The sequence below is a fragment of the Dermochelys coriacea genome, chromosome 1 (assembly GCF_009764565.3).
Source record: "Dermochelys coriacea isolate rDerCor1 chromosome 1, rDerCor1.pri.v4, whole genome shotgun sequence".
Lineage (NCBI taxonomy): Eukaryota > Metazoa > Chordata > Testudines > Dermochelyidae > Dermochelys > Dermochelys coriacea.
The window spans coordinates 278,837,731-279,991,163 of record NC_050068.2 but is presented as its reverse complement, the minus strand read 5'-3'; the positions used below and the strand labels follow the sequence as shown (position 1 = coordinate 279,991,163).

At 40.8% G+C, this 1,153,433-nt stretch overlaps 4 protein-coding genes and 1 long non-coding RNA gene across 7 annotated transcripts; 2 read left to right on the top strand and 3 right to left on the bottom strand.

Annotated features, from left to right (window-relative positions):
- The first annotated feature begins 4,750 nt into the window (after positions 1 to 4,750).
- MYF5 (myogenic factor 5) lies at positions 4,751 to 6,728 on the top strand. Its single transcript, XM_038374532.2, has 3 exons — positions 4,751 to 5,273; positions 6,178 to 6,253; positions 6,541 to 6,728. The coding sequence occupies exons 1-3, from the start codon at positions 4,773 to 4,775 to the stop codon at positions 6,726 to 6,728; spliced, it is 765 nt and encodes a 254-aa protein (XP_038230460.1). The 5' UTR covers positions 4,751 to 4,772.
- A 33,954-nt stretch (positions 6,729 to 40,682) lies between these two features.
- LIN7A (lin-7 homolog A, crumbs cell polarity complex component) lies at positions 40,683 to 121,561 on the bottom strand. 3 transcript variants are annotated; one of them, XM_038417915.2, is made up of 6 exons: positions 121,340 to 121,561; positions 90,943 to 91,061; positions 62,853 to 62,924; positions 60,323 to 60,532; positions 44,264 to 44,464; positions 40,683 to 42,896 (listed from the first exon to the last, which is right to left on the bottom strand). In XM_038417915.2, the coding sequence occupies exons 1-5, from the start codon at positions 121,380 to 121,382 to the stop codon at positions 44,264 to 44,266; spliced, it is 645 nt and encodes a 214-aa protein (XP_038273843.1). In that variant the 5' UTR covers positions 121,383 to 121,561; the 3' UTR covers positions 40,683 to 42,896. The 3 variants fall into 3 exon arrangements, with proteins under 3 accessions (XP_038273843.1, XP_043348688.1, XP_043348690.1); XM_043492753.1 differs by lacking the exon at positions 121,340 to 121,561 and adding an exon at positions 92,384 to 92,521; XM_043492755.1 differs by lacking the exon at positions 90,943 to 91,061 and having other exon boundaries at positions 121,340 to 121,359.
- A 106,897-nt stretch (positions 121,562 to 228,458) lies between these two features.
- On the top strand, positions 228,459 to 351,468 carry ACSS3 (acyl-CoA synthetase short chain family member 3). The gene is made up of 16 exons (XM_038388133.2): positions 228,459 to 229,123; positions 243,379 to 243,523; positions 256,198 to 256,386; positions 264,008 to 264,142; positions 264,415 to 264,555; positions 267,496 to 267,576; positions 267,664 to 267,759; positions 283,534 to 283,685; positions 296,774 to 296,877; positions 324,173 to 324,268; positions 332,387 to 332,450; positions 340,916 to 340,997; positions 342,024 to 342,146; positions 350,256 to 350,355; positions 350,451 to 350,626; positions 350,915 to 351,468. Exons 1-16 carry the CDS (start codon positions 228,498 to 228,500, stop codon positions 350,981 to 350,983), a joined length of 2,379 nt encoding a protein of 792 aa, XP_038244061.2. The 5' UTR covers positions 228,459 to 228,497; the 3' UTR covers positions 350,984 to 351,468.
- A 12,522-nt stretch (positions 351,469 to 363,990) lies between these two features.
- PPFIA2 (PTPRF interacting protein alpha 2) lies at positions 363,991 to 981,889 on the bottom strand. The gene is given in 34 exon segments (XM_043492739.1): positions 363,991 to 364,729; positions 368,602 to 368,693; positions 369,977 to 370,136; positions 371,614 to 371,682; positions 371,769 to 371,944; positions 377,575 to 377,672; positions 378,443 to 378,618; positions 388,461 to 388,490; positions 390,354 to 390,416; positions 393,587 to 393,787; positions 398,863 to 398,944; positions 422,931 to 423,024; positions 433,797 to 433,951; positions 436,105 to 436,235; positions 438,744 to 438,773; positions 442,987 to 443,224; positions 456,011 to 456,231; positions 456,885 to 457,020; positions 465,424 to 465,515; positions 468,618 to 468,680; positions 470,209 to 470,340; positions 470,738 to 470,821; positions 480,068 to 480,202; positions 483,051 to 483,197; positions 493,863 to 494,084; positions 529,008 to 529,124; positions 587,611 to 587,685; positions 604,515 to 604,595; positions 604,597 to 604,640; positions 604,643 to 604,679; positions 631,466 to 631,567; positions 695,403 to 695,465; positions 973,609 to 973,859; positions 981,508 to 981,889. Coding segments are annotated over 32 exon segments (3,762 nt in total). The 5' UTR covers positions 973,858 to 973,859; positions 981,508 to 981,889; the 3' UTR covers positions 363,991 to 364,729; positions 368,602 to 368,634.
- Positions 981,890 to 1,059,435: 77,546 nt separating this feature from the next.
- LOC122455888 lies at positions 1,059,436 to 1,073,340 on the bottom strand. Its single transcript, XR_006274394.1, has 3 exons — positions 1,073,320 to 1,073,340; positions 1,067,519 to 1,067,576; positions 1,059,436 to 1,065,198 (listed from the first exon to the last, which is right to left on the bottom strand). It is a non-coding gene; the product is annotated as an uncharacterized LOC122455888 (long non-coding RNA).
- Between the last annotated feature and the right edge of the window lie 80,093 nt (positions 1,073,341 to 1,153,433).

Below are 1,153,433 nucleotides of genomic sequence, written 5' to 3'. Positions count from 1 at the left end.
GTCTAAAGCCAAAGCAAACAGGGCCCTGGAAGCACAAAATCAAGAGGTAATAACTCGGTAAAGATAAGCAGTTTGTGATTTAATCTAGCCTCTTTCCAGAGGGGGTTGGGCCCAAAGTTATCAGGTTGAAACTAATGAAAGTGATTTTCTGCCTACATTTTATTAAATGTGGAGCAAAGCTCTTGGAACATGACTCCCCAAATGTCCCTTTTAAGGCCTGGCTCCTGCAGCTTCACCTGTATTGCATAACTCGTAGCTTGTGTATTTATTTATATTGAGAGTAGTGTGGAGGGGGACTTGATGGGCCCATTCATTTCATGATCCAACAGCTATTGTAATATACTATGGAATGAAACAGTGAGATCAGTCACTTGGCGCCCTATAGACAGTCATTGCAGTGGAGGTTCCCCTGGGGCCTAGAATCCCCCGGTGGAACAGATGAAATGTGGGCAGAGTGGTGGTGGGGAAAAATAAAGGTAGATGAGCTTGGGTTTAAATCCCCACTAACTACTGAAGGACAAATATAATGTTCTCTTCCTAAGTGAAAGGACGAAATGAATTGCAATATATTCAGATTAACAGATAGTGGGCCCGCTTCTCGTTCGGGTAAAACTGTCACCAACTTCAGGGGCAGAGGCGCGGAGCCGGGGTTGGCTCCGGCGTTGCGGATGGAATCCGAGAAGAGCCCGGCTCCGCGGTGCGAGGCAGCGATATGCAAAGGGAAAAGTTCAGCACTTGAGAGGCTCGTTATGTGGCTGTGGGGACCCAGGCTAGCGTTTTGCCAGAGCTTGGCCCTTTTATGGCAAGTGTGGCTGTTTTCCCCGGGAGGAGAGAGAGAGCTGGAGGTGTGTGGGAGGGCTTGAATAACTCAGCCATGTGCTCGCTTGGGTTTCCCCTTCTGTAGCAGCAGGGACTAGCAACTTTTCCCATTCTCAAGGCTGCTAAAAACCCTCGTGTCCCTTTGATCTCTCTTGGGAGTCCCAGAATGCAAGCAGAGGCCAATGTCTTCTTCAGCTGGCTTCTATACAAATCCTTCCCGCAGCTCTGGCAGGTACTAATGTGTTTACTTAGGTGCGCGCAGTTCCCAGAGCTTGATGGAACCAAAAGTTTGGCACGTTGTTGGAATCCCCTTAATACAGGTCCAACTGGGAAAGAGTTTTTGTTCCTAGTTAGTTCTGGAGGCGGATTGCTGAAGGGGACCTCGACTGGCATGGTTATAACTGAATTGGCTATCTATCCAGGAGCTAAAACGTCCACCGGTTTAGCGTTCCTAAAAGCAATTTGAACTAAAGGAATAACACGTCGCAAAAATGAATCTTGCAAACCGTTATTGATATACACTGGAACAAATCCTTATCCTGCAGTCTACACTCAGGCAAAAGTTCCACCGACCCCAATTGGGATTTTGCCTGAATTTTCGAGAATAGCTAATTTCCTCTGTATTTTTTTGTATTTTTGTATTTTCCTCTGTATTTTCGAGAACAGCTAATTTCCTCTGTATTTTCTTGTGTATTTTTAATAAAGGATGCCCCAAAATAAAACCTCAATAAATGTAGACTCAGCTGTTAAATATTTGTAGTCCTGACCCCTGAGTTTTCTCAGGCAAACTCAATGAGAGTTTTGCTTAAAGTGAGGACTACAATAACTGCCTCTTGGCTTCAGCTGTCTTTACAATTAATTATATATAAGATCTGGTGCTTTTAACGTACAACGTTAATACAGCCCCAACAAGGGAAATTATGTTCTGCAATCAGTACCCCACACTCACTGGCACACAATCTCTTCACTTCACACTGGGACAGTGGTTAAACTTTGGGTCATATCTGTAATGATGGTAGCAGTATGTGATAATATTTTCATACATCGATATTTACATTTCATTCCTACACGTTTTACTCACATTGAACTATGTCAAATTGAACTATGTAACACTTTCCTTGTTTGGTTTGGTGTTTCATGGTTTTGTTCCGTTTTTCGAAGTAAAATTAAAGTTAAGCCATTTCAGAAGAGGGGAGAAAGGTCATGAAATAAAATCTGCTGTTCAGTAATTTTGCTCTTTAAAAAAACCTATTCCTTCTTTTATAGTGGGGAAAAAAATAATCGCAAACGAGTCAAAAATGTGTTTTACTGGCTGAGGGACGCCTTTGAAATGCGGTGTTCTTTTCTCTGTGAAGATTTCTTGCTATTTAAAAAAAAATCTCTCTATATTTTTTCTCTGTTTTAACAAGAGTTTGAAAATTGAAAATTGTGTTGTCCCATTATCGGCATTTCAATCCCCGGATCTCAAAACCCCACCACCCCTCCGACCCCCTCCCAGCAGCCTCATTAACCAACCTTGTCGTTTGTGTTTTTTCCTGCTTCTTTTAGTTTTACTCGCTGGTTTGCTGCACGTTTGCAAATTTGTTTTGAGATCACTTTCCAAAAGGAAGCTGCCACCTCTAAGTGATACTAATTACAGATTTGCCTGAGTGACAGCATCTTTTTTCCCAAAGATTCAGGAAGAAGGGAAACAACCTTCAGAATTCCCCTAAGACTCTTGGGAAGGGCCCATTTCTAAACAACCTCAAACAGTCTGAATAAGGAGCTACAGGTTCGAATGCAAGGAGAGACACAGACAATATTGTGTAAGGCATACCGGGGGGGGGGTTGGCATTGTTACTACAAGATATCTTGTACACACTTGGAGAGAAACCACCGAAAGGTGATCAGACCAGTGTAACTAGCACTTTAAAGACCAAGTTTATTTGTGCGCAAAGCATAAATCTGTAAGCAGGTCTATTTTAGCCAGCCTGAACATGCATTAAAATATCCGTGTGCTACACTCCAAGAAAGTCTTCAAGTTACTTATCTGGCTGATGATTTCTTTCAGAACCACTGAGAACTGCAACGTTTCAAACGTGGTCAGCTGAATGTCAACCCGGACTTCAATAGAGAGAGCTGAAATTCAGAGCTTTCCTTTTCTGTAACTCTAGTCCTTTATCAGCCCTATGGCTTTAATACAGTATTCATTTCAAAGGGGGCTCGCTGCCCGTTTATGGCCCTAAATAAACTGGAACAGGACAGATGTAGCCTTTCCAACCGCTTAGATAATTATGTACCAACTTTTTGAAGGGGCTTGGGCAAGGTTTTATTTATTCAACCTTCTATTTCTTCCTCTGATATATTTTAAAGTCGGTTTTCACCTTAAAGCAATAATAACATGCCCCCAAGGGAAGTGAACAGTTATAGATCAGTGGTCAGATGGATTCTCCTCTGGGTGGCATGGAGCTTGGGGTATACGGTATAAAGAGAGACGTGGCTTTTCAGGCTACCTGCTCTAAACTGACGCCTGATCTCTCCTTTTCAAAAGTGTTTGCGGTTCACAGCCTGCATCAAGGCAGTAGCTTAATTACCTTTCCGACACAGAATTCCCTGTCAGGCTCCTTTACTTAAAGGGGGTTTGAATAAAATGACTAGATCAAGTCTATGTCAATTGCTCCTTCAGCTCGGTTAGTCAAAAATACTTCTGCAGGATACTGAGCATAACTGGCATAGCATGGGAATTTCTGAGGGGTCGTTTGGAAACCGTTTTATTTAACCCAAATAACACATTTTCCTAACATATAAAAGCCAGCTGAATGTGGCCAAAGGGTTCCTGCGCTTTGGCAAATGCCTGTTAAATGGCTTCATTACCACTTTAATGGCCCTTTAACAGTTTCAGTGATCTGCTACTATGTCTCTGGAAGGCTTTTGTCACCGAGTTGTGTAAAGTTACTTGGGGATTGTGGGGTTAGAAATTTTACACTTCCAGGAGGGGTTTGTTGCACTGACAGCTGGGACGCATCTGTAACGGTACAAGTTTGTCTGAAAGCAGAAAATTAGCAAACCCAAAGCACTGCTCAGCTATTGCCTCTAGCACCAGCAGGCCACAGGGAAGAGAGCAAAGGGTGGAAGAGAGATTTTCTTAGGCAAACAAATACAATTGTCTTCTCTGAGTACCGTTTCTGACATGATCAGGGAGCACTAAAATCTGAAATTTACCTGAAATGCCCCCCCCCTTCGTTGTTAACTGACAATATTATTGTTAGGCAGGAATGATTTTCTAGCTTTATGTCTTTTTTTTAAATGATATAAATAATCGAACCAAAGGGCAAAACATCCCCCAGCAAAATGAAGAAAACGGATCACACCTATCAAAACAAAGTGAGCCAGTCTGGTTCGAACCGTAGCATTGATTGTGAGAAAATCAAATGATTAAAAACGTTCACCATTTAATTCCCGTGAATATGACGAATAAGGTGAGACGGTATCCTATTTACTCCATACTGGGTTGGAAGAGGCTTATATGCAGGAAATGTCACGTTTTAGGGTTTCTTTCTCTCCGTTCCTGCTCTTTATTTTTCACACCAAATTGCGAATCTCCTACTTTATTCTAACTTTTGAGTTGTTACAATCACTACTTCGATAAAGTCTATGCATGTTAAAATGTAATAAACTCATCAGACAGTCAAAAGGAGCGGTGCAGAGCAAGTTGTCTCCTGGGGATTGGAGGGGGTTTGCCCAGACAGCCCCAGTAGGGGTTGTGGAGGGATATGCTAATAAAGACTAGCCTCTCTGGCCCAGCCTCCCATAACAACATGTATATATAAAGAGCCCCGTGCCCCAGAGAAAGGACACTTTGTCTCGCATCCCTAATTACTTAGGAAATTGCCCAAGAAAACTGCAGTGTGACTTGCTGAGCCTGGCTCGCCGCAGTCCAGACCAAGCACCGCTCAGTATTAGCTGCTGTAAAGATGGAGGTGATGGACAGTTGCCAGTTTTCTCCATCCGAGCTCTTCTATGACAGCTCCTGCATCTCTTCCCCTGAAGGCGAGTTCGGGGAGGATTTTGAACGGGGACTGGCTGCGTTTGGAGCCCACAAAACAGACGGCCCGTGGTCCGACGAAGAGGAGCATGTCAGAGCCCCCACAGGGCATCATCAAGCCGGCCACTGCCTCATGTGGGCTTGCAAAGCCTGCAAGAGGAAGTCCACTAGCATGGACCGGAGGAAGGCAGCGACCATGCGCGAGAGGAGGCGACTGAAGAAAGTGAACCAGGCTTTTGACACGCTGAAAAGGTGCACCACCGCCAACCCCAACCAAAGGCTCCCCAAAGTGGAGATCCTCAGAAACGCCATCAGGTACATCGAAAGCCTGCAGGAGCTCTTGAGAGAGCAGGTCGAAAACTACTACAGCTTGCCAGGACAGCGCTGCTCTGAACCCACCAGCCCAGCTTCCAGCTACTCGGACGGGATGGTAAGAGACGGACGTTTCGCTCACTCTTGAGGCTGTGAACGTGCCGACCCAGGCAGGTGACTCCGTGACTTCAGGGGTCTGCCTTGTGGTCTAAAGGTAGAAGAGTGAAAAGGGTTATTAAGCTCCCACGGAAACATTAAGCGCGCTTAGGAAATGGTCCCTTTCCAGGATGTAATTCACATGGTGTTCTGCGCGCAGACAGCCTGGCGGTGCTGGGCGGGGAGGGGGGGACACTTCATATGTGCAAAGGGGGCAGCTTTGTTGCCCTGCAGGGGACGAAGAGAACTAGAAGACAAGCCCTGGTTAGGGATCCTAGCATTCACCAGTTAATGCTCGTCAATGCTCCTTCGGGTTTGTAGCCCAGCTGTCACGAAATACCGCAGGGAAGGCGGAGGACTGAGAACAGGGAGTGAAGCCTTTGCTTATTGCCCCCCCCCCCCGTAACGCTACAGTCTTCATGACAAGACTAGAGGGCAAGAGGGGAACCCACCCAGCTGAAGCCTGGCCCCGAGGAGCTGTGGATGCCTTTTTCCCCCGAGCGCGGTGGCTTCATCGGTGCCAGGTTTTAACGTGCTCTCGCTCTGGGGAAGCGCCCTCTTACTAGAAAGAGAAGCAGCACTTGTGGCCCCTTCGAGGCTAACCAATCCTCCTGCTGTCTCGCTGCGCCTTCCTCCATTCGCCATGGTTAACGCGGCGCACAGCGCTGATGGGGTCGCCTTTTGCCACGCTGCCCCTCCGGCCCAGAGCCGCTGGGAACTGAGCTAAAGTAAGCGAAGGTGCCGGGGAAGCGCGAAGGCGCGGTGGGGTTTTAGGGGGTCCCCCCCCCACCCCGGCTCAGGCCGTTGGAAGTCAGCGGGCAAAGTCGCAGCCCGGCTTCTGTGCGCTCGTTTCTTGTCTGTTGCAGGCTGAATGCAGCAGCCCGGCCCGGCGCCGGCCGCACCGCAGGTTTGACGCCGTCTATTGCGCGGACATTCACGCCGGTAAGACTGGACACGCTCCTCGGGCCAGCTCCGCCCTGGGTAAGGTGGCATCGATGTGGCCCGGGAGGCACCATCTGCCACGAGTTTTCTCACTCCCGAGCTCTGTGCCAGCCAGCGAGGTTTGCAGACGACGGCGTGTGTTGCGTGCCGGCGCCTGGACTCCCAAGGGCTGGGCGGGGATATGTACCCGAGTTGGAAATTAAATCGTAGCTAATTAGTGAGTTAATCCACCTTTCTTGATGCACGTAAGTATTGACCGATTACTTGCGCCTCACTCTGTTCCGCAGACAAAAGCACTCCACGGTCCAGCCTGGACTGTTTATCCAGCATCGTGGATCGTATCTCCTCCGCCTCCGATCAAGCGGCGCTGCCGCTCCGGGACCCCGCCTGCCTCCCTGCAAACGCCAGCCTCGAGTCCCAGCCAGGCACCCCTAGGACCCCTGCTCATTCCAGGCTCATCTACCACGTATTGTGAGCGCTGAGACTGGAAACCGACTCCATCCACCGCTCGTACGTGGGGAGAAAGACACTCACACAAGGAACAGCCGCTATGCACGTGGAATCCAGGCGGTTCAACCTCTGGGTATAAAGGAGAAGCTTTTTAACCTGTATATTTGTGAATAACGTTGCCACGAGACGTATTTAACTAAAGCATTCTTGACACATTTTAGTACTCGTCTGATTGTTATTATATTCTTTCCAGGTTAACTTTCTGGCTAGGCTAAACATTGTACTCAGTAAACAAGCGGATGCTTCCTGCAAAGTTTTTACAGCGATGCTGACATACTGGTATTTCTTACCGTTCTTGGGGAGAGGACGCGCGTTTATTCCACTTGAAACAGCGAAGCAAGTGAGAGCTCACTTGCAAACAATATTAAACATATTCCTCTCATCAGAATCAAATGTATGAAATACATAGACAACATTCAGAGTAGCAGCCGTGTTAGTCTGTATTCGCAAAAAGAAAAGGAGTACTTGTGCCCTCTGTTTTTTCCACCAAATGCATCCGATGAAGTGAGCTGTAGCTCACGAAAGCTTATGCTCTAATAAATTTGTTAGTCTCTAAGGTGCCACAAGTACTCCTTTTCTATAGACAACATTGTTGCCTATTGCTGTATATTTTGTTATTTCCATGCATGGGATGCTTTTTGTTGTAAGCACGTCCGTATTTCTGGGGGGGCGGGGAGAGGGTTCTCAAAATAAAAATAACTGAAATTGTCAAGGGGTGGGAATACATGGTATTCTGAAAAATCCTGTTATAAATCAAATGTGTTGTTACAGAAGTAGTTCCTTTTGTGGTTCTTTAAACCAGTTCCAAATATTCAGGACTCTAGCCACTTTTTTATAATTGGTAGCTCTTCCATATGTGTATGAAATCTTTGAATTCACCAGGCTAATAATGGTATCGCACATTGCACATTTAATCTAGAGGAATCCCAGACCCTTTTACAAACTAAAGCCTTGGGCCTGCAAAAAGTTAGGCACACGTTTAACTTTAAGCCTGTGAATAGTCCCTTTGAGTTCGGTGGTAGTACTCAAAGCACCTGCATACATGTTTGCAGGATTAGGGCATAACGCTACAATGCAGCATTCCCTATTCCTCATGCAAGTAGGGATGTCCATGGGATTACTCAGTAAACAGGGGTTTGCAGGACAGGCCTTTAGATTACACGTTAATAGCAGAGACCTGCTCCTATTGACATTGATTTCAATGGGAGCAGAACTGGGCCTCACCTCTGCAGTCCTTATTTTGACAGACCCCCCGCCCCCCCCCCATTTATTTCTGTGGGAGTAAGGGTGCAGTAAAAATGACAGGATTTGGCCTTAATACTACATTGTCAGTTTACCATGTGTCAACCGCATGATTTGGCTCTTATATTGTAGGCAGACTCATAGATGTTGGAACTAGGGGTACTGGGGGTGCTACTGTACCCCCTGTCTTGAAGTGGTTTTTCATTATATACAGTTTGGTTCAATGGCTCTCAGCAATCCCACTATATAAATTGTTCCAGCACCCTTGGGTAGAATTGTACTCTCCCTTATACTGTCAGTGGCAAAGGACTACCAATGTAACAGAGTAGAAGTGGGCAGCGTTGATAAAAACAAATCGCAAACTACCCCTTTTTTCCTGCAATGCCCAAACTACAGTTCACAAGGTTCACAAAACACATTATTTTGCCCACATTTTCTTTGTTCCACCTCATATGATGGAAATGCATGCATAATTCATAGATGGTAACAGAGTCACACGGCACTAGAAATCACCAGGCAGCGTTTGCAAAATTATGATCTTTTAAAAACATATTTCCTTTCATTTACTAGGTCACTTCAGCTAACATGTTCTATGATGAAAAGATTCCAGCCATTAGTAATGCTCTAGCTATAAGCTAAGAATGTCTTCACAGCAACGTCCAGAAAAGAAAGATGGATTCTTTCAATAGCGCTCAAGAGTATCTAGCATGAGAAATTATCCTCTCAGTGTCAGGCCTCATGGATGAAAGGTGTGTAAGCTTTACTAGCATGGGCTTATGGATATATTTTGCATATTCATGTTATTGTTAGCAATGGATGGCTCAGAGCACTAGTAATGGGATACAGAGCCTTTCATGTCTAAGGACTTGTCTACACTGCAGGAAAGCTGTGTGTTATCTCCTGCACCTTTGCTCAAACCCCCAAAGCCCTCAGACACTCATCCAGGGGAGTATGGAGCAGAACACATGTTGACCAGTGACCCATTCTTACCTACTTTCCCACTTTACAGTGTGGCGAAGCAAAGGGGGTACCACCTGGCCTTGAGCCAACATAATCCTACACAGCCATTGCCACTATTCCCTGAACTTGTATCTTCTTGCCCTTCTACCTACTCACTTCTTACTTGCCCTCTGTGCACTGACAGCTACATGGCATTTAACCTGTCTTTTCCCATGCAGTTTAATTCAGTTTCTGCAAAGCTCAGTCCAGCTCTGCCAAATAGCAAGAGACCCGCCACAGAGCATGCCGCTAGCTAGATGGAGGAGCACCCTAGGGTTCTAGTTAACTGTTGGTGTGAGTACTCCAAAGATCATGATTCCATCCACAGCTCCAGCAACATCCACGTCTATGAGACCATCTCAAAGAGGCAGGCAGAGCTGGGCATCCACCAGCCTGGTGTGTAGGGCTGGGAGTGTATCAAGCACCTGAAGCAGCTGGATTAAAAGCAAAGGAAGAGAGCAGCAGGTTGGACACTGCACTGACAAGTTACTCTTTCTGTAATGAGCTGGACCCACTTGCCACCACCCTGAGCACAGAGATCACCATCTTGTATGAGGGAGGTCTTGTTTACAAAGTGAAGGAAGGGGGAATAGCAGTGGAGGAGAGCCCAGTGGAGCTGGTATGAAACTGGAAACTGGAAGTTTAGGGTAAGCCCATGTGGGCAGACAGGCAAATGGCCATATTGAGGCAATTATCTGAGGGCCTGTTTGGGGAAAGACGTGTGGAACAGCCTGGAGAGGGAGTGGTACACAACCAGGGGTCAAATCTGTGTGTGGTAAGTGCTGTCCACTATCTTTGTTAGTGTTGTAGGAAATTATAGTCTTAAAAATGAGGGATTTCTTGGTTATGACCAATAAAATTATTGTTATGGAGGATATTGCATGCTAGTAGGTTGTGTTTAGCTTTGATTGAGGGGGGAAATAATGGCATTCCCATAATTCCTCTTTTCTCTGTCTGTCCCTGCCTCCAGTCACATGGATGCATGGTGGCAGGAAAATTACACACATCATTAGTAGCTATTTCAGAGTATCATTGTAGTAAATGTTAGCAAACTATTTAAAGGACTGCAGGTCTGGCAAACATGAACACATATTCATAAATATATTGCTCTTTAGTAACCCAGTCACACCAATCTGATTATATATGTTTATACCTAGCCTATCAAACCATTGTCCCACATCTTTGTCCTATAGGAAACAGCATAGATTATAAATCCCAGGGGCCACAAGATGTGACAAAAGTCCTTTTTTCCTCAGTGTCTGTCTCTTGCTCTGTCCATTTGCAGCAACCTGTCCATTACAGGCAGGGGGAGGATGCGAGGATTGGGGAGTGGGGGGAGAACTCTGCTGATGGCAATTCTCAGCAACCTAACACAGTATGCTGTTAATAATCACCTTAATTTTCTTCCACTCCTGGAAGGTGATGCTTGAAAATGTTTTATATATCAGATACTGCAGCTTGTCAAACAGATTCGTTGGCAGGGCAAACTTGCTCTGACTGCCCTGGTATCTCACTCAACTTCTTCACTCAGGATATACTGTTCAATCATCAGCCACCACAAAACCCCCTTGGCATAGACATTTAAGTTTCCTCCACTTGCCTGGAAAAGTGTCTCCTTTTCCCCAGTCTTGTACTCGGGACAGGGTGATGTCCTGTTTGGCTTCGGTGGAATTCAGCCCAGACTGGTAGAAAGTGTCACCAAAAGTTATCACTTGATTGCTGTTTTGCATCTTCTTTGAAGTGAGCTGGTGAACTCAGTCTATTTCCCTTTGGAGATACGTCCTCACCATAAAAACTACCATCACACATGGCACTAACTGGCTGTTTCAACTAAGAGGCTAATGAGTAAATGTGTGTGGACTGACTTTACTTAATTATCCTGTTCAAGTTTGGTAGGATAGAGCGGGGACAGCTGCACTACTGACATGTGGCATGATCTGGCAAGTACTCTGTGTACAGAGCTGCCACTGAACTCAAGTTAATTTTGTTTTACAGGACTGGGCCCTCACTGTGTGACTTTGGTGTACATCATTTCTCTTCTCTGGGCCTCAATTTGCCCCTCCTTAGGTGGGGATAATAATGCACAAGTACTACCCAGGGAAGTTGTGAGTTTAAGTAATTATGCGTAAAAGTGCTTTCAGAGCCTTGGACAAAAGGGGATACAGCAGTACAAAGTGTTAATACCCCGTAATATCATTATGAACATTCCAATCCTTAAACTCTTTCAGTACCAGGTAAATGTTTTCAATCACGTGCAAACTTTTCTTTATATAAATTTAAAATTTAGGGTTAATGTATGATCACTTCCTCTCTCTACATTCAGTGAAATACTTTCAGAAAAACAGGAAAGTCAATGTTTTTATTTATAAGAACACTTCTCTATGTGGGTATCCCCGTACATGCATGTTGTTACTTTGCTATGCAGATTATTGAGGCCAAATGAAAATATTTAGGTGAAAGGTAGTTCTAGTGTTCTGCTGATCATTTAACATGATGATTAAACAATTAGATAAGCTAGAGAATATACACTTTTACTTCTGCACTTTACTGACCTTGGCAAGCGACCTTCTTTCAAGTATGCCGTGCAACACTGACAAATCACATGTTCGTAATATACACCTCTCTTTGGCTAGCAGACATTTTAAGAGTGACAATAAAGGTCAACACCTTTGAGAACTAGCTCTTCACTTATTGAATGTGTGAAAGTATACAGCGTGCCGTACATTTGTTAATATCCTTAACAGCAGTAACATGCTAGACTACAATTGGAGGGGCATTTTATGAAGTTTAGGAGACCCAGATGCAGAGTTTAGCAGGCTTCTAAACAAAATGGTTATGAGTCCATAATGTATAATCCTTGGATATCTGACAGTGTTCTAATTTTTCCCACCCATGTGCAGAATGAATTTTGTTAAGCACACCAATGTGAAGGTGATGTGTGACACATCACCTCCATAATGGTTCACAAAACAAAATTCATATGGTGGGGGTGAGGCTGAGGGGTTTAGAGTGTGGGAGGGGGCTCAGGGCTGGGGCAGAGGGTTGGGGTATGTGGGGGCAGGTCTGTGGCTGGGCTGGGTTGGGTCCGGAGCTGGGGAAGAGGACTCTCTCTCGCCGCCGCTGCCCTGAGCGTTTGTACAGTGCTTAATTGGCTGCTGCGTAGCGCACAGGTTAGCAGGGACTTCGATATCTGATGTAAAAAGGAACATGTTGTGCCAGCAATGCCCCTCTGCCATGTACATTGGCCAAACCAGACAGTCTCTATGCAAAAGAATAAATGGACACAAATCTGACATCAGGAATTATAAAATTCAAAAACCAGTTGGGAAACACTTCAATCTCCCTAGTCTCTCAATAACAGACCTAAAAGTGGAAATTCTTCCACAGAAAAACTTCAGAAACAGACTCCAACATGAAACTGCAGAACTGGAATTAGTTTGCAAATTGGACACCATCAAATTAGGCCTGAATAAAGACTGGGAGCGGTTGGGTCATTACAAAACCTAATTTTCCGAATACTAATTCCCCCCTACTGTTATTCACACCTTCTTGTCAACTGTTTGAAATGGGCCACTCTCATTATCACTACAAAAGTGATTTTTCCTCCCTTGGTATCTTGCTGTTAATTGAATTGTCTCATTAGACTAACCTCCCACTTGGTAAGGCAACTCCCATCTTTTCATGTGCTGTGCATTTACACCTGCTACTGTATTTTCCACTCCATGAATCTGATGAAGTGGGTTCTAGCCCACAAAAGCTTATACCCAAATAAATTTGTTAGTCTCTAAGGTGCCACAAGTACTCCTCGTTGTTTTTTTTTATGTTGTTGTAGTCACGTTGGTCCCAGGATATTAGAGAGATAAGATGGGTGGGGTAATATACTTTATTGGACCAATTTCTGTTGGTGAAAGAAAAATGCTTTTGAGGTTAGAAAGAGCTCTGTGTAAGCTCAAAAGCTTGTCTCTCTCACCAGCAGAAGTTAGTCCAGTAAAAAGGAGTGCATGTCACTAGATCTGAAGCCATTCCTAGAGTCTGTGGGACGGGTGGGAACAAGATTTAGAATTATTGGTCCCTTGGGAGTTTTGTTGTGAAGACCAAATTATGAGCATTCAAAGAGGAAAGGGATTGAAAGCAAGGCATTAAACTCCCTGTACAATCATACTGACAGGGTCCCCATTATTTTACACAAGGATATCCCCACAGGTTTGGAGGGACATGTTACTGTGGAAAGTAACACTCCCTGAGCTCCAACCAACCCTCCCTACCCCATGACATTACCTCTTAAGGTGTGCAAAACTCCAAAGCTGCAAAGGTATACAATGTCTTCACCTCACCCATTTGCTCTGTGGATGCCATTTCATCTCAAATGAAGACAAAATGTGAGCATGTTTTGCTGTATTTCTGCAGTTTTCCTGACCTTCATCCAATATATTGAAGGGCACAATCCTGTCATATTTTTGTAAAAAATAAATAACATTGTATTTGGGTATTAGCTGGACCCTGCTGAAACAAACTTTCTGCTTCAAGTCTTTTTAAACAAAGTTTGTTTGTTTAGGACTAAAATTCATCTTTTGTTCTTGCTTTGTGTTAAGCAGTGTTCAGAAGAATTTAAGCAGCTGTGCATGTTGCTCTGTGAATAACTTCTTTTACCTCTGGACTACTGATTCAAAACGTATCAGATTTCTCCAGTGAAAATGAATTCACTGATCTAGTTCAGTTCCTAGTCCAGAGCAGATCCAAACACTCACTGCAGAAATGACAAAACTAATATATGGAACATGAAAGCCACACTCTGATTTGTGACATGACTGGTAAATACTACACAAGAGAGCACAAGTTCTACACTGTGATGTATCAACACCTGTAGTTACTGTTCATTTCAAATTAATGTTTAGGATTAGTGTGAGAAGCAGTTCTTTACAAGAAGGTCATGGTGTATAGATCATTTGCCTTCACTGATTTGATGAGAATATTGGAAGTACTGTTCTAAAAATGTATACTTCCTAGAACTAACTTGCCACTGTCAGAAAAGTTGCTAAGTGGGTCTTATATGTCTTAGTTCTAGGAAATACTGCCTCTTCTAGGGGCTGTATTTCTGGGAATCTCCATCTATGTGATGTACAAGTTTGGGTGTGTGTACTCTAGCGAGCACTTGTGGTGCTTGCTTTAGTTAAGGTTGAAAAATAATTTTCATCAGCATGTTTTCAATCACTCGTAACTTTCTTAAACTTTGATCATTTGAGTTGACATTTTCCATGCTTGGCGGAAAGTGAGAGAAAAAACTATTTAACTTTTTAGGAATTATGTGTATGAAAATACACATTTTTCACCTTGAAAAAAAATCACTCCCCCCCTTTGTACCCTGCCAACAAGGGTAAAGCTTAAAAGTGGCAAAACTTTGAAACATGAAACCCAATATGTTATTACTTCCTAGTGAGCAGTATGTGCTTTGCTATGTTGCAAAGAATTTGGCTATCGAACAGCAAAGTTATGTGTATTAGGAAATGTGCACGTGAGCCAAAGAAAGTTTTTGTGAGCAATGACAACTTTTGATGCAAACATGCTGGCTTTAAGCCATCATACCTTTAGACAGCTTGGACTGATTGTCCTCAAAGAAGGCTTAATATTTAGGTCTCAATCAGCTCTACAAAAGAAGACAAGTTTGTGAATGTTAGCGTCAGTGGTTTGAGTGTGTGGTAGTACAGTGTTCATTTGATACACAGAGTGGAACTATTCTCCTCAGTATACAAAGAAGATCACTATGGATCACTCCACAAAACTGGAATCTGGGACGCTAGGCACACCACAACATAGACCATAGCATATTGCTCTGTGAAGAACCTCTTTTCCTTCTGGGATACCACCCGGAGAGGCCAGGGCAGTGGTATGGCAGCCCTTCCCTCCTTACCCCACCCCAGGGGCAGCGGGGCTCCCTTTGGAGCTGTACTTACTCCAGCATCTGGGGTTTATCCGTTTGAGTTGGTGGTCTGGGTTCATTCCACTCTTCTTTTCCTGCCACACAGAGATATGTTGGAGTGCTGTTGGTGGGGCAACTCAGAGCAGTAACTCTTGGGCTTAACTCTGATGTTCTTATGTTGCACCTTTCAGAGTTGTAAAGTTTGTCTTCAGATTCAGGAAGATTCTTCTGCATCAGTTATACTCAGTTTCTGTTTTCTTCACAAACTGGAGGGCTGGGCATATTTCATTTAAATGAAAGCTGAAATTCTAATGCAAGGATATGACTTCAGGAGCTGGGGCTCTGACTCTCTGTGAAAGGAACACTACTATACTGATCTGGGTGATTCCCTTGTTCTAGCTTGGCATGTCACCAGGGTGCGTGATGACAACCTAGTGAGTCAAAGGCATCAGACTGTGTAGGCCTGCTAGACTGCCGCTCTTACTTTATGGGGTTGCTCTGTGTTTCTTCAATCTTTTTCCATGAACATGCATATGTTTTGCATTCATTTTGTTTTCTATAAAGAAAAATCCCTGCAAACAACTATGCTAAGAGACTGTTAAGGTTCTACTATGAAACACTTTAAAGTCAGGAAGTACAAAAGTTAAGCGGGAGCATGGTGTGCTTGTGTGTCTGCATTATGATAAAGACCCAAATCATGGATTACACCAGGGATGAATTTGGCCCACTGCCTTTAATGATGTGATTACACATTATTTCATAAATACTAAACTAAGAATAAGTTCTTAAATCATATTCAACAAATTATTTCTACATTAGATACAGCTGTGTCTACCTGAGTGTAAAGCATGCACCAGCAAATAAACAGATGCTCCACTAGGGGGCCAGATTCAAGTGTAATTACTGTATTAGAAACACTCCTACTCCACTTGATATCAATAATGATTCTCTATTACCCCATTTAACTTTTCTGTATCTGTTGTAGATGGTTGAAGTAAGTTTTTCTATGTAGTATATGTAGTTTTTATATGACTCATGTTCCCGAACTCCCTCTTTGTTCTCTGTAGATTTGAATGAATCTCTGTTGAAATAATGTTTCAGTTTGAGGAGTAGTTTTTTTGACCGAGTTGCAGTTTTGAAGTGTCTATATATTGATATAATACCATGATTTTGACTGGATTGTCTCAGGCCATGAAAATAGTGGGTAAAATTTTCAAAAGTTCCCAAGTAATTTAGAAGAATAAATCTCATTTTCAAAAGTGATTTAGACTTTTAAGAATCTAAGTCCCATTGACTTTCAGTGAGAGTTAGGCTTATAAGTCCCTTAGGTACTTTTGAAAATTTTACCCACTAAATCATTGTTGTCACCAGATGCCACTGGTGAGGTGCTCTGCTTTGTTCAATGTTGATAACAATTGGCTGCGTGCATGTGTTCCCTCTGTGTGCTGCCCTGGCTCTGTGCAGATCGCGGACGCAGCGCACCCTGAGAGAACCGCCAATGACCACAGACTCCGATAAGGTACGAAGGCACTTGGCCAGGTTTATTGTCAAACAAAGCACAGTAATAGTTTCCCGCAGACTCTTCAGAACATACTACCAATATGTGCCCCCGACAATGGACCGGCTCAGTCCACGGCTGGATTCTCCATGGCCCCCTAGGTCAGACAAAGACAACCCTTTAGGGGTACATTTTTATACACAGGTACAAACAAGTTACACATCACTCCCGATGTATTGAGGTGCAACCCCTCTACATGTTAGGGTGCCGCTTCTCACCTGGTACATTTTGGTTCGAACAAAACAGCTCTATCCATTATATTACCCTCCTCCCCCTGTCTTTAGGATGGGTCAGCATGTTCCTTGTTATCTATGTGGAATGTGCTAATAGAGGAATGTTCTGGTACCATCCTTGCACATGTTTATATTACTAGGGCTTAGTACCTTTTAGATATGTGTATATTTGCAACATCAGCATTCTTCTTGCCAGCTCCTGAGAGCAGGGCCTCCTTCTGGCTCATAGCTTAACTTTGCTTTATGTTAGCAAAGTCTTGACCATTACTTGAGTTCAGGCCTTAAGTTTCATACCAGGCCTTTGATACAAGGGTTTATGTTTCAGGGCCTCATCTTACCACAGATGTTTACAGGTGCCTTGTATGTTCAGAAAGGCTGCAGCACTCCGATTTCATTGCCTATGGAAACTGCAGTATTGCCAACCACAGGCGGTCGAAATCAGAGTCAAGCCCCCCAAAATCATGAGAGTGATTAAAAATCATGTGATTTTAATGATAATAATGTTTTTATTTGCCTATTGTTTTTTGAGTCTTTAGAGTTCACATTTTCAAGCTTTTCTCTGCAACCACGAAGACTGGAAACTTACTCTCCCTCCACTCCCCTGGAAAGCTGAGGTTCGGAAGTCACCCCTCGAGCTGGTTGAAACTCAGAATTTCTGTTCTTTGGGAAATTCTGATATTTCAAAGAAGTTTTCGTTCCAATCCAGAATGAGAACTTAAAATGCTGACATTTTTCATTGCAAGGAAATTCTGAAAGTTTTTGTTTAAGCAAAATTGAATTGTTTCAGTCTATTTTTTTCGAAATGAAACAGAGCAGCTGGCTGTCCTGCTTCCCAGGAACTCCTCTCTGTCCTGACAGCCAGAGACTTCCTGGTCTGCTCCCGATTCCAGGAGAGTCCCCCAGAGTTGAGATCAGCCCAGGGAGTCCCTCACCATGGAGAAAGGAGCCTGGAAACCTCATCTCCAGCCATGCAGTGGGATCCTGGAAGCCCTGAGAGCCACAGGCTCAAGCCTAGACTTCCAATGCTTCCAGCACTTTCACACTTCCTGCCTTCCAGGGGATCCTGGAAGCCCTGGGGTTCCTGACGCTTGCCATTTTGTGTTATGCGGCTGCCCCAGAGCTGTGGACCCTGGAAGCACAGGCTCCCTTGCAGCCCACCAGGTGAGCTGGCAGGAAACCATGAAGATTTTTGGTGGAAGTTTGGAAGTTTGTCAAACCCGTTATGTCTCTGCGAAACATTTCACACTTGGCAAATCAACATTTTCAGATGAAACCCTGTTTTGTCAGAATATTTCCAAATCTCTCTAGTCACCACATGACTTTGTGAACCTGGGCTTTAAGAAACACTGTGAGACTCATGAGAAAATTGTAAAAGTTATCTACATTGATTGTGGCACCAACAGAGTGCAAGAAACACCTCAGTTAGCCACATGTACCTGCAAGTTGCATACCAGAGAGTTAGATGCCCTGACATGCCTCTACATGACATCTGACGGGTAGCAGGAAAAGAGGAATATTGTGGATGGAGATTGGGTATGTCAAAACCCTTGCCATACACCTAGGTTGACTGTTATGCAAATGTCTGAGAGTCCAATATAGTATCCTGGGAAATATAAGTTAAAAGATGAATAATACTAACATATTTGATTAGTGGAAATGTAACCTGATTAATCCCATGCCTCTGGGAAAGTTACTGTCTCTTTAAATGGTGGTGCAGCTTGAAAGCTTAGGCTTGGAGACAGGAAAAAGAAGTGGGGGATAGAAATGCAAGTATTGCAAAATGGGAGGAGAGTAGCCACATGCCCTAGAAGGGGCAGCTCAAAAGAAGGCAAGAGGTGCAGGATTCATGGGTGAGAGAGCTGGGAAAGAGTTGATAACTGAAGACCCTCATGCTAAGCATGAAGAAGGAGAGAAACTGTGAGTAAACAAAGCCAGAGACAGGTGTACCCTCCCACAGCCTGAAATGCACATTTTTCACAAGTGGAAAAAAATGTCTCATTTGTTTATCACCAGGGTAAAATTCAAAAGTGGCTGACCATCAAAACATGAAACTTAATATGACTATGTTTCCTAAGGAGCAGTGTTTACTTTACAAACAACCTGGCTCTCAAATAAACTTACAAACATGTGAAAATGTGCTGTAATATGTGACCCAAAAAGAAAATGACCAAGGATTCTTTGGAGCTGTGGTCTTACCAGCTTATTCCAATTAGACATGGAAAAGAGACCTTTTCCCAAATATTAATAGTATTTGTTCTGTCTACTCATTACTTTTCTGTAGCGCCTGTCACCATAGCATGTGGGAGGCATTGGGGATGTGTATGCATTGTTTTTATGTTTGATTTAGTAGGTTTCCTTTCAAGCATTTAGTAACTACAGCTACTAACCAAATGAGAGAAAACGTCCCCCAATAAAAGTGTATACACCTAGCTCAAGGTATGGAGTAGGAAACCACACATCTAGTTCTACCAATTGGTGGAAAAAAGCCTCTTATAAAGGGGGAAGGTTTATCAAACCCACTTATCCAACTCTGCTGTAGCAGATACTCAAATGCCACATTTGGGACATGGACTGGGATTTATGGCAATGAGTAGGATTTATTTCAAGATTTAATGGTGCTATACCTTGTCTTCTAAGTAAGGGACTTTTTTAAACTTCTCAGGCCCAATCCTGAAATCCTTTATCTGGCAATACCCTAAGTTCTGTAAAAACATTTTTTGTGTTATTACAAACTATACAAGGAGCTTTTTTAAAGTGCTAGAAAAAAATCTGTGAAGTCTCTCATATGTAGAACTCATGCTCTACTTAAGTGAGCCATACTCTGGAGTTTAGCAGCTGAAAATTGCACATGTTCCATTTACTATGAAAGTTGAGGACACTGAAAAGGAGTTTATTTTTATGCTTCCCCTTGCTTTACTATGTTATGCAACTTAGTGATACCTTACTTCATCATATAACTTTTGTGAAAGAAAGAACTCTATTTTTACTACTGCTCTTTATTCTGTGAAATTAATCTGTGTGTAAACATGGATTTTCTATTTTTGCAATGGAAGACTGAAGACTTTTGCTATATGTGTATGTATGAAAATATCTGTAATACCTACGTTACGAGCTGCAAATGGAGTTTAATATATCTTTTCCTCTACATCAACACTTTTTTCTTTTTTTAAATAAAACATAGTGGTAGTTAGACCAAATTTATACCAGGGATAAATCTGGCCCTATATACCTAACCTTTTGAATTTAATGCAGTTGTACCAGGGAAAATTCAGCTGGCAATGTCTAGAGTACAGTTACAGTATATCGATTTTTCTCATGCTACACAAATTGACTATATATATATGCTAAGCAGTAAGATGATATTTATGATGATTGAAGGCAGACCTAAGATAAAATATTAATAGCCTCAATGCCTGTGGTATCTGGAACTGTTCCCTCCTTTTAGAAGTGGGGAGGCATTATCACTGCCACAAATATGAGTAGATGTCTGTCCCACAATTCCGCAGAGCCCCAGGATACTGATGGATACCAAGGGCCAAGCCCACGGATCTCAGAACTTCAACACAGAGGGCTTGCACCAGTGCACTTCTTTGTGTGTCTCCTTTTCCCAATCGAGGTACAGCACCTCAGGATACATTTGGCCTCTGAATCCTCCTACTGTAGCAGGAGCTGTGGATTGGATTTTTTCTGCTCAGAAAGCCACAGGGCTCTATTAGAGCACCCCTTGGGGACCAGCTGCTTCACCCCCCTCCCCCAAATCTGTGGAGCTCTGAATGTGCAGACTAGGCACAGAGGGGAGTGTGTAGGGTTGGGGAAAAAACTCCACCCTCCTGTGGACTTAGGGCACTTTGTGTCCTAATTCCTACTTCTCTGCTGCCTTTCTGGACATGTAATGGAGAGGAAGACAGTTCTCTGATTGCAAAGATTTAGGATTCTCTTCTCATCTTTCTAGTTCAGGGACCAGATCCTGAACTTGGCAAAATTCTTACTGACTAAAATGGCCCTAGCCAGTTAAAAAATGCTGCTAAACCTGCAGCCACAGGAAGACTCCAGGTCAAGAGGACCAAAAGGTGAAATGTTAGTGTGAGGTTCACATAATGACTGACAAGGCCTCAGCTCTGTGGTGTTCTACTGGCACATTCTCATTCTTCAGGGAGCTCAGATTTTCATCACAATCCAGATTGGGGCATATTGATGGTTCATCTCCTCCTTCTGTGTAACAGGCAATCTACAGTCACTCTTTCCTCCACAGAGCCACACACTATTTCTAGACATATGTAGTGTTTCTCCTGCCCTGGTGAGAATAAACCCCTCCCAGGCTGGTGTGTGAGGAGTGTAGAGCCAATGGGGCTGGGGAGGTATCAGGAGGAATAGAAGTTATACCCTGAGTCAGCGATTCTCATTCAGGGCTGCCCTTCTATGCCACTTTTGTGGGGTACAGAAGACAGAAAACTGCTGGACTCCAACAGGGTTCCTTGGGCCAGTCCAGTCCTATGCCACCTCCCCTCCACACCTCACAGCACCTGGGGTGGGGTTGGGTTTTGCTGGAGCATTCTGTGCTCTGGGCTGCAGAATAGCCCATGGTGGCTGGGAGAAGCCAACATAAGTTAGAGCCACCCCAGGTGGTGGGAGCTGGGAAGGGCTCCAGCCAAGCCCAAAATTCAGAAGAAGCAATGGTGCTTTGCAGTCATATTTACCACCACTATCTCCCACCCCGACCCTCCTAAGCTGTGCATCCTGACAGGCACAGCTCAGAATCAAAACGAAGGAGTACAACTTGAATGGCTAGGCAGACTTGCCCAAACTATCCTTGTCAATGGCTTGCGTAAAGACCATCAGACAGTGTGACAAACTGGGAAATATCTGTATTAATTTTTTTATGACTACGGTACACGCCCGTGTATGTTTATGATGGGTTCCTTGCTATGCGATTAGATCAAAAGGATTGTTAGGGGAACCAAGTAGGAAAGGGGTAAAACAATGACACACATAAGAGGCCCAGAGAAAACAGTGGAAAAACTGTTTATTGGGGAATACCACTAGCTGGCTCTGACCAGGCCAAAAACAGTTTACTGTTATCAAGGCTAGGATCAAAAGGAGGATAGAAAACATTAGAGGACCCCAGACCTAGGAAAGCATGGGGGTTGAGTGCATGGCCGGAAGTCGTCCAGCGACTGTAGGCTAGAGCTGACAGGGTGGCAAGAAGAAACACCGAAACAGCATGCTGCAAGCTGGACAGTCTGCTTCCCAAGTTAAAGATGTGGGTTAGCTGGGCTGAGGGAAACTTATGAAAGCTGCCAAGGGAAGATTAAGCTGTAACACAGAGCCAAGCATATAGGCCTTTTATTGTTTTTACCCTTTGCTTTATGTGCTTTGTACCTTCGCGGGAATGAATTCATAATGCTTTGTTTTGAAAATGCTGGTTTTGAGTTGGTTTAACCACCTTGTTGGTCATAGGTCCCCAGAGTGAGAAGGCTTACAGGTGCCAAATGCAATTGGCTGGCTGGTCAAGTCAATACCACTCGGAAAAGGGGGCTGCAGCCCAGAGACCCAGTCTGCGTGACTACAATGAGTGGTTCCACGCAGAATGTGGTGCAGGAAGCCAGGCCTGTCACCTGAGGGGAGCACCGGAAAGGGACTAAAGGGGATCCAAGGTGCTATTCTCACAGTAACCATGACACAGTCCACAGACCATAGTGTGAGGTCTCTATCTCTGCTTGACCAGTGACTAGCATAATGGGGCCCTAATCCTGACTGTGGCCTTTCAGAGAAGCTGGAATATAAATACTAATGAATAATAGTATAGAATAATAGAATAGAATAATAATGATACATCTCCAGATATATAGATGATGCTTTTTTGTCTATGATCCAACCATGACTTATTATCCTTGTGTTTCTAGAGTCAAGAGTCACTGAACAGAATTCTGCATTAACACCTACCTACTGCTCAGAATTCAGAGCACTGCATCACACCCCATCCTCCCCTTGTGAGGTGTAAATCCAAATAAACTTTCGCCCACAAACTTTTTGGAGAGTAAAAAAGGGTTGGAGATTGGACACAAGAGTGTTTTTAGTAAACATAAAAAAAATCTTTTTTATATTTTAATGAAATTCTTTAGTGTTTTGGTGGCTAAAGGAGTAACTTGTTCTATAATTCATTTATATTTGAAAATTTAAGGGTTGTTTTTGGTTGTTTTTTGTTTTTTAAATTTGCTCCAACTTCAGAGGAAGAATTTTTAGTCTAGAGAGACAGTTCTCATCAGCCTGTTCTCATTTGTGTTCTGGCTCAGCAGTCAATTGTGCATATCGTTTTTCATTAAAACAGTTCCCACCCCAAATGATACACTGTCCTAAATAATCCAATCACAGTCTCACTTTTTCTCTACAGATTGTTTAGTAAAATTCAGAGGCTCCTAAATAAGTGACCTGATTTTGCAAAACTGTTGAGCGCCTAATAACTTCTGTTGTTTTCCATGGTGGATATTAGGTGCAAGGCACTCTGGAAGATCATTTATTTAGAGTCTAACTTGAGGCTCCTATTTTTGAAAATCTTAGCCTTCATCTTTATAGTAAACATCAATATTCAACAAAACCAGGGTGAAGCATTTGATAATGACATTTGTTTTTCTTGCTTACTTTTCAAAACAAAATTTGGAGAAGTAGGTGGGCGAGGATCTTTAAGTACCTGTAGGGTTGTGACCTAAGACTTAAACACATGCTTAACTTTATGGACCTGAGTACTCCATTTGGAGCCAAAGGAAGTATTTGTGTGTGTAAAGTTAAGCATGTGCATATGGGCATGTAGGATCAGGGCCTTAATCAATAAAGAGGATGAGATCTCTCCTTACAACTGAAGTGATCTGTGAGGAGGATGGAAAACACTGTGTAAGTTGTAAGTATTATGTGTTTGTTTATTTAAGCTGATGGTCTGGAAATCTATCTTCGTATGTGTGACCTACTCTTCTGCCCTAGATTCATTTTTTCATTATAAATTAATCCTGGAATGTTGGAAGCCCTAGATTCATATTTTCATTATAAATTAATCCTGGAATGTTGGAAGCAAATGTCTCTCTCTTCCAAAACTTTCCACAGAAGCAGCATTGATCATGTTGCTGCAGGCGTTTGTTTCTGAAGGCTCCAAAGCCTCACTGCAAAAGTTAGAGGAGTTGTCTGTGATAGACTATATTAAAAATGGGTGAAATTCTGCTTGCCTTACTCACATGAGTAGTCCTGTCATTTGACCTTGAAGGTGACCCCAACAAAAGCCATTGGGGCACTCCTACTTACTGCTCTTACTGTACAGTAAAATCACATGGTTATTAAATATTTTGCTATAATTTTTTGTGCACTGAGTCTTCCTTGCTTCTGTTCTTGCTTTTCCAATGAAAAACAGCAATTTGGAACCCATTGGTAAATTTGGTCCTCAAGATTCCCTGCATTTGATAAATGTCAGAACTACGTAGATGAGCTGCTTTAACTGTAACAATCCTGACGGCTTGGCCAAGTCACTGAGAGGGCTGGCATTAGAGGGTAGCAAGCAGGGCAATTGCCTGGGGCCCTGCAAGCTAAGTTACATCATATCTACAGAGTCACTGTGGGTAAATGTAATGTAAGTATTACAGTCATTTAATCTGTAAAAGTGGAAATAAATCACTCTAAAGTAGAGGTTTTCAAACTATGGGGCATGCTCCTTAGGGTGGCACAGAGGAATGTTTTAGCAGGGGGGACATGGCGACACCCAGGCGGCTTGGGCTTTGGCCCCAAATGGCAACACCAGGTGGCTTGGGCTTCAGCCCCGGGTGGTGGGGTGGGGGCCCACTCCTTGTTTCTGCCCTGGGCCCCAGCAAGTCTAATGTCAACCCTTGTATCTGATAATATTGCAATTTGGAAGCTGTTGAGCTGCAAGATTAGAACTGCTTCATACAGCAAATTATTCTAAATAGCTATTACATATATCTGTAAATGTGTACTTTGCAATAACATAGCACTTTTGAACAACCGTGGACGCTATGGTAGTGCCTTTGAAAACACTAGGTCCTGATCATCCCTGTAATTTCCAATAAATTACCACTCTTTGGTCATTCAGTTTCAGAAAGGTTAATCCCACTCAAGGGATTTAAGTCCACTAGGATGCTCTGCTTGGGTAGCGTGATGGTTAGGGGTTTTATAAATAGCTGGGTGGATAGACTTCAAGTTTTATTTTCCAAATAGAAGAATTTTTTGGAGGCTGGTCCTGGATTGATTTCAGTGTAGTTCTGTGAGTTGGAGTACTGCAGGACCGGGCCCTAATTTAGGTCAGGGGGTGAGGGAAGCATCAGTGGATTTGTTTTGACATTGTCATTCTCATATTCTGTTAAACAAACGGAAGGACTTGTTGGTGAAGAAAAGAAAATCACATCTGGACTGAAAATGTAAACCACAGGCCCCAGCCAATGTGACTCACACTTTGTAGCCTAAAAACCGGTGTTTGTATGGGTATTATTGCTGGTCCAACTGAACGCATACAGTAGCTACGCATAAAAGAACAGGCCTAATTCAATGAACTCTGATCACGTGTGCTCTTTATTTCCTTTTAGCTTCAATAGAAGTTAGATGTCTGCCCTCAGAAGATCTACTTTTATAGGGTCTCTTTCTGAGCCTGCCCCCTGGTCTCCTGTGGAAGTCAATGTGTGTTGCAGAGGCTGTCCCTCTCTCAGGTTGATGATCTCAGTATGAAAAGCATGGAACTCTTATCAGTAGGATTTTTCATATTCTAAAGCTGTATGTGTCAGAAAAGCCATTATTTTAACATTACTTCCGGTAATGTGTCACTATCAGACTCCTCTGTCTTGCAGGGCTTTTCTGGGGGTGATTAATCTGCTTGTGGGCCTGGTCATGCATTCCCCACCACGGCAAGAATCCCACTGAGTTCAGTGGGAGATTAGCCAAAGGAGCGAGTGGAGGATCGGGCCCTTTTTTTTTTTTTAAGCTGCCTCAAGGATCAAGGGCCAGATTTTCAAAGATTGTTAGGTACCTAAAGATGAAGCTAGGTGCTTAGAGTGATTTTTTTTTCCCCAAAAGTGCTTAGATGCCTAAATCCTTTTGAAACCAATTGGATTATTTAAGATGTTGAAATCAATGGGTGTTATGGGTCTATATTCTTTTGAAAATCCCTATCTGCATTTTTAGGCACCTAAATACCTTTAAAAGTTTGCCCCAAGGTCCCAATTTAGCAAGGTATTTCAGCACATGCCTGGCTTTAAGCATGTCAGTAGTCCCAACTGAAGTCAAAGGCATGCACCATAAATCTAGCAACGTGGTTATACTTTGAGGCCTAGGGACCGCATTTTTGCTCTGTGTTGGTACAGCGCCTAGCACAATGGGTCCTTGGTCCACAGCCGGAGTTCCTAGGTGCTACCTCAACCCAACTAATTAATAATAGCATTTTAGAAAGTTACTTTTGTTGCTGTGAAGTGACATGCGATTAGTCAGATATACTTAACAAGGAAAAGAATGGCACATTTGTAAGGCACCTTAAAAGCTCTCATGGGGATCTTGGCAACCACTTGATACGGTACGTAGTTTTTTGATTGGTAATTATTCTGCAGAATTGCTTATGACACTACAGCCATTTCTTGCTGTCTATGAGGCATGCCCCTGAAATTATTTTTTTTTCTTTGCGGACATCATCAGACATTTTCTGTGTGCAGTTGTTTACTGGGAGTATGTTCCCCTAATTAAAGGGAAATTGGAAAAATCAAAAAAATAATTCATTTTATCTAGGGTTCAAAGTTGTCCTCTCAGTGGACTTTAGGATTTGGTTGTACAGTTGAGCATTGAGTTCCTGCTTTGTGTGCTATTGGGTCCTTAGACAGATGACTGTGCAATCATCTTGCTTTTACTTTGTTTCTGATGCTGCTGAACAATAGACCTTAAAAAAAAAAAGTGGCTGTACTTCAGTTTATACAGTCCTGTGGAGAACAGCTGGTGAGCCACAGCTTCTGGGTAACTTCTGGCTATGATTGTGTGCGAGAGACAGAGAGAGGCAGAGATCTTCAACTGGGCTGGCAGCAAGATTGTATGTGCAATGAGTAAGGAGTTGGGGGAGGTCTTTAAAAATAATAGTTTTAATATTTTATTGTTTAAACAGATTATCTTTTGATGTATGTAAGCCTCTGCAAGGTGACACCACATAAAGATTACTTTAAGACTACCATGTGCTAAATGCAATGAGAGGTGCTGACTGACATGTGACACTGATTTGTTACCAGTTTCAGCAACATAGATTGTTAATGATGTTATGGTCCAGATTTGTATTTTGGATGGTCTGGCTCTTTGTTTGTTTCCATTAGTTTGTCTCAAACAATTGCTAAAATTCACCTGACCCGTAGTTAAAATGAATATTTTATTCATATTGTCAATATTTGCTTCCTATTGAGGTTAATGGAATTATTTGTTAGACCTTTTTGGTCATATGCATCTTTTATTCTTTTGTAAATAGCAAGAATAAGTTCTGCTTATACTCACTTGTTTTGCAAATAGTAAACAAACAACTTGCCATGCATTTGCTTATTGAATGGGAACTGTAATTAACAAGGAATTTTTTTATTCCATGTTACATATTTTTGTCTTTGTTTTAAAAAGCTCTTATCCATTACTGTCTAGCCAGATGGAAGAGGAATTAAGGCACAATCAGAGGGACTCCCTGATGAGAACAGCATTGCAATGGTATGCTGAGAGGAAGAAGCAGGATCACTTTAAGGAAGTCACCTTTGGTATGAAGTAACTGTGAGGTTAATAGGAATGAGGAACAAATAAGGAGCAATTGTTCTTACCTTAAGGAAGAGCCATGATAGCACCTTGCTGGATAAAGATTTCAAGAGGAAAGCAGAAGGCAGCAAAATAAATTAGGATGTAGACATCTGGTCAGGAACTGGACAGAGACCAACCACTCCTTTCAAATAGGACAATAAGATGGTACCCACTTCTACTACTCCCAGCCTATTTTACATTTGAGCCACAGCCCTAGATATGTTTCAGAGTAGCAGTCGTGTTAGTCTGTATTCGCAAAAAGAAAAGCAGTACTTGTGGCACCTTAGAGACTAACAAATTTATTAGAGCATAAGCTTTCGTGATGAGCTGTAGCTCACGAAAGCTTATGCTCTAATAAATTTGTTAGCCCTCGATATGAAAGGCTTCGTCCAATCGAACCTCTAATGTGTTCAGTCATGTGTCTAAATTGGATGTTTTTGAATGGTGAAATGCTTTTCGAAAGCATTGCTCCATTATCGTTTGTCAGTCCCTAGTTTAAGTGATATCAAGGTCTGTGCTATGTTAAGTAAGAACTGGAAAATATTACAGGGGGTAGCTATTGGATTAGTGGTTAGAGCTGGAGATCTCGCAGCATCTTCTGGCCATATGTCATGGTCTGCATCCAGATGTACTTCTTTGCTTCATATATTGCACAATTTCTCTCCGGTTAGTCTGCTTCCCTCCTGTGCACTTACAATTTGTAGTTGTTGCTTCATTGATTAATGCTCTTCTGTCATATTATCAATTAGTGATTGGCTGATAGCACTGGTCTCAATGATAGGAAGTTCAAGGGTTCTGATTAATAATCTGTCCTCTGGCACTTCAACTCATGTTAAACAGTCATGAGAATCAGAGAAATATAGTAAAACTTAATACAATCTACTCAAGAGATGGAAGTATTGTTTTCCTAAATTTTTATTATTGTAATTACCTTTTTATTTGTCTGATGTTGCAGCTGTCATAGGGTAGCTGGTTCCCGTGAATAGACTGGGCCCAGCTTCTCTGAGTCATAGCAGGTGAGTCCAGTCCAGCCAAATAAAAGGGGCTTGACTATCCTGGGCATATAAAGGGCTTCTAGACGTCAGGCAAAGGAAGGAGAGATTAGAGTAGGCTGTGCCTGGGGAAGGGAAGCAACAGAGGAGTGGAGCTAACTTCTGTGGTGAGTCCATGGAACAAGAGAACAGGTGTTCCAGGGAGGTAGGAGAGCTGGCTTGAACTGAGAAGCTGCCAACATTAGGCGTGCAGAGACCCCTGGCGGGGGTGGGATGGGGTGTGTGGCCCTGAAGTCTGAGGGGAAAAAATGGGTTAAGATTTTTCCGTTTGTTTACTCACCTGTATTAAGAGAATAAACCTGCTTGAAAAACTGGGTGTGGCATCATATACCGGTACTTGGCCAATAGCTTGGAGAAGTTGCCATGGGGTGATACCAACAAATAGGTTTCAAAAGTCCCACTGCTCACCTCCTTATTAAGACCTAAACCAACATTACTGCTGAGTTGCACAATTTACTAATAAGATGAATGTATCTCCTTGTAGGTTAATGTGGCTGAGATGTGCTGGCTGTTATGTAGAGAGCAACTCAAGGTCCGTTAGTTCAACATGAGCCTACTGAAAACTACTCAGGCCTGGTGTACGCTGGGGGGGAGGAGGAGGAACGAAGTTGGTCTAAGTTACACAACTTCAGCAATGAAAATAGCGTAGCTGAAGTCGACGTACTTAGAGCTACTTACCACGGTGTCTTCACTGCGGTAGGTTGACTGCTGACTCTCCCCCATCAACTCCACCTATGCTTCCCGCTCCGGTGGAGTACCGGAGTCAATGGGACAGCGCTTGGTGGTCGATTTATTGTGTCTTCACTAGACACTAGTCTTCACTAGATAAATCAACCCCTGCTGGATCGATCGCTCCGGAGGTAAGTCTAGACATGCCCTCAGTAGCTCATGAAAAATATGTCTCACCATTAGAGTCAGCTGCTCAGCCATTTCACCCCAGTATGTATGCTCCTTTCAGACACAAGATAAACATTCTAGACTTGGCCTTTACTCAGGGGAAACTCCCATAGGATTGAATGGGAGATTTGATGAAGGACTTAAGGAGTGGGCATCTTACTAGTAACTGAAGCTTCTGACCACTTAAAGCATCTTGTTTGCTTCATTTACCCATTACTTGGTTAAATATTGGCAAGCCAACAATGGTGTAGCATACCTGGCTACATCCCCTAATGACAAAGATTGTAGTCCTTGTCAGAGGGAGAGGTGTTCTAATGGAATGAGGAAGCTTGTGGCTGTAGCACTCCTGTTAGGGAGTGAACACCTTTCCTAGAGAATGGGGGCCAGCATAGGAGGCATGACCTTTGCTTCCCTCATATCTCCATTTCTCCCCACTGCTCTTCAACCAAATCTGCTCCCCCTATGTTCCACAGGAGCATGGTGTAAGTCAAGGGGGCATCAGTGTTCTGACTCGACCCTTCTCCCTCTCTGATAATGGCTACCTTCTCTGTCTAAGTCCCACAGTCCGGGAGGCATGCTTCCTTTCTCAAACAGCAGTGCCTGTCTACCAAGCATGGTGCCCTCCCAACTGTGAACTTCAGGTTGCTCTCTGACAGAGGAAGCTGTTGGAGAAGAACTAATACACAGGAAGAATAAATATTAACTTATTGTTCCTCGGAAAGAAATCTTCTCTAACATCTTTTCTCAAAGACTGATTGCCAAATCTGTGACCCACATAGGGGACCCAGGGGAAAAGGGGTTTACATAGGAGAGTTGTGCACGGGTCATGCAGGATGATGTCCTCCCCTCCAGCGAGGAAAGAGAATGTGAGGTATCTGTATATCTTGTCCACAGGTACAGCTATTGCCTCTGAGCAGTGATAGTTTTATTGCCCCTTTATGTGGGGTTTTGGCTTATGGAGCCTTTGAGGGATAACATTAGGGATCAAAACAGTTCTACCCAGGAGTGGCAGCCATGAAGCGGCTACAACTGCAGGGAAACCTACCTTGTTTCAGAGCACTGTTTTGGGCCAAGTGCCTCCATTGCTGTGAAAACAGAGCAACTGCAGCACTTCACCAAATAGCTGCTGCTGCACCTGCTCTAGGTGGTCCCCATTTAGAAAAGCACTTAATGTCCCATTAGCTTCAGTGAGACTTAAGCAATGCTTAAATGCTTTGCTAAATTAGGTCCTATTTGCTTTCAGTTGTCTCATCATCATCACTGATCTGATATTAGATAGCAGTGGCCGGTTTAGACACGTTAAGTCTCATGACTGTGAGCAACGCACAGATTGATTTAAGTAATGCTTACATTAACAGTAGATTTCGTGTTTCTGTGGGGCAAGGTATTAACAGTACTACTGTTATTCCCCATTCAAATTATATTTAGGGAATACTTGCTTACAGTTCAAATACCTACTTAATGCTAAAAGGAAACTTTTCTGAGCTGTTCACTCTATATGAACTGTATATAAATATTATGACATAGCATTTGTACATATTTGTGCTTTTAGCCAGGTAAAATAAAGCTATAGTAATAAGTGTTGGACTTGTTAGTTTTAGGGTGCTATCCACATCTTTAAGCTCTAGATGTCTCTTTTAGTTTATATATAATAGAGATAGAACATGGAGAGCTCTTCATTATAAGTAACTGTTCAGTGAAAAGGACAACATGCATGAATATACGTACTCAAGCAAATACAGGCATAATTAGATAATTTTTTGAGACAGGAACTGTTAGAATGCAGACAAGTAAAACAAGTTTTATGTGGCCTAGAAAAAGTTAGCCAAAGACAACATGGTGATACCAGAACAAATGCTCCTACAAAAGAGGTGAAGACTAACAAGAGTGCATATATAACATTGTATTAACGCACATGTAGGCACTGATCCTGCAGATAGTTATGCGTGTATTCTGCACACGGTGAGTAGTCCCAGCTAAGTGTATGATGCATTGCATCCATGCAGTCCGTGACTAACAACACACAGTGAAGTTAAGCATGAGCATACATCTTTGAAGGACTGAGGCCTCAAAGACGTACTGGCACATTATTATTTACGTGATGCATAAAAGTAGTTATATAAACTTTTCTCTTGGTGGTGTATGGTTATCATTCACCTTCAGAATCAAACATACAGATATAACAACTTCAGATATGTAATTCGTCCCCCCCCCCCCCGTGCGTTAAATTTATACGGCTTTTCTTACATAGAAGTGATTTAATCTCTTTATAGCCAGTTAGGGCTTAAAAATTTGGCTATCAAATCCTCTCTCTTTTCCTTCAGGGCCTCTGATGGCATCATATAATCCAGAATTTATATGGTGCTTAAGGCCAGACTTGTTCAAGGTATTTTAGACACCTAAGGATCACTTAGTGCTTTTGAAATCTGACTTGAAGAAGTTCAATGCACTGGTGTAGCTGTGATGGTCCAAAGCTATTAGAGAGACAGGTGGGTGAGGTAATATCAGTTATTGGACCAGTGTCTGGTGGTGAGAAAGACAAGCTTTTGAGCTTACTCAGAGTTCTTCTTCAAGTCTGGGAAACTTAAACCAGGTCTACACTATAGACTTGTATATTAATTACTACTTATAATACTACTACTAATACTACTATAATAATACTATACTAGAATGCTGCTACTAATAACTCTTAATAACTACATTGCTCAGGGATGTGACAAATCCACAACGCTGAGATATGTAGTTAAAGTGACCTAACCCCCGTGTAGACAGCGCTATGTCAGTGGGAGAGCTTCTACTGTCAACATAGCTATTACCTCTCGCAGCAGTGGATTAACTGTGCTGAGGGGAGAAGTTCTCCCATCAGCATAGGAGTGTTTTTACCAGGGGTGAAAGTAAAATGCAGATCTTACCAGTACGGGGCCGCTCTGGCCCCCCCGAAAGGGGCGTGGCCTCAGGTGAAAGGGGTGGGGTTGGGAGTCAGCATCCCCAGTCAGTCCGTTTGTGCTCCCTGACCTGCGCCGCCCGTGGCTCCATCGGCGATTTAAATGGCCCAGGGCTCTGGTTAGGCGTAGCTGCGGTAGTGGCAGAGACAGCCGGAGCCCCGGGCCCTTTTAAATTATGGCCCTGGGGCAGCTGCTTCTTTTGCCCCCCCGTCAGCAGCCGGGGGGGCAAAAGGGACAGTGATATTAAAGCGCTGCCGCGGCAGCTTTTTAACATCGCTGCCCTTTTTGCGCCCCCCCCAGCTGGGTCATCGCTGCCCCTTTTGCGCCCCCCCCATTGGCAACCCTGCTGGTAGAGATCCGGTGGGGGCGCAAAAGGGGCAGCAAAGTTAAAGCACAGCTGCGGCAGTGCTCTAAGCACTGCTTTAAAGTCAGCGGTATGGGCCAGTCCTGGCAGCTACCTTTTACCGGTACGCCGTACCAGACCGTACCCCCTTACTTTCACCCCTGGCTTTTACTAAAGTGCTACAGTGGTGCAGCTGCATCAGTGCAGACGCACAGATGCAAAGTTTTAAGTGTAGATCTGCCCTTAGTGTCACAGCTAAATACAAGGTGGAACAGATTGCTTTGCGTAAGAAGTTAATATATATTTCAAGGGACTATTCAAGGTGAAATCCTCCAGTCCATTCAAGGTGAAGTCCTCCAGTCAGAGGGAGAAAAGGAAGGTGGGGGGAGAGAAAGCAGCTGAGGGTGGTTGTTAGTGGGTTATAAATTGTTGTAATAAGCCATAAATCCAGTGCCTCTCTTCAGTCCATGACTTTTAGTATATAGCAAAGTTATGAATTTCAGCTTTCAGGGCTCACTTTTTGAAAGTGTTGTGCAGGTTTTCTTTGAGGATGAAGTCAAACAGAGCGATCGTTTTGTGAAAAAAAATTGTTCACCTAGAGGTGATGTGGTGTTTTTTGTCTTCTATAATTTTCCTGTATGAGTTCATTCGAGAACGCAGCGATTTTTCTGGTTTCACCCAAATAGTTGATAATGGGACATTTAGTGCACTGGATGAGATAGGCATGTGTAGGACCTATGGATCTTGAAAAGTGTGTTATGGGGTGTTGCTCATTGTAGCAATGGAGATATGTCACTTTGAGTTTGTATATTCTGGTGGGGAATTGCTTCTGATGAGCTTGGAGGGGTTGCGGGGTTGTTTGAAGGCAAGAAGAGGGGATTCAGGAAAGATTTCTTCCAGGATGGGGTTCCCATAGAGTATGGGTTGTTGTTGTTTGTGTATGGGTTGTTGTTGCCGGCATGCGAGTGTTCCAGAGAGAGTTTAATGGATGGGTGGTGCTTGTTGAAACTGTGGTAGAAATCTGAGGGAGTTTGTCATCTGTACAGAGGATGAAAATATCATTGATGTATCTCAGGTATATCATTAGTTTCATGGTGCATTTGTCCAGAAATTCTTCTTCAAGGTGACACATGATGAGGTTGGCATATTGGAGTCATCCTATGAGGCCACAGCTGTTCCCAATGGTTTGAACAAAGTGTTTGTTGTTGAATGTAAAATTCTTATGGGTGAGGATGAAATGGATGAGTTTTGGCGATGTGTTTGGGGTGGCTATCTGAGGATTGTCCATCATCTTGTAAATATTTGAAGTAGGTAGCTATGCCATTATTATGAGGGATGGTGGTTCAAAGGAAACACTTTCAAAAGATGAGCCTGGGAGATTAAATTCTTAACTTTGCTAGACACTAAAAATCATGGACTGAACAGAGACACTGGATTTATGGCTTAATACAACAATCTATAACCCACTAACAATCCCTCAGAAAACCCAGATTTCCTTCCTCCCCACCTTCCTTTCCTCCCTATGACTGGAGGGTTGTTAACTGGACACTTACCTTGAATGGTGCCTTCAAATATATGTTAATGACATACGTTTAACAATCTGTTCCATCTTGTAATTAGCAGTGATACTATGAGGCCAGGTCTACACTATAGACCTATATCAGCGTAACTATGTTGCTCAGGGGTGTGAAACTTCCATATCTACTTAATCCCTATGTAGACAGCACTAGGTGAACAAGAGTGCTTGTGCAACCAACATAGCTACTGACTCTTGGGGAGGTGGATTGACTATGCTGATGGGAGAAGCTCTCCTGTTGGCGTAGCAGCATCTTCACTCAAGCACTACAGCAGGCTAGAGCACTATACGTGAAGACAAGCCCTGACTAAGGGTATGTCTACACTGGCAATTTACAGCGCTGCAACTTTCTTGCTCAAGGGTGTGAAAAAACACCCCTGAGCGCAGCAAGTTTCAGCGCTGTAGAGCACCAGTATAGACAGTGCACCAGTGCTGGGAGCTACACCCCTCATGGAGGGTTTTTTTGTTTGTTTGTTTGTTTGTTTGTTTGTTTTTAAAGTGCTGGGAGAGCTCTCTCCCAGTGCTGTGCCGCGACCACACAAGCCACGTTAAAGTGCTGCCAGTGTAGACTAGACTTAAGTTTCCCAGACCTGCCGAAGAACACTGTGCAAGTTCTCTCTCACCAATAGCCCAATAAAACCTATCACCTCATCACCTTGTCTCTTTGTAGAAGTTTAGGTTTCAGAGTAGCAGCCGTGTTAGTCTGTATTCGCAAAAAGAAAAGGAGTACTTGTGGCACCTTAGAGACTAACAAATTTATTAGAGCATAAGCTTTCGTGAGCTACAGCTCACTTCATCGGATGCATTGCAAAAGGTGAAGTTGGTTGCAAATATAGAACAGGCAATTTGTTGATCAGCTATGTGTTTGAGTTTGTTTTAACAGTAAGGATGTTAATGAGGCCATGATCTTGTCTTTTTTTAGCGTAGATCACCATGTTAAGTATGAAATGTCTTAGCATAAAATATCTCTATGTAAAATTCTAATAGTTAAGAAAGTAATTAAAGAAACTTCCCATTTAACAATTTAACACATTTAACAATACAAAATGAGAAAAAAATAAAGAACTAGCAACATGCAAATAAAATGAAGGTCAGCTCAAGGATTAAATTGCGTTGGGAATGTTGGATTTTCAATATAGATACAATCCTTCTGTCTTGGAGACCTTTGTTAACTCCTGAATAGTTGCAGACCTCTGAACTTCAGTAATACTCAGGTTTCACCACATTTGTTAGTATCAAATGTATATTACATTTTTTTAAGGTTTGAATAACTTTAATTTTCATGCATTTCTGTAATTGCTAACTCTGGGTAGAACCAGAAGTGCAGAAATAGTGAAAGAGGCTATTGTTGTGGCTTTCCTGGCACAACCAGAAGCAGGAGTATGGGTAAGTGTGTGAGAAATTCAGTCTATGTGAGATTTCCAGCCCAATTTTACAAAGTCAAGAAATTCATATTGGTCAGGTCAGACCCATAAAGTATGTGGTATTTCTGAATATTTATCCAAACATTTTGACTGTCACAAAATACATAAGTAGTAGGTGGTGGCAATAGTATTTATAGACTAAGATCAGAAAGGATCATTATGAACATATAGTCTGACCTCCTGCATAAGCGAGGCCACAGGTTTTCAAGCCCTACATCAAACCCATAACTTCTGTTTGAGCTATAGCATATTGTTATACTGGGGATTTAATGAAACCACATTGCAATTGGTGTGCAAAACAGCTGCCTTTCAGTCAGAATCAGTATATTCAAGGTGCTTAATAGAATAGATAGCTGAAAGAATAGGAGCCACCACCCAAAACAGCGGCATATGCAAGGTCAGTTAGGAATCTGAGCTATTTAGGCAGAAGAGTTTGACTGGAGCTGAGTGCAAATATAGAGGGTTGGGTATTGTTTGAGGGAGCTGTGTGAGAGAGAAGCAGCAGAGAACGTAGTAAGGAATGAGTGACCCTGAGAAAAAAGCAGAGAGAGATTTTGCGGAGAGTGCTGGCTGGAAAGAGACTTAGGTGTAGTTCATAGTCCCATCTCCTGCTGTTTGATCCTTCCTGTGTCCTGGGAAACAGGAGTTTATGTACATTCCTTGTAATGAAACAAGATTGCATCAAAGAAACAGCTGCTTCAATCATCAATTTCTCCTCTTAAAGGAAAGAACTTGCAAGACTCCAAGTATTGGGTAACTGCTCCAGTCAAAAGCAGTACTAATAGCTCTTAAAAAGACATCCAGTCTTCATTTATAAACCTTAAATGATGGGAGAATCCACCATATCACTCTGTAAGTTGATCCAATGATTCATTTCTCTCATTATTAAAAAAAATTGTGCTCCATTTTTACTATAAATTTGTCTAGCTTTGGCTTCCAATCTTTGAATCTGTTCCTTTTTGTGTCTGATTACAGGGCCCTCCTCTATCAGAAAAAACTCTTTCCCATGTAGGTACTAAGTTATAGACCAGGGATCGGCAACCTTCAGCACGCAGCCCATCAGGGTAATCTGCTGGCAGGCCACAAGACATTTTGTTTACGTTGACCGTCCACAGGCATGGCCTCCCCTGCAGCTCCCAGTGGCCATGGTTTGCCATTCCCGGCCAATGGGAGCTGCAGGAATTGTGCCTGCGGATGGTCAACGTAAACAAAATGTCTCGCGGCCTGCCAGCAGATTACCCTGATGGGCCGCGTGCTGAAGGTTGCCTATCCCTGTTATAGACCATGATCAGGTTACCTCTCTTAACCTCCTCTTGAGTAAATTTAATAGATTGAGCATCTTTCATTTCTCTGGAAGACCAGTGTCCAGACCTCAAATCATTCCTATAGCTCTTCTGAATCCTTTCCAATTTTCCAATGTCCTTTTTCAAGTGTGAACACCAGAACCAGTGGCAGCATTTAGGGGAAACTGGTGGTGAGTTAATGTCTCTCCACGAGGTTTTTGCACTTGCTCAAAGTTCCATAGGCTCTGAAGCTGGGGATGTGAGGAGGGGGTCACTGTCCGACCACTTTTAAGCAGTATTTCCATACTAAGTCAGTGTGGCTGCTGCCAGAGCAGACTGGAGCAGTGCTCTAGCTGCAAAGTTTCAATGCCATTGAAATTTGGCCAGGCCAGGACAAATCAATATTGCAGACTGGCACACAGGGGGTGGAGCTCAGGGGAGTCCAAGGACAGTGGAGCTCAGCAGAGTCTGCCAAACATTTGATCCTGGTGGCACTGTCTCATGCACTGTGTGGATAAGAGAAAGGGAAGATTCACCAGCCAAGGGAGACCTGGGATCCCTGGGTGGGGCCAGGGGAAGAATGGATGGAGACTGGAACAGGGTCCTTTATGTGGCCTAAGGTGGCCCAGAATTTGTCTTTCCTCCCCCCGTAAGAAATATTTGAATTGGCACCACTGATGAAAACCAGACCCAGGATAGTGATACTGTATACAGAGATAATACTACCTCCCTAATCTTTCTTGATCTTCCCTAGTTTATACGTCCAAAGATCATGTTAGAGCTTTAGCCCAGCATCTCACAGGGAGTGTATGTTTGGCTGGTTATCCACCACGACTCCTATGTCATTTCCAGTCACTGATTTTTGAAATACTGTCCCCATCTGTCAGTGTGACCTACATTTTTTTTGTTCCTATTGCGCTAGCTCTCAAAGGTCCCCGGTATAACTGGGGCCCCCACTATGCACTGTAGGAATAGCATAATTACTCCTGAGGGAATTCCGTGCATCTGCAGATGTGCAGAATTAATTTGTCTTGTCTTGCATAATTTTGTATTTTCCCACATAAAATACATTTTGCCTAAGTGCTGCAGTTCTGCCTTTTGCCCACCAGAGGCCGCTGTGGTGCCAGAACAGCCAGCTGCATTCATGCCAGCTGTTCCAGTACCACAGCAGCCTCTGGTGGGCAAAAGGCAGAACTGCAGCAATTTCTTGGGCAAAATGTACTTTATGCAGGAAAATACAAAATTCTATGTCCAGTGGAGCCAGGTTAGGACAGAGTGGGGCACACAGGGCTGCTGAGGGGTCACAGACTAGGGTTCAGAATGGCTAGTGAGGGGGACAGACTGGAGCATGGGCTCAGGAGCTAGTGGGGTGAGGGGACAGGGGCAGACGCTCCTGACTGAATGGGAGAAGCTTGAGGTCAGCCAGGGTCTGCATGGGGGAGGCTTCCAAACACCCTAAAAATCCCCCACCCACCCACACTCAACATCCTCCGGATTCACTCCGAGGCTGCTTCTTTTTCCCTCAGCTCTTCTGTTACCCCCAACTCCCCCAAGCCTTTGCACTGCTTCTGACAACTGCAGGAAATACAGTTCTGTATTGTAATTTAAATGAATTACACAAAGTTCTGTATTAATATGCCTCATAAGGAATCTATTTGTCAAAAAAAAATTACCAGCATCTTTTTTTTTTTGTCTGTGTTGTTGCAGAGGTACTTGCTGACAGATAATTTGAAATAAATTACCAAAATTGTAACTAGCATGATTATATTTTGTTATTTTGACAAATAAAATGTGTGGAATTTTCAAATATTGTGTGCAGAATTTTAAATCTTTGGTGCAGAATTCCCCCACGAGTATATAATATAGTGGACCAATATGCATTGCAACACTTCTTTTTGAATGGGAGACTGCAGCACTGTATGTCATTTCGTTCATTCAAGTGAAAAGCATGTGCACTCGCTGGCTTTTCATCTTTACACTTACCACTGTGTAAGCTGCAGCTGAGAAGCCAACATGACACATTCCTTTCACTGATTAAGAAGCATGCCATGAAATTCTCTCAACTGTTCCGCAAGCTTCCTTTCTGTAGAATTCTCTCAGTGTAGTATTCTGAAACACTTACAAAAAACTATCAATTTTTTATCTGTCACAGACAGAAAATCGACCCTGCTTGGATTAGCATAATACATTTGTGGGATTTATGCAGGGAGTGTAAAAAATCTAGTATTCATAGACAGATTTGGATCTTGTCTTTGGACCTTTGGCATGGTGGAAAGATAGCGAAACTCAAAGCGAGACAGCTCCCTCTCGATTTCATGTTGTAGAAGGATTAGGCCTATTTGATAGTCCCCTCCTCTTGTTGAACTAAACTGTGTCCTGCTTGGTCAGTTCACACTCTCTGAGGTTAATTTGACTGAGCTTTCTCAAGGAATCCAGGAAAGCTATTTCTCAGCTGAGGTAGGTTCTTTAATTGAGCCTTCTTAATAAAACATAATCAAACTCTTGCAGATTCTTACTTTCAACTCTGTGCATGCATAGCAGTCCTTTCCCCCCAAATTAGCCTCTCGCACTAATAATTCCACTAACCAGATTTCCTGGCTCTTACCTCAGAGCCTCAGTAATACAGATCTCCCACCAATCTCCCTTTTTGAACATTTGGCATTTCTGAAGCAGTTCCTCTTAGCAATAACTTCAGTAGTGAGTCATCAGGGAACCACTTCTGGCCTCTCAACTTCCTCCAAGATGTTGCAGTTCCTCTCTCCCCACTAAAACCCTTTTTGCTGGCCTCTTTATATGAGGGTCAGCTAATTAAATTCCAATTCTTTCTTAGGTGCAGTAGGCCAGGCTAATTGGACAGTCAGGCCAACTCTGGGCCACTGACCCAAAGAATGGTATCCTTTATACGTATCAAGTTAGAGACAGAAAAGATTTAGTTGATCTTATACTTCAGGGATTTTCAACCTTTTTTCATTTGTGGACACTTAAAAAATTTTGAATAGAGGTGCAGACCCCTTTTGAAATCTTAGACATAGTCTGCAGACCCCCAGAGGTCCATGGATCACAGGTTGAAAACCACTGTTTTAGTTCAACTCACTGTCAATACAAGGAAATGTATCTGAGGGGGCTCAAGTTATTCCTGCCAAAATCAATGAGACCTTAACCTTACTAAAGTGACTGCAAATAAACCAATTTCATATGGTAACAGCAATAAATAAAAAGGCAAACAATTAGCTATAGCAATGGGAATGCATAAATGAGAGAAAGAGAGAGCCATGTGCGCATTATTAGACCCTAGTTAAGTACATGAGCATGTGTTTAAATGCTATGCTGAATCAAAGCTGTAAATTTATGTGAAAAATGCAAGAACATCCATAATTGAAGGTTCAGTTTTTAGAGGATGACAGATTATTGGCAGTATGTAAAGGCTGCTGTCAGCTGTTCCAGTGATTAACTTGCTACATCTTTACAGATCCACAGTGCAGGTATGATCATTGAAGTTGACCCCATAAACATAGGGTTAGAAGGGACTGCAAGGATCATCTAGTCTAACCCCAATGATTTTTTGCCCCTTCTGTTCCCCCTTAGAATATCTGATTTATTGGTACTGTATTATACTCCTCTTATTTTTAAATGTTGGCAGAGACTGAGATGTTAATATTTGTATAAATAATTTATTGAACAATAACATACGCAAATGAATTAGATATGCTTCTCTATATAAAGACATTAATGACATTCTATTTTTTTTTCCAATTAACTATACTAACTGTCCATTCCATTAAAATCTAGCTATTGTGATGAGGGGTAGGCAGGATCAGGAGAGAGTTCAGAATGTAATACAGTGGTCCCACTAATCGTACTGTGTAATATTTGGTCTCTGAAAACTTACAGAGCAGTAGTCGTGATATAATACAGTCATATGCAGTAATAGTTCAATACTATCAATACTAATGTTTTTTAAAAATATAGCTTTAAAATAGATATTTCAAAAAGGTACATCACAATCTTATTAAGTTAAAAAATGAAACAAAAAAGCTGAAACAAAATCCTTGCACAACATAATAAAAGAATATTCCATCTTTAACTTCTGGTGGCACACTCAAGCTACATTGTTTAATTCATGTTGTCACCACCACCACTGGATGGAATTATTTCTAGGTATTATATTGTTCATCCGGTGTTTTAATATAATTTGGTTTTAAAAGCATGATTACTTTCAGCAGATAATTATAGTAAAGGAACACTGTCAAAGCTGGTGGCCGGTAGGTAGTCTTTTTTTAAACCTATGCTACTATGGTATATCAATTTCCCCCTGCTGTGGCTGTCTGTTCTGTATTTGATTAGATCTTATACTGAAGTGAAGGGAATCAGTGATGAGAGTATTTGCAAAGAAAAGATGTAACATGTTTTGGCTTTTTTGTTACAAGGCTGCAACCAGAGCATTGTTCAGAATAGTTCAGAGTTCCTTGTGTCTCCAAACTCCAAGTGAAATCAACTGGAGTTTTCAGTATGCAAGAATTGCAGAACTTCCCTCCGTTTGACACTGCTTTGCCTCCTTCTTCTCTATATAGAAGATATTTTTAATGACAATAAATTGGTCAGGATTTGAGGATTACGTTTTTTTTTCACTTCTAAGGTAGATGATATTTTTAGCCTTCCAGCTTTGGCTGTGACTGTTCATTAGTCTTTGGAAAAGTAAATGTAAACTTAAAAAGGTTCTTATATATTTTGCTTTTACATTCCAATTTGATTTGATAAAGTTCTAAACTTTAAGATCAAACTGAATTACAAGAAAATATGCCAGGAACAATTTACTCTTCTCCTCCTAAATATATTAGCAATGAAATACAAAATAAATTTAAAAATACAGAAAAGCTAAGATAGCTGGGTTCTATTTATCACATGAATACGTGCCAAACAAAGCTTGGTCTTTTGCTAACGTTGTCTGACTACATTTGTAATTCGTGGTAAGCAAAGATCCTATTTCTGTAACAAGCACATTCTGACAATATATATTTTATGGAATAAATAATACAGTATATTAAGTTATAGATTTCAGAATAATAGCTATAGTGGATATAAGCAATACCTATATTTAAAAATACGTTCTAGGATTCTCTAGCCTTACTACTAATAAAATTAAAGTAGATCTAAAAATGCCTCACTCTATTGATGCATAATAAAATATATGGAAACATCAAGAGTAAAAAGCCAATTGCTTTTACAACTGAATACTTATAAATATAGTAACTTGCTATTTTCAGGGAAAAAATTGAAAATTATTATAAACTGGAAGTCAGATTAAAACAACTCTACAATATATAGTAAAAAGAGGTTATGGAATGTGATGTGAGAGTTTGTTTTATATTTGTGGCAAAATTTTGAACAGATGCAGTTTGGTTGATGGACTACAAGTTGTTCATTTCTGGCAATAACTGCAGAGAAAGACTTCACCTTCACTAGCAGCTGATCTTGGCCTTCTTAGATAAAATCCTCACTGACCTCAGTGAACCAACAGGCCAGAGTTTTGTTAGAATGAGGAGTGTAAGATTGGACCTTACAAAGATTTATTCAGAATCCCCAAACTTCTCTACATTTCATAGTGTTTACTTACCATATTGCTCATTAGGAATAAAGTCATAGAAATCTTGTATCTGAGACTGCACTGTACCGAAAAGCCTGATAAAGAAGGTACCAGGTGTGTTGTGGTTCTTACTAAATTATTCTTACACCACTTATTCATAACTTCTTGATAAATTCAGTTATTGTGTTCTCTCTGTTTCCTTATAACTGTAGGTTGGAATACTGAAGCACAGCTCCAATTGCTTGGTTACTGAATTCTTGATCTAGATTTTATTCTTGAGAATGACCTAGAATTAAACAAACAAAAACATTTCTCAGAGCTAACAAAAAGAATTGGAGGATTGGATCACTCATATTTTCCTTCCTTCCTTTCTCCCCAACTAAGAATAACGTCAACGAGCACTATAGTACATTTAAAGATTGAGCTGAGATTGTCTAAACTTTATTTAAAACCTTTGTGAGATTTTGTGTTTTAATGTTTAGTGGTTCCTGAAACAGTCCAGTTTAAGGCAGAAAAACACAATTTATTACACAAAACGTAACCATTTATATCTGTAACATTTAAGAACGGAAAATAGGAATTTTCACTAAGACTCAAAGAATAAGGATCCATCAAGCAAAATTCTGATCTCACATGTAAAACCTCAGCAAAAGACTCTTGTTTAGGAGACCAAAGCAAGATACTAGCCTACAACTTGGAAGAGCTGGGTTCAAGTCCCTGCTTCACCAGAGACTTCCTGGATGACATTGGACAAATCACTTAGCTTCTCAGTTCTCCACCTGGAAAGTGGGAGTGATAGGGAAGTGCTATCTCACAGGGGTGTTGTAAGGATACATTAAAGATTGTAAGGCACTCAGCTACTACAGTAATTTTGGCCATATAGGTACCCAAGCGGTGAATGGAATATTCCCTACCACAGTGGAGGTAGGATGTGCAGCTAAGCACCTTTCCACCACATTATGCAATGGAACCACAGTGGCTCTTGTGCATTTTGGCTTTTTGTAGCTGTGAAAGGGCTGGGAAAACTCCCCCTCATATGTGTAGATACTATGCAGCGTAGTAGTAAGGGATTGTTATATTAAGCCTAAAACTGGTAGCAAAAAATTCTTAATTTTTACAAGAACTTTATTTTTTGGCTGATGGGAGTAAAACACAGTATGAGAGGGTGTCCAGAAAGAATACTAACTTACTGCTGGTTTCAGAGTAGCAGCCGTGTTAGTCTGTATTCGCAAAAAGAAAAGGAGTACTTGTGGCACCTTAGAGACTAACAAATTTATTAGAGCATAAGCTTTCGTGAGCTACAGAAGTGAGCTGTAGCTCACGAAAGCTTATGCTCTAATAAATTTGTTAGTCTCTAAGGTGCCACAAGTACTCCTTTTCTTTTAACTTACTGCTCAGACTCTTCCTTGTATTCCATGCCAGACTTATATGCCAGGCATTTATTTCTAGATTCAGACTTGGAAAAATAGCTCCACATTTTGATGTGGCAAATCCCCTACTTGCAAAGTGCATTTTTCTTGGGGTAGGGCACACGGAAGTCTACCAAGCAATAAGCACTCTCCGCTCCTGTTGCGGTCAATGCTCAGCGGCTGGTAAGAGATGGTCAACCCTTCACAGGTTCGAGCCAAAAGTATGAGCAATGAATAGTCTCACCTACGACATATGATTTTGCTGTGTATTCTGCTGCTGAATTAGTAGTTGCTGCTGTTGCCGGCGTCGTGCTGTCCTCAGTTTTTCAAAACGAGCCTCCATCTCTTCTAGCACTTTGGGAGTGTAGCGCACGACCAACTTGACGCTATCGTTAGCAGCCTTCAGGAGCTCCACTGCTTTTTCATGGTGCTCTCCTTCCACACTCTGCAAGCAAGGAGAACAGAGAGAGTTCTAAAGATGCTGGTTTTATCCAGAGTCCTGCCCTCTTCTTGTACTTGCTGCCACAGAAAGGATGCCGGTGGTTTAAGCTGTTTCCGTATTTTAGACTTTTCAAATGGTCATTGTGGGGTAAATGTTAAATGTAAATAGATTTATGCAGGGTTGATGGATTATCTCTTTTTGCATTTTTAAATATGACGCCTGAATCATTTTTAGGTTGCATCTGAAATATGAAACTGAGCATAATTTCTGATTCATACAAAAACTGGGGGTTGGGAGAGTTTTGCAAATATACAAGCCAAAATAATGCAAAAACAACTGAATTCAAGAAAAGCCTGTCAAACCTTTCCTGTGGCTACCAGATAAGAAAGTGGAATACAGTGAGTGTGAAAACTTAACATAGGTGAGAAGCGAGCAGGTTGGGCGTTTGGGAATGGCTCACTAGCCTTTCATTTCTAAGGCACTGATACTGCATGGAGCTCAATGCAATATGTAAGCCCCTACTTAACTTCAAATATGTGAGCAAGCCTATTAACTTCAGAGATTACTTGTGTTTAGAAGTTAATGGGACTGCTCACATGCATAATTGCATCCTTTGCTGAATGGGAGTTAGTATCCAAGTGCAGACCCCTTCCAGTAGTGACTGTTTGGTAGCTTATGCGAAATGAGCTGGTGCTCTCTGTCCAGTTAGTACAGACAGGCATATGTACTGCAATGGGCACTTAACTGCATCTTCAAGAGTACACCAGGAGGCCAAAGGGTGAGTGATGAACAAGGACCTTATTTTCCATAATCCTAACACATGAGCATGTACATAATCCTCCTCATGCAAGTAGTCACTTTGAACTCTGTAAGTCTTGCTCACGTGAGTACAGAGTGATGCACGTATTTAAATGTTTGCAAGATCATAAACTAGCCTACCCAAGAGGTCACATCCTCCCCCATCACAGGGTTTCAGAGTGCAGGCTCCAGTCCCACGCTGAACGTCTGCATTAAAATTTTATAGCCCTGAAGCTCTAGACCCACAAGCCGAAGTCAGCTGCCCTGAGCTCTGACACTGGGTACTTCAAGTTTTTTTTTTTTGTTTTTGTTTTTAATCAATGTAGATATATCCTTGTTGCTAAGCCATATTTATGTTGGATTTAACTGTGTCTGAAAACTGAATTTGAATTTAGTTTTAAAAATACTGCAGTTCTAGCTAACTAGCTTTGAGTGTGGTGGTTTGTGTGTGTTGATATTGGGGGAAAAAAATAAAAAGGTGCGTGGCCGCAGTGGGGAGGAGGTGCTACAAGTGTAGGCGAGTTCATGGTTTGTGAAATCCAAACATTTTAAATGTGGCATGCACGTGAAAGAGAGCTTCCTGACTTTTTATGATGTACGAAGGTGGCTTTTTTGTTACTATTCTGTTGGGAATTTTACCCTGGAAGACCATAAGGGTAAGTGGAGAACTCTGATATCTAATTGAAACCTAACTGAGAGAAGTGGGGGGTTTTTGTTTGTTTTTTGTAATTCAGACTATTTAAAACTATTGTTTTTGTTAACACCCATTTAACTCAAATAGACAACAAACAATTCAGAGAAAAGCTCTTTTGCTAAAGGTTGAAGACCTCCTTCAATTAAGAGCCAAGAAACCACATCTCTGGATTCTTCAAAAAAAAACAACAACAAAAAAAAACAGGAGATGAGACAACATTACTGACATTTCTAAGTTTAAAAAAAATAGCAATTTTGTTGAAGTTTTTTTCTATATACAATTACCCACAAAAGGAGACTAACCCAATTTCATCCCCTGACCCATCTACCACTGAAGTCAACTTTAAAAAGCAGCTTCCAGTGTCTCATTTCCCACTAGTTTCCTTGGAATGTAGGCTTGAGCAGAGTAAATCCTCTTTACTGACTGCTTCTCAACACGTAACTATCTATTCCTTTTCAATTTCCTTTAATTCCCTATCTCTCTTTTCCACAAACGCCCCCTTCCTTCTCTTTCTTTCAGTTCTGAATTCTAGATTTCCAATCCTCACAAGAAGTGATATTCAGTCCTTGGAAGAAGTGAGTGATAATGCCTATTTGTGAGAAAAAGCAGAGTCTTCTGTCAATGAGGTGTGATATAGTCCCTCAAAAGTGGTACTTTATCTAACTTTATTTGTGGTAGAGTACAGAGGAAAAGAAAGGAATGAGGGGAAAAAACATACTAACAACTGAAAGATCTCAGGGCCCTGATTAAGGGCAAAATTCTCTTGTCGGATCAGTACATACCCTTTCTCACACTTAATGCAAGTCATTTTTGAATCTGCTGTGAAATGAAACATACTCCCAAATGTGCTTAATTTCTGATTTGTATGCTTACATTGTTTTTAAATAGTAGGTCTTCAAAAGCAGAGGTGATTTCTCTGAAAGAGGTTTTTCATTTTTCCCCCCACTAAATTGCTTGACTGAAGTGCATTTCAGGAGTACAAATTGTTCCACACATTAGGTGGAATTGTGGAAATCTATAATGACAAATGATTATCATATACGTTCCAACAAACAAAAGTGTCTCAGTGCAAAAACCCTACAGCTAAGATCTTCATGTGGATTGTAGACCATTTTTAAATTAACGTTTTTTTCATAAAAGAAAAGAAATCAAAGCTTTGCCATACAGTATCTTAAAGCAATTGTGTATCATGCTATTTAAAAGGAAACTATGCCCATATGCCACAAATCTCCAAAGAGAAGAAGCACTAATAAGAGTCCAATATTGCAAGAATACATTGGCATCATTTTAGGAATGTCAGAAATTAGAAGAAAATTTCGCTTATTTTTGTCACTTCTAATAGATTGTGAATACTGTGTGAACACAGGGCAGAACAAATATAAATTACTTCTGCTGTGGCACACTATGAGAGAGAACTTTCAAGGCAGAAGATGCCAAAAGCAGGCACATGACATGACTTGACTTCAATGAAATGTGTAACACAATCAATACTGTTTGTCCTCTAACCTCTTGCTGGCAGCAAACACAAGAGATACATCAACAACATATTTGGAAAATACTATCCCAAGCAAGGAATAAACTTTTAGATTAACTGATGGGACATAAGTATTTCAGAAATGTGAACATGCTTCAGAAAGCATTATATTTATATTCAAAGTTGGGGGGATGATAATTATCATTTCAGGTGCTAAAATGATGAGGTAGGCCCGGGGTGAAAGTAACTTAAATGACTTATTGGTACGCAGGGCCCCGATATGGGCCCTGGGGCAGCTACCCCTTTTGCCCTCCCCCCAACCCATCAGCAGCCCTGCCGATACAGTCCGCACTTTCTTGCTGGTATGCTATACCATACCATACCATACCGGCTTACTTTCACCTCTGTAGGCCATTCTGTATTTGGCAGCCAGAGTGAGAAGGAACCTTCAACTAACTAACTAAACCCCTTCCGTGTAGCTTCAGATGCATGACCATATGGTTTCTGAAGTACAGATTTTCTAAATCTCTTCCATAACCCTCCCACTGCAAGATCTTAAAATAGTATTAAAGTTATGTGACAGAGTACACTTTTTTTTAGTTGTTGTGATTACGATGATACAAATCTGCTGAACATCCAGAGCTAAATGAAAGTAATTTGCAGAAAATAGAATTCCACTATAAATACTTGAAAAATTATTAGATGAGATTATGTCTAATGCACAAAATGATCAGAGCTCAAATGGAAAACAATATATGAATAGGGTATTTTAAAATTTATTTGAAAGATAATTTGCATGTACAAACTAAAAATTTGCTTAGGTGTTTTGTGGTTTGATTTTTTTTCAAATCAATCTATTTTAATAAACCCATAGGATGTACTGAATTCCATCAGAGGAGAATGTACTTAGTGCTTATTGTGCTAGCTATATAATAAATCATTAATATGTGACATGGTCACATTGATCACTTTAAAGTGACTTCTGTTCTTGAAACTAACCACCTGCAGCTCTGCATCCTTCTGCATAACATTTTCTTCCTAACAAATTATGGTTAATATGAATCGGCATCAGCGTTGGGCACCCATAGCAATTAACATTGTCTATATTTACTGAGCAGCATATATTTACTTCACTGCTGTTATTTATAATAGGCAGTAAAACACATGGCTAGTAGCATATCTGAATTTGCATGCAATTATTTAAGTATAAAACATTTTTGTTTTTAAAGGGGATGGATGGTTACAGACAGTGCTGTAAGCAATTGTGCTTGTGCCCATGTAATGGATTCAACAAGATTGTGTACATCCACTTCTCAAACCACTTAAAAAACTTGATCGCAATTCATAGCTGCTCATTTTTGGGACTTCACCCCTGTCCCCTCCCCATTTGTATAAAGTCCTCCAGCTTAACACCATTTTCTTCTAGTTAGTAATGAAGGGCTTGACCCTGCTCCCATTCAAGTCAATGGAAAAACTCCCATTGACTTGAATGGTGCAGGATAAAGACTTAAGCTCTAAAACAAAACAAGGAAGGTGAAACTACAAAAGGCAAAGTAAATGATTATGCTACTAAATATGTCACTTGATCCCATCACAGACCTGAGTTCAGGTGTTATCAACCAAAGCTAATTTAAAGGTGAGTTCGGCTACATCCAACACCATTATTGCACTTAGTTTTAATGCATCTGTGCCTGCTGTCGCTCTTAAATTCATAAGAGTTTGGCCAGAAGAGACCATTAGATCATCTAGTCTGACCTCCTGTATACCACAGGCAATTAAATATTACTCAGTGACCCCTGTGTCAAGCCTAATAACCTCTGTTTAACTAAAGCATAATGTGTTTGTATGCTGAGTGTTATCTGGGGGACTGCTCACTAACACCCCCTCTAATAAAGAATACCATATGCCAGTGCTGCTTGCTGAATAAAAGGTTGTGATACTATTTAACACCCAACTTGGCTTCCTCCCTCTTTAACAACCTAAGAACAGCAAAGAGAAGGATATTCAGAATACACATATATATTTTTTTTTATCTTGTAGCATTGGCAGGTGCTATCAAGCAGACTAAAAGTAAAATACCTACTGTAGAGATAACAATAGGTAAAGGAATTGCAGATATTATACAGGAAAGCACTGTTATTACTATACCCAGATGCATATAATTATAGTCAAAAATCCCCTACTCAATTGCAGACAAGGAAAAGGAATCTGATTACTGGGCAACAGGCGAAGTGAGAGTAGTATTCCTATTTGAGGTCTGTAAGTACAGATGTTGGATGAGAATTAATTCTTGAATATTTATGCTGTATCCCCTGCAATATTTGACTAACAGTAGCTATGCAATAAAAGCATAACCAGTGCCAAATATGGACAGCTACCTCTGTGTCCTGGCTGAGCCATCTGCAGGGCTTACTGCATACAATGTACTTTACTTTACTCCCCTGCACACTGATCGGGTATTTCTTTTAAACTTCTGGTGAGACAATTTAAGTGACACCAACCACTCATGCTAGGATAAGTAATACAGGTTCTGAATGCTCAGCCCTAGTTTTATGTTGATAATTGTAAAGTTGGATAACCACCAACATATGAGCATAAGCAAGCTGCTGATATATCATTTTCATCTCATGTACCACTGCTCATCCATCTGTTATACACCTGCTGTATATTATTTACTTTATCTCATATGCAGGTGACCTGTTCATAATGAACAATAGGTTAGCAAAACTTAGCTCTTTTTTTCTATTCTCAAGTTGTCTGTGAAAAGATCACTACTTCCATATTTTTTTTATTGTTTTGAAATTATTCTAGAAATGTTTTGTGTGGGTATAATTAGCCTCTGGATGGCTTGTGAATTGTTAGCAACCAGGTATTGTTTCAAGTTTTCAACATTTATAATTCAAAATAGAGGGTTCTTTTCATTAGACATGGATCACAGATACATTTGTCTCACCTCTCCAGATGAGCATAACTCTTAGATTCATGTTTCTCATGTGCATACTCAAAATCGTGAATTTGACATTTGTTTTCTGCAATATTAGCTTAATATTTGTTCCAGTGCACATTCCTGAAAATAAACTTCTGTAGGCTGCTCACAAAGAGGTGAGAATATAGTCAAAGCAAATGAATTTTAAAATTTGACAGTTCACTTATTTTTACTGCATTTGTCCAGCTGGAATTGAAATAAAAAAATCTTTCCAGTTAAGTCTGTTGGTCAATTAGAATACTTAATTTTCTTTTAATCTGTATTTTTCCCTTCATCGGTTGGCAGTGATGCTAAATATCCATGAGATTATTTGATTTACCTCCAACCTGTGAAGTTCAAGTAACTTATTTGGTTAAGTATTCAACCGGAACTTGTGAAGTTGATTGATCTCTGTAGTAACTCTTCTTTTTTTATGGGTTTCAGAGTAGCAGCCGTGTTAGTCTGTATTCGCAAAAAGAAAAGGAGTACTTGTGGCACCTTAGAGACTAACAAATTTATTAGAGCATAAGCTTTCGTGAGCTACAGCTCACTTCATCGGATGCATTTGGTGGAAAAAGCAGAGGAGAGATTTATATACACACACACAGAGAACATGAAACAATGGGTTTATCATACACACTGTAAGGAGAGTGATCACTTAAGATGAGCCATCACCAGCAGCAGGGGGGGGAAGGAGGAAAACCTTTCATGGTGACAAGCAGGTAGGCTAATTCCAGCAGTTAACAAGAATATCAGAGGAACAGTGGGGGGTGGGGTGGGAGGGAGAAATACCATGGGGAAATAGTTTTACTTTGTGTAATGACTCATCCATTCCCAGTCTCTATTCAAGCCTAAGTTAATTGTATCCAGTTTGCAAATTAATTCCAATTCAGCAGTCTCTCGTTGGAGTCTGTTTTTGAAGCTTTTTTGTTGAAGTATAGCCACTCTTAGGTCTGTGATCGAGTGACCAGAGAGATTGAAGTGTTCTCCAACTGGTTTTTGAATGTTATAATTCTTGACGTCTGATTTGTGTCCATTCATTCTTTTACGTAGAGACTGTCCAGTTTGGCCAATGTACATGGCAGAGGGGCATTGCTGGCACATGATGGCATATATCACATTGGTAGATGCACAGGTGAACGAGCCTCTGATGGTGTGGCTGATGTGATTAGGCCCTATGATGGTATCCCCTGAATAGATATGTGGACAGAGTTGGCAACGGGCTTTGTTGCAAGGATAGGTTCCTGGGTTAGTGGTTCTGTTGTGTGGTGTGTGGTTGCTGGTGAGTATTTGCTTCAGATTGGGGGGCTGTCTGTAAGCAAGGACTGGTCTGTCTCCCAAGATCTGAGAGAGCGATGGCTCGTCCTTCAGGATAGGTTGTAGATCCTTGATGATGCGTTGGAGGGGTTTTAGTTGGGGGCTGAAGGTGATGGCTAGTGGCGTTCTGTTGTTTTCTTTGTTGGGCCTGTCCTGTAGTAGGTGACTTCTGGGTACTCTTCTGGCTCTGTCAATCTGTTTCTTCACTTCAGCAGGTGGGTACTGTAGTTGTAGGAATGCATGATAGAGATCTTGTAGGTGTTTGTCTCTGTCTGAGGGGTTGGAGCAAATGCGGTTATATCGTAGCGCTTGGCTGTAGACAATGGATCGAGTGGTATGATCTGGATGAAAGCTAGAGGCATGTAGGTAGGAATAGCGGTCAGTAGGTTTCCGATATAGGGTGGTGTTTATGTGACCATCGCTTATTAGCACCGTAGTGTCCAGGAAGTGGATCTCTTGTGTGGACTGGTCCAGGCTGAGGTTGATGGTGGGATGGAAATTGTTGAAATCATGGTGGAATTCCTCAAGAGCTTCTTTTCCATGGGTCCAGATGATGAAGATGTCATCAATGTAGCGCAAGTAGAGTAGGGGCATTAGGGAACGAGAGCTGAGGAAGCGTTGTTCTAAGTCAGCCATAAAAATGTTGCCATACTGTGGGGCCATGCGGGTACCCATCGCAGTGCCGCTGATTTGAAGGTATACATTGTCACCAAATGTGAAATAGTTATGGGTCAGGACAAAGTCACAAAGTTCTGCCACCAGGTTAGCCGTGACAGTATCGGGGATACTGTTCCTGACGGCTTGTAGTCCATCTTTGTGTGGAATGTTGGTGTAGAGCGCTTCTACATCCATAGTGGCTAGGATGGTGTTTTTAGGAAGATCACCAATGGACTGTAGTTTCCTCAGGAAATCGGTGGTGTCTCGAAGATAGCTGGGAGTGCTGGTAACGAAGGGCCTGAGGAGGGAGTCTACATAGCCAGACAATCCTGCTGTCAGGGTGCCAATGCCTGAGATGATGGGGCGTCCAGGATTTCCAGGTTTATGGATCTTGGGTAGCAGATAGAATACCCCAGGTCCTGGCTCCAGGGGTGTGTCTGTGCGGATTTGTTCTTGTGCTTTTTCAGGGAGTTTCTTGAGCAAATGCTGTAGTTTCTTTTGGTAACTCTCAGTGGGATCAGAGGGTAATGGCTTGTAGAAAGTGGTGTTGGAGAGCTGCCTAGTAGCCTCTTGTTCATACTCTGACCTATTCATGATGACAACAGCACCTCCTTTGTCAGCCTTTTTGATTATGATGTCAGAGTTGTTTCTGAGGCTGTGGATGGCACTGTGTTCTGCATGGCTGAGGTTATGGGGTAAGCGATGCTGCTTTTCCACAATTTCAGCTCGTGCACGTCGGCGGAAGCAGTCTATGTAGAAATCCAGGCTGCTGTTTCGACCTTCAGGAGGAGTCCACCTAGAATCCTTCTTTTTGTAGTGTTGGCAGGAAGGTCTCTGTGGGTTAATATGTTGGTCAGAGGTGTGTTGGAAATATTCCTTGAGTCTGAGACGTCGAAAATAGGATTCTAGGTCACCACAGAACTGTATCATGTTCGTGGGGGTGGAGGGGCAAAAGGAGAGGCCCCGAGATACTGTCACGGCTAACCTGGTGGCAGAACTTTGTGACTTTGTCCTGACCCATAACTATTTCACATTTGGTGACAATGTATACCTTCAAATCAGCGGCACTGCGATGGGTACCCGCATGGCCCCACAGTATGCCAACATTTTTATGGCTGACTTAGAACAACGCTTCCTCAGCTCTCGTTCCCTAATGCCCCTACTCTACTTGCGCTACATTGATGACATCTTCATCATCTGGACCCATGGAAAAGAAGCTCTTGAGGAATTCCACCATGATTTCAACAATTTCCATCCCACCATCAACCTCAGCCTGGACCAGTCCACACAAGAGATCCACTTCCTGGACACTACGGTGCTAATAAGCGATGGTCACATAAACACCACCCTATATCGGAAACCTACTGACCGCTATTCCTACCTACATGCCTCTAGCTTTCATCCAGATCATACCACTCGATCCATTGTCTACAGCCAAGCGCTACGATATAACCGCATTTGCTCCAACCCCTCAGACAGAGACAAACACCTACAAGATCTCTATCATGCATTCCTACAACTACAGTACCCACCTGCTGAAGTGAAGAAACAGATTGACAGAGCCAGAAGAGTACCCAGAAGTCACCTACTACAGGACAGGCCCAACAAAGAAAACAACAGAACGCCACTAGCCATCACCTTCAGCCCCCAACTAAAACCCCTCCAACGCATCATCAAGGATCTACAACCTATCCTGAAGGACGAGCCATCGCTCTCTCAGATCTTGGGAGACAGACCAGTCCTTGCTTACAGACAGCCCCCCAATCTGAAGCAAATACTCACCAGCAACCACACACCACACAACAGAACCACTAACCCAGGAACCTATCCTTGCAACAAAGCCCGTTGCCAACTCTGTCCACATATCTATTCAGGGGATACCATCATAGGGCCTAATCACATCAGCCACACCATCAGAGGCTCGTTCACCTGTGCATCTACCAATGTGATATATGCCATCATGTGCCAGCAATGCCCCTCTGCCATGTACATTGGCCAAACTGGACAGTCTCTACGTAAAAGAATGAATGGACACAAATCAGACGTCAAGAATTATAACATTCAAAAACCAGTTGGAGAACACTTCAATCTCTCTGGTCACTCGATCACAGACCTAAGAGTGGCTATACTTCAACAAAAAAGCTTCAAAAACAGACTCCAACGAGAGACTGCTGAATTGGAATTAATTTGCAAACTGGATACAATTAACTTAGGCTTGAATAGAGACTGGGAATGGATGAGTCATTACACAAAGTAAAACTATTTCCCCATGGTATTTCTCCCTCCCACCCCACCCCCCACTGTTCCTCTGATATTCTTGTTAACTGCTGGAATTAGCCTACCTGCTTGTCACCATGAAAGGTTTTCCTCCTTCCCCCCCTGCTGCTGGTGATGGCTCATCTTAAGTGATCACTCTCCTTACAGTGTGTATGATAAACCCATTGTTTCATGTTCTCTGTGTGTGTGTATATAAATCTCTCCTCTGCTTTTTCCACCAAATGCATCCGATGAAGTGAGCTGTAGCTCACGAAAGCTTATGCTCTAATAAATTTGTTAGTCTCTAAGGTGCCACAAGTACTCCTTTTCTTCTTTTTTTATGGAATCATACTTTTTCCCCCTTAGTGCATAGGGATGGTCAGCAAAATTTTTACAATTTCCAAAAATTTCCCATTCTGCATGGGGACAAAACTGAGACCTTTAGACATTTTCACACACAAAAACATGGGGGGGGGGGGCGGGGCGGGGGAGAGAGAGAGAGAGACACACACACACACACACACACCCTAGCATAGCCTGGTGGTTAGAACACTCACCTGGGATGTCGGAAATCAGGGTTCAAGTTTCTGTTCCAAATCAGACAGAGCCAGGACTTGAATCTGGATTTCCCACATACTACATGGTGTCAGACCCCTAAGGCTATCGGCTATTCTCTTGTTTGCTGTTTTTTTTTAAACTAGAAATTCCCATCCTTGACTTGAGAAACCTTCCTGACAAAAGTTTCATCACAACTACTATGTTATCACAAAAAGGGTCAGTTTCAATGAATCATCATTTTCCAATTGAAAAACATTTAATCAAGAAAATTCCCAACCAGCTCTAGTTGCTGATACTTTACTATTCTTTACAGTCTTGCCAGGAACAGAAAATTAAGCTGAACATTCTTCTATTTCAAGCCTATTATGAATCATTTTGGGGTGTGATCCTATGTCCCTTTCAATGGGAGATTAGGATGGAAGTTTTGGGTGCATAAGGAATACAGGATTACAGTCTTTTGTACAGTGTTTTCAGGCAGAAGCATGCTATTGGAGTATGCCATACTATTTAAATATTTTACAAAATCTACTTACTGACATTTCACCTCTGCCTCATGGATTTTAATGGGGCTGTGCAAAGGGCAAGGAAGAAACAGAATACTTAGCTTTATGCCACAATGACTTCATGTTTTATGATGAGTTGACTATCACACTGAAAATGTGCCCTATTCTGAGGACAAAGATTATAACACAAAGAAAATACACTGTAATATTTGAGGCAATTGTAAGAAGAATAAGAAATAGTGTAATCCTAACTCATCATTAAGTCTTTAGACTGTTTAGAAAATTCTTTTAAAAGGGATAAATTCTGCCCAGGGACTCAATGTTGTCACTCTGAAAAACTGCAGTGCAATACTTTTATTCATCTCCTGGTATACCACACATAGGAGAGGTGCAACAAATATGTGATAAGAAGTTATGGGGAGATCTAAGGGCAGAACTTATCCTGAAGACACTTGGGCCTGATTTTTCTCCTCTCTATTCCAGTTCCCCTGTTTGGAGTGAAACTATTGCAAATCAGTCAGTCTGAAAGTGACTGAAAAGTACAGTAATTATGTAAAATGACACCTTTTTACTTTACGTATCCCTGTATGTATTTACCAGGGTGCATTTGATTTAAATCAAATTTATTTAAATCATGATTTAAATCACTATTCAGGAAAACTCGATTTAATCATGGATTTCTACATAAAAGTGCATTCCTGTTGGTTGTTATAACCTTAATACATATTCTTCATATGTATTAATAGATGTAGGTTTCATTTTCAGAAGGTACGCAATATATTTTTTTTTAAGTGATTTATTCTGAAAACTTTTCAGATTAGTTTTACAGATATATCAGAAAATGATTGATTGATTGTTTGGTTATTTCATTTACCAAAGGTAACTGAAGCAGATATTTATGAAGTCATTGGGAGGTGAACTATCTCCAATTCAACAGGTTAATCATTAATATTTGGAGGATTTTCTTGCCATGCTGTATTAGGAGGAGAACATCACCAGCCAGACATTTAAATTGTTTTATTTAACTAAAACAACAATGTTATGTATTCTGGATTTTTTTCTTCAACAGCAAACATATATTATTTTAACAAAACAAGCATATGAATTTTTGAATTTAGTTAAACATTCCAGTTTTTTAAAATCAGGTTTGTTTTTGTTTAAATTGTTTTTAATTGAAATAGTTAAATATTTTTTTTAAAAACAAAAATTAAAATCAACTGTGTCAGCCAGGTCAACATGAGAAACTTAAAATACTGGCTTCTGCAGCTAACCCAGTCGTCTTCACCTTCATTTTCCTGTTTGTTCATAATCTGGAAAAGAAAAACGAGCTTTCCTGCTTTTTCAGATCCCAAAGATTTCTCAATTTGGAATGAATTAGTCCAAAGAAAGAAAATATTCCTTCTACACTGGCAGAAGAAGCTACTGCTGTTTAAAAGTGAGATTATCACTTCAACAGTCTCTGAATCCAAGTGCTTAAGTAACTTCCACTTAGTTCACTGGTATGACTTTCTTTAAACATCATCAATAAACATATATTTCTTGAATGGTTCACCCTTAGCTCTGAAGTTTAATATAGTTGGGATTATGGAGGGATGATTGCTGGATGTCCATGTCATCGCCAACTCCTCTTCTTCAGCAGTTAAGGTTTGACCCTGGTACTGAGTATTGAGAATATTTGCAAGAAAATGAACTGGAGATAGTGCTTTGTCCCATTTGTTTTTTAAATGCTTATAATTTAACTCTGTCATTGCATATTTCTCTTTTTAAGATCTCACTCATTCCTTCCAAATTTCAACAGCGACAGCAATAAAACAGCTATTTCCCTGCATTTTGTTCAAGGCTACAGAAATAGGCTTCAGGATACTCAGCATGTGTTCACCATTTCTCTTAAGCCCAATATTGAGAACTTTGGCTGTGACAGTGCCATCTATTTTCTCACGATTTTGTTCACAAACTGTCATCAGATTAGGCCAGTTCTTGATATAGTGCTCAAAACAGTCCACTACTGAGTTCCATCACGCGTCTTGTGGGAGAGCTAGCTTGGTTCCTCCCACTTTTTTTCAGAGCAGCTGCTGCAAAGTGGTTGTTCTGGATGTATTTTGCAATTTCAACAACATTGGCCTTTATTTCTGGAACACTTAAGTCTTTGGCTAGGAGGTGCATCAAATGAGCACTGCAACCGTATGTTATTAGCTTGGGACTCTCTTCACTCTCTCTTCTAAATTTCTTCTCATCTCGGATAAATTTGCAGCATTGTCTGTGACCGAGCTACATAATAGACATTTGAATTTTTTTCACAGGTACTTCTTGTAAGTATTCTGCTGTGTGTGCATTTCCTGATATATCAATTGTTTCTGTAAGGAAGACTATTCCCTTAACAGGATCGTTGTGGATATTGCTCCACCCATCAAGATGCAGGTTAACAATTTTACCCTCTAGACCTTTTGCACACTGCTCAATTTCTCTTTCATACACTTTATCCAGCAATTTGCCTGCGACATCTGCTCTGTTGGACTGTATCTTGGTTTTAATGTCTGAACCATGTTAATGAAGTGTGGGTTCTCAATCATACGGAAAGGAGAGTTTGTTGCATAAACAAACTGGGCAATTTTTTCATCAATTACCTCTTTTTGTAGTTTGCCGGTTCTTGTCACAAACTTATCTATGGTTGTTTCTGGATGATGATTTTTTTTCTCTTTTTGCTACAGGTGATATACTGTGGCTACGTGACACACATGATGTGACTGAAACACTATCATTGGCAGATAACTCTGAAACTATAGAGAATGATGGTGATTTTTAAGGTGGATAGTCTTCAGAATCCTGTATGTTGAGGATGGATTCTCCTGAACAAAATAAGTCAATGCAGTTATTTCATTATTACCATACTGTTCATTTGTATTATTCCATTGCATTCACTGACACTCAGTACTACTTCAAAGGTGAAATTGTAAAAGGAAGATCTGCCTATTTATTTTTTTATCACAACTGTATCTAAAATGATCTTACCATAGAGTAACAACTATATTTTTTTTGCTCAAACATAAGAATTCAAGTATTGTCCAGAAGGAAGACACAGTCCTTAAAAAAGAAGTATGAAATAAAAAAGTTTACCAACCTGAAGATCCTGCATGTTCAGACATGTTCCTTTCATCATCTTCAACGCAGCTTCCTTCTGAGAAGGAACACTTCTCATGATGTTGTTTCATTTGGGCAACCAGGCCTTGCATTTCTTTGTTGCACTGTTTGCATTTTGCATGCATGCCGATCTTACCCACAGGTAGAGGAACTTCATTAAAATATTCCCAAACTGGGTCTCTTTTATGGCCTGCTGCCATTATAGATTTTCCATTCTAGTGAATGAATGGTATGATAGATCTCAAATCAATGAAGGCTACACTCAGAAAGACCTCAAGACCTCTGGAATATGCTGCTCAAACAGTTTCACTTTTGTTTCTACTGTCTGTCCCTCTCTTCTCACATTTATCTCCAGACTTCTTCTCCTTGTCCAGATCTATTCTGCTGCCAACAACCTTCTATTCATTGAACTTTTTGAAACTTTGCACTTTTAGAGAGAGGTAAGGGATTGACTCTATGTACACAAATTTGCAGAGGGACAATAGGGTTGAGGTCTGTTATTTCTCACCTCTATATATTTATGTATTTAAAAACATTTTTGCTGTTAACAAGCATGTTACCTATGGAGACACAAATCCAGAGTTTGAGAACTGCAAAACTAAACATCTATGATGGTATCTTCTAGACTGAGCACTGAGTCCCATTGGGTAGATAGAAAGACTAACCTAAATAATCGATACAGAAGCCCCTGGGACCTCATAAGATGGGGTCCCTAGTCCATGAACTATTGGAGCTCATTTACAAAACTTTTTTCTTAAACATTACATGAATATATTGTCTCCTACTATAGAATTAGAATTTATAATCCCTATTCCATGATGAGACATTATAGCCCAAAGATATCTTAATTAAAACTATCTCTAGATAGGTATTTTTCCTCAAAAAGCTTTTTATCAAAAAAAAATCTGATTTAAATAAAAAAAATTATAAAAAAACATTTATTTTTATCCACCCTGGTATTTACTGATATCAGCTTATTTTAGTGACAAAAATAACACTACAGAACAACACAAATAAAAGAGAATGAGCTGGATTTTATTCTTAGTTCCTTTTTAATTATAGTTGTACAAAGCCACTGAAGGCCCCAAGACTGCACAAATGTCACAGATGGCCTAATTTGGCCTGTAGGACTGTTACAGGCTATGAAATACAAGAAGAAAAAAGCTCAGTTTGACTCTCCAATTGACGCACTGGCAATGACTGAAGATATCTTTTTAACTTGTAAATTGCATGTATTTTATGCAGAAATCAAGACAATAAACAGTGGAAATCCATAAGGACATTTTTAGAATCATTTTTCAGAGCTGAGCCACACTGGAAGATGAAGCTCTAACAACCAATATTGTAACAAAGATGTAGTGGCACAAAGTTGTTTAGTTCTCCGCAAATGGTCTCTTACTGCAGAGCTAATTTTTTTTATGGTGTGCCAGCATTTTAAACCTTCATTTGGAAAAATAAAAACTCACATGAAAAAGGAAATCATTCTAAACTTTTCACATACCACTCCGTTAACAGAAAGCAACTGGTCTCCTCGCTTGAGTCCTCCATGTCTTTCTGCCACCCCTCCAGGAATGATACGAGAAATATATATAGGAGAGTTTTGTTCCTTTCCTCCCATCACGTTAAAGCCAAGACCTTCATCAGTCTTTGGCAGCTCCACCACTCGAGGGTGTGAATGGCCTTCACTTGCTGCAAAAGCAGCAACTGTTGCCTGGAAGAAAAGACAGTTATTTGGTCATGTAATGAGATCACTGTTCAGCCCTGTTGTTTGTTTTGCAGAAAGAATTCGTTTACATGAAAATATTTTGAAATGCTATCAAACATTTGAAAGCACTTTACAAACGTTAAGTCTCAAATCACTCCTTTGAAATAGTTGGGGAAACAGGCACTGAGAGAAGTTAAGTGACTTGCCCAATGTCACCCAGAAATGGATCCTAAAAGGCCAGATTGCTAGTCATCTGTTCTAACTCTGTAACACATTACTTCTCTTTTTAAAATTGCTTTGTCACTCACTTCTTTCCTTACTGCTGTGCAAGACACAGATATAACCTTTTGCTGTACTTCTAATTTATGTAATTTGGATAAAGTTAATTGTCCCCCCCACAATTTGTATGGGAGTGATTATTTGGTTTATTCTTTGCCCCCAAAAAATCCTGAAGAAGGATATTTTCATTTCAACTATTTTATTAAATAGCCTCAATAAAATCTTCCTCTTGAAAGAAGCGCTGATAGATTAATAACTTTTACGACAGAGGCATGAGCTTTTATATTATAACTGCACTTTATATAAATAGGTCTTGAAAAGTAATGCTACATAATCTTCAGATTATGAAAATATAAAATGAATTAAATTAAATGACTATTCTCACTTTAGAAAAATTACAAATATGTAAAGTATTGTAAATCTTGTATGAAGAAAAGAAAAACATTGTTTATTCAATCTTCTACTAGCAATTTGTCTCTCTTTTAATTGTAGACCCTGGTAAAGCATTAAGTAAACATTAAAAAATAATTATTTTTACTTTTCAACATATCCTCAGATTTAAAATTACTGCAGTAATTCTACATTATTAGAATGCTGAACAAGCATTAACATAATGTTTATGCTTTTAATTGAAGCTAGTAGATAATGTGAATATAATGGATCATTCTCAGTTATATGTACTTGCTCATGCAAACCTTGTCATCATGCATACATTTAAATGTCAGACATGAATGCACTAGGAAAATGCAATGCAGACAGCCCAGAAATAACCAGGAAGTATTGCGATATTCAAACATTGCTCTGTAACCCTGCTGTTCTATATGAATAAGAAATGAGAATGGCAAACACTATTCAGAATTTTTCACCCTTTATTATACCACATATCAATCATTTTTGTGTTTGCCTACGGTGTAAAAAAAATCATAATCTAACATAATTTTCTACATTCAGTAGTAGAACCTTTACAAATCTACATTGTTCATTTGAAGTTTCAAGAAAAAGGTTAACTTGTAAGAAAAAGCCTAACTCAATATAACAAAAATGAAATAAAAAGTCAAATGTAGGAAAATATGTTGTTTACTGTACGGTATAGGCTAATTATTTTAAACATACCGGTTACCATAGGGAACATTTCTCTGAAATACTGTAGGTGTCTTTTATACATATTTCTGTTTTGTCTGTTTTTACTATTGTCTGTGTGTGTGTGTGTTTGTTTGCTTCTTTTCCCCTAGTGTAGATTTACAAGGGTGTAATCACATTAAAGCTAGTGAGATTTTGCCATTGACTTCCCTGGGGGAAAGATTAGGTCTTAATGAATTTTTTTCCTGAAAAAATACCATGGCATTCCTAGAATACGCTTACTGCACAATATCTACATAACCTGTTTACCAAGTGGTAGGTAATCCTCTTTTACCATTTGGTGCACAAGGAGCTAATTCCATCATGAAGCCCTGTTGGAAGCAATTATTTTTGTTCATGCACTGAAAACACAAAGCATATTACATATTGGGTACAATAGGGATTCTTCCATCGATACAGGGGAATTCACACGTCGTTACCACTCACTTTTATCAGACTTACATACTTGGGCCCTGTTTTTCAGAAGTGATGGGCACCCACAGCTCCCATTGACTTCAATTGGAGTCTTCTGTGCTCAGCACCTCTGAAAATCCTACATGCATTGATTGGAGGCTAGACCACCTGCTACTTGGGATGAGCCCTATAGGAGAATTTGTCATGAAAATATTGATATTCCAGGTTTAATTCTACAGAATGAACCACTAGATTTGCTTTTGCAAACTGATTTTTCAATAAACCACCAAATGCCATGATATCATTCTCTTTTCTTAAGCTACAGAAGCAGCACAAAGGTTAAATTTGCCATTAGGGTTGTTACCTGGGAAGTAGCACTGGTTCTAGACTCTGGGCTGCCACTGATGTCTAAATTTTCTTACAGAGCACACACGAATACCTGAAACACACACGCACACAGTCAATTACTAGGTCACTTTGGTAACATGTACTTCAATAGTTGCACAGGTCTTACCTTTGCAGTGGCCCTGGCACGGAATTCTGGGCAGCCATTAACAGTTATGGTTTCATGCATATATTGATATACCTAAAATGTTCATGGAAACAAAGAGGAATTAATTATAGAAACAAAACCTTAATTTATTTTACCCTATCCAGGATACTCTTTCCATCATAAGATGGTTTCATTAATGTTCCATTAGTACAATTAGACAATCCTGTTTGTTGCCCTAGCTGTACATTTAGTTCCCTTGAAGACATTCTTTGCAATCCTCCCTCTAAGCCTCCCAAAACTGCTCTCTCCCCATCTATGGGTCCACAATTTTATAGAGCCAATCCCTATTCCATCAGTGGCCACCTTCTGGCCATGTCTGCCTTGGACTGTGTCCATTGTCTCTGATGGAAATTGAGTTTCAACTCAACTCTGATTGTTGAGTTTCTGTGACCTCTAAACCCCGTCAAGAATTGGGAAGTCAGGAGGCGGAAGTAAAAACAAACAAACAAACAAAAAAACCCCAAACCACTTTCCTGGTAGGGTCTGCGGAGGAAAGTCCAAATTAAATCTCAGGGAATTTAATTGTACAATGTGGGCATCGTCGCTCAGTGCTACAGACCTTCGCTGTCTGTTGGGGTGATGTTGAATTTAATCTTCACTGTAACCTATTGGCATTAATCTGTCATGACAAATGGTGGGGAATAAGGGATGGCAATCTGGGCGGTAGGTTAGGAATGGTTAATGTTGGGGACGGCCCTTTATGGACTGGGATCCTGTGTAGCCACAGAAGTTGTATAAGGTGAAGAATCCCAACAGCTGTAACTTTCTGCACAATGTTCTCTTCCTTGCTCCCCTTTCTCTTGCCCCAAGCCTCCCGTTTCATCCTTCCCCACTTAAATCTTCTCTTTTAAAGAATAGGGAGATGGCATCTTCTCTTACGGTGTTATCCTGGGTCCCTAGGAATGGGTGCAGAAAGGAGGTGATGGAGTTCTGATACGCTGCCCTGGTGATGAACAACCTTTTTAATTTATTTTTTTTAAAAACTAGATAGTTGGTGAGTGGCTGTTGGGAGCTGTAGATAAGCCGAGGCAGTAAAGGCTCAGGCAGCAACACAAGAAACAGAGCCTGGGTGCCAGTTGCACTACCCCCTTCCTTCATCCCCCCGGTAGCTCAAATCACATGCACAATTAATCAGTGTGGGTTAGAGAGGATAGTCTGTTCTAGCTAGGTAGCTGCCACCTTTAGGCAACGGATGTTGGGATTCACAGGCAGCCTGGTAGGATAGAACACTGCTAGGAAAAAAGTTGAATTGTGGAACATCCCACGTAATGTTTAACATCTGAAAGGTATGGCTAGAATCCTTGATAACCTTCTGTGTATGTCTATAAGAAAATATTTATTAACCACATGTAACTCCTCTGTTAGCTGTTCTCTTACACAGCCAGAGGTTTTGCCAGTTCTTGTAATTTGTCTTGAGCAAGAGTAATAAAATTCAAAAGGAGTGTCTTATTTTGTGGAAACTTGGACAGACAATTAGTATCTCTTGTGGCTTGCCTGTTCTGAAAAATCAGTTGGCCCCTAAGTTTTTCCAGCTGTACTTGGAAAGATCTACAGAATGCCCTTTCTGTATAGGATATACAATTCAGTATTTTTCTATAGCATTGTTTATACAGTTTCACATTGCACAGATTAATTTGTATGTACAAATGTGGAGTAAATTTTACATTTGCAGTTACACTGTACCACACAGCTAGCATGTGCAGATGTGGTGGGAGAGAGAGGAAGAAGGATGCAATGGCTAAGTTTTGGGATGGAGCAGGTTTTTTTTTTTTTTTTTTTTTTACATATGAGAGTTGAAGCTGCCCCAATGAAGAGGGGAGAATGCAATGTGCAGGTAGGTGGATATCAAGAAAATGGCAAAACAAGAGAAGGGGCTATCCAATAGATAACTGAAATTTTTTATAGCATCCAAATGTGGTAGGCACTTTCCTACAGAGTGCAGAACTCTTTGATTATCACCAGCATAGAAATCATACTAGGGCTGAATTCTGAACAGTGGCGTCTAATGACAGATTAAGGGAACAGGAGGAAACCTTTTGCCCATCTCTTGTTAGGGTGAAATCCTGACCCTATTGAAACAAATGGCAAAAGTACATTGACTTCAGTAGGACAAGATATCACCCTAAAACTTAAAAATAAATAAACAACAAATAATAACTGGGTACTGAGATCACTGACTCAGTAATCATTTTGAAACTTCCTTTTTTGTTTACATTGGGTGGAACAGAGGTTAAAACTACATAATTAGCATTGCTCTAGGTAGCTCAGTTTAGTGCTTCTAAATATTAAGCTGTAGGAATACAGTAGAACCTTAGAGTTACGAACATCTCAGGAATGGGGGTTGTTCGTAATTCTGAAATGTTCATAACTCTGAAAAAACATTATGGTGGTTCTTTCAAAAGTTTATAACTGAACATTGACTCAATATGGTGTTGAAACTTTATTATGCAAAAGAAAAATGCTGCTTCCTGCCTCCCCCCCCTTTTTTTAAGTAGTTTACATTTAACACAGTACTGTTCTGTATTTGCTTTTTTGTCTCTGCTGCTGCCTGTTCCAATTCCAAATGAGGCATATGGTTGACTGGTCAGTTCATAACTCTGAGGTTCTACTGTATAGAATTTACCATATCAGATCAAATTATTACCCTGCTTCATGCATCCAGCATCCAGTGTACTGTTGCTTCAAAACCAATAATGCACTGAGCCAATTACACAATGCTGTATGTTCTTCATACTCTCGTATCTGTTTTATCTAGAAGCATGAGATCCGATTACCCTTACTATCATTGCTTGCACAAATGTTGCAGACCACAAATTAACAATATTTGGCTGACTTAAAGATCTACGATGTGAATCGTGTTGAGAATTAACCACAGCATTCTATCAAGCTAAATCCTGAGAAGTTATTTGAGACATTGATTACGTAGCTTGGAGAAGCCAAGGGGTGGTGGGTATTCTTATCAACGTGTATATGGCAGGTTGAGGCAGAGGTACATAGGTAACTTAAGTGAATGCTAATGAGACAATGAAGCTTTTAGAATGCATTGAGCCAATGTAATGTTTGTCTGTCTGTCTGTCTTTCTTTCTGCAATCAGTCATGCAAAAGCAAGAACTTCAAATCTTTCCATTCAATGAGAATTTTTTTAAATTAGCAAATTTAAGATGGTGTTCTCTAAAGAATTGTCAGTATCACCATGGTGACCATAACATCTCTAATATAGTTCTATTCGGACAGGAATTTCTCTTGTAATTTAAAACCCTTTCACTACAAGCAATTGATGCTATTACCCTTGAATATCAGCTTGATGTAACAGCAAATCCAGTTACCCTACGTGATTGTCACATAATGCTTAATATAATTTGAGATTAAGAAAGATAAAATATACATCTAAATACTTTCACATTATTAATTTAAACAAAACAATAAAAGGATTAACTATACTTGTTCCAACAAGCCCTTGAGGCTTTTAGTATGTTACGGATTACTTGTTGTAACATCATATACAAAGCATATAGAACTCCATAAATAACTACCAAATGTCTGTAGCCACAATATCTCTTTTATCTAAATTATCTTAGTATCACTTCAGACATTTAGATTGTATTATGCACAAAGAAATGGACATAAGCAATCCATTCTGTTGCCTATCCTATGTATACAGATAACAAAGAACATTTTTAGTGTCTCATGGTAAAAAAGATCATTTTTATTCTCAGAAGGGAACGTGGCTTTTTTTTTTTCCCCAACACACAGTATATGTCAAGGACCAGAAATAGTTTTTAAAATCTTATTGCCAATTCCAACATGAGCAATACATCCAATGAAATATTTCTTAACAAAGTGAAATTCTCATAAATACAACAGAATTTTTTAGAAAACTCACCAAAGATTTACTCAGATAAAACATCACTCATGGCAAATCAAAGATGATGACAAAGGTACAGTACTATAATTACAAGTGTCTGAATTAATCTTTAGGGATATTTATTGAAGAGGTCTTTGAAAATGATGTCCTATGGTGCCCATGAAACACCAATCATCTCAAAAAACAATATGGGATCCAGTTTAATGTGCCATGTCTTTTTTGTCATTTCAGTGGAAAAGCAAACAGACTATAATTGCTTTCATTTTAATCTTTTTTCCCTCCAACAAAAATAATGTGAATATACAAATCAAGAAGAAGTCAAAGGTTTAATTTAATTTAAAGATGTTTGCCAATCTAACTATCCATATAAAAAGAAAAATCCCTAAATTTTCCAAATAATATTGCAGGGTTATAGCCAAGAGGTTTTCCTTGCCACCAAAGTGAACTTTAAAGTATAATAAAGTATCATCAATAAGATGAGGCACTGAGACATGAGGAAGTAGCATGAACATTACTAGATTGCAAAGTACTTAATATTTAAATTTTGTGTGTATGGTTGGTGTAATGGTGGCCTGTTCCTTAAAGGGCCTGGGCCTGGTCAGTTTTCAGACCTACTGGAAAGGGAGTGAGTGATTATAAAAGCCAGCAAGTGGCTCATTTGAGGGGGAAGGGCAGGGAGATGCTGCATGAAGGAGCAGGGTCCTGCAGCAGCCCCTGCTGAAGGAAGGCAGGCTCCATGTGGTAAGTCCTGGGACTTGTGGCTGGCTAGTAAGCCCCAGCTGACAGTCTCCGTTTTCCTTTTATGAGTTTGTGGACATTCAGACAACAAATGGAACCCAAAGCCAAGGCCTACAGACTAATTTGTATGGCTGATAATTCCCCAGGCTGGTGATGAAGCAAGTATCTTATAGCTAGTTTTTAAAAGTTTAAAGTGCCTAAAATTCTAGATGGATACCAGTAAATAAATAAATACTTAAGACCAGGATGTGTAAGAGCTTCACTGACTGGTACTGACCACTCTAGTATACGCACCACACGGAAACCTTCATTTTAACATTAAGGAAAGTAAAAATGGTTACTCTTTAGCATTCACTGTGCTGTCTGTTTCAAGAAAAGCTTCTAAAGCCAGGTATTTACTGTGCAATATTTAGTTCTTAATCTAAAATACTGAAAATGAATGTCACTGAAGCTGCAAAGGCTGTTTTGGAGGCACAGGGCTGGAAGGTTGGTAGGAACCGGGCACTAGAGAATACAATTGTAGTAGCAACTGAGAGGATGGGACAAGACCACAAAAAAAAAACTGGGGAAGCCATCCCCACAAGCAATTAATAAAGATAGAGCTGCAGGTGAACAACAAAGAGCTGCAATTGTAGGTTAAATGGTGACATTTCACTTTTCTTTGGGGGAAAAAAAAAGATTTCTAGGAAGAATGTCAACTTCCACATGTGAACGTTCATGAAGCAAAAATGTGATGTATGTAGGTATTTATTTTTTATTCATGCAGCTCTAATTTGAGGTATGGAGCCAGAAATACCTAGCTTTGTGTTCCACTTCCATATGCCACACACAGTACAACACTCTTATCGAGAAGCACTCCAGATAGCATGAATATAGTATTCAGCCACCATTTATGTAGCTCGTACAGTTAAGAGCCTTAGCTATAATAAACTATGTAGGCGCTTTAGCTATAATAAGCTAAAGCTGCTCCCTCACAGTACTTGGCAGAAACCCTGAGGGAGGGAAGTCCTAGCAATGCATGCTGTTCTTTGTGGTGAATCCACATTGTGGCGCAGGAGCTTTAGCTGTCGCAAAGAGGTGTACATTATTATTATAAGTACCTCGATCTTACATAGTGCTTTGGATCAGTAGATCTCAAAGCATTTTACAAAGGAGGCCAGGATCATTATCCCCTGTTTTCAGACAGGGAAACCAAGGCACAGTCAGTAGATATGACTTTCCCAAGGTCCTCAGCAGGCCAATGGCAGAGCCAGGAATAGAACATAGATGGCCCCAGTCTCAGTCCAGTGCTCTGTCCACGAAGCCTCACAGCCTCCTGTTACATCACATTCTTTCCTCCTCTGGCCTACAAGCACTAGAGGATAGCTTGGTGACAGAAGCTACTGCACAAAGGCCCAAAATGGTGTAATGTGGACTGAGAATGCAGACTGGCCTACTGAAGTCCTGGTGAAGCTGTGGGAAGACCCTTAGGAAGTGTAATGCAGTCAATGCTCTGTTGCATGAGGGACACTATCAGAACCATTCTGTAATAGCCTATGTGCGGCAGTGTGTTTACTGCTTGAGTTCTAGAAGTTACAGTTTAAATAGAGACTTCGCTCAGTAAACCCCTTTAAAAGGCTGGTGTTTCTTCCAGTGGCGATATGGGTTCCACCCTATTCATAGCAATAACAGCACATTCAGAGGACTTTAGATTGCTTCAGTCTGAAAAATGAAGGCCAAAAAAAAAAGGCAAGAAACAGAAGCAAAATTTTGGAGGGGAGAAAAAAAGATGTATTTATAGAATTAGAGGACAAACTAGGACAAATTATAAAGAAATTGAGAGTGGCAAGGTACAGGCCCAGATGAAGTTCTTAGGATTCTAAAGAAAGCAGCAAGCTATTTAAATTACATCTGTAAATATAAGAGTACTTGAGGACTACTAATGGATGGTCACTTGTTTCTATAGTATCCAAATCATGTTAGGTGCTTTATAAACAGAAACACAAGATCCTTGCTCCATGGAGATTACAAACTAAAGAGAAACATAGAAATGAAGGATGGAGAATAGAATGCAACAAAAACAAAGTGATTGAGAAGTGAGATTTAGCACCTGTTTCATTGCTGCCAGGATTTGGTTTAGGTTTTAGTAGACTTTGACTTTAATGCTTCAGTGAGGGGAAGTGCAGGGAGTTTTAGAATTTTTGAAAAAAGTGTGTTTTAATGAGAGCTAGACATGCTAGACAGTGCTGGGGAAGAGTTTCAGATGCAGAGAGCACCAGGAGTTGAATGGGAGGAGGACAGAAATGAGGCAGTTAGTTGTGGAGTTTTCACACATTCCTTTATGCCACAAAAACAGATGATGGCAGACCAGTAGGCAGGAGCTGAGCCGTACAGCACTATTTCTGTAGACTTTTCTCTCTAGCGTCCATAAGAACATAAGAAGGGTCAGACCAAAGGTCCATCCAGCCCAGCATCCTGTCTACCGACAGTGGCCAATGCCAGGTGCCCCAGAGGGAGTGAACTTAACAGGTGATGATCAAGTGAGCTCTCTCCTGCCATCCTGACAAACAGAGGCTAGGGACGCCATTCCTTACCCATCCTGGCTAATAGCCATTAATGGACTTAACCTCCATGAATTTATCCTGTTCTCTTTTAAACCCTGTTATAGTCCTAGCCTTCACAACCTCCTCAGGCAAGGAGTTCCACAAGTTGACTGTGTGCTGCATGAAGAAGAACTTCCTTTTATTTGTTTTAAACCTGTTACCCATTAATTTCATTTGGTGGCCCCTAGTTCTTATAGTATGGGAATAAGTAAATAACTTTTTCTTTTTTACTTTCTCCACACCACTCATGATTTTATATACCTATATCATATCCCCTCTTAGTCTCCTCTTTTCCAAGCTGAAAAGTCTTAAGCCTCTTTAATCTCTCCTCATATGGGACCCCTAATCATTTTAGTTGCTCCTTTCTGAACCTTTTCTAATGCCAGTATATCTTTCTTGAGATGAGGGGACCACATCTATACGCAGTATTCAGGATGAGGGCGTACCATGGATTTATATAAGGGCCGTAAGATAGTCTCTGTCTTATTTGCTATCCCTTTTTTAATGATTTCTAACATCCTGTTTGCTTTTTTGACTGCCACTGCACACTGTGTGGACATCTTCAGGGAACTATCCACGATGACTCCAAGGTCTTTCTCCTGATTAGTTGTAGCTAAATTAGCCCCAATCATATTGTATGTATTGTTGGGGTTACTTTTTCCAATGTGCATTACTTTGCATTTATCCACATTAAATTTCATTTGCCATTTTGTTGCTCAATCACTTAGTTTTGTGAGATCTTTTTGAAGTTCTTCACAGTCTGCTTGGTCCATATATGCTCTAGACACACTTTGAGTTGACTCCACAGCTTAAACTCTTTTATAGTGTTTTTTAATAGATTAGGTAGTTCTCAAGACCAACAATATTTGTGTAATACACAATTCAGTTTTTACCTCTCTGGATTGAGGTGAATGAAAAACGTATCTCCAAGAAATGGAACAGATAGGCCCTCAAGATTAATATGGTGTATACATGTCACTGCTCATATCCTGTGAAAATAATCTTTTCTACAGAGCTACACCAAAACAAACATAAAACACAACAGCAAAATAGAGTATATATTTAACAACACTAACAGGTGATCTAAGAAAGAAGGTGATATTATTTGCACTATTGAAATATTGGTCCCAATAAAATTAAATTCATTAGAACAGGATTCATAATATGACCTTCCTCCTTGTTTGCAATGAAATGACATTCCTGTGGCAACTACAGCAATTGCTTGGACGGAAGAAGAGTATTCATGTATTTTTACCTGACTAGTATAAGTGTTTTTTTTTTCTTTTTGGGAAAAAAGTGAATGGCAACATCTCCACCTCTTGCTCATCATTTTATCTCCTTGCGCTCTCTCTCTACCTGCCCCCCCTTCTACCCTAGTCTTTTTTTCTACCATCTGTTCTTTAACCTCTCCACTTTCATATGCTTCCCTGCTGCTTAGTTCCCTATTTCTTATGCTCCTATGTATGTGCTGTTCGGTTATATGATCCTCTAACTCCTGGACATAACTACCCTGCAGACTCCAGTCTCTGGGTTGACTCTTGCTTCTCTCATCCAGCTACTATGTGGCACCAGGCTCTTTTGAAGGTAGCTAAGCTGCACTCCCTCCCCTTCCCCCATTATTGTTTTTTAGGCCTCTGGTCACCTCTTCATAATGAAGAGCCTTGCATGTCTCTAGGGGCAATTAGAAACAAAGACAGTAGATGCCATGTAACCAGATAGCTCTCTGTGGAAAACCAACAAGTGCTCCAAGGACTGTCATTGGTGGACCATGGACCACAGTATGGGCACTGCTGAGTTAAGACTCTGTACATTTTTTTTCTTTTATCTATTCTTACAAGTCTCCTGCTTGGGGACATGTTTTATGTTACAGGTAGTCTGACTGTCCTTGTGCCAGGCTTCTCTTCCCCAGGAACGTTTAGCCAATGAACACTCTCTTTTAATTTCTACTTTCAAGTAAGAAAAACAGGAATAGTTTATTGATTACAATTATTTCTGCACTTACACAAGAGTGCCAGTAAATGAGAATATGCAAAAGTAACAGCATCAGTTAAAGAAATGATTCAAGACAAAAAAAAAAGTCCTTTACAGAAGTCACCAACTCAATGAACATAAAAAGTTATCTCTGCCAATTATAAATATTTATGTAGATATTTTAGATCATATGGAAAAATTAAGGACTCCATACCAAAACCAAATCAGAGACTAATCTATAAAGTCAGCAAGTCACAGATAAGTTATTTTTATTTAAAGAAAAAGGAAGGTAGGAAAAAGATAGTTACCTGTTCCGTAACTGGCATTCTTTGAGATGTGTTGCTCATGTCTATTCCACAGTAGGTGTGCATGCTCACCACATACACCAGTGCCAGAAGTTTTTCCCTTAGCAGTACCCGTAGGGGGAGCGCTGCTGCGACCCCTGGATTGGAGCCTCTATAGCACGCTATAAGGGGAGCCATGTGCTCCCCCCACCCTCGGTTCCTTCTTGCAGGACCAACTCTGACAGAGGGGAAGGAGGGCGGGATGTGGAATAGACAAGAGCAATACATCTCGAAGAATGCCAGTTACAGAACAGGTAACTGTCCTTTCTTCTTCAAGTGCTTGCTCATGTGTATTCCACAGTATGTGATTGCAAGCTATGTCTGATGGAGGTGGGTAGGAGTTCACAGATTCCCTTGCTGAAGCACAGCTCTGCCGAAACCAGTGTTATCCCTGGCGTTGGGAGACAATCGCATAGTGTGAGGTGAACATGTGAACTGAGGACCAGGTAGCGGCTCTACAGATGTCCGGGATAGGGACTTGGCTACAAAGGCAGCTGACGAGGCCTGAGCCCTTGTCGAGCGCGCCCTCATGATAGGCGGTGAGGGAACCCCTGCTAGGTCGTAGCATGTGTGTATGCACTATGTAATCCACCGGGAAAGCCTCTGGGTGGAGATCGGTTGACCCTTCATGTGCTTGGCTGAAGCAACAAATAGTTGCGAATACCTGTGGAACGGCTTAGTCCAATCCAGATAAAAAGCCAGTGCCCTGCGCAAATTGAGTGTATGGAGGCAGCGTTCCTCATTAGAGGCATGAGGTTTGGGACAGAAGACAGGTAGGAAGATGTCCTGGCTCATGTGGAAGGTGGAGACCACCTTGGGGAGGAATGCAGGGTGTGGGCAGAGCTGAACCTTGTCGTTGTGAAAGACCGTGGGGGGGGCGGTGTCGCAAGTCAGGGCCCTGAATTCCGAAACCCGCCAGGCTGACGTGATAGCCACAAGGAAGAATACCTTCCATGATAGGTGAGACCAGGAGCATGTGGCCAGGGGCTCGAATGGGGGCCCCGTGAGACGGGATAATACCAAGTTTAGAACCCACCGAGGAACGGGGGAATCTAGCATATGGAAAGGATGGGTCTAGCCCCTTAAGGAAACACCTGGTTATGGCATGGGAGAAAACCGAGCAGCCCTGGACCGGCGGATGGAACGCCGATATAGCCACCAGGTGCACCCTGATGGAGGAAGGTACCAGACCCTGAGTTCTAAGGTGAAGGAGGTACTCAAGGATAAGTTGGAGCGAGGCAGACCCTGGGGAAGTACTCCGCTCACTCGCCCACCTGGAGAACCTGGACCACTTCGCCAGGTAGGCTCAGCACGTGGATGGCTTCCTACTTTCTAGGAGGACATGCCTGACCACTTCTGAACGCCTTCTCTCCTCTGCATCTAGCCACTGAGCAGCCACGCTGTCAAATGGAGGGTGGCCAGGTTGGGGTGGAGGAGGCGTCCCTGGTCCTGGGAGAGTAGGTCCAGGCGGAATGGCAACGGCTGCAGAGGGGCCACCAGCAAGCCCGGGAGGGTCTCGTACCAATGCTGCTGGGACCAAGCTGGGGTGATCAGGAGGACGTGTGCCTTGTCCATTTTCACTTTTTCCAGGACCTTGCCGAAGAAGGGGAATGGGGGAAAGGCGTCGAGGAGTTGACCCGACCATGACAGGAGGAAGGCATCTGAGATGGCGTTCTTCCCCCTCCCCCCCGTGGAACAGAACTGTTGGCAATGCTGGTTCTGTCAGATTGCAAACAGGTCTACTTGGGAGTGCCCCACACTTGGAGGAGCTAGTGAGTGACCTCCAAGTGGAGAGACCACTCGTGTTGGGAGGAGAAAACCCTGCTCAAGTGATCGGCCATGTGTTGTTGACACCTGGAAGGTGGAAAGCCTTCAGGGAGATGTCGTGGGCTATGCAAAACTCCCAGAGCCTGAGGGCTTCCTGGCAGAGGGCCAAGGACCTCACCCCACCTTGCCTGTTGATGTAAAACATCGCAGGCGGTGTTGTCCGTGAGTACTCGGACCACCTTGCCACGCAGTTGTGACCTGAATGCCACACAGGCTAAGCGTATTGCCCTGAGCTACCTGACATTTATGTGAAGGGACAACTCCAAGGCCGACCACATCCGTTGGGTCTGTGAGTTCCTTATGTGGGCCACCCAGCCCAAGTCTGACACATCGGACACTAGGTCTAGCGACGGGGTTGGATCCCGGAAATGAATCCCCTGGAGCATATTGATCGGGCAGGACCACCATTGTAGCAAGGCGATCACCAGCGCCGGTACCATGAGGACTTTGTCCAGACTATACCGGGCCTGGGAGAACTCTGAGGCCAGCCAGAGTTGAAGGGGCCTCATCCAAAGTCTGGCGTGGTGGACCACATAAGTGCACGCCGCCATGTGGCCCAGAAGCTGCAGGTATGCCCTGGCCGTGACCGAGGCTATGAGCCCCTTAAGGGCTTGAACCTGCCCAGGGGAAGGGAGGCTGTGGCCTTGGAGGCATCTAGGAGAGCGCCTATGAATTCTATGCGCTGCACCGGAACCAATGTTGACTTGGCCTTGTTTACTAGGAGGCCTACGTTGGCACATGTAGCCAAGAGCAGCTCCACATGGTCCTGTACCTGAGACCGCGAGCTGCCCTTGAGAAGCCAGTCGTTGAGGTAGGGAAATATCCAGACCCCTCAGTGTCTGAGGTAGGCCGCCATGACCACCATACACTTTGTGAATACCCTGGGCACGGTGGACAGGCCAAATGGGAGGACCGTAAACCAGAAAGGGTATGATACATGCCAGAGAGACCATGCCGAACCGGCATTTGGCCATGAACTGATTGAGGTCTCACAAATCCAGGATGGGCCTGAGCCCTCGTTTTGCCTTCAGGCTAAGGAAGTAACAGGAGTAAAACCTTTTTCCCTGGAACTCCCTTGGAACTTTTGCCACAGCTCCCAAGCTGAGGAGCCGATGCACTTCCTGCTCTAGCAGGGGTACATGTGACGGGTCCCCCCCGCCATCCCAGGGAGGGGGGTGGAAGGGCGGGGGTGAGACAAACTTGCGTGTAGCCCTGGGAAATGGTGTTGAGGACCCAACCGTCCAATGTTATTCGGGACCACTCCGCAAGGAACGTGCACAAGCGGTTGCTGAAGGCAAACTTTATTGGTAGGAGGGTCCTCTTGGGAGGCACCCGGGTACCCTCCTGCAACCAGTCAAAAACGCCTCTTGCCCTGCTGCCTGCCCCTTGAGGGCTCAGGCTGCGGGGCAGAGCGAGACTGCTTCTGAGGTCGCCTCTTCCTGGTCTTGGACCTCTTATAGGCTGGCTCATATCTTGGCTGGGGAGCTGGGGTGGGAGCCTGCGGCTTAGGCTTGTCCTTGGCAGGCGGGACGTAAAGCCCCAGGGTTTGCATGGCAGTACGTGAGTCCTTCAAGCTATGAAGTTTCACGTCTGTTTGTTCCGCAAACAGGTCCTTGCCACTGAAGGGAAGATTCTGCATCATAGACTGCACCTCCGTGGAGAGCCCAGACAGCAGTAGCCATGACGCACTGCGCATGGACACCGCTGCATCCGATGCTGCCTGCAGAGCAGCCTTTGCAGCAGCGGCACCCTCCTCCACAAGTGGCTTAAATTCCTTCCCTTCATGCTCCAGAAGGAAGGGATCGAATTTGGGCATTGACCCCCACAGGTTAAACTCATAACGGCTGAGGAGGACTTGGTGGTTGGCTATCCGGAGCTGGAAACTGAACGACGAATAAAGCTTCCTACCAAACGAGTCCAGCCTTCTAGAGTCCTTATTCTTGGGTGAGGGTCCTGGTTAACCCTTTCTCTCCCTATGATTTACAGACTCCACCACTAGGGAGTTGTGGGCCGGGTGGGTATAGAGATACACATGCCCTTTCGTGGGCACAAAATATTTGCGCTCTGCCTTCTTTGATATTGGCACCAGGGAGGCTGACATTTGGCACAAAACCTTCTTGCACCGGTAGGGCCACTCTGCCTGGTACCGAAGAGGAGAGGATATTGAAGAGCGAGTCTGAAGGTCCCTCCATCTCCTCAGCTTGGAGTTTGAGGCTTGACACTACTCGCTTCAGTGGCTCCTGGTGAGTCCTGCGGTGTGGAGGGGGGTGGGGCTGCAACTTGTCATCTGGCATGGGGGAGGAGGCTGGTACAGAGCTCTGCACGTTGGCTGGCGCCATGGGACCACCCCTTGATCGGACTCCACGTGTGGTGCTGAGGGAGGGGGGTGGATAGCTCAGTGGTTTGAGTATTGGCCTGCTAAACCCAGGGTTGTGAGTTCAATCCTTGAGGGGGCCATTTAGGGATCTGGGGCAAATTTGGGGATTGGTCCTGCTTTGAGCAGGGGTTGGACTAGATGACCTCCTGAGGTCCCTTCCAACCCTGATATTCTATGATTTTATGATTCTATGACCAGCCGATCTATCCCTTGGAGGCCTAGATAGTGAGGTGGAGGGAGTCTCCGACGTCCCTGCTACCGAACAAGTCCCTGGCATGGGGGTGGGGGCAGGGGGGTCCACTGGCACCACTGGCCCTGCCATGGGGGCCCTTGCCACTGACTGTGCTGCAGCACCAACGGCACCAGCTGGTTGGGTTGGCTGGGCTGGGACATAGGGGTCCGTGTGTGGATCGAGGTTGGGGTTACCAACGACCTATCGGTACCATGGGAGCGGTACTATCGATGGTGCAGAGAACAACATCTGCCATGGGACCAGGACTCCAACGTCGAGGAACGGTGCTGCCTCAAACTACTACTTCTGGAGATGCTGCGATGCCTAGATCCGTGATGACACGGAGCTGGCAATCCCCACTGGGAGTTATGGGTACGGTGCCTCGAGGAGAGAGAGCTGGAGCGCAAACAGCAACGGCACCCGCATTGGGAGCGGCTATGGTAGCTCTGACAAGAAGGGTGGTGACCTATGGTGCCTGTGCCTGTCCCGTCGATACTCTGTTCAGTGTGGAGTGGTGCCTGGAACTCCGATCTGACGGCACCTGACCAGACAACCTAGTGGGGGATGAAAGCGGAGGCCGGAGACTGTGCCCTGACAGGATGCTGAGCGGCGAGCAGGTCCAAGAGCAGTCCCCTGACTGGGATCTGAGTTGGGTCGGGGTCGACTGCCTAGAGCCCAGTGGCGCCTTGCCTCTAGAGTGGGGCCCGGGTGCTGGTGGTGCCCTGGGGACCTGCAGAGTCATAATGTCTCGGGCCGCTTGCAGGGCTTCTGGCATCAAAGGCATCCGGACATCCTGAGAAGCCTGAGTCAATGCAATTGGGCTGCTCCGCTCGACAAGAGTCGGAGCTCTGGAGCTCGGGGGTGGGGGGCGGAACTGGGGCTGCCCGACACAGGTATAGCCTCTCCCCTTGCTTTCTCTCGACGCCGCTGAGAAGACCGGGCCTATCTCTGTTTCTTAGATAGGGAGCAGTGCTGGCCACTGGAAGATGCTGGGGATCACTGCACACTGAGACGAGGTGCTCGGTGCCGAATCCGCTCGATGCACCGGGGTTGGGGCCAGTGCTGACTTCATGAGAAGGGCCCGAAGTCTAATGTCTCTTTCCTTTTTGGTTCTAGGTTTGAAGGACCTGCAGACCTTACAGCAGTCACGAATGTGGGATTGACCCAAGCAGTGGAGACAGTCAGCGTGCGGGTCACTTCTGGGCATCGAACACCTGCAAGAGTCACACGATTTAAACCCTGGGGCACGGAGCATGCCCCGGCCCGAACACTAACTAACTGAACTGAAACTTGTTGAACTAACTGACACAGGTATCACTAACAACGAACGATGAGTTCTGGGACAAGCTGCAGCGAAGCGAGGCTGGAGCAAGTAGTTCTGATGCACCCTCACTGGCAGCAAGAAGGAACTGAGGGTGGGGGGAATGCGTGGCTCCCCTTATAGTGCACAACAGAGGTGCCACTCCAGGGGTCGCAGCAGCACTCCCCCTACGGGTACTGCTAAGGGAAAAACTTCCGCACCGGTGCATGTGGCAAGCATGCACACCTACTGTGGAATACCACATGAGCAAGCACTCGAAGAACTTATATGATGCCAAATGCAACGGTGGTTGTATAAATGTGGATTGAGGCAAGGGTGGATCCAGAGTTCTGTAGCTTTCTCCATACCCACTGATGTAATGTTTCCCTCCTCAGTGTTCCTTCATCCCTCCCTCGGATTAGTCTATCCTGGCACTTCCACCCTGCTAGTCAGGTAATGGTGTACTAGGTCAATGTGAGTAAACAGACTTGCCACAGATGGGCTACCTTTTGTGTCCCCCACTCCCACCACATGCAATTTCACATACTTCTGTTTTTCTTGTGTGCTAATTTTAGATGCTCTCATGAGATAAACAGGCTCTGAAGAGCTAAATACTGGATAATAAAAGAATGGTAATATATTTTCTACCTCAGTTACAAATTATAATTAAGATACTGTAACACATCAGTTGAACACCTATGGTCCATAAACCAGTAGTATGGAGAATTGTAGGTCATGGGTTCTGGCTCTTCCTCTTCTTCCTTTACAGCTGCCAAATAGAGTTAAAGTACAGCTATACAGATGTTATTTTCCAAATTGCTTTCCCATAGTGATTGTTACCACAGGGATGTTTTGCGGTCAAGAACTGGGATGGGGGATATTTTGCATGACTCCGAATAGGAGAGGGAGTATTGCATGGGGCAGTTTCTCTAAATGGTGGTTCCCACGGTGGAAGACTTTAAGAACCTATGCTGCTAACAAATCTGTGCCCATCTAAAAACATCATGGCTGTCGCTATGTTGCATATCCTATCCTCTTGGAACTTCATGGTATCAGTGGACTTAGATGCTCCTTTTCCACAAGCACAATTCCCTATCACATGAATAAATGGAGAACTGGTGTTAGGATTGCATGGCATGCAATGCGTGGTCAAATAATTCTGGATAGAACCAGAATTAGGCACTGAGATTTTGTGTGCGTCTGTATACATATAATACATGCACAGATGTACATACATTGTATGAGATCAAAAGTATTTTCAATTTTGCAGTCTGAAGCACCCTAACAAAAGACCTCTTTTTAAAATGGACAAAAACACAAACCTGTGAGCACAGTGAAATGAAAACTGCTGAAAAATGAAATCCCTGCGGGGAGACATTTGTGACATATTATGAGTTTACAAGAAATAAAAAAAAAATCTGTATTACAGACGTTGTTTCCTGTAGCTACTGAACTTTGACAATTTACAGAAAAGCTGTATTTTTTTTTATTAGCTGGCACTGTAAGAATTAGCTATTTGAGATCAAATAAATATAAGGTGGTCATTTAGGCTGCAAGCGTTTTGAACATTTTGATATGGTAATCTTTCATTAGTCTGTAAGTAGTTTTGTGTTTGCATCAGGAAATCTGTTAGCAGCTACCCTCAGAGACAAACATCTGCATCATTATCACAGCTGTCAGAACAATCCCCTACAGTGCAGCCACAGTGTCATTTTGCCTTATGCAGCACAGAGGATAGCTCATTAAAAAGCCCAAACCTGCAAATGAACTAAATCTCATTTAACTTCCTGAAGCGATATGACAGTTTTAATTACAGAGTGTATGAAAGAAATATAGGAAAATGTAAAAGCTAACATTTGGAATATGAGGATATTTTATTAAAACATTTCTTTCAGGGGGAAAAAAAGAAACTAGGTCACTTTTACCAAAGTGAAAAATGCTCTGACTCTGGACACCTTATTAAACTATCCTTAGGTAGTGAAAAAAATCTGCTATGGGGTTGAAATATCCTCCAAAATAATTGAAGTTTAACCAATGTAAGGGGAAAAGTTTTAATTTAAGATGCCACACTTTCTATAGGATCCAGTTAGAGCCTAAAAATTTGTTTTGTTCCAAAAGATCTTTTTATCTTGTTGTTTTCTGTTGCTTTTTAAAAAATACTTGATAGATACTTGGATACCACGCTGACGGGGCCATATAATACTTAGCTTAATCTTTGAGTTATCAGATGACCTCTCCCATTAATTTTTATCAATACTATTGGTTGCTACATTTCAGCTTTCATTTCAATCACCCATTAGCTGCTAGTGCCCTTTTCCATCTGCCTTCACATCTCTTACTGTAGTTCCATACGTTTTGTAAAACTGGCAGCTGTAATAAACAGATAGAATTGGTTGGATTAGCATCTTGCTCTAGTTTTGGGACTAGGTTTTCTGTACGCTGGTATGCGTGGGAAGGACGGGGACAAGGAGAGTCTTACCCCCTCTTTCTGGGCTTTTGCGCAAGGGCTGGACGCAGTCTTGGTCCTTGAATTTCTGCCATGTGAGGATTGTGACTGTCCTGTGCTGAAAGTCACAGTGAATGACCCCCAGGGCATAGGATGAAGTGGGGCCATGGTCTCGCTCCCTTCTGTGTTGGCCACGAGAACATAACAGATACACGTAGCATGCATGCTGTCATGTATTCCACAGTGTGTTCTCTGACATGTACTGGATGAGTCAGACAGAATGCTCCTGGTACTGCTGCTAGGGTAGGGTATCTCTGCATGCCTTCCCTTCCCTCCTGCAATGTGATTTCCTACTGAAAAAGCCAGATTAGTCAACTGAACTTAATTTACATTCTAATAAGATCAATAGAAATTAGACACTGAAAATCCCTATTAGGTCATTTGTCGTATTTCCCTGTTCCCGAGACAGACTTCCAGGAAGCACTGAGCACTCCCCATTCCATTTGAAATAAATGGGAGGAGTTGCTGTTCAGCACCTCGATAGAAAAGGCTCACAATGCCCCAAGTTTGGGCACCCAAAATCAGTGGCCTTTTTTGAAAATACTGGCCTCGGTGTATCTTTAGCGGCTTTCACGGCAATTTATAGCAAGTGGAAATGAGGAAGGGAGCAACCAGCTCCCAGAAGACCACTTATAATACACAGACCATAATTTAGTAACCCCATCTCTTAACTCCTTGCCTATTCTGGTTTGGAGAAGGATCTGAGCCTTCAATAACACACACTCCCTTCACTTTATCAGTGAGTCTGTATGGGCTGCAGACCACAGCAGCTCTACACCAAACATAAAAAGCTTTCTCAGTGTCTCGCCAAAAATCAGCAGCTGGCTAAAGCTGAGCACATCATCCTATTATCTGAGTGCATTCCAAGTGTTTCTTCTACCTGGCTGGAATGGAAGTGAGAGAGAGAGTGAGACTATTTAGACACTTAAGAGGCAAACAAATAACATGGGGTTCCTAGAGGTAGATTTAGAATTGGACAAGCTTTTTCCCCCTCCGACGGAGTAACCCAGAAGTATAGACTGATAGATACTTGTCAAGAATTTCCTAAAAGACTTTGATGGGTGGCAGTAGAGAACCGTTGGGGGCTGTAACAAGGCAGGAATGCAAGTCTGTAGTAAAACTGCACTGGTCCACTCCAGTGGACTGGCAGAATAAATATTCTTCTCATCAGTTCACCTGGCTGCAGATTTCTCCGATAATGAAGAAGCTGGCTTGAGATGAACTGCAGTAAAGGTTATTGTTATCCTCGAGAGTTTTATATAATCAAATACGATACTGTGACACTAAACAAAAATTATAATGTAGGGAAAGCAAATAGGTTGCTGATTTGCATATCCAATGTTGTATTAGAACAATCCTCCATGAAATAAGTAACTGCAGCAAGCTCTGTACAGAATTAGCTAAATCAAATTAGGACAGTTTATTAGAATTCTAACAATTATGCAGCAGTAACCTAGCCAAACATTGACATGAGAGAAATACAGCATTATTTTACTATTGGGTGTTTGCAGGCTTTTTAGGAATATTGATTTTTTTTTTCTGGGGTACAGCTAAGCAAGCCGAGCACAAATGCAAGTAGTTATATAGCCAGCAGCCATCCTCAATAATTGATCTTTAATCAGTACTTCTCACTGGTTTCAATCAGAACTCTCCACTGAAGTCAAAGGGGAGTACTCAGTAAAGATCAATGGTATGATATGGCCCCAGATTCTGGAGTATTACATCTGTGATATCAATATATTTAGCTCTAAGCTGCTTTTAAAAAAGTGACAACAGCAGCTGTTTTAATTCTCCTCTAGTGAAGTCATGGGGATCTTGTAATTGCACAGGGGCTTAATAATGTCTCCTCTCAGATACTGCTTGTTCTGCCTGGTATATTCATATATAATTGCCATTAATGAGGGCCATCTGCCTAGTGACAAGGTAATCATTCCAAAATGCATTCAGGCAATCCAGTGCTTTCAGGAAACAAAATAAGGATACTTCACCTATGTTTGTAAGATGGTGACATGAAAGTACTCTTTCCTTCACAGCAGTACATTATTTGTCATTTGGTGTAATTTCCGGTTAAAGTTCCTGTAAACTACAGGAAATGGAATACATCTAACAAGGTGAACTTGTATAAGAAACACGATTTCTGCTTATTTAAACCCCAAGTTATTTCAGTTTCTGAACTTTCTAAATACCTTATACACTATGGTGGGAATGGGGAAAGAGGCAGGTTGTTTAGTGAGATTTGACCAGTCATTCCCTGTCGTAATTTCTAAACACGCCCCTGACAAATACTCAAAATTCTTCATCACAGACAACTCTTTTAACCAAAGGTGGGAGGATAAAACTCACTGTAGAGCCTTATAACACTAATCCTTAATCATTCAGAAGTCACTGCTAAACAAAATTAAATAATGCCCTTTTCCCAGAGGAACAAATATGATGTCTTGGTAGAATTATTATTTTTTATCACTTATTTCTGTATAGTATTTCATTGAAAATCTTAACACCAAACATCTCATGTCTACAAAGTATCATGGCCCCCACAGAACTATATACATAAATAAGGTCAGACAACTCTGAGTTTCACCCTTTATAGCTCTTATCATTATGAGATACAACCATAAAAAGCTAGAGAGGTTAAAAGGGGCAAAATTCTGCTCTCGCTAGAGGCCTGATCCTGAACCCACAGAAGTCCAGGGGGTTGTTATCATGGACTCCAATGGAAACAGGATCATACCTTTTTAAATTGGTGCAACTTCACAGAAATCAAGAGAATTGTATGAGTTTAACTGAGAATATGGCCAGGATCTGACTCAATATTTCAAAACCAAATGTTGAAACTGCAGATTTAACATCCAATAAAGCAATTTTAACACAAAGGTGCAAACGTAGCTCTAATGTAAGCATGACAAAAAAATCTCACTGAACTTGGTCCAAAGTCAAGCTTTAAACTGTTTCCAAGATCCGTTTGGAATGAAAACTACATTACCAGTTTTAAACTATCACATTTGCCCTCCCTCTACCTGTTAAACATATGAATTGAAATTACAATATGAACTGCCAAGAACACAACTTCACAAAGAATTTTGCAAGCATAGAGATTTCTTTAAGAGATTTAAAACCTTGTTTATACAAGATTTAAAAGTCAATTATGTTCTGGGGGACAAGGTGGGTGAGTTAATATCTTTTATTGGACCAATTTATTCTGGTGAGAGAGACACAAGCTTCTGCACTTACAAGAGCTCTTCTTCAATAAGAGCTCTGTGTAAGCTCAAAAGCTTGTCTCTCACCAGCAAAAGTTGGTTCAATAATAGATATTACCTCACCTCATCTTGTCTCTCTGATATCCTGGGACCAACACGGCTACAACAACACTGCATACGATTATGTTCTGCACAGCTGCATACTATATCTGGGACAATTCCATATTCAGTGCTGTAAGACTGTTCCTGCTAAATTAACAAGAATGTGTTCTGAGACTATTTTTAATCTACAGTTTTACTTCCTATATTTTATATAACCTATAATTTAAATGATAAATTTTGTTTGCTTTATTCAGATGGGTAGCCTCCTTGGCCACCAGTTGACTTACTAAAGGGCCAATTCTTCCACTTTCACTCATGTTGAGTAGTGTAGTACCTTAATTTCAAAGGGTAAAAAGAGCAGAACTGGACCTTAAATTTGGGGTTTCATACTGAAAAGACAGTTCTATCCTGAAAATTCTATCATCTTCATCCATGGGTCTTCTTCCTGTGTGTATTCAAAGTAGTATTTTAGTGGCTTTATTTGAATACATTTGTACACACGCTGGCTCTATAGGTTTACATAGAGAGAACAGGATTCTATTTCTGCTCATCCACCAGCTACAAAAATAACTAAAATTTTGCCTTTAATGATTGGGGGACAAAAAAGCAGTTACACCGGTGCAATGGAGAGCAGAATTTGAACATAGGAGTTGGCCATCTGTTAGACTGTAGAATCTGGCCTGCAGAATCCTTTTTTTTTTTAAGGTGGGGTGAGCAATTAAGCAGGCAGAAAGCGTGCAACTGAACTTTCAGAATCTAGGGTTGGCAGTGAGAGAGAAATAATATTGTCCTTGTAAACTGAACAAAAGTTGATCTTGGAACCCTTGAAACACAGAAAAACCTGGGACAGTCTGATGATTTCTGGAACCACACTTTAAATTTCTAATTAAAGATCTTTCTTATAAGAAAGTTAAGGTGGAGGAAGTGTGAGCTGAGTCTAACAAACACCCCAAAAACATTGCACTGGGTATAGCTTTTTAAAAAGAAATCCCAAATATTAGAATGATAAACCCTGAATGCTAGAACTAAGATGAATAGTTGAAGGAATCTAGCCAGATCCTTGCTATCAGGCAATTCTTTGTTGCTCAGTATCACTGCACCCAACTTATACTACCCACCCAACCTTAGTGTTTCTCCCTCATGTTTGCGAAAACATGTGAAGTGTGAAAGTAACATTTTATTAAGGCACTGTAAGCCAGCTGGAGAAAATAATATATCTGCATGTAGCAGTGTGGGATTCAAGTGCTTAAAATCACCGAGGCATGGAAATTATCATCTATTATTAATGAAGCAAAATCACTCACATGTACCATCTCCAGGAATAGTGACAGAATATGGGATGTTAGGATATAGATATTCAGGCCTGTCTGTAAAGGCCTGTACTCTAAGAATGTAGGTATATGTTTATCATTTAGCTAGTAATAGAGGTATACAAGAAAGAATCTGTGTAAGGGCCTTCTCTCACTGTGACAGTCTGAGACCCTGTTCTTATGCCAATGCCTTTGGCTAAGCAGCAGAGGCAGGCATAAGCTGGGAAGCGACCGGTCACCTCCTCACATTCCAAACTAGTCAATATGGGGCTGTTAGGAAGGTGATCCGATCTATCACCTCCAGAGAAAGGGAAGAACCTAGAAGATGTAAAAGGAAATTTAGGTTGATAGTTTTCTGTCTAGTAAGAACTCACTTATCAATAGACACAGCTGGGAAACCCTTATGTCTTTAGATGTAGTTGAGAAATCCTCAATTCTGTATTGTTTAGTCATTATAGTTCCCACTTTGCTATTGTTTATTTGCATGGTCTCTGTCTGGTTCTGTGATTGTTTCTGTCTGCTGTATAATTAATTTTGCTGGGTGTAAACTAATTAAGGTGGTGGGATATAATTGATTAGCTAATCATGTTACAATATGTTAGGATTGGTTAGTTACATTTCAGTAGAATGGTTGGTTAAGGTATAGCTAAGAATATTACTATATAAATTAGGGGCAAGCAGGAAGTAAGTTGGGATTTGAAAATAAGGAAAAAGGAACTTGGATTTAAGCTTGCTGGAAGTTCACCCCAATAAACATCAAATTGTTTGCACCTTCGGACTTCGGGTATTGTTGCTCTCGGTTCATGCGAGAAGGACCAGGGAAGTGGGAGAGTTAAGGAATAAGTTCTCTAACAATGGGCTTGTAAGAAACCTTTTAAAGGTGGGGATAAACGTTTCTCACTGAATTCTAACCTAACATCCTGGTAATGAACCCCAGTTTCAATTATAATATAATATAACCAAAAATATTTCAAAAGCACCAGGGGCGAAATCCTGGCCCCATTAAGATCAATGGGAGTTTTGCCACCGACTTCAACTTAGCTAGGATCTCACTTTACTAGTTTTATTAAGTTTTCTCCAGAAAGTACTCTAATACACAGATAAAAAGCGTATTTTAAATCAGTTGAGTCTTTATATTGACCCTTCCTCAAAACAAATACTGTTCCACCAGATAATCCCATACAAAATACTCAGCTATAGAGTCACCTTTCTTAAACCATGTCTGCTTCTCTCTTTTAAAAACTGTTGACAATCTTGCAAAAATAGCACCAGATGACCAGATATTTGGGTAGAAATGTTAATATAATAAAGCAATAAGACAATACATATTTTAGCTTCTCTGGTTTATAACTAGACAGACTTTTATTTAGCCTTCTCAATCCTATTGTACACAAGATTAATTTATGTAATAAATTCATCCATATCACTGATATAGGACCTTACCAATCAAATTTTATTTTAAATAACATTCACAGAGAAAACTGGTCCCAGTGGTGCTGAATTTTATTATCATATATTTAATTATTTGGTATGGTGGTAGTGAGGCACTGATATCTTAATAAATATAGTTGTTTAACCTACAGGTGAACAAAAATCTTCATTTCCAGAACCTTTTAATATGCAACTTCTTAAAGGACAACCTCATACTCCAGGAAAAATAAGGGTCTGTTGATATGTATTACCTTCCTTACCTACCTACCTATGGTATACCTATGTATTACCTACCTACCTTTGGTATTACTGAATACCAAAAGGCAATAGCAATGTATGTGCATTTTATTTATTAAGTTGTGCCACATCTTTTGCTGATGATTTGTTATTCTTTTGGTTCAGCAATGTATTCTAACACTTTCTGTATATAGCTGTCTAAAATGTATTGATAATAAAGCTTTGCAAAGTGCTGATTTTTTTGGTTCACTAGCCATTCCAAAAAATCCCCCCACCAAATCCCCCCAATAAAATGAAAAACATTTTATTTTTTCATTAAATTGAAATAAATTTCAAAAGAAAACATTATTTTGAATCAAAATTGAAATGATATGTTTAAAAATGTGAAAACAAAACTGATTATTTTCAGGTTTTTTTTTTTTTACTGAAACAATTTGGCAAATTTGACACAATGTCACAAAATGTTTCAATTGACCCAAACCCGCATTTTCCAATCGGAAAGAAATGTCAACTGAAATATTTTGCCTTGCTCTAATAGCCAGACTAGGCATTAATTTCATTTACAATTCTACATAATTTCATTTATTTTTTTTGCCTTACTCCAATTATAATCAAACCATAAATGTACATTATCTTATAGTTTCATATCTGAGTTCATCTTTTCAGCAGATGAACGGTCTCATTCTGCCTTGCAGTCTAACACCTCACCTATACTTGTTCCTCAGCAACCAGGAGAGTAGAGCATAATGACAGTTTTGATCTAGAGTAATAATAGGAAAGGTGCATGCCTTAAGAATTGCGTTGTTGTATGATGGGCAGGACTGGAGAAGAACCTAGCTTTTTCCAGTGAAAAAGGTAGTAACCCTATACCTTTCCCTGTATCTAGAGAACTTGAACTGTGTTAACCAAATAAATCTTACACAGGAATTTTAATATGATTAGGCCAAAAAGAGTTTGTCTGGCCATTATAAAAAATTATGGACTAGACCTCATGGTAGGCCTAAGGGAGCTTAGCTGTGGAAACCATGTACCATGCCAATGGACTGAAAATTGGTGCTTCCATTTTCAAAAGGAACTAAAACATAATTATATATTTCAAATCGCCATTCATTATTTCCAGAGCCAATAAAAATGTCTTGCCAATTTGAGACAAATACCTCCAAGTGGTACTAATATTCAGATAAGTGAACACGCCAGTTAATTATTTTCTGTTAGCTCTTTTTACATTAATTACCGATTCTTGACATGGCATCTTATAACCTTACAACCATCTTATAAAACCCTGTAATTTAAATCAAATTCATAATTAACAACTACAATCAAGGTCACTTTTAAAAGAAAATGATCATCCCTAACACAGACTAATTTTTTTTGCCAGTTTGGGGGTTCCATTAATGCAATGTGTTACAGCCATTTTAATAGGTTGCTACGTATTGGATTTCATATTGTTATATCATCATCTAGCCTAACATTTAATGCCCTAAAGGGTAATTCTATTATACATTAACCTGCTGCATGTATAGTTAATTATAGATGGGATAAGCCATATTTAATCAATCATGCATTTATGCATTTTACAAATTGGATTTATCACACATCTTTGACCACCTAACCTATATTCTTCCCAATAATCTATTTCCTGGCACATGTTTTAATATCCCAACCCCTGAGCAGTTTCAATTGGCCACTGTTTTTCAAGATCTCCTTTCCAGAAAAATGTTTTCTTCTCCAACCTCAACCCCAAAGTGGAACTTTCTCCACTAAATAATGCTTGTCTAAGATACATGATGAATTTTTTCTGGCTGGGGCTGCACTGCGTCTCTGCAGGTATCCTGAGCTTCCCTTTGGGGGAGGGCAGACAGTGCCTGTGTATCTGTAGCCAGATCCACACCTTCTGCCTTCAGGCCCTGTCCTCCTTTATAGTGCAAGTAGCCCAGCATGCAGTGTGCTGGCACATGTCTTCCTCCACCACGATACAAACAACAGTTCTCTTATCTCCACCTGAGAGGTCTCTTGAAACCTCTTTGAGTTACAAGTCTTTTACGAGAACCTCCTCAGGATCTGGACTTTAGCTTCAGTGACCAGGTTTATAGCAGCCTCTGAGAGGAAGGATCTCCTCCTGCTATATAACCCCCATCTATGTGCACAATATGGTGGAGTCCCCCTTGGTGCACCAAAGGTTGAGCCTGGCTGGCACCATCAGAATCTGAGACCTCCTGGCCTATGGTCAGAGGGACTGGTAGACTCTGTGGTGTTCAGCCAGATCATAAGACTGCCCACCCTGCATGACCCCATTGTGTACCGTTTTTTCACAGTGATATTTAAAGAAGAGAGAGAAAAAATAAATGTCATTTATGACAGTTGGCACAATTGACCTGACCACTTATTTGGAGTAAATAAATAGTTGTGTAAATAAATAATTATAAATATCCTAAAGTGAATATTATTTACTTACTAGTGTAAAACTGTAAAAGAAAAATCAGTTTAGTACAGGATGGTTTTACCCAATAGCCCATAAAAGCACTTTCTATGCCTTATAGATGATCCTGTCAAGTTCTACTTAGATATTTTTAGTTCACTGAACTGATAGTGCATTACAATCTAGGCCATTTCTCAGCTTCCTATGCTCCATACCTCTTCAAAAAGCTATATGTTTATTGCTGTTGAGAATATTTTCTGCTGATGAATATAAATGTGCTAGGATTTCATTGGTGGTATTGTAGAGATAGCAAAGCTCCCCTTCATAACTTGAGTGCCAAACTGTGCTATATTTAATAAATAAATAAATAAATAAATAAATCTTCAATGCTTCCCGCTGTCAATTAAGGAAACATTTAGCGAGTTAAATGAAAAGACTAGCCATGATATCAGCATCTCAGAATAGAGAGGTTTCAGAGTAGTAGCTGTGTTAGCCTGTATTCGCAAAAAGAAAAGGAGAATAGAGAGTGCCATTATTTACAGTCTTGGAACAGTATTGCCCTAAAAAGTCTTTAAAACTGTGGGCTATTTAAGTGGCAACCTCTCTCTGTTTCTCGCAATGCAGAATATATTCAGTAAAATAAGGGTGTGTTGCATGTTGCCCATAAACTAATGTATCTTCCCTTTTCTCTTCCTTCCAGCCATTCATGAAAAAAAAATCACTATCAATGCACTTCTGCTGCCTCAATACCAAAGAGTGCAACCCTGCTATTATTGAAGTAAATGATAGAACTTGCACTGATGTCACTAAAGGAGGATTAGTGTTAGGCATTAAATAGATGAGAGGCTTGCCGGGTGCAAGTTGTAAACTGTTGTCTCCATAAGAATATTTCCAATCACTTCAGTCAGGCATACAAATAATGTTTAGTTTGATAGGAAAATAATCCTAAACATTTAGGAATCCTATTGAACTGATTAGCTTCATTTGTAACTTCTATCCAAGAAATTGTAAAGTGAAAGATAAAGCATTATCATTTACATATATGAAATTTGGTTCACACTCCCCACGGTATGCTTACGAAAGAGGGTTCCAAAAAGGAACCGACTCTGTAAAAGAAAAATTCTAAAGCAGTCTTAACTATGGTCTCACTACTGTGAGCCCAGAACATATTTCACTGCTTTAGAGACATCCTAACTGTGTCTGTGTGGATAAGTTGGAGGGCAAGGAGAGATGAGAGCGTAAGGAGCTCCTTCTCCCTCTGTGTACCTGTGTGGGAGGCAGCCATAATTTATCACCGATTGCTGGAGAGTGCAAGGAGGGCCTTTTTGCACAGATGGCAGGGTAATGATCCCAGTCCTCAGCACTTGCAAGTGGCTACAACATTCTAACACATACAGCATGACCTCACGTCTCTCTATAGGCCTGATTCAATGCCCACTGAGGTCCCCTGAAGAGGTCTCCTTAACATCAGTGGATTTTGGATTAGCCCCACATTGCCTATGGAGGCATCATGACTTTGATTCACATATCTTTTGCTGTGGTGGACAAGGCGCTCCTGCTCCCTCAACAGTTATAGGAATAAGGCTATGCTAAGAAATGACTCATTTCCGTACCTCTCTGATAGCTGTACAAAACTCACTCTGCAGTACTTTCTTTAGGGATTGTAGCTTGTGTACTGGTACTTCTCCAGACTCTTGTAGTTTCTCCAATAATTCAATTGCTCTTGCAACATCTGAATGGGTAGAAATAGGAATAAAGCTCAGAAAAGCAGAGATTTGACATGTAAGAATGATTAATGTTCCAAATAAGTGCTACAGTGATGATGAGCAATATTTTCATGCACAATCGGCTTTAACAATGCTTAATTTATTTGTTTTTCTGTTTATAAGTCTTTTCTGCAGGTAAACCACTTGAAATGTACACATTACCTTAAACTAATATACGTGTAGACACTGCTGTTCAGAAATCTGAGTCCTTCAGTACTGACATTACATGCATATTTATCAATTACAAGTACTCTTTTCTAAAAACACAGATACCAGTGTAAGCAGATAATACACAGTAGTATGCTTAAAACAGTTAGAAATACATAACTGCTTCCTTCTGCATTAAAGAGAACAGCACCAAAGAGGTGCTTTCAAAGAGTCTAATTTAAAATAAGTCCTTATATAAGTCCATCTGGTATGATAATGGATAAGGAAAGAATTTAATCTTTTCTTTGTACCAACCTGGAACTAACACTAATATTTTCTTCAAGAATTGTTTTTCCTGTTGCTAGAAGAAGGCTTCTCTAGTGATTAGAGCACTTGCCCAGGGCTCTGAAGAGCCAAGTTCAATTCCCTGCTTTGCCATGTACTTCCTGGATGACTATGGGAAAGTCACTCAGTCTCTCTGCCTTGGTTCCTCATGTGTAAAATGGGGATAAAAGCACTTCCCTACCTCACAAGGATGTTGGGAAGATAAATATATTAAAGATTGTGAGATGTTCAAATAATGTGGTGATGGGGGCCATATAAGCATGATAGGTAGTGATTTGTTCCATGTATTACCTGATGGAGGCTATCCACTGGTCAATGGAGGGAGCTGAGTCAGTTCACTTAGTTAAAATACATTTCTTTGCAAGAATTAACTGAAACTGAGCTGAGCTGTAAGGGGTGGATCTTAACCAGTGGTAGCAATTGTGCAAGGTGTAGCATAGGCAGGTCTCAGACATTTTTACTACCATGTCATGTAAGCCTACGTTACAACATCTGTTGCAGGAGCTGCAATGGAGGTGAATTACAGCTTCAGAACTTGCTGAAGTAGATGAAGCCTGGCAACACTGTAATGATGTCTTGATTGTGTGGTCATTCCCATTGCCTCTAATGTAGACTTATTTTCATTTCTACCTGTGACATCACTAGCCAATTATACCAGAACACTATAAATATCATAGTGTAGTCATATAGTGACTCAGGGAATATTCAATACTACATGCATGCAAAATATTTGAGGCATTTTAAATGTGATTTAGCTGCGTTTAAAAATAAAATCTTTATAATGAATGGAAATTACCTTAAATAACCCTCCTTCACCATGATAAAGATTGTAGTGTTTGTGACTGGGAGATTACACTAATTGAAACAATTCTTAGAATCCTCGTTTTGCAGTTTAGCTCTTCTGAGCAGCTGTCCTATCTGGCACAGACATGAGAAGCTATTTAGAAATGGGGAAAGGATGGCTTCAGATGAGTGGTTTAAAGTATATTTTTAAATATTCATAATAATAGTTAAAATGCAAAGAACAAATAGCAAAAGTATCTTTCTCACAATGAAATACCTCCAAAAATGGGTATTTACCAGATTCATAATTTTGACATTTCCCATTCAAACTGAGAGGTTCACAGTTAGTTCATTTTTAGACTTCCAGTCCTCAGTCCTTGTCCCCAGCTTCAGCTGCTCTGCGCAGACAGTACAAAGCAGATGAAGGGCTGCATCTGAGAATTGCCCAATACTCTGCTAGCAGAGCAGTTTTGATTGGACCTCTGCAGTTGCCATAGCTTAGAAAAGCCCTTCAGCTGCTTTAAATTAAAAGGGGTTTTGTTTTTTTGGTTTTTATTTTTACCCAGGTTAGCCCAGTTTAGAGCTTCCTTCCTAGCTCTCCTCCCAAACTATACTGAGCAGAAGCACAGTGCAGCTGCTGGCTGGTCCACCACTATTTTATTTCAGAGTAGCAGCCGTGTTAGTCTGTATTTGCAAAAAGAAAAGGAGTACTTGTGGCACCTTAGAGACTAACAAATTTATTAGAGCATAAGCTTTCGTGAGCTACAGCTGTAGCTCACGAAAGCTTATGCTCTAATAAATTTGTTAGTCTCTAAGGTGCCACAAGTACTCCTTTTCTTTTCACTATTTTATTCTCACCTAGCTGTTCTACCTCTATTTCTGTGGATTCTCTGCTTCTCCTCATGTTAACTATGGTCTTGATACAAAACCTATTAAATTCAGTGGAAAGACTCCCACTGATATCGGTGTTCTTTGGCACCCTGATTCGTGAAGTAACCCTATTCTTAAAACATATGCTTAATTAACTCTAGCCATGTCATTGTCCTATTAAATCAATGGGTTTTAAGTATATGCTTAAAGATAAGCATGTTTTTAAGTGCCTTCCCGAATTGGTGCCTGGATCATTCACAGTATGATTAATTGCATTTAGAAGTAGGACAAGCTTGCATTTAGTATTGAGATATATTGCAAAGAGAGGAACATAGTAGTACAAATGATAAATTCATGCTCTCTGATGTGAAATCAACAGGAGGTGAGTGCATAAATTCCTAGGCAAAACTGAGTGCCAAGTTGTCATTTGCTGAAGTGAGCATCTCCTATTTTCTGACAGAGTAGTTGCACATGAATAAACAAAAATTCTGGCAGCACCCATGAAAATGCTAATAAAGCTAAGCTTGTGATTGTTCTTAAACTAAACAACGAAAACTACCAGCAGTAGTAACTTTACCAGTTGATGATATGTTGCATATTATTTGTATTATCGTAGCACCTAGGAGTCCCAGTTATGGGCCACGACTCCATTATGTATATTGTGGGAGGCATGACTTTTCACTATCTTGCTTACCATAACAAAAGTTGTGAGTACTTTACTTTCTCCATGCTTTACGAGGTGTGTATAATACAGTATGTGTATGTAGATGGTGCTCCTGTGCGGGTTTTCAAACCATAGCCACTATACATGGTTTTTTTGAGTCAGACCTTCACCTTGCGGGTACTTACAGTTGTGTTTGTAGTAATAAAGAATCCAGATGCAAATAAGAAAGACAGTATAAGCTTTCTTAAGAAATGTAATTCAACTGCAGGAGCAGGAGAGCTAGGGCTTTATTCTCCCACTGTGAGATAGGCTAGGAATATTTCTTACAAGGTATTGACTTTGCTGGGAGTTGCACAGACTCTGCAGTGAGAGAATAGGGCCCCAGACTCTAATCTAAGCTGCAGAGAACAAGTTCAGAGTGATCTTCACAGACCCCCAGTAATATAACCATCTCTATCAAGGATATTAAGTTCTAAGCATTACTTTATCAGAACAAAATTGTCCATCGCTGATCAGTGATCCTAAAGGCAGGATACTTCCTGCCTAGCAATTTCTCAGAATTGTAAACCCTGCCACTGAAACCCAAAGTAAACCTTTCTGCTGATAACACATATACTTTTATTTCAATATTTTATTTCTCATACTTTAAAACTCAAGATGTTCACTAGTTGAGCAAATGCAATTTTTAAATATATAAGCAGTATTGCACACTATGTGTTTTTCTAAAATGAAAGTCTAAGAAATACATATACAGGTATATACTTATTTCAAAAAATGAAACTCAAAGTCTTAAATGCTGTCGTAAATTACAGTAAAAGTTGAAGCATGACTGTCTCGGGTTTTGGGATACTGAAAACAATATATTGTTTACCCTTTGGCCCCAGGAGTTGGAAGATTTCCCAAGACTAGCAGCAAGTAAATAAATGATACTATTTAATTTATTGTTTCTAACACCAGAAAGTAATATAGCACTGGGAGTTTCCATTTGCAGGTAACATAAGGAAATCCCAGTGCTCAGAAAATATAATGAGACTATCAAGGTCCCTATTATAAAGACTTTTTTTTAAAATTATATAACTTTCCATGTTCCCAAATTCATCCAATACTATAAAATAGATGTAGTGATCCAAGCTGTTCTTTGATGTATTATCTCTCTATCATATTTCTTAACAATGTGCTTCCCTTCCCTTATTACTGCTGGGCTCAGTGTTCGGACTCCATTTGGTAGTGACTTTAGGGATAATGTTCATGGCAGAAGAATACATGAAGCAATAAATAGCTTTGGAGGAGGATTAAATCCCAAAGTGAAAATGAAGAACGTGCTCATGGCCATATGTTTGTTCCAAGCAGACACCTTTGTCATAAGCGTTATTCTTGTTTCACAAGACAAAACAAGATTCAATACACACTAAGGAAACAGATTTTTTTTTAAACAAAAGCCTTCCAATAATAATCTCTTTGATCACAATTTTATTTGATTGAAATTTAGATTGCAATCAGATTAGCATGGATTTATCTTCTTTCACTCACTGATCTTCCATTGAGATCAATGGGAGTTTTGTTTGAAGACTGGGGGTGAATGATTACTTGATATTTTATGTTGAATAAGCCAGAAAAGGAACATCTGCTTATTCTTTTCCTTTTGGACCTAATGCTCATCTTACATTTCTATATTTACCAACACCTCTTTATACTTCTCTCTTCTATCTAAGCAATGATCTCTACTCTTCCCCCCATTCTATTTAACATTCTGTTCACTTCTCCGCTCTTCTCATCATTGAACTCACATGCAGCACTTGAGGAAATAATGTTTCAGCATGGTGGGTCACATTATCATTGAAACACAGATAATGGTGAGGTGGCTGCAGACGGACTACATTATATCAACAGCGTGCATCGAAAAAGAACATTGTTTTCAGAAAAATTCTCATCTTATGTAATATTTTTATATTTTTTCATTTGAATGCAGTTTCGTTTGCATTCCTGGGGACCATAAGCAGGCTATTATGTTACTGTACAGAGGTAAAGAAAGAGGGAGAAATCACTAGAACATGGAGCTAGTATGATTTCATACTGTGATTAAAAACTGAAACATTACCATGCAGTATTAAATGAAGTAGAATTGTGTAGATAGCCATGTAGAATAATACAGTTGTAAAGGCAGGTCATCTTGCTTGTTTATCACTGTCCTTCAGTCCTATGTTTAGTCTCACTTCTTTCAATGGTATTATTATATATCATTCTCCCTTGCTGTCTCTTTATTCAAAACTGATGTCATTAAACACAATTTAGATAGATATGACTGAAATTAATCTGTTTATTTTAAACATAAATATTATTTCCAATATTTTGCATTTCAGATAACTGTAGCCCCAAAACAACAACCAAACCCACATACTACGAGAAATAAGGATCTTAGATACTCCAACACTGATAGACATGTCACAGTTCTGTTACCAGTTTGTACAGTAAATTCTAGCTTTCATTGGAGTATGTATAATAGTTGTAACTGATGGCAGAATTTGGCATGGTTTGTCTGAATTCTAACTCCGGAAATCTAGGAAATTCAGCAATTCATAGAAATGCCAGGATATTTGATTTTAGCATTCTGAATCATTTTGTGTTCAAGAGTCACTGTAACTGTCAGTGTTTAGTGATACAAAATTTCAGTAACTTTTGGAATGCAAGATACTTAGATCCACTATCTACACTGGAGGTAAGAGCTGTACTACATTAATTAATGTATGGTCTTCCACTCCAGTGCTTATCTGGAGATCGTACTGTTATAATCTGCAGCTCTCTGAACAATTTTTAACCATTGGCATAACAGACTCTTTTTGACTAGTAATGACAGTGTTCTGTGAAGTTAGTTTTGGTTCAAGCAGTAGTTGCTTACATAGGCAATATATGACTGTTTTTTCACTAGGTGTTCTGGAATCATCTTGCTGGACTGCTCGCAATAAGGAAATATAAAAATTTCTTGTAGACTAAAAAGATTTTGGATAGTAGACTTCCTACCTTTCTGAGACACATTTTATCCTTCTACTGCTACACTCTAGCTATGAAAAAGTTAATTGAAGGTGAAACTGTATTATTTATCAGAAAGAGGAAATATACACAATAAACACAAAATGCCATCCATTTTAATTTAATATTAATTCATTACAATTCATAGTAAGAATACACAGTTTGCCTCTGACATTTCAAAAAAACAGTTATTTAAAAATCTCATCAGGGCAGAGTAGAAATATACCAAGGGCGGTGTAAATGGGGGAGTTTCAGCTAATATGTCGTTTGAAAATCTGAGGAGACTTGGGCATGTCATTCTTCCTCATTCAAGTGTGTCTAAAGATTTTATCTAGGCAGAAGGTGAAGAGTTTCAATGAAATAAATCTTTGTATAACTTCACAGTTCATCTGGATCTCCTACTCTTCTAATTAAGTGTAGTTATTTCTGTAATATTCAGTTTTGGATGAAATTCAGTGTATACTTCTGAAAATCCTCGGTATTAGTAGAATCCTGATGGCACTTGCTACTTTGTATTCCATTACACTTCCTTCTATGATGTCATACACTAGACAGCCCAATTTGCTTTCATTCTTGTGTGTAGTTCCTTACTTACTCACAGAACAGTGTTCTCTCCTGTTCCAGTAATTCTCTTTAATCTACTGATTAAAATGGAGAGTTTAGAAGAATGGAGAAAGGGGGGAGTCTTTTTGTGCCATTTTTGTTCGTTTTTTAAGTTGTACAAAATTTCATGCTAACTAGTCATCTGAGGCCTGGTCTACACTACAAGTTTATGTTGGATTTAGCAGCATTAAATCCGAATTAACCCTGCACCCGTCCACACAATGAAGCCATTTTTTCGACATAAAAGGCTCTTAAAACCAATGTCTGTGTTCCTCCCCAACCAGGGGATTAGCGCTGAAATCAACATTGCGGTTTTGAATTAGGTTTAGTGTGAATGCAATTAGAAGGTATTGGCCTCCGGGAGCTATCCCACAGTGCACCATTGTGACCACTCTGGACAGCACTCTGAACTCAGATGCACTGGCCAGGTATACAGGAAAAGCCCCGGGAACTTTTGAATCTCATTTCCTGTTTGGCCAGGCGAGCACAGGTGACCATGCAGTCCCAGAATCGAAAAAGAGCTCCAGCATGGACCTAACGGGAGGTACTGGATCTGATTGCTGTATGGAGAGAGGAATCCGTGCTATCAGAACTACGTTCCAAAAGACGAAATGCCAAAACATTTCAAAAAAATCTCAGAGGCCATGAGGGACAGATGCTACATTAGGGACGCAACACAGTGCCGCGTGAAACTTAAGGAGCTCAGACAAGCGTACCAGAAAACCAAAGAATCAACCGGATGCTCTGGGACAGAGCCCCGGACATGCTGCTTCTACGCTGAGCTGCATGCAATTCTAGGGGGGGCCCGCCACCACTACCCCACCCCTGTCCGTGGACTCCAAGGATAGGATACTCTCCGCCATGGCTGAGGATTTTGCAGATGGGGAAGATGAGGAGGAGGATGAGCTTGTGGAGAGCACACAGCACACCTTTCTCTCCGACAGCCAGGATCTTTTTATCACCCTGACTGAAATACCCTCCCAACGATGCCGGAGAAGGGACCTCTGGTGAGGTACCTTTTAAAATATAATACATGTTATAAAAGCAAGCGTTTTTTAATGATTAAGTATCCCTGAGGACTTGGGATGCATTCATGGCCAGTACTGCTACTGGAAAAGTCTATTAACGTGTCTGGGGATGGAGCGGAAATCTTCCAGGGACATCTCCATTAAGTTCTCCTGGAGGTACTCTAAAAGCCTTTGCAGAAGGTTTCTGGGGAGACCAGCCTTATTCTGTCCTTCATGGTAGGACACTTTACCATGCCATGCTAGTAGCAAGTAATCTGGTATCGTTGCATGACAAAGCCTGGCAGTGTATGGTCCCGGTGTTTGCTGGCATTCAAGCAACATCTGTTCTTTATCTCTCTGTGTTATCCTCAGGAGAGTGATATTGTTCATAGTAACCTGGTTGAAATAGGGGAATTTGATTAAGGGGACATTCAGAGGTGGCCGTTCCTACTGGGCTGTTTGCCTGTGGCTGAAAATAAATCCTCCCTACAGTTAGCCACGCAGTGGGAGGGGTGGGCCATTGGTGCTGAGCTGTTCGCGTTTGGCTAGCAGGGATCTTTCCTGATACCAGCCAGGCAGAGGGGTAAAGCGATCATCCCAGAGAATTGGATGGGGAGAGGGGGTTAGTTTGGTTTCTGCTGCTGCACGTTAACAGGAAAACTACAGCAGTAAATGGCCAACTCAATGGGCTTTGCTTGGTATGGGAAAGGAGGAGGCTGCTTTTATGAAGGTTGCAGAAGCCAAAAGACTATGGCTTACCATGGCCGCCTGCAAACTGAATTCTGTTGCCCAGCCCTGCGTGTGTGATCTCTAACACCAAAGCTGCAGGCACTCAATATAAGATGCAAAATGCGACATTGTACCAAAATCACATGTGCTATGTAATGTGAATAGTGTTGTTCACCGTGAAAGAGTATAACCATTGTTCTGTAAAATGTATCTTCTTAAATACTTCACTCCCTTTTTTTCCTCCAGCAGCTGCAAATGTTTCAAGCCTCCCTCCTCCATCCCAGAGGCTATCTCAGATAAGGCGGCAAAAAAACCCACAAACACGATGACATGTTCTCTGAGCTCATGCAATCGTCCGGCACTGACAGAGCTGTGTGGAGGGACACAATAGCAGAGTACAGGACGGTGGCTGATGAACGTGAGGAGAGGTGGCGGCAGGAAGATCAGAGGAGGCATGAGGAAACGCTGGGGATACTGCGGGATCAAACGGACATGCTCCGGTGTCTGGTGGAAGTTCATGAACGGCAGCAGGATCACAGACTGCTGCAGCAGCCCCTGCTTAACTGCCCTTCCTCCTCCCCAAGTTCCATAGCCTCCTCACCCAGACGCCCAAGAACACGGGGTGGGAGGCTCTGGGCACCCAACCACTCCACCCCAATGGACTGCCCAAGCAACAGAAGGCTGGCATTCAACAAGTTTTAAAGTGGCCTTTTCCTTCCCTCCTACCCTCCTCCAACACCCCAACCTTGTGAGTTATCTCCCTATTTTTATAATCAATTAATAAAGAATACATGTTTTTAAAACGATAGTGACTTTATTTCCTTTGCAAGCAAGCTGTGATCGAAGGCGAGAGGGAAGGTGGCTTACAGGGAATTAGAGTCAACCAAGGGGGTGGATTTTCATCAGGGAGAAACAAACAGAAGTGTAACACAGTACCCTGGCCAGTCATGAAGCTGGTTTTCAAAGCTTCTCTGATGCGCACTACTTCCTGGTGTGCTCTTCTAATTGCCCTGGTGTCTGGCTGCGCATATTCAGCAGCCAGGCGATTTGCATCAACCTCCCACTCTGCCATAAACGTCTCCCCCTTACTCTCACAGAGATTGTGGAGCACACAGCAAGCAGCAATAACAATGGGAATATTGGTTTCACTGAGGTCTGAGTGAGTCAGTAAACTGCGCCAGCGACCCTTTAAATGTCCAAATGCACACACTACCACCATTCTGCACTTGCTCAGCCTATAGTTGAACAGCTCCTGACTACTGTCCAGGGTGCCTGTGTACAGCTTCATGAGCCAGGGCATTAAGGGGTAGGCTGGGTCCCCAAGGATAACTAATGGCATTTCAACATCCCCAACAGTAATTTTCTGGTCTGGGAAGTAAATCCCTTCCTGCAGCCGTTTAAACAGACCAGAGTTCCTGAAGATGTGAGCGTCATGAACCTTTCTCGGCCATCCCACGTTGATGTTGGTGAAACGTCCCTTGTGATCCACCAGTGCTTGCAGCACTATTGAAAAGTACCCCTTGGGGTTTATGTACTGGCTGCCCTGGTGGTCCGGTCCCAAGACAGGGATATGCGTTCCGTCTATAGCCCAACCACAGTTAGGGAATCCCACTGCAGCAAAGCCATCTAGTATGACCTGCACATTTCCCAGAGTCACTACCTTTGATAGCAGCAGCTCAGTGATTGCGTTGGCTACTTGCATCACAGCAACCCCCACAGTAGATTTGCCCACTCCAAATTGATTCCTGACTGACCAGTAGCTGTCTGGCATTGCAAGCTTCCACAGGGCAATTGCCACTCGCTTGTGAACTGTGAGGGCTGCTCTCATCTTGGTATTCTTGCACTTCAGGGCAGGGGAAAGCAAGTCACAAAGTTCTATGAAAGTGCCCTTACGCATGCGAAAGTTTCGGAGCCACTGGGAATCATCCCAGACCTGCAACACTATGTGGTCCCACCACTCTGTGCTTGTTTCCCAGGCCCAGAATTGGTGTTCCACGGCATGAGCCTGCCCCATTAACACCATGATCTCCAAATTGTGGGGGAACGCAGTTTTAGAGAAAAGTGTGTTCATGTCCTCATCACTATGCTGCCGTCGCCTCCTCGCCTGGTTTTTCAGGTGCTGGTTCTGCATACACTGCACGATAATGCACAAGGTGTTTACAATGGTCATAACTGCTGTGGTGAGCTGAACAGGCTCCATGCTTGCTGTGCTATGGCATCTGCTCCTGCTGGGGCAAACCAAGGAAAAGGGCGCAAAACGATTGTTTGTTGTTGCTCTGGCGGAGGGAGGTGTGACTGACAACATGGCTTACAGGGTTGGCTTACAGGGAATTAAAATCAACAAAGTGGGTAGCTTTGCGAGAAACAGAATGGCCCCCTCAAGGATAGAACTCAAAACTGGGTTTAGCAGGCCGTTGATTTCATGGAGGGAGGAAGGAGAAAATGAATACAAAACAAATCTGGTCTATTTCTTGTTTTGATCCACTTCATCTATCTTTATACATCTTGCTGGCAGCAGACTGTGCAGTACGACCGCTAGCCATCGTCATCACCGGGGTGCTCGGCAGAAGACGGTGCAGTATAACTGCTGGCCATCGTCTTCTGCTGGCTGCAGATTAAAAGATAGTGCACTGCCGGTAGGACTGAATCGCCATGAGACGAAACTTAAAAGGGAAATGACCTGGATGAGTCACTCCCATATTTGCCCAGGCGCCCCTGACCTCATCAAGGTCGGTTAAAAGAGCACCCAGGACTACGTCGACGATGGCTACCAGTCCAACTGCACTGTCTGCTGCCAAAAGACAATAAACTGTTGTTGTGTAGCAATACAGTACTGCGTCTGCCAGCACCCAGGAGACATACGGTGACGGTTAGCTGAGCGGGCTCCATGGCGTCTGCACAGGTAACTCAAGAAAAAAAGGCGCAAAATGATTGTCTGCCCTTGCTTTCACGGAGGGATGGAGGGAAGAGGGGCCTGACAATATGTATCCAGAACTACCCGCAACAATGTTTTAACCCCATCAGACACTGGGATTTCTACCCAGAATTCAAATGAGCAGCGGAGACTGTGGGAACTGTGGGATAGCTACCCATAGTGCAACGCTCCAGAAGTTGACAGTTGCCTTGGTATTGTGGACACACTTCGCCGACTACATGCACTTAGAGCATTTGTGTAGGGACACACACAATCAACTGTATAAAAACGCTTTCTACAAAACCAACTTCTATAAATTCTACTTAATTTCGTGGTGTAGACAAGACCTGAGAGGTATACCTCAGTATCATAAATTGGGCATAATGGTGTGCAGGGAGCAACAATTTAATCAGTTAAAATCCAGTAATGTTATCGAGGCTTTTATGGTATATTTTTATACTGCATCTATAATATACAAGTATATCTTTGAAGTCTTCTCAAAATAACTATAATTAAAACAATGTTAATGTTCTATTACATTGGTTTAAATAAATGATCTGGTAATCATTACAGGTCTAATGCAAGAGCAATTTTACATTCCAACAACTGAATATTGCTACAGCTACTCAAACATAAGAAAGAATGAATCATATAAAACTTCTACTGTTCAGATAAAAACCAAATCACTCATGCATATCTTTTTCAAGTAGTCTAGGTAAACAGCCACTGGCCCCACCATATATGACAATACCCATATGTGACAAGAACTTCATTATTAGCAGATAGGACATCACTTTTAAAAATTAAAGGTATGTCTACACTGCATGTTCTACTAGTATGGGTATAAACAGCAGTGTAGACACTGAGACACTGCTTAGGTGAGTAGAGTAACCCTGAACCCTGTGGGTATGTGTGACATTTTGAGTATCATGCAGATCAATAAGGGGTTCTGTCGCTGCCTGTCTTGTAGCTTTGGGTGCCTTAATTTTATGCTGCTATGGCTCAGAGTCCTGACACCAGCGCAAAAGCACAAAAGTCTCATCCTCGCTTCCACCAGCCTAGTTACTCTTTCAGGGTGATCCCAACATAAAAACATAAGAATGCCCATACTGGATGAGACCAATAGTCCATCTAGCCCAGTATCCAGTTCTTCCAACAGTGGCCAAAGCCAGATGTTTCAAAGGGAATGAACAGAACATGGCATTATCAAGTGATCCATCCCATTATCCAGTCCCAGCATCTGGCAATCAGAGGCTTAGAGAGACAGAGTGTGGGGTTGCATCCCTGACCATCTTGGCTAATACCATTGATCGACCTATCCTCCATGAACTTATCTAATTCTTTTTTGAATCCCCCGATAATTTTGTCCTTTAAAACATCTCATAGCAACGAGTTTCACAGGTTGACTGTGCATTGTGTGAAGAAGTACTTCCTTTTGTTTGTTTTAAACCAGCTGCCTATTAATTTTCACTGATTCTTGTGTTAAGAGATGGGGTAAAAAACACTTCCTTATTCACTTTCTCCACACCATTCATGATTTTATAGACCTCTATCATATCCCCCCCTTGGCTGTCTCTTTTCCAAGCTGAACAGTCCTAGTGTTTTTAATCTCTCCTCATATGGAAGCTATTCCATATCCTTAATCATTTTTGTTGCCCTTTGTACTTTTTTCCATTTCAAATATATCTTTTTTGAAAGGGGCAGGGGGAACTGCATGCAGTATTCAAGGTGTGGGTGTACCATGGATTTATAAAGTGGCATTACGATATTTACTGTCTTATTATCTATCCCTTTCCTAATGGTTCCTAACATTGTTAGCTTTTTTTGACTGCTGCTTCAAGGGTTGCCAAGCCTCCAGGATTGTCTTGGAGTCTCCAGGAATTAAAGATTAATTTTTAATTAAAGATTGTCATGTGATGAAACCTCCAGGAATATGTTCACCCAAAACTGGCAACACTAGCTGCTGCACATTGAGCAGATATTTTCAGAGAACTATCCACAATGACTCCAAGATCTCTTTCTTGAATGGTAACAGCTAATTTAGACTCCATCATTTTATATATATAGTTTTCTATGTAAATATCCCCAAATTCTTAACTACAAGACACTCAGACCTTTCCCCTCTGGTTTGTCACCCCAAACATGTGAAAACTGCCCCCAGTTATCAGTTTCACTTTGGCGCACACACCATAAAGCTTGCACATTGGAGACCGGCGTTGGATAAAAATAAACAAGAAGTTTGTTTAAAAGAAAAATCACAAATTCAGAGAAGAAATAGTAAGAAAAAGCAAACACACACAAGTTACAGAAAATAAACATAAAGACGCAACTTCAGGCTTTACACTTATATATTGGGTAAATTCTCTTTCCTTATACAAGTTACCTATTGTGTTTGAACAGAGGCTGTCCATCAGTTTCTATAAAGCCCTTATAAAGCCCTTCTTTTTTAAGGATTTGCATGGTTTTTGTCCCCCTGCCCCCTTTTGTTAACTACGATGATTCATCGTTACTCATAATGGGGAAAATTCCCTCGATTTGGTAGCTGGGGTGTCTCAGGGTCTTCCCATTAACTGTAATTATTTGTCTTTTTCTGGGTTGAAACATGGATCATTATTTGCATCTGGTTTTGTGTAAACACCCAGCTTGGAATTCACTCCTCCCTGCTATGAGGTATATTTGAAATTGTAGCTTAAGTCATAGGAATAGTATTCTATATAGACCGGGGTGGGCAAACTTTTTGGCCCGAGGGCTACATCGGGGTGCGAAACTGTATGGAGGGCCAGATAGGGAACACTGTGCCCCCCAAAAGCCTGGCCCCTGCCCCCATTTGCCCCTTCCCATTTCCCGCCCCCTGACTGTCCCCCTCAGAACTCCCAACCCATCCAACCCCTCTGCTCCTTCTCCCCTAATTGCCCCGACCTATCCACCCCCCCACAGGCCTCCCGGGACTCCCTCGCCCTATTCAACCCCCCCCTGTTCCCCGACCCCTGACTGCCCCAGAACCTCCGCCCCATCCAACTGCCCCCTGCTCCCTGATTACCCCCTGGGACTCTCTACCCAATCCCTCACCGTCGTGTGCGCTTGCCGCCGCCCCCTTACCATTTCGCTCAGGGGCCCTCGAGCAGGTTTCAGGGGGGCCTCCAAGCAGAGCCAGCGTTAGACTCACTGATGCCCCACTTCATGGAGCTGAAGTCCAGATCCCTGAGCCCTGCTACCTGGAGCTGAAGCTGAAGCCTAAGCAATGTAACTTTGTTGGGGCACCTATGGCATGGGGCCCCAGGCAATTGCCCTGCTTGCTACCCCCTAATGCCGGCCCTGGCTTTTATATGCAGAAAACCAGTTACTGTAGCACAGGTGGGCCGTGGAATTTTTATATCATGAAGGGAGTCAGAAAGAAAAAGGTTGAGAACCTCTGCCCTACATGGCTCTCTACACACCCAAGCAGTGCCTCCTGCAGTGTCCCACTGCCTTCCTACTAGAGTCATTGCTAGAGTCTTTCCCTGCTGCAGGGGGAAGCTCTAGCAATGGGGAAAGACTCTGGCAGCAGGGGAACAGCAGGGAAAGGTTCCGGCAGCTCGCTGAAATGCAGAAAGGCTCCAGAGCCTTTCTGTGCTATAGGCAGCTCCCGAAGTCTTTCACTGACATGTGCAGCAACGCACTGTGGTGTGGGAGCAGCCTGTTTTTCACTGCAGCGTGTAGCTACACACCTTATACCCCATTGCAAGTGATTTGCATTGCAGACATACCCAGAAGCTGCTTAAAATAAATAATTTTAAGCAGTTTAGCAAATGTTTAAGCCTCTCTTTTCCTAATGTGTGAAAAAATCCAACCACGCAATAGAGTTGGATGTGCTGTATCTGTCTCACTTGGCCTATTATAGTGGTAAATGAACTTGTAAGTGTGTTGGTGGACTTCCTATGTGCTTTCTATCACAGCCGCGGTCAAGCTCCTTCTGCTGGATGCGTATCAGGCTGCTGTGTTTGGATCCATACACTGGATCCTACAGGTTTCTAAGCCAGTAATTTAAGCACACTCTCCCCACAACTCCAGCCTCATGGGTACTGCTGTTTTGCAGTTTAACCTTTTTGGGGTCATGTGATAGTTACAACACTGCCAATCTCAAGAGATCAGCACTCATGAGCTGAACCCCAAATATCATGAGATTTTTTTTAAAAGTCTATATTGCGGATTTTGGTCTGTCTTTTGATTCTGAATTCCCCCTGCCCAGGCCCAGCATGTGACATTAAGGTTGCTCACTCTCCCAGATGTGTTAGTAAGGTGATTGTGGGCTCCCATTGCAGAAGCTCTAACCCTAACATCTGCCCTTTCCCAGACTGGGTGCTGCAGTGTTTCATTTGCAAAGAGTAAAGCTGAATGCAGGTTAAGTTGAATAAGTGAAACTTTGTTAAACCATGTGTTCTGCTCTGTCTTTGTGGTTGAGTTGCTTCTAGTCTCTCTCCACATTCTCTGTTTTCCTGGTGTCCCATCAATAATCCCACCTTCTCCAGGGAAGAAACATGGGCCTCTGACTCCAGTTCAACTGCTCATGATATGTCTTCATTATTTTACAAACATTTTAATATACAATGTTGATATAAACAAATAATTGACATCCAAACTCCTGCTCCGTGTCCCTTCTGCCCTCCAACAGAGCCAAGTTGGAGTTTCATTTTAACCACAAATTCAGCTAGTTACATATTTCTTTGAGACAGTTTGGTCTCCTCAACAAGTGACCACACCCGGAGTAACTGATCTCCGTCTCCCTGTCACCATAATCTAGCAAACTCTCTCTGCGGAGTTGCCTCCCTCCCCGTGGGGTTGGCTTCTGGATGGTTCTCTGTGTCTCCATTCTGTGATGATCTCTATATTTTTTGGCTGGGTGTTGTCTGCTGGCTCGTGTCTCTTGTTCCTTCAGATCACTTGTCCCTCTTGTGTAATCACCTTCTATGATCTGGTTGCCACTGCACCCCTAACCTGCTAAGTAAAGGACATAACAAGCGATATGTCCCGCATCTAGATCACAAAAAAGTAGCACATACAGTATAACTGTGCATGTTGCCACACTGTATTCAATAGTGTGTTTTTTAGCTATTGTCAGACAGATTTTTCTTGAGGAATGGGGAAAAAGGAAGGAAATGAACCATCAACAGGTGTTTCACAAAGGGAGGTGAGATTAGTTCACAGATGATAATTCTCCTTCACAACAGGCTCTGTGTTTGAGCTAGAGCCACTACTCTTGGTTTCTTCTCTGCTGGTGTGTCATTATTAGAGTCTTCTGTTGTCTGATCCTTAGTTCTTATCTCTTCAACTAATCTTGATCTTACAGCTCCTTTATTGTTCATGCCAGAAAAGGGAGGAAGAGATGGCAGTGGGCCAACAGTGGACATAAACAGCTTCACATTATTTCTAGCATTATGATTTTAATTTCTTCACTGGCTGTTTCATAAGCCTCCTCCCCATAGAGGCAGCAGAGATCAGATGACTATTATGAATGACAAATGATGCAATAAGTCATTATGCATGAATATATAATGGCACTGTTTCTCTGTTGGAAGAAGTCATGAGAAGATTAATCTTCCGTCTTTCTGAAGTCACCTTCTTTCATTTTAGTTGACTCCAGCACTGAACTTTGTAGACCAATTCCCTGTGGCAACTGACTAGGGAGATACAACTTCAGAGAGAAACACAATTTTCAGAAAGTATATATGAGAAATATTGTAATGGCAAGATTAGTGCAATGGAAGCAACATTTCTTGTTAACATACCCCAGTTTAACTATACATTGCAGGCAGTTCTAGTATACTAGTGATTGCATAGCCAAATATACCACTTTTTTTCTTTTAATTTCCAAGCCTATGACTTTCCAAACAACAAAATGAATGGAACTAGGGTTCTTTGTGCATTAATATGATCATAGGATAGAACGATGACTTTCCGGAATTGCTGCTGCAAGCTGAAAACAAACTTTGAAATGGAAAGCTCCCTTCCTGTTGTACAGAGAATATAGGTAATGTCAGTATAAACTACAGCTGTGTGGTTTGCTTGATTCTGATAGATTTTGGAAGTGGAAGTGTGGGGGTAAAATTTATTTCAAATTGTAGCCTGATTTAACAGGACATCATTTATGAGATGTGGAAAAAACAAAACCTGAGATATTGTGGCATGGTTTCATTGTTAGGAAGCAAAAGGTGAGGTATACACTATGAACTCCATAGCCATTTCTATTATGATACAAAACTGGCAGCATGGCAGGAAATGGTGATGGGGCAGGGATGCACAACTGACTCTCTTCCCATTCTTTGTAGGATCATAGATTTTTAGAGCCAGATCACTTAGTCTGATCTCCTGCAAATCACAGGCCATAAAATTCCATCCAGTTACTCCTGTATTCCTCCAAGTAACTTGTTTGACTACAGCACATTTTCAATTTCTTTTGAAAGCATGAATAGATGATGGATTTCAGAAGGTTAAGACTGCCGCCAAAGGATTAATATACCAATCAGCTATCTGATTTGTGCATGTGGACGTCGGTGCCAGTGCTGGAGCTCATTGATTGCAGAGGACTCCATACAGGCCAATGTGCAGGACTGATACCTTAAAATATAAATAACGTTTCTTCTTTGTTTTTTTTTACATGATATGATTGAGGAAGATAATGAAAGAGTCAGGGTCCTGAAGGATAAATGCTTACCCTGAAGGATTTATCAAAAGGAACTTCCACAGTAAAGGTGAAGCAACTTTGATTCAGCAGAAATAAAGAGAATGCCCATTTGAGAAATGCTGGTCCATATACAATACTTTGTGTTTGTGTGTGACATTTAAAAAAATCTTATTCTCTGAGCTACTCCTTCCCAACCCACACCCACTCTGATGATGATACTGCATGCCATTTATATTGTTGTGAGTAATTTTTGTAACAGTTATTTAACTCTTTGGATTTGTTGCCTGATATGCTCATGAAAACTTAATTTTTCCATCTTTTAAATAATTAAGAACATTCCATTTGTTTTGGAGCATTCCTTCCCCAGCCTCTTCTGGCCATTCAGTTTCTGGATGACAATTTATCCCCTTTATTTAGTATTATCACATAAAGGGGCACAGGGTAATACTTTATGAGAAGCAACTTCCACTTCTTGGAAGCATTGGTAGCATTATTCCTGGGTAGTTGTTTTGTCTCACTATTTGTTAGGGACTCAATTCAGGAAAGCTTTTCGGCATGTATTTAAATCCATCCCTATTTAGGATAGCACTTAAGTATGTGATTAATTTAAAGCACGTTTGGGATTTCAGTACATGCTTAAAGTGCTTTTCTGAATAAGTATTCTTTCCTGAATTGGTTCTTATGATTTTCTTATCCACAGTCTGAATCTCTAGCAAATGTCTGATTACAACTCTAGGTAAAAGAAGATTAAATCAGCTCAGATTAACTTTCTTTGTAAATGTTTGTGTATTTTAAAGTATGTTAGTATTTTAAAAGTACCAAATATGTTTGAAGTCTCTCATGCAACACAAATTATCTGTACTTTAGAGAAGATAGATAAATTCAGGAATTGCCACTTAAGTGGGGTCAAAACACTATCTGCTTTCATTTGTTTTTTCTCTTGACTTTTCATCTTACAATTAATGATGGTTCTATGTAATGACTTAAATTGGTGGCTTCACATTTCAAATCATTGCCTTTTTATTTGCCAAGAGCATCTTTACATTTGACTAGCATAGCTCAACTAAAAGTGTGTATCTTTGTATACTTGCATAAGTATCATAACTGTTAAAGAGAGCTATGCATATATGTATTTTTGTGATGGTTAATTAAAAGAACATATCTGCACAAAGCCAAGGACTTTATTATTTGTCACATTTATTATTTCCACTGATTATTTCATTAGAGGAGAGCCCCGCCCAGTAGCACATATAAGCTGAAAAGAGAAGAAATATATTCAAACAAATAATTTACTTGACATTTCATTAAATACCTGATCCTGCCCTCCTTACTCAGGCAAAAGGCCCACTAACTTCAGAGTGAATGAGGCATGTAGGATACTAGGATTAGGCATAGGAATTTGTCTATAAAACACATTGTCAAAAGGGAAGGAATATATAATATAGCATGCCTTGTGTTTCCTAAGCATTAACACACCAATCCTGTAACTTGTTGTATGTGATGGACTCCTGTACCTGCTCAGAACCCCATTGGGGATTAGGGATGAAAGTAACATTTTAAAAAAGTAAGTGTTTAAACTACTAACATTTTACTGGTTAAACATTCAACTGTTAGGCTCTACTGCCACCCTGCACACCCAGGGTCCTGGCTGCCAGCAGGCCCCCTGCGCCTGGGGTCCCAGCCACCACCACATGCAGGGGGCTCTGCTGCTGCCCCGCGCAAAGTCCTGGGCATGGGGGCCACCAGCAAGCAGGACCCCAGCCAGCAGCTGGGATGGGGTGGAGGGAAGGGAATCAGCAGCCAGGATCTCGGGGGCATGGCAGCTGGGACCCGTGGTGCCGGGCTGGCAGCAGGGTCCCGCAGCAGAGTTTAAATGTTAACCAGAATACCTTACCGATAAGATTGATGCTTATTGGTTAATCGGTTAACATTTTACATCCCTATTGGGGATCAACAAGTTTCAGGATCCAGAACAATGTAACAAATGAGGAGTAGAATACATTATTGGTAGCCTAAATTCTGTTCATATTCAGGATCTTCCAGCATAAATTCAAATACAGATGCTCCCCAATTTATGCAATCATTCCATTCCGGAACGCCTTGCATAACTTGAGTTTTGCATAAGTCGGAAATGTATTCCTGACCATTATGCAAAAAAAAAACCCCAACAAAAAAAACCCCTCCTATTTCTAGCTTACGGAGCTTTTTCCGTAAATGCGGACTTGCGTAAGTCGGGTCTTGCGTAAACCAGGGAGTGTCTGTAAATTAAAATTATGTTTAGGTATTATTATTGAATTGCTACAGTACCAACAGTGTGCAAGATGTTTACAGACCAGGAGTAAGGCAAGATCCTTGCAGTAATAAGTGTTTGCTGTGAGCATTGTCCATCTTGTTTTGGCAATCGTATGCCTAACGTGCTCAACAAACATTTCCTTAACATGAACAAAGCCACTGAAGAACAACGTGGCATGACTAATCTTGTGTTCAAAAATTACACTTGACTGGGGATTTAAGATATCCCTTTCCAAGTCACAGAAGTGACTTACACCAAATTCCACCAAAACTCTGTGTGTGGAGTGTTACATATAGACACACAATTATGAAGGACTTCATTTTTAAGGCCACATTGTGCCTGGATGCAAATCTGTTGTACAAGGACAAAGTTGAGAGAAGGAGCTGTTGCTCCTTTCTGGTCATGGGCCTGGCCACTGTACAATTTACAACCCCTGAGGTATCAGGGATTGCTCTCTCCTAGAGGCCTCAGGGCAGAAGCCACCTCAACAAGGACAGGAAAGAGAGAGAAGGAAGCAGAACCATGATCCAGTGAAACTGGTGGACTGCAGATTGGAACACAGAATCCTCAGGCAGACCCAGTCCATCTCAGAGTTCCCCTGGGGGAAGTGGATCTCCATACCTACTCACAATTCAGGGTTGTGCCTAACAGATGCAGTTGAGATCCTCATGTGCATTAAACTTTTTAAAATAGTAACATTATTTTGACATTTCTTATAAAAATCCAAGCTCCCATATTAAAGGTATAAATATAGGAGTCATAAGACTTTAGGAAGCATTACTAAACTATGTGCATAATTAAAGAAATTTGTTATCAATGCTGCATGAACGCTTCAGTTACATAAATCTGTAAAAAGCATATTCATTCATAATCCAAATGCACTAAATCAAGCGGCTTACCCTAAATCCATCTCTTCAGAAAAACATCCAGTAAAAAAACCATCAAACACAGTGACATAAACAAAATTATTTCAGTCTGTGACTATGTCTTTCTGTTCCAGTACTACATAATCAAATACAGACCAAGCCTTCTGATTTTTTATCTTAATGGAATGGTGATTTTTATTTTTAATATATCATTATTTTGTATATCACCACTATAAAGGATATCCAGCTGCAAATATGTGGCACTTAAAGTATTTTCATTGCTCTCAGATGCTACAATGATGGGTGCTATAAAATCTCTGAGATGGACAGATATATTTGGTAGATATTAGGTGATACTCATGCCTGTGCAGAGGGACAGTACAATCACTCCAACCCTATTTTGAGGGCTTAAGTGGGATTTAAGTGATGCTGGGTCTTTGTAGTAGGGTTAAACTCCTACCTTATGAATTAGACTTTGTATTAATTATATTTTTTTCAGAATATACATTATAGTAAGACTTACAGTCCAGAATAATGGCATGTTTCCAATTTCCATGAAAATTATATCGATGATATGTACTTACCACACACAGATGTGTGCGTGGGGGGGGGAACCAAACCCACTTAAGTAGGCTATCAAAAGAGAAGGATGAACAGAAAAATAACAGAGAACGATGTACACAGACCTATAAAAGAATGGTGTTCTATCTGGCTGGAATGGAGGTTTATTTTATAACTATCAACAGAACATTGCCATAGTTGCTTATATTAGAAGCTCTAATACTAATTTCAGATCTTTTCTTATTCCTCTTTATCTCTTCTAAATAGAGTGCTGCATATGACAACTTTCCCAATGTGTTTTGGCACATTCATTTCATTTGCAAGTTATTTGTTTGAATTAATAGAGAATAAATGGAGTTTAGTTATGCAGTGTAGCTTAACAGCAAGAGGTCTTTCCAGTTTCCTAGCATAGATTTGAGAGCAGTAGAAATTAGGTTGTCAATACGTTTAGGTTATTTTAAGGTTATGTTCACATATATTAATGCCTGAATGATTTTAAATTAAATCCATCTCAGATTGTTCCCCATTGACCTACTGCACAGCCAGCAGTTATGACCCTGGGTGAAGCTTCATAAACAATTGTGGTATTAGTTCTTTCTGTGCAAAGAATTCAGCAGTCTTTCCTTCAATCTGCAAGCACTTAAGGAAGTGTTCACCTCAAGGATGTGAATACTAACTATATGCAAATAAAAAAGTAATGTGGGGTGGAAGGATAGATGTAGACATCGGCTAGTGGGACCCGCTCTCTGGAAATATATTTTCCATGACAATCTAGCTCTTAATTATGAGTCAGTTCAAAACAATTTAAATATCTAATTGACTAGAAATCAAGATGGTCTCTTGAAAAGTGATCTTTCCTAACTTGCTATTTGCTTGTCCTGTGCAAAACCCACAATGAAAAAGATCAGGGAACATGCTGGTGCAATGTTCTGAGTAAACAGTGGCGACAGCAGACTAAGTTCAGTTTCAGAGTGAAGAGTACAAATAACATTTCAAATAAATTAAGCTTTTCGAAAAACAGTATTTTAAAGTGTCCAGTGAAGTATAAAGGTTCAGATAAAGTGAAAGGTGAAAATCCATCTTCTATTATTGACAGATACAATGATGTCTGCCTATAAGTGAGGGACCCGATGTGCAGACTCGTGAGCTTGGTACATGAGAAACATAGGAATTGAAATCTCAGACAATACAATAGCCCTGACAAGAAATATTTGAGAGAGAGAGAGAGAGAGAGAGAGAGTAATAAAATGCCCACATATTTTAGCTTAAAATGAAGGTTGTTTAAATGAATTTTCTCTCAATGCAATCAATAAACATTAACTTTCAGACCAATGTCTTTTTACATCTCTTGAAAGTTTCCCTGGGATGGAAAAATAGTTTCTATCTCACTTCTATGACCAGTGAGGATGATTGATAGAGTGACATAAGTGATACTGAGTTGGTGATGTAAGGTTGGTGCAGTAGGAAGAGGGGAAGTGTTTAATCTGAGGGGCATATAGTTTGGGGGGGGGCATAGGCTTCTTGTGTAACTGGTAGGGGAAGTATGGTGGGGAGAATGACATGAGGATGCCGAGACATCTGGGTCTTGGAAAACCCATCCTCTGACAAGCAGGATTTCTCTATGTTGGGAAGTCCTTACATATGTTCTATGAGGATACTCTACCAGAGGGAAACTCTGGCCTGTCTGTCTGTAACAGACAGGCCCAAGACACTCAGGTTGGCCACAGTTTGATAGTGACAGAAAGGCAGTAGTCCTTCCTCTGTAGATTTTGGGGACCCTCCATTGACTTACGGAGTGCAAAAATCCTTCTTGATGTCCCCCCAAAGAAGGAAGATGGGGGTGGGAGAGTTCAGTCTGGTCCTCTCCCACCAGCAGACAACTGGAGAAACAGAGATGAATGTCACCCTAAAGACTCTAAGGGTACATGAGAAGTCCTAAGTAGAGGTTTATTTGGAAGGTGCGATTGCCTTATGGGGATCCAAAGGCATGGAGCTGGGAAGGCCATGCATTTTAGAGACAAGCCTTAGGGATCCCTAGCTAAGAGGGCTTTACTTGTGAGCTGAGCGGAAGTCTGGTGGAGGCATGGGGAGGGGGCATTGGGTGGATCTGCACTGTAGCAGGAGGCATGGTGGAGCAGGAAAAGAACCATGGAAGCAGCAGGTCTCTGGTAGAAGAGGTCATGGGAAAACAGGGTTCTTTTGGAAAGGCCTGGGTTTGAGGTGATCATGACAGGGAGTGGAGGCAAGTGGAGAGTAGGGCTCTGCAAGTAGGGGATGTTCGGTCATAGTGTTACAAGGCTGCAGCCGTGAGGCACTGGGGAGTAAGTCTGCTCCCCAACCCCACATCTCAGTAGCACATTCTTACAGTCCAGACTAAAGAAAGATTGCAGAATGATCAAACTTTAAAAGATTAAATTTTAACTGTTGCCCTTAGCCCCCTTCATGGTTATCTCCAAACAGTGCTTCTCCCATGTTCTCTGTGTCTCCCAACCCTCAACCTCTGACTCTCTGTAAGTCACTATAGAATCACAGGGCTAGAAGGGACCACCAGGGTTCTAGTTTAACCCCATGCCAAGATTCATGATTTGTTGTATCTAAACCATCCAAGACAGATCACTATCCAGTCTCTTTTTGAAAACCTCTAGTGAAGGAGCTCCTACAACTTCCCTAGGTGGTTTGTTTCATTGTCCTACTGTTCTTACAGTTAGGAAGTTATTCCTGAGATTTAATCTAAATCTGTGATGCTATAGTTTGAACCCATTGCTTCTTGTCCTGCCCTCTCTGGCAAAAGAGAACAATTTTTCTCCATCTTTTTTATGGCAGGCTTTCAGGTATCTGAAAATAGCTATCATGTCCCCCCATAATTTCCTCTTTTCCAAACTAAACATATCCAGTTCCTTCAGCCTTCACTCATATGGCTTTCATTCCATCCCTTTGCTCATCTTTGTTGCTCTCCTCTGGATTCTTTTCAGTTTCTTTACATCCTTTCTATACAGCGCTGACCAAAATTTGACACAGTACTATAGCTGAGGCCTAACCAGCATCAAATAGAGCGGTACTACCACCTCTTGTGACTTGCATGCTATGCCTCTGTTAATGCAATCCAAAACTGCATTGGCTATTTTTGCAAAAGCATCGCATTGTTGACTCATGTTGAGGTTGTGATCCACCACAACTCCCAGATCCTTCTCTGCAGTGATGCTGCCAAGCCAATTATCCCCCATTCTGTATTTGTGCATTTGGTTTTTCTTCCCTAAGTTTAGCACCTTACATTTGTCTTTGTTGAATTTCATTTTGTTGTCTATAGCCCAGTTCTCCACTTTATCAAGATACCTTTGCATTTTAGTTCTATCCTCCAAAGTGTTTACCACTTCCCATAGCTTTGTGTCATCCGCAGATTTAATCAATATGCTCTCTGTTCCTACATCCAGATAATTAATAAAGATGTTAAATAACACTGGACCCAGAACAGATCCCTATGGACCCCACTTGAGACCTCCTTCTAATCTGACATCATTCCATTAATATTACTCTTTGTTTGCAGCTGTTTAACCAACTATGTATCCACTTAACGGTAGTTCTACTAAGACCACATTTCTCCAGCTTACTTATGAGACTGTCATGTGGGACTGTGTCAAAAGCCTTGCAAATTCCAGGTATATTATGTCCACTGCATTCCATTATCCACTATGCATCACAGGCTTATGTTCTCATTTTCATATAATTATAAAATAAATCAACTGGAATATAAATATTTTACTTAGTGTATAGTATATAAAGCAGTACAGTAACTCCTCACTTAAAGTCATCCCAGTTAACATTGTTTCGTTGTTACATTGCTGATCAATTAGGGAACATGCTTGTTTAAAGTTGTGCAATGCTCCCTTCTAACGTCGTTTGGCAGCCGCCTGCTTTGTCCACTGCTTGCAGGAAGAACAGCCCGTTGGAGCTAGCTGGTGGGGGCTTGGAACCAGGTTGGACCAGCAGCCCCCCTATCAGCTCCCCTCTCTCCTAAGTTCCCTGTGCAGCAGCCACCCAGCAGGTTATCAATTGCCAGCAGTCCCTTTCCCCTCTGCCATGTGCTGCTCCTGCCCTCTGCCTTGGAGCTGCTCCCGGAAGCCTCCTGCTTGCTGTGTGGAGGGGGCTAATGTTAGGGTGTCCCACTCCCCCTTGCTCCTGCACCCTGCTTACCCCATCTCCATAGAGCTGGGGACACACACAACAGGGCTCAGGATGGAGGGAACTTCCTGGCAGCAGCTGTGGTCTCAGCTTGCTGATTAATTTAACAGGCAGTGTACTTAAGAGTGGATCAGCATATTTAAAGGGGAAATGTGCATTTCTCTCTCACACACACACACACACACACACACACACACACACAGTGTGTGTCTCTGTCTGCCATGCTGTCTCCCCTCCCTCCATTCCTGCTGCCTTATAGAGTGTGAGGCTACATTAACAACAAGTTAACCCTTGAGGGTTCAGCCAATTGGCAGTTCATCATTTAGCAGTAAGGCATTCCCTGGGAAATATCCCACCCTCTGACTTCACCACCTCAACCAAACTTCACAATCATCATTGCTGTGCACAGTATTAAATTATTTATTTAAAACTTATACCGTGTGTGTGTGTATATATCGTGACAAAGCTCTGTCCTTGCCTCCGTGGGTCCCACGTTTCCTGTCGGATTTCACTAGCCTCAGAGGCTCACTGTGACCCTCCACGTAACCCTTCTTTCTCTAGAGACAAGGGTCACAGTCTACTGAGCCATTTTCATCATAAGCCAGCAAGGGAGGTGAGGAGAAGTTATCCTTCCTTGCACAGTCTCTGTTGTCTCCCAGTCTCAGTGATTAACCAGGGGGCAAAGGTGCGGGGGGGAGCCTGGGCCCACTCTCTACTCCGGGCTCCAGCCCAGGGACCCTAATAGTATCAGCTATGGTAGCTGACCTTTTAGAAACATGACATATACAATTCCCTAGGCTGCTTCCCCCACAGCAGCCCTCACTTCCTCAAACTCCACTTCACCCTTACCTCAGGGCCTCCTTCCCTGTGCCTGATAGGTGTGTACTACTCAGCCTCTCCAACTGCGCAACTTCTTCCCACAGCTCCTGACATGCACACCCACCTGACTGACTGGGAGGCTTTTAACTAGTTTCAGCCAGCCCCTGATTGGCTTCAGGTGTCCCAATCAACATAGCTTTCTCCCTGCCTTCTGGAAAGTTCTTAATTGGCCCCAGCTGCCATTTCACTTATCCTGGTACCAGAGATTTGTTTAGCCTGGAGCTAATATATCTATCTCCCACTACTCTTCCATAGCCATCTGGCCTTGCCCCGTCACAAAATATATTGTCTTTTGTCTGGCAAAAAAAAAAAATTCCCTGGAACCTAAACCCCCCCATTTACATTAATTCTTATGCGGAAATTGGATTATCTTAACATTATTTCGCTTAAAGTCACATTTTTCAGGAACATAACTAATGAGGAGTTACTGTATAAACAAGTCATTATCTGTATGATATTTTAGTTTGTACTAATTCACTGGTGCTTGTTATGTAGCTTGTTGTAAAACTAGGCAAATATCTAGATGAGTTGATGTACCCCCTGGAAGACCTCTGAATACTCCCCAGAGATACACGTACCCCTGGTTGAGAACCACTGCTCTATAGAAACCCCCACAACTGCACCTGCTCTAGTAGCTGTGTCACATCACATTCTCACCCCACGACATATGCGGTCTCCCTCCCAGCCCTATACAGTCCTCAGACTAAAGGGAGATGTCTGTGAGATGAAACTGTGATTAAAATTTCCATTATATTGGAAAGTTGCTCTACATATTAGAGTCCTGCAGACACAGATGGTTGTGCAGGTAGAGAGAGACATGCTGACAGGAATTAAGGAAGTTAATTCTAATCAGGCTTCCAATCATGCACACAAAAATGACAGTCACCTTTAAATGTTGTTTTATTTTAACTTACGTATTTCTCATTTATCTGTGACAGGGTTTGAAAAACAAAACTGCATATAAAGTTTGTTATGATGACACATTCCAGGACAGTAATGAAGGTTTTACATCTGTATATTATTCACATAGGGCTAGATTTCACCATTTAGACACTGCCCAGAGGAGGGGGCAGTGCAGAGGCACACTGCCCCCATGGACCCCACCATGATAATTCCCTCATCATAATCACTTGAACTACTACATGCCTTCAAGGAATGCACTTTACTCTCCTTGCTGCACTGACTTCTCTATGGGAGAGCATGGAGTCAGTGCAGGTCTATAGTATTTTCCAGAGTGGACTGTGTCTTGACCTTAGCAGGGCTGAGGCAGACTCAGGAGGAGCCCAGCTCCTTCTATTTTGATAAAAGCAAAGGGAGAGCTTCTCTTCCTTGATTTGAGAAATCCTGCTGCCCCAGAGATTCCCCTCTTCCCTGGCTGGTAAGGGAAGGACTCAAGTGAAAACATCTGGAGGCACCAGGCCTAGGTGAGATGTCTCTGGGGCTCTCAGCCTTCTCAACAACTGGAGCAGCAGCACCCCCTGAAAGGCGACTGCGTCCCACAGAAGAAGTTGCCTTCTTTTGGACATGAACACGTTGGATATTTTTTTTTTCCTTGTTGCATGCAATCACCTTGTGCTGATGCAACTCTGCATCTCAACTACATTAACAGTGAGTCCTCTTAGGAGTCACTGGGATTGATGAATTCCTTCTCCTGTTTTCATCTACTTCAGCCACCAGGTAAGAGGAGAGCATTTTGGCCCTCAACTTGCACCTCTGTGAAAGTGCCAGGCACACCCTGGCCCATATCTAGCGGAATCTTACTTATGACTATTTAGAGAGAGAATGTTTAAAAAAAAACATAGTTTCAATAATGAACAGGAATGCTATGGGATCATAATATTGAAATACTAATAATTCTCTTTGAAAAGCCATGCATTTTAATGGATTGCCATCTGTTCAACCCTTTACCGAGAAATAGATTTGTCCTGCTTAATGCAAACAATATTGGGATGAAACTGTACATTACACAGTAGATTTCTAAGCACTCTGGAGAAACACGTATTCTCCTTCTTACTGCATGCCAGTACTTTATTTCAGTAATAACTTCATTTTGTTCTTTCTTTTGTCTGAATATCTTATTAAAACAACCCACCTAATGCACAGTAAAGTTGTGATGGGCACCACAACAGCTGCTATGCTCTCAATTAGGTTCCAGCAAAGTAACCCTAGTGTCCTCTAAATTAAAATCTCAAACTGAATTCATCAGGTTTCTTTTCCATTGAATTTACAGCAGGAAGCTCTGTGCCTCTTGTTTCGAGTCCATCTTAATCTTCTAGAAAGAGTATTTTTAAAACCAAGGCACTGGCCTAAATCATTCTCTACAAAGTAAAGGATTTACAAATTGCTCGGCGGCTCAAACACACAGGATGTAGATTAAAAAAAATTGTCCTAACACTTAAGAGTCCTATCTAGGGAGCTTGTTTGATCTCAAACAAGAACTCATAAAGAAGAAAAAGCCAAACAAATAATAAATCAAGTTATTTTCCCCTCTGTAATAACCAAATATTTCTGGTGTACCTTATTAGAATTACACATGTACTTTCAATGGTATCAGTTTAGAAATCGTTTCTTATTGTCACCTAATCAGGTTGGGTGGAGATCTAATTTTACAGCCTTGTAGCAGAAGTTTAAATTTAGCATAGTCTCAAGCTTTCTGCACCCCCTCTTTATCTCTTTTGTAATGGACTGTACAGAGAAGGATAAAAAGGTGCTGCTGTCACAGTCTCGAGGGTGGAAAAATTTTATCAGTGTTGTCGTCAATGCCAGGGGCAACTAGGTGTCTTCAGGAATATAGCTGTCTTCTATATGGAAGCAGTATTAATTATAGCAAATATGGCAAATTGCAGCTCCCTCCCATTCTCCTTCCCCCCACCCCCCCAATTCAGATTTTTCGCATGGATGACTTTCCTTTGCTTATGCCTGAGCCCTTTTCTTAGAGGAGTTAGCTATGGGGAAAGTGAAGCTACCACAAAGCTAATAACTAGAAATGCATCTATATGCCAAGCAGCGACTCTGCCACTATACTTGAGATGCCAGTATAGGGACATACTCAAAATCAATGCATTAGAGATGCTAGTAGGGCAAGATGCGGTAGCAGACAGCAAGTTAGCAGAGAAAAGCGAGTGCAGAAAAGAGGCAAAGCAAAATCGTAGAGACACATAGAGAGATTAATACACTACATCGAGAGTGCAATACACTAGCCAGCACGATCCTAGATTTGTAATATACAATCCCCTGGAACTGTGGGAATCCATGCCCCGGCTGTCTCCTCAGGATGCCAGCCCTACCCCAGGCTCCAAAACGCTTCTCCCCCTCGAAGAAAGTTTGGCCTCTTTGCTTTCCTCCCTCCCTCCCTCCCTCCCTCTCCTTTCACCTTACAGCCACCTGCTACGGGGGACAGCGTCCCCCCAAGCCCGCAGCCTGCCCACTGCCCTGTTCTCCGGCAGCAGGCTCCAAGCATGCAGGTGCAGCTTCAGCAGCCGGCACAGGTGTGGCCCGGGGGCTCCCGCGGCTTTGGGGGCCCCTCCCCAGGACCAGGGCGGGATACAGGCAGGGGCTACTCCGCGGCAGCCAGAAGCCGCAGGACGTGCCGGGGATGCGTCTCCAGGGGACACCAGCCTCTTCTCTGCAGCCTACCGGGGTGACTCCCCGCACCCGAAGCCCCTGCCTGAGCCGCTGCCCTGGAGCGGGCTCGGGGCGACAGCAGCGGCGCTTACCTCTGTCCAGCGTGAGCGGCTGGACCGCTGTCAGCGTCGCCATGTCTGCGGCGGCAGCCGGAGTGACGCTCCGCTCCCCGAGCGGCGTGCGGGGAGACGAGGCGGAGGAGGAGACGGGGAGGGCGCGGCGGCGCTGGGGAGGAGGCTCAGGCGGGCTAGCCGTCGGCCGGGGAGGCTGCTCCGTGGCGCGGAGGAGCGGGAGCCCCGGGCAGGCGGGCGGGCGGGCGGGGCTCCCTCCGCGCTGGCAGGGGGCCAGGGCTGTGCGTGTGCCGCCGCTGGCGCCCTGCCGCTGGATTCCAGATGCGCGCAGCGCCGCCTGGCGTGGGCCGCCTCCTCTGGCCGGCCTGGGGCTCTCCCGCGCGAGCCCGCCGGGACCTTCCGCCGCCTTCCCATAGGATATCAGGGTTGGAAGGGGCCTCAGGAGGTCATCTAGTCCAACCCCCTGCTCAACGCAGGACCAATCCCCAATTTTTGCCCCAAATGGCCCCCTCAGGGATTGAACTCACAACCCTGGGTTTAGCAAGCTAATGCTCAAACCACTGAGCTATCCCTCCCATAGAGCAGCACAGTTTAGTGCAATATTAAGACCCATAGAATATGCCCCTACAGGTCCTAGTGCCTCACCTGGGCTATTGCAGCACCAGTGTGGATGTGGCTACACAGATATCATTCAAGTATGATGTAACAGGGTGGATGATCACACCCAGGCTATGCTAACACAGGTGCCGAGACCTGGGTACCCAATCCTGGAACACTCTGGAGTGAAGACATACTCCATGAGACACAGAGAGCATCATTTACAGAGATGTGGCAATGGCCGGGGAGGGGGAGCCAGGTTCCAACCCCTGGGAGGGAAGAGACGCTACCTGCAGCCAGGGCGGGGGCCACAGCAGCCTCCACTGTAGCCTTCCTCTTCTGCCACCCTCTGACGTCAGCAACGAAGTGTGGGCAGGGGCTGTTGGGCAAGGACTCTGCAGCTGGTTGCCCTGCGTCTGTGAGGGGAGGCCAAGGGGTGGGGTGCTGATGGGGAGAGTGTGACTGGGTGTGAACTTCGTGTGTCTGCTTTGTTTAAAAAAGTGGATCATCCTACCCTCTGTCCCCCAGAGAGCGAGGAGATAGGTTGCTACAGAGGCAGGGGAGGGGTGTATTTTTTTTAACGGGTACTTGTGTGGCTCCAGCACCATCCTTATCTGTAAAATGGGGAACTAAGGCACAGAGAATAACATGCTGAAGGTCAGTGGAGGTTGTTCACAAAGCCAGGAAAAAAGCAAGGTGTCCTAGTCCAGTGCTCTACACACAAGCCTATCCTTAGTTTGGCTGCACAGGCATTTTCATTCTCAGTGGTCACTTTCAGCGGTAACGTTATCCTTTTCCAGTTTTTACTCACCGGACTGAAGTTTGCCAGGTTAGATGTCAGTCCCGGAGTACTCATTTTTGTAATCTTTGAATAAAAATGGTTCAGCCATTCTTTTCCAATATAAAAAATGTTAGGCAACTCTTTTTTTTTTAAAAAAAATCAGCTTTCATGCCTCAGTGGCTTGAGGTAGATGTTGGGCATTTGGCAGCGAGAGTGTCCCCAAGTCATAGATATGCCTTTTGGTCATCTGAGGATGTTTGGTTGTGATTTGTGAAAGTTGGAAAGATTTGGAAAGAGGACAGTGCAGGCTCATGGATATTTCTATTGTGATCTCTTAATGACTTCCTAACAGTTCTGTGCATGCATATACTAGGTAAACCAAAGGGAGTCCAGCCACCTTCCTTCTGAGGAGTAAAGTTGTACATGGGTGATAACAGAGAGCCAAAGTACTGCTGCAGCCTGACCTATGGAAGAGGAGGTAGAGAAAGGTTTGCATGAAATGAGGCAAGGCTCTTCTATGCAATATGTGCATTTTGCTGTTGCCCGGTACATACTTAAACATAGTGGAATTTCTGTACCTACATTTTCCCTTTAAAATATATAGGAAATGCTATACAAAAGAAATTGTATTACAACAAAGTTACCGTTGCAAAATAAAGTGTTGTGAGCTCAAGCATGAAAAACTGAATCCACAATTGGAGCAGTAAAGAAACTATTACTTGAATATTTTGACCACCATTTGGTGTGTTTTATAATTAGGTGAGTGTAAGAGAATAAATTTAAGACACATTTTCTCCTCAGAAAGATGAGTTAAAAACTAGAAGTCCTCTTCTGAGTAGTAAACACAGTAGTTAAATCAGTTTGGCTGTGTTGACAAGAAAATGTTTTAATTGGCTAAAATGCTGAAAATTAAAAATCAGTTACTGGCAGGCAGTCAATTATCTTAACCTAAATTAACATAAGGTTTTTTATTATGTAGATTGTATGTATTTGCATAGCAGCTGGATTGACATAAAGTGTAACATCTTTTAAGCAGTCACATTATTATATATGGGATTCATAGTCTTAAATTGAAAAGAATGTACACATTTGGAGCTATAACAGCCTAATGTGATAAGTCTCAAACTGTTATGACACTTTTAAAAAACCTATTATGGGAAGTATCTTTAAATAATATTAAAAGCACACTGCCAAGCTAATTAAGCAATCAAGTTGTTTTTGTTGTAGGTTTTCAGAATTCTTCAGACTCTTTTTTAAACTGACAAATTAAAAACAGACATTTTTTAAACAAAATACAAATATAACGTTACGTGGCCTGTTTATAAATGTGTAATAGACATGCCACATGGATAAGTTATTAAGATCCAGCTCTTCAAATAAATATTTAGTAGTCCTCAGGTTTAAGAGCAACCATATTAGGGGAGAGGTGCTTTCTATGGGAAAAATCAGTTGGCCAACTTTGCGCCTGGTTGAGTGCCCTTTATGTCTGTTGCTGGATGAACAGGTCAGATGTCCCATGTCATACAGTATTAAGCCTGATTAGTACTTGAATGGAGATTTCCACAGATCTTGGCTTTCCCTTAGGGAGTGTTGTTGCTGAGGCACTAGATGACATCCTCACCTTTGGATTTAGTGTCCTATTTCTGATCAAACTTTGCTTCTGCCTACCTAAATTCCCCATGTAGTTTCAGTTGGCTATTGTACTCTTCATTTCATGCCACGTTCTGTAATATTACCATGTGTTCCATCCCAGTAATTTCAACTATGGATAAATTGATTGTTTCACAATATAACGCAGGCTTTAATCTCCTCTTCTCCTTTTTATAAAACAAAGAAAATGTTCTACGTGCTTCCAGTGCTCTCAAATGGTAACAACTTGACAGCTCTGGAGACTGAAATTCACTGTTTATTCTCAGGAAAATTTACAGGAGGGTCAGCTGTAGTGGTGGCTTCTCTACGTTGGAGCCTCATCATGCTATCACTAGGCTCTGCATGGAACTCCTATTCGCTTCAGTGGAAGTTCTGTGCACACGGGTTTGCAAGATCATGTAAAATGGATCCTTTGGGATTAAAAGCGAATTATCGGCCTTTGCTTTACATTTTCATGCTGATATTGGTTTCAGTCACAACCCACCGTAGTATTTCAATGAAAATATAAGCAAAGATGCTAGCACAATTATAATGAAGGGCCTGTTAATTTCTTTCTTCTTTATAAACCTGGTCATTAAAATTTGCTTTGGAATGAACTCTGGTATACAGTGTGAGTAGGGGAATGGGCCCTCTTTATTTAATCAGTCAGAGCAATTCCTTGGTGTTTCTATAAAGGACTTGGAATTTGGATAGCCGATGGTTTACGGCGCAATTTGCTTATTAGGCAGAGAATTGTGTCCTTCTTCCAGCGGGATTTTTTTAGGATTCTAAAATAACAAGATGCAACTTGGTGCTTTTGGTAATAATTATACATGTTACCAGCATGTGCAGCGCATTCTACTGCAGGACAGCCATCCACTGTTAAGCAATATTTCAGATGGATTGGGAACATCCAGCTGGTGCTACAATTGTTACAACCTGGGGACACTTTTATGTTCTAATATTGCAAAACATATGACATAGTTTCAAAAAACTGTTCTTCTAAAAGCTCCAAACCAGCTTCAACTTAACAAATGGTGCTTTTTTAATGCTAAATTCCCATTACTACAGTGAGACTAGGACTGAGCTCTTGTGCTCTGGGAGCTTTACTGTTGACTTCAGTTCAGGTGTGGGAGCAAGCCCTTAATCCTTAACATATATTGTCAACTTTGGATATGTTGTATATCAGCTGAAATACTGACATTTTTGAAAGAATATATGTTGAATTAGTTATTTTTATGACTGTTTCGAGCACAGGGTGTACAATTTGTGCACACAGTCTATACCTCCTTACTTTTAAAAATATTAATACTACAGTTGACTCAAGCTTTAAACCTACATCTCCCACACATCAGCATAATGAGCTATCCACCCAGTTTATTTGGCCAGTCTGTTAATGTATATTTTGCCTATAAAATGCTTTTCTAACAATCACCACAACAATAAACAACTTTAGCCATTACTTTGACTATGTTTATTGATTATTCTTGGCTGTGTTTGTTGCTTGCATCAATACAGAGTTACACAAAGAAGTGACAGCAAACAAACTGTGGTTAATAAATTTAAAATCTTGTCATTAAAGGATGTTAAACTAGCAGAATATATTATATAAAATTATTGAAAAAAATCAGTGGTGAACTAATATTGGTGAATACAGAGAGGTCTATAGTCAGGCATTTAGACTTACAGAAACCAAAAGAAATACAAGTTTTTAAAGTAAGGGCTTGGGGGAAAGCCAACAGATGCAGAGAAGCACATGGCTTGGACAGAGACAGCCCTTAAGGGAGGTTTTATTAATGGGGATACTCTATAGCCTAGTAAAGGGGAGAGGATAGAAGTTGATAAAGAACAGGTAGGAACTGAAGAGAAACAGTCAAATGAAAAAGAGTCCCATTCAATTACAACACATGAAGGCAGACAACTAAATATTGACAGATTTTATAAGTGCTTGTATACCAATACAAGAAGTCTAAATTACTAAGATGGGTGAACTTGAGTGCCTGGTATTAAGTGAAGACATTGATATAATAGGCATCACAGAAACTTGGTGGAACAATGATAATCGATGGGACCTGCTAATATATAGGAATGACAAAGTAGGTTGTGCTAGTGAGGGAGTCCTACATGTGAAAGAAAGCACAGAGACAAATATAGTAAAAATCTTGAATGACTCAAACTGTACCATAGAATCTTTATGGATAGAAATTTCATGCTTGAATAATAAGAGGATAGCAGTAGACATATACACCAACCACCTGACTAGGAAGGTTGATGGTGATTGTGAAATGCTCAGGGAGATTAGAGAGGCTACAAAAACAGAAAACCCAATAATAATGGGGCGATCTCTCAACTATGCCCGTATTGACTGTGTGTATGTATAAGGACAGGATGTGGAGATAAAATCTCTAGAAACCATAAATGATTGCTTCTTGGATCAGTTAGACCTTGAACTCACAAGGGGAGAGGTAATTCTTGATTTAGTCCTAAATGGAACATAGGATCTGGTCCAATTGGTGAATATGTGGAACCCCTCAAAAATAGCAACCATAATGTAATTAAATTTAACATCCTTATGGGGGGAAATACCAAAGAAACCCACCATGGTAGCATTTAACTTAAAAAAGGGGAACTATACAAAATGAGTAAGATAGTTAAACAGAAATTAAAAGGAATGGTCACATGAGTGAAATACCTGCAAGCTGCATGGAAACTATTTAAAACACCATAATAGAGGCTCAAACTAAACATATATCCCAAATGAAATAAAAGCAGTAAGAAGAGCAAAAAAATGCCACCATGACTAAACAACAAAGCAAAAGAGGTTGTTTAGAGGCAAAAAAACAGGTTTCAGAGTAGCAGCCGTGTTAGTCTGTATTCGCAAAAAGAAAAGGAGTACTTATGGCACCTTAGAGACTAACAAATTTATTAGAGCATAAGCTTTCGTGAGCTACAGCTCACTGAGCTGTAGCTCACGAAAGCTTATGCTCTAATAAATTTGTTAGTCTCTAAGGTGCCACAAGTACTCCTTTTCTTTCTAGAGGCAAAAAGGCATCCTTTATAAATTAGAAGTCAAATCCTAGTGAGGAAAATAGAAAGGAGCATAAACTCTGGTAAGTCAAGTGTAAAAGTATAATTAGGCAGGCCAAAAAAGAATTTGAAGAGGAACTAGCAAAAGACACAAAAACTAACAGCAATTTTTTTTTAAATACATCAGAAGCCTGCCAAACAATCAGTGAGGCCCCTGGACAATCAAGGTGCTAAAGGAGCACTCAAGGAAGCCATTTATGTTGAATTCTTTGTATCAGTCTTCACTGCAGATGATGTGAGGACAATTCCCACACCTGGGCCATTCTTTTTATGTGACAAATCTGATGCCCTGGGCCAGATTGAGGTGTTAGTAGGGGAAGTTTTAGAACAAATTGATAAATTAAGGTACCAAGACCAGGATGGTGTTCACTCAAGAGTTCTGAAGTAACTCAGATATGAAATTGCAGAACTGCTAACTGAGAAATGTCACCTGTCACTTAAATCAGTCTCTGTACCAGATGACTGGAGGATACTTAATGTAACACTGATTTTTTAAAAAAGATCCAGAGGCGATCCTGGGAACTACAAGCTGGTAAGCCTAACTTCACTACTAGGCAAATTGGTTGAAACTATAATAAAGAACAGAATTATGAGACACATAGATGAATATGATACTTAGGAGAAGAATCAATATGACTTTTGTAAAGGGAAATCATGCTTCATCAATCTATTAGAATTCTTGAGGCTGTCAACAAGCGTGTGGGCGAGGGTGATCCAGTGGATATTGTGTACTTGGACTTTCAGAAAGCCTTTGACAAGGTCTCTCACCAAAGGTTCTTAAGCAAAATAAGCAGTCATGGGATAAGAGGGAAAGTCCTCTCATGGATCAGTAACTGGTTAACAGATAGGAAACAAAGGGTAGAAATAAATAATTTTCAGAATGGAAAGAGGTAAATAGTAGAGTCCCCAAGGATCTGAATTGGGACCAGCGATGTTCAACATATTTATAAATAATCTGGAAAAGGAAGTTAATAGGGAGGTAGCAAAGTTTGCAAATGATACAAAATTACGCAAGATAGTTAAATCCAAAGAAGATAGCGAATAGTGACAAAAGAATCTTACAAAACTGGGTGACTTGGCAACAAAAGGGCAATTGAAATTCAATGTTGATAAGGGCAAAATAATGCACATTGGAAAAAATAATCTCAACTATACATACAAATGATGCATCTAAATTATCTGTTACCACTCAAGAAAGAGATTTTTGGAATGATTGTGGATAGTTCTTTGAAAATATCTGATCAATGTGTTGTGCTAGTCAAAAAAAGTTAACAGAATGTTAGGAATCTTTAATAAAGGGATAGATAATAAGACAGCAAATATCATAATGCCACTACATAAATTCATGATACACCTATACCTTGAATACTGCAAGCAGCTCCGGTCACCCCATCTCAACAAAGATATATTAGAACTGGAAAAGGTACAGAGAAGGGCAACAAAAATGATTAGGGGTATGGAACAGCTTCCATATGAGGAGAGATTAAAAAAGACTGGTATAATTCAGTTTGGAAAAGAGACGACTATGGGGGGACAAGATAGAGGTCTATAAAATCGTGAATGGTGTGGAGAAAGTGAACAAGGTAGTGTTATTTATTCTTTCATATAACATAAGAACCAAGGTTACCCAATTAAATGAATAGCAAGTTTAAAACAAAAGTAAGGAAGTACTTCTTCAAACAATGCATTGTCAACCTGTAGAACTTATTGCCAGGGGATGTTGTGAAGGTCAAAATTGTAAGTTGGTTCAAAAAAGAATTAGATAAGTTCATGGAGGATAGGTTCGTTGGTGGCTATTTGCCAAGATGATCAGGGATTCAGCTGCATGCTATGGGTGACCCTTAACCTCTGACTGCTAGAAGTTGGGACTTGACACCAGGATGGATCACTCAATAAAATTCCCTGGTCTGTTCATTCCTTCTGAAGCATCTGGCTCTGGCCACTGTCAGAAGACCAAATACTGGACTAGATGGATCACTGGTCTGCCCAGTGTGGCCACTCTTATGCTACCATTAATTAAATTGTTGTATCATAATTTGTGAGCTACAAAAGACATTGCTCACTATTGGCCTTGTATTTACTGCATCTATATATAGATGGGGCGAAGGAGGAGGGAAAACAGGTTATGTGGCTATTAGTAACTTGCAGGGTGCCTGCTCAAATGGGTAGAAACCTGATTTCAAGAAGTTACTGTAGTTGATTCTAATTTTAGTGTATGCTATGAATTCTTTTTTTCCTGATCAGTAAAAATGAGAATATGATCAAATTGCTATTGTAATCTTGAATGCTTTTGATTGGGATGTGAGCAAAAACAAGCCATTTGCAGAGCCTGATTTGATTACAGACCCAGATGTAGAAGAAGGCTGCCAGTATTATCTGAAATCATCAATACATTATGAATTCACACAAATAACCTAGTTTCCTAATTTGAGTTTTAAAAAACAGCAACAAAGCAATGATGTGATTGAACTCAAATTTAGCAGTGTATTTGTCCTAGCCCTAATTTCTATAAATTAAGAAAAAAGTTTATTTTAGTTTTCAGAAGATGGCTTATGATGGTACTGAGACTGTTCTGTGTTTTCCAGCCATATGCTCACAAATATTTAAAGCACTGAAGGAGATCAGAATGTCAGATTTACTAATGAGGTTTGTTCTGAGTAATACGTTGTCTTCTCAGGGAAAGAGAACCAAGAAGGAATGTATTTGAGTTATCTTGCTCTGAGAAACAGTTTAATGGTCACCACTGTACTACAGGCCTACATCATTTCAGTGCTAACCTGTGTGCTAGTGTGAGCAATCAAATGACATCTGGCCACTACAGTGCAGATCAGGTTCCTTATTTGCCATGATATTCTATTTCCTCATGTGTCCTAATGGCAAGATCGTTCTTTAAAGTATTCCAGAAAAAGTGTGCGTATGAGTTCCAGATCTGTAAGGATACTCATGGGTGCAATCATTTGGGGAACTCATTTGTCTGGAGGCAGAGTTTGGAGTCTTACTTTCTATGGGCCTGAGAATCTTTTAGACTCCGATCCTACAAACACCTAGGCACATACTAACTTTTTTCACACGGTATTCCCTCTGACCTCCATGGAGGTACTCCTGTGAGCAAAGGGCACATGCGTATGTGTTTTCAATCATAGAATCATAGAATAGAATCATAGAATATCAGGGTTGGAAGGGACCCCAGAAGGTCATCTAGTCCAACCCCCTGCTCAAAGCAGGACCAAGTCCCAGTTAAATCATCCTAGCCAGGGCTTTGTCAAGCCTGACCTTAAAAACCTCTAAGGAAGGAGATTCTACCACCTCCCTAGGTAACGCATTCCAGTGTTTCACCACCCTCTTAGTGAAAAAGTTTTTCCTAATATCCAATCTAAACCTCCCCCATTGCAACTTGAGACCATTACTCCTCGTTCTGTCATCTGCTACCATTGAGAACAGTCTAGAGCCATCCTCTTTGAAACCCCCTTTCAGGTAGTTGAAAGCAGCTATCAAATCCCCCCTCATTCTTCTCTTCTGCAGACTAAACAATCCCAGCTCCCTCAGCCTCTCCTCATAAGTCATGTGCTCTAGACCCCTAATCATTTTTGTTGCCCTTCGCTGTACTCTTTCCAATTTATCCACATCCTTCTTGTAGTGTGGGGCCCAAAACTGGACACAGTACTCCAGATGAGGCCTCACCAATGTCGAATAGAGGGGAACGATCACGTCCCTCGATCTGCTCGCTATGCCCCTACTTATACATCCCAAAATGCCATTGGCCTTCTTGGCAACAAGGGCACACTGCTGACTCATATCCAGCTTCTCGTCCACTGTCACCCCTAGGTCCTTTTCCGCAGAACTGCTGCCGAGCCATTCGGTCCCTAGTCTGTAGCGGTGCATTGGATTCTTCCATCCTAAGTGCAGGACCCTGCACTTATCCTTATTGAACCTCATTAGATTTCTTTTGGCCCAATCTTCCAATTTGTCTAGGTCCTTCTGTATCCTATCCCTCCCCTCCAGCGTATCTACCACTCCTCCCAGTTTAGTATCATCCGCAAATTTGCTGAGAGTGCAATCCACACCATCCTCCAGATCATTTATGAAGATATTGAACAAAACGGGCCCCAGGACCGACCCCTGGGGCACTCCACTTGACACCGGCTGCCAACTAGACATGGAGCCATTGATCACTACCCGTTGAGCCCGACAATCTAGCCAGCTTTCTACCCACCTTATAGTGCATTCATCCAGCCCATACTTTCTTAACTTGCTGACAAGAATGCTGTGGGAGACCGTGTCAAAAGCTTTGCTAAAGTCAAGAAACAATACATCCACTGCTTTCCCTTCATCCACAGAACCAGTAATCTCATCATAAAAGGCGATTAGATTAGTCAGGCATGACCTTCCCTTGGTGAATCCATGCTGACTGTTCCTGATCACTTTCCTCTCCTCTAAGTGCTTCAGGATTGATTCTTTGAGGACCTGCTCCATGATTTTTCCAGGGACTGAGGTGAGGCTGACCGGCCTGTAGTTCCCAGGATCCTCCTTCTTCCCTTTTTTAAAGATGGGCACTACATTAGCCTTTTTCCAGTCATCCGGGACTTCCCCCGTTCGCCACGAGTTTTCAAAGATAATGGCCAAGGGCTCTGCAATCACAGCCGCCAATTCCCTCAGCACTCTCGGATGCAATTCGTCCGGCCCCATGGACTTGTGCACGTCCAGCTTTTCTAAATAGTCCCTAACCACCTCTATCTCTACAGAGGGCTGGCCATCTCTTCCCCATTTTGTGATGCCCAGCACAGCAGTCTGGGAGCTGACCTTGTTAGTGAAAACAGAGGCAAAAAAAGCATTGAGTACATTAGCTTTTTCCACATCCTCTGTCACTAGCTTGCCTCCCTCATTCAGTAAGGGGCCCACACTTTCCTTGGCTTTCTTCTTGTTGCCAACATACCTGAAGAAACCCTTCTTGTTACTCTTGACATCTCTTGCTAGCTGCAGCTCCAGGTGCGATTTGGCCCTCCTGATATCTTTCCTACATGCCCGAGCAATATTTTTATACTCTTCCCTGGTCATATGTCCAACCTTCCACTTCTTGTAAGCTTCTTTTTTATGTTTAAGATCCGCTAGGATTTCACCATTAAGCCAAGCTGGTCGCCTGCCATATTTACTATTCTTTCGACTCATCGGGATGGTTTGTCCCTGTAACCTCAACAGGGATTCCTTGAAATACAGCCAGCTCTCCTGGACTCCCTATATTAATATTAATATTAACATTAATATCAATATTAATGTCTGAATTAGTTCATTATCTAATTAAAATTATATGAAAAGACCAGGGCTGTCAAACAATTTAAAAAATAATCCTGATTAATCATGAGATAAAAAAAATCATGATTAATCATAGTTTTAATTGCGCTGTTAAACAATAATAGAAACCATTTATTTAAATATTTTTGGATGTTTTCTAAATTTTCAAATATATTGATTTCAATTACAATACAGAATACAAAGTATACAGTGCTCAATTTATATTATTATTTTTGATTACTAATATTTACACTGTAAAAAAGATAAAAGAAATAGTATTTTTCAATTCACCTCATACAAATACTGTAGTGCAATCTCTTTTTTGTGAAAGTGTAACTTATATTTACGGGAGACAATGCTGCCCGCTTCTTATTTACAATGTCATGTGAAAGTGAGAATCGCATGGAACTGTTGTAGCCAGCGTTGCAAGGTATTTACCTGCCAGATATCTAGACATATGCCCCTACATGCTTTGACCACCATTGCAGAGGACATGCTTCCATTCTGCTGCGGGATTCTGCTCAATAACGATCCAAAGCAGTGCAGACCGACGCGTGTTCATTTTCATCATCTTAGTCAGATGCCACCAACAGAAGGTTGATTTTTTTTTGGTGGTTCAAGTTCTGTAGTTTCTAAATCGGAGTGTTGCACTTTTAAGAAGTCTGACAGCATGTTCCACACCTCATCCCTCTCTGATGCTGGAAGGCACTTCAGATTCTTAAACATTGGGTTGAGTGCTGTAGCTATCTTTAGAAATCACATATTGGTATCTTCTTTGCGTTTTCTCAGATCTGCAATGAAAGTGTTCTTAAACTGAACAACATATGCTGGGTCAGCATGCAAGACTGCCATAATATGAAATATATGGCAGAATGTGGGTAAAACCATGGAGCAGGAGACATACAATTCTCCCCCAAGGAGTTCAAGCACAAATTCAATTAACACTTTTTTTTAAACGAGTGTCATCAGCTTCGCCTGTTCTCACTTTCAGGTGACATTGTAAATAAGAAGCGGGCAGCATTATCTCCCGTAAATGCAAACTGTAAAAATGTTTGTCTTAGCAATTGTCTGAACAAGAAGTAGGCCTGAATGGACTTGTAGGCTCTAAAGTTTTACATTATTTTGTTTTAGAGTGCAGTTATGTAACAACAACAAAAAATCTACATTTGTAAGTTGCACTTTCACGATAAAGAGATTGCATTACAGTACTTGTATGAGGTGAATTGAAAAACACTATTTCCTTTGTTTATCTTTTTTACAGTGCAAATATTTGTAATAAAAATAATAATATAAATTGAGCACTGTACACTTGTATTTTGTATTGTAATTGAAATCAATATATTTGAAAATGAAGAAAAACATCCAAAAATATTTATAACAAATTTAAATTGTGTTCTATTATTAACAATGCAATTAAAACTGCGATTAATCATGACTAATTTTTGTAACTGAGTTAATTTGTAAAAAGTTAATCGCATGAGTTAACTGCGATTAATTGACAGTCCAGGAAAAAAACATAATATTCTCATTGTCTAGGCCTTCTGAGAAGCCTACAATGACCAGCTTTACAAGTGATTTTTCTGATAACTTATTTTTACATCTTAAAAGAACATTTTCTCTTGGCATTAAATTAACAACACTCTACAGCACCTGCTGTCATCCATCTGCTCAGGGCCCTCAGATGACACCATTCTGGTAAATCTGCTCTGCACTCATATTCAAAGCCATCAAATTTGTCTTTAGGTTGACCCACATTCTGTTCCAGGGTAGAGAACAAATTCTCAATTTTCTTTCTGCTCTAATGATGTCAACAGTTTTTCTCTGTTGAAGGCTTTCCCTAAACAGATCTAAACATTGCTGGGAGTCAGATTCATTCATACAGCTCTTCTGAAGGTGTTTGATTTTCACCTGCCATTGCTGGGGTTAATGATGAGCTGGGCTCACTGACACAGCAGTGTGATCATATTAACAACTGTAATCAAACACTGAGCCTCCAAGTTTATCTCTGCTGCTGTTGTAGATGAAAATACCCCAATTTGTTAACTATTGAAATCGACCTTGAATATGCAGAGACTTCCCTCTCCAGTAGGTTAACACATTATATATTGAACTGTATTCTGCTTTGTTTGAGTGTACAAGGGGGAAAGGGCACAAGAAGTCTCCTTCCCTTGTACCCCTCTATGGGACAAAGCCCCCTAGGGAAGTGCAGCCTCTGCTTCCTGCTCACTGCCTCTGTGGGTACTCCTTTTCTGGCTGGTCACAAAGAGGAGTATAAGTCATTTGTTATCCCATGTTGGGTGGAGCTGCTAGTGCAGTGTTGTCTTCCCCAGAATTGGTAGGGGGAATAATGGTTGAGTGGTACCTCTTCCATCAGAAGGCACAGCTCTAAATTCACAAGCAGGCCCTCATTCTTACATTTTCCAAGTGATTTCTGTGATATTTTCATGCCGTTTCTATTGATGTTGAATCAGTTGCTTAAACTTTCTGCCACACTTGAAAACTCTTTCTAAGTTTCCTCCAAATACACAGGAGACTCCCAAAGACCTATTTGCATTTAAGTTTTGCTGATTCAATTACTGTCATTTGCTTCCCTTAGCTTCTTGCCATGCTGCTTTGCTGCATTCTCCAATTATCAAGTGAATTCACAGGCAGAAGAAAAATCTTTTGAATAGGAAACAGCCATCTGGCCAAATGCACGCAACCTTTTTAGTTTAACCTACCTTCATCTTCCTAATTTTCATACTATATTCTTCAGTCCCATTGGAGAGCTAAATGCCATTCCTGCTCACCTGAATTAAATGGAGTAATGTTCAGGCCCTTATTTACAATATATTTGTGTATCTTTGTCTATCAGGCTGAAGGATGTCTTTATATCATTCATTGTATGATATATACATATGTAATGAACAGGAGATGTCCTAAAACCAAAATGCGGAGTTCTCCTTATGTAATCCCTTTCCAACTTTCCATCAGCAGTTAGCCTTTTCCATCATTTCCATTGGCAGTTTCCATCAGCAGTTAACCTTTTTCTCCTAATATTAGCTGTTTGGGTATCACACATCATATCTGGTGGGCAAAACACAGTTGCCACAATGCACTTGCAGGATGCTTTCACATTCCCTGGCTTCATACCAGCCAATGTAACTGGAGTATGTACAGGGTCCATTCCAAGCTGCCCCAGGGGCAAGCTGCATATGCTCTGAATTGCTGACTTCCCAGTTATGTTAGTTACAGGCTACTTAGTTCTACTTTAGCACAAAAGGATTAAAATCAACTTTTTAACTAAAGAATAGCACTCGCTCTGTGCTGGAGGAATGAAATTCTAATGGAATTGCATTGTGACAAAAGCAGAAATGTTTCTGTTGCTTAAACAAGACAAATACTAAATAAGTATATTATGGTCTGTTTCAAATGGTGATTGCTTCCCCTCTACCACAGATAGCTAAACTGCATTACATTCTAACACTGCACTTTTCACATAAGATTGCCATCATAAAATACCTAGTTTTGAACCGATACTATTCAGCAGATATATTTTCCTGTCTTATGTAGTACTTTGTTTCACTTTTTAAGGATCTAAACTTGAATGTCTAAGATGTTTACCTTTGAAAGAGTCTGCTATCTTTTAGGGATTTGGAACAGACAGAAGCCTGGCTAAGTTAAAGGCACCGGTCTCTAGGGTGGGAGAAAAAAAGGTTAAGTGGCAGTGCTCAGAATAATCATCAGAGGCTCCTTAGCTTCTCAAGGTATGTCTACTGAGCAAAATAAAACCTGCAGCTGGCCTGTGCTAGCTTATTTGGGCTCATGGGGCTTGGGCTGCGGGGCTGTTTCATTGCTGTATAGAGTTCAGCGTTCTGGCTGGAGCCCGGGCTCTAGGTCCCTCCCACCCTGAAGGGTTCTAGAGCCAAGGCTCCGGCATGAACCTGAATGTCTACACAGCAATGAAACAGCCCTGCAGCAGTCCAAGCCCCGTGAGCCTGAGTCAGCTAGCACAGGCAAGCTGCGGGCGTTTAGTTGCTGTGTAGACTTACCATTAGAAATGCAGTCTGGAGGGTGAAGAGGCAGGATGTTCTAATTAAAATCTAGATTAGTCTAAATTAAAAATGAAGGCTTCTAATAAAACAACTCATTTTTGTAATTTATTTATTTGTGACAAAATTAATGTCATTTGCTTCACTGTATTAAGTCTGACTGTTTATCATTATAACACTTTATCTGCTACTACTAACTGTATAATTCTGTGATGTTTTTTCCAATTTCCTTGGTGGCCATTACATTATTTCTCAAGGAACATAAGTGAAGCAAGTACAAATAAAATTCTGCATTCCATGCACCTATTGGGCTAGACTGTAGCCCTTATTGGTTATATGCACAGTCCTATTGCTACTTATTGCTGTCTCTTTTACTGGTTTCAATGGTCTACTTGTGAGAGAGCCGCAAGTTTGGTCTATAAAGAGGATTTTTGTTGTTAATTACTAAGGGAAAAATGCTGTCTAGCAATGTATGTGTGGCATTTAGCATTCAAATCCCAAGAAAGTAGGTCTAGAAACACTTTTCAGTTATAATTATCAGGATTAAAATAGCAAAACTGCTGTGCAATTTGAACAGAAATGTTAACATTAAGTGAACTGCACATGCACTTTCCAAGTGAGTTATACTGAGAAGTGTTAGCAGGTGAAAAGTAAGAATCCAGTTCTGCAGGATGCTGAGCACTTCCGACTCCTTCTGAAGTTGAGTGGGCATTGAGAACGCTCAGCATTTTATAGGACTGGATCCCAGAGTTTCGAACCAACATCATGCAAAGTCACATTTTTTTTCTGGGGGAAAATACAGATTGGTGCAGTGTGGTTAAAGTAATCACTAAAGCAATTATTTTACAAGCTAGCTAGTTGAAATATTATTTATCAAGAAATTAACCCTATCTTTTACATCCTAACATTGCAGGTACTCTCTAGGAAGTGAGGGCACATTTTATTTATTTATTATTACCTTCAACAGATTATAGAGCTGATGTTGCCCCTGTTATTACTAATGCCTTAGGCTATTAAAGTCTCAGGAATGGGAAAAGAACTGAGGAAATACAAAAGAATTGGGGAAAAAAGGATGTGTTTGTAATACCAATGGTTTGGTAAATATTTGAATATAGAAACTATTGTGACTAGCTGTTCAAAACTGCATGGCTTTTTAGCAATCTCGGGGCTTGATCCTGGGAGGGGCTGAGCAGAGTTGCAGGTGTTCAGAATCTCCCTGGATGAGACCCTAATCACCAGCTGTGAAGCATTCTAAAGACACTGCTTCATTTTTCACCAGCACAAAAGCAAAATATCCCTGGTACTAACAGGCACTTTTAGTTTTGCCTCATTGAGAGTTAGAAACGTTATGAAAAGAATAATTATTTCTTTCATACCTAAGTCAATAAAAATACTATTATGGCAATAACTGGGGCCATTTGAGTCAAGCATCAATTGATCTTAAAATGGGAATCTAAATATTTCCCACCAATGGAGTGTGTGATTTCAGGATGCAGCTGTCACTAAACTGTATTCACTGGTGGCTTATTTTAAAGCATAAAGAACAGCATTACAAAGAGTGAACAAATTTTTAGAAGGTTAACACTTAGAAAAGGAAAGGCTTTTCTGTTTTGGTTTTATTTATTTTTACTATAAAGGCATTTCATAATATGCATTGCTACAGACTAGGGACCAAATGGCTAGGCAGCAGTTCTGCAGAAAAGGACCTAGGGGTTACGGTGGACGAGAAGCTGGATATGAGTCAACAGCGTGCCCTTGTTGCCAAGAAGGCGAATGGCATTTTGGGCTGTATAAATCGGGTCATTGCCAGCAGATTGAGGGATGTGATCATTCCCCTCTGTTCGACATTGGTGAGGCCTCATTTGGAGTACTGTGTCCAGTTTTGGGCCCCACACTACAAGAAGGATGTGGAAAAATTGGAAAGCATCCAGCGGAGGGCAACAAAAATGATTAGGGGCCTGGAATACATGATTTATGAGGAGAGGCTGAGGGAATTGGGATTGTTTAGTCTGCAGAAGAGAAGAATGAGGGGGGATTTGATAGCAGCCTTCAACTACTTGAAAGGGGGTTCCAAAGAGGATAGATCTAGACTGTTCTCAGTGGTAGCAGATGACAGAACAAAGAGTAATGGTCTCAAGTTGCAGTGTGGGAGGTTTAGGTTGGATACTAGGAAAAACTTTTTCATTAGGAGGGTTGTGAAGCACTGGAATGCATTACCTAGGGAGGTGGTGGAATCTCCTTCCTTTGAGGTTTTTAAGGTCAGACTTGACAAAGCCCTGGCTGGGATGATTTAGTTGGGGATTGGTCCTGCTTTGAGCAGGGGGTTGGACTAGATGACCTCCTGAGGTCCCTTATTCTATTCTATGATTCTATGATATTCTATGATTCTATGAATATGAATGAGGCCATTTCTGAGAGTGGGATTATCTGACATGCAAAGCTAGCCTTGCGATTTAGACCATGTACAGTATATAAATATCATACAGCCACAGAAAGCAGGTGGCCAGAGATTTGAGTAATGATGAACATCAGCCTGCTGCTTTGGACTGGTCAGTATCTAGGCCAGATGACATCTTTACACTTGTCTGTGCTTTTCTGCAATATTGGGTCTAATACAACTCTCTAGATTCATAAAAAAAATAAATAAAGGTATGGCTTCAAAAATGCATGGGAGGGTAAGGAAATAGCCTTCCTATATAACTGTGTAAACAGAGCAGCTTTTTAAAAAATTATACCAGCAGCAAATCCAGAAGGGGAGGAAAAATCCGAAATTATTTAGGACTCTGGGACTTAAACTGGCTCTCTTGGATGTCATCCTCATTTATGACAAGCCAGGCCTATCTGTCTTCTTATTCCAACACCATAGTACTGGAGTGTGTCCCAATGACATAGGCCCATTTGTGCCAAATGGCAAAGAATTCACTGTTCATTACAAACAACTCCTGTCTCAGACCTGACAAACTCACTACACCCAATAAACCAGTGTCATGGTATTTAGCCAGAAAGGATAGCATGTGAGGTCTCTACTGAAAGCTTGAAACTTATCAATACTTCTTGTGAGATGTTGTGACCCAAAGCATCCTGTAGACATACTCTACACTCTATTGCAGTAATATTTGTGCAAAATATGACTTGTGTGGTACCATATGAAAGCGAATAACATGAAGGTTATTAATATATATATATTAATAATAATAATATATATATATAATAAAATGCATGTGTTAACATTATATGTGAAGTTATGACTTCCCTCTGTATGATGTTACTAGGACATGTTTAAGAAAAGACAGCCTGCTCTAGGTAAAGATGAGAAACATCTTTGTCTGTCCTAGACAAAGAAATGAGGTTTTACCTCAGTTTACATATTAGCAGTAAACAAAGCTATTGAGCTAAACCAGCGGGGGTGTTATCCTGCTTCTGAACTTGAGAGGCAGAGAACCAACATGGCTCCTGCACTCCAGAGAGACACAGGAGACTATTATACTTATATGGCCCATTACTGTAGAATCTCAGTGCTTCATAATCTAATATGTTTTTGTTCAAAGCACCTCTGTGAGGTTGGGAACTGCAGTTATCCCTTTTCTGTATGGATGAGGAATTGAGGCACAGAGAGATTAAGTGACTGGCACAGGAAGTCTGTTGTGGGGCAGGGAATTGGGTCTCCTTAGTCTCTAAAGCGTGACTGGCAGGGGTGGAGGATAATGGCAGTTAACAGATGGAATGGGCTAAAATTGTTGGAGTGAGGCCAGTCTCCCACTATTAAAAACTCTCTGGTTCATGACTGAATTAAGAACTGGACTATTTGCCATGGGTGTCGTCAGTGAGGAAAAAGCACTTCTTTTTAACTATAATTTAGAGCCCATTAATTATGGTGTAGTGAATTTGCTACTTCTATTGCACAATAGTAGGATCTCATTACCTCCTTCATGACACTGCCATAGATTTTGTAGAAGTTCTTTGTGTCTGAGCCTGTCTGTTTCAGATTGTGTTTTCCACTGCTGAAGTGTTGGGGTTTTCTTCTTTTCTGCTTTTTCTGTTGCAAGTTGTTGGACAACCATGGGAATCCATATGTGCAATGAGTTAGAAGGGGACACATTTTGGTGATAAGTGTCTATAGCGTGAGTTGGGGAGCAATTGGAATGTTCCCTGATTTATAGTCTCCTTAATGTCGTGATTGGGGAGCTTTTTGTTTGTTTTGTTTTGTTTTGTTTTGTTGTTTTATTAGTGTCTTGGAATTTGGCAGGATCCAAGAATTTTCTGGGGAAACGGTGGTGGTCATGTACGGGGAGACTTTGGCAAATCAGTAAAGTGCCTGAAACCACTACGGCTTATTGCTAAAAGCAGCCAAGTCAGCAGGCTGTAAATTAGCCAAGTCAATAGGCTTAGCTTAACCAAGGCAGGAGGGGAGGGGAGTCTTTGGATGTCACAGAGAGGGCAGCTTGACCCCACGTCTTTCCTGATAAGAATTGTGTTGAAGTGATTGATACATGCATTTTAGAAGAGCAGGATGTGCCCCAGGAATGTCTACTGGGGGCCTCAAGGCTGCAAACTCTGGAAAAACCCACACCTGGTTAATCAATAATCAGAAGGAACCTTTTGCTGGACCACTGAAACCGCTTGTAACAAGTTTACTTTAAGGGACATGTCTAATGTATAAATAAGGGGGGGGAAAGTTTGAGGAAGTTGGACTCTTTTTGGACTCTCCCTCTGGATACATCTTGCAGTCCCCACCGGCAGACGGAAGATTTGGCCACCAGAAGCCTGCCGCTGTGCCACTTGAGAGCCACACTCAGATTTGGTAATTATCAAGGGTTGGGGGTGTTTTACTAACCTTTTGTGGATGTGTGTAAGTGTTTGAGACTAAGTAAAGTTTAGTTTTAAGTGAAAGCACTTTTGCATTGTCCTGTTTGTGGCAGCCATCTATCGGTCAGATGCCGTGTCTCCCCTGATTTATTTCCTGACACCACCTCACACAGAGTAAATGTTACCAAGAGCTTTGGGTTGAAAGAATCCCAGGTAACAGTAATTGTTTCTCATGTTACCTTATCTTTTGTCACTGTAGGAGAGCTGGCCTTTCTGCCTCTCGCCTCACAGCCTGCTCCAAAGAACAATACCTGCGGGAGAGGGAAGGAGAGCTGATTGCAGTGAGAGAGGACTACTTTGTCTCCTCTGGGGAAAAGCCAAATAAAAGATGAAGATTGTGCATAGAGTATCTCTTCTGAAATAACCTAAAATCTTCTAAAATGCAGGATGTTTCAAAATTTTCTAGGGAAAGGATGTCTGCCACTCCACCCAATTTTAATTTGCTCTTGTATCAACACAGCTTCTCCATCCTAATCAATTATAAGTGATAGCAAAGGGCTTTGTCACACTTGCACTGCTTATGACACTGCACCTCCTCCCTCATTATTTAAATATGTTATTTTCATTTTTCATAGCCATTCAAACTGAAGCCATATGTTTCTTCTTTTTAACTCCAGGATGCTACAATTCCTCCCCTTTTCCTCAACCATTTGCTCTTCTAAAGTCTCACTCTCCTTCTAATCCCCCAGTCCGAAACTGAGTCCCTGAACAATACAATTTTCACAGCTCCTGATCACAAGTTTTCCCATGTTGGTACCCTGCCATCTTATGTGTGGAGAGATTCCCCTTGAAGCATAAAGCCATCCATCCTCTCAGTCTGACCTCCTCAGCCCCGTGATCCTGCCCATCCATCCATCTACAGATGTAGTTTCCACCTTCCCTCTTATTACCTAACACACAGAATTGGACTCTCCCACTGCAACCTGCCCATCCATCCATGTACTTCTGTGAGATAGTCATTCGCTTCCCTGCCAACCACTCAAATGTCTCACTTTGGCCTAAGACAAGCTCCAAGTCTGTTTCTCACTCAGTGCCCAGCACTCCAGTCATTGATATGCTCCAGTAGATTTTGGCACTTGAAGTCACAGTAGAAGAGGAGTTGTTTTGCTAAGGAATCTGAGCTAGTCCCAGTCCCTTCTCCAGTCTGCTGTAATTAACAGGTCCAAAGTTCTTTGAGCTAACTAGTAATGGGGAGGCCAATCAGATATACCCATAGTGCAGTATGCAGCAAAAGAAATACTACTCTGAGCTACATTCCTATTCTTCAGATGAAATTAATCCTTGGTGCAAATCTGTTGGCTTCCGAAGAGTTGCACTGGGGATAAATTAAGCTATCTGTCTTTTGGTTATTGAGATGCAGTCTAGGAGTATGGCACTACATGTCCCAAATACTTTAGTAATTGCTCTGCATTGATGCAGTGACATGTGATTACCCTTCCATTGGCTGAGGATGACATAATGAGTAGAAGTGGCCAAATTATTAATTTCATGCAATTTATACATCAAATTTAGTCCTTTGTCTTGTTTGTAAATTGTTTCTCAGGAGATCAGTTTTTATGAATTTCATAGCAGTGTGGATACTTAAGAAATAAAGCAACATAATTCAAGTGAAGAAAGCCTTTGTTGTCACTGTGTCAAGGTGACGGAATCCATTAGGTAGATACCTTTTATTCATACCTGCCAAGTCTGGCTACTCAGGCTGTGGGGAGAAACAAAAGGGTTTGCTGCAGAAGGGAAATATGTCTATATGTGTGGTGTGTGTGTGTGTCTGTGCATGTGTCTATATGTGTGGTGTGTGTGTGCAGAAGGGAATTTAATACTAAATACAGTAAATTATGAGTTATGCTCAATGAGCCAGATCTTCAGGAGGTGTAAACTGGTGTAACTCCACCGATGGGAGTGATACTGACTTTCAGTCGGCCAGACCCTGTACTGATCTATCTAAAGACTCTGATTCTCATTTAGGCTTTACACTGCTCTGGCATTTTAAATGGGACTTACAGGTAATGAGTTACAAAATGAGTTACACCAAGCAAGGGACATAAAAAGAAATAAGAAGAGGTTCTATAAACACATTAGGCACAAGAGACAGACAAAGGAAAGTTTAGGTCCACTACTTAGCAGGGAAGGAGACCTAATAATGGATGATACTAAGAGGGCTGAATTGTTTAATATCTATTTTGCTTCAGTCTTCACTGAAAAGGTAAATTGTGACCAGAGGCTTAAAACAATTAATTTTAACAACAAGGGGAAGAAACAGAGGCCAGAATAGGGAAATAACAGGTAAAAGAATATTTAGATATATTCAAGTCAGAAAGCCTGATGAAATTTACTTTAGGGTACTTCAGGAACTAGCTGAAGCAATCTTGGAACCATTAGCAATTATCTTTGAGAACTTGTGGAGGATGGTTGAGAGCCCAGAAGGTTGCAGAAGGGCAAATATAGTACCAATTTATTTTTTTTAAAAGGGAACCTAGGGAATTATAGACCAGTCAGCCTAACTTTGATACATGGAAGGATATTAGAACTGGAAACAATCAGTTTGTAAGCACTTAGAATATAATAGGTTATAAGTAATAGCCAACATGGATTTAACAAGAACAAATCATGCCACACATACCAACCTAGTTTCCTTCTTTGACAGGGTTACTGGCATAGTGGGGGAAGCAGTAGGCATAATATATCTAGATTTTTCATAAGGCTTTTGAGATAGTCCCACATTACACTCTCATAAAGCAAACTAGGGAAATAGGGTCTTGATTAAATTACTATAAGGAGGGTGCACAACTGATGGAAAAAACATACTCAGAGTAGTTATCAATGGTTTACTGTCAAACTGGGAAGATGTATCTAATGGGGTCCCACAGAGGTCTGTCTTGGGTCTGGTATTTTTTAATATTTTCATGAATGACCTGAATAATGGAGTGGAGAATATGCTTATAAAAAGAGTGGATGACACTAAGCTGGGAGGGGTTGCAAGCACTTTGGAAAACAGAATTAGAATTCAAAATGACCTTGATAAATTGAAGAATTGGTCTGAAACCAACAAGTGTAATGTACTCCACTTATGAAAGAAGAATCAAATGCACAATTACAAAATGGGGAATAATTAGCTATGCAGTAGTACTGCTGAAAAAGATCTGGGAGTTTTAATGGATAACAAATTGAATATGAGTCAACAACGTGATGCTGTTGCAAAAAAGGCTAATATAATTCTAGAATGTTTTAACAGGAGTGTAATATGTAAGGCATGGGAGGAAATTGTCCTACTCTACTCGGTACTGGTGAGGTCTGAGCTGGAGTACCATGTCCAGTTTTGGGAGCCACACGTTAAGAAAGATGTGGACAAACTGGAGAGGCCAGAGGAGAGCAACAAAAATGATAAACAGTTTGGAAAATCTGACCTATGAGGAAAAGTTAAGAAAACTGGGCACGTTTAGTCTTGAGAAAAGAAGATTGAAGGGAGACCAGATAACGCCCTTAACATCTGTGAAGACTGTTACAAAGAGGGCCGTGCTCAATTGTTCTCCATGCCCACTGAAGATAAGGCAAGATGTAATGGGCTTAATCTACAGCAAGGAAAATTTAGGTCAGATATTAGGAAAAACTTTCTATCTATAATGATAGTTTAGCTCTGCAATAGGCTTCCAAGAAAGGTTGTGGAGTCCTATCACTAGCGGTTTTTAAAAACAGTTTAGACAAACACCCATCAGGAATTGTCCCTCAGTGCGGGTGCTAGGATATGGACTAGATGATCTCTTGCTGCAATGTAAGTCCATGCTTGAGCGCAGGCTCAAGGCTACCCCCGCTCCTTGCATCTACACTGCAATTGCACTAACCCATGGTTTGGAACCCCGGTCCCAGGACCCTGCAGGGCTGGAGGGTCTGAGCTCAAGTCAAGCCAGGAACCAGGGTCTGAGCCCTATAGCTTTGCAGTGTAACCGCACCCCACTTGACTCGGGTCCCAGGAGTCAACTGGAAGTATCCTAAAATTCCATGGGACAACTTCTTTAGTCCTCTCTATCCCAACAATCTGCAATCCATTCTACTGAAAACAGTAGCCACCCTCCCTTGGCAAACGGCAGAAGCTCAGGTCAGCATCAATCCATCATTCTGTTATGATCACCAATCTGCAAGCATGCTGTCAGAAAAACCTGCTGGGTTTCCAATGGAGAGCAAACCATCAAGTCTTTTGCAAAGCTACTTCCTGGTCATGTGCAGAGCAGGCAGTAAAGTTTTCCCACAGTGCACCACGTTCCTAGGGCTGGAGAGGCCACATTTCGGTGGGGGGTGCACTAAGGACTCTGGGATATACTTACTTTGACTTGGGTCTGCAAACTGCTGTGTGGATGCCAGAGCCCTAGGATTGAGTACTGGTCAGAAAATTTTTAACCTTGGGTTAAAATACAATGTAGATGCTCAAGCCCAGGATTCCCTAACATGGGTCAGCTGACTTGAGTGCCACTAACCCTGAACTTACATTGCAGTGTAGACATACTCTCAGTGTTCCTTCCAGCTCTACATTTCTATAAGTCTATGATTTACATCCACATTAAGACCATTTACACTGCCTGAATTAGTATAAAGATATAAATTGCCTTAGAATAAATCACAGGTTTCAGAGTAGCAGCCGTGTTAGTCTGTATTCGCAAAAAGAAAAGGAGTAAGGAGTACTTGTGGCACCTTAGAGACTAACAAATTTATTAGAGCATAAGCTTTCGTGAGCTACAGCTCACTTCATCGGATGCATTCGGATGAAGTGAGCTGTAGCTCACGAAAGCTTATGCTCTAATAAATTTGTTAGTCTCTAAGGTGCCACAAGTACTCCTTACTCCTTTTCTTCTTAGAATAAATGAAAACCATGCCCCCTTTCATGTTTTCTTAAAAATGTCCTCCCGCTCATCAGTTTCCAGATGAGATTCTTAACCTGGGTTTCTTTGATTCCCTGCCATACACACTCTCTCCCAGAAAGGTTCAAAGCTGATTCCATGTCCCACAGTTTCACAGGGTATAGCAAAATTGTTTCAACGTTCAATAGAAAGGATTGTTTTACAGTAAAAGCCTTATTTTACAAACTAATTGGGGATTAAGGATTGAACATCTCAGAATTACAATCGATATGGTGCCTGAGTTACAGTAGGGTGCACTGCATCCTTCAAACAACTGCAAAGCAGAGAATGCAGGCCAGTGCACGGAAGGCATCAGAATGTGAAAGAATGGGATGCTTGTTGGTAATAAGATTGGTGGTTGCAAAATCAAGGATCCACTGTATGTAATTCTTTTCTATTTAATTATATATTTGTACCACCATCAAAAAAGAATAATAGCTTAGAACCATTTTGTTTGATATTTTTAATGTGATCACGTGTAAAATCCTGTCTTGGTTACGGATATCTGCTAATTAGATTTAGAGTGCCGCCCTTTTCTGTGTATCTAAATCTCTTGCATAGTGGAATAACTGGGCCTCTTGGGTTCTGTCTACATTGCATTGTAAACCCAGATCTGTGGGACCCAGACTGGTAGACTCAGTGTTTCCAAGCCCACACTCCATTGTAAACCTGGGCTTACAATTGCTGGACATTGGTCTCACAGCCATTCTAACACATCCATACTACACTACGCAGAACTTCTGACTCAGGTCTGAGGCTTGAGCTGCATCCACACTGCAAAACAACAGGGCTTGCACACAAGTCACAGTGGGACTCAGGCTCTGACCCACCCCACTAGCAGGGTCCAAAGACCTGGGTCCTGAGTGCTTGCTGACCCATGTCAGACTGATTTGGACAAAAGGGGGCTGGGGCTCAAATCTGAGTCGGAGCCTGGGCAGTGTAGACATACCCTGATATGATAAATTTCATAATATAAGCTGGGGATAATCTTTGGGATCTAAATCAAAAGCATCAAACTGTAGTTTTCCTATGAATGTGATCTTGTCAGTGCTTTCTTTCCCAGGTGGTAAGCAAAATATACAAACTTTCAGGGACTGAGCTTGGCTTTCTAGTGGTTCCACTCTTCCTTCAGGGGCCATAACATTTTTGACTTCCTGTTAATAGTAAGAATTCATCCTTTCTTAGCCTTGTGATTTTATTTTTCCCTGCTTGGTGGTTTCAACCCAGCTTTCATTAAGACAAACTGTAGAGTTCAAATTATTGCTCTTCAGTTTGTTCTCAGTGGTGGAAATGGAGGATTTCAACTTATATAGCTTATCACTTGTCATGACAATTGAGTGGTTTATAGGTTCCTCCAAATTATGACAAACTGTGAAGTTCTCATCCTTTGTACATAAACAAAATGTCACCATTTTGTTCCAAGAAATGGTACTACATCATGCAATGAAGTTTTGTTTATCATTCCTATCCATGCCATCGCATTATTCTTATGTTCTTATGTTTTTTAATCCCAAGTGTATCAGGTTGTCAACTCTTGGTTTTTTTGTTTTGTTTCTCTAGGTGTTTTTTCCCCCTTGTCAAAAGATTATCTGCAATTAGTTGAATTTTAAAGATTAAGGAACCCATGGCAGAGAGCTTCTGGATGATGCATCTGCTTAAGCTTGAATCCAGCCCTATCCTACTTAACATATTTAATTTTCCTAACATATTTAATTTCTACTGCTGAAAAATTAGGGGTTTTATTAGAAATTTAATCAAAACAAAATAACAAACATATGGAGATACTTTTCTGATTGATTACAGGCAATTAAGAGGTCCAAAAAAAAGTAATCTTACACATTCTAAAAATCAATATAACTAAATTGACAAGTAAATTATCATAGTGAAACATCTTAATTCTTTATTTCTATAAACAAATCTCAGCAAAAGAAACAAAATAACAGCTAAAAAGCACAGACAGCAAGATACAAGATATAATTATACATGCAATATTTGCATAGTTCTAAGATGAAATACATGCAACTCTTTTATATTCAGTTCTAAAATATTTGCCTTAGGAAACTGGATAGTGGAGTGGGCTAATAATGGAATATAATTTCTCACCTCTGCGCCATCAGTTCCTGTCCAAACCAGGTTGGCAGTGTCCAAAAGTTGTTAGCAACTCATGATTGGTCAGAAGCTTGTAGCTCTTGAGCAAGGAAGATGATAGAACCAGCATCCTTTGCTAGCACTTCACAGAAAAGGCTACTGCTTTCTGTGTACCCAAGAGGAATACATGTTGTACTTGTTTGTTTACACCTTTATCCTCCAACTCCTGCCTTGGTGCACAGCAAGGAATGAAGCATTGTTTCATGGAATAGTGCGTGTGTGAGAAGAAGCTATATGTAGATTCAAATACAGTTATGTATTAGGCATGGTCCTCTGCACTGAATGGAAAAACGTCTCATGCCTCTTGCATGCCTGCTTCTCTACTTTCAAGAACGCCAGGCAAAAAATGAGAAATGTGTGGCTGGAGAAAGGACATGTTTGAGGAGACTTGGTCATCTGTGGAGGATGAATAAAATCCTATATGAAATTTCGAAATCCAGTATGAAAAATGTCATGAGAAAATAGAAATAAAGAAAAAAAGGAGAGTCAGGAAAAATGTTATGTGTGTGTGTGTGTGTGTGTCTTGCAAGATCAAAGGATAGAAACATAAAGTTACTTTTCAAGATAAGGAAGTTGTTGCAAGGACCATAGACACCTGTCAAGTGACTTCAGAGTGGCAGTGTAAAGGGGACTGACTACACTAAAAAAATATAATGATGAATTATTCAGCAAAGACTTTAAAAGAATTTTCCAAGGGTAACAAAGAACAAACAGAGAAAATAACGAATTAGGTGTTACCACTCAAGAAAGAGATCTTGGAGTCATTGTGGATAGTTCTCTGAAAACATTTGATCAATGTGGAGTGGCAGTAAAAAAAAGCTAAAAGAATGTTAGGAACCATTAGGAAAGGGATAAGAAGACAAAAATCATATTGCCGCTATATAAATCCATGGTACGTCCACACCTTGAATACTGCATGCAAATCTGGTACTCTGATCTCAACAAAGATATATTAGAATTGGAAAAGGTACAGAGAAGGACAACAAAAATGATTAAGGGAATGGAACAGCTTCCATATGAAGAGAGATTCAAAAGACTGGGACTTTTCAGCTTGGAAAAAAGATGTCTGGGGAGGGATATGATAGAGGTCTATAAAATCATGACTGGTGTGGAGAAAGTGAACAAGGTAGCGTTATTTAATCCTTCATATAACATAAGAACCAAGGTTACCCAATGAAATTAATAGTCAGTAGGTTTAAAACAAACACAAGGAGCAGTCAACCTGTGGAAATGGTTGCCAGGGAATGTTGTGAATCCCAAAACTGACAGAGTTCAAAAAATACCTAGATGGGTTCATGGAGGATAGGTCCATCAGTGGCTATTAGCAAAGATGGTCAGGGATACAATCCCATGCTCTGGCTGTCCCTAGCCTCTGACTGCTGCTGGGAACAGATGATGGGGGACGTATCACTTGGTGATTGCCAGTTCTGTTCATTCTTTCTGAAGCACATGGCATTGGCCCCTGTTGGAAGACAGGATACTGTGCTAGATGGACCATTGGCCTGACCCAGTATGGCCATTCTTATGTTCAATTCCTTTGTTGCTATTAATGAGTGATGGGAAGGAACCTGTGAACTGTATTGGTGGATCCCTGCACCTGTGCAGAACCCACAAAGAATTAACAAGACTCTGTGTGATTTCAGGAGAGCACTTGTGTGCTGATCTGGGTTTTAGGGCCTAATCAGTTCTCACTGAAATTGAAAGTTCTGGGAATTGGTTGGGTCCTTAGGTGAAGTTCATATCCAGGCAGAAATAAAACTTATTACCTGGGACTTAAGGGAGGCAGAGGGCTTTGCATAGATACTCTGTACCAGGTGAATATCATGTTTCAAGCATCCAATTGTTTCACAACTGTTTTTGTATCTAATTAAACAATATTTTCTTGTAGTTTTGCATTTTGCATGTTTGCTTCACAAATTTTAAATGAAGCATTTCCCAGTCATAGGAGCAGATGCAGGGGGCGGAGGGAGAGTTCAGCACCCCTTGGCTACTTTCATCTCCTTGAGTGAGTCCGGGAGTGCTGAGCATATTTGAAAATCTGGCCCATAATTCCTAGGCAGCAGGCAACCTGTAAGATGCAGATTCACTAGAAAATTACAATTAGTAGGGATCAATGGCCTGCAGTTTCTCTTTCTGCTTAAAGTATCTTCCAACCTAAGCAACCAAATGGAGTTCTCAGCAGTAGAGCTTGTGTTGGCCAAAATAAGATTAAAATGTTGCAATCCTATTTTAGAATATATGAGGCAACTGCTCTGACACTGACAGGGAGTCTTCAACAGGCCTTGTGGTATCGGGCACTGAGGGAAGAGTATTGATGTTTTTGCCATACACTGCAAAAAATAAAAAAAAGTGATGTACTGAAGACTTTTTAGAGGAAAAGGTCAATCTGAACAAGGTCTACAATCAATAACAGTAGCTAAAAATTAACTGCTTAAGTGCCTTTTGATTTAACATGTAGAGCAGCGGTTCTCAAACTGTGGGTTGAGACCCCAAAGTGGGTCGCAACCTTGTTTTAATGGGGTTTCCAGGGCTGGCTTAGACTTGCTGGGGGATGAGGTCAAAGCCTGAGCCCCACCACCTGAGGCCCAAGCCTGAGGGCTTCAGCCATGGGTAGCGGGGCTCAGGATTTGACTTCAGCTCTGGGCGGCAGGGCTCAGGTTACAGGCCCTCTGCCTAGGGATGAAGCCCTCATGTTTCGGCTTTGCGCCCCCTGCCTGGGGTGGTGGAGCTCGGGCTTGGGCTTTGGCCTCTCCACCCAGGGTGGTGGGCTCGGGAGGGTTCAGGCTTCAGTCCCCCCTCCTGAGGTCGCATAGTAATGTTTGTTGTCAGAACGGGGGTCACAGTGCAATGAAGTTTGAGAACCCCTGAATAACAGAGAGTTTCAAAGGGCATTTATATGTCATTTACATAGGAGAATAATGGTAGGGGGAAAATACATGATGTCTGATGCAGTATTACTTCCTTTTGAACCAAGTTAAAACCAGAAATAAAGTCAGGAGAGGACGATGAATTTGTCACATCATAATATTTATAAAAAAACCCATATTCTTCACACAGCCATCTAGTTAATTGATTTGTCATCTAACCTTTAGCTATAACTAGAAGATGGTGTATTTTGCTCAAGTCATCATGATGCGTACTAGTCAGTGACGCACCAAGCAGTCATTGTGAGATAATTTTGCTGCACTGTGCATACTGAATGAGACAACTATCAATCTTTGTTATTAAAGAGATTTACATATCTAGTCCATCATGCATGACGCTAAAATTCACTCCTTTGTGCAGAGGAAATGTAAATTTCATCAAACCTTTTCTGAACAATTTTGTCAAGGTTCTTGTTTACCTATGATCCTCTGGGCTGCTGTATAAGAAGCTCAGTTTGATCCCAGAGTCTGCCTTTCACTCCCTTGATTAGCAGAGCCTGAGAGCACTACCAAGCTGGCACATTTAGACCAAGTCCTGCCCTTTAACTGACAATCTCTGTTTTTAATACCATTTTTTAAATCTGCAAACTGTAAAGAGCAAGATATTTGACAGGTTATACAATGTTTATCCATGTAGATGATTTCAGTCCAAATGAAAAATTTGTCATGACATTGTAGATTTTTATAGCAGAGTTCACCAAAAAGATCCCTCTTCCATATTTCATTTCTCATTTCATAAAGTGAGGTAAACTGCAAAACTGCACAGTGGGAGAAGCCCAGAGCTTGGGATCCAGCCCGAGAACAGAAGTTTACACAGCAATGAAACAGCCCCGCAGCCCGAGTCAGCTGGCATGGGCCAGCCACAGGTTTTTCTTTGCCGTGTAGATATATTCTATGAGCACGGGGGGCTGTGTCACAAGCACCATAGTACATAGCCCATACTAAATTTAGAACCCTAATACTACGCAACATTAGAACTGCCTCCTTAAATATGAGGTGAATATTAACCATGGTCTTAGTGAGTGCTGCATGACTGACAGATTGGTTCAGAGAAATAGGGAGCCTTTAAAATGGCAATCTATTTGTATTAGTCTAGAAATACAAAATAATACTAAGCAATTTGTCAGACAGACCAGTCTGTCAGAAGTGATCTTCATGTCTAGTGTGGGCTTTGGTACTGCTTTATAGAATGAGCACAACACCCAGTGGTTAACAGCAGTGATGCTGATCAGCACCAGCCCCTGTAATACCCTGAGAGTGAAATTGGCATAGTAAGAAAAATAAAAAAAATTTAACCACGTTGCGCTCTTTCAAAGACGTTCATTGATGGGCCATAATTTAATAATCCAGATTCATGATCTGTGTCAATATGTACAATATATCTGTTAAACACTATGAATAAATGGACCCCTGCAGAAATATATTCCTCTTCGTTGCAGATCCAAGGATAATTGGTGAATCCTGGATAATGTAAAATTAAGCATTTCTGAGCCAAAGATCATAGTTAATATTTACTTAATAGAGCAACACTGAGCAGTAAAAGAAAAATATATAACCATGAAAGTAAAGCTGCTCTTTTGTTCTGGAGTGACAGACTCCATGACTTTCAAGTCATGATTTTGATTCATAATCCAGATTTATAATATTTTGGGATTTCCCTGTTTGGGTGGGTGAGTGGCTGGGAAGGTGAACAACTGAATCTAATTGAGAACACAGAGCCACCAATTTAAAATATAAGCAGTACAGGAGGCTAAAAGCCAGCAGGAGCTCATCAAAAACACTGCTTTGCCATCATTGCGCCCCCCTTCTCCCCAAACAAAACAAACCACCACATTAAATTTATCTGGGCTGATGAGGGATTTAAAAACAACAAAATCATGTGGAGAGTATGATTGGCTACACAACAACTGCCTATAACAATGTAATTAATCATGTGTGGCTCTTTTTGTTATTCTCTTGCTCAGGTTATTCTTACTGAATGCTAGATTCTGGCACCCTTACTCAGGTTGAATAGTACCTTCCTCCCCGATTTCAGGTTGAACTCCATGATAAAATCACAGCCCTAATCATGGACCATGTAAAAACAATAGAGAAAGAAAACACACAGGCAAAAAGAACAATGTGAGTTTCCACTTGGAGAGTTTCCTTATCCTTCCATCTGGGGAGCATGGTGTTTGCTCCCTGTGACACACTGTACCTCAGAATCATCATCATGTTCCCATTATGCCTCTGGTATTTAGGGCAGTGATGATGATGATCCTCCACTCCTGTCTGTTTCTGGCAAGTCTGTGCCCCAACTGTGCCCCAGGTTTTTCAGCTCGGCTTCCACAGCTCTTCGCCATGTCGTTTTCGGGCGGCCTTGTTTTCGCTTGCCTTCAGGTGTCCATCTTATTGCTACTCTGGTGATGGATTCAGTTTCCATCCAAAGCACATGGCTGATCCATCTCCAACGTCTCCTGGCAGTGATGGTGCTCATATCCTCTTGGCTGCACTGTGTCAAGAGATCTTGGTTTGAGATTGTTCTGGGCCAAAAGATACAGAGAATTTTTCTGAGGCAGGTTGTATGGACTGAAGATAGTTTGGACATGTCATACTTTCTCATTCCCCAGAATTCTGCACTAAAAGTAATGTTGAAAGTTCACAGCTCTGATAAATCTTGAGTTTGGTTTGGTTTTATATGTTGATGATGTCCAGAGTGCATTTAAGCTCCTGAAGGTGTTCCTGGCTTTATTGATTTTGTTCTGGATGTCCTGGCTTATTGTAACATCCTAGCTGATGGTGCTTCCAAGTATGTGAATGTTTCTACATTGATGAGAACATAATCCTCTATCTGTACTGGTGATGGTGAGGCAATATTAAAGGTCATGATATCTGACTTATTGCAGTTGATTTTCAGTCCAATTTGCTGGCTGAATGCATTGAGTCAAGTTGTTTTTTCTTGTATATGGTGTTGGGTATGTGATAGGAGAGCAAGATCATCTGCGAAGTCCAGGTTTTCAAGAGATGAGAAGGGTGTCCATTTAATACTTTTTGGCATGTCTTCTGTTGTATGCTGCATTACACAGTTGATGACAATGCTGATGAGGATTGCAGACATGACACACCCCTGACGTACTCCTATTTTTAATTTCAAAATTGAGCTCACTGTGATCAACACTGCATGTAATGTTGAAATAAAAGCTTTTGATGATGTTGATTATACAGAAAGGGATTCCATATGCCCACAGAATGTGCCATAGACTGGTCCTGTGAATGCTATGAAAAGCCTTCTCAAAGTCTTCAAAATTTATGTAGAGTTGCCATTGCCATTCTAAGCATTCTTCTATTATGTTTCATACAGTGAAGATCTGGTCTGTGCATCCACACCCTTTCTGAAAACAAGCTTGCTCTTTTCTGAGAACTCTATTGACTGCCTCTGATATATGCTGGACTATGATCTTACACAATACTTTGCTTGGCACAGATAAAAGTGTGATACCAGGCCAGTTATTACAATCACTGAGAGTATCTTTCTTTGGTATCTTCACTATAATCCCAATGGCCCACTCATCTGGCATTTTTTCCTTTCCCAGACTGATGTAAATAGAGGGGCCAGGATAGATGCTGCTAACTCAAGATTTACCTTGAACAATTCTGCATTCAAGTTACCCTTGCCAGGAGCTTTCCCATTTTTTAAGGGTTTGATGGCTTGAATGATCTCTTCCTTACTTGGGGTGTCTGTTTTGATATCAAGATCTTCTTCTGCCTCCTGGATGTTTGTTTCCTCTTTAGGTGGCTCCCTGTTCAGCAATTCTTTGAAATGTTCTGTCCAGTGCATTTCTTGTTCTTTTTTGGTTGTTGGTAGGTGGCCTTGTTTGTCCCTGATGAGAGTGTTTGTTGGTGTCTGCCATTTACCACTGATAAGTCACGTCGTTTTGTAGATGGTTCCTTATTCACCACGAGCTGCTGCATCCTCTGCTTGTTTTGCCAGATTATCAATATAATGTCATGTGTCCGTTCTCACAAGGCGTTTGACTCCCGCTGTGCCTTGTATATTGCTCACAGTATTTGTCCCTTAGCTTCTGGATTTTGTGTCTAAAACCTTTCTCTTTGGAGCTTGTCTGGTTTCTATGGCGTTCCATGTGCTGGGTGTAATCCACTCCTTCCTTCTTTTCTGCCTGTAGCCTAGACAGGCTTCACTGCTCTGTTTATAAATTACTGTTACTTTGTCCCACTTCTCGTTGATCTCCTCATTTGCATTCTCCTCCTCTTCATCAAGGTCTGCAAGTGCTTGAAATCTATTCTTTACCTGCAGAATGAAGGCTTTCTGTATTTCAGGGGACTTTAGCTTATCAATGTCATAATGTCTATGTCCCTTTTTTGGTAGATCCACACTTCTCAGTTTTGGCTTGATGGAGGCTGTCACAAGTTGGTGGTCGCTGCCAACATCTGCACCCCTCCTCACTTTCCCATCTGTCAGTGAGTGTCACCATTTGATATTGATCATGATATGGTCAACCTGGTTCTTATCTCTGCCATTTGGAAAACACCATGTCAACTTGTGAATTTCACGATGTTGAAATAGGGTTCTGCCGATTACTAGGTCATTCATATTACAGAAATCAACAAGCCTCTCTCCATTTTCATTCATGGTGCCACACCCATGTCTTCTGCAGAATGGCTCCCTGTAATCCCCATATTCATCATTCACATATGGTTGTGATATTTCATACAAAGCATGCCCTGTAAAGTAGTATATGACAGATCATGATCTGCTGAAACCCGTTGTTCTATCTAAATATGTATATCATTAGTGTGTATAAAGTTATGAGATTTTGCTGTATGATTGTTACTAAAATATACTGTAAGTTTGCTAGTGACATACAAAGGACCCACACTCAGGAGGGTGCTCCATGACCATTAATCAGCAGAGGAGTTGTGATCAAGGGATTTATAATTCAATGACAGTTGCCCAAGTCCACACCATAAGGGTTTAGTCGATCACTGTGACTCAGCAAAGCCCACCAAGATATGTCTGGGCAAGTGTCTTCTAGGCACATGGACTTAGGGTATAAAATAAGAAACAGTTGCAGCATGTCTTGGCTTTTCTCCTCCCCCACCTATGCTGGAAGCTGCAGGAATGCTGAGAAGATGACAACTTCACTTGAGGAGACTGGTCCAGGCTTAAGGGGAAGCCTGTGTATTAAGAACTGTAACATCCAATGGGGTGAGAAAATTGCTGATCTAAATACAGCCTAGTTTAAAAAGGTTTAAGATTTAGATTTTGTGTTTTTCTTTTATTTTTTTTGGTAACTTTTCTTTTTTGCTGATCCTTATAATGATGAAAAATCTATCTTTCTGTAGTTAATAAATCTGTTTTATACTTTACATAAAACAGTGCGTTTTGGTTGAAGTGCTTGGAAAATCTCAGCTCAGTTACAAAGGCTTGTGCATGTCCTCTCCATATTGAGGGAGGGGCATACTGGGTAATAAACTTACACTGGTGAGGCTTCTGGCCAGGGCAAGACGGTACAGCTCTGGGGTATAAGGCTGGGGATCTAGGAGGAATTGGCTGGAGCCTCCCTATTGTTAGTTCATGAGTGGCTGAGAGAAGCATTCATGTAACTCAGTTGGGTGTATTCCTACCTGTGGATGTCTGTGTAAGTGCAGTACCTGCCAGAGGTTGGTAGCTTATCATATCATCACAGTCTGAGAGGGAGCCCAGGTTGCTGGGACAGAGGGCTCAGCGGTACCCCAGTTCCAGGCTGTACACCAGGGACCCTGTCACACTCCCTCTCTCACTTATCTTCCATCCTGCGCAAATGAGAAGTCATTTACACACACACACACACACCCAGCTCAATCCCATTGATCTTGCTAGATAAGAGTTCAGTGCCCTTGATGTGTTTGGTGAAATGCTATGAGTTTCCTGCCCACCCAGTCCCCATGCAAACATGCACGCCATAGGAACCATGCAGCTGTGCTATCTTGCTACAGCTGGTCTCATATCCCCCTGGGTGTGGGGTAAGCCTCCTTGCCTAGCAGTCAGAGTCTGTGGCAGGAGCCCTTTCTAGTGGGTAGAATCTATGGCAGAAGCCCTGCTTGGAGGTACGGAGGTGGGAGAACCTGGGTTCTTCCACCACCGGGTTCTTGAACACCATATTGCATTCTCCTTCCTAAAGTGGATACAAATCCAAGTCATCCCATCTATCTTGAGCACCAGGACAATGGAAATCCACCACCTGCTGTGAGATTCCTCTACCACCCCCAGTCTGAACATAACCTGTAGCTACTGATGTATGCTGTATTGCCTGGGCAGGGGATGGTGGCTTTCATGGACCTTGCTCCAGGGCTCTCTTGTAGTGACAAATCAGCCATGGTTCTGACCCTGTTGGGCCAGATGCAGACTTTCCCCCAGGGGAATTGTGTCTGAGTCCTGGGATAATGGAGCCTGGAGGATTGGGGGAGTGGGGAAAGGTGCTATGAACATGCTGTCACAATCCCACCAGGCCTTAAGAAGGTTTATGTGATAAAGCTGGGTCTCCTTCCTCTTCCTGGGTTGTCAAATCTCATAATCCACTGCTCCTACCCAGCATATCTCAAAGGGCCCTTGGCATCTAGCCACTGACTTTGACTCCGAGCCAGGCAGTAGCAGCAGTACTCTGTCATTGGGGTGGAATTCACATAGATGGGCACCATTTTCATAGGCTTGCTTGTAACATTCTTGGGCCTTTAAGACATTTTCCTTTGCAAAAGCTCCTATTATCTTCAGGTCCTCTGATAGCTGGAGAACATACTGTACTATCTTGGTGCATCTGGGCTCTTGCTCTTCTAGGTTTCTCACACTAGGTCTAGCATGCTCTGGAGTTGCTTCCCATACAACAACTTGAAGGGTGAGAACCCTGTCGAGGCCTGGGAAACCTTGCACACTACAGATAGGAGGGTCAGTAACAAGCGATTCCAGTGGTGAGGGTCTTCAGCCATGAACTTTCTTAGCATCCCCTTAGGGTCCCATTGAAGGGTTTGACTAGCTCATCTAGTTAAGGTGGTAGCCAGAGGTTTTCAGAGATTTGATTTTCAGCAGCTCACACAAATTCTTCATCAGTTGTGACATGGAGTTCATCCTCTGTTCTGTTATTATTTCCTTGGGGATCCCCACCCTCATGAAGATCTTCATGGCTTCCATAGCTATGGTCGCTGCTTTGGTTGTAGGAAGAGGAATTGCCTTGAGGTAGTGCATTGCATAATTTACAATCACCAATGTGTGTTGGTACTCTTCTCTAGGAGCCCTATCAAATCCATACCTATTCTTTCAAAGGGGGTGTCTACTATCATATGGATATTGGGGAAAGGGGACCTTGGATTGTTCTTGGTCCTTTCAGCTGACCCACGAGGCAGGACATGCAGTAATCCCATTTTATGGATGCCTGGCTAATAGAACTGGCAGGTAATTCTCTCCAGGATTTTCTCCCTCCCCAGGTGGCCGGCACATGGTACTGAGTGTTCAAGCTGGAATAATTCCTTCCAAAAGGGCTGGGGTACCAGGAGTTGGGCCTGGATTTTGTTGATCTGGGGGTAACCCCATACCAGCTAGTAGAGGCACTTCTCTCCCAGCTCAAAGTGTGACCACTGTCTTACCCTCTGTGGGTTGACTACCCCCCCTTGACAGCAGCCAGCTGTTCGTATGCCCAGCTCAAGGTGGGATCTCTTTTCTCTTCCCCTATGAAATCCTTGTTCTGGGTCAACCATTCTGTACCCATGGGGCTTTGAGTTCGTTGGTTCTGCTGGTCTTTCAGGGGCCCTTCTGCAAGCTGTGAAGTCCCCTCCCCCAGATCTTCTTGCACACCTGTGTCAGCCAGTTCCATGGACCCGGCTTCTTCTCTGGTCTCAGAGGCCTAGTCATCCGCCCTGGCCAGGTCTTTCTTCCACACTTGCAAGAGTTTGCCAAAGTACTTCCAGTCATGGCCCAAGACCATGGGATAGGCAAGAGAAGCCACCACTCCCACAAGGACAATCTCTGTATAGTTCCCTACTATCAGCTGTATCTCCTTTGTGGGATACAGGCACATGTCCTCATGTATATACCGTAGGAAGATCCAGATGGATGGCATCCCATAACCCTATACTGCTTTGCAGTGGCTAGCCAGTCTCAGTTCTTATGCTTCTTGAGCATAGCAATTATAGAAATCTAACACTAGGTTACATTGTCATTTTCTCACCAGATGTGGATATTCCTGCTCTAACGTGCATGCTCACAGAGGAATTCTAGCTGAATCACCCAGAAAGCTTGCAGAGATTTCCATTGCTATGTGGCCTGCATGTATCCCTCATTGCTACCAATGTGTGCTGTGGGATATAAGACACAAAACAACACTCTAGCAATAAGCTGAAAGAGCAATGAACTACAGCTTAAATAATTTAAGTTTTTCAGAGACTGATAAATAGTTGATTTATTAGTAAATCTTGCAGTGTCTCAGAAGCACCTCTGATCTGGTATGGAATTTCTATGATAGTCCAAAGTTCTATCAAAAGTGTGAATTGAAAATAGATAGAGTTAGTGGATCATTGGCACATCACTAATTATGCTCTAAGAGTATGGAGTGCTGCAAACCTTTGCTTAGCTGCCTCTTTTGCAACTAGATGACAAGGACACATCCAAAAGACAAATTGGATGAGAAATACACAGATGGCTCTAGAAAATAGCATCAAAACAGAGTTTCAAATGAGGTCCACATGCTCACTCACAGCGATCAAATGAAAGCAGCTTTTATGCAGCATACGTGACTCAAAAGCCAGTGAAAAGTAAGAAAATATAGACCGACAGCACTTTCTGATGGCACCTCAGGCATTTTACAGTATTGCAAGAAACCAATAAAAATAATTGTAGGAAAAGCCAAAGTTGTAAATTCTATTCTTAAAAGCTGCCAAAGCGTCCTAGATATCTGATGCACAAGAGCAAAATATTCTGCATTCAACAGTAAAAGCATGCTAGCTAAATGATAAAGCACTAAAGATGATATGCTTGCCCAAGGATGTTAAAAAATGAAGCAAAAATTAAGTGTTGAATCATTTGAGGTAAATTTACATGTTACTAAGTAACAAGATATGAGAGCTCTTCTATATGCATTCAGTATGATATGATGAGACAGGTGTGACAAAGTCAGATTGCACAGCTGTAAGAGGGTGGACCTGTTGGGTTCTGGGAAGTGGGCTGGCATAAGCCCACCCACAGCTAAAGGACCCTCCCCCAGCCTATGGGATGGATCCACTGAGCCCAGGACACAAATAAGTATGGGGGACAACAGAAAAAATAACAAGGACGGTGTAAGGGTCAAAGGGTCAAAAATAGGGAACCCGAAGGGGACACCAAGCAGAGAACCCTGGACAGCACCCACTGCTCTTTGAAGGTGTCAAGGGAGCTAGCGATGCCGCTCAGAGGAACTCTGCCCGGATAGGTAAGAAAGTGGAGGAAGGCAGGTATGTCAGCCTAGAATGTTAAAGGCCCTTTTCCCTGTGATCTGAAAACAGGTTACCTCAGGTCAACTAGGGACACCTGAGTCCAATTAAGGGCTGCCTGTGACCTTCAAAAATCCCTCTTCTGACAAGAGAGAAGGAGAGACAAGCTGCAGCAGGGCTTGTGGTAGCAGGGAGAAAAGTCGTCTTTTTCTGAGTGAAAGGCTGCTCTCCTCCATATAGGGGAAGCAATTGAGCTAACTGCCTGTTTGGGGAAGAACTGGCACCCTGGAGCCAGCAGCATAACAAGGCAACAGCCCCAGAGAGGAGACAGGGAAAGGTGTTTTCTTCTGGTGTTATTAATTGGTTTCTTTGGTGTGACTGAAGAGTGCTGCTTGGGTCTATGCTGAGGACCACCTTTTAAACAGTGAAAAATAAAACCTGAGTGAGGAAAAAAATCTCTCTGGAGTGGAACTGATTTACTCCCAGTCAACCCTCCTCCACCCAGTGCCAGAGGGGGAAACACTGAGCCTGGTGAGGTGAAGGAGGTGCCTTGCCACATAGTTTAGTTCTCATTAATAAAATTCTGGCTACAAACTTCTGCAGAAGCTAGAGGCAATTTAGAGAGAACACGAAAGACCAGTCAACAATGAATTATAATAACTCAGTATAGCAGGGACCAAACATGGACAAGAGTGAGTCTGCATAGTAAGCACTGGTTGCAGTCTGAAAGTTTTCCAAAGATCACAACAGGAAGCTTTGCTGGTAGCAACACAATTCTGAAATTGCCCACCTTTTCAACCACCCCTCATTGAGGACATCCCTCATTTTAATGCATTCCACACACATTTGGTGCCCCAAAATGAAAAGTCATGAAACTGAAGTATATAGAATGTTATTCACCCTAAAGGAATGACTCCCATAGCATTTTAAGTTTCCTGTATAAATAATTCATGCTGAGCCATTGTCACATATTGGGTATGTCTACATAGCAAATAAAAGCCCATGGCTGGCCCATACCAGCAGACTCAGGCTGTGGGGCTGTTTCATTGCTATATGACATCTGAACCTTGAAGTCTAACCAGCAATGAAACATCCCTGTCGCCTGAGCCCTGTGAGCCTGAGTCAATTGGCACAGGCCAGCCGCACGTTTTTCTTTGCTGCATAGACATACCCAGGATTGCTCTGCCACTGTGCTCCAAACTGGACTTAAAGGGATCACCTCTGTTGACGAGGTTCAGTATCCACATTCCCATCTAATTCTTGGCCTCTTATCCACAGTGAAGCTTCTTTGTGGTGTGCTCCCTGAGGAATTAGTGTGAAACCAGAAACCAGATTATAACAGCCATCAAGATTATAAAAATTTTCAGACTCTGGGTTGGATTCAAACTAGTATCCTAATTCATGCAGCCCCTGGAAGTGACTGGGTTGTGGAAACTTGTCTCGCATTATCGAACACTTAATTCACAAGAAAATGTCAGTCGAAGTCAGTGAGATTATTTGCAGGAGTGAATGCTCAGCGACTTGAGTAAGGATTCCATAATGGAAGTCTTAGGAAGCTACAGGGAGTGTGCACTCTCCCCAGCTGTCTTCTGACTGCCTATATTTTCCTCCTTTTCTCTTTGCCTCAACCCCATCACCTATTTTCCTTTCTTGACAGAACAGAAGGGCCCTAATAGAGTTATAAAATCTTGTAGTTTTACATCATGAGAAGCAGACTTTGAGTATTTAAAAGAAGATTTTATGGTAATTGCACATGCTTCACATTGAAATACTGATCTTTGGGAAGAAAGGGTTTCATTATCTTTTAATTTCAAGATGAATAAATGTAATTTTTTAGTCAATATCTTTTTTCAGCACTCTTGATAATATTTCCACAGCATATTGCCTTCTGGGAAAGCACTGATATTCTCTTTCACAGATATTATTCCATTTTAAATTTCTGTTTTATGAGAATGAATATGAATTTAAGCGTGTTTTTAACATAAACTTGCTCTTCTTAGCAGTCTGCTAGGATAACCTCTTAGCAGTTTGATACTGTAAAAATCTGAGCCTTTAACATTGTCCTTATCATTGCATACAATATTTAAGAAATTCAAATATTTGAATTATTAGTAGGCTAATCTGACAGAATATTCAAATATCAGAATATTCATGTAACACTGCACTTACTGTGTTTTTGATGGAAAGAACTCTAATGTCTGGAGTACCAGAACATTATTATGGACTGAAGAGAAAGTCTGTACAAATCCCACTCACCCTGCATCTTATACAAATAGTCCCTCCACCTTGTGCTTGAATCACATGTAAATGAGGATAATAGCAGACTCTAGATTCTTAGAGTAATGAGTAGATTTGGAAGGTCAACACAGATGAGAATTCAAAGATTATGATCAAAGATTATTTTACATTTTGTGAAGTAGAGTTCCAATCCTTGTTTTTACAAACAATGTTATGCCAAATCTAATAATTGAAAAGTGAAAAACTACTAGTAGTAATCATTTATATTCTGGCATTGATTCTCAGAAGAATAATGCCATCTTTAAATAGTGTCTCTTTCCCTAGCAGAAACTATAGTCTGACATGACTATATTGTTTTATAAGACAAAACTGGGTCATTTTTTCCCACAATGTGAAAATACTATTCAAGATTTTTAGCTAAATCTAAACAGTATGAGGCCTTATCTGACCATTTCTGTACAAAGGGCTTTGAAAGCCCTCTGCAGTGACACTAATGAGGGGAAATTAGGATCTCAGGTCTATTCCAGGTTGTTCAGAAAAGTGATGTGTGCATGCTTTTTAAAATCACTTACATTAATAAAGGTGAGAATTAGATATATTCTTAATGATTGAGTCTGGTTGATAATAATCTTGCAATTATATGGTACTCAAAGTCATAAACAATAAGAAGAGGCACATAACCACTGTGTACATTGCAACATTTCCAAAAACTTACAATATAGCAGATATATAGATTTGAGTATTTTTGTTTGGAAAAAACAAAACTACTTGTAGTGTCACAGATGTAAATGGCATTTTGATAAACAGATGAAGATGGTGTCTCTGCCCTGAAGAACTCACAATGATAGATCACCTGGAATGATTCAGATATCCTGCCCCCAGTTCTGTTCCTGTGACATCAAACAGGCTCCTCAACTGTCAATTTGTAAAATTCACCCAAACCGTTTTCCTTTCCATGATGTTCCATCAGTCCCATGTGTCCCTTCACCCATTCTCATGACTTCTTCCCACAATTTCCTTTTCACTGAAAAAACTATGATAGCATTTCATTTGGGGATCATTGCTTTCTAATTGTCTACAATACATCTTCTTCCCTGGTCAGAGATACTTCAGTCCAGAGCATATTCCATACTAAATTGCATGACATCTCAAGGCAGTAGTTTCCCGGGCAAAGCTGCTGTACCTGCTGGACTCCTTAGAAACTTATCCAGGATGGGGTTGGAGGAGTGCTATGGGCTGGTCACAGAGAGGGAGTTGTGAGCTGTTGAGGGATGATATAGAAGACGGGCCTAAACTAGGGTCATGGGAAAAGAAGGAAGCTTGAATAATGGAAACAATGAAAGAAGTTTTCTTAACTCAGCAGAGCTAAACCTTCTGAGCCAAATTTTCAAAGGGGAGCCTCTAAATTTCTGCCTGTAACTTTTCACCTACAGTTTTCTGAGCACAAAGAGTTTAGCTGAACATACAAGTCAGATATTGTGACCAGGGACCTCTTGGAGCTAACTGGCAGAGGGCTTTGCAGGGGTTCACAGGGTCAGATATATGCATAATAGTTCCCCAAAAGGTGGCATGTAAGGACTCTACTGAGAGCTAGTAGCCAGCTGTTCATCATAATCATTGTGAAATATATGTACAGATAAATATTTAAGAAGTTATGTAGCTATACTGAAAATTCAAGACTTGGGATTAGGGTGGGTCTGCAGGAGGAATATTTTAGGAATGTTCCTTTCAGGCAGGTGATAACAGATGCGTATGTCCCTATCTGGCCATATGTATATTGTATATTGTCTGTTTCACAGTGGAGGTCTATTTGCATATTGAGCTTGATGCTAATCAAAAGGTTGCAAAATCAATAAGATAGGGAAGCTGCAGGGGAATAAAAAATACAATCGGCAAAGAGTTTATGGGGACAAAAACCCGAAAGGATTGTCCTGAAAGATCTAAGGGTACCAAGAAACACCCAGGATCTTTTGCTGAGGAAGCAAGCTGATATGACTTGTCTTATGAATGGACAATCATGGCTGAGACTGGCTGTAAAGTGCTCGAAGAATTTTGGGTGAACATTGCTCTAAAGACATGAAAGTATCTAGATAAGTAATCCTATGTTCTAGAATGTGTGTTACGATTTGATTTTATATGTAACCATTTCTTTCCAATACTTCTACTTCCTAGCTCTTAATTCTCTACACTTTGTTAAATAAACTTTTACTTGTTTTCATTGTACACACATGTAAGTGCTGTGTGTCAAGTGGAGCAGTGATCCAAGTTGTAACTGGTAAGCTGGTGTGTAGTGCTTCTATGGGAGCAACGAATCTGTGAATGGCTGCTGGACGCTTCAGGGAGACACTTGGGCATTGGACATGGGTGTGGCCAGAAGTGCCAACTTTCTAATGTGCCGGGGGGTGCTCTACCCCTACCTCTGCCCCAAGCCCTGCCTCCACTCCACCCCTTCCCCCAAGATCCCACCCCTGCCCTGGCTCCACCACACTCCACTCCATCCCCGCTCTGCCCCCACCCCACCTCTTCTAGCCCTGTTCTGCCCCCTCCCCCAAGTGCACCTCACCCTTGTTCTTCCCCCTCCTCCCAGCTGATCTGTGGCAGGCGGAAGGCACTGGGAGGGAGCGGGAGGAGCTGATTGGGGGGAGCTGGTTGGGGGGCAGCCCTGGAGCACCCATGGAGTCTGTGCCTATGAGTGTGGCTATCGTTAACCCGTAGAGAGCAAGTGAGACCTGCATAGATCTAGAAGGAAGTGCTTGTGTTGCCCTTGGTCACAGGAGTTGGGGAGCTGACCCACCCACAGCAGGCACAAACAAAGCTTCCTCACTGTAAGGGCAGGTGGTAACAACCCTGAGTAAACCCAGGCAGCATCACATCTTCAGTACTGTTCACATGCTGAAGTGAGTAGCTTTGCCTCTACACAATTGTGGACCCACTTTGTAAAGGTTGCTTTTGGAAGTTTGGCTGCAAAATTTTCACATTGTATAGCAAGCCTAGTTTTTCTCTCCTTACTACACATCTGCCCACGCTCATCAAGTGATGCTGTGTGCAACAAGCTGTGCCATGTCTTCCATTATGTACATATCAATGCCAACTTTGACAGCTGTAGTGTTTCTCGGAGACACAATCTTCTGTGCTTCACTGTTAGCTTCTCCCACAGGAAGAAGTGTGTGTCTTGTGAATCAGTTTCTAGTGCAGGTTCAATTCCCTAATGCTAAGCCTCAGATTTTGAACAAAATCATTATTTAAACTTAAGACAATCCAGTGAGTGGATTTTATCATATTCTTTGATTTACACCTACACTAGCACATTATAGTAGCTGTCAACTTCGGGGATGGAGAAGAAATCCACATGGTTCGTCAGGTGCAAAGGCTCAGGGTTAAGACTTTTGTCAGAGAGAGAGGGTGGGAGAAAATCAAGACTTTAGTCACTGCTGGCAATGCACTGGTAGCTGCAATTGACTCCTGAGATTGGTGGAGGCTGAGTGGAAATCAGGGTGCACACTCTACGGTTAGTGGTATGAGAGACTCTTGCACCGGGAAGCAGAGCAAGAGGCATTTACAGAGGAAATTTGAGACTTGCAAAATGTGAGAGACCCTGCTCAGAGATGAGTGAGTAGTTTTCATTCATGAATCCTCTGTGAGCTGGGCAGTTCAGATGAAAGGCAGTATGGTCTAGTGGGCAAAGCCCTGGATTGAGATTAGGTTTTATTCCCTGTTCTGCCACTGGCTCACTGTGTGATCTTGGGCAAGTTTCCCAATCTGTAAAACGGGGTAAATAATACAAAGAGCTCCTTGGTAAAGCACTTAGAGATCTGTTGATGAAAAGAGCTAGATGTTATTATTTAACAATCCACAATGATAGCTTCACCGAAAAGCATGTGTTCTCTGGACATAATAAACGTGTGTTATGATTTAATAATAGAGAACTGAAGGGCAGAAAAGCAGGGGTTGTGTTAATCATTGTGTCTATTTCTGTGATTCCTGCAAACCTCTCTTTTACTAATCTGAGCGCACATCACCATCCTTTTGCTGCCATCCAATACATATAGCTCTTTCTCAGCTATTCCTCTCTCATGTGTTAGACATGCACTTGTTTAAATATCTCCAAAGTGATTCATGGAAAAAACCCATAAATATGAACCATGAATAACTGTGTTTTAAGGATAGAAAATTTCTATTACAATCACATTTTCTTGTACTCCAACTCTGAACACGGGTGGTTTGTAAACAGAACTCTTGCTTATAGTGTTATAGCCACTCAGGTTTAAAGCTAGTCTTGCCCTATTTTTCCCTTGTGTGTTGTATTTTAATAACTCCAAGTAAGAAGTGCTTATTTGTGTTTTATTGAGGCAGCAGCTGTGATGCTACGGTTGCAAAACAGTTTCTGCTACAAACACTGATTATCATAGCTTGGTGAAACATTAGCCTTTTGGGATGAAATGTTCCAGGGCTTGTCTCTGTGCAAAGGTGAATCTTTCAGCAACTTTTACTACATTCAGCTCATGTATTTTTGAGTCAGAAAAGAGAGGTTGAACTATATTAACCACATTTATAAAAAAAATTCTTCCAATACTTTGGATTCAATGGGACTACTTGTAGAGTAGTACTATCCCCATGTGAACACAGCGGCTGACTCAGACCCCCGGCTCCCCCCCTACTTATTTTTTTAAGCAAAGATTATAAATAGTTCCCTAAGGAATGGCATATTGTGCATGAGTGTGAAGCTAATTTCAATGAATTGACTAGCCCCCTGAATAGCTGTGTACCAGAACAGGCAATTTTCAACTGTTTCAAGAAACACAGGAACTGATAAAAGGGATTCTTCTGCTGCGACAGCTTTCACTGCTGGTGCACTTTTACTATTCACTCCTTCCTTGCGATTGTATAGCTAGTGCTGGTTTATTGGTATATCAATGTGCACAGTGAGGATGAAGCTGTAAGAAACTAACTTCCGCAAAATCCTGCAGAACTGGATATATTCACCTTTAAAGAAATGGCGCAACAATAACAAAGTCATGGTTGTGAGGAAGGGAGCAAGAATGAAATGAGCCCAGAAGAGGACAGAAACAGGATAGAAAAAATTATCTGGAGACCTCCCACCCTCCATGTCCCCAAGTGTTTGCATATAACCCAAAAGTGTGAAGTACTCTGAAAAGTGACTCTGTAGGAGAAACATTGTGAAGCTGCATATTTATTGTCTCAATTTCCATGTCAAAAGTACACAATATACAAACAAAAATATGGCCTTTCTAAATACCTGTCCTGCAAACTCCACTTGGGTCCTGAGGACTTTCCTTCTCAAACATTATCACCAGTAATAAAGATTCTGCTGACCAATTAGGCCATCAGTTAGACTAATGAAACATCATTGTCCTCAGTTTATAGTTTAATGACTCCTGTGCAAAGCCATTGCAGTCAACATTGCACAGATGTAAGTGATTAGAATTAAGTAAACTTTTGAGCTGATAATGCACAAAATGGAATATAATCCGACTCACTGCCTTATGCCTACATTGGCTCTGCAGCACACATGGGAGTAAAAAAAAATATTTTTGTAACTGATGCAAGAAGATGTGAATCTGAATATTTGCCGAGAACAGAGTTCAGCATTTGCGTGTAGAAGCCTTTCTGGAGTCAACACAAATGTTGCCAGCCTCCTTTGTACTAAAATAGCTTAACAGTATAGCTAGTACTGAACGACAGCAGCCCGTTGCATGTATCCGTCCCTCACAGGCCTCTGCCCAGCCTCACACCCATAATGCAGCAGAAACACTGGGCTGACTATTCTTCTTATAAAGGCCCAGTACTGTAATTACTTCATAATGAGCACTCTTATTGTATTGTAATTAAATTATTTTTCTAATACTGTATTCCTGGCTCTATAGTCTACCTATCTGGTATATTTAAATGTGCTGAAGGGGCAACCTATATAACCATGAGCTGTAAATCATTCAGTACTCATGGAATTCTGAAAATCCAAGGATCCTGGAATTCTGTAGTTGAGTTGATGGTGCTGAGACTGACATACAGGTGCCATAAGAACATAGGAATAATTTTTCCATATCAGACTAATGATCCATTTAGTCTGGTATCCTTTTTCTGACAGTGGCCAATACCAGACGGTCAGAGGAAGATAGAAAAGTCCATAGTGTACAATTATTAAATGATATGTCTGTTGCAGGATGGGATGCTCTTTAATGGCATTGGGTTTGGCCCCACTTATGAAAATATAAGGTCTTCCATGCCCCAAAGAGCTTATAATTAATTACTTCATTTAAAAATTATAAAAGGTTCCTCCTTTTGATTTCATCACTGTCTCCTTGTTCTTGTGTTGTGAGAAGATAAATAGGAGTTCCTGGATTTACCTTCTCCATATCGGTCATTTTTATATCTTTAAAATGTTCTCTCTTATTTTTCTCCAGTCTAAACTACTCATTCTTTTCAGTCTTTCATAACTTGGAAATCTCTCTATACCTCTTATCATTTTTGTTGCCTGTTTCTTAATCCATCCCAGTATTCCAGATGAGGAAGTACTCATAGGTTTATATAATGGCATAATATGTTCTGTCTTTTCAAAAATATATCCTAACATTTTGTTTGCTTTGCTCAGATGTCTCTTCTAAGTGATTACAGATCAGTTAGAACCCAGCAGTTTATGAATGGTTCAGATTTTTTTCCATTCAGTCTACGTTACCTTGCATCCAACAACACTGAATTTCATCTGTCATTATACTACCAGGTTATCTAGTTAAGTGTTCCTCTGTTTTCTCTCATCTTGACTAACCAGAATAACTCAGTATCTATAATGTTTACCATTTCAGCAGTACCACATAAGTCACTAAAAAAAATAATCTTCCATTAACTTTTCCATTTGCTGACATAGCCCTTGTATTGTGCAAAATTGAAGGTATTCAGTGCCTCATTAATGTATTTGCTACAGTATCAGGCTAAATAAGGAAACTATAGGAAGAACTAAAACTAAACAAACAACTTTTGCACCTCAATTGCTCATTTAAAGACAAATTAACATAAGAACATAAGAATGGCATACTGGGTCAGACCAATGGTCCATCTAGCCAGGGGCGCTATTTCAGATTTTGGTGGGAGGTGGAGGGCAACTTTAACCGTGATTCCAAGGGCTACTTAGGCACCTGAAAACTCTAGGTTTTTTTTTGCAGATAACTTAGAAATTAGCTGATAGGAGTACTGTATCTAATTCCTATATAAAAAAGAGGATTTACTAAATATTAGACCCACTCAGTTCTAATACTAACATGTTCTCATATCTTGCGTCAAGTCACTTAAGTAACACTGGTTAGGTTTAAGATTTTAATGTATATTCTTTGTTACTAACTCTTGAATACAACAATTGAAACAAATGTAGAAAAATCTAGATTACTTTCTATCACTGTTTTGCAGTTCGCCAAGCCTGGAATAGATCTTTTACCTTTGGAAACATCCTTCTAAGGCAAGACCTCGTGAGTTTATACTGCACCTGCCTGGTGTCTAGAGGTGTTACCTCACTACAAATAATAGACTAGAAATTAACTTTAAACAGGAATGAAACTGACACTTTCAAGTCACTTTCACAGTAGTGCCAATCCCAAATGTTCAAAAATCATGAATCAGGCTCACGAAAAATCATGATATTTCTTTAAAATCACAAGATTATGTAAAAATAACAGATTTGGGGTTCTTTTTATTTGCCTTCTGCTTTTTGAGCCTTTAGGGTGCACTGGGGTCACGTTTTGAAGCTTTCTCCACAGCCACAAGGACTAGAAACTTCATTTTTCTTTAGGAATGAAGGCTGAAATCATCACATATCCACTTTACTCCAGGAACTGGGGCTTTAAGGAAAACAATTATCATGAGACTCATGACAAAATCGTAAGAGTTGGCAACACTGCTTTTACTTCTGTTTAAAGGCTAGTTACTTTCCAGAAGGCTCTTAAACACAACAGCACAACGGTTGAGTTGCAGTTCTCACAGGAAAATATTTAAAACCAAACACCAACAAAATTCTGTATTTTAAAGTTGAGAAAAAAATGGAGACTTCTGAGGTATATAAGGGCCACTGCAGGTAGGAAAGGAAAATAAACAGACACAGGAGCTCTGGACAGCTCTTCCTTTTGAAAGAAAGTTGGAGGGTCAAATCTTGTAGTCCTTAATCAACTAAAACTTCTATTGCCATCAGTGCCTCCACTCACAGATATAAACATCACAGTGACCATGCTCCCATCTATCAGAGTCCTCTTTTTTTGCAGTATCCACCAGAGAGAGAATGGCTGGTGTGCTGGATACGGAGCTAGCTCTGAAAGACCAGGGTTCTACTCCCTCCATGGACTTCCTGTCTGACCTTAGGTCAGTGTTTTAAGGACAGAATTTCAAAGGTTTTTAGGCACCCAAAGATGCAGCTAGATATCTAGTTGGATTTACAAAGCACCAAACATTCTAAGAGCATTTGAAAATCTCACCAGGTGCCTAAAAAACTTTGAAAATCTGGTCTTTAGACTGTGTGTGCCTCAGTGCCCTATCTGTACAATGGGGATAACAGCACTGCTCTACCTCACCGAGGGGCTGGGAGGAGAAATAGGTGCAGTCTCAGATACCATGGTGATGGGGCCACATAAGTACCACAGAAAATGGGAACTTCTCTATACACTGCTAGCCCTTCCCTGGGTTTGACCCCTTCTTTTCACCTATGCCTCCAAACCTCCCCCTTTTCTGAATGTAACCTAGGTTCAATGCATTGCTGTATTTTTTCTGAGTTCCCCGCCGCCTCTTCTCTCTAAAACAACCCCTCCTCCCTCACCCCCCTCTACAGAGGGATTCCTCTTTTACAGGCTAATAATACTGACTCCCTGCTCCAGGAGCGCATCTCCTCTGCAGAACTTACGTTTCTCACTAATGCTGGGATGTAGTTAAGAGCTCCACCTGGAAGCTTGCACACCTCCTGTATGAAACTCGGTGGGGTGACGACTTTGGCCCTCCTCTGCACCTCCTAACTGGCGCTCTTTAATCTAGCCCAGTATCCTCTCTTCCAGCAGTGGCTAGTCATAGATGCTTCCGAGGGAATGAATAGAACAGGGTAATTGATCAAGTGATCCATCCCGTCATCCAGTCCCAGCTTCTGGCAGTTTGAGGTTTAGAGACACCCAGAACATGGGGTTGCATCCCTGATCATCTTGGCTAATAGCCATTGATGGACTTATCCTCCAGGCACTTATCTAATTTTTTTGAACCCAGTTATACTTTTGGCCTACATAACATCTCTTGGCTATGAATTCCACAGGTTGACTCTGCGTTGGGTGAAAAAGCACTTCCTTATGTTTGTTTTAAATCCGCTGCCTATTAATTTCATTGAGTGACTCCTGGTTCTTGTGTAAATAACTTTCACTTTCTCCACACCATAAATGACTTTATACACCTCTATCATATCCCCCCCCCATTTAGTCATCTCCCCTCACTCTTATTTAATCTTTCCTCACATGAAAGCTGTTCCATACCCTTAATCATTTTTGTTGCCCTTCTCTGTACCTGTTCCAATTCTAATATATCCTTTTCGAGGTGGGGTGACCAGAACTGCACACAGCATTTAAGGTGTGGAGGTACGATGGATTTATTTAGTGGCAATATGGTATTTTCTGTCTTCTTATCTATCTCTTTCCTAATGGTTCCTAACATTTGGTTAGCATTTTTGACTGCTGCTGCTCATTGAGTCGATGTTTTCAGAGAACTATCCACAATGACTCCAAGATCTCTCTTGAGTGGTAATAGTTAATTTAGACCCCCATCATTTTGTAGTATAGTTGGAATTTTGTTTTCCAATGTGCATTACTCAAGCATTCATCAACACTGAATTTCATCTACCATTTTGTTGCCCGGTCACCTAGTTTTGTGAGATCTTTATGGGGTTGTTCAGCCTACAATTCTGAAAGGGTTAAAGAAGCTCAGAAAGAGTCAATTAGTCAATTAGACCCCCACATGAGGGGATTAGGTTGTAGGAGTAACTCCTGACAGGAGAATGAAATTCACCTGAGCAGGATGGGCTGGACTAGTATGAAGCTGGCAACAGAAAGGGCTGCAGTGAGGAAGTCTGCAGACATCCTCAGTGCATTAGAGGGGGAAGGAGGGAACCCAGGAAAAGAGCAGGACCCTAGGACTCTGTTGCTGAGGGAAGAGCGTAACCCAAAGAGAGAAGGCCAGTGGGAGGTAAGTAGGAAGCAGCCCAGGCAGTAAGCAGCAAGGTTGGTAACTGAATAGACCTTGGTTTCAGAGTAGCAGCTGTGTTAGTCTGTATTTGCAAAAAGAAAAGGAGTACTTGTGGCACCTTAGAGACTAACAAATTTATTAGAGCATAAGCTTTCGTGAGCTACAGCTCACTTCATCGGATGCTTGGCTGTGTGTTGTCCCTGAGCTGGAATCCAAAGTAATGGCTGGGCCTGGGTTCCCCTACCAGCCACTAATGGAGTGACATTGCCTCAACATGGGGTCCAGTGAGATTTGGTACCTGGAAGGGGAAACTACAAAGTGACCTGGCCAGAGGGCTGAGTCACAAACAGAAGCAGCAGAGAGGGGCTGCAGAGTGAGAGAGAGGACAACAGGTGGAGAGATGGCAGGACCTGGAAGAGTGTGGCAGGGTGTACCAGGCCCTTTGAGACCCCCTGCTGGAGGCCTCATAGTCCTACCACACCCTGCCCCAGGAAAGGAGCAATGAAGGTGGGTCCTCCAAGCCTGCCTAGAAAGGCTGCAAGGAAGCAGCCAATCAGAGCGCAGCAGGTTCAGTGAATCAATTCCTGGCTGGGACCAGAGGAGCAAGGATGGGTGCTCATTGCTGGTCGCAGGAGCTCAAGAAGAGAACGAGAAGGAAGATTCTGGAGGTACTTGTATTCAGGAAGGAGGAAGAAGATTTGAGAACTTCAGCCTGAGATCAGGGTGAAGAGAGGGAGCTACAGGGGAAATGACTCAGGGAATGCAGCAGGAAGTAGCATGTGGTGGCTATTTGTAGGGTCCCTGGGTTAGGAGTAGTGGCTGGACCACGATCCCCCCCACTGGAAAACTGGCCAAAGCCCCAAGATGGGGACAAGTTTAATTCAGAAGCCCAAGCACAGGGCTGGAATTTAAAGGACTCAGGGATAGGGCTGAAGACCCTGCAGAGGGTCGACCATTTGTTGGACTTTGTTCCAGAAGGGGACTGAACTTGAAGAAGTGACCTGACTGGAGAGCTGGGGCAATAAGAACTGATAAAAGCAAAGAATCTCCAGTGAGAAAGCCCTGGGGGCACTGTTCTGTATCAGGGTAGGCATAGCATTAAAGCTTGCCCAGAAGGATCTGAGAACTGAGCCAAGAGTCAGGACTAAAGACACTAACAAGGCACAGGGAGAGGCCCTGGTGGACACTTGACCTTTGAAGGGGTTCATCCATCCATTCACCTATTAACTGAGTGACTTAACTGGAAGATGGAGCCACTGAAAACCCACCTGATTAGGGCAAGAGTTGATGGGGGGGGGGGTGCTGGGAGCAGAAAAAGGAGAGTGTAGGATTGCACTCAGCTGACAGGAGGTGCTCATAAGAAATGTGTGCACCATCACAAAGAGCTATTCCCCAAAGCAGCCAGGAGGAGGCACCACCTGTGGTGAGTGAGAACCCCTTGACAGATCCCTTTATAACTCTTTGCAGTCAGATTTGCTCTTAACTATCTTGAGTAACTGTGTATTGTCTGCAAACTTGGTCACCTCACTGCTTACCCCTTTTTCCAGATAACTTATGAATATGTTGAACAGCTCTGGTCCCAGTACAGATCCGTAGTCAAGAAAGAAAGGAAAAGGTGGTAGAGAAGCATTGTATATTAATGATGAGGTAGACTGTAAAGAAATTAGAAGTGTTAGAATAGATAAAACAGAATCTGTTTGGGTCAAAATCACTTTGGGGAAGAAAGATAACAGGCTTCACTGGGATAGTGCTTGGAGTCTGCTACAGACACCCGAGATCCAGTTTTGATATGAATAGAGACCGCTTTGTTTATTTCATTGAAAATAATACTATTGGGAATTGTGGGATTATGGAAGACTTTGGAAGACAGCCAGCAGAAGGTACTGCTAGCAGTGACTGAACCCTGTGAAAATTGGTGGAGAGCAACAAGTGGTTGCCCTGATACAAGGGGAGTTTAAGAAAAAAGGACAGCATAAGGTGGTCACCCTTATACAAGGGAAGTGCAAAAGGCCACAGCAGGGCAGAAAAAAAGATAGAGACAATGGAGCCAGAGCAGAAGCTTTCTTTGCAGAGGGTACTTATATCCTCCCAGGCTGGTCTCCAGAGTTGGCACCCCTGCAGAAGGGGACTGACAAACAGCAGGAATAGATCCAGGCTCTGCTGAGGCAGGTGCTGGGAACCAGCAGAGACAAGGGGAGGCCCAGGTGTACCTGCAAAATTATTTGATACAGCTGGCTGAACAGCAACAGTATTTATTTAAGCTCCTGTGGGAGGAAACTGGCAGAGGCTGCAAAGAATAAGAGGGGAAGATAGGTACCAGGACCAGGAGGCTCGAGACCCCAACAAAGGGAAAGCTATGACTGCAGGTGACAGTCACTCCTAAAAAGAGAGTGCCCCTACCTGTACAGGGACAAGAAGCCTCACCCAGAAGGCAGAAAAAGAAGGAAGCCCAAAAGAGCCCATCCTGCAGGGAGAACAGGAGAGGCAGTGTTTTATCTACAGTGAGCCAACAAACCTAAGAAGAAGATGCCCATATGAGCTGCAGAGCGAAAGCTAACCCAGGAGGGGTGACCAAAGTAGAGAAGGCTGAAGTGCGGCCTACTGAAATGAGAAGACAATAGTTTGTTTCAGGTGCTGCGAAGGAAAGAGCAGTGTAGCAAAGGGGAAGGCACCGGCCCCAGAGAGGTAGGAAAAAAAGGAGGGGGTATCTGGGGACTGGAATATGCCAGAGACCACCAGGATAGATGTGGCAGTGATGATAATGGAACTGGCAGGGAATTAACACATGCACCCACTAGTGGCTAGCAGATAAAACAACTGCGACAGAGAATGCCCAGTGAGACTGAGGTACGAACACTGAAGGGAATTGGACAGTGGTGGGAACTCACCCTGTGGGAAAGGGAGCTGGGCGATCCTGTGGGGCAAGTGAAGGAGCACCAGGGGAAGCTAGTAGCAACAGAGCAAGCCCTGCAAATAGCTGAAGAAGACCTGGAGTTCCAAAAGGAAAAGCTTAGGGATGCCATAGAGGACCAGCATAATTTGCATCTCCTGGTAGAGGAAGCAGAACAGCAGAGAGGTGACCTGAGGGCCCAATTACGGCAAATATAGGGCAGGAGGAATCCACACCCCGAGGGTTGTAGACTATATAGGAGGAGTCTATGTGATTCCACCAGGTACACCTGGAGGAGGAACCGGGGAGAATGCCATTAATTAGAAGTAGGCTCAGCTGGGCAGGAACAGGAAGCCCAGGTGCAGTGAGCAGCAAGGCAGGGAAGTAGGCTGCAGTTATTACCTGAGTGAAGGGAGTTAGGAGGCTGGCAAGCCCAGAGAGTGGGGAAGCCAGATGAATAGGAAGAAGCCCAGGGAAACAGCAGCGAGGGGGTCAGACTGGCAGAGCTAAATTTCCAGGACAGCCAGCAGGAGGTGTTGTTAGCGGTGAGTGAATCCCATGACAAAGACTTTAATTTCCCAGACTTTAATTGGTGGACAAGTGCTACTAATAATGGTAGGTAGGTATTCCTGGATGTGATAGCTGACAGATTTCTTCACCAAATAGTCACCGAACCAACAAAAGGTGATGCCGTTTTTGATTTTGTATTGGTAAGTAGTGAGGACCTCATAGAATTACTGTTTGTAGAGGTTTCAAAGTAGCAGCCATGTTAGTCTGTATTCGCAAAAAGAAAAGGAGTACTTGTGGCACCTTAGAGACTAACAATGCATCCGATGAAGTGAACTGTAGCTCACGAAAGCTTATGCTCAAATAAATTTGTTAGTCTCTAAGGTGCCAAAAGTATTCTTCTGTTTGTAGAGGACAGCCTTGGTTCAAGTAATCATGAGCTAATTCAGTTTCAACTAAAGGAAAGGATAAACAAGAATGGGTTTACAACTAGGGTCCTTGATTTCAAAAGGGAAAATTTAAAAATTAAGGGAATTAGTTAGGGAAGTGGACTGGGCTGAAGAACTCAACGATCTGAACGTGGAAGAGGCTTGGAATTACTCTAAGTGAAAGATGCAGAAGCTATCCAAAGCCTGCAACCCAAGAAAGGGGAAAAAATTTGTAGGGAAGGGTTGCAAACCAAACTGGATGAGCAAGCATTTCAAACAGATTATTAAAAGAAAGCAGAAAGCCTACAAGGAATGGAAGAAGGGATGGATCAGCAAGGAAAGCTACCTCTTGGATGTCTGAAAGTATAGGGGGAAAGTGAGAACCGTCAAAAGCAAAGCAGAGTTGGACCTTGCAAAGGAAATTAAAACCAATAGTAAGAGGTTCTATAGACCTATAAATAAAAACAAAACAAGAAAAGAAGTGGGACTGCTAAGCACCGAGGATGGGATGGAGATGAAAGATAATGTATGCAGGGCCCAACACCTAAATAAATACTTTGCCTCAGTTATAAGAAATTATAAGACCAATAGCAAGAATTTTTAATGAATCCATAAACATGGGGGTCATACCCTATGACTGAAGAATTGCTAATATGGTACCTATTTTTAAGAAAGGAAACTACCTTTTAGGCCTGTTAGTTTAACTCAATTATATGCGAGATCTTGGAACACATTTTGAAAGAGAAAGAAGTTGAGAATGTAGAGATAAATGGAATAAAATACAAAATGGTTTTACAAAAATAGATAGACCAATCTGATCTCTTCTCTGAGGAGATAAACTCCTTTTTTAGACAAAGGAAAATCAGTTTTTCTTCTACCTGGATTTCAATAAAGCATTTGATATAATTCCATATGGGAAATTATTAGTTAAATTGGAGAAGATGGGGATTAATATGAGAATTGACAAGTGGACAAGGAACTGATTAAAGGGGAAACTACAGCAGATCATACTGAAGGGTGAACTTTCAGGCTGAAGGGAGGTTATGAATGGAGTTTCTCAGGGATCAGTCTTGGAACCAATCTTATTTAACATTTTCATTCATGACCTTAGCACAAAAAGTGGGAGAGTGCTAATAAAATTTGTGGATGACACAAAATTGAGAGGCATTGCCAATATGGAGGATGACTGGAATATCAGGACCGAAAATCTGGAGGACCTTGAATACTTGAGAAATAGAAATGGGGTGAAATATAATAGTGCAAGCTCAGTGACAGAGGAGGAGAAAGACCTGGGTGTATTAACTGATCACAGAATGACTGAGCTGCCAATGTGATGCAGCCATAAAACAGGCTTATGCAATCCTAGGATGCATTAGGTGAGGCAAGATAGGGAAGCGTTATTGCTATTATATAAGGTACAGGTGAGACCTCCTTTCAAATTGTGTGCCATTCTCGTGTCCCTTGTTTAAGAAAGATTAATTCAACAGGTGCAGAGACGGGCTATTAGGATGATCAGAGGAATGGAATACCTAATTTGCAAGAGGAGACTCAAGAAGTTTGGCTTGTTTACAAACACAAATTGAAGGGATATATGATTGCTCTCTATAAATATATCAGAGACAGAAATACCCAGGAGGGAGAAGAATTATTTAAGTTAAGCACCAATGTTGGTGCAAGAACAAATGGATATAAACTGGCCATCAAGTTTAAATTTGAAATTAGACAAAGGTTCCTAACAATCAGAGGAGTGAAGTTCTAGAATAGCCTGCTAAAGGGTTCAGTGGAGGCAAAAACCTAACGGATTTCAAGACTGAACTTGATGAGTTTATGGTGGGGGAGGGGATGGAATGATGAGATTGCCTACAATGGCATGTGGCCCATCTGCGACAGCTAATAGCAGATATTCCCAACAGCTTGAAATGGGGCACTTGATGGGGAGGACTCTGAGCTACTACAAAGAATCCTTTCCCAGGTATCTGACTGACTGGTCTTGCCAACATGCTCAGAGTCCAACACCAAATTTCGGGTTGGGAAGGAATTTTTCCACATATCAGATTGGCAGAGACCTGGGGTGTTTTTCATGTTCCCCTGAAGCATGGGGGTACGGGTCATTTGCTGGTTTAAACTAGAATAAATGATGGATTCTCTGTAACTTGAAGCCTTTAAACCATGATTGGAGGAGTTCAGTAACTCAGCCAGAGGTTATGGGTCTATTACAGGAGGTAGGTAGGTGAGGTTCAGTGACCTGCAGTGTGCAGGAAGTCGGACTAGATGAACATGATGGTCCCTTTTAGCCTTAAAGTCTAGGAGTCATTTATGAGAGTGCTACCATAGAGGTCCTGGACTTTAATCTCTTCCCTAGCAACCTAAATTTGGCCTCCAGAACTTCTGTCCTACTTTTCCCTATGTAATTGGTACCTACATGTACGATGACCACTGTATACTTACCACTAATGTACGTAAGTCTATTTAGTTGTCTCACGAGATCTGTAACTTTTGCACTTTTCAGTAGGCAATTCACATGTGCTTCTCCTGGTCAGCACAATCCCAAAATTAATCTTGTCTGAGCCTCTGGGCATAAATGAAATCGAAAAAAGGAAGAAACTTACTGTAGCTCAAGATTCAGAGAGAATGACAATTCTTTCCCTCTTCAGTTGAGTATTTTATTTTAGTTTTACTTCTGTGTCATTAAAGGAAAAGGAAAAAACAGACAGTACAAAGCTTTGCAGTTTTCAGTCTAATACAGTAGAAGCATTGGTCATAAGTATCATATAATACAATGGACTGAGATCATCACCTTCAGATCCACATGCTAAGAGGACCTCCTTTCCCTCCCCCCCCAAATGGATTTTTACCACATGGAAGAGAGACAGAGTCAGACACTATTGAGGCAATATTCTGTCCCCTTTTTGAAAGACCAGAGGAAGCCTTCTGTAATGCTAGGATCTATGCAGGTGGAGTGGATGGGCCCATGGGTTGGTAGTTGGCTATGGAACTGTAATATTTCCCAAGGAAAGATAATACAGCATCCTCCTGTGCTTAGAATACTGCCCACCCATCTGAGGAGATGTGACAGTGGCAAGCCAAGGCCCTGATTGATAGCCCAGTGCCATTGTACCCATCCTACCAGGGAGCAGAAGGGGGCACTAGGATCTCCAAATTGGCACAGCAGCACAGGTCTTCTGGAAGGATTGTCCTGACCTTCTGCAGAACTCATCAGATTAATGGATTCTGAGGCAGACCTGTGGGTCGTTCTGCAGAGTTGCAAATCCTTCCTGCCAGAATGTTGCTGGGGAAATTCTTGTGGCATCTTCCCTCTCCCAACTCTTCTCCGCTGGGGACAATTTATATGTTAAACAGATTCCTTGTAAAATCAGCAAATTAATAAACGGTACAAACTAGAATTACATATATATTTAGTACAGTGTAAGTGATAACAAGGTTTAGCGGCTTGTATGTTAAATCTGCATATTTAATGAAGAGAAGACAAATAGCAAAATATTGATTGTTTCCTATGTTTTATTTTAGTTTTTTTCATAATAAAAATATCACACATTTTGCCAAAACAGCTACTCAGACTCAGTGCAATAGTTACACAACCAGGAACTGAGTCTAGCAGCAATCACGCGAGTCAACTTTTGTTGTTGGATGCTTACATATCCCCCAAAAAGTAAAAGGCATATTAATTCATTCAGGAAATCACAAATCAACTTAACTTCTTTCATCCATGTTTTTCTAAAACTCTCAGATCTATGCAGTCTTGCCTACATATGTTTCAAACTACCAGCAAGGCAAAAATTATGTCTGTACTACAGCTGCATGCTCCATTCAGAGGTTGACACTGTCTCTTAGGCATGAGATAAGACCTGACAGTGAACAAGTGATTAGAATCTTACACTTGGAGGAGGCACCGCTTCAAATACTTACCAGGCTACCTGTTGGCAGTGTACCTGATTGTTCTAATATTGATCACTTATGTAACTTAGCTTTTCTGGGAATCATTCATCTCAGGGAAGGAATGTGGGCAGGGTGGGGCCTGGGAAAAATGTATATTAGGATGACCAGGTTAGCAGCAGCAAAATATAATGCACAGGAGCATGAAGTAAAAGTTGTTTAAGCAAAATTAACCCAGTTTCCATTGATGTCCCTCCCTCCCCCCCATAATGATTTGAAACACTAGAAAACATTTCTATGTCATACTATTTTTCTTGGTATAACCCCTTCCCAGATAATGCATCCGACAAAGTGGGTATTCACCCACGAAAGCTTATGCTCCAATACGTCTGTTAGTCTATAAGGTGCAACTGGACTCTTTGCCGCTTTTACAGATAATGCAGGACACTTGTCGAATTAAACAAGGTCTTTTTCCTCTTTATTTATTGTTTCACTTTTATACTAATTTAAGCTGAAAGATTTTTTTGTTACATCAAAGAAAATTTGAAATCTCTTTCAAAAATATAATTATACCGTTAATTTCAGAAAATACAAAACCATGAGTTTCAAGGAGTCGACTCTCTTGTCAAGGTAATTTTTTACTAAATAACAGCAATATCAAAGCAGCAGGCCACTCAATTCTTTAAAAAGCTGTATGTATTTAAAATTAGAAACATAGTATCTCCAAAGTTTCCATGCCTTTAAAATGCAAATAACAAACCATATAACTTTAGATTTTCATTTGACACTTCTCATTTGAAAGTTTGGGTTTGTGGGTTTTTTAATAGAAATCTTAATGTGTGGTATTTGTGATAACTCTTCATTTTATTGTAGGGAGCACTTTGATTATATTTGTTTTTATTTGCATATACTTCAGTAAGGTATTTCCATATAAAATAAACAAAAGAGAGTCCCTCTTTTTCCTCCTCTTCCACTATGAAGTTTCATATACTAATGTTTGAAAAAGTTTGTAAACCATAAATATTTAAAAGGTGAGCTACACATAAAACATTTTGTTTTAAAATGAGCTAGTATAAATTTATGCTTAAGAATTGGTTACCCCTGGAATGAGCTCAAATAAAAAGGGCATCAACCATCTTCCACTCCACTTTGACATCCAGTCGGGCATCTTCCTCTTGCTCAATGAGACATCCAGCACATTTAGCTCATTAAGAAGATATTTGCAAGTCACCTTTTTAGCCTGATCCTGCCAGACTTTATTCACTGAAAAGTCCCACTGGTTGCAGTGAGTAGAGATTGGCTTCTTAAATGCTCATATCATGATCATAGTGGGAACCAGCAAATACGTAAATTTAAAAAGCAATGCAAATAGTGGAGGGTCTACTGGCCCCAGGTGTTAAGTTTTGGAGACCTAACGTACAATTAGGTACAGGAATAAAGAGCCTGTGGATAAGTATGGAAAGAGTTACCTACAATGAGAATAAGACCCACTAAAATCTCATTTAATGCTGTGACTTTCATGCTCAAAGTACTTTACAAAGCAGTATTGTGACAGGTTGGACGCATTAGGAAGTCACCTGCTGTGCTGAGATACCACAGAGTCTACCTGTTCTGCCAGCAGGGGCCCCCTTTAACCTGTCTTGTTGGGCCAGGCTCTTAAAACCTCCTCACACACACACACACACACACACACACACACACAGAGGCAGGGCCACGCTCAGTTTCTCCTCACTGCTGACAGACCCAGGGACAGGCCTAGCCACATCAAAAAAGTCATTACCCAAACTAATTTGTGTAGGATTCTGTGGGACAGCTGCCACAGTCAGCTCAGCTTGCAAATCCTCAGTTTCTATGTGCACCTTAACAAAAGGAGCAAGGACTTTGTGACCCCCTACTAACAAAAGAAAAAGGACTAGGGGTTACAGTGGACAAGAAGCTGGATATGAGTCAGTGTGCCCTTGTTGCCAAGAAGGCCAATGGCATTTTGGGTTGTATAAGTAGGGGCATTGCCAGCAGATCGAGGGACGTGATCGTTCCCCTCTATTCGACATTGGTGAGGTCTCATCTGGAGTACAGTGTCCAATTTTGGGCCCCACACTATAAGAAGGATGTGGAAAAATTGGAAAGAGTCCAGCAGAGGGCAACAAAAATTATTAGGGGCTGGAGCACATGACTTATGAGGAGAGGCTGAGGGAACTAGGATTATTTAGTCTGCAGAAGAGAAGAATGAGAAGGGATTTGATAGCTGCTTTCAACTACCTGAAAGGGGGTTCCAAAGAGGATGGATCTAGACTGTTCTCAGTGGTGGCAGATGACAGAACGAGGAGTAATGGTCTCAAGTTGCAGTGGGGGAGGTTTAGGTTGGATATTAGGAAAAAACTTTTTCACTAGGAGGGTGGTGAAGCACTGGAATGGGTTACCTAGGGAGGTGGTGGAATCTCCTTCCTTACAGGTTTTTAAGGTCAGGCTTGACAAAGCCCTGGCTGGGATGATTTAGTTGGTGTTGGTCCTGCTTTGAGCAGGCGGTTGGACTAGATGACCTCCTGAGATCCCTTCCAACCCTGATATTCTCTGATTCTATTAAAAGCTCTGCCATCTGTCCTGGCAGGATGTCTCTCTCCTGAACCAGGTCTCTCCTGACCACAGAAATTTCTGAAACAGTATCCCTCCATGCAGGGAATTCTCTGCCAATTACTCTGACAGCCCATGTGCTTACTGCCTGGCTGTGCAGTGACAACCTTTACAAATCCTGTGTGATAAGTGGCAACTGCCTGAGGTGTCTCTGTGCTCTGGGTAGCAGCATTTCCATGAGTTGGTGGCTGCGTGTTCCCACTCGGCACAGGGCATTTATTCCTCAGGTCCTGAGTGGAATTACAATGGAAGCACCATATGGACTCTTCTGTTTTTACAGGAGATTTGGGACAAGGACTGGAGGAGTGAACTTGGGGAGGTGAGAGTCCTGCCTCCCATTCATCCTTCTTCTTTCCAGGGGTAAAATGGGGACCTTGCTTCCCACCAAACTTTAACCCCTCTGCCTGTGACTTATTTCTACTAGGTGTTTGGGATTGCTCAAATTTGTCATCATAAGAAGCAAGTTCATCGACTGCTTCTATCCTCTTATCCCATAAACACTGTTTCACATCACCACTAGACATATTCAGGAACCGTTCCTGAGCAACCATCACACATTCCTTCAAAGCTTGTATTACCTTTTCCCCTCACCCACTTACCCAGTAAATCTCCCATTTGGTTCACATAAGCCACATTACTTTACCCAGCTCCTCTCTTAAGGTTTCTAAATTTTACTCCATAAGTTTCAGGTGTAATCTGAAACTGTTTCAAAACCAAATCCTTAAATTTACCATAATTGGAAGCATCATCCATGGGCATCTTATTGAATATCCAGAGCTCTCCCAGTCAATTTGGCAACCAAAGTAGTCATCTTTTCATCTTCAGGAACTGCATGGAGCATACACAGTCTCTTAAAGGTGATGAAATATTTGGCAATGTGGTGGGCACAACCTCTCCCAGTTGTGGGTTTTTGGAGAGGGGGAGCCCCCTAGTGTGGGGTTCTGTCTCCTCCACTCCATTACAGCCAGTTCGTGTTGTCTCTTTTTCCTTCTCCTCAAAGGCTAGCCTCTGGATCTCCATGGCCCTCTCGTGGTCTGCTTTTTGTCTGGCTGCCTCCATTTCTTTGTCAGCCTCCAGCTTTCTCCATTCTTGGGTTTTCCCAGCCTCTAGCTGTCTCAGTTCCATCGCTCTCTCGTGAGTTAACTTCTGCCTGGCTGCTTATGTTTTAATTCCATCCGTCTCTTATGTATCCTCTCATTTTCTTCTACTTGCAGCCTGTGGAACTCCAACTTTTTGGTAGCTTCACTTTCACTCATTTTCCTACTTTTCTGTCCCTACTTCCCTTTCCCGAAATAAGCAACCAAAAATAACAAACTAGTAACCACTTTGTCTATTCTCTAGCCACCACAGTTAAAACTCACTTAAAATCACCACCAGTGTTTCAGGGCAATAAACTGTGCTCATTATCCTGCTTAACTATGCCACTATGATCGGCTGGACCTGGGATGTCACCTGGTGAGCTGGGATGCCACATAGTCAGACTATTCTGCCAGCCTGGGCCCCTTTTACCTGGTCTTGCTGGGCTAGGCTCCCCAGCCTTTTCCAGCCAAACACATAGGCAGGGCCATACCCAGCTGCAGATCACCTCTGAGAAGACTCAGCTTAAGGGACTTGCTCCAACACTCAGATGGCTCCCTCCCTTGGAGTACAGACCCAAAGATATATTATATTCATCTTTTCCCTCAGTGTGGAAGAGGGTATGCACAATTTCTTCCCCCCCCATTAGAAATCACATAAACTAGGTTGTATTATAAACCAGAAATAAATGTATTAACTATAACAGGTGTATTTTAAGTAGTTAAGGAGGTAGCAGACAGAACAAGGCAGATTACTAAGAAAATAAAACGGAGCATGCACACTAAGCTTAATACGCTAAAGAAACTGGTTACATGTGAGTTCTCACCCTAAATGTGCTTCTAATAATCTTCTTCCAACCAGGGCCCAATTCTTTCCCCCTGTTCAGTCTTAGTTTTTTCCAGCAGTCACCTTGGGTGGGGTAGCAGAAGAGCACTGATGACCTGGATTACCTCATTCCCTACCCTTAAATAGGATTTGCATAAAGTGGGAGTTCTTTGTTTCCCTAGTTTGATCCCCCATAACCTTACAGTGGAAAGTTACAAGAAGTCCCAGGTAATGTTTTAGTATTGGGTTTCAAGACCACCTGATTGTATAGGATTACACCATCCATGAGTCGGGGCAGTATGGAGCAGCCACAGGAAGGCCAAGCTTTTCACAGTCCATTGTACTTGCTGATGGGCCATCCATTCTGTCTGGCTTTTCCATTGTTGTACCTGTCCTGTTAGCAGTAGGCGTCACCCAACGTAGCATAATTGAAATACAGATACAGAGTCAATATTCCTAACTTCAAATACAGAAATGATTCATAGATACTAAGGTCAGAAGAGACTATTCTGATCATCTAGTCTGACCTCCTGCACAATGCAGGCCACAGAATCTCACCCACCCACTCCTACGAAAAACCTCACATATGTCTGAGCTATTGAAGTCCTCAAATCATGGTTTAAAGACTTCGAGCAGAGAATCCACCCTCAAGTGACCCGTGCCCCATGCTACAGAGGAAGGCAAAAAACCTCCAGGGCCTCTTCCAATCTGCCCTGGAGGAAAATTCCTTCCTGACCCAAAATATGGCGATCAGCTAAACCCTGAGCATATGGGCAAGATTCACCAGCCAGATACTACAGAAAATTCTTTTCTGGGTAACTCAGATCCCATCCATCTAATATCCAATCTCAGGGGATTAGGCCTATTTACCCTGAATATTTAAAAATCAATTATTTACCAAAATCACATTATCCCATCATATCATCTCCTCCATAAACTTATCGAGTAGAATCTTAAAGCCAGATAGATCTTTTGCCCCCACTGCTTCCCTTGGAAGACTATTCCAAAACTTCACTCCTCTGATGGTTAGAAACCTTCGTCTAATTTCAAGTCTAAACTTCCCGGTGGCCAGTTTATACCCATTTGTTCTTGTGTCCATATTGGTGCTGAGTTTAAATAATTCCTCTCCCTCTCCTGTATTTATCCCTCTGATATATTTATAGAGAGCAATCGTATCTCCCCTCAACCTTCTTTTAGTTAGGCTAAACAAGCCAAGCTCCTTAAGTCTCCTTTCATAAGACAAGTTTTCCATTCCTCGGATCATCCTAGTAGCCCTTCTCTGTACCAGTTTGAATTCATCCTTTTTAAACATGGGAGACCAGAACTGCACATAGTATTCTAGGTGAGGTCTCACCAGTGCCTTGTATAATGGCACTAAAACCTCCTTATCCCTTCTGGAAATGCCTCTCCTGATGCATCCCAAAACCACATTAGCTTTTTTCACAGCCATATCACATTGGCAGCTCATAGTCATCCTATGATCAACCAATACTCCAAGGTCCTTCTCCTCTTCCGTTACTTATAACTGATGTGTCCCCAATTTATAACTAAAATTCTTGTTATTAATCCCTAAATGCATAACCTTACACTTCTCACTATTAAATTTCATCCTATTACTATTACTCCAGTTTACAAGGTCATCCAGATCCTTCTCTGAATTAGCAATACCTCCCAGCTTTGTATCATCTGCAAACTTTATTAGCACACTCCCACTTTTTGTGCCAAGGTCAGTAATAAAAAGATTAAATAAGATTGGTCCCAAAACCGATCCCTGAGGAACTCCACTGGTAACCTCCCTCCAACTTGACAGGTCGTCTTTCAGTAGGACCCGTTGCAGTCTCTCCTGTAACCAATTCCTTATCCACCTTTTGATGTTCATATTGATCCCCATCTTCTCCAATTTAACTAATAATTCCCCATGTGGCATGGTATCAAACGCCTTACTGAAATCTAGGTAAATTAGGTCCACTGCGTTTCCTTTATCTAAAAAATCTGTTACTTTTTCAAAAAAGGAGATCAGGTTGGTCTGGCACGATCTACCTATTGTAAAACCATGTTGTATTTTGTCCCATTTACCATTGACTTCAATGTCCTTAACTAATTTCTCCTTCAAAAATTTTTCCAGCACCTTGCATACTACAGATGTCAAACTAACTGGCCTGTAGTTACCCAGATCACTTTTTTTCTTTTCTTAAAAATAGGAACTATATTAGCAATTCTCCAATCATTCGGTACTACTCCTGAGTTTACAGATTCATTAAAAATTCTTGCTAATGGGCTTGCAATTTCAGGGGCCAATTCCTTTAATATTCTTGGATGAAGATTATCTGGGCCCCCCGATTTAGTCCCATTAAGCTGTTTGAGTTTTGCTTCTACCTCAGATATGGTAATATCTACCTCCATATCCTCATTCCCATTTGTCATGCTACCATTATCCCTAAGATCCTCTTTAGCCTTATTAAAGACTGAGGCAAAGTATTTGTTTAGATATTGGGCCATGCCTAGATTATCTTTAACCTCCACTCCATCCTCAGTGTTTAGCGGCCCCACTTCTTCCTTCTTCAAGTTGCAATGGGGGAGGTTTAGATTGGATATTAGGAAAAACTTTTTCACTAAGAGGGTGGTGAAACACTGGAATGCGTTACCTAGGGAGGTGGTAGAATCTCCTTCCTTAGAGGTTTTTAAGGTCAGGCTTGACAAAGCCCTGGCTGGGATGATTTAACTGGGACTTGGTCCTGCTTTGAGCAGGGGGTTGGACTAGATGACCTTCTGGGGTCCCTTCCAACCCTGATATTCTATGATTCTATGATTCTTAGTTTTCTTCTTATTTATATGGCTATAGAACCTTTTACTATTGGTTTAAATTCCCTTTGCAAGGTCCAACTCTACTCAACTTTTAGCCTGTCTCACTTTATCCCTACATGTTCTGACCTCAATAAGGTAGCTTTCCTTGCTGATCCCTCCCATCTTCCACTCCCTGTATGCTTTCTGCTTCTTCTTAATCACCTCTCTAAGATGCTTGCTCATCCAGGTTGGTTTACAACTCTTGCCTATGAATTTTTTCCCCTTTCTTGGGATACAGGCTTCCGATAGCTTCTGCAGCTTTGATTTAAAGTAATCCCAGACCTCCTCTACCTTTAGATCCATAAATTCTTCAGTCCAATCCACTTCCCTAACTAATTTCCTTAATTTTTGAAAGTCAGCCCTTTTGAAATCAAAAACTCTAGTTGCAGATTTATTTTTGTTAATCCTTCCGTTCAGTTTCAACTGAATTAGCTCATCATCACTTGAGCCAAGTTATCCCCTACAACCATTTCTTCTATGAGGTCCTCGCTACTCACCAAAATTAAATCTAAAATGGCATCCCCTCTAGTCAGTTCAGCAACTACTTGATGAAGGAATCCATCAGCTATCACATCTAGAAAAATCTGAGCCCTATTTATTATTACTAGCGCTGGTCCTCCAGTCTATATCTGGGAAGTTAGTCTCCCATGATCATGCAGTTTCCATTAGTATTTACTTTATTAAAAACATTAAAAAGGGCTCTATCCATATCCAAATTAGATCCCGGAGGTCTATAGCACACCCCAAGCACTATCGTAGGAGAGGCTCTACTAGTCATCTTCCCCAGTGTAATTTTTGCCCAGACGGACTCTGTCTTATCCATTGCATCGCTTCTTATTTCTTTACATTCTACCTCATCATTGATGTACAATGCTACTCCACCACCTTTACCTTTATTTCTGTCTTTCCTAAACAGCACATACCCTTCAATACCTGTAGTCCAGTCATGACTACTATTCCACCATGTTTCTGTTATCCCTATAATATCTGGTTTCACTTCCTGCCCCAGTAGCTCTAGTTCCTCCATTTTGTTACCTAGACTCCTCGCATTGGTGTACAAACATCTTAATTTTTGCTGTTTGGCCTCGCTCACATTTTGTACCCTATTAGGCACAGTCATTCTACAGCTAGTATAACCTATTAGACTAGTATCCACACCACCCTCGCTCCTTATACATTCTCCTACCCATGGCTGTATCCTTTCTTACTTCGTCTTCCCTCTCAATGCTAAAATCTGGTGTGGAGTTTACTTGGACATCTCCCAACCATCTCCCCCAAATTCCTAGTTTAAAGCTCTCTTTATCAGTTGTGCCAGCCTTGATCCTAGAAGTCTATTTCCTTCCCTACTCAGATGAAGTCCATTCCGAGAGAACTGTCCTCTGTCCGTGAATGCCTCCCAGTGGCCATACATCCCAAAGCCCTCCTTATAGAACCACTGCCTAAGCCATCTGTTGACAGTCATAATCTTGTCACACCTTTGTTGCCGTTCTCTAGGAACAGGAAGGATCCCACTAAAGATCACCTGAGCCTCAATTTCCTTAAGCGTCTTCCCCAGCCTAGCATAGTCTCCCTTAATACTTTCCAGCGAGAATCTAGCCGTATCATTTGTTCCCACATGAAGGATAATTAGGGGATTCTTTCCCGCTCCCTTTAGGATCCTTTTCAACCTCAGGTCTACATCCCGTATCTTAGCACCCGGAAGACAGCACACCCTTCTATTCTCTGGATCTGCTCTGTTTACAGGCCTGTCTATTCTTCTCAATAAAGAGTCCCCGATCACATAGACCTGCCTTTTCCTGGTGACAGTGCTATTCTCCAGTCTCTCCCCTGTTCCCTCTAGCTGCAAGTTCTTTCTATTCCTATTTTCGCTTATAATCCTCTTCAACCCATTCTGTATCCCCCTGAGGCTCCTATTTAGTGTAGTCTCCCTTGACTCTTCCCTTTTTCCTATAGGACTAGCCTCTCTTCTCTTCTTCCTTGCCCTTCCACCTTCAGCAACTACCTGCTGAGCCCCTTCTTCATTTTCCAACTCTGCAAACCTGTTCCTAAGCTCTATTTCTCCTTCACTAGCCCATCTTTTCCTCTGCCTGGTTCTTTTAGTCACATGTTTCCACTGACCGCTTTTCCCTTCAGATACCTCATGTCTTTGCTCCATCATCTGCTCAAACCCCTTCCTAAACTCAACCAGACTTTCCACCTGCATCTCCAAACCTCTGATCTTTTCCTCCATCAGCTCTATCAGACGGCATTTCATGCAGAAAATCTCTTACCAGGTCCCCCCTCCAGGATCATGTACATTCCACAGCTTCCACATCCAGTCATCCTCATTGTGTCTTCCGCTACAGGAGTCACTCTCACAGCTGCCTCTGTATCCGTCATAGCCTTCCCACCTAAGTCCTGTTAATCTGGGAAACACAAGCCACACCAAAAAGACCACCCCCCACAGCAAAAACAAACGCCAAACAAGCACCACAACACAAACTCCCCTTACAAACTTCCACTCAAACTCCCCTGTTTACAGCTCTGTTTGCTAGCTCCTGTGCCGCTGCAGCTGTCTGAACAACTAAGTACTAAAGTATAAAAGTAAAGTTGTAGGCATCTATGTGATGAAAAATAAGGAATTGTTCCTTTTGTGCATGGTACAATGAAATGTATGGTTGGTGACTTCCTATGCTTTCCATTTCATCTCTTTGCTAAATTTGCATTTTTAAAATTGCTTTCATCAGATGGTTGAAATAATGGCTGTTGACTGACCCAGGACCTCAGATGTCTCAAAATACCTATGGACCTGCTGACTGATTGACTGGATATAATTTTGGATCCATGGATTTTTTTGTGCTTCAGATTGCTGGAATTGTGCATAAAGGTTGAACTGACTGACTGCCAGTGACTTTGGAAGGAATATTATGTATGATTTGCCAAAAGACCCCTAAAGTGCAGTTCCAAGGGGGAGGATCCAGCCAGGCCACCATCTTCTACAACTGAAGGAAAAGAAGCAAGTTTGTTTGCTTCTGGCCATTCGTTTAAAACCATTGTTTGCTGCTGTCATGGCTGCTACTGCAGCTGCTGGTTTCTGGCCTTTGGGCATGTGATACAACCATGCCTGACGAAAGAGGCCCTCACTTCGTCCGTTCTCCTGGCTGGTCACCAAGAGCTAGGAGTCCAGCAACAAACAGCATCTAAGATTCAATATCTTGCACAGATTTCAAGGCCAGGAGAGACCACTGTGATCATCTAGGCTGACTTCCTGTGTAACACAAGCCAGGGAACTTCACCCACAATAATTCCTATTTGAACTAAAGCATATCTTTAAAAAAAGTCTAGATTTTTAAAATTGTCAGTGATGGAGAATCCACCACAAACTTGGTGAACTTTTCAAATGGTTAATTACCCTCACTGTTAGAATTTTATGCCTTATTTCTAGTGTGAACTTGTCTAGTCTCAACTGCCAATGATTTGATCTTATTATACTTTTGTCTGCTAGATTGAAGAGCCCTTTATCAAATATTTGTTCCCCATGTAGATATTTATAGGCTGTAATCAAGTCACCCTTAACCTTCTTTTTGGTAAGCTAAATAGATTTGAGCTCCTTGAGTCTATCACTGTAAGGAATATTTTCTAATCTTTTAATTATTCTCATGGCTCTTCTATGAACCCTCCAACTTATGAACATCATTCTGAGGCCATGTCTACACTAAAAACTTTGATTGATGCAAACTGCACTGGCATACAGCTGCTAAAGTTGATATCACTCATGTGCGGGCATACTTGGCTGCTCGTGTTGGCACTGTGCATACACACTATGAAAGCTTGTGTCACTGCAAAATGTGGTGAACTACAGGTAGGTATCCCCATATGCCACACTTTGACATCCCAGGTGATGCCTTTTGGGAACTTTTTGCAATGTGTTGTGGGGTAGAAATGAGTCACGTAGGGATCTCTGGGAGATAGGGTTCAAGCTCCCAGCATGCAACTTACTCCATCCCATAATACTACCCATATCCCATAATTTTATTCCTTTTTAACAAAAATCCCACAAATCCACACAGTTTTCAGTGTCTGCCATTTCTGACAATAGCATAGAGCCCACAGAGCTCTGCACACTATTGTCATGAACATTGCAAATAATGGAGACACAATTCTTCCGTATTTGCAGACTTGCAGGAAGTAGTGCAACAAAGAGCGACATGACAATTTCTTGGACAGTTTACTGAAGGACATAGTGAAAAACTATTCAAGATGATTGGTGGCATTCACGGAGCAGCTGCAGATAGTGAAGTGCTGCTTCTGCGCCTGAGAAACAAACACTGACTAGTGGGATCAGATCATAATGCACATTTGGGAGGATGAGCAGTGGCCGCAAAACTTTCAGATGTGAAAGACCATGTTCCTGGATCTGTTTGCTGAGCTCACCCCAGCCCTCCAGCTCAAGGACACCAGAATGAGAGCTGCATTCACAGTGGAGAAGTGAGTGTTCATCACACTCTGGAAGCTTGCATTGCCGCATTACTTGTTGTTGTCTTTTATGACCAAAGATGACACTGGCAATGGTATTACATCTTGTAAGTGTGACAGGCTAAAAATGCTGATTTGCGAGTGGCAGTTCTTTCCGCATTGAGTCGATAAGTGACTCAATATCGAGAAATGGATTACACACTGTGCTCGCTGAATCTGCCACTACTTACAGCTCGCCTCTGTGCCTAAAGATCCATATGGTAATTAATCTCGAACTGAATAACCTCATCATTGACTGCTGCTTGCCAGCATGATCTAGCTGTTGCTGATGACTCCCAGCTGTCAATGTCAATGTTGCACTGTTTCAAGTTTGCTTCAGTATGTCTTTGAAGCACTTCTTCTGGAAGCTGTGTGTGCAATTACCCACTTTCACCTCACTATACAGCAACCGTTTGGGTGTTCTGAAATCAGCCATTCTCACCACATGACGAGTCCAGCATAACTGTTATGCAATGAACATGGCTTCAAATCCTGTGGTGTGGCTGCGTTCCAGAATTCCTAATTGGTAACTTTATCTTGTTCTGATGTGCAGTATGGCACGCAGATGTGATAAATGGAAGTTATCTAGAAGCTTGATGTGATGCTTGTAGCAGATTGAGGTCTTGCACCTATACAACGAACTGGACAGCACAACTGCTTTATAAACTTGTAGCTTGGTTTGAAGCTTAATATCATCTTGCTGCCAGATTCTGCCTGATAGTCTGCCAAATGATGAACTGGTTTTGTTAATGCAACTTGTCAGCTCCTTATCTATAGTAGTATCATTTGACAATGCGCTGGTAAGATAGCAGAAGTCTGTAATAGCATCCAGCTGTGTGTTGCTGATGGTGACTTGTGATTTTGTATAGGGTTTTCCTGGTGCAGGTTGAGACATGATTTCTGTCTTTTTCAGATTTATTATCAGCCTGAACCTTTTTGCATACTCTTTGAATCTCTCCATAATTAATTATACCCCTTCATGATGCCTGTATAGCACAGTCACCAGCATACAGCGCTCATGTACAATTGCCTCAAAGACCTTAGATCATAGTCTGTTCAGGTTGAATAATTTTCCAGAGGATCAGAAATGTATCCTGATAATGGCATTCAGGTCTCTTGTAGCATCATTGAGCACTGCTGCATAAAAGAAATTGAACAGGATTGGACCAATTACGCAGCATTGCTTAATACTATTAGTGATAGGAAATGAGTCAGACAGAACACCATCAACAATGACTTGTTTGAGCATTCCATCATGAAGAACCATCAGAATGTTGGTGAATTTTTCTGGACAACCAAACTTATGGAATAGTCACCAAAGTCCAGGTCTACTGATGGTGTTAACTGATTTAGTCAGGTCGATTGAAGACAGTGTAAAAGGACCCATTACTGTTCTGTGCATTTCTCCTGCATCTGACGAGCTGTGATATAATGTCTGCCATTCCTTGTGTTGGCCTGAAACCACATAATGACTCTAATTGAATGTGATTAGTGATATTGCATAGCAGACAATCTAAGAGTACTCTGGCTAGAACCTGTCCAGTGATGAAGAGCAGTGGTTTACAAACTTTTTTTCTGGCAACCCAATTGAAGAAAATTGATGCCCGCGACCTAACGGAGCTGGAGATGATGGGTTTGGGGTGTGGGAGGGGCTCAGGGTTGGGGCAGAGGGTTGGGGTGTGGGGCTGAGGGCTGCGCGGTGGGCCCAGGAATGAGGGGTTCAGTGTGGGAGGGGTTTCTGGGCTAGGGCAGAGGGTTGGGATGTGGGAGGAGGTCTGGGCTGGGGGTGCAGGCTCTGGGGTGGGAATGAGGGGTTTGGGGTGCAGGAGGGGGCACTGGGTTTGTGGGGGGCTCAGGGCTGGGGCAGGGGATTGGGGCATGGGCTTACTTCGGGCAGTTCCCAGTCAGCGGCACAGCGGGGGTTCAGAGGCAGGCTTCCTGCCTATCCTGGCACTGCGTACCGCTCTGCGCCCCAGAAGCAGCCAGCAGCATGTCTGGCTCCTAGGCGGAGGTGCACAAGCGGCTCCGCGTGGCTCTCACCCGCAGGCATCACCCCGCCCAGCTCCCATTGGCCAGGAACTGGCCAATAGGAGTGCAGAGCCAATGCTTGGGGTAGGAGCAGCACACGGAGCCCTGTGCCCCCCCCACCCCAGGAGCTGGAACTGCTGCTGGCCGCTTCCGGGGTGCAGCGTGGTGTCAGAACAAGTAGGGACTTGCCTGCCTTAGCCGGGCAGCACCGCTAATGGGACTTTTAATGGCCCAGTCGGCAGTGCTGACCAGAGCCGCCATGATCCAGTGCCCTACATTCCGTGACCCAGTACTGGGTCGTGACCCGCAGTTTGAAAACCACTGATGTAGGGTAATGAGATACCATGATAGTTGCCACAGTTGAACTCTTCACCCTTCCTCTTGTGTATGAAGACAGTGGTGGTATTTTTGAAGTCTTGCAGTACATCTCCAGTATGCCATATATTGAGAAGGAGTCCATGCAGTCACCTCAGCAAGGTCTCGCCTCCATACTTGAATATTTCTGCAGTTCTTCATGGCACTCATGCAGTGCTGACTTTGTTGAGGGATGGAGCTGTCTATGTAGTCATTACAAGGTAGCTGATCCACCACTCTCATTAGTGTTGCATCTCTGACATGGGACAGTGTGTTCAGGAGATCGCTGAAATGCTGTCACCATGGTTGAAGGATTTCTTCTTTATCAGTGTTAGGCCATCCACACTATTCAAAGGCACAGTAGGATCACATATGACTTTCAAAGTAGCATAGCATCTTTGGTTTCATGATGGTTGCCCCACCAGGAATGAAGTGTGTGGAGGGCAGAATTTAATTTGTATTAAACAATAAAATGTTGGTCCCTATTCTATGGGCATGAGTATGGGTTGATGGCACTGAAAATTTACACTATTTTCCACCTGTGGCAGTGGTTTTAGCTGATATCTCATTCCTGAGCATAAGAAAGGCACAGAAAGCACAGTTGCTATTGGCATCCCAAAACCACCCAGGTCCCTATGCTGCTAGTCTGTTTATTGCAATGGTGCCTGCTGAACTCGCTCTGTAGTGGAATGGAAAAGAGTCCTACTACAAAGAAAGGCTGCTGTCCCTAGAAACTGTCAGGAGAGCATTTTCATTAAAGTTTAATTGCGATATCTTAGAAGGATACAAGGGACATCCCTGTGTACATAAGCAAACTGCTAGGCATGCCCTCTGGCCCTTGCCTAACCCAACAAGGGAATGAAAAGCAGATGCTAACTCTTCCTCTCTTTGTTGTACTCCTACCTCTTGTACTGCTACCTCTTCTCTTATGAGTAAAAAAATGAAAAAAAGCTATCCCTGTGTTTTGTTTACTTGGGGATGGTGTGGGTGCCATCTTTAAATTTAAACAAGGCAAGGAAAAACGCATGCACATGCTTACCCAAGCTTTTTTCCCCTGAATTGGGCTCATCCATGCTCTGCTAGTAGGACTGACTAGACTGTGATGGAAACTTAAACAGGTCCTGGCTCGTGGCATGGCTGGGGCCTTCACACTGCATCTTTTCCTTCCTCTTTGCTATTCATGGCAGGGGTCTCTGTCTTGTGCTCCTCTGTGGTGTCCAAGTATGGCATGCAGCTCATTGTAAAAGTAGCAGGTCTGCAGCTCAGCACCAGATCAATTGTTGGCCTCCCTGGCCTTGTGGTATGCCTGCTTCACTCTCCCGCAGCATTGTTGCTGTTCTGTCACACTCTCTTGCTTGCATCTCCGTGCAATCTGTTTGTAGATGTCCAGGTTTCTGCCTGTAGTTGTGCTTGCACAACCCCTTCTCCCCACAGGACCAGGAGACTAGTACCTCCTGTCTACTCCAGGCAGGAACACATCTAGTGTGGGGAGATGGTAGAGTTGGCTGGGCAATTGCAGGCTGTGCATGCCAAGGTGGGGCTGTGCTAGGTGTGCAGGCTGTGCTAGGTGTGCACGCCAAGGTGGGGCAATCAGGAAAAGGTATCCCAAAAACACTTGGGAGAGGGGAGGAGAGGACGTTAAGTGGCAAGTGGCTTCCAGTCTCTGTGACCACTCGCAGTGGAGTTTACAGTTGTGACATGAGTGATCATTGTTGCGGAAATGGGGCATTTTGGGACGGCTGCAGGAGGACAGTTAGGGTTGATGCAGGTCATGCAGTGTCTACACTTGAACTGCATTGAACTGTGTAGGTCGACCATGACTCCACACTGTTCAAGGAGGTAGTTTTACTACTTCGCCATAATGGGGCACTTATATCAGCCAGACACACATTTGAGTGTAGCCACATGCACAAACAAGTTGATGCAAGACAACTTCCATTGATCTAACTTTGTAGTCTAGACTAGGCCTTAGCAAGTAACTGAGGGCAGGTCTACACTACAGCCTAAGTTGATATAATTTATGTACTTCAGGGTGTGAAAAAGCTCCCCTCCTGAGCAACGCAAGTTTTGCGCTGTCCACACCAACATAGCTTCCGCTTCTCGCCGAGGTGGAGTAATTATGCCAACGGGAGAGCTCTCTCCTGACGGCATAGCATGTCTTTGGCTGCGGCTGCGCCCATATGGCACTGTAGTATAGACTTGCCCTTACAACGTCCTACAAGTGAGTAACTTCTAGTCAGCCAGTAAGACCATCAATGTTAAAACATATGAGCCCATAATACGACTGGCTAATCTTTTCAGCTTCCTAAACCTGGATGAAATAGGAGTTGTGGCAAAATTCCTGCATAAGTATCAACCTTTTAGTTTTGTGTTCCTTTCCAATTTTTAGTAATAGAGACACTTGTCTACTCTAGCATTCTTGCACATTTTTTTAATTCCAGTAAATAATTGGTAGTGAGTGAGAGCAGGAGTGTGTGTGTGTAGAATCCACAGAGTTTATTTGAGAATGGCATCTATAAAATAACTCCCCAAATACCTAAAATAGCCCTAGGTTAAGCAACTTACTGTCTAAAAGATCATGCTTGCATATTGTTACAGGGTGACACTGACCCTTTGAAAGGGAATAGTGTCAGTGCACCTGTGCCTTATGAGTACACTCCAATATGGCCAAGTAATTGGGCTTAACAGAGGGCACCTGGGCCTCAGGGGAGGCAAGACCCAGTGAGTTAAAGCATGGATCAGTCAGAAAAAGGGCAGGATGTGAGAGGCGCCAAAGTCAGGAGTCATAGGTGGTTCCTGGAGTGAAGGCTGGAGAAAGGAGAGCAACAAGAGAGGTTTGCTGGTTGAAGTCCCCAACCAGAGAGCCAGGGCTGAAGGCCAGGGAGCAGAAGAGGGAATTGTCTGCTGGCTTTTAGCTGGACAGCTGGAGCCAAGGTGGGGTGACCAGATAGCAAATGTGAAAAATTGAGACACTTTTTTTTCGGGGAGGAGTATATTTGCGTATGTAAGAGAAAGCCCCTAATATTGGGACTTCTGTTCCCCCTAAGCTAAGGGCTGGAGAGAGCTGAAGGGAGGGGAGCAGTGGAGAGCTGGATCCAGAGGAACTGTGAGAGGGCCAGAGGGAGCAAGGAATGCCCAACTGGCAGGGATGCTCCCAGCTGTATGTTCCCGTGGGGTTTTATGCTAGTTGGAAGGGCTGGGGTTATCGAGGGACAGAAGAGGACTGGCAGAGAGTCCAGGCATAGTCAAAGGGTGCTGGGGTGTGGTATGTGTAGTATCAGGGGTGAGATATTGGGTGATCTTAATTACTATTTACATTTGTGGTAACAAATTGATTTTATGTTGGGACTCTTGTTGTGAACTATTTTGTATGAGGTTTTAATAATAAACCAGCCTCAAGGAGGAGGTGTAATATTGAGAGAGAAGAACCTGAATCAAACTTATTTGGTTATCTGAGAGGGGAAACTGAGGCAGGGTGCCTATGTTGTGCCTGTCATGCTGTGGCTTACTGCAGGGGGATGTCTCAGGTGAGGCTGCTCTATGACACACATTTTATGGGTTAGAAGTTTTTTGTGTAATCCTAGGAAATCATTATTATAACCCAAATTTTCTATTTGAATATTTAGTGTAACCAGCTATGTTCTCTTCAATCAAATTGGAATGTTTCATGTTACCCTATATTCAGGGATGAGGAGATAGGCTATTATATAACCACCAATTACTTGGGCAGGCTGGTTGCCTTAATTGGTATCAGAGCTGTAATCACAATTTTTAGCTTCAATCTGGAAGTAATTTGACCCTCACTTTATCAGCTGTTTGGAGGGAACATAAGTCCGTTGCTGTTCATTGAGATTGACAATGCCCTATCACTTTACAGGTTGATAATTAAACAAGACTGCTGTCTTTCTAAATTATTACATGGATCTTATGAGTAGGGTTGGTTTATTGATATTGTTTAATCCACCTGATTAAATTTGATTTTATAACAACCTTTTTGGGGGATGTTTTTATATGTAGTTTGTTCTATGCTTTTGCTTAATAGTTTACAGTTTTATATTTTTATTAACTAAACTTGTGTGGGTCTGCTATTCTTCCCCAGATGTCAGGGTCTGGACTCAGAGGAATAATGTGGTCACCAAAAGGGGCAACTCTGTGACCCACTTACTGATAGTCCACAGACTTCTCATAACTGCTTTTGAAGGAAAGTTGACTTATGTGTTGATCATTTCTTTCAATAAGCAATGTGGGTTCTTTAACTTTTAAGGGCAAAATATGAAAGGGGTGAAAGATACCAGCTGGCCAGCCTTTAGGTTGACCACTTTGCAATAATAACTCTATATGCTTCACAACCAGTCCTTTTCCCAAAGGAAGATAACACCAGCTCAGGTTGTGCATGGCCTGGTGGGGCCTTCATAGTTTAGTTATTCACACTGAGCCTTTTGAAATTTGACTATGGTGAAGCTGGTTTATAGTCTGGGGGTTGAGGGAAGGGAGGAGTAGTAGAATGTAGTAGTGGTTGTAGTGAGGCTGAGAGTTGCATTTTTTTTTAATTTTATTTCTGTTAGTTTATCTGCTTCTTAGGGTTGCCAACTTTTGAATCACACAAAAACTAACACCATAGCCCGCCCCTTCCCTGAGGCCCCACCCCTTTCCCCGCTCTTTCTCTGAGGCACGCGCCCCCCACAGCATTCCCCATCCCTCGGTTGCTTGCTGTCCCCAAACCTAACTCACTTTCACTGGGCTAGTGCAGGGGTGCGGGAGGGGGCGAGGGCTCTAACTGGGGATGTGGTCTCTGGGGTGGGGCCAGAAATTAGGGGTTTAGGGTGTGGAAAGGGTCTCCAGGCTGGGGCAAGAAGTTGGGGTGAGGGCTCTGGCTAGGGGTGTGGGTTCTGGGGGTGGGATTGGGGATGAGGGATTTAGGGTACAGGAAGGGGCTCCAGGCTGGGGCCGAGGGATTTGGAGTGTGGGAGGGGGCTGTGGGTTGAGGCAGGGGGTTGGGGCATGGGCTTACCTTGGGCAGCAGCACAGTGGGACTAAGGAAGGCTCCCCGCTTGTCCTGGCTCCGCTCTGTACCCCGGAAGCGGCCAGCAGGCCCAACTCCTAGGCCTGGGGGAGAGGGGCGGCGCAGCGCAGGTGGCTCCGCATGCTACTCTCGCCCACAGGCACTGCCCCCCCCAGCTCATATTGGCCCTGGTGCCTGGCCAATGGGAGTGCGGAGCTGGTGCTTGGGGTGGGGGCAGTGCACAGAGCCCCATGCCCTCACCCTGCCTAGGAGTGAGACCCGCTGGCCACTTCCAGGGCACAGCCTGGTACCAGGGCAGATAGGGGCTAGCCTGCCTTAGACCCACAGCACCGCTTACCAGACTTTTTTAATGGCCCAGTCAGCGGTCCTGCCTGGAGCCGTCAGGGTCCCTTTTCGACTGGGCGTCCCGGTTGAAAATCGGGGGCCTGGCAACCCTATCACTTCTACATTGCTATGAAAATGAGAGGAGATGGCATTTTATCTTTTACATTTCAGATTTATCTATACTTAAGTAAAATCCAAGATGAATAAAAGACTAAGAAGCCAAGACATTGTATAAAAAGTGAGCAAATATGGGTGCTGGGAAAATAGAGCCCATCAAGTTCATTTTTTTTCTTCTTCAAATGTTATCTGAGGAAGATATGTCATAGAAGATGCCATCTGGCATTTCTACTTTGTCACAAGAGAGACTATTCGGTACGTATTTTTGCTTTGACATATCGTAGAATGTTTCTTCATATGACTTTGCTGTGGTTGCCCTCAGAGAAAAAGCATTTTTTTTTGAATATCATTCAAGGAATTATGTGCATCTGAGAATTAATGCCAATTATTATGAGGGTCTGTAATTAACTTTTATCTACAGAAATAAACCAAGACCAAGAAATTCTCACACAGTCAAGACAAAATAGATATATCAACCAAACGCTACAAAAAAGGCATGAATACATTCAGCATAAAGACCAGAATAACAACGATATGGCTACTGAAGAATCCACTAAACAAGCTGAAATGGTCCAAACTTCTAAAAGTTCTGTTACTGCTACAGCCTTCTCAAGTATCTGAATGAGACAAACTATTAAACTAAACAGTAAAATTTAATTTGCACTTATCTTTCCAATTACATATGATGGACCTCTGAGCAAAAGTCAATTGAATGTCTGTTAAATTTATTATAATTGCTGCTATTTCAGGAGCACTTATGCCACTGGCAGCCAGCATGAATCCTGAAGGCCTAGTAAATTGCAAACATAATTTGAAACATGTACCTAGAAGACATCCACCATTTTAGACTAAAAATAGAATGTGAGTATAAAAAGGTGCACTAGATACATTCAAAAAGAAAAGGAGTACTTGTGGCACCTTAGAGACTAACAAATTTATTAGAGCATAAGCTTTCGTGAGTCATTGTTTGAACAAAGTGGGTGTAGTTACTTTGACCAAGGTCCAGAGTGCTCAGCGAAGGATAAAGTAGGATATCTGTGATAGGGCAAATGAGCAGGTGCTGGATCTGGATTTCTACCAAATTCAGGGCTACTGCTATAACACTGAGTTGACAGAGAAATTGCCTCTTGGCTTTTTCTCTCAGTTCCAGAGAATTAAGTTGAAGGGCACTACCTTGTACTTTGTGCAGTCTTTGCACATATGCAAAGTGAGTGTAAGATACTATCGTTCTGTTTTGGTAACACGTTGCATACATTTTTCTTTGGTATAAATGACTGAACATGGTGCAAACCAGCACAGAATACAGCCCTAAGCCTATGGGTGAAATCCTGACTCCATGGAAGTCCATGGCAAAACTCCCATTGACTTCAATGGGACCAGGATTTCACTCTATATATCAGGGTCCTGATCCATGAAATTTGGTTCTGGAACCATGCTTTCCTCAGATTAAAGTTTAGGGACCTGACATTCTAATTCAGATCCACAGGAGAAGTCTGAGTCATGGACATTTGTATTGATCTGCATTTATGTCAAGTTTGAGGGTATCTGGACATATGCTTTGGCTTCCAGTTCATCTCTATATAAAACATAGTAATTTTAACACTTTGAGAGTTAAATATTGCTCGGGCATGCAGGAGTGAAATCAGGAAGGCCAAATCACACCTGGAGTTGGAGCTAGCAAGAGATGTTAAGAGTAACAAGAAGGTTTCTTCAGGTACGTTAGCAACAAGAAGAAAGTCAAGGAAAGTGTGAGCCCCTTACTGAATGAGAGAGGCAATCTAGTGACTGAGGATGTGGAAAAAGTTAATGTACTCAATGCTTTTTTTGCCTCTGTCTTCACGAACAAGGTCAGCTCCCAGACTACTGCACTGGGCAGCACAGCACGGGGAGGAGGTGACCAGCCCTCTGTGAAGAAAGAAGTGGTTTGGGATTATTTAGAAAAGCTGGATGAGCACAAGTCCATGGGGCCGGATGCGCTGCATCCGAGAGTGCTAAAGGAGTTGGCGGATGTGATTGCAGAGCTATTGGCCACTATCTTTGAAAACTCTTGGTGACCGGGGGAGGTCCCGGACAACTGGAAAAAGGCTAATGTAGTGCCCATCTTTTAAAAAGGGAAGGAGGATGATCCTGGGAACTACAGGCCAGTCAGCCTTACCTCAGTCCCTGGAAAAATCATGGAACAGGTCCTCAAGGAATCAATTCTGAAGCACTTAGAGGAGAGCAAAGTGATCAGGAACAGTCAGCATGGATTCACCAAGGGCAAGTCTTGCCTGACTTATCTAATTGCCTTCTATGATGAGATAACTGGCTCTGTGGATGAGGGGAAACCAGTGGACGAGTTGTTCCTTGACTTTAGCAAAGCTTTTGACACAGTCTCCCGCAGTATTCTTGCCAGCAAGTTAAAGTAGTATGGGCTGGATGAATGGACTATAAGGTGGATAGAAAGCTGGCTAGATTGTTGGGCTCAACGGGTAATGATCAATGGCTCCATGGCTAGTTGGCAGTTGGTATCAAGTGGAGTGCCCCAAGGGTCAGTCAGTTTTGTTCAATTTCTTCATTAATGATCTGGAGGATGGTGTGGATTGCACCCTCAGCAAGTTTGCAGATGACACTAATCTGGAAGGAGAGGTAGATATGCTGGAGGGTAGGGATAGGATACAGAGGGACCTAGACAAATTAGAGGATTAGGCCAAAAGAAATCTGATGAGGTTCAACAAGCACAAGTGCAGAGTCCTGCACTTAGGACGGAAGAATCCCATGCAACGCTACAGACTAGGGATCGAGTGGCTAGGCAGCAGTTCTGCAGAAAAAGACCTAGGGGTTACAGTGGACGAGAAGCTGGATATGAGTCAACAGTGTGCCCTTGTTGCCAAGAAGGCCAGTGGCATTTTGGGCTGTATAAGTAGGGACATTGCCAGCAGATCAAGGGACGTGATCGTTCCCCTCTATTCGACATTGGTGAGGTCTCATCTGGAGTACTGTGTCCAGTTTTGGGCCCTACACTACAAGAAGGATGTGGAAAAATTGGAAAACATACAGTGAAGGGCAACAAAAATGATTAGGGGACTGGAACACCTGATTTATGAGGAGAGGCTGAGGGAACTGGAATTGTTTAGTCTGCGGAAGAGAAGAATGAGGGGGGATTTGATAGTTGCTTTCAACTACCTGAAAGGGGGTTCCAAAGAGGATGGATCTAGACTGTTCTCAGTGGTAGCAGATGACAGAACGAGGAGTAATGGTTTCAAGTTGCAGTGGGGAAGGTTTAGGTTGGATATTAGGAAAAACTTTTTCACTAGAAGGGTGTTGAAGCACTGGAATGTGTTGCCTAGGGTGGTGGTAGAATCTTCTTCCTTTGAAGTTTTTAAGGTCAGGCTTGACAAAGCCCTGGCTGGGATGATTTAGTTGGGGATTGGTCCTGTTTTGAACAGGGGGTTGGACTAGATGACCTCCTGAGGTCCCTTCCAACCCTGATATTCTATGATTGTATGAAAGACTGGTGCTAATTTTTCTTAACCATGTAAGGCTACATCTCCACTGTGAGCTCGGGCTATAATTCCCAGCTCATGAAGACTTACTTGTGCTAGCTCACATGTGAGCTAGCACACTAAAAATAATAGTGTAGCTGTGGTATCCCGTGCAAGAGCACTGTGCTAGCTACCCCTAGTGCAAAACCACAGGTTCATACTTGGGGTGCCTAGCATGTGCTGCCACTGCCTATGCTACTAATGGCTGCATGGCTATTTTTAGCTTGCTAGCTCAGATAAGAGATAACACAAGCATGTCTGTGCAATCATACTCCTAGCTCATAGTGTATACGTAGCCTTAAGGAATTGCACATTCTAAAATTATTTGAGTGTCTTCTGTAATCCACATCTATTTTTCCCCTTTACATCTGCAGAGGTCTATGTGACAAGCTCACCTTCAGGCTCATAGACTTTAAGTCAGAAGGGATCATCGTGATCATGTAGTCTGACTTCCTGCACATTACAGACTACTCACCCATTCCTGAAATGGACCCCTAACCTCTGGCTGAAATACTGAAATCCTCATATCATGGTTTAAGGATTTCAAGTTATTCACCATTTACACTAGTTTAAATCTGCAAGTGCAGACAGCTGCAGCGGCACAGGAGCTAGCAAACAGAGCTCTAAACAGGGGAGTTTGAGTGGGAGTTCTGTTGGAGGAGAAGGTAGTTGTACTTGGTTTTGTATTTTTAGTATTTGTGTGTGTGTGTGTGTGGGGGGGGGGGTTTGTGCTGAGAGAGCAGCTGAGCCCTGCCTAGGGGGTGGGGCTTCTGACTAGGGGCCCTATAAAGGTAGCCAGCCAGTCAGGCAGCGGCACAGACAGCTGCAGCAGCAGAAGAGCTAGCAAACAGAGCTCTAAACAGGGGAGTTTGAGGGGGAGTTTGGATTGTGGTGCTTGTTTGGGGTTTGCTTTTGCTGGGGGGGTGGTCTTTTTGATGTGGCTTGTGTTTCCCAGATTAACAGGATTTAGGTGGGAAGGAGATGACAGATACAGAGGCAGCTGTGGGAGTGACTCATGTAGTGGAAGACACATTGAGGATGACTGGATGTGGAAGCTGTGGTATGTACATGATCCTGGAGGGGGGAACCGGTCAGAGTTTTTTCTGCATGAAATGTCGTCTGATAGAGCTGATGGAGGAAAAGATCCGAGGTTTGGAGATGCAGGTGGAAAGTCTGGTTGAGTTTAGGAAGGGGTTTGAGCAGATGATGGAGCAAAGACATGAGGTTTCAGAAGGGAAAAGCTCAGACTTGCAGATGGAAGCAGGGCTGAGGAATTCTGAGTGGAGACTGGGTGAGGAAAGTGGTCAGTGGAAACATGTGACTCAAAGAACCAGGCAGAGAAAAAGACGGGCTAGTGAAGGAGAAATAGAGCTTAGGAACAGGTTTGCAGAGTTGGAAAATGAAGAAGGGGCTCAGCAGGTACTTGTTGAAGGTGGAAGGGTAAGGAAGAAGAGAAGAGAGGCTAGTCCTATAGAAAAAGGGGAAGAGTCAAGGGAGACTACACCAAATATGAGCCCCAGGAGGATACAGGATGGGTTGAAGAAGATTGTAAGGGAAAATAGGAATGGAAAGAACTTGCAGCCAGAGGGAACAAGGGAGACACTGGAGAATAGCACTGTCACCAGGAAAAGGCAGGTCTATGTGATCGGGGACTCTTTCTTGAGAAGAATAGACAGGCCTGTAACTAGAGCTGATCCTGAGAATAGAAGGGTGAGCTGTCTTCCGGGTGCTAAGATACGGGATGTAGACCTGAGGTTGAAAAGGATCCTAAAGGGAGCGGGAAAGAATCCCCTAATTATCCTTCATGTGGGAACAAATGATACGGCTAGATTCTCGCTGGAAAGTATTAAGGGAGACTATGCTAGGCTGGGGAAGACGCTTAAGGAAATTGAGGCTCAGGTGATCTTTAGCGGGATCCTTCCTGTTCCTAAAGAAGGTCAACAAAGGTGTGACAAGATTATGACTGTCAACAGATGGCTTAGGCAGTGGTGCTATAAGGAGGGCTTTGGGATGTATGGCCACTGGGAGGCATTCACGGACAGAGGTCAGTTCTCTCGGGATGGACTTCATCTGAGTAGGGAAGGAAATAGACTTCTAGGATCAAGGCTGGCACAACTGATAAAGAGAGCTTTAAACTAGGAATTTGGGGGAGATGGATGGGAGATGTCCAGAAAATCTCCACGCCAGATTTTAGCATTGAGAGAGAAGAAGATGAAGTAAGAAAGGATACAGCCGTGGGTAGGAGAATGTATATAAGGAGCGAGGGCGGTGTGGATACTAGTCTAATAGGTTATACTGGCTGTAGAATAACTGTGCCTAATAGGGTACAAAATGTGAGTGAGTCCAAACAGCAAAAATTAAGATGTTTGTACACCAATGCGAGGAGTCTAGGTAACAAAATGGAGGAACTAGAGTTACTGGTACAGGAAGTGAAACCAGATATTATAGGGATAACAGAAACATGGTGGAATAGTAGTCATGACTGGACTACAGGTATTGAAGGGTATGTGCTGTTTAGGAAAGACAGAAACAAAGGTAAAGGGGGTGGAGTAGCATTGTATATCAATGATGAGGTAGAATGTAAAGAAATAAGAAGCGATGCAATGGATAAGACAGTCCGTCTGGGCAAAAATTACATTGGGGAAGAAAACTAGTAAAGCCTCTCCTACGATAGTGCTTGGGGTGTGCTATAGACCTCCGGGATCTAATTTGGATATGGATAGAGCCCTTTTTAATGTCTTTAATAAAGTAAATACTAATGGAAACTGCATGATCATGGGAGACTAACTTCACAGATATAGACTGGAGGACCAGTGCTAGTAATAATAATAGGGCTCAGATTTTCCTAGATGCGATAGCTGATGGATTCTTTCATCAAGTAGCTGCTGAACCGACTAGAGGGGATGCCATTTTAGATTTAATTTTGGTGAGTAGCGAGGACCTCATAGAAGAAATGGTTGTAGGGGACAATCTTGGCTCAAGTGATCATGAGCTAATTCAGTTCAAACTAAATGGAAGGATTAACAAAAATAAATCTGCAACTAGGGTTTTTGATTTCAAAAGGGCTGACTTTCAAAAATTAAGGGAATTAGTTAGGGAAGTGGATTGGACTGATGAACTTATGGATCTAAAGGTAGAGGAGGCCTGGGATTACTTTAAATCAAAGCTGCAGAAGCTATCGGAAGCCTGTATCCCAAGAAAGGGGAAAAAATTCATAGGAAGGAGTTGTAGACCAAGCTGGATGAGCAAGCATCTTAGAGAGGTGATTAAGAAGAAGCAGAAAGCATACAGGGAGTGGAAGATGGGAGGGATCAGCAAGGAAAGCTACCTAATTGAGGTCAGAACATGTAGGGATCAAGTGAGACAGGCTAAAAGTCGAGTAGAGTTGGGCCCTGCAAAGGGAATTAAAACCAATAGTAAAAGGTTCTATAGCCATATAAATAAGAAGAAAACTAAGAAGGAAGAAGTGGGGCCGCTAAACACTGAGGATGGAGTGGAGGTTAAAGATAATCTAGGCATGGCCCAATATCTAAACAAATACTTTGCCTCAGTCTTTAATAAGGCTAAAGAGGATCTTAGGGATAATGGTAGCCTGACAAATGGGAAGGAGGATATAGAGGTAGATATTACCATATCAGAGGTAGAAGCGAAACTGAAACAGCTTAATGGGACTAAATCGGGGGGCCCAGATAATCTTCATCCAAGAATATTAAAGGAATTGGCACCTGAAATTGCAAGCCCATTAGCAAGAATTTTTAATGAATCTGTAAACTCAGGAATAGTACTGAACGATTGGAGAATTGCTAATATAGTTCCTATTTTTAAGAAAGGAAAAAAAAGTGATCCGGGTAACTACAGGCCAGTTAGTTTGACATCTGTAGTATGCAAGGTCCTGGAAAAAATTTTGAAGGAGAAATTAGTTAAGGACATTGAAGTCAATGGTAAATGGGACAAAATACAACATGGTTTTACAAAAGGTAGATCGTGCCAAACCAACCTAATCTCCTTTTTTTTGAAAAAGTAACAGATTTTTTAGATAAAGGAAATGCAGTGGATCTAATTTACCTAGATTTCAGTAAGGCATTTGATACCGTGCCACATGGGGAATTATTAGTTAAATTGGAGAAGATGGGGATCAATATGAACATCAGAAGGTGGATAAGGAATTGGTTAAAGGGGAGACTGCAATGGGTCCTACTGAAAGGCAAACTGGCAGGTTGGAGGGAGGTTACCAGTGGAGTTCCTCAGGGATTGGTTTTGGGACCAATCTTATTTAATCTTTTTATTACTGACCTTGGCACAAAAAGTGGGAGTGTGCTAATAAAGTTTGCAGATGATACAAAGCTGGGAGGTATTGCCAATTCGGAGAAGGATCGGGATATTATACAGGAGGATCTGGATGACCTTGTAAACTGGAGTAATAGTAATAGGATGAAATTTAATAGTGAGAAGTGTAAGGTTATGCATTTAGGGATTAATAACAAGAATTTTAGCTATAAGTTGGGGACGCATCAATTAGAAGTAACGGAAGAGGAGAAGGACCTTGGAGTATTGGTTGATCATAGGATGACTGAGCTGCCAATGTGATATCGCTGTGAAAAAAGCTAATGCGGTTTTGGGATGCATCAGGAGAGGCATTTCCAGTAGGGATAAGGAGGTTTTAGTACCGTTATACAAGGCACTGGTGAGACCTCACCTAGAATACTGTGTGCAGTTCTGGTCTCCCATGTTTAAAAAGGATGAATTCAAACTGGAGCAGGTACAGAGAAGGGCTACTAGGATGATCCGAGGAATGGAAAACTTGTCTTATGAAAGGAGACTTAAGGAGCTGGGCTTGTTTAGCCTAACTAAAAGAAGGTTGAGGGGAGATATGATTGCTCTCTATAAATATATCAGAAGGATAAATACAGGAGAGGGAGAGGAATTATTTCAGCTCAGCACCAATGTGGACACAAGAACAAATGGGTATAAACTGGCCACCAGGAAGTTTAGACTTGAAATCAGACGAAGGTTTTTAACCATCAGAGGAGTGAAGTTTTGGAATAACCTTCCAAGGGAAGCAGTGGGGGCAAAAGATCTATCTGGCTTTAAGATTCTACTCGATAAGTTTATGGAGGAGATGGTATGATGGGATAATGGGATTTTGGTAAGTAATTGATCTTTAAATATTCAGGGTAAATAGGCCAAATCCCCTGAGATGGGATATTAGATGGATGGGATCTGAGTTACTATAGAAAATTCTTTCCTGGGTATCTGGCTGGTGAATCTTGCCCATATGCTCATGGTTTAGCTGATTGCCATATTTGGGGTCGGGAAGGAATTTTCCTCCAGGGCAGATTGGAGAGGCCCTGGAGGTTTTTCACCTTCCTCTGTAGCATGGGGCATGGTTGACTTGAGGGAGGCTTCTCTGCTCCTTGAAGTCTTTGAACCATGATTTAAGGACTTCAATAGCTCAGACATGGGTGAGGTTTTTCATGGGAGTGGGTGGGTGAGATTCTGTGGCCTGCGCTGTGCAGGAGGTCGGACTAGATCAGAATGGTCCCTTCTGACCTTAGTATCTATGAATCTAAGTGACCCTCTGCTGCAGAGGAAGGTAAAAAATCCCCAGGGTCTCAGCCAATCTGAGCTGGGGGAAAATTCCTGAACAGGACTGGGCACAGCTGCTTTCAGGGCTTGTGAGTGATGCTATTGGGACTGTCAGAAAGGGTCAATTGAGTGATATGATGCTTTTGCCCCTCAGACTGAACATTGTGCTGTCATATTGCTCCCTTCTGGCCTGAGGAGCTAAGGACCAAACTTAGCCATATACGGAGATGTCTTCACTACATGGCTGAGCTTTCACTTACATTAAAAAAAATTATTCTGCAGTTGAAGAATTCATCTGAAAATCAGAAGAATTTTGAATTTAAAACTTGGTAGATAATTCTGCAAATGAAATAAAATTGTGCATGATGATGCCACCTGCCTCAAAGTCTGAATGTCAATTCTACATTGTATGTTGTGATAGAGTGGGGTGGAGGTGGTGAAGACATCTGCTACCAGTAGGAACTCCTTTCAGCAGTGTCTTGGAAAGGAGTAGGTAGCAAGGGTGTATATTTTGAAGGGTAATTTAAGAAGGAAAAAGGCTATTTAAGAAATGGAAGCTGATATCTAAACCAGCTCACTGCTGAATCACTCATATATTTCATCACCACAGTCACATTTGTAACCAGTAAGCCAGCAAAATAACACATTCATTTTAAGACAGACTTGCTCCTAAAACATTTTGGAGAACATGAAGCATAATGTTCTGAGGGCCAGGTGCTCAGCTGGCTTAATTTGGCATAGCTCCACTGACTTTGGCAGAGCTATGGCGACTTACACCAAACTAAGAATTACAAAAACAACAAGGAGTCTGGTGGCCCCTTAAAGACTAACAGTTTGTTTTACCCATGAAAGCTTATGCCCAAATAAATCTGTTAGTCTTTAAGGTGCCACCAGACTCCTTGTTGTTTTTGTGGATACAGACTAACATGGCTACCCTCTGATACTTGACACCATGTAAGAATTACAGGTACTCCTAAAATATTAGGTGCCTCATGCTGCAATTCTTGTGCACCCAAAACTCTCCTAAAAGACAAAAGGAGCTGTGTGTGTGAAAGCAGTACAGGATTAGTCTGTAGGTATTGGTATTGTTTCCAAAAATATGTAACAATTTTTTTACTTAGCATTATAAACTATTATAATTAACATAATGGATAGTCCTCACACAAACCCCTAAACACTCAGGGTAAAGCCTATTCTTTAAACCTAGAGTAAGCGTGGAAATGTTCAGGCAAAAGGGAGCTTTGCTCTTTTACTATTGAAGGAGAGGATTGAAAATAATTTAGAATGGTTGCAACTTTAACTATGGAACAGCTCGATAAGAGCTAATGTCCAGGTACTTCAAGTCTCAAGGTGAACTACCAGGAACAAGGGATAGTTAGAAGAAATCGCTCAGATTTTATTTTCAGTTTATCCTGTTCATAATCTCTTTGAGTTGTGCTGTTTTTGTTTATGGGGTAGGTCTGTTTTTACCAATTTCAGAAAAACAAACACCCCTCTAATGATGCCTGCTGGTCAGCAATATTCATAATGACCAGTTTAAATTTTCTGTGTTTTTATTCCTTTTGTTTCCAGTAATGATATTGCATTTATAAAATCTAGGGCTTAAGGTCTCTCAGTTATAAGAAACTAAGAAAAAAAAAAAAAAAGTAACAATGGCCAAGTTATTTTTTGAAAGTAACTTTTTAAGGAATGTCAATAGGAACTTCAGTGCCTAGATTTCTTTTGTTCCCCAATAAGAAAATATATATCAAGCACTACACATTTGGTAAAAGCAGTGCATGTGCATGTCATAGCTCGGATGCAGCAATCTGAAAAAATAGTTGCAAATCAGGGCTGGCTCTAGGTTTTTTGCTGCCCCAAGCAAAAAATTTGCTGCTCCAAGAGCGCAACTGCCCAAGGGAAAAAAAAAACCCAAAAACTAATGGCCGGAATGCCGCCCCTGGAATTGTGCCACCCCAAGCATGTGCTTGCTTTGCTGGTGCCTAGAGCCGGCCCTATTGCAAATGCACAGCAAACAAACAAGGATAGTTTTTGATCAAACAGATTTTACTCTTGTAGAGCCAAATAATCAATACTCTGTAATTGCATGAACCTTCACAGCCCTGGGACATGAACTACATAAAGATCAATGTTCACTGGCAATTTTTGTGACATTACTTCACAAAGAGCTATTTTATAGTCAGCGTAAGGTTATAGGTTAACTCCACAAAAGCAAAGAATTCAAAGCAAAGGTTACAATTTTATTTTTCCTCTATGAAAATTATGCTTGACTGATTTTTATATATTGCTCCTAAATACTGGGTATCATTTCATATACTTTGTTGTATCATTGAACTGCTTTGCTTTTACATGCTCTTAATTTTCAATTTAGAATATTTTTTAAAACATAATCCTCTGGGTTTGTTTCTTTCCTTTTTAAATATACAAGAAGAGTTGGCAGTAGGGAGGATAATCAAAATGCACTGAGGATTTTGGTTCAGATTCAGCAGAATGTTACATGAGCAGGGCTATTTGCATGTATAAAGCTAAATGTGTTTGAAACAGGACTTCAGTTTGGGAAATGTACTTGTGAAGAGATTTTCTTGCATTGCAAAGAAACCCTTCAGAGGAATCAAATAACAGCACTAATAATTTATACTAGTAGTGGAAAGTCTGTGCTGTTGCACAGGTGTAATTCATACAGCCAGGTATGATTTAAAAATCAAAAGGCTGACAACTTAAAAATTAGACAGCAACAGACAATGAATCCCAGTAATGGTTAAACCTGGTGAATTATAAACTAACAGAGCTCTCAACCATGTTTGTAGCTGTTTCCATTACTTTACTTTGACTCAACAAACATTATAGGCTTCAGAGTGACATTCCTGGAATCTTATTACATAGAACAATGTTGCTCTTCACCCCCAAAGGATCTGTATGCGCTGCACAAATGAAATACATATAACACGATTGACATGTAACCATCTTTGGGCAGGAGGACAGCAGACAGATAACTGTGGTGAGTAAAATTTTGTCTATGGCCAGCCCTTAATATTCCAGAACATACTACAAGATCTTTAATAGTCACATAGAATAGACAATTCCTCCTGAACGGTTCCATTTTAATGTAATTTTTTTCAAATTATCAAAAGTAGTGTTTTAAATTCTGTTTGTGAGATGCCTCCTGGATTTTGAATATAAATGTGATTTTGCTTTTTATTCTGGGTTTCGTTGACAGGAAACTGGAACGCTTGTACTCATTTTAAGACTCAAGCTATCCAGGGCTGAGCCCCGGCACCTCTAAGCTTGGCAGTTCATAGACCTGGCACCTCTGGGCTTGTCCCTCAGTTATGAAAGTAAAAAATTGCTGGAGCCCCGGCACCTCTTTCATTACAAATTAAGCACTCAGCCTACCAGTTCCGTTTCCATTACCTCTAAAGGAAATAAATAAAAAAACAGGTTCTGACAGAAAATTCACTGTATTACATGGACTACCACCCACTGAACTCAAATGTATTACTATTATTTGTCTATCACTGATAGTATGCCCAGCACTGTGTAAGACTGTACCTGCCCCAACGAGCTGTCAATCTACAAGTCAGACCAAGAAAAACAGGATGCACTGGTAGAATCAAAGCAAGGTTATTTTTGTTTCAATAGTGGGCTTTGTAGCAGAAGTGAGTCTTCAGAAGTGATTTGAATTAGGAGATATGGGTACCTGGCAAATTGGGATTAGAAAATTTCAAGAATAGGAGGCGGCAAAATAATCTTTACAATATTTTATTTAACGTTGTAAAAAGATTAACAAAAATTACAAAATAAGAATATTTTTTAAACTTTTTTCAAAGATGTGAATTTCTTTCTTTCCCTTTTTAATGATAAAGGAAAATGTTGGAAGAAAATGTTTTCTGTTTGAAAAAAACAAACAATATTATTTGAAGCCTAACTTTAGACAATTAACATAGTTTGTTCTTTGCCAAGTTATAAAGCCTTGAGTGTGCAAGTGTGTATTTTAATGGAATCTATAGCTAAGAAGAGAATTTCTGAACACACCAGTACACATTATTTGAAAATCCTCCATCATGTGAGAATTTCAGGAAATAAAATGGAAATGTTAAACTCATTAGTTTTGTCTTTCAAATCTTGCTGGAAAAAATCTTTAGAGATAAATTTCAGCAACCGAGGAATCATCTCTGATGGTGTTTTGTAAATTTAAGCTCAAGTTAATGGTTTTAACCCCTACCCCTTAAGATATCAGTATGGGCTGCAAGCAGTTTGTTTAATAAATATGATCTTCCACAGTTACTCATTACCAACATTCTTTTAGGAAATAGATTTTAGGACTATAGCTAAAGTAGGAATTTTAATTTGCTTCCACTCTATAGTATAAAGAAAAGGAGTACTTGTGGCACCTTAGAGACTAACAAATTTATTAGAGCATAAGCTTTCGTGAGCTACAGCTCACTTCATCGGATGCATTTGGTGGAAAAAACAGAGGAGATATATATATATATATATATACACACACAGAGAGAGAACATGAAACAATGGGTTTATCATACACACTCTGAACTCTATAGTATAGTGATCTTTCTCATTTTCCTGTGATATTCTGAGCTTCTCCTCCATCTCCACTGTACCATTTGTAAGAGGATGTCCATTCAGAACCTAGTACGGTGAGGTTCACTCCTGAAGTGCTGCTCATTCTGACAATTGATTATTTCACCGCTCTGCTGATACTATAGGCGAGGGGTATGATCACAAGAGAAGCAGGCCCAGAAGTGGTGGTCTGCACTGTAAGGAGCCTCAGGCAAATTAAACACCTACCAGGGGCTTTTCAAGCCCCATGATACTCCATGTCATAAGAATGGCCATACTGGGTCAGACCATACTGGGTCTTCCGACAGTGGCCAATGCCAGGTGCCCCAGAGGAATGAACAGAATGGGTAATCATCAAGTGATCCATCTCCTGTTACCCATTCACAGCTTCTAGCAAACGGAGGCTAGGGACACCATTGCTGGTCATTCTGCCTAATAGCCATTGAGAGACCTATCCTCCATGAACTTATCTAGTTCTTTTTTGAACCCTGTTATAGTTTTGGTCTTCACAACATTCTTTGGCAAGGAGTTCCACAGTTTGACTGTGCATAGTGTGAAGAAATACTTCCTTTTGTTTGTTTTAAACCTGCTACCTATTAATTTCATTTGATGACCCCTAGTTCTTGTGTTATGAGAAGGAGTAAAAAATACTTTACTTTCTCCACACCAGTCATGATTTTATAGACCTCTGTCATATACCCCCCTTAGTCATCTCTTTTTCAAGCTGAAAAGTCCCAGTCTTATTAATCTCTCTTCATATGGAAGCCATTCCATATCGCTAATATTTTTTGTTGCCCTTTTCTGAACCGTTTCCAATTCCAATATATCTTGTTTTGAGATGGGGTGACCACATCTGCATGGAGTATTCAAGATGTGGGTGTACTATGGATTTATATAGAGGCAATATGATATTTTCTGTCTTATTATCTATCCCTTTCTTAATGATTCCCAACATTCTGTTTGCTTTTTTGACTGCTGCTGCACATTGAGCAGATGATTTCAGAAAACTATCCACAATGACTCCAAGATCTCTTTCTTGAGTGGTAACAGCTAATTTAGACCCCATCATTTTATATGTATAGTTGGGATTATGTTTTCCAATGTGCCTTACTTTGCATTTATCAACACTGAATTTCATCTGCCATTTTGTTGCCCAGTCACCCAGTTTTCTGAGATCCTTATGTAGCTCTTTGCAATCTGATTGGGACTTCACTATCTTGACTGTCTTGTCAGTGCATAAGACTGCACAATTTGTTAATTACAGAATGTTGGTGTTTAAATGTTTTGGTATTTTTTGGCTACCGAACTGAAGCTTTGATTGTTTTAGGACCAGATTGTGTCATTAAGGCACAAACCTATGTTAGGGGGCAGTGCATAACTTCTCTGGCTCAGGATTGACTGTAAGAAGTGTTGCCTCCTAAAGTTCACGAATACAGAGGGGGAATAGTGAGTATCACCGAATTTTTTTTTCTCCACAGTCAGCTAGCTCTGTTTGCTGATGCATAGGGAAGGAAGAACAACTGCACCCGTGTTTTTTTTTTTTTTTTTAAAAAATTAAACAAATGACATGGGAAATCCCACCAGACTATTATTGGAGGGCAGTGTGCTCACACACTCTTTCCTACTGCTATTGATGTCATTGGCAAAATAGGTCATTGACATAAATGAGAACAGGCTGGGATTCATAATGCCCACTGAAATCAGTGGGAGGGGTAGCACAAATGGGCCTCCAGTTATCCCCAACAAGTTTTTAAAATAACCTCTCAATAGTAACCTATTTTTCATGCCAGTGTCACAGGGAGTTAAAAACATGGTTTTACAATGGAAGTTGATTGCATTCTTGATATAAGAAGAGGTCACAACCTCTCAGTAAATATATTGTTTTGCATTAACTCCACAGGTGCACCAACTAAGACTGTTTCCCCAAAACTTTGTCTGGGGACTAAAAATTTCCATTCAACATAATAAATATGAAATCAAAGGGAAAAGTCAGGAAGAAAAACACACACACAAAAGCCCAAACCTGTAAAATAGATTCAGTTACTTTGAAATTTCCACAATATCTTCTTAGAAAATCCTCCACTGGAGAAAGAGACCACCAAAAACAGAGTACAAGGGAAGAGCGAGGAAATAGAGAGAAGAGTCACATCTCCTTTTCAAAGTAATTTAAATCAAAGCACCATATAGTATGATGTAAGAAAAAGAATAGCCACATCATGTCAGTAATTGTCACATTATGCAACAAAGCATTACTGCCTTGAAAAAAAACACACAAAGGAGAAATACACTATGTACAGGATGAGTCTATGCCCCTGTGCAGGTATGGCAGCACCACTATAGTTATGCTTGTGTCACAACTTCTCTTTGAAGCTCAAACTTTCTAAGTAATCTGAAATAGTTATGCTTAGTTGGATTCCTTTGAAATTTGATGTACCTGTCCTCAGGAGGGTCAGGGTAGGCTGAGTGACCCAAGGTTGGGGTAATATGAGATGGGGGTTGCGGAGATGTATGTTCTGAAGAAAATAGCCATTTTTCAAAAAGTTTCTAGGTGAGGCTCTTTTCTTGTGCAGAGGTAGGAAATTAAACTATTGATGTGCTGTGGGTCAGAAGTCACAATCTGTTGGGATTTACCCATGATAGTGCATGGCACCCAGTAAACTTTGTGAGGACTCATACTTAGAATAGTATTTAAGAAAATGTACCTTTTTTTTTTTTTTTAGAGTGTGCATGAGCCAATACAGAAAAGTGGCTACAGGGTTTCTGTTCCTGTCATTTTAAGCTTGACTCTTCTAAGTGTGTTAAATCCAAATGTTTATTTGGATTGCTTTGAAATTTGGCATGCATCCTGGAGGCATGGGGTAGCATTAGTGATCCAAATGTGGTGTCATTTGACCAAGAAGTTTCCAAGTGACAGCCTCCCACCCAAAATGGCTTACTTCTACTGCCTTGGACTGTTACACTGAGGTCTGGTCTACCCTGTGAAGTTAGGTTGAGTTTAGCTGCATTAGGTAGATTTTTATAAGCAATTCAGCTACACAACCAACCCCATTCTGCTTACCTAAAGAGTTCTTAAAATCGACTGCTGTACTCCTCCTCAATGGGGGGAATAGCACTAAAATCGACCTTCCTGGGTCGAATTTGGGGTAGTGCAGACACAGCGTTGTCCAATTTGATGGTATTGGCCTCTGGGAGCTAGCCCAGAGTGCTCCAATGTGACCACTCTGCACAGCACTTTCAACTCTGATGCACTAGCCAGATACACAGGAAAAGCCCTGGGAACTTTTGAATTTCATTTCCTGTTTGGTCAGCATGGCGAGCTCAGCAGAACAGGTGACCATGCAGTCCCAGAATCTCAAACGAGCTCCAGCATGGAGCAAACGGGAGACACTGCATCTGATTGCTGTATGAGGAGAAGAATCTGTACAGGCAGAACTATGAACCAGCAGAAGAAATGCTGATATATATATATGCCAAAATCGCACAGAGCATGGTGGGGAGAGGCTACACCAGGGACACACACAAGTGCCGTGTGAAAGTTAAGAAGCTCAGGCAAGCCTACCAAAAAACAAAAGGAGGCAAACTATTGCTCCAGGTCAGAGCCCCACACATGCTGCTTCTAGGGATTTTGTGGATGAGGAGGAGGAGGAGAATGCGCAGCAGGGAAGCGGAGAATCCATTCTCCCTGGCAGCCAGGACCTTTTCATCACCCTGGAGCCAATACCCTCCCAAAGCAGATTCCTGGACCCTGAAGGTGTAGAAGACACCTCTGGTGAGTGCACATTTGTAACTACACTAGAGGGGTTAAAATCAATTGTGTTTAATATTTGATTTTCCGTGAAGAATTGGGATGCATTCGCGGCCAGTATAGCTATTGGAAAAGTCTGTTAACATGTCTGGGGATGGAGCAGGAATTCTCCAGGGACATCTCCATGAAGCTCTCCTGGAGGTACTCTGAAAGTGTTTGCAGAAGGTTTCATCCTCCACGGTAGGACACTTTATCATGTCAAGCCAGTTGCAAGTAGTCTGGAATCATTGCAGCACAAAGCATGGCAGCAAATGGTCCTGGGTTTTGGTCGCATTCATTCAACATTCGGTCTTTATCTTTCTGTGTCAGCCTCAGGAGAGTGATACCTTTGTCACCTGGTTGAAATAGGGGAATTTTTGTAAGAGAACAGTAAAAGGACCACGTTCATGCTGGGCTGTTTGTGCTTGGCTAAAAGGGACCATCCCAGAGAATAGCCATGCGGTCCGGGGAAGGATGTGCTGCACATCCACCCCAAAACCACAGCCCCTCCTTTTATATGGCAAACCCAACTTGCTATGGGAAAGAAGGGCACTTCAGTTTGAAACCATCCCCACATGTTATGAAGGCAGAAGAAGCCAGTCCCGCGTACCTTTTGGCTTACCATGGCTGCCTGGAAACCGAATCCTGTTGCCCAGCTGTGTGTGATGTGTCACCACACTGGCAGGTGCTCAATATAAAAGGCAAACCTTGTACCTAAAACACATGCTGTCTGCTGTGAATTGCTTGATTCACTGTGAAAGAATCTCCCTTTTGTTGTCAGAAATGTATCTTCTTACTCTCCCTTTTTATCCCGCCTGCAGGTGCAAATGTTTCTATTCTCCCCATATCAACTCCGTCTCAGGTTATCGCAGATTAGAAGGTGAAAAAAAACCACACTCACGATGACATGCTTTCCGAGCTCATGCAGTCCTCCCACACTAATAGGACACAGCTGAATGCGTGGAGGCATTTGGTGGCAGAGGCCAGGAAATCATTCAGTGAGCATGATCAGAACACGCAGGAGGAGATGCTGAGGCTAATGGGGGGGGGGGGCAAACGGACATCATCTGGTGGAGCTGCAGGAAAGGCAACTAGAGCACAGACACCCGCTGCATCCATTGTATAAACGCCTGCCCTCCTTGCCAAGTTCCATATCCTCCTCACCCAGACGCCCAAGGATGCAGGGGGAGAGGCTCCGGGCACCCAACCACTCAACTCCAGAGGATGGCCCAAGCAACAGAAGGCTGTCATTCAAACAGCTTTGATTTGTAGTGTGGCTACAATAAACAATGTGGCCTTGTCCTTTCCTCCTCCCCTATCCCATTCGGGCTACCTTGTCAGTGATCTCAATTTTTTTAAATAAATAAATAAAGAATGAATGGATTCAAAACAATAGGGACTTTATTTCCTTTGCCAGCTGTGGTCAAAGGGGGGAGGGGAACTGGCTTACAGGGAAGTACATTCAACAAAGGGGGCAGTTTTGCATCAAGGACAAATGCACTCAACTGTCACACTGTAACTTGATCATGAAACTGTTTTTCAAAGCCTCTCTGATGCGCAGCAGGCCTAGCTGTGCTTTTGTAATAGCCCTGATGTTTGGCTGTTCAAAATTGGCTGCCAGGCGATTTGCCTCAACCTCACAACCCACCATAAATGTCTCCCCCTGACTCTCACAGATATTATGGAGCATACAGCAAGCAGCAATAACAATGGGAATATTGGCTGCGCTGACGTCTAACCTACTCAGCAAACAGCGCCAATGCTTTTAAACATCCAAAGGCACATTCTACCACCATTCTGCACTTGCTCAGCCTATAGTTGAACTGCTCCTTACTACTATCCAGGCTGCCTGTGTACAGCTTTGCCATGGGAGCCAGGGGTAGGCTGAGTCCCCAAGGATAACTATTGGCATTTCAACATCCCCAACGGTAACTTTCTGGTCTGGGAAGAAAGTCCCTTCTTGCAGCTTTTCCAACAGCCTGGAGCTCCGAAAGATGAGAGCGTCATCCCAGCCATCCCACGTTGATGTCAGTGAAACATCCCTTGTGGTCCACCAGTGCTTGTAGCACCATTGAGAAGTACCCCTTGTGGCTTATGTACTGTTTGGCAAGGTGGTCCGCTGCTAAGATAGGGATATGTGTTCCATCTATAGCCCCACCATAGTTAGGGAACCCTATTGCAGCAAAACCATCCACTATGATCTGCACATTTCCCAGGGTCGCTATCCTTGTTAGCACAAGGTTATTGATTGCCTTGGCTACTTGGATCAGATCAGCTCCCCACAGTAAGTTTGCCCACTCTGAATTGATTCCCAGGTGACCGGTAGCAGTCAGGCATTGCAAGCTTCCATAGGGCTATCGCCACATCTCAGCTGTCAAGGCAGGTTTCATCTTGGTATTCCTCTGCTTCAGGGCGGGGGAAAGCAACTCACAAAGTTCCATGAAAGCAGCCTTACGCATGCAAAAGTTTCGCAGCCACTGGGAATCATCCCATACCTACAACACTATGCGGTCCCACCAGTCTGTGCTTGTTTTTTGGCCCAGAATCGGCATTCCACTGTATCAACCTGCCCCAATGCCACTATGATATCCCAATTGCCACATCACGTGCTTTCAGGAACGTCTGTGTCCATGTCCTCCTCACAATCGTCTTCGTGCGGGCAGCTCCTAGTCAGGTTCTGCACATACTGCAGGATAGTGCACAAGGTGTTTACAATGCTCACAACAGCAGTGCACAGCTGAGCAGCTCCATGCTTGCCATGCTATGGTGTCTGCATGGATAACCCAGGAAAAAAGGTGCGAAACAATTGTTTGCTGTTGCTTTCAAGGAGGGAGGGAGGGGAGACTGACAACATGTACCCAAAACCACCCGCGACAATATTTTTGCCCCATCAGCATTGGGAGCTTAACCCAGAATTCCAATGGGCAGCAACGACTGTGGGATAGCTACCCACTGTGCACGACTCCGTGAGTCGATGCTAGCCATGGTATTGAGGACGCATTCCGCTGACCTACTGCATACACAATTGACTGTATAAAATCGCTTTCCAAAGATCGACTTCTATAAAATCCTAATTTCATAGCGTAGACATGCCCTGAGAGGTACTAATGAGTGGATGAATCAAAGCCCTCATTGAGACTGACAGCTGTGAAGTCACCCTTCAATTAACATAACAAGGATAATGTTGCTCCTTTTTGACCCAAGTGACTAGCCAAAGATTGGGGCCCAGCTGAAGAAACTGATGGAGTCTGGTATTTTCTTTGATACAATCTTGTTTATTTACCAGTAATGTACTTAGTCCCCCTTGTCCAAATGGAAGATGAACAAGAACAAAAGGAGCAGTTTCTTAGTTTACAGCCCCAAATCTCTTTAGCAAACAATTTAAAAGCTCCTCTCTAGCTTTTCCCCAGGGTCACAATGTGATCATAGGCTACTGCTTGGCCTTCTTGCTTTTTGCCTCTGCCTCTCTCTTTGTTCTTGTTTTTTTCAGTCTTCTGTCTCTCTCCCGTGCAAAATAATACGAAGCCAAAAGCTCCTGGGCAAGTTCACACACTCTTTTTGTCTTAGCTGGGGTCTTATGCTTACAGATACGTTAACTGAATGGTAAGTTTTCACTTACCAGTCTCAATGGCATTTTAACTCATGCCATAATAAGATTTCAAGGAGCTTGAAACAAGTTAATCACAGGCCCTCCTAAAACAAAAGGAGTTTGGATGGAGTAAGTGGAGGTTGATAAAATTTGTGAGTCATGGGCATAGATGCCATCTTTCTTAGTTGCCAGAGGGTGCTCGACCCCTGCTCTGCCCCAAGCTCCACTCCATTCCTTCCTTCAAGACCCCACCTTGACACCGTCTCCGCCTCTTCTGGCTCCCTCCCCCCAATGCCTCCTGCATGCCACTGAATAGCTGATCACTGGTGGGCAGAAGTTGTTGTGGGAGAGGGGGAGGAGCTGATCAGTGAGGCCCGTGGGCGTTTGAGAGGCACTGGGGAGGAAGGGGGGGATCTGACTGGGAGGTCTGCTGGTGGGTGCTGAGCACCCACAATTTTTTTTCCATGGGTGCTCCAGGACTGGAGCGCTCATGGAGTCGGCACCTATGCATGGGGGGGCAGTTTTATTTTTGGAGAAATATAATCAAAGTATTTGGAGAAAAATTAGACATGTGAATACTTCTTGGGACGGGAGAGATATTAGGGGGCGGTGGAATGGGGGAATAGGATGAGAAAGGCATGGGGCTGTGGAAAGGGAAGGGAGTTATGGGGAAGTGGTTAAATGGGGATGCATGGTAGGGGAGGGAAGAGAGACTGAGGGCTCAGGTACGGGAGGCGTAGGGAGTGAGAGGTGGGACACTGGGTTTATGTCTATACTCTGAATCTAGGGGTGTGATTCCCCTGCTCATGTACTCATACTTGTGCTAGCTCTCATTAAGCTAATGTGAGTATAAATAGAAGTGTAGCCATGCAATAGCACTGGACAGAATCCTGTGAGTGAGAGGGCTGTAAAAGGAGGTGAAGAGCTTGTACATTTCAGCAACTGTGGGGTTGGCAGACTAAAGGTATATGTGTTAATGGGGTATGTTTGGGCATTGCTGAAAGCAGGCAGAGTTAAGGTTGCATGGGCAGCATTAACTGTGTGTTTCCTGGTTTTTAGAATTTTGAGTTTTCCTCAACATTCTGCAAGGGGATGACATACCACCAAACAACCTTAACACTGAGTTCACATAGTTCTTTGCCATTGAATTATATCTATTCCAATAGTCTAACCTTCCAATCTTATAGAACTTTAAAATAAATCTTCGTTTGAGTCTGATAAATCATCTGCTCTGGCAACATAGTCTTGATCTGGTCTGTTATACATTGTCAGGAGCTGTCAAACTTAATCAAAATAAACATATGAAAGTTTGTCCATTGCATTTAATAGCTATCTTGTCAGAGAGCAGGACAGGCAGATTTAAGACTGTATTGCTAAATTCAATTTAAAAGCCTCATTAACTGCTTTCTTTTAGCCTGAATGTGCATAATATCAAGGAAAAAACGAATAATGATGTCCCTGAAGCATATTACTGTGTTTTTCATTGTAAACATGGCATTAGTAAACACGGATTAAAATGAATTAATCTTTAAGTGCTTTGAAGATGAATAATTAGTGGATAGAGTGCAAAACTGTCACTGAATTATGTACAAGATCATTGTAGACTGAGGGGGGAGGACAATCTTAAACAGCACAGATATAAAGCCTATGGTTCTCATTCATGTTAGTATGGTAGCAATATGCAGTAAACTGGTGTGGACAGAAAGCATTGTCAAGAATTGCCCACAGGAAGGGCAACTGCTATAGTACTAGCAATGATTATGTAACACAAAGAGCAATTTTGTGTGTGAACATGAGGTAACAAGTGTTTCAGGCACCTCATCTGTCTGTAGCAATACTTAAATTCTCTGGGGCAGACAGGCCCTCAGAAAGACTTCTCTAAAAGTGGACTTGCAGAACTCAACTGTGCTGTCCACATATCACATGTTTGTGTTCAAGACAACCTGTGATTTATTATTAATTATTATTGTAGCATTGAGGAGCCCCAGTCATAGACCAAGACCCTATTATGCTAGGTGCTATACAAACACAGAAGACGGTTCCTGTTCATGCTTATCTGAGACTGTGTGTGTACAAATATATTATTATTTGTTATGATTATTTATTATTTGTATTACCATAGCACCTTAGAGCCCTAGTCATAGAATAGGACCCCACTACGTCAGGTACTGTACAAACACAGAACAAAAAGACCGTTCCTGTCCTAAAAGGCTTGCAATCTAAATATAAGACAAGAGACAACAGACGAATACAGAAAGATGAGAGAGTACAAGGGAATGAGACAACACTGGTCAGCTTGTTAGGCAGTGGTCCGAGCGCATGAGCAGCCTAACTGTTGTCAATTTGTTTGTGGACTTCACAGCAAAGGATATTTGAAGGAGGGTTTGAATGAGGATACTAAGTTAGTTTTGTGGGTGTTTATGGAGAGCTTTTCCCAAGCATGAGGGGCAGCTTGGGAGAAAGCACAAAGGTGCTTTGTTTGAAAATTTAATTTGGGGGCGATGGAGGCTGGTGTCATGGGCTGATCAGGGATGGGAGTTGACATTTTGATGAGAATGTAGAGACAACAGGTCAAGTGGGGATACATTGTGAAGGGTCTTGAAAGTGAAGACAAATAGATTCATATGATAGAGAAGAGGGAGCCATGAAGAGATGCAAAGGAGAGGGTGACATGATCAAAGTGACATGTTAGGAAAATGATCTTTGCAGCAGCATTCTGAATGGATGCCAGTGGTGCAAGAAAGCATTTGTCAAAGCCAGAGAAAAGGATGTTGCAGAAATTGAGACGTGAGATGAAGAGAGCATGGATGAGCGTTTAAGCTGTCTGTACACATATCTACGTACTAACAGTGTTATGCCCAGCCAATTCAAAAGCTTTCCTTGGTGCCTGAGGACCAAATTTGTTTACTGACCCAATTCTGTTCTCATTGAAATCAATAACAAAATTCCTGTTGTCTTAAAAGGGAGCAAGATCAGGCCCTAACTGAGTACACTGGCTGTGCGCAAGCATTCTCCGTGGACACTGGGAGGAAATGGAATTCTTCCTTCGATGTACCACCAGCAAATCCATAAATGCTATACCAATCTCAGGACTGCAGTCATATTCACAACCCCTGTGTTCCTCTTCCTTGAAGCATATTGGCCAGAGGATCTGTACAGACAATCCTTCCATCCCTGCCTATTTCTTCAACCCCCCTCTCTATAGCTGAGAAAGAGTATCTGCAACATAGTGCAGGTGGCTCAGCATTCCAAGGGGCAGCCTCTTGGTGTCTCAGAAATGCCATTCTGATTCCTTTGCTTTGGTGGCATTCTCCAGTCCTTTCATAGGCTACAGGGCGGGACCTTAAATGTGTGTAGTTCTTTTAGAATGTCTACCGAACAATCTTTACTTGCATCGTAAGCTCCTTTGTTATATATGGGGCCTAGAATATTGGGGCCTCTTGGCATTACTCATGATAATGTGGTTTTGTTTGTCTCAAAAATAGAATCCACCATGCTTGATGTCTGAAGAGTGGTAGTTGTTTTTGGGGGAAGAGGATGGGATAAAGTGAGAGGGGGTTGGGCCAAAATGAGACCATTTATTGGTCAAATCCTGCTCACCTTATTTAGTCCTGACTGAGAATTTGAGTTAATGTTTTTCCTCTTGTAGTAGGTAAACAGACTATTTCCTTTGATCAGTTTAGTCATTTACCGGTTATGTAACTTGTTGAATGACTAAACTTGGAACATATCAATAATAGTCACCTAGCATAACCCCCAAGTTAATAGTGAATGTTACAATATTTGTGGCTATTCTGATTTGTTGACACACAGATATACTTACTTTGAGTTGTAATTTTCTTCTTCTTCTTCTTCTATTTCCTTTATGCCACTGTTTCTAGTGAGGATCATGGTGACAGTATGGACAGTAGTGAGGAACAGACCTCCTTTTCCTCTGCAACAGGTTCCAGCTCCTCCTGAGGGATTCCCAAGCCTTCCCAGGCCAGCTGGGAGATATAATTTCTCCAGAGTGTCCTGGGTCGGCCTCGGGGCCTCCTCCCAGTGGGACATGCCCGGTAGAGTTCCAAAGGAAGCCTCCCAGAGGGCATCCTTATCAGGTGCCCAAACCACCTCAGCTGGCTCCTCTTGATCCAGAGGAGTAGCAGCTCTCCTTCAAGGTTCCCCTGAATAGCTGACCCCTCCCCCTATTTTGGAGAGTATGCCCAGCCACCCTGTGGAGAAACCTCATTTCCGCCGCTTGTACCCACAAATTTGTCCTTTTGGTCATTACCCAAAGTTCATGACCATAGGTGAGGAAGGGGACATAGATTGGCCTGAAAAACAAGAGCTTTGTCCAAGAACTCAGCTCCTGCTTCATCACCACAGATTGATACAGCACCCACATCACTGTTGCCGCCACACCAATCCACCAGTCAGTCTCCTGCTCCCGCTTGCCATCACTTGTGAACAAGACCCCTAGATACTTGAACTCTTTCACTAAGGGCAGCTGCTCCCCCTTCACTTAGAGAGAACAATCCACTTCCCTCTGAGAGAGGACCATGACCTCCAATTTGGAGGTGCTGATTCTCATCCCAGCCGCTTCACAGTCACAGAAAATTACATTTTGCTACTATCTCTTATATAATGTCTTTTTTATAATGTGACTCTATGAACAATCTCCCCCTTCCTTTTTTTTTAACATTACAAATAGAGCCATTAGAACAATAAAATAACTGATTCCATAAAGGATATATATCTCTGCAAAATTCAGGAGTCTAGCATATTCTTTTAGGTAGTTCACATTTTATAGTACTCTAAAAAGGACCCTCTGAAACTTAGAAAAGTCCTCTGGCATGGCCAGAGATGTAAAAAGAAATTCAAAACACTGTGAAGTAGCTGAGCTTAAGACATTTCTTCCATTCTCAAAGGCCTTGCTGATACTAGTGGTAGTCTTCATTTTAGGCACAGGGAATATCTCTCAAATCAGTAGAATCTTTCAAAACAAGGGGTGGGGGAGATGTTTTTAGTTTGTAATTACTGCAGCTGCTCAGTAATGGGGTACACCAAACCCATAATGTGCCAGTAGCATACCACGGCTCAAAGGCAAGTACTGTCTGTGCTTCAGAAGCAAGGTCTTGAGGGTGCTGGCCTTGGTAGGTGCCAGTAACCAGTCAGACATGTGGCTACAAGAAAAGGTATTTTACTAGGGCTGGTAGGAAAGGGAAAGGTTGCACATACCGTAGGTTCAGAGGCTTAAACTTTTACAGTCCAAAGTGAGCCATAGCTATAAATGTTTGGGTCCCTGGAGCAGTCCAGTTGAGAATTAGGGATCTTCAGGGATAGTTCCTGGGGTACCCTCTCCCGTGTAGCTCTATTCCAAGCAAATAGGAACGTATAGGTTTCCAAACCAGGCTCAGTGTCTCTGATTGGGGCCTCTTTGCACTGCCTCCCTGCCCAGCTGCTGTTGCTTCTCTGTAAGTGCCATATAGTCCTGCACCCAGCTGTGATGTCCAGCAGTTATGGCCTTTTCCATGAGGGGCTCTGTATATGATTTCTGGGAATCTTTTTTGGCTCTAGCTTCACTGTAGCTCCAGGCTGGCCATGCAGCTCTGGCTTTACTGAACAGAGCATGGCAGTGCCCACTTTCTGGTTCAAGACTTTCCCCACTGCACATCCCCTTCCTTCTAGCCAGATAAGGGGAAAGGACTGATTCAAACGGGAATTAATGAATTCACCTTTGGCCTGGCTGTCCACAACTCTCCCATCAGGGGCCCAGGTCAAACCTGAGTGATGCAGTAAGCCCATGCCCAAGGTGCCAAGTCACTAAGCCCAGAGTGGGGGGCCAAGCACAGCCTGCCATAAGTGACAGGAACTATTGCTGTGGGATGAGTACAGGGTCACTCTGCAACTCCCCCCCCTTGTGGGGGCAGCACCCATCTCCCAACCCCAGTGACAGCACACAACCTTGCCCCTCCAGGGACAGGACCTGCCCTGTGTTAGCCACTAGAAATGTTGGGAAGTATGGTATAAGTGCAACCAAACACCCAGTACTTATACAAACCACATAAGTGCTAAAAATAACCCCACAATAAGGTGCCCCTCTCTTCCTCCTTTTTTCAGTCTGCTCCCTGTGGACCCACTTAATTCATTCCTCTTAATCCTCATAAGCCTATACAGTTGAACAGTAGGGTTTGATGATTTTTTTTGCGGGGGGAGGGAGAGAGGGAGGGAGAGGGAATATTTGTGATTTATTGAAAGTAATGATGGGGTGGGAGGCGGGGAGAGGTACCTTGGTGCAGATGTAGATTGGTGCATTCCTCTGCCTTGTGTTCTCACAAGGTTGGCAGGTCTGGCTAACGCCAGGCTTTGGAAGCCCAGGCTGTCGGTTGTGCTGGTTGGAGCCTCCCCTGTGGGCCTTAGGTGATGGAGGTAAAAGGGGTTGCGCGCATCGGGTGCATGCTCCCTGCTTTGAGGGACGCGTTGGCTGCTCGAATCTATGTCAGATGCCTCCAGGTGCTATGGATAAGGGCGCCTTAGGAGGAGCTGTGCCAACAGCGCCCCGGCTGCGCGGATACAAATGCGTAGCCGGGTAGGGCTCTCTTACCCCCGCCGTATAAGCAGGAAGGTCTGTTTTGCCTGGCCCGCAGCCCGAGCTGCGCGGCGCAGAGATCGGGGCGGTCAGGCTTGTGCAATCGACCTCCCCGGCCCCCTGCCATCCGCGAGGGCGGCCAAGCGGCAGGAGCAAAGTCCGGGCTGGACTCGGCACTTCAGCGCCTGCAGACCTGTTGCCCGCGAAGCGCTCCGCAGCAGAGAGCGGCGCCTGCGGCAGGCAGGGGATCCAGCTCGGCTTTTTCGAGCGGCTTCCACGTGGCCCTTCAGAGGGGCTAGAGGGAGCTGCTCCCCAGCCGCAGGGCACGGCACCACCATGGACCTCCAGCGCAGGGCGATACGGCTCCTCGCCTGCCACCGGCTCTGGGGCAATGGCTGGCTGAGCGGGGCAGCCCCGCGCGGCGCCTGGAGCGCTCCGGCCGCCCGCCGCTTCCTCTGCTCCGGGCCGGCCGCCCCCCAGGGCGCGTACGAGCAAGCGTTCAGGGCTGCCGTGGCGGAGCCCGAGAAGTTGTGGGGAGAAGCCGCCGGGCGCATCCAGTGGCACAAGCCCTGGGTGAAAATCGTGGACAGGAGCAACCCGCTGGTCGCCTCCTGGTGAGCGACACCCGCCTCCGGGGGCGCCCTCGGAGCAGTGGGCGACAGGGCGGCGGTCGAGCAGAGAAGGGCTAGTGACAGCGGGGGGAAGCGCTGCGTCCCTCCCAGCCGGCAGCGCGGGGCTGGAGGGAAGAAGAGAGGGTCCGTAGTGGGGTCGGGTGTGTGGCGAGGAGGAGGAGGAGCAAGGAATGTCCCAAACCTTTCCAGGGGACTGGGTGTGGGAGCAGCAGTGTCTCTAGCCTATAATACGGGCCAGGGGTTGATTTGTGTGTGGTGGTGGGGAGGAGACGAGAATGCCTATAATGCGGGTCAGGTGCGTTGGAGGGAGAACATGCCCTCAGCCTTTCATGGGGTCACTGGTGCACATCTGTGTTCTTCTTTCTTTGATCTTCACCAGGAGCACGTCTGGTATACCCGCCGTAACAACTGTCTCTGTTTTGACTAGAAGATATGGACCCTTTCAAGTGGGAAAATGGGCATGTTTCACCAGGGAGATGGGGCAAAAATTGGGGATTGGCCCTCCTTTGAGCAGGGGGTTGGACTAGATGACCTCCTGAGGCCCCTTCCAACCCTGATATCCTATGATTCTATGACTTTGAGTGAATACTAAAATATGCATAAGGAAGCCGAATCGATGTGTGTTTTGTTGGCTGTTTCTGTAGCATCACAGCAAAAGTAGATCACAGTGTAAAGAATAAATGTTTGCTATACAATTTAAGGCAGAGGATGTATATAACATGAGATTACAGGTAAAACATTGCACCGTTCACTGAGAGAGTGCATGCTACTTACACTAAACTAAAATCCAATTACTGCAAGAGATTTTAGATACATTAAAATCCTGTTACATTTATTAATTATTCTTATTTATTATTATGTGTTCCAAAAGAGAATAAAGTAGTCTGCTAAATTGATATGAAGTTTGTGAAAAGTTTGTACTCTGGAAAGAAGACCTATTTTATTATGGTGAATCTTGACAAAATTAAACTCTTTCTTTTGACCAAAAAGTTTTATGTTTTGGCAGTAGAGTAATGCAGCAACATAATTGATATCAATCAGTTAAAGTAAACTGCAAGATAATTTGTTATATTCAATGCCTTTCCAAAGATGGCTTCACCATTGAACATCCTTTTTTGGTACTGTGGGGGCAGGATATTAGAACAAACATTTCCATTGCTTTCTCCTAGAAAAACTGAGTACAATATACATCAAAAAACCACTGAAGCAGTGTCCCAGCTGTGTGTTTAGTAAGTCTATGCCCGATGTCTTTTTGCTTTCATAAGGGAACTTCAATTAAACTCACTGTTTAGAGACTTTAGTTTAAAAATTAAAAGGAGTACTCGTGGCACCTTAGAGACTAACACATTTATTTGAGCATAAGCTTTCGTGAGCTACAGCTCACTTCATCGGATGCATTCATCGAAAGTTTATGCTCAAATAAATGTGTTGGTCTCTAAGGTGCCACAAGTACTCCTTTTCTTTTTGCGAATACAGACTAACACGGCTGCTACTCTGAAACCTAGTTTAAAAATTGTGATCAAGCACGTGATCTGTCAGAGTTCTAAATCATTTCCACTAATTTAGCTGTAATACAATAATTTGTCATGACAATAAAACATTATTTGTTCTGCATCTCTCCACTATAATAAAATAACTAAGGAGGATGTTAAACAATCTACTAGGGATAAATGCTTTTAAATAAGCAGGCCTGGATAACTTACACCTAAGAGTCCTAAAACAGATAGCTAAGGAGATCTGTCGTACACTGATGTTAATTTTTAATAAATCTTGGAATACTGGGGAAGTTTCAGAAGACTGAAAGAATACTAATGCCATGCCAGTATTAAAAAAGAGCAAGTAGAACAGGGGTGGGCAAACTTTTTGGCTCGAGGGCCACATCGGGGTGTGAAACTGTATGGAGGACTGGGTAGGGAAGGCTGTGCCCCCCAAACAGCCTGGCTCCCGCTCCCTATCTGACCCATCCCACTTCCTTCCCCCTGACTGCCCCCCTCAGAATATCCCACCCATCCAATCCCCCTGCTCCTTGTCCCCTGACCGCCCCCTCCCGGCACCCCACCCCCATCCACCACCCCCCTGTCCCGACTGCCCTGACCCCATCAACCTGCCCCTCCGAACCTCTGCCCGATCCAACTGTCCCCTGATTGCCCCCGGGACCCCTTGCCCCATATCGAACCCTCCGGCTCCAGCCCCCTTACCATGCTGCTCAGAGCAGCATGTCTGGAGCCATGCCACCCGGCCAGAGCCAGATGCGCTGCCCTGCATGAACGCGCAGCCCTGTCGCCCAGAGCACTGCCTGTGCAGCGGCGTGGCTGCGGGAGAGGGGGAACAGCGGGGGAGGGACCGGGGGATAGACTCCCCAGCCAGGAGCTCAGGCGCCGGGCTGGACTGTCCCGTGGGCCAGATGTGGCCGCAGGCCGTAGTTTGCCCACCTCTGAAGTAGAATGTCCTGACTAATTATAGGCCATTTAGCCTGACATCACCCATGGGCAAAATAATGGAAGCTGGTTCTGGATTCAGTCAATAAAGAACTAAAGGATAGGAATATAATTAATGTCAGCATGGTTCTATGGAAAATAGGTTTTGTCAAACAAACCTAATTTCATTCTTTGAGATAAGTTTGGCTGAGAAAGGTAACTGCCTTGGACTTTTGTAAGGCATTTTGACTTGCTGCCACAAGTCCAACACAAGTTACTGGATTCAGCGTGTGGGTAACTCAGTGAAATTCTATGGCCAGTGTTATACAGGAGGTCAGACTAAATGAGATAAAGTCCCTTCTGGCTTTATACCTCATTCTTCCCTGTACGAAGTGGATGTAAACTGCTACTAAATCAGAATGATAGTGTTTTGTACCACTTTGCATAGGAGTAAAGAACTACACAAAGGTGCAAGGCGGTGCAGGATCATAATCAGACCCTCTTTCTGACTGGAATTGTATTGATGTCTAGTGCTCCATTTTAGTTAATAAAACACATTTAATGAAATCAAGTACAAGTCTGTATACTTCTCATGTCTAAACTCTCTAACAAAGGAGTTTCTTTACCTTCTTGTGCTCCACAACTGTTATTTTTTTATCCAAGTTCATATGTTAATGCTTATCTGAAACAGAGAATGAGTGTGCCTATTTATTATTACTTGTTGATTATTTGTCTTACTGTAGCACATAAGAACCCCAGTTATGGCCCATGACACCATTGTGTTAGGTACTGTATAAACACAGAAGACTGTAAGCACTTTGGGGCAGGGACAATCTATGTTTAAGACAAGAGGTAGCAGATGAGGGGGTGGGAGTACAAGGAAACAATGAGACAGTATTGGTCCATGTGATAAGCTATTGTCTCATCCCACCAGCTGCTTTACCATTGTCATGGTTTTGTAGGCATCGTGGCAAAGGAGAGTTTTAAGGTGGGATTTGAAGGGGGATCATGAGGTAACTTTGAAGATGTTTATGGGGCACTCTTCCATGAGGGGCAGCATGGGAGAAAGCACAGAAGTGCTTGTTTGAAAATTTAACAAGTAAGCAACGGAGGCTGGTGCCATTGGTAGATCAAAGGCAGGAGTCAACATTTCAATAGTGAATGAGAGATGATGGGCAGTGAAAGGCCTTTGAAAGTGAAGACAAGTAGCTTGTATTTGATCTGATAAAGAAGTGGGGGGAGGGGGACAATGGAGGGCTACAAAGAGGAATAATGTGATCAAAGTGATGGATCTGTGCAGCAGCATTCTGAATGGATAAGAGTGTGGCAAGATTGTATTTGTCAAGGTAAACAAAAGATGTTGTAATAATCGAGATGCAAAATGGCAGAAGTTTTAGCCTTGTGGATGGATATTATGCAGAGAGAATTTGGCAAAATTTAGACATAGCCTGTGTCAGGGTTCCTTCCCCACTCTGAACTCTAGGGTACAGATGTGGGGACCCGCATGAAAGACCCCCTAAGCTTATTCTTACCAGCTTAGGTTAAAAACTTCCCCAAGGTACAAACTTTGCCTTGTCCTTGAACAGTATGCTGCTGCCTCCACCACCAAGTGTTTTAAACAAAGAACAGGGAAAGGGACCACTTGGAGACGTCTCTTCCCCTCCCTCCCCAATATTCCCCCAAGCCCTACACACCCCCTTTCCTGGGGAGCCTTGAGAATAATATCCTAACCAATTGGTTACAAAATCATCAAAGACCCAATCTCCTGGATCTTGGAACCATGGAAAAATCAGTCAGGTTCTTAAAAGAAGGATGTTATTAAAAGAAAGGGAGGTAAAAATCATCTCTGTAAAATCAGGATGGAAAATAATTTACAGGGTATTCAGATTCAAAACACAGAGGATCCCCCTCTGGGCAAAACCTTAAAGTTACAGAAAACAGGAATAAATCTCCCTCTTAACACAGGGAAAAGTCACATAAAACAAAAGATAGATAATCCAGGCAAGGCGGATTAGTTTATACTGGTTGCAATGTTGGAGACTTGGATTAGGGTTGGAGAATATGGATTTCTGTCTGGCCTCTCTCAGGCCCAAGAGAGAACAACCACATAAAAAAAAGAGCACAAAACAAAAGCCTTCCTTCCCCCAAGATTTGAAAGTATTTGTCCCCTTATTGGTCCTTTGGGTCAGGTGCCAGCTAGGTTAGCTGAGCTTCTTAACCCTTTACAGGTAACAGGATGTTGCCTCTGGCCAGGAGGGATTTTACAGTACGGTATACAGAAAGGTGGTTACTCTTCCCTTTATATTTATGACAGCTTGGATGCAAGGCTCTAAAGAAAGGGCCAAGTCAAAGGTGATGCTCAGGTTATGGGTCAGAGTGTCAGATCTGGTAAGATGGTGGGGTTGTCCACCATGATCAAGAGCGGAGGTAGAAGGGAACGCTTTGAGGGAGTGACTAATACAGATAGGACCACACTTCTCGAAGAACCTCCAGTTACATGTAAGTAACCTCCTCTTCCTAAAAGATACTAGAATTGCAGAATATTTCTGAGATAAGGCTACTGGTAAACAATTTTTTTTTAAACTTACTTACTTGCAGCAACCTTTAACTTTCTTGCTGATGCAATGAAAAGCAGTCATTAGTGCTGGTTCCTTGGGGGCAGCAGTTTTAGGAAGAAATCACTTGAGACTCAGAGAGCTGTGAGTCATGAAAGCAGCCATTTATTTTCACACACTGAACTAACCAAACCAGCCAAAACTGGCTGGGCCCCTAATAATCTAACTCCGTTGCCATAGCAACAACAAGATGCTATTACTCAACAACCAAATACACAACAACATATTCCTCCCCCCTTAATAAGAACATCCCCTAAATAAAACAAACATTAAACTAGAGTAGGAGGGTAGACAGCCTTCATTCCCGGCTAAACGCTGGAGATTATTTTGCCCCATAACCATGGGTTTGCCCTAGCTAAAGATCCAGCCATTGAGGAGGTCTTCTGTCTCTAGGTGGATTATGGCGAACTTCTGGTGGTGTTGCACTCGAAAGTACCTTGGGCGCAGGCCTGACAATGGGCTCAGGGTTCATAGCATGAACGGGTGAGGAGGTAGTATCAGCTTATTCCAGGCAAGGGGTTGTCTCAGCCGCTGGCAGTAATGGAGGAGAACAGTCAGAAACAGGTGATTCTTGATTCAGTGTCTCGCCAGAAGAGGTGAAGTCAGACAAATCAACTGAAGATGTGTCCTGAGGACTGGCATGACCTGGCAACAGCTGATCTACGTATCGCTGCCAGGTGAGATTCTCTGCAGTCTGAACTGTGTAGGAAACGGGTCCTGTTTGAGCGATGATCGTGGCAGTGACCCATTTAGTTCCAGAAGTATAAATTCTGAGCCAAAACTGGCTGTCCCGAGCTAAAGGTTCGGTCTTTTGCTCTGGGTGCACATCTGCTGACTTGATACTGCTGCTGATGTTGCACAATTTGTCTGGGTTCAGAAGATTTCAGCAGATCGAAGCAAGTGCGCAGCTGTCGTCCCATCATTGGAAAGGCTGGGGATGCCTTGGTCATAGCATGAGGTGTGCTTCTGTAGGAAAGTAAGAAGGTGTCCAGACGCTTTTGAATGGAGTGTTGTCCCCATGCTGATTTCAAAACTTGTTTCATTGTCTGCACAAATCTTTCAGCTAATCCATTGGTGGATGGATGATATGGTGCTGAAGTGATGTGTTGTATCCCATTTGTCTTCATAAAATTTTGAAACTCCTGAGAGATTAACTGCAGTCTGTTGTCGCTCGCAAGTTGTTCTGGCAGACCGAAACAACTAAAAGAGTCCCCATAGTTTTTTGGATAGTACTCTCTGCAGTAGTGGACTGCATTATAGAGACTTCTGGCTATTTAGAATGGGCATCTACCACCACCAAGAACATGCTTCCTTCAAGGGGGCCAGCAAAGTTAACGTGAATACATTGCCACGGGTTTTCAGGCCAGTACCAGGGGTGTAGGGGTGCCCACTGGGGTGCATTCCTGACGTGACATACAAGCTCTTTCCTTCTCTTCAATAGCACTGTCCAATCCAGGCCATGAAAAATAGCTTTGTGCAATTTCCTTCATGTGCACTATTCCACAGTGACCAGAATTTAGCTGTTCTAACATCTGTGATCTCAGTGGTGGTGGGATAATGACATGTCTCCCCCACAACAAACAACCAGATTTGATCGATAACTCCATTCTCCTGGACATGTAGGTAACCAGGTTGGGTAAGACTGGAGAGGTTCGTCAAGATTTTTTGCATCACCAGGTCCATAACTTGGGACAATACTGGGTCAACGTGAGTTGCCTTCTTTATCTGAGTAGCAGTGATTCTCTGTGTTCAAATTAGAAGATTTCCTTTTGGGAAGTATCTTGATGTTTGACTGACAAAGGCAACCTTGTGAGACCATCTGCATTGCCATGCAGAGTGGATATCTGATATTTGGTTTTATATGTGTGCGCTGAAAGTAAAAATGCCCAACGTTGCATATGACTAGCAACTAATGGGGGAATGCCTGTGTATGGTCCAAAAATTGATGTCAGAGGTCGATGGTCTGTAAGAAGAGTAAACTTCCGCCCAACAGGTACTGATGAAACTTCTGAATTCCAAAAACGATTCCCAATGCCTCACGTTCGTTTTGGGCATAGTTAGTTTCTGCTTCGCTTAGAATGCGTGAAGCAAAAGCAATAGGTCTCTCTTCTCCCGAAGGCATAATGTGTGACACGACTGCTCCCACTCCATAAGGGGAGGCATCGCAGGTCAATCGTAGGGGTAAGGATGGATCAAAGTGCGTTAGAACTTCAGAATTTAGCAATGCATCCTTAGCTTTGTTAGATGCAACATTACAGGCTTCAGTCCACTTCCAGGTCTTGTTCTGCCCAAGAAGTTTGTGAAGTGGTTTTAGCAGTGTGGCTAACTGTGAGATGAACTTTCCATAATAGTTCAATAGTCCTAGAAACGAGCGCAGCTGGCTAACATTTCGAGGTGGGGGAGCCTCCATAATAGCCTTAACTTTTTCAGGGGCTTTATGAAGACCCACAGCATAAATCCTGTGTCCCAAATATTTAAGAGAGAGCTGGAAGAATTCACACTTTTCTTTGTGGACTTGTAGGCCATACTCTTCAAGTCTTTGTAGGGTAGCCTCAAAATTCCTTAAGTTATCCTCTTCATTTCTTCCAGCAACCAGGATGTCTTCCAGATAGCACTGAATTCCTGGCAAGCCACACAAGATCTGGTCCATAGGCCTCTGGAACAGGGCCGCAGCAGACGTTATTCCAAAGGGTAGGCGACAGTATCGATAAAGCCCCTTATGAGTCACAATGGTCAACAACTCTTGGGACTTTTCATCAATGTGCATCTGTAAATAAACTTGACTTAAATCAATCTTACTGAACTTTTGTCCCCCAGCCAGGCCCACGAAGAGGTCATCGATGCGGGGAAGCAGGTATTGCTCTGCACACAACACCAGGTTGACAGTGACTTTAAAATCACCACAAATCCGGAGGGAGCCATCTTTCTTTCCTATTGGAACGATAGGAGGGGCCCAGGGGCTATGGGTAACTGGTATTAGGACTCCATTGGTGACCAGGCACTCCAGGTCCGCTTCAACTTTCGGCCTGATGGCATATGGCACAGTTCGGGCTTTCAGATATTTTGGTTGACTGACAGGTTTAATGTTCAATGTCACAGTGATTCCCTTCATGCTTCCCAGATCCTCTCCAAAAACAGCAGCATGTTTGCATAGTATAGCGGTCAGACCGGTTTCTTCTTTCGTCATTCGGTGCACTTCTGCGCAGTTCAGCTGAATCTTCCCAAGCCAAGACCTACCCATTAAGGCTGGGTAATTACCTCTCACCACAAACAGTGGCAATTTAGCAGCCTATCCATTGAGCTCCACTTTAACATCAATAGTGCCTAACATGGACACAGCTTCTCCCATGTACGTCTTCAGAACAGTTTTTGTTGTCTTAAGTGGAAGATGCTGTAGCTTTTCTTTATACACAGTCTCAGAGACCAGCGAGATGGCTGCACCAGTGTCCAGTTCCATGCATATCTGTTTGCCATCCAACAACGGGGTTACCCGGTATTCATGTGAGCCCATGGCCAAAGACGAAACGTGCAGTGGCGCTTCTTCTTGCGATGAGGTGTCACCTTGGTCATCCTGAGTCTGCTCTAGAGTATGCAGGTTTCCCTTTTTTAGTCGGCCAGACTACAGGTCTCTTTTTCTTTTGTTTACAGGCACACTCTATGTGTCCGTTTTTGCCACAGTGTCGACACACCAGGTCCTTACACCAGCATTTTGATGCCTGGTGACCCGGCTTACCACAGCGGTAACATTCCTGACCCTGCACAGTTCTGTGGGTAGGTTCTTGTGACACTTTATGCACCGTAGGGGATGCACTGATGTATTGCTCCTCCTTTGTAGCCAGTTCCATGGAGACTGCAATATCAACAGCCTTCTGTAAGGTAAGCTAAGCCTCTGTCAATAGGTGCTTCCATATAGCTTCACTGTACAGGCCACACAGTAACCTGTCACACAGGGCATCATTTAGTATCTCCTTAAATTCAGTGTTCTCTTAGCCTTTTTAAAATTGTTACAAACTGTACAACTGTTTCATCTTCTTTGGTCTCTTTTGTGGAACCTATTTATCTTGCAGCAATTACCAGTGGCTTTTGGGAAAAATGGGACCCCAGGTTTTCCACAATGTCACTGTAAGATTTGGTCTCAGGCTTAACAGAGTGTAGTAAGCTGCGTAGCAGGGAGTAGGTTTTAGCCCCCACAACACTTAAGAATATTGGCATCATCTTCTCTTCTGTAATGTCATTTGCAATAACAAAAAGCTCAAAACGCTCAGTATACACATGCCATTGTACTATATTCTCCTCAAAAGGTTCCAGTGGCCCTGTAAGTATAGCCATGGTTTTAGTTTCAGGTTTCACAGTCAGTGCAAACAAGCCAGTTCTTACCACCTTCCAACAGCTAAAAGATTTTGGTAGGTTTTTTTTTTTAACCTCGACTTCTACTTCCTTCTGTTGCTGGGGCACCAGAGGGATCCCATTCGCATCGCCACTTTGTTGTATCCTTGGGGGCAGCAGTTTTCGGAAGAAAATCACTTTAGACACAGCGCTGTGAGCCATGAAAGCGGCCATTTATTTTCACACACTGAACTAACCAAACCAGCCAAAACTGGCTGGGCTATCCCCTAATAATCTAACTCAGTTGCCATAGCAACAACAAGGTGCTATTACCACAACAACCAAATACACAACAATTAGCCATTTAAAAAGCTTAATATACCATCATGCGAAGGATGAAAGAATCATCATGAATGGTAACGAATCAGCATTCAATGAGGCTTTCATTCTGGAAGTTTTGAATGAAATAGCCTCTAGAGCTTGATAAGTGGGTCAGCTTCTTTAGTAGTCTGAAGATACTCTGATTTGATGTACTGAAAATTACTGAGAGCAAGCAAAGTCAGTCCTTATCTCTCTCAGAAGCTGACAGCAGTCTCTGTCTGACAAAGTGAAAAGTCTAATGGGACTTGCTCTTTTCTCACAGAAGAGCTGCTTAGTGTAATGGACTTATGGATGGGAAACCATTACCTTCTCTTCAATATTTTATTTAGAAAATGGAATTTAGATTTGCACGAAATAAGATTTTTTTTTTTCATCAAGCATAAAGGTTTTTTTGAAATGGTCACAGTGAACCTATTTGAGAAGAAGGGCATCATTAGTTTAAAATTTAAAGAAGTTTTCATAACCTGGCAAAAACAGAAGACCAGATTGGGAAGCATTTCTTTCAGAAAGCTTTCACAGAAGCTGTCAAGGTTCCTTCCCCACTCTGAACTCTAGAGTACAGAGTGGGGACCTGCATGAAAGACCCCCTAAGCTTATTCTTACCAGCTTAGGTTAAAAACTTCCTCAAGGTACAAACTTTGCCTTGTCCTTGAACCGTATGCTGCCACCACCAAATGTGTTAAACAAAGAACAGGGAAAGAGACCACTTGGAGACGTCTTTCCCCTCTGCCCCAAAATGTCCCCCCAAGCTCTACACCCTCTTTCATGGGGAAGGCTTGATAAAAGTCCTCACCAATTTGCATAAGTGAACACAGACCCAAACCCTTGGATCTTAAGAACAATGAAAAAGCAATCAGGATCTTAAAAGAAAAAAAATTAATTAAAGAAGAGGTTAAAGAATCACCTCTGTAAAATCAGGATGGAAAATACCTTACAGGGTAATCAGATTCAAAACATAGAGAATCCCTCTAGGCAAAACCTTAAGTTACAAAAAGACACAAACAGGAATATACATTCCATTCAGCGCAGCTTATTTACCAGCCATTTAAACAAAAGGAAATCTAACTCATTTCTAGCTAGATTACTTACTAACTTAACAGAAGTTCTGAAGAGCATTCCTGACCTGGTCCCAGTCAAAGCATCACACAGACAGACCCTTTGTTTCTCCCCCCCCCACTTCCAGCTTTGAAAGTAACTTGTCTCCTCATTGGTCATTTTGGTCAGGTGCCAGTGAGGTTATGCTAGCTTCTTAACGCTTTACAGGTGAAAGGGTTTTGCCTCTGGCCAGGAGGGATTTTATAGTTCTATATACAGAAGGGTGGTTACCCTTCCCTTTATATTTATGACAGAAGCCAAAAACATTAAATGAGTGAATAACATGTACTATACTTAGTTTAATGATGCCAAAAACCCTCTTACATAAAGCTTACAGACATTTCAGTGCAAGAGGAAATACAGCAGTTCAGACATAGCATTTAATTTGAGTCATTAGTTGTTCATATGCTCTAAAATACTTAGTTGCCCCAAGAGAAACTGCTCTTTATTGGAGCTTCTCTTTATTATTTTTAAAATTTTATATATACAAGTGGTCAACTCCTGAGCTGGTGATTAAATCATCTTGAATAATACTATTGTTACGTTAGTTTGAGAATTTTAGATCTTGATGGATGAATGATTCATAGGTTCATGAGTTTCTAAAATTAGTAATAAGTGTACACCATGACTAAGGCTACCATTTAGTCACTGCTGCTTGGGCGGTCCCCAGGGCCAGCCACACCAGCCACAGCTCGAATGGTCCCCAGGGCCAGCTGCTTGGGGCAGCTCCAGCAGCGGCTGGTGCAGCTGGCCCTGGGGTCAGCCACACTGTCCTCTGCAGAAGTCGTAGAGGTCATGGAATCCGTGACTTGTGCGACTTCCATGACCGACATGGAACCCTAATCATGAAGTATGGCTTCTCTTAAACAACTTTGAAGAAACTCAGAAGAACACTTCATTTTTTCACTATTGTGGGAAAAGATGGGGACAAAAAATATGGTGCAGTGGCAATTGCCAAAAAAGAATCTAGCAGTAACTACATGGGACATCAAAGGATATGTTGGAGGATGAGGAAGATGCTTGCTTGAAAACTTCAGAGCAATTGTTCCTAACTACACATGACCTGTTCTACTTAGCACTGGTGAGGCCACAGCTAGAATACTGTGGGATATGGGGAGCCACACTTTAAGAAAGTTGTGGACAAACTAGAGAGAGTCTAGAAGAGGGCAACAAAAATGATAAAAGGTTTAGAGAACCTGACCTATGAGGCAAGGTTTAAAAAACAAAACAAAACCAGTCATTTTTAATCTTCAGGGAAAAAAGGTTCTGGGGATATCTGATGAGAGTCTTTAAATATGTTAAGGGCTGTTATAAAGAGGACCGTGATAAATTTGTTCTCCATGTCTACTGAAGATAGTATAGGAAGTAATCCGCTTAATTTGCAGCAAGGGAGATATAGGTTAGCTATTAGGAAGAAACTTTCTAACTATAAGGATAGTTAAGCACTGGAATAGGCTTCCAGGGGAGGGAATGACAGGGATTCCATAGGAGAGGTGCAGTTGCAGTGATACAGGTATGCCGCTGTAAGGTCTGTAGTGTAGACATAGCTTAAGTTTGTGCTGAACTCGTCAAGAATCAGAACAGATGTATATAATATATACATTTTTTAAAAAAATAAATGTATTAAAGTAGATAAATTTGAATAGAAGCTGGCTAATTCTAAAACAAAGGGTTAAAATTTTTAAATAAAAGACTTTCCACAACTTTAATTAAATATTTTTGTGAAATTTTAAAAATGAACTAACATTATTTGTATGTAAACATTTCTTCAGGGTTTAAAATCCATACACTGTAGTATTGTGCTGATGCAAAAGGAACAGAAAGTGAAAGTATCTCGTTTGCTTTGCTCTCAGCTGTTTGGTGTAACTTAAACTCTTATCAAAAGCAACAAGAAAAGTTGTCAACAGTCAGGTTAAACATCAGTTGAGAGCTGGTGGTCTGATAAATCTGGAGACAGAAGTCCATTATTCACAGACTACCTGACATTACTCTGGTAACAACATTTATGCTAATTTGGAGGAACCCTTTACCCCTAGAAATGGTATTTCAGTCTCTATACCCACTCTGTCCTTTTTCCTTATTGAATCTGCCAGGAATAGAATAGGATGCCAATTCTGATGCTGTTTTTCTGTGGAATGCATAAGGAACAAAATTAAAATAAAACTTGTTTCAGGTAGGGAACTGAACAGCCCTTAGGTGGTAACTCCAGTTCATTACCAAGCTAGATTAAGTTTAATCGTTGTGAAACTGTGATGAAAGATGCTACATACATGCAAATATTTAAATCAGTCTCTTTATTGAGATGAAAAAAGGGACCCTATTCTTTTATTTACTTTATTTATTTATTTACTTACTTATTTTTCCCCCTTGCTCATAATGGACCTAATTGTTGAATTTGTGTTGTGTCCAGTGCAGTACCCAGCCAAGGGTGTTGTGGTAAAGGCAAAGGTATGCCACTTTAAGCCTCTCTCTTCCTATGGGGCAGTTTCACCCTGGTACAGTTTAGAGCATCCTCATGGGATCACAGGGTTCATAAATGGTTTCCTTCTGCTCGATTTAGTTGTTCGTCTTTCACTTTTGTATTGGGATATATGCACGGATTGGGAGAGGGATATACAAACCAAGTCACAACAAAGGGGACCGTGGCTGGGGAGATGGCAGGCAGGGGAATAGGTCTAAAATTCAAAGCTCCTCTTTGAAGTACACTTTTTTTTTGATATTTTCTATTTTTCAACTTAAGTGTCCTTTTTGAATACACCACTTTTGTATATTTTTGTATTTCAGCATTATACTATATTTGAATAATCTCTATGTAAAATAACAAAAACAAATCCCAAGTCTGTGAAACTGTTTTTAATCAACAGTTCTCTCTAAATATCTGGCTATTGAAGAGATCATAGCTCTCACTTTGCAGATTTCTGGTCTTTATGCAGTTAAAGTACAGCATTTTACTGCCCAGCTAATAGGCTTATTTACCCATTTTTGAGCAAATTCTTTTTGACTTGGGGCCTGCCTACACTTACAGAGCTGCTGCTGTAGCGCTTGGTGAAGATGCTACCTACGCCAACAGGAGGACTTCTCCCGTCAGCGTAGATACTCCTGCTCCCTGAGCGGCAGAAGCTATATCGATGGGAGAAGACCTCCCACCAACACATGCTGTCTACACTGGGGGTTAAGTTGGTATATCTATGTTGCTCATGGTGTGGATTTTCCACACCCCTGCGAAACATATTTATACCAACATAAGTTGGCAATAGAAGTAATCTAACTTCAGAAGCAGGGGCCTTCTGATTGAAGACAATGTTTCATCAGTTATCTGACTGAATGTTATCTCTTCTCCCCAGAAATTAGTCTAGTTAGTTTGGAAAGACTGTTATCTAACATTGTACTTTTTCTCTTTCAGGTTTGTGGATGGAGAGCTAAATATTTGTTATAATGCTGTAGATCGTCATGTTGAGAGTGGACATGCAGACAAGATTGCTATTATCTATGATAGTCCTGTGACAAACACTAAACAGACTATCACTTACAAAGAAGTTCTTGAACAGGTATAGTTCATGATAGAATCCTGTTTTGTAGAAACAGATAGGAAATAATGTCCCATTACGTGGCATGCAGATATTACAGAAATGCGTGAATTAGAAATAACCGAGCCATATGATTATCTTGCCTTTCCAACTACATTTTATTCTTTTAGTTGTGTTACGTTCTGTTTTATAAACCTCACTAATTGTACCTAATAGTGCATTGTTTCTCTCCTGCACTGGTTATTTAGGCAAAACAGCTGCTGTCCTGTTTTGTCAATGTCTTAGATTTCCTTTCCCTCCCCCCACTTCCATAGTCCATCTTGGAAAAGAAAAACAATATAGATAAATTTCTTTAAAGTAACTTACTGTCATCAACAAAACTACTCTTCCAGTAGGACTAGCAATAAGCTTGTGAAAAGAAAAGCATATATCTTGACCAATACACCAACAAAACATCATAATTAGAATTTAAATATTAGAAGGACAGAACTCCTAAAATATGTGCCTCATCCACCAAATTCTAGATCATCGTGGAAGTGTGAAGGTTTTCTCATGTGTTTACCTAGTAAATCAGTGAACATTGTATCTGTCTGCTGCATGCCAGCTACAGGACCTGTCAGCAATGGTGTGTGTGTGTGGTGTAATATATAGCACTCATCACTCAGATGTTTTTCAAAAAACAACTGACATTGGCAGACCAGGTGCTAGCTCATGCCAAGGGCCCTAGGCCTCACTGAACACTGACATATGCATAGCTGGAAACCAGTCTGGCTCACCAGTGTGCTGATATTGTTAAAATGGATATTAGATTTATAGAGTGTTTTTTAGTATTTGCATTTTATGAAATCCTTGTGAGTTGCTGCATGCATTAATCTCACTTATATGATCCGTATCACATTTATAAGGTAATATGTAAGTATTTGCTTTGTAACTCTAAAAGTGGTTGCTAGGAAACTGGAAACCCCCACAGTCAGGAGAGAAGCATTAACAAGTGTGAAATGCTAGTTTACCGCTGGAGATGTCATCTCCTGCCCAAAACAGAAGGCCCATAGACACCGGACAAATCATTATGGAACATCAGACTTTGTTGATTGCTCCCCACACACCCATGGAGAGGGAATGGACACAACCTCTTATCCCATCATAGTTTGAACACTGGGGGAAGGGAATAAAAATCCCTGATCTGAAGGATCTGTATCCATATGCTTCTTGAAATTTGGAGAGGGTAATATTTCTTAGCATAAGCAAGGGATCCCCAAGCTGTTTAGCTTGGATTAGCCCTAAAGAACAAATAGAGCTTGCATATTACAGCAGTTTCTATTACTGTTTGAAACCTAAGACTGATGCATATAAATGAGTTAATGTTTATCTGCTTCAACCTTGTAAATAACTCTAGTTTATTATAGGATTGGCTAGAAGTGTTGTCTTTAGTGTGAGGTCTAAGGTGAAATTGACATGGGGTAAGTGACTGCTCTTTCAGACTGGGAGTAACCTGAACTTTGTTTTTTTTTGTTTGTATAAGGGACCACCTATCACAAAAGCAAGCTTGCCATGGCAAGATAGACTGGAGCACCCAATGTTATGACTCCATGGTTAGGCTGCTATAGTGCTTGAGTTAATACTTGTTACTTGGTGAGATCTAAGTATAGAACTCACAACTGACTTGGGGTTTGTGCCCTGCTTCTTGACTATCTGCCCTGAGGTTGGCAATCACAGTCGTGAGCCACTCCAGACAGCTCGACAACACCTTCACAATATTATCCGAATTTATAAGTTTACAGACATACCTACTGTGATGAATTGGAGTTATGAGTAATATCTAGCTTTTACTGGGAAAGTAGGTTCTTTCTGTTTTTAAAAAAGGAGTGTATGTTTGTTTTTGAACCTGAGATGGATGGCCTGTGAGTGCTTGGAGTGCTGAAAGAATCCTGACCTGTCTAACAAGTGGCCTATATTTTTGCCTAGCTGGGAACAAATTTGAATTCTCTCTCTATTAAAAATACCGGCCACTTACCAGATAGTGAGAAAAGGCTGTGTCTACCCTAGAAAAGAGGCTGGTTGAGGATCTGAAGGTAGGCTCCATATCTGGGAGGATTCATGTCCACTGTGGCCTATATTTGTAGCATAGCATCCTGGCCTTGGCCAGTCAGCCTCTGATAAAACCTCTATTGTAAGGGTTTTAAATATTATGGTACATTTATTTAAGTGAGGAAAATACTTCAACAGTGTGGATGCTAGTGTCTAATAAATTCTGTAGCAGATTTTTATACGGTAGTTGGTAATCAAACTGGATTTCTTGTACGAGTACTAGTTTTAGCCATTTTGTTTTGTTCAATTATCTTTACTTGTACTGAACTCTAAAGTAAACTTCATTGAGATAGAATGAGACTCCACCATTATCTTAATGATTGCAGTGTCCAAGATGCAATTCAGGTCACTACTATAGTGAAATTGTTCCATGGGGAAAGAAGATATTTACAGCATAATTGTGTCTAGTGTTCTGAAATGTGTGAATATGTTTACAAATGTGTAATGTACTTACATTAAAATAATCCTGTGTGAGTTTTCTGTTACTGGCTTTAGGAAAGGAAAAACCGTGTAGTTGCAAACATTGATACACATCACAGCACTTCTCTAACGCTGTAATGAGATCTACAGAAACCCTTCATTTTTATTGATTGACTTTCAAGATCTTTCAACCAACAGAGGATTTAAAGGTTAACTATAGTGTTGTGACATAGCTATTCATGTACTTCAACATTTATTGATAAAGTATGTCTAGTTTGTTTTTAAATAGCTATCTTAATGATGTTATATCCCTGTGTAAATCCTGTCCAGTGCACCCCCTTTGCAGTAATTTACTTTTAAAAATCATTTGAAATGCAGCTCTTTACCTTTTTGAACCTGAAATAGATGTTCAGTTTCCTAGGTTTGTGGCTCTGTATTCTATGCAGGTCTAATTATAGCTTTGGGCAATAAAAATAGTATTTTAAAGAATTAGAGAGCTGCAAAATTAACTTAAACATCCTCTCCCCACATTGTCTCCTCTTTTTCTAACAAACCAAGTTAACAGGGAGCACTAGTTAACCAGTCAGCATATGTAACCAAACTCACTCTGAAGTCAGCAGGTTATGGAAAGCTACCTGTAGTAGAGTCCTGTCTAAATATTGTCTTTGGATTCCGTACAGCTCATGCATGTGTTCTAATTTACACATTTTCATGCTCTTCTATCATGTGAAGGAGAGAATGTCAGATTAAGTATATTTATAAACTGTAGTATATTAAAGTCTACTGCTGAGCCTTGTGAAGCTGTTGAGTTGGGTGTTATACAATACCTGATTTCCCTGAAATATTCTGTTTTATGCATGTATCTTTTTGGTTTTTTGTTTAATCTTACATTGTATTTTACTCCTGTTACATTTCTTACAAAAGGACAATATTTTAATAACAAGCTTATAATGGAAAACAAATCCTTTCCCCATTTTAACCCAATATGCAGTGTTACCAACTCCACCGTCTTAAAAATCAAGAGATTTGGTATATAAATTATAAATATACACCGGACCCTTGCTAGAATGCAGGATTTGGGATCCATACATGGTACCGGGTTAACGTGGGGACCGCGTTTAAAATGAATTCCAATTAAAGTAATTAAATTTGGGATTCATGGCCGTGACCGTGTTATGCACAAATTTGCGCTGTATAGACACGTGTTCTAGTGAGGCGCGCGTGCACACACATTTACACTTGTCTTATAAACCTCATTAGGTGCTTATTTAATGTCTAACAGGTAAGAGCTCTTTACAAAAACAATATTACTGCATCTGAAAATGCTTTACCAAAAACTTGAAAAAAATCCTACCGGTTATCATCACCATGTTGTTATGCATCTCAGTTTAAGGTTACGATGACAGCGATTGGGATGACGACATCTGCTGGAGTGCTGTGTGTTTAGCAATTTCCGGTAGTTGTTGAGAAGGTTTCAGTTCATAGCAGGCCAGAACATTTGTTTTTGTTACAGGTAAAATAGATAAAACTTTGCTACACATTCTAGATAAAAAATGGTGGTTTCTCTGCATTAGGGAGAAAACACACTCCATGCTAGCCTGATCGTAAGAATCAGAAGCGTAGCAATCAATTTTGAAAGAGTTGGATACCACTTTTCTTATGTCCCCATTTTGTTAAGATCCAGGACTTGCCCCCCGCCCCCTCTACTCATTCAGTTTTGTTACCTCTGGCTGGAAATCAGGCAGTTCAGAACCTACTTGGTACTGGTTCCACTCATACACAATTGTTTGTTTGTTTGTTTGTTTTGTTTTTGTTTTTTTCACCCTCAGATTTCATTGCAGATGGAAATCATGTCAGTAGATTAAGAATTGTATCTTCATCATAATCCAGTTATTTAGGCAGATGTACCAGTCCCAATGCCTGAAGAATATTATCTGTTAAGTTATATGAAAAAATTACCACTGCTGTTTTATCTGACTTAAAGCAGAGTTTTTTCCTATCATGACATTGGCATAGTCAGAAGAGAAACCAGTAACATTCTCCCATGGAATGTGGTGGTTTGCAAAAAAACCAGAATTTATTGCATTTACTAGGTTTTCTGCATTTACTATGTTAGATATTTCCATGGCCAAGAGGTCTGTTTTCACATCTTTAAGAGTCTGATGAAAGTACCTAGTTTAATGCAAACCTCCTTGTCACTGCAAACATCATTACTGTCATTTACCATTAAAGCATTTGGGCTTGTTTTCCCCAATTGATTCGGAATTGTGGCTGGAAAATGCTTTTATTATTATAGTGGCTTTTGTTCACCCACCGGGAAATTCTTCTGCAATGTTTGAATTGGGAAACACCAGCTTGATGAGTGGTGTTTGTGTGTTATGTTTTTTTTTTATTATTTAAATGATCTTCAAATGAAATTGGTAATTCATATTCTGCAATGGCTTGGCAAAAAAGTCAGCATTTGTAATCTTCTGACCTTTTCATGATAGGAAAAAATAACACTCTTTTAAAGTCGGATAAAACAGCAGTCAAGTTCTGTGTACAGGTGTGCTAGAACAATTCTTATAGTGGGGGTGATGACAGCCATTGAACCAAACAGTAAACATTGTATATAATGGAAACCACTTCAAGCCAGGGTGTGTGCTAGCACGTCTAGTTCCAACACTTGTCTGTGTACTCTCTGCCTTGTGTTTCCCATATTGCACATCTTGCAGTGAAGGACGCTGTTAAAGCAATCTCAAAACCAGCAGATCATCTGTTAGTGGACAATTTTTATTATTGTAATGGTATTGCAAAACAAAAAAAGAGCAGTACAAGTACTGGTGTGATGCACATGAGCTTCAACTAATAAAACAAGGTGGAACAGCGTGGCTCAGTCTCGGCCAAGCAGTAGCAAGATGTAGTAACCTGTGGGAGCCCCTTAAAGCCTATTTTGGAAGGTGACTTCTCATTAAAGTGAGAGATGCGTGCACCATAGACTAAAGATTTTAGAGTCTAATAAAAAAATTTGGTAAGAGTCTCGCTATGGAAAGATTAATGAATTAAACAGTTGAATATTTTTATACTGAGATTGAGAGTCTTGAATCAAAAAGAGTGAGGGATGGAAATGGAGGAGAGATTAGAAGGAAATGAAGACAAGAAGCTTTATCTCATGAGTGTTAGAAGCTAAGTCAAAAATATCTGCCCAGTATTAAGGTACTGATAGGAAGACTTAAGGAAAAAAAAATAAGGGAGAGATAAAAGTGCCACTAGAAACTGGCCTTATTCATAGTGTTGCTGTCTTGATGTAAAAATCGAGTGATGCCTTGAAGAAATGTAAAACTTGTCGTCTCTGTTCAGGTTTTATTTCCTAATCTTTAGGACATCATCTGAACTGCATTGTCTGGCTATGCCTGAAGGACAGGAGAGATTGGATGTGGTTTTAATTAGGTTCCAACTTTATTTTTAAATGTCTGAGAGTACCCAGCAAATAAGTTGCTGGTAATTCCATAATCATTTCAATATATACCCGGGGGCTTCCCTGAGCCCTGGCCCCTAGCCAACCTGCTGCTGTGGCCTCACAATCTCTCCCCTCCCAACTCAAATGAGGGTTCAGGGGGATTGGTCCCCTGAAATACCAGTCATAGTAACCCTCAACCTCCTCCTCCCTGTTTCTGCTCCTTTAAAGAATACTGCCTTTAAATCCTTTACCAGTCCATTTTATCTGATCACTGTGTGCCTTCCCTATGGTGTACCTGCTCTGAATATCCACCATGGGTTGCAACATCATAGCCTAATTTCAGTTTCATATTCACCCCACTAAGCCCCCCAGAATCCACTGGGGAAGGCATAAAACTCCAACGTTGCCTTGGCCAATCTGGCTGTGAGGGAAAAATTCCTTCCCAGCTCCCCCTCTGCCCCCCAAGAAAGGAGTGACTAGCCCACAGGGGATCCTGACAAAACCATTATTTCACCACTTCCAGGAGGGTGTGACCGGAGTCCCAGGGAGTCAACTGAGGTCACTCAATTAGCGTGACCTGCAAAGAATGGGGCAGGCAATTCCCAAAACTGGTGGATATTCCAATACTTAGATTTTCTAAACCAGCACAAAACCGCTTCTAGAATACCTCTTTGGTTACCCAGAAGCCAACAACATAGTTCCCTTAAAGTAACCCAGCCTTAGGCCTCCACCCAGACACCCAAGTCAAATATGACTAGGATTACTGAACATCTTATTCATTGTATAAGAAAGTTCTACCAATTCCAAAGAATTGGACACATTACCTCCCAGGTTAATGAATATTTCAGATCTTACCGAAATATATACTTATAGCCAATTCTTATTAAGTAAACTAAAATTTATTAAAAAACAAAAGTGAGTATTGGTTAAAAGATCAGTATACATACAGATATGAGTACAGTTCTAAGATTAGATTCATAATAGAGATGGTGAGCTTCGTAGTTGTGAAGAGTTTTCAGAATTGGTCCATACGTTATAGTCCAATGACTATAGTCAGGGTGAATCTGGATTAGGACTGGAGATCTCATTCTTACAACTTAAACTTCCCCTGCTTGAAGCATCAAACGCATCTGAGATAAAAAGGACGGGGAGCATCTTTATACAGTTCCAGGCCTCCTTTGACAGGTTGGAGTCCTTTGGCGAACAATAGGCAATTATGGAGATTTTGAAGTAGACCTATTTCCTAAGAATGACTGGTAATTAGCTACACAAATTAGCTTAAGGCAATTTATCCATTAGGCCTGGGGTGGGCAAACTAGGGCCCGCGGTCCGGATCAGGTTCACCCGTGAGCTCCTGGTTGGGAGTAGGGTCTGGGGCTTTCCCCGCTCTGGTGCTGGGTCAGGAGCTGTACCACACGGCTCCTGGAAGCCACGGCATGGCCCAGCTCCGGCTCCCATGTGTTCCAATGGCCCCCTCCGGTGCTCCAATGGGAGCTGCAGGGGCAGTGCCTGCGGATTGGGCAGTGTGCAGAGCTGCCTGGCCTCGCCTCTCTGTAGGAGCCAGAGAAGGGACATGCTGCTGCTTCTGGGAGCCGCTTGAGGTAAGTGCTGCTCGCAGCCTGCACACCTGAACCTCTCTCCACCCCTCAATCCCCTGTCCTAGTCCTGATTCCCTCCCCCTTCCCATTTTCCAAACCCTTTGATCCCAGCCCGGAGAACCCTCCTGTACCCCAAATGCCTCATCCCCAGCCCCACCCCAGAGCCCACACCCCAAACCAGAGCCCTCACCCCCTCCAATACCCGAACCCCAATTTTGTGAGCATTCATGGCCTGTCACACAATTTCTATTCCCAGATGTGGCCCTCAAGCCAAAAAATTTGCCCACCCCTGCATTAGGCAGTCTATCACAAACTTTAAAGAGACCTATAGACAATGACATTATTGCACACAAGATTCATCTAAATATTAATATTCCCTTTTGATCTCTGAATCAATAGTTATAGTGACAGACAGGAACTGTCTGTTTACATGGCTACTATCTAACAAGATATAAGTAAACACATACAATTAGTATCACCTCTAATTCTCTAACAATATAGGTTTGCATTTCAAAGTTCTTGCTTATCTACCATAGACTGTCCCTAATTACCATTAACATATTTTTCTAACATGTCTCTAAAGGTTGAATCTGGATCATTTAACCTGCAGGATGCTTAACCCTTTCTGGCCACCCATCACACTTTGTATAAGATTTGTTGCAATTATGTAACAGTGGTAGCAACGATGATTTTGCATGGTCACATTTTAATCAGATAATGTCACAGAGGGTGAGAGTGCCTATTTTTCCCAGGTTGTGAATTGCTATGAAGCTTAGTCAGGCAATAGGTGCCCAGATTCTTATCATGAGGCTGTAATGTGCATGCTCAGGCAAGTTTTAGATGGCTGGGTGACTAGAGTGAGGCTGCAGTGCAAATGGCTAGAGGAAAGAACTTAGGTACCCTGTGAGTTTAGGTGCCTACAGGGTCAGGTAGCAGCTGAGGCAGAAGATTTGTGGATCACAGTGGTGCCTAAAAATGGGGATTAGGTACTTATGCACCTATCTGGATTGCATCCTTAGTCCCTTTCAAGGTTCCTTCCCCACTCTGAACTCTAGGATACAGATGTGGGGACCTGCATGAAAACCCCTTAAGCTTATTTTTACCAGCTTAGGTTAAAACTTCCCCAAGGTACAAACTATTTTACCTTTTGCCCTTGTACTTTATTGCTGCCACCACCAAGCGTCTAACATATATAACTGGGAAAGAGCCCGCTTGGAAATGTCTTTTTCCCCCCAAAATCCTCCCCAAACCCTACACTCCCTTTCCTTGGGAAGGCTTGATAAAACTCCTCACCAATTTGCAAAGGTGAACACAGACCCAAACCCTGGGATCTTAAGAACAATGAAAAAGCAATCAGGTTCTTAAAAGAAGAATTTTAATTGAAGAAAAAAAGTAAAAAAATTACCTCTGTAAAATCAGGATGGTAAATACCTTACAGGGTAATCAGATTCAAAACATAGAGAATCCCTCTAGGCAAAACCTTAAGTTACAAAAAGACACAAAAACAGGAATATACATTCCATTCGGCACAGCTTATTTTATCAGCCATTTAAACCAAACAGAATTTAATGCATATCTAGCTAGATTACTTACTAAGTTCTAAGATTCCATTCCTTTTCTGTTCTCGGCCAAAAGCATCACACAAACAGAGAGAGCCTTTGTTTCTCCCCCCCTCCAGCTTTGAAAGTATCTTGTCTCCTCAGTGGTCATTTTGGTCAGGTGCCAGCGAGGTTATCCTAGCTTCTTAGCCCTTTGCAGGGGAAAAGGTTTTTCCTCTGGCCAGGAGGGATTTTAAAGGTGTTTACCCTTCCCTTTATATTTGACAGTCCCCAATTATTTTTATTAGTAAAATGAAAAATGCATTAAAGCAGTAGATCAATCTTAAAATCCTAAGAAAAGCAGATAAATAGGGTGGAGGGAGGAAAATAGTAGCTATAAAATTTGGAGTGATAAGTATACTGACTTAATATAAACCATAAATGACAACATACTGTACCATATGGGAAAACTTCTTCAGAACTTTTAACAAAGAAGTGAATATGTCATTTTACCCAGTTTTTTTTCTTTTTAAAAGAGTGATTGCTTGAATGTTTCAGGATTGCCATATCAATCTTCAGAGCCAAATAAGCCTACTCCATAGTATTCTGCATTTTTCTAGGCTTCTACAATCGAGTAAAGTGCTTCTGTGGATATTGTGACCTAAATTCTGGCTGTGTTTGTGGGGGGATGAAAGAGAGGGTGCAAAGAGTGGCCTCACAGTTGTGCTACTGTGCAACAGCTCAGGGACCAGCTATAGTATGGCTGAGGCATACAGGTACTGTACTAGTCTACTGCCTTCAGTGACAGTCTTCTCTCCAGAGGGTGCAGAACAGACATAACTGTGTACAGGTAGCAAATATGGTGGGATTCCTGCTACAACATGACCCCTTCTCTTCATGATAGGTTTGTGCTTTACAATGCTTCAATAAAGGTCCCAAACTGCCTAGATTGTAATTTTTTTACACATAAAAACCCATTTTGGAAGAGTTCTAAGCTTGAAAAGTCAAGCACTCAAAAGGTAGGAAATACTGGAATTAAGGTTGTGTGTGCATTACAATAGTATTTAATGACAAGATCACAGGCTTTATTGTGCACAGAACCCCTACTTCAGGATGCATTGTGCTTACTGAATGGATAATTAGCTGACTTTTTTCTTTATCCTCCTCATTCAGTGTGTAGCCCCATATTTATGTATGGCCACACCACCTAACCCCTGCCTTGAATACAGAATTATTAATTAAATGTAATTAAATTGCCTCTTGGGCTGCTTTGTAGTGCTCATTCCCAGAGAATGAATGCTTCTCTGGCGTTGATGACAAGGATTAATCTTCACAAAACTCCTGTGAGGTGAGTTGGTGGTATTGTCCCTGTTTGCCAGAGTTGTAAGCAACTGAAAACGCTAAATATAATGGAAAGTATTAGACAACTCCACCTATAATTACTTTTCCCATGAGTCCCACCTAAAATCTTCTGTGAATACTAGATTATTTTGCTAGCAAAATGGCAGGTGAAATTCAGAGTTGGTAAATGCAAAATACTGCACATTAGAAAGCATAATCACAACTAAATTAGCAGTTACCACTCAAGAAGGATCTTGGAGTCCTCATGGGTAGTTCTCTGAAAATGTGTGGTAGTAGTCAAAAAAGCTGCTAGTGTTAGGAATCATTAGGAGAGGGATCGATAATAAGACAGAAAATATTATAATGCCTCTATGTAAATCTATGGTACCTCTGCACCTTGAATACTACAGGCAGTTCTGGTCTCCCCATCTCAAAAAAACATTAGAATTGGAAAAGGTACAGAGAAGGGCAATAAAAATGATTAGGGATATGTGGGACTGTTCAGCTTTGGAAAGAGATGACTAAGGCGGGGGCAGAAGGGTGGGGAGAATATGATAGAGGTCTATACAGTCATGAATGCTGTAAAGAAAGTGAATAGGGTAGTGATATTTACCCCTTCGCAAGGCACAAGAACCAAGGATCAGTCAATGAAATTAATAGGCAGCAGGTTTAAAACAAAAAGGAAGTACTTCACACAGTACACAGTCAATCTGTAGTACTCATTACAGGGGATATTGTGAAGGCCGAAAGTATAACTGGTTTCAAAAAAGAATTAGATTGGTCCATAAATGGCTCTGTCCTCCATGGACTTATTAGCCACGATGATTAGGGGACTCAACCTCATGCTGTGGCTGTCCCTAAACCTCTGACTGCTGGGACTGGATGATGCGATAAATAATTAGATAATTGCTCTGTTCTGTTTGAAGCATCAGGCACTGGCTCTGATCGGAAAACAAGATACTGGGCTAGATGGACCATTGGTCTGACCCAATATGGCCACTCTTATGTTCTTACCAGTTGTCATACATTTATCAGTGCCAATGACTGTATTGCTCTTCAGTAGTGCATCTCAGATTTTCACAGTGTATTAATGGTGTGGAGTTAGTTATTTCTAGAATGTTGGAGACATTCCTTTCAAGATTAACCACTAAAGTTAACCAAAAAAATAAAATAAAAATCAATAAACCAAGATAAAGATATCTACCTGTTTCTGGTTAGCATGTTATATTAATTAGGAACTCTGGTAATGGTGCTGATAGGTGGTAATGAGCGTTTTCGGCACACATTTATCTTCAGTGATCCTTGTACCTTGAGGTATGAATACCTAGCACTTAGTGGGGGTTTTTATACAAAGAATTGTGTAAACATTAATAAATCCTTACTATAACCTCTCTGTACTAACTATGTGCCTCACGAGGGTAAATAATTTGCTCATGACCATACAAGTCATTGGCAGGGTCAGAATTAGATTTCAGGAGTGCATGACTTTCAGTCTCATGCTCACTCCTGTCTACATGCCTAAATAATCTGGAGGTGGGAGGAAAAAGTAATCTCTGAAACTAAATGGATCACAAGGATGTTTGGGCAGGCACAATGTGGAAGAACTCTTACCCAGAGGACTTAGAAATTAGAGAATACAGAAAATTGGGAAAATATGTAGTATAATCTTCTCTATTGACTTGTGCCCCACTTTGCTATGTTTTAATAAAACTTGGATTATGAACAATTTGGATACTTTCCTGGCTTTTTTCATATTCGTTTAGTAAAATAAACCTGGCCTGCAAATGTTCTTATTTTGTATGTCTTACATAGAATTTTTTTAGTTAATTGTAATGGCAATATGAGTAGCTAATTAAATGAAATGGCTTGAGTATTTGAAAAATCTTTTCTCTTGGTTTCTCTACTTTGTAAAGCCACTAATGCCAATATATTTTGATCATTTTTTTCATCTCTACAGAAGATGCTGCTGCAGTCTCTATTTTTCTTCTAATCTGGACTAAATTCATTGACCTTGTTTTGGATCTTTAATTTTATGTAGCATTCCTGTGGCATAAAGTGAAAAGCAGCATTAATTTTTAAGTTAACTATACCACTAATTTATGGCAAGATCAATGATAAAATGGTCAAGTATGTTTTCCAATTATTGTCTAGATATTGACTGTGTTCCTTTTTGTGAGATGCCACCTAAACTGAAAAAGCAATTAATCTGTTTATTGAGGTGCTTGCTTTATACATCTCTTTATCGTTAACTTGAAAATGTTGCCTATACAGGTCTCCAAGTTAGCTGATGTTATGGTGAAATACGGTGTGAAGAAAGGAGATTGTGTTGTCATCTACATGCCCATGATTCCACAGACAGTGTATACCATGCTGGCATGTGCAAGAATAGGAGCCATACATAGCCTCATTTTTGGTGGATTTGCATCTAAAGAGCTTTCTAGTCGCATTGATCATGCAAAGGTAAACCTTTAGAAAAACAAAGCCCATTTTAAATTATAGAAAATAATTGATAAATTGCTTTTTCCAGGTTTCAGAGTAGCAGCCATGTTAGTCTGTATTCGCAAAAAGAAAAGAAGTACTTGTGGCAACTTAGAGACTAACAAATTTATTTGAGCATAAGCTTTCGTGAGCTAAGTGAGCTGTAGCTCACTAAAGCTTATGCTCAAATAAATTTGTTACTCTCTAAGGTGCCACAAGTACTCCTTTTCTTTTTGCTTTTTCCAGTGATTGTTATATTTCCCCTTTTATGGTAAATAGCCCTGTTTTGTTGACCGTACATAGTATCAGAATGCAGAGAGATCCTTATGTAGTGTGTTATATTTTTATAGCAGATATTGAGTTTTAACTTTTTGACCTATAAATGTATGACTTTTTATCATGCTGCTCTCTATGCTTAGAACAAACCTCCTCCTGTGTGGCAACCATTCTCCACTCCAAAATCTTGGCTTGAAACCCACTTTTCATCCAGCCTTCCCTTAATTGTCTAAAATTCTGCAAACTAGCCTTGTACTCTCCCTTTTGTTTGTTTTCCATCTGTCCATATTATGCTGTGAGCTATTCAGCAGATTATGTTCAAGTACACTGTGTGTTTATAAAGTATTATGCATGTCTGACACTATATACTGTAAGTAATACCTAGCAATTTCTATTAGAAATGAATAGTGCTGCTGAAAATGTTTTTTAAATTCTGATGATTTATTTTGTGGGAATTACAGTTGGAAAAGAGAAAGGGAAATCACAACTATTTCTTTAAATTTTATTTCTGCTTTTTCAGCAAGCTAGAGGAATGAATTTTAAGCCTCAGATGCTACTGATTGGCAAAATCATGTGGTGAAAAGAACCAAGTAGGAGTGCAAAACCTTAAGGTCAATTTACATAATAGCACAGAACTAGCATTTTTCATTTTCATAGTAGTTTCCAAATATTAACTAATTAATCCTAATGGTCCTTCTCTCAGAGACAGAAAGAGAACACCGTATATAATTATTCCTATTTTGCAGAGGAGAAAACACAGAGAGGGAGGTTAAGTGATTTATCCAAGGCCACACAGCAAGTCTGTGGCAAACCAGGCATAGAACTAGGAGCTGCATGCCCTGGGTTCTGTGCTAGATTATGCTGTCATTTGTTTTAAATTTGAAAGGTGAATCTAATTGAACTGTTTTATTCTCTTGATGAATGCTTTAGCTAGCTTTCATATTGAACAAAGTGGTGTGTAATGAAATGAAAGGGTAAGACGAGGTGAGCCACATTTATACCGAAATTTCAAGATTTGTCCAGATTTCAGAGCTCTGTACAGCTTTTTAAAAATTTAATACAAATTATATTAGGACTATTTTAAAGCATGTGCATTTAAATAATTGTGTAATAGATGGCACTCTGCTGAACTCAAAGTTAGTAAGATATTCTTTAGCAATTGCCCTAGTTAGTACTATAATTTGTGTTTATTGAATACTGAGGTACCACACTTGATGTTGGTATGATATGCTAGAAAGAGTTGCATCTTTGGAACAGAGAGATCAAACTGTGAGACGTTCTTTTGGAAGAAAGGTGTCAATTTAGATCTTGTCAAAAGACCCCAAATATAAGGAATAAAAAGAACTTTCTATTGGATATAGAAAAGTATGGATATAGAAAAGTACCGCTATAGTACCAATTTGCCTTAATTTGTCTTGAATTTTAAGTAGCTCTGGGAATGCTGCATAGACCATGATGATTGTTAGTCTTCTCAGGTATTGACTGTGCTATATACATAAGTGAATTGAGATGAAGTAATATGGAATGGGAATATAGGCATTTTTTGGAACCTCATCTCACTTGAAGTGGAGCACATATATACTTCACTACACTGAAATAACAGATACTTTTTTCTAATGGCCATTAAATTACTGTTAGATTGAAATACAATTTGTTTAGGCATCTTATTTTAATACTTCGAAAAATTTAAACGGAATACTGCAAGGACACTTCAAATATGACGTGGTCGGATGTGCAGTAGATGCTGTTCTTGAAGTCACTGAAGCCTCTTGAGGTATGTCTACATTGCAATTAATGTGTCAGCTGTGTCAGCTGACTCAGGCTAAGAGACTGTTTAACTGCAGTGTAGACCTTCAGATGCAATTTTTCATTTTCAACCCATTTTAGCATGAAATGGGATCTTCACTGTGTCTCAGAGAAGCTTCCCCCGAAAATGGGTTGCTATCACCAGATGAACGCCGGAAAGAACAGACCAAAAATAGTACTTGAACAAAACCTCTATCCCAAAATCATCATCTTTCCTGTCACAGCTGGGGGCACAGGGGCTGGGTGCCAGCAGAGAGCAGATCCCAGTCACTGAATGTCAGCAATCAGGGTCTGCAGCAGAGATAGTCTCTAGGCAACCTCATCAGTACAGCTGGGCTGCAGCGGGCTGCCTGACTGGCCTCATTTCCTAATTGGCTGGAGAGGCCAGTAGGCTAGCTTTTAGGCCAGTAGCAGTTCGCTGGCTGCTCAGTGCTCATATCTGCCAATGTGACTGCTTCTGTATTATCTTCTTGCCTTGCATTCAGCCTTGCCTCGGTCCTGCCACTACCTTGAACCCCTCTTTGCCTGCTCTCCTGCTTCCTCCAGCTCCTGACCTCTGGTTTGACACGTGGCTCCAGCCTCTGCCTCTGACCCTAGTCCCAGGTTCTAACATTGTTCCTGATGCCTGACTACTAGGCCTGAGACTTTTTCCAACCACTAGGCTAGTACTGCCCTCTTGCTGGTTGCCTGACACCGATACACCCACCTACCAGCAGCAAGGGGGGGCTGCGACTACTCTCTTCCTTGCATCATGAGCTCCTCAGCTCTGCTCCACCAGGCCACAGGGGGATTGAAGTGACCTGTTCCTGGGCAGGAGCAGGCTCTGTCTGGCAAGTGAAGTGGAAGGGATTCTGTGGCCTGGGGCTCCCCTCCAAGTGGTGATGCATTCCTGGGCCTACCTACTCACAAGGGCTATTACAGGGAAAGGGAGTGCCTGGGCAATCGTGGGAAGGAGCAGGCATGTGGAGGGGGTTTCCAGGCCCAGCTATTCACAGGGGCACTTATGGTCTAAAATAAACAAAAGGAATTTAGTTCTTCACATAATGCACAATCAAACTGTGGAACTTGTTGCCAGCCACTATAACAAGGTTAAAAAAAGCATTAGATAAGTTTGTGGAGGATAGGTCCATCAATGGTTATTAGCCAAAATGGTCAAGGATGCAACGCCATGTTCTAGGTGTGTCTAGCCTCTGACTGCCAGAAGCTGGGAGTGAGACTCGGCATGGATCAGTAGATGATTGCAACCTCCATTCATTTCCTCTGAAGCATTTGGCATTGGCCCTTGTCAGAAGACAGGATACTGGGCTAGATGGACCTTTGGTCTGACCTAGTATGGCTGTTTTTATGTTGCTGGAGAGAGATGCCTTACATTCCTGGGGGAGCTGGTCAGGAGGGGGCCTGTACTCCTGAGTGCAGCCTCTTGTTCCCTGTAGCCTATCTGTGCAGTAGTTGGTTGTCTTGGCGGGCTCCCTGACTGTCTCACTCCCTCACTGTGCAGCGGCAGCAGCCACCAACAGAGCAATTTAACCTTCCCTGCGCAGGCACACTGAGGAGGTCTGTGGGGTCTCTGAGCAGGGAACTGCGTCCAGAGAATTCAAGGAGGGACAAAATCCGAGTAGAAACCTGGAAAAATACAAATACTGGGTTTTTCAAAACCCAGGAATTTTTCAGAGGTTGTTGGTGGGGGGAAAAAACAAAAATAAGGGGCCCGATTTATTCTGAATAAGATACTGTTCTTGCACACAGATACATCTATAAGTGGCTACTCCTGATTATTATCATGAAACGATCGGACCATTTGTATGATTAGACACTAAGATGATGAGCCTGGAACTTAAGAAACATGGTTGCCTCAGAATAATGGCAGTCCAATCTTATGTTTAAAGAACTATTTATTTATTTATTTTATTTTTATAATACATATTTTTTTAAAAAGTCCACTCTTCTTAGATTTAAAAAGCAACTGTATACAGCTTTATACCCACTCTTATAGTATGATTAAGGCTAAGATTTTGTCATGGATATTTTTAGTAAAAGTTCAGACAGGTCATGGGCAATAAAGAAAAAATAATTGAAGCCCATGGCCTGTCTGTGACTTTTACTAAAAACATCTGTGACAAAGTGGGGAGCTACAGAGTCCCTACACCGCATGCAGCTTCCGGGCAGCTGCAGGGGCTCTGGCTCGGAGCTCCAGGAGGTCCCCACCACTCTTGGTGGCCGGGAACTCTGGGATACCCCCACCACTCATAGTGGCTGGGAGCTGCGGGGTCCCCCTGCTGCCTGCGGCGGCCAGGAGCTGTGGGGTGGGTCCCTGTTGCCTGTGGTGGCTTGGAGCTGCAGGGGGTCCCCACCACCTCAGGCAGTGTGGGTACCCCACAACTCCCGGCCACCACCGGTGGTGGCAGGGGACCCTGCAGCTCCCAGCTGCCATGGGCTGAAGTCACGGAGATCTCTGGAAGTTGCAGATTCTGTGACTTCTGCAATCTCCGTGACAAAATCATAGCCTTAAGTATGATTTATCTGCTTTTATGTATAAAATATTACAGAATACCTGACAGGACTAAAGAGGAGTTGCAATCTCATATGGATTATATGCCCACACAGTGGCAGCTAGTCCGGCTAGTAAAACTATGTAAACATTAGTCATCCCTCTTTCCCCCTCCCCCAACCCTTAAAATTTCCCGCTATTGCACTACCACCAATGCCTCTCCACTAGTAGAAGCAACAGAGGGCATGTAGTATTGCCAGTCCCAAATTAGGAGTCAGATCCACAGAATCATGAGCTTCTTAATGTGAGGGTTCTGTTAATTGGTGTTGTGCTTTCTAATCCTTTAGATCGTGCTCCATTCATGTTTTCATGCTGTTCTCCACATCCATGAGGGCTAGAAACTTACTAAAAAAAATTAAAGCTGACATGCTCATGTGACAACTTTACTCCAGAGCAACAAATAATCACAAGTCTTGTGATAAAATCATAAGAGTTTGCAATGCTTAAAGTGCTCAGTGTAGCTCAGATAGTAGAAGCAGTAGTAAAGTCCATTTATTTATGTCTGAATACTGGTGACATCATAGAATTTTCAGAAGCCTTCTTAAGGCATTCCAACTGCACTCTCAGCAGCTGACTTCCCAATGATCTGCCACACTCCATCCATCCTTCCATCCATCCATCTCCTTGCTGGTCATCCCCTACTATGATGACCTACCACCTTTCCTTCCATAATAACTTCCTTGCATTCTTTCTATTTCTATGCCTGATGTGATCAAAGTTCATAAGTTTGTGCCTGTTGATTTCTGAGATCAGATTCGACTTCTCTTCAGTAATATTTCAAAAATAAGCATTTGTTCTCTTCCATCCAGGAGATACACAAGTGTCTTTGCTAGCACCACATCTTAAAGGCTTCAGTTTTCTTCTTGTCAGCAGCATTAGTTTCCCAGGAATCCCATCCATAAGTTGTTATGAAAAAAATAAGCTTTTTATTTTTTTCATAGCACTTTATGGATGTGAATTCTGGGAAACTAATGCTGCTGACAAGAAGAAAATTGAAGCCTTTGAAATATGGTAGAACAGATGCTGGACTTCAATCATTGTTTGTTTCATTTAATCTGGCTGAGAGCAGTTATGGATGACAGGATGGTTAAAGCACTGGTGTCTGCTGATGCCCTGTCTGTACGAACACTGCCGTTTGTGTAATATATATAAACACATACATAACACATTGCCAACATATTTAAAAAAATTAAAGTATCAGCATATAGGTAAGCTTGAAGGATATGAAACTTTCAAATTTTGACTTTTTGTAAGAAAATTGATCTTATTCAATTTTTAAAATCTTGATTATCTGTGAAAATTCAGAGTCAAATTGGACAGCAGGAAGGCAAGATGGGATGCATTGGGGACAAGCAGGAATGTGTGTAACCTATGCTGAAGGTATTGAACTGGGATTTCAGAGGGAAGAGAGTTCTTTGGGCATGTACGAGGGGGTTGTGGCAGTGTGGGTGTAGAGGAGGGAGAGCGGGAATGCATGGAGAGGCTAGAGGAGGAAGAGGTTTTGCATGTTGGGGACATTGAGTCTGGGGTGGGGAGATGAGTCTCTGTTTGAACAGCTCCCTATGGCACTGCTACTTTTGCTCCACTGCTCACTGAGGCAGGATTGCAAGGGGAGCTCTTAAAGGAGAATTTGATGCTGTGGAACTTTGCCCTGCCCTACCCTATCCTACCTCCCCCATTGTCATAGTACTGTTTTTCCTTATACAGCCCACTTTTCCATCCACACCCTTCCTTCTTCACCAGACCTGTGCATATCCCTCCCACCTCAACACCAGAAAGCAGGGCTGGAGAGCTAAAGGTAATGGGGAGATGGCTGTATGTGAGGAGCTTGTGAGCAGAGATGTGAAGGAAGCATGGCAGGGTTAGCGGGGATATCTTTGTTCCTATCTAACAAAGATAGGAAAGGGTAGGGGGCCAGGCATGGGGGAGCCATCTATGACGCTCCCAATCAATGCCCCTGTACTCTGGAAAAAGTATTCATCTTGCCTAGCATGAGTTTCACTCCAATTAACGTGATCTTGTCTGAGAATAGATTTGCAGCATACAGAGTGGCTGGAGAAGGGACCCCTTAAAAAGCAACTTCAGCAAAATTAGCCCTGACTAGTCTATAAACATAACAATGGGAGACCATAGTTGTTAGTATTTTAGATTAATTACAAACTAATTTATTCAAATGTAGCCTCCACATGACTTCAGTTAAGCTGAACTATATGGAAAGTTTGAAGATTCTATCTTATTCTGTTGATGAGGTTATTCTGGTCAAAAAGAGAGAGAGACAAAGGCTGAACTACTTATTATTTTTTTTAAAAGCTCATCAAAAATATTTTGAACTCAAACCAACTTTTTGAATTCAAACCAGTTAATGAATATCCTTTAGTAGCAAATTTGGAGATGGTACACTGTATTATTCATACATAAGAAAGCTATTCAATTCCCATTCCAAGTTCAAAGCTTAACTCATCTGTAACTGGAATTGGGGCCACTGCCTCCATCATGAGATTTCTGGTAATATACACAATTAACAAACTAGCTTGGTGAGATTGTACAATATAAACTAAGAGCACTCTTGTTGTGCTTGCAGTTTTGCAGAGGAGAGAAGATTGGTTCTGTTCTAAATAAGATGAGTCTGACTATCAATTGACTTTTACTTCTTGGAATAGGACTAATATAAATATGGTTTACTTAATTTTTGAAGGCAGGGTCTTGGAAGTTATGTCAAAACATTTTGTATATTGTTGTAAAGTCAGAGCTGCCTTGATTTTAAATTGTGCAGTCTAATGTTCTAACTCCCAGTGCAAATGAAGAGGATGTCATCCAACCAATCATTTAAAAAAATACAGAAACTTGTATGTGTGAAGAGTACAATGTTCTCTTAGAAATGAAGTAAATGTGTGTATTGTGTGTAAGGGCTTTATTTACTGAATAATTTTATGGCAAACATTTTTTAATATACTATGATCCTCTTTACTTTAGCCCAAACTTGTTGTAACTGCAACTTTTGGGATAGAACCAGGAAGGAGAGTGGAATACATGCCGCTTCTAGAAAGAGCACTGGAGATGGTACAGCACCAACCTCAGAAAGTTCTCATATACAGTCGACCTCACTTGGTAAATTTATAGTTGTTCTTGCTTATTAACTTTGTATGTGTCTTTTTTTAAATCAAATATGTTTTGCTGTGCATTTTAATTGAGATCTTTCGTATCATGAGATTTAAATAACTTTTAATTAGCTAGTACAGCTTCTGTGTCTGAGAGATTAGGTATACTAGCTTTGTTCACGGTATCCATATGGGATACTGGATGTTGCATATCTCTTGAGCCAGTGTCTTTTATTCCATCTGGTTAAATTTCATTGAATATTTCTGTTTCTTGGTGTATAGGGAACTGTTCCTCTAGTCTCAGGTCGTGACCTTGATTGGGCTGAAGAAATGGCAAAAGCCAAGTCTCATGATTGTGTTGCTGTTCGTTCAGATCATCCACTTTACATTCTTTATACGTCAGGAACAACTGGCTTGCCCAAGGTAGGGTACTATCTTTAATATAAATATCTGTGACCAAACTATTTTCCGTTCCATATTAGAGAGCATTTAATTAAAAGGCTGAAAATGTTTGCCAAAGCTCACTACAATGAATGATAAGCATTGTTAAAACTGCTTTGATCTCATTTGCTTGCATTTCATTACTTTAACTTTTTAAGATTTAAAGTTCATTGTCTTCCAATAAATCATAATGGTGGATCTGAATGTGAATGGCATAAAATAAATTGCATTCTAATCTAAACGTTTGTTTAATATAAATCCTTTAGAAGGGACATATTTCTTATCTATGTATGCACATTCTATATTAGCAGTGTGATATGTTATATAATAATTTAGTGATAGGTTGGTCAACACTGTTTACTTTTTTCAGAGTAGCAGCCGTGTTAGTCTGTATTCGCAAAAAGAAAAGCAGTACTTGTGGCACCTTAGAGACTAACAAATTTATTAGAGCATAAGCTTTCGTGAGCTACAGCTCACTTCATCGGATGCAGTGAGCTGTAGCTCACGAAAGCTTATACTGTTTACTTTGTGATCACTTGTTTGTTTTATACTGAATAAAGGAAGATCAGATAATACTCCATGAATTTTAACTGGAATCGGGGTGTAATGTTGAATAGTTCCTCCATTTTAAAAAAAAAGGCATATAAAGATGGAAGTTGAGATTGAATAAGGTTAGACAACTAAGGCAGCATATACTTTGAAGATTTTAGCTTTTCAAATTCAGTTATATATCTTTAGAAGAATTCTGATATGCTAAGTAGAACACAGAATGCCCCAAACTTCTTTCTTGGGCTAGTTTATTGCTATATTAACTTTTTTTTTCTTGTGTTGATTTGTATATTTTTCCAACTCTCCTCCCCTCCTCCCCCGCAAGCCCCAGGAACTTTAGTCAAAAACTTAAGATATCTAAGACATTAATGAAAATTTTACATTTTGTCTGCTGTCCCTCATTATTTTAAGATTAAATGTCAAACCTGTTTCACCTTTGCCCATTGGCTGACTGTTGCTCAAATCAGTTTAAAACTGTACACTACTAAAGCAGTAGCCCATAGGGTTTGTGTTAGAACTTCCTTACTGCAAAGGAAAGGAGTATTTCTTCAATAAAATGTCTGAAGCAATACTCCATTTAATTACATATGATGCAGATTTAAGTGTCTTCTCAAACACAGTGAAAAGGTCTCCCCTCACAGGGGTTCATGGGAGAGTCCACAGAGGTTCACGGGGAGGGTGGAGGAAGCATCTAAAAAGACTGTCTCAGTGGAAAGCCCATTATATCTTTGTGGAAAACAGATGCTTAATATCATGACACTTAACTCTAAACTGTTTTTGGTTTACTGACTCTAGGGAGTGGGAGATGGGTGGAAGTAGGGTAAGGGCATGTCAATGAGAAATCTGGGTCTAGAGGCACCAGCTGTATGCTTTTCCATCCCTTTCATTTGCCCCCTTCTGGCATTGGAAGGATCTTCTCTATATCTTAACAAGTTGGAAAGAGAGCTGTATAGTGCTGGTGGCTGAGTGAGGTCAGTGGAATACGAAATGGATGGCCTAGTAGGTGGAGGAAAATACTGAGTGAGCAGAACCCGAGATAAATAGCTAAAAACACAGTTGCACAACAAGAAGAAAACCAAATAAGAGGAGAAAGGGGGGCAGAGAACAGAAAGGAAAATCTTAAAATAGAGGCAATGACTGGCATGAAAGGACATAGGCTGAGAGAGGGGAAAGGGTTTCCCAGGTGCCTATTCATCTTGAGGTGAAATCCAATTAAAAGGGCTAGGAACCCTACCTATCCTCAATGACTAGGAGCTTTCACAAACCAATAGCAATCCAGTTAATCAAAGCACAGAGGAGTCAAATGCATGTTGCTTCTTTTGGAGAACTCTAATAAAGTACTTAGATGAAATAACAAAGTTATTGTGGGGTATTACAGCTAAGCTTACATAAGTAGGTGCACATAGGTCCTGTGATCCCAACTCTTCCAAAATTTCTAGCGACTGTTGTGCTAACTGCATCCCAGAAGCAACTTTTAGATGTCAATAGAGTTGGCCAAAACTTGTAATTTCCACTTTTTGAAATTTGATTTAGTTCTGATTCACACTGAATAAAACCCTTGTTTTTCAAAATTTCCTGCAACCCACACATTCTATTTAAAATTTGTGCTTTGGAAACTTCAATACATGATGATGTTTCCAAAATGAAATAGGCTCTCCAAGACTCTGCCACTAGTGTATGAAATTGATTGTGATTCTTTGGCCCTATGCTGTACAGCACTGGTGAAATAGCAGCCAGCTTGTCAGACTCAGTATGTTTTTGTGAAACATTCTGGGCTCAATGAATTGGCATTTTCCAGTGAAAGCCTGTTTGGTTGGAAAATTCTCAATCAGCTCTAGTTCTCAACATAACTGACTGTGCAAGATGCTGTTGACAGCAAAATAAATATATATTATTCCATAGCATGGTGCTTATGTTTCTGTTACTGAAGAGAAGGAGAGGATTAATTTCTGTACATACTTGAATTAAATGTTTTACAACTTTTTTGTTTGTAAATGTGTGGAAAACTGATTTGAATAGAGGATTTTAGCTGGGTGATGGTTGTGTTCTGTAAATAATTGATATCAGATCTAATATTTTGTTCTATCTTTTGAACTAATTCTCCAGGTAATAATGCAAAAGTTAATTTTAGTCCGTACTTGGCCTTTCTTCAATGAGACTACTTGTATGAGCAAATATTTGTAGGATTGGGCTGCTATATTATTCTGTTATGGCAGGGATGTCAAAGTACAAGTTAGACAACTTTAAATATTCTAGCTATAGTTATTCTAGCTATGGGATCACATTATAGTAATGAGATTTTTTTTAATAGAAGGAGATTTGATGTGTGTTTGCCTTTTAAGTGATCTTAATTTTAAATTACTTCTCACTTAGGGTGTTGTTAGACCAACAGGTGGCTATGCGGTTATGTTGAACTGGACAATGTCCGCTATATATGGACTCAGACCTGGAGAGGTAAGTGCTATTTAAATTTTAGTTGCATGTATTAAAACTTTTTGGAACTTTTTTTTTAACTGAATTTAATTTTTATTTTTATTTTAGGTGTGGTGGGCAGCTTCTGACTTAGGCTGGGTAGTTGGCCATTCCTACGTTTGTTATGCACCTCTCCTGCATGGGAATACAACTGTTTTGTATGAGGTAAATGATTGAAAGAGACACAGTAGGTGTTCCCCGGCATGAAGGAGGCGCTGGGAGGGGGGGAGGGGGAGGAGTTGTTCAGCGGGGCCAGCGGACCCCCTGGAGTACCATCGGGGACCTCCACGGACCCCAGTTTGAGAAACGCTGGTATACATAACTCCATTGAAGGCAACAGGACTACATACATGTATAAAGTTAAATACATATGTTTTTGCATTAAAGTTCCATGCTTGTGGGTCTTTGCATGATCATGGGCAATAGTGCGCTATCTTGAAATAAACGTACATTTGGGAAGAAATTTGGGATTTTTGTTATCCTGGGCCAGCAAAGAATGACTGCTTTGGAGGAAACACTTTTGTAACCATGGAGATAATGGAGGATTGCTCTAATTGTTTAGCACTGTGGTTCCCAAACTTTTTAGTGCTATGGCTCCCATACAGATGGTTTAAAGCTTGGTGGCTCCCTACAACCACATACATTGTGTTTTTTTCTTCTTTAATTGACTTAGGATACTAGATTCAAGAGTTCAGGACACTATAGTTCAGATGGTTTTGCAACTTTACTTCTCCTGCATATCCCACGCTTCTTTCGGATCATGGTCCTTCCCCGTCAGTGCACGACTCAGCACATGTACCCCAGTTAAGACCTTCAACCAGTATCAATTAATCAAGGATCTTGAAAATTTCCTCCATAGTTTTTCAGTTTAGGATTTCTTTGCAAAATAAGTCTTCAGCTGTTATACCCGCTTTGACAAATCTCATGGGTAATAGAAGCTGAGCCATGTTGGCTAGGTCTGTGAATTCATCAAGCTGCAGTGCACAATATTGCCTCTTAACTTGTTTTGTCAACTGCTTCTGGATGTGTTCTGCAAGATAACCATTGTGTCAATGGATGGTATTATTTGACATAAAAATGGTTATCAGTATGGCTATTTATTCCCCAGTCATAATTCTACACATCTATTGCTGCTGGAATTTGAATTGTCTGGTAAATGGTGTGTGCAGGTTTACCTTTTGCAATTCACCTGGCCACAACACAAGATCATTTAAAGCATTTTTGAGGAAGAGTTGCTTCTTTACACATGACTTCTCTCACCGCTGCTGCTCCCCCAAGCTTTAATTCTTGTTTCCAAAAGAAAAATTGCTGCTCTTGTTTTTCGAATTCTGGGTGTTCAGTTTCTAAATGTCTCTCTAGTTTCCCTGGCTTCATGCTTTCATTTTACAAACATCTGAAAACAAGTGACATGTTTTGGCTATGGACTTTCCTCAGTAATACGGAGACATGAAAATTCAAATATAATGTAACTATCATCACATTATCTACGTTTCTTCATGTTATATTTAACTCTGTTTAAACCATCATCTTCTTCAGCCAAACATTAGCTACATGTAGGCTTAGTATGTGGTAAAAGTTGTTCCCTTATAAAGATCAGATACTGATACCCACGCACTCCAGGGCACCCACTTTTACCCAGTTCCTAGGGCTCAAGGCATAACCTGGTTGATTTAGGCACCCCCACCCTTTCCCAGTTCCTAGGGCTCTGGCGGGAAAGGCACCTACCCATACCCAATTCCTAGGGCTCAGGGCGTACTCTTCTGCGGGTTTGCAGGATATTTTTACCACTGAAAGAGCCTTACACAGTAATATCCTTAACGTCTATTTATTAACAATCACCAAAACAGAATGCACACGCTAAGCATACAATGCTCACCATTCCCAATAAGGTGTATGAGCTTTTCCTGCTGGCCAGTCAGGATCGGGTCATCCGAGGACTCTGCATGGTGTGATTGGCAGCGTGTTGAAGTCTGGCAGCTCTGATCTTGGGGCTGTGTCCTGGAGTTGGTTCCAAAGAACTTCCTTTTGGATCCCAGTTTTATATAGTGAAACTTGAGTCCTGCTTAGCTGTATCTTAACTAAAGTACTATAAAAAGGTAATTTTCAACAATCCTAGCCCATTATGAAACAATTATTTAACTAATCATACCCCACCACCATAGTAGATTTACACCGAGCAAAATTAATTATGCAACTGATGGAAACAATCAAAGAACCAGACAGAGACCATACAGATAAACAATAGAAAAGTAGGGACCATAAAGGCAAAACAATGGAAGTATGGGTTTTATAATCAGAACTGTTGATAAGTGATTCCTTGTCAGACAGAATGCTATCAAGCAAAGTTTTCTTTAAACATCTTAAGAGATTCCTTGCTTATCTGGTGATGGTGGGCACTATTAGGAGGGGTGCCTTCTTACCAGCCCGATATTACCTTGTTTTGGTATAATTTAGAAGGAATGTGATGATGCGACTTTCTGCTTCTCAGCTCATGGCTATTAATATGGCTGCAGGGAAAGGCCCAAGGCTTTTGCTGTATCCAGTTTTCCTTTTGCCTTATGCTGCCAAAGCAGTTCTTTGCTGTCTAGTGTCCAGCAGGTGGTGAAAGCCTTTCTGTATCACCTGGGAATATTGGCTTTGGCAGCTGTTATTAGGCTGATGATAACTGGCAGAGGTCGGAGGGATACTGCTTTCCAAAAGTTCCACTGAGGCTTCAAAATAGCAGGATCTGGAGACTGACTTGAATCACCAGGGATCTGTGTTGGCTGTTGGGAAAGTTGTCAAATACTATCCTTGTTGATGGCAAAAGGTGGCTGTTGTTCTCTTACAAAACAAAGATCAGATGTATAGCATTTTTGTCAGTGTGCTAAAAGTGCCATGCTCCTTAGTGTTGTAGAGCAGGCAAAGGTCTTCTGCCACTGCCCGTGATGACAGTTTTTCTTCCGCGCAATCGTTGGTATCATAGCCCCACAAATTGTGGTGGCTGTTGAAGTCGCCTACATGATGGTGGGGTGGCTTGAAGGTGGCAGCACTGCAAGAGGGCAAGTTTGTTAATGGGGGTTGTCATAAATATAAAGGGAAGGGTAACCCCCTTTCTGTATACAGTGCGATAAAATCCCTCCTGTCCAGAGGCGAAACTCTTTCACCTGTAAAGGGCTAGGAAGCTAAGGTAACCTCGCTGGCACCTGACCCAAAATGACCAATGAGGGGACAAGATACTTTGGCCGGGAACAAAGGGTTCTGTCTGTGTGTTGCTTTTGCCGGGAACAGATCAGGAATGCATCCTTCCAACTCCTGTTAAGTTAATAAGTAATCTAGCTAGAAAATGCATTCGATTTCCTTTTGTTTAATGGCTGGTAAAATAAGCTGTGCTGGAGGGAATGTATATTCCTGGTTTTGTATCTTTTTGTAACTTAAGGCTTTTGCCTAGAGGGATTCTCTATGTTTTGAATCTGATTACCCTGTAAGGTATTTACCATCCTGATTTTACAGAGGTGATTCTTTAACCTTTTCTTTAATTAAAATTCTTCTTTTAAGAACCTGATGGCTTTTTCATTGTTCTTAAGATCCAAGGGTTTGGGTCTGTGTTCACCAGTACAAATTGGTGAGGATTATTATCAAGTCTTCCCCTGGAAAGGGGGTGTAGGGCTTGGGGGGATATTTTGGGGGAAGATGTCTCCAAAGATCTCTTTCCCTGTTCTTTATTTAAAGCGCTTGGTGGTGGCAGCATACTGTTCAAGGACAAGGCAAAGTTTGTACCTTGAGGAAGTTTTTAACCTAAGCTGGTAAGAATAAGCTTAAGGGGGTCTTTCATGCCCCACAGGTCCCCACATCTGTACCCTAGAGTTGAGAGTGGGGAAGGAACCTTGACAGGGGTTTATTGATATTCACTACCGTCAAGTTGATGACCTGGATGGCGATGGAATTAGGGTTTGTGTTAGGGAGTACCTGTATAGAGTTCTTCACATCACCTTTGGTATAGGTTACCAGGCCTTGTTTTGGATGGAAGACTGCTAAGATAGGGGTCTATCTGTTGATCTTGGAGGATGACTTTTTCACTCAACTTACATTTCCTCTAGTCAATTTTGTCAGTTCATAGGATCTTCCTGAGGTAGTTGCATTTTGTGCTGGATAAACCCTTGATATTTAAATGCATTATATGTAGTGAGGGGCCGTTGTCTGGTTTGACTTGGAAGGGGCCATTTTTGCCATTGCTTTGCTGACCTGTAGGCCTTTTCGGGACATTTGATCATCAATTTAATGACATTTGTTGTGCTTATGCACGCAGGAGGAGAGACCACATGCAGGTTGTCATTTCATCCCTAAACAAATTTATAAAGATGTTCCTAGCCTAGGACATCAACCAGCACCTGTGTGCAGCACAAAGTGTGGGGTGGTTAGCACAAATTGATGCCACAGTTGGGACTGTGGTGATTATCCTGCAAGTGAGGCAAGTGGAAGTCTGCGATCTGGGCCATTATTTAAAAGATAAACTGTTGTTAATTGTAGAGAGGTTTCTTTTTGTTAGCATTTGACGGGAAGAAAATGAGTGACTGAGAAGGAGGGGGTACTCCTGGTGGGAGGGTCAAATATGCGTTAGTAGGAGCATTGCCAGCAGATTGAGGGAAGTGATTATTCCTCTCTATTTGGCACTGGTGAGGCCACATCTGGATTATTGCATCCAGTTTTGAGCCCCCCACTACAGAAGGGATGTGGACAAATTGGAGAGAGTCCACCGAGGGTAATGAAAATGATTAGGGGGCTGGGGCACATGACTTCTGAGGAGAGGCTGAGGGAACTGGGCTTATTTAGTCTGCAGAAGAGAAGAGTGAGGGGGGATTTGATAAGTCTTCAAGTATCTGAAGGGGGGTTCCAAAGAGGATGGAGCTAGGCTGTTCTCAGTGGTGGAAGATGACAGAACAAGGAGAAATGGTCTCAAGTTGCACTTCGGGATGTCTAGGTTTGATATTAGGAAAAATTATTTCACTAGGAGGGTGGTGAAGCACTGGAATGGGTTACCTAGGGAGGTGGTGGGCTCTCCATCCTTAGAGGTTTTTAAGGCCTGGCTTGACAAAGCCCTGGCTGGGATGATTTTGTTGGTGTTGGTCCTGCTTTGAGCAGGGGGTTGGATTAGATGACCTCCTGAAGTCTCTTCCAACCCTAATCTTCTATGATTCTATGCCACCTCCAAGAAGGCAGCATGGCCTGTATTTAACCCAGCCCCTTACAGTAGAGAGCAACAAAAGTGGAGTGATTGGCATGCACAGTTCGAAATGGCAACCAGTCTTAATGACTGAGCTGAGTCCAATAAGCTGAAGTTCCTGAGCCTGTTGCTCGTAGGGAAAGACAGGGAGGATGAGGATTTAGCAGTAAGGTTTGACGGCCTATAAGTGTCTAACAGGTGCCCTTACACATTCTATGGAGCCTGCAGCATGCACTGACTGAGATTGGGCAGTTTTCCTCAACTGTAGGAAGAAGCCAGAGGAAAGTGGTTGTGAACAGTTTACCATAAACCGGCTCTGAGATGCAAGATGCTCTAGCTTGAGATCAGTTTGTCAGTTATACTTTTAGTGGGGAGATGCAACTACAGCTCCAGATGGGAAAGTCCCAAAGATTAGATGAAACTATCAAGCTATCTATAGAGATGGAACTAGTGAGGAGATTGGAAGTTTTAGTTTTCAAGGTACTGGTGCTAGGATGTATATCTATTCTCGGGAAGAAGAGAAGTGGGGACAAGACCCCATTGTATGAGTCACGGGTCATGTAGACAGTGTTGGGAGTTTTAGAATTATGGGATGAAGTGGATCACTTTAAGGAGGCTGTGAAGATTCAGGCCCAGTGCAAGTTCCCATGGAAATATCAGCCCAGATCATGATGGATGTAGGATCAAAGTGAGGAAGCGGATGGATGCTGACATTCTGATAGCCCTGACAATTTTTGGAGGGAATGCCCAAGGAGGAAGTGGCACTTGGGGAAGGAAACAGAAGAGAGCAGGGTCTTCATGCTCAGAGAGACAGAAGAGGTCAGCAGGAAGATACTGATACAGAGAAATTGATAAGATGGAAAAGAAGAGATAGTGGGGAGTTCCCAGAGGAATCAGTGGCATCCTTGCCTGAAAAGCTATCAGACTGTGTGGCCTGAGTGAGTGTTAGACCAGTATCCCCTGTCTAGCACTTTCCTCTCTTCCTTCTTCCTGTTCAACTGTTTTCCCATTGCACCTGGGTTCATATAGAGGATAAGACAGGTATGTGGGGTGGGAAGATTTGTGTTAGCTCGTTTTAAGACAGATTCTCTTTGTTTGATTTAAAACTATCTGCAGTCACCCACATCGGTTAGAGGTCTTCTTTTTAGAAACTTCCCCTTATCTCATTATTTAGTCTTTGAATCAGACATTCTCCCTACTTCATTCCTTTTGGCCTTATAACTCATTATTTTCATGGCCTTCCTTCTGCTTCCTAGTCAGGGCCTTTCTTTAAACACATATATAGTTCCTTAACCAATAAACTAACTTTCATTCTTTAATTTTATATGTATCCTACAACCTTGCTAATACCAGTGCCATTTGTTTTAATTACACAGGTGTCATCTGCTTGTCAGTACAGGACCAGGATTTGTCACCTAGAAGTTCTGAGTGCAGGGGTGCCAGAACCAGGGGGGAGTTAGGAGGGCCATGGCTCCCTCACTTTTAATAGTAGGAGGGCCATGGCTCCCTCACTTTTAAGGGGCTGTGCTTTACGGCAGCCCCAACATCTTCCGGTGTGTGTGTGTGTGTAAAGAGGGGGGTGCTGAGGTGGGCCTTAGCCCCCAGTTATTATGGGGCCCGCTTCTCCTCTTCCCCCTGAGGCCCTGGTCAGGCTGGGAGCCAGGCCCTGGTAAGAGCCACCCAGGGAACCCAAGCCACTGTGAGGAGCCTGGGCCCTCCATCTGCTCTGGGCTGGTGAGGATGTGGCGGTGGGGACATGGGCCAGGGTCTGCTCTTGGGCCCCCTGGCCCCCTACCAAGGGCAGGTGAAGGGTCTGGGGTTCCCCACAGCAGCCCGGACGCCCTGGGTAGGCAGCTCTTATTACAGCCTTGTTCCAATTTCTGGCCTGGCCAGAGCCTCAGGGGTAAGAGGAGGAGTGGGTCCTTGGGGGAGAGTTGGGGCCACTGGGCCAGTGCTGAGGCCCCCCCACCCTTTTACGAAGGTTCCAGTGCTCCTGTCTGATTGCAGATATGAAAGAGGTGACTCATTATTGTAAAAAGTGGAGACATAAACCTGATGTGAGGGGTCCCCCCCAGGGTGCAAACTAGAACTGGGGTACCGCTGATCTCCCTGCCTTACCAGTCTGGGTTCCCTCTCACACAGTGACATTGTGACAAGCTGCAAACCCTCCAAGCTTGCACTCTCACCAACATCCACAGGCAGGGACCATACCCAGCTGTGTTCATGAATGCTCTGGCCAGTCACTGCATGAACCAACAATAGAGAGGCTCCAGACAGAATACCCCCAGCCTATGACCCCAGAGCTGTACTGTCCTGTTATGGTCAAAAGCTCAACCAGTATGAATTTATTACTCAGTCCGCCCCTTCCTTGATGTGGAGAGGACATGCACAAAGCCTTTGTTAACTGAGCTGATATTTTTCATTTCACTCAAACCACACTATTTTAGGTAAAAAATATAATAGATTTATTAACTACAGAAAGATAGATTTTAAGTGATAGCAAACAGATCATAGAAGATTACTTAAGAAATAAACAAAACACAATCTAAGTCTTATACACTACACAGCATTTGAATCAAACAGGGTCTGACCCTGTTTGATAGTAAAATCAGTTCATAGATGTTTTATACACAGGCAGGAATGCTCTCTACCAACCTGGGGCCAGCACTTCCCTCAGTTCAATCTTTGTTTCTAAATGACAGGTTTCAGAGTAGCAGCTGTGTTAGTCTGTATTCACAAAAAGAAAAGGAATACTTGTGGCATTTTAGAGACTAACAAATTTATTTGAGCATAAGCTTTTGTGAGCTACAGCTCACTTCATCGGATGCATTTGGTGGAAAATACAGTGGGAGATTTATATACACACACAGAGAACATGAAACAATGGGTTTTATCATACACACTGTAAGGAGAGTGATCACTTAAGATAAGCCTCACCAGCAGCAGGGGGGGGAAAGGAGGAAAACCTTTCATGGTGACAAGAAAGGTAGGCCATTTCCAGCAGTTAACAAGAACATCTGAGGAACAGTGGGGGGAGGGGGGGAGAAATAACATGGGGAAATAGTTTTACTTTGTGTAATGACTCATCCATTCCCAGTCTCTATTCAAGCCTAAGTTAATTGTATCCAGTTTGCAAATTAATTCCAATTCAGCAGTCTCTCATTGGAGTCTGTTTTTGAAGTTTTTTTGTTGAAGGATAGCCACCCTCAGGTCTGTAATCGAGTGACCGGAGAGATTGAAGTGTTCTCCGTCTGGTTTTTGAATGTTATAATTCTTGACGTCTGATTTGTGTCCATTTATTCTTTTACGTAGAGACTGTCCAGTTTGACCAATGTACATGGCAGAGGGGCATTGCTGGCACATGATGGCATATATCACATTGGTAGATGCGCAGGTGAACGAGCCTCTGATAGTGTGGCTGATGTGATTATGCCCTATGATGGTGTCCCCTGAATAGATATGTGGACACAGTTGGCAACGGGCTTTGTTGCAAGGATAGGTTCCTGGGTTAGTGGTTCTGTTGTGTGGTGTGTGGTTACTGGTAAGTATTTGCTTCAGGTTGGGGGGCTGTCTGTAAGCAAGGACTGGCCTGTCTCCCAAGATCTGTGAGAGTGATGGGTCATCCTTCAGGATAGGTTGTAGATCCTTGATGATGCATTGGAGAGGTTTTAGTTGGGGGCTGAATGGCTAGTGGCATTCTGTTCTTTTCTTTGTTGGGCCTGTCCTGTAGTAGGTGACTTCTGGGTACTCTTCTGGCTCTGTCAATCTGTTTCTTCACTTCAGCAGGTGGGTATTGTAGTTGTAAGAATGCTTGATAGAGATCTTGTAGGTGTTTGTCTCTGTCTGAGGGGTTGGAGCAAATGCGGTTATATCGTAGAGCTTCGCGGTAGACAATGGATCGTGTGGTATGATCTGGATGAAAGCTGGAAGCATGTAGGTAGGAATAGCGGTCAGTAGGTTTCTGATATACGGTGGTGTTTATGTGACCATCGCGTATTAGCACCGTAGTGTCCAGGAAGTGAATCTCTTGTGTGGAATTCCTCAAGGGCTTCTTTTCCATGGGTCCAGATGATGAAGATGTCATCAATGTAGCGCAAGTAGAGTAGGGGCATTAGGGGACGAAAGCTGAGGAAGCATTGTTCTAAGTCAGCCATAAAAATGTTGGCATACTGTGGGGCCATGCGGGTACCCATTGCAGTGTCGCTGATTTGAAGGTATACATTGTCCCCAAATGTGAAATAGTTATGGGTGAGGACAGAGTCACAAAGTTCAGCCACCAGGTGTGCCGTGACATTATCGGGGATACTGTTCCTGACGGCTTGTAGTCCATCTTTGTGTGGAATGTTGGTGTAGAGGGCTTCTACATCCATAGTGGCTAGGATGTGGATAGGTGTTTTTAGGAAGATCACCAATGGATTGTAGTTTCCTCAGGAAGTCAGTGGAGTCTCGAAGATAGCTGGGAGTGCTGGTAACGTAGGGCCTGAGGAGGGAGTCTACATAGCCAGACAATCCAGACAATCCTGCTGTCAGGGTGCCAATGCCTGAGATGATGGGGTGTCCAGGATTTCCAGGTTTATGGATCTTGGGTAGCAGATAGAATACCCCAGGTCGGGGTTCTAGGGGTGTGTCTGTGCGGATTTGTTCTTGTGCTTTTTCAGGGAGTTTCTTGAGCAAATGCTGTAGTTTCTTTTGGTAGCTCTCAGTGGGATCAGAGGGTAATGGCTTGTAGAAAGTGGTGTTGGAGAGCTGTCTAGTAGCCTCTTGTTCATATTCCGACCTATTCATGATGACGACAGCACCTCCTTTGTCAGCTTTTTTGATTATGATGTCAGAGTTGTTTCTGAGGCTGTGGATGGCATTGTGTTCTGCATGGCTGAGGTTATGGGGCAAGTGATGCTGCTTTTCCATAATTTCAGCCCGTGCACGTCGGCGGAAGCACTCTATGTAGAAGTCCAGTCTCCTGACCTTCAGGAGGAGTCCACCCAGAATCCTTCTTTTTGTAGTGCTGGTAGGAAGGTCTCTGTGGGTTAATATGTTGGCCAGAGGTGTGTTGGAAATATTCCTTGAGTTGGAGACATCGAAAATAGGATTCTAGGTCACCACAGAACTGTATCATGTTCGTGGGGGTGGAGGGGCAAAAGGAGAGGCCCCGAGATAGGACAGATTCTTCTGCTGGGTTAAGAGTACAGTTGGATAGATTAACAATATTGCTGGGTGGGTTACGGGAACCACTTTTGTGGTCCATTGCGGCATGTAGTAGTTTAGATAGTTTAGTGTCCTTTTTCTTTTGTAGAGAAGCAAAGTGTGTGTTGTAAATGGCTTGTCTAGTTTTTGTAAAGTCCAGCCACGAGGAAGTTTGTGTGGAAGGTTGGTTCTTTATGAGAGTATCCAGTTTTGAGAGCTCATTTTTAATCTTTCCCTGTTTGCTGTAGAGGATGTTGATCAGGTGGTTCCGCAGTTTCTTTGAGAGTGTGTGGCGCAAGCTGTCAGCATAGTCTGTGTGGTATGTAGATTGTAATGGATTTTTTACCTTCAGTCCTTTTGGTATGATGTCCATCTGTTTACATTTGGAGAGGAAGATGATGTCTGTCTGTATCTGTACGAGTTTTTTCATGAAGTTGACAGATTTCCACTCTATACGGCTAAATTCAGTGCCTTGCATAATGACAGGGTTCAGAGTAGCAGCCGTGTTAGTCTGTATTCTCAAAAAGAAAAGGAGTACTTGTGGCACCTTAGAGACTAACAAATTTATTTGAGCATAAGCTTTCGTGAGCAACATTATGGCCCATTATCTTGAATAGACTCTTCACAATCGGCTGTCTAGACTGGAAGCATCTTGGTTTGTGGGTGTCAGCCAGGTGCAACCACATTTGAAATACAGATACATAGTCAATATTCATAACTCCAGATACAAAAATGGTATATGCATACAATTAGGATAATTATATTCAGCAAATCATATTTCCAATGACACCTCACATGACACATTTTGTCCAAGACGCATCATAATTATGTCATCATATCATTAATCATACCACTATGATGACTATGGGGTGCAGAGTGTCACACCTAGTATTAAAAGAAAAAGGACAGTTTCTAGCTGCTTGCATCTACACCACACAAAGGCCAACAAACAGCTTAACATCTTCATGAGTGGACACAGGCTAGACCATGACTCAGTCTGTGTATCTAGGTGTTACGCTGGACCGTAACTTGAGTTTTCAAGCAAAACCTTACTAAGATCACACTGTAAATGAAAGACAAGAAACAACCAGATCAGCAAACTAGCTGGTTCCTGGGGAGGCAATGTGCAGACATTAAGAAACTCTGGGATTGCCTTGTGCTATTCTGTAATAGAGTGTTGCTCCCTGGTGTGGCTTAGCTCTTCTCACGTGGGTCTGGTAGACACTCAGTTAAACGGAACAAAGTGTTTAATAACAGATACCACGAAACTGACTGACCTGTCCTGGCTTCCAGTCATGTTCAGCCTCAACCCTCCTGATATGGGCTTTGCAGAATATGCACTGTAAGGTGTGTCACATCTACCCTTGTTTAAAGATGTGTTTAGTCTACCAAGCTGAGTTCACAGTCACAGCTCAAGGCATCCTGTATCGACAGTTCCCCTAAGATTGACAGAGCCAGAAGACTACCCAGAAGTCACCTACTACAGGACAGGCCCAACAAAGAAAATAACAGAACGCCACTAGCCATCACCTTCAGCCCCCAAATAAAACCTCTCCAACGCATCATCAAGGATCTACAACCTATCCTGAAGGACGACCCATCACTCTCACAGATCTTGGGAGACAGGCCAGTCCTTGCTTACAGACAGCCCCCCAATCTGAAGCAAATACTCACCAGCAACCACACAACAGAACCACTAACCCAGGAACCTATCCTTGCAACAAAGCCCGTTGCCAACTGTTTCCACATATCTATTCAGGGGACACCATCATAGGGCCTAATCACATCAGCCACACTATCAGAGGCTTGTTCACCTGCGCTTCTACCAATGTGACATATGCCATCATGTGCCGTGAATGCCCCTCTGCCATGTACATTGGTCAAACTGGACAGTCTCTACATAAAAGAATAAATGGACACAAATCAGATGTCAAGAATTATAACATTCAAAAACCAGTCGGAGAACACTTCAATCTCTCCGGTCACTCGATTACAGACCTGAGGGTGGCTATCCTTCAACAAAAATACTTCAAAAACAGACTCCAATGAGAGACTGCTGAATTGGAATTAATTTGCAAACTGGATACAATTAACTTAGGCTTGAATAGAGACTGGGAATGGATGAGTCATTACACAAAGTAAAACTATTTCCCCATGTTATTTCTCCCCCCCCACCCCACCCCCCACTGTTCCTCAGATGTTCTTGTTAACTGCTGGAAATGGCCTACCTTTCTTGTCACCATGAAAGGTTTTCCTCCTTTCCCCTCCCTGCTGCTGGTGAGGCTCATCTTAAGTGATCACTCTCCTTACAGTGTGTATGATAAAACCCATTGCTTCATGTTCTCTGTGTGTGTATATAAATCTCCCCTTTATATTTTCCACCAAATGCATCCGATGAAGTGAGCTGTAGCTCACGAAATCTTGTGCTCAAATAAATTTGTTAGTCTCTGAGGTGGCACAAGTACTCCTTTTCTTTTTCCTAAGGACCTTGATATCCTCTTCGGGTGGCATACTAGGTGACAGGCATGTTTGAAACTTGTTCTTATCTCATGAATAATCCAACAGTCCAGCCCCCTGGTTTTGACCTTCCACATCATCTCTGGGTAAAACTCAATCACTTCAGACGTAGATTAATCAGATGTGCTGCTAATGACTGTAAGTGGGGTCCTTGTGACTTCCCCTTTGCTTCTGGGGCCAGTTAAAAGATCTAAGTCACACTTGTAGGCTGCATTCATTAACAAGGGCTGCTTGGACTTCCTCATAGACTTGCATAATGCCCTTCACTCAGCTATTGAATGGTTAAGACACTTAGACTAACACAGTTGACTTGATCGTCTACATAAATGCAATCACAATATGTACACATATATGCAACACGCTCTAAATTCTCATTTATGCCAGATGGTGGAGATTTGAGTTTGTAATGTGCATTTGTTTGACTGCTGTAGTGCAACAATATGGTGACATTCGCAACTATGAAACGCTTCCTCTGGGCTTGTGGCTTCTTGTCCAATGTTTATGCTAGTGGCATTTTCAGTATGAAAGCTGTATACACCTCTTGACTTGGCTATAAGCCCTGTGTGATACAGAAAGTTCATCGTCTAAATGTGATCTTTCTAGTGAAAAGGCCTTGGCAATATCTGTAGAGCTTTTCCTAAAAGTCCCTCTGTTTTTACTTATTCTCTTTATCATTTAAAAGAAACAGGGATGGTGACCTTCACTCACTGCAGCAATCAGGAGCAATAAATTTTTTATTAGAAGATCGCGTGCCACCTGGTTTCCTTATTTACAGCACTGTAGAAAATGATTGGTTCTTTTTATCCCTAGCCATGCAGGGCAATCTGTCACATCTGGTTACTGTTGTTTACTATTCCCCTGGCATGTTTTGAGCTATGGAAAGTCAGTGCTTAGTAAAAAGCTGCTATTGTAGCACACCAAAATACAAAGGGCCAGATTCTTGCCCCTTCTCCAGCCTTTTTGTGCTGCTGTAGGAGCATGAAGGGGCCAGAAAGCCAGTATGAGCAGCCAGCTGGGGATTTTTGTAAGGTGAGGGGAATCCTTGGTAGCAAAGAGCCAGCATAATGGAATTCTATATTACCACTGTGACAATCTGTGTCCAGACACCCCAGTGGGAAAACAGAAGGTTTGAACCTCCAAAATGAGCAGTTGGAACCAACTGGTTACATACTATATAGTTGTACTATAAAAGTGAATTGAGTGGGGTCTTTTATGAAAGCTTGTGATATTCTGGACTTGGTCACTATGAGCTATGTATACAGACTGTGGTTATGAATCTAGGTGTTTAAGCACAGAGAAAACTGTGTTTCTGATCGGTACGGCAGTTTTATCATCGCCTCACAATAGGGCGGAGTAACAGCCAAGATGGGAGAGAATCCAAGCCAGTTCTTTACCCAAAACCAGTTTCAAGTGACGATGAATTGTCCAGCTCAGGAAACGACAATAGTTGACCATTAATGTTAATGGAAAGACATTGAGACAATTGGGTATTTTCCCACTTTGTATAGCAGTAGTAACTGAAAAAAGGGGAAAAAACCTGCCAACCCTTTTAAAATGGAAGGGGTTTCAAGCAGGGGTAGTCAATAATTTTTTTGTTAAAATCCAAATTTCTTGGTCAAGGTATAGTCAAGGTCCAGACTCCAGAGAAAATAATACCAATAACGATAATACTAAGTAAATAAAAAGATTTTTTGGGTTCAAAATCATCTGACTGTCCAGATTTTGCCCGTGGTCTGTCTATTGACCACCCCTCATCTGAAGTGAAATCCATCTTGAATTTGAGGGATAGTCTCAAAGGCAGGAGTCTGTCTGTCAACACTGGATTCCCCACTATGGCTAGGGACATGCTAGGAAACTGTTCAAAGAGAAAAGGTAACTTATTCTAGAAAAGAGATTTTATCTAATATGGAAGTGCAAAGCCTGAAGGTTTCTTTGTATATTTTCTGTGGAACGTGTCTGTTTGCTTTTCCTTACTATTTTATCTTTAAATCTGTGGTTTTTCTGCTAAATATACCTTTTACCCCAGAGGGTCTCTGTTGTGCAAACTGTGTGACATGTGAATGCAACTGTGAACTGATAAATGGGGGGCTGGTTTCATGCCTTTGGGGTGACAAACCAGAGGGGAACAGTCCTAGTGTCCGCTACTTCAGAATTTGAGGAGGACAGTTTGGGGAGACTTGGGACTGGAAAGGCTGTTGGTATCATCCTGCAAGGAGTAACTAGGCTGATGGAGGTTAGGGTATGGCCTTGTGCTTGTGGGCAGGCTGCTGGTGTCAGATCTGAGCCATAGGATAGCATCAAGACACCCCAAAGTGACTGGGTAGACAGTTGCAGAACCCCTTACTGCTCTGGGTGAACCCCAAAATATCACAACCACCTTCTGTGCCTCTGCACTGACAATGTAACTGGGAGAAAGGGAATGTGGCTAGAGTGCTAGTCCCCTGCCTCACCCCTTCTGCCCAAGGCCCCGCCCCTTCCGTCCAAGGTCCTGCCCCCACTCCACCCCCTGTTCTCACCCTCTGAGGCCAGAGGAGCCCCAAGACCCCAACGTGGCTGGGGTTGTAGTGGGGAGCATTAGCAGAGGTTTGAGGTGGCTTAGGCTCCCCCAGCCTCCATTACGTGCCAGCCATGCAGCCCGTTGGGACTCTGAAGCTGTTCTACACTGTTCCAGGACCAGGGTTGGTGCAGAATTGACTCTCTCTGTCTCCAGTGTAGAAACAGCTCTTTTGTGGCTCTTCTTTTAACACACATCCCTCCCCCAACTTTTCCTAGCTGCAGCTAGCACTTACTGGGAACAGTTGGAGATTGAGCTCAGAACCTTTTAGGTTTACTTTGAAACAAGACTCCAGCTTGTGGTATTAATTGTGTAGCAAATGAATAATCTCATTGTATATCAACAAAGGTATTTCAAAAGTGTTTTTGAAATACAGCTGTTGTGTGTTGATTGCTATTGTTGTTATGTGTTCAAGTTGTGAGCTGTCAAGGAATTATGAAATATTTTTATCCTATGACATTTTATATTAATCTCTCCATAGGGGAAGCCTGTGGGAACGCCAGATGCTGGTGCTTACTTCCGTGTGCTAGCAGAGCATGGAGTGGCTGCCTTTTTTACTGCACCAACTGCAATTAGAGCAATCCGTCAGCAGGACCCTGAGGCAGATTTGGGAAAGCAGTACTGTTTGACAAGGTGAACTAAGGATAAATTGGAAATCGTTTGTTATAGAAATAAACTTGATAAACTGAGGAGAGTATAATGTCTAGAGCTTTGAACACTTAAGCAGTAGAATATAAATATATAAAATACCAACCGTATTTTATTTATAAATGTGTATAGAGCATGTGTGAAAGTGTGTGTGTGTGGGTTTATATAATAATCTACATATATTACACAAAATCTACATAAAATAATATTATTAAGGTTGCAAAGTTAGGCACTCAAAAAAATAAGGAATGTCTCAAAGTTGCCTATGCAATTTCCTGGTCTTTATTTATGTCATCACATACTGTTTTTTCCACAAGACCCTGTGATCATTCAGTGCACAGCATGGACAGTGCTCACTTAATGAGCAGCTATTCATTGTGTTGTTTTGTCCTTGTGTTCATTGTGTTGTCCTAGGCCTTATTTACTCCACACTATTCTAAGCCTGCTCTAAAGACAGAATTATTAATTTCCCCATGGGCTTTTCTGTGGTGCTCATTAGTATAGCGTTTGTGATTCATGCATATGCTAAGTATCTTCACATGATCTCTGTGCAGTGAGGAGGTGATACTTTTCCCATTTTATGGTTGGGGAGCTAAGATACAGAGAGATTAAAGTCAAAAGTTTACACTAATTTTGTGTGCACAATCTGAGCAACCTGAAACCTGATTTTTCAGCGTTCTTAGCATTATATGGTGCTCTACTGTTCATGAATTCGCACTGAATTCAGTTGCAGCTGTGAGTGAGCGGTACTTCTTCAAATTGAAGTCTCAAGTTGGCCACCCAGAAATTAAGGAAAACACAGTTATGACCACCTGTGAAAACTTTGTTTTATGTAACTTGCCTAACACCATATAGGAACTCTGTAGCAGAGGCAGGGATAGAATCTAGTTCTCCAGAACAACATTAACCATGCCTTAACCATGAGACTTTCCTTTCTCTTCCTGCAATCCCCTGACTCATTCACTTATAGGTAAGGCTAAGACTTTGTTATGGTTATTTTTAGCAAAAGTCATGGACTGGTCACGGGCAATTAAAAAAAAAATTCACGGAAGCCGTGACCTGCCTGTGACTTTTGCTGCTGCGGCTCCCTGGTTTCCCACACCACCGTGGTGTTTGGGAGCTGTGGGGCCTGTTCCCCCTCAGCAGCTGGAAGCTGCAGGGGGCCTTCCCTACACTCATAGCGATTGGGAGCTGCAGGGTGACCATATTTCCCAAAGAGAAAACAGGACACTCCCAGCCTCTCACCTGAGGCTTCCCCTTTCCCCTCCCATGTTCCCACCCCCCATATCCGCACAAGGCTGTCGCCCATCACTGGAACCCCGAGGAGGGCCCCCTCAGGAGTCTGTCACCTGTTGCTGTAACCTTGCGGGGGGCCCCTTGTTGCCTGTCGCTCCTGTCCCTGGAACCCTGCCAGGGCTCCACTGGCTGCCAGCTCCCGAGTCCTGCAGCCCCTGGGGCTAAAGCAGAAAATGTCACAGATTCCGTGACTTCCCAGACCTCTGTAACGTAAACGTAGCCTTACTTATAGGTAACCTTCCAACAACTGCAACCAATGAAGCAGGGGTCCTATTGACAAGTTTCCTTTACTACACGGCCTTGATTGATCCTTAGAGAGCACAGTCCATCTTGTGCACTTAATGAAGCAGGGGTCCTATGAAAAAATAGTATGTGGTCGTGTAATTAAAGATTGTATCATAATGCATATGCATAAGAGGGCAAATTTAAGGTTGTTTATGCAACCTTAATTCTGGTATTTCCTAACTGTCGCAGTCCTGTCTCTTCCTCACCCTTGGCTCCTTGTTCCAGTTCCATTCTCCTTGTTTTTCTACTCTCTATTCCTCACACTTCTGATCCCAGTCCTAATCTTCCACTCTGTGCTCATGTTTGAATACCAAACTACTCCAGTCCCAGAATTCCATTCCCTCATCCAATTTCAGGCTCCTCGCTCAGCCAGTCCTAGTGCCCCCCTTCCAGTTACTCATCCTAACTCTCTCTCTCCCTCAACTGACTCCCAGTCTCCCTCACAGGACTCCTCCCAGTTCTCTGTATGCATCCCAGTTCCTTGTCAGCTTTCTCTTCCACCCCCCACTGGTTCCTAGTCCAAGTCTCCTTGCCCACTACTTGCAATCTCCCTGTCATCCAGCTCCTAATGTGATCTGTTCCCCGGCCCCAGTGTCCTTGCTCAACAAGTTCCAGCCTCGCTGCTCAGCCAGTCCCAGCCTACCTGCCTCTGTCTCCATGCTACCCAGTCCCATTCCACCCCCTTCCAACTCTCTTGGTCTCTCTAGTCTTTGTCTTAATCTGCTCCATTCCTTGCCCCGGCCCAGTTTTTGTCCCTTCAGCATTTGAATTAGGGGGCTTCCTCCTCCAGCCTGCCTGGGTGCCAGCAGGTAGATCATTGAGAGCACATGAGAGACAGGCTCTCAGTTCCAGTGCTTGGCCCCCCGAGTCCTGGAGCAGCTGGAAGTGACAACTACAGGGAAAATCTGGTTTTGCCCCTATTGCCTTTGACTGAAGCATGTTCTGTTGCTCTGTAGAGATGGTGCATGCACAATGCATTCACACATGGGAGATGTGAGGGGATGGAGCATGCTCAGTTGCTCTGTAGGGATGGCATGCAGAATCTGGTGAGCATTAAGAGCTGTGAGAGGGATGAGCATGCTCAGTGAGGATGGATTCTGAAGATTTTAGCTGGTAAAATCGAAGTCTCTACTAAGTATGTGCAAATAGTGATTTTTTTCAAGGACTTAGAACTTGGCCAAATTTAACTGGATTTTCACTGGGATGGCAAAAGGCACATCCCTATTACAAAGGCTACACCCTGCCAAATTTCAAGTCCCTGCTACAAAGCATAGGGAACGAGAGTTTTTTCCAAAGAAAAAGTTGCCAGAATTTTGTAACATGCATAAACAATGTATTTTTCTCTAGCGTTGTTCTTGGAAATGGCTGAACAGTTTTGTCTGAAACTTAAAAATCAGTCTGAGGCAGACAGCTGGCATAAAAAATCTCAACCAAATTAGTTAGAGTTTGATAAATTATAAGCAACTGAAAACAATGTCTTTTAATGAGAAGTGTTGGGCAATCTTAATAGGCAGTGCAACCGGCCCTGCCTATAACATATGTATAATTTATTTTTAGCAAAGAGATATTTAAGTCTTTTTGTTTAAAGTGCAGTTAAACAGTAAAATATGACTGTAAAATTGGAATCTGGATGTTGCCTATCTGGATGTTGATTATCTGTGACTTCTGCATTAAATTTGGTCAGCTCACAAATAGAAACAAAGCCTTTAAGTTCCAGTCCTAAAAACTCCTTCTGGGATGTGATAGTCATCCTGTTCTTTCTGGCTCTGACATCAGCAATAATAAAGATTGTGCATCTGGAACCTAGCTAACAGTTTGGCTGATGATGTGTGATCAAGAGCAGAATCTCTGAACGTGTATGAGACACCTTTTGGAAGAGACTCCAATGCTGCCAACACCCAGCTATACATCTCCTTCTCCTCAGCAAATACGACTCATGCCATCTCACAAATGTCATGATGCCTTCAAGAGATGGTCACCTGGGAATTAAAAAAACAAAAAATCTGTCTTCATTGGAAGGGGAGGGGGGAAATCACTTGGAGCTAGTCAAGGCACTGTCTTTCAGTTGTCAAAATAATGTTTGATGATGATAAATCATATCGTCCGTTGCTTAACCACGCTTTGGTTTGTTATGAAATATACTCAAGAGACCACATAATCAATGTCAGTCAGGTTTATTGCTACAATCCAATAATAATATAATTCAGGAAAAGGGTTCTATAGGATACTAGTCTCTGGGAAGCCATCTTGCACAGCGATGTTACATTCACCTTGTGCAGAAGGTGTGCTCCCAAAGTTGCACATTTCAATTGGTAGTATTTTTAAGATGATTTTGCAAGTTATACATTTCTTTACATGTCACTAAAATTCAACCCATCAGTTTGTCCCAGTTCCTTAACTTGTTGTTTGTTCCTTTCCTTATCTTTGTTCTGAATACCAGCATTCCTGGTATTGGACTGTGAAGGTACGTTCTAGGTTTGTACCATGGTAGAACAATCATATATCTTGTCGTCTTACTTTGGGATATTCCAGTACTGGCCTGTGAGAATAACTCCCTACCTGTTGCTATGGTAAAATACTTGTAAATCCTGATCCTGACTCCTTTCCTATCTACTTAATCCAAAACTTACTTCAGCTAATGCAAGATGTTATGGGATATTTGGTATAGGATTATAGAAAAGGAGTAGGCCAATTTAGGATTATAGAAAAGGAGTAATATTTGTACTTAATGCATACTAATGTATATATTATAATTTATGGTGCAAATAATATATATTATTAATATATATGCTAGCCAGCATATATTGGTCAGCAATAAGGTTTAGAGGTAATATAAAGATTATTACTTCTCCCTGGTGGTACTCTGGCCTGTAAACTGTTGCTTCTGAACAGTATGGTAACTACAGAGCTATTGGACCATAGAATGATCTATTTTAAACATAACTTCAAGGAGTACACAGTGAAACTTAATTTTATCTGCATAAAGCTCAAGTTATTGTGGCTTTGTGCAGGGGAAATCTACCCTGACAACTTGAGGTATGAGACATAGAGCTGCAACACAGCCCCTGTGTCATACTGTGGGCATGGAATACTAGTAGGGTGATCAGATAGCAAGTGTGAAAAATCGGGATGGGAGCTGGGGGTAATAGGCACCTATATAAGACAAAGCTCTGAATATCGGGACTGTCCCTATGAAATTGGGACATCTGGTCACCCTAAATATACCCACGTGTAAAAGAGGTGTTAGGCATTATTTACCTTTGATGAGAGACAAAGATGAGGGGTATATAGAAGTATATAAAATGATGCTCTTGTGTTATGAGACAGGAAGAACAGAAGTTACTGATTTGGTGTTTAAAAAATGGCAAATTCAAACTAATAAGGGTAAATACTTTTCCAAATGCCACGGAATTAGACTGTGTAACTCACTGCTACAGGAAGTCATTGAGGCCACGAATTTACCAAGATTCAAATATAATGGACAACTGGTCTGATCCAGTATGGCAGTTCCTATGCCCTACTAGATCTGTGCAATTGTAGATCACATAGCTCTGTTCCCATTAGAATCCTTTGCCTCAATTTATGAGAGTTCTTGTGAAGTCTCCTGCAGTGAGGTGGGGATGTAATGGCTGACGTGTTCAGCTGTTTCCGTATGGCCCTTCCCAATACACCCCTGCTGTGCGTTTTAAGTGGTGTGGAGGATCATGCATGGGTCCTGTGCTCCAAGGGAAAATTCATCCAGAGAGAAGAAAACCACTACCAACAAAAGTAGTAAAATTAGAATACCCCCCCAAATATGCAAAATTATAATTTAATAATTTCTTTTACATGTTCAAATTATATCTGTCCATAGTCTCTAGGTATATTTAGAAAGAATTAATAAAAATTCCATAATACATCCACCAACCTATGTTAGTAAATGCAAACTAAATCCCCAGCCAGCCCCTTCAGACAACAGTTTGGAGACAAGGCGGAGATCTTGCTGGGGCACCACTCTCCTTGTCAGGTAAAACTGGAGTACGAATTCCGAAGTGGATGGCTCTCCGCTGAAAATACTCTGTCTTGTGTCACACCCTAAATGGAAACTTAAGGAACTGTCAGGTCAAGCACCTGGGCTTTCAGGAAATTGTATGAATAGAGAGGTATGTTTTCTTTTGTACTGGCACTGTACTTACTTGAGTAATTCAATGCCAAAAAAGTACATGCTGTATCTGTCTTCCAAGATTGGATCCTACATGCACTGATCCAAAGCTTTATGTAGCTTAATTCTTCTTCAGTGCATTTTGGATTGAAAACCTAAAGCTTAATTACATTGATTTATAATATCAGGAATCCACGTTTCAGAGACAACAGTTTAGGACATGTTCACTTAACACAGAGGTCAAAAGATTTCATGAACATCAAGTTCAAGGAGCAGGATTGCTATGATAAATGCATTGACAGATTGTAACCATTAAGTTTTCAGTGCGATTCAAAATATAAAATTGTTCATACCAGGACTTTTTTCATATCTATACATATATAGTGTTCTGCATCACTTACACACCTCTCTTTTGATTTACTTTTCAGGAGGAGAAAATAATTAATTCCATATTTCTTTTGCTTATTAGTCTATTTAGCTGTGACGCTCTTAGTACCTTTCCCAGACATGAAGAAGAGCTCTGTGTAGCTCTAAAACTTGTCTCTCTCACCAACAAAAGTTGGTCCAGTAAAAGATACCTCATTCACCTTGTCCCTCTAATTTAGGCAAGTCTTTTTAAAGTTTTCTCTGTGCATTTATGTCCTGATCTGTAAAATGGGGATAATTATGTGACGCTAAAGAGCTTGTCCTCACTGCATTGTTAGCTCTAGCTATAACTTGAGTTTTGCCCCTAACCTGACTCCCGTGCACACACACACACACAAGCCTCTAGCTCAAGCTATGTGGTGTTTTAAGTTCAAGCTATCTGGCCCATTCAGGGAAGGATGCAAGAGGTTGGGTGGGAATGCTTGAGGCTCCAGTTATGCAGCAGTTAGAGTTATAATGAATCATCAGCTGCTAACTGAATCACTCTGTGCTGCTAATCAAATCAATCTATTTTAGTTTGAGTGTGGTCGATCTAATTCAGGGATTTTAACCTTTTTTTTTTCATTTGTGGACCCCTAAAAAATTTCAAATGGAGATGTGGACCTCTTTGGAAATCTTAGATGTGGTCTGCAGACCCCCAAGGATCCACAGATCACAGGTTGAAAACCACTGTTCTGTGGTAATGACAGCCTTTCATGGACCACTTAGACATAACCTATGGCCCCTTAGGGGTCCATGGACCACATGTTGAAAACCACTACTCTAATTCAAGGTGGGCTAGCTCAGGTGAACAAGCCCTTAATTTTTTAAATTTTTTCAGTTTCACAGTTTAATATTTTTTTAATGTTTTCACTGTGAGATTTTTTTAAATTAATTATAAATCCCCCAAGTTGCATAGATGAAGTTAGACAGAATAAATGCAGGCTGGATTTAGGTGATAAATTTAGGTGCCCATGTTTAGGTTTCAGAGGTGATATGACTCTGCACCTCTCCTTAGCACTTGGGTACCAAAATATAGAGTTAGGTGCCTAACTATAGGTTTCCAAGTTTGAAACATTTGGTCTGTTTCTACTCTAAGCCGTTCATACTGTCTTGTATTGCCTGCCTCTTTTGAACAAACTTAGAAACTTCCTTATCTGTCCTCTGTTTGCCTGCTTCAGCTTGCCAAAGGTGGTTTTTTTCGTGGCAGCAAAATGATATACGATATATATATTGGACTTAACTCTTATCCTTGTGGCAGTTGTAGTCATCGTTCTCCATCTTGAACTGCTATGTAAAGTACTCTCTCAAGTCATTGTTAATTCAGAGGATGGACTCTGATCCTAATTTACTGATCCCAATTGATAATCAGTGGTCTCTTTAAAGCTGCACAAGCTGTTTTTGTTTTGTTTGTCTTCTCCCACTCTATTAACTTTTGGCTACTACTAGAAAATTGCCTAGCATGTAGAGCTGTGCTGTGAATGGAGCCAAAGACTCATGTCCATGGAGAGGAAATCACAGTTACAGTCAATAGTATTAATACAATTAAGATTAATTGTTTTAGTTAATACAGCTTTGGTTATTCTTTGGGATCTTGCCTCCTGAGATATTTCCTTTTGCAAACAATTAGAGTGCTCCACTGAACTGGAATAAAAAATATTGAAGAATAACATCTCATTTGGTGAGCTCAGTTTAATTTGTGAAGGAATTAAGTTTTTATTCTAAATCTATTCGGCTAGAACATTGCTATAAGCTTCCTCACAGCAGGATCCTGCTAATGCTGCAGAGAAAGGAATACTACTATGAATCATTTCAACCTCCTTTCTCTCTTGGGTTGTTATCATTGACAATAATGGAAGGGTTGCCATACACAAGACATTTTGTCCAGTGTATTACAGTGAAATACACTGAACGATGACTAATAAAGAATTATAATGCCAAACAAACTTAGTGCTCATTAATTTATATAATTATTTTTCAATTTTTTATAATGGAATGTCAATGAAAATAGTACATTGTTTGACACAAAACCGTGTTCTTCAAACATGAAGCATAATGTTCATGTGACTTCATTATTTGATTATAATACTCTACATCAGTGGATCATGCATGATGAACATCACACACTCTCTTGCTCACTCCCTCAAAAAAAACCAAACAGCCAAAAATTTTTCAGGAGAAATGGAGAACCCTGAATGCACGTTCACCAAATTAGTAAAAGATAAACAACTTTCAAATATTTTGTATGTATTTGTAATGTTTATGGACCCGGTCCTGCACACATGTATGTGTGTAATTTTATTCACACAAATATCCTATTGAGGTCAATGTGGCTACTCATGTAAGTACAGTTATGTATCTCTCATTGGACCCAAGTTCAAAGTTTTCTGTTGCTCCTCAAAAAGGGTTGCTTATTATTTATTATTTTCTCCTGGAGGTGGATGAAATGGATAGTGGTGGATTAGTCTTCTTTCAATTACCGTGCTTTTATATTGAGATCTTATTGACTCCATCCTCCTCCTAAGTGTCTATGGGCAGGTACAGGGTATAAAAACAGGCATATGAAAAGTGGTGTGTAAATTATTCGGAAATGAGAAATGTATGTGATATAACAGTGGGACTACTCATGTGAGTAAAGTTACTGTGTAAGAGTTTGCATAAGACCTGTAGTCTGCTAGTACGTTCTACGTTCTAGATCCTAAATAATATTTTTGTGTTGTAGGGACCTACTTAAAAAGCACTTCAGTTCACCTTCAAGACCTTACCATACCAAAGGGGGAGTGAAATGAATTTGTAGTGCTTCATGACAACTTGTGACAAAGCATATGATAAAACATGATGTTAAAAGATTTTGTGGGTTTAATACATGGTTATATAGCACTATTTAATTTAATAATAATTAATTAATAATACAAATGCAATTTGCACCTATTGTTGCTGCCAAAAGATGCCTCTGTTTCTGCTGCAGTTTGCTAGAGAACATCCCTCCAGATGAATAGAATTCTAGCACATACTATGATGTCAAGTACATACAGCATCAATTGAGTGTTTAATGTGCACGCAGCATATTATTCAGCAAAGAGGTGGCTATAATAAGTGTGCTACCTTTATTGTACTATTTGGAAATCTAAATGATTTGTAAACTCTTAGACTATATGGAATCTTCAACAGGGTTTCAGATGCTATATATATATATATCGTCTCTGTTGTTGTTTGCCTCTGAAATTTACAGGTTGCTTTTAGGCCAATCTCTCTCTCTCTCCCCATGTCTCTCAGAATTAACAAATTTTCAAAGTATTATTTTTATTTCATATATGACTTAGAATATTTGCTTTAAGATTATTCATGTACGTTGGTTGTACTTCTGGAAAAGGGGTTAGCTTCAGTAGTTGCTAGAAATCCCATTTTCAAATGACTGGTTCAGTTAAGGTTAGAAAACTATTGAATATCAACCTTAAAATGGAACACTGTTTACAGCTTTAACTATAGAGAGACTACTGGTCTTGTCATAAAAATCTTAATTTCTGTGTAATTTGTTTCTTATTTTCTGATACTTTTTTCTGCTCCTTTTCTGATACTTTTTTCTGCTCCTTCCCGTCATTTCTTGACTCCTTTTCCTGTTTACACAGGGTCAGAGGTGCCCATGTTTCTTTGCCATTCCATGGTACAGGTTTGTAAGCTTGACGGTCCAGGCCTTTTCTCTTCAGACTTCTCTTGAGAGGGTCTTTCCATCATATCCTGTCTTCCTTTCTTGCTACTCGCTTCCTCCCATGTTTTCTTTGCTTGTCGTCATTCTCCCATTCTTATCACATGTCAGGCTGGCTTGTTTGAGGTGAGCTGATCTGTCAATGAGAGTCCCAAGTTTCTTCCCTGCTTCTGCTTTCTTCCCTGTACAATCTGTTTACTCTCTGCATGCTAGCTGTTCACCTCAGTATATTATTGTCTACTACGTATATCTCCTTTTCTTCCATCTCTGTAAGACCCACCATTTCCAAACCATACAGCAGGTGGGACAAATACTCAACATACACTGTTGGTTTCAGTAGTTACTTAGTTGCCCATCCCACAGTACTTCTGTCACCTTTTTCACTGCCACCCATGCACATTAGTTTCTTGTTTTCACTTCTCCAGTTCTTTCTCCAAAGGCACTAAATGTACTTCCCAAGTACACAAATTCTTTCTTCTGATTGTTTTTCTCCTGGAACGTCAGTCAACCGCTCTGCTTCCACCTTCCCTACTTGCATAACTTCAGTGTTCTTTGTGTTTGCCTTCAAATACAGATGCCCACTCTGATACCATATTTACCAATTCCTCTTTAGCTCTTTCCAGCTATTCGCGTAGCTGAAGTCGATGCATCTCAGTTTGACTTACCTGGCCTCCTCACAGTGGTGAGTCGACCGTGGCGGCTCCCCCGTCGCCTCTGCTTACTCCTCCTGCTGAGGTGGAGTCAGGCGTTGATTCAGGGATCGATTTATCACATTTAGATGAGACGCGATAAATCAATCTCCGATAGAGTGAACACTACCTGCCGATGCAGCGGGTAGTGAATTCATGCCCTTAGCGATCAGCCAAAAGGGACAGCGTACATTAGTTTTCTCTGTGGCTCTGCAGTCTTGCTGCTTCTACTAATGAACTCCATAACTGGAAGAGAAGTGGACTCAGCACAATGCTTTGTCTCCCACATCACCTCAGAACTCTCTGAAATTCCATGTATAGTTACCATCTTAGCTCGGTTTCAGAGTAGCAGCCGTGTTAGTCTGTATTCTCAAAAAGAAAAGGAGTACTTGTGGCACCTTAGAGACTAACAAATTTATTAGAGCATAAGCTTTCGTGAGCTACAGCTCACTTCATCGGATGCATCTTAGCTCGTGATCCTTGGTACAGCTCCTTTGTCATCTCCGCTTCTTGAAGTCCCCTTCCTATCCATCTCAATATTCCAAACACTAGCTCCCAAGGAACCAAGACATATGCTTTTCTCAGGATTAGTCAGTACTGCATAGCAATTAAATCATCCATTTATCATTTTTTCAAATTTCAGTCTTATTGCAGATATTGTGTTTATAGTACTCCTTCCCTTCCTAAAGCCATGTTGCTCCGTTTCTATAGTTTCCTATACCTTGCATCTCAGTCTTTGCTTCCAAAATTCTCTCAAGGGCTTTGAGAAGCTGACTTAACAGGATGATGCCCCAGTAGGTGTTGGATAATTTGCATAATCCTTATCCTTTCAAAGAGGCACAATCAATCCCATTCTTCAGTCATCTGGTATCCTACCTTGGTCTAATAAATCACATACCTGTGAAGCCATGTTACTCCAGTATCTCCAGTGACCTTGATCATATCAACAGTTTTTATGTTCACCAATTGCTTTCTCTTATTCAGTGCTGCTTCTGCCTCCTCTGTAGAGATTAGTATCTTTTGAGACTTCCCCATAACTGTTGGTGCTTAAATGAGAAGCGAAAGCTGCAAATGGAACAGCCTACGAAAATATGTTTTCCATACCTCTATCATCTCCATAGAGTTGCTTACCACACAATTCCTATTCTTCTCACATAAAGAATTGTTCATATCTCATGCTTCATTGTTTCTCTATTTGGTCAGCCGCAAAACCAATGCCACCATCTTCCTTCAGCTTTCAGTATCATTCCTCTTCTGTCTCTATTCTTACCTCAAGTGCATTTTTAGCCACAATTTTTGCTTGCATTTTTTATTCTCATGATCACGAGCTGCTTCCTCAAACTCTGAATTATTCATTCTTTCTTTTTAACTTCTCTTTTATATCAGACTTCCACTACCAGCTTGTTCTCTCTGAAAGCACCCCACTCATTCTGCCACATGTTACCTCTGCTGCTTTGATGAAACATTCTTTAAAATTCTTCCATTCTCCCTCCACTGACTTCATTGTTCTTGGAAAAGTATGAAAGCCTTCCTTCACTTTTCCTCCACTTTTATGGGGGTGGGAGGGAAACTTTCTCTCCCCTCCCCCCATATCTCCATTTACATAACCACCAATGCAATTTCTTCCTCAGCATTATCTTTTTTTCCTGGTTTCTCAGGCTGCAATTTTTTTAGCTGTTAATACTTTGTTGTTCTGCCACATAATCTCTCAGTATAACCTTTTTGTCTTTAACCATTTTCATATGTTCTCTTCTTATCAAAATATAGTCTACCCGGGGCATGCTTTTTCCACTCTAGCATGTCATCAGGTGGGATTCTCTTTTTTGAGCCATGTATTCGCCACTGAGAACCCATTAAACAAACAGTGCTCAACCCATTTCTTTCCTTCTGCCTTTCTTTTACCAAAGCTAGATTTACTCACCACTCGTCTGCTGGGCACCCTTCACCAGCATGAAGTTTTAGTGAGCACTAACAAGGAGTTACTCTCAACCATGACCACTAATTCTGCTAGATCATTTCTAAAGCTCTCCATCTCTTGCATAGTTCTACCTTGTTTAGTAACATATGCTGACCTAACACACACAGGCCTACTCTCTATCTTCAACATTCAGCCATCCATCAGTCTTCTCTTCTTTCTACCCTTATGAAAACCTCAGCAATGTCTGGGCTCACAATGAGAGCTCCTTTCTGGTAGATTGTATTCGTTTTGTAGGTATTGACATTGTACACACTATATTGTTTCTGTTTTTAAATGTAATACATTTTTATATTTAAGTTTACTCTTCTTGAATTGTTGAGCTAGTAGTGGTGTCCCAAGGCCATCACATTTTAAAAAGGAGGCTATTTTTAAGTATTATATTAAGAAGCATACATTAATATCCATAGGTATGCAATTTCCATTCAGTAGGCTGGAACAGAAAAACACTTTCCATCCTTCAACATCTTGGACATAGAACACATGTTTCTAAAGTTTATAGAGAAATATATTCCTTTTCTGTTTTACCTTTCCTTATCAAGCATTAACATCTAAAATTTTTACCATTTTATTTAGGTTCCGAACATTATTTGTAGCTGGTGAACACTGTGATGTGGAGACATTAGAATGGTCCAAAAAAGTCTTCAAGGTCCCAGTGTTGGATCACTGGTGGCAAACTGGTGAGCACTTTGCAATATTGTTTGAAATTCTCCCTCTCACTAAGCTTTACAGACTTGATTCCTGTTTTCTGCAAAGCAATCACTACAGGTGGATTCTTCCATCCACATGACTTCCTATTTATGTTTGCCTGGGGGCGGAAAGCAGTATGCGTTTAGCAAACTGTGTGTTTAAAATAATGTGGAAAACACAATATAGTGTTTTCTGATACCTGCGTTTAAAAGATTTAACATCATTATTATCATCACTATATTGCCATCTGTAACTATATTATATGTGTACATGTGTTTATCCCCTCACAAACAAATCTTGATCTATTAGAGAAGCTTTTAGATTTGTTTTATACACTCTTCAGTGTATTTTATGTATGAAAAATATGGCACACAATAGGCTCCTCAGTTTTTGGTCATGTTCCATTTGGACCTGATCCAGCACCCATTAAATGACTACCATTGACTTGAATGGGAGCTGGATCGAGCCCTTAGATCACACTGGGAGAATCAAAAGCACCAGTGTATGTGTAACTATGTCACAAATTCTGGTGACAGACTGCTTGCTTCTAGCAGTTAGACTGAACAGCTCTTTGCCATAACTCTGAATGATGTGTGTGTCTCAATTTTTTTTCTCTCTCTCTTGTGTGTGTGTGTGTGTGTGTGTGTGTGTGTAAAATTGTGACAGGGTCAGGCCAGATGGCTACAGGAAAGTGATCCTATTGGGATCCGGGCTACAGGAAAGTAATAGAAGGCAGATATATTAGCCCCAGGTTGAGTAACAGGGAAGGTTCCAGAACAATCAGGAACTTTCTGGAAACAATTAAGGCAGACAGGCTGATTAGAACATCTGCAGCCAATCAAGAAGCTGCTAGAATCAATTATGAGAGGCAGGCTAATCAAGGCACCTGTGTTTAAAAAGGAGCTCACTTCAGTTTGTGGTGCTGGGAGCAAGAGGCACTAGGAGCTGAGAGTTAGAAGGTGTACTGCTGGAGAACTGAGGAGTACATGCATTATCAAACACCAGGAGGAAGGTCCTATGGTGAGGATAAAGAAGGTGTTGGGAGGAGGCCATGGGGAAGTAGCCCAGGGAGTTGCAGCTGTTGCACAGCTGTTCCAGGAGGCACTCTAGGCAGCTCCATTCCACAGGGCCTCGGGCTGGAACCCAGAGTAGAGGGTGGGCCCGGCCCGGGTTCTCCCCCAACCTCCCAACTCCTGATCAGACACAGGAGGAGTTGACCTGGACTGTGGATTCAAGAAAACAGCCAAACTGAGGGCTGCTGTGAATCTCTGAGGCGAGCAAATCTGCCAATAAGCGCAAAACCACCAAGGCAGAGGAGGAACTTATATCAGAATGGGCTTCATGTGTTACATAAATTAAGCACATTGGAGAAACCTTATGCTTTGGGTTTTTTTTGGATCTCTTTGTGCCAAGAATATTCCTTTCAGTTTCTATGCATCACTGTTTGATTATAGAATTTCACAGATCTTTGTATGAGACAGAATGTTTTCTGCTTGCTCCATGATGGGTGGCATATGGAATGGACATGAGGCAGAAAAATGTGGTTTAAGGATACAATTGCCTGGAATAGAGATGCTTCTATAGTTCTGATCTCATCTTATTTACCATATACACTTAAATCAGTCTAGTAGGCTTAAAGTGCAGCTTATCTGTATAAACATTTCAGCACTTGTGTGAGATATTCGAAAGACAGTGGTGTTGCCTGTTACTTAATCCTTGTGCCTATTATTTGATAAAAATAAAAGTGTTACAACATGGAGAGAGAACCTATTTTTTCCTCCTGTGCAACTTTAGTAATACTGAAGAATAGATTCATAAATAAAATAATCCATTTTCACTTCTGATAGGTTTGAATATAACTTGTGCTGTTCTGTGCAGCTAGTGCACCCAGGCTTAAAGAAAAGGCTCCCTGATGTCTGAGAACAAACATATGTCAATCCTAGCAAGAGACTGTGTTTCATATGTTTTTTTTAATGTAGAGAAATCTTATGATGATCCTATATTGTCTGTTTTCACTTTTGAAGAACATTTTATTAAGTGGATTTCCATTGTTGTGAAATATTACTGATTCATATACTAAATAAGTCTTCAGTGCATTAAAACATACCCTGTAGAGATCCACTCAATTACATTTGAAAATTTTGGGCTTTGGAGCAAGACAGTTCATGCTAGATAATGCTGGATGACTGCTGTAATTTAAGTGGGTGTTAAACAGTTCTTTTGGTCCTGTGAATTAAAGTGCATTTTATAAAAATATTACAGAGGTGCAGAATTTAATAGTTATGAATTACTGACAATCTGGCATAGAGCAAGAGGAAATCTCTCAGAGGCACGTCCCCAGCCATTTAGGGCTTCACAGGTCGATACTAAAGCCTTGCTCTCTGCCTGCAAACCATCATGCAGATCAGAGCAGAGTCACCAATTCAAAGGCCAGAAGGAACCATGGTGATCGTCTAGTCTGACTTTCTGTATGACACAGGCCAGGGAACTTCCCCAAAATAATTCTGAGTGCATATCTTTTAGAAAAATACATCCAATCTTGATTTTAAAATGCAGTGATGGAGAATCTACCATAACCCTTAGTAAATTCATCCAATGATTAATTACTAATTATTAAAAATGTACGGCTTTTATTTCCAGTCTGAATTTGTCTAGCTTTAGCTTGCAGCCATTGGATTGTAATTGTACCTTTCTAATGAAGAGCCCATTATCAAATATTTGTCCACCATGTAGGTACTTAGAGACTGTAATCAAGTTACCTCTCAACCTTCTCTTTGTTAAACTAAATAGATTGAGGTCTTTGAGTCTGTTACTATAAGCTATGTGTTTCAAATCCTTTAATCGTTGTTGTGACTCTTTTCTGAACCCTCTTCAATTTATCAACATCCTTCTTGAATTGTGGGCACCAAACTGGACACTGTATTCCAGCATCAGTCACACCAGTGCAAAATAGAGAGGTAAAATTACTTCTCTACTTCTACTCAATATTTCCCTATTTACATGTACCAGGGTCACGCTAGTTCTTTTGACCACATCATCGTTCTAGGAGCTCATATTCAACTAATTATCCACCAAGATTCTCACATTTTTTTCAGTGTCACTACTTCCCAGGATAGAATCCCCAATCCTGTAAATATGGGCTCACAGCTGTCACATTCTGCACTAACTTTAGTTTCCCGGATGATTTAAGTTGAAGTTCCATGTACAGCACATTGCTGTAGTGTAATATTAAAGTGACAATGTGATATCATAATAGCAAGGCCGCATCTGAAAGAACTAGTTATGCCTTCCGGGCCAGATGCAGATGAAAAAATGTCCTGATTACCACCGCTGTGAGATCATCTAACAGCACTTGGGGTTACATTAGTACCCATAGACTGCAAACTTGAGTAATAAGTAACAGAGAAACACACCCTCAATTGTATGGCCAGATATAATTCTTGCCAGTGATGACCATCTGAAAGCTCTTTAGAAGATAGGAATGAAGTCTGTGAACCCTAATGGAAGGAAATAGGGCAAGTCAACAGTGCTTCATGGCCAATGGTATTTACGAGAGCTGATAGATCTGACATATGTATCAGAGGGGTAGCCGTGTTAGTCTGTATCCACAAAAATGAGGAGTCTGGTGGCACCTTAAAGACTAACGGATTTATTTGAGCATAAGCTTTCGTGGGTCGAATTGTTTTTTGACCCACGAAAGCTTATGTCCCGATAAATCTGTTAGTCTTCAGTATCAGTATGGACACTTGTTCTTTATCAGCAGATTATCTAGCAAGGCACCCAGAATACTCCACAGTCTGTACCCAGATGGACAGGTCAGGAAGATTTTGTATGTCAAAATGCTTTGAGAATTGTTTTGCAAGGGTAACCTTAACCAAAAATGGAAGATTTCAATCTTGGGAAAAATCTGGCTATTACCATCAGCATCAAGTGATGGCCTCACAACAACTTCCTATACAGAAATCAGCAACCTGTCCTACCTAGGTCATTGGCAGTCTCCACCAGCTGGGGATGCTGTTCTTCCCAGCTTGCCTTGCTCAGAAAAGAATCACTTGGTTGCAAAGTATGGATTATAGCACAAAATATTCCTAACGTCTCTAGAGTTGCAGCTGTGTTAGTCTGTATCCGCAAAAAGACTCTAGTATCTCAGGGAGCATCATTGGCCTAAACTTAGCCAGAAGAGTCTTAATCGCTCTGCAACTGCTGAAGTGGATATTTCAGGCCAATCAATTTTCTCTTCAAAGTAACATGCAATTTCCTCGCAATGGAAAGTACTCGCTTCAGTTGGAATAACCAAAGCTGTCCACTACTTCAAACAACTCTGCTGATCAGGAGTAAGCCAATGCTAAAAATAAACTCCTGTTTGCCTCATGCACAACCACTGCAAAAAGGCTCTAAAATTGTTAGAGTGCTCTTGATCAGATCAAGCCTACTTCTGTCATTTGGTACTCTAGACATCTTTTCCTCTCACTTTTATTTGTGTCTGCTCACCTGTAAACCATGATGACCTATTAGAATGGAGCCAGAGAAGATATCATCTAGGGGTAGGATCATTTAATCAATAATACATTTTTTTGTTTTCTTTTAATTGCTTTTATAGAAAGTCTTATGACAAAATATATACATGTTTTATAAACACAAACATTAAATATATAATTTGCATATCTTAGAAGACATAATTGTATGTGTTTGGAGTAGGGGAGGTTTGAGAGATCTGCCTATGGATGGGAGTAGTGCATCTGAACATTGTGCTCATCTATGTATAGAGAAGGGATAATTTTGTTTTGGTTTTATGCATATATTAGTGCAGGTGCTTGGTTTTTGCATATTTATAGAAAAATAATACTTTGCATTTAAATAGCATGAAATTTTCATCTTCAAAGTGTTTGTTCAAACATGAGCTAATTAATTCTCATAACACCCCTGTGAGGTAGGTAAAGTGTTATCCCACTTTCACAGATGTGGAAATTGAGGAAGAGAGATGACTTGTCCCAAGCCACACAGCTACACAGATTCAGGGTTAGAACTCTTATGTTCCTGTGCTCAAAGAAAAAAGTTTCCTGTCATGCTTACATATGGTTTTGCTCTGTATGTGTGAGTGAGTGATGGGTAATAGAAAAATATGTTTGGGGCCCAGCATTGTGTGTGTGCATTGGTGTTTTAAGAGAATATAATTTGCCTCTGCCAGGTTTTTCTAGTTAAGCATTCCAAATAAATATCATGTAAGGTACTTTGACAAAAATATCTTTGAAATATCCTACATCTTTTGAAATTCAGGGATTATACTTGATATGTCCAGTTTTCCAAGGAGGTCCCCATTTTCTTTAGTATGGATACATGAGGAAATACTGAGAATGGATTACTCCCATTCGAATTGGAACTTGGATTTTAGTAGAGAAATACTATTGTCACCCCACCACCTCTTCATTGCTGTAATTGAAGAGGTGATGGTTGTGAAAGTTTGCATTAGAGAGCCTCCTCTGCATTTAGCTGTTAATTATTCAATGCTTGTAGAACAAAGATATAAAGTGAAATTGTCCAATAATTTTTTGTCTTCAAAAAAAGGTTCACAAATAAGATTTCCTTCACTTTCTATTAAGTGTAAGAAGTAAGGGTAATTTGTCTTGTAGATACAAGACAAGGAGATATCTGAGATATCTGACTGAGGAGATATCTGAGCCATTATCTTTGAAAAGTCATGGAAGAGGGGAGACATTCCAGAAGACCGGAAAAGGGCATATATAGTGCCCATCTATAAAAAGGGAAATAAGGACAATCTGGGGAATTACAGACCAGTCATCTTAACTTCTCTACCCAGAAAGACAATGGAGCAAATAATCAATCAGTTTGCAAACACCTCAAAGATAATAAGGTGTTAAGTTAGCATGGCTTTGTCAAGAACAAATCATGTCAAACCAACCTGATAGCTTTCTCTGACAGTGTAACAAGCCTTGTGGATGGGGGGAAGCGGTAGATGTGGTATATCTTGACTTTAGTAAGGCTTTTAATACTGTCTTGCATGACCGTCTCATAAACAAAATAGGGAAATACAACCTAGATGGAGCTACTATAACGTGGGTGCATAACTGGTTGGAAAATCGTTCCCAGAGAGTAGCTATCAGTGGTTCACCATCATGCTGGAAGGGCATAACGAGTGGGGTCTTGCAGGGATCGGTTCTGGATCCGGTTCTTTTCAATATCTTCATCAATAATTTAGATAATGGCATAGAGAGTACACTTGTAATGTTTGTGGATGATACCGAGCTAGGAGGGGTTGCAAGTGGTTTGGAAGAGAGGATTAAAATTCAAAATGATCTGGAGAAATGGTCTGAAGTAAATAGGATGAAATTCAATAAGGACAAATGTAAAGTACTCCACTTAGGAAGGAACAACCATTTGCACACCCATAAAATGGGAAATGACTGGCTAGGAAGGAGTACTGCAGAAAGGGATTTGGGGTTCATAGTGGATCACAAGCTAAATATGAGTCAACAATGTAACGCTGTTGCAAAAAAAGCAAACGTCATTCTGGGATGTATTAGCAGGAGTATTGTAAGCAAGACACGAGAAGTAATTCTTCCTCTCTACTACATGCTGATTAGGCCTCAACGGGAGTATTGTTTCCAGTTCTGGGCACCATATTTCAGGAAAGATGTGGACAAATTGGAGAAAGTCCAGAGAAGGGCAACAAAAATGATTAAAGGTATAGAAAACATGACCTATGAGGGAAGATTGAAAAAATTGAGTTTGTTTAGTCTGGCGAAGAGAAGACTGAGAGGGGGCATATTTTTTCAAGTACATAAATGGTGGTTGCAAGAAGGAGGGAGAAAAATTGTTGTTCCTAACCTCTGAGGATAGGACAAGAAGCCATGGGTTTAAATTGCAGCAAGGGTGGTTTAAGTTGGACATTAGGGAAAACTTCCTCACTGTCAGAATGGTTATGCACTAGAATAAATTGCCCAAGAAGGTTTTGGAATTTCCATCATTATGGATTTTTAAGAGCAGGTTGGACAAACACCTGTCAGGGATGGTCTAGATTATACTTAGTCCTGCCTTGAGTTCAGGGGACTGGACTAGATGACCTCTCGAGGTCCCTTCCGGTTCTGTGATACAGTCTCTTAAAGAAATCTCTCTGACTACAAATGTGATGTCTGCTCTGGGGTGTCTGCAACTTAGTCACACATACTGTGAAAGAGAATTGTACAAATCCTTTAACTGTGCTTTTGTGGAAATAAGCTGCCATAAATGGAGCATTTAAAAGCAGCTTGAGCATTAGGTATCAAGATAGATACCATGGTGTTTGGCACAGTATGGCTGCTCAAAAGGTGGCTGTTTGTATAACATAATCAGGGTCTTGAGTACTCTGTAACATGAGACCAAATTCACTGTCAGCAACCCGATAAATGCCATGGCAAAATTTAATTTACTCTGTCACTATGAAATATTCTTCATTCCCCTCCTTGTCTTCTCTCAAACATGGAGAACTATTATTATAATTACTACTGTTTATTATTTGCATTGTGGTAGTACCTAGGATCCCTAGTCATAGACCAGGACCCCATTATCCTAGGCACTGTATAAATATATAACAAAGAGACTGTCCCAAAGAGTTTAGCAATCTGAGCTATGGCTCAGAGCTGACAGTACTCATTGATACAAAAATTGTTACTGAGTGTTTTTGGCTATGATAGTTTGAGAGGATAGGTTTTTATTATGTTCTACATTATGGCTGTCAATTAATTGCAGTTAACTCACGCGATTAACTCAAAAAATTAATTGCGATTAATTGCAGTTTGCACTGTTAAACCATAGAATACCAATTGAATTTATTAAATATTTTTGGAGGTTTTTCTGCATTTTCAAATATATTGATTAGAACACAGAATAGAAGGTGTACAATGCTCACTTTATATTTTTATTACAAATATTTGCACTGAAAAATGATAAACAAAAATATAGTATTTTTCAATTCACCTCATACAAGTACTGTAGTGCAATCTCTTTATTGTGAAAGTGCAATTTACAAATGTAGATTTTTTGTAGTTGTTATAACTGCACTCAAAAACAAAACGGTGTAAAACTTTAGAGCCTACAAGTCCACTCAGTCCTACTTATTGTTCAGCCAATCACTAAGACAAAGAAGTTTGTTTATATTTATGGGAGATAAATGCTGCCAACTTCTTATTTACAATGTCACCAGAAAGTGAGAACAGGTGTTGGCATGGCACTTTTGTAGCTGACATTGCAAGGTATTTACATGCCGCGTATGCTAAATATTCGTATGCCCCTTCATGCTTCAGCCACCTTTCCAGAGGACATGCTTCCAGGCTGATTATGCTCGTTTAAAAAAAAATTGTTAATTAAATTTATGGCTGAACTCCTTGGGAGAGAATTGTATGTCTCTTATACTGGGTAAAACAGAGCAAGGGTCTGCGGAAGACTTTATTACGGCCTAGCTAGGGAATTTCTGATTTCTCGAGCCGAGAGGTTACTGTAGGACATAGATAGTTACTGAAGGACACAGCTGCTTTGCATGGCCCTTCGCCAGGTTGGGAAGTACATAGATAGTTACTGAAGGACACAGCTGCTTTGCATGGCCCTTTGCCAGGTAGCGGAAAGCCCCCCTTTGGGAAGTACCTAATTCTATATTAATGAGCTGTTTTTGTGTAGTGCTTATTAATGCTGACTGTCTGCCTCTCCGTTGGACTCCGTCCCAGGCAGAGCTCTGGTGTGCTGGGTTCCCCGCCTCCATGACTGCAACGCTTGAAATCCCCGTTGCGGGTGGGTCACTAACCTTCAGTAAAGCCAATAACTCACACCTTGGCCCAGAACACTCGCATTCTGCCATATATTTCATGTTACAGCGGTCTTGGATGATGATGATCCAGCACATATTGTTCATTTTAAGAACAAGAGTACTTACTCCTTTTCTTTTTGCGAATACAGACTAACACAGCTGCTACTCTGAAACCTGTCATTTTAAGAACACTTTAACTACAGATTTGACAAAATACAAAGAAGGTACTAATGTGAGATAAAGATACCTACAGCACTGGACCCAAGGTTTAAGAATCAGAAGTGCCTTCCAAAATCTGAGAGGAGCGAGATGTGGAGCATGCTTTCAGAAGTCTTTAAAAGAATAACACTCTGATGTGGTGGCATTTGACTCAGTTGATGAAAATGAACATCCGTCAGTTTGCACTGTTTTGGATAGTTATTGAGCAGAATCCATCATCAGAATGGATGCATATCCTCTGGAGTGGTGGTTGAAACATGAAGGGACATATGAATCTTTAGCGCATGTAAATATCTTGAGACACCGGCTACAACAGTGCCATGCAAACGCCTGTTCATACTTTCAGATGACATTGTAAACAAGAAGCGGGCAGTATTATCTCCTGAAAATGTAAACAAACTTGTTTGAGTGATTGGCTGAACAATAAGTAGGACTGAGTGGACTTGTAGGTGCTAAAGTTTTACATTGTTTTGTTTTTTAATGCAGTTTTTTTTGTACTGTGATGGAGCAGCTGCCCCACATTAGCAGAAAAGGGGTTAAAAGCAGCCATAGGGAGCCTGCGCTGGAGGCAGCCAATGAGAGGATCTGAGAGGAGCAGCCAATCATGGCCCAACAGGCTCATATAAGAAGGGCTCCAGGGCAGAGCAGAGGGTATCTCTTCCTGGAGCTTGAGGAGAGAGGTAGACTGGCTACCTTGCAGGCTGAGGGCAGCAAGCACCCTGGACATAGCAGTGCTATAGGTTGGTGCTGCAGACTGAGGCTCTGAGGCTAGGGTAAAGAAGGTGCTGGGGCCGTGGGGAAGTGGCCCAGGGAGATCCATGGAGGAGTTGGAGGGGATGCAGTAAGTGGCTGCTATCTATAAGGTCCCTGGGCCAGGACCCGGAATAGTGGGTGGGCCCAGGTCCCTCTCCCCTGCTCCTCGCCATTGGGGAAGTGGCTAAACAGTAGACTGCGCTTGCCACTGAAGGAAGTGGCTGGACCGTGGACTGCAGTTCCCCTGGAAGAGGGGAACACTGAGTGTGGCACAGCTGGAGGGCAATGTCATGAAAAGGACACCACGGTCCTGGGAGTGACATGGGCCCATGAACAGAGTCGCACCCTGTCACATGTACATAATTCTGCATTTGTAAGTTCAACTTTCATGATAAAGAGATTGCACTACAGTCCTTGTATTAGTTGAATTGAAAAATAGTATTTCTTTTGGTTTTTACAGTGCAAATATTTGTAATAAATATAAAGTGAGCACTGTACACTTTGTATTCTGTGTTGTAATAGAAATCAATATATTTGAAAATGTAGAAAACATCCAAAATATTTAAATAAATGGTATATTGTTTAACAGTGCAATTAATCATGATTGATTTTTTTTAATTACTTGACAGCCCTATTTTCCATACATACTCTATATATACTCCATAGGCTTCAACTCCCATAATGCCCATGTGAGCTGTCTCAGATCCTTCTCTCCACACGTGTCAGGGATGATGGGGTTGGATTCCAGTTCTCTCTTTCCAACCACTGCTACCTAGCTTCATTGAAAGTGCAGGGAGTATGCATTGTAATCCAATTAATTCACCTATGTGAAGAGAAGGAGGCAGCTGCCAACAGGTCCCATCAGGACTGGGAGACAAAATAATGTTGGGTTTCTGATTACAGTAAAATTGTGAATTTCATAGAATCTTCAGAAAATACCAAATTATGCATGCAGTGTCATGACTGGGGAGCTCTTCCTGATTCCATCTAGTGATCAGTTTTTTCCCCTGAAGTCTAAGGATTGATAGCTCTTGTAATTTTTATTGTTTGGTAACCATTGATTTATATAATGGTAATAGTATATCTATCAGTTTATTAATGAAGTCTAGCATATCCTTCACATTTTGGCTGGTGATGTGCTTTACTTAAACTGGCCACTAGGACTGATCTTTCTGCTACCTGTAGTCATTTGGAGTCACCATCGTCTACATTCCTACTCTAATCTTGTAACCTCATAGGATTTCTGAGGCTCTTCTCCGGATGCAGAAGATTCTAATCCAGACATTTAGCTGGCATCTGCTTCTTTAATGTACTCAGATTTGAGGATTATTTTCCTGAACAAAAATTTTAATTCATTTCCACATTCTGCACTGGGCACTCAAGAATGTTTGCTTTAATTATGTTTGTACTTTAAAATGATCATCTTAGTTATAATACAATTGTTACAGCTACCTAAATTTGCCCTGAGTAGCTGTTCAGTGCTACTCAATCTGATCCATCTCATCATCTTGCTGGATGTGGCTTCTATATTCTCCTCCAAAGATGATCCCATATGAATTACTTCAAATATGCATTTGACAGATGATCAGTCCTCCTCTGCATCTTGGGAAGTGCTCCAGATGGTGCAGGTTCTGTGACCGAGGGAAGGAAAGCTATGTCTTGAAAAAGCTTCTAATCCCTTGGTTTTTATTTTTAGAAATGATAAAGATTTGCCTATGGATTCAGAGAGCCAGTACTAGGGTCTGCTCCAGTAAATTAAAGTACAAACAGCTTGTGCTCTCTAAATTGCACAGGTTTACTGGGTTCCTTACAGTGGTCACCTCCGCGTCTCTATAATTCTGCATTCTAATTTATTGTATCCAATTTGTTACCTATCCTGACATTCTATATCAGTTTAGTATATTTTAAACTTTTTTTTCTGTCTGATTTTAGTTTCTCTGTGCTGTTTAATCTAAGTAATTTCCAGCTGTTATTCCATATGCAGTGAAGGGACCTGCAGTAGTAAGAATAAAGCATTATAAATGTCCACCCCTTTTAAAATTTCCTTTATGCAGTTTTGATGGTTGGAAACAAAGGAAGTGTAAAATGATCTTCAGTCATGGAGCTCATCTCTGAGCTATTTTTAGGATGCACTAGATAGGAGAATTTAGGGGTGGGAGGGGGGCGTTTGTGTAAGAAACAATGAGTTAAGTCTAATGCAGTCTCAGCTGTGTGAGTGAAAGTGGCTGTGACAGCGCCCCCAGTTTGTATATTTGTGTGAAAATGTTACAGGTTGCTGATGTCATTCTTGTTGCTTGGCAACTGTTCCCCCCCCCTTCATAGAACAGAGTCCTCATTAGTGTCAAGTAGACAATTTTACTGATGATTTGAGAACAGAAATTCCAGAGTTAAGCTCCATGAATCTAGTTTATGGGAAGAATAATCCTTTGCAAGTTTTAAGGCAGCCTTGATGAAGATTTTCCTGAAGAAAGAGAGGGAGAGAAACAATTTATAAAATGTTAATCCCTGCTGCAGATAGATTTACCTAAATTACACAGTAATAATCTAATCATCCTCTTCCATCGTTACAGTATAACTCTGCATAAAATATATAAAGCTTTCTCAAAATGATTAAACAGTAAATGGTTAGCACTGAGATGTGTAATTACTTTTTATCACATCCATTTCTGTCTATTAAGTATTTCATCATGTATCAGTTATAGTATTACAACAGGAAGAGAATAAAAAAATTGGGTTTCAATTAACGCATGAAAATACATTTTATTATCATATGCATTGCATTATTTTATGCATCTTTAAATCTTTAGTCCTAGTATCTGAAATCTTCAAAGTAAGACCGAAAGACCTACTCCTTATGTCTGAATATCTCAATAATCACTCTGCTCTTGTCTATTTAACAAATATACTATATCAACTAATACTCCGAGGCAGAGGAAAGTGGTACACTTGCAAATTCCCTCTATAAACTTCAGCTGCACTGTGACTAACTTGGAGCACTGCACAATCACTGGACTTCCATTTCAACCCTTGTCATAGGCAACCAAATTCCAGTTAAGCTAATGAGTGTTTCCCAGTAAGCTCAGTTAATTGCAGCCACACTTCCGAAGTTTGCCAGGTTTGGGTGTTCTTTGAAACCCCAGAGGTGGGCAGGTGTGTGTGTATGTTGTGCACAATACAGTATATAAATATACAGTAAAAGCTGTGTTATCCGGCACTTTATCAACCAGAAAGCCCTGTTAACTGGCATTTCTGATATCTCCTAATATAAATCTTCAGTCTAGTAACCAGGACTAGTATAATGCCCAGGAGGTTATGCAATTGCAGAATTCTGCCCTCGACTTTTATGCAAAAGAGGCAAAAGACAAGTAAGCAAGCTGGTATCAGGGATTTATTCAAAAAAGCAGCTTCCAGGGTGTCATTGGGCTGAATCTGTAATGACCCTATCTCCTACACCACCTTCTACATCTACAATGATAATTGATGTTGGTAATGATGACCCTGAGGCACTGCAAGATCCTGAAGTGCCTTCTGAATAATGTTCAGTATAGTTTTAGTGTTAAGTGTATTTTTAGTGATCTGGGTGTATGCCATGTACTGCCCATAATGATATGTAGTGTCATAAGATTACCTGTATACACAAGTGCTTCAAGAAACCAACCGCTCTGCAGTGCAGTACTACTACTGGATTGGTGAGTACCTGTTTATTATTTTATACTTTATTCATTTTATTGTATTCTAATTCTTTGAAAATTGGTATTCCATTGATATGTATAATTCTTAGTTAACCAGAATTTTTGATTAACTGGCACCCCCCCATTCCTCCCAACATGCTGATAACAAAGCTTTTACAGTATACTGTTTACACACTTTACTGAGAGAGTTGGGCAAAGATCTTGAGAATTATATATTTTTATGATTGAATTGAATAGAACAACTATATTACCATGAGAGACTGGTTTTTACAAATTAAACAGATGTTCATGAAAGCAGGTGTGCGGTGACTACTGATACGATAGGAAGAAAAAGGAGTTGTTGATTTCTCATGTGATTACATTTAAAAAAGAAACACAAATTCTCTGAATGGATTTGAATTTTTGCAATTTTATAAAGAAACCAGCACTGTTTCTCCAGACAAAATAATCTTTTAAATATTTTAACTGGTCTTGTGACTTCCTCTGGATTTTGTATACTTGCAAGAAGTGACGAAAGTAGTGTTATCAGGGTTACCAGTTGTTACAGAAATGCTGGTTGTGGCTCCAGAGTCCAAGATCAAGTTTATTTTTATTATGGTAGTACCGGGAAGCCATAGTCAAACTCAGGCCCCTTTGTACTACCTATTCTAAAAGCACATAATAAGGACTTGTTTGTCTACAGTGTTTGTACTGATTTTAAGTATATTGGTTTAAAAGCTAGTATAGGTAAATCGGTGCATCTCCCAGTGTGGGTGCAGATATACCAATTTATAAGTGCTTGCATTGGTGTAGCTTATTTACCAAACTAAGCAATGAATAATGTTATAAATACTCTCATATTCAAATAATTGCGTCCCCACTAGGGGGTTATACCGAGTTTAACTATTGGTTTAGAAACAGATATAGTTAAATCAGTACAAAAACTGTGTATAGATGAGTTCAGAAAGACAGCTTGTGTCTTAGGGAGTTTGCAATCTGAGGTTCTGATTCAGAAAAGCATCTCTGTTCAGGAAAGCACTTAAGCAAAGTGCTTAAGTTGATTTTAAATCAAATGAACAATCAGCTTGAGTATTGCCTTAAATGTAGTATTTATGGTGACTCTTCCTATAAGGTCAGAATCCTGCTGCTTACTCTTTCTGACTTTGTAGTGGATGTAATCCTATTTTTAGCAGACCATTGGCACTTAGCATCATGTTTGGCATTTTGCATATCTAATAAATAAGAGGACATAGGTGGAGAAAAAAGGTTATAACTAGCAGCTTTCAAAATCCTTTGATCTGTGTATACCAAATCTTATAAATAGTCTAGAATTAAATATAAAATGCCTCTGACACAATTATCACAGTTCAAAGAAACATAAATAGAAAAGAAATTCAGAGGTAAGAATGAAAGTATGTCCTTACCTCACCTAATAGTGTCTAATGAGTAAATTGTGTTTAATTCCAGATTGGCTTTCTGACAGGAAAAGGAACTTTCAAGGTGTTATGTTTCTCCAAATTCTTCTGTGTGTGTTTCTCTCTTGCTGCACTTAATCTTGTTGGTCTTCCTTGCGGCAACACCCTGTTCAGTATGCTAGGATAGAGTTTAGCCTTTCAGAAAATTGAATCTTTGCCAGTAAATTTTACTTCATTTGCTGACCCACTGAGCAGTGTGAAGAGGGGCAGAGAATGGGATGAAGAACTTCTCACAGTGGTAGGCACCAAACTGTAAATAACTTTTCCTAAGTGTAATTGTTCACTAGCTGTTTTCTTGGTAGTAAAGTGGCTAGTCACAGGTTAGTAGATGACCTATATGAATGTATGTCTTTGTTACTGTTTCCCTAATTTTCCCTCCCCTTTCACAACTGAAATGCCTGCAAGCTGCATGGAAACTATTTGAAAACTGCAAAAAACTCCACTATGACTAAATAGCAGAGTAAAAGAGGTGTTTAGAGGGGAGAAAGGCATCCTTTAAAAATTGGAAGCCAAATACTACAGAGGAAAATGAAAAGGAACATAAATTCTGGCAAGTGTAAAAGCATAATTAGGCAGGTCAAAAAAGAATTTGAAGAGCAACCAACAAAACATACAAACAGCAATTTTTTTTAAAGTGCATTAGATTCAGGAAGCCTGCCAAACAATCAGTGGAGCCACAGGGCAGTCAAGGTGCTAAAGGAGCACTGAAGGAAGACAAAACTGTTGTGGGAAAGCTAAAGCCATGTCTACACTAGCGAACTAACAGTGGCACAGCTGTACCAATGCAGCTGCGCTGCCGTAAGATTGCTCAGCTAGCCTCTCTATGCCGATGTGAGAGAGCTCTCCTGTTCACATAATAAAACTGCCTCCATGAGCAGCGGTAGCTATGTTGGCAGGAGAAGATCTCCCACTGACATAGTGCTGTCCACCCCGGTGCTTCTGTTAGTGTAACTTACATTGTACGGGGTGTGTTTTTTTTCACACTCCTGTGTGACATAAGTTGTACTGACAAAAGTGATAGTGTAGACAAGCTCTACATGAATACTTTGCATCGGTTGTCACTGCAGAGGATGTGAGGGAGATTCCCACACATGAACCATTCTTTTAGGTGACAGGTCTGAGGAACTGTGCAAGATTGAAGTGTCAATAGAGGAGGTTAACGTAAGAATGGCCATACTGGGTCAGACCAAAGGTCTGTCTAGTCCAGTATCCTGTCAGCCAGTATGCCAGGTGCCCCAAAGGGAATGAACAGACAGGTGATCCATCCCCTGTCACCCATTCCCAGTTTCTGGCAAACGGAAGCTAGAAAAACCATCCCTGCCCATCCTGGCTAATAGCCATTGATGGACCTGTCCTTCATGAACTTACCTAGTTATTTTTTCAACCCTGTTATAGTCTTGGCCTTCACAACATCCTCTGGCAAGGAGTTCCACAGGTTGACTTTACGTAGTATGAAAAAATTGGTTTTGGAACAAATTGATAAATTAAACTGTAATAAGTCCCTAGGACCAAATGGTTTTCACTCAAGAATTCTGAAGAAACTCAGATATGAAATTACAGAACTACAAACTGTGGTATGTAACCTGTCACTTAAATCAGCCTGTGTAGTAGACGACTAATAGCTAATGAGGATAGCTAATGTAACACTGATTTTTTTTTAAAAAAAAAAAATCTACAGAGGTTATCCTGGCAGTTATATAGACCAGTAACCCTAATTTTAGTACAAGGCAAATTGGTTGAAACTATAGTAAAGAACAGAATTATCACACACATGAACACAATATGTTGGGGAAGAGTCAGTACAGTTTTTGTGAAGGGAAATCATGTCTCCCCAATGTATTAGAATTCTTTGAGAATGTCAGCAAGCATGTGGACAAGAGTGATCCATTGGGTATAGTGTACTTGGACTTTCAGAAAGCCTTTGACAAGGTCCCTCACCAAAACATCATAAGGAAAGTAGGCAATCATGGGATAAGAGGGAAAGTCCTCTCATGGATCAATAACTGGTTAAAAGATAGGAAACAAAGAGTAGGAATAAAGGAACAGTGGAAAGTGGTAAATAGTGAGGTCGCTTAAGGATCTGTATTGGAAACTGTGCCATTCGCTTATTCATCAGTTCTCTTGAAAAAGGGGTAAACTGTGAAGTGGCAAAATTTGCAAATGATACAACAGTACTCAAGATAAATCCAAAGCTGACTGTGAGAAGTGACAAAGACATCTCACAAAATTGTGTTAGTGGGCAACAAAATGACAGGTGAAATTCACTGTTGATGAATACAAAAGTTTATGCATATTGGAAAAAATAATCTCAATTACACATACAAAATGATGGGGTCTAAATTAGCTGTTACCACTCAAGAAAGATCTTGGAGTCACTGTGGATAATTCTCTGAAAACATCTCCTCAATGTCAAAAAAGCTAATAATGTGAGGTACCATTAGGAAATGGATAGATAAAAGACTGTAAATATCACAATATCACTGTATAAATGCATGTTACGCCCACACCTTGAATACTGTGTCCCATCTCAAAAAAGAAGTGTTAGAATTGGAAAAGGTGCAGAGAAAGATAAAAATGATGAGGGGTATGAAACAGGTTCCTCATGAGGAGAGATTAAAAAGACTGGGATTATTCATTTTAGGAAAGATATAATTAAGGGGGGAGGTGATAGGGGTGTATAATCATGAATGATGTCGTGAATACAGACGTGTTGTTTATCCCTTAACATAACACAAGAACCACATGTCACCTAATTAATTTAATAGCCAGCAGGTTTAAAACAAACACAAAGAAAGTTCTTTACACAATACATAGGCAATTCATGAAACTAGTTGCGAGGGGATGTTGTGAAGGCCAAAAGTATAACTGGGTTCAAAAAAGAATTAGGTTTGTGGGGGTTAGGTCCATCAATGGCTATTTGCCAAGATAGTCAAGGAAAACAGCCTCAGGCTCTGTCTTTTTAAATCTCTGACTTCTAGAAGCTGGGACTGGATGATAGTTGCCCTAGAATCATAGAATATCAGGGTTGGAAGGAACCTCAGGAGGTCATCTAGTCCAATCCCCTTACAATGCAAGACCAATCACCAACTAAATCATCCCAAACAGGGCTTTGTGAAGCCTGATCTTAAAAACCTCAAGGAAGGAGATTCCACCACCTCCCTCGGTAACGCATTCCAGTGCTTCACCACCCTCCGGGTGAAAAAGTTTTTCCTAATATCCAATCTAAACCTCCCCCATTGCAACTTGAGACCATTATTCCTTGCTCTGTCATCTGGTACCACTGAACAGTCTAGATCCATCCTCTTTGGAACCCCCTTTCAGGTAGCTGAAAGCAGCTATCAAATCCCCCGTCATTCTTCTCTTCCGCAGACTAAACAATCCCAGTTCCCTCAGCCTCTCCTCATAAATCATGTATTCCAGTCCCCTAATAATTTTTGTTGTCCTCCGCTGGATGCTTTCCAATTTTTCCACATCCTTCTTGTAATGTGGGGCCCAAAACTGGACACAGTATTCCAGACGAGGCCTCATCAATGTCGAATAGAGGGGAATGATCACGTCTCTCAATCTGCTGGCAATGTCCCTACTTATACATCCCAAAATGCCATTGGCCTTCTTGGCAACAAGGGCACCCTGTTGACTCATATCCAGCTTCTCGTCCACTGTAACCTCCAGGTCCTTTTCTGCAGAACTGCTGCCTAGCCATTTGATCCCTAGTCTGCATGGGATTCTTCCATCCTAAGTGCAGGACTCTGCACTTGTCCTTGTTGAACCTCATCAGATTTCTTTTGGCCCAATCCTCTAATTTGTCTAGGTCCCTCTGTATCCTATCCCTACCCTCCATCTTATTTACCTCTCCTCCCAGTTTAGTGTCATCTGCAAACTTGCTGTTATCTTCATTCTCTTTGGCACTGGCCACCGTTGAAAGACAGGATACAGGGCTAATTGGGCCAAGATACAGGGCTGTTTGTTAGATTCCCACTGTCTCATGTGTGCACATCAGGGACCAGCATTTGACCCCTATGGTAGGGTAGATACTAAAAATGGTACATTCACAGTGGTAACTATCAAGACAGTATCACAAAGTAGCTGCTACTGAAATTGCATATCCGCTGTATTAGAAATATTTAGAAGAGATCATAGAATCATAGAATCATAGAATATCAGGGTTGGAAGGGACCCCAGAAGGTCATCTAGTCCAACCCCCTGCTCAAAGCAGGACCAAGTCCCAGTTAAATCATCCTAGCCAGGGCTTTGTCAAGCCTGACCTTAAAAACCTCTAAGGAAGGAGATTCTACCACCTCCCTAGGTAACGCATTCCAGTGTTTCACCACCCTCTTAGTGAAAAAGTTTTTCCTAATATCCAATCTAAACCTCCCCCATTGCAACTTGAGACCATTACTCCTCGTTCTGTCATCTGCTACCATTGAGAACAGTCTAGAGCCATCCTCTTTGAAACCCCCTTTCAGGTAGTTGAAAGCAGCTATCAAATCCCCCCTCATTCTTCTCTTCTGCAGACTAAACAATCCCAGCTCCCTCAGCCTCTCCTCATAAGTCATGTGCTCTAGACCCCTAATCATTTTTGTTGCCCTTCGCTGTACTCTTTCCAATTTATCCACATCCTTCTTGTAGTGTGGGGCCCAAAAACTGGACACAGTACTCCAGATGAGGCCTCACCAGTGTCGAATAGAGGGGAACGATCACGTCCCTCGATCTGCTCGCTATGCCCCTACTTATACATCCCAAAATGCCATTGGCCTTCTTGGCAACAAGGGCACACTGCTGACTCATATCCAGCTTCTCGTCCACTGTCACCCCTAGGTCCTTTTCCGCAGAACTGCTGCCGAGCCATTCGGTCCCTAGTCTGTAGCGGTGCATTGGATTCTTCCATCCTAAGTGCAGGACCCTGCACTTATCCTTATTGAACCTCATTAGATTTCTTTTGGCCCAATCTTCCAATTTGTCTAGGTCCTTCTGTATCCTATCCCTCCCCTCCAGCGTATCTACCACTCCTCCCAGTTTAGTATCATCCGCAAATTTGCTGAGAGTGCAATCCACACCATCCTCCAGATCATTTATGAAGATATTGAACAAAACGGGCCCCAGGACCGACCCCTGGGGCACTCCACTTGACACCGGCTGCCAACTAGACATGGAGCCATTGATCACTACCCGTTGAGCCCGACAATCTAGCCAGCTTTCTACCCACCTTATAGTGCATTCATCCAGCCCATACTTCCTTAACTTGCTGACAAGAATGCTGTGGGAGACCGTGTCAAAAGCTTTGCTAAAGTCAAGAAATAATACATCCACTGCTTTCCCTTCATCCACAGAACCAGTAATCTCATCATAAAAGGCGATTAGATTAGTCAGGCATGACCTTCCCTTGGTGAATCCATGCTGACTGTTCCTGATCACTTTCCTCTCCTCTAAGTGCTTCAGGATTGATTCTTTGAGGACCTGCTCCATGATTTTTCCAGGGACTGAGGTGAGGCTGACTGGCCTGTAGTTCCCAGGATCCTCCTTCTTCCCTTTTTTAAAGATGGGCACTACATTAGCCTTTTTCCAGTCATCCGGGACTTCCCCCGTTCGCCACGAGTTTTCAAAGATAATGGCCAAGGGCTCTGCAATCACAGCCGCCAATTCCCTCAGCACTCTCGGATGCAATTCGTCCGGCCCCATGGACTTGTGCACGTCCAGCTTTTCTAAATAGTCCCTAACCACCTCTATCTCTACAGAGGGCTGGCCATCTCTTCCCCATTTTGTGATGCCCAGCACAGCAGTCTGGGAGCTGACCTTGTTAGTGAAAACAGAGGCAAAAAAAAGCATTGAGTACATTAGCTTTTTCCACATCCTCTGTCCCTAGCTTGCCTCCCTCATTCAGTAAGGGGCCCACACTTTCCTTGGCTTTCTTCTTGTTGCCAACATACCTGAAGAAACCCTTCTTGTTACTCTTGACATCTCTTGCTAGCTGCAGCTCCAGGTGCGATTTGGCCCTCCTGATATCTTTCCTACATGCCCGAGCAATATTTTTATACTCTTCCCTGGTCATATGTCCAACCTTCCACTTCTTGTAAGCTTCTTTTTTATGTTTAAGATCCGCTAAGATTTCACCATTAAGCCAAGCTGGTCGCCTGCCATATTTACTATTCTTTCGACTCATCGGGATGGTTTGTCCCTGTAACCTCAACAGGGATTCCTTGAAATACAGCCAGCTCTCCTGGACTCCCTTCCCTTTCATGTTAGTCCCCCAGGGGATCCTGGCCATCTGTTCCCTGAGGGAGTCAAAGTCTGCTTTCCTGAAGTCCAGGGTCCGTATCCTGCTGCTTACCTTTCTTCCCTGCGTCAGGATCCTGAACTCAACCAACTCATGGTCACTGCCTCCCAGATTCCCATCCACTTTTGCTTCCCCCACTAATTCTACCCGGTTTGTGAGCAGCAGGTCAAGAAAAGCGCTCCCCCTAGTTGGCTCCCCTAGCACTTGCACCAGGAAATTGTCCCCTACGCTTTCCAAAAACTTCCTGGATTGTCTATGCACCGCTGTATTGCTCTCCCAGCAGATATCAGGAAAATTAAAGTCACCCATGAGAATCAGGGCATGCGATCTAGTAGCTTCCGTGAGTTGCCGGAAGAAAGCCTCATCCACCTCATCCCCCTGGTCCGGTGGTCTATAGCAGACTCCCACCATGACATCACTCTTGTGATGGAACACAGTTCAGTCTTTTTATATTTTTTATTGTGTAGCAAGTAAGTGCAGAAATATAAATCAATATAATAGCATGGTTCACTTTTAGTTCACATTGTTAGTTCTGTAGATTGTGCATAAAAAGCACCAAGTGGATCCTAACTTATCCTTGAAGACTTCACAGATCTCCCCTCTCTCCAAGACCTTTGAACAGGAGGACTGCAGTGACAAATTTATGTCAATTCCTAGTGCACACTAATCATATCTGTGGATTAGGTTACTGTAATGTTCTGTGTTCATTCCATTTTTTTGACAGAATCATTGCTTTGCAGCTGTAGTAATTTGCCTTGTCAAAGGCATTCCCCATTCCTGTCAACTTGTGTATAAACAGAAATTGGCTGGAGTTCACAAACTGCTGTCAACAATGATACTAATGGTAGAATTTATTAATATTTCTGTATTTGGCAATGTTGTGGAGTAAGAAATATAAATTTGTTTGCTGAGTTATAGACTGTCACATCCAGAACATTGCATTAAAACAGTGATAAAGTCATATATTGGATGGTTTCATGAAACTCCTAATGAGACATTCAGCCTTTTGGCGATGTCTGTCTGTTACAAGTTCAAATGTGGCTTAGGTTGATAGGTACCGTAACAATTTTCAGTGACAGAACTACTTTGCTGCCCATGTGAACTGAGTTTAGCAGTCTCAGGCCAACTCCTAGGAGTGGATTAAGACAAAATGAGTTCTAAAATCAAGAATTTTTCAGAATCTCCATGACCAGACTCTTCAATGCTTCCCAATCCCAGACCTAACACTGAGTATATTCTTCCTGCAACCTAGACCAGTCCTACTGGTCCTCCCTGATTTGGGAATCCAACATGGGCGTCGGGAGGTTTTCCACCATTATCATAGCAGGGGGACATTATATTTGTAGCTCTCTTGGCTGCAGTCACTCCATTGGGATGATGTCAGCAGAGCTACTCTGACTCCCACAAAGTCCTTTGCTCAGGTGGGTAAATGCTGAATCCTCTCTTCTGGAACAAACCACAGGTTTCCTGAAGATGCGGGGGAATGGAGGAGGCCCAGGTTGCCCTAAGAGGACATTTGTGATGGCTGTTGTGTTATAGGGGTGGGATACTGTCTGGGGCCCTGGATTTCCCAGTCCTAAGTTCCTAGCTGCCTATGGCTATCCTCCTACTTCCCTCCTGTGTCATCCCGTCCCCCCCATTTTTCATTCTTTCAGGATTGTATTGCAAGGCTTTCAAGTATGCATTCTGTCTCTTCTCTCCCTTCTCCTCCCCCCCCCACACACATTTGTTTGGTGTCTGAGCCTATATCCATCGCTGGTCTAAGCTGAAGTTAATGGAGTTGCACCTGACTCTTCACCAGTGAATGTGACCTCATCTATGGGAACAGGAGGCACTAGAGAAAGGAACTGTATACAGTATCAGTTGTTTGGGGTATACTGAAGCAGAGAGGATAAGCTGGAGGACCTCACAGAGAGAATGTTAACAGGCTGAAGAGTGGTGTTTGGAAGGGGAGCTTTTTCCTCAGTACCACCTACTGCAGCAGCAGGTAGTTGGGCATCAGCTTGTCAGAAGTTTAAATTTTAAATACACTGACAAATGATGTCCACAAACAAATGAGCAGTCCAGGTCATCTGAAAGGAGACTGACTGTGGCCTATGATTTCCTCTTCTCAGCTCTCATCTCAAAGCCAAACCCATATATCACCTTTTGGCCATGTCTGCACTACAAGAGTCTTTCAGTAAAGCTATGCTGGCATAGACTGCGAGTGTAGACATTGCATATGCTGATAAGAGTTCTGCTGCTGCAGTAGTAGCACATCAACCCTGAATGATTTTAGCTAAGCTAACAGAGAGAGTCTTCTGTCGGCTTAGTTGCATCTACACTACTCCATTCTGCTGGCATAGCTAGACTGCCTACAACAGTGGTGGGCAACCTGTGGCCCATCAGGGTAATCTGCTGGCGGGCTGCGAGACAGTGTTTACATTGACAGGTTTCAGAGTAGCAGCCGTGTTAGTCTGTATTCGCAAAAAGAAAAGGAGGACTTGTGGCACCTTGGAGACTAACAAATTTATTTGAACATAAGCTTTTGTGAGCTACAGTTCACTTCATCGGATGCATTCAGTGGAAAATACAGTTTTATACACGAAAGCTTATGCTCAAATTTGTTAGTCTCTAAGGTGCCACAAGTACTCCTTTTCTTTTTGCTTACATTGTCTGTCTGCAGGCTCACCACTGGCCTAGAAGGTGTGAATTTTTTCACATTCCTACATGACATAGTTATGCTGGCATAATTTAGTAGTGTAGACCAGGCCTTTCTCAACAGACCTGTTGCAGTAGGTTTGGCAGCCTCCTCCCTGCAACTCCTGCAATCAGCTGGAAGATTCTCCTGTCCCCCTTGTTTTCTGATTCCTTTCCTCCCCCCCCACCCCATGGAAATGCAGACTGTGTAAAAATTTGGTGTATTTAAATGTATCTGCCCTTCATTTTCAATATGACTTCATTCTGTTTAGAAAAAATGAATGAGGAAGAAAAGGTCAGGGTCCATAATAGCCCGATATCAGTGTTTTGGGGAAAATTCAGTTTCAAACCTGCTGAATAACATCTTTCAGGGTTTCTGTTTCTGCAGCTCCATTACCTTCTGCTACTGCCTCCTACTGCTTCTACTACAAGAGAACCCTGGCAAATAACCTCACACGTATTGTTAAATGGGACGTGGCTCCTTTCTTTTACATCATAGGGCAGCAGGAACCCATTACCCTTTTTCTGCCTGCAGAATAAGAGAGTTTCTCTCTCTCTTGGAAATAGGCCCATATTGTGATGTTATTAATCTTTGCCATAACCCTCACTTTTATCTAAACTATGGCTCAGAGGTACAGCAATGCTGTATCCTTATTGTTTTTTTCCTTCTAGTTTTCACACATCATTTATTCTACTCTTTCTTTCCTCCTTTTCTCATTAGAACTCTGAACCATTTTCTCCCTCCTTTGTTTTCTACTGTGAATCTGTGCCTGACCCCCCCCTCCCCCCCGATTTTCTCTCAGCCTGGGTGCAACCCTCAGTTTTACTTTCTCCCAATCTCCTCTGACCTGTTCTCCCTCAGTTAGTTGTCTCCATTTGTTTTTCTCTTTCCTACTTTCCCTTTGACCCTCAAAGCTCCTGGTCAGACCACTTTCAGCCTCCTCCCAGTGGAGATCCCTGAGGTTCCAGTTCAAGCTGCCAGCAGCTGCATCCACTGCCTTTCCCCTTTCTATCTGTGACCTCTGTGGCTCTTCTAAGTGTAGCTGTTATCTGCCTCTTGCATCTGAGACAGGCTGCCTTAAGGTGGGATTTTTTTCATAACTTGGCATGCTTCTCTTGCTGGGCAAGTTCAAGGGCCATGTCTGGTTCTGCACTGGCTTGCTTAGCTTGAAAAATGGATGAGTTGAAATTCCAGTAAGGCCATCAGTGTCACTGGCCAAAACTACTGCACACCAGCCCATTTTGGGCCCTGCGTACATGGTAAAGCCAGTAGACTAAATAAGGACCCTATTAAATTTTCTGTATTAATGTCACCACTGACTGGTTAACTCCTGTAAGAATCTGCCAACATGAAAAGCCTCTGTAGTGAGAATACAGACTTAGCTTCCTTCCAGAAGGAAGTAAGACTGCTGTAGAGCAATACTCCTATAAACACACACAACCCTCAGTTTTATTGTGAATATTGTAATGATTTTCATTAACCCTCCTCACAGACCCTGGAGTTATATGACCACATCAGAAACTCAGCTTTCATTTTAATTAAAGTAAATTCCTAGACATCCTGGGTGTGGAGATAAGCTTGAATATCTGAGCACTAAAGATTCACAAGCCAGAGAGCAAGTAAAAACAAAACACCTCAGTCAGTGTGTTGCTTGTCAAATCTCATGCTTTTGGGGGTTTGACTCATGATTTGTTGAATGCTTGGGGCTGGCAATACTGAAGGAATGACTCCCCTGCTCGCAGCACTCCCATGAAGTTTCTTTCTAGTAACTTCAGAAACTTAAGGTACATCTACATTGAAACATGGGCTTTGATTGCAACTTGTGTGACTGTACCTGAGCTAGCTTTAATCTAGCACCTCATGACTGCAGCACAGACATACTTACTTTGTATTACTACTACGGCATACTTTATATTACTTTATTTTTCCTTTCCTCTTCACTGTGTAGCTGCAAATAGTTCCCAAAGTGGTATCTCAATGAAAACCCCAGGACTTATAAACTAGATTTTCCTGAACTATTTGCAGTAGTTCCAGATAAAGTAGTGATCTATTGCTTCATAACAGAGACTACTCTCTGGTCTTCCTGCCCAGCAGCATGAAATTGGGAAATATTGCATTTGTCTGCTTTCTGAGCATCTCAAGGGAGAGAATTTCTCAGCCCCAAAATAGAATTCTGTCGACCTTGCAAAGGCTTTGCACAACTGCATTCCTCCCTCTGTATGTAACACCATAAATTTTAAATACCACATCTGACCAATTCCAGGGAATATTCTAGGCATCAGTGTGCTGATATACAGGGGAAATTGGAAAACTGAAAGGAGGAAAATGGGGAACATGGAGCCCCTGCCATCTGTTTAGAACAACAGCAGCTTCCACTTTCTTTCCAATTGTCTATAAATCAAACTGGTGGAAGGCACCCATTAATATATTCCAGTATAACAATATCCCATCCCATCTACATCTTCCAGTAGTTTAACATATTGACACCCTGAATGACTTATCTAAAAGATGGAAATAAAATGATGAGGAAAAGGAAAATGAGGAGGGGAGCATACACAGAGCCCTTGGAATGGAAGAACCCTGGTATAAGGAGGGAATGAAACAGATTCATGGTGGGAGGGATATTTGGGGACCCCGGTATAGGGGAAATGAAGGTGCATACGAGTCCCTGCATGAGGGGAAATGGGTGGGGGGATCACAGAGTTTCTGGCGATGGACGGGGGATGAGGGCACACAGAGCCCATTGCAATGGAGGGGAGGGAGGGATGGGACACACAGAGTCCCAGGCATAAGGGAGTGGGTGGGGTAAGTTACAGGGAATCCGTGAAATAAAGGGGGATGGGAGGATGGCACCCTGGGAGCTCATGGAGTGAAATGGAGGAATGCCGGTGTGTGCAGTCAGCTCGGCCTACAAAAGCTACGTGCAACCACCTTACACAGAAAGCACTAGGACAGTCTAAACAGAGAGGAAGAATAATAATAAGACAAGGCCAGTCTAGTGTGTTTTCTAGAGATTGTTCCTCTTGATTCTGGTTGATGGGGCAACTCTTAAAATACATATATAAAATAATCTTATGTAGCAGTCCTATCATCTATAGGTTTCTTGTGAATGTGTAATTTATTGTTCTCTTACTCCCCTAGGTCCACGGCAGAATAAGCTATTATTTTCTTAGTGCAATATAGATTTCTTTTTTTTAATTATCCGTTATTGAATGGAAACGTGGCCTTTTGGTGCACTCTGATTTCTGTGGTGAAAATTTGCATTCATTACATATTCTATATGAATCTTTTTTCATTGCTCATCTGGGAATGTATTTTTGATATGCTGAACTAGAAACAAAGCTTGGCACCAATAAGTACTTAATGACACTAAGTACAAGCCTTAACTGACATATTTTCCTTCTATTACATAACAGAAACTGGGTCTGCAATTACTGCTTCCTGCATCGGTTTGGGAAACTCAACAACTCCTCCACCAGGACAGGCAGGAAAATCAGTGCCAGGATATAATGGTAAGTGTGTGCAGTGTATATCAATAGGAGAGGAGGTTGCTTGCACTTCTGAGTGAGAGCTCAGCACATCACAAGATCGGGCCTTAAGATTGCAGTTATCTAGGGCCAAAACTGGCCTCTCCTCCATCAGTTTTGCACCTCTCTGGCTTAACTGGGTGAATGTCCATGTGACGTTGGGTCAACATAGTAGTTCCTCACCAACATTTCTTTATTTTTCCTTCCTCCCCAGTTTGGCTGGGGAAGAAAACATGATTTGGGAGCTGACACATCCAGGAGATCCAATTGTGTATGTTACCAATTGGCGCAGTTTAGAGCAGATCTGATGCTATTCCATGTTGCCCCCTGGAACCAGCCCAGTGGCCTCAAGATTGACTTAAAGCCATTTTTTCTCTTTCTCTCACATGCACACATGCAACTTTTTGACCTGTATCAGGTGCAGAAGCATCAGTTCTTACAATCAGGCTCCAGTATCCAGTACAGTTAAATTACAGCAACCACTTAATCATGTGGGTTTTATTTATCCTGTATCCCTTGAAGATGCTTGCATTTTTCAGGAAGTGCTCAAAAAACTCACAAGGTCAGATCCTTAGCAGTCTGCCCTGTTAGCACAACATTCCTTTCCATCTTTCAGTTGTTAGTCTGACGCATTCTTTGTGCACCCAAATTTCTCTGGCATACTGTGAAATTTGAAGTGCACAAGGAACTGGCTACTGCAGTTGTCATTGTACTGTTGAGACTGAGGTTTGGAATGCCTGCATACAATGAGCAATAGATATTATGAAATGCTCAGAGTTTCAAACCATAATCTGCAGTAATTAGTGTTAAATCATAACCAGCAGTGACATTGTTTTTTAACGATTAGGAAAAATAGTGTTAATAGTGATCATCTTTATAATTGGTGGAGAGGGAATAGTAGCTAGACTAGGTAGATAAATAGTGCTTTAAGAATGTATTGTCATGCCTGTAGTTTACATCTATGACTACATGTGTTATTCAGAGGCTAAATGGCTTTGCTTGTTGGACATATACATTGTACATGTATGTTTAAGAACACACACTGATCTGATCTTTTTCTCTACAACATTTAATATAAAAACTCACCTGATTTTAAGTGTATAAAGATGATTACATACATGTAATGATGAACTAAAAAGTAACACAGTAAGGGTATAAATCCTGGCTATTTGTACCTGCCTCGCATCCCCATCGTTTTATCAAAGAAGACAGTGTTATGTGTTCAGACTTGTACAGGGGCTCATATTTGAGAGAGTTGTTAAACACACTACATTTCAGTACTTGTCAGGGGGCTTTCCTTCACCCGCTTACTTCCCTGGTCCTTCTCGCATGAACAGAGAGCAACAATACCTGAAGTCCAAAGGTGCAAACAATTTGATGTTTATTGGGGTGAACTTCAAGCAAGCATGATTCCAGTTTCCTACCTCAGTGTCCTCCTTCCCAGCTCTGACACCACAGAGCCTTACCTGTGTCCCTGTTCCCATTCTCCCCCTTAGCAAAACATGATTCCAGTTTCCCCACCCCCATTCCCTGTTCCCATCGCCCCCCTTACTTCTTGACTGACTGCAGACTATATAGTAAAACTTGAGTTCTGCTTAGCTATACCTTAACCAATTGTTTTCCTGAAATTTGACTAACCAATCCTAACTTATTGTAACATGATTATTTAACCAATTATATCTCACCACCTTAATTAGTTTACACCCAGCAAAATTAATTATACTGCAGACAGAAACAATCACAGAACCAGACAGAGATTATACAGACAAACAATAGGGAAATGGGGACTACAATGATGGAACAACACAGAAATGAGGATTTCACATCCTAGCTATTGATAAGTGAGTTCTTGCCAGACAGGATGCTATCAAACTAAGTTTCCTTTTACATTTTCTAGGCACTTCCTTTCTCTGGAGGTGATAGGCATTATCAGGACAGGATTGTATTCCTAACAGCCCAATAGCACCTTATTTCAATGTGACTAGTTTGGAATGTAAGGATGTGACTGTTCGCTTCCCAGTTTCTGGCTGCTTCTGCTGCTTAGCCAAAGATCTTAGCCTAAGAACAGGGCCTCAGACGGTCACAGTAAGAGAAGGCTTTTACACTGGCAGACAGTGATTTTGATTCTTTCTTTTATACCTCTGTAGCTAAGTGATAAGAATACACCTAAATTCTTAGAGTATAGGCCTTTACAGGCAGGCCTGACTATCTATATCCTAATAAGAAAAGGAATACTTGTGGCACCTTAGAGACTAACAAATTTATTAGAGCATAAACTTTTGTCAGCTACAGCTCACTTCATGGGATAGCTCACGAAAGCTTATGCTCTAATAAATTTGTTAGTCTCTAAGGTGCCACAAGTACTCCTTTTCTTTTTACAGATACAGACTAACACGGCTGCTACTCTGAAACCTGTCATTATATCCTAACAGTACTTGTGTAGCATTTTTATTTCTAGCTGTACGAAACTGTAGGCTGTGAACCACCATAGGGCATAAAAAGTGAGAGCTTTTGTTATTTGGAAGATGTTTGCATGCACAGTGCGCAGCCATGAGATTAAGAATTCTAAAATATTTTTATACCTGGGATCTCTGTTTATGACCCAGAGTGTTCAGGAATTACTTCAAGAAGGACACATAATTAGATTTTTTTGAGGTCAAGCCATCTATAGGAGGAGTGCTCACATTCTTGGGAAGGAGCGGTTGGCTGACTTTTCTTCTAACAAGTAGAAGTGAACATGAACATTAAAAAAAAAAAATTTTCAGCTGCCCTGGACTTTGGCACTAGTAGTTATTGTATGAAGACAAACAATGAATCAAAGAGGAAGTTAGAGAAAAGAGAAAAGGCTTAAAGTTTGACCAGAGCTCTAATAAGCAGGGAAGAATTGCAGAATTTAATTGCATGAAACCTGTTCACAAATCTCTGATAGTCAGGCTTAGCAAGAATATGTGGGAAGCACATATACAGAGATTTTTAAATGAACTCTGCAAAACCTGATGTTAGAGTATCTAAAAACTTCCTTCTAAATGGATCAGAGGGAATTACAGTAGAACCTCAGACTTAGGAATATCAGAGTTACAAGCTGATCAGTGAACCAGACACCTCATTTGGAACTGGAAGTATGCAATCAGGCAGCAGCAGAGACCCAAACCAGAAAAACAAAAAACCCAAATACAGCACAGTACTACATTAAATATAAACTACTAAAAAAATAAAGGGAAAGCAGCATATTTCTTTTGCATAGGAAAGTTTCAAAGCTATATTAAGTCAATATTCAGTTGTAAACTTTTAAAAGAACAACCATAACATTTTGTTCAGAGTTATGAACAACCTCCATTTCTGAGATGTTCGTAACTCTGAGGTTCTACTGTACTTTAAAATGGACGATAAAATGGACAAATGTTCAGGTATATTCTGTAAGGGAACAATCACATTTCCTTTCTAACCAATGGTTCAGGACCACTTACTGGAAAAGTTTACAAATCCTGTAACCCTGCTGTTAATGAAATACAGGACTTTGAAATCACTTCTGATTACTATCTCACTTTTCCTCACTTCAGTTGTGTTATGACTCTAGCTGCTGCTACTTTAGCTACTAGTTTGAGATAAATGTTTTATGCCATTTAAAAGATGAGCTCTGTGCTTTTTGATGGTATAAAATTGCATTAGTAGTTCTCTGGACAATGGTTGCCGAAGTCATGATACATTTAAATTGGATTTGGGAAAAAAAATTGAAGAAATGCCCTTTCCCCCCAAATGGCCAAATTCTTTCCTGTTATACCATTGTAAATACAGAGTAAAGTAATTGTGTGAAGTGACTCCAGCTTTACATTGGGGTAAATGAGAGCCAGATTTGGCCACGATTCAAGATTCAATGTTGGGTGACGAGGACAGGCTATGAATGCTGCATACTACTGGAAAACTATTTTAATTTAAACCTGAATTAATTTTTTAATAATATACCTCATTCATTTCTAGCTCTGACATTTTCTGAGATCTGACCTGCTATTTGGTATTGGTCCCTTAGTCTATAAGTTTGTTTGTTATTGATCCAAGACAAAATACAGCAAGTCCTGGATTTGAGGGCAGTAAATACCCTGAATATAGGTTGGTAGCCATGTTGTTCAGGAATACCCCTAAACTACTGTTCTTTTAAAAAAAAAAAAAAAACAAATCTAAAAATCTTGGAAACCTAAGTACAAAGCTTTCAGGAAACAAAATCTAATATGAAAAACTGAAGTTAGTGCCTTGATAAACAAATTACATTAAACTAAAGACTCTAATGCGTCAAAAAAAAAGGAGTACTTGTGGCACCTCAGAGACTAACAAATTTATTAGAGCATAAGCTTTCGTGAGCTACAGCTCACTTCATCGGATGCATTTGGTGGAAAAAACAGAGGAGAGATTTATATACACTCACACACAGAGAACATGAAACAATGGGTTTATCATACCACTGTAAGGGAGTGATCACTTAAGATAAGCCATCACCAGCAGCAGGGGGGGGAAAGGAAGAAAACCTTTCATGGTGACAAGCAAGGTAGGCTAATTCCAGCAGTTAACAAGAATATCAGGAACAGTGGGGGGTGGGTGGGAGGGAGAAATACCATGGGGAAATAGTTTTACTTTGTGTAATGACTCATCCATTCCCAGTCTCTATTCAAGCCTAAGTTAATTGTATCCAGTTTGCAAATTAATTCCAATTCAGCAGTCTCTCGTTGGAGTCTGTTTTTGAAGCTTTTTTGTTGAAGGATAGCCACCCTCAGGTCTGTGATCGAGTGACCAGAGAGATTGAAGTGTGCTCCAACTGGTTTTTGAATGTTATAATTCTTGACGTCTGATTTGTGTCCATTCATTCTTTTACGTAGAGACTGTCCAGTTTGACCAATGTACATGGCAGAGGGGCATTGCTGGCACATGATGGCATATATCACATTGGTAGATGCGCAGGTGAACGAGCCTCTGATAGTGTGGCTGATGTGATTAGGCTCTATGATGGTATCCCCTGAATAGATATGTGGACAGAGTTGGCGACGGGCTTTGTTGCAAGGATAGGTTCCTGGGTTAGTGGTTCTGTTGTGTGGTGTGTGGTTGCTGGTGAGTATTTGCTTCAATTTGGGGGGCTGTCTGTAAGCAAGGACTGGTCTGTCTCCCAAGATCTGTGAGAGTGATGGGTCGTCCTTCAGGATAGGTTGTAGATCCTTGATGATGCGTTGGAGAGGTTTTAGTTGGGGGCTGAAGGTGATGGCTAGTGGCGTTATGTTGTTTTCTTTGTTGGGCCTGTCCTGTAGTAGGTGATTTCTGGGTACTCTTCTGGCTCTGTCAATCTGTCAATCTAGCTTATCTTAAGTGATCACTCTCCTTACAGTGTGTATGATAAACCCATTGTTTCATGTTCTCTGTGTGTGTGTATATAATCTCTCCTCTGTTTTTTTTCCACCAAATGCATCCGATGAAGTGAGCTGTAGCTCACGAACGCTTATGCTCTAATAATTTTGTTAGTCTCTAAGGTGCCACAAGTACTCCTTTTCTTTTTGCGAATACAGACTAACACGGCTGCTACTCTGAAAAAAAAAAAAAATAAGTTGTTGAAAACTGTGGTTATGGAGTAAGCCTCTCTCCTCCTACTATATGAGTCCAAGTCTAGCTTGATGGATTTTCTTATGTTACTTTAACAGGTACAAGCAACAAATAATGTTACAGAATTTGTAGTCATCTGCCCCGGAGAATGGAAGCTTCTGTTAGCATCCCAGACTCGCCCTCCCTCAAATAGAGGGACAGGATGACTTCTGAGTTCCTATTCATCCTTCCCCAGAACCTTTCTGAGCTTATCTTTCGTCTGTCTAATTAACCCCTTTTGAATTCTTGGGCCTGTATCTATTCTGATGCCAAGCCTCTGACCCATTGTCTGTGACAGGCTATGCAGGTGTTAAAATCACTGTCCTTTCTGAAGGAGTGGTTTCAGACAGCAAAATCAAATTTTCAGCAGTCGGAGTCTGTGTATTGGTAGGCCAATGCTACTTCAAAGGTCTGTTGGCAGATGTGGGTATCTCTGCTCTCACCTCAACTTTCTTCCGTATTGTCCAAGATTGTTGTAGCAGGATAGACCTAGCTGGATGTTACTGTTGCAGGTCAGGTCAACCCTGTATTCCCCTATGGGCTCCAGCAAGGGCACTCACTTTCAGGCTCCTGTTCCTCAGCTGTCACCTCTCTTGGTCAGAGACCCACATCTTGTTCCTCAGTCGTGGTCAGGGTTTTCCAGGCTGCATAGTTCCCTGCCTACACTGTGTATTCCTGACAAGTGAGACTGCCTAAATAGGCCAGCGTTTACTCTTTTTGCTTTCTTTTCAGAGGCCGTAAACAGCATAATTGCCCATACATATAAATTACTACACAGCTCTTCCTAATCAAGCACATTTATTCAAGTGAAAAACATTACAGAGAAAACATTAAAAACAATGAAAGAGCCTACACACGTGCTAATAAGCTTGACAGAGATCACCCCAACTCCAGCAAAGACTCAGGTAGGAGTCAGTCCTTCAAACCCCGCCAAGGGATTTTCCTGTGGTTAAAACATCTGTAGCTCAGAACAGGCATCCCCATAAAATGGTTAATCCTTTCTTTAGACATCTTGGATCTTTGATCTTCAGATTCTGGGAATGGGTAAGCAGTAAACAATGATTTCCTCCTCATGGCATTGCTTCGAAAGGCTGCATTCAACCTCCCCTTTGAGATTCCCCAGGCAAACCACTTGACACTGTCCAAAAGTCCATTCTTGTCTGGCCCATTGTCCTTTGACGTTCATAACATTTCCCAGGGCTCACAATAATATATTACCTTTGTGTTTAATATAATGGACTCCAAATAAACTTAATTCAATAAGGTTTTTTAAGGATATTGCAGGAAATTGCCGTATCTGTCAGAGTTGCCTCCTCTGCTTGGCCACACTCAAAAAGCTTATGATTTAAAGGCTTAATATGCCTCTCCGCCCCACCTCCACTTGCTGTTCATATGCATCAGCCATTCTTAATGAGGTATCTCTAGCTATTATAAGCCATGCCTTTGAGTGGTTAGTACAGATAAGGGTACCACAGCCCTGGACAACAAGTTATTTGTCATCCTTCCTTTGCTCCCAGGCAGCAAGGATTTGATTCTAATAGATTTCCGAGATAAAGACTGTATCCAAGAGGAGGTTCCAAGCTCTGCCCTTGGAAACCTAAATGTCCTCTATTGAAATATAACCAAATTACTGAAGATTGTAACAAAGGTTGTGTGGACCATTGAAAAGGGCACTGGAGTTGGTCTCTGGATTCTGTTCCCATCTATGCTACGGTGTGAGTTTGGGCAAATCAGAAGTCACTTCTCACCTCTCTGTAGTATGAAAAACATAATCCTTCCCTATTGGGATGGTGGTTTCACTATGCAGAGTCTGATAATCAGAGACAGATCTTGTGCATTTGAAAAACAGAGAGTTTTAGGTCAATCTCTAATAACCTTAGTTATCACTTACTAATAATTCTGGGGCTCTTTTTCGTGGGCTCACTGCTCTACTTCTGAAAGGCTTTTCTTAATTGGAGATTCGGATTTCACTGTCTGGAGATTTTTTTTTTTTTTTTAATTTTTAGGGGTAGTTTATTGTGGTGTTTTTCATTCAGACCAGGTGCTTCTCCCTCTCAGTTTGTGTGTTGTTAGTTTAAGGCATAGGGTATTTGTGGCGGGGATGCTAATAGGAATCTTTAACTCCTCTATTTTGGTACCCAGAAATTCTATAATTCCTCTTGTTGTCTGTTCCTGCTCGAAACTGAGTGTGACATAAGTGATCATTCATCAAATTAAGGTTTATAGACTGAGTGAATTAGTGTGCTGCAAGCCAGGGTGTGAATCTACTACATACTAGCTTCCTACGTAGACCCTGTTACTTCACACTAGATGTTCCATAGTGCTCTGTATCAGGGTCTACCTAGCCGGTTAGTGCATTGTAGCTTCTCACGCTGGCTTGGCTTGCACTAACTCCCCAGGTAGACAAGCTTTTTAGAAATTGTCCTTGTCCATCTGAAAAGTACCATTTGCAAGGGAAAAAAATGATCTTTCTTTACTTTGCAGTGATTGTTCTGGATGACAACAAGCAACCAGTGAAGGCCAAGACTTTAGGAAATATTGTGGTAAAGTAAGCAAGTCAAAACTTACAAGGTGTCTTATAATTAAGAGGAGCTGCCTTACATGAAAACTGTTGAGAAGGGCAAACTATTATTTTTTGGGAAAGGGCTAAATAGCAGTGGCACATAAAGTAAGGAGGATGAGGGTAAAAGAGTATGGCTGTCTCTGATGTTGATTTTTAGGAATCTCTCACTTTACCCTGCAACACTAATATGGGAGCACTCAACTCACCTAGTACAAAAGGCTTAAAAAAATCTATACTGATTTTTTTTCCTTAATGGCAGACTTCTTTGCCATGTTTCTTATTTGCCAGCATAAGAACAAGCCTAATTACTGTGATGCAAGAGAACACTGCCATTTCTCCAACTTCCTCCTGATTCCGTGGAGGTCTTCAGTGTCGCAGAATTACATGCTTGATTCCTAGGAGGATGAAGCAATGACTGCTTGCTGCTTCATTGTCTAGCTGGCTCAACCTAAAGCAACATTTTCAAATTCTTAGGTTTAGAATGGTTGTTTCCTCATCCTACTAAAGCAAGAGCCTTTCTGTTATCTGAAAGTGTGGTTTGTATGGAAAACGTTACTTCGATTCTGTCCCAGAATGGCCACAGCTCAGATGAGGATCATGTATTGAAAAACTCCATAGGCAAGAGAATCGTTGTTTTCCTTGCTGTGTCTTCTCTTTGATAACACTTGACAGCAAACTCCTTTGTCTCTCCAGTGTTTCATAAACACTAAAAGTCACTTTAAAATGCACACCCTTTTTTATACCTTCCTCTCCACTCCACTGCCCAAAGGAGATTTTAGATCCAGGGATCTCAGCTTAAAGCCACTCTAAATACTGATTGCTTTTCTCTTATCTCCTTTTCTGCTTTCTCATCATCTTCAGCTTCCATTGTGTCTGCTCCCATGGCACATAGCTGTTGCATTTCTTGGCTGTTTTACAGGAAATACTTGGGGTTACTGTCCTTTTAGTCAGCCAGGTACCCCTTTCTGACTTACAAGGTAGGAGAGCAGTGCTAGTGCTAGTGCTAGTGCAAAAACATCTTGTCGAGGGTTGGTAAGTAACATACTGGAAGTTTAACATTGGTCTGCATTAGAACTGGTTGGAACATTTTTGGCTAAATTAAATTTCCTTGAGATGTGCTCAAAGTCAAAATGTTTTGTGCAGACATATCTGTTTCAACTAAGTTTTTGGTGGGAAATCTGGAGAGAAGGGGAAGGAAAGCATGACTGACTGAGACCATAACTGGGTGGTTACGGCATTTGGCTGGAGATGTGGGAGACCCAGGTTCAAGTCCCTGTTCTCCCTGATTATGTGTGATCTGGGATGAAAAACTCCTTTGGTTCATGCAGAGCAAACGCTTGAACCTAGCTCTCCCACATCCCAATCCAGTGCCCTAACTTCCTACCTCTTTTCCTCCTATAATTTAAAAGCTCAATTTCAGTCGGAAAATGGACACTTTGACACATGGCCATCAGAAACTTTTTCCCTTAACGGTACCCGTTGGGTGGCTCGAGCATCTTCTGCTCTGAACACGGCTGCATGCAGGTATAAAGGGCAGAGCTGCTCCCACGCCCCTTTCAGTTCCTTCTTACCTCCCACAACAGTCATTGGAACCCCTGTTCATTACCAGAAGTTCTCTCTCTGCTCTGTGTATAAAGTATAATAGTAGTTGGTTAATAAGTTTAGTTGTTCAAATTTTTTTATTGTTTTCCATGTTTTGGGGTTCTACCCCCAGCACTGAGGAATGCCTCAGTTGCTGGGCTTTAAGCCATGTGCTTGTTGCTCAAAACCTATGCTAGTGAGTGACCTGCACAGTAGTTGTCTTAAGTGCCAGGGCAAAGCACATGTGAAAGACCAGTGCCAGATTTGCTGTAAATTCAATCCTAAAATAAACAAGGATAGGGAGGCTAGGCTGAAGTTGCTGCAGATGGAGGTAGCACTCAGACTATGCTTGAGCTGAGCTGCTCCAACTTGGTGCTGAGTGCTGCAGCTTCAGTGAAAGTACATCTCCAACGTTGTCAGAGTCCCGGCACTCATCTCCTTCACTTGTGCCTAGCAACAAGCATGCATCTCCAAAAGAGGCTCCAACCAGGGGAAGATATCCACCCTCAAAGCCTGAAAAGAGGGGTGAGAGGGATTTGAGTAGAGTACATCTGAAATTCAAGCATTTCTTCTCCAAATCAGTGCCTAAATCGGTACAGTAGACTCCAGGCGCTGGACTTGATGGTGCCCTCTCTGGTGCTGAAGTGGCACCATTGTGGCATAGCAGTAGACAGATATGATCTGAACTTGAGGTTTCAGATGATTGTCTATTGTTTTAGATTGCAAAGCTCACCCAGTCACAACAGCATGAAACTGTTTGAGGCTCCTGGGGCATGTGGCCTTGTGCACCTATGTGGTTCAATATGCCAGACTGCACCTCATAATTCTACAGGGTTGGCTACTCACTGTGCTGTCACCATCTGGACTTGGTAGTGAAGATGCCCTCTCATGCTCTCACGTCCCTAGCTTGATGGACCGTTCTAGTTAATGTATGTGTGGGAGTCCTTTTGCCTGCCTGCAAATGATGCTCATGTTCATGATCGACGTGTCTGCCCTTGGCTGGAGGATCCATCTGGGTTCTCTACAGACTCAGAGTTTAGGTCCGCAGAGGACTTGGCTTTCCACACCAATGTCAGAAAGTTGAAAACTGTTAGATTGGCCTGCCAAGTTTTTCTGCTACAGATCAAGGGAAACATCCTTTTAGTCCTCGCAGAGAACAGCAGCAATGTTCTACCTCAGCAATCGGGGAGGAGCCTGCTCTGTCAAGAGGCTACTCTGCTTTGTGAGCTTTGCACTGCCAACTCAATAGGTCTTGAAGCTTCTTATCTACCAGGGTCCAAAACAATCTGGCAAATCACCTGAGCAGATCACTTACAAGACACCACGAGTGGTCTCGTTGTCCACATCTGGTCAGATACATCTTCCATCGGTGGGGGTTTCTGAAAATAAACCTATTTGCGACAAGGATCAACAGAAAGTGTCAGCAGTTCTGTTCTCTACAAGATCACAGCCTGGGTTCCCTGAACAATGCATTCTTACTACTGTGATCAGGCAGGCAGCATCACCGTTCCTTTCTTCGGTTCAACAGCTACTAGATAGCTTATTGTATGTAAAACATTGAGGTTTGACTGCTAGTTCTGTGAGGGTGTATCAGGCAACTATTCCAGCATTTACTCCTGGGGGAATTCTGCGCCAAAAAATAAAAAATTCGGCACCAAAAAAATGGAAAAACTCTGCATACAATATTTTAAAATGCTGCAAAATTCTGAATATTTTTTGTCAAAATAACACAACACAATAAAATCATGCCAGTTACAATTATTTTGGTAATTTATTTCAAAATACCTGTTAGCAAGTATGTCTGTAACAATGCAGAGAACAAAAAGATTCCCCCAGGAGTAGAAAATTAAAGAAACCCTTATGACAACCCAGTTCCTGTTTCTCTGTTATGCTTTTGTTGGGCACCTCAGTCTAGGTGTGTCACACATGCCAGCTGGGCACATCTTGGGGGAAAACTCTGTCCCTGCAGTCTTTTAGTCAATTCTGGTGTTTTTTTCACTGTGCCCCCATAGATTACTATATTCCAAGTTCCCAAATAGAGAATGCTGCCGGGGTGAGAGGGAGGTGCAGGAGTACAGTTGAGGGGTGCTGAAGGGGATATTTGGGGGGTGCTGGAGTTGGCTGCACGGGGCCCCCCAGCCCAGACACCTGCATCCCCTTTTCCCCCCAGAGTTCAGCTGTGGGGCCAGACACCCTCACCCTCTCCCTCCAGAGCCCAGCTTCAGGTACTACTCCACACAGCTTTTGTTGTTGTCCTACTGGGCAGAAATGACCTGTATCTGCTGATGGGGGAGGCAAAATTTAAAGATTTGGTTGCCTCCTGGAACAGGTTGAGTCACGCCCCCTTCTGGGAAGGGGCGCCCCCTTAACCCTCCTGGAAAGCAGTGGCCCCTCCCTGCAGCTTTCAGCTGTTGCTTCTGCCTCTCCCTGAAGGGTGCAGCTTGCCAGCTCCAGCAGCTGTTGCTCAGGGAGGGGGCCTGAACACACCACGGGACTGAGCAGGGCCAGCAAACTCTGGCAGAAATCTGGGGGGGCACATGACCCTGTGTTCCGGGCTCTCTGTTTATGTGCAGCCCAGCTCCTTTGTTCAGGGCATGCTGGGAAGTGCAGCCCGTCCACGTGCATTGCGATTTGGGGAGCCGGGCTTTGTCAGGTCCAGCAGTCGCTAGCAGCAGCTCTGCAGTGCCAGTTCTGTGGGAAGAAATGAAATTCTGTGCAGAACATTACTTCTGTGCAAATTCTGCATTGCACAGTGGTGCAGAACTCCCCCAGGAGTAAGTGTTCCACCCCAAAGTAGATAATTGGTCTGTTTTCTCTAACAACATGTTCATAGGGTTTTTCAAAGGGCTAGTCAAATTGTATCCTCGGTTGCAAGACCACCTTCTCCCAAGCGATCTAAATTTAGTGCCTTTAAGACTTATGGGTCCCTCTGTTTGAGCCTTTGGCTACATCTATGAATGAATATGGCATTTTTGGTTGCCATCACCCTGGCCAGAAGAGTAGGAAAGCTGCATGACTTAATGGACGGGCCTCTCTATACAGTCTTCTTTAAGAACAAGGTTTACTTGCAGCCTCATCTGACGTTTTCCCAAAGGTGGTATCACCTTTCCATATCAGCCAGCCAATGTACTTACCTGCATTCTGCCCGAAGCCACTTTTTTGCTGTCAATTTATAGATTGACAACCTGGTCCTCGGTCAACACATTTGCTTCCCATTGAGGTGGTGCTCAGGACTCGAGAGACAATGCTAGAGTTGAGCAAGTTGTTCTCCAGTCGTGACCCATCCTCCTAACCCTCTATGTCGGAGATCTGGCAAGATGAAACTGAGAGGGAACAGGGGGCCACTCTATCCATTATACCTGCATGCAGTGGTGTGTGTCAGCAGGAGGAACTCAAGCTACCCAACGGGTACTAATGAGGGGAAAAGTTTCCAATGGCTATGCGCTGGGCAGACGGGCACCAAGGTTGGATTGGACATGTGCTACTTGTCCAGAACAACAGTTACTGAACAGGTTAGTAACTGTTTTTTTCCAAATACCAGCACTCAACAAAATATTTTGAAGCACTTGTCTGTTTGCCCCAAAAGTGGAAGAGGAAGAGTACTCCTTGGTGAATATGGTGATTTTTGTGGTAGTTAAGCTGAACTATATTTGTTATATATTCATGTAGAGCTATTTCTGTATCATCTTTTATTCTAGGTTCTTGTCATTAGTGTCCTGTACTGTAGGGGACCTTTTAAAGTGCCATTGCCTGGCTTGGTAAAGCCAACAGTGAGCTTTCCTAACAAGTTTCCCTTTTTAAAGAGCTTTAAAAATTGTAAGGGTGTTTGTATTGTGGGTTTTTGTTCTGTGCTCCCAACCCCCATCTTGACTTTTGCTGCAGTTGGATGAGTTGGTAGAGAAGGCCGGGGTGGGGAATCTGAATACTTTTTGTATCGTGTAATTCCTTGTAAAATAACAGTACGCTATCCTCTATTGTTGCAGTTTGACCTTCTGTTGGTGGGGGGTTGGGTCTGAGTCCAGCTGTATTGCTTAGTGACAGGAGTCTGCGGCTGTATCACCTGGTGGTGAGAGTCTTTAGGGTCAGTGGTAGGGGAATCCTGGGCCGTCCCTGCTCCACGTGGTTCCAACCATGGCCCTGTGACGAGCAGGTCGGATATGCACCTGAAGCTGTCCAATAAACCCATCAAGATGGGCGATGTGGGGAGTGGCTAGATACCCCATGGATGTTCATACACTTTACTGGGAAGTGTCCCATCAGCTGAAACCGTGACCACATCCTGTTGCCAGATACACCCTTCTGGTCCTCTTAAAGTGAATCACGTGGAGGATAGCTGAGTCTGACCCTGGGAGGCCACCATCATCTTAGGAAGAACAGTGATGATTTAGCTTGTTTTGCCATGGCTTATTCTGTTAATACTTCTATAGAAAAAAGAAAAATTGTCCTTTTGTATTGATAAAAGTAAAGCTTGTAGTGTAGATGTGGTTGACTTGCTAACAACATTTCCTGTGGGCTAAAGTCCCACATGCAGTTTATATTTTATCTGTATGGACACTGCTACACTACTGGGGAATGTTTCGGTGCTAGAGGTATTGTCCTTTGGATAGTGTTATGAATCATAGTGGCGTTTGTCAGTATTTGGTGACTGCCAGGGTGAAAGTGAAGATCCCATGTATGAGGTATTACTTGTGAGTAATACATTCATCTCAAACTCATACCAGGTGACCTTTTATGCCACATTATTGAATTGATCTAATATATGCATGCACACTGTCTCTCTCTTCGCTCTCGCGCTCTCCCCCACCCTGCTTTCAGAGTTAACCTTTATAGAAACCCAGTTCATCCCCCTTTGAATTTATATCTTTTAGGATTAAACCCAGTTTCCTTGAACTTTTTTTATTGACAGTCAACACTGTGGAAGTAAAAAAAATCACCGGTGTCAGCCCAGGAAGCTTTGCAGCTTCTTCCCATCAGACAGGTATTATGTATGTGGAATGCTCCTTCTCCCATCTTCATCACATTCAGATGCTGACTAAAGTGGCAGAAAGGAGCACATGTTGAAAACTCAGCTGATGGTGCATTTCAACTTTTGTCATTTCTGTTTCCTTCTATGAATTAAACCCAAATTATTTTATATTTGAAAATATAGGTTTTTACCTTTTTCCACCTTCCTCCCCCCAATAATTATTGCAGGTTAATCTGCATAATATGACTTCATTTTTGTACAATTAAAATAAGTATAACCACCTGAAAATACTGTGATCCAGATCCTCATGACTTTGAAGTCAATGGTGCTAGGACAATTTACACAAGCTGAGGGTCTGATCTTGTGTGTATTTATGTATTATAAAATGTCTGTGTCCATGCAGAATATAGAATCATAGAATATCAGGGTTGGAAGGGACCTCAGGAGGTCATCTAGTCCAACCCCCTGCTCAAAGCAGGACCAATCCCAACTAAATCATCCCAGCCAGGGCTTTGTCAAGCCTGACCTTAAAAACCTGTAAGGAAGGAGATTCCACCACCTCCCTAGGTAACCCATTCCAGTGCTTCACCACCCTCCTAGTGAAAAAGTTTTTTCCTAATATCCAACCTAAACCTCCCCCACTGCAACTTGAGACCATTACTCCTCGTTCTGTCATCTGCCACCACTGAGAACAGTCTAGATCCATCCTCTTTGGAACCCCCTTTCAGGTAGTTGAAAGCAGCTATCAAATCCCCCCTCATTCTTCTCTTCCGCAGACTAAATAATCCCAGTTCCCTCAACTTCTCCTCATAAATCATGTGCTCCAGCCCCCTAATCATTTTTGTTACCCTTTGTTGAACGTTTTCCAATTTTTCCATATCCTTCTTGTAGTGTGGGGCCCAAAACTGGACACAGTACTCCAGATGAGGCCACACCAATGCCGAATAGAGGGGAATGATCACGTCCCTCGGTCTGCTGGCAATGTGCTCCTACTTATACAGCCCCAAATGCCATTAGCCTTCTTAGCAACAAGGGCATACTGTTGACTCATTTCCAGCTTCTCGTCCACTGTAACCCACAGGTCTTTTTCTGCAGAACTGCTGCCTAGCCTCTCAGTACCTAGTCTATAGCAATGCATGGGATTCTTCCGTCCGAAGTGCAGGACGCTGCACTTGTCCTTGTTGAATCTCATCAGATTTCTTTTGGCCCAATCCTCTAATTTGTTTAGGTCCCTCTGTATCCTATCCCTACCTTCCAGAATATCTACCACTCCTCCCAGTTTAGTGTCATCTGCAAACTTGCTGAGGTGCAATCCACGCCATCATCCAGATCATTAATGAAGATATTGAACAAAACCAATCCCAGGACCGACCCTTGGGGCACTCCGCTTGATATGGCTGCCAACTAGACATGGAGCCATTGGTCACTACCTGTTGAGCCGGATGATCTAGCCAGCTTTCTATCCACCTTGTAGACCATATAGTCTAGATGTATTTGTGCCAGTTGCTTTATCTTGGGCAATCTTTTAAACTGAATGATGATGACAGATATTTATAGCACTTCTTTCACATTTACTAGGGTAAACTTTATTTTACTAAAAGTTGGAGGCCCTAGTGTTCTATAAAATGTATCCGCTAGGTGTATCTTCAAGTTTAGAACTATAGGAATGTGATTTAACATAGTTTATGAAATACATAATTTTCAGAATCATCTGTCACTAAGTAATATAGGTGTTAAGGGAACGGTCTTCCAGTTGCATAATCCTCGTATGCTTTCCTGACTGAGATATGAATTCAGTTCTATCACATTGTGATTATCTATTATACTATGCATCACTGAAGTTTTTGAGTTTGTATTTTATTATTCTAACTACTGCACTTTTTTTTTTCCTTTTTAATGTAAGGTTGCCTTTGCCTCCTGGAGCCTTCTCGAGTCTCTGGAAAAATCAGAAAATGTTCAAGGAGTTATATTTCCAAAAATTTCAAGTAAGAATTGCAAAAGGAACTATATAAACTACCAGTAATGCTGTGGCATTGAATGACCTTAGTTAGTAGTTAGGATTCTGTCATTTCTTCTTTTGATGAGAGAGCTTTGATATGTATCTCTGTGTAAGATTAAAAACTTTTGAAGTTAAACCTTTCATTGTGCATAATATTAGAAAGTAGTCACTCTCTTTTAAAGAAAATCTAAAAAATACAGCCTTGTCTTCTGTGTGGAATAACATATGCAGGAGGGGAGCATGACTTTAGGGAGGGGAATCTGTACAAAATAAATTATGCTTCCCCCATCAGATCCACACATGGAAGAGATTGTGTATATAAGCTGATCTGCTCCCTACACGGGGGTGTGTGTTGTGTGTGTGTTTCCTATGCATGACCAAGAAGGAAGATTTGGTGCGACGGTGGAAATAGCTGAGGGAACAGATTTATATGTGGACAAGCTGTCATTTTGTGGTCTGGCAAGGTGTTGCTATCATGCTTCTGGGTCAAGATATTCCCAATAGAAACAGGAATATCATGAGAATTTGAGTTCAGTTTTGCTGCCCCAACCTTTAGAGACAACCCTGCTCTTCCTCTGGGCTCAGGAGAGAGAGAGCCCATCTTCCAGGGGTTCTGAGTGAGCAGTGAACAGGCTGAAAAAGGTGTGAGTGGACTTGCAGGGCAAATGCTGTTCCTGCTGACCCCACCAAGCTCACTTGGGGAGGGGAACCCAATCTGTATTATGAAATCAGAACAGTGAATAAAGTGTTTCAGAATAAAATCTATAATAATGAAAAAATTGTAATTGGGAAAAGAAGGAACTGCAGTTTATAAAGATTTTTCAGCTGTAAAGTTGATGTGATCCTATTTTTACACCATACGCATAAACTTTAGGTGGGAGGTGACTCTATTAAACAGGCCAGTAACTTTTTTCATTTTGAGTGAGTCACTCATCCATTTTGCTGGTAGAACATTGCTGAGCTGATGACCCTAATATTAATACAAATTTATTTCTTGTGGTTTTATTTTCAGGGATACTATGATACCATGGATGCTGGGTACATGGACGAAGATGGCTACTTATATGTCATGTCTCGAGTTGATGATGTGATCAATGTTGCAGGTCACAGAATTTCTGCAAGTGCAATTGAGGAGGTGAGCACAAACTTAACAGTGAAAATGGGTACAAAGAAAGCTGGCATCACAGGGTATGTCTACACATTGAGTGGGAGCCTGTGGAAGTGAGTCTTGGAGCCCATGTTGACAGACTCAGGCTTGCTGGGCTCACACTAAGGTGCTTAAAATAACTATGTGACTTAGGCTCTGAAACCAAAGAGGAGGGTGGGCTTCAGAGCCCAAGGTCCAGCACGAGCCACAACATCTACACAGCTATTTTTAGTGATGGAGCACAAGCCCTGTTGAGTCTGTCTGTCAAGCCAGGCTCTAAGACTCACTGCCACAGGCTGCTGCTCACTGTGTAGATGTGTTCACAGAGACTGAAAACCTCAACAAAAATACATTTTATTTTTTTCTCAGTTGTGTACTTGTTGGTTTTGATTTCTTTGGGGGTGCGGTGTTTAAATACCAGACGTTTCTAAGATTAAAACTTTTGGAAAGTTTTTTAAAAGTAGTTTTAGGGTGGATTTCAAAAAGGGCTCAGTGTTGGCTTAAACTCCGCTCCCATTGAAATCATTAAGAGTTTTATTATTGGCTTCAGTCAGAGCAGAATTAAGCCAACTCTAAATGCTCCGAAAATTCCACCCTCACATCCTAGCTCATGAATGTAATATATAGGTAACTCCACAAATTAAAACTATGCATTTTAAAATAGCATTTTAGACTCATTTCCTGATTCACAGACCTGTCCAGATCTACTTCTAATTGCCAGAAGATCTTGGATTCCCTGAAATCTTCCAAGTACAGGAAGCCATGCAGGGAGTACAAGAAAATCCTGCTTATTTGGTATTAGGCATGTTGCACTTTTCTCTAGACTCTGAACTTAGCAGTTAAGTCAAAGGAGAACTAATTTTGCAATATTTTGCTTTACAAAATATCTGTTTGTAATCTGTAGGTTGACCTGCATATTTTATTTAACATTTTGGATTTTAAAGAGTAGAAAACTTGGGAAAAAAGCCAGAGGACAGATTTTTGGTCTCTCTGGCTGCACAAGCCATTTGGGATGCACAAAAGCAGCGCATAAACCCCATGGATCCACCTTCCTGAGCATTTGCATTATATAAGGGGAATCTCTGGGTGGAGTACAGTGGTATTAACAGCTCTGCACCATGTCATCTCATCCTCCAGGGACATTACTAGGGGATCCCTGCTCCCTGGTGCTCCCAAGATACTGGAATGTCCTTTTAGGCCTATGAATAATCTGTTTTAAATTAGAACTACCCTAACGTAAGAGTGCTAGACTAGTGTACATTGGCTCAGAATTGGGAGAAAGTAAATGTCATGTAAAGCCACCTACCCCTCCCACCCCACAATCCTGTAATGAGCACACCACCTGGGAAGGGATTCTTCCCTCCTTAGTGAAAGGGCTGTCACAACCCCAGATTTAGGTGGGGAGGATCTAATCAACAACCCCCCCCCCCCGATATGGACTTTGCACTAGGTAATTTATGCTGCCATATGAGACCCATGCCTCAAGCCCCTGGCATAGGGGGTATGTCTAAACCAGGAGGCAGTGTGGGGAGGTGCAGCAGCAAAGCACTTCAGGGATTGTGCTAATTTAGACTGCCCCTCCAATGTTAAGTTATTCAAGGGACCACACTGGCCCCTAGAGCAACCCAGGATTAGCAGGCACAAAGATGACTTGAAGATATACAGCACAGAATCTCGCCACTGGTCTTTTACTTCTGTACCGTTAAACAAATTTTTCATTGATTTTTTTTTTTTTTTTAAAGGGGGCATTGTTCCTTACTTTCATTTCAGACTGCTGAAGCTGATAAAATGGCTGGTGTTATGAATTACCCAATCTTTAGAATTGTACTACTTTATCTCTGGTTTCAGAGTAGCAGCCGTGTTAGTCTGTATTCGCAAAAAGAAAAGGAGTACTTGTGGCACCTTAGAGACTAACAAATTTATTAGAGCATAAGCTTTCGTGAGCTACAGCTCACTTCATCGGATGCAGTGAGCTGTAGCACACGAAAGCTTATGCTCTAATAAATTTTAGTCTCTAAAGTGCCACAAGTACACCTTTTCTTTTTACTCTCTCTGTGTACCATCTGAGCTTTCGTCTTTTCTTTAATTTCAATCACTTGTTTTTCTCAGTCTTCTCCCCTATTGTTTTGTAATTTTGTTCCCCTGAAAACAATATACACTTGATCACAAGAAAATGCTTGGTTTTTCAATTCACCTTTTAAACCAAGCTAAAAAAAGCTAGACTGTAGTTAGTTTACACAGCAAACTGCTATTTAAATTAGAAAACATTAACAACAACACAATTAACTGTTCAGTAAGATCAGTAAATACAGAATTAGAAGCTCAGTGAATCTTCCTTTAATTAAATGACAGTCACCTTGTCAAGTATGCATATTTATCTCCATTTCCATTATAGCTACATGTAGTTTAGCAAGTTTTTCCTCAGATTTTGACTATAAATCTCAACTTCATCATGTTCCAATAAGAATTGTTTATTTCACCAGGGTTTTTTATAAGTATCATCAGGGCCCTGTGAAGCTACAGAAGTTACCATTTATCCTGTCGCTCAATGAGTAGTTGTTACGTATTTGTGTTAATTTCATCTTCTATCTTGTGCTCTGTGTGTGTGTCTTTCAGCTGGAATTGCTTGCCTTTTCTCTGAAGCAAGGGATTAATACTACAGGGATTTAGCATGACTAGTCCCCTCCTGACTGTCTGGAGGCTGCTGCGGCTGTAGAAAACAGGAATGTGTCCTGTTTCAGTAACTACCATTCTAGAAACACTGCTTCTTTTTAAATATTTTTCTTGTTCTGTATTTTTACAGCTTTTCAATGACTTATGGCTGTTTCTATTTTCTATATTTCTATTTTGCATGCTTGTTAAACTTTTTTTTTTAAACTTTCTACTATTTTTTTAAAACTCTTATCTGGTTCTTATGAATATGAAACCCTTTACTCTTATTCAGAATTATCTATAAACTTTTGGAACTCCACAAAGGGTACCTGGTCCAACATCAGGTGAGGAGCCTGAAAGACTGCACTGGAAGCAGTGGCTTTAGAAGGGCTTAGTCCATAGGCAAAAAATGGGAAGCTGAGAACTTAAGGAAGGGTAACTGTTTACTCTGAACCTTCGGCAGGAGCTGGGACCACAATGTCAAGGGCAGGGTCACAACTGTGGTTTTTTTGTATGGTTTCCCTATGTTGTATCGGTGTGTTGTGTTATGTTTTTCTGAAGTGCACTGAATTTTTCATGATTTTTCCTCAGCTTTGACTTTATTTTTATGTCCCACTCCCAAGGGTTTAATTAAGATTTTACCTTTTCGTTTTGAGTGTTGTCTCAAATTATGTGTTATATTCTATTCTTTACCCACTTACTTGAATTTTCTTTGATATATACAAAAAGCAGCTATGTCAACTAACACTCCTGACTGAGCAGGCAAGGGAATCTTCAGGGGGTGCCATTAAATGATAGACAAAGACTTCCTTTAATGGAAATTTGACATTTTGGAACCCAGCAGTCAGGGTAGAATAGCCCTTCCTTTTAATGAGGGAATTCTTAAACCTGCAAAAGGAATTATAGACTACTCCAGCATCTCAGCAATCTGAAAGAGAACTGAACAAAAGAATCAAGGTCCCCTTAAAGGGTTAAGAGTATTTTTATTCGCATCTGCTGCCATCATCTCTCCTTCCTTCCCCGGACTTGAAGAGCTGTGTGTTGTTCGAAAGCTTGTACCTTTCACCAACAAAAGTTGATCCGACAAAAGATATTATGTCACCTACCTTGGCACCATCACCTCTAGTAGGTAATGCGGCTAATGAAGACCACCCCATCAGAAAAAGAGGCAAAGAAATTGGATCTGTTTGGTTGTAAGGATTATTCAGTGGTATCTCTTCAGGTCAGGATTGCAAACTACTTAGCTATGCTAGCCAAATACAGTTATATACAATGAGACAAAATTGATTTTTTTGAAAGAGTTACTTCCAGATCTGAAGGATGAAGTTGAATTGGTTTATTGCAGAAACCACTTTGCAAGTAGTTTTAGACTCTGCAGACACAGGAGCTAGATCAGTCTTCACTGGAATTTCCATGAGAAGGGACTCATCTTTATCTGCATCAGGACTGCCTAACGAAGTTAAAAAGGCAGTTCAAGACTTACCCATCAAGGGAAAGGATATATTCAACCTGAAACATTGCATTCTGTGAAGGATTCTAGGGCCACACTCAGATCACTGGGGCTTCACACCTCACGTTTTAAGAGAAAGCAATGTAAGTGACTGTTCTCTTCAAGGCAGAGATCTGAACCATGTATTTTTGTTCTATCCTAATTTTATTATCAGAAGCAGCAAGATCAGTTTAAAAAGAGACAGATTCTAAAAGAGAAGACTGTCTTTTCATTCTCTACTCAACCATCTCATTCTCAGAAGCAACAGTTTTGATACTTTAGTGGAGGTTACTGCAGTAGACTGTGTGGATTGGTACCCTTCCCTTCCCCCTTTTGGTAACTGCCTTTCTTTTTTCAAGAGTGCTTGGACTTCAATAACATGGCATTTTTGGGTCATCCAGACAGGATACACCTCCAGTTCCATCCATATTCCCCTCATGCACTTTCCCCATACTTTTTTGGGGACAAGTCTCATGCATCAAGAAAAACTGTCACTACTGGAGTTAGTGGAAATGTTGCTGGTTCCCTTAGGCTTTGGGGGAAACGGATTTTATTCCCCATACTTTCTTATACCAAAAAGGTATACTAGACCAGGTGCTCCATAGTAGACCTCAGGCTCCTCAACACTGTCATCACCAACACAGAATTCTGCATGGTGACTCTTGCATCCATCATACCTTCTTTATATCCCATGGATTGGTTCAGTGCACTTTATTTGCAAGATGCATGTTTTCATGTTGCAGTACATCACTTGCACAAGAAATGTTTTTGTTTCCAAGTACTAGGCGATCGTCATCAATTCCAGGTCCTTCCGTTCAGACTCTCAACTGCATTGCAAGTGTTTTACAAAATGTTTATTGTTAGTATCCACCCATTTTCATCATCGAGGGATTTATGTTTACCTGTCTCTTGATCTTACCTCCTCTAATCGGGGAGGATCAACTCAACAGATCTCAGACTCCGTAAGTTTGAATCTACATCTGTTCTTAAACTTGGTTCTAAAGTTCAATCTCAGTCCATACAATACCTGCCTCAGGAGAAGTTCCAGAAGTTCGCATATTTATTTTCAAGCCTGAGATTGGTCTCAAGTACTCCTATCACACCCTTTGCCAGACTGAGGGTGAGACCTCTTCAGTCCTGGATCAGGTCAGTTTACCATCCAAACATCCACCGAATGATCATCCCTTTACAGGTGGCTAGAACCAAGCAATGTCTGTTGCGGTTGCCTTTGACTCCAATATTTCCCATTCAGATGTTAGTCACCAATGCATCCACAAAGGGTTGGGGCATTCAACTGGCTCGATTCCAGATCTATGGACTCCTGTGGATTGTTCAGATCACATAAATGTTACAGAACAGAGCAATTTGCTTAGTCTGCAAATAATTTCTTCTCTCATAAAGAACCAAACAGTATACATTTTGAAGGTTTAACAGATAAAGTTACAATAACAAAATAGGTTTCAGAGTAGCAGCCGTGTCAGTCTGTATTCGCAAAAAGAAAAGGAGTACTTGTGGCACCTTAGAGACAAACAAATTTATTAGAGCATAAGCTTTCGTGAGCTCATGAAAGCTTATGCTCTAATAAATTTGTTAGTCTCTAAGGTGCCACAAGTACTTCTAATAACAAAATATTACATGGTACCTTGTGCTTGTGAAAATGGCTTGAGGTTATTTAAAAACTGAAACTTGCTGTATCTTCTCTGCACTCTGCTTTTCATATTATTGTAAATAACTTAATTCCATTAATAACAGGATAATTATCTTAATTCTGTGCCAGTTAGGGCAAAATATGCATATATAATCACAGCTACCTTAAAAGTACAGACTGCTTCAGCATGTTGATATCATGTACATGTGTGCTGCAAAAATAGTGTCAATTGAACATACAAACTAGGAAGCCAAGAAATGTTCAGTGGATTTGTATGAGGAGGTTTCACATGCTTTATGACAGTTGCCCTGCAACCTGAGGCATGTATATATCTAGTTATATATGAAGAGCAAAACAGAGTATCTAAGGGGCAATAGTCAGGATATCTATTTTGCACAGCTGAAGTGTTTCTTGCCCAGGTAAACTGAGGTCTCATTTTACCTGGGTTTTGACTACATTATGAGAGGAAAGGGAGAGGAGTCTCAGAGATATCTGAAAGATAATAGATGAAGGTCTGTCCACTCATTCATTTCAGCTTCCTTCAGCTGCAATGTTCATGTGCAGGTTCGTACTCGTGAGTGAATTCTTACAGCAGTCCATAGTGTTGCTCCATGCAGGCTTTTTGAGGCAGGAATTTTGCCTTCGTATTTGTTAGCACAGCACCTAGTACACCCGCAAACAGTCTTCATCCACCTAAAAGTCCCTAAAGATGGCAGATTCATTTTTCTCTGATTGTGATCCACCAATGAGGACTCTTCTCCTCAATTTCAATCTCCCTTTTTCCTCTTTAAGAGGTCACCAATGAATAATGGGAAAATTATACAGGCCATTGTGATGTTTTCTTTTGTATGGTTAAGAAAGTTCCCTAAGTAGGAGATGTGACTAGGAGGGAAGGAGACACTTTTTTGTATATATTAATTTGATACTTCAACCTGACAGACAAATGTGAAGCAGTAATAACTTGTGGGTTTATTGTTGCTGGTTTGGATTGGCAGAAAGTAAAATTTCAGATAAATTACTTTAGCCCCCTCGTGGCCAAGATGGTGTCTGCTCTGCAGGCCGCTCTGGCCAAGAGAAGCGCACATGAGTACAGCAGGGAAAGTCCCTTCCACCCCAGAGGCACCTGTTCCATACCCCCCAGAGTACATACGTACGTGCACGCGCACACACACACACACACACATGAAAAGTACAATGAATATAGGAAAGGGAAATGTTTGTTTACAGAGGGATGAAAGGAAAAAAAATGGGGAAATAAAGCGGGAGCGGTAAAACAGGGTTGCATCCAACTCAAGGCCTCACAGGCCCAGTGGTAGCACTGTCTGACAGGGCAGACACCGAGCAATGTGTCTGCACACAGAGTTCAGGAGTCCTGGGCAAAGTTCCAGTCCAGTGGTGAGTCTTGGGTGCTTCTGGTCATCTTCGGCACCAGTAAACTTCCCCCAACAAACCCCTCCAGTGCCGCCTTCTGCCTCTCTCTGCAAAGCCACACAGAGCGACCGCCTCCCCACTTAAATAGCTAACAGCCTCCCTCATTTTTCCCAGTGCAAAGTTACAAGGCCCACAGCCCCATGCAGCTTTGGGCAGCAGTGATACTGGATCCAGCTCTGGTCTGTCCTTCTCGGGCGATTCCTCCCTGGCACAGTGCTCCTCCTGGCTCCTGTCCTGGGGTGTCACAGACCAGCCACTCTGTCCCTCCCAGGATTCAGACAGGTTCTCGACTGTTTCACTCTGTGAGGGCCTGCTTGCGGCAGCCCTTCTGTCTGGAGCTACACACACACACCCATTCCACCGTTGCTCTCTTCCCTTCTCTCTGCTCCTCCACCCACCAATAGCACTTCCTCGTTCTGGAACAATCAGGGTTCATAGAGTTTCATTTATAGAGTTGTTTTCTTAACTCTCTAGTTATGGTTGAAGAGGCTCTTTAGTTCCAAGTCCCTGCTTTCCGTATGATTGAAAAGATTACAGGTAGATTACATATCTGAATTGCAATAGATCACACATTCAAGAATGTACCAGCACTTACTTGCTCTTTCCTTCCTGCATAACTGTGTGAAACATCGATCATAATATTGTATTAACATAACATTTTTCCAGCTAAGATCTTGTGGAATGTGTTAAAATGTGACACTGTCATTTTAACATTGCTGTAAAGAAGACATTTTATTACCTTTTTAATTGTATGTTGTGTTACCTAGGAATTGTTCTTATTTCCATCCAAACACTAGATTGTCAATGCTACCTGCATATTAATTACAGTAGAATATATACTCAGCTATTTGAGGTTTTGTTTTGTTTTCTCCCTCAGTCTGTTCTTTCCCATGGAGCTGTGGCTGATTGTGCTGTTGTTGGCCAAGAGGATGCCTTAAAAGGTCTTGTCCCATTAGCGCTATGCGTATTAAAAAATGGTGAGAGCTCATTACTGTTCATAGACTCATGTCTTGTGTCACTAAGATTTGTATAATGTTGTAAAGTAGTTACAGCATCTGAAATTCCTCACCAGGTATAAAGATAGAGGAGGAGAAAGTTTTGGAAGAAATTGTTAAGTATGTTCGAGAGAGCATTGGCCCAGTGGCAGCTTTCCGAAAGGCAGTATTTGTGAAACAGATACCAAAGACACGTTCTGGCAAAATACCACGGTCTGCTCTTTCTGCTCTTGTCAATGGCAAACCGTATCAGGTAAGCTATAGGTGCTCTTTATTCTAACAAGGAACGCTAGCACCTCAGCAGAAGTGACTTTATCTTTTGATTCTTTAATGTACTTTGTTGTTGGTTCACAATATCTGATATTGTAATGTCATTTTATTTTTGCCTGGTATATTTTATCTTCAGAATCTTTATAAATGCTTTCTTCTTGATTTCTTTAGAAAAATTAGCATTAGAGGAGTTATTGAACCAATTGCTCCCTACTGTATGTGGTATGTGGCAGTTCTCTATCTTATGTTTATGTATGTTCTTCCCTCTCAGATAACTCCAACCATTGAGGATCCTGATGTGTTTAAACATATAGAAGAAGAACTGAAGAAAAAAAAATAATGTGACTTTTATCCATCATACAGTGTCTTTTAACAGTAAACTTCCAAACGTCTGGAATACATGAAGAAATTTTGTATTTGGTAACTCACTATACGGCATTTTCTCCAGCTCTTGAATCAATTCCGTGTCTCTCTTCTGTATGTCTCCGCAGTTTTTCAGCTTCTTTTTAAAATGCGGACACCAGAACTTTATGCGTTCTCAATATCAGTTTCACCAATGCTGCATGAAGAGATAAAATCACCTCCCTACTCCTACTCCCTGTTTATATATACAAAGATCGCATTAGCACCTTTTGCCACAGCATCGCACTAGGAGCTTATGTTGATTTGCTCTACTCTGAACCCTAAATCCTTTCCAGGATACAGACTCCCATTCTGTAGGTATGGCCCTTGTTCTACTCCTGGTAGAATTCTGTGCCAAAAAAATTAAAATTCTACGCACAATATTTTAAAATTCTGCAAAATTCTGCATATTTTATTTGTCAAAATAACACAATATAATCACACCAGTTTCAATTATTTTTGGTCATTTATTTCAAAATACCTGTCAGCAAGTATGTCTGTAACAATACAGACAACAAAAAAGATTCAGGAAATGTTTTTTGACAAATAGATTTCTTACTAGGCATATTAATACAGAACTCTGAGTAATAATTCATTTAAACTACAATACAGAAATGTATTTCCTCCACCCATCAGAAGCAGAGCAAAGGCTTGGGGGAGTAAGGGGTAATGGAGGAGCTGAGGGAGAGGGAGGTAAATTGCTGGGAAGGAGGCTGGGTGTGAACTTGGAGGGCTGTTTGGTATGGGTGAGTAAAGTATGAAACAGGTATTTTTGGGAGAGGGCAGGGAGGGATTGTTAAGGAGCTCCCCCCATGCAGACCCTGGCTTACTCCTAGCCTCTCCCATTCAGTCAGGCACATCCACCCCGTCCCCATGAGTCTCTGTGCCCTCACCCAGCTACTCCCTGTCACTATGTAGCTCTGCCCCACCTCCCCTTGTCGCCATGTGGCTCTGCACCTCCCTCCCGCCTTGGCCCCGTACCTCCACTCCCGTTCAGCCCCTGCCCCAATCCTCCCCCCTAGCCCTTATGAGCCCCTGTCTGCCCCTCCCGCCCCCAGCCCCATCTCCTGGCCTGGCCTGGCAAGCGCTGCAAAGGCAGCTCTCTCTCTCTTCCCTCACTGGCAGGGAGCTGCAACTTTGGTGGGCAAACAGCACAATTGCAGCAATATTTTGGCAGAAGCTTTTTCTGCGTGAAAAATTAGAAATCTGTGGGGCTCATTAAATATGTGCACACGTAGCACAGAATTCCCCCAGGAGTACTTGTTCTTAGATGTATAACTTTGCATTTGGCTGTATTTGGATGCATTTTGTTTGCATCCCCGGTTACGAAATTATCCAGATTGCTCTGCATGACTGGTGAAATGGTAAATAATGATGAGGACTGGGCAATCTATGTCATCTGCAAATTGGATCCCTAGTGATTTTTATATTTACTTTCAGTTCACTGAAGAAAATGTTGAATTGCATCAGGCGTCATACCAATCCCAGTGGATTCCCACTAGAAATATCTCCATTTGATGATTATTCCCCATAGACAATTACTTTTTGACAGATGTCTTTTAGCCAGTTCTTAATTCATTTCACTGTGCTTTATTGATAATCGTATACTGCTAATTCTTTTAATCAGAATGTCACGTGATACTTTGTCAAAATCACTTACAAATATGTATATTACATCTATGCTGTTACTTTTGTCAACCAAACTTGTAAGCTTTTCAAAATGAAATCAGGTTTGTTTGACAAGACCTAATTTCATAAACCATGTTGCCTAACATTAATTACATTCCTGTCCTTCAATTCTTTATCTGTTAAATCCTATGTCAGCTTTTCCTTTAGTTCACCCAGCATTGATTTCTGGCTAACTGGCCTATATTTACGCAGGTCATCTCACTTGTCCTTTTTGAATATTGGCACATTTCTCCACTCTTCTGGAAGTTTTTTGAAAGTTATCCAGGCCTACTGAATTGAAAATGTTAATCACTAGTAGATGTTGCTTAACATCCTCTTGGTTACTAATGGACTGGACAATACAAGCGAATAATCTTGCTTCAATTCAAATATAAAATGCAGATATTTATTGAAAACTTCTGCCTTTTCATCATCAGTATTAACAATTTTACCATCTCTGCCTAGTAATGGGCCTATACTATTGCTAGGATTTCTTTTATTCCTTATATACTTTAAAAATTCCTTCTTATTGTCCTTAGCCCTAGCAACCATGGATTTTCCCTGATGTGTTTAGCTTCCCTTATCCATTTTCTACACTTCACACATTCTTATTTATGTCAATTGCTATTCCTCCCCTTTTTCCATTTGTTGTATGTTGGGTTTTTTTCATTCCTAATTGCTGCTGTAAGGGACTGCAGAAGACTTTTACGGCCTAGCGAGGGAATTTCCGCTTTCTCGAGCCGAGAGGTTACTGTGGGACATAGATAGCTGCTTCGTTATTGTGGGTTAGAGAGAGGTTTTTAAAGGACACAGCTGCTTTGTTATTTTAGGAGATAGTTCTTGAAGGACACAGCTGCTTTGCATGGCCCTTCGCCAGGTAGTAGAAAGCCCCCCTTTAAGAAGCACCTAACTTTATATTCATGAGCTGTTTTTGTGTAATGCTTTTTAATGCTGACTGTCGGCCCCTCAGTCGGACTCCGTCCCAGGCAAAGCTCCGGTGTGCTGGGTTCCCTGCCTCCGTGACTGCAATGCTTGGAGTCCTCGTTGCTGGTGGGTCACTAACCTTCAATAAAGCCAATAACTCACAGCTTTGTGTAAGCCTCGTTTTTCTCCGAGTACTCCTGCCAGGTCTATGGTGCTTCGAGCACCTTGGCCCAGAACATTTGGCGCAGTGAGCAGGGTACCCTGAGAAGCGATGCCGCTTTGGCTGAAGATAGGGGAAGTGGGGAAGCAGTCACTGTTCCTACAGCGCATACCAGGATGGCCCTCGATGGAGCGCTGGGGGCTGGTAGTGTGGATTATGGCCGGGTGCCTCAGGCATGGGCAGCAGCCGGTCACCACCGCTCAGGTACGCGCAGTGACCGCTGCCCCCTCCTGGGACCCCGAGACTTGGGATGGGAACATTTGGGACTCCTCATCCTTGGATGAGGTGGGGGAGGAGTCCCCTGCCATGGCTCTGGCACACCCAGTCCAGGAGTTGCAGGTGCAAGGAGGCGCCCTACAACCAGAAGTTGTCCACACGTTTAAAACGAGTGAGTTTCAGGAAATTGTGAAGACGTTCCAACAGGAGCCCGGGGAGAGCATCCTGCAGTGGCTCGTGAGGGTCTGGGACAATGAAGGTAACACGGTTTTGTTGCTTTCTTATGAATTTCAACAGTTGGGGGTCCTATCGCAAAACTCTCAGGTACGTGCACAATTGGCAAACCCGCTGTGGTCGCAGGCTGTGGGGCAAGACATCGAAAGCCCCTCGTTGTACCGCTGGCTGGCGGCTGCAGTGGATGCGGCCTTACCCCTCGGTGGGGGAGTTGGAGGCACAGGTGCACCCCTGGAAAACCGTTCCGGAAGGGATGCAAGCCCTCCGTCAATTGGGAATGGCCTGGGCTGTCTCCACAGGTGGGAAGATGGGGCCAGACGATGTACCAGTAACAATCGATTAAAGCCACAGTATTACGCTTGGCCCCGATGAATTAAAACCTTCCTTCCTCACTGTCATCATGACAGAGAATGGGCGCGTGGGAGACTTGGCAGCCACCCTTATGCAATTGGAAGCCGCCTTGGCGGGTGCTAGGCCAAGAGCCATATGGGCTGCAAAGGGGCAGCAAGGTGGGGGACAGGAGAAAGGGAAGTTGCAGGTGCCCCGGAAGACCTTGTGGCTAGATCTCTTGCAGGCTGGTGTCCCTCGCGAGGAAATCAATAGAAAGCCAACGGCAGACTTATACAAGCGGTGGATGCAGCTGCCCCCTACCAAACCTAGTGCTGAAGGAAAAGGGGAAAAGAGTGTGGAGCGAACCAAGCCCGCGGAGCCCTCTGCTCCGCCAGCCAAGTGTAAACTGCCGTGCCCATACTGAGGGCATGGCAGGTCCTCCGTTCTGTGTGTCGCGGCGGCCACACGAGAGGGAGGTGGGGGACCAACGCCCCTTTGTACCCCTAGCAATTTGCTGGCCGAGGGGAGGAGTCCAACTCGTGTTGGCGTTAATAGATATGGGTGCTGAGGTCACCATCTTGTACTCCGCGCAGACCCAGGGCCAAGCCACTGTTGTTAAAGGCTTCGAAGGAGTGAAGACCCCGGCGTATAAGGTTACTGTCACTCTGACCCTGGAGAAGGCTCCCCTGTTCCACGCCACTGTTTTGGTGGCCGCTATTGGAGAATACATATTGGGTATTGACGTCCTGCGGGGTCGCTCTGTGGATACCCAGTACGGCCTCTTCGCGTTTAGACATCCCCAGTATGTAAGTGCCCTCGGGTACGGGAGGTACGGGCACTGACAATCCTATGGGGCTCCCCTCATTGGGAACCCATGGTGTTGACTCTCCCAACTGCTGTAGTATCTAAATGACAGTATCGCCTCCCTGGAGGGGAGGAGGAGATCACCCAGACAATCAGCGCACTGTTAGAGGTCAAGATTATTCAGCCCACCTTAAGCCCTTACAATAGCCCCCTTTGGCCAGTGCGAAAATGGGACTTGGCGTATGACGGTAGACTATCGCGAGTTGAACAGGGTCACCCCTCTACTGACGGCGGTCGTGCCGGATATGGTGACCCTGTTCGAGCACATCGCGGCAGCTGCCTTGCCCTGGCACGCCATAATTGACCTCGCGAATGCCTTCTTTTCTATCGCCATTGCCCCTGAAAGTCAGGAGCAGTTTGCCTTTTCGTGGCAGGGCCACCAGTATACTTTCTGTGTTCTGTGACAGGGCTGGAAGCACTCCCCAACTATTTGCCACCAGTTGGTGAGTGCTGACCTTGCCCGAATACGGCTGCCGGACGTGGCCCGTTGTTACTATTACATTGACGACGTGATGGTATCCGGCCCCTCCTGTGAACTGGTGGCAGATGCGTTACACGCAGTCGTTACTGGCTTGGAGGCGCGTGGATGGACTCTGAACCCGCAGAAAATACAGGGCCCCGCTCAGACAGTAGTCTATCTAGGTATTATGTGGGTGGGACCAGATCGGTAAATTCCTTGGAAGGCGCAACAAATGGTGCAGGGTTATCCCCCACCCCAGATGAAAAAAGAGTTGCATGCTTTCCTCGGTCTACTTGGGTTCTGGCATGCCTTCGTTCCTCATCTAGCCTTCCTTATGTGGCCTTTGCAGGCCTTAATATGAAAGGTGGCATCCTGGCAATGGCAGCGGAGCCATCAAACTGCCTTTGACCTGTGTAAAGAGGCCCTGATAACTCATGCTCGGCTCCATGCTCCACAGCCTGGGGTCCCCTTCGAGCTCGAGGTCACCATGGTGGCGGATGTAGCCTCTTGGGGGCTATGGCAGCAGGTAGGGGCCCAGCAAAAGGAACTGATTGGGTTCTGGTCCCGTACGTTGAAGGGGGCTGAACCCGGATACACGCCCCGGGAAAAGCAGATCCTGGCGGTGGTCTGGGCGTTGCAGAATACTGAGCACATAACGGGCCCCATCCGGTCATCGTGCGCACGCTCATTCCCCTGGGGCACTGGGTACTGGCAAAATCGGCCCAAATGCAGACAGGGGTTGCACAAAGTGCAACCCACTTTAAATGAAAGCATTACCTGCAACAGTGCATGCTGCTGGGCCGGCTCTCCCTTTCTACCCCACATGCTCTGTTACTGGGGGCTGTCATGTTCGAGCATGTGCCCTCCCTCACGGAGGAGCTGTCCCCAGTGGAAAACCCCGTGCCTGCCTTTCCAATAGAGGAGGCCCCCCTCGGTGGACCAACTGTCCACCGAGGAGCGAAAACATGCATCATTCACGGACGAGTCAGCCTCCTATACAGCGCAGGGAGCCAGGCATTGGCAGGCCATAGCCTATGCCCCCTATGCAAATGTCATGGCAATGGCTTGGGGACCGGCCAGCTCCAGCCAGTGGGCTGAATTGCGGGCTGCTACTCTAGCAATTAAGGGCGCCCCACCACGGGTTTACCTTTATACGAAAAGCTGGGTATTATACGAGGGCCTCCGAACCTGGATAACTGCGTGGGAGGTGAAGGGTTGGAAACTTGCAGGCCGACCCCTGTGGGGAGTGGCGCTCTGGCAGCAGCTCCTGCGCTATGCCCGACAGGCCCCTCTGGCCGTGCGACATGTAGACGCCCACACAAAGGCTAAAACCTCCAAGGGCCACTGGTATGCGGTGACGAATGCCATGGCACGGGGGGAAGGTCTTGCAGCTGGCAAAACGGTACCATGTGGAAGAAGGCCACCGAGGAACCCGAGCAATGCAAATCATGGCCCTCCGCCAAGGCGCCTCCCTGTCCTTGGTGGCCTTGGTTCGTGACAGTTGTCCGGTTTGCTCCCGCTTGGTGCCAATTGCCCTCCCGGGACCAACTGGCAAAATTGCTCTGGCTGCAGGTCCCTGTCAGGATTGGCTATTGGACTATATTGGCCCCTTGCCTTAAGAGCGGCGCTGGCAGTATGCCTTTACGGCTGTGAATACATATACTGGCCTGATGTTTGTATATCCCAGCACCACCGCGGCTGCAGGTACTATGTTGGCTGCGCTACAGCAACTGAGCTCCCGCTATGAAACTCCACGCACTCTACAAAGCAACCAGGGAACCCACTTTACGGCCCAGGCCATATGGACCTGGGCCGCAGACGTGGCAGTGGACTGGCACTACCATCTTCTGTATATGCCTACAGCAAGCGGCCTTATTGAGCGCCTGAACGGGCTCTTGAAGGATCAGATTCGTCGCCTCACCTCCACCCATATGCTTTGAGGGTGGTCTGGGGTGCTGGAGCAGGCTGTCTGGCTACTCCACAATCGTTCATTGGGTGGCCAGATGCCCTTCCAGCATCTGGTCTTTCCCCCTGCCGTACATGCCCACCTATAGGTGAGTCTCATACAGGCGCCGGGTGTAATCGACTCCGCGCAAGGCATAATTACCTTTTACGCACCACACCGTTATGCCCTGCAGCCTGGACAGGAGGTGAACCCCTGGTCCGCCCAGTCGCAGCTCCAATGTAAGTGACCATGCTTATTTTTCATCACACGATTAATTTCAGGCTTACGATTTTATCCCCCGTATTGGTTAAGTTCGGACCGCTCATTGGGCGCCCTCTCTTGCACCAGCGCTGCAACAGAGCCACTGCAATGGGAACAAGGGGAGGCCCTGTGTAACCTGTTTCCTTTACCTCCCACAGGCCTAAAAACCAGTGCCCCGAGCGAAACCAAGTGGCATGTATTGGCTAACGTGTGGTAAACAGTACCGCAGCGGGAATCGCAAGCCGCCGTAGTCCTTACCACCGGGGAAGGATGGGCATACATACTCCCGGAGGGGGAAGAATATCCTCCCATGGTCTCACTCTCCTGCTTGTCACGGCGCTCCTTATAAGCCTCACCGCGAAAGGAGCTGCCACCTCCTCCGTGAATGCCTGGTTGGTGTTAGCCCAAAGTGCTGTTAATGCAACATCATTTTGCTTACCACGTACGTATGCTGTGGGTGCCGTAATGAAAACCTGTTTCATTGGTTTCTGCACCGACCTGACCCTCATCCAGCACTATTCCTTACTAAAGACAATTGATAAAACTATTACATATATGAATTTGTATGCTTTGGGTCCCGCCCAATATAATATAAACGCGTCTATGTATTCATTTCGTCTGGTCAATGTAACTGTTGCCTTCTTTTGTATGTTCTTTGTAAATGCTAGGCACATTGGGGCAAATCACACCAATGTGGAGTTAACCTGTAATGAAAGCACTGAGGCTTCATTTGCATACGGGCATATGAAATTGCCCACAGGATGGTTTCTCTTATGTGGCAGGACTGCTTATTCTTTCATTCCAGCCAATAGTTCAGGGGGCCCCTGCGCCCTTGGCTGTGTGGTCCCCCTCATCTTTCCACATCCTTCATAAGTCTCTGCCCGCCACCCGAGAGACACCATCCCTCTTGACTCCACCTGTAAAGCCGACGTAACGTTATTTTCCAAGGCCAAAGCTGCGGCCCTTGCTTTTTCGTTGATTGGCATTCCTGGGTTGGTGGTGCATAATTATCATGCAGTGGGACACCTTGCGTGTGCTGTTGCAAAAGCCATCAACCTGACCTCTACAGTTCTCACACTCCTTTCACATAAGTTGGGCAAGGTACGCCAGGAAATGCTGCAAAATAGGCTAGCTTTAATTTAAAGTAATATCACAAATAGAGGGAAAAGAAGGAAGGAAAGACAAAGACTAAATTAGAACTGGATATCTTTCTAAAATATATCTCTAGCTCATACAAAAGTTATGGGCTTGATGCAGAAATTACTGGGTGAGGTTCTATGGTCTGTGTTTATGCAGGAGGTGAATGTAGAAAATCATAATAGTCCCTTCCAGCCTTAAAATCTGTGAACATCTGATTATGGCTGACCATTACTGGCTAATTGATGACAAACAAAGAGCCACCAAGCACCTTTTTAACAGCTGTTTCTGATTTCCTTCCTCCCCTCCGCCCTCTCCCCCCCCCACCATAAAGCAAAGCTGTCTTTCCTGGGTAAGCCTCAACAAACTCTGCCCCATCTTAGTTGTGGTGCAGTCATTCTCGCAAGGTGCTGAATATCTCGGAGAGTTGTTTGAGTACCCCTATGCCTTTATGAGATCATTGCAGGCTGCAGCTGCTAAGCCAGTCATAGGAGAGAGCCTGTACATTTGAGTGTGTTCTACGTTTCAAGTGGTAGTTTTTAATGCATAATGAAATTAATAGTCTTTGTTATTTTTAAATAAGTATTCACAAAATTCATACAACAGATTTTAAAAAACAAACAAATTCAAAACAAAGTCAGCATTTCCTGCCATAGAAAATGACACTAAGTAATAAAAGTTGCTATTATGAACGAGAGACTCACTTAGTGAAGCTCTGCTAAGGGAGAGCCCCTTAGTGAAGATAGTTTAGGGATCTCCAGTTATTTTCCAGATCAGTCCATACCTGAGGGATATATTTTGTTTTAAAGAGTATCTATAGGGATTTATAAGACTACATCTTATTTTTTGTTATGGGCAGTATCTCCTCAAAAAAAGAAGACATCCAGGAGGATAGCCATCAACTAATGAGTAAAGTAGGAGGCTGTTAAGTGACACAGTACTGGAGCCAGATAAAACAGCAGACTGATCATAATGGTTGGGAGGGTGCTATATATATATATAAAAGGTGACTCCCATTTGAATGCTCTCTTGGGCCCGGCACCTGCAAACTGTTCTGGGTAAGTGAGGTGCTCTGCCTTTGCTGAACAGTTTGGAGGATTGGAGCCATAGCTGGTGACTGTAAAATATTCCAAAAAGTTCTTGCCTTACACTGAAAACCTTGGACCGAAGCAATGAAATAGTGAGACTGGGACCAAATATGATGGAAGAAACCACTACACTATCAGATAAAATGAGTAGAGTTACATAATAATTGAGTTCATAGTTAATTTTATGCTATACCATCCAGGATGAATAAATTAACGATCCTGCTCTCCTGTTCAATTCAGGTGCATGAATTGAATAGCATGGCCCAGCAGCAGGACTAGCCACTACTTAAGACCTCAAAATAAGGATTAAGGGAGAATTGCAGAGAGACTATCCCCTATGTACAGGTTTTAAATTTTCACTCATGAGACACTTAGGGATGTAAGTTTGCTCATGTGAGTAGTACTGTTGAATTCAGTAAAGTTACTCACCTGTCTGTTTGCAGGATCAGCTCCTTAATTTCCTTACTTTGGCTATAAAAACGACATTTTGCAACGTTCTTCTTCTACTGTGTTTGCTGTCTCTTTGTAGGCATCTAAGATGATCTCTATGCATGTATGTGTAGCTTTGGAGGGAAAGCTGTCCCTATGAATGCTGCAGTGCTGTCTGTCTACCTTGCTTCATTAGCTAACTAATGTTAACCTAAAGTGTACTGCCTAATATGGAGTGAATCAAAAGCTCCAACTTCAGAATTTGCCCCTTCTGAAGAGCAGTGTTAAGCTCGGAGGTATAAAATTGCAGAAAATCTAAATAACACCAGAGAACTGTACAACAGATATGGCAGCTGTAAATATAAACCAAGAGCCTTATTCACCACTGCCTTGCATTTTGTTTAGATCAGTGTGGAAAATGATACCAAATCAGATGCCAAATATTTTTTGTGAATATGAAAAATTCAGTATAGCAAGCTAGTTTTGTTTATACTTTACTCAAACCAGAACTACTTTGTGAGGCATTAATTTGGATGCAGGTGTCTTATCCTGTGGACTGTAGAGTGGTATGCTAGCTGCTTTCCTATGTAATAAAATTGATGAACATTTAAAAGTAAATTATAGTTTTTTGGGTTACTCTTTGTTCTTTTGTAAATAGAATGCCATAAAAATATCCATGAAGGGGAAAAAGTAATTATAGAGAGGAAGACGCCTTGGGGTTAAGGCACTAGCCTAGGCCTCTAGGGACTTGCTTCATGACCTTGGGCAAGTCACAAGCTCTCTCTGCGCCTGTTTCCACATCTCTAAAATAGGATAATATACCCCAGTCTTTGTCTGTTGTGACTATTTTATGCTTTTTCAAGCAGGACTGTCTCTTAACATGGGTGTGTACAGCACTTAGAACTGAATGAAACTATCTTTGTAGACTTCCTAGTACTTGAAGAGCTTTCTTTATTAAACAGGACTAGATGGCTCCAGAAAGTGCTAAAAGGATTTTTTGTCTTTGTTTTGTTTTTTAGTTCAACTATTGCTCAGGTTTCTACTGACCAAAAGTCATTATCTAAATTTGTAGTGTCCTATGTTAATAGAGCTGGGGTTATAATTCTGCATTGAAAAGAGTGTTTAATGACACAAACCACTATTACAGTTGGTATATCTGAGAATGGAATGGGCCCTTTAAATGAAATTCCTTCAATTTGGATGTTCCTTTTAGGCCAAGGTTGAGATGCGTTATACTTGCACCACTACCCTTGGTGGTGCATTAGTGTAGAGATAAATAGGAGATCAGAGATGCCAAACTGATAATTTTCACTAGTGCATTAAAAAATTAAATTGTGTATAAATCTGTTTCTGGGTTTTTACTGGTAATACAAAAGGCAAAAATAATTGTTTGGCCATGAAGTTATGACTTCAGACTGTATTTTATTTATGGTACTGTTTGGTGGTTTATGAAATGCACAACCATGCATGTCACTCAGGCCTTATGATGGCCCTTTTTATAGGGGTAATACCCTCCTCCAAGCACGTTGCTTCTTGCACAGCATGGCTGCTGGCTAATAACCAATTTATGAAGAGTTTAACTACCCTGACACTAGGAGAGCAGTGATTTTTAACTGGTGTGTTTTTTAAGAATGTGAATAGACTTGAACAAAACTTTGAAAGCTGGTATGTTTGAGCCCACTATAGCATTTTGTCTGTGTGCTAAAGGAGTGTAAAATGATGTTGTGACATCAACCATGGCCATCTTAGGTTGGCTGAGATAAATGTTCCAGAATCTAAATCATACATAAGGTAGACACATCTTTGTGAATTTTAACAGCATACCAGCCAAAGAACACCCTAAACCCCTGGACATTTGGTAAGGATAGCTGAGAATGGGTTTGAATGGCTACCACAATTGCATGTTTTTCTTTTGTTGAGAATGGCAATCTAACTCAGCAGCAGGGAGAAATAATTAGAGGCTCTGGGACAGAACTGTTCACATCCAGCTTTAAGCATTTATAGGTTTTTCCTCCTCTAATCTTCCAGAGTAGAAATAAGAGACTTAGGGGTTAGTCTGTCTTCTACAGGCATGTAACTTCTTGTTCAGTTCACAGGGATTTCTCCTTTGTGTTGCTCCTGGTTAGGGCTGAGACTAGTGAAAACTGCAAACAAAACAATAAATACTGGACTGGAATGTAATGAGGGGTTTGCTCAAAAGAGACAAGAACTACTGAAAATGTTGGAGTTTGTACTGTTTTTACTTATTTACATTTTTTCACTAAAACAATCAAAAGGGGGAAAACATTAACATGAAAGCTAGTTAAGCCTGAGGAATTTGAAGTAATGTCTTTAGCTTTATTGTCTTGACAGTTAGATCAAATTCACCACATCCTACAAATAAGCTAGTGTAGTGCTCCCTCTCGTGGCAGACCCAGCATTAAGCTCATGTTGATAACAGTCTCTGCCTGGGAAAAATTTCTTATGCTTTGAGATGCGCCAGTCATTCAAACTGCTTTTCCATGCTACCATATATCCAGCCTTATAGATATTAAACACAAATAGCACTGAATATTTTTATTGACAAGGGGGGGGAAATCTGTCACCATTTGTTTGACTGAAATCTGTCAAATGAAAATAGACAATAAAACAAATGTTTAGGTACGTGCAAACATTGCAGATCAAAATGCTAAAAGAAATAACTAAAAGACAGATCTTGAGATAGTATCAAGCAGCAGAAAATTAGCAAATAGATCAATGACATTATTAAATTGGTCTTACTTTGAAACTTTCCATATAAACAAAGAATAAACAACACTAACACCACCAAATAAAGCCACAGTAGGTAATAATTGCTCTTCTAAACTTTTATACACTATATATTACCATTCTGTCTTTCAGTTATTTCCTCTGATAAAACTGACTTCCAAGAAGTCTCAGCAAGGCCATCTTGGCTAAAAGCATAACGTTAGACGTAATGCCCTGTTACAATGAAGAAATGGTGGAGTTTGGCATTTTTTAATAGAAAACTTGAACATCAGATTCTTTGCAATGTTCAGATTTTTACATCCCACGCTGGCTGGCATCTGAAGATCTTGGAACAAAAAGATGGCTCTTGTTCCACTGGAGAATGTTTGTTTGTTTGTTTGTTTGTTTGTTTGTTTGTTTGTAATACATATTTTTTCAGTAATTGCTTTTGACTCTTGTAAACAGTTTTGTTTTTGTTTTTAAAAGGAGAGCCATCACAGTGCTTTTCTACAGGTATTACAAGTATCTGATGTTTCTGCTTGACTTTATAGGTCCATTTTGGCTCCAATTCGAGTTTAAATCATCTTCTATACATCATCAGAGGCAGGTGTTCAGCTTTAAATATTGACAGATCTTTAAGTAGGAACGGGTTGAAGCGTCTAACTCTCCTAAACATTAATTTGACTGTTACAATCAAAAAACTGTAAAAATGTGGAATGGAAAGATACAAACAGTATTGTTGACACTGTATTGTCAAGTGTTTGCACTGAGACCTCATGTACCATAGATTTTATTTTTAAAAAATCATATTTATATCCCTTTACATACACATTTTAAAAGAAATACACAGTAAATACGTAGATGGCTGGTATATTACAATAAAACAGATGAACAATGTAAAAATGAGTGGCTCCAATGGATAAAACCATTGGTTGTGCACTACTGCCAAATTTATGATAGAGATGCTTGTTTTTTTTGTTTTTAAAATGATTTAGGTATTTTATTACTCTTGTATTAAACTAACCGATAACTTAATACATGAAAAGAACATCACATTTTTTAGCTTGATAAAACTTTGTGTTCTCTTCCCTATTACCCTGTTCTTGAAGAGACGTTTACTGCTCCTTTTTCCTAAAATAGTGGTAGTGCACTTCAGGTAAAGTAGAAGAAAGAGATGATATCTAAAGACAAAAATAAAAAAAATTAATTAGCAAGATTCTTGATTATATCCTTTTTATCCAGACATGCTTTACAGTGAGACCACTGGAAATATCATAACACTTCATATTGTATTTCATGTTTTGCTAAAACTTGAATTTGAGAGAGAGAGAGAGAGAGAGAGAGAGAGAGAGTAAACTTTCATTTATTGTAAATCTTACATCTCTTTCTGTGTATTGAATGGAATGTATTTAAGAGAATGGAATTTAGCTGTAATTCTTCACATTGTTTAATCATTTACTAACATGTAGAAATTATTTTTCAAACACTGAAATTCAAGCAAATATTACAATAAGTTATAGCTTTAGCATATTATAATTTTGAAGGCTATAGGAGGCCTTCCAGTATAAAAAAGTTGTGTACATTTCAAATCTTTACTCTACGTCCACTACTTTTTATGCCCTACATCCTACAGATCATCAAGGACAGACCGCATTAGGGCTCCACCTACTTGTACCAGGAAGTAAAGAAGCAAAAACTGATATGTATGGAGTCTTAGTCCATCCACTGCAAAACCTATAGTTCTTTTGCCTCATTGTGCCTGGAAGCTTAAAGCCTGGACCTCAGTGCTCCTTCCCCTAATTCAAGTTCCTTCTCTTTTGGGACCAAAGAGCAAAAATCTTCCAAGAATCCAGAATTGCAGATTACTTGAGAAAAAAGATCCTGACCTAGTCAAGTTTATTCTTTGGAGCCTGTGAGAATCTAGTTTCCAGGTCTCCCCTTCATCTGCAGTTGCTGAAGTCTTTCCTTTTGTCCAAATGGCACTCATCCCCTTCCCTTGAGAAAACTCTTCAGTCCTTAGGAAGGTTAGTTCATCCGAGTATAGTGTTCCCATTTGTCCCTCATGTTGCTGGAACTCTCATTTCTACCCTCTTTAAACCATCTGTATATTACCTCAGATATGATTAGCTTGGATTCGGGTACTCTGCTGGGTCGGTACAACTGTGGATGTCACCCCTTTTATGTAGACTAATTAACCTTACAAAATAAATATACTACTAACTAGCAAACAGTATGGTGCAACCGAATCATCGCCTTTTGTTTTATGTAGCTTGTTTGTAATTATCACATTTGCTTTTGTATACATGTTTATTAAGATAATTTTCTAGCCTCCTTGAAATTTTTGCAGTTGCATATAAAAACAGTGAGGGAGACCATCTAAATAATTACTGTAGCATATTCCCTCTATAAAAAGTGGACTGGAAATTAATGAAATCAGTATTACATTAATAACACTGTAGTCACTCACATGTTAGGGATGGGCAACTGGAAATTAAAGGAAGAAATTATTGATCCTTCTCACTAGAAAGATGACTTATAATAAAGATGTAATTGCAAAAGACTGGTCAAAGGCTTGGACCCAATAGACATCACTCATACTCAAGTATTCCTATAGAGTATATTAAACTTATTTTTATACCATTCTGTAAATGTATTTTTTTTAAAATACAACACAGTACTGCTCCAGTAATTTTTTGCTTCTGCTTACTATTTTCGGGTTCCTGGGCAATAACAGCGCTCCAGCAGTAACAGACCAATTGGATAATTGTAAATTAACATATTTTTCAGTATTTGCAGTCCCTGCCATTCATGTATTCATTGTAACTTGAAACTCTTTGGGGAATGTCACTGTAAATTACATCCATAGGAGGCTCATAATATTTGGGTAATTTTAGTTGCATGCCTTTACAACATTTTTTAAATTATGATTTTTGCTTTCTACATTATGCCTTTCAAGCTTAAAGAAATCCATTATGAATGCCTGCTCCCATTGAACTGAATGAGAGTTTTGTCATGAGGTAGCACAGGGCCCTAAATGACTCAGACATTGTTCTCTGGGTAGAGATGGGCTGTATTGTCATCCTTCCAGGGTCGTGAGTCAGTATCAGCCAATTGTGCCAGAAACTATTCACCAGCTATGTCACAAGGTTTGAAAGCCAAACTCTGAATCACTTAGGGAAAATTCAGACTTGAGTCCAGAAGGGAAAAGGTAGGTTGATCTCCTCTATGTCTCTGGCCATTAAGTTTCATCCAGTTCCCCCTGTATTAAGCCCCAAGATGTGTTTGGCTAAAGCATATCCATCAGAAAGTCTTGATCTGAACACATTAAGTGATAGAGAATCTGCCCCTTCCTTTGGTAGTGGACTGCTCATTATTTCCCTGGACTTACAACATTCTAAGCCCTTCAATTGCCATTTAAAAAAAATCAACCTGACAGAAATGCTTCCTTCTCATCCTCCATACAAATATTTACCTGCCTGAGGTGCAGGATGTGCCAGATTCACTGCTGAACCTGTAACAGTTTTTCTTTATACAAAAATGATGTGAATTTTATTTTACTACCCTGCATGGCTAGAAAAGGAAGCTTTGTACCATTGGAAAGGGGAGATTTTCAGCTTCTCTAAGGGACCCCGAATTTGCCTAACTCCTATTGAAATCAGGAAAGTTAAGCCCAGCTCCTCAAAAATATTCAGGTACCTACATCACCTGGCTTTACAGGTGAAGGGCTACAAAAAAAATTCTTAATGTTTCAGTAACACACATGGCATATATAGAACAATGGTTGTGTGGTATAAAGTTTCTTTTGAACTCATTTGGGGAAAACCTATGCATCTCATTTGTGAGTAATACTGTAATCCAAACTCATGGTTTAATACATAATTGTGTATTTTTATTCTCTCTCTCTCTCTCTCTCTCTCTCTCTGCACATGAAAATAGAAAGATAGAGGCAGCTGAATACTGTGGTGACAGGTGCTTTATAAATGCCTATGATTATCTGCTAAAAATTAAAATGGAAAGGAAAACTGTTATTTAAATAAAATTAGCGTGAAATGGTGGCATATTAATGGCAGTGCTCATCATGTTCTTATTTTTGTAAGATGGATGATTTGGTAACAAACAATATATTTTCACACAGCTGTATTTTGTTCAAAAGTGTATTTGTACGACTAGTACATGTGTGTAGATGACAAATGATGAGATATTTAAGTAATAAGAATTACTACATCTGACCTGACCCCTGTGTATATCTAGTGCAGTATCCTGTCTTTTCCTGTGACGAATATCAGGTGCTTTGTGGAATGTGTAAGAACTTTCATAACTGATAATGTTGGAAGACCTTATCCACGGGAGATGATTTGTTCTAACTCATGCCAACCATCACCCAAATGATGTCCTAAAGCAGGTTTATAGCTCTGACTCCTTTTTCTTAAGTAAATCTAGTGCAACTGTTCTCTTTCATTAGGCTCCCCTCTAAAGTGAAGTTCCCCAGTGTCGGTATATGCATGTAAATTCCTCCTTTTTACACCATCATCTGATCCATACAGTGAGACCCTGAAGTTCCTCTGTCAAACTCTCTTCTTCAGGCACCAGAAGCATATTAGAGAAAGCTATCATAGAGGCCTGACTGTTCCTTTCTCCTAATTAGCTGAATGTAGGTTCCAAGACCCTGCCCTTCCCTATGTCACTGGTACTAATATGTACCATGACCACAGATTCCTCCTGAGCTCTCACTAGAAATTCACCTAGATGTCTCAACACATTTTCTTGGTCAGCATCATCACAAGCTATCCATCTTAAACAGCATCCTTACCTCTTGGCGGGTTTGACCAGTTTATTAGAAGGGTTGCCCATGAAAGAGAGGAAGAAGTTGCTGTTTGAGATGGGAGGTGGAGTAAGAGGCTGGCCTCCCCCAGACTGAGCCCCACTCACTTCAATAAACTAGACCTGCCGGGGGAATGGACCCCATCTTGGCTTTCATTTCAGTAATGACAGTGAATACGGGGTATAGTGTACATTTATACAGCCTCCATGATGGCTTTTTGTGAATACTCACAGCAATTCAGTGCTGGCTTCTTTGCTAGCCTTGTCAACATGAGTATGTGCGAACTGAAGAGCTGTCTAATCTCTGCAATCGTGATGAAGCAACTGCAAATTGGAAAAAAACCCTCTTTAGAATAACGAAGAAAATTAATTAATATATTTTCCGCTCCCTGAAAGTGTGACTGTTAAATTACTATGTAGCTCATTCTGTCCAACCTTCTGGGTTTGGTCTGGTCTATAAAACTCATTTAGAGTTGCTACATGTCTGAGACACTGTTGAAAATCTGACTACTTCAGGAAAAAGAAGAGGTTTTCCAACTTACTGATGCCATTATTATTGTTAATACAGCATCACAGGTGTACATTACACTTTAATGTTCATATCACAGGAAGTTGGGAACTATGGTCCCAGAGCCTGGCTTAATAGACACAGAATTGCAAGTCAGGTAGCACTGAGCTCAATTGTCATGTCAGCAACAGACACCCTGCCCTATGTGACTTGGCAAGTCACTTAATCTACTCCGTGCTTTAGTTCCCTAGCTGTAAAATGGGAATAATACTTTCCAACCTCACAGTGGTTCTAGGAGGATAAAATCCATTAACGACAGTGTGGTGTTCAGATCCAGTAGTGATTAGGGTTATGTAAGTACCTACTTAGATAGTACCTTTATTCATAGCTGGAAACCACCTTTGAAATTGATCCCTCCTACCCTATGACTTTGCCCTATTGCTAAAAAGTACAGAATAGAGAAAAGCATGAATATGAGCAGTGCAGTCAATGGAATTAGTGATGCAGTTATGCCATTTGTGCTACTATATAAGATGTTTTTAAAAAAGATAAGCTTCTCATACATGGAATGTAGAGGGATATATTTTTATATCAAATTCTTTAAACAACTGCAAAAAATAACTACCACCAATATACCAATTATTTTGAAGACTGAGACAATTAGTGTTTCATAATGCTTCTATCAAGAATGAAATACTATTCTGTGGTGAAATGAGTGCAGTGTTTCTTTTTCTGTGTAGAAGGGCTAGAGTGAAAATTAAGACTGGTACTCGATAACATTGTCAATAATTGCAATGTGGCCTTTGACTTCTGTTTACACTACCTACTCAGGGTCTTGATATTTAACTGCTAGGAGTCATGGTTAGTTCGTCGTTAAGCCGAGGGGGTCAGATTGGAAAATAAAAGAAATAGTACTGAAAACTGAGATTCTGGAACACAGCTTGAAAAAGATGGGGGGTAAACCATGTCACTGCATTTCCCTCCCCCATTTGAGCCCTGATTAAACCTCTATTTTACCTGTGCCTATACTAAACTTTGTTCAGTTCCAGGCTTAGTGCTAATTGCCCAAGTTCACGTTAAGTACCAAAGCACTTCATACCATCTGTTGTCATTTTTCGTGACTGCCCTGATGTTGTAGTTAATCTGAATCCAGCTGGAAGTGTTTCTGAAGAGCCAGGCATCATGCTGATTCCATGGACCTCACGTGGAGGAAACTGTCTTCGCCAGGAAGGGCCACGTCTGAAGTTCTTGTCATCGCTCTGCCAATACAAATGTTTGTGTTTGATAAAACTAAATTAAATTTATGATTAGTTCTCTGGATGGTTGCTGCTTCTCCAGCTGTTAAGTTTATTTTCTAGAAAATAGATTACTACATGTTTCATGTCATCCAATAAGAAGAAAGTGTATGTGAGACATTCTTATAAGAGCAACTGCTTTAGAAACTTGGAAATAATGGATCAGAGGGTTTTTTCTTGAATCTTTTGCATGATACACTATCAGTTCTTTTTGGTGTCTGCTGATGTAGAACATTCTGAAAAATCAAGGAGGGATAAAGTATCTCCACCTAGGCTCTCTATTGAATTCAAAGGCAGGAAATAAAGTAGGGGAGACCAGATTTCACAGAGCTCAGTAGTTAGAGAGCAGTGACAGCGGGCCCGGGACGCTCCAGCTTGGGGTTCCTATTGTGTGCCGGACTCCAGCTGCTAGTCCTGGACAGGCTGGGGAAGTACAGGCCTTCCTCTTTCCCTGCACGGGCCACTCTTGGGGCCAGATCAGACCCGCCTCCAGGAACCTCCCATGGCTGCAGGAAGCTCTGTGGCTGCTGGCTGGAATCCCAGCTCTGATGGCAATGCTGCCACCACTAGAAGCACAGAAGTGAAGGTGGCAATACCATGACTCCCGGACAATAGCCTTGTGACCATCCCTGGCACCCCCACAGTTACAACACCATGAAATTTCAGATTTAAATATCTAAAACCCTGAAATTTACGGTTTTAAAAATCTTATGACTGTGAAATTGATCAAAATGGACCGTGAATTTGGTAGGGCCCTATAATTCCTGGCCCACCCACTCCACTCAATTATTTGCCTCCTACATGGGGGCTCCAGCTCCCTTTGCCCTTCTAATTGTGTCATAGCCTTTCTCTGCTAGTACAAGAAAGAAAGGTGAAGGAAACGTTAAGACCTTAATCTCTCTGTTTCTTACAGTTCCATCTTTAAAATAACCTCCCTATCTTACAGGACCATGGTGAAGATAAATTCATTCGTGTGTGTGTGTGTGTGTGTGTGTGTGTGTGTGTGTGTGTGTGTGTGTGTCTGAGGTACACTCCTACTATGATGACAAGTGCCATAGGAAAAGCCTATAAGGAACTTAATAATTGCCTGTTTAATGCAGGATTTGGATGGCGTGCAGTATAAGTATGGGACAATGCCCTCACTGATGATGAAAAGAAATATTGAAGTGCTGCCTCATTCTCTGAGCATTGTACAGCCTGAGGCAGGAGTCCTATGGGGAAAAATAGTTAAGTGGTCATCTAATTAACTAACTATCATAATGCATATACACAATGGGCAGCAGGAAGGTTGCACAGGCAACCTTAATTCTGGCATTTCCTAATTTTTGACTGTTTGACTTCGTAGCCTTAATAACATTCTTTTAATTGTGTGTGTGTCCGTGTCCTCCTGAACTTAGTATGTGGGTTTCAATTTTTTAAAGACATAAATTGAATTACTTACTTCATCAAGTCGTCTCTCAGTTCCTAGCGCTAAAAGATTGTTGTATTCTCTCTCAAGGATTTGCCGTGCCTATATATAGCAAATTAAATAATTAAAAGAATTGAAAATGAGCAAAAATAAAATCCAGACAAAGTAAACGTCAGGGAAGGACTTGCCTGGGTGTTTTGTGTTGGAATCTGTAATAATAAAGCTAAACTGCTGTAATCAAAGTTTTCATCCAGGGCTATAAGTGACCCATGTACACCACTTTCTAAGACATTATTTGCATATTCTCGTAGTCCAATAGCCTGTATCCAGCGTATGACTCGATCATTGCTCCAGACCAATACATCTACAAACACATACAATATAGTATCATATTACTGTTAATTGAACTTTCATAAGCATACAGATACATGTATCTATATGGTAGTTAACCTACTACACCACTTTCCATGCAAGGAATACTAAAACATGATTAAAATAACCTCAGTGGTTTCATCGTTGATACAGAGTCCGGAAAGTTGATTCCCATTGTCTCCATTCCCACTTGTTATTTAAACATACCAAATGACAACCCTCAGCAAACACAGTAGTGTCAGCAAAGGGCTTTACAATTTTCAGAAAAGATTTTACAGGTTCCTGGGAGAAATAAAATTAGTCCCCTGAGGTTCAACCTCAAGGGAAGGTGGAGTGGGATTAGTTAAACATCAGCTGACGTGACATTTTTACAGCGAGCCCTGTACATAGAAGTCAAAATCTATAGTTTTCTAATGGGCCAGAGGCTTGTGTTGACATTTTTAGTAACCAGCTCTTCTCACTTCTGAAAGCTGTTCCATTAAGATCTGTGCTAATTAGAAAGCTATGGACAAGTAAAAGAGAGAGGAGGTCTTATTTGAGGACTGAGTCAAAAAAAAAATCTCCACATTAGAAAGAGAGCTATTTGTACCACATTCTTAATATTTATTATTTTACTTGCATGTGTGATGTTTTGCGTCTCTAATCAAACACAAATCAAAGACTTCTTTTAAATGATCTCCCTAACATATTAAGTCTCAGGTGTAAATAACCATGAGCCACTGAAGTCGTCAAACAGCAATAAAGTTAATTTAAATGGAAAGCAAAAGACCAGATTCCCTCCCTGGCTCCTGTCTCTGTTTGTTGTACCACCAGCACAAGGAGGCTGGAAAACTTAGTCTGGAATTCTTCTGTGAGGAGGAATCCTCAACTGGTTTAGGCCAGTGTAATTGTTCTTCGAGAGCTTGCACATGTCCATTCCAATGAAGGTGTGTGTGTGTGTGTGCCACAAGCACAATTTCTGGAATTTTTTCCCCAGTGCTATCTGTTGGGTTGGCTCCAGTGCCCTCTGGTGCCACATGCCCATAACATTGTTATAAAGAGCCCTGCCAACCCTGCTTCCCTTCAGTTCCTTCTTACCGCCTGTGAACTGGAACTCCTCATTGCTCAGGCAGTTTTCTACTAGTGGCTTTTCTACTTCTTTAGTTACTGTAATTTGGTAGTTGGAAGGTAGTTTTTAAATAAATAGGCTGAGATGCTCAATGTCGAATCCAGTTGTGGCTCTGGTAAGTCTTAAGACTGCCTCCATGAGGAAGACCCAGTCTTGCTTTGTGGTCCTTTTTGGTGCGGTGTTTGAAGTCCCTGCAGATTTGGCAATGGTCTTTCCTTGCAATTCCCCCAGTCATTTGAGACAACTCAAGTGCGGGTCACTCAAAGGCATAGACTTACCACAGGAAGTGCAGGGCGTGAAGCCCAGTGACCAAGGCATGCCCTGGCACTAGGAGGTGGATGACCCCACTAATTAAGCGCCGAGGCATCCAAAACTGTTGACATCTCTAGTACCCAATGCATCAGCCCTTGGCTGGGGAGTCCACCTAAGGGCCCTCAAGCCTCTGGTCCCAAGAAGAGCCTTCCCTCCAGAGCTCAGGACAGTCCACCTATCCTGCTAGGCATTTCTACCTGCTATTACAAACAAGATTATTTTGGTTCTCACAGACAATAAGACGGCCATATTCTACATGAACAGACTGGGCAGTGAGTGTTCTACCCCTGAGTCAGAAAGCAATCTGACTATGGGAGCTCTCCATTGCTCATTCCATCAGTCTAGAAGTGTACTACCTTCCAGGAATGCAGAATTAGCAGACAGATCACCTCAGCAGGTCTTTCTCTTCTCACCATGAGTGGTCCCTTCAACCAGACATTGCAAGAGGTATCTTCCAACAGTGGGGGACTCCCCTTATAGACCTGTTTGCTACCCACAACAACAGGAAATGCCATCAGTTCTGCTCCCTGTGAGGCTCCAGCCTGGGGTCTTCCACAGATGCATTTCTGTTGTCTTGGACAAATTACCTGTAGTATACATTTCCTCCTACATGACTGATTCACAAGGTTCTGGTGAAGATCAAGCGGGACTGAGGGTGGGTCATTCTCATAGCCTTGTTGTGGCCCAGGCACCATTGGTTCACCAACCTCTTAAGCCTTTTGGTGGAACCCCCACTATGGCTTCCGATACACCCAGACTCCTGAGACCATGGTTGGCTGCTCCACCTTAACCTCAGTTCTTTTAATCTGTCAGCCTGGAAGCTCCATGGCTGAATTCTGAGGAGCAACTTGCTTGGAGCAGGTCCATAGAGTCCTACTGGGCAGTAGAAAGTCCTCCACCAGGGCCACCTACGTTGCAAAACCATCTCCATCTGGTCCTCCCAATGGGGAATTCCACCTATGCAGTCCTCCCTGCGTACCTTCTTCTGCTGAAACAACAAGGTCTGGCCCTCTCTTCAGTCCAGATTCACCTAGCGGCCATCTCAGCTTTCCCTTCCAAGGTTGACAACCAATCTGTTTTTTCACACAAGATGGTGATCAGTTTTCTCAAAGGTCTGGAGAGGGTGATTCCCAGGTCAGAGAACCCATTCCTCCCTGGGATCTGAATCTTGTCTTGTCAAAGCTTATGGGTCCACCGTTTGAGCCGCAAGCAACATGCTTGTTGTTATACCTCTTCTGGAAAGTGACCTTCTTTGTGGCCATCACTTCAGCCAGAAGAGTTTCAGAGATCCAGGCCCTCACATTGGAGCCACCATATATGGTCTTCTTCAAGGATAATGTCCAGCTTGCCCACACCCACCGTTCCTCCCAAAGGTGGTCTCACAATTCCACTGCAGGCAAGCAATCTTCCTGCCAGTAATCTACCCTAAACCACATGTAGAGAGGAACAGTGCCTACACTGGATGTTAGACAGGCCCTGGCTTTCTATATATAAAGGACGATATCATTCTGCAGAGCTACTTAGCCGTTCATAGTGGTAGTGGAGAGAATGATGGACCTACCTACCTCCGCTTGGAGAATTTCATCCTGGTTGACTTCATGTGTCTGAGCCTGAACTCATGGACATCTCGCCCCCCAACTAATCTGATTGCTCATTGTACAACATCTCAGGCCTCATCAGCCACCTTCCTAACTCAAATTGCTATTCAGGATATCTGCAGAGCAGCAACCTGGTTGTTGGTGCACATGTTCTCAACACACTGTGTCATCACCCAACAGGCTAGAGACGATGCCAACTTTGGCTACACAGTCTTGCAGCCAGCCTGTCCTTGAACTCCGAACCCACTTCCTGTACAACTACTTGTTAGTCACCTACATTGGAATGGACACATGCAAGCACTCAGAGAAGAAAAAAGTTACTAAACTTTCTGTAACTGTTTTCCTTCAAGATGTGTTGCATATGTCCATTCCAAAACCCAGCCTCCATCTCCTCTTATCGGAGGCAGTTAGTAAGAAGAAATGGAAGGGGAACAGGGTCAGCAGGACCCTTTATACTGGTGCTATGAACACGTGACACCAGAGGGTATTGGAGCTGACACGATGGATACCACTCGGGGAAAAAATTCTGGTAACTGTGCTCGAGGTGCGTGCCCACCTACACTGGAATGGAAATATGCAACACACCTCAAAGAGCAAGTTACAGAAAGGTTAGTAACCATTTTTTCCCCTCACTACCCATCCTGCAGTCCCTGCCACAGGGAGTATTCCAGGGTTTGGATGGGGAGTGGCTGAAATACAGTGTTCCAGCCATCCCTGGCTGTAAAATATTCCATTGGGGAGCATGTCCAATCAGCACAGATTGGAACAGTCTGAGACTGCTATAACCTATGATGGGGTCAGGACTAGCACAGAACCAGCACCAGTAACCAGTTACTTCATGTGCTTCTCCAGGTACACCCAGCAAATACTGGCACAGCAGGGAATTTGACCTTAAGTCCTCATCACCAATGTAAGTCTTTTGCACTAGAGTATGCCACCATCTCTGCTGAGGCGAGCACAGATTCAGATATTACAATTAATTCTGTACCACTAGTTCTTGTATTGTCAATTCTTCCAAAGAAAGTTGCACTTGAAAAGAGATAACTGAAAATGTTCTGGTTTCCTTTAATAATAGGCAATGCTTAAAGGAATCAAAGGATTCACTTCTGATAACAGGAAAGAAAATCACACTCTTAAGTGTAAGACCTACACCTTGAGCTTGCATGCTCCCTAGGAAGCGTTATGTAGGAAAATACTGTTTAACTAGCTATTACGTCATACAATAAATCTTGTTATTTATTTAGTTATTTATTTAGTTATATAGTTATTGTTATTAACATTATGGGTCAAGGCCTGACACAAAGTGAAACGGCAAGTTATAAACTGAAACAGTTGCCTTTTCAGATCTTAAAGACCTGACTTGATGGGAATCCATCCATATAATTTTATTTAAATATGACCTGCTTTAAAATTAGGAAACAAAAGTAATGATTTTCTAAAGCCTCAAGTTAGGCCCCTAAATTCAAGCTTAGTTATTGGCCAGATTTTCAAATGTGCTGCACCCAACAGCTCCCATTGACCAGCACTGGTGACATTCTCAGGCAGTTGGACTTTCCAATTTTATGGCTAGTTTCCATTGGCAGACTGGTGTAAAGGGAGTGTAGTGGGATCTGGCCCACAGTCCCTGCCCTGTAGCGGGGTGGTCACCCGCTCCTGCCCTGAAGGGCTTAAAAACAGCCCAGGGGATGGCTGGGGCAAGCAGCCCAGGCTGATTGGGGAAAAAGGCACAGCTGGGGCCATGCTCCAATCAGGGCCCAGCTGGTCCTTATAAGAGGACAGTAGGCCGGGGCATAGAGACTCTCTCTCTAGCCTTTTAAGAGGGAGGGACCTGGCTGCTGTGAACTGAGTAGGGTACCTAGACTGGAACAGGGCTGGGGAAAGACCAGAGGAGCTGGGGGGCTCCGGCCTGGAAACCCCCCAGGCTGCAGGCCTAGTGTAAGGCCAAATACGTACTGGGATTGCAGGGGGCAGCCCAAGAATAGGCGGAGGCAGCAGGTCCAAACCCTCCTTGCTGCTAATGAGTGGTGATTATACTGCAGTCCACCCCAGGGAACAGGGGCTAGATGGTGACTGGCAGTAGTCGTATACTGAGGCAAGGTGAGGTTGGGGGTTGGAGGTTCCCCGGGGAGGGGAGACCCAGCGAGACTGCGGGGCACTGCAAAGGGGCAGAACCCTGAGGAAAGGGGCACCGGGGTCCAGGAGGGACATGAGCCAGCGGCAAGCGGGATATCGGCCTGCAGAGAACGCTTCGACAGCTGGTGAGCTAATTCCTGAGACGACCAGCAGGAGGCGCCGCAGGGTTGAGTCGCCGCCCTGCTGCATGCCCCAAAGAGCTTACAATCCAATTTGGCCAAACACAAACACACCAACATATACTTGCTACAACCATTCAGGAATGAGACTTCAGAGTATAGGCTTTAGTTCAACAAAGTACTTAAGCATGTGCTTAACTGTAAGCAAATGCTTAAGTGCTTTGCTGAATAGGCATGGACTCAAATTTCTGCTTAAAGTTAAGCAATGCTTAAATCATTTGTTGAATTGAAGCCTATAGTTTGAAGTCTCACAAAGAAAAAAAAATCACAATACCCATTCCCTGAATCTTACCTTTTATTTCATGCTGACTCACTTCTCTTCTTCTTTCCAGTTCTTTTCTGTCATAATTCAGCTTCTTTAAGCACATGATACCATACTGCAAACTTGTTCTGTTATTTGAGAGAGAAACATTTACAGACTAACATAAGACATTTAAAAGAAAATAACATTGTGGATGTGAATGTATTTGAAGTATTTACCACATTTTATAAACGGTAGTTCAGTATGCTCATGTATCAAATCATAGGGGCAAAGAGCCAAAAAACGTAATAGACTAAAAAATGAAATGGGCACAAACAAAAACGAATGGGGTTTAACTAAGTTATCTAGCAGAAATACATTTAATATTAAAAATGTATCCAAAACAGGCCAACAAACTATGTGAACTTAAGTGCTTTATTGAATCAGGATGTAGGCAGGAAGAGGTGTTTATTGTCAAATCAGACAGTAAAGAATGCATCCTTGCAGGAATGGCTGCCTCCTTTGGTAGATGAACCTACTGCCCACTTGTTTTTTCCACTGTAATCTGAAGTAGTTTAAACATTTTCTTTATCATCATGTTTCTTGTCTACCATCTTCTGATGCTGTGCCTTTTAATATATTTTTTTTTACAATTTATGTATTGTTGCAGTTACATTTATGTATTAAGGCTACTCTGTGCACCATGGAATTTCATTCCATAACTAATCACACTTACAGTTACTATGTCAAAAGGAACCTCTTTCATTTTCACATAGTTTATTGGTGCTGATTGTTTATATTTTCATGTGGTTGTCTAAAGTTGGAACAACATTAAAACTAAAGCTTTGTTATCTTATGCCGCACTAAGCATAATATTACATCCATGTGCTCATTTTGAGCAGCCTTTGTACAAACATACCGATGAAAGCTATCCACCATTTTTAAATGTACGCGGAGATCTTTCTTCGTCAGATGATCTAGCATCCTTGCGTCTACCAGGCACTCCATAAAGTAACTTCGGTACTGAGGTAAACCCAGACTGGGGAGCCATTCATTACCAATCCATTCATGGTTCATATCACCATAAGCAAGGGTCTATAGAAAAATAGAAGACTTCACATTTTAACCTATTTGTGTCAATGCCACAGAATGAAGGCAGTCTGCTGTGCCATTTCAAATAGGAGTTCACTGTCTAGGAAATTCACACTGCTTTCCATAGTAATTCTGACAATACTGCCATTTGGGTCTCAAATATGTATCTAAAACACTATTAGTTCTCTGAATACATAAAATATTTTTGTTAAATACAAATATGATCTCTCAATATCATGTCTACCACCTTTTCGAAATGGATATTCTAATAGTAATAAGAAATAATGCATCTGAAAGTTCACATCATAGCAAAATCAAGAAAATCAGACATTTAGATTGAGGGAAATTTTTTACAAGCACGTAAGTAAGTTAGGAGAACAATCCTATTGAATTTCAATGGGATTTGTTCTCCTAATGCACCTATGTGCTTTTAAAAATCCTTCCCTGCATTAACACGAGTGATAAAATAAACCTTTAGGGTGAAATCCAGGCAACATTAAAGTGAATGGAAGTTTTGTTGTTGCTTCAGTGGGGCCAGGATTTAATCCACAGCTTTCTACATCTTATTTCAACAAGCAATTAGCATTATACATTTGTAGTCCCTCTGAAAGAGTGGTTATTTTTAAATGGTTCTTGGCCAAGCCTGCATGCCTGCCTGCCTCTGCTTCCAGCACCAGTAACAGCAAGTAGCCAAATGCACTAACAATATGTTTTAAAGTGTGACCAGCACAAATGAAATGCACCTTGTGGGACTATCAATATGTGAATCCTTGAATAAAGAGAAAAAACAATCTTTGGAGAATTCCAAAAAACACTGCAATCCAATAATACTTTCTGTGTTGTGAGATTCTAGTAGAAAACAAATTGTGTGTGTAATGGGGTGCTTGCCCCATATTGGGCTCTAAGGGTTTAACAGAGCCCTTGGGATGCTGTGCAGGAGGCAGCCAAGCAGGCCTATATAAAAAGGGAGCTTCAGGACAGAGGAAGGCAGTTCTCTGCTGGGAGCTCAGGGAGGAAGGACTGTGTCCCTGGAGGGCTGAGAGATCTTCCAGGACCCTGGACAGAGCAGTGCTGCTAGAAGAGACCAGGGAAGCGAGACACAGCTCCTGGTTGGCTGCTGGGTTTTCAGGCTGAGGCCCTGAGGCAAGGAGGATGCTGGGGCCACAAGGACACTGTGGTCCTTGGAGAGGTGTGGGTCCTAGAGCAGGAGTGGTGGCGGGGAGGCACCACCAGAGGAGGGCGCACTGGCGAACTGAGCTAATCCCCAGGACAGCCAGCCAGAGGTGCCACAGTGGTGAGTGAATGCCATTACAGAGTGTGATGTAAATGCACATTGAACTACTTGTGTATGGTTTATCTGAAGTATACAATCTATATTTTAGAAAGAGAGAGATTCTGCCTGCACTAATGCTCTGTGCAATCCCATTGAAGTTAACCTAAAAATATCAGGACATTTTTATTTATTTATTTTTTAGAATCTCTCACTTCTCATAATAAAACACATTTTTGTGACCATTGCTTGTTGTTGCAATATTGTCTTATATTTAGATGGTAACAAACCTTTTGGGTCAGAAACTGTCTTTCAGTTATGTGTATATAGTAAAGAACAAAAGAGTGCTCTGATCCCTGACTGGGGTGACTAGTTACTATTTCAATATAAACAAATAATAAATCAATCATCTAGAGTTGTGAAGAGCAGAAATGGGCCTACAGAAGCCTACTTCAAGAAACTAGAATTTGGAAAAAATAATTCCCTGCACTTGTTCTTTATTAGCAATATTATTGTTATAGCTAACAGAAGGCTATTGATAAAACTGAATTAGAGGAATTAGGTGTTAAAAACTCTGTTCCTTCAAATACTGACATGATATTTTGGCTAATTTTTATTAGAGATAGAAATGATGCCTACATATGTATTAAAGGATAAAATTGCATGTCTTTTACAGCCAAATAAAGATTAGTCTGCAAAAGGCATGCAGGTATATTGTTTCTTTGTGTGTGTGTTCCAGTTGTTTTGTAAAAAGAAAAGGAGTACTTGTGGCACCTTAGAGACTAACAAATTTATTAGAGCATAAGCTTTCGTGAGCTACAGCTACTCTGTTTTTTCCACCAAATGCATCCGATGAAGTGAGCTGTAGCTCACGAAAGCTTATGCTCTAATAAATTTGTTAGTCTCTAAGGTGCCACAAGTACTCCTTTTCTTTTTGAGAATACAGACTAACACGGCTGCTACTCTGAAAGTTGTTTTGTAAAGTGTGTTGGTTTTCAGAACTGGAAGAAAATAAAGCAAGAAAATAAAAAAAAAAGTCTGCCTGGTACTGCTTATAAATGTAATGGATAATCACAATAAAGGTAATTAGTAATGAAAATAGAACTTAGAAGTTTAACACTCACGTACATGAAAATTATGTGGCACAAAATTGGATTCTGACAAATATAACTGGAGAAATGATTTACTTCATTGCTTACATTATCTATGTGCTTGGCATCTAGTTGTGAGCTACACATTCAAATGGCAATTTTTGCACAATAGTGCAACTGTTTAGTTTAAAATGCCAGGCTTTTTTATCCTTGAGAAAAACCAGAAGCAGTCAAGAGATTTAACTTTTGATGTTATCAAATTGGTATAACAACATCAACAGCCATATGATGTTACAGTTTCGCTCAGTGGGCAATGTAGTTGTAAACTTTCAAACCCAGTTTTAGCTTCACTCAAGTGAAGAATATTCAAACACCAATATTTGTTTCTAAAAAGAGTCTAATGTGCACAAAGTAAACACCTAAAAACAAACACGGATGTACAGTAGGAACACTGTGTTTCTTGCTATTGCACTAAAAACCTTTCTATATAAATAGTCTTCCCTTAGCTGCTGCCATCTACAGTAGTACTTTGCTGTCACCATCTTTATAGTTGGACAATTTTTTTCTCTGAAATCCACACATTTACATGAACCAAATTGAAACATTTCCTTTGCCTCTAGTTTCCTTTTAGTTACACCATTACCTTGGAAAAAGTTAATTGAATTTCCTCTAAATGTAAAGCGGTTGCTCTTTCAAGTGTTAAATATAATGAAGGGAGTATCCATGCTGAGCTTGCTCAGGGAAGCTGCACGTTCACCTCTGGTGTAGAGGTCTGGTGCAAAGCCTTCTGCCCCACTCTGGGGGAAGTGGGCAAGCAGGGGGCGCAGTCATGCTGTGCGTTGTCTTTGCATCTCTTGCATGACATGGGGAAAGGCTCTGTGCTGCCCCCAAATGGCTAGTATGTAAAGGAGTGAACCGGAGGTGGTGGCATGGGATCAAAATGTATGTGTATGCTATGAACCTTGGGATGGGGGAGAAGGGAATGTTGAATTAGCATCTGTCAGTTACCACCAAAGAAAAAAACCCTGTATTTAATTAATTAGTAAGTGGGAGTTATTGACTATCACATTCGGTTTAACACTTGAACTCAGGACAGTGAGAGCCTAATTAGAATTCAAAAGCATTTTAAAACAAGGAAGCTAATCCTTTGGCATAGGGAGAGAACACTAACCTAACCTTGGGTTAAGAAGACAGAGGGGGACTTGAACAGTTACACACGCAGAAAAAGACTTCCTAACCAAGTTGTATATGTGACATTATGCCCCATATTCTTCATAGAAATTATGATATGAATATGGCATAACTATATATATTTTATGCAAGATCGGTCATGTGAGGTATCATTGGAAAGGTTATGATTTACTGAATGAGATTATCCAATTTGTATGCATGTATCATTTCTGTATCTGAAGTTAGTTGTAATTGCTCCATAGTCAATATACCTGTGTGTATATTTGGGGGAATGCCAGCCAGACAGTAGGGAATCAGCCTGGATGGGACATTAAGAAGGACAAAAGACCTTTGAAGATACTGACCTTCCTGAGAAGCTTCTTGGGATGCTGCTTTGACACTACAAGGTCATGTGATCATGTCACCTGGTACAGGGGCCCATCTTGAGCTGGTATTTTTCCACTGGAAGGGCATAGATTAGGAAACAAAAGATTCCTGCCATATGTAAATCCTATTTATGGCTGGGGAAGGAGTTAATCTAGGCTCTTCTCCACTGCCTCTCTGCCCAAGAAGGAAGTCTGCTGAAAACACCTGAAGAAACAAAGGCTAAGCTGCGAGGGCAGGGGACTGAGTTTTTCAGTGAGACAGAGAATTCCTCCTGTAAGAGGAATTCCTGGAGATCTAAACTGAAAGCTGTGCAGTTACTTTCAAAAATCTCTGCAACCTGCTTGAAACATTTAAGGTCAGAAATTACAATTTGTAGCCAATTTCTTTAAAGTATGCAGCCTAGTTTGCGTGGTTTTTTAAATTTGCTTTTAATTTTTTAATCTGCTTTGTTCTGTTTGCTATCTCTTATAATCACTTAACATTTACCTTTTGTAGTTAATAAATTCGTTTTTGTTTTCTAAAACCCAGTTTGTGGAACTCATAACGGGGGTGGGGGGGAGCAAAAAGCTGTGCATATCTTCCTCCACTTCAAGGGAGGGGACGAATTTATGAGCTTGGCTATATAGATCTCGATACAGCACAAGACAATATAATTTTGGGTTTGTATCACAAAGGAAATGTGCACTTGAGAGATCCCCGAGCTGATTCTTCTGACACAGAGCTGATCTCAGTGTCTCTGTGACCATTTGCAGCTGGGTGTGTCCCTACCTGCGTGTGTGAATGTGCTGGAGAAGGCTTGAGGGCCTGGCACAGTGGAACAGGGTGAGGGAGCACAGGCTGGTGGAATGGGTGGGCTCAGTGGGACCCCAGCACATCAGGTGATACCCCGGAAGGGGGGGGTCCAACCCATCACAGTATATAGATAAAATTATGGGCACATCAAGGGCTTGTCCTCACTAGAGTTTTTTTCAAAAACTTGAGTCAATTGCTTGTCAGGCTAATTGTAAACCATAAATTTTGTAGCCTGGTATAAGTATTTAGGAAGTGTCCAGAGTATCCTTTATCAAAGTGTTAACTACCTGGAGTTAATTGGAAAACAATTAATGGATATTAAAAAATAGAGCAGAGACCATGATAATTTCAAAATACTGGACATGAACAATTCTCATTGACAAGCTGCTGATCGTGTTTGAAATTGGGAGGGGATATGTGGCAGTCCAATATACACACAGCACCCCGGAGCTGTGATCTTGTTCTCTCAGCTTCTTTTAAGAAAGTCTCTAGATAGTTCAATTATGAAGAAAACCTTCAAAATGTAACCCAAGTGTAAATGATGTCTGAAAGTGTGCAACCAGTCTGCAGCCAGCCTGGAACAATAGCTCTGAACTGTGGTGTTAATTTCAATGAGGGTGTAGCAGGGTAACTACTCTGCTCCTGTCCTGAAGGGGTTAAAGCAGCCTGGGAGAGGGCTGTAAATGGGAAAAGCAGGCTGATTGAGAGAGTTTAATCAGGGTCCAGCTGACCCTTATAAGAGGGCTGTGGGCCAGAAGTGAGGGTCTCTCTCTAGCTTCTTGAGAGAGAAGGACCTGGCTGCCAGGGAGCTGAGAAGGGCACCTAGGGTGGAGCAGTGCTGCAGAAGGGCAGTGGGAGCTGGGGAGCTCCAGCCTAGCAAAACCCCAGGCTGCAGGCCTAGTTAAAGTCCTATGAAAGAGTACGGGGGCTGCAGAGGGGCAGCCTAGAGATAGGCAGAGGCAGCTGGTCCAACCCCCCTTGCCAATGATGAGTAGTGCATAGGCTGCAGTCTGCCCCAGGGAGCGGGGGCTAGATGGTGACTGGCAGTGGCCACAAAGGCAAGGTCGGGGTAGAAGGTTGGGGGATCCCCTGGGTGCGGAGACCCAGATTGTGGGTTACTGCTGGGGCAGAACCCTGGCGAAGAGGACACTGAGGTCCAGGAGGGACGTGGGGTTGAGACTCTGGCCTGCAGATGGCGCTCTGGGCTGGAAAGAGCTAATTCCTGAGACGACCAGCAGGAGGCGCCGTGCTGGTGAGTCGACGCCCTGCCACAGAGGGTGATTATGCAGATGCAAAATGATAATAATTAAAAAGTTGCTATTGTGAACTATCTCACGGCTGATTCTGTGTATGAAAGGAGAAGGACTAGTATATTCTGAAGGCATATCAAGTGAGTAGAGCTTGGTTTGTAAGTACAGTTTGAAAGAGTACCACTAATTTTTTCAGTTTGCCCCCTAAAGTTACTAGGTATAATAGCTAAAATGATGATGCAGGGGCTGACACCTAATCATGAGAGTGAACTGGGTATATATAAAGGGATGTGTCAGATGCAAGGGAAAGAGGGATGCCAAAAGGGAGAGAGAGAGAGACCTGACAGCAACTGTACAGACACAGAAGTCTAAGAATATAAATATTTGATTCTCTGAAGCTTGTGCCCTAACTAGGCAAGGCTGCTTGTAGATTAAAATCTATGATTTATATCATTTTACCTTGGATTTTCTCTCCATTTTTTTAATAAACCTCCTAATAATAATAATCCTGTTATTGTGTGTGTGTGTGTGTCTGTGTGTGATGATTTCCCCTTTGGAGTCAGGTTAGCATACTGCAGCCAAGTCTTAAGAGTTAGCTAAAAGTGGATCCAGTTCTATTCAATCTCTTCATAAATGATTTGGATAATGGTAGAGAGAGTACATCTAGAAAGCTTGCAGACAATACCAAGCTAGAAGGGATTGAAAGCACACTGGGGGACAGGATTAGAATTCAAAATTATCTGGACAAACCGAAGAAATGATTTGAAGTAAATAGGATGAAATTCAATAAGAACAAACACAAAGTACCCCTCTTAGGAAGGAATAATCAATTGCACAAATACAAAATGGGAAACAACTGCCTAGGAAGAAGTACTGCAGAAAAGGAACTTGGGTTACAGTGGATCACAGACTGACTATGTCAACCATATAACACTGTTGAAAAACATGAACATCCTTTGGGGATGTATTAGCAAGTGTGTTGTAAGTACAGTGGTGAAAGTAAGCAGGTACGGTCAGGTATACCATACCATTATGATATTTATTGCTGGTATGTTGTACCAGAAAGACACATTTTTAGAACCGCAAGGCTCCTGGAAACCACAGTGGCAAAAGGAGCATGGGTGACCCCACACTGGCAGCTCCTGCAGTGCAACTGTACCGCCAGCAGCCCTTCCACGCAGCTGCATCACTTGTCTGGGGTCTGTACATCCCTGCTGGTGGTCAGGGCTGGGGCCGGGGGCGGTATATCCGCGCTGGAAGAGCTGCCAGTGTGGGGCCACGTGCTTCTTTTGCCCCTGCGGTTCCCGGGAGCCCTGCAGTTCAGAAATCTATATCCGGCATAGTGGGAGGACAGAGCCCCCCTCAGGTAACATGGGATGGGGAGGGGACAGAGAGAGCATGGGAGGTCACATGCCCACCATTAGCTATTGTTCCACTTTGTGTCCCTCCCATGAGTTACCTATGTCTACCGATAAGAATTAAAATCTACTTGCACCACTGTGTAAGTAAGACACGAGAAGTAATTCTTCCAATCTACTCAGTACTGATAAGGCCTCAACTGGAGTATTGTGTCCAGTTCTGGGCATCACACTTTGGGAAAGATATGGACAAATTGGAGAAAACTCAGATGGGAACAACAAAAAATATTAAAGGTCTAGAAAACATGACCTATGAAGGTCCTATGACTACATGACCTATGACTACATTTGTTTAGTCTGGAGAAGAGAAGACTGAGAAGGGACATAATAGTCTTCAAGTACGTAATATTATTATAAAAAGAGGAGGGTGATAAATTGTCCTCCTTATCCACTAAGGACAGGACAAGAAGTAATGGGCTTAAACTGAAGGAAGGGAGATTTAGTTCAGACATTAGGAAAAACTTCCTAAATATATGGGCAGTTATGTACTGGAACAAGTCACTTAGGGAGGTTGTGGAATCGCTGTACTTGGAGATTTTTAAGAACAGAGCAGACAAACAACTGTCAGGGATGACTTAGATAATACTTAGTCCTTCCTCAGTGCAGGAGACTGGACTAGATGACCTGCTGAGGTCCCTTCCAATCCCACAATATGGTGATCAATGATTTAAAAGGACTCGGTAGCATATGGTGTGGTTTTCAAAGAAAATAATAATAATAATAATAATAAAAATCTTTGAAACTGTGTCATATACTGAAAAGTTGCTAGATTAATGGTTCAGCTCCAAGAACTAGCACAATTTCCTTGATAGCTGTGTCATCCCTCGGCCCGCTCCGCTTCCTGCAGCCTGGAATGGTGAACTGCAGCCAGTGGGAGCTGTGATTGGCCGAACCTGTGGACGCTGCAGGTAAACAAACTGTCTTGGCCCACCAGCAGATTTCCCTGATGGCCCGTGTGCCAAAGGTTGCCGATCCCTGTTGTAGAGACTTTATATGCAGAGCATCTAGGTCCAGATTTTTAGAGATATTTAGGCACCAAACTCCCATTGAAATCATTGGGAGTTAAGTGCCTAAATACCTTTAAAAATCTGATCCCCTATTCTATAAACGACAACACACAAAGAGCCTCCAAAAATGTATATAAAAATTGTGCAGGGACTTGATTGTACCATCAATTATCCCTGCTGCACATACATATAAATGAGGATCCAAGTTTACTATGAACCAACCACGGATGGTGTCAGGATGTCTCCAGCTGATCTATCATCCTTTCTCCCACATAGTCCCCTGCTTGTTTCGTCATGAAGTGGGAGCATGCTGTTTCTGTGACTTGGATGACCTTCCACTATGGTGGACACTGGTGGCTAGAACAAGAGAGGTCTCTTTTTTGTGCTGGCAGGGTTTGAAAAACATTGCCAGTAGGAACAGCGACCGTGCCTGGACCTTTCACAGTAGCTTGACATTAATATCCCATTTGGATAAGCAGCACATAAACACAGTTTGTTATGACCTAATTGCCCCAAACTTGGGCATGTGTTTAGGAAAAGTTATGCTAAGGACAGTGTGGGAAGGACATGAGGCATACAGGGCCTTACTACTGAGAACATGTACACAGGCCCACCGACAGCAATTCCGGGCCCAAGGGCAGAACACATACCGGTCCTGAGCTGCTGCCGACTGCACTGCTGGTGCCCAGTGAGTTGCTGAGCATGTTCTTCTGACATGGCCAGGGCTTCCACATGCCTGCCTGTCTGCCTTTGCCACTGCCAGTACCATCCTGCACGTGCCTAGGAGCCCTGTGGCCTGCCCAGGCAACTTAACAAGGCCTGGGGCTCCTGGCTGCCACTACCCAAATTGCTGGGCAATTGCCCCCTTTGCCCTCCCCTGTCAGCAGGCCTGCATGTACATCCCCCATCCCCCATGAGCAAATATGTTCTAACCAATACCAGTAAAGTTGGGAGCTGCATCTTGCTGGTGTCGAAGTCATATAGCAGACACCCTTATTCTTTATGAGCATTAGGGACTGCAGGGTAACAAGGCATTTGCAGCCACTGCCATTAATCTACTTACTAGTGTGTTGTGTTTTACTTCCTCATCATCCCAAGGGGCAAAAGCAAATCATACTAGTGCATATAATGGATATGTGTGAAAAGTGTATATGCACAAAATAAAGGATTATGTTGAGTCTCCTTAAAATATCTGGTTACAAAAGATCGTAGCAATTTATATGGAGGAAAATATTTGCTGCAAATATGGTATTTATGTTTTATGTAACAAACCTGTCTAGAAAAGATTTTCTTTGAATTAAAAATGTAAAAGATATTCATTATACTTAAATTAGTAGGAAGAAATCACAGCATTAGACTCATACAATAGCTGATAAAATGTTACAAGGTTTTCTATTACTATGTTAGTTAAATTATTAGTAGTCTTCCACCCCAGAAGTATAAAGTCAAAAGATTCATACCTGGGCCCAGCTGCCTTCCTCAGATTCCTTCTGTATTATCAGCAAGGAGCCATTAGAAAAGCAGGTAAAAAATACAACAAACACAAGTCAAGAAGCAAAAGGTGATTATAATGCAAATGTTAATAATTCTAGTACAAAGAAAAATGTACAACTTAATATGCTGATAATGCATTTTACCTAGTGTCAATGGCAAACTGCTTAGCTATGCTACAAAAGTAACACCATTATAATTAAGGTTGAGTAAAAAAACTTCTTAGTGCTGACAAATCAAGAAAATATTAAAGATATAAAAAATCTTCATAGTTTTGTGAAATTTTACAATTTCATCTCAAACTCCCTTGGTGGTTTTCACAAAAGCAGCTTGTTGCCAAAATGTTGCCATTTTGCCTTAAAATATTGTAAATTAGGGGTAACCCACTGTTTTGTCCAGCAAAGTCTCAAAACATTCTTAATGTAAAGCTATGTTTACAGGCAGAATGGTTGAAATTTTGCCCTGATTCAGAACTGTGAATAATTGTAAAGCTCTTGTGCTTGACTTGCACATACTCAAAGGGCAAAGTAACAGCTTCATTCAATTCTGTTAACAGTAACATTTCGTATAATACATTGCACAAAGCTACCCACTTTCTTTACCAAAAGTATGTTGTTTTTTCCTGATCAATTTTCCAGGGCTAGCTCTGTTTGTTGGTGCTAAACGTGTTGTTATTGTGTTAGTGTTTTTTTTTTTTTACCAATAATGATAAAGCTCAGAGGCAGCTCGGTTGTAAAAAAATAATTGGCAAGGAAATTGCTCCCTGAAATTTATAGTGAATATGTAAAACATTATAGCAAATGAAAATGTATAGCAAATCTACCTTTGCTGCATTAAACTGTAGATTTAGCACTTCCCTTGCCATTTATGGGCTGGGCTAACCATAAATTATTCTGAACTGAGGATAAGGTTTCATACATCTTTTTTTTTTTAAGCTTAGTTAATGGCTTACAAGCAAGGTCTCATGCTGGCATAGAAAAACCTTACCTTTGAAAACAAAAATATAATTCTAACCCTGAGGTTTGGGGGAATGAAAAAAATCATAGTCATTGACTGGGGGATACATATTGCCATATATTTTAAGTCTCTTACGAAAATCAGTAGGATGTTTGCCAAAAACACAATGGCACAATAGTCTCCCTAAGTCCCAGAAATGTGAACAACATGGTCTGGTTTTCAAAGAGAGAATTCTAGCTAAAGCATTTTTGTCCCGATTACATACTCTTTAGGCTTCCTCTAGATTAACATCTCTCAGTGTCATCATTATTGCAAACTTCTATTTAAAGTGATACTTGCAAGGAGGCTTATGGGCAGGTGCAGTACTGAAACTGCTATAGACTCATTTTTCACAGACTAGATTTCAAATTGACAGTGTTCCTTTATATTAAACACTCTTCCTTCATATTCAACACAGTGTGACATTCAAATTAATGACGGGTTTCAGAGTAGCAGCCATGTTAGTCTGTATCCGCAAAAAGAAAAGGAGGACTTGTGGCACCTTAGAGACTCATTTTGCATTGTTGCATCCGATGAACTGGGCTGTAGCTCACTAAAGCTTATGCTCAAATAAATTTGTTAGTCTCTAAGCTGCCACAAGTCCTCCTATTCAAATTAATGTTTCAGAAAACAGAACTACAGCTGTACAGTGAAACTTCAGTACTGTATGCAAGTTAATATGGTCTCTGTGACTGTAATACATTTGGTATTTTATTTTTTAGGGAACTGTTATCACGTTTTTTCTAACTGCATATTTCAGAAACAGTCTACAGGTGATGCAACAATTGTAACAACTACATATACTTCAGTTGTGTTCTTGGCATTAAAACAAATATCACTGTTTAAATAAAATTGGACAGACTAACCATTTTGGCTGGAGCTGCAAGATTTTCCATTTCTTCATGGGTCACCCAAACATTGCCTGAGGGCTGTTAACAAGGCCCACAGGGAAGCAGGTAGAATCCACATTAGGTAAGCAGTGTTAAAGAAGAAAGGCAGCACCACTGTAAGTTAACAGCGTATAGCATCACAATCAGCACAACCATGTTCTTGCCTCAATCGAGCTGCAACTAGAGAGAACTTTAGACAACTTGCTTTACATCTTTCTTCACTAAGATCTTAACAGATGCCTATTTATTAACCAGAACTGGTAGATGAAATGTCTTACTCCTAATGTGGTGGAAATTCTCTGAATACCATTAAAAAGGAAAGAATAACAGTTAAAGTAAGTATATCACACAAAAAGTGGATGTAAGCTTTTATGTGGTAACTGAATCCTGAGGAGAGTTCTCATTTGGTGATGAATTTGCAGCCTAAACGTTCTGCACACATACTGTAGTTGCATTGTAGTATAACAAAAGATCCCTTTTCCCACAGTTCTGTATGTCAAACATTTTTGAAGAATTTCTTTTAAAAATGTTCTCTTTTCCCCCTCATTCCATTGTTTTTAATAAGGGTTAGATTCTGACTTGCCCCTGGGTGACCAAGCAGGGAAGTAAGGGGGTGCAAGAGCTGGCTGAGCACAAAAGGGCAAAGGCTGCAGTAAATTAACTTCCTTCTTGAGAAAGAGAGAGGACAGGGGACTTATGACTCACGGTGCAGCTGTGTGCCACCCATCCCTCAGGGCTAAGTGCAAAAGGCACAATCTATCCTAATATTTCTAGCCTGAATATGTGACAGCTCATCTGGTAAACATCAATGCTTTTCTTGAGCTGTGTAACTATAGCTTTTAAAGGTGCCTCAGCAATGGGAATAGAGAAACTGAGATGTTTACGGTAAAATTTGACTTTCAATGAAACTCAGACTTCTCAGTGCCTAAGCCACTTTTGAAAATGGTACTTAGGTGTGTTTGTTTGAATATTTACCCTAAGTTATTATGTTTTTTGGCTATTGTCTTCAATGAGAGCAAGATTCATCCTTGAATGAGGAAAGCCATCAGATTTTGAGTACATATGCCAGATTCTTAGGGCCAGGTTACTGATAGTAGTACCTTCGGTAGTACCACTTCCAGGAGGAGGAGCACTTTGAGTAGCAGAAATCAGCTCACTGGAGGAATAAGGTCCTCCTCACAGTAAGAGTAACAGAATTTGGCCCTTAGCAGCTACTGAAATAGCTAACTATTTTTGAATGCATACATAAAGCTCTAAAAGATGTTTAAATATTAGTTCATATGGATCAAAAACCACCAGGATAGGTACACTATAGAAAAAACTGATTGTACGGATCAAGTGATGCAGAATTGTATGACCTCATGACAGCACAAACTTGAACAGTGCTGTAAATAGTCTTATAGCCACCTGATCATGCAGCGACTTACTACTATTGTTTGTTCAAGATACATTTCACTATGACAGATAAAATTCATCTGTTCAGATCTGTCTGCCATTGTTTCCTTATATTACGTTACTCAGCAATAAATTTAAAATTTATGTGCAACACGGTTCATTATCACTGAGCATTTAAAATATGGAAATTAAGAAGTTAAGAATATGGAAGTTAAGCGAAGGTAGAGAAATATTCATATATCCTCACTGTTCAAACAATCTCTTCAATGAAAAAACAAGTGTAATATATTACACTGCACACTTGAAAATCACCTTAACTCTGTCCCCATATTTCAGCCCACTTCCACTTATAGACCTGAAACATTTTAGATAAAAAAAACAACTGGGCTTATATTTGCAGCTCACTAAAATTAACATGTACCAGAGGCTACAAAGTAGCTTAGTCTCTAGAAATGTCAAAACTTACTTTGCAGACTCAAGAGGTTTGTATACAGGGGTTTGAATAAGCATCCAGACTTTTGGATGCTGATCCAAACCAAGGCTCAGTATCCAAATGGAGAAGTGAAAGTGTTAGTATTCTAATGTCCCCCCTCTTCCCAGGCAGCATGCTGCCCTGGGGCTCCTTAATTTTCAATCAGCTTCTCCTTTTCTGACAGGAAAATACTATACAACATAGGGAGATAACCACTCTTAATATAATGTACTATCCTTAAATTTGAGCGTTGTCTTAGATTTTTCCATTTCTTTTCCACTTTTCTTTTCTCTCCTTTTCTTTCACTTTGATTCATTTGCTTCATCTTTTTTTTCCTGCTGCCTACTGTTTTCCTCTCTTGACTTTCTTTCTACCCTTTTTTCCTTCAGGGTCTCCACTTCTCAGACTTTTCCCTTCACCTCTTCTGCACAATTCCCATCTGTCCAAGCCCCTTTTCTCTTTCTCTGACCTCCAATATCTCTTTCTAGTCCAGCTTTCTCACCTTACTTCCAGTCATCTATTTCTTAGCCTTCACCATCTGTCTCATGATTCTCTCCCTTCCTAACTCCCACTCTTTATATCTTTCCTCACCAGCATAGCCCCTTTGTTCTGTCTCCCCACCTCCACACACACTCTTATCATAACACACACACAGGATTCTCACCCTCTCAAATACACTTCCACTTCTCACCTTTCTCTTTCATACATGCTTCTTCCCATCACTTTCATTCTCTCTCCTAGATGCACTCTTCTCCTGCCTTCTCTCTCTCCTCCCATCACCCACACCATTATACACAGAAAGTAAAACACTCTCTATTCTCTTCCCTCTTCTCACTACATAGCCACATGCTCTTGCTGCTTCTCTTAGGGAGGAAAGATAAGCAGGAGAATACAGCAGATCCAGGCTGGTGGCTAACTGAAAAAGGTAGAAAGAGAGAGTGTCAAGAGAGTTCTGTGGGAGGAAAGAGCCAGGGCAGGAAAAGTATCTGGTTCATTTGGGGCAAGGATGTGACTTGGAGAAAGGGGGGAAATAAAATACCTGCAAAAGTGCAAGTAAGTTTCCAAACATTAGGTATCTATGCATAGTACATGTGAGAATTTTGAGGTTTGCCCTTCTCTCATATCGATCACTGAGGTAATTTCAAGGTTAAATAGAAGCACAAAGTTAAAAAAAAATATTTATTACAGGAAATTATCAGTGATCAACAAGCAAGAAAAGGCATTTCCACTCTCTTCAGGACAATTCAGATTGATTTTGATTTGGTTTGGACTACACAACTTTTTCTCTGGATTCTGACATGGTGTTAAGTGTGAGAAAGAAAGTTAGCTGAATGTGACTCACTGTTCTAGAAGTAGGAGGAGCTGATGGACTTGTAAGTGATACCATCTCCTGGATTGCTAGTCGGAGCTTTAAGCGATGGAGAGGGTTGCTGATTCCAATTTCTCTCTGAATCTCAGTATCAGACAAAGCAGACATTATGGCTCCACTCTTCACATTTGCACGGCAAGCAGCAACATACCATGCAGGCATTCCCAACCACAGCTGTTGAAAAAAAAGTCACCAGTTTAAGACACGAGAACTCAATTTCTGAGATTTCATATATGATTTAGTTATTAAGACATCTGCTATGTGAATTACTATGGCAATGCTCAAGCATTCAAATCACCAGTTTGTGAAAGGCCCTTTTGTGCATGCAGATTCAGGCATTGCACAGGCAATAAGTGTGATCGAAAAGTGATTTTGACGCTGTGAAATGGCTTTGGAATTCTGGATCTGGGCATGACTGGAGATTTTATGTTAGCTCTCTAGTGTTCCATAACCATAGCAGGAATGTCGAATACAGGCATGTTTCTTAGGGTATGTCTACACTTCCAGCTTGAGAAGACATACTCGCACTAGCTCAATGAGAGCTACTGTGCTTTTACATTGAGTATACCCACAACAGCGTGAGCCATGGATAGGGCTAGCTGCCCTGAATACTTACCTAGCATCTTGGATGGGTTGTGCTCAGGGTGGTTAGCCCCTTGAGCCATGGCTGCTACACCCTATTTTGAGTGTGCTAGATCAATGAGTGCTAGCACAGGTATGTTTCCTTGAGCTGGAATTTACATCTCCAGCTCTGAGTGTAGACATATGCAAAGTGTTTTCAGAGCCACTCACAATCCCTGCCTGCAACATTCCTATTATTCTTTTCCTCACCCTTTTATGAGCAGAGACTGACCATACGACTGAACTGTGCTCAACTGTTTTGCATTCTTCTAGGTACGTAAAAACACACTGCCTACTGTGTCACCTTATTATGATTGCAAAAACACCCAGATCTTCTCATCCACAGGAAAGAATTCCATCTTCAATATATACATATGTGAACGCCACAAAACACTGTCTCTCCAACTCCCCCCAAACCAGGCAGCTCCTAGTCACAGTATGCAATACATTCAATTCTAATGCAGAAGCAGGACCAAAAGACATAAGTTGTCAACATTTTCAGAAGTGACTAGTGATTTTGGGTGCCCAACTTGAGAAAGTTTAAGGGGCCTGATTGCAGAGCACAGATGCTCAGCACTTTCTGAAAATCAGGCCTCATTAAGGTGTCACACGTTGGACATTAAAAATTGAGGCCCACTATAGCTTTTTATAATGGGGGCATGGTTTGTTTTCAATTGGTCAAATGTTTTCTTTTCTAATGTTTTACATCATTTCTATAAACACCCCGCCCCCCCCCAAAATACCATATGATTAATTATTGAAGGCTAATGACAGCCATTGTTCATTAAAGTCCCTGTTATTGCATGAAGAACAGGAGTACTTGTGGCACATTAGAGACTAATAAATTTATTAGAGCATAAGCTTTCGTGGGCTACAGCCCACTTCATCGGATGCATAGAATGGAACATATAGTAAGACATATAGATACATACAGATAAGTTGGATGTTACCATACAAACTGTGAGAAGCTAATTAGTTAAGATGAGCTATTATCAGCAGGAGAAAAAAACTTTTGTAGTGATAATCAAGATGGCCCATTTAGACAGTTGACAAGAAGGTGTGAGGATATTTAACTTAAGGAAATAGATTCAATATGTGGAATGACCCAACCACTCCCAGTCTCTATTCAAACCCAAGTTAATGATATCTAGTTTGCATATTGCACGTGTTTTCAGAAATGAACCGAAAGGCCAAATTTTGAAAAATACCTAAATTATGCCACAGAAATTATACACACACTAAAGCCCTGGTCCTGAAAATATGCATGAGCTTAACTTTCCATAGTACATAATTTGTAAGAGGCTACAAATACTCACCAATTCATGTGTGCAAAGGTCCTTTTGCATATGCAAATTCAGGTATTCCCTAGGCAACATATTTTGCATGCACATATTTACCAGTCTCATCATAGACTCCCATGTTTCCAAATTTGTTCCAAAGTTTAAAAAAAACAACAACTAAAACCTGACAACTATGCTTTGTTCATTCCCTTACAGGACATTCAAGGACTTTTTACTTCTACCAATGTGTGTGTACACACACTTATTTCATGATAGATATTTAGTACACTTTTCTATATTAAAATAAAATATGATGTACTTTTCAAATATAAGGTATCAGAAAGCACGTGTCAAATTGAAGGGTTAGCTACTGGTAGTGTACAAACATTAATTTTTATTCTGTTTCCTATATCACACCCATCAGCATGGAACTGAATGCCAGCTGAGCACCCATAATACCGTACCAATTAAGGCTTACATTTTCAAGAGTGTTCACTAATTTTGGGTGTCCAGTTCAGGATACCAGGTCTTGATTTTCATAGATTAATAGATTCCAAGGCCAGAAGTGTCCACTGTGAATTAGTCTGATCTCTTGCCTAAAACAGGCCATAGAAATTCCCTAAAATAATTCCTGCTTGCCCTAGAACAATTCCTGTTTGAACTAGAAATGTTTTCACAGGTGCTAAGCATGTGTAGCTCTATCTGATGTAAATGGGAGCTTCACAGGATCCACACCTTTGAAAAATCATGTTCTATGTGTCTCGAATTGAACATTCAAAATTAACATATAATTTTGAAAATATAGTTTAAATCCTCTCTAGTGTCTTTGGATGTTAGAAGCTGTTTTACCAAGAGAGAAACTGTAGGCATGGAAACTTTTTAAAACATGGCATCAGTTAATCCACACGCACCTGGGCAGGTAGAAGTGTGTCTGATTTAACAATCCCCTACAGTGCAATGAAATACTCAACATTAGACCTAAATCATCAAGTTGGAAATTTGTATCGTGTGATAAATTTCATACGATGGGGGGCGGGGGGAACCCCAGGATCTACAAATAGTTAAAAATGCTCAGTATGGAGAGAACTTATTTTTCCACAGGTGCAGACTTGGGTACAACATCTTATCCTTTTGGAATTTCCTCCAACTCCCCGAGGCTGATGGAGTGCCCTTTTGCATCCTTTTGGGCAGTGTTGTCCCGGGTACCAATCTGTAGTGCCCTGAACTACAATACCTATATGCCATTAAAACTGCCGATGCTTCAAAGGATGATCCAGGGAGGCAGCTATCTGTAAGGATTACTTGGCATGTTCCATTAGAATAGGCAATATGAAAAAGCAAAATGGCAAGATTCCTCCTCTCCCTCCAGGATTTGCTTCAGATGTAGACCTACTATGATATTCTGTCAAGAATCACAACATCCACTAATGCAGGATTTCTCAAAATGAATGAAAATATCACTGAACTGTTCTCAAATCTTATGAAAGTTCCTATTTTTACCATATTAAAAATCAACAAGTAAAAACTGGAAATTTTGCACAAAAATAGACAGACACAGACTTTACTCTTGGATGTCACTGAGTTTCATTCTATCCTTTTCCGTAGTAGGAGTGAAATTTTCTGATGGCTCGTCACTGGTACCACTGTAACTTGCTCATCATCATAGTCTGTCGGGGGACCAGTTACTTAGCACTAAACCTTGTTGAGGATTAATAAAAATTCTCAGCAATATGGAGGCCTAAACCACACTTCAAGAGTATTAACTCTTCTGGCTGCAGTTCAGTGATTTTAAAAAGCTATATCGCTCATTGTTTTTTAAAATGCCATATCGCTCATTGTTTTTTAAAATGAAGACATTCTGAAAAGCCAGACTGGGACAGGTTCACAAAGGGTGGGGGGACGGCAAATAGCTCATACCTCAGATGGCCCACATAATGGGCAGCTACCATCACAGTTCCAATGCCCCAGGGAGTTCAGTCAGATCCTCCATATGCTCCCTGAGGAGCAGAGTGCTAGAAAGAGGATGGGGAGAGTTTGGGAGGAAATGGATCCCTGTCTCTCCACCATACACTGGTCTATGAAAGAGCATTGTGGGGAGCAGGCTGTGCTGAAATATGGTATATCAGGAAGCTTAGGGAGAGATTGGGTCTCGCTTTGATGCACAGTCCCCACCTTGAAGTCCCCCACACCACACATACAGGACTGAGTCTTAAAGCACTATCTAAACCCAGATTAAATTGCTGTGTGAAGTTTAATAGGGACATGTACGCAGATTGAGTCCAGGCCCCAGATATAGAACTGCCAGCACAACTGATCTTAACCAAAGGACTATGAAAAAATTATGCATAGCTTCATAATGCATCTTCTCTTATGTTTTCTATACATGTACTCTTTAAATAAATTATATTTTTCTCCTTTTCAGACTCTCTCCAAGCCAAACATTCCACTTAGTTTGAACTTAAACAGTTCCTTAGAACAGAAGACAGCAATTTGGAAAGGAGAAAGTGGCCTAAGTTTGAGTTCTTTACTTCTGTGGAACTTGATTCAAATTTAAATTACATTAATGGGTAAAAAGGAGTGTGCAGGTCTTAATCAGCTCTGTAGCAGACATTTATCTACATCAGAAACAACCACTTGGTGTGACACAAATAGTGTCTCTGAGAAGCATATACCCATTTGTTCCAAGCAAGGAGCATGCAGATCAAGATTGAGACACTTGGTTAAGCATTGGTTAAGGAACCTCACAGTTCTTAAGATTTATCCAAGCTATACATACATATATTACACACCAATTAGCTATGTTTAAAGAACACTAAGATGACAGTCAAGCAATGAAAATTTAGGAATTGCCAATATTAAGGTTGCCTTAATTTACCCTCCTTGTACTTATGCATTATAAAAAGTCTTTAAATTATATGACCACATACTATTTGTGAGGGTATGATCATCTACAGTCTACACATATCTGCCACTGGGGGAAATAAGAGAGACAGATACACTCATCCAGTGGGTTTCCTAGACATTTGCTGACAGCAGAGGAATATTGAGACTCAGGAACCCAGTGTTCAACTGCAGTTTCTCTAGGGTAGCATTCTCCAGAAGTAATAAACCTTTTTTGCCCCCATTCTTTCCATCTTGCCTCTATCTCCCTCTCAGCAGTTTCTGTCTCAGCCCCTCACACTTTATCCACCTGCACCTGGCAATGATGCTACAGCTAATGGAAAGTAAGAAAAGGAAACATTCAAACCTTCTTTCCAAATACTGTCTCTCAGAGTTTGGGAGGGTAACATAAATACAGAAGTTCTGTGAATAAGATCCATGTTTCCAAGTCCTCCTCTTAACACTTACCTCCAGCCACGCAACCACTGTAGGCCCGTCCCACTGTGCAAAAGGCAATCCCTTTCTCCGAGCTTCTTCCAGAAGTTCATGCCTAAAAGTGCATCATAAAGTGTTAAGTAGGTGGCAGTACCCGGGACAGCAGAAATGCACTTATGCTTCCAAGGCTAAATGCAACAATAATGCAGCACAATAACTCTCCTCATTTATACCGATAACCTTGTTAAAGTATTTAAGCCTAAGTAAAAGCAGTTCCTTGCCTTTTTTAAACATATTCCTTTCTCTATCCCAAACTTTTTTCTCTTTCTGTTCTAGGACTCCTTTGATAATGCCTAACATGTAAAGGAAATACTTTTGTATTTTAATTTTCAACATTTCTGGATTGCATATAGAAATAAACCAGAGAGCAGACATCTATTACACAATATTGTTACATGTTTTGACACAATTCATTGGAGAAGCATTGTGATAATTTATAAACTATATGTGAATCATTACAAAGTTGGCCAGCTATAGATCCAAATTCTGCACCTGCCATCTCCCCTGGACTTCAAAGACTGTGGAACATGTCAATCCCCAGTAAGAATTTGGCTTTTGCAGCTTTTAAAACAAAGAGTGTAACATCACATTTAATATAAGGGTATTGAATATCGTACAGATTATATACATTTTAAATCAATTAAAATACCAGGAAAATGCTAGCTTTACATTTCACCCATATTAAATAATTTGATCAAGCACACAAAAAAATCCTTTTGCACAGGTGAAAGGAATAATAGGATATTTCAGAGGCACAGAATTTATCACGTAGCCCCTCTAAAACCCGTTTCTTATTAACCAAAGTATTTCTGTCTGCCTCCCACTGAGAGGAGCACAGAAGGCAGGTTCTCAGCAGTAACGGAAACATGAGGACTATGATAATGTAACATTAAAATTTGCTGACAACACCTCATAAGAAAGCAAATGTAGAGGTATAATATTGATTTTGCTCCCTTGTCCTTTATTCTTGCAGCCTATGTGATTCAGAGATCCCCCAACAACGCTTCTTTGCCTTAGTAGCCCTTCACATAGTGATCTTGAAAAACTGTGGCACAATGAAGCAGAGATAAAGGTGAGAGAATTACTCTGTTTTTTTTAAGAAATAAACTTTGGGGTTCCCAAACCATGAAGGGTCTGATTCTGTTACTTGTGCTCCTAGTGAGTATCCTCTTACTCTGTAAACTGCTCTGCTGTAATCAATGAGACCACTCTTGCAGTTAGATGCTAGTGAGTGAGAGTTTAAGGATTTGGTTCTAGTAGAAGAGGAGAAAGACTGATTAAGACCTGCACACCCCTTTGTCCTGATAATCTAATTTTGATTTGAATCAAGTTGTCCAGCAGTGAAGAACACAAACTACTTATGCCACAGTCCTTTCGAAATTTATGTCTTCAGTTCTATGGAACTGTTTAATTTCCTAAATGACAACTTTCAGGTGACAACTTTCAGGTGACAATGCAAGTTTTTTAGATACCCAAAGGTCAGAGTTTATAGATGAAATCAGCTGCTTAGATACCTAAGTTCCCTAAATTATTTTGCATCCATAAGAAGAGTCCATTTTTGAAAATCTGGCCCTACAACTGCCTCAAGTTTCTGTATTTCTCCTATATCTGTAGTTAACACAGTGACATCTGACAACACTTTTCAACCAAAATCATCTAAGCTTCCCTCTCAGCACACACTATCCCCTGCTGCAGGGAGTTTTGCAGCTACTCGTAGGAAACTGGTTATATAACTGCCACTTCCTATCTGTGTCCTCTTCCTGAATCCCAGCTAAGCCAAGGAGCCCAAAACTATCAGTAAAAAACATCAGTTAACTGCTTGGTGCGTAAGGATGGTGTTAGTAACGGTTTCCTGCTCCAATTTCCCAAAGAGGGTGGAGTGCTCCTCTCTACCACACTGCCGTTGCACAGGTTCTACCCAATAATTGGAGTATGAGATCACCCCTCTCCCCATCATCAGTGTGAGCTTCCTCAGTGCTCAGCGGTATGTGAGTTGGGGGGAACTTCGGTCCAGGCGGCAAATGTGGGCTTGTTAGATCTCTTTTCAAACCCCTGGCTGAACTCTGGAATTGAAGTGCCAGCAATGGAGACATAATCTTTAGGCTCCAGAGCCCCTTTACAATGTCTTTCCCCTGAACAACTGACTTCCTCCAGCCTGGAATATCAGAGAAAGTATTGAGCATGTTCAGTATATCTCTGGTGTGATTCCAATGAGCTCAGTTGCCATATGGTAATCAGACTGGAGTCAGGTTTGGGCTCTCAGCTGAGCATTATGCTGCTGCTTCTCAGGGAGATGTTCTCCCTTGGAACAGTGAAGAGCCTCTATCGTTGCATCAGACTTGTGGCAGTACTTATGGGAGAGCAGCTCTGGACGCTGCTTTTGACTGAACAGTACAGGCCAAAACCTGAATTTATTTTACTGCTGGCCATTGCTATCAGTGACATCACACATAATCCTGAGGCTCTTGGAAGGCACAGCAGGTGAGGGAGGAAAATGATTATAAATAATTTTAATTGTAATTTTAAAATCTATTATTCAGTCAAATATTGTACTAGAGTGAAATTAATCCTTGGGCAGAGAGTCAGCACAAGACCAAAACCTCACTTCATGATTTGGGATCTTAAAGAGATTTTTATTTATTTAATTTTTTCGAAGGATTTAAATTTATATTTAAAAGCTCACATAATTTCCTTTTCCTTTATAGTTTTGCCTACAAATCATGAAGTGCAAATTTTATTTAAGTTGAATTTCCCATTTAGAAAACCAAAACCCTGTAATTTAAAAATATATATGATTTTATATTATATAATATGAAATTATAAATTATGTCACAGAGTTTGAACCTTGGATCTGCAGAACTAAAAACAGAGCCTCTATTACTCTATCTAAAAGCAGTAATTTCTTAGGTAATAGCTGTAGCAGACTCTTATCCTCTTAAATGAATCAGCCACTAGAGGAGGACAAAGATCCACACTTTGTTAGAATGGATTACAAAAATGAATGTATGATGCAAGTTAATTAATAAACTATGTATAATTTTGATAAAAAGTAAATATAATTACTAAAGTTAATATGACTAAAATAGCAACTTCCAGTATTTATGAATAACATGACTCTTCTGCTGTGATTGTAAGGCCTGCAACAAATTTTCAAATGAAAATTCCTTGGCTATTTCAAAGTCAAGTTTTAAAAAAAATCAAAATCAAGAGGCTAGAACCAAAATTGTGTTTCACAGGAGGTCACACTAGCTGATGGCTTTATAATCTCTGAATCTCATTAAAGGGGTTTTCACTGGAGAATATGTTAGTTTATTTTACAGTATAAACTCCTTGCAAAAAGAATCAGATAATTTTCAAATGAATCCATAATTTGTCATTACAACAATGTGGAAATGGCTAAAATTGTGTGTAGTTTTCCTAACACCAGGGTAATAACAGCTATAAATTTAGAAGCCATTTTTGGAGAAAAAATTATCCTCTACACTTCATTAAAGTAGTTTATGAGGCCGTGAAGTTATCCTAAGTAAAACCCACAAATTAGTGACTGAGAGGAAGGGCTCTGTGGCTCCAGAGGGTAGCCTACTGCTTGCTATGCGGATGGACAGAGAGGACCCTGGTTACAGGAAGCTACAACTGCAGCTGCCTCCTCCCTGCCCAGCTAAGCAACTGATCATTAGGGGAGGAGCAGAGAGTGTGCTCAGCTACATTAATAACAGCCTCAGACTGTTTCCCTCTGCTGGGGCTTACACTTGGTGGGGAGAAATGTAGTGTTCCCCGCCCTAACTCGAAAGCTGGGGAGGAACTGGCAGATGTCAGAGAAAGCTATACACTGTGTCACTTCGTTTGTATCTTTAGGCAGATACAGGACTTTCCTTGCTTTCCTATCTAATTTTTGGCAACATATGCAACCAATATGGGAAGGAGAATTGACATTAAGTAGCCTTTACTGTAAGAGGTAGTTTGCAGATATTCTCTAAAAGGGTTTGCAAGCACTGGAATGATTACAAAATGAATCAGTATTTTTAGATATTATTTAAAAATAAAATTCCCTTTAGTGTGGGAGTAACTGTAATATGAATATAGAATTGGAAGGGACCTTGATAGGTCATCTAGTCCAGTCCCCTGCACTGACGAAGGATGAAGTATTATTTAGAGCATCGCTGACAAGAGTTTGTCTAACCTGCTCTTAAAAACCTCCAATGACAAAGATTTCCACAACCTCCTTAGGTAATTTGTTCCCGTTCCTAATGAGCCTTATGGTTAAGTAGTTTTCCCTAGATAAGGAGAACAATTTATCACCCTGCTCTTTATAACATCCTTTTATGTACTTGAAGACTGTTATTATGTCCCCTCTCAGTCTTCTCTTCTTCACACAAAACAAACCCAGTTTTTTCAATCTTTCCTTGTAGGTCATTTTTTCTAGGCCTTTAATTCAGTTTGTTGCTCTCCTCTGGACTTACACAAATTTGTCCACATCTTTACCAAAGGACACAGTATGCCAGTTGAGGCTTATCAATGCTGAGCAGAGCGGAAGAATTACTTCTCATGTCTTGCTTACAACACCCCTACGAATACATCACAGAAGGACATTTGTTGTTTTGCAATTGTATTACACTGCTGACTCATATTTAATTTGTGATCCACTGCAACCCCCAGATCCCCTTCTGCAGTACCCCTTCCTAGGTAGTCATTTCCCATTTTGTATTTGTGCAGCTGATTATTCCTTCCTAAGTGTAGTTGTTTGCATTTGTCCTTATTGAATTTTACCCTATGTATTTCAGACCATTTCGACAATTTGTCAAGATAATTTTGAATTCTAATCCTGTCCTCTAAAGCTCTTCCAACCCTTTCAAGTTGATATTGTCCACAAATGTTATAAGTGTAACCTCTATGCCATTAACCAAATATTTTATTATTATGTCATTAACTAACTATCTTCTACTGCCCTAGATAGGTGTTACAAGCTAAGGAAATTATATGAAAGTGGACTTTAGTTAGCCTCTGTCCAAAGCTAGGGTGACTCTTCTGTTAATCTAACATTTTAGAAAGAGGGTATGATACAACTGGGTATCCTCACCATTGGTGCAATTAGAGAGGGGCACAGTCAGGTGTGTCTGGGCTGGCTGGCACAGAATGGTGGTGACATGGAAGTGCTGGCTCCCCCCAGCATTGACCTCTCTTCCCTAATCCCAAGGAAACTACTTCACAGGGGCAATATTGTGCAGGGCTGTTCTCCTTATCCTGATCCTCCCCAGAGCCCCGTGGGACTGTTTAGCATATGATTATGCTAACCCACTCAATATTATTATACTAGGGTTGCTGTTCAGCACTTTGAAACTCCTCTAAAGGGAGCGGTGGCCAGTGTGGACAATATGGGAGTTGTGCTGTCAGGGGAGAGATAAAACCTCAGAGATCAGTGCTGACAATGAATGTTCTGGACAACCTGAGAGTTAGGGCAGTGGTTTTCAACCTGTGGTCCATAGAAGGGATCCACAAAAGGCTGTTGTTGCCAAAGAACAGTGCTTTTCACCCTGTGGCCTGCAGTCTCCTGGGGGTCAGCAGACTAAGTCTAAGATTTCCAAAGGGATCCACAACTCCATTTAAATTTTTTTAGGAACCAAAAATGCAAAACGGTTGAGAATCACTCATTGACCTCTCTGTAGGAAAATATTAAAATCTGGATTAAAAATGAAATCTCTAGCTTGATCTTATTTACAACTGTCACAAAAGTGAGGCTGACCTAATGAGGTGAACAATAAATAGCTGCTCAAAATGACTGACACCTAACATCACGTGCAGGAACTATAATACAAAGTCTAAACACTTCCATGATGAAACTTGAATTTCAACACACAACTCCGTACTTCTGTAAAATAATAGTGCAATTAGATAGTTCCAGTTGATTTCACATGTACAGTTCTCAGTAATACCAATTATAATGGCTCTTAATTAAAATTCAATAGCAAATGTGAGGCAAGTTCATAATGAGGCATGTTAAAATAAGAAGTAACAACATTTTAATAGCACTATACTAGTAGTTCTCACTTAGAAACGCTGGCTTGTAGACAGAGAAGCTAATTCCCATGAAATGTCATGCATAAAAGTTTTCTAATAAAGATATTCCCTGCAAGTCAAAATGTTACGTTGAAGACAAAATGCCACAGATTCCCTTTATTGTCATTGTTTCCTTTATTATTATTTAACACTAAGTAATGTAAATGGAATTAATTATTGTATTTTTTTAAGTAGAAATATTGCCCAAATTACTACCAGCCTTTATACATACTAGATTTCTGTAAATTAAGATAGATAGAAGATGCCATTCAATGTGAGCAACTTGAGGACTTCAAACCCAGGTGTAAACACAATTGATTCTCTATGGAAAAATAATATTCAAATAATTGAAACAGACAAATGTCCAGAAACTAGTGTCTTGGATTCAAGCCCTTTGGAATCAGGCAAGAGTCTTTCCACTGAACTCGTAAGGCTTTGGACAGATGCTATTAGCAGAATAAGCAGAAGGAATTTTTAATTTCTCTGTATTGGTATTTCTTAGCCACTATTCATTTAAAAGGAACTAGAAGCAAACTTGCCATTGCCCTATACATATATAATCTCTTTTAAAAGGGTCTATATGTGTTTTAAATACAATCCTTAATTAAAAATTAAGTTAGTTCTTCAAACTCTTGCCCTTAGGCTGACCCTGACTTTAAATAATGTAGTCATCTTTTCTATGTATATGCATATATATATGTGTGTATAATAGGTGGACTGGGAATGGTGGGCAAGGTTAATTCTTCATGTCTATGCAAAACTTTTTCCAGTTAACTTTAAAAGAGTTTTCAGGGGAGAATAATTGAAATATTAAAACAGGTAAATGTAAGTAATAATTGAAGCAATAAATAAAAAGGGTTTAAATACAAAAGGCAAGAGAAGTTTTATTATTCATTTAATATGAGCATAGGTAACATAGTTATGGACAGCATTTTTAAATATTACTATAATTGCTGTATATTAGTGCATGTTCTGGAAGCAGAAGGGCATTATTGCTTTTCTGAAAGCATACTTTATGCAAACAGAGGCATATTCTGGAATGCTGAATAGCCATAAAAAATACAGACCATAACTTTAAATTAAAGCAGCAGAGAATTACTATTGAAATATAATAAAAACAATAATGAACCAAACAGACTTGCCTAATAGATGACCTTGAAATCTAGTATAAAGTTTACTAGATATTATTAGAGACCCTTGGAGCTTCCAGGTTAATTAAATTTTATTAAATCAGGTTTTGTACCAGCATTTCATAGTAATACATTTTAAATTAAAATTGTAACTCCTGTCCTCTACAAGTTTATTTCTGGTCTTCTAATCTTAAAAAAGCCATAGTTCATACATATTTAAGAGTCTGTGTACTCTGCATAGAATTTTCTTTTATAAGCATCATAAATAGTTTGTTTCAGGAAAAACAAAAAACTTGTTCAATTGGTCTAAGAGGAGGAGATGAGGATTTTAAAGTTTAAATCAGGAGAGCCAATTAAAACAAATTTCCATACTTTTAAAACAAATGAATTGGTGAAAAAGAAAAAGAAGCATGAAATTCTATAAGCATAAAATGAAAATATTGTTGTTCTATATACAGAGCATGTAGACCCAAGAAGCTAATCTATTTTAAAAACGGACTGGCATTATCCCCAGTGTAGACTCATAAGAGTAAGGGCTTCAGGATCAAGTCCTGAATTTGTGAAGAAAAGAGAAATATTGTGCATTCAATTATTATAAAGTTTTAGAATACCCTGAACATTTGGCTTGGGGTTAGTGCTCTGCATAGGTCTGGTTATATAACTGAAAAAAGAAAAGAAAAGAAAAGAAAAGAAAACATGGTGCTGAAAATGAACATGTTCAGCAGCCAATGTGATTTAACTTACCCAGATATGCTTTTCATGAGATGAAGAGAAATGGATGGAAAAGAAAAGCACACAAACATTAATGAATATATGTCAATCCATTAAAAAATCATGACAGATAAAATAAGAGCACAATCACAAATATGGCAAATCTCACTATAAAACAGACCTTCCACTAATTTATTTAAAAAGATACATGCCCTGAATGGATTTTTAAACTGAGATAATAGCAGGTTATAATTAAATTGGCGTCTGTTACTTATTAGAAACCTCTTAGCACAACAGACCTACAATAAATGTTAGAGCCAGAAGGTCTGACAACACAGCACATGTTGGATACTATTCACAAACAAATGCAAGTTGTCCCAGTTTTTATTATTCATGTCCTTTTGTGCAATGGAATGTTATGTATATTTTGATTAGTGTTTTTCACACAAACACATTTATATACAAACAATGTGGATTTAGCCACTAAGCAAATTACCACGGAAGAATCTCCAACGACATACACAGAAAATACACAACAAAGGGTGAACCAGGATTTGCTTTCTTGCCTATTACATCAAAAAGCCCCCAAAATAAAATGGTCTAAGTTATGTTTTCTGAAACAGTACAGGAAACGTCAGCATCACTTAGGGCTAGATTATGCCATCCTTACTCATGCTGAGTAGTATGTAACTCTGTGACTAATCTGATTGGTGTGAGACGAGTTGTCATACTGATTTAAGCAGTTTTGCATTCTATGTAAGGTGTTACTCAGTGTAAGGATAGCAGCATCTGACCCCTACTAAGGTAATGGAATTTTACTTCCAGTTCATAACACTATATATAAGAGCTTGCTGAGTTGTGTATGGTTGTAAAACAGCTACGATTCTCCAAAAAACATGGACAGAGAAATATCACTAAAAGGACTGTGCACCAATCACACCAGAAATTTGAGTTTATTTTCCTGTTGACACAAGCGTGTAAAGTTATACAGAATTAAAGGCAGGCTAATAAAAATAGTTTCTGGATGAATGACATTGCCCACTAGCCAATAAGCCTGCTAACCATGCAGAAAACCCAAGAGCAAACCATGTGCCACCAACATAATTTCTAAAGGTGTCTATTACAGAGCCAGGCTGCCACCATTCGTAATATAATTTCCCCAGCGTACAATCTGTATCTTATGATTGTCATTCAGTAAAGAAAGGGAGACCCCGTGTCACATGCCTGAATAACACCTAAGCAATCTTACAATACTGTATTTCAAAAAAACCCTTACATGGGTCAAAAGAAAGGTGTGCTGTAAAACTGCTTGGAAAATATAACTGAAGAAAAGGCTGGCCTGATGAACTCGTGCTCTGATTGAGCATGGGCAGCTGGAGATGAGGTCCGGACAAAACACACAGTAATCAGGAAGGGCGAAGAGGCCAAGAAATAAAGTTTTTGTTTCCAGAGTGTGTGTGTGGGGGGCGGGGGGGGTGGAGAGAGGATGGGCAAGAGAAGAAGAAAAACGAGAAGGAAGTGGTAGTAAATGACAAAAGGGTGAGGTATGGAGAGTTTTGGGGCCAGAGGAAGACAGATGGGGAGAAGGAATAAAGTGGGTAATGGAAATAGAGAAATAAATACATATTTGTACAATTCCTAAATTAATGGACCCACCATTAGACTTGAAAGTAGAGTCATGAACTGTAACATATGGGAGAAGTTTCTCCTCATTGCTTTACTCTGTGTGGACTGACCTTAACACTGTAGCTGGAGATAACCCTACTGTGGTGAAGTTCCCAGCATCCAAAGGCAGCATAGCACATTCCCTATGCTAGGGGAGGCTAGACGAGGGTCAGGCTGCTCTAACCTGCCCCCTGAGCCAGACAGAGAATAAAGGAAGATAAACACAATTTGTTAGTCTCTAAGGTGCCACAAGTCCTCCTTTTCTTTTTGCGGATACAAACTAACGCAGCTGCTACTCTGAAACCTGTTAGTTGAGGTAAGCCTCCTTATACTGTATAGGGAGAAAGGATTCAAACATTGCGCAAGAGGAATCTTTGGGTCTCTGTGTTTATTTTTCACAAACCCTGTATTTAAAATCAAAGGGAAATAGTTTTCCATACATAGGAAGAACTAAATTATGTACTGCTTTCATTGGAATTTGAAAGAAATACAGAACTCGACTGCCCTCCCCTCCCACCACGCTCTGAGTGAACTCAGCTGTGGCGGGCAGATCCCATGTGCATAACTGCCGATGGGGGAGTGATTCTGGCAGACACTGGAGCACTGGGACCAGTACACAATTTTGTGTTGGGGGGGGCAATAATCCTGAATGCCCCTCTCCCTAGTCTCTGCATGGGGCTGGCCCCACCAACCCCCACTGCACCCCATTTTCCCACCACCCATGGCTTTGCACCCTGGGTGGCTGCTCTGCTCATCTTGCTCTGGTCACAGCCCTGCACTCTGCGGACCCTGGACAACCTGGGCCTAGGACAGAACTCCCGTCCACCCTTCCCCCTCTTCTGCTTATGTTACACCCAGGCTTGGCCAGCTTCAGGTAGAGCATGTGTGAGTATGAAAGTGGATTGGGTTTGAGGCACTAACTCTTTCTTTCTTCCTCTAATTAACATGGGGAGCACCCATCACTCTCTGCTGTTATTTTATTATTTTATCAATAAAGCCTTAAAACTCAGTTATGTGGTATGTTCTGTCATCTCCTCCCTAAAGATCCTGCAGTCTTAGCCTGATCACCTGGCGCCCCAGGCAAATTGGTAATATAAATCTGTCACAGGAGGACATGCTGCTGCTTCCGGGAGCCGCTTGAGGTAAGTGTGGCCCGGAGCCTGTACCCTGAGCCAAACCCCCGTGTCCCAACCCCCTGTCCCAGCTTTGATCCCCCTGCTGCCCTCCAACCCCCTCATCCCCTGCCCAGTGCACCCTTCTGCACCGTAAACCCCTCATCCCCGCCCCACCCCAGAGCCTGCACCCCCAGCTGGAGCCCTCACCCCCCATACCCAACCCTCTTGCCCGGATCCCCCTCCTGCCCTCTGAACCCCTTGGTCCGAGCCCAGAGCACCCTCCTACACCCCAAACACCTCATCCCCAGTCGTACCCAAAGCCCGCACCTCCCTAGCTCCCCACGCCAGCCTGGAGCCTCCTCCCACACCCTGAACTCCTAATTTCTGGTCCCTCCCCAGAGTCCACATCCCCAGCCAGAACGCTCTCCCTCTCCCTCTCCCCCCACCCCCCACCCCCAATTCATGAGCATTCATGGCCCATCATAGAATTTCCATACCTAGTGGCCCTCAGGCCAAAAAGTTTGTCAACCCCTGTCCTAGTCAGACTGGGGACACAGAATGCATTTCTTTATGGCAACAAGACATACTGAATGCATCTTTTGTTTGCTAAAAGTGAAAAAAAGCCTTGGGAGCTCTTACATCAAATGATTCGTCATGAGTGCAGATACAAACGAAAGAAATTAAATGAAGGACAATTAAAAATAATAAGGCATGAGATAAAAATTATTCTTAAGGACTAATGTACAACAAGAATGCACACTTAGAGGATAACAGGTTTTTATAAATGTTACAAATATGAGAACATTTAGATGGATGGCAATTATGAAGAGCTTAATTAACGCAATTTTGATTAATTTAAAAAAATGCATGTAATTAACAATATCATTAAGAAAAGGCACTTTTATACTGCAGCGGGCAAAGAGTTTTTCTACTTAAGAATGTACTAAATCAAATTCTCCTCTCAGTCACACATATAAAACCCCACTGAAGTTCCAGGAGTTGTATATGTGTATAGCTGAGAGCAACAGATCATCTAGTCTGACTCTTGTATATCACAGGCAATTTATTTTCACCCAGTTGCCTCTGTTTTGAGCCCAATGCCTTGTGGTTGATTAAAGCACAACTTCCAGAAAGGCAACTAGTCTTCATTTGAAGACCTCAGAAATGGAGAATCCACCACTTCTGTTGGTAATTTGTTCCTATGGTTAGTCACCATCTCTGTTAACATTTTTTGCCTTAATTCTAATTTGAATTAGTCTGGTTTCAGCACCTAGCTATTTGCTCTGGTTTGCCTTCCTCCACGAGATTACAGAGACCTTTAGTACCCAGTATTTTTTCCTCATCATGGTACTTATACACTGTAATCAACTCACTTCTCCATCTTCTTTTTGAGCTCCTTAAGTGTCTTACTGCAAGGCATTTTCTCCAGCCCTGAAATTATTTCTGTGGTTCTTTTCTACATCCTCTCCCAATTTTTCAAGAAATTAAACAAGAGTTAAATCAGCAAAAGGAAAGAAAAGGAACGTAGCACTATTAGGAATGTAACTAGGCAAAGAAAAATGAAGCTAAATAATAAAAGTCTCCCTTCTATTTAACATAGGAATTGTTCTTTCTTGACATGTGCATTCCTGTAATAAATTATGATTAGTTTGTGTCTAGACTCAACCAAGCAGTACTTCTAGATTAAAAGCTAAAAAATTGTGAGTGAAATAATGAAGATTTATGAACAGATATAGGTATCTGGTATAGCAAACACAGAGTTTCTCTGAATATAGGGAGTTTTGTAGAGTGGACCAGTCAGTCCTTGATGTTGCAAGCACTTATGCATACGTGTAAACATGTGCATAAGTCTCTGTGTGATCGAGGCTTTTTTCTCTTTTTTTTGCTACCTGTGTTAAAAGCAGAAACATGCATTTTGCAAATACAAAGCAAAATTGTGGTTTGTGTAATTAACTAGAATAAGGGTTCCAAAAACACATCCACAGTATGGAATATTTTCTATATCCGTTCTCCTTGGTAAATATGAACTTTAATGTTCATGCCTATTTTGGGGACACGGTGTATAGACTGAAGGTTTAGATTACTGTTTAAAAAGAATTTAAAAAAATCAGAATGAGAATATTGTCATTCAGATTCAAGCCAAACAAAAGCAGAGGAAAAGTTAAAGCTGTCAGCTCTGACCTTGACTCACCCTGGTGTTCTTGTTAGACTAAGGACTAGGACAGTACAACAAAATTTAGTTAGGGTGAACTAATTGTTGTGAGGACACCTCTGCCTGTAGGTAATATTATGGTTTCTATCCCAAGACTGATATTGACAGATGCAGCATAGAGCACAAGAAATTTGTGATCTTCAGAGTTGGAATCCTATCAGTGCGCTCTGCAGAAGAGGTCGTTGACAACTTTGGTAATGTGGGGAATAATTCAGCCATAGGATCTGCTGAAGGAGTAACAGATGAGACTGTTTGAGGCTATGATAGCAGTGCATATGAGGTGACATCTATCACAGTATGGAAGATCAGCCTACTTAAACCATGCCTTATGCTAGCCCTCTCCACAGGGGCAAATTAAATGGCTCTTTATGCACTAGAGAGTGCACAGATAAGTTGGAAGCATGGAGTTACAATCAGTGTAGGTGGAGGAACTTTTTTTACTATAACAACTTTTTTATTTTTATAGCTAATTATACATTTAAACAAGAATTGTAATACTATTTTATATTTGACAGGTTTTTCTATTTTGAAATATAAATTTCCAAAGTTAAGTCTCTAATTTATGTTTGTAAGAAATGTTGTGCACTAATGTGCCTGCCAGATACATGTAGATAATGGTTGACTGCTTACACGTTTACCAGTTGGTGCATAAAAATAGATAGTTATTTGTTTTTTGTAATGCCATATTGTGGAAATGCAGATAAAGTGGCAACATTTGAAATTTGACCCTAGATGACTGTAGTATTAATTCAATATAATTGTCACTACTGAAACCTGGTGTCGTCCCTTGAGTATGTGAATTGGGGTGACTGCCCCCGGGCTCTATGCTTTGGGGGGGGTTCCACAGGCAGACAGGTGGGTGGGCAAGCGGGCTGAGGAGGCTAATGGGGAGGCGAGCAGTAGGCGGGCAGGCAGAACCTCCTGCTCCCTCTCAGCGCCTACTGCCTGCCACAGATCAGATGTTTCACAGCGTCAGGAGGTGCTGGGGGAGGGGGAGGAGCAAGGGTGCAGAATGCTTGGGGGAGGGGGAGGAACTGGGCGGGGAAGAGGCGGGGTGGGAAGAGGCAGAGTGGGGGTGGGGCCTTGGGGGAAGCGGTGGAGTGGGGGCGGGGCCTGAGCAGAGGCAGGGTGGAGCACCACCAAGCAGATAGGCGCCGAGTTTCTAATGTTCTGGCCCCTGCACCCGCCTAGGGATGGACCTGCCTGGTGGGATAATTTGTGTGATTGCAATGCTAAAATCTGTTTATACTCTTTTATGGAAGATAGGTAAAAAAGGTATGTTGGGTGGGGGAGAAGGAAGGGGGTGCTCTCTACATTAAAGACACCACAACCTGTTTTAGAGTTGTTGATAACTCAGAAATGCAGGATCTTGAATGCATATGGATCAATGTACTAACAAACAAAGCCCAGGAAGTGATACCATGAGGGTGGGGGTGGTCGATCACCAAATCAAACCGGAAGAAAATGAGTTAATTCTTAAGCACCTGTCTGCAATGTGTAGAAAGAAAAAGTTGTGTTATCATAGTGGACTTCAGTTTGGGAGATATATGCCTGAAGTTTCATGCAGGCAGTAGTTAAACCAACAAAATGAAATAATATTTAGACAAATTATACACAACATGAGGTAACTCTATTTTGGACTCCATTATGATGGGTAAATATAAAATCACTGGACTGGAAGTTGGTAGCTGCCTAGGGACCAGTGATCATGACCTGATTACATTCAATATAGGCAGAGAGTAGTCCTAACCAGTAATATACACACATGGTGTTTCAAAAGGGCTAATTTTCTCAAGATGAGGAAATTATGAGTGAAAGTGACTGGGAGAAAAATATTAGGCTGAAATATGTGAATAAACATTGGGAAATCTTCAAGGAGAATTTATTAAATGACTAAAAAGCTGTGATACCACAGTCAAAAAGGAGAACAACTTTGGCTAAAAGCACATGCTGGTTCACTGGTGAAGTGAAGGAAGCAATTAGAAATAACAAAGCAATATATAACAAATGGGAAAAAGGAAAAATAAAAAGCAATCAATATAAAGTAAAAGTTATAAAGTGCAGAAAATTGATAAGGGAAGCTGAAGACATCAAGAAGAAACCCATGGGTGGCAGTTTAAGGCCTGTAAGGAGTTTTTAAAATATACAATGGAACAAAAGAAATTGGCCCATTACTAGATGATGATGGTAAAATTGTAATGCAGAAAAGGCAGAAGTGTTCAGTAAATATTTCTGTTCTGTATTTAGAAAGAAGCAGGTTGATGTACTTATATCACATAAGGATGAAGAACTTTCCACTATATTTGTAACAAAGGAGAATATTAAGTAATACCTACTAGCAATAAGCATTTTAAAATCAGCAGGCCTGGATATTTACATCCAAGAATTTTAAAAGAGTTAGCTGAGGAGGTAACTGAGCTGAGGAGGTAATTGGAGCACTGATGCACATTTTTAATAAATCTTGGAATATAGGCAAAATTCCAAAAGATTAGAAGAGTGCTGATGCTTTGCCAATATTCAAAAAGGACAAGTGGTATATCTCTAGGTCAGTTACCTTAACAGCAATACTAGGCAAAATAATGGAAAAGCTGTTAATTCAATTGATCGTGAATTAAACAATAGAAATATAATTAATGACAGTTAACATGTTTTCCTGGAAAACAGGTTTTGCCAAACAAACCTGATATCATTCTTTGATGAGATTACAAGTGCCTGCATAGATGTAATATACTTAAACTTTTGTAAGGTGGTTGACCTAGGACTGCAAAACATTGTTGTTAAAAAATTAACACTAGACAATATCAATAAAGCACATATTAAACAGATTAAGAACTGCATGACACATGGCCAGAGAGGGTTAAGCAGCTCAAATGACCTAGACTGCACTTTTAGAGACATGTTAGAAAAGTATGTAAATGGTAATTAGGGTCATTTCATGTTCAATAGGCTAGAACTTTGAAATGAAAACCTGTATTGTTAGAGGATTAGAGGTTATACTAATCATATGTGTTTACTTATATCTTGTTAGATGTTAGCCATGTGAACAGGCAGCTTTTATCTATTACTATAGCTATTGATTCATAGATCAAAAGATTTAGATGAAATATGAGTGAAATAATGTCATTGTCTGTATGTCTCTTTAAAGTTTGTGGTAAGCGGTATATGAACTACTTAATGGATAAATTACTTTATGTTAATCCATGTAGTTAATTACCGATGACGTTTGGGAAACACAAGGTTACATCAAAGGCCTATTGTTCAGTCAAAGACTGTGCTGCCCAGGAACTATATAAAAAACTCTTGGGACCTGATCCTTTTAATCTCAGATTTGCTTGATGCTTTATGCAGGGGAAGCTTGAGTCATAAGACTGAGATCTCCAGTCCCACCTGGATCTCCCTGGATATGAACACTGGACTATAACCAATGGATTATTTCTGAAAGAACTATTTGCAACTACAAAGCTCACCATCTCTACTATGAAACTAATCTCAGAACTGTACTCATATCTCTATGTATACTTATCTTTTAACCAATATTCTCTCTCTTTTCTTTTAAATAAATTTAGTTTAGTTCATAAGAATTGGCTGTAAGCATGTATTTGGGTAAGATCTGAAATATTCATTAACCTGGGAGGTAATATGTCCAATCCCTGGGGATTTGTAGAACTTTCTTATATGATGAATAACATTTTCATTAATTTTCACCATATTTGACTTGGGTGTCTGGGTGGAAGCCCACGGCTGGGTTGCTAAAGGGAACTGTGTTTTGTCTTCTGAGTAACCAGAGAGGTATTATAGAAACTGTTCTGGTAAATCTAAGTATTGGGGATTGTCTGCCCCATTCTTTGCAGTTTGCCCTACTTGGGTAACCCCAATGTGATTCCTCGGGATTCCAGTCACAAACTGACTGGCAGATCTCAAAAAGTAAGCATTAATGGAGAATCATCTAGTGTTTCTAGTAAGGTTCCACAGGCACCAGAACTGCTATTCATCATTTTCATTCATGATCTAGAAGTAAATGTAAAATCATTGCTAATAAAATTTGCGATGACACAAACATTGGTGGAATGTTAAATACTGATACAGATCAATTGAATCATTTTGTAAGCTGAACCCGTTCAAACAAAATGCATTTTAATACAGCTAAGTGCAAAGTTATACATTTAGGAACAATGATTGCAGGCCATACCTATAGAATGGGGGACTATATTCTGGAAAGCAGTGGCTTTGAAAAGGATTTAGAGGCCATAGTGGACAAGCAACTGAACATGAGCACCCAGCGCAATGCTGTGGCAAAAAGGGAAGATGTGATCTTGGGATGTATAACAGAAGTGGTCAATTGGAGTCGGGAGGTGATTTTACCTCTGTATATGACATTGGTGAGACCAATACTGGAATACTATGTATAGTTCTGGCATCCACAGTTTAGAAATGACATTGAAAAATTGGAGAGGGTGCAAAAAAGAGCCACAAAAATAATTCAATGGCTTGAGAAAATGCCTACCAGGAAAAGATTTTAAACTGATGTTTAGTTTATAACAAAAAACAAAACCAAACAAGTTGAGAGGTGACTGGATAACAGTGTACCTTCACAGAGAAAATATACCAGGTACTAAGGAGCTCTTTAATCTAGCAGAAAAAGGCATAATAAGATCCAATGGCTAAAACCTAAGCAAGATAAATTCAAATTAGAAATTAATCATACATTTTTACCAGTGAGGGTGACTAACCATTGCAACAAACTATCTAATGAAGTTGTGGATTCTCCCTTTCTTGATGCCTTCAAATCAAGACTGGATGCCTTTCTGGAAATATATGCTTTAGCCATAGGGTGACCAAATGTCCCGATTTTATAGGAACAGTCCTAATATTTGGGTTTTTTTCTTATATAGTTGCCAACAACCGCCCATGCCCTGTCCCGATTTTTCACACTGCTATCTGGTCACCTTATTTGCCAAACACAAGTTATTTGTCTCAGTACATGGTCACTGGGTGAATTGTAATGGCCGGTGACAAACAGGATGTCAGACTAGATGATTTAATGTACCCTTCTCGCATTAAATGCTATGAAAAGATGTGTCAGCTACTGGGACAATCATGTCTGCTGAATTATACTGCTAGATATGTTCTTTAAGGACTGCAACACTTTGGCTACACCCTCCTTCAACAGCTTAGGCGGAAAGTAAACAGGCTGGGAGGAAGAGGGAAGCCTGAGAAAAATAAGTGTTGGGAAGTTTTGTGTGTGAGAAGCTAAGGTGGGTTATTAGGGCTAGTTTATATTGTTAGCAAGTAATGCAATTCTCTAGGCCATTTTTCAGCATTGTTTATCTTCTCTCTACCATATATCACACAAAACGTAAGAATGCACAGTCTTAACAAAATGAGTGATATGCCTGAGATACATTGATGATGTTTGGACAGAAGATCTAAACTCCCCCGACAGATTTCCATCACAATTTCAATAACAACCACCCATTCATCAAAATCTCTACAGAATACCCAACACCAGCATCAACTTCATGGATATCACAATTAGCTTAAAAATGGAACCCTACAAACAACTATATACAAGAAACCCACCAAACAACAAACTTACCTCCACAGATCCAGCGACCACCCCAGACACACCAAAAGATCTGTTATTTACAACTCACGTACCACAGAATTTGCTCTGAACAGAAAGTCCTGGATACACACCTAAACACACTTAAAAATGCTTTCATTAAACAAGGACACTGCACTAGAGAAGTAGATCCCATTATGTAAAGGGCCATCCAAATACCTGGGAGAACCTGCTTCAGTACAGGAAAAAAAAATTCCTGACCACACACCCCTAGTTGTCACCTACCACCCCACAATGGAATCCATGTGCGGTATCATCAAACAATTACAACCCATATTTGATGGGGACTACATCCTGCAAGAAATCTTTCCTGAACCCCCTCTTCTGACCTTTAAATAATCCTCCAGCCTGAACAAGCTCATCATCAGAAACAAGCTTCCCACAGACCAGGACATGCCAACTCAAAGTAGCATCAGGCCCTGCCAGAACAGATGCAAAATCTGTAGACAAATCTCCACTGCTATGATGATCAATACCCCCACAACATACCTTTCAAGATTTATGGGTCCTACACATGCTTATCACAACATCTGGTGTATCTCATCCAGTGCAACAAATGCCCCAGTAACAAATATGCACGTGAAATCAGATAATCTTGAATAAATTAACAGAGAAAAATGATAAAAAACAAAACACCGTATTACCCGTGGAGAAACGTTTTTCATAAAGTGATATCTCTATAGTTGATTTTTCAATACTTGTCCTCAAAAGTAAACCCACACAACACCTTTAAAAGGCAAACCTGGAAACTTAAATTCATAACTCTGCTTGACACCAAAAACCATGGACTTAACAGGGACACTGCTTTTATGGCTCATTACAACAATCTGTAACACACCACACTGCCTGCTGACCTTAATTGCCAACTTCAAATCTTTTAAGCATAACAATCCGATGAAGTGAGCTGTAGCTCACGAAAGCTTATGCTCTAATAAATTTGTTAGTCTCTAAGGTGCCACAAATACTCCTTTTCTTTTTGCGAATCTAACCCCCAGTTGCCCACTTCACTTCAAGTACCAGCCTCCAACCTGTGTTACTCTTTCTGCTTAACAATTTTTCCCAACTTGTATTTAGTTCAAACACTCTGCTTCCTTCCCCAGACCTGATAAAGAGCTTTGTGTAGCTCGGAAGCTTGTATATTCAGCCAACAGAAGTTGGTCCTATAAAAGATATTACCTCACCTACCTTGTCTCTATCATATCCTGGGACCAACATGGCTACAATACCAATGCAAACAATTCTTAACAAATGTAAGAATAAACCTATTTCTCTATTCTTAACCAAGTTTCTTTTAGATACTAATAGTTTGCAGTTCTATTGTACCTTTGATCACAAGTTCTTAAAGCTCTCTATATAAATTTATTAATCCTTGTGACAGATCTTTAAGGTTATAATTAGGTGTAAGAGATAGATTTGCAAAAACTGCACGGTAAATCCCTGGTAGAATAAGAATAAACTCAGATGAGTCCTGAAATTCACTTTCATGCTCTGAACACTAGACCACATTTAAGTTACAAATAATACAACTCTAAAATACTTAAATTAATGTGTCTTATTACATCATGTGTCTTTTGTGGTCAGGCTTCACTGAAAACATACATAACTTTATGAATGTGTAGATGATTCAGCTAACTAACAGCTGTATTATTGGATCACTTTTAGCATCATGGTGGGATCAAATTAACAAATTCTGAAGAGCTAGTTTCCTGTGTCCTTGAATTTTTAGGATAAGGATTCATAGCTGATGACTAACTGTAATAACCAAATTCCTAGGATGAAAATTGGCTCTTTAGGGAGGTCTACAAAAGTCTTGCCTATCACTGAGTAAGGGTTTTCATTTCACTTTAATGGTGTGTAAGTAGTTAATTAAAATACATAGAAATATAGCATTAATAGCCAAATAGCATCCTCTAAGCAGGAAGTCGGCAAACTTTGAAGTGCAATAATATGTTGATTACACTATAATCACAAGAGTGGGATTTGAAATGCAGAAGTGTAGTACTCTTTCAGGAAACTTAGAGCAAAAGATATTGTTCAAAAATTTATTTTGCATATGCAAATAGTCAGGGCTAGAGACCTAAAATAGCGTAATGTAAATTTAATTAGAATTATAATCCAGAATGTAAAATGTTTAAGAGTTCTAAATTTAAGATATTTTTCCCCTGAGAGAGTGTTTCTCTGAAATATTGTGGCTTAAATTTAAATAATTTAAAAATAATTATTGTCATTATCTCAAAGCTAACTCATACTGTAACAAATCTGTGGTCACACTTTGGCTACTCATAACTTTGCTGCAACATCATGGAGAAAACATATTCTCCCACTCCTAAACCACAGTCTCCTGCCACCTGAGTTGAAGGAGCAGTGTCTGAGCTGCAAGCAATATAATTAATGGAAGGGCTTAAGAATGAGCAGATCTGATGTTATCCAGTAGAAGGCGGTGGTTCACATTCTTCTTCATTAAAGTCACCTGCTCATTAAAGCATTTTATTCCCATTTTATTGAAGGGGAAACTGGGGCACAGATAATTTAGGTGACTTGTCTAAGGTCACATAGCAAGTTTGTGACAAAGACAGCAAAGACAGCATCTCCTGCTCCCAGTCCTGTATGATAATTACTAGAAAATGCTGCTTTGCCTTTTTCTCATATCTGACCTTCCAGCTAAGTGGCAGGAATAACTACAAAGCTATGTAAGGTGCTTCTTCCCCTTCAGGGTCTGAGCTTGCTTTCTTTGCAGTGTTCACAGACCCTGATCAACAGAAGCAAGGAGTCAAGCAAAAGGCTTGATCTCAAAGTTAGTTGCTGTGCCACTAGAAAACAAGACAGTCTAATAAAGTTAAACTCTCTCAGTTACCTTTTACAAAGATACCACATTGTTTATGGACAAGGTCCTGTCAGTACAGTATATTTCTACTATCATTAATATGAGACACTAAATCTCTCTCTTACTTATATTACCCAAATTGGTATTCATCTCTCAGCTAAGAAGACCTCTCTCCATTTATGCAAGGAGGGAGATATGCATTATTAAATGGGGGCAAGAAAAGTGTCTGACATACTGAGAGGTTTCAGAGTAGCAGCCGTCTTTTTGACATACTGAGACAACCCTTTCTGCTTAAAGCTTTAAAAATGAAGTATTGCACCATTTTAAGTTCTAATACACTTCAAGGTCTCAGTTACATTAAATGCCTTAATCTTTCTAAAGCAGATCTGATAACGTGAATTTTGTACCATACATTTCACAGGTCCCTATCCCAGTAATGTTCATAATTCCATAAATACCTGTGACCTACATTCTTAATTTTTCTGTATTAGTCTTAGACATACAATTATATATTGAATGAATTAAGGACCTCAGTAAAAGAACTAACTCAAAGCACATCCAAACTTGTCTCTGCAAGTAACCGAGGGGTATTCTGAACAGTACTTTTAATAGTTCAGAAACCAAAAGCTACAAAGATTGACCACTCTTAAAGGTCTAAAGTGATGGAACAAAGGCCTTCAGGATACAGACAATGCTTTTGTCTGATTAAGGGCAAGTACATACAATTGCTACTTTTATATTCTAATAATAATAATATTATATTATTATATATATTAATATTATAATATCTAATAATATTCTTGGACTATCTGGAAAAATATGCACCTGAAATACTATCCCAAGATTATATTCTAAGTGGATGAGCCATAATCACAAAGAAAAGATTCCTAAATGAGATCACGTCAGGGCATGATTTGGTTATGTCTACTCCACAAGGAGCCAAGGACAGACACAGTAGAAGAGAAAACTTTGAAAAGCTAACAGCACGAGAAAGTATGGCTGTGAGAGATTAGACTAAGAGGTCTGGGAATAGATTATTTTGTATATTCTCCAATGTATCCGAATCCAAGACTTTTCCAGGCATTGTATTTGTGTGAGGCAATTAACATGTAAGCTGTATTTTCAGTGTTGTCCATTGTATATAGATTAAAACTTTTACATTCTGTTAATATATACTAACCTGACAGAATAAGAGAAGTGACATATTTTGAAATATTTTTGTGGGCACTGTGGTAGCCTTTAAAATATCAACATTTGCCACTTCAGCCAATACTGGTTGCAGTATTGTGGTATCTTCTATTAGCAGTATTGGAAAATACATGAGTAGCATGGTGAATGCTGAATTTCTAATGGCACTCAATATGGTCTGTTCCCAGTGGTGGATTCAACTCTTAAGATCTTAAGAAATTTTGTAGAATTAAGGATAAACTATTGATATTTTTACAATATAATTCCATAAAAAGTGTTTAATTTCCATGAAATATATAACAGACTGGCAATTAATAATTTATTTAGAGATAAAAAATTCCAGATGCAGAGGAAAGATTGATCTGTTGTAGTATTCTTAAGAACAGTATCCTTAGTTTGATGACCAAGGTCTCTTCTCTGTTGGGAGAGGATGCTGAAGGAATGCTTCTTTACCTTATTCACAGATTAGGACCCATTTAAATTGAACACTCATATTTGTACATTAACGATAATAATCGCATGTACCATAACTGCATGTGGTAAAAAGTATGTAGTTAAAATACATACTATACATAAAACCACTCAGCAAGGCTGGAAAACATCCCTGGAGTTTCCGCATTAGAAGGAAGGAATACTGCAAAGTATCCATCAAACTATGTAAAAGATCAGCAGAAGACTGAGATACGTGAGCATACTGTAAATATGAAAGATCAAAAAGAGTCTTAGGAAGTAAAATGTTGACACTCAAACAGTAATTAAAGAACAGGAATAAGCTTGTTTAAAAAAAAAGTTTTGAAAGCGTGATTGTCCTTTTTCTCCTCAGATGTCCTCTAATAACACTGGAATTATGAGACTAATAGACTGGGCGTAGGGTGCGGGGGTTCAAATGGCCTACCTACTTTCTTGCAGCTATTATGACTCAGAGTGTATCAGTTTTACAACTAAGTGCAGCAGGAGAAGGCATTTAATTAGTCTATAATTTATGTGCACAAAAAGCTAGGTTGTCATTTTCTGGCAGATGAAAGAGAAAGCAAAGTTACCAATTCTGTGGGGAATCATTCTATTTTATAATAGATTGCAATAATTATATGCTCAATGGATAATGCAAACAGTCTTACCTCTTCTTTTTCTTTTGGATAATCCATGCAAAAAGAGTTAGTAAGATGTTTCTTTCATTTCATGTGTAGTTTTAAAAAGCACAATTAGCACAGGATGTAGTAATTAAACTGTAATGTCAAACTAAAAAAATGTTCCTTTCTTTTAAACTCATAGGTTTTTTTTAAATGATAAATTATTTTACCTTTATAAAGTGTACTCTATTACCACATATTTCTATTATTTTATGTGGAGTTTTTAAAAACAATAATCCCGTGAAAACTCACATAATGGTCAACTGCTAGTGTCAGACAAATATAGTCATTTGTTTGGTCATGCTTTCAATTATGTGCATACCTAAGACAACACACAAAATCAAAATATGAACAAGGTATGATGAAAATAAAATGAACAAGCAACCTACTTTTTCTTTAGTCTTCGGTCTTTTTCTGCTTGAGTTCCCAGTTTGCCTAACCCCAGAGAGTCCTGTGCAGCAGCCTCTGTTTCCATAAAACCTCCTGTGTTGAAACAGTAAGCAAAAAGGAATATATTTCCTCATAGTTCTTTTCTGATTATTCCCCTTCTCAACCCAACCCAATTTTTACTTTACTTATTTATTTTTCTCTTTTTAAGTCTACTGCTTGCTGAGAAATAGGTACCTACTTCCCATTTATAATGAGAGAATTAAGGAACAAATCTGACCAAACGTTGACAAAGTCTTTATATATCCTTCTCACTACTTGGAAAGATCTGAGTAATGTTTTTAACCTCAAAACACCCCTATCCGTGAGGGAAATACTATTATTCCCATTTCACAGATGGGGGACCGAGACAAAGGGAGACTACGGGTGTGTCAGTACTTCGAGCTGGAGATGTAATTAAGAACATAAGAGCTGCCAGACTAGCTCAAACCATGGTCCATCTTGCCTGGTATCCTGTCTCTGACAGTGGCCTGAACCAGAGCTTCAGGAGGAATGTACATAACAGGGCAGTTATGGAATGATCCGGTCCTGTCTTCCTCTCCCAGCTTCTAGTAGTCAGAGATTGAGGATCACCCTGATCCTGGTGTTGCATCCCTCACCACCTTGGCTAACAGTCATTGAAGACCTATCCTACTTGAACGTATACACTTATATATATATATATATATATATATATATATATATATATATATAATATAATAATATATATAATATATTAATATATTTTGGGCCATCACAACATCCCATGACAATGAATTCAATAGGTTAGTTGTGTGAAGAAGTACTTCCTCCTGTTTGCATTAAACCTGAGGCCTATTAATTTCACTGGATAATAGCCAGTTTTATATTATATGAAAGAGTAAATAACTCTTCTCTATTCACTTCTTCTATGCCATCATGGTTTTATAGACCTCTATCATATCCCTGTTAAGTCATCTCTTTTCTAAGATGAACAGCCCTAATCTTTTTAGTCTCTCCTCATATGGAATCCATTCCACACCTGTGATCATCCTTGTTGCCCTTCTCTAAACCTTTTCCAGTTCTACTATGTCCTTTTTGAGATGGGCCAACCAGGACTGGGCACAATATTCAAGGCATTGGTCCATGTATTTATATAGTGATATTATGATATTTTCTGTCTTATTTTCTATCCTTTTCTTAATAGTTCAGAAGATACTGCTAGCTTTTTTGACAACTGGTGCACATTGAGCAGAAGTTTACAGAGAACTATCAAAGTAACTTCAAGATCTCTTAGAATGCAATTTAGAACCAATCATTAGATATGTATGGTTGGGATTATTTTTTCCAATGTCCATTACTTTGCACTTATCAATGTTGAATTTCATCTGCCATTTTGTTGCACAGCCACCCAGTTTTGAGAGATCCCTCTGTAACTCCTCATAGTCTGCTTTGGACTTCACTATCTTGAATGATTTTGTATTGTCTGCAATCTTTGTCAATTCACTATTCACCTCTTTTTTCCAGTTCACTAATGAATATGTTTTACAGGACAGGCCCTAGCTCAAGGAGACATACCCGTGCTAGCTTTCATTAAGCTACCACACTAAAAACAGTGTGGCCATGGAGGCCCTTTCCCCTCCCCAAGTATGTTCTTGTCCAAGATACAAGATACATATGCAAGATAGCACAGGTCTCCTTGAGCTGGAAATTACTCCTCCCGCTCAAAGTGTAGACATATCCTTAGTGACTAGCACCAGGTTGCAAAGGAAGCCTGTGGTGAAGCACGGAACTCAACCTGAGTCTTCTAAGTCCCAGTCCCATCTTAACCACTGGACCGACCATCCCTTCTTGAGGATAGATAGCTAGTAGGGCTGTCAAATTATTAAAAAAATAATTGTTAGATTAAAAATAGTTGTGATTAATCACAATTTTAATCATACTGTTAAACAATAACAGAATGCCGATTTAAAATGTATTATACATATTTTGGATGTTTTTCTCCATTTTCAAATGCATTGATTTCAATTACAACACAGAATACAAAGTGTATAGAGCTCACTTTATATTATTTTTATTAGAAATATGTGCACTGTAAAAAGGATAAAATAAGAGAAATAGCACCTTTCCAGTCACCTCATACAAGTAAGTACTGTAGTGCAGTCTCTTTACCATGAAAGCGCAACTTCCAAATGTAGATTGTTTTTTTTACATAACTTCATTTAAAAACAAAACAGTGTAAAACTTCAGAGCCTACAAGTCAAAGCAGGAAGGGGCATATACATGTTTAGCTTATCCAGCATGTAAAGTCCTTGCAACGCCAGCTACAACAGTGCCATGTGAATGCCTGTACTGTACTCACTTTCAGGTGACATTGTAAATAAAAAGCAGGCAGCATTATCTCCTGTAAATATAAACAAACTTGTTTGTCTGAGTGAACAACAAGTGGGATGCAGTGGAATTATATGAGGTGCATTGAAAAATACTATTACTTTTGTTTTATCTGTTTTACAGTGTGAATATTTGTAATCAAAATAGTATAAAGTGAGCTCTGTACACTTTGTATTCTATATTGTAATTGAAATCAATATTTTTGAAAATGTAGAAAAACATCCAAAAATATTTATAATAAATTTAAATTGCTATTCTATTATTGTTTAACAATGCAATGAAAACATCACAACTTCTAAAATTTAGTTAATTAGTTTTGCATTAATCACATGCGTTAACTGTGACTGACAGACAGACAGACCAGGGATCTGTACTGGGCCCAGTCCTATTTAACATATTCAGAAACGATAGGGAAAAAGGGGTAAACAGTGAGGTGGCAAAATTTGCAGATGATACAAAACTACTCAAGATAGTTAAGTCCCAGGTAGACTGCGAAGAGCTACAAAAGGATCTCACAAAACTGGGTGACTGGGCAACAAAATGGCAGATGAAATATAATGTTGACAAATGCAAAGTAATACACATTGGAAAACATAATCCCAACTATACATATATAATGATGGGGTCTAAATTAGCTGTTACCACTCAAGAAAGAGATCTTGGAGTCATTGTGGATAGTTGTCTGAAATCATCCACTCAATGTGCAGCGGCAGCCAAAAAAGCAAACAGAATGTTGGGAATCATCAAGAAAGGGACAGATAATAAGACAGAAAATATCACATTGCCTCTATATAAATCCATGGTACGCCCACATCTTGAATACTGTGTGCAGATGTGGTTGCCCCATCTCAAAAAAGATATATTGGAATTGGAAAAGGTTCAGAAAAGTGCAACAAAAATGATTAGGGGTATAGAACGGCTTCCATATGAGGAGAGATTAATAAGACTTTTCAGCTTGGAAAAGAGGTGACTAAGGGGGGATATGATAGAGGTCTATAAAATCATGAGCGGTGTGGAGAAAGTAAATAAGGAAGTGTTATTTACTCCTTCTCATAATACAAGAACAAGGGGCCACCAAATTGGTAGCAGGTTTAAAACAAACACAAGAAAATATTTTTTCATGCAATGAAGTGTCAGCCTCTGGAACTTCTTGCCAGAGGGTGTTGTGAAGACCAAAAGAGGTTCAAAAGAGATAGATTAATGGAAGATAGGTCCATGAATGGCTATTAGCCAGGATGGGCAGGAATGGTGTCCCTAGCCTCTTTTTGCCAGAAGCTGGGATTGGGTGACAGGGCATGGATCACTTGATGATAACCTGTCTGTTCATTCCCTTTGGATGCCTGCCATTGGGCACTGCCAGAGGATAGGATACTGGGCTTGATGAACCTTTGGTCTGACCAAGTATGGCTGTTCTTATGTCTATCTAGCTATCTCATGTCAAACCATGTTAAAAACTGAGGGCTAGATTGTGACTATATGATCTGCCCTGAAAAAGGGAAGTATGTTGTTGTGGTGTTCCAAGAGCATCTGAGGGGGGATACTGTGACTCTGCTTATTTTCCCTGCTGCTCGGGGAAGAGAGTGAACAGCAGTATGTAGTACCCAACCTGCTGTCTCTGCTCACTTCTCACCTGCACGTGGGGAGGTGGATGTATTAGCTCCATGGAGACTGCTTCCCCTCCCACGCTACTGCCCATGATGTAGGTAAATGAGGCAAAGGAGGAAGAGGACATTTTACATCCCCTACTCTATGGCAGTGGTTCTCAACCTTTCCAGATGACTGTACCCTTTTCAGGAGTCTGATTTGTCTTGCGTACCCCCAAGTTTCACCTCTCTTAAAAACTACTTGCTTACAAAATGAGACATAAAAATACAAAAGTGTCACAGCATGCTATTACTGAAAAATTACTCACTGTCTCATTTTTACCATATCATTATAAAATAAATCAATTGGAATATAAATATTGTACTTACATTTCAGTGTGTATTAAATAGAGCAGTATAAGTAAATCATTGTCTGTATGAAATTTTAGTTTGTACTGACTTCGCTAGTGCTTTTTATGTAGCCTGTCGTAAAACTAGGCAAATATCTAGATGAGTTGATGTACCCCCTGGAAGACCTCTGAGTACCCCCAGGGGTACACGAACCCCTGGTTGAAAACTACTGCTCCATGGCAACTTCTTAGTGCAAGTCTGTAGTCACAGTATGGCCCTGAATTAGTAGTACCTATTAGATACTGGCATTATCTCGGATAACATAATAGAATTTACAATGTTAGTTACTTTAAGCAACTAATTTTTCTAAAAAAAAAATCAGAAACAAATGGATATAGGGTATCACATAGAGGAAATATAACCCTGAAATCTGCAAGCCACTTTTACATGCAGCTCAGTCAAGCGAGTGCAAAAATCTATTGTGCATCAGTTTGCTGGTGCTGAAGAACAAGTGACTGTTTTAAAGTCTTCCTTTTAAAATATAAATCATTCTACTCTTATAACTGTCTAAGGAACAAGAGTACATTGTCAGTATTGTAAACAGGGCATAAGCCACATAACTTCCAAGATGGCAGCCATGCATCTGATCACACATACACACAAAAATCACCTTATACATTGCTTTATTGTTAGTGTCCTTTGATAGATGTTTTATAGAAACTTATCATATGTTTCTTTCTGACCCTATAAAGATATCACGTTACACTCTTTTGTGCAGATTAAGTTGCTTTAGATATAGGTAGTTTGAGTGCAGTAACTTTTACAGAATGAAAAACATTCTTAGTATAATATACTTTACAAAATACAGATTGTGCTGTTTGAATAACCAAGAAAGGATGGCAAACCTGGCCTTATGACAGCCATAGTCTTAAGTGTATATGTGAATGAGATAAGTGCTTTATAACACTCCTGTCCTGCAACTGATCCACACCTTGCACACACAGAAATCAGCTTATATAATCGGGATCTAAAAATCACTATAATGTATGGTTTGTATTAGGGACAGATATAGCTAAAAATATACATGAGAAGAAACACAAAAAGAAAGTTTAACATGATATTCCAAAAGGATGTGAGAAGATGCCAAGATGATAAAGTCAGACGAGTTACAAAAGATGTGAAGTCCCCCCAAAATCTTTAAAGAAGTATAAATATGTTAAGGAATGTGTTAGACTTTGGATAGTAAATGCAAATAATTTAGCAGACATTGAAAGAATAATAACTCAGAGTGCAACAGATTTACCACTGGAAAACCAGTTCTCTTCATACATACAAGAAATTTGGTACAAGGAAATTATCTAGGTGAAATCTTGGCCCTATTAAAGTCAGTGGTAAAACTCCTGATGTTCCAATATTGTTTTTTATCAACATAACTAAAACTGGAGATTGTGAGAATGTATATACATATAGCTGTTTTACTGGTTCCAGAAATATTAAGTATACTTAAAGTTGCTGGAACCAGAAACATCTTTGGCACTGAGATGATCTTTTTAAGTGTACTCTGCTAGTCTGCATATGTGTACGTGCACACACCTGCTTATGACTGCACACACAAATATATAAAAAAGAATTAACATTTTTGCTGAGGCTAGTCAATTAGATCTATTTAATGCTGTTTGTTGCTTTATTGAAGAAAAGGGAAAGTATCTTCCAAATAACAGGAAAAAATGAATATTTGTAATAGTAAATTTGTACTTGCACAGGTCACATCAACATTAGTGAAACCTGGAGAAAGAAGTATAGAATCCTATAGAAAATAAGGATTTAATTTTATTTCCTTTTGTCAAGTTAATTTGTGACAACACATTAAAAATCTGATTTTAGCCATCAGAGGTACAATGATGTGTAAGTCCCACAACATAGCATCCTAATGTTAATGTAACTTGTAATACAGTTTTAACGATATAATTATAGTTATTATGGAGCTAATTCAAGCAATACTGTAAAAATTTGTACTTTGTCTGTGTTTTTGCTACTATCTTGTATCACCTTTAAAATACTAGCTCTATATCAGTGTAACCATATCAAAGCTGCCTGCCACAAAAGACTTCATTTCCTCTCTTATCTGCCTTGGTTACAAATTAAAGAGGACACAAACTGCTCTGTATTTCAGTAGCACAGTGATCACCCTTATAGCGTCTAAAAATGCTTTTGCTTCTTGTTTTTGGTTATCATATGTAATAGTATGTTTATTGAATCCTGGCTATGTTTATTTAAAATGTATGTTTTTTCGCCTTCCCCACAGTGAGTTGGGGATCTATTAGGTTAGGAAACGGTGGTTAGGTTATAATGTCACAACTCATTTATGTAAACCCGTGATGGATGTCCAGGGGATACAGATCAGATAAAGTGGATTGGTATAGGATTAAAGGAGGCATACTTAAAGGAGTGAAAAAGGGGGTTCGGGCAAATACAATTGTACAGCAGAGAGTCAACCCTCTCTCCTTTAAACCTCATAGAACGTGTTGGGGTCCCAGCAGCAGGATGGCTAGACCAGGATGGAAAAGGAGAAGGAAGATGGCAGCCCCCAAACATAGGGAAATGAGACTGGAACTACATACACTGTACATTTTATTGTGGGTACAGCCACATATTTTAAGAATAAAGTTGCAGCCTAATTAAAACCACATCCAGTGTCTCCTGCTCTCCTTCTGGCATAGCCAGACAATCATATGTTGCAAATATTACTAATGTCTGTCTGAAAGTTCATGAGTTGTTGCTTGGGGATTATAAATGTGTTTGAACAATTATGCATATATAGCATTAACATTTTAGGTATTATTAAGACAGTAATTTACTGTCATCTTCTGTTGCTTCTGAGACAATCTTTACAGGAATTTTCCATTCTGCACTGTAAAGAGCAGCATGGAACATCAATACGTTTATTTTATCTTCTTCTCTGGCTCTGAGTTACTGTAAATTAATACAATATTATATATAATTTGCCAGTATCAATAAAATTTGTCTCATGGAATGTAAATGGGAATTAATAACCGAGTCTAAAGATATAACTTTCTCAATCAGTGCAGATGGGAACATGCAGATTGACTTGAGATACCCATTTAATTGATTCTGAAATGCACTAAACTACAGATGATTGAATAAATCAGATTTTCATTCTTCCCATTGATAAAGCAAGTGAAGCTTAATTATGATTAAAAATCATCCTTTTCAAGAACACAGGGTTTTAGTAGGCAAAGAGTGGAAGATAGGTGTCCATAACGAGAGAGATATAGAACAAAAATTCTGAATTCTTTGATTTTATACTGATGGATTGACCCTAATATCAACCTATTTTCTTATATGGAACCTTAGTTATGTGGTTCTTGATTGTGATATATCAGGAGCAGATTTCAATATGGATTTAGGCTTCCAACGTCAGGCACTCAAGTTAGCCAAATACATTTCAAATTGGTGAAATGTTTTACAATCTCTCTCATGGACTTGTCTGGTTCCCATTACTGTAGTTTCTGAATACTTCACAATCTTTAACGCATTTATGCTCACAACCCCCTGAGAGATAGGGAAGTGCTATTATCCCCATTTTACATATACAGAACTGAGGCACAAAAAGGCTGAGTAACTTGCCTAAGGTCACACAGGAAGCCTGTGATAGAGAAGGGAATTGAAACCTCAGTCTTCTATGTGCTAAGGTAGGGCCCTTACCTCTAGCACCATCCTTCCTCCCTAAACATAAGTGATACCATCTAAAGAAGAGTGATATTTTCTAAGTTTATAATTTGGACAAAAGATCTTATGAAGTCCTTACCAAGATAAAACTCAAATGGATGTCCATAAGATTTTAAATGACTAAAGATTTCATGAAAAGAAAAGGAGTACTTGTGGCACCTTAGAGACTAACAAATTTATTAGAGCATAAGCTTTCGTGAGCTACAGCTCACTTCATCGGATGCATTTGGTGGAAAAAAACAGAGGAGAGATTTATATACAACACACACAGAGAACATGAAACATGGGTTTATCATACACACTGTAAGGAGAGTGATCACTTAAGATAAGCCATCACCCACAGCAGGGGGGGGGGAAAGGAGGAAAACCTTCCATGGTGACAAGCAGGTAGGCTAATTCCAGCAGTTAACAAGAATATCAGAGGAACAGTGGGGGGTGGGGGGAGAAATACCATGGGGAAATAGTTTTACTTTGTGTAATGACTCATCCATTCCCAGTCTCTATTCAAGCCTAAGTTAATTGTATCCAGTTTGCAAATTAATTCCTAATTCAGCAGTCTCTCGTTGGAGTCTGTTTTTGAAGCTTTTTTGTTGAAGTATAGCCACTCTTAGGTCTGTGATCGAGTGACCAGAGAGATTGAAGTGTTCTCCAACTGGTTTTTGAATGTTATAATTCTTGACGTCTGATTTGTGTCCATTCATTCTTTTACGTAGAGACTGTCCAGTTTGGCCAATGTACATGGCAGAGGGCATTGCTGGCACATGATGGCATATATCACATTGGTAGATGTGCAGTGCGAACGAGCCTCTGATAGTGTGGCTGATGTGATTAGGCCCTATGATGGTATCCCCTGAATAGATATGTGGACAGAGTTGGCAACGGGCTTTTGTTGCAAGATAGGTTCCTGGGTTAGTGGTTCTGTTGTGTGGTGTGTGGTTGCTGGTGAGTATTTGCTTCAGATTGGGGGGCTGTCTATAAGCAAGGACTGGTCTATCTCCCAAGATCTGAGGGGATACCATCATAGGGCCTAATCACATCAGCCACACTATCAGAGGCTCGTTCACCTGCACATCTACCAATGTGATATATGCCATCATGTGCCAGCAATGCCCCTCTGCCATGTACATTGGCCAAACTGGACAGTCTCTACGTAAAAGAATGAATGGACACAAATCAGACTGTCAAGAATTATAACATTCAAAAACCAGTTGGAGAACACTTCAATCTCTCTGGTCACTCGATCACAGACCTAAGAGTGGCTATACTTCAACAAAAAAGCTTCAAAAACAGACTCCAACGAGAGACTGCTGAATTGGAATTAATTTGCAAACTGGATACAATTAACTTAGGCTTGAATAGAGACTGGGAATGGATGAGTCATTACACAAAGTAAAACTATTTCCCCATGGTATTTCTCCCCCCCACCCCACCCCCCACTGTTCCTCTGATATTCTTGTTAACTGCTGGAATTAGCCTACCTGCTTGTCACCATGGAAGGTTTTCCTCCTTTCCCCCCCCCCCGCTGCTGGTGATGGCTTATCTTAAGTGATCACTCTCCTTACAGTGTGTATGATAAACCCATTGTTTCATGTTCTCTGTGTGTGTGTGTATATAAATCTCTCCTCTGTTTTTTCCACCAAATGCATCCGATGAAGTGAGCTGTAGCTCACGAAAGCTTATGCTCTAATAAATTTGTTAGTCTCTAAGGTGCCACAAGTACTCCTTTTCTTTTGCGAATACAGACTAACACGGCTGCTACTCTGAAACCTAAAGATTTCATGATTATACCCTCAGCTATAGCAAAATGGTGAGTATGAAGTTACATCTGAAAATATATCCCAAACTAGTGTAACGTAAACTGACAATAGGAAGCTTTTTAATATGAATTATAATGGAAGTTATGACTCTACCACTGCTGTATGTTGCAACAGGAACCACGTCAAACTATCACATCTCTTTTAGGCTCTCATAGCTATCTGGATGCTATATAACATCACATTCTGACTGATATGTCTTCTGAGCAGTAGCCTAAAGGACATTATAATTAGATTTTTTCAAATTAGTATCAAGAATGACAATCTGGACTGAAGTACTTATTTCCTGAACACACTGTTTTTTTCTCTGTTTCTGCTCTGTAAAGTTTGTCCGCTAAGAAGCATAATGGAAGCCAGTCAGACTTAGAGGCAGATTTAGTGCCATTAAATAAATTAAATGAAAGTCACAGCTGCCAGGAAAAATGCATTGAATTGTGGAAAGAGAATGGGAGTTTCAGTGGTAAATGTGACCATAGCAAGAGGACAGCCAAGGTATGACCAAAACAGCAGGGAACTGCTACCCAGTGAGAGACTGGAAAACTGAAGGGTTGTTACATTGAGTTTTGAGAAACTCCCAGATTGCATTATTAAGACAAGCTCATTACTGTAGGAACAGAAACTATTACCCTTCTATTTTTATTAGTTCAGGGTATGTTAGCAATTTTGCCCTAATACAACAAAGTATTTAAGCATGTCCTTAATTTTAAACATGTGAGTAGTCCCATTGAAGATAACTCTCATGAAACAATGAAGCTCGTTAGCATAATAGATTTCCTATCATTTAGATCATGATTATAACAATTCCTGATAAATATGCTCATTACTATAATGAAATTTAATGGAAAGGTTCTTGCCAGTACAAAAGAGGAATATGCCATTTGGAAAACAAAAAAGAAGCAAAACATATACACAAAAATGACAGTGGACCAATGACCTAGGCCTGGTACAACTAATTCCTTACTGAGCTGTCCAAGTCGAGCCTTCTCTTTTTTACCGAACAAACGTCCTATTGAAGACTTGATTCCTTTCTTCTTGGGAGCTTTGTGTAGGGAGTCCTGGCTGCTACTGGCACTGCCAAGACCAATACTTTCTGGCTCTAGTGAAGTAGGCAAACTACTGTAAAATAGAAAAGAAGAGATAGGCAATATATTATTCTCTTGGCTAGGATTCATTTTCTCCTGAGCAGCTGTGCAAACAAGAATCTAATAAGAGCCTCTTCATAATTAGAACAATCAATCAAATTATTGATGTTTTCTTTCCTGTACAGCTTAGCAACATATAGAATAGTACAATGTCTAATGTTCTTGTCTCAATCAAGCTGAAGCAAACCCACGAAAATGGCAAAGAGGAAATAAAATGTAAAGAGTCTTTTAAATTTGTTTTGCCAAATATGATGCTGGGCAATATATGAACCACAGCAATATATGGCTTCCCAACTGAAATTTGAAGTGTTATTGTAAAGAAAAATATATCAATGACAAAGTTTTTATCTCATTTACATTGTGTAATTAGACAATTACAGAAAGTAAACTTCAATCAGATTATTTCTGTTTGTCTCACTCATTAACCAAATACAACATACATTATTGACTATATATTTAAATCAAAGCAATTAAGATTTGAGCATTTATAAAACTCTATGCAGACATATTGACTTTACAGGTTACCTTCATGGATTTAACTTTAAAAAGGAATGTTTTGCAAAACAGATTACTATATATTCTATATGGATATACTGAATTCAGCATTTGCTATTGGGAGTCCACATTTACCAGTATTTGCCATTCAGTATTATCTCAGATAATGCAGTTATTTCCTGTGCCCAGCTTTGGATTCCACAGTGTAATAATAGTTGACAACTATTTGCATTTTAATGGTGTGTACTCTATATTATATATTTATTACATCCTTCAATGACTAAGCACATTCCAATTGGCCAAGACACAGCCATGTGAGTAAAAGAGTTGGTTATCTGTCACCTTCGAATAATCAATATAATGAATTAGGGTTTGTATCAAATAACACTGATCAGCTTACAAGTAGAACACAACAGTTAGGAGGATACAACCATCTACATTTCAAGGATGTAAACACCAAGGGAAGAAGTAGTTAGTGACACAGGTGATTTTATAATTAAGTTTGATAGGGATAAAATTAAGAATAGAAAAATATATGCTGTGTAACCTGTTTTCTGTATTACCTAGTGGCTACTTTCCATTTTAAAATCATATTCTGTAATTCTTTTTGTGTTCCCTTATTTCTTTTCTTTTCACAGCTGTTTCCCTCTTTCAGTGATTTTATTTTACCTCTTTGAATATGTATTTTTTTCTTGTATAATTACTGTACAAGAAATGCAAGACATGCTGGTCACATATTTATATTACATCTTTCATGTTAGGGAGCAATGCTGCATAGCTATCACTAGAAATGATTGTTTCAAAATTCATTTTCACTATTTTTTTCAAACGGGTGAACCTAGGGAAAATTAATTTACAGCAAATATTTCCAGTCCTGAAATATTTTCTCTTTCTTAGGCCAGGTTTACACTAGAAAAAGTTTGCTGATATAGTTATATGGTTCCAAATCCTAGTATGGACACAATGTATACTGGCAAAAAAAGTGCTTTAACTGGTATGGCTTATATTGCTTCCCCAAGTTAAATAAGATAGTCTGGCAAAATGTTTATGATGGTATAATTGTATCTACATTAGGGCTTTTGCCAAGCACAGAAATGTTATTAAAAATCAGACCCAACTGATATTACAACACTGGTAAAAGTTTCTAATGAGTTGACCTGGTCTTAATGAATCTACTCGCCCCTCTTCTCTGGATTCTCAGTTTACCCATCCCCTATATCCACATCAGTGCTGTCTCTTGGCCTCCTGCAAAATACAAGATTCATTTATCAGAGGTACTTCTTGCCCTGAATTCCCCTTGTCCTTGTCTTCCTCATCCATCAGGATTATCATCATTAACAGCACTCTTTCAGGTGAATATTAAGGTTCCTGTTCTAAAGTAGTTATAACTTAAAGTTAGACCAAGACATGACATAAGACAGAACAGACCCGATATTTATTTATTTTTTTAGCACTGGTGTAGTGCTTGGATTTGTAGAAAAGACAAAGAAAAGGACATTTTCTGACTTGCAGGTCATACAATCTCAAAAAAAAAAGTCAGGATGTACTGGGAAATCAGAAGAATCATATAATTTCAGAAAGATATAACATGGTCAAGTTGTGAATTTCTGACTCATGTTATGAGCTTCTTACCTTCTGGCATCATTGTGGTATGAAGAAGGAAGGGTATGAGTCATCCTGATGGCTCTGGGTGTTGGAGGAGGAGAGGTTTCACATTTTATTGTAGCTTTATCTTCACGTCCATCTTCTTCTACCACTGCAATCTACGAGTCAAATATATAAGTGAGAGTATGCATCAGCTTTTCAAGACTTCTGGAAATTTCAGCAAGTATTTCAAGTATTTGTCAAATGATCAGGTTTGGAATCAACTGAAATTATCTGACCAAATGAACAAATGTTAGGATTATGTAAAAAATCCATGAAAGTCCTAGGTAACAGACCAAATGTTCTAACTGTGCCAACTTAAAATGTATATTATAAATGAAAGAAATCATACTTAGAGAAGCTGACTGTTCCTATTATACAGAATAGGCTTGATCCTGTAAAGACCTTAGCATACAAATAATTTTATGCACAAGTAGTCCAATTGAACTCAATGGAACTACTCATGTATTCAAATGTATTCAAATGTCTCTCATTCTAGTTCACAAGGGTGGTCTAGCCTAGTGGACAGAGCAGGTGTCAGGCCTAGTGGTTGGAGCAGGCATCAGGCCTAGTGGCTAGGGTCAGAGCCATAGTCAGGAGTCAAAGCCAAAGATCAAACTTGAAGGCAGGAACTGGATACCAGCGTCAAGGGTCGAGCCAAAGGACAGGAACTAGAGCAAGCTGGGTATCAGGTGAGGAGGGGTTCAAGGCAAGGGCAGGACCAGTGGTGAGCTGGAGCTGGTTCGCACTGGTTCGCACGAATCCAGTTGTTAAATTTTGAAGCAGTTTTAGAACCAGTTGTTAACCCGCTTCCCCGCAGGGGCGCTGAGGCTTTGATGGGCTCCGGCTGGGAAGTGATGTAATTCCTCCTCCGTCTGCTGGGGGCGCTGCTGCGGGAGCCACGTGTGCTGCCGCCTGGCCTTGGGCACGAGCCCTGTTGCTGCTGCTGCTCCCCTGGCCCTGGGGCTCCTGATGCTGCCTGGTGGGTCCCCGGCTACTCTGTTGGGCCTGGGCTGTGTCCTGCTCCTTGGGCTGCTCTGAGCTGCTCTCCCCGTGAGCAGCCAGCCCCTGCCTCCAGCCAGCCCTGCACCCCTTGCCTGCAGCCAGTCCCTACCTCCAGTCAGCCCCTGCCCTGTCTCCAGCCAGCCCCACACCTCCAGTCAGCGCCTGCCCTGTCTCCAGCCAGCCCCACACCTCCTTGCCTCCAGCCAACCCCGCACCCTCCTGTCTCCAGCCAGCTCCACACCTCCTGCCCTGCCCGCAGCCAGCCCTGCACCCCCTGCCTCCAGCTAGCCTTGCCCCATGCCCCTGTCTGCAGCTGGCACCACATCCACTGGTACCCTGCAGTTCCCAGGGAAGTAACCCTGCACACCTGCTTCAATGAGGAGGGCAGGAAGCAGCTGGGACCTACACATGTGAACACCCTAGGGTGACCAGACAGCAAGAAAAATCTGGACGGGGGTGGGGGGTAATAAGAGCCTATATAAGAAAAAGACCCCAATATCGGGACTGTCCCTATAAAATTGGGACATCTGGTCACCCTAGCACACCCCCAGTGAGTGGCGGGGACCCACACATGTGGAGCTCATTTCTAGTTTAGGCCCATCTTTTTAAAAAAGAAATTTAGGCAGGGTTAACATACATCCGTATTTTCCCGGACAGGTCAGGCTTTTTGGTTCTTAAATCGCTGTCCAGGAGGAATTTTTAAATTTTAAAAATTCCTCCCGGGAAAATACGGACGTATGGTAACCCTGTGGGTACAAAAAATACATACTGGGGCACATCCCTTAAATCAGAACTTTTTATAGGGAACCAGATGTTAAGATTTTGGCAGCTCATCACTGGGCAGGACCAAGGCTGAGTGCAAGGCAGGAGCAGCAAGAACATGGTAACACAAGACTAGTCACAGTGGTGGGCATGAGCATTGTGAAGCCAGTGAGCTGTTGCTGCTGTTGGTGTAAGAGCCAGCCTGCTGACCTCTGAAGCCAATCAGGCAGCGTGGATAATCAGACAGGCCAGCTATACTGGTGAGGCTGCCTGGAGACTAGCTCTGCTGCAAGCCCTGATTCCTGACACTCATGAGTTAAGACTGTGCAGGATCAAGCCAATTGTTTCCACAGCTTGTTTATGAAGGGGTCAAATTTCTAGATAATAAGTGTGAAGGAAATGGAATTTTGACACAGTTTTTGATGGCTTTGCTAATCTCTTTCATACCAACAGAATTATGACATTCTGTCCCAGTTATATGCACAACTGCATATTGTACCAGCACAGACAAAACTCAACCTTAAAGATTATGGCTGCTCCATCAATATGAAGAGTGAATAGAATATTCTGTGAAAGTACTCAGAATATAATTAAGCTTGGTTTATGATGGTGTGTTTCTTAATGGTAGCACTAAAGGATATATTACCAGATAAAGTCAACTGAGAAACGTAACTCCTAACACTGAATTAATTGTTGATTTTCACTCACAAGCTTTTTCAAGTTGGAATAAAAATGAAAATGCATTTTTCCAATTGTTTAGATAAAAACGACATACAAGTTTCATGAGTAAAAGGCATGAAGAAATGAAAAAAAATATGTTTAATACAGCTATTGTACCATTAACATATCGAGCATCATACCTTTCGTCGATGTTTCCTTAGATCACTTGGCTTCGGTTGATGAAAAAGCAACAACAAAAAGAATGATTAGTAAACTTTATTTGTAAACCAAAGAAAACTCAGACTTCACATATATATTTATTCTGACTTATAGAAATAATGACAAGGAAAGCCATTCATACTCTCCAGATGCCCTTGGCATAAATTAAAAATACCTTCTGATTGCAGTAATTTAGAGAACCCACCACAAAGCCCTGCTTTCCTGCAAATAATTTGCCAGTCCCCTTCATTTTCATATAAAGTTTTCAGACATGATATAAAATTTTCATTTTTAGATCCTTTCCCCCCATATCTCCCATAAATCCTCCCAAAGGAATCATCAATAATAAAAGGATAATGCTTTCTTGCAACTCTCTAGTGTTTCAAACTTTTTAAACATTTTACTGAAAAACAGATATGAGAGCAAAACATCACCCAAACTGCAGTACATGATAGAGGGAAATTTCTCTCCTGTTACGATAATCTGAATGAATATTTTTGTGTACCTGATATTTTCAATAATTCATGAAAAACACCAATCCTCTTTACCGCAGGCATTATCTCACCGTGGAAGTCTACTAGAACATACATTGTTCAACCACTTAACACTTCTACTTTAGGCAAATGTGTCACTCTGTGCTATACAGCTACAGCACAACAAATCCCACAGAGTTTGTTTTATGTAAGTTTACATGGACCTGTCCTGTGAAATCTGGCTGCAGTTATTGGCATCTAGCCAACCCCTATAGGTTTATTTGGAAGTTTGTGTACTATAGAATCTAAACTTCCAAGAGGATCTCCCAACTTAACCCTTCCACCCAAAGAGAGTTTGTCAGTCTGTCCTGTCCATCCCCAGGCAGCAGGAACAGGCAAACCATACCTGCTGAAATAATTACATATTGAGAGCAGGGGCAGTAGCATTGTAAAATGCTCAGTGTATTATTTGCTAGAGACTTCCAATGGATTCCATAATTACCTGGCTAAATCTTGTAGGGCAGAAATGCCTCTGCTCCGTTGTCTGCTGGACTTTTGTTTGCAGGTTTCATTAGAACCGAAATGTGAATCTTTTGGACAACCTCTTTCAGAGAACTTTCCCCACTCATTTAGTTTAGTTTCAGAATAAATGTTTTGAAATGTTCAATATCAATTTCATGCTCATTTGTGAATACAGGTGTTTAAGGAATATTCTAACACATGATATGCAGTTTAAAAATAATACAGGTTAAATGGAATGTGGGAAAACAAGTCATCCCATGCAACTGGCCTTGAAAAGCATATACAGAGAAACACACAATGTGCCACTTGTATAAAACAGAAAAAAAATCACCTAAACACCTTTAAAAATAAGTTTTAAAAGGTTTTATGTCAATAATGGCCTTGTAAGGCCTTTGCTCGAGATTTAAATCTGACCTAGGATTAACAGCCTTCAACTCTGCCTCAAGTTATGTTTTATTAAATGGATTATTTGAAACTTCATTGCTTATAATAAAAATCCTATGTAAATTGGTTCCAATACTTTTTACTAATTGTTATTAATTATTATTTCTATTACATTGGTACTCAATGGCCATAATCAGAGAAAAGGGCCCCACTCTGCTAGGCGCTGTACAGAGACAATAAAAACCAAACAACTTAGTCTTTCCTCCAAAAACCTTACAACTCATATATAGAATCATAGAAACAAAGGATTGGAAGGGAGATCAGTAGGTAGGTACCCTGCACTGAGGCAGGACAAAGTATTATTTAGATGATCCCTGAGAGATGTTTGTCTAACCTGTTCTTAAAAACCTCCAATGATGGAAATTCCACAACCTTCTTAGGTAATTTGTTCCAGTGCCTAACTACCCTGACAGTTAAGTAGTTTTTCCTAGCATCTAACCTAAATCTCTCTTGCTGCAATTTAAACCCATTACTTCTTGTCCTGTCCTCAGTGAACAATTTATCCAACCTTTGTTATACCAACCTTTCATTTACTTGAAGACTGTTATGTCCCCCATCAGTCTTCTCTTTTCCAAACTAAACAAACCCAATTTTTTCAATCTTTCCTCATAGGTCATGTTTTCTAGACCTTTAATCATTTTTGTTGCTCTTCTCTGGACTTTCTCCAATCTGTCCACAACTTTCCTGAAGTATGGGGCCCAGAACTGGACACAGTACTCCAGCTGAGTCCTAATCAGTGCTGACTAGAGTGGAAGAATTATTTTGTGTCTTGCTTACAACACTCTTGCTAATACATCCCAGAATGATGTTTGCTTTTTTGCAACAGTGTTACATTGTTGACTCATATTCAGTTTGTGATCCAATATAAGCACCCAGATTCTCTTCTGCAGTATTCCTTCCTAGGCAGCCATTTTCAATTTTGTATTTGATTATTTCTTCCTAAGTAGTTTGCATTTGTCCTTCCTGAATTTCATCCTATTTATTTCAGATCATTTCTCCAGTTTGTCAAGATTTTAAATTCCAATCCTGTCCTCCAAAACACTTGCAACCCCTCCCAGCTTAGTGTCATCTGCAAACTTTATAAGTGTTCTCTCTATGCCATTATTGAAATGTTTAATGAAGATACTGCACAGAACCAGACCCAGGACAGATGCCTGAGGACTCCACTCAATATGCTTTTCCAGCTTCACTGTGAACCATCGATGACTACCCTTTGAGTACAATTCTCCAACCAGTAGTGCACACACCTTATAGTAGGTTTGTCTTGGCTATGTTTTCCTAGTTTGTTTATGAGAAGGTCATGTGAGACAATATCAAAAGCCTTACTAACACTGATATACACCTCTACCCCAATATAACATGACCCGATATAACATGAATTCAGATATAACACAGTAAAGCAGCCCTCTGAGGGTCGGGGCTGTGCGCTCCGGTGGATCAGTGCATCAGCATGTCTGGCTCCAACATGCTGCTCTGAGTGGCATGTTAAGGTGCCGGGCCATGGCCAAGGGGTTGGATAAGGGGCAGAGGGTTTCAGGGGGCGGTCCGGGGACAGGAAGCAGGGGAGTTGGATGGTTCGGAGGTTCTGGGGGCGGGGTGGCCAGGGGACAGGGAATGGGGGCGTTGGATACAGCATGGGAGTCCCGGGGGGCCTGTTGACTATTAATAATGGAAATGCTCGAGGACAAAGCAAAGTCGATATAACGCAGTTTCACCTATAACGCAGTAAGATTTTTTGGCTCCCGATTACCATGTCATATCCGGGTAGAGGTGTATATATCATACTTCCCTCTTATCCACAAGGCTTGTTACCCTGTCAGAGGAGGATATTAGGTTGGTTTGACATGATTTGTTCTTGACAAATCCATGCGGACCGTTACTTATCCCCTTTTTATCTTCTGGGTGCTTGAAAATTGATTATTTGCTCCATTATCTTTTTGGGTACTGAAGTTAAGCTGACTGGTCTGTAATTACCTTGGTTGTCCTTATTTCCCCGTTTTAGATAGGTATTACATTTGCCCTTTTCCAGCGTTCTGGGATCTGTTCCATCCTCCACAAGTTCTCAAAGATAATTAGTAATGGCTTAGAGATCTCTTCAACCAATTCTTTAAGGATGTATTTCATCAAGCCCTGCTGATTTGAAGACATCTTCCTTGTCCAAGTAATTCTTAACTTGTTCTTTTCCTATTTTAGCCTCAGATCCTACCCCATTTACACTGATGTTCACTATGTTAGTTGTCTGATCACTGCTAACCTTTTTGGTGAAAACTGAAATAAAAAACACATTTAACACTTAGGCCAATATGATGTTTTCTGTTATTGTCTTTCCCGTCTCATTGAGTAATGGCCCTACCCTGTTCTTGGTCTTCCTCTTGCTGCCAATGTATTTGTAAAATGTTTTCTTGTTACCCTTTATGTTCCTAGGTTGTTTAATCTTGTTTTGTGCCTTGGCCTTTATAATATTGTCCTTGTGGGTTTTTTATATATATCCTTTGTAATTTGATCTAGTTTCCTCTTTTTTGTATGATCCTTTTTTGAGTTTCAGGTCATTGAAGATCCTGGTTAAGCCACCAGGTCTTTTTATTATACTCCCTATCTTTCCTATGGTTTGACATAATTTGCTCTTGTGCATATACAGAGACAACAAAACAAAATTCTATGGACAAAACAAATTCTACAGAGGAGTAGGCGAGGCTTGGTAAGGGCTAGGCAAACAGTGAAAACAATTTGATCAGTTTATTTTAATAAATATCATGCTCAGAACTGCCATCTCACATTTCCTTACCAGGGTCATGACCCCCATGCGATCCATTTCTCTGGCTGGACTGCGAGGTGTGAGTTTAGGGGTTGAGTGCCCACTGGGAGGAGAAGAGCTTGCAAGCGATGAAGCTGTCACTGATCCAGTGATAGATGTACCTGGGTGAACTCTAGCCAGATTCAAGCCCTCTAGACTGACGCTGGCCACTCTGTTCTCTATTTCTTCAGCACGCAGTTCTGTTGATTCTTTTTCTTCTTGGATTAACCTTATGGAGTGAAGAAAGCATATGATAATATTCTGATAATTGTCAGCTACATAAGGTGTGTTTCTGGCTCTAACAGCAACTTCACTTCTTTGAATAGTTGAGTATGAACTTGCCTTTGCAGAAGTTTTATGTGCATAGATGTGAGTAAACCCAAAACAGTTTGATAAATGTTATGAAGAAACAAAACTGTATTAAAAATACCACCTCTTAACTATTTATTCATAGTTGAGGCTGCTAATATATAAAACAATTTAACTATAAAAACAGTTTGGGTAAAATTTCAGAAGGTCCTCTACTACAGCACCATTAGTGAGCTTGCAAAATACAGGCACCCATACTTCTGCATACTCTTTGCAGGTACAAAAATGTGTGCAGACTTGATAAACTCCAACATTTGCAAGTATTAGAATCCACACCTGCAAAACCTAGTGGACCCATATTCTAGGTGCTGCTCCAACAGGAAATCAAACAAGAGGATGTGTGAATTTACCCCCACTGCATCTAACACTAACTTGTTTTATATACTTAAGCTTTATATTTTAGTATTTATGTTCTGTTATTTATACTGCTTCTACTGTCTATAGTTGGTAGCATTTTCCAATGGATATTCTAAAACAAATAAGACTAATTCATATCATTATAATTAATTTTTAGTGCTAATTCTGGATTCCACCCTGCTAAGGATACCCTATGGCCTTTCTTGTGGTGTGGGCTGCCGAAGGCAACATACATTGGCTGATCTTGTGTGTCAGTAGCACTATATGTCTAGTGCTTCTTTAACTATTGTGACAAAGTTCCTCCTCTGCCTTAGTGGGTCCTGCACTTATTGGTGGATTTTCTCACCTCAGAGGTTTATGGCAGCCCTCAGTTTGGCCACTTTCAGGCTCAAATCTGCCGTTCACTCAGTTAGCCTCATCACTGGCCAGCATGGGGAAAGGAAGAAAAACAATCCCCGCAGTCTCTGCTGATCCATCTAGTGGATCAGGGAACAGGCCAGAGACCTTCCCCTCTGGTGGAACCCACAATCCAGTTCAACTCCTCCAGTATCAAGTAGGGAGTTGGGGGGATGGAGAGATGGGGGGAACCCAGGCCCGGCCTCTACTCCAGGTTCCAGCCCAGGCCCCTGTGGATTGTAGCTGTCTACAGTGGCTCCTGTAATAGCTGCATGACAGCTACAACTCCCTGGGCTACTTCCCCATGGTCTCCTCCCAACACTTTCTTTATTCTCACCACAGGACCTCCCTCCTGATGTCTGTAATGCTTATACTTCTCAGTCTTCCTGTAGTATGCCTTCTCAGCTTCTTGCGCCTCTTGCTCCCAGCTCCTCGCACACACCACAAACTGAAGTGAGCTCCTTTTTAAACCCAGGTTCCCTGATTAGCCTGCCTTAATTGATTCTAGCAGCTTCTTGATTGGCTGCAGGTGTTCTAATCAGCCTGTCTGCCTTCATTGTTTCCAGAAAGTTCCTGATTGTTTTGGAACCTTCCCTGTTACCTTACCCAGGGAAAAGGGACCTACTTAACCTGCGGCTAATATATCTGCCTTCTATTACTCTCCTGTAGCCATCTGACCCAACCCTGTCACACTATGTTGAATAAAAAGAACAAGAGAGCTCGCAATTCCTATTACTGTGCTATTCCATGTTTCAGAGTAGCAGCCGTGTTAGTCTGTATTCAAAAAAGAAAAGGAGTACTTGTGGCACCTTAGAGACTAAAAATTTATTTGAGCATAAGCTTTTGTGAGCTACAGCTCGCTTCACCGGATCAATATAGACCTCAATCTGCAATGTGCAGGACCTCTGACAATTTCCACTGGTTTCCACTCAAAAGGATCCTAAAGAACTTCAGCATGGCTCTTGTCTGCTCTTTGCCTGCTGTCAGGGAGTAAGATCAAAAGAACTGTAAGGCAGGAAGGCAGATAGTCCTCACCAGCAGAGAAACATGACAAAGAATAAATGGGAGACACAACTTAGCATTCACCATTGTGTTTCACTTATCATTTTCAGAAAAGCTTCTTTACTTATTTCCTCAGAGTGGTTTGGTTACTTGCTAGTGTTTAATACCATCTCCTTCCCACCAAAATGATTTCCTCAATATTAGCAGGGCAGATACTCTAAACAAAACTCAAATTGCTGTACTGGAGGCCCTGATCTAATAAATAAATGTGCTAACATGTGGCCTGCACCCACATGAACTCCCAACAGATCCCTCAATCTTGTCCCCAGGGTAAGTTAGAGCAACTCTGAGTAGCTGATGGTCAACTAACTAGGACCCAAGGGGCTATTCTGTCAGACAAGAGATCCCCAGATAGGATCTTGCAGTGGGCATAGTGGCTGTATGCACCCAAGGTTTTCTCTAGGCAGGAGAATCCTCAGAGAACTAGATCTGTCAACTGTACAGCTTCTGTGTGACACCAGAAGTCACAAAGCAGCCAGAACAGGGGACAGTAACTGCCCCAGAGACTAAGTTTTCTCTGGACACTGTATAAAAAAGGAGATGACTCGCTACAGGGCCCATCTGTTTCTGAATGAATTTCACTATATAATGTACAAAAAGGCACTCATTTATGAGTAGTTTGTCCTTTCTTCATCCTCATCTGCCCTCTCAGTCACACATGGTCAAAACAATTACATATTTTCATAAATGAGGAAAGGAAGAGGTATTAGTATATCTAGAGGCAGAAAGAGCAGATGAAAGAATTGTGCAAGATACAAAGATGGGATCAAATAAGTCAGTAGCAGCTCCTTAAGTTTTGAAAGAGAAACGAACATGCTGCCTCAGATGTCTACCGTGTGTTCTTCCCTTCTCTTCTGCATGTTAGTAATAATGCTTTACTGGAGCATGTCTTATTTGGAAATGGGAAACAATCTTTTTTGATGATCTATATAGTAACTAGCTATCTCCAAAATACAAAAGCTATTGTCAGAATCTTCTGAAAGGAAGTCCTTTATTTGATATTTAAAAAACAAATTTACTAGGGCTGTCAAGTGATTAAATAAATTAATCGTGATTAATCGCATGAGTTACAACACAGAATACAAAGTGTACAGTGCTCACTTTATATTTATTTTTATTACAAATATCTGCACTGTAAAAAACAAAAGAAATAGTATTTGTCAGTTCACCTAATACAAGTACTGTAGTGCAATCTCTTTATAATGAAATTTAAACTTACAAATGCAGAATTATGTACAAAAAAACTGCATTCAAAAACAAAACAATGTAAAACTTTAGAACCTACAAGTCCACTCAGTCCTACTTCAGCCAATCGCTTCTACATTTGTAGGAGATAATGCTGCCCACTTCTTGTTGACAGTGTCACCTCAAAGTGACAACAGGCATTTGTATGGCACTGTTGTAGCCAGCGTCGCAAGATATTTATGTATCAGATGCACTAAAGATTCAAATGTCCCTTCATGCTTCAACCACCATTCCAGGGGACAGGTGTCCATGTTTATGATGAGTTCTGCTCAATAACGATCCAAAGCAGAGCATACCGACTCATTTATTTTCATCATCTGAGTCAGATGCCACCAGCAGAAGGTTGATTTTCTTTTTTGGTGGTTAAGGTTCTGTAGTTTCCTCACCCGAGTGTTATTCTTTTAATACGTCTGAAAGCATGCTCCGCACCTTGTCCCTCTCAGATTTTGGACAGAACTTCAGATTCTTAAATCTTGGGTCGAGTGCTGTAGCTATGTTTAGAAATCTCACATTGGTACCTTCTTTGCGTTTTGTCAAAACTGCTGTGAAAGTGTTCTTAAAACAAACATGTGCTGGGTCATCATCTGAGACTGCTATAACATGAAATACGTGGCAGAAAGTGGGTAAAACGGAACAGGAGACATAGTGTTCTTCCTCCAAGGAGTTCAGTCACAAATTTAATTAACACATTATTTTTTTAACGAGCATCATCAGCATGGAAGCATGTCCTCTGGAATAGTGGCCGAAGCACGAAGGGCCATATGAATGTTTAGCATATCTGGCACATAAATACCTTGCAACGCCAGCTATAAAATTGCCATGCGAATGCCTATTCTCATTTTCAGGTGACATTGTAAATAAGAAGCAGTCAGCAGTATCTCCCATAAATGTAAACAAACTTGTTTGTCCTAGCGACTGGCTGAACAAGAAGTAGGACTGAGTGGACTTGTAGGCTCTAAAGTTTTACATTGTTTTGTTTTTGAATGCAATTATGTAACAAAACAATCTATATTTGACAGTTACACTTTCACGATAAAGAGATTGCACTACAGTACTTGTATGAGATGAACTGAAAAATACTATTTATTTTTCAGAGTAGCAGCCGTGTTAGTCTGTATTCGCAAAAAGAAAAGGAGTACTTGTGGCACCTTAGAGACTAACAAATTTATTTGAGCATAAGCTTTCGTGAGCTACAGCTCACTTCATCGGATGCATTTGGTGGAATATACAGAGGGGAGATTGATATACACACACAGAGAACATGAAACAACATGAACATTTATCATACACACTGTAAGGAGAGTGATCACTTAAGATAAGCCATCACCAGCAGCAGGGGGGGAAAGGAGAAAAACCTTTCATGGTGACAAGCAAGGTAGGCTATTTCCAGCAGTTAACAAGAATATCTAAGGAACAGTGGGGGGTAGGGTGGGAGGGGAAAAATAACATGAGGAAATAGTTTTACTTTGTGTAATGACTCATCCATTCCCAGTCTCTATTCAAGCCTAAGTTAATTGTATCCAGTTTGCAAATTAATTCCAATTCAGCAGTCTCTCGTTGGAGTCTGTTTTTGAAGTTTTTTTGTTGAAGGATAGCCACCCTCAGGTCTGTAATCGAGTGACCAGAGAGATTGAAGTGTTCTCCGACTGGTTTTTGAATGTTATAATTCTTGACGTCTGATTTGTGTCCATTTATTCTTTTACGTAGAGACTGTCCAGTTTGACCAATGTACATGGCAGAGGGGCATTGCTGGCACATGATGGCATATATCACATTGGTAGATGCGCAGGTGAACGAGCCTCTGATAGTGTGGCTGATGTGATTAGGCCCTATGATGGTGTCCCCTGAATAGATATGTGGACAGAGTGGGCAATGGGCTTTGTTGCAAGGATAGGTTCCTGGGTTAGTGGTTCTGTTGTGTGGTATGTGGCAATGCCCCTCTGCCATGTACATTGGTCAAGCTTATACTATTTATTTTGTTTATCATTTTTACAGTGCAAATATTTGTAATCCAAAATAATAATATAAAGTGAGCACTGTACACTTTGTATTCTGTGTTGTAATAGAAATCTATATATTTGAAAATGCAGAATAAACATCCAACATTATTTAAATTGGTATTTTATTGTTTAACAGTACAATTAATCATGATTAATTTTTAAAATTGTGATTAATTTTTTGAGTTAATCGCATGAGTTAACTGCAACTAATTGACAACCCTAAATTTACCCTACTCGTTTTGTTTTATTGTATAAAACACATCTAATGCAGTTCCTCTTCATGTCTGCTAAGTGAATGGTCTCCAGATATAACTCAAAATAATCCATGGAATTTGGAGAGACATTGTATTTTTGGGTAAAATGTAAAATCATGTCAGACTTCAGGGATACTATATCAGTAGAGAACACGAAAAGGGGCTAATAGAAAAGGAAGCACACACTGTTGAATGTGTTGTATTATTTTACCTTTTACATGGGATATGAATTTGCCATTAAAAGAAAACCTGAGAAATTTCAAACAAAAATTCTCTCTCTCTCTCTCTCTCTCTCTTATCATCAAACTCGTTTCACCAGACACAGGGGGAATAAAAAGTGTAGACACTCAAAACTATGTTGTATGTCTTAAAAATATGTATGGGAAAAAAAGGAGAAATGCAAAAAATCTGCAAATAACCAGTTAAGGGATCCCTGCCATCACAATTCCCTGCTATCACACAATCTTTCATCTCTCATCAAAACTCTACCCCAACTTACACACCCACCCAAACTGAACTTTGCCCTCTCTGTGTTCACTTGTGAGGAAACTTTGCTGTTGCATCTACATAGTTGTTTTTCATGTCATTTACTATACCTGTTGAAGAGACTTCAAAAGTTTTATTAAAGTTCTATTAATTTGTCTCATCATGGTAAGTAGATGTAAGTAAATCCCCAGTGGTGTTATGAAATGTGTTGGTTACGTTGGGCTGGAGTCTCCTGTCTGCCAAATTCATTTAGTGTTGCTTAGAAAAGAGTAGGGGGAGGGGGAGTGCATGAGGGAGGTAGGGGAGGTAGGGCCTGAGTCAGGAGAAGGGAGGGGACCATGTCTGCAGAAGGGAGGAGAGGAAGCATGGCAGAGCATGATGCTCTGTTGTTGAAAGATCTTCTGCCAGCAGCTTACGTTAAAGCTCCGCCACCAATATTTTAAAATTTACAATGTGGCCAGAAAACTAAGATCAGCTCCTCTCATCCCTCTTCTGCATTGCATCTGAGCGCATGCTGGGCACAGTGGAGAACTGAGCCCACTGTATTTAGGCTTATGTAAGTTTGCAATTTGTCTTTTTGACTACATTAATTATTGTGTCTATCAGCAAACATGTTAAGTTCCCCATCATCCAACAGTAATATAACACAATGCAACCAAGAAACAAAATACTGTGTCCTGCCACTTTAAGGCATAAACTCCTCTGCCCAGTCTTCCTCACTCTGGCCCACCAGAGAGAGAGAGCTTACTGCAGCCTTGTCCATAAAAAGAGACAGACAAAGGAATGGCTGGGTTCAGATGGAGGGAAAGTCAAACATCCATTTTTGATGTCTCTTGAAAATGGAATAGTTACTCTATGTGAACAAGATTGTCAGTTTCTCTGTTCCAGTGTTCCTTGTCTGAGTCTGGGAGCTTCCTATGCCTATTTCCTCCCTGTGCTGGGAAAAGAGGAAAAGAGGGAGCTTCCTCCCCATTGCCTCTCCTTTACATCCTTACTCTGAGCCCCAATCTAATCCCTTTGCTGCCTACCTTAGTGGGGCATAAGTATGCCCATTCACTGGATCTGTATTTGATATGTCCTTGTAATTCCTTCATTTGCTCTCCCTCTCCAGAAAACCAAAACTAAGGGGTACTTCCCCTCAAATGAGGCCAATGAAACAAAACAAATGTGCAGTTTGTAAGTCAAGCCAAAAATAAATGTGAAAATTATTTCCCAAAAACATCTGACAAAGAACCTTTTTAATCACCAGAATTATAAAACTCATGTTTTATTCACCCCCTTTCCCCCAAAACTAGTAAGGGAAAAAACCACCTATCCTGGGATAAGATATGGTTTGTGAAATTTTAGGAGGGTTGGTTTCTTTATGGGAAAGATAGGCCAGGGATTCTTGAAAAATAGAATTTATAATGAGAAACTAGTGTCATCCTTAACTATGCAGCGCTTCTTCCACCACATAATAGGAAATGTATGGATCTATCTGATTTTCTGTGGCAAAGGTATGAATATGAATTTGAACCCAAATGAATCCATAGGACCTTTAGAAAGGTCTTTTAAAAATAATGCATACTAATGGAACAAGAGGAAACATGCAAACCTAATTGTCTGTTTTAGCCCCACAAACTAATGAGTAAGAAATATTTGTCTATGAAAGCGGTTGCATTTAGTTTCACTTGAAAATGGGATGTAGCATTTACTCATTCTCATGGTAAAATAACTCTCTTCCTGTCAACCACTCTGATGTTCATGAACAGGGCCCAAATACTGCCCTACGTTGCTTCCACTGAATTCTTTAATCATAGTTTTAAAACTATATATTGCTTCTATTTACTTTCCTATGACCCATAAATATATATTCACGGGGTGGAAAAATACCAAGTTCTGAATTGCAGTAATATGGGAATCTGAAAGATGGGGGGCTGAGGATTTCGAGTGAAATGTGAAAATATAGACATTATAATGAAAGGAGCCATAATGCCTAAAGCATAAAAGAAGCTAAAAGGTCCCTTGCTGAGATCAATCTTCTTGCCTGAAATCCATTTAAGAATTGCCATAAAAGGTCTACAGTATTTTCTGAAATGGGATCTGATGAAAGATTGAATATAGATCATATTCTGGGAATTAAAATAATCTTTTTCATGTTATTAATAAATCTAAATTTTAGATCAGTTTGGATAAAACAGATGATCACCCTCTTACATAAGACATATTGCATGAATAGAAAACATTTTATCTAAGAATATAGTGGTAGGGATATATTATTGACCACGTGACCAGGATAGTGATAGTGACTGTGAAATGCTCAGGGAGATTAGAGAGACTATTAAAATAAAAAACTCAAAAATAATAATGGGGGATTTAAATTATCCTCATATTGACTGTACATGTCACCTCAGGATGGGATGCAGAGATAAAGTTTCCTGACATCTTAAAAGACTGCTTCTTAGAGCAGCTGGTCCTAGAACCCACCAGAGGAGAGGCAATTCTTGATTTAGTCCTAAGTGGAGCACAGGATCTGGTCCACGAGGTGAATATAGCTGGACCGCTTGGTAATAGTAATCATAATATAATTAAATTTAATATCCTTGTGGCAGGAAAAACACCACAGCAGCCCAACACTGTAGCATTTAATTTCAGAAAGGGGAACTACACAAAAATGAGGTTAGTTAAACAGAAATTAAAGGGTACAGTGCCAAAAGTGAAATATCTGCAAGCTGCGTGGAAACTTTTTAAAGACACCATAATAGAGGCTCAACTTAAATGTATACCCCAAATTAAAAAACATAGTAAGAGAACCAAAAAAGAGCCACCGTGGCTAAACAACAAAGTAAAAGAAGCAATGAGAGGTAAAAAGGCATCCTTTAAAAAAGTAAAGGAGTACTTGTGGCACCTTAGAGACTAACAAATTTATTAGAGCATAAGCTTTCGTGAGCTACAGCTCACTTCATCGGATGCATCCGATGAAGTGAGCAGTAGCTCACGAAAGCTTATGCTCTAATAAATTTGTTAGTCTCTAAGGTGCCACAAGTACTCCTTTTCTTTTTGCGAATACAGACTAACACGGCTTCTACTCTGAAATCTTTAAAAAAGTGGAAGTTAAACCCTAGTGAGGAAAATAGAAAGGAGTATAAACACTGGCAAATGAAGTATATAAATACAATTAGGAAGGCCAAAAAAGAATTTGAGGAACAGTTAGCCAAAGACTCAAAAAGTAATAGCAATTTTTTTTTAAGTACATCAAAAGCAGGAAGCCTGCTAAACAACCAGTGGGGCCACAGGACAATCAAAATGCTAAAGGAGCAGTCAAGGACAATAAGGCCATTGCAGAGAAACTAAATGAATTTTTTGGTCGGTCTTCACGGCTGCGAAGTGATGTGAGGGAGATTCCCAGACCTGATTCATTCTTTTTAGGTGACAGATCTGAGGAACTGTCCCAGATTGAGGTCTCATTAGACGAGGTTTTGGAACAAATTGATAAATTAAAGAGCAGTAAGTCACCAGGACCAGATGGTATTCACCCAAGAGATCTGAAGGAACTCAAATGTGAAATTGCAGAACTACTAACTGTAGTCTGTAACCTAACATTTAAATCAGCTTCTGTACCAGATGACTGGAGGATAGCTAACATGATGCCAATTTTTAAAAAAGGGCTCCAGAGGTGATCCTGGTAATTACAGGCCTGTAAGCCTGACTTCAGTACCGAGTAAACTGGTTGAAACTATAATAAAGAACAATATTGTCAGACATATAGATGAACATAATTTGTTGAGGAACAGTCAACATGGTTTTAGTAAAGGGAAATCATGCCTCACCAATCTACTAGAATTCTTTGAGGGGTCAACAAGCATGTGGACCAAGGGGATCCAGTGGATGTAGTGTACTTAGGTTTTAAGAAAGCCTTTGATAAGGTCCCTCACCAAAAGCTCTTATGCAAAGTAAGCTGCCATGGGATAAGAAGGAAGGTGCTCTCATGGATTAGTAACTGGTTAAAAGATAGGAAACAAAGGGTAGGTATAAATGGTCAGTTTTCAGAGTGGAGAGAAGTAAATAATGGTGTCCCCCAGGGGTCTATTCTGGGACCAGTCCTATTCAACATATTCATAAATGATCTGGAAAAAAGGGTAAACAGTGAGGTGGCAAAATTTTCAGATGATACAAAATTACTAAAGATAGTTAAGACCCAGGCAGACTGCAAAGAGCTACAAAAGATCTCTCAAAACTGGGTGACTGGGCAACAAAATGGCAGATGAAATTTAATGTTGATAAATGCAAAGTCATGCACATTGGAAAGCATATTCCCAACCATACATATAAAATGATGGGGTCTAAATTAGCTGTTACCACTCAAGAAAGAGATCTTGGAGTCATTGTGGATAGTTCTCTCAATGTGCAGTGGCTGTCAAAAAAGCAAATAGACTGCTGGGAATAATTAAGAAAGGAATAGATAATAGGACAGAAAATATCATGTTGCTGCTATATAAATCCATGGTACTCCCACATCTTGAGTACTGTGTGCAGATGTGGTCGCCCCATCTCAAAAAAGATATATTGGAATTGGAAAAGGTTCAGAAAAGGGCAACAAAAATGATTAGGGGTATGGAACGGAGTAGGGGTATGGAACGAGGAGAGATTAATAAGACTGGGACTTTTGAGCTTGGAAAAGAGACAGCTAAGGGGAGATAGGATTGAGGTCTATAAAGTCAAGACTGGTATAGAGAAAATAGATAAGGAAGTGTTGTTTATTACTTCTCATAACACAAGAACTAGAGGTCATGAAATGAAATGAATAGGCAGCAGGTTTAAAACAAGTAAAAGGAAGTATTTCTTCAGACAACACACAGTCAAGCTGTGGAACTCCTGACCAGAGGATGTTGCGAAGGCTAAGACCATAAAAGGGTTCAAAAAAGAACTAAATAAATTCATGGAGAATAGGTCCACCAATGGCTATTAGCCAGGATGAGCAGGAATGGTGTCCCTAGCCTCTGTTTGCCAGAAGCTGGGAATGAGCGACAGGAGATGGATCACTTGATGATTACCTGTTCTGTTCATTTCTTCTGGGGCACCTGGCACTGGCCACTGTCAGAAGAAAGGATACTGGGCTACATGGACCCTTGGTCTGACCCAATAGGGCCATTCTTATGTTCTTAAGAGGGGGATCATTTCTTGGTGGACTCTCCTGACTGAATAACTTTCCCTGAAATTTACAAAAGGGAATATGAAAGTAACTAATGTGACCATTAGTTATGTGGGTATCTTTACAAACCAAATTTTTGATGAGAGTCATTTATGCTTCAGGTCATCGGCTGATAATCTATATGTGTGTGTTGGGGGGGGAGAGAATAAAGAATTTTTTTCTCTCAGTCAATCTACAATACTGTAAAAATAACTAAATGTGTTATGTTTTTTTCTCTCTTTTTCTTTCCTCTAAAGCATCAGGTACTAGTTATTGCCAGAGGCTACACTAGATGGATCAATGATCTGATTCAGCATGACATAAATCCTATCTATCTACATTACCTACAGATATGTTCTCTTCTCCAAACCCCCACTATCTCAGATAATTGCTTCTTAAAAGGTCAACATTTTAATTTTTTTTAAAATAAAGATATTTGTTTAACCTAAAACCTTCTGAATAGTCAGGGTCCTGATTCCTTGTAATAAAAGAAAACATGAATAAAATTCCTTGATTTCCCAGTGTTGGGAATATGCTATTTTAGCAAGATTAAACCTTCCAATCGCAAAATTTTTGCCTTTTATCTTGACAGAACTGCTGTGAAACAGATTTTAGAAAATTGTAGCAAAATTCCCTATGAATCAAATGGAGACATGTTGGGAGTCCCAAATACAATTATAAACCTACAGTGAAAAATAAGTGGCCTCAACCCACCCTAGAATGGAAAAGTTTGTAATGTCATTTTAAAACATGCTCAAGAGTATATATTACACTAGGCTACCTTACACAAAGAGAAAGACTTGAGGAAAAACTAGCACAAGGTAAAGGGGATATTTCAAACTATTCTCCATATGATTACTAAATAGCACAGTACCTATTGGTATGACCTGGACACTGATGCACTAATGACATCTCTTTCATCTATTTCCTTGGAACTGGGAGGTAATAAATGGATGTTCTGAAGAAAACATGATATATTTATCACACAATCTTTTTAAACCTACCTTTTTTGACAAAACAGGTAAACTGTGATTCTGCTACGAAAAGTGGCTATTAAAATAGCATCCTTGGGTTCAGTGGTTTATTGCCTCTTAATAATTCCAGATGAAATTAGTGCAGTTTAATACATTGAGGTTTCTTTTTCCTTGTCTTCGAACCTTATAACTCAGTTTGGGATATGAACCTCATACTGAATTCCTTCCTGCTTTCATACCATTCTTCGTAACCCAGAAACACATGAGGTGTATTATTGATGTAACTAACAGCAGGAACCATGCACATCACTGAATTCAAATCTTCAGGATAATAGTTAATTAATGGTAGAATGGAGTTATGTAGGATGGGCATGTAAAAATCTTGAAAAGAAGGCCTATGAATAAAGGTCCATCAGAGAGGTTCCCTGTCTTAGTGTTCCCTAACATAGCTTCTTCTAAAGAGCTAGCTATTTCTCTTCCCCTGGAATGTTCTTCACAAGCTCCATGTTTAAGAAAGGAAACTGCTATCATTACTTCCACTATAGTACATATTCTTATACATAAACACATACATTCCCTAATTACTGCCCTGGAATGCAGGAGTCGGGCTCCAACTGCAGTCTGTGGAAACTGATCCTGAGCACCACGGGGAAGATTGATCTATGACCAGAAAACACATTGCAGTTGGTTGATATTAGGTACCTTATTTCTTTGTTGATTGCATCTAGTTGCTCCTGAAGCATCATGGCCAGAGTCTGGGCATCTGAATGCCCACTTGGTGACAGAAGATCCATGGAGCTAAAAATAGTTTCTCTATCATCGTCATCAATATCAGACATTTCAGTGTCACTTTCAAATGGGTGGCTGCTCAAGACTCCAATCTGCTGAGTTCTGTTCCACTCATGATCCCCAAGAGATTTCACCTAAGCAAGAATTTACAAAATGCACATCATGCTGTCTGAGAAACTATTTCAAAATTAGCTTGCTGGAAACTGGAAAAGATGAAGCATTAACATTTTAAAATACTGGCTCTGTGATTATTAATCCCTTTCTTATTTGTAACAACATTAAGAATGATAGATTTATTTGATAGGAATAAAGATGTTGTAAAGTTCTTTCATATGGTTTCTACTGCAGTTCAGTATTAACTAAGGAAGATATTTTCAAAGGTGTCCAGTTAGGTTTCCAACTCCCACTGAACTTGAATATCTCCCTCTGTGCTATTAGTGTTGGCTGCTATATAGCAGTTGATGTACTTGTAGATTGGTATGGAAAAATCCTATTGTTTGCTGAGAAAACTACACAATTTGTAACCCCATCGAATATCTTCTATAAAATACTGAGGTACACTGTCATATCCCAGTATGGGGATTTAATTGTTAACATGAGCTATTAATACGACATGCAATGAAAAGAAGATATCCTATAAGCTGTCTGCAAACTAGTTAGTTAAAGCACTTTTGGGGTGCAGTATGTATGCCAGTGTTTAATACTGTCATTGTTTAGGAACACATTGTAATACTGCATGCAAAAAAGCTTGCAGTGTTCCACAAGTGAAAACAATTAAATGGTTAACCTTTGGTTCATCTCTCCGGACCTCCATACGACCTCTTCTGGGTCGCCTTATCACTTTAGTTGATCTGTAGTCGGATTGGCTATCAACCAAGGAACTCACAGAATACCTCAGTTCTGCTGATGTGTCAAGGTGAGATCTGAAAAAGGGTTGAGGCACAGACAATAGGTAAATTCAGATAACCTTTCATTCAAGGGTCTCAGAGCTTTACTGACATTAATTCATTAAGCCTTGCAAGAGAAATTACATTGGGGATACAATTCAGTGAACATTTTCTAAACATATTGTAGAATAATAAAGGAAATGAATCTTGACACTTTTTATATTAAAGAATTAAATAACAAACCACAACAGGCCAGATCCACAGCTCGTGTGAATTGGCAGAGCTCCAATGAAGTCAATCAGCAGAGTCGAATCGATATTCGAGTCAATATTAAGCATTTTTGCATATCCCACTCTAAACGCTTTTGTAGTATTACTTTTCTATGTAAGCAATTGTTGCCATAACAATGTTATGTGATCATGAATGAAAAGGAAGATGAATCAATCTGCTTATTAAGACATGCTCTACATTATGATAATGTTAGTCAACTTCCCAATGATGTAAAGGTTTATGGTTATGATTGCTACATATCTGGTACTATGTTAATAGATTAAACTAATACAACTGATACAGCCTAAGAACCTGGGCTTCCACTAGTGCGTTTGGGGCATGACTCTGGCTTTTAAACCATTGGATGCCTTGCAGGGCTGGGGATGAGGATGGGCTAAGCTCCAGGATGACAATGGAAGAATTGTGACTGACAGTCAGAATTCTTCCTAGTTTTCCTGGGGGTGCGTGCATGCTAAAGTGGGAACACTGCCACTCATTGAAGCAATGCAGCATTCCCTTCCTGACCCACATCAGTTTTGCTGGCTGGTGGGTGAGTGAGTGACTGGTTGGGGGAGGACAAAGACTATGTTCCCCCTCCTTGATTCCTTTCAGGAGGTTAGTGCCCATGACAGAACTAACCTAGGGCAGTGCTTTTATCTCCCAGACCCATCACAGTTGCTGCTCCTGGTGGGAAATAAGGGGAGTGAAGGCTCCATACACTCTCTGAGTATTCTTGAACAGTCATGAAGATTTGGCCACATTTTGACCTTAGCAAAAGGATGCACTTGCCATGATAACATTAGAGAAATGAAATGTAATGTTACAAATATTGTAGTGATGATACTTCATCAGTATCAAAGTACACCATATTATTATTACTTGTTTGTTTGTTTATGGTAGCTCCTAAACTTGTGCTAGTAGCCTTCCAGGCAGACAGAAAGAAATGGTCTGTGCTCTCTGGAACTGGCAGTTTCAAGACTGACACACAGACAGAAAGTAGTTAGGGGGAAATGGTAGATCATCTTTGTGTTTGTTTTAGCATGTGGTAAATATATTGTTGCATCTGTCATCTCTCATTGTACTAACTGGAATGGAAAAAAGAGAATGGTTAAGAAAAGTAAGTTGTTACTCCTACACAGAAGGATTTTTTTAAAATAATATATATGTTATAAATAACAACAGTGAAAAGAGAATGTTATCTGACTACTTGCATTTCTGTAGTAGTCAAGAAAGTTATTCTATCTAGAATGCACATGAAAAATATGCTTCCATATTTAAGTTTTAATTCCTTTCAAACTGGAAAAAAAAAAGCTTACAATCAGCTTCTGACTATCTTGCTTAAAAGGTTCACAGCAAGGTTAATAATCAGTTCTCAAGAAACAAAATAGGATTTTTATCCCTAAAAATATTCCCTTCAACTCAGTGGAAGAATGTTGCCCAAGAAAATAATGGCTTTAATCTTTAGAGGTGAAAGCTGTCTAAGTAAAGGTATAACTGATTTCCAAAATGAAGGCAATCGTTTAGAAAATCACATTTATGCTAAAATCTAAAGGAGTACTTGTGGCACCTTAGAGACTAACAAATTTATTAGAGCATAAGCTTTCGTGAGCTACAGCTCACTTCATCGGATGCATTTGGTGGAAAAAACAGAGGGGAGATTTATATACACACACAGAGAACATGAAACAATGGGTTTATCATACACACTGTAAGGAGAGTGATCACTTAAGATAAGCCATCACCAGCAGCGGGGGACGAGGGGGACGGGGAAGGAGGAAAACCTTTCATGGTGACAAGCAAGGTAGGCTAATTCCAGCAGTTAACAAGAATATCTGAGGAACAGTGGGGGGGTGGGGTGGGGGGGAGAAATAACAAAGGGAAATAGTTTTACTTTGTGTAATGACTCATCCATTCCCAGTCTCTATTCAAGACTAAGTTAATTGTATCCAGTTTGCAAATTAATTCCAATTCAGCAGTCTCTCATTGGAGTCTGTTTTTGAAGCTTTTTTGTTGAAGGATAGCCACGCTTAGGTCTGTAATCGAGTGACCAGAGAGATTGAAGTGTTCTCCAACTGGTTTTTGAATGTTATAATTCTTGACGTCTGATTTGTGTCCATTCATTCTTTTATGTAGAGACTGTCCAGTTTGGCCAATGTACATGGCAGAGGGGCATTGCTGGCACATGATGGCATATATCACATTGGTAGATGTGCAGATGAACGAGCCTCTGATGGTATGGCTGATGTGATTAGGCCCTATGATGGTATCCCCTGAATAGATATGTGGACAGAGTTGGCAACGGGCTTTGTTGCAAGGATAGGTTCCTGGGCTAGTGGTTCTGTTGTGTGGTGTGTGGTTGCTGCTGAAGTGAAGAAACGGATTGACAGAGTCAGAAGAGTACCCAGAAGTCACCTACTACAGGACAGGCCCAACAAAGAAAATAACAGAATGCCACTAGCCATCACCTTCAGCCCCCAACTAAGACCTCTCCAACGCATCATCAAGGATCTACAACCTATCCTGAAGGATGACCCATCACTCTCACAGATCTTGGGAGACAGGCCAGTCCTTGCTTACAGACAGCCCCCCAGTTTGAAGCAAATACTCACCAGCAATAGAATAGAGACTGGGAATGGATGAGTCATTACACAAAGTAAAACTATTTCCCCTTGTTATTTCTCCCCCCCCACCCCACCCCCCACTGTTCCTCAGATATTCTTGTTAACTGCTGGAATTAGGCTACCTTGCTTGTCACCATGAAAGGTTTTCCTCCTTTTCCCCCCCTGCTGCTGGTGATGGCTTATCTTAAGTGATCATTCTCCTTACAGTGTGTATGATAAACCCATTGTTTCATGTTCTCTGTGTGTGTATATAAATCTCCCCTCTGTTTTTTCCACCAAATGCATCCGATGAAGTGAGCTGTAGCTCACGAAAGCTTATGCTCTAATAAATTTGTTAGTCTCTAAGGTGCCACAAGTACTCCTTTTCTTTTTGCGAATACAGACTAACACGGCTGCTACTCTGAAACCATGCTAAAATCTGTAATACTATCAGAAGAATATTAATGCAATCCCCCTTCCCCATTCCATATATGTATTCTATAAATAGATTTCAACAGATGTTCATTTTCAAACAGGATCACTTATTTTGAACTAAAATAAATTGTTACCTAGAAGAATGAGGCATTAGCCTAAACTTTAGCAACATCATATTAGTAGGAAAGTGAGAGCAACTGGTATCATTAAAATGTAGCCACCTGATGGCTATTCAGTGACATAAGACCTTTAACTGCATCTCCAGTGTGCATGGAGTGCAGAATCAGAGTCTGGGTGATCTCAGTTGGAATTCCTAGTAGGTAGCTGCTCTCACCACAAAAAACACAACTGCCGTTATTAGCAGTTTATCCAGAGAGATAAGAGACAGGACTGACATGGAGACAAGACTGTCCTCTTACATCTAAAGACGGGTCCTTCTCTAACAGAAAAAAGGTATGTTGGCTGTGTGATGTGGGGAAGCTTGTTTGCTACAAGTCTAAGATTGCACGAGGTATTACTACTCTGTTGGAAGGAAGAAACTGTTCCTCAAGATTTTAAAGATGCTTGTTTCATCCAACTCTACAAAAACAAAGGAGACAGAAGTGACTGTAAAAGCCACAGAGCTATATCTCTTCTTAACATTGTGAGAAAAATCTTAAGCTGTATTCTTTTACCTAGACTTCAAACTTTAGCTGAGAAAAATCTATCCTGAGAGTCAATGTGGCCTCTGCTCAGGAAGGTCCAGCATAGACATGGTCTTCTATGGAAGACAACTGCAAGAAAAGTGCAGAGAGAAGCGTATTCCACTGTACACAACTTTTATAGATTTAACAAAAGCCTTTGACACAGTTAGTTGGTCTGAAAAAGCTTGGTTGTCCACATATATTGCTAAATTTTGTGAAATCCTTACACAATGGCATGAAAGCAACTGTAATATATGAAAACCAAGAGCTGGACTCATTTAACATCAACAATGAAGTGAAGCAGGGTTGCATACTGGCTCCTACATTGTTTAATATTTACTTCTCATGCCAGCTTCAACATGCATCCCATGATGTTCCACAGAGTGTCTGTCTTAGCACGAAACATGATGGAGGTTTATTTAACTTTGCAAGGTTCAGAGCCAAGACAAAGGTGAAGGAGACCATCATAAGGGACCTGTTGTTTGTAGATGATGCAGCCCTCGTGGCTCACTGTTGATGTCCTACAACATTTGATTACCAAGTTCTCTGATTCATGCAAAATCTTTGGGCTAGTAGTAAGCTTGAAGAAGACTGTTACCATGCACCAAGGCTCTTCAAAACCAGTTCCATATATCATCTTAGATGGTATTTGTTTGGATGGCATTGACCAATTTTGCTACCTTAGCTCTACTGTTACCAGCAATGTAGATCTTCTTGCTGAGCTCACTAGTAGAATAGGTAAATCAGCCAGGAACTTTGCAAGACAGAGCCTGGAACAATAACAAATTGTCAACTAAAGTGAAAACCCATATTTATGAGAGATGTGTTTTATCCACTCTTCTATATGGCTCAGAAACATGGATGACTTATGCCACGCATACCACCAAAAGATTAAACAGCTTTTATACCAGATGCTTGTGTAAAATTCTTCGAATAAGATGGCAAGACAGGATGACAAATGTGGAAGTGTTAAATTGTGTTGATATGTCATTCTTGGGAACATTAATTAGTAAGAAAAGACTAAGGTGGTTTGGACATGTCAAGTGAATGCCAGATTACAGGATCCCGAAGAGTGTGTTGTACTCAGAAGCTCACGAAGGATCTAGAAAGAGGCAGAGCACTGCGTAGATTTTGGGATGCTTGTAAAGATGACTTACGTATCCTTTGGAATCTCTCTGAATAATTGGGAAAGGAGTGCAGAATGCCGCTCTGGTTGGCGGAGACCGCTTGTAGAGGGAGTGAAGTGTTGCAAGGCAGACCGGATCAAGATTTGTGATGACTGGCATCTGAGGAGGAAAGAATCTGCTGCTTGGATTCAAAGCACTGCTAATGTGTAAGTGTGCCCTACCTGTGGACAGGATTGTTACTCGTGCATCGAACTCAGCAGCTATCAAAGAACTCATCAGCACATACACCATGTTCTGTAAAGAGTGATAGTGCCATTTATTACATGTACTGTGTCAATTCTGTGAACAACAAATCAAGGTTTTATTGTCCAAAGTTGCCAATATGGTACCTTTAACCAACAATAAATATTCTACAGCAAAACAAAAAAGAAGACAGATACCATATACTCTGAAGTATTAGATCAGAGCCATAAACAATTCCAGAGACATATGTTAGAAAATATGTCTTAGGGTTTAGTTCCTAGGTATAGCGTATGTCAGATCCCTATAGTCATAAATGCCAAGTCTCCTATTTTTTTCCTTCATAAATCATAATGGTGAAGGGTGGGCAAGTAGATTTTGTGCTTGAGCTGGTAAATATTAGTGACAACCTTGAAAAGCTATGTTATAACCTGTGTGGATGTTCTTATAATAAAAAATCCTTGTTATTTTGAGTACTTCAGAATAATTTGATTTTAGCTTTAAATGAGCTAACTTTAACTTCTTGGTGTGTTAAGCCAGAAATGGTTATTCTAAACATAATGCAAGGAAGATTTGAAAATTAAATCAATGATGTGATTTGCATTCCATTTCCCAAACATATTTATGTTTAAAATTAAATTTGAATTGAGCATACAACTTTGAAATAAAAGTACTGATTACAAACTATGAGAATGATTTATTAATTCTTCCAGAGTACAAACTACAAATAGTAATTGTTAATTTCAAAAGCTTCATATTCCTATTGTAAATTGAAAAATTCAAGATAATACACTGCAAACATACTGTGGGCTGTTTTGCACACACCCATCAGGGTATTCAGTGTGAATTTTTGTGTAGTCTCTTTTCAGAGGATCTTGAAAATCCTTATGGTTCAATGGGAAAAATTGCACCTGGAAGACACATGCACAATTAGGACCCTCTAAATTAAGCCTGAGTGCATGACTTACGGTAGTGGGATGTGAATGTACCCTTTCGGTGTATGTGTCTGAAAAATGTGAAACTCATTCTGAATTAGGTCAGGGAGGGTACACAATGCCTATCAGCTCTGCAATGGGATGGCAGACAGTGGGAGGCAGCCCAGATTCCAGTCTCCAGCCAGTAGACATTCATCTACTGCCCAGCCTCATAATGCCACATAAGCCCATGCTGTATCCTCCTTGTTGAAAGACCAGACTCTTTTAATGGAAAGGTAGTTTTGGGATGAGTTCTCCTCCCTTCCTTTCCTGACAGGTGGAGGAATTCAAGTACAAGTGGAGGGATCTCAGCATCAGGAATTCACTGTATTACTCACACTCAGTGAAGAATTCCAGCAGCAGCAGCTTTGTAAGTGTGGGAATAGGGTTTGGGATGTAAACAATTTTAGAGTGCACTGCTGAATTTCCAGGGCACAGCTGTAAGGCAGCGCATGGAGCTCATACAGCACCTAGGCACAGGTTATGAGGATGTGTTCAGAGAAGAAAGCGAGGCAGTGAATGACAAGAAAATAAGACTGCTATTCCCCCATGATGGTGAGAGGTTGCAGGTAAGCAGCTACACCCGGGGAAGTAACCATTGTGCCAGGTGTTGAGATTTGTCCAGCAGTTCTCTCCATTTAAGCAGGTATATGGTCTTCACTCTAGAAAAACCATCAGTGTCACAACAAAGTGCTTGATACAGCTTGACATAGAGCGTATGTTTCAATTAAACACTGTTGCTCTGTTCTACACTGCTTGTGTAGCAGTTTCCCCATCTCTGAAATGGGGATTAGACTTACCAGTTTCATAGTGGTGTTTCTAGGCTGAATTTTGGTTTAATATCTATAAAGCACTCCGAGAGCCTCATGAGAAAGGCACTATATAAAACGTGTGTGTCCCCATGTGTGTGTCCACATAACTCAAGTTTCAAAAGAACAAAGTGAGAAACCATTATAACAGTTAACAAGCTTGAGTCCAGTACGTTAATTTATATTTCTCAAATAAACACAGCATAAATAAAATAAAATAAAAGGTATAAGAAAATTTAAAAAAAGAGTTTTAAGCAAGCATTGAGCAATCTCCCTCAGAAACATGAGGGTGTATAGTAGCTTATTCAGGCAAGTATAACAGCATTCAAGGAAAAAGAACTTGATTCAGATTAGAGTTTTCTCAGTTTAGTTTTGTACCATGTGTTTTGGCTGACAAATCCTAAACTTTAACATATTAAGCTTGCTAGTCATGAAATGAAGGCAGGAAAAACAGGTGTGAATTTTATTTTAAAGGACATTGTTGGACAGAAAGAAAAAATGTTCTATTATTCTATAACCATTGCAACAGATTTCCCAAATAATTTATCTTCAGCTATCAGTAGCAGACAAGATTTGTAATCAAAAAGTTCATGTCTCATTATTAGTTAGTTCCTGATCCTTCAACAAACTTTGGCAGACAGATCATTGTGCCAGTGAGGAACCCTGCTGAACTTTGCCTGCACAATAAGCTGAAAGATCGGAACCTTACTCTATGCAAATTTATTAGAGCATAAGCTTTCGTGAGCTACAGCTCACTTCATCCGATGAAGTGAGCTGTAGCTCACGAAAGCTTATGCTCTAATAAATTTGTTAATCTCTAAGGTGCCACAAGTACTCCTTTTCTTTTTGCGAATACAGACTAACACGGCTGCTACTCTGAAACCTTACTCTATGCACTAAGCAAAACCTTGTTAACTCTCACTTAAGGGAAAAATAATAGTTAGATACAATTGTTGGAGTAGGACTCTAAATTTGTTAATCAATTCTAGTGTGAAACTTGGAAACTGGAATTCTATTTTTAGGCTTCCCTGGAAATTATTAAAGTATTTTCAGTACATTTTAGAAGTATAACATAGTTTAAAACAGAATACTTGACTCTGATCTTAGAAATATGGTACTCACTTATGTAAGGCCCCAGCTATACTATGAAAAACAATCAGAAGGGACAATAGTAACCATTGAATAGCTAACTTTAAAAAATGTTTTTAATGTCTATTGAAAACACATCCTTGTTATAAAGTCTTGAACAATCTTTACATGTTAGCCTGAAGTTCAATTACCTTATGATTTTTTTAAGTTACCTTGACAATGTAGGTTCAATTAGAGAGCCAGTCCTTATCTTCAACTGGTCAAGTTCAGATCTCAGTTTGTCAATTTCTTCTGACAATCTTTCCTGAAAAGAGGAGAAATGTTTTTGAGAGGAGATGTACTGAATATAAAGCTGTAAAAAAATTAGTTACTGACTTCTAAAATAGGAAATAAATTCAGGCATAGTCTCCTTTTGATGAATCCATGCAAATGCCATTACTGTTAATAATGTATGTGCATTGAGAGAAGGCTGCTTAGTACTCCTTACTATTTCCTCATAAGCTGGAAGGGACTTTGTGAAGGGCTCATGCCTGAAAATTAAATTTTTTCATGCAACTTGTGTTAGAAAAGAAGAAGAAACTAAAAAACAGTAGTTTTAGGGTTGAAAAGGCAAAGTAGACACCATTAACCATGAGTGATGACATGAAAGAAGCACTAATAGCAAAATTAGGCTGATAAGAAAAAATGCTGAGGAATGAACTTCCCCAAAAAATGTGGAACGGTGGCAGATGCTGCTGCCATTGCTAGAAATGACTATTACCAACTAAGTAAGTGATGAATAACTTGAAAACCAGGTCAGACCATGATTCAGGAAAGTACTCAAACCCAGCTTAAGTCCATCTCTCTTTAGCCCTTAAGTACTTAACTTTAAGCATGTAGTTAAGTCCCACTGACTTATAGCTCCAATTCAGTGAGTACATACCTAAGTACCTGCCTAGCTTTATGCTTGTGAGTAAGCGCCTTCTTTAAAGATAAGCAGATGTTTAAGTGCCTTGCTGAATTGGCGCCTTAAGACTCAAACTTGTGAGCTGATGAGACCTCCTAGGAGGTGCTCAGAAAGCTCAAATTCCAGCGATGCCAGCAGACATAAAGGATGCTAATCACCACTTTGCACCTCTCAAAACTGGGATATTAAGGGCCAAATTTTGAACACACCCAGTTACAACAGTTGCTAGATAAAAGAGGTAGGTTTCTATAGTTTTGGGTTTTTTTAACACAAAACAATTCAGCTTTCTTCTGTCGTAATAATGGATTTCTAAAAATAATCAAAACAAAGCAAGGAATTGGAAAATTAATAAAAATTGTAAATATAAAAAAACCAAAACCAAAACAAAAAAAGCAAGGAAATATAATTAACACCGTCATTTTCAATGTTTCAAAATGTTAGGCTCCTGAAAGGAGAAGGAAAGGGACTTCTGCTTCGAGACATCCAATAGCTCTTTTAATAGTATTTTTTAAATTGAAGAGAAATACAGAAGTGATTTGGTGATATAGATCACTTGCTAATTAATTCTTAATAACTGCATTTAATTAATGTCATGTCTATTAGACTAAATTTTCTTGACCACTGTAAATGTATTAGCATTTCTTTTGCCAAAATTAAATAAATCATTCAAGGAATTTTATTTTGTAGTTTAGAAAGTAAGAAATAAAAATGTGATTATTTGTGAAGGGAACACTTGTATGGTAAATGCACTGAGCTTTGCTGTGGGGCTTACCCACTGAACTAAGAATCTCTCTTTTTTCCTCTTTTCTTCCCTACTCCTCCCACATTCCCTCAGAATAAATACATAAATAAATACATAATTTTTTCAAATCTTCAAGCAGATTTGTAAAAAGTTGATTTCAGAATATATAACTGATTGTTCATATATATATCAATAAGTAATATGAATATTCAGGCCAGAACCCAAACTGAAAAAGAATTAGCCATATTCATCTCTTACACGACTTTATTAAGCCAATGCAGTTAAACTTGGGATAACATTGGCCCAATTACAACTTGCCTACACTGGCAAAAAATGGGATAAAATACACCATCAGTTCAGCAACAGTTCAGTAATAGCAACACTAAGAGCTTTCATGCGCCCCTGACAGGACCTCTGACATTTTACTGTAATTTAACCCAGACTAAATTATAGTCCCAATTTCACCAAAATAGGTGCAATTTTACATTTGGGATAATGGGAAGGAGAAGTTTGATTTATTTGAAAATCCAAGTAGTGATTCCTATACAGCTGCCACATTCCTAGCCCAAAATTAAGTGACAACAGCTATTTTAAATATTTTTGTAGTAGTGTATTACATATAAAGGTAATAATATCATTATTATTTACATTATGCTAGTACCTAGTGGCCCCATTTTGCAACATACATAATAGATAGTTCTTTCTCCAAAGAGCTCACAGCCTGAACAGACAGGACAAATAGTGGCTGAAAGGAAGGTTTATTATCTCATTTTACACATGGGGAACTGAGGCACAGAGACATTAAGTACTTGCCCAAGGTCACACAGCAAATTTGTAGCAGTCAGGAATTGAAACACAATCTCTTGAGCTCTAGTTCAGCCTTAACCACAACATCTCCCTGCCTCTCTACAAAATTACTTTATAGAGGAGTAAAATAACAATAGACTTAAACAGATATTTTCTCTTCCCATTTTCCTCACTTCATGTTTATTTTGTGTGTCATATGGTAATAGTTACTTTCCCCTTAGGAACAAGTGCAGCTGTATTTTTTTTCATTCTACACTATGTATTTTAATTTAATTGGACACACTGCAAAAATGCTTTATGTATAAATCTAAAGATGGATGTATTTTTGTGTTCTACTGCCTTTAAGGCAAGTATATCTTTAAAATAAAACCAAAAACTTGTGTTTGGAATAAACATTTATAATTAATTTGACTGATTCACTAAACCAGTGTTTTGTGGTTAAATTGCCCTGAACTCAAAAAGGCACCTTTCAGCTATGGTTAGTATAATTTCACTGCACCTGTTAGAGTAAATGCATCAAATCAAAAAATTATATTCTTAACTAAAGACATATAACCATTTACATGAAAATCTCTGTTAAACCTGTCTTTTTAAGAACTACAATTTGTATGGTGAAATCCTGGCCTCACTGAAGTCAATTCACTTCAGTGGGGCCAGATTTCAACCATAAACTATATTTATAGGAGCATTTTTATATAGCATCAATTTCTAGCTTAAGCAACTGGGTGGGTAAAGAACCATCTACTCCAGGATCCTCGGGAGTGTTTTACTGCTATTTGATCAATTTCCAGATGCCAGTTTGAGAAGTTAAGTACACTACAAACATATTTTCTCATATTCGAATAATATCAAATGATTTTTCTAAAGTAAAACAATGAGATTACAGATACAATAGGAGAATTATATAGTACCTTGTCATGTAAAGATTCTTCCAGGTTCTTCCTGAAACTTTCAGATTCCTGAATTAAAACATTCTAGGAGAGAAAAAGACATTTGAAATGTAAATAAAACAGGAGGAAATATCCAGTACCAGAAGCGGCCATCTGATCAAGTTAACTAAATTAAGTGAACTGATCTACCTTGTTCTCCACAGAATTTTCAATATGTATCTGTTAAGACTTTTGGAATGCGTAGAGGTCAGATCAAGAACCCTATACACAATCCAAATATTTTCTTTCAAGGACAGCAGACACTTTTCTAATATCTTATTCTGAGATTTTACACATTCTTTTCCCCACAGGTTCTCTCTGTGACAGGCATATTCTCTACTTTCTACAGTATTCTGCCTCAGGAGCAGCAAAAATCTGCAGGTGTACATGTTGCCTTGGAGAAATTTGGCTGGAGGTGTATTTGAATGAGGATTTCAGAGGAATAGATCATTTTCTTCAACTATTTAAAGAGACTGTAGTGAGTTTTCTACCACACAAAGGAATCTGATGTTTAGAGTGAAATTCCTCATGGTGTCGAGGGCCAGAGCAACTTTGCACAATGTAACCCCCATTGTCATGTTATGGGGTGGAAGGGATGGGGACCCAGAAACCAGCATATCAATGGTGCAGGGGGAACTTGGGACTTCAGAAAGAGCCCCTGAGCCAGTGGCTTTGTATGGGTGAAATACATTTCAGTCTTTGTCTATGTATGAAGAAGAGTGGAATTGGGATGGCTAAAGTGGAATTACTCAAATTCACAGGGCCAAACATGAATTTGCTCCCCAATAATCCCAGGAAACATCTCAAGGATGCATTTAGAGCCAAGCAATAGATAAGACAGGAGCAAATGGAGAATGTTTTTGAATGTTTGTGTCACAAATCCTCAAGATGAGTCTACAATATCATCACATTAATCATCTTCCAGCCTTCCCTCCTCAAGCAAGTGTTAAACACACCTATTTTTTTATTTCTCTTTAAGATAACGAAGGGATTAGTGGAATCCACTGAAGAACAACTGCCATAATTTATTCTTTCTCTGGTCACTGATTTACCTATACATCTCACTCCTACCCTGAACAAAACATTTATCTGGGAATAAATGAGCATATATCTGTTATGTAAACTTTTAACTGCACAGAAGAGGCAGGATGCAATTCAGGAATGAGAACAGATCTAGGACTTGGGAACTCCTGAATTTTAACCCAGGTTCTGCCACTGCCTCATGTTGTGGCTGTGGGCAAGCTTGGGTGAGCTCTCCACTTCTGGTTCCCCATCAGTAAAAATTGAGATAATATCCACGATGGCATTTGGAGGGTTCTTTCATGAAAGTATGTACCTTGATTTGAACATGTAAAAGCTGTATAAGTTATATATTATCGACAGTATTATAAAAACTCTACCAGGATACAAATATCTGATATTTTGCTTGATGCTAAAAATTTGATTAGATTTGTAGCTATTAGGTTCACATTTGCCTATGCATCATAGAGTCAGCATCACATTTATATCTAGATAAAATATATACAGTAGTAACCTTATTCAATTTAAGTTTATACTGCCCTTTACACTTTACCTTTTCCTCAAGTGCTGCCATTCTCTCTTTTAAGTGTAGCTGCAGGCGCTCATTGGATTCTGTCAAAAGTCTGTCTACAGTATCTGATAATCTTTTGTTGTGCTCCTCATTCATTTTCTCTCTTTGTCTTGCCTTCAGTACAGAACAAAGGAAACACAATGATAAGTTTCCAGGTTAATTAATGCCCTATTAAAATGCATAGATTTTATGGTGATTGAAAACATGTTCATTAAAATATCCAGCAACAGAAGAAATTATACTTTAAGTTCATCTATTGATCAATACACATTAACTCCTGATAAAGGTATATTAGAAACTTTTGTATCAGCAGACTGTTTATAGCCAACTAAAACGAAATTTAAATCAGTTGACTAAGTTGATGAAAAAAATACAGCACAGATTCTGCCCTCAGACTCACAAAAGCATTATTCTGCAATTAATGAAGTTGTAGGCATGTAACTGAGGGCATAATTTGGTCCTATATTTCAAATGCTAAGCACAGAAAATGAAGTGTCTGCAATACACATACTCTTTGAAGTTCCTGATTTTTTTCTTCAAGTTGAGCTTCCAAGTGTCTCATACGTTCTTCAATGTTACCATGTCTTTCTTCGGCCTGTAAAAAAAAAATAGGAAGACTCGGTCTGAAATTTAAATTGCTTTACAAATCTTTATGTCAGCAATGTTTAAACAAAATATAAAGCAAGCTACTACTAACTGCAAACTTAGTTTTCAAAAAATAAACTTTATTTAAACAGGCAGCTGAACAGCATTGCTTGAAATGTGTCAGCTACAAAGGCCTGTTACATCCAAGCGTCAGCAAAATATTGGAGTTATTTATGAGCAATGAAATCAGCCAAATGTAACATGCAGACTGTGCATGGTTTGAACACAAACCTGCCATCATAAAATTGTAAGCTCCTGAAGCACTGAACTGCACGATGGTTGATTATCAATAAAATAATAATAATAATAAAAAATGAAAACAAATCAGATAGATTCTATTTAGCAATAGAAAGTAAAGTCCAGTAGGACTACCTTCCTACGTATGGAGATCATTTCTTGTAGCTTAGCTTCCATAACATATTGATAATCATCAGATGAGGTAGAAGAGGTTGGATCAGACTAACAAGTTAAGGAAAAGGAGAGGGACAAAATTGAAAAATCAGAACTAAAGACACTGACACTGAAAAGAACACAGCACAGAATGCTTAAACAAAAAGTGTGACTGAAAATTTAATACTTTGATTGAATTTTATGTGGAAAAACTACACTGATAGTTGGTGGATGTGATGTGGATCAACTAAAAATAATGGAATGAATGGAATGTTAAAAAAGCTATCAACCTAGATATGGAAGTTCAAGGTTAGTGATGGCTGGCTGATGAAAGGTTACTACAGAGTGAAATCAAAGCAACTCTGGCTAATACGGACTAATGTAGTAGTTGGAATTATGGTGAACTAAACACCAGAATATGGTGTTGAGAGGCCAATGTGAGAAAATTCTTTAAAATTCTTGCTACCACTTTATAGGAATGAAAACAATGCACATATGTTGTAGAATATACTAAATTAATGGATTAGTCATTTACAGTAACTGTGCGATATTATGCCAGATTCCATCATTACTACAAAACACAAAGAATTAACCATATTAAATAAGGCTCAAGTTTTAGGATTCTATTTTAGAATAGATCAAGTAACCCCTTTTTATTCTAGTAAAACTATATAGTTCCCAAACTTTTCAAAGGTGATCCCTTTGCAAGATCAAGGTCATAGTTAAGAGAAGAACCTATAAATAAAAATGCATTAATTTGATAAAAAGTAATTTAAAACAGTATAGGTACTGAAGATGAAATATTGTAGTCCATCCAAAGTTTCAACATTTTTTTTGAAAGAACAGCTGAATAAGTCATTTGTTCTAAAATATGGGTCTCCATGTTCCCTATTACCAAGGAAGTCTACGGTATCATTGTAAAATTGAATGTTATGTTGAATTCGTTGCTATGGAAACATGAGACATGCATAAGAAGCACAGATAGCATGGTGCTACCAATGCCTGGTCTTTGTGAGCTCCTAATTGTCATGTGCTCTGAGTAGCCATTCTCTCAAGAGGTGAACTCTGGGTCACCAGATGAGCAAACTCTCAACACATCTAACATTATTAAGAAAGTAATACTTGGTTAGTGAGACTGTCATCTACAAATGATTTACCAAAATAACAGTTAAGTATACCTATCAAAGTAATTACCATTAGTACACCATAATTTAAAATCACTTCAATGGTATTATCAGAACTAAAGAGTCATTGACACAAAATTAGACTGATGTTCAGTTTTATAAGTATAAATTGGAACTGTCAGTATGGATTCATTCCTATTATGAACAGTATGAATATACACATACACTGATATATGAAGTTTTATACCTAACAACTGACTTTTTTGAATACAATGTTATTTAGTTAACATCATTTTCAACTGCAAAGTATTTATGAAGTTTATTCACTTGTAAAATGTAAAGGGTAAATGTAAATGTCCTGGATAAATCTTTGATTAATTTAGCCTCTTTTTCTGATTGTGGATTATCGGCAAGCAGATAGTGATTTCTTTGGATTAGTCATTATTTGAAACTAGTAATAAATATTTTTATTTATTACTATATGGACCAATCACAATCAGTTTGATATTGAGTATTCAGTACTCAATGTTATAAATTTGAGCTTTATAAGTTAGTTGTATTTCATCACGTAACTCATATGATATAGTTTCTCTTCCCTTATTGGATGAATATGACTCCTAAAATCAGTAATAGGACTTGAAAAAAGTTCTCAGAGCTCTGAATCACTGATTGAGGGGTAGCAGAAACACAGGATTACGGAATTACAGATTATTTAAACCTTTTACTTTCAGGGTCACAGAGAACTTCCTGGAAGCATCATTCCTAGAAAATTAAACTACTGTGAGGTTTAATGGCTGAGTGCAAAGTTAAATTTAATTTATTGTCAACACTTCCACATAAATAATTGTATGCACATGCAAGATCCTTATATGTTCAGGCACATTACTTCTAGCTTTGAAGAGCACCTTACTCAAGACTTCTAATAAGTGGTTCTGCCTTATATAGCACACTCTTGATAGAGAAATCTGGGCAGCTGTTTCATTCAAATTTGCTGCTCACATCTATATTTTAAATTTTAGGAAGGATATTCATCAAAATCATACAATGGATCATTCTTTAACTGCATAATTTGTCTGAGGCACTAATAAAACAAATAGGGTAGAATACCAAAGTATTTATCATTATAGGAAAAAACTATATTAATATTTCTGACCAAAATGCACACAGCCTCTTTATAAGTATCTGATTATCCAGTCCCTATGATGATTATCATGCATGTTAGAATCCACACCTCTGATTCAGCAAGGTACTTAATCATAGGTGTAAGCAGACATATTCATTTCAGTGAGATTACTCATATGCTTAAAGTTATACACTTGCTTAAATAACCTGAGCTTCAAGGCATTTGATATTATATTTTCTGTTATAAAAGGCATTGAGCCTGATTTTCATTTACACCAAAGCCTCTTTACACTGCTCTAGTAGTCTAAAGTGAACATAATTTAATGTAAATGAGAATAAAGACCAATGTCATAGTTCCAAAAATATATATATATATTTTAACATTCAAGCATATTGGTTCTCTTTCAACTTCTTTTTGGCTCTTTTTGTTCCTCAAATTTTGCTCCTTTAATTATATTCTATTTGGGACATTGGAAACTAACTTCTGTTGCTGGTCTGCTTAATGCAGAGGCAGAATTAATAAATTCTAGATGGGGATGTGTACTGTGTACATTGTTTATTTGCAGACCTATAATTCAACTAAGTACACTTAAAGTTCTAGTGATATTGCAATAAATGTCTCCAGTCCAACTGAGATTTAAACATGCTTTAAAAGTGCAACTTTTAAGATTTAAAAGTGCATCGGAAAGCATACTAGCAGCCAAAGGAATTACGCTAATTTTTTCGCTGCTATTTTGTATTGACTTTGCTCAAATATGACATCATAATCAAATGCCAAACTTTTAAAGCTTTCTCAGGGTAGCAAGTAAAAAATGTTGATCACAATAATGTGGTTGAATTTTGAACACCACATGCATGTTCCATAATTGATCATGGGTTAAGTCCTAACATAAATAGTGGCTACATTTAAAAAGAATGTACTATGAATAGTGTTGAACAGCTCATGAAATTTCAGCACTCTCCAGTGCAATCCTTTACACAGAAGTCTAGATTTTTTGCATGTAAGACATAATTAATTATTTTCTGTTATTCTCTTCAGGAGGCTCAGTAAAATACATGGTGCGGTATTCAGCAACAATTATTGAAAATATGTATCCAGAATATTGGGGTATAAATCGATTTGTTAAGCAACTCAGTACTGGGTTTACAATGGTGCCAATGGCGCCAGGCTCACACTGGGAAGGGGCCTATTACAGACTACCCCTAACCTATCCACACAGCTGGGTCTGGCTCCTTGCCCAGGGCAGTCCAACACCCAGGCCTTTCTGTCATCAGCTCCCAGCCAGCAGGTTCTTCTTGCTTGTTGGGGGCTCGCCGGTTCCACCCAGAAGCTGGGCTCTGCCATGTGGGCTGGGCAGGATTGCTGGCTGTGGGGCCAGTGAGTTCGGCCGGGCCTGGCAGGCTCTCAAGGGTTGCATCCCAGGGATCTGCCCTGCTCCCCAGCATGGCTCCGAGTGGTGTCTGCTGCCCACCACCTATGGGGTCCCGTCTATTCCCAGGGGCTGAGCTGCCTGGGACCGGTGCAGAGGTCAGGCCGGTTTCAGCCAGTTGGGGTGTGGGGAAGGGAGCAACACATGGGTCTTGGCCGGATCCTGCCAGGCTTGTGGGTCCTGAGAGAGCCCACCCTGAACAGACCCCACTCCTGCTCCAGCCTAACTGATTGCACTGCTCCTGAGGGGCCAGAGTGATCCCCACCCTGGGACCAGCCCCAGCTGTGATGCCGGCTCAGCCCAGCAGACACAATCACCTCCCAGTGGGGCCAGCTAGTGTGGCCGGGGGCAGGGCACGGGGGAGTAGGTCTCTACTGAGTCTGGGGGGGGGCACTCAGCCGTGAGGGGGCTGGAGGCGCTTGGCAGTGCGGGAGGCTTGTGTGTTTTAGGTTGCTAGGCAGTGGAGGGGCCTGTGGGGAGGTGCTGGGCAGTGGGGGAGGTCTGTGTGTGTTCGGGTGCAGTGCAGTTGTGGTGGAGGGGCTGTGGGAGGGGGGTGGCAGTGGGGGGACACGTTTATGTGGGGGTCTTTTCAACCATTCTCATTCTCCACATTCTTCTTCCATTCACTCAGACAGTGACTCTCTCCACTCTGCTTTCTCTCTCAGGTCTGCCTTTTTCATCTATTTCTCCCACCACAAGGTCTCTACCAACAACTCCCAATCCTAGCCTGATCTCCAACTTTTATATTCTCTGCTAAGTGCCTCTGCTGAAAGTCACATGACCACACAGACATCCAAATTCCTTCCTTTTTTCAGTTCTGCCATTTTCTTCATCAAACCGCACTACTACTCCACAAATATTGATCCCAACTGTCTTTTGCCATAAAACCACCTAATCTCCTGCACCTCTCTCTCTTCACAGAGGATCTTGTCAAGCTCTTCAAAAATAAAGTTGATTAACTCTAACCTGATCTCTCTTTCTCCCTCCACCTCCTCTCCTGTCCCAAACCGTGATATTTCTCTTGTACTCTAAACCATCCCCCTGCCTCAGTGACCTCTCTCCTCCTGCTTCCCTTGTCCTCTCCTTCACACTTCTCCTCCGCCTTTCACTCTCTTCAGGCTCTTTCTCCTCTTAATGCATGTTAATTTCTCACATCCATTAAAAACTTTGCTCTCACCTGTCCCTGTAACTTTCACTTTATTATTCTTCATCTCTCAAACTCATTGAGTATGCTGTTTACAACTGCTGCCTCAATATAATACATTACCGCCTGAGGTGGCTGGGTGGAGGAAGGGGGATGATGACTATCCCAGACTGGATTGACACTGGGACTCCCAGACCACTCCCTGAAAATACCAGAGGGGGAAACATATCTGACAAACTACTCCCTTGAAGATGTTGAATTCCAGTCGGCCTGCCTCACCTCCAAAAAATAAATATCGTATATGGGGAAGAAGGGGTCATGTTGGAGGGGAGGATCATGGAATCTTCTATAAAGGTTTGTGCAGATATTCACGGAGACTAAAGCTTTTTCTTCACAGCAGATTTAACTTGGGGTCTATCATAGATCTTCCCCATAGGGCAGATCCTGAGACAGTTGTTAACACATGTGACTACCCTGAGATAACTGCAGTGAAAAGAGGAAATCATAACAACTGAGATATGATGGTCCTCCAAACCATCCCAGAAGCCCCCTGGGCAGGAGCGGATTTACCAGGAAACAAATAATGCAGTGGCCCCCAAAATGCAGGACAAATCTCTTCTGACAACCTGCCCCGAGTCCCATGGCCGGTGGCCCCATGCCACTCCTGGAAGCAGCCGGCTGCTGGCACATCTCTGCACACCCTGGGCAGCACATGGAGACCTGCTACCCCTCTCCCCGCAAGAGGCTCATAGAGACGTCCGCTCTGCCTCCCTCCCTCTGAGCCGCTCCTGGAAGCAGCAGGCATGTCCCTGCGGTTCCTGGGTGTGTGTGTGTGTGTGTCTCTGCGTGCTGCCTCTGCCCCGAGCGCCGACTCTGAAGCTCCTATTGACCGGGAACTGTGGCCAATAGGAGCTGTGGGGGCGGCGCCTGCGGGCAGCAGAGTGCAGAGACCCCTTGGTCCCTCCCCCACCTAGGAGCCGCTGCCAGATGGGTATATGTGCTGATCGCTTTGGGAGCCGAGCCGCCCGAGGTAAGAGCCACCCTCCTGCCCCGCTTCCACACCCCAACCCCGTGCCCCAGCCCAGAGTCCACACCCAGCCCCAAACTCCCCCCCCCCGCCTCCCAGCCCCAATCAAGGTACCTCACTTTATTTTCATTTACTTCATAGAATCATAGACTGTAAGGTCAGAGGGACCATTATGATTGTCTAGTCTGACTTTCTGCACAACGCAGGCCACAAAATCTCACCCACCTGTAACAAATCCTCAACCTATGTCTGAGCTACTGAAGTCCTCAAATCGTGATTTAAAGACTTCAAGGTGCAGAGACTCCTCCAGAACGTGACCCATGCCCCACATTGCAGAGGAAGGTGAAAAACCCCCAGGGCCTCTGCCAATGTACCCTGGAGGAAAATTCCTTCCCGACCCCAAATATGGTGATAGCTAAACCCTGAGCATGTGGGCAAGACTCACCAACCAGACACCCAGGAAAGAATTCTCTGTAGTAACTCAGAACCCACCCCATCTAACATCCCATCACAGGCCATTGGGCATATTTACCGCTAATAGTCAAAGATCAATTAATTGCCAAAATTAGGCTATCCCACATACCATCCCCTCCATAAACTTATCAAGCTTAGTCTTGAAGCCAGATATATCTTTTGCCCCCACTGCTCCCCTTGGAAGGCTGATCCAGAATATTACTCCTCTGATGGTTAGAAATCTTCGCCTAATTTCAAGTCTAAACTTCCTGATGTCCAGTTTATATCCATTTGTTCTTGTGTCCACATTGGTACTGAGCTTAAATAATTCCTCTCCCTCTCTGGTATTTATCCTTCTGATATATTTATAGAGAGCAATGATATCTCTTCCCATTACTTATAATATACAAGGAGGATGAAGGAAAAAAAGAATGAAAAATGTTGGGGTGGGGGAGATAAGAGAGAAAGTTCTTTTTCTTGGCTGAGTCCTTATGGGGGAGGGAAGGGGGCAAAAATGAAGCTGCGCACAGGGACCCACTAACTCTAAATCCATCACTGCCCTGGGCACCTATTCCTGTGTTCTGTCTTGATATCTGCCTGCACTCTGATCCCTGGCCGGTAGTGGACTATCAATCTGACTTTGCTCAGCATCCTACTTGCAGCTTACCGGCCTGCAATTTCTCCAACTTCATGCATTGCCAGTGTTCGATACAATAGAATGATGGCCACTACCAAGCCCCTGGAACAGTGAAACTCTTATTTAGATTACTTAGTCCAAATATCTTTGAAGAGTTTCTCTTTGGACAAAAAACTTGGATGAAGGCCATTTTGGATGAAATGTCCATTCTATTCACGATCCTCTAATCAAATCAAATAAAAGATTGTGAAAAAGGCACATGAAAATGTATGTTTTAGTATGTTTATGATCAGAATAATGACTATATTGCACTGAAGTATACTGAGTATCCTGCATGACTGAGATGAGATATTGTTCTCACAATATTAAGTGTTAGTGTTTGTTCAGGAAAAAAAATGGTGGCAACAAAAGACATGCTTGAGGATGAAGGAAAAACTACTGGTGCCTAAAATATTGGAGAATTTATAAAAGAAAATTTCATCTTAAATATAAAGCAATATTCTGCTAAGGGCATTAAAATGTCAGGTCATCTGCTGAATAAATCACAGATGGACAACTTAAAGCTGAGAAGGATGCCTCATTCATGTGCACCATAATTTTTACAAAATGCTGTAACGTTTGTTCGTTATTTCACGCAGCTTCCTTTTTGTTGAATCTTCTTTTTTCCAGCATTTCCAGTTCCCTTTCAGATTCCCAACCCATATACCTAAAGTGGACAGCACAAAATCTTGATTATTAAATACTGATTTTGTCTTAATGAGGTAAAAGAAATTATATTCTATTTCCTTCTTGACTAAATTACACAATGGTCAGGGTAGCCCTATAAGCCACCCAGGCACTGAGGACCCAATAAAAAGGGACAAATACAAAGTTTTTTTTAGAATTCTGTTAAAATATGAAAATTAGTTCCCAAATAAAATTAGTACAATGTTCTGTAGTGACAGAGAAAGGAAAATTCAAATAAATCAAAATGATGTATAACATACTGTGCTGTATGGAGTTTTTCATTTTCATCCGACTATAAATATGAAGGATTAAAGATTTTATGAGAATTACAACATGTCCTAATGAAGTTGAAAATACCTTGAACTACACTATAGCATTAACTGTATGCACATCTGCAAAATGTGGTAGAGAACAATACGTTAATTTTGCATAATTTAAAACATACTTTTGTCTTATTGTTTTTCTTCACGAAAGCTGTTGTACAATAAATTGCTAACAGAGAAACCAGACTGTATTTAGTCCCTTTAAGGCTTAATATTTTTCCTTGTGATTTATCAATTGTAGTCCACAAAGAATCAATTAAAGAAAATCAATATTCAAGATGGCTTTGTTTATGTCACACACCACTCATCCCAAAAGCCAGTAAGAAAATTTTTGTAATTTTGTGTCATTTGTAATGGTGAAAATGATTATTCTGTCTCTCCTAATTAATGTGGTGTAAATAACGTTATGGAAAAATGATTTACTAGCTTGATTTTTTGGGTTAAAGGGGAAATGTTTATTTATCTGAAAGCTAAATGCGTTAACTAATTTGTTGGAAATCCATGACATCTTTTTAAATATAATGTAATCTAAAGTAAGAGTAATTACTGCACCTGCCAATAAAGACTGTGAGAAATACAGTCAACGCATGTGGTATATCAAGTTATATCAATGGTATTAATTAAGGCAGGGTAATATTACTTATGTTACATAATTAACATTTGCTTACCGTGCATCTACACAGCATATTTTCCCCGCATTTCTTATGAGGTTGAAATGAAGTCCTTTTTTGTTATGGTTGTTGTAGGGAGGAATACAGAATGTATTAAACCAAAGTTAAACCAAACATTTCTGAAATGAACCTATTTCTCAGTGCAGTACCTTCGTCAGTGCTGCAATTCTCTGAGCCAGTTCAGCCTCCACTTCAGGCAAGGTCTCAGCCTTCCGCATTGTCTGTTGCAGCTTCTGTTCAGCGAGCTCAAGACGTTCTTGCAGCTGTCTGTTTTTTTCTTCCATCTGAAACCCAGAGATGAAAACAGAAAATATAAAAAGGCAGAATTAAGAAATGACTGCAATTCTTGCGGGACTTTCTGAGGCGGGCACTCCAACTGGGTTCAGACACAGATGCTCTCCAGCTTGCAAGAGAGTTTGTGAAAAGGATTAATCCGAGTATGGAACTGTGCGGGCCTTTTACGCTATGACTGATATGAGGACTAAGGATTTCATATCAAGGCCAAGTAAAGAAGTTGTAATCTGTAAAGTATGAAGATGAACAAACATTCCTTTCCCTCTGATCTGTGTGCTATTAGTGCCAGCCAAGGAAAAAAAGATAGCACTTGTGCCAATAAAATCAGAGTTTTGAAAGCCACAGATACAAACATCATCTCTACTGCAAAAATAAGAGCGTAAGAGACTGGGAAGAAGTACATGTTTTAGAAGGATACATTTGCTAAAAAATTGTTGAAACAGATTGATGCCAATAACATACCATTAGTGTGATGATGAAATCAGCACTGGTTACGCATCTAAGGACATCCATTATCAGTTCCTGTCAGCTATTTGTTAATGCTGCACAGTTAATTTTTTGTTGTGAATTTGTTTTATGTAAATGGAATTACTGAACCTTTGATAATCAGTGAAAGAGAAGTACAGAGAGGAAAAAAAAGGGTGGGCCTTTCAGTTTTCTTTTCATAAGTAGGGCATTTCCTGCCCTATAAAACATACAAAATGAATATGATTTCACTTAGTATTAATTGTCCCCTTCCAATGAATTTAGGGTGGGACTAACAAGAGCATGCTGTAAATATTGTAATCTTTTGTAGTGATATTTTAATCCTCTGACTGGTAATAAGGTTTAAAATGTATTTTGTTGGTGTTGCAATGCTGCAAATGTATTCTAAGCCTGCTTTTATGTAGCACAATTATCAATACTTACTATTCTCTGTAGGCAATTTATGCATATTGTAAAACTACTTAAATTGCTAATAAAAAAACTAACAGCTGATATAGGTATCTTGCGCTTTCATCTATTGTTCTTACGGTTAAAGAGGAAAATTAATGACTGTATTCAAGCAACTTTCAAAATAGAATCCAAAAAGTTTTGGTTTTGATCCTTTCATTCTCATCAATGAACATTAATATTTTTATTTTAATGGGGTTTCACTCAATTAGAGGACAATTTAGTTATCAAGGTATTCTCAAAGTGCCTTATAATGGAGGGAGCTCTTTTTTTTCTTTTGCATTATATACTGTTTACGATAAGACATTTGAAAAATTAAAGAATAAACCTTTGTTGTCTATTAAGGGAGAAAAAGAAACTCACTTCTCCAAAATTTAAACAATATACATAGTTCTGCATTACAGTTTTCTATCCATATTGTAATCCTTACCTGAAACTATAAGCAATGTCCTCCATTCATCTGATCCACTGGTCAGACAAAGGACTTGATTCTCTATTGCCCTATGGCCCCTTTATAGCACTATGGTTGTGTAAATGGGCCTTAAAGGTAGCAGATCTCTCTTGTACCTCATTTCCCACCCGAGCATGGCTAGTTGAATAGTTCTAAGCCAGCCACCGTTACAGAATCTGATGTGCTGGGGAATTCCCAGGAGAACAAGGGTTGAGGCAGACCTTCACTGCATCAACTGACTTTCATCTGTTGAAGCATATGTAAGAGCAACTCTGAGGCTGCTCTAATTTATACCGGAAGGCAATACCATTTTTGCCCCCACCCCTTCCTCAACCACCCTATGCAGTGTGTATTTCAGCCACAAAGGAGAATCAGACCCAAAGTTTTTGTTGTTTCACAAACTTAATTGCAAATGACCTAGTTGGCACATAACTAGGATTATTCTGTCAAACTCAAATCACTTTGAGTTTGACAGACTACAACCAGAAGCAATTTGAGGGTTCTGGTACTCAAAAGTACTTGTGCCCTCTCTCCTGTATAGCACCTGATGACAATAAATATTGATATATAATAATTAATAATGCCTCACAGCACCCCTGTGAGGTATCTACACAAATTTTACAGAAATTTAAATCCTGTGCATGTGAGGTTATAACCAAATAACGCAAGGTTGTACTGAGCCAGCGAAAGAATCAGGAATAGAACCTGTAAGTTCTGACTTCAAGTCTCCTGACTGAATTACTAGAAAACTTCCCTTCCTATAGGATAAACAAACCCTAAGGATTCTAAGAGCTTTTTTTTAGCTCTAGAATCCATAAATTTGAATAAGTTCTAAATGATGGGCTTTGGAGTCCCCTTATTTCAACTGTGGATTTCAGGTTTTGCAACAATCGCAGAAAAAAATATGACATGAAAGAAAACTATCTCATCCTTGTAAACCTTTTTAAAATGAAGATGCATGGATGACACAATTATCTGTGTCATCCATGCATTATTAAAATATTTTCATTTATTAAAACCCATTTTCTGCAAATGACCAGTATTTGGTGGAATAATCTTTCTTTTAAAATATATCATTTTTATTCACATTTATGTGACCAACAATATCCAAGTAAACATGGGGAACAAACTGATCATTGTTTGCTTAGCTCATGTGATTTGATGTGCACAGGTGCAGGACACCACAGGGATACATAACTCAGCACAGATACCTCACAGAGCTGAGTGGACAAATTGGTTTTGCTATTTACGATTCTTGTAGCTAATGTGAACCTTACAGACTTTGACCTGCCTGATTTTCTTTAAGGCAATTTTGTCCATGCTCTGATATGGTTGATTTAGAATGAGAAACTTGGCCTACTTTAATAGAAACCTTCTACCACAACTTCAGGACTCTTTTTTCTTAGTGTTAACTTCAAATCTGCATGAAGAGAGCTGCTCCACAGATACTGAACCTGACGCAAGATGGCCTCCTTATTTGCCAGTTCATTTTCCAGTTTATCATTCATGTCATGTATGGAGGTGGATTCCCTCTGTGCACTGAGATACCGCTTCTCAAGGGTAGTAATTCTTTCTTCCATATCTTCTTTCTGTGCCATAGCCTAAAATGAAAAAAACACGTATTTCAAATATCATTTAGTTTAGATGTCTGCTTAATGTTTGTGTTAACTGTAGACAGAGCTGCAAAAAATATGCAGAGGAAGTGATTTTCCTATTTTCTGTAGGGAGCATTTTTTCCCCTTTGGATTAATATGTCTTCATATAAATAAACCACCTAAAAATGTCTATAGCAGAATTAAATGCCACCCAATAATATAGTTAAATATATAGTTCAGAAAAACATTCAGGAAAAACTGAAGATTTCTCAACTTGTCTGTTTTTTCCTAGGTATCTGCATTTTGGTATGTGTGATACCAAATAACAAAGAACCCAACATTAGCTTGCTTACTTTTTAAATAACTCAGACATGAAGACAAAGGAAAAGAATCCACTTCATATATCAAAACTGAACATCTATAGCAGTACTATAAAAGTTATATGCCGCTGATCAAGAAAGCTGATGTGCTTTAATATATTGTAAGTCTATTACAAGAGGAGGTGATAAAGGCCAATACTGAAATCCACTGCACCGGGGTCCAGAACTGGCTAACTTGACTCACTGTGAATCTAAACCCTACTGTGAGTATTTAGTGACATCAATCAAACCTAATTCTTTAATTTGCCAGGAGAAGAGTATGTGTGGGAGGTTATATATACTAAGACTGCATGAACCCTTCAGAATCAGTAGAGATATTGTTTGCAAATGGATTCCTGTAGATTAAGTTCATAAAGGTTGGCATTGAGCGAATACCTGCATATTTACATGATGGTTTGAGTTGAATGAACTCAAATCTCCAAATGGAACCTCATTTTTTCTACAGTCAAGCTCTTTCTACCACGAGACACATCTCCCACCCACAGGCTTGTCTCCTTGTCTCCTCTCTGATGTATACAGAGAAAGGGAAGGTAGGGAATATACCATCCCACTGAGCCTCCCACAATCAGAGTCCTGCAGAAGGGGCCTGGAGCCATGACTCCAACAATTTCCTTGGGGGGCACTCCTAAAAAGGTCTTCTGAGAGACAGGCTGCAGCCCACACATACCCAACTGCGATTATTCAAAAAAAAAAAAAAGAGGTGTGATTGAGCACAAGGAAGGAGAAACATGCCACAAACCCTAATATGCAGTTACAATAAAACCTCAGGAGCTGTGTAGCTATTGTTCTGTAACCACTGTGATTAAGGTAGATACATCTCCTGTACTCAGTAAAGCCAATGGCTGGTAGCTGAACCAGGATGTTTGCTGTTTCAGCTGCTCTCTGATGCATGTACTGTAAGATCTTTGGGACATGGACTATCATTTACTGTATTATACAGTGCCTAGCACAATGGAGCTCCAACCCTGGCTAAAGCATCTAGATGAAACTGCAATATAAGTGAAATAATAACTGAATAAACAAATAAATAAATAAATAATACAGTACACGCCCGTTTATCCAAAACCCTATTATCCAGACCTCTGCTTTATCTGAATTCCTTCCTTGTCCCCGGAGCACAGACTGCTGGCCAAAACTCTGCTCTGCCCCACCAGGCCTGCAGCCTCCCACCAGCACCTTGCGCCTGCTGAGATCAGATGTCACTGGCCCTGCAGCAGCCATGGGAGCCCTCTGCAGCCCCGCTGTCACAAGAGAGAGTGAGTGGGCAGAGCAGAGATTCCTGGCCAGGTCTGCGAGAAGGAGGACGGCAGCAGGGGTGGCCATCCTATCAACTGAACGGTTCCCACCCACTTGATTATAGGAACAAAATCAGCGCGCCCCCCCCCCCCGCACATGCTATTCAGAAAGTCGGGAGTACACTGTGCTCTTGTGAAGATCCTTTCAGGTTTGAATAGGCAGTAGTCTGTAGTAGGTGACTTCTTTAAAGAGCCATTTGGGTGGAGAAAAAATAGACTCTGATGCTCCTCCTTAAAGATGGGGAAGTGTGGAGGGGACACAGAAAGGAAAGGAGCAGAAGGGAGTCAGAACTAGAGCTGACTAGAAGATGACAATTCCATTTTGTGGCAAATTTTGTGGTTTTGAAATTTGTTTTTGTACTGCATTTGGGTGTGTATGTGGGTGGCCATTAGGGAACCGGCATGGGATGTGGGAGTGACAAGTTGAAGTACCTTCTCTGCCTGAGTGGAAATGGAAAACTCTGCTGTAAATTAGGTAGAAGAGAGTTTTAATCTCAGATTGCTCTGAATCAGGGAGCCTTGAAACTGGCTCACCCACATCATGGGCCAGTACCCTAGACATTGCTCTAGCTCATTTCATGCAAGGTTTTGACTTTGACAAAACATCGTATTTCACCAAAATTTAATTTAGTTGTAAATATAGTTGTTGTGCCATGAACTGTTTTTCTGATTAAAACATTTTGACCAACTCTAACAGGGCTATTGTGTTTGCCAGGAATATCCTGGAGAGACAAAGGGACCTGTTGTGGGCAACCCAGTTAGGGCAGAAGGCTCAGTTGTCAACAATTCTGATTTTATTGACATCTTTGTGATATTTGCTCTTTTCCTCAAGTCCCAGCTCTTGTAGTTGTGTAAATACTTGAGAATCTGAAGCTTTTTTAAAAAAATAAGTTTCTAGTCCTTATGTTTGCTGAGAAAAACATGAAAATATGAAACATAAAAGCAGGGAAAAACAAGACAACAAATAAAAAGAACCAAACTGTACAACATGGTTTTAAAATACCATGATTTCTAAGTCAATCTGATGATTTTGCGGAGGCTGACTCAAGAGTTTTAGGTTTCAGAGTAGCAGCCGTGTTAGTCTGTATTCGCAAAAAGAAAAGGAGTACTTGTGGCACCTTAGAGACTAACAAATTTATTAGAGCATAAGCTTTCGTGAGCTACAGCTCACTTCATCGGATGCATTTGGTGGAAAAAACAGAGGAGAGATTTATATACACACACACAGAGAACATGAAACAATGGGTTTATCATATACACTGTAAGGAGAGTGATCACTTAAAATAAGCCATCACCAACAGCAGGGGGGGAAGGAGGAAAACCTTTCATGGTGACAAGCAGGTAGGCTAATTCCAGCAGTTAACAAGAATATCAGAGGAACAGTGGGGGGTGGGGTGGGAGGGAGAAATACCATGGGGAAATAGTTTTACTTTGTGTAATGACTCATCCATTCCCAGTCTCTATTCAAGCCTAAGTTAATTGTATCCAGTTTGCAAATTAATTCCAATTCAGCAGTCTCTCGTTGGAGTCTGTTTTTGAAGCTTTTTTGTTGAAGTATAGCCACTCTTAGGTCTGTGATCGAGTGACCAGAGAGATTGAAGTGTTCTCCAACTGGTTTTTGAATGTTATAATTCTTGACGTCTGATTTGTGTCCATTCATTCTTTTACGTAGAGACTGTCCAGTTTGGCCAATGTACATGGCAGAGGGGCATTGCTGGCACATGATGGCATATATCACATTGGTAGATGCGCAGGTGAACGAGCCTCTGATAGTGTGGCTGATGTGATTAGGCCCTATGATGGTATCCCCTGAATAGATATGTGGACAGAGTTGGCAACGGGCTTTGTTGCAAGGATAGGTTCCTGGGTTAGTGGTTCTGTTGTGTGGTGTGTGGTTGCTGGTGAGTATTTGCTTCAGATTGGGGGGCTGTCTGTAAGCAAGGACTGGTCTGTCTCCCAAGATCTGAGAGAGCGATGGCTCGTCCTTCAGGATAGGTTGTAGATCCTTGATGATGCGTTGGAGGGGTTTTAGTTGGGGGCTGAAGGTGATGGCTAGTGGCGTTCTGTTGTTTTCTTTGTTGGGCCTGTCCTGTAGTAGGTGACTTCTGGGTACTCTTCTGGCTCTGTCAATCTGTTTCTTCACTTCAGCAGGTGGGTACTGTAGTTGTAGGAATGCATGATAGAGATCTTGTAGGTGTTTGTCTCTGTCTGAGGGGTTGGAGCAAATGCGGTTATATCGTAGCGCTTGGCTGTAGACAATGGATCGAGTGGTATGATCTGGATGAAAGCTAGAGGCATGTAGGTAGGAATAGCGGTCAGTAGGTTTCCGATATAGGGTGGTGTTTATGTGACCATCGCTTATTAGCACCGTAGTGTCCAGGAAGTGGATCTCTTATGTGGACTGGTCCAGGCTGAGGTTGATGGTGGGATGGAAATTGTTGAAATCATGGTGGAATTCCTCAAGAGCTTCTTTTCCATGGGTCCAGATGATGAAGATGTCATCAATGTAGCGCAAGTAGAGTAGGGGCATTAGGGAACGAGAGCTGAGGAAGCGTTGTTCTAAGTCAGCCATAAAAATGTTGGCATACTGTGGGGCCATGCGGGTACCCATCGCAGTGCCGCTGATTTGAAGGTATACATTGTCACCAAATGTGAAATAGTTATGGGTCAGGACAAAGTCACAAAGTTCTGCCACCAGGTTAGCCGTGACAGTATCGGGGATACTGTTCCTGACGGCTTGTAGTCCATCTTTGTGTGGAATGTTGGTGTAGAGGGCTTCTACATCCATAGTGGCTAGGATGGTGTTTTTAGGAAGATCACCAATGGACTGTAGTTTCCTCAGGAAATCGGTGGTGTCTTGAAGATAGCTGGGAGTGCTGGTAACGAAGGGCCTGAGGAGGGAGTCTACATAGCCAGACAATCCTGCTGTCAGGGTGCCAATGCCTGAGATGATGGGGCGTCCAGGATTTCCAGGTTTATGGATCTTGGGTAGCAGATAGAATACCCCAGGTCCTGGCTCCAGGGGTGTGTCTGTGCGGATTTGTTCTTGTGCTTTTTCAGGGAGTTTCTTGAGCAAATGCTGTAGTTTCTTTTGGTAACTCTCAGTGGGATCAGAGGGTAATGGCTTGTAGAAAGTGGTGTTGGAGAGCTGCCTAGTAGCCTCTTGTTCATACTCTGACCTATTCATGATGACGACAGCACCTCCTTTGTCAGCCTTTTTGATTATGATGTCAGAGTTGTTTCTGAGGCTGTGGATGGCACTGTGTTCTGCATGGCTGAGGTTATGGGGTAAGCGATGCTGCTTTTCCACAATTTCAGCTCGTGCACGTCGGCGGAAGCAGTCTTAGAACAACGCTTCCTCAGCTCTCGTTCCCTAATGCCCCTACTCTACTTGCGCTACATTGATGACATCTTCATCATCTGGACCCATGGAAAAGAAGCTCTTGAGGAATTCCACCATGATTTCAACAATTTCCATCCCACCATCAACCTCAGCCTGGACCAGTCCACACAAGAGATCCACTTCCTGGACACTACGGTGCTAATAAGCGATGGTCACATAAACACCACCCTATATCGGAAACCTACTGACCGCTATTCCTACCTACATGCCTCTAGCTTTCATCCAGATCATACCACTCGATCCATTGTCTACAGCCAAGCGCTACGATATAACCGCATTTGCTCCAACCCCTCAGACAGAGACAAACACCTACAAGATCTCTATCATGCATTCCTACAACTACAGTACCCACCTGCTGAAGTGAAGAAACAGATTGACAGAGCCAGAAGAGTACCCAGAAGTCACCTACTACAGGACAGGCCCAACAAAGAAAACAACAGAACGCCACTAGCCATCACCTTCAGCCCCCAACTAAAACCCCTCCAACGCATCATCAAGGATCTACAACCTATCCTGAAGGACGAGCCATCGCTCTCTCAGATCTTGGGAGACAGACCAGTCCTTGCTTACAGACAGCCCCCCAATCTGAAGCAAATACTCACCAGCAACCACACACCACACAACAGAACCACTAACCCAGGAACCTATCCTTGCAACAAAGCACGTTGCCAACTCTGTCCACATATCTATTCAGGGGATACCATCATAGGGCCTAATCACATCAGCCACACTATCAGAGGCTCGTTCACCTGCGCATCTACCAATGTGATATATGCCATCATGTGCCAGCAATGCCCCTCTGCCATGTACATTGGCCAAACTGGACAGTCTCTACGTAAAAGAATGAATGGACACAAATCAGACGTCAAGAATTATAACATTCAAAAACCAGTTGGAGAACACTTCAATCTCTCTGGTCACTCGATCACAGACCTAAGAGTGGCTATACTTCAACAAAAAAGCTTCAAAAACAGACTCCAACGAGAGACTGCTGAATTGGAATTAATTTGCAAACTGGATACAATTAACTTAGGCTTGAATAGAGACTGGGAATGGATGAGTCATTACACAAAGTAAAACTATTTCCCCATGGTATTTCTCCCTCCCACCCCACCCCCCACTGTTCCTCTGATATTCTTGTTAACTGCTGGAATTAGCCTACCTGCTTGTCACCATGAAAGGTTTTCCTCCTTCCCCCCCTGCTGTTGGTGATGGTTTATCTTATCTATCTATTATCTAAGTGATCACTCTCCTTACAGTGTATATGATAAACCCATTGTTTCATGTTCTCTGTGTGTGTGTATATAAATCTCTTCTCTGTTTTTCCACCAAATGCATCTGATGAAGTGAGCTGTAGCTCACGAAAGCTTATGCTCTAATAAATTTGTTAGTCTCTAAGGTGCCACAAGTACTCCTTTTCTTTTCAAGAGTTTTAAATGCTCATGGTTGGCAATACTGGAAGAGAAGCCCTGCAAGAAGGAAGAAGCTGCTACTGAAATCATTTTTCCCTGCAGGTTCACTGGGATGTTGCCTGCTCATGCCAACCCTCACACTGAGTACTTCTTTAAGGCACCTCCGACAGCTGCTTCCTTTCTCTTACTACCCACTGACAACTGATGGCATTTTCGAAGCAAAGCATAAAGGGGTCTGTGAAGAGATTGCTTTCTTGTCATCTAAAGAGAGGAGCAAACGGATAATACAGGGTGAGAAGGGCAATGCTGATACAGGAAATAGTGGGATAGAGTAATAATGTTCCACATTTTGTACTTCAAAACAGTTATTCCCTTTGAAGTAAAATATGTTGACCACTAAAGAGTGGAATCCCTTGATATTTGATTTTGCCTTTTATTCACTGGCTTCACTGATTCACATAACAGAACTGATTTTCAAGTTGTAGGTACAATGTCTACATTTATGCTAGATGTTCAAAAGTCAAAAGGAAACAGCTTCTCTCTATCAACTATGAATGCTAAAACAGTTATCTAGAAATGTTCACAGTAAACAACTATCAGAAAAGGAAGGAAACAATAGAAAGAAAGAACGAACAATTATATCACAGGTAGAAGGCCTGTGTATACCTTGGATACACTAAAATGAAATATATATATATATATATATATATATATATATATGTTCCAGTAGTTTTCTTACATATTGACGTGAAGTATAAAAAATCCTGTAATTTACAGTGAATGGGAAAATGTCTCTCAAACCACATGACTCTTATCTCTCTTGGTTATGCCAAGAGTGAATTGACCAGCATGAGATGCAAGATTTTCCAATAAGAAACTTCCAGATGTAACACTTTTTAATTTTTTCTTTGGATTGTGACTGCATTACCTGTATCTTATTATTAATTATTATTATTATTATTATTTATACTACAGTCACTCCTAGGAGCCCTAATCACAGACCAAGAACCCACAGAACAAAAGGACAGCCTTGAGACAGAAGACAACAGATCGATACAGACAGATAGATGGGGAGTACAAGGAAACAATGAAACAACACTTGTCAGAATGATAAGCTGTGGTCACAGAACAGCAGCAGCCTGATGGTTGACAAATATTTTGTAGGCATCATGACAAAGAAAAGTGTTAAGGAACGATTTCAAGGAGGATAATGAGATAGCTTTGTGGATGTTTACAGGGAGCTCCTCCTAAGCGTGGGGCATTATGGGAGGTGGGCTGAAAAATAATAAGAATTCTGTTTTAGCCATATTGAGTTTGAGCTGAGAGCTAGATGTCCAAGGATGGAGCCTATGGAACCCCACAGAAAGTTGAACAGGGGACATGAGAAGGATCCTCTGGAGGACATATTTAAGAAGCAATTAGAGAGGTATGAAGAGAACCAGAAGAGGACAGAATCATGGAAGCCACATGAGGACAAGAAGGAGAACATGATTGACTGTGTCAAAGTGGCTGATGCATCAAGGAGGATGAGGATGGAGTACTGGTTCTAAACTTTGACTAGGAAGTGGTCCATTAGAGACTCTGGTGAGAACAGTTTCTTACAATACATTGTTACTCACATTGACATTGCAATGGATAAATGTTTACAAGAATTATTTACACAAAATCCCCAAATTAAAACATTATCAAGGTTTCAAAGTCAGGCACTCAAAAGCTAGGAAATGACAGAATTCAGGTTGCATATACAACCTCCATTTGCTTCCCCCCGCTTTGTGTGTATGCATAATAATTAGGGTTCCATGTCTGATACAGAGGTCACGGAAGTCATGGATTCCATGACTTTCCACGACCTCTGTGACTTCTGCAGTGGCCAATGTGGCTGACCCCAGGGATGCATCTGAAGAAGTGGGTTTTTAACCACGAAAGCTTATGCCCAAATAAATCTGTTAGTCTTTAAGGAGCCACCGGACTCCTTGTTGTTTTTATGGATACAGACTAACATGGCTACCCCCGATATATGATAATTGCATCAGTAAACAGAGTATCGGGGATCAAAATGGTCAAATTCTGAAGCTCTTAGGAATGTTTTATTCAGGCCTTACTCAGGCAAAATTCCCTCTGAGGTTAATGAGAGTTTTGGCCTGACTAAGGACTGAGTCAAAATGAGTAAACACTTCAGGATTTGGCCCAATATGTAACTCAATCAGAGGAGCACAATGGTGAGATACAACAGATTCTGTTCTACTGTGAAACAACAGAAACATTTTAACATGTTACCTTGGAGTTTATCTCTCCCTATTTCAAAGTGAAATGGCGAGGCGATATACGATGAACTACCCAGAAAATTACTAACTGTACAGAATTTACATTTATGAATCAGGAATAAAAAATAAGTCCTAAATACTCTGATAAGTTGTGGTATAGTCTCCTCTCAATGCAATATATATAACTGGAAGATTATGCAATATATAATTAATATGCAATATGCATAATTATTGGAAGACTAAGGGTGAAATCTTGACCCTATTAAAGTCAATGGGGGTTTGCCATTGACTTCTGTGGGGTCAGGATTTCATTTTAAGGTTTCTATTAGACTCAGAAATCTATGTCAATGAATTTCACTGCCTGCAGAGAATTGTTTTAGCTTCAAAATCTTGTCTGGTTTTTAGAAGGATTTAAATGTTGATACATTATCTTGGAACATTGAGATTACTTATTAATAAATATATTCTGCTACTCTTCATATTGTGTATTCTTTACTTTCTAAGTTGTCTAACTGAAATAAGTGGGATTATATAAAGAGTAAGGTACTATGCAACCTAAGTAAAGGTGGCAGAATCTGGACCTAAGACAAAGGTTAAACCAAATATCTAGAATATCCTTTTCTTGATTCCTAAAAGAAAATAAAGTTATATTTTTTCCTTACATAAATAATGAATTTAGTCAAAACATCTTTTATTTGATATTTCTACTTCCCACATAGGTGGAGGAGAGGAAAAAACCCTTATCCTAAGTGTAACAAACCAGTCGACTCTATTTATCACTGCATACTTCAGTCACTGCATTGGAAAGTGTTTCTTCCGCTGTCCAATTAGATCACACAAGCAGGTACCTTTATATCTTTTGGAAAAAATATATATTAGCAAAGTTGGCTTTTGATAGTTTAGTCCAATTTGATTCTATCTCTGTAAATTAACGTTTGGAGTTTAGAGTAAAAAGGACAGGCTGTAGGTTGAAGCATGTCTGTTTGAACATTGGCACATTGTTTCAGCTAGAAAGGAAGCTGGCAGATGGGACTCAAGATGTCCAGAAGACCATGAATGTTTCACTAGAGAGGAGAGAAGGAAGTTGAGAAAGGGAATGTCAGAGAGCACAGATGGGGAAAGGAAGCAGTTGGGGACAAGGACATAGGGAGATATCAGAATGGCATAATGAGACAATATAATTTGTTAAACTGTATAAAACATGTTTTAATTTGAGATTTTAAAAGAGATTGAGAAACACAGAAAGGCTGTGTCATGGAGCTGGAGCTGCAAAGGAGCAGTCTCTTGCATGAAGAGTGGCAAGAACATGTGAAGAAACAGAGGAGCGAAAAGAAGTAGGGAAAGAGAGAGAAAAGGACTATGAGATAGGAAGAAAATTCCATGAAGGATTTTGAAAGCAGAGAAGGCAATTTTATCAGATTCTGAATTGAATGGCCAGACAGTTGTACGTGCCTGAGGGTGGGAAGTGAAGTGATTTTTCCTCTTTGCATGTTTTTGAGAAGATACTCAGCAGATTCAGTGCAAATCTGAGCCTGGAGACATGATATCATCTGGAAGGCTATAAAAGAGGGGGTCACAAATATATGAGGAGAGCAGATAAGGAGCAGGGACAAATATTTCAGTGGAGGGGATGTCCGACACGTATGGGAATTTGCAGAGGAGGAAACATAGATTTATTGAGAGGAGACACACACACACACACTTTTGTTTTTGTGAATGATATTTTGTAAAAAGATTTCAAATAATTTTGGGTGCTTTTCGTTTTTTTAAAGATTAAACTTTGTGTAACATACTTCCAAGATTTCTGTCAGTGCTAACCTTGATTGCCATGTTGAGTGACCCAGCTTGGCTCATGTCAAATACCCTATGCACAGCTTGTTGAAAAGTTTGAGGTGAAAGTGTGGTGAACCATCTTACCTCTCTAATGTCCCTTTGATATTTACTGTTCATTTCTTCTGTTTTAATTAGATCCTTCCTGGCAGTTTCTGCTTCCTGCTCTACCTCCCCCACTCGGGAAGATAGTGCAGCCAAACGTTCCTTCATTTGTGCCATTTCATAATTTTGCTTTTCGAGCAGTTCCTGTAGTTCCACCACTTGACTGGCTTCATCATTTGAGTCTATAGAGCCATTTGATAGGCGCTGCAGGGAGAGAAACAACAGTATTCATCCATTACTTATCATATAATGTAGAAACTGCCTGAAGCATTTTTCAAACAAATCTGTCAGCAATTAAAAGACAAAATATTACAGGCATTTTAACGTAAATAACATGAGATTCAGGGATACTAGTAAACAAAGGAAATAGAAGATATGTGCCCTGTTAAACTGTGCATTAGTTGTGTTTTAGAGTAACTAGGTGTGTAAATTGTGGTTATTTATGTACTGGGTCTTTTTTACAGGAAGTTGGCGCTATTCAATAGAATTCAACCTTCAGAGCAAGGAATCTCCATTAGGAGAGATGGAATTTTAAGTCTTTAGTATTGTATATACAAATGATAAGGGAAGAAATGTAAACATGAATGATCAACCTGTGTTTGGCACTGACACCTGAAGGACATGTGGAACTTCAGAACTCTGAAGTCCCTGCCTCCCAACCCTCTACTCAGCCAGCCAGAGCACGTTGCTAAAATTCACCAGAGAGCACACAAAATCTGCAGATGCACAGCAGCCCTCCGAGGCCCCATTTGTCTGGACAACTTAATGTTGAAAGTATGCATGGAACAAACAACAAGGCTCCACCCTGTATATAAAATTAATCAATGAAGTTTGGGATAGCTCTGAAGAATCATCTCCCTAATCCCCAATCCCTAACAGAATGGTATGCTTATGGTGGACAAATATCAGTTATGTTTGGGTGGAATTGAGAAATATCATTCTGCAGGCTGATTCTGCTACTTTTTGTCCTCTCTTGAAGTCTCACTCCCAATGTCTCTTCCTCCTTAGTGTTCATCTTCCTTGAAGTCTCTATTCAGCATCTCTTTTCACCCCTCTACCCAGCTAGGGTTGGCTGCTTCATATTTCTGCAACTCAGCTTCAGTGGGAAGGGAAAAAATGAAATAGCTGCTAAGTATCTCCACAAAGAGAAGTGGGGGAGAGAAACAGCTAATGGGTTGCTGCATGTTGCTGGAATTCAATAGAGCAGCGCTATAAAAGCCACTTTACATTGTCCCATGCTGTCCGAGTGGAGCACAGGGGTGTTGGTCTTCAAGGATGTTGTCTATTGTCCACTGGAGAGCCAAGTGTACACTACTGCATACATGGTGTATGTCTGGCTGTGCCCTGGATAGAATCCATATTTCCTCCCATTGCTGCTTCTGCATTACCAGCATCACTACATATTTATACAGTTGTGACTATTTACAAATTCAAAGAAAATCACTTTGTTTAATGATTTTAATTATATTCTTACTCAACTCAGCTACCAAATGAACCCAGACCACATAGTTACACTAAGACCATCTGCATTTTTGTGGATGACTGAATAAGATTATTTTACACTAAAGATTCATTAGATTAAAACAGCTCAGCTCCAAAATTACTTTCCTAGTTATTTGTGTAATGCTTAAACTGTATGTTAATTACTGAAATACAGTTGATCTACTTTGGGATACTACTGACTAATGACAATCGTAGAAGTTGAAAATCTTATTTCCATTTGATTTTGTTGGACAGAATGATTTTAATTACAGCATTTACATACGATTATCATTTATATGCTGCAACTGCATATGAAAATAAAAATACTACCTGGCCACAATATTAAACACATTACCACTGTCCTTTGTTCCAGTGTATGAACTTTATGTAATTTCTCCACTCGTAGTTATTTTAATGTTACTTTTCGGGCCTTATTTTTGTTCAGTAATTTCAGCAATTACGACAGATGGAGTAAGTCTTAGACAGATGGACAAACTTTATCATGTGTTTACCTTGCCATATTATTCCCTAAATGGATTCATATGAATTGAAGCTAAAATATAACTAAGCAACCATCCAATATGAAACATGAACACCATCCGGTCACTTGATTTACGTGACCAAAAATATAACAACTTCATCATCAGTAAGCTTTAATTATTAACAAGTGTACATTCACCAGCAGTTTCTGTGAAAAATAATTGTGAAAGTGAAAAAAATAATTGCACCCTTTTTCTTTGAGAGATTACAATAATTTTAAAAATAGAAATAAAGAAATTAATGATCTAAAAATGTTGAAGTAGATGACTAAGGGATAGATTTTTAAAGGTGGGTAAGTGCCTAACCCCCATTGACAACTCCCATATATTTCATGGTTAAGTAGAGTCATTATAGAAAAAGGTTTTATGTCTTATCAAAACTGGCTTGCAAGATACTTTTTCCTGTTGTTCAGCTCTGGTAAGAATTTGCTGAATGCAGTTAGTCAAAAACCAACATATTCATGTTCTCTTTTATTTCAATAATTTGACATTCAAAGAAATACATCTAGTGCAATTAATCATTGTTTTCTTTTAGAAATCACGTGCAACACTGAAATAAGAGTAATGGGTACTTACTTTCCCCTCTCACCATGCTACATGTTCTCCATTCCTCTGGTTCTCTCTCCACTGTCATCCAGACAACAACAACAACAACACACACACATGGGGAGGAGGGTCTCTCTTGGCTAAAAATCAATACCTTTCTTAATACCAATATGAATAAATCATGTCTAGTTTGAGTGGTGTGACATGTACCTAGATCAGTTTTATAGCAGTTTCAATAAGGTATTTTTCATTAATTTGATCGTACAACTGGAATGTGTTAAAGGAACATTTTGATTGCTATGTACCAGTACATTTCAAGCCATCTGTCACTTACAAGAGACTTAGAACACACTGTAGTTTCACTCTGTCCCTCACCCAAAGGAGAGCAACATTTTGTTGTCAGGTCAACCAAGAGGAGAGAAGAGAGCCAATGACCAGAGTGACCAGATATTTTAGGACCTTTGTAGGGTTTGATCCAGCAATCATTGAAGTCAAAGGAAGACTTCTGTCTTGGATCCCAGAACAGGCGAGTCAGACCTCTAAATATTTTTCCTCACTATTGGCTCAGATATGAAGATCCATAGGTCATTGTGGAAATGGGAGGAAACAGAATAGCAGAAGTGATGTTAGTAGAGATTAACAAAGGGAAGACTGAAAGCCAAGCACAGAAACCAGGTGAAGTCTGAGGACTCAGAGCAAAAGGAAACTGAGGTCAAGTCAAGAGAGGATAGGAGCTATGAGCTCAGAGGACATGATGAACCTAAGACAGACAAGCAAATAGGAGGTGCAAGGTAGGGAAAAATGGAAAGAGAGCCAAAAGAAATCTCCAAAGACCCTGTTTCCATCCTAAGAAGAGGTGCAGGTTGTACGAGAGAGATATCCAGGAAAGTTAATTTAAATAATATTTTAAAACAGCATTTCTCAAACTGAGGTAAGTAGACCCCTGGGGGTCCCCCAGTGTACTCCTGAGGGGGTGCAAGCCCCACTGATTAACTCCTCCCCCCTCCCTACCTCATCTCTATCCCCCCCTCCCTCCCAGTGCCTCCTTCACACCAGCTGTTTCCCAGCGTGAAGAAGGCGCTGGGAGAGAGGGGGAGGAATGGGGACCCTGGGTCCGCATCGGTCCCGGAAGCGGTCAGCATGTTCCTGAGGCCGCAGGCGGGACAGAGGGTCTCCATGCGCTGCCCCAGGCCCAAGCGCCAACTCCGCAGCTCCCATTGGCCGGGAACTGCAGCCATTGGCCAAGAGCAGTGCACGGAGACCCCATGGCCCACTGCCTAGGAGCCGCTGCCAGAGAGATGTGCCAGTCACTTTTGGGAGCCACCCAAGTTAAGCGCCACCCCCCTCACCCTCTCCCGCACCCCAAACCCCAGCCCAGAGCCTGCACCCAAACTCCCTCTCAGAGCCCACACTCCCTCCTGTACCCAAACTCTCTCCCACAGCTGCACCCCATCCTCCTGCCCCAGCCTTGAGCCCCCTCAAGCACCCAAAATCCCTCCCACACCCAAACTCCCAGCCCAGAGCCCATACCCCTTACCCCCTCCTGCATCCAAACTCCCTCCCAGAACCCGCACCCCCTCCTGCAACTCAACCCCCTGCCCCAGCCTGGTGAAAGTGAGTGAGGGTGGGGGAGAGCAAGAGATGGAAGGAGGGGTGATGGACTGAGTGAGGGCGTGGCATCAGGGAAGGGGTGGACTGGGGCATGGCCTCGGGAAGGGGAGGAGCAAGGGTTGAGCAGTAGAGCTTGGGGGTCCACAAAAAATTTAAATAAAACTGGGGGTTGCTAAAGTTTGAGAACCTCTGTTTCAAAATGTATTTTAGGTTCTGAAAACCTTTTGTACTTCAAATTATATGTATTGTGTGCAGCAGGGGCTCTCAAACTGGGAGTCGGGACCCCTCAGGGGGTTGCAAGGTTATTGCATAGGGGGTCATGAGCTATCAGCCTCCACCTCAAACTTGACTTTGCCTCCAGCATTTATAATGGTGTTAAATATATTAAAAAGTGTTTCTAATTTATAAGGGGGGTCGCACTCAGAGGATTGCTATGTGAAATGGGTCACCAGCATAAAAGTTTGAGAACCATTGGCTACAGATTACAGAGAAATGATCTGATGACTAGAATTCTTTGGAAAATGCTGCAGCTTCAGAAAACAGGTGGAAAATCTCCTTACCCCCAACCATTCTAATAGAAGGTTTTAGTCTCTACTTAGATCAGCTCCCTCACTGTAAATCACAGTGGAGATGGGGTTAAATGTCAAAGAAGGACTGTATCTTATTGTATCACATGATGTCTTTAATATTACCCTTGTGATCGCTCCCAGTTGTAAACTCACCGTTACAACTGGGAGACTTTGCCAGGGAAGAGAGGGTGCCGGCATCACAAAAACAAACAAACAAACTATTTTTAAAAGTCACCTAAATGTGTGGAAATTACTTCTTTATGCTGTTTAATCTTCAGTTACACCTACTTCAGTTACACCTCTAGGCACAGTATATTAGCTGTAAAAGTTTTCTTATTCTGGAAGAGGGGATTGTGGAAGCAGCACTGAGTAGAGCAAGAATTCCCAGATAAGGAGCAGGAAGAATGGAGTGAACTAGTAAAGAGCAAATATGACAGCAAGCATATCCCTTTCCCCGACTCACATGCAGAGGTGCAGAAATCAAACATGAAGAGCTCAAAGGATTACCACAGTTTGAAGTTATGATGGATTTAGACAACGAGCCTACATTAGAAGATTTGCAGAAAGCCATTAAATCCATTCCCAGGAACAAGGCAAATGGCAAAGACTGCTTACCTGCTGACATCTACAAACGTGCCAACAATGAACTACTCCAAAAGCTTCATGAAATTATAATACTTTGTTGGAAAGAAGGAGCAGTACTACAAGATTTCAAAGATGCTCAGGTTTGTACAATGATACTAACATAAAGGGGATAGAAGCGACTCTGACAACTACAGAGGTATTTCCCCGTTGAACATCTTTGGAAAAGTTGTCACTTGCATTATGCTCCATAGGGTGCAATCTCTAGGTGAAAGAATCTATCCTGAGAGTCAATGTGGTTTTCGCTCAGGATGGTCCACCATTGATATCATAGGCACCACAGGGAAAAACTAGCTGGTGCTCCGCACTCACTGGCAGCCAAGCTCCCCCCTCCTCACCTCCTTCTCCCCCCCGAGCATGACACGTCCCTGTTCCTCCCCCTCCCTCCCAGCGCTTCCCCCCTGCCACCACACAGCTGTTTGGCGACACTTAGGACTTTTCGGGGGGGAGGGGGAAGAGCGGGGATGCGGTGCACTCAAGGGAGGAGGCAGAGAAGAGGCATGGCAGGGGTGGGGACTTGGGGAAGGGGGTGGAATGGGAGAGGGGCTTTGGGGAAGGGGTGGAATGGGGGCGGGGCGAGGGTGGTGCAGGGACGGGAAGAGTCGATGCAGGGGCAAGGCCAGGGGTGGGGACTGAACACCCACCGGGCAGAGGGGAGCCTATGACTGATATAATATTTTCAGTCAAGCAACTGCAAGAGAAGTGTAGAGAAAAATGAATACCACTGTACATGGCCTTCATCAGTCTGATGAAGACCTTCGATACGGTCAACAAATTGCCTTTTTGCTGTTCTGAAGACTCTGGGTTGTCCTCCCAAATTGCTCAACATTATTCGCTCTTTACATCAAGGAATGAAGGCAACTGTAAGTATATGAAAACAAAGAATAAAATGCTTTTGATATCAACAATGGGGTGAAACAGGGGTGTATCATAGCCCCCTGTGCTCTTTAACATCTACTTTTCTTTCCTGATTCTTCATGCATTTAAAGACAGTAATGATGGCATTTATCTTCGAACCGGACTAATTCCCTGCTAGATGGTTTACATCACAAGGTTTAGCGTGAAAACCAAGGTGAAAGAGCTGGGTTTTGAGAGATTTCCTATTTGCACCTGATGCGGCCATGGTTGCTGTAGTGAGGTGGTGTGGGTCTCTGCTGCCCCAGGGAGAGACAAGCCCCTCTGAACACCAGAGTGGGCAGAGCCAGGAATCCCTGAGCCCGCCCCCCAGAGGGTCAGGCATGGCACAGGAAGTATAAAGACCCGACCCCAGAGTTCAGTGGGAGAACAGCCACCGGGGAGGCCAGACATTGGGAAACCCCAGCAACCTGTGGCGGACCCAAGGGCTGGCCGAGGCTGCCCCAGGCCAGCTACCTGGAGGAGTTGCCGAGCCTGTCCCAGGCCAGCTACCCAGAGGAGTTGCGAGCCTGCCCTGTGCCACCTATCCTGAGGAACCCATGGTGCTGGACCCCCCTGAGGACACCACTCTAACCCAGGTACCTCAAGAAGGGGAGTCCAGAAGTAGCCCGGGGGCAGCTGACCCTAGTCTGGCTGCAACACTGCCAGAACCCATGTCAGTGTGTTGCAGCCAAGATCCCCACTGACACAGCAGTGGGCCTTCTGCTGCTGCTAGGGCCCCGGGCTGGGACGCAGTGGAGTGGGAGTGCCTGCGTCCCCCCTGCCACCCAACTTGCAGGTGGCAATCTCCCCCTCTTCCAGGCCTTGGGACGTAGGGTCTGGGCTCACTGTTTATATACTGTTATTGCTCAGCCCCTGAGGGCCTGAGCACCTGACTCACCATTGCCCCACCCTGACCTAGGGCCTGGGCTTACGACTAACTGTGTTTATTTCTTCCCTCACAAAGGAAGACCCTGCGGCCAGACTAATTCACTGATAGGCCTCCTCCCGAACTTAGTGAGACGGTGGAGGGTCCCTGCCACTCCAGAGAGAGACTAGCCCTGGCTAACCTCTCTACAGTTGCCCACAGTAAATGTTCTCTGCAAAATCTCTTGGGCGGTTTTTCTGTATCATTTAACAGGTTTTGGTAGACAATTAGCTTCAAGAAGACTGTGATCATGTACCAAAGGGTGGAAGAACCAATGCCTCACATTACTCTGGAGGGTAAATCTCTTGGTGTCATTGACAGCTTGTGCTTCTTGGGTTCTATTATCAGCAGGAAGCTTGACCTTCAGATTGAACTGTCTAACAGAATCAGAATTTCAGGCCATTACAGAAATGTGCATGGAATAACAGCAAATTATTGACTAAGGTGAAAATGTGAATCTGCAAGACTTGTGTGCTGTCATCCCTGCTTTATGTTTCAGAAATGTGGACTACATATGCTAGGCACTTCAGCAGACTGAACAACTTCCATATGAGTTGACTGCACAAGGTCCTGAAAATAAAGTGCGAAGACAAAATACCAAGCACAGAGGTGCTGGAGTGCACAGGACTGACATATTTAGAAACCACTATTAAGAAGAGAAAATGGTGATAGCTTGGTCATGTCAGAAGAATGGGAGGAGACCGTATCCCCAAAAATATTTTGTATAGAGAGATTCGTGACAGCTCCAGAAAGCGAGGTCACCCTTAATGCAGTACCACAGTGTCGCTGTTAGCAGGCTGGCTTGCAGCACAACTGAGACAGTTGCTGGTAAAAGCCAGCCTGCTAACAGCGACAAATGGTGACCCCGACGTGATAGGAATTCCGTGAGTTCGGCACCACGTCCGGAGTAAGAAACAGCAGGGACCGCCGCTGCCGGTGTCCTCAATTTAACGGAGGAACCGGGACGCCCAATTGAGGCGAGGGAGCTCCCCACTATTAAAGGTGAGCGGCGGGGGACATCTCTCATAATGGGAGTCGCAGCATCTGCAGATGAGCAGGCCGTATTCAAGGTCTTAAGCAATCTGCTCAGTAACCAGGAAGAAAAATTTTCCCCAGAAGCTCTTCAAAAACTGCTTCGGTGGGGAAGGCGACGGGGTTTTTTGGTTACTGCAAAGAATGTATTTGATTTTTCGGTATGGAAGGCGTTGGGGGAGGACATGTGGGATTCAGTGGGTGTTGGGAATAAAGAGGCTATTGCGTTAAGCCCTACCTGGCGAATAGTTCATCGAGCCGTTACAAGTGCGGCGGCTCAGGCTGGAGCCCTTACCGCGCTACGTGAGGCGCTTGGGTCGCCCCCTAAAGGGGTGTTCCCGGCCGGGGCGCGAGACTTTTTTGGGAAAAGAACACCCACGATCCCCTTGGCACCCCTAGAGGCTGGTGAAGTGCCACTACCTGGAGATGCCGATTGCTCCGGTAATGAAGAACCAATGGCAGTGGATCAATCGGTTTCAGAGGGACAATCTCCCCAGGGCAAGGTTGTTTCTGTGCCTGAGAAATCCGGGCTATATCCTTCGGTGGAGCATCCTTCGGTTTTACCGTCGGCCCCTGTTGCACCGGTTCGGATTACTGATTGGCCTGAGGGGGGAGAATTTGATGATCTGATGCAGGAACAAATAATTCGCCGTTTGTACAAGGAGGGCAGTAAGGCTCAGCAGATAATGGATGAACTGGATCGAAAGGAGGGTAGACCAGCGGGATCATCACAGTCACAGTTATTGAAACAGCTGCGGGAGCAAGGCATACCAGATCCTTCGCAGTGGCCTCATGTTTGCAAATTATGCGGATATTATGACTGTACGGAACATCTCACATCGGAAGGAGCCTTGATGACAACAGCGACACCACAGTCTGTGTAAAAATTATCTGAAGTTGTTCAACATCAATGTAGAAACCTGCGAGGAGTGCACAGAATCCCATCCAATCTGGAGGAAACATCGGGCACTGGGTGCAGCTCAACATGAAGCAGCTTTGATTCAGACGATGGAAAAAAGTGAGAAAGAAGAAAGCAGCCCTCTAATCTTCATTTCCAACTCAGATAATACATGGATCTATGGAATTTGTAACAAGCTGAGCCTCTCTCGATTTGGGCTTGGCAGCCATAAGTTAATGATATTCACTTCATATTACATACTATTATAGGACCACAGGGACAAAGAGAATCAGCAAAAGCTAATTTAACATCACTATATTAAAAAAAAAAAAGCAAAGCAAAGTCATGGCAGTGACTGAGAAACCAAAATCACAGTCCATATAAAGTGGTGCAGAGATAGTGTCTCCTCACAAAAAAGCTTTTATAGCTGTCCAAATATAGCAATAGTAGCCAGGAGGAGAAACAGAACAGAGATGAAAGAATTATCAAGCAAATCTGATGGCAGAGATAGTATTAGTTACAACAGACGAGGCATACCACAGAGAAAATCAAAGTTCAAAAATACCCTGTGGGAGCAAGTGCCATGGAGGGCAACAGGGATTAAACAAGAAAAAAGATCCAGAGAAAATATCTTCAAATTGCTAGTGGTGTATGGGAGGAGGAGGAGGGGAATGTAATGCCCATATTCCCTAATGCTGAATAGCATGAAAAGAAAACCAACATCATTAGTGTGGGATTTTTTTCTCTCTCTAGATCAAAAGCACAGCAGCAATGCAATCTGCTGTTTGTATAAGCAACATGTCAGCAGTGGGAAGGAGGATAAACACATGGGACCACAGTAAAATTCCCTCAGACCGTCCCTTCCCCCATACAACAGCATGAGAAAAGTATCTGCCTACTGGACTATTAGAAGGGAGGAATGAAGATAAAAGCAATACCAGGAATAGGTACAAGACAAGACCCACACTGAGTATCTTAACCTCTTTCAATACGTTTCATAGCCACACGTCAGTCTAATCCAATAGTACTGCTGAAGGGAAAGCTGTGTTACAGAGATGGCACAATGTGGTATTTAAAACAACAGTAAGGACAGCAGACTACAGTAGTTACCAAATTAAATATAAAATTGTCCACGTTAGTGATGAATATATATAGTGAATATATTCCTTTTTAATTGTGTAACAGACAAGATATGAGGAAAACACAGAAATATGCAGTTTCACCCTGACAAATGCTGAGGAGCTTTATTTTGCTTCAGTCCTCACTAAAAAAGTTAATGATGACCAGATACTCAACACAATTAATACTAACAACAAGGGGGAATGAACACAAGCCAAAATAAGGAAAGAACAGGCTAAAAAATGTTTAGATAAATTAGATGTATTCAAGTCGGCAGGGCCTGATGAAATTCACCTTAGGGTACTTAAGGAACTAGCTGAAGCAATCTCAGAACCATTAGCAATTATCTTTGAGAACTCCTGAAGAACGGGTTAGGTTCCAGAGGACTGGAAAAGGGCAAACAAAGTACCTATCTTTAAAAAGGGGAACAAACAGGACCTGGGGAATTATATCACAGTCAGCCTAACTTTGATATCTGTAAAGACACTGGAACAAACTATTAAACAATCAATTTGTAAGCACCTAGAGGATAATAGGGTTGTAAGAAGAACAGAAGTACTTGTGGCACCTTAGAGACTAACAAATTTATTTGAGCATAAGCTTGTGTGGGCTACAGCCCACTTCATCGGATGACAAATACCCAGCATGGATTTGTCAAAAACAAATCATGCCAAACCAGCCTAATTTCCTTCCTTGATATGAAGAACAGGAATACTGTTCTTTTTGCGGATACAGACTAACAGGACTGCTACTCTGAAACCTTCCTTGACATGGTTACTGGCCTCCTGGATGCGGGGAAGCAGTAGATATAATATATCTTGATTTTAATAAGCCTTTTGACACAGTCCCACATGATATTCTCACACGCAAACTAGGGAAATGCAGTCTAGATGAAATTACTAAGGTGATTTATGATTCGCTGTGAAACTGGAAGAGCATATCTAGTGAGGTCTGTCAGGGATCAGTCCTGGGTCTGGTACTATTCAATATTTTTATTAATGACTTGGATAATGGAGAGAAGAATATGCTTATAAAATTTCCAGATGACACTAAGCTGGGAGGGGTTGCAAGCCCTTTGGAGGATTGGATTAGAATTCAAAAGGATCTTGACAAATTGGAGAATTGGTCTGCAATCAACAAGGTGAAATACAATGAAGACAAGTGCAAAGTACTTCACTTCATCATCATCATCATCATCATCATCATCATGTTCGCATTATGCCTCTGGTGTTTAGGGCAATGACGAAGCACCTTCGCTCCTGTCTGTTTCTGGCAAGTCTTTCAATGGTTCCACAGCTGTGCCCCAAGTTTTTCAGCTCAGCTTCCCCAGCTCTTCACCACGTTGTTTTCGGGCAGCCTTGTTTTTGCTAGGCTTCACAAGACTTCACTTCATAAGTCAAGACAAAGTGCTTCACTTAGGAAGGAAAAAATCAAATGCACAACTACAAAATGGGAAATAACTGGCTACATGGTAGTATTGTTGAAAAGAAGCTGGGGGTTATAGTGGATCATAAATTGAATATGAGTCAACAATGTGATGCAGTTGTGAAAAAGGCAAATATCATTTGGGGATGTATTGACAAGAGTGTTGTATGTAAGACAAGGGAGGTAACTGTCCCACTCTACTTGGCACTGGTGAGGCCTCAGCTGGAGTACTGAGTCCAATTCTGGGCACCACACTTTAGGAAAGATGTGGACAAACTGGAAAGAGTGTAGAGGAGAGCAACAAAAATGATAAAAGGTTTAGAAAACTTGACCTTTCAGGAAAGTTAAAAAAACTGGGCATGTTTCCTCTTGAGAAAATAAGACTGAAGGGGAACCTGTTAACAGTGCTAAAATATGTTAAGGGCTGTTCTAAAGAGCACTGTGATCAATTATTCTCCATGTCTGCTGAAGGTAGAACAAGAAAAAATGGGCTTCACCTGCAACAAGGGAGATTTTGTTCAGAAATTAGGAAAACCTTTCTAACTAAAGAATAGGCTTCCAAGGGAGGTTGTAGAAGCCCCATCATTGGAGGTTTTTAAGAACAGATTGGACAAACACCTGTCAGGGATTGTCTAGATTGATTTGGTCCTGCCTCAACACAGGGGGCTGAACCTGAGGACACTCTTCACCAATAAATCTAAAATAAAGTCATTGCTATTTTCTCTGGTCACATTATACCATCTTGGTTCTTGGGGACAAATTTTTCCCAAAGAGGAATCCTAATGGTTGAATCATTAGCTATGCTAATTATGCTGACTATATCCAACATATAGCTTACAACCAGAAAATAACCGATGCATTTTTATACTACAGTTATATCAGAGTCACACTAATATCAAGGATGCACATGGACATTTATTAATGTACCTGCTTCAAAGATTTGTAGTAAATATTTATACATCTGTGCTAATGAATTTACAGGTACTGATACAACAGCTTTTTCTTGACTTGCCACGTAAAATCCAATATGAAGGTGACCTTTCAGAAGTTTATGGAAAAAAACTTCCAATTGTTTGCTATGGGAATGTCAATTTTCCAAAAAATGCTTTATGTGGACACACATGAACAAGAAACACAAAGAAACGCATGCAATCCCCAGAAAAATAGGTGGATGAGGTCCTATAAAAGATATTACCTCACACAACCTGTCTCTCTAATATCCTGGGACTGACACAGTTACAAGAAGACCCCAGAGAAATGTCAGTTTTGGAGCTTTTTGCTAGCACAAAGGTGAGCACAAGTGCAGAAGAAGTGAAAACATGGTAAGAAACTTGGGTTCATCAGGAAATCAATTATGGAAACGGATTCATTCAGGAAAGGTTAAAACATTTATTTTTGTTCAAATAGGACAGCAGGCCAAAGAAAAGGAAATAATATGTGAAGAAGCCCTGGCAGCCCTTTTGCTGTTGACATATATGACAAACCCAGAAGCATCTCCAAAGCCGAAAAAACTACTGTCTAAGAGAGACTGCCAAAGAGCCAGAGGTTGCTGCTAGAATAGCATATTCCAAAGCTTGGCCTCTGGGTTTTGTGACTTCTCAACTGAAGAGAAAGCAGAGAAGTACTGGATAGCAAAGTAAATGGCACGGACTTTTGAAATTAATAAAATACTGTAAATAATTTTAATCAAATTGTTTCAAATTTAAAAGATTCACCAAAATCATGAAATAAAATATGAAAGAAATATGCATTGTTATATATCATGGATGAGAACGTACACTAAAATCATATACCACTATAAAATAATATTAGAAAAAAGGTCAAGGAAATTCAGTCATACATGAAATTAAACAGAAATAAATCTCTAATAGCAACACATTACCACCAGAACTGAGAGCTGGATCGTAGATGAGCAGTTTTGTAGAAACATTTTCTAATCCTAGGGTTTTATACTAACACCCATTAACATAGTCTCTGAAGTGCTTTAAAATTAAGTAGATTGGTAAAACAATGTCTCTAGTGAACTTCATGAATTCTTCAACTCTTCTACCTTCTGTGGTTACAGAATACCTACTTGTTGTTCCTGAGGATTTTTTGGTGGTAGAGGAACATGGCTGTAAATGACAATCTAGTAACAATGGAAATAAAGATACTGCGGACCAGGAGGGAGCTGTAACATTTGCCAGTTGTGCCAATTTTCAGGGATGTGTCACCAGCACCATTCCAAACAGCTGGGGAGTTTCAGTTAGGAAAACAGTCTGCTGTACTGTCATAACAGAAAAGGTTCTACCTAGGGCAGTGAATGTTTAGTGACTGTTCAACGTGCCAGTGAAGGTGATTAATCCACCTCTGGCAATATGTATCCTAGGGTTTAGTTTTCACTAAGGAAAAATAGAGGGATTCAGACTGGAACAAAGAAATAACAGGAGGAGAAAAGGCAGCGCAGCAATAAGGAGCTTGGGGCATGATCTCTAAACTACTGTTGCTGCAGTAGACCAGGGAGGCTAGAGATCTGTGACTCATACTAGAAACATCTCACTCTAGCTGACTGAGCCCAAGAATGTCCTGCCTCCATTCCCCATCCTTCAGAGGTAACATCTTGACCCAGGGCAACAGGGTTGCACTATTCAATTAAGCAAAACTCTTCCTCCATAGTTGATTATCCTCAAAAAAGGTGGTAGTTACTGCCATTTAAAATGAGAGTGAAAGTGCCATTTAGGTCAGCCTTTCAGAGAACTGCTGACTATGACAGCTGAAGTGTAACAATCGTCCTCTTCAGCGTGCATCTTACATTGTGCTTGCCTTCTGCAGAGGAGTTCCCAAACATTTATTGTGGAAGTAATGATGTGCTCAGAATCAGAACTCATTTAAAAACCTATCTCATATTTGAGACTCATACTTCTATCCAGTGTTCAAATGTAAAAAATCAAGCAGAGGGGTAGGGTGGGAAGGTAAAACATTCCAGAAGATTTGGGGAAAATGTCCCTAAAATAACTAATTTTAGGCACTAGAGTTTTAAAATGTTGAACTTAGTCTTAAAAAAAAACACATATTACCCTCAGCAATGGTAGTTACACAAATGATCCCTTCTACCTGAAGAGTGATCAAAAAGATCAGAACATCACCAACAGAACTTACAAGGAAAGCCAAAAGAGACATACTTCCCAGGTCACCATACAACAAAGGAACCAATCTGAATTATTTAGTACAGGAATCTGAAGGGAAATGAAATAAATACTATCAGATGAGGTCATATTTTGCCAATCACCTCTCTTTAGACTAAGGCCTTGGCTACACGGGGGGGGTGGGTGTTGAACTAAGTTATGCAACTTCCACTATGCTATTCGCGTAGCTGAAGTCGAAGTATCTTAGTTCAAGTTACCTGGCCGTCCTCACAGCAGTGAGTTGACCACGGCGACTCCCCCGTCAACTCCGCTTACTCCTTCTGCCGAGGTGGAGTACAGGCATCGATTTGGGAATCGATTTATTGCGTCTAGATGAGACGCGATAAATAGATCCCTGATAGATCGATCACTACCCGCCACTTCAGCGGGTAGTGAAGATGTACCCTAAGTGTAGGATGAAATCGGCAACGGTGAAATTTAATATTGCCTCACAAAATAACAAAGATGATCATTACTAGTGTAGTCAAAGTGTTGGACTAAATTAATGGCCACTGCCCTGTCTGTTTGAAGGAAAACATATATATTAGAGAGTCCTAATGAAAACATCCGTTTTGTGAAAAGAAGGCATAGGAGAATTAGAAAATGTGCCACCAAATGAGGTGTTAAACATCACTTCACTGCTCTCATCACAATAGAGCAAATTAACTCCTAAATCAGAAAAAAAAATCTGATAACATCGCTCAGTGCTTTGGGCCAAGCTCACAGTATGTTTTTTTTAAAAAAAGGAAAAATCCAGCCCTTGATCAATAAAGTAATCACAAACAGGATTGCATACATGACAGATATTTAGCTTTCAGCAATGAACCTTGTGAGATGGTTGCTACAGAAATAGTAAAGATCACACAATTATAGCTTTAAAACAGTGATCAATACACTCAGAGGAGTATACAATGACACTTTTCTTTAATAAAAACACAGCAGGAGCCGTTTACCAAATCAAGGGTAAAATAAATAATAATGATGAATTTTACTTATATAGCACAAGTTAAGAACCACAAAGCACATTACAAGCATTAATTAAACAAACCTCACAAGCTCCATGTGATATAGATATAGATATAGAATAAACCCCATTTTACAGGAAGAAACTATGGTGAATATGAAGCACAGAGAAGTTAACGCCCAAGTTTTCAAAGTGTCATGTATTCAGGGATTTGGAGTAATCAAATTTTTGAATTGCTTCGATCTAGCTCCACTCCGGCACCAATAGTGACTGCTCCAGCTCTGCTCCGACTCCGCTCTGCACTCTGACTCAAATTAATTTTATTACATAAAAAAGTGCATACTGTAATTTTGAAAAAACATTATTTTTTATTCAGACTTTTAAAACAATTTAAATATCATCAACAATGATACAAACTAGAATCATTCATAATTCATTCTGTAAAAAATTATTGCAGCAACCAAGTCGTCTTTCATAGCCTGCCGCAAATCATTTAAAATTAACTTCAAAACTGAAAACAGTCGCTCTACACTAGCTTGAGCTGTTGGCATGCTTGAAGCAATTCTATAGGCAGCCTGAATGCGGTGTGGGTAGCTGTGAACGGCCTCAAAAACAGACTTAACTTTTAGCCTACCAATAGACTCCATCGCCTCACAATCTTCCCGAAAGTTTCTCTCAGATAATGCTTCATTACAATTATGAATCGCAGAAAATCGCCGGCATCTTTGTTGTTTATCCAATTCCTTTCTGACGGCATCATGTTCTGAAGAATTGGTGCTTGAATTATCTCCATTTCCCTGTGATGGTTGAAGACATCTCAGGGATGGATGCTCAAACAAGTTCAGAGTGGAGATGGAAGTTTGAGAACAGCCTGCTATTTCTGAAGGATGTGAACTTTCCGAAACCGCAAATTTGATTGTTGATGACTCCTTTTGTTGTGTTTTGTTTTCTTCAGCCTCCTTCACCGAGTTCAAATGTAGCAACAGATTTTGTTTTTTGAGTCATCGAGCAATATCAAGGAGCCATTCCTTTGCCTTTGGTATTTCCCTTGAGGGAAGAAGAATCTGATATCGTGGGTCAACATAAACTCCAGCAAGGAAATGAATATTGTCAAAAAGCTTCTTGTTGTGTTTCTGCATGGAGGATAGAATTCCTTCTGCAATTTGTCCACCATCTTCTTGCAAGAATTTTGACAGTTTTCGCCATTCCTTCATTAAAACTCCTAGGGTTACATCGGCAGCTTGAAGATTCATTGTTGTTTGGTTTGGCTTTGCCAAGAGGTCTCGCAAGTTCTTCACTTCATCCCATTCAGCTTTTGTTAACTTGAGTTCTCTTGTTCCAGCAGCAGCTACTTGTTCACAGTAAGATTGAAAAATGAGAAGCCAATCAATCATCTCAAATATTGAACCCCAGCAAGACACAGTATCCAATGATTGAGTTATCCCATGTAGATCAAGCAGAACACTTTGAATACTTGGGGTTCGCAGTTTGACAATGACTTGTCAAATTTTTGCCAGAAATTTCTTCGCATGTTCTTTGTTCAGTCCATCCCAGATTGACAACTGAAGAGTGTGAATACCACACCTCATCAGCTGGACTTTTGAGTCGTCCTCATGAAGCCATGTTGGAAGTATGAGGCTAGGGTCATTAACCCATTGTGCAGCAGCATCCATGTTGAGTTTGCTTTCATCCATTCCTTTAGTTCCTTCATCAGGCAAAATAGCTTCAGTTCTGTCCACATCCCTGTTCTCAGAGGTAGAAATAGTTTCATTGTCCTCACTGAAATTTTTGACAGCACACATCATGTTTGCTGCATTGTCAATGCAGATGCTCAGCACTTGCATTTCACTGATCCCAAATTTTTCTAAAATAGCTTTTACTTGACTTTTCACATATGAAGAATTGTGATGGCCTTCAGTGTCAATTATGTCCAAGGTTTTTACCACAGCTTTATTTTTTCCTTCTTTGTAGTACTAAGCATTGATTGCTAGGAAATTTCTGTTTCCACAGGTTGCTGCATCCATTTTTAGGTAGCACAATTTTTGCTCCAAAGTTTTCTTGAGTTCTTCGCGACCAGACTCAGCTGTGTTGACAACTAAATGATGAACCGCATCGTGCCCCATCGAAACGCCAAGCTGCCAACCCATTTCACCTGCAATTTTTTGGAATCCTTTGTTCTTTAGCCTGAAGGTAGTGAGCGGTGTTGAACTCAAGCAAACAATTTCCATCAGCCCTTCACAGAAAGTATTGGTATCCATTGTGACTGTAATCTTTGAGGACTTCAAATATGAGTCAAGTTTTGTTTGCTCAATTTTGGGTTTCTTTTCAGATGAAGCTCCGCAAAAAGTCTTTTCTCCAGGAGTTTTCAAAGAGCCAGATGAACGTCGTTTAGCCGCGTCAGCTTTCTGTTTTGCCTCATCTTCCTGGTCCTTTTTTGCAACCAGAGCCACATAGTTTTCAGGATGGTTACATTTTACATGCCACCAAAGGTTGAAACTTTTCATGGCACTTGCTTCACTTGTCTTGAAGCTACATGGTTTGAGCTCACCATTCACTTCCTTTTCCACCTTGCACATTGCCAATTTCTTCTTTACTTTTCCCAAAAGCCCAAATTTGGGCTTTTCAAATTCAAAAGTAAAGATGTCGTTGAGATCCTTTCCCATAAATCGGCTATCAATCATGGGGGGGAAGATTTGAATTTTTTGTTGAAGCCATGGCCAAATCTTCTTGTGCTGCTACGGCATCCAAACGTTTCTTGTTATGATCTTCGAAAAGCAATGAACAAAAGCATTACATTTTTTTATAATGTACCTGCTTGTGATATCTTAACCACTTAAGGTACTTCGAATTTATTTTGGATTTTCTGGACAAAAATGATCACATTTTCTTTTTACACAAAATTAGTATTAAATTAGTATTAGTATTATAAAATTAGTATATTTTAATATTTTAACATGTTTCTTGCAGTTTTTATGAAGTAAGAAGTATTTTAATATACATAATTAATATACATTTTTGTTTATAAATTTCAAGTTAGTTTTTCTTATGAAATTTTGCGGTAAAAATATTTGAAATATTTCCCAAGTTTTTAATTAATATCTCAAAAATGCTGTAATATAGCTTTATCAATGACATTTGGTATGTGCTGTAGTGTTAGTGTGTGCTATTGCTGTTCTACCACATTAATTGTTGGGAAGTAATGAGGCTACATGTTACAAGGTTGAAAATAAACTTTAACGGGAAAGCAGATTCAAATTGCAAGCACAGTCCTTTTAGTAAAGAGAGCAAATTTTCGGAAATATGTTTTTGCTTCATCAGCCTGAATAGATTATACAAGATAGAACAAAAAACAGGTTCTATCTTGTATAATGTTTCCAGCCTGATGAAGGAAAAACATATTTCCGAAAATTTGCTCTCTTTACTAAAAGGACTGTGCTTGCAATTTGAATCCGCTTTCCCATTAAAGTTTATTTCCGATGTTCTATCATACAACATCATTCAAATAAAATTATTTAAACTACAGGCATTGTGAACTGGGGGGACTGGGCCAATTTTATTTAATATTTTTTAAATCTTCGACTATTTAACAGATATGACCCTGGAATATGATTTAATGCTAAAACATGCATTAAAATGGTACTCTTAATTTATTTTATATAATTAACTGTTTCCGAGAAAACTGTTTAAAAATTTTAATCTGCTTAGATACTTAGAATGATACAAAGAATTTTACTTATTACTTATTTTTCAACTTTGGAACCATAAATTTTAAACATAATAATAAACAATAACCAAAATTATTAACTTATTAGGGAACATAATATTACTGCTTGTAGCCAGGGGCAGCCGACAACAAGCCTTTCTTGAAATATGAAATAAAAATGACCAACCGCCAGTTCAGGGCACCTATGGTTTAAATAATTTTGGATAATGCAATATAGTAGCACATACTAACGCTAAGACACAGACATAATTTCATTACTTTATATTAAAACGGTTTTGAGATATTAATCAAAATTAACTTTTCATCACCTCCTTGAAGGGACTGTAGCTCCCTTAGGAAGAATTTTAGGACCATGTTCACAGAAACGTTTTTGCTTAAAATGACCTAAGGATTCATCCCCAAAGTTGTGTTGGACATTTTCCAATCACTCTGGATATATCACAAAAATCACTCCTAATTTATGCAAAAATGTTTACTGTATATTTATATACCTGCTGCACGCGACTTTTTCAGTACATTTAAAATTACAAACAATGCTACCAAAAGACCGTTGAACAGATGACATATAAAATAAGTCCGCCAGAGTGATACGAGAGCATGTACAAATGAACAAATGTACCGGTAATGGCAGCCCGTGTGAGAAATGAGCTTAATTGGTTAATATCTCTTGGGATATCTTAATATATCAATAAACAAAAACATTATTTTTTTTAAATATACCTGTTTGTAATATCTTAATGTTTATGATATCTTAAATGTTGCGTCTTGCATCACACTTTTCGATAATCACAGCACTCAGCACGTCTTGTTGATCAACCCTTACAAAAGAAGTATCAACATATACTAATCTAACTATCTAACTAATCTACGCGAGTACATACTTGCCTAACCTGGCACAAGGGTGGGAGCAGTCTGCAGTGTTGCCGGATGTCCGATAATTATCTGACTCTTTAATAAAACATATCTCCAAAAAAATGTGTAATTTTGTATCTATACATTAAATCTTGATTTTGGCAGAAGCAAGAATAAAAGTGGTAAAGTGGTAAATCTGAAACTTTTTAGCACCTTTAGGACTTTCTTGCTAAATATAATTCATTTTGGATTGAAAATGAAAAAAAAAACTGGAGCAGTGGAGCAGTCAAGGTTTTCTGTGCTCTGGTTCCACTCCAGCTCTGGGCAAAAACCTGCAGCTCCATTGCTCCGCGCTCTAGCTCCAGGCTCCGCGCCAAAGCCCTGCACGTATTTGTGGGTATTTCAATTTTTGGGTGCCCAAATGGAGATACCTACTTTGTTTTTATTTTTGTTTGTCCGGGTACTGAGAAGGAGCATCTGCAAGTCCCATTGAATTCAACTGGAGCTGTGGGCTCTCAGCACCTCTAAAGTCAGGCCCTAGGTGTCCAAATAAGGAAGCCCAAAATTAGAGCTCATTTTTAAAAAATTGAGCCTAGGAGACTTACACAAAATCATACTGGAAGTCTGTGGCAAAGATGGAATAGAACACAAGTCTCCTGACTCCCACCCTTGTGCTTTACCATCACACCATCTTTTCAAGACCATTGTATAACCGCCATTCTAATTGTAGTATGGAATGCTTGAGTCCTTAATCAGCCTGAGTATCTGAAGCACAAGAAAGACAGATCTAAAAAGAAGTATATGATGTTAATCCAGATGAACAGCTGCAAAGTATAGGCAATATAGTAGCCCAAATGCAAGTGATAACTGTACTGTGGACAAAAACAATAAGATCAGAACCAGTAAATCACAGTATAAAACAGAACATGGAAAAAGACTATACCCCAAAATAGTAGCACTATACCTGATGTATCTCAAACACTTCTTGGAGACTGTTTGTCTCATTATGAATGGAGGCCTTCTGTCTTCACTGTACTGGAACTGCATTCAGCAACAGTTCTCCTCCTCTCTCCAGTTTCTAAGAATTCTCTCACAACTTCAATAATCTATTCACATTCTGACAAATGAACCTTTTTCTATCTGAACCTTTTTCTTTTCTTTCAAGATCACAAATACTGTTGCTAATGCATTCGATGAAGTGAGCTGTAGCTCACGAAAGCTTATACTCTAATAAATTTGTTAGTCTCTAAGGTGCCACAAGTACTCCTTTTCTTTTTGCGAATACAGACTAACACGGCTGCTACTCTGAAAACTGTTGCTAAAATCATCTTCCTTTTCCAATACTCTGTTTCACTTCTCTCTTCAAACCACTCCTTTATTTTCCTCTCACCTTCTATATTAAGCTCAAGTTTTTTATCCTCACCTTCAAGGTTTCAGGGACGTCTGTCCACCTCTCAGCTCCAATCTGCTGTTTTTCCTTCTGATGCCTGTGAGCTTCCGCCATACTATGCTCCTGAATGCTCCTTTCAGAAATAAAATGGGTTGCTTGATAGATGGGCATTTTCCCTCATTGCTGGTCCCATCTTTGAGCTACTGGACCAGACTATTCCATCCCACTGCCAGACTGCTTACCTTCACCAGAGTACTTCTCCCCCCCGCCCGCCACTCTTACTACTGGCTGTGTGTTGAAGTCATTTCTGAAAGCTTATTCAGAAGAGATAGAACAGCACCTTCTGAATCCCCAAAGCAAGAGCTGCTCAACTCACAAAACAAAGTCCCACAGCAACAAAACCTATTTGCTCTGACCAACTGCTCCTCTCTAGTAGTCTCACTAGCTCAGCAAGAGTAATGATAAGCTTGAGGCCTCTCTCTTGCACCATATCATCCAGTCAAGCTCAGCTATCCAAGCTATTAGCCATCATTTAGTTTGAAATCTAAACTCCAGGCTCCCTAGCCAGATAGTAAGAAAAAGACATTATTTTACTGGGGTGTGGGGTATACAGTATATATAGATTTCTGTGGGATAGGGGAAGGGGAAAGAGATGGGGGAAAGAGTTGATTTCTTGGGAAACAAAAGGATTTGACTGAAAAGTTAATTTATATAGTGAATGTGCCACTTGCGAGTAATACATCCATCCCAATCTCTTGCCAATAAAAACCTCCATAACCACACCATCAAATATGCACCATACATACACACATAGTCCCTACCCCTCACCAAAACACACACACGATATCTTACGAAAGATTCTTTAAGGTAGGATTTTGAGGACTGGCCAAGAATTATTGGTTGGGATTCTGTAGCCTTCTTCCTTTACACTTGGAACTCCTTACCTCTACATGTGTGACAAACAATCAGTCACCATTTAAATCCTCCTCAGACACATACCTCTTCAATGAAGCTTACCAGTAGTAATCCACCAAAGGAAGTAGTTAATTTTAAAATCCAAAAGGACATCTGCACTGCTTTGAGACGAACACGCCATCTGATTATCAACTCTATTTTGTGTCTGAAGTGTATTATCTTTCTAATTTAGAATGTGAACTCTTTGAGGCAAGGTTCATGCCTCCCACTATGTTTTATACATCAAGCGTACTGATTGCACTCAATAAATAGCAAAATATGACAAAACACCTCGAAGCAAACTTTCTCCAAGTTACAATCAACCCTTGAAGGTCAGTGGTAGCTCCCTATATGTCCCCTTCATGAACTGCTCTTCTTGTCCTCCAGATAAGGCTTCCATATGCCCTACTTTCACTCCATTCTCTGCTATTCTGTTATGCTGCTAGCTGAAGTCAAAACACCATAACTGGCAACACACAGCAAAGGAGCAGATATGGAATAAGTTGGCTGACTAAAATTTGGACACAAACAATTCTTAGGCCATGTCTACACTTACAAGCTTACAGCTGTGCAGCTGTAATAGTGCTAGTGTAGCCACATTATGCCAATGTGCCAATGAGAGCTCTCCTGTTGATATAATAAAACGAGCTCAACGAGTGGCGGTAGTCATGTTGGTGGGAGAGTGAGTCTCCCACTGACATAGCATTGTGCACACAAGCACTTATGCCAGCAAAACTTATGTCATTGAGGGTGGTGTTTTATTCACAGTCCTGAACGACAAAACTTTTGTCGACATAAAGTGCTAGTGTAAACATGACCTTAATGTAGTTTTCCAAGCTGTAGAATCCCAATGTGGAATCAAAACCATGTGGTAGCCAGGAGCAACACAAGTGATGTTAGAAAAGTCCAAAAATAAGGCAGATGCTGCTGTCAACATGTTAAAGAAAGCTCTTGAATTTATTATATACATCCAAAAATTCCTTTTAATTTTATTTGATATACAAATGCTGAGAGCATTGTTAGTCCACTCCTTGAGTTTGTTTTGGCAAAACATATTTTATTCCCACTGCTATGAAAGAACATGTTTTTTTTACTAGGATTAATATATTTGGAATAAGGTATAAGAGTCCATAGCTGGACAGTTTTCTCACTGATTTTGAAATGCAGACGTTATTTGCAGCTGATTAAACTGCTGAAACGTGGGGATGTCTGGCTAAAGGGAAAAATTCTACTCCTCAACGTAAATTAAATGTGAACACCAGATATAGTTTGAGTAAGCATTTGTCCATAGCTGTTCAGTGAATATAAAAATTATATATAACACTGATTTGCTCTGAAAAAGTTGGCATACTGTTTATCTCAGGTAAATAGGGCTTGTCTACATAAAAAAGTTATAGCGCTTTAACTCTACCAGTGTAGTAATAGTTGTACAAGTCCCTAGTGTGCATTCAGCTATACTGGTATAAATGTGATTATACTAGAATAGCTTGTTTCCCTTCAGGAATCTTATGTTGGCACAATTTATGTCACTCAGTGGTGTGAATAAACCATCCCACTGAGCGACATAAGTTACGCCGACATAAGCGCTCGTGTGCACAATGGTATGTCAGCGGGAGAACTTTTTCCACTGATATCACTTCTGCCATTCGTGAAGGTGGTTTTATTATGCCAACGAGAGAGTTCTCTCCCATCGGCATAGAGTGTCTTCGCCAGACATGCTGCAGCGGCACTGCTGCATCGCTGTAAATGTAGACATGCCCTTATAGAACAGGCCTGCTGGTTAGAAGGCTGTGGATACATACTAATGTATGGAATGGTAATACTTAGCTCACTGGCACTGATATTCAAGTTTCATATTGCATTAGTGCTCAGAAGTGGACAAGATCTCAAGCAATAAAGTGTTAAAATAAAAGCAGTGCATCTTTTGGGAACAAAGGCCCTGATTCAGCATAGTACTTAGCACATGATTAAGTTTCCCCAAGTTTGACTCCCATTGAATTCAATGGCACTTAAATAAAAGCTTAAAGTTAAGCAAGGGCAGCTCCCAGACTGCTGCACTGGGCAGCACAGTATGGGGTATAGGTGAGCAGCCCTCAGTTGTGAAATAACAGGTTAAAGACTATTTAGAAAAGCTGGACATGCACAAGTCCATGGGTCCAGATCTAATGCATCCAAGGGTGCTGAAGGAATTGGCTGATGTGATTTCAGAGCAATTGGCCATTATCTTTTGAAAATTCATGGCAATCAGGTGAGGTCCCGGACGACTGGAAAAAAAGCAAATATAGTGCTCATATTTTAAAAAGGGAAAAAAGAGAACTTGGGGAACTACAGACCTGTTAGCCTCACTTCAGTCCCTGGCAAAATCATGGAGCAGGTCTTCAAGGAATCCATTTTGAAGCACTTGAAGGAGAGGAAGGTGATCAGGAACAGTCAATGTGGATTCACCAAGGGCAAGTCATGCCTGAACAACCGATTGCCTTCTATGATGAGATAATTGGCTCTACTGATACGAGGAAAGCGGTGGATGTGATATATCTTGACTTTAGCAAAGCTTCTGATATGGTCTCCCATGGTATTCTTGCAAGCAAATTAAAAGAGTGTGAATTGGATGAATGGACTATAAGGTGGATAGAAAGCTGGCTAGATTGTCGGGCTTAACAGGTAGTGAGCAATGGCTCGTTCTCTAGTTGGCAGCCAGTATCAAGCAGAGTGCCCCAGGGTCGGTCCTGGGGCTGGTTTTGTTCAACAACTTTATCAATGATCTGGATGATGGGATTAATTGCATCTCAGCAAGTTTGCAGATGAAATTAAGCTGGGGGAAGAGGTAGATATGATGGAGGGCAGGGATAGGATCCAGAGTGACCTAAACAAACTGGAGGATTGGGCCAAAACAAATCTGATGAGGTTCAACACGGACCATCTGATGAGGTTCAACAAGGAGTTCTGCACTTAGGAAGGAAGAATCCCATGCACCGCTAGAGGCTGGGGACTGACTTGTCTAAGCAGCAGTTCTGCACAAATGGACCTGGGGATTACAGTGGATGAGAAGCTGGATATGAGTCAACAGCGTGCCCTTGTTGCCAAGAAGGCCAAGGGCATAGTGGATTGGAATAATAGAGACTTGGTGGGATAACTCACATGACTGGAGTACTGTCATGGATGGAAAAAAACTGTTCAGGAAGGACAGGCAGGGCAGAAAAGGTGGGGGAGTTGCATTGTATGTAAGAGAGCAGTATGACTACTCAGAGCTCCAGTATGAAACTGCAGAAAAACCTGAGAGTCTCTTGATTAAGTTTAGAAGTGTGAGCAACAAGGGTAATGTTGTGGTGGGAGTCTGCTATAGACCACCAGACCAAGGGGATGAGGTGGATGAGGCTTTCTTCTAGCAACTAATGGAAGTTACTAGATCACAGGCCCTGGTTCTCATGGGAGACTTCAATCACCCTGATATCTGCTGGGAGAGCAACACAGTGGTGCACAGACAATCCAGGAAGTTTTTGGAAAGTGTAGGGGACAATTTCCTGGTGCAAGTGCTGGAAGAACCAACTAGGGGAAGAGCTCTTCTTGACCTGCTGCTCACAAACCGGGAAGAATTAGTAGGGGCAGCAAAACTGGATGGGAACCTGGGAGGCAGTGACCATGAGATGGTCGATTTCAGGATCGTGACACAAGGAAGAAAGGAGAGCAGCAGAATACGGACCTTGAACTTCAGAAAAGCAGACTTTGACAACCTCAGGGAACTGATGGGCAGGATCCATTGGGAGAATAACATGAGGGGGAAAGGAGTCCAGGAGAGCTGGCTGTATTTTAAAGAATCCTTATTGAGGTTACAGGGACAAACCATCCCGATGTGTAGAAAGAATAGTAAATATGGCAGGCGACCAACTTGGCTTAACAGTGAAATCCTTGCTGATCTTAAACAGAAAAAAGAAGCTTACAAGAAGTGGAAGATTGGACAAATGACCAGGGAAGAGTATAAAAATATTGCTCGGGCATGCAGGAGTGGAATCAGGAAGGCCAAAGCACACCTGGAGTTGCAGCTAGCAAGAGACGTTAAGAGTAACAAGAAGGGTTTCTTCAGATATGTTAGCAACAAGAAGAAAGTCAAGGAAAAGTGTGGGTGCCTTACTGAAAGAGGTAGGCAACCTAGTAACAGAGGATGTGGAAAAAGCTAATGTACTCAATGCTTTTTTTGCCTCTGTCTTCATGAACATGGTCAGCTCCTAGACTACTGCACTGGGCAGCACAGCATGGGGAGGAGGTGACCAGCCCTCTGTGGTTCGGGATTATTTAGAAAAGCTGGTCGAGCACAAGTCCATGGGGCTGGATGTGCTGCATCCGAGAGTGCTAAGGGAATTGGCGGATGTGATTGCAGAGCCATTGGCCATTATCTTTGAAAACTCATGGCGATTGGGGGAGGTCCCGGATGACTGAAAAAAGGCTAATGTAGTGCCCATCTTTAAAAAAGGGAAGAAGGAGGATCTGGGGAACTACAGGCCAGTCAGCCTCACCTCAGTCCCTGGAAAAATCATGGAGCAGGTCCTCAAGGAATCAATTCTGAAGCACTTAGAGGAGAGGAAAGTGATCAGGAACAGTCAGCATGGATTCACCAAGGGCAAGTCATGCCTGACTCATCTAATTGCCTTCTATGGCAAGATAACTGGCTCTGTGGATGACAGGAAAGCAGTAGATGTGTTGTTCCTTGACTTTAGCAAAGCTTTTGACACGGTCTCCCACAGTATTCTTGCCAGCAAGTTAAAGAAGTATGTCCTGGATGAATAGACTATAAGGTGAATAGAAAGCTGGGTGGATTGTCGGGCTCAATGGGTAGTGATCAATGGCTCCATGTCTAGTTGGCAGCCGGTATTAAATGGAGTGCCCCAAGGGTCGGTCCTGGGGATGGTTCTGTTCAATATCTTCATTAATGATCTGGAGGATGGTGTGGATTACACCCTCAGCAAGTTTGCAGATGACACTAAACTGGGAGGAGAGGTAGATACGCTGGAGGGTAGGGATAGGATACAGAGGGACCTAGACAAATTAGAGGATTGGGCCAAAAGAAATCTGATGAGGTTCAACAAGGACAAGTGCAGAGTCCTGCATTTAGGATGGAAGAATCCCACCCACCGCTAAAGACTAGGGACCGAATGGCTAGGCAGCAGTTCTGCAGAAAGAGACCTAGGGGTTACAGTGAACGAGAAGCTGGATATGAGTCAACAGTGTTCCCTTGTTGCCAAGAAGTCCAATGGCATTTTAAGATGTATAAGTAGGGGCATTGCCAGCAGATCAAGGGACGTGATCGTTCCCCTCTATTCGACATTGGTGAGGCCTCATCTGGAGTACTGTGTCCAGTTTTGGGCCCCACACTACAAGAAGAATGTGGAAAAATTGGAAAACATCCAGTGGAGGGCAACAAAAATGATTACGGGATTGGAACACATGACTTATGAAGAGAGGCTGAGGGAATTGGGATTGTTTAGTCTGCGGAAGAGAAGAATGATGGGGGGATTTGATAGCTGCTTTCAACTACCTGAAAGTGGGTTCCAAAGAGGAATAATCTAGACTGTTCTCAGTGGTAGCGGATGACAAAATGAGGAATAATGGTCTCAAGTGGCAGTGGGGGAGGTTTAGGTTGGATATTAGGAAAAACTTTTTCACTAGGAGGGTGGTGAAACACTGGAATGTGTTACCTAGAGAGGTGGTGGAATCTCCTTCCTTAGAAATTTTTAAGGTCAGGCTTGAAAAAGCCCTGGCTGGGATGATTTAGTTGGGGATTGGTCCTGCTTTGAGCAGGGGGATGGACTAGATGACCTCCTGCTGTCCCTTCCATCCCTGATATTCTATGATTCTATGATTCTATAGTGGACTGTATTAGTAAGAGCATTGCCAGCAGATTGAGGGAAGTGATTTATTCCCCTCTATTCAGCTCTGGTGAGGCCACATCTGGAGTACTGCATCCAGTTTTGGTCCCCCCACTACACAAGGCATGTGGACAAATTGGAGAGAGTCCAGCGGAGGGCAACAAAAATGATTAGGGGGCTGGGGCACATGACTTACGAGGAGAGGCTGAGGGAAATGGGGTTATTTAGTCTGCAAAAGAGAAGAGTGAGGGGGAATTTGATAGTAGCCTTCAATTACCTGAAGGGGGGTTCCAAAGAGGATGGAGTTAGGCTGTTCTCAATGTTGGCAGATGACAGAACAAGAAGCATTGGTCTCAAGTTGCATTGGGAGAGGTCTAGATTGGATATTAGGGAACACTATATCACTAGGAGGGTGGTGAAGCACTGGACTGAATTACCTAGGGAGGTGGTGGAATCTCCATCATTAGAGGTTTTTAAGGCTCAGCTTGATTAAGCCTTGGCTGGGATGATTTTGTTTGTGTTGGTCCTGCTTTGAACAGGGAGTTGGCCTAGAGGACCTCCTGAGGTCTTTTCCAACCCTAATATTCCATGATTCTATGATTCTACACCATGCTATATTGGCGGGAACCGCTCTCCCACCACCATAGCTTCCATCTCTCGTTGCGTGAACTAATTATGTCAACAAGCACACGCTCTTCCATCAATTAATCGCATCTTCACCATTTCAAAATGTTCTTCCTTTGTTAGTTCTGCAAGTTAGGCATTGATCTCTTGTTGCACTTTGAAGTTTTCCAGTATCAGTTTGGGCTTAATGCATATGAATTGTAGATCTAGTTGTCAGTAAATAGGACAGATAGTGTGTTTTATACTCTTGTAAAACTACTGTTACAGCCAGTTACTGTTACTCCACAGGTTGTTCTGCAGTCTAAAAACATGCTCTATACCAGGGATCAGCAACCTTTGGCACGCGGCCCGTCAACCGCTGGTGGGCCGGGATGGTTTATCTGCAGCATCCGCAGGTTCGGCCAAGTGCAGCTCCCACTGGCCGTGCTTCACTGTTCCAGGACAATGGGGGCTGCGAGAAGCAGTGGCCAGCATATCTCTCAGCCCGCGCCACTTTCCGCATCCCCCATTGTCCTGGAACGGTGAACCTCGGACAGTGGGAGCTGCGATCGGCCGAACCTGCGGATGCTGCAGGTAAACAAACCAGCCCGGCCCGCCAGCAGCTTTCCTGACAGGCCGCTTGCCAAAGGTTGCCTATTCCTGCACTATACTATACATGTTCTTACATTTGTAATCTGATTACACAAAATTCCAACTGTATCTCTAAGTGTTTTTCCTTTGTTTTTATGTCAAGCAATCCAGTATTTATGTTAAGCTTCAAAATATTTATTTAATTGTTATTCTTGCCAACTGCTGTGGTGGCTGGATCTATGGTAAAGGAAAACTAAAATACTTCTAAGTCCCGTCCTAAGGACCAACTGCTCTGAATAATAATAATTAGGGCTGTTGATAAATCGCAGTTAACTCATGCGATTAACTCAAAAAAATTAGTCATGATAAAAAAATTAATTGCGATTAATCGCTCTGTTAAACAATAGAATCTCAATTGAAATTTTAAAAATATTTTTAGATGTTTTTCTACATTTTCAAATATATTGACTTCAATTACAACACAGAATACCAAGTGTCCAGTGCTCACTTTATATTATTCTTTTTATTACAAATATTTACACTGTAAAAATTATAAACAAAAGAAAAATTATTTTTCAATTCACCTCATACAAGTACTGTAGTGAAATCTCTTTGTCGTGAAAGTGCAACTTACAAATGTAGATTTTTTTTTGTTACTGAACTGCATTCAATAATAAAACAACGTAAAACTTTAGCACCTACAAGTCCACTCAGTTCTACTTCTTGTTCGGCCAACTGCTAAGACAAACACATTTGTTTACATTTACTGGAGATAATGCTGCCTGCTTCTTATCGACAATGTCATCTGAAAGTGAGAACAGACGTTCACATGTCACTTTTGTAGCCTGCATTGCAAGGTATCTATGTGCCAGATATGCTAAATATTCGTATGCCCCTTCATGCTTCGGCCACCATTCCAGAGATTCCGTGCTGATGATGCTCATTAAAAAAAAATAATGCTTTAATTAAATTTGTGACTGAACTCCTCAGGGGGAGAACCATATGCCTCCTGCTCTATTTTACCCACATTCTGCCATAAATTTCATGTTATAGCAGTCTCGGATGATGACCCAGCACATGTTCATTTTAAGAACACTTTAACTGCAGATTTAATAAAATGCAAAGAAGGTACCAATGTGAGATTTCTAAAGATAGATACAGCGCTTGACACAAGGCTTAAGAATCTGAAGTGCCTTCCAAAACCTGAGAGGGATGAGGTGTGGAGCATGCTTTCAGATGTCTTAAAAGAGCAACACTCCAATATGGAAACTACAGAACCTGAACCACCAAAAAAGAAAATCAACCTTCTGCTGGTGGCATCTGACTCAGATGATGAAAATGAACATGAATTGGTCCGCACTGTTTTGGATCATTATCGAGCAGAACCCATCATCATCATGGACACACGTCCTCTGGAATGGTGGTTGAAACATGAAGGGACAGATGAATCTTTAGCACATCTGGCATATAAATATCTTGTGATGGTGGTGCCATGCGAACACCAGTTCTCAATTTCAGGTGACATTGTAAACAAGAAGCAGGCAGCATTATCTCCTGCAAATGTAAACAAACTTGTTTGTCTGAGTGATTGGCTGAACATGAAGTAGGACTGAGTGGACTTGTAGGCTCTAAAGGTTTACATTTTTTATTTTTGAATGCAGCATTTTTTGTACATAATTCTACATTTGTAAGTTCAACTTTCATGATAAAGAGATTGCACTACAGTACTTGTAATGGGGGAATTGAAAAATACTATTTCTTTTGTTTTTTACAGTATAAATATTTGTAATAAAAATAAATCTAAAGTACATTTTGTATTCTGTGTTATAACTGAAATCAATATATTTGAAAATGTAGAAAACATCCAAAAATATTTAAATAAATGTATTCTATTATTGTTTAACAGCACGATTAATTTTTTTAATTGCTTAACAGCCCTAGTTATAATATCCATTGCCTACAAAACTTGAAAATCATAGTTTGGCTATTTATTGAGTAGGAGTATACAGATTTATAGACTTTCAGGCCAGAAGTGACCATAATGATCATCTAGTCTGACCTCATACATAACACAAGCCAAAGAATCTCATGCACTTTGTGCATCAAGCCTGTAACTTCTGCTTGAGCTATTACATATCTTTTAGAAAAATATCCAATCTTGATTTAAAAATGTCAAGTGATGGAGAATTCAGCACATCTTTGGGTAAGTTGCTCCAGAGGTTAATTGCCCTCACAGTTAAAATATTTTTCTAGTCTGAATATGTCTAGCTTGAGCTACCAACCAGTGGATCTAGTTATGCCTTTTTCTATTAAAGAGTCATCTACTATCAGAAATCTATTTCCCAAATAGGCACTTGTAGACTGTAATTGGATAAACCTAAACCTTCTTCTGGATAAACTAAATAGATTGAGCTTCTTAAGGCTCTCAGTATAAGGCACGTTTTCCAGACCTCAAATCATTCTTGTAGGTCTTTTCTGAATCCTTTCCAATATTTCAACATCCTTTTTAAAGTGTGGACATGAGAACTGGACACAGTATTCCAGTTGTGGTCTCACTAAGGCCTGGTCTACGCTACACAGTTAGGGTGACACAAGACAGCTTACATCAACCTAGCTATGGATGTGTCTATACTTAAATTTAACTCCCACCTACATAATGGCCCAGCTACACTGACTTAATAACACCACCTCCCCAAGAAGCATAGAGTCAAGGTTGATGTAGTTAGGTCAATGTAGTATCAGCATAGATGGTATATTACTTATCTTGTCTGTTGCTGGCCTCCAGGAATTGTCCCACAATGTCCCATAGGGACTGCTCTGGTCACTGTTGTGAACTCCACTGCCTAGAGACCAGGTGTACAGGAAGCCTAGCCTCCCCTCCCCTTTAAAGCACTGCACATTTTTGAAATTCCTTTTCCTGGTTGCCAGCTTGGCAAGCACACCTAACAGCTCTACACTGTTGTGTGCAATTGCCCAGCAGACCATGCTGATTACACACTGCAGAGGCGCTCCAGCCTGGAGTACATAGGAGGTGTTCGATCTCCTGGGAGTGTGGGGAGAAGAGGCTGTGTAGACCCAACTGTAGAAACATTGACATCTACTAGCAGATTGCTCGGGAGGAGAAGGGCTATAAGAGATAGCAGCAGCAGTGCCGCATGAAAGCCCAGAAGCTGTAGCAGGTGGATCAGAAGGCAATGGAGGCCAACAATCGATCTTGTGTGGAGCCGCAGACCTCCTGCTTTTACAAAAAGTGGCATGCCATTCTTGCCAGAGACTCCCCCACAACCTCAAAAGCCCTGTGAATACTTCTGAGGAGCCCAAGTCAGGGGCTCCCAACATAAACAGTGAGGAGGAGGAGGTGGATGAGGAAGACGAGGAGGAGTATAGAGACAGGTGACTGAGGGATCCAGCTGCTCAGCAAGCCAGGATATGTTTGACTTTAGCGCAGTCCAGCCAGTCCTGACAGTTGAGCACAGGTGAGCCTGATGCAGGGGAAGGAACCTCTGGTAAGTATCCAGTCAATAATGATGTGCCAACAATACCAGAACAGGCTTATAACAAACTCTGCCTCCCACCTTCCTCCTGTGCAATATCTTATGCACTGCACCAGGTGTACTTTCAAAAAAGCAGATGAACTATTCCATTTAAACAAAAATATTTTCTCATAACCAGAACTTTTAGGTAGATAATCTTATATAGCGTGCACAAACTGCAAAGTCTTATACCTCGTTCTTTGTAAATGGATAGACTAGCATGGTCTTCAGTTTGCATAATTGATATGGACGAGGATCAGAGGGGAATAAATATCTTTTAGAGGAGTCCTAGGATGTCCCTCAGAAATTATTTTGAAAATTAATAATGCTTGGTGCAAAAGAAAAAAATGTACTCTTCACAACTGTGTTTATGAGGCCCAGAAATGTGTGTTCTCAGGCATAGATTGCGTAGAGGGGTGAACTCTACCAGAAGCAGGGAACTCAAATCACCACAAACTTCCCTTCAATTTAGCGATAGAATTATCAAGGACAGGTTCCCAGGAACCTCCTCTGGGGCACTACTGAGGAATGATGATACTCTCATAATCCTACAGAAATCTGCTGGTAACTCAACTAGGCATTACAACTTACAGGGTGAGATCCTCTCATGTAATGATAATTAAGAAACAATAATGAATAATTGGAATAATAATGGACTACAGTATGTGTTTATCAGAAACTATTATGTGAGATTGTATTTCACGGTCTACAAAGGAATTACAGTTGACAGTGGGAACTGTCATAGGGCTTTGAGGACTCAACTCAGCCAGTCATTAAATAGCGAATTCAAATATGCCTTAAGACTGCAGTCCTTATATTGATAAGCAGCCTCTAATTTTTCTAAGACCAATACTTGCAATCGCAATTAGGTGTCTAGAAGTCTAAGTCCTGTGGACAATCACAAAAATGGAGATTTGATGAGTTCCTTTTAAATATCAATCTTTATATAATAAACAGAATTTTGAGAAGACTTCACTTAGCATCAGAGAGAGACAAGCACCGGTGGCCTGAGCAAAGGACTGAGAACGTAAGATCTAAATTGGCTTTCATATAAGCTACCTGTGAGGCACTGGGCAAAACACTCACTTTAACTGCACCAATTTCTCCATCTGAGATATGAGGACAGTAACGCATACTTACTGACTTCCCATGCATGTCATGGGAATTAATTTACTGTTTATAAAGCATTTTGAACATGTAAAACACTATACAGTGCTAAGCACTATTGGTATTATTTAGTAGTTTTTGGGGTGATAGTGTGCATCATTTGAAAGTAATAAGGGAAGGTTTGAAAGTGGAAAGTAAAGCAAGTATTCCAACAGAAAGTCTGAAGTAGGAGAAGATCCTCAGACATTATACACATTTCTTCCTATTAGCTGCAGGAAAAAATGAGATTTTGGAACAGAGCAATGGGTCTATTGGTTTATTAGTTCATAGATCTATTGGTTCTCCCAGAGACCCGTTTAATGATTTTAATGGAGTCTTCTGGAATTTCCAGTAGAGAGTGATTCATGGTGTACTGTACCATCATTGTCCTTCCCCGAATTTCCACTTATAGGGAAAAACTTTAATTTCCAGATAGGACTACATAAAAGTCACACTGGAAGAGGCCCACGTGTTCTGTTCATGTTCTGGGATGTGCCAGCCTTCTCTGGCATCTGACTTTCTACAGCTACGGTCCAACAACCTGGGTTTGCTTGATGGACCAGAACTGGGCCGGGTATCTGAATCTGATATTATGTTAGTTTTAGTTTCAATATTTCTCTTTACCTTGACTCACTGGGAAAAAAAACTATTGTATTATACCTTTTCATGAACCTTTTGCCCTGGCTCCATTCCTTCAATATATTCTGATTCAGCAGGCCCTTCTCCAGATGCCATTTTCCTTTGAATGTGTGCATTTTGTTCACGTAAAGCTACAATCTGCGAATGAGAAGAGAAATAAATGGTTAATGTCATAGAAATCACTAAGCAGGTTAGCATGAAATGTATTAAGGTCTTGATCCAATCCTTGCAGACACAAGGAGCCATCTACCTGGCTTCAACTGTGGATTTGGGGCATACATTTGTAAGGGATTTATAAAAATACTATCATCATTAATAAATAATAAAAATTATTAGGACACAAACTTATAAAAATTATGTTTAAATAATATTGAACATATGACATAAATCAATAAATAGTAACAAATGCAATTTTAAGGCTTGCTCACTCATATTTAACCTCACCTAGTGTTGGGGCATTTTTCATTTATAATTGGTTAGAAATCTGAAAGATCTAATAGGTCACTGAGTTCACTTCCCTACATGGACAGGATACAATCCTTCGTAAAGGAAACAACAAATATAAAGCTGACACTACAAGAAAACCTGGCCAAAAGGCCAAGAAGGAATAAGCCATTATGTAAAATGAAGTGTCTGTTCTACGTGTGAATTTCATAACTTTCAGTGATTATGACATATATTTGTAAAGTGTAGTTTATGATGAGAAAATCAACGATGCAAAAAATGGCAACATCTTACTCAACAAATATGCCTCCTGTTTGAACTCATTACTTTCCTAGTTAAATTACATTTGCTTGTCTTTTAATTGTTTTTATTTTTAGCCTATTTAGCCTATTTAGCCTAACTCTTGTTAGGACTAAAAGACGAACACAGTTTTTTGAGAGGAAGCTGGATTCCCTTCTGGCTTGCATATTGTCATCAGAATTGTTAATTAAGTTCCACTTACAGAATCTTTGTTATGAAGATAATCATAGAATCATAGAAATGTAGGACATGAGGCAAGACCAACTTTTCAGGTGTTTTTCTAATCATTTATTAAAAACAATGGGGATTCCACAGCTTCCCTTGGAAGCCCATTCCAGTACTTAACTATCCTGATAGTTTGAAAGTTTTCCCTAATATCTAACCTAAATCTTCCTTGCTGCAGATTAAGCTCATTACTTCTTGCCTACTTTCAGTGGACATGGAAAACAATAAATACAGTAAAAAGAAAAGGAGTACTTGTGGCACCTTAGAGACTAACAAATTTATTAGAGCATAAGCTTTCGTGAGCTACAGCTCACTTCATCGGATGCATTTGGTGGAAAAAACAGAGGAGAGATTTATATACACACACACAGAGAACATGAAACAATGGGTTTATCATACACACTGTAAGGAGAGTGATCACTTAAGATAAACCATCACCAACAGCAGGGGGGGGAAGGAGGAAAACCTTTCATGGTGACAAGCAGGTAGGCTAATTCCAGCAGTTAACAAGAATATCAGAGGAACAGTGGGGGGTGGGGTGGGAGGGAGAAATACCATGGGGAAATAGTTTTACTTTGTGTAATGACTCATCCATTCCCAGTCTCTATTCAAGCCTAAGTTAATTGTATCCAGTTTGCAAATTAATTCCAATTCAGCAGTCTCTCGTTGGAGTCTGTTTTTGAAGCTTCTTTGTTGAAGTATAGCCACTCTTAGGTCTGTGATCGAGTGACCAGAGAGATTGAAGTGTTCTCCAACTGGTTTTTGAATGTTATAATTCTTGACGTCTGATTTGTGTCCATTCATTCTTTTACGTAGAGACTGTCCAGTTTGGCCAATGTACATGGCAGAGGGGCATTGCTGGCACATGATGGCATATATCACATTGGTAGATGCGCAGGTGAACGAGCCTCTGATAGTGTGGCTGATGTGATTAGGCCCTATGATGGTATCCCCTGAATAGATATGTGGACAGAGTTGGCAACGGGCTTTGTTGCAAGGATAGGTTCCTGGGTTAGTGGTTCTGTTGTGTGGTGTGTGGTTGCTGGTGAGTATTTGCTTCAGATTGGGGGGCTGTCTGTAAGCAAGGACTGGTCTGTCTCCCAAGATCTGAGAGAGCGATGGCTCGTCCTTCAGGATAGGTTGTAGATCCTTGATGATGCGTTGGAGGGGTTTTAGTTGGGGGCTGAAGGTGATGGCTAGTGGCGTTCTGTTGTTTTCTTTGTTGGGCCTGTCCTGTAGTAGGTGACTTCTGGGTACTCTTCTGGCTCTGTCAATCTGTTTCTTCACTTCAGCAGGTGGGTACTGTAGTTGTAGGAATGCATGATAGAGATCTTGTAGGTGTTTGTCTCTGTCTGAGGGGTTGGAGCAAATGCGGTTATATCGTAGCGCTTGGCTGTAGACAATGGATCGAGTGGTATGATCTGGATGAAAGCTAGAGGCATGTAGGTAGGAATAGCGGTCAGTAGGTTTCCGATATAGGGTGGTGTTTATGTGACCATCGCTTATTAGCACCGTAGTGTATAAAGAACCAACCTTCCACACAAACTTCCTCGTGGCTGGACTTTACAAAAACTAGACAAGCCATTTACAAAACACACTTTGATTCTCTACAAAAGAAAAAGGACACTAAGCTATCTAAACTACTATATGCCACAAGGGGCCACAACAATGGTTCCCGTAACCCACCCAGCAATATTGTTAATCTATCCAACTATACTCTTAGCCTAGCGGAAGAATCTGTCCTATATCGGGGCCTCTCCTTTTGCCCCTCCACCCCCACGAACATGATACAGTTCTGTGGTGACCTAGAATCATATTTTCGACGTCTCAGACTCAAGGAATATTTCCAACACACCTCTGACCAACATATTAACCCACAGAGACCTTCCTGCCAACACTACAAAAAGAAGGATTCTAGGTGGACTCCTCCTGAAGGTCGAAACAGCAGCCTGGATTTCTACATAGACTGCTTCCGCCGACGTGCACGAGCTGAAATTGTGGAAAAGCAGCATCGCTTACCCCATAACCTCAGCCATGCAGAACACAGTGCCATCCACAGCCTCAGAAACAACTCTGACATCATAATCAAAAAGGCTGACAAAGGAGGTGCTGTCGTCATCATGAATAGGTCAGAGTATGAACAAGAGGCTACTAGGCAGCTCTCCAACACCACTTTCTACAAGCCATTACCCTCTGATCCCACTGAGAGTTACCAAAAGAAACTACAGCATTTGCTCAAGAAACTCCCTGAAAAAGCACAAGAACAAATCCGCACAGACACACCCCTGGAGCCAGGACCTGGGGTATTCTATCTGCTACCCAAGATCCATAAACCTGGAAATCCTGGACGCCCCATCATCTCAGGCATTGGCACCCTGACAGCAGGATTGTCTGGCTATGTAGACTCCCTCCTCAGGCCCTTCGTTACCAGCACTCCCAGCTATCTTCGAGACACCACCGATTTCCTGAGGAAACTACAGTCCATTGGTGATCTTCCTAAAAACACCATCCTAGCCACTATGGATGTAGAAGCCCTCTACACCAACATTCCACACAAAGATGGACTACAAGCCGTCAGGAACAGTATCCCCGATACTGTCACGGCTAACCTGGTGGCAGAACTTTGTGACTTTGTCCTGACCCATAACTATTTCACATTTGGTGACAATGTATACCTTCAAATCAGCGGCACTGCGATGGGTACCCGCATGGCCCCACAGTATGCCAACATTTTTATGGCTGACTTAGAACAACGCTTCCTCAGCTCTCGTTCCCTAATGCCCCTACTCTACTTGCGCTACATTGATGACATCTTCATCATCTGGACCCATGGAAAAGAAGCTCTTGAGGAATTCCACCATGATTTCAACAATTTCCATCCTACCATCAACCTCAGCCTGGACCAGTCCACACAAGAGATCCACTTCCTGGACACTACGGTGCTAATAAGCGATGGTCACATAAACACCACCCTATATCGGAAACCTACTGACCGCTATTCCTACCTACATGCCTCTAGCTTTCATCCAGATCATACCACTCGATCCATTGTCTACAGCCAAGCGCTACGATATAACCGCATTTGCTCCAACCCCTCAGACAGAGACAAACACCTACAAGATCTCTATCATGCATTCCTACAACTACAGTACCCACCTGCTGAAGTGAAGAAACAGATTGACAGAGCCAGAAGAGTACCCAGAAGTCACCTACTACAGGACAGTCCCAACAAAGAAAACAACAGAACGCCACTAGCCATCACCTTCAGCCCCCAACTAAAACCCCTCCAACGCATCATCAAGGATCTACAACCTATCCTGAAGGACGAGCCATCGCTCTCTCAGATCTTGGGAGACAGACCAGTCCTTGCTTACAGACAGCCCCCCAATCTGAAGCAAATACTCACCAGCAACCACACACCACACAACAGAACCACTAACCCAGGAACCTATCCTTGCAACAAAGCCCGTTGCCAACTCTGTCCACATATCTATTCAGGGGATACCATCATAGGGCCTAATCACATCAGCCACACTATCAGAGGCTCGTTCACCTGCGCATCTACCAATGTGATATATGCCATCATGTGCCAGCAATGCCCCTCTGCCATGTACATTGGCCAAACTGGACAGTCTCTACGTAAAAGAATGAATGGACACAAATCAGACGTCAAGAATTATAACATTCAAAAACCAGTTGGAGAACACTTCAATCTCTCTGGTCACTCGATCACAGACCTAAGAGTGGCTATACTTCAACAAAAAAGCTTCAAAAACAGACTCCAACGAGAGACTGCTGAATTGGAATTAATTTGCAAACTGGATACAATTAACTTAGGCTTGAATAGAGACTAGGAATGGATGAGTCATTACACAAAGTAAAACTATTTCCCCATGGTATTTCTCCCTCCCACCCCACCCCCCACTGTTCCTCTGATATTCTTGTTAACTGCTGGAATTAGCCTACCTGCTTGTCACCATGAAAGGTTTTCCTCCTTCCCCCCCCTGCTGTTGGTGATGGCTTATCTTAAGTGATCACTCTCCTTACAGTGTGTATGATAAACCCATTGTTTCATGTTCTCTGTGTGTGTGTATATAAATCTCTCCTCTGTTTTTTCCACCAAATGCATCCGATGAAGTGAGCTGTAGCTCACGAAAGCTTATGCTCTAATAAATTTGTTAGTCTCTAAGGTGCCACAAGTACTCCTTTTCTTTTTGCGAATACAGACTGACACGGCTGCTACTCTGAAACCAATAAATACAGTCCTCTTTAGAACAGCCTGTAGTAGGGCCCCACTCCCACAGAACAGGGGTTAAAAGCTGCCCTGGAGAGGGCTAGGGCTGAGGCTGAGGCTGAGGCTGGGGCTGAGGCTGGGAAATGGAGTGAGAACAGCTGGGGAAGCTGTGGGGAAGCAGCCACAGTTGTGGCCAGCTAAATTAGGGCCCAGCTGGCCTTATAAGAGGCCTGTGGGCCAGAAGCTGAGGAGTCCCACTCTAGCCCTGGAGTGCGAACAGCTAGCTGCCTGGGAACAGGGTGCCTGAGTAGAGCAGTGCTGGGGAAAGGGCAAAGGGAGCTGGGGAGCTCCAGCCTGATAAACCCCAGGTTGTAGGCCTTGGTGAAGGCCTACAGAAGCACTCGGACTGCAGAGGGGCAGCCTGAGGATAGGCAAAGGCAGCAAGTCATTCCCCCTTGCCTGTGATGAGTGGCCATTACACTGCAGCCTGCCCTGGTGAACAGGGGCTTGCTGATGACTGGCAGTAGCCACTGAGGCAAGGTGGGTCAAGAGGGTTGGGGGTTCCCTGGGAGGGGAGACCCAGAGTGGGGGTCCTGCTGGGGCAGAACCCCAGGGAAAAAGGCACCAGGGTCTGGGAGGGACATGGGGCCAGTGGCAGGTGAGACACTGGCGTGTAGAGGGTGCTCCAGTGCTGGTGAAGAGCTAATTCCCTGGATGGCCACCAAAAGGCACCGCATCAGTGAGTCTCGTGCTACTAGACAGCCCTTCTGATATCTGAACACTTATCATTTCCCCCTTCAGTCTTCTTTTTCTCAAGATTAAACATGCCCGGTATTTTTAATATTTTCTCAGAGGTCAGGTTTTCTAAACCTTTTATCATTTTTGTTGCTATCTCTGGATTCTCTCCAATTTGTTCACACCTTTCTTAAAGTGTGGTGCCAAAAACTGGACACAATGCTTCAGCTGAAGCTCACCAGTGCAGAGCAGATCAGAAAAATTACTTCTTGGGTCTTAAATATGACAAGCCTATTAATATATCCCAGAATGATATTTGCATTTTTTGCAACTCCATCACATTGTTGGCTTATATTCAATTTGTGATGAACTATAACTCCAGATTTTTATTTTTCCTTCTTAAGTATTTTTCACTTGTCTTTATTGAATTTTCATTCCCTTCATTCATTTCATGATACACAGGATGGAAAGAGCCCAGTTTCACTTTGTATGGGAGATATGAGACAGATATGCCTTGAATGATTAATAAATAATGATTCCTTCTGGCCCTCAAAAATAAGGAAAGCTCTTCATCTCTGTTTAGCCCAAAATAGGATCCATCTAAGAAGACAATAAGAAAATGGTTCACATCATGTGAGACACTTTGTCTATGGGCTCACAGATCAGCCAAGGTTAGACATTCCCCTCCAACTATAGAAACGAAAATGGCTAAATAAGGGTATTGTTAATTATCTCTCATAATATACTTATGGGTAAAATCTCTTTCTCCTACTCAAGCTAGCTAAAAAGAACTCCAGCTTACCAAGCAACAGTCAGACTCAGCTTTCCTATCCAAAGCGGCCCTTTGCACAATAAGTGGATCAGGAAAAGAAATGGGTGGGAAAGCTGCACATTAAAAAAAAAAACAACTAGCGATGTGGCTTTAATATTGAAGGTCAAATTGGGCAAACAGTTACCCCAAGAAATGCAAGACACATGATTTTACCCCACTAAAAAAACATACATTGTTTCCTTGTTAATCAATTATACCACGAATAATTTGTCTTTCAACCCAAATTAGAATCTGAACATTTGTTTGCCTTATGAGTCAGATTTGTATACTTCTAATGTGGAAATGTCTCTTGTTCTATTATAAATCCTAAATAATATGAAATGCTTATGTATAATCAAGGACTATGTATTATGTCCTCCAAATTTAGAAGGTTATAAGGATTTTTTTGGATTTCATTGTAAATAATTGCTGTATTATAAAAGTAATAGGAATTGTCTGGCACACGGAAGGAGAAATGTTAAAAGATATAAACCAGGGTATAACTTTAGGATATTAAGAGAAATTGCTTAAAAGGGGCAGGGGATTCCAATTGATAGTAGGGGCAAATAATGAAATACAATCTTCGAAAAGAAACTTAAAAAGCCTGCAAAAAGAAAAGGATTAAGGAAATTTGTTATATGCCATCGCCATCTACTGGATACCAATGGAAGCAGCAGAGAAACAAAAATCTGAAATTTGAGCACCCACTTGGCACATGTCCAATAGGAATCAAAGGGTGGCTCCCTCTAATGAGTACTAGCACTGAGGTCACCATGTGCTCAGGTTCCTTGAGTGAACCCAACACAAGAAGCTGAAAAATACTCAGTGCGAACAAAGTCTGGACCAGCCATGTGGAAAGGACTTTCCGCATCCTAGAGTAAGTGAAAAGAAGTGGTGAGATTTCATTTAAAAGATTCAGGGGGTAGCCGTATTCGTCTGTATCCACAAAAACAACAAGGAGTCTAGTGGCACCTTAAAGACTAACAGATTTATTTGGGCATAAGCTTTCATGGGTAAAAACTCCACTTCTTCAGATTGTATTTCCCCATCTATTCTTTAATATAAATAACTGTAGGTTATCTTGCTGAATCTACACTGTCCAGTGACAGGTTTCAGAGTGGTAGCCGTGTTAATCTGTATCAGCAAAAAAAAAAAAGAGAGTACTTGTGGCACCTTAGAGACTAACAAATTTATCTGAGCATTTATTTGGGTGTTTTTGTTGTGTGGTGTGCGGTTGCCAGTCCACACAAGAGATCCACTTCCTGGACACTACAGTACTAATGAGTCATGGTCACATAAACACCATCCTATACCAGAAACCTATTGACTGCTATACTTGCCTACATGCCTCCAGATTGCATTCAGACCACATCACACGATCCATTGTCTACAGCCAAGCTCTAAGATACAATCGCATTTGCTCCAATCCCTCAGACCGAGACAAATACCTACAAGATCTCTATCATGGTTTCTTAAAATTACAATACCCATCTGCTGAAGTGAAGAAACAGATTGATGGAGCCAGAAGAACACCCAGAAGTCATCTACTCCAGGACAGGCCCAACAAAGAAAGTAACAGAATGCCAATAGCCGTCACCTTCAATCCCCAACTAAAATCTCTCCAGCGCATCATCAAGGATCTACAACCTATCGTGAAGGACGATCCCTCATTCTCACAGATCTTGGGAGACAGGCCAGTCCTTGCTAACGGACAGCCCCCCAGTGGATGGCTGAAGCAAACACTCACCAGCAACCACATACCACACAACAAAAACACTAACCCGGGAACCTATCCTTGCAACAAAGCCCGTTGCTAACTCTGTCTACATATCTATTCAAGAGACACCATCATCGGACCTAATCACATCAGGCACACCATCAAAGGCTTGTTCACCTGCACATCTATCAATATGATATGTGCCAGCAATGCCCCTCTGCCATGTACATTGGCCAAACTGGACAGTCTCTACGCAAAAGAATAAATGGATACAAATCAGACGTCAAGAATTATAACATTCAAAAACCAGTCGGATAACACTGGAACCTCCCTGGTCACTCAGTTACAGACCTAAAAGTTGCAATACTCCAACAAAAAAACTTCAAAAACAGACTCCAAAGAGAAACTGCAGAATTGGAATTAATTTGCAAACTGGACACCATTAAATTAGGCTTGAATAAAGATTGGGAGTAGATGGGTCATTACACAAAGTAAAAACTATTTCCCCATGCTAATTTTTCCCCTACTGTTACTCACACCTTCTTGTCAACTGTTGGAAATGGGCCATCCTGATTATCACTACAAAAGTGTTTTTTCTCCTGTTGATAATAGCCCACCTTAATTGATTAGTCTCATTACAGTTGGTATGGCAACACCCATTTTTTCATGTTCTCTGTGTATATATATCGTCCTACTGTATTTTCCACTGCATGCATCCGATGAAGCGGGTTTTAGCCTATGAAAGCTTATGCCCAAATAAATTTGTTAGTCTCTAAGGTGCCACATGTATTTCTCATTCTTTTTACCATCCAGTGAGACCTCCAATAATCATATTTTAGATTTTAACTCCTTTGTAAGTCCAAGCAAATTGGCCTAAGAGAAATTGAAAAGAATTGTTTTAAGCAATTGCTTTTAATATTCTGAACTTGTCCCTTTTGGACGAAACTAATTAAAGAGATATAACTGCACTCTTCAAAGTGCTGTAAAGACAAGTGCACCCTTCTAAGTGTGATAAATATGCTGGGTCCTAAAGAATTGAGAATTGTTGATCATAAATAAATGTAATAAGAAATCTTAGTAACTTGCACTGTTCTTTGATATAACCACTAAGCCTCAGCTCTAGCCTGTGATAATTATTGCAAGTCTGTTGTGTGTTTATAGTACTCACAATTGGTTGTCTACCTTTGAGTGGTGAACTGTTGATTTTATCTATCTATCTAAAAGAACCCAGCATTAAAGTAGTAAACGAATGCTCCCTGGACTCAATAAAAATGGGTTATCCTTTGGATTCTATTATATATTGGCAAAACTACTTTTTTAGATTTCAGCTTTAAAATCTAACTAACACCCTGGCAAATTCATTATTGACCTCCTTTCACACTTAAAACTTTCAGATACCAGGTTAAAGTTTATGTGAATGGAAGCTAGAAAAAGTGATCTATTTATTTGTAAATTGAACACATTGGATCTGAAAGTCACTGAGAGAAGGCACACTTTGGGACCCGATACTGTTACTTTTACAGAGTGTTTTACAGGACAGAGCCACGCTTCAATCTTAAAGCATAATTTTCTAACTTTCTTTTTTTAACCTACAATTAACTTCTGAGTGCATGTGGTAACTTCAGAATCAGCATAACACACATGAAGGGCTCAAAGAGACAACAGTTTAAATAATTGATCTCAAATATAAATTTTATAGGGAAAGTCACACTTTTGGGTTATGAGCCAAATGGATTCACTACATACTGAGTTCCAAATTATGGCTTTCGGTGTGACTCATTGATTTCAATGCAAAGACAAACTGAAATGCAGATTTTGATCCAAAGTACTTATATGAAAATATAAAGTATAATGTAAGGAGGTGAGGAAATATGTATTCCGTGCTGGGGGAAAAGGAAGGGATTTGGATTTGGATAATGCATGGAATTGAATAATAGAGAAGAAACCCCAGGCCGGAACTGCGAGGAGGAGGAGGAAGAGCCACTGGCAAGTGTGGTGGCCTCCCCCAGGGCTGGTGTTCCATTCTCCTCATCCTCCTTGCAGTCCTCGCCCAGGGCCTCTGCTCTGGCCCCGCTCATTCACACCCATGACAGTGGGGCTGCAGAGAGCTCCCTGTGCTGCAGCAGAAACCATTCAGAAGTAGGTTTTTATCAATATAGTTATGCTGGTAAAAGATGGTATACAGCGCTTTATACCAGTATAGTTTGTTAAGCTTGGTTGAACAGGAAAAGCTATACTAGTAAAAACTCTTTTGAACCAATAAAACTGTCTATATTTAAAAGTTTTACCACTTTAACTATGCTGGAAATTGGGATTCCTCCTCGTGGTTATACAGGGGCTTACAAAGTGAGACAGAATTATCAACAGAAGAAGTACAGTAGTTATTAAAAATACATGTGAAAAATGCAGAGAATTCCTGCAGTTTCCTTATTGTATTCTGCACATGCTTTTAGTATTAGCAGAAATGAGTTTTTATCCTGTTCATTTTCCCCCTCCCCCCAACTTTCTAAAATATAGAGGGTAAAATTATTTTCTTATTTATATAAAGGGACATGAAAATATAACTATGGTTCTACTGTAACAATGACTCTGTAAAGGGATTATCATGGTGTGCCATATAACAAGCTTAGGGAAAGCACTATGCTTATCTTAGTTATGTTTCTTTCCCCTTTTCTGCACCGTATCTTACCTCTCTGCTGTGGCACACACCAGAGTTTAGTTTTTGCAGGACTTTGATAGCTATATCTATATATATTATAAAAAGTTAAGTCTGCATAATATAGATAGTGGAGGACCCTACCTTGTGCAAGCTCCAAGATGGACAGAATGTGATTTAAGAAACTCACTATACAAGTAAACAAGCCTAATTCTTGGACTTGTAACATTAGCATTTATTGGAAGCCTCAGGGCACTGATATATCAAGTACAGTTTTGAATCTAGCCCAAATCAACAGGAATTAAAAATTATTCTCCTCTAATGCATGTTTTGGTGGCCCACTATAGGATGAGACTGACGGGTTTCAGTTCCAGTTCCTACATCACATACACCATCACTAATTGGCAGGCTCAGAAAGAGGCCAGTAACTTAATGGGACATGAAAACTATCATTCCTATTGTAAACCCAGCCTCACACCGTCACTCTCCCAGATCAGGGTTCACACACACTCATAGAGCAGAGTGCATGGGAATCATGTTCTGCTGCTGCCTTGTATGTTAACAGAGGACTTCATGTACCAGGGCTGTCAAACCAAAGCCATTCAGCACCACTAAATCTACACAATTTCTTTTGAAAACCAGTTATATGCAAATTATTTGCAAATATGCTAATTAACTCTAAATAATCTGAATACAATTTCACACATGTAGCTACAACCAGTGGTACCTGCAGCCATACATATGTTACACATGGCAATGGCCATGAGGAGCTGTGCTGGTCATTCCACTGTCCACACAGTTTTGGTCCCAATGGCTCTCTGATGTGACAGGGAGTGTTGAGGCCAAAACTGAGCAAGTGGCATTGCAACCTGGTGCACGGGGAGGGGTTGCAGCCCCACTCAGGTTTGGCCCCCAGATCCCTCTGTCATAATGACAGAGGTGAGGTAGCAGGGCCAAAATTGAGTGAGTGGCATTGCTGCTTGAGAACCAGGTCTGAAGGGAGATATAAGAAGCAACCTGTTCTCAGTAATGGAGAGACCTGAGAAGAGCAGCATACTGGCTGAAAAAGTTTTCCAAGGGACATTTCCTGGGCAGTTCCATGGTGGACAGCTGGGGAAGGTATGATGAGGGGCCATGTGGCCAAACCTGAGTGGATGCTCGGGCAGCCAGCGCTGCTCCTCCTTGCTGCTGCTATGGGACTGGTTCCTGTACTACATTTCCCACCACCCCCACCCCAGTGGCCTGCCCAGTCTCGCCTCGCTTCGAGCAGCCCATGTTCCCCCTTCTCAGGGATATGGAGTAACTCTGCACGTGGGTGGGGCAGGCTGGAAGGTGAGGGCTGAGCATGGCGCAGACTTGGCAGGTGAAGTGGTGGGGCCAGTAGCTGCAGTGGGGATGGCATCACAGGAATTCACAGAGTGTAGCATGTCAAAAATTTCTGGGGGCATCTTTGTTTGCAACAATATATGGCCACTACAGGATCTGTTCAAATAAGGTGAAGATGAAGTACATTGAGTCCATTCTTCTCAAAGTACAATGGTCACCACAGGAACAGCAAGTGATAAGAGCAAGAATTTAAATTAGTCATTCACTGTCTATTGTAGATCAAATACATTCTAGTAACACTGAATATGAAACATACAGAAAAGGAAGAGCATGTCTACGTCTTTATATTTGTGCTTTTCGATTTATGATACCCAACTGAACAAATATATAACTACATTAACAATGGAGATTAGCTACATTTTATTTCACCTACATACAAGTTAGCCTTGAAAAGTACTTGTGACTGAAAGAATTAATAGTATTCTTCCCACTGAACTCTCTCTTTAAAAAGACAATAAATAAATAAAATATTTGGGACATAAAATACATAGATGTCTTTTTTTTCTCTCTCCCTATCTTCTGAGCTACAGATTAGAAGTCTAGCTCTCAAACTCTTTCCCTGAGTTGCTCTTGCTGACATTAGTTTCCTCCTTAGCACACTCGTAAAGCTTTCAACCTAGGTCATAGCTAGACATTTCAGGGTGACTCTAATTCTGAATGTAAAGTTATAGAACTGCTAGTCTCCTCATGGTTAGGGTTGAAGATAGCTTTCCAACACATGTCCAAGATTGGCTCCCAACCAACTTTGCCAAACTAAATCAATCCACCTGAAATGTCACAGATGTGATCCTATATCAGGGTAGAAATTTTCTGAAAAGTTTGTGGCAAGGTTTGGGGAAATACAAGTATTCAAAAATTAAATACATTTCCTTTATATATTTGCTATCTTGACTAGGACATTTTCTCGGGGCACCCAGAATTGTGGGTGATCTCATTACCACTGTGCCTTAGGAAAAGAGAGAAATGCTGAAGCTAAAGTGAGTGACAGCGACCTGTCACCCAGTCTGTTAGCCCCAAGACAAACTTCTCAGGACTCTATCACCCATTATTTTGCCTTGCAGGTAACACTTGATGCACCTCCGTTTCCGTGCCCTCTTGAAGGGGCTGTGGTATCCAGCCCCTGTCACTGAACACTCAGAATAATTATCAAGTGCGCTATCTCCAAAGCCAAAAGCTTACTTGATTCAACAAATAATTCACACTGGTGAATGTTACAACATTGAAATCTGCTTATGATAAAACAAAGCGAGGTTTATTAATACAGAGATTCAAATGATACTGAATGAGGGTAGTTGAAACAGATGTAGTTACAAACAAAACAAAAGTGTAACATGCTTCTAGGAGACTAAACATAACTTTAGCAGGCTAAAATCTTTGTCTAAGTTAAGTTTCTCACCTAAAACAACCTCCCAGTGTCTCCAGCCCTCTGGGCCAGGATACAGCTTTCATGGGTATAAAAAGCACTGTCCTTTCTGCTCCCTCGGTGATGGTCTACCATAGGGTTCCCTTTCTTCCTCCTCACAGCCCAGAAAACCTTTGAAATATATCCCTTTGAAGTGTACCCCCAAAGTTCTTCTCCCCTGCTTTATCCTTCAGCATGCTGATGCCACATTGTCTCTCTCATTCTTCGGTTACCTTGCCTTTCCTGTGGAGTTAATATGCAAATGAAGTTTGCTATGTGTTGACTTACACAATGCTGATTTACATCAGAGACCAGGCAGACAGGTAAATCAACATTCCTTTGTCTGCTTACATAGTTTAAACATATTTTTAGTAGGTACATACTCTTGAATAATGCCCATAAATACATCTTGCAATGCTTATGATGACCAGTACGATATAAGCTTTCATTTGACTTCTTACACAATGTTTTTTTTTTATAGATAAATTCTCTGGCAGCCATGTGTTAACTGTAGTGAGTTTATCATGCTTGATAGAAATTGCTGTTACGTGACAGTGAGCCCTTTGCCAGTAGGCACTGAGGGCTCTTAGGATCACATTGACACAATGTTTGATGACTCAGGCATCTTGATCTCCAATTTTCTCTCTTACATGTGCAGACACTTATTTGTGACTTACAATGGACAATTTTCTAATATTGGAACTCTAAGAGTTCCCACCAATATGGTATCCCACCAACGTTTAGTATTAGGCCTCCTCCTTTGGCCCCCTTCTTTCCCCTTGTACTTCATTCTATATTTGTTATTTCCCCTATGAATTCTGCCTTGTGTCACATTTTTATGCAGATGTTGTATAGATCAACTTCACTCTAATTTTTTAGCTCTCTCAACTTTGTAATTCCTCACTATGACATAAGTCCATTCAGTACAATATACCCAGACTAAGTATCCTGGAAATTTGTAAATAAACAGAACTTGAGAGCTTTCACCTCTGCTCAACTTAGACATTCACTTCTGCTACTGGGAATTTTGCTTTTGTCCCCCTATCTGCCAGGTTGGTACACAGGCATAGAGCCCTGTGGGGATACAAAATACGTATCCGCATCTGATCTGTAATCCACAGGCATGGTCTGTGGACACAAAGCAGATATCCAGAGATTTGTAGGGTTCCAGATATAAAATTTGGATCCTCCTCCATCCGCGATCCGCAAACATGGTCTGCAGATATCTGAAGATATAAAGCAGATATCCCCAGATTTACAGGGCTCTACATATGCAAACCCTACAATCTAGAAAACATTGCTCTATTTCAACCACTCTTCTGAAAATATTCTTATTCATGCTTCAGTTTCCTTGTTTTGGCTATAAAGTCCCTTCTTTATGGTTTCCCTAAGGCCCAACATTCTAAATTTCAACCATTATAAATTGTGATAGTGTGACAATCAGGGTTCAGACACCCCAAGTAGAGAACAGACTGTTTAAATCCTCAGAATGAGTAGTTAAACCAAATGGTTGCATACTGTATTATTGTAGTATAAAAATATATCGAGTAAGGCCTTTTATGAAAGCTTGTAATGTTCTGAACTTGATTGTCGTTATGAGATACACATACAGACTGTGGTTATGAGTTTGGGTTATTTGTGTATCGAAAACTGTGCTTATAATCTACACTGCAACTTCAACTCCAGCTCGCAGCAGGATGGTGAGCAGTTAAGTGGGGAGAGGCACTTCCCCAAACCAGGTGTTTACGCAAAACTGGCTTCAAGTAAGCATTGTACACTGACTATGACACATTAAATACTACAGATAATGCTACACCATCCATTGTCCAGCCCTGGAAAAGACAATGATGGACCATGGAATTAATGGGAAGACAATGAAACATCCAAGCTACCAAGTCAAGAGGGAATTTTCCCATTCTGAATAAACTGAGTCACCATGGACTAAGAGAGAGAAAAAGGGAAATAACCTTTACAAAACAGGTTTGGGACTGAGATTTTTTTATCCAGACCTTGAGGGACAGTGTCATAGCAGGAGGATGTCCATAAACACTGGATCCCTCCTATAGCTAGGGAGTATGCGGAGAAACTGTGTTAAAGCAATAGGTAACTTGTATTAGAAAAAGGATTTTATTGAATATGAAAGTGTAAAACCTGAGGTTGTGTTTTTATGTTTATTTTCCATGTAGTTTGTATATGTTTGCTTCCCCCTTACTGTTTCATCTTTCAATCTGTGGTTTTTATGTAACTGTATGGAGTGTGTATGTGCCAAAGCAAGCTGGTGTCTGGGGGGCTGGTTTCACACCTTTGGTGGTGACAAACCAGAGGGGAAAAGTCTGAGTATCTAAGAATTGAAGAAAGATGTTGGGAGACTCTGGACTGGAAGGGTTGTTGGTGTCATGCTGCAAGGAGTAACTAGGTTGATGAGAGCTTATGCTTGTGGGTTCACTACTAGGGTCAGATCTCTAAACCATAGCTGCACAGCATAAAGGCCCTCCAAAGTTAGAGGGCAGGCAGTGACAGAAGCCCTCACTGGTCCAGGGGTTTTTCCAAGAATGTCACATATAGCTATCTCCTGAATCAGGAACACAGCCCCATCATGCCACTCCCTTACCCTTACATTCACTCCAAAATCTGAACTGGCTATTTGTCCACTTCAGAATCCAGTACCAAATATGACTGCAAATTAGAGATGGGTGAATATCACAAAACATTTTCTATGAATATATTTTAATATAGTTCCTTTGACATGCATATTTTAGGGAATGGGTTTACTGTTATTATTATTTCTATTGCAGTAATGTCCAACAGTCTCTGCCCTGAAAGAGAATACAATCCAAAAGAGACAAAGACTTGCAGTTTGAAGAAAAGACAAAGGGATTCAACAAACAAGTAATGAGATCAGATGATGACAGGCTGCAAGTTTAACTTCAAGTTTATTTGTTGTCTTTGTTTGGTTAAATACACTGAGTGAAATCCTGCCTCCATGGATGTCATTGCAAAACTCCCACTGACTTCAATGAGGCCAGAATTTCACCAATGAAGTTTCCTACCCACAATCCTCCCTCTTTTGTTCAAATATCTGGCAGGAATGTCCACAAATGTTAAATTTTACAAAATCTGCAGAATAATGAAGGAAAACACATTTGAAATTGAGAGTGGAAATGCAAAACATAATATGCTTATCTAATTAGAGAACATATTATGTGTCCAATTAGTGCAAATACTCACAAGGAACTGTTCATAATTTTTTTTCACACCAAGAATTATTCAGAGAAATTATTCAGTGAATAATTTTGAACAAATAAATTTAAGAAAAATCACAGTCTGAAGATAAACCATAAAGGGAAAAATGAATAAAATTCATCAGATATGGTATAAATTATTCACCCAATTCCATTTCTGATTTTCAGAACCTTGGTCTTCTTACAGATTGTAATCAGTCATGAAGCATTATGACACTTTTGTATTAAATACGTTATATGAAACTATATTATATTGTATACAGGATAGATTTAGATCTACAGATTTAGATAACCTTGCATTTTGAAGAAATTCATATCCAGATCCAAAATTTGCAGCTGTTTTATGTTTGCATAATGAACCAGCAAATATATCTGAATACAGGTCCAAATATATATTTGGAACGAAGAGGACATACCCATCAAGTTACACCAGTTTTCAAGAAGATTACATTTTAGATTACTATGGATTGATCATATTCATTTAGTTTTTAATCCTCAAGTCTCATTCCATGAATACGTCATTATAGAATGACCACAAGAACTTTCAAAGACTATTACATAGGCAAAGGGTTCACTTCAATGTATAAAACAGCATGGTAGGAAAGGATGTTGACAATATGACAAAACAGCAGCAGTCTCATTACAAGAAGACAGAGCAAAAATTATGCTAGACTGTGAAATGGTGAACAAAAGCATAATTTCCATCTATTTATCAGGAAAAGTAGTTAATCTCATGATTATCCAGATATGTCCTCCATACAAGGACACCAAAACCCACAACTCTATAGAAATAAATTTAAACAAACAATAGATTTACAATATACTAACAAGGGCTTCCTAACTGTGCTCGATGACTTTAATAAGGAAAAGGAATAATCAGCACAAACGAATGGTAACATTCATATTGTGCAGATTGAAAAGGATGAAAACCAAGTGAGCTTGCACAAACTATTGGCACAATAACATAGCAGACATCCCTTCTTTTACCTGATTGTAAAACACAGTAATTTTAAGGAAGAAATAACATTTTCAATCAAGTACGTATATTCTCTGTTTTCTCTTACAGCACTGACAAATTAAAATTTGTGTAGAGATGGAAGAGCAAAAGCAGCTACAATATCTGCACTAATTCTAAACCACACTAATTTAATCATTTCTCTTCTGTTTTCACCAATTCATGTGGCTCTTTGTTAACTCTTTATGGTTTTAAGCTTCAGATACTAGCTGTATTATGAATACATAATACACTGTACTATAACAGCAATAAGAAAAGGAGTACTTGTGGCACCTTAGAGACTAACAAATTTATTAGAGCATAAGCTTTCGTGAGCTACAGCTCACTTCATCGGATGCATTTGGTGGAAAAAACAGAGGAGAGATTTATATACACACACACAGAGAACATGAAACAATGGGTTTATCATACACACTGTAAGGAGAGTGATCACTTAAGATAAGCCATCACCAACAGCAGGGGGGGGAAGGAGGAAAACCTTTCATGGTGACAAGCAGGTAGGCTAATTCCAGCAGTTAACAAGAATATCAGAGGAACAGTGGGGGGTGGGGTGGGGGGGAGAAATACCATGGGGAAATAGTTTTACTTTGTGTAATGACTCATCCATTCCCAGTCTCTATTCAAGCCTAAGTTAATTGTATCCAGTTTGCAAATTAATTCCAATTCAGCAGTCTCTCGTTGGAGTCTGTTTTTGAAGCTTTTTTGTTGAAGTATAGCCACTCTTAGGTCTGTGATCGAGTGACCAGAGAGATTGAAGTGTTCTCCAACTGGTTTTTGAATGTTATAATTCTTGACGTCTGATTTGTGTCCATTCATTCTTTTACGTAGAGACTGTCCAGTTTGGCCAATGTACATGGCAGAGGGGCATTGCTGGCACATGATGGCATATATCACATTGGTAGATGCGCAGGTGAACGAGCCTCTGATAGTGTGGCTGATGTGATTAGGCCCTATGATGGTATCCCCTGAATAGATATGTGGACAGAGTTGGCAACGGGCTTTGTTGCAAGGATAGGTTCCTGGGTTAGTGGTTCTGTTGTGTGGTGTGTGGTTGCTGGTGAGTATTTGCTTCAGATTGGGGGGCTGTCTGTAAGCAAGGACTGGTCTGTCTCCCAAGATCTGAGAGAGCGATGGCTCGTCCTTCAGGATAGGTTGTAGATCCTTGATGATGCGTTGGAGGGGTTTTAGTTGGGGGCTGAAGGTGATGGCTAGTGGCGTTCTGTTGTTTTCTTTGTTGGGCCTGTCCTGTAGTAGGTGACTTCTGGGTACTCTTCTGGCTCTGTCAATCTGTTTCTTCACTTCAGCAGGTGGGTACTGTAGTTGTAGGAATGCATGATAGAGATCTTGTAGGTGTTTGTCTCTGTCTGAGGGGTTGGAGCAAATGCGGTTGTATCGTAGCGCTTGGCTGTAGACAATGGATCGAGTGGTATGATCTGGATGAAAGCTAGAGGCATGTAGGTAGGAATAGCGGTCAGTAGGTTTCCGATATAGGGTGGTGTTTATGTGACCATCGCTTATTAGCACCGTAGTGTCCAGGAAGTGGATCTCTTGTGTGGACTGGTCCAGGCTGAGGTTGATGGTGGGATGGAAATTGTTGAAATCATGGTGGAATTCCTCAAGAGCTTCTTTTCCATGGGTCCAGATGATGAAGATGTCATCAATGTAGCGCAAGTAGAGTAGGGGCATTAGGGAACGAGAGCTGAGGAAGCGTTGTTCTAAGTCAGCCATAAAAATGTTGGCATACTGTGGGGCCATGCGGGTACCCATCGCAGTGCCGCTGATTTGAAGGTATACATTGTCACCAAATGTGAAATAGTTATGGGTCAGGACAAAGTCACAAAGTTCTGCCACCAGGTTAGCCGTGACAGTATCGGGGATACTGTTCCTGACGGCTTGTAGTCCATCTTTGTGTGGAATGTTGGTGTAGAGGGCTTCTACATCCATAGTGGCTAGGATGGTGTTTTTAGGAAGATCACCAATGGACTGTAGTTTCCTCAGGAAATCGGTGGTGTCTCGAAGATAGCTGGGAGTGCTGGTAACGAAGGGCCTGAGGAGGGAGTCTACATAGCCAGACAATCCTGCTGTCAGGGTGCCAATGCCTGAGATGATGGGGTGTCCAGGATTTCCAGGTTTATGGATCTTGGGTAGCAGATAGAATACCCCAGGTCCTGGCTCCAGGGGTGTGTCTGTGCGGATTTGTTCTTGTGTTACAGAAGGCAAACACACCAGGAAATTCGGACTAAATACACATACTCCTGGTTTATTAACCTCTCTTATGAATAGCTACCTATTTAGACCTATTTTTAAATATGCAATTATTAGACCATACAGCTTAATGTCATTAAAAAAGCTTTCTTACATCTACAGTACTTTGGTCTTGTCTCTTCACTGCTGTAAACATGTCTGAGTGTCTACAGTATGACTTTTATTAGATTTCATATGAATAGTGATTGGCTCACAGCCAGACCTTCAGTCAGAGCACCAGCATTCTTGAACTTATGATAGTTTTGCCCAAGGAGATATGTGACACTTTGGCTGATTTTCACTTTGTGTCTAAGTGTTGTGTTTTCTCTGTGCGAATGTGCTAAACAAAAGACGACTGGCATCTTATACCCCAAGGCAAAAGTACAAAACTGATTCTAATTTCTTATTTTACTGATAAAGTTAACTACAAATCTGTTAAGACAATAGTACAGAAGCAACATAATACCAAAGAAATCTGCCAGAGTTTTAGCACATATCACATTGTCTGGCTATACCGAAAGGACAGGAGACATTTGACATAGATTTAATCAGGCTGCAACTTTATCGTTAGATATCTGGGACTACCTGGCAGATAACAGTGTACAGTGCAAGTAATCCCATGTTTATTCCATAATTACCCAGGGGGCTTTTACCAGCTCCCCCTCTTTTTCCATCCAGGTCCCTCCAACAAATCCATTGCCGGGACCTTAAACACCACCCCCACCACCTCAGAGGAGGGTTAAGGTGGGCTATAAAGATGGGGGGTTAGCTCCCTACAGTACCAATCATAGGAATCCCCAACCATCCCCTGTGCGTTCCTTTAATGAACACCTCTTTTTAAGTCCTTTTCCAAGCCATTTATCAGGTCTCTTTATACCTTTCCAATGGAGTACCTACACTGGACATCTGCCCTATAGTTAAATAATGAGTTGAGACATATGGTCTACCGCCCATCATGCCATGCATGAACAAAGCCCTTCCTGAAACCTGCTGTGGGGGAGGCAAAAAAAACCCCAACTGCACTCAAGCCAATGTGGTGGTAAGGGAAAAATTCCTTCCCAGCCCCCCTAAAAAAGGAGCGGCTAGTGTAATGCCCACAGCAGGTGTTGACCAAGCCTGATATTTTACTACCTAAAAGGGAGGAAAAGTGAGTTTTGATTCAGCCTTGGCAAGTGCCAAAAGGAAGGCTTGAGGCATCCAGCTTCCCTTTTTAAACCCTGCATTCCCAGGGGATGAGTCAGCAACCAAGCTGCCCCTTTTTGCAGCTGTTTTCATCTTCCCCCTTCCCCTCCAGCACTGGCCAGCCAGCCAAACACACCCTTGCTTAAAGGTGCAGGATGGTCAATCGTGATACCTGGTCAAATAATGTTCAGGAGAAACCCCTCTGGGTTGTGGGTAGGGTGACCTGATATCCTGATTTTATAGGGACAGTCCTGATATTTGTGGTTTGTCTTATATAGGTGCCTATTACCCCCCACCCCCATCCCGATTTTTCACACTTGCCATATGGTCACCCTAGTTGTGGGGGAGCAAAAAAAAAATTAAATTAGAAATCGTGACAAATATTGGTCCATTGGTACTACAGGATTGTACTGTACAGACCTAAAAGAGAAGTATATTTTGAGGCTAAAGCAGAGGAGACAGAGTTAGGAGATCTGAATGTATTTACTGATGCTGCCACATTGGGTAAATCACAGACTGTATACCTGTAGGCTGGGACTACCACTTCCATGCCCATCACAGGGGTGTTATAAATTTTTTTGACATTCTCAGACGTAAACTGTTTTATAAGTGCAAAGTATAATGATTTTTATTACTATTGTATATCATTCAGCTACTGTAAATTATTAATATGGTCTTCTGATTACCCTCCCCACCCTGCACACACAATCTTGATTTGAAATCTTGACTCTTGAGGCATTATTTCTGCTTTTTTTTTGGTTTTGTAGTAATACAAATTTCCACCCCTGAATCCAGTATAAAACACATTCTACTTAGATGTTAGTGCCAGAGGCTGGATTTTGCCCATATGCGCCATCAAGTTAAGGACATAATGATAGTAGCCAGTAGGTAGGAACCTATCAGGCATAGACAATGCTATGCGAATAATTTCTGAGACATGGATTTCTGATACATGATCATGCCAAGATTCCCTTACCTTTCTGTACAACATCTCTAACATTGTCACATTGGAAGTCTGTTTTGTATTGTCCTGAGTGATATTTCAAGTGCACTGTAATTTAATGTATTGACAATAATGGGCTAAATTCTGTCTCAGTGGAAAAGAGGCACAAATCCCTACAGAACAGGCCGAGCAATGTGCTGTAAAAGGATCATTAAAACAAACTCAGATCTGGTAGGCACCTTCCCATAAGTTTCTGGGAACATGACATGAAAATCGGTTCCCAAGTTACTTTTTTGTAAAATATTCTTTAAATTTTGACACTGAATATATTCAGCATCCTCACATTTTCACTTTTTTTCCTCATTATAAAACAAACAGTTTCTTTTTGTCACATATTTATTTTATAGAACAGAAATCAAACAAATCCCATTTAGACAAACTGAATAGCTATGCAGTGCATATTCAATGTCCGCATTATGATTTGATTTCAAAAATGATATGTGCTGATTCTCATATTTAGCCTTCTACCTAGGCTAAATCAAGTGCTACTGTAATTATTAAAATAGCTACAGAATTCATTTTTCTACTGACTTTCCTTAATGTTCCTGCAATTTAAATTACATTTAAAATAATCTACAATAAAGTATTACATTTAATCAGTCTAATGAACTTGATTCAAATTTGCTTTCCATTAAATCAGATGCATACAGTGTATAGAAGAAATTTAATTAAAGTAATAAACACAGCATGCTAAAAATATAAAGAGGTCAAGCTCTATCCTCAGAGGAGTTTGTCAAATATTTAAAGCATTAGAGAAGCCTTTTAGACTTGACCCTTTTTATTTTTCTATTTTGCATTTATTAAATTAATCTTTTACTCACAGCAATTTTTGAAACAATGCAAGTGTATGTTTAGTTTTTAAACATAGGCCCTAAATACAAATGTATTATGTATTTTATTGTTTTAATGTAATACAATTACTTTCTGCCATAAAGCTATTGAAATAACCTTTCCTTTTTTTTTTCCAAAATTCCCCCACTTTTAACCACTCCACCAGTTTCTCTAATAAATCATCATATCCTCAACATTTAAATAGAGACCCTCAACATCTAATTAGAACCCCACTGACAAGTCTATATTTATTTCATTGCAATTAACAATTCTAAGTCAGACTTTTCTTTTTTTATCCCTCATTAGCAACAAAGTGTTTCCTTCTACACAGATGCTCGTGCTAAATAAAATTTGTTGTGATTATACTGTCAGTTTTGCATCCTGCACTTTGTAGCCAAACCTTGTTGAGACAAATTGTGTCTTTCAAAGAGCAGGGAGATTTGGTATAGATGCCATACTGTTCTATTCAAATACAATAGAGTATATTTAAGTAGTATTAAAGGTCTGACTTAAATCTGCTGAAAAACAGAGTTAAGATTTCCAGTGGACCTTCTGTCCCTTCCTTCATTCTGCTGTGGCTAGCCACAATATGAATCTTTAAACTGTGTCTAGCATTATATGACACATAATTTAGCGGCAAGAGTGAGTAACGGGCCTTTGAGGATTCAGTTAATTTCCTCCTGATTTTGATTTTGGGTTTAGACCTTTATCAAAACATAAATATACCTTTTGGTAGTAGAATTCCCTTTTATTTAGAAAATACCAATACACATGGGCTCAGTCCATGAACACTCTATTTATATCTTGCCAGGGCCTTCCTAGATCCATTATTTGGTCAATATACATTTGTTTAATGGTTCTAGGTTCTTGCAGATGTTTCACTTATGTTGCAAAAAATTAACTTGTAAATACATATCAATACTAAATAATTTATCTGATAAAACAGATGTTTTAGACTTAGGGTTTGCAATGTGTACACACTTCTCTTTATGTATCAAGTTTCCAAGTAACAGTCCTTGTAATCGTTATACAATAACATGTCATAACAATGCACTAGCTTTTTGTTTGTTTGTTTGTGAGCAAAAACACATCTTGGCATACATACTTACAAAAACTCTGATTGAAAAAACAAATCTGTTCTTTTGGTAATCAAAGTCAAAAATAGAGGTTACTTATCTGTAATTGGAGGTTCTTCAAGACATGTGGTCTCTATCTGTATTATACATGTGGGTATGCGTGCGCACTGTGCTCCTGAGATCGACAATTTCTAGCAGGTAGTGTCCATTGGGCCGAACCTGCACATTTCTCCTTGTGCTCCAAACCGAGAGTGAAAGGGCAGTGCAAACCGATGCCTCTCCAGCAACTTCTTACTGCAAATCCAGTCATGATCTGCTGCAGAGGGGATGAAGGGCATGTAGTGGAATACAGATAGAAACCACACATCTCAAAGAACCTCCAGTTACAGGTAAGTAATCTCCATTTCTCCTTTGAGTGCTGGTCCCTATGTGTATTCCACATGTGGGTGATTGGTAAGCAGTAGTTAAACAGGAGGGTGGTACAGGGATTCACTTGGTACAGATGTCTATACTTCTACTGTCTCCATGGCTGTATCTGCAGAAGAGATCTGGACTAGTGCATAATGTTTCATAAAAGCATGGATAGAGCTCCAAATAGCCACCCTGCCTAGGTCTAGTATAGACACGCCTCAAAGAGGTGCTGTAGAAGCTGCTTGTGTTCTAGTGGAGTGGGTTCTTATCCCATCTTGGGGAGGAATATATGCCAGTTGATAACAAAGAACGATGCAGCCAGAGATCCACTTAGAGAGTCTCTGAGCAAATAGTGCTTGTCCTTTTGGTTGCTCCACAAAAGCAACAAATAGGCTTCTTTCTAATTGCCTGTGGGACATCGAGAGAGTGAAGTATTCTTTCTCCATTGGAAGCATGAAGCTTTGGGAAGAATACCAATAAGTGGATAGATTGATTCAAGTCAAATTCAGAAATTACCTTAGGGATGAATTTCAGGTGGAGGTAAAGGAAAACCATTCTATTCCTCATAAGGAGATATGGCGGCTCTGCCAGGAGTGTTCCCAGTTTATTCACCCTTCTAGATGATGTAATGGTGACTAGGAAGGTGATGTCCAAATAGATATAGGATATGGAGTAGGTGGCAAGTGATTCAAAGGGAGGTCTAGTAAACACATTGTGGCATTGGTTTCACCATGAGTGAGTAAGTCCTAATGAAGCCCTTTAAAAAACTGTTGGATGAGTAAAAACAGGATAGTCCTCAACTGGGGGATGGATCTACAATGAAGGCTACAGAATGTCCAGAAGCCCTTGCTAGGAATCCTTTTCCTCCTCAGGTTGGATCTGGAGTTCAATCAGCATCCTCTGTAGGATACTGTCTGTGGTCATCAGGGGGGGAAGGTGAAGATGGGACAATTGCTTCATATTGCAAGGAGGGGGAGACACTTATTGGAACCATTGGTCCTGGTGGATCCAGCTCAATTTCTTCTCTCTCATACTCTGACAGAGCTTTTTGGTGTTGTCTAGGAGAGGGTAGGAAGGATTCATACATGGATCTGGGGTGTCTAGCACAGGGATCCCAGGGACCCCAATAATGCCAAAAGGAAGAGTCATTTGGTGGAGGGGAAACCCCATGACATTGGGTACTATCACTCTCCTGGATAGACATATCTGGGTGGAGGACAAAACCCAGATATTCTAGAGCTTCTGCCTGGACTAGCCTCCCTATATGGAAGTGGTGATTCATCTGGATTCTACAACTCAGCTAAAGAGAAGACAGCCTCCTGTTTGACCTGCGGAGCCATTGGTACCAGTGGACAAGAGGTCTGGCCTGTAGAGGGAATTGGGGAACAACCCTGTGTCTTCGAGTTAGTTTCCCCTTCCAGTGTGTTGATATTCCTGAATAAGACTGTACCCCAAAGGAGAGGAGACTGGGGATAGCGCAGAGTGAAAATAACCTCTAGGGAAATTAAGTCTCAGACTGTCCCAGAGTGTGAAATATACTGGTGGTTGGGACCAGCGAAGCCAGCACTTCCCTGATTATGGTGTACATCAGTTACTTCTGGGAATGGGTTGCAACCAGCACAGAGACTAGTCTGGAGCTCTTAGACTGTGCCAGTAGATGCTGATCCCTTGGTTTATGCATTGGAATGAAATCAGTACTGACGGATCTTCATGCCATACTCAAGCCGAGGAGGTTTAAGCAAGCCTACATCCTTAGGACCGTGAGTGAGGACTCACCCAACTTGGAGAGAGTAGGCAAGGGCTCTTATCTTCTAGGAGCAGGTTTTGAAGAGGACCTGTCCTTGTGCTTGTGAGAGTGCTTCTTGTAGTCAATAAAAGACATCAAGCATATTTAGAAAAAAGAGGTGAAATAAGTATTCATTAATACTTGTAACACAGAGCCTACAGGCCTCAGGCCTGTAATATATTTAGCTTAGCCAAACAAAGCCTCAGACATAAAGATGGACTGACATGAGTAGCTAACCGATGAGTGACCCTATGTCAAAAGATGAAACAGTTATAGTAGAAGAGGTGTTAATTGCTGATATTTAGGGAAATATATTTTGCAAGGTATCAGTTAAAGCTGGTTAGAGTATTTCTGGGAATTTTGCAGACATAGGTGTCTGCAATGTTGTTATGGTGACTGAGTGATGTAAATGTTAATGAGCATAAGGGGAACAAACAAGTCAGCCTACGAAAAATGGGACACTCCAAAAATGTGTGGAAGTTCAAATAAAGACAAAGAGTTGAAAACTTCATAAATATGTATGAACCCTAGTGGGCATCAGTGTAACATTTTATAAAAGATGTTGCCTGACCTGTGTGTCTTGGGAGATGCCAGGATGACACCCACTGATGGTGATGATGACAATGAGGAAGAGGAGGAGGAAGATATGACCGAAACCTTTGCTCTTGTGTAAAACCCTGGGAATGGTTTCTTTGGGCTTAGTAGTTGTAGCATCAGCTCCTGAGCTCATGCTTAGAGGGGCACTGCCCATCAACTGAGTCCAGTGTAAGGGCCCTGATCTGACTGGCGTCTCTTCTATGTCTCCATGAGATGCTTTCTTAGTCAGAGCTCTCGACTCTCAAAAGTTTGGGCAGGCAAGGATCCTCGTGGAGATGTGAGTCTTGCCAAGGCAGTAAAGGCAGCTCTGGTGTTCATCGGTCACTGAGAAGGACTGGGGCAGGAGATGTAATTCGCGAACCTTGGGACTCTGGGCATAGTCCTTGTCTGTGGGGCAAAAACTCCCCAAGATGGGGAAAAACTAAACTATACTAATTATACTAAATACTAAAATACCAATATGAGCTACTAAAAATACTAAGAACTACTTACAATGTATATATTTACAGATTGAAAAAGGATGAAGGAAGTTTGGACACAGAGGATTCCAACTCAGGCCATGTAGTGGTAAGAAGGAACTGGAGAGGCATCAGTCCAGGCTGCCCCTTCTGTTCTCAGTTCAGAGCATAAGCAGAACAGCTGTACATATGCAGACGAATGGACACTTCTTGCTAGAAATCTCTGATCTCAGGCACATGGAAAAATGGAAATATTTGTTCTATTTTTATAGGGACCAGCAATTGAAGAAACATTGCAAACAAAAAGCAAACAACCTCCCCCCTAAAAAAAAACAAAACAAAACCAAGCAACTTTCATGTTCTGAAACCCTTAATATTATACCAGATAGAAATAGAACACAAAATATGTGAGATTTATATGCTTTTCAGGGCAGAGTTTAGAAAGCACCTACCATACAGTGGGTGTTACTGTTATTTTAATTCAATGGGGCACAGCTTGTGTGCAGCAGCCCATCTGCATGTAGTAAATTGCAGAAACAGGGCTTAAATAAATAAAATAATAGGTGTTCATTTTCTTAGTCTTCTCTTTTTCCCGGAGTAAGAGGCAGCCATCTCATACATTCCATTCAAAACAGGCCTTCAATATGTAATTAGAATCCCACTGGCAGTCTTTTTGTTTCATTGCAATGAACAATTTCAGGAATCAGACTTACCCAACCAGACTCAATTTAGTAGTATGCTCCTAAGAGTTTGTTATATTTTGTGACTTGGGTTCAAAGAATCAGTCTGCAGTTACTTCAATACAGTACCTCAATACCAACTATAGCCCTAATCCCACATAGGGTGCTTTACATATCTATATTACCTTTATGGTGCCCATTATCATAGTATCTGAGCATTTCAGAGGCATTAATGTATTTATCCTCACAACACTCCTGTGAAGTAGGGCTGTACAATTATCCCCATGTTACTGATGTGGACATGAGGCACAGAGAGGCTAAGTAACTTGCCAAAGGTCACACAGGAAATCTGGCAAAGCAGGAACTGTAACAGAGGTCTCTCAAGTCACAGGCTAGTACCTAACCACTAGACGATTCTTCTTCTAGGATCTTTCTTCCACTGAGATGCAGGGGGCCACGTATGAAGCCCACTGAAAGCTCCTTATAAGAGGGACTACATGACTACAAAAAATCATCTGTGTTTTAATGTCATTTTAAACATGAGTTTCTTGCAGGTTAAATAAGATTCTGCTTTGATTCTGAGCCTCTTCTAAATCCAAATTTCAGATTAGGTAGACTATAGATTTGTTTGGATACATTTTAGCTATAGATGTGAGAACTCAAACTACAGCTATTCTATGGATTCACTCAGGACTTGGTGGGTAAAAGAGAGCCATTTTCTTGCCAATATAGGGTTGCATACAGTTACAAAAGACCACCAACATTAAAACAGCCAAACAAACTCCTATTATGTCTCTCCTTTCTGAACATTGAAAAGCACAAAGCCATTGATCATTTTTCTCATAAATATAAAAATTATCAGCAGGCAGGCAAACCTATTCAGGATGCATTTGACTACTCTGACTTTCAAAGGAATTCATCTGTCTCAATGACAGGTTTCAGAGTAGCAGCCGTGAGCTGTAGCTCACGAAAGCTTATGCTCTAATAAATTTGTTAGTCTCTAAGGTGCCACGGGTACTCCTTTTCTATCTGTCTCAATGAAATAGTTGGGACCAAATTCATCATGAATTCCATTTTCATGTAAATGGTAACTTAATTCTATGTCAATCTGGAATTCAGTGGGTATTCAAAATGTGTATAATATGCATACCGAAGAGAGAAAAAAGTTAGCTGAAAAAGTAACTAGTAGGTCTGTTACCTGACGACACACACATCTGTTCTGTTTCCTGTTTTTACCCCTCTTCTGTTCTGTGGGCAAATGCCACTTATTTCACACATCCAATGAATGCCAAATTGGTGCAATTACAGTGTTTTACTAGGTTTCAGAGTAGCAGCCGTGTTAGTCTGTATTCGCAAAAAGAAAAGGAGTACTTGTGGCACCTTAGAGACTAACAAATTTATTAGAGCATAAGCTTTCGTGAGCTACAGCTCACTTCATCGAATGCATCCGATGAAGTGAGCTGTAGCTCACGAAAGCTTATGCTCTAATAAATTTGTTAGTCTCTAAGGTGCCACAAGTACTCCTTTTCTTTTAGTGTTTTACTACTTACACCTTTACCTGCATCCATTTTCTAACCCATTCACATCACCATGTAAATTATTGATTAATTTGTACTACAGACTGTCAAGGGCATTGCACTCCATACTGCCTTTATAATGCAATGGCTTTAAGCAGCCACTAAAACCATAAACTTGTATGGCAAAATTTTGTTCCATTTTTACAGAATAATGGCAACATTTTTGAGTGAGTGATGAAATTTTGCCTAAAGACAAATAAATTAATGAACATTTTTAATTTGTTCTGGCACAGAGATTAGCCATTTTCAGCATAAAAACTGCTTCCCTGGACAAATTTCCTCTTTAACAAAATGTTGCTAATAAACACATAAAATCTAATTTTACTTAGCATCTAAGCAAATGTGAAATGAGAAGTAATATTTTCAGCTATATCTAACACACACACACATGTATTTGAATTTCAATATCTAAAACCATAAAATAATGCCTATCCCATGTGTTAGCTGCCCTTGACAAACATTAAAAATGAAACCCATCAAAGTGTACAAACCCATACAAACAGCAATAGCAAACCAACAACTATCCTCTGCATAAGTGAAGCCTGGCCACCACACTGATATTTTTCCATCTCAGCTCTCACAAAACCTTAATCTTGCCAAATAAAACCCTGCCAACCTCAACCCTCCCCAAATGCCTATTCGGGTAGATGGGCTTTGCAGCATTCCTGAAAGACCAACAAACTTGGGTTATTTTGGATGATGGAGGTGTGGAGAGGAAATTCCAAAGTCAAGGGTGCTTTCTGGACGATGCTTTGCCGGCAGCTCCCTCTTTTATACCAAGCAAGCTCCAGTTCAAGCAGTGATGCTGATCTCATCTGCAGCAATACTGCATGGGGTGAAAGGTGCTCTCTCAGGTAGGCAGGTCTCAAGATACTTACACCACACAATCATCACCTTAAATTCCACCTGGCAACCAACAAATGAAGTCACATACCTCTACTGAGATACACAATCTAGTAAAAAAAAAAGGAGTACTTGTGGCACCTTAGAGACTAACAAATTTATTTGAGCATAAGCTTTCGTGAGCTACACCTCTCTTCATCAGATGCATTCAGAGGAAGTGAGCTGTAGCTTATGCTTATGCTCAAATAAATTTGTTAGTCTCTAAGATGCCACAAGTAGTCCTTTTCTTTTTGTGAATACAGACTAACACAGCTGCTACCCTGAAACAATCTAGTAAGCAGGCCATCAACCAGCTTCAGTTTCACTACAAGAGTCTAAGCTTGAAGTAACAAAGGCATTTGATAATAAAGAGAGATGCATATAAGAGAAAGGGTCACAAACTGCAGACCAGAAGCAAGTGGAAAAATAAGACTGCTGGTATATTAAACAGCAGCAATTGAGAGTCTAGCAAGACTCATAAACAGCTAATATGTCTGATAAATAGGAGACACACCCCTTCTACCAAAGACGCTGATACAGGCCTTACCATATTCCTCCATGTGCTTTCCCCAGACTTGTACGGGACATGTTTGCCTTTCTTAAAGAAAGTATTGACAATCTCCACCAGCAAAGGATCTATTATTCCCCATTAGCCTTCACCAGAATGAGGGACAAAGTTCAAAGCACAGGTTGTAGAACAAAGTTCTCCTACCACATACAGAATCACAGTAAATGCCACCTGCAGAGAAATCAGAGTTCTCATCCCCTCAGGTTCCTGCTCCACTTCCATGGATGTAAAAGCTTCACCTTTGGGATTGATTAGATGAACAATTAGTGGACAAGAAGCTGGGGTATTCCTCTACAGTGCATTAGCGCTCTAACTGTACACATGGACCCTGTGCGCTCTAACTGTACACATGGACCCTGCTAATACACATTAAAAGGACCCTCGTGCACATCGACCTACTCAAGCCACACTAAGGAAATTTTAGTGCACAGGAGCAGGGTTCACATGGACAGCTAGTTAATGCACAGCACTTTAGCATTCTGTAGACTTGCACCCCAGCTTACTACACACTAACTGCTCACCTACACAAGCCCTAAATCTGAGTATTTTCCCAGCCAAACATGACAGTTTTACATTTTACTCAAATCAGCCCTTGGCAGAAGACAGTCTGAATTAAGCAGACTATTCACTACTTGAAATAAACCTGCTGTTTGAGAGAAATCTGCCATTTGGCATGCAGATGCCATGATGGAGACAAAGAGTTTTCTCTTTGTCTTTGCACACCTACAACATAAGGCCATAAAATATTTTTCTTTAAAGTTCAGTCATCTTTGATGCCAGACGTTTACCACAAGAACACCAATTATCGTCCCTCTTGCTTCCTCTGTCGAAAATCATGAAATTGTAGAAGGGAACAGACACATACAGATATTAAGCACTCCTCCACTGTCCTCATGGGTTTTGCCTAGAATTCTTTTCAGCTGGCCTTCAGGACACACTTTAATTTCAACTTGTCCAGTCAATTTTTTAGTCACCTGCAGACCTCTGCTCCAAGTATACTGAGTTTGGGAGCAAATCAGATGGTCCAGCAGTGCAGTTCTGTTTTATTTACTTGCATTCAATAAGAATGATGAGTGCACACATTTTCTAATTGGTACCGTAATTAAATGCTAATAAGCATGTGAGAATTATATGCAAACAGTGGCTGATCCAATCTCTTCTACTACAAGCATAATAAACACAATCATATTTCTATACAGCTATCATGTAACATGAACATAATTCTAGAAAAAAGTGACTTTCTTTGCATTAATGATAATTACCAGCAGAAAATGTTGTCCCATCCAGAAGGATCCTAAAAGGCCGTACAAACTCATTGGCAGGCCAGAGGACATCATTCAGACTTTTGTATTGTAACCAGCCTAGACTGTCACTTAATTCCCTGTGAAGGAAGCTGCCACCTTTATGTCCAATATGTACAAACAATATTATACTTTGGTTCAAAAGTATTAGCTACATATTTAATGACAATTTGAAATACAATCAGTTCTGGCAAATTATTAGTACTTTCTTAATTTAAACCCTTTCTCTCTTTACCTATATAGGCATTTTTATGGCCTGTATTATCACAGAGCCAGATCAGGCTACAATCATTAATATTTGCCCCTATGTTGTAGAGAAGTATTTCATCCCCATTTCACAGATGAAGAACTGAGGCACAGAGACTCCAAAATCATGCACAAAGTCTACTGCAAAGCTGGAAATTAACCCAGATTTCCTGAGTTCCATTTCAGTGTCTTAACTACACTATCCTTTTTCTTACTTTATTTAAAGTCCTTTTACCCTATAGAACAACAGTGAATGATGGGTGGGCACTTGTTATTTGAAGTTGAAGTTGAATAATCAGATATTATTATTTATATTCCAGTAGCACCTAGAGGCCACGATCAAGATCAGGGCCCCATCATGCTAGGCACTGTACAAATACATTATAAGAGATGGTTTTTGCCCCAAAGAGTTTACAATATAAATAAATAAGACAAAAGGTGGGAGATAGGAAGTATTATTATCTCCATTTGATGGATCAGGATAACAATTAACTTCTGCTATCAAAAACATTAAACATTAAAATAAAAAACTCAAAAGGTCAAAATTATGCATCATAGACGGAATTGAAAATCTATTTTGGTTGTAAATTTTGTGTTTTTGGAACAATTCATATTAAGGTCTACTGATTAATAATTATTTTTTATCCTCTAATGTGATTTTACTCTTTTCATATCTGATTAGTCATGAGTATATATCACACAAAAAAAAGAAAATCTATCAACACATCTAGTTTGCAGTTATACATTTGAACTTGTTTTTCTGCTGAAATTCTGATCTTCTAACTCAAGTCTATTTCTGTTAGAAGAGATTGTCTCAAACCACAGTTCAAATATGTTTGATTAATCAAAAATTGATGCTAATAGAATTAATTTTTTGGAAAGATTATTGAAATAATTTTAGAAAACATAAAAAGGACTTAAAATGATGGATTTTAGTTTTTGAGAAAGAACAGAACCTTTAAGTTTCACCATGTGACAGTCTCTTAAATTTTGAGCATGGATCAAAACAGTTGTGTTATATATTGACTTAGTAACATATATAATTATATATAACATATATACAGATTTCAGAGTAGCAGCCATGTTAGTCTGTATCCGTAAAAAGAAAAGGGGTACCTGTGGCACCTTAGAGACTATCAAATTTATTAGAGCATACACTTTCATGAGCTACAGCTCACTGCCTCCGATGCAGTGAGCTGTAGCTCACAAAAGCTTATGCTCTAATAAATTTGTTAGTCTCTAAGGTACCACAAGTACTCCTTTTCTTTTTATAGCATATATAGTTACCCATATATGTATATCTATCTATCTAGATCTAGATAGATATAGCTGGCTATATAATTTTAGACAGCATACATTTCATACTGCACATATGCAAAACTGATTTTTCTCATCATGGATGTTGGTTAAAATATTATATATGCATTCAATGTTATATTTCTCTTTCTAATTAGCTTGGAGAGTATTCCTCAGCAGTAGCTATTCTTGTAAAGTTCAGGCAGATCTTTGTTATGAATTCACAGACAGGGTCTTAAAAGATTTTTTCAAGTAAAACAGTTTTTTTTCCACCTTGTATTTCTCAAAAATGTATGAATGGATTTTTATAATGGGGTCTATAGAGCTCACACTGGAGAGGAAGGTTCCAGAGAGGCCTTGGGGGCAGATGGTAGTCTTGGCAGTCACAAATGGTAGGGAGGAGACCTTTAAAAAGGAAGAAAATGCAGTCAGCTGGGCGAGAAAGGAGCAGAAGTGCCCTTCACAGGAGACTGTTGGAGGGTTTCCTGGAGCCACACAGAAAACTCCCAGCCAGGAGCCATTCATCCCCACCCTATGGAGAGTACAGTGAACTCCCAGTAAGCCACAGAAACTTAAGAAGGACCACAAAGGGCAAGAGCCCCTTGCAAGTTGCAAAGAGCTGGGGCCTGGGCAGAAGTCACCCAGGATATGTCTACACTGCAGTTAGACACCCACAGTTGGCCTGTGCTAGCTGACTTGGGTGTGCAGGGCTTGGGCTGCATGGGGTGTTTAACTGCAGTGCAGACATTCCGGCTCAGGCTGGAGTAGGGTTGCCAACTTTCTAATTGCAGAAAACTGAACACCCTTGCCCTGCCCCTTTCCCGAGGCCCCACCACTGCTCCCCCTCTTCTCTGAAGCCCCACCCCTTCTCTGAGGCCCCTCACCTGGACGCACCGTCACTCTTCCCTCCGTCGCTCACTCTCCCCCACCCTCACTCACTCACTCATTTTCACTGCATTGGGGCAAAGGGTTAGGCTCTGTCTAGGGGTGCGGGCTGTGGCCAGAAATGAGGGGTTCAGCATCTGGGAGGAGGCTCTAGGCTGAGGCAGGAGGTTGGGGTGCAGTAGGGGGGTGAGACTCTGGCTGCGGGTGTGGGCTCTGGTTTGGGGCCCGGGATGAGGTATTTGGGGTGCAGGAAGGGGTTCCAGACTGGAGGGTGGGGCCAAGGGATTCAGAGTACAGGAGGGAGCTCCAGGCCAGGGCAGGGGGGTGGGGTGCGGGACGGGGTGAGGGTGGAGGCTCTGAGTGGCACTTACCTCAGGCAGCTCCCAGGAAGTGGCATCATGACCCTCCACTTCCTAGGCAGCCAGGGGGCTCTGTGCGCTGCCCCTGCCCACAGGCACCAGCCCCACAGCTCCCATTGGCTGCGATTCCTGGCCTATGGGAACTGCAGAGCCAGTGCTTGGGGCAGGGCAGCGCACAGAGCCCCCATGGCCATCCCTATGCCTAGGAGCTGGAGCAACATGCTGGCCGCTTCCCGGGATCCATGTGAAGCCGGGTAGGGAGTCTTCCAGCCCCATGCTAACCAGACTTTTAATGGCCTGGTCAGCAGTGCTGACCAGAGTCGCCACAGTCCCTTTTCAACCGGTGTTCCAGTTGAACACCGGACACCTGGCAACCCAAGGCTGGAGCCTGGGCTCTGGGACTCTTCTGCCTCGTAATACTTTTGACTCTGAAACTGACCAATGCCTGAAGCTTAAGAAAAGGTGAAAAACACCAGGCTAACTGTGCACTAAAATCTTCCCTTCCAGGTCTTTAACAAAAATAAACTAAGACCCCTAAGTGCCTTGATGGCTGTAATGCAAACTGATACTGTGTTAATGATACCTGACAATCTGCGTGCTATTTGATTGTGATAGGGCAGCTACTGCAAGGCACCCCAAACTATTTAGAATGAACATTCTGATTTAAGAATCCAAGCATACCATAGTTCCACACTCACTACTCAAATCTTCCAAAATACAATGGATTGAAACTAATCTATCTGAAGATAGCTTTAATGCTGAAATGTCCCAGTCTTCCCATTCAGCAGTGCAGGTTCTGACCTTTTCAAGTGGTTATATTTAATATGACAAATATGGACTCTGAGCTTTGAAAAAGCTATCAAAATATTTTCACCACAGGTAGAAGTTACAATAACTATGGATTGTACAGCATTGTGAGTGTCACTAGCAGCACCTAACAGAACAAAAGGTAAGAAGAAAAAAAGCCCTTTCAGACTGACAAAAAAAAGCTTTGGAATATGGGGAATGCTGTCCTCACCATAACAATGCATTTTGGGCTCTATTGAGGAAGAAAATAGAAAAAAGAGCATTTTTCCTAACGGCTTCTCTTCTTTTTCAACTGCTCAAACCTCATGCCCCACAAAACAAACAGTTCAGAGGAAGGGATCTTTCGGGGTATTTTGAAAAATTCCTTTTAAAATAAGCCAATATAATGATTGCCAGCTCTAGCAAGGACTGTTCTTTATGAGGCTATCTATGACACCCTGTGAAATATTATGTATTCACCAATACATAGTTTACGGACTGATTTGATATTAGGCCAGTGTTCTTTACAAAAAGATTTACTTAACTGAATTTAATGGATGCCCCTTCAAATCAATCCTGAAAATATTACCTCAAAAATCTACTTTATGCAAATACTCTCGATACAAGTTTAGAAAATGGACTATAAAAGTAATGAGGAAATAATATATATTTTTACCATTTGCATATGTCATATATACTTTTTTCTCTTCCACTGTTTGATGTTCTTGACCATGTATTTATATTGCTGTTTACCTCTACTTCCTGTGGCAAAATTCACATCAGTCTGAAATCCCCCTAATTGGGGAGAACCTAGATGGGTAACAACATTGGAGGATTCAGAGTAGCAGCCTTGTTAGCCTGTATCCACAAAAAGAAAAGGAGTACTTGTGGCACCTTAGAGACTAACAAATTTATTAGAGCATAAACTTTCGTGAGCTACAGCTCACTTCATCGGATGCATGTAGTGGAAAATACAGTGGGGAGATTTTATATACACAGAGAACATGAAACAATGGGTGTTACCATACAGACTGTAACAAGAGTGATCAGGTAAGGTGAGCAATTACCAGCGGGGGGGGGGGGGACCTTTTGTAGAAACATTGGAGGAATAGGTGGAGGTGGACACAGTAAAACTAAATAATTGATAGTTGTGTTATAGGTATTTCATCTCCATCTAGTTTAACTGAATTGAGCTTAGACTCTAGCTAAAGTCAGTCCTGAATAGCCAGCAGGAGGTGCCTTATTACTATGGTACTAGTATTTGTTAGCTCATGAAGAAAGAGGATAAACATTCAGACTCGCAGAAGGTCTTCAGTTAAGATACAGCAGTGCTGTCTCAAGAACACCAATCTGATCACATGGACATGACAGAAGAAGGATGGCTTGGAGAGAAAAGGTTGGTTTGTGCTTAATGCCCTTGCCTGATACTCAGAATAAAAGGGTTCAATTCCTGTCTCTACCTCAGAATTCTTGTGTTGCCTGAGCAAGCCACTCTATCATTCTGACATCAGTTCTCCATCTGTGAAATGGAGATAAAAATACTTCCTTTGTCTGTCTTGTCTATTTAGTTTATAAACTCTTCAGTATATGGACTGTCTTGTATTCTGTATTTGTGCAGTGCCTAGTACAGTGGGGCCATGACCTTGGTTGGGGTCCCTAGGTACTATGTAATACAAATAATGAACGATAATGGCAATGAAAAGTGGAGCTGGTCAGAACTCCTCTGTAGAAACAAAATATCAATGAAAACAAGAAAATATTAATGGATTTTTGTGATTTTTTCCCTTTTGTGACTTTCTCTAATTATAAATATTGACAAATATTGTAAATCAATGTTCTGTTTTGTTAATTTGAAAGTCACGTCTAGCGGTGACAGTGTTACTGTGCTCCATGCCCCCAGGGCACAGAGCTAAAAAAAGAGTCAGATTGACACACACTATAGTGACATGTGTTAATTTAATAATAATAACTAAATAAAAAATTTAATTAATTAATTAATTAATTAATTATTATTAAAGCTTCTCAATCAGCCTGTTCTTTTAAACTGTAAATGCCTTATAGGTCCTGAATATAGCAATTTCTTTATTTTATAACTTAACTGTATGGTTTACAGTTTCAACTGGTAATAGGGCAAAGAGCTTTATTAATCTACTACCCTTTATTATGAACTCTGATCCAGAATTAAAATGTCACTGTACAAAAGAGAATGCAGTCTACAACGTGCACCATTTATTTCTACAATACACCAGTAACACCTTGTAAATGAAACAGAATGCAGTTAAAGTAATGTGGAAAGTAAAGGGCAGTTACTAATGTGGAAAGGAATATCTGTCAGTATTTTCAAAAATGTTTGCAAGGCTGCTTTTAAATATATATTTACAGGTTCAAAAGACTTGAGCAAAGTAAAGAAAAATATGCAAATTTTGTCCAACTGCTAATTAGTAAAATAAAATATACCAATATAAATCTCTGACTCTTTGCCTGGTTTGTAAAACAGATGAAACTGCATCACACTGTATAAATAGTTTTGCTCTCCGATTGCAAAATAACTGACTTTGTCTTCAGTTTTGGAGCCATATTTTAATGTTTTTTCTTCTATTAGCTCCCTCTCTTGCAATAAACCTTTATTCAATATCTTCTTGACTAACTCCATTCTATATACAACTAAAATTACAACAGGTCCCAAGATTTAGTTCTTGACAACCAATCATCCAGTCCCAACACTGATATTTTATATGTAATCTTCAACAGAGCATCCAGGAAAGATTTTTATTTTTGTTCAAATGAGATTTCTTTGTTATTACCAAAAGTCCCCCTAATGCAATTGTTTATAAGGTAAGTAAAGGGCAGTTTCCCAGTGACCCAACTGATAAATACATCTTACTGTATGAGCTGGAAATAAACTTATTCTGAGGCATTTATTACTATCACAGAGAAGGTCATCTACATCTAAAATTATGTTATAGGCCACCACAATCAACAAGTTGACAGAAGGACCAGAAATACAACAGTCTCCTTGAAGAATTCAGTCCTACTACACAATTGGATATAAAGAAGAACTGACTGCAATCAGAGCCAATCTCAACCTTGTCCTGCCTGGTTGGTAACAGAGCAGATGCTACTTGGGATCTCTACTAGCAAAAATGGTCAACTGTCTTGACTAGAGGAATCTACCACCCATTCTAAAACATAAAAAGCTACTTCATTATCCCTCTTCAAATTATTCTTACAATTCTTCTTTGCCAAGACGCCCCCCAAAAAACTTGACAACAATTTGGCCATTGGTGTGCGGAAACCACTGCCTGTCATGTTGACCAATATGGTCTCACTGTTTCCTTGTCCTCCCTTGTCTGCCTCTATCCACCAGTTGTCTCATATCTCATACTTGGACTGTAAAATATTTGGAGCAGGGACTGTCTTTTTATTCTGTGTTTGTGTAGCACCTAGCACAAGAGAGTCCTGGTCTATGACTAGGGCTTCTAAGTTCTATGGTAAGACGGATGATGATGATAACATAATAATAACAACAAATACTAAGGAAATTGTTGCATGATAGTGGAGATTTAGACAGACAAATATACACCCTTCCTTTTCTCAGCAAGATAAATAAGATGGTGGCAAAATCAATCTCTGATGTGACCTGTTAACTGTCCTGGATGCCTTTCATAGAGGTCATGGTGCAGAGACAGTACTTGGTGGCATGGTAGATGACTTTGCCCTTCTAATTGTCAAAGAAATAACTGTTACAGAAACATTATTATTGGCTGGAATGTTGTACAATATATGAGTTATTTAAATAAAGAATATCTGCAGTGCCAAGCAAACTGGATTTCCATGTTAAAATTATGTACCGTTAACACTATATACAGCTCTTAGCTATGTGTAAGCATTTTATTTATAATTATCCTTTTAGAGGTATAGATTTTTGCTTTAAAATACCCAATAGGCTAAAAATATTGGCCTTTTAAAGGTATACATCCTCCATTTTTGTCTCTGATGTTTTTAGCACTTTTTCCAATGAAAAAATGACTTTCCTTTTAAAAATGAAATTTTGAGTTCTTCTATGCATAATGTACCCTAGAGCTCATATTTTAATCTGTTTTAACAGCACATCATTATTTCTGAAAACCAACTACTCCACAGGTGCAGTGATATTTTTTCTCATTACATTTTTCAATATACCATATCAGTATTAAAATCATCATCTTTGATATGAATGGTTACAATACATTAAAAGACATCATATTAAGAATGGGATATGCTATAACAGGGTGAAAATCCTGAGAGGAAATGAACCTTACCCTAAAACTACAGCTAAAGAATATCAAAGCTCTGACTTACATGCACAAAATCAAGGAATCTCTTCTTAACCTTTTGACATATGACATGTCAAAATCAAGGCACAGTGGAGTGAATTAAAGGTTATACCCCAACCTTAAAACAAAATCTCATTTTTTGATGTTAAGTCAGATCCTTCATATTTTTCAGCACAACTATTTTAGGGTCCAATCCTAGTTCACAAAGATAGATATTTCCCCACTGAAAACAAAGAAAAAAGTTGTGATCTTAGGGGTTTCATTTTACATATATTTTTTCTAAAGATAAATAAGGCTTTTTAAGTGGATTTTTTTTAAAAAAGCAACAACAACAACAGCGTTTATATTGTGGTATTATTCCTAAAAGTCTCCTTTAATGCTACTTTGCAATGCTACTTTGCTGCTGCAAGGGAAGAATAAACTATATATAGTTTTTGTGACTATATATTTTTTTCTTTTGGAACCCTGGGTCTGAATCAATTAAAACAGCCCAAAATCAACTCTGCAGATGCAAGACCAAAGAAGCTAGATCAACTGCTATGGCTTGTATTGAACAAAAGTTGAACAAGCTTGCACAAACTTCCATACTGCAGAAACCGCAATTATTCAATATAATGTACAATACAATATATTAATTAATAAGAATTAATAAACAATTCCCAATAATTACTTTCTTAAACAAAATGTCACTTAGGATAATAAATGTGGTTCCAAGTCAAATCTATTTTTGCACACATCAAACCTAAAAACAAATCTTACCAGGTTTCTTGACCCAAGCAAAAGTGATATAGATAATGAATTTATTCTCTTTCCCCCTCCCCACCCCAAAACATATGGTATGAGCCGGTATGATTAAAAAGTGAAACTTGGTTTTGAAATCTGCTGACATGAATGCTTCATCTAATTAATAACTCAGATAGGCTGCCTTAATGACTGCAAATCACACCTTTTTACTCATTTAAGAAACTGATTTTGCATTCCTTGAACACCCAAAATTCCTATTGAAATCAGAGGCACTTTGGAGTGTACAATGAATGAAAGCTTCTAAAGCTTCTAAAACTTCTAAAATTTTGTAAAGAAAACTAAAAGGGACTAGGGTTGCCAGACGTCGAAAAGGGCTCCAAAGTCCGGTTAGCTGCAGCACCAGGGGGGCAGGCAGGCTCCATGGCCAGCTCTGTGCAGTTCCCGGGAAGCAGCAACAAGTCCCTCCGGCTTCTAGGTGGAGGGACAGCCAGGGGGGATCAGCATGTTGCCCCCGCACACAGGCGCCACCCCTAGAGCTGTCTCTGCAGCTCCCTCTGACCAGGAACCATGCCCAATGGAAGCTGCAGGGGTGACACCTGCGGGCAGGAGCAGCACGTGGAGGCCCCTGGCCTCCCGTCTGCGTAGGAGCAGTAGGGATATGCCACCTGAGGTCAGCGCCACCCGAGGTCAGCGCCTCCTGGAGCCCACACCCCGAACTCCCTCCCATGCCCCAACCCCTGCCCCAGCCCAGAACCCCCTCCTGCATCCAAACGCCCTCCCATACTCCAACCCCCTTCCCTTCCCCACCCCCAACACCCTGCCCCAACCTGGAGCCCCCTCCTGCACCTCAAACCTATCATCCCTGGCCCCATCCCAGAGCCTGTACCTCCAGCCGGAGCCCTCACACCCCTCCCCCCAGCACCCCAGCTTCCTACCCCAGCCCGGTGAAAATGAGTGAGTGAGTGAGGGTGGGGGAGAGCTAGCAATGGAGGGAGGAAGGAGGGAGTTAGTGGAGGAGTGGGGCTTCAAAAAAGGGGTGGGGCCTTGGGAAAGGGTAGGGTAGGAGGCGGGGCAAGGGTGTTCAGTTTTCTGCAATTAGAAAGTTGGCAACCCTAATAGGGACACTTAAAAATGGACTCGCTTTATATTTAACTTTTAGCAATCCTACCACCAACAAAGAAACAAACAAATATTTATGAGATAAATACATTGTATTTCCTTATTAAAAATCAGTAGGAGTGTGCCAGTCATTTTCCCTTCTCTGTCTATTGAGGTACTAATCCCATCTTGCACAAAGACAACCCATGCGTAGTGTGAAGCTGGCAGTTCCAGTGCCAGCTTATGCTAAGGCCACAGGCCTCACAGAACATTGACAAATGCATAGCTGGAAACCAGTATGGCTTACCTCTGTGTTAGTATTTTTAAAATAGATATTAGAATTATAAGAATGTGTTTCATTTTTAAACTTTATGGAATGCTTGTAGGATGTTTCATGTATTAATCCAATTTATAATAGCTATATCCCATGTATATTATAAAGTAATGTTTAAATGTTTGCTCTGTAACTAAAAAATGTGTGCTAAGGGCAGGAATACATTTAAAATGCTGCATCGGAACAGCTGCCCCAATATAGCTGTGCACTCTAATGCTTTAGTGCAGACACTCCTACACTGATGGGAGAGCTTCTCCTGTTGGCTTAGTTAATCCACCTTCCCAATAGACAGTCATAGGTAGTTGTCTCCCATTGACAGCACTGGCTGCACAGGGAGTTAGGTCAGTATAACTACATCACTCGGGGATTTGGGTTTTTCACACCCCTGAGTGATGTAGCTATACTGATATAGGTGTGTAGTGTAGACCTGGCCTAAAACTGTAAATCTCCTACAGTAAGGGAGAAGCATTACCACGTGTGACATGCTAGTTTACAACAAGAGACGTTATCTCCTCCCCAACACATAGCCCACAGACATCACACAAGCCATTGTGGACAAAAGACTTTGTTGATTGCTTTCCTCATGCCCATGAAGAGGGTACATGCACAAGTTCATCTCATCATATCTTGAATCAGAGAGAGTAGAAAATTCATGCATCTAAGGCCTGGTCTACATTACATTGTTAGGTCCACACAAGGCAGCCTTATACTGTGGAAAAACAGTGCCAGTATTCAGTGCACTAACAAGGAGAGGACTAGAAGGAACTAGCAATGCCTTTTTAGGAGATTTTTTTTTTTTTTTTTTTTGCTGTCTGGACTCTGAGAGGCAAATATTCCTAAACATAAGCAAGAGATTTCCAAATTTCTGAGCTTGGGTTAGCCCTGAAGGACATAAAAGCTTGCTTATTATAGAAGCTTCTATTACCTTTTGAACTTAAGATGGTACCTCATTTGTGTATGTTTATCTTTAAGCTTGTAAATAACTTATTTCTTTTCTTAGGTAATAAACCATTAGTTAATTTATTGAGTACACGTGTTGTCTTTGGTGAGAGATTTGGAGTGTGCTTGACCTGGGATAAGTGACTGGTTCTTTGGGACTGGGAGTAACCTGAATAGTGTTGTGATTTTTGGTATAATGGACGATCTATCACAAAGACAAGCTTGCCTCAGTGCCAAGATAGACTGGAATACCCAAGGGGGTGCTGTCTGTGACTCCTTGTTAAGGCTGTTATATTGCTTTAGGAGTTCACACTTCTTACAAGGTTGGTGAACTCTAATTATTATATTATTAGATATAATTATAATAATTATAGGTTTGCGCCCTGTTCCTGAACAGTCTGCCTTGAGGTTGGCACTCATGTTCGTGAGCCATTCCACACCAGTGTGTCACATAGATCTTGCCCTACACATGTGGAAGTAGAGGGTCAGCGCCTCTACATGGACCAGTGGAGTGCTCATGTACATTGTTTTCCCTGGCACCCAGTGGTAAATCGACTTACAAGTTAATATGAACTGAGACTTTCCTAACTTTTCGACAAAGCCAGAAAGGATTACTAATTAGGGAAGCACAATCCTGGTGAGAGCAGCAGAGTGCTTAACAGTCACTTCAGAGATACAGTGCTTCTCTATAGATGACCATGCACTTCTATCTTCTAATGGGCTTTGGTATTTCAGGCCCTGATTCAGTAAGGTATTTAAATGTCTGTAACTTTAGGAACACAAGTAGTCCCAGTGAAGTCAATTTATGCAAGTTAAGCACCTTTCTGAATCGTTGTAAATATGAATCCAGGGAATACTCTGAGATCTGCTGGATAATGAGAGATTTGAGAGTTTTGAGGGTCAGGCTTACAGTATTTTAGGGCAAGTCTACACTTCAAAGTTAAGTCGACGTAAGGCAGCTTACGCCAACCTCACTATGGAAGTGTACACACTGCAATGCTTTAACTCACCTGCTACACCAACCTACTAAAACCATCTGGACAAGAGGCATAGAGCTTTCTGCGATGGAATTAGAGTGATGCAGTGTCAGTGTAGACACTGCGGTGCTTATGTCACCCTAAGTGGACTCCAGGAGGTGCCCACCGTGCCCAACGTGACCATTCTGGTCACAGTTTTGAACTCCACTGCCCTGCAGCCAGATACACAGGTGAACGGCCCTCCTCCTCTAAAGCCCTGGGAAATTTTGAAATTGCTCTTCCTCTTTGCTTGGCGTGGAGAGCAACTGCCCAGCTGACCACGCCAGATCCATGCAACAAATGTGCTCCTGCCTGGAGTACATGGGAAGTGGTGGATCTCCTGGATCTGTGGGGAGAGGAGGTTGTGCAGTCATCGCTCTGCTCCAGCCACAGGAACTTTGATATCAAAGGCCAGATCACTCACAGCATAGTAGAGAAGGGCTATGACAGGGACACATAGCAATGCTGTGTAAAAATCAAGGAGCTGAGGCAAGCGTACCAGAAGTCTAGGGAGGCAAATAGCTGTTCTGGTGCAAAGCTGCAGACGTCCCACTTCTACAAGGAGCTACAAGGAGCCACCATCCTCAGCGGTGACCCCACTTCTACTGCCAAGAGCCCTGTGGATATTTGGGAGGAGCTGGGGTCACTGGCCACTGCTGTAAACCCAGAAGATGACATGCTGGATGAGGAAGAGGAGGCAGAGGAGGATGGGGACAGGCGACAGGGAGATCTGGTTGTGTGGTGAGCCAGGACCTCTTTTTGACTCCTGAGCAGTCTAGCCAGTTCCAGCAGTCCAGCTCTGGCAAGCATGATGCAGAGGAGGGAACCTCTGATAATTACTCTGCTTCAATACTGCAGGGACACATCTGGTCATGTACTGCTTTTTTTAATCAGGCTACAAGAGATAGTGAAATAACCAATGCGGGAACAGTTTCTATCTGCTTCTCATTCCCCTATACAGCTAGGCAGAGAGGGCCTTGTGGAAAAGTTTGTTTATGCACACTGGGATGTCCTGTGAATCCTCCAGAGAAATCTCTAGGAACCTTTCCTGGAGGTACTCCCCAATCCTCTACCGAAGGTTTCTTGGGAGGGCTGCTGTGTTTCTTCGCCTGTGGCAGGAAACTTTGCCCCACCATTCAGCACTTACTGCAGCAGACACCATATCAGCGCACAAGCCAGCAGCATATGGTCCCCGTCTTCAGCCACACACATGCAGGAGCTGGACCCTTGCAGCCTCGGTTAACCTCAGGAGTGAGATATCAGCTGCAATCACCCCTGCCTGTGAAAAATAGTGCCAGTATTCAGTAAACAGTACCCCTATGCACTGGTACTGATACCCCATGGCTACCCCCTGCTTTGTCTCAACTCGCCTCCTTGCCTCCTGAGCCATACTCACCATGGCTGGGGATACCACCAAAACTGAGATAGATGTGCTTGACACTTGTTTGGATCAAGAGTGTAAGCACACTGACAATAATATCTCTGTCTATTGTTTCTTTAGCAGATGCAGATGAGCCCTTGACCAGCTCCTGCACACTGGTGGAGCACCTCACTCAGATAAGGAAAAGAAACTGGAGGAGTAAAGCAGACATGTTCAAAGAGGTGCTGCAGTCGTCTGGTGCTTTGGATTGTGAGCAGAGAGCATGGAGGGAGCTAGTCAGTGACAGACTGTGGCGGGATAGTCAGGATAGGAAACGGGCAGGAACAGATAATAGTGCTGCTCAGGGAGTAAACAGACACATTGTGGCTCCTGATTGAACTTCAGGCTGAACACATCAATGCACGCTTCCCCCTGCAGCCCATACGGAACTGCCCTCCTGCACCTCCCCTCACTGCCCCTGCCTACATTCCTCATTTGCTCAGGGGCATCTGCAGTATCCCAGACACTCCATCCCGTGGGACAATTTGAAGAACAATAGCTGGACATACATCCAGCTCGGAGAGCCTCACTGGCAAATGTGCTTCCCCTTTAAAGATACTTTTTTTTGTATGTATGAAATTTAGGTTACCAATATATAAATATGTTTGCATGGATGTGGAATAAAAATGTACTTATGGAAAGTCAATGAATTGTTATTATTCTTCAATATATGGTGACTACTGCTAACATTCAGAGATGGTACCAATAGGAGCATTTGCAGTGTTATAGTAGCCCACACACAGTAATCATTATTAGGTTCATACCATGATACACACACACACACACACACACACACACACACACACACATACACACACACACACAAAAGCCTAGCTAAACACATTACAGCAACACACATTACCGTGGCCCATTGTTAAAATCCTCCTTCAAAGCCTCCCTGACCAAATGGCTCCCCATTGAGCCCTTTTTACAGCCCTGCTCAAAAGAAGAAGACAGCTGCTCCACTTTCTCGCTCCATCCCTGGGAAAATTTCTCCCCCTTTGATTCACATATATTATGGAGGGCACAGCAGGCAGCTATAACTATGGGGATATTTTCCTCATTGAGGTCTAACCTGCTGAGGAGACAGTGCCCCTTTAAAGGCACATTCAACAGTCATTCTGCACCTGCTGAGCCTATTGTTGAAGAGCTCCTTGCTGCTGTCAAGGTGATCAGTGTAAGCTTTCATGAGCCACAGAAGTAAACTGGGTTTCCCAGGATCACTATTGGCATTTCCTCATCTGCCATGGTAATCCTCTGGTCTTGAAAGAAAGACCCTGATTGCGGCTTTCTGTACAGGTCTGTGTTCCTAAAGATGCATGTGTCATGTACCTTCCCTGACCAGCCCGCATTGATAATGGTGAAATGACCATAGTCATCCACTAGCGTTTGCAATACCATGGAAAAGTAGCCCTTTCTGCTGATTTACTTTGTCGTAAGGTGATTTGGGGCCAAAATGGGGATATGCATGCCAACTATCATCCCACCACAGTTAGGGAATCCCATTGCTGCAAACCCATCCACTATTTTACGCATATTACCCAGAGTCAGTCTTTTATAGGAGGAGGTGATTATTGGCCCTGCACACTTGCATCACTGCAGCCCCCATGGTGGATTTCCCCACTCCAAACTGATTCACAACTGATCGGTAGCAATCTGTCGTTGCCAGCTTCTACACAGCAATCACCTCTTGCTTCTCCACCATTAGTGCAGCTCTCATTTTGGTGCCCATGCGCCGGAGGGTTGGGGGCAAGCTCCACACACAGTTCCAGGAATGTGGCCTTCATATCCGAAAGTTCTGCAGCCACTGGTTATCATCCCATACCTGCATAATAATTCAATCCCATCACTCAGTGCTTCTTTCTCAAGCCCAGAACTGATGGTCCACTGGGTGCAGCTACTCTATCAATGCCAACAGTAATCTTGAATTGTTTCTGTCCATAGCACACAGCCGGGCACCACATCATCATCATCATCATCATCATCACAGTTCATGAAATACTGCAGGGTCGGACGTGTTATGTTCATAACGCTCATCACAATACTGGAGAGCAGTGCAGGATCCATACTTTCTGACAGAGATGGCAGGCAGGCAGGCAGTTTTCAGGGACTGTTGAAAAGCAGTATGAAATGTACTAGGAAGCCCATGGAATGATGGGACAGAGAAAGCTGCATCATGGGAAACTGAGCCTGCCCCCATGAGGTATTTATTGCAAACCTTCCCAGAACATCCTGTGGCAGATGGTGGTCAGTTGTACAATGGATAGCTACCCATGGTGCACTGTTCTCTGTATCGATGCAATGTGGACGTGCTTCACTGAAACAAGGAGCATAGTGTGGACATGCACCAGTGGTTTAAATACAGCGGTGACTGTACATTGACGTAACTTAAGTCAACTTAAGTTTGTTGTGTAGACATGCCCTTATATGGGTAGGAGAAAGAGGCTGAAGGAGACTGCTGTATTGATTTACATGGAATAAATGAGCCAAAGGTGTTAACATAACGCAGTCACTGTCCAACATTAAACACTTGCAAACAAGGTTCAGGGTTTGATATCCAGAGACATCAGCCTGCTTAGTACCATGGAAAGCACATAATTAAAAATCCTTTTTAGCCTTTTATTAAAGACACAGAAAGGAAGGAGTAAGAGTTAAAACATTTGAAATGTAAAGAACTGATAAGGCTTTCACTTTAACAATATCCCTTCTTCCCTTTAGTGGAAGAAAGTTTTGGAAAAAAAGTCTCCTTTGTTGACAGTTTTTTAGATGGTATGAAAGATAGTAATAACTGTACTTTTGGGGGAAAGAGAAAAAGTTAGTTGAAATGAGCTGCAGCTCTTGTTGATACTGTTGTTGAAGTCCAATCCTATTTCTGCCCAAGTGGTTGTGAAATTCAGCTGGAGCTGCTAGGGGTGGCGATGTCATCTGGATCCCTCTCTTTGGCCCAGTTAGGTCAGGACAACTCTCAGGATCAGAACAAAGAAGGTCCAGGATCCCAGGAGATGGTGGGAATGACAACCATGATGGTGAAGCTTGCTTCAGTAGCCTCCATCTGTTCTTCCCTCTTTTCTTCCCAAAATCTCTTTTGTTAAGGAATCAAAAAGGGAGTGAGGAGTGGAATACCCCATATCCTCATTATTTTGTCCACCAATTAGGCCTAATATCCAACACACCAATGTTGGTTCATTAATATATGGCTCCACATTTTCTGTTTTTAGCAAACATGATTTTAACATAGTCCTTGAATCATATCAACATGGCCTTTTATTTTGTTTGTAGTAATTTAGTCTCTGTCTGGTTCTCTTGCACTTGTTTATAACATTCATTATTGAAAACAACTTGACCTATTTCCATCAACATTTGTTATTATAGGTTATTCTATCACCTTACAAACTTTTACATACTTTTTACAGTTGAGATTACAATGAGAGTAAATTTGTAATCCCAATTATTACAATAGGACCCAAATTCCTGACACAAAAATGTGGGGGGAAATTATACAAGGCTTCACAGCCACAGGTCATAAACCAGAATACAAGCTGGTATTTCTGCAGATCAATGGAAATCCAAGTCTTATTAAGTTAAAGTAGTTTAAAGAATATTTTCATAATATGAAAATACAAATGATTTATTATCAGATGGCTCACAGTTTAATTACAAAACCTATTATTATATGTGAGCCTATTAAAAATTAAGGTTGCTTTTGCTTATTTAATATTGATAAACCACTGGCTTAAACTTTTTATTCAAATGCAACATATACAATTTATATGTAGACTAAAATATTAATAATTAACAATCATGGTCATAAAAATGCCAGTACTACATTCTTGTTAAATTAATTAAAAACTGGGTTATCACGTGGCAGCAGTAGGTCTTCTCAGTAGATGATCAGCATAAATGATTTTTTGCATGATCACATACATTATAACATTAAATAATGCCAGAATTGTTTAGCCATTTTTAAATTTTTGATAAATAATACCACAATATATTGCAAGCACCTCAGAGTAGCCAATTTCTTTTCATTCCTCCAAATTAAAAATAGAGGATCCTATCCCACCCCAGGTTTCCGGATCCCTAGCCATCACCTTTCTTAGATGGAGAACCAGGTCTCTCTCCCTCCTACCCAGTGCATTTCCAGGCTGCACAGATCTCTGCTGACACTGATACTTTCAGCAAGCTGGACTGTTTAGCCAGGCCAGCATCTGCAATTTGCTTACTTTTCAAATGCTATGAACAACGTAATTTCCAGCAGTTATGAGTTTCCACATAGCTCTTTCTAAGCAAGCACACTTATTCTTAAGTGAAAGCATTACAGAGAAAACATATTAAAAATGATACACACATGCTAGAAAGCTTACCAGAGATCACCCCAATTGCACTCTCAGACTCTTGCTGGCGTCAGTCCTTCCAACAGTTCCCTATGCTTTGACGACCCCCCTTGGACAGAAGGTTCTGTCTGTTTGCTGGGTCAGAAAGTTGACCCTGAATCAGTTTAAACTCAGGCTTTTTATCCAAAAGTCCTTTCTTTGTCTGGGGAATCAAGTTTGAATCCATGTATGTGAGCCTCTCCAGGTGGAGGTACCTAGACTCTGGAAGTATTACAACCTGAGTGAATTTGCCTAATCACCCTGCACTGTTCTTAATTCTGGAGGAGCTGTGGTCACCCTCCCACATTGAATTACATACAATCCCTAACCCTCAGTAATCTACATGCTTAGCTATTGCAGGAAATTGCTAGTTACAAGATTCACAATTAAAAGTCAATCACTGTGTAACAAAAAAGTTGTTCAGGTCAGCGCTTGAGTCCTAAAAAAAGACATGCCAAAACACACTTCTGGCACTATCACTCAGAAGTGATGGTAATGCAAACTGGGACAGCTTCCCATGGGATCTGGGGAGAACTGTAAGTCCCATGGCAGCAGGTTCCACACTGTATCCCCTTTTACTGTGTGCCTTTGAACTGCTGCCAGGGGCTATGCCATGCTCCAACACCTCCAGAGCCTCCCTGCTACTGCTGGCTGATCCATCAGCTCTGCAGCTCTCCAGACAAATCCCTGGCACATCCTGACAGTGGGCAGAGCAGCCTCCCTTTCCCCCAGCCAAGCGCGGTGCGAAGGGAGCGACACTCACCCCCAACACACTTCCGAGCTCAGCTGTGCTTGCAGTTAGTGGGGACTGCACCAAAGTAGGGAGCTCTGGGCTGGTGGGGAGGGGAATGGCAGAGGGCACCAGCATAAACCATCCAGCCTGTGACCTAGGCCCCCCAGATAGCATCAAAAGTGCCCGAACACAGTTCTGGCTCCCAAAAAGGTGCCGGAATGGCATTCTGGAGTATTCCAGAACAACTCAAGTCCTGGTTTAAATTTACTTAAATATGAATGTGGAAACAGATTATTATTAGAGGGAGCAGTAAATATTTCTGTTATTGCAGCACTCAAAGACCACAGTCAGGATCAGGTCCCCACTGTCCTGGGCTCTGCTGAATAAATGTGGAAAAGGGACAATTCTTGCCTCCAAGGGCTTAGAATCTAAAGCACATAAACAGAGCAAGGCTGATGAGTATATAACATACAGGCAAATTAATATGGTGAAGAATTGGCACTGCTTTGTTGATTACTTATGCTGTTTATGTGTTTTCCTTTTCAAATTGGGACAGAAGTAGGGAGTAGGGAAAGGTCAGAGGAGAAGGAACAATCAGATCTCCTCACCTGCCTTACTATGATCAGCAGGCAGGATTTTATAAGCATCATGATAGAGATGAGTTTTAAAGAGGGATCTGAAGGAAGATAAGGTTGTGTCTCTATACAGATTTTATTGGGGAGTTTTTCCTGGCATAAGAGGCAATGTGGGGGAAAGCAGAGATGTGTTTGAGTGAGAAACTGACTGATTGATGGTACATCTGGGAACAGTGACAGAGATAAGACTGGGGTCGATGTCACAATAAGTTACTGGGGTGAAGGCTAAGTTGCAAAGAGCCATAAAAATTAAATAAGAATCTTGTGTCTGATGAGGAGGTAGCCAGTGGAGGGATTCAAATGGGAGGGGAAGGGTGAGAGGGCATGGTCAGAGCAACAAGGGAGGCAGATGATCTTTGTATATATAGTGATACCGTAAATCCTTGAGGGGGAGAAGCCATATACGATTGTCAGGCAATCGATAATTTGGCACGTATATTTGTTTCCTAAAATACGCACATGGATCAGAGAACAAAAGAAAGATATAATCTATCTATTACATTGAAATACTGACGTGTGGATTGTTTAAACCATCAAGTAGTGAGCCCTAGGATATGTTTGAACACACTTTTGTAAGAAAAAATAATGGGTCAGGTTTATGCTCTTTTTTGATCAAAGTGCCTGTTTCAATGGTAATCCTTGTGTTAACAGAGAAAGAGGGTAGGAAAACTTGGCAATTTTTAACCTGCAGTTATCATGAATACAGAGACAAAAGCAAGGCATTAAAAAATGTTTCTACTCATGGAGGATCAAGGTTTCATCAAGACAAATGTTTCAGCCAAACAGAATAGAGGTAGATTGAAGAGATTTGCAAAATAGACGTCAAACATCTAAAACTCAGCAGGGCGCCATTTTAATATATCTTTTTTAACAGTTGCTTCCTGGTTGCACAGCAGGTTTGTGGGAATGGTAAAAAAAAATATTAGAACTAGCAAATAGCAATTTTTTATAGCTTTTTGCTCTTTGTTTCCTTTCTTCATGTGTGTCTTAAGATATCTGTATTTCCTTTTGTTAAAAAGGTGCAATTAACAGTGCCCTGGGAAACAAAAATGCTACTGATAATACCTTAAGAGCAACTTACACAGTACGTCTGCTCATTGGTACATAAAGAGCCATGATAGCAGAAAATCTAGAGTTTTAATAAGAGATCTCATGCTGTTTTGTAAACAGCAGCAGTGAAGCTAAGTAAATATATTCTGCTCTTCAAAAATAAATCAGTGCCAGTATGATTCAATCTCCTTACAAATCTTTTAAACAATAAAATCCATTAGAAAATATAGGTTCCAAAGTAGGTATAATGGAGTGGAAATATCAGAGAGATGACCCCAAGAAATAAGAAAAATGTTGGCATTGGACAGACAGGGATATTCATAGAGGATTTAAGGCATAACTTAGTTCACAGAAACTGATTACTTCTCTTAATGACCAAAACAGTAGCTAGAAATGTCTTGGAGCAGGCTGATCAATTTAAAAATTGTATCTTGGAATATTTATTTGTTTAATGATATTTTTATTTGTCTGCCTGTGTACAATCTGATTGCATAACAAAATAAGCAAAAGATGCTGACCTGCCTACAACAGAAAACACAAATGCTACCAGAAGAGGTAAGAATGACTACTACTTTCATTGCATTCATAATGAAATGTAAACCCCATCTCCTCAGCTAAGGTTTCCCCAAAAGCAAGTTACACACACACACACACACACTCACAAGCATGCCACATATCCATTCTCTCTCATCCTCAACCCCCACCCCAAGCGATTTCTCCTGCAAACTAGACAGAAAGCAGGATTGCTATTGTTATTTCCATTTTTAAATAGAGAGGCGTTTAGGAGGTGTCAGGAGTATCTGACAAATGTTCCCAGGCAGAGATTAGTAGACTACCAAACTTCAGTGTTGGATTGTGAGCTGGAGGTCTAGCAGCAGAAATCAATTGCTAATTACAGTCATCTCCCACACAGTTCTTTAAGCACATCTGGTGCCTTTGGAATAGGTAGAAGTATGGCTCCTGGAAATGCAACACTACTGACACACTTGAGTGGTGTGGTGTGTAAATGAATACCTATTTGAGTATGCACAGTACTTTTAACTATTATGAGCAAACCCCCTTGCCAACTATTGCAAAAAGCTATTATATATGTAACAGCTACAGAAAAAAATATGAAATGTCAACACTTGCCAAATGTGACCACAGATATATCCTATTATAAACATCAAAGAAAAATGTGGTAATCCCAGATACAACTGTATGATAATTGTAGGAAAATGCTAGCATTTTAATGGTGGCTATTGTATGTAATTGGATTGTGTAATTGTGTTGGATTACATACAATAGCTGAACTCAAATTTAAAAACCTACTGCAGTAATATTCTTTATGGGGACATTAACAGGAATTAAGAATGCTGCCCCTCAGCGACTTTCACCACCATCTTGTTTCTAGTTGTCAAAAACAAGGCAGTTCCCCAAAGGGTTGTTAGGCCTTGATTTCGTAAGGTGGTGAGTGCACCCGCAACTCCCACTGATTTGTAAGGGAGTTGAAGGCATTCAGAACATATCGGAGTTGCTCAGCCCCTTGTAGGATTGAGTCTTTAAAACTTAATTTTTATTGTTTGCAAACAATGCTTCAACAGAAAGCAAATATGAAACTTAAGCAACATAGGTGCGAATACGGATGATATAAAATACAAGTCATAAAGAATATGAAAGGTGGATTGCTCAGTGAACATGACAGCTAATGTAACCTACTTTGGGAAATTCTCCACTAGGCATATTGTATTTAATATGGTGGGTCATGTGATAATTTAAGGTACATATTATACCTTTGTTGATTTAAAAAATAACACAAAACAAACAAAAAACCCTACTTTGATTTTCCTTTTTAAAACTTCAAAAAAAATTTGATTTTATAAAACCTGCATAATTTCTATAGTACATTCATTTGAGGATAAGGCAAAGAAATCATACATTTGCTCTTTTTAGGAACTCCTAACTCTGAGGAAACAGAATAGTAATGTACCATTTGAGGATATAAGTGGTTTTGATAAGTACAGCTGAGCACTTTTCCTAGGACATCTAAGAATTAAAATATTGTCTTTACCATCAGAATATGTAAAGTCAAACCCAGTTAGGGAAATATCGCAAGTAACCATCTAACTAGATAGTGTCCAAAGCAGTAGACCAAGAAAAACACAGGCTCAGTAGGAAGTGATGTTTCTGATTTAGTAGGGGAGATTCTTCTCCATAGGTCACTATTCCAGCATTCTGGTGACATAAAAGAGGCTTAAGGCCATTCGTGCACCCACAGCTCTTTCTGGAAAAGTAGCGTGGATGTCGACAACTGGGTTTTAGGGGACATTAGCACCCCAAAAATTAGGGTTTCCATTCACAAATATACAAAACACTGATTTTGGAACAGAATTTTGTTTATCTCACTTTATTAAGTGGACAAATTTAGTCGTGGTACAAAACTACTCATTAAGGTGTTACTTAACGGCTATTATTTTATTTTTTAGCTTTATCTTCCCCCAGTAAAAGAAGTTGCCCTTGAGAGGTGAAAGCTCGGATCAAATTTCAATCTGGGTAATTATATTTTGCCTATCTCAGCTCTCCCTGCAGTTTCATCTACACAGGTTTTTGTTTGCTGCCAGCTTTAAATTATTGCATAAGTTTCTGGTTTATAACCAAAGCTGAAACCAAACAGATTTTGCCTGTGTTCACAATGTTATCTACATTTCTCACATCTGTCATTATGTTTATTAATGCTGGTTATTTAGGAATTAGGCTACAAGGCCCATTTAGGAGTACAAGCTCTTATTTATCTTTTCCCAATGTAAGTCTGTAAGTGTTTATTGTTTGGAGTATCTGTCTCATTAAGTGCCTAACCTCTCTGAATTTCTTATGTGATTCCTTGTAGTTTTGTGGGTTTGGGTACTTTTGTCAGGGCAGCTATGACCTAGGCAGATATCAACGTATTCCTGTGGTTTACTAAACCTGGATCTTCTGTGTGTCTTTCCCCTAGTGATATAACATTTTAATCAGGGTATCAATCTATTGCCATCATTCAGGTATCTATATTAGTCCTGACTATGGAGTGTGTTGCTACAATGAAAACAACATGGATATGGATAAAAATAATATGAATTATCAAGGGAGGAACATTGCCAATTAGTAGTGAGTGTTTTAGAAGAACAGACACAAAGTGACAGCAATATAGAAATTACTGAAAGGCCTGAACCCAATTGCCTTAGAAACTTGCCCCATTTTTTTTCACATACACTAAATCCAATTTACAATGTCTTTCAGATGAACACTGGCTGGGTACATTCACTGGAGATCTTGGTGTTAAATCAGCCCCTATATAATGATGATGTCTAATCCATTTTGGGGCTTAATTAAATAATTGTGAACATTAGCTGAACTCCTGTTCAAAATGCACTGATTTTTTGAATGTAATTCATCAATTCCCTTCTATATATCTCCTTGCCAAGTTCTTTTTAATACATTTTCAGTTTTGAGCTACAATAGGCAGTACCTTGAAAGAAACTGAAATACGAATATTTATGTTGTGTAAATGATCTTGTCAGGCTTTGTTGATTAATGTCCTTCTAAATGTTTTCAACATTATTAACACATTAAGTTTGTATAACATTTCTAAGGATGGCGGGCAAGAAAGCCTTTCCAATATCCTCACTTTCAATTCATTTTAATCTGTATATTTATTATCCCTGCATTCTTTTTCCTTCCCCATCCCCATCTGATGCCTATTACTGCTCAGACTGATCTTGCTTTAGAAGAGAGGAGTCTAAGAACTGCCCAGATGAAATTTCACTACTGGATGGTCAGTTGCTTATACTCTAGCCCTGAAACTGATTTTGTCCAGAGATGTAAGAGCCACCATCTTGGTACAGTAGAGTGTTTATTGGCCAAGGTATAAATAAGTATCAGAAGCAACTGATTCTGTATTTTGTCCTTTACAATGGATCACAATTATCCAGCTGGCTGGGACTATGGCGGAAGATCATTCTCAGTAGCAAACCCAAGCGTGTCTGTAATTCACTTCTTGTGGAAAGATAATTAAGTACAAACCTGGCCACTGTTAGAAAGAGCTGCAAGATGTACTTAGAATCATAGAATCATAGAAGATTAGAGTTGGAAGAGAACTCAGGAGGTCATCTAGTCCAACCTCCTGCTCAAAGTAGGACCAACCCCAACTAAATCATCCCAGCCAGGGCTTTGTCAAGCCGGGCCTTAAAAACATCTAACAATGGAGATTCCACCACCTCCCTAGGTAATCCATTCCAGTGCTTCACCACCCTACTAGTGAAACAGTTTTTCCTAATATCCAATCAAGACCTCCCTCACTGCAACTTGAGACGGTTGCTCCTTGTTCTGTCATCTGCCACCTCTGAGAACAGCCTAGCTCCATCCTCTTTGGAACCCCCCTTGTTTGCCTATGCCTTCTACATTGATTCAGTTCTGTTTTGCTAACTGAAAGATAAAGCCACAAGCATCCAGGGAGCTCTATATTTTGGTCTCTCTCACTGAACTCTTGAATGTTTAAATGTAAACTTGAATGTGTAAATGTAAACACCTTTTAAGGTGCCCAGATGCTAGTGTGATGAAGTCAGAGATATGATGATAATGGATGACACCAAAATTGTTCAAATAATTCATTTAAGCAGGATTCAGTGAGAAAGAATGGAGTCAAAACATGGGAAACAGAGCTGCAACTTGTTAGAAAGGTTTGGATACTTGCTGTCCAAATAGTTAAAATTCTATTGTATTTAATATACTTATTAGTCATTTGTAGATTGTAAAGCAAGAACAATTACAAGAACATATGTTATTTTGCATATTTACCAGGCTTGGAAAGCAAACCAAGAACTACAGTGCTTTTTCTTAGGCTTCCAAGCTATCATTTCAACAGAATTCCCTTGTGTCTGACTGGCAAACACAGAGTATAACTAATCTCCCAAAAACAACTAGATACTGAGATGATTAACTACAGACCTGGTCCTAAGACAGTAGATGTCAACAGAAAGACTTCCATTGAACTTTATGGATTGGATGAGGACCTATACATATCAATATTAATTATTAACTAAGGATTGTACAATATCTGAGCCCAGCCTGCAATCCTCATTCTTGAGTAATAAGCACAGGATTAGGTATAAAAAAAACCCCTATATGTTAATGCCTACACAGAGAAAATATCCTATTATGATAGGTTATGTAGAGGCTTTACGTTTTCTCTCTGTAAGCCATTTCCAGGGTATATTTAATTTATAATATTGTACTTACTGTTGAGTTTGCAGGTCCCTAATTATATAGCAATATCTGATATGAATTCCAATTTAGCAACTGTGTTGTTATATTGCTTACAATTTCTGACACATATCTATTGCCTTGTGGCTTTTCCATATCTAGTAAAGGAAAGAAAAGTTTGGCACCTATCACTAGCCCTTGTTTTTTTAGTTTGCTCACAATGACAGATCTGAATAAAGCAGAAATCAGAAGATTTTATTAATATGACAACCACTTACAATAAGCCTTGGTCAGTGGCCTATACAGAATGTAATTTATTGTTTTGTGACAGTTTCAATAATAGTGATGGGAAACACAAGGGACAGAATGTTAGAAAAATTGCACCTCAAATGGGGAGAAAGTGTTTTATGTTACCTCCTGGTTAGCAGCAGCTAGTTCTTCTTCCAGTGCAGAGACTCTTTCTAAAGAAACCCTCAGTCGTTCCCTTACCTAGAAGAAAAACCAAAATATGTGCAGTAACGTGATTTCTATCAGTCTTTCAGGTTTATATAATCTGCCATAAACACTACAGTACAATCTGCAGGTCTGTTTGCAGGTATGTGTATTGTGTCCTGAACACTCATGAAAGAGACATTAACTAAGAAGGCCTTTTAAATCTTGGCTTTGACTCTGAGAAGAGTGAGACCACATATGTGAGCATTAGGTTACAACCTTTAAAGCCTAACATTGCTACTATAGAATTTCCTTTTAATCTATGAAATGTACAGTGAATGCAACCTTCTACAAGTACACAAGACACTAAATATAAGAATTGATTGGAACAGTTCCAGAGGAAAGGTATGGAAAAGAACTCCTGAAAACACATTAAAATCCATTGTGTGAAGAATAACTGCTAATATTAATTTAATTTACCAAACTCATTGAAAAAGTTATGTGCAGCACTATTTGTAACTGACCAAGTTAATCCTTGTTAGTAAAGTCATTCACTTTTTATTTTATCTTTGCAAAAAGTTATTAAGAATCTACAAGATATATTTCCTATACACAAAAATCTAATGCTGTGTTTGTAATAAATAAGAGTTTATTATATCTGAGAGAAGACATTATTATCTATTTTCTGGGCTTCCGTTAATACTGTCTATATTATACACAAAAGGTCATAGTGTAAACAAGAAAGTGATGTATCTTATTCTATAAAACTGAAGGCATATAAACTTTTATTTGTTTGAACGCTTATTTCATATCCAAAGGTAATGATGAAAGAAATGCTAAACAATTAAGAACTTTGGGGAAAATAATTGTCTTTTGACTCCTGTTGTCCTTACTGATGAAAGTGGAATTTTGCAAATGCTTTTAATACATACCTAACACTACAGCATTCACAAGAACTAATAAAAATAGCTAACACTTAAAACGGTACATATTAGTACACTATTGAAGTTACTTATGTCCAGTACTATGCTGCAATGTGTACACTTATTTTGTCTTATTCTTATTTAAATCAAATTTTGAAATTAACTTAGTCAAGACAGCAAATACACTTGCAGAAAATAATAGCATCATGGAAAGTTATTCAAGTTATATTAATTGACAGGTAAAGAAAACCTTTTAGAAGAAAGAAAGAAATTTACTCTGGCTTAGATTAAATAAAAGATCATGTAAGCCTATATCTTAAACCATTTGTTGCTTGCACAACACTATTTGTTTTAGTTAATTTGAATAAAATATATATTAGCATACTGTTCTAGTAAAAAGCAAAAACAAGTTTAATTGCAGTAAGAACATGCTACGTATGGTCATATAATTTATTCAAATGACCTAAAATATCTACAGTAGTAACTTCTAAATATTATTCATATTTAGGTGTACGTTTTCATAAGACTTCATAGGTCTGCCACTCACACAAACACAAAATTAAAACACATACAATCACATTCACTCTACAGGTGTAAACACCTGTTTGTACGCTTTAACAAAATTCTAACAGTTGCATGTGGATTTTGAATAGTGTTAGAATTTGAATGTACAAAACCCGCTTGGGCCACATACACAGTTGGAATCTAAAAATTTATCTCTTAAATTCTGTACAGTGCAATACTATAGACCCAATCCCAACCCTGGTTTATATGGAACTGAGGCATGATAAAGCCCAGAAAGCCATATATGTTGCTGCATGCTAGGCTGACTAATCCTGGGGATAGTAGGCCCTGGGCTCAATGGATGAATGTGAGGAACCACATGGTTTGTGAGAGCACAGCCACCCAGTGAGAGCAGGCAGGGAATTTGTATGAATAAGCTACATACTGAGCCACTCTATTCACATGCCAGTTTCTCACCCTAAACCATATGGCAGTAGTAAAGGGCTGTCAGTTAGAGGGAGAGTAATTAAACTGAAAAGGATTTCATTTCCTTCCTTCTTTCCATTCATCAATCAATCAATCAATCAAGCAACAGATAATCCCCAAAGAGTACAGGGTCAGTCCACGGTCTTTTTGACCCACTCTAGAATCTTAAACCTGCTGGCTCCAGTTTGCTTTACCAACCTAAGCAACCATTACATCGACTGAGGACAGTTCTGTTTCAACAGAAAAGCCTATTCATTCTTTCTATACCTGCTTGCTAAACTTCCCAGGGATAATCCCAGTCTCCACCCCCAATTTTGATGTTATAATCATTCCCCAACGTGGGACTGCCAATACATGCTGGAGGCAGAGCAGTACCAGCAGCAGTGCTGAGAGAGAGTGGTGGAGCTGGGGCTGGAGCAGGGTGTGGTGAGCAGCTGGGAAGACTGATGGGGACCCTGGGCAGCAGGCCCAGCACAGGGAGACGCCTCAGCCAAAAGGCTCTGCAGGCCAGGCTTGGATTGTAACCTGGACAGGGCGGGTGCAACATTGGGAAGAAGGGTCCTACCACTTAGAGCCTGAGAGCAAGCGTCCAGAGCAAGTGTCCAACCCACAGTATCCCTACAGCACAGCCAGGGCCTGAGAAGAAGGCCTGGGACTTACAAGGAACAGACTGTGAACTGCCCTGACATTCCAGAGACACTGTTTGTGATGTTCCCTGCCACAGAGCGGGTTGATGTGTTTCCTTTAACCTTTCCCATTTTTCCTTATTCTTTTTAAAACTAATTGTTGATTCAATAACTTGCATTTGTTTTAACTTGTATGTAATGATCAGTGGGTCAGAGAAGTGCCCAGTGCAGAGAGAGTACCCCGGAGTGGGGACACCCTAGCCCCTGTGCTAGTTGACCACAGCAGGGTTGGGAGTCGAGCCCCCCAGGAATCCTGGGCCCAGGCTTGTTGAGGTTACAAGGACTCTGCCAGTCAGGAGAGTGGAAGGGGAGTCCTCAAGGGCAGGGAGGCCACGGGGTAAAGGAAGTGGGAGCGAGGACTCAGATCCTTTCGCTAGCCCACTTCACCGGAGTAGTGCAGAAGCCAGGAAAGTTCCCCACAATAGCGGGACTATTCTTCTGCTTACATATGGGACAATGGCCAGAGCCACCTAAAAAGTTTACAACAAACTTCTTATAATAAATCCTATGTTGGTTTCCCCCCAAATTTATTTGAAAAACAAAGAAAAAACAAAAAACAACAACAAAAGCACACCCTAATCTAGTTTCTGAATGGTCTAGAAAGATTGGCATTCTAAGTGCTATCTTGTTAGGAGACAAATGAGTGGACACAGACTCAGGATATTCTTACCTCATCTATTTTATATGGTTTTTAATTTTTACATCTGGTAAATGTGCATAATATGGATAACTGGCACTATCATAATGCTTTCTCATCTGTAGACCTCAAAGTGCTTCACATTATATCAGTCCCATTTATATATAGTGCAGCCAAGCACAGAAATGTCAAGCAATTTTCTGGAGAAGAACCACAGGGTTTTGTGAAATATCTGAAATGTGCCTCCGCTGTCCAGTCTGTAAACTGTAACAATACTTGCCCACTTTCTAGGGAACTGGTGTGAGGCTTCACTAAATAAGGTTTGTGAAGTACAGAGAATTAAGACTAGTCCTTGTAATGAATGGTGGCCTATCAAAACATAGCAGAGGATACACCTCAAGGCAACACTTCTCCTATGCGATGCCACGAATGGTGCAGAAAAGGTATTCCATTTCCTTTCTGCCTGACTGTACAACCACAGAGCCAGATGACCAGCCACACCCCTGGCTTTGAAGTGCCACAAAAAGAACCAGGCACATCATTGATCTTTCAGTGTCACATGGTTAATCTCTTGCTGGCATTCTGTGATGGGGTGGTGCCCCACCACCATGCCAGATTGGGCTACAACAGGCCAGAGAGGCTGCGCAAGGCGGCAGCCAATCAGGGAGGGCCTGTTAGAGAGCCAGTCAGGGCCAGTATTACAGCCACCAAATCAGGGCTAGGCTAGGCTCTATATAAAGGCTGCCCAGGAAGGGAGCAGGCAGTCTCTCCCAGGCCTTCAGTGGGCAAAGGTCTGTCTGTCTGTCTGTCTGTCTGTCTGTCTGTCTGTCTGTCTGTCTGTCTGTGGGGGCAGGCCAAAAAGGGCCTAGCCAGTGCAAAGGGGCCGAAGGGGAAACGGCCCAGGGAGAGAAGGAGGGCAGGCAGGAAGGAAGGCTGCTGCCAAAGGGTCCCTGGGTTGGGACCCAGAGTAGAGGGTGGGCCTGGATTTCCTCTCTTCCCCATGGCCATTGGGAGTGGCCATCACAGACTGCACCAGACCCTTGCCGAAAGGGGTTAGACTTTGGGGTGTGGCTGGCCATTGTGGCTGGGGCAAAGAGAAGGACTGCTGATAACACCAAACACCTGGAAGGGGGTGAGACTGGAGCAGTGGGCACTGCCAGAGGGCAGTGTCCTGAAGAGGATGCTGGGAGCAACGCAGGTCGAGATGCCAATCTAGGGCAAAAGATGGATAGGACACCCCTGGCAGAGGGTGCGCTGCATGAACTGAGCTAATTCCCAGAGTGAACAGCAGGAGGCACTGCTGAGTCTCAACCCCGTCACTCATTCCTGTAGGTGGTTACACATGGCCTACCCTACTGTATCTCCTAGTAACTGCTTCTCACTTAGTTCCCCTCTTCTGCCAAATCCTCCCTTCTTCCCATTCTAATTCCCAGCCCACAAAGAGCTTTACAATTATTTATTCATGATAGTATTTGTGATGTTGTTCTTTCTATGAACACTTGTGTGACTAAAACTCCACTTACCTGCCTGTTTCTTAATTAAAAGATTGTAACTCGTGTTGAAGAAAATTGGTTGTTTTAATCTGCAAGAATATCTACATATACTTTTTTGTTGTATCTGCTCAGTGCTTATGTTAAGGTAATTAATAATCTCTGACAACCATAATTGAGACAATAAAAACTTCTGTTGCTGTTTTTGTTTATGGAGCAACTTTACTTCAAAATTAAGTCAGAAAACTTTAAAAAGTTAAGGTTTAAAACCTTTCTTTTCCTTTTAAATTTACTTTTTAAAAAAAAATTAGTACCAAAAGTTTAAATCCAATTGCTACATAAGGCTTGCAGGAGGGGAAACTTGCTTTGACAGATCTTATTATGTCACTAAACAGCAAAGTCCTTCTGCATGAACAAGATTGTTAATTTCTTTGTTACTTCCCAGTCTGGGAGCTTCTTCCAGAAGCCATTTCCTTGCAGGGATGACTGAAGGGAGAGACAGCACTTCCTCTTCCTCTCAGTGGCCCTCCCATGTATCTCCTCTTTCTATCTCTGTTTTATAGCTTCTAGTACTCTACATATGTTTGTAATTTGCTTAGTCCCTGCCTTTCTTGACCTCCCCAAAAAAACTAAAAGGCACTTATCAATAAGGCCAACACAAAAAATCTGGAGTTTTTTTACCAACCGATTTGGAGGTACAGTCAGACAAAAAAGAGTTAGGAATTTTTTTCAAAGAGACAACAAGAGAAAATTTTAAATGCTCTGACACCTCTGAGAGGGTGGAAGCATAGGCAACTTTCCTTTACCTTCCCATTCCTGAATCTTGGGGGCTAAGTCAGATTCCGATTCAAGTTAGGGCAACACTATAACTTTTCTGATTTTTCCAAACTATCTGAGAAGTTCTCTCCAGAGATAAGATGTGGCATTTGAAATTTATTTCTTTTGGGGGAGTTTTATGGTGACTTATAATGGGACGCTAACTTCAACCTTGACTATGAAGCTGATACTACCATTCCATAGTGCTAGCAAGACTCCCAGATAGGTAACTGGTGGCTGCTGATCTGTGTGCAGACTACAGGAAAATATTGTAACAGATTAACATAGAATTTTATTTCGTTATCACAAACTGAGATCTTTAAAAGAAAAGACAGTCATGTACAGATAAAAAACATGCTCTGTCTTGGTTTAGTGCTTTATTCTAGTGATCTACACAAATTACTGTTTGTCATGCTACCTGGTGTTCCTAAAAAAAACCAAAACTATTCACTGACATCTGATATGGCTAAGAACTAATTTTGAGGTTGCTCAAATATATGCACTGGTTTCATGACTGTTTTGCCCATTTTCTATTTTTATTTCTAGCTATTCCTGATTTTCATTTTATACATATCCATATAATAACAGACTACACTTGACATGGTATACAATAGATTGGAAAGTAGCTTGAAATATCACCTCCATCAATACCTCAAGCAGAAAGGTCTGAGCTCTTGAGTGGTGAAGTTATGAATGATTTCTTTGTCTGCAAGAGACAATATAAATCTTGAGACTCCTATAGCATCACGTTTTGGATTCAGGCTTTATTCAGAATTAAACAAGTTAAACATTTTGCTTCTTAATATGAAAAGACAACTTAAATTACTCTCATTCTGTGGATGTGTTAGGTGTGGTTTGAAGCATCAGAATAATTCTGTAAGTATTTCTCTTCTCTATGAGCCAGGTGGAAGTAGATTCAAATCTCTCTTCCGGACTGGATCTGTACTAGGTTCTAACAATCCAGTGCTGTATTTAGCAAGGTGCTGCACTACCAATGTCATCCTTCAGATGAAATGTTACACAGAGTCTGGATATTTGGGTGGATGGTAAAGCTCAGACAGCATATTTTTCAAGCAGATAGGTGTCATGTACTAGATATGAACTGGTTACAGAATTTCCACCCCAGAGAGAGAGACAGGAGATGTGTTTTTTTTAAGACATATTAATACACTCCTGTCTCTATAGTTATTGCCAGCTCAGGTCAGGTGTGATACTATTCAGCCACTAGGTGGCAGCATGTGTAAAATACAGTTTAGCATTCTATTACATAGATCATAGAATATCAGGGTTGGAAGGGACCTCAGGAGATCATCTAGTCCAACCCCCTGCTCAAAGCAGGGCCAATCCCCAATTTTTGCCCAGATCCCTAAATGGCCCCCTTGAGGATTGAACTTACAACCCTCGGTTTAACAGGCCAATGCTCAAACCATTGAGCTATCCCTCCCCCCTATCTCTCCCTTTGAAGTGAGCTGTAGCTCACAAAAGCTTATGCTCAAATTTGTTAGTTTCTAAGGTGCCAGAAGTACTCCTTTTCTAACTGTGGTAAGTAAATCACTTAAATCAGCCTCTGTGCCAGATAATGGGGATAAGCTAATGTAATGCCATTTTTTAAAAAAGGCTCCAAATGTGATCCTGGCAATTGCAGGGCAGTGAGCCTTACTTTGGTACTAGGCAAATTGGCTGAAATTACAGTGAAGAACAATTATCAGACACATAGATGAACACAATGTGTTGGAGAAGAATCAACACAGCTTTTGTAAAGGGAAATCATGCCTCACCAATCCACTAAAATTCTCTGAGGGGGGCCAACAAACATGGGGACAAGGAAGATCCAGTGCATTTAGTGTACTTGGATTTTCAGTAAGCTTTCACAAGGATCCCTCACCAAAGGCTCTTAAGCATATTAGGCAGTCATGAGATGAGAGGGAAGGTCTTTCATGGATCAGTAACTGGTTAAAAAATAGGAAACAAAGGGCAGGAATAAATGGTCAGTTTTCACACTTGAGAGAAGTAAATAGTGGGGTCCCCTATGAATTGGTACTTGGACTGGTGCTGTTCAACATATTCATAAATATGGGAAAAGGAGTAAATGGTAAGGGGCAAAGTTTGCAGATGATACAAAATTACTCAAGATAATTAAATACAAAACTGACTATGAAGAGTTACAAAAGGATCTCACAAAACTGGATGACTGGACTAGAAAATGGCAAATGGCATACAGTGTTGATAAATGCAAAGTAATGCATCTTGGAAAATATAATCCCAACTGTACATACAAAATGATGGGATCTAAATTAGCTGTTACCACTTAAGAAAACGATTTTTGGAGTCTCTGTGGACAGTTCTCTGAAAAATCTGCTCAATATGCAGTAGCAGTCAAAAAAGCTAACTATGTTAGGATCAGTTAGGAGAGGAATAGATAAGACAGAAGATATCATAATGCCACTATATAAATCCATGGTATGCCCAGACCTTGAATACTCTGTGGAGTTCTGATCATCTCAAAAGAGATACAATAGAACTGGAAAAGAAGGGCAAAAATGATGAAGGGGTATGGAACAGCTTCCGTATGAGGAGAAAGAGTAAAGAGACTGATTTTTCATCTTAGTAAAGAGACAACTAAGGTGGACCTGAGAAAGGTCTATTAAAATCAGGAACGGCATGAAAAAAGTGAATAAGGAAGTGTTTACACCTTCTTGCAACACAAAAACCAGAGGTCACCCAATGAAATTAATAGGCATCAGGTTTAAAACCAATGAAAGTTACTACTTATTCAGACACCGCACAATCAAACTGTAGAAATCGTTGCTAGCAGATGTGAAGGCCAAAACTCTAGAGTTCAAAAAAGAATTAGATAACTTCATGTAGGATAGGTTCATTGATGGCTATTAGCCAACATGGTCAGGCATGCAACCCCATAGTCTAGGTGTCCCTAGCCTCCAACTGCCAGAAGCTGGGAATGGACGGTGGGGAATGGATCACCCGATTGCCTATTCTGTTCATTCCCTCTAAAGCATCTGACTTTGAGAAGACAGGCTACTGGGTTAGATGACCATTGGTCTGACCCAGTATGGCCATTCTTATGTTCGAAGATGTTCTGTCTACCATCTGTAAAGTTTACTCTGTTGATTGGTTTTGGTTTTTTTTGACTAACAAACTGTAGATGTTGAGGGTTTCTGTTGAACTCTCTGCTGGTTTCGAGCACATGACCTAAGCAATTTTTTTTCATTACAACATCTGGAGTTTTCCATCCTTCTTTCCCCCATCCAGTTTGATGCAAACATGGTCACCAGGTCATAAACCCAGAAGTTCTTGAACTAGTGACATCTCTTGTAAAAAGATTTGTAAACTTTTTGCTTTTTAAATCTGATTTGGCTACTGTCCTCATGGATGGCCACTTTAGAGAGATCCTTTTCCGAAGTCAGAACTGTAGTTCTGCCTTGTTTTTCCCACCAGGAACTGTGCTGGACCATATCCAGTAGCTGTTATCAGTGTTGATCTGTAGCTCAGAAGAACAAGGAATGGATCGTCCTGCTGTAGGATTTTCTTGGCTATCTGTAGAGCTCTATCAGCCTCCCCGTTCGTTTGTGGATAATGTGTGCTACTAGTAATATGATCAAAATCATATCTCATTTGGAATGTCTTAAAGTTCACTTCTGTGAACTGTGGTCCACTGTCCATCACTAGTTAAGGGATACCAAAATGTGCAAAAGTGCACTTCAGTTTCTTTAACACTGCAACAGGTTATGTCTCTCAAGTAAATTATTTCTGTATACCTGGAAAAATAGTCCACTACAACCAGGTAACGATGTCCTTTGAATTCACATAAATCAGCAGCTTGTCTTTTCCAAGGTCTGTCTGGTAAAGGTGTTATTAAAGGGTCTTTGTGTTAGTTCTGCAATGTTCACATGCAGATAGCATATTCTTTATCCTTGCCAATGCCCGGCCACCACACTGACTGGTTGGCATTTAGTTAGTCCTTGATGTGCTTCATGGATGAAGTTTAGGATTTCTCCTCTTATTTAGTTTGGAATTACGATGCAATTGCCTTTAATCATGAGTTCATTTGACTTGTTTAATTGTCCACATACCACAAAGTAGTCTCTTATCACTTCCTTGGTGTCCTTTAGATACTCTGGGCAGCGGGCCCTCAAATAACTTAGAACTTCTTGAAGTTGTGTGTCTGTTAAGGTTGCTTGTTGTAGCTGATGTAGTCTTTTCTGGCACTGGTCTGTGTGTGTCCACAGCATCCATTTGCTTAATCTTTGAGCTCATGGATAGTTGAGTGTGATGCTGGGCTCCAAGACAGAGTCTGCTACTATCAGACTTTTTCCAGGAATTTAGCAATTGGGTTCAATTACTAACCTTCTCAATGGATGACTGCAGATCAACAATGCTTGATCCTGGTCTTTTCTGTTGATGAGGGTTACAAACAGATTATGGTCCGTTATCAGCATAAACAAATCCAATCCACAAAGATATCTGTAAAAGTTCTCACATGCCCATATGCTTTCCAGGTACTCCTTTTCAATCTGTGCATGTTTTTCTGCTTCTGTGAATGTGAGAGCAAATTGCAACTGGCTTCCACTGAGTTCTATGTTGCTACAATAATAAATCTCACAGGCCATAGCTGCTTGCAGAAATGACCCGTGCCTGCTGAGAGTGGGAGGGAGGGGTAGAGTGAGGGCAGCCAGCATCAGCAGCGTTTCTGAGCATGCTAAGTCCATGTGAGCATGCTGAGTACAAGCAAAATGGTGGGGGGGGCAGGCACATGATCCTGTATTCCCTCCCCCCCATACACACATCACCTCTAGCTGCTTGCATCTGCACTGACCGTTGGTTTGTTCACATCATAGTACTTGAGAACTGAGGTACTGAGGTACTTGAGGTACTGAGATAATTTCTTTTTCCTTTTTGAAGGAAATTTCTGTCAGGCTTTAATAGTTCACTCGGTGGTTTTGTCACTATAGAAAGGTCTTGGATCAATCAAGGCCATTTACCATCCCCAGCAGGTGTCTCAGTTCTGGTACATTCATTGGTGTATTCAATTCTCCAATTGCTTTTACCTTCTCAGGGCTAGGGCTAGTAAACAAAATTCTATATTTGTTTACTCTCTGTCACAAAAGCTTGATTTGGGATAAGCAGAAAATGCATGTTTTTCTTGTTTAGCTTCAGTCCAGATTGATTAAGATTAGACCTTCATTGAGGGTTTCTTCCATGGAAAACCCATACATCATAATATCCACGAAGACTATAATTCCATTTGTGTTTTGCCATCTTCCTTTGGAAAACTTCAGGTGCACTGGTAATCCCAAAAGGTAATCTTTGAAAGTAAAATCTCCCAAAGGGTGTGATAAATGTAGTCAGTTTAGCATTTCTGAAGTGGAATGGGTAGGCTGAGGAATATCCTCTGTAAACTGCATGATTCCTAGGAATGTAGCTTCAAGGCTGGCATGACTATTGTTGTGACTAATGTTACTCCCTTCCCATGACACGGAAATCCCTGCTGAGAACATAGAAGTGAGAACCCATGTTTGGGACCTAACTGGCAGCAAATCACATGAACACATCAAGCTGCCATTGGGGAATGGAGGGCATTTGGAGACACTTCAACTCTCTGCCTGATTGGTGACCTACAGGGCTAAAAGAACCACCATGGCCTATCTACCCTTTTACTGTTCTGCCTCTATACAGGGCTTGTAATGCAAGGATATATGCAGCCCAAAACCAGTCGATTTTTGTGGCAAAATTTTCCCCTTCTGCAGGTTCTGCATGGAAAATGATAAACTAGCCCCAAGTTTTCAGAGGACATCTTTGCTCAAAAGGTCACAGAATGAATAGTATGTAACACATTATTGTAAAACATTTTGGGATCTCTTTTTTACAAAAAATGAGATGTAAACACATTCTATTAAATCAACAAGCTCTTCATGGTTGTTTCTGTGGTAGAACAAGGATTCTGTGGTATTTTGACTGCACTGAGGACATCGTGTAGCTTTTGACACCAAGAGAATCCAGAATTGGCAGCAAAACTCCAACTTTTAGGTTAAGAACCTAAAGTTTAACAATTACAGCACAGTTAGATATATAGAGAAGGAACAGAAAATTGATATGCCATGACAAAACAAACACAAACAATTTTTTGTATATAGTGCAAATGGAGTTTGTTGCAAAGTCTTCCTCAACTAACTCACCCATAGAAATGCTTAAAGATGTGATGTACTTAAGCTTCCCAGAAAATACATCATGACTACAGAAAACTGATTTCTGAAGACTTTTGAATAATGTTATTAATATAATGTATGTGACCAATAATAATATTTTAAGACTCACATAATCTCTTTTCCCCATGAGTGGTATTCTTTATAATGCACTTAAACAAGGTAATTTTCAATGACGGCGATTAGATCCCCACTCTTGCATGTTCTTATCTGTTTTATAATGTAGTCAAACTGACTTTTTTTTTGTCTAAACCTTGTCAGATCTAAAAAGCCCAGCAGAGTAGGCATTAGAGCCAATTCCTGCTCCATTATAGCTACTAGGATTTGCTTATTGAGTTCAATATAGCAGTATCAGGCCTTTAGTGAGTACAGTACATAGCCAGATGCTGCAACAGCTGTTCTTGGGGACATGGTCAGTGGCAATGACAATGGCATTAGCATTGTTCTCTCTAAGTGAAGTTAAAGCCCCAGCATGATGCATGGGGATATTGTGGTGTTGCAATTGCCGCCTCTGAGATAACAAGCAAAACTCAGACCCTGACCACTTGTAGTTATCCCAAGGCAACTTCCACAAAAGGGTGTTATCAGCTTTGCCCTAGCCAAAATTTCTACTTAGATATTTACAGTGTGTCTAGTTGGGGAAAAAAAATCTCCTTTTTTCAATTTTTCCCCCCACTTTCTCTTCTTAAAATATTGTTGTGTGGCTTTGTATCAAATCCCATTACAGCAATGACTCCACTACAGTGGCTGTTATACTGTGTAGGTAGGAATCATTGCCCCCACCAGTGAAACACAACCACACTACTGTGACAGAATCTGTTGAAACACAATACTACAGTATTTTAGTGTTGTAAGTGAGAGTGTGAGAGTTGATATTACAAATGAAAATTTTCAATTAGGCAGAATAAACACATCTGGTTAGGATTTTTGGTCTGAATACTAAGGCCAGTCTGCTTGGCAAAGACCCTGTTGTACTTTCTCAAAAGCATTTGGAATAACTTTGTGTGTTTTCTGGCCAACATTCTCCCTGCAAAATAAAACAGATTTGAATGTCCAAAGGTCAGATTCTCCCTTCTGTTGCATGAGACTATATATTGAAGAGGCAAGACTGGGCCATATTCACTGGTATTGCCCAGCTGGTTTATGTGTTGCTCCATTCCAGGGAGTGTGGATGGGGAAAAAACGGTATGGCTGGTCCGTCCTTCTGTAACCCATAACATTGTGCTAGTGGTTAGATCACAGACGGAGGTTTATAGGTCTCCTATTGCCTTAGAAATAATTGGCTTAGCCCTTCACCTCAAACGATAGAGGCTCATGATTTTAGATACAGGCGTACAGGTTCAATCACAGATTACTTGAACAGGGATGTTACACGTATATTTAAATGTTGTAAAAACCATTTGGAGCTGTGGGAAGCCAGTGGAAGACAGAATGGCCTTCAGCTCTAACTTGCTTTGGTAAGAAATATGGTAATAGGACAACACAGGATACGGGGCACATGGTAGAAGTAGCTTATTGTCACCTTTATACTCTCCCTTTAATGGTTTATCAAGCATACCTTGGCCAGACCAGAGAAACTGGCTTGGTATTTTATATAGGTCTATATCTATAGATAGAGAGATGCACATACAACCAACATATATGGAGATAATACCCATGTGAAAAAACCTATGTGGTACATTTTTTCATATACCTTTGGCTCCCTCACTGGCTCTTTACCTTCTAATCTACCTCCTCCTAATCAGGGCTGCTGTAAATTGTAAAATAAGGTTTTTATCTAAATCTGAATTTTCCATGGGAAAAGATAGCTTTCAGCAGAATTTTCTGCCAGGAAAAACAAAATGAAACATTTTGTTTCAGGTTAACATTATACATCCCTCTGAGCTACTATAGTGCCTCATGGGAGTTGTAATTGAGGAAACCTCATGCCCCCATTCTCTCTTATGGACCCAGCTTCTGAGCCAGACTAAATCTCCAATGATTCACCACAGTCTCAATCTGTGGCTGAGCAACCATGGTTCATCACAGGACAAAAAATTTCATCTTAGGTCACCAAACTGAAATGAAATGTTTCATTTCAAGAATGTTTAAATGTTTTGTTTAGATGTTGAAATGAAACATTTCCAAAGTGAATTTTTCTGACATTTTCATTCTGTGAAAAGTTTTGATATTTCAACTTTTCATACTATTTGGGATTAAAACAACTGTCCAAATATCAGAATTTCCCACAGTACAGTAATGCCATTTTTCAATCTGTTCCTCCTAAACTATTCTAAGGGCTTCTCTACAAGGCAAGTTAGTGTGTGGCAAATTAGCGATCTGTAAATTCAAACCCTGATTTGCTGCACACTAACTCACCCAGTGAACCCTGCTACAGTGCACTAAGCATTCTGCAGGACTTTTGAAATGGGAGTATATCATAGTGTGATGTCAAACTGTTAGTGCACATAGCAGGGTCCACACAGGATGTTATTGCATGGCAAGCTAGTGGGCTGTAGATTTACACAGTGTAGATTTACACTCTGGGTTACCACACACTAATGTCCCATGTAGACAAATCTGAACATTCCATAACTCTGCTCTGAATAGCTTCAAGCAGCCACTATTTAAAAAAATAATCAGTCTGTTACAAAACTTTCTTTTTTCTCTACCCCAAATGTGAAATTCTCCTCTCCACCCCCAGTTAGACTTGCTTATAGCTGAATCTGACCAATTTTGGGCCTTGGACAAGTCACACCTTTTCTATACATTAAAATGCCATGACCTTAAAGTCAGTTAACTTGCAGCCCTGAGAAGGTGGAATTAGAAGCATTACAGCCTTGGAAAGGGGATAGTTCTAGCTTCTAGGGATAGGGTCTGGAATCATAGAATCATAGGACTGGAAGAGCCCTTGAGAAGTCTTCTAGTCCAGTTCCCTGCACTAAAGGCAGGACTAAGTATTATCTAGATCACCTCCGATGGGGTGTCTAGCCTGCTTTTAAAAATTTCCAATGATAGATTCCACAACCTCCCTAGGCAATTTATTCCAGTGCTTATCCTACTCTGACAGTTAAGAAGTTTTTCCTAATGTCCAACTTAAACCACCCTTGCTGCAATTTAAACCCAAAATAAGCCCTTTTTTTTCCTTCAGTTGCATCATATTGCTAAAGCTCTTTATATATTAACCTCATGAAATCTCTGACATGTGTTTGCTGAATTTCTGTAAATAGTATGTGTGGTTGTAAACTATGGCAGTTCTCAGGACTTCTTGTTTTTTTATACAATTAAATGCTAAAAACTACTATGCAGCAGAAATCCTCTGCTGCTTCTATTTTTTTTCCAGCCTTTTAAATACCATAAACCCTACTAATCTCCAAAGGATATTACTGACAATACTCGTTTATGCAAATTATGCTACAGTCAAAAGCTCACTAAACCTAACAGCTAAGAGAAGCTACTACATATTGATACACACATACATTCACAAATACATCTATATAAATGTCCTTAAAATGCATGTTAGTAATCACAGGTTTCAGAGTAGCAGCTGTGTTAGTCTGTATTCGCAAAAAGAAAAGGAGTACTTGTGGCACCTTAGAGACTAACAAATTTATTAGAGCATAAGCTTTCGTGAGCTACAGCTCACTTCATCGGATGCATTTGGTGGAAAAAACAGAGGAGAGATTTATATACACACACACACAGAGAACATGAAACAATGGGTTTATCATACACACTGTAAGGAGAGTGATCACTTAAGATAAGCCATCACCAACAGCAGGGGGGGGAAAGGAGGAAAACCTTCCATGGTGACAAGCAGGTAGGCTAATTCCAGCAGTTAACAAGAATATCAGAGGAACAGTGGGGGGTGGGGTGGGGGGGAGAAATACCATGGGGAAATAGTTTTACTTTGTGTAATGACTCATCCATTCCCAGTCTCTATTCAAGCCTAAGTTAATTGTATCCAGTTTGCAAATTAATTCCAATTCAGCAGTCTCTCCTTGGAGTCTGTTTTTGAAGCTTTTTTGTTGAAGTATAGCCACTCTTAGGTCTGTGATCGAGTGACCAGAGAGATTGAAGTGTTCTCCAACTGGTTTTTGAATGTTATAATTCTTGACGTCTGATTTGTGTCCATTCATTCATTTCCACCAAATGCATCCGATGAAGTGAGCTGTAGCTCACGAAAGCTTATGCTCTAATAAATTTGTTAGTCTCTAAGGTGCCACAAGTACTCCTTTTCTTCATGTTAGTAATGTTTACCTTAATAAAATATCACTCATTGCTAGCTAAACACAGATACACTTTAGGCTAGACTTTAAATAAGTGCAGGTGACTTTCACGTAACATGGCACCTGCTGGTCAAATCCAATATGAAGAGACAAAACCTGCAATGTTCAACACTTCTAATAACAATGGAAAAAACATACTATTCTTTGAATATAACTAATGTATTCATAAAGTTTTGTGGACTACTGCTCCTCAAATATTAATTTGTGGTGAGTATTTTCAAACTCTTGCAGGACTTGCACAAAAACAGGTGTGCATTTACATTTAAGAAATCTGTATAATGAATACCCTAAAAATTCCCTGGCATTCAGAGTGCTACATTCCAGATCAAAACCTTTATTACATGTAGTAAGCTTTTTAAAAAGTCAAGTACTAATGTCTAGTTAGGAGAGAGAACTGATGTTGCTACCTCTTTATTCACAATTCCGCTGCAGGGAATTGCAATTTGAGATGCCCATATTTTCTCAGCAATCACTTGCTTCTTGAAATACACAACACAGACTAGCATCTCCATGTGTGGGAGATATGTTTGCTTCGTGCTAAATGGAGAGAGGTGTTTATGCCAGTGACGTAATTTTCATGGAACTGTTTAATAACAAATTACTAGTGGCCACAAATAAGTTATGATCTAATTTTTATGTAAAATCCTTACTAACCCCTCAGAATGAAGCTATGAAATGAAATATGAATGTTTCAGTTGTTAGTCATGCCTTGTCAAAGACTTTCTTTGGATATGCTACTCTCAGTATGTACAGCACACTCCAAGAACTGAGAAACAATACTTGCTGCTCTGCTGTATCGTAAGTGTGGTAAAGCAAGGAGATAGCCTGCTGAGTAAGCTTCTTTCCATACTGTACCTTTTCATCCAAAGCCTTATGGTGCTCAAACAAAGATTTCAGTGCTTTGAGAACTTCAACTTCACTGGAAACTCCTGAGGGGGGACTGTGCTTGCCGTTTTACTACCGTCATCCTCAGAGACCTTCATGTCTTGAAACAAGGCACTCTAAATGCTCCAGTAACAGCTGTTGGATTTAAACATAAAGGGACATCATTCATTTGTATCTAAAGGTCATAAGCATTACAATTACAAACTGCATACTACCAAATGACATGGCCTTGGCAACCTCCCTAGCTGAGGACTCTCCTAAAGATACTACCAGCATTCCCTGACTCAAGTCAGAGAACACGAAAGAAAATGAGTTTTATTCAGATCTTCTTAAACTGTGGTGCACATTTGAAAACTAAATTGCTCTACTTAGATTTATTGTTGCCTGTCTAAAATCCACTTAATGTATTTAATTGATTTTTTTAGTCACAGTAATTAATGGAATGTTAATAACAAAAATAACGAATATAGCTAACCAACTAATGCAGTCTATAATTAATGCCTGAAAATCAGTCACCTAATTGTAATTTGTATTTAATTTCTACTAAAACTGTATTAACAGAGAATGCAAAAACAAGCAATGTATTTTCATTAAAGTTTTAAAACACTGAATTTATTCTAAATGCATGTTGCATAGCTAATGGTGCATGTTAATATGGCAAGCTCTAAAATATTCACTGTTTAGTTATGGAATGTGAAATGTCAACAAATGTTGCTAAGTACATTTCTAAGTGATTTCTAGCCTACATTCAGCTGAAGAAAATATTAGAATAATATTTTTACGGACATCTTTTTGCTGATGTATTGAAAGTCTGTCTATTTTTATAAGGTATATCAGTGTCATCCCAGTAGGATCTGAGCATGCAAGTGGTTAGTTTCTTTTATATTAAAAGAGAATGGCTACCTTCAAGAGTCATAACTGTATAATACTTTAAATACAGTATAATCACAATAGTATTCCTTTTCAACATGCAATTACATCTAATTCATATAACTGAAAGCTTAAAAGTTACATGACTGATTTACTTATTACTCCTTTGATGTGGTTCCTTATACATCTATTAGGACACACATCTATCTTCTACATATATGTTTGCATATATTTATTCTGTCATGTAGTTAACTTTGCAGTCTTATGAGTTAGTGATAACAGGTATGACAAAAGCATAACCAGAGCATAATTGAACTATAATGGCAATGAAATTATAAAATGGGAATGATTCATGTTTACCATTACTGTACTTTAAAAACACATCCTGCTTGCATCCTGCCAATAGTTTACAACCATTTACCAAACACATATGTAAGAGATTAAATGAGGTTTAATATATAAAGAATTTTAGCAATACCACACAGCTGAAGAAAAAGAACATGTTTTACCATTCTGAAATTAAGAAAGCAGATTAACAAAAGTAATCCACGTGAAAAGACGTGCATGAGCTTGTTCTACTGCAGTGGTGGGCAACCTGCATGCCGCATGCAGTCCATCAGGATAATTCACTGGTGGGCCACAAGAAAGTTTGTTTACATTGACTGTCTGCAGGCATGGCCGCCTGCAGCTCCCAGTGGCTGCGGTTCACTGTTCCCGGCCAATGGGAGCTACAGGAAGCTGTGCGGGCCGCCAGGAGGTGCTGACCACCACTTCCCACAGCTCCCATTGACTGGAAATGGCGAACCACAGCCACTGTGAGCTATAGGCACCTGTGCCTGCTGATGGTCAATGTAAACTGTCCCACAGCCCACAAGCGGATTACCCTGATGGACCACAGATTGCCCACCACTGCTCTACTGGGTCCCTGTCTGATGTAACGCAAGTTGAGGGAAGGCAGATGCAGGTTTTTTGTGACAGCTTTGGCAAGCAGCTTTAAGGTGCAAATGGGTTTAGAGCCCCACCCAGCAAAGGTTGATGGGGGACACGCTAAAGTACTGCTTTCTTAAATGTGGGGCTAAATTAGAGCATCTCCAGGCCATGCTTCTTCCTAGGCCAGTGACTCTTCATTGCTGCACCACTTTACTGGAGTCTCAACAATCTGACCCAATCATAGAAGATTAGGATTGGAAGGGACCTCAGGAGGTCATCTAGTCCAACTCCTGCTCAAAGCAGGATCAATACCAACTAAGTCATCCCAGCTAGGGTTTTGTCAAGCCGGGCCTTAAACCTCTAAGGATGGAGATCTACCACCTCCCTAGGTAACCCATTCCAGTGCTTCACCATCCTCCTAGTGAAATTGTTTCCTAATATCCAACCTAGACATCCCCCATTGCAACTTGAGACCATTACTCCTTGTTCTGTCATCTGCCACCACTGAGAACAGCCTAGTTCCACCACTGAGAACAGCCTAGTTCCTCATTGGAACCCCCCTTCAGGTAGTTGAAGGCTGCTATCAAATCCCCCCTCACTCTTTTCTTCTGCAGACTAAATAACCCCAGTTCCCTCAGCTTCTCCTCGTAAATCATGTGCCCCAACCCCTAATCATTTTTGTTTCCGTCCACTGGACTTTCTTCAATTTGTCCCTTCTGCAGTGGGGGGACCAAAATGAGACGCAATACTCCAGGTGTATCTGCCTCTCCCCCCAGCTTTGCATCATCTGCAAACTTGCTGAGGGTGCAATTCATCCCATCATCCAAATCCTTGATAAAGATTTTGAACAAAACCAGCCCCAGGACTGACCCCTGGGGCACTCAGCTTGATATCAGCTGCTAATTAGACATCAAGCCCGACAATCTAGCCAGCTTTCTATCCACCTTTTATAGTCCATTCATCCAATCCATACCTTTTTAACTTGCTGGCAAGAATACTGTGGGAGACCATATCAAAAGCTTTGCTAAGGTCACGCTGTATCACATCCACCACTTTCCCCATATCCACAGAACCAGTTATCTCATCATAGAAGGCAATCAGGTTGGTCAGGCAGACCCTACATTTCAGTTATTACACAAATATTTAGTTAACTAGAACCTTAACTTAAAGGTAACATTAAAGATTAAATATGTACAATAAAAAAACAAACAATAACAACCTGACCCCCTAGTATTTGAAAGAATAGAAAATGACATTTAGGAGATAACTATTCAAATACCCTCACACTTAATCATAAAATCTGTTAGAATATTTTTCACAGGTACATTAATTTTTTGCATATTTTATCATATAAAGAGAAATAAACTGACCATCATAGGCAAGTGTTGACAGAACCATGGGGAATTATATACTCCTTGCAAACATTCAACATCTGTTCTTACTGTATTGCTTATAGAAGGGTTTCAGCTAATAATTCATTTTTCTGGAAATTCACCCTGAACAATGGCATTTTCCAGACTGCTAGTCACATGAATGCTCAAGAGGACATGTCCACATTCTCTGGTGGCTTAACAGTGAGTTTAATTATACTTTTCAATAGAAATCGACTCCCTACTGAGAGTCCCATATTTTTCCCCCCACAATCTAAGATGATGATGATTATGGCAGGGTTAAGTTGGCTGACTTGAAGGCCTTATTAAATGACGCTCCCAAAGGATCATCCAATGGTTAGAGTACTAGCTTGGTCCATGGGTAGAATGGGGGTTCAATTTTCTGCTCCACTAGAGACCTCCTGTGTGGCCCTGGGCAAGTCACTTAGCAGCTTAGTGTCTCAGTTTCCTATCTGTAAAAAAGGGGATGTGAATATAAGTATTAAAAAGGAGTGCAAAGTGCTCAGATACCATGGCAATAGGGACCACATATCTACCTAAGATAGATATTGTAGATGTTCATGGGGAGCAAGGGATATTTAGGGTATGATTAGGGGAGGTAAATCATAGTATTTGTCTTCAGGGTACTGCAAGGATTGCCTGTTCTATTTATCCCTATGCACAAGAATGCGCCTCTGCAAAGTGTTCCAGCATGACCACATTGCTAAATTTCACAGTGGGCCCTAGATTTTTCACCTCTAGATTTATATTCCTGAAAAATTCCAACACTAATCTTCAGCCAGCTGGCCCACTTTTTCCTGTGTTGTGAACCTCTGTGGTTCCACTAGAACCCTATAGTCACCTGAACAAGTGAAGAGAGAATCTAAACTGGAGTGCGGGTTCTATGTTGTTTCTTGACCACTTTTCTTTTCCTTCAATAGATCAGGTGTGTTTGTCTTGATTTTCAGTTAGAGACAAATCTGAAGCTCCATTTACATCTATAAATGGCTACTTGCTGATTTCTTCTTAAGGAATATGTTTTTAACCAACTGCTACATATCCAGGTAGGCAGCAGAGGTGTAGCAAATTGTCATGTTAATGATCCTCTGATTAAAATCTTTTATAATGGCCCTAAATTGCAAAATAGATTCTAATGTACAAGAATTATATACTTCCTGGTTCAGAGCTCAGACTGCAGCATTTTTTCTGTGGCTGTTAAAGTGGATATTCAGATTTGTAATCAAACCACTTATACCAGTTCCATTTCAAGTACATTCAACAATTCAAAATGTCAACTATCTTTAATATTATTCACTCTTCTAACGTTTCAAAAAGCTGAACTTTCATAAGATTAGCCATATTTGATAACAGGTAACAAACTAGTTGGGGGGGGGAGAACCCCATCAGCTTGTCAGTTTTCTCTAAGAATACTGTAGAGCAAATGTAAAAGCTGAATTTTTTCTCCATATCCATTTTTTCCCTTTCTTGTAATTTTAGGAAGTAAACAAGCATTCAGTGTGTTTTGTTTTATTTCATGTGAACATTTGTATGGCAGTAAAAACAAAAAATGTTAATCCATTAACAAAAAACTTAAAATCAAAGGCCACATTTTCAAAAGAGCACAGTGCCCAGAACTGGAGGCCACATTTTTAAGAAAGCTCAGCTCCCACTTAGGCACCTGCATGACATGCCTATTTTAAAAATGGTCTGCCACCAGCCATGGAGCGGGCCACTTCATGTAGGAGCCTAAATAGGAGAACAGCTCTTGAAAACTTGATGTAAGCTGTTTCCTGAGGTCTTTTGAAAATGTGGCCACAAATTTTCAACTAAGTATAATCAATTATCAAAGCAGAAATATACAACAATGTGAACAGAAGCCTTTTGTTTCTAATAATGTTTTCAATATTAGTGTGTGGTGAGAATCAATCAAACCAGTTAACCACATTGTATCTTCCCAAATATCTCCTTAACCATAAAACGTACCATATCTGTAACATACATTTTATTGTAAATCAATGAAGGCTCAGGAAAATTTATCCCATGTTCCATTGTGCACAATGATACCTGTAAGGTTGCCGGATGTCCGGTTTTCGACTGGAACACCCAGTTGAAAAGGGAGCCTGGCAGCTCCGGTCAGCACCACTGTCTGGGAGGTTAAAAGTGTGATCAGCAGGGCTAAGGTAGGTTCCCTGCCTGCCGTGGCTCCCGGAAGCAGTGGCATGTCCCCCTCCGGCTCCAATGCATAGGTGCAGCCAAGGAACCAATGGGAGGTGCAGGGGCGGTGCCTGCAGTGGGGCAGTGCGCAGAACTAGCTGGCCATGTTGCCGCGAGGGCCAGAAGGGGGACATGCCGCTGCTTCTGGGAGCTGCTTGAGGCAAGCGCCACCTGGAGCCTGCACCCCTCACCCTTTCCCATGCCCCAACCCCTTGCCTCCATCCTGATCCCCCTCCTGCCCTTTGAACCCCTCAGCCCCAGCCCAGAGTGCCCTCCCGCACTCTGAACCCCACTTCTACAGCTCCATGCCAGAACCCGGCACCCCCAGCCCAGAGCCTGTACCCCCTCCCACAACCCAACCCCCAGCCTCAGCCCGGAGCCCCCTCCCATACTCCAAACACCTCAGCTCCACCACCCCCCAGTCCAGGGCCCCCTCTTGCACTCCAAACCCATCATCCCTGGCCCCAACCCAGAAACTGTGCCCTCAGCTGGAGCCCTCACCCCCTCCTGCACCTCAACCCCCTTAGCCAGCCTAATTAAAATGAGGGAGGGAAGGTGGGGAGAGCGAGCGACGAGGAATGGGGGGGATGGAGTGAGTGGGGCGAGGCCTCTGATAAGGGGCATAGCAGGGTGGGGCCTCAAAGGAGAGCACGAGAGGCAGGGCAAGGTGTTCAGTTTTGTGCGAGTAGAAAGTTGGCAACCCTAGATATCTTGATACTTCATTCAAACAATACCATACATGAAGATCTATATGATTCATTCCTGCACATGTGACATCAAATCTTACTGGATTCTGCTGACACAGTTTTGCAAAAGAGCTGGTCTTAGAATCACAGCATACCAGGTCTGTTAACCGCTTTAGAATTTTTTTAAAAATGATGATTAATGGTTCACTTTAATCAGTGTCATGAGGTGCTCTAGACAGCCTGCTCTTTCACACTGTGTCATGCTGCGCTGACATTGGAACTGCTATTGGGATAGCTGCATGGCGCGCAAAAAAAAAGAGTTCTGCAGCAAGCAGTCTGAATTTATCCAGGCAAAGTATCAAATTGTTACTAAGATTTTTCTATTGGAAAAACAATTTTTTCCAATGCATTATAATGAATTTAAAAAATGTACAGATGAACTGTACTCTTATGATTTTTCAAAAAAAGAAAAGGAGTACTTGTGGCACCTTAGAGACTAACAAATTTATTAGAGCATAAGCTTTCGTGAGCTACAGCTCACTTCATAGGATGCATTTATGTATGTAGCTCACGAAAGCTTATGCTCTAATAAATTTGTTAGTCTCTAAGGTGCCACAAGTACTCCTTTTCTTTTTGCGAATACAGACTAACACGGCTGCTACTCTGAAACTTATGATTTTTGTGTCATAAGATCCCCAGGATGGAATTAATTATCTATTGCTGGTAGAGCTACACTTTAAACCCCACAGTGTTAGCAAGCAAGTTGAATTAGCATGGTGTGTTTAGAAATCCTGAGTTCTGGTTACCACAAAGTGAAAAGATGTCTTCGCTATTTTAAAAAACAAACAATCCCAACCCCACCGTTTAAGAATGATTGAACCCTTTTAAAAAGTTTAATAAAACAAAAGCCACATGTATGGATGGATTTCCTAGGATTTTCCATAATTTTCTTCTCATCTATTTGTAGACAATTAAGGCACCATATCAGGCACTGATCATGTGGCTTGATTTTCATGGCAGAATACATGCTTAAAGTTAGTAAAGTTAGCTGAATTAGGGCCTTAACCAGGAAGTCTACTCATTTATATATGTCAGCAATGACAAGTGGACTGAGCTTAGCCAAGTGCACAGTTATTTTAAGCATTATGAGCTGGCCCATTAACTGCGTAAATTTGAATATGTGAATGTGTTTTGAAGGTTTGAGGCTTTAGTCAATACACTGAAATCAATGGGGTTACTCACAGGCTTTGCAGGAGCTGGGCGTTAGTGAATTTAAAAAAAATCTCTCTAATATTTATTTACAGAATATTTCTCTAATTCCAATAGGCCATTTTAGAAAATTGTCAAAACAGCAACAGAATAATACACACTTTGAGCAATGGGACGAGAGACTGAGGACTCAAGGGGGAAATCAAGAGGAAAAAGACTGGGGGGAAAGTGGACAGAGGTATAGAAAACTAGAAGTAAAGGAAATGTAGGGAAAAAAATAGTGGTGGAGGAAAATGGATGGGGTGAAGAGGATGAAAAAATACACTTTGAAGAAACATGGATCCTGAATAAGACAGAAGGAAAGATACATCAAGAGAAAGTGGAGTTCAGGGAAAAAAGAGACAATAAAGTTATTTATTTAATTGATTTTATTAGAAAGTGAGGTTGGTTGATCGTTTTGAAGCAATGATCTAATACTAGTTTAACTATTTACATTAATTCAGGAAAGAGTACATTGCCCCCATCCATCTGCTCAAGAAGAATTGTACAATGCATTTCACGTATATTTTTCAACAGCTTTTGTACTGAAAAGCTGGCAGGTATGTAATTGGTTAGATTAAATAGCACTAAAACACACACTCTGCCTGAAGCAACTCCTCATGCATCTTGCTTTTTTATTTGATTTGCCAATGAGTTTAATATGGGTGGGACCAGATTTTCAAAAGCAACTTTGTGACTTAGGAGTGCAATTCCTATTGAAAGTTAGTCAATGTGACTTGCTCTTCTGAATCACTTAGGCACTTCCTACCCTATGTTGTTAAAATGATGATTTTTGAATATAAATGTCTCAAGTATCAATGTGTGTCCCAGCATTTTCTAAATATCTGAATCCTACTGAAGTTGTCCTAAATGCAGTTATTTTATAGTAAATCACAAAGGCCTAACATATAGCAAAGTTTTATGAAAATACCAGCCCTTAATCTTTAATTGCAGATAATTAGTTGTTTGATATTGGCCAGGAAAGACCATTAACCTAAAGATACTGAGATATATATACTCTTTGAAAGCATCATAAAAATCTAATACAATGAGTTCTGATCTTATTGTTGTAGAATATTACATAAATTAGTTACCATCTCCTTGATGTCCCTTCTGGGCAGGTTAATACTAAATTGGTTGTAATCTAGAGTTGGAGGCTTGTTGACGGCAATGACCAAGGAGATAGTTGTATATGGATTCATAACCAGACCAGATTGGCCATCTGCAATTCACTAAACAGAGCCAACTAGACAATGTCATCTGCATATTGGAGATATTGCAGCAGAATGGTGTTCTGCTAAATACCACCACCAGCTGCCTCCTGAAGCGCTTCCATCAGCCCATCAATGCCAATAGTCAACGATGGTGACAGAACACAGCCTGGCCAAACTCATGTGGACATAGGAAACCACACCATGTATCTATTGATGTTGAGCACATAGCAACTTTCAAATACTTGAAGCATCCTAGACAGTGCTGTAAGATGCTCAAACTATGTAGACACTCATAGCAGGTAACTGTGCAATATTTTGATCCCTTCTGTGTCCTATGTGAAGATGTCATAATATGGGCAGTGAAACATGGGTGCTGAGAGAGGCTGAAAAGTGGAAAACTGACATTTTCAATTTTAATTGCCTTCGTCAATTGTTCCATATTAGGTGACAAGACAAGATCAGCAATGATATTCATAGTGGAATTCATAGTGGAAGCCAACAACCACCCCTATTAGTACTGGTTTGGATTCGGTGGCTTTCTTGGTAAAACATATTAGGATGGAAGACCAACACATTACAAAGTTTACCAAGGAATACTACTGTGATAGATGTGGCAATTTCCTGCTATAACCTTGAAAAAAATTGAATTAAGTTAAAGTATTTTTGGAGTCCATTGTATTAAATGTAATGTATGAATTATTGTGGATCAGGATGTCCAAAAGACTCTATTGAACAATGTGGTGGACAAGAATGGTCTTCTGGGACAATACTTGTGAAATGGATTCTTTGTATGGGTTTACCTAGATTTATTGCTCTGATAACACAGCACTATATTCATTTTCACAGTCAAGTCTCTTCAAAAAACATGAATGTTTTTTAAATGGTTTGTCTTCTTGAGATAAGGTAATCTGTATCTGGTTTTTATACAAGATGGAGGTGTTCTGATCTAGAAAAGACATTCTTATGGGTTTGTCTCTTGACCCAAGATCCTTAGTTATCTGTCTGCAATTAACTTTTGATTCCAAAGCACAAATTTCAATAACCAATACATATTTAAAATATAGCACAGAAGGAAATGTGAACCAGCTGAGCGGCAAACAGCAGGGAGGCTAACAGAGGGAGTTTGCCTGGGATCTGTCTGAGAGGAGATATGCTAAGGGCTGCATTAGGGAGGCTGTTGGTGAGTATCTGAGTGTCTATTGTGGGGACAGTTTGACCGTATGCTTGATTGGTTGTTTGAAAAGTGTGAATTGGGAGTTCTTTGTTCCAGGTGAGCCTTGAGTGGGCCTGACTGTTATAAAAAGCCAGTCAGCTGCGAACCAGCTGAGTGGTGAACAGAGGCTAACAGAGTGTGCCTGGTGAGTGCCCACTGAGACTTGCATCTTGCCAGCTTCTCTGAGTAGTCACTACAACTCCTGAGGAAGCTCGTAGATGGAAGGTAATATGGATGGGAAGTGTTCAGCTGTTGTGACCTGCACTGGATGTATTGTGTTTGTCTTCCACAGGACAGAAGCGACTTTGTCTGTACAAAGTGCAAGCTGGTCTCCATATTGGAAGAGAAGGTTCTAGGTCTGGAGAAACAAGTATCGAACCTGTGTTGCATAAGAGAAACTGAAGATTTCCTGGACAGATGTCAGGATATGCTTCTACAGACACAATGTTCTGAAGATTCAGAGCAGGCTGCACAGCAGGGACAGGAGGACAGTGAAGAAATTTGGCAGCATGTGACCTCCAGAAGAAGAAAGGGGAGCGTCCATGAACCAGCAACACAGATACAGGTAAGCAACCGTTTTCATGTTCTCTCCACAGGTACTAATTCGGAGAGTGGACTAGATGATACATCTGAGGGAAGGGAACAGAAGGAGACTCTGCTAATTGGAAGGCATGAGATGCACTGTCCTAGGGATGGAGGTTCCACAACCACCGCTCCCAAGAGAAGGAGGCGGGTGGTGGTGGTCAGGGACTCTCTCCTCAGGGGGACTGAGTCATCTATCTGCCACCCCAGCTGGGAAAACTGAGAAGTCTGTTGCTTGCCAGGAGCTAGGATTCACGATGTGACGGATAGACTGCCAAGACTCACAAGCCCTCGGATCGCTATCCCTTCCTGCTTCTCCATGTGGGCACCAATGATACGGCCAAGAATGACCTTGAGCAGATCACTGCACACTACGTGGCTCTGGGAAGAAGGATAAAGGAGTTTGAGGTGCAAGTGGTGGTCTTGTCCACCCTCCCCATGGAAGGAAAAATCCTGGGTAGAGGCCGTCAAATCGTGGAAGTCAACGAATGGTTACGCAGGTGGTGTCGGAGAGAAAGCTTTGGATTCTTTGACCACGGGATGATGCTCCAAGAAGGAGTGCTAAGCAGAGAAGGGCTCCACCTAAAGAAGATCTTCCCTCTCTTCAAGCAGGCTGGCTAACCCAGTGAGGAGGGCTTTAAACTAGGTTCACCGGGGGAAGGAGACCAAAGCCCTGAGGTAAGTGGGGACGTGGGATACTGGGAGGAAGCACGAGCAGGACAGCATGAGGGGAGGGCTCCTGCCTCATACTAAGAAAGCAGGACAAACAGGAAGTTTTCTCAAGTGCCTATACACAAATGCAAGAAGCCTGGAAAACAAGCAGGGAGAACTGGAAGTCCTGGCACAATCAAGGAATTATGATGTGATTGGAATAACAGACTGGAGTACTGTCATGGATGGATATAAACTGTTCAGGAAGGACAGGCAGGGCAGAAAAGGTGGGGGTGTTGCATTGTATTTAAGAGAGCAGTATGACTGCTCAGAGCTCTGGTATGAAACTGCAGAAAAACCTGAGTCTCTGGATTAAGTATAGAAGTGTGAGCAACAAGGGTGATGTCGTGGTGGGAGTCTGCTATAGACCACCGGACCATGGGGATGAGGTGGATGAGGCTTTCTTCTGGCAACTAATGGAAGTTACTAGATCGCAGGCCCTGGTTCTCATGGGAGACTTCAATCACCCTAATATCTGCTGGGAGAGCAACACGGTGGTGCACAGACAATCCAGGAAGTTTTTGGGAAGTGTAGGGGACAATTTCCTGGTGCAAGTGCTGGAGGAACCAACTAGGGGAAGAGCTCTTCTTGACCTGCTGCTCACAAACCAGGAAGAATTAGTAGGGGAAGCAAAAGTGAATGGGAATCTGGGAGGCAGTGACCATGAGATGGACAATTTCAGGATCCTGACACAAGGAAGAAAGGAGAGCAGCAGAACACAGACCCTGGACTTCAGAAAAGCAGACTTTGACAACCTCAGGGAACTGATAGGCAGGATCCCCGGGATAATAACATGGGAGTGGGGGGGGGGGGAAGGAGTCCAGGAGAGCTGGCTGTATTTAAAGAATCCTTATTGAGGGTTACAGGGACAAACCATACTGATGTGTAGAAAGAATAGTAAATATGGCAGGCAACCAGCTTGGCTTAACAGTGAAATCCCTGCTGATCTTAAACACAAAAAAGAAGCTTACAAGAAGTGGAAGATTGGACAAATGACCAGGGAAGAGTATAAAAAATATTGTTCGGGCATGCAGGAGTGAAATAAGTAAGGCCAAAGCACACCTGGAGTTGCAGCTAGCAAGAGACGTTAAGAGTAACAAGAAGGGTTTCTTCAGGTATGTTAGCAACAAGAAGAAAGTCAAGGAAAGTGTAGGCCCCTTACTGAATGGGGGAGGCAACCTAGTGATAGAGGATGTGGAAAAAGCTAATGTACTCAGTGCTTTTTTGCCTCTGTCTTCACGAACAAGGTCAGCTCCCAGACTACTGCACTGGGCAGCACAGCATGGGGAGGAGGTGACCAGCCCTCTGTGGAGAAAGAAGTGGTTCGGGATTATTTAGAAAAGCTAGACTAGCACAAGTCCATGGGGCCAGATGCGCTGAATCCGAGAGTGCTAAAGGAGTTGGCGGATGTGATTGCAGAGCCATTGGCCATTATCTTTGAAAACTCATGGCGATCGGGGAAGGTCCCGGATGACAGGAAAAAGGCTAATGTAGTGCCCATCTTTAAAAAAGGGAAGGAGGAGGATCTGGGGAACTACAGGCCAGTCAGCCTCAGCTCAGTCCCTGAAAAATCATGGAGCAGGTCCTCAAGGAATCAATTCTGAAGCACTTAGAGGAGAGGAAAGTGATCAGGAACAGTCAGCATGGATTCACCAAGGGCAAGTCATGCCTGACTCATCTAATTGCCTTCTATGATGAGATAACTGGCTCTGTGGATGAGAGGAAAACAGTAGATGTGGTGTTCCTTGAGTTTAGCAAAGCTTTTGACACGGTCTCCCACAGTATTCTTGCCAGCAAGTTAAAGAAGTATGGGCTGGATGAATGGACTATAAGGTGAATAGAAAGCCGGGTAGATTGTCAGGCTCAACAGGTAGTGGTCAATGGCTCCATGTCTAGTTGGCAGCCGGTATCAAGTGGAGTGCCCCAAGGGTTGGTCCTCGGGCCGGTTTTGTTCAATAGCTTCATTAATGATCTGGAGGATGGTGTGGATTGCACCCTCAGCAAGTTTGCAGATGACACTAAACTGGGAGGAGAGGTAGATACGTTGGAGGGTAGGATTGGATACAGAGGGACCTAGACAAATTAGAGGATTGGGCCAAAAGAAATCTGATGGAATTCAACAAGGACAAGTGCAGATTCCTGCACTTAGGATGGAAGAATCCCATGCACCGCTACAGACTAGGGTCCAAATGGCTAGGCAGCAGTTCTGCAGAAAAGGACCTAGGGGTTACAGTGGATGAGAAGCTGGATATGAGTCAACAGTGTGCCCTTGTTGCCAAGGCAGCCAATGCCATTTTGGGCTGTATAAGTAGGGGCATTGCCAGCAGATAGAGGGGAACGATCACGTCCCTCGATTCGACATTGGTGAGGCCTCATCTGGAGTACAAGGTAAAGTTTAAAATGCAGCTTATCTGAGTTTGTATAACACCCTTAGGGATACTAAACATAGTATTATGTATTACTATTATACTATACTATTATACTATACTATTAGTATTACTAAAGAGGATTTATCTTCCTGACGTTTACTTGTCCTTGGTGACAGAAAACAGAAACCTCACACAATTTCTTTAACCAGGCTGAACATTTTATAACAACTAAAATGTCCACAGCTATATTATATTCTCAAACACCTGGCTATAACATACTTGTAGCTATCTTAATATTCAGAAAGGTTGCAAACAAGTTTGTAACAACCTAATCTTAAAAATAAGTTACAAGAAGAACAGCCATACTGAGTCAGAACAAAGGTCCATCTAGTCCAGTATTATGTCTTCCAAGAGTGGCCAATGCCAGGTGCCCCAGAGGGAATGAACAGAACAGGTAGTCATCAAGTGATCCAGCTCCTGCCACCCATTCTCAGCTTTTGGCAAACAGAGGCTAGGGACATCATCCCTGCTCATACTGGCTAATAGCCATTGATGGACCTATCCTCCATGAATTTATCTAGTTCTTTTTTTAACCCTGTTCTAGTCTTGGCCTTCACAACATCCTCTGGCGAAGAGTTCCACAGGTTGACTTGCATTGTGTGAAGAAATACTTCCAGACTAATGGTACAAACATGAAATGTAGATAAGATCTAAATCAGGAACTCTGAGCATCTCCCAATCTTAATAATCTCTCAGTTTATGGAAGCTCTTCCAACCCCCTAATTTTTCTTGCCCTTTTCTGTACCTTTACCTATTCCAATATATCTTTTTTTTTTATGTGGGATCCACATCTGCACGCAGTATTCAAGATGTGGGAGTATCCTGGATTTATGTGGCATTATGACCTTTTCTGTCTTATCTATTCCTTTCCTAATTGATCCTAACATTGTTAGCTTTTTTTGACTGCCGCTGCAGATTGAGTGGATGTTTTCAGAGAACGATCCACAATGACCCCAAGATCCTTCTTGAGTGTTAACAGCTAATTTAGACCCCATCATTTTGTATGTATAGTTGGGATTACGTGCATTACTTTGCATATGTCAAGATTGAATTTCATCTGCCATTTTGTTGCCCAGTCACCCAGTTTTGTGAGAGCCCTTTGTAACTCTTCAGTCTGCTTTGGACTTAACTATCTTGAGTAGTTTTGTATCTGCAAGTTTTGCCACCTCACTGTTTATCCCTTTTTCCAGATCCTTTATGAACATTCTGAACTGTATTGGTCCCATCCCAGTACAGACCTTGTAGGACATCAGTGTTTACCTCTCTCTATTCTGAAAACTGACCATTTAATTCCTACCCTTTGTTTCCTATCTTTTAACCAGTTACTGATCCATGAGAGGACCTTCCTTTAGCCCATGACAGTTTACTCTGATTAAGAGCCTTTGGTGAGAGACCTTGTCAAAGGTTTTCTGAAAATCTAAGTACACCACATCCACTGGATCCCTCTTGTCCACATGCTTGTTGACCCCCCTCAAAGAAGTCTAGTAGATTGGTGAAACATGATTTCCCTTTACAAAAACCATGTTGACTCTTCCCCACACAAATCACATTCATCTATATATTGATAATTCTTTACTATAGTTTCCACCAGTTTGCCCGGTACTGAAATTAGGCCTACTGGCCTCTAATTGATGGGATCGCCTCTAGAGCATCTGGGCTAATTTTATTAACAGACCCCTGAATATCTATTGTCAGTCTGTGATACGTAACACAGATTCTTACTTTTGGTAGTCGAACAGGGGGGGAAAAGAACCACCAAAGGGTGGCTATTAAGGGATTTTGAGGTCTGGGACTGCTCCATTTGCTGTCTTTTTCCTCTTGTTTCAGTTTAATATAGTTCTGTGTTATGTAGTATAAAGTCATTATCTCACACATCCCATTATACTGAGCACATTAGTGTGATTTGCAAACAAGAGGCAGAAAACAGCAAGAGCACAGCATGTGGGGCTGGCCAAGCAATGAGGCTGCTAAGCTCACTATAAAATCATAAAAAGAAAAGGAGGACGTGTGGCACCTTAGACTAACAAATTTATTTGAGCATAAGCTTTCGTGAGCTACAGCTCACTTCATCAGCTGCATTCAGTGGAAAATACAGTGGGGAGATTTATATACATACAGAACATGAAACAATGGGTGCTATGATACACACTGTAAGAAGAGTGATCACTTAAGATGAGCTATTACCAGCAGGAGGGTGGGGGGAGGAATCATAATGTCAAGCAGTCACAGAGGTGCTTCCAATCTCATTATATGTGACAAAAGACCATCTTCACCTGCCATGGGCTCTAGGGATCATAATAATGGACACAAGATGAGCCACCAATGCCCCTTCCTCTTCTCCTTTCAATGGAGGCCCTTTCCTTTTTAACCTGGTGCTACATGTACAATCTTATAATGCATCCATCATTTGTGTCTGAGGATTAATGAAGATTACATAATTAAATACATGGCCTAAAAGACTGCATTCTCCATTCCTCCCTTGTATACATACTTTGTGGCTTGTGACAAAAGCCCACCGATGGGCATATAAAAGGTGACCTAAACAGAGGCCAAGATATTGGGAGGAGGACTTGGAAAATTACAACATAGTCATAGAGCAACAAGAGGGATGACAGTGGGGGAATCTCCTCAACATCTTGGATGTCTATACCTATGTGCAAGGAGCACAGGCAATGAACAGGAAGAAGTATTAGTACATAAGCTAAATTATTACTTAATTGGCATCAGACACTTCGTGTGACAAATCTCATGACTGGAATAGCGGGGTAGAGGGGTAGCTTGTTTAGGAAGGGCAGGCAAGGGGAAAAGGAAGAAACTGTTGTATATTACATCAAGAATATATACATTTCTTCCAAGGTACAGAAGAAGGTAGAGAGGCAGAATAGTTGAGTCTCTGGGTGAAGATATGGGGGGGGAAGGGGGATAATGTCATGTTAGTGGTCAACATAGACCACAAAACAAAAAGATTAGGCATTTTTATAACTGAAATATCCAAAACACAAGACTTGGTAATAATGGGGGTCTATAACTACCCAGACATCTGTTGGAAAAGCAATATGGCAAAACAAAAAATGTCCAGTAAGTTTTTTGGAATGTATTGGGGACAACTTTTTGTTTCAGAAGATGGATGAAGTAACCAAAGAAATTAACATTGTAGACTTGCTTCTGATACATGGAGAGGAATTGACTGTGAATTTGAAGATTGAGGGCAGTTTGGATGAAAGTGATAGGAAAGGAGTGAGACCAGCAGAATAAGGACAATGGATTTCAACAAAGTAGACTTTAACAAACTCAGAAAACTGGTAAGTAAGGTCCCATGCAAGGGTTGCAAGTACTTTGGAAGGCAGGATTAGAATACAAAATGACCTTGACAAACAGGAGGGGGACAGCTGCCCAGGGCAACCTGCCAAAGAAAGCGCTGAGAGCTGACCCAGCCCAGCACTCCAGTTGCGCACTGCAGCCAAGTGGACGCATCGCTGGTTCCTCTCCACCTGGACCAGTCCCTTTCCTCCCCACCCCCCCATTGCCGCTCCTCTCAGCTGGCAGGCCCAGGGCTGTCTTCTCCCTGCCCCCTCCCACTTGCTTCTCGGCCTGCCAGCTGAGGAGTCTTGCAAGTGATGGGCGTGGAGAGGAGCCCTCAGCCACTGCAGCTCTGCTCCAGCCCCACCTCCTCCCACCAGAGGCTTGTACCACTTGGTGGAATGAGTGGGGAGGAGGAGGAGAAGGGGGATCCTCAGTGGCAGACCTAGGGGTTTCTGGCTGCCATGCGCCATGGACAGCTGGGTTCCCACATCACGCAGCCCCTGTCTCCTCCCTAGGCTCTCAGGCCCCTGCTGGGCCTGGGACAGCACTGGTGGGAGGCTGCTGTGCATGCAGCTCCCCCCACACCCTGTGCACCCGCCCCGACCCCACCAGTATTCAAATACGGAGGCCAGGGAGCATGGGGTCCCAGACCATGCTGGACAAGAGGTGGCACTGGCAGCTACTGGACCAACACCCTGACCAGTGGATGCTTCTTGCTCCAGGTAAGCCCCCTTGGCTCCAGGTCCTGCAGACCAACTGGAGTCCCATTGCCCTATCCCCTCTCCCAGCTCCCCTGCAGGAGACTCAGTGCCCCCATCCCCCCACCAGCACCCCTGGGGGAGACCTAGTGCCACCTGCCCCCATCCCTCCACCAGCACCTCTGGGGGAGACTGGCCCTCCCCCAGTTCTCCGTGCCCCATCCTCCAACCAGTGTCCTTGGTCTAGGGAGGGATGTGGGTCTGGTCCAGTTCTGTCTGGGGAGGGATGCAGGTCAGGTCCGATTTAGAGGGTTGGCCTAGTCTTTTGGGGGCACAGCTGGTCCTGATCCTAGTCTCTGTGCCTCTCTGCCTGGGGGGGAAGGACTAGCAAGTATGAATAATGACACTGTAAATAAAATGTATTAAAACGTTTTAAACAGTTTTTAAATTCACCCCAATTCCATACAAAAATTTAATTAAAGTCCTGGTAGCTCATATGAGAAATGTGAAGGATATGAGAGTGCGATGGTTCCCTTTTAGTGGAAACAGCACACAGCTGGTGTTCTGGTCAGCTTTGGCTTTTGTTAGCTGTATTTACTTTTTTACACACACACACCCACCCCCAGGGCTCCCTGCATCCAGGTCACTTTCCCCACCTGGGCTGTGCTGTGAGGCATCAGGAGGAGGATAAGGGGGTACAGGGATTAGCGGTGCGGGGAAGGAGGGGAAGAAACAGGTCTTTGGGGCAAAGGGAGGGAGGGGAGCCCATGGTGACCATATGCACCAAAATACAAGTTTGCCCAAGGTGCCATTTTCCCTAAGGCCGGCCCTGTTAACAAATGAGAGAATTGGTCTGAAATCAACCAGATAAAATTCAGTAAAGATAAGTGTAAAGTTCTGCATTTAGGAACGAAAAGTCAAGTGCACAAATACAAATTGGGGAATAATTGACTAGGCAATAATACTGCTGAAAAGGACCTGGGAGGTATAGTCTATCAGAAATTAAATGAGTTGACAATGTGATGTGGTTGCTAAAAACCCTAATATCATTCTGTGGTGTATTAACAGTAGTCTTGTATGTAACACATGGGAGGTAATTGTTCCAATGTACTTGGAACTGGTGAGGTCTCAGCTGGAGTACTGTGACCGTTTCTGGGTGCCACGGTTTAAGAAAAATATGGACAAATTGTAAAGAGTTCAGAGGAAACCAACAAAAATGATAAAAGGTTTAGAAAACCTGACCTATGAGGAAAGGTTTAAAAAAAAATACTTGGTCATTTTTAGTCTTGAGAAAAAGAAGACTGGGAGGGTGGGGAGACCTGATAAGAGTCTTCAGATATGTTAAGGGCTGTTATAAAGAGGACGGTGATCAATTGTTCTCCAAAACCACTGAAGATAGGACAAGAAGTAATCCTCTTAATTTGCAGCAAAGGAGATGTAGGTTAGATATTAGGAAAAACTTTCTAACTATAAGGATAGTTAAACACTGGAATAGGCTTCCAAGGGCGGTTGTTGAACCCCTGTCATTAGAGGTTTCTAAGAACAGGTTAGACAAACACCTGTCACGGATGTTCTAGTTATACTTGGTCCCGCCTCAGTGCAGAGAGCTGGACTAGATAACCTCTTGAGGTCCCTTCCAGCCCTAAAATTCTAAGGTTCCACATTATTTTATTTGCTCCTTCCTGTTTACTTTCACTCCTTCTTGTCCTTCTATCTTTATGGAAGAAAATTTAAGGTTTTTGGGATACTGATTAAATGAAAGCTGTTGCTGGATGTGTTTTACAACTTACACTGCATATAATAAGAAGAAAAGGAGTATGTGGCACCTTAGAGACTAACATTTATTTGAGCATAAGCTTTCGTGAGCTACAGCTCTGATGAAGTGAGCTGTAGCTCACAAAAGCTTATGCTCAAATAAATGTGTTAGTCTCTAAGGTGCCACAAGTACTCCTTTTTCTTTTTGCGGATACAGACTAATACGGCTGCTACTCTGAAAACTGCACATAGTGAGAGCCATGATTTTACTAATATCTAGAGAAAGGGAGATTATCAGACCCAGGCCAAACATCACTGTGGTCCAACCTCCTGCTCCAAAGAGCCTCCCATTTCAGTGCTGTTGACTTCATAAGCTCCTGATGACTGGTGTTGTCAAGCAGTTCATGGTCATAAAGGGAGATGGCCCCGACACAGCCTGGTCCTGTCTACTGAGGCTCTTGAAGATCAGGATCTTAAAATTAGATCTAGTATTGCACAGAGAGTCAGTACACCATAAGGAGTAATGGGTCAGTTTCTAATAGGGTATATTTTCTGGCATTCCTGCACTAACACAATGCAAGAGAATGATTAATGTACTACGTTGTCAGTTAAAGTTTGAAAAGAAACCCTAATCATTTTGTGTGATCTTTTGTTGTAGGATGCTTGTTTTTATATCACTAATTTTGGATCTAGATATGTAGGGTCAGATCCTCAATTGGTGTAGAATGTGTGTAGAATGGTTTATTTCCACTGAAATCAAAGATAGTTATTCACACTTACACTAAGTGAGCATCCAGCTTTGTGTACTTTTTAAATGATACAAGAAATGTATGGAAGAGTCAACATGTATGATGCTGGGTTACACAGTTATGAAAGAGCAAATGTTCCAGTTTTTTTGTTTGGTTTTTTCTACTGTTCTAACTAATTAGTAATTAAAGCCTCCATGAATTGTTCCAATGCATAATTTCCTTCACTCTCCTCTGGAGAGATGGAACGAATGTTTTGTTCATCCACAATGTATAAAAACAAAACCAAGAATTATCTCAAACCAAGATGCTTCACGATTTATAACATGCTAGTTACTGGAATTTCAGAATAGCTTTCAATTCTATTTGTGTAGCTTAATGTAGAGCTAACTTATTCATTGTAAAATAATGAAATATGTTTTATAAATATACTCATATAATATACATTTTGTACTTTTTACATATGACAAAGAGAAATGTGTTTCAATAGGAAAGCACATTTTTCATGGTTTATAATCCATTTTTAATATTTTAATTATTTGTAAATTCTGAATAGCAATTCCATAAAAAAGACCAGAATAGTATACAGTGCTTAAACCTAATGTCAGCATTGATAAGGCATAGTTTAGGCTCAGTACAACAATATTCTCAAGCATATGACTACACTGAAATCTAAATAGATTATCTCTCTCCATCCAGTACACTCTAGAGCTCTTACATGGAGAAGTTATTCCTCTCACTTGTTTGAAAACAGTTCCACATGATTCTATGAGCCACATCCACGCATCTTACCTATACCATCCGTCCCACTTAAAACAATGGGACTACGTATGTGGAAAGCAAATAGGATGCAACCCATAAAATCGTTGGTTTCACCAAGGGGACAAAATACCTCAAGTAAGTGAGCACTGTTAAAGGACAAATGTTCTGTAAAGTGGTGCAGCTTCACTGAATCAACTGGCAGCACCAGTTTACAGCAGCAGAGAATTTGTACCTTATGTTTTTAAGGGCAGGTGTTATCATTTTAGAAAATTGAAATTTCAGAGATATTTCAAATTGTTTTCCCTTAAATATGTATGACTTCTGGGGAACTAGATAGGTGGAAGGATTTGTAAAGAAACATATAGACTTTCACCTCTAGATTGCTAGCAAATATCCAGCTAGATCACTAGTGACAGAAGTGTGTTACCATCTGATGGATGTTTAGTGCCTTCTATGACATGTGCTTGATGTCTAGTTCCCAGACGACAGCTATCTAAATCACAAAAAAACCACCACATTTCACAGTAATTGGTACCTTTGTTCACAGCCTCAAAAGATTAAACAGGAAAAGAGATTGAGCTATCCTCTTGCTCTGGCTGGTCCTCCAGATCAGCAGGTCAGTTTGAGGAAGCTTACACTGTCACTTCTTGTTCTGCAAGTGTCCTATGTACAGGGACCATCATTCTCCAGGGCTGTCAGCCAGCACCTTCCACAAACACTGAACTCACATGAAATGTGTTTTCTCTCTTAAATCTATTACCTTGGATTTCTGAGTCCTGCTTTTCTCCTCCAAACGATTATATTTACAGAATATAGAAGGAGACAAATGGAATTTTAATTTCTATTTTAAACAAGGAGCTTACCCATTAGCATTAAGTAACAAAAAATGTTATCAAGTTTACTACAGTATATTCTTAAGCAGTTTTCAGAAACAATATAAAAAGTTTGCTTACTGAACTGTTAATTTAGGCAGATACTTTACTGTATCCTTACCCCCAACTGCATTTACATTCATTCTGATTACAAACTGCAACTTTGTTGGGAAAAGAAGGGATACTTTAACTAAGAATTATCAACTGGCTCAGGTCAGAAAAAAAAATAATGTCCTCATTTTAACATAACATATATATGTTCATTTTTAGTTTTGGCCTCCTTTGAGATTTGAGATTATCACAATTAATGTACCACATTGGTCTGTGTTCCAGTTCTAGAAGAGATCCTAGAATACCTTTCCATATACTGTAGGCTGGTTATTCTTTCAAAACTGAAATTAGACAGCAGCACAGGCACCTATTCCTTGGGTGCTCCGGGGCTGGAACACCCATGGGAAAAAAATGGTGGTTGCTGAGCATGCACCAGCAGCCAGCTCTCCTCCTCCCACCCCCAGCACCTCCCACCCACCAACGGTTTCACTGATCAGTGCCTCTCCCTCCCTCCCAGTGCTTCCCGTCCACCGCACACCAGCTGTTCCGCGGCATGCAGGACGCATTGCGGGGAGGGGAAGGAATGAGGGTGAGATGCGGTCATGGGAGGGGGCAGAATGGGGTAGAGGAGGGGCTGGAGTGGAGCGCGACCAGGACAGTGGCAGGGAAGAATGGGGGCAGGGCCTGGGGCACAGATGGGGGGGGTCAAGCACCCTCCCGGCACATTAGAAAGTCAGCACCTCTGCTCAATAGTGACTACAAAAGTTACTATAGAAATTTCTACTCTTTCTACTTTTTCAAAGTCACATGAAATGATTTTACTGTCAAAAACATATTTGACTTGCTGTCCATCAGTGCAGAGCCAGTCAATATAGATACAAGTGGTCCAGTACTGTTCTATTTTGCCTCACATGTTGAAAGAATTGCCAACTATGTTCTGAAATGAAAGATAATTCTACTAGGGCTGTCAAGTGATTAAAAAAATTAATCACAATTAATTGCACTTTTAATCAGACTGTTAAACAATATTAAAATATCATTTATTTAAATATTTTGGGGGTTTTCTATATTTTCAAATATAGGGTCAGGGCTGGGGGCTCTGGGATTCAGCCCTGCTCTGGGATTCAGCCCCCCTCAGGGCATGGGGCTCGAGGCTTCAGTCCAGCACGGGGCATGGGGCTTCAGCCCCCCTCAGGGTGCATTGTGTGGGCTTCAGCACCTCTCGGGGTGTGGGACTCTGGGCTTCAGCCTGGAATGAGGCTTTAGCCCCTTTGGGCTTCAGCCCAGCATGGGGCTTAGGGCTCTAGCCCTGCTCAGGGTTCGGGGTGTGAGGCTCCAGCCTCCCCGCGCAGCTGCTGGCTGGGGCTCCTCCAACCCCCACCCCCATACACACCCATCTCCTACTGCCACCTCCAGAACTGGGCTGCTCCAGCCCCACCCCGCACCTAGCTATGGGCCTAGGCTTCAGCCCCCCCACCTATGCCTCCCTTCCCCTCCCCCCCAGGGATGCAATTAACACATTAAAGAAAATTACACGTTAATTTTACTTTGTTAATCACAGGTGTTAACTGCAATTGATAGCCCTCATTTTTACTGTATCTTATGATAATGTAAGAAACAGAAAACACATGGATAAGGCCAAAGGTGAGTATCTCATCCCAGGGAAGAAACCCACTGCAGGGCTGAATTTAAGAAACACTGTGAGAAGGAATAGACATTTTCCCGGGGGGCTCTGGCTGAGGCAGGGAGCTGAGACCCTGCTTTCTTTGTGCCTCAGTTTAAGGTTTCCATAGAATGGAATGCCAATGAGCATACGGGCAGAAGTTCCTCCTTCCTTTTCTCTCAGCAGCATGTGAAAAATTTGGGCTAGATCTTGTTTCTGAAAATCAGAGTATCAGGCATTTTAAGAGGCTCTATTCTTCAAAAGAGGAAGAAATTGTCACAGTTTCAGGATAACTGCACCTGTATTCCTCCTCCATGGTGCATTGAGGGCACCCACTTAAGGTTTCTAGCTTCCAACCATTACCTCCCCCGGTGGAAACCCTTGCCTCTCCCCCTCCTGTCCAGGGTTTTAAGGCTGCACAGCTCCCTGGCTACAGGACAGAGTCTGTTCTTTGCTTTCTCTGTGAACAGTGTATTGCCAGCAGTTATAAGTTACCACACAGCCCTTTTTCAGTAAGCATATTTATTCTTAAGGTAAAAGCACTCCAGAGAAAACATAACAAAAAACATACACAGATATAAAACGCCATACTAAACATACCAGGAGTCACCCATCAGTCTTATGGGGCCCTGGCAGGCCAAAGTCTTTCCAACCCTTCCGCAAGGGTTGCCCCCCTTGGACAGAAGATCCTGCCTGTTTGCTGGATCAGAAAGAAGACCCTGAGTCAGTTTAAATACAGTCTTTTTATACCAAAAGCCCTTTCTTTGTCTGTTGGTCTCTGGAAAATCCAGTTTGAACTAGTATATGCAAGCCTCTTCCAGGGGTGGCACCTCTCTGGAAGTGGTTATAACTTAAGTTATTCACCCCCCCATCCACTGTTCTTACTGCCTGGAGGAGCTGTGGCAATCTCCCCGCCCTGGAACTGAATACAATCCCTGAACCACCATTCATACGCTTAATACAATATGGTCCGTAAAGATACTGCATGTGGTTACAATATCTGTCACAGGGGCACAAAGACTTCTGAGAGTGAAAGCACCTGGAGAGGCTAGGTAAGCCCTGCTTATGGCTGTATCAAATGTAGTGAGGAAGCTGGATTCAAACAAGGGGAGAGTCAGTTGGTCTCACTTATTTTGGCTTGGTTTCCTCTTCCGAATGCCACACTATATCTTGGTTCTTGATATATTATTAGTTTATTAGAATACTTTTGTTTGCTTAGTAGGCTGTTTTCGCAGCATTATATTCTGAGAACAACATATGTCTGTATCAGATTATGAATTCTATAATGTAGTAACATGCTGAACACATCTGTAAACTTGCCTGAGGGTGGCTTATTGTATTGAATTACAGACAGTGCCCTATCCAGGAAAGGTGTTTGAAACTTCATTGAAGACACCAAGACTGATCTGGAGCCAGCAACTTTGATTGTCTCTCATCCAGATGGAACAATGTTTTTTCTATGCAGAGGCCTGCACGTAAGGTAAGCATGACTGGGGGATGTAGCATCCCATGCTGTAGCATCCCAGTGAAGCACGTGGCTAAGAGACAGAGAGTTTACTTAAGGGCACAGTGCTTCTCTGGGTGAGAGGGCTGACTATCCTCACCTTTAGGGAGGTCTTGCAGGAAGGTTAGAACAGGAGGGTCTCTGCCTAGCCTGAAACACTGACTAACCTCAGAGTCACAGAAGGGGTGAGATCAGACCAATGAAGGGTGTTTCTCAGGTCTTTGGTTTTATTTTCAAAGATCTGTAACTTTTGAGTGCTTTAAGAGTAAAGATTCTGTGGTTAAGAAATGCCTTTGATAAGCCTATGTTCTTTGCTTTCCTGCCTCTTTGTCCCTACAGTGACTAAACTAGAAGCTCAGAGTGCTCAGAGCCTAGGCAGCGCTCTTGGGGAGTGTGTATACGCAACGGGGGGGAGAGGGGAAGTGGCTCAGGACGTCTCAGACACTAATTTCAGGATATAGGGGAGCTGGGTGGGGGTACTCCACATCCCAAAGAAGGGTGTCTAACAAGAGGTATGAGTCTGCCCTATACTCCTAGCACTAGAAACAGTGACTAGACTCTACCCAGGCCCAGTGGCCTTGGAAACACATGGGTCCACTTGCAAAAGAATGGTGACTGTACAGTATGGTAACAGGCCAGTTTGTGACACACGTTATTTATTCAAAAAAGAACTCTCAGCACTGATTGTTCTTGCAGATACCAGGTTGACCTTGCAATGCTGACATAAAAAAATAAAAACTGAACTCAATTAATATGGTACCGAGATCATGGAGAGGAACTAAATATGTAACAAATGTAATTTTTACAAAGTCACTTATAGCACATGCACAATAGTGCTAAAAAGTGCACTTTGATGTTTAGGTTTATGAGATTTAAAGTTACTGTAATTCTAATGCAGATTCATCAAGAGAAGACTTGTGTTTGTTTCACAGTTGCAGGTATCTCAAACATTCTTGACTGTCTGCAGTTGTAGGTGTGTTGGTCTCATAATATTAGAGAGACAATATGGGTGAAAAGTTCCATTGGTCCAATAAAAGATATTACCTCACCCACCTTGTATCTCTGACTTGAATGTCAAGTTGTTCCATTCTTCTTTCCATAGCCTTGGTTTGGATGAGTACATTAGTTTATCTGTATTTACTATATAGTGTATTTTTTTCCATCTCTTAGGTCTTCATCTTCCATGTCTAACTGCTTCTCCATTCCATAACACATTGGTAAGTTTATAAATTTTAGCTGCCAGGATTTCAAATGTACCCTCTAGCAAGGCCATCACATTCTATAACCTTTATTCACTGGTATTGGTTGCCCTAATAAATCTCTTGTTGATTTCTCTTCACTTAGCACAGGAACAGATTGTCTAAGTTTCATGGTTTGCAAAAGTGGTGTCAATGTCAGAGCTTGATTTAGCTCCTGCTATGCCCTAAAGCTGGCATTTCTCATTTAGTAAATGCCTATTATTCACCATTAGCTTTTCTTGGGTGATTCTTTCCGTTAGAAACTTCTGAACAGAATCAAATCCACTATATGCATCAACACGCAGCATTTTTAATGGCATATGAATATATATGCACCTATCTACATATTACAGATATGCCACCATTTAAAATTGGCACTAATCATTCAAGAGTATTTTAGATCTAAACGGGTGATTTCTTTACATGTTTTCAAACCCAATTACAATACAAACCAATGTACGCTACCAGTCAAATTCTGCATTCAAGTAAGTATGAGGACAATGTGGCCCTCAAGTTTTACAGGACTGTGAAATCCTGGCCTTGCTGAAGTCAACAGCAAAACTTCCATCAACTTCATGGGGCCACAATATCAGGTTAAAGTGTATTAAGCACATTATCGTCAAAATTATAATGTTTTGTTTCCCTCACATAAAATATATCACACTTTCTTGTAGAAGAATTGTAGTAAGCTTATCTTGTTACACAAAATAAACAAGTTCTTACAAACTTGATATTCTTATGTCAGGATTATGATTATTATTAAAGCAAATTAACAGGTGTAGGCACACAGTTGTATTCCTTCTGCTTCATACAAAGTTAGTCCTAAAAGCATACACTCATAAAAATTCTACTGTATACTTACTCTTGTGTTGTTTCTTTCAGCCTTCAGTTCTGAAATCTCTTCTTCTTTTTCAAGCAGTTGCTCCCTACACACATTTAACTCTTTTGTCAGTGAAGCAAATTCCTATAAAAAGGAAATAAATACAAAGATTATTTTAAATGTACATTTTGGAGTGTATTCCCAAAATTAATTTGCATTGTAAGATTTAGGATTTAATATTTAAGTAACTTTTTATATTGCAGCCTTTCTGGACTTTTAAAAATTAAAACAGCACAGATAAGTATTATTGTCTATAATATTACGTATTTGTGGTTACTGGTACATAATTCATAACTATGTGTAACTAAAGGATTCTAGAAAGTTATGGGGTCAAAGTCAGCTTCGGAGCTTGGTCAGTTGAAATAGCTGAGGATCTGGCCTATAGTCTAGCAAATTATTTCTGAACACATCAAATTATTTTGATTAGAGATTGGGAAGCAAATTAATTGCAATACCATAATCAATAACAACAATAAGCTGCTTCTATAGCCCTGTCCATCCAATGATCTCAAAAAGCTCTACCACATTAGCATTTTAAGGTACCAATTCAAGAAAGAATCCTATTCAGGATAGCATTTAAGCATGTACTTAACTTTAAGCACCAGCTAAAGTCCCATTGAATTAATAGGACTTTAGCAGGTGCTTTAAGTTAAGCAGGTGATTAAAAACTGACATAAAAAGAAATGAACTTTAGTGTACACTTAAGTGCTTTCCAGAATCAGAGCCTAAGGCGCATAACTTTCCTGTGAGGTTGGTAATATTCTATTTTCGATTTGTTTAGATTTAAAAAAAACAATAAAAATACCACAAAGACACTTTTTCTACAAAAACTCTGGCCAAAGCTGATGAAACGCACCTATTCAGAACACTGAGACATGTTTAAAATTACAGTTGCCAATCAGTGAAGCTGACAGTATCTCTTTTACCTTCAAACCTTGAAATTACCAACTAAAACAGGGGTGCTGGAACAATTTTTATAGTGGGGGTGCTGAGAGCCATTGAACCAAACTGTAAACCACTTAATAAATAATAATAATAATGGAAACCACTTCAAGTTAAGGTGTGCTGCAGCACCCCTACATCCCTAATTCCAGCACCTATGAACTAAAACATAAAAAGTGATAAGAGTCCTAGAGTTTATGGCTTGGAGGGATCCACAGATCACCTCTTGTATACTGAAGGCCACCACCACCACCCAAGCACCCCCACACTAATCTCAAGTCCATTCTATCCTCATATACAAGCTTATAACACCCCCAATACCAGAAGTGAAAGTAAGCTGGTACAGTCCGGTTCAGCGTACCGTCAAGAGCCAGTACGCCATGCCAGACCAGACCGGTTTCCCCAGGCTGGTGCTTTAAAGGGCCCCACGCTCCCCGCAGCGAGCCCTGCTGCCAGAGCTCCTGGGGTAGCAGCGGCAAGGCTCCAGCAGTGTTTTAAAGGGCCCAGGGCTCCCGTCACTGCGGGGAGCACTGGGCCCTGTAAAGTGCTGCCCGACCCCACTGCCGGAGCCCCTGGGGTAGTGGCAGCAGGGCTCCGGCAGTGATTTAAAGATCCTGGAGCTCCGCTGCTGTAGCAGCGACCGGAGCCCGGGGCCCTTTAAATCTCTCCTGAGCTCCCAGCTGTCTCTGCAGCTGGTAGCTCCAAGGGTGATTTAAAGGCCCGGGGGCTCCCAGCCGCAGCCCTGGGACCTTTAAATCTTGGCTCAGTATTCTGGAGTTACGGTAAGTCCTTTAAGTTACTTTCACCCCTGCCCAACACCCTTCCTCTGAAGGTAAACACAGTTGAACCAATAAAGGGAATGAATTTCAATGACTAAACCCCTACCAAAAACATCTTGTTGACAGGCTGCCTCTATTAAATATGAAGTATGAAACTCATGAACCTCTGGTTATGGCAACTGTAGCTTACAGCATGGGAGAAAGGCATGTATGTATTAGTGTCTTATTGTAACATGTTACGCATGTTGTGTAAACTAAAAACTTTAATATTTCTATTTGACATTTTCGGTTCAAATTAAATCATCAGCATGTCAGCAGAGTATTATTTTGGGGCTAGTCTTGCAGTCTTTAATCATAAAGGACTCCCTCTGAAATCAAGACTGAAGGTAAAACTGGATTTACACTATATCATATGTGAACCTGTGATGGGGTATGCATACCCCACACTATGGGCGGAGGAAGTCCTACCCCTCAGACCATGCTGGGCATGCTCCAACTACTGTACTAGAATAAAGGAGGCTCCAGGCAAGGAGCTGCTACAGCCCCTGATTGCAGGAATGAGAGATCCCAGGGACCAGTCCAGATACCTGCTACCTACAGTTTGTTGGTGGGAGTAGTTAGAGTTCTAGGGAGCTACCTGCACCAGGGAATCTAGAGACCCCAATAATATATGGACTATAGGTTCAGAAGACATGGTAGGAAGTGGCCCAGGGAGGCAGAGTGAGTTGTATCTCCCACCCATGTAAGGTCAGCATGTTGCAGTAGGATCCCCACTGATTGAGTGACAAACGCACTTGCCGCTGACAGGGCTCTGGGCTGGAAAGCAGTGGAGTTGGGTTGGCCCGGGTTCCCCTACCCTGGCCACCATTCCCCCTTTGGTGTTTGACCTTGTATCTGTACATTGGGCCGTACAGCCCTGAATGTCAAAGGCAGCCATATTGACTCTGGCCATTAGCCATACAGCCCTGAACCCCAAGGGCAGCCATATTGACTCTGACTCACGGGCCGTACTGCTGTCAGTCTAAGAACCGTCTGGGAGACTGCAACCGCAGCGGTATCACAACTCTGATCCTCCATCCTCCCCCATAGATGGATGGGATGTGGGTACCCCCTGGCAGAAGTCTTTCATATAATACTGTTTTCTAAAAATTCTCAAAGAGTAACAGTCTAATAGAGGAGTCTCCAATTGTCATTCTGACAAAAGTCCCATTGAACTCTCTGGGATTGACCATTAGTCTGTTATTCTAAACCAATGCCAGATATGTACATACTGTACACATTAAATGGTACATTCATTTTATTGCAATATTGTAATTCCCAGTAACCAGATTGAATATGTAGAAGTATAGGATTCTTCTCAAGGCAGTCAATACGCTATGTGCAATACAAGAAAGATAAAAAGGGTTCTTGGATTTAGTAGGCATATGCTTCAGAGGTAGTATTTTAACACTTTCTGTGTTTAATTGAATTATCATGTTGTAGTCTCTTTTGTTCTTTACATTAATTTCTTCACGCAGTGATAAATGGCTCTAGTTATGCTTCTACTATTGCTGCTGTGTAGCTATATCAGCACATTATGCAATAGGGAAAGGCTATTTTTTGAAGCATAGAGGAACAAAGGAATTAGTGGGATTTACAACAAAAATAAAATAAAATAACAAAACACTTCAAACTCTGTAATTTCTATGGCCTTCCAATATTTCTGTGATGAATAAACAGCTTTCAGAAACCATATTGTAAGGCATCCCATGAATTCTTCAGCTTTGTAACTCAGACGAGGTGAAATGCAAAGAAATTAATTTCAAACATTTTTCAAACACATTTTTCTATAGACTATGTTTCATGAACATTGTCTTTTTTCTATTTTGATTTCAGAAGTTTAACCTCTTTTTGCATATTTTATATAGTATTTATATATAATATGCTATATATTCTATCAGTAGATGGACTGTGAGACTTATGCTCCTAAGTCACTTTTGAAAGTGGAATTTAAGCGCTTAAGTGACTATATTGCTTTTTAAAATTTGGGGCCACAGTGCTTAAAAAGCGTTATACTTTTGTCTATGCACTTTATTGTAGGTTTGATGTACTATCGGACAATGACAATCTGACTAGTGCTCTCTTATACACAGGAAAATGATAAAAGACAAAAACATCATATCACCTTTAGGTGAACACTTTTCACCAAGCAGTCATTTAATCTGACCTATCTGTCCTCATCCTCAAAGGAAACCCACATAACACTTTCAAAAGACGAGCCTGGAAGCTTAAATTCATAACTTTGGTAGACACTAAAAAGCGTGAACTAAAAAGAGACACTGAATTTATGACTTATTACAACAATCTGTAAACTACTAACCCTCCCCAGCTGTTCCCTCCAGTCATATGGAGGCAAGGGAGAGGAGGGTGTTAATGGGCCACTTTACCTTGAATGGTCCCTTGAAATGTTTGTTAACTACTTACACTAAACAATCTGTTCCACCTTGTATTTAGCAGTGAGCATGTTTCCCAGACCTGAAGAAGAGCTCTGTGTTAGCTCAAAAGTTTCTCTCTCTCACCAATTGAAGTTGATCCAATAAAATATATTATCTCACCCACCTTGTGTCTCTAATATCCTGGGTCCAACAACAACACTGCATATATTTAAATGATATCATTTAAACCATATACCAAGCGATAATATTATATTTAGCATTAATATAAAGAAATAAAAGTCAGTTTAAATTAGATACTCAAAACACATATATGCTCTTTCTATACCTGCTTCTGGAAGATAAAAGTTACAGTCCTCCAATCTCAAATCCTACTGATAACCTTGCTATATATTTTGTGTACTCATATCACAGTGCATGAGAGATTTCTAACTATATTCTAATGTTCTGATACATTTATCTATTTTAGCTATAAATGTTATGCTTTCAAAAACTCATGAACAGATGTTAAAAGTAATATTTTAGCATATTTCATTTTCCATTCTCCAATTCCTAGATAGTTTTAATGAACAAATAAGTCAAGTGACTGCCATCTAAAATCCTGTAGTTATTGCTGACTTGGGGGCGGTACTATGGTACAGAAAACTCAGCTTTATTAATAACCAGATGTAAGCTCTTTTTGTTTCGAACTTAAATGCTTTAGGCTGTTGGCATATGCTTGGATGCTGGGAAGTGTGTCAGCTGATGTCAAGGATTACACGTGTCACCTGATGATTTAGGAGGATTCATAGTGATTAGCTACAGTAAGGCAGAGATACAGTCTGATGATAAACTTTTTGTTCTTTAGATTTAACGTCTATATGTATCAGTTAGATATGGACATATGGACTTATCAGGTAGTCTGTTCATCACTGTACCAAATCCAAGACTGTCCCTGCACTATGTCCCTAGGGCTCTGGCTGTCCAGTTTTGAATAATTATGCAATATAGTTTCCGCTACTTCATTTGGGAGACTCTCTTATGGTTTTACAGAACTTACCCTGGTCATCAGCCTAAGTTTCCCATTACTTAATTTCAAGTCATTACTCTAAGGGGTTGACTAAACTGGCAATATGCAGCGCTGCAACTTTCTCACTCAGGGGTGCGAAAATACAAACCCCTGAGTGCAGCAAGTTTCAGTGCCAGTGTAAACAGAGCACCAGCGCTGGGAGCTATGCCCTTCGTGGGAGGTGGTTTTATTAGAGCTTTGGGAGAGCTCTCTCCCAGCGCTCTGCCGTGACTACATAAGCCATCTTAAAGCACTGCCTTGGCAGCGCTTTAGCGTTGCCGGTGTAGACTAGCCCTCAGTTATATGTCTAGGGATCACCATAATTATCTTACATGCCAAGGTGAAAGTAGGCCGGTACAGCGTACCGGCAAGAAGCCAGTACCGGCCCATGCGCAGCCAACATTAAAGCGCTGCCACAGCCGCACTTTAACATCATTGCCCCTTTTGCCCCAGCCTTCCCTGACAGGGGTGGGCAAAAGGGGCAGCTGCCCCAGGGCTAGCGATTTAAAAGGGCCTGGGGCTCTCTGACGCTATCGCAACAGAGCCCTGGGCCCCTTCAAATCCCCGCTGGAGCCCTGGGCAGTGCAGGCCAGGCAGCATGGATGAGCTGGCTTGGGGAGGCTGACCCCAGCCCAGCCCCACCCCTTCTGGGGCCCCAGAGGCAGACCCCCATACCAGTAAGTGTTCAATATTACTTCCACCCATGCTTACATGTCATCATTTACAGCCATCAAAAAGCTATAGACTATATTCATAGTACTGAGTAGTCCTCATTGGGCCAAGATATCTGTATACAGCTTTCTAGATCTTTTCCAGAAGTTGATACCTTCAAGCCCCTTAATTATTTTGGTTTTGTTGTTCTCTGAATTTCCTCCATGTTGTTGATATCTTTGTGGTTCTGATATTTACAAAAGGCAGTCACCTCTTTGTTCATTAAGAGCTGAAGAACATTCAGTGGTCAAGTTTCCTTTTTATCTGAAATACTAGATAGCACCCAATTGTCAAGAGCTTTGACTTCTCTGAATTGAAAGGTGACACTATGTAAATTCCAAGAAGAAAATCTTTCTAAGACTTCTACAGAGAATGTCTCACTGTAACAGTGGATTTGATCTTGGTCTTTACAATTAAATAAATTATTTTTGTCATATTTTTGTTTGGTAACTTAAAAACACCTAAAACTTCACAACAAGCTTCTTGTGAATTCATGCTTCAGAAAAACATGCATAAATGCTGAAATTCTTTTAAAGTGTATCATTAAGTCTGCGATGTCGCCTGAGTAATGTACATGTACATATCTCCAGAGTACGAAAGCTCAAGTTGAAAGCAAAGAAATACATGTTTTTGTTTTACCCAGTTATGTAATAGCATGTGATGCCAATGACCTCTCCTCTTACATTTGCCTCCTAGATGTACAGGAACCAAAAGAATACTGTCATCTAAAATTACTGTTTGTAGCAGAAATGTTGCATGGTCAGTCATAGTTTAGGACCCCTGAAGGTAGAATCTGCCGTATAACTAATACAATTTGACAAGTACAACTGCACTCTTAAAGTTGATACAGAGGTTGTTGGGCTCTGAAGCCGATTAAGGAACTAAACAGGATTAAAACTATATGGAAATTACTCATTTGTTTGCACTATTTTTATATTATAATATGAAAAACTTAATAAAGAAAAATTGCTAATGACTTAAAATATAGGAAACTGCAATTATTTTGAAGCCTGAATAAACATACTGCAGGAGGTTAGTCTATTTACTTAGCTGAATATTTCCCCTCTCCCAGTAGCTCACTTGAAATATAATAGACCCAATATGACTGAAAAAATAGTCAAATCAAAATGTCAAATTTTCACTTACATGTGCATATCTTTGAAGAAATGGCAGATCTTTAAAAAAGTTCTAAATTCAGATGTAGTTGAGAGCCATTCAGAATCATAAAAAATATAGAAATGTAGGGCTGAAAGGGACATCAAGCAGTCATCAAGTTCAGCCCCCCAGGCCGAGTCAGTATTAAGTATACCTAAACCTTCCTTAGCAGGTGTTTTTCTAACATGTTCTTAAAAACCTTCAATGATGAACATTCTACAACCTCCCTAGATAACTTGTTCCAGTGCTTAACTGTCTTTGGTAGAAAGTTTTTCCTAATAGCCAACCTAAATCTCCCTGACTGCAAACTAAGCCAATTACTTCTTGTCCTTCCCACCATGCACATGGAGAACAATTGATCATTTTTATAACAGCCCTTAACATATTTGAAGACTGTAATCATATCTCCCCTCAGCCTTGTCTTCTCTAGACAGAATACACCCAATTCTTTCAACCTTTCCTCATAGGTCATGTTTGCTAAACCACATCACTTTTATTGCTCTTCTCTGGACTTTCTCCAATTTGTCCACATCTTACTTAAAGTGTAGTGCACAAAACTGGACACAGAACTCCAGCTGAGGCTTCACCAGTGCCAAGTAGGTGAGACAGATGGACTAATTACCCCCCACATCCTACATGTGACACTCCTGTTACAACATTTTAGAATGACATTTGCCTTTTTTTGGCAACAGCATCACACTGTTGACTTATATTCAATTTGTGACCCACTACAATCCCACATCCTTTTCTGCAGCACTACTGCCTAGCCATTATATTCCAACTGTATTTGTACATTTGATTTTTTTCTTCCTAAAGTGTAGCACTTTACACTTGTTTTTATTAAATTTCATTGTATTGATTTTCAGACCAATTCTCCAATCAAGATCATTTTCATTCCAATTCTGTCCTGCAAAGTGCTAGTAACCCCTCCTAGCTTGAAAGGTATTTGCAAATTTTATAAGCAAACTCTCCACTTCATCATCTAAATCATTAATATAAACATTGAATAGTACCGGACCCAAGACAGACCAGAATATCTAAATGTGTTACAAAATAAAAAACAAAATGAAAACTGAAGCTACTTGCTCATTACTGGACACTGTGTTAACTCCCAGTTCAACAGACAGCTGCTAGGGTAGATCTATAATTCCTCCAGTACAGGAAACAGAAGTACAACCTGAGATCAGAGGGGAACAAGCTCAGCAGAAAGCCAAAAGATGCATGCAAGAAGGAACAGAAGGCTGGAGGTATTTGCCTAAGCACTGGCAGTGAAGAAGGAACGCAGCTTGAGAGCGGGGATAACTGCAGGAGATGGTCACAGGGCAGTGATCTGCAGGCAGGAGGAGAGTGTGAAGAGGTTTCACCAAGAATTTACTACCTCTAAATCTCTGTTGTAGATTGCCTCTAGTGGCTGGGCTAGGAACTGCTTTGTTTGTTTAGCATAACCATTAAATGAAATTCACCTGGTGTATTTTACCTTTTAGTTTCTAGATTCTAGTGCTGGGAGCACCTGCACACTTCCCTTCAAGCTTGTAGTATACCCAAGATGGGCAAATAATGGATTTTTTGTTTAAATGACAACTTTGACAAGCTTAAAAAAATTGTTTTGAGTCAAAAAAAAAACATTTGTTGTGACAAGATTGAAGCATTTAATTTCCATTATGACAATTTTTAAACATTTGATTTAAAAAAAAATTGAAATGGCAAGTCATTTCAATCTGAACAATTAAAATGTTTTGTTCTAAAAAAATGCTGAAACAAAATGTTTTGATTTTTTAAAAAAATTTTTGGTGTTTTTTTTTAGAAATGATCAATTTGGCAAAATGTACATAAATTCATAAAATGTCACCATATCAGCATTTTTCACTTTGAAATGACTTTTCATTTCAAAATGTTTAAAAAAAGACAAATGTTTAAAAGGGTCAACATGGAAATGAAATGTTTCAATCTTGTCAATGCTCAAGGTCAGTGGGATACTATTTTCCCAAATGAAAATTTCTCTTGATTCAAGATTTGGTATTTAGTTACATTTTTATACTGATATGGTATCAGTTGATCCCGGAAATAGTGAAAATGTCAATCTCTGATCTCATGTATTTAGGTTCCTCCCAAACTCCAGCAATTTAAGAGAATAGGCATTAATACCTTTATGTATTAATTGAGATCCATGGTATGCCCACACATTGAATACTGCATGCAGTTCTGGTCACCCCAGCTTAAAAAGATTGGAAAAGGTACAGAGAAGGGCAACAAAAATTATTAGGGGTATGGAACAGCTTCCATATGAGGAGAGATTAAAAAGACTGGGACAGTTCAGATTGAAAAAGAGATGACTTAGAGGGGATGATAGAGATCTATAAAATCATGAATATTGTGCAGAAAATGAATAGGGAAGTGATTTACTCCTTCACATAACACAAGAACTAGGGGTCACTCAAATAAATTAATAGAGAGCAGGTTTAAAACAAACATAAGGAAGTAGTTCTTCGCATAATTAATAGTTGGACTGTGGAATTAGTGCCAGGGGATGTTGTGAAGCCCAAAACTATAACAGGGCCCAACAAAGAACTAGATAAATTCATGGAAGATAGATTCATCAATGGCTATTAGCCAAGATGGTCATGGATGAAACCCCATGCTCTGGGTGTCCCTAGTCTCTAACTGGCAAATGCTGGGAGTGGACAACAGGGCAAGGACCACTCAATGATTGCCTGTTCTGTTGATCCCCTCAGAAGAATCTGGTGTTGGCTAATGTTGGAAGACAGGCTACTGGGCTAGATAGACCATTGGTCTGACCCAGTATGGCCATTCTTATGAGATAGCTCAGGGATATTTTGCTTTTGATAGGAATTTATTTTATACAACTGAAATATATTGTGAAAATCTCTAAAATCACATCATTTTCTGTTCATCCAGGTTTTGGTTTTGGACATGTAACCTTGCATAATAAAACACATGGTACATACACACAAAATTACCATGTGAGATTTTTCCCCCATAAGCTTTCAAAGTGATTTTCAGTCAAATTAAAGATTGAAGTAGCTTTGAATTTTCACTTCTTTTTTTCTAAAATGACAATGATTAACTTTAAAAAAATGGTTGGTGTTCAGAACTCATTCTAATGTGAACTATTTGTTAGACTAAATTCAGGTATAATCATCTTTTGAAATGTAAATTAGGAATAAGAAATTAACTAGAAATCTTGAAGGAAAATGTCAGTATTTTCTTCTTTTATGAGAAACTTGAGCCATCTGATCCTTTGTCAGAATGCAGTGTGCTGAATATATTGCCAGACCCAGAGTAAATGTTGTATGCAAAATAGGTAAGTCATAGGCTTGCTGGCATTTAGATATTCTGTTGGCAGTACAAGCCAATTTTCTACAGCTCTGATAGGTAACGCAGGAAGCATGTTCAACTAGAAGCTGCATATTAATTAAAAAGATACTAATGTCAGATATCTGGTTTGGAAGAAATCTGACATGACAATACAAAAATAAAAATGTTAACTGACCCATGTTAATGTTTTTCCCACCAGGACAAGGAAAAAAGAGAGAGAAATAAAATATATGCATAGAAAGGTAAAATATTTGAGTTGGACCAGAATACTCATTATGGATTAGAACCAAAGCCTGTTTAAGTCAATGGAAAGGTTGCCACTGATTTTAAGGGGTTTGGATCTGGTCTTATTTCAACAAAAACGTAAAAGTTTGTTTTAACTCTATGCAAAACTCAAATAAGTTTACATTGTTATAGAAAAATACACAGGTCCCTAATGATGTAATCTCTCCCATCTCTAGTTTTTATGATATGTTTTCAATTTGGCTTCCATATGCAGCTGAAATATTTGTGATGTATTCTGAAATTAAAGAAACTTCTTTAAAGCTTTTAACTATATTAATTTAGACAAAATAATGCTATTATAACAATTTGGGGATAGAAGCCTATATCAATTTCTTTAAGTGTTATTCTTTTGCCTCCCTCACTTAACAAACCAGACAATCAGTCTGAATCCCTAATTCAGACACAGTAGAGCAAAGCGCATTCTTGACTTCACTGAACGGATTTATACTGACTTCAGCTAAGTCTGAATTCAGCCCTGGATGCCGAATGAAGAGAGAAACGAGAGATCCTCAAAATAACTACTATGATACAAAAATGTTCTTTATTTACAGGTTGGAAAAAGGAATTAACCCTTATAAAGACAGACTTCTAAAGGGTTTTTTATTTGACCAGCACAAACTATGTAGACAGACTTGCTTCCCTGCATATTTGGATTTCAACTCTAACTCAAAGCAGAAGAAACTTTCTTCAACATCTCCCCATTATGTCGCATGGGCTTTGCTTCACCTAATTCAGGGTGGTTTGATTTAATTATTTTTCAATGGGAATTTTACTTTAAAAATAATCTATATGATCTATTCAGTCATTTAAAACAAAATAATTAAGTTTTCATTTTGGTGCCTCTGCCACTACCAGTCCATAAATTCCTGGCTTCCTGTCCATTCCCTCCTGTTACTGTAGTGGCAATTGGAGAATCTCTAGCCTTCTAGATGTAATTCAGTGTACACCCATTTTACAAACTGGTCAAAGGAGCAGTATTTGAATGTAAAGTAGGCTTAATGGCACTGGTCAGTTTCAAATCACATCTAAGTTTGGATTAGATTTTATAATCTTTATATCTTGCAAGATGTTGTAGGGAGATTTTGGCAGGAATCACCTGAATTCATTTGCTCTTCTGAGATTTCAGTAGCATGAAAACTGGAACATATGCCACTTCTAATTTTGGATCCAATCAGGAAGCAACAAATAAAGATTTGCAACCAGAGTTTTGTAGTGATGCATAGCTCAATCTTGTATGCAATTTGCATGGAGAGTTCCTGCAATGCTCCATAAGTGCTTTCCAAGAGCTACCCCTTTATTTTACAACAAAGAGATGATTCAGTTACTCTCTTTGCTCATCAGGTTGCTTTACCACTGGTACTAAATTATGTAAACAATGTTATTTTATGATGTGGTCTTGAGTAACCTCCACCTTGATTTGACAGTGGCATTGAGTTTGATTTAAACCATGCTTTAAGATGTGAATGTAGGTGGGGTTTTTTCAGCTGAGTTACTCATATCCTATTTTTATACAGATGTTAAACATGCTTCAGACTATGAAGAAATTACCTCTGTAGGTTCAGGTTATTTACTGCCCTGCAGGATTCCCAGCATGTAGAAAGTGTGATTAAATGTGACACTGTGAGAGTTCATGAATCCACAAAGGAAAACATAAAGACTGAGGATTTCTGTTATGTAAGATATAAAAATAATTCAGTAAGATGATGTAGCTGTGACCCCAAGGTTACAGTATTATTACTTTCAGAAATGCAAATATTAATTGAAAATATGAAAGCTATAGATGCTTACCTGTATATAAACACACATTCAACATTCTGTAGCAGAAATATTCTATAGTAAGAGGATACAAAACAATTCTAATCTATCTACAAGCACAAAATATTGCCAGTAAATGGATTCAACACAGGATGTATGGAGAACTACAACAAAGTTTCCTGAAATAGAACAATTTCTTCTTTAATTACTTGATGAATCAATAGCAAATTTTTGAACCAAGACCTGCAAATATATGCAATAAGACATTTTCCCTGAAAAAAAATTGGGTTTGGGTATCATTCAGTATGCTGTTACCCAAGACAACAACAAAGCAGAAGAGGGTGGAACTGGGAATATATATACAACTAATATCATGGAGAACCTCCATTGTGTTTAGGTGCGTATAATTTCGGTTTGTTTCGTTCGCACGAAGGGCATGGCTTCATTTAAAACGTTTTGTAATTTCAACATTGGAGTGATTTGTTTAACTGTTGTTTTTGTTAAAATAAACAAATAAAATAAATAAGTAAGGGGCCCCAAACCCTCAAAATTATGTTTTTTAAAAGTCATTGAGAATAAAATCATTAAAAAAAATTTGACATTCTTTTGCATTTTCCAACAGATGCAAAAGGAGAAGCCATGTAAATACTCTCAAAACATCACCTATGGCCTAATATTGGAAAACATAAATGTTTCCTATGTTTATGCTTCATGTGCCTTAAGTGTCTCTTTAGCACTGCTCAAAATTCTTGAAAAACTCCTCTAAAGCAGAGATTAATAACCCAATTTACCAACATACTTTTCGCATTCAGAAAGATCAGTGCATCATTGACCTTTGAAACACCTGAATTCATTAACAGTGTTTCAGTTTTTGTTTTGTATGGTTTGGGGGTTTGTTTGCTTTTAAAATGACATCAGCTTCTGGTAATATTATTATACTGACAAACTTTAAAGATTAAAGCTTCCCTCTCTGAAGCTTCTCACTGTAGTCCTTTGTGTCTAACAAGATGGTATTCTAATTACTAATACAAGAATAACACTATGCATATTTAACCATATAGTAAGATTTTGCAGTGCTGGACATGTACAATCAAACTTGTGTTCTTTTGTGAGAATGGAGAGATTACAATGTTACCAGGGAGATCCATTTTTTTAAAAACAGGAAATAATACTATGCAGAATGAGTGAAATTCAAACAAGTGTGAAGGGGGACCATGCAAGACCCTCCACAATTATTAAGCCCCTTGAGGGCTGCCAGCAGAGTAACTACTTAGTTTAGGAAAATCTGTGCCACTCACCAGCTGTTGAAGGATTTCTATGGTGGCCTCACAAAAGCCAGCACGTAGGTGGGTAGTATGGGGAGGGAGCACACAATCTAGAGATCCTAATCTGTGGTGCAGATGATTATGATCATGTTTAGCCCATAGGCAGGGAAGTTCAAAGGAGTTGGCATCATTATGGCAGCCTCATACTTTAATTACAGGTTGAGGTGAGTTTTGCCATCCCAATGCCCCCCTCCTCCAACCCACTACACACACACACACTTTAACCACATGAACCCCAATTCCTCAAGATAAAGGGAATTTCACCCTGACAGCATCTGTTTTTCAACCTGTTATAATGATTCAATTTATTGCTCTAATTTTCTTGTCTCAGAGGACTTCATACTCATCTGTGGGGAGAGAACTCGGGACCTTCTGTTCAGAAGACACACGCACAAACTGCCAGGGTGGATTTCACTTCAACCAATTGCAGTAAAAGTATTTGTTTAATTTACATCTTCTGTGGACCAGTTTTTAAGGAACAGTATATTCATAAACACTTAAACAGATCTGATTTCTATTCATTAGGGAGCATTAGAACACATACTCGCTGTCCTTTGAATCATTACAATGTGTTTTATTACATTCTAACTAGACAGCAAAATTGTATTCTAAATATTGAAGTTATCTTTGGTACAGCAACCCCCCAATATTATAAAGCTATTTATTTTAATCCGTAATCCAATAATCCTCATCTGTATCCAGTACAAACAAATGGAAGAATTTCTTGAAATTTGTTCTGTTTGGGTTTTTTTGTTGTTTTTTTAAACAAAAGTGTTCCAGGGATTAGACGGTGTACTGTATATAAATTTCAGCTCAACATATCTTTATGGGAACATGAGCTAAGCACTAAAATTTCCAGCTAAACACCTCTTTTTATGAGTTTATAGCTCAGCTGTCAGAAGTAATGAGTTTTTACTTATGACAGCTGAACTTTAAACTCATAAAAAGAGATGGTTATAATGAGAATGCTAATATGAGGGATATTAGCTAGAGAAAGCTTCTCCAATATTAAAAATGGACATGTTTGTCCCATTTTCTGACAACTGACCATTAATGGAAAATTACTAAAGATTTATCCCAACTGCTGTCTTTATAATTTTTCCCACTTGCCTTGATTTTTAAATAATCTAACACTGTGGCAATACATCAGATGTTGGATATCCACCATTAATCACAACCAATACATTCTGAAGCATAATGTCCTCTCAATAAGCACTTATTTCATTAAAACTAATGGAAATTGCACATTCAAATTGATGAGAGAGACAAAGGGGTGGAGAAAATGGGCAAGATATGATGGGTCTCATGCTTTTAACTTGTTTCCAAAGTTGTTTAAGTTCTGTGACAGGTTTCAGAGTAGCAGCTGCGTTAGTCTGTATCCACAAAAAGAAAAGGAGTACTTGTGGCACCTTAGAGACTAAGAAATTTATTTGAGCATAAGCTTTCGTGAGCTACAGCTCACTTCATCGGATGCATTCAGTGGAAAATACAGTGGGGAGATTTATATACATAGAGAACATGAAACAATGGGTGTTATCATACACACTGTAAGGAGAGTGATCACTTAAGGTGAGCTATTACCAGCAGGAGAGCCGGGGGGGGGGGGGAGTGGAACCTTTTGTAGTGATAATCAAGGTGGGCCATTTCCAGCAGATGACAAGAATGTCTGAGGAACAGTGGTGGTGGGGCGGGAATAAACATGGGGAAATAGTTTTAATTTGTGTAATGACCCATCCACTCTGAGTCTTTATTCAAGCCTATGTTAATTGTATCCAGTTTGCAAATTAATTCCAATTCAGCAGTCTCTCGTTGGAGTCTGTTTTGAAGTTTCTTTGTTGAAGAATTGCAACTTCGAAGAATCACATATTAAAAGTAGACTGAATCTACCAAAAGAAAACATTTTCATATTATGATAGCAGATGTAGGGACACGAGACACAAAAGCTTAAACAAATTACCTAAAACACAAGGCAGTAAGACACTATAAATAAATGTTCCTTATTTGTCATCATTAATGTCAAGCTATAAAGCTTAAGCCTTCAAAGGATTTGACAGCCTCCATCCGCAAGAAAGTAAATGTTAAAGGTTCTCAAATTAACCTACACATTTTATTTCTTTTTGGATGATTATGACCTGGCAATTCCAATTATAATAAACTAAAGTTCTCCTTTGCAATTCATTTAATTAAATGCAAATAAGGTTTCTTTTTTAAAATGAATATTCTGAAGATTTCATATTATTTTGTGTTACATTTGTTCATGTTAACCAGGGTTCATTGTATTTTAGATAGTTCTATATAGAACAACATAATTATCTTTTATATACGTAATGCAGGGTTAGTACAGTAGCTATTAACAATAACATAATTTAGTCCTTATGCCTTTTCAAGTAAGTATCCTTACTCAATTGTACAGATTGGAAGACTGAGTCACAAAGATATAAAAATGAAATGAAATCACAGGTTAAATGTCCCTAGCACCAATATTGAAATAAGATAAAACATCAATCTGGTTAACATTGCAAATGTAATAGAGCAGAACATTTTGTAAATCAAAATTTTGAAGTAAACATAACATTATAGATCCTGTATGACATGACTTTATAAGAATTCGTTTATGTATTTTACTGATTTATAATATTTCATAATTTTCCAGTAAGCACAGTACACTATACTTTGCAGAAATATTAATAACTGACATCACTGTGGCACACTATTGAGAAATGAGGTTAAATTGTTGGTGACTTGGATTGTGGAGAATTATACACTGTTGGTCATTCATTCAAGAGAGATAGTAAAAGAACTATGCAACAAAGGTAAACCTGAGTGAATATATCAAACTTCTGCCACCAACTGCTTACCGATAAGCAGAAAAAAATGCCTATGCTCTGTTCGTATAGGACACAAAACTACTTTTCATAATCATTTGGCAGTTACTAGAAGACTGAAAAACTATTTCTGTAGATATTGCTAAGGATCATATCCTGGCATTGATCCTTGCATGGCTCTCTCAATGAAAAGAATAGCACTTTTGCATTTAAACATAGCAGAAAATATCTCTAATTATGGAAAATTAAAAGGCAAATACACTACATGGAAAGGCTGGCAGATACAGTTTCAGACTAGAGATTATGTATGCATATTATTATGTATTAAAGAAGAGAATCTAAGGGAATGTGGACAAATTAAAAGGGGATTAACTTCATTCTAACTGACTAGTATATTATTCAAGACATGAAATGTTCATAGAACGGCATACACAGAACACAAACAATAAAATGCTGAACTGGATTAACAAGACACAACAAAAATTAACTTAAAATGTTAATCAGAAAATAGAATTTTAAGTTTATCAGCTACCACAGTCTTACAAAAAGAAAATAAAATCAAGACCTAAATACAGGATAAATATAGATCTATCTCTACCATACAGTGCAGCACTGGAAAGATCTTCACAGATTGCAGGGACACATATTGCCTTCAGTGCACATGTGCAACTCTCATTACACATGCAGATTTAGGACAGTACATGGCCCTGAGGAATTAACTAAAATGTATCCTGAAATACAGGGTGTGCAGAGAGAGACTGCAAGCCACAATGGATGGACCTAACATAATGGACCTAATCCTAGGATAGGGCTAAGGAATGTACAACTCAACTAAGGCTCAACTCACACTCAACCCATTATAATTCACATCTGCAATCCCAGTGGCCTTTTTGCCACCCTTGACTCACTCCTCAAACTCTCCCCTGCTCACCTCTCTCTTTGCACCCTGACTTTCCACCACCCTTTGGCTTACCCTCCAACAATTCACTTTTCCTTCTTCCTGATCACAGATGCAGAGGTTCTTATCTTATCTCCACCACTAAACCCTCCTCTTGCCTCAGTCACACCATCCCATCTCCTGATGTGTCTCATACCCACTCTCTTGCCCCTCCTTATTCTTCTCTTTAACCTCCACAATGCTTTGGTCAGGACACCCAGAACGGTAAGCCACTATATTACTCCCCTGCCTCAGCACGAAAGAGGTTTGCTGGGGTTTAAACTATGTATCTGCTCTCTGCCACACCAGTCTGTCCATCTTACCAGCAAACTCCTCAAGACTCTGCCAGTCTTAACCTTGCCTAGCCGGTAACAGTCAGTGAACCCCAGTCTCTGAGCTCCCCAGAGACCTTTCTCTGCAACTTCTAGTCATTCTCACTGGACACTCAGAGAAATTATTAAATTTGCTGTCTCCAAAGGACAGTGCACACACCAGCCTGTTAGGTTAGCTGAAGACCCACACTTCAATATAACATGTATTAGATGGTTTATAGGAAAGCTAAGAATAACTTTATTAATAAAGAACGGAGATTTAAGTGATACTAAGTAGGAGAAGGAGACAGGTATGGTTCAAAACAAAACAAAACAAAACACTCTTTTCCAATAACTAAAACTGAATTGTAACAAATTACAATCTTTGTCTAAATAGTTTTCTCACTTAAATCAAGTTACCATCATCTCCTGCCTTCCAGGCCAGAGAATCCAACATTCACAGTGTGCGGTCTTCTTTTGTGCCCTAAGTGATAGATAACTACAATGTCTTTTTGCTCCCCTTATATTTCCTAAATTCCATTATCTTTGTCTCACCAGCCAGGGAGACTTTCTTGAGGTACATGCTCTGTCCCCAAGGGGGTCCACTAAGTTGTTTCCTCAGTCACTTGCTAGCTTGATTGCTTTGTTTAACTTATATGTAAATGTACTTTCATGATCTCTTACAAAGCTTGATCCAGACAGGAAAATGCACATTCCTTTATGTAAGACATGTTTTAGAATATATTTTAAGAACATATTTCCAGCACACATGCATAACTCTCTACACACCATCCATCCATACATCACACAATGATATTCATGAACAGCGTTTCACCAGTTTTTATATGATCCCACTTCATACACTTTGCAATTAGTTGATCCAACTGCTTGTTACTTGGGGCTCAGGCTCCCTGTTCTTTCAGTGGGGATGTCTGGACAGTGATTGTCAAAACCTCTTACTCTCTAGCTCTTTCTTCTTTAATAAATACAATATAAAAAAGCCTATCCTTGATACCATTTGCCTCCCCATTTCCCTTCCCCCATTCATCTCTAAACCTCCTTGAATGTGCCATTTATGATCATTGTCTGGAGTTCTTCTCTAATCCCACCCTAGATTCTCTCCAGTCCAACTTGTGTCCTTTCACTACAGTGAAACTACACTACACTACATTGCTTTTCCCAAAGGCTCTAATGACCTGTCCCTAGCTAAAGCTCAGACCCAGTACTCCAGTCTCCTCCTTCTAGACCTAGCAGTTGCCTTCAACACAGTCAACCATGCTCTTCTTGAAATTCTGTCTCGGTGATATCTCTTCATGGATGTCCAGCCATCAGCTCAAGTGCAATATGGCTAAAACAAAGCTCTTAATCTTTCTTTCAAAAACCTTCCCTACCACTCAATCACTGTGGACAATACCACTCTCTTACCTGGCAGTCAGGCCCATAACATGAGTGTCATTTCTGGCTTGAAATTCAATCTTTAGGTCCTTGTGTCGAGACTTATGTCTAAATCTTGTAATTCTTTCTATATAACATCTCTAAGATACGGTCTTTTCTGTCCACCCACACAGCTAAAACTCATCCAGGTTCTCATCATCTCATGTCTCAATTACGTCAACAAACTTTCCTATGGTCTTGACAAATGCAGTGTTGCCAGCTCATATCTATTCGGATATGCTGCTGCAAAGATTATTCTCATGTCTCAGGTCTTATACATAAATTGTGAGTTCTTTGGGGCAGGGACTCTTTTTGTTTTGTGTTCATACAGCATCTAGCACAATGGAATCCTGGCCCATGATTGGGGCTCCTAAGCACTATGATTGTAATAATAAATAGATAAATAATTATAATAATCATCTAGAAAGGTGGGTGCAAAAGTGACTTTATGATACCTTTTCACTCCTCTAATCCTGGCCAGCTGTGAACTGGGCTGGTCCCCTGCTATATAAAAAATTGACATTTTCACTATATATTAGAACAATCTCATTTACACTTCCCTTCCAATAATCCCCAAAAGCTTGGATTTCCTGGACACAGGAAAATCTAGATCATAGCCTATACACCATCCAGAGGATGGTTGTGGTTGTGTAGGAGGCATTACATTGCCTCTATGTCACTGGACAATCATCCAACAATGGGTGATACTTTCATGGCTAGTTATACCAGTTTTAGGGCCAATCTGCATCAGCCAGATACCATAAAGAGATTTCAGTGGTGTGCAGAGAATCTGGGGCAATGTGATGTGTGATATTCTGAGTTAACCAGTCGGAATTGGTCCTGGAACCAAAGGAGAATGGTATTCATACTAAAATATTTTTTTAAAACATTCAGTACAAGTTACCCTATCAGACCCTAACGGTGAGACAACTAAGGGATATATTCATTAACTCTAGGTGCTATCAACTGTGTTTGTGATTCTGACCTCACATATACATGCTCACCTATTGTTTTTGTTGAATCCTTGTATATCAACGTTGATGTAAGATTCCATCATCATCATCATCAATGTATCCATAAATTATTAGCATAAAAGGGCCTACAGGCCTATTCAGTTCTTTGTGATCGAAACCCATTTGCCTACCTGTTTCATTATTCTACAATACTATCTGTATCAGATGGTGACAAGATAATGCTAATTGGACTAAGCTTAGATTGGTACCTCTTGTCAGTAAGCTTGTATATAATATGCATATGGAGACTATATGTGAAATAATGAGAGAGAAGTGTTAGAAGAATCCTTAGCACTATTATTGCACTATGTTTGTGTGTGTGTGAGAGAGAGACAGACAGACAGACACACACACAGACATACACACAGGGTGACATGGATAACAAATGAGCAGACTGGCCAAGGTAAAAACCAGTGACAATAACAAGGATGATAGCAAGTCATAACAGAAGTGTTAAAATACAGTCAACTACTATAGTGGGACAGGCAAGCCATTATTTTTCTTTAGTTATACACCTTTAGAACCCTGGGAAACAGTGCTTGTCTTATTAATTTAGTGAAGACAGTTAAGCATTAAGACCTTATATGTGAAAAAGTTGCTTCTGAATTAAACAAAATAGTAAAAGTGGCAAACACAAAAGAGATTGGGGTCATTTAGATGGTTCTTGACACACCCATCTACAGCCCTGATGTAAAAAGAAAAGGAGTACTTGTGGCACCTTAGAGACTAACAAATTTATTTGCGCACGCTTAGGGGTTCTTAATTCCAATAACAAACGAGACTCTGGCATGCTAACTAGTTATGTGACCCCCGAGCATGCTCAAATAAATGTGTTAGTCTCTAAGGTGCCACAAATACTCCTTTTCTTTTTGCGAATACAGACTAACACGGCTGCTACTCTGAGCCCTGTTGTAGTGGATCTGAGACCATAAATTAGCAAAGAGAGCTGGCTGAAAAAATGGAAAAACAGTTTTGCAAGAAATTTCAATGTTATTTCCATTTTGCAGCATTTGAAACTATTTTCAATTTTTTGTTTCAATTTTACACAAAATAGTTTTAAGAAAAACAGCATTTTTTAAATTTAAAATTTCATATTTCCCCTTTCCCTCCTTAGTATAATAAAATAAATAACATCCAGGGTTTGGTTTTTTCTCCTTGCCATCCCCGTGCTACACATTTTTTTTTTATTACTTTTCATTAACTTGCTCAACTTTTGAAAAGTTAGATAGTGGCAAAAGGAAAAATGAAAAGAAAAAGGGAAAGGGAAGAAAAACAGATGTAATTTATTCTATAGTATGCAGTGGCAAAAAGAGGGGGAGAGGTGAGAGGAAAAAGGAGGAGATATAGGGAGGAAAATAGAAAAACTGAAATTTCAAAATTTGTACATATTTGCTTTTGATAAAAGCCGGGAGGAGAGGAAAGCTTTTTTTTTCCCCCAAACAAGACCATTTTTCATCAGAAAAAAGTTTCCAATGAAAATTTTCAAACTGTACTATTAACACCACCTAAACTGACCTCACACACAAGACCAGACCACACCTTCAGTGGAGATCTTCTTGTATGACTAGGGTGAGCAGGATTTCACCTTTACTCTGACATAGTCCTCACGGCTGTCTCAGTCTTCTTAGCATATGCACAATGTGCCTTAGTTGGCACATGACCAGGATTCCTCACTGAATTTGGCCTGCTGGTTAGATCATTAGCTTGCCCAGCCCGGGCCATGCACTGACAGGGAGTGTGAGGTGAACGCTGATCCATGCCCTGTGCTGCCTGAGTAAGGAAGTGTTTCTGGTTCTGAGGCTAATTAACAAAAGTTGGTTGAAGGAAGTAAAGAGTTAAACTCTTAGCTAAAAACTTCTAAGATGTTGTCCATATGTAGAAATTCACTATTGTGATTTTTTAGTTTCTTCTTATTAGAGATGAATATTAATTTATATGTCTACATTCATATATTCATGTATTTATTACTCTATTTCCATATATCTATTTCTAGTTATCTAAATTTGTAGCTAATTCTGAAGCCTTGATTTACTTTTTATTTGATGAGAAATAAAAGATATGAACTGTCTATTTGTACAAATGCTTATACCAATACTTATATGTAACTCAAACTTATTTTACTGTATATAACTTTTGCTATTGATTTAGTCTTTTGACTTTTCTGTTAGTTATTTTATATTGTCAATCTAGTATCCGCCAAATACCAAAGTAGTTGATTTGAAAGAGGAAGTCCAGGGTTAAAAATGCCACTTCCTGCAGCTCCCATTGGCCGGGAACGGTGAACCACGGCCACTGGGAGCTGCAGGTGGCCATACAAATGTAAACAAATGATCTGGCAGCCCACCAGTGGATTACACGGACAGGCTGCAGGTTGCCCGCCACCAAAAATTAAACGTAGAGAAATGGGAATAAACACTTTTTAATTACATCAGAATCCAATAAAAAACAAAGGGCTTGTCTACACTGCGAGTTAGTGGGCAATAAACCAATGTCTGAAAATACAGTGCAGTAGCTTGCCGTTCAATATCTGACTGAATGGATCTACTACAGAGCACTAAAAGTTTGACATACTCTGGTTTCAAAGTCAGCCATGTAGTAAAATTATCAAAGTTTTTCAAAACTTGTAATAAGAATGCTAAATAGCTAGAATAAAACAATTAATCTTCCAACCCTGAGAGTGTAATGAATAAAAGGTAGTAACTTTTCCTTTGAGAAGAAAGATAAAAATAGTTTTGCAGTTTATGTTAATTTTAATTAATGACATGGTCTGTAATTTAAAAGGATTTTATTTTAATCCACCAAAAACTAATGGAAAAATTCCCATTAACTTCAATGGAAGTTGACTTGGACACTAAATCAGGATTTTCTATAAAAGAACTTCTTTGATATATAATGAATGCAATTAGACAATAAGTAATAAATTATACCTACCACACATCAAGCATTCACTGACTATGAGAAGTAGTTCAATTTACATGAAACAAATTACTGCTTATCAAGAGCTCTGCAGTGCCAAGGTGATTACACTCAACAAACAGGAAATTTACATGAAAATAAGACCTCCAGTATCTATATAATAATATGTAAAATAATGCTACTTATGTGACTATCTATGCAGTGTATGTGCACCCTTGTCTTCTGTTGAATACTATGACAGCACTGCTCTCAAGTGTGCATGTGTGATCATGTCACCCTCTAATATTTGCAGCCTACCAAGGTGTAAACTACCAGTGAATACTATTTTATAGATTATTATATCCCCATGACATTAATTTTATTAGGTACCTATATAGCATGCTATTAGCACTGCCCATATTTCAAATAGGTTAATAAAATGGATACAAATGAAATTGCAGGATGGAAGATAGCAAATATATTTTCTCACTACTTTCAATTATGTTTAAAATGACATATTACAGTTTTTAACCACAAAGACGCAAGAAGTCTGAAGATTCTTCTCCTCCTTCCCAACTCTCATCTGGAAGTAATTCCAACTGCCCCCTCAACTGCACTTCAGAGATGGCCAAGACTATCTGAAGTTTAACTTTCATGTAGAAAGTTAAACCGGGAGCTCTGTTGATCCTTATTTAGCTTAATAAGTGAAAGTTCAACTTCAAACAGGCCCTGGCTGCCTGCGAACCATTGAGGAACACAGGCAAGTACAATTCATCAGGCAAGTACAATACTATCAATTCCATATTACATCTGTTTTATGTATCCATTCCAAATAATTATAATTATATGTGTGTGTGTACAGTAATGGTTAGCAAAACAGTGCATATTTGGTGTCCTAGTGGAATTACATTGCTTGGTCACTAAGGAAATCTGATTTCAGAACCAGATCCAGGTCCCACCAGGTCAATCAGGGACACACAAAGAGAAGAGCTGGGAAATAAGATTTCCCCCAAAGGAACTTTTTAGGGAAAAACATATATACTGTGAATATGCTTTTAACTATTCTACTTAGATCCCATTAGCTGCTTGGCTTGCACTATAATTTCAGAACAGACCTTCTATATTAACTAACATTTACAGTGGTCAACAGCAGATGGGCATGGAAAACACAATAATACTACCATTTTCCAAAAATCAAGTCAGATTTATAACAAAGCCTATTTGTTTTAACTCTAGTTTGTTAAACGCATAGACACTAATTTTCCATGTGCCAATAGACGCACATCCGATTCATGATACAGAAATACTGAACAAGCTTTCATCTCTTATTTTTATTTTATTATAAAATGCTAAGCAATGCTTTGCATATTCCTAATCCCACCTCACCCCCATATGGTATACACAATGATATTCAGGAAATATAAAAAACAACCTAGCAAAAGCTCCACGTGTGTTTTTTATGTTAATTCTTCTCCTGAGCATATTTCTGTACAGGATATTTCTAGAAACAAGTGTTTCTGAAAATTACATGCAAACATCCAAACAAATCCAAACATCAGAAATCTAGCATAAATGCAAACACCTATCTCTGCAACCCATAATTGCTAACCAGCGTGAAATGCATCACCACCAGCAACATAAACCTTTTCCAGAGTTGTCTCTATAACTATTTTACTATCATTTAATGTTGCTAATGAGACAACATCCTATTTCTCCTAAATTGGATGCTTATATTTGTGATGCTAACGCAAAGCAGAAATCACAGTACGCAGTCAGAAATGTGCGGAAATTTGGGCACTTATGATGAACTTGGAGATGTTCAAAGCCCACGGGTCAAGAACAAACAGCTGATATGTTGACTAGTTCAAACCATATTCAAAGCTTATAACCAAATTCTGTCCTTATTTGCTCTGGTACTCCTCTAATTGAAATGAATTGGAATTTCACCAGTGTAAATGAGAGAAGAAATTGGTATTAGAAAGTCAGTTCACAGTGCTTAAAAGTGACCCGATCCATCAATATTTCATACTGCAGCCACAAGGACAGTACATGAAATGCAACACATGACAACTTGAGAGCTAATGAACAGCCCTTATATTTTCACAGTGACTGAGTAAAAACCAATGGTGTTTCTAAATTTGTGAGCTATTAATACACACACAAAAATTACAATGTGTGTCAGTTGAGGTAGGTCTGTTACAAACATACCTAAAACAAACCCAAGAAAATGAAACTTAATAATCCATATCCTTTTCTCTTCCACCTACACACACATCTCATCACTAGAACCACCACTATACACCCACAAAAACACTACAGTTTTTACTCTACCTCTGTAGGAACTGCAGTCTTCTAGAACTCTCTTTCCCAAGCTTCCCATCATTACCACCACAAATTAAATGAATTCCTTTTACTTTTCTGTACAGTTCTGGAAATTCCATTTTGGGGAGGAGGTTCTTATACCTTTCCCAAGCAGTAGCAGATGGAAATTGACTTAGTTATTTCTCAACAGTGGGCATGAAACTAACAACAGTTTTGTTAATTTCACTTTGCAATTGCTGGGGAAAATTTACAGCAGAAAGTTACCAGCAGTAACTAAAGCTGTCTGGGTAAAATTTTCAAACGTACCTAAATGACTTAGGTTCCTAAGTTCCATTGATTTTGCGACTTTGCAAAATATTACCCTTTGCCTATAGACATGGAGGACAGCATTGCATTGTCACACTGAACTCATATATGGAAAGGATTCAGAGTAGCAGCCGTGTTAGTCTGTATTCGCAAAAAGAAAAGGAGTACTTGTGGCACCTTAGAGACTAACAAATTTATTAGAGCATAAGCTTTCGTGAGCTACAGCTCACTTCATCGGATGCATTTGGTGGAAAAAACAGAGGAGAGATTTATATACACACACACAGAGAACATGAAACAATGGGTTTATCATACACACTGTAAGGAGAGTGATCACTTAAGATAAGCCATCACCAGCAGCAGGGGGGGGAAAGGAGGAAAACCTTTCATGGTGACAAGCAAGGTGGGCTAATTCCAGCAGTTAACAAGAATATCAGAGGAACAGTGGGGGTGGGATGGGAGGGAGAAATACCATGGGGAAATAGTTTTACTTTGTGTAATGACTCATCCATTCCCAGTCTCTATTCAAGCCTAAGTTAATTGTATCCAGTTTGCAAATTAATTCCAATTCAGCAGTCTCTTGTTGGAGTCTGTTTTTGAAGCTTTTTTGTTGAAGTATAGCCACTCTTAGGTCTGTGATCGAGTGACCAGAGAGATTGAAGTGTTCTCCAACTGGTTTTTGAATGTTATAATTCTTGACGTCTGATTTGTGTCCATTCATTCTTTTACGTAGAGACTGTCCAGTTTGGCCAATGTACATGGCAGAGGGGCATTGCTGGCACATGATGGCATATATCACATTGGTAGATGCGCAGGTGAACGAGCCTCTGATAGTGTGGCTGATGTGATTAAGCCCTATGATGGTATCCCCTGAATAGATATGTGGACAGAGTTGGCAACGGGCTTTGTTGCAAGGATAGGTTCCTGGGTTAGTGGTTCTGTTGTGTGGTGTGTGGTTGCTGGTGAGTATTTGCTTCAGATTGGGGGGCTGTCTGTAAGCAAGGACTGGTCTGTCTCCCAAGATCTGTGAGAGTGATGGGTCGTCCTTCAGGATAGGTTGTAGATCCTTGATGATGCGTTGGAGAGATTTTAGTTGGGGGCTGAAGGTGATGGCAAGTGGCGTTCTGTTGTTTTCTTGGTTGGGCCTGTCCTGTAGTAGGTGACTTCTGGGTACTCTTCTGGCTCTGTCAATCTGTTTCTTCACTTCAGCAGTTGGGTATTGTAGTTGTAGGAATGCATGATAGAGATCTTGTAGGTCTTTGTCTCTGTCTGAGGGGTTGGAGCAAATGCGGTTATATCGTAGCGCTTGGCTGTAGACAATGGATCGAGTGGTATGATCTGGATGAAAGCTAGAGGCATGTAGGTAGGAATAGCGGTCAATAGGTTTCCGATATAGGGTGGTGTTTATGTGACCATCGCTTATTAGCACCGTAGTGTCCAGGAAGTGGATCTCTTGTGTGGATTGGTCCAGGCTGAGGTTGATGGTGGGATGGAAATTGTTGAAATCCTGGTGGAATTCCTCAAGAGCTTCTTTTCCATGGGTCCAGATGATGAAGATGTCATCAATGTAGCGCAAGTAGAGTAGGGGCATTAGGGGACGAGAGCTGAGGAAGCGTTGTTCTAAGTCAGCCATAAAAATGTTGGCATACTGTGGGGCCATGCGGGTAGCCATAGCAGTGCCGCTGATTTGAAGGTATACATTGTCCCCAAATGTGAAATAGTTATGGGTCAGGACAAAGTCACAAAGTTCTGCCACCAGGTTAGCCGTGACAGTATCAGGGATACTGTTCCTGACGGCTTGTAGTCCATCTTTGTGTGGAATGTTGGTGTAGAGGGCTTCTACATCCATAGTGGCTAGGATGGTGTTTTTAGGAAGATCACCAATGGACTGTAGTTTCCTCAGGAAGTCAGTGGTGTCTCGAAGATAGCTGGGAGTGCTGGTAACGAAGGGCCTGAGGAGGGAGTCTACATAGCCAGACAATCCTGCTGTCAGGGTGCCAATGCCTGAGATGATGGGGCGTCCAGGATTTCCAGGTTTATGGATCTTGGGTAGCAGATAGAATACCCCAGGTCAGGGCTCCAGGGGTGTGTCTGTGCGGATTTGTTCTTGTGCTTTTTCAGGGAGTTTCTTGAGCAAATGCTGTAGTTTCTTTTGGTAACTCTCAGTGGGATCAGAGGGTAATGGCTTGTAGAAAGTGGTGTTGGAGAGCTGCCTAGTAGCCTCTTGTTCATACTCCGACCTATTCATGATGACGACAGCACCTCCTTTGTCAGCTTTTTTGATTATGATGTCAGAGTTGTTTCTGAGGCTGTGGATGGCACTGTGTTCTGCATGGCTGAGGTTATGGGGTAAGCGATGCTGCTTTTCCACAATTTCAGCTCGTGCACGTCGGCAGAATCAGTCTATGTAGAAATCCAGGCTGCTTAGCCCAGCAGAAGAATCTGTCCTATCTCGGGGCCTCTCCTTTTGCCCCTCCACCCCCACGAACATGATACAGTTCTGTGGTGACCTAGAATCCTATTTTCGACGTCTCAGACTCAAGGAATATTTCCAAAACACCTCTGACCAACATATTAATCCACAGAGACCTTCCTGCCAACACTACAAAAAGAAGGATTCTGGATGGACTCCTCCTGAAGGTCGAAACAGCAGCCTGGATTTCTACATAGACTGATTCTGCCGACGTGCACGAGCTGAAATTGTGGAAAAGCAGCATCGCTTACCCCATAACCTCAGCCATGCAGAACACAGTGCCATCCATAGCCTCAGAAACAACTCTGACATCATAATCAAAAAGGCTGACAAAGGAGGTGCTGTCGTCATCATGAATAGGTCGGAGTATGAACAAGAGGCTACTAGGCAGCTCTCCATCACCACTTTCTACAAGCCATTATCCTCTGATCCCACTGAGAGTTACCAAAAGAAACTACAGCATTTGCTCAAGAAACTCCCTGAAAAAGCACAAGAACAAATCCGCACAGACACACCCCTGGAGCCCCGACCTGGGGTATTCTATCTGCTACCCAAGATCCATAAACCTGGAAATCCTGGACGCCCCATCATCTCAGGCATTGGCACCCTGACAGCAGGATTGTCTGGCTATGTAGACTCCCTCCTCAGGCCCTTCGTTACCAGCACTCCCAGCTATCTTCGAGACACCACTGACTTCCTGAGAAAACTACAGTCCATTGGTGATCTTCCTAAAAACACCATCCTAGCCACTATGGATGTAGAAGCCCTCTACACCAACATTCCACACAAAGATGGACTACAAGCCGTAAAGAACAGTATCCCTGATACTGTCACGGCTAACATGGTGGCTGAACTTTGTGACTTTGTCCTGACCCATAACTATTTCACATTTGGGGACAATGTATACCTTCAAATCAGCGGCACTGCTATGGCTACCCGCATGGCCCCACAGTATGCCAACATTTTTATGGCTGACTTAGAACAACGCTTCCTCAGCTCTCGTCCCCTAATGCCCCTACTCTACTTGCGCTACATTGATGACATCTTCATCATCTGGACCCATGGAAAAGAAGCTCTTGAGGAATTCCACCAGGATTTCAACAATTTCCATCCCACCATCAACCTCAGCCTGGACCAGTCCACACAAGAGATCCACTTCCTGGACACTACGGTGCTAATAAGCGATGGTCACATAAACACCACCCTATATCGGAAACCTACTGACCGCTATTCCTACCTACATGCCTCTAGCTTTCATCCAGATCATACCACTCGATCCATTGTCTACAGCCAAGCGCTACGATATAACCGCATTTGCTCCAACCCCTCAGACAGAGACAAAGACCTACAAGATCTCTATCATGCATTCCTACAACTACAATACCCAACTGCTGAAGTGAAGAAACAGATTGACAGAGCCAGAAGAGTACCCAGAAGTCACCTACTACAGGACAGGCCCAACCAAGAAAACAACAGAACGCCACTAGCCATCACCTTCAGCCCCCAACTAAAACCTCTCCAACGCATCATCAAGGATCTACAACCTATCCTGAAGGACGACCCATCACTCTCACAGATCTTGGGAGACAGACCAGTCCTTGCTTACAGACAGCCCCCCAATCTGAAGCAAATACTCACCAGCAACCACACACCACACAATAGAACCACTAACCCAGGAACCTATCCTTGCAACAAAGCCCGTTGCCAACTCTGTCCACATATCTATTCAGGGGATACCATCATAGGGCTTAATCACATCAGCCACACTATCAGAGGCTCGTTCACCTGCGCATCTACCAATGTGATATATGCCATCATGTGCCAGCAATGCCCCTCTGCCATGTACATTGGCCAAACTGGACAGTCTCTACGTAAAAGAATGAATGGACACAAATCAGACGTCAAGAATTATAACATTCAAAAACCAGTTGGAGAACACTTCAATCTCTCTGGTCACTCGATCACAGACCTAAGAGTGGCTATACTTCAACAAAAAAGCTTCAAAAACAGACTCCAACAAGAGACTGCTGAATTGGAATTAATTTGCAAACTGGATACAATTAACTTAGGCTTGAATAGAGACTGGGAATGGATGAGTCATTACACAAAGTAAAACTATTTCCCCATGGTATTTCTCCCTCCCATCCCACCCCCCACTGTTCCTCTGATATTCTTGTTAACTGCTGGAATTAGCCTACCTTGCTTGTCACCATGAAAGGTTTTCCTCCTTTCCCCCCCCTGCTGCTGGTGATGGCTTATCTTAAGTGATCACTCTCCTTACAGTGTGTATGATAAACCCATTGTTTCATGTTCTCTGTGTGTGTGTATATAAATCTCTCCTCTGTTTTTTCCACCAAATGCATCCGATGAAGTGAGCTGTAGCTCACGAAAGCTTATGCTCTAATAAATTTGTTAGTCTCTAAGGTGCCACAAGTACTCCTTTTCTTTTTGCATATATGGAAAGTTAACTTCACAATCATAAGAGCTAGAAAGTATTTTTGTACGTGAGAACTTATATTCTAAAGAAATTGATCTGTTAGGGTCTCCCTACTCATTAGAAAATGTTTGCTGTTTGCTCCTGGTTAGTGAACAATTTGATTTGCAAGCCCTGAAAGATAATCTGTATTGCATTCACATTATTTATATTTTTCATATATTTAGAGCCATGCAGTACCCTTGATCTGCAAACATGACTCCCTCTCACAACAAGAGAAGCTGAGTGCTTAGAGTAAGTAAGGTTTGTAGCCATTGCATATTAATTTACTAAATATTTTAGAGATATCTGTACAGGTAATCATCACTCTTACTTAACATTGCTGTTTATGTTCTTTAACAAAGGGATTTTTGTGTTTTGTTGCACAAAAATATAAGAAGCTTGCACAATAGAAGTGAAAGTGAGGAATACAGAAGAGGTTTATATTAAGAGTTCTATGAAATGATTATCTGCCCCTTTCAAGTAAACAGCTTTATTAATTGAAATAAATGAATATGGGGAGGGTTTATTGATGAAATTAACTTTGTAAACTAAACACTCCACCTAAGTTTTGAGGTCCTGAGAGCATCAGATTTCCTGACTATATAAGAACTCTAAGTAGTATGTATTGTATTCTGAATTTGATGTATTTTTCAATACTGTGTACAGCTACATGTGTTATCTACTCTTAACATTTGGAATCTTCAGTTGTTCACATTTTAAACATGTTACATGAAATAATGACTGTGAGAACAATCCTCTGAGTTTCGATAATTTCATGAGTATTGATGCAAATGCTCATATAACAACAGCAAATGGCATTATAAAGTGGTGCAACTCGTAGTTAAAACTGTTGTTGATTCCAATCTGTCTGCAAGGCCAATAATAACTGAATTAAACAAGTTAAACAGTATGACAACATTAACTGTGTTCATTTTCCAACTTTAGACTTTTTGGAAGAAACTAGTGTATTCTTCCATTACAATCATAACCAAAGACGTTCTGAAAAGGAAAGAGTCAAATATTGTAAAAGCTGAACTAAGTCATTTTGCAAAAGTAAAAGGGAGGGGAAAAAGAGCAGTCCTCTACTTTGCATCACAAAAACATCCTATAACTGCTCAAATAAAAAATATCTAAAAATATTGTCTTTTCCTTATCATGCTGAGCTTTACATAAATTTACATGTTCTCTTTTGCCTTAGGGACTCCATTCAATTTGATTTGTTTTTCTTCTAAAGATCATGTTGAGATTCAAGAAACTTTATTTGCCTGTTATTACACAGTACCTGTAAAACCATACCATATGTACTTAATATTTTCCAGTCTTTGACACAAGACCCATGTGCCTCCATTAAAAGTTTACATACTGTTAAATATATATTTTAATGTTTACATATTGTGATTGACTCAGGCCAGTTGGGTACAGCAGAGTAGCAGAAGGCAGATATATTGGCCACTGGATTAACAGTTTTCTGTTCCCTGACTGACCAGAGCAGGGGTTGCTCCAGGTTAATGAGAACACCTGACTCCAATTAACCTGCAAAGAGTCAGGTGAGGCCATTAAGCTAATGTGACCACCTGACTCTAATTAAGACCCCTCTGATAATATAAAAGGGCTCACTCCAGTCAGGCAGAAAGGAGCCAGGGGAGAGGAAGTGCAGCTGGAGGGCTGGTTAATGAAGATACCTTCAAGTCATTGGTAAGGGAGCCTCAAGGTAAGGGTGAAGAAGGGAGAAGCAGGAGAGCTGTGGGGAAGCGGCCCAGGGAAATGTAGCAACTCTGGCAGTAAAAGGTTGGCTGCTAACAGCTGCTACCATTAGGGTCCCTAGGCCAGAACCCAGAGTAGAGGGTGGGCCTGGGTTCCTCCTAACCCACCACTACAGAAACACCTCCTAAGAGGTGAAAACAGGCCCCTGTCAGGACAGGAGGCTAAACTGTTTTGGCATGAGGCCGTAGGAGCAACAGAGACTGTGGGAACTGTCTCACCAACCTCAATTGCTGGCTTATGATGAAAAAGGCTCAGTAGACTGTATCCCTCGCCCTAGAGAGAGAAGGGCTATGTGGAGGGTTGCAGTGAGCCTCTCAAGCTTGCATAAACTGCCTGGAAGTGCAAGACCCATGGGGACAAGGTTGGAGCTTTGCCACAATATTTAAAAATGTTTTACATTCTTTGGAAAATAAATTTCTCCTTTTTAATGTTTAATAGTTGGATGATTTCACATCCATCTCAAAAATTCTAGGACACTTAGCACCATAGCATCTGAGCAGCAAAACAGTAATTAGGGTTATTCACAGTGTTCATCTGTTCTTCACCTACATTCTGCAGCTTTACTTTACTGTTTTTTTTCCTTTCTCTTGCTGCTATTATAATTCCATGCCTTATTTTATTACATTTATTAAATGTTGACAAAAAGGTAAGCTTTCTAAATACTCTGAAAATGGTCATGCCTCTCCCCTTTGGCCTCATCATGGAATGAATTGGAAGGGTGCATCTCAGTAGACTGCCCAATTTGTTCTTCTTCTTCCTCTAAAAGAGAGTTGGAAGCTGTCTGCTGTACCACTACTGACCCAAGAGACTCAGAAGCATCCACAGGTTTCTTTAATTTTTTAAGAGATGGTGATATAGGAGCTAGTGATATATGTTTCTTATCACCAATGTTCATTGGAGATACTGAAGGGTAGAGGGAGATAACTACAGGACCAATCCTCCAAAAGAGATACAGACTGGGATTTTCAAAAGAGACCAAGGGATTTGTCCAAGAACACAACTAAGCTCAAAAAAAGAAGACCCAGCAGCACTGTCAGGCTCCTTAGGGGTAGAAATGGCTTTTTTTTTCCACTTCAAGAACTCCACAGAACTGAATTTGGCTCCAGTTTGAACAGAAAACTCTATGGATACAGCGATGATACCAGTTTATCTCAGAATAGAGCCTCTCATGACACTGTGGGATTAAAGGTACAGGGGAAAATGCCTATAGAACCTACCTCACTAACCCAGTCAGGGAATAATCCATGCAAGGCATGGAGGACAGATGCAAATAATCAAACACTTCCTCCATCTGACTTTTTAGGGGACTTGGTGGCATAGCCAGGTGGATCTGAAATGTACCCCAATGCAAAAAAGGTGACCCTTTCTTTTTTGAGGAATCCTAAAATCCAAGACCACCACCTATACTGTAGGATCTATTGGATCCAATGGCTGAATCCCTTGCCAAGTGCCTCTTTACCCTTCTTTCTGTGTTGATTCCTTGAAATCATGGGAGGTTCTCCCTTCAAGACTGCAGCTCGTTAGCCGCTGGAGGAACCCATATGATCAGATCCTTTCTAGATGTCCTCATAGGCCTAACCTGAGCTGATTTAGGCTTCTATCTAAGACTCATGAACTTGGAGAACAGCCATTTAGGCAAGGAGACTCCTTTTTAGGGGACTGAAACCTGAACCCCCAGAATCTGCTAAAAAGGAGATTTTTTGAAGTATGGTCCTGTCCTTTGTGACTCTCTTGGAAAATTCATCACCAAGCTGAGTGCATCCCTCCCAAACGTAAGAGCTTTGGAAGTTTTGCAGAGTGAGAAATGCAATTCTTGGACCCCATTTTCTTCCTGAAATCAAAGATGTTTGGCAGGCAAAAAAAAACAAACAAATCAGAAAAGTAGAAAAAACACAATACCAGAAAATAAAGAGCAAGTTAAAAGCTACCCTCTATAAGACGCTAATACTAAATCTAAACTATTTCAAACTATTATTGTAATATCCATTTTTTTCTAACTTGATATAGAAAAGAGAGCAAATTTCACAACCACTCTGGCTGGAAGACAGAGGGTCTAAGGGATGTAGCTGGTTCTTACACTTTCATACAAGAAAATGACAGGTTTCAGAGTAGCAGCCGTGTTCAGAGATGCAGCCGATGAAGTGAGCTGTAGCTCACGAAAGCTTATGCTCAAATAAATTTGTTAGTCTCTAAGGTGCCACAAGTACTCCTTTTCTTTATACAAGAGAATGTAGGGCTAAATGGATGTGTGTGCCCCCTTATTGCTAACTGAATCTTAGGAAGGTTTGGGGGCCAGGAACATGACTCTTTCAGTGTTGCGTGTATGAGGTAATGTCATAAAGGAAGACACAGAAGGATCACTTTTGTTTTCCCTGAATAACAGTAAACCTCTATTCTAACTAAAAAATGAAGTAACTTCTGAACTCTAATACAAGGAAAACGAGAACGTTAAAGGAAGGAAACTTGTAACAAAATTACAGCCCATACGAATTTAAAATAAAGTGTGCAAAAAAGTGCTTAAACATGTTTTTAATGAAATAATCAAAGAAATCCAAAGACAAGACATTTAACGAGAGAGGTAACATTAAGATTTCTGGAATTGTATAATGTAGTAATTAAGGGAACATAATTTGGGAGGACAAAAAATGATTATGGTCGAGGAAACATGACCTACAAGGAAAAATAGAAAAAAAATTGGTTTGTTTAGTCTGAAGAACAGAAGACTGAGGCGGGACATAACAGTCTTCAATACACAAAAGATTGTTATAAAAAGGAGGGTGATAAATTGTTCATTTTATCCCCTGAGGACAGGACAAGACATAAAGGACTTAAACTACAGTAAGGGAGATTTAGGTTATACATTAGGAAAAAAACTTGCTAACTGTAAGGGTTGCTAAGCACTGGAACAAATTACCTAGACATTTGCATCATTGGAGATTTTTAACAGGTTAGACTAGTGGTTCTCAACCAGGGGTAAGTGTATCCCTGGGGGTACTCAGAGGTCTTCCAGGGGGTACTCAACTAATCAACTCATGATGATCATTGTTTCTCAACCTGGGGGTTACAGCCCCTGTGAGGGGGTCATGGAATGGGTTTAAGGAGATTGCAAGTTCAGGGTCAGCATTAAGGGGGCAAGCATGGCAATTGCCCAAGGCCCTATACCACAGGGGGCCATGCAAAGTTAAGTTATGCTTCAGCCGCAGGTGGGGGGCTTGGGCTGCAGACAAGGTTCACAAGTGGAAAAACAGCCTCAAGTATCACACTGAAATGTAAGTACAATATTTATATTCCAATCAATTTAATTTTATAATTATATGGTAAACATGAGAATAAGTGATTTTTCAGTAATAGCGTGCTGTGATACTTTTGTATTTTTATGACTGATTTTTAAGCAAATAGTTTTTAAGTGAGGTGAAACTTGGGATACACAAGATAAATCAGACTTCTGAAAGGGGTACCATATTCTGGAAAGGTAGAGAACAACTGGGTTAGACAAACACAGGGATGATCTAGATCCGCATTTCTCCAATGTGGCCACCATGGGCTTTTCTTGTGGCCATATCCTCCTGGGCTGATTGGGGGAGGGGGAAAGAAGCAGTGGCCCCTCTCCCAGGGCCACCAGTGGGAGTTTGGCCATGCCACCCTCCAGAGACACAAACATTGGAGGTGCAGGCAGCTGGTGAATGCCCCACTTTCCTGAGGGTGGGTAGGCAGACTTTGGCAATGGGGCTTCGGACTCCATCCACACGATAGCAGGCTCTGGTTCCAGGTTCACCACTCACTCCATCATGGCCTCATGGCCTCCCTGCATACCTCTCTGTCCAGGGCTTAATTTGTCCCCGAGCTTGCTGGGGCTGAGTAGATGTGCTGTGAAAAGTGATATTAACACACATACAAATAGCACTTTTCACAACAGCAGATTTACTAGCTAACAAGTTTTTTTTAAAAAAAAAGCAAGCAAAAGAAGCAACAACAACAAAAAGACAAGAACATGCAAAACACTATTTGTATTTCTCATCTGCTTAGGTACAGTAAAGAATAGAGACCACTGTATATTATTTGTATTACTTAGTCTAAAAAAGCCCTACATAAATAAATTACAATGATTTGGACATGTATGTTTGCATATTTGTTTTTTTCCTAAATTAAGTATTTTAGGAAAAGTGTCAGTGAGGCTTCCAGTAAGAGTTGGTGGCCGCACTTTGAGGCCACCAAAAAATTTGTTGTAAGAACCCCTGATCTAGAGAACACCTAGTCCTGCCTAAGTGCAAGGGACTGGACTAGATGGCCTATTGAGGTCCCTTCCATTACTCCATTTCTATGATTCTATATGAAACAAGTAAGTAAGGGAAGACTGTAATACATGTCATAAAAGCATAGCAATGAAGAATGTCTGAAGCAGAGTATAATATCCATTGGTGTATGGGTTCCCTGATAATCGGGAGTGACTGACACGGGACTCGATTAATAGTGATCTAAAGGAGAGTAATGTAACTAATGGGAATCAACATGAGTTTATGGAAAATAGATCCCGTCAAACTAACTTGATTTGTTTTTTTGAGGAGAGTACAAGTTTGGTTGATAAAGGTAATAGTGTTGATGTAATATACTTACACTTCTCTTAGGCATTTTGACTTGGTGCCACGCAACATTTTGATTTAAAAAAAAAAAGAAAATTTCATATATAAATTTTATAAACATGGCACAGATTAAATAAATTTAAAAGCTAGCTAACTGATACGTCTTAATGTAATTGTAAATGGGGAATTGTCATTGAGAGGGTCTGTTTCCATTGGGTCCTTAGGGACTGGACCTATGCTATATTTAACATTTTTATCAATGACCTAGAAGAAAGCATAAAATTAGCACTGATAAAGTTTTCAGATGGCACAAAAACTGGGCATGTTGTAAATAAGGAAGAGGAGAGTTTACTGATTCAGAGCCATCTGGATTGGTTGCTAAACTGAGTGCAAGCAAACAATGTGTTTTTAATATGGCTGAATGTAAATTTATACATCCTAGGAAAAACAAATGTAGACCATACTTGCAGGATGGGGGACTCAATCTAGGGAAGTAGACACTTGGAAAAAGATTCGGTTGTCATGGTTGATGATCAGCTGAACATAAACTCCCAGTGTGATGCTGTGGCCAAAAGAGCTAATGTGATCCTAGCATGCATAAACAGGAGAATCTTGAGTAGGAGTAGAGAAATTATTTTACTTCTATACTTGGCACTGGTGCTACCACTAGTGGAATACTGTGTCCAGTTTGGGTGCCCACAATTAAAGGAGCATGTTCATAAATTGGAGAGGTTTCTGAGAAGAATCACAGGAATGTCTAAAGGATTAGAAAACATGCCTTAGAGACAGACTGAAGGCACTCAATCTATTTAGCTTAATAAAGAGAAGGTTATGGGGTGACTTGATTACAGTTTTATAGACATGATTAACACATTTAATAATGGGCTCTTCAATCTAGCAGAGAAAGGTATAAGATGTTCCAATGGCCAGAAGTTGAAACTTGATAAATTGAGACTGGAAATAAGGTATACATTTCTAATGGTGAGTAATCATTGGAAGAATTTACCAAGTGTCATTGTGGATTCTCCATCACTGACTATATTTTTAAATCAAGATTGGATTTTTCTGAAAGATCTGCTCTAGGAATTATTTTGGAGAAGTTCTCTGACCTGGGCTATACAGGCAGTCAGACTAGATGGATCACAATGATCCACTCTTTCCTTAGAATCTATGCATCTATTAATATGGTCTAAGGCCACATTCTAGAGAGGATGCTTACTTATAAGTAATTTACATTCTCTGAAGGCATTTTCTCTGAGTCACATTATGACACACTCTAAAGCCATGGAACTGTTAGAAATACTACAGCCGTTTGGGGGACTTTGGGGATCTCTGGGATCCAAACGTTCCAGAAACACAGATTATAAAAGGCCCCATTCTCCACCCCAAAGCTTCACTCAGTGAACTCTGAAGAGAAGAAAAAAAAAAAAGAGAGGCCCGTGTGAATCTGCAGAGGCAATGTATTTAGAAAACTCCAATACTAGTAAGTAAGTTTCCTTTCTTCATCATAATTTGCCTCTGTGGAGACCCCCTACAGGAGACTAATCAGCAGTTTTACAACCCAGAAGGGGGATAATGAGTGTGTAATTAAAAGAGGAAATGAAGGACTGTGTTGAACTGAGCATCTGACCTAGTTCCAGAATCAAGAAAATAATGATTAGTGAAGGTGCAAATGAAGTTCCAAGTGGCAACTTGATATATTTTAACATTAGACACATTTCTAATAGCAACAAAGACTTTGCAGCAAGCTTTTTCCTTAACCCTTCTAAATGCTGGGATTAAATGACTTTTTAAAAATCACTACATTCTTTGTGTAATTCAATTTAAGATAGATCAGCCATAGGAGTCAGTAGCTCCTGGTGGCCAATGTTACATGCATCAAGGAGGCTTCTACGGGGGGGGGGGAGAAATAATATAAAGGGCATTCTCCCGAGGCACAGGTCCATCAAACTGGTAAGACTGTAAACTCTTGGAACTTGGATTATAGTTTGGCAAAGTGGTGCAATAAATATAAGGTTATTAGGAACCTTGTAACTGAGGAGTGAGTTTATTATTAGACAAGGAAGAAAATGTTTCAATTTTAAAGCATGTCTTGATAACAGAAGGCTTTCTTGACTCCATCAAGATCTTTCCTTAACTTTCTGAAAAATTAAAAGGTGTATTAGAACTTTAAAGAGAAGACACAAGATATCAAGATAGGGAATCCTGCCCTCCTTTTGAGTTGATATCTGGCCCTAATGGGAAAGGCTGCATGGACAAAGCTAGCAGCTCTGAATACCATAGTTGAGTGGCTCATGCTAGTGCAACTAAAATCTCCTGATTTGTCACATCTTTCTCAAGATTTGGGGGTTTATAGCATATGGCAGACAAGTATCTACCCACCCCTTTCTATAATGCAGTAGGAAAGCATCCAACTCCATGTTCTTGCCTGCTCAAGAAATAAAAATGGACCATGTTATAGAGGCCCGCAGGAACCATTTATGGTGATCCTGGCCTATCTGAGATTTTTTTTTTGCTACCAATTTTTCATACCTTCTAAATGGATAGCAGAAAGATGAATTCCACTGATCTTAAAGACTAGGAGTAAGTACAGACTCATGGCAGCACACACTAGTACAATCCTTTTGCTTTCCTTGTTTTTTATAGTCTCTGTGTGTGTGTGTGTGTGTGTGTGTGTGTGTGTGTGTGTGTGTGTTTATTTTACCAATCATGTTCCATTTGGGGTATTGCCTTGTTAGACTAGAGATTAGTCATGCAAGATTATTGTGCAAAGCAACCTAAGAAGTGGCATTTCCTGATTCTTTCCATTATAGAGAGTTGCTCCCTTACAAATTCTTCAGGAGGAATAAGCAGGAGGGACTGGTAAGTACTGTTCCCTCTAAGCTGTGCGCATGTGCGTCCGCACTCAGATCCTAAACCCTATGCACACGGCAAAACACCGCATGCACAAAAATTTGCACAATTTGCACAGAAGAAATTTTTTGCACACACAGCCTGTCAAAAATTAGAAGGAACACTGCTGATAAGTCAGAAGAGAGAGATATCTTTAAACTACCATCTAGAGGAGATAGAGACTACCTCCAACAAGTTTAGAAATACTAAATGGTTGGGAGTATGATAATTCTTGGGTTCCCAGTCAGATGAGTGTCAATTAAGAGTCTATAGAATGAGAATGTTAGATATTTAGAACAGGGCCCAACTGCTGAACACTTAATAGATTCATAGATACTAAGGTCAGAAGGGACCACTCTGATCATCTAGTCCGACCTCCTGCACAGCGCAGGCCACAGAATGTCACCCACCACTCCTATGAAAAACCTCACCCATGTCTGAGCTATTGAAGTCCTCAAATCAAAGTTCAAAACTTCAAGGAGCAGAGAAGCCTCCCTCAAGTCAACCATGCCCCATGCTACAGAGGAAGGCAAAAAAACCCTCCAGGGCCTCTCCAATCTGCCCTGGAGGAAAACTCCCTCCTGACCCCAAACATGGCAATCAGCCAAACCCTGAGCACATGGGCAAGATTCACCAGCCAGATACCCAGGAAAGAGTTTTCTATAGTAAATCAGATCCCATCCATCTAATATCCCATCTCAGGGGATTTGGCCTATTTACCCTGAATATTTAAAGATCAATTACTTACCAAAATCCCATTATCCCATCATACCATCTCCTCCATAAACTTATCGAGTAGAATCTTAAAACCAGATAGATCTTTTGCCCCCACTGCTTCCCTTGGAAGGTTATTCCAAAACTTCACTCCTCTGATGGTTAAAAACCTTCGTCTGATTTCAAGTCTAAACTTCCTGGTGGTCAGTTTATACCCATTTGTTCTTGTGTCCACATTGGTGCTGAGCTTAAATAATTTCTCTCCCTCTCCTATATTTATCCCTCTGATATATTTATAGAGAGCAATCATATCTCCCCTCAACCTTCTTTTAGTTAGGCTAAACAAGCCAAGCTCCTTAAGTCTCCTTTCATAAGAATCTTGTGAAATCAGTGAGAGGTAAAGTCAACAGGGAGGATTTGAGATAGATTTGGTGTGAAAAACTACTACATCACACCCCCTCATCCTTTTTCCTCCTCCCATCTCTTTATTTTTCTTTTGTTCTTGTATATGTTTACTTGTCTGTGGGTTCCTTGGACTTGTGGTTGTGTATGTCACACGTCTTGTGTTGAACAATTAAGTAACAATACACACTTGTTAAAATTTTGGATTTCACTCTTGTGAAAACTGGTTTTAAGAATGTTAACATCAGGTAGGCTCCAGAATTCACATAACATGGTGTGAGAGTGTGAAACAAGATATTAAAACTTCATTATGATTCTGGGACACAAATACAGACAAAGAGAACTCTGATTTGAACTAATAGGGAATTTTCCTTCCACAGCTCAACATCTGTATATGTTGACAGAAAAAGATAGGTAACTGACATGGAAGAAAAATAGTCCAGTGACTAATACACTGGAGAAATTGTTCAAGAATAGTTCATCATTACAAAAATATTTTACTTAAAATACTGCCTTTACCCCCCCCACCTTACCTCTGAGACTTGCCCACAGTGGAATTTGGCACATCTGGATCACAGCTGGGGTGTGGGGGGGAATTGTTAAAATTGGAAAGAAAGCCACCTTCATTATTACTCTCCCTTTCCTCACAAACATAGTTCCACAGACTCTCTGCAAGGTCCCAACTCTGCAGAGATTGAAAGGACAAGGTGGGTGTCTGCCAGACTCTCCATATATAAACTGCAGGTCAAAGCAAGTTACTGCAGATGTTTGTATTTACTTACACTGCTGCCCCCTCCACCGTTTGGACTCCCATTGTCCTCCTGCAAGGGATCAAAGGTGACTGAGGGAGCTATGCTGTCTTTGAAGAGGAGCTAATGGAGCCAGACAGTAGTATGGAAGTATGGTGTCAGGAGGCAGGCCCTGCAACAGAGCCAGTCTCCATGAAACCTAAAGAGCACAGCTCGCCTGCAGTGTGCTGCCTGATTGGCTGAAAGAATAAGCAGACTGGCTCTTAAGCCCAGCAGCACCAGCAGTTATCAGAGTAGCAGCATCGGATGCATTCCACCGAATGCATCTGATGAAGTGAGCTGTAGCTCACGAAAGCTTATGCTCAAATAAATTTGTTAGTCTCTAAGGTGCCACAAGTACTCCTTTTCTTCTAGCAGCAGTTATGCAGCTGTTTAAAGCACGTGGCCTGTACTTGCTTGTTCTCAGCTCTGCCCCTGCCTTGCTCCTGCTTCACCTCAATCCAGGTAACCCAGTTCTCACCTTTGATTCTGGTTCCTGACCTCTGATTTTGGCTTTGACCCTTGGCTTTGGTATTTGACCTCTGACCCTGGGCTCAGATTCCTGACTCCTGTTCTAATCACTAGGCCTGACTCCTGCTGCAACTACTTGGCATGATTGCCCATGTTCCAGTCATCTGACAAAAGGGGCCCTGGGAAGTGGTCCTTTACTTCCAGTGGATCTCACTTATCAATAGATTCAAGAGAAGAATAAAATAATGACACTGTGTGGGAGATGAACCCACCTTTGATTTAAGCATTCACAGGAAACAGCAAGTTGAAACTCACTGTGGTTTCCAGTCCCCATGTAGTTCATTCCTGCGTAGGCAGAAATGGAGTCAGTGTGGCCTAATCTGATCTATGTGAGTGCAGCTGTGCTTGTTTAAACTATGTGGTGAGTGCTATGACAGACGTGTCCCATTGTTTATCTATATTTAAAAATAATAAATAAATACAATGTGGTATCCCTCGTCCTAATCTTTTTCTTCTTTCTCATCCTATTTGGGGATGGTTTTTGAGATGTAAACCAATGTATGGGGTTGAGTAGAGACAATTAATGAGAGACGACCATTTCATATAGTTTCTGATATATCATGCTACATTTTTGTTTATATAATTTGAAAATCTGACACGAAAAATGTCACACATGAACTCAAAATTGGACCAAGTGATAAACGCCCAGACATACAAATCAAACCAACAACCTTGAAAAACACAAACGTCATATACGATCTTTTCAGAAGAAATACTTTAACCATGTAGCCATACTATCTCAAAACAGATGCTGAATTCTCTTAATCAAACTAAATATTTATGCTTGCCAAAACTTAACATTTTAAAATTAAACCAGCTGAGGAAGTAATTTACTCTTTCTAGATCTTTGTCTATTTATATATTGAATGTAAGCAGCACTGTTTATTGCTTAAATAAAAAACTGTAGCATACAATGTGAAGATATTTGCTCATGAAAAGGAAAACTAATTTAACAATAGTAACAATTCCTAATAAAGCTTCAATAATTATATTGGACTGAACAGCAAAATTGTTTAAGCTTATGAGAAATTTCAAATTGCTTTTGAATGGTGGTAAGAAGAGAGAGATTTATCAAAGGAGGGTGGGGCAAATGCTTTAATCAACTGCTATTTTTCTTCACTTTTTCAAAAGTAGCAGTTTAAAGAGATCAAGGGTCAAATTTTCTCTTGGTGCAAATAGGCTAAAACTTCATCAGTCAATGGAGAGGAGTTCATTTACATTTGCAGAGAATTAGGCCATTCTTATAACTTCAATCCATTTTGAAATCAAGTAAAGTTTTTTTTTTTACAATTTATGTAACTTGTTACATCTTCTCACATATGTTTGTGAAATGCCAGTTGTTCTGTTTGTGTCATGTTATTCCATTTCGAAAACCTATCTATCCATTTACTATCTTTGCTTTCCCTCCTGATACAAACTCCAGTTCTTCCCACAACTAGATACTATCACAGAACTTCCCATAATTCCTGATTTTCCCCACCAACTCCTTTCCATACACCCTCTCAAATCCAAACAACAGAAAGTGCTAATTCCTCTTGCATCTAGTCAAATTCCCTGCCTACAACACCAGCTCAGGAATAATGCACATTCACCCTTGTGTGACCATGCTGACCAAAATAATTTTCAAAGTATAGAAGGAGTCATCCTAAAAAATGATGCAATATTTATATTTTTCAGGGCAGACTTTATTTTGGGTCCCTGAAAAGATTGTTCATAACACTTGAATGTACAATAGGAGAGGGTACTGGAGGGAACAGGAGGAAGTGGGGAACAAATACCTGGTGCAGTGGACAATGGAGTCCAGGATAGAGGAACAGTGGGTAGAGCTACAGAGGAACTTTTGGCACTAAAGAGGCTTCACAGGAAAGGAGTCCATAAAAATAAAGCATAGGTGGGGTTAGGAGAAAAGGGTGAGGGAGTTAAAGGCCATGCAGATGATCAGGAGAAGATAAAAGGATTGTTCATGTTTGAGGTGGAGGGAGGACCGCCCACGGCAGGGAAAGAAAGGAAAGAAGGAGTGGTGAGGGTGCATGGATGGGCTAGGAAGCAGTATGGAAAAAAGGGAGAGAGTTTTGTCCTGTTAAACTTTAAACACAATTTTTTAACATTCATCTTAGAATAATAGAAGATTAGGGTTGGAAGCGACCTCAGCAGGTCATCTAGTCCAACCCCCTGCTCAAAGCAGGACCAACAACAACTAAATCATAAATAAAAGATAAAAGGCCTTCCCCTATATGCCACAGAGATACGATTTGTCCTCTCCAAATAACACATGCTGAGGAGTCCAAGAGGAGAATGCCACTACAGTGAGTCCCCACTGTGGTGTGTCTTATAATATTTGTCAGAGCAGAGCCATAAACTCAGAAATGTTTGCTACAATACACCATGTTAACATACAATTATTTGTGTATCGATAGTACAAAAACAAAGTGTTCTTAAATACAAATGTCACTTATTTAAAAGAAGTGATATAATAGTAATGAATAATAAACAGTTTAAAAATAAATCTTTCACGAACCTTTTTTTCAGTGTGCAAAAGAGCAGGAGATTAATAAATGAAAATATCAAAACATTGTTTCTTATTTTTTTTTCTCTGCTGTTCCCAGTCTCTGCCTTTGCTCTGCTCCCCCATGGACACAGGTTCTGCCACGTGGGGCAGAACCAAGAACCAGGAGCCCATGGCTGGGTCACAACACCACTCAGATTTGTCCCAGCGACCTTTCTATCATGCTAGTAGGGAAAGGGCTCCACCATTACACCACCCAATTGTGGTTACTCCCTCCCCACTGGCAGAATTGTGCCCTGCTCCTGCCCAATGATGAAGGGGTGCTGGCCAGAACCTGATTTGTTCTCAGCTTCCAAACAATCAACCAATGGGCAGGCAGGAACTGGAGTTGGGTGGACTCAGAGCCTGGGTTGATTGGCAAAGTGAAGCTGAGCAGAACAATGTGAGGCAGCAGCAGCTTTACCAAATTCTGCACCTCTCAATTCTGTGGCTAAATCTTTTCCTTTTTTAAAAAAATTCTGTAGCTGTGACCCTGCCTGTGGGCAGGTCAAATAAAATGATCTGGCAGGATGGATGCAGCTCCCAGGCTGCCTGTTGCCCATTCCTGGTATAAAATGTTTTGTGATGAAATATTTCAGATGAAAGTTGTGATTCTATATAAAATATTGTATTATTGGTTTCTAAACCATTTGAGAAAATATTTGTCACAGACAGACTGACTGTTACATGTGCTGAAAAACGATCAAACACATTTTAAAGGCAAATCTACATTTTCGAAAATTCTTTGAATTTATGTTTGAAAAAATTACCAAGACCTTTCGGTCTCATACTATGTTTTGAGTTTCTGAGGACCCAGGAATAGGATGACCAAATCAGAATGGCAATAAAGTCAATCAGAAAGACAGAAAATGTTTGTGCGTGCATCAGTAATGGTATATCATCAAAAAAAGGGAAATGTTTTATTTTAAACTTCAAGTAAAATCCAATTTTTTAATCTTTACATACAACCCCCTATAAGCTCTTGCTATTCATTTTTCTAAATTAATGTTATATTACTTTCAAAATATAAATTCAGAATGGAACCCTCTAGTCCAGAAGAGTTCTTTAGCTACATAAAATTGGGAGCATCCATAAGTGTCTTTTTAAATAAGGATGCTTTCCTGTATTGAGGTATTCAGCATGTGCTTAAAACTGAACACATACTTAAATGTTTTGCTGGATCAAAACCAAAATGTCGTTTACCAGAACAGTAAAAAATGGTAGTATACATAAAAATCAGGAAGTCAGGGTGATAAAAACTGCCCACCATTTGTGACATGGATGGCATGATCATAGAGAGCAATGTGTGTTTCACAGAAAGATTAAATACTTATATGGGCAATTACTAAATAGATCATAAATCAAGAATTAAGAAGAAGGAGCACATTAGTCAGCTTTGTCTTTCATAGATGGTTCATTTTCAGAGTTTGCATCTAGTTTTCCTTTTTTCCTCTCAGTAATCTTTCCCAGGAGTTTTTGAACAGAGGTCACACTACCCAGAACAGCTATGTGTAATCATCATTCACTACTCAGAGGGTAGGCAGAAACAGAAGAAACAAAAACACATTCATCAGTAACAATCTTTTCTATTTCTGGGCTGTCACAAGAATTCTCTCCACATCCCATGTATCAGTAAAAGTAGACACCCCATGCTTCATTAGCAATACATCCTTTATTATGTTTTGATGGAATCCAGTAGCATTCTCCCACATGCAAGATCTTTGTTGACTTGAAACCCAGGTAGGGCAAGAGTTTTTCCTTGTACAAATCGCACTAGTTTAATGAAATCTTTTCCATCAGGGACTCCACTAGTCCTTAGATTTTGTCTTCTGCTTTATTCTTAGGTTGCTTTATTTGCTTGTCGGCACACAGATCCCATTAAAAAAACCAAAACACAACAAAAGTCAAAGCCTTAGTTCCCGCAATATTTGCCCTCATCTTGTCTTTGACTCATGGTTCTTTCCCCCTTCAAGTTCAGTGTCTGCAATTCTCTGGTTTTAAGTGTAAACTACTTCACAATGTATTATCAAGACTGGCAGTACAGTATTTTTATTAACAGAAGGGGGCCATCAAAACAGATAATCAGATCAGTTTAAAACTAATATTGTTTACATAGGAGATATACAATACAGTATTCTTGCAGTATAGAGTCTATATTTGAAAGGATGAATTTCCTTTGGGAAACAAAAATTGAGTTTAACTCCTGTCCTTGGACTGAATGTGATCACTGTTTTATAAAGCATTATGTATTTGCATGCCAAAAACGTTCTTGAAAAGGAAATTAAGGAAATTAAAACAATCTTTTGCACATGCATTTTCTCTAACATTTCCCTTGCAACACTAATATGCTTTCAAATTATTCTGCTTAATTTAATTTGAAAAAAAAAGCTTTCATCATATACTGAAGAAATAATGACATCTAGAATCATCCCTTCTATTATTGTTGGTTTTTTTTTTTTTGGTGTGGCACAATTATGGGTAATTCAGCAAACCTAAACTATTGGTTGTTAAAGCTTAATCTTACATCCCAGTACTCTAATTTCAATATGTATATGCACACACACATATGTATACATTCACATATATATAAAACTATGTTAAAAGAATATTATTAATGTTGCAAAGTCAAGCACTCAAGTTAGGAAATGCCAGAATTAAGGTTGGCTGTGCAACCTTAATTTAGCTTCCTTGTGCATATGCATTATGGTACAGCCTTTAATTACATGACCACATACTATTTTGTCCAAAGGACTCATTTAGAATGATGCATAAGTCTTGTGGAAAAATGGAATGACCGACTGTATCATAATGCACATTGAATTAAGATTGCACTGGCAACCTTAATTCTGGCATCTTCTAACTTGAGTGCTTGACTTTGCAACCTTAATCATGTTCTTTTAATATATTTTTGCACATAAGTCCCTAAAAAAGTAAGCAGAAAAAACAGAAATTCCATCTTGTTGCATAATATTGGCTCCCACTTGGTTTGTCTGCAGAGTTGAAACCTTTAGATCCACTGCGCACACCTCTGCCACTTGAGCTAATGAAAAAGGAGTACTTGTGGCACCTTAGAGACTAACAAATTTATTTGAGCATAAGCTTTTGTGAGCTACAGCTCACTTCATCACTGTTGTGCTCCATTTCTTGGGAATTTTCTTTCTCTTACTCTTTCCAAACTAAGGCCCTGATAGTACAATTTAATGAGCCTCCCTACAATGGGGCTCTGCAGGGGTCCACTTAGCAGATTACATTGCAAAATGAGGCCCCAAATTGTCCTAGTTTCTCTTTAGAAATAGGATATTTATTTTTGTGTATGTGATAAGTTTAACAACAAAAGTACGGTAACTCCTCACTTAACGTCGTCCCGGTTAACATTGTTTCGTTGTTACATCGCTGATCTATTACAGAAAATACTTATTTAAAGTTATATAATGTTTGCTTATGATGTTGTTTGGATGTGGGGGCTTGTAACCAGGGTGGGCCAGCAACCCCCATCAGCTACAAAATGTGCCCCAAGGAGCTCGTTAAAAAAAAAATGCATTAATTAAATTTGTGGACTGAAATCCACTACCCCCTAGCACCTCCTGCCCACAAGCCGCCCCATGGATCAGCCCCCCTCCCTCCCTGCACCTCCCGCCTGAAGCAATCAGCGGTTTTGTGGCATTCAGGAGGCTGGTGGGGGGTGGGGATGGAGTGAGGACGTGGTGTGCAGGGCGAGAGGCAGTGAACTGGAGGCAGGAAGAGGCAGGGCAGAGGTGCAACGGGGGCAGAAAGAGGCGGGATGAGGCCTTGGGGGAAGGGGTAGAGTGGGAGAAGGCCTGGGGCAGCATCGGAGTTTGAGCATCCCCTGGCACTTTGGAAAGAACAGCAAGAGGAGCAGCCGGATGATCCACCCTCTGACTCCACCACCTCAACCAAGCTTCACAATCATCATTGCTGAGTACAGTATTACACTGTTTGTTTAAAATTGTTTAAAAAACTTATACTGTATATGTATATAATGTCTTTTGTATGGCAAAAAAATTTCCCTGGAACCTACCCCCCAACATCTACATTAATTCTTATGGGAACTTGGATTTGCTTAACATCGTTTCACTTAAAGTTGCATTTTTCAAGAACATAACTACAACATTAAGTGAGGAGTTACTGTAGAGAATAGTATTTGTGCTATTTTATGAGGAAGTAACAGCTATTGATTAATTACAAAGTAATTACCTTAAATTATTTTAAATAAGTAACAATTATCTCTTTTAATTAGAATTTTAAACATCCCTCAATTAATTTTCTTATTTGCAAAACTTTATCTGTTTATTCTCCTGCTCGCTCCTATAGTTTCTGATCAAACTCTTCTTGTACCATTGGCATCATTTCCCCTTCCCAGGAAGTGAGCCTTTGTGTAATTGTGTAAGTGAGCCTTTGTCTGCAATTTTTATACACTTTGGCCCCAATTCTGCAATGGAATGTGCTAAATGTAATACCCCTGCACTCATATGGGGCTCCCTCCTATATGAAAAAGTTTGAGAGGGGATTTTTGGAGAACCATGTAAATATTGCCCCAGATTTTCCAGTCAGTGCTGGAAATGTAATCAACTCAGAAATAATGGTATAATTTGTAAAAGTGCAGTAAACCTGCAATTTAATGTACTGATCAAGTTACAAATTAAAGATTTAAATCAAAATAAAAATTCAAGTTGTGTAATCAAGTATTTATATTTAACTGAAATATCAGCATATTCACACACATACCTATATATATATAAACAAACAAACAAAAAGCCTTTAACCAAGAAAGAGTATCAATAAACAAAGCTGCATTATGCTGAATGGGCTAAATCTTCACATTTATGAAGCCAAGAGGAGTTATACCACAGACTTCTATAGGTGAAATCCTGATCCCAGTGAGTGTAAAAGTTAAGAATATATCAAACATTACAAAGGTTAAAAATACATTAATATCTACTCAGTAATGCTAATCAAATCACAGTACATTATTGCTGCTTAATCAAAAATGATTTTCTAAATCCATTTAAGCTATTTTTTCTTCTGAATAATATGACAGATATTTAAAAAATTACAATATTATTGCTTGTTTGTTTTAAATAAAATCACAAGATATATCATTCCAGATAAAATTAGAATTTTACACGTACAATTTCTGGATGAGTAAAGAATGGCAAAGCAGATTTCTGAATGGGATAAAGAATTAGTAAGGATCGGGTTGCTGGTTATCATAATGTATTATAATGGATGGCATATCATTACTTTTTTAAAAAATTGCATATTTTTCATCATGTTAAGTATATACCAATTGACCAGAGTTTTACTGATTAAAAAATTAAATCAAATGCTTATGAATACCATATACAACTCTGTGCTAGTGGCCTTGTGATATAACAACAAAACTGTCCATTGTTCTTTTGGGGAACAAATTTAATTGTCCCTGTCCAGCATGGACACAAAATACTGTGAAGGCACACACAGTTCCCCAGAAGAGGGAGTTTCCTCTTTCTCTCTCTAGTGACCTATGAGGGACTCAAGAGAGAGAGAGAGACAATAAGCCATGCCATGAAAGAATGAGGGCCCTATAATGTGGGGACTTCGAGGAGTAGGAGAAGTCTGGGAGAAAAATGCCTCTCAGAGCCTCAGAGGTGAGACAGTTTTGTCAGCAAAAAAAAGAAAATCATTGGTTCCCTTAAGGAATGCACCCACCTTTCCCTCCTCTTAGACACTCACTCTCTTCACGGGCCTTAGGAAGGGGGTTCTGTGGCTGATTGGTTGGACAGAAGCATGCAGCTTAAGTCTTTGGCTCCCATACACCTGGAGGGCTTATCAGACCTTTCCCCTGCTCTGGGACTCCATTCTAAACTCCACATCCCTTTGGAGTTAATGTAGGACCAGGTTTGTGGGCTTTGTTATGAGCATTACCAGACTGGTCTGGGCAATGCAGGAAAAATGCCAGCCAAAGTCAAAGGCAGTTGACCGGGTAGACAAGGAAAAATTTTATAATTCAGAAAAGAAGCAACGAGTGCAGGAGAAATATCCTGTACATCCCAGAAGACTCTGACCTAAGCCCAGAGAATGTTCCAGAGTGGTGAGGAAATGGAGGCTGGAAAAAGAGTGCAGGAAATTATTACTTTTGTCTGGATCTGTATACCTTTTGTATTGTCTAAAGTAAAGAGAAACTGTGTTTGGAAAGTTTTACAAAGGAGGTTCAGAGCTGTAGGAGAGGGTGTGCTTAAGATTTTGGAAAGACTGATGGCCTCAGCATTGGTACTATTTGCGTAAAGCAGTAACAAATAGAGATCCTGTGTCCAGGAAGTGTGCTAGAAAGGCCAAGAAAAAAAACAATGTTGGAGCCTACCTCAAACCAAGGGAAGCTTAAGAGCACATGGGTTGAGCCTGCAGGACTCAAACTCATCAGCCTGGTGGGTGTCCAGCAGAGGGAGCTTGATCAACATGAAAATAAATGGCAAAATCTAGCCCTAAACTTGTGGCCCCAAACATGTTTTTAAAAGGGTCTAATGAAGTACGCATTTAGTTTAAACTACTGGACATCACCAATGACGCAGAAAGATGGTATAAGGCTGAGATGGTAAAATGTAGATAACACTAATACTCCTGAAACAAGATTTATGGACACACTACAATACCTAAATGAGAGAATGCCGCTGAGAACATGTCTATAATAAAGCACATATGACACAAAAGATGCATTTGCTTTCACATGAAAAGTAGTCCACTGAGATTTGTGATGTCTGTCAGGATATAATCTACAGAGGGCCATTTGTGCATGTAGACAGGGTGCCAAATGTTTGAGTGGCTTTTGTATTGGACTTCAGTTGGGTTTCATAGAGGGTAAGTTGGGGCAGAATTTGGTCCTTTCTCTTTCTGAGTATCAAGTACAGACCACAGAAAAATTAACATATATGCAAATTTTGGAATCTTTACTCAGGCAAAAGGCCCAAAGAGTTCAGTTAAAGGTTGGAGCCATAGAGGACCATGGTTGATGCTGTTTTTTAAGAACAAAGTAAGCTTTTCTTCCTTTCGGTCCAAATAGAGGTTGTGTCGTATACCTTTAAGTTATTTTTAATTCAGACTACTCTATTTACTCATTAGTACAATTAATGTTTCATATGCAGAATGAAACATGGTAATAGCTTGACTATCCTTATCTTCATCTAAATGGCTAAAAACATTCTTACAAGTCAAGATTATGATTCTTTGTTAGCACACTGCTTTTTGAGTTGATACCTCTTAGAAGTTGCCTGGAATAAACTTCGAATAATTTGTAATAATAACAGAACTAACCCTACTATACAATGACTGTTGGCATGTAACAATATCAGATATGATTTTCACTCTGAACTTTCATTCCTTTTGAACTGTTTAGTAATACAACTGGTAGATGCAGGATACCAAATCATGAGTTACTGTTCAAATTGATTTCAATACTGCAATTTATCAGCACAGAGAACTAGATGAATTTTATATTATCTGATTTAAAATATCTGTATACAACCCAAAGAAGACAGTGCGGGTTTGCTAGAAAGTTGGGAAAGGAACTGTGCTTACAAGTGTTCTTCTGCATAATATATTATGTCTATCATAAATTCAGTAATGGCCCTTGTCAGTAGTTAAACACGTTTTCATTACAATGTGATCAACAAGTCCACTTATATGCCAGACGTCAGTTTAAGTGTTGGAGCAATCTTTTAAAAGAAAATCTTTATTTTCAAAAAATAATAGGGTTTTTTTAAACCTATCAAACTAAATAGTCTGCAGTGAACTAGTTTTTGTGTGTAGACAAATTAGTAATTTTCTGTTCTTCTACATTTTGGAAATATTGATTTAGATTTTAATAGAAAACAAACATACAAAGGGGTCCAATGTTATTCCATTTGCTCATTGTGTGCTCTTTATATTCTGTATGTATTGGGAGTTCAAGGATTCTCAAGACTTCTCTTCATGTTTCTCTTCCACAAATACTCACACATCGATACAACTAATTGTACAACAAAACTCACAGATGCATCCTAATATCTACTTTCCACTAAAACTACTAAATATAAAAAGATAGCTGCCAGAACAAAAGAGCAATCTTTTGTAGTTCAATCATATTTATAAGGATTTTCTATAGTTTATACACTTCCCTGTTGGTCTTCAATACCTGGTCTCAAAAAATGGTATTATTTAGGTCATTCTAGTTAAAAGAACTATTACTTTCTGAGAGCCTTGATGAGATGCCATTGCTAGTTCAAAGATTCCCCAGCTACTATCACATGATTCATCACCACACAAAATGATTTTTTTTATATATTGGACTTGGTAATTTACTAAAGGAAATGTAGCACTCTTATTTTTGATGAAGTTTACTGTACAGATGACAAAAATGGTTCTCTGCCTTGAGAATGTATTCCCATTTGAAATCTTCTTGCAGATTTACATTTTGTGTGTGAGAGAAATATATCATATACATACACAATCTCTCACACACATACTTTGTGTGTATTATTGATTAATTTTTATTAGGATAAAAAAAGTTTCACTAGGACAAATTGGCTATTATAATGATATTTTTTCAATAAATACATAATTACAAAAATAAGACCAGAATCTGTCCCTTGTTAATTCTGCTTTGTGCTGCTCTGACAGTGGAAACCAAACTCTAAACAGACTTAAGTGGTCTGCTTAGCCTCTAGCTTAGCTAAATCCACTAGTTGCATAGAGCTAGTGTAATTGTCTCTATGTCACCTGCCTCACAACACCCAGTACAGAGATCATGTTGGGGGGAATGGTGTTGCCAAAGGACTTTTGTACCCTTTAGAGCCATTGCAGATGCGCATAACTTCCAGAAACTCTGAGGCTGCCCTAAATTGTACCAGGGCTAAAGTAGCCTTCACCTGCCCCAGGACCAGGAGGTGAGGAATAAAGGAGATTATAGCCATCTTTGCCACACCGGTCGCAGGTCCTGCCTAGAGCAGAGTTAGGCCAAAACTGAAGATTGACCGCAAAATATATTTACTTTATTGTCTGTTAAAAATTCACATGCATTTTACAAACAGACTACTCTTAATGAAACAACATGTTTGGGAACTAAAATTCCCAAATAAATTACAAAATACGTGAATAAACTGTAAAGGGAAACGTTAAATCACAAATTACTTATGAAAATAATCTCAAGAATGTCATGAAGTGACCTATGGGATACACAAAAGACTAAATCTTTTTTTTCCATTTGTGTTACATAGTAACATTTGCCTTCAATTATTTGATATGCAGCCTGAACTGCAGAACAAAACCTCCCTGTACCTCCCAATCTTAGGGACAGACTTAAGTGCTATGCTGGATCATGGCCTAAATGGAAGCTGAGGCCTCTCAGCAAATAGCAAAACTGGGTCCAATAATGGACATGTTCTCCTTAGCAAGAGGACATAATTGGAGTTTTAATTAAAAAAAATTCCCTTTTAGTTTGTTAAACAGAACATGGCATAATAATGCTTATAGGTTTATTGTACTTCTGTGAAAGAAACTGAAGATGAGTTTACTTATTTAAATATGCCCTTTACAAACAGACCAAAAAAGGCCTAAGGTATAAATCATATATCCCAGAAATGCTTGAGAAACCAGACCAATCACATTCAAGACTCATCTGTACCAGACAATTAAGCCTTCAGCTGCAATCTTAGTCTGAACACTGGGAGAAAGCCTTTAACCTGTTCACCTATCTGACAAAACTTCAAGGCTAATAATATATTATTTTTGCAGCAAAATATACACATGTTCCCAAAACAAGGACCCAGGGCTATAGGTTAGGAAACATCTTCCATTCTTGGCACAAAATGGCTGCCCGCTGCCCCATATCAAATTCTTTCTTCTCACTTGCCCAGACAACCTGCAATCCTACTCTCAGTATAGATCAAATTATTCAATACTGTCTGGAAATACATTTTAAAACAGCATTTATTTTGTTGCAGAGAAATAGAAACAACTACTTTTTGTAGCTAAAATGGCAAAAAACATGAATTCCCCAATATTCAGAGGAATGTTAGATAGCTCATTACAGAACGCCTCACAAGTAGTCTAACTTCAAAATTTTCTACAAAATTATAAGTAACAGAAACTCCGTCACATTCTCTGCATCCTTTTTATCATTTTCTGGTTAATGTTGTTTACATAGTCACACTTATTTTTACACAATGAGTGACTTTCCTTTCAATGCAACTGTGATATTTTGAAGTCATTTAACTGAAGTCTGTGCCAAATGAGCTGAACCCCCCCCCCTCCCAAAAAAGGAATACAACTAAGCTGGGATAAAGAGAATTGTGTACATTTGTTAACAATATGTACTGTGCTGACCTTGCAGAGGTTTTAAACAAGTGTGAGCAATGACCTTCATACAATTACATATCCCTACCCATAGAAAAATATAGAAGTACTTTGTCCTCTGAACCAAGACAAAATATTTTGCTGAAATGCAGTTGAAAAGCCCACTAAAGAGAGTAGTGACAGGCCAAACTGCCATGAATAACAAAGCAGCTTTTAGTACATTATTTTTTCCAGTTCCTTTACCTTCAGACAGCTTTCTTAATGTCAGTTAGAATGAGCCCATCAGATGTTATTTTATTTGTTTAAGTCATAGTTCACCATCACTCTATCACATACACCCTCATTTATTTCCTAACAAAAGTTAGAACTCCAAGCGCTTCAGAATACTTCAAAAATAAATGTAAATACATTTTGGCTCAAGTCCTGCTCACTTTATTCACATGAGCAATCTCACAAAAGTCAGTGGGAGTTGCAGGATTTGGCCTAAAGGATCCCAAAGAGTTTCACAAACACCATACAGTACAATTAAGATTACCTATGGGCCAGAAAGTGGCAGCTAAGTGTTTTAAAGGACACAAGGGAAGTTTTGGTCAAGAACATATAAGCAATTTGCTACTTTATTACAGAATTGTTATATGGACTGTATGTTCAAAGGAATAAGATGGACTTCACTGCTTACTACTAAATGTATCTTCCTGAGAAGGATGAAGAACTGACCTATTATGCTGGTTTGTGAACCTGTATTTCCAGCTCTGTTGTTATAAAATGTGAGGTTTACAATATATTGCTGAGGAAATCCCTCTAGGTAAATCAAATGTGGATAATCTGTTATCCATTATTCTTGATAGTTTTCATAATTTCATTTCAAGATGCTGTTCTTATAAAATATATTTTGAAGAAAATAAGAAGGGGTTTGTATTTGAAAAAAATAACAATGAACAGGAATGAGTTATCAAAATTCCCACGAAGCAAAGAAATATGGCAATTATTAATATTGTTTGGAATACTTGTCACCCATTTCACCATAAACAAATCTGCAATTTATATAATAGTTTATGACTATTGTGATTTAAAAAAGAAGTTGCTTTTTTACAGGAAGACACCAAAAATTAATACTTTGTATCTATATAGCAATCTTTATTTGAGAATATCAAAGAGCTATAAAATGAGTGTTAATATCCCTGTTTGCAAACACTCAAAGTCACACAGCAGATTAATGACAGAGTCTGAAATAGGACCTAGATCACTGACTCTCAGCCCGTTCTGACTACTAGATCACACTGCTATCCTAGCAGCTGAACAACTATAGATGATAGTTTGGAAAGTAGAACAGAGTTTTCAGTCTCAATGCATTGTATATTTACCAGTATTAATTTAAAATGTGTACGTTTATCCAAGCATGCCAAAACTCTTGGCAACTATACAAAGTATATATATATATATATCTATATGCACACAGAGATCACTTCATCCATCACAGAAATTCATCCTCCTGTGGGTCAGAAAACAACAACTTTTGAACTGTGTACAGCAACTCTTCCCAGCAATTCAGGGTGGAAAGAATGCTGTACGCAAATGAAACTAGAAAAGAATTTTAGGTAGGCAAAATGTAATTACTCAGTTGGGCTTTAGCCAAACAGACAGGCTAGTACATTATTCTTGCAAAAATAAATGAACGAGGCCTTGGTTTTACCTTTCATATGAAAGGCAGCATAACAACACTTATCCTACTTGGGTAGATGTTCAACACTGATTGAGGGGGAGTGTACAAGTTATAAATAGCATTTTATTATTTATAATATTAATTTATTAATTCAACTTCTCTGATGTAAATTATTTACAATAATGAAAAAGAGAACAGTAACTCTGTGTGAGACAAAAGGTAAATTGGGGTCTGTAGTGGAAGACGGTGAAGATGCGTACTTCAAAGACCAATTGCATACAAACTAGATTTTACCTTTTGTGCATGTAATGTTGGTAACTTCACATTTTCACATATTAAACATCATTTCTGAGCACTTGAAGTGAGAATAGACGGCAACGTTCCTTTATGATTTTCGGTTTTATGTTAAGTTGTGCATGTGTTGCTGTCATTTAGGTCAATGTACTATTACCTTTTATATTTAAAATATCCTCTTACATTTGTTACTAATAGCAATATAATACTCAGGTAGTGTTGAAGGTCAAAAAGAGCTCTATTTACATTTTTACATTAGTAAAACTTAATACATCACATGTACTGTCTACTGTATTCAGTTTAGTGTGTAAAAGTGTTTTTGTGTAGTTTGATAATACTCAACCTATCCTAGCCACATATTTTAATCGCCCTTTAATATTTTTAAATATCAGGTTAGGGGTCAGAAGAGTAAACTAAAGTATACTATGGCTCTATCTTACCACGAATATAAGCCCTGGAGAAATATATTTAATTAATTTAAAGTAATTAAAATGTTGAACTAATGTATTCTTAACTACTTGAAATTTCAAGTTTTGGAGGGTATCCTATTGAGGAAGATGGATCACGATAGAGCAAATAAAAATTTTAAAGCACTCATGCACAGTTTTCAATTCTCCTGGGATCAAACGTGTAAACCTGTGCTTCCCACAGCATTTAGAAGAAACTAGAGAGAATTTCAGAATAATGTAATCCTGTCACTATATGAAAAGGTACCAGATAATTAAACTTAGAGTCAGCAATCTTAAACCAATCATTAATATTTAATTTGGAATTCTAAATATTTCACAGTGTATGCTGGTTTGGGGTTTGGAGTTAAATACAATATAAAATGTGTGGCTTGGATACTTTTTCTTTTTTGTATATACACCTGTATAAAAATTGTTGGCACTGAAAATTTCTTCGAACCTAAGGAGAAAAACAACCTATCATCATATGAAAGGCAGTAGTGGTGCATAGCTCATAAACAAGCTTTAAGCACTGTTTTTGAACAACACTGAAGTGTTACACATTTCGTAATTATCAGGAGATGGGATGGTTCATGTGTTGACAGCATGCATTGCAGACTTTCCACTTCTCTAGCTTATATTCACCTCAGATTGGTATTGATAGAAAGTAAGTACCAACTATTATGTAACCTTCTGTGGATGGGACAGAGATGTGCAAAGTTTTTGGCTTGGATTGAGCTGCAAAAAGTACTCAAAATTGGGGCTGGATCTGCTTTTGTAATCCCCATTATTGGTACATTACCTTGACCCAAGGAGTATTACTTATCACAAAAGAGGTCCTTCCAAAACAAAAGGTCTAATCTTTCTTTGGGGAGATTTGTGCCAGCGTTAAAACCTCCTCCTTGTTCTAGACCTTTTAAACTTGAGGGACATTTAAGTGTTGGTTAATATTATTTTGTATCTGTGTATCTGTGGGCTTGTTTTGGAAATGCCAGGACTTTTTGTTAAATATAAGTTCTAAAATCTGAAGCTTCCCTGGAAGAATTTATGAAGAATTTTGAAAATCTTTAGTGCAGTAAATCATCAGAACTGGATGAAATTCATCCATGAGTTCTCAAGGAAGTAAAATAGCAGAGATACTAACAAGGAGGAAAAAAACAAAAACAAAACCTGTTCCTGACTGGAAAATTATTCACACAGTGCAAATCTCCAGAAAAGGAACGCACAGTGATCAGAAGAATTTCAGACCAGTGAACCTCAACTCAGTCTGAGGAAACTGATCAAATGTGTAATTAAAGGTAGACTAACACAGAGCTTAGATAAACATAACCAGAAAGCAAAAATCAACACAGGTTGTCTTTTAGAGAATGTCATGCCTCATTAACCTGCTAGATGGTTTTTGAAAAATTAATAGAATACTAGATAAAGACAAACCAACTAATAAATGATAATTAATTAGGATTTCTAAAAATAAAATTTAAAATGAGGTCTGTTATAAATATTAATATTAAAGAACATTAAAGAAAAAACTAAAGATAAAAGGCAAATTAAAAACTGACTCTTTCCTGGGACAAAAACAATTGTAGTAAATGGCTGCTCTTCATAGTGGACAGATGTTGATAATGCATTTCTCAAAGCCATTATTAGGTGGATGTGGACAGTTTTGGATGATATCAGTTTTATCAAGTTCTTAGCGACCAGGCATCATGGCAGGAATTGGTTAGCATGATGTTTAATCTTTCTTATGGACCAAGAAATTCCAGATGCTAAGGCTATTGAGCCCTTATACATATCAGAGGACGAGTGTGCAGTTTTGTTCATAGGCATGATATCATAATTTAGGTGAAGATCATCATCTGATGAAGTTTTATGTTAGTTTTCGAAAGATCAGATTATAAAGATCAGTTTATCCTTTATTGACTAGGAAACAAGGGATATCTTTTTGTGTTAAATTAAGTGCCTAATCGCAGAGCTACAGGGAGGGAGTTAGGGAGTTCTAAATTCACTAAAACACCTATATTTGATGAAGTGGAGACTACTAGATTCACTTCTTGAACAGAAGGTAATGTGAATCACGACCATGTCAATTTCCTACAACAAACATAGTGAAGTATTGAAGGCTTTCAGCTAGACAGTAGGTATAGTATAAGCAGATATGCATCTTAATTGTCAATGGAAGTGAGATTATTTTGTATTCTAGGAATTTTTAGCTATCTGAAGTCAATAACTGGTCAAAACCCCATCCTGATTTCCAGTAAATTATGAAATATAGAATATATTTCTTGACATGACTGTGTATCTGGTCCTTTGTCCCCAGTAACTTTCCTCATGTGAGAAGTCCCATGGAGTTCAGCATGACTGTTCATGTGAATGAAGTTGCTCAAATGTATGTGCATGACATTGCTCAAATATATAAGTGTTTGCAGGATCAAGCGCTAAACGATTTATTATATGTTTACCAATTTTTGAGATATGAGATATTATTTTGCTAAGTCTAGATAGAAGCAATCTTCCAACATTCTAAGTACAGGTTTCATAGTAGCAGCCATGTTAGTCTGTATTCGCAAAAAGAAAAGGAGTACTTGTGGCACCTTAGAGACTAACAAATTTATTAGAGCATAAGCTTTCGTGAGCTACAGCTCACTTCATCGGATGCATTTGGTGGAAATGAATGAATGGACACAAATCAGACGTCAAGAATTATAACATTCAAAAACCAGTTGGAGAACACTTCAATCTCTCTGGTCACTCGATTACAGACCTAAGAGTGGCTATCCTTCAACAAAAAAGCTTCAAAAACAGACTCCAATGAGAGACTGCTGAATTGGAATTAATTTGCAAACTGGATACAATTAACTTAGGCTTGAATAGAGACTGGGAATGGATGAGTCATTACACAAAGTAAAACTATTTCCCCATGTTATTTCTCCCCCCCACCCCACCCCCCACTGTTCCTCAGATATTCTTGTTAACTGCTGGAATTAGCCCACCTTGCTTGTCACCATGAAAGGTTTTCCTCCTTCCCCCCCCCACTGCTGCTGGTGATGGCTCATCTTAAGTGATGACTCTCCTTACAGTGTGTATGATAAACCCATTGTTTCATGTTCTCTGTCTGTGTGTATATAAATCTCCCCTCTGTTTTTTCCACCAAATGCATCCGATGAAGTGAGCTGTAGCTCAAGAAAGCTTATGCTCTAATAAATTTGTTAGTCTCTAAGGTGCCACAAGTACTCCTTTTCTTTTTGCGAACATTTTAAGTAGTAACTATTTGAGATAATACACCTCTACCCCGATATAACGCTGTCCTCGGGAGCCAAAAAAATCTTACCACGTTATAGGTGAAACTGCGTTATATCGAACTTGCTTTGATCCACTGGAGTGCGCAGACCCGCCCCCCCCCGAGCGCTACTTTACCATGTTATATCCAAATTCATGTTATATCGGGTCGCGTTCTATAGGGGTAGAGGTGTAAATATAATAATTTTGTCTTCGCTGATTTATTCCTATTCTGTGACACAGGAAGAGTGTCAAATCCCTAAAGGTAGTTTTAGTGGGAAAAGACCATTAGAAATAAAAACAATTTTCTCTAGACTTGTGTGGAAGTTACTCTGCCTTGGTTCTATCAAGCAGGAGAAATGCTGGAATAGACTTGATTTGTATATCTTGTCATACCACAGAACCTATATGGGGTTCCTTCATTAGGTATTTCTTCCTTATTTTGAGGTATCTGTCAAAGAGAACAACTGTCTTTGCATTAATCCCTTTTATGGTAGCATCCATATCTTTAAAAAGCTTATGGTACCTTGAAGAGAAGAGCCATTTACTTTAAGTTACAAGCAAAATCACCTGACCAGAATTTGAACCACAGGGCATTTCCACCTACTCATTAAAGTGACATTCTAAATAGGACCATAAAGAGCATATGTAGTTGCATCAGCAGGAAAAAGTGAAAGTCAGCAGCCAGAGCAATTAAGTCTACAGGAATTTTGGATTTACTGTACTTCTTTCTATAGTCAGAATCTAAAATTAGATCTTAAAGCCACTTTACAATGAGTCCAGAAGTAAGGCATAAGTGAATCATCACATTAAGAACTTAAGCTGGAAGTTTTATACCTTGTGAGAGTGCCTGTGTGATTATTTTCTATCCATGGGATCTGTGTTCTAAACATTAACTTTCAATATGAAAGACTTTTTTATAGTGTTTACAGTAAAGGTGGAATCCACAATGGGCACTACTCTCTTTCTTAAAGACTAGACTTGGGAATTCTTTCTAACTTGTGAAGAGACTTCAGAAGCGATTATTAAAGCCCAGAGTCTCCCAACACTGTTGTAAGATTCATTAGTGTTATTGTAATAAGAAATACTTTGTCCTCTATTTCACCTTTGGGAAATAGTACTACAATTCTTCTTATTCACTGAGTTATGAGAATATTCCAATTCCTTAAATATTTGGTTATATACAATTCTTATGTTTGAACCTCAATGTCTTCTGAGGATTCATAAACTTCCTTTTTGTTTCTTTTTGGAGGAGAAAAATTTGCTGCCAGAGAAGACAGAAAATGAGGAGTGGGGTGAATTTGTGATTTTGGCTTATCATTGAGGCCTCTCATCCTTTCTTGAGGATTCTAAACCCATTGAAGACAATAAAAGAACTCCCATTGCTTTCATTAGTGGAGGATTTCACCCAAACAGTAGAAGGTTGCTGTAGGATGGCCTGTATCTTTGACTTCTTTCTGGAAGAAGTATACTTTAAGTGCTCCTAAGTTTTAAAGACCTCTTTATCAATTATTTTTAATATTTAAGTTACCATTCCTATGCTTCTTTAAAGTGATAGTACTAGTCTTTGTGAATGAGTTTGAAACATTATTGTACACTGCCAAGCCTGTGGTTCAAGTCCTCTAATTCATCTGAATGATGTGAAAGTGATTACCTCTTAAATCAGCAGACTGATCTTGTCTTGAAGGAGCTAAAGGCAGGTTGGTTATGGGGAGAGGATCCCCCATTTGGAAACCAATCTTGCTTTGTATATCCCTGGCATCTTCTCCCATTCCTCCTGACTAACCTCTACATGGATATTTCATACCCTGAAATGGTCTTTAGCCTCATCAGATAAAACTGTAACTAGAATTCAAGAGAGCAGTTCTTAATCAAGCAGTGTTTTTCCTGGCTCTTGAAATAGATGCCCAGAAATACATACTGGTGATCCATCCAAATAGCTAGAAGCAGGATACCAATCAGTTTCATCCATTACAGAAAACTGGAAACTTCTATGCTCCTTGAAAAACGGAAAGTTTCTGCAGTAAACTAGGTTTTGTGTTTGTGTTTGTTTGTTTTTTGAGAGATGGGAATGGTTCAGTATCCCCGTGCTGTTTCATCTTGACAATATTAAAAATAGTAATAATAATCATTTCAAGCTTAATTATCAGTATGGTCTAACTTGATCATACTTACCTGGATTACATTTTATGCAATAAGTAGTCTTGAATTTCAGGATCAATAGTCTCCTCCCCCACAAAAAATGTGATCTTTATCAAAAGAAAGTAATGCTCAATATACAAGGTATTCAATACAAAATGTAGGACCCAGAGCCAAAGTCTGCCCTTAGAGTATGTGCTGAATTCCCACTAATGTTCTGCATATCCGAGGACAGGCTTTGGGCCACTGAGTTCCCACTTGTAGAACAGGCTTATTGCAAAAGATAAATTAGCTATTATACTACAAGTGAATCAATAGTTTATTTTTAATAAAAATATATTCTATCCTTCCATCACTAGTGACTCCTCCCTCACCTTCATTTTAAGTCACACAATACAGAGAAAATAAAGTTTCCTTCCAAATTTAGTATGAGATATTTTTGAAATCTAATACAGAACAATGTAAAGTAGAATAAATGTGCCCTCATCTTACTTTTCTCATTTTGCTTATTGCTATTTTACTGATTTCATCTGACAGGAATATTCAGATGGGAGAGAAGCAAGGTAAACTTAGAAGGAGCTGTGAATACATCATCCTAGTCTTTATTTAGCTGAGCTGTCAAATCATATAGGAAAAAATGACAGTAATTCATCATTTTGATAGGCTGAGACCTCCACTTGTAGTATAATACGTGGTGACCCTGATATACATGAGATTCTTGTGGAAGGCAAAATATCAAATTCATGTAATGAGGTTTTGCATTGAAATTACACACAAATCCAAGATATGTGGAACATACATTAGGGCAGGATATGGTCCTTTGAATGTTATTCTCAATGCTCGTACCAGCAGCAACCGTCATCTGAAAAAGGGGGCAACAGAGAGTCCACTCAATTGAATAGAATTTTTGAAGTGTACAGTATATTCAAATTATACCATGCTAAACAGATGAATATTTTAAATTTCAGTCATACACGATGACCTAATGCAATGTTCATCGGGTTCAACGCAAACTTGCAAAAAAACCGAAAGTATTGTTACATACAGTGTGAAAATCATGGCTGGCTAAAAAGCAGTCTTGTGATGAGTCAGCAAGTTTCTATTATTTACCTCAATAGAAATGAATGCAAAAGTCTGAAGCAGTGTCAAACAGTTAATTATGGAGGTGCCAGTCACAGCTCTATAGTTAAGGATAAGTTGAGTTTTCCACTTAAAGCAAGAATTCAACCTCTTTGTTATATCTGAATACAGGATATCCTCCCCAAAATTAAAACACATTCTCTGACTTTAGAGATTTTTTCTGACAAATTGGCAGTAAAAATTAATTTTTTCCATTAAGAAATTTAGCATTCTATCTCACACCTTCCTATTGCCTTGAATGATCTTAATAATGGAGTCTTTAACTTCTTATATAGTTAAAACTCATTAAAATCTCATGCATAGTCTATATATGAAGAATATCTTTAGAATTAGTGGTCATTTTATGACTATTTTTCATAACTGTATGTTTCTCTTTCAGCAGTAGTTGATGCATAAAATATTTTTCTTCGGAGAAACTCTGAATGGCAATCTGACTGGCTGACATTCCTTCAGACCTTAATAAATACATCAGAGGAAATAAATAGCTTGTGTTTTTAAATTTCTGGTTTCATCAGTACTGAATGTTAATTTAAAAGAAAAAAATTATACATCGAGAAAGTATCACCATAAAGTAAAGATTTCCAAAATGTTTCTGATTCAAATGTTGATACTATATGTAACAATACACACAGTATACTGATTTCATGTTTATTATGGTCAAAATTCTTTGTCTCTTGAAATAAATACTGACCTAACTGAATTAAGCCGGTGTTTACCTCTCACTTTGTAAAGCTGATGTTCATATCAACAAACATCTATATTTTCTTGCTACAGTATTTATCTATAGCATAAAAAGAAAGTAGGAAAGATACATCTGCACTATCTGTCAACATTAGTTTTATAACTACTTTATTATTTATGGAATGAGGAATTGAATTCATGCTTTACAATAATTTAGTCAAGTAGTAACCAGGCATATGCTTTTATGCATTTTCACCTATTATCAAAATATTATCAATGCACTTCAAATGTGCTTTGTAATAATATAAAAAGACTTAAAAGATTTTTAGTTTTTTTATTTCTTAAAAGGATTATGCTACTGGCAGAAACAACATTTAAATCTTGGATCTCCAAACAAACAGAATCTGTTCACCCACACTGAAAAGACTATTATTTACTTCTATGAGATTTCCATTCTTCAGATTCTTGTTATTTATTGTTTCTTTCTAAATTGATACATTCCAAGAAATGTTTACAGTGCTTTGGTCAAATTTCTTTTAGTTTGGTCGGTTGGTTTTTGTTTAGAAATTTACAGAATGTCTCTAGATATAGATTAGCTTCATTCACAAGAATGTTTCTGTGCATAACAAGTTCACAATCAATTCACAGGTAATGTGTAGGTAGTTCTTTAACAAAACCATTATTCTGGAATTTTAAAAGAAAAACACAGCCTATATTATATCAGCATGATATAGGCTTTAAATAGCAGTATCTCAAAACAAGGAAACATACAATTTAAACAATGAATGAATGCTTTATATAATATCACCACTTTCAGATCTTGCTTCAAAAATTAGTCCAATTCCTATTTTAAAAATGAGCTTCAGTGTTTACACATAAATATCTAAAATAAAGCAAAATACAATTATTGAAAATCCTGAACCTGAGAGATTGTATATACACTTGTATGTATGTATTTATTCATAGTTATATATATATATGCATTCTATATACGTGATGGTGATATCTTGTGAAAAGCTGGGTTTACCATACACTTTTGACTGCTGCATCTGCCCTTTGGCCCACTAAGCTATCACCTCTGGGATGTAGAATTCGGATCGTTCTTACCTCTGATGAGCTTCAGACACATTTGTTTTAAAGAGCCTTTGAGATTTTTTTTCCTGTTTTTCCTGTTTATACCCCAAAGAACATTGCGTGGGATATGTATAGTCAGTTCTAACCTGTGGCAGGTTTAAGATTTAATATCTTGGGACACTTTAGGGATAGCATGAAAAACTTTACATAATTGTAAATAAGTGACCACTGATTCTTCAATGCTATAAGGCACTTGCTTCTATCCCTGGTAATTTCCTGAGCAGTTGGTCTCATGGTCATTGCCAAGTTTTAGGAGAGAAATGAAAAACAAAATCCAATACATATTTTAAAACTCTAAAATATTGTAAAATAAGTGGGATCTATAAAATATATATTGATCTGGCATAAAGATTTTGCTAGCTATCATTTTAGATACCCTGCATAACACATTCATGGATTTAATAAGTAATACAGCCCTACCAAATTCATGCTGATAAAACCTTTTTACCACATATTTAATATTATAGCAAGTACTTAGTGGTACCTATTATGACTAATATTCACAACACTTTCTATTACAATTGAAATCTATTACACTTTGTCTCACCTCCTCAGATAAAGCAATAAATGAACAGGCATTGCAAAATGACAAAAAGGACAACAGGTTCAATCTGGAGAAGTGATTTCAGAGATGAAGCCCCAATGCATACAAATACTGGGACTTGTCAGATTGCAAACATTAACTGTGAACCACATCCACACTAAGTTATCCAGGCTCCAAATTATAAAGCAGTTTATGTATCAAAACCACAACTTGACTTGAAAGTAGATATTAATTGTAAGTCAGGGCAGACTTTACAGCACAAGTGAAATAATTTCCATTTGTAAAAAATCCTACAATTAAATAGATGGCCATATTCTGCACTTTCTGAAATTTCTAAGGGGTCTTCTAGGTGTTGTCCCAGGTATAGTAGAGTGCAGTGCACACAACTGGTCTGAGGTAACAAATTGCATGGATGACTGTGCTTTGCATATCAGATAAGAGTACTTTCAAACCTGCTATATAAGTTCTGGTGTAAATAAACGTTCCTGGCTAATGCTGCAATCTGGACTACCAGAAGCAGATGAAGAGCCAACAGGTCCCCTAGGTTGTAAACTACAGAAACAATGAGCAGGATTGTTCCCTGAGTTGGTAGCTATCACTTCCACAATTTCCTGTGTTTTTTTCCACTAGACTTTTATCTGTGTTTTTATCTCAACCCCTACACGTGTTTGATACTAGGAAAGTTGAGCAACCACATTATTTAGATCAGATGAATCAGAGAGCAATATCATCACATATGAGTGGCTCTACAGTCCAACCCATTTTACCATCTCTCTGTTGAAGGAGTGGTGACAAAATAGAAGCCTCTAGTCCTACTTATTATATAAGGAGTCATACAGTAACTAATTCAAGGTCTTGTTCTCAAGGAAGGGACTCATTCAAATTCAACTCCACCAATCTCTATCCACAAAAAAGACAGTTTTCACTGTCAGTGGCATCAAAGTCTGCTGACAGTTCTAAAAGAATCAATATAGACACTTAATAGGTTAGTAGATCAATGAAACCAGTGTAGAATCTGAGAATTCAGGAACTCAGAGCCTACCAATCAGATGTTAAAATGATGGCAGAATCTTGATGAAATGATGAAAATCTTCACCAAATAGAGACCTGATGTTTCCTGATAAGGGTTTTGGTAACCAAGGGGGATATAGGTACTAAATCATAGTTCATACCCGAAAGCTCCCCAAAGACTGCCAATCAGTAAGTGGATTTGGTCAAAACTCAAACAGAAGACCTTGTGTTTGCTGTTTCACCCACATTTGTCATGGATCACAGATCCCAGAGACTGCTAATCCAGTTCATATCTGATAAACTAATAGAAAACTCGTAAGAGCAAGAAACACTCCACGTTCCAAAACAGACAGACCAACTGACTATCTTTTGGAATTGTTCCAGATGGCAGATACTTTGTAAACACTTCAGTGAAGGCCAAACGTGTTTTTTTCCCCCTCCCACAACAGCCACAGCATAAAATTTCAAGAACTCTGAGTTACAGGTGGCCTGGTTTAGAAAGTAATTTCCACTGCTTCTGCTCATTCAAAATCTGAAGTGCAGTGGCATAGCCTCTATTTACCACATTATTCCCATTTTAACCCTATCCCAGGACTCATACAAAAGGAAGTGATATTTCCATTATACCCATTTTTGGAACATGACATTTCCTACATTGAAGAAATGATGCAACCAGCATAGTCACACCACTAACTGAAACTGATTCAAACTCATGAAGGAATCAATCTTCAACAGGAGACATCTGGGATAACAGAAAAGACAAATAGATACATGCACAGGTATGGAAACAAGTCCTTTCTTTGCTGTCCCAACACACACATGTTGATGTTTGGCTGACTGCCTCTTAGGATGTGTCTATACTGCAGTGTAAACCCAGGGTCACTGGAACTCTAGGCCACAAGCTCAGTGTTTGCAAGGCCTGGCTTGAATGTCCTAAGTTTAGAATTTCTGAACCGAGGTCTCACACCAGTGCTCAGGCATCTACAGTGCCTTATGCAGACTCGAGTCAAGCCAGGCTTCCTAGTGCCCTCTCCAGTTGTAGCCAATCTAGCCCTTTGTTTGTGGTGCAATGTGGGAAAACTTGCTTGCCAACCCCACATTGCAGGATGTTGTCACAGCCTGCCAACACACCCTGCCAAACTGTCTTTTGGGTCTGCATGCTCTCAGCAGCCAGAGCCAGTGACAAGGAGGAATCACCGTTTGAAGAACTTGCCTTGCTTGGGCTTTCACTCTTGTTTCAGGAAACAGATAGAGCATCCATGAGACATTGGTGGACATATTGGCAGTTTTTCTGACCTCCCAAAGGCACCTTACAGAGGAGGAGGATGATAAAACAGACATAGCAGACTTGAACTGGCTGATGCTGCTCACGACTCTTGAACTGATGCACCTTTCATAGACCTGAGCCTTTGGAACAAGGCTACAAGCATAGACTGGTGGCATCCATCATCATGAGGACCTGGGATGAGCAGCAGTGGCTCCAGCAGTTTGCCTCAACCCTCCAGCATCATGGCTACCCAAGAATGTTACATGTCCATTGTTAACCAGTTTAGTCTTGGAAAGTTAACTGAGAGTAAAGTGGTGGTGGAGGTTTCTGAGGCAATCAGGAACGTAATGTACCCAAAAGTAGGTGGCCATAAACAATATCCCTGAAGTAACTGCTTGTTTTGAGAGATTGGTGTTTCTAAATTGCATTGGGACCATATATGGGTCTCATGTGCCCTCGTTTGCCCTCCTCAAGAAGCATGAGTGCATAAACTGCTAAAGATATTACTCCACTGTAAAGCATTACCTGGATTACAGAAGATGATTTATGGATCCCAATGTGGGCTGTGCGGAAAAAATTCAAGATGCCAGGATTTTCTGCTGATCAACCGTCTACCTTCATGGTTAGGTCAAGACACTATTCTCACCAAATGACATTGTCATAAATGGAATTATCCTCACTATTATTCTGGGAGACCCCTCCCGCTCCCCCCACCCCCACCTACCCCACACACACCTCCTTTGACCTTGGCTTATGAAACCGTAACCTGATCTCAGAGGCCCTGGCAGAGGACATTTTAATTAAACTCTCAGTAGGTGTAGAATGCTGGTTGAGAATGCGTTTGGCAGATTGAAATCCCATGGGTGCTGATACAGACACATTTGTATTTCAGTGTCATAAATGCTGTCCACACTATTGTGGTTTACTGTGCTCTTCACAATCTTTGAGACCCCAAAGGTGAGCCTTTTGGCCCTGAATGACAGTAATGGATTGCTGAACAGGTACTCTCAGCCAGAAAGTGCACCTTCACAGCTTGTACAGGATGCCCCCTGGCAACACAAATCAGGGATGCTCTGTGCTCTCACATTAGGGATTTGCATAGCCCAATGGAAGAGGGAGAATAGTATGTTTATGAATGCGTTTGTACAGAAATGTTAACATGAAATGAGGTAGTCACTGTACACAATGGGGGGATTTTAATTATGGATGACATGACTGCTTATGAAGTGGGGTAAAGGGCGGTGCACTGTGTAGCAAGAACTGTGGATTTTCATTATGGATTGATGTAAACAGATATACTGCGAAATTATGTTTGGAGAAAAACTTCCTCGCTGTATGTTTATCTTCATTATTCAAAATACACATAATATGATGTGATGCAGTTTATTACTTCCTTAATAAACAAATAAAAACTTTCTTAAGAAAAGTTCAAATAAAATAAAAGCCGTTAACTTGTGAACAAGGTTATATTACAAAACACAATATTAAAGCATTGTTAGGCAACCCAGCGGCCATTAGAACATCAAAACACCAGTAATAAACTGTCGATAAAACCAGTAATAAAAGAAAATGCAAAACACACACATTGAGCAGTATCAGCAGTGAAACCAGTACCAACAAATAAATCATCTCCTCTTGCCTGTCTCTGGACCCCCTGTTCTCTTTCCCCTTTTTCCATATATAGCACACACTTGATGCTGCTGCACGGAGGTGGAGGCCAAAGGGGTATCTTTGCCCTGTCCAGCTACTTGTAGGTCCTGGATGCATGGGCCACCCAACTGTGGAACTGTGCAAATTGTTCCTGGTCTACAGTACATGGTACCATGGAGGGATCAGGACATGGAGTGGGTATAGCAGGAGCCTGTACTCTAGTGGCTATTAGCGAGAGAGAGACTATTATCTCAATACTTTAACAAAGGTTTAATGCCTCTCCAGAGAAATGTGCTTTGTGAAATCTCAAGGCCAAAAAATACTTTCTAAAACTGTGCTTCACTATACTGTAAGAGGAAAGCTTCAGCTCACAGAAGTTCTGTGGACACAACTGAATTAACCAGAGTGAAAAGAGAGCACAAACAATGGTGAGTTAAAATGTACTTGGTAACTGAGTAACACATCAGAGTGGAGTGGGCTGGTGGCCTACAGAGGTGGGCCTGAAAAACACACACTTCCCAAATGTGCCTGCCTATCTGGAGTTTCTACTATGGGAAAAATTTCACAGCTATCAGCACCTGGGACTGGATCAAAATTCATTGTAGAATCAACAGGGCACTGTGTTGGTGTCCACACAGATTACTGCCTCCCTACATTTTCCGATAATGCCTGGTCTGACTATATCTATCTATGGACTCCATGCAAACACACATGATAATACAGACTCCCAAAGAACTACACAGCCACTCCCCCTCACCTGGAATATTTCTGAACTGCATACAACTCCCAGCCACATTTTGTACATTGATTTAGTCACCCATGGATTACATTTCGTTCTTCCTTCCCTGTATTGTTTACCGTTTACAGGTAGCTCATTTTGCTGTGGCATGGTCAATTTGTATGGAGCAGTGTATTAAAGGAAAAGCAATATAAGATTTATTTTTAATGCCCCAGCACATCTACGTAAGAATGAGCAAGTAGCAAGTAAAAAAATAAATGTAAATGTTTGTTTAACTTTTGTTTGTGCTTCTCAGGATCCATTTTGAATTTCACATGGTTTGGTGCAGGTGAAGCGGTGATGCCAAGGTGCTGGCATGCATTCCACCATTAGGAGATACATGCTGCTACCCGTGGCTTATAATAAAAATTGTATTGGTTTATAAACCAGAAATCCCTCCCATTTATATATTAACAACAAACAAACATGAAGCCAAACACCAAGTTCTGGAGTTCCTTCTGCCTCTTCTATTTCTGCCGCTCCACAAGGGAGTCATCTACAGTTCCTCAGAGGATGGACCCAGGATATGCTCCGGCAGCAAAGCCTCCTCAAGGACTGGTGTGAGCACCCGAGTTACTTCATTAGCTTGATCTGGTACCTGTTGGATCCTCTCCAGTCTGATACTAGATTCAGGAGTCAGCAGGTTGACATCATGGCTGACCAGGCTGTCTTGAACCATTGGTGGCTCAGTGCTCGACACAGTACCCAGCACCCAGTGAAACTCTTCATAAAAGAGGCAGGATGATGCCAAAGTTCTCAGAGGTGCAGTTCTCATCCCTGGCTTTACAACAGTTGCTTTTGAGCCTATTAAATCTTCTCCCTGCACTGGTCACCAGACTGGTGAATCCCCAACGCAGCCAGCTCCTTTGCTATTTCCTAGTACTCATGGTCACACCTGGCATTTTTACTGAATTTGAATGTTTTGCTTGCCTTGCACCAGAGATTTACCAAAATCTGCTTGTGATCTTGTGACCCAGATAGCAGTGCACTTGGCTGGGGACTTCTTGTTGGTGGCCATTGCAAATTCACGAGTAGGCTCACTCTGTTTGCAGCTCAATGGTCAGAATAAAATGGAAGAGTTAAACATCAAGAAGTTGTACTGAACTAGGGGGATGGGGGAGGGGTTGCTTCCATTCACTGGGAGTCGATTGGCTAGTCTTGAGATAGGAACGACAAGGAACACCGGTCCAGGGGATTGTGGGATAGCATTGGCAGGGTCTCCAGACCTGAGCTTGGGGGACCCCAGGCCCGAGCTACTTCCACACACAGCAATATCATGGAGTTTGGTCCCAAGTCCCAGTATGACTCAGGCTTGGAACCCCCCTGCCCTTGCCAGGTCATGGGTCCAGCCCAGAAGACTTGTGGGCCTGAGTCAGATAGAATTGTGTATAGATAGAAGTGGGGGGTTTGGCTTGAGCCTGATCCCAGGCTTACACTGCAGTGTAGACATACACTTAGGTCTACAAATGACTTTGTGGGCACAAATAGGTTTTTGCTTACTGGTGTCTGTTAAGCAATGGAACTGAGAACTTGATTTGTACAATGTGTCTGTGACGAGAAAAAATGTGTGGGTGAAATTATACATGCATGTGCACACATGTGCATACACGTACACAAATGAGAGGTCAAGACAGTCTTAAAAAGTGAATCATTGACTAGATACAATGGAATAAAATAGGTTATTCCTTAGTAAAACTGAAGGCCATGCTTCTATAGATTTAGCAGAAACCTGTGATATTCCTAGTATACTAATTTCAATAATAAAAATTCAGCATCTACCAATGGTTACTACACAGTGGCATCTTAAAAAAGGCACTTACTGTCTATTCTAAACCTAAGGTAAATGTGATACTCAGATACCAATGCAGAGTCCTTTGAGGATGACTATGTTTAAAGTATGCAGTTCACAAAACCACTGGGCAAATACTTTTCTGTAGAAGTTATTTTACCGGTGTGTTCTGTTTGATAAAAGAACTGTTCGGAGTAAATATTAGTTATCATTATTTGTATTACAGTAGCACCTGGAACCCCAACCAAAATCAGGGCTCCACTATGCTCTATTCTGTACATACATATAGTAGGGGAGGGAGAGAGAGAGAGAGAGAGCCCCTTCCCTGAAGATTTTGCAAACTACAAAAGATACACAAAGCATGCAGAAAGTAAGTATCAGCATCCCCAGGTGAGCAATTGAAATTCAGAGATTAAGGCCCTACAGTTATGTACATGCTTAACTTTAAGCGGGAGAGTAGTCCCACTAAGTCAATGGGAGTATTTGCAGGCTTAAAGTTAAGTGCATGTCTAAGTGTTTGAAGGATAGGTGCCTATGTGACTTGACCTATACAACAGAGGAAGTCTGGTGACAGAGCCAAAAATTGATCTCCGATCACCCAACTTCCAATCTGGTGCCTTACATAAGACCAGATATATGATTCTTCTTCCTTCACATTCATCCTACAGAATCAGTGGGAACAGTAATGTTGAAGGCACCTCCTCTCCTTTGCCTATTGAAGGGGACCCCGAACCCTTTTCCCCTCCTCCAGTGTATCAAATGAAGGAAAATTTTAGTATTTACTGTGTTTTTTTAAACTAAACCCAGCACGTTTGTACATATCCATTGTACAATTTAGCAAATTATACACCTTCATGATTTTCTCAAGCTTACAATGCAAAATAAATTGGTGAATATTTCATAATTCACATTCAGATCTCAGTAAATTGTACTTCTGATGTATATAGTAAAACTGTGGCCCAAATTCTGTCCTTGCCATGAAATTCAATACATAAATGATATGTCAAATTCTGCTCTCGGTAAAATATGCACAATCCCACCTCAGTCCCTTATATTTTAATGGAGAGGCACAAATATATTGGAGGACAGAATTTGGCCCACTTACTAAGTCACTGATGCCATCTAATTAATGGAATATTATCTATATTTCTTTGGCAATTATGCTAGAATCCAAATTTGAAGCTGTCTGATATTTTGGTGGGTTTTATTATGACATGCACAAAAGATCAGAAATAACCTTCATTCACTGAATCAAGTGATTTATATTGCTGTATCTTTCTACTGACTGACCTTAGTATATCAAAGTTGCCTTTGTGAGAGGCATCTTATCTGTAGTTGTCAGCTGGTTCTGTGCATACTTTGATTTCTGTTATATCATTAAACCGAACAGAAATCATTTTTATTTCTCCTTCCTCCAAAAATAAATAATTAATAGAATGATTATTTTTTCTATCATAATTTATCATCCAATTAACACTTAGTCTAGTCAAACTGCATAGTATTTAGGGTTAGTGAATGACTGATCCCACACTGTGAGCTTTGTGTTACCATGTCAGCAGTATCTAAAAATTCTTTATTCCATGTAAATTAAAGCTATGGAAATCTCATTTAATTACCAGAATTAAAAGAAAATATAATTCTATTTAAATTAATTATACTTATATACTTGGATGCTAATGATAAGCAGCAAAACCACATTTTTTTTTGGTCTTTCTTTACGTACATAGGCACTCAAATATTTCCGTGATGGAGCACTAGCATTTCTGCACATGCTTGACTTCAGATATGTGAGTCTTCCCACTATGCGAAATTCAACTACTCATCTGCATAGAATTATACACGTGTATATGTGTCCGCACGATTGGGGCTGTATGCCTAATGAAGTAGGTAGGTAGATAGATACCATACTATAAGCAAAACTCTTGCTACATTATCACTTCAGTTATGTCATGATATATTCTGAGGTTATACTTGGTTAAGTAAGCATTTAAAATATGTCTTATTAATACTTTTTAAACTGTCATATTAACAGAGCTTGACCTGATTAATCATTTTGGAAATACTTTATAATATACATGCTGGGAACCATAATTAAAATAATATTTCATAGTTACATAGCAAAATAATTTGTGATAACTTCATTAACAAATATATCTAATTTATAGCAAATCAAGTCTTAGCAGAATAATTACAATAGCATATTTAAGTTGATATATCCATTAAAATAGCCCAAGCTTTCTATCTGTGATGATCCCAAATATAAATTTAAGAATATATTTCCCTGACTAATGAAGTAATAAAAACATTAATGTTTTTAAAAGAATGTCATCTGAATATGCTGCTAGTCTGCAAAGCAATGTTATTTTTTGCTCGGTAAAGAAGCAACAAGAAATTGCCAAAATTTATAATAAAGCAAAGCCTTTACAAACTACAAGAACTTTCCAGTAAAAAATGTAGAAACAAAGCAAAAACTCATGTGATAACATGTAAGGAAAATTGGAAATGGTGGGAACATTTTAAAATGTTATGTTCATTCATTTGCAAATCAGGACTTGTAGAAATCACACTAAACACTTTTTCATTGCCTCAACCAAATATATACAAACCCATCTTCTTGGTTCCAATCCACACTCTGCATAATGAAGTTGCATCTGAGTCTACACTTAAGAGAGGATCTCTAGTTGTCCTTCAAAAAAAATGGAGGGTGAATAGGTCATGCTCTGGAGTCCTTTATTGACTTTGCGAGCCTTCTGGTCGACCTTGTGAAGGAGAACAAGCCCAAGAAGAGAACATGGCTCAGGTAGAATGTGACTGTTCTCTCGTGGAGACAATCAGAAGCTAGGACTCTGAACTCTCTCATTTAACAAAACATCTAGTGAGTCTTTTGCAGTAGGACATGGAGCTTTCTTCCTATAATTTTTGTCCAAAATTACACTATTAGTCCAGAAAACAAAGCCACAAAGGCTATGTTTAAATCGTCCGGGTGAACTAAATACACATCAGCCAACATACTGCAATAAAGCCAAGAAGGCCCTGTTTAAATTTCAAATGCTCTCCCTCTTTACCATATCTTAGACTAATACATTACTTCTATTTTTTTCTTTGTATCATCAGGTAATAATGAATCCCAGTGTAGGAAGAATAAATAAAATGTCTGTTTTGTTTATTTTATAATAAAATGTTAAATCTGGATTTTCTCTAAGCATGCTTGAACTTACCATAGTTTCTTTCAGCAGAGCAGAAGAGCAGCTGCATGTTGTGTGACAAACTGCTCACTGGTCTGCTGGAAGAAGGATGAGGGAGGGAGAGGAGGCAGAAACTGCTGAGCATACCTTCGTGAAGGAGTGCAGGGCCTGCTCCCTCCTTACTATCCAAAGGTGCACAGTACTCTCAAGGGAATGGAGAGGAGGTGGGGCCAAGCCCACCATGCACTGGCCTGAGTATCAGAATGGGAACACTGGAGGAAAAAAGGCTATACCCTATGCAGCAGCAGGTGTGTTCCCTGTGTCGTTGAAGAGCTCCAGGAGGGCACAAGTAAGCTCTGTATGTGAAAGCAGAAGTAAAGCTGGCCAGGAGGCAAAGTAGGTTGTCCTGTGTTAAGGGACATAGCCATTTTGCATATGCACTCCCTGATCCATTTGACATTCACTGGTGGGACTAAGCTGCACATGGGGCTGCAAATAACGAGGATATGAGCTCACAATGATGGTTTTACAGCGTCATTTTGCATGAAGTTTCAGGGGAAATGTGGCAAAATACCTAAATTAGGCTTTTTATATATGTTTCCAGTAACTTCAAAACTAAAAACAATGCACAAAGGAAGTTAAACATTTCCAATAATGATTAAGAACTAGAAAGACAATCGTTAAGGATTTTATAGATTAAAAATAATTGCTATCTGGTATCATGGATTTCTCTTTCTTTCTTTCAGAGGATGCCAATCACTATTCATATTTTACTATTAAGTGATATGCTGTCTGGCTTCATGACTAAATCACTGTAGCAAAGGACTGGAGGTACAGTGAAGCATAACAATTAGAACTTTACCTGAGATTCTGAATAGTGACTTGCATGTACAGCCTATCTAAATTTAACATCTGCAACTGCATTTAAATATGCTTGTTAGCATACTGTTCAATTATGCCAGATGTATGAGGATACTGTAGTGTCACAATCATCAGAATGATCAAGTCCCATGACCGTGTGAGATCAATAAACACCTCAGAATTTACTATCGGGACCATGCTTAGGTAAAGCTTCCAATCATACAGGAAACAGGAAGGTTTTATGCCATTATCTAAGACTATTTTACAGAAACGTGCTCCTTGAGAACAAGATATTCACTTCTTGCACAGAATTAAATAGAAAATAGTTAAATGTCACTTCTAAAAATATATAAATGTTACTCTCCACAGCAAGCTAATTTACTCTTAAAACTAATTTCTATTTTGGAGAAAATAAATGTTTCTGATTTGTATATTTATTTGGATTTATGCACTCTAAAAAGGAAGCCTACACATATGCTCTGTTTTCCCTTAACATAATTTAAAAATACATATAAAGAAAATACTTTTACGTAACTGAAATGCAGCTATATCATCTAGTATAATTGAACTGTATATGAATCAATACAATGATTCTCACTGAGACAACGTATTTAAAAATGAGCTAAAATTACAATACACTGCTTTGACAATCTGCAAATTAAAAAAATCTGAAAATAATTAAATATGCAAGATTGTCCACACCAGATTCTTATTTTTTTCATTATATCTTTAATCACAGATGGCTAAGTTTTAGTAATAGCTTTAATCTAACATTAATTTATCCTCAATCTTCAAAATAAAGATCATTATGATATAACAAAATAACCTCCATTAATTTAGAGCTCAATAGAGTTTTCTATTTTAAACTCAGTATTTTCAGCCTTTCCATTTCTCTTGCATTAACCACTTAGAGGAAATAAAGTACAGTGAAATGGTTAGCTAGCTCTTTACTCAATGGAATCAAAACATCACCATGCATACCAACAGATATATACAGAGTAGTGAGTTTTCTTTCTTTCATAATACATTTATTTAGAAATCATGTAATACTGTATAACCCACGAACAAACTAATTTTCATGTGCAATAAAGCAATAAAGGATATCTTCACATAATACAAAGCTGTCAGGTTCAAGAGGCTTGAGGGATATTTGTACAGATTTGGATGGAGAGTCTGATTTATTCTCCTGCTTTTCTTCACCCAACTGCAATCTTGTTAATCTTTCTCTTTCTTCACCCCTTGTCATTGGCCTTCCAGTCTGAAAGAGCTACTGTACTTACTGTTATTACTCTGTCACTCCAAGATTCAGAACTTCCTGCTCCACCTGACACAAATGGTTAATGAGAGGAACTGACTAGTAAAGTAGGGGTATGCATTGATAAGAGTCATTTCTGGATAGTCCTAAACTCCTCTTCAGGCAGAGTAGGATGCTAATGCCTTATAATAAATATACTCATCAAACCCCATTTCCTCTAATTTGTAACTCCACCCTTAACAAATCATATTACTTCACACTTTACTGCACTCTATCAAACCCAAATCCCACAAATTTCCCTGTCACCTCAGTCCTTGAAAATAAGATTCCATTACACACCACCTGAAAAAGCACCTACTAGTATTCATGTGTTTCCTACATTCCACTCAAGTATGAAACAATACCCCTGTTTTAATCCAGAATAAGCTTCGCCAGTGCAACTCATGTCTTCTTTGCCTCTGTTTGTGGCTTGCACATGTGCAATCATGCTAATGGCCGAAATTGTGGCAAATCCCCAATGTAAAAAAGGCCTAAGTTTCTCTTTGAAATTTTGTTATGGAGCAGTAGCCCTTCTTAGGGGAGGTAAGAGAAAGCCTACAGGAGAGTGGAAAGAAATTCCCTAATAACGAAAACCCTATGTGGATGTAGAGTTGAAAAGTATACGTATATGATGTAAACTACCTGTGTTACTCTTATCGCAGAAGAAAATGATGTACTCCTCTAGCCTGGATCTCTTCCTTGTCTCAAAAAAAACCTCTGAAGCTCTTTGAGGCACAGACCATATCTACAACATTTTGTACAGAACCTAGCACAACAAAAACCTCATGTCTGTTTGGATTCCCATCACTATCCTATTACAAATAATAAACAATAATAATCCAGCTACAATTAACTACAGGAGTAACCTATAAATATAAAAGAAATAGCTGGTTATTTTACTGAAATAATTATAAGAGGGTGCACAGACATTTAATTGACAATCTTACTTTCCTCTGCACTTCTGCCTTGCCTTTACAATCATGGGAAATATGACTCAATGTCAAAGTAATGCTGTCTAATTTTCTGATTCAAAATTACTAAAATCTTTTATTGCATCTCATCATTTGAAGCCATAGTGTGGCCTAGCCTATGCCCTTGCAAAGGGGTCTAAGCATAAAGCACCTCTCCGTACTCAAACTCATTTCCATGGGTAGCAGTAGCAGCACCTAGAGGAGATCAACTTCAACCAGGCTACCATATCCTCACCAGCTGTGCATGAGATTGGAAAAAGGCAAGGAATGGATGGAGCCTTGACTCTTCCTCTGCCACAATGGATTGGGCAGCACAGCTCTGCAGGTGTAGGGCTGAAGCAGAATATGTTCCCACCTGGAGCAGGGGGAAATGGAGTCAAAATCTGCTTCCCAGTCTACTTCCAGGGCCATAGTTATGTGCTGCCCCATACACAGGGCATGTGGAAAAACCACACTTTAGGCAAATATCTTAGAAACTTGACAGGTGTGTAAGGCATAAACACATCCAACACAGGAACGTCCATGTTAAAAAAAAATCTTGCAAAAATTGGGAGCATTGTTTTAAACTGCCCTAGTGTAGCTTTGACGTGTACAATTACCACTTAATCAGCAGATAAAATCCTAGGTCTCTGTGACCCTGACAGCATTGCAAGGGTGGTATCTTTGCACAGATGGAAAATGTTGATTTTTCAGCAATATATTGGGCAAGAAGGATTTAATCCACATTAGACATACTTCCCCACCTTTTCCTGAACATAGATATAAATCAATTGTGTCCCTTACAAAAAAATAATTCTACTCATTTGAGTTCTCCTGTGACATTCTTATTATCTTTGAGTAGTCATGAAGAACAGAATCTAATCCTGACTTTGTTTCTTAGTTTGGGTGAGAGAGGCAGGGAAAAATCTCATTTAAAACTTTGATGCTACAGAGAAGAAGGTTTCAGAGTAGCAGCCGTGTTAGTCTGTATTCGCAAAAAGAAAAGGAGTACTTGTGGCACCTTAGAGACTAACAAATTTATTTGAGCATAAGCTTTTGTGAGCAATAAGTATAGTAGCTCTTTCGTGAGATCCGATGAAGTGAGCTGTAGCTCACAAAAGCTTATGCTCAAATAAATTTGTTAGTCTCTAAAGTGCCACAAGTACTCCTTTTCTTTTTACAGAGATGAAGGAAATTGGAAGAGAAAAGAATAGTTAGTATGTCCACCATTTCATTGCCTGATGACCCAAGTGAAATAAGGACTTTGATTAAAGATGGTAGCAACAAAATTTGCTGATTTCACTGACCTAAACACTAGATACAGCAAAATGAATTTCATATTCAATTCTACACAGTTTTGCATACCACTCATCATTGCAGTATCTGAGTACTTCACAGTAGTGCAATATATGACATGATTAGCATGCATCACAGATGGCTTTTTCTTTCCCTCATCCTTTCCCCAGTGAGTGAATTGTGTGTACTCCATAGTTTTATTTTGGTGGGGTTTTTATTTAAATGTACATGCTGTTGTGTGTTTCTGTTAGACAAGGCAAGGTTGAAGAAGTTCATCTTGCCTTTGGAACAAAAGATGGCGAGGTCTGTTGACAGTCCTTGGTTCCTGAGGGAGTTCATTCCACAGTCTTGAAACGGCTCCCAAAAAAAGCTCTGTCTCCTGCCCAAATGAGATTCACCTTTATGGTAAAGCTTCATTGTGCCAGAGGAATAGGGTGGTCAGCCACTCTCTTCATTCCAGAGATCTAGGAGATCTCTTAGATTTGCTGGGCCTAAGCACTGGATACCTTGCAGATAAGGATGAAGATCTTGAATATGAGTCTATATTCTATGGGAAGTCAGCACAGATATCAGGGAACAGGTACAATGTGCTTGTGAAAGCCCATATTACTGAGGAGACATGCTCCACTGTTCTGTATTTGTTGGAGATTCCGAGAGGCTCTTGGCTTCGTGCCCAGTATACTGCATTGCTGTAGTCCAGGCAGGAGGTGACAAAGGCATGTATAACCGAAACAAGGTCATCATCCACCAGGATGGGAAGGAGTCTCCTAGCCAACCAGAGCTGGTAGAAAGTGTTAGTTGTAGAAGCTGCGATGTGAGTGCTTAGCATCGGAGATGAATCCAGGAGTACTCCTGAACAATTGACAAAATTAACCAATTATGGGTGGGTACCTTCCACCAAAAGAGACTGCAGCGGGCCCTCAAACTCTTCAAAGTGCTTTTCCCTGCTCATCAGCATAACATCTGTGTGGTTGAGTTCAACTTCAGCTAGCTGTTCTTCATTCATGAGTTGATCTTGTCTAAGGACTGAATTATCTTGGCAGTAGTGGTATGGTTATATGTAGTGAAGGATAGGGACCTTTGAGAAGTTAGCCAGTGACTAGAAATCTTGATTTTTGTCTTCTTTTTTACTAGTCTATTTCCTCTTCCTAAGCAAATCCAATCAAAGTTCTTTCTAATGCCAATGGCTAATAAGTCCAAACAACAGTAATTCCATGCTCTAGAGATGCAAACCTGAAATCTGATACTGTGCAGAAATATTGGTATAAGCGTATCACAGAGGCACACAACTGCTCTACAAAGTCCTAAAATCAAGCTATTTTTTTATATAAACTATCGTTTTTAAAACAAACAGAAAACCTCTAAACTCTAGGCTTCTGAACAACCCAGCTTGTTTTCTCCTGTGATCAAGGTAGCTTCTTTCCCTTCTCCTTCCTGTATAAAGCAGCTGGTCCTGATGGAATGAGCTCCAGCTGCCTCATGCTCCCACACCCATAATCTTTCCTGTAACTTAGGTTCTTGAACCCTTCAGATAACCAGGAGAAGAGAGAGGGAAGTGCTTCCACTTTGACTTTTCTTTTCTTCGGTGCTGTGACCTCTCACAAACCGCAAAATCTAGGAGGACAATACAGGATGATAGGAGAGGGCACAGAAGTTAACAGCAGATTCTAATTGGGTCTGTGTGTGTATGTTGTGTTTTATTATAATAAAATTATACAGGTACATACACAGGTAGCAGGTTTTCAGAGTTTTTAGAATTCTGCAACCAACAAATGGATTCTACAGAAAAATATTGTTGGAAAAATAACAAGAAACGCTAACAAAATTCTCTTAATCTTGTTGGAAGAAATTGTCATGAGAGTGCTTCAGAATTCCCAGATCCTTGATATTCAGGAGGATTGTTATGTTCTCGGCTATTTTCCTATAGCGATTACTATTGGTAGTAATTATTTACATTATGCTACTGCCCAGGACTAGGCTCCATTATGTTGGCTGTGCACTGTACAAACATAGGTATGTAGTTCTATTTGATTTTTGTTTGGGGGTGGGGAGGTGGAAGGAGGACAGTAGGCGAAGGAACGTGTGTATAGTAAGAGTGTGTCCTTATTCCATCCCCAATGGCATATCCCTGCTGCACAGCATTACATGTAAGGATAGCAACTAACAGGTTACTGCGTCTGGAAAGTGTATATATCTAGATAGAGAAATTAGGGCTGTCAATGAATCGCAGTTAACTCATGTGATTAACTCAAAAAAATTAATCGCGATTAATCGCAGCTTAGTCGCACTGTTCAACATTAGAATACAAATTGAAATGTATTAAATACATGTTTTTCTACATTTGGATGTTTTTCTACATTTTAAAGTACATTGATTTTGATTACAACACAGTATGCGAAGTTGACAATGCCACTTTATATTATTATTATTACAAATATTTGCACTGTAAAAATGATAAACAAAAGAGTGTTTTTCAATTCACCTCATACAACTACTGTAGTGCGTTCTCTTTATGGTGAAAGTGCAACTTGCAAATGTAGATTTTGGTTGTTACATAACTAAACTCAAAACCAGAACAATGTAAAACTTTAGAGCCTACAAGTCCACTTAGTCCTACTTATTCAGTCACGCTGAGACACAAGTTTGTTTACATTTACAGGAGATAATGCTGCCCGCTTCTTATTTACAATGTCACTTGAAAGTGAGAACAGGCATTTCAATGACAATGCCAGCTACAAAAGTGCAAGGTATTTACATGCCAGCTATCCTAAACATTCATATGCTTTGGCCACCATTCCAGAGGACATGCTTCTATGCTGATGATGCTCATTAAAAAAAATAATGTGTTAATTAAATTAGTGACAGAACTACTTGGGGGAGAATTGTAAGTCTCCTGCTTTGTTTTACCCACAGTCTGCCATATATTTCATGTTATAGCAGTCTCGGATGATGACCCAGCACATGTTGCTCATTTTAAGAACACTTTCACTGCAGATTTGACAAAACAAAGAAGGTACCAATGTGAGATTTCTAAAGATAGCTACAGCACTGAACCCAAGGTTTAGGAACCTGAAGTGCCTTCCAAAATCTGAGGGGTCAATGTGTGGAGCATGCTTCCAAAAGTCTTAAAAGACCAACACTCTGATGCAGAAACTACAGAACCTGAACCACCAAAAGAGAAAATCAACCTTCTGCAGGTAGCATCTGATTGAGATGATGAAAATGAACATGTGTCAGTCCGCACTGTTTTGGATCGTTATCAAACAGAACTCGTCATCAGCATGGACACATCTTCTGGAATGGTGGTTGAAGCATGAAGGGACATATGAATCTTTAGCGCATCTGGCACTAAATATCTTGCAACGCTGGCTACAACAGTGCCATGTGAACGCCTGTTCGCACTTTCAGGTGACATTGTAAACAAGAAGTGGGCAGTTTTAACTCCTGGAAATGTAAACAATCTTGTTTGTTTGAGCAATTGGCTGAACAACATGTAGGACTGAGTGGACTTGTAGGCTCTAAAGTTTTATATTGATTTGTTTTTGAATGCAGTTATTTTTTGGTACATAATTCTACATTTGTAAGTTCAACTTTCATGATAAAGAGAGATTGCACTACAGTACTTGTATTAGGTGAACTGAAAAATACTATTTCTTCAGTTTTTTACAGTGCAAATAATTGTAATAAAATAAATATAAAGTGAGCACTGTACACTTTGTATTCTGTGTTGTAATTGAAATCAATATATCTGGAAATGTAGAAAATATCCAAAAATATTCAAATAAATGGCATTCTATTATTGTGTAACAGTGCGATTAATCACAATTAATTTTTAATCGCTTGACAGCCCTAATAGATATATATAGAGATATACACAGAGAGAGAGAGACACACACACAGTTGATAATCTATTCACTTTCCCTGATGAGTATAGGAGCCTAAGCCACTTATTTCTGTCAGGGAGGAGGAACGGGGGAGGGAGGGACTAGCACCCCCACAGGGACATATTGTGGAAGCTCTGCCTCCTGCTCCCCAAACTAGCACATGCCTGGCATGGAGGTGCAGAGGCAAGAATGGGACCCAGAGGTGTTGGAGCAAAGGATGGAGCCGAGGAGAAGGGAGCGGGGGACCCAGAGAGGCGGGGATGGGATGGGAGCAGATAGGAACCACCAAGTCTCAGTACCTCGCCTCACTCCCTTTTCCTGAATTCTGTAGAAATAAAATTTTACTTAAAAATTCCTAGTCCTTATAGTTGCAAAAATAACCTTCCAAATATGAACGGAATATAAAAAGATGCAATATTTGCTTGTGATTCTACAGACAGCTCTAGCAACTGCTGTTGCTCATGGTTCTGCCAAGCAGCAGCAGCAGCAGCAGCGTGAAATTGACAAGACTTTGGTCAGGTTCTTAGCTGATATTGGGAATCCTTTGGGCAACCGCCAGATGTCAAGAATCACTCCGATTTCACACTAATGTGGCTTGAGAAAACTGTAAGCAGCAGCAGCACCGGCAGGCAATTGAGTTACACCTAGAGAGGATAACCCAAAAATAGAGGCAGTGGGAGGAATAGAGCAGCAAGCACTTCTTCCCTTACAAGAAGCAGAATGCTGTGGGTGAGGGGAAGCAGCAGCAGAACCCTCTTCTTTCTAATTTCCTTTCCAGAAGACTATAACACAGAGCATAATTTTAGTACTAGAAAGAAGATGATCCCTCTTTAAATCAGCTTTGATGGGGGAATTGGTCTGCTGTTTTCCCTTATATTGTGCCATAGAAAAGAGCCATTGAAAGAACATATGCACCTGCGATACGCAAGAGCAGCTAAAAAGCTCTCATTTCTTTTTAAAGAACATCTAAGGACCGCAGTCACATCAACATATACTTTTACTCTGCTTAAAAATAGCATTCAATTTCTCAAATGTAAACAAATCTTTCCATTTGTAATAAATTAAAACACCAGCTATGACAGATGTTCGGCAAAAATACATACAGGATCCCCAAAGAGCATTGCAGATATAGAAAACCAAGACTAAAGCTATATTACTTTCTGTCAGTCATCAGTGATAAAAGATTGCAATGCACTTCACTGACAAGTCACATTTTAATCATATGTAAAGCTACTAAGGAGGACTATTCTGGGTAGTCTCAGTAAAGAAAAGTTATCTTAAACTCTTCTTAAAGAAAAAATCACAGCATTTTCTATTAAATTAAAAGTTTTCTTCCTTTCTATTTAAACACATATATAAAATCAAATAGGTTGCAACACAGCAGCCAAACTATTCTATAAAATTATCTTTAATCTCAAATGGAATATCTTCTCTCTTAATATACTTTCTCATTTTAAAAAAGATAAATTTTAATCCTCTTCTCTAGGTTTGATAGGAAACTATCTGTTCAGCTTGGGAAATTTCAAGGTATATTGTTTTGCCATCAAAACCAAGAAAACCATCACTCATACAAAATGACAGTCATGTTGCTGGCAAACTAGAAGATTCAATTTCAGAAGAGTACATCAGGATTCTAGGCCTCAGACCAGTAAAAGATGCACAAACTTTTTAGAGCAGAAACTCTCAAAGCATGGATGGCTTGAAGCAAGGGGATCCAAAAGGAACCATTATTGTGGCCAGAGAGACAAACAGAATATACAGTATAATGGTAACTTGATAGCCATGAGAAAGTGAGAAAGGGAAAGACAAACATTATATAACAAAAGGCATGGGAGGTCTTTGGTTTAACCAGTTCCATAATCATACACTACTAAGTAGGATACACAATCATCTAATCATGTCTGTGCAGGCTCAGGGTCCTCCCAAAGAACTGTTTGTAAGATCAAGTCCTGCAATAACAGAGTCAGGTAGTACAAGTTCAGAATCTGGCTATTGTATACAAGAGTTTTTATTAAAACTGTTGTTAATGGAACTAAAGTAATAAAATAAAAATTGTAATGAAAATAGCTGAAGTGTTTGGATTTACATAAATGAACAATTAAATATTTCTGGAGAATGACAGAAGGCTCAGGATTGACTTTCTCCAGGCTTTCATAATCAAACCAAAGTATACAGAGATAAAAATGTGGTTAATTATTTTTATTCTCATTTTTATAAGTATATGCATCAGTTTATCACCAGCGATAGAGTGAGCTGCAATCATCAGTGCAAAACCCAAAGACTTTGGGAAAATTTGGATCTGGAAGGTGCACTTTGCTCCTCCCTAGTAGGATAAGACAAGCTCCCATATCCCTTAAATGTCTCTATACAAGTCAGACCCATCTCTAGGTGTAATAAAACCTTGACTCTTTGAATAATAACTTTTCCAGACTCAGACTGGTTGACAAAGCAGGCTGTGTCCATTTTTTTAGTGTGATATTTCTTTAACAAGAGTGAGAAGGAATGTTGTTTTCCCTCGGAAAGTTCTGTGATATCTTGGGGCTGTTGCACAAACAGGGTGAAGTGCTTGTGCCTCAGCAGGCAGTCAATTAAAAAAAAAAAGCTATGCACAGAGGAAAAGAGGGAAAACTAACCAGGCAGGTCCATCTAGCTTTCTCCCTGTGGTATAGCACAGGGGTCTCTGGAGACTGCTGAAGCCTGGGGATTGTAGTACTGGCCACAGATTGGTTTGGGTGCAAGAGGAATCTTTACCCCAGTGCCTGCAGAAGACCTCAGCACACAGCCAAATTACATGGGCTATCCCTGGTTATGGATTGGCCCTAAAGTAGACTTTATCAATATAAACTAAAAAATACAGCGTAGTTGTCAACTAACATCCAAAAATTGAAGCTAACAAATTTCACTGGCTGATATGGAAAAAAATACACTGATAATTTAAAGCATTTCCATAGCAACACTTATCTAAGCATCCAAAGAATCAGCAACAAAGAGTGCTAATGGGTAAAACACTGGCTATCTTATTTTCCCCTGTAGAATCAGGATTCTGTTCACCCACACAGCAACATGACGTGCTGCATAAAATCCTTCAGATACATACAATCTTTTTTGAATACTTCATAAATTGTGGACATAAACAAAAGCATATAAGTGAATCCAGAACCTGCTCTGCAAAATACAATATTATGGTAATTAGACTAGGAATAGAAAATCACTCCATGAGGCTCTGACAACAATTTAAATAAGAAAGGAATGCCTCTTTTAACCTACTGTAATGTTTTCCTAAATTTAATATGCTTTAAATGGATAATATCACTCTTGGTATAGAAAAAGAAATACAGCTGCATCACACAAAGGCTTTAAAAATTCCTATACCACATTAGCATTAGTAAATTAGTAATAATTTCAACAGAAAACATAATGCATAGTATTAATGACAATAATTAGTATTTATGCTCGTATTTTTTAATGTAGCCATGTTATCCTAGAATGCTTGGAAGCAGTTTTTTTTTCCTGTCCAGCATTAACATGGGACTTGGCCATATTTCAACTGCAAATGGAAGTGGAAGTACTAAATTTAGTACAGACTGCATCATCCCTGATGCCAGATTAAAACAAGACACTGATTCACAATGATTTAGAAACGTGAAAGGACACTATCCATTATTGGTGTTACTTACTGGTGCTATTCTAAGTATTAGAAGAATATGTAACATGATGGTTAATATATCTGCCACTGAATTAACTGAAATGCAATTCAGAGCAATTATTTTTTAATCGGATATATTCTTAAATCAAGAACTTATTTTCAGTAAACCATTTGTGTATATTGGAAAAGAGAAAATAATGTATTTGCAATTTCTGCATAACATGAGCGAGTTGCCAAATCTGCAACTTGGAGAACCTTAGGACACTGAGTCCCAATGTCCCCAACAGAGACAGGAGAAATGCTAGTCTGATATTTGTTATTCAGGCTCCGCAGCACAAATAGATGCTGTGCTCTGACACAGCTCTGTGATGATAGTTTGAGTCCACAGGGAATTGGGATAGTTCCCCCTTCTTCATGGCCCTGACAAAGAAACACATTGCATGTTCTTCCTTTTGTTCTGTTTAACAGGAAACTGCCATTCATTATTCTCCTAGTTCTCTACAGAAACATGAACACCATGTCTGGATATATTCCCTACTACCTCTCCCTCCATGGGACCAAAATCCCCCAAAAGGTACGACAGAAATAATTTGGGGGAAAGTGTTGGGGATGATGAGAGAGAAAGGAGATTACAAGTTGAATTAGTACAATTGAATGGCTTTGCAGGAGTCCTCAGCTTTGCCTTAACTGGTCCTCATCAAACAGAAAAGGTTATAATGCCGTTTACCAGCTGATATTTAAGGGATATTTATACTAAGGGATTAGTTCATCCCCAGTTCAGATGCAGCTCACTCTGGCATGAAACATGACATATCTATCAGTACTTTAGACGATGAAATGAAGAGGAAGTCAGCATGATCTAGCAATTAGGATCCAAGCTGGGGGCCAGTGTAACACACACACATCTCCTGGGTATGGTGCTCTGTCCCATCTAGTGGCACCAAGATCACTTAGAGATTAATAAATCTGCTACAGCTTTAGCTAATAGGCATGTGGCTTTTAGCTCATGCAGCAGAGACATATGCATTTTGCTTCAGAGGTCCCACATTCGATCCTACCCACTGATGACAGGGGTCTGTCGGTGTTACAAGTTGGGGATTGTTTGGGATATCAACTGGGAAGTCTCTGAAGCTTGGGACACACTTTCTCAGCTAGGGAAAGTATGTAATCCACACACCTCCTGGGTGTGGTGCTCTGTTCCATCTAGTAGCGCCAAGAGATGAATGAGTCTGCTACAGCCTAAGCTAACTGCCATGTGTTTTTTAGCTCATGCAATAGAGGCTCACGCATTTAGCTGCAAAGGTTCCAGGTTTGATCCTGCCCGCTGACAACCAGGATCTGATGGCATTACATCAGCAGACCCAGGTTCTAGACTCTTCCATCAAATTGCCTCGAGACTTACAGCATATCACTTATATTCTTTGCAACTCAGTTTCCCAGTCTATAAAATGGGATTAATGATTAAAGCTGGTCAGAAATTTAAAATGCCAGTTCATCGAGCCTGAAATGCGTCACGAAAATGGTTTGGGTTCCGTAAACTGTTGTTGAATCGCCAGCAGGATTCCGATGAAAACCTGCCTGGAATGCTGCTAGGGAGCCCAGGCTTCAGTGGTCCATGGATCTAGGGCAGCGGCCTTATTATGTTGACTACCCCATGGTTCTGGGGCAGCCAGGCCATACCAGGCTTCCTGGTACATAGCTGGGAACATGGAGGTTCTGGGATGGGTTTGCAGGGTCAGTGGCTCTGGCTTAACCTTATGCAGACTGCCCCTGGCTGGGAACCCCAGCCATTTCTTCCAGACTCCCCGACCAGCTGGCACCAGGGTTGCCTGATTGTGCGGCTGGCCCAGGAATTTGGAAGCACTAATGTCCTTAGTCCAGGGGCAGTCTGCATGGCAGAGCTGCCTTGGAGCCACAGATCCTGGGAGTCCTGGCAGCAGCTGACTGAAATTGACATTCTTGTCAGTCTCACCATTGCTACTGAATACCTCCCTGGTAGTGGCAGATGTAGAATGAACAGCAGGAGTGAAACTGGCAAAAATGCCAATTTCAATTAGCAGCTGTCAGGTCCTGGAGAGCACATTTCATGTCAGAAACACCAGGTATCAGTGTTTCTGAAATTATAATTTTTGCGAATTTCCAGTTCATAAGAATTTTTTAAAAAATTGGTTTCATTCCAACTTGGAACAAAACCAAGCTTTGAAATATCGAAATTTCCTGCTAAATTGAAATCCCCAGCTCTAATAATTATATACACCTTGGCAAAGCACTTTGAAATCTGTGGATGAAAAGCCCTAAATGCTAAGCATTATTGTTTTTATTCTGCAACTTACACTGGAGAATCTAAGAACTCAAACTAAAATTTTGCCAGGATATCAGTTGAAGACATTGTTGCTCTTGTGTAAAGTGCCATGGGATATTGAAAAGGGGTCAGTACCTTGAGTTTAATTCTCAGTTAAAAAATGGAAAATCCCACAAGACAATGCATTCCCCAGCACTTGGAACTGACTATAATCACCACTTCCTGCAACATAATGTATTTGTTTTGCAGTACTATAAAGCAGTCTTGGCCCTCTCAGGATCTGAGATCTGAAAGCATTACAGCCCAAACTGGTAAGATTTCAAACAATTAATAATCATTAGTATCTATGTTGCATTTTTCATCTTTAAATAATGTTAAAATAAACTGGTTAGGCCCCACAAAAACGTGTTGGCAAAATATGATTGATAAATTATTGTCCCCATATTTAATTGTTGCTATTTATTTTAAATATAATTCAAGTTCAAAAAATGATTAACTATATCACTCAATCCTCAGAAGATGCCTGCAAAGTAGGTAAGTACTGTCATTCCCATTTCTCCACTAGGAAAAATTGAGGCAAAGAGATTAAGTGACATATTCAAGTAACTCTGAAGGGACTTGCCACTCCATCAGAGACAAGATGATGAACACTTTTAAAGGCTGAATAAGTACAAATCCTGCAAAGTCTTACTCATGAGAGTAGTCCCACTGATTTCAACCTACAGAGTTAACTACAATGGAACATTTTATGTGACTAAGGTTCCCTCAGGAGTGTACAGTTTTGCAGGACTACTGCCCTAACCATATATGCTACTGTATTTGTGTGAGTGTGAGTACATGAGAGAGAGGGCACTACCAGTATACAATAAAAAAAATGGAAACTGGTTACATAAGACATCTTTTTTAAAAAAAAGTGCAGAATCACCTGCACTTTGGGGCATGACATTAATTAAGATAAATAAGTATTCATGAACACTATTTTGGAATTAGGAACACTTTAAATTGTCACAGAATGTCACAAAAGAAAAATCCAGATAAACCTGACTACCAAAAAGATCACCCTTCCTATATTATCCACAGTATGGAATACTGACAAAATAATGTTTGTAAATATGATATATTCTCTTACTACAATATTAGCAAACGATTCACATAAAACAAGTGTTTTAAGCCTATGAAGAATATTACCATATGTATATTTATTCACATTTTCCCTAGATATGGTGAACTTTAGTAACATATGCATATGTGCACATCAGAGGAATACATAATTAACACTGGTGGAACACATGGCTAATAATTTACAAATCAGAAACTTGGCCATTTTTATCATTATTATAACTAACATTTGTTGTTGAACATCTATCTGATCCAAAAGTGTGCACATTATGAATATTTCAGGTAACTTTTTTGTGATAACTGAAATTTATAATTTCTCTATATTCTAATAAATAAAACCTATTTATATAAGAGTCATAACCAACCTGATTTTTATATTATTAAAATAAGGATGAGGAATACTGTATATTGTGTTGAGACAACATCAGGTTACCTGCAAGTTCCCATCATCTGGTCAATTAATTTCCAGTAATTAAGCACTCTTGTTTTAACAATTGTTTATTAGAATTTTTTAAACATCTCTGATTCTATATATCATAACTCAAAGCTGAAATCTCAAAATCATGTGATCAAATCTGTGTGAAAGGAGCTGAACTAATTAACTGTGGGTTTGCATCACATTCATTTTCACTTGCATTCTTTGCAACATACATTTAGAAGAATTCAGAATAAGATCCAGATTACCTACAATATTGCAATACTATAGTTTCACAATGTCCTTCATAATTAAAATAAAGAAAAAACGCAGTCTGTGTATGGGGTCAATCCTCAAAACACTTCCTCACACAAGTAGTTCCAAAGAAGTGAATGGCACTTTTTGCTTGAGTACAAACTTCTCACCAAATTAGGATTTTGTACGATTGGGCTTTTACATTGTCATTTTGATCAGATTACTTTAGAGCTATAGAAGATGTAAGGTTATGAAGAAATGGGACCTGATTTTGTTCTCAGTTTCACTGGTAAAAATCAGAAATAACTCCTTTGAAGTCAATGGAGTTCTGCCAATGTAAAAGTGGTGATACTAAGATCAAAGTCAGACCCATTTAGTCAATTCTAATGTGTTTTTCAATGTGAAACAATCTTGTGGGCTCACATGGATTTATAGAACAAGCCAGCATAGATGTGGGGTATTGTCTAGCAAATTATTTTTTCCATTTATCCTGTTTTTCAAATATCACGATTCTGTAGGACACTGCAAAATTAAATAGTGTGGACAATAAAAAGCAATAACAAAATGTTCCCATGATACTGGAATGCAAGGGAAAATCTCAAATGTGTTGGTTTTTCAGGGTCATTCTCTTTCAAGAAAGGGTTAAGATATTATGTTTCTGCCTCATGCATTTATCCCTGTGTTCATCAAAGCGTTAGATTTTTCTTCTGCTCAATCCCTTTCTCCTAAAGGAGTGGTTTTCAGCCTGTAGTCTGGGAATGCCTGGGGGTCCACAAACTATGTCTAAAGGGTTTGCAAAAGGTGACTGAAAATAAATTTTCAGATCCCAGAAAAGGCATTCTGTTTTTTCTGATCAAAAGTGTGTAAATATCCCCAGCTACAGGTCAAAAGCCAGAAGTGATGCCATTACTGTACAAGCCCACAGTTTAGGGCCCTTTCTCACACTGCATCACATGCTGGGCCGAGCACATGCAACTTTTATAGGTGAATTCTGTTCTGTAGCCTGGGGTGAAACTCAGAGATTTCACCACTAAAATTAAGAAAAAAAAATTCTCAGCTTTTTTGGCACTAAGGCACCCCCACCTCAGAAATGCCCCTACCAAGAGTTATAACAGCAAGGGTTGTAACGTAGAGACAGCCAGGCACTGGGAAATTTAGGGAGGATACAGAAAACCCTAGCAAATGATAAAATAGATAAGCTGTGAACAGTGAATTTATGCTGACCAATTGCACAAACAAAGAAGGTCATAAATAAGTTACAATTTGGGCATGAGAGATAAAATAGAAAAAAGACTTGAGCAGGGAGGAGGAAACATATGTAAGCGGGGGAATAGTCCTGCTATTGTGGGGAACTTTCCTGGCTTCTATTTTCTTCTTTTCCTTCTTCTCCAGTGAAGTGGGCTAGCGAAAGGATCTGAGTCCTCGCTCCCACTTCCTTTACCCCATGGCCTCCCTGCCCTTGAGGACTTCCCTTCCACTCTCCTGTCTGGCAGAGTCCTTGTAACCCCAACAAGGCTGGGCCCAGGATTCCTTGGGGGCTCGACCCCCAACCCTGCTGCGGTCACCTAGGACAGGGGCTAGGGTGTCCCCACTCCGGGGTACTCTCTCTGCACTGGGCACTTCTCTGACCCACTGACCATTACATACAAGTTATTTCATCAACAATTAATTTTAAAAAGAATAAGGGGAAATGGGAAAGGTTAAAGGAAACATCAACCCGCTCTGTGGCAGGGAACATCACAAACAGTGTCTCTGGAATGTCAGGGCAGTTCACAGTCTGTTCCTTGTAAGTCCCAGGCCTTCTTCTCAGGCCCTGACTTTGCTGCAGGGATGCTGTGGGTTGGATACTTGCTCTGGTGGTGGCCACATGCTCTCAGGCTCTAAGTGGTAGGACCCTTCCTCCCAGTGTCGCCCCCGCCCTGTCAGGGTTACGATCCAAGCCTGGCCTGCAGAGCCTCTTGGCTGAGGCGTCTCCGTGTGCTGGGCCCGCTGCCAGGGCCCCATTGCTCTCCCCAGCTGCTCACCACACCCAGCTCCAGACTCTCCAGCCCCAGCTGCACCACTCTGTCTCTGCACTGCTGCTGCTCTGCCTCCAGCTCCCTGGGCTGTTTCTTTGGCCCCTCTGGCTCTGGTTGAGGCAGGTTCTGCTCCCAGGACAGGTCTGCTCTGCAGGCTGCTTCTGTGACCTGCTTCCTGCGCTGCTTTTCTGGCCCCTCTGGCTCTGGTTGCTACAGCTCTGCTCCCAGGGCAAGTCTGCTTTCTCTGGGCTGTGTTCTGGGGACTATCAGTCTCAGGGTCCTGGTTTCCCATAGACCCTTCCCCTTTTAGTACTGGGAACTAGCCAACCAAAACACCCTCACTGAATGTTATAAGAGGGCAACAGTCCCCTTACACATAGGTGCCAGTGAGTGATTGGTTAAATTTTGTTACCTAGGGATGTGGGATAATGAGATAGGTTTAGTGATGTTAAAGGAGGTAGCTAGTTTTAATCTATATAATGTAAATGAAAAACAGTGCTCTTTGGGAACCATCTCTGGACTGCAGTTCACATCAAGCTGCTAGAACTCTGGTCCTTCTGCAAGACCATGGGCAAGGGGCATCACCAGAACCACCAGATGAGTGGATCCTGACTGACCATCAGGTGAAGTTTGTCTGTATATTGGGAGTGGTGAGCATAATAGATTTGCTTTGCATATATATCCTGTATGTGTTGCTAAATAAATAAATGTTTAGAGCACAGCTGTGTAAGGCTCTTTCACTGGGAAAAAGTTCTGCAGACCCATATAGCCCTGGGAAAGGGCAGGTATTTAAATTGACCAGGTTTTTCCCTGAGCTCTGTGGTAAGGTTTTGTACTTTATACCCTGAGCCCTCGGTAGGGAAAGGGGGGGTTCCTAAAATAACCAGATCACAACTTCAGCCCTCGGTAGGGTATAGGCGGGATGCCCTAGATTTTTGCGAGTAACAGTTCAGTCAGTTTTTCCATCTAAGACTTCTGTGGTAGGGGTCTGTGGACCACAGGTTGAATTTCCAAACAGTTCTGCATCTCCATTTGAAATACAGGCCTTGAGGATGGAAGTGATCACACTTATGAAGTAGAGTATGCAGTGTGATATTTATCAGCTATGAGGACATTCAAATGCTTATCTCTCTTCCCTTTGTTTCCAGATTTTTAAATGCTTTGAGTTTTTTTTAAATTAGTGTTCCAAGATTTACATACATTTCAAATTTAATGTTAACTGCTGCAGTGTTGTTAAATCAAAGATAATAATTGGGGGGGGTTGTTTGTTTGTCGGTTTCCTTTTTAAAGAAACAAATATAAAGCCAACTTGGGGCTTGGTTCCCATCAGCATCTCTCTGCCTGCTTTGCAGAGCCTGGAGAAGCTTCATAGCTCTGGAAGGCCCCAGCTAGCCCAAGCTCACACTTCTCTGTGGGGCTGTGGAATTCCGTAGGTTCACAAACTCCTCAGTTCCCATTCATCAGACCTGTGGATCTCTTGTGCTCCTACAGGTTCCTTCCATTTCAGGCTCCCCCTTGATTCATCTGTCATGTAAAGCTTTGGAGTAGTTTGGATACTCAGATACCACAGTGATGGGCATGGTATAAGAACCTGAATAAATTAGAACAGGGTAACCAGACCCTCAGCTCTTCCTGCCTCACCCTGCCCTGTGAAACTTAGAAATCTGTTAGCTCTTCCATTTTGTCTAAACTGTATCAATTTAGCTTCAAATTTGGTCTTCAGCTCACGTATATTTTCTCAACTAGATCTTGTGTGGATATGGTATTGCAGCTGGAGATAGTGATGAAAATCTGACTTTTCAAGTTTGTATTGTTAGGTCACTTGTTCAAATGATTTTATGTCTGTAATTTGAAAGAACAGGTCTAAGTGAAGCGATATGAGATGTTCTTCACCCATCTATTTGTAAGTATCATGAGAGGGCTGAGTGGTAAGTATGTGATATCAGATGTGTTAGTCCAAGTAAGATAGTTGGGATGGCTAAGTAACTGTTTCCACATTAATGAGTTTGATTAACCCACATCTTGCTCATAAAGTATAACAACAACAATAATAATTAATAAAACCACCAAGCTCTAAATATACAGAGGTCAGTATATTTTGATCTTTTTAGAGCACAGATTGCATTTGCCAGGAAAGTGGGGTGCTTTTAGTGAGCTCCAGCAGTTTATCTTCTCAGCTGCTCCCCATGCTTCAGCTGCTACCCTATTCTAAAGATAGCTTAACTAATCGGCCTCCACTTCTGTCTCTCCTCCACTCCCTGCTGAAAACTGGACTCTAGCTGTGGCTCTCTGATCTCCTCTCACATCTAGTTCTAAAAAATGGTGAAAGGAGCACAGTAATCCAATTAATTCACCCTGTAGAAAAAGAGTAGTAGCAAGAGGCATTTGTAGGTAGATCTCAGCAGCGCAGGGAATTCTGTGACCTTTTAGAAAATTTCCAGTTTTCACAGCTGCACAATTGCAGGCCCTGAATTACATCGATGGGGCAGTTCATACCTCATATCCATTGTTTCAAACTCTTTGCAGGCTCAGATTGGCACTGGCTCACGTTTTCAGAGTTACCATCACAATTATAAAGGCTAAAAGAATAACTTTTTTAAAAAATGAAAGCTGAAATTCTGGAGCATAATTTTGCAGTGAGTTCCATGGTCCCAGAATCCCTGGGGGTCTAGTTGAGAGCTTTTGTTCCCTAATGTTTCTAGTGTTGCCTTTGAGATATGTTTGTGGTAAAATTAACTACAGCCCACATAATCAAAAAGATTACAAGTATAGAATTTGGCAGCTAATCCAATCAGAGATCCAGATTAACTATACTTTCCATCAATATTGTCTAATATTATTGTTAACTATTTAAACTGATCAAGGTCTGGTTGAATTTAAGTGTTGAAGAATGCCCAGATGGTTCACCAGTGTTCCATATCATACAGCAATGGGAAGATCATACACATTTTAATACAAAAATTCCATGTATATAAAAATATCTCTGTGCCCTGAAGCTTCATGAGAAATGAACACTAGCCCCCTGCACATTGTGTAAAATAAAACAATCTCTCTTCTCTTCACTTGCTTAACAAAATGCCCTCAAAATGCACCCAACTGAAAATGTGAATAAGGCAATCAGGCCAACCACTTTAAAGTTAAAGTGAATCAAGTATTTGAACCACATTAAAAAGTGTAAGATGCACACTAAAAGCTCTTAAAGCCGTGCTGTTTATTTATGAACCATAGTACTTTAGTTACATCAAATACAAGTTTAGTGTTAAAGATAAAGTTTTGGAAGTGCTACAAAATAAATCTTGAGAAACTAGAAAAAATATCCATAGTAAACAGGACTTCTAGGATTATCATTAGAAAAACAAAATCAACATAAATCTCCACAATCAACAAAATCCCACTCATTCTGAATACCCAGGATCAGCATGAAGATAGATAACAATAGTTCTGAGCACTGAAACATGAAGACTCTTAATAGTTTAAGATGTATTACCAGCTTTTATCATAATATTGTGTCCCCTCGTCCATTAATCTTTATCTCCACTTTTGCAGCCAGACAGCCCAAACGTAGGCTTTCTAGTTAGCATTGAGTAGTAATGACCTTTAAACACCTTATCTTCTTCTAAATGTTTGAACCCTGAAATCTGATGTTGAGTATAAAATTGTTGAGTATAAAATAAGTTGTCTCAAGTGCATTGATCAATAAGATACAAAGAGAAGCTTAGGTAGAAGAGTTTTGAGAGATTCTTTTGAAAAACACCTGGCAAAACTAATGGAGCAGGATAGTCAAAAAGACTCAGAATAAGCCTTCAATAACAATATGTACTGTAGATCAACACACTGTAGTATCTAAACTGAGACAGAAGCAGTACATTCAGCAACATAATTCAGCTCAGGCAAATGGAAAACTGTCATCAACTACTTTCAAACCTATTAACTTCTAGTCTAATCATAGCCTTTATGTGACCTGCAATCATGCCGTAGACAGATATTTTAGCATGAGAACAATCCAACACGACTGCCATTTTATCTTTTCCTAAAAAGTAAGAGGAAACTCTCAAGCTGAGCTAGTGCAAGTCTATTTACCTGGGCTAGGAGGCTTGCTCCCAGATGTAGCATAGACATAATCCTGGTGTCAAAGGGTGTCTTTTTAGTGAAAGTTTGTGTGGTGCCTAGAACAACGGCGCCTTAATATGTGATTAGTACCCCTAGGTTCTACAATAGTAAGGTATTCTACATATAGCACAGAACAATCCCTATGTAAAAGGGATTACAAAAAAATTCCATAGAGGACAGCAACTGCATGTGCCATAGTGATGTGTGTATTGAGAATTATATTACAACTACCACAGGAAGTACAAGATCTTTATAGCTGGTATAACCTCATAATAAAGCCTTAAAAACAAAAGCAGACAGATGGATTAAGGCAAACTCCGTTGGAATAGGGCTCCATAGAATCGTGATGCAGAAGCAGAGCAGCAGGGGGCAGGTTCTGAACACAGGTGATTATAGCTGGCCAGCTGCCTGTTATAGTAGAATCAAAGACTCATAGGACTGGAAGGGACCTCAAGAGGTCATCTAGTCCCGTCCCCTGCACTCAAGGCAGGACTAAGTGTTATCTAGACCAGGGATCGACAGTCTTTGGCACGCAGCCCGTCAGGGAAATCCACTGTGAGTATCTAATGAGGGAAAGCCTCAACAACACTCAACAGGAAAACAAGGCAGGAGAGGTAGTATCTTTTATTGGATCAACTTATGCTGGTGAAAGAGACCAGCTTTTTAGCTTACACAGAACTCTTCTTCTATACATTGGAAGAAGAGCTTTTATAGGCTTCAAAGCTTATCTCTTTCACCAACAGAAGTTGGACCAATAAACGGTATTACCTCACCCACCTTGTCAATATGGAATCACCTGGAGAATCCAATGGAAAATCATATCATTCCAAATATTCATTGTACAAGCCATGTATGAATAACAAACAGGGAAATAAAGAAAATTCATGCCTGTTTCCCACCATTTGCCCCTCCAAAAATTTAAAGAGATTTAAAAGTACTTCAAAAGAGGTGCTTCTGCAATCCAAGCACTGCATTATGCTAAGACATGGGAACCAAAAACTGGAAGTGACCAGAAGCTGGCTGATTTGTTTTCACTTTTTCAAACTTAAAGAAAAGCAAAGAGTGAACAGTATAAATGGTGAACATTAAATTAGATTTTTAAGGTATTAATAACATTGATAAGGAAATTTGTTTTTAAAAACCCAACAGCATCCCTATGATTTGATGTGTACACAACACCAGGACAAATGGTGACACTACCCGAAGCGTCAGGACCACTCCTTTCCCCTAAGTTCTTGAGTCCAGAAGTTACTGCCACATTGGATTCCAAAATTCAACAAGAATATCCACCAGCAAAGGGGCATTTTTCTCACACCTAGTGTGGGGCCTGTTTAGCTAGGTATTCATGTAGCACCCATAATCTTGATTTATTATCATGGTATCTCCCTCTGCCTCTTTCTCACACTGACAACAATGTCAACTGTCATCAACTGTCAACCCAACTTTCCCGTATAAACCTTCATGCTTTTTCCCGTGCTACCTCTTATATGTGGGAGAAGTTCAACATCTGCAAAGCCGCTATACCAGAGGGGGACAAACTACGGCCCACAGGACCCTTCCCTCTGGCCCCCGGGCTCCTGCCAGGGAGCGGGGTCAGGACAGGCTTGCAGAGGAGCCAGCCCAACTCCCCGGCAGCGTGGTGAGCGGGGCAGAGGCTAGCCCCTGGCCTCTCCCCTTCTGCTCCCTTCCCTCCCTGCCTCCCTCCCTCGCAGTCACAGTTCTCCCAGCACCTGGGCAGCGTGGCTGCAGCTCTGGCCGGGTGGCATGGCTATAGTGTGGCCAGACCTGGTGCTCCAGAGTGGCGTGGTCAGAGGGACTTCGGGGGGGGGGGAAGGTGAGGAGCAGGGAGGGTTGCGGTGGGGCAGTCAAGGGGCCTGGGCCCTGCTTCCAGGGTCAGAGGCAGAGCAAGCCAGGCTCCCCTCCACCTCCAGCATGCTTGGCCCCTGTCCCCCGCAGCCAAGCCCAGACAGGGAGCGAGCCCTACCCGACCGCCAGGAAGAGCAACCAAACAAGCAAGGGAAACGCACAAGGAAAGGACTGAGCCCCCTCTACCCCCATCCCACAGGTAACGTAGGGTGCGAAGAGCAGGGATGGTTGGACAGGGGCCTGGGGAGCCCCAGTGGGGCAGTCGGGGTGGGGAGCAGGGGGGGATTGGATAGGGGACGGATATTCTGGGGGGATGGTTGGGGGCAGAGAGCAAGGGTGTTTGGATAGGATGCAGGAGTCCTGGGGGCAGTCAGGGGTGGGGAGCGAGAGGGGGTTTCATGGGGGGGGAGTTCCAGGGGGCTGGAATGGGGGCAGGGCCCAGGCCATGCTGCACTGTTTTGGGAGGCATAGCCTCCCCCAGCCTTCCCTACCCGGCCCTCCATACAATTTCTGTAACCGATGTGGCCCTAGGGCCAAAAAATTTGCCCATCCCTGCACTATACATTGTCCATTATCAAATTTCTCCTTAAAACTCACACATAAAATGGCAATACCTAGGCAGCTTGTGGCGGTGATGATTGCTTATTATGCTGTTTGTTACCTGTTCTACCCTCAGCTGTTTATTGCCTCCACCAGCTTCCTCTCATTCTTAGATCATAAATGCTATGGGACCCTCCCTTCATTATGTTGGAGTACGATACCTAACACAATGGGGTCTGAACCCCTGCAGATGTTACCCAAATACAAATGATAAGGAATAATAATGGTATTTGTAGAATACCATGAGCCAGTTCCTGGCCTCTGTCTCCCATCCTTTGTACCATTTCAAAGGATAAGAAAGCCATCTTGATAATCAACTTTCACTTGTTTTCCCAATTTTTTTAAAAGCATCTCATTCTATTAGTTTGCTGATTTCTTAGTGCAATCCTGAGACAATTGCATCAGACAAAAAACTCCAGTAACGGAGTGTGCTAAATGAGAAATCATTCAGAGTACTTGTCCAGAGTTAGTGTTTGAGCTGGGGTTTATAATATATTTACTAATCTAAAGAAATGGGTATCTCTAGCACATTAACTCTATTGTTGTAGTTTTTAGTTTTCTTGAAGGAATATGGAGAACAAATAAAATAATTAGGAATATAGCAAAATGGTGGTCATTAATACCTCACTGAATAAACAATCATGAAAATCCCAGCTGTAAATATAGGTTAAGTCTTTATATTGTTAAAAGGGTAGCTCTATGTACATATTAGAATTCCGTGTGCATCTGCTTGACTAACATAAAACTGTGTCCAGATGCTGCTATAAGAATTTGTAACAGAATAATGTGGAATTAAGTCAGACAAGCAGACTTCAACAATAGACCTATAGCATATAAGCCATTTTTTAATTGAATAGTTCTACCAGCAACCTACTTAACCCTCTTATGCTGATACCAAATGACACAGATTTAGGTTTTGATATTTAATAACAATGTATTATCCCACCATCCTTCTTTGGTAACCACTTAAGTCTTTCAATTCCATCAGATTTTAAGGGATGAGCTACTAAGAAATACAAATTTAATATCTCTATCAACAAACAAACAAAATAAGAGTGTGACCAAGGACTACCAGGGAAAATCTTCCTTCATTTTTTTACCCAATTTTATTTTGACCACACTAAAAAATAGATTAATAGAGATTCATATACCAGCTAAAATACTAAAATAATGGAAAGACCATGTTATCAGATTCTCTCTCTCAGCTTTTCCATAAAACCAGTAAACGGTTAGAAAAACTAGATTAAAGCCATGTTTACGTTACTGTTTTAATATTTGAAAGAACAATTATTGTAAATGGGTTTTTTCTAAAGATAGTTCTGCATTGATTGTGAAACTATATCAGCATTAAATAAACCATTTTCAGTCCCAGTTGCAAAGCTTATAAAATGCTGAGAATTACTCGAATCAATTAAATTAGGCAATATACATTGTATGTTTGACACTTTTCCAGATCTTACCTGTTGTAACCAAGTAGCATTTTCATAAGCTTCATTCACATTACACATGAAAACCAGTTAAGAGAGAAACTAACAGCTATGATACTGCAAGCAAAGGGTAGCTTATAGAAGCTACTTTAAATCCTGTTTTCTTCAAAAACTTTGGATACTGGCATTTTCCCTAGAGTGACTTCTAATTAATAAAGACACATGATAAATAAAAATCTATACAACACCATGACAACAGTTTTACCATAACTAGCATTAAAACATACTTAAATGTGAATCTACTCTAAAATGCTTTGATTAAAAAAAAGAGAATCATAGGGTTTATTGTTCTCGGTGACGTCCACATCACATCTGCTCAGTTTCCATAATTTTTCTAGCTTCCAGCCCTTCAGAATGAAACCAGAATCTAAAGACAAGCTGGATTACTACTGGGTCAAGGAACAATAAAGAATTTGCAACTAGAGTTTAGTTAATAATAATGTTGATTATACGCCAGCTGCAATACAATCCACCCTTTCTTCCCCAGAGCCCAATTGTCTCTGTAGCTCTAAAGAGTAATGAAAAATTGAAAAACAAAACATTTTTGACACTAAGGTACATATAAGTGACCCAGAGTGTCCACTGGAGCTACTTGGGTGAGTTGGAAGTTGCCATTTCACACAGTCCCTTTTCTGAGCAGCAACACTTTGAATTGGTCATTTTCAATTGTAAATGTAATCATTATTCCAGATCCAAAATTATGGCTATGTCAAACTAAGGTTAGTTAATAATACACTGTTCCTATTGACCCCTTTCATCTCCCTTCCCAAAATTCCAACAATAGAACTTCCCCTCAATCCTTCTAATTATGGGAGGGGGGATTTCCACGCTAATTAGGGGGGGGAATTTCCAGAATAGGCAACAATTCCACCCCATAGTTCTGCAGGAAACCAAAGCCATTTGCATGGTGGAACAGACGGTGCTCTCTCTGGGTTCCTCCATCCCAGCTGCCTGAACTTCCATAGGAGCTATACTGGCAAGACTTCCATAAACTGATGCCACCCTGGGACACCACTACTCAGGCCGCATTAACTTTTCATAATGACAGGTTTCAGAGTAGCAGCTGTGTTAGTCTGTATTCGCAAAAAGAAAAGGAGTACTTGTGGCACCTTAGAGACTAACAAATTTCGTAGAGCATAAGCTTTCGTGAGTTGCATCCGTTGAAGTGAGCTGTAGCTCACGAAAGCTTATACTCTAATAAATTTGTTAGTCTCTAAGGTGCCACAAGTACTCCTTTTCTATTAACTTTTCAACAATTCTTCTGCGAGTATCTAATGGAGAAATGTGCATCACTCTGCCCTACAATTCCCTCTTACTCTCTTCCACCCACAAATATCCCTTGGCTGGAGAAGGGCTCTACCCAGAGTTTCAGAGGGTAGGGGGGAAACAGTGCTGAGGCAACAGCTTACCCATTTCTCCACATTGGGCAAGGATACCTGTGCAGAGAATCCCTCTGTATGCTGAAAAAAATGGGAGCAATAGACCTGATCATTCCCTATATTTTAATACCATATCATCATGTTCTTTGCATTTGCCTTGTCCTGTCAATCAGGTTCAGAGGCTCTTGTTAGTCTCCAACCGTTCTTCTCAAGTGCATCTTCCAAGCTTCCACCAACTTTCTTCATGTCCTCTTTCAGTCTAAAACTATCTTTGTCTAGGTCTTCCTTGTGGTCTTTGTCTCATGACAGCTAGCTCTTCTTCTCTCTCGCTAACATATTCCATGTCTTGCCATCTCACATGACCCAGCCATCTCAATCAATACTCACTCAGCTTTCCTATGATGGGGGCTATCTGCATCCTGGCTTGTACCATTTCACTCCATAGCCTATCAGCTCTCATCTTACCCAGCTTCCACTTGAGCATTCTCATTTTGGCAGTGTGAAGTAGTAGTTCTCTCTTCTTCATTGGCCAGCATACTAATCCATATATCATGGCTGGCCTAATAATAGTGCTTATACATGTTGCTTCTTAGTTTACTTTGCATATTCTTATAACAAAAAATTCCAGCCAAATCCCTCCATTTACACCAAGTACTCGTCAGATGGCTCCTACCATTTGCATCCATATTATCATTAAGGTTCAACACTAAACTGAGGTATTTAAATTATGGCACAGACTTTAACTCTATATCATCAAGATTTACTGGCATCTTGTCCCTCTCAATGAAGCACGTATTCCATCTTTTGTTAGCTAATTTTCATAGATTTTTTCATAGATATTAAGGTGAGAAGGGACCATTATGATCATCTAGTCTGACCTCCTGCACAATGCAGGCCACAGAATCTCACCCACCCACTCCTGCAATAAACTTCTCACCTACGTCTGAGCTATTGAAGTCCTCAAATAATGGTTTAAAGACTTCAAGGTGCAGAGAATCCTCCAGCAAGTGACCCGTGACCCAGGCTGTAGAGGAAGGCAAAAAACCCCCAGGGCCTCTTCCAATCTACCCTGGAGGAAAATTCCTTCCCAACCCCAAATATGGTTTTCCATAAGACAGGTTTTCCATTCCTCAGATCATCCTAGTAGCCCTTCTCTGTACCTGTTCCAGTTTGAATTCATTCTTCTTAAACATGGGAGACCAGAACTGCACACAGTATTCCTGATGAGGTCTCACCAGTGCCTTGTATAACCGTACCAACATCTCCTTATCTCTTCTGGAAATACCTCACCTGACGCATCCCAAGACCGCATTATCTTTTTTCAGGGCCATATTACATTGGCAGCTCATAGTTATCCTGTGGTCAACCAATACTCCAAGGTCCTTCTCCTCCTCCATTACTTCTAATTGATGTGACCCCAGCTTATAACTAAATTCTTGTTATTAATCCCTAAATGCATGACCTTACATTGCTCACTATTAAATTTCATCCTATTACTATTACTCCAGTTTACAAGGTCATGCAGATCCTCCTGTATGATATCCCAATCCTTCTCTAAATTGGCAATACCTCCCAGCTTTGTATCATCTGCAAACTTTGTTAGCACACTCTAACTTTTTGTGCCAAGGTCAGTAATAAAAAGATTAAATAAGATTGGTCCCAGATCCGATCCCTGAGATACTCCACTGGTAACCTTCCTCCAGTCTGACAGTTCACCTTTCAGTATGACCCGCTGTAGTCTCCCCTTTAACCAATTCCTTATCCACCTTTCAATTTTCATATTGATCCCCATCTTTTCCAGTTTAACTAATAATTCCCCATGTGGCACCGTATCAAACGCCTTACTGAAATCTAGGTAAATTAGATCCACTGCATTTCCTTTGTCTAAAAAACCTGTTACTTTCTCAAAGAAGAAGATCAGGTTGGTTTGGCACAATTTACCTTTTGTAAAACCATGTTGTATTTTGTCCCATTTACCATTGACCTCAATGTCCTCAACTACTTTCTCCTTCAAAATTTTTTCCAAAACCTTGCATACTACAGATGTCAAACTAACAGGCCTGTAGTTACCCAGATCACTTTTTTCCCCTTTCTTAAAAATAGGAACTATGTTAGCAATTCTCCAATCATACGGCACAACCCCTGAGTTTACAGATTCATTAAAAATTCTTGCTAATGGGCTTGCAATTTCATGTGCCAATTCCTTTAATATTCTTGGATGAAAATTATCTGGGCCCCCTGATTTAGTCCCATTAAGCTGTTTGAGTTTCCCTTCTACGTCAGATATGGTAATATCTACCTCCATATCCTCATTCCCATTTGTCATGCTACCATTATCCCTAAGATCCTCATTAAAGACTGAGGCAAAGTATTTGTTTTGATATTGGGCCATGACTAGATTATTCTTAACCTCCACTCCATCCTCAGTGTTTAGCAGCCCCACTTCTTCTTTCTTTGTTTTCTTCTTATTTATATGGCTATAGAACCTTTTACTGTTGGTTTTAATTCACTTTGCAAGGTCCATCTCTACTTGACTTTTAGTCTTTCTCACTTTATCCCTACATGTTCTGACCTCAGTAAGGTAGCGCTCCTTGCTGATCCCTCCCATCTTCCACTCCCTGTATGCTTTCTGCTTTTTCTTAATCACCTCTCTAAGATGTTTGCTCATCCAGCTTGGTCTAAAACTCCTGCCTATGAATTTTTTCCCCTTTCTTGGGATGCAGGCTTCTGATAGCTTCTGCAGCTTTGACTTGAAGTAATCCCAGGCCTCCTCTGCCTTTAGATCCATACGTTCTTCAGTCCAATCCACTTTCCTAACTGATTTCCTTAATTTTTGAAAGTCAGCTCTTTTGAAATAAAAAACCCTAGTCGCAGATTTATTTGTTTATCCTTCCATTCATTTTGAACTGAATTAGCTCATGATCACTTGAACCAAGGTTGTCCCCTACAACCATTTCTTCTATGAGATCCTCACTACTCACCAAAACCAAATCTAAAATGGCATCCCCTCTTGTCGGTTCAGCAACTACTTGATGAAGGAATCCATCAGCTATCGCATCCAGGAAAATCTGAGCCCTATTATTATTACTGGTTTCAGAGTAGCAGCCGTGTTAGTCTGTATTCGCAAAAAGAAAAGGAGTACTTGTGGCACCTTAGAGACTAACAAATTTATTAGAGCATAAGCTTTCGTGAGCTACAGCTCACTTCATCGGATCCGATGAAGTGAGCTGTAGCTCACGAAAGCTTATGCTCTAATAAATTTGTTAGTCTCTAAAGTGCCACAAGTACTCCTTTTCTTTTTGCGATTATTACTACTAGCATTCGTCCTCCAGTCTATATCTGGGAAGTTAAAGTCTCCCATGATCACGTAGTTTCCATTAGTATTTACTTCATTAAAAACATTAAAGAGGGCTCTATCCATATCCAAATTAGATCGCGGCAGTCTATAGCACACCCCAAGCACTATCACGGGGGGGGGGGACTCTAGTAGTTTTCTTCTCCAATGTGATTTTTGCCCGATGGACTCTGTCTTATCCATTCCATCACTTCTTATTTCTTTACATTCTACCTCATCATTGATATACAATGCTACTCCACCACCTTTACCTTTATTTCTGTCTTTCCTAAACAACACATACTCTTCAATACCTGTAGTACAGTCATGACTACTATTCCACCATGTTTCTGTTATCCCTATAATATCTGGTTTCACTTCCTGCCCCAGTAGCTCTAGTTCCTCCATTTTGTTACGTAGGCTCCTCGCATTGGTGTACAAACATCTTAATTTTTGCTGTTTGGCCTTGCTCACATTTTGTACCCTATTAGGCACAGTCATTCTACAGACAGTATAACACATTAGACTGGTATCCACACTGCCCTTCCTCATTATATACATTCTCCTACCCACGGCTGTATCCTTTCTTAGTTTGTTTTCTTCCCTCTAAATGTTAAAATCCAGTGTGGAGATTACCTGGACATCTCCCAACCATCTCCCCCAAATTCCTAGTTTAAAGCGCTCTTAATCAGTTGTGCCAGCCTCCATCCTAGAAGTCTATTTTCTTCCCTACTCAGATGAAGTCCATCCCGAGAGAACTGTCCTCTGTCCATGAATGCCTCCCAGTGGCCATACATCCCAAAGCCTCCTTATAGAACCACTCCCTGAGCCATCTGTTGATAGTCATAATCTTGTCACACCTTTGTTGGCCTTCATTAGGAACAGGCAGCATCCCACTGAAGATCACCTGAGCCTCGATTTCCTTAAGCGTCTTTCCCAGCCTGGCATAGTCTCCCTTGATACATTCCAGCAAGAATCTACCGGTATCATTGTTCCCACATGAAGGATGATCAGTGGATTCTTCCCTGCTCCCTTTAGGATCCTCTTCAACCTCAGGTCCACATCCCGTATCTTAGCACCTAGAAGACAGCACACCTTTCTATTCTCTGGATCAGCTCTGGTTACAGGCCTGTCCACTCTTCTCAGTAAGGAGTCCCCGATCACGTAGACTTGCCTTCTCCAGGTGATGGTTCAATTCTCCGATCTATCACCTATTCCCTATGGCTGAAAGTTCTTTCCATTCCTATTCTCCCTTGTTATCCTCTTCAACCCATCCTGTATCCTTCTGGGGCTCATATTTGGTGTAATCTCCATTGACTCTTCCCCTTTTTCTATAGGACTACCCGCTCTTCTCTTCTTCCTTGCCCTTCCACCTTCAGTGACCACCTGCTGAGCCCCTTCTTCATTTTCCAACTCTGCAAACCTGTTCTTGAGCTCTATTTCTCCTTCACTAGCCTGTCTTTTCCTCTGCCTGGTTCTCTTAGTCATATGCTTCCACTGTCTATTTTCTTCACCCAGCAGTCTCCGCTCCGAGTTCTTTGGTCCTGCTTCAATCTGCAAGTCTGAGCTTTTCCCTTCAGCCGCCTCGTCTTTGCTCCATAATCCGCTCGAACCCCTTTCTAAACTCAACCAGACTTTCCACCTTCATCTCCAATCCTTGGATCTTTTCTTCCATCAGCTCTATCAGACGGCATGCAGACAAAGCTCTTTCCAGGTACTGCCTCCAGGACATATATATACCGCAGCTTCCACATCCAATCATCTTCATTGTGTCTTCCACTACTTGGGTCATTCCCACTGCTGCCTCTGTATCTGTCATAGCCTTCCCACCTAAATCCTGTTAATCTGGGAAACACAAACCACACCAAAACACCAGCACCCACAGCAAAAACAAACCCCAAACAAGCACTGCAATACGAACTTCCCTTTCAAACTCCCACTCAGACTCCCCTGTTTACAGCTCTGTTTGCTGGCTTCTGTGCCTAATTCAGCCTTCTATAGCCTTACCAGTTTATATTTATCTTCACCATACAACAAAATGTCATAGGCGACAAGTATGCTCCATGGAGCCTCTCCCCTAAAATAGACTCCAATGAGAAACTGCAGAACTGGAATTAATTTGCAAACTGGAGACCATTAAATTAGGCTTGAATAAAGACTGGGAGTGGATGAGTCATAAGACACTCTAAAAACTATTTCCCCATGCTAATATTTCCCCTGCTGTTACTCACACCTTCTTGTCAACTGTTTGAAATGGGCCATCCTGATTATCACTACAAAAATTTTTTTTCTCCTGCTGATAATAGCCCACCTTAATTGATTTATCTCGTTAGAGTTGGTATGGCAACCCCCATTTTTTCATGTTCTCTCTGTGTGTGTGTGTGTATATATTCCTACTATATTTTCCACTGCATTCGTCTGATGAAGTGGGTTTAGCCCATAAAAGCTTTTGCCCAAATAATTTGTTAGTCTCTAAGGTGCCAAAAGTACTCCTCATTCTTTTTGCTGATACAGACTAACACGGCTACCACTCTGAAACCTGTCCCCTAATCTCCTGCATCAAGGTGTCCATCATAATCACAAATAGGAATGGGCTTAATGCTGATGCTTTATGTAGACCTATGCTCATAGTGAATGACTCACTGTAGCCACAGCTACTTATCGCTACTGTTGTGCTACCCTCATATGTGTCCATATTAGTCTGAACATGTGTCTCTGGCAGATTGTGTTATTGTAGGTACCACCACAATAATTCTCTAGGAACTGTGTCATAAGTCTTCTCTAAATCCACAAACGCTAAGAGCAATTCCTTGCATTTCTCCCTGCATTTCTGCAATATTTTGGGCTGTTAACATTGCATCCATTGTTGACCTTCCTGGCATAAAGCTGAACAGGTTGTCACTTGCTTGATGCTCCAGCTCCTCCTCCCAAAATCTTTTCTCAATAATTCTTTCCAGTCTTTTCATCATGTGACTCATTAACTTGATGGCTAATAGTTACTATATTCTTGCACATTCCTTTATGCTTGAAGACAGGGACCAGTGTGTTCTGCTTCTACTCATCAGGCACTTTTCCAGTATGGAGAATTAAGCTGAAAAAGTTCATCAGCAGCAGCACTTGCGCCGAATGATTTAAATGTCTGAACTGGTAGTCTGGTCTCACGGCCTATCCATGTTTCATCATCTTTCAGTCTCCACCATGGTGATTGGTCTTCTGAGGTTGTTGTATACACATAATTCCCTCGGCAGTTTCTTCATGTTCTCTTTATTGGTCAGTTTCTCATAAAACTATTGTCACCTCCCAAAGAGTTCACTGTCCCCCACCAGTATTTTTCCATTTTCATCTTTGACACACTTCACAGCTACCAAGTCCTTTGTGCTTCTTTACCTAATCATGGCTAATCTATATATTCCTTTTTCCCCTACTCCATTAGTAGTCATATATATATATATATATATATATATATATATATATATATTAGTCATCATGTTTCCTGGCTATGATATTTCCTCCTTTTGTCTGGCCACAGGCAGCTTCTGTACTTCTGTATGGATATTTTTCCCAAAACCTCAATGGTATCATCACAGTCAGCTTGGTCATTGTCCAACCTTTGTAGAACCTAAAGCTTAAATCTCAGACTAACTTCTCTCTCTGTGGGCCTCCATCACTTTATCCATTGTTCTACAATTCATTTCTTGTCCCTCTGTAGCCTTTTCACTCATGCACAAGATTTCCATGGAGATTGCTGCACAAAAGCATGCAGGGGGAAGGTGGGATAGAGCAGGACTGAGTTAGAGGACATAGAGCTGGACACTGCGGTGGGGATAGAGGTATAAGTGCACCCAGGTGTACTGGAGTGTTAGACTCAAACTCATAGACATTAAGGTCAGAAGGGACCATTATGATCCTCTAGTCTGATCTCCTGATCAATGCAGGCCACACAATCTCACCCACCCACTCCTTCAATAAACCTCTCACCTATGTCTGAACTATTGAAGTTCTCAAATCATGGTTTAAAGACTTCAAGGTGCAGAGAATCCTCCAGCAAGTGACCCATGCTCCAGGCTGCAGAGAAAGGCGAAAAACCCCCAGGGCCTCTTCCAATCTACCTTGGAGGAAAATTCCTTCCCGACCCCAAATATGGTGATCAGCTGAACCCTGAACATGTGGCAAGATTCACCAGCCAGATACCCAGGAAAGAATTCTCTGTAGTAACTCAGATCCCATCTAACATCCCATCACAGGCCATTGGGCCTATTTACCATGGATAGTTAAAGATCAATTAATTGACAAAATCATGTTATCCCATCATACCATCTTCTCCATAAACTTATCGCGCTTAATCTTGAAGCTAGATAGGTCTTTTGCCCCCACTGCTTCCCTTGGAAGGCTGCTCCAGAACTTCACTCCTCTGATGGTTAGAAACCTTCATCTAATTTCAAGTCTAAACTTCCTGTTGGCCAGTTTATATCCATTTGTTCTTCTGTCCACATTGGTACTGAGCTTAAATAATTCCTCTCCCTCCCTGGCATTTATCCCTCTGATATATTTGGGGGCTCAAGGTAGAGAGGTGAGTGTTGAAGGATCCTAGAGTAGTAGGTGTACCTGGACAATGGGTGGGAGTGTCTGGGAGAGGAGGATTGGTATCTGGGGACAAGGTACAATTGTCTGGTACCAGGAGAAGCTGGGATTTAGCTGTTGGGGGCCCAAGGCCAGTGTTGGGTCCCCTTACCTCTGTCCCCACTGTCTCCAATTGCTCTTGCTGCTGCTCCTGCCACTACTGCTGTAAGTGGCAAAACTGGAGTTTCATGGTTGCTTCTCCTGCAGCTTGCAGTAGCAATTGTAGCCCATGTCATCTCAGTTGGGCTGTGAAAATCTGTAACAGAGCTGACAAATGCATGACAAGTTGAAGATTTTTCTTGGTCAGACAGTATTCCATCTGGACCACCACTCCCTGTTCTTCAGGTTTGCTGAAGTCCATGCCATAAGAGGGAGGACTCAGCCCCAGCCCATAGGAACAGGGAAGCACCACAACAGAGCCATGATGGGTTGTTGACAATGAGGGCCTCCACCACAGAGCCCTGTGCTGGGAGAATGTTGGTAGGGATCCTCCAGAGCATGGTTTTTTAGAGTTAACATCTCATTCAGATGAATGGAACAGTCCCTGCTTGAGGTGTAGCTTTTGGCTCTGTGCAGACATTCCCTTCATTATAACACCCAGATAATGCTTTCAAACTTTTCTTTGAAGCAATAAGGGCTAGAAACACTTTTTTTCTGTACAGTGGAAAGCTTAGACTGGCATCATCATGTGACTTTAGGAGATAGATTCTACAGTGCTTATGCCTTAATCCAGCTCTGGCCCTGACCAGCTGTGGGAGAGGACTGCAGAGGGCTGCTCTGCTGTTTAACTAAAGTAGCTTTTGCAGAGGAGCTCCTCAAGTTGGGGGATGATTCCTTTTCTCATCCCCACATAAAGGGATACACAGCGCAATAAGTGCTTGCTACTTGAAAGAGAATAAACCAATATTTATGTAGAGTTGGAAGAACTAGATATTATTGACAAATGTCTATTTCACCATACAAAAACACACACAACAGATGAAAAAAATATTTCCATCAATAATAACTAAAATTTACAAATAGGCAAAGTGATAACAATGCTGCTTGAGGACTTAGAGTTTGGGTTTAAGGATATTTACTTTGTATATTTTGAGATGTAATGTTGAGAATTTGTGCTTTAATGATTCTAAAGCTTTAGCTTTCTGAATCTCAATGTCTATTGTAATTAAATAATTACTGTCTCACGCTTCCCCATAATTTCCTCAACTGTTAAAATTAGATCAATAAAAATAAAAATGCTTAAAATAAACAATTATCTGCCAATGTTATTTAAAAAATAAAAATTGAATTCTGACAAGTCTATTTATATGGAAAGTTTGGCAATACTTAGTGTAAGAAATATGTCAAAGATGAAAGACAGTCAATATTAAGTTTGGTTCAAGCTGTCTCCTCTTAAAGACCAGAGCATCCCCTGTGGTACTGGTATATCGTTTATGAAATTCACGTCATAAACCGAATGAGATAATTGCTGCTAATTGCAATTACAGCAACATAATGTACTTGGATAAAAATGATCTGGTTATATATTTATTAAAAATCCTTCATTTGAACATAGTACCAGCATTTAAATACAGAGGAAAAGCATAGAGCAGAACAGCCAGGCACTCAGAGTTTAGATTTATCCAGTTCTGTCCAATGATAGATCCCAGGGAGAGGGGAAGTGCTGTGATGATTAGCTTGAGCACCAGGGGATCAATTTTACTGTTAATCAACAGCTTATGAACATCTGCAATTTTGCTAGTGTTAAGTGTGCACACATCAGGTTCTAGGGAAAGATCTCTAGCAAGAGATCAGGCAAGCTGAGTCATATCATCCTACGCTATTCTGCATGTCAGTCTGTTGGGACTGAGGACATGTTGTAATAAATCCCACGCAGACTACACTACTGCAGGTGAAAACATCAGAAACACTATGGATCACAGGCTTAATGCATGCATTCTGAGTTTGATACAGAACCATATCTCTGATCTTTCATTCTCTCTCAACACCAGCAGTACTGCTTGCTCATTTGCTGTACCACAAAAGGAAGATGCATAACACACTAAAGCAGTGGTTACATATGGATTTTGCAGACAGCATAGTCAAACAGATTGCTGTGCTGATTCCTTCCTAGTGACAGTGTTGCTAAGTGGCTAAGAATTGGGCCTGCCATATCAGAAGTATGGCTTCTATTCTCAGTCACCATAACCTCTCAGTGGGTGTGAGGCCTTACCCTTAACAAGAGCTGTAAGGAACAGAGGAGAGAATTAACACCAGCCAGTAGAAGAAGTGAGATTTTACAGTTTCCTGGTTCATGGCCAACTGCACTTTTATCTTTGGCAAAGAGTATTTTGGTGGGGAAAAGCAGCAGCAGCTGCTGCCACCAAGAGAATCCTATTTGTTTGGGTCGTATCCAATTTTCAACTTTGTGTGGCATGCTTAGGTGAGATGCCAGGACAGCGGTGATTTATTGTTGAGGGATTTTAGCAACAAGCCTCTAACAAGCTCTACTGAGCACTACACAGATGGGAAATGACAATATTTAGCTATTTAGGACTCAGTCAAATCTAACATTCCTGACATAAGTCAAGTTTTATGCAAAACCTGGCAGAGTTCTTGAAAAAGAGAAATGTTTAGAAAAAACTATATAATAGGAAGGGTTCAGTGAGTTTAATACAAAGGTCACTACTATTCCCTCCGACCCTAGTACAAGATGGAGTTTCTGTATAAGAATGATGCTTTACTAAATTGTTATTATGTGAACTCTTCTTGCCATGTCTCTAGGCTGTTTGAAGGAGCCTTCAAACCAAAACACACATCAAAAGATCCTTAAAGACAGAGATGAATTTGTATATTATCATAGAATATTAGGGTTGGAAGGGACCTCAGGAGGTCATCTAGTCCAACCCCCTGCTAAAAGCAAGACCAATCTCCAATTTCTGCCCCAGATCCTTAAATGGCCCCTTCAAGGATTGAATTTACAACCCGGGTTTAGCAGGCCAATGGTCAAACCACTGAGCTATCCCTCCCCCCAACATCTTGAACCGTGTGTGTATGTGCGCTCTGAATAAGTATTAGTCAAAGGTTATATTGTGCATTAAAGCCACACTGTAACATGCTGAAGACTCCAGCAGGGGTACCAAGAGGAATTCTGTACAATTCAGTCAGACTCTTTGGGAGTACATTCTGCACTGGCAGCTCTACCGCACTGGGAGAAATGCAGTATGAGCTCTCTTCTACAACCATCCAGCCCCCTGCTTGTCCCATCCTGCCTTTTTGCTACTCTCCGTGAAGCACCTATGCAAGGGGGTGGGGGCATCAAAATCTGGCACCAAGTTTATTAAACATTAGCAGACATTCTGGATTGTAAATTTAACCTTATTTTGTACACTATTTTTACTCATTTGTAGTGAGTACTGTGGATGCAGTTGAACACAGAATAATGCACTTGTCTATTATGGATCTCTGAGGCCTGCCTCGCCCCTCCTGCCGGAAGTACATCACCGGGACAGGAAGTATAAAGGGTAGGGCCTCCTGCTCAGTTGGGGCTGTGACACTGAGGGAGGCAAACGTATCCTGCTCGCTCCTGGCCACTGACCCTGCTGCTGAGCCCAGCAGCTCTCTGCCTGCCAGGGAACCTGCTTCTGCCATGAACCTGCCACTGGCCATCTGCCCAGAGGAGATGGAGAACTCCCCGCTGATCCAGGTACACCCTGAGGGCAGGGGAGGAAGTGGCCCAGAGACAGCTGGACTCAGTCTAGCTGTAGCTCTGCCTGAGGCACAGTCCGTGTGTTGCAGTTGGGATCCCTGCTGACCCAGTGGCGAACCACTCCACCACAGTGAGTCAGGGTAGCAGGGTGGGCCTGGGCCTCATCTGCCTCCCCCTCCCCACAACCTGGGTGGCAGCTTCCCCTTGCCAGGGTCAGTGGCCTGCGGTCGTCAGTTGTCCACCGGAGCTGGGACGCCTGACCCCTGGGGTTTGCTCTGTCTCTGCAATCAGAGACCGGAGCTCATTAACTACTGTAATTGGTTCGGTCTCTGCGTCAAGAGATCAGGGCTAATTGACTCCTGACTTTGCCCCGTCCCTGCACCCAGAGACCAGAGCAGATTGACTCCTGGGTGTGCTCCTGCCCTGCAACTAGAGCCCAGAGCTAATTGATGGTGGGTTTTGCTCTGCCTTTACCTCCAGAGGCCAGAGCTAATCAACTACTGCGTTTGCTCCCCCCACCCCCGGCTGAAGGGCCTGTGATGCCTGTTGTGTTGCCTCTGGCCCCTGCCACAAGGGCCCAGAGACCATAGACTAAGGTGCGCGCAGCCTCGGCTTGAAGGGCCTGAGGACTATAGACAGTTGGCTGCTTAGTCTGTTAGACCGGTTGGGATGCTAATGCCTAATGCTAATTCCCCTGATACTAGGCAAAGACTCCGATGGCGATGACGTAGTGAGGCAGTGTGGCCTCCCTCTGACCCAGAGGGGGAGGGACAACCGCCATACCACTACAGGATCCATAACAATGAAAATGTAAAGAAAATCTTTGGGAAAAGTAGCTATTGGCCACAGATGGCAATTTACAAATACATGGATAAGAAAGGTAGCTTTTCCTTGGGGGAACAAATAAAAGCTGAGCTAAAAGCTGGCTGCATCATGCCTGCCTCCATACAGATGGTACAGAGTGCCCACTCTCCCATCTGTTTCAACCCAGATATATCCATTTGGGAGATTTAATCTATATAATGACAGGTTTCAGAGTAGCAGCCGTGTTAGTCTGTATTCGCAAAAAGAAAAGGTGTACTTGTGGCACCTTAGAGACTAACAAATTTATTAGAGCATAAGCTTTCGTGAGCTACAGCTCACTTCATCGGATGCATTTACAAATGCATTTGCAATTGCATCCGATGAAGTGAGCTGTAGCTCACGAAAGCTTATGCTCTAATCAATTTGTTAGTCTCTAAGGTGCCACAAGTACTCCTTTTCTTTTTAATCTATATATACACACTCATACACCCCTGTCACAGGAAGAAAACTGCTATGATAATTCTATTATTACCCTCATGTGTACACAGTTCCAACCCTTTCTTTATTATCCTAGATTCCTATCCTTGTCTTTTCTTTTCTTTTTTTTTTTTAAACTTTCTTCATGGATGGAAGTAAATGATAACTCTTAACTAGCTAGTAAGCATCAACGAAAGTGTGCCGTGACCAAACCAAGTTCTTTACAGTTTCATCATGACACCTGCATGTCACAACTCATAGTTGGCCTCTAATTGCATAATGCCTACATTCACAATTAAAAGCTAGATTCTGAGTTGGACTGCACATACATGCAAAGGTGTATAGGAAGTAAAAAGAAAAAAGAAAACCCTCTTACATTGCTACACCATCTAAATTGATCTTCAGTACACCCAGTGCTTAGAGCTCCACATCCACATTTTATCTTGAGCCTCTTAGGAAGCAGTACCAAATCTCTGGGACTTTTAAGCTTTAGTTTGGCCACATTGTGTGTGTAAATAAAGTGAAGAAAAACTGTTGGATACCTATTAATTTACATATACTTGTTTAAATATATTCTCCTCTTTTAAAAAATACTTTTGAAATCAGCTTTCCCATAACTGTTGCTTTCAGGCTAGATCATAACTAAACAGTAACTATTCCATAAGTACATTAGTAACACAGCAGTTGAAATAAGGGAGAAGTTAAAATCACTAGCCTAATATTTGGCTACAGTAGTAATAAGGTTATTAAGGTGAAATAGTTAGTACAAACGAATAAGTGTCTTTCTTTCTTTAGTTTCCATAGCATGATCTTTCTAGCAATGGGTATTCTATACTAATTAAAGTGAAATACACATAATATAAATGATTAAATACAACTTGTACCCGGGAGTGCAAAGGGAAGGGAGAGTATTTTCAGTTACCAAGTGTTGCAAAGGGAGGAAACATGCCAGTCTACAGAACTCTTTACATAGGTTCAAATTCTGGAACATTTCCCTACTGTAATTAAATCAAAGTGATTACCCCAATGCAAATAACTAATGAACTGGCACGCATATTGGTGCAAGGAGGCATTATACTGGTGTAACGATCTGGTAAGTCACATGGGTAAGGTGAAGTATGTCTACATTAGAATTTGCACAAGAATAACTACTTTGAGGTGAAGAGTCCTGTGGCACGTTATAGACTAATAGATGTATTGGAGCATATGCATTTAACTTTGAGGTTATTATACTGGTACATGTTCTCAAAGGTGGCAGGTCTGAAGACACAATATCTCCTGAGAGCTAGGGAATGCACTGGTCATCAGCTCTCACTGCACCTGTATAACCCCACCAGAGAGAACATATCTGGGTGGTGGCACATCAGGACTGCATTTATGTGTTATATAGGTATGCTTTGCACACACTAGTACAGCTTTGCCACCATATTCTGTGGTGTAATAAGATTGTTAGCTGACCTTGCCTTGCACTCCCAAAGTACAAGCCTCCAAACTGTAGCTGCGTAATGTGTCACTGCACATAAGGGAGGAGGAAGAGTTGCCCTTCATCTTCTCTCCTCAGTCATACTTGGACCCATCATATAACAGAACAAATATCCAACCACTGTAACCTTATCTTCGTCTATATCTCAAAAAAAGTTGACAAATATCAGATGGTTTAGATTATTATATAATTGGCACAAACATGGCATGTATTAATAGACTAAGACAAGTATGTTTTTACAAGAGTAAATAAAATCTGACTTTGTGCTTACCAATTATAGCATCTTCCCACAAAGCCACTAGAATTACATTAGTGTCAGCAAATCAATTATTATGAACCCAATTTTCCATAAACCTATAGCTAGGACATAAAACCCAGTCAAAGAACTCAGTCTGTAGGACTTTGCACCATGGGCTTAGCAAATTGGTGAGAATCCAGTAGGTTTACAAAAATGGTTCAAAATTTGTTTAGGTTCCTAACTCATTAACTCAGAAAACTCTGCACAGACATACAAATAATGTAAAAGATTTTTTGCTTAAAATAAAGTAACTCAAAAGAAAAAAACAGATGTACTATAATGTGACATTATACTCCATATTCTTTATGAAAGTATGCTTGTGGTAGGAATATGACATAACTAAGATATGCTTTATGCAAGATAACTCTTGTAAGATATCATTGGAAAGGTTATAATTTACTGAATATGATTATCCTATTTGTATACATGTATCATTTCTGTATCTGAAAATAGGAATATTGACTATGTATCTATATTTCAACTATGTTACTTTGGATGACGCCCCCTGCTAACATTTGAGGTACAACAATGAAAAAGCCCAACAGTGCTGATGGCCCATCAGCAAGAGACAATGAACTGTAACAGACCTTAGTCTTCTTGTGAACCTGTAGGTCAGCCTGTAACGAATGGCTACAGGAGCCCTACAGAGGCATGTGACCATGTCACCTGATACTGGAACCCATCTTGAATTCTGTACTTGTCCACAAAAAGCTTGGGGGGGGGGGTCAAACTAGGAAACAAAAGACTCCCACCTTATGCAAATTCTATTTAAGTGTGGGCAGTGAGGTAATCCAGGTCTTCAATTCTCCCCTGCTACCCCAACCAAGATGACTGCTGGAAACAACTAACACTGAACTGGGGGAAGGAACTGGACCCAGGCTGGAAGGGCGTCTGGCCTGTGAAGAAGATTATTAGAACCACATTTAGGGTGAGGTTTACATGTAATCAGTTTCTTTAGTGTATTAATCTTAATGTACGTGCTGTTTTATTTTCTTAGTAATCTGCCTTGTTATATCTGCTACCTCCTTAACATGCACTGGTTATAGTTAATACATTTATTTCTGGTTTACAATATAACCCAGCTTATGTGATTTCTAACTGGGTGGGTGGGGGAGAAGTTGTGCATATCCTCCTCCACATTGGGAGAAGAGGCGAATTTCATATAATTTACTCCAAGGACAGGTGGACATCTGGGTGCTGTGGCAAGCCCCTTAAGTTGAGCCTTCCCAGAGCAGATCTCTGTCTCTCTGGGCAGCTAGCTGTAGCCCTGCCTGTGTGCTTGGCTGGAAAAGGCTGGGGAGCCTAGCCCAATAAGATCAGGTGAAAGGGGAACCAGGCTGGCAGAATAGTCTGACTCTGTGGCGTGCCAGCACAGTAGGTGACATCCCAGGGGGTCCAACCCATCACACTATACAATACATTGCAAAGTAACCATTCAAGATCAGGAGCTCTAAAGTGAGAAATAGCATGTGCCGTTTATAAAAATACCACCAAAAGTTACATTCAAACAATGTAAAGTGTGTGTTCCAGACTAACAAAAGTATAGAAATTAAAAATCTGTGCCAACCAAGAGTTCCAAGCACATATATGTATGTACCTTTTGTGATATCAACACAAGCAAAATGGGATGAATTCAGGATGGAGGTCATCTTCATTTTGAATTTTATGCCAACAACATTATTTATCTTTTGTTTGCTTGTTTCGTATGAATAGATTTCTAACTGAATTTTACCTTTAACCAAAATTTTTTTCTTCCTTGGTTTAACTAATACATCCTGTGTATTTGCAATGACAACATTTTTAGGTAATATTAATGTTTACTTTGATACTGGAGTATCTCCTTTAGCATGGTCATCTGTACCGGATGGATGATAGATGTGTTTCATAAGATCTCCTGTGTGCAGAACCTGCAAATGCTGCAAGCCCATATGGCAGATGTAGGCTCAGGTTTAAGGACATTTGCAAGAAGGATTGAAAAAGTTTCAACCTTGATACCACAAGTTTGGAAGATGCAGCTAACAACAGGCTACACTGGAGGGCTGTGTTGACCATGATGCCAAAGACATGGTTAAGAGAGAAGAAGTGATGAGAGTGAAGAGGAAGTGAAGAAGGTCTCAAGTGCCAGTAGTATGCCAGCTTTATCTTCTGGCCTTGTGCTTTACACCTGTGTTATCTGTGGCAAGGACTGTGGCTCATGAATTGGACTTTTTTTTTAAGCCACTCGCGATGCTGTAGCACTATATACAGTAACTGAACTGATTTGGTGCTTACACCATCATCTTCCAGTCGCAACTGAGGATTGCTACCCAAAGCAAGCAGCAAACTACAGGCGTGCAAGTAACTATCTCACACTAGAAAAAATTGATACACTTAAATGGTGGCAAAGCAAAATATATTTATATGTACGTTTGATAAGATGAAGATCAAAAGTATGATTATATTATCACATTAATCTTTAATAGCGATTTAAGCAGAAAGATTATTTCATTCTATCATCAAGAGGTACCTAGGAGGCTCTTTTTAATCTCCAGCCTTAAAGGAGATTTACCATGAAAAAAACTGTGGAATACAGTTGTAAGAATTAAAAGACTAACAGTATTAAACCTATTAGAAACTGTCTTTATGTCAGAGCACTGTAAGAAAGCTTCAGGACAAGTAAACATATTATTCATTTTATTATCAGAGGCTATGTGCTCTTTCTAAATGTAATTTATGTTCACAATTATCTTAAAGTTTTAAAGAGTATCATTCATAAAAGCTAATCATGATGCATTAATTTAATCAAAATTCCTGTTGCAACTATCTTCTGGGATGTTGTTACAATTAGATATGTTGCACAGTTCATAAAATGTAGAAGTTCAAGAATCTATTTTGATTGGAAGTTATAAACTTCAGAGAGTAATAGGAATGTAAGAATACAAAAGATTAAATAAAAATGCATGTTAAATGGTCATATTATTTCATTAAAAATGCGAATGACGAAATGTTGTGCTATATGCAGGGATTCAGTTTTAAATATTGTAGGGATAAAATCCAAGCCATAGTAAAGACAAAACTGGCAAAATGGCTAGAATACCTTAGTCTCTGGTGCCCACAGAACCCCTTTGTCATATGGCAATTTGAATTGAAGATTCCCATTGATATACTATTATTTCCAGGAAAAAATTATCCCCATTGAGGTCTGCAATCTTACTTCTCAAGCTCTAACCATCACTGAGAAACAATTGGCCAAACTGTCCTTATTTGAATTTGATTGAAATAACCCTATTCCAGAATATTTTAGAAAAACAGCCTGACCTTCATGTGCTCTTGCAAGGTGCTGAACACTACGGCACTGGCCCAGCAAAGCACTTGACTTCAATGGGATTATTCACATGCTTAAAATTAAGCATGTGTGTAAATGTTTTTCTAAATTTGGGTCAGAGTTCTTGGCACTTTGCAGAACTGATCTCTAAAAGTGCACTTCTCATAGACTCCTAGACTTTAAGGCCAGAAGGGACCATCAGCTCATCTAGTCTGACCTCCTGGACATTGCAGGCACCAGAACCTCCCCAACCCACTCCTGTAATAGGCCCCTCAATTGTTGTGTGCCATTGTATAGCTAAAGACCCTTCCTCTTAAAGCAAATGGATGCAGACAGTCTCCAAGAAAGACACTTTTTTCTTCTAGGGGCTTCTTTGAGGCATCATAACACAGTTCATAAATATCCGCTACTAAGATATAGCTATAGGGAAATAGTGGGGATCTCTCAGATACCATGTTGTGGGAACCATTTATAACTATTGACTTTTTAATTTTAACTAGGTATGCATGTTCAACAGCCACACCTCCCTTCAGAAATTTACATAATGTCTTCCATTTCATAATATCCACCACTTTGAAATAAAAAATCCCTATATTTAAAAAGGAGAATAACTCTGAAGTTGGTGATATCTTCCAAAATGGAATGGATAGGCAGGGTACAGAGGAAAACAGAAAGATGCAAAGGGTAGCTGTAGAACCACATCTCTGTACTTATCCATATTCCTTTTCTCTACCTTTATATTTATTTATTTATTTATTTTAAACTGTCTTTCTGTTTGCACCATTTAGGCACCGTTATCAAAATGCAACGAAAAGTTAATAGGGGGAGAAGAGTACTGAAGAACTTCACAAGACTGAACGTGTGCAGTTAGCAATTCATTCTCCCCTTGTGGGGAGATGGTTTATGATCTCACAGAAGGTGCATGAAAACCCTGCTGAGCATAAATATCTACAGGAATACTCTTCTTAATCCTGTAGATTATGGATCATTAATGGGAAGAGCCTGCCTCTCTGAGCTACTCTTTACATCACCCTTCGCTCAGGCAGTAGGAGCTGTGGTTGCCATTAACTCTATGAAGGGGGTAGGAACCAAATTAATTCTACTATGGTTTTCTGCTAGAAAGATTAAAAATTCACATAGGAAGCTCATGACATTGAGCAGCTGCTCCTGGGTTTCGGCTCTTGCCCAATCTGGCATGGTCTCCTCTAGACCCCAGGGGGCCTTCTGTGACATTTAACAAACATTGGGTTTTCACTAGTCAATGCTAAAAAGGATACAAATTGAAAAACAGATGTTACTGGACAACTTTATTTTGGATTTTACCAGTCATACCCATACTTGACCAAAGGAACTTACTTTACAAAGATGCAATCACTTAAAATCACAGTAAACATGATGGTTTGCATTTGTTGTATCCCAACATTGTGCATCATCTATTAGAGGCGACCTCTAAAGTACACACAACTGTGCAAAGACTTCTATGATCAGTTCAAGGTTTTTCTTTTGATATTAATAACATATGATTATGAGAAGGTTTTGCATGAATAGCTCTGTACATTTAGGCTTCAGAGGCAGACAGATTGCTGAATAAAAAAATGAAGTGCTGGCTGCTGTGTGCTACTTTTCATCATTCCTTAGCAAAAAGAGTATACCCTGATGACTGAATTACCTAGTATCATAAAAGCATGGTTGCTGTCCACTTTGCGTGAAAAAGTCTAAATATTACACAGTGTATTTTTAAATTATTCCCAAAGCATCAGCAATGAATTGCTCTGCATATTAAGTATAAAAACATTTTTTGCCTAACCAGGCAATCTATGATTATTTTACTCAATATAAAATAGAAGTGAGTCCTCTTCATCCCCAGGATTTTGCAAACCCATTCCCACCCAGAAAGAGGTGTTTTGTCACAGACATCAAAAGGCCAGCCAGGGAGAGACAATGGGCCAGTTTCTTTTGCTTTCTGGCCCCTTTGTAAACCTCTGCCCTAACATAGGGGCATACCACCTGCAGGGAAGGCCATATGAGGAGCATGACTGGACCATCCTGTGTCCCAATCCTGGGGACCACTGCCAGCTGATGTTGGCTAGAGTGGTGGCCCCCAGGCTTCTCTAGTCCACACCATGGCACAAATCAACCCAGAGAATCATGGAGTCACAATCAGCTCCTTGGCAGTCCCTGGCCACATTGCGCTGAGCAGAAACTCAGTGCAACAGAGAAGCAAAGCCACAGATGGCTCTGGCATGTTGCTTAGTAAATTGAACACCTGGCAGTAGAAAGTATTTAAAGTGGATTTGGAGGTTAGCAGCTGCAGCACTGATTTGTGGGTAGAAGTTACCCAGTTTTCCCCAGACCATGTCCCCTGTATTGGCCCTGCAACACTAGATATGCAGATATGTTCTTCAGTTTCTCAGGCCCAGATTAACAAATGTGCACTTGGTGCACTTACACAGGGTACCCATCTTATGTGGGTCCCCCAACCACAGGGGTCGGAATAACCCACACACAAAAACAACCCATGGCCTGGACGGGGTTAGAGGGAGGGCCCCTCCTGCATGCTGTGTCAGGAGCCAGTGGGCTGGAGTGGGGAGCTGGGCCAGCCCTGCAGGTCAGGACCACTGCAGGGTGAGCATGGACAGGGAAGGTAGGAAGCCCCGCATTTTCCATAGCACACATGGCCCCCAAATGTCATTAATTTGGCACTGTTTTTACAATCTATTGTAGATGAAGCTGAGTGCTTCTAATGAGATGTGCATTTTGGGAGAGGCATTCATTTCATAGCTATTTTCTGTGTAACCACTGCACACACAAAAAACCATCTTAATTATATAGTTTGGATAACACACCTTAATTGTTAGATATTCCCTACTGAGTGACAGTGTACAGGTATCAGAGTAGCAGCCATGCTAGTCTGTATTCGCAAAAAGAAAAGGAGTACTTGTGGCACCTTAGAGACTAACAAATTTATTTGAGCATAAGCTTTCATGAGCTACAGCTCACTTCATCGGATGCATTCAGTGGAAAATACAGTGGGGAGATTTATATACATAGAGAACATGAAACAATGGGTATAACCATACACACTGTAAGGACAGTGATCACTTAAGAGGAGCTATTACCAGCAGGAGAACAGGGGGGTGGGGGGGAAGAAAACCTTTTGTAGTGATAATCAAGGTGGGCCATTTCCAGCAGTTGACAAGAAGGTCTGAGGAACAAGTGGGGGAGGAGGGGGGGAAATAAACATGGGGAAATAGTTTTACAGGTAGTGGCATGTTGAGAAGGCCCCATTAGGGGGCAACCTTATGTTGTTCCCTATTTCTTGTTAGTTTGGCTGACTGTGTCCTGAAATGAAGTTCTGAGTATAAATTTCTTTGCAGAAGTTCTGAGTATTCAAAAAAAATGAAATAAAAAACTGATGTTCTGCAGTGAAGCTGTCCAGGATAAACACAGTAGTGTTTATTTTGGCTCCTTAAAAAGCTCAGCAGGAAAAACAGATATATTTATTTTTCACTGTGGCAGGAGGATTTTCTCTTGAACTGTAAAACAGATCTGTTCTTTTGGGTTGTGTGAGAGAAGGCTTTACATCTGTGTAAGTACTGGTTTTCACTTGCAGATCTTCCCATGTTCTCCGGAAAATATAATCACATTTTGGACAAGGGACATCACTAAAGAACTGCTAATCTAAATCTAAACCCTACCAAAATTTAAGGGGGGGGGAACCCTGTAGAATACTACAAGGTCTGAACAAAGTATTATGGATGGTTATATTTATCTTGTAATGGTATCAGCCAACAAATTTAGAATAAAGCTTAATATTACATCTAATTTAAAATTTAATTAGGGTTTTACAATATGATTCTATGACAATCTTCCTAATGTTCACAGAGACTATTTTTACAGTACAACAGTGTAATATTGTCAGTATTTATTTTAAATTTGTAGATGATATATTTCTATATTTGAGGGGAAAATTTAATTACAAAACAATCTCAATCATTTAGGAGTTACTAGTTTAATATCACCCATCATTATAATAAAATATAGTAACAATTTTATTGCAATCAGTTGGGTGACTATGGAAAATCCATGGGTATTAAGTGAAAAGGGCTGTTTACAGTGGATAATTAGGTTAAATTTAATACCTTACATTTTAGTTAAACTCCTGGTTAAGCTATAAAGGAAGTTTTTTGTTATCACTTCCTTCATAGCTTTTCATAACCATTCTGCTCAGCGCAGCTTTCAAATCAAGATAAACTGAAGTGTATTTGTCTGAAGCACATATCTAACCTTTTCAATTGTTTGTGACTTGCTCACTGTGGTAATAATCAGTTTAGTCAACCTTAAAATCCCCACTGAATCTCATCACACAGTAGGTTTAAAGACTTGGGGCTTAGAAACCTCATCACAAGCAGCAAAAAGCTCATTCAAAGCACTATTCTACCATAGATAAAGATAATCTTACTGTCCAAAGGTAAACAAGATTTTTTTTTATTTACTCAAAATAATTATATTGTATTCTTCCAGCAAGAAAAGTAAAATGCTTATCAGACCACTGGGCTGTTTAACGCATAGAGGCTTCAAAGACATATTAAAAGCCTCTAAGGACTAGATTCTCAAAGGTATGTAGGTGCCTGAAGATGTAGATATGTGCCTGGGGGGATTTTCATAAGCATCAAGTGCTTAACTCCCACTGATGTCAAAACCCACATTGCCTTGGCCAATGTGGCAGTGATGGAAAATTTTCTTCCAGTTCCAAAAAGGTAACTAGCACAATGCCCTCAGCAAGGCCCAGAAACCCAGATCTACTCTAATCCCAAGTAGAGGTGTGGAGATTTTTCTCAGGGATAAGAATGGTGCCCCTGGGTAGGGGGAAGGGCTTATAAGATGTAGACTCTAAGACGGGGTGGCCAAACTTTTTGGTCCAAGGGCCACATCTGGGTTTTGAAATGGTTTGGAGGGCTGGGGGCCATCTGCCCCCTCCCACTTCCCGTTCCCTGACTGCCCCCCTCAGAACCCCTGACCCATCCAACCCCCCCTGCTCCCTGTCCCCTAACTGCCCTGACCCCTATCCACACCCTCGCCCCCCTGACAGGCCCCCAGGACTCCCAACTGCCCCCTGCTCCCTATCCCTCTGCTCCCCAGGACCCCCTGCCCCGCTCCCCACCACCTTACCATGAAGTTCAGAGCAGCAGGAGCTCGTAGTCCCACTGCCTGGCCGGAGCCAGCCACGCTGCTGCACTGCCCGGCAGGAGCAATGGACCAGAGCACCGGCGGCGCAGTGAGCTGAGGCTGTGTGGGGGAAGACGGGGATGAGGGGGGACAGAAGGGGAGGGGTCGGGGGCTAGCCTCCCCAGTCAGGAGCTCTAGGGCCAGGCAGGATGGTCCTGTGGGCCAGATGTGGCCCACGGGCTGTAGTTTGCCCACCTCTGCCCTAAGTGCTAAATATAGATTTGAAGGGCAAATGTAGACTCTAAGAGCCATGCAAAGCTGGACAACATGTGTGGAGTAACAGTCTTTGCTTCCTTTTAGCTATTTCATTAGAAATAAACAGTAAAGTACAACCTATGGATTTTTAATCTTTCATTTATTTGATTTATTCTAATCTCTTATTTAATACGTGTTAATTTCATATCTATATCAATCCTTATGTCTATCCAAAGTTTCTTGTGTTTATTTCTATCTTTATTGCTCATAATCAGAATTTCCTTTCTTTTGTGTACTGAAGTGAATTTAACAGTTAAATAGTTCTAAATACCTCAGGCAAAACCTGAACAGAAAAAAAAACTATTATGTCAATTACATACATGTCTAAACTTAGTTTAGGCTATTCTAGGCTATCTAAATATAAAAGGTATTATTTCTCAAGATAGAATGGTTCAGAATGTTTCTAATAATGTAGAACAAATTAGACTCATTCCTGTTCAGGCACTTTTTGTGGACTCAATCCTGCAAGGTGCTGAACCCCCTGTCCCTGATTCTGCAAATCACTAGAACACATGCTTAACTTTAAGGAAGAGGATAATCCCACTGACTTCCATGGGACTCCTCAGGTTCATAAAGACAATCATGTGACTAAGTGCTTTGAAGAATGTATACTGTGTATTTGCTGATTTAAAAAAACCTGATCCATTTCTAACAGCACAATGAGAAGTTTGAAGTTGGTCATAAATAATAAATAGGGCTGTCAAGCGATTAAAAAAATTAATTGCGCTGTTAAACAATAATAGAATACCATTTATTTAAATATTTTTGAATGTTTTCTACATTTTCAAATATATTGATTTCAATTACAACATAGAATACAAAGTGTACAGTGCTCACTTCATATTTATTTTTGTTTACAAGTATTAGCACTGTAAAAAAACAAAAGAAATAATTTTTTTCAATTCACCTAATACAAGTACTGCAGTGCAATCTCTTTATCATGAAAGTTGAACTTACAAATGTAGAATTGTGTAAAAAACAAAGCAAAACCTGCATTCAAAAATAAAACAATGTAAAATTTTAGAGCCTGCAAGTCCACTCAGTCCTACTTCTTGTTCAGCGAATTGCTCAGACAAACAAGTTTGTTTACATTTCCAGGAGATAATACTGCCCACTTCTTGTTTACAATGTCACCTGAAAGTGAGAACAGGCATTTTCATGGCACTGTTGTGTCCAGCATTGCAAGATATTTACGTGCCAGATGCACTAAAGATTCATATTTCTCTTCATGCTTCAACCACCATTCCAGGGAACATGGGTCCATGCTGATGACTGGTTCTGCTCGATAACAATCCAAAAGAGGGCGGACCGACGCATGTTCATTTTCATTATCTGAGTCAGATGCCACCTGCAGAAGGTTGATTTTCTTTTTTTTTTGGTGATTTGGGTTCTGTAGTTTCTGCATTGGAGTGTTGCTCTTTTAAGACTTCTGAAAGCATGCCCCACTCCCCGTCCCTCTCAGATTTTGGAAGGCACTTCAGATTCATAAACCTTGGGTCCAGTGCTGAAGCTATCTTTAGAAATCTCATATTGGTACCTTCTTTGCGTTTTGTGAAATCTGCAGTGAAAGTGTTCTTAAAATGAACAACATGTGCTGGGTCATCATCCGAGGCTGTTATAACATGAAATATATGGCAGAATGCGGATAAAACAGCAGGAGACATTGAATTCTGTGACACTGAGAATTGTGTCACAAATTTAATTAATGCATTATTTTTTTAACTAGCGCCATCAGCATGGAAGCATGTCCTCTTGAATGGTGGCCAAAGCATGAAGGGGCATAGGAATGTTTAGCATATCTGGCATGTAAATCCCTTGCAATGCTGACTACAAAAGTGCCATGCGAATGCCTGTTCTCACTTTCTGGTGACACTGTAAATAAGAAGAGGGCAGCATTATCTCCTGTAAATGTAAACAAACTTGTTTGTCTTAGCAATTGGCTGAACAGGAAGTAGGACTGAGTGGACTTGTACACTCTGAAGTTTTACATTGTTTTGTTTTTGAGTGCAGTTATGTAACAAAAAAAATCTACATTTGTAAGTAGCCCTTTCATGACAAAAAGATTGCACTACAGTACTTGTATGAGGTGAATTGAAAAATACGATTTCTTTTGTTTATCATTTTTACAGTGCAAATATTTGCTATGATGGGTTACTCACTGTGGAGTTAGATCAAAAGGCGTTGTTAGGAAACCAAGCAAGAAAGATAAAACAATGCCCTAGATTAGAAGCATCCTGACACTCAAACACAATAGCCAGGTGTATAGCCATGAAGAGGTGACCTCAGCCCCAACCCAGTTGACATGGCTATTTTCCCAAGGCTAACACTAGGATTTTTAAAAAAGGATAATAAACATTAGAAGACTCTGGGCCTACAAAAGCATGGGGGTTGAGTACATGGCCAGAGGCTTCCCAGGGAGTGTAAGCAAGAGCTGACAGACTGGCAAGGAGAAACACAGAGAGAGCATGCTGCGAGCAGAACCATCTATTTCCCTCAACCAGAAATGGAGTTAGCTAGGCTGAGGGAAATTTATGAAAGTTGCCAAGGAAAGATTAAGGAAAGAAATACAAACCTATGAATATAAGCCTTTTATTGTTTTTCCCTTTGCTCTATGAGGGAAATGAATAAACAATGACTTGAAGAATTTGTTTTTGAGCCACTTGAATCAGCTCACTGGCCACAAGTCCCTGGACTGAGAGGGCCTATAAGGTGCCAAACGTAGTTGGACCTGCCAGGTTAACACAGATGGAATAAAGGGGGGCTATAGCCCAGAGATCCCATTTCAGTGTGGTTGGGCTCAGTGGTGCTGTCCAGAGTGAGGTGTAGGAAGCCAAGTATCACAGGGTGATTGGCCTCTTTAAGAGGAGATGGTGTCAACCTTTTCTGTATTAAAATTAATTAGTTGCTTCCCAGTTTTTTGTGGGTTTTGGGGGGGAGGGGAGGACTAAAGATCGTAAGGTTTGCCCTGTAACCATGACAGCTATCCAGATTATACAGATATGAGAATGTTAATTTATCCTGCAAATAATTCTTCCCTCAATCTTGCATTATACTTTTTTTTTGCATCTGTTCCCTTGTCTTTTGCTACCTTTTAGTCTTCTTTAACATATTTAGACAAAGTAAAACATTGCCTGATAAAACTATATTACCAAAGCCATAAAAAACTTTCCATTTAAATGTAGCAGAAGTGGGGTTGTAAATTGGATTACAGCTATATTCTTCCTCTTTAGTGGCAGCTGCAGTCACTGAAAGACACAGCAGTCAATACTTCAAGCAACACCTCTCAGAACACGGTGGCTCATCAGCAAATGATCCCTATTCCAAATGCAAAAGATTCTCTGTGCAGAGGACCAGCAGAATGGCTATGAACCCCTTAAGTCCTCTTTTTGAGGCTCCTTGTGTTGGGTGTCAATGGAGGGATGAATTCTCCCACAAATAGATACCACCTCTGTCTCCCTTGATTACATGGTGGATTCCAAGAAAACTTCCCAAGCATCAGTGTCATACTATAGTATGTTTGGGAGCACTGCTATATATTTTAGTCAAACAGTAATATTCTGGTAGAAATGCACCTACTAATAGGTGTGCTGTATTGGGCTCAGGTTAGTCCTGCTGCAATTAAATCAGGTTTGTCTGATCTGGATAGCATGCAAATTTACAGTAAATAGTTACCAATATTAAAATAAGTTTCTCAGAAACTCAGAAACTAGAAGGCAAATAAAAACCAAGCCCAAATTTATTATTTCTTTTAATCTCATATTTTGGAACTATGTGGTAGTCTCGCTCCTTTTTTTAATAGAATGACGGAAGAATAATTTTATTCACTGCTCACAAGAAATGATGTTGTTTTGGAAACAATAAAGAATCTGTACTAAGGACTAGTTTTCTCTGTGTGTGATGTGCATTATTGGGATGTCAGAGAGTGTTCTCAGCTCTAAGAGCCTTGCGGCAGAGATAATCATTATTATTTGTTATTTACATAGCACTATAACTAGACACAGCATATTAGAAAACAAAGAAAAATGGAAACTCTGCCCAGAAGTGCATACAATATACGTAAAGACAAAAATAACAGAAGGAGATAACAAATATGGCCCCCAGTTCAGGAAAGCCTCCCTACTCAGGATGTCATGGAGAGGAAATGAACAAGGGAAGGGAAGGAGTAAAGTCAATGCAAATACTTATCTATGCAAATACTATGAGTAATGTGCACATATTAAATGTAATTTAAGAAAGGACTAATGCTTATAAGCCTCCTTGAAGAAGTATGTTTTGTGCAGAAGTGAAATTGAGCGTGGGGCTTGAACAAAGGTTTTAAGGATTGCAAGCTGTGATTAAGTTTGCATGAAGGAAACAGCACAGTGGACTTTTCTAGGACAGAGAAGGCTGCTGTGTGAAGCCTTGAGAGACAAACTAAAGGAGACTTTTCCCTCAGAAAATGCGTTCCCATCTGTGCCATGGGAAGAACTAATAGAAACAACAAACAACAAGAACAAGATCAAAGGCTTCTTCCTGGATTGATCTGGAAATGTTTGATGGATCCCACAGCACTACTCTAATGTCTGTCTCTCTCCAGACTACACCTAATTCCACTTTCAAGGTGTCATGGAGTCCCCAGGCGATGCTCTGGAACTGCTCCCTACGAAGCCAGTCAGGACTCTGACTGACCATTCCTTGCTTACAGACAGCCCCCCAACTTGAAGCAAATACTCACCAGCAACCACACACCACACAACAGAACCACTAACGCAGGAACTTATCCTCCAACAAAGCCCGTTGTTCACATATCTATTCAGGGGACGCCAGCATAGGGCCTAATCACATCAGCACAATATCAGAGGCTCGTTCACCTGCGCATCTACCAATGTGATATATGCCATCATGTGCCAGCAATGCCCCTCTGCCATGTACATTGGCCAAACTGGACAGTCTCTACGTAAAAGAATAAATGAACACAAATCAGACGTCAAGAATTATAACATTCAAAAACCAGTGGGAGAACACTTCAATCTCTCTGGTCACTCGATTACAGACCTAAAAGTGGCAATACTTCAACAAAAAAACTTCAAAAACAGACTCCAACGAGAGACTGCTGAATTGGAATTAATTTGCAAACTGGATACAATTAACTTAGGCTTGAATAGAGACTGGGAGTGGATGGGTCATTACACAAAGTAAAACTATTTCCCCATGTTTATCTCCCCTCCCCCCCCCGTTCCTCAAACGTTCTTGTCAACTGCTGGAAATGGCCCACCTTGATTATCACTACAAAAGGTCCCCCCCCCCCGTTCTCCTGCTGGTAATAGCTCACCTTAAGTGATCACTCTTCTTACAGTGTGTATGATAACACCCATTGTTTCATGTTCTCTATGTATATAAATCTCCCCACTGTATTTTCCACTGAATGCATCCGATGAAGTGAGCTGTAGCTCACGAAAGCTTATGCTCAAATTGTTTTGTTAGTCTCTAAGGTGCCACAAGTACTCCTTTTATTTCTGTGAGCAGACTGTTTTCAGGACACACAGCTCACACAACTTCCACCTTCCTGGGTCTGACCTCGGAGCATTCAGCATCCTCTGCCCCTCCGTGCGCTTCCCACAGCGAGTCCACCCATGCGGGCTCCTGGGGAAGCCAGAGGGTCCTGCACCCCAACTTCGCAGTCAGACTTCACTCTCAGCCAGCCAGTAAAACAGAAGGTTTATTAGACGACAGGAACATGGTCTAAAACAGAGCTTGTAGGTGCAGAGAACAGGACCCCTCAGCTGGGTCCATTTTGGGGGGCAGTGAGCCAGACAACTATGTCTACACTTCACTCCATGTCCCCAGCCAGCCCCAAACTGAAAACTCTCTCCAGCCCCTCCTCCTCCTCTGGGCTTTGTCCCTTTCCCGGGCCAGGAGGTCACCTGAGTCCTTTGTTCTCCAACCCTTTAGCTCTCACCTTGCAGGGGGGGAGGGCCCAGGCCATCAGTTGCCAGGAAACAGGGTGTTGGCCATTCTCTGTGTCCAGACCCCTGCACACACCTGCCCTCTAGGGCTCTGCAATGATCATACACCCTTATCCCACCACCTAGATACTTAAGAACTGCATAGGGGAAACTGAGGCACCCCCACAATATTCAGAGGAAACATTAAGAAGAGTCCCGCTTTGTCACACAAGGGTTGCTGTTACTCCTGACAGCTGCTCCATGGGCTTGATCCTGCTCTCATTGAAGTCAGTAGCAAAACTCCCACTGACCTACGGTGCAGTATCAGGACTCATGTGAGCCTCCATAGCTTTGTCAATCCCTGTTCTTCCAGGATCCTGTCTCTCTGAACTTCTTGGTGTTCTTTCTTGAATGCACTAACTTTTTTCACTTCATTGGATTGTTGAAGGCACTATGTTGTGGGGGCGGGAGGGCTTGCTGCTGCAGTTCTTAATTTTAGTATTGTGGTGTGTTGTGACTGACAAGAATGCAATGCCATGTTCAAGGATCAAAAAAAGCTTTTCAAAAGGTATATTTCTCTGAGTGAATTCTGAACTCCAAGTATGTCTCATTTTATTTCCATAGCCCTAAAATTAAGTTAATAAAATAGAGAGAGCTTACTAAAACTCTGAACAATAAGAATCAGACAGCTTGATTTGGTAGCTATATTCTTGACACATAAATCACCATCCTACCTACTGTATGTGTCAAATTACATCTGTTATGGCAGGTATGATCACAACAATTCTGTGTCTGAGATGCTAACAGCTGGGAGAACATGAAGAGAGGTCTGATCATGAAAGAGACGGGTTCTGTTTAATCACAAATACTTTTCATATATTTTGCACTAGCCAAAAGAACAACACAACCACAAAAACCTAAGCACATCATGTATGTGATTTTAGTAGTAAAATATCCTTGAGAATACAAATTCTTAGACAAAGTTCTTTGTCTGAAGTATACTGATTCTATAAGCTGACAACCACTATGCATTTTTTAACACTATAATAAATTCTGACCTGCAGAGAAGCACTGCAGGATTGAGATTTTATTATGGCCAGGCAGGAAGTAAGTAAATGTATTGGGCCTGATCCTACAATCCATATGATGACTTCAAAAGCAATTTCCCCTGAGTACGCGGAGAAGGATTGGGCCCTAAGAAAATTTACACTCGCTCCTACAGTAGTTTTAGGTAAACTATTAGAACAGAAATTTAAATACTTCAAAAGGTAAAAATATGGGACTCAAACAAACCATAAATATGGCTATTTAAAATATATACATTTCATTCCGGAAAGTATAAACATACATCTCTCGTTACCTCCCTCCTCCCCCCACAAAGGTAAATCACCCTATTTTTATTGTTGGTATTATACTAATAAATGACCCACCTTGTGTAAAGTTGCTAATGATTACATTAAGCTTTTGTTATCTGTAATCAGATAAGCAAGCTAGATATTGTATAATTTCATATTGTTCTTTCTTAGGATAAGCAATCACAAAGTAGAAAAAATCCTAGCTGAATTTTAAAAATAAAATAAAGATCAGTAGATGATTTTTCAGAAATACCTTTAAGACTAAAAAAGAGATCAGTGTTTAATTACATAGCAGACCCCCACCCTCTGCCCAAGCTTACCCTTTCTTTTTTCAGACTCCAATCCTGCAATTCACTATGTGTGAGCCCACCACAGAATGTGTGTGCAGTGAACTGTAGGATCATGTTTCATTCCTAATCCTGTTATTTTCAGTTATCCATGCTAATTATGTTTCTGGTTTTGTTAGCCATTTAGTATTAGACATGCTTTTCATTTAATTGGTCATTGCCAACTCCCTTAGGCCTAAAATGGCCTTTTAAATTAAATTCCTGTATTAGCAACACAACATTGGATTTAGTCATTTAATTCTGTAATTTAAAAAAATCCACCTTAATTATCATAAATTTACAGGGCATGATCTACATGCAGGAAATGCTGAGTGAATCCAGTGTCACTCACTTCATTCATCTGTCTGAGTGAGTGCAGTCTGAAGTCATGAAATGAAAATGAGCTTGCTAGTCATCATCATCATCGGTGTATGCACAATGTGTCCAGCCATTTAATGGTATCATCATAAGCCAGATGGAGAGCCGGTATCTCACCGCAATAAATTGGTGAGCACTCAACAATGATATGCGACATGGTCTGAAGTTGACTGCTGCTGCATCACGGGCCATTTAAGGAGTTTGGCCTCATAGTTGCCTTGTCCTGTTCAAAACCAGTTCAGAGATGACCACAGGTGCCTTGGTAAATCAAAAACCTTGTGGACAGATGGATGGGCCAGTGATGAGAGAGTGGTTAATGACTGTTGTCGTTGATCACTCATTGCACCAAACAGATTCCACTGTCATGTCCTGTGATGGCATAAATGCCCATAAAGGGCCTCAAGAAGACAGGTGAGCTGGTGGGTAGTCAAAGAGGTCTACGTACGATGGCAGGTCACTATTCTCACGGATCTTAGCCAGTAGAGTGACAGAAACCTTTTCATAGCAAAGATGGGGCAATGCTATGTTTGCTAAGTTTCAGTAGCCATGGCAACGGAGTTGCCCGTAAAGTCCCAGTAACAATACGCATAGCTTTGTTAAGCTCTACATCCACCAGCCTCATGTGAGATGAATGACACCAGATAGGAGCATAGTACTCTGCTGTTGAATAGCAGAGGGCAAGGGCTGATGTTCTAAGCATCTGGGTGCTCATATCTCAGGTTGAACCAGCCAATTTTATGAGCAGGTTGTTCTGAGTGCTGACTTTGGCTGCTGTCTTCCTCAAGTGGTTGTGGTACAATAATGACCTAGCCACTGTCACACTGAGGTAAATTGAGTTTGGATCATGCCGCAGGTGTTGGCCATTGAGGAAAACATTTAACTTGTCACTTGCGCTTGTATTATGTGGATGGAATACACTAGAAACAGTCTTAAAAAAGCTTGACTGCAGGTGTCATCGACTACAATGGTCTGCCATGAGCTTCATATCTTTGTTCAAGACCTGGTCAATTTCTGAGAAGGACAGCTTGGAGCTGCAGCAGATTTCATCAGCATAGATAAACTTGCATGACAGCGTAGCTGGAATGTCGTTGATGTACACATTGAACAGTATGGGTGAAATAACTGAGCCTTGAGGGAAGCCCTTGATCTGACTCTTTCAAGAGCTACAGCAGTTGCCCATGTATACGCTAAACCACCTGTTCTGGAGAAAGAGCTCTACTACTTTGACCACCCAATGCGGAGCAACTTGAGAGAGTTTAAACAAAAGGCCTTTGTGCCAAACTGTGTCACGGGAGGCAGTCAAATACAAGACAACGGCTCTCATCTTTAGATTTTGTTGAATACCATTTTCAATAAAGGTGGTCAAAGCCAAAACTTGATCACAGGTGCTATGTCCTCCCTAAACCTTGCCTGCTCAACTTGCAAGACATTGTCCAAATCTGGAGCAATTTGTTGGAGAATCAAACACTCAAACACCTTGAAATGCACTACTAGCTTGCTAGTATCAACTTACAGAAAAATTTCACAGGTACCCTTATTCCTTATGGAAAAGTACTAAATAGAGCTTTGTGGAAAATAGGATGAAATTTGAAGGAAGAACTATTTCCCTGGATAGTTTTAACAAAAAATTGAAATTTTGATTTTTTTGCATGAGCCATAACACACTCTGAAAAACAGGACAGGATTTTAACACATTTTTTTTCATATTTAGGATGACATTTTGAGAAAAATATTGTAGAAGTTTCCTAATTCAAAAATTTCCAACCAGCATCAAACCATACAATGTTCATGCAAAGACAAAGTTTCATGAATCTTTCCCAGCCACAAGGCATGCTGATTTACTCTGCTTACAATCTCATGCAGAGATTGCTCTAGGTAAGCTAGGCTGCTGCCTATGGTGCACAGCACCTTAGGATAGCAGATTTCTATATGAACAGTTAGTTTGGAGTGGGAATCTACTCCATGCTAGCCTGCCATGGATTAACTGTGTGCGCGCATCCTGACAAACATTAACAGTTCCTTAATGCACTTTGATCTAGTCTTCTCTCAAATGTGACTATATCAAATCGTGTTAATGAACTGCTAATGTGCTTTAGTGGGGTGCACACGGCATATACCTTGCGCGCATTTTACACACAGGTAGAGGCCTTGATGTGAATCATACGGCTGGAGGGCCAAACAGCCTGGTCCAGCTCCTGGCAGCCTCTCCCTGGACAAGCCTGAGGACAAGGAGCCCTAACGGTAGGCAGTGACAAGGTAAGTAGCATACCTGTCCCCATCTGCCTCCTGCACGTTTGCCCCCTTGTGTCCTACTCCCACCCCATCTGCCCCGGACCCCCATGCCCTATATCCCTCCTCTACCTTTTCCCCATCTCCCTGTATCCTAGCCCTTCTGCCTCTACAGGATCTTGGCATCCATTTCCTTCTGTGTCCTAACCTCGCGCCCTAGCCTTCCTGTCCCCATCTCCCCATATTGTCCTATCCCATCATCCTCCCACCTCATCTGCCCCCAGCCCCTCCCCAGGCTCTGACCCCCTTCTCAACCCTCTTACCCACCACAGTCTGTCCCACTGTGTCCTACCCCGCATCTGCCCCTGGGGTCCACTGCCATCAGCACCCTTCTCCAGCATCCTGCCCCATAGTCTTCTTCTTGTGCCCTTTTTTCCTAGCCCACCCACCCATCTGCTCCACAATGTCCTAGTGTGCCCCCACCCCATTTGCCACCTACTGCATCCTGAACTCCACCCCAACTCCCCCCAGGTCCTGACCTCCATCCCTACCACAGATCCAGACTCCAGAACTGCTGTATTATTCCCCACCGCACCTGTTTCACCCATGTATTGCATAACTCCTGCAGCCTCATGTCAGGGACCCCCACCCATATGCACTGACTCTGGGTGCTCTGGGGCTGGAGCACCCACAGAAAAAAAATAGTGGGTGCTCAGCACCCACCAGCAGCCCCGCCGATCAGCTTCTCCCCATCCCTCCCAATGCCATGATCAGCTGTTCTACGCGAGCAGGAGGTGTTGGTGGGGGGGCGGTGAGCAGGAGCAAGAAGAGGCAGGCGGAAGGGGCACAAAGAGGCGGGGCAGGGGATGAAGCCTGTGGCAGAGCAGGGGTTTAACACCCCGCGGGAACAGACGAAGTTGGGGCCCATGCCCCCACCCCTCTGTACTGGTGCAGCTCCCCCTGCAACCCAGGGTGCCTGCTTGGGATGGGGCAGCAGAGCCCAAATGAGGGGCAGATGAAGCCCCTAGCCTTGAGTCACAGCTTATGGTGCTCTTGAGTATAGACCCCAATGTGGGGTGCGGGTGGGCTGCTGACTCTTTGGAGCTCAGTGGGAGTCCTTCCAGGGAAGCCTGTTTATGGGGGAGCAAGCTGCTATAAATGGGTAGTAGGAAGGCAGAGGCATGCTGATATTCTGTCTAGGACAGCAAATTGTTTTGAGCAACCTCTGACCTCATACCAGATGACATTTCCATGGAAAGAGAGGAGAGTGCAGAGAAAAAGAGAGACTTCTTACTAGTAATTGTACTTCAAGAGCGTGGGATGCTTCCTCTTGGCCACTGCTGAATTTCAAGTACCTTTGAGAAACGCAGTTGCTGTTGGGACTGCACAACTACTCTCTCAAGAAAGTGACTATGTGGAACTAAAGTTATAAGAGGACATGCATCCCTCAACTCCCTCAATTTACATAAATAGCTGTGGGAGTAGGAACCTTTGCTGGAATAATTCTCCACTTGGTTATGTTTTCTTAAACCAAATCTCTTAGCTAGTTACTGTGGTGTTAAATATGGATAGTTCAGATGATTTTGAGTACAGCAGTTTGTTTACCACAAACACCCTTTACATTTCAAGACCTTCTAATTTTGTGCCCTATGGTCTTCTTTCACTTAGGTACGCCTCTCAGGTACTTTGGAGATGAGCATTCCCCACAGAGTTGTTTCTCATTAAAGCCTTTTAAGCTCATGTCAGAAAGGAAAAACATAATTAGCTCCAACCCCTCCTGATGATGCAGGCATTATGAGATAGACCATCCAATCTAGTCTTAGGTCATGGTCCCGTTCCTATGCAGTGTAAGAGTAGGCCTTTGTCTGCATCAACCTAAAGCTCACCAGCAATGAAGGCACCTCTCACAATCAATAATATATTGAGGAAACCTCAAAAAAGAGCTTTGCATTTCTTCTCCCATGCACTCATCTGGGCCAGGTCCCCAAATGAATCCTACAAAAAGGAGCATTTTAGTATGAATTCTTTCTGGATATTTGTTTGCATCAAAACCCAACCATATAATTTGGTATAACTACTAGGCACTCCTTCCCTGGGGACTGTACCTTGATGCAGAGGGAAGACTTTTGTGTTCCAGTGATCCTGAGAGTTTTAACTCCTGGTAGAGGTCACACAAGTAAGACAAGTCAAAGAGAAGGGACTAGATGAAAACCAATTCACTGGTGCTCGAGACTGGGTACTAGGGTGTTACAGATAAAAAATGAGATGGCCTTGGTAATACTGACCGGGGAAGCTTGCACATCACTTGTCTACACTATACCAACACTATCAGTGCCTTTAAGTACATTAATGCACATCAAAATTGGAACAAAAATAAAGCATCAGTTTTAAACTGAGAACAGAATGAGATTTGCATTTTATAGTGATGGTTTTATAGATTTAAAGGATTGATAGCATCCTTTTGACAGTCTTAATTACTCTCTATTATTTATATCCTTGACTTTACAAGCAGTGATGAGTTAATGATAAATGGCACTACTGGTGTAACTGACTATATGCTGCCTTTGTAAAACAATTGCAGAATTCAGAGAGATATTATATTACCCTGTTTATGTAATATCCTATTTCATAACAATGGTACATTTGGAACATAACTTTTGAGAACAAATTATTAACTCCCATTTATAAACTCAACTCTATTGCTCTTGAGAAAGAAAAACAGCAAAAATTAAATGCCACAAAAAGGATTAATAATTATCTCAGAGTAATCATAGGATTATTCTGTTGGTCCAGTTTCAGATTCTTAAAGCTGATGCTCATCATATTTATTAAATTTATCTCTACTAAGCAAGAAATTAGCAGAAACAGGTTTTTAACAATTAAACCAATGTATTTGCATGGAATCACTTGTCTCTCTGCAGATCTCATTACATGTCTTCATCCCCTTATTACATGTACAATTTGGTGGTGAAAAGGTAAAACTAAAATATCCCGTAAACGTAACTGGTATGAATCTGATAAGTCATTGCGTGATGTGACATGCTGCCAAAAAAAATCTCTAAAGAGACATGCACAGGGATATAGAATGCAACAGAGCACAGCTATAGTAAAATAAGATACCGCTGATGAAATGTCATGTGACAAGTAGTAACAAAGTGATAGGCACTCATTTGCTAATTTGATTTTCTTTATAATTCTGCATGCAAATTTTTAAAAGTAAGTGAGTGAATTTGCAACTTAAACGATCAGAGCTGAAGAGGTAATAGAACATTTTGTTCTTATACAGTTCATAAGCACTCTCAGGCAGTCTGTTCCAGGTAATTGGAGTGGTGGTATGATAATTCATCATTTAAAACACACCTCTTTCACACTGATCCATACATCACCCTTGACAGCAGCCTACACAGTGGTAAGCTTTGCCTTCCTAGAGGAAAGATCCACAGGGACAGCTGTTTTTGCATAGTAGACAAGTATTACATGGATAGAACAATTAATGAATGCCCAGGGGAAAGTAAGCCATACCCTAAACCCCTATATCCTAAGACTGCCAAAAACAGATTTTTGTTTTAACAATCCTCCAGTTAATTATCCCCAAAGCCATTACATTCATGATTTTTATTAGACTGATTCCATTGACAATTTGTCAACTCAGGAGACACATCAGATATACTGCTTCACATGTCAAATCACATATGCTTAGATGCTAGAAACATGTCAAGTTTTCTGGTTTCTTCCCCCCTTCACCATGTTTCAAACAAATATCCAGGGACACTATTTAAGGAAATAACATTAATAAAATTTTATTTATAAAGCACCAAACCCCACTAATGCACTTACGGTGTTGTATAATATAAGAAAGAAACTTCTTAAAACTCAAACAGGTAGATTTGCATATCCAAATACTAACTTTGTCTAGACTTACTTTAAAACTTTCTTATCTTGAATTTAAAACTTCCTTCCTTTATAATATAAAAGCTGTCCATTGGACCAAGTCCAGAAGATCCTATTTAATGTTATTCAATATTTAGGCAAAAAGAAAAGGAGTACTTGTGGCACCTTAGAGACTAACAAATTTATTAGAGCATAAGCTTTCGTGAGCTACAGCTCACTTCATCGGATGCATCCGATGAAGTGAGCTGTAGCTCACGAAAGCTTATGCTCTAATAAATTTGTTAGTCTCTAAGGTGCCACAAGTACTCCTTTTCTTTTTGCGAATACAGACTAACACGGCTGCTACTCTGAAACCTGTGAATATTTAGGCAAACTACTATTATTATTTTTATTGTGACAGTGCCTGGGGCCCCAAATGAGATTGAGGATCCATTGTGCTAGACACTGCACAAGCACATTTATTTCGATTTATAATAAACAAACACCCTTCATCCACAAACTTTGAGCACCCTGACACATATTTAAAATTACAAAATAAAATGCATTACAATCATATCATCCCAACTGCAGCAGCAGCACAAATATACCACCCCCATACATTGGACAAAACCTCCATCTTCTTTCAAGAGCAGGTGAAAAAAAAAAAACCCTGCATTTTGTCCTAAAAGTCATCAAATCCAGGCTATTTTGGACCAGAGGCAGAAGAGCACTCCAGAGCCCTGGGGCCTATTGAAAACTGTGACTCAAGAACCACTTAATGGCAACTGGCAAAGGGTTACAGAAATTTCATGTAAATTCTGGTTCACCAAAGAATGTCATGAGAGGTCTCAAAAGAAAGCCAGGACAAGGGTGCACCTGTTGTTAAGAAAGAAAGGGTTGGCATAGCCCAGATGAGAGTACTTGAGTGGCTAACAGTTTGGTAGTGTTACAGAGCAAGACCACCTCACACTGGAGGCTGGGGGTACCAGGGTGATTCACAATCCTGAGTATCCTGAGAACAGTCACAAGAATACCCTACCAGCTGATGAGGGATCTACCATGTGCACCTCTGCTGACTGCAGCTGTGGCATGGCATTACAGAGGGAGAAGAGGTCTCTCAGGGAGGCTTGTCGCAAGCCATTTAGAGATTTATAGGTCAAAACAAAGACCTTAAAACCTATTGAGAATCCACAAGGTATAAGAACCGGCCCCCAAGCATTTGCAATCCAAATAGACAAGATAAAGAAAGGGGAGAGAAAGAGATTAAGTGATTTACCCAAGGTCATACAGAGCAACCATGAACTGAACCCAGGTCTTCAGAATCCCAACCCACTGTCTTAATCACAAACCCATCCTTGAAATTAATGGCAGTTTGTCCAAGTAAGTACCTAAGGTTTTGCCCTTTGTTATTAATGTGTTTTTTTACACTGCCTCAAAAACCGTAAGACTCTATGTGTGTTAGGTGTTAGTACTGTTTAATTTTACTATTATATACTTCAGGCTTACTAACCAGCAGAACATAACTAACAAAAATCATTAGTGACAAACATTGTCACATGAAATAATAATGTACAATAGCATTCCAGGAGAATGGTGAGTTTTATAAGTTTTAAAGTGACTTAAAATTCATATTATAATCATTCTTCCAGGTAACAGAAATGGAAGAAAACATTAACAGCATTAGTGTGTTGATAACTGCCCTATCTGGCTCATCAATCATACTCAAAGCAGTGTTTGAATGTATTCACATACATTAAAATGTTGACCTGAACACTGAGCCTCTCTCTTTATCAGTTATCAAATAGTGCAGTGTAATCAAAAATGGCAAAGCTAACAAAATATCTGGTATTTAAATTACTGTAATAATAGCCAGTAGAGAGAATCTGGGAGGGGATGGGAGGGGAGGGGAGGGGGTGAAGAGAGAGAGGTCCAGAAAGTGAAGGACAAAGAAATGCAAGAACAAACAGGCATAGGGAGAGGCAGAAAGACTGTCGTTTTCAAACAAGTGCCTCTTTTCAGTCACAGCAATAGGGGCCTGGTGCAAAACCCATTGTAATCAATGGGGATCTTTCCTTTGACATAAATGGACTTTAAATCAGGCCCTAAGTGGTATCTCAGTAAATGCCAAGTCAGGCACTGGGAAGTGACAGACAGAAATGATAGGGAGAATAGCCCCCAAACAAATGGATACTTTTAGAAACAGCACAACTTTTTATAATAGGACATTCATTTGGTCTTCCAGTGAAATGCAGTGTGAACCAAATTCACCTCTGGTGTAATTCCACACTGGACTCAGTACATCTAATCTGTTGTCCGAAGCATTTCAGCTATAAGATTCTTATGCCAGGGACTCTTGATTCCTGCACACATGACATTCAGGTACAGCACTGCTAGTTTCAAAGAAGGGACCAAAGTGTAGCTGGGACAATGTCCATACAGGGATATTGGGGTACGGGAGGAGAAGTCCCTGTAGGCTTCGGGTCCACAAGTGGAGGGTAAACAGTGCTGCACACCCAGTACTTCTCCCTCATTCAAGCAGGTACAAATGGTCAGAGAGGGACAGGGAATGGCCAGAGCCTTGCAATTTCCCAGCATGTTGGCCAGCGTAGTTGAGCTAGTGGGTGACAGTGGGGGGAATAATAATCTGCCAGTAGCAGGTTACTGATGGAATTATCCATGAGACACTATCCCTTCTCTAAAATGATTCCACAGTGTTTTCGTTTTTCAAACCTGTTTTAATGGGAAGGAACCCTATCCACCTAGATTTTGGATTCAAAATGTGGAGTAAATTCAGCTTCTTTAAAACATCACCTAGTCTTTTCTACCCCTGTCCTCATTCAATTTTTAATTTAGCTGCAATGTCAAGTGCCAGACAAAAAAGTCTCTGCCAAGCTTATGTTGCTGGATCCTGTTGAGAGCTTAAAGAGGTTCCAACATCTCTTTTACCTTCTTTTCACTAGTGTCCATTTAAAAATATTTCATTAGGCAAGTCTAGAGATACTGTACTTCTCAAATTACCTCTGTTCCACGGAGCACATTATAGGGAAGTGGGGAGAGGGAGTAAAGTAGTAATATAAAGAGAGAATAAAGAGAGTTAAAAGAGACTGAAACAATTTTGCTATTGACTTCAGGAGAACAAAATCAGTCCCAAAGGCTGTAGAGGAGTACTTAGAGTTAAGTGTGACTGATGGCCTTTCCCTCTGAGCAGGATTCATAGATTCATAGATACTAAGGTCAGAAGGGACCACTCTGATCATCTAGTCCGACCTCCTGCACAGCGCAGGCCACAGAATGTCACCCACCACTCCTATGAAAAACCTCACCCATGTCTGAGCTATTGAAGTCCTCAAATCATGGTTCAAAACTTCAAGGAGCAGAGAAGCCTCCCTCCAGTCAACCATGCCCCATGCTACAGAGGAAGGCAAAAAAACCTCCAGGGTCTCTCCAATCTGCCCTGGAGGAAAACTCCCTCCCGACCCCAAACATGGCAATCAGCCAAACCCTGAGCACATGGGCAAGATTCACCAGCCAGATACCCAGGAAAGAATTTTCTATAGTAAATCAGATCCCATCCATCTAATATCCCATCTCAGGGGATTTGGCCTATTTACCCTGAATATTTAAAGATCAATTACTTACCAAAATCCCATTATCCCATCATACCATCTCCTCCATAAACTTATCGAGTAGAATCTTAAACCAGATAGATCTTTTGCCCCCACTGCTTCCCTTGGAAGGTTATTCCAAAACTTCACTCCTCTGATGGTTAAAAACCTTCATCTGATTTCAAGTCTAAACTTCCTGGTGGCCAGTTTATACCCATTTGTTCTTGTGTCCACATTGGTGCTGAGCTTAAATAATTCCTCTCCCTCTCCTATATTTATCCCTCTGATATATTTATAGAGAGCAATCATATCTCCCCTCAACCTTCTTTTAGTTAGGCTAAACAAGCCAAGCTCCTTAAGTCTCCTTTCATAAGACAAGTTTTCCATTCCTCGGATCATCCTAGTAGCCCTTCTCTGTACCTGCTCCAGTTTGAATTCATCCTTTTTAAACATGGGAGACCAGAACTGCACACAGTATTCTAGGTGAGGTCTCACCAGTGCCTTGTATAACGGTACTAAAACCTCCTTATCCCTACTGGAAATGCCTCTCCTGATGCATCCCAAAACCGCATTAGCTTTTTTCACAGCCATATCACATTGGCAGCTCATAGTCATCCTATGATCAACCAATACTCCAAGGTCCTTCTCCTCTTCCGTTACTTCTAATTGATGCGTCCCCAACTTATAACTAAAATTCTTGTTATTAATCCCTAAATGAATAACCTTACACTTCTCACTATTAAATTTCATCCTATTACTATTACTCCAGTTTACAAGGTCATCCAGATCCTCCTGTATAATATCCCGATCCTTCTCCGAATTGGCAATACCTCCCAGCTTTGTATCATCTGCAAACTTTATTAGCACACTCCCACTTTTTGTGCCAAGGTCAGTAACAAAAAGATTAAATAAGATTGGTCCCAAAACCGATCCCTGAGGAACTCCACTGGTAACCTCCCTCCAACCTGACAGTTCACCTTTCAGTAGGACCCGTTGCAGTCTCCCCTTTAACCAATTCCTTATCCATCTTCTGATGTTCATATTGATCCCCATCTTCTCCAATTTAACTAATAATTCCCCATGTGGCACGGTATCAAATGCCTTACTGAAATCTAGGTAAATTAGATCCACTGCATTTCCTTTATCTAAAAAAATCTGTTACTTTTTCAAAAAAGGAGATTAGGTTGGTTTGGCACGATCTACCTTTTGTAAAACCATGTTGTATTTTGTCCCATTTACCATTGACTTCAATGTCCTTAACTAATTTCTCCTTCAAAATTTTTTCCAGGACCTTGCATACTACAGAGGTCAAACTAACTGGCCTGTAGTTACCCGGATCACTTTTTTTTCCTTTCTTAAAAATAGGAACTATATTAGCAATTCTCCAATCATTCGGTACTATTCCTGAGTTTACAGATTCATTAAAAATTTTTGCTAATGGGCTTGCAATTTCAGGTGCCAATTCCTTTAATATTCTTGGATGAAGATTATCTGGGCCCCCCGATTTAGTCCCATTAAGCTGTTTCAGTTTCGCTTCTACCTCTGATATGGTAATATCTACCTCTATATCCTCCTTCCCATTTGTCATGCTACCATTATCCCCAAGATCCTCTTTAGCCTTATTAAAGACTGAGGCAAAGTATTTGTTTAGATATTGGGCCATGCCTAGATTATCTTTAACCTCCGCTCCATCCTCAGTGTTAAGCGGCCCCACTTCTTCCTTCTTAGTTTTCTTCTTATTTATATGGCTATAGAACCTTTTACTATTGGTTTTAATTCCCTTTGCAAGGTCCAACTCTACTCGACTTTTAGCCTCTCTGACTTTATCCCTACATCTTCTGACCTCAATTAGGTAGCTTTCCTTGCTGATCCCTCCCATCTTCCACTCCCTGTATGCTTTCTGCTTCTTCATAATCACCTCTCTAAGATGCTTGCTCATCCAGCTTGGTCTACAACTCCTTCCTATGAATTTTTTCCCCTTTCTTGGGATACAGGCTTCCGATAGCTTCTGCAGTTTTGATTTAAAGTAATCCCAGGCCTCAACTGCCTTTAGATCCATAAATTCTTCAGTCCAATCCACTTCTCTAACTAATTGCCTTAATTTTGAAAGTCAGCCCTTTTGAAATCAAAAACCCTAGTTGCAGATTTATTTTTGTTAATCCTTCCATTTAGTTTGAACTGAATTAGCTCATGATCACTTGAGCCAAGATTGTCCCCTACAACCATTTCTTCTATGAGGTCCTCGCTACTCACCAAAATTAAATCTAAATGGCATCCCCTCTAGTCGGTTCAGCAACTACTTGTTGAAGGAATCCATCAGCTATCGCATCTAGGAAAATCTGAGCCCTATTATTATTACTAGCACTGGTCCTCCAGTCTATATCTGGGAAGTTAAAGTCTCCCATGATCACGCAGTTTCCATTAGTATTTACTTTATTAAAGACATTAAAAAGGGCTCTATCCATAACCAAATTAGATCCCGGAGGTCTGTAGCACACCCCAAGCACTATCGTAGGAGAGGCTTTACTAGTTTTCTTCCCCAATGTAATTTTTGCCCAGACAGACTCTGTCTTATCCATTGCATCGCTTCTTATTTCTTTACATTCTAACTCATCGTTGATATACAATGCTACTCCACCCCCTTTACCTTTGTTTCTGTCTTTCCTAAACAGCACATACCCTTCAATACCTGTAGTCCAGTCATGACTACTATTCCACCATGTTTCTGTTATCCCTATAATATCTGGTTTCACTTCCTGCACCAGTAGCTCTAGTTCCTCCATTTTGTTACCTAGACTCCTCGCATTGGTGTATAAACATCTTAATTTTTGCTGTTTGGCCTCGCTCACATTTTGTACCCTATTAGGCACAGTCATTCTACAGCCAGTATAACCTATTAGACTAGTATCCACACCGCCCTCGCTCCTTATATACATTCTCCTACCCACGGCTGTATCCTTTCTTACTTCATCTGCTTCCCTCTCAATGCTAAAATCTGGCGTGGAGATTTTCTGGACATCTCCCATCCATCTCCCCCCAATTCCTAGTTTAAAGCTCTCTTTATCAGTTGTGCCAGCCTCGATCCTAGAAGTCTATTTCCTTCCCTACTCAGATGAAGTCCATCCGAGAGAACTGACCTCTGTCCGTGAATGCCTCCCAGTGGCCATACATCCCAAAGCCCTCCTTATAGCACCACTGCCTAAGCCATCTGTTGACAGTCATAATCTTGTCACACCTTTGTTGCCCTTCTCTAGGAACAGGAAGGATCCCGCTAAAGATCACCTGAGCCTCAATTTCCTTAAGCGTCTTCCCCAGCCTAGCATAGTCTCCCTTGATACTTTCCAGCGAGAATCTGGCTGTATCATTTGTTCCCAATGAAGGATAATTAGGGGATTCTTTCCCGCTCCCTTGAGGATCCTTTTCAACCTCAGGTCTACATCCCTTATCTTAGCACCCGGAAGACAGCACACCCTTCTATTCTCAGATCAGCTCTAGTTACAGGCCTGTCTATTCTTCTCAATAAAGAGTCCCCGATCACATAGACCTGCCTTTTCCTGGTGACAGTGCTATTCTCCAGTCTCTCCCCTGTTCCCTCTGGCTGCAAGTTCTTTCCATTCCTATTTTCCCTTACAATTCTCTTCAACCCATCCTGTATCCTCCTGGGGCTCATATTTGGTGTAGTCTCCCTTGACTCTTCCCCTTTTTCTATAGGGCTAGCCTCTCTTCTCTTCTTCCTTACCCTTCCACCTTCAGCGACTACCTGCTGAGCCCCTTCTTCATTTTCCAACTCTGCAAACATGTTCCTAAGCTCTATTTCTCCTTCACTAGCCCGTCTTTTTCTCTGCCTGGTTCTTTGAGTCACATGTTTCCACTGACCACTTTCCTCATCCAGTCTCTCCTCAAAATTCCCCAGCCCTGCTTCCATCCGTGAGTCTGAGCTTTTCCCTTCAGATACCTCATATCTTTGCTCCATCATCTGCTCAAACCCCTTCCTAAACTCAACCAGACTTTCCACCTGCATCTCCAAACCTCGGATCTTTTCCTCCATCAGCTCTATCAGACGGCATTCATGCAGACAAAACTCTTACCGGTTCCCCCCTCCAGGATCATGTACATACCACAGCTTCCACATCCAGTCATCCTCAATGTGTTTTTCACTGCAGGAGTCACTCCCACAGCTTCCTCTGTATCTGTCATCTCCTTCCCACCTAAATCCTGTTAATCTGGGAAACACAAGCCACACCAAAAAGACCACCCCCCCAGCAAAAGCAAAGCCCAAACAAGCACAATCCAAACTCCCCTTGCAAACTCCCACTCAAACTCCCCTGTTTAGAGCTCTGTTTGCTAGCTCTTGTGCCACTGCAGTTGTCTGTGCCACTGCCTGACTGGCTGGCTACCTTTATAGGGCCCCTAGTCAGAAGCCCCACCCCCTAGGCAGGGCTCAGCTGCTCTCTCAGCACAAAGCCCCACCCCCTAATCAGGCTCAGCTGCTCTCCCAGCACAAAACCCCTACACACACACAAATACAAATACAAATACTAAAAATACAATACCAAGTACAACTACCTTCTCCTCCAACAGAACTCCCACTCAAACTCCCCTGTTTAGAGCTCTGTTTGCTAGCTCCTGTGCCGCTGCAGCTGTCTGATTCAAATCAACCTCATCTAATTCACTACCACAATGTTCAAGTCCTGTCAAATATATTGCACATGGTTGAAGCAATCCTATTTTTAAATTACTACAAGGTAATAAAGTTGTAACTCTTCAGTCCCAAATTCAGAAATGATAGCTTTAAGGTCTGAAGTCATCTCTTGTTGATGATTCCAGCTAAATTCATTATACATGGGGTATTATATAAAAACCAAAAACTTTGTGTTATGTTTTCAGACATTCCATGGAAAGGTCTGAGATTTGAATTAATCTTAATTTTTGTTCAATTTTTTTCTTTTAAAATCATACTACTTTCTGAAATTCTAAGATTTTAGAACACTCCACTAATTAACAATTTTTTTCAAATTTCTTTGAAAAAACCTGATCTGGATTTTTGAAGTGAAGGAAATTAGTACCCAACTGAAACACAAGTCCTATTAATATGTACACATTTATGAGTACATTTTCAAGTACACTATTTTAAAAGTAAGACGTATAGTTGGCTTTCCATATTCACTATTACTTTAGAAAGATAATTAAGAGCCTGAGCCAAAGCCCATTAGAGTCCACTAAAGCCCAATAGAAAAACTCCTATTGACTGGAATGAGTTTCAGATTAGGCCATAAAACCTTCCGGTGTCTCCCCTATTACAATACTGCTCAAGAATGGCTCACCTCTCCAATTCATCTGGATAGAGTGAGACTTTGAAATTCCTTTCAGTTGTGACCTAAAGCACATTTGAGCCGTAGTATCCATAAATAAAAGCCTAATATATTATAGGATGATTTTCAAAAGGCACAAATGGGAGTTAGGATTTGGGCTTTTAACTCCCTTAGGATCTTTTGAAAACTCCAGTCTTAATCCACTGGCCATCTCGCCACAATCCTATATAAGATCAACAAAGTACTGAAAGACCAAATGTGTGCATCAGTATCCTTAGCAATAATAGAACAGAAATGGATGATCTGTATCCTCTCCTGAAATGTAATGCTGCAAACATGCTAAATCCATCATGACAACAACTAAGTTCTTATATCCCTCCAATCACTATAGATCTTGAGTGCCTCAAATGCAGAACAAATGGAAGAATTTGTTCAACAAGTTAACTGAAGAGGAGGCTGGAAGATTTTTATATTTTCAAATGTTGTGGTATGTACTGCATCTCCTCAACAAGAAGCTGACTTGTCACAGCAGTCTTTTATGATAGAAATAACTAAGGCTTTGTCTGGAATGATAGTGGCATGTAGAGTACAAGCACTACATGTGAAAGACAAGCTTCATCCACCTTTGTCATTGTGATGAGTAGCTGCATGTGGCAGTGGGGAAAGGCTCCGACAGCTCCTTTCTCTGCTGTCTCTCTGCGGCCAGAGCCTTTCCCTGCTGCTGGAGCCTTTCTCTGGGTGTGGGGAAAGGCTCTGGCAGTAGGGAGACAGCACAGAATCATAGAAGATCAGTGCACTGGCTCACCCATGCAGCCTCCCTGCTGGAAAAACAGGCCCAGTGCACAGCCATGCAGAGCCCTGGCAAACGTGTCCCAGCACTGAGCTGGCAGGCCATGCCTCTGGCTGCTCCCAGGCTCACAGTGGGGCTGCAGGACACACAGCCATGACACTACACTGGTATTATTAGTGAGTACTAAATAGCAGTGCAGACATGGGAGGTACTACTTGGGCATATAGAGAGCTGTGGAGGTTATATTCTAGGGTTCAGGTGTGTAGGGCACTCTACTTGCCAAAGTCATGTGTATCGTCATCTACACTACTATTTATAACTGGCATGTAGTGTCTGTACTCTACAGGCTGCTGTAAGTGTAGATGTACCTTAAAAAGTATGTTGTACAGTCCACACTTCAATATAGATGTAAAGCTAAACTCTCTGTTGCACTGTCAACATTTAGCTTGTTGCATGCAGTGTAGTTGTAGGTGTGTTGATCCTAGGACATTAGAGAGACAAAGGAAACTGCACAATACTTTCAAAAGACGAGCCTGGGAGCTTAAATTCATAACTCTGCTAGGCACTAAAAAACGTGGACTGAACAGACACACTGGATTTATGGCTTATTACAACCATCTACAACCCATTAACCCCCTTTGTTTGCTCTATGACTGCAGAGGTGTTAACTGGCCACCCTGCCTTGAATGGTCCCTTACAATATGTGCTAACTACTTATGCTAAATGACAGGTTTCAGAGTAGCAGCCCTGTTAGTCTGTATTCGCAAAAAGAAAAGGAGTACTTGTGGCAACTTAGAGGCTAACAAATTTATTAGTCTCTAAGGTGCCACAAGTACTCCTTTTCTTTTTACTTATGCTAACGATCTGTTTCCACTTTACATTTGCTGTGATGCTCAGAGTACATTTCCAGTCCTGAAGAAGAACTTCAGAAGTTGGTCCAATCAAAGATAATACCTCACCCACCTTGTCTGTCAAAATGTACCACATTTAACCATCCATGTCCTTTTGCTGCTCCAAACGTCCAGTATATTGAAATCAGGTTCCATACAACAAAGACTAGGGCTCCTAGGCACTACAGAGATAATAATATATTTTTCTACCATGTGTAAACTGATAAGCAGTGCCAATAAAATCATATCACAAATAACCTACCTTATCTGTTAGCTGATCAGCTCATTCTCAAGATAGGTCCTTAATTTGATATTTAAGTAGCAAAATATGTTTTGAAAAACTCATTTAGCCAAAGGCAGTTTTCTTTTTTGGACAAAAATATTCTACTATCAGTGACATGCAGCAAGAGAGGAAAAGATAGATCCTTCTTCTCAACTGCTCATTGTAATACACTCAAAGAATTCTATCACTGCATCCACCCATGCTGATTTGGGGGTTGGGAGTGGAGAGGAAGGGGAAAGCAACAAACAAAGGATATACTGTCGCCTGAATATCTCCCTAGGTGGTTCTGTACTCTCAAATTATTCTTAACTCCAATTCTGCAAGTTTACCATTATAGAAAATGAAGGGGTTTTTTTAATGTCTTCAGTTGGGTATTTTATCTGTTTCAATTTCTATGACAAAAAAAAAAGGATGTGGTTGCTGATACTTCAGGTCACAGATAGCTCATAAAGAGGATGTAATGTAGTTTGTTGATAAGGCATCGCTTTAAAGGGGAAAAAAAGATGGCAGCTGAAAAATCTATGAGATGTTTTAAATTCATAATAAAAGATGACAGGGATTTGTAAATTCTTCTTTTCCTCCTGTATATTATTTTGTATGTGTTAAGACCAGAGAAAGCCAAGCTTCAATGATAGATGTGTATGGATTATTGTTTATAACTATCCTCTTCTTTTAGTGATGTCATCCTTTGGCAAGGTATAAGGTGGGAACTAGACTGCAGGGAGAGCCCCTCACATATCTTCGATAATAAATGCATCTCTCTCTTTCTACCTCTCCCCTACTCCCACCCCGACACCACGGTCTTCAGTTGTCCTCAATGCTAAGAGAAGGAAGTACCTTAACTTCAGATTTAAAATATTTAAAATGATATAATTCTCTGTTGATTGTTTTTTGAACACTATGAATATAACAGACTGGAAATCACTTATCCAAAGCATAAAAAGAATGCAGCATATTCAATATTTAAGTGAATACACATAGTAATATTAGAGTTAAATTCTAATGCAACATTTGTGCACACCAGAAACCAATATATTTTTATACCCCACTAAACAAAGATAACCCTCAATCCATCAACCCTGGAAATAATCTTCTCCAACCCCTTTCTCCATTAATGAGAGTAAGAGCCATTTGGGTTAGAGAAATAAAGAAAAACCATACATTTATTCTGTCTATCTTAAATATGTAAATATTTCTACCCAACACATCTGAAAGGAAACAAAATAAAGCACAAGAAGCTGTAGTATATAGTTTCTGTTTGGGATAGATCCTTATTTTTTTGTTGTTAATTATTCAAACCTTGAATCAAAAGTATGTGCAAACATCTCACAAATTGACATGTGAAAAAGCCACCCATAGAAAAAGTTATAGTACTAGAATTTTCACCAATTCATGCACCTTTAAGAGTTTTTTATCACAGCTGAAAGCAATTAGAAAAAGGGAAAGGGAGGAGACGCAATCACATATCAGAAAACGAACAATTTTCTCTGTGCAATTAATGTTGATCCCAAAAGCAATAATTCACAATAAACTGTATTCACTGAAGATACTGATGTGGTTCTAGGTTAGGTTTTATATAGAGGAATTATTGGAAGGCCGAAGGGGTCTTCTTATACACTCTTCTCAATTGCCTGTAGAAATATGTTTTCTTGTTTTATATTTGGGATTATTCTTAGTGAGTTCCACAAGCACTGCACAGCAGTGGGCAGACTGTGTGGGAAAGCATTGACAGGCTGAAAGAGGACTGCCAGGGTCTGCATCATCCAATCCTCTCTCCAATAGAGATAGTCTGGTTACAGAGTATAGAACTCCAAACAGTGCAGTGAGCTCAGCTGCCATTCTACAGTTTGGGTAAAGTGAAGTTCCTCACATCAGCAGAATACCTCAGAACTACTTATAGTAGAATACCCTAGCCTTTCCTCAAGGAATGAATTTTGCATAGGAAAGGGGGTGAGGAAGCGAGAGAAAATTATGCCTCACTGTTCTGAACAAAGAAAGAGAAGGCCAAACAGAAGCAAATATGAATCAAAAATTGCAATGGTGTTTAATTAGTAAATTGACATGCATGTAGTTCTATCTGTTTTGCCAGAGGCTGTAAGAAAGAATGTTTGTTGAATTAGCAGCTCTATGGTCAAACTCTTTCTACTTCAATAACTGCTTTGCTAGTACAGATCATAATTGCATTTTACTTGTGTTCAGTTCTCTAGCGTTAATGTTTAGTTTCAAAACAATTTTCTTTTATTTCTTTGAAAACTCCATTGAGGAAATGGACATACTCTACTAGCTTGCAAAGGTTGATATAGGTTGTTGTTCATCGAGTTGTCCAGCCAATTAATAAACAGCCTTATAGGGCCTATGGATGAGACAGGAAGGCCTGTTGTGCAAGATCAAAAGGGCTGGGAGTGAGGGGGCAGTGAGGGAAGTGGAATGAAGCTGCCTTTTCACCCAGGAATTAAAAATTGGTTTAGTAATTAGAGAAAAGCTCAAGTAAATGAATTCTTTGCCTCCTGCCCAAGACAATTTCCTCTCCTGATTTGGCCTTCTATTCCCTCTGCTGTGGCCTCTTCTCATGAGTGTTACTTTGGTCTGCAGAAGACTATTCTCCCTACATAAAACCCAAGCCAAAGTGATGGGAACATACAACAATGCTTATTTATTTATTTATTGCCTGGTGTTGAGGTGGCCTGGAGAACCACTTATTCTGTTAATCAGAAAGGAGCACTGAGCAATGGTTTTCTGAATAACCAAGTAGAGAGGATGAGAACTGGAATTGTTAGCTAACTTAGACACTTCTTCCAAGCCAGAATGGAACTGTCAGTCAGAGAAGCATCTCTACAGACTATACTGTCCCTTTGAAATATCCTTCTTGGTTGAGACAGTCAGCCGGGGAAAAACCCACTCCCCTGACAGGAAGTCAGGGAATGCATTGAGCACCCTGATATCACTCCCCCAGGAGTCCAGTTGCAACACACAAAAGTCAGGTTTTAGAGGAGGAGCAGAGCTGAACATAACACCTAAATTTGAGATCATGGGACTTGCATTGCTTATGTGGGAAAACACCCTTTTATTGTACAGCTGCATCATGAAATGGCTTCATGGTTTAGGAGGCTCAAACCCTCTGGGAAGCAGCATTCGGTAAATTTGAGCTGGATTTAATTCTAAATAATCTATTTGCAAAAAAAGAAAAAAAGCTACCTTCCTCAAAGGAGAAATATACAAGATTTTAAAGAACTTCACAGTCCTAGTGTCATATTATATTTCTGAAATTCCTTCCAGTTGTCATCTATATAAATCTGTAGTAAACCAATTCACTTCATTTTTATAAACGTTTTCCTTTCTATTTTTCAAACATTCCTCTTCCTTTTATCTGATTACTTTCATCACTCTCTGTCTCCTCCAACCATAAAGGCCACCTCCTTTGAGATGAGCAAGATATCAGCCCAGACTCCTTACTTCTGGAGCCTGGGTGTCAGTCTGATACTCTGCAGTCCCTGTCCCACTCCCCCACCCTGTTCCTCTAAAGAGAAACATTTTAACCATTTAGTGTCCTTGTAGAGCTGTAAGTTCCCAACCTTAGCAAAATGAATCTTGTTATTTTGCTGGCTCCTGGAAGTAGTATATCTACAGTTTAAAATAGCTCAGGCATTGTTTCTAAGCGCCCTTCAAATGTTTACCAGGAGGGTATTTATATAGAGCTATTGTATTGCCTTTCTGCTAGTTTCCTAATAGTCTGCCTGGTAAACTAAATCAACATATGCATGCAGTAAACATTCTAAAACTATAGCTACACAGCAATTATCTTAATAACCAGGTCACATACAGTATTATTGAATTACAGATCAGCCTTACATCCTTCACTCATGCCTCAAAAAGATTTAAAATAATATGTTTTTGCTCATTCTACTTCCTGTTCAGCCATAAACCGACTGCCTTTTTGTTGGACTCATAATCCCAGAACAAGAATTTGAAATGAAAATTGACACACAATTTATCAGACCTGATTTACATTTTGATTTTAACTGATAAACACTTTGTGGAATTTATCAGCATCCTCTTATATCCAACTTCAACATCATAACAGAGTCACAGGGACAAGTAGCGGTCATCAAGCAGATTCAGGAACATTCAACCTGATATATGTGATATTGTATGTTAAATGAATAATAGTTATTGTTATAGTTTTGAATTTTATATATATATTGCCCAGTTTTCGTATATCTTTATACAATACATCATACACTAGAAAAATACAGTCCCTTATGTATTATCATTTTATAATCTGCATAATCTGTGGATGCTAAGAATGTCATTATACATTAGCAACATTATGTGTAAGATCTGTTTCTCAAACCAAGCAGAAAGCCCCTTTAACCTCAAGTCCATGTCTCCTGTCAACATTAATTACACAAAACCCAGAAAAATTTAATCAATTTCCCCATAGCCACTGAAATCTCTAAACTTATTAAAATTTACCTCTGTATTACCTGGATTTTTGACCAAATAATTATATTGAGTACAATTCATAGGACAGACTTAAGTTTAATACATGGTGTCACAGTTTCTGGGTAAATGAACTTGTATTCTTCCTCAGTGATCCACTGATAGCATCCCACTTTAGGCTCCCAGCTCCTCAGCCATTACCTCTTTGGGCAAAGACCTGTTTCTTTCTCCCACCTGACCAAGATTTTAAGGCTGCAGCACAGCTCTCTGGGTTACACTGCGATATCCCCAGCTAGCCAGACTGACTAAGCAGGCCAGAGCCTCTACTTTGCTTTCTCTCTGAAGGCTATGACCAATGTATTGCCCACACACAGCTCCTTCTAAGCAAACGTATTTATTTCTCAATGTGAAAGCATTACAGAAAAACATACTAAAAACAATAAAAATCTACACTTATGCTAAAAAGCTTTCCAAGGGTCACCCAACAGTCTTAGGGGCCTTTAGCAGGTCAAATCCTTCCAATCCATCCTTAAGGATTGGGTCCCTCACAAATTGGACAGTGTGAATAAATTGAGCAACTGTCTTGTGAAGCTTGAATGAAACAGAAGTATTGCCTCAAACTTCCGTATACTTCAAAATGTAAGCCTTGCAAAAACAAAGCTTAAGCTTGTGGCTTGTGGTCAGGATGCGTTGCAACCAAATAACAATTTATGCTGACTCCTACGTACTTATCAACCCCAAATTACCCACATTCAAGATCTAATTGCTACAGAAAATAAATAGGTCTAAATTATACGAACAACTAACAATTGGACATAAAAATTAAATATGCATCAATTATACAACTAGGGCAACCACATAAACAATGTGGCCTACCCTGATTGGTTGGTCTGCTCTAAAACATGGCCGTCAGACCAGATAAAAAGAACGAAGGCACGGGACTGTGTGTGTGTGTTTCGGTAAACCTGACCCACACCCCCTGAACCGAAGGGACGTGCACTTCTCAACTGTCTGTACCTGGCCACTGCGGAAAGTGGCTGACTGAAGGGTAACATATTTTCGGATGTATGCAGGGTAAGTCTATGGAGTAAAGAAGTCTGGTCGCTCGAGCCGAATTGATCATAGTTGTATCAATACTGTAGCATAAAATCAATAGTAGGTGGCTGATGCATACTAGCTTTGCATGTATTTGTGCTTGTCTTTTATATAGTCCAAGGAGATGCATGTAGTGCTGTTGTTCATCAGCTTTATGTTGCCTTTGAAATAGTTTGTCACCAATAATATAGAGCTGGTGAATAATAGTTTTACTTGTGCTTGTCTTCGGGGCTTTTATTATGACTTGCCAGGACTAGCATATGTAGAGTCACTGTTCAGAAACTCGCAAATGGTCCACAATATTACATGTACTTGCGCTTGTCTTCAATATAATCTGTGTTTTGTATTAATTCTTATTCAGTGCTGGTCTTTGGTTTTCCTTTTCTTGTTTTGTTTATGCTGTTATTATATAGTCGAAAATCATTAAAAGCCTTTCTTGAGGAAGAATTAGTAGATCTTACTTATTTTATACGGACACCGCTTAACCTCATTACATCTGTGTCGGGAAGTAGTGAACACCCCAGGGTGAAATAGGACCCCGAGGCGTGCCTCCTTCTTCCTTTATCTCCACATGGTGTCAGCAGTAGGATGATAAAATCTGGGATAAGGGGATGCAGTCAGACACTTAAACTGTCTGCCCTGAGACCCGTAAGCCTCTAAAGACTCTGTGGTATATTTTTTATTCGGGTGCACTGTCAGATACTTGTCTGCCGAGCTGCAGTAAAAGCAGTAAAAGACTCGGGTGATACACACTACAGGATACAAGGACGTGGTTCACATTTTAAATTTCGGTACTGGGCCTTGATCTCAAAAGCAAAAGACAGCGGTCAATGTTTCCAAATATGTGGTTCTGTCAGTCTGGTTCTTTTTACGTTGTCAACTTATCTGTTTTAAACTCCCAGGTCACAGTTAGCAAACCTCTTGTGTTTCTACCTCACACCTTCTACCTGACAGCACCTTCTTGGTGCTACTACCATACCTTCTTGCTACTTCATTAAGAAGGATTTCACCCCTCCAATGTCATAATTTACTGTGCCGTCTCTTTTAATCTACGATGAAAACGTTAGCATCAGTACAGGTTATAAAAATAGTCTTGTGCTGGGGTTGATCTTGTCACTGTGCATTGGTATTCTTCTCTTTGATTTATGGCGATAATGACAATGTTCCCATGGGTTATAAGAATTGTCTTGTGGTGAGACTGGTCATTTCACTGTGAATCCACATTCTCTAAATGAGTTCAGGATTTGACCCAGGAATTATTGCCGCCTGTTTCTTCTCTGATCTTTGTTTTTTGTTTGAGTAATTTGTTGTCTTCTTAAGCACTGTTTTGGTTCCCGGGAGAGAGAGTATCCTCATAGGCAACTTGACGATCTGGTTCTTCCATTAGTAGAACTAACCTCAGAAGGTCAAACTCCTGCCTTTGAGGGGATGGCAGTATAAATGCCAAATTATTACATTATATCATAATACTGGTAAGTGAACATTCATAGGAGACCATCCTATATTAACTTATATTGCGAGATATTGCTAGGAACTTCCCCCTCCCAGATCCGGAAGAGAACAAATCCAAAAATACCTAGGTTCTCCAGTACCCCTACCGCTACTTGTAGAAGTCTTTGCCTCTAAATTTGAGAATTTATATTCCACACAAATTAACCAATTTGGCCATAGAAGGACAGTAATTTTCCTCCAGTAAAAATGGATAAAGCCCATAAAGGAGATACATTATCGGTCCCTGCAGGCCCTGGTAGGGAATGCCCATACATGGGTAGGATATGAATATAGCAAACACCCCAATTGGGCATTTAGTGGAACATATTGCTTTCCATTACAATGAAAATCATGAAAATATACAAATAAATATTCAAATTGACTATAATTTTGATCTTACCGAAATGCCTCCAGAAACTGTAGCAATGGAGGATCAAACTTCCAACATGGGGTTTAATTGCTTGCATAAGAGAAGAACCTTGGCACACTGGGAAATTTGCCCTACCGCCTGTGTTAATTTTAATGAACAAGGTAAAATTCCTGTCGAGGTCCCGGCCACATGCTATTGGAAGGTCTAGGGAAGGTCTGCAAAGTAAAGGCAATTGTCCCTGAGAATCTTCAATGTATGGACCAACTTCTTCAACCGTTGGTCCTAAAAGAATTATTGTGGGATAAAGATAAAATCAGTAAGAAGGGATTATGTCAGTCCGTGTTGGACTGCTTGGCATGTTTAAGTTCCACTATAATTAAACAGCAAAAATCCATTCACTTGCTGCTTCAACCTCATTGTGCCCTGTCCCCTCCTCCTGTCAAGGTTGAGGAAGTGAGTCCACCTCCTCCCTACAGTTCACTGAGTCAGTTCCCTCCGCTCCTCGTGTACCTCTATATCATGTAATTGCTACCAAATCCAAAAACAATGGTCAACAGACCACTATAATCACTGAATGTAGGACCTTCACTTCTGCTGAGCTCAGAGACTTGCAGGCCAGAGTGTCTCGGAAAGGCGGTGAACCTATTTGGAAATGGATAATGTGATTATATAAGGAACATAGTGATGATTTTCTCACTATGTTGGAGGCCCCCTTGGTGTTGACTTACCAGTCCACCGGGGGATTAACCGGAGGCAACTGGAGAGTAAAAATAGGCCAGGAACCAACCTCGGTTCCTGTCATACCTTGGCAATGGCTTGGACTGATGCCCAGGGAAAGAGAACTAAGCCAAACCCAGAGGAAATCCAAGATTGGGAGTCAATGTATGCGTACATTGGACAGTCTCTACGTAAAAGAATGAATGGACACAAATCAGACGTCAAGAATTATAACATTCAAAAACTAGTTGGAGAACACTTCAATCTCTCTGGTCACTCGATCACAGACCTAAGAGTGGCTATACTTCAACAAAAAAGCTTCAAAAACAGACTCCAAGGAGAGACTGCTGAATTGGAATTAATTTGCAAACTGGATACAATTAACTTAGCTTGATAGAGACTGGGAATGGATGAGTCATTACACAAAGTAAAACTATTTCCCCATGGTATTTCTCCCTCCCACCCCACCCCCCACTGTTCCTCTGATATTCTTGTTAACTGCTGGAATTAGCCTACCTTGCTTGTCACCATGAAAGGTTTTCCTCCTTTCCCCCCCCTGCTGCTGGTAATGGCTTATCTTAAGTGATCACTCTCCTTACAGTGTGTATGATAAACCCATTGTTTCATGTTCTCTGTGTGTGTGTATATAAATCTCTCCTCTGTTTTTTCCACCAAATGCATCCGATGAAGTGAGCTGTAGCTCACGAAAGCTTATGCTCTAATAAATTTGTTAGTCTCTAAGGTGCCACAAGTACTCCTTTTCTTTTTACATTTTTTTAAATACACTTCTCAGTATAAGAGATAACATTGATGGTACCACTGGGTGGTGAAATGACACTTTTATAGAAACACAAGCCAGGGTAGTGAGTCGAGCTACCATTTGTAGTGTGGCTAACTATCTGTCAGATGAAATTAAGCGCAAAAATCTGTGGCTGGAATCTGTTGTTTTAGCATTAAGTGGACTCACCTTGGAAGCTCTGTCCTCCCGCCAAATTCAATGGGACCAAGAAAATGTAACTAATCACCCCAAACCTTTGAAATCAAATCCCTCCATAAACCCTAGACAGGAGCACTCTGGGGTTGCAAGGGCAGCCTTCGCCTTTTTACGAAACCTGAATAAGCTTCCAGAGGCCCAGCTGCCTGATCCTGAGCTAGTAAAATTGGCTGAACACCATGGATTTGTTGTGCAGGGTAAAAAGAAAAAATGCATAGGGAAACAGCGGCTCGAACAGGGAGACAAGCAAAGTCATTTCAATAAATCTTAACAAAAGTCTCCCTGTGTTAAAATTAGATACTAATGGAAAGCAGGATAATTGGTTACTCGATACAGGTGCTGAAAAATCTGTTTATTTTGTCAAAACCATTAACAAAAAGGGCCTTCCTGAAGTTTGGTTACAGGGAATCAGGGGAACTAAAAAAGGTTTTGTCTCAAATCTTTCAATAGAAGGTAGTAGTTGTCCTATCATCTTAGTACCTATGGAATGTAACTCCTTTTATATTTTAGGAAATGATAATATTGGAAAAATTCCTTGTGCTAAATCTTTTTTGACTACCTATATTATACTCCCCATGCTAGAACACACTCCCTCTGTAGTCCAGTTGAAACCAAATGTACAGGTGGAATCTCAAAAGCAGTACCCATTGTCGTGTCAGCAAATCACCTTGGGTAATGAATTAGTTGACCAAACTTTAACTAATGGGTGGATTGAGAAGACAGTCTCCCCATACGCATCACCTGTTTGGATTGTGGCTAAAAAGGAACCCGGAAAAGGGCAATTGGTAATAGTTTATAGACAAATTAATGCTGCTGTTCAAACAGAAAAAGTGGGTTATTGCCAATCGAACTGAAATTCAATTTAACCTTCTTGCTAAATTGCATGACAACCCCTGGAAGGCAGTCGTAGACATTACATTTCTTTCAAATTCCAATCCTAGATCCTCAGGGATTGACTGCCTTCATGTGGAATGGGAAAAAATATAAATTCCGAGTTGCCCCTCAGGGATTTTCTAATTCCCCTGCATGGGCTACACAAATGATGGCACAATCGATGGCCTCCTTCAATTATTATAATTGGGTTAGTTATTTGGATGATATCTTGGTCTTTGTTTCCACCCAAGAAAATTGCAGTATTGTTTTAAATGCCTTGCTGCAACATCTTACAAATCAGGGTTGGTAAATCAAAAAGGAGAAGGTAAAGGACCCCGCCCTTAGGCAAACATTTTTGGGGTGGAATGGGGTGCCATAGATATTTCCTTGAATTCAGATGTAATGGAAGCAATAGACAAACTTACTTCTATCCATTCCTGAAAGGACTTCCAAAGGGCTGCTGGATTAGTGGTCCAAACCAGCCTCTGGTCTCCCTCCTGGAATACCTTTTTCAAGCAGGTCTACCTTCTAAGTAGGGGGAAAAACCCTGATTGGTCCCTTATACAAACAATATGGCAAAAATGGAAGGACCACTTTTTTAAGGAACCTTCTCTTACCTACCTAGATGCTTCCAAAAGGGTGGATGTGTATGTAAATATTGGGCATGAACATTAGTTGGTGGAATTCAAACAAGAAAAGCATTCTTCCTTTACAAGTGGTAGCTTTCATTCTTATCAGTACGCCCAGTCCTCCACAGATAAAACATTAACTATTCTTAGTCAGATTTACCCCATTCTTCAGAGGTTTGTGGTAAACCTGTTCATCTGGTCTGTGTTTTCATATAATCCTTTTTCAGTAGGTTCTGAGTTTTGGTGGATGCATCAGGACATGCCAGAGGCAGTAATAAAAATGGCATTGTCTCTAGAAACCCAGTTTCGTCCACTGCCTGTAAAATGGATCTGAAGCAATCACCAGTTTTTACAAAAACAATGGTGTATTCCAGAATATAACATGGAAAAAGTATGGTTATGGATCAATGGCACACCACAGCATGGAGGGGCAGTTGGGTATAATGCCTAAAATGTGCCTCAATGAAAACTCATAGATTTCAAATGAATCCTTTGGCTCAATTGGCCGAGGTCAAGGCATTGGCATTCTCCTTATCCCATACACAACTAAATCATGGAGGAGAGAATTGGTGCAAAGGTAGACAGTTCTTACCTTTATAAGGGGTGTTTGGGGGCCCAAAGGTCTGACCTCATTAATTCTGAAAGGGTCCATAATACACCCTGGAATTCTATAGTGAAAAACAAATATTGATCTTGTTTTATCTATTGCTGTTAAAAAGGACCCTTGCAGAAATGCTTCTGCTTGGGAAGAAGCTTTTAGAAAAGGACCATTATTCGGTGCTATTTGTGGCCCCGTAAGTATTAAAAAAACATTGTACTCAAGTAAAATGTATGATGCGTGAGGGATGGCTCCACCTTAAAAAATCTTTAGTTAACAACACCTATTCTGAGGAAGCAATAATAGAAGATAAGTGTGTGGGTATTCCACAAAAATTCACTGAAACATCATTTTTGTAGTTATCAACTCTATGTTCAATGCGCAGTCAGTCAGTCGTATTTCAGCCAACCGAAAGCATAGTTTGCACCAATCGGTCTTACTGTTATTACTTCCAATTAGGCACCATCATCAACTCTACATGGGTTCTTGGTGCACGTGACTCTGTCAAGCTTCAGGTGCACCTGCCTACACTCCTATGGGTTTCCAAATTAGAAAAGATCATTCAAAAATTCTCTGAAATTGGCTTAGTAATAATTCAATTGGGCAATGTTATGTCGGCACTCCTTAATGTCTCACAAAACCGTTACAAGGAACTAACTCTGATAATTCCTCTCTCTTCTCAATCTGAAAATTCGGTTATAATCCCATGGTTGGAAGGGATAGGAAAATTTGTTTGCCTAATTAGGCAAGATATAAAAGAAGCGGCACATCAGGTGATTGGAATCCCTGAAAGATAGTTACATATTGTTGAGGAGTGGGGCCCACATATTCTTTTGGGATTATTATCTTGTCTTGCCATAGCTATTGTTGGGGTCTCACTGGTCGCTTGTATTCGCTATCTACCCCCTGTTATACTGGGATATACACAAGTGAATGTTATTGTACCCAAGCCGGAAGTTTAGGCCTCGGGGGGATGTGAATAAATTGACTGTCTTGTCAAGCTTGAACGAAATAGAAGTATTGCAAATTTAGGCCTCAAACTTCCGTATACTTCAAAATGTAAGCCTTGCAAAAACAAAGCTTAAGCTTGTGGCTTGTGGTCAGGGATGCGCTGCAACCAGATAACAATTTATGCTGACTCCTACGTACTTATCAACCCCAAATTACCCACATTCAAGATCTAATTGCTACAGAAAATAAATAGGTCTAAATTATACGAACAACTAACAATTGGACATAAAAATTAAATATGCATCAATTATACAACTAGGGCAACCACATAAACAATGTGGCCTACCCTGATTGGTTGGTCTGCTCTAAAACATGGCCGTCAGACCAGATAAAAAGAACGAAGGCACGGGACTGTGTGTGTGTGTTTCGGTAAACCTGACCCACACCCCCTGAACCGAAGGGACGTGCACTTCTCAACTGTCTGTACCTGGCCACTGCGGAAAGTGGCTGACTGAAGGGTAACATATTTTCGGATGTATGCAGGGTAAGTCTATGGAGTAAAGAAGTCTGGTCGCTCGAGCCGAATTGATCATAGTTGTATCAATACTGTAGCATAAAATCAATAGTAGGTGGCTGATGCATACTAGCTTTGCATGTATTTGTGCTTGTCTTTTATATAGTCCAAGGAGATGCATGTAGTGCTGTTGTTCATCAGCTTTATGTTGCCTTTGAAATAGTTTGTCACCAATAATATAGAGCTGGTGAATAATAGTTTTACTTGTGCTTGTCTTCGGGGCTTTTATTATGACTTGCCAGGACTAGCATATGTAGAGTCACTGTTCAGAAACTCGCAAATGGTCCACAATATTACATGTACTTGCGCTTGTCTTCAATATAATCTGTGTTTTGTATTAATTCTTATTCAGTGCTGGTCTTTGGTTTTCCTTTTCTTGTTTTGTTTATGCTGTTATTATAGTCGAAAATCATTAAAAGCCTTTCTTGAGAAATAATTAGTAGTTCTTACTTATTTTATATGGACACCACTTAACCTCATTACATCTGTGTTGGGTGGTAGGAAGTAGCAAACATCCCATGGTGAGTAGGTCCCCGAGGCATGCCTCCTTCTTCCTTTATCTCTGCACAGAAGGTCCTGTCTGTTTCCTAGATTGGAAAGGCGGCCCTGAGTCAGTTTAAACTCAGGCTATATATTAAAAGGTCCTTTCTTGGCTGAGTGGTCTCTAGAGAATCCAGTTTGAAGTAGTATATGTGAGCCTGTCCAGGTGGTAGTTCTTCCCTGATGGATTACAACAACCTGACTGATTTGCTTTAATCACCTATGACACTGAACCAGTAAGGGTTACGCAACCAGCAGGCTAAGTGACTCAAAATCAACTTTTAAGAACATATTACAGAATTATTGAAATGGTAATCAGGGCCATTTCTTGTAGATAGTTATCAAAGCCATATTAAGTAGACTAAATTCTTTGAAATGTAAACTTGTATTGTCAGAGAATTAGAAATAGATACTAATTGTATTTGACTGTGTTTACCTATATCTATTAGAAGTTTAACAATGTGACTTAATTAGCTTGTAGATGATAAACTTCTGTTCCTGATCAAATTAGCTTGTATATGATAAACTTCTGATAAACTTCTGTTCGTATATTCTATTGATTCAGAGATCAAAAAGGAGTATTAACATTTAAATGAAACTTGTGGTGTAACAATATCATTGCCTATATTTCTCTTTAAAGTTTGGCATAAACTACCTATGAACTGCTTGAATGGTTAATTACCTTATACTAATGAATACAACTAGTTACTGGTGTGTGCCTAGGAAATGGAGATTTACTTCAAAACAATAATATACACTGTCTAGTCTTCATCCGGGAAGACCCCTGCTGTGATGTCTGCTGTCAAGAGGCTATTATCTTCCTAAAGGACTATAAAGGAAGCTTCGGGCCTGATTCTTGGTATCTCAGATCTGCTTAAACTTTGTCAGAGGAAGTTCAAGCCATAAGGTCTCCAGGCCTATGCTGGAATATCCCTGCAAATTCTCATGGAAGAATTTGAACAAACTCTACACCTGGACTGCCTATTGGACTATAACCTATTGAATTGATTCTGGAAGGACTTTTATAAATCAGCATCCTTACAACTTCTTATGAAATTGACCTAAGAACTTTATTCATAGCTGTATGTATAATGATTTTTTAACCACAGTAACTCTTTCTGTTCTTTTCTTTTCTAAATAAAGCTTTGAGTAGGTAATAAAGATTGGCCGTAGGCCTGTAATTGGGTAAAATCTGAAATGTTCATTGACCTGGTGGGTAATGTATCCAATATCTTTGGATTGGTAGAACTTTATATATGGTGAATGAGATTTTAAGTAACCTTCTATTTGACTGGGCTTTCTGGGAGGGAGCCCAAGGCTGGATTGATTTAGGGGAGCTGTATTTTTGGCTGCTTGGTAACCAGGAAGGTATTACAGAAGCTGGTTTGTGACTGACTTGGTGAATCTAATTATGAGAATAAACCACCAGTTTTGGGGGATCATCTGCCAATTCTTTGCAGTTTGCCCTGATTGAGCAGTCTGAGTGTGGCCCCTCCAGCAGCCATGCTCACATCACCACTCACTGCTATTAGTTGCTACATAAATCATTCATTTAAAATAGGGTTCAGCAACCTTTGGTATGCAGACCATCAGGGAAATCCGCTGGCGGGTTGGGACGGTTTGTTTACCTGCAGCATCCACAGGTTCGGCGTCCCTCAGCCCGCGCCACTTCCCGCAGCCCCCATTGGCCTGGAACAGTGAACCTCGGCTCCTGGGAGCTGTGATCGGCCGTACCTGTGGACACTGCAGATAAACAAATTGTCCCGGCCCGCCAGCGGATTTCCCTGACTCACCGTGTGCCAAAGGTTGCCGATCCCTGATTTAAAACCAAGGACTCCTAAGATGTTGCATGGTATTGCAATATCGGTCACATTTTCCCCCTAGAGAAGTTACATACAATCCTGGCCCGCAATCATATACAAAATTAATACAATAAGGTCTTTCAAGGATATTGCAGGAAACTGCCATAGCTGTCACACATGGTTCCTAGCAAAATACTATACTATTCTTAGTTTATCATGTCAAGATTAATCTTCTGATGTGTCGGTTTTGACTCTAATTCATTCTAGTTGGCTCTATGGGTCTCAATTTTTTGTCAGATAGGAATACATCAAAATGATCTGGAATTTGAACAGACAGTCAAAAATCTCCTTTAGCAATTCAAGAAACAGAGAATCATAACAAAAAATTGCTCTCTGAGAAGTAATGATCACATTTGGAAGCACAGTCAGTTATGCTACAAATTAAAATGAATAAATCATATTTTTAGACGTATTCCTTAAAGAAATATAGATTTAAAAGACTAAATTACTACATTTGTTACCTTTCATGGGCCTCCTCAGTCTCACTTAGATTAAACAAATAACATTTGATATTTAGAACAAGGAACTTTGTTATATGAGAGGAACAAAGTCATTTTTTCCACCTCAGAGTATTCATCTTACCCTCCAATATGTTAGGTGAAAGAGAGCAGATTATCACTTCAAACCTTGTCATTGGAGTACCATATCAATAAGGCTCACCTTCCCCTGTTTTTGAACCAGACAACAAGTCATTCCCAGAACATACATTTTTAAAATATTCTCTCCTCCTTGAAAAATCCCTATAATAAATAACTAATAAAACACATTTACTAAATATTCAGCAAGAACAGACTTCTTTAGATGATAAAAACATGAAACAAACAGCAATTAAATATGCTGCCATTCAAGTTCTCTTGTACCTAACAACCTTCCAACACTGAAGGTCCAAGTTTAAAGCACATATTGGCCAGAGTAATCCTCAGAGAAGACACCACTGTATACTTGAAATAGAATAAATTTATATTAGTCTGGCTTTGTGACACTCTCCTTAGGGAGCCCAAAACCCTATGCCTGTTTTACCTCTCTGTCTTAGCAAGCAAGAATTTTGCTGGAGTTGAAACTGAGGGTTCCCTGCCACACCAGTCTGTCTGCCTTACCAGTCAACTCCTCAAGAGTCTGCCAATCTAAACCCTTCTCTGCAGATAACACTCAGTGAATCCCAATTCCCGAGTTTGCCAGAGATGTCAGTCTGTAACGCCCAGGCCCTCTCATGGGATACTCACAGAAATCATGTCTGCTGTCTCCAAAGAGACAATACTCATATCAATCTGTTGGCTCACTGAGGACACACTCATTAACTTAACACATAGAACGGAGATGGCTTATAATAAAACTAAACATATCTTTATTAATAATTAACAGATTTAAATGATACTAAGCAAGAGAAAGAGAGACGAATATGGTTACAAAGAAAACAAAAGTAAGCATATACTTTCCAATGTCTAAAAAAGTTAACAATTTACAATCCTGGCAATTTCTCACCTACAGCATCATCTTGATGTTCTCAGCATCATCTTCAGCAACATGGCTGAAGGATCCACCTTTCACAGATTCTAAGACTGCTGGCATCTTCTGTCCCTTAAGTGATGGATAACTATGGAGTTCTCTCACTTCTTTTTATAGTCCAGAAACACCTTGAAAATATATACTTTGAAAAGTAAACCCAAATAAAGTTCCTCTCCTCTGCTGGTATGCAGATGCCATGATGTCTTCCTTGTCCTCTTCTGAATTAGCTCTTTCTAGTTGTTTGATTATCTGGTTTAACTTAGATGCAAATGTACTTCCATTATCTATGGTTTACACATCTTAACCCTGGCAGACTGGCAAATCCACATTCCTTTGTCTAAGACAAACCTGTTTATCCACTTTACTCAGATTGCTTGGTCTGGCCATATTTTAGGAACATGTTATCAGTATACACATAACCCTTTATACCCTAATCATACATACATGAAGCAATAATATGAATGACCAGTGTGTCATCCAATTATCACATGACAAAATAGTGTTTGGCTAAATATTTTAACAGTGTTGGGTGTACCCTTTGCTAGTTAGCATAAAGGGATTCTTACGGTCACAGACTTCTAATCCAAATTTTGGGTCCTTCTCTAAGAAACCCTCTCTAAGGGAAAAGAAAAAACGTGGAAGCTTACCTTCACTTCACAAATAACAGGTACATTTATGTAAGGATAGGAACCATAAATGCACACATAGTGTGTGTGCACACTCATATGTACACACTTTGTCCAGCAAACAGATTTAGCTGCCAAGTTAGCATCTCAGTTAGCTTTCAGTAGGTCAGATAAGGCCACAGTTAGGTCTTTTGATGACGAATTGAGGAAAAATCCAAAAGGCCATTTATTCCACTTGTGAAGGAGGAATGTAACCCAGTTATTTAGAAGAAACAGAAGGAAAAACTCCTCCTCACTCTGAATTTCCACAAATTTGAGGGCAGAAATTAGTCCTAATGGTCTAATCTACTCAAACAGAATTGCCCATTCTTAAAGTCAAAAGGTAATCTGTTATAATTCAGGAAATAAAGCCACACTATTTTTCTTAGGAAGTAACACCTTGTAATATGGTACCTGAGACTCACAATCAATTGTCATCTGGGAATCTTTCTTGTACTTTTTAAATGGGCCGCAGAAAGAATTGTGACTATAATCAGAAGAATTGCTAATTGGAACTGGAGCAGCTTCCCCTCTGAATGAGGGTCACAAACTTGGAAACATTTACATCTGATTTTTTTTAAATGAGATGTAATCCAATATTTGACTTGGATCTGACACTGGTTAGTCAAGATTTACAATTGCCACAAAAAGACATCTCTACCAGTACTTCCATCACAAGACTTTTCAATATTTCTTTATATCTTTCTTGTCCAAGATGATCTAAAACAGAAGGGGAAACAGTACTTCTTGTTTAATATCCACTCTCCAGCTAGCCAAATTAATCGCTCTTTGATTTTTTCCTCATTCAAAGGTTGTTGGTCTTCAAAATGCCTATCTCTGACCTTTTATCTGACCAGCAAAAGGCTAGCAGATGTATTAAGGGTTGTGTAATTTCTTAGGCTGAAGAAGGAAATATCAATGATGGTTTAACAAACACTGGAATGCAGAAAGGAAATATATTTGGTCTTGATGGGCTTAGAAGGGACACAGCCTTCACCAGCATGCCATATCCTTTGTTTTGGTTACATGAAGGAAAAAAGGAGAAGCTAAGCCTGGTGTATCAGATCTCAATGCTGACAGTAGACCTGCCTAATGCAACCCTTTTGTCTATTCAATGATTACGGATCTAGCCCTTGAAAGTGAACCTTTCCCCTCTTGGTTGTGATTTAGCTCAAGAACACAGCTCAAACTTTGATGGATGATTGATTAGTAGCCTTCTGCCCCCCCCCATCCCCTCTCTCAAACTGAAAGCGGGAGTCTAATAGTCCTTTTCTGAAATCCTTTGTTTTGGAAGGATTCTCTGACAAGGGAAATCTTCACATGGGAATTCTCAGCTTCTATTTGTGGGGTCACTTTTCCCAGTTTCCCCAGGACCCAAGACAAAGATTAGCAGGTACTCTATTACCAAGGGAAAACATGGCCTGGATGATAAAGAGAGAAGGACGAATAGGCATCTCTATGGCCATAATTTTTGCCAGGTTTTTTTTTTAATATAAAGTACTGGAAGGGTAAAGGAGGTACAGAAATGGTCTAAAAACTCAAGAATGCCTCTCTTCCCACTGATGGCCTACACAACATCAGAAAGAGCTGGCAAAGGGATCCTGCTATGAAGTTTCCAACTGGTGACACAGTTTGAAGAACATGACCTGTATCTTTTCCCACAGGTCCTTGCCCCTGGCCCAGGCATAGGCTATTATGTTCTCTGTCAACAGAAATGTGCTGGGCAAACAAGTTGCATTTTTTGTTTTGACACAGAACTTTCATAGCACATCAAATAAGTGATTTGATATTCCTCCCCTATTGGAGAACACAGTGCTAAACTGTTGGTTCAGTACTGCTAAAAGGGAAGAATGAGAACCTCCTGTATTGCTCATATCATTTATTATGTTATTCTGGATCTTCCCTGAGGCCTCTGTTCCCAGCACTGACCAGACCTAACCCCATTTAGCTTGTGAAATCAGACAAGATCAGGCAGCATTGCTTTTAGGCAATTACATCTATCCAGGGTATGATTTATAAAGCGCACTCCCAAGCCTGGCTGCAAGTTGCAACACTCATCCTATTTATAACAAAACATTGTGGGCTGGATTTTTACGCTATTTAGATGCCAAAAGATGCAGATAGGTGTTCTTGAAAAAATTCTCACTAAGCACCAAGGTGTTTAACTCCCATAGAAACCAATGAAAGTTAGTTACCTAAGAGCTTTTGGAAATCCCACTAAGTACATATCTGCAGCTTTAAAATTCTGGCTCTATGTTTAATGTAATATATGTTCTCTATATATTTTCATACTGTACAGTTATATGGATAATCCATATGCTGGATAATCCATACAACTGTACAATACGGCAAGGATGTTGGTAAACTATTTTATTGTTCATATACAACAGTTTTAAAATGCTTATTGTTTATGAATCGAAGGGTAGTGTAAACAGAGTACAAATGTAAGGGCTTGTCTACACTACCTGCCAGATCGATGGGCAGTGATTGATCCAGCAGGGGTCGATTTATCGTGTCTAGTATAGACGTGATAAATCGACTGCCAATTTCTCTAGCGTCAACGCCAATACTCCACCTCAATAAGAAACGCAAGGGGAATCAACGGGAGAGCGTCTCCCGTCAACACACCGCAGTGAAGACACCGCAGTAAGTAGATCTAAGTATGTCGACTTCAGCTACGTTATTCACATAACTGAAGTTGCATAACTTAGATCGATCCCCTCCATATTGTAGACAGCCCTTAGACACACATATAGACTACACCCACATCCAAATGCCATGGAGTTTATCCTTCATAGGATTAAAGCTGTATTGGTTTCAACTGCCACTGAATGTGACATATGCCTCCTCAGATAAGAATATTAGGAAGCTAGTTTGAAACCTAGCTGATAATTTTGGGTAATTAGAGGATAACAGACCAGAGAAGATACTACCAAATTATCTTTAGTTGTAAGTGTGAGAAGCTGTTATGGCACCTTATCTCAATGAGATTATGAAACACCTAATTGTCTGTCTAGGTCCTTATATGAACCTCCACCCCCAGTTTCCAAGCACCTAACACAAGTAAAAACTCTTCCTTTCCCAACAAAGACATCTAAGCAGCTGCCACATTCTCACAGAGACTGAAGTTAATGCATTGACTAATTCTTTCTTTGTGCTGATAGGACCTCTTCCAGGCAGCAGCATCCACTCCACTCTTTTCCTCTAGCCAATTGTGCCAGAGCTCCCCACAATCCTTTCAGCACAGTTATGTGAAACCACATACACTCGGGGTTGAAAAAAGAGGATGCTGAAAGACTGGGGCTGAGTTAAGGTTGCTGTGCATTCTCAGTGGTGCCTTGGGTGTGGCTGTTAGTGAAGTGTGAGACTCTGGGTGAAGGAGTTCAGAGTTCGGTTGCCTTAACTTTTAATTTCCTTGCTTTTTACTTTCTGTAAACCAACTTTCACTGACACAACATTTCTGTGAAATTATTTCCCATGTTACCCCCAAAATTTCTGGTGCGGGAACATCACTAATGGCATATAGCAAAAAGAATACCTCTTCTAAAATATTCAACAAGTCTTTGTCATACTACACTGGAGAATGGAAGTATATGACACAAGCCATGTTCTCTGTCAGCTGTTTTACATAACGATTCAGTTGACAAATATGTCTAATATTCCACACACACAAACCCTTTTTTTGTTAATTGACAAAACAACCACTATCCTATAAAAATCAGAGTTTCCCCCAACTCTCCATTATGCACAATTTTCTGACTCGCTAGTACTCTTAAAGCTGAAGGGGTCCTATCATAGACTTATTGTCCTGGAGCACCCCGTTGAGGCATCACACAGTGGTTCAGTGACTCACTCTCCTCCTTGGGACTTGGGTGTTCTGGCATGCTGGTGACTTGGCCCTCTGGCCAGTTCACACTATGCCTTTGGGGCATCAACGTTCTAACCCAAGCTCAAAAGAAGGGCCATCTGTTCCAGTCTTTAGTTGGATGCTACCCTCTGCTCAGGCTCTCTTCTCTTCTGCAAGAATCTTTAGTCCTCTTGAACTCAGCTTCCAGTTCTTTCCCACTCTCTTACAGAGTGTGGTCTCTCATGGCTTTTTCCCTGTGGCAGTCTCCCTTCTTCCAGGGCCAATGACAGGAGCAAGCTAGCCAGTCAACCTCCTCAGTCCTCTTGCCTGGGGGTTACCCTTCTCCAGAGCCTAATGAAGGAGCCAGTGCTCCCAGCACTTTACTGAAGTGTTTTGAGATCTTTCTGGGAAAGGGCGCCATAATGCTGTTTTCTATGAACCCTTCAAACTTAATTTCTGGCTTAAAAATTCCTATTTCACAATCTGTAACTACCCCTAAATAAAAATATTTTTTCTTAGAACACAGAATTTGTGCGCATTAAAGGGAAAAAGTGGAAACCACATTAAGTTTTATTTTCCTTCATTCTCCCTTTAGGTTGCAAAACTTTTTGTTTGTTGTTCCAAACTTATGCCTATTCTCATCTGAAAATTCAAAACTTGATTCCTCTGGACCAATATTTAAAATATCTGGGTCATAATCCAAAACTAGAAGTGTTTAACAAGCATAGTGCCAAATTTACCTCTTGCATAAGTGAGCTAACTTCCACTGCTGTCAATGGATTTGCAACTTGCTTGTCCACTCAGCTTTTCTAGAACGCATAAGATTAGGTGAAGGCAGAGTTTTACCTGTAGAAGACACTAACTACATCTTTCCTAATAGCCCCCACTTTGTGATATTTCAGTTAGACATCTGAAAAAATTATTTCCTTCTTTATAAGGATGGGCAACTCCTTTCTTGCTTTCACTCAGTTCATTGAGAGGTCAGAATCAACATCTTTAATGCCCTAGAAAGCTGTATTTAATCTATTTTTCAATATTTTTCTCACTAATAACCTTTTTACAGCATATTTTAGCAGGCGCTTCTAGCATTTCAGCAAACCAATTTAGGGTCATTAGATATCCTTCTACATAAAGTTGTTGGATTTGCTTTATAGGCAGAAGTCTCAATTTTCACAATTTCTCTATCTCTGAACAGGTTTTTTAACACTTTCTTTCCTTTTTCTAGAATTCAGAATTAATTTGGGAAATTTCACTAGAAGTTCTCTTCTCAGGAAGTTTTGTTTATTTATTTATTTATTTTGCGCAGGGGAGGGTAATATTTCCATCATGAGCTACAATTTCTTCTGATTTTTCTGACTTATTTTTCTTTAAGGAATAGTATCGTTACAGAAGAAATTCCTAATGGGAAGCTGGGTTATTAAACTACCAAAGTGATTAGGTCTGTTATGTATATTTGTTTCATCTCAAACTTGCTACAGGATTTTCAACAGAAACCAAGCTGCCCAAAATTCTTTGAAAATTAAAACATCATAAGAAAATTTACTCATTCCACATTTTAAATATATAGCTAAAGTGCCATTAGAAGGAACTGTATAGCAGTCAATTAAATTAATTAATAAAAACCAATTAATTGGTCTTTCCGTGGACTCATGATGACCCACACATCAGAAAGCTGGTGCTTTATCATGAAAGTATATATAGTCCAGCATCCTCATTCTTGAAATCTGTTACAATTAAATGTCATTAAATTTTCGACAATCATTTTTATTAGAGAAGTTTTATTTAAAACAAAAAGTCTGGTTTACTCTAATTGATACAATTCTTCAACAGAAAACACTTTCATTTCCAGAAAATTGTTACCCTTTCAATACAAGTACTTAAGAACTTTTGCTTTGAAAATATACAAGTCTCGAGGGCTGTGTCCTTCAGAATCCATTAAGCAACTTCAAATGCTGAGCTTACTTGTAAAACATGTGAAAGTAGCGGGGAAAATGTCTGAGATAGCTCTCTCGTCTCTTCAGATGTTGTGCAAGACAAATAGGTGAGATCAAAGATGCAACTTACCTTGTTAACTATACAAAAATAGTCATAACACTACTGAAAAAGACTGGTATATTCTTCAAGAACATTTTCAGCCATTTACACCAAACTCTAAATTGCTATTTTCCATGTTGTAATACTGTAAAGGGGTACACAACCCTGTACTGGAAAGGAAGAGGTTAAAGAGCTACTTTGGTCCCAGGCAGCCCCACCTCACCTCAAATTTTGGTGGATGAAACCTTATCAAGAAGTGAAATATTTCAGAAATAAATGTCAGAACATTTCTAAACTGTCTATTCATATTTTATGTGATAGTGATTCTCATTTATTTCATATGATTTACCTTTAAGAATAAAAGACAAGTTATTCACAACATCAAATGCCCTTCAGAGCAACTGCACATATTTGGATTAATCCTCCATTGACATAGAAAAAGTTCTAAAGCACACATAGTTTAGTTTCATATTATCTGTATGATACTTCAAAAAAATCAATTAGCTTAGCATCCTAAACACTAATGAAAGCAGAAAAGTCTTCTAGATAACTATGATACTACAGTATGCTGCTAGGTACACTATTTTTCAGAGCTACAGCTATGCTTATAAGAGCCACTTGACTTCTCTTAACAAAATGAGAATCTACAGTTGATAAAATACCAACTGCTTCGCAGATCATTTAACAACAAAAAACATGTTGGCATATCATTTTTACTACAACCTATGTACATAGTAGGCAACTCTAGAACGCACATAGGCCCCAGTTGAACAGGTGCTGAAGTCAATGGGAGTTGTCACAGGGAGTAAAGTTAACCACACATTTAAGTTTCTGCAGGATTGGGACCTTAATTAGTATAATTTAAGGGATAGCTTTTCAAATGGCACAATTTCCAGGGAAGATCAGTGCCTCACTGTCCTTTGTGCCTTTAAATCTCTCCCTTGAGACTTTAATCAAAAAACTACTAAACAGAGATGCAATCTTTTCAGTACAGACTTTATTTTGCCCTTCTGAGTTTGCCCTCCCCTACAGATGTTAAAGTGCACTAATAACTAGCCATAAACAGATTCATGGACCACCTCCAACTGGCAATAAAACATAAGTTTTGTTGACCTGTGATACGGGACTACTGGTTGAAAAACTATGAATTGATGATTCTTCAGAATTTAATATAAATGATCTAAAGGGAAATTGTTAATCTGAAATTTAGAGAGACAAGGAGGCTGAGGTAATATCTTTCATTGAACCAACTTCTCTTGGTCAGAGACACAAATTTTCACGCTCACACAGAGCTCTTTTTCAGGTCTGGAGCGGATTCATCTTATGTCTCTAATATCCTAGGACCAACATGGCTACAACACCACTGCATACAACCTGAAATTTAGTCAGTTTAAAAAAACAAAACAAAACTAGCTAAAAGCTGTTTCATGTGCAGGTGATACAACTGTCCTCGCCCATTTTTATGGTTTTAACTTCCATTTTTCCTTTTTTTTTTTTTTTAATATAACATGAGAGATCCACACAAACAAAAGGCGCTCTGGATCCTACAACTGGATCTGTTAAACACAGACTTCTGTAGATTCCCATTGACACTAATTAGACTCTACAGGGGAGTCTACTCTAGAGGATTGCAGTGTGGAATAGGCCTTCACTGTCTATATAGGGAAACAGTGAAACTGACAATACACAAACTGCTGCAAAATGGAAAAAAATATTTTTATTCTAATCTCTTTCAGTTTGAACAATATTAGGTAAAAATGTTTTACCTAACTAAAGTCTGATTTATTAAGTTGACACTGTCTACTTAAATAGCAAAGGGTATTTAAATTATGTAATCTAATGAGATGTTCAGCAAAACAATATAAAAATACTGACTACTCCTTCAGGTGTTACATTTAGAGGATTACACAATTAATTTGGGGCTAAATTGTCACTGAGTCCAACATGACTTCCTGGGGAGTAATAGGGCACAGGCCTGCTGCATGCAGCCTGCCCAAATCACAACTCCAGGTGTTGGGGAGATTAGCAGTTTTTGTGGAGCCTCTCTTCCTTCACAAGGGACAGGAAGTTGGCTGAGCCTTGTCTTGACTCCCTCACTGTTACAATGTGCTAGCCGGTAGAGTAAAGCCAGCGTGAGAAGGCAAGTTAGCTGAAGTCTGTAAAGGGATGCAGAAAAGTACACAAGTACTCCTTTTCTTTTTAGAAAAGTACTTCCGTCCCTAGAATCGAGAAAGCAGGGAAGGAATTGTGAGAAACTCCGAGTTGCAATTCCTTCTCAGGCCTCCTCCAGGCACAGTTACACATGGCCCTTACTCAAGATTTAGAGTAAAACATTAATCTAGCCCTTCCAGATTATTGCATTATATTCCATATTTGGAAAATTATTATAAAAAAACTGACCCAGATTATTTTGGTATATAATATAAAGATTTTATTTTAATTTGCTCATTTATTATCTGACTTTCAAAGTGATAACTGATAAAAAATGTATTTTACATCTGACACAGAGTATGCGGCAATACTTTAAATCTGAAGTATTAAAAAAATCTGTGACAAGGAAATGCCCTAAGGACAATAGGGTAAAGTTATTATCTGGAGATTTTAGATTGAGGCTGAAAATATTTAATTACAATATAGTATAAGTAAAATGAGAGGATAGTTTTTTGTGTATCTAAGGAATCAATTTATGGTTAGATCTTAAAAATGAACTTAAAGGGTATTTTAGAATTTTTTTTTAAATTAAGATCCTGTATCTTTACCAGAATAAATTAATAGAAATAAATATTTAATACATTTAAAGCCAAATATATTTTAAAATTACTCACCTTCACCTCCAGGACTACATATCATCACAAACACCTAAAATGCTGTAAGTTACGCAACTTCCTGCTCAGCTTTCGGGGTTTGGTGGCAAGGAATTAAAACTCTCCAGAAACCTGAACCTCATATTGATAAGGAATATTAAACCCTTCACTTCACTTTGAAAATGATGTATGTAATCATGGCAAAGCTGCCACATGCATTCTACTAATTCAAAGCAGACAGATAATTGTTCATTTATTCATTTCAAAAGCATTTCAGTGCATCATTAAAATAGAAAATCACCTAATAATTCTTATTACTTTTTCTAAGAAACTGAATACTGAATTGGAATCAGCTTCCTGGTGATTATGTCGTGCTCTACCATGTGAAAAGCTGAGTTTTGATCACTGAACTCAGGCTCCTCTTCTCTATTTAAAGAGGCAAGGAGTGTTCCAAATGTGGCAGTCAGTCCAGACTGGGGACAAGCAGGGGTAGTTCTTGTGTTTCAATGATGAGTCCGATTGGTCTGCTAGAAGACAGCATAATTCAGTTGATGTAAAAAGTATGTAAAAGGACTGAATGTAAAAAGATTTGGGTTCTGCACCATTTGAGACCTGAGTTGTATGATACAGCTAATTCACTGGGTAACACTTTCTTCTATGTGTGTGTGTGTGTGTCTTTTTCCTCACAGCAAAATGGATGTAATAATATTTACTGATCTTTGTAAAAGTGCACCAAGCTCTATGGATGAAGAGAGCTATATCAAATACTTATCATACTTATCCTCTTAAGTCCAAAACTCAGTTTAGCTTTAGCTATGGAGCCACAACCGATGCCTACATAATTATCATTTTAAGAAAAGATACCCCTATTGGAACTCCCAGTGACTCTGCACCCCATATTCTTCACAGTGATATCATTAGGATATGTTTTGCACAAAGTATTCTTTGTGAGGTATTGTTCTAGAAGTCCTTATCTGGTAGACATTAATATCTCATTAGATTGTACATGCTATCATTGTATTCAAAATTATGAAGTTTGTCTAGATATATGTGTTACTGAAACATGTTGTGAGGTTGAAAATGCCCACAAGCAGCCTTTCAGGTACAACAGTAAAAAGGCCAGTGTTAATGGCTTATTGAGGAAAGGCACACCGGCACAAGGATTACCCCAGGAACTGTGTGCCATAGAAACCTCTCAGAGATAGCTCTACACAGTGGGAACTGTTTGACCCAGGTAACAGCAAAAGAACTTTCCGGCAAGTGGGAAGAAAATATAAAATGGGGAAAATGACATCATGATGGGTCCTCACTCTTCCTACAACAACACACCTGGAAACACCTGAGGAACAAAGACTGAACTGGGGGAAGTGATGGTTCCAGGCTAAAGGGATTTTTAGCCTGTGACTGGAACACCTGGGGATGCCAAACTGTAAGCAAGTGCAGCTTGCCCCTTAAGAATCTGCAGCTTGCTTGTATTATTCTCCCATGGTGAGAATCTGCTATTCATAACCCATCTATTTAGTATATTAAGTTTAGTTTGTGTTTTGTTTATTTGGCAGGCAATCTGCTTTGATCTGTTTGCTATCATTTATAATCCCTTAAAATCTATCTTTTGTAGTTAATAAACTCATTTTTTCTTTATCTAAACCAGTGTGTGGGAATCATAATTCAGTGGGAAAAGCTGTTGCATATTCCTCTCCACATTAAGGGAGGAGGTGAATTTTATGAGCTTATGCTGTACAGTTCCTGTGCAGCACAAGACTGTATAATGTTGGGTTTATACTCCAGAGGGGGGGGCATGCCTAAGGAGCTGGGAGTTGCTTTGCTATTCAGGGGCTGATCAGAGAGCCTACTTGTAACTGCAGCTGGCTGTGTCCCTACCTATATGTATGCTGGTGAAAGTGCAGACTGGAAGGCTTTGTAGCTTGTCACACCAATACAGTGTGAAAGGGAGCCCAGGCTGGTGGGTCAGTGGGGCTCAGTGGTACCCCATTTCCAGGTGACCCCGGGGGGAACTCATCACACTCCCATCTAGTAATCCAGACTTTAGAAGGAATTCAACCTTCTGAGTGAGGACCCTAACATCATGACACTAGGAATTCTCACTAATCTCTAGGGTTGCTCTCCATCCTTAGAGAAGCTTGGCATGGGCATGGAAAGACAGTACCTGTAAAAATAAAAGGAGGAGCAAATTATGTTCCCCTGCAAGATCTATCCACAATGGATAAATACTTTGGTTTAGTTATTGGCTTCTGCTTTGGAGTCCTTTGACATCTGCTCTTCTGCTCCAGGTTTTCTTTCTTTGAGGAATTGCTTCAATGATAGTGATTTTTATACCACGATCTGAAGTTGGTGAAAATAGAATTAATCCTGCTTTTCTTGGGGATGTTGATCTAGAATCAAGGCTTTTCCCCAACTACCTCATATTTATATCTGGGCTCTGTTGGCCATATGTACCGAATGAACATAGCTTCTGTGATACTTACAGGAAAGAGAGATTCCTATCTGATAGTGAATGGGGAGCTGGTGGAGGCTGCAAAGTCTTAGTTTAATATTATCTCTTTAGCTCATTTTACCCAGAAGATGACTGAATCTGTATTACACACCATCTGAAACGGTGTGTCCCACAGAGTGAATTACAATATTCTTGGCCTCAAGCTACTACTGCAGTCAGGCCTTCATCGAAGACTCATGGGATGTTACTGTTGACAGCTACTGAAGTTGTTCCTTTTGTTCAAGTACTTTTAAAGAAAGTCGTGGATTTTATTCTCTATACTACCTATAGTTTACCAGGTGTCTGTGTATGTGTTACCACAGATCATGACAGTGCCAGCCAAGCTGTCCAAGGCTTTCAGCCTACAGAAGCAGTGTGTACCTTCTGATCTAATGAGATAAACCAAAACTGTCCACTGAGCCAATCTGAGATTCTAGATTTAAGCAAGGTGAAACAGACATTCAGTTATTGATCTTAAATAATTGCCTGTCTGCCTACTCATTGTATGAGTTATAGTGGTGGAGACAATTCTCAATGAAAACGGCTCAATGAAAACGAACATTACAAACATTACTAAGTATAAATGAATCATTTTTATTTTGCTTCCTCATTTAGCTCATGCTTATTAGCACTTCCCTATTTGCTTAATCCTAAAACCAGAGAGGCTGCCAAAAATAGATAACATTTTCACATACAAGGTTTAAAAATTCTTTGGGAATAATTTCTTATTAAAATGATCAATGAGCCAAACTTCAGTCACACACTTCTTACATACACAATTTACCTCTGGTGTTTCAGATACTGTTGGACATGACATCTTAACTTTGTATTTCAATTTTTGTTCTTGTTGAATAGTTTACTGAGCTAACTCTGCACCAACAGTACATTTTCAGCACAATGGACACTTCATAATTATTGACTTTGTTCCATAGTAACACAAAGAAGAAGCATCTTCACAGTACCTGAAATTGTGACTAAATTCAATGCTTTATACTGTGACATTGCAATAGATACAAAGTACCTAGAGTTTAAATATTTTCTTTTACAAGAAATAGTCATATTTTTTTCATCCTTTATTCAATGTATCACTTGAAAGAAGTAAATTTCATGGGAGCAGAAGTCTTTTTTACTTGATTCTGTACAATTCATTTTTGTGTATAACTATAAACAGATAACTTTGATATCCATGAATTAATAATTCTATTTCTCTCAAGTGGAAATAGTGAATCCGTTTTTCTCATTTGTTTGTATATTTTAGCAAATCACAATACCAACTGAATGTCAGGTATCGTTTCAAAAGCATCACATCCCCATAATCCCTCCACTAACATTCTTTAAAATAACTACCCACCTGATATTGAATTAGACAAGAACAGATGAAAAAGAAGAGAATTTACTATATTCATTAAAGTGTCTATTTTGAATATTATAATCTGCAAATATGAAAACACCATCCCACTATTTGAGAAATATGTAGCCTGTGCTTTAATGAAACCTATACATTTTTCTACAAACACAAATTACTAAACACCAACACATCCAGAAGCCAACCACCAGTGAAAAAACCCAGTATTTAAATCTGAACTAAGGCAATTCAGAAGACTTGAATCACTCATTACAAAACTTCTTTTTCATCACCAGACAGGTGAACAACCACCAAACATTTAAAGGTTTCTGGAAACCACTCTGCATGTGCTCTATTTCTGTTCCAGATAGAGAGATCTCTGGATAGCAAACCTCTCCCTGAAACAGCTAAAAGAAAAAGGATAAATTTCTGTTATGCCTCAAGTTTAGAATTTAATTTTTTTGTCAAAACACTTATTGATGAAAAATGCTGCTTTGACAAATTCAAATATTTCAGAAAATATGTAATTTTGACAAACATTCTAGCAGGAACAAAATTTAAAATAAAAAATAATTGTATTTCAGGATTCCCAAATTGTGTCAATATTTTTATTTTCATTTTTACATTTCATAATAGTTCGATAGTCTATTATTTTATGTCAAAGTATCAAACTAGGTTTGACACTGATCTAGAAAATATAACACTTTCTAAGTAATCTTTCACAGTACTAACAAACAGCTGCCCTTCACAGTTTTAAAATAAAAAGAGGAGAAATATTTCATCTATTATATTTAGACATATAATATCTACTACTTCTACCACTGACAAGTTATGAATGAATGAAAAAAATAAAAAATTACAAAATAAAAAATAAAATTCAAAATGAGATTTCAGAAATCCAAAACTATTTTTTTCAGTAATTCTGATTTGTGGGAAATTTCAAAAATATCTGTTTCTGTTCCAGTTCAGACCAAACCCAAATTTTGAAATTTTTCAGGAACCAGAAATTCTGAGTTTCCACCAGCTCTACCTAAAAATACATCACACAACTCCAGTTATCATTCTTATTATTGTAATGCATAGAGGATCACAGGCTATCAAGGCCTCATTGTGCTTGATGCTGTACAAATGCTCAAGTAAGAAACTGTCCCTCTGACCTGAATAGCTTTCAGCCTACATACATGAGACAGAAAAGAGCATTATATAAGCGAAGTGAGTACATGTAAATTCCATGTACCTTTTTTTTTAAATGCATGGTTTGGAGTGTTTTGTATATGTTTGTTTTATCCTCTAGACTGGCCACCAGAACACTATTTTTCTTAAAGTATATGGAGATTCAGCATTCCCACTAGTGAGGAACAGAATTAGTGATTCTAGCGCCCCATTTAAGTCTTTACAGTTGATTCCTCAAGATTACCAGACAATAGAACCATGTTCTCTCATCACAATCACCTTGCTGAAAAAAAATCTTAAACTGGGGATTTGTGGACAAAATTCTGCAGCTTGCACTTGGACAAAGTCTTCTAAACCAAATTCATACCAACCCAAAAAGCTCTACCAGAGATCCCAAGAGATGGTACTGGCCTCCATTTGCTTCAATCTGAAATATAGTCTGGAGAAGCAGTAGCACACCGCAGAGCTGGGGCAAGTTTTCAAGACATATGAAACATACAAAGGAATAGTAATGTTAAGTCTCCTTTAGTATTCTTCCTCTAGATGGTGAGGGGAAAGGTTCAATAGCATTCATAGCAAGATGGCTAAAATTATCCATCAAGGAAGAAGAGCTACTTCCCCACAAATTATCCCTACGATTTACATGAGACATTCAGTGCCAAGATCCACAGAAACTCATCTGATCTGCATTTCTCACTCCAATGGGTTATGCTTTGCCCTTTAACAAACATTACCCTGAGCCTATATTTCTCCTCCATGTGCTCTCTAATTTTCTCCCATAAGGATGGTTTATTACCCAAGTCCTGCCCTGGTTCCCACACCACTGGAATATATCTTATCATCAGCTGAGTGGAGTGAGCAACCATTACAAAAATGACACAAATTGGGACAGTACTGCCACATTCAAGTCCCAATGTTTTCTGCAGAACATTAGCACTCCCTTGCTCCAAATCTCTTTCTTTCTTTCCTTTCTCAAATTCTCATAAATGAAAACAAATGCCCATTTCAAGTCACAGTCAGCCTCCCAGTTGCCAGCTAACTTCAGGAGGGATGTACCTTATCTATAGCCCAACATCTGGAACCGTTTATGCACCCTGGGCAGATGCAGGGCTTAACATGTTGGGAGGGATGGAGACAATGCCAAGGCTCCTCCTAATGCTCACTTCCCCTCTTGCCCCACCTGCGTGGGAGGAGAGAGTAATAGCTCTGCAAAGCCTGCTTTCCTCCTTGTGCTGCTGGGGCAGAGGAATAAGGGGGTGCTTTATGCCTCCTTATGCCCCAGCGCAGGCATGCAGAGTTGGCGACAACCTGGCCCTAACAGTCTCTCTGTTTGGATCCCAGCAATTATCTGCAGGAAACTATACTGACTGCTCCTGTTGGTTACTAGTCAGCTTGAAAAGTGTTGTGGTGTGTGGATAAAGCTATTCTCACACAATAAGCAAAAACAAAATGTAAAGTTTGTTTGGCTATTGAATGCTGACTCAAAATGATCCGTCTCCTCTGACTGAATTTCAGAGCTGATAATCCTTGTGCACACCTTTCTTTCTTACTGTTTCTTGCTGCCAAAGTACATAGTGGGATTTAAGATAAAGCAATCTAAGGATGAAAGATATAAAGCAATCTTATAGAATAAATCCCTTCAACTGGGAGATTTCCATACACACATGTGCCTTTTAACTACTTACTAAAGCAAAAATACTACTGTGTTTTCCAGTCTCCATTCTTAACAGTAAAATCATCTTATTAGTTTAGAATCATGATGTTTGCCATTTTTTCCTTGCTAGGAGTATATGTTTCAGCCCATAGGAATATGCAAATTTGATCTATAATTGATCATACATTAGCTATTCTCTTGGATTGTCCAAAGTAATCAGTATATACCACTTAATGTTCAGCATTCTTTGGTCTGTTAGTCAGTCAAGTTTCCCAGTGCATTGCATACAGAGCAGCAAGTCCCATAAAAAGATTTAGACCATTTTATTTAATGACTGAAAAAGATACAATGATAATTTGTAGCCAGATAGTGCCATTGATTTTTAAATAGAATGGGAGGAGTAGGGAGTGGGAGCAGCAGCTGGAGAGGCAGATTCCGGCTGCATGATTCTTGACAAGAAGCAAGAAGAGAGCCAAAAACCAGGGTACAGGCACAGGACTTTTTCATGGCTATCTTCTGTGACTATATGTCACGGACCTCAGAGGAATGCTCGGTCTGAGTGCCATGTCTTCTACAAGCTCTGCAGGGGGCAAAGCAGCTCCACTGCAAAAATGGTAAAGAAATTTGAGGGTTAACTAAATATAGCCTTCAATACCATTGTATTATTATACTAATTCTATGGTATTGTTAAAAATACTAATAAAATGTCACTGGGTTCAAGCCAACATTGATTATTCTTATTGGAATCAAAGTGCCCAATCCTCAGCTTGTATAAAATGGCACAGCTCCTTTGATATCAGTGATTTACAACAGCTGAGGATCTGGCCCATTGTGAAGAAAACCAAACTTCTGTTAACAGTCTAAGTTGCTTTTTCATACTTTGTTTCAATGTATAAAAACATTTATACATTATTCATTCAGAATTCTATATGGTTTTGTCTCCGTTTGTGTAATTGTTTGTATGCAGAAAACATTTTATTTCCATCTTCTTTTCTAGGGAGACTCACATGGGGAGAAATTATATATAAGCATGACAACACTGTGTTTAACATCTCCTTATTTCAGCAGAAATGTCTGGCTTTTGTTCTCTGCAGAAGAAGAATAAAAAAGAATACAGACCACAAAAGGAACTGATAAATGACTGCAAAGGGCATCCTTTAAGAATTATAACTTGAAACAGTCTTCCACCCCCAACTATTTGTCAGCTGTTGTGGGTTAAAAAAAAAAAGCCTGCAAACATATTTGCCCCACCATAAATCTTCTACCTTCCAGGTCATACAAAAGCCACTTATATTGCTACTGAATATTTGCATTTTAATTACAAGGCAAATCACTTCATGATTGTGTCCTTGCTGTGACTCTGCCCAGATTTCTAAATTACTTTGCTACATTCAGCTTCAGGATATAACTTAAATTCTGACTAGTCCATCACTGTTATCCTCTCCTTGACATAGTTCAAATGCTGTATCTCTTTGAAAATGCCCCACAGCTATGCAGCAGCTTTGCTGCAACTGGGTACTGCTTGCATTTACTAACTGGGTTTCAGGCAGTTTTCAAGTCCAGTAGCAGCCCCACTCGGCCTGCACCACAAACTTCTGCAAACCAAAGCACTCACTCCCTTGGCACTTGCTACAATAGGACTTTTATTTCATGTTTAAGAGCACTAAGCTATCCAACTGTCACCAGCGTGCTATGGACTTGTGACTTTCACATTGAACATGCCCTTAGGATTTTAACGCACAACATGAAAATCACAAATATGATTGAACTTGTCAGATAAATTAAAAGCATTGTTGTATCAGTAAGGAGAAATGATCCAGGGTTCAGTAATAAGGAAGATATTTATTTAGGTATAATATTCAGAGAAGAACAGACTCCTGGAGGAACTGCCTGTACATTCAGGTCAAGGATAGTACACAAAGGAGCAGAGGGAAATCAGCTCTAGAAACCTTCTGTAGACCAGCCCATGGACACCTCCGAGTAGACAACATCCTCTGATTTTCTCATGTCTTGCACATTGTGTAGTTATTCACGTTTTCACAAAGTCTATGTAAAGAGTGCAAAACACTATCGATCAGATTTAGTATCATTTTAAACCCACCTTGCACTGGTGCAAATGATACAATGTGCAGGGAAAAGGAGAATGAGGCCCTATCACTGCTATGCAAACACAGAGGATTTTACAATGGTACTAAAAAATTTTCAAGACCTTCCCTCTGATGTCAAGTAAGTGTGTAAGGCATTTATGTAAGTACTTTAAGTAATAAAATAAAAGAAAACTGAGGGTTTAATTAATATATATTGAATAGAATCTTAGGTTATATATGTGCATTTGTATACACACACATATGACCTAAGGTGAAAAGTGGTTCATGGTAAGTGAAAGCCATTACAAATTTTAATAAGATCATAGAATCATAGAATATCAGGGTTGGAAGGGACCTCAGGAAGTCATCTAGTGCAACCCCCTGCTCAAAGCAGGAACCACCTGCTCAAAGATAGGTAAGTCCAATGTTACAGAAGGAGCATTTTGAATCAATTACTACTTTTTCCACACAAAAAATCTGTATTAAGGAGAACTTTAAGGATGGTGAGTGAAGCACTCATAATAAGAATAAGAATAATTAATAATGATAATAAAAAGAAAGAAATGTAATGTCAGGATAAATATACAGCTTTAACTTTCCACACTTCAGCTATTGCCATCTAGAAATCACATACTATTCCTTAAATAATAGTATTTTTCATATAACCTTAGCCACATGTTCAAGAATGACAAAAATATATTGGTAGATACTGTGCTTACTTGTTTTTAGTTCAGACTATAAAAGCACAATTTTAGTGATAGGTTTTATATATATAAGTATTGTTTTCTAATAATTATTATGAGTTTTTTGTCACCATAACACTTCATATACAAATAAAATAAAAATAAAAACTAAGTTCTTCATTTCATGAGATAGTATTAATGTGTTAATAATTCATTGCTACACAGTACTGATTTGAAGGCTAAGGACCCAGATGTATCTAGCAGACATGGATAGCTCTGTGCACTGGAGAACTCAAGGAAGGTTTCTCTCTCTAGGCCATCACTCAGAATTGTGCTTACATGACATGATATTACCTTAATAACTGAAAATTACAAGACAATTGTAATAAGTATTTCTGATGGTACCATCATTATGGAAATTATTTTTCTTATGCAAAGATATCAAACATAGAAATCTCATATTTGGTTTGTTGATAGATTTTGTTGAGACAAACTTCAACACAAGTCCGAAGATAAAAGATTCCATAGTTTTAAAGTTATGAAAATTTAGATTGGACAATTTCTTAGCAAAGACTTCCGATTTCACAAAAAGGCAAGAATTTTGACTGCATATAGTGAATATACATTGACATATACATATGTTATTTTACAACCAGTGTTTTTTCAGCTTAGCAAAGCACAGAAGTTTTGTGCCCTATTTACAAAGCAAATTTGAAGTTTGAAAGTTCAGCTACTTTTGAGCTATCCCTTCAGAATATTTTTTAAAACTTGGGTAAAATATAATTTTGCATTTCGTAAGGTGCATCCCATTGCATGATGAAAAACATAGTTAGAAATACTACCTTGCTGACCCCCACCATCGCTTGCATTATGCACATAATCATTGTATTACAATGAAATTCAATATATTGTGCACACAGAGAATGCATGTACCAGCCAAAGAGGAATTTAATGTTAGTAATATTTGGACTTTGACATTTATAAGTTACATTAAAGATAAATTCTTATTTCAAGGACTGATAGCAAATTAAATCATCCATGTACAGCAGCAGCAATGGTATCTTCCTATACAAGGCAAAAGAAAAATTAAAAAGAAAAGAAAAAAGAATATCTGCCTTGTTTTACACAGCTACACAAGTATACCAAGTTTTACATAAAAGAAGTTAAATATATTCATGCCCATGCAAACAAGGTGAAATAATGATTCATTGATATATAGAAGCCTAAAAACCTGCATTTTATTTGTTTTTATTAAAATAAATCTTTATTAAAATGGTATAATTCCCAATTAATTGTTACTGTCATACAGCATGTAACTCCTTTATATAACCTCATCTCAGAGTAGTTTTCTGTTTTAATTGCTTTGATCAAGTATACTCTAAGGATCAAAGCCCAGAGACTTGTTTTGATGATAACAAGCAGTCCAGCAAATACAGCAGCCCAGATCAAAATTTAACACTATCAGAAGTTCAAGATGATTCTCCTGAGTTGAAGAATATAGAGACCGATATTTTCAGAGTCTCTAAAGAGTCCATGGATGTCTAAATACTGTTTTCTAATACCAGTGTAATACTTTTCCTGAACACTGGGTGACCAGCACATCAAGTGTATGATATGCCATAAATATGACTTTTTGAAATAAATAAATAAATAAATAGAGGCTGAGTTTGTTCATTCCAGTTCATGTTACATATGGAAATTTAATTTCATAAACACTGCAATTCATTTGAGAGAAAATGTCTACATTAGCATAACCTGCTTAAAATAAATCATGCAAAAAATTTATGTGAATTTGCATACTTATGGCACACTTCATAATCTCCTCTCCTTTGAGGCGTATTTAAATATTTCAGTTGTTGAGGAGAAGTTGATTCCAAGTCTTATCCTTCATCTTTCCTGAAGTGCTATTTTAGCAAAAATTGAAAGACATCCGAGTATTAAATGAAGAAAAAGCATAACTCAGCCCTCTGTATTTTAACCCATATTAAATTAATTTGATCAGTCATAGCATTTAATTAAAAATCTGGTAAATGTTTTTCCCAAAATCTTTTACACAGATCTCTAGTGGTTTTGGCTCTGCCCAATGGCTGAGCTATGCTAGCTACATTTATACAAGGCAACTATGACTCATTGGCCTGCAGTGTCTAAATATGTCTTATTTCCTAAGAATTTCAGTTTAAAAGTATGTAACAAATATATGATTTGTGCACAGGCTTTGTTTCTTTTAATACAGTTGTAGGCATATACAGATGATAATATTACATGCTGAGATTCTGAGACAGTGAAGTTATTTTAACAGCTCTGTTACTAATAACCACAGTTCAGGCCTAATGCTGCAAACCTTTCCTCATGGGTTTAACTTTAAGCATGTCTGTAATCCCAATGCCTTCAGCAGTACTATTCATGTGCGTAAAACTAAGTACATGTATATGAGTTTCCAGGGCCCTTATATAGTGCCTTAACTTTGTATGGCACTTTACAAATATTACAATAAGAGATGGTCTCAAAGAGTTTACTATAAATTAGACAAGTATAAAAATATATAGCTAACGGGGGGAAAAAGAGAAGGTAACAAAAGGTGGGACTAGGGATAAAACAAACCCTATTCATTATTAAGCAAATCTTACCAATGCTGATCTTTTTAAAATACAGGTTGAAGTAGGATAGGAGGAAAAGAGTAGACAGCACAGGAATGGAAGTCAAAGCCAGAACCAAAGAAAGGAAGTGAGTGGGGTCTGACGTGAGACGTGGGGGGTGTTTTACATATGCTTTATTTTTGTATTTACTTTTTAAAATTATACATATTGTTTTCACTATATAACATCAGGTTCAAAGCACATGGCAAGAAAATATAACACTATAGGAAGAAAGATATAATTTGGGGTCTTTTTTTTTAAATTGTCTCCAAATGGCACCCAGATCCATTAGTACACAGACAACCTATCCTGTTAATAGCAGCTTCATTTTCCAAGCTCAGTCAGTGTTATATTGCTCACTTAGCATCCCAAATTAGTTAGTTAATTTCTTCCTTTAGATTATGCAATCTCACCCCAAAATCCTATGGATAAATAAAGCAGTTCTTGAAGACATTTTTGTTCATGTGAAAATGAATGCTATAGCCTGGGTATTTATTCTAACCATAACATAAACCTACATAAAACAGCCTTCTATCAAGTTACTAGCAGAAGCTCTATGGTCAAAAAATAACACATGATGAAACAGCTATGACTGAGCATATTGACTATACTGACCCTTTCAATTTAAGAGGCTCAGAAAGAATACCTGATGCCACGAGCTGTGTAAAAGATTCCAGCTGCAGGAGACTGTAAAGAATATTTAGATCTCAGTGTGTGAAAAAAGTAGTCATTCTGCAGAAGAACAGCCCTGGGGCACTCATGTCTCTGAATCATTGCCAAGATCAGCAGATATCTGCTGTGAGGTAGACACACACTGTTTCAGCACAGCCCTCAACTATCTGTAGATATCAGTGTAAGGATGGCATGATTAAAAATACTAGTTTAATAGAGGAAAGGAATATGAACTAAAAATGTATACAGAAGTTCTTTCAAGTTCAATAGATGTAATAAATGCATCGGGTGCTAAGTATTTTAGTATAAACTTTGTTTCATCATATTGATTGTTCTGGGAATGTACTCAGTTTGTTATACATTTAAGGTGCTATTCTAGAATCCTGTATAGGAATTGCCAGATGAAGACTGATACACATATTTAAGCATGGAGATATGTTTTTTAAAGATGAGCTGAATAGACAGTCAGTTTAAGTAATGATGGGTTTGAATTGTTATGATGGCCAGAGTGCTGTGGGGTGCACTTTTGTCAAGCCTTAATGTGGGATTACTTAGTTTTCTAGATTGAAGGCATTAAAGATTTCATTTTTTGAAGTAGGTTAGGGATAAGAGATTTTTACATCAAACATATCACGGTTTTGTCAGCAATTTCTTACCTTTAGCTATAGCATAGAAGACTATTCACCTGCATGAGGTGAAAGTTGGCTGCATACTGAAAACCTTAATAGTCCTAACAATAGATTCCTGCTCTGCTGGCTATTGCTCATATATTACTACTCTCCAAATGAATTAAATTGAAGGCCAGACAGCATTAACCTACATTTAGAATATTAAAAACATTTCTCTATCAGAATGGGTACATTACATAAAGTTTCAAAAAGACTTTTGAATTTTACAATTTGAAATTTGTGATGATGCCAAGAAAGTGTCCATTCTTTACTAAATGCGAACACTAATGCAGCTCTGGCTACAAAATTACAAAATCCACTGAACCTGAGAAGGATAATATTACTGAAAATATTCAATAATAAAAACATACCCAATACAACTTCACCTTCAATTACAGACAAAGTAAACTGATTTGTGACAATACTAACTTCTTACATCTCTTCTTTCCCAAATAAACACCAATTAACACAGAAGCTTCTTATCCTATTTAGCTTACTCTTATTCAAAGTTTACCTACATTTTAACTTCCAGATAACCAATGTTATTAAAGTACACTTACCTGAAAAGTATAAAATCGGGTCCCATTAGGAGGATGCACCTTAGGGGAGCCAGAGACCGTGTTCATATCTGAGAAAATCATTTCTGATCACAGACACAATACAATCCACAAGGAGATACAGATGCAGAGTAGAGTGCTAAGCTTATAGATAAATCCTTCATATATTTAGGGAGGCAACTGTATGAAATGAAATCTGCTTCATCCATTCACATATAGAGTGACAGCATTTTAAATTCCCCACTCCTACATTTGTGAGCTGTACTGTAAGGTCTTCAGTCACTGACCTTTGAGTGCAGCCTGTTCTTTAGAACATGCAGGATGATAAAAATTAGAATTGTTGAAGAAAAGAAAGCTAGAACTACAGTAAACGGAGCTTGGGCAGAATCTGGCAATGCTTTGGACCTGCCCATCTGTTCCCAGTGATAATCACCTCCCTCCATCACAGCCTAGCAAAGTGATTATGCTAAGCATCCCAGTTAACCAATAACACAGTTTCATTTCAAGCAAGCAAGCACAGTGTAATGCAGAGGACCTGTTCTGACTAACCTGGAGCATGTCTGAGATTCTGTTTATAGCTATGTTTGATAACAATGATTATTTTATCATTTCATTTATTAACAGCTATATTAATTCTTAGTTTTGCTGACCATTGTTTTATTTTAAACATTTATATATGATTTTTGAATTGTCTTTTTACCCAGCTAAAAAAAAAACCGTGTTGCTCTTCATATGAAAAAAAAAATGTCCAAACAAATTTTTGGCTTATCTCCTATAGACTGAGAACATAAAGAAAGACAGGGATACAGAAATAAAGTCAGTTTATATTTTTATTGACATTTAATGCAACACAGACTTGTTTTCCCATTATTTGTCCCTTATCTTTAGAAATGGCTTCAAAAGCAATACTAATTATAAGGGTGAAATTATTTTACATTTTTCCTCAGTCTTCACGGTTTTCTCAAAGCCGCTCTACAGAAACCGTGACATCTCATTTTAATAATTCATAACACAAACTATTGATTGTAAAACTGATCTACAGGTGAACATACACTATATAGACATTTCTTGGAGATATTTCTTAAGAATAAATCCCTTCCTTTTTTTTAAGATCACAAAATGATACTTGCAAACACCTATGCTGAATAGGCAACACAGATTCATTATGTTACTTGTTCACATTCTGATTGTTCAGGCTACAGGAAAGTATAAAAGATCATATTCAAATGACCTGGCACCTTTTAACAGAAAAAATAAATGTTCCATTTACAGATAATTTAAAGGTGGGTTTTGAGGAAAGGATGGAAAATAGAACACAGCTAGAAAGATAGAGCCTTTATGTTCTATCAAGCATGTTACCTTTATACAAAATTTTAAAAATAAGAAATACAAATTTAAAAATGGAATCTGTCAAAAAACTAAGAAGCTGCCAGGCTGCCAGCTTGGTTCTTATTCTCTTTCTGCATTTCATTCTGAATAATCTTAATGTTTTAAAGCAACTAAATATAATATAGTTCCTCTGCTTTTATAATGGTTAATAGAGGGCATATATTCCCACATATACACAGATGCCCTTTTCTTTAAATTTGCATGCTGACCTCTGCTGCTGTCCACATTATGGTATGATGTGTCCCATAACGATATTTTGTAAACCAAATTCCCCCTTTGTTCCAAGTCTTTCCAACCATTCCCTTTTAACTCTACTCAGAAGTGGCCATAATTAATTCTTGTACTGAAGCCTGCAAAAGCTACTCATAAGTCTTTGCTTGAGAAATAGATTATAGAAGCTATACAGTCTATTTTTTCCCCTTTATTTTGGAAAGAAGGACTAGGCATGGGGTTATGCATTAGGGTCACTCAACTGGCCAAAGTAGAAACTCCAGATCTTTGGTAATCTCAATAGAGAAACTTTCATTCTGAGCTACTATTTTCTTGCTTTATAATCATCCAAAGAAACATCTGCTGCTATTTCCCCACAGTTTCATGAATAAACAGCGTTTTTTGTAGATTTGAAGACTAAAGGGACTAGTATGATTGTCTAAGTCTGATCTCCTGCATACATAGGCCATAGAATTTCACCTAGTAATTCCTGTATCAAAAGTCTGTATCTTCTGGTTAAGATAGAGTGTACCTTTTAGAAAGACATCCACAATCTTGATTTAAATACTTCAAGACCGCATCCTGTTGGTAAATTGTTCCAATGGATAATTATCCCCACTCTTAAATAAATTGCATTTTATTTTTAGTCTGAATTTGTAGAGTATCAGTTTCCAGCCACTGGATCTCATTATGCATATTTCTGCTACAGTAAATCTCCCTTTACTATCAGAGATCTTCTTCCAACCAAGCTACTTCTATACCATGATCCACTCACCTCTCAAATTTCCCTTGGAGCAACTAAATAGATTGAGTTACTTTAGTCTTTGACTGTGAGGCAGGTTTTCAGACTCCAAGTAATTCTTGTAGCTCATTTCTGAACCTTAATCACTTTGTTAACACCCTTTTAAAGTCTGGGCATGAGAATTAAACACAGTGCTCTAGTAGTAGTTTCACTAATGCCCTATCCAATGGTCTTGGCACCGCCCTACTTCTGTTCAATATTCCCCTGTTTGTAAATACAAGGATCGTATTTGCTCTCTTAGCTACAACATTGCACTGGGAGCTTATTTTCAGCTGGTTATTTACCATAACTCGTATGACCTTGCTTTCCTAGCATCACCGCTTTTCTAAAATACAGTCCCTCACCCTTTAAGTGTGACCTACATTCTTTGTACCTGGATGCATGAGATTGCATTTGATTATTTTAAAGTGTTGTTCAAATGAGCCCACCTTATGAAGTCAGCCAGATAACTCTGTAGAACTGATCTGTCCTTCATATCTACTACTCCAGTAATCTTTGTTTCATCTGCAAATTTTAACAGTAATGATTTTATCGTTTCTTCCAGATAACTGTTATATTGAACAGAGGGATGTCACTGGAAACACCCCTATGGTAGATAATTCTTCATTTACAATTACTTTTTGAGCTCAATCAATTAGCCAGTTTTGAATTCATTTAAGATGTGCTACTTTGATTTTTATGATGCTAATTTTTAAAATCAGAATGCTGTACAGTACTCAGTCAAATGTCTTATAGAAGTCTAAGTAGACTTCCAAAACTCTAACAGTGCCAGAGGGGTACCAAAGTGCTATATATTCCATCTCCTCACCCCAATCTCAGCAGGAAAAAACCCAAGTTTGATCTCAACCCAGGATCTCCCTGACAGAAGAATATGCATGTTTCAAAACTCAGCTTTAAAAAATAATTCCTATTTTGTCTCAGGCTAGTTTATGTGAATAGTTTATTTTGTTGACCACTTTTTGAACTACACCTTGCAAATCTACATCACTTTTATATAAACCAAGCCAAAGTTTAAAAAGATACTCCTCAACAAATACTGGTGCACTGAAATTTGGTAGCCAGGGTATGACATCCCAAACCTTTAGAACAGTAACATTCTTTAAGTAGCAGCATTCCTTTGTGGGCCTGACAAATGCTGGATACCAGCCCTCATATCTTATTGGATCTGGCCAGGAATGGATCTCACATACAAATGTAATTAAAAGAAAAGGAATTTTCATTTGTGGTCTGAGAGAGATAAAGTAAAAAAAATCCAAATTAGCATGTCATGGAATTCAATAAAAGATGCACTAAACAATGGTTAGGCAAATAGCGAGGTAACCTTTTTGAAACTTAGACCCGCTTGAACACCATTGGTCAATCAACTCCTCTGGAGGGAGCACACTCTAATAACAGAAGTCCTTCACAGACTATAAACTCTTCCTTTATAGGCCATATCTGTTGAGATCAAGTGTCTCTCCACTGATGATCATCCTCCCAATTCTGAGAGTTGGAGCTCCTTAGGTTCAAACCCTACCATTACAAGCACCATTAAACTTCAGGGCAGTGGGATAATTTTGCCCCAAAGGTTGGGGGTGGAGAAGAGACAGAAACATTCCCCACAGTTCCACATGGTCAGCTTCTTTCAGTACAGTCAAAAACATCCCTTTCTTGTAACCCCTTAAAAACAAACAAGAAAGTAAAAGTCACCTCCACAATGCTTTCTTTAGCGTCCTGCTGCCGCTCTTCCTTTGACTGGCTTCTATACTGTGCTGGAGCAGACTTCAGAGGATTCACTGAAATATCACCTTCCCACTAATCGGCTGGCATAGGGGGAGAGTACTGAGCACTGTCGTGCAAAGCCGATTCAAACTCTACTCTCTGTCTCCTCTGCTGTTTATCTTCCCAGCCAGCAAAACATTTTTGAGAAAGTCTCTCCCCCAGAAGTGGAAAATTGAGGTAACCCCAATAGCTTTCCTCCACAGAATTTTTATGCCCATGCCAAAAGTCTTTTCGCTCTGGTTTCTGGGCTGAAGCTGAAGCTTTTCACCTTTCGACAATCTAAGTAAGTCCTAAGTCAGGTCCCTGGCTCCCCCTGACTCTTAACAGGTTTCTCAGAGGATGCTGCAAGAAAGCCTCTAAGTACTTTTCTTGTTGGGACTCCTGTATCTACATTGACAGACTGCAAGTCTAACTCAGGTCTTCCCCTCCCAAGGTTGGATTCCTGAGGCTTCCCCTTGTTAACACCTATTCCTCATGGCCTAGAAAGCTGCCTGACTTTTCCCTTTCTTCCTCTAACCAAAACCTGGGGACCCCGGCTTATTCCCCACCCTGATGAATTTCAGCTGACTATGATGGAGATTCTTCCCCACTGCACTGATCAGTCAGGGTTGTCCATCCAGATCTCCCCCGATCAGTCCCGAAGCTGCAGCATCTTAGTCCCACACTGGCAGAACGGCAGTAATGGCCTTTTTAAGGGTCCCAAATAATACCTCGCTTTGTGCATTGCTATGAGTATATGTCACACTGCATTTAACTGCAACTTAATTTTTATGTTAAAGAAAACTTCATCTTCAAAACACCATTTTGCAATGAAACACAGGACTACGGGGGGAGGGATAGCTCAGTGGTTTGAGCATTAGCTTGCTAAACCCAGGGTTGTGAGTTCAATCCCTGAGGGGGCCATTTGGGGCAAAAATTGGGGATTGGTCCTGCTTTGAGCAGGGGGTTGGACTAGATGATCTCCTGAGGTCCCTTCCAACCCTGATATTCTATGATTCTATGATACGCATTAGACAAAGAATAAAACAAAGAACATTGTTTTTATCGACAAAAGGCAGTTTCTTCTACATGGTTTCCTATGCTAAGGGTTAAAATGATAGCAACCTGTGATACAAAGTGCATGTTTCTGGATAATTACAGGTCTAATTTGATAAAAAACTAGTGATTTAAATCTTAACTCAAAACATCTGTTTTTCCATTGCTGTTCTCTACCTATTCTGGCAAGGGTATACGCCATACAAGAGCTAACATGTTTAACAAGCTAACCACATTTGGCAATTAATAAAAAAGCCTCTCCATTGATGCCTACATTTTTGCATATATACACCCTTGAATTTTCTAAGTATTTATTTCATATATTTTGTAGCCTTCGATTAATTTGGAGTGCAAATTTCACAAGTCACTGATAACAGGATCTTTATCAGGCAGCAATGTAAAATTTATTATGAAGTATGAGATTGTTGGGCCACACACAGAAACTTAAAAACTCTAATTAACATCCAAATAATTCCAAACATAAGCATTAGCATACAGACAATAGATATACAGAAAGTAACAATCCCCAATACTAGCATACTCACAACACCATGAAGACTGTTGGAAACAAAGATAAAAGGAAACAGTAAGCAAGGATCATCATAAATGGGATGTGATGATCTAGGCTGTCTCTATCTTATCATCCTGATGAACCCACTAGCAGTTAGACATACACCTTATTTTATACCCACACCTGTCCAGTGACTATATTTGAATTACCTTCTGGCCCACTGTCCATGCGTGGCATTTTGTGGAACCATAACTTGAGCCCTATTGCTGACATAGGCTGTTTGCATCAATACATTTCCCAATATGCTAATGCAGTTAACCTCATGGTTACAAATTCCAAAAATCCCATATTTCAACCATATTTTGTTATTTTGTAGTTTGTGTGTTTATCCCCACCGCACACATTGCAAAAAGCCCTTATAACCTTATTACCTAGGTCAAACACTCATGCTACCTTATAATAATGGCCATGCTAACTGCCAGGCCTCACTAGGCCTCTTGCTTATAGCAAAGTCTATTTCCAAAAATATTTTAAACAACAATTTCCCCTACTTAAATTAAGTTGTCATGGGATAAGAGGGAAGATCTTTTCATGGATTGAGAACTGGTTAAAAGACAGGGAACAAAGTGTAGGAATAAATGATAAATTTTCAGAATGAAGAGGAGTAATTAGGGGTATTCTCCAACCGTCAATCCTAGGACCAATCCTATTCAATTTATTCATAAATGATCTGGAGAAAGGAATAAACAGTGAGGTGGCAAAGTTTGCAGATGATACTAAACTGCTCAAGATAGTTAAGACCAAAGCAGACATGAAGAACTTCAAAAAGATCTCACAAAACTAAGTGATTGGGCAACAAAATGTCAAATGAAATTTAATGTGGATAAATGTAAAGTAATGCACATTGGAAAAAATAATCTCAACTATACATACAATATGCTGTGGGCTAATTTAGTTACAACTAATCAGGAAAGAGATCTTGGAGTCATCATGGATAGTTCTCTGAAGATGTCTATGCAGTGTGCAGCCACAGTCAAAAATGCTAACATGATGTTAGGAATCATTAAAAAAGGGATAGAGAATAAGACGGAGAATATCTTATTGCCCTTATATAAATCCATGGTATGCCTACATCTTGAATACTGCATGTGGTCTCCTCATCTCAAAAAAGATATACTGGCATTAGAAAAGGTTCAGAAGAGGGCAACTAAAATGATTAGGGGTTTGGAACGGGTCCCATATGAGTAGAGATTAAAGAGGCTAGGACTTTTCAGCTTGGAAAAAAGGAGACTGGGGGGGATATGATAGAGGTATATAAAATCATGAGTGGTGTGGAGAAAGTGAATAAGGAAAAGCTATTTACTTGTTTCTATAATATAAGAACTAGGGGTCACCAAATGAAATGAATGGGCAGCAGATTTAAAACAAATAAAAGGAAGTTCTTCACACAGCACACAGTCAACCTGTGGAACTCCTTGCCTGAGGAGGTTGTGAAGGCTAGTACTATAACAGGGTTTAAAAGAGAACTGGATAAATTCATGGAGGTTAAGTCCATTAATGGATATTAGCCGGGATGGGTAAGGAATGGTATCCCTAGCCTCTGTTTGTCAAAGGGTGGAGATGGATGGCAGGAGAGAGATTACTTGATCATTACCTGTTAGGTTCACTCCCTCTCAGGCAGCTGGCCTTGGCCACCGTCGGTAGACAGGATACTGGGCTGGATGGACCTTTGGTCTGACCCAGTATGGCCATTCTTATGTACTTGTATAGTAGTGTTTCCTTAAGCAACTTATCTTATTCTATCACACAAATGTTAATACAAAATTATGTAAGGAGTTCCAAGATCAGGTCAGGGTCAAAGGCCAACAAGGCAAATAATTAACATCAAAGTAATGGAGGCCTGGTGTGAATGTACCTGTCAAGCTGAGGAACTTTGAAAAAGCAATCCAATTTTTTTAAACTATACGAACCCAAGCCAAGTATCATCCAAGCCAATGGTAGTAGGATCAACTCCAAAGTATCAATGTGCATGCATAGTTGATGTGAGTCATTATGTTATCAATATTTTCTCCAAATATTTAAATTTCTTTTGTCTTTTCATCCCTGTGCTTTCCAAGGTTCACAATCCATACAACACATTTGTTTCTTTTACCAAAGGCAGTGAAATGGTGAGACTCATTGCATATTTTCCAGACAGCTTTCATGTTAAACATTAACCACATCACTTCTGCTTTGTGAAGTTGTGAAAAACCCCTTCAAGATCACCTTTTTAAAATCTAGCATTCTGTAAGCACACCTTCAAGAAAGATGCGCAGAGACTCCTGTCAATGTTAATAGTGAATTGTGTGACTAATCTCCATGCAATGCTTTAAAATGAACCTTTATTCATTTAAGTATTCTCAAAACACTGATATTAACTGTGAGTGCTACAAAAACTAAAGTCTTTAAAACATTTAGAGAGCTAGAGGCTCTGACCATGAATAACTGAAAGACACTAATCCCTACTCACAACTCTGCTGAAAAAAATATTTAGGATTTTTTCTGTATAGGTGTTATTTAGTGCATTAATATCAAATGGCCTTGATATTAGAGTATTTTCATAACTATTTTGGTGGGTTTTTTAAAAAGAAATGTGGGTTCTTCTTAGCCCAAATTTATATCCCTAGCTGCTTTATGGAAGATCTGCAATTAAACTGTACATTTTTGCAAAGGAGTATTTTTCCCTCAGTAGCAGTACAGGAATTATGTGACTGTCCCCTATTCCCAGAAGCATGGTTTATTCAATTGCACTGCACTCTATGGAAATCAGCCTCATGGAATAGATATTGAGGATGCACTGATGTAGGTGACTAAATACCCAATAGCCCAGGAAAGTATTTGAAAGAGGCTGTTTGCTCCGATGATAAAGTCTACTTGAGTGACCATTCTAAAAAATGGAGACCAGAAATAAGAAGATCCAACAAGACAAACATTTTTATTTCTCCATCACACCAGCCAGGGGATATGTTGTATTTTCTAATTAGGTATAGAGCTGCTGAATTTCCTCATCAGAGATAAGAAATGCACCCCCACTGAATATATTAAAAATATTTAACACACACGGGGGCCCAAGATCTGTTCTTCCCTGCATGAGGTTATTCCAGGCCCAAGGTTGTAGGAACTTTCACAACCCTAACGAGGTGAAGGGATAAGAAGAGATCTAGAAAATTGTGATTCAGCCTAGGGGAGTCATTTGCTCCTTTCCACCAAGCAACTCTGCCATTTCTAAGTGTGCAAGGATTTTTTTTAGAAGCAAGGACCCTATAAAACAGGCCAACTCTTCTTCTGGATATGTCAGCCTTCTAGATATGTCAACTAAATGGCCATGGATATTTTCCATTAGATATACTCCTTTATTTAGGCAATTTTAAATGTTTTTATACTGCTGTAGTTAAATGTTGCTGTAGTCACAATATGGCTTTTTATATTACAAGGAAGTGCTAATACCTCCACAATACACCGTGAAGCTAGCATTCCATTGTAAACCCTATTTTGACCCACTCATAGCTAACTGAAACTAAGTATCTGTGTAACTCTGAAGAAAATTGGATTACAAAAATAAATCCAATTGTAATAGCTGGACAAAATGTGCAGTTATATCAGATCCTTGCATACTGTATGTTAGCTGCACTCTGAAGCATAAAGACTAGCAAGTCCACGCCTTCAAACACCTTGGAAGTGAGTATACTGAGAATAATTGCTTTTTCTTAGTGCTTTATGAAACATGTGCTTCATTTTACTAACTGTTGCAATTATTCCGAATACCCATGCAGTCAGAGTCTTCATCAGCCCATCAAACTCAAGCTTTCATGATACCCATTTAATACACATTCTAGATGGCAATAGCCACAATCCATTTTTCTTACACTAAACAGAATCTTGGCACAACCAAAACCCCACCATAAATTAACAAGTTTAGAATCACCAATTCAAATACCTGCATGAGTTTATGAATTCAGGAACTGACCTAAATATCAATTTGCAGAGCCTAGCTAGTGTATAGTTCCTCAATTGACAAGAATCAGACACAGTGTGGAAGCAAATAAATTCAACATATATCCCACTTGTGCTTAAAAATTCATACTAAAGTTTGATGTGACATTGACAAGTTTAAAGGGAATAAAAGATTCCTACCCTTCAAAGCTCTGTTTGGCTCTCATATAGGTGCTCAAGAGGAAGATGGACACAAGAAATCTCCTCCTTTTGTGCCACTGTGTAGCTGGCAGCCGAACACAATTGGGACAGCTCTATGCTAATGCTTCTCTGGGGGCTAGCCTGCCCAGAACTGTGAGTAAGGACTTGAGAAGTAGATGGGGCTATGTCTTTTGTCTTCTCTACACTGGCCAGGACAGTTGGCTGGCTAGAGTGGACCATACAAAGCATTCCAACAGCTGTACTCACCATGGGACATTTTAGTTCCTAACTAATTCCAACATGGATACCCATCTCCTAAGCACAATTTGGCCCTAAATAAACCAAAATTGCACACTGAAACTCACTAGGAGACTGAGAAGATGGTGTTACTATTTGTATCATATTTTGGAGATGTTGGATGGTGACGGCAACTCAATGAGTGACTGTTAAAAAACCCCCAACATAGTTATGAAAGTAGTATGAAGGCCATTTGATATTAATGCACTAAATAATACCTATACAGAAAAAAATCCTAAATATTTTTTTCAGCAGAGTTATGAGTAAGGATTAGTGTCTTTCAGTTATTCACAGAGCCTCTAAATCTCTAAATGTTTTCAAGAGAATTAAAAGAGGATGGATGGGAATATGGAGGGAAGGGGAGTTCAGGCATAGAGGGGTAGAAAAGAAGTAGGACTGAATATGAAGGGAAGGGAAGAAGGAAGTGGATAGAAGGGGAGAGGGATGTGATAAATTAGAGTAGAGATGTATCTCTCATCTAGTCAACAGTCTAGTCTAATATCTACCTAGTTTTAAAATATACCTAATTTTCCTTCATTCCCACTGTTGGGCTTCAGTTATCCAGAACACACATACCACGTTGATGAGGGTTGTATAAGATGGGCATTTTCAATTTGTCTACTGGCTGTCACATTTGACAGCAGAAGTGATTGCATTTCTGTGGTGCCTAGACATATATTTTCTGAAAAACCCTAAGATCCTCTAGGATGAAAAGGCACAAATAAGTGTAAAATCTGAGTATTTGTAAACTAAATTAAGTTTTGAAACATACATTTACTACTACCCACAATAAAATTATAGTCATCTTTAAATTAACTGTTGGTGGACCAAAGCCAGTAGAAAGATAAAATACTGTCATCCCAGATGGTAGTGAAAAAGTAATAAAAACAGTCAGCTTGATATCTCACCCTGCATCGTATCACTTAGATGTGTTTTACATGATATTTACATCTTTTAAATTACTATTATAATTATTATTTATTATATACACCATGGCACTGATGTGCCTGGCACTTTATAGACAAATTCAAAATGACAACTCCTTGCCCAAGGACTCTAGAATCTAAATTACACATAACACTGCAAGGGATTACAATAAACCATGATGAGAGGAAGGCTCAGGAACAGTGAAAGACCATGAAAGAAGATAGTTGTTGCCCATCTATCTAGTTAGTTGATTTAAAGAAAGATAAGTTAATATGTTGCAATATTTTGTACATGATGTTAGGGAAAAGTGCAAGGACAAAGGCCAACAATGGAAGGTTGACAGAAACAAGTAAGGTTAAAGGAGGGATCTGAAGGTGAATGAGTTTTCTTGGCCCACCAAATCATAGCGAATCTTTCAGGAATAATGACCTGAGAAAAGGAGCAGAGTTACTTAGGGCAGGAGACATGAGAAGCACCAAGACAATGCACTGAACTGCCAATGTGAACAATGTCTGTAGAATAACAGGGGCAACAGAAATGTTGATGAAGACAAAGGGAAAACTGGGCATAGATTTGAAAATGAACATTTTCATTTGCCCCCAATATTTTTGACCCTTTCCTTGTGAAAGGTTTCTCTCATTCAACAGGAAAGAACCCCAGATAACGGTATTAAAAAGGACATAGTTCTGCCACCCTTTCTTATATTGAGGAGTATCTTGTTCCACAAATATTTCCACTGATTTCAGTAGAAATATTTACAGTATAGTTGAAATTACTATTCAGCGTGAGTAAGGGAAGCAAAAGTAAGCCTCTGAGGTACAAACTGGCAGGAAAGCTCATGCAAAGACAATTGTCTTAGTCATTTTTCTTCTCGCTCTGCTCCATCTGGCAGATAGCTATTATTAAAATATGAGTAGTGAAGGTTGCTACCTGGCATTTTGTTGTCCTCTGATTCATTTCAACTTTGGATACAATCCTGTGAAACTTTACTCATGTGAGTAATCCCAATGACAAGCTGGAAGTACTCACTTGAGTAAGGACTACAGATATGAGTCAACCTTTGAAAGAGAAGGCCTGTTTGTTTTCTTATTTGAGTAAGAATTCATAAAATGTTTTTGATAATGACAAGTACACTGGGTAATCGTATTTACATAGAAGTGAATATAATTTGGAGAAACATGAATTTCCAGGATAACAACTTGTAAAACTGGATAATTATGTTCTGCTTCACATTGCTCAAGAAGCGGAATACTACTAATGGTCTAATAAAAATCTGAAAAGTAGATTTACTCTAGTAGCTTTTACTGCATGAAACCAGCTGAGTAGATAATTAGAGCAATAATTCTGAATTTGGTTATAATTATTGTTTTTGTAGCAATTGGAACCTGACACAAGACTGTTAAAAACAAAGAGATAAAAGATTTAAAAAATATATATAATTTACAGCCAACCTTTCAAAACTGCTCATTAATTTTGGGTGCCTTCATTTTTTGCGTGTATAAACTGGAGATGGTTTGCATCTAATTTTCTGAGGTGGGCAGAGCACCTGTACCTACCACTGGTTTATGTTGGAGTCGTATGCTCTGCAGCTTTGAAAATTAGGCCTCAAGGGGTCTCAATAAAATAAAAGAGGCACCCATAATTATTGACCAGTTTTGAAAATTCTCAGACTTGTCATTCTTAATACATTTACTCTTTTAAAGACAATGCAAATCTACAAAAATTGCATTACATTTTAATATTTAGGGTTGAGATAAGCAATCAACCCATCAGTACATGTATTTTTTAGTATAAAGTAATATTTATATATTATCTAGTAAATGATCCCATTTTCCATAGTGTACACAATGTTAAAGAAATGGTTAGCAGTCATGAAGAACTGATGTACCGTACCTTCAGAAAGTATCCTATTTACTCGCTGGTTGTCTTTAACCTTTCAATATCACTTTCCGTTTCAAAACTGCAGCAAAAGTGTTTGTGTACTAATAGTCTGTAAAATCATTTTTCCTCCAACACCACAAAGATATGGGATTCTATGACAAGTACAAAGCTCTCCCCAGGGCAAATGGCTGTTCTGGCTCTTGACTCAGCAGACTTTCATTTTCCCTTACAAGTGCTTATAAAAATACAGAACTAGCCAACCCAATGTATAACTATTAAGCATCAGAGCCAGCAAATGTTATATTTTTCTGGGGAGGAAATTATGACACAAGTATAGTAGGAAGTTAATTTTTTCTGAGTTGGAAGTTGGGAATTTAAAAGGAAACTAAATATTCTAAGCCCTTATTTGTCTTTGTAATTCATATACATGCATGGAATATGTTGTGCCATTTTTCCCCTCAGTGCTGATTATCAATGATACTTTTTTAAGGTCTTTGAGGAAATAATGACAGAAGACCTGTGAGCCAGGGCCAAAAAACCCTCAAAACAAACCAAAAAAACCTCACTAATTTTCCTAACTATTGGATAGAATCACTTCAAAACGTGACACAATGAAAATATACATAAAGAAAAGATTATTTAGCTGTCCATTTTGTAAGGCTTAGTTCACACAATAGTTACCTTTGTTCTTTTTTAACCATGTAAAAGGAGTAATTATGGGATATTTTAGGATAATGTTTTGATTTTTATTCCATTTCATTCAGCATTTTGTCTGGATTAATAAAAGGAAGACTATTTTTCTTTTGATATGCACAGCATGAGTGACCGAGCATCATTATCCTCTAACCATCTTACTACAAAAAATGCCATTCACATATACAAGTGGAAAATGTACATTCTTGAAGTCTTACAGTTGAACAAACAGATGGTTCAATCTCATTCCCTAGATACAGAATGGAAACTAACACAGATCAATACCTACTAAATGTTTCTCATGTTCTAGTAAGTGTTAAAATATCAATTGTAACAGCCTGGTAGAAAGAAAGGAATGTAACTCTACTCTACAAAGACATTTTATTGGAGATCATGGCACTTGAAAATTCACTTGAACTTAATGTCAGCATAAATGGCTCATGGGCAAAATATAGTCAAACCTATATACTGTGATACTGGTATAGAATTGCTCTCAAGAGTGGACCAAATCCTGGCCCTTTCTTACATGAGGGGTTCATTAGCTCCTCAGGCCCAAGTAATTCAGGTCTGCACTGGCCCAGATAACTAGGTCAAACCCAAAAAGACTGGAAGGACTGCAGTCAACACCCATAAAAATACTCAAGGGGAAGAAGAGGTTCATGATATTGATGCAGTCTCAGATTCAGACCCTAGGCATGGGACAATATTTTATGGACACTTATGAGCTATGCATCTGCCAATGAGAGGGATAAAGGTTGTGGTTATTTCTGAAGTACCTGGGCTAGGGGTGAGGTGAGCTGTAATGGAGATATTTATGGCTGATGACCCTGAGACTAATTTTCCACCAATGATGTCCTCAATGTACTTTTAAATAGCCTCAGGGCTGCTTTAAACTATGCCAGCCACATCCTCTCTCACACCAGCATATCTGGATCTACACCAAACAAAGATCCCTCTCCACTGGGACAATACTTAGTTACTCACCTAGGACAGCTTTCTAGCTTCTGTGCAATTGAAGCATTGCAAGGATCCATACAGGGACTTGCATCAGCACCCAAAAGTTTGAACTACAACAGGTAAACAAGCTCTCAAAAATAAGCCATAAAAAGAGAAGATAATGTTATAATCCAAGACAAAATGAAACTGATACATTATTGAGCGTACAGGACAATGTATTCATTGAAATAGCCATCCCACTGATTCTGTAAAACAAATAAGAAAATGAGTTGCAGTACATTTTTCAGTAAAGAAAAAAAAAAACCCTCAAACAAACAAACCAACTGAAATGCAAGGCTTAAACAAAATTTTGCATCTGCCTAAAACAAATGAAGCGACGAGGAACATCCATAATAATAAATTTGCTTCAGCATTTTAAATCTTCTATTATAATCATTCACAAGATTAATATCCTAGATTGCAACAGGCAAATGTGAGAATAAGAATCTAACATAACCATAACATTGCTGTGAAGCAGGTATTACTATATCTGTTTTATAATTACAGACACTGAAACACCAACAAATGAACAGACCTCTTCAAGGCCACCGAGCAAGTCCATGTCACAGCAGGGAAGTCTCTAATTCTAAAACCCAGTCCTGTGCTCAGTTCATGGAGCAGACAACACACACATATGATCTATATTATTTCTATATAAACACAAACAAGTGCTGTACATTAAATAGCCAGATAACTACCATACCAAGAAGCTTGAGATTTTGCTTACTGTCGGTACTGGCAATACTAATGGCTAGGCTTATAGTCATAGCATATACTCATGCTGAAATAATTGTAGGGCAATTCATGCCTTCACTGGCTATTGAAATCATGAGGTGACGGGATTACTCTTAGTTTTAGTGAGGAATGATATATGCATAACTGGCATATATCAATCAAAATACAGTTATGACCCTTCTTAGTAAGGAATGGAGAATTTCATGATTTTCCTAGTGGAGAATTATGAAATAATCTATGCATAAGGAAAGTTGCTCCCTAACCCTGGTCAGTTAGCAGCTGATTTGTGCCAGTTTTTAGCCTCTCCACTGTAACTCTATTTATTCTTATTATTTCTATAAATGTCCAGTCCTTTTCTGATTCCTACTAAGTTCTCAGTCTTAACAATGCTCCGCAATGCCTTGTGATGAAAAAATCCACAGACCAAATATGAATTGTGTAAAAATCTATTTCCTTGCATCCATTTTAAATTTATTGTCTTTCACTTTCATTGACAAACCTTTGTATTTTGAGAAAATAAACAGGAGCACCTGCTCTAAATTCTCTATACTATTCATTATTTTATATACATTTCCATAATCATTTGTCTCGCCTCTAAATTCAACAGCGCCTCAATCCTCTCAAGATCTCCCCTTTTTGCATCCAAATCATTTCCATTCCCCACCTCTAAACCCCTTCATCTTGGCACAGAAAGAATTTGCTTGTTTCTTCTTCAGCACATCCAGCTAGGTAGCCCTCTCATCCACTTACTAAGAATCCCAAATCTCTTAGAGTGGTAGATAGAGTATGTGAAACTTCACCATTCTGTGGTTTTGTTAGCAGGGAACTACACTGCACCTCTGAGCACTCAGGTGTAACACACAAATTTAGATTTAATAAAGACATAGCTCAAATCTTTTAAACACTGGTTAAGGAAAAAAACAGATAAGATTGGTTAGATAGAAATTTATTGGGAAGGAAGAAGAGATTGTGTATTCATTGGCAAAATATAGTCAAACCTACATACAAAGCCAATAAGTCAGAGATGAGTCAACAATTTAAAATAAAACTTGTGAATTTAATAAACATGTACAATGACTCATCTCTGATTTATTTTTCATGACAGATTCACTGCTTTAGAATACAATCTGAACAGATGAACATGGTTTCTATTTAAGTCAAACAAAGTATTTTATTGGCTCAAGTGTCTTTAAAGTGTTCACATATTAACCAGTGAGCTGCAACACGGCTTTATAAAAACCTTCACAAATATAAAATCTTCATGTTTTTGTTATTAATAATTTCCCTAAAAATCACAAATAGCAGAGAGATATTTCAGATATAACAATCTACCTTTACCGGATATTATTATTTAAAATATTAAAAGTCTGAGAAAAATAGTCATAGACTTCTTAACAATTGTGAAGATCAGAATCACAGCTGTCAATAACAGCCCAATTTGCAATGTTTATTCATCAATGAATTTGTGCCAGTTTTGTAAGCATCTCATACTTGCCACTGAATTTCTGCCCTAAGTTCTGAATAGGTTTGAATGAGAAGGAAACTGGCTGTAATTCTCTCCTCTTGCCACTCTGGGACACTTATTTTGATGCTGACGAGAGTGTCATAGGTTTCCTTCTCAGCTGATATTCTTCATCATTTCTCATGATAGTTTCCATAGGCAGAGACAACCACCTCTGCTGGTGGCCTCAGTCTGTCCCACTACCATCCTTAATATCAGCTACTTCTGCCACCTCAGCAGTAGAGAGAGAAAAGCCATGGGGGGTGAGATGGGGACCTCAGAGTAGGAGACAAAGATGAGCAGAAAAGGTCTGACACAAGTAGCAGAGTTAGAGTGGAAGGTGAGACACCATGGGGCAAAAGGACAGTGGGCTAAAAAGAGCTAGACTTCAGCAGGAGATTGAAAATGATGACACACACTGCAGGACAGGTAGTGCTATGCTTCTGGTGACACTTGGTATTGTTTAGATGGAGATTTAAAGATGTGATAGGAGTTATCTAACTCAATCTAATTAACACCTTCTAAAACTCTGTTCAAGAAAAAACAATTGTACTTGCATATACTAAACTGATTGAGTAAAAGTTAAGCTGTGTTTACATTGGTGTTAAGTGGGGTTTTCAATCAAGTTATACTAGCTAACTCAATAGACAAAGCACCTTGACTCCTAGGATTTATCTATACCTAAAACACTGCAGAGGCACAGCTGCACCCCTGTAGCACATCAATGAAGACACTACCTAGCCTGTTGGGAGGGGTTCTCACACCTGTAGATTCTCCACCTCCCAGAGAGGGGCAGTAGGTATGTGGATGGGAGAATTCTCCTGTTGACTTAGCGCTGTCTACTCTGAGGGTTATGTCAGTTTAACTACATCCCTCAGTGGTGAAGATTGTTCACATTCCTCAGTGACATAGTTATAGCATCCTAATTCCCTAGTGTAGACGTGGCCCTACTCTAAACAAGGCCTCAAACAGAGTAACCAGTTGCAGGCAATGAGAGAATACAATCAGGCTAGACTGAAGAGTATCAATACTGTTTATGGTGTTTCCCCCCATTGTTGCTGTTTTAAATTAGTAAATAATCCTTTAACCTGCTTTAGCTATTATTGTATGTAGTGGTGTTGTTGCCGGGTTGGTCCCAGGATATTAGAGCGATAAGATGGATGAGGTAATATTTTTTACTGGACCAACTTCTGTTGGTGAAAGACACAAACTTTTGAACTTACACAGAGCTATACTTCAGCTACTATTAAAATAATACATTATACAAGGAGTGGAAGGCAGAGTGTTCTGGAGATCACAGAAAAGGAACAACAATATTGCAATGCTTGTTGAAAAGTGCTGAAAACAAGGAAAAAGATAAAATGGAAATGGCTGCTGTGAAGGCTGTTTAACTGCAATATATAAATCCCCTACCAGCTGTACAAATTATGGGGAATGCTTAGGATACTTTGAAATAGTTTAAACAGCAATTTGAACTGTATATGAAAGCCATGGGGGCTAATGGAATGAAAGATGAGCCAAAAATTGCATTTCTTTTTAATGGTGGCTGCTCATAATCACTAGATATGTACAATGTCCTTCATACATTGGGAGAGGAGAAAGAAAGGGGAAGAAAGCAGTAAGGAAGCAATGAAAAGATTTGAGGAAATGCATCCTAGAAAAAATGTTAATTATGAAAAATATATTTTCCAAATAAGGATCCAGAAAGAAGGTGAAACAAAAGTATCAAAGACTTCAAATTAGATATGCTCTAGGAATTATTTTGAGGAAAGTTCCTGAAAGGAACCTTTGAGGAAAGTGACCTAGATCCTATTTTATATAACAGGTCAGACTAGATCATCACAAAGGTCTCTTTTGACCTTAAAATCTATGAAAAATGCTGTTCCATGAATTGGGAATATTAAAAGAGAGACTCCCTGGAGCAATGAAAAAGTTTGTGAAAGGATACTCAGGGACATGGACATAACACTGAAAAGTAATGTTCATATGCCATGCAGCAGAACAAATAGCAATGCAAGACAGTAAGGTACAGATTGGGAGTAGTTTGGGGAGGAATGGGGAGTTGTTACCCCGCCAAACGGCAAGCCTCAGACAGGCACGGAATTTGCCCCTACCCACAGCCATGTTGGCCTGGCTGGAACTCCCCTACTCCCACAAAATATGTAAGTCAAACTACACCTCTGGATACAGAGCATGTAATGTCTAATTGTGTGGTATTTTCAAGTAAGGAAAAAAACTACAGAAAATAAAAATGTAAAAGGAAAAAATCCTACAAAACAAAGAACAACAGTAACTAGCAAGAGCACAGAAAATATCCAGCATTCAAGCATATATGTATACACCAATAAAGCCAACTATTTTGCAACAATGTGCAGACAAAGCAGTAAAATCCATGAATTATAAATAGAATGCAGAGATTCTTCAAGTGAATGGGAAGAGCTGTTCACAAACACCATAAAGAGAGACATGCAAAAGCCTGGCTAATAAAATACGCACAAATGACCTACGAGACAGGATCAGAAGTGAATGTATTAACAATAGATAGTGAAATAGACTGGTTCATAGGAAATACAAAGCTCAAAGGTGAAATTGAAATCTTACAGTGGGTGCAAATTTCACTCCTGAGAAAGCGTGAACAGTCACTGAGATACAAAGACAAAACAATAAAATCTTCACTGAGTAATTATGCACAGGTGAAGTGCATGGCCTAGCTAAAAGGGAGTTTAAAGGGTGCATTCCATAAAGAGTGGCTCTGATAAAAAACCTGAACTAGATGTAAGCATAATAAATTGCATCATATGAAGATATGTTTACATGAAAGGGTTGTTTTGTGGTGACATACAGACACAGTTATGGGACAACATAGTAGTTATAAAATCTACGGTGTTCCACAAAACTTAACAAGATATTAGAGGAAGACAGCAGATAGTATTATTCATAGAGTACAAAAAACATTGTGGGGGACGGAGTGGAAAGACTCAGATTTCATATTGAGTCCAACAAGTTGAAGAACATTTGTACTTGGAATTAAATTCCACAAAGGAATTAAATGTTTGCTGAGAATTCAGCAGTGACAAATTCAAACAGTGAACTACATGTGTTAGCATGGTTTTAGCAGATTCTTTTGGACACAAAAAGCTCCAATGTGTACGTTCAAAACACTGTTTGGCATAGTCTGATTCTTAATGATACCTTTCAGAATATGTTTGGCAATAGAAATATAATTTGGGACAAAGGTTGGTTGAATGATTAAAGTTTAGGAACTTCCATAGTTTCAGATATACATATGAACTTCTGGATACCTTTCTGAAATCCAAGTCTTTGGGGCTCTCCTATCAATGGTTTTATTTGTTTCTTAAATACTCTTAAACTTTTGAAACATTCTATCATTGTGACAAGTCAGTCATTTATAGATTAATCATCTGCAGGTAGGTCTCAGAGGGAATCCCAACAATGTCATGATGTAATATATGGAGAAATCATGTACTTTTAGGGGCTCAAGCCAACTACTTCTGGAAAGATTACCAGTGGCTTGAGTGGAACTTGGATCAGGCCACTCCCTTTGTAGGAGAGAGCTTTAAGAACATCTTGTAAGCTGTATAAAAGTTTTGAGGCCCTGATGATAAACATTTTAAATTACCTAAAATTCATCAGAGTGAACTACTCCAGTGTTTGGGGCATAGTTCCTCTTAGAGTCCCAGCTTGAATATTGTCCCTAGAAAATGTTTTTAGATATTGTCAACATTTTTATACATTACATATAAATAACTACATTAAAAATGTTAAGTGCAAAGTCCAGCTCTCGAAAGTTAGGAAATGAAAGAATTATGATTGTCTGTGTAATCTCCATTTGGCTCCCAAGGGCAAAAGCATTATGATATAGTGCTTTAATTTCATGACCACATACTATTTTGTCCACAGAACTCCAGCCTCATTTAGTGCACGGGATGGATGGTGATCACTTAAAAAAAAGAACAAAAAACCCAACATTATTGAAAAAGTACCCATCACCCTCATTGTTCAATGTGTGGCTGTATGCCCTATTTACTTCACACTGATCAAACACTGCTCTGAAGACCAGTAAGCTTTTCTATGGAAATTATCAACATAATATCTTAGTCCTTCATAAACATTAGTGAAACTATTTTCACAACACACATGAAATGGGGGAGGGAGGGTACTATCCCTATTTTACAGATGGGACCTAAGGCACAGACACACTAAGCTCAAAAGTATCCACTAATTTTTGGTCAGACAGCTGAGAACCGATTTTTCAGAGCATGTAGCATTATATAGCACTTTGTGTGTTCAAAGTTTAAACTCCCAATGAGTTGTGGTGCCGTCTATTGCCTCACTGCAGTTTGGGAGCTACATTGCTGCAAAATCATCCAGTATGTCTTGCACATTACCCAGAGTCACATTCCTTTGCAGCAGGAGGTGATTAATGGTCCTGCATACTTGCATGACAATGGCCCCTGCAATGGATTTCCTGACTCCAGAATTACTCCTGACTGCCCAATAACAGTCTGGCTTTGCAAGTTTCCACAGTGCAATCGCCATTCGCTTCTCAACTGTAAGTGCCGCTCTCATTTTGGTGTCCCTGCACTGGAGGGCAGGGGCAGGTTGGCACACAGATCCAGAAATGTGGCCTTGAGCCTCCGAAAGCTCTGAAGCCACTTCTTGTCATCCCAAACCTGTGTTACAATGTGATCCCACCAGTCAATGCTTGCTTCTCCAGCCCATAACCTGTGCTCCAGCATCTCCAACTATTTCATTAACACCACCAACAACCTGGAATAGTTTCTTTCTTTGTCCTACAGCAATGTAGCCTCCAAGGAATTGTCATGTTCTGCCTGGCTCCTCTTGTGGCTCTGCAAATACTGCAGGATCCAGTTCTTGTGCTTGCAACGCTCATGATAATAGTGCAAAGCTGCATAGGCTTCTGTCATAGATGGCGGACAGCCAGGAGGGACAAGTGGATTTATGGGACTTTGACAGGAAGGCACAAAATATTATGGGCTGCAGATGAAATTATGGGATGGAGAACACTGTATTAAGGGAAACAACGAGGCACCTTAAAAACTAACAGATTTATTTGAGTATAAGATAAAAAACCGGGGATAAAAAACCCACTTCTCTAGATGCATGCATGCATAAAAAAGTGGGTTTTTTATACATGAAAGCTTATGCCCAAATAAATCTGTTAGTCTTTAAGGTGCCACCGGACTCCTTGTTTTTGTGGATACAGACTAACACAGCTACCCCTCTGATACTTGGTACCATGTATTAAGGGAAGTTGATCCATGCCTTCAGTCACCCCCCCGCACAACTCGTTTCAGCCTCATCAGACATTGAAGTGTAACATTGACAGACCCCCGTCGTTGGCAGGTGGGATCAAATCTGGGACTTCTGAAGCTTAGTGTATGAGCCTCTATTGCATGAGCTAAAAGCCACATGGCTCTTAGTTAAGGCTATGGCAGACTCATTAATCTCTAAGTGGCGCCACTAGATGCGACAGAGCATGGTGCACTGCATTCTGCATTGATAAAAGCGCTCCTGGTGAGGACTTGCGTCGCCGACAAAAAGAGCTAAGTATGCGTGCGTGCACGCACACACACAAGCGATTTAATAAATGCAGCAACTGTATGCCAACCTTATAGGTCGACATGATTTTTGCAGTGTAGACATGGCCTGAGATTGTCAGGCTTATCTTTATATTGTATTGCTGGTATAATTGTGTGTCACAAATAATCTAAAGATATGACTGTGTATGTTACATATTCTTTATTTAGGTTGCCATCACCTCAGGCATTTTTAAACCTCTCCTCTCGCTGATGAAAATGTCCTGCCAAAGAGGCATTAAAAACTCTCTAGTGAAGAAAAAAAAGCAACATTTTGAAAGGAATACACTTTATGTGGATTATTCAAAGTTACAGCCTGATCATTACATTATGGATTTTACTTAAACAAAATTAATTATCTCCCACTGGATTTACAATTGTAAGTACAAAGAGAGCAAATCTGGTTATCCTATTATTCTTGCAAAAATAATCTGTGAACCATCCTACAGAAGGCCAATTAAGAGTGTATATATTGGGTTTTAAATTTTAAATAAAGATTTTAAACAGCATACTTGAACAAAACCACTAATTTTCAACTGGTGATTTTAAAATATTTATCACTGTATAAGCAATTTACTGGTGAAAGCTGGATTTAAGGCCTGACTATTCTCTCATCAGTATCACACTTTTCCACGTATAGTAAATAGGCAGAGCATGCTATATCACTGAGATTAGAAAGTGACTGTAGTTATTAAGTAGGCTTTTCTTTAAGTATATCCATATCCTATTTAAAATGTAAAGCCCACTTTCTAATCTCAGACATGCAGCACACAGCTAATATACATCTAAAAATATATAGTCATGCAATGTGTGTGCATTAGCGGATGTTTTGAGTGATTTAAATTTAGAATCTGGCACTAAATCTTTAGAAGTCAGAATAGCTGCAATGAGATTGATGCTCTAGAAACCTATTCTCCTTTTAATGCCTGTGGGAGGAATTTATACATATATAAATTCTTTGAATCCTAACGGGAGTTACTCATTAAATGTCAAGAGGAAACTTGATCTATTAATATCTAAATGTAAGTGTACAAACTAAAATAGTACTTTGACATGAGTAGGACACCAATTCATTCTGATACACGGGCATGGTTTTCCCTTTAAAGTTGCCATATTAAATTGGTAAAATATAATATTTTTCTTAAGTTATTTAGAGTTTTTGTAGCAGGTTTTTAGAGATCTATATCTATTTTTATAGAGCAAAGTTTATCATCAGTGCAGCCATATTATACTGCTGATTTTTATACAGAACTACTATACATCAAAGTCAAAGGAGAATTTGAATAATCAACAAAACAAGTAATTAAAAAATCCCACAGTGACACAATATGGATCCTAATGCGAGACAGAGTGTAACTCATGGTGAGTTTGAGTCACAGTGTCTCATGGTGGATTAATTGATTATTGCAGTGAATAATTTACACATGATTGAAATCCATTCAAAGGGGGAAAACAAGTGCTACACATGGAGAAGTCTAGAGTTTGTTCTTACAGGTTGTGCATCATAAATGCTAAAGTCTTGATATAAGTAAATGTAAAGTTGAACTTCATGAATAATTATACTGCAGTGACTCCCATGCATAACTGTACTCCTGTGAAAAGTCCCATTGATTAAAACTCCCAGATTAACAGTTTATGTCATTAGTTCCTTGGGCCAAGATTTTCAAGCACGACTTCCTGAAGTTAAGCACAGAAATCCATGTCCAGATCATTATTACAGATGAAAATAGTATATTTTCCAAGGATAAATACCCCTGTTGGTACATTATTCTTTGGGGAATACCTGCCTGTCATTTCAAATGTCTCTATAATAAAAATGAAATAACTCCGTTAATCTTTTATTATACATATATGCAAATGTGCATGTGTGTGTGTATTTGTGTTCATTATAACAATATACATATACACATAGAGGTCTTCCCTTAAATATTACTGTGCTTGTAATGAACACAAAAATATGGGACATTGGAATAGCTCCTATGCCTTTGTGCAAATCATTTTCAATGGCTGCCATCTAGTGGCAAAAATATGAAATTAGAACAGCAAAAATAAAAAACGTACTTTTTTTGTTTTGTTTTTTTCTGTAAATACATTCTAACATGCTGATGCTGGGCTGTTTCAAATACACATTTTTTGCATTTCACCCCAATTACTCTGAATGTGTTTTCCCTGAAATACTCTTTGGTAAGAATTGAGCATCCCTATAAGAAAACACTATCAGGATCATCTGAAGACCAAGAAGGCTTCTGTATCAATAATGATGAAATTTCTCTTCCAACATATATTTTTTATTCCCCAGGTAAATATTTCCTTGCTTGGCAAAGAAATCAAACAATTTTGCAGGCATTCACTGGCATCTGTAATAGAACTCTTAACAGAAGGATTCAATCCATAATTGCAAGTGAAGGAAAAGATGTGTAAATTTGCCCAAGGTTTAACACCAATAAGCACAGTTTTATATTATATTTAAGCCTCAATGTACTCACTGTTGGCCTCTTTTTGGATAATTATTAACTAAAAGTCAAATAGTGGTAACTCTAGCAAGCATAATACTTTACAAATACATACTAGATAGTTTAACAATTTTCTTACAGAAATATATTGGTATTAATTCTGTACACATCTTTGTTAAAATGTTTTGTCTTTATTGTAAAAAAAAACAACAAAATATTGAGTTATATACCCATTATTCTTTTCTTTTCAAAGACCTATACTAATGTTACAGTTCTGCCTTATAATTCCTGCAGGGTCCTGATGTGATGAAAATTCTGCTTCAAGTCAATTTAGTTTGCCCCAAAAAAGACTGAAGGATTGACCTTTACAGTATTTTCTAAAATTTAATATAAACTTTGTATTCTTTGTTGTTTAAAAATAAAAGCATTTCTAACAGAAATTCAAGACAGTAGGAAAGGAAGTAAAAATCAGTGGTAGTCTGAGATTAACAAAACAGTAGTTATCAAAACTAAATGTGTTATACATTTTGTTCAAGACATTGCTTTGTAATGCAGTAAAGTAAGATGCAAACAATCTTTAACACACTCATAAAAATGAGGAATAGCTCAGTGGTTTGAGCATTGCCAACAAGTTCAGAGCAGGAAACACATAGGAATTCATTTTGGATTATTCTTTTGTTAAACCCTGGATAATCTAATATAGATTTGGAGAAAAGCTCTGTTAGTCAGTCATAAAGCTCTAATCACAGGTTTCAGAGTAGCAGCCGTGTTAGTCTGTATTCGCAAAAAGAAAAGGAGTACTTGTGGCACCTTAGAGACTAACAAATTTATTAGAGCATAAGCTTTCGTGAGCTACAGCTCACTTCATCGGATGCATTTGCAAATGCATCCGATGAAGTGAGCTGTAGCTCACGAAAGCTTATGCTCTAATAAATTTGTTAGTCTCTAAGGTGCCACAAGTACTCCTTTTCATAAAGCTCTAAGCAACTAATCCTGCAAACATCTGTAAGTAACTTTAGTCATGTGAGTAGTTGGTGTTAATATTAGTAACATAAGGGATTAATATGCTAATTCAAAATCACTGATTTATATATATACACACCAATGGGTAATATCAAATCAGTTTGGGGAGGTTAGTCTATGCAGAGCTTTTGCTGTGCAGACATATGCTAAGGCCACTCTGCGCAACTCTGGAAGTATAAAAGGAGCCTTAAAGTGGTTATATGTACTCCCACTTTAAGTCTTCTTTATACTGCCATATTAGCATTAGTATAAATGAGAATTAGGAGTATGAAATCCAGCTCAGTTCAATTTTCCTATAAGTGAACTCCGAAAGAACAATTCTTCATTAATTGTAAGCCCTGTGGCCTGAAGCATTAGAGAAAAGGGATCTCACTGTTGCCATCTGTTGGTGAAATGGGAGAAGAGCAGCACAGATGGGTAGGGCTCCCCTGGGGAGGGACCTCTGCCCACATCTTTTGGAGAAAAAAAGGAGATGACAGTGTACAAGACTTCATTTACATTTCAGTTTTATGATGGCTTGGGAAATTTTGATTAAAATTCACTTAAATGTTGAGTTTGGGGCGAATGGATCAATGAAAGACAGTAAATGTTCTGGAGTCACCATGACCAAGGCTGCTCTCAGGCACAGTTGCTCCTCGACAGACCTAAGGGAGGAAGAAAGGCGCCAGGGCAGGGGAGTGGGGGAGTGAGGCTCCTGCCATTTGTTGATGGGGGAGGGAGGAATAGCTCAGTGGTTTGAGCATTGACCTGCTAAACTCAGGGTTGTGAGTTCAATCCTTGAGGAGGCCATTTAGGGATCTGGGGCAAATATTGGGGATTGGTCCTGCTTTGAGCAGGACATTGGACTAGATGACCTCCTGAGGTCCCTTCTAACCCTGATATTCTATGATTCTATGAGAGTGCCTCTTTGGTGGGGAGGACGCTGTCAAGGGTCCTATATAGCACTGATCCATTTCTAGGAGCTGAGCTGAGACCACTGATGTGGACAGTGCAGACAGCTGGCAGTTCCAAGGCAGCTGCAGCGGGTTGATGATGGTGGGCAGAAAGAGCAGCAGTGGCAGCAGTGCCACCAGTGGCACCAATGGATGGCACAGAATGGCGGCAGCAGCACCTTCTAGGGGCCAGATGGCGCAAGGCAGCGGCAGAGCTAGGCAACAGCTGAAATGGCAGAGAGCAGCTGCCTACCCAAGGATCTCTAGCCCAGGACTCCCTACCCAGCAATTAAAGCTGCAATTACTCCAGCTGAGTTAGGCAGTAGACACTCCAGAGCAGCCCAGGGAGACTGGCCTGATAGAATTGTGGGACTTCCTCAGTCCAGGAGAGCAAACTGTGAGAGAGGAACTGGGGAGGAATGAAGTGGCCAGAACACATCAGCCACATACAAGGGCCTAAGGAGGATGGGGAGTGGTCCTGTGAAGACCTCATAGAAGACCTCACCTCATAGAACTGGTTAATTACTGTTTTTCCCCAAATTAATTCTGTTGTCTTCCACCCCCTCCCACCAAATAAAGTTCTCTTTGTTGTAACTCCTGGTCTTAGTGCTTGCAAGTGGGGAAGATTTACTCATTTGGGCACCCATGGCGGTATTTATAGTTTCCCAGATTTCTCAACCCAGTGTTAAGTCTTTAGGGAAATCCCTAGAAAACTGAATGACCACACCTGCCAGAAGGGTTACATCATTAACAGATGTCAGTGGACTAGAACATTGTCACAGCTTCCTGCTGTTAGGTAAATTCAGAAACAAATCTGAGTTTATTTTCAAAGCATTGCTCCTGTGACAGTGGCTTTATTGCTATTATACTAGAATGGCCATGAGATTGCCTGATGGATGCTGCAGGACTACTGTGACAATTGCTCAGTGTTGAGTGAGGTATACAATACAAGGTCTATTTTAAGTAACTGTTCTATTCGGCTCCACAATAAGGCCTACTGCGTATGCCATCAACCATGCTTCAGTTTATCCATAAAAATAAAGGACTTTAAAAGACGAAGATGCTCTTACAAACAAGCTGGCTTTTGAATAGCTGACTTTTTAAGGGAATTTTCTTTTTAGTAAGGGGCATACAACAATTGATTAGCTAGCAAAAAATTGGTCACATACCTGATATTTTATGTTTCTTTCTTTTCTTTTTGTTTTTAAATCAAATAATGAGCCTGAATATATCAACACTGGAAGTTGATTATTGTGGGCAGAAGTGTGGCTGGGAAGAATGAGTGCAGAGGCAAACCACCCTTGGCTGGAGTTTCTAAAGGGATTATGCCTCACACAGGGCACAGTACTGTTGTTTTAATTTAGATGCAATATATGGATGAAAGGTGTTAACATAACTCAGTTATGGCTTACAGTACTTCTTGGACTGTAAGCCAGAGTGCCTCCTGTTATATTCTGTAAAAGAGCACATCATGGACTTTACAGGCTGGCTCTACAATATTGGGTAAGCAGAGAAATGGCAGTAGTTTTTGCCCCAGGTTGTCTTCCATGGGGAGATTACTGCCTACCTCTTGGTGGCGCTAGCTTCAGGAAGCACAAAGCCCATTCTCCAGCTACTCTCTGTGCAGAACTACAACGGCAGGTTGGAGAGTTTCTTGCTCTCTGTCTCTCTTCCACATTTATGCAAGGCCAGTCTCAAATCTAGCCTCTATTTTTATCACAGAAAGTAGTATATAAAAATATCCCTGTTGTATAGGCCAGTTTTTACTAATCAGGGAACTTTCTGCATTTTTGTTGTGATTTAAATGTCAGTCTCCATGTGCACTAATCATAAAACATAAGAAATGTTCCTCATCTTCCTCTTTTAATTTTATTTCACTGACTCAGTGTTAAAACTACAACAGTACAGATTACTGGTCAGATTTTCAGATTTGCTGCATAGACACAGCTCATATTGGGGACTTCAGAGATCTGGAGGATCAGCAACCCTGACAATCAGCCTATGTGGCCACACGGTGGTGCTCTTTCTTACAAATGCAAGCAACCCTGTCACTACAGAAGAGCAGAGTGGTTCAAAACAAACATGACTTATGTGAAAAGAAAAGGAGTACTTGTGGCACCTTAGAGACTAACAAATTTATTAGAGCATAAGCTTTCGTGAGCTACAGCTCACTTCATCGGAGCTGTAGCTCACGAAAGCTTATGCTCTAATAAATTTGTTAGTCTCTAAGGTGCCACAAGTACTCCTTTTCTTTTTGCGAATACAGACTAACACGGCTGCTACTCTGAAACCTATGACTTATGTGAGTAGCTTCACCAAAGACTAAATATGAAGAATTCAACCTTTTGTTCTACAAATAAAAATGTTAAAGAACAACATTACAATGTACCTTCATTAGCTACTGCCACAGTAATAAATTTATTAGTATTTATCTGATTATTTAACAAAAGGAAATTCAAGAGGCACATAAGACTTATTTTAAAAGTATAATTAAAATGTAGAACTTTTGGATTTAGGTTTGGTAGAAAAAAATCCAGCTCAGTGTATTCAAATATAATACTGGTGTTGTATGTACCTTCTGTTTTTTAGCTTATTATGTTGTTTTGCCAGAGCATTTGATATCCTCTCTGTGGTATTTGTTTGTGTGAACCAATAGTTGAATTCTAAGCTTTATGCTTTTGTTTGATTACTAATCCTAGGGTGTGTGCAATTCAATTTTTTATGATTAAACATGTATTCTAGAACAATTATGGATTAATAACCTTATTTTCTGTAAATTCATTGTACCTGTTTAAATCTCCCTTAATGTCCAATAAAAAATGTTAAATTTTCACTTTTTGTAGAATCTGAAGCTCTCAAAATACCTTAAAAGGTATCTGGATATAGCCATTGTACATATGGGCAAACTGAAGTATAGAGAAGGTAAGTGACTTTTCCAAGATAACACAGTGAGTCACAGTGGTTTTCAAACTGTGGGGTGGGACTGGGCCCCACAAAAAGTTGAAAACAGACATTTACCATGGAAACTTGTTTTCTTTACATCCTTGTTTGTAAATAAACAAACAAACAAAGAAACAAACCCCCCAAACCCTAAAACAGTGGTTCTCAAACTTTTTTTTTCCACTTGAAAATCGCTGAGGGTCTCGGCGGACTACTTAATGATCTTTCCAAATGTTGTTTGTACCATTAGCTAACTATTGTAAAGTGCTTTGGATAAAAGTGCTATATAAAAAAAATCTTAATAATAATAAACATTTTTGTCCTACAAATAAAAGCACACATTTCATATTTTAATATCAGTAGTCTTACCACTCTAATGTGATGGATGTGCCCTCTCCCCCCTGCCACGACAGCCCCTGGGGCTGGGAAGGAGAGAGGTCCCTCCCCCACCACAGCAGCCACAGATCTGAGGCTGGGAAGGAGGGCCATCTCTCCCCTGAAGCTGCAGCCCTGGAGCTGGGGAAGTTGCCTCTTTCTCTGGCCGCCGCAGCCCAGCAAGTCCCAAATTCTCCCCACCCCCTCTTCTCACCCCACTGCCCCCTCCCACCTACCTCCTATTTCCCAAAGGCCACCACCTCACCTTACATGTGCATCTTCTCCAGGGTCCAGGCACATAATTAGTGGAGCCAGACCTGCGCAGCTCTACTAATTACGTGGGTGGTCCTTCATTCTCTCATGTGCAGCCATCCAGGCATGCACCTTAGAGGGAACTATCCGCGGACCACCTGAATGCAGCCCATGGACCACAGTTTGAGAACCTAAAACAAACAAAACACAGACACACATAGTTTGAGTAAAAAAGTTTGTCCAGCTATAGTTCAAGGCACAGCCCATCATCTGCATACTTGCAGTAGTACATCCTCTCTCTCTCCTAGAGTGGGTCTTCCCCCGAACAAATGGCCTTGTGGTCTTTTCCTCTCAGTGCAGAGTTCTTTACTTATTGAGAAGCAGCCAATTGAGCTTATATTTTAAACAGAAGATTTCTCTCACAACATCAAACTCCCAATAACACAAAAAGGACAGTGCAGGAGTAAAAGAAAAATATAGCACACAACAGAACCCACCTCCAGATACTAACTTCTAACTCTTGAAATGCCATGATATACAAATACAGCCCATCTGAAATAAAAATAAAATATAAGCTGCATCTGCCACCCCACAGCATGACACAAACTGTTCCATTCCTACCCTCCATAGTCACCATTTTCTTTTAAATAGTCACATATGCCATCAGAAAGAGGACACTAATCATGGCCTCATCTACTCCATCAGCAGAGGCAGTGGGAGGCAATACCCTTTCTGATGTGCTGCTGATTTGATGGCTTTGAAATTTACATTCATTTTCAGACTTCCCTACAACATATGGCCTATGGTATGAAATGGGGTATTATATAGTGCATGTTATCCTTGAGATAATAAAAGCCTGGTGTATGTGGCATTAGTTTCATCTCATTCTCTGGTCACAAGATTTCCCTTTTCTCTCCTGTGTTTTTTTTTTTAAATTCACTCCCTTTTCTCTTTATTCCTTGTTCTCTGTTACCCATTTTTGTGCTTCATATTCCCTCTTCTTGATCCATGGTTAGTTGATTCTCCCTTTCCTCCCAAACTACTTACTGATTGGGTATCCCCTTCTGCTCTGCTCTCTCTGGCTTCATACCACTGATGTGTTCTCTGTGGTCACCCCCTCTGCTACTCTGCTCCCTGTGTAACAGCAGGGTGTAACTGACAATTATCAGAACAGAGAGAAAGCTGTGATTTCTGTGCTTTTCCCTTGCTGCGTGCACAAGGAGAAGAGCAAGGAAGTAGGAGGGAAAAGTTGATAAACCATATTGATGCTTATTTTCCCTTTTCAACCACTACTCTATTTATAACGTAAATGGTGGTAGATATTGTACTTAAAATGTGCCATAAGTTTTAGAGAATCAGGATAGTAAAGCTACTAATATCTATAAAATTTAAATAAATATGAGACCAGAGGGTCTACCAAAAGCTTTTCAATTATTTGCTTTAAAAGATTGTTTTCACTATGCAAACAGGGAATACATGGCAATTGCTGCTTTAAATCTGCAGCAAAATTGCAGAGACTCTGCCTTAAGTGGGTACCAGAGGATTTTCCAAAGTTGAACTAAAATATGTTCATAGCAGAAAATTGAAATGATGATCATATTGGGAGAGTCTGTGATCCATGCTAAAGAGAAATATAACTGTTATCACTACTGTGTTGAACTCTTGTATCATAGTTGTCACACAGACCTTCCACCACACAAAGAGATGCTGAAATGCTGTTGATGCAAGACCAATCTGATAGGATTTCTTTGGATATAGAACCTCTGGCCTTTCAATGACATTGCCATATACATGCAACATAGGCAGGTCATTCATTTGCATTTTCTAGGAGGTATGTATAGCTTTGTGTTTATCACTGTTGAGCTTAAGTTCCACAGATTCTGCAGTTTTTTGTCACTCTTACAGCTTTAGCTGTAAGTCAATATCATCTACATACTCGATCTTCGAAAGATGAAAATGTAAATTTCACACCGACTTTCTTTGACCTCAATTGGTTTTGTAATCAGATAGTTTATTAGGATATTAAATAACAAAGGTGAGAGAATATATCCCTGAAAACCGGGCTGTAATACAATCATTGACCCTGACATCTAAATATACCGTGGTACAATTACTCTACTAAGCATGCTAAGTCCTCAGGCACCCCATACTGGCATAAAAGTATCCACATTGCTGATGGATGCACTGAGTCAAAAGCAGCCGCAAAGTCTATCATCAAGATGTATTGAATTAGCAGTCAAGAGGGCCTGTTGGAATGATTGTAATCAGTGATGGAATAGTATTGTGAAGTGCACTCAGGAAGCCTCAAACAGAAATGACCAGAAATGATCTTTGAGACTTTGAAGGTCCTAATTGGATGTCCATTCTTGTGGCTTCTGCCTGTTAAGACCAAAAACAGAGAATTCTGCCAGCATATTAATGCACAACTTAAGCATTGTTATGTGCATTTTTGTGAATTAATAAACAAATCCCCACCAAGATTTAAACTATAACTTAATCCAAAAATGATCTCAGCAGAGAACATGCCAGTGACATCAGAGGAAGTGATGCTTGCGGCCAAACAGTTATGAAATGAAAAAGCACCTGGTCTTGAAAATATTTCATCAGAACTGCTGAAGTGTGGAGGACCAGATCTGGTTCACTGACTTCATAGAAAAGTTTAGGAAACCCGTCACATTCCAGAAGATTTAAAAAAGGTCTGCATCATCCCTTTGTTTCAGAAAAAGGAGAGCACTCACCTTGCTCAAATGATAGGTGAATAACACTGCTGTCAGTACCAAGGAAGGTTTTCACTATCATACTACTTAACAACTGAAGCTAATAACAAATCATCAGGACCACATGATATTCATGATTCTGAAGGAACTCAAATATGAAATTGCAGAACTACTAACTGTGCTATGTTACCTGTTGCTTACATCAGTCTCTGTACTAGAGGACAACTATCTAATGCTGATATTTGAAAAAGGCTCCAGAGGTGATCCTGACAATTATAGGCCGGTAAGTCTAACTTCAGTACCCAGAAAATTGGTTGGTTGAAACTATAGTAAAGAACAGAACTATCAGACACACAGATGAACACAATATGTTGGGGAAGAGTCAACATGGTTTTTGTAAAGGGAAATCATGCCTCGCCAATCTATTGGAATTTTTTGTGGTATCAACAAACATGGACGGGGTGATCCAGTGGATATAGTGAATTGGGACTATCAGAAAGCCTTTGACAAGGTCCCTCCCCAAAAGCTAGTAAGCAAAACAGGCAGTGATGGGATAAGAAGGAAGGTCCTCTCATAGATCAGTAACTGGTTAAAAGATAGGAAACAAAGGGTAGGAATAAAGGGTCAGTTTCACAGTGAAGAGAGGTAAATAGTGGGGTCCTCCAAGGTTCTGTATTGGGACCAGTGCTGTTCAACATATTCCTAAATGATATGGAAAAAGGTAAACAGTGAAGCAGAAAAGTTTTCAGATGCTACAAAATTACTCAACGTAGTTAAGAGCTGACTGCAAAGAGTTACAAAGGAATCTTACAAAATTGGGTGAGTGGGCAACAGAATGGCAGATGAAATTCACTGTTGTTAAATGTAAAGTCATGCACACTGGAAAACATAATTCCAATTACCATCATTTTGTATGTATATCTAAAATAGCTGTTACTACTCAAGAAAGAGATCTTGTAGTCATTGTAGATAATTTTCTGCAAACATCTGCTCAATGTGCAGTGGCAGTCAAAAAGGCTAACAGAATGTTGGGAACCATTAGGAAAGGCATAGATAAGAAGACAGTAACTATCATAATGCCGCTATAGAATGCCATGTTACACAGTATTCAATGTGTAGGCATACATTTCTGGTCACCTCATCTCACAAAAGACATTAGAATTGGGAAAAAGAAGGGCAACAAAAATGATTAGGGCATGGAACAGCTTCTCTATGAGGGGAGATTAAAAAACTGGTATGATTCAGCTTGGAAAAGAGACGACAAAGGGGGCAGGAATATGATGGAGGTCTATAAAATCATGAATGGTGTGGAGAGAGTGAATAGGGAAGTGTTGCATAGCACTTCACGTAGCATAGGAACCAGAGGTCACCCAATGAAATTAATAGGCAGTAAATTTAACAAAACAAAACAAAAAGGAAGTACTTCAGACAACGCATAGTCAACCTATGGAACTAATAGGCAGGAATGTTGTGAAGGCCAAAAAGTTAAGTGGGTTTGTGATGGGGAGCACTTGCCCGGCACTGGTACCACAGAAGTTAACTCTACCCTCTGGGCCAAGGAGGCCATGCCCCTGCGGCACTGCTGGGCATGCTCCGGCTGGAGACTTGATATAAAAGGGAACAAATTGGCTTATTCTTTCACACTGCAGACTCCTGCCTGGGAACTACAGAAGCCACAGAAAGCGGAAGCCAAGGATGCTGAGTCTTCAGAGGATGCCCAAGAAGTGTTGGATCTGCTGGGAGCTGCGCTAACAAGGAGCCCAGAGATCCCGGAGACGCCGGGGCTGCTGCATTAGGAACAGGGTAGGAAGTAGCTCAGGGGGACTAGTTATTGTGCCATGTGGGGTCTGTGTGTTTCAGGCAGATTCCCCGCTGATCCAGTGGCAGGCATACTTGCCACTGACAGGCCCCGAGCTGGGACCCGGTGGAACAGGGAGGGCCTGGGTCCCCCTCCCCAGCCACCACACTTCCCCCCTCCACACACACAGGTGATGGCCAACTTCCCTTACTGGCCGCCAGGCCAAACAACCCTACTGACTCAGGCCATTATACTGACTCAGGCCACTGGGCCACGAAGCCCTGCTGAACAGGGGAGCTCTACTGACACACACCCTTGCTGAACAGGGCAACCTCACGGACTTAGGCCACTAGACCACACAGTCCTCCTGAACAGGTCAGCCCTATTGGCTCTGACCACAAGGCCAAAAAGCCCTGAGAGAGGGCAACCATATTGACTTTTACCCCTAGGCCAAGCTATTCCAAGACAAGGGATGATTGTATAGACTCAGCCGTGGGGCCATCATTACCACCATCCCGCCCCACGAAGGGACGGGGTGCACTTTTCCTGTGACAGCGTTCAAAAATAGAATTGGATAAATTCATGGAGTATAAGTCTGTCAATGGCTAATAACTAAGATGGTCAGGGATGCAACCCTATGCTCTGCATTTCTCTAAACCTCTGACTGCCAGAAGCTGGACTGGATGACAGGGGATGGACCACTCGTTAATTGCCCTGTTCTGTTCATTCCCTCTAAAGCATTTGGCACCCACCACTTCTGGAAGACAGGATACTGGGTTATGTGGATCACTGGTCTGACCCAGGACAGCCGTTCTTATGACTGAAATACTGTCTCAACCCAAAAATGAGAGACAAGTAGTGTGGTTTCTGCATAGGTCCATCTACAATCCATGCTATTTGTGCTCTACAAAATATTATTGAAAAACCACTAGTGCGAAAAAAGCCTTGCCTACACTTACAGTTTTGGAGGTAATCTCTCACCAGTGAAACTCTCTCTATTACTGCTAGTAATGTTGAGAGTTCTAGAATAGATTAGCCACTTGCATTTTTAACCAGTGTTCATTTAGATCACCCTGAATATTTCCGCAGCTACCTAGCTCACATCCATGTGCCAGTAACAATGACTACTGGGCCATTCATTCCACTTGAACCAGACAGGTCATAATGGAGACTTAAAATTGGTTGTTTTCAGCATGCTCAAGAGACCGTAGCTCATGTCTCCTCATTAGCCCTTCTATGCACTGTTGATCAGGAAAGATGATCAAATTGACTTCTCCTTATATGTGAGAGCCTTCCAAGTAGAAGAGGCAGCTGATGGTTCAAAAAAAGTTGGTGTGGATATTTTGGGCAAGAGTTGTTTTTATGAGCACAATATGTGTGGATGGATGCAATATACACACAGTCCCTGCACTCATGAGCAGTTGTGCTGCTGGATGCATGACGCTTTGAGGGGAATAGATTATGCGATTACTGACATCTTCCTTGTTTGTTTGTTTTCTTGGGAAAGGCAAGGTTTTTTTAATGGCTAAAACTCTGCAGCAGCCCCTGAGAGGTACTCTGAATATACACAACCTCCTGGGATGGCCTATCTCCACCAATGATAGGGCCTAATTTATCCACTTTGTGGGATTTGCTGGACAGTTATAGGCCACCTGCCAGTGGCTACTATATTCCTGCTCCTTACAGAATTACTGTTACTTGACCCACCAGCTGGGTGGTATTAGTGGACATAAATCAGACCTTATGCCTTTGTTCTTCACTAGGATGAAGTGACCCACACAAAAGCACAGTTTCTGTCCAATACCTGCTCCCACAAATGTCCTGAAGCATAACATATTTCCTGCTCATCTTGGTCATACAACACTTCAGTGAACGAAATGTGCTTCCCTCTTTTTGCAGTGAAGATTGTTACTGCAGCTTCTCTTTATTTGCTTAGCAATTGCAGCACAGGGGTCTTTGTCACACAAAAAATTGTTTATGACTAAGGGCAGTTCAAAACACAGGAGTACATCTCAAAAACATTCTGTCATATGTAAATGGTAATGAAAATGGGCTACATTCATTAAATGTAATACTGTACATACTTTAAAGGGCCAAATACTGCCTTCAAAGATATATGCACTGCTCCCACTGAAGTCAATGTTCTCCATCTGAACTCAGAATTTTACTGCCGATTGTTGTTGTTATATATGTTTCTGTTTAGGTTGTAATGTGGCCCTTTGAGTGCCTCACACCTTTATTGACTTTATGCTTACCACATCCCTATGACATATGTAAGTATAATCACCCCCCATTTCATAAATGGGGAAATGAGATGCAGAGATTGAGCCCATTTTGGCCAACTTAACTCACTCTGAATAGTGGCTGGCATTAGGACTAATCCTGTTGACTTAAGTGAAGATCTTCAGGAGGTAAGGTACTTCTAAAATATGTAAAGGTGGTAGAATAAGACTCTAAGGGTATGATCTAAATCCCTGTGAAGTTAATAGGAGTCTTTCCATTGATTTCTATGAGCTTTGGTGCCCAAGTGATGTGTCCACGGTGGCAGAGGTAGAATGTGGAAGAATGGTTGTGTTTAATAGTGAAAGTCAGATGTTTAATTCTGACGGTCTTTCAGATGATTTTTTCTTTTGCTATTCCTCAATATCCGTATGTTGCAGAATTGAGAGATAATGGTATTCCTAACCACCAGGGTTAGGGTTATCCCAGGAAAGCTCCATCGAGAAGAGGAACCACCCAGACTCCTTTTTGCCATCCTAGTAACATCTACATCTCAAATCACCCTATGAAGTATTGACTAGGGTTGTGTGGGACAGTTTATTGGCAGTCTGATGTCATGCTGTATCCATCATATGAAGCATCCCAGGGACCCCCAGGCTGTCCTCTCTGGCTCTGTTTTCTCTTTGTGGGTAACCCTGGACCTTGAATGAAGTAGGGTGTGGGCAGACAATCTCTTTGGTTTCAGAGTCCAGGAAGGTCCCAATTACTTACATGTCTGTTCATCTGAAGGTTTCTAATATTCCCTGAGAACCTTGGCAAATCAAGGCTCTCTAGAATGATGAGCAGATAGAAATACTAATTGCAATTCTAGCCTCAAATAGTCTCAGGTAGCTGCTGTTAGCAACAACAACAGTGGAGTGACTAAAAAATTCATATTAAACAATTTCTTCAATGGATTACATGATTTATGAAGAGAGGCTGAGGGAACTGGGATTGTTTAGTCTGCAGAAGAGACGAATGAGGGGGGATTTGCTGCTTTCAACTACCTGAAAGGGGGTTCCAAAGAAGATGGATCTAGACTGTTCTCAGTGGTAGCAGATGACAGAACAAGGAGTATTGGTCTCAAGTTGCAGTCATGGAGGTTTAGGTTGGATATTAGGAAAAACTTTTTCACTAGGAGGGTGGTGAAGCACTGGAATGCGTTACCTAGGGAGGTGGTGGATCTCCTTCCTTTGAGGTTTTTAAGGTCAGGCTTGACAAAGCCCTGGCTGGGATGATTTAGTTGGGGATTGTTCCTGCTTTGAGCAGGGGGTTGGACTAGATGACCTCCTGAGGTCCCTTCCAACCCTGATATTTTATGATTTTATGACACACCTCTTTTGCTGTTTGTGAATTGTGCATGAACAGATCATGATTCTTCCCACACGTTTATCACTGAGAATTTTTTTTGCCAAATTTATTTCCGTGAACAATTCTTGATTTGCAGCTTGTATCAAAAGTAGATTTTGTTTTAAATTATTGGACATTCAACATTCTAACTGTTTCAAGTGGATACACTTACATTACATGTTTCAGTCCCTTGGCAGAAGGAATATAACTTAGAATCCAATTTCTCATCTGTGTTCACAATGATTACAAAATTCGCTATTCACAAATAAGTCATATTTGCTTAAAATTCCCAGCTTCAATTAACATTCCTGCTAATAAACTCATTTACTAGAAGTTTTGTGGGAAGAAAATACAACCACGCAAATTTGTTTAAAATCTTGAAGAAGCATTGGCAGAAAAAGAATTGCAGTAATTAATAATATGTGTTAAAAATGGAAATGTTATGCAAAGATTCGAGTTTGTCACAGAGTTACTGCTTTTTGATAAGCATGTAGCAGTGTACATTACAGGATTGTTGGAAAACTGCCAACAGCAATGATACCTTTAGAAACACATTTGTTTTCCATTTACTTCTATTGCTATAAAGTCACAACAAGTTTGGAGAAAATTAGAACTTCTGTGAGGCAGGTACCTTAATAAATTAATCATTCCAATAATTTAATTTAAAATTAGGGCTGTCAAGTGATTAAAAAATTAATTGCAATTAATCGCACAATTAAAAAATCATCAGCATGGAAGCATGCCCTCTGGAATGGTGGCCGAAGCACAAAGATGCATACAAATATTTAGCATATCTGGCACATAAATACCTTGCAATGCCAATTACAAAATGCCATGCGAATGCCTGTTCTCACTTTCAAGTTACATTGTAAATAAGAAGTGCTCAGCATTAGCTCCTGAAATGTAAAGAAACTTGTTTGTCTTAGCGATTGGCTGAACAAGAAGTAGGACTGAGTGGATTTGTAAACTTTAAAGTTTTACATTGTTTTGTTTTTGAGTTCAGCTATGTAACAAAAAAAATCTACATTTGTAAATTGCATTTACACGATAAAGAGATTGCACTACAGTACCTGAATGAGTTGAATTGAAAATACTGTTTCTTTTGTTTATCATTTTTACAGTGCAAATATTTGTAATAAAAAAAATATAAAGTGAGAACTTTATATATAAAAGTATATATAAAGTACACTTTATATTCTGTGTTGTAATTGAAATCAATATATTTAAAAATATGGAAAAACATCAAAAATCTAATAACTTTAAATTGGTATTCTGTTACACAGTGCGATTAAAACTGTGATTAACAACGATTAAATTTTTAATCGTGATTTTTTGAGTTATTCGTGTGAGTTAACTGTGATTAATCAACAGCCCTATTTAAAATGGGATATTTGAAAAGTAGAGTTTTATGCATTTTTCAGAACTGGAAGATTAAAAATGTTGATATTCAACAAAATGTCAAATGTGGATGAACATGAAGTACCAGATCAAAATGATGCCCAAAAGTACATTCCCCACAATCAAATACAGTCCTCAGAAGTGTGGCTCTTGAATTTCAACAATGGAACTCTTAAAGCCTTCTCTGATCTCCTTCTGTATCACAAACTCCCCACTTTCAAAGTGACTCACTGCTCTGCCCTGCTTATTAGCTCCTATCTGTCATCTACAACCATTCATGAGTCATAACCTACAGTCTGCTAACAGAGCACACCTTGTTTCCTTTCCCCAGAAGAAACTCTGCCTTTTCTAATGACATCCACTAGCCTGGATCATCCTCACGGATCCTGTGAAACTGCTTTCAAGACTTCCTGCTTTTGGTCACTCTCCCATCACTGATCTCTTCCTGCTGGGCCTCGACGTAAACATAATACTTCTAATTAATGTAGATTAAAAATGAAAAAAAAGGGTGTCTATAATGTTAAGCACATCTCATGATCTTTCACTTCTGCAGCAATTATCATTCTGTATCCAGTCCCCTTCTCATTGTTTAATGCCATTCATTGTCATTCATTTCAACTGTAAGTCCTCTGAGACAGAATACTGCCATTTTATTTGTTTGCTAAGTGCTATTCTGTCTGACAAATAAATAAATAGTAATCCCTTGTTTCTCTGTATTTTAAAAATAGCAGCAAGACTCATGGAGACTAATGGCTGGAAATCTGAACCTATTTGTGCTCTCTGATGACTCTGCAAATGCCTTGACGTCCCCACCCCCATCACTAAGGGAACTCAACCCAGTTTCTGTGCATCTATCAAGGTACATATAAGAACAATAGAAAATATTGTGGACATATGTATTTATTTTTGTGCAAATTATGTAAAATGTACATGCAAATAAACTGAAGTACACAGGCACCTTGTTAATATGGTCCTTGGTGCCACAAAGCCTGGGTGCACCAGATTAGATATTAGAAATGTTGCACCCTGGAACCCATTTGAGGCTAGATAAAAGATTCAGGTTTTTAAACAGTGATCCCTGAAATAGATTACCCAGGAATGTAGTACATTTTCTGTCACGGGAAGTCTTAAAAATCAAGATTGGATGTCTTTGTATAGGATAGGCTCTAGCTCAGTGGTGAGCAACCTGCGGCCCTTCATGGTAATCCGCTGGCGGATGCCCGCAGCTTCCTGCAGCTCCCATTGGCTGGGAATGGTGAACCGTGGCCACTGGGAGCTGTGGGTGGCCGTGCAAAAGTAAACAAACTGTCTGGTGGCCTGTCAGCAGATTACCCTTGTGGGTCACATGCGGTCTGTGCACCGCAGGTTGTCTACCACTGCTCTAGCTCAATCACAAGGTAAATACAGGAATCTCTGGGTGACATGTGATGTCCTATGTTATAAAGGAGGTCAGACTCAAACATAGTAGTCCAATCTGGCCTTAATCTAGGAATCTAGATAGTTTACAAATTAAGAAAACACACCTGAAACTACTTGATTTAACTGCTAAAATGCCTCTAGGAAGATAGAAAACACACACACATTTTACATGGTTTAGGAGAGAAGATCTGAGAGATGTAAACTCATCCATATCATGATAGTGACTAGAACTACTACTTTATGGTCCTTAACAGGGGTTAAAATCGCATCACATTTGACCTTTCAGGCAGGAGGATTAATGAACAGAATACCAATTTGTAGATACTGTTTCAAATTGAGGAGTGATGTATACTGGTTTGCAAATGGGTGTATATAGTAAAGTGGTGTGTTGGGAAATTGGGATTTACCTTGTGTGCAAAATTGAAATAATATACAGCTCCAGGGGGTTTTACTAGGAAAGCCAATTAACAGAAGCATTCAAGATTAAGAAGGAGGACATGTTTTAATTTACACATTTACACATTTAAATTACAAATTTACTCTCAGTTGATTTTCTTGGGCCTTCCTCTTGTCCCCTCAACATGAAGGTTACAAATAGTAATCTGTTGTATACTGACACATTACTCACCTGTTGTATACTGATAGTACAAGTTACTGCGCCCCTTAGAACAATTTTCTGACAAACTTGCATCTGACCTTTAACATACGTCACTGATGAACTTAGTCTGCTAGTCAAGGAAAGCCAGACACCATATGCCATGTCCTTTGGATTTACAGCTCCAATAACCTGACTTGCATGAGTTTCATGAGATTAGGTAACAGTCTAGCAGGTTTATCATTAGCCATACAATGAATCCATGGGTGATTCAGCCTGACAGTGATAAACATGTCAGGACAGGACCATCATTTTCCTCTGCAACAAAAGAACAATCATCCTCTTGTCAGTTATCTATTGTAACCTGTATCATCATAAATGACTCATTGACAAATATTTCAAGTTTCTTCAGAGATGTTGTTTCACCTCAAAGTGAGCCATATCCATATTTCATTATGAAATTCAACATCCAGTGAAAACAACTTTTAATTCAAGAGCAAATAATTCTACCACTTTATCTGTTACTCTTATTAAATTACCTTTAATAATGCATTTAAATTAAAACTTGCCTTTCCTGTACATCACAAGCTTGAGTTATGTTAGTATAACCTTTATTTCAATATTGAATGCAATACTGCCATAATAGTAAACCAGTAATAGTTATCCCTCCCACAAAAAGAAAAACAGAAAAATCCAAACTCTTTTCTTGTTATAATTGATGTCTGAACATAACTTGGGATTTTTGGCCCTGAATTGTCTTCTATATAGTTGTAATTCATTGGATATTATGGCCTGACTTAATTAAATGAATTAAATGAATTATTGTTATGGAGATAATATTTTTCTTGGCAATGCTATGTAAGAACTATGAATGCAGTGGATGAAATCTCACAAACGTGTTCAGTGTTTTTTTTTTAAGTAGAGGGCCAAATTTTGCCAGCCTTATTGATCTTGAGGGAGATTTCCAAAGGAACAAAAGGCAGCGAGGCACCCAGCTCCCACTGACTTTCAATGGGAGTTGTGCACCTAAGTTGCAGTCTGTGCCTTTGAGTAGTGCCTTATTCTGCAAGTAGCTGCTTTGATTTCAGTGGTATTTCTGTTGGAGGGAAATACTATTCAGCACAAGGTGGCACAAGTTAGGCCATAGGCTTTGTGCATCCATTTTCATGGAAAAGCCATTAACAGGATCTGTGACTCACGCTCAGTGGTGCCTCCTCATGGCTTATCTGGGGAATTAGCTTATCAATGGCGATCGGGGGAGGTCCAGACGACCGGAAAAAGACTAATGTAGTGCCCATCTTTAAAAAAGGGAAGGAGGAGTATCTGAGGAACTACAGGCCAGTTGCCTCACCTGAGTCCCTGGAAAAATCATGGAGCAGGTCCTCAAGGAATCAATTCTGAAGTACTTAGAGGAGAGGAAAGTGATCAGAAACAGTCAGCATGGATTCACCAAGGGCAAGTCATGCCTGACTAATCTAATTGCCTTCTATGACAAGATAACTGGCTCTGTGGATGAAGGGAAAGCCGTGGATGTGTTATTCCTTGACTTTAGCGAAATTTTTGATACGGTCTCCCACAGTATTCTTGCCAGGAAGTTAAAAGTAGTATGGGTTGGATGAATGGACTATAAGGTGGATAGAAAGCTGGCTAGATTGTCGGGCTCAACGGGTAGTGATCAATGGCCCCATGTCTAGTTGGCAGCCGGTATCAAGTGGAGTGCCCAAAGCAGGACCGGCTCTGGGCAACAGCAAAGCAAGTACGTGCTTGGGGCAGCACAATTCCAGGGGCGACATTCCGACCATCCTTTTTTTTTTTTTTTTTGGCTTGGGCAAAAAAGCTCGAAGCTTGGAGTGGCAATTTTTTTGCTTGGGGTGGCAAAAAACCTAGAGCTGGACCTGGCCCCAACGGTCCTGTGGCCGTTTTTGTTCAATATCTTCATTAATGATCTGGAGGATGGCATGGAGATCCAGATGACAAGTTTGCAGATAACACGAAACTGGGAGGAGTGGTAGATATGCTGGATGGTAGGGATAGGATACAGAAGGACCTAGACAAATTAGAGGATTGGGCCAAAAGAAATCTGATGAGATTCAACAAGGACAAGTGCAGAGTCCTGCACTTAGGACGGAAGAATCCCATGCACCGCTACAGACTAGGGACTGAATGGCTAGGCAGTAGTTCTGCAGAAAAGGACCTAGGAGTTACAGTGAATGAGAAGCTGGATATGAATCAACAGTGTGCCCTTGTTGCCAAGGCAGCCAATGCCATTTTGGGCTGTATAAGTAGGGGCATTGCCAGCAGATCGAGGGACGTGATCGTTCCCCTCTATTCGACATTGGTGAGGCCTTATCTGGAGTACTGTGTCCAGTTTTGGGCTCCATACTACAAGAAGGATGTGAAAAAATTGGAAAGCGTCCAGCAGAGGGCAACAAAAATGATTAGGGGACTGTAACACATGACTTATGAGGAGAGGCTGAGGGAACTGGGATTGTTTAGTCTGCAGAAGAGAAGAATGAGGGAGGATTTGATAGCTGCTTTCAACTACCTGAAAGGGGGTTCCAAAGAGGATGGATCTAGACTGTTCTCAGTGGTAGCAGATGACAGAACGAGGAGTAATGGTCTCAAGTTGCAGTTGGGAGGAGATTTAGGTTGGATATTAGGAAAAACTTTTTCACTAGGAGGGTGGTGAAGCACTGGAATGGGTTACCTAGGGAGGGTGGTGGAATCCAACCTTCCTTTGAGGTTTTTAAGGTCAGACTTGACAAAGCCCTGGCTGGGATGATTTAGTTGGGGACTGGTCCTGCTTTGAGCAGGGGGTTGGACTAGATGACCTTTGAGGTCCCTTCCAAACCTGATAGTCTATGATTCTAATGTCTGCACCTCCTCTTGCGGTTGCTCAGCCTGTTGCCTCAGTCACTCCCTCTGTGGCCCCTCTCTTGCTAGTCAGGAGCTGCACCTCTCCTTCATGGCTTAGCAGCCAAGTCACAAGCATCCTCAGTCTCAGGCAGTCTCCAGATCCACTGCACCAGCTGCACCACTCCTGCAATGTGAAGTAGTTGAACGTGGGCCTACCTTTTATTCCATGTTCCAGTCCAGGGACCCTCAAACCAGCAGTTCAGGTCTATACTCTCTGACTTTATTGCTTCCTTCCTTCCCTTTTCAGGCTCGCCCCCTTATATCAGGGAGCGTGACGACAGGCTTACCTCACTGCAGTCCCCTCCATCCTCAGCTCCTAGGCTTTATAGAAGTCCTGCCTGTTCCTGCCCAGGTGAGCAATATTCTCAGTTAGTATCATTGACCCCTTAGCTCCCCAACTGGTGCAGTTTATGGCCTCTGTTGCCGCTTGTTTGCTATATATCTCACAACATCCTGTGACATGTAATGCTGTGGTGCAGGCCATATACTGTTGAATTCTGTTGCTGTGAAACAAACACATTACATCAAATTTTCTATTAACCTAGTCTGTGAGCCAGTCAATAATGGTTATAACTCTTACTTTTCAAGCAGGTGATAGGTGTCCTTAATCCTGTGTTGCACAATGAAAGGTATTTTATGGCTCCTGCGGACAATGGTATTATTTGGGGTTCTCTCTTGTTATCCCTGAGATTTCCATGGCTTTGTTGTATATAGCAATTAAGCCTTCTTGGGTGAAAGGTTCGTTACCCTCACTGTTTCTTTGTTGTGGACTAGCACCAATACTTCATATGCTGTCCTGCCTAGGAAGTGGGATGTCACTTCTAAGGGTAAAACAACCTTTCATAAAGTTCTAGTATTCTCTCTCTCTCTCTCAACTCTTTTTAAGTGTATCTAGGACCATTCAGATGCTACAAGTGAAACTCCAAGCTTGGCAAGAAGTTTGTTCTCTGGAATTGCCTCAGGTGTGCTCAACACATTGTAACACATTAGTCTGTCAGCTAGTGTGAACAGAACTTCCACATGGAGTTCACACGCAAAAGTTTATCTTTTGCCTTTGTATTATTTTCGGACATTACTTTATACCCCTTTGAATACTCTACCATAGTGACTTAACCAGCACATTGATAACAAAGCCTTCCATGTATAAGACAATTTTGTGGGCCACACACATCTACCACTGACATTCCTCGCCCAAAGGCTTCTTCAGGCTTTTTTCCATCCTTGTTAACTTTCTCCTGCGCATTCCCTGAGGGGCAATTCTGGCTGCTAAACTGTGCCAGATCTCAACCAGTAGAAGCTGTCCCAGAGGTATACAGAATGTGTGGAATTTTTTGGCCACTGAACCCCTTTTTTCACTTCTAAAACACCCATCTTTTTAAGCAGTGTTTTGTGCAATGCTCTGAAGCAGAGATCTAACAGTAAAGGACCTCAGGCAGGCACTTTTATCCAAAGCCATTTTACCCATTTGAAAGTTAAGTCGACTTCTCCCTGGACCATTAGACTTTGGAGCCATCAAATGTGCCTGATAGTGAAACTCTGCTCCAAGGGATGTGATTGGCTGGGTTGATTATGTGGCCCACCCCAAAAAGGCATGCATACTTGTATCTGGCAGGAGGCATATGAAGCAGCATGAACTGCTCATTTCAAAAGTAGGACTAAGGATTGCTGCTGGGTTAGTTCCTTCCAGGCCCCCCGAGCTTCTCCCCTACATCTGCTCTGGATACACTGAATGACTTCTGAATGCGTGCCTGAGCCAAATGAGAACTTCAACTCAGGGACTGCTTCGTGCGCCCTGGCTCCCACCATTCACCTTTGGCAGCAAGAACCAGAATTGAAACTATTTGTCCAAAACCAGACTATATTTCATGCGGAACACCTGCCTCTTGGCCTCCAAAGATCACTGTACATGTTCCTCATGGAACAGCCTTCTCAAGCTGGCCCACCTCAATTTCATTCAATTTTTCCTGAAGATGGACCTCTACCTTGAGGTATAATGATATTATAATGATCTGTCTGTAGAGTAATCTGGAATTAGCTATATACTTTTCTCAAAGTACAATAAATTAGGATATGACCAATCACTAGCAAAGAACCTTTCATTCTCCTTCTCTCTACCCTCTGCCTCTGTTTTGTGTTGGCTAGAACAGAAACTCTTCAGGGTAGAGAATACATCTTTTGTTTCAAAGTGGTTGGCCCATTTTGGGCACTAATGGACACAATGAAAATGAAAACAATGACAGTATATTGCCAGCAATGACATATCCCATTGAGAAATGCAGGAGTCACCAAGACCCTCTGCACTTTCCCGTTTTAGCATATAATACAATACTGACCACATGATTAACATTTTGTTTCTGATAATTCACTGACTGATTGGCACATAATTCATAGTGCTACCGATATATATATATTTACTTTGTATAGTGGTAGCCATGATTTTCAATGTCTGCTTTATGCGTATTGTAAAAAACTGTAAAATCTCTCTTCAAAGTTAATTACTATCTGCCATTTTAATAACATACAAACCAAATGTAATACAAATGTTACTGATTAAAGTATCCTGAGTTTTTACAATTAAATAATAAACCATGATATTGTGCTGGCATAAACACTACATCAATGACCTTCAACACTCTAAAATAAATCTGCCTAATAATACACTTTCTGATACAATAATGTAGCAGAATGCTTCATACATTTTAAGGAACAGGCATTCCTAGGCTTTGTACACTAGATGGCACTTATTCTATCATCTGTTTTGTGGGAATAGTACAATGTAACATATGTACAGTTTTCTTCAGTGTCTGAACTCTAGCAGCTATAAGTCTTTCCTGTTTGCTTGTAGTCAACTGAGTAAGTTCATTTGGATATTCTCTATGAACAAATTCAAATAATGGGATTCTAGTCTATATGAGATACCTCTGCAATAGATTAATTATAGAAAGAAAATTTCAGACCAAATCCTCAGCTGATGTAAAACTACATAGCACTCTGGAAATCAATACAGCCATGTTGATTTATATCAGCTGAGAATCTGACCATCAGTTTTCAGTATTTGTGTATTTATTATTGGTAGGACAGTTAAACTGGTTGAAATTACAGTAAAAATGATTGCATTTCAATTATCTTTAAATTGGTTCATTAAATACGCTCAAGCAGAATACTAAGTTCAGCAAGTAAAACATTAGTCAAACCAAAGAATGCCTGAATTGAATAAAGGGAAGGAATAAATACATCTGTACTAAGAAATAATATAAATGTAATATTTCAAACTTATACTTTGCAAGACATATAAGAAAACAGGCATGGCTTGAGGATTTATTTAAAATGTATCAAGATCCATAAAAATACACACACACACACACACACACACATTTCCTTTTTACACATCTAGTATAAATTAGATTGCTGCCAGGGCTGGATTAACCAATTCCTTTAAAATAAGAATTTACAAAATTTTATTCATTCCTTGAATTTAAAATTTTAAAAGGGTATCCCTTACTACCAAAACTCACTTGCAGTGAGTGGTGTTCTTGGGGTAATAGGTAACTAAGCATTGCAATAGCCCACTCCTTAACCCTTCCACAGCCTCAGGTATTTTTCTTTTGTGGCCTAGAAACTTTTTTTTTCTACCCACTTCCACTCTGGTAACCACAAGTTCTTGTACATCTTTCATAGGTTCCATGGAATTCCTCACGTTACAGTGGTAAGAATTCTGTACAACTAATCAGAGTGCATGTGAGACAGTGAAAGCATGGAAGATCTCTCTCTCCCTGCCTGCATTCCCATAACACTAGGCCACTTTGTCCTTTGTTCAGGTATGATTTTGGGGTATCTGAAGATGTATATACAGACTTGAGGAATCGATGATTCAATGCAGTGCTAAAGGAGGGACTTCCTGTAGAAGAGAAGCAACTTTCAGGGTTATGCAGTCTCTTCATCTAGACTCATTGTTGTCTTGCACACATACCCCATGGTGAGGTGTTGACCTATTTGTAAACAGGCACCAGGCCACGCAAACAGATGAGCAAAAATGTAGGCAGCCAAGAGACCATGTTTGTACGTCAAGCATGGGTGCTGAGGGCACGATTCCCAGCTGAGAACATTGAAATAGTTGTTATTTGGCACTTATGCTCCTGTCATTAAAAGGAATGTACTGCCATTAATTCAGCATTGAGTTTAACTACTTTTAAAAATGACTTCCATTACATATCTGTGCATGGTTAGATTATGGATATGTTGGGACTACACAGAATTCCGGAAAAAGACTGAGATGAGTATTAACTAGAGAGAGACAGAAGAGCATTGCATGGTTGTACGATTACAGAAATGCCTGAGTTCTAATCATGGCTCTGCACTGACTCCAGAAATGACCTTGGGCAAGTCACTTAACCATTGTTCTCTCAGTTTCTCCATCTTAAAATGGGGATAGTTGCCAGTACTTACTTACCTATTTCCAAGGAGTATTGTGAGCATTAGATGCATGTTTGTAAAGCATTTGGAATGTTAAATGATCAAAATTATTATTTGTCTCTACACTATTTCATCTCCCTGTGGGATAAGTCTGTATAATAAGTGAAAACCATGTTTTGTAGTCCTGAGGAATTTCACTTGAATAAAACAACATACTCTTGGGCTTAAAAATGAAGGAAATTTCAGCATTGTTTAGATTAAAACAAAGAATCTGGAAGCAGAAATATACAGAATTGCAAAAGCTTCCACTTTGTCTGTTGCATAACTGTACATTTCATTGACTTTCAATATAATCAGCATGCAAAATATAGATGAGTGGGTTTAACAAATGATTTCAGAATAATGCCAAGATTAATAATAGTCACTACTTATAGAGTGCTCTCTGCTAAAACTGTTTCAGAAAAAAAGATAAATCAAAAAGACATATGCCATGTACGCATTTTTGCAAACCAAAGAAACATGTTAAGATAGAGGAAAAGTTTAAATAAGTTCTGTAATGTGACAGTTATTAGGGATATTTAATACTAATGTCAAATGTTGATTCATTTTTAATTTCTTGACTACTTTGTTCCTTATATCACAAGCACACAATTTATATCACAGAATTTAAAGCCAAAATGTCTAACTTGCGTGCATATTATTAGGCAACTAAGTCTAGATTTAGACACCTAAATACAAGTTGGCCTAAGCTTAAATTTTCAAAAGTGACAGATAATTTTGGATGCCCCGCTTGATAAACCTTTTATGGCCTGGTTTTTAAGGGAAGGTGTTCAGCACTTTCTGAAAATCAGACCCCTTTTAGGTAGTCTCAACTAGGGCACTCAAAACTTGAGGCCTTCAAAAATCACTAGTTAATTGCCAGTTTAGTAGCATCTTATTCTATATGTAGTCACATTGATTTGAATGGGACTACTCATGGAGTAAGGTATTGTTTACCATAAGAGTATCAGAATCTGGTGCATACGTCTTTTACCGCATTACTATAGTAATAAGGAACGAATCCTTAAAAGATTGCCACATCTACTGATAAACTAATTCTTTATCAATTAGCAGTTTACACACAGACATATTATCCAAATCAGTTACAGCCTGTGTTGAGGTTACATTTCAAAGCTTTTAAATTATATTAGGACAAGAACAGGTATACAGTCTTTCTCTGGACATGGTATAAACCATACACGTTCTAGGTAAATACTCTGATAGCCAGTTATATGAAAGTCCATTAAGAGTTAAATTTCAGAAAAATATTGTGTTGACACACAATCCTTATTTTAAAGTCATGTTAAGCACATAACTGTCCTAAAAAAATCACTTGTGACCTAACCAGTAACGTTCTCTATATTCAGAAAACCTTAACTAATTTAATTCACTCATTCTAGATTGCACAGTAGAAGCCGTGAGGAGAAAAAAAGTATCTTACATCATTGTGCAACTTGGTTTCCATTTCAATTAAAGAAATACAGCTCTGATACAGGAAAAAACATCCAGTACAAACAGTGAATTGGATGAGATGTATTTATAATCCAATTCACAGACATTATAAGGCAGCAAAGCAGCAATGAGCCTTATGATCATTAAAATGTCAAAAAAAAATCTAAGCAGTTATATTGAGAATTCCCCAGAGATGCTCATAGTCACTGTTCCATTTGCATAGCTCCCCACTAACAATGGACAGATAGAGGGTTCTATATGGCCATTATTATGCAATTTAAAACTGTATAAAAAGAAGTATTATGAGACATTTTATGAATTCATTAAAAGTAGCCTACATAGGGGCAAGCACAAATGCAGTTCCTGTGCTCTCCTTATGACAATGACTGCTCCCTTAGAGAACACCTCATGCTGGCCATTCCAAAGGCGATATTCTGTAAAAAGGCAGAACAATTGCTCTGCCTCCCCCTCTGAAACAGACTGTGGCCTCCTTTTAAGGCATAGTGCAGCATATGCATTTCCATTGCTTGGTGGATAGCTCATATTGTCCCACCTAACACACAATACCTCCTGCTTCTCTCCTTGTGGCAGTATAGCTGTGCATTGTCCCCCAACTTGGGCCTATAACCTACAGATACAGTCTTATCTTCCATTTATAGCAATGTGCAATCGTGCCTTGGGAATGAATTTTTATCTTCATTCTCCCGGGATAATAATTAGGGCTGTCAAGTGATTTTAAAAATTAATCACGAGTAATCACGCTGTTAAATAATAACAGAATATCATTTAAATATTTTTGGGTGTTTTCTACATTTTCAAATATATTGATTTCAATTACAACACAGAATGCAAAGTGTACAGTGCTCACTTATATTTATTTTGATTACAAATATTTGCACTGTAAAGACCAAAAGAAATAGTATTTTTCAATTCACCTAATGCAAGTATTGTAGTGCAATCTCTTTATCATGAAAGTTATTTACAAATGTAGGATTATGTAGAAAATATAACTGCATTCAAAAATAAAACAGTGTACAACTTTAGAGCCTACAAGTCCACTCAGTCCTACTACTTGTTCAGCCAATCACTCAGAAAAACAAGTGTTTACATTTTCAGGAGATAATGCTGCCCTCTTCTTGTTTACAATGTCACCTGAAAGTGAGAACAGGCATTTACATGGCACTGTTGTAGCCGGCATTGCAAGATATTTATGTGCCAGATGCATTAAACATCCGAATGCCCCTTCATGCTTCAATCACCATTCCAGGGGACATGTGTCCATGCTGATGATGGGTTCCACTCAATAATGATCCAAAGCAGAGCAAACTAACACATGTTCATTTTCATCATCTGACTTAGATGCAAAAGGTTGATTTTCTTTTTTGGTGGTTCGGTTTCCGTAGTTTGCACATCAGAGTGTTCCTCTTTTAAGACTTCTGAAAGCATGCTCCACACCTCGTCCCTCTCAGATTGTGGAAGGCACTTCAGATTCTTAAATCTTGGGTCGAGCGCTGTGGCTGTCTTTAGAAATCTCACATTGGTACCTTCTTTGTGTTTTGTCAAATCTGCAGTGAAAGTGTTCTTAAAATACAACATGTGCTGGGTCATCATCTGAGACTCCTATAACATGAAATATATAGCAGAATGCGGGTAAAACAGAGCAGGGGACATACAATTCTTCCCCCAAGGAGATCAGTCACAAATTTAATTAACGCATCTTTTTTTTTAAACAAGTGTCATCAGTATGGAAGCATGTCTCCTGGAATGGTGGTCAAAGCATGAAGGGGCATATAAGTCTTTAGCATATCTGGCACATAAATACCTTGCAATGCTGGCTACAAAAGTGCCATGTGACTGCCTGTTCTCCCTTTCTGGTGACATTGTAAATAAGAGGGCAGCATTATCTCTCGTAAATGTAAACAAATTTGTTTGTCTTAGCAATTGGCTGAACAAGAAATAGGACTAGTAAGCTCTGAAGTTTTACATTATTTTGGCTTTGAATGCAGTTATGTAACAACAAAAAATCTACATTTGTAAGTTGTACTTTCATGAAAAAGAGATTGCACTGCAACACTTGTATGAGGTGAAATAAAAAATACTATTACTTTTGTTAATCATTTTTACAGTGCAAATATATGTAATAAAAATAATAATATAAAGTGAGCTCTGTACACTTTATATTCTGTGTTGTAATTGAAATCAATATATTTGAAAATGAAGAAAAGCAACCAAAAATATTAAATACATTTCAATTGGTATTCTATTGTTTAATAGTGCAAACTGCAATTACTCGCAATTAATTTTTTTAATCATGATTAATTTTTTTGAATTAATATTGTAAGTTAACTGCAATTAATTGGCAGCCATAACAACTTTAAGAAAGTTTTAAAAGATTTTGACTTAAGCAGGAAAGCCAAACTAACATATAATGCAGAATACTTTACAAGTAAAAAACAGAAATAAGGGAGTAAACAAACTCATCTAACGCCTTTTTCTAGAGAAGCATTATAATATTTCATAGTTGTGAATGATTTTTTAGTAACATGGCTTGTTCTGGACTTACACCTACAACTTAATTGTTAACTGCAGATATCAGCAGGCTTTAAGCCATTCTTAATTTTTTTGATTTAGAAATATAATTGTTTTTGCAAAAAGGTCATGTTAGACCTTTCTCATATCATTTCAAATTGTTCACATTAAATTATGTGCTCCGTGACTATAGTAGAGATGTCCATATAAATATGTTTATGCGTAGATCAAGATTCTATAAGGCTGTAATAGGTCATGTGCAAGTAGAAATGAATTTTCATTTCTGTTCAGAGGGAAACGTGCATCCAGCTCTCACCGGGAAGCTGGATGGCAGGGAAAGGGATGATTATTGAGGTCTTTTATGTTTCTGATGAACTAGAAGGCATTCTCTGTTTCTTAAATGAACATTCAAATGAAGATTTTGAAGAAATGTAATTTCTTAAATCAAGCCATTGTCTTGAATAATGCAAAAACTTATTATCAAAAAGTATTATTAGCCTGATAAGGAGCCTATGCTTTACTACATCCAGTAGATATATTATTTGGATTCCATCACCATCCTATGAGAACAAACCTTTCCTGGAGAAACTAAAGCCTAAAAATATGCAATTAATAGATTTAATTAGTTTAACTATTTACAACTGTGATTAAAACCTGTGGTCCAACTCTTTGGCTTTGGCTGAGGAGCACATGAAGGTCTAACATGCTTGCAGAACAGTTCAGGATTGAGCTGCAAAGATGGCCATAGGCCACATCTCCACTCCCCCACATCCTGGGACTCCTATGTGCCAGTTTGGTATCCTGTTTTCCTAAAGACTGCTCTAACTTGTACCAACTGCTAGTATCCCAAAGGATGGTGACAGTAGTTGGAGATCACTGCAGGGAAGCATAAGAATCATTAAATAAATGCTATGGCACACAAAGATCCTCTTATGCTGGGTGATCTTCCAGTGGTTAGTTATAGGGACAGCCCACAACATTTTGGCACCTGAGGCTGGGAGCTCAAATGACGCCCCAATGCCCCCTCACTTGGGCCAAAACTTTGAAAGGTCTCAATTCTACCTTCTTCCTGTTCTACTCCTCTCATGGTATTGCTTTGCTACCTACTCCGATAAAGGAGAACTAACAACTTAAAATGCCTTGTTCAAAAATGTTAAGTAACACTTAACTTTCAAGCACCTGAACAGCAAATATAACTTTTCTTGTCTGCATAGTAAACACTGGCTTTTTTATCTGTTTTAATAATCAAAGTGGTGCTTTCCATGCCTTCTTGATTGCAAAGATTTGAACTGCTTCCTGAAGGTCCACACTCTGGACCAGCTCATGCTCTATTCAGATGATGGCAAGGCCAATCAGCCTCTCCTGTGTTATTTTGGAACGTAGATGTGTTTTTATTAACTTCAGCTTGGAGAAGCTGCGTTCTCCACTGGCAGCTGTTACAGGAAGTGTTAGAAGTATGCGCAGAGCAACAAAAGCATTTGGAAAGAGGGTGGTCATCTTATTTGTGCACATATATTCCAAAACAGCCTTTGGAGTTGATCCTGCTGAAATGCACCTTGAAAGGGCTTTCAGTTCATCACCTAAATCACTCGCATCAATATCACGCATGTCATCATGTGTCAAAACTGTCTCTAGTGCCCAGCATTGATGGTGTGGGTCTTCTTCAGGTATAGTGAGGAGTTCTGGAATATCATACAACATCCCAAATATACTGCTGTGTTCCTTGAGCTGCATGAAATGTTCTTCAACTGACTGTATTGCATAATCTAGCACCTGGTTAAAGAATTCAACTTTGAATTGTTGTTTGGGGTCTCTTATGGGTTTATCCCATGCCTCGTAATCAAAATGTCTTCTTCTTCAGTGACTCTTGTATTCTTGAATGGGTGGGAAAATAGCTTCAATGTGAAGTTCCTCTGCCAACTTCTGTGCACTCTTCAGAACGTTTTGAAACCCCACATCTGACCGGTAAGACTGTAGGTATGACTTTGCTTTGTCCAGTTGTTCCATTGCTTCAGATATATCAAGGTCAACACCTTGGAGTCTCTTGCTTACAACATTTATTTCAAACAGTATGTCATGCCACAACACTAAGCCACACAGAAATGTGGAGTTATGTATGTTTCTGGTGATTTCATTTTCCTCTGCCACTGTTCTCCCACGAACAGTTTCTGTCATAGCATTATCCTCCATAATGGCAACTATGGCATCATCTATCTTCCCAATTTGGTGTTTGACAGGCTTTATCATCTCCACTCGACTTTCCCACGGTGTGGCACTCAGTGGTTTCAGTGTCAGAGAGGATGTTCCCAGATGTTGCTTCAAAATTTACCATCGATGAGTTGATGCAGAGAAAAATACATAGATGCTTTGAATTACATTAAAAAATTCAGCAGCCTCACTAGAAGCTGATGCTGCATCACTGATCACCAAGTTCAATGAATGAGAACTGCATAGGACAAAAAAAGATCGAGGGTTTAACTCTCGGATCCATGTCTGCACAACTCTGTTCTTTCCTCTCATGTTGGCATCATTATTGTAGCCCTGACCTCTCATGTCAGCTATCACAATTCCCATATCTTCCAGCTTTTAAAGATGCGCATTTGTCATACCAGCTCCTGTAGTATCATCAATGTCAATAAATTCCAGAAAATGCTCTCTGACAGTCACCATTGCAAGGACATTTTCACTAGGTTCTCTTGTTTTTACAAAATGCACCATTAAAGTCATTTGTTCCATATGGCTGATGTCAGGTGTGCAGTCCAGAATAACAGAGTAACAGACTAACACGGCTGCTACTCTGAAAAGAGTAATATCTTGCTGACTTCAGATCTGCCACAATCTTCTGTTTGCCTTTTGTTGCTAGTAACTGTATGATCTCATTTTGAATGATTTTTCCAAGATAGTGGTGTGTGTACATTTCTTGGGTGGTGACTCTTCTTAGATGCTCCTGGAGTACAGCATCAAACTCAGCCCCACAATTTTAAGGAAGTTTCCATTTTTTGGCACATACAGCTGATCTGAAGTACCACGCAATGTTAGGTTTTGGGTAGCAAGCAAGCATTCTCACAATGGCAATGAGCCTTTTCAGAACATTTTGCCAGTAAAGAGACTCTGATGCAATCTTCTCTTGATGCTGATCATCAAAGGTGGCCTTTAATCTTAGTCTCATCTCAAGCTCTTTCCACGTATGGAATGCTCTCTGGTGATTTGCTTCCTTGTCATGGCATGTTAGATTTTTCCAGTCCTTTGTTCCTGTAGAACCCAATGTGGCTGGAACATTAGACTGGCAGAGTTTGCAACAAAAACGGTATGTAGCATTCTGGGTTTTTGAGTACATAAGCCATGGCCTCTCCACTTTGTCACCATTGGGGATTTCACGCCAGTAATGTGTTGGATGGAAACTTCTACTTTCACTGTCTTTGGAGAATGAAGATTTTTACTTGCTGTGGCCCACGCAGTACAAGGAAGTCCCTCAGGCTACTGCTCAAGTGGGTCCACAGTCCTGGATCATCTAGACTTAAGGAACTAAACTCAGCAGCAGCTGTTTCTTGTGCCTCCACCACATTCTTCTCCGATCTACACTTTTCTTCAGTAATGGGCATAGTTACATCCATTTGAGATGGAGATATGGATGCTGCAGTAGCTGCCAGGTCACCTGCACTCTGACTAACTGGACGATCAGGCATCTCCTCACCACTCACTTCCTCACTGGGGCTGGAAGGCTCACCATGAACATTTGTGTCTCCTTCCTTTGCTTTCTTTCTTTTTCTGAATGCCGCCCCAGAGGGGCGTTTTCTTCTTTCACTCATGACTGTTGTTCTGTGCCAGCTATAGTGGCTCTCAACACTCAATTGAAGGGGACAAATAAGCAGACTGGTAGTAGGGCCTGAGTGAGGGAAGATATCAGCGTCTTAAGGGCCTAACTGGCTCCTACTACTTCAGTTGACTGCCTGTTCTCCTCAAATGGGTTCAGGGAAGCAGCAGGAAACAGGAAGCTCCCTGAGAAGCTAGTGTTAATCAGTCCAGGCTCCTGGGGGTGCTAAAGAGGTACATAAGAGGCTTCTCCTCTTCTATTTCCCTGCAGCTCCTGCTGCTTTCTGTTATTCCCTCTCACCTTTTCTCCTGCCTGTCTGTTATGTCTCTTGTGCCCTCCTTCCTCCAGCACAGCACTCCACCATCTCTGTGCATCTAGAGCAGAGAGAATACATATGCCCCAGCAGCAGACACGATTTTCTACACTCTGGGTCCTAGTGGTGCGCCCTATCCCCCACAGTCTGGCACCTGAGGCGGCCGCCTCAGTTTGCCTCATGGTAAGGCCCTGGTTAGTTACAGCAGTTTTAGGACCATTTCCCACCATTGTAGTGACACAAAATGCAGGGAAGAGTCTAGTCAGTGAATCAGCTCACCTAGACTTAAATCAACCCACCCTTTTCCCAACATTGTGTGTTGGTCTAGCTGACAAATGTGTCTGTGTATGTAGCTGACCTGGGATCATTACAATAAATGTGTAAAATAATGTTCAGATAAGATTCTAAATTTAGGAGGGCTTCTCCAAACCTCTAGAGATTTACAGCCATTAGCGTTTCCTGTGTTAGTCAGTAAACATGGATATTAATTTATGTGCATACTTGATTTTCATGCACCTCTGCTCACACATTTAAACTCTGTCCGAGTACTGCATACGGTGAAAACTATAATTGCCTTTTTTTTTAAATCTAAGACCCTTCTTATCCACCCCAGAAGCTATGGTTTTAAAACTGCATTCCTTGAACTGAATGGAACCTTATCAAACAAGTTTTGTCATAGAGAATTTACATCTTTGCAGAAGTGGCACTTTTGAAGTCAGGGAAAAAAAAGACATCTGAACTGTGGATGCAATAAAATTAGGTGGTTTTTTTAACCAAATCATTTTAGCAATTCTGCTTCTAGAAGTCTTAAAAAGACAACACAGGAAGATTATTTTAAAAAGCACCAGAAAATATCTCCTTAAATAAAAATCAACTGTTTTTACAAGATAGGATTAGAACAAGGTAATAGTAAAAGGAGGAAATTTAATAATAAAGGAGGAAATTTTCACAGGTGAGTTAGGCACTCAACTTTCATTCTATGGGAATTGGGTGCCTAACAATCATTGGTGCCTTTCCCCAAATCTTTGCTTTACACTAAAGAAAGCACTGAAAGCTTTAACCTAATTTTTTGAGTTTTCTACAATGAGCTTTCAAAAGCTGATCAGTAGGATATAAACAGAGCTTAAGAAAACTTCAGATACCGACTAGCTGGATGTCTTGACCTCATAGAGAAAACCTGATACAAAAGTTAAAGGGTTCAGGTTATGCCTTGAGAAGCCCACCCTATCTCCAACTGCTAGGAGATGGGAGGATGCCAGAACTGCTACTGGAGCACTGTCTCTCGATGGTGTCTGGGTTGATCCATCTTTCATATCAGGTTCTGGTTAGTAGGTACAGTAGAGCCTCAGAATTATGAACACCTCAGGAATGGAGGTTCGTAACTCTGAAATGTTCATAACTCTGAACAAAACATTATGGTTGTTCATTCAAAAGTTTACAACTGAACATTGATTTGATAAGGCTTTGACACTTTACTATGCAGAAGAAAAATGCTGCTTTCCCCCCTTCTTTTAGTAATTTACATTTAACACAGTACTGTACTGGCTTTTTTCCAAAAAAAAAAAATTATCTCTGCTGCTCCCTGATTGCATACTTCTGGATCCAAATGAGGTGTGTGGTTGATTGTTCAGTTCATAACTCTGAGGTTCATTAAACTTAAAACCATCCCCCTACACCACGTGGCTTCTGGCAGGGTAAAAGAATGCTCCTTTTTATATGTCTCTCCTCTCCCACCAGAACCTATAAGGCTCTACAAGGAAGGGGGTGTTCTCCGTTATTCTGTCTTTACCTCATAATCTTGAATTGTTGTGAGGTGGTGAAAGAGGGGAAGGAGAAGAACTTCTTTGCTACTCTCCTCCTCCCTCAACCTCTTGACTGCTTCATGTGGCTGTATGTGGGGAAGGAGTGGGAGAGAAGCACTAAGAGGGCACTAAACTACAACTCCTCCCACCTCTGTTTTTGGGTCTTCCTCTATGAATAGCTCTTGTTGAGTTCATAGCTTTTCCAAAAAGGAGAGCTAAATTGATATGTCCCTTGTCAGCTTCTCTGCTTCCCACGGGCTTCTGAATACAGCGAGGCGAATAATTCATTTGAAAAAAAAACCCGTCAAATTTCAAAAAAATTTTCTAATTGCTTTTTTCAAAAGATGAGTCACCAAATAATTTCAAAGAGTAATTCTCCATCTTTAGATGCTTCGCAAGCAGGTTGTTTGGAATGGTTGACTTTCACGCTGTTTGGATCAGACACAGATTACATAGTGTGTTTCTGTTCCTTGACTGGATAAGTGCAACTCTTCGAAAAAGGTTTTTGGTATGCATGCTCAGAAATTCACTTTTGCCTAAAATTAATTATTTTGGTCAACATGCATGCCATGTAATTTGTTTTCTAGAATGTTTGTTGAAAGTGAACATGAGAGATAAACAGAGTGCAATCAAATTTATATAAACATTTGCAGAAAGCTTTTGAAATATTTTTCCTAGTTTTACTTGTGAATAACAACAGCAGCAAAGTTACCAGAGTCCTGTTAACTTCACTGATGCTGCTTGGAGAGACTATGAGCTGCTGCAGAGATACAGGAGCTATCCCTTTCTGAAGACATATCAGTTCAAATTTAGAACATTACCCTTACTAGAAATATCGTTTTAATGAAAGCTTTGAATTTTCATAATCATATCTTAGGTCCCTGAGTTTGCCAGATAAAGCTTGCCCGTAGTAAGTAAGTGAATGGATTTTTCCAGCACTAATATAAAATATCCATATTTAAGAGGGCTATTATGAATTCTGAGTTACAAAAACTGATGCATGAGCTTGTTTTTACCATAAAGGAAAGTGACTTGTTAGAGAAGAAACAAAGAGGAATCCTTGAGGAACACCCTAATTCCCCAAACAGCTATGTAATTATTTTTAGCAGTAATACTGCTCCTACATCCCTCAGTGGTGACAAGGCCCACTTAAAGTTGCACATCTTTCTTCATTGCTTACCTTGTATTAGTTGATTTAGTTGATTGAAGATTTAGTTGTTGGTACTGCTTTGAGCAGGGGTTTGGACTAGATGACCTCCTGAGGTCTCTTCCAACCCTCATCTTCTATGATTCTATTAGAAGATCTGAGCAGGTCCTATGTGAGATAATTGTGATTCTGTCATCTATAGTTACCTGGGGAGGTGGGAACTGGACTCATGTAAAAGGGTGAGCACAAGAATATTGAAAGCAAAGTGGCTGGACATATCAGAACACACTGAGAAGCTTGGGACTGGGAGTGTTTGGGGTCACCAGCTCACATTACCCAAGTCTGGTAAAGACAAAAGAGTGTGTCTGTGATAACAGCTGGTAGGTTGTTGGATTAGAGAGTGGTTGAATCAGAGCTGTACAGCATATAGAAAACAAAGTGTATGCTGGCTGAGTGTATGTCCCAGGCAAGGAGCCAAAAGTGGTAGAGGCATTTAGGGTTATAATACAAGTGGTGAGATAACCTTTCACTGATCTGAATTGTACCTCAAAAGATGACAGTAGGTAAATTCTGTGCCTGTGTGGTCAGAGCAATATCAGAATAGACTAATTTGCCTGATAATGTCTGGGAAAGGTCACTGGAGTACCTATTAAACATGATCAGTGCTAGTACAGATCCCTGTGGTGGCCCATTACTGTGACTGCACTGACCTGGTCAGTGAGAAAAATTAGGGCTGTCAAGTGATTAAAAAATTAATCGCGATTAATTGCAATAATAATAGAATACCATTTATATATTTTTCAATGTTTTCTTCATTTTCAAATATATTGATTTTAATTACAACACAGATTACAAAGTGTACAGTGATCACTTTATATTTATTTTTGATTACAAGTATTTGCACTGAAAAAAACCCAAAGAAATAGTATTTTTCAATTCACTTAATACAAGTACTGTAGTGTAATCTCTTTATCATGAAAGTTGAACTTACAAATGTAGAATTATGTACAAAAAAGCTGCATAAAGTAACATTTTTGAGCCTGCAAGTCCACTCAGTCCTACTTCATGTTCAGCCAATCGCTAAGACAAACAAGTTTGTTTATATTTGCAGGAGATAATGCTGCCCTCTTCTTGTTTACAGTGTCACCTGAAAGTGGGAACAGGCATTCTCATGACATTGTTGTAGCCAGCGTCGCAAGATATTTATGTGCCAGATGCATTAAATATCCGAATGTCCCTTCATGCTTCAACCACCATTCCAGGGGACATGCGTCCATGCTGATGATGGGTTCTGCTTGATAACAATCTAAAGCAGTGCAGACCGACACATATTTATTTTCATCATCTGAGTCAGATGCCACCAGCAGAAGACTGTTTTTTTTTTTTTGGTGGTTCGGGTTCATAGTTTCCGCATCTGAGTGTTGCTCTTTTAAGATTTCTGAAAGCATGCTCCACACCTCGTCTCTCTCAGATTGTGGAAGATACTTCAGATTCATAAACCTTGGGTCAAGTGCTGTACCTATCTTTAGAAATCTCACATTGGTACCTTCTTTGCGTTTTGTGAAATCTGCAGTGAAAGTGCTCTTAAAATGAGCAACATGTGCTGGGTCATCATCTGAGACGGCTATAACATGAAATATATGGCAGAATGTGGGTAAAACAAACAGGGGACATACAATTCTTCCCCAAGGAGTTCAGTCACAAATATAATTAACACTTTTTTTTTTAGTACCGTCATTAGCATGGAGGCATGTTCTCTAGAATGGTGAAGGGGCATACGAATGTTTAGCATATCTGGCACGTAAATCCCTTGCAATGCCAGCTACAAAACGAACATGCGAACACCTGTTCTCACTTTCTGGTGAGATTGTAAATAAGAAGCAGGCAGCATTATCTCCTGTAAATGTAAACAAATTTGTTTGTCTTAGCAATTGGCTGAACAAGAAGTAGGACTGAGTAGACCTATAGGCTCTGAAGTTTTATATTGTTTTATTTTTGAGTGCAGTTATGTAACAAAAAAAATCTACATTTGTAAGTTGCTTTTTATCGACAAAAAGATTGTTCTACAGTACTTGTATGAGGTGAATTGAAAAATACTGTTTCTTTTGTTTATCATTTTTACAGTGCAAATATTTGTAAGCAAAAATAATATACACTTTGATTTCAATTACAACACAGAATACAATATATATGAAAATGTAGAAAAACATCCAAAATATTGAATACATTTCAATTGGTATTCTATTGTTTAACAGTGCAATTAAAACTGTGATTAATTTTTTTTGAGTTAATCGCGTGTGTTAACTGCAATTAATCAACAGCCCTAAGAAAAATGCAAAACCTATGGCTGGTTAGAACTTCTCTGAAGAATTTTATTGTTTCATTCCATGGGATATTTTTTCTGGCTTTCAGGAGGAATCCATTCCTTCATAGGGTATTGTAGGTAGCTGCTAAGTTGAAGAAAGCTGCCCCCACCTGGAGTTTTTGCTGGAATCCCACCTCAATGTACACTGTTAAGGCTAATAATTAGTCAATAGAGCTGTGGCATGGTCGGAAACCTATCTGTCAGTTAGTAACATTGCTTCAACAAGTGGCCTAATTCTTGACAGTAATATTCTCTCTATAAGCTTGTATGACATGCAATGAAATAATATGGTCTGTTACAATGAGGGATTACTGATTGGATTATCAAGTTTGGCAATGGCAATAACCATAGCTTCCTGCCAGGTCCCTGGGATGAGCCCTGATAAATGGATATTGGAGAACAGTGCTGCCAGCCATTTCTGTCCCTTGGTGGCACGGTTTTTAAGAAATACTGGTAAAACACCAGCCAGTCCTGCAGATTTCTGTGTTTTCATGATTGAGGGCCTTATTTACACTGCCTCAACAGTGAAGGGCAATAATGAGGGAAGAGGGAGGTGGGTAGCGATTTGACTATTTCTTGGAGCTCTTTGCACACTTTGTGCTTAATGGACTTGTCCCCAGTGCTTTTGAATTTATAAAGAGCCTTCTTGCAATCGCATCACCTATGACTTAAGAATTTCAATATTTCACTCGCTTTGCAGTTCCAAGCTGAAGCAACAATAGCCAAGCTTTACTGCTGCAATGAGTAAACTCCAGAGCTTCTACCATCTCAAACCATCTTTGATGGCAAGTGACGCCAGCAGGGATGATACCGTATTCAGGTCACTAGATGTTTGGTACTTCTTTAATAGCCTGCCTGTTTCTGGTTTCCATTATGGGATGCATCTTTTTCAATAGCTGCAGGAGATGTTTTTCTTGCAGGTATTCAGATGAGCGAGGTGAAATGATTGACATTTTCAGGCTTTGGTGGAATTATGTTGATGGTTGCCTCAGTTGTCACAGTGAATCTTGGCCAATTTGCCTTTAGAAAATTCCATTGTGGTAAGGGAGATAACATGAGTACTGGGAGTTCATGAATTATCACTGGTTCATGCTGACTGTGTGGAAAGTTGCCAATAATAATTCTGGAGATATTCTAAGGGATTTTGAAATGGTCTTTAGTAAGGAAAGAGAGAGGCATATTGTAGTCTTTGTTCCAGTAGGCAGAATGGAAAGTTCCATTGTTTTTTGCGTTGAAAAGAAGGTATGCATCTTCATTGGATGACCATTTTGCAAGTGCCTTACCAACAGTATCTTTACTTTTATTGCCCCAAATTGTGTGGTGGCTATGGAAATAAAAAACACATATACATGGATGATAGGTAATGGGGAAAACAGAAAATCTGCATTTGGTGGTTTATACACATTAGCCACTGTTATCTTGAAGATTCTTACTGAGGTTGTGAAGGTTCTGGAGTTACTCCTGGCATCTATCACGTCTTAATCCTTGATGCCCTGCTTAAGGTATGTGGCAAGGTGATGTTTCAGGTGATGGAGGGAGGCAATGAGATTGTAAGTAGCAATATGGCAGCATGATTCCCATTAAGGGGTACTAAGCAGAGTATGAAGCATCAAAAAGCCCTTTGAAGTAGTAAAATGCAGAGTGATGTGTTTTAATTTTTATATCTAACAATGTTGGGAAAATATCTGATTTATCCTTATGCTTTATACACATGGTCTATAGTGATGACTGCTTTTCTTTTATACTACATAAAGAGCTACTCAACTAGTTTCAGGGCCAGTTAGTTTAGGCTTCAAAGCATAGGATTTGATTATTCTTAGCATGCATAATTACACATAAATATTGGTCATCCAGTCTTTTTAAAATCTTGCTAAAATGTTTAATTTTATGGCCGCCTGCGTTAGCGAATTCCACAGACAAGTTATATGCTGTGTGAAGTATTTTTATTTGGCTTAAACTTATTTGCCGTTAACTTTGTGTGGTTTCAGAGTAGCAGCCATGTTAGTCTGTATTCGCAAAAAGAAAAGGAGTACTTGTGGCACCTTAGAGACTAACAAATTTATTAGAGCATAAGCTTTCGTGAGCTACAGCTCACTTCATCGGATGCATTTGGTGGAAAAAACAGAGGAGAGATTTATATACACACACACAGAGAACATGAAACAATGGGTTTATCATACACACTGTAAGGAGAGTGATCACTTAAGATAAGCCATCACCCACAGCAGGGGGGGGGAAGGAGGAAAACCTTCCATGGTGACAAGCAGGTAGGCTAATTCCAGCAGTTAACAAGAATATCAGAGGAACAGTGGGGGGTGGGGTGGGGGGGAGAAATACCATGGGGAAATAGTTTTACTTTGTGTAATGACTCATCCATTCCCAGTCTCTATTCAAGCCTAAGTTAATTGTATCCAGTTTGCAAATTAATTCCAATTCAGCAGTCTCTCGTTGGAGTCTGTTTTTGAAGCTTTTTTGTTGAAGTATAGCCACTCTTAGGTCTGTGATCGAGTGACCAGAGAGATTGAAGTGTTCTCCAACTGGTTTTTGAATGTTATAATTCTTGACGTCTGATTTGTGTCCATTCATTCTTTTACGTAGAGACTGTCCAGTTTGGCCAATGTACATGGCAGAAGGGCATTGCTGGCACATGATGGCATATATCACATTGGTAGATGCGCAGGTGAACGAGCCTCTGATAGTGTGGCTGATGTGATTAGGCCCTATGATGGTATCCCCTGAATAGATATGTGGACAGAGTTGGCAACGGGCTTTGTTGCAAGGATAGGTTCCTGGGTTAGTGGTTCTGTTGTGTGGTGTGTGGGAAACAACAGAACGCCACTAGCCATCACCTTCAGCCCCCAACTAAAACCTCTCCAACGCATCATCAAGGATCTACAACCTATCCTGAAGGACGAGCCATCGCTCTCTCAGATCTTGGGAGATAGACCAGTCCTTGCTTACAGACAGCCCCCCAATCTGAAGCAAATACTCACCAGCAACCACACACCACACAACAGAACCACTAACCCAGGAACCTATCCTTGCAACAAAGCCCGTTGCCAACTCTGTCCACATATCTATTCAGGGGATACCATCATAGGGCCTAATCACATCAGCCACACTATCAGAGGCTCCTTCACCTGCGCATCTACCAATGTGATATATGCCATCATGTGCCAGCAATGCCCCTCTGCCATGTACATTGGCCAAACTGGACAGTCTCTACGTAAAAGAATGAATGGACACAAATCAGACGTCAAGAATTATAACATTCAAAAACCAGTTGGAGAACACTTCAATCTCTCTGGTCACTCGATCACAGACCTAAGAGTGGCTATACTTCAACAAAAAAGCTTCAAAAACAGACTCCAACGAGAGACTGCTGAATTGGAATTAATTTGCAAACTGGATACAATTAACTTAGGCTTGAATAGAGACTGGGAATGGATGAGTCATTACACAAAGTAAAACTATTTCCCCATGGTATTTCTCCCCCCCACCCCACCCCCCACTGTTCCTCTGATATTCTTGTTAACTGCTGGAATTAGCCTACCTGCTTGTCACCATGGAAGGTTTTCCTCCTTTCCCCCCCCTGCTGTGGGTGATGGCTTATCTTAAGTGATCACTCTCCTTACAGTGTGTATGATAAACCCATTGTTTCATGTTCTCTGTGTGTGTGTATATAAATCTCTCCTCTGTTTTTTCCACCAAATGCATCCGATGAAGTGAGCTGTAGCTCACGAAAGCTTATGCTCTAATAAATTTGTTAGTCTCTAAGGTGCCACAAGTACTCCTTTTCTTTTAACTTTGTGTGGTTTCTTCTTGCTATAGGACAACATAAAAGGAGGAAATGATCTACTTTTACTGCATCCTTTATAATACTGAATAAGTCCCTTCTTTCCTTTCCAAAGTTAAATGATCCTTGCTTTTACATTTTCTCATAATACATAAAAACCATCTTTCATGCCCCGCCTTTGGCTCTTTTTTTTTTTTTATCTCAGTTGTGTCTTTGTGAAGATAAGACAATCAAAAGATGAACAAAGTACTTCAAATCAGGTCATCCCATTGGTGTTCAATCTAGTGTTGTTGAACTTGTGTGTGTTTACTTTCCACCTGTGTCTTTATATAACTGTAGTGAGTCCGTGTGGCTCCCCACTATCCCAAAGAGGGACGAGCCCATCCAGAGGCCGGGGTGGGCGGAGCTAGGGAGTTCTGAGCCCACCCCTCAGAGGGTCAGGCGGTGACCCGGAAGTATAAAGGCTCCCCCTCAGAGCTCACTGGAGGGCTAGCCGCCGGGGAGGCCAGACACCTCCAGCCGAGCCCGCGACTGGGAAGCCCCTGGGGCCCAAGGTGGATGCCAGGACTGGCCCGACTTGCCTCGTGCCCTCTACGCAGAGGAGTTGCCAGACCTGCCCTGTGCCCGCTATCCGGAGGAGTTGCCAGGCCTGCCGCTAACCTGCTACCCCAAGGAACCCATGGTGCTGGACCCCCCCACCCCCGGGGGACACCACCGTGACTCAGGTACCACAAGAGGGGGAGTCAGGTAGTAGCCCGGGGGCAGCTGACCCTAGTCTGGCTGTAGCACTGCCAGAGCCCATGTCAGTGTGTTGCGGCCAGGATCCCCGCTGACACAACAGCGGGTCTTCTACCGCTGCTAGGGCCCCGGGCTGGGATGCAGAGGAGTGGAAGGGCCTGTGTCCCTCCTGCCACCCAACTCGTGTTTCCCCTCCTGCTCCCCCTCTCGTTTGGAGGCTTGGGCCTACTGTTACACTCAGACCTGCCTGAGCTCCTGACTCATTATTGCCCCGCCCTGACCTAGGGCCTGGGCTCACTGCTGTTTATATTGCTACTGCCTAGTATTATTGCACAGCCCCTGCCTGAGGGCCTGAGTCATTGTTGCCCTGCCCTGACCTAGGGCCCTGGCATAACTGTACTTATTTTCTGCCTCCACAAGAGCTGCCGGGGAAGACTTCCGCGGCTGAACTAATTCCCCAATCCTCATCTGCGTGTAGTGAGCTGGTGTGGCTCCCCGCCACCCCGGAGAGGGTCGAGCCCCGGCTGAGCCCCTTTACAGTAACCTTGCATCTTATTTGCCTTTTTTAACTAGTGCTGCACTCTGCAGCATCCTCACTAAGTTATTTACAATGATTCCCAGTCTCCTGATGCTCTTCAGTCTTTGCACTGAAGCATTTATGTTATCAGATGTGTGAGAAAATACAGTATCCAGATATCTAGCTATTGGCTGGGCATCTTAAGAAATGGCTATGCATCTATTATTCCACCTAATAGATGTAATAATTTTTGAATTTGAACTAGATTTCAGTTAATCCAATTGTAGGAAAGAATCCAATTTTTTGATGCATTCTGCTAAAAATGCCCCTTTTTCAGTCAAAACAGACTCCTTTTACAATTCTGTCATCTCCAAAAGAAAGATGGGCAATGCTGATGTAAATCCCATTAATCTCCAATTACATTTTAATTCCCCAAATATTTTCATAAAAACTGCTTATCTATCTGTAATCCACTTTGTGGATCTAAAATTTGGCCCTAAACACTACTTGTTGGTAATATCTGAATCTCAAGCAAAGACCCAGAAGTCTAACTACCCACATAAAAGTTATCTTCCTCAACAGAACTTTCCAATCTGGAACAAATAAGTCATTTGTAAAACCCCAAAATATCAATTAACATTTCTAATCATAACACTCAATATGCAAAGTCTAGTGCTACAGGTGGGTAAGCAGATGTTTTGATTATATTTCAGTGAGTGATGCACCCAATAATAAAATTCCAACTGTGAAGATAGCATCTACCTCTTAATAAACTCCATACAAGCTCTTGCCTCTCTGTAAAGGAAAATAATCAGTGTGAGTAACTAATTTAGAAATTAACTTCTAATATAGATATATTTAAGATTAAAAAATAGTATATATAATTTGGTCTGAAATATTACATGGTAGTCTTCCTCTGTTCCACTACTACAACTCCCTTGGAACTAGCCACAGCTGAAGTGAAGACTATTATAATCCATCCATTCCAAACAGATCAAATTTAAAATAAGGAGTGTTTTGCTTAACTAGCTACTGCCTCAATAAAGTTAATCTCAACATCTCTTCTGTATCTGAAGTGACAAAGGTGTTGTCTGGAAATCCTGTTTTGTTGTTGTTCCCCCTTCCCCACCATAGCCTCATTTTTTTCAAGGTTACAGCTGTATATATATTGTTGACCATAAAAGCACTGTGATCTTGCAGCAGCAAGCATCTGAGCACTTATGTGATAGCCCTGTGGCATCTCCTTTAATATAATGTATTTGTTATATAACAACGTAAAACAAAAATTATGTTGTATATCAGAAATGCCACCCACCTGCCTTAAGGGGTTGGGGAACGTGAAGGGAGACAGTCCCAGCAGCCAGGGAAGGGACACTCACTGAGAGAAACCAGGTAGCTCCACCCCCTCCCACCCCAGGAGTCGCTGGTACCTATTGGCTAGCTGGAAGAGAGGGGTGCTGATTGACCAGCATTCCCCAACTCCCTCCTTCAGGATCAGAGCAGCAATATCAGTGCAGGGCATTTTGGCCCATGGCAGGTGCAGGCAAGGTGTTACAGGACTTATGTCAGTGCCAAGGAAAATATGGCAATGAATAGTAAAATGTAACTAGCCCAATGCACTTGAGAGGCTATGCAGAATGTATGCAATATTTGCATTTCTGAGGACTCTTGTGCATTGGGCCCACAAGAGGGTAGCCAGGATGATCAGGTAGATCTCAGCTAGGCTTCAGAGCTGAAGCTGTTTGCACCCAGTGGTTCAGCAGAAGACGCATGCAATAAGATCTGCTCACGCCACTTCTGCGCTCACTGATGAACAATGTGGACCCACCATACATCCTGGTTATTCATCTTAGGGAGAATGATCTCTGGCTATACAGAAATTAACGTAAGGGACAGAATCTAGAAGCAATCATGAGCAGAGGTGAGGTTAGTATAGTCATGAATGCTTGCAACGTGGGTTTGGCGAGGAGCCGCAGATCCAGCCCACATGGACAAGACTAGAAAAAAAGTAAATAGAGATGTCACCAAAACGTTCCTGGTGACAGGGCATTCAGTGATAAAGCACAGGGACTTCTGTTACAATCGTCCTGAAATTTTCAGAGATGATGGTGTACATTTGTCAGAGGGAGGTGCTGACATATGGCTACGGAATACAAGGGGATGGATTCAAGCAGGAGATGCGACACGAGGTGATGTGGTTAGGGGAAGTGACCAAGCTATTTGCTGGCACCCCCTGTTGCCAGTTTCCAGTGATGTTAAAAGGATAAAATGAAAATTTTCCAGAGGTAACCTGGGGTTTGGAGATGGTCCTTGGCTCATTGGATAGGGTGAGACCTAGTGGGCCAAGGTCAGACCATGTGGCCCTTCTGGGCCAACGTCCCCACCCTCCCATACGCTCTATCCCACTCACACGAGGGAGGGGAAAGGTGCTAAAACTCAGAGAGGTGAGTCCCGGGAGTAGGCTGAGGAGAGCCTACCACAAGCTATGGATTATATCATAATAAGCCCTGTAACTCCTTCACACTAGAACCAATTAAATGTCTGGCATAGGAGAGTATGGGTGATGGACAGGTAGCATCCCTTCCTTGTGCTAAAGTTTAAAAAAGTTGCAGCCTGCCACTTAATTCCATGCAGGGGTCTCTTCTTGTTTTGCTGCTATATCTGCATCAATAAGAGCTATTTCTTTGGTTAGGATTGTAGTCCTATTTAAATAAAGGCCAGATATGGCCTGGATATGGATGTCCTCACTCCAGAATTCTTGCCACTCCTGCTACCCTCAGAGCATTCATGACTAAGAGATGCATCACAGCCTTTTAAAGTGTTAAGCAATGTGTTTAGAAAAGTGTGCAATACTGTCCAATGTAAAGTAAATATCTACAGTCTCATCTTTTGTGCCACTATATAGAAATTTTAGCCACCTCAGAAAATCAAAATGATCAACAATGCACAGTTTCTCCTTTTGTAAATTCAGGATGTAGTTACCATGACAAACTGTACATTAATTAACTTTAATTTAATTTAAAATAGAAAAATCTTAAGTCTTAGATAATTTTAAAAGTCTTAGATAATTTATCACTTCCCTCCTTATAACAACAAAATCTTAAAATCCAACTATTTAAATGGAACTTTCACTGAATACCAAAGGACGTGGACTACTTGGGTATGTTGATCTACTTAGATTGCAATCTATTTGAGGCAGGGGCTATCTTTTCATCATGTGCATACACAGTGCCTAGCACAATGGAGCCCTGTGATAAATGAGGAGGGGGAGCTCCCTTTTATCGACACTCAGCCAGTCAGTAGCTATAGAATCCTCCTTAGCAGCTGTACCCTAGTTGCCTTAGGTCCAAATTCTACTCAGTTACACCTCTACCAACACATTGAAGGCAACATGCCCACTCCAACCTTAATGCGAGTGCGTCTTTGTCCGGCTAGCGGGAAGAAAAGGGGCATTGCCCCTTTAAGGACTCCCTTGGAGTAAGTGAGAATGGGGAATGATTTTTAGGGGAGTGAGCTCAGGATATGGGCCCTAGAGAAGATCCATGTACTTCCATCACTGTTCAAACACTTAGAGATTTAGCACAAGTTCTCAATCAAGCATGCAGAAACAGAGAGGGGGCAGTCTTGTTCAAGGTTGCATGCGTGGTAGTGTTCTTGGAGTGATTAGAATCAGCTAATTAGTGCCTGGGCCAGCTAGGGATACCTCAAGAAGGGCTTTGGAGTGGAGGGATTTACAATGGAAGAGTAATCGGGCATCTTAACCCTGAGGATCTCGAAAAATGATCAGGGTTGCAGAGCAATCGAGTCCATAATGCTACAGGAAATGGAAAGCCTCTTGTCACCTACCAATTTGTTACGGTTTTCAAACTGGGGATTAAAAACCTGGGGCTACTGGTGCAAGAATTTGGTTCCCAAACTTTCTGTATAAGGGCTATAATGGCTGTGGCCTGGCTAGGGGTCAGGGCAATTCAGGCAATTGGGCAATGGTATTAAATAAAGTACATACAAGCTGTGCATGAGACCCCCAGCGAATCAGAGCTAATTTTCTTGTATTTCCACTTTTAGGAACATGCAAATGAGCCAAGTTAGCAGTGGTGTGAACTTGTGGTCACAATACTGTTTACGGGATACACAGGCAGGGCCTCCAAGTTTGTGGGAAGTTCATATCTTGGCTTAGGTAGTGAGGCATCCTGAGGAATGGGATGGAATCAGGAGAGGCACCTCATACACTCTTTGACCCCTAGGAGTGGGTACCAGATGCAAATATGTTTCACTTCAGTTAAATAAAACAAAACAAAAGAAAAATCTCTGACTATCTGGGAACCTGGTAGGAGTGGAGAGAGGAGGCAGCCAAGCATTTCCTGGTGCCTCTCTGTGACAGACGTCCAATGCAGGTACTCATTATGGCAGGGATATGGCTATTGGAGAAAATAGATTGGAAAAGGATTAGTAGTCAATGGGAGTTGGACTGGGCACAGAGAGAGATGAGAATGTGAGTTAAATACATGATCTGACAGACAATGGTCAAGTATATTGGACTATTCTGCTGCAACAATTTCAAGCCATACAAAATCTATTGGACCTGTTCACACATTTTCGAGTGTGTCCTTGTATACAGTAATGTGTGGTGGCAATGATGTAATCAAAGTGTTGATCTGGACACATCTCATTTGTATCTCATAGTATACTAAATTAGACATTTTGGGTCAATTGTTATGTATGTTATAATAAAAATAGGGAAGGAGAAGATTCTGGCTGAGTAAAAATTTGATTTGGTATATGGTATTTTATTAATACATGGAACTACAAAGGGATTTTTTGTCCTTTTTAAATGGTCAGCAATTGTCCTGTATAATACAAAAAATTGATCCTTAGAAAGTGGAATGACTCTTGTGAACGATTTATAAAAAAATGGTATGTGTAAGAGCTCATGTGCTCTCATAAATAAGATTAAATGACAAAACTGCAGAAGTTCATGTGATATGCAAAAATTTAACTCTTCTCTAAAGGAAAAGACAGGTGTTCAAATGAAAAGTAGATGAGATTGCAAAGGATGAATTATGGGATAAAGTGATGTGGCAAGCCAGACCTTTACAAAAAACGAAGTGTATGTTGCTTGTCCATAGATCATAAAATTCTTATTTATCATTGTTTTAAATCAATAGACTTTTTAAATTGTTAACTAATGATTTAAGTGGGGCTCCTCTGCAATAAGGAAAAGTCTGCAGTATACTTTCAGAGAGACTGTTTCAGATCCAAGCACACTTCAGAGATTGACAGAGGTGCGAATGGAAATGAAAAGTGATATGGACAAGATTGTATTAAATATTGTATTGTATTAAATACCAGTCTGTTTCTTTCATTTGGTTAAACAAAATCAAGCACATGATGACCCTTGAGGCAAAATAACTCTTCTGCAAATCACAGAAGAGATTCCTAAGAACCAACAATAAATACACATTAACTTTTATAAAAAATAAATAGCCCAACTGCTCAGAGAGCACAGTAAAGACCTTGAAGAGTTCAAAATAAAAACTTAATGGCTCAGATGAAGAACAACATTAGTATTGGTAAATATGCCAATATGCTAAGATACAAATCCCTAGCCTGCAGTTATCCATGTGTGTATCTGAAAGAGGGTGAATGCAATTACTAGCCCTAATTCTTTATATCTAAAATCCTAATTTAAAAAAAAAAGGAAGTTCAGAAATAAATTGGTAATTAAGAACAAATCAGTACAAAGACTGGGTAGAGGATGTCTTGTTCTGCTGGTTTACTTAATTTTTAGCATAATAATGGAACTTTGAAACATCCACAGAGTTAACCATAGTAATGTAGGGCTGGAAGGGACTTCGACAAATCATCAAGTCCAGCCTCCTGCACTTTAGCAGGACCAAGTTTTTCCTAATATCAAACCTAAATCTTCCTTGCTGCAAATTAACCCCATTTCTTCTTGTCCTACTTTCAGTGGACATTAAGAAAAATTAAACCCAGTCCTCTTTAGAAGAGTCCTTAACATATTTGAAGACTTATCAGGACTCCCCTTTTTTAAATATGTCCAGGTTTAACCTTTCCTTTTAAGTCAGGTTTTCTAAACTTTGTATCATCATTGTTGCTCTCCTCCAATTCTCTCCAGTTTATCGACATCTTTTCTAAAAGTGTGGTGCCCAGAATTGGGGACAGTACTCCAGTTGAGGCCTCACCAACGCTGAGTGGGACAATAAGGGAAATACAACCTAGATGAAGCTATCACAGGTGGGTGCATAACTGGTTGGAAAATCATTCCTAGAGAGTAGTTATCAGTGGTTCAGAGTCAAGCTGGAAGGATACAGCAAGTGGGGTCCCCCAGTGATCAATCCTCGGTCTGGTTCCATTCAACATCTTCACCAGTGATTTAGATCAGGGATCAGCAACCTTTGGCATGCAGCCCATCAGGGAAATCTGCTGGCAGGCCAGGACAGTTTGTTTACCTGCAGCGTCCGCAGACATAGGCGCCGACTTGGGTGCTCCGGAGCTGGAGCACCCATGGGGAAAAATTGGTGGGTGCAGAGCACCCACCAGCAGCCAAGCTCCCCTCCCTTCTCTGACCCCAAAACCTGCCCCACCTCATCTCCGCCTCCTCTCCTGACCATGCTGCGTCCCTGTTTCTTCTACCAGTACTTGCTGCCACAAAACAGCTTCTTTCATGGCGTAACAAGCTCTGGGAGGGAGGGGGAGGAGCGGGAACACAGTGCGCTCGGGGAGGAGGTGGGGAAGAGTTGGGGCCGAGGTGGGGATTTGGGGAAGAGATTGGAATAGGGGCAGGGAGGGGGCGGAGTTTGGGACAGGGACTTTGGGGAAAGGTTTAAAATGGGGGTGGGGAAGAGGCGGAGTCATGGCAGGGCCAGGAGCAGAGAGGGGTTGAGCACCCACTGGCGCCAGCAGAAGTCAGCACCTATGTCCACAGATTCAGCTGATCGCAGCTCCCACTGGCCACAGTTCACTGTTCCAGGCCAGTGGGGGCGGCGAGAAGCGGTGTGGGCCGAGGGATGTACTGGCCACAGCCTCCTGCAGCCCTCATTGGCCTGGAATGGTGAACCGCGGCCACTGGAAGCTGTGATCGGGGGAACCTGCAGACGCTGCAAATAAACCATCCCAGCCTGCCAGCGGATTTCCCTGACGGGCCGTGTGCCAAAGGTTGCCGATCCCTGATTTAGATAATACATAGGGACTACACTTATAAAGTTTACAGATGATACCAAGCTAGGAGGGGTTGCAAGTGCTTTGGAAGATAGGATTAAAATTCAAAATGATCTGGACAAACTGAAGAAATGGTTTGAAGAAAATAGGATGAAATTCAATAAGGACAAATGAAAAGTACTCCACTTAGGAAGAAACAATCAGTTGCACACATACAAAATGGGAAATGGCTTAGGATGGAGTACAGCAGAAAGGCATCTGGGGGTCATAGTGGACCACAAGCTAAATGTGAGTCATCAGTGTAACACTGTTGCAAAAAAAGCAAACATTCTGGGATGTATTAGCAGGAGTGTTGTAAGCAAGACACGAGAAGTAATTCTTCCACTCTACTCCACGCTGATTAGGCCTCAACTGGAGTATTGTGTCCAGTTCTGGGTGCCACATTTCAGAAAAGATGTGGACAACTTGGAAAAAATCCAGAGAAGAGCAACAAAAATTATTAAAGTCCTAGAAAACATGATCTATGAGGGAAGACTGAAAAAATTGGGTTTGTTTAGTCTGGAAAAGAGAAGACAGAGTGGACATAACAGGTTTATATACAAGCAGGAGGGAGAAAAATTGTTTTCCTTAACCTCTGAGGATAGGACAAGAAGCAATGGGCTTAAATTGAAGCAAGGGTGGTTTAGATTGAACATTAAGAAAAACTTCTTCACTGTCAGGGTGGTTAAGCACTGGGGAATAAATTGCCAAGGGAGGTCGTGGAATCTCCATCATTGGAGATTTTTAAGAGCAGGTTAGACAAACACCTGTCAGGGATAGTCTGGATAATACTTAGTCCTGCCATGAGTGCAGGCGACTGGATTAGAAGACCTCTCAAGATCCCTTCCAATCCTACGATTTTATGATTTATGAATTACCTCCTCCCTCTTACATACAATATTCCTGTTAATACACCCAGAATATTGTATTTTTGCAGCTGCATCACATTGCTGACTCATTCAATTTGAGAACCACTGTAACTGTCAGATCTTTTCAACAGTACTATCTCCTAGCCAGGAATTTCCCTTTTTGTAGTTGTGCATTTGATTTTTCTTTCCTAAGTGAAGTATTTTGCACTTGTCTTTATCAAATTTCATCTTGTTGCATTCAGACCAATTCTCCAATTTGTCAAGATTGTTTTCAATTCTAATCCTATCCTCTAAAGTGCTTGTAACCCCTCCCAGCTTGGTGTCATCTGCAAATTTTATAAGCATAAAAAGTGGTAACACTGCTGAAAAGGATCTGGGGGTTACAGTGGATCACAAATCAAATAAGTCAACAACGCGATGTAATTGAGAAAGTGGCTAATAATATTCTGGGATGTGAACAGGTGGGCCATATGTAAGATATGGGAGGTATCTACTTTCCACCCTATTATCCAAGTCATTAATGAAAATATTGAAAAGTACTGGGTCCAAGACTGATATTTGCAGGACCCAGTAGATACATCCTCCCTGCTGGACAGCAAACCATTGAGAACTACTCTGAGTATGTTCTTTCGACCCAGTTGTGCACCCACCTTATAGTAATTCCATCTTAACTACATTTCTCTAAATTGCCTATGAGAATGTTGTGTGTGTTTCAAAAGCCTTACTAAAATCAAGATATCTCACATCCATTGCTTCCCCCCTATTCACTATGCCAATAACCCTACAACAGAAGGAAATTAGATTGGTATGTCATGATAAATCCATGCCGGTTATTGCTTATAACTCTGTTATCCTCCTGGTGCTTACCAACTGATTGTTTAATAATTGGTTCCAGTACCTTTCCAGGTACCAAAGTTAGGCTGACTGAACTATAATTCCCTATAATTCTTAAAGATAGGCATTATGTTTGCCCTTCAGGTCTTCTGGGACCTCACCCATCCTCCAGAAGTTTTCAAATATACTTGCTAACAGTTCTGAGATTGCTTCAGCTAGTTATTCAAGTATCCTAGGATGAATTTCATCAGGGCCTGATAACTTGAAAACATCAAAAGTATCTAAATATTCTTTAACCTGCATTTGCTCTCTTTTTTGCAATCCTTTCTCTTTTCTATTAATGTTACCTGTGTTGAGTATGTGGTTACTATTAACCCTTTTTGTGAAGACTGAAGCAAAACAGGCAATAGATACCTCATCTTTCTTGATGTCATCAGTTATTATCTCTCTTTCCCTGCTAAGTAGAGGACCTATATTTTCCTTCATCTTTCTTTATTCATAGTGTATTTTGTTCCTAAATGCTTGTGCTATTGTTTTATAATTCTCCTTAGCAATTTGTCCATGTTTCCACTTTTTGTGGGATTCTTTTCTGATCATTAAGGAGCTCCTGATGGAGCTACATTGGCCTCTTACTATTCTTATCTTTCCGTCGCATTGGGATAGTTTGCAATTGTGCCTTTAATACTGTTCCTTTGAGAAACTGCCTGAACGCCTTTTTCTCTTATATTTTCTTCACATGGGACCTTACTTAGCAGTTCTCTAAGTTTGTTAAAGTCTGCTTTCTTTGATGTCCATTTTCCTAATTCTGCTGCTTTCACTTCTCTTCCTTAGAATCATGAAATCTATCACATTCTCTCAAATTGCATCACAACTTCAGATACACTACCAATTACTGTTTGATGGTCAAAATCAAGTCTGAAATGGCTGTTCTCTGGTTACTTCCTCCACTTTGGGGATGCAGGGGGGGGGGGAAGAATTGTCCTCAGTATGTTCTAATAACTTATTGGAAATTTTGGATTTTGCTGTATCACTTTTCCAACAGGTCTTGTATTATGGATATTTCTATTATTTGTTCTAGATGTCTCATTCCCCTCCTCTTTCTGATTTGGTGGTCTATAGTAGACCCCTACTATGATGTCACTCAATTTTTTTACACCTTTTATTTTACGTATAGAATAGACTCAACAGGTCTGCTTCCCACTCCTGCTGGACCTCAGAACAAATGTATATATTCTTAATATATAATGCAACATTTCCTCCTTTTTTACCCTGCCTGTCCTACCTGAATAATATATACCAATATTTCAGGCATGATACTTATCCCACCAAGTCTCTGTGATGCCAATTAATTATTAATTTAGCTTATAAGAACGGCAATACTGGGTCAGACCAAAAGTCCATCTAGACCAGCATCCTGTCTTCCAATAGTGGCTGATGCCAGGTGCCCCAGAGAGAATGAACAGAACAAGTAACCATCAACTGATCCATCCCATTCCCAGCTTCTGGCAAACAGAGGCTAGGAATACCATCCCTGCCCATCCTGGCTAATAGCCATTGATGGACCTATCCTCCATGAATTTAACTAGTTCTTTTTTGAACCCTGTTATAGTCTTGGCCTTAACAAAACATCCTCTGGAAAGGAGTTCCACAGATTGACTGTGTGTTGTGTGAAAAAATACTTCCTTTTATTTGTTTTAAACCTGCTGCCTATGCATTTCATTTGGTGGCCCCTAGTTCTTGTGTTATAAGAAGGAGTAAATAACACTTCCTTATTTGCTTTCTTCACACCAGCCATGATTTCACACCTCTGTCATATCCCCACTTAGTCATCTCTTTTCCAAGCTGAAAAGTCCCAGTTTTATTAATCTCTCCTCATACGACAGCCATTACATACCCCTAATCATTTTTGTTGCCCTTTTCTGAACCTTTTCCAATTGCAATATATATATTTTTTTAGATGAGGCGACCACATCTTCACACAGTATTCAAGATGTGAGTGTACCATGGATTTATATAAAGGCAATATGATATTTTCTTATTATCTATCCCTTTCTTAATGATTCCCAATATTCTGTTCACTTTTTTGACTGCTGCTGCACATTGAGTGTCTTTCTAGAGAACTACCCACAATGACTCCACGATCTTTCTTGAGTGGTAACAGCTAATTTAGATCCCCATGATTTTATATGTATAGTTGGGATTATGTTTACCAATGTGCATTACTTTGCATTTATCAACACTGAATTTCATCTGCCACTTGTAGTTCTTCGCAGACTGCCTTGCACTTAACTTGAGTAGTTTTGTATCATCTGCAAATTTTGCCACCCCACTGTTTACTCCTTTTTCCAAATCGTATGTTAAATAGGACTGGGTCCAGGACAGACCCCTGCGGGACACCACTATTTACCCCCTCCCTGCACTCTGAAAATGGACCATTTATTTCTACCCTTTGTTTCCTATCTTTTAACCAGTTACCAATTCATGAGAGTACCTTCCCTCCTTATCCCATGACTGCTTACTTTGCTTAAGAGCCTTTGGAGAGGGACCTTGTCGAAGGCTTTCTGAAAATCTAAGTACACTACATCCACTGGATCCCCCTTGTCCACATGCTTGTTAATGCCCTCAAAGAATTCTAGTGTATTGGTGAGGCATGATTTCCCTTTACAAAAACCATGTTGACTATTACCCAACAAATTATGTCCATCTATGTATCTGACAATTTTGTTCTTTACTATAGTTTCAACCACCGGGCCTGGTACTGAAGTCAGGCTTACCAGCCTGTAATTGCTAAGGTCACCTCTGGAGCCCTTTTTAAAAATTGGTGTCACATTAGCTATACTCCAGTCATTTAGTACAGAAGCTGATGTAAATGTTAGGTTACGACTACAGTTAGTGGTCCTGCAATTTCACATTTGAGCTCCTTCAGAACTCTTGGCTGAATACCATCTGGTCCTGGTGACTTATTACTGTTTAGTTTATCAGTTTGGTCCAAAACCTCCTCTAATGACACCTCAATCTGGGACAGTTCCTCAGATTTGTCACCTAAAAAAAGGTTCATGTTTGGGAATCTCCCTCACATCCTCAACCATGAAGACCGATGCAAAGAATTCATTTAGTTTCTCTGAAATAGCCTTATTATCCTTGAATGCTCCTTTAGCACCTCAATTGTCCTGTGGCCCCACTGGTTGTTTAGCAGGCTTCCTGCTTCTGATGTACTTAAATTTTGCTATTTTTTTTGAGTTTTTGGCCAGCTGGTCTTCAAATTCTTTTTTGGCCTTCCTAATTATATTTTTATACCTCTTTGCCAGAGATTATGCTTCTTTCTATTTTCCTCACTAGGATTTAACTTCCTCTCACTCTTCTTTTACTTTGTTGTTCCACTACTTCCAGTTCTTCCTATTTATTAGCCATCCTCCTTGTATTTGTTGAATATTTTCTTTTAACTCTAACATTGTTTTTCTAACTACCCTGAATTATTATGCTTCCAATGGTTTAAAAAGTGCAATTATCTTACTGTATTTAATAGTGTGAAAAAGTAAAGGTAATAATACAAAATATAATGCATTTCAGACACAGCACATGATCGTTAAAATTGCCTGGTCAATTATTTAATCTCATTTCTACACATACCTTTCAGTTCTGTTTCATAATCTTTAGGAAAGATGTGGACAAATTGGAGAGTCCAGGGGAAAGCAACACAAATGGTAAAAAGGTTAGAAAAACCTGACCTATGAGGAAAGGTTAAAAAACTTGGTATGTTTAATCTTGACAAAAGAATACTGAGGGGAGAACTTGACAGCAGTCTTCTAATATGTTAAGGGCTGTTCTAAGGAGGAGGTGACCAGTTGTTCTCCTTGTGCACTGAAGATAGGACAAGAAGTAATAAGATTAATCTGCAGCAAATGAGATCTAGATTAGATATTAGGAAAAAAAACCTTTCCAACAATAAAGATAAGATTTGGAACAGGCTTCCAAGGAAAGTTGTGGAACTCCCATCATTGGAGGTTTTAAAAAACATGCTGGAAAACACCTATCAGGGATGGTTTAGGTTTAATTGATTCTGTCTCAGTGTAGGGGGCAGGACTTGACTTCTTGAGGTCCTTTCCAGACCTACATTTCTATTATTTCTATTTACCTTTCAAACATAATACAATCAGAAACATTACAAAATTTTTCATGAGTTTAATCTTGTTATAAATGATTTCCATGCCTTATAAAATGTGTTAGGTAATCAGCAGTAATTTTGACTTAACACATGTAGGACTAGCCTCCTTTATATTATTCCCTCTCCCCTGTCAAATGGTGAGCATTTTTTGTTCACAAACACTGACTCCGATCTTGAAGGCCCTATTTGGCAAAACTCATGCTGCCCTTAATGTCAATTTTAAATTACTGAAGTATTTACTTTACCATATAGTTCACATGAGAGACTGAGAAATTCACCCAGATGGCAAAAATAGGAAAGAGTAAGGAAAGAAAAAGAAAAAAAAAAAAGAGCAAGAAAAATAAGCAGAGTCCAGCCACATTTCCGTGCGTTGCCACACCCATCAAACCCATTCAGTAGTGAAGGCAGGTCTGGATTGTCCCAACCAGATATTTAGGATTACTCAGTATGCCAAAAGTAACAGTTAGTTCAATTGGTATTTTACTGAGTCAGGCATTTCTCATACCTTTGCAAATCAACTCACTTGCACCAAGTGATGAGGAACAATTCAGTGATCTCTCACATAATGGGTCACCAGTATCCAATTGGGGGTAAAATTTCTCAGAATTCTATAAAATGTACAATCAAATGCCCTTCTGACCATATTACCTCCAACAACAGTCTGCATGGTGGGCAGCTTTTCCTTTTAATTCTCATGTTATATGCTTGTATTGCATTTCCCCCATACCCTGAGATACTGAATAGAGTAGCAACCCAGATGAGATTAATCTAACCACATCTCTAATTCAAGTTGAAATCTTAATGCTTTCTCGCACTTTAGCATGACAGATTATGTTGAAATAATTGCCTTGTTTAATCTCGCTAAGAGCCTCTGAGTCTTGGCACATGTAAACAACATGGATTCAAAAGGCAACAACTCTGGTAATTATTTTCATTGTCAAATTTGTGTAGAAAATGTGCAGAGGAAAATAAGGGAAAGAGGGAAACCAGGCAGTTTCCACCTATTCCTTCCCCTATTCAGGGACAGAAATGTCTCTCCTTCGGAGACATGGAAGTAATAACAATGATCTGAGCTCCTTATGCTCCCAGTCTCTAAGACTTGGGAGCATGTTGTGGCAAATGCTTAAAAAGGGAATTGCATATCCTGCATTTTAAATCTTTAAACCTCATCTTCTTCTATGTAGCTGCTGAAAGAGAGCTATAAATATGTGTGGGTTAGTTTTAATCAACGCACATAGCTTAAAGAGTTCTAATATTCTTGTGTAGTCACTTTTCCATGTCCATCTCATGGCATTCTTGGCAGCCAGTTCGAAGACAGCTTTCAGCTGTGCTCGGTTTCAGTTTTTTAATGTCTGAAAGGGATAATCCTCCCTCTGCAGTGGTCTTTGCAACAGTTTTAGGTTCAGAACAGTTTACCTGCTAGTATCGAGGTGTAAAGGGACTGTTTCCCTCTTACTAACATTCAGTGGGGGTGTTTTGGTTGGCTAGCTCCCAGTACTAAAAGGGGAAGGGTCTATGGGAAATCAGGACCCTGAGACTGATAGTCCCCAGGAACAATGGGGAGAGGCCAATGCTCCAAGTGAACCTGAATGACAGGGCAGACAGGCTAATCAGGGAGTCAGGAGACCAGGGAGGTCCATCCTCCATGTGAGCTGGAATTGCCTGAGTCAGACAGAGAGGGGCTGAGCTAAGGAGAAAGCAGGGGCCCAAGCTGAGCTGGGGAGCAGAACTGTGCTAGATCCAGAGAGAACAGACCCTGTCCTGGGAGCAGAGCTGCAGCCCAAAAAGAGCAGACTTGCCCTGGGAGCAGAGCTGCAGCAACCTGAGCCAGAGGGGCCAGAAAAACAGCCCACGAAGCAGGTCAGTGCTGGGAGCAGAGTCACAGAAGCAGCCTGCACAGCAGACCTGTGCTGGGAGCAGAGCAGCAGCAACCAGAGGCAGAGGGGCCAAAGAAGCAGCCCAGAGAGCTGGAGGCAGAGCAACAGCAGCAGCAGCAGCAGCGCTGAGACAGAGTGGTGGAGCTGGGGCTGGAACAGTCTGGAGCTGGGTGCGGTGAGCAGCTGGAGAGAGCGAGGGCCCAGCACAGGGAGACACCTCAGCCAAGAGGCTCTGCAGGTCAGGCTTGGATCGTAACCCCGACAGGGCGGGGGCGACATTGGGAAGAAGGGTCCTACCACTTAGAGCCTGAGACCGTGTGGCCACCACCAGAGCAAGTGTCCAACCCACAGCATCCCTACAGCACAGCCAGGGCCTGAGAAGAAGGACTGGGACTTACAAGGAACAGACTGGTTTCAGAGTAGCACCCGTGTTAGTCTGTATCCGCAAAAAGAAAAGGAGTACTTGTGGCACCTTAGAGACTCACAAATTTATTAGAGCATAAGCTTTCGTGAGCTACAGCTCACTTCATCGGATGCTCAGATAAATTTATTAGTCTCTAAGGTGCCACAAGTCCTCCTTTTCTTTTTAAGGAGCAGACCGTGAACTGCCCTGACATTCCAGAGACACTGTTTGTGAAGTTTCCTGCCACAGAGGGGGTTGATGTGTTTCCTTTAACCTTTCCCATTTTTCCTTATTCTTTTTAAAATTAATTGTTGATTCAATAACTTGAATTTGCTTTAAATTGTATGTAATGGTCAGTGGGTCAGAGAAGTGCCCAGTGCACAGAGAGTACCTTGGAGTGGGGACACCCTAGCCCCTGTCCTAAGTGACCACAGCAGGGTTGGGGGTTGAGCCCCCCAGGAATCCTGGGCCCAGCCTTGTTGGGGTTATGAGGACTCTGCCCGACAGCAGAGTGGAAGGGGAGCCCTCAAGGGCAGGGAGGCCACTGGGTAAAGGAAGTGGGAGCTAGGACTCGGATCCTTTCGCTAGCCCACTTCACAGGTGTAGTGCAGAAGCCAGAGAGTTCCCCACAGTAGCAGGACTATTCCCCCACTTACATAGGGCAGAACTGGAGGTAGGCTAACCAGATGTTGCTGACAGCAAGGAGGAATGCTATCACAAACTTTTGTACAGCCTTAATTTTTCTTTTCCATTCCAATTGTAAAAAAAAAAAAAAAAAATCCTGTATCTGCTGAAGTTTTCACAAGGACTGGGAATCTGAATAGAAAAGGAGAACTATGCCAGCTGAAGAAAATCAAAAGAGATGGCTCCAGTGACCTGATTCTCCGTAGCCACATTTGTAAATTAGCCATTTGTTCTGGAGTGCCAAATGAGAGTAAGGGTGAGGAGAATTGGGCCCATATTGCTTTTTCTGCCTGCTTTCTGCTGAGGAAAGAACAATTTTAGATTGTTGGACATGAAGAGTGATAGACTGATTTTTGAAATGGATACCCTATGTAATCTTGGATTTTATTTTACAGTCTATAATACGCCCAAACCAAAAATGTTTATTCCAGGAGAACAACAGGCATTGGAGTTGCTGCCAAGAAACCAGTTGGATTTTACAAATGTCTCAATTACTCATTGTAGAAGCCCGAGGTAAAACACTTCTTTTCTTCTCAGTAATACATACAACTTGGTTTTAGTTATTTGTTGGATGCAGATACTCTTAAAATAAAGTAACTAGAAACATAAAAAAAGAAAATAGTACTATAAATAAAAGAATCAACCCTAAAGGGGAAAGCCATTTTTTTTAAAGTGTCAAATCTCAGCCTAAAAATAAAGTCTTGGCAGCGGGATTATTTTTTTGTACATCAAACATGTTACTACAAACTGTCATTTCATGTAAAACAGTGTTATACCAAGACAGCTATTTATGTATTACATTTTTTGTGAATGTACTTGCTTTTACCATAGGAAGCAATGTTGACTTAGCTTGTCTTTGCCATGTATTTTTTGAATGAGAACAATTTATACCTGTTGTAATGCTTTAATAGTTTTAATAGATTACTGGATAATTAATTCCAGTAATTCACCCAACCCACTGCTTGGGTTATATTTTCTGGTTTCAGGAATCAATTTAGTTGGTGACCCACTCTGTTAAGCGCAGATTAATTAGTATGTTAACTACAATGTCAGTGAAGGAAAACAGTGATCCATCTTTACATGAGCGGGTTCTCACTTAGCATTGTCTTCCCTCCTCCTCTTACTTTGATCATTTGCACAACTACAAAATGGGGAATAACTGGCTAGGCAGAGGTACTGCTGAAAAGGATCTGGGGTTATAGGGCATAACAAATTGACTATGAGTCAACAATGTGATGCAGTTACCAAAAAAGGCTCATCCTGGTGTATTAACAGGAGTATCATATGGCCTACATGGGAGGTCATTGCTCTCTGCATTGGTTAGGCCTCAGGTGGAGGCCTTAGGAAAGATATGAACAAATTGGAGAGAGTGCAGAGGAGAGCAACAAAAATGATAAAGGGTTTAGAAAACCTGACCATTTAGGAAAGGTTAAACAAACTGGGCCCATTTAGTCTTGAGAAAAGAGGACAGAGGTGAGGGTGGACCTGAAAACAGTACTCAATTATGTTAAGAGCTGTTCTAAAGGAGGACAATTGATTATCGTCCTCATGTCCACTGAAGGTCAGACAAGAAGTAATCTGCAGCAAGGGAGATTGAAATTAGATATTAGGAAAAATCTAATTATAAAGGTAGTTTGTTCTGGAATAGGCATCCAAGGGAGGTTATGGAATCCCCATCACTGGAAATTTTTAAAAACTGGTTGGACAGACAGCTGTCAGGGATGGTTTAGGTTTACTTGGTTCTGCCACAGCACAGGGGGCTGGGTTTGATGACTTCTCAAGGTCCCTTCCTGCCCTACATTTCTAAGAGTCTGTGATATCCATAATCTCTTCCCTCCTACTTTTTCACACTTCCAAGTCCTCTCTCTTTTTAAAATACCATGAAAAACACTTTATTTATGTACCAGAAAGAGTGTCTATAGGCTTTAGAATAATAGGACTGGTAGGGACCTTGAGAAGTCATCTAGTCCAGTCCCCTGTACTTATGCCAGGACTAAGTATTATTTATTATACATGTACTGTATTATGTATAAATCAAAACTGAAACACTTTATTGCTTTTTTTAAGCGCTACTATTGGTTGTAGGTGCTCATTCCCTACCACAGCTTTTAGGGAATGGGGAATTAGATCTCTGGCTGTCTATGGTGTCAAACTACTAGTAACTCTGAAATTATTCTTCCTGCATATGAAGTTCCAGCATCTCTCAGCTTTTTCACAAAGTCTCTTCCACCATGCGGGACCCAGCTACAGGCCCCACAGATACCATGCTTCAGAGCTCATCACCAGAAGAGGGTGAAAAGCAACCTGGGTCCTGAATCTTGTATACCACCATTAGTTGTTAATCAGAGATGAAAGGCTGGAGTTCAGATGAAGGAGACACGAACTCTATGCAAACTGCCTTGAAAACTTTTTTTCCCTTAGAGCACCAGTGCACCTAGACCTTGCCCTGCCTATCAAATGTTTTATACAAAGTTGATCTTTTTAAAAGAGACAGTGCAATAGAAAGTTTAATGCATTTACAGTGTATGCAGCTGCACAATTTCCCTTTAATGAAAAGAGAGCTTTAACAGGTTTATATCAGTGAGGATGCCACAGGCATTCAGACATAACAGGCATTCTAAGCCGTACATGGGGCTAGGCTGTTGAATTCATAGAGGCTTTACAGGGAACAGGACTAACCAAATCCTGAGAAAAGGATATTAAACCACCTGGAGCTGTTTTTGGTCATGGATAAATCTTTGCTGGGACTGTCATTGTTGGATTAAGCCTTTGTCTTTGCAACAAAAGTCATCCCTGGTCTTAGAAGTAGCCCTGTCCCCACCTCAGTTTGAGTATGATAGAGTGTCCAGGAGTACTGTGCCCAGATTGATATTGCCAGACAGAGGGGAAGAGTTAGCCTTTGTGGTTCCAATAGAGCCCCAGACAGATCTTTGAAAATGAACTATCCCAAACAAATGCCAAGTGATTATACCTCAATCAAATACTTGTTTGCAATACTTGTTCAATACTTCAAATACTTGTTGTGGTAGATGCGTTGACCCAAGGATATGAGATACACAAGGTAAGAGAAGTAATATGTTTTAATGGACCAATAAAAGTTATTACCTTACCTACATAGTCTCAATTAAATATAGTCATTACCATATTCTTTATTAATTGACCCTAAACATTTGCATTCTACACCAAAAGATTTTTGAGCTACACCAAAAGGTTTTTTCTCTCTCTCAGGAAACTGGGATATAAATGGATTTCAAATATTGCTGTCTCCTACAGAGTTTACTGTATACCCCACAGAATATTGGCTTTGCAGTAAACTCCATCCAGATACTGCACCTTCTGAATCAACAGTTCATTAGCCACATTAATATCAGAAAACCAAAAGATACAGGGCATCCACAAATCCAACAAATATTCTAACAACTTCCAATTTTTCCTTTCGACATGTCCTGAAAAGTGAGTCTGATGCTTATCTTTCTCCTTTGAAGTGTCACCAACTTTACCCCATTTAAGAGGGGATTTAAATCTTTTAAAAATAAAATTTAGTTTGTTTATTTGGCTAACATGGAACAGTAGACCATTTCCAATCTTCTGCATAACAAAAGGCAAATATATTTTATTTTTCACACTTCAGAGAGGCTCAGCTCACAAGCATTAGGCTCCCCCTTTGATGACATATTTTAATATTTATAGGGGAACAGTACATATATTAAGGATTGGTTCTTTTGGTGGTATAGGGGCCTGATCCAAAAGATATTGAAACCAGTGGGAATATTACTATTGACATTGATTTTCAGTGTAGCAAAATAGTCACCTCAACATACCCCGTCTAGGCTGGCTGCAGCAACTTTTGCCTAACTTTCCCCCTCCTATCCTTTGGTCTACGCTGGCCATGGGCATGTCTTGGCCCTCCAGCCACAGAGTCCTTTACCAAAGTCTAACAGAAATGTAAACAAAACCAAATCATCAGCCTGGCTGGATTCAGCTGGCTGCCACTTTCTCACAAGTGCACTTCATCCACTACAGTTTTCCCCCATGATTTCTCTCAGGCTCCTGTGCTTTCAGTAATCCCACTGTCCAGGGGCTAGCACACTCCTCCCCTCACTCGGGGCTCAGGCAGGCTACAGGTCCTCAGGGCCCTGTCACCGTACAGGCTTCCAGCTCATCTTGGGAGTAGCCTCTCTGCTCTGCTTCTCAGCCTTCTTTCAGGCTGCTTCCCAGACAGAGGGAACTCTCTGCACCTCCTCTCCTCTGTATCTCCTCCCCTGCCAACTGTGCTCACACAGTTCTTTATGGGAATGAGCCCTGCTCTCGCCCAAGTGGGCTTTATTTCTAATTAGGCCTGGCCTACCCCTCCAGGTGCGAGTAGGCAAGTTAATTGGCCTCTCAGACACGTTACCCCTTTCAACTTATGTGTGGGGTAAATATACTGAACTCCCGAACTCCCGGGAGCTAACTCAGCACCTCTAAAATCAGGCCCAAATATTAAATACATATGCTTTATACATATTTCTAAAAATATTTATATTTCACATTGAAAAATAATACTTTCTTATCGGTAAATGCTTATGAAAGAACCATTTCCTATCTGGCTGAGTAAGGGGGGATGGGGGGAAAAGGCAGTGGGGAAGGAAGAGGGTGGAATAGGGCAGGGCAGGGGAATGTGGGAGTGAGGGGAAGAGGATGGAGAAGAAAAGGTGGTAGGGGAATCGCTGGGGGAAGCGGGATCCCAGCATGCAGCAACCCCTCCCCCATTAAGCAGGCCCTCACCCTGACAAGCCCTACCTCCCTTGCACCTGGATCACTCTGATGAGCCCCCCACACCACTGATCCCCAACCAGCTGCACCTGGTCCCCCACCCCATCAAGTCCCACTTCCCCAGCACCCAGACCTCCCCACTGAGCCCCCCACACCCATACGTCCTGATGGGCTGTTGTGCCTGTTGGGCTCCACTGAGACCTAAAGCAAGCTCTCCAGTCCCAGTTTTAAGAGCCCCCAACTCACCCAGGACCCCAGATGCACTATTCCTATCTTCTATTAATGGCATATTTCTTCCTCTTCTGAGTCACCAGTGAATTCTACTTGCCTGCGAAGGAAGAGAAGCAGTTGACCTGGGATCCTCCTGAAACCATGAACAGACGAGCTATAGCAGCCCACGCAATTCCTTGCAACCAAACAGGCCCAGTCTAGATAGCTAAGAACTAGGTGACATGAAGGAAGGCCTCCTTTGCCTGTGTTCGTGTGTCCATATTTGAGGAGAGGGTAGAGGAAATGCCACTGACCATGCCCCCCACTTGATGGGGGAGCAGAGCCATGCCCTCTGTCCAGGTAATAGGGCCTCTAGGCCCTTTTCTTCCTGGGGCTTTCAGATATCTTGGTAAAAAGGGTTTTAAAAACTTTTCAGAGCCAACTTTCTCTGGCTCATAAACTGTCTTTCACTCAGGCAATCACCCTCTTCCATTCAAGGAATTGCCAGTCAACCAGCTCCAACCAGAGATAGCCAATTGCACAACAACTGATACAAAGAAAAAGTAATCTCCCCCATCCTGTAGAGCAAAAATAAACATCTCTGCACAGCTGGAAGAAAAAGGCAAAAACAGCCTCAGCATTCATCTCCTGTCCTACATGACAGAGCAACCCAGTAGGCCCTATGGCACTTGTAATACCTGGTAGTACATATTAATTCTTTTAGTCCTCTTTTATTAATACATTACATTAATTCACATATTAACTATTCTCCAAAAATCTTTATGCTATTAGTGAAGAGCATGTTTGAATTCTTAGGCCCACAACGCTGGTTCTTAATCTGTGAGTGACCTGTATTCATTAATTTTATATGATTGAGTGTTGGGCTATGTCTAATTATCCTCAGCACATTCAAGTCTGTGTATGTCCAGGGAAAAGAATCCCTCAAAGTATTAAAAGTGTTTACAGAAGTATGTTATAAACAAAACTGGTGATTGATAAGAAATATTTGTTATGACAGATGTTTTCTGTAATGGACTGGGTGATCAATAAGGAACAATTGTTATTATGGGTAGGTTCTGTAATGGATGAAACAATGACCTACTGAAAGATGTTTTTAACTAATTGAGATCTGTTGGGTTTTTGCAGTCATTAGTAACAATCACCGGATTAGAGATCCCTTTTAACTTATCATGTAGGTAAACTGAGAACCATAAAAGCAATTCCATCACTAATTAGGAAAGCAGAACATGTTAAGTTTAACCATGGGAAAGTATTTTTCCTTCCAAAATGGGGTTTCTTTGTCTCATACCCTATAAAAAAAAGCAGAGGTTTTGCAAGTTGTGTTGGGGAGTGCAAATTGCCAGTAGCCCCCAAGTTACAGAGGAGAGGGACACAGAGGCCAGCTCTTCACCTTATACCAAGGGTGGTAATGTATCTATTCTTTCCGACTTCTGTCTACTGCTGTACTAATCTCCGATTGATCAACTTTGATTAAATGCTTTCATTTAAGCCTGTTATATGACAATCTCAAAATATTATTAAATTCAAACACAACAGCACAGAGGGAGAAGAGGCATGGAGCAGGGCAGACCTGGCACGCACTCTTCATTTAAAGGAAAGCAATTATTTTTAAATTATCCATCTATCCAAATCTATTTACTTTTAATTCACAGATTACATTGCTCGCTTCTCTGTTCCATATAATATTTATTTATGCCCTACCATACATCAGTTCAGTGCACTATCATGTTGCTTACCTCTGCCAGAAGATGGCAGTGCCAAGTGGTATTTCAAAGTAAACACTACACCTGGAACAACTTCCTGTTTTCATTAACTGAAATCTCTCTAATCTTAGTGGTTAGAACAGGGGCCTGGGTATAAGGTACCCTTGGGTCTAAAATGACTCACTGTGTAGCTTTCATCAGCCCATTTAATCTCCCTACTTCCTCTTCTGTAAAATCAGGATAATACTTAACTTTCCCTTCTTGGGTTTGTGAGGAATAGTTAGCCTTGTAAAGTGCTTTGAAGATACAAAGAGTTATAAATTCTAAGCAATCTAATGGGGTCTTGGTAGCTTCTGCTACAGTTAAGGTGTTTAATAAACAGGTTTTATAAATAGGTAAAACTCCTGGAATACTGGAAAAATAGTCAAATAAATTATTCAACATATAGTGCCATTATTCACTGAATAATTTATTTAACAAAATAGCATCCAAATAGCTATAGAGATGTTCAAATACACCAAAAGGTATTCAAATTATTCAATGAGTATCAGCACCATTTGTCAAATAATATAGCTGAAAAATAGTATTCAGCCAGCACGCATTAAAACACCCTTCCTCCCAACTCCACACATTGTCACACGCCCTAATGTTGGGAGATACTCACACTTGTCATTGAAATTTTCCACATTTGCTCTCTCCAGCCAAAATGTATTGTTTTTAGTTTAGTTTGATCATAGTCCCTTCATTATTTTGAATTAAGAATTCCTAAGGGGATGAAGGAGGGAGCAAAGGCCAATATGTATTTCTTGCTTTCCCATTGCGAAGATGAAGGTATTCCACTGAAAACAGATAAGCTGACAGCTAGAAAAGTCTGTAAAAAATATCTGCCTCCAAAGAATATCCGGAGGAAAAGCCAGATCTTGCTAGATGCTGAGCATCTCCTCTAGGTGCCAACTGCCATCCCTTTCCCCTAACATCTATGTCTTGACCCAAAAAGGAGTTGTGGGGGAGTTGTAAAGCTGTTGTAGGGCAGTCACGGGATTCCCACCCTCACTTCTGCATGGCCTTCAGAGCTGGGCTATGAAGGCAGAAGCCCTGGAGCTTCCTGCAGCTGCAGGAGGTTGATTGTGGTAGAGGTGGGTCTGATCTCTCCTGTGCTTCTGGGAGTGCCCCAACCAGGGACTCCTAGCTGCTAGTCCTGTCTGGGCTGGGGAGGGACAGGACTTGCTTTTCCTCTGCACAGCCACTGTTGGAGATGGGGTAGGGGAAGTTCAGACCCACCTCTGGTACCTCCCCTGGCTGCAGGGTGCTACCTGCAGCATGTGGGAGATCAGACCCACCTCCACCTCTGGCAACCTCCTGCAGCTGCAGGAAGCTCCATGGCTGCTGCCCAGCCCCATAGCTTCCTGCAGCCGTTGGAGGTACCCAGAGGTGGGTCTGAACTCCCCCAACCCCGAGAGTGGCTGTGCAGGGGAAGAGAAAGTGCCGTCCTCCCCAGCCCAGAAGGGACTAAAGCTGGAGCCAGGGATATGGAAGGAGCCCCCCGCTGGGGCACCCTCAGCCCTGCCCCTCCCCTCCAATAGCTAGATTTCATGGGGGAAATCTGATTTCACAGTCTGACACGTTTTTCACGGCGATGAATTTGGTAGTGCCCTACTTATATGGCCTCAATTACCATGGTCTGTCATGTAGTTGTCATAAGAGCAATGCTGTAAGGAAGGTAAGTGCTATTATTCCTATTTTACAGGTGGGCCATTGAGGGCACAGAGAGACTAAATGACTTACCCAAGATCACACAGGAACTCCATAATTAAACAGGGATTTGAGCCTGGTTGTCTTAGATCTTGGCTAGCTACCACCGGACCAGCCTTCCTCCAAGCCCTTATACTACTTATACCAATAAAGTGTGAACTTCCAAGCCTATTTATCATAGGATTTTCTTATTCCTTAAAAAAGGAAACCAAATGCAAAACTAAGGGAAAGCAGGAAAAGAAAACCCTGGAATAAACTAAAGTAGTAAAAAGAAGAGTATACCTTGTAAAAACTAGAATCATAAAAGATTAGGGTTGGAAGAGACCTCAGGAGGTCATCTAATCCAACCCCCTGCTCAAAGCAGGACCAACCCCAACTAAATCATCCCAGCCAGGGCTTTGTCAAGATGGGACTTAAAAACCTCTAAGGATGGAGATTCCACCACCTCCTAGGTAACCCATTCCAGTGCTTCACGACCCTCCTAGTGAAATAGTTTTTCCTAATATCCAACCTAAACCTCCCCCACTGCAACTTGAGACCATTGCTCCTTGTTCTGTCATCTTCCAGCACTGAGAACAGCCGAGCTCCATCCTCTTTGGAACCCCACTTCAGGTAGTTGAAGGCTGCTATCAAATTTTCCCTCATTCTTCTCTTCTGCAGACTAAATAAACCCAATTACCTCAGCCTCTCCTCATAAATCATGTGCCCCACCCCCTAATCTTTTTTTTGTTGCTCTCCGCTGGACTCTCTCCAATTTGTCCACATCTTTTCTGTGTGTGGGGGGGGCTAAAACTGGACACAATACTCCAGATGCGGCCTCACCAGTGTTGAATAGAAGGGAATAATTACTTCCCTCAATCTGTTGGCAGCACTCCTACTAATGCAGCCCAATATGCCGGTAGCCTTCTTGGAAACAATGGCATACTCTTGACTCATATCCAGCTTCTTGTCCACTGTAATCCCCGGGTCTTTTTCTGCAGAACTGCCGCTTAGCCAGCCTATAGCAGTTCAAGGGATTCTTCCGTCCTAAGTGCAGGACTCTGCACTTGTCCTTGTTGAACCTCATCAGATTTCTTTTGGTCCAGTTCTCCAATTTGTCTAGGTTACTCTGGACCCTATCCCTACCCTCCACAGCATACCTACCTCTCTCCCCAGCTTAGTGTCATCAGCAAACTTGCTGAGGGTGCAATCCATCCCATCCTCCAGATCATTGATGAAGATGTTGAACAAAACTGGCCCCAGGACCAACCCCTGGGGCACTCCGCTTGATACTGGCTGCCAACTAGACATCGAGCCATTGATCCCGACAATCTAGGCAGCTTTCTATCCGATTTATAATCCATTCATCCAATCCATACTTCTTTAACTTGCTGGTAAGAATAGTGTGGGAGACTGTATCAAAAGTCAAGGTATATCACTTCTACCGCTTTCACCATATCCACACAGCACGTTACCTCATCATAGAAGGCAATCAGGTTGGTCAGGTATGACTTGCCCTTCGTGAATGCATGTTGACTGTTCCTGATCATCTTCCTCTCCTCCAAGTGCTTCAAAATGGATTCCTTGAGGACCTGCTCCATGATTTTTCCAGGCCGAGAAAAAAGTATAACCCTCATTGCAAGCTGTTTTGGTTCCATTGGATAAATTGAGCCAGTAAAAAGCCGGGATGCAAAAGCTTCTGGATCTTGTATGCTGCAGGAGACTTCATATATTTCCACTTGAAACTTCACAATCACTATGATTGGTGGCATGATGAGGAGACAGTAATCTTATTTGTGTTTTAATTAACTTGGCAATATAAATGGCCCATCTACTTTCTGAGTTGGCTTTTTTTTTTTTTAATAGAGATTGCAGCTTTAGAAGGCTGATCTTTTCTTTCAGATAATTTTGTATAGTAGATCTTACATGTTTTGGATCTCTCTCTCTCTCTCACACACACACACACACACGCACACGCACAGAGTGAGAGAAAAGGAAGAAAAGCTCTGTAAGCCCTCCACATTGCTTATGAACTGTAGCCTTGTAATCATCTTCCCTTTACAGAGAAAATACCAGATTTACCAGAGTACACAAAGAGATAATGGCATCTGATATATGATAGAAAGTGAAAATCATATATATCTTTAGAAGGAGACAACCTTAATAAAATATTGTCTTCATTTTCAGAATGTTTGACAGTTTACTTCAGTGACCTGGCATTATTTCATAGCGTTCTCTCTCCAATTCAGCAAACAACACACAATTCAGTGTGTGCAAGCTTCACATGACATCTTTTCTTCCCATTATTCCAGTGCTTCAGTGAAACACTCTTTGGACTCAACAATGCTTTCATTTTCCTGTTGTATTTTAAGACCTGTAAGTTCACTATATTCTCAAGGCCTGATTTTCCTCTTCTGTTATATCAGTTTTACATTAGCCTAATGCCACTGTTACAATAGCATAAAGCTGCTGCAATAGAGTGGAAAATTAGGTGCTCTGAATAAAGCCAATAAGCAGCCATTTTTAATGTTTTTTCTGTTTTAAAAGAACATCACTAAAGACAAATGTTTCTTCTGGTCGGGGCAGATTTTATAGTGGTTATGAACAGTGATTAAAAAACCAGCATTGTGTTAATGAATTTTTTTCCATTAAAGGCCAGCATTTCCCCTGAGCTAAAGCAATAATTTGACATAGTAGATTCAGCCCAACATGTGTTTGAAAGGCCAACTTGCTTAAAATCACCATAGGCTATTGGATCCTAAACAGTCTTAAAATCTGTGGTTTATTATATTTTTAGATTTCAAAAATATTAAAAATAAACAGATAGTAACTAACTCAAATATCTGCTGTGATTATGTATTGGATTTATACTAGTATACCACGTCTGAGTTAGTCAACCCAGCATAAAAAACAAGATCTTAAACTTTATGAAATATATGTATGAGGTAATCGCGTTAGTTAGGACTTAAAGAAAGGAAGCTGGCAACACAGGTATTTTACTTCTTGCAAACTAAGTTGCCCTAAAACTAAATCTGCAGGCCAGATTCAGAATATTTGCCCCATCTAAGAATATTTCTACCACTGTCACTGAGGCCATTCTCATAGAGAATGAAGAACCTGAAATGTTCCCTCTCTTAAAGAGCTCCAAGGAGTAAAAGGTTGTGTTTCTTTCTCTTCCTTTCCCTTCATTCCATTCTAATTGGAGGATGGGCAGACTGCAAACAGAGTACACACACTAGTTGTAGTTCTAGTTGTAAAGTTCTAGTTGTACTTTCATTCTGATTCCTGATTCTTTTGTTTTGTAATTATAGATTCATAGATACTAAGGTCAGAAGGGACCATTCTGATCATCTAGTCCGACCGTCTGCACAGCGCAGGCCACAGAATCTCACCCACCCACTCCTACGAAAAACCTCACCTATGTCTGAGCTATTGAAGTCCTCAAATCATGGTTTAAAGACTTCAAGGAGCAGAGAAGCCTCCCTCAAGTCACCCAGGCCCCATGCTACAGAGGAAGGCGAAAAACCTCCAGGGCCTCTCCAATCTGCCCTGGAGGAAAATTCCTTCCCGACCGCAAATATGACAATCAGCTAAACCCTGAGCATATGGGCAAGATTCACCAGCCAGATACTACAGAAAATTCTTTCCTGGGTAACTCGGATCCCATCCATCTAATATCCCATCTCAGGGGATTAGTCCTATTTACCCTGAATATTTAAAGATCAATTACTTACCAAAATCACATTATCCCATCATACCATCTCCTCCATAAACTTATCAAGTAGAATCTTAAAACCAGATAGATCTTTTGCCCCCACTGCTTCCCTTGGAAGGCTATTCCAAAACTTCACTCCTCTGATGGTTAGAAACCTTTGTCTAATTTCAAGTCTAAACTTCCTGGTGGCCAGTTTATACCCATTTGTTCTTGTGTCCAAGATGGGTATAATTAATGATTAGCTAAGTCACACCAGCATTAACACTGTACAAGATGCAGAAAAGGACAGCTATTTTGTCTCAAGGAGTTTATTATGTGCAAAATGCTTTAACACTGTTTGAGTGACTTACTTCCGGCTGTTCCCTACCAGGAGCTATGTCTTTTTGAGAAAAGAATCCAAGAAAGAGAGGACATGCCACTTTGAAAATTACCCCCTCCCCTCCCCATCTAGGGTTGCCAACTTTCTAATTGCAGAAAACCAAACACTCTTGCCTCATCCCTGCCTGCCCCTTCTGCTGATCCCGGCCAATGGGAGTTGAGGAGCTGGCACTTGGAGTGGCACCGTGGGCGGAGGCAGCAGCGCATGGAGCTCCCTGGCTGCCCCTCTGCCTAGGGTGGGGAGGGACATGCCGGCCACTTCCCAGGGTGCATGGAGCTGGGCAGGGAGCCTGCCAGCCCCGCTGCAGACAGCCAGACTTTTAACATCCTGGTTGGCAATGCTGCCTGGAGCTGCCAGAATCCCTTTACGACCAGGCGTTCCGTTTGAAAACCGGACACCTGGCAACCCTATCCCCATCCAAGGGAGGTGTTCTGTCAGTGGATTGAAGAAGGGTGTTATATTCCAACAGCAGTCAGTCTGATTTAGCACTTAAAGAGCTGAAGAGACCCAGGTTCCATCCTTTACTAGTCAAAGCCATTTACCCTTATTTATAAATGTCAGGTTTATGTTACAATATATTTTCATCTTTATCCTTCTTTATTAAATATTCATATACATACACACACACACACACACACACACACACACACACACACACATTTTGATACAATACAATTAAACCCACCATCTCTTGGGGTGATAGTGAGGTTGAAGAAGAGAGGGTGCACGTGCCAATTTTAGCACCATGTTCATATTTTTCATGTACTAGCTACCTTTTGAAAAGGAAAATCCCACTGGATGTTGTACTGAAATTTTACATACAAAATTGATATTTACCATCCTTCAATCCCCATTTCATGACACAACGTGACACCCATGTATCACAACCATTTACAATAATAAGAAAGTCTACAGATTATAAAAATAAAAAAACACTGCACAATTTTGTACCACTGGCAGCCACATCTCAAGAAAGGGCTAGATCTGAAATAGAATGGGCAGTTATGGTCAGAGCTATGAGGGAACCTCACATTAGCACCTTCCTATGCTATATCTTGCTTGAGACAGCAAGGAGAGTCTTTTAGTTTCAGTAGTACTAAGTTCACACACAAATTTATTAAGTGTATAATCATCATCAGGAGTTTAAAAACACTCCGTCGGATTTAAGAATTCTTTATATTACCAAACATCTCTGCCAACTATTTCACTGTTCTAATATTTCCTCTGCACAACTTCATCACTTCACAGATGCTTGCCTAAAACATATCTATGACATCAAAGTATGGCTTTTAAACTTCCAATAGCACATTTCACTGTACTGCAGTGAAAAAAAACATGACTGATCTTTCTGCATACACATCAAGTGCAGAGTGCAACTATACAAACTGTTTCTACAGATGACAATACCAATTTATATTTTCAATAAAAGAAAAGCTGTCTAGGTTAAAAAGAAATGGTGAACATAACGTAGGTCTCTGTCAACTGTCAACTTCTGATGACAATTTTCACAGTCCCCAAAACGTATAGCACAGATAAGTAGTTTTGCTCCATAATCCACTCCTTTTTGCTCTTCTAATACAATGTACTTTTTTTCAGTAGGTACCTTCATCTGTTCTGATATATGTAGTCCACTAAAAGAAAAATGTATGTCTACTCAGTTTTCTTTTATTCACACTTTGGGGCAAATAAAATTGGAGGTGATTTACTGAATCTATTAAATTGGAAAAGGCCGAAAAGGAAAAAAAAAGGAAAGCTAATTGGACACTGACATATGTAGATTTGTGATACCTATTATTTAGAAAGATCATTGGAGATCATTTCTTTTGTTTTAATGAATCAGAAGAAAAGACTTAATTACCCCACAATGACTGCGATTTCTAAGATACCACGCCACATATACAGCAGGAGGGGAGTCTGGACATTCAGCAAATAGATGCTGGAAGTGAAGTTGTTAACAAGAACTGGCCTATAAAAGATATTTATGTTAGAAATGAAGACAGATCAAATGATTTCATCTTATTGGTATATTACCAAAACAAATTGTTTGGGGGAAAGAAATTAATTATATTTGGGTATGTCATGGGTAACCAGAAGAGCTGGTTGGACAAATTCTAATGAAACATTGCGGCAAAATCAAAAGATTTCATGGTGGTGCCCTGATGCCTGGTTTCCTGCCATCTCACCCACCTGCCTCACTGACAGCCCAGGCTTTGAAGGATTACATGTCCGGGCAGCACAGTGTGTGGATTATCCTGGGGCCAGGGTTTCCACGGTTCGCTGCCTCAGAATCTGGGCTTTATTCCCTTTCCCGGAGAACTCTGAAAATTTAATTTTTGTTCCTAGTGGTTATGAAAGCAAATTCTGAAATATCAAAATCCTCTGTGAAACAGAATTATCTTTCTCCACACAGCTCTCGTACACTGTGTTCTGGGATGTGAAAGCATTAAGATACAAAGTGAATGCATGTTTTGAGCCACTACCATTTAATGCCCATGTTTTAAAAATGCTGAGCACCTTCAACTGCCCTAGTAGCCAGTGCAGCCATTGTGAAATGGGAGTTGCTGGTACTCAAAAACTCATAAGATTACCTCCGAAAGCATTTGTACCAAAGAGTGGAGGGGAAAGAATACAAGATGTAATTCTGTACTAGGCCTCTAGAGGCATAGCCCAGGATGATGTCAGGGGTTTAAGCTATGATTGCACCTTCCTGATACAATGCTGCTGCAGTGCTCAGAGTGGCCGTCAGCATAACTAAAATACAGCAGCTTGTCTCAGGCTGCCTAAGGGCGGCAGTGCTGCCCAGAATCGCCACAGTGATTCCACTGCAATTCCACCCCTCCCACCTCTAGCCCCACCCCGGCATGACCTGTGCCCTGGGGTTTGCAAAGGAATCCTTTCAAGGCAGTCTTGGGCTGCCTTCCTCAGTTGCTGTGTAGAGGGAATTCTCCCTCCAACCCACTCTGGGCCTTTTAGAGCCCCTTGACAGTCTGCAACTGATAGAGCATGTGTGAGAATCTCACTCATATAAATAATAATGTGAAGAAAGTGAGTTTGATTCAATCCCACAGGCACAGAGAAATGCAACAACTCTACAACAACATGAGGATTGTGCTCCAGAGTTATCACTACTGCTCTTGCCAGTAAGTTCTCAAGGGAAGGACATCTTTAACTTGTAGCCAGGACTCCACAGGTGTCTGCTTGAGAGATGCACTGAATCATCTCCTTACACAGCCCTGCAAACCCCCCCCAAGGATTTTTCACAAATGGGGCCCTGCATTTAACTGAGGGAATGGCTGATTAAACCCACTCATTTCAATAATGAGAGGTCATGTAGAAAGCCATGTACTGATTAATTCAGAGCACAGATTTTTTTCCATAAAGAAATAGAATTTTCATAGTTCATTGATCATTTTGTTTTCTTTGTCATCCTATTGGCCCATTTCAGTCTCTCTCTATAGTGTCAGGATTTTTACAAAAAGAAAAGGAGTACTGGTGGCACCTTAGAGACTAACAAATTTATTAGAGCATAAGCTTTCGTGAGCTACAGCTCACTTCATCGGATGCATTTGGTGGAAAAAACAGAGGAGAGATTTATATACACACACACAGAGAACATGAAACAATGGGTTTATCATACACACTATAAGGAGAGTGATCACTTAAGATAAGCCATCACCAGCAGCGGGAGGGGAAAGGAGGAAAACCTTGGAAAACCTTTCATGGTGTTTGTTTCATGTTCTCTGTGTGTGTGTATATAAATCTCTCCTCTGTTTTTTCCACCAAATGCATCCGATGAAGTGAGCTGTAGCTCACGAAAGCTTATGCTCTAATAAATTTGTTAGTCTCTAAGGTGCCACCAGTACTCCTTTTCTTTTTGCGAATACAGACTAACACGGCTGCTACTCTGAAACCTAGGATTTTTACATAGCACCAAATAAGGAGACTGTGAATTCAAGTTGCACAGAATACTCTCTTCCTACATAAAATGGACAGAGAATGACATCTGGAAGCAGTACCGTAATAAACCTATTGGCTCACCACTAGGTATATTTCCTTCACCTCAACTGAGATGTAGGGAAGGGGTCTAGCTTTAGAGGATGCTGTTACCCAGTTCAACATCCAGCCAGTAGAGGGCTCCATAATCCCCAGTTTACATGAAAAGAAAGTAATGTCCTGAGGTCAGAATAGACCAGATTTTGGAAAGAGCTGGAGGCTACACAGTTGCAGGAACAGAAAGCTGGAGGCAGCACTTGAGAAGTAACTGTGGACATAAGTGCTGGAGGGGCTGCCACATCCTCTGGCTTGAAGTGGTTTCCATCATACACAGGTTTTACAGTTTGGTTCAATCGTTTTCAGCACCTCCACAGTAAAAATTGTTCCAGTACCCCTGGCTGTGAAGGGAAGGACAAATGACAGGTATCTGAAGAAATGGGACTGAAAGGCTGAGAGCTGGGAAGAGATGCACCCTACCGCTGGGAGGTAGTAAGCAGTAGCCACAGCAAGAGGACACATGGCAGAAGCCTGTAGGTGGGGTGACAGTGTATTGGACTACCTTAGGGGCTAGATTTGGACCTGTTGGTTTGATCTTTTCTTATAACTGTTAAAGTATTTGTGCCTGGGGTTTTGGGACCTTTTAGGGTATGTCTACACTTGGATCTGGAGGAGTGAATCCCCTTGAGGAGACATACCTGTGCTAGCTCTTATCAAGCCAGCATGCTAAAAAGAGAGAGTAGCTGCAGCAGCATGAATAGCGGGATGGGCCACCTGCTCCAAGTGACATACCTAGAGTTTTGGATGGGTACGGACTCAGGGCAGCTAGCTTGTCCCACCACTCATACTGCTGTGGCTACACTCTATTTTTACAATTATGGGTTCTAAATTTTCAGTAACCACAAGAAAGAGATCTTGGCGTCATTGTGGATAGTTCTCTGAAAACATCCACTCAGTGTACAGCGGCATCAAAAAAGCTAACAATGTTAGGAATAATTAGGAAAAGGATAGATAATAAGCCAGAAAATATCATAATGCTGCTATATAAATCCATGGTATGTCCATACCTTGAATACTGCATGCAGTTCTGGTCGCCCACATTTTCAATTCTAACATATCTTTCTGGAGAAGTACAGAGAAAGGCAACAAAAATGATGAGCGGTATGGAACAGCTTCCATATGAGGAAAGATTGGAAAGACTGGGACTGTTCAGCTTAAACAAAGAGATGACTAAGAGGGGATATGATCGAGGTCTATAAGTCATGAGTGGTGTGGAGACAGTGAATAGGGATGTGTTATTTACCTCTTCAAACAACAACAATAACTAAGGGTCACTCAATGAAATCAAGAAGCAACAGGTTTAAAACAAACATGAGGAAGTAGTTCCTCACACAATGCAGAGTCAACCTGTGGAGCTTGTTGCCATGGGATGTTGTGAAAGCCAATAGTATAACTGAGCACCCACTATTTTTTGCTGTGGATGCTCCAGCCCCTGGGCACCCATGGAGTCGGCACCTATGAGTGTTGGTCTCAGGATATTAGAGAAACAAGGTGAGTGAGGTAATATCTTTTGTTGGACTCACTTCTGTTGGTGAGAGACAAGCTTTGCAGCATACACCCAGCTCTTCTTCAGGTCTGGGAAACATACTCAGATTGTCCCAGCTAAATACAGATTGTTTAGCATAAGCAGTTAACAAATTTCAAGGGACCACTGAAGGTGAAGTGGCCGTTAACATCCTCAACTCATAGGGAGGAAAGGAAGGGGGAGGAAGCAGCCGGGGGTGGGGTGTATGTTAGTGGGTTTAGATTGTTGTCTCTCTCACCAACAGAAGTTGGTCCAGTACAAGATATTACTTCACCCACCTTGTCTCTGTAGCTCAAGCGATAGAGCAAAACAGCACTCAGGCTGCACAGAGTGATTGCATTAGCAACACAGAGTGTTTGTAGTAGTGGTACCAAGTAGCTGACTCCCCAGAGCATTACTAGCTTAAATGCTGCTGATGCTTGAGCTTCAACCCACACTGCTGATGGGCCAGCTAGTTCAATGTTAAAGCTCCTCTTAACTTGAGCTAGAGAGTGTGTGTGAGATTAGGAGTCAGGTTAGAGGCAACATTCATATTTTACCTTGAGTTAACTTTGCAGTGAACAACCACCTTCAGGCCCTGGGTTCCTGTCTAAATTACGCTGGGATACTCTCTAGCATTTAGAGTAGCCCAGTATCCCAAGGGCACAAAGCTAGCTTAAAGATATCTTAAAGGAAACATGGAAGTGGTACCTCCTGGGCTCTGAGTTCTGTGCTGAGCCAAAGGTTTTGAGTGTCCTTTCTATAGAACCTGATAAAAATTCTGTAAATTCATAGTAGTTTTATCCCTTTTAAATTCTGTGGGACTTACAAGGGCTGTGTGACCAGTCAGCTCTGCTGACAAGTGTTGAGGGAAGAGGAAGTATTGATCCATCCCTTCCTCATTTACACTACGGCAGTTAGTGCTTATGTGGGCCCCCAGGGCAGAGCTAGTCTTTGTGGGCTTGCAAAGCTCACAGCTATGGGCCTCCCCTAATTTGAGGAATTTGGAAATGTTTAGGAGAATCTGATTTTTCAGGAGAAAAGGAAAATGGGTAGATTTTTTCCCTGATACTGTAGCCTTGAAAACGTAACTGATGCAAACTAGTCAGTAGTGTTGAAGACTTGTGATTTTCCCCCATAAGTCACAGCATATTCACAGACCCCTCACAGCCGGTCTTTGGGCCTCGAATGTCAGGATATTTGTGATCCTCTTCTAGACTATATGGCCATAATACGTCCTCCTTTCTGCCTTTCCTTCTCTGCCAGGCCCACTTTTTCCCTTGCCATGTGATTTAATTTTCTCCCTTTTTTTTGGTAAGGTTAAATTGTGAATAACTCAGTGGATAGAAGTATATGTAAAATCCAGCCCACTCAACTGATATTAGATGGGTCTTTGGAAGTATAGCTTATTCTATGAATTGCTTATTGTTTTCTTAATGTTTGTTTCTATTGGGGGGCGAGGGGAGAGAATCACACCTTAAGAAAATGCATTGTGTTGGGATATCAGGTCACCCGTCACAGTTATTATCCTTCCTCCTGACCTAGAGGTGTCCATTTGAGCTTGTAGCAATGTACTTGCTTACATCATGGAAAATTTCTGGGTTCAAAATGAGCCCTTTAAAAAGAAATTGACTCTTTTCAAGTATACTTCTTTAATCTAATGGAAATGTCATATAAAATGTAAATAATGGGGATGAAAATAATAGGATTTTATAGAATCAGAAAGTTATATACTTTCTTTAGGTTTTTGAAGCCACCTATAGAATTCTCCATTAAATTCTATAGACGTTATAATTTTCCATTTGACTTTTCAGGAAGGGGGCATACATTTTAAAAAGTTTATATAGATATAAAAGTACAGGCAGAATATTATATAGAAATGAAAAATCCGCCTTAGGCTGCTGTGACCCACCTTGAAAAGGTGGGCATCACTGCAACCAATCAGTTTCAGTTACTAGTGGGCATCAAGTCAGGTTAGACCCAACAGGAATGGTCACCTCCACAGCTGGCAAGATTTGTTGTCCTATCTCCCCCTAAACCTCCCTTCTCCCCACATTAAATTGAGTAATTCACAATGCTGACATAATCTCTTTACTACTTCTGTGAGAGATATCGGTGGGTGTGCTTTCAAGCACATTACTAATGTACAAAAAGGTATAGTATGCTCCAGGCATAGAAGAGATAATGTATGGGGAAGCATTGCTGCAGAAATGTGTTATAGTTATGACTAAGGAGCAGACACTAACACTGGGGATATTTTTAAGAGGCTGAATTGTTCCTGGAGAATTTCTCACTGATAAGCACCTTTCCTTCCATTTAAAAAAATATATCTTAATGTAATGTAACTATTCCTGCTGCCTCCCAAAACAAAGTCCCTTACTACAATTTGACGATGATTGGTTTCAAGAATTCTTTTGAGCATAAGCTTTCGTGAGCTACAGCTCACTTCATCGGATGCATCGGAAAGCTTATGCTCTAATAAATTTGTTAGTCTCTAAGGTGCCACAAGTACTCCTTTTCTTTTTGCGAATACAGACTAACACGGCTGCTACTCTGAAAAGAATTCTTTTGTATGCCAGACAGCTTAACACACCCTCAAAAAGATTTTTCTTTATTCTACTGTCCATTCCACATGAAGATTTGATATTTGTATACCCAAAGACAGGAATTACATCAGACTGTCAGTGTCCAAGCCTATAGTTAGGCAAAACTGACATTACTATCTGCCTGTTCTTACATTTGGATAAATATTGTGTAGCCAGTGCATTTTTTTTCTGACTGCAGAGAGGAGAGTACAAAATATAGTTGTGATATGCCAGTAAATTATAGAACAAACGGGAGAAATGGGATAAGACAATCAGTGAATGCATGCATACGCATATTAGAAATGAGACATTATAAAGTATTTTCCAAGAGAGAAGCTCAATTAGGTTTACAGATATTAATGGACCAGGTCAGTTGCAGCCTGAAGAAAAAGCCACTCAAATCTTCAATGCCCTAGAGTTCATTAGCAATGAATGTTCCATAGAAACTCCTTGGACCACAGCTCTACAGAGTGACTTAACATTATCTGTCAGTATTCTTCCATTTTGTACAGCATTTGACAGGTACTGCCCTAAGTTATGTTACGACCCCATGCCAAGTAAGATGTGAATGGCCTAAGGCAGACTTTTATGACTTTTATAGTATATCAGTGGAGGGAAGGAAGAGTGGGGAGGTGGGGGAAGAGGAGAAAGGTTTGGAAGCTGCGCTAATCACAAACGTTGGTCACCGTTTGGCAGAAATGATATGATTGTATAAATACTAAGCCTTTAGTGTAGACAGGGCTAAGGTACGTTTATTACTGTGTCACGAAAAACATACTTGGTGAAGCAGACCACAGTGAAGTATGGAACAATTCTGTTTGAAAGTCAGCATATCTTGCAATGTTATGGATTAATCCAATGTTACTGTGGGTTATTGGGAATGCTGTACATATTTCATAATCCAATACAATTTCCTGTTGCATTAATAGAACTGAGTTGAGATTGGGAGTACATTAACAAAAGTGATTTGGCATCCCAGAGATGGGGAATGACCAGGACTAAAAATCCCCATAAGCTTTAGTGTGAGGCAAAAAAACAATGCAAACAGCATTGCTCCTAGATGGGGGGAATCCAATCATGTAGGTGGGATGGCAAATAACTGGTTCAATTTGTTATGCCAGCTCTGATTCAGCAGAATTATAGGCAGCTGGGATCTCACAGGTTTCTGGAGTTATTGTCAGAGCAATTTAAAGAAGCCAAAAATATGCTGAGCAGAGAGATCTGAATGTTAATACTGACTCAGCCAACTTAAATTTATGAGTAGAGCCCTACTAAATACACAGTCCATTTTGGTCCATTTCATGGTCATAGGATTTTAAAAATCATAAATTTCATTATTTCAGCTATTTAAATCTGAAATTTCATAGTGTTGTAATTGTGGGGTCCTGACCAAAAAGGAGTTGGGAGGTGTGGTCACAAGGATATTGTAGAGTGGGTTGTGGTACTGCTACCTTTACTTCTGCACTGCTGCTGGCTGAGGCGTTGCTTTCAGAGCTGGGCAGCTGGAGAATGGCAGCTGCTGGCCAATAGCCCAGCTCTGAAGGCAGAGCCACTGCCAGCAGAAGCACAGAAGGATGGCATGGTAAGGTATTGCCACTCTTACTTCTGCACTGCTGCCTTCAGAGCTGGGCAACTGGCCAACAGCCGCCATTCTCCGGCCACCCAACTCTGAAGGCAGCACAGAAGTAAGGGTGGCAATACTGCTACCCCACTAAAATAACATTGTGACATACACACCCCCTGCAACTCCCTTTTGGGTCTGGACCCCCAATTTGAGAAACGCTGGTCTCCCCCAGAAATCTGTATAGTATAGGGTAAAAACACAAAAAAGACCAGATTTCACTGGTGGAAACCAGATTTCATGGTCTGTGACGCGTTTTTCATGGCCATGAATTTGGTAAGGCCCTATTTATGGGCTAAACTGTAGCAACTGTAGTGTAAGGTTCTGGAGCTATCTTTGCTACTCCACATCCTCACCACTTGGCCACCCCTTCTGATACTGCAGACAGCCAATCATGGATTTAAGGCCAGAAGGGATACATTGTCTTTCTGTATAACACAGATCATAGAATTTCACCCCTCGTATTCCTGTACTGAGCCCAAAGCTTACAGTCTTTATTTGAAAGATCCCAAGAAATGGACAATCCACCACCTCCCTTCACTGTTAAATAACTGTGCCTTATTTCTAACTTAAATTTGTCAGATTTTAATTTCCAGATGTTGGTTCTTGTTATGCTTTTCTGTGCTAGATTAAGAGCCCCAGGAATTGTGGGGCAGCTACCGGCTTGGGAAAATGTAAAGAGATGTTGCTTTTCACTCCCCTTATATATGCATGCACTTTGGCAGATGTACTGTTTGTTACTCATCCCCTTTACAGGCAAGATCATCAAATAATAATACCTGACTCTGAGAGAGAGCTTTTCAACTGTAGATCTCAAAAGATACTGAAAGAAAGAGGCACAGAGAAGTTAAGTGTCTTAAGCAAGGCCACACCGTGGGCCAGTGGAAAAGTTGAGAATGGAATTCAGGCCTCCAGAGCCCCAATCCAGTGCTGTATCCATTGGGCTTCTCTATGCTTCTGACACTGTTCAGTATCTTTTGAAACAATTTAATAACATTTTGCCACAAGACTGACATTTAAGTCATAATATAAATTAGGAGTTTAACCTAACCATACACTTGTTCTTTGTATAATATGTATAATTCTTATACAAGTCTGCCAGACTCATTAAAAGGACCCTTTTAATTAAAAAAATAGGTCACCCCATATGCAACAGATATAGTCCCCATGATAGCAGAATAATATGGCAGTTAAATTTATATTTAAGCATCTGTATAAGAAATACTTCTGGATACCCTTTGTTACTCAGGGAATTCATAATCTGCCCTCCCACTATCTGTCAATTTACATCATGTTTAAAAATTATTACATTAAAAATAGATTTCCAAGGTAATTGCTTCTCCAGTCTATAATGTGTTAGGGATAGGGGAGAAATGCTAAACTGAGCTACAATATGAATGATAACCTATGACAGGTTGGAGTATTGTAGAGAAAGAGACCAATGGGGGCTGAGGGTACCTCTACAAGAAAGCACTCAGCATTGCGCAGTATGACGTCCAAATACTGCAGAACATTCTCTCTCTCTGATGCACAACCCCTAACTTTCTGCCGTGCAATGTAGTATAGCACCCATAAGAAAATATGTAACCTTTATTTACTGTAGATTTTTATTACATATGCAAATATTGTGTCAATGCATTAATTTCAGAAGAATAACGCAAATGCCAATGTGTGATTTTACAATGTATGTCATCTGAGCATTATGAGGATGGTGGATTTTTCCCCCATGAGAAACAAGCAACTACATCAAGTAATAACCCAAGAGAGAAATTCAGAACAACATATAACCTATTCTTTATGTCCCTCCCCACCTGTAGAGACATTATCTCTAAAATGGGATAATTGTTCAAAACTAAATGTCTGTTACTCTGATCACAGCAGCACCTCTAGGACTCAATCAAGGATCAGGGTCTCATTGTCATAAGCACTGAATGTATTATATTATGTATAAAAGAACCAACTACATTTGATGAGATAGGCAACCGCTAAAAAAAAAAGAAAAAGAAAATGCCAGAATTAAGGCTGCCCGTGTATACTTAATTCAGTCCTCAAGCATATGTGCATTATCATTAGAATTGCGTGATCACATATTATTTCAAATATGTTCTTTTAACAGAGGAAAAGACGCACAAAGTACTATATTTTTAAAAACAGCAAACTGAAGAACGTCCATCATGAAAAAACATACTGACCCCAACATGGGTCATCCTGTGTTCAAATCCATGTTCTTCTGAAGAGTGGAATCTAGTGCCTGCCCCCTTCTGTCCAGTCACCTAACCCCATCTCCCGACTGCTCACTCCTATCCCTACATCCTATCCCTGATCCTCTTCTGCTCCTGACCCCTCTCCATTCAAACTAGACTGTTTCCGTGTCATCATCCACACTATCTGGATGCCAGCAGGGGGCAGGAATTGAGAGCACTGGAGAGAGTCTCCCTGTTCTCCTTCACTGGTACACAATGACACAGCTGTCCCCAGTTGCCAAGAGGAGCAGTTGCAGGAAAGCTCTGAACTGGAGGACGCTCAGTGAGTACTTAAGGGGTAGAATAAGCTCAGCATATCTGGCATGGACCTCTGGGGGAGGGGCAGGTTGTGAAGCATTTTAGTTGGAAATTGCATGTTCTGAGAATTTTGATGCCAGCTTCTAATAAATCTACTGACCACTTGATTTTCAGAGGCTTATCAGTAAGCCACATTTGGGTATATTTTCACAGGGAGAGGAAAAGGCACGCTTCTGATACCTACACTGCCTTATTACAATCTCTGTGGCACCAGAGCACAAGGTAGTAAACCTGTTAAAATCCAGTCTCAGTAGTATTGACCTATTTGATCTGTTTCCTTTTCTTCTGTATGCTGAGCCTTTTGTTTTAGGGTTGAAAATCATAAAACATGGAATGCAGTCTGCTGACCCTGCTCCTCTCCTCAGCCAAGAAAGAAGTTACTGGAGAAGTAGGGAAAGAACTTTAGTCATTTGTGATAGTAAGAAGAACAACAACAAGTGTGTAACTCAGATACTGCTAGACTTTGGGTTAAATAAAAGAACACACTGTACGTTTTCCTGATTGAGGCTAGGAGAAAGAAAAAAAACTACACACACACACACACACACACACACACACACACACAATATTAAACACATTCATGGCTGAAGAAGAGGTAGCTACAACAATCCTGTTTGGTGCCAAAATCAGGACAAAAGCAAGGTAGTCAGATGTAAACATTGAACAAACCACCTTTGTGGGGGGGAGAAGAAGGAGAGGAGGAGACACAAACACTGAATGAAAACCTCAGATCGGCCCTAATCTTGAGAGTGTGTGCCCTCAGCTCACTTTATGTGAAAGAGCACTGAGGACATGTAGTATCTTGCAGTAGGTGGGCTCAGCATCTGACAGGATCAGGCCCAATCTGAATCTTTTTCTAAATGACCCAGTAGGAAGCAGAGAAGAAAGCTGCAGCGGAGAGAAAGAAAGACTGTTGGAAGGAAATTGTCTCCTTTACAATAGTTCATTTTTTTCTTTTTATAAAGTTTCTGGTTAATATAGTGTCTAAGGTATTTAAATTGTTCCTGTTCTAATAAATCTACAGTGCTGTTCATTTTATAGTATGGGGTGTACAGTTGCTAGAACTCTTGATATGTTCATGGGTGACAGTGTCTGCTATTTAAAGACAAAGTAGGATTCAATATGAAAGGCATTCAAAGATTTATTACTACATACAAAATTGTAACCTTTTTTTATTCTCCACTTCATGCAAATGTAGATGGTGCTGCTTTATGCACTTATACCAGATCTACAAACTGATAAGATAAAGTTTTGTTTCACAGAAGGGACACTAGACTGACCTCCTGCATTGGACAAGCCAAGAATCACATTCTGTTTGAAGTAGACCATGTCTTTTAGAGAAACATCTAGTCTTAATTTTAAAATAGTCAATGAAGAGTCCACCATAACCCTTGGTAGACTGTTCCTTCACTGTTAAAAAAACATGGGTCTTATTTTCAGTCTGAATTTGTCACACTTCAGCTTCCAGCCATTGGATCTTATTCTACCTTTTTTTTTGCTAGATTGAAGAGCGCATTATCAAAATGTTGTTCCCCATGTAGGTACATATACACTGTGATCAAATAACCCCTTAACATTCTCTTTATTAAGCTAAACAGTTTGAGCTCCAAGAGTCTATCACTATTAGCCATGTTTTCCAATCCTTTGATCATTCTCATGGCTCTTCTTTGAACTCTCTCTAATTTATCAACATCTTTCTTGACTTGTTGACACCAGCAGTGGATACAGTATTCCATTATCAGTCACACAATGCCAAATAGAAGTAATATAAACTCCCTACTGCTACTTGCATTTCCCCTGCTTATACATCCAAGGCTTACATTGGCCACAGTTTTCAGAGTAGCAGCCGTGTTAGTCTGTATTCGCAAAAAGAAAAGGAGTACTTGTGGCACCTTAGAGACTAACAAATTTATTAGAGCATAAGCTTTCGTGAGCTACAGCTCACTTCATCGGATGCATCATTGACAGCTCATTTTCAGTTGATTATCCACAGATAACATAGAATATGCAAATAAAACATTTTCTTACCTATTTCAAACTATCCTGCTCAGAGTGGATAGATAAAATAAACATTGCAAAGCAGTACTCGCTGTAAAAGATTAAGGCATAGCCTTCTTACATAAAAGTTTCAATTTGGGTGAATTTAGGGCTAAAGTTACAAAGATATTTCACTGCCTAAAGATGCAGACAAGATGTCTAGTGGGATTCAAAAGTGCCTAAGCATGTTAAGATCCTAAATCCCATTGATTTCTGTCCCATATTAAAAGGTGGCTTGCAAAAGTTTCTGAATGTGTTTATAAAATGGGGTTGCCTGGGATAGCAGGTGGTTGGAATCTGTGACCCAGGAGTCCCTTTCAGTTCTATGTCCTAAAACGAAAAACATGAGTGGTCTTCTTTGTTAAAATTCAGGACTTGTCCAGCCTGAAAGACTCTGTGGTGTCTGGAAAACTTGAGTTTCTTCAGAGAAGACCAGTCATGGCTTCTTTTTTTTTTTAAATGTATTTTTTGCAGGTTACTTTCAATGGCCTATACACTCTCTCACACACACACACGTTATTTATGTTTATGTTCTGAAGGGATGGTGGAGAGTTAAAAGGCTGATTATCAGAGGTGCTGAAAATTCAACTTCAGTTTAAGTCAGAGGGAGTTTCAGGTGTTCATTCAGCACCTCCAGACAGATATGTGGGGGGGGAGGGGGAAGAAAAACCTTTGTCTAATTTTACATCCATAAAGTACCAAATGGTTAAAATCTTCATAAAATATTCTAAATTTAGTGCAAAGCTCTGAAATCTAGTAGGCTGTTGCACACAACAATGGGGAGATGCAGAAAATGCTATGAATATCCAGACCTCATACAGTTCTAAGATTCAGAAGCATTTAAGTTGAGGTTTCTTTAGCCTCTCCTCCACCAGATTTCTGTATATTAGTTGGTAGCATTATAGAACCTGTGATTTAGTTTCAGCATATTTCATCTTGCATGTGTCTTAATTTCAACTTCCACAACCAGATATTAACTATGCAGCAACATACCACGCTCAGTTGCAGTCAAGCACAATACTCTCGGAGCACAAATTACAGAGCGACTTTAATATAACCATCAGAAACTGCATTTTCCAGTTCTTTCATTGTGAAATGGAGGGAAGTTATGTGTGACCTATTTTTTATATGAAAGTTGCCTTCTTTGCTACAACACTTAAAGCCACACACAGTTACCTACAACCTGAATTATAAAAAACTGGCATATCAGTTGCTGCAAGGATTTAAAATATTTTACACAAGAAAATTTAAACTTATGAAGAACAAATCCAGGATTATTTTCTTTTAGACAAAATTAAAATTGTATCAAATGTGTTACATTTATTATTCAGCTTATAAATTAGTTCATGCAATATTATTTTCTATTGATTCTTTTGTCAAAAAGACTTCAATTTTGAAACACAAACAGGAAAGGGTTTATTGACCATATTGTTTAAGACCTTTGGTTTCTTTTTCTTTAACCCCATTAGCTTTGTACATTCCTTATATCATCAACCCTAGCAATTTAACATTATACAGAGATATTGTTGCCACAGAGCTAGTTAAGCTGTGTACCGAGATAGTGTTTTAGTATACAAGACAGTGTTACGGACTATCATATGACATAGATTCATAGATACTAAGGTCAGAAGGGACCATTCTGATCATCTAGTCCGACTTCCTGCACAACGCAGGCCACAGAATCTCACCCACCCACTCCTACGAAAAGCCTCACCTATGTCTGAGCTACTGAAGTCCTCAAATTGTGGTTTATTTTCTATTAAACCAAAAATAATATAGCATTCATCTGCAAAATCTGTTTGAACTTCGCAGGGAAATTTAAGGGTACAGTAAATTGTTTCTGATGAACTATGTTCTGAACATTTAGTGATTGCCTTTATAGAACAGCATTTCAAATACTGCATCACAAAAATCAACATTTAAGCTACCACTGGAAAGGGATAAACAAGCAATTCACAAGTCTCCGGTTGATTGCAAAGTTTTAACCCCTCTCATTAGTATTAATTTGTAAAGAAATATTAAAGAGGCAATACGGTTACTACACAATATTTTTAGATCCCATCTGGAATACTGCATGTATGTGCTAGACACAGAGCTCCAAGATAGATAGTATTATCTTACAAAGAATGCAGTATAGAGCATCAAAGATAATGGCAGGTTTAAATCTAAATTTGAGGGAAGTAAGCTTATTCCCATTGACAAAGGAGACTTTACGGTAAAAGAGATTTTCATAATTATGAAAAGTAAATACTACGCAAAACTTCACACTCTGTTTCTTTAAATCTGTATCAAGAAACCAGGCAGGAAGGGAGCTAAAGGAGACTATACAGGCAGAAGCTCTCAAGTGAAGCTGAGAGAGAAATATAGAATAGCATTATCCTGGATACTATTTTTGTTATTCTAATAAAGTTCCTTGTTCACTGTTTGAAGAAAGTGACTATTTCTATGATTCTTGATCATTATCACATGACAGCGGGGTCGGGGAATTAACCCATTTTGAACCAACATACATGAAAGGAAGGAAAATAGGTCAGATTCAACTCTGCACAAGATATTCAGTTTAATAAGCCCACAAGTGGTTGCAGTGGAAGGAGCACGTCACCATATTCCGAATCACAACAAAGCTTAACATATAGAATGCAAAGTACTGGTGAGTTCATTATTTTATGCATCAAGGAGAGAAGCTGAAATTATTTATGACTTGCCTTCACTAAGGAAGGACATGAGAATCACTGTGTCTTTGTTCTTCAGAGGTTTGACAAGCATATTATTCTCACAAGGCCTGCAATACACAAACAGGGCATGCTTTAACCTTACAGTGCAGAGGACCAGAGAAAATGTGGAAGCTATTATAAGTACAGGGCATTGTGACTTTGGTATATGTAAGGAAAATCATCATTTAGTCTCAATCCCTGTACTCCAATAGTCAGATGTGCTAATGTGGACTCTGCATGATCAAGGAGACTCCTGTGGGTGCAGGATCCTCTTTGGATCAGGATTTTAAATTCTTTGGGATGGAGACTTCCTTCATGACTGTACAGGACCCCCAGTACTGACTGGGATCTTTGGATGTCAACATAGTATAAATAATAATACACACATGTGCACTGTAAACAACAAAAAGTGACTTTGGGGCAGAAACCATGGCCACTGACTTTTGATTTTAATGAATCTATTATTTTAGTCCTTTGCTCTATGACCAACTGCTGACTTTTTCTCCCCTAAAAATTAGACCAGTCCATAATGATTATTTTATAGAAGGTTGATTTTCTTTTTGAAAAGAAGGTCTCACAGACAAAAATATCATCTAGTTTTCAACGTCTGGAAAATATCCATCGCTTCCCTTTTCTCAAACCATGAGGGCTTGAATATAGCTGTGCATAAGGATCTGGTGACAACATTACAGCACTGTGGATCAAAAGTAGTAGGTCAATAAAAAAAAAATGACATAGTAAGGCTGAAAAATAAATCACCGGGCAGGTAATTTCATTTGAGCACCTGTATATTTCTTGGATTTCACTCACTTTGCTGTTTTTCAATGACTGAGTCAGTGCTGTATCAGAGACCCTTTTATTTGCCAAAAACATAACAGCTAAGGAAATCACATGCTTTAAACACAATATCTAAACTATCACTAACCATTTCATTTTTAATTGACCTTTTCATGGCTCTTCTAAACAGGACAATTTTGTCTCATCTATTTAAGGCTACACTGTGCTCTGGTTCTGGGTGGATGCACAGTACAGCACACAGACCACTTCACAGGACTTGTTTGGATCATTCCTAGGCATGATGCCAGGGTGGAGGGTAGTAGAACTGATCATTAGCAAGTGGGCAGGCAGTGACTGCGTCAGCTCCATATCTACTTGGTACAAGATAGGTGCCTACGATTTGCGACTCTGGTTGAGTGTCCTGGAGTAAAGCAGCTACTTTTTACTCTATATGAAGGGCTGAACCAAAAGGCTCAATCTAGCCCCAAAATTTATTTAAGTTTTTAAAATGAGCCTGTTCTGAGCTCTGGAGGTTTATTGTATAACACGGCCTGTCATAAATATAAAGAGAAGGGTAAACACCTTTAAAATCCCTCCTGGCCAGAGGAAAAATCCTTTCACCTGTAAAGGGTTAAGAAGCTAGGATAACCTCGCTGGCACCTGACCACAATGACCAATGAGGAGACAAGATACTTTCAAAGCTGGAGGGAGGGAAAAACAAAGGGTCTGTCTGCGTGATGCTTTTGCTGGGGACAGATCAGGAATGGAGTCTTAGAACTTAGTAAATAATCTAGCTAGATATGCATTAGATTATGATTTCTTTAAATGTCTGAGAAATTAGACTGTGCTGAATAGAATGAATATTCTTGTCTTTTTGTCTTTCTTGTAACTTAAGGTTTTGCCTAGAGGATTCTCTATGTTTTGAATCTAATTACCCTGTAAGGTATTTACCATTCTGATTTTACAGAGGTGATTCTTTTTACCTTTTCTTATATTAAAATTCTTCTTGTAAGAAATTGAATGCTTTTTTCATTGTTCTTAAGATCCAAGGGTTTGGGTCTGTGGTCACCTATGCAAATTGGTGAGGATTTTTATCAAGCCTTCCCCAGGAAGGGGGTGCAAGATTTTGGTGAGGAATTTGGGGGGAAAGATGTTTCCAAACAACTTTTTCTCAAAAAATAAACCCGGACATTTGGTGGTGGCAGTGGAAGTCCAAGGGCAAAGGGTAAAATAGTTTGTACCTTGGGGAAGTTTTAACCTAAGCTGGTAAAAGTAAGCTTAGGAGGTTTCCATGCAGATCCCCACATCTGTACCCTAGAGTTCAGAGTGGGGAAGGAACCTTGACATGGCCAGAATACTATAGAGACATAGCCACACTCTATTGCAGTGATACTCAGACTGAGGCCCACAAGCTGCAAGTGGCTATTCTGTGTCTCCTGTGGCTCTGTAAAACACTGTGTGATTTAATTATTAACCAATCTAAGTTATTAACCAATCATGATGCTTTTACTATCTTAGTAAGCAATTGTAGTTGATAAAAATACTTGGTCAGTCATTCTGCTGTGAAAATTTTATGTAGATAGATAGATACAGATACATATATAGATACACACTAAATATTTCCCATCATACTGTTTATATATGATGTCATCTTAACTATGTTGCTCAAGGAGTGCGAAAAATCCATACCCTTGAGTGGCATAGTTAAACCAACCTAATCCCCATTGTAGACAGCGCTATGTGAATGCAAGAATTCTTCTGTCAGCCTAACTACAGCCTCTCCGGGAGGTGGATTGCTTATGTCAGTAGAAAAACTCCTCCAGTCAGCATAGGTAGTGTCTGCACTGAAGCTGCTGCTGTAGCATTTCAAGAGTAGACAAGCTAGACAATCACACATGCTGCATTCACTATACACCATTCAAGTACCCCAGAAAACTGCTACTGGCTTCAATTTTACAGTCTGTCCCTGTTGGTTTTTACAAAAACAATTGCTTTGCCTTGGTTCATGTCAGCCCCATGAGACTAGCCACATCTAGTAGATGTTGATCCACTGAACATGCAGAATTCAATACAGGCAGCACTCCTCATCAAATGCATGTACCCATCAAGGGCTACCCTAGTTCCCCATATGGTCCCTAAAACTGTAATGCCAAATTGGTTTTTACTTCATTATCCCAAAATACATTATTCATAACCAGTTAAGAGAAACAGAAAAAGCAGAACATGAAAAAAATATACATGATCAACAGTGTTGGAATATGTAACACTCCCAGACACCTTTTAATAGAAAGGTAGTTGTGCAAAGCAAGATCAGTTAGAACTTGTGTAATCAGATGTGTAACTGTAACCTGCAAAGGAACTAGTTATTTTGCACATTTCTTTTTTCATGTTGTGCTTTTATGTACCAGTATGACTTTATTAGAGCTAATTCAATCCTTTTGGTATCCGTTCCCTTTGTGGTTTCCACATATCCTTTCCTCATCTCAGCCTACCAAGTTAGTGATCCACTGTGTGCTGAGAAATGTTAATGATTAATCTTAATATTGTAACATCTGCTTGCAACAAATACCTTCCAAAGATCTTCCATCTATAGAGCAAGTTACATAAAAAGTCATGAAAAACCCATAAGAGTTCAAGGTTTTGTGATTTTAAGAAGCAGTAGATATGTATATTATATTTTGTGAACACTATAGAAATTTGTCATGTACTTTTGCTCCACAGGGTATCATCATAAATGAGCAAAGAATCATTTACAAGGCTACCATGTGTTTTACTGATCCTGTTTCTAAGATACTAGCTGCATACTTTTACTCGGTAATACATTATTTTATATGGAATTGTTTTCAAGAGAACATTTTTTACTGTACTTTAAGATGTAACAGCAGAGCCTATCGACTGACTTCAAGATTGGTAAACTAGTTCTTTTATTCACTTGCCACCTACCCATTCCTTTCCAAGTTACATGAAAGACATCAATAATTCCATTTCATTAGAAGCCAAGTGCACCTAATCACTGAACTGAATTATTACATTAATAGTCATTTTCTCTCTACCCTTGTCCCATCTAGTGTCCCAGACACTACATCTCCACTGGGTCTCTCTCTTTGCCACCTCAGAAGTACAGATAATATCAGCTAATGGAAAAAATGCTCACTTGAGCAGTCCTCAGATGCCAACTTATGTCTGTCTTATGTCCAAGATTCCTGTTTTCCTTTCTGGCACCAGTTTTACACTTTTCTCCTATCCTCCTAGCTATGGAGTGCCTTAAGCCTCCGCCCCTTTCCCTTTTCTCTATCTGTCTTCTCCCCCTAGTACATCTTATTACTTATCTTCTACTTGGAAGATAGTATCTACATAGATGATGCACAATTTCACATTTTTACTAGACCCATTATCTGATTTCTTTATTTTCCCCATGTCTTGAATCAGTAAGGTTCCAATTTTACTAAAAATACCTGTTGATAAAGGCTTAAAAGGCTGAAGTTCTCTTTTAGGATAAAAAAAAAGTCATTTGACATCAAGTGATGAAGAATCCACTATATCCTTTGGTAAGTTGTTCTCATGGTTAATCCCTTTCACTGTTAAAAATGTATTCACTCCATCGAATTTCCAGTTCAAATGAGCCTAGCTTCAACTTTCAGCTATTGTATTTTGCTATTGTATTGTATTGTATTTCAGCTATTGTATTGTAAGTTGCCTAGACTATAGAGCCCTCTACTATCAGATACATTTGTGGAGAAGATTACAACAAGCCCACAAAAGCAGGAAAATGTAATACTGATTGTAGATCAATGTTTTCAGAATTTAGCTTGTGATTTAACTTTAATTTTTTATTCCAGTTAGCCCCAAGGTGAGTCATCTACATTACCAGCCAGGTCAAAATTACACAGTAGAAAAGGCAAAAGTTCTACTTGAAATATCTCCATACAGAACAGAATACAAGGTTATGTGTGTTTGCATAACTCTGCCTAGAGGAGATGAACAGCCAGCATAACATACTTTGATCTTTCCTTGACCTCTTTTATATGCAGTTCAGCATCAGTTTTCAGCAGCCTGAGAGGCCAAATGAATAGACATGTTTTCATCCTATTACATTCTGTTGACCGTTCTATACTAAAATAGCATGTGGTATGTTACTCTAGAGATCTACATTTTATACCAGTATGGTACTCCTTAGTATGGAAGTATTAAAACAAAACTATAATTTCTCAAGAGGTGCTGAACTTCCTCAGTACACAGGATGGCCAGATTTTTCAAATCAGATCAGGGACACCTTCCCCCTCTTTTCACCAGCTTGCAAGGATGAGGAATGTGCTACTCTGGAGCGCTTTGCAGCTGGTAAGTCACTTTCAGCTAATACTAAAAAGGAGGGAGAGCTCTGAGGGATATGTTTTGTGGTGTATGTTGCAAAGAAAGTCCAGAGGAATATCTAAGGAGACATGTATCACCAAAGGCGGGGTGGGGGGGGAGATTACAGGGTTCCTCCATAGCTACTACATTCCTCCAGGCTTCAACAAATGTCTCACCTTCTTCCCCCAGTATGTCCTGGGCCAAACTCCAAAATCCATTCCAAAGAAGGGTGCTTTGGAGTGTGCTCCAAAGGGTCAGTGAAGAGCAGGCAGCACAGCAGGCGAAGCACAGAGCCAGTGGGGCCCCTATTAGAGCACAGAAGTCCCAGAATCTTGAAAATATCTAGGGAACAGGAAACTGGAGGGCGAGTTAGTGGGAGGTCACAAGCCAGTAGAGAGCCCAGAACATGAAGAAAATGAGGGGAAAATAATGTCCAGCTATGTTGAAGTCAGAACCCAGAACCTTAGTTTCAATCCATAACATTTGCTGAGGAACAGGGAGTGCCCCCAGAAGGATAAGCATCCAACCAGGACATGAGTTCACCCTACAGATATACACTTATTTAACTGCATTGATGTGGAGAAGTGATGGTTTCGTGAGCTTGCTAACTAGGCTAATTACCAAGCCTCTCAAATGATTTAACCTATACCCTGCTTTCCAATTTATATTTGGTAACCTGAATGAATTGAGTATGAAGTACCTATTGTGTTAAAAGCATCTTTAACAATATCATAAACATGTTTAACACTCTCCTTCAAATTATTCAGAATTACACAGCTATTAAAATGCATGCGGTTGCCATTTAATAGCATCCTGTACCTTAACAACTTAAATCAGCTAGACAGTCTTAACAAACATAATCACTAAGCTCTAAATAGAAATTTTTATTAATTTTCAGAAGTGACATTTTTATTATTAGCACAGTCACTTTAAACCTGTATCGCACCAAGTTAAAATGTTTAGAAAGGAGAGATACTCTAATTTGTGTGTGTTAAAGCATTGTACATACACTTTAATCTTCAGTAAAAAGGACACTTTATACTGTATTTTTCCAGTCTTTATAATGTATTATTTCACAAGACACTTCTCCCTATTTGTCTTCAAAAATGGACTTCTGTTAATTTACTGGGCAATAGCTCAAAACATTATGTATCCAGGAATATAAAAAAGTCACACACTGTTTATAAACCCAAGGAAAGAATATTATTTTTTAAATTAAAATCAAGCAGTGAATTTAAGTATATTTGTTACAACACCAGAAGATCTGCCACACCATTAGATTATTAGCTGCAAATCTAAATAAGGTCATTAGTGACCAAACATTGTAACCAAGGTCAGTAATGAGCCAGTGTCTGATCTACGTTCCAGATGAAGGCCTGGGTAGACTTTATTCCATTTAACAGGTATTTTCATTTTAAAATCAGAATTAGAATTAGCACCTTTCACAACAAGTCTCATTCAAGGAGGGTATGGGCAGAATGGTTATGGAGAATGAGCTACCCTTTCACTCTAAGATGCAATCTCTTTACTCAGAATTCATATATTTTAAAGCCAGAAGAAAAACATTGAGATTATTTTTGCCTAACCTGCATAACACAAGACAAAAAAAACCCCATATCCAATGATTTCTGTATCAAGCCCATAACTTCCATTTGAGCGATCATTTTTCTTTTAAAATAACCACTCATGAGTTAAAGACAAGTGATGGAGAACCCACTACACCTGTAAGTAAGTTGTTCCAATGATTCATATTCAGACCTTATGTTTAGTCTGAGTTTATCTAGCTTCTGTTTCTAACCATTGGATCTTTTGTCTTTTTTTGATTGTTTAAAGAGTCCTCTGCTATCAGAAATCTCTTCCCTGCTTGTAGCTTGTGATTGACTCACCTCTAAGCTTTCTCTTTGACATATTAAATAAATCAAGCTTCTTTAGTTTCTCACTCTCAGGCATATTGTTGCATAGGAGTAGCAGTCCTCCTGGACAGGAGTGGCAGAAGCTCCCTAAAATGGAGGGGCCACCAGTGCCTGACCCATGACCCCATCCCCGCTACCCCTTCTTCCTGAGGCCCCACTCCCCACTCTCTGCCCCCTTCCCCCATCACTTGCCCTTAAAAGCCTTGGCCCTCTGCCTCCCCACCCCCCACCCCCGTTCCGGCACCCTTGCTCCTGTATGTTATCAACGGCCCCCTGCTCCTATATGTTATCAATGATAGGATTGTAGCCATAGAATATAACAGCCAATTTACACAAATTATTGGGATGCTTACTCGTAATTACTAAACTTTGCAAAACTTATTTAAGTGAAAAAAGTAAACATAGCAAAATCTGAACTTCAAGAAGCTTACTTTTAATTATTAATGATAATGTTTCATAATACACTGGTAATGCTCCCTGTTTGGTAAAAGCAGTGATGTCCTATTACAGGAACTTGCTAAAACTCTCTGCTATAAACTCTTTGTTTAAGACCATGGAATATTTCTTTGGAGCGAGCAAGTTAGTGAGACTCTACCGGAATTTCTTGTTAAGATTCAAATGTTAAATTTTTTTTGCTTACTCACAAAAAGTATTGAAGACCACTAACAGTTAATGCAGGAAGACCTATTAATTCCATGTTTCAGAGTAACAGCCGTGTTAGTCTGTATCCACAAAAAGAATAGGAGTACTTGTGGCACCTTAGAGACTACCATTTATTAGAGCATAAGCTTTTGGGGGCTACAGCCTACTTCTTACTATATGTTCCATTCTATGCATCCGATGAAGTGGGCTGTAGCCCACAAAAGCTTATGCTCTAATAAATGTTAGTCTCTAAGGTGCCACAAGTACTCCTGTTCTTTTTATTAATTCCATGATAATGGAAAACATGTCAACTCGTTTTATGAAGGCCCATCTTTGTGTCAGTTTTGAACTGTACTTCAAAAGTATCAAATGAAACACCATGCAAATGTAATACTTTACTAACATGATGTTAATTCATTAATGTGATAATTTTGTAACAATTCTAGTAGTAAATTTCTCCCCAAAGCTGTTGCATTAATCATTGCTGTCTACTGCTATTGTATAAACATATTTAGCAAATTATTGTATAGAACAGCTTTAGAATATAAATCTTAGACTTGGATATTGTTGAATACCAGTAAAATGTTATACAAACGCTTACCTCTAACCTATGATGCTGGCCTCCCCTCCAACACCACCTAATTATATGGTAAAAATGCACCAAGTGTTTCCACTGCGAGCGTTTTACAGATAGTAAGCAGAAGTAGTACATGTCCCAAAAATATGACTAGATTGTGTTCAGATGTAGGTTGGGAATAGGAAGTAACAGTAATTGCCATGATGGAACAGCGAAACTCAGCATGCATCTAATTAGTTCCATGGTTTTTGTTTGGATCTACTTTCCATCAGTGTTTGTAACATTTCTTTGAATTGGATGGGGGAACTGACGTTATAGGCTCCTGGAAGAAATCTGTTTTAATCAGGGACCTGATCAGGGTCCAAGCATAGCAGAGCCAGGGAAGGTTCAGTATTTAGTGGACTGTGAAAGAAGACACAGAGAGTGCCAGAGGAGCACATGAAGAGGGTGGGTAATTGTGAAGTTTATGGAGCAGGAGAGGGGAGAGTGAAAGGCGACAGAGCAGAGAGATTGGGGTGTTAAGTTGTGGAACACCAAGAAAGTGAGGATGAGGAGGTTAGATTTTATGCAGATAGTGATGGAAAGCCAGGGAAGGGTTCTGAAGAGAGGCTGAATATGGTTAGGGTCAAAGTTATCAATTTACAGTAGTTGAGGAGATATGAACAGGATTTAGGCAAAGTTGTAGCATTGGAAATGGAAAGGCAAAGTAGCTACTATAGATGTAGAGGCAAAGAGACAAAAATATTATAGATAGATAGATAGATAGATAGATAGATAGATATTGTCTGCTTTAACCCACTACTCCAGTAGGACCATGACTGCAGTTCAGAAACTGACCTGCCACTGTTTTACTAATTGTTTTAAATTTAGCTTTGTGATTAGAATCTGCAAGGACAAAAAAATAGCAGTTTTTCTATGATCAGCCTTAACAGTGATCTGCTAGTCAGAAAGGCTACTATGCATGCCCTTTGTGCAATAACTTGAACATATCTGATTCATTCCCATAATTTTCTTTCAGTTTAATTGGGCCTCCGCAGGAAGTACCATTTAAAATGTGCAAAGTGCTTGCAATGGTTATAGCTCAGATACAAAATTAAAACAGAAAAGGGAAATATATCTATGCAACATTTTAGCATGAAGTGGATAAATTGTGTGTTTGCTACCTAATTTTTAAAAAGGTGGATCCTTCCAGATTTTTTTAAAAAAAGTCTACCTTCCTCAATAACTTCATCCTCATGGAAGAGCAAAGAGAACATGATGAATGTGATTTTGATTGATAATCAATAAAAGGTTTAAGAGAAAAATTCAACTGTCACATCTACACATACTTAATCTCTGAAAAATGATGCAAGTATAGATGAAATGCTTAATTGATGCATTTTGGGCTTCTTCAAAATTCCTGAATGTGCTTAGTCCCAGATTCACAATCCTGAGGCATTGCTGATGGTTGAATTCCAGAAGAGGAGTTCTTAACACAATGAAAAGGAGTACTTGTGGCACCTTAGAGACTAACAAATTTATTTGAGCATAAACTTTCGTGAGCTACAGCTCACTTCATCGGATGCATTCAGTGGAAAATACAGTGGGGAGATTTATGTACACAGAGAACATGAAACAATGGGTGTTACCATACACACTGTAAGGAGAGTGATCAGGTAAGGTGAGCTATTACCAGCAGGAGAGCGGGGTGGGGGGTGGGAGGAACCTTTTTGTAGTGATAATCAAGCAGTTGACAGTTCCAGCAGTTGACAAGATCATCTGAGGAACAGTGGGGGGGGGGGGGGGAAGGGGGGAATAAACATGGGGAAATAGTTTTACTTTGTGTAATGACCTATCCACTCCTAGTCTCTATTCAAGCCTAAATTAAATGGCCCACCTTGATTATCACTACAAAAGGTTTTTTCCCACCTCGCTCTCCTGCTGGGAGGGGAGGTGTCAAAAGGCAAGTGAAAAACAGTGACATTTATTTTAAATCCGAAAGGCAGGGTGGCAAAATGGATGAGATCAAAGGCTGTGACATTAGAAACATTTAATCTATTTCCGCCTCTGCCTGAAGTGATCTCATGAAACCTTATCCCTACATAGATGAAAGATAGGAGCCTCCCCAAAGGCACAGGCTTGAGACTTTGGAAAACAAGAATTAACAGGAGACAGTGGAGGACTGGGATTGGATCACGTTCTCCTGGCTTGTAGTTCAATGCCCAATACCCTAGGCTATTGTGCAGTGGAAAGTCTGTGTTCTTCCTGTCATCTTATAAACAGTCAGACATTCTACTAGTTCTGCAGCAATGTATCACAAACCTCCCATTTGGCAGGTCTGCCCAACTAGCATATCCTTAAAATGACTTTTTTTTTTTAAGTGGGTTGCATGCTCTCCCAGTTTTCCATGCCAAACTGATGAGTGGTGAATTAGGAAGTAAAGTGGCTGATAAATTGTTAAGTTTACTTGTATGTAATCAAGAAATATTCAACAAAAGAAGGATAAAAGTGTTCCACTGTATTCCTGTGAAAGCCCCAATTTCAAACATTCATAAATTTAAAAAATTTAAACTGAAGTTTTCTTCCAACTTTATTTCAAATCTCAATGAGATCTACAGAACAAGTTAGGTTTGAATTTTCTAGATTCAGCTATTTGAGTTGTAGGGGCACACATTTTCTTCAGAGAACATATAAAGAGTCTTTTTCCTGCCCTTCCACCAATACATGAATAGCCCACACTTGACACAAATTCTTCCAAGTCAAACTTTACAAAAAAAAAATTGCCTGAGAAAATTTCAGTACAAGAAGAATTTGCTTGAGAAACCCTAAGGTTATAAAGAGACTACAAAGGCTGATTTTGCCTTGCCCTATGAAGGGACATAAAAGATGCGACTACTCATTGTGCCCCGTCCTCCATGTCTGTGTGAACCTGCACAATATTGGGCACAATTGAATCCATTCTGGTCAAGCTAGCAATTGTATATTGCATAAAAATGTCTATGTAATTTTTTTTTAAATTGCATCACTTGGAATAATTTTTAAAATGCATTTTACTTGATTCAGATTATAAACTGAAATTATAACATTTAATGTCAATCTATAATACAAACATCACAGCTCCAATGCCTGAAGATTATCACTGTTGGGCAAGATAGGTATTCATACTTAACTACAAAACTGAATGTTCCAAAATACATGTACATCTTTCAAAACATTCAGCTATACAATTTCTATATGGGAATCTATTTTCCACAAACAAACCAAGGCAGCTGCTGGAATCGGAATAGAAGCAATGAGATACAAATCATACTTTGTGAGCAGTCTCATGAGTAATACCCAAAGTCTAAAACCTACAAATGTTCATTTGCCTCTGGCATAAATTGGGAGATTAAATTTCACATGTCACCCAGAACTGACACTGAACATTCCTTTAGTCTTGTAGAATGTTCAGTTAAATATATATTTGTGTTTCGGTTAGCACAGACTGCCATTCACAGCCTTCTTCTCTTATCTGTAAAAATGTTAAAACCCCTCTAATAATTTCTTTCAAGGTAAAACTTTAGTACTTGTGAATACAATTTATATTTGAGATGAGAAGATCCACATAGTCCATTCCAACTGCCAGTGCAAAATTATTCCCTACAGTATATTTTTCGAGTGCTTTGGCCACTCTAATTTTAAATATCCCAAGTGAATGGAGCTTCTACTAGTCTCTTAGAACACTATTCCACAGCTGAATAGAGCTCAGTGTTAAGATCTCACAAGAAAGGGGCCTATTGTAATATGTGCCCCTGCCCACATAGAAAATGTGTTTTACTGAGCTCCAGGGGAAACTGACACAGTTGGAACCACTATTCTATTCAGATTCTTAGACCATGCTCATCACTATAGTATCTGACTCTTTCCAGGAGCACATTAAGCAATGTAACTATACATCTATCACACTTAGGCTTAGTCTCCAAGGGACAATGAAGAAAATGCAATGAAACAATATCCCCCAACACATAATTTACAGATGGAGAACTGAGATATTATAAAATTAGCCAATTGATCCAAGCTACAAAGGAAGCCAGGGGCAGACTCTAGAATCATTCCCACTGCGATGTTGCACTCCATATGTTTTATGGAAATATGGTTATGAGTGTGAATATGATGTAACTGGAATATGCTTTATGCAAAAGGTCTCTTGTAAGGTATCATAACAAAGGTTATAACCTACTGAATATATTCCTCCTATTTGTATGCATGTATCATTCTTCTATCTGAAGCTAGAAATATGAAGTATAACTCTGAGGTCCTGCTGTAGTCATGCAAAGTGTGGACCATTAATGGAGGTTTAGAATCTTGATGGCTTCCATTGACTAGGACAATTGGTTGTAAATGGTTCATTTACCTGGAAACCTTCCTGTGTATGTGTGGCCCAACCCAGGAAGAATGGAGACTAGGGGTCTTACAGTAATATGTGACCATGTCACATGATACTAGAATCCATCTTAATTCTGGTACTTTTCCATTGATGGAGGGGGAGGGGGGGGGACAAACACAGACAAAAGATTCCTGCTTTGTGCCAAAGCTATACAAGTGGATGCAGCAGGACAAAGGGGCTGCCAGTCATGAGAAAACCCCTGCTTACTACCTGAGATGTCTGCTGGAACTAACAAAGACTGTACCAGGGAAAGAATTGGGCCCAGACTAGGAAGAAGTCTAGTCTGTGAAAGAAGCATACTGAAACATCTTTGAGGGTGAGATATTACCTGTAATCAGTTTCTTAATGTATTAGGCTTAGACTTGCGTGTTTTTGCTTTATTTTGCTTGGTGACTTACTTTGTTCTGTCTGTTATTACTTGATACCACTTAATTCCTACTTTTCATACTTAATAAAATCACTTTTGTTTATCCAGAGTAAGTGATTAATACCTGGGGGAGCAAACAGCTGTGCATCTCTCTCTATCAGTGTTATAGAGGGCGGACAATTTATGAATTTACCCTGTGTAAGCTTTATACAGAGTAAAACCGATTTATTTGGTGTTTGGATACATTGGGAGCTGGATGTCTGGGTTCTGGAGATAGGAAACCTGCTAAGCAGTTTTGGCTAAAGTCTGCAGCTTTGGGAGCATGGACTAGACCCTGGGTCTGTGTTGCAGCAGGCTAGCATGTGTAGCTCAACAAGACAGGGTTCTGGAAGTCCCAAGATGGCAGGGAAAACAGGCTCAGAGATAATTTCAGCATATCAGGTGGCAGTCCCAAGGGGGTCTCTGTGACTGAACCCATCAGACCCACATTTTCTGAATCCCAGGCCAGTGCCTTAGCCACAACACTGTTCATTCCCCTCCCCCTCAGCAACCACATTTCAAGTGCCTACCTGCAACTCCTCAGCAAGGGGCCTAAAAAAGGGATATCCGGAGACATTTTTTCCCTGCTTGCCCAAGCAGGAAGGCCTGAATAAGAAACTGTAGACCATGACCTCTCTCTGTTGACTCTTCAGTGGACTGGATGACAACACTCTGTTTTTGGAGGTTTTTTGAGCTCATCTTCAATATGCAGGGCTTTCCTTGCTCTCACAGGGTGGAACCCCAAGCAGCATATCTTCACCTGCTTCTCGGGCCAGCAAAACTTTTTTCACCTCTACTTAGATAAATTTCACTGTTTGGGGGAAGGGGGGTGCAGGGTGTGTTGGGGGTTTACTATGTGAATTTAAACAGACTCTCTGGTGACCTTATTGGCCTCATTTTTCAATGAGTTTTGGCATCATGGGGATTCAGTTTGCAGGTGAATTCCCCCCTTTCCCTAAAAAAGTGTCCTAACATATATGAGCATGATATGCTAAAACATAGGGGAATGGGTGTCTTCTTCCTCCCTTTCTCCTCTATTGTGTGTTTTATCTTCTACTAGCCCAAACACGATGAAGGGCTTGTTATCCTATCAAATTCATACTCTGTTTCTGATGGCACTGCCAACTCGTCCCAGATTTTTCCTTTAGGTTTTGCCTGTGGATATGCATGGTTTCCTGCCATGAGCACCCTTTGCTTGGGTGGTGTACATGAAAATAGTTGGTGTTTCATAATGAATAATGAAATTCAGGAAGAAGAAAATATAAAAGGAAAAATATACTACAAAAGTAGTACTACAGCACTGAGTGGCAGTTTCTCATACATAGGTGGGGGAAGAGTGAGGAACATGGACAAGGTTAAAGCCAAACAACATAATCTCACCAATGGCTCGAGGAATGGATGGCTGCATTTTTCATATATGCCATCCCTGCTATTGTACAGCTAAGCCCATACACAGAACTAACAACAGAATTGCCTATATTTTGCCTGATTTCCAGGACAGGTTACTAGCTTTGGTAGTGGAAGCCAGCAGACGGCCAACAGTTTTGCCACCATTCTAGTGGAGCCAGGACACTTCAGTGCATGCTTTCATTTTATTAGCATGTTTCAGCAGAAGATGTCCTCTTCCATAATATGATTGCACCTTTCTGTATGTGCTCTGCTGGCTTCCCAGATCGATGCAAAGATTTTTGTAGTCTACAAACTGGTTGATGAGGGCCCAAGCTGTATACATTTTCATGCAGACCCTCAAGCCCTTGTCGTGTATTCTGGAATACGTCAGCTCAAATAGGTGCTTTACTGATCAGCCTTGTCTTTTTGGATGTAACCATATATTTGTAAAACTGGTCTCTGCTTCCACATAAGGCTGTTCCAGCTGGGTCTTCACTCTGGGGCCAGATTTTTAAAGGCATTTAAGCACCTCAACATGCAGATAGACACTCTTTGAAAATCCCACGGAGTGCCTTAGTAACTATGCTTGGTTTAGGTATCTGGGACATTCAGGCTGCTGGCATTCAGGGTTCCTTGGGTTAAATCAGATTGTATTGTGTCATGGGCCAGCAGAGATTTCTTTTTTTCTTCTCCATATGTCCTCATTTTATTCTTTTTTCATTACAGATTAATGTTCTTCAAAGGGGAGATGTGGAAGAGCAGGAGATGAGATAAAAGCATCACCCACTGGAAAACAGAAGCATGTAACTGCTATGGAGGACTGGTGTGCAATTTGGGCTTAAGTATGCAGTAATATGCATCTTTGTTGGCATGGCATATGCTGAATGCTCTGGGATCAGCTGCATTTCACCCTGTATTCTATGGAGTGGTATCTGGATCTGCTACAAATTCCAGGAAACTTGAAGGGAATGAGAGAAACAAACTAGTAAGATGGACTGGGATAGATCTTTTAGTCATCTTCGTTAGCTACTTCCAGATATCATCTAGTTTTGGTATAAAATGGCAGAGGATGGTGAAGCCCAGTCAGATGGATTGTGACAGAAAAGGGGTAAGTCAGGAGAAATGGTCAAGCATTTAATCTTCATGCCTGGTGAATTATCATCATCAAGAAAGAGGTTACAAAGTAATTCAAGCTTGTTTAAAGAGGATGGATTCACCTGTCCAATATTCTGGTCAGATTTCCAGTTTTGGATAAAGGTACATTTTCTTCCTTGAACTCTTCAAGCCAATTACTGGTGTTCTTTGGCAGAGTCCACTGAAATTTGCTGTATAAATGAACTTCATATTTCACCCCAAAACTGAGTATGGAGCCCAGGGTGAGACAGTGACTAAAAGCAGGTATGTGCAGTGTCATACACACGGTTAAAGCATTCCACTTTCTAAAGAGCAAGTTGGGTGATTTTTGACATTTCTTGTTTGAACTCAAATACAGCAACACAGGGCAATATCTCGTTGTGTGTGCTAGCTAAGCCATGATTGGAAAAAAGGGTTTGAGATAATTTTATTGATGGCCAACAGTTTTAGTTTGTGATGGATCTGCTAAGCAGAGGACTACAACTCCCATCAGCTCCTTCCCCACTGCACATCCACTGCCTCCTGGCCAGGTAGGAGGAAAATTCCTAAACCAGGAAGTGGCAGGCTCTGTTTGGGAAGAGGATGTGGCCATCAAGGAGCTGCAGGAAAGCTGGAAGCAGTAAACTTCAGCAGGAACCACATGCAGAGCCATGTATGGAACAGGCTGTGACTATCAGACATTACAGCTTGGTGCAGGTCTGTGTGGGATTTATGGGGGAGCAGCAGCAGCTGGGCAGGGAGCCAGTGCAGAGGGGCTCCAATGAGAGACACTAACTGAACCTGGCCTGGAAACCTGCAAGCACCTATTTGCTTTGATAAAGACTAGGCACCCCAGGCACTAGCTCTGAAACTCGTCTGGATTGCCCCAGGGACTCAGACATTTACAACGATTGCTCACTTTGAACTACAACTGTTGAAGCCTCTACACCTATGGTACTGTAACCTCTCTCTTTCCTGCCAGCCTACCTTTCACTTGCCCACTCAGACATATGGCTATTGGACCTAGCAGGGTCTGCGCCTACAGGGGCTAGGTGCTGATGCACCTGCAAGGGCTTGCCTCTGAGTCACAGTACACTAGGCACATTTGGCATCCTAGGGTTTGGCATATTATGGAGCCCCAGTAATTTCAAGTTTAATGGATACTATAATATTTAAATAAAGGTTGCAACCTAACAGTTACCCATCACACCTGCTTTATGTCTATTTTCAGTAACTTCACTGGCACGGGTAGTGATTCCTATGCAAATGACATAGTGGCTTTGGTTTCATAGGGGAAGGGAAAAGTGAGGTGGAAAGAGGATGTGGGTTTTTTTATGAATGAGCTAAATTTCAGATTGTCCAATATTAAATACTGTAAAGAAATGATAAACATGCCACATGCCTTCAGCTGTAGGATGGATTTAAAGAGTACATTTTAATGTCTTTATCTAGACACCAATCTCTGTATTATGAAAGATACAGATCACATTCTGAAAGTTAGATTAGCCGGGAATCTTCATCAGCAAACTCCTTTAATTTTTTTCCCATTTGTTACAATAGAATGAGTCTTTTAAAGTGTACTGAACACAGCACTTGAAAATGGCTCTTGCCTGCGTATCAGTGATAAATAGGAAAGCCTACCTCATCCATATCTGCTGAAACCAAGCTTGTATTTACAAACAAAATTAAGCTTCAAGTTCTCAATGTTGCAGATAACTTTCCAAATGTGAACTAATTCAGTGTGGCATTCCTGAGTCTGCAAGTGGACAACTCTAGTGGCTCTGCTGCTGCTCATTACTTTGCTAAGAAGTAGCAGAATGAAATTAAGAACATAAGAACAGCCATACTGGATCAGACCAAAGGTCCATTTAGCCCAGTCTCCTGTCTTCTGACAGTGGCCAGTGAGTTGCCCCGGAGGGAATGAATACAACAGGCAATCACCAAGTGATCCAAACAAGATTAACAAGAATATGAACAGTTTCACTGCTTCTGTTCAGAACCTTCTGAGCAGTGGTGAAACATTCAGTTACATCAATTTTATTCTACTGCTATGAAAGCTGTTGTATGGATAGAATTGAAGTTACCGGTGGAGGAGTGACTATAGCAACGAGACAATATAATGCTAACATAGAACTGATTATGCCAGTACCTTCAATAAGCCTCTTAGCATTCACAGTGGTGAGATAATTTTTTCAGGAGCCTCAGTTGAGTCATGCAGCTAACTGAGACTGACTTACCTATGATATGATATATGATAAAACATGAATAAGTGCTCATTAAAGATCACAGCTATCAGCTTAAAAATCCTTCTTTCTTTACACATCCCTGGTAAATTGGTTCTGTGCATTGTCATTGTAAGTACTAGAAGAAAACTCAGGACAAATTCTATAACTAAAAAAAATTAAACTAAAGGAAGGTCATACAACAATGCTCTACTTTTTTGATTATACTACAACCCATTTACTAAATAGCCAAAACTCTGGATAGCCAAAATTTGATTAATATCCATGGGGATATACAAGGTACCCGGATGCAAAGATGCTGTGCTTCAGGGTCCACAACCTCAGAGTATAGAAACAGGGGAAGGGTGGCTTGGAAAGTGTATCAGTACTTGTAGGTTTTAAAAACTTACACTGGTTAGTAGTTAATCATGAAGTGACATGTCGGTATGTGTATAGAGCACTGGCCTGGGACGTAAAAGACCCAGGTTCAAGTTCAGAGCAAAGCTTTGTGGATTAGACTAGATGATCCTTGTGGTCCCCTCTAACCCTCGGATTCTATGATCAGTGCCCCAAAACTCCAGCATTTAGAAAAATCAGAGTAAGTTACCCTGTGGAAGTATCACATTTTAATTTCCATGCTCCAAAAGTACTGAATGTTGTTACACCCGAAATCATAACATGAAGTTGAGTTTAATATGACAACTTGTGTTTTAGACCCTCTGAACTCTCTTAAATTAGTTAACAAAATTTACACTATGTACAAAATTGCTCAAAGGCAGGAATTTGTAGTAGAGAACAACCCATATGTTATTGTCAGTGTGTCTATATCTGTCTTACTTCAACTGTAAACATTTCATGGCAGGGACTCTGCATTTCTGTTCCTACTAGTGCTGAGCACACTGCAGGGTTAACAAATGAGAAAAAAGATGAATCAATTACACCGACTGCCCACCCCCCAAAAAAAGATGGTAGAGAGTGTAGACTTATTACTATTATTTTTAAGTAAAGTCAGTTTCACATTAGCAGAGAGGTGTACAATAACTTGTGAAAGGCCTATACCTCTAAGCATAGTAAAAAAGGTTTTCTCCAGCTGGAGAAAGGCCTAAAGGCAATAGGCTTCAAAGTAGCTGCAGTCTAGACCCTCTGACCTTGGAGAGCAGCAAAGAACGCCAGTCAGCTTTCCAAACCAGCAGGCTTACAAGGAACAAGCTAGTTAGAGAACAGCCACTTTCTATGGGTAATACTAAAAGCACCAAGGGGGACAAAGCATAAGCACTTAAATAGTTGCCAATATAGGATTACATGCATGCCTCCCAGCCATACAGTTCCTCAATAAAGCAAGATTTAAGTATCAATCAGTTTTCTGTGTGCATGTCCACATCAGAATCATGCACTTAAGTTTAAGCAAGTGAACAGTTCTATCCCTATTCAGATCTAAAAGTTAATTGAACTTAATGTGCTTTACAGAATTGGGGCCATTCTGATAAATTATATATTTGTCTATGTATAGATATACTTATTTTCAGGGGATCAAAATAGATATTGCCATATTGTCATCACTTTGGGGTACTATAAAAAAATACCTAAAACGAAACCATACAAAACTTGCAACATTTTCAGCCAGAAGACTGGAGATGGGGGTGGGAAGAGGAGAAATATCTGTAAGGGACATTTTTAATTAAAGGTAAAATTATTGCTATAAGTTGTTTACTAAGCTAGGAGAAAGATGTACATACAGGTATTCCTACATATTCAGAACATTCATATTGGTTTGAGCATTGGCCTGATAAACCCAGGGTTGTGAGTTCAATCCGTGAGGGGGCCATTTAGGGATCTGAGGCAAAAATTGGGGATTGGTCCTACTTTGAGCAGGGGGTTGGACTAGATGACCTCCTGAGGTCCCTTCCAACCATGGTATTCTATTCTATGAAATATTTTATGCCATAAAAGAAAGAGCTCACATGACATTTCCTCTTAAAAGTCATTGCTAAAGGTGGAATCTCATTGGCTGACATGATGCCATTAGGTTCACTTTTAAGCATGGAACGGCAAGTGCTGGCATGTAACCTAACAGAGTCAAACCCTGATGCTACTTCTCTCCCCTTTTATTTTTTGAAAGTAACCTTACTAAGTGCAGTTCAATAATAGCATTTCTCGTACTATTCAAAGCATAAGGCCTTTTGGGTCCCACCACACTCACGCTAGTGCTAGTTGTAAAACAAAGGAAGTCTTTCTTGGAAAAATTTCAAAGCTGTTTTCATAACAAAAGGCTTCAAAACTACAAAGGGTCCAAACTGTAGATTTAAAAAAAAAAAAAAAAAAAAAAAGATTGAAAACCACTGTAAGAATTTTCTGTTTTCAGAAAACCCGGTTTTCACTTTTTTTTTTAAATAGCCTTTTGATAAGAACTATCAAAACATTTTTAATGAAAAATTGCCAATTTTTGTCAAAAAAATCTTGTTTTAGGCAAATTTGTCTGTTTGAAAAATTCTGAATTGCTGTAAATCAGACCTTAACTGCACTAACCCTTTTTTCTTGAAATTCTTCACCATTACTACTGCTGGCACAGCTCCACCTGCATCAGCAATGGTGGGAGAATTAGCATAGGCAAGCATACTGGCAGCCACTGGCATTTTAACCACAATGTTATTCAGACCAGATGATAGGAGTAAAATAGCTACTGGCAAGTCTGCACTAGTGCCATCACTGGGAGAACTGCACTGGGTACCGACAGTGGGAAAACTTAAGGGTATGTCAACACTGTCCATGTCAATGAGCCTCACAGCCTGCGTTGTCAGACTTGGGGCTCATGCTAGTGTGCTAAAAGTAGCTGCATAGACAGCACTTCGAAGTTGTGGCTTTGGCTGGAGCTCAGGGTTCTGACACCCAACCCTCTCCCCAAGCTTCAGAGCCCAAACACCAGCCTGAGCTGCAATTTCAAAGCAGAGTTTAGATATATGCCATCATGTGCCAGCAATGCCCCTCTGCCATGTACATTGGTCAAACTGGACAGTCTCTACGTAAAAGAATAAATGGACACAAATCAGACGTCAAGAATTATAACATTCAAAAACCAGTCGGAGAACACTTCAATCTCTCTGGTCACTCGATTACAGACCTAAGAGTGGCTATTCTTCAACAAAAAAAACTTCAAAAACAGACTCCAACGAGAGACTGCTGAATTGGAATTAATTTGCAAACTGGATACAATTAACTTAGGCTTGAATAGAGACTGGGAGTGGATGGGTAATTACACAAAGTAAAACTATTTCCCCATGTTATTCCCCCCCACCCATCCCGCACTGTTCCTCAGACATTCTTATCAACTGCTGGAAGTGGCCCACCTTGATCATCACTACAAAAGGTTTTCTTCCCCCTCCACGCCCCCGTCCTGCTGGTAATAGCTCATCTTAAGTGATCACTCTCCTTACAGTGTGTATAAACACCCATTGTTTCATATTCTCTGGGTATATAAATCTCCCCACTGTATTTTCCACTGAATGCATCTGATGAAGTGAGCTGTAGCTCACGAAAGCTTATGCTCAAATACATTTGTTAGTCTCTAAGGTGCCACAAGTACTCCTTTTCTTTTTGAGAGTTTAGACAGACTGACAGTCCTAAAGGGCCTAATTTTCCTTTCAATTATTTCATCTTAAACAACATATAATTCCATAGATTGTTAATGGGTGTCAATCCTGATTTACACCAGCATGGGTGAAAACGTTATCAGGCCCCAGGCGAACAAAGGTCCCATATTACCAACCTCTGTGTCTTATGTGACTAATGGGAGTATAATCAGTCACATTCCAGGGTGCAGTCAAGACCAGTGAGGGGCTTTGTCCTGCAACCTTGGGTGCCTCACAATGCTTTGCTGCTGTATCTCCCAACCTGAGCCACTCACAAACAACCTATCAGCATGCAGGGTACAGTCTGAGTGTCTGTTTATAGCTGCAGCTCTGACCCCAGCAGCCTGTCAGCAACACAATAGCTGCACACTAGCTTCCAGCAGGGTGATCCCAACACACTCCAGTCCTGAATTTTCCCCAAAACATGTGTGCTGTACACTGTCCAGCCTTCTCCTGGACAGTTCAGATATTAGTAGTCTGTTGCCGCTGTAAGGGATCAATATACAACAGGTGGCTATTGGGAGTTACCAAACAACTCAATTTAAACATTAATTAAACATGGATTAGTTTGTATTAAAAATAAAACAAGTTTATTTAACTACAAAGACATTCTATTTGAGTATAAGGTATTAAAGTCAGAAATGGTTACAAAATAAAAATGTTTTTTAGCAGCTAAGACCTAACTAGACTTGGTTCATGGTAAAATATTCTTTCCACATGTTCCCAGCAACATGGCTGACCAAATTTTCAGGTCTGAACCCCTGCCAAAGTCCAAAGGGTTGTTCCTTTGTCTTCTGGGGAGAAAGAAAGATAGATCGATCCAGGGGTGTTTTTGCCCCTCACTTTTATACTCAGTCATTCTTTGAAATGAATATTCCTGAGGGTTACCCCTAGATTCCCACTGTGAGGATGGAGACATGGAGTTTCATGGTGAAAGATGTTCCATACTGTTATTTGCTAAAATGCAGATGGATCTGTTCCTACCCCCCTTCACTGCCAAAGAATGTCCACTTGACAAGTGACTGCCCATCAACTTTGATACACCTGGCTAGAGGTGCCAGCTTGCTCTTTGTCGCTGAGGAATAGGTTTGCCCCTCCCCAGATATTTCAGTCATCATTTTAAGCTATGTTCATAACTTCACATAGAACATCGCCACACACATTCCACCATGATACCTCACAAGGCATATTCTGTATAAAGATTAGTACAATAGTTTGTAGGGTGTGAATACGGGGGTGCATTCAGTCACAAAACCCCATTAGAAAGGGATTTATCCCTCACGTTGCATAGAAATATTTGTGGTCTTTCTTTGGCATTTTGAATATAATTTCTTTCAAACTGGCTATTTAACAGTCCACTGAAATAGACCTTGCATGTCAGTATTCCAAACTTACACACTTTGACTTCTCTTGCAGCTCTTCAAAAATAGAAACGCTACACATGCCAAATAAAATACGTCACCTTTGAAGGAAGCTGTACGATGACCATTCATGAGTCATTTATTGACTCATGGCGGGGCGGGGGAAGCAACAACCCTATTCCATTCCTCAAGGACGCTTGTTTTATAGAGAAAGAAAAAAACATTGCAAAAGGCCCCTATGTAATGTGATGTAGATGGCTTGGTTTTGCACTCAGTGACTGAACAATGGAATTTTTTTTGTTATAACCTTATTTTGCACACATTTTCCTCATAAATGTAACCCACTCTCCTTTTCAAAGTGTATTTGCTGACATGTACACTTAGTTACATTCAGTTTTCTGTAAGCATTCAGACAACCAGCATCTAGTTACATTGATATTTGTGGAGGCCTCATTTATTTTTTTGAGGATGAACCTATTAACATAGAAAGGTGCATATTTGCAAAGTTCACAGACATTTGTAAAAAAAAAAAAAAAAAAAAAAGATATAAATCGGTATGCCTATCCATTTGCATATTGGATGGGTTTCTTTGGAAGCCTGGATGTCACCAGTTGGGAGGCAGGCTAAGAAGGAGAGCAAGAAAAACAGGCTTTAAAAAACAAACAAACAAAAACCACCAATATGAAGTGATCAGCCACTGTCAGCATGAGCAACAGTGAGGAGAAGGAAGGTCAAGACAGGAAATTCTGGTAAAAGATAAGATCTATGGATTGGAAATTGTTTGCATGCTCCAGCTCCAGAAAATTGAGAAAGGTGTCTGAAATGTCATCAGACAATGACGCAGATGAGTATCTCCAAGGAGGACTGCTCTATGAACTACCCAGTATATAGTATTCAGGCTTGCAACCAGATAGGCACCCTCTGGTGAGCATGTGCACATGATTCATGAGAAGGGGAATGGGGTGGCGAATGACAGTGTGGTATAAAACGGGAGGACAGTGAATGCAATCCACATACTTTTCAACAGAAGAAAATGCAGAACATTGAACAACAGCAACAACAAAATCGCAAATATTTAGCCAATGAGATAACAAGTGCTCTATCATTCTGATTCTTATACTGCACATCATCATGATAGCAAAAACACCTCTATGGTAGCCAAGTACTTTAAACACCAGGCTGTAGGCGAGTTGTTTCCAATCTCTAAAAGGGAAATGTGTACTCAGACATGAGTCTTTTTCTTCACCTGCAAGAGGCAGAGTTTTGCAATTAACAGATTTTAAAAAAAATCCTCCACTCTAAAGCGGGTTTAATCTAAAAGAGGGAAACTTGGGTTTGAAGACTATGAAGGGAAAACTGTTTTCAACTAGGATTCCTTGAGATCAGAAAAGATTTTCCCTTCAAGAGAAAATTACACTAAGGAATTTTATTCTGTTAAGTAAATGATATGAGTTTAAATTTTTACACCATGTAATTTATTGAATTTGGAGGTTAAATTCCTGTAGAGCTGTTTGCCAAAGGGATTTAGCTCTAGGCTGCAGTTCAAAGAGGAGGAAAGGAAAGAGCCATTAGTTGGCTCTTCCAGTTACATGTTGATGCAAGACTACTTTATTATTTTGGGAACAGCAAGAGTGTGCACTCTATAACTTGGGTTAGGTCAGTGCTATGAGTCCACTAACCGGGGTGTGTGTGTGTGTGTGTGTGTGTGTATGTGTGGTGTGGACCAGTGGGTAGGAGAGTTTCAAAATCAGTTCATGTTAACTAAAGAATCTTTACATTCAAACAATGTGCCATGTATTCTCTTTTGTCTACAAATTTTATTGGCAACGGTCTCCTTTGTAAGCATTTGGACTCCATCTCTATTCTATTGACTAGCCCAGTTTATTTTTATCTCATTTTCAGTCATGTGTCTTTATGAGCATTGAGATGATGAACCATCAATAGTTTATGTACCAGTTGATGTGTCTGGTTCAAGCTAAAAACTGATAGTGATGTTTATGAAGCAGAATTAGAAAGCGAGACTGATGTATGCAGTTCTTACTGCTGGTTTCAGGCAATCACCACATGATCATCCTACTCCCCTAGATATTAATATTTCAAAGGTTTCTTACTTACAGCCCAGCATTTTCTTCTGCTAGATGCTGCAAGGGAGCCATAGTTCTATTTGTGACATCAGTCTTTTATCGTGAAAATTATTAAGATACCACAGACACAGCACTACTGCTTTACATGATCAAATATTTTAGGAAGAGAGACAGGTTCTAAGAGAAAAGCTTTCTTTGCCTATATTTCCAGTAATTACCAAATATGGCAAAAAATTATAAAGAAGAGGGAAGATCAATGGGTTTGTGCTTTAAGAATAATATTACTTTAAAAGAATTCAGCTGTACATGTATTTCCAGTAATTACCAAATATGGCAAAAAATTATAAAGAAGAGGGAAGATCAATGGGTTTGTGCTTTAAGAATAATATTACTTTAAAAGAATTCAGCTGTACATGTAATGGCTCTCTGTTGGGAACATGCAATAGGAGAGACAGTAAAACTAACAGAAAACAAAATAAAGCATAATCCTAGTTATTATAATGTTACAGCCAGTCTGCATTTTGACAGATAATGTTAACCAGGAGACATTAGCAACAGCCAAGTTTATATTTAATACTGGGCAACCAACTTTTCTTGTGTCATATAAAAGCAAATAAAATCTATGAATATATGATTCTGAAAAAAAAATGAAGGTTATTGTTTCTGACTGTTACTGTGCCTTCTATTTCCTCGGGCATGACCACAAACAAAATTTCATTGTTATTTCCTAGTTTCAACCTATGTTAAGAATACTTTAGTGTCCACTCTTAAGCCATGCCCCCTTTGTTTCCATACGGTCTAGGTTTCCTATAGTCTGCACATAGGGTTGCCAACCGTCTAATTACACAAACCCAAACACCCTTGCCCTGTCCCCTGCCCCGGCCCTAAAACAAGGCCACGCACCTACCCTGTCCCTTCTGAAGCCATGCCCCCGACTCATTCCCTCCCACCTCCCTCCATCGCTCGCTTTTCCCCACCTGGGATGGTTGGTAACCCTATCTGCACACCTATATAAAAATGCACCTAACTTTGTTTTACTCTATTAAACATAAATAGAAGATGATCATTTAAGAGCAATATATAGTTCTTTAGCTCCAAACACAGTGTATGGCCCCTAGTATTGTACAATGGTTAGCTTGCGTGTGGATGGTGGGGTTTTTTTTGGGGGGGGGGGGGTATTTTGGGAGGGATTAGACACAAGTGAGAAAAAGCAACTGAAATTATTTATTGTAAAACATGGATTTCACTGGAAGCTGCAGATCCTCAGCACATCTGAAAATTAAGCTCTTCTATTTAGGGGCCCAAATAAGTGTTTGTTGAAGCCCATGGAAGTCCTTCCCATTGACTTCAATAGGAATTGGATCAAGCCCTAGGTAATAGATATGGATATGGTGTCTAATAATAGGCACCCAAGATTGAAAGATTTGGCCTTCAACCTTAGATTAGTTAAATGGAACATGATATCCTAGCAGCTTGTGGGATTCATTTTTAAATAGCTTTGTAGAAGTTCACATGTATCCATTTTATCTTCCGAAACTGAAACAGAAAACCTTCCTGTTGCACATCAATGTAAGAGAAAACTAATATTCTAAAATTTTTATTATCCTAAAAATTGATGTGTTCTTACAAGAAAAAAAAAGTTCTATGCAGTGTTTTAGCCATGTTGGTCCCCGGGTATTAGAGACACAATGTGGGTGAGGTAGAAGAGCTCTGTGTAAGCTCAAAAGCTTGTCTCTCTCACCAACAGAAGTTGACCCAGTAAAAGATATTACCTCACTCAGCTTGTCTCTCAAGAGAAAAGAGTGGCAATTCACCATGCAAAAATTTCTAGTAATCCATTTAACCGCATAGTAGGACATGGGTGTTGCCTGCCTTCTGTATAGTCAGCGAAAGATAAAATAATAAAATACAAGATAAATCTGCATTCATCACAAGATCTCAAAGAGTGGTTTTCAATATGGAACTTGGTGCTGTACTATCCAGACAATAATATCTGAAATTCCTATCATGGAGATTTCCAACCTCCTATGAAGCTGTCTAGCTCGGTCTCTTTCCTAGTTTTGAGTTTCTGTTTACTTTTTCCATTCTTAGCAGATGTGCCTTAATAAAATAAAATATAAGTTCTGCAACTAGCAACAATAAACTGAGGCTGGGTAGGGAGGATGGAGTGTGTGCAGAATGGCAGGCCCTCAAAAGTATGACCTTGTGTAATAATTAACTTTAACATTCCTTTTCTTTTTATATCCTCCTATTCCCAATCAGAGAAGTTTTAATTGTTCATCAGTATTGGAAGAAACTGCAAAGCTACGAACAAACTTCCCTAAACAGAACCTTATTACAGCTTAATATTGACCAATAAAGCAAGGTCATTATATTTTCTCCCCTGAATTTTCCCTTCTCTCCCCCACACAAGTCAACATTTCCAAATAAATGTATCTAATCTGATAAGACATTAGCAAAATTCCTTCAGTTGCATTAACAATTATCAGTATATTTATTACTGAAGTTTGAAGTGCACTAGTAAATAGCAAAATATTTATATAATTCGAAGAGAAACCGGCGTATAATCCTTTTAACACTGTGATCCACTACACTAGAAATAACTTGTGTATCTATAAGTGGAAAATGGACATTATTTTAAAATAATCTTCCATGATATAATATTGCAGTACTGGAAAAACAAGGTTTGTGATGTCAGGCAGACAGAAGTCTTTACAATATATCATTTTTGACCATTATACTGTGAAGAGGTCAATTCTGAGTTCAATTTTTAAAGTGTATTTTTAAAAATCTGTGCACAGTAAAACAATGAAAGACTTTGGTGCAGAGTCAAATCTTGGTTACACCAGTGAAAAAAGAGTAATCCTGATGACAGTGGAGTTACACTGCGTAAAATCCTGACATCAAAATCTAGACTTTTGTAAATAAATGGCAAAGATCCAACATCATCAGACTAGAACACATCAGAACCAGTGCTGAGCATGGACTTTCTGAATGAATCTATTTGTGAGAACAACAACTACATGAATTCTCTATACTCTGGGGCATATTCTGATGCTCAATGGGACACATCAGCTGCTGCAAATTATAGCTCTATTGAAGTCAATGAAGCTATGACAACTTCCACTATCTATGAATTTATATTGATAAAGATAGATCTTTATTTCTTGAATAGTCTCAATGAAACCACCAGGGCAACATAAATAATAAGATTCTAGTCAACAAGTGCAGGCCACATTCTGCCATGTTCAAATAGTAATATATTTCATTTCACTACAACACCAAAACAAAGTTGTCATGGTAGGTTTTTCAGGCTTGTGTCAGCATCTCTATTCTCTGCCATCAGTTTGCATCAAAACTAAACCATCTAAACATAATGATAGATCTTACCTATTTGTGTTCATCCTTACTCATGATCCCAAAAGAGCAGCTTGCTCAATACTGTATCTTAGGCAAGGTATTTTTATGCACGAAGCCAGTTCACTATAGTGACAATATTACAGCACTCACTAACAAATACACATGATGGAGATGAAAAACACACTTCCATTATAAACTAGAGACAGACCCAAGCATCTGGATCTGGAGTCAGATTTCAGGGGTGTTCAGAATGCCATTAAGAAGCCATCTTTTCAGTCACTAATAACTTACTTAAACTTTTTACTTTTCCAAAGCTTGAAAGATACATAACTAACAACAAAATGTCAGGCCACATATTAATCTTTCAACAGTTTAAAAGTTCTGCTCAAAGTTTAGACTGGTCTGTACAATTTTCTAGATGGGGCTTTGATCCAAAGCCCACCGTAGTCAATGGGAAGTCTTTCAAGATGCCTTCACTGGGCCTCACCACAGACTCACGCTAGGTCTGCTCTCATATTACAAGTACAGAACTACACTTCAGACATTTTAAATAATTTGATCTATTCCCTTTAACTATAGCAGAACAAGCTACAGAATGCAAATAGCTTTCAAGAAATATGTTCCAGCTGCCCAACTAAACAGCCCTTTTTTTCTCTCCTACCACTTTAGTCTTCATGCCCTATTCCCATGCTCACTTTATGGCAGGAGCTCACTCCCTTTCCTTTCAAACCAAACATTCTGCCTCTCTTTAATCCACTCACTCTTAACACATACTTCTTCCACAAATATTTATAACTTTTATTTAAGAAATAAAGAGTCTATAGTACTTCAGGATTTGGAATCTCTGTGTCTCTTGAAGAACGGAACCTTGCTTCTTTCATGTTTGTACTGCATCAGACACACTGCACTCAAATGTCATGTTAAAAAAAAATCACTGTGTGACTTTCCTTTGATGGAATGATTTTTAATATTGCGATGAGTTGGCACTGCAGTCTGTAGTCCTGATCCTGAATCCTATGAGTTACAATATGTGGATAGACACCTGCACAGAACCATGGAGTTCTATGCACAGGATGAGAGAGTAGCATTTTTCAGAATTGTATCACTTCCTTTTTATAGCAGGTATAAGCTTATTTTCATAAAAAAGTTACATTTAGACAAGTAAATATGATCATAGAACTAGCATCAATCTTATAATCAGACCAAATTGTGCTCCACCATGTCATAAATATTATAATAGAGAAATAGATCTTTGGACCCCTTTCAGCAACTCTAAAGATCTATGTCCAATTTAAGTCTGATTTTTCTAAATGTGTTTTCTTCTAGTAAAGTAATACTAACAGTGTTATAAATGCATTTACTGGACTAGGCTCTCTACTACCTTGTATACTGTGCGATCACTTACAGCTCAGCAAAGGGAGCGCAAAATGCTGCCAAATTAAAAGTCTCCACTTATTTACCCTGGTGGCAATAATTTACAACCACTTTAGGTAATATTCTATATTTGTGCAAGGCAGTATAGGATCCAGGCTACTGTGTATTGTATATGTCTCCTTAAACAGACAATTGAAGGCAATTAACAGAATAATTCTGTTTTACTAATCTTACTCATTTTTATCAGTGAAAAGTCTAAGAGTCCTTATGCTGAACACACTCTTTAGTAGCCAATAAATACTGGTTTAAAGAAGCAATTCATTAGTTTCACTTTTGATTTTTTAGTTCTAGGAGTATATAGAATTGTCTTTTTTCATCAAGGGAAAAAAAAGCATTGATTACAGCTATAATGTTGCTATTTACTTAAACTCTGTTCTCTATGCCAAGATATCAGTATCAGGCCTAGAAAGCTGCTGGAAGTATATTACTCAGCCAGATTTTTTTTTCTTTATTTTAAAAAGAGACTAACAGGTTTTTTAAAAAAAAAATAAATAGAAAGTTGCTATAAATTTAAGTAGTCAACAATATTTATGAATATAGGGCCAGATTTGCCCCAACATCATGGCTATTTTATGTCTTACCACTAGCGCAGACCAATACTAAAGCTATTGTAGCTAGCCATGGGAAGATCACCCCAAACCATGGAGATTTTCTGGTAGCAGATAGCTGGCATAGTGGGTTTTGTGCCACCCACTTTCCCTCCCAGCTGTAGAGGTAGGAAAAAGTATGAAAAAAAAAAAAAGAGTATGGTTGGAAAAACCTGCACCCTAACAATCCTGGGAGCCACTTGAGCCTCTTGGGGCATTGGCAACTGTCACAAATTAAAAACTGCCCTCAGGAATGCTGCTCAAATTTACCATCTCAGCACTCTGGAGGGGCTGGTCCAGTGTTGTGTTTCTGGCAATATAAAATGAAATTAATTTCTAATTAAGAGACGGAGCAAGTGTATTTCTAATGTACAATATGTACTTGTTTGAAAGAAATTGGGTTTGCTGTAAGTGTCTTACTACATAAGCAGGGGCCATCAGCTTTTCTATCCATTAAAGATTGGTGTCTCAAAAATCCATCAGTTATTTTCACACCATATGCAAAAAATGATGCTAAATAAGATCTGCCATGTAGTATCTTACCAAGATTATTACAAACCTTATTAACACTGGAATCAGGTATTCAGCTAAGACCAATAGTCCATCTAGTCCAGTATTTTGTCTATCCTGCCCTTAGTGACCAAACGCTTCAAGGGACAGTGCAATCCTACCATGCATTGTTTGAGAAATTCCTTCCAAACTCCCAGGCAATTAGGGTGGAATCCAAGAACAGACTTACCGCTGCAATGCTGATAATCAAAGCACCCAACTTTTAGGTGCCTAAAAAAAATAGCCACAGGAATAATATAGTGATCAACAAAGCTGAATTAGGTGCCTAGGCTCCCTATACAATGAGTGGGAAAGGACGGGGTACTGATGCTGCTCACCTTATAACTTTTAGCGCAGCGGTTAGAACACTTACCTGGGATATGGAAGACCCATAATCAATTCCCTCCTTTCTGCCAGAGGGGAAGAATAGATTAGAACTTGGGTCTCCCACCTCTCAAAAAGGTGCTGTAACCACTGACCTACATGATATTCCAATGTGGGGCTCCCTCAAACTCCTGTCAAAGGTGTTGTACTCTGGGGGCCAGGGTGTCCCACCTCCCACATGGGTGACCTACCACTTGACTTCAGAGTCTGTCTCTCAATGACTGTTTGAGTATTTATCCACAGTGGGCCAGTGACAGAGAGACAGAGGTAGAAGAGGTGAATGAAGCAGCAGGTCAATTAAAAGCAGGAATTTAAGCCTGGCTTCCTGACTTCCAGGTTAGTGCCCTATCCACTGGAACACATTGCTTCAATTAAAGGGATACTGTCAATTTAACATTTACTGTTTCCAAGTAAAGAATATTCAGAATCCCCATCCCATGAAAACTGTTCATTGTACATTTTTGGTTTTGCATTTTTGGCACATAAAAGCTCTCAGGCTGGCATTTTGAAGACCCTTGTAAGCAACAGTGTCTGAGCCTGGACAAGCAGCACAGCTGCCAAATTTGGGAGACCTGAAGGGCTTCCCCTGAAATGCAAATGTTCTAAAAAATCACCAAACCTGGATTATAGCACATCAAAATGTGAGTGAATTCCCCTGCACAATACAGAACGGAAATCCCCGACAACGGATAGTGGATTTTTTTTTGGGGTGGTTTGAAAGTCCAAAAGCTCATGGAGAATTTCTTCTTCCTCTTCTCTCACTTTGTGGAAGAAGGGGCTTCTGGTCTGAGCATCCCCTTATCCTCCAAGCTCCTTAAACAGTCCTGGACGATAAGGGGATGCTCAGACCATGGGATTTAATAATGTCTTGCCATGCAAGTGTCATAGTCAGATATGACGGATTGAAGCTTAACTGGGGAATCCTTAAAATGCATCAGAAAGAAAATGGGGGTTGTGGAGAGAGGGAACTCAAATGGACATCAATAAAGTTGAAGACTGAAACCCCAATCCTGAAATTGGATCCATGTATATAATGTTCACATTCACAGATTAAACAATATTGGCCAAATTTCCAAATGATTTATCATTAAATAGAGAAAGAGTTTGGAAGCTTTCAGCCCAAAAAGGAATAACTGAAAAAAAGTTTCAGAAGAGAAATTGCAATTTACTCTTTATTAACCTTTTCCTTTTCCTTTCCTTTGTAACTTGACTTTTTTGATAATTGTTGATCTTTCTGAGTAAGCTATATACAGAAAACTTAATTCATCCCAAAGCAAAAGTGGAATATTAAATATTGTAAGATAGATAATTTAACTCCTTGGCACAGGCCAGTCCTGTTGTATCTGAAGTTTTTTTTTTCCTGAAAGATTCACACACTGTGACCCAGAATACTGGCTATAAGTGACACAGAGCCCAAGTGTCGACCCAAGTGCATTTCCCTCAGAGTTCAGTTCGAGCACTTTCCAGGCAGCCTCTGGAATTCCTTGCCCAGCAAACATGTCCACTATTCAGCAGGATTCTGAATATTGGAAGACCAGTGGAGGCTGCAAATTAATGCCCCATCATGCAAATACTTATACACACGCTTAAGTTTACTACTTCAAGTAATCCTGTTTGTTTTAGTGTTCATACATGTACACAATCTTATTACTGTGCATAGTCCCATTGAAACTAACGTGACCACTCAGGGTAGTAAAGTTAAGATTGTGTATAAGTATTTGCAGGATCAGGATAAGGAGAAAACGCAGAGAAGCCAGCCAGAGACTACAGCCAGTACAAGCAAAAGTAGCCAAAGCAGGGACTTTTGGATGTTCAGAGAACTTCACACAGTTTTGAACAGACTCTCTCTGCCCAGATGCATACTCCAACTTCCACACCTGCTCTTCTTACCCTTTTCTCTCCTGCCCTGTCCCCTGCCCATCTCCCTTTTATTTCCATTTAATTCATCCCCTCCTGACTAACTCCTTCCCCTTCCAAAAATAAAATAAAATATTGTGGAGCATGCCATTTGTTGCTATCACATTGTTCAATCTGCTTGTGTATTCTATCCCTCCCCCAGACCGTCTTGTCTATTTAGATTGTAAGATCTTTGGGGCAAGGACCATCTACTACAGTGGTTCTCAACCTTTCCAGACTACTGTACCCCTTTCAGGAGTCTGATTTGTCTTGCATACCACCACATTATACCTCACTTAAAAACTACTTGCTTACAGACATAAAAACACAAAAGTGTCACAGCACACTATTATTGATAAATCACTTACTTTCTCATTTCTACCATATAATTATAAAATAAATCAATTGGAATATAAATACTGTACTTACATTTAAATGTGTAGTATATAGAGCCGTATAAACAAGTCATTGTCTGTATGAAATTTTAGTTTGTACTGACTTTGCTTTCTTTTTCTGTAGCCTGTTGTAAAACTAAGCAAATATCTAGATGAGTCGGTGTACCTCCTGGAAGACCTCAGTGTACCTCCAAGGTACGTATACCCCTGATTGAAAACCACTGGTGTACTACCGAGTGTGCACGTGCAGTGCCCAGCACAATGGGCTCCCATTTTTGGTTGGCCCTTAAACACTACCATAATAAATATATTTAATAAATAATAATAATTAATAAGAAGAGTGTTTGCAAGATCAGGGTCTAAGACTGCAGAAACCATTTCTCAATAGAGCCCTCTAAGGGCACATCTACACGTACTGGGGATGGATGCTATGGCAATTGATACACCACGGATTGATTTAGTGGGTCTAGTGAGGACGCGCTAAATCGACTGCAGATTGCTCTCCCGTACTCCAGTACTCCACCAGAACAAGAAGAGTAAGGGAAGTGAATGGAAGAGCGTCTCCCGTCAATGCAGCATGCTGTAGACACCGCAGTAAGTCGACCTAAGCTATGTTGACTCCAGCTACGTTATTCTCGTAGATTATAAAAAAATTTCTTCTCTATCTTTTAAAGAACCAAGATTCTACCAATGCACAATGAGATTAGGTCAAACAGGTAAAAATACTAGCCTGCCATTCATTTAAAAAAATCCCTCCAAACAACCCATCAGAAACACACAACTCAGGATTTTTCAACTTCAAAAAAGGGAGCTAGATAGTACAAGCATGGAACACATTTTGTATACTTTTGTTTGGGATTTTCTTCTTTTTAATGACACTGATAGCATGGTGCTCCATATTTATAAACATAATTCGCTACACAAAACTTAGTCACATACACAAACACCTAGATGACCTAGCTGATGAAAAAACATCTGATTTTCTTTCAAAATATAAGCAAAAAGTGCCTTATACATTATATGGTACACTTTCTTGTGGAATTTTGGGGATTACATAGCGCTTCCAGAAATCAACATTTGTATTGTCACATAATAGATTAAATGATTTGACAAGTCATCTTATACATATCTTTATGTTTTGTATAAATCTAATAAAGTATTAAAAATTAGCATTTAATATAATGACAGGTTTCAGAGTAGCAGCCGTGTTAGTCGGTATCCGCAAAAAGAAAAGGAGTACTTGTGGCACCTTAGTCTCTAAAATGCCACAAGCACTCATTTTCTTTTTTCATTTAATATAATGGAGTTACTACAGATTAGCATCACTTCATGCACAAGATCAGATAAAAGATTATTTGTGCCATATTACTTTAGTTTCCTGTAGGATGTATATCACTTTCCTATTCACTGTTGTTTCCCTAATAATTTAGATTGCCAGGCTTCAGTACAGGTAAGGGCTGAGTCATGAATACAGAATCTTTAGGACTAAGTTCTCTCAATACTTCTACAGTGTAGTGATACCTAATACAAAGATAGCATACAGCCCCTCTAACCTGCATTACTTACCGAATGCTCTGCAGTGCTGTTGTAAGTTCATAGCTACAGAACCCTGGCAGGGGTTACCCTTAGTATAGGTTCTACCCTGATCTGCACCCTTCCACATGCTTTTATCAAGAGACATAACTTGTGGGAGTGAAGATAAGTTTAATTTCCTCTAGACTACAGAATTTCCTCTACTATAATGGGAGTAGTGGCCATCATTACTGTTTCTGCCCTCAGCTGCCATTCCAATGTTTGACCACCACCAGCAGCATCTGAATAGCTCTTATTCCTCCAAATCAATGCTGACATTGGTGATCCCCTACTCTACTTTTCAACTGATTGCACAGTCCCTGTCCTCCTTTCACTGCCATCATCTGTAATTGCAAGCCCCTCCACCAGTAGTAAATCCTTAATCAACTCCACCCACCATTGAACTGAATTCTCTCTCCCACTATTCTCAACAGCTGCCAACACTGGCTCCTCATTACCTTTCTCCTTTACCCATCCACCCCACCTTCTTCTCCCAATCTCATATCTAAATCTCTCTGCCACCCATCCTTCCCACCCATCAGTATTAATTATGGGCAGAGGCTGCTCTCAGGACTCTCAAGTTCCAAGCACATCTTTAGCCAACCAAAAGTTAAGAGACCAGAAAGGAGTATGGAGAAAACCCATTTTTACCATGTGTCATATTCCAAACCTCGGGGCAGGATGTAATTTGTAGATCTTGGCTCAGGGTAAGTTTTGTTTTTTAATTGGTTACAAATATTACCTTGTTTTAACCAAAGCAAACAATGTTTTAAGTTTTTGAAAAATGTCAAAGTAAAAATATCATTAAGGTTTATTTTAAAAACAGGAGAGAAAAAAAGAGAGTAAAATGCCTATTTTTTATATTCCATTTTCAATCACGTCACAGATTGTGTGGTGCAATTTACTTACACTAATTGTAAACTAATGTGATAGCTCTACTTGTGGTAATATTAGACAGCAAGTCCTATCTGTAGCAAGGTGTGCCTTTCTGGAATTGACTGTAGTGAACTTGTGATATCACCATCTCTCAGTTTATATGTTGTTCTACTTCCACCATCACAGATTTAATTTCAATAAACCCTAAATTGTCAGGGACATTAGAGCAACAGCCAAAAGTATGAGCGGTTAGGGGCCTTGATCCTGTTCTCCTTGAAATCAGTAACAAAACCCCCAATCTCTTCTATGATACAATACTGAGGCTTAAGGGCCAGATCATATACTATTGAATCTAATGGGAGTTTTGCAATAGATCTTAATAAGAACAGGACTGGTTCCTTAAGGAATAAATAGGTGCTGTCAATTAATATTAAAATCACTTTCATCAATTTTCTGGTTAAGGTTAGGAGGAAGACTTTTACAAGTGACATACCTGTGGCAGTGCTGAATTGAGCTGTCGCTGCAGGGAGTCTCTGTCGTAGATGACATCCTGAAGGTGTTGCTGTGCAAGCGACAGACTTTCCTGAGTCTCCCGAAGGGTGTCAAGGAGGCGGTCCCTTTCATCTAGCATGTTCACCATCAGTTGTTCAAAGTGAGAATCCGAGTCCGACCCACTACTCTGGGACCCCCGTTGACTCATTGGGGTGTCCTCGTTTATCGTTGGCATCACTTCACACATCATTTCTTTAAAATAAGAAGTTAAGGGAAAAAATCTTAGGTAGAAAACCATTTAGGGGAACTTTATATGAGGAATTTAATATAGTCACAGAAACTGCTAGCACATTATTGCATTGATTCACATCTCAACTTCATGTTTTCACCAGTCACATGGCTGACAAATTAACTGATCATTCAACATTGCAAAAATGTTGAATGCACTTCCTATATAAGGGGAAGAGATATTTAATTCATATTAATGGCTTGGAACAAAAAAATCATGTCAAAAGTTTCCTTTTTGGTTTAGTTTGTTTTATCTTTCCTTTGCCCTCTATCATTTTCCGCTGGTTTGTATTGACGCCAATAGCTGCCACTAATTGCAGAGTTTGGTCCTACTGCAGGCTTTTCTACAGCAGACTTCAGACTGACCATCGATCTAGTAGCATGCTGCCTTAATAATGCAAGGTTAATTTATCTTTCTACCTACTTATTCCTTCCCTTGGGGGAATTACTTTAAGGTAATCTCTCTGAGTAAGATGTCAAAGACGAGAGGCTAACTGCTAATTTCTATCCTTGTGATACCTTGTCCAAATTGAGCCACTAGGAACAGGGCCACAATTGCATGAAGCCAATTTGTTCACATAGGCCACCACACAAAGTGGCTTCAGGGGAAAAAACAAACAAACAACCAATTAGTCTCACTTGGCTCAGCATTTCCACTAAAATGCCTCTCATGTTCATCTCACAACCTAGATTTAGACACATGTGGAATCTTGAACCTTAAAATAGTGGATGCTGAGTACAAAACACAAACAAAGAACCAGGACATTGCAGTTCTCAAAAGCCACATAAACACTTACTTTTATGGAAGTCTGCGAATAAGGTCACCACCAGCAACCTTAACTTTGCCCTTCCATCACTACTAAATTATATTCCTTTTATATATAGCAGATGTAAGTTAGATTTGGGTCTAAGGATTAGTCTTGGATCCTAAAGCTTGGAGGCCTTATATACCAGTCAGTGTGCCTTTGGGGTTTGTAATTTCACTAGCTGCAGGTTTAAATCTTTTTTTTTTTCAGTTTAGGAGTTTGTCTGTACATCTTGTGTAGACTAGAGCTTCTGGAAGCCTTGCACATAATATATAAATTTCAGGCACTTCCATTACAAGCCTGCCAACGCACAAAATCTTCACCATTTCACACTCTCAATACTTGTATGGATTAGCTCTGCATATTCTCTGTTTTGGCAAGGATTTAAGACTTTTTAAATCTGGTATATTTTTCCTAATAGAATTTAAGGGACTGAAATGTTCTGTACCAGCCACATTCTATCTTAAAGTCAGCCCAATGTTGTTTCAAGTAGCTGGGAGGTAAAGACAGCTAAGCCAATCTTGCAAACAAACACACAAAGCCTGCTACACCCTCCATTTGTCACAAGCACAGATAATAATGTAGCTGCTAATATTTTCCTGGGATTTACTGGGACAGTGATCCAGCTTTATCGGGAGAACTGGTCTTGCCTACATTCTAAGCATTTACACAGACTCTAGTAGATTTCAGTTTCAGTTTCTTCTTAGCAGATGTAGAGTGGTGAGCAGAGTAAACAGGGAACATATTAATATCTCAATATTGGTTATGGACCACTATCGTGTAGGTTGGCTAGTATTTTATTTGCTGAGGGTCTCTGGTGTTCAGTCATAGAGTTCTCTTCGGATTTTATGGGGCTATAAGAAGTGGCAGAGTAAAGGTTATTTAAGTACCCATGAGTGCATTTCTAAGATTTTTAGGTCGGTCTTTGTGTTTTGTTGTTACTTGCTTTTGTTTTTCTTTTTAATGGGTAGCTTTAACCTTGAATTTCCAGCTTACCACATGTTTTTGGCTATTTGAGAAACCTCAAGGGTTCTATACCATAATTAACTCAAGTATTTTGTAGACTCATAGATTTTAAGGCAAAAAAGACCTATTATCACCATCCAGTCTGATCTTCTGATTAACACAAACCATAAATTCCAGTTGAACTATTGTATATCTTGTACAGAAAGATAGCCAATGTTGACTTAAAGGCTTAAGAGATAGGGAACCCACCACATCCACAGGTAAGTTGTTCTAATGATTAATTATCCTTGTTATTAAGAATAACTTATTTACAACCTTACCTCTAGTTTAACAGTTTTATTCCTCTGTCTATTTCCTTATGCATTTTTAAATTGTAATCCAATTGTTCAGAATTCCTTATGGAATCCACAAATTGAAGTGCCATGCCAAAGAAACACCTAGAGACCCCACAAAAAGGCCAAATCCAAAGTCCGTCAAAGTCAATTGACAGACTCCCATTGACTTGAATGTGATTTTGATCCGACCCAAAGTCTAAAGGGAAGACCTACAGAGCTTACAAAATGTGCAGGAGTCTATGGGCCACAAAGACAGAGGGAGAAAACAGTGTGAAGTTTGTGCTGAACTTCTAAGAGGTGCAACAAGTCTCAGCTTAGGTGGAGGGAGAACCTATGGTCTTTAAGCCATCTTTGTGCTCTCTTAATCCTGAGCTGCTCTGATGGCTGGAGATGCCCCCAACATAACTTAGATAGGAATTAGGAAGCCCAAACTGTAGAGCTAGCTTTTGGTGGAACTTCAGCAGTCAATAAGTTCACATCCAAAGACTACATGCTTTTTCAGGTGTACATGGAGCATCAGATACTAATTTGTGATCCAGATCCCATGTATTAAATATGTGCAACTATAATCTACATAGACCCAAGGATTTGTATAAAAATCTTAGACCCAATTCTCCATTCCATTCCATTGTTTTTAAACCAGCACCCTTCAATTCCTCGTACAGCTCTGTGTGCACACTGGATTGCGGATCTGAAAATACAAATTGTCTATGCACATATTCCCATGTCTCTACTAGGCCTATGTGTGCATGGTGCTATGTGGAGTGCTAAGATCTGTGTATCCTAAGACATTGCTTCCTTAAGTAATGAAGCAATTACCCATGGCTATCTCTGCCAAACAGTCACTCATCTTAGAAAGGACTTGCCTAAGAAGCTGGTTTTGAACTGGAAGGGACGTGGGGAGGAGATATAAAACCAAAACCACAGCCACTACATTTTTAAAGTGTCAGATCCCTTATTTTTGGAATCTCATATCTTCTTAGAACACCTCAGCTGGATTTGCCTTGAACCATAATAATTCTGCCTTGGCAGAAGACCTTCCCAGCCAATCTCCAGACAAACTAGTGAAGTTGGACTGTATCAAAATCTTCAGAAAATTCTCCAGAATGCCATAGGAAACTCAACTGCAGCTAAACAATTATTTTCAACTGCCTGTGGAGAAGGAGGATCTATTAACTTAAAAGGAGCTACTCATTGGTCATAGGATGCCATAACTGAATTTAAATGTAGAGATACAGAACTCAAAGGAAATTTGAGGATGCTGTGGGCCAAATACTACTCATTTCACTCATGCAAGTAATCCTTTTGCCTTCCATGGGACTAATTGCATGAGTAAAGCAGAAGGATTTGGACCACCAACCGCTGTGGAAGCGTTTTAATAAAGCTAAAGAAAACCCTCTTTTCATAGCACATTTTGGCATTTAAAGTAGTGTTTATTAAAAATGTAGCCTAAATTTTCAGAAGCAACTTGTGATTTTGGGCATCTCCATTTCTGAGTATTCAATTTGAGACAACTTAAACAGGGCCTGATTTTCATAAAAGTTCTGAGCCATTGTGTCTGAAAACATGGTTACTTTTGAAAATGTAGGCAGTTATTCATGAGCCTCAGAAGAACAAGCCAGGATTACACTCTCTTTTGCTAGAAAGTGGATTCTCACACAGGGCATCTGAAATCTAAAATTTTTTAAGAACTGCCTTTCATAACTGAAAGTAAATGTTGATAGTTATTTTCCTGCTTTGCTTGTCATTCCAAGAATCTCACATAAAAGAAAAATGTGAAGGAAGATTTAAGATTGTTTTACCACCAAACACAAAGGAATTGTAACAATAGAAATTTAAAACAAGACTCTAGGCTGGTGAAAAGCTATATATTGAATAACTATGTCTTTCTAGCAAAGCCAATCTCTACTAGGATTTGTGGAAGGGATCATCAAAAGAAAAACAAAAACAAACAATAATACTTTCTCATTAATCACAATAGTCACTGATTTGTTTAGAATATAGGTGATAAAGACACACTAGATTAAAATTAAACTTGTTGCAAAGCACTAGGAGATTCAGATCTTTGGGGAAGTTATCCTTCAATATATAGTTCTGCACCTAACACTGGTGAGTTTTTTCTGCTTTGTCAATTTCCTAATTTAGCATTAATGAGTAACAAAGATTAATGTTCATTCTATTCTCACCAAAAAAACAAAAAACAAAACAATCATTGATTTTTTTTTTTTCTGAAAACAACTCCCTTGGGGAACACAGAGTGGACTCAGCAACTTGGTTCCTGATAGTGAAACCCACTAAGGCCTTAATTCTGCTAGCAATACTTAGGAAAATGTTTACTGAAGTAAATGAGTAAGGATTGAGATCCTGAATGATTATCTGCAGGATTATTTGGTGACTTGAATCCTTCACCATAAACAATCTCAAAAACTGGGGTCTGATGGAGACAGAACAGTCTTTTTTCTTTCAAAAAGGTTAAAAAAAAGTTAGGCAGACTAGAGATCAAAGTGTGACATATTATTTGAATAAAAGGGAGGATGCACAGGGTTATGGTACAAGAGAACCTAGGAGGCACACAAAGCGTGAAAACTAAGGTAAGGCATCCAAGTGGCATGTGAGGATTTAAGATGTACCTTTAATTTCCACTGGGCTTGTTTAATATTGTGGATATTTAATATGGATAGACAAGAGCAGAAGGTTTAGCTATGAAGGTGTAGGTGCCCCGTGAGTACCTTAAAAATTGATAGAGGAAAGAATAAAGAGAGGGGGAGAGTACCACAAGTTTTAGGGGGGGGTGTTTAAGGGAGGCCAGGCCAGGAGCCCTTATGTCCTGTAAAATAATCACCTGTAGTCACGGTTATAATGTGAACTGATTGACTACTAGGCTCCTTTAAAGAAGTTTTCAATTTCAATCTGTTTTTTACTTGCAAATAACTAAAAAAATCCCTATTTTTAATGTTTTGAACTGGAATGTTTAAACCTTTTGTTTGAACAAGAAAGAAAAAAAGGAATAATCCCACAAAGCAGCATGGGTCCCCTTCAGCAGCACCACTACTTCTCTGGCTCTTTGGAAAGAGACACAAATACTGCTCCTTGGATTCATCAACAGTTACTGACAAGGACATTGATTAAAACCCCTTTCCCCAGAAAAAGCCAAGGCCTTATAGGTGCTGAGTGCCCTCAACTCCCATGACTATGAGGGGAGCTGAAGGTGTGTGAAAGATAATGGCTAAACTGAACCCACCAACAGCACATGAAGGGAAGTACTCAACACTTCAGTTAAAGTATATACTGAATGCATGTTCCCCATACTTGGATAGTCATTAAGGTGATGGGTTTCAGAGTAGCAGCCATGTTAGTCTGTATTCGCAAAAAGAAAAGGAGTACTTGTGGCACCTTGGAGACTAACAAATTTATTAGAGCATAAGCTTTCGGCTCAGTTTGGGCACACAGCAAAGGGTTGAATGCCTTCAGCTACCCTGGAATTAATTCACCTTTAATATTAAAGAACTAAAATAAGCCTCATTTTTAAATGATGTATTTACTCCTAATACTCATAGCACTGAATTACTCAACTAGAGAATTCCATGCACGTTATGAAAATACATACATTTAGTGTACTTTTCTGTATCGTTAGAATACTTAAGTTCATACTATCATTTCATAGAGCAAGGTTTTCTATCTGTAACAGTGAATGGTGAAATAACATGATGCCAATCTGAAGGTTTGCACATTTTAGTGGTTTCCCACCATCCTACTAGAACCTGATCCAAACCCCACTGAAGTCAATGCTAATATTTTCAGTGACTTCTGTGGTCACTGGATCAGGCTCCTTGAAGATGATAGGGGAAACCCCTGAAATGTGCAGTTTCGGACTGATACCATGTATCTTCAAACAGGGATGTGTAAGCAAAAATTATCTGACATGTCAGCTGTATTAGCCAGAACAAAGTGAGTATTATTTGACCAAGGCTTGGAATATTAAGTGAAATCCTGTACATTTTTCCCCAGTGGTCACCAGAGATTGAAATTGACAATTAAAAATAGACTTTGCTCAAAAGTAGTCTGTTCCTAAAAATAGTTCAGTGTCACTGCATTACAGATCTGTCAAGTTATCTACCTAGCTACCTGCAACACGTCCTCACCAAGAATAACCGTGTAGACGTCTTGCAGGGGTTGCAGACTTGAGTTTATAATTACAGATGAAGTGACTGGACATGAATTGAAACAAATCGTATAGTTCATGACCATCCTGTGGGTACAGTTATATATGGCTCTTTTTCAAGATCACCCCAAATAATGATTATGATGATTTTTTCTTTTTATATTTCTTATGCTCACAGATGAAGATAATCACTTTCACACCTGGACTGTAAGAGCACATTTAAAATTTGCTTTATTTTGAATGATTCTCAGAAGACAGTGTACTGAAATACATATATGATGTGTGCAGTAAGGGAGGAAAAAGTTCTCATCTTTCTTCTGACTCGACCCCACCCAACTTGAGTCCCTCTGGTGTCTCAATTATAAAAAGTTGTATAACCACAACAACAATTTTTACTTTAGGAGTAAATCATGTGGTCTGGGACTTGGTTTGCCATCACTACTCCTTTCACTTGGGGAGAATTTGGGTGTGGGAATCAGAAATTATATCTATCTGTAGCTTGACAAAAGCTCTTATTAGAAGAGCATTCATTTAGTTCACCGCCAAGACTTCCAGCTTCTAGGAAGTGTTTCTAATTTTACCCCATCACCTTTGTACCTAACCTCAGTCTTAAACCTCTTGACTTTGGTATACCCAGATATTAATTTTGCATCCAGGTTTAGGAGTCAATTTCAAATTACTTTTCCCCTTAGCAATACTCTAAAGAGAAATTCAGCTACAGAACGCTCTGATCTGAATCTGTCTGCAGTGACATCAGCTTTGAAGACTTACCCTACACTCCATCCTTTTACTGAACCATTTTTTACATTTTGCGTTTACAACTAAAAGAAATAGACACAGCGATTGGATACAACCAGTTCCTATACTGCAATGATTTATTTTCAGATGCTTTCAACAACACTTCACTTAACCCTCACAGTGTAATTCCATATGGAAAATCCTTACCATTGTCTGAGTTGCATTACATGCATATTCCTCCTCCTAGTTAACTCATTCTCTCCCAGAATCTTCACCGAACTGTGAAATCGCCTTTAACAGAAGCATTTTGCACTCCTTTCACTCACAGGGGTAAGCAACACAGTACATTAACATGTAACCTGTTCCAATCACCTATTCTGCATGACATCACTCCAGCAACCCCCACCCAAGAAGAAGTTGACTTCATGGTTTTTTACAACGAAATTCCCCCATCTCCCCAAGACCAGTACAGAGCCACATTTAAATAAGACAAGGCATGCTCGAAGCAAGCAGCAGAGAAGAAGAATTTGCATGTGTATCACATCTCGCCTTAGGGGGCTGGGGTTAAGGAGGCATGGAGGACTCAGATATGCAGGTTTCAGTACCTAGTGGCTTTTACTTCGGCGTCTGCTTGTTCCGTTGATCAATGACAACCGCAGTCTCTGCCGGCTTTGATGGGGGCTCACACAGCTGGGCAGTCCTGGAGCATCTTCCTAGCAATGATGACACAGGCGTTGCTCAGAGAAAACCGAAGCCCCAGCGCCCGTCTCCGGCCAGGAATATCTGCATGGCACCTCGGCATTTCCTTCGGCCACTTCGTCAGCAGCCAAAAGGAAAAGCGTCCATGGGAAAAATGGCATATTGCAAATTTTGCTTTGGGAAGCAGAGCTTGGTTCAGACCATTGTTAGGAGGAAGAGAGGGGGGGAGGCGGCTCTTAAAGCCCCAGCAGCCCCTTGGCAGCAGCAGCAGCATCTTTACAGCTGGAGACTGGGGATTAGGGGGAGAGGAGGGGGAGTGAATTTCTCTTTTCTTTTTATTAAAGACTTGACGGAGTGTGGTCTGAAATGCCCATTTCTTCCCAGCCTGCCCTCCCCCAAGCTCAGCAGCCCCCCTGTCATTAAGGCAGTACGCCCGGGGGAGAAGAAATAAGAAAATGCCCTATTAGAAAGCAACTTGCTGGCTCTAGCACACTCCTGCCTTCCAGCCCCACTGCGGAGTAAAGCAGAAGTAACTGCTGCAGCCCCTCAATGGAGCTGCCCCGCGGGCAGTTGAGCTGGATCAAGGGACTGCACGTGGAAGGGGCGTTTCAGGAGCCGCCCGGGACCGGTGGGGCCAGGCTGCCCGGCGCTCCGGTGCGCTGGGTGCGAGGGACCAGAGCTGTGAATGGAGGCGATGGGCGCCACTTCTCCGCGCCTCCTCCCATCGCTCCGGAAACTTTGCGGGATTGTCCCCAAATCCGGGTGGCCTCCGGGGGTTCGCGGGACGCCTGTCGTTCAAGCGCTGGGACAGCCCTAAGCTATAGTTTGGAGAGGTCGGGCACAGGCTCCCACATCTCCTCTAATCGGATCCGTAGCGTAATAACATGGATCCGATACGATAATCCGGCCGGGACAAAGCAGCGACAATATCGGATCTGATCTGACTAGCGCAGCCGTGCAATTAAAACCGTGTTGTGTGTTCAGAAATACTCCCAATACCAAAGCCACTTCTTCCCCAATCGGGAGGGCAGGGTGTTGCCCACAGCCCCCCAGGGTGCGCCTGCATTGATGACACAGGGTGCCAGGTAAGGAGGAGGGAGCTGGGGGGGGGGGGTTTGCTCTTCCTCCTCAGCTGGGGCTTCCCCTGGAAGCTGCTGCAGTGGTTTCCACCAGCCCTTAAATAAATTCTGAAGTAATCACGTCTGCGCTCCCTGCCTCACGCACACACGGGGCCCCAGCTGCAGCTGCAGCTGCTCGCACGGTGTTAATTCGCCAACACCCGAGACAGCCCAGAGCCGGGGCGAGAAGGGAAGAAGCCATGCTAGCGGGAAGCAGAGACTGTCAGGGTTGGAAGGGGCCCCAGGAGGTCATCTAGTCCAACCCCCTGCTCCAAGCAGGGCCAAGCCCCAATCTTTGCCCCAGATCCCTAAATGGCCCCCTCAAGGATTGAACTCACAACCCTGGATTTAGCAAGCCAATGCTCAAACCACCGAGCTATCCCTCTGCTCTCTTCTGCTGGTTTAGGAGTTTGAGGGGATGTTACCGTCTGTGCTATTGAACATGGATGAATTTCTAAAACGTGCCAGCCTCTGATCTTGTAACACACCTTTCAGTCGGACAGTCTAACCTGATTGCCCTCCCCCGTTTGTCTCGTTAAGGGTGTCTCTGCTCCCAAGGTGTGTGGGGGGAGGCAGGGACCTTTTGCTGCCCCACCCCTTTCTATACATATAAAACCTTGGGATCTAAATTAGCTGTTACCGCCCAAGAAAGGGCTTGGAGTCACTGTAGGTAGTTCTCTGAAAACATCTGTTCAAAGTGCATGGCAGTCAAAAAGGCTAACAGAATGCTAGAAACCATCAGGAAAGGGATAGATAATAAGACAGAAAATATAATGCTACTAACTAAATCCATGGTATGCCCCCACCTTAAATACTGTGTGCAGTTCTCTTGGTCCCATCTCCAAAAAGTTATATTAGAATCGGAAAAAGTACAAAGAAGGGCAACAAAAATGATTGGGGTATGAGACAGCTTCCACATGAGGAGACATTAAAAGGATTTGGGGGGATATGATTGAGGTCTATAAAATCATGAATGGTGAGGAGAAAGTTAATAAGTGAATATTTACCCCTTCACGTAACACAAAAAGCAAGGTCACCCAATGAAATGAATACGCAGCAGGTTTACAACAAACAACAGGAAGTATTTCTTCACACTACGCACAGTCAACCTGTGAAACTCATTACCAGGGGATGTTGTGAAGGCAAGACTATAATTGGGTTCAAAAAAGGATTAGAGACATTGATGGAAGATAGGCCCATCAACGGCTATTAGCCAAGATCATCAGGGATACAACACCAGGCTCTGGCTGTTCTTAGCCTCTCACTGCCAGAAGCTGGGACTGGATGACAGGGGATGGATCATTGATAATTGCCTGTTCTGTGCATTCCCTTTGAAGCACCTGGCATTGGCCACTGTTGGAAGATAGGACACCAAGATAGATTGATCTGACCCAGTATGGCCATGCTTGGCTTGTGATCATCACCTAACCTGAGCAATTGTGGTAGTACTCATGGGTCCAGAAGATGAAGATCCCCCATTCTCCTGGATCTCCTAGGCTTCATTTCCCAGAACAGCTGTGATGCTCTTGTCCCTTGTCACTGTAGGCACTGACTCCATGAGCGCTCCAGCTCCATGGGTGCTCCACACCAAAAAATAGTGGGTGTTCAGCACCCTCCGGTGGTCCCCACCAATCAGCTCCTACCCACTTCCTCCTGCTTTCCAGTGATCAGCTATTCAGCAGTGGGTAGGAGGCTGGGGAAGAGGAGAAGAAGCAGGGGGCAGGAAGAGGTGGGGTGGGTGGGGCCTTGGGGGAAGGGGCGGAGCAGGGCTCAAGCACTCCCTGGGAACTCAAAGTCAGAGTCTCTGCTTGTCACCCTCCTTCCTGTAACTGCTGCTCCTTAGTCCTACAAAAGGGTCCAACTAATAAAGATTCTTCTTGCCTGCATCCCCTCCCCACACTGACAGCAGAGCAAATCTACCCCACTCCCCACCATCACTGCTCCCAGAGCAATAAAACTAAATAAAATAATCGCTCTTTTACTCCATTTCCCTTAACCTCCCTCCCCCAGCTCCCAGTCCTTCCTAACCCTATGACACAGAGGCCCAGGCAATGAAGATGCCTCCTGCTCTAACCATTACCTCAAGACCTCACGCAGGGGTCGAGGGTGTGACCTTCTCTGCACCCTCATGCAGAATGAGCTGGAGAAGGGAGATCACTCCTCACCAGTCCTCTCCCTTGACTCTGCTGCCCTCTGACTCTACAGAGGGACACAGAACATGCTCACCGCTGCTTTCCTCCCATACCCTTCTCCCACCCTCCTTTATGGCTCTTTCTGCCAACTGAGTGAAGACTATTTATGAAACAGGTAACCCCCACTTCTTTCAGTGACTTCCCAACCTCAGGGGAGCTTCCACCTCTATCTGCACATCAGTCCCTGTGGCCTGCTCAAGAACAAAGACTAACCCACTACCCTGGGCTCATTTACCACACAACCCCAGTGAGGTTCAGTGTGTAGGAGCCAGCTCCCACAACCCCTTCCCTCTGAGGTTTGAGGAGTCTCCTCATCACAGCTGCAGGGGGTTAGAAAGAAACCCTTCTGGCTTCACTTCTGTTTCCTTCACAGGCTTCCTGAAGTGGGAGACACCAACCTGATTGCTCTGTCAAGGTCCATTGCATGGGGCGACTACAGAGTTGCACAGAATTATATGAGTGTGAGGTCACCATGCTAGCAGGACTATCCCAAATACTGGCAAATGTGAAAAATAAACAAGTGTGTGTGTGTGTGTGGGGGGGGGGAACGGGGACACAGGAGGGGAACCATTTAGTCTTTTTGGCCCTGGGAGTCAGGCACTTAAATACCTTCAAGGATTTGGGCCTTTCAGTCACAGCAATCTATGAGGTTACTTAATACTAACAGCTAAAAATATTTTTTTTAAAATGATCTTTAGGTAAAAGGAACATTGTCTACTCATTCTCAAAACTCTGGTGTGAGTACCAATAGAAGACCTCTCCCTCCCACCCACCCACACTGACATACACAAGCAGAGTCTTCTGGTGAATGGGGGTTTATACCTACCAGGAAGGAGAAAAGTCAAGGGCAGGGGAAATGAGACACACACAAACAGAACAGCAGAAATAAGAGGAAAAACTGGAGTGATATGGTGCAAAGAAACTTGGGGCACCCATGTGCTAATCTATCCCGAAGGTATGGAGCTCTTACAATAAGAGGTTGGGAACCACTGAATAGCAGGATAATACATTACTGAAAATGATTTATAATCATGGTTTTCTAAATTCCTCCTACTGGTGTCTAACCAGCAATCTAGAAATTGGGGACCAAACTTTAGCTTAACTTTCATATATCAAGTTAAGAAAAGGCTTGGTCCATTATTTCTAAATTGCTCATTTGGCATCGGTAGGGAATTTCCATTTTACAACGGGCCAAGAAACATTTCAGAAAGTGAATTTTATTTTTAAGCTTCTCTGGAAGCATCATTTATCTTTGTGAGAAGGAGCACAAAATGCACACAACCCCTGAGCCAGTGCTATATTTTCTATTCTTATACCAGACTCACAACTGTAGTAAAAAGAAAAGGAGTGCTTGTGGCATTTTAGAGACTAACAATTTTATTTGAGCATAAGCTTTTGTGAGCTACAGCTCACTTCATCGGATGCATCCACTATTTTCCAACTTACCTGAGCTCTTGCCAGCCTTTATAAGAACTAGGTGCTCTTCCAGCTAGCTCCTGACCCCTAGCCTCAGCTGTGACAAAGATGATTACTCACAGTTGGGGCTGGGTCCCCATTTCCCCATACAGAAAGCATTCATCCTATAACTTACAATTCTTAATAGCGAGTGAGCATTGTATAAAATGGTCCTTTGCATCTGGATTAAATGTGAGGGTCCCAATGTATTTAAATATTAATTAACGCTTAATTAATTAACACTTCTGTAAGGCAAACAACTGCAGAAACAGGAGGAAAATGGAATTCCTGCTGACTCACATGCCCTTGGAGAGGTCAAGTCATTCTCTTTGCCAGAGTCTTTCCTATGCTCTAACCAGTACACAGCCCTCTTTCCCATTCATATGATTTATAAATATATTGTGGAATAATTCATAAAGTCTCTCTCCCCTCCACCCCATTAACCTCCTTTCCTCCTCCTCCTCTTTCTGTGCTGAATATCTGTTTTAAAAGTGGAAAACTATTATTGCTACTTGTGAGACTGCTCTTCTTGACTTGCTGCCCCAGATCTCTGCTGCCAACTTCACCAATGAGTAAGTGGCTTCAGAATAATTTATGATTCTGAGGTTACTGTATAGTAAAGAAGTTTCCCCTTAGTGTCAGTTCATGGCAACTGCACTGTATTCCTCTGTGGTCCCATGAGGGCACCTACTCCATGCTCCTCAACCTTCACCTGTCTTCATCTCTCTCCTGCCTCAGCAGGGTTTTTCAAGACTGCACGGACCCCTGCTTACACTGTGATTCTGCCAGCAAGCCCGACTGCCTAAATAGGTCAACAGCTGTGCTTTGCTTTCTTTTCAAAGGCTATGAACTATGAGTTACCACATAGCTCTTTATAAGAAAGCACAGTTATTCTTAAGTTGAAAACAATATAGAGAAAAAATATAAAAACAAGTACCTATAAGCATGCTTAAAGCTTACTAGTTTTATGTGACCTCAGAAGCCAAATCCTTCCAATCCCTCCCAAGAAGGATTGCCCTCCGCCCTTGGGGAAAAAAAAAAAAAGAAGGCCCACAGTCAGATTGAAGTCAGATTTATCCAAAAGTCCTTTTTTTGTCTATTGGTCTCCGGAGAATCCAGCTGAATTCGTATATGTGAGCCTCCCCAGGTAGTGGTTCTGCTTGGCCATCCCACAAGATTGTTTCCTGCACTAACAGGGACTCCTTCAGAAACTCAAGACCACCTCCACAGTGTGAGTTTTCACTATTAACAGGTTTTATTTAAAAGTTGCTTAAGACAGAGACACTCCATTTAGCTATGCAACACAAGCTTCCCCTGGGCTGAGTTTGACTGAGAACACCGAAAGGAAGAAAGACTGTATCCCATTAATAAATTCCCTTGAGCCATTCTTTCCTGTATGGAGCACATTCTAAGTCTAGGCACAATGACCAGATCTCAGATGCACACTTGTGTTGCAAAGTTATTTAAATTTGCAGCATGCAAACCAAATCCATTCCAAGTGTCAATGAAAAAAGGGTCAAACACTCAAAAATCTCACCACAAAAGTAAGTTCTATGTTCTTGCATTGTCGTATATGGCTCATCTCTGGATAACTGTTGTGGGGGTCGGTTGACAGGGGTTTTTTTTGGAGAAAATAGCAAAAAGATGCTCCTTGCTCCTCAAAGTTTGAATCTAAAAGTACAAGATAAGTGGATACAGAGAGACAAGGAGAACACATTCAGACTATGTCTACACTACAAAATTACTTCTGTATAACTTACGTTGCTTAAGAGTGTGAATAATCCATACCCCTGAGTGATGCAAGTTATACTGACCTAAGAATCAGTGCAGAGAGGAGAAATGCTCCTGTCGAATTCGATTGCCTTCATCAAAAGCACCAGAGTAGTGCAGCTTTACCGCTGTAAATGATGTAGTGTAGACATAGCCTGAGACAGTATTGGTCAGCATGTTAGCAGGGCTTTCAGCATATTAGCTAACTGTTATTTGTAAACATCATGGGTAGAGCTCCTCCCACGTGTGAAGGTAAGCATGGGAGAAAGCACAAGGGTGCTTGTATGAAAATTTAATCAAGTGGGCAATGAAGGTTGGCTCTGTTGGCAGAGTGGAGCTGAGAGTTGACATTGTCAGTGTGTGAGGTGAGATAGGGAGCATGAGGATAAGCTGAGAAGGGACTTGAAAATAAAGACATGTCATTTATGTTCGATGTGACGGAAAAGGGGGAGCCAGCGGAAGGATGCAAAGAGAAGGTTCACATGGTCAAAGCAACGAGCCAGGAAAGTGATCTCTGGAGCTGTGTTTTGAATTGCTGTAAGTGGGGCAAGATTGCCTTTGTTAGAGCCAGAGACGAAGTTGTTTCAGTAGTCAAAATGATGAGGGCCTGGATAAGAGTTTTAGCTGTTTGGATAAATAAGAAAGGCCATATCTTAGATATCACACAAACTTTCAACAAGATTTAGAGAGAGCCTAGATGTGAGCATCTAGGTAGAGGGCTGAGTCAAAGATGGTACCCAGATTATGGACTTGAGTGATAGGAAGGATGGTGGTCCACAGTAACCGAGAAAGGAGTAGGAGGGGGAGGGGGAAGGAAGATTGAGAGCTCTTTTTGAGTTAAAGCTGACAGCTGGATAGCCACAAAGATATCAAAAACAGGCTGAGATTTTAATTTGTACAAGAGACAGATCTGTAGTGAAGAGGTAACTGTGAATCATCAGCACAGGGATAATAGCTGAATATGTGTTTACAAAGAAGATAGCCCAGAGAGAGTGTAGTGTGAGGAGGGGATCAGAGACAGAACCCTATAGAACCCAAGGAAAATTCAAGGGGGAATAAGAATCCTCCAAATGGCATGCTAAAGGAGCAATTAGACAGGAGGAGAACTAGGAGAGGACAAGATTTCAAGCCAGCCAATCTTGGGAAGGGGGCACTAAAAGCTAAGGGAGTACTCGTTTATCTATTTTCTGGTTCTTGTGGAACTTCTCAAAGGTGCTTCTACTGAAGACCTATTTTAAAGGTTCTGAGCACCAAGTATCTCCTCTAGAAAGTCCCAAGTTACTGGAGTCACGATTATGTAAAAGCTGGCATACTGAAGTGACTCTTACGTGATCAGCAAGTACAGTTTGCAATGCTATGTTTTCTGTTTGCCTGAATGTGTTCCTTCCCTTTGTTACTGTCTCTAATATTATTCATTAGTGTTACTTGTAACTACTGGGAGTAACAAGTGAATAAAAAGTTTAATTTAGTCTACTCTTAAGACACTCTGTTAAAAACTGCTGCAAAGCAGGAGTAAGAGAATTCCACTCTCTTCCAATTAGAACAAAAAATGAAGGGTCAGGGTCATGTATTGGAGTAACTAACAAATTGCATGAAGGTAGGTGAAACCATCTCATATGGATAAATTATGAAACAATTGTTCATTTTGTGTTTCCTGCACCTTCCTGTTAAGCACCTAGTACTGGCCTTTGTTCAAGGCAGGCTACTAAGATAGGTAGACTCTTGGTCTGACCTGCTAGCATATTTGTACGTTCTGAGGAAAACCCTAAAATCCTATATTGTCCAGCCAGATCTAGCACATGACAGAGGGGTCAACATTTCAGCATTGAAAGTAGTCATCACTGAGCAATATGAGGATATAAAGCACCCACATGCTCCCTCTCTGGAAGGTTAAGCAATGCAGCTTCTGTAGACTCCCAACAGAGGAAGTGAGCAACTGCGACCAAGAATCAATATCTCATGATATTTAAAACATGTCTCCCCCTCCCCCCACTTAATCTTTACAATAAATCCCTTGGAGCCTTCAAGCTGAAATCTGTTTCTTTATCCCCTTCACTGCACTCACACACTGGTGTGTTTGGAAGGTGGAGGTGTTAAATGAATGCTGGGCTTCTGGCATTAATATCTTTCAAAAGGAAAATTCAGCCTTGAAACAGGAAAAAACAATTATAGGAACATTTCAAGCTGATCCTATAGTAAGATGTGCAGGATCAGGCCTTAAAGAGAAGGTTTCAGAGTAGCAGCCATGTTAGTCTGTATCCTCAAAAAGAAAAGGAGTTCTTGTGGCACCTTAGAGACTAAGAAATTTATTTGAGCATAAGCTTTCGTGAGCTACAGCTCACTTCATCGGATGCATGCAGTGGAAAATACAGTGGGGAGATTTTATATACACAGAGAACATGAAACATACACACTGTAACAAGAGTAATCAGGTAAGGTGAGCTATTACCAGCAGTAGAGCCTGGGGACAGGGGGAGGGATGATGACGGGACCTTTTGTAGTGATAACCAAGGTGGACCATTTCCAGCAGTTGACAAGAACGTGTGAGGAACAGTGGGGGGGGGGGGGAAATAAACATGGGGAAATAGTTTTACTTTGTGTAATGACCCATCCACTCCCAGTCTTTATTCAAGCCTAAGTTAATTTTATCCAGTTTGCAAATTAATTCCAATTCAGCAGTCTCTCCTTGGAGTCTGTTTTGAAGTTTCTTTGTTGAAGAATTGCCACTCTTAGGTCTGTAATCGAGTGACCAAAGAGATTGAAGTGTTCTCCAACTTGTTTTTGAAGGTTATAATTCTTGACATCTGATTTGTGTCCATTTATTCTTTTATGTAGAGACTGTCCAGTTTGGTCAACGTACATGGCAGAGGAGCATTGCTGGAACATGATGGCATATAAAACATTGGTAGATATGCAGATGAAGAAACCTCTGATAGTGTGGCTGATGTGATTAGACCTATGATGGTGTCCCCTGAATAGATATGTGGACAGAGTTGGCAACTGGCTTTGTTGCAAGGATAGGTTCCTGGGTTAGTGATTCTGTTGTGTGGTGTGTGGTTGCTGGTGAGTATTTGCTTCAGGTTGGGGGGCTGTCTGTAAGCAAGGACTGGCCTGTCTCCCAAGATCTGTGAGAGTGATGGGTCATCCTTCAGGATAGGTTGTAGATCCTTGATGATGCGTTGGAGAGGTTTTAGTTGGGGGCTGAAGATGATGGCTAGTGGTGTTCTGTTATTTTCTTTGTTGGGCCTATCCTGTAGTAGGTGACTTCTGGGTACTCTTCTGGCTCTGTCAATCTGTCTCTTCACTTCAGCAGGTAGGTATTATAGTTGTAAGAATGCTTGATAGAGATCTTGTAGGTGTTTGTGTCTGTCTCAGGGGTTGGAGCAAATGCGGTTGTACTGTAGAGCTTGGCTGTAGACAATGGATCATGTGGTGTGGTCTGGATGAAAGCTGGAGGCATGTAGGTAGGAATAGCGGTCAGTAGGTTTCTGATATAGGGTGGTGTTTATGTGACCATCGCTTATTAGCACCGTAGTGTCCAGGAAGTGGATCTCTTGTGGGGACGGGTCCAGGCTGAGGTTGATGGTGGGATGGAAATTGTTGAAATCATGGTGGAATTCCTCAAGGGCTTCTTTTCCATGGGTCTAGATGAGGAAGATGTCATCAATGTAGTGCAAGTTGAGTGGGGCATTAGAGGACGAGAGCTGAGGAAGCGTTGTTCTAAGTCAGCCATAAAAATGTTGGCATACTGTGGGGCCATGCGGGTACCCATAGCAATGCTGCTGATTTGAAGGTATACATTGTCCCCAAATGTGAAATAGTTATGGGTGAGCACAAAGTCACAAAGTTCAGCCACCAGGTTACCGTGACATTATCGGGGATACTGTTCCTGACGGCTTGTAGTCCATCTTTGTGTGGAATGTTGGTGAAGAGAGCTTCTATATCCATAGTGGCTAGGATGGTGTTTTCAGGCAGATCACCTATGGATTGTAGTTTTCACAGGAAGTCAGTGGTGTCTCGAAGATAGCTGGGAGTGCTGGTAGCGTAGGGCCTGAGGAGGGAGTCTACATAGCCAGACAATCTTGCTGTCAGGTGCCAATGCCTGAGATGATGGGGTGTCCAGGATTTCCAGGTTTATGGATCTTGGGTAGCAGATAGAATACCCCAGGTCGGGGTTGCAGGGGTGTGTCTGTGCGGATTTGTTCTTGTGCTTTTCAGGGAGTTTCTTGAGCAAATGCTGTAGTTTCTTTTGGTAACCCTCAGTGGGATCAGAGGGTAATGGCGTGTAGAAAGTGGTATTGGAGAGCTGCCTAGCAGCCTCTTGTTCATATTCCAACCTGTTCATGATGACGACAGCACCTCCTTTGTCAGCCTTTTCGATTATGACGTCAGAGTTGTTTCTGAGGCTGTGGATGGCATTGTGTTCTGCACGGCTGAGGTATGGGGCAAGTGATGCTGCTTTTCCACAATTTCAGCCCGTGCACGTCAGCAGAAGCACTATATGTAGAAGTCCAGTCTGTTGTTTCTGTTATTTCCCCATGTTTACTCCCCCTTCCCGCTACACGTTCCTCACAACTTCTTGTCAACTGCTGGAAATGGCCCACCTTGATTAGTACTACAAAAGGTCTCCCCTCCCCCGCTGCTCTCCTGCTGGTAATAGCTCACCTTACCTGATCACTCTTATTACAGTGTATATGATAACACCCATTGTTTCATGTTCTCTCTATATATAAAATCTCCCCACTGTATTTTCCACTACATGCATCCGATGACGTGAGCTGTAGCTCACGAAAGCTTATGTTCAAATAAATTTGTTAGTCTCTAAGGTGCCACAAGTACTCTTTTTTTAAAGAGAAGGGTAGTTATTCTACTCATTCCAGAGAGCTTTTCAGTGATGGTCACAGAACAGACTGGTGGAAAGAGGACTGGGAAGGAAAAAATTCTTCAAAGTGACCAGTATCTACAGAGTTGTCTTCTAAATTAACAAAAATGTGGGGGGGGGAGAGGGGGAGGCAGGAATTCTGGTATATGAACTATACCTCTATATGGTATAAGCTTGGATTCACAATCAGACCTACAACCATACCAACAAAAAGGGCAGATGTTGAGGGACAGTACATGCTGCTTGACAGGCACTGGGGCAGCAGAAATACACATTCACCTTTAGTTTGAAAGCTAGTGTAGGCATGTGTTTATTTATACACAAAACACTATGTTGTGTATCAGTTAAGACTGCTGCACATAATATATACCTGGCACAAAACCTCAAAAGCAAGAAATTGAGAGCTTAAACCATTTAACAGAACACACCATTTACTATCTTGTAGCCAGAGAGAGAGAGAGAGAGAAACTTCATAACTAGCACAACCACCATGCCCCACAGTGTTAATTCATTTCCTACAGGAATGCCAGCCTTCAAGTACTTCTCTCACCAAGCTCCCCACCAACACAGACTGGTCAGGCTTCCCCATTTCTGTCCAGTTCTGGGAAACACCACTACCTTCATCATGGGGCCACCCTTGTGTATCCAATTGTGAGATCCTAAGTATCACTAAATGTGAAGAAATACAAAAAACTAAGATTACACTGATAATGTTAACTCAGTATTATTACTCTCATTGTATATTTTGTGGTATATATTTGTATAACAAAGCAATCTATTAAGCAAGCCAGTGATAAGCAGGCAAAGAACATACTCCATACTACTGTCTGTTGTATCCTTATATTTTGCTTATCCTTTTATTTAGTGATATTAAGTGCCTGTGCAACCTTAACAGTAGCCTAGTAGTTAGAGCACTCACCTGAGAACTGAGAGTACCCCATTCAAATCCCCAGGGGTGGTGGGTAGGGGAGGCTGGGAGAGGTTGTGCCTTCCCAAACAGCCAGGCATGGCCCCATCCACAATCCAGCTCCAGGGCCCTGCTTCGGTGGTGCTGCTGGGCTTCAGGGGCTGGGACCACGCTGCCCACCTTCCCAGGGTTGCGGGGTTGTGGCACCACCACACGCTCTCCCTCCCGGTGCTCCGGGGCTCTGGGGCTGGGAGGGCTGCAGCAGCACTGCCACTTGCTCTCCCTCCTGACCCTAGGGTTGCCAACTTTCTAATTGTTCAGAATGAACCTTCCCAAGGCCTTGCACCCCATGCACTACATTCCCCCTCCATCGGGGGGCTCACTCTCCCACACCCTCACTCACTTTCACGGGGCTGGGGCAGGTGAGCAGGAGGGGGTGTGGGCTCTGGGATGGGGCCAGGAATGAGGAGTTCAGGGTATGGAAGGGGACTCCAGGTTGGGGCAGGTAGTTGGGGTGTGGGTGAGGGCTCCAGCTGGGGATCAGGGGTCTGGGGTGCAGGAGGGGGCTGGGGCTGAGGGATTCAGAGTGTGAGAGGGGGCTGTGGGTTGAGACTGGGGGTTGGGGTGCAGGAGGAGATATGGGCTGTAGGCTGGGGGTCCAGGCTCTAGGGTGGGGCTGGGGATTAGGGGTTGAGGTGCAGAAGGAGGCTCCGGGTTTGGAGGGGCTCTGGGCTGGGGCATGGAGTTAGGGCATGGGCTTACCTCAGGCAGCTCCCAGACAGCAGTGCAGTGGGGCTAAGGCAGGCTCCCTGCCTGTCCTAGCTCTGTGCCTTGGAAGCAGCCAGCAGGTCCGGCTCCTAGGCAGTGGGGTGGGGGATCAAGAGGCTACATGCGCTGCTCTCACCCACAGGCACCACCACCTCAGCTCCCATTGGCCGTGGTTTCTGGCCAATGGGAGTGCAGAGCCAGTGCTGGGGGTGGGGACAGTGCACAGTGGTATCCCTGCCTAGGAGACAGACCTGCTGGCCGCTTCCTGGGCACAGTGCAGTGCCAGGACAGGTAGGGACTAGCCTGCCTTAGCCCCTAGCACTGCTGACTGGACTTTTAATGGCCTGGTCATAGATAGGAGCCGCCAGAGTCCCTTTTCAACTGGGTGTTCTGGTCGAAAACCAGACACCTGGCAACCCTGCACAGTACTCCTGGGCTGCAGCAGTGCCTCTGTGTGCTGTGAGGCTGAGGGGGGAAGCTTCAGGCACTAACCAGCCTGGGACAGGGGCTGGGAGCCACAGTTGGTGGGGCTCTGAGCCATGTGGCAGGTCCTCAGGTGGAAGGGGTGGGGTTAGGGGCTAGCCTCCCCCAACCAGTGGTTCATATGCTGCCCATGCCAATCCCTTTTCATTGGGGGCTAAAGGTTATAATGGAGACCTCTATTCCCTTGAGTATTTTGTGTGGAGTTAGACATGCTCAGAGCCCACCTATCGCTTCCAGCCATGGTGGCAGGATAGATGTTGCTTGCCTTAAATCTCTTCATTAGGTCTAAGGATCATGCTGGAGTTTAGTCATCTGAGCCCTGGTCTACACTATGAGTTTAGGTTGAATTTAGCAGCATTAGGTCGATTTAACCCTGCACCCCTCCACATGACCAAGCCTGTTATGTCCACTTAAAGGGCTCTTAAAATTGATTTCTGCACTCCTCCCCAGTGAGGGGTTTAGCGCTAAAACTGACCTTCAGGAGCTATCCCAGAGTGCTCCATTGTGACCGCTTTGGACAGCACTCTCAACTCAGATGCACTGGCCAGGTAGACAGGAAAAACCCCGGGAACTTTTGAATTTTATTTCCTGTTTGGCCAGTGTGGCGAGCTGATCAGCAGAGGTGACCATGCAGAGCTCATCAGCACAGGTGACCATGGAGTCCCAGAATCGCAAAAGAGCTCCAGCATGCACCGAATGGGAAGTACTGTATCTGATCGCTGTATGGGGAGAAGAATCCATGCAGGCAGAACACCATTCCAAAAAGACGAAATGCCAATATATATACCAAAATCTCTAAGGGCATGATGGACAGAGGCTACAACAGGGACACATAGCAGTGCTGCATGAAAATTAAGGAGTTCAGGCAAGCCTATCAAAAAACAAAGGAGGCAAACAGTCACTCTGGGTTAGAGACCCATACATGCCACTTCTATGATGAGTTGCATGCAATTCTGGGGGGTAGCTAGTGCGGGGCTACCACTACCCCACCCTTGTCCGTGGTCACCTGCAAGGGGGGGGTCTCATGCAACAGAGATGAGGATTTTGTGGATGAGGAAGATGATGAAGATGAGAGATGAGGAAGATGATGCAGACAGCTGCAGCGGCACAGGAGCTAGCAAACAGAGCTCTAAACAGGGGAGTTTGAGTGGGAGTTCTGTTGGAGGAGAAGGTAGTTGTACTTGGTTTTGTATTTTTAGTATTTGTGTGTGTGTGTAGGGGTTTTGTGCTGGGAGAGCAGCTGAGCCCTGCCTAGGGGGTGGGGCTTCTGACTAGGGGCCCTATAAAGGTAGCCAGCCAGTCAGGCAGCGGCACAGACAACTGCAGTGGCACAAGAGCTAGCAAACAGAGCTCTAAACAGGGGAGTTTGAGTGGGAGTTTGGCTTGTGGTGCTTGTTTGGGGTTTGCTTTTGCTGGGGGGTTGTGGTCTTTTTGGTGTGGCTTGTGTTTCCCAGATTAACAGGATTTAGGTGGGAAGGAGATGACAGATACAGAGGCAGCTGTGGGAGTGACTCCTGCAGTGAAAGACACATTGAGGATGACTGGATGTGGAAGCTGTGGTATGTACATGATCCTGGAGGGGGGAACCGGTAAGAGTTTTTTCTGCATGAAATGCCGTCTGATAGAGCTGATGGAGGAAAAGATCCGAGGTTTGGAGATGCAGGTGGAAAGTCTGGTTGAGTTTAGGAAGGGGTTTGAGCAGATGATGGAGCAAAGATATGAGGTATCTGAAGGGAAAAGCTCAGACTCACAGATGGAAGCAGGCCTGGGGAATTTTGAGGAGAGACTGGATGAGGAAAGTGGTCAGTGGAAACATGTGACTCAAAGAACCGGGCAGAGAAAAAAACAGGCTAGTGAAGGAGAAATAGAGCTTAGGAACAGGTTTGCAGAGTTGGAAAATGAAGAAGGGGCTCAGCAGGTAGTCGCTGAAGGTGGAAGGGTAAGGAAGAAGAGAAGAGAGGCTAGCCCTATAGAAAAAGGGGAAGAGTCAAGGGAGACTACACCAAATATGAGCCCCAGGAGGATACAGGATGGGTTGAAGAAGATTGTAAGGGAAAATAGGAATGGAAAGAACTTGCAGCCAGAGGGAACAGGGGAGAGACTGGAGAATAGCACTGTCACCAGGAAAAGGCAGGTCTATGGGATCGGGGACTCTTTCTTGAGAAGAATAGACAGGCCTGTAACTAGAGCTGATCCTGAGAATAGAAGGGTGTGCTGTCTTCCGGGTGCTAAGATACGGGATGTAGACCTGAGGTTGAAAAGGATCCTAAAGGGAGTGGGAAAGAATCCCCTAATTATCCTTCATGTGGGAACAAATGATACGGCTAGATTCTCGCTGGAAAGTATTAAGGGAGACTATGCTAGGCTGGGGAAGATGCTTAAGGAAATTGAGGCTCAGGTGATCTTTAGCGGGATCCTTCCTGTTCCTAGAGAAGGGCAACAAAGGTGTGACAAGATTTTGACTGTCAACAGATGGCTTAGGCAGTGGTGCTATAAGGAGGGCTTTGGGATGTATGGCCACTGGGAGGCATTCACAGACAGAGGTCAGTTCTCTCGGGATGGACTTCATCTCAGTAGGGAAGGAAATAGACTTCTAGGATCGAGGCTGGCACAACTGATAAAGAGAGCTTTAAACTAGGAATTGGGGGGAGATGGATGGGAGATGTCCAGAAAATCTTCACGCCAGATTTTAGCATTGAGAGGGAAGAAGATGAAGTAAGAACGGATACAGCCGTGGGTAGGAGAATGTATGTAAGGAGTGAGGGCGGTGTGGATACTAGTCTAATAGGTTATACTGGATGTAGAATGACCGTGCCTAATAGGGTACAAAATGTGAGCGAGGCCAAACAGCAAAAATTAAGATGTTTGTACACCAATGCGAGGAGTCTAGGTAACAAAATGGAGGAACTAGAGCTACTGGTGCAGGAAGTGAAACCAGATATTATAGGGATAACAGAAACATGGTGGAATAGTAGTCATGACTGGACTACAGGTATTGAAGGGTATGTGCTCTTTAGAAAAGACAGAAACAAAGGTAAAGGGGGTGGAGTAGCATTGTATATCAATGATGAGATAGAATGTAAAGAAATAAGAAGCGATGCAATGGATAAGACAGAGTCCGTCTGGGCAAAAATTACATTGGGGAAGAAAACTAGTAAAGCCTCTCCTACGATAGTGCTTGGGGTGTGCTATAGACCTCCGGGATCTAATTTGGATATGGATAAAGCCCTTTTTAATGTCTTTAAAAAAGTAAATACTAATGGAAACTGCATGATCATGGGAGACTTTAACTTCCCAGATATAGACTGGAGGACCAGTGCTAGTAATAATAATAGGGCTCAGATTTTCCTAGATGCGATAGCTGATGGATTCCTTCATCAAGTAGTTGCTGAACCGACTAGAGGGGATGCCATTTTAGATTTAATTTTGGTGAGTAGCGAGGACCTCATAGAAGAAATGGTTGTAGGGGACAATCTTGGCTCAAGTGATCATGAGCTAATTCAGTTCAAACTAAATGGAAGGATTAACAAAAATAAATCTGCAACTAGGGTTTTTGATTTCAAAAGGGCTGACTTTCAAAAATTAAGGAAATTAGTTAGGGAAGTGGATTGGACTGAAGAACTTATGGATCTAAAGGTAGAGGAGGCCTGGGATTACTTTAAATCAAAGCTGCAGAAGCTATCGGAAGCCTGTATCCCAAGAAAGGGGAAAAAATTCATAGGAAGGAGTTGTAGACCAAGCTGGATGAGCAAGCATCTTAGAGAGGTGATTAAGAAGAAGCAGAAAGCATACAGGGAGTGGAAGATGGGAGGGATCAGCAAGGAAAGCTACCTAATTGAGGTCAGAATATGTAGGGATCAAGTGAGACAGGCTAAAAGTCGAGTAGAGTTGGACCCTGCAAAGGGAATTAAAACCAATAGTAAAAGGTTCCATAGCCATATAAATAAGAAGAAAACTAAGAAGGAAGAAGTGGGGCCGCTTAACACTGAGGATGGAGCGGAGGTTAAAGATAATCTAGGCATGGCCCAATATCTAAACAAATACTTTGCCTCAGTCTTTAATAAGGCTAAAGAGGATCTTGGGGATAATGGTAGCATGACAAATGGGAAGGAGGATATAGAGGTAGATATTACCATATCAGAGGTAGAAGCAAAACTGAAACAGCTTAATGGGACTAAATCGGGGGGCCCAGATAATCTTCATCCAAGAATATTAAAGGAATTGGCACCTGAAATTGCAAGCCCATTGCAAGAATTTTAATGAATCTGTAAACTCAGGAATAGTACCGAATGATTGGAGAATTGCTAATATAGTTCCTATTTTTAAGAAAGGAAAAAAAAGTGATCCGGGTAACTACAGGCCAGTTAGTTTGACATCTGTAGTATGCAAGGTCCTGGAAAAAATTTTGAAGGAGAAATTAGTTAAGGACATTGAAGTCAATGGTAAATGGGACAAAATACAACATGGTTTTACAAAAGGTAGATCGTGCCAAACCAACCTAATCTCCTTTTTTGAAAAAGTAACAGATCTTTTTAGATAAAGGAAATGCAGTGAATCTAATTTACCTAGATTTCAGTAAGGCATTTGATACCGTGCCACATGGGGAATTATTAGTTAAATTGGAGAAGATGGGGATCAATATGAACATCAAAAGGTGGATAAGGAATTGGTTAAAGGGGAGACTGCAACGGGTCCTACTGAAAGGCGAACTGTCAGGCTGGAGGGAGGTTACCAGTGGAGTTCCTCAGGGATCCGTTTTGGGACCAATCTCATTTAATCTTTTTATTACTGACCTTGGCACAAAAAGTGGGAGTGTGCTAATAAAGTTTGCAGATGATACAAAGCTGGGAGGTATTGCCAATTCGGAGAAGGATTGGGATATTATACAGGGGGATCTGGATGACCTTGTAAACTGGAGTAATAGTAATAGGATGAAATTTAATAGCGAGAAGTGTAAGGTTATGCATTTAGGGATTAATAAGAATTTTAGCTATAAGTTGGGGACGCATCAATTAGAAGTAACGGAAGAGGAGAAGGACCTTGGAGTATTGGTTGATCATAGGATGACTATGAGCTGCCAATGTGATATGGCTGTGAAAAACGCTAATGCGGTTTCGGGATGCATCAGGAGAGGCATTTCCAGTAGGGATAAGGAGGTTTTAGTACCGTTATACAAGGCACTGGTGAGACCTCACCTAGAATACTGTGTGCAGTTCTGGTCTCCCATGTTTAAAAAGGATGAATTCAAACTGGAGCAGGTACAGAGAAGGGCTACTAGGATGATCCAAGGAATGGAAAACTTGTCTTATGAAAGGAGACTTAAGGAGCTGGGCTTGTTTAGCCTAACTAAAAGAAGGTTGAAGGGAGATATGATTGCTCTCTATAAATATATCTGAGGGATAAATATAGGAGAGGGAGAGGAATTATTTCAGCTTAGCACCAATGTGGACACAAGAACAAATGGGTATAAACTGGCCACCAGGAAGTTTAGACTTGAAATTAGACGAAGGTTTTTAACCATCAGAGGAGTGAAGTTTTGGAATAGTCTTCCAAGGGAAGCAGTGGGGGCAAAAGATCTATCTGGCTTTAAGATTCTACTCGATAAGTTTATGGAGGAGATGGTATGATGGGATAATGGGATTTTGGTAAGTAATTGATCTTTAAATATTCAGGGTAAATAGGCCAAATCCCCTGACCAAGACTGACCAATAGCTGTCTGGTGTTGTAAGCTTCCAAAGGGCTATCGCCACTTGCTTCTCAACTGTGAGGGCTGCTCTCATCTTGGTATTCTTGCGTTTCATGGTAGGGGAAAGCAAGTCACAAAGTTCCATGAAAGTGCCCTTACACATGCGAAAGTTTTGCAGCCACTGGGAATCATCCCAGACCTGCAACACTATGCGGTCCCACCAGTCTGTGCTCGTTTCTCAGGCCCAGAATCGGCATTTCACGGCAGGAACCTGCCCCATTACCACAATTTTTGTTTTTTTATTTTATTTTATTTTATAAAAAAGAGACAAATTTAACAGGCACGGTCTATGTCAGTGGTTCCCAAACTTGTTCCGGCGCTTGTGCGGGGAAAGCCCCTGGTGGGCTGGGCCGGTTTGTTTACCTGCCGCGTCCGCAGGTTCGGCTGATCGAGGCTCCCAGTGGCCGCAATTCGCTGCTCCAGGCCAATGGGAGCTCCTGGAAGCGGTGACCAGTACGTCCCTGAGCCCGCGCCACTTCCAGCAGCTCCCATTGGCCTGGAGCAGCGAACCGCGGCCACTGGGACCCGCAATCAGTCGAACCTGTGGACGCGGCAGGTAAACAAACCGGCCCAGCCCACCAGGGGCTTTCCCCGCACAAGCGCCGGAACAAGTTTGGGAACCACTGGTCTACGTGAACAATAAATAGTTGAACAGAAAGGGGAAAGACTTGACAAATATTTTTTCTCTCTGGTTTAAACATCTTTTAAATAAAATATTTGCCATCTAAATGGTTATAAGATACTTAGAATCATAGAATATCAGGGTTGGAAGGGACCTCAGGAGATCATCTAGTCCAACCCCCTGCTCAAAGCAGGACCAATCCCCAATTTTTGCCCCAAATGGCCCCCTCAGGGATTGAACTCACAACCCTGGGTTTAGCAAGCTAATGCTCAAACCACTGAGCTATCCCTCCCCCCTTAGCTTAATAACAAATTAAAAAGTAAGCATGTACATTTTCCAGCTTACTGGAACCTGTGCTGTTTAAATAAAGATATACAGCAATATGGAGTTTATAGGTGGCATGTGTTGGCCCATGAGCTATGTGTGAAATCCTGGACTTATTTAAATCAATGGCAAATCTCCCATTGACTTCAATGGGATGAGATTTTGCCCTGTTTAACCTTCCTTAAGAATCATTCATTAAAATTGTTTGGCATTCCCTTTTCTGGATGAGATTCAGTATCTGGATACCTCGACTCTTATATTACAGTTACTAGCATTTGTTAATCATCATTCTGTCCCAGCTCTGTAAAACACAATAAAATCCTTCACTCCTTAGTTTTATCACTTTTGTATGAAGTACTAGATATATATAAAAAGTGGGCTTATTATAATGTAAGAAAAAATGAATTTGATAGCAGCTAACAAAACAACACTTAACAGATGGTCCATATTTTAAAATCCCACTTGTCTGCCAATTTAACACACATTATTTGTAAAAATAAATATACTGACTGTACACAAAAGGAGCTACTCTTCCCATCTAAGCTCACAAGTTCTGAGAAGGCATTTTTACAATTATAAAACAAACGTATTTTACCTTGTAGCATGGAATAGACATTACAAGATTAATGCATGCAGCAACTTACAAGCATTGTATAGAGTCCAAACAATCCTTACACGTCCAATGCCTGAACAATAGTAACACATAGGTGAGATGGGTTTCCAGCTATGAATTTGTCACTGCTCAGCTGACACCTACAGGATTGGCAGGAGCTGGCCCCTGGTTTACAAGCAACACACCAGGACTCCCCCATCTCTACCAAAAAGACCATATATAACTGTAGCAGGGGCCTCTCACTCCCGCTTCTGCTCAAGTCCACAAACTTCTCAGAAACCTTTATGCAGGTAAAACCCACGTGCAGTTTATTTACAATGTTGGTTCCACCACCCTTGTACAATATACAGCCCTACTCCTACAGTCTTAGGGAGCCCTCAGCTCTTGAGGCAAGCAGGAAAGAGCAATCTCTCTCTCCCTCTTACTGCCTGCTTTCCCCATCCTGCTTCCTTCCTTTCCCTTTTTGTAGCCTCTGCCCAATGGTTTAATTAGCCTTCCAAGTCTCCTCCACCCACCCATTAGGCACAGCTCTTCTCAACAAGGTCTGTTCTGCAGTGTTTAATTGGAGCTGCCATGACCAGAGAGCTGGCTCAGCCATTGTTGACCAGCAGGAGTGGATGGATGAGGTTCTGTGACTTGCAATGTGCAAGATGATTATGATGATCCCATGTGGTCTTCAAATCTATGAGATTAACTGTGGACATTAACACATTGTTTCCCAGCACTCTGTCACAGTAACCTTGACTCTTGTCTTCTAAAATTCTAAAGACAAGTCATTTCAGAAGGGACATGGAGAAGGAGAGGGCAGGGCAAGGCAAGATCATGTAAGAGAGCACCCCAAAATTGCATCATGCTAGGTAGGATGGTGAAATGTCCAAAAGTAAAAGAGGAGGCAAAAAGAGATGAAGAAGAATGATGAGTTTGGTGTTCATCATACTGGCCAAGCCAGAGATACAAAGTTTGAACCTAGGGGGAAAAGGTCAGATGCCAAGAAATATATTTGCAAGTTGTCAACACAAAGATGATAAACCGAAGCCACGTGATTACTTATCTAACATCAGAGGGATGAAAGTTGCTTAAAATACATGTAGGAATATACAATCCCTTGCCCAAAAGAGCTCACAATCAAAATTAGATGGATAACAAAGAAAATGACTTCTACAGAATTTGGTCACAAATTCTCTGACAAAACAGTTTCGTTAGAAAATACCATGGTTTTTAAGAAACGTCTTGGGTTCAATAAATTTTTGTTGAATCACAGACAGGGGTTCCAGTAGAACCCTTCCAGGTTGCCTGGCAGGCTGCTAGGGAGCCTGGGCTTCCAGGTCTATCACTGTAGGACAGCCCCAGCATATGAACCGTCCTAGGCCCGGGACCTCAGTGCTTCCAAATTCCTGGGTCAGCTTGTGTTCCCAGATGCTGTGGAACCATATGAATGGCAGTCAGCAGCTGCTGAAGTCCTGGGGAATATATTTCATTTAGAATCAACGTGCGTTGGTGTTTCCAAAATAAAAATATCATGGAATTTGAGGTTCATGGGGAAATTTTGAAAAAATTGGTTTGGTTTGAATTGGAATGAAACCAGATTTAATAGTGTTGAAATTTCCTGTGAAATGGAAATCCTGTGTTTCAGCCACCTCTAACAAACAATGGATGACCAAGGTTGCATTAAGGGAATCCAGGGCCCAACACATGCTAAAGCAAGGGACCCCCAGGGTTCTGCCTCTGTGTCCCCACTCCTTGCTTAGATCAGCAGTGGCAGAGAGAGTCCCAACCCTCCCACAGAGGCAGGGGCAACAGTAGGGGCTATATCTCTCACCTGAAGTGGCAGCACCCCCCTGCCCTCTCAGCTAGGAGGAACAAATATGGCTCCTGCAGACCTCTGGCCAGATAACCCCTGTGAGTTGGAGTTCAAGAAAGGAAGGTGATCTGAAAAAAATGTATGTTTTGAGTTCTATTTTTGACAGACTCTGTTGCCAGCTGGAGGAGAGCTGGTAAAAAGTATGTTAAAGGATTGAGTTTAAAAGGTCACTGGAGACTTAGTGAGTTCTTAAAAGGAGGCCCAAATGAAGGTCTAATTGCAGTGGGATGGCCAGAGAGGCAACCCAAGCCACGAGAGTGTGCTTGGGAGGCATTAGTGGCTACTGTGCTACGGTCACATTTTCAAGCTTTTCTTTGCAACCATAACAGGTAGACACTTTAAAAGAAAGTAAATTCAAATTCTGATGCAATCACAAGACTCTAGGACCTGGGACATGGCCTTATGATGCCTATGCTTTATTCAGCCTTGCTGACTACAAGGGGAGGGAGGAGAGAACAAGGAGAAAAATGCTTCTGCTTGTGGGAGAATATTTTTCAAGAGGCAGGTCACTTCATTTGTTTTTTCCTGGTTTTTTAATGTTTTGTGTGAGAAAAAGAGCAGTTAGTGTCAGAGATAAGATTAGTGATGGAAAACCAACTGAAAGAGATTTGTTCTGAAAACCTGAAGGAGGAATGGAGGATAAATCAAGATTTATTGACTGCAACCTTCTATAAATCAATAGGGGGACTCAAACGAATCTGGAAGAAACCTAAAAATAGCATGGGAAATAGTTAAACATTTGGCCTGTCTTCCCCATCCAAACAGTAAATTCTGCAGCAGCTAATCCAGCCAAAAGGCAAAGCAACTATGCATTCTTAAACATCACCTCCACGATACAGAGGATGGTTGATTACTGAAATCAAGAGACACGTTATTGGCAACAAACCAGTCATTCTGAGACTCATTTAAATCATGTGTTTGTCTCTGCAGCCTGGCTCCCTGCAGATCCCCTTCCAGGGATGAGACAATTTTTGAATAATCAGATTAGCTGGATGGTTGCTGCCATACTTTTCATACAGGCATTGCATACCAAGATGAACCATTACTTACCTTGTTTATTTTTTATTGATGTACTATTGGTGAAATATGCTGGTTTGATCATCCTAGAGACCTAATTCCTATTAGTCCACAAAAAAGTGCAGCACAAGAAGCAATAGTGCAAGATTAAATAATTTCTCCCTCCTAGTCTAATCTAAAGATTGGCATAAAAAGAAGCATAGGATAGTCCTAAAAGGCATCTAACCCCATAGCTTCCTACAGCGCTCACTTATGATGTGGCTGTTCTTATGTTTGGGAAAAACAAGCATTATTGATTTTGATATAGAAATTTATTACCTTTGACTCCTTCCCTTAGTATAGTTCCCGATTCCTGCTCTATACCTTTTTAACAATCCCGTTAAATAATAGTCCCTCAGGATGGATTATTTCAAATGAGCAGATTTATTTTAGTATATCTTACTATAGCAGTATGGTCCATATTCCCAATTACATTTTAAAAAGTTGCAAGATTAAATTTCAGGACAGCATACTAGATATTTACTGTGGTAAGTATTTATGCTTAGATGTCTCAGCTTCACATGCAAATTTTGTAAAGGTCTGTGTTTATGACATCTCTAGTTCTATTCTTATAGATAGCAAGTGGAAAAAAAATCCAAATGTAGGCGCTTATATTTAAGGGTTTTCTTTTTATATTTGTCATGTCAAATAGATCAGACATCAGATTTCGTATGTTCTGTAAAACTGAATATCATATTAAAATGCATGTTTCTGATCAGTTGATAATATTAATAAGGCACTATCCCTGTGTAGCTGATGAGGCAGGCATAGGATTTTGCCAGTTGGCACAAATCCTCAGCTGGGGTAAATTGCCATAGCTCAATTGCCTTAATAAATTCATAGATTCTATGATCAGAAGGGACCATTGTGGACATCTGGTCTGAACTCCTGCATAACAGGCCATAGAAGAAGGTCCCTGAATTAATTCTTGTTTGAATTAGAACATACTTCCCAGAAAAAAAAAAAACAATCTTGATGTTAAAATGACCAGTGATGGATAATCCACTACATCCCTTTGAAATCTTGGAAATCCCAACAAACCCTTGGAAATCTTTTTCAATGGATAATTACCTTCACTGTTAAAAATTTACACCTCATTTCTGGTCTGAATTTGTCTCGCTTCAACTTCCGGCCACTGATTTTTATTTTTTTTTTTAAATAAAACTTTGTCTGCTAGACTGGACAGCAAATATTTGTTCCCCACATAGGTACTTACAAACTGTGATCAAGTCACCCTTAACTTTCTCTGTTAGACTCAATAACTATAAGCTATGTTTTCCAATCTTTTAATCATTCTCATGGCTCTTCTCGGAATGTTTTTCAATTTATCAACATTCTTCTTGAATTATGGGCACCAGAACTGGACACAGTATTCCAGTAGCAACTGCACCAATGCCAAATACCAAAAGATAGCATTAGCCCCTTTGGCTACATCATTGCACTGGGAAGCTCATGTTCTGCTGAATAGCCACCATGACTACCAAGTATTTTTCAGTCACTGAATTACCAAGATAGTCCCCCATCTTATAAGAGTGGCCTAGATTTTGTTGTGTTTTCATTTTCCCATATTAAAATGCATATTACTTGCTTGAGCCCAGTATCAGTAATCTATCCTCTTCGTTATTAACCACTAACCCCATTTTTTTCGGTATCTGCAAACATTATCAGGAATGATTTTGTTTTCTTCCAGGTTGTTGATCAAAATATTAAATAGTGTAGGGCCAAGAATTGATCTCTGCAGGATCTCAATAAAAACACACCTATTTGATATCATAATTTGATGATATTATACAGCAGCTGAGGATCTGACCCTTAGTGTCTGAGGATGACTGTTTGTGGGAGGATTGCACTGTTGGCTAAGAACAAAACTAAAATACTGGGTTACCTTCTGATTTCAATGCAACTCCTGTAGTGTAAGATTGTTCCTATGTAACTGGGAACAGAATTTGGGCCACTATATGCAAAGCAAAAAGAAAAGGAATATTTGTGGCACCTTAGAGACTAACAAATTTATTTGAGCATAAGCTTTCGTTAGCTACAGCTCACATCATCGGATGCATTCAGTAGAAAATATAGTGGGGAGATTTATGTACATAGAGAAAATGAAACAATGGGTGTTACCATACACATTGTAACGAGAATGATCACTTAAGGTGAGATATTACCAGCAGGAGAGCAGGGGGGGGAGGCGGAACCTTTTGTAGTGATAATCAATTTACTTTGTGTAATGACACATCCACTCCCAGTCTCTATTCAAGCCTAAGTTAATTGTATCCCGCTAGCAAATTAATTCCAATTCAGCAGTCTCTTGTTGGAGTCTGTTTTTGAAGTTTTTTTGTTGAAGAATTGCAACTTTTAGATCTGTGATCGAGTGACCAAAGAGACCAAAGAGATTGGCAACCCGACAGCAGGATTGTCTGGCTATGTAGACTCCCTCCTCAGACCCTACGCGACCAGCACTCCCAGCTATCTTCGAGACATCACTGACTTCCTGAGGAAACTACAATCCATCGGTGATCTTCCTGAAAACACCATCCTGGCCACTATGGATGTAGAAGCTCTGTACACCAACATTCCACACAAAGATGGACTAGAAGCCATCAGGAACAGTATCCCCAATAATGTCACGGCAAACCTGGTGGCTGAACTTTGTGACTTTGTCCTCACCCATAACTATTTCACATTTGGGGACAATGTATACCTTCAAATCAGCGGCACTGCGATGGATACCCGCATGGCCCCACAGTATGCCAACATTTTTATGGCTGACTTAGAACAACGCTTCCTCAGTTCTCGTCCCCTAATGCCTCTACTCTACTTGCGCTACATTGATGACATCTTCTTCATCTGGACCCATGGAACAGAAGCCCTTGAGGAATTCCACCATGATTTCAACAATTTCCATCCCACCATCAACCTCAGCCTGACCAGTCCACACAAGAGATCCACTTCCTGGACACTACGGTGCTAATAAGCGATGGTCACAAATACCCACACACCCTATACCGGAAACCTACTGACCACTATTCCTACCCACCTGCCTCCAGCTTTCATCCAGACCACACCACAAGATCCATTGTCTACAGCCAAGCTCTACAGTACAACTGCATTTGCTCCAACCCCTCAGACAGAGACAAACACCTACAAGATCTCTATCATGCATTCTTACAACTACAATACCCACCTGCTGAAGTGAAGAAACAGATTGACGGAGCCAGAAGAGTATCCAGAAGTCACCTACTACAGGACAGGGCCAACAAAGAAAATAACAGAACGCCACTAGCCATCACCTTCAGCCCCCAACTAAAACCTCTCCAATGCATCATCAAGGATCTACAACCTATCCTGAAGGATGACCCATCACTCTCACAGATCTTGGGAGATAGGCCAGTCCTTGCTTACAGACAGCCCCCCAACCTGAAGCAAATACCAGCAACCACACACCATACAACAGAATCACTAACCCAGGAATCTATCCTTGCAACAAAGCCTATTGCCAACTCTGTCCACATATCTATTCAGGGGACACCATCACAGGGCCTAATCACATCAGCCACACCATTAGAGGCTCATTCATCTGCACATCTACCAATGTGATATATGCCATCATGTGCCAGCAATGCCCCTCTGCCATGTACATTGGTCAAATTGGACAGTCTCTACGTAAAAGAATAAATGGACACAAATCAGAAGTCAAGAATTATAACCTTCAAAAACCAGTTGGAGAACACTTCAATCTCTCTGGTCACTCAATTACAGACGTAAGAGTGGCTATTCTTCAACAAAAAAAACTTCAGAAACAGACTTCAATGAGAGACTGCTGAATTGGAATTAATTTGCAAACTGGATACAATTAACTTAGGCTTGAATAGAGACTGGGAGTGGATGGGTCATTACCCAAAGTAAAACTATTTCCCCATGTTTATTCCACCCCCCACCGTTCCTCAGACGTTCTTGTCAACTGCTGGAAATGGCCCACCTTGATTATCACTACAAAACGTTCTCCCCTTCTCCCCTCCGCCGCTCTCCTTCTGGCAATATCTCACCTTAAGTGATCACTCTGGTTACAGTGTGTATAGTAACATCCATTGTTTCATATTCTCTACGTATATAAATCTCCCCACTGTATTTTCCACTGAATGCATCTGATGAAGCGAGCTGTAGCTTACGAAAGCTTATGCTCAGATAAATTTGTTAGTCTCTAAGGTGCTACAAGTACTCCTTTTCTTTTTGCGAACACAGATTAAGATGGCTGCTACTCTGAAACCTGTCTATATGCAAAGCAGATCAAATAAATATAGAAATTAAATACATAAAGTTAAAGTACTGGCACCACTTCTGCCCAAAGTCAGCAGAGTGTATAACCTGAATAAAGTATATAGCTACAGAGACAAAATATTTAAAAGTCAGTAGAGCTGTAAAGTAGCAACCCCATATTAGGAAGAAATGCAACAAAATTTCCCCAAACTAGTACTAATGCATCATTATGATTGTGAGACTGAGAACTCAGAAGTCAAGACATTCCCACAGATCAAACTGATCCAACACTATTGATTTGACCCCATTAAACACATTCATATTTCTATTCCTTATTTTGGTTGATAATAGCAATACAATAAGGTATTCCTTTAAGTATACCATTTAAAACACCTAAATGTACAATAGTAAATATGGTGTCTTTAGAAATTCCTAATGTAAAGACAAACTTTGGAGTGCTTGATCTTGAATCTTAATATTGTACTAATGCTAGTTCTCTTGTATTGAGTATTTGATGTGCTTATGTAAAATTTCTCTTCCACTAAAGCTACCTTCTGGAAAGAGTTTGGAATTAATCTGCATTTATTTGGCTTCTGACAAGTTTCCCCCACTGGTTTGTATCTTTCATTCTCTGTCACCTCAATACTCACAATTAACATATCTAAAGCAGTTAGCCAGCTCTGGGTCTTAGAAACTGTAGTTCTCCATATTTTGTATAAAATTTCAAGCAAGTCATTCTATCAGAGAGAAATATTTGGGAAACTATTTATTTATTCATATTTACTTAAAGTGTCTTTTCAGAGTCTAGGTATTGTGGAGTCATCAAATTCATCCACAAATGCTCATTAGGTCAAAAAACCTCAAGGTGATATCAATCTTAAGAATTTAATAGCTAATGAGTTATACTAGATAAATATCATTATGCCATGTTACTTTAGCATTTCACAATGTGTCACTCTTTATAATTTCAGTTTTACACCAAAGCATATAATAACCCAGTTAGCCAATTAATGCTTTCAATTGTGGATTTTTCAGTAATTCAAAAACCTCTTGGAAATAAGGAAGTATATTATGGTATTTATATTAAGTATCATGTCTTCCTTCAACATTCTGTCATGTTTGATTCAAATCAATCTTGGTATCAAAGAAAGGCTCCCCCCGCCCCCTCCCCCTTAAAATGATGTGCTAACAAAAGAAGTACTCACTGGTGAAACCATGGTTACAATTAAAATAAGTTGTTTCTGCTCAATTTGTTGTGTTCTTCATTGTGGGCATATGTTCAGCATTCTAAAGCACCAACACTTCCTCTGGTATGTTGAAAAAGAAAGTTTTCTGAGTTCAAATGTCTAAATATGTCCCTATGACTCTCAGTTAGTGGAAGAGGAGCAAAAACAAACACCCCGACATGGCATCACTACTTCTTTGTGAAAACGCATCCGTTATCGTTCTTCATGCATCCTTGTCATAATTCAAAGCCAAATCAGAACAAATATCTAGACAGTTTTCCACTTTAGATCCAGGATTAATAGCCAGATCTGAAATCAATGGGTCTACTTATGAAATAAATTACTACTCAGCAAGAATAAGCATAGTCAAAACTGATCAACAAATACTGCATGAAAGCATGTCTCTTTTCAAAACAAATTAACTATCTTCTGCATCATAACACCAGCTGCAATGGAAAATCCTAGTGCCTCACATTCAGATTTTGCAGGACAAAAATTCTTTAACCTCACAGCTAGTTTTTTAACCTCACAGCAACAGGTCTTGAATTGTATATACATGCACTTGTATTCCACATTGGCACTTTTAGGGTCAGATCATTCACATTGAGTAGTATGGTAATCTGTGATTAGTCATGGCTTGAAAGTCATGATCTAATTGTGGAGTAATGAACTATTCAGTGTGAGTAAGAGTACCAGAATTTAGCTTTTAAGAAGCAGAACTCTTCATAACAGGTTTTTGTTTTATGTCCCCTCCCCCTGCCTCCCAACCTTCCTTCCCCTCTCCCCCCACCCCCCCGGTGGGTAGAGGCTGGTTGGTGAACATTGATATTCATGTCAAATTCAAGCATTGCCTGGTCAAAACAGAAAATGCTGTTCTGTTTTCCCATAATAAAATGCTGTACAGCTATCCTGAGAGAATTATTATAAACAAACAAACAAAAAATATCTGGCTGAAGTTTAAGCAGCAGAGCAACGGTTTACTGATGTAGAACACAGAGGCTAAAGAAGTTTTTCACATAAGAACAGAAGATTTGCCATACTGGAGCAAACCACTGGTCTATCAGTGCCTGTATGGAACTTCTATAAATGGTCAAGAGCTGATCCCTCAGGGAGGTGGATTACATACACTGACAGGAGAATCCCTCCCGTTGACATAGGTAGTATCTACACTGAAATGACACTGCATTGCAGCTGCGCCACTGTAATGTTTCAAAGGTGGACAAGTCCTTGAAAGTCGCTGTGGATTAAGGTAGGGTGTACATTTAAAAAGCAATCACTGTTCCTGACCACCACTAGGTGTGGACACTACTATTTTGCAACAAGAGTTCCTGTTTAGCTTAATTCATTACAAAGTGGGGCCACGTCTATACTACAGAATTATGCCGACCTAACTTATGTCACTGTTCAGCCACTGCAGTTATTACATTGCGTGTGGGTGTCCACACTATGCTCCTTGCGTCAGTGGCATGCATCCTCACTAGGAGCGTTTGTGCTCTAATAAATTTGTTAGTCTCTAAGGTGCCACAAGTACTCCTTTTCTTTTTGTATCAATGCAGAGATTAGTGTACCATGGGTAGCTATCCCACTGTGCAACTCACTGTCCGCCATCTGTGACAGAAGCATGAATCCTGCACAACTCTGCATTATTACGATGAGTGTTGTGAGCATGGGCTGCCTGCTCCTGCAGTGTTTGCAGAGCCACAAGAAGAGCTGTGGAGAACATGACAAATTCCTTGGAGGCTAGATTGCTGTGGGACATAGAAAGAAACAATTCAAGGTTGTTGGCAAAGGGCGATTGCATTGTGGAAATTTGCAACTCCCGAATGCTACCGATCAGTCAGTAATCAATTTGGAGCTGGGAAATCCGCCATGGGGGCTGCTATGATGCAAGTGTGCTGGGCCATTAATCGCCGCCTGCCCAGAGTCACAGTCCTTCATAGCAATGTGCAGGACATAGTGGATGGTTTTGCAGCAAAGGGTTTCCCAAATTGCAATGAGGAGCTAGATGGCATGCATATCTCCATTTTGGCACCAGACCACCTTGCCACAGAATAAATCAACAGAAAGGGAAACTTAATTAATAGAAAAGTAGCCCTAAAAGAAAATCTATGATCAGATAAGGTACATTTTTTCACATATGGAGAGGAGAGCAACAAATATCATTTTCTGACTGAAATCTTCAGGCTCCCTTATATTTTCCAACCTAGAATAAATGAAATATCTGGACACCAAACTGGAGCAGTTTAAGTCTCTGCCTGCACAAAAGGAAGATTTTGTAACAGGCTTTGATCATTTGGGAGTGTGACATTGTTACCATGAGATACTCAGTGTAGCAACAAGGAGATGGAGTGAGTGTCTGTTGTGTCAGACGCAGGTGTAAAGGTGCTAATCTTTAAAAGAAAGAAATACTTCTAGACAAGCCTAGCAGACCTAATGTGCTATAGAACAAGCTACATCAAGTGCAGAAGGCTTTTAAGACTATTAGATTTTCCTGGGTCGAGTGGGCTAGAGACATGGCTGACCTCATACTCAGAGAAAAATTTGGTAGGGGATCCCAGGAAATGAACATAATCCACCGGAGGCATGAGTAAACAGTTTCTGGAAAGGCCAAAAAACAGCTGCCTATAACTCCCTCAAGGGGAAAATTGAGTCTACAAGGTTGAAAAGATGGACATAGAGTAGTTATTTCAGAGTACAATAGAACTGATACATTCTCATGACTATGTCAGTCAGAAGTAATACTGCCCTGGCAAGGTTTGCAGGAGAGGCAAATGACATTCCACAATGCAAAAGTAAATTGGTTCCAGTGGGCAAACAAGGGCTTGATTTAGGTGTCCATATGGAATCAATGGTTCATGAATTATTGAAGAGTGACAATCCTCTCATAAGTGCCTCCTTAAAATGTCATAATGGATTCCATGAGTATCTTCTCTCATTGATGTCCATATCCAACAAGCATTGCTCACAAGTAAAAAAGGTAGTGGTTCTGACTACCACTGCTGCCCATTCTTCCATAGCACTGACAGCCAAGCAGTGTTTTCTTCCTGATTCATCATTCATCACCAGATTTTGCAAATGGAACATTGGTTTAACTAACTTTTTTTTAATTAAGCAATAAATCAATAAAAGGCAGTGGTAAACCTATATAAGAGTGACCACACAAAGGTTTGCACTGGCAAACTAAGTTAACTTAATAACAAATTGTAGTTAAACAAAAGCCTTAGTTAATAATTCTGTGGAACATGTACAAAGCCTAGAAGCCAGCTAGCTCAGTTTTAGCTATATTTGACTCTGCTGAACTAACAAAAGTAAAAAAGAAAAGTCACCACAGTAAGTGGTTAAGACCCCAAATATACAGAAGTTGAAGTTCTGTTGAGAGGAAGATGCCATTTTATACAATCAGTTTTCCAAGTCCAGCTATTCTTTTATTATATACAATTGTGCTGCATGGGGAAATTATGTAACTTACTGGTGAAGAAACAGAATGATAGAAAGTAAGTGTGTGGGGTGAGGGGTGGAAGAGAAAGGGGGCACGGTTGTCTCATTTGTGGATATATGGGTCCAAGAGTGGATTTTTGGAAACAGCCTTGCACAGAAATTAAACTGAACTTAGAATGAAGGGGGGAAATAAGCTTCCATCTCTCTTGACCTTAGCTCTATGGGGTAGAGACAGATGAGTTTGAGAACTCTGTGTGTGTGTATATATATATTTATATAAATAAGAGAGAGAGAGAGAGAGAAAATCAGAAATACTTTAATTTAAGGAAGTATTATTACTAAAAATGGTGGGGCAAATTCACTTCTTAGGCCTTGACTATATTACCGCGATAAATTGGCCTAAATTATGCTACTTCAGTTACGTGAATAACGTAACTGAAGTTGACGTAGCTTAGATTGACTTATTGCAGTGTTGACACCATGTTGTGTCTACAGGAGATGCTCTCCCACTGACTTACCTTACTCTTCTTGGGGAGCTGGAATACCCAAATCTCCCAAATCAGGGAGAGTGCTCTGCCATTGATTTAGCGGGGTCTTCACCAGACCTGCTAACTCAACATTCTCAACATCGATTGCAGCAGTACAGATTTACCCATAAGTGTAGACTTGGCCCTACTTACACTAGTATCACTTAGAATTTGGTCCAGAAAGGACTACTTTAATCAGTGGTATAACTCCATTGACTTCAGTAGAGATGAATTTGGCCCCCAGTGTTTTATACCTTTTTGCAGCTAGAAAAAAAATCTGCTTTTTCAATCAGTCTTTTCTAGTCCAAGAATTGTAACTCAGTGGAGGTATGTGGGTGTGATTTGGGCTATCAAAATTGCTTACTAGAGTTTTAAATCACAAACAAACTATATGATTCATTTAATTCCAATACTATATTATTTCTACAGCATTTGTCACAAATTGTATATGTTTTATTTTGTTTCATGTGTAGGAGGGCTCTTGTAAAAACCTTTGGTTCTAAATCTCTGTTTCTTGGAGAGCACTGCAGAAACATTTTCATTCTTACCTCATTGTGTTGGAAGTGGGGAAGGAGGATGCTGAAGCTAGGCACTGTTTTCTGATCAAATGTTGTATACAGCCCCAAAATTCAATAATAAATTATGCAAATTTCCCATATTAAAAAAGTGTCATATACATTTCACTTTGCTAAATATAAATTAGGATGTTGAAAATGTACCATAAATATACTCATGGCCATGAGAGTAGAACATTTGAGGGACCCCTAATGCTTAAGCAGTGTGGAGGCATGAGGCGTAATGCCTTGGGTGATGGGTAGTTCTTGTTTATTATTTAAAAGGTGCAGTTTGTGCTGTGTAATGATCTGGATCACACTCTCCAAAGAAAACCCCCTTCTAGGGACACTGAATACTGGCAACAATGCTGGCTGCAATCCAGGTCCACTCTCCATTGCCTTCAGTCAATTTGACTGCCTTGTATACAGAGGGAAAGGATTGAATCCCTGGAACCACTCTCCACTCTAGGGCTCCATTCAGAACCAGCCACATTTTAGCCCTAAGAGCTTTAATGTTTGGAAAGAACAGGCATTTGTCTCAATAATTTTGTTTGATACTAGGCACTTTTCGCTTGATCTGCACAAAACTTTCATAATGAAACCTGAAGCCAGGGCCAGCTTTGCTGAAATGTTTGTCAACCTGAGTTTAAACCATATCCACAGTTAGTTATGTGGAAGTCAGGCAGAATTGTTTATCACTTGCATTTTACTTTATTTGTGGATTCACTGAATAAACATTTGGGGTTGCAAACCCACATGAACAAATCCAAATCAAGTTTCACACTGTTCTACTTTCCACTCTCAAACAGACAGTATTTTTCACAACTTACTCTGACAAATAAGGCATGTGAATGTTTTATGCTTCTACGACACCACAGAATATTTGCCAACTTTGTTATATGCTAGTAGTAAGAATCAAGCGGCTTTATCTGGGCATTGAAAATAAGTCTTTAATGTGCTATACTTTCTTTCAGTTACAGCTCTAGTTGAAAGAAGAAAAGGAGTACTTGAGGCACCTTAGAGACTAGCACATTTATTTGAGCATAAGCTTTCATGAACTACTGTTCACTTCATCGGATGCATATGCTCACGAAAGCTTATGCTCAAATAAAATTGTTAATCTCTAAAGTGCCACAAGTACTCCCTTTCTTTTTGTGAATACAGACTAACATGGCTACTACTCTGAGCTCTAGTTGACTAATTTGTTATGTTGTGTCATTTTTTTCCTGAAAAAAAAGAATTAGTCATGAGTAAGGTAATGAACCAAACTGTGTGGGTGTATCACCACCAGTACATAGGGCAAAACCAAAATATGCTTATCACAGCTTCAAAACCCCAACTTACATGTTTTCTTTCTTGAGAGTCACAAGATAAAACAGAGCAAGATGCAAACCAAGTACTAGAAGAGAATATTACATGCATTTAATACTTGTCTCAGATGCTCTGTGATTTCAGTTGTAGGAGTAGGATTTTATATTTGTACTATAAGAATTAATGTATGTCTTGATTTCATCCTGCTAGCCCTCCCCATTTGAATAGCAGAAAGGAATGACCCTCTGGGACTATGAGATTCTGTTTTCCGAAAAGGCATTACAATTAGGACCTGTTATAAAGTTTAGTTATTAAGAGACAGGATTTTGTATTGTGTGTATGTTAATTAGGTTTCAGAGTAGCAGCCGTGTTAGTCTGTATTCGCAAAAAGAAAAGGAGTACTTGTGGCACCTTAGAGACTAACAAATTTATTTGAGCATAAGCTTTTGTGACCTACAGCTCACTTCATCGGATGCTTTCAGTGGAAAATACAGTGGGGAGATTTATATATATAGAGAACATGAAACAATAGGTGTTACCATACACACTGTAACGAGAGTGATCACTTAAGGTGAGCTATTACTAGCAGGAGAGTCGGGGGGGGGGAAAACCTTTTGTAATGATAATAAAGGTGGACCATTTCTAGCAGTTGACAAGAACTTCTGAAGACAAGTGGGAGGTGGCGGGGGGGGGGGGGGGGAATAAACAAGGGGAAGTAGTTTTACTTTGGGTAATGACCCATCCACTCCCAGTCTCTATTAAAGCCTAAGTTAATTGTATCCAGTTTGCAAATTAATTCCAATTCAGCAGTCTCTCGTTGGAGTCTGTTTTTGAAGTTTTTTTGTTGAAGAATTGCAACTTTTAGGTCTGTAATCGAGTGACCATAGAGATTGAAGTGTTCTCCAACTGTTTTGAAGGTTATAATTCTTGATGTCTGATTTGTGTCCATTTATTCTTTTATGTAGAGACTGTCCAGTTTGACCAATGTACATGGCAGAGGGGCATTGCTGGCACATGATGGCATATATCACATTGGTAGATGCGCAGGTGAACGAGCCTCTGATAATGTGGCTGATGTGATTAGGCCCTATGATGGTGTCCCCTGAATAGATATGTAAGTAGACTCCATCCTCAGGCCCTATGCGACCAGCACTCCCAGCTATCTTCGAGACACCACTGACTTCCTGAGGAAACTACAATCCATCGGTGATCTTCCTGAAAACACCATCCTGGCTGCTATGGATGTAGAAGCTCTGTACACCAACATTCCACACAAAGATGGACTAGAAGCTGTCAGGAACAGTATCCCCAATAATGTCACGGCAAACCTAGTGGCTGAACTTTGTGACTTTGTCTTCACCCATAACTATTTCACATTTGGGGACAAGGTATACCTTCAAATCAGCGGCACTGCTATGGCTACCCGCATGGCCCCACAGTATGCCAACATTTTTATGGCTGACTTAGAACAACGCTTCCTCAGCTCTCGTCCCCTAATGCCCCTACTCTACTAGTGCTACACTGATGACATCTTCATCATCTGGACCCATGGAAAAGAAGCCCTTGAGGAATTCCACCATGATTTCAACAAATTCCATCCCACCATCAACCTCAGCCTGGACCAGTCCACACAAGAGATCCACTTCCTGGACACTATGGTGCTAATAAGCAATGGTCACATAACCACCCCCCCATACTGGAAACCTACTGACAGCTATGCTTACCTACATGCCTCCAGCTTTCATACAGATCATACTACACGATACATTGTCTACAGCCAAGTTCTACGATACAACCGCATTTGCTCCAACCCCTCAGATAGAGACAAACACCTACAAGATCTCTATCAAGCATTCTTACAACTACAATACCCACCTTGTGAAGTGAAGAAACAGATTGACAGAGCCAGAAGAGTACCCAGAAGTCACCTACTACAGGACAGGGCCAACAAAGAAAATAACAGAACGCCACTAGCCATCACCTTCAGCCCCCAACTGAAACCTCTCCAATGCATCATCAAGGATCTACAACCTATCCTGAAGGATGACCCATCACTCTCACAGATCTTGGGAGATAGGCCAGTCCTTGCTTACAGACAGCCCCCCAACCTGAAGCAAATACTCACCAGCAACCACACACCACACAACAGAACCACTAACCCAGGAACGTATTCTTGCAACAAAGCCCGTTGCCAACTCTGTCCACATATCTATTCAGGGGAACACCATCCTAGGGTCTAATCACATGAGCCACATTATCAGAGTCTCATTCACCTGCGCATCTACCAACGTGATATATGCCATCATGTGCCAGCAATGCCCCTCTGCCATGTACATTGGTCAAACTGGACAGTCTCTACGTAAAAGAATAAATGGACACAAATCAGAAGTCAAGAATTATAACCTTCAGAAACCAGTTGGAGAACACTTCAATCTCTCTGGTCACTCGATCACAGACCTAAGAGTGGCTATACTTCAACAAAAAAGCTTCAAAAACAGACTCCAACGAGAGACTGCTGAATTGGAATTAATTTGCAAACTGGATACAATTAACTAGGCTTGAATAGAGACTGGGAGTGAATGGGTCATTACCCAAAGTAAAACTATTTCCCCTTGTTTATTCCCTCCCCCCCACCTCCCACTGTTCCTCAGACATTCTTGTCAACTGCTAGAAATGGCCCACCTTGATTATGACTACAAAAGGTTCCCCCCCACACACACTCTCCTGATAGTAATAGCTCACCTTAAGTGATCACTCTCATTACAGTGTGTATGGTAAAACCCATTGTTTCATGTTCTCTATGTATATAAGTCTCCCCACTGTATTTTCCACCAAATGCATCCGATGAAGTGAGCTGTAGCTCACGAAAGCTTATGCTCAAATAAATTTGTTAGTCTCTAAGGTGCCACAAGTACTCCTTTTCTTTATGTTAATTAGATTAAAGGAATGTTGGAGGCCTGAGCACAATGTAAACTGTTTTTGACAAGATTTAGTGAAGTTTAATTTCTGTCTTCTCTGTAAGAGACTGAGGGAATAAGGAATGCATGCATCAGGAAAAGATAAGGTGTGAAGGCCATTGTTATAGCCAGATGGTCAAGGAAGAAGGAGTGAAGAGACTTAAGGACACCAGAAAATCATCAATGGGCATCCATACTGAAGGAAGGGCAGACTGACGACCCTGAGGGGAAGGCTGGCACCCCTAAAGACAATTGATTAAATCGAAGCCAGGACAGGATGACCCTCTCAAAGTTGTTTTGAAATGTTAACACCAATCAAGGAGTAACCGGTCAGAAACTGACTCAGCAAAATCTATAGACTTCAACAGAGAAAACGATTATAAGAACAGGGTGCTTGGCCATGAGACTTTAGGTTCATCTTGCCACACTCCAGGAGCATTGGATCATGACCGACAGAGCCCTGCTTCCCTCTGCGACCAATCTGGCTGACCACTAGATTGATCTAGACTCTGGACTGGTAACTATAAATATCAACTGGCAGGACTGTGTGCATGGTGTGTGTGTGTGTGTGAGAGAGAGAGAGACTGAAAAGCATATGCTAACTGTTGTATTTACAAAAACATGGCATTTTGCCTTAACCCTCTTATGAGATCCTGTGGGTATTATTTTATTTGTGTAACACAGTGTCAGAACTGAAACAAATGCAATTTTTAACAGCTGCTGTAAAGGTGGAAAAAGCTCAAGTGACTTAAATCCACAAATTAGTTCATGCTGTATATACTATGTATATGAGATGAACTGGTTGAAAGATGCTCATTATGCCGATTGGCAGTTTTATTCTGAATCCAGAAAATGACTAGTATATTCAGTATATTGTTGAGCTGATAATGCTAGGTAACAAGATCAAAAACATTTTAGTTGGAGTCTATATCATAAAATAGATCTATCCAGGTACTATATAGCCCGCAAAACTGTAGCATAGGCCCCTTTAGTGACACATCATTGTCATTCTAAGATAAAAGCTGGCAGACCCTGAATGTAAAAGCTTCTGTTGCTCAGGCAAAAAGCTAAACTATGGCTTTAACTATCTATGGCTTATTGGTAAGCATAAAGTAAATGATTCTGTTTGTAGTGGGTGGAATGAATGCCAAGATCAAATGAAATAAATCAAATATTTCCTTTGTATCAGGATTCCAAATGACTGAAAAGGAATATGACACTTTTACAAATCCTTTGCCTACAGAATGATTCAGAACTGTTGCAGGCAACATTCTTCTCTTTCCTTATAAGCACACACAAGATATACATAAATATTGATTAATATCTTGGAATGTATGAATCATGATTAAAAAAGATTAAATGACAAACCAGAGAAATGGTAAGAAGTACAATCCCATGGATCACTAAATGTATTGTGTTAATGAAAGCAAAGGAAAAGGCAAGGCACGATGTGCTTTAATGTTTTAATCTAGTCACAGTTTAAGTCAAAACTTAGCAACATTATTTTAAAAATAAGGTAGTTAAGATGAGGTAACTGACCAGTTTCTGGGACACAGCAGTAAAGCTATGGCGTACAAAAGGACTTAAGCTACAAAGAGGAGGCAGGATTTCCCAATGACTAGAGGTTGCTCTTCTCAGGATTGCAATGCCTGAGGGCATGTCTACACTTACAGCATTGCAGCTGTAGCTGCACTGCGCCATTGTAAGACCTCAGTGTAGACACTCACTACAGCAATGGGAGGGAATCCTTCCATCAACCTAGCACTGTCTACACTGGGAGTTAGGTAGGCATAGTTACGCGTCTCATGGGTGTCGATTTTTCACACCTCTGAGAGATGTAGCTATGCCGATGTAAATTTTCACTATAGGTAAGCCCTAAGTCATTTTCAAATATGACAAAGGCCCTTAGGAAATCCCAGTGTGCACTAGTGTGTTACGCACACTAAGTGGGCAGTGTGGATCCTGAAAAGTTACCTAATGTGGATTAATGTAGCCCATTAAAACAGGACTACATGAATACACACTGGGGAACTTTTAGTGGCACCAGCTGGGTCCACACAGACCAGTTTGTGTGCGCACTGGAATTTACAACACTCTAGTGCAAACTAATGTACCATGTAGACAGAGCCAGTTCTAGCCTATTGGGAGCCCTAAGTAGGAATATTTTTGGACCTCCCTGCCGCCACAACACTAAAACAGCCACATTTTTATAATAAAAAGTAAATAGGGGGCCACTTGAGCTGCTCAGGGCCCTAAGCAATTGTTTAGTCTGCTTATGCCTAGTCGGCTCTGCATGTAGACAAGCCTTAAATCCCATTTATTTGCAATGAGATTGAGGCTCCAAGTCTTAAATCAATGGTGCCTAAATACCTTTTGAGGATCTGGGCCCAAGTGCTTAAGTCACTTTTGAAAATGAGACTTTGTTCTTACTACATAGAGTGGAAAAATGCCAAAAATCTTGGCCTTAGTCTCTGTCTGCCTCAGTTCCTCATCTGTAAAATGGGGATAATAGTGCTTCCCTATGTCAAATGGTGTTGTGAGGATAGGGCCATGTAAATATTATGGATAGAAAAGCCATGGAAAAGATGGATCTTCAGGGCTAACATGAAGTTGTAAATGGCTAACAGCAATCTTTCTCTCAAACAATAACAATTTAATCTACTGTATGATTTTGCCCTATGTGGGAAACTTGATTTTCTTATTGTCTCAGGGTATGAATAGAGGAATGGTACATTCATAGGGAAACCCAGAGCCACCTCCACTCCTCAGGCATCTGTATCAGCATCACTCCCTGGGGAGCTGTGTTTCCTGCCTGTACCTAGATCAAATCACTCCTCAAAAGGATAGTATCATACCAATATCTAAAATAATGATTACAGTGTCTGTGTTATCTGATATGGAGTTTGAAAGCAGATAATGCTGCAGAATGGCTCAGAGTTGGCTTTAAATGATTTTAGGAAGCATTGCAGGTCTGTGAAAGAAAGACCAGTAAAGGACACCTGATACCCTTACATCAAGTATGAATCTATAGATGTCAATTGATAATTCAGTGCTGCTAGGGAAATGGTAAAATACACTGATTTCACCCACCTGCATCAGGAAATATGCCCTATTGAAGTGAGAAAATTATACTTAAGTCATAATTCTCAGTTTGTTTTAATTTTTAATGGCAGATGAAACAAAATATTTTAAGCCAGTGTAGGCTGGGTCAGATGAAAGGAAAGAAGAACCTAATAGGTTTTCACAGAATTGTCAACTGAATCCATTCCGATTACAACAGGGCCATATAGTATAACAGCTAGATTATCTGTACCCACATGATCCTGTAATTTTAAGTGTCTATCTAGCAATGATCAATTCTGATTGTTTTTCTAAAACCATCAACAACAGTGAGTCCTGCAAATGTTAAAGAGGTTAAAAAGTGGGAAAATGGCTAAGAGGTGATGCCAATCTGTAATACATACAATTTAGTCAGTGTTTGTTGCCCACTTACAATTAATAGTAAAGAAAATATAGCAGGTTGATAAGATCACTGTAGATTGGAAACCCAAGGCAATAAAGAAACTATAAGAGAAAGATGTTCATTTCACATTTAAGGGACATTGCTATCCACTTCTTTGCAGGAATTGTACCTTCTGAGTCTAGTCCTCTGACCGGATCAGAGGTGATTGACAGCACTGGGCTCTCGCCATTGGCAAACCTGCATCTGGCTGCCTCTTAGTCTCTTTGGGCACAGTCTTCCACACTCGCATACATATCCTTTCACTTGCCTAATTCCCCATAATGATTTCTAAGTGTTATCAACTACATCTTTTCCCCCCTACAGTCTTGAGTAAAGAACTTATGAGAGCCCATTTCTGACCCTCTTTGACCTATACCACTGTGTGTGGGATGTTATTCATTGGAGAACTGTTTTTATCCTCCTGTCCTGAGGGGAATCATCTTTACCTTTAGGTTAGACTTCTTTTTAATACTCCTTTAATTAAGGTCTTGTGTTGCTGTTTCCAAATCTTTGGTTGGAAGGAGGAGCCTCATTTCTTCCTCCAACCTGTACCAATCTGGTTTTTTTCATTCTGCAATTCCTCCTACTCTCCTTTCAGCTGGCTCTTCACAAAGGGTAACTGATCTCTCTCTGAGTTCCATTTACATGTCCTGGATCTGCACTTGAAATATATAATCTCATATACTCCAGGAGCTCAGTCTGGACTGAGGGCTAGAACCCTGGCTTCTCTTTCAGGCATTCCTACTTTTCTTTCAGGGCTTGCTGCCTGGCCTCTTGCAAAGCAGAAGTTCCATTTGGTGCTTCTCAACCAAAGAGAGCAGGGATCTCATGCCCTCTCCTCTCAGGGCTGTATAAGTGGCCTTAGTTTCTACCTATTTTTGTGGTGGGTTTTGCTGCACCCTCAGATCTTTCTGTAATAGCAAATGCTGTTCCTCATCTTCTATCCTCTTCAGATGGGCTAATTCTTGCTCTCATTTTATGGCTTACACAAAGATCCAGTCCCTTGAGGAGCGTATTTCCTCTCACACCTGCAAAGCTGCTGCTTTTTGGTCCTGTAAGTGTTGAGCAGTGCCATGATTTCTGCCTTGACCCTGTCAGCCATGTGACCCCATCTTCTAACTCTCTTATTTCCATTAGAGTTGGAGAGGCTGCCACCATTATTGCAGCTTCTATTGTGGACACCACACCCATATTTGGGGCAGTCAACATCAAGTCTTTCACTGGCAGGTGAACCTATCTCCTTGCACCATTCTCCAAGATGCTTTAACTCTTACCTCACACAGGGATGCAAGTCCCTTGGTAAATTTTGACTGTTCTCCATTTCAGCATACATACTTATAGACACACAGCTCCACCCTCTCCTGGCCCACCCTTGTTAGTCCTTTCTATTCCTTAACTTGTTCCAAAGGGTGGCTGTTGATTTCAGGTCCTCATCCTTCCTCTGCTTAATCACATCACTTTTGCTCCTACTGTGGTAAAGAGCTTCCTTTTCCATCTGTAGCCTCAAGAAACTCTCTTGCTGCTGCTTCAGTTTCTTGAAGAGCTTGTTCAGCTCTTTCTGAAGCAGAAAGTTGTCTGCATGCTTTGCTGTCTCCAAACTCTGCAGTTGCTCCTTTTGCAGCCTCTTCTCCTCTTTCTCCATCTTCCATTTCACCTCCACTTCCGATCTCAGCTACTAGATCTGGGAGGGGTTGTATCCAGATCTTGCTGTTGCTCAGGATCTCCTCCAGTCTTTCCTGAATTTTGTCTGCTCAGTCACACTCCAGGTGCCGCTGCCATTCAACACCCTCAGTGCAGCGCTGCCTTTCTTCTTCAGGATGTGCTGTCCATCCATGGTGTCTTGTGCCTTCAGTCTCAGCTTGTTGATGATGTCTGGCAGCCATTTTAATCCTGTCTGGTTGCTTTTTCCAGAGTCCTTCCATCAGGAGTAGTAGGGCTTGTTCACACTCTTTCCATTTCAGATCTTGGGTATTTGTCCAGGAGGACTAGTTTATTTTCCTTTAGTTTATTTGGCTGCCTGGCACATCTTGGACTCCACATCCTATTGCCATTCAAACTGTGCTATCGTCACCTCAAAAGAAGAAGTTCTGTACTTAGCATGATGAGGTCCATCACCTGTAAGTTGGCCCTTAAGTTTGTACTTGATTAACTCTCCTACCAGTTTGCTCTTGTGGTTCAGTTGTTCCCCATTTGTGCTATTGCTGTGCTCCTCCTTGAGTTTAGTTATTTGGGTCTTTGAGCATTGCTCCTTTCCTATGGCCATGCCTCTCTGAGCTTGAGTGTCAGCCACCACCACGACCAATTCTTCCCAGTCAGAGGGTGTCTAGTTTTTTCTATTTTGTTCAGCTGTAAACTCCTTCTGCACCTGGAGCACTGTAGACACAACCTGCCCACGCAGGTGCTGGAGTTGCATCCTTAACTGCTGATCTCTTAAGAGCTCACACTGATTTTTTATCCTGCAAGAAACCAAGTTCCTTTTCCAATGCATTGATCTGTCCCTTAATCCTAGCCATCATTAAATGATTTCAGGAATTACGTTTCAGTAGGAAAGCCTGCATGTGGCTCTGCAAACTGAATAGCTGTTCAACCATATCATTAATGCTCTTGTCACATGTTTCCTGGTACCCTAGAAGCTCTGGACACAGTTTGACCTTCCCCAAGCTTCCTTGACTTCAAAATACCAGACAAGGAGCTCATAGTGCATAAACAGTGTTCAATCAACCCCAAGGACTTTACACAACCTGCTGGAATCGTCAGAAAGGAGAGAAGAGAAGTGAAACTTCATAGGGCCTCACAGCCTCCTCCTCTTAACACATACTGATTTCTCCCTTTTTCAGCCACCAACAGGGTCTTTAGTGAATGCAACTACTTGGAAAAGCTGCACGATGAAATTAAAGAAGTCCAGAGGGCTCTTTGGGCCTCATTCAGCTCCACTTAAGTCAAAAAAATCTGTCCATTACCTTCAAAGAGTGTTGCATCAGGCCTGAGGTAAACATGGCATGATATTGCCCGAGCTTCACTGACTAATATCTTGTGTATTTGGCTTCAGCAGATATTTTTTGTCTTAATTAGATTTTATATTTTTATGCTCAATGCTTCTTTATCCTGTTTCTCGTTACCCTGTTTGTACATTACATCATGTTTCTCTTTAAATGAATTTAGGGTTCATTAATTTAAGCCTGAAGACTAGCGTCCTCTAACTTCAAAGACAATGTGTTCAGGCTTTGACCCACCCCACTACTCCGTGGTGGATAAAGAGTTGGGTTGAATCGATTCTAACCAAAGTGCCCACATGTCTACCTGACTCTGGTGAATACACTTTTCTGGGTTTAGTGCATATTAGTTAATTAGCAAAGAGCTACTTTCTTATACCAATTGTAATCCTTAAACTTTTTATTTTAAATATTTTATACAAACTTTACAACAGATTGCATAGTATAAACATAGCACAATGTGCAAAGCATGTGAAATTATTATATCAAGTTAGATCTGTGGTTGAGCGAGTGCTCTGCAGATTTGTCCTATTTTAGTTTATTTTTCCACTAAAAGGTCTTTTATGTGCATTTTATCTGTTTGACCAATTGCAGGAGGATGACAACTTAACAACTGGGACATTAGTACAAGCTAATAATTAAAACAGCACAAATTAATGAGATTGTAAAGCTAACCATAGAGGTAAATATGTGTATATGCATTGTGTGGCATGAAAAATCATTGAGTCTGATTGATATAAGTATAATTGAAATCTGTCCCTCTTGAAGTGGAAAAGCAGGGGAAGGAAGGATAGCCTTGTGCTAAAGGAGATATAAATTCAATTCTTAGCTCTACCACTAACTTCTTGTGCAACCTTTGGCTAATCACTTTGGCCCAGCTCCACAGCAAAACTAAAGCATTGTGATGCTGAGTGGTGCAATGCCTTGAAAATCACAGGAACAACACTGTGATCCATAAGCCACCCTAAGTTCCCCTATACAATGAAGGGGAAAAGACATACTAGAATGTGATTCACAAAACCCTGCATGCTAGGAAGGAAACTGCCTAAGCTAGCCAATGTGAGATGCTGATGAGAGGAGTGTGTCTTAAGCCCCTTCCCTCTTGCAGAGATGGGTGCCTCCTTAGGAACCTGTGTCTGCTAGCTATCAATGAAGTTGTGGAAAATAGATGTTCCTCTGCTTAACTTGCATGCAGGGCCTAATCTGGGGTGAGAGGCCCCTAATGCCACACAAAATGGCTGAGAGAAGGTGCTCCCTTGTAACATTTATCCCAGGGAGTAGGGTACTGAGCTGGAATGTGAGAAACCCCTGATTCAAGGTCCCCCCCCCGACCAAACAAGGGGAAGGTATTTGAAGAGGAATATGCCACTTAGGTGAGTGATCTAGCCATTAGGCTAGAGTTTCTCACATTTCCTCTTCTCCAATATTTAATTATTCATTTATTTAAAGTGGAAAAACTTCAATAGGAGAAGTTGAGGGATATCCTACAGCCCAGGGCACTCACCTGTGAAGTAGCAAAGCACTGTTCAGATCCCAACTCCTCCTCAGGGAGAGGGGAGAAATTTAACTGGGGTTCTCCTACATTCTAACTTAGTACCCTAACTACTGAGCTAAAGGTTATAAAGGAGGGTCTCCTTGTTCCCCCTCTCCAGCTGTTTTGTCTGGAATTAAGTGGCCTTTGAGCACACTTATAGGACCAGACCCTGCACGTGAGTTACAAGGAATGCCAGTCTTCTCCCACTTCATAGATCGCTCTGGGGCAGGGATCGGCAACCTTTGGCATGCGGCCCGTCAGGGAAATCTGCTGGCAGGCCGGGCCGGTTTGTTTACCACCAGCATCTGCAGGTTTGGCCGATTGCGGCTCCCACTGGCTGTGGTTCGCCATTCCAGGCCAATGGGGGCAGCGGGAAGCGGCGCTGGCTGAGGGATGTGGATTTAGCATCCCAGCCCGCTAGTGGATATTACTTATGGGCCAGGTGCTAGAGGTTGAAGACCCCTGCTCTAGGGCTTATGAGGGAGATAAGCATCCAGCTGCTTATAGAGAAGCACTGGTGTGTGCATCTCCGAGGCTGAACCGTAGGTATCCAGTCAGTGGCACTGGAACACTTTTTACAGTGGGCGTGCTGAAAGGCAGTGGTCCCCAAACTTTTTACTTTGCACCCTGCCTTAGCCCTCTCTATGCCCCCTCTCCCCAGAGCTGGGGCCAGGGCCAGGCCATGGCTCTGGGATGGGGAAGGGGATGCAGACAGAGGTAAGGGAGCTGAGGCTGGGACCATAGCTGGGGGTGGGAGCAGAGCCCCGGGCACGGGTCCTGCAACTGGGACCCCAGACATGGGTCTGGCAGTGCTGTGACCCTGCACAAAACTTGGGGGTGCTACAGCACCCCCTGCATCCTTGATTCCCACGCCTACGTATCCAGTGAAGTTTTACCCTGAAAACTTAGGTGAGGAGTGAGTTTAAGTGCCTACAGGGTTAGGCAGCAGCCAAGCAGATTTTTGGGGGTTCTAGTGCCTAAATCTGGGGAGTAGGAAACGAAGTACCTTTGTGGATCCAATCCTTAATCTTTTTGGGTCTCAGTTTCCCATCTCCAAAATACTTCTCTATTTCACAGGAATATTGTGAAGCTACCAGATACTACAGTAATGGGGGACTATAGAAAGAGCTACATGGAATACAGGAGCCGAGTCATTTAAAAGAGCTTTAAAAATAAATGTATGGACTGTTTTTTGGTGTGTGTGTGTGTGTGTGTGTGTTTTAATAGAAATGTCTGGTTCTGTATGTAACCCCTGACCTTCCTAATTGTGGCTTTCAGCTCTCTCTCATGAAAAGTGAAGAGCCATGACTGACCACTAGCACTGCATCTTACACCCAGTGACAATCTTGAACATCGAGGTTTCCAACGGTTCCCAGAGTGATTGAGATGAAGTTGCAAGTGAATAACAGAGGACAGATTTGGTCTGTTGCTGGTTGATGGTGTTTAAAGTAAAAAGAGAAGTAGGATGCATAACCTAAATTTTTTATCCTTGTTTTTCCCTTTTCCAGAGGACTGGTGCAGCAGGGTAAAAGGAGCTTATCTCAGACTGGAGCAGCATCTTTACTGTGAAAGATTTGTAGCTTACCTGAAACTTATCTGAAAAATCAAATATAATGACTTTTTTTTCCACCAAATGCATCCGATGAAGTGAGCTGTAGCTCACGAAAGCTTATGCTCTAATAAATTTGTTAGTCTCTAAGGTGCCACAAGTACTCCTTTTCTTTTTGACTTTTTTGAAACGCTGATATAACTCTCCATAGAAAGGCTTAGATGGACACAGAAAGGCTACGATCCTGAGAATATTTTCACATAGGCTTGACTTTGAGGGGACACTACTCACAGTAAGAAAAGGAGTACTTGTGGCACCTTAGAGACTAACAAATTTATTAGAGCATAAGCTTTCGTGAGCTACAGCTCACTTCATCGGATGCATTTGGTGGAAAAAACAGAGGAGAGATTTATATACACACACACACACAGAGAACATGAAACAATGGGTTTATCATACACACTGTAAGGAGAGTGATCACTTAAGATAAGCCATCACCAGTAGCAGGGGGGGGGAAAGGAGGAAAACCTTTCATGGTGACAAGCAAGGTAGGCTAATTCCAGCAGTTAACAAGAATATCAGAGGAACAGTGGGGGGTGGGGTGGGAGGGAGAAATACCATGGGGAAATAGTTTTACTTTGTGTAATGACTCATCCATTCCCAGTCTCTATTCAAGCCTAAATTAATTGTATCCAGTTTGCAAATTAATTCCAATTCAGCAGTCTCTCGTTGGAGTCTGTTTTTGAAGCTTTTTTGTTGAAGGATAGCCACTCTTAGGTCTCCTTACAGTGTGTATGATAAACCATTGTTTCATGTTCTCTGTGTGTGTGTGTGTGTGTGTATATATAAATCTCTCCTCTGTTTTTTCCACCAAATGCATCCGATGAAGTGAGCTGTAGCTCACGAAAGCTTATGCTCTAATAAATTTGTTAGTCTCTAAGGTGCCACAAGTACTCCTTTTCTTTTTGCGAATACAGACTAACACGGCTGCTACTCTGAAACCTACTCACTTTAGTAAAGTATATATGTAACAGTTTACAAAATGAGGGCCTAACAGCTAGAATGAGTAAAAAATTTCTAAAAGGGGGAGCCTACAAGTTAAGGATGGAAATTTAATGCTACTATCATCCTACTCTGATAGATGGAGAAAGAGTTGCAACAGCAACCCCCTGCCCCTCCCACACACACACATGGTTTTTAGATAAGCAAAATGAGAGAAATTGCAATGCTGATGCAAAATCTTATACAATGCATTTTAATTTTTTTCCTCAACCTGTAGTGACTATTATACATTGTTTCATGGTCAGAAGGAGCATTGCCCAGATGTTTAGAACTGTGTATACTAACACATCCTTTCCCCTGCAGAAATATATCTATATATCTTGTTTCTTACATGGCCCCCCACTCACCATAGTGGCTGAGCACATCCCACAAATAAAAATGACAATGATATTACTCTTTTTGCTCCTTTCTCTGTCATCAAGAAGTGAGCTTTTGGGGGGGGGCATATGTATAAGTATGGCAACAGGGGTCCTGCCCTGGGAAAGCCAGGGTGAAGTTTCGGGTTCCTGTGGGAGGAAAAAGGCTTTAGTTCTGATCTGCTGTTGCTATTTGGGAAGCGGGAAAGAAATGAAACTGCAGTGTACCTCTAAATATCCCTCCCCCTCACTAAATTAGAATCTTGTTAATTCATTTTGCTTATCTGCACAGCATCCCTTCCTGTCAATAACCCCCACATACAAAACATGTGAGATACCTGCATTCTGCCTGCCTGACTTCTGGTCCCATGCCCAAGAGCATCTTCCTCTTCAGCTTCCTTGAGCCCTAAGGTCTCTTCCTTCTCCTACACTGCCACTTCAGAGCCCTGAGGCATTTTCTCTTTTTTCCTTCTGCTAATCCCCTTGGTAGAATCAAGGGGTAGCTCTTGTCCTATGAATGTCCCTTCCTGCTCCCTAATCTCCATGGCAACTGCAGTTCTGTCTGATTGTGAAATCCCATCATGGATCCTAACTCCTGACTTGTGCCCAGAACCATGGTTCCTGCCCTAACCCTATCAGTGTAAATCACCGCTGTTGTGAAAGGCTACCTCAAGGAATGAGGGTCATTTTCTCCCGTTGACCCCTCACAGTGTAGACCCTGCAGTAACTTGACCTAAGGTACATTGACTCCAGCTATGTTATTTACGTAGCTGGAGTTGTGTAATGTAGGTTGACATAGCCTCGGACCCAGATCCACAAAGCTACTTAGATGTGTAAGGTCTAGTCTACACTATAGAGTTAGATCGACATAAGGCACTTTTACAATTTCGCTCCCGCCAATGTAACTCACCCATGATGCCGACTTAACTCCACCTCTGCAGGAGGTATCGAGTTTAGGTCAACATAGTTAGGTCGACGCATAGATATGGAGTTATTTATATCAATTTTAGTGGCCTCCCAGAGGTGCCCACTTTGGTTACCTTTTGGACTCTGCTGCCCAGCAGCCAGATACATAGGAAGCAGGGAGTGACAGCCAACAGCTGCTGTAAGTAACTCACAGTGTTTACATGGACATTGCATCTCGCTAACTACACTGACATAAGCCCTATGCCTCTCACAGAGGTGGAGTTATTATGTCGATGTAGTAGGTCACTTACATCATCGGGACCAAAGCTGTAGTGTAGACGCACATGAGATAAGCTGCCTCACATTAACCTAACTCTGTAGTGTAGACCAAGCCTGGGATTCTGAAAGATAACATGATCATATGCATAGTTTGGTGAATAGGTCACCAATCATGATCAACTCACAAAAGCTTCTAATAAAATAAAACCACAACCATTGCTATTTCCAACACAGGCACCTATATATTTCTATTTAATTCATGTTGGATAAACCTACTGAAGATCAGCTTGCTTGAATCAGATACAAACTTCTTTGTCCACCAAAATTTGTTATGCATCCAGATTCTATCAGCATGGTCCAAAAATATTTTTTTAAACTAATAGTTTCATTCTAGGGACTCGTGAACAGCTGTGCCAATAACTGACTTTTCAGTTCACTGATTGTACAAAAAAATCACGTCAACACAATTTTTAAAAGTTTAGGGTTAACTAATAAATATAAAATTATTTTGTTTTGGGTCCCACATAATGCTTTCTTTGACCCCAAAATGAAATACTTTATGTACCTTTTAATTTTATAAAATGAAATAAATTTCAAACAAAGTTATTTTGAATTGAAAAATCAAGACATTTTATTTAGAAAATGTTAGAACAAAATGTTTTTATTTTTTTCAGGTTTAAAAGAAAATTAATTTGAAATTTTCACAAATTTGTTTGAGTAGAATCTGTTTGGCCAAAAAGTCACCCAGCTCTAGTTTCATGACTCCTACTGAATGTTACACCCTCTCTAGAGGCATACCCTTTTGGGATCACTGGGTCAGGAATGGGACCTTTCTTCTTCCTTTTCCCATTTCTGACAAGTTTCAGTTGTTGCTATCCATTCCCTTGAATGGAGAGATGTGCAAAAAACGTAGTGTGCTCACACTCCTGTTTTCTTAGATCAGCTCTCAATCAAATGGATTTCATAAAACCATGATCTACAACTACAAACTGTGTATCTTTGAGTTGAGATCTCTTGTCCCAAGTTCCTTTTTAGAGAGTTAAAAGCTCATGAGTAACATGGTCAGTGTTAATATGTTTCAAGAAAGGTCATCCTAACTTGATTTGTATCACACTACCAAGGGTTGAAACTAGGGCTGTCAATTAATAGTGATTAACTAAACAAAATTAATTGCGATTAATTGCACTTTTAATCGCACTGTTAAACAATATCAATTGAAATTTATTAAATGTTTGGATGTTTTTCTACATTTTCAAATATATTGATTTCAATTACAATCCAGAATACAAGATGTACAGTGCTCATCTTATTTTTATTACAAATATTTGTACTGTAAAAATGATTAAAAAAATTGCACTATAGTACTTGGATAAGGTGAACTGAAAAATACAAACTTACAAACTTAGATTTGTTACATAACTGCACTCAGAAACAAAACAATGTAAAACTTTAGAGCCTATACATCCACTCAGTCCTATTTCTTGTTCAACCAATCACTAAGACAAAATTTTGTTTACATTTACGGGTGATAATGCTGCTGGCTTTGTATTTACAATGTCACCTGAAAGTGAGAACAGGCATTCACATGGCACCTTTGTAACTGGCATTGCAAGGGTATGTGCCAGATATGCTAACCATTTGTATGCTCCTTCATGCTTCGGCCACCATTCCAGAGAACATGCTTCTATGCTGATGATGCGCTAAAAAAAAATAAAATATTACATTTTTGACTGAACTCTTTGGGGGAGAATAGTAGGTCTGCTGTTTTACCTGCAGTCTGCCATATATTTTATGTTATAGCAGTCTCCAATGATGACTCAGCACATGTTCTTAAAAGGAACACTTTCACTGCAGATTTGACAAAATGCAAAGAAGGTACTAATGTGAGATTTCTAAAGGTAGCTACAGCACTTGACCCAAGGTTTAAGAATCTAAAGTGCCTTCCGAAAATCTGAGAGGGATGAGGTGTGGAGTGTGCTTTCAGAAGTCTCAAAAGAGCAACACTCCGACATGGAAACTACAGAACCCGAACCACCAAAACAGAAAATCAACTTTCTGCTAGTGGCATCTGACTCAGATGATGAAAATCAACATGCATGGTCCGCACTGCTTTGGACCATTATTGAGCAGAACCCCTCATCAGCATGGAGGCATATCTTCTGGAATGGCTGTTGAAGCATGAAGAGACATATGAATCTTTAGTGCATCTGGCACGTAAATATCTTGTGATGTCAGCTACAACAGCACCATGCAAATGCCTGTTCTCACTTTCAGACGAGATTGTAAACAAGAAGCGGACAGCAATATCTCCTGCAAATGTAAACAAACTTGTCTAAGTGACTGGCTGAACAAGAAGTAGGATTGAGTGGACTTTCAGACTAAAGTTTTACATTGTTTTATTTTTGAATGCAGGATTGTTGTTTTTTTTTAATACATAATTCTACATTTCTAAGTTTAACTTTCGTGATAAGAGATTGCACTATAGTACTTGTATGAGGTGAATTGAAAAATATTTGTTTTTTACAGTGCAAATATTTGTAATAAAAAAATAAAGTGAGCACTGTACACTGTGTTCTGTGTTGTAACTGAAAATATATTTGAAAATGTAAAAAAACATCCAAAAATGTTTAAATAAATGGTAGTCTATTACCATTTAACCGTGCAATTAATTGTTTTAATTGCTCGACAGCCCTAGTTGAAACTAATTGTTTTGGTAATTATTTTCACAGAGCCACCAGCAAATTTTATCACTAATTGCCAAGTAATTTTAAGCAACTCCAATAATACTGATTAATGTTAAGAAAAACTGTTACAAAAATGGGTGTGTTCAGACTGCTTGTTTACACAGTCACCTCCCTTGACTCAGCAACTCTCTCTTGCCCTGCAAAGCTTTACCTTTGTTTCTCATCTCAATGAGAAACTTGCATTGGCTTTATCACCAATATAACTAGACCAGTGCAAATAGCTCTGATTTCAGAATGAATGGCTTATGTCACTAAATTTAAATCTGTTCCTAATGACATTTAAACCAAAATAAACTACTCTCAAATCAACCTAAGAATGTTTATACTGCATTGTTTTAAAATCATCAGTTTATAGTTGCACCTTAAGTTACACTGCTGCAACAATCTCGTTTAGACAGGCCCTCTGTCTCACTTGCTACTCCTGTTCTATTCATTAACAGTTCTCTGCATCTCTGCTGTTTTTGTCACTCTCTTTGTTACACAACCTTTGCTGCTGTCAACAAAAAGCCTAAAGGTTCATTTCATTGTGTGGCCTAGGTCCAAAGAGATTTCATAGCTGAGATAGTGGAATATTTCAATTTAATTATACCCCCCACCCCGGGTCTCCCAACTCTGAGATCTGAACAAGCACTGTATTTTTAATATGGTTATGAAAGAACCTTGTGCCTGAAAAAGGCAGATCTTTGTGAAAGCATTTAGCTGTATTGACTTTAATGGGACTCTGTGTGGCCATGGATCTCATTGCAGAATCAAGGCCTTTGTGAGAGATATATGTACATAATGGATTGTATGATTTCAAAAAACAATCTAGCAACCTAATGCCTCTTTCCAGTACCAGCTCTGACAATCCCACTCTCTATACATTGTACAACACTACTTGATTTTTCAAAAGCTCACTTTTGTTCTTAAAATATATATACTTGACACCTCGTAATGTCTTGGTGCTTTGTGGGTTATGATAAACTCCTGCTCCAGGTTATCCACTGACTTTCAAATATGGATTAACCCTCTCTGTAAACTGGTCACATTTCTTATTCATGTGTGAAATAAAATAACTAATAGTGGCCTGATTGTTTGGCTTCAAGGTGAGAATCATTGCTCTGTTTAGGGAAGGGGAAAAGAACAGAGAAGCACGTCAAAAGAAAAGGAGTACTTGTGGCACCTTAGAGACTAACAAATTTATTTGAGCATAAGCTTTCGTGAGCTACAGCTCACTTCATCGGATGCATTTGGTGGAAAATACAGTGGAGAGATTTATATACACACACAGAGCACATGAAACAATGGTTTTTTATCATACACACAGTAAGGAGAGTGATCACTTAAGATAAGTCATCACCAGCAGCGGGGGGGGGGGGAGGGGGGGTGAAGGAGGAAAACCTTTCCTGGTGACAAGCAAGGTAGGCTATTTCCAGCAGGTAACAAGAACATCTGAGGAAAAGTGGGGGGTGGAGTGGGGGGGGGGGAAATAACATGGGGAAATAGTTTTACTTTGTGCAATGACTCATCCATTCCCAGTCTCTATTCAAGCCTAAAGTTAATTGTATCCAGTTTGCAAATTAATTTCAATTCAGCAGTCTCTTGTTGGAGTCTGTTTTTGAAGAAGTTTTTTTTGTTGAAGGATAGCCACCCTTAGGTCTGTAATCGAGTGACCAAAGAGATTGAAGTGTTCTCCAACTGGTTTTTGAATGTTATAATTCTTGACGTCTGATTTGTGTCCATTTATTCTTTTACGTAGAGACTGTCCAGTTTGACCAATGTACATGGGAGAGGGGCATTGCTGGCACATGATGGTATATATCACATTGGTAGATGCGCAGGTGAACGAGCCTCTGATAGTGTGGCTGATGTGATTAGGCCCTATGATGGTGTCCCCTGAATAGATATGTGGACAGAGTTGGCAATGGGCTTTGTTGCAAGGATAGGTTCCTGGGTTAGTGGTTCTGTTGTGTGGTGTGTGGTTGCTGGTGAGTATTTGCTTCAAGTTGGGGGGCTGTCTGTAAGCAAGGACTGGCCTGTCTCCCAAGATCTGTGAGAGTGATGGGTTGTCCTTCAGGATAGGTGTAGATCCTTGATGATGCGTTGGAGAGGTTTTAGTTGGGGGCTGAAGGTGATGGCTAGTGGTGTTCTGTTATTTTCTTTGTTGGGCCTATCCTGTAGTAGGTGACTTCTGGGTACTCTCCTGGCTCTGTCAATCTGTTTCTTCACTTCAGCAGGTGGGTATTGTAGTTGTAGGAATGCATGATAGAGATCTTGTAGGTGTTTGTCTCTGTCTGAGGGGTTGGAGCAAATGCGGTTATATCGTAGCGCTTGGCTGTAGACAATGGATCGAGTGGTGTGATCTGGATGAAAGCTAGAGGCATGTAGGTATGAATAGCGGTCAGTAGGTTTCCGATATAGAGTGGTGTTTATATGACCACCGCATATTAGCATCGTAGTGTCCAGGAAGTGGATCTCTCGTGTGGACTGGTCCAGGCTGAGGTTGATGGTGGGATGGAAATTGTTGAAATCATGGTGGAATTCCTCAAGAGCTTCTTTTCCATGGGTCCAGATGATGAAGATGTTATCAATGTAGCGCAAGTAGAGTAGGGGCATTAGGAGACGAGAGCTGAGGAAGCGTTGTTCTAAGTCAACCATAAAAATGTTGGCATACTGTGGGGCCATCGCAGTGCCGCTGCGTTGAAGATATACCTTGTCCCCAAATGTGAAATAGTTATGGGTGAGGACAAAGTCACAAAGTTCAGCCACCAGGTGTGCCGTGACATTATCGGGGATACTGTTCCTGATGGCTTGTAGTCCATCTTTGTGTGGAATGTTGGTGTAGAGGGCTTCTACATCCATAGTGGCTAGGATGGTGTTTTTAGGGAGACCACCAACGGATTGTAGTTTCCTCAGGAAGTCAGTGGTGTCTCGAAGATTGGAAGTGCTGGTAGCGTAGGGCCTGAGGAGGGAGTCTACGTAGCCAGACAATCCTGCTGTCAGGGTGCCAATGCCTGAGATGATGGGGCGTCCAGGATTTCCAGGTTTATGGATCTTGGGTTGCAGATAGAATACCCCAGGTCAGGGTTGCAGGGGTGTGTCTGTGCGGATTTGTTCTTGTGCTTTTTCAGGGAGTTTCTTGAGCAAATGCTGTAGTTTCTTTTGGTAACTCTAGTGGGATCAGAGGGTAATGGCTTGTAGAAAGTGGTGTTGGAGAGCTGCCTAGTAGCCTCTTGTTCATACTCCGACCTATTCATGATGACGACAGCACCTCCTTTGTCAGCCTTTTTGATTATGATGTCAGAGTTGTTTCTGAGGCTGTGGATGGCATTGTGTTCTGCATGGCTGAGGTTATAGGGCAAGAGATGCTGCTTTTCCACAATTTCAGAATATGCACGTCGGCGGAAGCACTCTATGTAGAAGTCCAGTCTGCTGTTTCGACCTTCAGGAGGAGTCCACCCAGAATCCTTCTTTTTGTAATGTTGGTAGGAAGGTTTCTGTGGGTTAATATGTTGGTCAGAGGTGTGTTGGAAATATTCCTTGAGTCGGAGATGTCGAAAATAGGATTTTAGGTCACCACAAAACTGTATCATGTTTGTGGGGATGGAAGGGCAAAAGAAGAGGCCCCGAGATAGGACAGATTCTTCTGCTGGGTTAAGAGTATAGTTGGATACATTAACAATATTGCTGGGTGGGTTACGGGAACCACTGTTGTGGCCCCTTGTGGCATGTCGTAGTTTATATAGCTTAGTGTCCTTTTTCTTTTGTAGAGAAGCAAAGTGTATGTTGTAAATGGCTTGTCTAGTTTTTGTAAAGTCCAGCCACGAGGAAGTTTGTGTGGAAGGTTGGTTCTTTATGAGAGTATCCCGTTTTGAGAGCTCATTCTTAATCTTTCCCTGTTTGCTGTAGAGGATGTTGATCAGGTGGTTCCACAGTTTCTTTGAGAGCGTGTGGCACAAGCTGTCAGCATAGTCTGTGTGGTATGTAGATTGTAATGGATTTTTTTACCTTCAGTCCCTTTAGTATGATGTCCATCTGTTTGCATTTGGAGAGGAAGATGATGTCTGTCTGTATCTGTATGAGTTTTTTCATGAAGTTGACAGATTTCCACTCTATACGGTTAAATTCAGTGCCTTGCGTAATGACAGGTTTCAGAGTAGCAGCCGTGTTAGTCTGTATTCGCAAAAAGAAAAGGAGTACTTGTGGCACCTTAGAGACTAACAAATTTATTTGAGCATAAGCTTTTGTGAGCTACAGCTCACTGCATCGGATGCATTTGGTGGAAAATAGTGGGGAGATTTATGTACACACACAGAGAACATGAAACAATGGGTTTATCATACACACTGTAAGGAGAGTGATCACTTAAGATGAGCCATCACCAGCAGCGGGGGGGGGGGGAAGGGGAGAATGAGGAAAACCTTTCATGGTGACAAGCAAGGTAGGCTATTTCCAGCAATTAACAAGAACATCTGAGGAACAGTGGGGGTTGGGGGGGCGGAGAAATAACATGGGGAAATAGTTTTACTTTGTGTAATGAAGCACATTAGTGACGGTTCCATTGAAGCAGACAGTTTAATTTGGAAAATAGCCTGAGGTAAACAGAATAAATCACTTGACAAGTCTTTCCCTAGATATTTACCAAATTTATAGATATTCTTCACTGATCTTCTGACTGTCCCAAAGTTATAGATGGTTCATCCCTTGCAGATCTCACTAAACAAATCATTGGAAAAAGTACCAATCCATTAGAAAATCATTAGCAATTACCTCACCAATATGGGGCCCCTACCTGACCTCCAGCTGAGTTGCTTATGTTTTGTTAGGGTTGACTTTACTCAGATCACTTTCCAGCCAATTCATAATTATTCAGCCAGGGTGGGTTGTAGCAGAGAGAACCCTGTTTAAGAATGCGGTCTGGTCTGTTTTTTCATCTTTCACCAGATCTGGTCTAATCTCACTGACAGCCAGGTGTCCTGTCTGAACTTAACTATGATGTCTGTGTACTGCCACCCTGTTGATTTCTCACAACATGGCATGGTAAACTTCTACTCACACTTACTAATTTTTGGTATTCACTGGTTGGCTACCGCGCTTTCACTGGACCCCATTGGTCTGTCCACTTAACTCTTTGTTTGGAATCTTCCCTTGGTGTCTTTTCCCTCTTTCTGTGCCCAGCTTTCTGGTTCAGCTGACACTTTCTGAGCTTGTCACTTTGTAATTAGATCCCCACCTTAGTGACAGAGCTATTCGGCAGCCATCTTTCTTTCTAGTCCTATAGACTCCTCAGTCCTGCGTCTTTTCTTCCTGTGGAAATATTCACTAGACAAAAGAATGGTGGGGTAAAATTGCTTCCTTCCCAGTTGGCTATTCTTACTGGCTTCTCTCCAGTTGGCAGAGGAAATTTAAGGCTACATCTATACGTATAGTGCTGCAGCAGTGCAGCTGTACCAAAACACCTGTGTTGCTGCAGCGCGTCTGGTGAAGATGCTCTATTGCCCATGGGAGAGAGCTCTCCCATCAGCATGCAAAAATAAAACCCACCTCCAGGAGGGGCAGAAGCTATGTCGGCAAGATTAGCTTTCCTGCCGACATAGTGTCGTGCACATGAGTGCCTATGTCAGCGTAACTTATATTCACACCCCTGAGTGACATAAGTTATGTGGACATCGGTTGTAATGTAGACATATCCTACGTGTGGTAAGTGCCTCCTTGTGATGAGAGGCCATTGTTCCAGGACAGGGCAGGCAAGTAATTCTACAATGCTTTTTATTCTGTACAAGTGTTTCTGAAGTGTAATAAAAAGAGACCTCAATTATCTGTCCAGGACAGGATAATTACCATGTGTTTGGTGTTCTCTCCTATGTCCATGTCTGAGGTGGTGACACTATGCCACGTAGCAGTAAGCTGTCTGCCATCTCACTCCTTTCTGTCATGGCTATGCAGCTACTCCCCTCCCCCTCAGCCTTTCATAATTTCAGATAGATATTTCATCAAATTTTCTCTTCCTGCCTTGCATTTTGGACCCTGAAGTTGAAATTGTCTGTTAAATCTCCTATCCCATTGATTCCAAGATCATTCTTCTCTTGGTTTGCACTGTGCTTTGACTGCCAGTCTAAGTTGTGGTAACTGATAATGGTAAGAGTAAGGCTTAGCTTTTCACATTTCACAATGATGAAGTCTGCTATCATTAACTTTATATCAGTCTCCCCCTCACCAGGCTCTATAATGCCACTCCCATCCAAAAACAGTACAGCTATACACTTCCTGTACGTCATCTTTTCCATGACTGCTACTGGGACACAGTAAAGGGAATGAGAAAATGAGGAAACATTTTTATAACCCCCTTAAACTCTCTTTATATCCCTTAGCAAGTGTTAGTTCAATCAGAATTATATTAAGTTCATGCATAGGCTGGATGCTTCCTTTCTGATAAAAGCAACATTGGAGAAGGAAAAACTATTTTAAAAAAGACAAGAGGCACCCTCAGAACTGGAACCACACTCAGCCTTCAAAGCTCAAAAGGAGAGGTGTTTATGGCCTTGCAGAATGCAAAGGAGGTATAGCCTGAAAACACACAGATCATGAAGATCAGCAGAGAAAACAGAGCACAATCCCATGGAATCTAGACCATTTCCTTTGTGCTGCTCTCTAGAGTGCCCTAGGGGGATTTCCTCACACTGAACAGAGACATGCAATCCAGTAGTTTATTGTCTGTGGTTGACAAAAATTGTCATGATTCCAGAGCACCTTCTGCCCTTGACATCTTATATAGAGGGGTAGCCAAACTGCAAGCTCTTTTATCATTAAAGCGTGGCTTGCAAAACCCCCTATGCCCTCCCATTCTCCACCTACCAGACTGGGTGGGTTGTGGGGGAGCTTTGGACCTCTGCTTGCAGCAGGGCGGTGGGGTGGAGGCTTCTGCACCATGGGGTGCACCTGCTAGGACTCGAGGCTTCAGCAGGAGCGAAGCTGAAGTCCCAAGCCCCATCAGGCACCTCCCATGGGGATGGAGCCCTGAGACCCAGCAGGTGTGCCCTGGCTCTTGAACTTCTGAAGATTGTCATATGCAGCTTGGAGGGTAAGTAAGTTTGGCCACCCCTGCTATGTAGAGCGCTCAGGCATCATACATGCAATGGAGCTCTGCAGTGTCCCATAGGGTGGGAAGTGTGCTGAAGAGCTGAAGTGGGTTGATAACCCCTTTTGGGCTCTGCTACCGGTACAGGGCTAGCTGCACCTTTGTGATCTCTGAGTGCACCCCCTCAGGGATCAGGCTTTGTGCCTTTTCTATCCTGGGTTTGACACCTGCAGTTCTTCCCTTTGAGAGTCTGTGACCAACAGTGAATGTAGTGACCAGACAGCCTTCTTAGGACCAAAGTACTGTTTAACCTTAACAGTAAGCACTTAGCATAACAGAAGAGTAAAATGATTTAAAGTAACAGCCTGCATGTATCTCTCATACCTAAACCCTACGAACCTGTGATGGTGACCCAAGTAGGACTAGCTTCTTCAGACATTGCAGCCAGTGCCTGTATTAGTCTAACCAACAACCTCTTCCCTCCCTACAGAGAGGGATTTTATATTTAACCCAACTTCCTTGTGGCTTCAGTTCTGTGGCTTTTTGACCTTCCTAGTCAAAAACCAATGGGGTTCAGCAGAAGATCCCCAAGGCCAGTGGCTCTCCCATTGTCTCCCCTCAACTGTTTGCAGGGGGTTCTTATTTTGAGTGATTGTTTTGCCTTTTGGCCTGTTTCCCAAAAGCCTTTTTGATTTAACCTGATATAGTCATACAGTACACATCCCAGCAACCAGGTTAGCATACATTATTACAGTTCAGCTCTATATCTGTCACTCTCCTCTTTCAGTTCCATCCAGTGTAATTCCCTTGCCTATACCAAACTGGAGGATGATCATTGTTCCTTGTGGTGAAGCTTCAGCATCTGGTAGGGATTTGGCATCATTTCTTTGTTCCATATTTGCTTTTATGTTCACATCTACATATTGCTGGATATACAGTCCTACTGGTTAACTTGGTCAGGATGAGATTTTCAAGTTTGCTTGGGGATTCAGACACCAGACTCTCAAAAGGTATTTAGGCACATATCTGCCTCTTTAGTCCACCATTTAAGGGCCACTGACATTTCTAAAACTTCCACTCAGCTCACACCTAATCCCATAGGTACTGAAATCCCATAAGTGCTTAAGTTTCCACCAATTGGCATTTACAAAGCTGTCTAAGCCTAGGTGCTGCACCACAGGTGATGAGCAGCTTGGAGCCCTCACTTGAGATAAAGGCCCAGAACCCCTGAAACTAAACTAGAGCAGGAGACAGAGAAAAAGTCTGTTTTGGTTGCTAGAGCATGGGCAACCTAAGCAGTTAACCTGGCTTAGGTGCCCAACTCCAGGAGAGAGTTTGTGGCTGAAGGTCCTGAGGGAGGTATCTATCTCTACCCTGTCAGTCAGGTGCCTAAGTCCCTCTCCTCTCCCATCACCTCACCTCAGTAGTTCACTTCTGGCTAGCTTAGGTAGCTCCCTTCTCAGCTGGCTGACTTATGAAGACACCTTTCTTAGGCACCTATATCTCCCCCTGCATTGAATGGAGAGCCAGGGAGCCTAGTTTGGGGATGAGGATTCCACTAGGTGGCAGTCACCTAGTGGTTAGGCATTGCAATGCTGAATGGAACAAAATCTAAATACCTTTGAGGATCTAGGCCCATGTTCCTGTTAAAATTAATGGAAGTTAGGCATCCAAAGCCCCTGTAAATATCATCTTTGGAATATAAAATTAATCCATTTTAAACCTTTAAGTGGTGAAATGTCTGGTTTGCTTGCCTGACATATGGAGAACTGCATGCCATTTGTGTATCTTATTTTAATGTATGTGAAGATAGCTCCTGCCCCAAAGAGCTTACATGTAACAAGACATTAAAATATGTGCAAATAGTAGTAGTATCCCCATTTTGCAGATGGTAAACTGAGGCAGAATGATTGACTTGTCCAAGGACTTTCAAAAAGTCTGTAATAAAACCAGGACTTGAGCCTAGATCCTCCAACTTTCAGTCCAGTGCCTTAATCACAAGACAATGCATGTTCCTTTGGTTTCTATGCTGGTCCACTGAGGGTCTTTCATTAACAAGATGGCTGATCAGTCAATATTAAAATTGCAGTGACTTGAATGTTTATCAGCAAATAGCCCTGTAAGAAGGTTGCCAAACTACTTGGGAAACTTTACAAAAAAAATTGTAACAAGATTTTGAGACTTTATAGAGTAGGGTCATAAGTATGGGCTGACCTTTTAAAGTTTACTAGAATCTAGGGAAATCACTGCAAATTATAATGTATACAACCTGTGTCTTTCTTTCGACTAACAAGCAGTTAATTGAATTTGAACTCTGATATCAGTTATGCTAGTAAAAATTATGAGAGGAAGAGCATGATAGTGTTACTAAGCATTTGGCCAATGAAACGTCTTGGTGTTGGAATATCTTTTTTTCAGTCCTTATGTCATCCTCTTTTACGATGTAAATAGAGCAGTCTCATGGCAGCAATGGTGAATTTAACTGTCTATTTGCGTTTCACACCATTCCATTCAGGCTTGCTGAGCTTTGCATAAAGTTCAGAACTCTGCAGAAATTTCAGTTTTGGTAGGCGCGAAAGTCTGAGCATAGCATAGGCCTAGGAACGTCAGCATATTTCAACTTGTAAACGCTGGGCTTGATTCTCCTTTCACTTAGTCTACAGAAATGCTGCTAAAGTCAAAAGAGCTACACTGATGTAAAACTGATGGTAGTCAGAAGAGAATCAGGCCCATTACTTATAAAGAGCCTTTTTGTTTCAAGTTTAGAATAGGCTTGTGGGAGTTTAGAAATTATGTATTATTTACTATGTTGTACAGCAAAGAACTAAAATTAAAGAAGCAGGAAGGTAGCAGCAGCTCGTAAAACTAATTTACAAATATGAACCATTTCACCGTGCCAATTTGATGAATTAGTTTGTTTAGATTTACAAAAATGCTAAAAATGTTTAAAATATGTTTAAGATCCCACTCTGTCCCAGATTTCATCCAGAACACACTGATTGTAGACTTGTTCTCCAGAAGCATTCTGGGAATTAGGGATTGGCAAGGCATGCTGGAAAGGGGGGGGCCATATATAATTAGCAAGAGACTGCTTGGGGGTTGGTCTTTCAAGCAGCTCTATAAAGAGCCCGAGAAGAGACCTAAAAAGGAATCTCAGGAAAGAGGAAGTTGAGGTGGAAGGTGGTACGGAGCTCAATGGGAAAACTTGGGGGCTGGTTACAGATGGTATTTTGAGTACCCTAGTTTGGGGTAGAGTGTAGGAAGTATCCTTAGAGGAAACAGAATTTGAGATCGTTTGGGGAGGACAGACTAGATGGCCACTTCATTTGTCTGGGGCCCCAGAGAAGTAGCTTATGGAAGATGGAGAAGCCGAGTTCCACAATGACCGAGTGTCTACTAAAATGTGTTGTGGATATTCCAAGAAAGTAGAACCTCTGCATCAAAGAAATTACAGACTATGGAGGAAGGGCTTTGGCCCAGAGGGAGAACAACAGGATAAAGGGCTGCTTGTGTTAAAGTCCCATTATAAAATATGCTCTATTGGCCTGGAAGTCACAGAATGGTCTTGGCTTAGCTGGACAGCCAAACTAACTACCCAGGTATGGAAGAGAGAAACTCAGGTAGTGGTCATGTTTCCATGATAAAGAGGTAAGTGCTCTGTTACACACCCAAAGAAGCAAAAATCTGGATCCACCAACCTCATGACTAGGACTACAATATTACTGTGATTAGAGCTATTGTCCTGATCCAAAACATTTAAGCACATGCTTAACTTTAAACATGAAAGTAGCCCCACTGAAGTTATAATAATGGAACTACTCCTGCTTGAAGTTAAAATGTACTTAAGAGTTTTGCTGGAGTAACACCCATATAAGTATCTAGACAGATTGGACAGAAAGCATCTCCAATGAAGACAGACAAGAGAAAAAAATCTGGATGGAAATATTGTAATATTTAAATAACTTTTTCCCTGATTCACCACACACAATGAATTGCAGAGAAAGCCAGCAGCATTACAAGCACATAAATCTGTAACAATTTGCAAGCGTGAACCATAGCATCTGGAGAGGCAGGAATTAGTGAAATAATCTGGAGCAGACATGTATCAGGGCCAAAAACTGAAGAGGACCCAGAACCTGCTTCTAACTTAAAACAATGATAATTGTGTAATTTCCATCTCTAGCCATTATTGCCTCCTTCTGCATCCTCTACTGTATGTTATGGCTGCTGCATTAGAAATACCATAAAAGGGGCCATTATTCTTTGCCACAACTCTGATATTGTCAACTGTAAAATTTACTGGAATGTCTAGTCTACTGATATCTGAAGCTCAGTTTTTTTGCAGTGATTGTATAGCTACCTCTTCTTTCATGCTCAGGGGATTCTCTACCACCTCCAATCTGTACATAATTAAAAAAATAGCTCAATCAATGTTGTTGAAACTTTCAGAAAAATCACCTTTGAGTAGAGACGGATCTGACACATTTCAGCCCCAGATGAAAAGTCTGAGAAACTTATGGAGTGAAAATAAATATATTTAGCATTAGTGTCTCTCTAGAGTGGGGTTTTCAGATATTCAGCATGTGATTAGTCAGATTGACTTCACCAGAAATCTCCATGTGAATACTGTTGCACACACACACTTTAGTGTTTCCAGGATTAGGCCTATGATCATAGTAGTTGAGATGTCACTTGCTCTGGTGCTGGAAAACTGCAGCTAAAATCTCTCAGGAAGTTAAGTAATTCATTAGTTGTAAAGTTCAGATGCAAATAATACCTCTTCAGAGTTTATGGGGTTGGTGTCTGGACCTGGGATTTTGGTTCAGCCCCAGACCTAAGATTGTAATTGTTTCAAATTTTGTTATAATGCAGTGTTAGTCAATTTTCCCCCTCTGAGATCTTACTATGATGTTTACTACAATAGCTCTAATCTTCACAGTTCACCTTTATGGAGTCAAAGACAACACACAGATAGGGAGGACTCTGGGAGCCTCCTATTTTGAGGATTATTGCAAGGTGAGAACCTTAAATTGTAGAAAAAACAGCAAGTAGCAAAATTGAAATAAATTGGTTCAGCTCTCTGAAAAGTCAGCACACAACATGTAAAAACCCTTATTTTATTTGTGCTTTGTGGATCTTGGATCAATATTTTATTCTCCTAGTATAAAGGAGTGATATTGCAATGTCATTTGAAATCTCAAATGGTACTTTGGCACTTTTTTGTATATTTCTTCAGCATGAGAATAATTTTTTTAACTAGAAAACCAGGAAGATTCTCAGATCCTCCTCCAAGTCAGTAAAACTATGTAATTTATACCAGCTGAGGATTGCCCCTTAGTAATTTAACCATAAAAAGCATATGTTCATTAAGGAATTAGAAGACAGAGCTCAGCTACCATTATGAAAGGTGAGGCACAACCCAACAGATATAATAGGTAGCGCTCAAAATATATAGGACAGCAATAGCCTTCAGGAATACAAAACTGTTTTTAACTATTTATATTAAAGGGGATTTAAAAGATGAATTCAACACTGCACAAGACAGTGCATTGTGTTTGTCTCTCAAAACCATGACATCTCCAATGCACCTTATGGGTCCACATTTCTTTGCAAAAGAAGATTAAGTTCAACTGATCTTCTATGAATACTTTAGCATTTTTGGCATATGGAGAGTTTACTCAGTTACATCATGAGCAACTTAAGCTACTGTGCCTCTCTCAAATCTATATATAGCAATCAGTAACATGTCACATTTAATTTCTTAAATAGGCTTCATCATGCCTTTGGATTTTCTTGATGGGTTTTTTTTTCCCCAGATGAATGGGTGTGGCCATGGCTTTTTGGGGTGGGGGGTCTGTGATGATGTAGCTGGCTAGGGGAAGTATCAGTTTTTGCCCATTTATGAATAATCTCTCTTCAGTTATGAACTAGTGTTACTCTTCAGGTCAGGATCCCTCCCCCAAAGTCCAACACATATTGCCTTTTGTCTTTTCAGGTGCAGAGAATGGGGGGGGTGGGGGAAGGAGGCTGGCAGGGTCTACCTGCTTCTTTTTATAGCTCAGTCCCCATTTTCAGAAGCATTTCCAACTGGGAGTAAGGCAAAAGGCAGGCTGCTGAAGAAAGGAAACTCCATGCTATTTCTTTGCTAAAATATACAGCTTTTTCTTCCAGCTCCTTTCCCAGCCAAAGAATGGCCATTTAGCAGAGATTTTCAAATTGTGGGGCACACCCTCCCTGGGGGGGGGGGGAGGAAGGGGTATGTAGGAACATTTGGTGCAGTGCCACCAGCCCCTGCTAGGGAAAGGGGACGACAGCAGGAGCCCCTGGCTACCAGTCCTATCCCCCACCTAGGGGCATAACCAAAATTTTTAACTCAAAGAGGAACAACTCAGCTCAAAAGTTTGAAAATCATCAGTTCAGTAGCTAATGGTATATCAGCCTTATTGACCCCGGGCTGAGGCAGCAGCTTGCCCTTTGTCTTGGAGGAACTGGTTTAGTTACTCCCTAGATTTATGTGGAAAACATACTTCAGTCAGGATTTCATCTTATAGGCATAATGTCACTACATGCATTGATATTATTGATCAGTAAATTGAGTTTAAGTGATACCTCACAAGTCATACCTGTGATGTGGTGCTGGACTCACTAATAGATGGCCACACTGCCTAGCCATTCTGGGGATTAGCTTCATGAGGTCAACACCCTTTTCCACAGTTGCTCACCATCTCTCTCCCTCCCCCTGCAGGCCCCCTCTTGCTCCATGAGTTTCTGCTGCCTCTTCAGGATTCAGCCCTCCAGCCAAGTCACTATACACATTTTCCCCTTCCAGAGGATTTTCTCCTCAGTCTTAGGCAAGACTCACATTCATTACTCTACAGTACCACTTCCTCAATGGTTGGTAGAGGAACCTGGGCCCACGCTTTACTCCAGCTGCCAGCTCAGGGACTCTCTAGTCAGCAAAGGTCTGTTCTCTCCTGGACCTTACTGCCTTTCCCTAAACCTTTTCCTTACCATTGGTTTTTTTTTGCTTCTTACTGAGTTTGCTAGCCTCACAACTCCTTCCTCCCAAGAAGTAACTTGTCTCTAGAGCTCTAGAAAATTCCTCCTTTCTTCTACAGAGTAACTATAGATTTCCCCAGTAGCTCTTTCTGCTCCTACTTTCCTGTCTTTATAAACCCAGCCTGGCTCTTACACTTCAGCTGGGCTCCCTCACTCAGTCAGGGGATTACTTAGTCATCTGATTTCCCTCTGATGTGGCCTTTCAGATTAATTAACCCCCTTCTCAATCTACATTAACCCTTTCAGGGCAAACAAGAGGTATCACAATATCTTGTACAAACATTATTACAGTAGTATGTGGAGCGTGAACACAGGGGTGTATTCTGTCACAGTTACTATAAAATGAGAAAAGAGTTCCACACTTGGCATTTAGTGCTAAAAATTTAAAATATATCATCTGGTAGATCCCTGGTCAGATCTCCAGACTGTATTTGTAGAGGTCTGCTCTCAGAAGGTGAGGTGGGGGTAAGTTGGCCAGCGTATGTAAACTATTTTTGGTACATACTGCATAGACAAAACAAGAGGAAGGAGAGTAAATACTCCTTTATGTGCCTGACCCTAAAGGCCAAAGAAGAGAATGGAAAGGATCTCATTGATTTCAATAGGCTTTGGAATACCTCCTGTATCGTCCCTCTCCATTCCCCTCCCACTAGGAATTATTTTGTCTTGTTGAAGTCACAATCAAAAACTCCCCTCTGGAACTATAGAGGTAGTTATTTTTTATTTGAATACATTAATCCAGCCCAGCCCACTTAAAAAAAATAGAATTAGGCATATATTAGGCAGGTGTTAGTAATGGGAGATTTGATGATTAGAAACATAGATAGCTGGGTTTGTGATGACTGGGAGAACCGTATAGTGACTTGCTTGCCTGGTGCGAAGGTTGCATATCTCTTGAGGCATCTAGATAGACTTATGTGTAGTGCTGGGGAGGAGCCGGTGGTTGTGGTACATGTAGGCACCAATGACAGAGGAAAGGGTAGGAGAGATGTCCTGGAGGCCAAATTTAGGCTGCTAGGAAAGAGACTGAAATCCAGGACCTCTATGGTGGCATTCTCAGAAATGCTTCCAGTTCCACGTGCAGGGCCAGGTAGGCAGGCAGAGCTTCAGAGTCTCAATGCATGGATGAGATGATGGTGTAGAGAGGAGGAGTTTAGATTTATTAGGAAATGGGGAAACTTTTGAGATGGGGGAACCTATACAGGAAGGATGGGCTCCACCTAAACCAAAGTGGATCCAGACTGCTGGCACTTAACACTAAAAAGATTGCAGAGCAGTTTTTAAACTAAGAGATGGGGGAAAGCCGATTGCTGCAGAGGCGCACCTGGATCAGACAGAGACTTCTCTTAGAGGAGAGTCTATTGTTAGAGATTCTCTAGGTTTTAGTCAGGAGGTGAGGATGGAAGAGGATAAAGTATGGGCCAGATCAGACAAGAAACATTCACATAAAGAATCTGACACATCAGAAAAGGGCAGACAAATAAACAGTGACAAGTTTTTAAAGTGCTTGTACACAAATGCTAGAAGTCTAAATAATAAAATGGGTGAACTAGAGTGCATCGTGTTAAAGGAGGATATTGATATAATAGGCATCACAGATACCTGGTGGAGTGAGGACAATCAATGGGACACAATCATTCCGGGGTACAAAATATATTGGAAGGACAGAACAGGTCATGGCGGGGGGTGTGGTGGCACTATATATGAAAGAAAATGTAAAATCAAATGAAATAAAAAATCTAAAATGAATCCACATGTTCCATAGAATCTCTGTGGATAGTAATTCCATGCTCTAATAAGAATATAACAGTAGGGATCTATTATCGACGACCTGACCAGGACAATGATAGTGACGATGAAATACTAAGGGAGATTAGAGAGGCTATCAAAATAAAAAACTCAATAATAGTGGGGATTTCAATTATTCCCACATTGACTGGGTACATATCACCTCAGGACAAAATGCAGAGACAAAATTTCTCGATACTTTAAATGACTGCTTCTTGGAGCAGCTAGTAGAGGAACCCACAAGGGGAGAGGCAACACTCGATCTAGTCCTGAGTGGAGCGCAGGATCTGGTCCAAGAGGTAACTATAACAGGACCGCTTGGAAATAGTGACCATAATATAATAACATTTAACATTCCTGTGGTGGGAAGAACACCTCAACAGCCCAACACTGTGGCATTTAATTTCAGAAAGGGGAACTATGTAAATATGAGGAGGTAAGTTAAACAGAAATTAAAAGGTACAGTGACTAGAGTGAAATCCCTGCAAGCTGCGTGGACATTTTTCAAAGACACCATAATGGAGGCTCACCTTAAATATATACCCCAAACTAAAAAACACAGTAAAAGAACTAAAAAAGAGTCACCGTGGCTTAACTACCATGTAAAAGAAGCAGTAAGAGATAAAAAGGCATCTTTTAAAAAGTGGAAGTCAAATCCTAGTGAGGTAAATAAAAAGGAGCATAAACACTGCCAAATTAAATGTAAAAATGTAATAAGAAAAGCCAAAAAGGAGTTTGAATAACAGCTAGCCAAAAACTCAAAAGGTAATAACAAAATGTTTTTAAGTACATCAGAAGCAGGAAGCCTGCTAAACAACCAGTGGGGTCCATGGATGATTGAGATACAAAAGGAGCACTTAAAGATGATAAAGTCATTGCAGAGAAACTAAATGAATTCTTTGCTTCAGTCTTCACGACTGAGGATGTTAGGGAGATTCCAAAACCTGAGCCATCTTTTGTAGGTGACAAATCTGAGGAATTGTCACAGATTGAACTGTCACTAGAAGAGGTTTTGGAATTAATTGAGGAATTTAACAGTAACAAGTCACCGGGACCAGATGGCATTCACCCAGGAGTTCTGAAAGAACTCAAATGTGAAATTGCGGAACTATTAACTATGGTTTTTAACCTGTCCTTTAAATCAGCTACTGTACCCAATGACTGGAAGATAGCTAATGTAACGCTAATATTTAAGAAGGGCTCTAGAGGTGATTCTGGCAATTACAGACCGATAAGTCTAATGTGAGTACCGGGCAAATTAGTTGAAACAATAATAAAGAATAAAATTGTGAGACACATAGAAGAACATAAATTGTTGCACAGAAGTCAACATGGTTTTGTAAAGGGAGATCATGTCTTAGTAATCTATTAGAGTTCTTTGAGGGGGTCAACAAACATGTGGACAAGGGGGATCCAGTGGACACAGTGTACTTAGATTTCCAGAAAGCCTTTGACAAGGTCCCTCACCAAAGGCTCGTACGTAAATTAAATTGTCATGGGATAAGAGGGAAGATCTTTTCATGGATTGAGAACTGGTTAAAAGACAGGGAACAAAGGGTAGGAATAAATGGTAAATTTTCAGAATGGAGAGGAGTAACTAGTGGTATTCTCCAAGGTCAGTCCTAGGACCAATCCTATTCAACTTATTCATAAATGATCTGGAGAAAGGAGTAAACAATGAGGTGGCAAAGTTTGCAGATGATACTAAACTGCTCAAGATAGTCAAGACCAAAGCAGACTGTGAAGAACTTCAAAAAGATCTCACAAAACTAAGTGATTGGGCAACAAAATGGCAAATGAAATTTAATGTGGATAAATGTATAGTAATGCACATTGAAAAAAAATAACCTCAATTATACATACAATATGCTGGGGGCTAATTTAGCTACAGCTAATCAGGAAAGAGATCTTGGAGTCATCGTGGATAGTTCATTGAAGATGTCCAGGCAGTGTGCAGCCACAGTCAAAAATGCAAACATGATGTTAGGAATCATTAAAAAAGGGATAGAGAATAAGATGGAGAATATCTTATTGCCCTTATATTAATCCTTGGTACACCCACATCTTGAATACTGCATACAGATGTGATCTCCTCATCTCAAAAAAGATATACTGGCATTAGAAAAGGTTCAGAGAAGGGCAACTAAAATGATTAGGAGTTTGGAATGGGTCCCATATGAGGAGAGATTAAAGAGGCTAGGACTTTTCAGCTTGGAAAAGAGGAGACTAAGGGGGGATATGATAGAGGTATATAAAATCATGAGTGGTGTGAAGAACGTGAATAAGGAAAAGTTATTTACTTGTTCCCATAATATAAGAACTAGGGGCCACCAAATGAAATTAGTGGGTAGCAGGTTTAAAACAAATAAAAGGAAGTTCTTCATGCAGTGCACAGTCAACTTGTGGAACTCCTTGCCTGAGGAGCTTGTGAAGGCTAGGACTATAACAGGATTTAAAAGAGAACTGGATAAATCATGGAGGTTAAGTCCATTAATGGCTATTAGCCAGGATGGGTAAGGAATGGTGTCCCTAGCCTCTGTTTGTCAGAGGGTGGAGATGGATGACAAGAGAGAGATCACTTGATCATTACCTGTTAGGTTCACTTCCTCTGGGGCACCTGGCATTGGCCTCTGTCAGTAGACAGGATACTGGTCTGACCCAATATGGCCTTTCTTATGTTCTTATTGTTTTTTTCTTCTTACCTAGATCTCAAATATAATGAGGAGCACTATCAAAGCAGCATGAAGTGGAAAGATTTGTTGATCTACCTAAAAAGCTAGCATGTTCTCAGAACTGCAGCAATAGTTTGTACCGATAGCAAGATTGTTATAGCGAAGTTTGCGTCAGAGATGACTTACTGATTTTTATTTTTATTTTTTTTACTAGAAAACATGACAGGACAAATTCATAGAAGATAAGCAGGTAGATGAGGGGGTTTTCTATTCATTTTCAATTAATGAGAAAATGTAAAACAATTATTTATCAGAATTTTGAATTTCACTGAATTGGTTTAATGAATTTAATCTAAAACAGAATGTCAAAGAGTCGAGCTTTTAATAACCTGTATTAGTTGCACATGCAGTTTCATATGTCTGGATAGCTCTCAACTCTATCCCCTCACTTTAAATTTTGGCCTGGAGGGATGACTGTGTCAGTAACAACAGAGAAATCCTTAGATCAGTGCTGAACACTTAGACCTTTAATGCTTCTGTGATCATCTTACTTTGACATATTTGATTCATGTTTCTACTTCCTATGAAAGCTTTAGTTTCCTTTTTAATCATGCCTCCTTTTAGGACATTTCATAATGTTATATATTGTGTAACTGAGATATCACTGCCATAGTCATCTCCTGTAGCATCTAGAACTGCTATAGTAGGATGTTTTGAGGGCAATCATATTAGGTTGCTTCCATTCCTCCTCAAATTACTGTTCTTTTACATATTACCAACCAAATCACAAACACACACTTTATACAGAAGGGAAAACACTTAGGCCAAATTCTGACTGACTCTCTGTAAGTAACTTCCATGGGACTACTCATATGCTTAAATGTAAGCACTTGTGCAGCTGGGTATACATAATCCCTTATTAATCTTTAGAATATAACTAAGTAAATTTACTTTTGTTATTCACTGGACAACATGATCAGTCATAACGCAATTTGCTTCAGTGGAGTTTCATCCACTAACATCAAGGATAAATTTGGCCCTAGCAATACCAATAATAAGTTACCTTTTCATTAAAAAAACCCTCCTAACAAATCCATCAAAAACCCTAACCAATCCATCAACGTGGTGCGACTGTTTGAATTATGACTTGTTGTCACATTTATGGATGATTTAATCATCATTTCTTCTGTTTAATGTTTGTCAGACAACAATATCTGGCAGTAGTTATAAGCATCTCCAGAAAGGTATTGATGATGCAGCTAAATACTTCACTGTGCTTTGAATATTTTACTTTTTTTTAAAATGTATCGTAAATTGTACTGTTCATATGCTTAAAGTTAGTCATGTGCATAAAAATCAGGGTGTAAACCTATACATACAATGAAGGATCATGAATATATTGACAAGCCAGACAAGCAAAAATTGAGAGCTTTATTAATGTACTTGAATTTAACAACATAAATCGTTTAAAATCTCTATTTAGCATTGTGCTTTATATGCTCAGAAAAATAAAAAGAAAACAAGCTAATATTTCTCTAATCTTCTTCTTCTTTAGGTTGAAGCAGCAAAGTATGTCATAGGCATGATCATCATCATAGTACAAGATAACAAACCACAATATTTTTCAAGAAAAAACCTGCCATTTATATTCAGAAAGGACATAACTAGTAAAAACAAACAAACAAAAACCCCTCCATAAGGTATAATGTACTGAAAACAGCACAATTCAAAACTTGCATTTTTAATCAGGTGGTCCTGATAACCATATAAACCACAATGCACTAAGGAACCCCATAAAGAGCTTAATTGAAATCAATGGGAGTTTTGCCATTGACTGTAATGGGAACAGACCCAGACCCAAAAGGAGGTAGTTTTATTTAAAAAAATATAACCTGGACATACACTTGCTGTTTGAACACTGCAGCATTTAGTAACAATATTCTGCATCCCTATTCTACCCCAAAAAACAAATTAAGAAAATGTTAAAATGGCAAAATCCAGCTTTCAAAAGTTGCTTAATTGGACCTATTATGTATTATACCCTATGATACACTCTTTACCATGATCACGTACAATTTTTAGCACAGGACCCCTGCCTCATTCAGTGCATAGGATAGGTGGTTTTGACTGAATGGGAAGCTCAATGTTTCTTTTTATCCTCATCATTCTAAGTATGGCTGTATGCATAATTACTGGGCACCATCCAAACCCTACACTCAAGAGCAGCCCCAGCTGATTTGCCGGACAAGGAAAATATTTTCAGTGCTGTCTCCAACCCATCGCCTGTGAGTGGCTGCAGGTGTTTGGAGGAGGTCAAGCAGTGAAGAGATATGGGGCCACTGGAAGTTAGCAATTAGGGTAGCCACCCTGCTCACCTGCCTCTAGAATCAGCCCTACCAGCACTGCATATGGAATTATTCATTTCCTCATGGGCTTTTCTATGCAGGTCTCAACATCATAACTTAGTTCTTGAAAAACCTGAATGAATTTATCTTCACCATCAGGCTGTGAGGTAAAATGATATATTACCTCCATTTCAACATGGCAAATAAGGCACATAGATCAAGATAGAAATTACCAAATTACTACATTTGGAGCCCAATTTGAGACCCTAAGGGCCTAAGCTTCTATTCAGCACTTCTGTAAATCAGACCCCAGGATTCTACTCACTGTCCCCTCTGTTTCTATCTCCCCATCCCCAGATACTGTCCCTATTCCCATACCATTATTCTCCCATTGCCCTCCTCCCTCTGCTCCTCTTCCCATTCCCTGCCTGTTTCTCCTTCTGCTCCAAATCCTGTCCTCACCACTCCCTGCTCCTGTATTTATCTTCTCTTCCATCCCGTCCCTTCCATCTCTGTTCCTATTCTTCCATGCTCCTGCCCCTCTTTCCACTTCTGCACCTGCCCCGTTTGTTCCCAACTATCCCTTCCTTGCCAATGCTTCCTGCTTCTTTTCTCCCATCCCAGCTCCTGCTCCTATCCCTCTTCCTTCCTGAACTCTTACCTCTGTCCTCCTGCCCTGAATCTCTTCCCCCCACTCCCTTGATCTCCATCCTTCATTCAGGTCAGGCTTCTCCCTCTTTCTTCTGAATGTGAGAAGGGGAACCATTAAGAACACTCTCTTTGTTCTCAGTTCTGGTGCCACAGTGGTGTGAAATACCCAGGAGGAGCTCAGTCCTGCAGTGCTGGGATGGAGCATGCTCAGTCACTCACCAGGGATGGCATATGAACAGTCCAATTGGTATAAGGTAGTCAAGAGGGGATGGAATCTTTAGCTGTCAAACACTAACAAATCTCTACTGAGCACGTGCAAACTGTGTTTTTTTTTCAGAGGCTTATAACTTAGGCAAATTTAAGAAAAATTTTACAAAGATGTAGCAGGCATATCCCCAGAAACAAGGGTGCCCCCTGCCAAACTTCAAGCCTTTGCTCTAAAACACAGAGGTACTGTAACTTCTCTACAAAACAGTTGTAAGTATTTTTTTTAATATGGGCAAAACACCATATTTCCCCTAATCTCTGAGAAATGGCTGATCTATTTTTAGCTGGAACTTTAGAAAAATCAGCCATAGGCTGAGACATAGCCTGGAAAACTTTAGCCTGAATGGTCTAAAGTTAGGCAAAACTTATAAGCAACTGAAAAAGAGGGACTTATAATGGAAAGTGTTATGCAACCTAAACCATAGGTGTCACTACCTGCACTGCCTATAACACAGTTTCATTATAAAACAGATTCCGTAACTGATTTTATATCATCACAACCCTTTGTGCTTTTGTTTGGCTTTGATTTTATTGTGTACACATACAGTCCTATATAAATTATAATATAAAATATTAAAATAGCATATTGTAGGAATATTGCATACACCCTCTCATGGCAAAGGATGGCCTGGCAGGAACCCTGCCTCACTCTCCCTCATTCATTGTGAGACTAGCCCACTTATACCCAGAGTCTTTAAGACTAATATGTCCCCTCCCTTGGGGCTAATCTAATCAGATTAACTAGCTCTGCCCATAAAGAGTGCATTTTTTAGATTTAGGGTTTCCCAGGCCCTTTCTGGGGCTGGATGTTTCAAGCTGTGGCTTTCCTAGCTTGTAACTCTCCCCACCCGTTCAAGATCTTCATGGCCCTTCTTTTTGGGGGGTTATGTGCTTTTAGTTTTGACTTCCCAAGCCTCTTTCCAGTTCAGGTGTTTCACACTCCTTCTTGAGGCTAAAAGAAAAGGAGTACTTGTGGCACCTTAGAGACTAACAAATTTATTAGAGCATAAGCTTTCGTGAGCTACAGCTCACTTCATCGGATGCACCAAATGCATCCGATGAAGTGGCTGTAGCTCACGAAAGCTTATGCTCTAATAAATTTGTTAGTCTCTAAGGTGCCACAAGTACTCCTTTTCTTTTTGCGAATACAGACTAACACGGCTGCTACTCTGAAACCTGCTTCTTGAGGCTGTGTTTCTAGTCCTGCCCAGGCTGTTCTGTAGACTGTCCCCTTAGGTTCAGGTTTCATAGCGCTCCTCCTTGCACTTGTGTCCTACCTGAGTTCTTCCTCTCAGGGCTTGTCTACTCAACTTGCAGCAAGATGGGGTGTAAATGTACCTTGCGCTAGCCTGCCATGCATTAACTCTCCTTATGGACCTGCTACAGTGCACTAAAAGTTCCCTCCTGTTTTAAGATACTCCCTGGCTTAAAGCAACTCCCCATTTGACTGAACTTAGATCCTCTTTTTAAGTCACCCACCCAGTCAACTAATCAGTCTCTGAATCCTCCCCAAGTGGGTCTCATAAGCCTAATCCTCTGTGTGTGCTGGCTGGGAAGGTGAAGAACCTCTGGAGCTGCAGGAGGAGCAGAGGTGGGGTTGGAAAGGTGCATAATTAATTGCTGAGCTAAGAGATGGGCCAAAGAATTATTAGAATTTTCAGGTTGGAAGCTCTGTACCATCATGCACATGGTAAGAGCTCCTGCAGCAGGGGTGAGAATCACTTTACTCTATATCTGGGAGAGTTGGCACTACTGTAATTGCACCATACACTGGGAGGGGCAGAGGGAGTTCAAAAATCAAAAGACAGGACACCCCCCCCAAAAAAGGACAAATTGGTCTCAAAATCATGAGATTTATTTTAGAATCTCATGTTTTTGGGTATGACGATACTGCTGAAGAGAGAGGGTGGGGTGGATAAGGCTTTCTCCTGGCTCAGGTAGAGAATAGGCTACAGGAGCAGGTTTCTTCTATTAAGTGGGTAGTGGTGGGGTTAAGGGCTCACCAGCTGCACCAGTAGTCCTCCAATGGAAATGGGCAGTTCTGCACCCTGTAGAACATCAGTCACACTACCATGACATTATTAGTGGGTTTTAGCCCTATTAGTCCCTAATGACCAGCTACCCATTTCTGAATGCATTATATTAGTGGAAGATAGATTATTTAAAATGGTCTGGGAGTAGACCAACAAGGTGTGTTTCTCAATTCCTCCCATGTAAGAAGATTTTAGGGCTGACTTTAAGGCCAGAGGAGGTAGTTTGGGTGGCCTTTTACACCATTCTCTGTGTCTAGGGATAATAGAGGGAGGCTAGAAAAATAACTGAAGCAGACACTGAGGGAGAGAGAAAGATGGTGTTGGGGAGCAGACAATATCTGGGAGAGGGAAAGCAGAGGGACATCCCAGATCATTTCTCCTCTCTCCAGGCCCAGAAAGCAGCTGCAATAAGGTCCTCTTCTACCTCTTTCCAGGCCTGTGTGGAGTACATTTCATTGCATTCTTCACCTCTTCTTCCAAAGCCTGGTGGTGCAGGAATGGAAAGGGGAGGAGAAGTGAGTGGACTCCTCCTGAGCCATTTTTCACAGATGGGGAGGAGGGAGCAGTGCCACCCTGAACTGCTGGATGTTTTCCTCCTCCCTCACTCCTCTTATGAGAATGATGTTAGCCTCTCCTGCTTCCCCCCTTACCTACCCCCCTCAGGAGCTGAGAGGAGTTTGGGGTATGTGTGGAATGAGAGCTGTGCCTGAGTCATACCCAGGAGGCAGAGAAGTGGGGAGGGCAGCCAATCCTGGGGGATTTCCCCCATGCCAGGATGGAAATCGTGTGAGAGTAGGAGTTTTATGGCTGGAGACTGGCTTGAGCAAGGGGCCAAAATCACATTACTTGTGATTCAAAGGTTAGCAACGCTGCATCCGGTAGGTTAGACCACTTTTAGTCAGAAGAGACTGCCGCCTGCAAAAAACAAAGGGGACCCACTCCCTACTTGACCAATCAGTGGCATGTATTTTACTGAGGGGATGTCATATATATTGCTGGTTACAGATTGTGCTACTTAGATTGTAAGCTCTTCAAGGTGGAATCTCTTTGTTATATGTTTCTATTATGCCTAGTATGTATCCCAGATCCATGAGTGGGGCAGCTAAGCACTATCACAGTACAATGATGAACAACAGCATCACAGATTAAGGTAGAACAATTTAAGGGTAATGTGTTAAAATTTTGGCATCACGTCAATATCATTTCAGCTGGAGCAAGTTTCAGCTGGAGCGGGTTTATACTGTCATCAGTATTCCTCAGTATTACATGTATTGAGTCAGAGGGGAATGTTTGTGAACTCAAAACATACTATTCACAAAGGGGAAAATATGCAGACTTGCCTAATGTGCTCCTGCTTATAATTGTCTCCTAGCTACTGCTTTCCTTTCATTAGGTTATCAAAGGAAAGAGCCATAAGAGAGGGGAATGGAACAAATTAGAAATGTGGCCATTACTGATCAATTCTGTAAGATCCACTGCAATCAATTAGAGCATTGCTTAGCAAACTGTTTGTGGCAAACTGGAGCCATAGGGATGGGGGAACCAGCTTAAAGGAGCGGTAGTATATACAGGATAGCTTTAACCTTTGCAGAGCTGAGGAGGAGTCCCTTTGTCATAAACTTTGTGGATCTCTGAGCCTGGAAGGCCTGTCTCCCTGCAAAATTTCCAGTCTCCCAAACCTTCTCTGACTTGAGGAATGCTTCCTAGGGTACTCTGTAAAGAGAATTTGGAGGAACCTTCTGCCTCCTATAGGTCTGACTCACATTTACACCAGGGCAAAATGGGTGTTAAATGGTACCATTCTGATCTGATAGTATTTTACATCCACTGTGCAATCACCTCACCTTGGTGTAAATGACTACACAAAGTGCAGGGCTATGGAGAATCAGGACCTATATTTCTTGGTCCAAAGAATTCTATGTCATGTAATAGATGAAAGAAATCCTTAAAAAGCAAATGCAGAAGTAAAGAGAACTGCTGTCACTTCCATATAGCTATTCCAGTGTGGATTAAGTAAAAGCGCAACTATTACTTTCTCCTTTCTGAGGCACAGTACAGAGTAGAAAGAGACTCCGGCATTTCTCATATATTTATTAGAATATTAATTGTTTGATAATCATTTCTGAGCATAAAAGTGTTTGCTCACATTCATCTATACATTGAAAATATTGACAACTTTTATATTATATTTGTATTAGAATGCTAGGGTTAACCAGTTTGATTCCCTCCAGTGAATGGGAGAAAATGAAAGATTTTAAAAAATGCTTTAGGTTGAGAAAGCTGGTGAAAAACGCAGTCCCCTCACCAAGTAAAATATTTATTCACCAAAACCAAATATGATTGAATGGTGTTTGGTTGGTTGGTTTGTGTTTTCTTTTGTTTTTGGGGTTTTTTTTGGGGGGAGGAGAATGTTGTCTGCTTTTTCATTTTCTAATTCACCAAGAAGCCACTGCAAAAAACTGACCCAGTTATTAGGATTTGGATTGAATTGGACAGATGAATGGAGGGATAGATATAAAGGTAGATATGCAAAAAGATTAGCTACACAATGATATGAACTTTTTTTTATACACAGGACTCTAAGAAAAAATCCTCTATTGATTGAGGACTCTGCCTGAAAACTCTTTTTATGATTAAGGATTTAGATGTAAGAGTATATTAATGTTTGTTATTTGGTCTGATAAAATGATTTATGCAGCTATAATATAAAGTGATAAAGCAGCAGTCTAAGGATCACCACACTCCCTTGAACTATAGGTTCAAATCCTGACAGGACTGACTTAGCCCTTACTCCTTCTGAGGTGACAGACTAAACTGGCATGCAATTTAATATATTTTGGTCTTTTATGAGACCTTAAAGCTGCAGCCCTGTCTTTACTATGTGGATTTCAAAGATCTCATAAGCCCTTTCCTAAGATTAATGGTTTACCCCAATTTCCTTGCCCAAAACTTTTTCTTCTTTTACTTAAGTTATATTATGCTCCATGTGTCTCCTGTTTTCCTCTCCAGCTGTTATGTATTTCAGCAGTGGTGTGTTATACATGCTGAAAAGCATTTTGGCAGGAAATATGCTTTATAAATGTAAATTAAACCCCCCCCCAAACCCTTAATTTTAAGATAAAGGGACTGATTCTAATTCTCATTAATATCCATTTACACTTCTCTAGCATTTTAAAGGGGCCTTAAAAGAAATGAGACTCAATGAGGGCCAAAGAGTTTATCTTCATTATATTGTATTGTGTAACATCTCTAGAAAGATGTGTAAAACTTAAATAAACTAAACAAAAGTACATGCATCAAAGGTGAACTCAATTTTAAATGTGATTCCTATTTATTCTATTCCCATCATCTGCTCCCCTAGGTAACTGATAAACTTATTAAGCATTTCTCCCACCAGGGGTTATATCAGTTTAGATAGGTCAAATTGCTTTTTTCCTCTCAAAAATAAATTAAATAACTTTACAGTTGCAGCAAAAGACTCTGTGAAATATATACTGTAGGTGACCTAGCTGACCAAACCTGACTTATCTGAAGGTTGTAACTACTATCAAATGCTGTTGTAATTCATTGAAGCAAATGTTTTGTCTGTACTCCAATTTATTTTCTCTAACTGGAAACTATATGTGAAAGGGCAGACTTCTTGCTTTTTGAAGGAAATTGGTGGTAAGTGATTTCCTCTCAAGTGCCATATACAGTTTTCACTATTTGTGGAAGCCAAAAATTAAGAAACATTCTTAAGTGTGTTTTTTTTTTTTATTCTATTCATCCCCTTGGGATTGGGAATACAAAAGCTATGCTGTTCAATTCTGCTGTCAGTTACAGGTGTGACTGCTATTGAGGTCACCCAGTAACATCGCTAGAAGGCACACCTCTTTTTTACCTCATTCCTGAGGATGAATCCAGGATACCTGCACCCTTTCCTCCTACTAGTGTACCAGTGCAGGAGCCGACATGGTTCACCCTATAGGAATTACTAAATTAGGTGGATGATGGATAGAGTTAGGTTAGATATTTGAAAATATTAATGAGACACAGGAGGAAGGGTGTGAAACTGCAGTCTATGATAGTGATGATAAATTACAGCTGAGGGATAGGGGTGGTTTGGGGTTTTTGTTGTTGTTTCAATAAGAGGAATTGTTGAGGCAGTTTAGACTGAAGTATTAAGGGACAAAGGTCAAGTGTTTTTATAGGAAATCTTTACTAAAGAAAGCCCTGAAATCTTATAAGAGACACTAAAGATAGTTAATCCCAGCAGGCTAGGAGTCGCATTTAGAAGTTTATCACAGATCAGTAGGAATAGAATAGAAGTTGTATTGTAGAGAATCTATTTTCTAAAATTAGTTATGTCTTTGAGTCAACTAGCCATTTTGGACTAAATATGAGCCAATGAAGATATGCTAAATAAAACACCTAGTGAGGATGATTTGGGAAATAGTGATCACAGTTCAATACAGTTCTCAATTTTAACCAGTGGAAAAATTTGGGGTGCACAAAAAGATTTAATTAAATTTCTTTAAAAGGTTAAATTTGAGGGTTAACTGAAGTTAAATGAACTGGCAACATTAGCAGGCATTTAAATGGTAAAGTGATAGCAGAGTTGATTCAAGAGGAGTGTTTCCTGCCACACAAAACTGAACTGACCTTCAAGACCAGTGTGAACATGTGATAAGTAGTTAAAGTTAATTGCCAGTAAAATCAAAGCTCTTTAGTCACAGCAATCAAAATATTGTAGCATTGTTAATTTTTATAGGATGTAAAGAATGTATTCACAAACAGGAAAAATGAATAATTTAGCTAAGCTTATTTAGAAAAGCAATAAGAGATTCATTAACTTTATTGGACAAAAAAAGAAGGTGAGACCATTAAATGAGTACTAAAGTAAGGAATTATTGGTTACTGAAAAATGATCTGGCAAAAAACTAAATGTTTCCTTCACATCTGTTATTTAATCTTCAGAATAGTCACAATACAGCCATAGAGGAGGTAAATGGCATCAGATAAGTCTGACTGCACTTTTAATAACAAATTGGTCTATAGTTTATTTATTTCAATTTGTAAACATGCCAACAGGCACCCATCCAGCAGACTGAAATATAATTCACTTGAGGATGGCCCAGATTCTGCCCCCATTATTCATGTTAAGTAGTATCTCCCTCTGGGAGAAGTTGCATTTCTTTCCTCATGCAGTAAGGCACTACTCAGCTTGGCAGAATCTGACCCTACAGGTTTAAACTTTAACTTTCACATTGAATGTATCTTGGCTGCTACTGTGATTAATGGGGCTTTTTTTTTTTGAAGTCACTTTCACTGCCCCACCATGTTCCTTATTATTGAGTTATAATTTGTGGGTAGAGTTAACACAGTAGGAAGATAGTCTGGAAGACAACTAGCCCAGATGGCTTTTCATGCTGGTGAACTGCGGAGTAATTTCCATCTTCTTGAGTGTTTTTGTAACATATCTAACAAGAGTGCTGAACTAATTATCGTCATGAACCACAAAATAAATACATATGATGTAATAGGTTTCTTTTGTAAAAGTAGGCTGTTCACTAAAAATCATCCATTTGTAATTTCAGTATGGCACGTTGTTCTCTTCGATAATCCTGGTATTCTGGTAACAATGGATTTTTTTTTTAATATAATGTGAACTGACTGCTCATGAAATTGCCAGACTATGTGATCCCTGTAGGGATGGGTGGGGCCAAAGGGGCTCCTCCCTCAACAAACACATTTAACCACACCTCGACAAAAGGTAGGGAGAGGCAAGCTATAGAGGAGCAAGGAACAATTAATTATGGGGGACAAAGTATGCAAGAACCGGAGTGCAGGTCATAGGGTCAGAATGATGGAACCAGAGGAGGCCACCAAGCAGAGAACTCTGGATAATGCCCACTGTTTGGAGACAGACTCTAAGAAATCAGTGGACAATGCTTAAAGGAACTCTGCCCGCATGTGTGATTTAAGGAATGAAGCATGCTCCATGGTTTCCTCTCCGAGTTACTGCAGAAATGGCAGGTGGCAGGAGATTGTAAACCATACCTCACAGCTATGTGAAGGTGGCACCCACTTATGTCCCAAGCAGGCTTTGTAAGCAACATGGAATGAAAGCTGGCCTATGTGAATTAATTGCAAGCAACTAGGAGAGCTCATAGGACAGGGACCTAATGTCAAGCTTCAGAGGACTCCTTCCCAGGATCTGCAAGGAACTGGATAGTCTTCACCTCCTCAAGCACACAGAGAGGAACATGTGGGGGAGCAGCCCCATGCACAGGGTGATCATTGCAGGGTCTACCCAACCCTGCCAGCTATAGTCCAGGAGCTCTCTGACTGGTGACACCCACTAGAACCAACCTCCAGTGCACTGAGGGAACCTCCATAGCTGTGCACATAGATGGGGATTGTACAACAGGTGTACTGGGATATGCAAAAATGGGTAGGGGTAAGGAGGAAATGGAAATACAAATGTGACAAGGAAAAGGGGAGATGGGATTGGGGCAACCTGTCCTCTAAAGGTTAAAAGGTCTCCCAAGGCAGATGTCACAGTTAGAGAGTTAGCTGTACCTCAACCCATCTCTGGTCTTTCCTGAGAGTACCTTTTCAAGTGACAGGCCCTGCACCTCCACTCTTCTCAGGATGAATTCTGTGCTGCTCCCACTCACAGACCAGGTCTGCAGGATGCAGCATCCATGATTACTGATGAGGTTTCCTCAGCAGATCCAACTGGGTTTGGCACCTGCAAGAGACTTCCTTTCAGGAGCTATGACCAGTAGAACAGCTTATTTAAGACAAAGTATTGCTTATTTATCCAAAGGAACATAACAAAGAAGCTTATGTACATCTTGTTTTATCTAAAGCTTAGCACTTCCCTCAAAGGTTAGGCAGGCACAACTCATCCAGGTACCCCTACTTCTGGAGACCGGTATTCCGCCTACTTTCCTGCAGACACTGCGTCCCATGAGCTTAGGTTTTTGGTCCAGGTTTTCCACCTAAAGGCCCCCTTCCCTGTCAGAAGCTAGAGGTTCAGCTTGATCAGAGGCAAAACACTGAAGTAATTGAACACCTGTATTGTCCATTAAGTACCAGTAACTGGGTTATCTAAAGCCTTTGGCTGCCTTCCTGTGAACATGGTGAGAGCTCCTACAGGAGTTAACCTTTGAACCCATGTATCAGACAGCAAAACAACTATCAAACAGAGGTGCACATGGTATTCATAAAAATAACATAGCTATCTCCCAAGTTCTTCACTGTAGGTAGAGACTGGGAGAGGAGATGGACAAGGGGAGGTCGGGACTGAAAAAGGGAAGGGAAAGGAGAAAGTAAAAAACATAACAGGGAAGAGACAAACAACACAAAAAATAAGTACAACAAAAGAAAAAGATCAAATAAAAAAGGGAAGGGAAAATGAAGTAAAGGACAGTTCAGGGTGGCCAGATCATGGTAGGGTGGAGAGAGAAATCCACGCTTCTCCGTTTAGGAGCAGCAACAGCACTGCACCCACTTTAAGCAGGGAAGATGGCCAACCGAGGAGGGTCCTTCCAGGAAGCAAAAGGTGACAGAATGACAGCCATAGAAGCTGAAGCCTTCAGTTTCATACCTTCATAGATACTAGGGTCAAAAAAATCCAATCATTTGTACTATGTAGAATGACCTACATTTTGCACAGCTGCTCATTAAATCATTCCCACTAACGTCATAGACTTCAATATCAGTACTGATGTTGCCTTGACCACTTCCCTTGGTTATTTATTTCAAGGTTAATTGCTTTTACTGTTCCCCCCCCCCAAACATACTTCTAAATTAAGGAGACATAATAGCATACTCTGTGTATCATTAATCTGAACATGTAATATTCAAAAAGGCTTAGTGTTTCCTTTATCTTTTGAAATTCTTGTGAAAGAATAGTGTTCATTTTGGGTCAGAGTTAAGGTTATATTGAAACATGCATTATTTACAGTTTATAAGAATAATTTTTTTTATTATGAGGACAATGTAAATTTTGTAATGAATTTATTTCTTGGCATTTAAGCACTGTGTTTTATTAATGATCTGACAGGTCAGTTCAGTGTTTTGACTCAGAATCCTTAAATGTATTTTCTGTCATTTTTGTTTTGGAATAAATATGAGATGTACCCCACTATTTACTGAATTATGTTCCTTTTTTAATTACAGTGCATCTTTGAGGATAACTGCTTCTTTGAGCTTGCCTCTGTATGGACATATATTTAGACAGCTGGTAGATACTGAAAAGCAGTTGCAAAATTATGCTAGACTGAATCTTGTAGCTATGAAGGATACATAGTTCTTTGACCCCTTTCTTTTGGAAAATGAATGGATATCTTGGGTTGTACCTGCCTCTCACCAGACACTGCTGAGTGGCTTGGTCATTAAAAAAAATTGCTTAATGACTAACAGTTTTTCTTTTCTGGACAGATGGCAAATGTATCTCAGAACATAGGAGACAGGGCTTGGCTGGGAAAGCTTAGTACCATTTTTAGTCTGAGGAATCATGGATTTGCTTTGGAAGGTGGGTGGTGGGATGGGGCAGAAGCTCACTGTGAATGGGATGTGGGACAGAAGTATAAGAGGGGCAATGAGGGGAGCTACTTGAGATGGCTTCAGATTGGGGAGAACCAATGGTTCCTACCTGCTCACTGATCTGATCCCAGGTACCACCATGGCCACTCCAGCCCCTTTGGGTCTTGCTCTCACCTCTGCCCCCTCCCACCACATGTGAAAGTTTACATAAGGGTAGAGTCTCCACAGTATTTCCATTGCAGGTATGTTACCACCCCATTCTCTCCTGGTTCCACCACCCATGCTCCAAGGGGTTGGCTTTTATAGGGAAAGAGGATGCTGTGCAACTAGCAAGAACTATGAAGCAATGCATTGACTTCAATGGGCTTTAAGCACAGGCTTAAAGTTAAGCAGATGGTTCAAGAGCTGTGCTGAATTGGGGCCCTCATCATTAGTGAGCAGCTTCCATTTACAAGCTCAATGCACTTAATTCCCCAAAGATTTACACTATGCTGAAAATGTTCACCTTGCTCTCTTACCTGGTAATAGCTCTGATGCTATCTGTGAACAAACCCTCTCAGTCCATTTGCCATAGTTCTGAAACACAGGACAATGTGAACAAAACATCTGGAAACAAAATAAAATACAGTTTAAAATATAAGGTGGTTTGAACTGATTAACTGTGTTTGGTAATCACTAATATTTATTACTAACCCTCCAGCTGTCACCTAACATAAACATGTTCTCAAAAAGAATCATTTCACTGTCAGTAAATTCAGTTACAGCTCAGTGGGTGTAACTAATATTTACCAATGATATCCGGGGGGGAAATAAAACAGGTTTATAGTTAATGATGTATCCTCCTATGGTGGCAATGGCCAAAAATAATCCATGAGAGAAACTGGGAAGTACAGAAATCAGACTTGGGACTTAACAGAATCTTGCCATTAAAAGAAAAATCAATGGAAAAATAGCTAGTTTTATTTTAGGTGTGTTTGCTGTCCTAACAATCTATATAAAACAATTCTGATAACTAAAGATATTTTTAAAGATTTCTTTACTTATTTTATTTCTTTATCTTAATCTTCTCATTAGCTTGTCATTTTATAGACAAACATGAAAAAGCTTTTTATAATGCTTATTATATTCAGGGCCATATTCTGATTTCTACTACCATGAATGGAAAGAAACCAAACTCAATGCAACCTGCCAGGCCAGATGGCAGAGATGGTGGTATGTCCCCTCTGCAGGGATATGGATCTGTGACCAGGAATGGGAGCATGCAAGGATGGGGAAAGGATGCACATCATTCATTACAAGGCCTCTGGAAACTTCATTGAAAAATTAATGCAACCTGAGGTGGCCCCAGGCCATGTTAAGCAGCTGCTGCCTGGGAATTACCTGGAAGCATGTTTCCTTTGAAGCTGACCTGTCAGAGAGCTGTGGGATGGTGAAGGCAAAGGGAGTACAAATGGGACTCAAGGTTTCTGGGACTACTGTACAATCTTTGCCCCATTCTGCAAAGGTGTAGAAGAGAGTTTAGAAAGCCTCTCCATTATAAGCTTGAGCTAAACCCTATTGAAATCAATGGAATGACTCCCACAATAGATTTTTCAAACAATTAAATGGATCATGGATAAATTTGTGCAATTAAAAGGGGAGACTCCTGTTTGTGAAGCGTATATTAAAACTCCGCACTCTAGCCAGTGAATCTGTCAGTAGCCTACCATTTCGAGAAAAGATTGCTCAGGCAAGGGCTGTGTGAACCAGCAAGGAAAAAGTGTTTGTTTTTTAATTCCCTAAACCAGTTTATCTGCTACATTTCCATAGCCTTCTCCCTCTCCCAGAGATATTTACATCTTCCTTAGCTTCCTCAAGTCTGCCTCTTAACAGTGGCTCTGATCCTGAAAGTTGTTCCATGCAGGTGGACTTCAGTAGGACTTTTTATGGGAGCAAGGGTCTGCCCGTGTGGAAAAACTGGCAGGATTATGCTCTTCGTGATCATGCTTATCCATTCTGGGAACAGAAACAACATCATGTGACTTACATGATCACCCCCACCAACCAGAACAGCTCAAATTTCATATAATGAACATCAGATACCTGCAGCAAACTGATCAAAATTGACCCAGACAGTAAGCCTTCTTCCTTCCCTTTTACAAACATAGGTGCTGGAACTAGGGGTGTTAGGGGTATGGCAGCAGCTCCTGGCTTGAAGTGGTTTCCATCATAGAGCGTTTACAGTTTGGGTCAATGGTTCTCAGCACCCCCACTATACAAATTGTTCCAGGGCCCCTGACTACAAATAACTTGCAAAACACAGTAAGTTTTAAATAAATGTGAGAAAATCCTGATCTGTTCATAGCCATTCTGCAACGAGAAAAAGTGACTGAATTTGTTGATATTATTTGCTGAGGTTACTTGTTCAGCAATCATCACAACCACTGCTGCTAGTTTTTCAAATCAAATGGCTTTGACAGATACTGCTCCCTTTTATTTAAACACTCAACTAATGCTCTAGACACTTGAAACAAATTAGTCTCTTTTCAATCAGTTCATTTTTGTAGCTTACCAATTTTGATCATACCCATTTAACGTTTTATTATGCTTCAGTATAGCAGTTTGTTGCTTTGCAAAAAGCACTTTGCTAAATAAATAATAATAATGTCTGGGAAAACTATTTCATTCAGATCAGTTAAAATTATTTTAAATGTCCCCTTGATACAAAGATCACACAATTATATACTTCACTGAAGTGAATCTGAGAAAATGTGAAACGTCATCCCTTTTTCACACAACAATGAAATATCTGATAAAAATCAAGGTTTGCTATGAGATAGAATGTCAACAGAAGAAAAAAATCCTAGAAGCTATAGAAAATAAACAAAGTCATTAATCAGGGTCTCTTGACAGTAGCAGAAAAGTTGATTGGATCCTACCATGTCCTCTGCCACCAAGCAGCTATTGCTGTTCAGCACAAGACAGACAATAAAACTTCCTGATTTCTGAGTTACACTTGCCTTAGTTATGGCCCAGATTGTGAGCAACCACTGGACCAGCAAGAAGTCAACTACCTTTCTTCTTGTCAACTGTGCAGCTCACAGAAACCAACCCTGTACTCTGGGGAATGTATGGTCCCACTCCTCTTCGCAGGGCTCAGAAGAGAAAGAGGAGAATTGTGAAGAGGGAGAGGGGGTCAGGGCCCAATTTCCCACCATCCCCTATTTCCCTCATCTTTGCATTCTCCCTCAGAGTGAGGCTGGTGCACCAAGGGAAAGCAATCTGCTCCATTTTAATGAAGAGAGCAGATTTGTCATCCTCCAAGCTCAAAAGCAGCCCCAGAGAGGTTGTATTTATCTAAGCCCTTCTGTTCTCCTCCTGGAGCAGTGTGGCCCTACATAGGGCTGTGGCTTAAAAGCCACAATCTAGTTCAATATGTATATAAGATCCAGTAAAGCTTTCAATTACAACATTCAGCATGTGTGATAGCAGAACATGTAATCTATTTACACAGCTGTGGGGACCTTGTGTAGCCAAGAAAAATAACTTCTTTCTGTGGCTTCTAGGTTTCTTTTCTCATCCTCTCTACTACCATAAGCAAGCCACCATCCCAGCAGTTGATAAAAGGGGATTCAAAACTACTGCATTTGACTCTCCTTTTTCTTCCATCAGTGATCAATGTCTACAGTATGTCTAATCCCCATTTTAGGCCACCCATCACAAAGATATTGCAATGATGGTATAATTCCACTCTTCCCAAATCCATCACATTCCCAGATCATTTTACCTATTAGATCTTTGGCAGGTATCCATTTATATACAATCATGTTAATGTACAACATTTAACTTGTTTCATCTGAGAGATCACACAAAGGGCTTGATTCTGATCTCACTTATGAAGTGTATATCCATCTACATACTCATCTACCTACTCTGCTGTAGTATCTAGGCATTTCACAAACTGTAATGAATTTATCTTCAGATATTATTCCTGTTTTATAGATGAGAAACTGAGGCACGGGAGAATTAAATGACTTGTCCAAGGTTACATGGGAAGTCCTTGTCAAAGCTGGGAATTTAACACAGATCATTTGAGTTCCAACACGATGCTTAGTTAATTATTATTGTTGTTTATTATCTATTGTATCAACCACAAGACCAACCTCCCTTAATGGAGTTACACTGGCATAAAACCAGCGTGAGATCAGAATCAAGCCCAGCATTTTTACTTTCTCACCTGTTCACTTATACAATATCCACTACATTATCCAAGAACAGCCACAAGACACAGACAAAAGGTACCAGGTTTTATTTCAGCAAGCTGTAGAGGCTAACCACCAGAGACATGCTAGAAGACACAAAAAGCACTTCTACCAATAATGATTATTCACCCTCTGCTAGTTTGCTTCTAACAACCATCACCACAGCAACAGTATAACTCCACACAGGCATCTGACATATAGACGACATCATCATTAATCTACCAAGGTTCATACGAAAGTGAAAATACGGGGTGCCAAAGTGAAACTATAAAAAATGGTGTTTTGGTGAACATACATTCGTGGAAGGAAACACTCAAGGTATTTTCTAACAAATTGTGATTTTTGGACTCCCTTTTCATAATAATCCCTTGCAGGTTTGAAACAGAATTATATCTTAGTTGTGACTGGTTAACTCTTATGAATTTTGAAGTTCAAATTCAATAATTTGGGATGGGCTATTTATGTATACACTTTGAGTTTAAAATGTTGGAATGAGGAGACCAGGTGGAGCTATGTGGATATATACCATTTGAAGATCAGACTGCAAAACTGGGATGGGAGTGCTTAATGACAGAGTATTAAGCAACTAAGGGGAGACTGCAATAATACATCAATATTCTGGCTGAATAATGAGGTAAACTACTTGGTTCTAAAAGGAATCCTATTCTATTTAGGTCTGGATATTACAAAAAACAACAACAACGAAGTTTGTCAAGTCAGCCATGGCCAATAAGATGGTGGTCATTATATGGGATATTCAGTATTGAAGGTTTAAAGCAGTGGTTTTCAAACTTTTTTTTCGGGCAATCCAGTTAAACATTGTTGATGCCCGTGACCTAATGGAGCTGGGGATGAGTGGTTTGGGGTATGGGAGGGGCTCAGGGCTGGGGCAGAGGGTAGGGTGCAGGAGGGGGGGGGCTCTGGACTGGAGATGCAGGCTCTGGGCTGTGGCTGGGGATGAGGGGTTTGGGGTGCAGGAGGGGGCTCCAGGTTTGGGGGGGCTCAGGGCTAGGGCAGGGGATTGAGGTTTGGGAGTGCTCTGGGCTGGGGGTGCAGGTGCTGGGGTGGGGCCAGTGATGAGAGGTTTGGGGTGCAGGAAGGGCTCTGGGTTTGAGGAGGGGAGATCAGGCCTGGGGCATCAGATTGGGGCATTGTGTTGGGGAGCAGGCTTACCTCTGGCAGCTCCCAGTCAGCGGCGCAGCTGGAGTGCGGAGGCAGGCTTTCCGCCTGTCCTGGCACCGCAGACCACACTGCGTCCCGGAAGTGGCCAGCAGCAGGTCCGGCTCCTAGATGGAGGTGTGCAAACGGCTCTGTGCAACTCTTGCCTACAGTTACTGCCTCTTCCCCCCTAGCTCCCAGCCAATGGGCGTGCAGAGCTGGTGCTTTGGGCGAGGGCAGTGCATGGAGCCATTGAGCCTTCCCTCACCCCCCTCTGGCATAGGAGCTGGACCTACTGCTGGCCGCTTCCGGGGCACAGCGTGGTGTCAGAACAGGTAGGGACTAGCCAGTCTCAGCCAGGCAGCACCGCTGATGGGACTTTTAACTGCCCGGTTGGCGGTGCTGACCGGAGCCAGTGCCATATATTCCGCAACCCAGTACTGGGTCAAAACCCACAGTTTGAAAACCACTGATTTAAAGCAGCCTAAACTTGGAGCCTCTTTAGGGTCTCCAAATCTCTGAGAACCTGGAGAAAAATTGTAGCTATGGGTCAAGGTTTTTAAAAAAATGACTAGTGACTTTAGGTACTGTGATTTTGGGGTGCCCAAGTTGAGACTCCTTAAAAGTGCCTGATTTTCTGGAGGTGGGTACTCAGCAGTTCCTGAAAATCACTCAAAAAGAAAAGGAGTACTTGTGGCACCTTAGAGACTAACAAATTTATTAGAGCATAAGCTTTCGTGAGCTACAGCTCACTTCATCGGATGCATTTGGTGACTAACGTGGCTGCTACTCTGAAACCTGAAAATCACTCGTCATTTATAAAAAACTTGACCATTAATAAATATGAATGCATCAAATGCCGGTTTTTTTGTTAGTTGGAAATGCATTATTAATGTCTTCCTCAAATTATTTGGGCTTACCTAAAACATTGTCAGATTGCTTCCTTCTGTCTGAAACAAATGTGAACTCTTATATATTTCAGTGTCCTCACAAGGCATCATATTGACAAAGGTATACATACTGTATCTTCAGGTGACCTTCCTTATAAAGAACATAAATCAGTCAGCATAGTTGCAGAATCAGACATAGTACTCTTAAAGTCTAAAACCACCAGTATTGTTTTATGGATCAGTGTTTATTTGTGTGTTTTTGTTTGTTAGTTAATTTATGGGGGTTTTGTTTTATTCCAGGATTCCAGTTTTTACTACTCCAAATCCATTTATATCTTTCTCCTATCTGCATCAGGCTTTTCTGGTTCAATATATTATATCTATATATGGATATAGATATACTATAGAGACTACACAGGCATAATTATGTCGGCATAGCCTTGTAGGGTAAGCATAGCGTACACCAAAAGAAGAGGTATTTCCATCAGTGTAGGAACACCACCTCCCCATACAAAGTTACCTGTTGACAGAAGTCCTGCGCTGTTGACAAAGCTGTGTCTACTATGGGGGTTATGTTGACATAACTACATCAGTCTGAGGTGTGGCTTTTTTCACATCCTGACTGATGTAGCTATGCCAATATAACTTTTCTGTGTAGACCAGGCCCCACTCTCTCTCCCCCAGCTCTCAGATTATTTTACAAAAAGGGAAGTTGGAGTGATTAGTGACCCCTATATTTAGATTGCCTAACACTTTCCACTATAAAGGATTCTTGTGATCTTTTCTTTGAGGAATTCTCACACTTCCAGTGTTTGCAACAAGTCTGATTATTCAGCAGGAGGAAGCCCTTTGGACTACAACAACTTTTCTTTGTCTGCTGAAATTTCATTTAGATTCAGCTGAGATATGAACTAGTCAAAACAACCATTTCCCTTCTCTCATTTGTGTTCATGAGAAATTTTGCCAGCCAGCCCAAAACACATTCTGAACACAGGTACTGACTTAGTTTTCTCTGGAGGTGCTCCACCTTTGCTCTGCCCGGAGGCCCCAGCCCCCCCTCCACCCCTTCCCTTGAGGCTCTGCCCTCACTGTGCCTCCTCCCACTGCTGCTCCACCCCTTCCTGAGGCCCCTGCCACCTGCCCCTCACTGCTCTCTGCCCTCCCCATGCCATTCCCCCAGTCGCCAAACATCAGATTGGCAGCGCCCCACCAAACAGCTGTGGCTAGTGGGTGCTGAGTACCCACTATTTTTTCCTGTGGGTGCACCTGCTCTGGAGAACCCACAGAGTCGGCGCCTATGATTCCGAGGCCAGGTTCACATTGCTGCTAAAGCAGCAGCAGTGCCACCACCATCACAAACTGCACTGGGAATACCAGGGAGGTGCTGGAGCAACTGTATCGGGGTTGGTGGGGAAATAGAAGATGCACAAGGCGGCAGAATTAAGGTTGTTAATTTAGCTTTTCCTAACTTTTAAATGCTTAACTTGCATCCTATAGAACATTTTTAACATTGGGGTTCCCCCTCCCCCTGTGTAATTCTATTACAAAAGTGCCCAGATCAGGATTGAGGCCTGTTGTGTTAGGCATTGCAGAAATGCTAAGTAAGAAACAGTCCCTGCCCTGAAGATCTTATCTATTTTAATACAAGACTCAAGAAACAGTGAAACATATAAATGATTAATTATTATTATGCTACCAATACTTCCTTTCTGGCCGTCATTCATGGTTCCAAATGGAGAATATGTCCAATGGACAGACGAGCTATGGCACCTGCAAGTACGAATGCCCCAAATCTGATTCATTTGGGCTCAGTCAACTCAGGAGGGGAGGGGATAGAAAAGGAACAGATTGGTAGGGTCACTTCGAAGTCTGGGTTTCAGTTATGGTGCACAACAAGCAGCCAATGAAGGTTGATGGTAGAGATTTTTCACTCTTAGCAAATACTTTATTTTGCCTCTAATTTCTCCATTGATCTTTGTGAAACAAGGGCAGTTCAGACAAATGAAAAAATGTCATTTTGCCATGAAAAAGGCAAAAATTCCTCAAAAAATAAGAGCATGATATTTCCCTCTGCAAACTTTTGTCACACTTGCAGGAGAAAAAAAGGTGTTGGACAAGTTGAATAGCTCTAAATAGCTCCAAGTTAATTTCAGATATTCTTATGAAAGTTAACTTTTTACAACAAATTTGGTTCACTGCTGGCAGCATCTTGTCAGCATCCAATTATAATAAAACGTAGGCCAAATAACTCTGACAGGCAATACTGTAATTTTTTTGCCTTGTTTATTTTGCAGGAGCAATCCTCCATAGTCACATCCACGCAAGCTATCAGTGTAAATATGGCACACACACAAAATAGGCATAATAGAATGTTGGGAGGAAAAAAGGAACAGTTAGCTGGCAGTGAACATACATTAAATTTGCTCAGTATTGCTTGACAAAAGGCAAATGTAAGCCGCACTCAGATCATTTAGATTTCATGCAGTTTGACTTACCTCTGCCCCACTTGGGACTAAGAATTATAATGTCTTAAGGAATGCCAGGTGCTATAGTCTTCTTAATGAATGGTATTCTTGATAAGAAAACTAATGGAAAGATCTCATTAGTGATATGGCAGACCAGTTACTATTCTGATGCTGAAACACTCCCAGGTGGTATTCTTTAGGACCTGATCCTGCAAACAAACAGTGCAGTATAGTGCTTACTACAAAGAGAAGTCTTGTTCAAGTCAATGGGGCTATCACAGTAAGCACTATGCCCGATAACAAGTGCTTACTATTTCAGACCCTAAGATTGTAAACCATTTGAGCCAGAGACCATAAGCTAAATTCTCTACAGGTGTAACCCCGCTGAAGCTGAACAGGGTTATGCCAGCAGAGAATCCCCATGTCTTGTGTGTGTCTGTAACTTTACAACAACTCTTTAGAAGCTTATTTATAGGGAGGGCTGGTAGCACTGCCTATGCTTAAGGTTGCCCTGTACTTCTCATTATCAGATCCCATTTTAGTTGCTTATAACTTTGCCAAATTTGAACCACTGGGGTTGAAATTTTCCATGCCGAGTGTCTGCCATAGTTTTTGGAAAATTTCAACCCAAACTGTCCAGCTATTTCCAAGATTGAAGGTAGGGAAAAAATACATTGTTTTGCCCATCTTACAAAATTCTCACAACCTTTTCTTTGAGAAACTCTAGCACCTCCATGATTTGGAGCAGAGACTTGAAATATGTTCTCTTTTCCAGGGATGCACCTTTTGCCATCTCCGTGAAAATCTGCCTAAATTTGGCCATGTTATAAGCCTTTGAACTATCACAGCTCGTACATGCTCACTAGAGATTTGCCACAGCTTTGCAACTCAATTCCTTGAAGATTCCATATACAATAGGCATGATCCAGCCTGCAGTTGACCAAGAATTTCTCTGCATCTGAGCTGTGGGTTGCTGCAGAATGGGTCAAAGTGGGGCACCGGAACTGAGAGCATGGAGAGTGTTTCTTTTGCTCTCAGTGACCACCCTTCTGATGTCCAGGCAGCAAGGAGGAATTTGCTTCATTTGAATGCAAAGGAGACAAGAGCCACACCTGTGAAGGATGGGGGAATAGATTGGGACAAGGAACCAGGGGAGGAGACGACTTGGACTAGTAGTAGGAGTAAGGGGGACACTGGGACTGGTGAAATAAGGAGAATAGGACAACTGGTGGAGGGGGACACAGAGACTGAACAAGGGAGTGAGTCTGCGGAGGTACAAGGAAGAGAGCCCAGGGTGGGAGACTGGAACTGTGTGCCAGTGGCCTTGGGAAACATGAGTGAAGAGGAGGGAAAATGGAGGCCAAGGGGGTGGGCAGAGAGAATCGATGAGGAATTAGGAGGGGGGAACTGGGGCTGGCTGGGCAAGGAGACTGGGGACAAGGAACTGGGGGATGGGGTGAACTTGAAATGACTGAGTAAGGGAACTGAGAGGTGAGGACTGGACTGAGGAGTTTAGGGGGTGAGACTAGGCCTGGATGGTCAAGGAGAATGGCACTAGGACCAGGAGCCAGGGATGGAAAAGAGGCAGGACTAGGGCAAGAATGGATTGCAGGGAAAGGGGCAGAAGGGGTAATAGGCAGAAGAGTCTGTGCTCATTAGAGAACACTGCCCCTCCCATGCCAGAACCTGGAATTTAACCAAAGATTTCTGACTCCCACCATTCCTCTGCAGATAACAAGTATCTGTGAAACCCACTGACACAGTGTCTCACCCCTTTTAGTGCTGGTCCATACAGAGGATAACAACCTACTACTGCTATAACTACTATTTGTTAGTTCAAATGTCAGAGCTCTGTGCATTGGATCTAAAAGTTCCAATCCTTCTGATGATTCATATGGGTATCCATATGATACTACATGATGGAATGTCTGTTATTTTTGTTTGCTTTTTTAAAAGCCTAGGAAATTATGCACACAAACACAATGTATTTTAGAAGATTATTATGGTTGCAAACACTCACAAAGTTGGGAAATGCCAGAATTAAGATTGCCTGTGCAACACACCTCTGCTTTCTTGTGCATATGCATTATGATGACATTAATTACATGATCACATACTATTTTTCCACAGTACCCTTATCTATCTCCAACAGAACGCAAAATATATACTGTAGATCTTTAATTTGTAGCCTATGTTCAGGAATGAAAGTAATGACTCATTAAGTGAAATAGAAAACTTAAGCAATATACTTCCTCCCTGTACATAAAAAGTCTAATTTCAACACCATGCCTATTAATAAGTAATAGAAAACAACTAACTAAGAAGACTAAAGAAGTTTCCCTGTGTAACAGTGAACAAATAACATTAAGTTGCAAATGTGCTTATATTACAGATCTATTCTGAGATCTCTTTTGGTCAAAATAAATTGGAAGTGTATAATCTGGTTAGGCAAATTGGCACATAGCAGCCAAGAGAAGAGACCCTCACTAATGGTTAAAAGTACTATGTTTTAGAAGAAAAATAGTATTTTTCTCTTTAAGAAGAATTTGTCAGTCCATCCTCAGTTAGAAGACTTGAGTCATGAGGATGCAATTTATAAACAGCCTGGAAGATAGTCCATCTCCAGCATTCACTATATCCATCTCAGTACTACAGTTCTCCATTGGTTCTGCCAGAAAGTCATGTAGATCTGGTTGAAATGCCATAAGATGCAAAGCGCTGTTAGTAAAGAGAAGTAACAGGATATTTATTTATTGTTCCAAATATTGCATTATTTCATCACACTTCCATAACTCCAGAATTTTCATTAGACAGATATAGACTTTCAGCAGACTAAACAAGATATGTAAAACTACTGAAAGACTGAGTTTTGGAAGGGGTCTGATCTTTCCCTGGGGACATGTTATCCCATAACTGCCTTTTGTGGGGCTTCTTGCACCTTCCTCTGCAGCAACTGGTTGCTGTTGGAGACAGCATGGTCGATTAGATGGACCACTGGTCTCATCCAGTATGGCAGCTTGAAAGACCCTTAGGAAATTCCATTTTAAAAGTGGTATTAAAATAATGTTAAGATTGTACTCAAGAGTTAAGAAATGATCAAGGTAAGTTTATTTCTGTAGCCTTAACACTGTCCCTTGTGGCAGGGCATTAGAATAGTCTTTAATTACATAACCCATATTATTATTTCTCTGGAACCCTGCCTTAGAGTTATTGAATTAAGTAATAATCTAAGCTATGTGTTTTGACAGGCTCATGGCTGCCACTTATAGTAGTCAATCTAATGATAACCCACAGCTTCTAATCTTTCAGTACTGCAATCAGCAATTCATATTTCAATTTTATTTACAAGCCTTACTTACTACCAACTAATACTATTAAAAACCATATTTCTTCAAAGGTTTAGCATATAATTCAGGAGAACTGTCTTTTGGAAATATTCCACATTGGTTAATACTTTGGAAAATACTATAGTCCATTATCAAAATTAATTGTGTGATTGACTGAGAGTTCTCTTCAGACAAAATATTACATGGTCCAAGCATCTGTATAAGGACCTGAGGGGAAAAGAGTATAGGCCCATAGAGGTAACCACAGAAAAGTGTTGGGGGCAGAAATAACAGCCGTGGATTTATATTTTGCCCTAAACATGGCAAGGGATGAAGAACTGGCTGCACACTGGAGCTCAGTTCCCCTTCCCAAAGCTCCTTAGTAGCAGCATGATCTACATTTATGCCAGACAGGTGCATCCGCATGCACAGAAGCATACATTCATGTGTTTGAATAGGGCTCTGTCTTTCCCAGGGCTCCATGTCTACCCAGCACATTCTGGGCCCTCTGTGGCACTCCCCCAATGCTATGTCCTACTTCCCGCCATGTTCTGCATTATCCCCCATGTTTTGTATCTCCATGGCCCTCAGTGCTCTGTCACCCCCATCTGTGGTCTGCATCCCTGTCCCCTTTGGGGGCATTCTCCAAAATAAGGGCCCTCTCAAAAGGTACTTTCGTATCTCCAGAGGGCTCCTCTGCCTCCTCCCATGTACTTTAGGCCTTGGGGAGGATGTGGAGGCAGGGAGGGGACACCTTTTTCCTTCCCCTTCCTTTGAGAGGAGCCAGGAGGAGGAGAGCTGGGCTCTTTCATCCAATTCTCTCAACTATCTCTGCTTCTCCACACATTAGCTCATAAGCTATTAGGCAGCTCCCACAAAGTGAAGAGGAGGAAGTACAAAGCCTACTGCTGCTTCACACACTTATGGGGCTGGGACTGCTCTCTCATGGCCTCTCTCTCATGGCCTCCCTCCCTTCCCCTTAGCCACAGTTTCAAAGTTGCGGGGAAACATTGCTGCCCTCCCTTTAGAGATTACAGAAACCTAGCACACAGTGAATGGAGGGGGAGGGGAAGGGGGGGTGCAAGACTGCCTTTATTTCTTGTTTACCCAGACTGCCTCCTTGCTCTAAGGCTAGGGTTGACAACTTTCTGGTTATAGAAAACCGAACACCCTTGTCTCACCCTTGCCCCTCCCACAAGGCCCTTCCCCTGTCCTGCCCCTTCTCCAAGGCCCGCCCCCACTCACTCCATCCCTCTCTCTCTCCACCACCCTCGCTCACTCGCTCATTTTCACTGGGCTGGGGCTGGGGATGAGGAGTGTGGGATGCAGGAGGGGGCTCCGGGCTGAAGGTTTTGGAGTATTGGTAGGGGTGCAGGCTCTGGGAAGGAGTTTCAGTGTGGAAGAGAGCTCAAGTCTGAGGCAGAGGGTTGAAGTGCAGGAAGGGGTAAAGGCTCTGGCTGGGGGTACGGGCTGTGGGATGGGGTTGGGGATGAGGAGTTTGGGGTATAGGAGGGGTCTCCGGGCTGTAGGGTGGAGCCAATGGGTTTGAAATGCAGGAGGGGGTGCAACCTCTGGGAGAGAGTTAGGGTGCACAAGGGGGCTCAGCACTGTGGCAGGGGTGCAGGCTCCAGGCAGTGCTTATCTTAGGCAGTTCCTGGAATTGGCCAGCATGTCCCTGCAGCCCCTAGGTGGAGGCGTGACCAGATGGCTCTGTGCGCTGCCCGCCCATGCAGACTCTGCCCCGCAGCTCCAATTGGCCATGGTTCCTGGCCAATGGGAGCTGCAGAGCCAGCGTTTGGGACAGGGACAATGCACAGAGCCTCCGTGGCCATCCCAGTGCCTAGGGGCTGCAGGGACATGCTGGCCGCTTCCTGGAGCTGCGTAGAGCCAGGGCAGGGATCCTGCCTTAGCCCCACTGCACCGCCGACTGGACTTTTAACAGCCTGGTCAGCAGTGCTGACCAGAGCCACCAGGGTCCCTTTTTGACCAGGCGTTCCTGGCAACTCTATCTAAGCCCCCTAGTGGTGGATCTAAACATTCACAACTAATACCTCATTTCCCTAACTGAAAGCTGGCAGGAAGGTATCCCTGGTGGTTGTGCGATTAAGTATGGTACAGCCCCTCAGCTTCTGTAAATGCATATCTCAATTAAAGTGGATGGCTCTATGCCAATTTACACCATCCTCTGGCCCCTGTTTTTTCCCCTTACAGACTTGAGGCCAAATCACCAGGAAATCTGTGTCCAGAGAAGACCACAAAATACTTTAAATCTGTTTGGTATTTAAAACATCATTCCAAGAGAGAAAGCATGATATATGAGTTCACCAGGATATTAGAGAATATGGACATAGGTCCATGCTGTACTCTAAAGCTTGTAGGTTGTGTCTCTCTCAAACACATGTTTCATAACTCGTTTTTTTCCTGTCATGATTAGTGGGTCTGTGGTTTTCAGTAATGCTTCACTATGGTCGTTCTAAATAGTAAATTTTAGTGAGAAAATGCCAGCATAAATTAAGATAAAAAAATATGTCAAGGACTAAGGTTTTAAATAATAAGTGAAAGTTAAAAGACAGCACAGCTGTTGGTGAATTACTGATTATAGCTCTGAGAGATTGAGAGAGGCCAGAATAGGAAAAGCGGGTTATGAAACTTTAGAGAGAGAGAGAAACCATGTTGCCTAATATAAATAGATGTATGAATCATATTCACAATACTGAGCAATTTTCCACCTTTTCTGCTATTTATTTTTTGGAATAAAAATGAATAGTAACAAGTATAAAATAACAGGTTTCAGAGTAGCAGCCATGTTAGTCTGTATTCGCAAAAAGAAAAGGAGGACTTGTGGCACCTTAGAGACTAACATATTTATTTGAGCATAAGCTTTCGTGAGCTACAGCTCACTTCATCGGATGCATTCAGTGGAAAATACAGTGCAGAGATTTATATACATAGAGAACATGAAACAATGGATATAAAATAAGTGAGAGAAGGAGAATAATGAGGAAGATGCCATTTTATTTCTCTATATAAACAGCATGACATCACCAAACAAGAAATGCTTTGTTGAGGAGATTACAGCTTTTAATACATTGCACCATTTTTACTTTATATTTAAAGGATGGGAAGCTGCATATTGGACTCAAGGGCATGACAGCCACAAGGACAGAGAGGATAGGAGCAGGAAAACCAAAGGCCAGAGGCGCCGCCTTGTAGAAACGAGAAACTAAAACAATAGTTCTCTAAGAGCAATTCTCTTCATCAAACAACAATACTTCAATATTATAACTGCAACCCTAATTTGGTTACAGTGGAGACATCTTGGGGATTGATCCTTCAAACAGCTGAATATTCTGGCTCCAATCCAGCAATTCAATTAAACATGTGGATTGGACCTAAATGAAATTTGTCTTGAAGAAAGAATGTGGTAATGGGTAAAAAATGCTAAAATCCTGCCACAAACGTAGGTATGGTATCAATATAAACAGCACTAAGAAAGCTAAACTGAGACCTATAGAATGGCACTGCCTGCATTCTTTGCTATTCTCATTGCAATTTAAGATTTTTTCCTATTCCCTTTACTACAAAATGGTTCATACAAAAAAGCATAAAAACCCAGGAGCCACCCAAAGTGCAAAGGGGAACTCAGATTCACGGCATTTAAATGTTACTTTGCAGTCTGTGTTTGGTTTATTAAGCTTCATTTGAATGTCAAATAATTGCACAGAAGTATAGTGAAAAAGACCTCTTATTTTTCAAGAGACAAAAATAGCTGAACCCTGCAGTTTGTGGAAATTCAATATACTGCATGTAAAGGGGCAGAGGGGTTAAGCCTGAGGTAGCACAGGTGTTAGTATTACACTGACAGCCCAATGCTAGGGAACCCTGAAAGCCACTTGGGGGGGGGAGGAAGTTTTAACCAATATTTCAAAATACAAATAAAAGTGAGTGAAGTTTAGAACATATCACACTAGCGCACCTGTTGGACTGAGCACAGGGCAGGGAGAGACCACACTGTGCCTACCATCAGTAGAAAACCTTCTCTCCTTAAACACCCACTCCAAACACAGATAACAGACAGCAGGGCCATACCTAGCTATTCTGGGGCCCTACGCAGCCCCCCTGCGGGGGTGCGGGAGGGGAGGGGTAGGCCTCTCCGGGGGGGGAGCAGGGGGGCAGGCTTAGGGGGCAGGGGGAAACTACCCCCCAGCACGGCTGGGGCCGGGTCTGTACTTCCCGCTGCCGGTGAGTGCAGGCCCAGCCCTGTTGCAGAGCTCAGGGGAGTGGGAGTGGAAAGAGGTGGGGCTCGGGCAGGGGCCCTGGGGAAGAGCCGGAGCAGGGCTGGAGCAGCACGCAGCTGCGCAGGGCACAAATTTCCTGGTGCCCTATGCAGCTATGTGCTTTGCGTATGGGTAAGGATGGCCCTGACAGACAGAAAGTAGAGAAAAAAGCTGATATCAGCTCTTGAACTCACCACATGCTATCCATCTAGCCTACTTAAAGGATAAGGATTTGGCAGCTAGGAGGGCTGCACATCATCTAGCAAAACAGATGGTTCAGACCGGACTTCGGCAAATGAAAAACCAGTGGTGGGAAAAGAAAGTGGTGGAGTTACAACTGGCAGCAGACCACAAAGACCTTAAAAGCTTTTTTGCTGATTTCTGTGCTGTGTATGGACCGAGGTGCAACAGGATAATCCCTCTATTCATACGGGATGGCAATCAACTCTTAACTGACAAAAAAGAAATACTTACTTGATAGAACATTTCAGTTTGCTTCTCAATCACCCTTTGAACATCTCTGAGGAAGCAATCAATGCTGTTTCCCAACACCCCCTAAAAGAGCTTTTTTCTTAGTCCCTTCCTTATACAAGATCACAACAGCAGTCAAGCAGATGTCGTAAGGGAAAGCACTTGGACTAGACAGCATTCCAGCAGAGATTTACAAGCAGGATGTCCACCATATTGCAAGACATCTTACAAGGCTCTTCTGCATTATCTAGGAGCAAGAGTTGGTGCCACGGGATTTCAAGGATACCAGCATTGTTCACTTTATAAATGTAAGGGTATTAGGTCAAACTGTGATAATCACTGTGCTGTGTCCCTATTCTCTGTTCCTGGAAAAATCCTTGCATGGGTTATATTGAATGGACTTAATATCTATTTTGTGGAAACCATCTTCCCTAAGTCTCAAGGTAGATTTTGGTCTGGACGGGGCACTGTACACCTGGTCTTCACAGCCCAACAGCTTCAGAGAAAATGTTGAGAACAAAACCACCGCCTTTATATGGTTTGTTGATTTAGCCAAGGTTTCTGAGTCTTTAAAGCATGAGGGACTCTGTACGCTTGTGTTGATCTTTGGATGCCCTGCAAAATTTATTTCTGTCATTCGGTCCTGCCACAATTGTATGATGGCCAGAGTAGTGAGAAAATGCAAGATATCAGACCCCTTTCCGGTCACTAAAGGCACCAAATAGGGCTGTGTGCTGGCTCCCACACTCTTTCGGCTCTGCTTATGGATGCATTTCACAACACTGACCGAGAAGCATTTTCAGTTCTGCACCAATGGGAAGTTGCTTAATCTGCAATGCTTCTGTGATCACACAGAAGTGGCAGATTTACTTAAGGCACTTTTATTTGCTGATGACTGTGTACTAGTTGCTCATTTGATCAATGACATTCAATTTATAACTGAGCACTTCTCCTGTGCAATCAATTATTTTGGATTCACAATTCACCTAAAGAAAACTGAAATACTGTACCATGCTGTGCTAGGTATGCGCATGTCCACCTAACTATTAAGATCGACAGTGTTCCTCGAGTCCATGGAGAAGTTTTGTTACCTAGGAAGCATGCTTTTGCAGAGTGCATCAACTGATCGTGAAATTAACCATCTCATAGCCAAGAGCAGCTCTGCATTTGGAATGTTGCCACACTACCTATGGAAAGATAGGTAGTATGGGGGAAGGAACAGCTCAGTGGTTTGAGCATTAGCTTCCTAAACCCAGTGTTGTGAGTTCAATCCTTGAGGGGGCCATTTAGGAACCTAGGCCAAAAATAGGGGATTCATCTTGCTTTGAGCAGGGGATTGGACTAGATGATCTCCTGACGTCCCTTCCAACCCTGATATTCTATGAAATCCAAATATAAGGGTGTCAAAATAAGCACTAAGCTAAAGGTCTATCAGGCAGTTGTGCTAACCACACCTCTATATGGTTGTGAGGCATTGTGACAGGTCCGGCCACAGCGCCCCTTTCTGGCAGGGGTGGATGGGGTGTTGGGGCCTTGCCATTCTTAACTTCCCATGCCCATCCATTTAAGGGCATTCTAATGTGGCCCAATGGCCGGTTTCCCCACGCTCGCCCCACATATCCAGGCAGCGTGGCCCAGTGGCCAGAGTCCATATAACTCGCCCTCTCAGGCGGTGAAGTGTATCCTAATGTCAGTGGTAGGGGGACCTGGGCCAACCCTCTCCCCCAGGTCCTGACCAGGACTTGCTTATTGGCAGGGTTCCCCCTCGCGGTTAGCTCGGTGGGGATCCGCCCACAACACGCTGAGTGTCAGTGCAACTTTAACGCTGCTTATCTCTAAAGTTCCCCGGGTCACTTTCTACCCTCAACGTCGTGTTCTCCACTCTGGGTTGGGGGGAGGGTCCTCCGGTCCATCCTTTCCTGTCGAGACATCTGTCTGGGAAGCCAGGTGCATCCCAGCTTGGCTGGATCCTGAAGCATTGACATTGGTATGATCTGCCATATAAGTGTTCATTTATAGTGTTCACTAAATCCTTGTATGTTGACACTGATGTGAGACTTCATCCGGACTCCAGCCATATAGCTCATGTTACTAGGAGCAATAACCTCCTTTCTGCAGTCTACAGTACTTCCCAAATCTTACTGAATTATGTACATTTCACCTTATAGTGAGCACTGTAAATAAATATATCAGTTACAGGTTTCAGAGTAGCAGCCGTGTTAGTCTGTATTTGCAAAAAGAAAAGGAGTACTTGTGGCACCTTAGAGACTAACAAATTTATTAGAGCATAAGCTTTCGTGAGCTACAGCTCACTTCCGATGAAGTGAGCTGTAGCTCACGAAAGCTTATGCTCTAATAAATTTGTTAGTCTCTAAGGTGCCACAAGTACTCCTTTTCTTTATATCAGTTACAGTAACTCACCCTAAAACTCTGGCCTCTGTTATTTACTGATGTCTAGTAGCTATCAGGATTCAGTTGGCCTTAGGCTCTCTGTACAATTGCCTGGGCCAGGTGTGAGAGAATTCTGACTAAATAAATTACCAGTACAAAAATGTATATGTCAGATGTCTTTAAAAGACGGGACCTCATTTTCAACAGAAAGGCAAGACACAAAATTTATAAGCCAATGTGGGTGCACTTAAAATTCTCCTTTCACTTCTACTGATGTAAATCAAGAGAAACTTCAAGGAGTTACACTGGAGTAAAACCAGTGTAAATGAGAGGCCACATGCATGCTAAGGTTGGAGGCAGTTCATACAGACCTCTTTTATAATGCATTCATTCTATTAGTTCCAAATAAACTATTCCTGATAAAGTCAATCAGACTCAGAAGATTACCTCTCCTGATAGGAAATATTTCACATATCTAAATGCAGTAAAGCTAACACTTTAATGTAAATATGGATGTAAATATCATGGGCCTTATCCTGGGATCCATTACAGCAGCTGCTCCACCAATGCAACACAGCCAGAAAGATAGCCTAATCAGCTATCCAAGGATTCCCCTTGTATATTAGAATTTCTAGGTGGCAGAGGTCTGACATAGCTGCTCATGTGCCATGTTCTCCTCTCAGCATCCAGATCAGTGAGTATTGGCAGGGAGTCTCTCTGACAGATCTCTGGCTGCCAGAACAGCACCTAGGGCCATAGATAGTTGGGCATTATTTAGAGCAACTGCCCAGTCCCTCACAGAATTCCCAGGAGACCATAATGAGAGCATGAAGCCACTTTTTGCCCCTGCCCCTACTTCCTGCTCCTGCACTGACCGGATAATGCAGCCACAGCAGTTTCTTGTAGGAAACAGGAATATTAGCCATGTATTTAATATATTTTATCTGTCTTTTAATGAAATGTTGTGACTGAAAATGTGGTGAAGGAGCAAGAACCATGTGCTCAGCCAGCTTGCCAAGGATCACCAGCAAGTGTTTGGAAGACCAACAGTAGTCCATGGGCCACAGTATGGGAACCTCTGCACTAGACGATATTTTCCTATGACTAATGTTTTGTTTGAAAATACTGTATGCATAGACAGATTCCATGCTATTGGAAAATAATGCAATATATTAATAGGGCACATCCATTATGTTCATTGACTAAATTAACTTTCATCATTGTGCCAGGAAGTTAGAATTCCTGTGGGATAAATATTGGTACACGCAGATGGTTGGTAACAAATGGAAGCAATTACCTAAGGAATTGAATGAATGTTTCGAAGAATGCTTTGTACAGGATGTGCAATAGACAGGTTTCATCTCTCATCAGCCCACTGGGAATTTATGAAAGTAACTCCCATTAACGTGTGAAATGTATGTTTGAATTGGCTCTTCCTGTACATGAGGTGATCTCACCTCTAAAGAGCTAATGCACAAAATGCTGAGAAATATACCAGAGAAATTTTAAAAGGTACATAGGCTTTGATCTTATTCAAGAGAAAGCCAAATATGAACTCATCGTGCCCCCCCCCACAGGTTTAAAGGTAAATGCTTCTGAAGCCAGCCTATAAGCAAAGACAAATAAGCAACTGTGAAAAAATAATTCCTGAAGGACATGTGTGGAGACAATTCTACATGAAATATTTTCAGTCTAACACAGATAATTAATAAATCAGACTTAATTTGTCACACATTGCTCAAATTCTGATGGCATTTATCAGAGCCAAAACTAATTCCAGGGACCTTAACTTGACTGTCTGGCTTTTGGTCATTGTGTCAGATGCGGATCTCCTCAATGATTGGTAGGTCACTTGCCCTTATACACATGGGGGGGAAAAAGAATCTGTTTTCTGTATGCCCAGCTTTGCAAACACCCAGTTGAAAGTATAAGGTGGTTTGTCATATTAATTGTGCAACAGTCACATTTGCAGGTGACCAGCATCATCCTGGTCAGCAGAAGTAAGACTAAACTACATAAATGTTACATCCCAAAAAAACTACCCTAGCCCTTGCCTTATTCAGCACCCCCTTTCAATTTTATGCAGCAGATGAGGCAAGGGTCCTGCAGACAAGAGTGAAGGAAAAAAAATGAGGTGGGGTCCTGCAGAAAAAGTGTGGCCATATAAAAAATGGTTACTAACTTTTTTTGTAACTGTTGTTCTTCAAGATGCGTTGCACATGTCCATCCACTCTTGCTGTGCACACACCACGTGCACAGTCGTCAGAAATTTTTCCTTCAGTGATACCCATCGGGGTGGTTTGAGTGCCCTCTGTACTTCCTCACATCACTGTGCACCAGTATAAAGGGTCCAGCTGACCCTGCCCCCCTTAGTTCCTTCTTGGCAGATGACTCCAATGCAGATGGATGGAGGGGAGGTCATGGAATTGAAATGTGTAAGACATCTCAAAGAATAGTTACAAAAAAGTTAGGAACCATTTTTTCTTTTCTGAGTGATTGCACAAGAGCACTCCACTCATGGTGCCTCACATGCAGTAATGTAGGAAGAGGAATCAGAGTTCATATACACACAGATTAGAGTACAACTCATTCAGATTTACAATATCTCCAGAGTATTGAATGATGGAATAATGAGATGGGAAGGTGTGAACTGAAGTCCAGGTTGCTGCTCTACATACGTCTTAGATAGGGACTTGTGCAAGGAACGCTGCTGAGGCTGTTTGTGATCTTGTGGAACATGCCGTCAGTTTGCCCGGCCAGGAAATGCCTGCTAGATCATAACAAACATGAATACAGGAAGTTATCCAAGACAAAATTATTTGTGAAGAAACAGACCTATTATTCCATCTGCCATACCCATGAACAGTTAAATTGACCAAAAAAAAAAAAATTAGTCCCACCTGTATAGAAAGCCAATGCCTTTCTAACATCTAAGGTATGAAGTGGTTGCTCTTCTATATTGGTGTGTAGGTTTGTGTAAAATGCAGGTGAATAAATTGACCGGCTAATATGAAATTTGATACCACTTGAGAGAAATCTTAGATGAGGGCATTAAAAAACTACAACTATAAAGGTGGTTTGGATGTCAGAATATGCAAGTCAGCCACCCTCCTGGCTGAAATGATAGCCACCAGGAAAGCAGGGCTGGCCTTACCATGAGGCGAACTGAGTCAGCCACCTCAGAAGCCGGACTCTGGGGAGGCACCACTAGGACCCAGTGTAGAAAATTGTGTCTGCTGCTGGTGCATATGTATTCTCTCTGCTCTAGATGCACAGAGATGGTGGAGTGCTGTGCTGGAGGAAGGAGGGCACAAGGGACATAACAGGCAGGCAGGAGAAAAGGTGAGATTGAATAACAGAAAGCAGCAGGAGGTGCAGGGAGAGAGAGAAGGAGGAGCCTCTTATGTACCTCTGTAGCACCCCCAGGAGCCTGAACTGATTAACACCAGCTTCTCAGGGGGCTTCCTGTTTCCTGCTGCTTCCCATTTGAACCCATGTGAGGAGAACAGGCAGTCAACTGAAGTAATAGGAGCTAGTTAGGCCCTTAAGATGCTGATATCTTCCCTCACATCACTGCTACCAGTCTGCTTATTTGTCCCCTTCAACTGAGCGTTGAGAGCCACTATAGCTGGCACAGAACAACAGTCATGAGTGAAAGAAGAAAACACCCCTCTGGGGCAGCGTTCAGAAAAAGAAAGCAAGCAAAGGAAGCTTTTCTATCTAAGCAGGAAGGAGCTCTCCTGAGATACATAGACACAAATGTTCATGGTGACCCTTCCAGCCCCAGTGAGTGGTGAGGAGATGCCTGATCTTCCAGTTAGTCAGAGTGCAGGTGACCTGGCAGCTACTGCAGCATCCATATCTCCATCTCAAATGGATGTAACCATGCACTTTCCTGAAGAAAAGTGTAGATCGGAAAAGAGTGTGGTGGAGGCACAAGAAACAGCTGCTGCTGAGTTTAGTTCCTTAAGTCTAGATGATCCAGGACTGAGGACCCACTTGAGCATTAGCCTGAGCGACTTCCTTGTGCTGCATGGGCCACAGCAAGTGAAAAACTTCATGTTCCCCAAAGATAATGAAAATAGAAGTTTCCATCCAACACATTGCTGGCGTGAAATCCCCAATGGTGACAAAGCGGAGAGGCCATGGCTTATGTACTCAAAAACCCAGAATGCTGCATACTGTTTTTGTTGCAAATTCTGCCAGTCTAATGTTCCAGCCACATTGGGTTCTATAGGAACAAAGGACTGGAAAAATCTGGCCAGAAATCTGGCATGCCATGAGAAGGCAGCAATTCACCTGAGAGCATTCCATAGGTGGAAAGAGCTTGAGATGAGACTAAGGTTAAATGCAACCATAGATGATCAGCATTAAAAGAAGATTGCATCAGAGTCTCTTTACTTGCAAAAATGTTCTGAAAAGACTCATTGCCATTGTGAGAATGCTTGCTACACAAAACCTAGCACTGCGTGGCACTTCAGATCAGCTGTATCTGCCAAACAATGGAAACTTCCTTAAAATTGTGGAGCTGATGGCTGAGTTTGATGCTGTACTCCAGGAGCATCTAAGAAGAGTCACCACCCAAGAAATGTGCACACACCATTATCTTGGAAAAACAATTCAAAATGAGATCCAACAGTTACTGGCAAAAAAAAGTCAAACAGAAGATTGCGACAGATCTGAAGTCAGCAAGATATTACTCTGTTATTCTGGACTGCACACCTGACATCAGCCATATGGAACAAATGACTTTCATGGTGCATTTTGTAAAAACAAGAGAACCTAGTGAAAATGTCCCTGCAATGGTGACGGTTAGAGAGCATTTTCTAGAATTTATTGACATTGATGATACTACAGGAGCTGGTATGACAAATGTGCTTCTTAAAAAGCTGGAAGATATGAGAATTACGATAGCGGACATGAGAGGTCAGGGCTACGATAATGGTGCCAATATGAGGAAAGAACAGAGGAATGCAAACACGGATCCGAGAGTTAAGCCCCTGAGATTTTTTTGTCCCGTGCATTTCTCATTCATTGAATTTGGTGGTCAGTGATGCAGCATCAGCTTCTAGTGAGGCTGCTGAATTTTTTAATGTAATTCAAAGCATCTATATAATTTTTCTCTGCATCAACTCATCGATGGCAAATTTTGAAGCAACATCTGGGAACATCCTCTCTGACACTGAAACCACTGAGTGCCACATGATGGGAAAGTCGAATGGAAGCGATAAAGCCTATTAAACACCAAATTGGGAAGATAGATGATGCCATAGTTGCTATTAAGGAGGATAATGCTATGACAGGAACTGTTTACTGGAGAACGGTGGCAGAGGGAAATGAAATCACCAGAAACATACATAACTTCACATTTCTGTGTGGCTTAGTGTTGTGGCATGACATACTTTTTGAAATAAATGTTGTAAGCAAGAGACTTCAAGGTGTTGACCTTGATGTATCTGAAGCAATGGAACAACTGGACAAAGCAAAGTCATACCTACAGTCTTACCGGTCAGATGAGGGGTTTCAAAACGTTATGAAGAGTGCACAGAAGTTGGCAGAGGAACTTCACATTGAAGCTATTTTCCCACCCATTCAAGAATACAAGAGTCACTGAAGAAGATGACATTTTGATTACGAGGCATGGGATAAACCCATAAGAGACCCCAAACAACAATTCAAAGTTGAATTCTTTAACCAGGTGCTAGATTGTGCAATAGTCAGTTGAAGAACGTTTCATGCAGCTCAAGGAACACAGCAGTATATTTGGGATGTTGTATGATATTCCAAAACTCCTCACTATACCTGAAGACCTAGACCAGCAATGCAGGGCACTAGAGACAGTGTTGAAACATGATGACATGCGTGATATTGATGCGAGTGATTTAGGTGATGAACTGAAAGCCCTTTCAAGATATATTTCAGCAGGATCAACTCCAAAGTCTGTTTTGGAATATATGTGCACAAATAATATGACCACCCTCTTTCCAAATGCTTTTATTGCTTTGCGCATACTTCTAACACTTCCTGTAACAGTTGCCAGTGGAGAACCCAGCTTCTCCAAGCTGAAGTTAATAAAACACATCTGCACTCCACAATGACACAGGAGAGGCTGGTCGGCCTTGCAACCATCTCAATAGAGTATGAGCTGGCCCAGGCTGTGGACCTTCAGGAAGCAGTTCAAATCTTTGCAACCACGAAGGCATGGAAATCACCACTTTGATTATTCAAACAGATAAAAATGTCAGTGTTTATTATGCACACAAGAAAAGTTAACTTTCAAACGCCTGAACAGCAAATGTAAGTGTTACTTAAAATTTTTGAACAAGGCATTTAAGTTTTTAGTTCTCCTTTATTGGGTAGGTAGCAGAGCAATACCATGAGAGGAGTAGAAAAGGAAGAAGGCAGAATTGAGACCTTTCAAAGTTTTGGCCCAAGCAAGGGGACATGGGGGCGTCATTTGAGCTCCCTGCCTCAGATGCCAAAATGTTGTTGGCCAGCCCTGCAGGAAAGACAGCTTTGGAGAAAGGTGTACTAAGGAGCACGTTGCTATAGGCTCAAATGAGGGTCCCATAAGCTTCGGCAAAAGTAGGTTCAAGTCCCATAGGGAAATAGGTTCTCTATTTAAGGGTTTAACCTTTCCAGGTCCTTCATAAACCTGATTGTCATGTCATTCGAGAATACAGACTGCTATCTACATGAAGATGGAAAGCTGATATTACTGCCAGGGGGACTGTGATAGAAGAAATTGATAGAAGAAACCCATGCTGTTTTAGGTGCAATAGATATACTAAACTGTGTTGCATAGAGGACTGCATTGGTGAGACTCTGGTTTGAAGAGCCCAGATAGAGAAACATCTCCATTTTGACAGGTAGTCAGCTCCAGTGAAAAGCTTTGCACTATTCAGCAAGACATGCTGAGCAAGACATGCTCCAAGCAAGACTCCTGCCTGGGATTTAGCTATGGAACTTCCAGGCTGTTAAGAGAAGGGTTCACAGGGTGGAGCAGCTGCCCATGATCGTGGGAGATCAAATCCAGGTGTAAAAGTGAAATTGGAGTTGCCACCACCAGGCCCAGAAGAGTGGAGAACCAATATTGGCAAGGCCATTCTGGGACTATTAATATAACTCAGCCTTGGTTCTGCTTGATCTTAGCAGCATTCAGTGCAGGAATGGGACTCGGGAGAAAGCGTAGTAAAACATGCTTGATCAGGGTAGCAAGAAAGTATCTGTGATTGAGCTGGGATGGCTGCCTTGTAGGGAGCAAAACTGATGATATTTTATGTTGGCCTTGTTTGCAAATAGGCGTGAGTACCCCAATTTTGGAAAATGTGTCTGGCTACATCCGGGCAGAGACACTGTTGGTGTCTACTCTGCCTTTCACTTCCCAAGCAATAGTACTCCTTTGCAGGTTCCTCCTACTACCTGCCTGGTTCGAGATATCCAATTCTGGAATCATTAGTAAGTATTTAAACAATATTTATTATGGAAATGAAATCATAAACACTGAAGCTCTGTTGGTCAGGCAGAATCACAGTGGGGCAACCCAGCTAGCAGATAACTCCTTGCCAGATAACTCCAAAGGTTTGGAAACAGCACACACACACACACACACACACACACACACACACACACCATTTTCCACCAAAATCTGTTCTCTGACCTTAACCAATTATGTTCAGAAATGATTAATGAAAACCACCAAAAGAGTATTATATGCTAAGACATCTCCCAGCTCTTATTACAAACAGAGGAAGTATGATTTCTGGAGACACTCTCTCTATTCATCCATATATATAGACAATTGACCAATCATAGAATATCAGGGTTGGAAGGGACCTCAGGAGGTCATCTAGTCCAACCCCCTGCTCAAAGCAGGAACAATCCCCAACTAAATCATCCCAGCCAGGGCTTTGTCAAGCCTGACCTTAAAAACTTCAAAGGAAGGAGATTTCAACACCTCCCTAGATAATGCATTCCAGTGTTTCACCACCCTCCTAGTGAACAAGTTTTTCCTAATATCCAACCTAAACCTCCCCCACTGCAACTTGAGACCATTACTCCTCATTCTGTCATCTGCTACCACTGAGAACAGTCTAGATCCATCCTCTTTGGAACCCCCTTTCAGGTAGTTGAAAGCAGCTATCAAATTCCCCCTCATTCTTCTCTTCCACAGACTAAACAATCCCAGTTCCTTCAGCCTCTCCTCATAAGTCATGTGTTCCAGTCCCCTACTCATTTTTGTTCCCCTCCGTGGGACGTTCTCCAATTTTTCCACATCCTTCTTGTAGTTGGTGCCCAAAACTGGACACAGAACTGCAGATGAGGCCTCACCAATGTCAAAAAGAGGGGAACGATCACATCCCTCGATCTGCTGGCAATGCCCCTACTTATACATCCCAAAATGCCATTGGCCTTCTTGGCAACAAGGGCACACTGTTGACTCATATCCAGCTTCTCGTCCACTGTAACCCCTAGGTCTTTTTCTGCAGAACTGCTGCCTGGCCATTCGATCCTTAGTCTGTAGCAGTGCATGGGATTCTTCTGTCATAAGTGCAGGATTCTGCACTTGTCCTTTTTTGTCATCATCCACTGCTTCTGCTGCAACTCTGCTCTGCTGCTATTGTTTCAATACCGAATTTCTCCATGTTGTCTGTCATGGGCTCCCGGGTTCATGTGTTCTTCCTCGGGAAATGTGTGTGGTGCTAACCGTCATCCTCCACCGCTTCTGCTCCAACTCTGCTCTCCTGAATCCACCTCGCAGGTTCTCTTGTCATTCTCTATAAATATGTATTCTCGTGGCATCTGTCATCAGCCACCACTTCCGCTGCAACTCTGCTCTCCTGCAGACACCATACCACAGCAAGCATAGAGCCCGCTCAGCTCACCGCAACTGTTGCAAGCATTGTATACACCCCGTGCATTATCCTGCAGTATGTGCAGAACCAGAACCTGTAAAAGCAGGCGAGGAGGCGACGGCAGCGCGGTGACAAGGGTGATGAGAACAAGGACACAAACTTCTCTCAAAACACGGGCCCTGGCAATTTGGACATCCTGGTGGCAACGAGGCAGGCTCATGCTGTGGGCTCATTTTGGGCCTGGGAAACAAGCACAGACTGGTGGGACCGCATAGTGTTACTGGTCTCAGATGATTCCCAGTGGCTGCAAAACTTTCCAATGCATAAGGGCACTTTTATGGAACTTTGTGACTTGCTTTCCCCTGCCCTGACGCACAAGAATACCAAGATGAGAGCAGCCCTCATAGCTGAGAAGCAAGTGGCAATAGCCCTCTGGAAGCTTGCAACACCAGACAGCTACCGGTCAGTTGGGAATCAATTTGGAGCGGGCAAGTATACTGTGGGGGCTGCTGTGATCGATGTAGCTAACACAATCACTGAGCTGCTGCTATCAAGGGGAGTGACTCTGGGAAACGTGCAGGTCACAGTGGATGGCTTTGCTGCAATGGGATTCCGTAACTGTGGTGGAGCGATAGATGAAACACATATCACCATCTTGGGACTGGACCATGTTGGCAGCCAGTACATAAACCGAAAGGAGTACTTTTCGATGGTTTTGCAAACACTGGTGGATCACAAGGGATGTTTCACTGACATCATTGTGGGATGGCTGGGAAAGGTGCATGACACTCACATCTTCAGGAACTCTGGTCTATTTGAACAGCTGCAGGAAGGAACTTACTTCCCAGACCAGAAAATAACTGTTGGGGATTTTGAAATGTCTATAGTATTCCTTGGGAACTGAGCCTACCCCTTAATGCCATGGCTCATGAAGCCACACACAGGTACCCTGGACAGTAGTAAGGAGCTGTTCAACTATAGGCTGAGCAAGTGCAGAATGGTGGTAGAATGTGCATTTGGATGTTTAAAAGCGTACTGGCACAGTTTACTGTCTCGGTTAGATCTCAGCAAAACCACTATCCCCACTGTTATTGCTGCTTGCTGTGTGCTCCACAATATCAGAGAGTAAGGGGGAAGACATTTATGGCAGGGTGGGAGGTTGAGGCAAATTGCCTGGACACCGATTACATGCAGCCAGACACCATGGTGATTAGAAGAGCACAGCAGGGTGCACTGCACATCAGAGAAGCTTGAAAACCAGTTTCATGACTGGCCAGGCTACAGTGTGACCGTTCTGTTTGTTTCTCCTTGATGAAAACCCACCCCCTTCGTTCACTCTACTTCCCTGTGAGCTAACTGCCCTCCCCCTTTGATCACTGCTTGCAGAGGCAATAAAGTCATTGTTGTTTCAAAATCATGCATTCTTTTTTAATTCATCACACAAATAGAGGGTTAACTGCCAAGGTAGTCCGGTAGGGGTGGGGGAGGAGGGAAGGACAAGGCCACACTACAGTTCAGAACTTATTGAATGCCAGCCTTCTGTTGCCTGGGCAGTCCTCTGGGGTGCAGTGGTCCAGAGGCCCACCCCCCTGCATTCTTGGGCATCTGGGTGAGGAGGTTATGGAACTTGGGGAGGAAGGTGGACAGTTACACAGGGGCTGCAGTGGCACTCTGTGCTCCTGCTGCCTTTCCTGCAGCTCCACCAGACACTGGAGCATATCAGTTTGATCCCCCAGTAGCCTCAGCATTGCATCCTGCCTCATTGTGCTGCCACCACCTCTCATCTTGTTCGTCCCTCCTGTCCTTGCATTCATTTTCTTCTTTCCTGGACTCCGACATTGTTTGCCTCCAAGCATTCTGCTGAGCTCTTTTAGTGCATGAGGACTGCATGAGCTCAGAGAGCATTTCATTGCAATTGTGGTTTTTTTTGCCTTCTTATCTGTGCTAGCCTCTGGGATGGAGATGATAGGGGGGAGCGTAGAAACATTTGCAGCTATGGGAGGGAAAAAAGGAAGAGTAGTATTTAAAAAACACATTTTGGCTTGCAGGCAGCCATGGTAAGGCAAAGGGTTTCAGCTTCAACCTTCTTAACATGTGGGAATGGTTTCAAACAGCAGCGTCCTCCTTTCCCATACCAAGCACCCATTAGGTTGGCCATTTAAAAAGAGGAGTTGTGGTTTTCAGGTTAACCCCCCTCACCCACCCAATTCTCTGGGATCATCACTCTCCTGAGGAGAGCAGAGAGAAAGAACAGATGTTGCTTGAATGCCAGCAGACACCAGGACCATATGCTGCCATGCAATGATTCCAGACTACGTGCTACTGGCCTAGCATGGTAAAGTGTCCTACCATGGAGGATGGAATAAGGCTGCACTCCCCAGAAGCCTTCTGCAAAGGCTTTTAGAGTACCTCCAGGAGAGCTTCATGGAGATGTTCCTGGAGGATTGTTGCTCCATCCCCAGACACGTTAAGACTTTTCCAGTAGCAGTACTGGCCACAAATACATTCCAAATCTTCAGGGCAAAATCAATCATTAAACACGCTTGCTTTTAAACCATGTATTATATTTACAAAGGTACACTCGCCACAGGCGCCTTCTCTGGCTTCATGGTCCGGGAGCCTGCCTTGGGAGAGTATTGGCTCCAGGGTGATAAACAGTTCCTGGCGGTCAGGGAGAATGGTTTCTCTGCTTGCCTGCCATATGCTATCCTCCTCATCTTCCTTGTCCCCAAAATCCTCATCCCTGTTGCATAAGACTCCCCCCTTGCACGTGTCCATGGACAGGGTGGGATAGTGGTAGGGCCCCCACTAGAACTGCATGCAGCTCATCATAGAAGCAGCATGTATGGGGCTCTGACCTGGAGCGGCTGTTTGCCTCTTTGGTAGGCTTGCCTGAGCTCCTTAATTTTCACGTTGCACAGCTGTGGGTCCCTGTTGTAGCCTCTGTCCATCATGCAAATGGAGATTTTTGCAAATATTTTGGCATTTCTTCTTTTGGAACGCAGCTCTGATACCACGGATTCATCTCCCCATAGATCGATTAGATCAGTACTTCCTGTTCGGTCTATGCTGGAGCTCGTTTGCGATTCTGGGACTGCATGGTCACCTGTGCTGATGAGCTTGCCAGGCTGGCTAAACAGGAAATGAAATTCAAGAGTTCCCGGGGCTTTTCCTGTGTACCTGGCTAGTGCATTGGAATTGAAAGTGCTGTCCAGAGTGGTCACAATGGAGCACTTTGGGATAGCTCATGGAGGTCGATACCATCAAATTGTGACCACACCACCCCAAATTTGACCTGGCAATGTTGATTTCAGTGCTAATCCCCTCGTTGGGGAGGAGTACAGAGATCAATTTTAAGAGCCCTTTAAGTTGACAAAAATGGCTTCGTTGTGTGGACGGATGCAGGGTTAAATTGATTTAATGCTGCTAAATTTGACCTCAACTTAGTGTAGACCAGGGCTAAGTCTAGTGTTTTTGGTGGTATTACAAAGACTGGAAGACTAAGGAAATTGCTTTTATGACTTCTTGTTAACCACTGTGGTGAAAAGAAGTTTACTTTTGTTGCTGGTTTGATACATCTCATGGGAGAATAACCTCCAGTTTTTGGGTGTTATTTCTCAGCAGTTTGTCCTGAATTTGATACTCAGTTGTGACCCACAGAGGCACATAGTTACACCATGTAACTGTGCCCTCCACTTCTAGCTCCTGCTCTTGTCACTGTGTTTTTCCTCCCTTCTGCTCTTATCTTCCCTTGCACATCTCCTGCCTTACCCCATCCCTGCTCCTATCCTCCCCATCTTCCTTTGCTCCTGTCTCCCCTTGTTGATCCTGGCTCATGCTCCTATCCTTCCAATCCTCTCAACTGCCCTACATGTCTTCACCCTCCCCTCTCCTATTCCTTACCATCTGTATTCAAGTTAAGCCTATTCCTCCTCCTCCACCACCACCACTCTGCTTGGGAACCAGCAATGAGAATAGTGCAAGCATAGGAGAGATTGTCTTTGGAAAAGGCTGACCCATTTTTACTGAAAGTTTCCAAAAAAATTCAGCTCAGAACAGACACCTGACATGGAAAATGTATTGCAAACTTAAAATCTGGCAATGTTAGAAGAAAATGAAAAAATGTAGTATAATGAAAAAAGTGTTGGACTACCTTAATAGGCACCACTACCTACTCTACCTATAATAAACTTCAGACTTGAAACCTATTATTATAGTAGAATCCCTACTTACACAGATTCAAGTCAGATTCAGGCATGATCAAATCAGTGTTTTTATGTTTCCACAGCATACATATAAAGTACTCTATGGAAGAATTTCAAGGAGAAAAGAGGCCAGCTTCTTAAATCAGAAGCACTGATTTATATAAAGTGAGGATCTCTCCTATTAAAATAATTCTTGTTTGCTTTACAATAAAGAACATCAAAAAAACAAACTATCTTGTAAATAATTTCTCCTGTCACCTCTGTTATATAGCGTTATCCCTTACTGTTGTCCTCCACTCTGAATGTAATTCTATTTCATTGCAGGCTTCATTTAACCCAACAATTATAAAGCACTTTGAAATACACTGGGATGAAAACATTACATAGACACAAGTTTTTTTTTATATCTAACTTGCCCCTTCCCCTGAAAGTGAAGGTAACAAAAGAGTGTAGATTAAAGTGATCATAAATAGTAAATAAATATACCCTTATACCAGGTCATAGCAAGTTGTCAAGAAAATTCAAAGTTAAGGAAACAGCAAATAAAGATTAGGAAAATGAATATTTGCCCAAACATTGTTGTTGCATATTCTGGTCAAAGACTTCATTAAAACTCCAGAAAGCAACTGAGGTTTACATTAAGTACAATAGTTGTAAATGCCATGATGTTAAAACAGTCCCTTAAGTGCAAAGTATTATTTTGACAGTTCTAATTGAAATGATCAAAAGAAACTACTCAGACTTCAAGATGCACTAACCTCTGGACATAATAGATGTTATCTTAACCAGAGAAATGGGAACTTTGGAAAACCTAGTATTGTGGTAGAAGTGTAAAGGAAAGCACAAGAAAAAGTGTGACCTTAAGTCATAATAGCCATTTAGACACAATGGCTATCAAAGTCTGTAATATTTTGAGCTGCTAAACATACTGAAAGCATTTCTCTCTCAACATGAAATCGTGGCTTAGAATAGCGAGGGTGCCAGAAGTTGTATCCAAGTATTTCTCCTTTCCTGTATCATTACATAGCTTGGATTGGATTTATGCCCTATTTAATAGCTGGATTGTGACTTTACACAGCTACACAAGGAAGGAAGGGGGCATAAGGCCACATAGGATTTACCAGATTGAGGAGAACAGTGGGGCTGCATACCCAATACACCTTGCCTCTCTTAAAGAAGTGGGTAGAGTAGGGCCAGAGTGGAGATGATTCCATTTACTCCCTTCCAATCTCCATTACTCTAACTCTCCACCACAAAAAGGAGCTGACTGGAAGTGATGGGAACATGGAAGTATGCTGCATCTGGTAATGAGTTGAAGATAAGCTTCTTGACCTATTGCTTAACCCCCTACTTAAAAGCACCAGTGGGCTGCTTCTCATCTAGTCCCTACCCTTTAGTCTATCCAGCTTGGGTGATCCTAGCAGGAGTTAAGATTCATCCCAGTATTGTAGAACACAAGCCTTCCCATCTCCTCAAGGAGAAGTCCCCAGGGAAGGAAGTTTACCATGCACCAAAATATAAAAAAAAAATAAAATTAGGCATGCCATTTATTTGGAACATTAAGTGGCCATTTGCAACTTCAACATAGAAGTGGCTTGGAGTAGCCTTCTGTGCTTTCCTTTATTTTTATTCTGTTGCTTATGCTCCAGTAACATCTGAACAACATTCACCGAGCCCTACACTGCAGCACAATGAAAAGGGAGCACTCCCATCATATTCCACTTCACCTTATGAGACAACTGCACCTTTAAAAAAAAAAAGGTCAGAGGTAAACATGGAAGAACCTGATTTTAGTGAACTCAGACAGTAAAACTCCATATGCATTGAGGCAGAATTATTTAAGATCCTAATAAGCAAATTAATCTTGTATAAGCAGAATTATACAATTAATGAAGTTGTTTTGGGGTGTGTTTGGGGGGGAAGACACTTTGCTTTTATGTTACAACAATCAACATATTCTTAATCAAAAGGGGGGGGGAGTGATAGTGGTCCCAAACAAGCACCTCTTAAAGATGTGCTTCAGAAGTATGCTGTATGTGAGACTTGCCATTCAGAGAAGGTCTATTTTGTGAGACATGTCTAGTACAAGCAGCACACCCTCCCACATCTTTATGTCCACTTACGATCCACAAATAATGGCTTCTTTCAATCTGATTTTAGACATAGGTATTAGATAGTGCCTGTGCCAATTTCATTGGTCAATTATTTCCCAATAATGAAAAAAGGCTGAATGACCATGCTGATCATCTTAGACCTATCAGCTGTCTTTGGTATTGTTGGTCGTGGAACAGAGATGGCACATCTGCAATCTTTGGCAGAGACAGATGGAGTAGCAATGAAATAGTTCAGTTTGCCCTTTTTGGAGAATGCCCAGTGAGTAGTGCTGTGTAATTGCTCTTCTGACTCAAGTCCCTCTCTCAAGTGTATTTCTATTTTGTCAGCCCTCTTGTTTGATATATAAATAACACTGTAGTGAGGGTCTGAGTTCCAATGCCACTAGTGTGCTACTAATAGTCAGCTCAGTTTCCCTGTTTTATCAGGCCTTATTTGTGTGATTTCCCAGTTGCTGGCCAAGAAGTAGCTGTCTGCAACTCATTACAGATTTAAAAGAAAAATAATGTTGGAGAAGCATTCAGAGGAGACTGTGGAGGAGTTATGATTACCTTTTGATAAAGAAGTTGCAGCCTAGAATTCCTGTTGGATCCTGTGATGTCCTGACCCTTTAAATATTTGAGCACTGTTCCCCTCCACAGCACAAAGCCTCACTTTTGGGTTATTTCAGTTTTGCTGCATGAATACAAAAGTTTCCATGACAGCTAGCTGTGCTTAAATGGGCTCTTCTGTCTGCATCCCCTTCTTTGCTGGGTCCAGATATAAAAGAGCCCTAGTTCCTTCTAGATGCCCAAACAGCAGCATAACCAAAAATGCTTGTTTCCATTTTTGTCTTGTTACCTGGGGTTCTTTAAACCCAAAGCTCTTGGTAACTTTACTCTGTGTGAGCTGGTGTCATGAAATAAATCAATGGAGATCAGGGGTTGCCAACTGTCTAGTTGCACAAACCTGAACACTCTTGCCCTGCCCCAAGGATACACCACTGTCCCACCCCTTCTCCAAGGCCCTGCCCTAGCTAACTTCATCCCTCATTCTATACATCACTTCCTCTCCCCCACTCTCACCCACTTTTACCAGGCTGTGGCAGTGAGTTGGAGTGCAAGAGGTGTGTGGGCTCTGGGCTGGGGTGCAGGAGGGAGTAAGTGGGGGTGGCACTTACCTAGGGTGGTTCCCAAAAGCAACTGGCACATACCTCCAACCCCCCCCAGGAGCCACTGCCAGAGGGATCTCCACACACTGCTGTCCCTGCCCACAGGCACTGCCCCTGCAGCTCCCACCAGCCATAGTTCCTGGTCAATGGGAGCTGAAGAGTTGGTACTTGGAGCATGGGCAGTGTGTGGAGACCCTCTACCTCCACCCTCAGGGTCCGAGCCAGCTGCTTCCAGGAGCGGTGTGGTGCTAAGGCAGGTAGGGAGGCTGCCTTAGCCCCACTGCCCTGCCAGACTTAGCACCCAAAATCTCCTGGCTTGGCTGCAGTAGCTTCCAGGAGGTAGAGCACATGATTCCAGGAGACTACTGGCAAAACTGGGAGGGTTGGCTCCCCTAATGGAGACATGGCCATCCACATGATAGATGGCTTGTGCAAACAGTATGATACAAGAGTGCTCTCACTTAAAGCTATACTTGTAGAAGTACTTGAGACTACATGTCCACAACAGGTTAGTAAAACACACCCCAAAAAAATCCCTATTTACTCAGGCTCTTGAGGAGGCGTCACATGACTAACTGCAAATGTCCAGTGGCCAGCCGGCTGTCTGCTGGGGAACTTGAGATGTCCAAGCATTCAAGTGTCCATTAACCTCAGATTTCTTCCTTTTTTATATCCAATTTGTTAGTATTACATAGCTTGTTCATAAAAAACCCAATGCATACACACCCCAACACTAGTAAGCAGAAGCTAAATTAAGTGTGGAGATTTCCAACCTGTTAGGCAGGGAATTTTCTATCAGTTAACTATTGCTATACAGCTGGTTAACTATTACCAGACTTTCAACCTTGCAAAATCCACATACCACACACACACACACACACACCCACCCACACCCTCTCAAGTCAGGAGGGCAGAGGGTCATGTTCACTCCTTGAGGTCACTCACTTCACCTTTCCCTCCTGGTCTGTTAGTTGTGCTAAGGTTTCAGAAAGTCCCCCTTTTAGTTGCTTTCAGTAATAAGTATAATTTGTTTAAACCACCACCAGCAGCTGCAATACATGTTACTGGGCTCTGGGTTATCAAAAAATCTTCTAGTTTAAAAGCACATGTGAAGACCATTCAGATTTCAGCTAATGTCAGATGTGTCTCATAGTAATATTTCACACATTGAACACATTATACTAGACACTATACTGGCTTCCAGTTCATTGAGGTGCAACTCAAGATTCTGACTGACTTTTAGAAGTCTTAATGGACAGTCAAGCTCAGCAGAGGTGTGGTGCTGGGCATTGAGGCCATGATATTTTCAGCAGAAGGCCCTTCAACTCTAAAACTGCCTTCTGCCATGAGTCATTTTCCTGCTTTTTCTTCAAGGTGCGAGTCCAATAAAAAAAAAAAGGGTTTTGTTGTGTGTGCATGTGCAATTAATTTAGCTCTGTTAAAAATAGTCATTTTAAACTATTTATACATGAGCTTTTCAAACTGGGTATGATCAGCAATGGGTGGTAGATGCATTGTATACATTGAAAGAAATAGATAACACCAGAATTAGCAAAGATGCCAACACTGGATTTCAAGTCTGTTGCCTTTTTTGTTGTTAAAGGAAATCAACCAGTTGGAATAACCCAACAATGCAGAGTCAGCATACAGAACTTCTACTTTTCAAAAGCTGATTTTCCATCTTAAAGTGTAATCCAAAATATACATTGTTTGGAATAATAAAACCCTCCTAAAAATCATCATCATAGGGAAAAGATATGGTCGATCTTACAGAAACATGTCTTGTTAATTATAGCCTGAAGTAGATTTTTTAACATGAGATTACTTCATTTTATGGTACTCACATACCTTATTTTCTCTTTGTAGAAACAGAACTTCAAGCATAGCTATTTGCATCTTGGGTGCACCAACATCTTGGATTGCTGTTAGCATTAGCACTGACTTCCTGTAAGTGGGCATGTAGTGAAAGGCATGTGGGAGTAAATGGCGTATTCTTACTTTTGATTTCTGGAGGCCAGAATAGGACCTCCCACCTCTTGCCAGTTGCAAAAGCAAAAAGTCTTAAAGTATTCCAGGCTCTCAAGTTTACTAGCTACATGGACAGCAAGAAAAAATTCTTATATGGGCAAAACTGGAGAGATGTCAATGTACAGAAAGCAAGTAGGATCCTAAAGAGCAAAACATCCACTTAAAAGTAGTTACACAGCAGCTGACGGTCTCTTTGGAACCGCCCATTTTGACGAATAGAGAGTATATCAACGTGCAGATTAATAGATAGCATACCTAGCTCTTATATCGTACTTTGGGTTAATAGATGTCAAAGCACTTAAAAAGGGATCAGTATCGTTGACCCGCATTTTACAGATGGGGAAACTGTGGCATGAAGAGGTGAAGTGACTTGCCACAGGTCATCTAGCAGGTGAGTGGCAGAACTGGGAATAGTACCCAGGTGTCCTGAGTCCTAGTCCAATGCTCTGTCTAGTAGGGCACACCACTTCTCCACATTGATTAAGCATCAAACTGTTCACCTGTTGTTCGCAAGAGTCTTGCGGAGCTCACCATTTTCACAAGGCAGGTATAACTGATCTGATAAACCATAAAATAGATGGCATGTAAAGATGTGCCATCAGTGACTACAGTGCATTTTTTTTCTTACAGACTCAAAGATGCAACAGCTCTTAATAGTTTGTCTAGGGGAAAATGTCAGAGGTGGGAAAGTATATGCTTTCCTGCAGTTTTGCAGCACCATGTTTCAACAAAAATTTTCATTGAAACAAAAATCAAATTTGAATTAAAAAAGTTCAAAAATTTCCAACAAAAAAAGTTCAAAATAGTTTTCCACCAGCTCTGGGGCCAATTTTTTTGGACAACTTAATTTTTTTAATTTTGAAAAAAACCCAATCAGGAATAGTTCAATACATTTACTATGATAAAAACAAAAGCCCCCACCACTTTCCCCTACCAACTCAAGTTGGTCCTAATCATCACCTCTTGTTTGCAACTTCAGCAGAGAGAAAAGGCTTAATTTGACCTCTCATCTTTAGAGGAAGTCTTTGCAGCACAGGATTTAGGCACATTGGTGGAGCAATGTGTTTGCAGGAAGTTTGTTCTGCCACTCCCTGTGCTGTATTTACTCTGAGGATAATTAGGATTAAAGTCTTCAAGAGCTGCCAATATGGTACCTTCCACCATCACTAAATCACCACCATTTACCAATTATGAAGTACCACTCCTTTCCTTCCTGCAGCTATTTATAGGAGATAAATCCTTCCAAGTTCTGTAGTTACCCAAGTTTTTGGTCCTTGCAAGAAAATGTAAGTGTCTATTTCCAAATAGAGTTTCCATATATATATTCATTCATATTCTCTCTCTCTCATATATATATATATATATATATATATATATATATATATATATATATATATATATATATATATATATATATATATATATATATATATATATATATATATATATATATATATATATATATATATATAACAGCTCACTTACAAAGCTAACAATTAACATTAGTTACAAGTTACACAAAATACCCTAGCATACTGGACATTCTTGTACCTCTCCTTTGCTACAGTGTACTACAGGGGAAAAAAAAACAAACATGTTTTGGAGAAGGAAAAGCCCCATTAGATCCCACCTTGTTCCCCCAACCTCCAGCGCAAAGGGAATAGGCTGAAGACAGGAAAAGGAAAAATTTATAGGGGGCAACTGATCATCTCCCCATATCATCATCATAACAGATGCTGGATTGGACTGTCTGAGTTTGGATTCTGAACTAGGATGGGGCTAGAAATCTATTTTCAGTTGGAGGCTTAATGGGCAAATCCAGCTGTCTTAACCCAGAAAGATAAGACAGACTGGTCTTTGCTCAAGGATACTCCAGCTGAAGAGTAGAAGCTCTGGCAGAAAGACAACTCCCTTCTCCTTACATGATGTCATCCATGACACTTAGGAGACCCTATTAGCTGAAAGCAAGTTGCATAGGTATGGCCTTGCCCTGATTTCAGTTGTCCAACAAGAACAGCCGGAGACAATTCTGCTGAAAGCAAAGTCAAAGCTTCTTCTGAGAGGCCCCATTTATTAGGCTCAGATAACCTCAATTAAAGCAGTCAGATTCAAATTCTCTATTCAGTCCCTCAGACCTTGCTATCATTATTATTTGTGGTAGTGCCCATGAACCCCAGGGATGGACCTGCACCTCATTGTGCTAGGTGCTGTATAAACACAGAACAAAAAATGACAGTCATTACCCCAAAGAGCTTCCTGTCTGCACAAACAATCCCAAATGTAAATTAAAAAACACTTACAATAAGGGGATTTAATTCTAACTATGCCAAGCATATCCCCCTAAGCCTCCCAGAGAAATGAAAAGAGATGTTAGAGACTGACTTCTTAGTTATAAACCTCTCTACAGGTAATTTAGCACAGCTGCCTTTGCTGTCGTGAGTCAGACTCGCAAAGAGATTCAGATCTAAACCAAGTTTCCTGAGCTATGCAAAGAACCCTGTTAGGCCCTCTTTTCCCCTGAATCCCATCCCATTTAGGCTTAACCTTATTTTATTCTGGGGCTAAGGTTTATTAGGCTACAAAAGAACCCTTTTGGAGTCCCAAGCCAACCTATCACACCAGTTGTCACTGAGGGCATAGTTTGAAAATAATGGGGCTAGCCAGATAGATTGGCGTCACTTTGTAAAGCGGTGCATCTCTTTTCCTCTGGCTGACAGTAGAGATCCAATAAGTGCCAGGAGCCAGGGGCAATCAGTGAGCACAGATGTTTCATGCAATCCCAGGTGTCCTTCCCAAATTACTATGATGGGTTTCTCACAGTAAAAAGTCAGGATTTTTCAGCAGGATACTTACACAATGTTTCTACCTCCATGCCAAAAATCAGTCTTTGCCTATATTTGAGGTCTCCGCAGGATTCAGTCTTATGTACCTTTCAGACTGAAAGAATATTCCTCCCACAGCTATGCTTCATAAAATGGAGAAGACCGTGAGGAATTCTAGAGAGACCCAACAAAGCTAGTCCAATGTGCAGAATGATGGACCTTCAAATACAATGTAGACAAGTCCAAGGTAATAAGAAATAAATTGTACTACCTATACAAATTGCAGGGTTCAAATTAACTGGCAGAAACTAGGGCTACAAGTCTCAACAACATCTGTTTGAAGTACAATACAAGAAAATGATTTTCATATAATGTATTGGTGAAAATAATACCTATATCTGACCAGTGAAATAGTGTGTGTGCGCACACATACATTCAATAGCCCCACTTATCTCTGCTTGAGAAATTGTGGGAAGAGAGGAGGGTGTATTTTATTTTTGGTAGGAGTGCCCACTTACTCGGGTATATTGTTTTAAAATTAGGGAATATATTAAACTGAGAGCAACTTTTAGGCTACCCAATGATCCTCCGAGCTACAATGGTGCTAAGATTTACACACATGCTTACCTTAATGTATCTGAATAGTCCTATTGGCTTAAAAGGGGTCACTCATGTGAATAAAGTTAAGCACATATTTCAATCTTTGCAAGACTGGGACCCAGGCCAGATTTTCAAAGGTAATTAGGCACCTAAAGATGCAGATAGGCACCTAGTGAGATTTTCAAGAGTGCCCAACGCCTATTTAAATCAATGGCAGCTAGGCACCTGTCTAGGTGCTTTTGAAAATCCCACCAGGGCTCAGACCCACAGTGTCTTAGGCATTGCACCTCTCAGCTTTGCAGTGCTTAACTTTTAGGTGTCTAGAAAAAAAAAAAATCACAGGAACAACACTGAGATCCACAAGGCCTGAGTTAGGTGCCTAGGCTCCCTGTAAAATGAGCAGGGAAAGAAGGTGCCTTAGGCTGTGATCCACAACAGCCAGCACAGTAGACAGGGAGCCACCTAAGCTAGCTCATGGGAGATGCCAATGATGGGGGGGTGTCCTCAACCCTTCCATTGTCACAGAGATAGGTGCCTAAGCTACAGCTGCAGGGAGGCACCTAGCTCTGCTAGTGGGAACCCTCTCTTGGAGTCAGGCTGCTTAGTTGTCTAACCTGTTTCTTCAGGAATCAGTTAGGCACCTGCCTAATGCCACAACAACAAAAAACCAGCACGAGGTAGTGACACCCAGGTGCTCCTTCTAGCCCAGTGGTTAGAACACTCAGCTGGGACACAGGAGACACACATTCAATTCTCCCCACTGCCCAAAGAAAGGATTAGAACAGGGGTGTAACAGGACACAGACACCTCTCACAAGCACCCCCTTGGCTGAGTAAATGTGCCTGCACTCTTCCCCACTCCAGGATAGAGCAGTGGCCCAGGGCTCCCTCCCTGGAGGGAGCATCTTCAGCCTGTCATATCCTTTCTGGTCACAGCTCTCCATTTGGGCCACCACAGTTCAGTTTCCCCCCTGGGGTGCCTTAACATTCAGGTCACTTCCCCTTGTGGCTAATGAGGGGGTGGAGGGAACCCAGGCCTGCCCACTAATCCAGGTCCCAACCCAGGGACCCCATACATAGCAGCTGTCCACTGTGTCCCTTTATCCATGTCACACTGCTGCTCTAATTCCTTGGGCAACTTCCCCAAGCCCCACATCATCATCACCCTTACCCCAGGGCCTTGTTCTAATTGAGTCCCAGAAACCACCTCAGGCCTCCTTCTCGCTTTCCCCAGCTTCTGGCAGCGCTGCCTTGTCTGAGGCTCTGCAGCTCTATCCATCAGCCAGTCACACTCCTCCAACTCTAGCAAGGAACTGACCTGCCTATGGCCCTGCAACTCTTCTTATACTGGGCTGCTGGGCCCTGATTGGCAGTGTCCCACACAGCCACTCTAGGCAGCTTGGAGGACACTCTCCACTGCCCTTTTCTGGGGAACCTTACATCAGAATATTCCATAGCTCAGTGCTTAGGGTACTCTCCTGAGACGTTATAGACCCCTTGCAATGGGGCGTGGCAGGGCCATGAGGCCTCCAAAAGGGGGCCTCAAAGGGTCCGGTATACCCCATCACAAGGGGTCTATCACCTCTCAGGAGAGTACTCTAACCACTGAGCTATGGGATATTCTGATGTAAGGTTCCCCTCAATCTCTCCTGTTTAAGCTGTTCCACTGTGGACAAATTATTAGGGAAACTTTGGACCAGGGGGACTGGATCCTAGGTGTACATCTAGACAGCCTTCAGCAGCAAGTCTCAAAGCCCAGGACAACAGACTGGGGCTCATGCTACAGTGCTAAAAACAGCTGTGTAGAAGTGCGGCTCAGACTGTGAAGCCCAGCTCCCTCCCTAGGCTTCAGAACCAAGCTGTAACATCTACATTGCTATTTTTAGTTCTGTAGCGTGAGCCCCCTGAGTCCAAGTCTGTCGACTGGGGCTCTGAGACTCTGCCACTTGCTGTGTAGCTGTACCTTAAGTCCCCAGCCCTTCAGGTGGGTACCTCACCACCACATCAGAGCATCTGCAATAAAACCAGACAAATCTTTCTTTCCTTTTACCCAAGCACCTGCAGTCCCATCCCAATTACTTGTATCAAGCAAATAAATTTAATGTGTATCTGGAGCATTTTATTAAACACAAGAACACACAATCAAATCTAATTATAGCATGACCAATTATTCTGAATTATTTGGCTTTACTGGCCATGATTGCACACTGAACGAAACATCTGTAGCCTAAACAATAAAATTGACACAAGCAATTAAATTGTTTAAAGAACATGCAACTCTGTAAAAACAAAATCAATTACAAATAAATCTTGAGGGGAAAATAGCCAATGCAGACCTTGCTGGTTCTTAACCAACTCTGAAACTGTTCCCCTGTCACATTCAGCCTTACCCCAAGCCTTACACCCTGCCTAGCAATTTCAGATTTGTTGTTGTTCTGACAGGACCAGAAAACGATATGTAAAATGTTTTCTCTCTGCTGGTCACCTCCATGTGTGTGGCTGTTCAATATGTAAATATGATGAACAGCAACCGCTACAGCTGTGATGGACTTGTGGTATTCCACTAGCTGTGAAGAGCCTTTTCAGTGCAAAGAACCTCGGTATGGAGCCAAGAAGAGGAGAATTATGTGAAGAGCAGTAAATCATTGCCACTGCCTCTGAAAAGAGAACATTTGCATTCATTTAATAGTACTCTTATTTCTAGTATGGAGAAGCAATGTTAGAACAGTCTAATATCTACACTGGAATTCTACAGTAGTCTGACTATATTTTAGATTCTTTTGGATGAGATGTAAAGTCCAGGTGCTGACCACTTATACTGAAGTATGAAAAGTTTCAGTATTATCCACCATTCTCTAGTTTCAATTGGATATGAGATTCTTCTTCACTTCATGTATTAGGCCCCTATCCTACAAGATGTTCCACAGAGACAATTTCAAAAGTGCAGTCACACCAGAGAGCACAGAGGGGGTATTTAAAATAAGCTGATGATAAAATAGAATGTTTTTAAAAATCTCCTGTGACAGAGATTCTACAGCCTCCCTATGCAGTTTGTTCCAGTGCTTAACTATCCTGACAGTTCGGAAGTTTTTCCTAATATCCAAGCCGAACCTCTCTTGCTGCAGTTTAAGCCCATTGCTTCTTGTCCTATCTGTAGAGGTTAACAGGAACAATTTTTCACCCTCCTCCTCCTAACAACCTTTTTATGTACTTGAAAACTGTTATGTCCCATTTCATTCTTTTCTTCTCCAGCCTAAACAAACCCAGTTTTTTCCATATTTCTTCCTGGGTCATATTTTCTAGACCTTTAATCATTTTTGTTGTCCTCGTCTGAACCCTTTCTAATTTGTACACATTCTTCCCAAAATGTTGCACCCAGAACTGGACACAATATTCCACTGAGGCCTTATCAACACAGAGTAGAGCGGAAGAATTACTTCTCGTGTCTTTACTTACTTACTTAAATTACTTACACTGTTGACTCATATTTAGCTTGTGATCTACTATAATCCCCAGATCCCTTTCCACAGTACTCCTTCCCGGGCAGTCATTTCTCATTTTGTATGTACGCAAATGATTGTTCCTTCCTAAGTGTAGTACTTTGCATTTGTCCTTATTGAATTTCATCCTGTTTACTTCAGACCATTTCTCCAGTTTGTCCAGATCAAATTGAATTTTAATCCTATCCTCCAAAGCACTATGTAGATGTTTCTCTTCAGGTCCTCTCTTGTGCCATGTCCAAGCTGAACCTCTCTAACTGCAATTTAAGCCCATTGCTTTTTGTCCTATCTGTAGAGGTTAACGGGAACAATTTTTCACCCTCCTCCTTCTAACAACCTTTTTAGGTACTTGAAAACTGTTATCATGTCCCCTCTCAGTCTTCTCTTCTCCAGATTAAACAAACCCAGTTTTTTCAATCTTCTCTCACAGATCATGTTTCCTAGACCTTTAATCATTTTTGTTGCTCTTCTCTGGACTTTCTCCAAATTCTCCACATCTTTCCTGAAAAGTGGTGCCCAGTCCATGGAGTGGACACAATACTCCAGTTGAGGCCTAAACAGCGCAGAATAGAGCAGAATTACTTCTCGTGTCTTGCTTACAACACTCCTGCTAATACATCCCAGAATGATGTTCGCTTTTTTTGCAACAGCGTTATACTGTCGACTCATATTTAGCTTGTGATCCACTATGACCCCCAGATCCCTTTCTACAGTACTCCTTCCTAGGCAGTCATTTCCCATTTTGTGGGTGTGCAACTGATTGTTCCTTCCTAAGTAAAGTACTTTGCATTTGTCCTTATTGAGTTCCATCCAATTTACTTCCAGATCATTTCTCCAGTTTGTGCAGATCATTTTTTAATCCTATCCTCCAAAGCACTATGTAGATGTTTCTCTTCAGGTTCTCTCTTGTGCCATGAGGTTGGCACAAAATGATTGCCATGTTCCATCCCAGAAGGATTGCCTTCTAGGGACAGGTGAATGATCAACATGGCCCAGATCCAGAGACACTTTCTCATACTGAGGAGCACTGTACTCCATAAATGGGCTTCAAAGGTACTGTTCAAGACTGGTAAGCATATTAGAATATGGCCCTATATGAGCAGTCTACCAAAAATCTAGGATCCTTTAAGATAAAAGGTGCTGAATAAATGGAGGTTATTTTTATTACTTGTCTGAGCTTAGCACTGTAAGCAAGGTAGATGAGGTTTTCAAAAAAGATGTAGTCTCATTCAGACAAATTAGGCTAACAATCAATTTTAGCATACTTGTGATTTTCAGGATATGCCCTTCCTGTCCTAAAAATAATTACGGGTGTGAAACAATTTTCAAATCCAGATGATCTAAATATATAACCCTTCATTAAAATCTAGGTATTACTATTAGATGGCTAATTTCCCCCTAACTTCTTAATGAATTTAGCTACCAGTAGTCTGATCCCAAGTAAGCCATTTATTAAACAGTTGATTTTTTCCCCCCTGTCTAACTCTAATGTTCATATCAGGGCAGTCTTCATACCACTGTGCTTTTAAAACCCTTCCAAGATCATAACTGTAGTTTAGATCTGAGCAAATCAAAACATTATAAATTTCCAGGCCCAGATCCAATAACCATGACCTGTGCCAGATAAGAGATTTCACCATTCTAAGCAGAAAACTTTAAAATGTTCTCAGAGGATCTGAATAAAGACTGTGTGCTAAAAGATATCTAAGATATATGCTAGATTTTGAAAGAAGAAAGAGAACTTATCTGCTAGATGTCTGGCTAATAAATGTTTATAGATAACCTGAATTACACACTTCACAAGGTTGTAAACTCAACCTAGTTTGCTTTTAGAAATTACAGATTGCTTATTTTTATTTCTTTCATTGCACATTTTAGAGTCTGAAATTTTCAGGAGACACAGCAAAGCTCATTTGGATAGACATTAGGAATATTAATGTTTTCCAGTAATTTTTGCACATTTACCGTGCCATAGACTTCTTGGGCAGTATGTAGAAAATATAATGATCGGTAGAATATTTTTCCAGGTGCAAAGTGTGACTGGGAGCCATACTGAAAATGCCACAGTCAGAGCAGACTGCAAGAATCAGGGCAGATAATCCTTAAGAATGGGTGATTTATTCTATAATTAGATTCACCAAGCCAGTAACAAAAGAGCTTCCACAATATCATGCCAGTTAACCAGAAGCCAAACACAGTCCCCTTTAGCAATTCCAGCCCTTGACTCCGAACTAGACAAACAGCTCTAATAGAGGTTACTGAAAACCCATTTCACCGTATGTGAGGTTCTCACTAATCCCAAAAGATCAGACATTTATCCCTAGGTCAATATGTATCTGAAATCTTACCCAAATACACCATGTCAGCCAATCTTAGTAAACTAAGTGAAGACTCATATTTAAAGTTTAAATATGTGATATATACCAATATGATATATGCCATCGTGTGCCAGCAATGCCCCTCGGCCATGTACAGTGGCCATACTGGACAGTCTCTACCGTAAAAGAGTAAATGCACACAAATCAGACATCAAGAATTATAACATTCAAAAACCAGTCGGAGAACACTTCAATCTCTTTGGTCACTCGATTACAGACCTAAGGGTGGCTATCCTTCAACAAAAAAACTTCAAAAACAGACTCCAACGAGAGACTGCTGAATTGGAATTAATTTGCAAACTGAATACAATTAACTTAGACTTGAATAAAGACTGGGAGTGGATGTGTCATTACACAAAGTAAAACTATTTCCTCATGTTTATTCCCCCCCCCGCCCCGAGCCACTGTTCTTCAGATGTTCTTGTCAAGTGCTGGAAATGGCCCACCTTGATTATCATTACAAAAGGTCCCCCCACTCTCCGCTCTCCTTCTGGTAATAGCTCACCTTACCTGATCACTCTTGTTACAGTCTGTATGGTAACACCCATTGTTTCATGTTCTCTGTGTATATAAAATCTCCCCTCTGTATTTACCATTACATGCATCCGATGAAGTGAGCTGTAGCTCACGAAAGCTTATGCTCAAATAAATTTGTTAGTCTCTAAGGTACCACAAGTACTCCTTTTCTTTTTGTGGATACAGATTAACACAGCTGCTACTCTGATAACTGAAGATTGTTTGTCTTAAGTTTGTAGTAGTGATGGAATAGACTGCTGGCTTGCAAAAGTCTCTCTGGTAACTTCCAAATGATTGGCAGGTCCTCAGTCCATAATGCAAGATACTCCTTTTAGTTGTAAATCCACAGTCAATAGAATTAGAGCAAGAAAGAGGCAAAATGGAGATGTCTGCGGTGTTTTATATCCTTCACCATGTGCATGGAAATTTACTTTCCCAAACAAAGCCTACAGCCCCTGTGTATGGAAAATTAGTGGCCCAAGATGGAGTCCAGGGTCACATGAGCATATCATATGCCCCTACATGTTTTGCTGACTCACAGTGGATGGCCATTGGCTCCTCGCTGTCTGAGGCATCCACAGGAAAGGCCTGCAGGGTGAAATGAGATTCTTCAATGGCCTATTGCGAGAGTAGAGTGTCCTTCATGGGCTACCAGCATATAACTGTCTAGCCCTAATATAAATCTATCTGGGGGGGTGGGGAGTGTTACCCAGGAATACAACACGTTAAAGATTCAAGTGCATAGCCAATATTCATAACTTCAGATACAAAGATGATACATATAAACAAAATAATCATACTTAGCATTCATAACTTTTCTATTGATACCTTAAATTTCATACTTCGTACAAAATTTATGGTAATCATGTAACAGTGGTAATAACGGTGATATAAATGGTCACCTTTCTTATACACAGCATCACAAAGTGTGTAAGAACAATACAATAGATTTATAATTACTCTGCCATAGACTGAAATAGTTGCACCACAAAAATTTGGGAGAGCAGCAACGTTGCATGTTTCCAGAATTAGCTCAGGATTTTATATTTACACATATTGTTAAACAGCCTGCATAGTGGGCTATTCTACTCCTAAGAATGGAGAATGATAAAATGGTAAGGTTAAAGCTGAGTAGTATATATCACTTGGGATATTTAAAATTAGACTGGATAAAACCCCAGAGCAAGGGGTGATTCTGTATTCTTTAGGAGGGGGACAGATTAAATTAAATTAAATCAAATCAAAGGGGGCCTTTCAATGTGGATCTCATTGCAGGACTGGGGTCCTAGAGTATAATCCATGAAAGGATTTAGGCATTGCAATGCTGAGCAACACAGCACCAAACTAAAAACCTAAAAATAAAAAAAATACCAGCAACAACACTGTGATCGCAAAGCCAAGTAAGTTGCTGAGGCGCCCTATGAAATGAGTGGGAGAGAAAGGAGCTTTAGGATATAATGCACAAAATCCAGAATGCTAGGCAGCTCCCTGCCTAAGTAAGCCAATGGGAGACACCGATATACTAAGACCCACCCCCTTCTCAGAGATAGGCATCTAAGTCTCAGCTGCAGTGAGGTTTGTGATCCATGAATGAGAACCCCCTCTTCAGCGTCTACATAGTTTTCTGTGGGAATGAGTTAGGTGCCTGCCTCACTCAGCAGAAAATGAGAGGTGGTGGTGCCCACCTTATAAATTTTGATCCATTGGCTAGTTTCTGACTTGGATTGTGGGAGACCCGGGATCAATTTTCCATCCCTCTCTGGCAGAGGTAGAGAAAGGATTTGAACAGGGATCTCCTGTCTCCGAGGAGAGAGGCAGAGTGCATGCATGCATGCATGCATGTGTATAGGAGAGATAGAATAACTCTGCAGTCTAGTAGTTAGGGCACAAGGCCAGTAGACCCTAGGGCAAGTCCAATCATTCTCTCCTTTATCTCATTCTCTTTATTTATCCAGACTGCAACAGCTTAAACAGGAGAGACTGAAGGAGCCCCACATCAGAATATCCCATAGCTCAGAGGTTAGCACACCACCACTTCCTCCTCCTGGATTAATGGGGCCCAATACATTAGGCTCCTGCTGACCATGCCTACCTGATCAGGCCTCTGAGTCTTGGGCAAGTTAGGCAGATGAACCCCTGGTTTGTGAATCGCTCTGCGACCTTGGTGGTAGATAGATGTCTGGACGCCTAGTGTGAGGCAGCAATGCTAGTGCCCACAGCCAAAAACTGAGGTGCCTAAGGAATTTTTACTTTGAAAATCAGTTGCTGAGTGAGGTTAGGCCTACATGCTTCAGCGAGAGTTTTGTGGATCGCAGTGGGGACGTAGGCACCTAAAAATCAAATTTAGGCACCTAAATCTGGGTTTAGGTGACTAAGTAACTTTGTGAATTGCACACTTAAAGACCACAATTTTATTAGATATTACAGATAGTTAAACATATTAAGATATATTTAAATATATTAAATTAACATATATTTAAGAAAGCTGGAGATCGGGCTCATGTCCCCATCCAATCACCACACAAACTGGACACGATTGAGTGTCTTGGTACCAGAGAAGTCTAGGACTGAGTTGGAGTGACAGAGCACGGATAAAGCTTGCAAAAACTCTGACCACCCTTGGAGCTTGGTTCATACATATTCACTTACTATCATAAGAGCTAAATGAATACAAAATGGACCAAAACCAGTTGTAAAATTGAAAGTCGTCTGAGTTAAATATAAACAGAGACAAAAGCAACAACAGTGGGTATAAAGGCCAAAATTTTCAAAAAATGGCTGCCTAATATTAGGCCGTAAATCCACACTTAGGTACCTACGTCTGTGTCTTGATTTTCAAAAATGCTGAGCACTGGCAGTTGACATTAACCTCTATGGGAGCCACCAGGTGCTGAGTATGTTAGAAAATCAAGTCATTTATTTGGGTGCCTAAATATGGATTTAGAAGCCTAACTTTAAGCAGCCATTTTTTGAAAACTTTTGATCAGAGTCCTGAAAACACTGAGCAGAAGGCTTTGTTTTTTTTATTTCTCTATAAAAAATAAGCAAATGCAAGTCAAAGAATCATTAACAAAGCAAAGAGAAATTATTAATGATGAATGAAAGCTAATGTTGTCTAACAATATAGGATTTTTTATCTTCTGTATTCTGAGTACAACTGAAAAAGGACAAAAAATCTATTAAAATAATAAGTAAAAGGAAATTGGAGACAACAGATCAAAAAATGATAGATTTGTTAAACAAAACTACTTTTCTTCTGTCTTTGGGGGTCATGTTTCCTATTAAGATGAGAAAGGAGTTAGTGTGCAGAAATGAGTAATTTTGCAGTTGCTAAGTGAATGGACTAAGAGTCTGTCTTCATGCAGCTATAGCACCAACTTGGTCTATGGAACATCCATCCATCACTTTCAAAGAACAAAAGTACAGAACTTCAATAATTCTTAATATTTGTAATTAACAGATAACAGATCAGATTGAGGAAAAATGGCTCACAATGAGGGATAGTCTGGTTAGATTAACATCAGTTATTTAAGGAAAATTTAGAAATAATATTGGGTTGGGGAAATGGGGACACACTGAAAAACCTAATATGATCAGAATCAATTTAGTTCAATGAAGAAGAAGTTTTGTTTACCTAGCTTTTTGGAATTCTTTGAAAAAAATACTCCTGCAGCCGTGATAAGCAATGGAAATGGAATGGAGAGTCATTTGCCTCGCATTGCATAACAACCAATAGCAGTTATTCTCTAACTTTCAACTCAACTGAAAGGATACTTTCAGTGTTAAGACAAAGATCTACTAACTGTGAAACTGCAAGGTTTTAGTATACAGATCAAGATCATGTCAGGAATCTGCATATTGTCAGAGGACTGGTAATACTCAGGAATCTGGTGCATGGTGGTAATAAGAGAATTGCATGGGCTTCTTACAGTGCAATATGCCTGCAGTTGAATTGTCTTTCCAAAAAGCATTGGCCTTGAATTTCATGTCAGGTTACCTTGTAACAATACTCAAATGTCCTTTTTTCCAGCTGAATTTGCCCTGATCTTGATGTCACTGAAGTGGCTTATGACCATGAGTGCCTACCTCAGGGCAGACTATCAGAAAACAGGCCAGACACCCCAAACTGGTAGTGTGTTCCAGAATTAGATTTCACCAAGCCTGTAACAAATGTGAATGCCTGGATCGCTCTACCAGTCTTACCATGAAATCACAGACAATCCCCTTAGTCTCTCCAGGCTATATTGCCACCCAGACAAACTGGACTTTGCAATAAAAAGGTCATTTACACCAAAAATTACACCATATGAGGTTGCTCCTAGTCCCAAGAGCCCAGTCACTTACCCCAGAGCAATTGGCACCCTAGTATTTACACCATAGACAATGCTGGTAGCCAATTCTATAGTAAACTGACTAAAAGTTTATTGGCTAAGGAAAGGAAATGAGAGTTATTGAAAGATTAAAGCAGGTAAAATATATGTACAGGCGAGTGATAGCCTATAATTCCAAATGATAGCAGAGATGTAGTAATCTGCAGTTCACCAAAAGTCTCTCAGAAGCTGGGAATGGGCAACAGGGGATGAATCACTTGACAATTACCTGTTCTATTCATTCCCTCTGAAGCACCTGGCATTGGCCACTGTTGGAAAACAGGATACTAGGCTAAATGGACCATTGGTCGGAGTCAGTATGGCCGTTCTTATGTTTACCCCATAGACACTGACTCCGTGGGTGCCCCAGAGCTGGAGCACCCACAGGGAAAAATTGTGGGTGCTCTGCACCCACCAGCAGCTCCCCTTCCAGCTCACCTCCTCCTCAACTACTCAAGTGTATTGGAGAGGGGAAAAGATCTTATTCTCAGTTTAAAACTTATATTACTGCTAACGTATATAGTTTGGACTTGCTGATAAAATTAATAAAAATTGTTAAAAAGCTATTTATTCTCTATACTTTTGGTAACTGAGGCCTGATCCACAAAGGGATTTAGGCACAGCAACACTGAACATTATAATGCCTAGCTTTCAGATGCCTAGAAAATCACAGGAACCACACTGCAATCCACAAACATCTAGGATGTGATTCACAAAAGCCAGCACAGGTGGGGAGCTGCATAAACTAGCCAATGGGAGAGACCAATGACAGGGAATGTGTCCTAAGCCCCTTTCCTCTCCTAGAGATAGATGCCTAAGTCCAGGCTGCAGGGAAGTGCTTTCCTCTGCTAGTGATCCATAACTGGGGACCCCTCTCCAGGAGTCAGGTGGATTAGCTGCCTAAGTAATTTCTTGTGAGAATGAACTAAGTGTCTGTCTCACTCCACACCAAAGGAAAAAGAGATGGTGACCTTATAATTTTTAGCCAGTGCAAGAGCACTCACCTGGGATGTGGGCAACCCAGGGTCAGTTCCTCCTTTTGCCTGAGGGCGGAGGAAGGATTTGAAAATGGGTCTCCCACACCTTATAGAAGCTAGCTCTAACCAACGAGCTATGGGATACTCTGATGTTGGGCTCTCTCAGTCTCTCCTGTTGAAACTGTTCCACTTTGGATTCATTACTGAAAAAGTGTTGGAGGGGGAAGGAATGACAGAGGGAGGGAGAAAGAGAGAGAGAGAGACTGACTGTGTAACCTGGTGACTAAGGCACCAGTTTAGGAGGTGGATGACCTAAGGTTCAGTCCTCCTGTTCCAAATACTCTATTTATACAAACACAATAGCTTCAACAGGAGAGACTGAAAGAACTCCACCTCAAAACATCCCTTAGCCTAGTGGTTAGGGCACTCTCCTGGGAGGTATGGGAGACCTCTGTTCAAATCCAGTTTTTGAACGGGATACAATCTGGTAGGTAGCCTCTGAACACACCTACTTGATTGGAGCCTGCAGGCAAGAGAGGTGAAGGAGCACCTATCTTCTCCCTGATCGTGGATCACACAAGATAGGCATTCAGATGCCTAGAGTGAGGTAGCAGTTCGTATACCCAGAGGGAGAAACATAGGGACCTAGGGAACTTTCACAGTGAACACTGAGGTGCTGAGTGAACGCAGGTGACTACAGGGTTAGACAGCAGCTAAGCAGGGCTATTGTTGATTGCAGTTGAGTCTAAAACTGGGATTTAGGTGCCTATGTCTGGCCAAGTTCATTATCAGAAGCAAGCTCCCCACAGGACACACCAACTTAAAGCACCGCACCCTGCCAGAACAACAGATGCAAAACCTGAAGAGACGTCCCCACTGCTACAATAATTGAAATCCCCACAACACACCTTTCAGGATTCATTGCTCCAATACATGCCAATCATAACACATGGTATACCTCATTTAGTGCATCAAATGCCCCAACAACAATTATGTGGGTGAAACCAGACAATCACTATGTTCTTGAATGAACCTACACAGAAAAATTATTAGATAAAAACACCCTATTAGCCATGGGAAAACACTTTTCACAAAGAAATCACACCATATCTGATATCTCAGTCCTCATCCTCAAAGACTGTATAACACTTTCAAAAGATGAGCCAAGGAACTTAAATTCATAACTGTACTGAACACTAAAACTGATGGACTTAACAGACACTCTGGTTTTATGGTTCATTACAACAATTTGGAACATTCCCTATTGCGTGCTAACCCTTAAGTATCCATTTAAGTTTGAGTGGTCTCCTACAGCATGGGTGAACCCTTACACTTCACAATCTGTCCCATCTTGTATTTATCTCAGACACTCTGGTTACCTTCTCCAATCCAGACCTGATGGAGAGCTCTGTGAAAATAAGAAGTCAGTCCCTTCCACCAGCAGAAGTTGGTCAAATAAAAGATATTACCTCACCTACCTTGTGTCTCTCTAGAAACATACAGATAGACAGACTTAGTATATAAGCTCTCCATAAAATATCTATAAAAGAGAGACATTTAATTAGTAAGGAATGTCATGTTAAAGGATTTTACCACATTTACTTCATGCATGTGGTATACCTTAGCTGATGAAATGTCCGCATAGTAAGATACATGTTGGCAAAATGATGATTTAAATAGGCTAAGTTAATGCACAGGAAAAGACTGGAACTCTTCTGCTATGGAACATTAGCTGAAATTCAATTGGTATAGATGGAGTGCAGTAACTATTCAAAGGAGGTTAAATAGTTTGATGATCTTGAGCCCAATTCTCATTTACACTAAAGGAGCTTTACACAACTCTGACAGCATAAATGGGCTTTAAACTTTAAACAAATTACATTACATTCATTTTACAGCCCCTTCACATTGCCAAAGTAACTTTAGTATAAATGAGAATCAAGTCCCTTGTATTCAATAGGATTTCTACAAAACGTATAATAGGCCAGAAGCTCTACATATAATGAGATCTTTGGTGAATTTTGCAGCTTTTGAGAAATTATCTAGGATCTCAGTTAAAAACAAGACATAATGACACTTTGTCTTGATTTTAAACAACTAGAGACACTCTCTTGGCACCCAGGAAGTTGTACTTTGAATATACTATGTTGCTCACATTTTGTTATAGATCTTCAGTCAATTAAACTATTAGAGCATTTCCAGACTGTTTTTTTCCAAAGAAGAGCTCTCATTTCATGTTGGCAAATAGTTTCTATAATAATAGATCTTCCTTAATGCTATGTGTACAGGGTACTGAAGGGAACTGGTTTTGATTCTGAAATTTAGGACTTTTGAAAAACAGGAGTGTAAATTATCCTGAAGTGTTTTATAAAGCAATAGAATTTCATTATTTTGCATTAAAGACTTATTTTATATATTTGAATTTTATAGATTACCAAGTACACAGACATAAAGCAGGCGTAATGTAGCACAAAATATTTTGCACATTTAATTGTGAAGTGCAATTTAAATTAGTTTTAATAATAATGCATCATAGACTAGGAAATGTTCTGCATGAATTCTTAGTTACTTGAAATCTCACTACAGCACTCAGCTATTAAATCTTTGATGAAAAGTAGGGAGAGATCATTTTTTGTTGTATCTGTGCAATTTACGGGTTCAGCAAAGTGCTGTTTAGGGAGTTTCTACTCTATAACTGTAAATCAATGGTAGGGAAACCAGGCAGGCAAAGAGCTCAACAAGAGGTAAAACATTTGAAAGATGCCAAACACTAACAATGTTTTAGTTACTGAAGTTGAATTCGGCACAGGAATAATGGATTACCATTAAGTAAACTAGCTGGCTAATTTAGCCTATTTTGCATTATGATGCGATTATAATGTGACACCTGGGAGATACCTGTATTTGAATGTTAGGTTAGCTCATCAGTATTTGGGAAGCTTGGACTTCGAAAGAAAACTTTTTTACTCCCTAAAATGGGAATTTTAGGTGCTCTAAATTTCAATTAGAAATATGATCAGGAACTTTGTAATCAGTGCCCCAGGGTTTCTCAGTTTCATACTGGAGACTAAGTGGCACCTCATTCTTGATTCAGGTTTTAAAAAGTCCCATTTTGTGGAAGTTTGGTGTCACAATGATTGGGTTTTGGGACAATCCCTAGAGAATGTTGAACATATTTATATTGTGCTCATTCTTACCCTGTGACTTACCTGTAATTATTTCTTGAGCCTATGCCTTCATGATATAGTCAAGAATAGCCTCTCTTCTTGTGTGTTCTAGAACTAGTTTGTCCCAAGATACAATAGAAACATATCAGCCTCCAGGAAAGTGGCATGAGATTGATTATAATTTGTGGGAGGTACACTTTTGGGAGGCAAATAGACTGACTTCATATCTTTTCATTTGTTTAAGGGGCCAACAGTTCAAGCAAGGAGCAATCACCATTAAAAAAAATTCTGAGCATCATTACTCCATTAATGTGATTACATGATTACAGATTAATCCTTATCACTTTCCCAAAGAAATGAATATATTGGTATATCTATAGTATATATTTTAAAATATACTAATACAACTGATTAGGAAGAAGAGCAGTTCAGCCATATATTTTTTTGTGAAGGACTAGGTTAAGTGGGGGAGGGGCAGGTAAAAAGCTCTGTTTGTTTTTTGTTTTTTGGAGGATAGATGGGGAATTGTTTTAGAATTGTTAATATTTCTTTTCAGATTTAAAAAGGTATGTCAACATTTTTAGTGTGTGTGTGCACTCAAAGAGATCTGCTAGGTGTACTATAGATAGAGGCAGTAGTGCTGCCTAAAGTTAAGGTTGTCTATCTGTGACACTTTGGGGGTTCACCTAGAACAGTGAGGGGTTCTGTTGCTGCCTGACTTGTATCCCTCTGTGCTATGCAGCTTTGGTTCAGAGCCTTGACACCAGCAGCATCCCCACAGCTCCCTGGCTTCCACAAGCCTAGTTACTCCTTGCCGGATGACCCCCAACAACCTTTCCAGTCTCAAGTCTCCCCAAAACCATCTCCCCGCCAGTGTCCAGTCCTTCTCCCTGGATACTCAGAGACATAAAACCAAGTTCACTGCTTCCAAAGAGCCTGGACATGCAACAGCTTGTTAATCCAACTAGTGTTATAAACTCCACCTTAATACACAGCACTGAGGTGTTTTGTAGTAAAACTAAGAATAAATTTATTAACAAAGAACAGATTTACATGTTTCAAATAAGAGTGAAAGAGAGGAAAGGGTTACAAATAAAACAAAAAATACAAACAAAACAAAAAATAACATACTTTCTAGTGTCTAAAACTTAATTTTAGCAAGATATATCTTTGCCTAACATATTTTCTTACTCATATCAAATTGTCAGCATTCTCCATTCTGTTTTAGCAGGGGGACCAATCTTTTACAGATACAAAGTGCTGGCTTCTTTGATCTCTCAGGTGATGGATGACTTGAATGTCTCTTTGCCTCCCCCTATATTACCCCAAAGTTCATAGCCTCTATTTGTCGAGAGAAGGTTCATTAGCTCTGTTTCAAGAGTCAGACTCCATCATGATCATTAAATAGTTAGCTCCATGACTTGCTAGCTAGATTACTTTATTTACCTTATATGTAAATGTACTTTTCACTGACTTACACATTGCTTTGTCTAGAGCTGGCTGGGCTTTATGCACTGCCTGCCAAATACATTTTAAGATCTTTCCAGTATATATTTTGTACACATCCTATACATGCATCACCATAATTTTCAGGACCAGCATGTTGTCAGTTTGCATATAATACTTTACATTAAACCTTTTAGATACAGATTATGACAACAGTATGTTGGGGCAATGAGTGGGTCAGGCCTGATGTGGGTCATGGTATAGAGCACCCTCTTCCAGTTGGCACTGAGGGACTCCCAGGCTCACACTGACACTTTCCATTAAAGCACTCTTGTTTCAGTCACTTATAAATTTGCCAAACTTTAGCAGTTCAAGCTGAAAATTTTCCGTGCCAGGTGTCTGCCTCAGGCTGAAAGTTTTGGGAAAGTCTCAGCCAAAATGATTCAGCCATTTCCAGGAATGATATTGTTTTGTCTATGTTCAAAAATGTCTTACAACCATTTCACTGAGTAGTTGTAGTGACCCCATACTTTGGTGACTTGAAATTTGGCAGGACAATTTCCTAGAGTCAGGAATGTGCCTTTTCACCATCCTTATGAAAATCTGTTTGAATGTGACCAAGTTATAAGCCTTTGAAAAATCTCAGTTCAAACACATTCAAAAGAGTTTGGCAGCTAAATTCTCCAAAGATTCCTTCTGTATTGAGTATGTCCCAGCCCAGAAATGCAGGGCTTAGTAGGACTTTCTATGCAATTGTTCATCCCTGCTGCCAGGGCCCTCTGTGGTGCCAGGTATAGGAACAGAGAGTAAGGATACAGTTTCTCTTGTAATCTCAATGCATCCCCTGATGGTATCCAGGCAGAAAGGATGAAGAGGAGGAAGGCAGAGGGATGGAGGAGAACAGAAGAGGGGAGGAGAGGGTTTAGGAGCCAGGAGGTGGGTGGGAGAAGAGGTGGTTGGGACAGTATATAGATTCAGAGGGAGAGGGATAGAGTAGTTGAGGGGTGGGGTAGAGGGTAGACAGGCACAGAAGAGGAGGGGGCAGAACCCAGGAGGTAAGTGTTGCAGAGAAGTAGAAGGGGGCAGGAGCCAGGGAGGTAGGCGTGGGAGGGGTGATAGGAGCAAAGGAGTCAGGGGATGAGGTCGGTGGATAAGAGGAAAAAGGGGTGAAGAAAAGCTGGGGGCACGGGGAAGAAAGGTCTGTAACTACTAGTGCCCACTCCCCTCCAGAACTTAGAAATTAACTCAGGAATGTAGTCTCTAATTCCTTTGCCATCAGCAAATATCTGTGAAACTCACTTGCAAAGTGTGTGTCTCAGCTCCTTCTAGTGACTGCTTCACAAAGAGGATAACAGCCTACTACTGCTACCGGTTACTCTGTTAGCTCAAACAGTAGTTGTCTGTGCTGTAGATCTAAAGATTCAAAACCTGCTGATGACCTGAGTTGGAGGTCAATATTCATGTAATGGAATTTTGTGGGGGGAGTTGTTTTTTTAAATAGGAAATTACACTTTTTAAAAAGTATGTTAAAAGAATGTTAAGGTTGCAAAGTTAAGCACTCAAAGTTAGGAAATGCCAGAATTGAAGCTGACCATGCAATTCAGGCAACCTTAATTCTGGCATTTTCTGACAACTACATGCTTAGTTCTGCCACCTTAAAATCTTTTAACATAGAGTTTTGTTTGTTATGCAACAGATATATTTGAAAAAATAAATAAAAGTACATGTCTCTCTCCTAAGGGTCTCTCTCTTGTCCAGCATTATTACAGTTGGTATATGAGAGAACAGTTTATTCTAGAATCATAACCCTATTCCCTGTTATGCTTATAAGATACTATATGAAACAAAAAAAGAATGTTTTTAGGCACATACATTATTTCCGTATTAAATCTAGTATCTTTCTGTCAGCACATTAGTAACCAGTCTCTGTTTTTGAAGGGCAAAAACTCATCAGCCTGCTAGAACAGTCAGACATCCCATGATGATGAGCACTACAATGTTTAGCATTACTTAAACAGAAACAACTTCAATGATAATTTAAATGCACTAGGCTAATCACCTATATTAAATCATAATTACAGTAGAATCATAGAAGATTAGGGTTGGAAGAGACCTCAGGAGGTCATCTAGTCCAACCCCCTGCTCAAAGCAGGACCAACACCAACTAAATCATCCCAGCCAGGATTTTGTCAAGTCAGGCCTTAAAAACCCTCTAAGGATGGAGATTCCACCATTTCCCTAGGTAACCCATTCCAGTGCTTCACCACCCTCCTAGTGAAATATAGTTCTCCTTAATATCCAATCTAGACCTCCCACACTGCAACTTGAGACCATTGATCCTTGTTCTGTCATCTGCCACCGCTGAGAACAGCCTAGCTCAGTGGTGGGCAACCTGTGACCCGCAGGCTGCACATAGCCCATCATGATAATCAGCTGGCAGGCCGCGAGACAGTTTGCTTACATTGACTGTCTGCAGGCACGGGCTCCTGCAGCTCCTAGTGGCCACGGTTCACTGTTCCCAGCCAATGGGAGCTGTGGGAAGCAGCGTGGGCCGCAGGGACTGGACGCAAAACTGGACGAAATACTCCAGATGTGGTTTCATCGGTGCCAAATAGAGGGGAATAATCACTTCTCTCAATCTGCTGCAATCCTCCTACAAATGCAGCCCAATATGCCGTTAGCCTTCTTGTCAACAAGGGCACACTTTTACTCATATCCAGCTTCCTCTCCACTGTAATCCCCGGGTCCTTTTCTGCAGAACTGCCGCTTAGCCAGTCGGTCCCAAGCCTGTAGCAGTGCATGGGATTCTTCCATCCTAAGTGCAGAACTCTGCACTTGTCCTTGTTGAACCTCACCAGATTTCTTTTGGCCCAGTCCTCCAATTTTTCTAGGTCACTCTGGACCCGATCCCTACCCTTCAGTGTATCTACCTCTCCCCCCAGCTTAGTGTCATCCGTGAACTTGCTGAGGGTTTAATCCATCCCATCATTAATAAAGATGTTGAAGAAAACCGCTCCCAGGACAGACCCCTGGGGCACTCTGCTTGATACTGGCTACCAACTAGACATCGAGCCATGGATCACTACCCATTGAGCCTGACTATCTAGCCAGCTTTCTATCCACCTTATAGTTCATTCATGCAATCCATACTTTTTTAACTTGCTGGCAAGAATAAGGTGGGAGACCATATCAAAAGCTTTGTTAAAGTCAAGATATATCACATTCACCGCTTTCACCATATCCACAGAACCAGTTATCTCATCATAGAAGGCAATCAGGTTGGTCAGGCATGACTTGCCCTTAGTGAATCCATGTTGACTGTTCCTGATCACCTTCCTCTCCAGCAAGTGATTCAAAATGAATTCCTTGAGGACCTGCTCCATGAGGTGAGGCTGACCGGTCTGTAGTTCCCCAGATTCTCCTTCTTTCCTTTTTTAAAGATGGGCACTATATTTGCATTTTTCTAATCATCCGGGACCTTCTCCGATTGCCACAAGTTTTCAAAGATAATGACCAATGGCTCTGCAATCCAACTCCCTTAGCACCCTCGGATGCATTAGATCCAGCCCGATGGACTTGTGCATGTCCAGCTTTTCTAAATAGTCTTTAACCTGTTCTTTCACCACTGAGGGCTGGTCACCCCTCCCTATACTGTGCTGCCCAGTGCAGCAGTCTAAGAGTTGACCTTGTGTGTGAAGACCGAGGCAAAAAAAAGTATTGAGTACTTCAGCTTTTTCCACATCGTCTGTCACTAAGTTTCCTCCCCATTCAGTAAGGGTCCCACACTTTCCCTGACCTTCTTGTTGCTAATAGTCTCTTATGTTGTGAACTCTCTTACTTGACATCACCTTCTGTTTGTAATGCATTATCTCTATCATAGTTACTTCCCAGCAGAGAAGACTGCAAAGGTATGTGTTACTGTATAACCCCAAGTCTGTTCTGTAGGTTTTCAGAGGACTCTAGGTTATGCTTTACCTCCTCACTCCTTATTACTCTCCCCTCTAACATTTTCCTGTTTGACTTGGCACTTACTAGCAGAGACAATTATTGATGTTTTTCCTTTCAAGGGCAGCACTTGCTGTCAGAAGGATGCTGACTATTTAAATTTTTGAAAAACATGCTTAATGTGAAGTGGCTGGAGATTTAATAATAGGAGAGCTGACTATTATGCCCATAACTATTATAAAGATAATTGATTTAAGTTTTTTTCTTGAACTGGGAATAACACAAAAGCTATATGATATTCCTCCAACCATGTTTATTATCATACTTCCTTAGAAATAATTAACATTGATGGTTACTGCTAAGAATGTAACAATAAATATCCATAAGAATTTAATCAAAGCCAGTATATTTTTTTCTGGAGAATCTGTTTTTATGACAGGTGTTCTGGGAGTTGTTGGCTCTGAACGGATTACTTTATTCCTGTACTAAATATAAAATGTCATACCTTTAGCTATTTTAAATGTATTTATTTCTATTGTAATTGTTGAGAGGGTTGAGTACTGCCTTATAATATTGACTTAAAGTTATGGCAGGCATATTAAATGAATTATCCTTATGTAAAATTTCAAATTGCTATTATCTAACATGACAAATGTAATAAAATGCCTTTGTCTAAGATTACAGCCAACCGTGTTGTAAAGGTGCACAACAGTAAGGTACAGTAATTAATTTATTAATTATTATTATTATTAATTATACAGGGTCAAATTACAACACTTTACAGAGTCAGGTACTGTTCAATAAATCTCACTGTAAACCAGGAGATTGCTTTTGCATATGAAGTCTGTCTCTATAAATTCCAGGAGCAGAAAAGGGAAAGAATTGTGTCTCTACACCCAGTTTGCTCCAAGGGTGTTTAATCTGCTAGTGGCCAAGACCAGGATTGTGTTAGTCTCCTTTGCACTAACTCAACTATGTTGAACAGCATATTGGTGGGACAGGGCCAAAACTCCACCCATTCCCACTCATTTGCTAGGGATGGGAGTAGTGGGCACACAGAATCTGCTTTCTCCCTTGCTCCAATCCCAAGGTCTGTCCCACGGAAGTATGTCTTACTCCCTTTGTGCTCCTGCATGGCAGCATAGGCAGAGCACTATCTGACCCAATAGGATTACTTGTGGAGTAAAAAAACTACTCAATATGAGAGCAAAGGTGTTGGAAATGGGCCCTTATTATTTATATTACAGTAGCACTCAGAGGCACCAATTAGGATTGGAGTCCTGTTTTGCTAGGGGCTGTAAGAAACAGTTCCTGACCCAAAGATCTTACAATCTATTATTTCAGTGCACAAAAGATTTATGCATATAATTTCCATTCACATGAAGTATTAGCCATTTGAAGCAAGGTGCTAAAATGGATAATTCATTAGTACTAATAGAAGTTAGTACTAAGGCAATGAAAGGAAAACAGAACCCACTGACTTCCCCAGGATTCCTTAAAATAGCAACTTGTTTATGCCAATCATTTTTACTAGGAAAGGCAACTTCCATTCCTTCACTCTATTTGTACAGGAAACCTCCTGATATGTGCATTTCTGAAACACAATAACTTTGCTTTGATTTCAAAGAGGGTACTTAAAATGGACAAGTCAGCCCTCTTTAGCAGCACCACACTCTACTCAACTATTTTATTTTAAACCAATTTAACCCTGACTACACGAATAAATGCTGAATTTTGTCAAATTGTTCTCGCTTCCCCTTCCCCATACAAGCCATTATACCAAACTTCAGTGAGCACTTAATGGGGTCAGGTAGTAGTAATACCATAACCTGTTTCTTTACAGTGGAACTCAGCCAATAACTTGTGTGCCAGAATAAAAGCATAAGGTCATTCAAAAATCCTTCCTTTCAAATTCTCTCTTATCAAGGAGACAGTGGGTACCAAAGAATGAATTTACTGCAGAAACTGAGGCATTCATTAATTTATTCTCCATCTCTCTGTTAAGGGTCACTGCCTAATTCTTTATATCCTCACAATGTATTAAATACAGATAAGGCAGGACTGCATGTAACTTAACTTGAACGAGAGCACAGTGAAACAGAACAAAGTAATTCTTAAAATAAAGGAGAGACAGGTATTAGGCAAAAAAATGTAAATGTCCTTTTTATAACTTCTCATGGATAAGCATGTAAACATTCAGATAATAGTTTATTTAAAATGGCTTGGGTGAATAAAGTGTGCAAACTGACAATACTTTGCTAAAATCAGAGACAATGCACTTTAGTATCTCACTTACTAGCATATATAAAATTAAGACATTAGTAATAGCAGAGGATTATTTAGGATCAATCAAGCAGTGTTATTTTTTATTTTATTTTTTACAAGCCACATGTGATTTTAAAGAGAACTGACCATATATACTTGAGAGCAGGTGGTAGGCAAATATTTCTGTGTAAAAATCTATATATGCGGAAGGAAATATTATACGTATGTGGTGCTCAAGGACATTTCACGGGGATAGCCTACATTACCTTATCAGTTGTAGTGCAAATTCTGTCCCATCCTCCATGGCCTTGGAGGAACCTTATATCATTGACGTCCCTCTACCATAGGGGCTGAGGGTAGGCAAAATGCGATACTGCATTCTGTGACCAATTCCAGCAAAAAAAAAAAATGGGGTAGGTGATGCAAAGATGCAGCACTGATGGATTTCTGACTTTCAGAATCATACTGTGAGAGGTGGTGCTTTGCAGCTATGGAAGAAATACCTCCTTCAGCCCCTACAGAACTAACCAGTGCAAAACCGGCCCTAGTTGCTTCCTCTATGGGTCAAGTTCTGAAGATTTTTTTAGCAAAACTCCCTTGAGACTTCCTTGGGAGTGTTACCTGGGTTGAGCCAGCATGATTTGACCCCATCACAAAAATTACTGTTTTATTCCCTACGTTGAATCTGTACAGATCAAAAGCAAAAATGTTAAGTTTTTAGTGACTATTGATAATCTGCATTTAAAATATGTTGTCACAAACCTTTCATACCTTGAAGGTGTTAGATGGCATTTTTAGAATTAGTTTCACAGTAAATGACATGACAAAAAAACCCAACCTTGACAATAAATATTTAAACTTGATGCCAGTCATTCCTTCTTTGCCAGTTCAAATGTACATCCCTCCAGGAATTGCACTGATCAACACTGGCACCTAAAATACCCTGCACAATATTAATAATAAATTTAAAGAATGAAAACACCCAAATACATTAAGGGGGACAGAAGGACATACATTGTTCAATGCCACTTTTCAAAGGAACAATCAGTGGCAGTGCTAGAGCTTTCCTTTAACGCAAATGGGTTTTTTTACCCCTCACTGCAAATATTTGCCAAAAAGGGAAAAAAGGTTTATAGCAGCCAGAGTGGCAGAAATATAAGGAGAAAAAGATTTCTAGTTTGGACACTAATGGAAGATGTTCACCTCCCTTCCCTTAGCTAAAAAGGATACAGGTGGAAGCTGAGATACCAAGCTACATCCAGTCAGAGAACTATGGACAACATGTTACCATCTCGTAGAAAAACCTACAGGAGTGTAGAAACAGCAAAATATCTGTATGTTTGAACTTGCACTTCCATTTGGATTCTCCCCTCAAAGAGGAAGGGTTGGGGGCTGATGATGGCTATGGGAGTGGCTTGCAAATCTCATGGATCCTTGACCAGGGTGAAGGCAGGAAATAAATCCTTGGATCCCAGGCTACCCCCATGTAGGTAGGACATGGACCTCTGCCAACTTTTCTGGCTTCTTTACCAACTCAGCTGCCATTGGCAAACATGTACTCCAGTCCTGGGGTGTGCCTCTCCCAACTCCAAAGGGAATAAAAAGGGATGAAAGGGAATGAGTTACTGCTGCTCTAAGATACAGTAGCTATCAAGCATATTTCCACTCTGAAAGCCAAGGTTAGGTAGTAGAATACTCCATCAAATTAACTCTTTGCATATCACCATGGTCTCAGCTCAACCTCATATCACCACACTCTACTCCCATAGATTTGTAGCCCTTTATTGCACAGCATTGAAGAGGTGAGACCTCTGTCAGCTGGTGAGTATGTAGCTGAGCTGTTGCTTTTCTGCCACAGCTCACTCCCACCTGGAGCAAATAAAGGAAGAAGGTAGCACCTTCTTCATCTCAAGAGGTGTACATTTAAAGAAATGTTTGGAAAGTGAGGCACCTAAAAGGCATCTTGAATGTCAATGAGACTTGGACTCCTAGACTACTTAGGAACTTTAGAAACTTTTACCCTGTGTTGGTAACATTTGCTACACGTGCAGACGAATCACCATACCGATTCAGAAGGTTAGAAAAGAACACTGTCAGGGACTGTCTACTCTGGTCCATACTTGATGGGAAATTTACATATTCCCCTGGAAATACCAAGCACTGTAACTTGAGACAGTCTGTTTTATGGTATTGGCCTGCATATAAATTCCATTTTGTAGTCCTATTTATAGAGAAATTCATATTGAAAAACTAGGAAAAGTTTTATTTTTATGTTAAAGCAAAACTGAGTAATTTAAATACAATTTTGTGACATTTTCAGTGATGGTACAAGCTAGTATGAAGTAATTAATTCATTTTATTTGAATTTTGGGGGATATATTATGGATATCTAAATTCAATTTTTGTTCATCCATGGAACAACATGGAAGCCCTCCAGTGACCAATATAATAACATCAATACAATAAGCTAACAGACAAAAGGCCAGTGTTTTGAAATATAGAGGTCCAGGTCTCTATGCATCCACATTTGGATATGTGTTGGAAAATATCTATTTGCATGTGAATTTAAATAATCTGCACACACAAATGGAGGTGATTTGTGCATTTTGGCCTATCCTTTTAAAACACTTGGCCCAAAGTATTGGTATTATATTTACAAAGAAGCAAGATGGGTGTTGTGTTTTGATTAACATTTCTAATAAGTCTATCCCATTTATGTGATTGCAGTTTAATACTGTAACTTAATATTTTCTAAAGCAAACAAAATGTTAACCAATCCAAAACATACAGAACATTCTAGTAGTTAGAAAAAGAAATGCATCCGATGAAGTGAGCTGTAGCTCACGAAAGCTTATGCTCTAATAACTTTGTTAGTCTCTAAGGTGCCACGGGTACTCCTTTTCTTTTTGCGAATACAGACTAACACGGCTGCTACTCTGAAACCAATGGTTGAGCTATATACATCATCTAAAAAACCCAGCCTTGCTACAGGAGGATTAGCCATTTAAGTGGTCAAATGACAACAAAACACAATTAGGATTAATTTGGTCCAATCCCTAGTTCACAGTTCCCTTGTGTGGTTTCATAAACATTAGTAGGAAGACCAATTTAGCATTAACTTTCTCTTCTTTAATCTGTCCATTTCAATAGATAACTGTTCTTTGTTTTGGCTCTTTTTATAGGCATAGTCTCATCTTTATATGGATGTATTGTTTGGGTTTTTTCCTCAGACTTGGCATTTTGTATGTGCGATTGTTTTTGAAATAATCCTAAATGTAAAATTGACATGTACTGTTTGAAAATATTATAACGGCACATTTGCACTGTTATAATTATTTAACAAGGGGAAAAAATCCCTCCAGGAATCCCTCCCTTCCTCTCAATTTAGAAATGCTTCTTTTTTTAATTAACATTTTCAGACAAATGACATTTGCTATTTTAAAGTGATACTGCAGCTTGTAGTTATGTCTTAGACCTTCTGAAGTTAAAATGTGAGGGCAGCATGACTATCCCTTAATGATTAATTTGTGGTTGCATAATTTTAAAGAGATTGTTAAAACTATGTCTTTGTAAAAGTATACATGGTATGGCTTCATAACTTACTGGTGTTTGAAATTTTGAGTTAGCTATTCTGAGGTTCGAATGATAAGTGGGACTGAAATGGTGCACAGGCTCTTTAAAGGGTCACTGCACAGGGCTGAAATCCAGAATATGTGGTTTAATATGCCTCAGTAGTACCTACTGAAGAGGTGAAGCTATTAACGTGCAAGTCGGGTGCTAGGTGCAGTTTTGTACTTCCTAAGAATTTATTTGCACCATCCTTTCAAAGTAGTAATGAGAATAAAAATGATTAATGGGTGAAATGCCTTCAAGTTACTGAATCCTCGATTTCACCCCATCCATCATTTTTCAGAGATTACGGTAATATTGGACCAGTATCAGTGAGTTATTTATTTAGGTTGTTTTGTTAATCAATCATTGTGGGGGGAGGCTGAAATTAGAAAGAAAGGAGGCTGTGTATGTCCTCTCCTGAAGAGACACACAATTTATCTTTGGTAGATAATTTTAAAAGAAAGCACACCCAAAGGGAGACACATGATCTATTGACATCACACACACAAACCATAGAGGAGCAGGTCTTTCGAGCAACACTGTAACTTCTTCCTATGAAGAGAAAATACCAAATCACGCTGCATATATCTGATCTTAAAGCTGTCTATAAAAGCACTGCAGTGGCACAGAATCACCTTCACACCTAGGCACTTCTGTCCCCAGCCAACATACCTATTAGCTGAGACCTGCTGCGCAGTTAGAGCATAGAGCCAGCATAGCTGGCTTTGCAGCTTCTACAGAGGGTTTCTGTACAGGGGCTACTCCGTTAGCCAATACCATGTTCCCATAGTACAAGCCTGAATGCCTTCCAGTGAGCCAACACTGGATACACTGATCTTGACATGATCTACACTGTCTGAGACATTCCAGGTAAGGAGCAGTCATTCCACTAATTGCAGACAGACACAAGCTTTGCAAAAGAAACACTTCTTGGCTCAGATTTTAAATGTTGTGTTGGCCACTCTGCGCTGCCCCACAGGCACAAATAGCCCATAAAGCCAGCAGCTCATCCTAATATAAGGTGTAGAGCTGACATGATAGCTCCAAGGCCATCTCTCTCCCTGCAGCCATACTGGTCCAGGTACTTCTATCCTGCTGATCCCCTGCTACCCTATTGTCCCCTTGAGGCAACTGATACAAGTTACAGCTGTCCTCAGGCACTCTAAGTTCTGCTGGGGGACTGATCTGGTGCACGGCTGGTCCAGGCCTGGGAGATCACACAGGTGACCTTTCCATATATCCCTCCTGAATTGCATTGTGTTTGCTTTGATTTTAATCACTGAGCTGTGTCTTCAACGTCAAGAAAGATTTTATACTCCTTTCATCACCCACTCAGCTTTTCTTTCAGTTCAGCAGTTTGTACATTGGCTCTCTAAAGAGATGAGCATTTTTGCTGCATGGTTTGAATTTAACCAAGAAGCTGAGCAGTGAGGATAAGCTTCCCACATTGTTGGAGACAAAGTATGCAGTAAACAATTGTCACTGTCCCAGCTAGACAAATGGTTTAAGATATCTATTTCCTATCTGCCCATCTAAGTGGTCTTCTGTAGATGATCTTTTCTGAAAAAGCACTGATAATTTTTTTTAATAAAATCTTTACATAACAATATAATGGCCATTTGCTGATTATTATGTATGTCCCTCTACGATTATTAGTTAAAAGTGTATTATATGTTATTAAGAATAAGTGACAGTTTTATTACTTACTTTGACAAACATAAATCCACTTTTAAAGAGATGGTAGTCCTTTTTCTTGTAGTAAATACTAGATGATTTTTCAGACATATGAACAGATCATGACATTGAACATCCATTCACATTATAATCTGAGTCACGAAATGAGTCTATTTTCTACACTTTGTATATGAGTTGACCCGTCCCTGTATCAACTATAATTTAGTACTTGTGGCACCTTAGAGACTAACAAATTTATTAGAGCATAAGCTTTCGTGAGCTACAGCTCACTTCATCGGATGCAAAAGCTCACGAAAGCTTATGCTCTAATAAATTTGTTAGTCTCTAAGGTGCCACAAGTACTCCTTTTCTTTTTGCGAATACAGACTACCACGGCTGCTACTCTGAAACCTATAATTTAGTGCAACTCCAGGAGACTGACAGAAGAGCGGGATGCTATTTTAAAAGCAAAACAAATATCAAACTATTGAAAATATTTACACTGCACACTGACATTTTACATATCTCTCTAGAGCACTAGAAAGAAAATTGGCATTAAGAAGAATTTGGGTGGTTTGCTAAACTCACTTGCTCATTTCTGTGAGCTGAGCTAATGTGCCAGCAGTGTTTCTGTGCAAAAGAACTGAGACTTACAGAGTGATTACTGGAGTTGACACCTATACAGAACATCTGATTTGAATTTAAACTTTCTCAAAGTTCCAGGGTGTTTGGATCCAGTTTTTTAATATGGGATTCATCTCTAGTTATGAAAGACAGTATTATAATTTACTCTTATTAGTAAATGGTATGGTATATTTTCAATAAAAGCTGTTAGAAACATTGTGATTGATAGTACAATATGAAATCCTCCTAACCAAAAGTGGAGTTTAAAGCTGCCTTTTTTGTCTCACCACAGCAAACCATGTAGATGGCAAGGTGGCCTTTCCCATCAGTCCAGTTTGTAACAGCACCATAACTTAGCAGTACCTGAAAAAGTGACCACTAATGAGATACCAAACATATCCAAAACAATAGTTCAATATGACAGCCACTCTGCAATTCTTTTGAGTTAGGTGAAGGAAGGCATAATCAACATAACAAAATAATACAATGGGTGTGATACTGCCATCTTTTCTGGTCTTGGCACCCCCTGCAAGTTGTTGATCTTGCTCAATGGGTCTTCAGTGGCTTAGCCCTCCAGCCAAGTCACACAGTCTAAAATGGATGAACCCCTTCCAGGGTAGCAAATAGTTTGACATGCTGTCTGCCCTCACCAGTGTTTTCAGCACCGTCTCTGGGCCCTTTGAAGTCCTGCCTTTCACTTGGGCTTCCCAACAGAGCCTTTTCCCTTTCTTCAACCACTTCACTAGTAGACCAGTGGGGAGACCTGGGCCTGCCCCCCACTGCAGGTCCCAGTCCATGGATCCTACACACAGCAGCAATAGTTTGCTTTTGCTATTCTCTAGCCCTCTTCCCACATAGCCCCTTTCTCTTCACCCTTACCTCGTGCTGAAAATTTCAGATTCTCTTCCTCCTCGCTGAATGCAAGTACCACCAGAATTCATCTTCTGGTTCTCTTCTTGAGCTCCTGTGACAAGCAAGAAGCACCTTTCCTTGCTTCTCTAATCCCAGCCAAGAGCTGACCTGCTCAGGTCCTGCAACTCCTTTTATCTGAGCCTGCTGGGCTCTGATTGGTTGCTTCTATGCAGTCTCTCTAGGCAGGCCTGAAGGACCCACCTTAGCTGCTTCTTTCTTGGAGCCAGGATGTGGTAGGAATGTGGAGCCACAAGCAGGGGGCCCCAAAGGGCCTGGTACACCCTGTCACACAGTAGTTACCAAATTCACCCTTCAGATAATTTTATTTGAATTATAAGGATTATCTTGAGGCTAATTCTCTTCCTATAATCTAACTGACTGAGCATAATAATATTCAGAAAGTTGTCTTCTTTTAGATTGATTGTTGGAGAAAATCAGACAGTTGCTCTGTTTAAGAAATGTATTTAAAATGTTATGGTCAGGGACCTCGTTGTTTCCATTTTAATACAATCATGTCCCTCGCTGTGCAGAGTGCAAATTCACTAATAATTTATTTGCCACATCTTTTGCAAAGAAAACAATCAATTTCAAAACTGTCATTTTATCAAGAGGAGATAAAATCATGAAAAATAGAACACGCTTGTCAGATAAAACAATAGAACAAAACGTTCTAATGTCCCCTCAGAAAACACACATTTGCAAATTTATGAACATTTCAAAAATATTCTACAATCATCTTGGAAATGTTTCAAAACAAGGAGGACCTTTAAATGACTCATCTTTGTATGCATTGTAAATTCCATGCAAACAGTCAATGAATCTGTACCGTCAATCTGACTCAAATATTGACTAATTCAAATATATAGATTTATAGTCTTAAATTGTTTAGGAACAGTTGTATTTATTGCATATGAGGATACACACACAGTAAGACAGATATTGTTTAGGTTTTATAAGGCCTTTTCTTCATCAGAATAAGAAATTCTTACCTTTCTCAAAGTAAGGCATGTTTCCAAACCTATTTTCTTACTATCATATTAGATGTTTAGCTCCAAGCACAGCTCTCTATAGGTGAAACCCTGGTCCCAGTAAAGTTTTGCCACTGATTTCAGTGGAGCTAGCATTTTACTCTTTGATTCTCAAGAGCTACTTCCTTTGAGGTATTCATAAGAATAGACCGCATAGCCAGACGTGCTGACTTCCTCAGTTCCTGGGGTGCTCGATCCCAGCTCCGCCCCAGGCCCTGCTCCCACTCCACCCCTTCCCCACCTCTTCCTGCCCCTGCCCCACCACTTCCCACCCTGTCCCCACCCCATTCTGCCCCTCCCCTGCCTCTTCCTGACCCCACTCCCGGCCCCCCGAGCCTCCTGAATGCTGCTGAACAGCTGATCGCGGCGGGCAGGAGGCTCTGGAAGAGAGGGGGAAGAGGTGATCACTGGGGCCCGCCAGTGGGCGGGGAGCTCTGACAGGGAGGGGAAGGATCTGATCAACAGAGCTGCCATTGGATGCTGAGCACCCACTATTTTTTTTCCTGTGGGTGCTCCAGCCCCAGAGTTGGCGCCTATGAGCATAGCACACAGTAATAGGTTGGCAGCTGTTATTGCAAACATTTTTTCTAACATACCTCAGAAACATCTGTCTTCCCCCCTTCCCCTTCATCTCCATGCTACCCACTCCATAATTTTACCCATAATTTTTCAGTGGCTTCTACATAGTCCATTGCTTCAATAACGAAGTGAGGTATAATATAAATAAATAAAATTACATTTTAGAAAATAAATAAGGCAGAATGTAAACAGAGGAACCATTTTGATTTTTCCAATGACGTACTTATGGATTCTTTAGGGATATTGTCATGGTAACTTTGGTCTGGGAGTTTGCTCAGTAGGAATATGACACAATGACACAATGATAAAATGCTTCTTTTAACATCACATTGGTCCTTAACATCCTATTTCATAACTGCAGGTAAAAAAATTATTTACTTATTACTAGAAATAGTTGAAAATTTGAATTTCTGTCCAGTGATAATTTACAATATTTCAACATTTGTTTTAATCACTAATCAATATAAAAGGTAGAAATAATTAATTTTTTCTCAGAACAGAACGATTTCAATTCAGATATGTCAAAATATTTTGCTTTCACATTTTCAGTCAAAACGAAAATGTTCCAACATTCCTGGGTTGAAACATTTTGTTTTGATTTTTGAACTAAATTGAAATTAGTTTCAGTTTGGTTTGATATTAAATTGTGTCTATCTAAACTGCCATTGACTGTCATCTAGTCACACTTTGGGTACCTTTTTTGGATGGGACTCTCGTGATACACTACAGTGGTTCAACCAAAGGGATGCATCATGGGAAATGTAGTCCAGCCAGGTAGGGAACCAGCCTATATATAGCCCATAAAATTAGGCCCCTGAACTACAACTCTCATGAGGCAACACAGCAGCACAGCCAGATAGCAAACTGACCTGATAGTGGTTTCAAAAAACTAAATGTTTCAATTCAGGAAGAACTGACCTGAAATGAATTTTTTTGTTTTGTTTTTAATCAAAATTTAAATTTTTCCTGCAGAAACAGTATGTTCTGTTCAAATAATGTTTCAATAGAAAATTCCCAACCAGTTCTATTTTTTAAGTTTCCACAGTTAGGATCATTTTAGACTTGATTCTCATGGTCTTTCACCTTGTTTAGTTATTTACACCTCTGCTTCCAACTCAGAATGATGCAAAGTAGTGGGGGGGAAGGGCGAAGAAAAGGCCCGCTACACATTGAAACAAAATAAATGAGAGTTAGAGTGAGACACCATTATTAATGTGCAAGTTAAATGTGATTAGGATTCATTTTCTATATGTACCACACTAAATTGACAAATTCCTTCTATTAAGCATTCTATATGGAACTGTAGTTTCAGCTGTAATTCTGGAACAATTGCGCTGATATCCTTAAAGGGCTAAATTTTATCTTTGGGCAGTCCTGAACAAAAGGCAGTGTATAGGCAGCATCACCTGAAGAGTAGTCCTGGGAGGTATTGTCCTCTGAAGCACAATTCCACTCTGATTCCTTATTACTCCAGACTGGAGAGGTAGTAATTTGCTATTGGCCTACACTATTAGACTTAGAAAACACCCTGCACTAACTCATCTGTGCAGTACAGTGCATTGGGGAGGTGGAACCTTGGCTCCATCCACTCCCCACCTTTCCTGGTCCACTCCCTGACCACACATTATGCTTGGGAACAAGTGGGCATGCAGAATGTACTTACTCCTGCACAACCAGACCCTAGGTCCCAGCTGTGTGCACAGGGATGTATGGAATACCTTACCTCCCCTTTCCCATTTGCATGGGCAGGATCACAATCCCTCCCCAAAAGATTTTTAAAGCCCTAACAAGTTTTTCACTATCAGTACTTCAAAAAAGAGGCCCATGACAATCTTAAACTCAAATTCCATACATCCTGGACTGCCACCTAGGCTAAATGGCAGTCCAGGATGTGTGGTTTCAGGATAGTGAATGCTCAGATCATGCATTCCCTGTAGTCTTCCTTCTTGCTGTGGTCTAATGAAACAACAGAGGAATGTTGCTGGTGAGGTTCCTGATCTCTGAAGTCCAGAGAGGGCATGAATTTCATAAGTATAAAGCCACTGCCACCCATTCCAAAACAGGAAGAATGAGAAAGACAACATAATGTGGTTGCTCGCAATGAAGCCAGTCCACTGAATTAGTTGAATGGTTGCCTAGCTTAAACACTGGTGTAACCCACATGATTTACACTGCAGTATTTGACCTTTTTTTGCCCCAAGAAAGGAAATAAGCTGGGGGAAGGAGACATGGATTTGAGCTGGAATACTCTGTCTCTGCACACGTGCAAAGTGCTGACCAGAGCAACTCAGCTAGTAAGGCCCAGAAACATCTAGAAATAGGGTGTGGCAGTTACTAGACATGCTCATTAGCTCTTCTGAGGCTCTACAGGAAATTTTCATTATGGGCACTCTACTGGGCAGGTCAGAACCCTAATCACCTGGTGATAGCTGAACCAATCAGAGCACAAATGGGTAAGAGTAAGAGTTAAAAAAACCCAGAAACTAAATACACCTCTGGTCTACATGGACTCAGCAGGTGATCCATGTAGGACCAAAAGATGGGTTTGCTGTGAGGGCTGGGTCCCAATACCTGTAATACTTGGGATACAGGTTAGTGTTATTCCAGCTTTATTTACTAGGGAAGCCCCTCCATTCAGATAATATTTGGTCCATCATGGTGCATTTTATGGAATTAGAGAGAAAGCTGTGGGAGGGGACATATTTGCATAGATTCATAAATTCCAAGGCCATAAGAGACCATTGTGATCATGTAGTCTGACCTCTTATATAACACAGGCCATAGAAGATCTCCAAAATAATTCCTAAGGCATTTTGTTACCCCCCTAGAGTCCACAGAGCCTATGGAACTGATATTTAACTATAAGCTAACTGCTTTAAACTGGGATTCTGTCTGAGGGCAGATCCACACTAGAAGGGCTACATCGATGCAGCTGCACAGCATCTGCTGAAGAGCGTGCTCCCGTCGGCATAATTACTCTACCTTCATGAGAGTAGGAAGCTATGTCGGTGTGGACAGCGCTTAGATCACTGTAACTTGCATCTCTCCAGGGGTATGGGGGGAGGCTTTTTCACATGCCTGAGCAACATAAGTTAGATTGACTTAAGCAGTAGTGTAGACCTGCCCACAGTTAAAGAGATATAATGGGGCAGCACTGAGTGAGGTGAGAGTTTGTACATTCTCTCTTGACTTAGGCTACATCTACACTACAACCTATGTCAGCAAAATGTATGTCGCTCAGGGATGTGAATATTCCAACACCCCCACCCTGAGCAACACAAGCACTTGTTGATACTGCATAATGTCGGCAGGAGAGCTTCTCCCATCAACATAGCTTCTGTCGCTAGCAGGGTTGGGGTTTTATGCTGACGGAAGAGCGTTCTCCTATTGTCATAGAGCGCCTTCACGAGGTGAGCTGTAGCAGCGCAGCTGTACTGATACAGACATATAGGGTATGTCTATACGTATAGACATACCCTCAGCTGAGCTTAGGGGGATAATATGGTTCCATGTAAAGTGAGAGCCTTACAGAGCTCCAGGGAATGGATATTGTAGATGTTGATCCCAATATCTGTATCACTTTGGATACAGGCTACAGATTTCTGTTTCACCAGAAACTGAGAAGACCATTCAGATATATTAACCCAAGGACTGGAATGGCGATAGCTGTGGCGATTCCCACATTGTTTGACAGGGTACTATGAAGTGTTTGAAAGGACTGAGAGGCTGCCATTCTCATCAAGCTCTGAAGGGTTCAGGTGACAGACTATGATCGCAGTACAAAGACTGAAAAGCCATCTCTGAAAGAAGGTCAGAGGGGAATGTGTTTTGATGTTTGTGCTAAAGTATAAATTGAAACTTTATATTTGAATGTACTTAGAAATAAAGTGGGAAAGTCTGTATAAGGAACATCAATAGATTTACTGTCTAATAGCTTTTATGTAACAGTTGCTCAAAATATTCTAAATGCTATTTACAATGTTTTAGAATAGTGCTTCCCAAACCAGGGCTCCCTTGAGGACCCAAAAAGTGTTCATGGAGGAGCCACAAGCATTTGGGGAAAATTGTTATTTTCAAATTAAGAAACTATAAAACTGGACTTAAAAATCACCTGTGTCTTATCTATGGGTCTGCGTCTGATGCTTCTGCTACTGGGACCCTCTCTGTGCCCTCTGCTTCTGCAGGGGGCCTTCAGCAGACAGACTCCCTGCTGGTGAAATTTATCTGGTGAAAGTCCCTCCTGGAACAGAGAGCACAGAGAGGCTCTTGGGGCTAGCAGCGCCCGCATTAGCAGATAGAGGATGATGATTTTAATAAAGTTAAAGAGGAAAAGAAGCAAATGAGACAATAGGATGGTAGTTACATTATGTTTGGATTTTCATGTCTCAGTATTACTGTGAAAAGAAAAGGAGTACTTGTGGCACCTTAGAGACTAACAAATTTATTAGAGCATAAGCTTTCGTGAGCTACAGCTGTAGCTCACGAAAGCTTATGCTCTAATAAATTTGTTAGTCTCTAAGGTGCCACAAGTACTCCTTTTCTTTTTGCGAATACAGACTAACACGGCTGCTACTCTGAAACCAGTATTACTGTGGAAAGTCTACAGCCACAATGTGTGATTTGTTTTCAAGTGTCAGTAAATGAAAGTGTGAGGCCAGGGAAGCTACAGTGAGGTTTAGAAACCACACACCTAGAATCTGTGCCACAATGTTTCCTTTGGAAAAAAGAACTAAAGCAGAGAAAAAGGTCATGTCTAAAGATGCAACTGTTCCTCAAAAAGCCTGAGCAGGATTTTATGTTGTGGCCATGCAAATTGCAAAATGCAAGCAAGCACACACATAGGTGAGATCTGTCTATTGCTGTGGGAAATAGAAATGCGTAGAATTATGATTATTATGATTATGATTATTGAACAAGCAGCCATAGCCCTGAAAACCATTCCTATATCAAGTAGTACCATACATGGATACATTGATGACCTTGCAGAAAATGTCCTGAAGCAGTTGATATATTTTGCACTGCAGCTTGATGAATCCACAGACATAGCTAACATGGCTCAGCTTCTGTGTTCTGTGAGATTTGTCAAAGCAGTTATAACATTTGAAGAACTTTTATTTTGCAAAGAAATCCCAACCCAAACAACTGGTGGGGAAATATGCAAGATCCTTGATAAATTTGTATTGATAGAGGTCTTAACTGGACTATGTGTATCAAATTTGTTAAAAGAACAGAGTGAAAGTGAGCTAAATGCTATTAAAGACCAAATATTAACTAATTTGTCTGGACTGCATTCCTATTTTAAAGAATATTTTCCTGGAATTGAAGATGAATCTCCAGATACTCACTGGATTCAGGTTTCAGAGTAGCAGCCGTGTTAGTCTGTATTCGCAAAAAGAAAAGGAGTACCGGTGGCACCTTAGAGACTAACAAATTTATTAGAGCATAAGCTTTCGTGAGCTACAGCTCACTTCATCGGATGCATTTGGTGTAAAAAACAGAGGAGAGATTTATATACACACACACAGAGAACATGAAACAATGGGTTTATCATACACACTGTAAGGAGAGTGATCACTTAAGATAAGCCATCACCAGCAGCGGGGGGGGGGGGGGGGGGGGGGGAAAGGAGGAAAACCTTTCATGGTGACAAGCAAGGTAGGCTAATTCCAGCAGTTAACAAGAATATCAGAGGAACAGTGGGGGGTGGGGTGGGAGGGAGAAATACCATGGGGAAATAGTTTTACTTTGTGTAATGACTCATCCATTCCCAGTCTCTATTCAAGCCTAAGTTAATTGTATCCAGTTTGCAAATTAATTCCAATTCAGCAGTCTCTCGTTGGAGTCTGTTTTTGAAGCTTTTTTGTTGAAGTATAGCCACTCTAAGATCTGTGATCGAGTGACCAGAGAGATTGAAGTGTTCTCCAACTGGTTTTTGAATGTTATAATTCTTTACGTCGGATTTATGTCCATTCATTCTTTTACGTAGAGACTGTCCAGTTTGGCCAATGTACATGGCAGAGGGGCATTGCTGGCACATGATGGCATATATCACATTGGTAGATGCGCAGGTGAACGAGCCTCTGATAGTGTGGCTGATGTGATTAGGCCCTATGATGGTATCCCCTGAATAGATATGTGGACAGAGTTGGCAACGGGCTTTGTTGCAAGGATAGGTTCCTGGGTTAGTGGTTCTGTTGTGTGGTGTGTGGTTGCTGGTGAGTATTTGCTTCAGATTGGGGGGCTGTCTGTAAGCAAGGACTGGTCTGTCTCCCAAGATCTGTGAGAGTGATGGCTCGTCCTTCAGGATAGGTTGTAGATCCTTGATGATGCGTTGGAGAGGTTTTAGTTGGGGGCTGAAGGTGATGGCTAGTGGCGTTCTGTTGTTTTCTTTGTTGGGCCTGTCCTGTAGTAGGTGACTTATGGGTACTCTTCTGGCTCTGTCAATCTGTTTCTTCACTTCAGCAGGTGGGTATTGTAGTTGTAGGAATGCATGATAGAGATCTTGTAGGTGTTTGTCTCTGTCTGAGGGGTTGGAGCAAATGCGGTTATATCGTAGCGCTTGGCTGTAGACAATGGATCGAGTGGTATGATCTGGATGAAAGCTAGAGGCATGTAGGTAGGAATAGCGGTCAGTAGGTTTCCGATATAGGGTGGTGTTTATGTGACCATCGCTTATTAGCACCGTAGTGTCCAGGAAGTGGATCTCTTGTGTGGACTGGTCCAGGCTGAGGTTGATGGTGGGATGGAAAGCTGTTCTCAGTAACAGTTGACTCAGTATTTTGGTTCAAGAAAATTTCTTGACTTGTCAAGTGACCACATGCTGAAGACCACATTTTCAAATTGAACAAACCATGAATTCTGGATTTCAGTGAAAGGAAAGTATGAAGAACTCAGTGATGAACATCTGAAAATGCAGCTTCCATTCACTTCCAGTTACCTCTGTGATGATGAGTTTTCAGCAATGATTTCTGTGAAAACTGAACATAGAAATCATTTAAACTTGGAAAACAACTTACATCTGGCAGTATCAGATTCAAACAACATTGTACAACTTTGCAGTTTGATACAGGCCCATTCTTCTTATTAAAATCTTAGGCTGTGTCTGCCCATGTCAAAAAACCTGTATTTTCAAATTACAGTTTGAAAAACATGGGTTAATTGGACTGTTTAATTAAACAAACTATATATAGTTGAATAAATTTACAAACCAAATCAAACTCTAGTGTCCCTCTTGGAGCTAATGTGCTGAGTCAGCAAAAACCCAAACAAATAAAAAACAGTATTTGGTTGCGAGGAGCCATGAAGTTTTCAAATATCCATAAGGGTATTCATATGATACAGACCTAAGAGTGGCTATCCTTCAACAAAAAAGCTTCAAAAACAGACTCCAGCTAGAGACTGTTGAATTGGAATTAATTTGCAAACTGGATACAATTAACTTAGGCTTGAATAGAGACTGGGAATGGATGAGTCATTACACAAAGTAAAACTATTTCCCCATGTCATTTCTCCCCCCCCACCCCACCCCCCACTGTTCGTCAGATATTCTTGTTAACTGCTGGAAATAGCCTACCTTGCTTGTCACCATGAAAGGTTTTCCTCCTTCCCTCCCCCCACCCCGCTGCTGGTGATGGCTTATCTTAAGTGATCACTCTCCTTACAGTGTGTATGATAAACCCATTGTTTCATGTTCTCTGTGTGTGTATATCAATCTCCCCTCTGTTTTTTCCACCAAATGCATCCAATGAAGTGAGCTGTAGCTCACGAAAGCTTATGCTCTAATAAATTTGTTAGTCTCTAAGGTGCCACAAGTACTCCTTTTCTTTTCACTATGCTGTCAGCTTCTTGTCTACTCGGACCACGCTCACTGACTTGCTGTAGATCTTCTCAGTCAGCTCGATCAATTTCTCAGGGATCCCATACATTCTCAAAACTTTCTATAGCCCTTTTTGCCAAGTGGTATCAAAAGCCTTTTGAAGTCTCTAAAGCTGTTGTAAGCAGGGTCATTTGGGTTCTATGTACTTTTCCGATAGCTGTTCTATCTACTAATAGCTGATCTATTGCACTTCATCCTGGCTGAAATCCGGCCTTTCCCCTTCCATGTATCTCTTCATTCTCCTCTGCAACATCTTGGAGAATGCTTTTCCTGGCACACCCAAGAAGCTGATTCCTCTGTAGTTCTTGCATATCACCTAGTGACAAATGAAGAACATGATAGAGTTCATACTTGTGAACTGCATATGGAAATCAAGCGTGTTGTTGTGCAGATCATTTGAAGCCAATATTGAATTGAATAAGTTAATACTAGTGTCAAAGAGGTCGAGGCTGAAAGCAACTGAAAGAATGCCAAGAACTAAGATCTAGGACATGAAAAAATAGAAATAGCCAGACATGAGAAAGAATAGAGAGAAGCTGTGCAGAAAAACATCACGTCTCTGGTGAAAGAAGAAATGAATGTTGAAGTATAAAAAATGGGATTACAAGAGTGGCTGCACAAGTGGGCTACAAGGCCAACATGAAGAAACCAAGATGGAAAATGGATGAAGTGCGTGACAAGTGTAGGAAGATGACGGAAAATAAAATGAAGTCTTAAAAGCTGAGTACAATAGGTTGACCAGAAGATAAAAGAGAAAACAAAGAGAGATAGAAACAATTAAATAGGCAAATAATGTAAAGAAGCAGAAGAATATGTTAACAGAAATGTGACCCAGGGGTTGTTGAAGATGTCAGAAGTGAAAGACAAGTGCAGGCAAATAATTGAGGATGAACAAAGAAGAATAAGCAATGGAAAGAATATTTTGAAGAGCTGTAGAATGTACAGAACACAGTAAATGAAGTGGTCCTGGAGAAGTTTCTCAGTACAAATGAAGGACAGCAGAGGTCAGGATTCTTAGAAGAAGTAGCAAAGATCTTGAGAGAACGCTTGAAAAGGAAAATGGAAGTGACAATAGAACCACAGAACTGCTGCAAGCAGGTGATGCCCAAGCTATTCAACGAGATTTACAAACAAGAGGCAGTTCAGAATGAATGGGGGAAAGCAATAATAGCACTGATCTATGAAAAAGGAGTTAAGTGGAGTGAAAGAACCACAGAGAGAGAGTTATATAGAATCTTTCATCGTCATCCCCCCACCCTTCTCTCTCACTACATTGGCATTTGATAACTATTTTAAGGTTAGTAGTAAAAACCTATCAGGAGGACATTTTAAAAGCAGATTTTTTTTTTCGGGATAGGAGCACATTTTGGGCCTGTAAACCTTGATAGTATCCCTTTAAAGTACAGTGCAATAGGAAAAAATGAAATCCAAATCTTTGAATGAGACTGGAGCCATGTTGCAGAAACAAGTAAGGCTGTATAATGCCTGATAAACTTCCCCAATCCTACAGAATTCCTTCTACTCCATTATTTTACATGATTCATTTAAGCAAGCAATTTAGTTTTCTTCTAGATGCATGGTTTGATGAGTTTAAACAGTAGCACATGACCTTTGCTATAGCAATATAATCTCCCCAACTCATACATAATACACTGAATCTATTATCAGTTTATACATATGTTAAAACTACTTTATAATATCTAGAGACAATAATTCTTCAAAAGGAAATATGAGACTTCTATGTTACTGTTACTTCATCCTCCCACTCACCCTTATGCTGTTTGTCTGTTTCATCAGCCAGTTATATTCTCTTTGACACCGAGATTATAAACTTTCTGGGGCAGGAACTGATTTTTTTATTACTTTGTTTTGTACAGTGCTTACCATATTGGAGCCCTGATCCTTGACTGGGTTTCCTGGATACTACTAAATTAACATAATAGTACCCAAGGTGTAGAATTACCTCTCTCAGTAGTGTTCAAGGCTGTGTGCATAAAGTATTGCTGAGTCTGTCATGGCTACTCTGTTTGCCTGCATCAACACAGTTACTTACTACTAGCTGCTAAAGGGCACTGAAGTTATTATTTGCATTATACTAGTGCCTGATGCCCAGATCAGAGCTCCACTGTGCTAGGTGCTGTACAAACATGTACCAGAAAGACAAGTTGAAAGGAGATTGTAGCAGGAGGCTCTGAACTGAGACCTCTCTTGATCCCACTACATTCCCATAGAAGGTGACCAGGTTAGTTACAAGCAACTGAGAACACCAGTTGTTGGTGTTATCCTCTTGTTGTTGTAAACCTCACAAGATTGTCATGTAATACTTATTAATGTGCCCAGTGGCCTGATTGGGGCAAAGACCCTTTATGCTAGATGCTGTATGCACGTAGATCTATAGATTATATCTAAATATCACATATAGATTGTAAGCCTTTGTGGGCAGGGCTTACTATCTCTATGTACTTTACTCATATTTTGACGATTCTATAGTATGAAAGTGCGAAAGCAAAACAATTCATTCTTGTTTCTCTATATATCAGTTTTACTTTAGAAAACCAAACCAAACCTAATAATTTCATATCTATTCATTGTAGCTCCTGTGCAGGTTTTTTCCATCATATTATTTTTATATCACTGTGATGGTTTGGACTAGGTCCGGAGGCCCCCTGCTGTCCCAGAAAAGAGCAGAGGAGAAGTTCTTCAGGCAGCCTAGAGTGGCTGCAGAGGAGCAACCAATTAGAGGGTCTCTAGAAGCAACCAATCAGGGGCCAGAAGGGCCCTATAAAAGGAAGCAGCAGCAGCAGACCAGCCAGTTGCTGCTTGGAGGTTGAGGAAGGAGTACTGGGTACCTGGAAGAGCAGCAGGATCATGGACTGGTCAGTGTGGGTGGATTGAGCCCAGAGCCTAAACAGATGGGGCGAGGATACTGGGATGGCCCCTGGTGGTCTGGTTAGAGACTGAGCCTAGGCAGGGCTGCCAAAAGGACACCAACTGAGGGTATCAAGATGGACCCCTGTTGGGCTGTTAAAGAAGGCAGTGACCCTGGGAGGAAGCCTTGATACTTTGGCACCATACCAGGGCTGTGAGAAGGAACTAGAGACTGAACACCCCAAAAGAGGGGACACCATGTCTGACTTGACCAGAGGGCTGAGTCACCGAAAGAACCATCAGCTGTGGGGGGGAGCATTTGCAAGAGGTGGGTGCCACCCCATTGTAAGAACAAAAAGAAAAGCAGGTTCACACCCAACTAGAAAGGGGGTGCCTGTGAGAGATGGGTGCTAATGCTGTTACAACCATTATCAATGGGAACCTAATAAGTGAAGATGTGGTCTGTGTCCAGAAGAACTTATAATCTAAGTGAGCCAGAACTGGTGAGTGATGTTAGTGGACACTGGAAGGGAGGAAGAAGAAGATAGATGCACTATTTCTTTAAATGTGCAGGGAGCAGCCAGGAAGTGGCCAGAAAGTTCTAACCTTACATGGCTGTGGCAAACCGATCACCTACTGCATGGATTCATGCAGACAGTTCTCTCGAAGAACCATAGTTAACAGGGTAAGGAACTGGTTTCAGAGTAGCAGCCGTGTTAGTCTGTATTCGCAAAAAGAAAAGGAGTACTTGTGGTACCTTAGAGACTAACAAATTTATTAGAGCATAAGCTTTCGTGAGCTACAGCTCACTTCATCGGATGCATTACCTCTTCTAAATAGCATAGCAGGTTTGTGAAACTCTGTGGTTCTCGAAGATTATCTGTAGATTATTTGTTCATTAGAATATTCGTGTTTGTTTTCTGTCAATAAATGGTCATTTTTGCAACATCCTGGACTATGAATTTATTTAACCAAGAGCAGGACATAGAATATCACACAGTGCTAGCACAAAATATTTTTATAATCCTTTCCCAATATCCTACGATTGTTTTCTTTGTGTCTCTTTGCTACAACAGTCTGCACAGGAAGAATAAGACATGCTGATGAGTTAGTCTCTCACATTACTTTGCACAATCAACAAATACTTACATTTATTCTGTACCAACAATCTTGTGACATAAAAGAGCCACTTCAAACTGATATGTGCCTTTTACTCCTCTGACATTTGAAAACTTCCCTATAGCTTATCTCCTAAAAGAGCTGCTGCTTCCCTACCAGAAAGGGTGTTTGGTTAGTTTTGGATGAGATGGCATTCAGTCCATGCACAGGTTAGAGCCATAAGGTGGGTATCGCTGGTCTAAGATCTTCAAATATATTCAGTTCTAAGATATTCAAATATAATCTGATCCACTGACAAACTACCCAAGAAATAGGTGCAAATATTTTCCATTCCAGCTGTCAAAACTATCAATCCTCAACAACGATTCTGAAATCTCAGGAACTAACGTCCTATCAACAAGAAGTCACAGCCCAGTATAGTGTTTCATCCTTTTGTTCCACATTATAAAAATCACCACTGTAAAAAGTTTATTCTGAATAGTTTATTCTTCAAATTATGGACTCCTGGTCAGCATTAAGTTTCCAAAGAGTGCACATGATCTTCTAGTGGGTGTTAAAGTTATAGCCAGATCTAGATTATTAAAATTGCTTCATCTCTTGATATCTACATTATAAAACACTAGGAGTATGGAAACATGTTCAAACCCTTATTTTCAGGACACAAATCCAGGCTAAGGTTTTTACTGATTCTGTGGGGGAAATATTTTGCCCATAGACAAAAGACAAACATCTTTCCTCATGCCGTTAGATCTGTCTGTATATTTGGGGTTATCAACCACAAAGTTGCAATAGACAGCTGTTCTTCCTTCCTGAAAGAATTAGTATTGTCAACCATACTAGTTACATGATCCTATTCTTACACTTCAAAGGAGCGTTATAAGGCTCAGCCATCAATGTTTCTATAGTGCTTGAAAAGAATAAGGACAAATTATTATGTATATAGTTTATATATAAACATTTCTTCTTTCTATGGACATTTTGTTAGCACCTCCTAGAAAATTTCTTATTCCCTTTTCTCTGCCACCCCCTTCCTTATCCTCAAAATGAACTCCTAGAATCCACCCCTGCAAATTGGTATTATTATTATTAATAGGGACATGTAGCTCATTTTGAAAATATAATCAGACACTTAGATCAGATTTTCCACTGGAAGGACAAGCCCACTTTAACATACAGTGACTGCTATCTCTGCATAATTCGATGATAATTCTAATTAGCTTGCTACAGAGTTCTGTGACTGAGGTCATATAAGAAAGAATGACCATGCTGTAGAAAACTTGAAATTTGCAAAAGCCTGAAGCAATTATTAGAAACATATGAAGTGAGTTTTATAAACCCAGTAATGTGACAGCTGAAAGCACTTTGCACTTTTGTTGTTTATTGCTGGAATTTAAAAAGGTGCACAAATGCTCACTGATCAGCTACAGAATCTAAAATGGAAACTGTTACTATGGTTTTGACCTGGTTTTTCAAAGGTGCTGTGCCTCTGTGGATCCAAATGAATTCACTGGGATTTGGGGGCACTCAGTTCTTCTGAAAATAAAATAATTTTTGCTTACAAAATAGGAGACTAGCTTTAACCCTTTCATGATGGAAAAAGTTCAGTTTGGTTTGTAATCACCCTACAATGGAATTGGATAGGAGGTTCTTAACAAATCTTGAAGCCACATTGAAGACTTAATTATTTCATGACTTTAGACAATTTTTAAAGTCATTTTAATGGATATTCAAAGTGTTTTCAAACAACTTTGTCATGTGTACATAAAGTTCCAAATCTGTAAGTGTTTCTTCATTGGATAAGGTTATAGCATATCACACTTTCTTTTTAGAAAGTAAAAAGCCAATAAATCAGAAATTGACAACATAGCCTACCCATATCACAGGATTTTATGACAATTTATCAAGACAGCTGGTCCTTCTCAGGTGACAGCTGTTACAGAGTTTTGGGTCCCAGACCCTAACTGTCAGTCAGACAGAGAGGATCCAACCCCACCCCCACCACCAGGACTGGAGAACAAATGTCTCCAAACAATACTTGCTAGTGCCCCATCTCGTGCATATGATAGTAGTGGAGGGAAGTGGAACGGACTCTCAGATTCTGCCTTTGTGGTAGAGGGTGGGGCACCAAGCAACCAAGTAGCAGCTACAATGCTGCTACTAGAAAAGGAGTACTGTAGCTCACGAAAGCTTATGCTCTAATAAATTTGTTAGTCTCTAAGGTGCCACAAATACTCCTTTTCTTTTTGCGAATACAGACTAACACGGCTGCTACTCTGAAATGCTGCTACTGAAGGTGGATCTCTTTTCTCCTCTGCAACACCATACTCCAAGCATACTGCAGTTCCCAAATGCTCCTCAGCACTGGAGGAGGCAGAAATTTGACCTACACTGTAAGTGGGTTCCTGCCCAAATTATTATCATAAAGCTTTTACTTCTTTCCCATCCTTTCTGATGGTCATTTACCGCACTGGGTATAAAAATGACAAGTTCTCTTGGAAGGGAAGTTGTACATCTTTTCCAGTCAGCTGTGACCAAGGGTGACCAAGGGTGATATATACAATAGGAGTTAGATTGTGACATTGATGCA

What these genes read in the sequence shown, in the direction of transcription:
- MYF5 (XM_038374532.2), top strand. Translation starts at nt 4,773, where the DNA reads ATGGAGGTGATGGACAGTTGCCAGTTTTCTCCATCCGAGCTCTTCTAT. An exon ending in CCAGCTACTCGGACGGGATG is followed by an intron (nt 5,274 to 6,177) that starts GTAAGAGACGGA and finishes TGTCTGTTGCAG; the next exon opens with GCTGAATGCAGCAGCCCGGC. An exon ending in TTGCGCGGACATTCACGCCG is followed by an intron (nt 6,254 to 6,540) that starts GTAAGACTGGAC and finishes TCTGTTCCGCAG; the next exon opens with ACAAAAGCACTCCACGGTCC.
- LIN7A (XM_038417915.2), bottom strand. Translation starts at nt 121,382, where the DNA reads ATGGCGACGCTGACAGCGGTCCAGCCGCTCACGCTGGACAGAG. An exon ending in GTGCCAGGGCCACTGCAAAG is followed by an intron (nt 60,533 to 62,852) that starts GTAAGACCTGTG and finishes CTTTTCTTCCAG; the next exon opens with GCAACAGTTGCTGCTTTTGC. An exon ending in TGCTTTCTGTTAACGGAGTG is followed by an intron (nt 44,465 to 60,322) that starts GTATGTGAAAAG and finishes CCTTGCTTGCAG; the next exon opens with AGTGTGGAAGGAGAGCACCA.
- ACSS3 (XM_038388133.2), top strand. Translation starts at nt 228,498, where the DNA reads ATGCGTAGCCGGGTAGGGCTCTCTTACCCCCGCCGTATAAGCAGGAAG. An exon ending in ATACAACTGTTTTGTATGAG is followed by an intron (nt 267,760 to 283,533) that starts GTAAATGATTGA and finishes ATCTCTCCATAG; the next exon opens with GGGAAGCCTGTGGGAACGCC. An exon ending in TCAATGGCAAACCGTATCAG is followed by an intron (nt 350,627 to 350,914) that starts GTAAGCTATAGG and finishes CTTCCCTCTCAG; the next exon opens with ATAACTCCAACCATTGAGGA.